The 1,060,315-nt window shown below is 52.8% G+C and overlaps 427 protein-coding genes across 445 annotated transcripts in view; 196 read left to right on the forward strand and 231 right to left on the reverse strand.

Moving 5' to 3' along the window:
- Positions 1–2,325: 2,325 nt before the first annotated feature.
- Positions 2,326–4,111, forward strand: CKM354_001134800 (asparagine--tRNA ligase DED81; the record flags this gene model as incomplete). Its single annotated transcript, XM_044806832.1, has 2 exons — positions 2,326–3,833; positions 3,889–4,111. The coding sequence occupies 2 exons, from the start codon at positions 2,326–2,328 to the stop codon at positions 4,109–4,111; spliced, it is 1,731 nt and encodes a 576-aa protein (XP_044662767.1).
- Positions 4,112–4,917: 806 nt separating this feature from the next.
- Positions 4,918–6,581, reverse strand: CKM354_001134900 (dihydrolipoyl dehydrogenase; the record flags this gene model as incomplete). The annotated part of the gene is made up of 3 exons (XM_044806833.1): positions 4,918–6,240; positions 6,301–6,380; positions 6,437–6,581. 3 exons carry the CDS (start codon positions 6,579–6,581, stop codon positions 4,918–4,920), a joined length of 1,548 nt encoding a protein of 515 aa, XP_044662768.1.
- A 300-nt stretch (positions 6,582–6,881) lies between these two features.
- CKM354_001135000 (uncharacterized protein) lies at positions 6,882–9,053 on the reverse strand (the record flags this gene model as incomplete). Its single annotated transcript, XM_044806834.1, has 9 exons — positions 6,882–7,093; positions 7,143–7,281; positions 7,327–7,525; positions 7,582–7,685; positions 7,738–7,837; positions 7,888–8,224; positions 8,281–8,314; positions 8,365–8,945; positions 9,002–9,053. The coding sequence occupies 9 exons, from the start codon at positions 9,051–9,053 to the stop codon at positions 6,882–6,884; spliced, it is 1,758 nt and encodes a 585-aa protein (XP_044662769.1).
- A 424-nt stretch (positions 9,054–9,477) lies between these two features.
- CKM354_001135100 (uncharacterized protein) lies at positions 9,478–11,081 on the forward strand (the record flags this gene model as incomplete). Its single annotated transcript, XM_044806835.1, has 4 exons — positions 9,478–9,588; positions 9,637–9,867; positions 9,921–10,521; positions 10,573–11,081. The coding sequence occupies 4 exons, from the start codon at positions 9,478–9,480 to the stop codon at positions 11,079–11,081; spliced, it is 1,452 nt and encodes a 483-aa protein (XP_044662770.1).
- A 764-nt stretch (positions 11,082–11,845) lies between these two features.
- CKM354_001135200 (uncharacterized protein) lies at positions 11,846–13,080 on the forward strand (the record flags this gene model as incomplete). The annotated part of the gene is made up of 2 exons (XM_044806836.1): positions 11,846–11,969; positions 12,029–13,080. The coding sequence occupies 2 exons, from the start codon at positions 11,846–11,848 to the stop codon at positions 13,078–13,080; spliced, it is 1,176 nt and encodes a 391-aa protein (XP_044662771.1).
- A 2,300-nt stretch (positions 13,081–15,380) lies between these two features.
- Positions 15,381–17,750, reverse strand: CKM354_001135300 (uncharacterized protein; the record flags this gene model as incomplete). The annotated part of the gene is made up of 3 exons (XM_044806837.1): positions 15,381–17,272; positions 17,338–17,590; positions 17,649–17,750. The coding sequence occupies 3 exons, from the start codon at positions 17,748–17,750 to the stop codon at positions 15,381–15,383; spliced, it is 2,247 nt and encodes a 748-aa protein (XP_044662772.1).
- A 342-nt stretch (positions 17,751–18,092) lies between these two features.
- CKM354_001135400 (uncharacterized protein) lies at positions 18,093–19,991 on the reverse strand (the record flags this gene model as incomplete). The annotated part of the gene is made up of 6 exons (XM_044806838.1): positions 18,093–18,132; positions 18,228–18,359; positions 18,416–18,734; positions 18,784–19,297; positions 19,347–19,670; positions 19,728–19,991. The coding sequence occupies 6 exons, from the start codon at positions 19,989–19,991 to the stop codon at positions 18,093–18,095; spliced, it is 1,593 nt and encodes a 530-aa protein (XP_044662773.1).
- Positions 19,992–21,767: 1,776 nt separating this feature from the next.
- On the reverse strand, positions 21,768–22,657 carry CKM354_001135500 (uncharacterized protein; the record flags this gene model as incomplete). The annotated part of the gene is made up of 2 exons (XM_044806839.1): positions 21,768–22,176; positions 22,227–22,657. 2 exons carry the CDS (start codon positions 22,655–22,657, stop codon positions 21,768–21,770), a joined length of 840 nt encoding a protein of 279 aa, XP_044662774.1.
- A 246-nt stretch (positions 22,658–22,903) lies between these two features.
- Positions 22,904–25,839, forward strand: CKM354_001135600 (uncharacterized protein; the record flags this gene model as incomplete). The annotated part of the gene is made up of 3 exons (XM_044806840.1): positions 22,904–23,006; positions 23,068–23,218; positions 23,268–25,839. 3 exons carry the CDS (start codon positions 22,904–22,906, stop codon positions 25,837–25,839), a joined length of 2,826 nt encoding a protein of 941 aa, XP_044662775.1.
- A 476-nt stretch (positions 25,840–26,315) lies between these two features.
- Positions 26,316–27,660, reverse strand: CKM354_001135700 (uncharacterized protein; the record flags this gene model as incomplete). Its single annotated transcript, XM_044806841.1, has 2 exons — positions 26,316–26,968; positions 27,087–27,660. The coding sequence occupies 2 exons, from the start codon at positions 27,658–27,660 to the stop codon at positions 26,316–26,318; spliced, it is 1,227 nt and encodes a 408-aa protein (XP_044662776.1).
- Positions 27,661–27,975: 315 nt separating this feature from the next.
- CKM354_001135800 (DNA polymerase epsilon noncatalytic subunit) lies at positions 27,976–30,351 on the reverse strand (the record flags this gene model as incomplete). The annotated part of the gene is made up of 1 exon (XM_044806842.1): positions 27,976–30,351. One exon carries the CDS (start codon positions 30,349–30,351, stop codon positions 27,976–27,978), a length of 2,376 nt encoding a protein of 791 aa, XP_044662777.1.
- Positions 30,352–30,598: 247 nt separating this feature from the next.
- CKM354_001135900 (uncharacterized protein) lies at positions 30,599–32,065 on the forward strand (the record flags this gene model as incomplete). Its single annotated transcript, XM_044806843.1, has 1 exon — positions 30,599–32,065. The coding sequence occupies one exon, from the start codon at positions 30,599–30,601 to the stop codon at positions 32,063–32,065; it is 1,467 nt and encodes a 488-aa protein (XP_044662778.1).
- A 262-nt stretch (positions 32,066–32,327) lies between these two features.
- Positions 32,328–32,876, reverse strand: CKM354_001136000 (uncharacterized protein; the record flags this gene model as incomplete). Its single annotated transcript, XM_044806844.1, has 1 exon — positions 32,328–32,876. One exon carries the CDS (start codon positions 32,874–32,876, stop codon positions 32,328–32,330), a length of 549 nt encoding a protein of 182 aa, XP_044662779.1.
- Positions 32,877–34,006: 1,130 nt separating this feature from the next.
- CKM354_001136100 (uncharacterized protein) lies at positions 34,007–38,533 on the reverse strand (the record flags this gene model as incomplete). Its single annotated transcript, XM_044806845.1, has 1 exon — positions 34,007–38,533. One exon carries the CDS (start codon positions 38,531–38,533, stop codon positions 34,007–34,009), a length of 4,527 nt encoding a protein of 1,508 aa, XP_044662780.1.
- A 4,811-nt stretch (positions 38,534–43,344) lies between these two features.
- Positions 43,345–44,644, reverse strand: CKM354_001136200 (proteinase A; the record flags this gene model as incomplete). Its single annotated transcript, XM_044806846.1, has 3 exons — positions 43,345–44,439; positions 44,495–44,525; positions 44,580–44,644. The coding sequence occupies 3 exons, from the start codon at positions 44,642–44,644 to the stop codon at positions 43,345–43,347; spliced, it is 1,191 nt and encodes a 396-aa protein (XP_044662781.1).
- A 1,935-nt stretch (positions 44,645–46,579) lies between these two features.
- Positions 46,580–48,905, forward strand: CKM354_001136300 (uncharacterized protein; the record flags this gene model as incomplete). The annotated part of the gene is made up of 5 exons (XM_044806847.1): positions 46,580–47,014; positions 47,065–47,293; positions 47,341–47,899; positions 47,951–48,538; positions 48,734–48,905. The coding sequence occupies 5 exons, from the start codon at positions 46,580–46,582 to the stop codon at positions 48,903–48,905; spliced, it is 1,983 nt and encodes a 660-aa protein (XP_044662782.1).
- A 3,414-nt stretch (positions 48,906–52,319) lies between these two features.
- On the forward strand, positions 52,320–54,089 carry CKM354_001136400 (uncharacterized protein; the record flags this gene model as incomplete). The annotated part of the gene is made up of 3 exons (XM_044806848.1): positions 52,320–52,811; positions 52,872–53,353; positions 53,429–54,089. The coding sequence occupies 3 exons, from the start codon at positions 52,320–52,322 to the stop codon at positions 54,087–54,089; spliced, it is 1,635 nt and encodes a 544-aa protein (XP_044662783.1).
- A 308-nt stretch (positions 54,090–54,397) lies between these two features.
- On the reverse strand, positions 54,398–56,281 carry CKM354_001136500 (uncharacterized protein; the record flags this gene model as incomplete). Its single annotated transcript, XM_044806849.1, has 4 exons — positions 54,398–54,927; positions 54,982–55,398; positions 55,457–56,179; positions 56,245–56,281. The coding sequence occupies 4 exons, from the start codon at positions 56,279–56,281 to the stop codon at positions 54,398–54,400; spliced, it is 1,707 nt and encodes a 568-aa protein (XP_044662784.1).
- A 503-nt stretch (positions 56,282–56,784) lies between these two features.
- CKM354_001136600 (uncharacterized protein) lies at positions 56,785–58,316 on the forward strand (the record flags this gene model as incomplete). The annotated part of the gene is made up of 2 exons (XM_044806850.1): positions 56,785–57,345; positions 57,402–58,316. The coding sequence occupies 2 exons, from the start codon at positions 56,785–56,787 to the stop codon at positions 58,314–58,316; spliced, it is 1,476 nt and encodes a 491-aa protein (XP_044662785.1).
- A 1,443-nt stretch (positions 58,317–59,759) lies between these two features.
- Positions 59,760–61,434, forward strand: CKM354_001136700 (uncharacterized protein; the record flags this gene model as incomplete). Its single annotated transcript, XM_044806851.1, has 2 exons — positions 59,760–60,818; positions 60,886–61,434. The coding sequence occupies 2 exons, from the start codon at positions 59,760–59,762 to the stop codon at positions 61,432–61,434; spliced, it is 1,608 nt and encodes a 535-aa protein (XP_044662786.1).
- A 371-nt stretch (positions 61,435–61,805) lies between these two features.
- Positions 61,806–63,515, reverse strand: CKM354_001136800 (uncharacterized protein; the record flags this gene model as incomplete). Its single annotated transcript, XM_044806852.1, has 5 exons — positions 61,806–62,419; positions 62,473–62,832; positions 62,894–63,139; positions 63,194–63,253; positions 63,305–63,515. The coding sequence occupies 5 exons, from the start codon at positions 63,513–63,515 to the stop codon at positions 61,806–61,808; spliced, it is 1,491 nt and encodes a 496-aa protein (XP_044662787.1).
- An 812-nt stretch (positions 63,516–64,327) lies between these two features.
- Positions 64,328–65,259, forward strand: CKM354_001136900 (uncharacterized protein; the record flags this gene model as incomplete). The annotated part of the gene is made up of 2 exons (XM_044806853.1): positions 64,328–64,407; positions 64,461–65,259. 2 exons carry the CDS (start codon positions 64,328–64,330, stop codon positions 65,257–65,259), a joined length of 879 nt encoding a protein of 292 aa, XP_044662788.1.
- Positions 65,260–68,408: 3,149 nt separating this feature from the next.
- Positions 68,409–69,461, forward strand: CKM354_001137000 (uncharacterized protein; the record flags this gene model as incomplete). Its single annotated transcript, XM_044806854.1, has 3 exons — positions 68,409–68,701; positions 68,775–68,911; positions 68,977–69,461. The coding sequence occupies 3 exons, from the start codon at positions 68,409–68,411 to the stop codon at positions 69,459–69,461; spliced, it is 915 nt and encodes a 304-aa protein (XP_044662789.1).
- A 577-nt stretch (positions 69,462–70,038) lies between these two features.
- On the reverse strand, positions 70,039–70,674 carry CKM354_001137100 (uncharacterized protein; the record flags this gene model as incomplete). The annotated part of the gene is made up of 1 exon (XM_044806855.1): positions 70,039–70,674. One exon carries the CDS (start codon positions 70,672–70,674, stop codon positions 70,039–70,041), a length of 636 nt encoding a protein of 211 aa, XP_044662790.1.
- Positions 70,675–71,246: 572 nt separating this feature from the next.
- CKM354_001137200 (uncharacterized protein) lies at positions 71,247–73,153 on the forward strand (the record flags this gene model as incomplete). The annotated part of the gene is made up of 5 exons (XM_044806856.1): positions 71,247–71,510; positions 71,588–71,866; positions 71,918–71,999; positions 72,048–72,971; positions 73,026–73,153. 5 exons carry the CDS (start codon positions 71,247–71,249, stop codon positions 73,151–73,153), a joined length of 1,677 nt encoding a protein of 558 aa, XP_044662791.1.
- A 169-nt stretch (positions 73,154–73,322) lies between these two features.
- Positions 73,323–74,862, reverse strand: CKM354_001137300 (uncharacterized protein; the record flags this gene model as incomplete). Of its 2 annotated transcripts, none has more annotated exons than XM_044806857.1 (4): positions 73,323–73,511; positions 73,564–74,146; positions 74,197–74,264; positions 74,323–74,862. In XM_044806857.1, the coding sequence occupies 4 exons, from the start codon at positions 74,860–74,862 to the stop codon at positions 73,323–73,325; spliced, it is 1,380 nt and encodes a 459-aa protein (XP_044662792.1). The 2 variants fall into 2 exon arrangements, with proteins under 2 accessions (XP_044662792.1, XP_044662793.1); XM_044806858.1 differs by having other exon boundaries at positions 74,323–74,607.
- Positions 74,863–75,564: 702 nt separating this feature from the next.
- On the reverse strand, positions 75,565–77,116 carry CKM354_001137400 (uncharacterized protein; the record flags this gene model as incomplete). The annotated part of the gene is made up of 4 exons (XM_044806859.1): positions 75,565–75,882; positions 75,961–76,497; positions 76,559–76,744; positions 76,808–77,116. 4 exons carry the CDS (start codon positions 77,114–77,116, stop codon positions 75,565–75,567), a joined length of 1,350 nt encoding a protein of 449 aa, XP_044662794.1.
- A 989-nt stretch (positions 77,117–78,105) lies between these two features.
- CKM354_001137500 (uncharacterized protein) lies at positions 78,106–79,560 on the forward strand (the record flags this gene model as incomplete). Its single annotated transcript, XM_044806860.1, has 1 exon — positions 78,106–79,560. The coding sequence occupies one exon, from the start codon at positions 78,106–78,108 to the stop codon at positions 79,558–79,560; it is 1,455 nt and encodes a 484-aa protein (XP_044662795.1).
- A 603-nt stretch (positions 79,561–80,163) lies between these two features.
- Positions 80,164–82,063, reverse strand: CKM354_001137600 (uncharacterized protein; the record flags this gene model as incomplete). Its single annotated transcript, XM_044806861.1, has 2 exons — positions 80,164–81,704; positions 81,751–82,063. 2 exons carry the CDS (start codon positions 82,061–82,063, stop codon positions 80,164–80,166), a joined length of 1,854 nt encoding a protein of 617 aa, XP_044662796.1.
- Positions 82,064–82,709: 646 nt separating this feature from the next.
- On the forward strand, positions 82,710–83,810 carry CKM354_001137700 (uncharacterized protein; the record flags this gene model as incomplete). Its single annotated transcript, XM_044806862.1, has 2 exons — positions 82,710–82,896; positions 82,948–83,810. The coding sequence occupies 2 exons, from the start codon at positions 82,710–82,712 to the stop codon at positions 83,808–83,810; spliced, it is 1,050 nt and encodes a 349-aa protein (XP_044662797.1).
- A 1,157-nt stretch (positions 83,811–84,967) lies between these two features.
- Positions 84,968–87,073, reverse strand: CKM354_001137800 (uncharacterized protein; the record flags this gene model as incomplete). The annotated part of the gene is made up of 3 exons (XM_044806863.1): positions 84,968–86,468; positions 86,595–86,878; positions 86,954–87,073. The coding sequence occupies 3 exons, from the start codon at positions 87,071–87,073 to the stop codon at positions 84,968–84,970; spliced, it is 1,905 nt and encodes a 634-aa protein (XP_044662798.1).
- Positions 87,074–88,158: 1,085 nt separating this feature from the next.
- On the reverse strand, positions 88,159–90,663 carry CKM354_001137900 (protein serine/threonine phosphatase; the record flags this gene model as incomplete). Its single annotated transcript, XM_044806864.1, has 1 exon — positions 88,159–90,663. The coding sequence occupies one exon, from the start codon at positions 90,661–90,663 to the stop codon at positions 88,159–88,161; it is 2,505 nt and encodes an 834-aa protein (XP_044662799.1).
- Positions 90,664–91,977: 1,314 nt separating this feature from the next.
- Positions 91,978–92,969, reverse strand: CKM354_001138000 (uncharacterized protein; the record flags this gene model as incomplete). The annotated part of the gene is made up of 3 exons (XM_044806865.1): positions 91,978–92,141; positions 92,227–92,745; positions 92,810–92,969. 3 exons carry the CDS (start codon positions 92,967–92,969, stop codon positions 91,978–91,980), a joined length of 843 nt encoding a protein of 280 aa, XP_044662800.1.
- Positions 92,970–94,227: 1,258 nt separating this feature from the next.
- On the reverse strand, positions 94,228–96,131 carry CKM354_001138100 (glutamyl-tRNA(Gln) amidotransferase subunit PET112; the record flags this gene model as incomplete). Its single annotated transcript, XM_044806866.1, has 3 exons — positions 94,228–94,254; positions 94,330–95,516; positions 95,573–96,131. 3 exons carry the CDS (start codon positions 96,129–96,131, stop codon positions 94,228–94,230), a joined length of 1,773 nt encoding a protein of 590 aa, XP_044662801.1.
- Positions 96,132–96,369: 238 nt separating this feature from the next.
- Positions 96,370–97,423, reverse strand: CKM354_001138200 (uncharacterized protein; the record flags this gene model as incomplete). The annotated part of the gene is made up of 2 exons (XM_044806867.1): positions 96,370–96,604; positions 96,675–97,423. The coding sequence occupies 2 exons, from the start codon at positions 97,421–97,423 to the stop codon at positions 96,370–96,372; spliced, it is 984 nt and encodes a 327-aa protein (XP_044662802.1).
- A 638-nt stretch (positions 97,424–98,061) lies between these two features.
- CKM354_001138300 (tyrosine--tRNA ligase TYS1) lies at positions 98,062–99,345 on the reverse strand (the record flags this gene model as incomplete). Its single annotated transcript, XM_044806868.1, has 1 exon — positions 98,062–99,345. The coding sequence occupies one exon, from the start codon at positions 99,343–99,345 to the stop codon at positions 98,062–98,064; it is 1,284 nt and encodes a 427-aa protein (XP_044662803.1).
- Positions 99,346–99,645: 300 nt separating this feature from the next.
- CKM354_001138400 (uncharacterized protein) lies at positions 99,646–102,867 on the forward strand (the record flags this gene model as incomplete). The annotated part of the gene is made up of 1 exon (XM_044806869.1): positions 99,646–102,867. One exon carries the CDS (start codon positions 99,646–99,648, stop codon positions 102,865–102,867), a length of 3,222 nt encoding a protein of 1,073 aa, XP_044662804.1.
- A 737-nt stretch (positions 102,868–103,604) lies between these two features.
- On the forward strand, positions 103,605–104,906 carry CKM354_001138500 (uncharacterized protein; the record flags this gene model as incomplete). Its single annotated transcript, XM_044806870.1, has 2 exons — positions 103,605–104,196; positions 104,239–104,906. The coding sequence occupies 2 exons, from the start codon at positions 103,605–103,607 to the stop codon at positions 104,904–104,906; spliced, it is 1,260 nt and encodes a 419-aa protein (XP_044662805.1).
- Positions 104,907–105,424: 518 nt separating this feature from the next.
- Positions 105,425–107,276, forward strand: CKM354_001138600 (uncharacterized protein; the record flags this gene model as incomplete). The annotated part of the gene is made up of 2 exons (XM_044806871.1): positions 105,425–105,985; positions 106,110–107,276. 2 exons carry the CDS (start codon positions 105,425–105,427, stop codon positions 107,274–107,276), a joined length of 1,728 nt encoding a protein of 575 aa, XP_044662806.1.
- A 2,380-nt stretch (positions 107,277–109,656) lies between these two features.
- CKM354_001138700 (uncharacterized protein) lies at positions 109,657–115,236 on the forward strand (the record flags this gene model as incomplete). Of its 2 annotated transcripts, none has more annotated exons than XM_044806872.1 (1): positions 109,657–115,236. In XM_044806872.1, the coding sequence occupies one exon, from the start codon at positions 109,657–109,659 to the stop codon at positions 115,234–115,236; it is 5,580 nt and encodes a 1,859-aa protein (XP_044662807.1). The 2 variants fall into 2 exon arrangements, with proteins under 2 accessions (XP_044662807.1, XP_044662808.1); XM_044806873.1 differs by having other exon boundaries at positions 112,672–115,236.
- A 123-nt stretch (positions 115,237–115,359) lies between these two features.
- On the forward strand, positions 115,360–116,379 carry CKM354_001138800 (uncharacterized protein; the record flags this gene model as incomplete). The annotated part of the gene is made up of 1 exon (XM_044806874.1): positions 115,360–116,379. One exon carries the CDS (start codon positions 115,360–115,362, stop codon positions 116,377–116,379), a length of 1,020 nt encoding a protein of 339 aa, XP_044662809.1.
- A 335-nt stretch (positions 116,380–116,714) lies between these two features.
- CKM354_001138900 (uncharacterized protein) lies at positions 116,715–117,470 on the forward strand (the record flags this gene model as incomplete). The annotated part of the gene is made up of 1 exon (XM_044806875.1): positions 116,715–117,470. One exon carries the CDS (start codon positions 116,715–116,717, stop codon positions 117,468–117,470), a length of 756 nt encoding a protein of 251 aa, XP_044662810.1.
- A 297-nt stretch (positions 117,471–117,767) lies between these two features.
- Positions 117,768–119,121, reverse strand: CKM354_001139000 (uncharacterized protein; the record flags this gene model as incomplete). The annotated part of the gene is made up of 2 exons (XM_044806876.1): positions 117,768–119,052; positions 119,102–119,121. The coding sequence occupies 2 exons, from the start codon at positions 119,119–119,121 to the stop codon at positions 117,768–117,770; spliced, it is 1,305 nt and encodes a 434-aa protein (XP_044662811.1).
- Positions 119,122–120,061: 940 nt separating this feature from the next.
- Positions 120,062–121,484, reverse strand: CKM354_001139100 (uncharacterized protein; the record flags this gene model as incomplete). Of its 2 annotated transcripts, none has more annotated exons than XM_044806878.1 (3): positions 120,062–120,817; positions 120,871–121,028; positions 121,109–121,484. In XM_044806878.1, the coding sequence occupies 3 exons, from the start codon at positions 121,482–121,484 to the stop codon at positions 120,062–120,064; spliced, it is 1,290 nt and encodes a 429-aa protein (XP_044662813.1). The 2 variants fall into 2 exon arrangements, with proteins under 2 accessions (XP_044662813.1, XP_044662812.1); XM_044806877.1 differs by having other exon boundaries at positions 121,079–121,484.
- Positions 121,485–121,947: 463 nt separating this feature from the next.
- Positions 121,948–122,932, forward strand: CKM354_001139200 (uncharacterized protein; the record flags this gene model as incomplete). The annotated part of the gene is made up of 3 exons (XM_044806879.1): positions 121,948–121,987; positions 122,053–122,579; positions 122,639–122,932. The coding sequence occupies 3 exons, from the start codon at positions 121,948–121,950 to the stop codon at positions 122,930–122,932; spliced, it is 861 nt and encodes a 286-aa protein (XP_044662814.1).
- Positions 122,933–123,208: 276 nt separating this feature from the next.
- On the reverse strand, positions 123,209–125,513 carry CKM354_001139300 (uncharacterized protein; the record flags this gene model as incomplete). The annotated part of the gene is made up of 2 exons (XM_044806880.1): positions 123,209–124,135; positions 125,472–125,513. 2 exons carry the CDS (start codon positions 125,511–125,513, stop codon positions 123,209–123,211), a joined length of 969 nt encoding a protein of 322 aa, XP_044662815.1.
- A 271-nt stretch (positions 125,514–125,784) lies between these two features.
- Positions 125,785–126,709, forward strand: CKM354_001139400 (diphthine synthase; the record flags this gene model as incomplete). Its single annotated transcript, XM_044806881.1, has 2 exons — positions 125,785–125,919; positions 125,981–126,709. 2 exons carry the CDS (start codon positions 125,785–125,787, stop codon positions 126,707–126,709), a joined length of 864 nt encoding a protein of 287 aa, XP_044662816.1.
- Positions 126,710–127,380: 671 nt separating this feature from the next.
- CKM354_001139500 (uncharacterized protein) lies at positions 127,381–129,309 on the forward strand (the record flags this gene model as incomplete). The annotated part of the gene is made up of 1 exon (XM_044806882.1): positions 127,381–129,309. One exon carries the CDS (start codon positions 127,381–127,383, stop codon positions 129,307–129,309), a length of 1,929 nt encoding a protein of 642 aa, XP_044662817.1.
- A 211-nt stretch (positions 129,310–129,520) lies between these two features.
- CKM354_001139600 (uncharacterized protein) lies at positions 129,521–131,723 on the reverse strand (the record flags this gene model as incomplete). Its single annotated transcript, XM_044806883.1, has 2 exons — positions 129,521–131,263; positions 131,319–131,723. The coding sequence occupies 2 exons, from the start codon at positions 131,721–131,723 to the stop codon at positions 129,521–129,523; spliced, it is 2,148 nt and encodes a 715-aa protein (XP_044662818.1).
- Positions 131,724–132,067: 344 nt separating this feature from the next.
- On the forward strand, positions 132,068–133,315 carry CKM354_001139700 (uncharacterized protein; the record flags this gene model as incomplete). The annotated part of the gene is made up of 3 exons (XM_044806884.1): positions 132,068–132,242; positions 132,294–132,985; positions 133,034–133,315. 3 exons carry the CDS (start codon positions 132,068–132,070, stop codon positions 133,313–133,315), a joined length of 1,149 nt encoding a protein of 382 aa, XP_044662819.1.
- A 309-nt stretch (positions 133,316–133,624) lies between these two features.
- CKM354_001139800 (uncharacterized protein) lies at positions 133,625–134,634 on the forward strand (the record flags this gene model as incomplete). The annotated part of the gene is made up of 3 exons (XM_044806885.1): positions 133,625–133,833; positions 133,882–134,200; positions 134,248–134,634. The coding sequence occupies 3 exons, from the start codon at positions 133,625–133,627 to the stop codon at positions 134,632–134,634; spliced, it is 915 nt and encodes a 304-aa protein (XP_044662820.1).
- A 746-nt stretch (positions 134,635–135,380) lies between these two features.
- On the forward strand, positions 135,381–136,149 carry CKM354_001139900 (uncharacterized protein; the record flags this gene model as incomplete). Its single annotated transcript, XM_044806886.1, has 3 exons — positions 135,381–135,445; positions 135,494–135,806; positions 135,859–136,149. 3 exons carry the CDS (start codon positions 135,381–135,383, stop codon positions 136,147–136,149), a joined length of 669 nt encoding a protein of 222 aa, XP_044662821.1.
- A 912-nt stretch (positions 136,150–137,061) lies between these two features.
- Positions 137,062–138,271, forward strand: CKM354_001140000 (uncharacterized protein; the record flags this gene model as incomplete). The annotated part of the gene is made up of 2 exons (XM_044806887.1): positions 137,062–137,327; positions 137,374–138,271. 2 exons carry the CDS (start codon positions 137,062–137,064, stop codon positions 138,269–138,271), a joined length of 1,164 nt encoding a protein of 387 aa, XP_044662822.1.
- A 1,904-nt stretch (positions 138,272–140,175) lies between these two features.
- On the forward strand, positions 140,176–140,648 carry CKM354_001140100 (uncharacterized protein; the record flags this gene model as incomplete). The annotated part of the gene is made up of 2 exons (XM_044806888.1): positions 140,176–140,275; positions 140,332–140,648. 2 exons carry the CDS (start codon positions 140,176–140,178, stop codon positions 140,646–140,648), a joined length of 417 nt encoding a protein of 138 aa, XP_044662823.1.
- A 415-nt stretch (positions 140,649–141,063) lies between these two features.
- CKM354_001140200 (uncharacterized protein) lies at positions 141,064–143,079 on the reverse strand (the record flags this gene model as incomplete). The annotated part of the gene is made up of 1 exon (XM_044806889.1): positions 141,064–143,079. One exon carries the CDS (start codon positions 143,077–143,079, stop codon positions 141,064–141,066), a length of 2,016 nt encoding a protein of 671 aa, XP_044662824.1.
- Positions 143,080–143,280: 201 nt separating this feature from the next.
- CKM354_001140300 (uncharacterized protein) lies at positions 143,281–144,297 on the forward strand (the record flags this gene model as incomplete). Its single annotated transcript, XM_044806890.1, has 3 exons — positions 143,281–143,375; positions 143,430–143,492; positions 143,550–144,297. The coding sequence occupies 3 exons, from the start codon at positions 143,281–143,283 to the stop codon at positions 144,295–144,297; spliced, it is 906 nt and encodes a 301-aa protein (XP_044662825.1).
- A 227-nt stretch (positions 144,298–144,524) lies between these two features.
- CKM354_001140400 (uncharacterized protein) lies at positions 144,525–145,779 on the reverse strand (the record flags this gene model as incomplete). The annotated part of the gene is made up of 3 exons (XM_044806891.1): positions 144,525–145,108; positions 145,165–145,552; positions 145,612–145,779. 3 exons carry the CDS (start codon positions 145,777–145,779, stop codon positions 144,525–144,527), a joined length of 1,140 nt encoding a protein of 379 aa, XP_044662826.1.
- Positions 145,780–146,521: 742 nt separating this feature from the next.
- Positions 146,522–147,268, reverse strand: CKM354_001140500 (uncharacterized protein; the record flags this gene model as incomplete). The annotated part of the gene is made up of 1 exon (XM_044806892.1): positions 146,522–147,268. The coding sequence occupies one exon, from the start codon at positions 147,266–147,268 to the stop codon at positions 146,522–146,524; it is 747 nt and encodes a 248-aa protein (XP_044662827.1).
- Positions 147,269–147,503: 235 nt separating this feature from the next.
- CKM354_001140600 (uncharacterized protein) lies at positions 147,504–148,492 on the reverse strand (the record flags this gene model as incomplete). The annotated part of the gene is made up of 3 exons (XM_044806893.1): positions 147,504–147,980; positions 148,030–148,254; positions 148,307–148,492. 3 exons carry the CDS (start codon positions 148,490–148,492, stop codon positions 147,504–147,506), a joined length of 888 nt encoding a protein of 295 aa, XP_044662828.1.
- Positions 148,493–150,041: 1,549 nt separating this feature from the next.
- On the forward strand, positions 150,042–150,866 carry CKM354_001140700 (uncharacterized protein; the record flags this gene model as incomplete). Its single annotated transcript, XM_044806894.1, has 3 exons — positions 150,042–150,309; positions 150,361–150,561; positions 150,610–150,866. 3 exons carry the CDS (start codon positions 150,042–150,044, stop codon positions 150,864–150,866), a joined length of 726 nt encoding a protein of 241 aa, XP_044662829.1.
- Positions 150,867–150,990: 124 nt separating this feature from the next.
- Positions 150,991–152,191, reverse strand: CKM354_001140800 (uncharacterized protein; the record flags this gene model as incomplete). The annotated part of the gene is made up of 4 exons (XM_044806895.1): positions 150,991–151,483; positions 151,532–151,567; positions 151,625–151,711; positions 151,794–152,191. The coding sequence occupies 4 exons, from the start codon at positions 152,189–152,191 to the stop codon at positions 150,991–150,993; spliced, it is 1,014 nt and encodes a 337-aa protein (XP_044662830.1).
- Positions 152,192–153,717: 1,526 nt separating this feature from the next.
- Positions 153,718–154,986, reverse strand: CKM354_001140900 (uncharacterized protein; the record flags this gene model as incomplete). The annotated part of the gene is made up of 2 exons (XM_044806896.1): positions 153,718–154,383; positions 154,435–154,986. 2 exons carry the CDS (start codon positions 154,984–154,986, stop codon positions 153,718–153,720), a joined length of 1,218 nt encoding a protein of 405 aa, XP_044662831.1.
- A 1,805-nt stretch (positions 154,987–156,791) lies between these two features.
- CKM354_001141000 (uncharacterized protein) lies at positions 156,792–157,632 on the forward strand (the record flags this gene model as incomplete). Its single annotated transcript, XM_044806897.1, has 3 exons — positions 156,792–156,944; positions 156,997–157,382; positions 157,440–157,632. 3 exons carry the CDS (start codon positions 156,792–156,794, stop codon positions 157,630–157,632), a joined length of 732 nt encoding a protein of 243 aa, XP_044662832.1.
- A 1,133-nt stretch (positions 157,633–158,765) lies between these two features.
- CKM354_001141100 (uncharacterized protein) lies at positions 158,766–160,064 on the reverse strand (the record flags this gene model as incomplete). The annotated part of the gene is made up of 3 exons (XM_044806898.1): positions 158,766–159,144; positions 159,208–159,335; positions 159,393–160,064. The coding sequence occupies 3 exons, from the start codon at positions 160,062–160,064 to the stop codon at positions 158,766–158,768; spliced, it is 1,179 nt and encodes a 392-aa protein (XP_044662833.1).
- Positions 160,065–161,144: 1,080 nt separating this feature from the next.
- CKM354_001141200 (uncharacterized protein) lies at positions 161,145–162,097 on the forward strand (the record flags this gene model as incomplete). Its single annotated transcript, XM_044806899.1, has 2 exons — positions 161,145–161,270; positions 161,327–162,097. 2 exons carry the CDS (start codon positions 161,145–161,147, stop codon positions 162,095–162,097), a joined length of 897 nt encoding a protein of 298 aa, XP_044662834.1.
- Positions 162,098–162,356: 259 nt separating this feature from the next.
- CKM354_001141300 (uncharacterized protein) lies at positions 162,357–163,751 on the reverse strand (the record flags this gene model as incomplete). Its single annotated transcript, XM_044806900.1, has 3 exons — positions 162,357–162,550; positions 162,604–162,870; positions 162,941–163,751. The coding sequence occupies 3 exons, from the start codon at positions 163,749–163,751 to the stop codon at positions 162,357–162,359; spliced, it is 1,272 nt and encodes a 423-aa protein (XP_044662835.1).
- Positions 163,752–164,128: 377 nt separating this feature from the next.
- CKM354_001141400 (uncharacterized protein) lies at positions 164,129–165,820 on the reverse strand (the record flags this gene model as incomplete). Its single annotated transcript, XM_044806901.1, has 3 exons — positions 164,129–164,205; positions 164,418–165,394; positions 165,456–165,820. The coding sequence occupies 3 exons, from the start codon at positions 165,818–165,820 to the stop codon at positions 164,129–164,131; spliced, it is 1,419 nt and encodes a 472-aa protein (XP_044662836.1).
- A 683-nt stretch (positions 165,821–166,503) lies between these two features.
- On the reverse strand, positions 166,504–168,378 carry CKM354_001141500 (uncharacterized protein; the record flags this gene model as incomplete). The annotated part of the gene is made up of 2 exons (XM_044806902.1): positions 166,504–167,698; positions 167,753–168,378. 2 exons carry the CDS (start codon positions 168,376–168,378, stop codon positions 166,504–166,506), a joined length of 1,821 nt encoding a protein of 606 aa, XP_044662837.1.
- A 723-nt stretch (positions 168,379–169,101) lies between these two features.
- On the reverse strand, positions 169,102–170,264 carry CKM354_001141600 (allantoicase; the record flags this gene model as incomplete). The annotated part of the gene is made up of 2 exons (XM_044806903.1): positions 169,102–170,096; positions 170,153–170,264. 2 exons carry the CDS (start codon positions 170,262–170,264, stop codon positions 169,102–169,104), a joined length of 1,107 nt encoding a protein of 368 aa, XP_044662838.1.
- A 507-nt stretch (positions 170,265–170,771) lies between these two features.
- CKM354_001141700 (uncharacterized protein) lies at positions 170,772–172,518 on the reverse strand (the record flags this gene model as incomplete). Of its 2 annotated transcripts, none has more annotated exons than XM_044806904.1 (2): positions 170,772–172,036; positions 172,164–172,518. In XM_044806904.1, 2 exons carry the CDS (start codon positions 172,516–172,518, stop codon positions 170,772–170,774), a joined length of 1,620 nt encoding a protein of 539 aa, XP_044662839.1. The 2 variants fall into 2 exon arrangements, with proteins under 2 accessions (XP_044662839.1, XP_044662840.1); XM_044806905.1 differs by having other exon boundaries at positions 170,772–172,045.
- A 598-nt stretch (positions 172,519–173,116) lies between these two features.
- On the forward strand, positions 173,117–174,727 carry CKM354_001141800 (uncharacterized protein; the record flags this gene model as incomplete). Its single annotated transcript, XM_044806906.1, has 1 exon — positions 173,117–174,727. One exon carries the CDS (start codon positions 173,117–173,119, stop codon positions 174,725–174,727), a length of 1,611 nt encoding a protein of 536 aa, XP_044662841.1.
- A 183-nt stretch (positions 174,728–174,910) lies between these two features.
- Positions 174,911–177,409, reverse strand: CKM354_001141900 (uncharacterized protein; the record flags this gene model as incomplete). The annotated part of the gene is made up of 1 exon (XM_044806907.1): positions 174,911–177,409. The coding sequence occupies one exon, from the start codon at positions 177,407–177,409 to the stop codon at positions 174,911–174,913; it is 2,499 nt and encodes an 832-aa protein (XP_044662842.1).
- Positions 177,410–177,734: 325 nt separating this feature from the next.
- Positions 177,735–179,649, reverse strand: CKM354_001142000 (uncharacterized protein; the record flags this gene model as incomplete). The annotated part of the gene is made up of 2 exons (XM_044806908.1): positions 177,735–178,221; positions 178,274–179,649. 2 exons carry the CDS (start codon positions 179,647–179,649, stop codon positions 177,735–177,737), a joined length of 1,863 nt encoding a protein of 620 aa, XP_044662843.1.
- Positions 179,650–180,243: 594 nt separating this feature from the next.
- On the reverse strand, positions 180,244–180,993 carry CKM354_001142100 (uncharacterized protein; the record flags this gene model as incomplete). The annotated part of the gene is made up of 1 exon (XM_044806909.1): positions 180,244–180,993. One exon carries the CDS (start codon positions 180,991–180,993, stop codon positions 180,244–180,246), a length of 750 nt encoding a protein of 249 aa, XP_044662844.1.
- A 264-nt stretch (positions 180,994–181,257) lies between these two features.
- CKM354_001142200 (proteasome regulatory particle lid subunit RPN3) lies at positions 181,258–182,880 on the forward strand (the record flags this gene model as incomplete). Its single annotated transcript, XM_044806910.1, has 3 exons — positions 181,258–181,345; positions 181,407–181,702; positions 181,750–182,880. The coding sequence occupies 3 exons, from the start codon at positions 181,258–181,260 to the stop codon at positions 182,878–182,880; spliced, it is 1,515 nt and encodes a 504-aa protein (XP_044662845.1).
- A 321-nt stretch (positions 182,881–183,201) lies between these two features.
- CKM354_001142300 (uncharacterized protein) lies at positions 183,202–184,171 on the reverse strand (the record flags this gene model as incomplete). Its single annotated transcript, XM_044806911.1, has 2 exons — positions 183,202–183,817; positions 183,870–184,171. The coding sequence occupies 2 exons, from the start codon at positions 184,169–184,171 to the stop codon at positions 183,202–183,204; spliced, it is 918 nt and encodes a 305-aa protein (XP_044662846.1).
- Positions 184,172–186,133: 1,962 nt separating this feature from the next.
- CKM354_001142400 (uncharacterized protein) lies at positions 186,134–187,079 on the forward strand (the record flags this gene model as incomplete). The annotated part of the gene is made up of 2 exons (XM_044806912.1): positions 186,134–186,262; positions 186,324–187,079. 2 exons carry the CDS (start codon positions 186,134–186,136, stop codon positions 187,077–187,079), a joined length of 885 nt encoding a protein of 294 aa, XP_044662847.1.
- A 1,511-nt stretch (positions 187,080–188,590) lies between these two features.
- Positions 188,591–189,153, reverse strand: CKM354_001142500 (uncharacterized protein; the record flags this gene model as incomplete). The annotated part of the gene is made up of 4 exons (XM_044806913.1): positions 188,591–188,667; positions 188,724–188,875; positions 188,960–189,040; positions 189,119–189,153. 4 exons carry the CDS (start codon positions 189,151–189,153, stop codon positions 188,591–188,593), a joined length of 345 nt encoding a protein of 114 aa, XP_044662848.1.
- Positions 189,154–189,762: 609 nt separating this feature from the next.
- On the forward strand, positions 189,763–194,588 carry CKM354_001142600 (uncharacterized protein; the record flags this gene model as incomplete). Its single annotated transcript, XM_044806914.1, has 2 exons — positions 189,763–193,494; positions 193,545–194,588. The coding sequence occupies 2 exons, from the start codon at positions 189,763–189,765 to the stop codon at positions 194,586–194,588; spliced, it is 4,776 nt and encodes a 1,591-aa protein (XP_044662849.1).
- A 678-nt stretch (positions 194,589–195,266) lies between these two features.
- Positions 195,267–196,748, reverse strand: CKM354_001142700 (chitobiosyldiphosphodolichol beta-1,4 mannosyltransferase; the record flags this gene model as incomplete). Its single annotated transcript, XM_044806915.1, has 1 exon — positions 195,267–196,748. The coding sequence occupies one exon, from the start codon at positions 196,746–196,748 to the stop codon at positions 195,267–195,269; it is 1,482 nt and encodes a 493-aa protein (XP_044662850.1).
- A 427-nt stretch (positions 196,749–197,175) lies between these two features.
- On the forward strand, positions 197,176–200,250 carry CKM354_001142800 (uncharacterized protein; the record flags this gene model as incomplete). The annotated part of the gene is made up of 2 exons (XM_044806916.1): positions 197,176–198,971; positions 199,023–200,250. The coding sequence occupies 2 exons, from the start codon at positions 197,176–197,178 to the stop codon at positions 200,248–200,250; spliced, it is 3,024 nt and encodes a 1,007-aa protein (XP_044662851.1).
- Positions 200,251–200,895: 645 nt separating this feature from the next.
- Positions 200,896–201,898, reverse strand: CKM354_001142900 (frequenin; the record flags this gene model as incomplete). Its single annotated transcript, XM_044806917.1, has 3 exons — positions 200,896–200,958; positions 201,025–201,437; positions 201,496–201,898. The coding sequence occupies 3 exons, from the start codon at positions 201,896–201,898 to the stop codon at positions 200,896–200,898; spliced, it is 879 nt and encodes a 292-aa protein (XP_044662852.1).
- Positions 201,899–202,824: 926 nt separating this feature from the next.
- Positions 202,825–204,918, forward strand: CKM354_001143000 (Golgi transport complex subunit COG6; the record flags this gene model as incomplete). The annotated part of the gene is made up of 1 exon (XM_044806918.1): positions 202,825–204,918. One exon carries the CDS (start codon positions 202,825–202,827, stop codon positions 204,916–204,918), a length of 2,094 nt encoding a protein of 697 aa, XP_044662853.1.
- Positions 204,919–205,932: 1,014 nt separating this feature from the next.
- CKM354_001143100 (uncharacterized protein) lies at positions 205,933–207,585 on the forward strand (the record flags this gene model as incomplete). The annotated part of the gene is made up of 2 exons (XM_044806919.1): positions 205,933–207,176; positions 207,237–207,585. 2 exons carry the CDS (start codon positions 205,933–205,935, stop codon positions 207,583–207,585), a joined length of 1,593 nt encoding a protein of 530 aa, XP_044662854.1.
- Positions 207,586–208,267: 682 nt separating this feature from the next.
- On the reverse strand, positions 208,268–209,496 carry CKM354_001143200 (uncharacterized protein; the record flags this gene model as incomplete). Its single annotated transcript, XM_044806920.1, has 4 exons — positions 208,268–208,389; positions 208,468–208,648; positions 208,716–209,286; positions 209,363–209,496. 4 exons carry the CDS (start codon positions 209,494–209,496, stop codon positions 208,268–208,270), a joined length of 1,008 nt encoding a protein of 335 aa, XP_044662855.1.
- Positions 209,497–210,288: 792 nt separating this feature from the next.
- On the reverse strand, positions 210,289–212,652 carry CKM354_001143300 (uncharacterized protein; the record flags this gene model as incomplete). 2 transcript variants are annotated; one of them, XM_044806921.1, is made up of 1 exon in its annotated part: positions 210,289–212,652. In XM_044806921.1, one exon carries the CDS (start codon positions 212,650–212,652, stop codon positions 210,289–210,291), a length of 2,364 nt encoding a protein of 787 aa, XP_044662856.1. The 2 variants fall into 2 exon arrangements, with proteins under 2 accessions (XP_044662856.1, XP_044662857.1); XM_044806922.1 differs by having other exon boundaries at positions 210,289–211,665.
- A 135-nt stretch (positions 212,653–212,787) lies between these two features.
- CKM354_001143400 (uncharacterized protein) lies at positions 212,788–214,146 on the reverse strand (the record flags this gene model as incomplete). The annotated part of the gene is made up of 1 exon (XM_044806923.1): positions 212,788–214,146. The coding sequence occupies one exon, from the start codon at positions 214,144–214,146 to the stop codon at positions 212,788–212,790; it is 1,359 nt and encodes a 452-aa protein (XP_044662858.1).
- A 708-nt stretch (positions 214,147–214,854) lies between these two features.
- CKM354_001143500 (uncharacterized protein) lies at positions 214,855–217,611 on the reverse strand (the record flags this gene model as incomplete). The annotated part of the gene is made up of 1 exon (XM_044806924.1): positions 214,855–217,611. The coding sequence occupies one exon, from the start codon at positions 217,609–217,611 to the stop codon at positions 214,855–214,857; it is 2,757 nt and encodes a 918-aa protein (XP_044662859.1).
- Positions 217,612–220,551: 2,940 nt separating this feature from the next.
- On the reverse strand, positions 220,552–224,010 carry CKM354_001143600 (uncharacterized protein; the record flags this gene model as incomplete). Its single annotated transcript, XM_044806925.1, has 1 exon — positions 220,552–224,010. One exon carries the CDS (start codon positions 224,008–224,010, stop codon positions 220,552–220,554), a length of 3,459 nt encoding a protein of 1,152 aa, XP_044662860.1.
- A 1,802-nt stretch (positions 224,011–225,812) lies between these two features.
- Positions 225,813–226,076, forward strand: CKM354_001143700 (uncharacterized protein; the record flags this gene model as incomplete). The annotated part of the gene is made up of 1 exon (XM_044806926.1): positions 225,813–226,076. One exon carries the CDS (start codon positions 225,813–225,815, stop codon positions 226,074–226,076), a length of 264 nt encoding a protein of 87 aa, XP_044662861.1.
- An 18-nt stretch (positions 226,077–226,094) lies between these two features.
- On the reverse strand, positions 226,095–227,144 carry CKM354_001143800 (uncharacterized protein; the record flags this gene model as incomplete). The annotated part of the gene is made up of 1 exon (XM_044806927.1): positions 226,095–227,144. One exon carries the CDS (start codon positions 227,142–227,144, stop codon positions 226,095–226,097), a length of 1,050 nt encoding a protein of 349 aa, XP_044662862.1.
- An 848-nt stretch (positions 227,145–227,992) lies between these two features.
- Positions 227,993–229,405, reverse strand: CKM354_001143900 (uncharacterized protein; the record flags this gene model as incomplete). Its single annotated transcript, XM_044806928.1, has 1 exon — positions 227,993–229,405. The coding sequence occupies one exon, from the start codon at positions 229,403–229,405 to the stop codon at positions 227,993–227,995; it is 1,413 nt and encodes a 470-aa protein (XP_044662863.1).
- Positions 229,406–230,089: 684 nt separating this feature from the next.
- CKM354_001144000 (uncharacterized protein) lies at positions 230,090–231,800 on the reverse strand (the record flags this gene model as incomplete). The annotated part of the gene is made up of 4 exons (XM_044806929.1): positions 230,090–230,266; positions 230,349–230,401; positions 230,463–230,816; positions 230,879–231,800. The coding sequence occupies 4 exons, from the start codon at positions 231,798–231,800 to the stop codon at positions 230,090–230,092; spliced, it is 1,506 nt and encodes a 501-aa protein (XP_044662864.1).
- Positions 231,801–232,876: 1,076 nt separating this feature from the next.
- On the reverse strand, positions 232,877–234,715 carry CKM354_001144100 (uncharacterized protein; the record flags this gene model as incomplete). Its single annotated transcript, XM_044806930.1, has 4 exons — positions 232,877–233,452; positions 233,511–234,227; positions 234,281–234,380; positions 234,432–234,715. The coding sequence occupies 4 exons, from the start codon at positions 234,713–234,715 to the stop codon at positions 232,877–232,879; spliced, it is 1,677 nt and encodes a 558-aa protein (XP_044662865.1).
- A 1,126-nt stretch (positions 234,716–235,841) lies between these two features.
- Positions 235,842–236,788, reverse strand: CKM354_001144200 (uncharacterized protein; the record flags this gene model as incomplete). The annotated part of the gene is made up of 3 exons (XM_044806931.1): positions 235,842–236,073; positions 236,127–236,563; positions 236,624–236,788. The coding sequence occupies 3 exons, from the start codon at positions 236,786–236,788 to the stop codon at positions 235,842–235,844; spliced, it is 834 nt and encodes a 277-aa protein (XP_044662866.1).
- Positions 236,789–237,678: 890 nt separating this feature from the next.
- Positions 237,679–238,104, reverse strand: CKM354_001144300 (uncharacterized protein; the record flags this gene model as incomplete). The annotated part of the gene is made up of 3 exons (XM_044806932.1): positions 237,679–237,842; positions 237,898–238,035; positions 238,095–238,104. The coding sequence occupies 3 exons, from the start codon at positions 238,102–238,104 to the stop codon at positions 237,679–237,681; spliced, it is 312 nt and encodes a 103-aa protein (XP_044662867.1).
- Positions 238,105–238,524: 420 nt separating this feature from the next.
- CKM354_001144400 (uncharacterized protein) lies at positions 238,525–239,169 on the forward strand (the record flags this gene model as incomplete). Its single annotated transcript, XM_044806933.1, has 3 exons — positions 238,525–238,549; positions 238,727–238,834; positions 238,892–239,169. The coding sequence occupies 3 exons, from the start codon at positions 238,525–238,527 to the stop codon at positions 239,167–239,169; spliced, it is 411 nt and encodes a 136-aa protein (XP_044662868.1).
- A 736-nt stretch (positions 239,170–239,905) lies between these two features.
- CKM354_001144500 (uncharacterized protein) lies at positions 239,906–240,733 on the forward strand (the record flags this gene model as incomplete). Its single annotated transcript, XM_044806934.1, has 1 exon — positions 239,906–240,733. The coding sequence occupies one exon, from the start codon at positions 239,906–239,908 to the stop codon at positions 240,731–240,733; it is 828 nt and encodes a 275-aa protein (XP_044662869.1).
- Positions 240,734–241,727: 994 nt separating this feature from the next.
- Positions 241,728–243,577, forward strand: CKM354_001144600 (uncharacterized protein; the record flags this gene model as incomplete). Of its 2 annotated transcripts, none has more annotated exons than XM_044806935.1 (2): positions 241,728–242,136; positions 242,199–243,577. In XM_044806935.1, the coding sequence occupies 2 exons, from the start codon at positions 241,728–241,730 to the stop codon at positions 243,575–243,577; spliced, it is 1,788 nt and encodes a 595-aa protein (XP_044662870.1). The 2 variants fall into 2 exon arrangements, with proteins under 2 accessions (XP_044662870.1, XP_044662871.1); XM_044806936.1 differs by having other exon boundaries at positions 242,211–243,577.
- Positions 243,578–244,677: 1,100 nt separating this feature from the next.
- On the reverse strand, positions 244,678–246,837 carry CKM354_001144700 (uncharacterized protein; the record flags this gene model as incomplete). Its single annotated transcript, XM_044806937.1, has 1 exon — positions 244,678–246,837. The coding sequence occupies one exon, from the start codon at positions 246,835–246,837 to the stop codon at positions 244,678–244,680; it is 2,160 nt and encodes a 719-aa protein (XP_044662872.1).
- Positions 246,838–247,041: 204 nt separating this feature from the next.
- On the forward strand, positions 247,042–248,951 carry CKM354_001144800 (dolichyl-P-Man:Man(6)GlcNAc(2)-PP-dolichol alpha-1,2-mannosyltransferase; the record flags this gene model as incomplete). Its single annotated transcript, XM_044806938.1, has 2 exons — positions 247,042–247,130; positions 247,181–248,951. 2 exons carry the CDS (start codon positions 247,042–247,044, stop codon positions 248,949–248,951), a joined length of 1,860 nt encoding a protein of 619 aa, XP_044662873.1.
- A 403-nt stretch (positions 248,952–249,354) lies between these two features.
- Positions 249,355–250,798, forward strand: CKM354_001144900 (uncharacterized protein; the record flags this gene model as incomplete). Its single annotated transcript, XM_044806939.1, has 2 exons — positions 249,355–249,655; positions 249,711–250,798. 2 exons carry the CDS (start codon positions 249,355–249,357, stop codon positions 250,796–250,798), a joined length of 1,389 nt encoding a protein of 462 aa, XP_044662874.1.
- A 110-nt stretch (positions 250,799–250,908) lies between these two features.
- Positions 250,909–251,766, reverse strand: CKM354_001145000 (uncharacterized protein; the record flags this gene model as incomplete). The annotated part of the gene is made up of 1 exon (XM_044806940.1): positions 250,909–251,766. The coding sequence occupies one exon, from the start codon at positions 251,764–251,766 to the stop codon at positions 250,909–250,911; it is 858 nt and encodes a 285-aa protein (XP_044662875.1).
- A 944-nt stretch (positions 251,767–252,710) lies between these two features.
- Positions 252,711–253,577, reverse strand: CKM354_001145100 (uncharacterized protein; the record flags this gene model as incomplete). Its single annotated transcript, XM_044806941.1, has 1 exon — positions 252,711–253,577. The coding sequence occupies one exon, from the start codon at positions 253,575–253,577 to the stop codon at positions 252,711–252,713; it is 867 nt and encodes a 288-aa protein (XP_044662876.1).
- Positions 253,578–254,001: 424 nt separating this feature from the next.
- CKM354_001145200 (uncharacterized protein) lies at positions 254,002–255,489 on the forward strand (the record flags this gene model as incomplete). Its single annotated transcript, XM_044806942.1, has 1 exon — positions 254,002–255,489. One exon carries the CDS (start codon positions 254,002–254,004, stop codon positions 255,487–255,489), a length of 1,488 nt encoding a protein of 495 aa, XP_044662877.1.
- A 1,623-nt stretch (positions 255,490–257,112) lies between these two features.
- CKM354_001145300 (uncharacterized protein) lies at positions 257,113–259,599 on the reverse strand (the record flags this gene model as incomplete). The annotated part of the gene is made up of 2 exons (XM_044806943.1): positions 257,113–259,401; positions 259,456–259,599. 2 exons carry the CDS (start codon positions 259,597–259,599, stop codon positions 257,113–257,115), a joined length of 2,433 nt encoding a protein of 810 aa, XP_044662878.1.
- A 414-nt stretch (positions 259,600–260,013) lies between these two features.
- CKM354_001145400 (uncharacterized protein) lies at positions 260,014–261,775 on the reverse strand (the record flags this gene model as incomplete). The annotated part of the gene is made up of 2 exons (XM_044806944.1): positions 260,014–260,775; positions 260,831–261,775. The coding sequence occupies 2 exons, from the start codon at positions 261,773–261,775 to the stop codon at positions 260,014–260,016; spliced, it is 1,707 nt and encodes a 568-aa protein (XP_044662879.1).
- A 1,004-nt stretch (positions 261,776–262,779) lies between these two features.
- On the forward strand, positions 262,780–265,212 carry CKM354_001145500 (ubiquitin-specific protease UBP14; the record flags this gene model as incomplete). The annotated part of the gene is made up of 1 exon (XM_044806945.1): positions 262,780–265,212. The coding sequence occupies one exon, from the start codon at positions 262,780–262,782 to the stop codon at positions 265,210–265,212; it is 2,433 nt and encodes an 810-aa protein (XP_044662880.1).
- A 594-nt stretch (positions 265,213–265,806) lies between these two features.
- CKM354_001145600 (uncharacterized protein) lies at positions 265,807–267,705 on the reverse strand (the record flags this gene model as incomplete). The annotated part of the gene is made up of 3 exons (XM_044806946.1): positions 265,807–266,593; positions 266,658–266,861; positions 266,933–267,705. The coding sequence occupies 3 exons, from the start codon at positions 267,703–267,705 to the stop codon at positions 265,807–265,809; spliced, it is 1,764 nt and encodes a 587-aa protein (XP_044662881.1).
- An 824-nt stretch (positions 267,706–268,529) lies between these two features.
- On the reverse strand, positions 268,530–269,627 carry CKM354_001145700 (prohibitin subunit PHB2; the record flags this gene model as incomplete). Its single annotated transcript, XM_044806947.1, has 4 exons — positions 268,530–268,856; positions 268,908–269,332; positions 269,387–269,499; positions 269,554–269,627. 4 exons carry the CDS (start codon positions 269,625–269,627, stop codon positions 268,530–268,532), a joined length of 939 nt encoding a protein of 312 aa, XP_044662882.1.
- A 270-nt stretch (positions 269,628–269,897) lies between these two features.
- CKM354_001145800 (uncharacterized protein) lies at positions 269,898–270,862 on the reverse strand (the record flags this gene model as incomplete). The annotated part of the gene is made up of 2 exons (XM_044806948.1): positions 269,898–270,625; positions 270,691–270,862. 2 exons carry the CDS (start codon positions 270,860–270,862, stop codon positions 269,898–269,900), a joined length of 900 nt encoding a protein of 299 aa, XP_044662883.1.
- Positions 270,863–271,305: 443 nt separating this feature from the next.
- On the forward strand, positions 271,306–273,068 carry CKM354_001145900 (uncharacterized protein; the record flags this gene model as incomplete). The annotated part of the gene is made up of 2 exons (XM_044806949.1): positions 271,306–271,401; positions 271,803–273,068. 2 exons carry the CDS (start codon positions 271,306–271,308, stop codon positions 273,066–273,068), a joined length of 1,362 nt encoding a protein of 453 aa, XP_044662884.1.
- Positions 273,069–273,219: 151 nt separating this feature from the next.
- CKM354_001146000 (uncharacterized protein) lies at positions 273,220–274,803 on the reverse strand (the record flags this gene model as incomplete). Its single annotated transcript, XM_044806950.1, has 1 exon — positions 273,220–274,803. The coding sequence occupies one exon, from the start codon at positions 274,801–274,803 to the stop codon at positions 273,220–273,222; it is 1,584 nt and encodes a 527-aa protein (XP_044662885.1).
- Positions 274,804–274,983: 180 nt separating this feature from the next.
- CKM354_001146100 (uncharacterized protein) lies at positions 274,984–276,195 on the forward strand (the record flags this gene model as incomplete). The annotated part of the gene is made up of 1 exon (XM_044806951.1): positions 274,984–276,195. The coding sequence occupies one exon, from the start codon at positions 274,984–274,986 to the stop codon at positions 276,193–276,195; it is 1,212 nt and encodes a 403-aa protein (XP_044662886.1).
- Positions 276,196–278,291: 2,096 nt separating this feature from the next.
- CKM354_001146200 (uncharacterized protein) lies at positions 278,292–278,931 on the forward strand (the record flags this gene model as incomplete). The annotated part of the gene is made up of 3 exons (XM_044806952.1): positions 278,292–278,622; positions 278,681–278,757; positions 278,821–278,931. The coding sequence occupies 3 exons, from the start codon at positions 278,292–278,294 to the stop codon at positions 278,929–278,931; spliced, it is 519 nt and encodes a 172-aa protein (XP_044662887.1).
- A 954-nt stretch (positions 278,932–279,885) lies between these two features.
- On the reverse strand, positions 279,886–281,698 carry CKM354_001146300 (uncharacterized protein; the record flags this gene model as incomplete). The annotated part of the gene is made up of 3 exons (XM_044806953.1): positions 279,886–281,066; positions 281,118–281,412; positions 281,465–281,698. The coding sequence occupies 3 exons, from the start codon at positions 281,696–281,698 to the stop codon at positions 279,886–279,888; spliced, it is 1,710 nt and encodes a 569-aa protein (XP_044662888.1).
- A 2,322-nt stretch (positions 281,699–284,020) lies between these two features.
- On the forward strand, positions 284,021–284,977 carry CKM354_001146400 (uncharacterized protein; the record flags this gene model as incomplete). Its single annotated transcript, XM_044806954.1, has 1 exon — positions 284,021–284,977. The coding sequence occupies one exon, from the start codon at positions 284,021–284,023 to the stop codon at positions 284,975–284,977; it is 957 nt and encodes a 318-aa protein (XP_044662889.1).
- A 197-nt stretch (positions 284,978–285,174) lies between these two features.
- On the reverse strand, positions 285,175–285,630 carry CKM354_001146500 (uncharacterized protein; the record flags this gene model as incomplete). The annotated part of the gene is made up of 1 exon (XM_044806955.1): positions 285,175–285,630. One exon carries the CDS (start codon positions 285,628–285,630, stop codon positions 285,175–285,177), a length of 456 nt encoding a protein of 151 aa, XP_044662890.1.
- A 431-nt stretch (positions 285,631–286,061) lies between these two features.
- CKM354_001146600 (uncharacterized protein) lies at positions 286,062–286,963 on the forward strand (the record flags this gene model as incomplete). Its single annotated transcript, XM_044806956.1, has 2 exons — positions 286,062–286,362; positions 286,413–286,963. The coding sequence occupies 2 exons, from the start codon at positions 286,062–286,064 to the stop codon at positions 286,961–286,963; spliced, it is 852 nt and encodes a 283-aa protein (XP_044662891.1).
- Positions 286,964–287,634: 671 nt separating this feature from the next.
- On the forward strand, positions 287,635–289,068 carry CKM354_001146700 (uncharacterized protein; the record flags this gene model as incomplete). Its single annotated transcript, XM_044806957.1, has 2 exons — positions 287,635–288,874; positions 288,941–289,068. 2 exons carry the CDS (start codon positions 287,635–287,637, stop codon positions 289,066–289,068), a joined length of 1,368 nt encoding a protein of 455 aa, XP_044662892.1.
- A 950-nt stretch (positions 289,069–290,018) lies between these two features.
- On the forward strand, positions 290,019–291,192 carry CKM354_001146800 (uncharacterized protein; the record flags this gene model as incomplete). The annotated part of the gene is made up of 2 exons (XM_044806958.1): positions 290,019–290,102; positions 290,305–291,192. The coding sequence occupies 2 exons, from the start codon at positions 290,019–290,021 to the stop codon at positions 291,190–291,192; spliced, it is 972 nt and encodes a 323-aa protein (XP_044662893.1).
- Positions 291,193–291,586: 394 nt separating this feature from the next.
- CKM354_001146900 (uncharacterized protein) lies at positions 291,587–296,281 on the forward strand (the record flags this gene model as incomplete). The annotated part of the gene is made up of 2 exons (XM_044806959.1): positions 291,587–291,720; positions 291,775–296,281. The coding sequence occupies 2 exons, from the start codon at positions 291,587–291,589 to the stop codon at positions 296,279–296,281; spliced, it is 4,641 nt and encodes a 1,546-aa protein (XP_044662894.1).
- A 1,090-nt stretch (positions 296,282–297,371) lies between these two features.
- CKM354_001147000 (uncharacterized protein) lies at positions 297,372–298,056 on the forward strand (the record flags this gene model as incomplete). The annotated part of the gene is made up of 2 exons (XM_044806960.1): positions 297,372–297,679; positions 297,741–298,056. The coding sequence occupies 2 exons, from the start codon at positions 297,372–297,374 to the stop codon at positions 298,054–298,056; spliced, it is 624 nt and encodes a 207-aa protein (XP_044662895.1).
- Positions 298,057–300,853: 2,797 nt separating this feature from the next.
- CKM354_001147100 (uncharacterized protein) lies at positions 300,854–302,488 on the forward strand (the record flags this gene model as incomplete). Its single annotated transcript, XM_044806961.1, has 1 exon — positions 300,854–302,488. One exon carries the CDS (start codon positions 300,854–300,856, stop codon positions 302,486–302,488), a length of 1,635 nt encoding a protein of 544 aa, XP_044662896.1.
- Positions 302,489–302,993: 505 nt separating this feature from the next.
- Positions 302,994–306,270, reverse strand: CKM354_001147200 (uncharacterized protein; the record flags this gene model as incomplete). The annotated part of the gene is made up of 2 exons (XM_044806962.1): positions 302,994–303,174; positions 303,242–306,270. The coding sequence occupies 2 exons, from the start codon at positions 306,268–306,270 to the stop codon at positions 302,994–302,996; spliced, it is 3,210 nt and encodes a 1,069-aa protein (XP_044662897.1).
- A 1,453-nt stretch (positions 306,271–307,723) lies between these two features.
- On the forward strand, positions 307,724–308,419 carry CKM354_001147300 (uncharacterized protein; the record flags this gene model as incomplete). Its single annotated transcript, XM_044806963.1, has 1 exon — positions 307,724–308,419. One exon carries the CDS (start codon positions 307,724–307,726, stop codon positions 308,417–308,419), a length of 696 nt encoding a protein of 231 aa, XP_044662898.1.
- Positions 308,420–309,435: 1,016 nt separating this feature from the next.
- CKM354_001147400 (uncharacterized protein) lies at positions 309,436–310,170 on the reverse strand (the record flags this gene model as incomplete). Of its 2 annotated transcripts, XM_044806965.1 has the most annotated exons (2): positions 309,436–309,841; positions 309,893–310,170. In XM_044806965.1, the coding sequence occupies 2 exons, from the start codon at positions 310,168–310,170 to the stop codon at positions 309,436–309,438; spliced, it is 684 nt and encodes a 227-aa protein (XP_044662900.1). The 2 variants fall into 2 exon arrangements, with proteins under 2 accessions (XP_044662900.1, XP_044662899.1); XM_044806964.1 differs by having other exon boundaries at positions 309,436–310,170.
- Positions 310,171–310,425: 255 nt separating this feature from the next.
- On the reverse strand, positions 310,426–311,140 carry CKM354_001147500 (uncharacterized protein; the record flags this gene model as incomplete). The annotated part of the gene is made up of 2 exons (XM_044806966.1): positions 310,426–310,834; positions 310,890–311,140. The coding sequence occupies 2 exons, from the start codon at positions 311,138–311,140 to the stop codon at positions 310,426–310,428; spliced, it is 660 nt and encodes a 219-aa protein (XP_044662901.1).
- A 460-nt stretch (positions 311,141–311,600) lies between these two features.
- CKM354_001147600 (uncharacterized protein) lies at positions 311,601–312,119 on the reverse strand (the record flags this gene model as incomplete). The annotated part of the gene is made up of 2 exons (XM_044806967.1): positions 311,601–311,946; positions 311,998–312,119. The coding sequence occupies 2 exons, from the start codon at positions 312,117–312,119 to the stop codon at positions 311,601–311,603; spliced, it is 468 nt and encodes a 155-aa protein (XP_044662902.1).
- Positions 312,120–315,539: 3,420 nt separating this feature from the next.
- On the forward strand, positions 315,540–316,341 carry CKM354_001147700 (uncharacterized protein; the record flags this gene model as incomplete). Its single annotated transcript, XM_044806968.1, has 3 exons — positions 315,540–315,793; positions 315,848–316,149; positions 316,232–316,341. 3 exons carry the CDS (start codon positions 315,540–315,542, stop codon positions 316,339–316,341), a joined length of 666 nt encoding a protein of 221 aa, XP_044662903.1.
- A 250-nt stretch (positions 316,342–316,591) lies between these two features.
- On the reverse strand, positions 316,592–317,936 carry CKM354_001147800 (uncharacterized protein; the record flags this gene model as incomplete). Its single annotated transcript, XM_044806969.1, has 2 exons — positions 316,592–317,833; positions 317,889–317,936. 2 exons carry the CDS (start codon positions 317,934–317,936, stop codon positions 316,592–316,594), a joined length of 1,290 nt encoding a protein of 429 aa, XP_044662904.1.
- Positions 317,937–319,140: 1,204 nt separating this feature from the next.
- CKM354_001147900 (uncharacterized protein) lies at positions 319,141–319,607 on the reverse strand (the record flags this gene model as incomplete). Its single annotated transcript, XM_044806970.1, has 2 exons — positions 319,141–319,334; positions 319,520–319,607. 2 exons carry the CDS (start codon positions 319,605–319,607, stop codon positions 319,141–319,143), a joined length of 282 nt encoding a protein of 93 aa, XP_044662905.1.
- A 2,477-nt stretch (positions 319,608–322,084) lies between these two features.
- Positions 322,085–323,594, forward strand: CKM354_001148000 (uncharacterized protein; the record flags this gene model as incomplete). Its single annotated transcript, XM_044806971.1, has 2 exons — positions 322,085–322,942; positions 322,992–323,594. The coding sequence occupies 2 exons, from the start codon at positions 322,085–322,087 to the stop codon at positions 323,592–323,594; spliced, it is 1,461 nt and encodes a 486-aa protein (XP_044662906.1).
- Positions 323,595–324,351: 757 nt separating this feature from the next.
- CKM354_001148100 (uncharacterized protein) lies at positions 324,352–326,394 on the forward strand (the record flags this gene model as incomplete). The annotated part of the gene is made up of 1 exon (XM_044806972.1): positions 324,352–326,394. The coding sequence occupies one exon, from the start codon at positions 324,352–324,354 to the stop codon at positions 326,392–326,394; it is 2,043 nt and encodes a 680-aa protein (XP_044662907.1).
- A 635-nt stretch (positions 326,395–327,029) lies between these two features.
- Positions 327,030–327,971, forward strand: CKM354_001148200 (uncharacterized protein; the record flags this gene model as incomplete). Its single annotated transcript, XM_044806973.1, has 1 exon — positions 327,030–327,971. The coding sequence occupies one exon, from the start codon at positions 327,030–327,032 to the stop codon at positions 327,969–327,971; it is 942 nt and encodes a 313-aa protein (XP_044662908.1).
- A 523-nt stretch (positions 327,972–328,494) lies between these two features.
- CKM354_001148300 (uncharacterized protein) lies at positions 328,495–330,028 on the reverse strand (the record flags this gene model as incomplete). The annotated part of the gene is made up of 7 exons (XM_044806974.1): positions 328,495–328,860; positions 328,913–329,021; positions 329,074–329,211; positions 329,262–329,503; positions 329,555–329,622; positions 329,672–329,708; positions 329,762–330,028. The coding sequence occupies 7 exons, from the start codon at positions 330,026–330,028 to the stop codon at positions 328,495–328,497; spliced, it is 1,227 nt and encodes a 408-aa protein (XP_044662909.1).
- Positions 330,029–332,205: 2,177 nt separating this feature from the next.
- CKM354_001148400 (uncharacterized protein) lies at positions 332,206–333,348 on the forward strand (the record flags this gene model as incomplete). Its single annotated transcript, XM_044806975.1, has 5 exons — positions 332,206–332,531; positions 332,585–332,685; positions 332,735–332,857; positions 332,909–333,084; positions 333,139–333,348. 5 exons carry the CDS (start codon positions 332,206–332,208, stop codon positions 333,346–333,348), a joined length of 936 nt encoding a protein of 311 aa, XP_044662910.1.
- A 2,171-nt stretch (positions 333,349–335,519) lies between these two features.
- CKM354_001148500 (uncharacterized protein) lies at positions 335,520–337,097 on the forward strand (the record flags this gene model as incomplete). The annotated part of the gene is made up of 4 exons (XM_044806976.1): positions 335,520–335,769; positions 335,818–336,128; positions 336,182–336,407; positions 336,463–337,097. 4 exons carry the CDS (start codon positions 335,520–335,522, stop codon positions 337,095–337,097), a joined length of 1,422 nt encoding a protein of 473 aa, XP_044662911.1.
- Positions 337,098–338,657: 1,560 nt separating this feature from the next.
- On the forward strand, positions 338,658–339,140 carry CKM354_001148600 (uncharacterized protein; the record flags this gene model as incomplete). The annotated part of the gene is made up of 1 exon (XM_044806977.1): positions 338,658–339,140. One exon carries the CDS (start codon positions 338,658–338,660, stop codon positions 339,138–339,140), a length of 483 nt encoding a protein of 160 aa, XP_044662912.1.
- A 1,450-nt stretch (positions 339,141–340,590) lies between these two features.
- Positions 340,591–341,319, reverse strand: CKM354_001148700 (uncharacterized protein; the record flags this gene model as incomplete). Its single annotated transcript, XM_044806978.1, has 1 exon — positions 340,591–341,319. One exon carries the CDS (start codon positions 341,317–341,319, stop codon positions 340,591–340,593), a length of 729 nt encoding a protein of 242 aa, XP_044662913.1.
- A 1,282-nt stretch (positions 341,320–342,601) lies between these two features.
- Positions 342,602–345,090, reverse strand: CKM354_001148800 (uncharacterized protein; the record flags this gene model as incomplete). The annotated part of the gene is made up of 6 exons (XM_044806979.1): positions 342,602–342,879; positions 342,930–343,561; positions 343,609–343,790; positions 343,836–344,137; positions 344,187–344,940; positions 344,986–345,090. 6 exons carry the CDS (start codon positions 345,088–345,090, stop codon positions 342,602–342,604), a joined length of 2,253 nt encoding a protein of 750 aa, XP_044662914.1.
- Positions 345,091–345,843: 753 nt separating this feature from the next.
- CKM354_001148900 (uncharacterized protein) lies at positions 345,844–347,182 on the forward strand (the record flags this gene model as incomplete). 2 transcript variants are annotated; one of them, XM_044806980.1, is made up of 7 exons in its annotated part: positions 345,844–346,194; positions 346,253–346,270; positions 346,401–346,413; positions 346,467–346,630; positions 346,684–346,854; positions 346,907–347,054; positions 347,109–347,182. In XM_044806980.1, 7 exons carry the CDS (start codon positions 345,844–345,846, stop codon positions 347,180–347,182), a joined length of 939 nt encoding a protein of 312 aa, XP_044662915.1. The 2 variants fall into 2 exon arrangements, with proteins under 2 accessions (XP_044662915.1, XP_044662916.1); XM_044806981.1 differs by lacking the exon at positions 346,253–346,270.
- Positions 347,183–347,415: 233 nt separating this feature from the next.
- Positions 347,416–348,448, reverse strand: CKM354_001149000 (uncharacterized protein; the record flags this gene model as incomplete). The annotated part of the gene is made up of 2 exons (XM_044806982.1): positions 347,416–347,926; positions 347,982–348,448. 2 exons carry the CDS (start codon positions 348,446–348,448, stop codon positions 347,416–347,418), a joined length of 978 nt encoding a protein of 325 aa, XP_044662917.1.
- Positions 348,449–348,790: 342 nt separating this feature from the next.
- CKM354_001149100 (uncharacterized protein) lies at positions 348,791–349,889 on the reverse strand (the record flags this gene model as incomplete). The annotated part of the gene is made up of 2 exons (XM_044806983.1): positions 348,791–349,298; positions 349,360–349,889. 2 exons carry the CDS (start codon positions 349,887–349,889, stop codon positions 348,791–348,793), a joined length of 1,038 nt encoding a protein of 345 aa, XP_044662918.1.
- Positions 349,890–350,785: 896 nt separating this feature from the next.
- Positions 350,786–352,707, reverse strand: CKM354_001149200 (replication factor A subunit protein RFA1; the record flags this gene model as incomplete). The annotated part of the gene is made up of 2 exons (XM_044806984.1): positions 350,786–350,897; positions 350,954–352,707. 2 exons carry the CDS (start codon positions 352,705–352,707, stop codon positions 350,786–350,788), a joined length of 1,866 nt encoding a protein of 621 aa, XP_044662919.1.
- Positions 352,708–353,365: 658 nt separating this feature from the next.
- CKM354_001149300 (uncharacterized protein) lies at positions 353,366–354,103 on the reverse strand (the record flags this gene model as incomplete). Its single annotated transcript, XM_044806985.1, has 3 exons — positions 353,366–353,379; positions 353,442–353,844; positions 353,912–354,103. 3 exons carry the CDS (start codon positions 354,101–354,103, stop codon positions 353,366–353,368), a joined length of 609 nt encoding a protein of 202 aa, XP_044662920.1.
- A 654-nt stretch (positions 354,104–354,757) lies between these two features.
- On the reverse strand, positions 354,758–356,815 carry CKM354_001149400 (uncharacterized protein; the record flags this gene model as incomplete). Its single annotated transcript, XM_044806986.1, has 3 exons — positions 354,758–354,825; positions 354,884–356,680; positions 356,740–356,815. 3 exons carry the CDS (start codon positions 356,813–356,815, stop codon positions 354,758–354,760), a joined length of 1,941 nt encoding a protein of 646 aa, XP_044662921.1.
- Positions 356,816–357,656: 841 nt separating this feature from the next.
- Positions 357,657–359,324, reverse strand: CKM354_001149500 (uncharacterized protein; the record flags this gene model as incomplete). Its single annotated transcript, XM_044806987.1, has 1 exon — positions 357,657–359,324. The coding sequence occupies one exon, from the start codon at positions 359,322–359,324 to the stop codon at positions 357,657–357,659; it is 1,668 nt and encodes a 555-aa protein (XP_044662922.1).
- A 2,233-nt stretch (positions 359,325–361,557) lies between these two features.
- CKM354_001149600 (uncharacterized protein) lies at positions 361,558–364,239 on the reverse strand (the record flags this gene model as incomplete). The annotated part of the gene is made up of 3 exons (XM_044806988.1): positions 361,558–363,591; positions 363,650–364,033; positions 364,189–364,239. 3 exons carry the CDS (start codon positions 364,237–364,239, stop codon positions 361,558–361,560), a joined length of 2,469 nt encoding a protein of 822 aa, XP_044662923.1.
- A 593-nt stretch (positions 364,240–364,832) lies between these two features.
- On the forward strand, positions 364,833–365,534 carry CKM354_001149700 (uncharacterized protein; the record flags this gene model as incomplete). Its single annotated transcript, XM_044806989.1, has 1 exon — positions 364,833–365,534. One exon carries the CDS (start codon positions 364,833–364,835, stop codon positions 365,532–365,534), a length of 702 nt encoding a protein of 233 aa, XP_044662924.1.
- A 420-nt stretch (positions 365,535–365,954) lies between these two features.
- On the reverse strand, positions 365,955–366,650 carry CKM354_001149800 (uncharacterized protein; the record flags this gene model as incomplete). The annotated part of the gene is made up of 1 exon (XM_044806990.1): positions 365,955–366,650. One exon carries the CDS (start codon positions 366,648–366,650, stop codon positions 365,955–365,957), a length of 696 nt encoding a protein of 231 aa, XP_044662925.1.
- A 136-nt stretch (positions 366,651–366,786) lies between these two features.
- On the reverse strand, positions 366,787–368,745 carry CKM354_001149900 (uncharacterized protein; the record flags this gene model as incomplete). Its single annotated transcript, XM_044806991.1, has 1 exon — positions 366,787–368,745. One exon carries the CDS (start codon positions 368,743–368,745, stop codon positions 366,787–366,789), a length of 1,959 nt encoding a protein of 652 aa, XP_044662926.1.
- Positions 368,746–369,150: 405 nt separating this feature from the next.
- CKM354_001150000 (RNA-dependent ATPase DBP3) lies at positions 369,151–370,920 on the forward strand (the record flags this gene model as incomplete). Its single annotated transcript, XM_044806992.1, has 2 exons — positions 369,151–370,640; positions 370,692–370,920. The coding sequence occupies 2 exons, from the start codon at positions 369,151–369,153 to the stop codon at positions 370,918–370,920; spliced, it is 1,719 nt and encodes a 572-aa protein (XP_044662927.1).
- A 401-nt stretch (positions 370,921–371,321) lies between these two features.
- CKM354_001150100 (uncharacterized protein) lies at positions 371,322–371,749 on the reverse strand (the record flags this gene model as incomplete). Its single annotated transcript, XM_044806993.1, has 3 exons — positions 371,322–371,365; positions 371,427–371,534; positions 371,590–371,749. 3 exons carry the CDS (start codon positions 371,747–371,749, stop codon positions 371,322–371,324), a joined length of 312 nt encoding a protein of 103 aa, XP_044662928.1.
- A 2,704-nt stretch (positions 371,750–374,453) lies between these two features.
- On the reverse strand, positions 374,454–375,131 carry CKM354_001150200 (uncharacterized protein; the record flags this gene model as incomplete). Its single annotated transcript, XM_044806994.1, has 1 exon — positions 374,454–375,131. One exon carries the CDS (start codon positions 375,129–375,131, stop codon positions 374,454–374,456), a length of 678 nt encoding a protein of 225 aa, XP_044662929.1.
- A 418-nt stretch (positions 375,132–375,549) lies between these two features.
- CKM354_001150300 (uncharacterized protein) lies at positions 375,550–375,882 on the reverse strand (the record flags this gene model as incomplete). The annotated part of the gene is made up of 2 exons (XM_044806995.1): positions 375,550–375,815; positions 375,864–375,882. 2 exons carry the CDS (start codon positions 375,880–375,882, stop codon positions 375,550–375,552), a joined length of 285 nt encoding a protein of 94 aa, XP_044662930.1.
- A 486-nt stretch (positions 375,883–376,368) lies between these two features.
- Positions 376,369–377,796, reverse strand: CKM354_001150400 (uncharacterized protein; the record flags this gene model as incomplete). The annotated part of the gene is made up of 1 exon (XM_044806996.1): positions 376,369–377,796. One exon carries the CDS (start codon positions 377,794–377,796, stop codon positions 376,369–376,371), a length of 1,428 nt encoding a protein of 475 aa, XP_044662931.1.
- A 359-nt stretch (positions 377,797–378,155) lies between these two features.
- CKM354_001150500 (uncharacterized protein) lies at positions 378,156–379,862 on the forward strand (the record flags this gene model as incomplete). The annotated part of the gene is made up of 1 exon (XM_044806997.1): positions 378,156–379,862. One exon carries the CDS (start codon positions 378,156–378,158, stop codon positions 379,860–379,862), a length of 1,707 nt encoding a protein of 568 aa, XP_044662932.1.
- A 129-nt stretch (positions 379,863–379,991) lies between these two features.
- On the reverse strand, positions 379,992–382,018 carry CKM354_001150600 (uncharacterized protein; the record flags this gene model as incomplete). Its single annotated transcript, XM_044806998.1, has 2 exons — positions 379,992–381,892; positions 381,949–382,018. 2 exons carry the CDS (start codon positions 382,016–382,018, stop codon positions 379,992–379,994), a joined length of 1,971 nt encoding a protein of 656 aa, XP_044662933.1.
- Positions 382,019–382,770: 752 nt separating this feature from the next.
- Positions 382,771–384,844, forward strand: CKM354_001150700 (uncharacterized protein; the record flags this gene model as incomplete). Its single annotated transcript, XM_044806999.1, has 2 exons — positions 382,771–384,613; positions 384,672–384,844. The coding sequence occupies 2 exons, from the start codon at positions 382,771–382,773 to the stop codon at positions 384,842–384,844; spliced, it is 2,016 nt and encodes a 671-aa protein (XP_044662934.1).
- A 343-nt stretch (positions 384,845–385,187) lies between these two features.
- On the reverse strand, positions 385,188–386,912 carry CKM354_001150800 (uncharacterized protein; the record flags this gene model as incomplete). The annotated part of the gene is made up of 1 exon (XM_044807000.1): positions 385,188–386,912. One exon carries the CDS (start codon positions 386,910–386,912, stop codon positions 385,188–385,190), a length of 1,725 nt encoding a protein of 574 aa, XP_044662935.1.
- Positions 386,913–387,862: 950 nt separating this feature from the next.
- CKM354_001150900 (uncharacterized protein) lies at positions 387,863–388,961 on the reverse strand (the record flags this gene model as incomplete). 2 transcript variants are annotated; one of them, XM_044807001.1, is made up of 2 exons in its annotated part: positions 387,863–388,519; positions 388,821–388,961. In XM_044807001.1, 2 exons carry the CDS (start codon positions 388,959–388,961, stop codon positions 387,863–387,865), a joined length of 798 nt encoding a protein of 265 aa, XP_044662936.1. The 2 variants fall into 2 exon arrangements, with proteins under 2 accessions (XP_044662936.1, XP_044662937.1); XM_044807002.1 differs by lacking the exon at positions 388,821–388,961 and having other exon boundaries at positions 387,863–388,744.
- A 222-nt stretch (positions 388,962–389,183) lies between these two features.
- On the reverse strand, positions 389,184–391,787 carry CKM354_001151000 (autophagy protein ATG9; the record flags this gene model as incomplete). The annotated part of the gene is made up of 1 exon (XM_044807003.1): positions 389,184–391,787. The coding sequence occupies one exon, from the start codon at positions 391,785–391,787 to the stop codon at positions 389,184–389,186; it is 2,604 nt and encodes an 867-aa protein (XP_044662938.1).
- A 763-nt stretch (positions 391,788–392,550) lies between these two features.
- Positions 392,551–394,459, reverse strand: CKM354_001151100 (uncharacterized protein; the record flags this gene model as incomplete). The annotated part of the gene is made up of 5 exons (XM_044807004.1): positions 392,551–392,923; positions 392,974–393,256; positions 393,446–393,697; positions 393,750–394,101; positions 394,157–394,459. 5 exons carry the CDS (start codon positions 394,457–394,459, stop codon positions 392,551–392,553), a joined length of 1,563 nt encoding a protein of 520 aa, XP_044662939.1.
- A 1,630-nt stretch (positions 394,460–396,089) lies between these two features.
- On the forward strand, positions 396,090–396,411 carry CKM354_001151200 (uncharacterized protein; the record flags this gene model as incomplete). Its single annotated transcript, XM_044807005.1, has 2 exons — positions 396,090–396,266; positions 396,334–396,411. The coding sequence occupies 2 exons, from the start codon at positions 396,090–396,092 to the stop codon at positions 396,409–396,411; spliced, it is 255 nt and encodes an 84-aa protein (XP_044662940.1).
- A 240-nt stretch (positions 396,412–396,651) lies between these two features.
- Positions 396,652–397,755, reverse strand: CKM354_001151300 (uncharacterized protein; the record flags this gene model as incomplete). Its single annotated transcript, XM_044807006.1, has 1 exon — positions 396,652–397,755. One exon carries the CDS (start codon positions 397,753–397,755, stop codon positions 396,652–396,654), a length of 1,104 nt encoding a protein of 367 aa, XP_044662941.1.
- Positions 397,756–401,422: 3,667 nt separating this feature from the next.
- CKM354_001151400 (uncharacterized protein) lies at positions 401,423–402,268 on the forward strand (the record flags this gene model as incomplete). The annotated part of the gene is made up of 1 exon (XM_044807007.1): positions 401,423–402,268. The coding sequence occupies one exon, from the start codon at positions 401,423–401,425 to the stop codon at positions 402,266–402,268; it is 846 nt and encodes a 281-aa protein (XP_044662942.1).
- Positions 402,269–403,087: 819 nt separating this feature from the next.
- Positions 403,088–403,657, reverse strand: CKM354_001151500 (uncharacterized protein; the record flags this gene model as incomplete). The annotated part of the gene is made up of 1 exon (XM_044807008.1): positions 403,088–403,657. One exon carries the CDS (start codon positions 403,655–403,657, stop codon positions 403,088–403,090), a length of 570 nt encoding a protein of 189 aa, XP_044662943.1.
- Positions 403,658–405,393: 1,736 nt separating this feature from the next.
- Positions 405,394–407,634, reverse strand: CKM354_001151600 (uncharacterized protein; the record flags this gene model as incomplete). The annotated part of the gene is made up of 1 exon (XM_044807009.1): positions 405,394–407,634. The coding sequence occupies one exon, from the start codon at positions 407,632–407,634 to the stop codon at positions 405,394–405,396; it is 2,241 nt and encodes a 746-aa protein (XP_044662944.1).
- A 1,226-nt stretch (positions 407,635–408,860) lies between these two features.
- Positions 408,861–409,846, forward strand: CKM354_001151700 (uncharacterized protein; the record flags this gene model as incomplete). The annotated part of the gene is made up of 2 exons (XM_044807010.1): positions 408,861–408,972; positions 409,020–409,846. 2 exons carry the CDS (start codon positions 408,861–408,863, stop codon positions 409,844–409,846), a joined length of 939 nt encoding a protein of 312 aa, XP_044662945.1.
- Positions 409,847–410,065: 219 nt separating this feature from the next.
- Positions 410,066–411,394, reverse strand: CKM354_001151800 (uncharacterized protein; the record flags this gene model as incomplete). Its single annotated transcript, XM_044807011.1, has 1 exon — positions 410,066–411,394. The coding sequence occupies one exon, from the start codon at positions 411,392–411,394 to the stop codon at positions 410,066–410,068; it is 1,329 nt and encodes a 442-aa protein (XP_044662946.1).
- Positions 411,395–412,081: 687 nt separating this feature from the next.
- On the forward strand, positions 412,082–412,513 carry CKM354_001151900 (uncharacterized protein; the record flags this gene model as incomplete). Its single annotated transcript, XM_044807012.1, has 1 exon — positions 412,082–412,513. One exon carries the CDS (start codon positions 412,082–412,084, stop codon positions 412,511–412,513), a length of 432 nt encoding a protein of 143 aa, XP_044662947.1.
- Positions 412,514–412,989: 476 nt separating this feature from the next.
- Positions 412,990–413,436, reverse strand: CKM354_001152000 (uncharacterized protein; the record flags this gene model as incomplete). The annotated part of the gene is made up of 2 exons (XM_044807013.1): positions 412,990–413,321; positions 413,373–413,436. 2 exons carry the CDS (start codon positions 413,434–413,436, stop codon positions 412,990–412,992), a joined length of 396 nt encoding a protein of 131 aa, XP_044662948.1.
- A 630-nt stretch (positions 413,437–414,066) lies between these two features.
- Positions 414,067–414,507, reverse strand: CKM354_001152100 (uncharacterized protein; the record flags this gene model as incomplete). Its single annotated transcript, XM_044807014.1, has 2 exons — positions 414,067–414,392; positions 414,441–414,507. The coding sequence occupies 2 exons, from the start codon at positions 414,505–414,507 to the stop codon at positions 414,067–414,069; spliced, it is 393 nt and encodes a 130-aa protein (XP_044662949.1).
- Positions 414,508–415,396: 889 nt separating this feature from the next.
- On the forward strand, positions 415,397–415,927 carry CKM354_001152200 (uncharacterized protein; the record flags this gene model as incomplete). The annotated part of the gene is made up of 2 exons (XM_044807015.1): positions 415,397–415,478; positions 415,548–415,927. The coding sequence occupies 2 exons, from the start codon at positions 415,397–415,399 to the stop codon at positions 415,925–415,927; spliced, it is 462 nt and encodes a 153-aa protein (XP_044662950.1).
- A 2,680-nt stretch (positions 415,928–418,607) lies between these two features.
- CKM354_001152300 (uncharacterized protein) lies at positions 418,608–420,682 on the reverse strand (the record flags this gene model as incomplete). Its single annotated transcript, XM_044807016.1, has 2 exons — positions 418,608–420,602; positions 420,662–420,682. 2 exons carry the CDS (start codon positions 420,680–420,682, stop codon positions 418,608–418,610), a joined length of 2,016 nt encoding a protein of 671 aa, XP_044662951.1.
- A 1,413-nt stretch (positions 420,683–422,095) lies between these two features.
- Positions 422,096–423,886, reverse strand: CKM354_001152400 (uncharacterized protein; the record flags this gene model as incomplete). Its single annotated transcript, XM_044807017.1, has 1 exon — positions 422,096–423,886. The coding sequence occupies one exon, from the start codon at positions 423,884–423,886 to the stop codon at positions 422,096–422,098; it is 1,791 nt and encodes a 596-aa protein (XP_044662952.1).
- A 3,166-nt stretch (positions 423,887–427,052) lies between these two features.
- CKM354_001152500 (uncharacterized protein) lies at positions 427,053–427,814 on the reverse strand (the record flags this gene model as incomplete). Its single annotated transcript, XM_044807018.1, has 1 exon — positions 427,053–427,814. One exon carries the CDS (start codon positions 427,812–427,814, stop codon positions 427,053–427,055), a length of 762 nt encoding a protein of 253 aa, XP_044662953.1.
- A 1,641-nt stretch (positions 427,815–429,455) lies between these two features.
- CKM354_001152600 (coatomer subunit alpha) lies at positions 429,456–433,223 on the forward strand (the record flags this gene model as incomplete). Its single annotated transcript, XM_044807019.1, has 3 exons — positions 429,456–429,861; positions 429,913–432,929; positions 432,981–433,223. 3 exons carry the CDS (start codon positions 429,456–429,458, stop codon positions 433,221–433,223), a joined length of 3,666 nt encoding a protein of 1,221 aa, XP_044662954.1.
- Positions 433,224–434,067: 844 nt separating this feature from the next.
- Positions 434,068–435,027, reverse strand: CKM354_001152700 (uncharacterized protein; the record flags this gene model as incomplete). Its single annotated transcript, XM_044807020.1, has 2 exons — positions 434,068–434,862; positions 434,926–435,027. The coding sequence occupies 2 exons, from the start codon at positions 435,025–435,027 to the stop codon at positions 434,068–434,070; spliced, it is 897 nt and encodes a 298-aa protein (XP_044662955.1).
- Positions 435,028–437,146: 2,119 nt separating this feature from the next.
- On the reverse strand, positions 437,147–437,769 carry CKM354_001152800 (uncharacterized protein; the record flags this gene model as incomplete). Its single annotated transcript, XM_044807021.1, has 2 exons — positions 437,147–437,467; positions 437,551–437,769. 2 exons carry the CDS (start codon positions 437,767–437,769, stop codon positions 437,147–437,149), a joined length of 540 nt encoding a protein of 179 aa, XP_044662956.1.
- A 705-nt stretch (positions 437,770–438,474) lies between these two features.
- Positions 438,475–439,751, reverse strand: CKM354_001152900 (uncharacterized protein; the record flags this gene model as incomplete). The annotated part of the gene is made up of 3 exons (XM_044807022.1): positions 438,475–439,143; positions 439,197–439,403; positions 439,713–439,751. 3 exons carry the CDS (start codon positions 439,749–439,751, stop codon positions 438,475–438,477), a joined length of 915 nt encoding a protein of 304 aa, XP_044662957.1.
- A 297-nt stretch (positions 439,752–440,048) lies between these two features.
- On the reverse strand, positions 440,049–440,780 carry CKM354_001153000 (uncharacterized protein; the record flags this gene model as incomplete). The annotated part of the gene is made up of 4 exons (XM_044807023.1): positions 440,049–440,188; positions 440,307–440,520; positions 440,631–440,676; positions 440,737–440,780. The coding sequence occupies 4 exons, from the start codon at positions 440,778–440,780 to the stop codon at positions 440,049–440,051; spliced, it is 444 nt and encodes a 147-aa protein (XP_044662958.1).
- A 639-nt stretch (positions 440,781–441,419) lies between these two features.
- CKM354_001153100 (uncharacterized protein) lies at positions 441,420–442,798 on the reverse strand (the record flags this gene model as incomplete). The annotated part of the gene is made up of 3 exons (XM_044807024.1): positions 441,420–441,466; positions 441,525–442,550; positions 442,606–442,798. The coding sequence occupies 3 exons, from the start codon at positions 442,796–442,798 to the stop codon at positions 441,420–441,422; spliced, it is 1,266 nt and encodes a 421-aa protein (XP_044662959.1).
- Positions 442,799–443,279: 481 nt separating this feature from the next.
- CKM354_001153200 (uncharacterized protein) lies at positions 443,280–444,511 on the forward strand (the record flags this gene model as incomplete). The annotated part of the gene is made up of 2 exons (XM_044807025.1): positions 443,280–443,292; positions 443,343–444,511. 2 exons carry the CDS (start codon positions 443,280–443,282, stop codon positions 444,509–444,511), a joined length of 1,182 nt encoding a protein of 393 aa, XP_044662960.1.
- Positions 444,512–444,816: 305 nt separating this feature from the next.
- On the forward strand, positions 444,817–445,791 carry CKM354_001153300 (uncharacterized protein; the record flags this gene model as incomplete). The annotated part of the gene is made up of 1 exon (XM_044807026.1): positions 444,817–445,791. One exon carries the CDS (start codon positions 444,817–444,819, stop codon positions 445,789–445,791), a length of 975 nt encoding a protein of 324 aa, XP_044662961.1.
- Positions 445,792–446,767: 976 nt separating this feature from the next.
- Positions 446,768–447,620, forward strand: CKM354_001153400 (uncharacterized protein; the record flags this gene model as incomplete). Its single annotated transcript, XM_044807027.1, has 2 exons — positions 446,768–446,811; positions 446,864–447,620. The coding sequence occupies 2 exons, from the start codon at positions 446,768–446,770 to the stop codon at positions 447,618–447,620; spliced, it is 801 nt and encodes a 266-aa protein (XP_044662962.1).
- Positions 447,621–448,107: 487 nt separating this feature from the next.
- CKM354_001153500 (uncharacterized protein) lies at positions 448,108–448,539 on the forward strand (the record flags this gene model as incomplete). The annotated part of the gene is made up of 1 exon (XM_044807028.1): positions 448,108–448,539. The coding sequence occupies one exon, from the start codon at positions 448,108–448,110 to the stop codon at positions 448,537–448,539; it is 432 nt and encodes a 143-aa protein (XP_044662963.1).
- A 588-nt stretch (positions 448,540–449,127) lies between these two features.
- On the forward strand, positions 449,128–449,883 carry CKM354_001153600 (uncharacterized protein; the record flags this gene model as incomplete). Its single annotated transcript, XM_044807029.1, has 1 exon — positions 449,128–449,883. The coding sequence occupies one exon, from the start codon at positions 449,128–449,130 to the stop codon at positions 449,881–449,883; it is 756 nt and encodes a 251-aa protein (XP_044662964.1).
- Positions 449,884–451,080: 1,197 nt separating this feature from the next.
- On the forward strand, positions 451,081–452,847 carry CKM354_001153700 (uncharacterized protein; the record flags this gene model as incomplete). Its single annotated transcript, XM_044807030.1, has 1 exon — positions 451,081–452,847. The coding sequence occupies one exon, from the start codon at positions 451,081–451,083 to the stop codon at positions 452,845–452,847; it is 1,767 nt and encodes a 588-aa protein (XP_044662965.1).
- Positions 452,848–453,278: 431 nt separating this feature from the next.
- CKM354_001153800 (uncharacterized protein) lies at positions 453,279–455,030 on the reverse strand (the record flags this gene model as incomplete). Its single annotated transcript, XM_044807031.1, has 1 exon — positions 453,279–455,030. The coding sequence occupies one exon, from the start codon at positions 455,028–455,030 to the stop codon at positions 453,279–453,281; it is 1,752 nt and encodes a 583-aa protein (XP_044662966.1).
- A 1,867-nt stretch (positions 455,031–456,897) lies between these two features.
- On the forward strand, positions 456,898–459,129 carry CKM354_001153900 (uncharacterized protein; the record flags this gene model as incomplete). 2 transcript variants are annotated; one of them, XM_044807032.1, is made up of 4 exons in its annotated part: positions 456,898–456,940; positions 457,220–457,374; positions 457,423–457,823; positions 457,878–459,129. In XM_044807032.1, 4 exons carry the CDS (start codon positions 456,898–456,900, stop codon positions 459,127–459,129), a joined length of 1,851 nt encoding a protein of 616 aa, XP_044662967.1. The 2 variants fall into 2 exon arrangements, with proteins under 2 accessions (XP_044662967.1, XP_044662968.1); XM_044807033.1 differs by lacking the exon at positions 456,898–456,940 and having other exon boundaries at positions 457,159–457,374.
- A 968-nt stretch (positions 459,130–460,097) lies between these two features.
- CKM354_001154000 (uncharacterized protein) lies at positions 460,098–461,306 on the forward strand (the record flags this gene model as incomplete). The annotated part of the gene is made up of 1 exon (XM_044807034.1): positions 460,098–461,306. The coding sequence occupies one exon, from the start codon at positions 460,098–460,100 to the stop codon at positions 461,304–461,306; it is 1,209 nt and encodes a 402-aa protein (XP_044662969.1).
- Positions 461,307–461,817: 511 nt separating this feature from the next.
- CKM354_001154100 (uncharacterized protein) lies at positions 461,818–462,567 on the reverse strand (the record flags this gene model as incomplete). The annotated part of the gene is made up of 4 exons (XM_044807035.1): positions 461,818–461,857; positions 461,911–462,095; positions 462,150–462,242; positions 462,565–462,567. 4 exons carry the CDS (start codon positions 462,565–462,567, stop codon positions 461,818–461,820), a joined length of 321 nt encoding a protein of 106 aa, XP_044662970.1.
- Positions 462,568–463,029: 462 nt separating this feature from the next.
- On the reverse strand, positions 463,030–463,840 carry CKM354_001154200 (uncharacterized protein; the record flags this gene model as incomplete). Its single annotated transcript, XM_044807036.1, has 4 exons — positions 463,030–463,164; positions 463,223–463,491; positions 463,547–463,720; positions 463,771–463,840. 4 exons carry the CDS (start codon positions 463,838–463,840, stop codon positions 463,030–463,032), a joined length of 648 nt encoding a protein of 215 aa, XP_044662971.1.
- Positions 463,841–464,468: 628 nt separating this feature from the next.
- On the reverse strand, positions 464,469–464,939 carry CKM354_001154300 (uncharacterized protein; the record flags this gene model as incomplete). Its single annotated transcript, XM_044807037.1, has 1 exon — positions 464,469–464,939. The coding sequence occupies one exon, from the start codon at positions 464,937–464,939 to the stop codon at positions 464,469–464,471; it is 471 nt and encodes a 156-aa protein (XP_044662972.1).
- A 629-nt stretch (positions 464,940–465,568) lies between these two features.
- On the forward strand, positions 465,569–468,580 carry CKM354_001154400 (uncharacterized protein; the record flags this gene model as incomplete). Its single annotated transcript, XM_044807038.1, has 1 exon — positions 465,569–468,580. One exon carries the CDS (start codon positions 465,569–465,571, stop codon positions 468,578–468,580), a length of 3,012 nt encoding a protein of 1,003 aa, XP_044662973.1.
- Positions 468,581–468,868: 288 nt separating this feature from the next.
- CKM354_001154500 (uncharacterized protein) lies at positions 468,869–469,696 on the reverse strand (the record flags this gene model as incomplete). Its single annotated transcript, XM_044807039.1, has 1 exon — positions 468,869–469,696. One exon carries the CDS (start codon positions 469,694–469,696, stop codon positions 468,869–468,871), a length of 828 nt encoding a protein of 275 aa, XP_044662974.1.
- Positions 469,697–470,055: 359 nt separating this feature from the next.
- On the reverse strand, positions 470,056–472,101 carry CKM354_001154600 (uncharacterized protein; the record flags this gene model as incomplete). Its single annotated transcript, XM_044807040.1, has 3 exons — positions 470,056–470,961; positions 471,020–471,919; positions 471,979–472,101. 3 exons carry the CDS (start codon positions 472,099–472,101, stop codon positions 470,056–470,058), a joined length of 1,929 nt encoding a protein of 642 aa, XP_044662975.1.
- Positions 472,102–472,849: 748 nt separating this feature from the next.
- CKM354_001154700 (uncharacterized protein) lies at positions 472,850–475,510 on the reverse strand (the record flags this gene model as incomplete). The annotated part of the gene is made up of 1 exon (XM_044807041.1): positions 472,850–475,510. The coding sequence occupies one exon, from the start codon at positions 475,508–475,510 to the stop codon at positions 472,850–472,852; it is 2,661 nt and encodes an 886-aa protein (XP_044662976.1).
- A 660-nt stretch (positions 475,511–476,170) lies between these two features.
- CKM354_001154800 (uncharacterized protein) lies at positions 476,171–477,961 on the forward strand (the record flags this gene model as incomplete). Its single annotated transcript, XM_044807042.1, has 6 exons — positions 476,171–476,191; positions 476,248–476,291; positions 476,348–476,428; positions 476,492–476,802; positions 476,855–476,987; positions 477,040–477,961. 6 exons carry the CDS (start codon positions 476,171–476,173, stop codon positions 477,959–477,961), a joined length of 1,512 nt encoding a protein of 503 aa, XP_044662977.1.
- A 6,281-nt stretch (positions 477,962–484,242) lies between these two features.
- Positions 484,243–484,849, reverse strand: CKM354_001154900 (uncharacterized protein; the record flags this gene model as incomplete). Its single annotated transcript, XM_044807043.1, has 2 exons — positions 484,243–484,674; positions 484,730–484,849. The coding sequence occupies 2 exons, from the start codon at positions 484,847–484,849 to the stop codon at positions 484,243–484,245; spliced, it is 552 nt and encodes a 183-aa protein (XP_044662978.1).
- Positions 484,850–485,044: 195 nt separating this feature from the next.
- CKM354_001155000 (uncharacterized protein) lies at positions 485,045–486,760 on the reverse strand (the record flags this gene model as incomplete). Its single annotated transcript, XM_044807044.1, has 5 exons — positions 485,045–485,628; positions 485,690–485,725; positions 485,787–486,119; positions 486,180–486,506; positions 486,559–486,760. 5 exons carry the CDS (start codon positions 486,758–486,760, stop codon positions 485,045–485,047), a joined length of 1,482 nt encoding a protein of 493 aa, XP_044662979.1.
- Positions 486,761–487,569: 809 nt separating this feature from the next.
- Positions 487,570–488,781, forward strand: CKM354_001155100 (uncharacterized protein; the record flags this gene model as incomplete). Its single annotated transcript, XM_044807045.1, has 2 exons — positions 487,570–487,638; positions 487,696–488,781. The coding sequence occupies 2 exons, from the start codon at positions 487,570–487,572 to the stop codon at positions 488,779–488,781; spliced, it is 1,155 nt and encodes a 384-aa protein (XP_044662980.1).
- An 803-nt stretch (positions 488,782–489,584) lies between these two features.
- CKM354_001155200 (uncharacterized protein) lies at positions 489,585–491,180 on the reverse strand (the record flags this gene model as incomplete). The annotated part of the gene is made up of 1 exon (XM_044807046.1): positions 489,585–491,180. One exon carries the CDS (start codon positions 491,178–491,180, stop codon positions 489,585–489,587), a length of 1,596 nt encoding a protein of 531 aa, XP_044662981.1.
- Positions 491,181–491,823: 643 nt separating this feature from the next.
- On the forward strand, positions 491,824–493,633 carry CKM354_001155300 (ribosome biosynthesis protein RRP14; the record flags this gene model as incomplete). The annotated part of the gene is made up of 2 exons (XM_044807047.1): positions 491,824–491,865; positions 491,918–493,633. The coding sequence occupies 2 exons, from the start codon at positions 491,824–491,826 to the stop codon at positions 493,631–493,633; spliced, it is 1,758 nt and encodes a 585-aa protein (XP_044662982.1).
- A 466-nt stretch (positions 493,634–494,099) lies between these two features.
- CKM354_001155400 (peptidylprolyl isomerase FPR3) lies at positions 494,100–495,662 on the reverse strand (the record flags this gene model as incomplete). Its single annotated transcript, XM_044807048.1, has 2 exons — positions 494,100–495,047; positions 495,099–495,662. 2 exons carry the CDS (start codon positions 495,660–495,662, stop codon positions 494,100–494,102), a joined length of 1,512 nt encoding a protein of 503 aa, XP_044662983.1.
- A 489-nt stretch (positions 495,663–496,151) lies between these two features.
- CKM354_001155500 (uncharacterized protein) lies at positions 496,152–499,760 on the forward strand (the record flags this gene model as incomplete). Its single annotated transcript, XM_044807049.1, has 1 exon — positions 496,152–499,760. One exon carries the CDS (start codon positions 496,152–496,154, stop codon positions 499,758–499,760), a length of 3,609 nt encoding a protein of 1,202 aa, XP_044662984.1.
- Positions 499,761–499,823: 63 nt separating this feature from the next.
- CKM354_001155600 (uncharacterized protein) lies at positions 499,824–500,964 on the reverse strand (the record flags this gene model as incomplete). The annotated part of the gene is made up of 3 exons (XM_044807050.1): positions 499,824–500,028; positions 500,095–500,884; positions 500,943–500,964. 3 exons carry the CDS (start codon positions 500,962–500,964, stop codon positions 499,824–499,826), a joined length of 1,017 nt encoding a protein of 338 aa, XP_044662985.1.
- Positions 500,965–501,241: 277 nt separating this feature from the next.
- CKM354_001155700 (uncharacterized protein) lies at positions 501,242–502,292 on the reverse strand (the record flags this gene model as incomplete). Its single annotated transcript, XM_044807051.1, has 2 exons — positions 501,242–502,080; positions 502,130–502,292. 2 exons carry the CDS (start codon positions 502,290–502,292, stop codon positions 501,242–501,244), a joined length of 1,002 nt encoding a protein of 333 aa, XP_044662986.1.
- Positions 502,293–502,960: 668 nt separating this feature from the next.
- CKM354_001155800 (uncharacterized protein) lies at positions 502,961–503,938 on the reverse strand (the record flags this gene model as incomplete). The annotated part of the gene is made up of 2 exons (XM_044807052.1): positions 502,961–503,862; positions 503,920–503,938. 2 exons carry the CDS (start codon positions 503,936–503,938, stop codon positions 502,961–502,963), a joined length of 921 nt encoding a protein of 306 aa, XP_044662987.1.
- A 386-nt stretch (positions 503,939–504,324) lies between these two features.
- CKM354_001155900 lies at positions 504,325–505,740 on the reverse strand (the record flags this gene model as incomplete). 2 transcript variants are annotated; one of them, XM_044807053.1, is made up of 2 exons in its annotated part: positions 504,325–504,486; positions 504,538–505,740. In XM_044807053.1, the coding sequence occupies 2 exons, from the start codon at positions 505,738–505,740 to the stop codon at positions 504,325–504,327; spliced, it is 1,365 nt and encodes a 454-aa protein (XP_044662988.1). The 2 variants fall into 2 exon arrangements, with proteins under 2 accessions (XP_044662988.1, XP_044662989.1); XM_044807054.1 differs by having other exon boundaries at positions 504,538–505,500.
- A 256-nt stretch (positions 505,741–505,996) lies between these two features.
- Positions 505,997–506,840, forward strand: CKM354_001156000 (uncharacterized protein; the record flags this gene model as incomplete). Its single annotated transcript, XM_044807055.1, has 2 exons — positions 505,997–506,284; positions 506,337–506,840. 2 exons carry the CDS (start codon positions 505,997–505,999, stop codon positions 506,838–506,840), a joined length of 792 nt encoding a protein of 263 aa, XP_044662990.1.
- Positions 506,841–507,028: 188 nt separating this feature from the next.
- On the forward strand, positions 507,029–509,527 carry CKM354_001156100 (DNA helicase; the record flags this gene model as incomplete). The annotated part of the gene is made up of 1 exon (XM_044807056.1): positions 507,029–509,527. The coding sequence occupies one exon, from the start codon at positions 507,029–507,031 to the stop codon at positions 509,525–509,527; it is 2,499 nt and encodes an 832-aa protein (XP_044662991.1).
- A 1,080-nt stretch (positions 509,528–510,607) lies between these two features.
- Positions 510,608–511,425, reverse strand: CKM354_001156200 (uncharacterized protein; the record flags this gene model as incomplete). The annotated part of the gene is made up of 3 exons (XM_044807057.1): positions 510,608–510,931; positions 510,987–511,257; positions 511,379–511,425. The coding sequence occupies 3 exons, from the start codon at positions 511,423–511,425 to the stop codon at positions 510,608–510,610; spliced, it is 642 nt and encodes a 213-aa protein (XP_044662992.1).
- Positions 511,426–511,889: 464 nt separating this feature from the next.
- Positions 511,890–512,725, reverse strand: CKM354_001156300 (uncharacterized protein; the record flags this gene model as incomplete). Its single annotated transcript, XM_044807058.1, has 4 exons — positions 511,890–512,168; positions 512,221–512,376; positions 512,429–512,567; positions 512,691–512,725. The coding sequence occupies 4 exons, from the start codon at positions 512,723–512,725 to the stop codon at positions 511,890–511,892; spliced, it is 609 nt and encodes a 202-aa protein (XP_044662993.1).
- A 431-nt stretch (positions 512,726–513,156) lies between these two features.
- Positions 513,157–513,888, reverse strand: CKM354_001156400 (uncharacterized protein; the record flags this gene model as incomplete). Its single annotated transcript, XM_044807059.1, has 3 exons — positions 513,157–513,471; positions 513,532–513,805; positions 513,854–513,888. The coding sequence occupies 3 exons, from the start codon at positions 513,886–513,888 to the stop codon at positions 513,157–513,159; spliced, it is 624 nt and encodes a 207-aa protein (XP_044662994.1).
- A 773-nt stretch (positions 513,889–514,661) lies between these two features.
- Positions 514,662–516,821, forward strand: CKM354_001156500 (uncharacterized protein; the record flags this gene model as incomplete). The annotated part of the gene is made up of 2 exons (XM_044807060.1): positions 514,662–516,088; positions 516,191–516,821. 2 exons carry the CDS (start codon positions 514,662–514,664, stop codon positions 516,819–516,821), a joined length of 2,058 nt encoding a protein of 685 aa, XP_044662995.1.
- Positions 516,822–524,906: 8,085 nt separating this feature from the next.
- Positions 524,907–526,711, forward strand: CKM354_001156600 (uncharacterized protein; the record flags this gene model as incomplete). The annotated part of the gene is made up of 2 exons (XM_044807061.1): positions 524,907–525,463; positions 525,514–526,711. The coding sequence occupies 2 exons, from the start codon at positions 524,907–524,909 to the stop codon at positions 526,709–526,711; spliced, it is 1,755 nt and encodes a 584-aa protein (XP_044662996.1).
- A 2,169-nt stretch (positions 526,712–528,880) lies between these two features.
- Positions 528,881–529,925, reverse strand: CKM354_001156700 (uncharacterized protein; the record flags this gene model as incomplete). The annotated part of the gene is made up of 3 exons (XM_044807062.1): positions 528,881–529,133; positions 529,188–529,689; positions 529,772–529,925. The coding sequence occupies 3 exons, from the start codon at positions 529,923–529,925 to the stop codon at positions 528,881–528,883; spliced, it is 909 nt and encodes a 302-aa protein (XP_044662997.1).
- A 727-nt stretch (positions 529,926–530,652) lies between these two features.
- On the forward strand, positions 530,653–532,029 carry CKM354_001156800 (uncharacterized protein; the record flags this gene model as incomplete). The annotated part of the gene is made up of 3 exons (XM_044807063.1): positions 530,653–531,028; positions 531,085–531,424; positions 531,486–532,029. 3 exons carry the CDS (start codon positions 530,653–530,655, stop codon positions 532,027–532,029), a joined length of 1,260 nt encoding a protein of 419 aa, XP_044662998.1.
- Positions 532,030–532,068: 39 nt separating this feature from the next.
- CKM354_001156900 (uncharacterized protein) lies at positions 532,069–534,136 on the forward strand (the record flags this gene model as incomplete). Of its 3 annotated transcripts, XM_044807064.1 has the most annotated exons (4): positions 532,069–532,230; positions 532,288–532,461; positions 532,588–532,880; positions 532,936–534,136. In XM_044807064.1, 4 exons carry the CDS (start codon positions 532,069–532,071, stop codon positions 534,134–534,136), a joined length of 1,830 nt encoding a protein of 609 aa, XP_044662999.1. The 3 variants fall into 3 exon arrangements, with proteins under 3 accessions (XP_044662999.1, XP_044663000.1, XP_044663001.1); XM_044807065.1 differs by lacking the exons at positions 532,588–532,880; positions 532,936–534,136 and having other exon boundaries at positions 532,288–532,587; XM_044807066.1 differs by lacking the exons at positions 532,069–532,230; positions 532,288–532,461 and having other exon boundaries at positions 532,630–532,880.
- A 207-nt stretch (positions 534,137–534,343) lies between these two features.
- On the reverse strand, positions 534,344–542,466 carry CKM354_001157000 (uncharacterized protein; the record flags this gene model as incomplete). Its single annotated transcript, XM_044807067.1, has 2 exons — positions 534,344–542,253; positions 542,319–542,466. The coding sequence occupies 2 exons, from the start codon at positions 542,464–542,466 to the stop codon at positions 534,344–534,346; spliced, it is 8,058 nt and encodes a 2,685-aa protein (XP_044663002.1).
- A 355-nt stretch (positions 542,467–542,821) lies between these two features.
- On the forward strand, positions 542,822–547,213 carry CKM354_001157100 (uncharacterized protein; the record flags this gene model as incomplete). Its single annotated transcript, XM_044807068.1, has 1 exon — positions 542,822–547,213. One exon carries the CDS (start codon positions 542,822–542,824, stop codon positions 547,211–547,213), a length of 4,392 nt encoding a protein of 1,463 aa, XP_044663003.1.
- Positions 547,214–548,197: 984 nt separating this feature from the next.
- CKM354_001157200 (uncharacterized protein) lies at positions 548,198–548,783 on the forward strand (the record flags this gene model as incomplete). Its single annotated transcript, XM_044807069.1, has 2 exons — positions 548,198–548,287; positions 548,337–548,783. 2 exons carry the CDS (start codon positions 548,198–548,200, stop codon positions 548,781–548,783), a joined length of 537 nt encoding a protein of 178 aa, XP_044663004.1.
- Positions 548,784–551,090: 2,307 nt separating this feature from the next.
- Positions 551,091–552,830, reverse strand: CKM354_001157300 (uncharacterized protein; the record flags this gene model as incomplete). The annotated part of the gene is made up of 1 exon (XM_044807070.1): positions 551,091–552,830. The coding sequence occupies one exon, from the start codon at positions 552,828–552,830 to the stop codon at positions 551,091–551,093; it is 1,740 nt and encodes a 579-aa protein (XP_044663005.1).
- Positions 552,831–553,529: 699 nt separating this feature from the next.
- Positions 553,530–554,676, reverse strand: CKM354_001157400 (uncharacterized protein; the record flags this gene model as incomplete). Of its 2 annotated transcripts, none has more annotated exons than XM_044807072.1 (5): positions 553,530–553,781; positions 553,838–554,250; positions 554,385–554,487; positions 554,537–554,563; positions 554,614–554,676. In XM_044807072.1, the coding sequence occupies 5 exons, from the start codon at positions 554,674–554,676 to the stop codon at positions 553,530–553,532; spliced, it is 858 nt and encodes a 285-aa protein (XP_044663007.1). The 2 variants fall into 2 exon arrangements, with proteins under 2 accessions (XP_044663007.1, XP_044663006.1); XM_044807071.1 differs by having other exon boundaries at positions 554,379–554,487.
- A 668-nt stretch (positions 554,677–555,344) lies between these two features.
- On the forward strand, positions 555,345–557,265 carry CKM354_001157500 (uncharacterized protein; the record flags this gene model as incomplete). Its single annotated transcript, XM_044807073.1, has 7 exons — positions 555,345–555,716; positions 555,772–555,849; positions 555,905–556,068; positions 556,120–556,469; positions 556,522–556,593; positions 556,649–557,065; positions 557,123–557,265. 7 exons carry the CDS (start codon positions 555,345–555,347, stop codon positions 557,263–557,265), a joined length of 1,596 nt encoding a protein of 531 aa, XP_044663008.1.
- Positions 557,266–557,413: 148 nt separating this feature from the next.
- On the reverse strand, positions 557,414–559,641 carry CKM354_001157600 (uncharacterized protein; the record flags this gene model as incomplete). The annotated part of the gene is made up of 2 exons (XM_044807074.1): positions 557,414–559,435; positions 559,585–559,641. 2 exons carry the CDS (start codon positions 559,639–559,641, stop codon positions 557,414–557,416), a joined length of 2,079 nt encoding a protein of 692 aa, XP_044663009.1.
- Positions 559,642–559,785: 144 nt separating this feature from the next.
- Positions 559,786–561,474, reverse strand: CKM354_001157700 (uncharacterized protein; the record flags this gene model as incomplete). The annotated part of the gene is made up of 4 exons (XM_044807075.1): positions 559,786–559,985; positions 560,038–560,354; positions 560,423–561,231; positions 561,286–561,474. 4 exons carry the CDS (start codon positions 561,472–561,474, stop codon positions 559,786–559,788), a joined length of 1,515 nt encoding a protein of 504 aa, XP_044663010.1.
- A 474-nt stretch (positions 561,475–561,948) lies between these two features.
- CKM354_001157800 (uncharacterized protein) lies at positions 561,949–563,282 on the forward strand (the record flags this gene model as incomplete). Its single annotated transcript, XM_044807076.1, has 3 exons — positions 561,949–562,664; positions 562,723–563,106; positions 563,156–563,282. The coding sequence occupies 3 exons, from the start codon at positions 561,949–561,951 to the stop codon at positions 563,280–563,282; spliced, it is 1,227 nt and encodes a 408-aa protein (XP_044663011.1).
- An 88-nt stretch (positions 563,283–563,370) lies between these two features.
- Positions 563,371–564,580, reverse strand: CKM354_001157900 (uncharacterized protein; the record flags this gene model as incomplete). Its single annotated transcript, XM_044807077.1, has 2 exons — positions 563,371–564,455; positions 564,493–564,580. 2 exons carry the CDS (start codon positions 564,578–564,580, stop codon positions 563,371–563,373), a joined length of 1,173 nt encoding a protein of 390 aa, XP_044663012.1.
- An 854-nt stretch (positions 564,581–565,434) lies between these two features.
- CKM354_001158000 (uncharacterized protein) lies at positions 565,435–566,895 on the forward strand (the record flags this gene model as incomplete). The annotated part of the gene is made up of 1 exon (XM_044807078.1): positions 565,435–566,895. The coding sequence occupies one exon, from the start codon at positions 565,435–565,437 to the stop codon at positions 566,893–566,895; it is 1,461 nt and encodes a 486-aa protein (XP_044663013.1).
- Positions 566,896–569,172: 2,277 nt separating this feature from the next.
- CKM354_001158100 (uncharacterized protein) lies at positions 569,173–571,000 on the forward strand (the record flags this gene model as incomplete). Its single annotated transcript, XM_044807079.1, has 4 exons — positions 569,173–569,893; positions 569,951–570,675; positions 570,734–570,909; positions 570,970–571,000. 4 exons carry the CDS (start codon positions 569,173–569,175, stop codon positions 570,998–571,000), a joined length of 1,653 nt encoding a protein of 550 aa, XP_044663014.1.
- A 1,382-nt stretch (positions 571,001–572,382) lies between these two features.
- On the forward strand, positions 572,383–574,880 carry CKM354_001158200 (uncharacterized protein; the record flags this gene model as incomplete). The annotated part of the gene is made up of 4 exons (XM_044807080.1): positions 572,383–572,587; positions 572,647–572,780; positions 572,833–573,081; positions 573,129–574,880. 4 exons carry the CDS (start codon positions 572,383–572,385, stop codon positions 574,878–574,880), a joined length of 2,340 nt encoding a protein of 779 aa, XP_044663015.1.
- A 1,019-nt stretch (positions 574,881–575,899) lies between these two features.
- CKM354_001158300 (uncharacterized protein) lies at positions 575,900–576,510 on the forward strand (the record flags this gene model as incomplete). The annotated part of the gene is made up of 2 exons (XM_044807081.1): positions 575,900–576,242; positions 576,389–576,510. 2 exons carry the CDS (start codon positions 575,900–575,902, stop codon positions 576,508–576,510), a joined length of 465 nt encoding a protein of 154 aa, XP_044663016.1.
- Positions 576,511–577,152: 642 nt separating this feature from the next.
- CKM354_001158400 (uncharacterized protein) lies at positions 577,153–577,925 on the forward strand (the record flags this gene model as incomplete). The annotated part of the gene is made up of 2 exons (XM_044807082.1): positions 577,153–577,474; positions 577,558–577,925. 2 exons carry the CDS (start codon positions 577,153–577,155, stop codon positions 577,923–577,925), a joined length of 690 nt encoding a protein of 229 aa, XP_044663017.1.
- Positions 577,926–579,192: 1,267 nt separating this feature from the next.
- CKM354_001158500 (uncharacterized protein) lies at positions 579,193–580,210 on the reverse strand (the record flags this gene model as incomplete). Its single annotated transcript, XM_044807083.1, has 2 exons — positions 579,193–580,104; positions 580,154–580,210. The coding sequence occupies 2 exons, from the start codon at positions 580,208–580,210 to the stop codon at positions 579,193–579,195; spliced, it is 969 nt and encodes a 322-aa protein (XP_044663018.1).
- Positions 580,211–580,486: 276 nt separating this feature from the next.
- On the reverse strand, positions 580,487–581,961 carry CKM354_001158600 (uncharacterized protein; the record flags this gene model as incomplete). The annotated part of the gene is made up of 4 exons (XM_044807084.1): positions 580,487–581,018; positions 581,081–581,778; positions 581,843–581,866; positions 581,911–581,961. The coding sequence occupies 4 exons, from the start codon at positions 581,959–581,961 to the stop codon at positions 580,487–580,489; spliced, it is 1,305 nt and encodes a 434-aa protein (XP_044663019.1).
- Positions 581,962–582,383: 422 nt separating this feature from the next.
- Positions 582,384–583,721, forward strand: CKM354_001158700 (uncharacterized protein; the record flags this gene model as incomplete). The annotated part of the gene is made up of 1 exon (XM_044807085.1): positions 582,384–583,721. The coding sequence occupies one exon, from the start codon at positions 582,384–582,386 to the stop codon at positions 583,719–583,721; it is 1,338 nt and encodes a 445-aa protein (XP_044663020.1).
- Positions 583,722–585,564: 1,843 nt separating this feature from the next.
- On the forward strand, positions 585,565–587,129 carry CKM354_001158800 (uncharacterized protein; the record flags this gene model as incomplete). Its single annotated transcript, XM_044807086.1, has 2 exons — positions 585,565–586,233; positions 586,284–587,129. The coding sequence occupies 2 exons, from the start codon at positions 585,565–585,567 to the stop codon at positions 587,127–587,129; spliced, it is 1,515 nt and encodes a 504-aa protein (XP_044663021.1).
- A 271-nt stretch (positions 587,130–587,400) lies between these two features.
- On the forward strand, positions 587,401–588,005 carry CKM354_001158900 (ubiquitin-ribosomal 40S subunit protein S31 fusion protein; the record flags this gene model as incomplete). Its single annotated transcript, XM_044807087.1, has 3 exons — positions 587,401–587,454; positions 587,537–587,860; positions 587,916–588,005. 3 exons carry the CDS (start codon positions 587,401–587,403, stop codon positions 588,003–588,005), a joined length of 468 nt encoding a protein of 155 aa, XP_044663022.1.
- A 331-nt stretch (positions 588,006–588,336) lies between these two features.
- Positions 588,337–589,185, forward strand: CKM354_001159000 (uncharacterized protein; the record flags this gene model as incomplete). Its single annotated transcript, XM_044807088.1, has 1 exon — positions 588,337–589,185. One exon carries the CDS (start codon positions 588,337–588,339, stop codon positions 589,183–589,185), a length of 849 nt encoding a protein of 282 aa, XP_044663023.1.
- Positions 589,186–589,359: 174 nt separating this feature from the next.
- On the reverse strand, positions 589,360–591,321 carry CKM354_001159100 (uncharacterized protein; the record flags this gene model as incomplete). The annotated part of the gene is made up of 1 exon (XM_044807089.1): positions 589,360–591,321. The coding sequence occupies one exon, from the start codon at positions 591,319–591,321 to the stop codon at positions 589,360–589,362; it is 1,962 nt and encodes a 653-aa protein (XP_044663024.1).
- A 493-nt stretch (positions 591,322–591,814) lies between these two features.
- Positions 591,815–592,888, forward strand: CKM354_001159200 (uncharacterized protein; the record flags this gene model as incomplete). Its single annotated transcript, XM_044807090.1, has 3 exons — positions 591,815–591,857; positions 591,911–592,794; positions 592,850–592,888. 3 exons carry the CDS (start codon positions 591,815–591,817, stop codon positions 592,886–592,888), a joined length of 966 nt encoding a protein of 321 aa, XP_044663025.1.
- Positions 592,889–593,961: 1,073 nt separating this feature from the next.
- Positions 593,962–594,906, reverse strand: CKM354_001159300 (uncharacterized protein; the record flags this gene model as incomplete). The annotated part of the gene is made up of 1 exon (XM_044807091.1): positions 593,962–594,906. The coding sequence occupies one exon, from the start codon at positions 594,904–594,906 to the stop codon at positions 593,962–593,964; it is 945 nt and encodes a 314-aa protein (XP_044663026.1).
- A 645-nt stretch (positions 594,907–595,551) lies between these two features.
- CKM354_001159400 (uncharacterized protein) lies at positions 595,552–597,266 on the forward strand (the record flags this gene model as incomplete). The annotated part of the gene is made up of 2 exons (XM_044807092.1): positions 595,552–596,174; positions 596,231–597,266. The coding sequence occupies 2 exons, from the start codon at positions 595,552–595,554 to the stop codon at positions 597,264–597,266; spliced, it is 1,659 nt and encodes a 552-aa protein (XP_044663027.1).
- Positions 597,267–597,279: 13 nt separating this feature from the next.
- Positions 597,280–598,284, reverse strand: CKM354_001159500 (uncharacterized protein; the record flags this gene model as incomplete). Its single annotated transcript, XM_044807093.1, has 1 exon — positions 597,280–598,284. The coding sequence occupies one exon, from the start codon at positions 598,282–598,284 to the stop codon at positions 597,280–597,282; it is 1,005 nt and encodes a 334-aa protein (XP_044663028.1).
- A 389-nt stretch (positions 598,285–598,673) lies between these two features.
- CKM354_001159600 (uncharacterized protein) lies at positions 598,674–600,245 on the forward strand (the record flags this gene model as incomplete). The annotated part of the gene is made up of 3 exons (XM_044807094.1): positions 598,674–599,898; positions 599,949–600,054; positions 600,104–600,245. The coding sequence occupies 3 exons, from the start codon at positions 598,674–598,676 to the stop codon at positions 600,243–600,245; spliced, it is 1,473 nt and encodes a 490-aa protein (XP_044663029.1).
- Positions 600,246–601,645: 1,400 nt separating this feature from the next.
- CKM354_001159700 (uncharacterized protein) lies at positions 601,646–603,928 on the forward strand (the record flags this gene model as incomplete). The annotated part of the gene is made up of 1 exon (XM_044807095.1): positions 601,646–603,928. The coding sequence occupies one exon, from the start codon at positions 601,646–601,648 to the stop codon at positions 603,926–603,928; it is 2,283 nt and encodes a 760-aa protein (XP_044663030.1).
- Positions 603,929–604,815: 887 nt separating this feature from the next.
- CKM354_001159800 (uroporphyrinogen-III synthase HEM4) lies at positions 604,816–605,838 on the reverse strand (the record flags this gene model as incomplete). The annotated part of the gene is made up of 1 exon (XM_044807096.1): positions 604,816–605,838. One exon carries the CDS (start codon positions 605,836–605,838, stop codon positions 604,816–604,818), a length of 1,023 nt encoding a protein of 340 aa, XP_044663031.1.
- Positions 605,839–610,374: 4,536 nt separating this feature from the next.
- On the reverse strand, positions 610,375–611,504 carry CKM354_001159900 (uncharacterized protein; the record flags this gene model as incomplete). The annotated part of the gene is made up of 3 exons (XM_044807097.1): positions 610,375–610,639; positions 610,694–611,118; positions 611,169–611,504. The coding sequence occupies 3 exons, from the start codon at positions 611,502–611,504 to the stop codon at positions 610,375–610,377; spliced, it is 1,026 nt and encodes a 341-aa protein (XP_044663032.1).
- Positions 611,505–612,845: 1,341 nt separating this feature from the next.
- Positions 612,846–614,222, reverse strand: CKM354_001160000 (uncharacterized protein; the record flags this gene model as incomplete). The annotated part of the gene is made up of 1 exon (XM_044807098.1): positions 612,846–614,222. The coding sequence occupies one exon, from the start codon at positions 614,220–614,222 to the stop codon at positions 612,846–612,848; it is 1,377 nt and encodes a 458-aa protein (XP_044663033.1).
- Positions 614,223–614,639: 417 nt separating this feature from the next.
- On the reverse strand, positions 614,640–617,984 carry CKM354_001160100 (glutamate dehydrogenase (NAD(+)); the record flags this gene model as incomplete). The annotated part of the gene is made up of 2 exons (XM_044807099.1): positions 614,640–614,783; positions 614,847–617,984. 2 exons carry the CDS (start codon positions 617,982–617,984, stop codon positions 614,640–614,642), a joined length of 3,282 nt encoding a protein of 1,093 aa, XP_044663034.1.
- Positions 617,985–619,123: 1,139 nt separating this feature from the next.
- Positions 619,124–620,621, reverse strand: CKM354_001160200 (uncharacterized protein; the record flags this gene model as incomplete). Its single annotated transcript, XM_044807100.1, has 2 exons — positions 619,124–619,537; positions 619,596–620,621. 2 exons carry the CDS (start codon positions 620,619–620,621, stop codon positions 619,124–619,126), a joined length of 1,440 nt encoding a protein of 479 aa, XP_044663035.1.
- Positions 620,622–621,351: 730 nt separating this feature from the next.
- Positions 621,352–622,702, reverse strand: CKM354_001160300 (uncharacterized protein; the record flags this gene model as incomplete). The annotated part of the gene is made up of 2 exons (XM_044807101.1): positions 621,352–621,951; positions 622,253–622,702. The coding sequence occupies 2 exons, from the start codon at positions 622,700–622,702 to the stop codon at positions 621,352–621,354; spliced, it is 1,050 nt and encodes a 349-aa protein (XP_044663036.1).
- Positions 622,703–623,823: 1,121 nt separating this feature from the next.
- On the forward strand, positions 623,824–625,288 carry CKM354_001160400 (glutamate-5-semialdehyde dehydrogenase; the record flags this gene model as incomplete). Its single annotated transcript, XM_044807102.1, has 2 exons — positions 623,824–624,124; positions 624,222–625,288. The coding sequence occupies 2 exons, from the start codon at positions 623,824–623,826 to the stop codon at positions 625,286–625,288; spliced, it is 1,368 nt and encodes a 455-aa protein (XP_044663037.1).
- Positions 625,289–626,628: 1,340 nt separating this feature from the next.
- CKM354_001160500 (uncharacterized protein) lies at positions 626,629–627,627 on the reverse strand (the record flags this gene model as incomplete). Its single annotated transcript, XM_044807103.1, has 1 exon — positions 626,629–627,627. The coding sequence occupies one exon, from the start codon at positions 627,625–627,627 to the stop codon at positions 626,629–626,631; it is 999 nt and encodes a 332-aa protein (XP_044663038.1).
- A 601-nt stretch (positions 627,628–628,228) lies between these two features.
- CKM354_001160600 (uncharacterized protein) lies at positions 628,229–630,135 on the forward strand (the record flags this gene model as incomplete). Its single annotated transcript, XM_044807104.1, has 3 exons — positions 628,229–628,959; positions 629,022–629,790; positions 629,845–630,135. 3 exons carry the CDS (start codon positions 628,229–628,231, stop codon positions 630,133–630,135), a joined length of 1,791 nt encoding a protein of 596 aa, XP_044663039.1.
- Positions 630,136–631,689: 1,554 nt separating this feature from the next.
- CKM354_001160700 (uncharacterized protein) lies at positions 631,690–632,471 on the reverse strand (the record flags this gene model as incomplete). Its single annotated transcript, XM_044807105.1, has 3 exons — positions 631,690–632,040; positions 632,096–632,372; positions 632,428–632,471. The coding sequence occupies 3 exons, from the start codon at positions 632,469–632,471 to the stop codon at positions 631,690–631,692; spliced, it is 672 nt and encodes a 223-aa protein (XP_044663040.1).
- Positions 632,472–632,943: 472 nt separating this feature from the next.
- Positions 632,944–633,762, reverse strand: CKM354_001160800 (uncharacterized protein; the record flags this gene model as incomplete). The annotated part of the gene is made up of 3 exons (XM_044807106.1): positions 632,944–633,291; positions 633,345–633,630; positions 633,683–633,762. 3 exons carry the CDS (start codon positions 633,760–633,762, stop codon positions 632,944–632,946), a joined length of 714 nt encoding a protein of 237 aa, XP_044663041.1.
- A 679-nt stretch (positions 633,763–634,441) lies between these two features.
- On the reverse strand, positions 634,442–635,306 carry CKM354_001160900 (uncharacterized protein; the record flags this gene model as incomplete). Its single annotated transcript, XM_044807107.1, has 3 exons — positions 634,442–634,810; positions 634,870–635,170; positions 635,242–635,306. The coding sequence occupies 3 exons, from the start codon at positions 635,304–635,306 to the stop codon at positions 634,442–634,444; spliced, it is 735 nt and encodes a 244-aa protein (XP_044663042.1).
- A 2,612-nt stretch (positions 635,307–637,918) lies between these two features.
- CKM354_001161000 (uncharacterized protein) lies at positions 637,919–638,578 on the forward strand (the record flags this gene model as incomplete). The annotated part of the gene is made up of 3 exons (XM_044807108.1): positions 637,919–638,235; positions 638,286–638,438; positions 638,494–638,578. The coding sequence occupies 3 exons, from the start codon at positions 637,919–637,921 to the stop codon at positions 638,576–638,578; spliced, it is 555 nt and encodes a 184-aa protein (XP_044663043.1).
- A 1,127-nt stretch (positions 638,579–639,705) lies between these two features.
- CKM354_001161100 (uncharacterized protein) lies at positions 639,706–640,413 on the forward strand (the record flags this gene model as incomplete). The annotated part of the gene is made up of 1 exon (XM_044807109.1): positions 639,706–640,413. The coding sequence occupies one exon, from the start codon at positions 639,706–639,708 to the stop codon at positions 640,411–640,413; it is 708 nt and encodes a 235-aa protein (XP_044663044.1).
- Positions 640,414–641,238: 825 nt separating this feature from the next.
- On the forward strand, positions 641,239–644,228 carry CKM354_001161200 (uncharacterized protein; the record flags this gene model as incomplete). The annotated part of the gene is made up of 5 exons (XM_044807110.1): positions 641,239–641,280; positions 641,370–641,462; positions 641,520–641,599; positions 641,652–642,894; positions 642,945–644,228. The coding sequence occupies 5 exons, from the start codon at positions 641,239–641,241 to the stop codon at positions 644,226–644,228; spliced, it is 2,742 nt and encodes a 913-aa protein (XP_044663045.1).
- Positions 644,229–647,148: 2,920 nt separating this feature from the next.
- CKM354_001161300 (uncharacterized protein) lies at positions 647,149–648,304 on the forward strand (the record flags this gene model as incomplete). Its single annotated transcript, XM_044807111.1, has 4 exons — positions 647,149–647,159; positions 647,497–647,766; positions 647,903–648,053; positions 648,143–648,304. The coding sequence occupies 4 exons, from the start codon at positions 647,149–647,151 to the stop codon at positions 648,302–648,304; spliced, it is 594 nt and encodes a 197-aa protein (XP_044663046.1).
- An 898-nt stretch (positions 648,305–649,202) lies between these two features.
- On the forward strand, positions 649,203–650,156 carry CKM354_001161400 (uncharacterized protein; the record flags this gene model as incomplete). Its single annotated transcript, XM_044807112.1, has 1 exon — positions 649,203–650,156. One exon carries the CDS (start codon positions 649,203–649,205, stop codon positions 650,154–650,156), a length of 954 nt encoding a protein of 317 aa, XP_044663047.1.
- A 598-nt stretch (positions 650,157–650,754) lies between these two features.
- Positions 650,755–651,647, forward strand: CKM354_001161500 (uncharacterized protein; the record flags this gene model as incomplete). The annotated part of the gene is made up of 4 exons (XM_044807113.1): positions 650,755–650,860; positions 650,914–650,948; positions 651,007–651,069; positions 651,138–651,647. 4 exons carry the CDS (start codon positions 650,755–650,757, stop codon positions 651,645–651,647), a joined length of 714 nt encoding a protein of 237 aa, XP_044663048.1.
- Positions 651,648–652,574: 927 nt separating this feature from the next.
- Positions 652,575–654,295, forward strand: CKM354_001161600 (uncharacterized protein; the record flags this gene model as incomplete). Its single annotated transcript, XM_044807114.1, has 2 exons — positions 652,575–653,001; positions 653,055–654,295. 2 exons carry the CDS (start codon positions 652,575–652,577, stop codon positions 654,293–654,295), a joined length of 1,668 nt encoding a protein of 555 aa, XP_044663049.1.
- A 513-nt stretch (positions 654,296–654,808) lies between these two features.
- Positions 654,809–655,690, reverse strand: CKM354_001161700 (uncharacterized protein; the record flags this gene model as incomplete). The annotated part of the gene is made up of 1 exon (XM_044807115.1): positions 654,809–655,690. One exon carries the CDS (start codon positions 655,688–655,690, stop codon positions 654,809–654,811), a length of 882 nt encoding a protein of 293 aa, XP_044663050.1.
- Positions 655,691–656,794: 1,104 nt separating this feature from the next.
- CKM354_001161800 (uncharacterized protein) lies at positions 656,795–659,587 on the forward strand (the record flags this gene model as incomplete). The annotated part of the gene is made up of 1 exon (XM_044807116.1): positions 656,795–659,587. One exon carries the CDS (start codon positions 656,795–656,797, stop codon positions 659,585–659,587), a length of 2,793 nt encoding a protein of 930 aa, XP_044663051.1.
- Positions 659,588–661,889: 2,302 nt separating this feature from the next.
- CKM354_001161900 (uncharacterized protein) lies at positions 661,890–664,048 on the forward strand (the record flags this gene model as incomplete). The annotated part of the gene is made up of 4 exons (XM_044807117.1): positions 661,890–661,942; positions 662,000–662,243; positions 662,291–663,716; positions 663,771–664,048. The coding sequence occupies 4 exons, from the start codon at positions 661,890–661,892 to the stop codon at positions 664,046–664,048; spliced, it is 2,001 nt and encodes a 666-aa protein (XP_044663052.1).
- An 831-nt stretch (positions 664,049–664,879) lies between these two features.
- Positions 664,880–666,817, reverse strand: CKM354_001162000 (uncharacterized protein; the record flags this gene model as incomplete). The annotated part of the gene is made up of 2 exons (XM_044807118.1): positions 664,880–665,401; positions 665,459–666,817. The coding sequence occupies 2 exons, from the start codon at positions 666,815–666,817 to the stop codon at positions 664,880–664,882; spliced, it is 1,881 nt and encodes a 626-aa protein (XP_044663053.1).
- A 1,262-nt stretch (positions 666,818–668,079) lies between these two features.
- CKM354_001162100 (uncharacterized protein) lies at positions 668,080–669,410 on the reverse strand (the record flags this gene model as incomplete). The annotated part of the gene is made up of 3 exons (XM_044807119.1): positions 668,080–668,565; positions 668,621–668,927; positions 668,980–669,410. The coding sequence occupies 3 exons, from the start codon at positions 669,408–669,410 to the stop codon at positions 668,080–668,082; spliced, it is 1,224 nt and encodes a 407-aa protein (XP_044663054.1).
- A 459-nt stretch (positions 669,411–669,869) lies between these two features.
- Positions 669,870–670,753, reverse strand: CKM354_001162200 (uncharacterized protein; the record flags this gene model as incomplete). The annotated part of the gene is made up of 3 exons (XM_044807120.1): positions 669,870–669,974; positions 670,032–670,435; positions 670,489–670,753. 3 exons carry the CDS (start codon positions 670,751–670,753, stop codon positions 669,870–669,872), a joined length of 774 nt encoding a protein of 257 aa, XP_044663055.1.
- Positions 670,754–672,494: 1,741 nt separating this feature from the next.
- On the forward strand, positions 672,495–674,107 carry CKM354_001162300 (uncharacterized protein; the record flags this gene model as incomplete). Its single annotated transcript, XM_044807121.1, has 4 exons — positions 672,495–673,000; positions 673,061–673,286; positions 673,351–673,578; positions 673,640–674,107. 4 exons carry the CDS (start codon positions 672,495–672,497, stop codon positions 674,105–674,107), a joined length of 1,428 nt encoding a protein of 475 aa, XP_044663056.1.
- Positions 674,108–674,367: 260 nt separating this feature from the next.
- CKM354_001162400 (uncharacterized protein) lies at positions 674,368–678,298 on the reverse strand (the record flags this gene model as incomplete). Its single annotated transcript, XM_044807122.1, has 2 exons — positions 674,368–677,271; positions 677,351–678,298. 2 exons carry the CDS (start codon positions 678,296–678,298, stop codon positions 674,368–674,370), a joined length of 3,852 nt encoding a protein of 1,283 aa, XP_044663057.1.
- A 4,244-nt stretch (positions 678,299–682,542) lies between these two features.
- CKM354_001162500 (uncharacterized protein) lies at positions 682,543–682,853 on the reverse strand (the record flags this gene model as incomplete). Its single annotated transcript, XM_044807123.1, has 2 exons — positions 682,543–682,703; positions 682,766–682,853. The coding sequence occupies 2 exons, from the start codon at positions 682,851–682,853 to the stop codon at positions 682,543–682,545; spliced, it is 249 nt and encodes an 82-aa protein (XP_044663058.1).
- Positions 682,854–684,426: 1,573 nt separating this feature from the next.
- CKM354_001162600 (uncharacterized protein) lies at positions 684,427–686,189 on the reverse strand (the record flags this gene model as incomplete). Its single annotated transcript, XM_044807124.1, has 2 exons — positions 684,427–685,477; positions 685,528–686,189. 2 exons carry the CDS (start codon positions 686,187–686,189, stop codon positions 684,427–684,429), a joined length of 1,713 nt encoding a protein of 570 aa, XP_044663059.1.
- A 1,052-nt stretch (positions 686,190–687,241) lies between these two features.
- Positions 687,242–688,375, forward strand: CKM354_001162700 (uncharacterized protein; the record flags this gene model as incomplete). Its single annotated transcript, XM_044807125.1, has 1 exon — positions 687,242–688,375. One exon carries the CDS (start codon positions 687,242–687,244, stop codon positions 688,373–688,375), a length of 1,134 nt encoding a protein of 377 aa, XP_044663060.1.
- A 2,624-nt stretch (positions 688,376–690,999) lies between these two features.
- Positions 691,000–692,814, forward strand: CKM354_001162800 (uncharacterized protein; the record flags this gene model as incomplete). The annotated part of the gene is made up of 2 exons (XM_044807126.1): positions 691,000–692,435; positions 692,505–692,814. 2 exons carry the CDS (start codon positions 691,000–691,002, stop codon positions 692,812–692,814), a joined length of 1,746 nt encoding a protein of 581 aa, XP_044663061.1.
- Positions 692,815–693,178: 364 nt separating this feature from the next.
- On the reverse strand, positions 693,179–694,236 carry CKM354_001162900 (uncharacterized protein; the record flags this gene model as incomplete). The annotated part of the gene is made up of 3 exons (XM_044807127.1): positions 693,179–693,455; positions 693,542–693,879; positions 693,949–694,236. The coding sequence occupies 3 exons, from the start codon at positions 694,234–694,236 to the stop codon at positions 693,179–693,181; spliced, it is 903 nt and encodes a 300-aa protein (XP_044663062.1).
- A 615-nt stretch (positions 694,237–694,851) lies between these two features.
- On the reverse strand, positions 694,852–696,190 carry CKM354_001163000 (uncharacterized protein; the record flags this gene model as incomplete). Its single annotated transcript, XM_044807128.1, has 2 exons — positions 694,852–695,419; positions 695,481–696,190. The coding sequence occupies 2 exons, from the start codon at positions 696,188–696,190 to the stop codon at positions 694,852–694,854; spliced, it is 1,278 nt and encodes a 425-aa protein (XP_044663063.1).
- A 638-nt stretch (positions 696,191–696,828) lies between these two features.
- On the reverse strand, positions 696,829–699,183 carry CKM354_001163100 (Golgi transport complex subunit COG4; the record flags this gene model as incomplete). The annotated part of the gene is made up of 1 exon (XM_044807129.1): positions 696,829–699,183. The coding sequence occupies one exon, from the start codon at positions 699,181–699,183 to the stop codon at positions 696,829–696,831; it is 2,355 nt and encodes a 784-aa protein (XP_044663064.1).
- Positions 699,184–699,915: 732 nt separating this feature from the next.
- CKM354_001163200 (uncharacterized protein) lies at positions 699,916–702,087 on the forward strand (the record flags this gene model as incomplete). Its single annotated transcript, XM_044807130.1, has 2 exons — positions 699,916–700,743; positions 700,795–702,087. 2 exons carry the CDS (start codon positions 699,916–699,918, stop codon positions 702,085–702,087), a joined length of 2,121 nt encoding a protein of 706 aa, XP_044663065.1.
- A 1,451-nt stretch (positions 702,088–703,538) lies between these two features.
- CKM354_001163300 (uncharacterized protein) lies at positions 703,539–711,006 on the reverse strand (the record flags this gene model as incomplete). Its single annotated transcript, XM_044807131.1, has 2 exons — positions 703,539–709,020; positions 709,076–711,006. The coding sequence occupies 2 exons, from the start codon at positions 711,004–711,006 to the stop codon at positions 703,539–703,541; spliced, it is 7,413 nt and encodes a 2,470-aa protein (XP_044663066.1).
- A 779-nt stretch (positions 711,007–711,785) lies between these two features.
- On the forward strand, positions 711,786–714,290 carry CKM354_001163400 (uncharacterized protein; the record flags this gene model as incomplete). Its single annotated transcript, XM_044807132.1, has 2 exons — positions 711,786–711,987; positions 712,045–714,290. 2 exons carry the CDS (start codon positions 711,786–711,788, stop codon positions 714,288–714,290), a joined length of 2,448 nt encoding a protein of 815 aa, XP_044663067.1.
- Positions 714,291–714,778: 488 nt separating this feature from the next.
- CKM354_001163500 (MCM DNA helicase complex subunit MCM2) lies at positions 714,779–717,485 on the forward strand (the record flags this gene model as incomplete). The annotated part of the gene is made up of 3 exons (XM_044807133.1): positions 714,779–714,881; positions 714,934–717,170; positions 717,228–717,485. 3 exons carry the CDS (start codon positions 714,779–714,781, stop codon positions 717,483–717,485), a joined length of 2,598 nt encoding a protein of 865 aa, XP_044663068.1.
- A 1,030-nt stretch (positions 717,486–718,515) lies between these two features.
- CKM354_001163600 (uncharacterized protein) lies at positions 718,516–719,546 on the forward strand (the record flags this gene model as incomplete). Its single annotated transcript, XM_044807134.1, has 2 exons — positions 718,516–718,943; positions 719,006–719,546. 2 exons carry the CDS (start codon positions 718,516–718,518, stop codon positions 719,544–719,546), a joined length of 969 nt encoding a protein of 322 aa, XP_044663069.1.
- Positions 719,547–720,809: 1,263 nt separating this feature from the next.
- Positions 720,810–723,284, reverse strand: CKM354_001163700 (uncharacterized protein; the record flags this gene model as incomplete). Its single annotated transcript, XM_044807135.1, has 1 exon — positions 720,810–723,284. The coding sequence occupies one exon, from the start codon at positions 723,282–723,284 to the stop codon at positions 720,810–720,812; it is 2,475 nt and encodes an 824-aa protein (XP_044663070.1).
- Positions 723,285–727,394: 4,110 nt separating this feature from the next.
- CKM354_001163800 (uncharacterized protein) lies at positions 727,395–728,205 on the forward strand (the record flags this gene model as incomplete). The annotated part of the gene is made up of 2 exons (XM_044807136.1): positions 727,395–727,549; positions 727,602–728,205. The coding sequence occupies 2 exons, from the start codon at positions 727,395–727,397 to the stop codon at positions 728,203–728,205; spliced, it is 759 nt and encodes a 252-aa protein (XP_044663071.1).
- A 370-nt stretch (positions 728,206–728,575) lies between these two features.
- CKM354_001163900 (uncharacterized protein) lies at positions 728,576–729,489 on the forward strand (the record flags this gene model as incomplete). The annotated part of the gene is made up of 2 exons (XM_044807137.1): positions 728,576–728,730; positions 728,784–729,489. 2 exons carry the CDS (start codon positions 728,576–728,578, stop codon positions 729,487–729,489), a joined length of 861 nt encoding a protein of 286 aa, XP_044663072.1.
- Positions 729,490–730,270: 781 nt separating this feature from the next.
- Positions 730,271–732,785, reverse strand: CKM354_001164000 (uncharacterized protein; the record flags this gene model as incomplete). Its single annotated transcript, XM_044807138.1, has 2 exons — positions 730,271–732,527; positions 732,583–732,785. The coding sequence occupies 2 exons, from the start codon at positions 732,783–732,785 to the stop codon at positions 730,271–730,273; spliced, it is 2,460 nt and encodes an 819-aa protein (XP_044663073.1).
- Positions 732,786–733,386: 601 nt separating this feature from the next.
- CKM354_001164100 (deoxycytidine monophosphate deaminase) lies at positions 733,387–734,627 on the forward strand (the record flags this gene model as incomplete). The annotated part of the gene is made up of 2 exons (XM_044807139.1): positions 733,387–733,408; positions 733,468–734,627. The coding sequence occupies 2 exons, from the start codon at positions 733,387–733,389 to the stop codon at positions 734,625–734,627; spliced, it is 1,182 nt and encodes a 393-aa protein (XP_044663074.1).
- Positions 734,628–736,096: 1,469 nt separating this feature from the next.
- On the reverse strand, positions 736,097–738,114 carry CKM354_001164200 (uncharacterized protein; the record flags this gene model as incomplete). The annotated part of the gene is made up of 4 exons (XM_044807140.1): positions 736,097–736,369; positions 736,434–737,805; positions 737,858–738,028; positions 738,083–738,114. The coding sequence occupies 4 exons, from the start codon at positions 738,112–738,114 to the stop codon at positions 736,097–736,099; spliced, it is 1,848 nt and encodes a 615-aa protein (XP_044663075.1).
- Positions 738,115–738,624: 510 nt separating this feature from the next.
- Positions 738,625–741,773, forward strand: CKM354_001164300 (uncharacterized protein; the record flags this gene model as incomplete). 2 transcript variants are annotated; one of them, XM_044807141.1, is made up of 6 exons in its annotated part: positions 738,625–738,668; positions 738,723–739,001; positions 740,265–740,305; positions 740,365–740,528; positions 740,634–740,958; positions 741,001–741,773. In XM_044807141.1, 6 exons carry the CDS (start codon positions 738,625–738,627, stop codon positions 741,771–741,773), a joined length of 1,626 nt encoding a protein of 541 aa, XP_044663076.1. The 2 variants fall into 2 exon arrangements, with proteins under 2 accessions (XP_044663076.1, XP_044663077.1); XM_044807142.1 differs by having other exon boundaries at positions 740,634–741,773.
- Positions 741,774–741,798: 25 nt separating this feature from the next.
- CKM354_001164400 (uncharacterized protein) lies at positions 741,799–742,079 on the forward strand (the record flags this gene model as incomplete). The annotated part of the gene is made up of 2 exons (XM_044807143.1): positions 741,799–741,888; positions 741,930–742,079. The coding sequence occupies 2 exons, from the start codon at positions 741,799–741,801 to the stop codon at positions 742,077–742,079; spliced, it is 240 nt and encodes a 79-aa protein (XP_044663078.1).
- Positions 742,080–742,733: 654 nt separating this feature from the next.
- On the reverse strand, positions 742,734–743,854 carry CKM354_001164500 (uncharacterized protein; the record flags this gene model as incomplete). The annotated part of the gene is made up of 2 exons (XM_044807144.1): positions 742,734–743,534; positions 743,588–743,854. 2 exons carry the CDS (start codon positions 743,852–743,854, stop codon positions 742,734–742,736), a joined length of 1,068 nt encoding a protein of 355 aa, XP_044663079.1.
- A 551-nt stretch (positions 743,855–744,405) lies between these two features.
- Positions 744,406–745,398, reverse strand: CKM354_001164600 (uncharacterized protein; the record flags this gene model as incomplete). Its single annotated transcript, XM_044807145.1, has 1 exon — positions 744,406–745,398. One exon carries the CDS (start codon positions 745,396–745,398, stop codon positions 744,406–744,408), a length of 993 nt encoding a protein of 330 aa, XP_044663080.1.
- A 528-nt stretch (positions 745,399–745,926) lies between these two features.
- Positions 745,927–746,778, forward strand: CKM354_001164700 (uncharacterized protein; the record flags this gene model as incomplete). The annotated part of the gene is made up of 1 exon (XM_044807146.1): positions 745,927–746,778. One exon carries the CDS (start codon positions 745,927–745,929, stop codon positions 746,776–746,778), a length of 852 nt encoding a protein of 283 aa, XP_044663081.1.
- Positions 746,779–747,645: 867 nt separating this feature from the next.
- Positions 747,646–749,282, reverse strand: CKM354_001164800 (uncharacterized protein; the record flags this gene model as incomplete). The annotated part of the gene is made up of 4 exons (XM_044807147.1): positions 747,646–747,796; positions 747,847–748,656; positions 748,707–749,019; positions 749,078–749,282. 4 exons carry the CDS (start codon positions 749,280–749,282, stop codon positions 747,646–747,648), a joined length of 1,479 nt encoding a protein of 492 aa, XP_044663082.1.
- Positions 749,283–750,535: 1,253 nt separating this feature from the next.
- CKM354_001164900 (uncharacterized protein) lies at positions 750,536–751,743 on the reverse strand (the record flags this gene model as incomplete). Its single annotated transcript, XM_044807148.1, has 2 exons — positions 750,536–751,205; positions 751,271–751,743. The coding sequence occupies 2 exons, from the start codon at positions 751,741–751,743 to the stop codon at positions 750,536–750,538; spliced, it is 1,143 nt and encodes a 380-aa protein (XP_044663083.1).
- Positions 751,744–753,001: 1,258 nt separating this feature from the next.
- Positions 753,002–755,443, reverse strand: CKM354_001165000 (uncharacterized protein; the record flags this gene model as incomplete). The annotated part of the gene is made up of 1 exon (XM_044807149.1): positions 753,002–755,443. One exon carries the CDS (start codon positions 755,441–755,443, stop codon positions 753,002–753,004), a length of 2,442 nt encoding a protein of 813 aa, XP_044663084.1.
- A 1,662-nt stretch (positions 755,444–757,105) lies between these two features.
- CKM354_001165100 (uncharacterized protein) lies at positions 757,106–758,398 on the forward strand (the record flags this gene model as incomplete). Its single annotated transcript, XM_044807150.1, has 2 exons — positions 757,106–757,116; positions 757,165–758,398. The coding sequence occupies 2 exons, from the start codon at positions 757,106–757,108 to the stop codon at positions 758,396–758,398; spliced, it is 1,245 nt and encodes a 414-aa protein (XP_044663085.1).
- Positions 758,399–763,688: 5,290 nt separating this feature from the next.
- CKM354_001165200 (uncharacterized protein) lies at positions 763,689–764,493 on the forward strand (the record flags this gene model as incomplete). The annotated part of the gene is made up of 2 exons (XM_044807151.1): positions 763,689–763,769; positions 763,831–764,493. The coding sequence occupies 2 exons, from the start codon at positions 763,689–763,691 to the stop codon at positions 764,491–764,493; spliced, it is 744 nt and encodes a 247-aa protein (XP_044663086.1).
- Positions 764,494–767,307: 2,814 nt separating this feature from the next.
- On the forward strand, positions 767,308–769,040 carry CKM354_001165300 (uncharacterized protein; the record flags this gene model as incomplete). Its single annotated transcript, XM_044807152.1, has 4 exons — positions 767,308–767,438; positions 767,490–768,153; positions 768,201–768,323; positions 768,378–769,040. The coding sequence occupies 4 exons, from the start codon at positions 767,308–767,310 to the stop codon at positions 769,038–769,040; spliced, it is 1,581 nt and encodes a 526-aa protein (XP_044663087.1).
- Positions 769,041–770,185: 1,145 nt separating this feature from the next.
- Positions 770,186–772,665, forward strand: CKM354_001165400 (uncharacterized protein; the record flags this gene model as incomplete). The annotated part of the gene is made up of 2 exons (XM_044807153.1): positions 770,186–771,870; positions 771,918–772,665. The coding sequence occupies 2 exons, from the start codon at positions 770,186–770,188 to the stop codon at positions 772,663–772,665; spliced, it is 2,433 nt and encodes an 810-aa protein (XP_044663088.1).
- An 864-nt stretch (positions 772,666–773,529) lies between these two features.
- On the forward strand, positions 773,530–774,464 carry CKM354_001165500 (uncharacterized protein; the record flags this gene model as incomplete). The annotated part of the gene is made up of 2 exons (XM_044807154.1): positions 773,530–773,682; positions 773,739–774,464. The coding sequence occupies 2 exons, from the start codon at positions 773,530–773,532 to the stop codon at positions 774,462–774,464; spliced, it is 879 nt and encodes a 292-aa protein (XP_044663089.1).
- A 765-nt stretch (positions 774,465–775,229) lies between these two features.
- Positions 775,230–776,243, forward strand: CKM354_001165600 (uncharacterized protein; the record flags this gene model as incomplete). The annotated part of the gene is made up of 1 exon (XM_044807155.1): positions 775,230–776,243. One exon carries the CDS (start codon positions 775,230–775,232, stop codon positions 776,241–776,243), a length of 1,014 nt encoding a protein of 337 aa, XP_044663090.1.
- A 389-nt stretch (positions 776,244–776,632) lies between these two features.
- CKM354_001165700 (uncharacterized protein) lies at positions 776,633–776,965 on the reverse strand (the record flags this gene model as incomplete). Its single annotated transcript, XM_044807156.1, has 1 exon — positions 776,633–776,965. One exon carries the CDS (start codon positions 776,963–776,965, stop codon positions 776,633–776,635), a length of 333 nt encoding a protein of 110 aa, XP_044663091.1.
- Positions 776,966–777,367: 402 nt separating this feature from the next.
- On the reverse strand, positions 777,368–778,483 carry CKM354_001165800 (uncharacterized protein; the record flags this gene model as incomplete). Its single annotated transcript, XM_044807157.1, has 1 exon — positions 777,368–778,483. One exon carries the CDS (start codon positions 778,481–778,483, stop codon positions 777,368–777,370), a length of 1,116 nt encoding a protein of 371 aa, XP_044663092.1.
- A 2,131-nt stretch (positions 778,484–780,614) lies between these two features.
- On the reverse strand, positions 780,615–782,005 carry CKM354_001165900 (uncharacterized protein; the record flags this gene model as incomplete). The annotated part of the gene is made up of 3 exons (XM_044807158.1): positions 780,615–781,321; positions 781,453–781,565; positions 781,878–782,005. 3 exons carry the CDS (start codon positions 782,003–782,005, stop codon positions 780,615–780,617), a joined length of 948 nt encoding a protein of 315 aa, XP_044663093.1.
- Positions 782,006–783,870: 1,865 nt separating this feature from the next.
- Positions 783,871–785,466, reverse strand: CKM354_001166000 (uncharacterized protein; the record flags this gene model as incomplete). The annotated part of the gene is made up of 2 exons (XM_044807159.1): positions 783,871–785,252; positions 785,346–785,466. 2 exons carry the CDS (start codon positions 785,464–785,466, stop codon positions 783,871–783,873), a joined length of 1,503 nt encoding a protein of 500 aa, XP_044663094.1.
- A 1,960-nt stretch (positions 785,467–787,426) lies between these two features.
- CKM354_001166100 (uncharacterized protein) lies at positions 787,427–789,778 on the reverse strand (the record flags this gene model as incomplete). The annotated part of the gene is made up of 6 exons (XM_044807160.1): positions 787,427–787,598; positions 787,655–787,714; positions 787,770–788,384; positions 788,448–788,748; positions 789,202–789,248; positions 789,339–789,778. The coding sequence occupies 6 exons, from the start codon at positions 789,776–789,778 to the stop codon at positions 787,427–787,429; spliced, it is 1,635 nt and encodes a 544-aa protein (XP_044663095.1).
- Positions 789,779–793,328: 3,550 nt separating this feature from the next.
- Positions 793,329–795,439, reverse strand: CKM354_001166200 (uncharacterized protein; the record flags this gene model as incomplete). Its single annotated transcript, XM_044807161.1, has 6 exons — positions 793,329–793,487; positions 793,544–794,103; positions 794,162–794,588; positions 794,637–794,813; positions 794,866–795,083; positions 795,142–795,439. The coding sequence occupies 6 exons, from the start codon at positions 795,437–795,439 to the stop codon at positions 793,329–793,331; spliced, it is 1,839 nt and encodes a 612-aa protein (XP_044663096.1).
- Positions 795,440–797,920: 2,481 nt separating this feature from the next.
- On the forward strand, positions 797,921–799,504 carry CKM354_001166300 (uncharacterized protein; the record flags this gene model as incomplete). The annotated part of the gene is made up of 1 exon (XM_044807162.1): positions 797,921–799,504. The coding sequence occupies one exon, from the start codon at positions 797,921–797,923 to the stop codon at positions 799,502–799,504; it is 1,584 nt and encodes a 527-aa protein (XP_044663097.1).
- Positions 799,505–800,748: 1,244 nt separating this feature from the next.
- Positions 800,749–801,096, forward strand: CKM354_001166400 (uncharacterized protein; the record flags this gene model as incomplete). Its single annotated transcript, XM_044807163.1, has 1 exon — positions 800,749–801,096. One exon carries the CDS (start codon positions 800,749–800,751, stop codon positions 801,094–801,096), a length of 348 nt encoding a protein of 115 aa, XP_044663098.1.
- A 7,417-nt stretch (positions 801,097–808,513) lies between these two features.
- On the reverse strand, positions 808,514–809,451 carry CKM354_001166500 (uncharacterized protein; the record flags this gene model as incomplete). Its single annotated transcript, XM_044807164.1, has 2 exons — positions 808,514–809,340; positions 809,391–809,451. 2 exons carry the CDS (start codon positions 809,449–809,451, stop codon positions 808,514–808,516), a joined length of 888 nt encoding a protein of 295 aa, XP_044663099.1.
- A 1,451-nt stretch (positions 809,452–810,902) lies between these two features.
- CKM354_001166600 (uncharacterized protein) lies at positions 810,903–813,487 on the forward strand (the record flags this gene model as incomplete). Its single annotated transcript, XM_044807165.1, has 3 exons — positions 810,903–812,775; positions 812,835–812,936; positions 812,985–813,487. The coding sequence occupies 3 exons, from the start codon at positions 810,903–810,905 to the stop codon at positions 813,485–813,487; spliced, it is 2,478 nt and encodes an 825-aa protein (XP_044663100.1).
- Positions 813,488–814,968: 1,481 nt separating this feature from the next.
- CKM354_001166700 (DNA primase subunit PRI1) lies at positions 814,969–816,483 on the forward strand (the record flags this gene model as incomplete). The annotated part of the gene is made up of 1 exon (XM_044807166.1): positions 814,969–816,483. One exon carries the CDS (start codon positions 814,969–814,971, stop codon positions 816,481–816,483), a length of 1,515 nt encoding a protein of 504 aa, XP_044663101.1.
- A 162-nt stretch (positions 816,484–816,645) lies between these two features.
- CKM354_001166800 (uncharacterized protein) lies at positions 816,646–817,692 on the reverse strand (the record flags this gene model as incomplete). The annotated part of the gene is made up of 1 exon (XM_044807167.1): positions 816,646–817,692. The coding sequence occupies one exon, from the start codon at positions 817,690–817,692 to the stop codon at positions 816,646–816,648; it is 1,047 nt and encodes a 348-aa protein (XP_044663102.1).
- Positions 817,693–819,787: 2,095 nt separating this feature from the next.
- Positions 819,788–821,407, forward strand: CKM354_001166900 (uncharacterized protein; the record flags this gene model as incomplete). Its single annotated transcript, XM_044807168.1, has 5 exons — positions 819,788–819,859; positions 819,930–820,035; positions 820,095–820,132; positions 820,194–821,079; positions 821,184–821,407. The coding sequence occupies 5 exons, from the start codon at positions 819,788–819,790 to the stop codon at positions 821,405–821,407; spliced, it is 1,326 nt and encodes a 441-aa protein (XP_044663103.1).
- A 472-nt stretch (positions 821,408–821,879) lies between these two features.
- Positions 821,880–822,539, reverse strand: CKM354_001167000 (uncharacterized protein; the record flags this gene model as incomplete). Its single annotated transcript, XM_044807169.1, has 2 exons — positions 821,880–821,971; positions 822,065–822,539. The coding sequence occupies 2 exons, from the start codon at positions 822,537–822,539 to the stop codon at positions 821,880–821,882; spliced, it is 567 nt and encodes a 188-aa protein (XP_044663104.1).
- A 1,551-nt stretch (positions 822,540–824,090) lies between these two features.
- CKM354_001167100 (uncharacterized protein) lies at positions 824,091–824,941 on the reverse strand (the record flags this gene model as incomplete). Its single annotated transcript, XM_044807170.1, has 2 exons — positions 824,091–824,175; positions 824,250–824,941. 2 exons carry the CDS (start codon positions 824,939–824,941, stop codon positions 824,091–824,093), a joined length of 777 nt encoding a protein of 258 aa, XP_044663105.1.
- A 4,798-nt stretch (positions 824,942–829,739) lies between these two features.
- On the forward strand, positions 829,740–831,659 carry CKM354_001167200 (uncharacterized protein; the record flags this gene model as incomplete). Of its 2 annotated transcripts, none has more annotated exons than XM_044807171.1 (4): positions 829,740–830,002; positions 830,061–830,131; positions 830,192–830,459; positions 830,522–831,659. In XM_044807171.1, 4 exons carry the CDS (start codon positions 829,740–829,742, stop codon positions 831,657–831,659), a joined length of 1,740 nt encoding a protein of 579 aa, XP_044663106.1. The 2 variants fall into 2 exon arrangements, with proteins under 2 accessions (XP_044663106.1, XP_044663107.1); XM_044807172.1 differs by having other exon boundaries at positions 830,201–830,459.
- A 1,830-nt stretch (positions 831,660–833,489) lies between these two features.
- On the reverse strand, positions 833,490–834,079 carry CKM354_001167300 (uncharacterized protein; the record flags this gene model as incomplete). The annotated part of the gene is made up of 3 exons (XM_044807173.1): positions 833,490–833,548; positions 833,627–833,689; positions 833,761–834,079. The coding sequence occupies 3 exons, from the start codon at positions 834,077–834,079 to the stop codon at positions 833,490–833,492; spliced, it is 441 nt and encodes a 146-aa protein (XP_044663108.1).
- A 3,244-nt stretch (positions 834,080–837,323) lies between these two features.
- CKM354_001167400 (uncharacterized protein) lies at positions 837,324–838,958 on the forward strand (the record flags this gene model as incomplete). The annotated part of the gene is made up of 1 exon (XM_044807174.1): positions 837,324–838,958. One exon carries the CDS (start codon positions 837,324–837,326, stop codon positions 838,956–838,958), a length of 1,635 nt encoding a protein of 544 aa, XP_044663109.1.
- Positions 838,959–839,045: 87 nt separating this feature from the next.
- Positions 839,046–839,663, reverse strand: CKM354_001167500 (uncharacterized protein; the record flags this gene model as incomplete). Its single annotated transcript, XM_044807175.1, has 1 exon — positions 839,046–839,663. One exon carries the CDS (start codon positions 839,661–839,663, stop codon positions 839,046–839,048), a length of 618 nt encoding a protein of 205 aa, XP_044663110.1.
- Positions 839,664–840,217: 554 nt separating this feature from the next.
- On the reverse strand, positions 840,218–842,167 carry CKM354_001167600 (uncharacterized protein; the record flags this gene model as incomplete). Its single annotated transcript, XM_044807176.1, has 1 exon — positions 840,218–842,167. One exon carries the CDS (start codon positions 842,165–842,167, stop codon positions 840,218–840,220), a length of 1,950 nt encoding a protein of 649 aa, XP_044663111.1.
- Positions 842,168–842,935: 768 nt separating this feature from the next.
- CKM354_001167700 (oxygen-dependent protoporphyrinogen oxidase) lies at positions 842,936–844,843 on the reverse strand (the record flags this gene model as incomplete). The annotated part of the gene is made up of 2 exons (XM_044807177.1): positions 842,936–844,423; positions 844,475–844,843. The coding sequence occupies 2 exons, from the start codon at positions 844,841–844,843 to the stop codon at positions 842,936–842,938; spliced, it is 1,857 nt and encodes a 618-aa protein (XP_044663112.1).
- Positions 844,844–845,839: 996 nt separating this feature from the next.
- On the forward strand, positions 845,840–848,313 carry CKM354_001167800 (uncharacterized protein; the record flags this gene model as incomplete). The annotated part of the gene is made up of 5 exons (XM_044807178.1): positions 845,840–846,282; positions 846,336–847,858; positions 847,913–847,953; positions 848,013–848,133; positions 848,183–848,313. 5 exons carry the CDS (start codon positions 845,840–845,842, stop codon positions 848,311–848,313), a joined length of 2,259 nt encoding a protein of 752 aa, XP_044663113.1.
- A 177-nt stretch (positions 848,314–848,490) lies between these two features.
- CKM354_001167900 (uncharacterized protein) lies at positions 848,491–849,531 on the forward strand (the record flags this gene model as incomplete). Its single annotated transcript, XM_044807179.1, has 1 exon — positions 848,491–849,531. One exon carries the CDS (start codon positions 848,491–848,493, stop codon positions 849,529–849,531), a length of 1,041 nt encoding a protein of 346 aa, XP_044663114.1.
- A 73-nt stretch (positions 849,532–849,604) lies between these two features.
- On the reverse strand, positions 849,605–850,844 carry CKM354_001168000 (uncharacterized protein; the record flags this gene model as incomplete). Its single annotated transcript, XM_044807180.1, has 2 exons — positions 849,605–849,642; positions 849,800–850,844. 2 exons carry the CDS (start codon positions 850,842–850,844, stop codon positions 849,605–849,607), a joined length of 1,083 nt encoding a protein of 360 aa, XP_044663115.1.
- Positions 850,845–851,661: 817 nt separating this feature from the next.
- CKM354_001168100 (uncharacterized protein) lies at positions 851,662–852,469 on the reverse strand (the record flags this gene model as incomplete). The annotated part of the gene is made up of 2 exons (XM_044807181.1): positions 851,662–852,040; positions 852,105–852,469. The coding sequence occupies 2 exons, from the start codon at positions 852,467–852,469 to the stop codon at positions 851,662–851,664; spliced, it is 744 nt and encodes a 247-aa protein (XP_044663116.1).
- A 1,617-nt stretch (positions 852,470–854,086) lies between these two features.
- On the forward strand, positions 854,087–855,223 carry CKM354_001168200 (uncharacterized protein; the record flags this gene model as incomplete). The annotated part of the gene is made up of 1 exon (XM_044807182.1): positions 854,087–855,223. The coding sequence occupies one exon, from the start codon at positions 854,087–854,089 to the stop codon at positions 855,221–855,223; it is 1,137 nt and encodes a 378-aa protein (XP_044663117.1).
- Positions 855,224–855,477: 254 nt separating this feature from the next.
- On the forward strand, positions 855,478–855,803 carry CKM354_001168300 (uncharacterized protein; the record flags this gene model as incomplete). The annotated part of the gene is made up of 2 exons (XM_044807183.1): positions 855,478–855,495; positions 855,588–855,803. 2 exons carry the CDS (start codon positions 855,478–855,480, stop codon positions 855,801–855,803), a joined length of 234 nt encoding a protein of 77 aa, XP_044663118.1.
- On the forward strand, positions 855,671–857,351 carry CKM354_001168400 (uncharacterized protein; the record flags this gene model as incomplete). Its single annotated transcript, XM_044807184.1, has 2 exons — positions 855,671–856,606; positions 856,674–857,351. The coding sequence occupies 2 exons, from the start codon at positions 855,671–855,673 to the stop codon at positions 857,349–857,351; spliced, it is 1,614 nt and encodes a 537-aa protein (XP_044663119.1).
- A 159-nt stretch (positions 857,352–857,510) lies between these two features.
- Positions 857,511–859,043, reverse strand: CKM354_001168500 (uncharacterized protein; the record flags this gene model as incomplete). Its single annotated transcript, XM_044807185.1, has 4 exons — positions 857,511–857,599; positions 857,789–857,927; positions 858,193–858,718; positions 858,829–859,043. 4 exons carry the CDS (start codon positions 859,041–859,043, stop codon positions 857,511–857,513), a joined length of 969 nt encoding a protein of 322 aa, XP_044663120.1.
- A 323-nt stretch (positions 859,044–859,366) lies between these two features.
- CKM354_001168600 (uncharacterized protein) lies at positions 859,367–860,402 on the reverse strand (the record flags this gene model as incomplete). Its single annotated transcript, XM_044807186.1, has 2 exons — positions 859,367–860,330; positions 860,383–860,402. The coding sequence occupies 2 exons, from the start codon at positions 860,400–860,402 to the stop codon at positions 859,367–859,369; spliced, it is 984 nt and encodes a 327-aa protein (XP_044663121.1).
- A 1,102-nt stretch (positions 860,403–861,504) lies between these two features.
- On the reverse strand, positions 861,505–863,335 carry CKM354_001168700 (uncharacterized protein; the record flags this gene model as incomplete). The annotated part of the gene is made up of 3 exons (XM_044807187.1): positions 861,505–862,800; positions 862,856–863,023; positions 863,075–863,335. 3 exons carry the CDS (start codon positions 863,333–863,335, stop codon positions 861,505–861,507), a joined length of 1,725 nt encoding a protein of 574 aa, XP_044663122.1.
- Positions 863,336–864,352: 1,017 nt separating this feature from the next.
- CKM354_001168800 (coatomer subunit zeta) lies at positions 864,353–865,007 on the reverse strand (the record flags this gene model as incomplete). The annotated part of the gene is made up of 2 exons (XM_044807188.1): positions 864,353–864,596; positions 864,649–865,007. 2 exons carry the CDS (start codon positions 865,005–865,007, stop codon positions 864,353–864,355), a joined length of 603 nt encoding a protein of 200 aa, XP_044663123.1.
- Positions 865,008–865,190: 183 nt separating this feature from the next.
- On the forward strand, positions 865,191–867,533 carry CKM354_001168900 (uncharacterized protein; the record flags this gene model as incomplete). The annotated part of the gene is made up of 1 exon (XM_044807189.1): positions 865,191–867,533. One exon carries the CDS (start codon positions 865,191–865,193, stop codon positions 867,531–867,533), a length of 2,343 nt encoding a protein of 780 aa, XP_044663124.1.
- A 524-nt stretch (positions 867,534–868,057) lies between these two features.
- CKM354_001169000 (uncharacterized protein) lies at positions 868,058–868,866 on the forward strand (the record flags this gene model as incomplete). Its single annotated transcript, XM_044807190.1, has 3 exons — positions 868,058–868,098; positions 868,147–868,441; positions 868,492–868,866. The coding sequence occupies 3 exons, from the start codon at positions 868,058–868,060 to the stop codon at positions 868,864–868,866; spliced, it is 711 nt and encodes a 236-aa protein (XP_044663125.1).
- A 1,056-nt stretch (positions 868,867–869,922) lies between these two features.
- Positions 869,923–871,839, reverse strand: CKM354_001169100 (uncharacterized protein; the record flags this gene model as incomplete). Its single annotated transcript, XM_044807191.1, has 1 exon — positions 869,923–871,839. The coding sequence occupies one exon, from the start codon at positions 871,837–871,839 to the stop codon at positions 869,923–869,925; it is 1,917 nt and encodes a 638-aa protein (XP_044663126.1).
- Positions 871,840–873,002: 1,163 nt separating this feature from the next.
- On the forward strand, positions 873,003–874,163 carry CKM354_001169200 (uncharacterized protein; the record flags this gene model as incomplete). Its single annotated transcript, XM_044807192.1, has 1 exon — positions 873,003–874,163. One exon carries the CDS (start codon positions 873,003–873,005, stop codon positions 874,161–874,163), a length of 1,161 nt encoding a protein of 386 aa, XP_044663127.1.
- A 212-nt stretch (positions 874,164–874,375) lies between these two features.
- Positions 874,376–875,521, reverse strand: CKM354_001169300 (uncharacterized protein; the record flags this gene model as incomplete). The annotated part of the gene is made up of 2 exons (XM_044807193.1): positions 874,376–874,663; positions 874,772–875,521. The coding sequence occupies 2 exons, from the start codon at positions 875,519–875,521 to the stop codon at positions 874,376–874,378; spliced, it is 1,038 nt and encodes a 345-aa protein (XP_044663128.1).
- A 3,179-nt stretch (positions 875,522–878,700) lies between these two features.
- On the forward strand, positions 878,701–880,151 carry CKM354_001169400 (uncharacterized protein; the record flags this gene model as incomplete). The annotated part of the gene is made up of 4 exons (XM_044807194.1): positions 878,701–879,063; positions 879,116–879,358; positions 879,416–879,915; positions 879,968–880,151. The coding sequence occupies 4 exons, from the start codon at positions 878,701–878,703 to the stop codon at positions 880,149–880,151; spliced, it is 1,290 nt and encodes a 429-aa protein (XP_044663129.1).
- A 2,314-nt stretch (positions 880,152–882,465) lies between these two features.
- Positions 882,466–883,585, forward strand: CKM354_001169500 (uncharacterized protein; the record flags this gene model as incomplete). The annotated part of the gene is made up of 2 exons (XM_044807195.1): positions 882,466–883,501; positions 883,557–883,585. The coding sequence occupies 2 exons, from the start codon at positions 882,466–882,468 to the stop codon at positions 883,583–883,585; spliced, it is 1,065 nt and encodes a 354-aa protein (XP_044663130.1).
- Positions 883,586–884,738: 1,153 nt separating this feature from the next.
- On the reverse strand, positions 884,739–886,286 carry CKM354_001169600 (uncharacterized protein; the record flags this gene model as incomplete). The annotated part of the gene is made up of 1 exon (XM_044807196.1): positions 884,739–886,286. The coding sequence occupies one exon, from the start codon at positions 886,284–886,286 to the stop codon at positions 884,739–884,741; it is 1,548 nt and encodes a 515-aa protein (XP_044663131.1).
- An 889-nt stretch (positions 886,287–887,175) lies between these two features.
- CKM354_001169700 (uncharacterized protein) lies at positions 887,176–888,237 on the forward strand (the record flags this gene model as incomplete). The annotated part of the gene is made up of 2 exons (XM_044807197.1): positions 887,176–887,649; positions 887,704–888,237. The coding sequence occupies 2 exons, from the start codon at positions 887,176–887,178 to the stop codon at positions 888,235–888,237; spliced, it is 1,008 nt and encodes a 335-aa protein (XP_044663132.1).
- Positions 888,238–888,697: 460 nt separating this feature from the next.
- Positions 888,698–890,070, reverse strand: CKM354_001169800 (uncharacterized protein; the record flags this gene model as incomplete). Its single annotated transcript, XM_044807198.1, has 3 exons — positions 888,698–889,649; positions 889,707–889,892; positions 889,946–890,070. The coding sequence occupies 3 exons, from the start codon at positions 890,068–890,070 to the stop codon at positions 888,698–888,700; spliced, it is 1,263 nt and encodes a 420-aa protein (XP_044663133.1).
- Positions 890,071–890,383: 313 nt separating this feature from the next.
- CKM354_001169900 (uncharacterized protein) lies at positions 890,384–890,953 on the forward strand (the record flags this gene model as incomplete). The annotated part of the gene is made up of 1 exon (XM_044807199.1): positions 890,384–890,953. The coding sequence occupies one exon, from the start codon at positions 890,384–890,386 to the stop codon at positions 890,951–890,953; it is 570 nt and encodes a 189-aa protein (XP_044663134.1).
- A 177-nt stretch (positions 890,954–891,130) lies between these two features.
- On the forward strand, positions 891,131–892,963 carry CKM354_001170000 (uncharacterized protein; the record flags this gene model as incomplete). Its single annotated transcript, XM_044807200.1, has 1 exon — positions 891,131–892,963. One exon carries the CDS (start codon positions 891,131–891,133, stop codon positions 892,961–892,963), a length of 1,833 nt encoding a protein of 610 aa, XP_044663135.1.
- A 50-nt stretch (positions 892,964–893,013) lies between these two features.
- On the reverse strand, positions 893,014–893,676 carry CKM354_001170100 (uncharacterized protein; the record flags this gene model as incomplete). Its single annotated transcript, XM_044807201.1, has 1 exon — positions 893,014–893,676. The coding sequence occupies one exon, from the start codon at positions 893,674–893,676 to the stop codon at positions 893,014–893,016; it is 663 nt and encodes a 220-aa protein (XP_044663136.1).
- A 2,580-nt stretch (positions 893,677–896,256) lies between these two features.
- Positions 896,257–896,859, reverse strand: CKM354_001170200 (uncharacterized protein; the record flags this gene model as incomplete). The annotated part of the gene is made up of 1 exon (XM_044807202.1): positions 896,257–896,859. One exon carries the CDS (start codon positions 896,857–896,859, stop codon positions 896,257–896,259), a length of 603 nt encoding a protein of 200 aa, XP_044663137.1.
- A 350-nt stretch (positions 896,860–897,209) lies between these two features.
- On the reverse strand, positions 897,210–897,503 carry CKM354_001170300 (uncharacterized protein; the record flags this gene model as incomplete). Its single annotated transcript, XM_044807203.1, has 1 exon — positions 897,210–897,503. One exon carries the CDS (start codon positions 897,501–897,503, stop codon positions 897,210–897,212), a length of 294 nt encoding a protein of 97 aa, XP_044663138.1.
- An 875-nt stretch (positions 897,504–898,378) lies between these two features.
- Positions 898,379–899,954, forward strand: CKM354_001170400 (uncharacterized protein; the record flags this gene model as incomplete). The annotated part of the gene is made up of 2 exons (XM_044807204.1): positions 898,379–899,659; positions 899,709–899,954. 2 exons carry the CDS (start codon positions 898,379–898,381, stop codon positions 899,952–899,954), a joined length of 1,527 nt encoding a protein of 508 aa, XP_044663139.1.
- Positions 899,955–900,427: 473 nt separating this feature from the next.
- CKM354_001170500 (uncharacterized protein) lies at positions 900,428–900,874 on the forward strand (the record flags this gene model as incomplete). Its single annotated transcript, XM_044807205.1, has 1 exon — positions 900,428–900,874. One exon carries the CDS (start codon positions 900,428–900,430, stop codon positions 900,872–900,874), a length of 447 nt encoding a protein of 148 aa, XP_044663140.1.
- A 462-nt stretch (positions 900,875–901,336) lies between these two features.
- CKM354_001170600 (uncharacterized protein) lies at positions 901,337–902,400 on the reverse strand (the record flags this gene model as incomplete). Its single annotated transcript, XM_044807206.1, has 2 exons — positions 901,337–902,067; positions 902,130–902,400. 2 exons carry the CDS (start codon positions 902,398–902,400, stop codon positions 901,337–901,339), a joined length of 1,002 nt encoding a protein of 333 aa, XP_044663141.1.
- A 546-nt stretch (positions 902,401–902,946) lies between these two features.
- CKM354_001170700 (uncharacterized protein) lies at positions 902,947–904,707 on the reverse strand (the record flags this gene model as incomplete). Its single annotated transcript, XM_044807207.1, has 4 exons — positions 902,947–903,746; positions 903,801–903,986; positions 904,036–904,513; positions 904,567–904,707. The coding sequence occupies 4 exons, from the start codon at positions 904,705–904,707 to the stop codon at positions 902,947–902,949; spliced, it is 1,605 nt and encodes a 534-aa protein (XP_044663142.1).
- Positions 904,708–905,031: 324 nt separating this feature from the next.
- CKM354_001170800 (uncharacterized protein) lies at positions 905,032–906,297 on the reverse strand (the record flags this gene model as incomplete). Its single annotated transcript, XM_044807208.1, has 3 exons — positions 905,032–905,423; positions 905,616–905,994; positions 906,043–906,297. The coding sequence occupies 3 exons, from the start codon at positions 906,295–906,297 to the stop codon at positions 905,032–905,034; spliced, it is 1,026 nt and encodes a 341-aa protein (XP_044663143.1).
- A 1,393-nt stretch (positions 906,298–907,690) lies between these two features.
- CKM354_001170900 (uncharacterized protein) lies at positions 907,691–909,048 on the reverse strand (the record flags this gene model as incomplete). The annotated part of the gene is made up of 2 exons (XM_044807209.1): positions 907,691–908,557; positions 908,611–909,048. 2 exons carry the CDS (start codon positions 909,046–909,048, stop codon positions 907,691–907,693), a joined length of 1,305 nt encoding a protein of 434 aa, XP_044663144.1.
- A 597-nt stretch (positions 909,049–909,645) lies between these two features.
- Positions 909,646–911,761, forward strand: CKM354_001171000 (uncharacterized protein; the record flags this gene model as incomplete). Its single annotated transcript, XM_044807210.1, has 5 exons — positions 909,646–910,805; positions 910,859–911,079; positions 911,138–911,179; positions 911,294–911,492; positions 911,548–911,761. The coding sequence occupies 5 exons, from the start codon at positions 909,646–909,648 to the stop codon at positions 911,759–911,761; spliced, it is 1,836 nt and encodes a 611-aa protein (XP_044663145.1).
- Positions 911,762–913,558: 1,797 nt separating this feature from the next.
- Positions 913,559–915,984, forward strand: CKM354_001171100 (uncharacterized protein; the record flags this gene model as incomplete). Its single annotated transcript, XM_044807211.1, has 4 exons — positions 913,559–913,741; positions 913,788–913,820; positions 913,875–914,755; positions 914,817–915,984. The coding sequence occupies 4 exons, from the start codon at positions 913,559–913,561 to the stop codon at positions 915,982–915,984; spliced, it is 2,265 nt and encodes a 754-aa protein (XP_044663146.1).
- A 123-nt stretch (positions 915,985–916,107) lies between these two features.
- Positions 916,108–917,953, reverse strand: CKM354_001171200 (uncharacterized protein; the record flags this gene model as incomplete). 2 transcript variants are annotated; one of them, XM_044807212.1, is made up of 4 exons in its annotated part: positions 916,108–917,091; positions 917,147–917,478; positions 917,561–917,774; positions 917,873–917,953. In XM_044807212.1, 4 exons carry the CDS (start codon positions 917,951–917,953, stop codon positions 916,108–916,110), a joined length of 1,611 nt encoding a protein of 536 aa, XP_044663147.1. The 2 variants fall into 2 exon arrangements, with proteins under 2 accessions (XP_044663147.1, XP_044663148.1); XM_044807213.1 differs by lacking the exon at positions 917,873–917,953 and having other exon boundaries at positions 917,561–917,801.
- A 581-nt stretch (positions 917,954–918,534) lies between these two features.
- On the forward strand, positions 918,535–919,935 carry CKM354_001171300 (uncharacterized protein; the record flags this gene model as incomplete). The annotated part of the gene is made up of 1 exon (XM_044807214.1): positions 918,535–919,935. One exon carries the CDS (start codon positions 918,535–918,537, stop codon positions 919,933–919,935), a length of 1,401 nt encoding a protein of 466 aa, XP_044663149.1.
- A 157-nt stretch (positions 919,936–920,092) lies between these two features.
- Positions 920,093–921,671, reverse strand: CKM354_001171400 (uncharacterized protein; the record flags this gene model as incomplete). The annotated part of the gene is made up of 3 exons (XM_044807215.1): positions 920,093–920,760; positions 920,808–921,059; positions 921,161–921,671. The coding sequence occupies 3 exons, from the start codon at positions 921,669–921,671 to the stop codon at positions 920,093–920,095; spliced, it is 1,431 nt and encodes a 476-aa protein (XP_044663150.1).
- Positions 921,672–922,355: 684 nt separating this feature from the next.
- Positions 922,356–923,502, forward strand: CKM354_001171500 (uncharacterized protein; the record flags this gene model as incomplete). The annotated part of the gene is made up of 3 exons (XM_044807216.1): positions 922,356–923,047; positions 923,100–923,133; positions 923,185–923,502. 3 exons carry the CDS (start codon positions 922,356–922,358, stop codon positions 923,500–923,502), a joined length of 1,044 nt encoding a protein of 347 aa, XP_044663151.1.
- A 1,535-nt stretch (positions 923,503–925,037) lies between these two features.
- On the reverse strand, positions 925,038–930,571 carry CKM354_001171600 (uncharacterized protein; the record flags this gene model as incomplete). The annotated part of the gene is made up of 2 exons (XM_044807217.1): positions 925,038–930,383; positions 930,434–930,571. The coding sequence occupies 2 exons, from the start codon at positions 930,569–930,571 to the stop codon at positions 925,038–925,040; spliced, it is 5,484 nt and encodes a 1,827-aa protein (XP_044663152.1).
- Positions 930,572–932,274: 1,703 nt separating this feature from the next.
- On the reverse strand, positions 932,275–933,868 carry CKM354_001171700 (DNA-(apurinic or apyrimidinic site) lyase APN1; the record flags this gene model as incomplete). The annotated part of the gene is made up of 2 exons (XM_044807218.1): positions 932,275–933,335; positions 933,382–933,868. The coding sequence occupies 2 exons, from the start codon at positions 933,866–933,868 to the stop codon at positions 932,275–932,277; spliced, it is 1,548 nt and encodes a 515-aa protein (XP_044663153.1).
- Positions 933,869–934,088: 220 nt separating this feature from the next.
- Positions 934,089–934,799, forward strand: CKM354_001171800 (uncharacterized protein; the record flags this gene model as incomplete). The annotated part of the gene is made up of 2 exons (XM_044807219.1): positions 934,089–934,222; positions 934,280–934,799. 2 exons carry the CDS (start codon positions 934,089–934,091, stop codon positions 934,797–934,799), a joined length of 654 nt encoding a protein of 217 aa, XP_044663154.1.
- A 36-nt stretch (positions 934,800–934,835) lies between these two features.
- Positions 934,836–936,536, reverse strand: CKM354_001171900 (imidazoleglycerol-phosphate synthase; the record flags this gene model as incomplete). Its single annotated transcript, XM_044807220.1, has 2 exons — positions 934,836–936,347; positions 936,414–936,536. 2 exons carry the CDS (start codon positions 936,534–936,536, stop codon positions 934,836–934,838), a joined length of 1,635 nt encoding a protein of 544 aa, XP_044663155.1.
- Positions 936,537–936,753: 217 nt separating this feature from the next.
- CKM354_001172000 (snoRNA-binding rRNA-processing protein IMP3) lies at positions 936,754–937,483 on the forward strand (the record flags this gene model as incomplete). Its single annotated transcript, XM_044807221.1, has 4 exons — positions 936,754–937,125; positions 937,181–937,225; positions 937,283–937,332; positions 937,387–937,483. The coding sequence occupies 4 exons, from the start codon at positions 936,754–936,756 to the stop codon at positions 937,481–937,483; spliced, it is 564 nt and encodes a 187-aa protein (XP_044663156.1).
- Positions 937,484–939,623: 2,140 nt separating this feature from the next.
- On the forward strand, positions 939,624–940,802 carry CKM354_001172100 (uncharacterized protein; the record flags this gene model as incomplete). Its single annotated transcript, XM_044807222.1, has 3 exons — positions 939,624–939,936; positions 939,984–940,661; positions 940,765–940,802. 3 exons carry the CDS (start codon positions 939,624–939,626, stop codon positions 940,800–940,802), a joined length of 1,029 nt encoding a protein of 342 aa, XP_044663157.1.
- Positions 940,803–941,027: 225 nt separating this feature from the next.
- CKM354_001172200 (uncharacterized protein) lies at positions 941,028–941,848 on the reverse strand (the record flags this gene model as incomplete). Its single annotated transcript, XM_044807223.1, has 2 exons — positions 941,028–941,644; positions 941,698–941,848. The coding sequence occupies 2 exons, from the start codon at positions 941,846–941,848 to the stop codon at positions 941,028–941,030; spliced, it is 768 nt and encodes a 255-aa protein (XP_044663158.1).
- Positions 941,849–942,365: 517 nt separating this feature from the next.
- Positions 942,366–944,348, reverse strand: CKM354_001172300 (uncharacterized protein; the record flags this gene model as incomplete). The annotated part of the gene is made up of 1 exon (XM_044807224.1): positions 942,366–944,348. One exon carries the CDS (start codon positions 944,346–944,348, stop codon positions 942,366–942,368), a length of 1,983 nt encoding a protein of 660 aa, XP_044663159.1.
- Positions 944,349–944,814: 466 nt separating this feature from the next.
- On the forward strand, positions 944,815–945,474 carry CKM354_001172400 (uncharacterized protein; the record flags this gene model as incomplete). The annotated part of the gene is made up of 2 exons (XM_044807225.1): positions 944,815–945,104; positions 945,177–945,474. The coding sequence occupies 2 exons, from the start codon at positions 944,815–944,817 to the stop codon at positions 945,472–945,474; spliced, it is 588 nt and encodes a 195-aa protein (XP_044663160.1).
- Positions 945,475–946,055: 581 nt separating this feature from the next.
- Positions 946,056–947,918, forward strand: CKM354_001172500 (uncharacterized protein; the record flags this gene model as incomplete). Its single annotated transcript, XM_044807226.1, has 3 exons — positions 946,056–946,293; positions 946,357–946,759; positions 946,817–947,918. 3 exons carry the CDS (start codon positions 946,056–946,058, stop codon positions 947,916–947,918), a joined length of 1,743 nt encoding a protein of 580 aa, XP_044663161.1.
- Positions 947,919–948,924: 1,006 nt separating this feature from the next.
- On the reverse strand, positions 948,925–950,065 carry CKM354_001172600 (uncharacterized protein; the record flags this gene model as incomplete). Its single annotated transcript, XM_044807227.1, has 3 exons — positions 948,925–949,613; positions 949,672–949,889; positions 949,944–950,065. 3 exons carry the CDS (start codon positions 950,063–950,065, stop codon positions 948,925–948,927), a joined length of 1,029 nt encoding a protein of 342 aa, XP_044663162.1.
- A 4,561-nt stretch (positions 950,066–954,626) lies between these two features.
- CKM354_001172700 (uncharacterized protein) lies at positions 954,627–956,573 on the forward strand (the record flags this gene model as incomplete). The annotated part of the gene is made up of 2 exons (XM_044807228.1): positions 954,627–954,871; positions 954,926–956,573. The coding sequence occupies 2 exons, from the start codon at positions 954,627–954,629 to the stop codon at positions 956,571–956,573; spliced, it is 1,893 nt and encodes a 630-aa protein (XP_044663163.1).
- A 127-nt stretch (positions 956,574–956,700) lies between these two features.
- On the reverse strand, positions 956,701–957,632 carry CKM354_001172800 (uncharacterized protein; the record flags this gene model as incomplete). The annotated part of the gene is made up of 3 exons (XM_044807229.1): positions 956,701–957,142; positions 957,227–957,447; positions 957,540–957,632. The coding sequence occupies 3 exons, from the start codon at positions 957,630–957,632 to the stop codon at positions 956,701–956,703; spliced, it is 756 nt and encodes a 251-aa protein (XP_044663164.1).
- Positions 957,633–957,938: 306 nt separating this feature from the next.
- Positions 957,939–958,940, reverse strand: CKM354_001172900 (uncharacterized protein; the record flags this gene model as incomplete). The annotated part of the gene is made up of 1 exon (XM_044807230.1): positions 957,939–958,940. The coding sequence occupies one exon, from the start codon at positions 958,938–958,940 to the stop codon at positions 957,939–957,941; it is 1,002 nt and encodes a 333-aa protein (XP_044663165.1).
- Positions 958,941–959,476: 536 nt separating this feature from the next.
- Positions 959,477–960,836, forward strand: CKM354_001173000 (uncharacterized protein; the record flags this gene model as incomplete). Its single annotated transcript, XM_044807231.1, has 3 exons — positions 959,477–959,599; positions 959,659–960,486; positions 960,564–960,836. The coding sequence occupies 3 exons, from the start codon at positions 959,477–959,479 to the stop codon at positions 960,834–960,836; spliced, it is 1,224 nt and encodes a 407-aa protein (XP_044663166.1).
- A 2,949-nt stretch (positions 960,837–963,785) lies between these two features.
- Positions 963,786–964,701, forward strand: CKM354_001173100 (uncharacterized protein; the record flags this gene model as incomplete). Its single annotated transcript, XM_044807232.1, has 3 exons — positions 963,786–964,152; positions 964,205–964,337; positions 964,395–964,701. 3 exons carry the CDS (start codon positions 963,786–963,788, stop codon positions 964,699–964,701), a joined length of 807 nt encoding a protein of 268 aa, XP_044663167.1.
- A 941-nt stretch (positions 964,702–965,642) lies between these two features.
- On the reverse strand, positions 965,643–967,029 carry CKM354_001173200 (uncharacterized protein; the record flags this gene model as incomplete). The annotated part of the gene is made up of 4 exons (XM_044807233.1): positions 965,643–965,867; positions 965,923–966,096; positions 966,149–966,556; positions 966,613–967,029. 4 exons carry the CDS (start codon positions 967,027–967,029, stop codon positions 965,643–965,645), a joined length of 1,224 nt encoding a protein of 407 aa, XP_044663168.1.
- A 1,241-nt stretch (positions 967,030–968,270) lies between these two features.
- Positions 968,271–970,126, forward strand: CKM354_001173300 (uncharacterized protein; the record flags this gene model as incomplete). Its single annotated transcript, XM_044807234.1, has 5 exons — positions 968,271–968,320; positions 968,419–968,488; positions 968,544–968,624; positions 968,674–969,024; positions 969,092–970,126. 5 exons carry the CDS (start codon positions 968,271–968,273, stop codon positions 970,124–970,126), a joined length of 1,587 nt encoding a protein of 528 aa, XP_044663169.1.
- A 726-nt stretch (positions 970,127–970,852) lies between these two features.
- CKM354_001173400 (uncharacterized protein) lies at positions 970,853–973,121 on the forward strand (the record flags this gene model as incomplete). 2 transcript variants are annotated; one of them, XM_044807235.1, is made up of 4 exons in its annotated part: positions 970,853–971,736; positions 971,790–971,924; positions 971,977–972,138; positions 972,182–973,121. In XM_044807235.1, 4 exons carry the CDS (start codon positions 970,853–970,855, stop codon positions 973,119–973,121), a joined length of 2,121 nt encoding a protein of 706 aa, XP_044663170.1. The 2 variants fall into 2 exon arrangements, with proteins under 2 accessions (XP_044663170.1, XP_044663171.1); XM_044807236.1 differs by having other exon boundaries at positions 972,191–973,121.
- A 412-nt stretch (positions 973,122–973,533) lies between these two features.
- On the reverse strand, positions 973,534–974,407 carry CKM354_001173500 (peptide alpha-N-acetyltransferase MAK3; the record flags this gene model as incomplete). Its single annotated transcript, XM_044807237.1, has 3 exons — positions 973,534–973,842; positions 973,934–974,116; positions 974,168–974,407. The coding sequence occupies 3 exons, from the start codon at positions 974,405–974,407 to the stop codon at positions 973,534–973,536; spliced, it is 732 nt and encodes a 243-aa protein (XP_044663172.1).
- A 304-nt stretch (positions 974,408–974,711) lies between these two features.
- Positions 974,712–977,093, forward strand: CKM354_001173600 (phospholipid:diacylglycerol acyltransferase; the record flags this gene model as incomplete). Its single annotated transcript, XM_044807238.1, has 3 exons — positions 974,712–975,095; positions 975,161–976,364; positions 976,426–977,093. The coding sequence occupies 3 exons, from the start codon at positions 974,712–974,714 to the stop codon at positions 977,091–977,093; spliced, it is 2,256 nt and encodes a 751-aa protein (XP_044663173.1).
- A 212-nt stretch (positions 977,094–977,305) lies between these two features.
- CKM354_001173700 (uncharacterized protein) lies at positions 977,306–978,682 on the reverse strand (the record flags this gene model as incomplete). The annotated part of the gene is made up of 4 exons (XM_044807239.1): positions 977,306–978,241; positions 978,293–978,361; positions 978,437–978,475; positions 978,530–978,682. 4 exons carry the CDS (start codon positions 978,680–978,682, stop codon positions 977,306–977,308), a joined length of 1,197 nt encoding a protein of 398 aa, XP_044663174.1.
- A 913-nt stretch (positions 978,683–979,595) lies between these two features.
- On the reverse strand, positions 979,596–980,910 carry CKM354_001173800 (uncharacterized protein; the record flags this gene model as incomplete). The annotated part of the gene is made up of 2 exons (XM_044807240.1): positions 979,596–980,027; positions 980,077–980,910. The coding sequence occupies 2 exons, from the start codon at positions 980,908–980,910 to the stop codon at positions 979,596–979,598; spliced, it is 1,266 nt and encodes a 421-aa protein (XP_044663175.1).
- Positions 980,911–981,578: 668 nt separating this feature from the next.
- Positions 981,579–982,205, reverse strand: CKM354_001173900 (uncharacterized protein; the record flags this gene model as incomplete). The annotated part of the gene is made up of 5 exons (XM_044807241.1): positions 981,579–981,604; positions 981,654–981,740; positions 981,790–981,861; positions 981,909–982,076; positions 982,136–982,205. 5 exons carry the CDS (start codon positions 982,203–982,205, stop codon positions 981,579–981,581), a joined length of 423 nt encoding a protein of 140 aa, XP_044663176.1.
- Positions 982,206–983,053: 848 nt separating this feature from the next.
- On the forward strand, positions 983,054–983,910 carry CKM354_001174000 (uncharacterized protein; the record flags this gene model as incomplete). The annotated part of the gene is made up of 3 exons (XM_044807242.1): positions 983,054–983,264; positions 983,319–983,639; positions 983,705–983,910. The coding sequence occupies 3 exons, from the start codon at positions 983,054–983,056 to the stop codon at positions 983,908–983,910; spliced, it is 738 nt and encodes a 245-aa protein (XP_044663177.1).
- Positions 983,911–983,998: 88 nt separating this feature from the next.
- On the reverse strand, positions 983,999–984,911 carry CKM354_001174100 (uncharacterized protein; the record flags this gene model as incomplete). Its single annotated transcript, XM_044807243.1, has 3 exons — positions 983,999–984,307; positions 984,369–984,604; positions 984,659–984,911. The coding sequence occupies 3 exons, from the start codon at positions 984,909–984,911 to the stop codon at positions 983,999–984,001; spliced, it is 798 nt and encodes a 265-aa protein (XP_044663178.1).
- A 1,048-nt stretch (positions 984,912–985,959) lies between these two features.
- Positions 985,960–987,354, forward strand: CKM354_001174200 (uncharacterized protein; the record flags this gene model as incomplete). The annotated part of the gene is made up of 6 exons (XM_044807244.1): positions 985,960–986,115; positions 986,175–986,306; positions 986,363–986,546; positions 986,594–986,736; positions 986,791–986,858; positions 986,907–987,354. The coding sequence occupies 6 exons, from the start codon at positions 985,960–985,962 to the stop codon at positions 987,352–987,354; spliced, it is 1,131 nt and encodes a 376-aa protein (XP_044663179.1).
- A 147-nt stretch (positions 987,355–987,501) lies between these two features.
- CKM354_001174300 (uncharacterized protein) lies at positions 987,502–995,088 on the reverse strand (the record flags this gene model as incomplete). Its single annotated transcript, XM_044807245.1, has 1 exon — positions 987,502–995,088. One exon carries the CDS (start codon positions 995,086–995,088, stop codon positions 987,502–987,504), a length of 7,587 nt encoding a protein of 2,528 aa, XP_044663180.1.
- A 493-nt stretch (positions 995,089–995,581) lies between these two features.
- Positions 995,582–997,306, forward strand: CKM354_001174400 (uncharacterized protein; the record flags this gene model as incomplete). Its single annotated transcript, XM_044807246.1, has 1 exon — positions 995,582–997,306. The coding sequence occupies one exon, from the start codon at positions 995,582–995,584 to the stop codon at positions 997,304–997,306; it is 1,725 nt and encodes a 574-aa protein (XP_044663181.1).
- Positions 997,307–997,572: 266 nt separating this feature from the next.
- Positions 997,573–998,704, reverse strand: CKM354_001174500 (uncharacterized protein; the record flags this gene model as incomplete). Its single annotated transcript, XM_044807247.1, has 4 exons — positions 997,573–997,738; positions 997,793–998,040; positions 998,109–998,635; positions 998,692–998,704. The coding sequence occupies 4 exons, from the start codon at positions 998,702–998,704 to the stop codon at positions 997,573–997,575; spliced, it is 954 nt and encodes a 317-aa protein (XP_044663182.1).
- A 524-nt stretch (positions 998,705–999,228) lies between these two features.
- CKM354_001174600 (uncharacterized protein) lies at positions 999,229–1,000,014 on the forward strand (the record flags this gene model as incomplete). Its single annotated transcript, XM_044807248.1, has 1 exon — positions 999,229–1,000,014. One exon carries the CDS (start codon positions 999,229–999,231, stop codon positions 1,000,012–1,000,014), a length of 786 nt encoding a protein of 261 aa, XP_044663183.1.
- Positions 1,000,015–1,000,456: 442 nt separating this feature from the next.
- On the reverse strand, positions 1,000,457–1,001,422 carry CKM354_001174700 (uncharacterized protein; the record flags this gene model as incomplete). Its single annotated transcript, XM_044807249.1, has 2 exons — positions 1,000,457–1,000,536; positions 1,000,618–1,001,422. The coding sequence occupies 2 exons, from the start codon at positions 1,001,420–1,001,422 to the stop codon at positions 1,000,457–1,000,459; spliced, it is 885 nt and encodes a 294-aa protein (XP_044663184.1).
- A 262-nt stretch (positions 1,001,423–1,001,684) lies between these two features.
- Positions 1,001,685–1,003,399, reverse strand: CKM354_001174800 (uncharacterized protein; the record flags this gene model as incomplete). The annotated part of the gene is made up of 2 exons (XM_044807250.1): positions 1,001,685–1,001,827; positions 1,001,896–1,003,399. 2 exons carry the CDS (start codon positions 1,003,397–1,003,399, stop codon positions 1,001,685–1,001,687), a joined length of 1,647 nt encoding a protein of 548 aa, XP_044663185.1.
- Positions 1,003,400–1,005,791: 2,392 nt separating this feature from the next.
- Positions 1,005,792–1,006,409, forward strand: CKM354_001174900 (uncharacterized protein; the record flags this gene model as incomplete). Its single annotated transcript, XM_044807251.1, has 2 exons — positions 1,005,792–1,006,069; positions 1,006,136–1,006,409. The coding sequence occupies 2 exons, from the start codon at positions 1,005,792–1,005,794 to the stop codon at positions 1,006,407–1,006,409; spliced, it is 552 nt and encodes a 183-aa protein (XP_044663186.1).
- An 826-nt stretch (positions 1,006,410–1,007,235) lies between these two features.
- CKM354_001175000 (uncharacterized protein) lies at positions 1,007,236–1,008,961 on the reverse strand (the record flags this gene model as incomplete). Its single annotated transcript, XM_044807252.1, has 2 exons — positions 1,007,236–1,007,387; positions 1,007,449–1,008,961. 2 exons carry the CDS (start codon positions 1,008,959–1,008,961, stop codon positions 1,007,236–1,007,238), a joined length of 1,665 nt encoding a protein of 554 aa, XP_044663187.1.
- Positions 1,008,962–1,009,612: 651 nt separating this feature from the next.
- Positions 1,009,613–1,009,936, reverse strand: CKM354_001175100 (uncharacterized protein; the record flags this gene model as incomplete). The annotated part of the gene is made up of 1 exon (XM_044807253.1): positions 1,009,613–1,009,936. The coding sequence occupies one exon, from the start codon at positions 1,009,934–1,009,936 to the stop codon at positions 1,009,613–1,009,615; it is 324 nt and encodes a 107-aa protein (XP_044663188.1).
- Positions 1,009,937–1,010,436: 500 nt separating this feature from the next.
- Positions 1,010,437–1,011,197, forward strand: CKM354_001175200 (uncharacterized protein; the record flags this gene model as incomplete). Its single annotated transcript, XM_044807254.1, has 2 exons — positions 1,010,437–1,010,755; positions 1,010,818–1,011,197. The coding sequence occupies 2 exons, from the start codon at positions 1,010,437–1,010,439 to the stop codon at positions 1,011,195–1,011,197; spliced, it is 699 nt and encodes a 232-aa protein (XP_044663189.1).
- Positions 1,011,198–1,013,412: 2,215 nt separating this feature from the next.
- Positions 1,013,413–1,013,937, forward strand: CKM354_001175300 (uncharacterized protein; the record flags this gene model as incomplete). Its single annotated transcript, XM_044807255.1, has 1 exon — positions 1,013,413–1,013,937. One exon carries the CDS (start codon positions 1,013,413–1,013,415, stop codon positions 1,013,935–1,013,937), a length of 525 nt encoding a protein of 174 aa, XP_044663190.1.
- A 226-nt stretch (positions 1,013,938–1,014,163) lies between these two features.
- CKM354_001175400 (uncharacterized protein) lies at positions 1,014,164–1,015,883 on the reverse strand (the record flags this gene model as incomplete). Its single annotated transcript, XM_044807256.1, has 2 exons — positions 1,014,164–1,015,448; positions 1,015,498–1,015,883. The coding sequence occupies 2 exons, from the start codon at positions 1,015,881–1,015,883 to the stop codon at positions 1,014,164–1,014,166; spliced, it is 1,671 nt and encodes a 556-aa protein (XP_044663191.1).
- A 1,683-nt stretch (positions 1,015,884–1,017,566) lies between these two features.
- On the forward strand, positions 1,017,567–1,019,012 carry CKM354_001175500 (uncharacterized protein; the record flags this gene model as incomplete). The annotated part of the gene is made up of 1 exon (XM_044807257.1): positions 1,017,567–1,019,012. One exon carries the CDS (start codon positions 1,017,567–1,017,569, stop codon positions 1,019,010–1,019,012), a length of 1,446 nt encoding a protein of 481 aa, XP_044663192.1.
- Positions 1,019,013–1,019,123: 111 nt separating this feature from the next.
- On the reverse strand, positions 1,019,124–1,019,622 carry CKM354_001175600 (uncharacterized protein; the record flags this gene model as incomplete). Its single annotated transcript, XM_044807258.1, has 2 exons — positions 1,019,124–1,019,313; positions 1,019,369–1,019,622. The coding sequence occupies 2 exons, from the start codon at positions 1,019,620–1,019,622 to the stop codon at positions 1,019,124–1,019,126; spliced, it is 444 nt and encodes a 147-aa protein (XP_044663193.1).
- A 336-nt stretch (positions 1,019,623–1,019,958) lies between these two features.
- On the reverse strand, positions 1,019,959–1,022,341 carry CKM354_001175700 (uncharacterized protein; the record flags this gene model as incomplete). Its single annotated transcript, XM_044807259.1, has 5 exons — positions 1,019,959–1,020,418; positions 1,020,473–1,021,462; positions 1,021,672–1,021,715; positions 1,021,837–1,022,075; positions 1,022,254–1,022,341. 5 exons carry the CDS (start codon positions 1,022,339–1,022,341, stop codon positions 1,019,959–1,019,961), a joined length of 1,821 nt encoding a protein of 606 aa, XP_044663194.1.
- Positions 1,022,342–1,023,075: 734 nt separating this feature from the next.
- On the forward strand, positions 1,023,076–1,024,701 carry CKM354_001175800 (uncharacterized protein; the record flags this gene model as incomplete). The annotated part of the gene is made up of 2 exons (XM_044807260.1): positions 1,023,076–1,023,215; positions 1,023,261–1,024,701. The coding sequence occupies 2 exons, from the start codon at positions 1,023,076–1,023,078 to the stop codon at positions 1,024,699–1,024,701; spliced, it is 1,581 nt and encodes a 526-aa protein (XP_044663195.1).
- A 2,122-nt stretch (positions 1,024,702–1,026,823) lies between these two features.
- CKM354_001175900 (uncharacterized protein) lies at positions 1,026,824–1,027,587 on the forward strand (the record flags this gene model as incomplete). Its single annotated transcript, XM_044807261.1, has 2 exons — positions 1,026,824–1,026,924; positions 1,027,008–1,027,587. 2 exons carry the CDS (start codon positions 1,026,824–1,026,826, stop codon positions 1,027,585–1,027,587), a joined length of 681 nt encoding a protein of 226 aa, XP_044663196.1.
- A 233-nt stretch (positions 1,027,588–1,027,820) lies between these two features.
- CKM354_001176000 (uncharacterized protein) lies at positions 1,027,821–1,029,402 on the reverse strand (the record flags this gene model as incomplete). Its single annotated transcript, XM_044807262.1, has 3 exons — positions 1,027,821–1,028,852; positions 1,028,904–1,029,145; positions 1,029,207–1,029,402. 3 exons carry the CDS (start codon positions 1,029,400–1,029,402, stop codon positions 1,027,821–1,027,823), a joined length of 1,470 nt encoding a protein of 489 aa, XP_044663197.1.
- Positions 1,029,403–1,030,341: 939 nt separating this feature from the next.
- On the forward strand, positions 1,030,342–1,032,786 carry CKM354_001176100 (uncharacterized protein; the record flags this gene model as incomplete). Its single annotated transcript, XM_044807263.1, has 1 exon — positions 1,030,342–1,032,786. One exon carries the CDS (start codon positions 1,030,342–1,030,344, stop codon positions 1,032,784–1,032,786), a length of 2,445 nt encoding a protein of 814 aa, XP_044663198.1.
- Positions 1,032,787–1,033,554: 768 nt separating this feature from the next.
- CKM354_001176200 (thiamine thiazole synthase) lies at positions 1,033,555–1,034,583 on the reverse strand (the record flags this gene model as incomplete). Its single annotated transcript, XM_044807264.1, has 1 exon — positions 1,033,555–1,034,583. One exon carries the CDS (start codon positions 1,034,581–1,034,583, stop codon positions 1,033,555–1,033,557), a length of 1,029 nt encoding a protein of 342 aa, XP_044663199.1.
- A 2,149-nt stretch (positions 1,034,584–1,036,732) lies between these two features.
- CKM354_001176300 (uncharacterized protein) lies at positions 1,036,733–1,037,713 on the forward strand (the record flags this gene model as incomplete). Its single annotated transcript, XM_044807265.1, has 2 exons — positions 1,036,733–1,037,548; positions 1,037,603–1,037,713. The coding sequence occupies 2 exons, from the start codon at positions 1,036,733–1,036,735 to the stop codon at positions 1,037,711–1,037,713; spliced, it is 927 nt and encodes a 308-aa protein (XP_044663200.1).
- A 484-nt stretch (positions 1,037,714–1,038,197) lies between these two features.
- On the reverse strand, positions 1,038,198–1,040,060 carry CKM354_001176400 (uncharacterized protein; the record flags this gene model as incomplete). The annotated part of the gene is made up of 3 exons (XM_044807266.1): positions 1,038,198–1,038,495; positions 1,038,801–1,039,694; positions 1,039,795–1,040,060. 3 exons carry the CDS (start codon positions 1,040,058–1,040,060, stop codon positions 1,038,198–1,038,200), a joined length of 1,458 nt encoding a protein of 485 aa, XP_044663201.1.
- Positions 1,040,061–1,040,421: 361 nt separating this feature from the next.
- On the reverse strand, positions 1,040,422–1,041,162 carry CKM354_001176500 (uncharacterized protein; the record flags this gene model as incomplete). The annotated part of the gene is made up of 2 exons (XM_044807267.1): positions 1,040,422–1,041,058; positions 1,041,116–1,041,162. The coding sequence occupies 2 exons, from the start codon at positions 1,041,160–1,041,162 to the stop codon at positions 1,040,422–1,040,424; spliced, it is 684 nt and encodes a 227-aa protein (XP_044663202.1).
- A 578-nt stretch (positions 1,041,163–1,041,740) lies between these two features.
- CKM354_001176600 (uncharacterized protein) lies at positions 1,041,741–1,042,721 on the forward strand (the record flags this gene model as incomplete). The annotated part of the gene is made up of 2 exons (XM_044807268.1): positions 1,041,741–1,042,093; positions 1,042,151–1,042,721. 2 exons carry the CDS (start codon positions 1,041,741–1,041,743, stop codon positions 1,042,719–1,042,721), a joined length of 924 nt encoding a protein of 307 aa, XP_044663203.1.
- Positions 1,042,722–1,043,430: 709 nt separating this feature from the next.
- CKM354_001176700 (ribosomal 60S subunit protein L28) lies at positions 1,043,431–1,044,103 on the forward strand (the record flags this gene model as incomplete). Its single annotated transcript, XM_044807269.1, has 4 exons — positions 1,043,431–1,043,462; positions 1,043,575–1,043,694; positions 1,043,748–1,043,826; positions 1,043,885–1,044,103. 4 exons carry the CDS (start codon positions 1,043,431–1,043,433, stop codon positions 1,044,101–1,044,103), a joined length of 450 nt encoding a protein of 149 aa, XP_044663204.1.
- Positions 1,044,104–1,044,866: 763 nt separating this feature from the next.
- Positions 1,044,867–1,045,937, forward strand: CKM354_001176800 (uncharacterized protein; the record flags this gene model as incomplete). Its single annotated transcript, XM_044807270.1, has 4 exons — positions 1,044,867–1,045,414; positions 1,045,476–1,045,735; positions 1,045,793–1,045,852; positions 1,045,903–1,045,937. 4 exons carry the CDS (start codon positions 1,044,867–1,044,869, stop codon positions 1,045,935–1,045,937), a joined length of 903 nt encoding a protein of 300 aa, XP_044663205.1.
- A 31-nt stretch (positions 1,045,938–1,045,968) lies between these two features.
- On the reverse strand, positions 1,045,969–1,046,830 carry CKM354_001176900 (uncharacterized protein; the record flags this gene model as incomplete). Its single annotated transcript, XM_044807271.1, has 2 exons — positions 1,045,969–1,046,114; positions 1,046,179–1,046,830. 2 exons carry the CDS (start codon positions 1,046,828–1,046,830, stop codon positions 1,045,969–1,045,971), a joined length of 798 nt encoding a protein of 265 aa, XP_044663206.1.
- Positions 1,046,831–1,047,209: 379 nt separating this feature from the next.
- On the reverse strand, positions 1,047,210–1,049,048 carry CKM354_001177000 (uncharacterized protein; the record flags this gene model as incomplete). The annotated part of the gene is made up of 1 exon (XM_044807272.1): positions 1,047,210–1,049,048. One exon carries the CDS (start codon positions 1,049,046–1,049,048, stop codon positions 1,047,210–1,047,212), a length of 1,839 nt encoding a protein of 612 aa, XP_044663207.1.
- A 532-nt stretch (positions 1,049,049–1,049,580) lies between these two features.
- On the reverse strand, positions 1,049,581–1,052,779 carry CKM354_001177100 (uncharacterized protein; the record flags this gene model as incomplete). Its single annotated transcript, XM_044807273.1, has 2 exons — positions 1,049,581–1,052,512; positions 1,052,685–1,052,779. The coding sequence occupies 2 exons, from the start codon at positions 1,052,777–1,052,779 to the stop codon at positions 1,049,581–1,049,583; spliced, it is 3,027 nt and encodes a 1,008-aa protein (XP_044663208.1).
- Positions 1,052,780–1,054,338: 1,559 nt separating this feature from the next.
- CKM354_001177200 (uncharacterized protein) lies at positions 1,054,339–1,056,094 on the forward strand (the record flags this gene model as incomplete). Its single annotated transcript, XM_044807274.1, has 2 exons — positions 1,054,339–1,054,573; positions 1,054,629–1,056,094. The coding sequence occupies 2 exons, from the start codon at positions 1,054,339–1,054,341 to the stop codon at positions 1,056,092–1,056,094; spliced, it is 1,701 nt and encodes a 566-aa protein (XP_044663209.1).
- Positions 1,056,095–1,057,711: 1,617 nt separating this feature from the next.
- Positions 1,057,712–1,058,575, forward strand: CKM354_001177300 (uncharacterized protein; the record flags this gene model as incomplete). The annotated part of the gene is made up of 1 exon (XM_044807275.1): positions 1,057,712–1,058,575. One exon carries the CDS (start codon positions 1,057,712–1,057,714, stop codon positions 1,058,573–1,058,575), a length of 864 nt encoding a protein of 287 aa, XP_044663210.1.
- A 1,739-nt stretch (positions 1,058,576–1,060,314) lies between these two features.
- The window catches only part of CKM354_001177400 (uncharacterized protein), a gene marked incomplete at both ends in the record, with an annotated part of 1,455 nt that continues 1,454 nt past the window's right edge, over position 1,060,315 (reverse strand). The window contains one exon of the mRNA XM_044807276.1: position 1,060,315. This exon is cut by the window's right edge and continues 1,454 nt beyond it. Coding sequence (XP_044663211.1) covers position 1,060,315 — 1 coding nt within the window.

The raw sequence follows: 1,060,315 nt of genomic DNA on the forward strand, positions 1-1,060,315 counted from the left end.
CTTCGCAGCAACTATGTGGTCTTCTTGGGGTATCTGTCATTTGGTGGCGGCTGGCGATTTGAGGATACAAGGACGTCAGTCAGGATGCCATGGTCGTCGATCTGAAGCCAGATCAGCGAGTTGATATGTATTGTGCATGTTGAGGAAGAACTTGAGGACTTCGTGGAGCGATGGAGTTCGTCGAGCTGGACCAAGGTCGACGGACGTGGGATGCCAGCACATGAAGTAGAAGTTGGGAAGGTGCCAAGAAAACGATCGTCGATCTGTTTCGGCCGCGAAACCAGGATAGGGAAGAAAAGAACTGCCATTCCTAGGGTCCTGCGCGAGTGCGAACATGGTCAAGATGGACTATCAGTCCCCAGACGGTCGCCGAATGCAGATGCATCTCGCGCCCGAACGTGCAAGAGTGCGAAAGAAGTCGCTCGTCCGACGAAACCACCATCTTCCACGAATGCGGACCCCTCCAGCACGCTACGAGAAGACAAGCCACTCCTCCATCCTCGCTGCGTTGAGAAGCGGCCCGGTCCAACAGCGCAAAAGTGAAGAACAGCGACAGAAGCCGAGCTAGACTGTTTTGCCACCGGTCTGCTCAACATTGCTATTGCCACCGCGTTGGTGCTCTTGCCGGTCTGGGTGCGCTTGCCGAAGAATTGGATGCTCCTGCAGTGTTCAGTGTCGCAATACTGGCGAGTAGTCTCGGTCCTCATTATAAGCGCTTGACGAAGCAAGTCAATATCGGCAGTTGGATGTCGCAGTATGGGCGATTGTGCGACGAATCCGGAATGGATGAAGTCTGATGATCGTGCAGGGGTCACTCTATCCTTCGGGTCCGCATGGTGGAACTCGAGTGGATCAATGCTCGTGGTCGATCTACGCGCGAGCTCGCACGGCCTCAACATCTCGGACGATACATCAAACACTCGGGCGAGTGGCGTTTTGCCCGAGGCATCACGGTCTTGACAACAGCGACATCAGAACCGATCGACAACTCGTCAGTTGTGTTGCGCAGCAGACTATATATGGCTGGAACCAGAGTCGATTTAACGCTCGCCCACTTCTGTGGTATGTGCACTCTTGAGCAATGGCTAGCAAAATGGCGAGGCGCAACTTCTACCTCCAATGCCACCGTGGGCTATCGATGTGTTTCTCTTCATCGATCTCGGTTGAGAGGCGTGGGCATAGCAATCGCACGGCTATCCCTCTCAAGGCTCCGATTTCAATTGCCGGCCACCGAGGTCAGCATGCCGACGTGGCAGTCGTTGCTAACGACGTTGCGTGACGTCCGGTAGTGTGCTATGGAGGCCACCGAAGGTCTCATCAAGGCAGCCAACACGCACTCCAATGAAGAGCGTCTTGATCCGCCAGCCACACCAAGTACTACCAGGGTCGAGATATGTGCCCAGAGTTGACTGCACAAGATGGCTTGCCCGAGTGTCTTTGTGTTTTCTAGCGCCAATGACCGATGCGTTCACGCATCGGCTATGATTGCCTAGAGACGCTCGCCGCCTTAGCTCAGGCAACATGGACATCTCCGGTGCCCACCAGACCATCCATGAGCACCATATTGCGTGCAATAGACCTTTAAGACTATGCATTCGCATGGCACGGACTACTCCAGGTCGCCTCTGTCCACAGGCGAAGGAACTTGTTTGCCGGGGCATCATACGGCCGGTCGTCGCCTTGACTGACCCACCCACGCGACGGCTCCTGATGTTAGTAATGGAGGACGCGCCAATATTTGCTCGCCGCACGGCCACAAAACTCCGTCTGAGGAGTCCAGACAGAGCTAACTGCGGCCGGACGCTCTCCGAGAGATTCGTAAACAGTTCCAAAGATAAGTCCGGAACAGGACCACGCCGTGAGATATCCTTGTCGGCTCGCCACGGCGATGAGAAATTATCAGAGGGCGGTGCGGCGGGGACATACAGCGGTGGGGGTGGGGGTGGTGGCGGAGACTGGGCTCGGCATCTGAAGAAGAGAGGAGTATTCTGCAGTCTGGGAGCTTGGCAGACCTTTCTGCAAGTCATGGGCTATGACTGATCACAGTCGTGGTCACATCTCTGAAGATCAACGAGCGACTTGAAATGTAACCCTGCATGCAATCATGACTTTTGAGCTGCTTGGATACAAGATGTTGTTTCAGATTTGAACGGCTGCGATGCCAAGCCTCAATGGCCCTGAGAGAAGTGGGCTGCGGGGATTGGGAAGGTGTTCCGATATGACTCGAGATATGACTTTCTGCACCACTTTCGATCTGTGTCACAACCACCATTTCACCAATACTTCGACAGTAACAACCACTCGTTCCAAGCAGTAACCGTCACCATGGCGGACTCCGCGAAGAAGACGATTTACATCGACGAAGAGATCGGCCAAGACGTCGCAGAAACAGAGGGCACCGAGGCGAAGCCGTACAAATCGCTACAATTTGCATATGTTCAGCACACCGACTCCGCCGAGTACTTGGTGAAGAAGGCGGAGAAAGATGAAGCTCCATCATATAAGCCGGCGGCAAAGGCTGCAATGAAGAAGGCAGTCAACTATGCGGAAACACAAAAGAAGAAGGCGGCGAAGGAGCAGGAGCTAGCGATAAGAGAAAAGAAGCTCGAGGAAGAGCGGCAAAAGGTGTTGGAAGAGTCCAAGAAGGTTGTCATCACCGAAGACAAGAACTTGCCAAAGGCTACCAAGATCCACCTGGGGGAGACTCGGCCAGAAGTTGTCAAGCTGGGAAGCGGAGAGCGCTCGAAGGAGGTGGACTACAGCGCACCAAACAGAGGGACACGAGTACGAGTGATGGGTCGCGTGCATCGCGTGCGTGATCAAAAACAGGTCTTGTTCATCACTCTGCGGGACGGTCATGGCTATCTGCAATGTGTGCTCACAGGAGATCTTGTCAAAACATACGATGCACTCACTCTGACGCGCGAATCCAGTGTAGAAATCACTGGTGAAATGTGGGAAGTCCCACCTGGAGCACACGCGCCAGACAACCGCGAACTTCATGCCGACTACTGGAGAGTCATCGGCAAGGCCCCTGGCGGCGAAGATGCCATCACCAACGTGGTGCAAGCAAAGGGCGATCCGCAGACTCTGCTTGATCGACGGCATTTGGTGCTGCGTGGAGAGCAATCATCTGCGGTCATGTTCATTCGCGACGCCGTCGAGCACGCTTTCAACCTCAAATACCACGAACTCGGCTACGTCAAGGTGTCTCCTCCTGCATTGGTCCAGACACAAGTCGAAGGAGGCAGCACTCTGTTTGGCTTTGACTATTACCAGGAAAAGGCCTATCTGACGCAATCCTCGCAGCTGTACCTCGAGACAGCTATTCCATTCGCCGGCAACGTCTACTGCATAGAGAAATCGTTCCGTGCCGAGAAGTCGTTGACCCGCCGACACTTGTCCGAGTACACCCATGTTGAGGCTGAGCTTGACTTCATCACCTTCGATGATCTTCTGGAGCATCTTGAAGACGTCATTTGCGGTGTCATCGACATTGTGCTGGACAACCCACGCTATGCCAAGATGATCAAGGAGCTCAACCCAGAGTTCACCAAGCCAGAGCGCCCATTCAAGCGAATGAAGTATTCGGACGCGATCCAGTGGCTTATCGAACACGAGATTCCAAACGAGGACGGGGAGCCGCACAAGTTCGGTGACGACATTGCCGAAGCCGCAGAACGCAGGATGACGGACATTATCAACAAGCCCATCTTCCTTACGCACTTCCCGGTTGAGATCAAAGCGTTCTACATGCAAAAGGACCCCGAAGACAAGCGGGTTACCGAATCTGTCGACTGCTTGATGCCAGGTGTCGGCGAAATCGTCGGAGGGTAAGCACGTCTCCACCTTGATCTCTATCTCTTCCACTGACATTTCCTCTTTTAGTTCTATGCGTATGTGGGACTACGACGAGCTCATGGATGCCTACAAGCGCGAAGGCATCTCCCCAGACGCATACTACTGGTACACTGACCAACGCCGTTACGGCACTTCTCCTCACGGCGGCTACGGTCTAGGACTCGAGCGTTTCCTCGCCTGGCTTTGCAAGCAGCACACCGTTCGCGACACATGCTTGTACCCACGATACATGGGTCGTTGCAAACCCTAGACAGCCTTTGTTGCTACAAAATAAGGTTCTTCAAGCCCTCTTTACTTCCAGGGTCAAACGCTGAAGCTTTCTTGGCTGGTACTTGAGTCCTGATGCCTGGCCTAGTCTGGTCTGGTCTCCAAACTCTATACCCCTGAAGATCAGTGCGCTTTGAGAATGTTCGTGATCATGGGAATTAAGCTTGTATTGTGGAACAAGCAAGTCGAAGAGAACATTATACTAATCACATCATGGGACCTTTCGACTTCACCCGATGTCTATGTTCGGCAGTTCAGGCCTTGCGGATCAGAATGAGTTTCGGGTTATTTGCTGAGCATGTGCTGAACGTCGCTCGATAAGCTGATTCTGATGTGATTCTGACGCAACGCAATAAATCTGTCGCCGACGACACTAATGGTGCAGATGGGGCTATTCGAGCCGGACACGATCAAAGCGAGCCAGCGACATCCAATTCAGTCTTCACAACACAGATAGCAGAAAAAAAAATGCGAAACGAGCAGATAAGATGTCCACATGATTCGCAAAGAAGCATAAGCAGCTTGTTATTGTTCTTCACACCATGATCCCATTCGCAATGCTTCATATATCAGACACTTACACAGATACAGAGAGACACAAGCAGAAAACTTCTCACGCTGGAGGCCTCAAGCCAGCTTTCCACTTCGGCCTCGGGATTTCATCTCGAAACTCCTTGCCTTTCTTTTCCCCCATCGCCAATACTTACTCGAATGACGAGACACAAATGCAAATTGAGGACACCCATCAACCGTCTCTATATGTGACTGGGGACAGTGATATGATTCCATCTAGTAGTGCACAGCCTTTCCATGTGTCGCCATCGCAGCCTCCTTGAACGCCTCCGCAAGCGTAGGGTGAGCGTGACATGTTCGGGCGACATCCTCTGAGCTCGCACCGTACTCCAACGCCAACGTCCCCTCGGCGATCATCTCTCCCGCATTCGGCCCGACAATGTGAATACCCAAGATGCGGTCCGTCTCGGCGTCTGCCAAGAATTTCACGAGGCCATCAGTGTCGAGGTTTGTCTTCGCGCGAGAGTTGGCGCTGAAGGGAAAGGTGCCGACTTTGTAGTTGACTTTGGCCTCTTTGAGCTCGGCTTCGTTTTGGCCGACCCATGCGACTTCGGGGTGAGTGTACATGACGGATGGGATGGCGTTGTAGTTGACGTGGCCGTAGTTCTTGGTGATGAATTCGATGGCTGCAACGGCTTCCTCCTCAGCCTTGTGGGCAAGCATGGGTCCGAATGTGCAGTCGCCGATGACGCGGATGTGTGGGATCTTGGTGCGGTATTCGCTGTCGATGACGAGGCGGCCGCGGTTGTCAGTCTCGAGGCCGATGCTTTCGAGGTTGAGACCAGAGGTATATGGGCGACGGCCAATGGCCACAAGGACAACGTCGGCGTCAAGTGTCTCCTCCTTTCCGCCCTTGGCAGCCTCTGTCTTGATCTTGATGATGTCCGAGCTGTCGTCTCCCTCGACGACCTTGGTGTTGAGCTTGAACTTCAAGCCCTGCTTGGCCAGGGTCTTCTGAATGTTCTTGCTGATCTCGGTGTCCATACCTGGGCCACCGATCTGGCCCAAAAACTCCACCACAGTCACCTCGGAGCCCAGTCGTGACCAGACAGATGCCATTTCCAGACCAATGATACCGCCGCCAATCACAACCATCTTCTTTGGCACCTCCTGCAGCGCAATGGCGCCTGTCGATGTAATGACACGCTTCTCGTCAATGGTCAGGCCAGGGAATGGGGTGCTCTCAGATCCGGTCGCAATGATGATGTTCTTCGCCCGCACGCTGGTCTCGCCACCATCGACCAGGTTGACGGCCACAGTGTGCTCGTCCGCAAAGGCGCCCGTTCCCTTGATGTATTCCACTCCATTCTTCTTGAACAGGTATTCGATACCCTTTGTCAGGCCTGACACCGAAGTCTCCTTCGCCTTCATCATCTGCGCCAAGTTGAGCTTGACATCGCCGACCTCGATACCGCGGTTCTTCGTGTCGTGGAGGATTTGGTGGTAGAGATGCGAGTTGTTGAGGAGAGATTTCGAGGGAATGCAGCCTACGTTGAGACATGTCCCGCCGAGAGCTCCGCGCTTTTCTATGCATGCGACCTGTGCAACCCGAGTCGTCAGAGTGTGTTCCTTCGCATCCGTTCGGTGCTATGTGCTTACCTTCAGACCTTCTTGGCCGGCCTTGATGGCGGCAACATATCCCGCAACGCCACCGCCGATGATGACGAGGTCCTTCTCCTCTGTATAGTATTAGCTGTCATGATCACAGCGCTCTTGACGCCAAGATCTCTCGTACCAGCAGGTGTGGCATATCCTCTCCGTTGTAATAATTGTGACTGCAGCAAGGATGTGCTTTGCGGCGATACTCGTAGGGCTGAGCTTTGGGTGGCAGTTCGGAGGGCAGCGCGCATGGGCGCACGGGGCAGCACGGCCTTGAACATGATTGCGCCGGGGACAACAGAAGACGGCGGCGGAGAGGGACGGCGGAGGGGCGGTGTGAGGTGGTGTGGTGGTGATGTTGTCGTTGAGTCTTGAAAGTGTTTGGATGTCGAGAGCTTCTCGCCAACCGGAGCAAAGCGAAAGCGATTGGGGAAGGACATGCCGGTCGGCGGCTCTCCTCCGAAAGCCTCCGTCCTCACTGCCTTCCTCCAAGGCCGCTCCTATCCGATCGCTACATACACAACGCCTCACCATTAGAGACATCATCAATTCACTTCTACGCGTGCATCACCGCCCCGCGCTCAGTCGTACACTATCTCAGCATGCCCGGTCACCACTCCGTTGCATAGCGCCCGCACCTCCAGCGATCCACTCTTGGCCCCGAAATCGACCTGGATTTCGAACGATAGACGGTAGTAGCGGCTGCCAACGATGCCAAACTCACGCCTCGTAGGCAGCTTGGAAACATTGACGCTGCTGTAGTCGATGTGAATATTGCCCGCCGACTCCAGGACTATCGCCGCGTTAGCGCCCGACCTGCCTAGGACACGCGTCGAACATACCTGAACGATTGAGGCGGTGCGGTGGGGTGTCTTCGCTGCAACTGTACAGCTGCCAATCCGCTGTCATATTGGTCTCTTTCAACCTATTGTAAAGATCGATATAATGCGAATGAGAGGTCGCCTCGGTGATCACGTCTCCCTGATCTTCGTCAGCTTTGGCCCATGAGCCTCCGCAATTACTGACCTTCGCCGCAAGCCAAAGCATTTGGTTTCGACACATCTTTTGGCCATCGTATGGTCTGAAATAGGCATCCTCAGCGGGGTCTATCCCTTCCTCGAAGGGTCGGTTTATCGTGAAGCCATAATGGCGTCGACATCGCCTCTTGCGTGGTGCTATGCCCACGAGGCCGCGTAACGCGGCCCCTCTCACGATCGCAGCTTGCCTGTATGTCACAAGTCAGTCAAAGCCAGCTTAGATGAGGGTACGAACATCGCTCACGGGTGTTCGGGGCAGAAGGCGCGTATCTTGAAGCCCTCACACCAGGACTTCAGGCGCGAGAAGAGATAATTTGAGTCTCCGAAGCCTCCTACCAGTACAATTCGCTACGAGTAAGGTGAGCTGGTGGCATTCATGCACTTGCCCGGATATACTCACGTCAAGCTTCTGCCCGTTCTTCTCAATATCGCGCTTCTGGGCCTCAACGAGCCTGACAATTTCGCCAACCGTTGGCTCGAACACAATTTTCAGATCTTCTCTACTCCACGATCAGCAGGGAACCCTCTTTGAAACACTAACGCCACCAACTTTGTGAGCCGGACCATACCCTCCTCTTCGTCGTACCATTTCGATTCGGTGACGCCTTTCAGATTGAGTGGGCCTAGAGTATGGGTACGATCGTCTCCGACGTCACCGAATTGACGCTTCACAATCTCCCACTTATTCATGAAGTTACTCCCGGGTCCTTTGCGATGGACGCCGATGCTGTCCCACGCATCGCCAAAGCGCTTACTCATGAGTTGTTGCAGACTACGATCGATAGAGGTAGCGCCACATTTACCACCAATACCAACGCAAACCTCAGAAAACATGGGAGTCGGCTCTATCTGGTCGATGGTGTAGCTCGTTATGTCCACCGTTCCTCCTGTACAAAATGGACAAGTCAGCTTACATCACAATTGCTGAGATCTACGTACGCACCTCCACAGTCGCAGATCAGAATCGTTTCGCCAATCTACAACATGTCAACTCCAGCGAAGCAGTTCCACTTCAGCTACAACATACCTTGGGCTTGTTCAGAGCCTCTGGACGCACGATGTTCTTGAGGACAGCTACAGCCGCTGCTTCTGGTTCCGGGATCAGGCTAATCGAGTCGCCTGGGCGAGCTCCAAAACCAGCCTCTTTCGCAGCGGCTTTTGTAGCATTCTGGGCCTGGTCGGACCATACCGCGGGCACAGTGAGCCAGCAGTCCATTGGAGTTGAGTCGAATATTCCCTTCCCATACTCTCGGATCAACTTGTTCTCCATGTGCGCATAGAGGCCCTTCAAGAAATCTGCTGCCACGCCTTGCGCGTCTCGATTGTTCGGCAGACGCAAACGACCCTCGTCGATCGCAGCGCGAATGCTGGGATCATCGTACTGTGAATTCTTCGTCTCAGAGTCCAGCAGAAGTTTTGTCCAAGAACACGAGATCATGCCCGGCTCTACCTGGTATCCCCACAGATTCTGGTTCAAAGCGGCTTTGCGATTCTCGGAAGCATATGCAATTCGTGTTGGGGTCTTCCACTCTCCGTCCTTGCCAGGCCACGTTCTGATGACGTGAATGTCTTCGAGGCTTGCTTTGTCTGTCGTTACGAAGCTCACACCTGTTTATCGTTAGTCGCGGCTTGCGTAGGCGAACCCTTGAATGCCGTGCACTTGCCGGAATAAGTTGTTCCATAGTCCACACCGACGATAAGTCTATGGCGTGTCATGTTGCCTCGGTCGGTGTCTGGGCATTCGGCGCGGGGATTTGAGACCAAAAAGTCTGAAGGATACTGATATCACGATGTTACAGAACTCCCATTGAGTTCTTGAGACCAACAAACAAGGTCACGCTACTCACACCCGGCATCGCCTCGAGTTGGTGGCTTCTAAGCTCGAAAGGCTGAAAAATCACAATTAGCGCGTCTCCAACACAAGCCGGCCGGCCAGCTCCGCAGGTGCTACAACAGATTTCGGGACCGCTCGTGAGGTTGCTGGATTGCTGCGGATCGAAGGATGCATGGCCACGCAAGCCATGCGAACTGCTGCCTCTGCACGGCCAAATTGTGTGGCTCGCGTATTTGCACGCCTTCGATCTCGAGACTGCACGATTCCATCAGCAACATTGTGCACTGCGTGTAGCAATCGATCGCAATGTCCTTGTCTGGCGCGATAGAGAAGATCAAGAAGGCAACGGGAAATCTTAACCCGCCAGACGAGGAGCAGCATGATGGAGGGCGGCACCGACTCAAAGGCCAACACAATGTAAGTCTGCTGCAACGATGAATGAGTACTTCATGACGCTCAGAACAGAAGTATTCGGCGTCTGCCAATTCACGAGATGTATCTACGAGCCCCGGAGGGTACTCACAACCAGGTGCCGATGCAGGCCGTGCTCCTCCGACATGGCCGTCAACTTCGAGAAAAGACGCTGGCGGATCGAACAAGCTCCAGCGATACGCTCAACCCTATCAACAGCAAGGCATGTCATCTTCAAGCTACGGTCGCTCTGTCAGGATGCAGCACCAATTGACCTACTACCAGGTTAGTCGAATCAAATGTTCCAGCGAACTTGTGCTGAGAGATGATAATTATAGGACCATGAGTATCATCCGGCCGACCCTCGGGAAGTGATCGAAAACTTGCAGGAGACATTGAAAAGTCGACAGCAGGAAATTGAGGTCCTTGGTAACAAGAATGCAGCACTTGTGCGCGAGAATGAGAAACTTGGAGACGAGCTTCTCCTGCTTCAAGAGAGATCTTTCAGTTCCATGACTGATGCGAGGTTAATGCCACCCGATATCAATTCCATCAACGCCGAGATCACGAATGTTCGCGAGATGATAGGGAACTTCGCGAAAACATATGCTGCAGAATCACTGGCAAGCATTGCGATTGAGGCTGGAGACGCTCAGCTAGCATTCAGATCCTCACTGCAGCATGTGGTACGCTTCGGCGGAGATGGACCCAAGTCTGTCATCGAACTTTCGAAGATCAAACACGCACCTCGACTGCTTCTGACTGCCATCATCTCGCATCGCATACACAAGGACATCTTGACCAAGCCCTTCTTCTTCCTCGACGACGGGCTCGACCAAAGGTTTGAGGCGCTACGTCCGAAACCGAACTATGATATTCTGAAGCAACGAGCAAACTCTTCTGTGTCGCTGAACAAGATCTTCGAAGAGATCATGACTTGTTCGTCTTCTTCGACCTCTGAGTGTGCAGCTTGGTGCTAATTTCGCCTAGATGACGTTCAGCAAGCGCACAAATGGCGTTCTGACACTTTACGTCTCTTGCATCCGGCACACCTCGATGCGGAAAGCGCAAAGGCGCGCTTGCAAAAGTCCCATGCCGCAATAGACACAGTGGCGAAGTATCACGCTCGAATTCTTGATGAAGACATGATCATAAATCTTCTTCGTCCTTTGGAAACCTCAGTTCACTCACAATTCCTGCTTGAACTCACGCAAATCTACATCACTGCTGGCCGGCTCTCCATTCGACTCTGGTCACAACGCCCTGCAATCGCATGTCGTTTCCTGCCACAACTCGCTCATACACCATTCGACATCTCGTCCAGTATCTTACAGGCCCACGCGTTGTACAAGCTCGACGATCCTGAGGACCACAGTCTGGACGGAAAATTGACAAAGATCTTGGTGCATCCTGCAATGTTGACATGTGGGACGCATGAGGCTGAGCATTATGATAGGCAGCAGGTCTTGGCGAGGGCGGTGGTGTGGTTGGAGGGATGATGTCCGATACTGCAGACAGTGAAGGTATACTGACGTTGTTCGAGGCACTGTGACTCGAGCGTTGGTGGTCAGAATGCATAAGGCTGTAATGTGTTGTCTGGGATTGTCTCTTACATGAGGGACTCACAGCCTTGTAGGATCGAGCTTTCAGCTCGCTTACGATGGGATAGTCTTGAACCGACGCGAGCTGGTGACTGCTTTGGGCAGGTATCACACCGTAACGGGTGCGGTGCGCCCGTGTGACTTGAGCTCAGGCAGCAACCAACTGATATTGCAAATTGCAACAGACACATGAACATCCTCGCTGCACGCGACAAATCCTTTCCCCTTGGCGGAAGCTCGGCGACAATCACACAATTCGTGCAGTCAAGCCGCGATCTGCAGCTTTTGCATGCGATGCTGCGAGGACGGGATCTACCCGATATTGGCACCAACTACAGATCGCAACGCCCTACAGCATCGCTCAGCCTACTCCTGAAGGACGTGCTCGGCATAAATGCAAGAAGCTCAGCAATGAGAAATCTAAGTACATGTTGGTACTTCAGGGGCCGCCATAGCTGTACCCATGGCTTGATGCAATCCTTTATTGATACCAGGAAATTCAGCTGAGACGGGGTCATGGAACACGAAGGTCTCGCAACGCAGTTACGAGATTGGGACTCCTGAGCCGCCCTTAAGCAGGGTGCTCGAAGACGTATATCTCGATCGATTCGGACTTCAAAGGCCAGTTCCACTTTCATTGTCACAATCGAAGAACAGCTATCATGGTATCTGGATCAAAAGCTCCCATCCGCATTGCGGTCATGGGTGTCACGGGCTCTGGAAAGAGCACATTTATTCAGCGAGCAAGCCAAGCAGATGTCGGGATCGGGCATAGTCTCTCTTCGTGTAGGCCTCTAACACTCTGGCCAGCCATTCTTGTGATCGGCTACTGATCAACTGCCTAGACACTGCCGATGTTGCGCCATACGACTTTGAGCTCGACGGACATCAAGTGACGCTGATCGATACACCTGGGTTCAACGATACAGTCCGCAGCGAGGCAGAAGTTCTGACTGCGATCGCGAACTACATGGATTTTACCTATCGCAACCCACCACATCTCAAGCTCAGTGGTATCATCTATCTGCAGTCAATTCAAGATCCGCGGATGTACGGCTCTTCGCTTCGCAACCTGAAGATGTTCAAAGACCTCTGCGGAGAATCGCCTATGAAGAACGTAGTCCTCGCCACGAATCGTTGGGAGGATGCCCGCGTCACTGGGCAAGAACAACAAGCCCGTGACAAAGAAGTCGAACTTCGCACCAGGACCGAGTTCTGGCAACCGCTCCTCAAACGCGGCGCCCAGATGATGCGATGCGAAGACGACAGAGAATCTGCCCTCTCCATCGTCCGCCGCTTTATTGACAACCGTCCCGAAGTCTTGCAAATCCAAACTGAACTGGTCGAACAATCCAAACCTCTCATCGAAACCAAAGCCGGCACAACCGTCAACGAAGAAGCCCTCCGCGTCGAAAAGAAGTACCAAGCTGAACTCAACCAAATCCGCAAAGAAATGGACGAAGCTCGCGCCGCTGCCGACCTCGAAGTCCAAGAAGCGCTCGAACTTTCCAGGAAAGAATACGAACGTAAACTTGACAAAGTTCGCGACGAACAAGAACTTCTTCGCTACGAACGAAGGAATGACGCTAGGAGAATGCAGAGTGAAATTGATGATTTGAAAGCTGGCCTAGGTAAACAGAAACAGTTGGATTTTGACGATACGGCTAAGACGTTGCTGGCTAATCAAAATCGTCTTAGAGATGAGCAGCGGAAGATTGTAAACGCGGAAATTGAGGCAATGAAGAAGAAGCCGAAAGATAAGAGGAATGGAACGACGTTGGTGATGAAGTTGGTGAAGAGTGTGGGTAGCTTTGCGTTGAGTTCGATGGGGATTCCGATGGGTTTGGTTGGGCCGGTGTTTTCGTTTTTGGTGGGTGGTCGAGGGTCGAGTGATTAGTGTTGAGGAAGAGATGGATGTGGTGGGAGATTGAATACAAGGCTCTTCAGATGACGCCTTTTCGATTCTCCGTTTCTCGTCAAATCAAATGAAGTCTACATCTACGTTCTCTGCTACTGAGTGCTCCGACACGAATGTCCCGTTGTAACACCGTAATGCTCGATCTACGCAACTCACTTTTTTCTAAGTACAGCATATCATGAACAGAAAGGTGTCATTAAAACGAGAATTTTGAACCTTGACCTCTAGGGAATGCGGGCGAACCCGACCCAATCACCCATACGGGAAGTCAGCGAGGTTTACAAAATGGACACGACTTTGTGGACCAACAGCCGTTCTGGCTAGCATGAAATAGACGTGATCGAACTGATCACAATAGGAGGTAGTCGTCGTACTTTCTCTGCTCGTTCTGACTAGCTCAAAAGGCATCGCGACTCCGATTAACTAGTTCCCAAGCCTATGAGCACCTTGCTCCGTCGCCAGCAAACCAACAATCATTCGATTGCTCAGTACATGCTCCACTCTGCCGCGGTGACTCAGTATTAGCAAGTTTAATATCTCCTTCTAGTCAAGTGAGAAGACGCACCGAGCACGGTCGATTTGGGACATTATTGAACGGAGTACATTCTCCATTTCCGCCTCCTTCGCCTATGAAACAGAGCTTTTTGTTGCTGTCAGTAGCTTGATCTCACGGTGCCTGGGCCTTTGGGACACATGCCCCATCTTGTGCGCAAGCGACAGAAATGTATGCGACAAATAAGAAGAGGAGATTCATGTTGGCTTTTAGCAGGTTCAAGTATTTGTGAATGTGAGTGATCGGAGATTGTTCTAGCTGGGCTGGTGGGCAGCTTTTGTAGAGGCGACAAGATGTTTCACGTTAGTGTGACACTACTTGCTAGAGGCCTTTCGGAGACATGTTCTGGCTTATGTCAATGTGCGCTATCTCCCGCAACGGTACCCTGGCTTCCGAGTGTTGTGACAGGAGAGTGTCTTTGCAGATACCCGAATAGAGCTCATTGTTCATAGAAAGTCGCCGAAGAGGGTCTATCTGGCTCCATTTCACCTCACAGCGTCGTGAAAGCACATATGTAACAGATGTTTGATTTGATGAAATTACCCGGGTCCACCGAAATTATCTGCTTGTTGACTCACAATCGCCTTATCGCGTTACCTAAGACGCCAGAAGGAATTCGCCGAATAGGCTTTTGACGGCAAGAACCATGCAGGGAACGAGATCCAGGTACGGTTATCGTTGACTAGAAGCGGCTGATTAGTTGCACAAAGCTATAGCGATTGGAACCATCAGTAATCATAAAGACTCACATGATCCAAAGGTTTCCGATCTAACCGAGGACTTCCAAGGATATGAAAGCCGGCTTCCGTGAGCTAACGGCTGGCGGGACTTCATGTCAGTAGAATCGTGTGTGTTGTTGACCTTTGAAGATGGTGAAGTAAAGATCCGTACGGCGTCTGACACAAAGGTCCATGGACCATTTTGTGTCTGCGGACATGTACTATCTGAAGAGCCTGGCATATTACGCCTATAAAGATATGTATAGTGAATACGGAAGCGAAATTACCGCACTTACTTCTCTCATGTCAACTCGTGAGAGGTCCCAAAATTCACTCGCAGGCCATACCTTCTGCCGGACGTATTACTTGCGGATGTTTTCGCACTTTCGTAGCAATTGCCTCTTAAACTTTGTCGGGTCCCCGAGTTGTTGCATGCGTTTCTTGAGGCGTGTCGCCTGGTTTCCCATCTAGTAGATATGATGCGTGGGGTGACAATGTATTCGGGAGGGACTAGATGCAAGCTCTTTCTTTTCTTCGGGCCCTGTATCGTCTCCTTCGTTCAAGATGGCGGATCAGGATCTTCCGGACAGAGTTCACATTCTGCCACCTGCTGCCTCTTGTACAGAGCGGTCATAGCGGTTATCGTTTCTACTCGACAGTGCGGACTCTGATTGCGCCGTGTTCGCCTCAGAGCTGAAACAGAGTCGAGCTCCAGATGAAAAATGTTTTTCAACGAGAAGCGAGACCAGTGAAGCAGGAGCTTATGAAGCAAGCGCCAGAGCCGCATTACGACCGAGGCTATGAACTATGGGTCAAGCTGACGGTTATTAGGGGAAAGCGGACTGACTCCAATGTTATCAGAAATGGAAGGCATCTGGAAAGCTCCAACGATTAGCTTTGAGGGGCGTCTTGGTGCCATGGAGTTGCAAGTCCTGCCTGAGCATCGATCATACTCCCGACGTGGCCACTGCGCACCACTAACACGACTGCCTCAGACTCAGATGAACTCAGACAATCTGCAAGGACTCGAACACCAACTCGGTCTCCTTAATCGCATCTCCTCCCATGAGACCATGCACATATGCCTCGCCAACAATCGTGAATGTCGCTTCAGCGCCAGCAACTGGTCTGATCAAGAACGGCACATCAGCGCCTGCGATCAAGTAGACTAAATCGCCGGCTTGGGCACCCTCTGAGCTAATGCCCAAGAACCCGTTCGTGGAAGTGAAGATCCGTCGTCCTTCGTAGACTTTCTTGAACAAATCTCCGAAGACGCTGATCGGTTCGTAAATGTCGTCGCTTCGACCGACTGCGCCAAACACTTCATTCCACACATTCGCGTCTTTCGCGTTATCGGCACCCCAGATGCTCTGGGAAAGGGAGGATATGATGCGCTTCAATGACATATACTGGACATCTTCCACTTCGAGCAATACGTCGTTCGCGTCATTGACGTCGAGGAAATGCGTGACTCGTTCTTCCATGTGTGGCAAGTCTTGGATCTGCGACACTATCCACGGCTTTTGGGCTGAACTGGAGCTATCTCGCTTCCACGCCAGGTAAGACTTCATCATGAGATATATAAACGCAAAGTAATGGAAGAATCGAGATTCCCATACCGCATCGCTTTCTTTGCTTGCCGCATGAGCGCCGCCGAGAAGGGTTTTCCAAAATGCAGTCATGGTTCGTTCGCCGGTGGGTTTGTAGGTGGTGCCCAGGTCATCGAGCAATGCGAACATCATTCCGAAGCGCTCTTGTGCAGCTGTCGTCGAGGTAACCATCTTGGATGCCAGTACCGAGTTGTACGCCATTTCCTCAACGCTATTCCAATTAATCCAGCTCCAAATTGACTCTCCAATCTTGTCCACGCTGTCCCATTTCGCACCTTTCAGGCGGACTGTCTTGCCTTCGATATTGTAGTCATTTGCTGCGGAATGAAATGGCGCAGAGAATTGCAAGCATCGACAAATTCGCAATGCTCTTGGCCGTAGCTCTGTACTGAGATCGGGCACCCAAGATGGCAAGCCTTCAACGTTCGAATACGCGCCGCCCACTAGTGAAAGTCCATCAATGCCTATCTCAGGCCACAATCGTTCGGCCGCGAATGCGTAGTAGATTTCCGAGGTCGGCGACGAGTATGACACTGACTCCGGTGCGCCGCCACGCAAGAGCGCGGCCCCTGCAAACACTTTGTCTTTGGGCACTGTGGCAGCCCTTGCCCTAGCCCTAATGAGATACTGCTCGGCCGTATAGCGTTTGCCGTTCTGGTAATGAACACGCTCTTCGAATAGACCCACCCTCTGCTCGATTGAGCTCTTCAAGTGTTCGAATGCTTGATTCCAGCCAGCATGAACTGCGAGAGTATTTGTTTCAAAGAATGTTATACATTGACCAGCGGCCCGCACGAGCATTGCAGGACTCACTTCTCGATTCCCCATCATGATGCGAAATTGCTTCGAGAGAAGGAATTCTTGCAGTGTCCAAATCCGCTTGAACCACTCTTTTTGGAAAACGCGCATTGTTGCCATCCAGCGAGCATTCTGCAACGAAGAGCCCGAGATGGAGGCCAGGAGCTCGAAAGAGGTGTTGATCTTGTTCAGCAGCGAGGCTGAGGCAGCAGGGACTGACGATCGCGTTTTCTCTGCTGTGGCGTGAGGAGTGGGATCATCGGTCAGCGTTTCCATAAAATCGGGTGCAAAGCTCCTCGTCCGATTCAGCGCGCCGAGCCATATGACCACGGCAGAAGCAGACGTGTAAATCTGGGTCATGATTTTGAGTTGGGAGATTTTCTCTGTGGCATCTTGCTGATTGATGCAGATCTGATCAGCCCAGATGGGCAACTCCAGGTTCATGCCTCGAAATTCCAATAGTGCTTGATATAAATTCATGGTGATGTGCACTGACGGTGAGCGGTCAGCGACATTTCCGACAGCCATTGGTTGTGTAATTCAAAGATGAGCTCACAGGTCTTTCCATTGCACAGGATGGGCCGCTCTTCATGCTTCTGGTCGTCGACATATGCTAGCTTTGTCAGGCTGTACGTGGGGTTGAGGTTCCACGAGTACGAAAGCGCTTCATATATTGGCCGATCATCGAGATTGGCCTCGAACAATTCGACCGCGAGTACGTCGGCGAGGGAGGCAGGGCGTATGCGCAGTAATCGAAAGCATCTTTGTCCAACGAGAGGGATGTATGTAAACGCTTCGGAGAACTTGATCTGTAGAAGTATGCGATCAGAGACCCTCTCGCCCTGCAATATCGCAACCTTGGCTCACGTTGCGCTCGGCGCGCCCCAGCAGATAGTCCCTGCCACCGATACTCAGTGTCTTCGCACTGATCCGGTTGAACTTGTTCTTCAGCAGATCCGATGTCAACATCTTCGTTCCCAGCGCAGACACGCACCAAGTTCGAAGTCGCATCCATTGGGGCGTCCACAGCTGAATATGTAGTAGCCACCCCGCTGCCCCACCAGCAGCTGCGTGGTGAATCCTGCCGTCTCTGAGACGTAACTTTCCGTCGAAGCTTGATCAGCGCGTGCTCTGGGCGCTTGAAGCGACGAGGACGTAAGCATAGTCTAAGACGTGAACACCGGTGTCCAAGTGGGCCAGAGCTTCGCTCTATCTCCTTCTCAGACCCATCGGATTGAGAATGTGTGCGGCTGTTGAGGCCTCAAGCAGAAAGAACCCACAAATTCTCGGCCAATCACAGCCTACCCACATCTACCCTCTCAGTGATTTCACCTGCCCGGGATCTGCTATCCTGAAGGTACTTGTATTGTGTTCGGATGCCACAATCTTTCCAGAGCCTCGTGCTTTCCGCTCCTCTCGAAGGTTCCATCGTATATGCGACCATACTGAACTGGCTTCGTGCCGGCCGACTTCACCATTTCTTCGGCCGAGGAATTAGAATTCTCCTCCGCAAGCAATGGGGAACTGAAAGCCTTTGCTATTTCGACAGGACTGAATGTGACTTCACGTCCGAGGTGCCTATGTTTTCAGTGTCAGTGAGTGGGACCAGCAGGGGTGCATGTGATGCGACTGACCAATAGCCATGGAAAGTGACTAACACCACGCCAAGAGACATTGTGCTTATAGCTACTGCAATCCCGAGAAAGTCGTAGTGCGAGATGTAAATGCTAGCCTTACGAACCTGCGTAGCGCTTTTTACGCTCTCGATCATCGATGAATTTCCTTGCGCTAGTGCGGTGCGGAACATCAACTCTCTTGCTTGATTGAGCAAATAAATAGTCGGATCGGTGATTTTTACGTGAGAAGCATTCCAGGAAGGGTTGGACCAGACGTCATCAAGGCCCGCAAATTGCGGTCCGACGGAACCTGTGCTTGCAAGATCGTAGCCAGCAGCTAAAAGGGCAGTCAGTGACAGCATGGCCAAGGTACCTTGGTCGCTTACCTCCAGCGAAGGCAATGTTCATGTTCGCATTGAATCTGGTACTCAACGCAAATGCGTAGCCGCCAACCTCAGAAATATGGCCGAAAGTAGTTGCCGTTGGATAAGGATTGAGCGACAGTACAACATCATCGAAGATGGAAGTGTTCGCCGAGAGCAAGATTGTTGAGCTGTTTCCGTCTATAGTTATAGGATACTCCACGGTTGCCGTTTGTAGGGAGCACTTTTTGACCACAAGTTCGCCCGCTGTTGCGGAGGTGTCTTTGAATTTAAGGTACAGCGAAATATTGCCGGGAGAAAACGAATCCCAGGAAAAGGTGCTTACAAACACGTCTGTCTGGTTGGGATTTCGTTGGATCTTGCCGTCGGCACCGATGACTTCCATGCTCAGGTTGTATACCACGCTGGCAGTGGAGCAATTGACCGCAATACCTGCTCCTGGCAGGCGACCTGTGCACGTTGCATCTCCAGGGCAACCTGTGCTGTTCGCGACGATGGACTCTCCGCCGTAATAGGCCTGTTTACATTCAGCAAATGGACAATTGAATGTTGGAAATTAGCATTACCTGCACGACGTCCTTAAAGGGCTGACTGAAGAGTGCTACCTTGAAAGCACGTCCAAAGACCACGCCCGTGCCATCGCGGAGCGAACGAGTGATGGGTATCTGTAAATTCGCCTGGGAAGGAAGAGACTTTGAGCCAACAGTCGATGAACGCTGTAGTAGCGGGCCGTTGATTGGTGTCAACGTCACAAACAGGGTTGCGAATGCAATGAAATTGAAATGTTTTCCGGCAGTAAGCGCTGCCCAGGCTGCTGTGCCCTGAGCATGGTATCGATGAAGATCGCCCAGAACGGTGCCTTCTTTAATTGCTTTGTTCCACCATGTAAGCTGAGAAAGAAGCAGTCAGCTAAGCATACAAAGCAATAGCGGAACTACTCGGCCTACCGTAACCCCTTGAGCGAAAGCAGCAGCGAGTAGAAAGTTGCTAATCGTGTAGGATATGGTCAGGTACACAGCTGGCGAATATTTCCAGTCGGATATGAGAGCCTGATCAGAGACGATGAGAATTGTGATGGCCGCGCAGATACCCAGCACGACGCCCACGAGCTGAATTACTCCAAGAACAGGAAATTGTCGCAATGCACCTGGTCTCCAGGCATGAGAAGTCCCGAGTTGAGAGTATCGAATTGTGTTCTCTGAGAGCGACATACTTGCTTCTGGAATTTCCAAGGGACTGATGAGCGTTGTTCGACAGAAAGGATTGAGTTCCAATAGTAGAAGATGTGACCTTGAACCGAAGCCGGTCATGTTACACAACCAAGCCACGATCTGCAGCTCATGAGAGCTAATCTAGGATGCGAGGCTGAGCAACTCGTGCAGCTGCCCGTCATGTTGTGGTACGGGGAACTCACTTCGGTTTGAGGGAAACGTTCGACCGGTCAAGAGCCTATGCAATCATATTTCGGAACCGTGATGTGGACGTGTTTCACATCCATGCAACAAGGTCAAGTTGGCGGGTTACCACGTCCACCATCGGGCACTTTTGCCGTCTATCAGGATCTGGTGCAGTCGTACAGTCGAAGGACGAAACGAAGTGTGTGCGACTCCGTTGCATCGACGTGAGGCGTTTACCGCAAGCCAGTCAATAGATGGCTGCAGCCTGCGGAATGAGGCCTGACAAAAGCTACTTCGCAAATCCTTCCATATTTCTTGCCCGCCAGCGGCCGCCAGATTTCTTGTGTTGCAGATTGTCCTTGGAGTTAGCCATGATGCGCATTCGCGCTTTCGAGACTTTCTGGACTTGCCTGGCTTTTCTCATCGCAGCAACTCCTGCGAGAGGCACCATGATCAGCAACGGGTCGTACGAGAACGACATTGGCTATGCTTTCGATTCCATTCGGACTGTAGACTTGCAGTCGCATAATTGGCTTCACAAGCGGCAGAGTGCTGCACCGAATTCGATTTGCGGCTACATCGACGCCGGTCAGCTGAATTGACCAAGAGCGACGACAGAAAATAAGCTGATCGAAGTGCAGATAACACGCTCACCTGCCCGTCGTATTGTGCCTTCCAACCTACTGCTGGGGCTTTTGGTTGCTGCGAATCAACAGTGGCTATCGGTTCATCGACAGCTTTGACGGCATGTAATTTCTACAGCGCCTGCAACGACTACTCTGCAGGATGCGACGATGACTGTTCTTCGAATGCTAGGCTACAAGCATGGTGTGTCCTATCCGAAAAATTAGCCGCAATATATAGACTGACAGAAGATACAGTACAGAGACCGACTCGCAGTATTGTGTGCTGTTCAAACGGTATGGCGATGGAGTCACCCTTACCAACTGGGGCTGCACGTCGACCTCAGGCTTGACTGTCCCGGTAGCGGGATCGATCGCCACTTCAACCTTGAGATTGACCTCAACAGTGACTCGGACTAGAACTGGAACTTCGACAGGTGGGAAGCCGGCTGCACAAGGAGACAAGACATCGACTGTCTCGCTACTTTACGGGCGAACGAGCACGAGCGAGACTATTGGCTCGATTACTCCCTTCTCGCAAAGTCAGCAATCAGCAACGAGTGGTATTCCGGCTGAGACAACGACGGCAGGAGGGTCTGCAGTGGCAACAGCATCATACATACTGAAGTTCATTTGTCTTCTTCACCTTACGCTCTCGATGCAGTAAGAGCAAACGGGGGAACCGCTTGACTAAGTGTCCAATACATCGAATTTTCACCTCAATTATCGTTGAGATCGGACGAAGAGAGTTCGTGTTTGACTATCACAGAAACTTTCGTCAACTAGCCAAAGTTCAAGATTTGCCGAGTTTACTAGAATGAACACTGCGTCAATCGGGTGCCAAAACAATGAAATCTTCAGAGACTGTGGAGTGTGGGTGTCAATGGCTTCCAACCATGATTTGAAGTCAAATACTGTTATCCCAGCCCGAAGAAATATGCGGTCGCCGTGCGACAGGAAAGACGATTCATCTGCCGCTGCTGAAGTTGATCTGACCATGACTGACGCCAACTTGCATGCCTTTCAGATTCGTACCGAAAGTGATGTTCGTCGTAGTGTCACTCCTTTGGGCATTGCGCTCGACTTCAGCAGGCTCTGATCTCGACAATAATTCCTGTAAGAGTGTTTGCGATAATTTGAGTGCTTCCAGCAGGTGTTCCAGATTCGTTGCAGTGGCGTCTCGGTCGTTCTCATCAGCATCCTCGTTGCCAGAAGCAGGCTCTGACAGTGGACGCAGTTGTAACTCTTCCAGTCTACGCTGCACTAGCGCAACTTCTGTTGAAGTAGCATCGCTTGCAGCTACGAGTTGATCTCGCTGTGATGTAACTTCGTTCCGCAGCTCAGCTGTCATTTGCGAGTTGCGAATGGAGCTATATCTATTGGCAATCAATCAGTAATGCTCTCTTCCCTGCGGATCCCAGCTTACAAGGTTGCGATCCCCACGGTCGACTGCAAGCTCAGCTTATGAGTTTGAAGCCGGTCGAAGTATGCTTGGAGCTGGTGATCGCGAAAGAAGCCGACTTTCACTCGGTCGAGCCAGGACAGCTTGCCTCCAGCAGAGCGCTTCGTCCATCGTAGAATATCCGTACGAATCGTGTCGCAGGCCTCCTCACAGCTTTGTATGGTCGCTTTGGACTGATCGGCCACGTTGGCACCCAGAGAAGCCCATACTGATTCTGTAATGTCGTTGAGCAAGCTCAAATCTTTGATAATGGAGTTGGCTTCTTCCTTCAGCCGCTTGACGGTATCTGGCGCATTTATGATCTTTTCGAGATCGTTGAGAAGAACTCGAGCTCCGTGCAAGGCTGGTACCGCTAGGCTGACAATGCCGGCGGCCACGCTCAGGGCGTCTGCCATGCCGAGACAATGATGGGACTGTGATCACAACTCATAAGCTGCCGTCGCAGAGGATATAGCAGACCGCAAGCGCCAATGAGGGCGCAGCGTGCTGCGCATGCTGCACCCCTCAGCCGCAAGCCACGGCGGCAATGAAGGCAATCAGGCTGCGATCAGGCTGCGACCAGACGGAGGATGAGCAAGGCTGAGCTGTGCTACACTCATCTTTTCGATGCGAAGTCACCGAAATCCATCTCGGGAGGCATCATGACGACCGCAGGATCGTCCATTGCATTTGGAGATGCTAACAGCGGTCTCCAGGTGGGCCAGAGTTTCGCACCAATCTCGGCCGAGTTCCACCTTGCCCCCGGTCAGCATGGTGAACTTCACCTGCTCCATTCAAGCAAAGGCTGACACTTGTTCCATTATAGAACGACTCGAAACCCCGCCGCTCCCCTGCTCCACCGTTCCTCTCCTCCGCGATCCCAACTATGTGTCGCGAAAGACACTCCTGGACGAGGTCGCGAAGAAGGCCTCGGTGCCCGGAGCCCGCGTAGCGGTGGTCGGACTGGGAGGGACAGGGTGGGCAGGCCAATGTCCACCACACGCGAGAGACGCTTACACGTGGCAGTAAAACGCAGCTGGCAGTTGAATATGCAGATTCAGTGCATGCGCAATCGCCAAACACATGGATAATATGGATATCTGCCCACAACGCGGCGTGTGTACAACAGAGTGTGAAAGATGTTGCAGACCGACTGAAAATTCGCGGACGAAGTGACCCGAGTAAAGATTTACTGGAACTGCTCAGTCAATGGCTCGGCGACAAGAGCAAAGGAAAGTGGCTTGCAATACTGGACAATCTCGACGATGTTGACGCTTCCGCATCTTCTCGCACCAACCCAGGCGCACGACGCCGGCTGACCGACTACTTTCCGGTGTGCGATCATGGTTCAGTGGTGGTTTCAACAAGGTCAAAGACAGTTGCGCAGCAGCTGGTCTACGACGAGTTCATTATTGCAGTAGAACCGATGGATGCTCAGCACGCGAATCTGCTCCTAGAAAAGAGACTGGGACCGCACGGGCGAGACGATTACGACCGACTGGCCACTGCTTTGGACTTCATCCCACTCGCCATGTCCCAGGCAGCATCTTATATTCGCGAGAGGGGACGCCGCAGCTCCGTTGAGCATTACCTGCACAAAATCGAGATAAATCGCCAATCACGGAGCGAGCTCCTCCGGCGAGATGCCCGACTGCCAGATCGCGACTGGGAAGCGAGCGCATCAGTAATCACAACATGGCAGATCTCATTTGAGTACATATCGCGTGAAAGGAGTTCGGCAACTGAACTGTTGTCATTAATGAGTATGTGTGATCGGCAGGCGATTCCGGAGCGCCTTCTCCGTCCTTTCAAGTTCCGCAACGGATCGACCAAGAACGACAGGGATAGCGACAACATGAGTGTCGCGGACGAGGGCTTTGAGGAGGACATTGCGATGTTACTCGGATTCTCGTTCATCTCGACGACAACCAGCGATACTGATTGGACGATGCACCGGCTGGCACAGGACGCAACACAGCTGTGGATCGAGGATAAAGGCAGATACGATCTTGTTCAAGGACGATTCATCTGCAATCTTTCTGGGGTATTTCCCTCTGGCAAGTACAAGACTTGGCAGATGTGTCGAAGCCTGCTTCCGCACGTGCAGTGCGCATTGGAGCAGAAGTCGAACTCCTCCAGACAGGTCATCCTCCAGTGGGCCGAGCTGATGTGCCGAGCTGGCTACTATCACTTCCGGATATTTGACCTTGATCTGGCTGAGAGTATGATTGCCAGAGCATTGCGCCTTGTGCTGGAAAATCTCGAAAGCAAGGACGACCACCGTACCATGCGCAAGCAGAGCCTGCTTGTGCGCGTGTGGCAAAGCCAGGGAAAATTGAAGGAGGCAGAGGAGATGAGCCTAGACCTGTTAAAAAGAAGCTCGCTGAAGCTAGGAAAAAAACACTATGACACCCTGGCCTACCAGCATAATCTTGCTGTCACGTACAGATGTCTAGGACGCTTGAAAGAAGCAGAGGCGTTGCAGTTGGAGGTCACAGAATTGACGGCGGCGTCACAAGGGGTTGATGATCACGGCTATCTGGACAGCATGCATGAACTTGCCTTAATTTATGATCGGCAAGGACGTTTCAAAGAGTCAGAGAGAATATTGCTGCAAGTTCTAGACAAGACGGAGAGCAAGCTGGGGCAAGATCACCCCGACTCACTTGCCACCATGAACGTCCTTCTGGATCAATATAAAGAGCAAAAACAGTGGCAGAAGGCCGGGGATCTAAACTTGAAATTAGTGAAATCATCCATAGAAGCGCTCGGCTGGGACCATTTAGAAACGCTAGAAGCGCTGGAGTCCCTCGCTGACGCGTACTGCCAACGAAGACAATTCGAAGACGCTGTGCGGGCATGGAGTCGGGTTCTGCAGCAGAGGAGAGCGAAGCAAGGGCCCGAGCACCGCGACACACTGAGGGTCACGGGGTCGCTCGCTGTCACGTATCACTGTCTACATCGATGGGAGGAGGCCGAGGCATTACTAAAGCAAGTACTAGAGACGAAAAGCGTGACGCTAGGGGCAGATCATCCCGAAACACTAGAAAGCATAGATGTGCTCGCTACGACATATTGTCAACGGAAGCAATGGACGAAAGCCGAGGCATTGCTGAAGGAACTCATAGAGAAGAAAGCGGCGAAGCAGGGTATAGACCATAGTACCACGATGAACAGCATGGACGACCTCGCGAGGATGTATGTGGGGCAAGGGCAATTTGGCGAAGCCACAGTGATATATCAGAAGTTAGAGAAGCTGCAAGCGAGAGCAGTAGAGACTTGCAGAGAGGTAAATGGCACGCAGCATCCGGAAACCTGGCAAGCCGTCACGAACCTTATGCGAATCCAAATCGATCGTGTAGAGACTCGGCTAGTGGCTCGACGACGTACCAATCCTACTAGGCAAGAACTCAACGTCATCGTCCGACCTGAAATTCAATATGCTAACAGCGAAGCTGTACGTCAACAACACGATGACGCAAGCACCCAATCCGGAACAACTCCCGTCACATCCGACCGATACTCACGAGTTAGCGAGGAAGATGTCGAAATAGCTACACATGGGAGCCGGCGGCCGTTCAGTCTGCTCTTCATGTGAAATGGAAGCCGTCAAATTTTGCGCATCAAAGCTCGCGGACCAAAAGTAGAAGTCTCAGACGCGAAGATCCGCTCTAATTGCGCACTCTGAAGCAGAAAGCTACCAGGATGGCAGGACACAGCCTTTTTATCGTCTCTGCATTGACGGTAATAAGTCGAACATTTGCCTTCCACACATAGACCATCACATACTACTTTCAAACAAGGGTAGCCTGAGAGCGCAGACTTGTCCCATGCCACATGTAGGGGATAGAAACATCACCAGATTTTGACCGGCAGATCTCCGCTGCTTATGTTGGAAATAGATGCAAAAGCCGATGGCGCAAGCCAGAGCAGCAGATGAGCGACAGCGGTACGAATATGAATCAAGCTTCGGCTCTCGACACTATTCCACGACAGTCATTTCTACTCTACCAAATTTTCAACGAAAGTCAAGTCTCAAAGTCCCAAACCGATGCCGCTGACTGGACCAGTTCCTCAGTCGAAAAGACTCCCAATGATCCCCTCATCCTCGGTTCCCTCATTGTCCTCGCTAGATTCCTTCTGCACCAGATACTCTCTATACACCTCCTCCGACACTCCCGAATCGATGCCTGTTGTTGGATCGAAGTAGCCAGGCTGTGCCGGAGGGTGAGAAGCAGCTTGGGCACCAGGAGTAGCCTGTTCGTGCACGAGATGGCGGCCGTCGTCGTCACTGGTGCTGTTGCTGGTACCGGATGGTCCGGGCTCGTTGACGCGCTCTTTGCCCTTTGGTCGAGGAGTGGTGATGCTGGAAGAGGATGGCGAAGGTTCCACGACATGCGAGGATTCCGTGTCAGGCGACGAAGTCTCCGGATCCTGGGCTGCGGCTGATGAGAGCCTTGCGCATGACGCCGACGGCGCAGGGAGAGTGTCAGAGTCGTCGCGTGGTTCTCCTTCCGGCTGTTGTTGATCGAGAGGCTGGTTTGGTACTGGCACTATCCCGTCGGGAAGCAAGACTGCTTGAACTTCAGGGGTGTCGGCCTCGGTGGTTTCCTGGCTGTGGTCTGGTCCAACGATGAATGTTGCTGTCCTGCGCCTCGGAATGACGGGCACGCCGCTATCTGAGCTGCTGTCGACGGGTTGAGCTGGCCTCCGGGTATTCGGTACATCTGGGTGCCCTGTTAGCGCATGATTCCAGCGCCGACGACCTGTTGCGGTGCAATTGCAACTGTATGCAGACTCGTCACGACAAGCCGGTTTGGCGACGGGGAGGGTTTGTGTTCTCACTCGTGGCAGCACTGTCTTGCCGAGCCTTGTCCACATTCTCGTCCTCATTCACAACCACGGCCTGAGGCTGTGGTCCACTGGATGCGCCAGCTCTGGCTCGAGCATTCGAAGACGGTACCCGTATGGCCGTCATCCTTTCTTGCTTCTGCTCAATGCGATGAACGGTTCTGTCAATTCGACGAAGCCACGCCAGAATCGTGTCGTGATCTTGCGCGTGGCGGTCTCTGATCTGTTTGATGTCATTCTGTAGTCGCCCCAACTCAGTGTGCGATAGTGCTCGCTGAACGCTTCTACGAAGGGGTGCTAGCGATGGCGAGCTGGCGCTTGACTCTTGCACATCATCTTCAGCCGCGGATATTTCGAGAGGCGTATTGCTGGGACCCGGTAGCCCTTCAATGTCCATTCTGTTGTCTCTCATATGCTGCCGTACGGTTCCTCCGACCGCTCGTGCAAGCTCTGCTGGATCAGAATATCGTCGAGCGCCCGAAGGGCTTGCCGAAGACGAGCCACTTGCACCATTACCATTGATCCCAGTGCCATTGACGCCGTTGCCGTTTGACAGTAAATAGCTCATGATGTCGATATGTTCTCTGCTGAAAGGACGTCGTATGGTCGGCGAAGTATAGTGATGGCAATAGCTGAAAGCTGTGAAGACTGACGTACGAATGCAGACGGGATGCGAAGAGGAGGGTGTCGATGTAGATGGTTGTCGCAGGACAGGAAAATCATTTCAATGGCAGCTATCGTCGTTTGCTCCTGCAAGGCAATGCTCAGCCATGGTGCCTACTTCGTTATGCGCTGCTCTCAATACCGACAGAGCATGTGCAACCCTCTCCCTGGCAACGGAGGTGCTTGCTTGGAAGTGAAGAACTGCGGCAAGTACGTTCTTTCAACCTATCCAAAGTTCTTTTACGCCACCGCGCTTGGTCCAGGTGTCATATTCGATCCACTGAACCTTTTTCCTCTTTCCTCCGCCCTCTACGAGCCTGCCAGGATTCATGACATGGCAGCCTTCGTAAGTGATGGAGAAAGGAGGAGCTTCGGCATCTGCCACTACCAACGCATGCGGCAGTGGGTACAAAGTCAACGCAGAAGGCGCGTAGTCCCAGTGCACAGGTCGTACGGTCAGTGGGAACGGCGACACGGTCGATTGTGGCAGGAGTGACAGAATCAAACGCTTTGCTTCCTGGATGTTATATGACTCCGATGGAACAGTCTCCGCCAACGCAGCTGGTGGTGAGTCGGTATCGATGGCCATTTGTGTGCTCTCTAGTCCATCGTCCTCTGTTGTTGGCAAAGCACCCGACATCGCCAGATCTTCGTCGATTTGTGTTGGCAGCGCAACAGCACTATCATGTTGCGACTCTTCCTGTCGTATGGCTTGACCGTAGCGAACTGCGTTCCGCCTGAAGCGACCAGAGATGTTGTCTCTGAGCACAACAATTTCATGAGCAGGCCCAAACAAGCTGAGCCTTGTCGGATTGCTCGTCCAGATTGCTTCGCCATCCACTTCGCCTTTCTTGACTCCGATTTCAGCTTTGGCGTTCGCGAATGCGCGCTTGATTCTGCTCGTGAAGAGGTCCGGAACGCCTTCGCGAGGGAGTAATGTGCTTGCGCCTGCGCTGAAAGAAGATGCCCATGGGTCGTTGTCGCCAGGCACAAACGTCCATGTGCAATTGCGAAGCAAAGTTGGAAAGTCTGATAAGACAGCCGCAAGCTCATTGAAGAGCTCCTTGTATTCGATTGAACCAGTGCCGGCACCTGCCATTGCCGCCTTGCTTGAGAAATCGCCTGCCAGTACAAAGCCCATGGGCGGTTGCTCTACCGCTTCGTACTGTTCGAGTAGCTTGCGCAGAGCTGAAAGAGTTGAAGGTTGGTCTAACGTAACCTCTGATAGGATGACCATCTTCCGAGCAGTGTCTTCGATGTCTGACTCTGGTCCAATGAGTCGTGATTCCAGCTTTTTCATCCGTGTTCCCACAGCACGCTCGGATCCCAAGCCGAGAAAGTCTGTCCAGCCAAATCCTCCTCCGAGGTCATCTGCTTTCAGGTTTACTCCCAGCGAGATGTCGCGCCTTTCTACGGGTGGACCTCCGATCTCGAAGCCCACGAATCTGCCGCCGATCGTCCCTCCAACACCTCCGGTATTCCCTAGTCCGCTCGAACCAGCACCAGCCCAGTCCTCCTCGTACACGCCGTCTACAAGCACGATCATGCCCGGGCAAAAATAGGGCTGGCCTTCCTGCATGCTTGTAGCGTGTTGCAGATCTAGTGTAATGCTCCCACTCAGATCGTTGAGTGCCAGCATTCCTGTCGGTGCTATAACCAGCATGCCAAGGAGCAGATGTGAGCTGCCACCTCTTCCTAAGAGATTCGCAACAGGCGTGATTTTGTAAAAAGTCCTCTCGGTGACAGTGCCTTGCCTCTTAAGCGTTGGCACGCCGGCCGATAGTGAGGGTGCCTGGAATGCTGGGTTTCGCAGCAGTCTCTGGTATATAATGTTGAATCGTTCCTTGAACACAGCCGTCTTCTGTCTCGGATTTGGGAACGGTGTAGCCTTGGCCTCGATCTTCATGAAATGCTTCTTCCCTGCGTCGTAGGTGAAACGAGGCTGCTCGAAGGCACTGATGACCTTCAACCAGTTCCTTGGCTCTTGACTCCCATGTTCTTCTTCCTCGGCACCGAGAGCTGGACTTTGCACCCTCAGAGTACTCAAACCAAAAGAGCTGCCTTGTCGCTCCAAACTTGGTCGTTCGCCCAGCAGATCTATCGCAGAGTCGTTGCCAAATGTGAAACTGTTTTGTCGGCTTGGATTCAAGCTGTTCCCACTCTTTGGTGTCCCAATTCTGCCACCACTCATGCACCCTTCTAACGTTTTCAAAATTGTCTGCAGCATTTTGCCGTCCTCGACGATGACGGGGCCGTTCTCAGCCTTCCACAATTTGGCCACCTCCTCCAACACTTTCTCTCCCGTTCCCTCTTCTCGCCATCCTGAGCCACAATGCCGGCCGATGAATGTGGCTAATGCTTGAAGTGCGGAAGAATTGAGTGTAAGGTTATGCTTTTTCGTGAAAGTCCTGAAGGCAAGCGGTCGTAATATCGTTGGCGGGAGCAGTATAGGAAGGATAGTCGCAATCTGAGGCTTGAATGCCGGTGGGGCGGGAATGGGTCGCTTGCTGGCGGTGGGCGGAAATGGGTGGGCGGGGGTGCCAAAAGCTGGCGACGACGAGAACGGATTCTGCGTCGTGTTCGGGGGATTCGCCATGTCGTTGCAGGCAGACAATGTTGTTGCCCGTGTTATCAGTGCATCATCAGACTCTCGACACGACACGCGTAGTGGGACGCGCCTGCCACTTTCACTAGTGACCCGTGCGTTTCGCGTCACGTCAGGAAGTCGCGTTTGTCTCGTCGCATCTTGCAGCTTCCAGCTTCTTGTTGTATTCGCAACTTCGCAGCTGCTTTCTTACGCATCCACGACAACGTTCATCTCTATTGCACAAACCACTGACGACATGTCTACCGATCCAGAACTCGAAGTCGCGCAACAAGCAGATGCCGAAACAGCCCAAGATCTGCCCGCCAACCTGGAACAGCTGAAAGCAGAGGCTACGAGAGAGTATGCGCTGAAAAACTACAACGCCGCCGCCGAGCGATACGCCGATGCTTGCGAGGTGCAGGATGAAGTCAATGGGGAGATGTCGATCGAAAACGCCGATCTGTTGTATCAATACGGTCGCTGCCTCTACCATGTTGCCGTCGCAAATTCAGACGTGCTTGGCGGAAAAGTCGCAAGCAGCGAGGAACCCAAGAAGAAGAAGCGCAAGGTCGTCAAGAAAGAGAATAATGGTGAAGGAGGCAGCAGCAGTCTGATTGGCGATGCCATCAAGAGTGGTGAGCAGAAGCTGGCTGAGGATGTCGTGGAGGCTGCAGTGGAGAGCAAGGATGGCATCGTGGCAGAGAGCAGCGCAGAGGGCACAAAAGAAACGACGAAGCCAGGCAACAGCAGCAATCCCTTCTTTCAAATCTCGGGCGACGACAACTTCACCGATAGCGAAGACGATGATGAGGATGGAGAAGGTGGGGAGGATGGTGAGGAAGAGGAGGATGACTTTGCGATCGCCTTCGAAGTGCTCGACATGGCGCGCATATTGTTGACACGAAAGTTGGAGTCCCTACAGGAGGCGAAGGACAAGTCGACAGAAGAGAAGCTCGAAGTGCGGCAGATCAAAGAACGATTGGCAGACACACACGACTTGCAGGCCGAGATCGCGCTGGAAAACGAACGCTTTGCAGATGCCATCAACGACACGCGAGATTCGTTGGCGTTGAAGCTACAACTATATCCCGAAGAGAATTCCCTCATCGCGGAAGCACACTTCAAGCTCTCACTCGCGTTGGAGTTTGCATCAGTAACATCTACGCAAGAAGATGCCAATGGAGAGAACAAGGTTGCGCAAGTTGATGAAGTGATGCGGGAAGACGCGGCGAAGGAGATGGAGCTCGCCATCGCATCGTGTCGAGCGCGGATCGCCAAGGAGGAGGCTTCGCTCCCGTCGCTAGACGATGCAAAAGCTGCAGATATGAAGAAGTCGCTCGCAGATGTGAAAGAGATGGTCGGCGAAATGGAGACTCGTCTGGAGGACCTTCGCAAACCCGCAACATCGCTTTCCGCAATGCAGAACCTAGGACCAGCCGGCGCACCTGGAGGGGAAGAAGAGGCCATGCGAGGTATCCTGGGCTCTCTGCTGGGCGAGAGCAAGGGAGAGCAGCAGAAGCGGATACAAGAGGCAACGGCGAAAGCCAATGACTTGACGGGCATGGTGAAGAAGAAGAAGCCGAAGCCGGCGGAGACACAACCTGCACCAGTAGCCGAAGGCAAGGGAAAGCGAAAAGCTGATGACGGGGATACCGCCGCAGCTACGAATGGCAATGGCAAGAAGGTGAAATTTGCGGAAGCGGTTGAGGAGGCCGATACTTGAAGGAGGTCAGCCGACTCTCCACAGGATAATCAGGACGGCTACGACAAAGCGATTTAATCAATTCTTCAGCGACCATGTGTATGTGCAAAATGCAAAGATACCCTTTCGCATTGTGGCTTAGGGGTGGACTCAAAATGTGAACCAACTTCTCCTACGAAACCTCTCCCTTCCCTTTTCTCGGACACATCATGTCGAGTCACTTACGTAGTTTTGGCAGACTGTACCAGATCGACGTATTGCTAAGATACTGGACAGTCTACGATCAAGACGCAGACTCTTTTGGCTCATCGTTACCGAACACAAACCCGCTGATCATGTTTCCAAGCCCATTCTCATCAGCATCGGTCTCCGTATTTACTGTTCTCGGTCCATCGATCACCCTTCTCTCCTCCTCCTCCACGCTCTCCATGCCCACATTTCCACTACCCTCGCCACCAAAGCCGTGTTCATTGGCGCCAGCACCTTCTGTCCCTTGCTCCTTGGGTTCCACTTCAGCCTCGGAGTCAGACTCACTCTCCTCGCCTCTTTTGTTCCCATTGACGTTCTGACGAAGCTCCTTGATCTGTATTTGCAAAGAGTCCAGGCATTCGCCTACGCCTAGCAATGCTTCGGCGAAACCTGTCAGACGGGTTTCGAGGGAGCTGAAAAGAGCTGTGAGTTCGGTGGTCGTATACGATTCTCCATTGGCGGGTGCAGGAGGAGCAGGAGAGATTGAGTCTGGAATTGTGTTGGACTGGCCAATGCATGCTGTTGGAATGTTGAGGCTGTCCTGCATCTGGAGGGAATTCTTAGGCTGAGCTTCGTAGTCCATTCGCGCAACACTAATCTTTTCTCTTCGAATGCCAGACTGGGGTTGAGGGAGAAAAGGAAGTAGAAAAGCCCAGCGATCTTCTCTTCTATTGAGCAGCTGTATTGAACAGCATTCACTTCCGCTCCGCCTGCAAAACGTGCGCCTATATTCAATGAGGAGAACGAAGCGGGAATCGTGAAGCAGACCTGTGGCAAAATCCAATCCAATCCCATACCGGACTCCCACTCCCACCATTCACGCCCATCTCTCCAGCGACTACATAAATCTAAGTTGCCTCTCCCTGCCCCCAAGTCCACTCTCAATATCTCATTCCCACTCTCACCCCTCACCCTCACTCTGACCACAACCTTCCCACTCCCCAAATGCACGAATGTCCTCCGATCCCATCTCCCACGAGACCACCCAGGAAAAGACCTCTTCCACCAAGTCCACGCCCAAAACGCCATCCTCAGCGACCTCCGCCCAAATCGGCTGGGAGTACGAAATAACGTACCCCTATTGTCCGCACTGTGACCCTGATTGGAAAGTCTCGATTTCTGATGACCGAAAACGAGGACAACGTGCCCCAGCAGTGAAGGCGGAGACAGAGGATGGAGGGGCAGAGGAATTGGAGAAGGCGATGATATGGCCGAATTGGTATTGAAATGGTTGGGAGGCGAACAAAGGATGTAGAATGTGAACACGGCTCGACATCAGACTCACATCAGTCATGATCGAGCTTAAGAGTTCTTGATTCATACTCAATGCATACCGCGTACCAATTGTGAAAAGTACTACCTCATCTATACCAGCAGCGAAGCTCCTGTGAAACGCCACGCTAAGCGGAAGAAAACCAGCCCAAGAAACAGTCGCAACACTGCCGTACTCTCATGCAGCATGCAAGAGAAACAAGCCCAACGCGACGTAATGCAATGCAAGGCCATGCCGCTATAATCATCGCTCATTAAAACCATTTCGTGCCGCTCCAGCAAAGTCAGTAATTCTCAACCTCCTCAGTCTTCAACAATAACACAATCTTCCAGCGTATCCCCATCGCCCTCATCTTCCTCCGCTCCTCCGTCAAATGCTCCAGCTTTAGATGCAGCAGCGGCAGCAGCAGCACCAGTAGCAGGAAGTCCGAGCCGCTCATACTACGAGCGTCCAGCCCCACTACCACTACCACCTCTCAGCACCATACTGCCCAAACTCGTCTTCCTCGAATGCTGCGGCGAAATTTGTTGCGGACTCCTCTGTGGACTCAACCAATTTGAGCTCGAACGTCTGCTCGAAGAAGGCCCGGCAGCATTACCACCGGTAAGCCCCATCGCAAGCGTTCCCCAAGCAGTGTTCTCCGCAGCAGCAGAATCTCCGTCCTTCTCGATGAACGTCCAGTTCTCCTCGGTATCCTCATCAACACCATCCCTCTCGTTCTCTGTGAGTCCGTCATCGACTCCAGGAGAGGCAGGACCAGGAACAGTCTTCTTCTTGATCAGACTCTTCGCGTAGTCTAGATCGCGATAGACAGCGTTGATGGCAGTTTGAACTCCATTCTCACTCCGAATCGCCTCACCAAGCAACTTGGCCTTCGTGCGCATCCTTGCATCATGCGTAGCGATCCACAGGGCCTTCCCGAGCTGATTGGCAGTGACCTTCTTAAGATGCATCCCAACGCCCAGGTCTTCAACGCGCGTAGCGAAGAAAAATTGATCGCCGAAGAAAGGCTTGATGATCGTCGGGACACCGACGCGTAGAGAAGCACCAGTTGTGCCTGCGCCGCCATGATGAACGACAGCATCGACTTGCTTGAAGAGCCAGTCGTGAGGCGCGGCTCGGATCTGATGAATGCATGATGGAAGTTCCAATGGTGGACGGCTGGCGTCGGCTTTGTCGAATCTATCGGACCAGCCCTTCGACAGGATACACCGGACATCTGCTTTGACTACTGCTTCCATGATCTGCTGCATCAGTTGGCGAGAATCGGAGACCGTGACGGAGCCGAAGCCTATGTACACGAGCTTCTGGTCATCGTCCCGTGCTTTCTTGATGAAGGCAGCGAGATCGTCTGGAGGAGTGTAGTCATCGCCCTCGTCGAGGAACCAGTATCCTGTCACCTTGATCCAGTCGCTGAAGTCGAGTGGTTGAGGCACAACGCTTGGCGAGAAGTTGTACAAGAAGGGCACCTTGTTCGTCTGCAGCCTGTCCAAGCTGGTAGGACCTAGCTTCAAAGTCTTGCCACGCCAGCGGTTGATCTGACCCGCAATGGCTTGCCAGAACATGTTGTCGAAGAATGTGTAGGTCATGTAGTTGTAGCTACCTCCACGCTTCTGTCTCGGCACAGCAAAGGCATGAGGATATGCTCTAGTCCGAGTCCAAGGCATGGTGAAAGCGCGAAAGTACGGGATCTCCAGCGCTTCTGCAATGTGAATACCACTCATCGCCGAAGGACTCTCGATAAGGATGTCCGCTCCTTGGCAGGCTTTCCAGGAAGAGATGAGTAGCGAATCTAGCCAGCCTCGGAACTTGCTACTAGCTTCAAGGAAGAAAGAAGGCGTGAACATTCCATTCTCAACACAGATCCTCATCAGCTCAGCTGGGTCTCCGTCGACGGTCTTGAAGGCAATGCCGTGTTTCTCGACCCAAGGACGGAACTCGGAATGTGTCGCAATAGTCGGCTTATGTCCTTCGTCCAGAAAGCCTTTGCATAGCGCGATGTAGGGCTGCACGTCTCCTCTCGACCCGATGGTCAGGCAAACGATGTTCAAAGACTGCTTGGGCTTGAACTCCAGTACTGAAGACGAAGGATCGTCAAACAGAATTGGTGGAGCATCAACTTCCTCGGGCAGTTCTATGTCATGGTCAGCAGTGTCATCAGTGCGAGCGGCTCGTAGCAAGGCATTTTCGGCGGCGGCATCATTGGCATCCTGTTGTTCCTCTTCTGTCAGTATCATCGATTCCGTGGCAGCCTCCACCGCTTCAACTGTGCGGAGGGTGCTAACCACGCAGTCGTCGCGGAGGCCGGTGTCCTGGAAGTCGAAGAAGAGCTCCTCATAACCACGAATTACCAGCACCATGCCTGGATAGCCCCATCGGAAACCCCTCTGCTTCTGCACATTCAGGATATCCTTGTATGGGATGATGAGCTTCGTCTTTGTCCCATAGTAAAGACTGCGAAAGCATAGTCGACGGGTTCCCATGTAGATTTTGCCCCACAACGGGACAGTCTTGTGTAGCCAACAGTAGAACACGGAGACCAGCTTCTCAGTGGGTGGCAAGCCAAAGTGTTCTCGGAAACGACGTTCATGCTCAGCGACGTCGAGCTCCTGTTCTGGTTCTCGGATGCTGTCGTCCGGAGCAAGACCTTCGACGTCAGTGTAATGTCGCTTTCCACCTGCCATGGCTTCTGTCCAGTTGCTGATATACGTCTTTGGACTGCTGCTCAAGTACGAACCCACGCGCTTGCTCCCGGCGCGTACTGCACCTGCCACGCTCATAGCGTGCTGCAAAGGGGTGGAAATGCCTCGAATCAGTCTGGGAGCACTGGCTTCGGGTCGAGATAGCTCATTAGCTTCAGCAGTGCGTACAGAGTCGCCGCTGTCAGTGCGTCGCGCTGCAGGGCGCCCACCATTGAACTTGTCCTCTGTAGCCGTGCGTGAAGGAGGCTGTACACGCAGCGGAACGCCTCGTTCAGCGCTAGAGTTCCGCGAGGACGACTGTGACTCCTGGCGCAATCGCTCTACTGTGTTGCCAGAGACTGTGCGACGAGGCTGTGGCATGCGGAGCGTAGGTGCTCGAAACACATGGTCATCAGAAAGCATCTGACTCGCAGACATGTTTGCCTCCACCATTTCTCCATCAACAGACGAGTCTGGCTGCTCTGATGAAGTCACAAAGCTCTCGCTCGACTCTTGTATCGAAGGCGACATGGGCGACTTTGATGCAGTCCGGCTCTGACCGCTTGCACTTCTGCGTCCTCTGTCGAAACTGGCTCTCCCGAACTCACCACTTGCTCGTCGTGACCAATCGGCGCTGGATCTACGGTGTTCGCCACTTGGTCGAGGACTCGCGCGATCGGTTGCAGATAGAGGTGACAAGGTCGCCCTCACCGGATCAAGACGAGGCGATTGCTCCGCGGACATACTTCTTCGGAACGCTGGTCGCTGAGGCGGAGACTGGACTCTGGACAGCGGGCTCATTGGCTCTTCCACGAGCACCTTTTTGGCGCTGCTCTCGGCCGTGAGTACATTGAGCATATTGAGAACTTCTTCTCCTGCCTGAAAGAAAGTGAAGAAGTACTCGTCGATAGCGAAAGTCTCTTCGCTGTCCACCACTCGCAGCTTGATCGTCTCGGCAAAGTCAACGACTTCGGTTCTCTCCACGTCCAGGATGCTCTCGATAGGGAGTGAGATCTTGACAGAGTCGCCATCGTTGTGGCTGCGGAAGATGACTTTCTGAAGTTGCTTAACCCATTCCTTGGCAGATGAGAGTGTATCTGCTCGGTACTGATACACCCTCGTTGAAGTGGTGACAGTAAAGTCGGCAGCAGTTTCCTCCTTATCCTTCACCGAAGCCAATTCTGCAGAAATAGCGTATCTCAGATCCACCACTCCGAGAGGAAAGTACGGTTCGGCAGAGCTCCTGTAGTATGAAAAAGTATCACCCTTGAGCACGAACCAGTACCGCCGATGCCGATAGCTGTGCTTGCCGAGCTTGCCCAAGTGGCCCGTCTTGACTGTCGTTGCCGTCTTCTTCTGCAAGTAGGCATAGAAGCAGACGTGCTTCTGTGTGATATACATGAAGCCTTGCAGCAACACATTTTGTAGATACCAGCATGAATATTCTGATAGCACCTCTTCCGGCTCGTCGAACTGGAAGATCTCGGCGATGACGTTCGGCAGTGGTCTCTTCCGACCAACATCTTCTGAAGTCCTGCCTTCTCTGCTCTTTCTGCCTCCGAGGGTTGTGGTTGATGATTCCAGCTCCGCCTTGGCCATGGCTTGTAGTTTCCGGTCCAGAATCGGTACATCTGATCGTACAGAAGCCGGTCGGTCTTTTGATGTCACTTCCTTCTGCTTCGGCGGTAGTATCTGACTCTGTGTCATGGGGTCCTGTGCCGACGAATCCGACCGCTCTCGAATTGATCCGAGTTCATTCCTGCCCAGCAACGATCTTGCAATCTTGTTGACCGAAAGCCGTGATCTGTGTCTCTTGCTGCTGTCTTCCGGCTTCGGTGATTGTCGAGCCTCATCACTTGACTTTCTGCTCTTGTCCGACTCCCTCGATGCCTCTTTTGAAAAGCGCCTCTGATCCACGCTCTTGCGCCGATCGTCCCCGTCCTCTCCCTCACTCTCGCTCGCACTCTCTTGCTCGATGAACTGCGGCTTGAAGTCCGGTTTGCTGTGTGTCGCCGCGAGCATTCCGTACATGCTCTGCGCAGGAAATCCATCGTTCAGTCCTGTGCCGGTACCATCATCTATCCCCTCTTCCTCCTCTTCGTTGAACTTCAGGCGATCCGGTAAATCCATGCTCGTCCTCCGTAGCGCTATCGGTGATCGTATGCGGCCGAGTCTGTTCCTAAAAGAAGTGGTCGCGCGGTCACTGCTTCGGCGGCGTGATGAGAGTGCGGGTTGTGAAGCTGCGATGTCATGTTGCTTGCTGTTGTTGGCCGATGAGGACGCCATCGTCAGTGAATGCGCCTCGATCAGGCTTGAGCTGCGCTGCGCGGGATCTGCCTATCGAGTCGGCGTGAAAAATGGCAGTCGAGCAGATGGTGTTACAGTCACCCGGCAAAAGTTGTCTCACATGCGAGGCGATCACATGCGAGGTGCCGTCAAGCAGCTGTCGATGTTGAATGAAAGGCGCGGGTGCCTGGTGGTCAGCACGTTGAAGTCGAAGCTCGGCGCGCGCTGCGTGATCTGGTTGGATCGTTCGATTGCCTAGCAGTTGAATCTGTCGTTACCGGTGAAGCATGGCTATATTGTGATGCATCGTGGGTCCAGCGCGGCCGCCGACAGTTGCATCCGCCGTCCAATCGAAGTCGCCGCGTTGGTCGTGATGCGAGCAAACGGGTTTCCGATGGATTAAGCACTCCGACAGCGTCTATGAAACTATTCTGATGGAAGGTGCAGCGTGAAGTGAGATGATTGATCAACAGACGTGCAAAAGTGAGTGATGGCACACAGGTTCAAGGGTACATCACCAGCCGGGATCTCTCGCGAGCCGTGGTGCATGTGATAGCTACGATAAAGTCCTAGCTCCGCCACGCCATCGGATTCACCGCATATTAGCCACTGTCGCGTATCGCGCAGCGCGTCTGCCTTGAAGAGTGCCTTTCTGAATAAGAACATTCAAAACAACGCTTGTTGTGCCAGAGCAGCAGAGAGAAAGCAAACCACCAGCATCTCCGCATAAGCTCTGCGAAATCTTCGGCGATGTCGGATTTTACGTACTGCAGGTACTCGTGGCATGAGCCGCAACCTTGTACCAGGGCAGGAGCCTCAGTCAGACGACAGCACGTCGATTCAAGTAGGAGTTTTTCCATCGCTGGCCGAAACAAACATCTCGGAATGACTATTCAATGCAATGATACAATGTGAACATCTGCGGCTACTACCAGCAACTTCCTGGCCGGATCGGTTATGATACACATCGACATGCAAACACCCACATTCATTCGAGCGGGGTGTGACATATATTCAGCAGGCAAAAAAGCAGATCACCTATGAGTGGGCAAGTTCCATTAGCAACACATGCCTGCTACTTTTCCAGACGCAACTGCTAGAATGCGTGAATGCCACGACCTTCTTGACCCTTTTCATTGCCATGCGCAAATGCCAGAAAAAAAAAAGCCGTCTGAAAGTTGTCAAGGCTATCATGCGATCATTCTGTTGTTGCCTATAGCCTTAGCCCGATCCCTATTCTCACAAGATTGACCGTTCCTTCGACGACTTCTACAGGCGCGTGAACTATCCGCCGAGGACTCTAGTCTGCACAATAAATCTTGCCGTGAGCCTCGTGGCCGCCCACTTCGCCAGCATAACAAGGCCAACCCGAATCGCCGAATTCCGTATCCGGCCAAATAAAAGCATCTCTCCAGATCTCAAATTTTGAATATTGTTCTTCATCACACTATATGATCGATGAGCCGATGTTTTTTTTTTAATATATACCTCCAATTTCCCACGCAAAAAGTGCAACTTTCGTCGGGCAGTTTTTCGGAAAACAAAAAAGAAAAAAGAAACTTACGCAGTATGTGTTCTTGTTATACTTTTTGCAATCCGTGTAGCGTGGGAGGACTGTCCAGCCGTGGTTGCAGTATGCCGCTTCAGCGACCGTGCTGAGGAGGGATAAGGAGGCAAGGAGGAATATGGAGGTGGGCTTGGGCATTGTTGTAGAAGAGAAGAGAAAAGAAAAGATGTTGAGGTCTGTCTGGATAGGTTTACGAAGGACTCAGCTACTGTGAATCGAAGAACTATTTATCTTTGTCGCCTGCGAAGACCGATTGCACGCCTCCACGCGGCCGCAGGCGGAAACAGGCGGTCGAGCTCGCAACTCGACCGTGCTGGCAAAGTGCACGGCATGGTGGAGCGGAGTGGTGGAGTGCGAAATCCGGTGCGGTTTCGCCAAGACTACTCCGAACAGAGGACTACCACCGAAATGGTTTTGAAAACCATCCGACGACGACCTACCTGCGTTAGAAACAGGTCCGCTTAATCGTGAGCGTGCGAAAGAGCCGCGGAACTCCTAGGCGTCGATAGGACACCTCTGGTGTATGGGAGGAATCCTCAGCTGAGGGTATTTGGAGCCAAAAGGACAACAAGTCACCCAATATGCAGTCTCTGGATCCGAACCACCTACCTCTGGAAGGCTTTGAGGGGACTCGGAGAGCGTACGCGTTGTTAAGGCCGGAAGCAGATGCGTTATGCACTTGGAAGAGCCGAGGTGAAAGAGCTAGAAGGGAGGCGTTAGTTGGCGGGCAATGGAGCTCGGAGTAACGCTACGAAGCCCGTAGGGGCCTGTCGATTGCTCAGGTGCGAGTAGGAGGGTTTGCCCGGGGCACAGCCTTACAAAGAAGGACACCTAGTCCAGCAGTCACCTAGAAGAGCTCGGAAACTTAGGAAGGCCCACATAGAGAAGCAGGCAAAGGAGACACAGAGAGGCGAGCCGAAGGGAAGACTCGAGGCAAGAAGGAGGGGGTGCAAGGCGTGAGGAGGCGAGGAGGAGGCGATACATTGGTTAGTGGGTGGAAACGCAAGAGCACTGCTGCCTGGCTAGGAGTAGACGCTCGAGCAAGCCTGCGAGACATGGCCGGCCATAGCCAAAGAGATGCGGTATGGTAACGCGAAGGGAGTCATTCTCCTGGGGCGTGGTGGGCAATGGCAGCGACTGAGACACTGTCTGCTCAGCCCGAGAGGACGGACGCGCATGTCGGTCTTGGAAGAGAGGCGACCGGTCTTCAGTTCGCTGAAGTCCGAAAGAGCATAACCAAGGCTTAAGGAGCAAACAGTATATGGAGCGTAGGGTAGGGGCTTTGGCCTGGGGCCTCTCCCTCGAAGCGATAAAGGCGCAGAGGTGTCCCTAAGCGGGAAAGCGTGGGCAGACTTTGTCTACCTGCCTTACATAAGTTTGTAGGAACGAGTGTAATTATATGCTGCCTGGCCAGACAGGCAGCCAAGAAACAGGACAACCAGCCTGCATACCAATACATCAAAAACAGGTGCAGGGAGATCAGAAGACAGGCACAAGCAGGGAGGAGAACAAGGCACCCTGCTGCACCAACCCAAACCAGACAGGAGGAAATCCTCCAACTAGTACAGGGCCAAGAGACCACAATGCAGACACACCTGGGTCACAAGGCATGGTGGGCAAAACACCAGTGGAACAGGAAGTGGGAGAGAGAAAAGGAAGGGAGGAGAACCAGAGCAGGAGGAGAACAGCCACCTGCATGGACAACCACCACCTCCTCCACTGTAGGACTAGCTCTGCATAAAGGGCTCACCAGACCAGAGAGCACAATGGTCACACTCCTCAGAACAGGGCACATTGGGATGAGGCAATACCTCGCGAAGAGGAGAGTCCCAGGTTACACACCAGACTGTGACTGCGGGCAGGGACATGAAACACCAAAGCATGTATGCATGTTCTGCCCAAGATGGGCTGAGAGGAGACACCTCCTGTTCCAAGCAGGGGGATCTACAAACTGGAAGGATTTGGCAAACACAAAGAGGGGACTGCATGCAACAGCAAAGTGGCTTATCCAGGAAGGGGTCCTAGAACAGTTCTCGCTGGCAGGGAAAGAGGACTAGGAGGAAAGGAGGAGAGAAGAAGGGAGAGATAGGACCTGGTGAGAGGAGGACTCGCTAGACACCTAGTATTGTCCGAAGGAAAAACAGAGGCAAAGGAAGCGGCTACGCAGGCTGCAAAGTAAAGGGAAGGCGAGGGTTTTTCGAAGGCTTTTCCCTCGGTCGAAATCTATAGAGCGTGCTGCTTACTCTAGTAGTTAAGAGGTAGACCGGCGTATAAGAATTATCTATCTATCTATCTATTTATCTTTGTCGAGGGCATTCGACGGAGCCTCTCGAAGCGAACGGCATGGGTTGTACAGTACTTCTTTTCACACCAAACGGTTTGGTCTAGACCGTGGAATGCTTCGTAGCGAACTTTTCTTAGTTGAGTGTGGATCATTTGAACGATCCTACAGTACAACATTTGTTTGGCTCTGCAGGACAAAGAAAAAAAAACCGCACAAGGGTGGCACCAGATCGTGTTCCTATCTATCACGAGCTACTACTAACTACTCGAGTCCAGATTTTAACGCCAGGGACGACGACCACCACCAAACCGCATCGAGTTCCTCTGGAGGCAGGAGCTAAGTGATTGCTTTGTAATCATGTCTATGCTATCCGCAACGGCGCTGGCATTGCCGGAGTTGGAACGAGACACAGTTCGTAACGTAGAAGGGCTAGTTTGGAGACAGGAAACAAGATTGGGAACGATCGCAAGCTTTGCACAACTGTTGGTCGTTAGATGATACCCCTGTCTTGCTTTGACGAACAGGATTGCTTGCGGGCATACTGGTCCTTCCTTCGTCGCATCGACGCTGTCGCCATCGCGATGACGGAACATCTTGGATGGGTTGAGTCGATTCTGCCCGTCTGTAATTTGTCCGTATCCCGATTTCGTTGAACGTTTCAATGTCGTTGACATAGAAGCCTTCAAAGGTTACACCACCGTGTGTTTTTGCAGTTGTGCGATCGGCCAGCAGCTTCAGTCAAAGCATTGAAAGTGAGTGATCATGGTGACGAAGTACAGTGATGGCTGCATGCAAGTGCTTTTGGTACACGTTCCGCACACTATAAGATGCATTACTAGGTACAATCTAGATACCATGTTCACCGCAGCTCTTCTGGCTGCTGTCGCTCGTCCTCCTCCTCAGCCAAGTGCTGACGCGTTGCTCATCATACATCGTAATGGACCTTTAGCCAGGCGACGTTTACTTGGCCTTGGCCAGACCAACGGCGTTGTTCTCGAGATCGTACACAGAGTACCACTTGCGGAGGAAAGCATCACCAAGGATAGCAAGAGGACCAGCTGGCTCTGGGATATCGAAGCCCATGAAAGCGGAGATACAGCTGCCTTGCACTTCGAGAATGTAGTCGAATGCATCGATGGTGAAGTTGTGGCCGGTGAGAGTGAAGGTGAGATCTGGAAGAGAGTCACGCTTGCTGCAGTCCACGGTGTACTGGCCGTTGTAGGACTTCTTTGCGCCAATCTCCTTGTTCAACAGCTCAGCGAGAGTCGATGGGAGAGCGATGAGCGAGGTGCCGGTGTCGAGGATCGCGCCAGTGGAGTCAATCTCAGCAAGCTGGTCTCCAAAGGCGATGGCATCAAGATCAACCTCCCAGTATGCCTTGCGGCGGAGAGGGATCTTGGTCATCTCACCGGTGTAGTGGTCCTTGTTGACACCGCCAAAGATGGCCTCAGATTCATCGCCCTTGTCGGTGGAGCTCAAGTAGAAGGCGAAGACCTTTTCGTCGAGCAGACCTTGGTCGATCATGTTGTAAAATGGTGGTGGGATTCCGTTGACGGAGATGGTGTCATAACCAAGACCCAAGATACCATCGAAGCGGCCAAAGGCAAACGCAAGGCCTGGCTCCGAGGTAGCCTCAGCGAAGAGCTGGTCCTTGATCTTCAAGTCGCCAATCTGGACGGTGTCCTGGCTGACGTATCCCTCCAAGCTACCTGAGCCGTATCTGATGGCGAAGCTGGAGCCATTCTTCTTGTATGTGCTGGAGTCGCTGTGGTCATACTTGCTGTGCAAGTAGCATGCAATGCTCCCGCACTCTTGGCTAGGCACCCACAGGTTGGAGCTGCCAGTGTCCAAAACAACCTTGAACTCTTGTGGTGGCGTTCCGACGGCAATCTGGCTGAAGTACTGCGCATTCAGGAAGTTGTCGACGGCGACTGGGTGGCCCTTCTCGGCGTGGACGGATGTCTCTTTGAACATCTCATCGAGGCGGCTCTGGGGGCGAATGCCCATGTACTTCTGTCCAAGGCGCTGAACTTGAGTCTCGATGTCGATACCCTCCTGGCAGCATGTTAGCACTGCTATGCAGCTCGCAATGGTTCAGAGGATAGCTTACCAGCTGCTCGGACAAGGGTACCTTCTGGAGCCTACCGCAACCGTCAGCATCAAGCGGGCTTCCCACGCGGGCAGAGAGAGCTCACTTCATCTTGTGAACGCCAGCCTGGGCGCCGGCCACCAGGGCCGATGCCATGAGTGCTCCCTTCATGATTGTAGATGTGTGCAGGAGATGGATTGATGGGTGTGATGTTCGTGACAAGGTGAGGGAGGAGAGCTCGCGCGGACGAGACGACTGCTACTGCCTAGCAACGGGCGTGTCGTCATCTGACTGCCAGCCACGCACACTCACCCGCAGAAGTTGTGGTGACGTGCTTCACCAGCCACTCGCTACACAACTGACAACGCCACGGTGACTCTTGACGTTTGGCATGTGTCCAGTCGAATTCCATATCATGGAAGCACTCGTTGCAGACGACATGAACGCAGGCGATGACCCGTACGAAGCCCTCTGTACCTGCACCTGTGCTTCCTGTGATATCGTCGCTGTCTCGCTCAAGCTGCCTGCTGAGACATCCGAGAACAGCCACAATGACCTGATTGCGGCGCTTAACAACTGGATGTTGGCACTCAAAAATGGAGTTTCAAGACCGTGGTCATGTTGGACTCTATCGCCCATGGTGTTTGTGTTGGCCACTTCCAACATTGACCTCGACTGCATTAGCATTCCAGTTCTGAGCACTGCGCTTCGTTCCAGCGGTATGGAGCAGCGTTCCTCTCCGCTGCAGCTCTGCTTCACAGTATAGCTGCTCACTCATCCCCCACTCGTTCCCGATCATGTTTTCCTATCACAGCTATGGCTTGCGTACCTGAACACGACAGGACCACATCCTACCAGGACAGCCTTGCCAAGGCTCGTCGGATGCCATATGTTGCGAGGATCCGATCCTTCACGGCGAGCTCTTTGGCTGACATCCCGAGCCCGGCGACCAGTAATTATGCAACAATGCAGGGCCGCCGTGTGGTGTAATATGATTATATGATCCTCTTCCTCTTCTCCTCTTCCACTTCACGTTCCTTCGCTCCAGCGTCAATGGTGAGCTCAGTGGAAGCTTCAAAGCGGCAATGACCAATGCGCAGGCAGGCACAAGGCTGTGATTGCAGCTCCCTTCCTGCATCTCCCAGCGAGCTTCGCCCTTCACTTCTCTACCACCATCTCACGCGACATCAATCTCGGCAGCCTGGAGTCTGACATATTTCAATTTTGCTGTTCGAATACGAGATCCAGAGATGCGACATGTCACCGCCAAGGATAGCTCTTTGGTACGCCGAGTCAGACGCGACTTGGTCTCCTGAAAGGTAGGCTACGGAGCGACACGCCGTGCGCTATCGCTCAAGAGAGACATGCAACATTGCTGAAGCGACACGGTTACACTCTTTGCAAGTCGACGTCCGCCGGTGAGCGCAGTGGACAAGGCGGCTGCCAATACGCAGCCTGCCACCGCTCCAGTCCAGCTCTCGTGTTTGCTGACGAAGGCTTGACGACCATGATTTCAAACGTCTCGCGCCGGAGTCACAGCATGAGCTAACCAAGCAGTACTAACGAGCACAGATGAGGCTGTGCCTCTCGCAAAACCGCTGTTCCAAGATGGCCCTCGATTGCGCTTGGCTTCCGCTGCTCGCCAAGTCCCGTCTCCAAGTGTGTCGCGGGGTCGCGGAGATGGGCAAGAAAGAGAACGCGAAAAAGCTGGGGCATGAACATCAGAACAATTTCACCGTCGCTCTACCGGTCTGCTCCTGCGAATACGCATCGCCCATCCACGGCGATCACACTACCGTGCGGGATTCCCCAGCGAGCGGCGGTACGTGCCTGACCTATCGGCGCTGACCAGTCGTCGTTCTAGGATTCCGCACGCTTGCGCGTCTCTGGCGCAGGGAGCTGCTTCAATGCGAACATTCGGCGGGAGAGCTTAAGCCGGACACCAAATTTGACGAGAGCTCAACACCACCACGCGCGCTACATACCACCAGTCATTCCGTGCGCTGCGATGAGGTAGCTCAGCTCCTAAATTCGCGCCCTCCCACTTTCCGATGCCTCGATCATAAACAATCGCCAACTTTGTGTGTTCCCTCGCTCCTCATCGGCATGGCTACCACCTATACCTGGACGACCAGGTGCCTGCCGGGATTCAGCATCTGCGCCGTGTCCGCTTTGCTGTTGTGCTCCTTCATCATTTCGCCCTACGGCAAAGGAGAACCCGGGAAGCACAATGGCGAGGCCACCCTCCCTCAACTCATCTTGTCTGGCTATACCGTCTTTTGCCATGTCATGTCGATTGTGTTCCCTATCCGCGTATGCTGGGCGATTCGCGATCTGTTGAAGAGAATGAGAACATCTGCACTGGAAGTGCCAAACACAACGAGGCATCGATCACACATGGTCAAGAGGGACAGCGGCACATTTGAGCAACCAGTACCTCTGTTTGTCATCATCTTGCCAGCCTACAAGGAAGAAGTCGCGACACTGGAGGAGACAATCCGAGTGTTGGCTTCACACACGCAGGCACGGGCAAGCTATCACGTATGTTGGACGACACCCATAATATTAACCTCGACGCTGACAAATTGCAGCTTTACCTCGCCATGGAGGAGAAAGAGGAAGGCTCTGCCTTCAAAGCAGCGGGTCTCATCAAGTCGTTCGAAGCTTCGTTCTTCCACATGAGCTACACTGTTCACCCGGCTGGGCTTCCAGGTGAAGCTCAAGGAAAAAGTAGCAACGAATCTTGGGCGGCCAAGCAGGCAACACGGGATTATCCTGAGGACTGGATCAAGCGCAACGTGGTGATCACAGTCATGGATGGTACGCCAGACATTCCTTGCAGGCCGATTTTGCTAACACATTTGCAGCTGACACCCATCTCTCCTCGCGGTACTTCACTCAAATCGCTCACATGCACACCGACCGCGTAGAGAACAACGATGCTTGTGTATATGTGCCGCCACTTGTTTTCGATCGCAACCTCCATCACGTGCCCCTTCCCGTGCGAACGGCAGATCTGATGTGGGCCGGAGCTGGCATCTCCAGCTTGTACCAGGGATCAACGATTTGTATTCCGACCTCAGTGTATTCCTTGCCAATGACCTTGGTCGAACACGTCGGTGGCTGGGATACTGGTCCAGGAGCAATTGGCGAAGACATGCACATGTATCTGAAATGCTTCTTCGCCCTATCTGGCAATCTTGACGTACGAATTGTCTATGCAGCGGCGAGTCAATGCAATGTTAGCAGCGACGAGCAAGGCTTCATGGGCTACTTTGCTGGTCTCGATGCACGTTACAAGCAAGCCACGAGGCATATGTGGGGTGCATTGGACACTGGCTACACCATTCGCCAGACTATCAGCATGCTTAGGAGACACCGAGAGTCTTCACAAGGATCGACCAATGTGCCTCTCAGCGCACCAAAGTACGCGGTATCAGAAGTGACAGCAAATGCCGTTTCAGCTGACAATGATAGTTCAAACTGGACCACGTTCTGCACGAGCACTGGCCTGCACAAATCGATGACTTCAACCACCGCGGCCACTGAGCAAGCGCCGCCGCGACCGATCAACTGGTACAATCTGTTCGTGCTCTACCACAGAATGTTTGAGGCGCATTTCTTGCCAGTCCATCTCTGCGTGATCCTCATTACGTCTGGGATTTACACATTCTACACCCCGACTTTTCTGGTGCCAACAGTTTTCAAAATGGCGCTCGACTTCTCCAGCCATTGCCGATTATTTGGCTGGTGTACAATGCTCTGCTACTTCTACTTGTACGACCGATATCATAAGCTCTGCGTCGGGCTGCGCCAAGAAGAGATGCGTCAGGCAGGCTTGCTCGAGGATATGGAGGACAATGATGGGATCACGCCAAACATCTTCCAAGTCGCCGGACTGTTCGAAGCCACATTGTTTCCTATCGGCGGCGTCCTCTTTGGCGCAATCCCTGCCATTCAAGCAGAATTGAGCCATTTCTTCACCGAGCGCCTGACTTATGTGGTCAGCTTGAAGCCTTCGCTTCCGACACTCAAGTCTGTCAACGGATCCAGACCAATGACACCGTAGGCCTTCCCCCAATACGACCCCAGCACAGCATCATTCGATGCTTCACGATACCCGATACCCGTTACCCATTTCCGCATGGCGAAGGAGGCGACTTCACTTCTGAGCATTTTCATTCCAGCACACAGCAGCATGATACCCTTATAGACATTACACATATCACCAGAAGCTAATTTGCACTTTTTCTGTTCAAGACTTTATCAGCCCACAAGAGCTACCCAACACCAGTCATTGACAAACAATACACGCAAATCCAAGGCCTCAGGAAATCCGAAAGCAAACGGCTTCAGCATTCCCGCCGTACACGGCCACGTACACCGTCGCAGATTATCGCAACTGATTCATTTCTCTCGCGACGCTGATTGATGGGTCCAAGGAGCCATTGCGGGATTTTCAATTGAAGGATTGGACTAGCTCTGGCGCTAGTACACGTACGCGCGGAAGTTTATACGAACTTCAGCTCAGCGGGACAGGGCGCAGGTACGCGTACGCAGCTGCAAGAAACACGGGACATGGCGTCAGACAAGGTTTGGGCTTGGCCATTTCCGTGATAGATGGCGTACCCACGCGGCAGCGACAATGAAAGATCCTATCGCCGCGGCCGGCAAGCCGTTGAGTCAGGTACTTAGTCTGGTATACAACGCTCGAAGAATTCGAGCGAGTTCGCGCACTATCACGTATGAGACATTGCTCCAAAACGTACGGTGAAGAACTCATTCAGTTTCAAACGAGGCTGGGTTGATTCTTTCCGCTCGTACGTAGCAGGACATTTCTCACTCCAACGTGGTGGTATCTGGTTTCCTCCCGTACCTTGGAGGTACTGCAGCGCAATCATATTTCTAACTTGAGTGCAGGTATGCGGGAAAATTTGCGCACACTGACACCATCTGGCAGCAGGTCGAACAGAGTTGGCGTCTTTTGGCGAGGCTTTCAAGAGTTGCATACATTATCTCTGTTTACACTGCAAATTGCTGGATCAATGGCAGATGCTCAAAATTTGACGAAACAACTAGTGTTCAGAATCCCATGGTACAGACTCGATTCACATTGTAGCATTGCAACAAGGCAAGCGTTAGCTCAATGTTTATTTACTTCCATACTTGAATGAACTGTCGCATGAAGGCGGCGCCGTGTCGGAATGATCGAAGTCCCGCGTTCGCTTCTCGGAGCTTATGTAGAAGCACATTGCGGCGTAGGAGGAATCGTACACTGCAGAACGAGTATTTCCAAGTCAGTTCTGCTGCGACTGCTCATGGCTAAGTGCCCTTGACTTACTGTGTCTGTATCTCCTCCAGCTGAATTCGTAAACGCGCAAGTGCGGGTGTAGTCGGAGCAATTCATATTTGGTCCACCACCGTTTTTTGCTGGTAGACAGCTGCGGTAGCCGTTTGTGCAGGTGCAATGGACTATCATGTTGTATCTGTTGCCCGCTTTTCCGCTACAGCTGGCGGAGACGTCGTAGGCTGTTGTGAGGGCGCTGAGGGAGGTGAGGAGGAGGAGGGGGGTGGCTGGGGTGAAGTGCATGGTGGCGGTCGTCTCGGGTTGGGAGTTGAAAGAAGTGGTTCAGATCTTAGGATTTAGTTGGATCGTTGGGAGAAGGAGGTTTGTTTTCAATGAGGGCCTCCGCGAGTCACTGCGTGTGCTCGCTCTTGTGTGACTGTTGAAAGCGGGCCGATGGTGTGTCTAGACCCATTGCACAGACATTGGACACTGTCATCTCACCAGGCCCGATTGATAGTCTACCGCGCCCTGTTAGTGGGTAATACCCTTGAGATTCCTCAACTGCTATTTGCGGGAGGCCTTGTAAACTGCTGATTTTGGCGGCCAAGGACTGCTCTCGGATGGACAGGTTCTGTGCGCACTATCCATCGGGGCTAGGGTCGGACTGTGGGTGGCAAAGATGACCTTTTGCTCATTCCTTGGACGACCATAGGATGACACTTGTCTTGAGCCTTGAGACAGTCGCGGGCGCTACGGTAGGGCTGGGGTGCTTGGATCCGCCGACGCTTGCCCGTTCGTATACAATTTCATTCCTTATGTTTGAGAACTTGTGATGATCCGTCCGGAAACGATGTGCTTATCTTGGGTTTCGACCTGTGTGGTGTAGCAGAATCGCCAATATACATTCTGGACAAGATGGATCACCATTGATACACAAGTTGGACGGTTTCTCCATGCCAACTGATCTCGTTCGCTTTTTCGAACAATGGGACTTCTAGTTGCGAGTGGCTGTATCTAAGTTCTCAAGCAAATTGTAAGGCTGCACAGGCCGACATCCTGCTGACGGACGACAAGCTGTCTCGGGATGAAGTGGTGTAGTTGCGATTTAGAAGGTAGAATCTGCTAGCAAGGCAACGGAATAAATTGAAAATATGCAAAGACACCGAAACTGTCTTCGTATCTGGCTTCCGATTGCTGCCGCGGAACTCGAGCCCTTGCCTTAAAGTAAGCGGGATAGACGGGATGACTGCAGCCCTAGGGTTTGCTGGAACGAAAAGGGGCTGTTCAATGGCGGGTGCGAATGTGGAATCTTGCACGTCTTGTTGTCGCAGCTGGCCTTGCAACAAAAATCGACTGCGAATGATCAGTATTAGCATGGGCTGCAAAGCGTGAAAGGATCATGGGCTACATGGTGACGCATAAGGCGATGTCGTTGCTACATGTACCTCGACGCGAGACCTACAGTGAACAGAAGTTAGCCATCGGGCCGAGACGCAACCGCGGACATTTTCAGAGCCCGAGTTGCCGCAGCCTGTTTCTGATTCGCACATTGAAACAACCAGATATCAAGACACGATCACAGACACCAGCACAACGTTTGCGGCAGCAAGCTACTCGATTGAGACCTCTGCATGTACGCAAACCCTCTTCCGACAGCCGTGAGGCAGTAGCAGAGTGGAGATGGCCCACTTCCTCGACCAAAAAGAAGAGCGACGATGAAAATTTCCACGATTGTCGAAGAGGACGAGTGCTGTGAATGCCATATCCGGACAGGCAACGATACGCTTCTCCACGTGGATTCAGGAACCCGCCACGTGTGAAGCAGCAGCCACGACCAGGAATCGTTGACCATCGAGCTGCGTAATGGGCGATCGTAGACTTTCATGTTCTCTCGATAGACAGGCATGAACTATGTCCATATGACGAAAGCATAGAGACTCGGAATTAATTGCCTTATGCTAAGACTGCTGCTGTATGGAGTTGTCTCCCGCGGCATCTGGCGGTTCCAGCCGGACTCACTTGCCAGCAGACTTGCGGGTCGGCAGAAATTTCCGCATCTGCGTAGGCACTGTATGGCCGTGCGCCATGCGGGGTCCCCCATATTCAGGCTTGACACTTCTGCAACCTTCTCCCCAGACTTGCGGAGAAGGCTGACGTTGCGTTCCTTGCCGGGTCCACTTTCAATGCGGTTCGACCACTGGCGTGTAACACGTTTACACAGGTATCGAATCTCTTGGAACAGGTACTCTCACTCGAGTATCACTCCACTCGGGCCTATCCGCTCAGCCTCGTGCGACAGCCTTTTCAGGAAGCTTTCGGCTTCTGTGGCGTCCGTTTAGGGCATTTCCGTCCGTCGTCCTTGCCCTATGCCAACTCCACATACGTTCATGGCACTAGGAGAAGCTTCGTCATTTGTGCCTCCGTGATAAGGTGTAGGTGCGTGACGAGACATAAATAATACTACTTCTCGCCTTCTTGGTGGCCAGGAGAAGAGGCACTCGAGTCATCGAGGACATCCTATTCGACAACGATTCCTCTCGCCAATCTCAAGCGGTCGCCATGGCTGAAAAGGATCCTGCCACAATGGTCGACAAAGACCTGGACGCAGTCAAGGACGAGCGTATAGAATATGTCGACGATGAACCGATCCCATACGACGATGTCAGCTACGGTCCTGGTGGCATGCGCGGACTATGGCAGTCACCATACGTCGTTGCTGCGGCTTTCCTGGCCTCGCTGGGTGGCTTCTCCTTCGGCTATGATCAAGGTGTTATCTCAATCATCAATACCATGGAGCAGTTCCATGAGCAATTTCCCCGAGCCGCTACACCTTTCGGCAAAGGCTTCATGACTGGCATGCTGGAGTTTGGAGCCTTCGTGGGAGCATTGGCCTTTCCATATCTCGCGGACAGAATTTCGCGAAAACGAGCTCTCTCAGTTGTGACGGTCATCTTCAACATTGGCGCCATCATGCAGACGGCTGCACAGGATTATGGAACACTGGTTGCTGGACGCACAATTGGTGGAATTGGAGTGGGGACGTTAGCATTGGTAAGTAGACAGGTGGTGGTTGTTCATCAGATAGTCCAAAATCTGACAACTTGTTCAAAGGGCGCACCTCTATATATCTCCGAAATCGCACCGCCAAACATTCGAGGTTCGCTGCTGGTACTGGAATCTATCTCGATCGTTTCCGGCGTTGTGATATCGTTCTGGATCACATACGGGACCAAGGATCTCGCGGGTGATATTTCTTTTCGACTCCCGCTCGGGCTCCAAATGGTCTCCGCGACGCTGCTTGCTATCTTCATCAACTTTTTCCCGTTCTCCCCTCGGTGGCTGGCGATGAGAGACAGATCCGATGACTGTTTGAAGTCGCTATCTCAACTGAGACGTCTACCGGCTGAGGACTCAAGAGTGCAAGCGGAGTTCACAGGGATCATGACTGAGGTTCGATTTCAGAATATTGTCCAGGAACGTCGACACCCAGGCATTACAGGCATCAAGCGTGAGATGTGGTCGTGGCTGGATCTGTTTCGAAAGAAGATTTGGCGTCGTCTGGTCGTCGGTGTTGGTGTCGCATTCTTCCAACAGTAAGCGATCCACAATTCACTTGCGTCAAAACAGCTTGGTTGGACGTCCTGCTAACATATTATCTTCCAATCCAGATTCAGCGGCATCAACGCTTTCATCTACTACGCTCCCACCTTATTCGAATCTCTCGGTCAAACCCCCGAAATGGCACTCATCCTCTCCGGTGTCTTCAACTGCCTCCAACTCGTCGCCGTAGCCGTCTGTTTCGTCGTCATCGATCACGTCGGCCGACGTCCCCTCGCAATCTGGGGCGGTTTCGGCTGCTGCATCTGCTACATCATCATCGCCGCCTTATCCAGCGTTTACGAAGACGACTGGAGCCAAAATTCCGCCGCAGGCTGGGCCTGCGTAGCCATGGCGTTTATGTTCATCCTCATCTACGGAGTTTCTTACTCACCTTTGGGATGGGCTCTTCCACCGGAGGTATTTCCCAACAGCATGCGATCGAAAGGTGTGGCGTTGTCTGTTGCGACGATTTGGTTGTGTAACTTTATCATTGGGGTTGCGACGCCGCCTATGTTGGATACATTGGGGTATGGGACTTACATCTTCTTTGCCGCTTGGTGTGGACTTGCAGGCGTGTGGGCATTTATTTTTGTGCCAGAGACGCAAGGGAAGACGCTGGAGCAGATGGATGAGGCTTTTGGGGATACGAGTGGGCAGGAGGAGATGGCTATTATGGCTGAGGCGCAGAGGACTGTTAGCATTGTGCCGGAGAAGGTGGTGACACCTTAGGTATACTACAGCTTTGTCTGTTTGGAACTCATGGCGGACAGCCTGTGAGTCAATCGAAATTATCCCCAAGAACATTCTGTTTCCCCACACGTCTAAAGATCTGTACTTGCCAGGCTGCCCTTTGTTCTCTTGCCCACTTTTGCTTCTCTCTCTCTTCGTCGAGGGTACAATTTCCTGGGAAGTTGGCTGCTCAATATTCTGCAAATCGGTCCGAGTCATCCTCAGGCAGTGGGAGCGGAAGTGCATTGAAGTCAAATCTATCTCTGATGATTCACATCACATAATGGTATAACCTGGTCCATCCTCGTCTACCTATTCAACTCATACTCATCAATAATCTTCTCGACCGCGATCTCCCCGACCAGATACGCAATGCTCACAGGATGGCAACTCAGCAAGAAAGGAAGTACACTCAAATCGACCACCCGTAGTCCCTGAAGGCCTTTGACCCTAAAGTCGGACAGTACACATGTTTTCTCATCTTCCTCCCTGCCCATGCTCACCGTACAAGAAGGATGCCAAGTGCTAGATGCAGCTTTCCTCCAGTACTGCAGGATATCCTTATCAGCTTCGCTTTCTGGTCCATCAACCTGGTAGTCAATGTCCTCAGCAATCGAAGGGTGCCGAATAAAAGCTAAGGCTCGCTTGGTGGCTGCTAGAGCACATAAGCGGTCAAAGGGATGAGAGAAGAATTTTGGATCGATTAGAGGTGGTGTATTGGGATCAGCGGAGGCAAGGCGGACTGTTCCTCGGGATTGTGAGTTGTGGAGGAAGACGAATAGTGTCAAGTAGTGGTTCGCAGGAGCGGATAATGCGTTTGGAGTGCAGGGTGGAATGTCTAGACTTGTCAGTATTGTGCCGTGGAGTCAGGGAATGATTGCTTATTGCTTACGACTGCTCAGTTCCCACACAGGGACAGTCTCGTTACGCAAGTAGTTCTTCACGTCCTGATCCAAGCCATCGAATTCTTCGCTATCGAGAACTTCATCAGCTTTGAAGAATCCCATGACTAGACCCTGGAAGAAGATGCTCAATGGACCCGTCCCATCTTTCAGAAATTGTTCTCGTGCTTTTTCGACAGTGTCAGCATTTGAAAAGTGCCTTGGCCAGTCCACTGCGCCCTTCTTTTGCTTCCAGCAAAAAGGAGCGGATAGATGGTCTTGAAGATTCTTGCCCATTCCAGGAAGGTGATGCGAAGTCTCGATGCCGTGTCTTGAAAGTTCGTCCGTGTCGCCAATTCCTGATAGCATCAGAAGCTTTGGAGTGCTGACTGCTCCCGCTGACAAGATGACTTCTTTCGACGCATAGACTGTGAAGAAGTGCGACGTCAGTCGTAGCCGATTCTTTGGGACGGCAGGGTACGTTACATTCTTCTCGATTCGTAGCACGAACACCGATCGCTTTCTTGTCCTTGAGAATGATTTGAGCCACTACTGTTTCAGTCAGAATCTCCAGATTGTTCGGCGGGTTCTCCAAATATGCTTTCGTGGCTGTACTCCTCAGTCCAGCTTTGGCTGTCGAAGGCACAGTCGCCATTCCCAGTGGATTGCCACTGTTGATATCTAGATTCAAGCCCAACTCAGACACCTTGGCAGCTTCCAGCTGAAGTGTCACAGGACTCTCCCAGAGACCAGGGATTGATATTCCAAGTGCTCCGTGCTTGCCGTGAAGGGTCATCTCAGGAGCTGCATACATTCTGTGCTCCTTACTGATCGTCTCGTCGAAAGCTTCAAGCTTGTCTTTCCGAAGCCTGGTTACATTATCCCACCCGAAGCTTGAGTCACCGACTAGAACTGCCCATCGTTCGTAATCGGCTTTGGGACCAACTGTGTAAGCACACATATTGATGGCACTGCCGCCTCCCAAGACTTTGCCACGAGCATAATTGATCGGTCGCATGTCGAGTGATTCTTGAGGAACGGTCTGATCAGATTCGACACTTTTCGGAAATTGTGCAACAGCTGACCAGCGTTCAGCGAGAATGTCCGCGTTTGATTCATCTTTTGCGATCCCAGCTTCAATGAGAAGAACAGAAGGCGAGGATGCACTGGAAGCGATGCGGGATGCGACACAAGATCCTGCTGGGCCGGCTGTGACAGTTTAGAAGCAGCATTGCAAATCAATATTGGGCTCTCATAACGAGATATGAACATACAACCCACGACTATGAACTCGTAAGTCTTCCCTGCCATATTCGATACGTATGTATGCTGTTCAGTTCCTCAGAACCAAGTGTGAGGTGGCCGAAAATGACAGCATTGACGGCGTTTGGCAAGCTCAGCAGGCCGCGCTGGAGTACGCGTCGCATCGATCATTCGAGCTAGTGTAGCATGACTGGGGTTGGTATTAGCTCCCTATAGCCTGCGTAGATCCGGTGAATGCAGTTCCCGTGCCTAGCGCCAAGTCATTACCAAGGCTTGTACCTAGCCTAGATCTTTGGCCTTAGTCTTGCGTCTTGCAACGGTCCCTGCAAGCCACATTAGTGGTTTCGATAGTCGTCATCCAGAATCGATCGAAGCAGAACGTGCTGTTCCGTCATCGTCGATGTTTCTCCGGAGACGTCAGCCACCCTGATTATTGCATTATTCGTTGCACATGTTCACGACCCCTCGGCCATGGCAAGTCGGCTCGTGATCCACAATTGAATCAGAATTTGAATTTTTCATCGTATCTCAGCCTTCTTTCGACCGCCATCATGGCCCGGTCTATCTCACTTGACACGATCGAAACCCGTCTCTACATCAATGGCGCTTTCGCACCCTCATCAGATGGAAACACTTTCGAGCTCAAATCGCCATACTCTCATCAGAAGATAGCAGATGTCAGCGAAGCCACTGTGGAGGATACGAACCGTGCAGTCGCTGCAGCAGTATCTGCATTTCCAAAATGGTCAAATCTGGACATTTCCACCCGCGGCTCTTACTTGAAAAATATGGCCGCATTGATCCGAGAAGCAGATCAAGAACTCGCACAATTGGAAGCTCTGTCCATGGGCCGTCCAGTGTCGACTTACTTCGATGGACTTCGTGCTGCTGAGTACTTCGAGCATTATGCCGAGGCCGCGTGGGAGGCCAAGGGTGAAACGAGTCTCAACTCTCCAGGTTTCGTCAACATCACTTTGAGACAACCGTATGGACCGGTCGCAGCCATAATTCCATGGAACATTCCTGCTGCAATGTGGGCTGCGAAGGTCGCTCCAGCTATTGCTGCCGGCTGTACCATCGTTCTGAAATCGAGCGAGAAGGCTCCTTTGACAGTAATGACACCGCTTTCCTTTGATTGTCGCTCGTGAAAGTTCTAACAGCTCTCAAGTCTGCCAAACTTGCAACGCTCGTCCATGAAGCTGGGTTTCCTCCAGGTGTGATAAATGTTCTCAGTGGCCATGGCACGCCCGCGGGATCAGTGTTGGCCTCGCACATGGATATACGGGTTATCAACTTCACTGGTTCGACCATGACCGGCCGTAAGATCCACGCCGCTGCAGCCTCCTCCAACCTCAAAAAGGTCATCCTTGAACTAGGCGGCAAATCCCCTACTTTGGTATTCGATGATGCTCGAATTGAGAAGGCCGCAGATGAGACAGCAAGATCAATTTTGCTCAACGCAGGCCAGATCTGTATGGCTGGAAGTCGAGTATACGTGCAGGAGTCCGTGGCCGAGAGGTATATTTCGACCTTCGTCAAGGTGTTTAGTACAGCACGTAAGGGTGATCCATTGCTTCCTGAAACGCAACTGGGACCACAAGCAGATAAGATTCAGTTCCATCGGGTGATGGCTTATCTTGCTGCTGCGGAATCCGGAGGCAACGGCAAGCTGTTAATAGGAGGCAAAGCCGCACAAGGAGATGGCGAAGGCGGCTACTTCATCGAACCTACTGCCTACACCGACGTGCCGGAGGATGCAACGACCCAAAGGGAAGAAATATTCGGCCCATTCGTGAATATCAATACTTTCAAGACCGAGGCGGAAGTGATTGAGAAAGCCAATGCGACAGACTACGGGCTGTACGCCTCCGTGTATACGCGAGACCTCAGTCGCGCTCTTCGTGTGTCAAAGGCACTCGAATCCGGGGTGGTAGCGGTGAACTGTACGAGTCCTACAAGCCCTCACGACGTTCCATTCGGTGGCTATAAGTTGTCTGGGCAGGGTAGGGAAGGTTTTGGTCACAGTTTGTCCGAATACTTGGAAGTGAAAAGTGTCATGATGAAGATCGACGAGGCCGATTGAAGTAATTGTGATCCGAAGATCACTTGTTGAAGCCTTCCCACCTAGAGAAATTATCCACATGAATACCCATCGAATCTAACATCCTTCCCACGCTCTGATCCACAAGTTCATCGAGGGTCTTCGGTTTCGTGTAGAATGCGGGCGCTGGTGGGAAGATAATCGCGCCAGCTCTTCGCAATGCCAGCATATTCTCAAGATGAATATCGTTTAATGGCGTTTCTCGTACGACTAGCACTAGCCTGCGGCCCTCCTTGAGACTGACATCGGCGGAACGGGCAATCAGGTCATCTCCCAGTCCGCATCGCACAGCGGCTAGCGTCTTCATACTGCAGGGGATGATAATCATGCCTCCGTGCTGAAAGGAGCCGGATGCCGGGCCTGCCGATACATCACGGGGACTATAACTCTTCGTAGCTAGTTGAGCGAGCTCCGCAGGAGTAACGGAGGTTTCGAGCTTTAAGGTTGCAGTGGCCCATTTCGAGACCACAAGATGTGTTTCAACATTAAGTTGTTTGAGTATCTCCAGCAGCCGGATAGCATAGATAGTCCCGGTGGCGCCTGTGATGCCTACGACTATCCGATGAGGGCGTGGAGCTGTGAACTTGACAGGAGTTTTGAGGCTTGGAGTCAAAGGCTCGTGAACTGGCCCAGAAGAGATTCGACGAAATGGGTATAGCGACGGGCCAAAGTGTGAACGGGCCAGCCGTGGGATCGAAACAAGTTGCCTCAGCATGATGGTGAAGTCCTTGCACATTATTGGTGGAAACTGAAAGCTTTGTGATTCTTTTCAATCGACAAATGTTTTGTTTGAAGCCGCGCGTTGTGTAAGCATCGGATATTGTGGTGGGCGCACAAAACATGGATAGTCTCGACGAGGAAAGACCGAAGTGGGCGTCGATGCCATGCACAAGTGTACATTCGAGACAGTCGCAATGGATGCTCCGAGTCTTGGCCACCTCAGATCAAGCAATGTCTCGGCAGTCTAATTCCCGAGCCCTATGGTTGCAGGAGATCGACTACAAGGGTGAGGGTCCCCTAGCCCTGTTGCATCAACTACAAAAGGCTAGGGCGATTCGCCATCGCAACATGAGGAAGCTAGTCTTACTCACTGAGGGCCGGTTTGAGGCTATGTTATCTGATCCACAAGGGGTAGCAGCGGGTTTCGGATGGACAATGTGGCCGCTTTCTAATGCATGGAAGCACATGAGCTGAGTATGGTATCAGGCGATTCTGAAACGAGCGTAGCGTTTGATGAGCATCTGGAACCACAAAGCGAATCTCGTTATCAACTGTCTAGCTCTGAGCGCGATTTGCCGAATCGCGTTCTTTTGTCTGTTAGTTGGAGAGCCGTGCAGGTCTTACCGAAGCGGTCTGAAATAGATCTTCGCTTTGCTGCGGCGTCACAGTATTGTCTGGCCTTGATAGTCCGATTATCTCGCTGCGATGCTTTCGAGACTCTGTCGGCGACCAAGCTTTCGATCCTGTGGCTCAGCATCTTCATCTTGCCGGCTTCATTCCTACAGCGAACTGCATTCTCCCGAGGATTCCCAGCTTGACTTTAGGGCATTCATTGAGCAACTACGCTACGACCAAGACCTGGTAGAAATCGACCGCGAAATTGACCCCGACCTTGAGGCTGCAGCTATCGTCCGACGAGTAGCTGAAGTCAAAGGTAAAGCACCTTTGCTCAATAACATCAAGGGTGCCGAGCCAGGCGGTCTCTTTCGTATCTTTGGCAATGCTGCTTCCCTTCGCAGCTCGTCCAAGGAACGATATGGCCGAATTGCCCGCAATTTCGGATTGAAGCCCACTGCAAGCTGGAGAGACATCTCCCAGCGAATCGCCAGAGGCTCGGATGCACCGAAACAACCTCCTCGAGTCGTGCCCACCGGACCTTGCAAAGAGAACATTTTGAAAGGCGACGAGGTCGATCTTCACAAATTACCGGCTCCCAAACTGCACATAGGAGACGGAGGTAAATATCTCCAGACCTACGGCATCCATATTTTACAGACACCCGACGGACGTTGGACGAACTGGTCGATCTTTCGAGGAATGGTACACGACAGGAAGAGTCTGGTCTGCCTCGTTGGAGGCGGCCAGCATGTTTCCATCATTCGTGATGAGTGGCTTTCGAAGGGCGTCACTGAGATCCCCTGGGCCTTAGCATTTGGTGTGCCTCCTGCGGCCAATTTTGTTGCAGGTCTCCCAATCCCAGAAGGAATGTCTGAAGCTGAATTCACCGGAACTCTAGTTGGACAGCCACTAGACTTGGTGAAATGCGAACTGAGCGATCTCTTAGTGCCAGCGAGTAGCGAAATAGTTTTCGAAGGGACCATGTCGTTAACAGAAAAGGCTGACGAAGGGCCTTTCGGAGATGCTCTGGCAGTGGTATTTCAGGGGAATAGACGCCAGCATCCGCTGTTTCGAGTGGACATGATCACCTACAGGAGAGATGCGATCTTACCGATTTCCGTACCGGGTAAGACATGTGATGAATCGGTGAGTCTAGAGAACGTGGCCAGGAATGTTGGAAATAATGACTAATACTCGTTCGTTTGAATCACAGCATACAACCGCGTCGCTGGCTTCAGTGGAAATACTTGCACTCTGTAAAAGACTCAACCTTCCCGTCTTTGATGCCTGTGTTCCTCTGGAGAGTTACGGAACCTGGTGTGCTCTGCAGATTGACACTGATGCATTGCGGGATCTCAAAATTTCTGCCCGCGCCTTCCGCGGCATGCTCGGGAGCCATCTGTTCAACAGCAAGTGCTGCATGCTCATTAATCGTCTGATCCTCGTCGGCAAGTCCGTTGACGTGTACTCCTACGAAGACATTACGTGGGCTTTAGCCACGCGTTGTCGGCCTGGAGTGGACGAGGAGATCTTTGAAGACGTTCCCAGTTTTCCGATGACTCCCTACATGAGCCATGGCAGGGGACCTCACGGAATGGGTCATAGAGGTGGGAAGGTGATCAACGATTGTGTGTTGCAGCTCGAATACGAACTGGGTTCTGAGGTGCCATTCAGCTCAGTAGAATTCGAGACCAGTTATCCTACTGCACTGAAGGAGAAGCTGAAGAATGAGTGGACGCGTCTGGGATTCGATGAGGTATGAGATTGGCTACCTCGAGACCAGAGGGATACTCTCTTCCATGATGATGTGGTTGTAAAGGGCACGAGCAGAAGCATGTACATTCAACGAGCCACTGCAGGATGTTATTTCACTCGATGGACAGCCGACCAACAAGCACCGATCTGAACACTTTGTGATGCTGACCAATGACGAATATGTCCTACATAACATAAGTCTTCATGATACACATTGTTGGCGTAACAAAGCATGACTTGTTTGCTCGTGATGTTTGATGCTCTTATTCCTCGGTAACAACGCTCGCCGTCGGCATCACTGTGTAGGTCAGTTCTCCGCCCGAGCCTTGATGAGGTTCAGGTGGAGAGTTGCAGCCAGTCAATGTAGAAGATTGTGCCTCACGCACGTGGCCGGAAGGAAAGCACTGGTCCCTCAATTCTTGAGCCGAAAACATCCACTTGTGGGAATAGCTTTCGCGCGCCCTTGGCCTCCCCCTCTCTCGCATCGACACCAGAAGTTGCATGGTCAATCTGGAACTCCCAGAGCAATCTTGCAAGAGAAAGTAAGATCGTAGCGTGAGCCATCTTTTGTGCAGGGCACGCCCTAAAACCCCTGAGGAAAGGGATCAGACCTTCTCGCTGGGCTAAGCCTTTCTCTGCCTTCGACATCATGCGCTCCGGTCTAAATTCTTCTGGCTCGTCAAAGATCTCACTATTATAGTGTACAGCATAGATACTCGTTCCAAATTCGATGCCTGCAGGAAGGAATACTCCGTCGATGATCAAATCTGACGAGGACGTTCGCCAAAAGACTCCTGGTCCAGGCGGCGCCATGCGAAGCGCCTCATCGACACAAGCTCGCAGATATGCACAGCTTTCCAATTCTGGGCCCATTGTAGGTGGCTTACTAGTAAATACTGAGCGAACCTCGTCCTGGACTTTTTGTAGAATCTCTCGATTCTGCGTGATGTAGAAAAAAGCAGCTGCTATGGTTACTGCAACCATATCACCGCCTACGTTTACCAGTCAGTCTATGTATCTCAAATGTTCGATCAGTGACACCTACCGCCACGCATCAGAGAGTAGACATCAACGTGAAGCTCATCATCATTCACATCATCTGGAAGCTCGGATTTCATCAATGCGAATATTGATCTCTTCTCTTTCGACTTCGCCTGTGCAAGACAGAATTCGCATAGATCGAGGAATCGTTTGCTTTCTTCGTGAAACTGCGGGTAGCTCAAACGTTCGGCTTCCATGAAGTATCCAATAAAGCGGAAAAGAGATGGCCAGGCCAGCTGAAGGTACATGTGTCGGTTGCCGCGCTCGAGAGATTCGGTCATCCATCGATAGGTGGGATCCTGCATTGTTTGGAACTTCTCGCCGAACATGGATTGGGAGATGACGTCCAGAGCGTAGTAAAAGGCTACGAGATCCTCATTAGTTCGACTTTCCGGCTTCGCAAAGGCCTGTATTGAGCAGCCTACCAATTTGACTGAGATCGTGCGGCTTGCCGTCTCTGACTATATTCGCCAAGAGTTCTACATTGCTTTCCACACTGGCATGATGTATCTCGAGTGCTGGCTGTGCCGTAGCCGGACGAATTGTCTTCTTTTTACGAGCGGCCCAGGCAGGGTCTACGCAGTTGAAGAGGCTGGGAATCTTCTGTCGTGTCCAAGGATGAGACTGGTACCCATTACTTTTGCGAATAGTGCGGTCGTTGGTATAGATTGCTAGATCAAGGCTCAGTTAGGTTTTCAAGAAGCTGGGAAAACATCGAAGCGCACCATGCACGGCCGTGATTGTGTTGAAGACTACTCTATTAGGCCCACTACGGTAGACCGGCCCTGCGCCTACGTCAGTTTATACTCGAGTGGCATGGTATCAGTTTGTTATACCGTATCTTCCGTGACAGTGCAGATGGTCTAGGTGAAGATTCCCCTTCCAAGCATGATAGAGGAATCTTGCGTTGGTGAACTTCGCCAAGAATGGTCCAGGAATTGCTGCTAGCGGATGCGTCACAGTTCTGTACAGAAACGCCGCCGTAAGGAGCACCAAAATAACGAGGACCGATGCATACTCGCTTTCAGACTGAGCCGAATACATCATAGTGATAGCTAAGCTGAATGTCTCGATGCGAAGGCACTCTAGACACAATTTTTAGTATTTATTGCACAGCTCGATTGCACAATAGCCTCTGCTCTGCAACATTGTGCCATGTCTCCGTAGCAGACCCCTTGTCTACGTCGCGGTTCCCTTGCACATCGACCACTGCTCTCCAGATTAGTCCCAACTCCCTGCAGACCTTGACGACCTGAAGCTGTCGTCAAGCACCATCGATTCGCTACACGGGTGTAGTCACTCAAGCTGTGACTAACCAGGGCTTGCATCGTCCACTTCGAACTAGAGTAGCACGTGTAGACACGCGTCACAGTAGTAGAATGATCGACGGCCAACGATGCGGCGAACTACGCTAGCGTGGTGCCAATTGCGCGTTCTGCAGATGTAAGACATACTTGTTTCGGAAGTTCTGGCCCACCACCTTGGCGATGCATATGATTCTTGCCATGTAGACTAGAACGACTGACGCAAGTCACCGGCAACATCGCTCCAAGTCGTTTGGTATCGTCTCGGTGACATTTCACCGGTGGGAACACCACCTGTTCGACGTTAGTCATTAGGCAGTACTCGCATCTCCTGCACGGTGCTTCATCGGCAGACACACCACGTATTCTTTACTTGCATCAACATCAGGTCAACGGCAAGTAAAGCACCCGTTGATCCGCATTCGGGCAGTCCGGGTAGTGTCTGCCAGCAACGTCATCTCCTGCATCTTCGTTTGAAGTGGCATACCAACCTTTGTCATCCTTCAGTGCTGCAATCCTGCTCGAGCTGTATTGTATCAATCACTATCATCCGGAATGACTACACAGGCAGCGAGGCCACTACCTGGTGCCAGCTTCCACACCGACAAAACGTCCAGATATTTCCTTCCGAACGAGTATGGCACGAAAACTCCATCTCGTACAGTCTCTTATTAACAGGGGTGTGCAGCGCGGTCGAGAGAGAGCGTCTTCGCGCCCAGCATGAAGCAATCGTAGCTTTCATGCATGATCAGCCCATCCATGCCCCTGTCGAGGAACCGCGGACAATCCTCGACATAGGCTGCGGAGTCAATGCCTCTATGACAATATTGCTTGCTAGGAAATTCCCAGACGCCAAGATCTACGGCATTGACCTCTCCTCAATAGACATAGGAGACTCTAAGCCAAGCAATGTCAGCTTCATCCAAGGAAATATCCACATCCTCATTGACAAAGATCCTCGGCTGCAACGAGCATCGGCAGATTACATTTACAGCCGATTCATGGCTGCGGGAGTGGAAGATTGGCAGGAGCACATCAAGAGCATCTCAGCACTTTTGGCCCCCGGCGGCCATCTGGAGCTGCATGAAGGGATCCGGGCCAGCTGGCGCTCTACTGTAACCGATGAAGAGATCTCCAAGGAATGGCGCTGGCTTCATCTCATGCATCCAGGCATGTTCTGGCCAGAGAATGATCCTACGGGTCTCAAATTCTTCCAATTTCGATTGCAAACTTCCGGATTGGGAGATGCGAATGGGAAAGTTTATAAACTCGCGCCATCGAAAGAACCGCATGCTCAACTCTGGTCTCGCTACGCTGAAGAACTGTTTCCCACGAGTTGGGTAGGACCGATTCAGCGTTTGATGCCGGGAGCGGAAAATGCAGAGAAAAGGAGGGAGCTGGAAGAAGAGCTCTTTGAAACCTTGAAACCCAGAGAAGATGTGTATTTTCCTTGCATCGTCGTTTGGGGTCGTAAAACCGCAGAATAGTCACCTTTTTGTCTGCGATGGAATAGATCGAAGCCGGCATCGCGTTGTTGTCGTTGTTGGATGAAGTATTAGGACTGTACGTCTGTTATAGGATATAGCTCCAGAAGATATAGGCATTAATTTGTCTATATCTGAAGCTCTCCGAAGTTAACTGAGTTAGAGGCTATAATCTGTCACTATCGAAGCTTAACACATTGCGTATATAAATTTCTTATCCTCGTGTTAATCGACTCCAAATCCAGGGTCTTTGGCTTCGCGATCGTCATGATACAATGATCCGTATGAGAGATAGGTCCTGCTTCGCTGGAAAGTAAATACCCATTCAAGCCCGCCAAGTGTACAAGCTTGAAAGAGTACAAGCAGTGGATCTCATGGTATCCTTGAGAACCATACACGACTCGCTGATACGGAAGTGCTTCATGTGGAATCTCCGTCTCTTTGGTGCCATTCTTCTCAGTTCTCCACTCCCATGGCCCCCATTCTGCTTGCCACTCTGCCGATAACGATTCGTTGTAGCAATTCGGATGAATCCAGCCGTAGGTCATAAGGTCGAATCTACAGCCGAGTGCTTCGGCTTCCTCGGGTGAGCTTCCACAGTGCATGTGCTCGGAAGAGTTTGTGTGACGGGAATAATATAGTGAAGCGACTGCAGAAGTCATGAGAACGGCCGCCAGGGAGATCACAAACGCAGCCCACAGGTTTCGTGCTTGCCGCCGTTTTGCTTCGACAGATATTTGCAGGTTTGAGCGATCTTCTTCGGCTAAGCATGGTTCTTTATCTGAGCCTTCGACACGTTCGTATTGACTGTTCTTGGTGAGGACGGCTGGTGGATCTGGTCAAGAAGGTCAGCATCGGCGCTGAGTCGGGGAAGCGCACTTTGGACAAGTATTACCAAACTTCATAATGGCTGAGTGCCCTCTCCCAGAAGATATGTACGGGTGATTTGTCGACGACCAAGCTGAGCCCACCTAGCTGCTCTCCGTCTCCAGTGCACTTATACTTCGTCACAGCAGCGAGCCTTATCCTAGCTATGTCGGGCAGCGGAGCACTGACGCTCAAATGGCCGGAATCCGACTGTCCTCAGTCTTAGACACATGTCGCAGGCGCACCACAGCGACACCGGAACTAGGTCTATCGGAGCCAGCAAATGCGATGCTGTCCTGAACCATGTCGTATTAGTCAGATCGCCAGAGTGCTCAGGCCTATGCAGCAACCATGGCGTCGTGCAGTCAGCAGCGGAGTTGCGATTAGAGTTTCTCGACCAATCTTTGCCAACAGCCTCTCGGACAGATTCGTGCGTGCATGGCATGATGACCGTGATCCAGACGTCTCTTTGAGAACGGCTGTTCTGAAAATGAGAAGCTTCAACGTCGGGCCTCTTTAGAAAGAGGTCAGAGGAGCTGGTCGGCTTCAATAAATTGTAGCGCAACCTGCTCCAGTCGCATGTCGACACGCCGTAATCGCTCGGGGATCTCGTCACTCAAGGCCTTTTCCGGGCTGAGTCCATTGTACTCGCAGTGCCGGGAAAGATCTAGAACGGCCCTCTGCACTCTATTTCGATATCCCCTGTCAAGTACGGATTTTGTCCGTGATGATCGGGGTTGTTCAAGTCCGTAGGCGCTCGCATCTCGGTTGTTTTGGTGTCCATAATGACACTGAGATTAGACATTAGACAGTTTATAATCATGCGCTCTTGCAGTAGGCCCTCTCCAAAATATCGCATCTTCTGGCAGCCCTGGTATTAGCGATCACACGTGTCGTAAAGAACGAAGAAGAGCGAGGCAGATCCCAGCGCAACCCTGACTGAATCTATGGCCATGGTGGCTCGATTTGAGATTTTCAAACACAAATGGGGGGAAAAGGCAAATCTTTGCTGCTCACAACTTTCGGCTGATAAGCAGCCTCGGAAGCATTGGAGCAGCAGAATGCAGTCTTCCTTGGAGGAAAGTTGTGACAGCCGCCATCTCAGCCTTGTGTATCTCGTGTGGCGTTTTTGGTGTCAACTAAGCTGAAGTCGGCTATTCGAGCGACCTACACTAAAGCTTCGGGCCAGCCTGCAACCTCCTCTAACAACGAGGCGTAGCGACAAACCGAGCTCCTGTCGCCCGAACCCTCGTCGTAACCCTGTCTTTCTTGTCGTCCTTTGCAACGTAGCATGGGTCAACAAAGTTACTTTCGTAAGCACCAACTCTGTCACGCGATGCCGAGGAATCGGCCTTAGGCTACATTTTCGTCGACAACCTTAAGAACGAGCGTTGAAATAGCGACAGCGACGTATGCCTCCGTTCTCCCACGTAAACAGAGGCATAGCTAACAGTCGACGATAGTTAGTTACTTCGAGACTCAGTAGGAATCGCACAAAGTTAATCCTAAAATCGCGCAGTCTACAGTGCTCGAAATTACTGTTTCTTGTCGTGTTTCTTGCAAAGTGCGATTTCAGGCTGGCCTGAAGCTTGAGGTCGCTCATATAGCTCCCCGAATGCTCTTTGGAAAGTCGAAGATAATCCAGAAACAGCACTTGTAGCCGCTATCTGCTTCGCCATCGCTATCCCGACAAAGGACATTTCCAGCCTTACTGTTGCGTACCTAGAACAAGCAAACGGAGACAACCATGTTCGTGCGCAGGATCAAGCCCCGAATTTCCGCCGCTGAAGCTCGCAAACAGAAAGTGGACTTCTCTCCGGTCTTGGCTTTCTCCGCCCTCCACTTCACTTTCTCTTTTCTCACCTCCCATTTCCATTCTCGAAACTAACACTTTTGGACGTACTCTCAAGCCGTCATGACTGGATGGATCAGTTGAGCAATGGCTTTCAACGACCTCAGCACACGACAACCGGGATCTCCACGTCCGGCTATCCCCAATCATGGCAATACTTCGCTTCTGCTTAGTCTCAAGTCGCTCTGAGACTCCGTCCAGAACAGCTGCAAATCTCGAGCACGTGTTCAACGGCTCCTGAAGCTAGGCCTCAGTATACCCCGCGATAGGATCCAACGTAATTGGAGTGTTCGTTGCATATATGAGATAACCAGGTCAGACTTCTTAATACCGCGAAGATTGCACGTACTGTATTTCATGCCAAGTACGCATAAGCTTCTACTCGCTCTTGTGTATTCCATTCGCAAGGCGGAAAGGGCAGGAGTTCGCTATCATGCCACACGCCGAAGGCCATTGTGTCAAAGCTACGCTGAATTACTATCTTGACCCTGCCAAAGGCGGGTACCAATCTTTCTGGTTCGGTACTGTGGGCGAGAAGAGACGTCCTTTTGAATGTGTCGAAGTCCCTATCATTGATATCCGCGGACGGGAAGACGAGTTCAAGCTTGACCTTCATGGTTTCGAGTACGTGAAAGAGCCGAGCGATTTGACGCCCGAGGATACGGACAGTCATGAGAGAATCAAGCAGGTCTACTATAAGGAGTGTGAGGAGCTGTTGAAAAGAATGTGAGTCCTGTGTCTGGTTTTCGCAGCGAAGAGACTTTGTGCTGGAAGCTGATGAGGAGATACCTAAAATCAGAACAGGAGGCTCTCGTGTGCATATCATGGGGCATGTCTGTCGCAAATCAAATTGGGACAAATTCGCCGAAGCGACGAAGAACAAAGACGACATGGAACGAACTCCTATACCGACCTCTGCACGATATGTTCATGTTGGTGAGTCACGTACACATTCCATGCTTCCGGCGAAGCTATCTGACTAGTATACCAAACCCTCGCAGACTACTCATACGCTGGCGCTGAGACTCGCCTACATTTCTACCTACCGCACGAAGCGCCAGAGATCTTGTCGCGCAAGAAACGTTGGGCAATTATCAACATATGGCGTCCGATATACCCTGTCACACGTGAAAATCTCGCCTTCCTCGACGCAAGCAGTATCCCAGACACATCTCTGCGTCCAGTCGTCGCCAAATTTCGCCGACCTGAGAATCACGAACAGCTTTCCGAAGTCACGCGCAAAGCATTCGAGAGGAATGATGTGGAAACGTGGTCTGTGGCGCCCCCTAAGAAGGATGAAGGTGAGCACCGCTGGTATTATTGTAAGGAAATGACGCCCGAGGAGGCAATTGTGTTTAAGATTTTCGATTCCTGTGATAAGGATGGAGTGGCAAGACGGGTGCCGCATACGGCGTTTCAGTGTGAGGAGGATTTCGGGGAGGACAGGCAGAGTGTGGAATTGAGGGGTCTAGTCATCTGGGACTGACGAGCGAGCGGAGATGCTGTGGCCGAGGAAGTGTATATATTCAAGTATGCACGAGGTGCAGTGCGACACGGATGGAGCAATCTTGATGATCTAGAACTAGCTCACTGAGCGCATAGGAACCTTGTTGATGCTACTGTGTCATCTCTGGATATTAACAGAATTCGCAGTCTACAGCAGGACAGTTCGCTAGGCAGTCAACATTGCAGTATCAACCTCTGTTACTTAGATTCCATGCTTGTATTAGATGTCAGGTTGGATGAGTGGGCGATCATGACCTTAGATCCTATAGATAGGCAATACTTATTGCTACTAGATGTGAAAGAGAATCCTGCATATTCTACGATGACTCGAGGAGTCGTAATTATTAATTACTGCGAGCAAGTATTACTGAATCTAGCTCTGCGAAGGAGTAAGTGGGTGCAGCTACATCCACGCGGCTGTTGATCCCCATTGGCGCCCTGTATTCTCCATCACTTACAAGAGAGTGAGTAGCTTCCTAGCGGAACAGTGCGCTTGTCCAATGAGCGTGAACGTTGAAGCAGCTGTGCCTGTAAACCGTAACACATGGCATGTTGTCTCATCGCAGAGTCCGCGGGTCCATCACTGGATAATCGGCGGCGTCCCGGAAACACTCATCTTCAGCTGACGCTAATGGCCAAAGTGGCTCCAGAGCATAATCGGGAAAGTTCTCCAGACTGGTCCTCCAATCCACATGGTCCATAAACCACCGAGTAGGGTCTTCACACATGGCATTCGGTAGTGAAGTGTCCAAGGTACGATCCATAGGCTGACAGGTATTGTCCATAGCTTGACAAAATTCTAACATCGCTCGGTACGCAACTTCTGAGTCACTGTGCCTCTGAGGGGTCCGCGAAATTGCAGATGCAGGCAGAGTTTCGAAAGACTGCTCACTGTCAACGTTCTTGGAGCCAAGATGGAGGTTTCGCTGCGGAACGTCGGAGGCACCGAATCCATTGATTTCACTCCGTGCGTGCTCAGACTCAACCGCTGCAACTGGATCCGCGCGATCTTCGGTCCCAACACGAACGCGTTTCGTAGGCACGACTGAATCCAGACTGGGGAATACAATCCCCAAGTCTCCATCAGTCTCGTCGTTGGCTTTGGATGCGTATGTTTCCAGCAATGCTGAGATGTCGACATCCGCAGCACTGCACGATTCCTTGCCCTCGTACTTTGATATTACAAAGGCCATTTCTCGCAGAGCGCTGATCAGGATCTTCTGTTGGCGCTGCAACAACAAGACTTGTCCAGCAGGAGTATGCAGATCTCGCTTGTTGTCAGTGCGTGAATATATGCAGATAGTATTTTTATCTCGGCATCGCTCGCATGGACGCATGCCATTGCACTAGATCGGTGTCAGCGTCGTGTGCGTTTCAGCAACCCAGGCTTAGAGTAACGTGCCTTCGATTTTCGAAAGCGGCAAACATCGCAGGCGGTTTGAGCGCGAACGGGCGCCGTTGAGCCGTTTTGTTGACCCGATGACTGTTGCTCAGGAGAAGGCCTCTTCTTCGGTACAATAAGAAACATCTCTGAGAAAGACTGAATTCTCCCACGCCCCTCCAAAATTCGCTGTCGGACGCTGCGAGGATCGCATACTGGGAAAGACGAGGGGTATCGTGCACGGACCTGCTTGGCATATTTCTCCACCGGATGACCGCACTCGGCATTAGTTAGCCCCGAAGGTCTAGAACTACTTATCATCACCATGAGCTATCTCCCCCTTCACCTTAAAGAACAGCGTCCAGTGCATCGTCGACTTGAACGATGCCCATGTGGAAGGCCGCTGCCCATACTAAGCAGGAAGAGCTATGGCAAGACATACCATCAGAATGGAGAATCGACCGCTCAGAGCTCTCCAAGGCCGGGCCAAATGTTATTAATATTGTTCCAGAATTTCTGAGTCCGGCAGAACGCAGAATTACTGAGATGCCAGTTTGCCTCCTGCTGGAGAGCCTTGCGCAAGGCGACATCACCGCTCAGGAAACACTTTACGCCTTTGCGCACCGCGCTCTGGTCGCGCATCAATTTGTGCGTCGGCTTGTGCCACCTCTTAGACCGAGTCTGAGAGATTTCGATGCAGATATGCAGGACTAACCAAACGGCAGACGCCATGTCTCACAGAGATCAATTGGGCCGCTGCTCGGCAACGAGCGCGTGAAATCGACGCCCACTGGCATCAGCATTCTGCACTAATCGGGCCACTCCACGGACTACCCGTCAGCCTAATGGACAGATTCCATATCGCAAATCTGGATAGTTCGTGTGGCTTCGCAAGCTGGGTTGGTACAAAGCGCACAAAAGCCGAGGAAGGGACCATGGTGCGCTGTTTGCAAGACCTCGGTGCCGTGGTTTTCTGCAAGACTAATGTTCCAATGAGCTTGATGGTAAAGGAATGCAGTACAATCGCTCACCTCCGCCTCATTAACTCTGAATAGATGGGAGAGACCGCAAACAACATCATCGGGACCACCGTTAGCCCATATAATCGAAACATGTCCGCTGGGGGCGCTTGTGGTGGTACGCAAGGTATGCATCAGTTCTCAACTTCGCACTGACGACATATAGGTGAGGGTGCTCTGCTAGCTCTTAGAGGCTCGCCACTTGGGATCGGTACTGAGGTCGCAGGATCTGTTCGCATTCCATCTGCATTCAATGGCTTGTGGGCCTTGAAATGCTCCGAACGCCGCCTACCGTATAGTGGACTAGCCACCATTCTTTCCGGACTGCCAATCGCTTCAGGCAGCATTGGTCTCATGTCTGCTGATTTGGGAGGCATTTCAACAGTTTTCAAACGCTTACTGGACGCTAGACCGTGGCTCACCGACATCGATGTCATTGAAATGCCTTGGAGGCAGCAAAAGCTCGATGCAATCCGCCGGCGCAAGGCTAGCATCGGGGCTGCAGATGGCAGATTGACTTTTGCGATCATGGAGTCGGACGGTCATGTCACGCCGCATCCTGCTGTTGTGAGAGCGATCACAATTACCTCAGATGCACTGCAGCGTTCTGGCTATGAAGTCGTCAAGTGGTCCCCACCGCCTCACGGTCCAGCGGTCAACACTTTATTCCAAATCTTTGGCTCAAATTGCGCCAGAGAAGCACGGCAAGCAATCGATCGGAGTGGGGAGCCACCAGTGAGCCAGCTCAAAGATTGGTACGAGCAAGGCGACGTCCAGCCAAACTCAGCTGGAGACTTTTGGAACCTCTGTGATGAGCTGGCCAAGTACCGTGCTCAATATGCTGCATACTGGGCTTCAGCCGGGGATCTGTCTCGCTCGGGGCGAGTTCCTGACGGCATCATTTTGCCAGTTGTGCCAACAACGGCTCCCAGAAGCTGCGACTTCCACTATTTCGGATACTCGGCCATTGCAAACGTGCTTGACTATCCATCAGGCACGATACCGATAACAAACGGTGATCGCGACATCGACAGAGATATGGCACCGCCGAAGGGTGAGAACGCGCTGAACAGGAAAGTCTGGATGACATGTACGTTTGCCCCCAGGCACATTGTCGCGCGTTGATGTTGACTGCTTTGATTAGTCAGCAGAGACGATTCACACGGTATGCCGGTTGGCATTCAGGTCATGTGTCCACGTCTACAAGAAGAGCATGTGCTCGGCTTGATGGAGGCTATCTACGAATCACTGCACAGCGCTGGAACTGGATAGCACCCGTTGCCTGGTCGGACATGTTCCTTGGTCGATGCCGCACTCAAGAAGAGACGAGAAATCCAGCTGATGCCGCGTTATCGTTTCGTCATTAGCAGAAGTCAACGGGAATGACAACAGATCCATAAGAACTCCGTGTGAGCATGTCTTCTTGGATTTCCGGTTGGAATCACTGCTTCTCTAAAGCTAATCCGCTTGCACCATCTTTGCCAGCACCCTCCAAATCTTGCACGGTAGCTGCGCGCTTAGTGGAGGGCTCATTCAGGCAGGGGGCCACAAACAATTCTTTAGACACTGCGCTGCGTAGAGTGAGTAATGCCACGCACAGCCACAAAAGTGTAACCACCAGGGAAAATATCTGGCACTTGGTCAGTTGAGCTTCACCAACGGCATCTTCAGCTTTGACTTACCGTGCCAAGCACATTGAAAAAGCGGGATGGCATCTCTTTGCCAAACGTCGTCGTCGCAGTTGTGAAGACACCAAGCGGGAACGTGAAACCCCACCAACCCATATTGAATGGCAATTTCGACCGCACGATGCTCGAGACAGCAAAGAACATCCACACTAGTGCATAGCCCCACATGACCAATGCGAGTCCCCACCCAAGCGTGTACAAGATGTCGCCCGCGATCTCAACCTCCAGAGTTGTAGTGACTGGCATCACCTTTTTGGCGACTTTTCCAAGTTGCATTATGCCGAATGCGCCTTGGCCGAGGGGACCTAACGGGAGGCAACACGACACTATCACCTCTGGTGGGGGTATCTTGTGGACCGCGAGGCGGTGAAAGTAAATCACAAGCACGGACATTGCAAGTGGCACGCCGGTACCCCATAAAATGTACGACGCCACCATAGTCCATAGCGCGTATTGGGGGTTTGGAAGAACTTCTGCCACGATGGCACCAGTTGCAGCTGCCACAATTGTCGACACTATGGGTAATAGCCAGGCTGCTGTCATGGTCTGCAACTGTGTGCCCTTGTGCAGATGCATACTGTGTCATTCATCAGCGCCCTTCCAGGCCAGAGCTTGAAGCATGCTTACATTGCAAACGGCACGTAAAAGCAGATGCTGATGGAGATTGCAGCATCGAAAATCCACATGGCCCATGCCTGCAACAGAGTTAGTCAATGTTACATGGACGTCCAGCCGTGCATCGGTCCAGCTTACTAGATATGCCACCCACTCTCCCCAACGCGGTGCACAAACGAAGACGACCATATTTATGATGGTCGCAAACCCCATCGGGAACGTTCCCAGGAACAAGCTCTGTGCAGGGTGCCCGATCATTTTCTTCCAAATCTCTGGCCACAGCACATACCGAACCACCGAGATTGTGAGAAATAGCGAGAACAGTAGAATGTTCAGGCAGAATATGATGATGGATATCCAATACAGCCAGATTCCATTATATGGCAGGTTATGCAGCAGAATCGAGACGATTCCAGTGCCCATGTTGACGGAGAACCAGGAAGGAGTGAAATTGCGCACGATTCGCCGCCAGCCGCGCTGATTTTTGCATACTTGGAGCTTTTCAGAACTACGGCTGTACGATGGCTTTGCTTCGTGGTCGATTTGTGATGCAGTGCTGGCACAGCTCTGCATTCGTGTGCTCGCAGCGTGAAAGTGCCCATTACGCCCAGGATCCATGGTGGTTTTGGCAAATGCTAAGGAGTAGCTATGCTTGGATGCTCCGTTCCCATATACCATTGCGTCGGTCTGCTGTCTCATTGGTCATCATAGTCATGGCCCTCTACTCGCACCGACCCTGCCGGCGCGAGGACCACACACGAAGAGTATCTCGGTCTCGATGACGTTAGTTTGATCTTAGCGTTGCCGCTGACTCCGACGAAAGTCTATGTTCCGTCATCGGTCACCTGCTACCACGCAGGTGCATCAGTGGAATTTTGTGAGAACTAAAGAGGCTACTCGCAGTTTTGTTCCTGGAATTCATGTGTTGAGCACACATGCAACCGATTCTACCAAGGGAGAGAAACAACAGACCTTGGCCGTTGCAGACGGCATTTTCGACTCGTGATGCATTGCCGCAAGCTCATTGATTTTTGGACGACGGCAGCGATGATGCTCGCGACTAACCGATGGTGTGGTCACAGGCATTTGTCGGGAAATAGACATTTCACATGATGAGGGCTTTTTCTTGCAATGCACCTCGAGCTGCAAGTGAAGAAAACGCACCATTAACCAATGTCGAAGCCTCCTCGAGAAAGTATCAACGACTATCATCGCTGTGGCACGTACAGCTAGGCTTGCTACCGGGACAAAGTTCCGAGCTGGGTACCGTTAGGCGAGAATTGAACATAAAAGACTGCTCTAGCTATATGACAGTGACTGATGCTGTGTATGCTCTCATCAGCAAGCCTCGGACGCGCCAAACGATGCCAAGCGCTTCGTTTACGCAGCTATCAGAACCTGCTTCTCTTTCTTCATGTTCCTCACAACATCAACAGGTATGCGCAAAACACTGGCCACGATCGGAGCCGGAGTAAGAGCAAGCCATTGCTGCAAAGAGTTGTCCAGTACACGGTCTGCTTTGTAAACTTCAATCCAGACCAGTGTTTCGTTCTGTGACGTGTTCTCGATGTAATGCCCTGCGTTGTCGGGCATAACCGCAGTATCTCCTGCAACGAAGTCAAAGGTTCGTGCAGCAGAATTGCCGAGGAATACGGTGGCACGAGCTTGACCTTGATGGAAGTACAGCCACTCTTCAGCCTAGAAAGGAAAGGAAGTGTCAGTTGATGCTTCAGCAGATGCCAACCAAGGCGGCATAGGAAGATCGGGTGCACTCACATTGGGGTGCCAATGCAACTCTCGCATGGCTCCAGGCTTCAACTCAACCACCGCCGCGGAAATGGTCTTGGAAATAGGAAACACTTCTGTATCAATGTTCTTGTACGTGCCTCCACCTCCCGGCGCTTCGATGGCAGGCTGCTGGCTTGATTTGTAGACGTAACTGGACTCGCCCTCCAGCTCACCAAATGGATGGTCAATATCTTCCTCACTCACTGTCGCGTTTTGGATGTATGGATTGGGCACCGGAACAGCATCGAAGACGCTGATATCCAGACCAAAATTCTTGGCCAAAACATCGCGGGGCGTTTTGGCCAACCAGTCATCGAGATTGAAGGTTGTGCCCAACCGACCAAAATCACCATCGTCGAAACACAGAAGGAATTCGTTCTCGTCGTCCAGTCCTTGGAGCGCGTGGCCTTCGCCTTCAGGAAAGTACCAGACATCGCCAGTGGAGGCGACGGAGTACTGATTGCGACCCATATTATCGACTGCCGTCACTGCTATGCGGCCTTTGTAGACGTAGCCCCATTCTGCCTGCTTCCTATTTAGCTTTCTGCAACTACGCGGCGACTTCTGGCCACATCGAAATACTGACCACACGGTGCCAATGGAACTCTCGTATGCTTCCTTTGTCCAGGGATAACTGTGCACCAGCAATATCTTTGCTAGGAGGGAGATCCGAGATTGCTTGCTCGCGAACCCAGCCGCCATTGTAAGTTCGAGTTCTCGCGTTGGAGAAACTGAATTTCAGGTTGACAACGTTGCCGGCATCTCTGTTGGGCTGACACAAGCGAATGCAAAAGTTAGTCATCGTTCTATACGGAGAGGGGACTATTTGACTTGCAGCTCCTAAATTATTTGGGTTTTGGAGATCCAATGCTTCATTGGTGCCGCCATTGAAACGGCCACCTTTGCCCATACCATTGTTGGGCTGGCCTTGGAAATATCCTGGAGTCGTATCATCTTGTCGGCGTTCTCTGACAGGTCGAAGATGCTTTGAGCCTTCCTTGAAGTTGAAGTTCTCGTCGTGCAGGTTTCGAGCAAATTGGGCGGGTTGTGGTAATCTCGAAATATCGGATTCTGCATCGTTGTGTACTGGACTCGCGCGCAGGAGAGTAGGCAATAATGCCGCCAAGGCCTGAATCGGCTTCATGACGGTTGACACCTTTGCTGACGGGTATGGGTGACTATGTGTCTCGTGTCACAGCACCGTCCCGTCCTTATGTATCTACCCAAGCGTAGATCTCAAGCTTCTTTTGGGCCATGAAAGGCATGCTCAGGTCGATCTTTGGCCGCGTGGCGCTAATCATCGATAGCAATATCTTATTATACGGATTTCGATCCTCATCGCGCGGAAGTGGACTTGGCAAGTTGTCATGAAATACTTGGCTTGAGAAAGGTGCCAGCACTGTGGTATACAAAGCTCTGGAGGAAGGCGTGAGCATTCGATCTTGGCGCTCTTGACCGCAGTGCCAAGCCAGGACATGTAGATCCCAATGCAAGCGGACGGAATACTAGCTTCGACTGCGCCCAAGATCTCTCGTCAAGCTCAAGAATTCGCAAGATGGGCTGACCTTCGCTATCAATATTTGGACGAGATCGTCATTCTTGACAGCACGCTGCTGCCGACAGCAAGATGTAATGATTTCAATTGTATATGCAAAGCTGCTTGTATTCACGCAGTGATGCCGAGAAAACGTGTGACGTTGTGGTCCAGCTAAATCTTAGCATCTCTTCACAAACGTGGGTGGGGTGAGAGTTCAGCCTAATTTGCGAAGCCTCGCCAACACCGTAAGCTACGCAGTGGCGCATAACAATCTTCACTTGGCACACCACATGTGTCGCTTGTTCGTTCTTGGCTGGTCTTTCTGGACTGCTCACAGGCTCACGGCATCCGCATTCTCCGAAGCAATATCGATAGGCTTCACAGAGCGGCGACGACGGCAACGCTAAGCAAAGGCTATGTTGCACAGCATCGTTCCGTTGATGACATCTTCATCAACTTCTAGGTTCGTAAGCTGGCTTGACTTCGGTATTAGGTGCGCATGCATGACGCTGCAACGAAAATAAAACATAGCCCTACATTTTGCACTTTTCTGAACAATAATCCTTTCACGGACTCGTTTCTAAACAATAGCAAGAATGCCAAAGCTCGTTTGCATCGTCGGAGCATTGTTCGGCCTGCTTGCGGTCCCCGCAACTGCGCAAGCACAAGCGCCAGCCTTAGCTGGACGAGGTCTTCCAATTTCATCTCGCGACAGAATTTACACTGGAGACCAAACCTCGAACACCGTCAGTGTCATCGACCCTAACAATAACACAGTGCTGGGAACCATCTCATTCGGGGCGGCTCGCCTGAGTAACAACCTGAACCCACAAAACATTCAATCAGTAAACTCCCACGGTCTCGGATTCTCTCGAGATGGCAAATACATCGTCTCTCTGAGCACGCTCTCCAACACTGTCAATGTCATCAAGACAGCTGACAACTCCATCGTCACTACCGCATACGTGGACCGGGGCCCGCACGAGGCTTTCTTCGCTCCGGATAATCGCACAATATGGATCGGGACAAGAGGTGTTTCCAGCATACAAATTCTCGACGGCATGAACGGGACTGCTCTTTCTAGAATCATGACCGGAAAAGGCCCCAGCAAAGTCCTCTTCAGCCCTGATGGAACCACTGCCTACGTGAACCACATCATGGAGCCTTTGATCGCGGTCATCGATGTTCAAAGCCAGAAAGTGATGTACAACATCACCGGATTGGCGAATGTCTTCAGCTCAGACATGATGCTCTCTGCAGATGGCAACAGACTCTGGGCCGCACATAAAATGTCGGGACAGGTCTCTGTCATCGACGTAACAGCGAGGAAGGTTGTTTCGGTGTTAGAGACCGGTCCAGAAACTAATCATCCCAACTTCGCTGTGGTGAATGGGACGACATACGGTTGGGTCTCAGTTGGTTCTATGAACGCGACTAGAGTCTATTACCAACCGTCCCCAGACTCAGAACCTATCCACATCAAGGATGTGCGGCAGAGCGGCATACAGCCTCATGGCTTGTGGCCTAGCGCAGACAACACGAGGATGTATGTGGTGAATGAACACAGCGATACTGTGGATGTGATTGATACATCCTCAATGGAAGTTGTGGACACATTTTCAGTCGGCCAGGAGGGCCAGGCGCTCATCTATGTTTCCAACGCCATACCCTCTGATGACGCCGCATCTCAGGAAGCTAGTCGTGAGAGACTTGGAAAACAAGGTCTTGGAATGCGTGTTGAAAGCCTGTTGCTACCTGTTGAGGGAAACAACACAAAAGCAATTGCCAACGCTCAGGTTACGATACGGCAGACCTCCGGGCTCGATATGTTCCAGGTCATTGGGAGGAATTTGCTGCTCAACGGGACTTATACTGTCTCGGCGAAATGCAAAGCATGCGATCAAAAGAGTCCGAGAACGCCGCTCGTAAGCTTTAACGCCAGCATGCCTACTGCTAGTGGGTGTGGCTCAGCGCCGCAGGTATTGGCGTTCTTCAGGTTTTTCGATACGTACGATTTGAAGACGATAGTCGTCCGAGAAGGCATGGAATAGGTAGCTCGTGAACAGAAGCCTTAATAATATATATTCTCGCGTGGCGGCGTTAGCTATAGCGGAAGTAGGCTCTCGTATCAAATGAAACACGTAGTAGAATATTAAGCTTAATGAATTGGCATCAATGACCCAAGGTACTACTAATAGAAGCTTCGCTCGATTAGACTGCTCTATAGATAGACTAAGTCACCAAGAGCTGAAATATTCGGATAGCCTGCGAAACTACTACTAGCATACTACGAGTTAGTATAGTAAATGTTGGCCCCTATGTAAGATAAGGTTAGTTAGAGTCGCAAGCGTAAGTTTTACTGAAGCGAAATATCAACATTTCGTTACCAATAAACTGCTAGCCCCATTCTTAGCACACCGCTTGTAATACGAGGCCAATGTTGATAACGGCTGTGATGACCAAGCGAAAGCAGTACTTCCGACCAGGGTGCGTTTGGCATTTTTCAAAAATCTTTGATATGTGACCCTAGAAAGCTGCGTTGTGTATACGTAGAGTTCTATCTAAAATTAACTTCGTGCGTGAAAACTTAGGTTGTTGCTTGCAACCACAACCTTCTCTGTAATCCATCACGTCACATCACAGCTTAGGCTGGATCAAAATTCCGCCTCGATCTTGTTCAGCTTCACAAGACATTCGCAGAGCGTCTTGCGCTCCGTCTGGGCGTTGCTTAGCAGACAGGCTTCTACGACAGCTCCTACTGCAACTCCACATACAGCTTGCACATTGTGCAAAGCTCTCAGAGCTTCACTTTGCAGGCGCAGCCAGTTCTTCTCCACCCCTCCCGGCGCGGCCGCCATGATGTCCTTCGAGCGACTGGCCAGCTGGAAGAGGACGAGGCCCAGCCTCACCACCGGCTCATCCGGCGCCACTGTTTGCCTGGACGCGCCCGGGGTACGAATGGGACCAGGCGATCCAAGGCCGCAGGCCCAATATGGATTCTCCCATGGCTGTTCGGATGCATTTTGCATCAGAACAGAGTCGCTTGTGTATGAAGGACGCTGATACGTGCGATAGTCTTCCAATCGAGGATAACGGCAGCTCCCCCGAAGCTTTTCGAAGTCCAGATATGCCAGCAGCATGGCTCTGAACAACTTGACAATCACTTCGAGCGAGAGTAAAGCTGCAGATGCAGAGTCGTCAAGATACTCGCTGAGACTTTGCACGCATTGCCATGGTCGTATTTCCGCAAATAACTCGTGATGGAACTCATCTTCTGGCAGTGGGGCGACATTGCCACACTGTACATATCGGTCACTGTCCACCAAGTCGGCGGGATCTGGGCATCTCACGGCCGATAGATCATCGATCACCCTCACCTGAGCGCCCTCCAATGGCTCAGCGCCTGACTCGATGGCCAGGAACGTGCAGGACGCACCATCGTCGTGCTTCTGAAGGAATGTCACCCGACTGTCTCGACGAAGCTTTCCTGCCATTCCGGGGAACTCTCCAAGCACGTCTCGATTATCCTGGCAAGAGTTCACAATACTGAGGCTCAATACCTTGGATCCTGCAGATGCAGAGCTATTGACACGCCTCAGAGCCACGTGAAGTTCCCTCAGCATAGCTGGATCAAGGTGCGGCACCCGATGGATGTTCACGATCTCTGACGGCAACGCGAGCACTGCGCCAGGGTGTATGGGTCTCCGGAGCTCGATGTAATCACGGAAATCATGAATCGCAGTGCGAAGATCTTCCACACTGGATTTGAGTCTCAAGCGATCGTGATCCGTCCACTTGAGCAGGGTCCACCAGTTTGCTCCTGCCCACGCTTGCTGAGTCTCAGCATCTTCACTGGAGACCACGTGGATACATGGTAATTTAAGACCTGAAGTTGCCGCCGAAGAATTGAGCGGAGAGCATATAGCGGCCTGCGGCGCATTGCTCGAGATTTGGTTGCTTGTCTGATCCAGAGGAGAACCTGCACGCACTTCTGTCCTCTGTTTCGAAGACCTGCGAGCAAGGAGGGAAGGGATACCGAAATGCTTCTTGGATTTGTCCGTCACCGCGCCCATTCCCGGAGTCTTGCTTGCTGGCGGATTGCTGACTTTAATCGACAACTCGGAAGCCTTACGCGTAGTGCGTGAACTTCCCAATGTCGTACTCCCGACCATGAAAGGAACCCCTTGCGAAACTCCTAGAAAACTGTCAGTCGTGTCCGGACGTATAAACCTGTGACCTACTCAGAGAGTCTTGGATAATATCGTTGCACGCCTGAAAATATGTGCTGATAATTCTCAGGTGACGTATAATCTCCTTGGTGACTCTGTGCTCAGCATCATCTAAATCAGGCGGCTCTTGCATATCTGTTGCCTTTGTCTCCATGATGATATCGAGATCAGACATGAGGTTTCTTATTTTCATTGACTCTAAGATCACGTCTCTCCCAAAGTATCTGATATCTTGGCAGCCCTGATACAACCGACTGCAGGTGTCATACACTACGAAGAAGAGTGAAGCGGATCCTAGCGCAGCCCCTAGTGGATCTATGCCCATGGCGGTTCACAGGCGTCGGCGCAGAAGAAACGAAAATTTCTACTAATATATCGAAGATCGCAGTAGAGAGGTGTGTTCTCGCTTTGTCTGCCCGGAGTCTAATGAGGGGAAGACTGCAGCGCGCTTTCCCAGGACACGGCCCGAACGAAGTCACGACCTAGTTGCATTAGCCTTGCGCAGACGCATGCGTGGCGTATCGAATGGCGACTTTGGCGCCAGCTGAACTACTGCACCACACTGCAGCAGCTGCAGCTTGATTGGCTACCCACATGGCAGGAACAAAGCATCAGCCGTGACCTAGGTCTAGGCTCACAAGCTGCACGGCATCGTGCTACTGACTTCAGGGTACTATATGCTTTTGTATTTCGCAGTCAGCCGAAACAGTGAGGCCAGGAACCAATATTCTGCACACGAAATCATACCCTGCTGTGGGCAGCGCTCGTCGAGTGCGCTACAAGGATCTCAGCCTAGGAGCCTGGCCTACTGCGAATGTACATGATCATCTTGCGCAACATCAAAGGCGGGCAGAAGTGACCACTTATGTGGCATATCCATATTGACCATGAATGCTCTCAATGTCGCACCTCAGGGCCCTCTTCCGGATCTCGGTGGGCTATGGAGTGCCTGTGTCTCTGCTGCGAACACTATGGCGCTTGTCGCAGATCACGACAAAGTCTCTTTTCAAAACCTGCCAGAACGCTTGAAAGTCTGGGGCGGAGAGCTATTCGGTGATAGTTTGGACCTTGACGTTCTGATAGCAAAGACGGCAAGCCTTCGAAGCAAGCTTTCAGCGCCCTTGGCTGCTCAATTAGTGGAGATCGCAGTGGAGCAGGGTTCGTTGATTGAGTTCTCTCCAAGAGTCTCGAAGTTCTGACAGATGACAGAGCTCATCATGGAAGCATGGATTCCAATCAGTACCGAAGGCCGCCGCCGCGAGCTGATCAAAGCCGCTTCTGCGCTACGACACGTTCTGATAACAAATATAACAAGCGATGAAATTCTCCCGGACACGATGTACCAGCCTCTCAATCACAAATCTGCTTTCGAAGACGATGGAGTTGAACAGGGGCAACTTGACCCCGATTATCTCATCGCTATGGTGGACATCCTGTTCGACTATCTCCCCGCCATCAATCGCTTGCGACGTACGCACATACTGCAGATGGAGCGAATGACGGCCCCAAACACCCAACAAAGATCACAGAGCATCGCAGTAGAGTCGCATGAAAGACCAGAAACCACGGGACCCCATTCGGCTCATGAAGAACCAGCTTCAGCAGACATGTCTGCCACGACCCGGCTCATCGGTACCAACAACAGACGAGTCCCAGAGTCCAGGGGCACGCTGACGCTTCTGATTCGGGGCAACACAACCGAGGTACTTCCAAGTATTGGCGAGCCGGCGCGAACTTCAAAGAATGAAAATGCCCCAAAAATCGCAACTCCGATCGAGGACGTCATCAGAACGCGATCCATAGCATCTGAGAACGCACTTGGCTTCGAGGGCAACAAAGCGCAGACTGCATCACTCGCAAGACAACTGCAGGACCATAATATATGTCCAGTTTACGACGATCCAATGGATAGATTTCTGCGGACAGACGAGGACCGTTTTAACCGGCACAAAGGTCCAATGGATCAACGTCTGCAGTTTATCGGACAGCTCCATAGATCCGAGGCATTGATGAAAGCACAGCAGCCCAATAGTTCATCCGAGGTACCACGTAGTAGTATGCCAGGTACGTAAGGAGATACAATTTCGAAGCCCGAGAGAAAAGCAGAAAGAAACGGAGAAACACCATGGACTCGGCGGAGAGACAAATGTGCAATCGAGCTAACATTTTCGTTTTCAACTACAAAGAAGATCAAGAACAAGATTTACTTTCCGATATCAAGGCAGATCCTATTGCCTGGAGCCCCACGAGAAAGCAGGATTCCGACTAGAAGAGGAGTAACAACAGCACTATGTGTAAAATGCTACGAGGCACTGGTACGACCACCACCGCAGAAGCTTTTGTGGACGTCTGCTCCTCCTTGCGATTCCAGCAATAACTCTAAGCAGACCAACACGCGCAATCCAGACCTATCATTATTATAACCCCAAACCGTACCTGAGGGCATACAGTCCCCAGAACTGGTAGGAGTAGATCGTATGGCGGAGGAGAGATGGAATCTCCTGCGTAGATGCAAGCATCATGCCCACCCTGGAGGAATACACTGCAGTGCAGAGGTACACGTCAGGGCTATCTTAGTTAAGATACGAAGTAAGAACGAGAAGAATCCCGAGAAGGATACTTGATTGCCGTAGTAGCTATCAGCGTGTTGATTTCTGTCATAGATTCGCGGACTCTATACGAGATTACGACTATGCCCTTCTGACTAATCAACCGGCCTCGAAACACGTAAATACACACCCCAGTGCCGAGCTCGTAGAGTGAAAGTAGATACCAAAACTCGTGCCGAACTGAGGCTATGTGTGCTTTGGGTTGGCCAGCCAACACCATCTAGCCCCTAAGACACATACAAGACGCGCAAATAGACTGCTGCAACGCCACTGCAAGAGCCAGCATCTTAATATTCCGATCAATATCGTGAGCGATCATCTCACGCCAAAATGACCCCAATCACATCGATAGTCAGCATTGAAAATTAAAAGGGCCATCCGGCTATCTTCAAGTGGTGGTAATCTTATTAATGAAGCTACAATGAAAGGAAGGGTCCAAGCTCCAATCTACGAACCTTCTTCTCCCCCCTAGACTACAACCTGTTCACGAGTCTGATTCTCAATCTCAGTCTCATTACCATCTAGAGCCCCTCCGACCCCAATCACGAATGAACAATCCCTTCATGTTATCGTAACACACACTCCCTTCACCAATGCCCATACGCATGAGGATAGAATCGCTAATCCTCATCATCCCTCTCATCCCCCCAACCTCCAGTCGTATGCCTCAATCTCCCCGTTCCACTCAAATAGTCACTCACGGGCGGATGCGCATCGCGATCCGAACTCCGATGCAATACAAAATCCAGCACCTCGCTCCTCGGCTCAATGTACTGTCTCAAACACCATCCGACAGGAACTGCATGTGGTCGATGCTTGCCTTCTGCGTCCGCGGCAAAAGACTTGAGGAATATGACCTGGTTTTTCGAATCTTCGCGTTCGTAGATTCGATCTGAGACGCCGAAGGCGATAAGGCGGAGGCGTGAGGAAGGAGTGACGGTAGCATCGGGGGCTGAGGAAGATGTGTTGCCAGAGGGCAAGATCGGAAGGTCATCTTCATCATCCGAATCGATGCTTTCCACGACGGGCGGCATGCCCTTGTCCCTCCCATCAGCCGCCAGCTCGAACATCCGCTGCGCCAGATTCTGCAAAAGACTCTCATACACCATTCTCGGTAGAAGCTGTGTCGAAGGCTTGTTATTCGGCCACGTCGTGATGTGTAATGTGACCATCTTCCTCAGTACCGCAGCACTTGACTCGAATCGCTTCCAGTCCGGCGCAGGGCTGCGGATCAGACTCGTCGAAGGCCAAGCGCAGGAAAGCTGTTCGAGATCCTTGCACGCTCGGCAAATCTTGTCAAAGTCTTCTGTTGACCACACCAGCTCTTCGTTGTCGCAGTCTGATGTCATAGAATTGCCCGGGTGGTTTTCTGTCGCACAATGCACGCTGAGCAGTTCGAGTGTCTTGCTATGCCGCACGATTCCAGCCGCTGCGGGTAGTGACTTGACATTCTCCAGATCAATGACCATGTCTCGAAGGCCAGACACGAGACAGAGGAAGCCGTCAAGGGCCAGCAGAGCCTCATTGTCTGTGTTGTCGCGATGTTGCAATTCCAGTACCTTCAGTGTCTTCGGCAGATTCCTCGACTTGCTCAACTGCCCCAATAATGTGTCGGCGCCAGCACAGTGGTATAGCCGTAGATTCTCCAGCTGTTGGAAGTTGATGAACTTGCACCAAGTGTCCGCGCAGTATCTCAGACTAATGCGATGTAGTCGGAGACTCGTCAAGTTCTTCAACGGCTCGCATGTGTCGAAAGGCATCAGGCTGGAGAAGACCGTCCTGCTCAACAACCCAGGCTCCGTCGCGGAGTCATTCAGCTCGCTCCCATCAGGTACGCTCGGCCCGCCCAGATCGCTGAAATTGCAATGCACAATTAGTTCCTCCAACTGCTCCCTACACTTCTCCAGAAAGAATCCACTCAGAGCCAGCGTGTCTCGATTCTCCGGATAAAGCGCCAGTTTCCTGGTATGTTGGAACATCGCACCCGTCGTCTTAGCCATCTTCTTCAACTCCGGCAGGACATCTCGATCAAGGTCCATAACCTCGAGCCACTTCATCTTGCGCTGACGCTTGTAAAGCAAAAGTAACGTATCCGCGGCGAAGGCCTTCCAAGGACACCAGCTATTCCGATAATAACTGTTAGCATCAGCATCCTCCCTCTCAGGTGTGGTGAGACCAAGGACATCCGATCGCCAAGCGCGTTCCGCGGCAGCGTCCTCTTTGCTCCCTGTCTTGTAGTATACGCACCTGAACTCCTCCAGCACGTCCTCGGGAAGGAACTCGAGTATCATCCGCGTTGCGAATTGTGCTTGTCGTTCCTGGTTGCAGCGGTCGGCGGATTCGGCGAGGTAGAGGCGTAGCTGACGGATGTGCTGGAGGCCGATATTGCGTGGGTTCAGGAAGGATGAGAGGCGAGTGTCGTGGTCGCCGCCGAGATCGAGGGCGACATTGCGGTAGAGGGAGCGGACGGCGATGGCGTGGAATTTCTTGGAAACGAGGCAGGCATTCTTCAGGTCGGACGGGCGAGGCACCTGGTGGGGAGAGTCAGTAGGTCAGGTCGTGTGGATAGAGTGAAGAGAGGCGCGAGAGGAATGGTGAGAGCATACTCGCTCGATAATGAGACCCAGAAGCTCATCCGACAAGTCGTGGAGCGTGGTCGCGTGCTTGGTCTGTGACTTGGGCAGCTCCACGAGCGAGTCGGTCTGAGTGGCCGTGGAGGCTGCCATGATGGAGTGATGTGCTCGGCAGCTCCCACCGCGCCTGTTGTTTCTGTGCCTGTCGCTGTCTTTCTTTGTGTGATGAGCTGGAATCAATCTGATCTGCTTTGTCTGGCGGTTGATGAGAGGAGGCCGAGTGGTGGAGGCCTGCGAAGTCAAGGCGAGCTGGTGGTCAAGTGTGTATCACCGCCCTGCCTGCCTGTCTGCCTGCTTGCCAAGTGAAGATGTGTCCTGCGGAAGAAGTGCACTGAATCAATGAATGGGGAGGCCTAGCAGCTCTGAAGTGAGCGAGCCGCGTTGAGAGTGAATGGTGAATGCTGCAGTGGGTGTGATTCAGGTGGATGTCGCGGATGTGACAACGCTGCATCCGCCGTAAATGCTTCCTTCCTACAGCTGATGATGACGCTGGGTCCGAGTCGCACCTGTCAGTATTGGCGAGGCGGCTCAAGCTCAGCCTTGTTCATGCGGGCGAACGCAGTGAGTCGGCGAGGGCAGCCAAGAGCATACAGCAGTGAGCAGAGTAATACGGTTCACGGACTGCGCCGACGAGGCTGGAGAGACAAACAGCTGCAGCTGTTGGAGCTTGACTGGCCCAAGTGTCAATCGCTGAATGGCGCCAGTGGCTTGATTGGACCCTGACATGTGAGCTTGGTGGGGCCCGTCCGCGATGATCCTCGTTCACCCGTGCCAAGGAACGTCTCACCCAGCGAATCATACCATCCATTCGCCGGGCGCAATATGGATGGGTGAAGTATACAGCCGGTGCTGGCCGACAGCTCATACATATCACAGTGCAGAGTCCAGAATCATCCGTGAGGAATTGTATATGGGAAACAACTAAGAGAATACGCTCACTTCCAGCTTGATCAGTTGTTCATGGTCACTTTGATACATATCTGACTAGGCCGTCGATGCTGTTTGATGGTAACACCAGCTCTCAGAGCAGCGATATCGCTCTGTGCTCATTGCATAGACCTGCCCAACCAGATACAATTTGCAGTGTCACTGCAGCACTCTGGAGGCCTGAGCAGCACCCAGGCAATCTCCGCTCTCAATGTGAGGTATCAAATTCTTCAATGCTATGCAGTTCATCTCTACTCTTCATCATCACTCTGCCTCTCCATCTCAGCAGCCAAAGCAGCCTCCAAATCCGCATCACTTTCAGTCCCCTCAACTTCATCCTGTCCTTCAACAACAGGCGCAGCACCATTTCCCTGCACGACAAGATTGGTCAGACTCGATGTCCGCTCCATCGCCTGCTTCTTTCTCTTCTGCAGCCGACTGCCCTTCTCGCTTTCTCCGTCACTATCCCTGTCGTCGCGCGTGCGTTTCTTCGCACTGCTGGGCTCAGTCTCAGATTGCGTGCTCTTAACACTCTCCGTATCACTATCGTCCTCATCGCCGCTCTCGTCCAAGAAGGCCTCGAGCTCTTCATCGATAGCCTCAAAGTCATCCGGCTGCTCACCTTCGATGAGACTACTGTCTTTGCGATCCAGCGAGGGCGCGTATTTCATGAGCTCTTCCTCATCTGTGTCAATTTCCAGCGTTGGACGATCACCTCCATTCGGAGTCTCGGTCGCGTCAGTTTCATCCTCGGTCAGAATCGAATCGTCGTCTGAAGATGATACATTGTATGCAGTTTCGTCAAAGCTCTCAGGAAGTGCGCCAGCTCCATTCGCAGGAGCATCCGAGTGGATGCGATAGGGATTGACATCGACATTCTTCCACTGTGCAAAGCACGCATGCAGCCAGTGCTGGCTCACTATAGCGATGCGGGGCTTCTTTGCTGCTTGTCGTACTTTGGCCGTTCTTCGATCTGGCGAGGCGATGACATGAGTCGTTTTCTTGGTAATATTGACGCTCACCGTCGCTCCAAACGTCTTCGCCCAAAGCGCTGCATCGTGTGTCAATGGGTCGATTCCGAGCGGAACCACACCGGAGAAGACAATATGGCAGCCTGCGAGGACCATTGCTTTGATGCCGTCCATGAGCACTGCTGCATCAGGAATGTTGTTGAGATCGTCAAACGATCGCTTCTTGCTGTGTCCTGGCCGGAGTTCAGCGACCCGGTCGCCCTTAGCACCCCGGGATTGCTTGTCGTACTCGTCATAGTATGTGGTATGGATGTTGCGCAAGCTCTGCTCAAGGTACACCAGCTCATTGTCGTCATCTGCGAGGAGGTTCTGCCGATACTTGTGCTGTATAGAGTCCACGTGCGAAAGCTCTTTTGTTTCCGTATCATTGCCATTCTCTGCAAGCAGCTCAGCTGTCGCTTCAACAGCAGGTGACGCCTTTGCTTCTTCCTCCTTCGCGAGGTCTTCGAGCTCTTTCTGCTTCTTCAGCATAGGTCGGTCATCGAGCTGCTCCTGAATGATTTGTTCCTGCTCTTCTGTCTTCTCTTGAATGGTCTTCGCATCTTGCGGACCTGCCATGGTGAGGAGTTGTTCGCTCACTGATGTCTCGCCATTGGTTTGCACAGGCGCAGCGGGCGGGGGAGTGGTAGTGACGGCCTCGGTGCTTGCGTCTGGCTGAGCGTTATCACCATTCTCGGTTGGAGTCTTGTTCGACGGGATGCGCTCCATCTTGGGCGCGTGTGCCTTTGCGGCCTCGAGCTCGGGTCGCTTCGGTAGAAAACTGCTGTTGATGTCGCCAATACCGACGAAGAACTCGAACACATTGACCTTGACCAGATTTGAGATCCAGTGCCACACGTCTGCACGATCGTCGATGATCACAACCATCCTCGTGTCAATGGGGAACAGCCGCTTCAAATACTTGGCTGTCTGACTCCCGCTCTCATTCCGTGTCACGATGCGATCGCCAAAGATCTTCCGGTCAGGATCAATAATCTTGGCCACGTTCTCTGCGTACGATCGCGTGCCCATGGTGTAGATGTGCATCTCGTAAAACTCCGATAGCCGGTTGAGGAAGTCCTTGAGTCCGGGTCGTGGTTTGATGTAGTACCACGTATTGGGCTTATCGTCATGGAGCTGGAAGGCCTGAACATCGCGGAGAGCCTCGTAGTTCGGATTTGATGGATCGTTTTGCCATTCTCCGATGGTCGGTTCGACGGATGCGTGGATGATGGTCTGGTCCAGATCCACCACCAAGCTCAATCTCCGAGACTCCAGCAGTCTACGCTTAGCCTCTTCATCGCTCTTGGACGCTTCCTCTTCTGAGATGAGGAGATCCTGTCGCCCGTGTACTGTGTTGACTGTGGCACGTGCCGCACGCGCCGTGGTCTCATTGTACGAACTCTTCTCTTTCATGTCCTGGCCGCAAGCCGCGCACAGCCCCGCGAACTGGATCTCATGTTTGCAAGCTTCCTCCACGTCCGCGATCGGTGTCTTTCGCTCGATGACCTGGCCCACCTTCACATTCAGCGACTCCAGTGTCCCCTCGAGCTCGCTTTCGAATGTCGCGGGCCATGTCCGTTCCCTCTCCACATCCTCCCTCGCATCCTCGTCAAACTCTGTGACAGTGCTCTTGTAGTTGTAGAGGAACAGAGGTGAATTGACCTCGATGCTGTCGCCTTGCTTGCGCAGAAGCTTGGTAACCGTGATCGGATACAGCAGCGTGTCGGGGGTATACAGGCGCATTGGATCGATGATAGCCGGCGTGGTTCTGGATTACATTGTATTGTCGCGGTGACGCGACTGGGACAGGCAGCTGTTTCCGCAGATCCGGGCAAGGTGTGGGTGCCGGAGTGGCTATGCGATTTTCGCGACTGATAGGCGTGCCTGAGGGTGGGTGTTGTGGGTGACAGCACGTGGATGGACAATGACAATGGCTTTCAGCGGAGCTCAAAAGGCACGCTACACGTCACGCAAGTAAAGGCAGAGATTCATCTACGAAATTGATCGCATGACTGCACTGCTCAATGTTGCCAGATATGTAGGGTCTCCGAAGCTTGGTCGCGCCAATGCAATGCGATTGCTGTGTCGGTGAAGGTGTCGATGGTGTCAAGAGGACTGCTGAAGCTGCGCGACGATGGAAGGAGTTGGTTGAAGGTGTTGTCCAAAAGGGCAATGTGTTGCGATGCTGCCAAACGCGTCTGTTGTGATGAAGTTCAAAGCTCTTGGCAATGTAGAGCTTCGCGGCAGGTGCAGCTCTCTTAAGTAGCCTCTGGCAGGAACCCCGTGACGCGGCTTGCCGCCCCACCTGCCTCACGCGGCGTCGACAAAGGCGCGCCCGTCGTTTTTGTCTGAACACAACTTCACGTCCATTCCAACGCTCAACACGTCCTATTTCCTGACGCAATGCTTGCATCTCACAGTCTACTACTTCTCACAGTCATCTCATCGTCAACACGCTCATAATAACATTGCCGAGGTCTACGCTTACAAGGACGTGTTCAAAACGTCACATCCCCTGTATCGATACGGTTCCTCTGCTATGACCACCAAGACGACAGGTCGAGCTCGAATTACAGCTTCGCGTCGTGACAACGCGACCTTCCATCTCATCACTCAAAGTTCCCCCAGCACATCCATGACAACAGGCTGGCTGTCTCGTTTAGCTATCATCATCGCCCGCGGCACAGGTCGTAAGCGCATGGCAAAAAATCGGTTCTCGCAGACCGCTTTTCAAAATCTGCACTATGGAAGTCAAGCTGCCAGGCAGTGGTGACAAGCTGCAGGTGATATGCATGATGGCGGCTAAGCAGTCAATAATGGTGCGATCGCTCGTGAACAGTACGTGAGTAAGAAGAGCTTTTCGATGTCGCATGCATGTACTTCGAAATTTGGGGCAAATGCATCCCAATGCTTGGCAATATCCGAATCTGTGTGTGTGTACATGTATATACTCTATCATCACTCTGTTGCCCTACTACTTGTGCTGTAGACCAAACACCTTGCTCAACAAGAGGAGTTCCATCCTGCCCACAAATTCACAACAATCGATCGCCAAGATCAAATATTGATATCATGCCTCCAAACCTCCTGCTCCGTCCTCGCAGAGAAAGTACTGACCCTCAAAATATCCTGCATCTGCTCATCCGACACAAACAACACATTCCTCGCCACAAACCACCTCAATCCCTCCGTGCAAGGTGGGCTCGTCAGAGAACCCTTATCTATTCCCGAGTCAGCTCGTAAAATCTCCACATCATCTCACATCACGTCCACAAAAGCAAATGTAGGAAAAGGGCAAATACTCACAAGTCCAAAACTCCGCAAACCGCAAAACCTCATCCAACGCCAAATTCAAATCCATCGTAACCTCCGTCTCCCTCACATCCGTATTATTAAACCCCACCATCCCCGGCAACTGCGAAAAAAATCTACTCTCCGCATTTCCCGGATCAATCCTGATCGCAAAAACCGCACGTTCATGGCCCTCTGCATCGGCATGCACAAGATGTAATTCCGCTTTCGAGCGATCTCCTTGCACAGTATGATCCGCCGGAGCGTGGATATGCCAGCTGGCGAGGTAGACGGTTTCGTTCGTGGAGAAATCGTTCGCCTCCTCGGGAAAAGTGAGGGAAGGGAGGGTGGTGTAATCGTCGTTGTTGTTGGGGCCGAGGGAGAGGGTGTAAGAGGGACCGTAGCCCCAGTTGGAGAAGTTTCCGGTGACGTTGGAGGGGTAGGAGAAGGTGGGGATGTGGGCGCGGGAGAGACCTTGGTCGAGGCGGAGGGGGATGGGGCTTTGTTGGGTGCCGGCTTGGCAGAGGACCCATTCTGGAGGGAGGGAAGAAGGGTTAGTGGTGATGGAGGGAGGAGGTTGGGTTGAGGGGTGGTGTACCTGGGTCTAGTCTTCCCCAGTCGTAGCTGGCTTCGTAGGCCCAGAAGCGAGGGTCCTCAGGGAGAGTGGCATTCACGCCTTGACGCTTTTGCAATTTAGGGCAGGCGTTGGCCACAGTGGCAGCGAGCGCCAGGAGGGAGAGTGATCTTGTGAACGACATTGTCATGTTGGACCTGACGGAGATGATAGAACTTTGCGGCGTCGAAGCCTGATGCTTTAGATATCAGTGGTGATGGATGGTCAGCTTGGACTGATAGAATATTACCGATGTGCTTCGCGGAGTGTATTAGCTGATCTGTTGTTGTGAAGTAGCTGCGCTGCTCTGATCAAATCTCTTCATCATTTTCGCGACAGAATCACGTATTTATATCGTCTTCCCACCTCGCTCACCTCGCACGTACCTACATCCTGATTTGCATCGCCTACGCACGTGGACCACATGTTTACTCAATCTGATGCCAACTGCCACGCTCGCCAAGATCACAGTCTTGATATGCAGAAGGCCATGATTCGCACGACGCCGTGGTACAAGAAGAATGAGTGATGCAAGGACGGCCGTAAGTGTCCGTCGGCCAAGGAGTCTAGAAGAATAGAATCTGGACGAATTGCTGGAATCGTATATGCCATGCCAAGTGCCCAGTGCTGGTAGTTACACAGCCCTCCTTGTTGTCGGAGGGACTAAGCGCTCTTCAGGTTTTATGCTTTGGGATGTTCCGTATGCACAATGCGCTTACCTACCTTCGGGATAGGATAGGTCCCAGAGTAGATTTAGGAAAGTCGAGATGGGTAGGGCTGAGAGATCAGCTGTGCGGAGGATGCAAAGGTTGGTGCAGGAAGGGGTGGAAACGTTGAAGCTAGAAGCATGGTCGAATGCATCTTGCGGACATGACAGACGCGTAGCCCGAGTGAGGTCGGAGAAGTCTTCTCCGAAAGGTATCCTCGAGTGGCGATCGAGATTTTAAGAGTTTGCGTCTTACTCCTTCGATCGTAGTTTGCGTTAAGGTTATTGCACCTTCAAACTCAGGTTCCAGCGGGCGCTAGAAGCATCCAACCATCAAGATATATTCGTCAACGACTGACCTTAGTTCCTGGCTTGGTTTGCTTGGCTGTTCTCCGTGCTGAGCCGCAACGGTGGTAGAGAGGGGTGGCGGTGTAAGAGAACGGCCGCGTGTAATGTCGCGAACGACTTTGACAAATGTTCCTGGCTGGGTTGTCCTTGGTGCTGCAAGCCTCTTTAGAAGATTCTCGTGTATGGAGGAAGGAGATTTCGCATCTCGTAGCTTCATCATCGGCTGTCAAGCCATATTCGATCGTAATGCTTGGCCTCCGGATCAGACGCATTGTTGGCGCAATGGTGATGCTTTCAAGCTGTTGCAGCCGCGTGCGTGAGGCCGGCGTTTCGCACAAAGTGAATTTCTTCACAGCCTCCACAAGGCCTCTGCTGGCTATCACCCGAGCATCCTCTCCGCGACCTTCTTCGCCATCTCAGGTTCCACAGTCCCCTCTTCACCCCTTCGTACCATCTGACCGACGAACCACATGATCTTTCCTTTTTGACCCTTGTCTCTGACAGCGGCGACCTTGTCTGGATTCTCGTCCACGATGGCCTGCATCAGTAAGGAGTATTCATCCTCTGACAATGGCCGCAGGCGCAGGTTTCCATCCTCGATGAGCTGTTCCACGGAGGGTCGGACGTCCGACGCAGGAGTCTCGTACAGTGTGGCCAGCAACTGCTTCGCAGTCCGCGCTGTGATCTGCTTCTGCAGCAGATTGCTGATGAGGTCTGCTAGCTCTTGCGGCGTGACAGATACTTCGTCCCAAGTCACAGAAGCGTCTAGTAGCCCACCCAGTTCGTGCAGCACCCAGTTGCCTACAGCTTTGCCAAGCTTGTGCTGAGTATCATGCTCAGTGCCAGCCAGCTTCTCCTTCAACAACTCGACTGTCTCCTCCATGAACTCCAGACGATCACCATCGTCCAGTGCCACGATTGTCTTTGCATCTTTTAAGCTTAGCCCATAGCTTTCCACGACCCTGCCCACTGTGTCGTCTGGAAGCTCCGGCATCGTGCTCTTCAAATATTCCACGAGATCCTGACCAACCAATAAAGGCGGCAGATCAGCATCAGGCATGTAACGATAGTCGACTTCACCTTCTTTGCCTCTCAGCCTTGTGGTCTCCGTAGCACCCAGCGTCCAACCTCTTGTCTCACCCTCAACGACACCACCTGCCTCCAGAACGGAGATCTGCCTGTCTCGCTCTGCAATGATTGCGTCCTCGACTGCTTTGAACGAAGACAAATTCTTGATCTCCGTTCTTTGTCCCAATCCACTGACACCACTGTATGAAGATGCTCCGCTAGTCCCTCGCTCCCGAATCGAGACGTTGACATCGGCCCTCAGTCCACCAAGTTCCATGCCTGTCGTGCAGGCGTCCACGCTCTTGAGAATAGACTGGATCTTTCGTACAACAGCTGCAGCGGTCTGCGGAGAATGAATATGCGGTAAAGTGATTATCTCGATCAGTGGGTGACCAGCTCGGTTGAGATCGATATGATACGTGGATGCGCCGTGTAAGGTTGTTTTCGCCGTGTCCTGTTCCATTTGGATCTGCTTGATTCCAATTTCTAAGCTCTCTGCGCCATTCAAGTCAGATTGTGGAACGCCATCCTCTGCGGTGAGGACGAGCTGACCATTCCTCGCGAACGGCTCTACAGAAATCATGTCAGTGTCTTAACCTCGCTCTTGGGTCTGGCATTCAGCATACCATAATACTGTGTGATTTGATATCCATTCGGCTGATCCCAGTGAAAGTAGTGCTTTCGATCCCACCCGCTCTTCCTCTGCACATCGCAGCCTAGTGCGATTGCAGCACGCAACGCAGGTAGCAACGTTGCTACTTGGAATTGCGGCTGCGTACCTGGCAAGGCGGCATCAAATAATGCAACTTTGGAGTTTGCTGCTCCTCCATTTTCCTCGCCTGACAGTGCCGGCGCATTGGAGAAGAGCTTGCATGCGGTGTTCAATTCCGCATGGATCTCAATTCCCACCGTGAGCTCCCATTTGTCCAATCTCGGATCTGTTTTGACAGTTTTGTTGCTCGACAATTTGGCCTCGGCTTTCTTGCGTTTCGCTTCGTCTTTTAGATGTTTACGAAGCGGAACGGCAGCCGTATCCTGCTGGTTGGCAGCGAGAGGTGATGTCGTCAAGTTTCGGCGGGATTGGAGCCATTTGGCGACGATGCAGGGTCGAGGAGATCGGATGGCATTGCATGGTGTTGTGTGAAAGGGCAGCGAGCTTGCTGTCCGTGCAACGCGGTTGCTCATGTTTTGGGCATAGGAAGTGGAAGCTTCAGACGACATGCAGGAACTTGAGCTTCAAATGCCGGCCGAGCTTGGACCAAGTCGGTACAGGTCCTCACTTGGTCTGTGCATTCGAGATTTCTCTACTTTCTGGCGATTGATTCGATATTTTACACGATCGAGCTACTGGCTCGACTCTTCCTGGTATGGATGGCTACGCTTTCTGATCGTAAATCCCTGGGGTAAAGCAGCTCGCCCGACCTTAACGATCAGTGAACTCGTCCTGACCCCAACCAAAAGGCGCCACCATAGTATCCTCGATGATATCCTCCTGCAACTCCCTCCTCGGTCGGCGCTGTGGCATCTGAGCTCGTATATTCTCGAGCACTGCCTCATCCATCATGTATTCATCCTCGTCCTCCTCGTCTGCCTCCTCGCAATCACAGCCCCCATAGATCAAACCGCACGCATAGCAGAAGTCCGTTCCGCAGCGGCATCTGAATATTCGCGCAAAATGTGTCAGTAATGCGTCTCGATTCACTTGTCACCATTCAGAATGCGACTTACACGACATGGTTACATCCATCTGCCTTCTCCACCAACCTCTTGCACTCAGGACAAGCTTTCCACTTCTTCTGCCCTGCCATCTGCATTACGGCCAGAAGTCCTTTGGTCTCATCACAAGGACCAAAGTGTTCCTTCTCTTTGCATTTAACACAAGTGGCCTGTCCACACTTCTGGCAAAAAGCTTGCCCGTTGTGAATGCTATGCGGAGCGATAAAAGCGTTGCACTTCGCAACGTTGGAGCAGTATATTTTGTTCTTCGTGTTGAGCTCGGTGGCTTTGTGGCGGTAGGTTCGAAGAAGAGTGTGAGGAAGGAACGACCGAGCTTTGGCGAAGTCGATGGGCAGGAGGTGGCAGGACGGTGGATAGAGGGTTTCGTCTGTCAGGGCCCGGGTGAAGAGGTGCGTGAGGCAGGTGCTGCAGTAGGCGCAGCGGCAGTTGAGGTGCAGCATTTTCTTGGGTTCGAGGGTATCTCCGCATGCGGTGCATCGTGTCGACGCAGGCGGTGGTGCTGGTGGGTATGGACGGCGTATTGGACCAGCAGTGAAAAGTGATCCGTTAGACGGTGGCCGACGCTGGGACTCGGTGTTTGGATTGAAGTTGTTGCTGGCCATATTTGACTGCCTGAGTTGGCGGTTCTGCTCTTCTAATATCATCAGCTGGTGTTGATAGTCCTGAAGTGCAGTCCGTCCTGCGTCTATGATTGAAGTTGGCGGCGTCGTGCCAGCTTGAGGTGGAAGTGTTTCGCTCATCTCCACGGTTGCCTTGATATACTGCACATGCAGGTAAGGCTTGGCTGAGACAGCTCGTGAAGTGAGGTCTCAGACAGTGAATGAGGTCAATGAAGCGTTAAAGATGGCATCTCGGCATAGATTCGGCGAGCAAGTGCTGGTGCCGATGCCGTGTAACTCGAATGAAGAGGTGAAAATCTGAAGCTGTTCGCATCAGTGAGGGGATTCTCCGTTCCACTGCATAGCCGTCTTCGAGTCATATCTCAGTGTTCAAAGGCAGTCGGGGTGTTTGCTATGATGCCCGTGGCGGCCTCTGGAAAAGAGTTTCCGCGTGCGACCTCGCCACACGTGTGTCGTGAGCAGTGTTTTGCCTTGGCCGGTGCCTTGATCTTGCATATGTGAGCGCATCGGGCAACACAAGCAGGTGTACTTAAGTGCAGCATGCCGTGTGTGAGACTACCTCAATGGCGTAGACGTCCGAGATCGGAGGAGAAGGCCCAGGCAGGAGGTACTATCAGCATACTGAGGTGCACAAAAATTCTGTAGAAACAGCTCGCCATTTCATACCTATGTCGAGAAGGAAACATATCGCTGATGTCGTACAACCGCATATCACTCATCTTTCTCGTATCTGCCACCACAAGTTCCAGCACTGGTTGCTATTTCTGCTCACCGCTCACGCTGAGTGCGTTCATGGCGTCTTCTGTCGTCTTCCCCACGCTGGCTTCCTGAGCACCTGGACCCTCAAGTGAGCCATCTGGCTTTGCGCTCACTTCACCATTCGCGGCTGGTTTGGCGCCCGGAAATCTTGTTCCGAGATTCTTCACCTTCTTCGCTTTCTTCTCTGGCGCGGGCGGTGGTGGGTATGCTTTCTGCTCGACCTCTTTCCATTCTGCACTGTTCTGGAATGTCTCTTGAATAGGTGCCAAAAGTTCAAGGAGAGCGTTGGTGAAAGCAGGCTTGAGTGTTTGTGGCTGCAGAATATCGGCTGCGTAGTCCTCCTGCATTTTTTGGATGTTGGAGTAGACCAATGGCTCTGCATCTCGTCGCTCCACAACAAACTTGGGCTCGCCGTTGTTCTTCAGTGCAGAGGCGGGCAGTAGCACGAACTCTACGAAGCTGAGAACACCATTTCCTTCGACCTGCTTTGGAGGACAAAACGCCTTCTTGATCTTCTTCTTCACAACTTCCGGTGGATCGATGAAATCGATTTTTGAGTCTGGGTCTGAGGAGCTCATCTTTCCGCCTTCTTGTAGACCAGGAATCAGAGGGTTCATCAGATGAGCGCGTTTCCGGAAACCAATGCGTGGGAGTGCCTCGACGGCGAGCGTGAAGATCTTGCGCTGATCGACTCCTCCGAATTGCGCGTCCACACCGAGGTACTCCTCGTCGAGTGCTTGCATGAGCGGATAGATTTGTGAGGAGAGAGGCGGGCTTTCGACTTGCTTGACGACTTCCGAACCGGCTTTCGATGCATCGTGACCAGATACCGATGTGCTCAGTCGAAGGAGATCCATAAAGTACTTGGCGCCCGACTCGCCTGTGGTTTGGTAAGTCGAACCAAGCACGAACTTCAGCTTCGATACATCGACGTTGACAGCCTTGAGAGCTGCCGTCACGCAGTACTTGTAGTACTCTGCGCGAAGCACTACCAAGTCAATGGGTGCTTTGAGGTTGTCAAGGAAGCCGTGAACATCTGCCAGCAAAACCTTGACTTCACATCCAGCAGCCAGGAACTCGGCGATCTTCAACATAGGCACAAAGTAACCGCAGTGTGGCTTTCCGGTTGTTGCAGTGCCCCAGTAGATGCTAAGTGGCCGCTCGCCTTTTCGCAGCACATCTTCAATGATTTCTGGGTTTAGGACTTCTTGCAAATTGCTCTTGATGAGGTCGAATTGCTCGGCAGCTTTGCCGGTCAGCGGTTTTGGTGCAGCAGCTGCCATTGTGATTGTATCTGCAGAGTGTTTCGCGTCGATCCGAAAATGGGATGTGCAAGAACAATGAGTGTTTTTGTGCAGTAGTCGGAGTCACTTGGACCCCTGTTCGTTTCCGATCTCTTGGCGCGTTAGTGTCCGTCAGATCATCCTCCACATTATCCCAGCGGGACAGCAGAGGAGGACTGCACAAGTAAGCAACATGTCCGCATTTCAATAGCGCATAATATACACGAAGTGGTTCACAGCACGGCGTAGGCATGTTTCGTACTTCTGGGCAATGACTGAACGACTTTTCCTCACGCGACCATGGACGATACGAAGATCAGCTCGACCACGCTGCCGGAGAGCGACGGCCCCGTGGCATTGACCGACGACGATTCAGTCGAAACGGGACCCACCAAAACGCCGACGAAGCCATCCTCAGACGCGCAGTCCGCAGCGAACCCATTGCAGTCCTTTATTGACAAAGGACTGCACTTCTTATCCACGGCCAGTAACGAGACACTGGGAGCATGCTTGGTGGGATTGGGCGCAACGACGTACGTTGTGCTCGGAAGAGTCGGACTAGTAATTATTGGCGTCGCGGGCGGCGTGGTTCTGCATGCGACATGGGACGGGTCGAGAGGGGACAGGGGAGACGAAGCGAAGCGGGCGGAGGCAGACCGGAGACGGGAGGCCGGCGTAGATGTGGTCAAGAGGGTGCTTGAATGGAGGTCGAGTGGCAGAGAACAATCCTCGCAGGAGACAGAAGACAGTAGCAGGGTATACGCGAGCCAGGCGCTCGACTATTCATCCTTTGGCCCAGAAGCGGCGGCTGCGCTGGACGCCTTCACCACCGCCGTGATCAAGGACTATGTTCATTACTGGTACGATGCCACAATACCGGGCGAGGAGAGCTTCCCAATGTCCTGTCGGCGAACCTTCACTGCCTTCATCTTGTCACTTTCTGGCCACCTCCAACGCAAACGAGCCGCCGATGCCTTCCTAGATTTTGTCACCAATGCTAGTTCTATCATTATTGTGCTCTTAAACGAGCTGGCCACGGCCCTCAACGCTTCGCCCACATCAACTCCGGAAGAAGCTATTAGCACGTATCTACAGATGAAGCCGGACAGCAGCTTGGCATACATGATCGACCAAGGTTCGCAGAAGATCAAGCTTGCCGAAGCGGCCGAAGACATTTTGCAAGCATATCTCGATCCGAAATCCTACAACTGCCCACCTGTTCATAGCTTCTTGAAAGAGGTTCTCGCTCAACTGATACTTGGATATACAATCACCAAGTGCTCCGATCCAGCTTGGATCAACGATTGGATAGTCTATGGCTTGGAAGAGTCGGAAACAGCCAAGGAGGTCATGGACATCGTGGATGCTGGTGTCGAGGGACGAGCAAGTGTCGAGACGCCCAAAGTCGTCGAGAAGTTGAAGCAAGAGCCTGAAGATCAGAGCAGGAAGGAAAGCGCAAGTGCTGCAGCACACAGGCGAAAGATGAGCCGCGCAGAAGAAGCAATGGATGAGGCGATGCGCGAGGCTAAAAGATTAACGGAGCTTATGATCGAGGAAGACAATCGAAGGGCGCAGCAAGAAAAAGAGAAAGACATGGGTGTCAGCGCATCTGCATCCAGTTTTGCGGACAGTGCAGAGGGCTCAACACAAGGTGTGCCCACGCCAACGTCTAGCGAAAGCGAGCGCGATCGACAATCAGAAGACACTCGATCAGTAGCTGACAGCTCTGTCACCGCAGAAAGCAAGCACAGCCACGCAAGTACGCCTAGTACGCAGTTCACCAGTTTCGATCAGATCGTCCCCAAGGTTCAGCCGACTGCGCTGAGCGACAGCCCTACCACAGAAACGGCTATCAAGAAGGCCCAGGTTCTGACTCTTCACAACGCCAAGATCAGTATCTTCGATGACAGTGTCCCAGGGGAGCGAGCATCGATTAAAGCGAAACCAAACAATGATCTTCTCGTCCAAATCGAACCCGCCAATTCCGCGTTTCCCGGCTGGATGATCGTACGCAGATACGCTGATTTTGAAACACTCCATGAAGTGCTAAGACGCATCTCTGTCATTACTGGATCACATTTCACCGAGAAGCACAACGAGCTTCCAAAGTGGAAGGCACACACCAAAGCCTCGCTGCGAGCTGAGCTTGAGAATTATCTCGCGGACGCTGTACGCTTCCAGAGCTTAGCTGAGAGCGAAGGCATGAGACGCTTTCTTGACAAAGATCAAGGAATGAACAAGTCTCCGAGCGGCAATAAGGGATTCGGCTGGCCGACTCCCGATGCATTTGGCAAGTTTGGAGGCGATATGATGAACGTCCTCACAAAGGCACCAAAACAAGTCGCGGGTGGAGTCGCGGGTGGTGGCAAGGCTGTTTTCGGTGGCGTTTCAGGACTGGTTGGTGCCGTTGGCAATGTGGGCAAGAAAGCAGGGCAGTCGACGACTAGTCTGAGCAGGTCTGCGACGAGCAACAGCGTTGACAACACACCCCGGGCAGTTAGCAACAACCGTTCCAGCATGCAACTTGCCGGGCAGGGCTTCATGACTGACAGCTATCTCGGCACAATGGATGTGGCTAGGGAAAGTCAGGATTCGTTCCGCGCGCCATCAGAACCTGTATCCGACAGACAACAGAGCACTGATGAACCACGGCCAACACCCAGTGCTTCCTCGAGCCGTCCAGCTAGCCTTCTCAGCCCTGATGAATTCGTCTCGGCAACAACAATATCGCCTGCAGCATCGAGTTCGCACCTGCCCACGACACTGGAGGAGACAGAGCATAACCTGGGCACCATCGACCTGCCGCCTCCACCGTCCGAGATGCCTGCTGACTACGGTTCGCCAACTACACACAACAGGAGTAGGACGAACACGGGCACACTTTCTCCAGCGCACTCACTCAAGACGTCACAAGTCATTGACTCAGACACTCTGCAGCCACCTACGACACCACAAAGAGTACAAACAGGTGGCTCTAACACAGCATCTCCCGCCAAGAAAGAGGGTCGCCAAAAGACGCCTCTGACAGATCGCGAGACAGCTGTCGCTGTGGAGCTCATGTTTGCTGTTATTTCGGAACTCTACACGTTGTCTGGCGCGTGGCAGATCCGCAAGACACTGCTCACAGCTGCAAAGACCTTTCTTCTTCGGCCTGGCAATCCGCAGCTCGGCACAATTCGTGATCTGCTGCAGTCGTCACTTCTCGATGCCAATCTGAGTGACTCTGGTCTCGCACACCAGATCTCCAAGCTGCGTGAAAACACTTTGCCAACTCCGGAGGAACTTGAGATCTGGGCGCGCGACTACCCGGAGAAGACTGCAGCGCAGAAAGAAGAGCTTAGGATCAAGGCGCGAAAGCTGCTTGTTACAAAAGGAATGCCGCAGGCATTGACGAGTGTCATGGGCGCAGCAGCCAGCGGCGAGGCGCTCGGCAAAGTGTTTGATTGCCTGCAGTTGCCAGGTGTGAGCAGAGCGATGATATTTGGGCTACTACTTCAAGCACTCCGAATTGTCACGCACTGAGCTCTACAATACGATGGAATCGGTAACACAATACCCTCACGCATCACGAATGTCACATGAAAGCATTGTAGAACTTCCTCGATTCTTCTGTCGCATGCCCATTCTATTCTTCTTGTGACACGTGACAGGTCGACCCGGCGGCCAGGCTTGCAACTCTGACGGCTTCTTGGGACAAGTCTCCAACCACAAACATACACGAAGCGCACAATGGACTGCTGCTAGCAATGATCCAAGACAGAATGACAGGGAATGCCGCCGACACGCCGAGCCTTGTGACTCGGCAATGTCTGACATGCCACGGTAGCAGTCCACCAGCGTAGGCCAGAGTCGGCCGAGACAAAGAAGTTACCCATGCATTGCATCAGTCGATGGCGTCCAGACTGCTACTCCAACAAAGACCCATGGTCATTCAGCCGAGACAAAGAGACTCGCCTAAGAGTCGACATTGGACATACGAAAATGCTTTGTATTGTGAAATGAGCACTGGCATGCAGGAGCATCCTACATGATCACTCGGGCTGTCCCATATCATCCGTTTCGTCCCATACGTCAAACTCTTGTGCCAGGCCCGGCCTCACTGACGGACTGTGTCCATCATCACGATCTTTAGCCCAGACGATCGCACACACTACACGCATCACGCAACACGCATCACGAAGCCGGTCTTCGTTCCCCACAAGAGACCCAAGAGCACTGGCAATCCTACCATTCTAGCGCCACCGCATCGAATTCTCAACATGCCTCGCCAGCTCACAATCAGCCCAGCACCTTACAAGTCTTCTCATCTGGCCATACCACCCAGCCCCTTCTCTCCCCGTCTCCCGATCAGTCCTCCTGCATCTCCACCAACGAAACAGGCAGTCAAAAATCTTGTACACGTTGAGCGCCGCAAAGCACATATCAAATCGACAACTGAGCTCCTGCCACCTCCTTCCGATCCTCTTCACTGGCTTTGGCAATGCCACAAGTGCAGTCGCGTTTACCAACTAGGTGTCACGCGCCGCTGCCTCGACGATGGCCATTTCTTCTGCGCTGGTACAACTGTGGTCAAGAAGGGCCGAGGCAAGAATGGCCGCGTCGTTAGAAAACACGCGGCTTGTGCCTCAGAATTTGACTATCAAGGTTGGAAGCAATGGGGTGTTTGGCGGAGATCCGTTGGCGAGCAGATTGAGGCAGCCGAAGCTCTTCTGAAAGCGGAGGAAGCTTTTGAGAGCGTTTTTGGGCCGACCAACGCATCGCCCTTGATTCCATCTGAAGCAAAGTGGATCAATGGCACATGGATGCAAAAAGCTGCGCACGCAAGAACTCTCAGCGGCGGTTCAAAGGCTGGTAAAGCCTATTGGGAGAAGACGCAGGCTGATGCCAAGAAAGATTGCTGGGAGCGATGTGACTATCCAAGTGAATGTCGTTGGGGAAAGCAGTACGGTGTCAAGACTCCTACTGTTGTGTCTGTCTCGCCAAAAACCACTTCTCAGCCCGAGGTCGCTGTCAATACGAAGAAGACTGAGCCGAAAACATCTTTCGAAGACATACTTATCGAGCTCGCACAATCTGCGATGGGGACAACCTCCACCTCTGTCGACATCACAGACCTTCCCATTGTCAAAGAAAAGCCAGAAGAAGAAGCGCGGAGCGCCAAAGAACCTGAATATCTCGAGCCTTTGAGTCCTACAAGAACACAACGACAAAAGTCCGTGACCGACGGCGAGACCACTATTGTCTCTATGGATGATCTTCTTGACAGTGTCAAACGTCGTAAGCGACGCAGCTCAGGACAACTCCCTTCGCCGCTTGGGGCGAATCCGCCTAGCCCTACCGGGTCAGAAATGACAGTTGAGTACATTGAGGGTCTTGACCCGTTGCAGAGATCTTCGAGTGCCAATTCTGTGCCCACTGTATCGATCGTCGAGAGAGAAGTGGAAATGCAATCAAGTAAGGCTGTAGATGACATGCAAGTGGACATCAAGAAGGGAAAAGTGCCGAGTCTGCAAGAGAGGGCTGAAGGTTTCGTGAGAGGTCTAGTCATCAAGAAGAGGTGATGCGATGGAGGCAGTGGAGGTTTCGAGATACATAGCATTATGCATTGAGCCAGCGTCTTAGTATGCTATGGAGATATTCGCCTTCCCGTAACACGAGCTTCGGTTGCGGCACTTCATTCTCCATGGTGATCCACTGTGACTTCCTGCGATCATGCCACATGGCTGACGATGATGTAGAGAACGAGTGTTGTCGAATATGCCGGCCGGCGTGTCTCTCCGGTATTGACTAACAATAAGCTTCGAACCCCGAACAGCCAATGCGCTCACTCGTATCCTTTGTTTAGCGCATCCTTGGCGAACCGCCGAGAGCCCTGGAACCTTGACAACTCAGCCTTGAACCTTGAACGTACAAGTAGTCAGCAACCACCGGACTTCACGTCCAACATGAACTTTGGAATCTTCTCTTGATCTCTCCTCTGCTTTACGCTGGACATGGACGAGTACTGGTAGAATTACGCCCTCGTAATCCGGCGCTCCAAGAAGCAGCTTACGTACACGACTTCCTCCCCACCTCCACAATGGGCCTCTTCAGCTCCGCCGCAAGAAACGATGTCGCAGACCCTACATCGCGCGGCGCATACGAACTCGTAGAAAATCGCGACACAACAGCAACTTCATCCTCCTCTCACATCCGCCTTCCCTCCATAACCGAATCCGACGAGATCCACGAAGAAGAACCCACTCCCCACGAAAAACTCACTCTCCGTCGCGTACCCGACAACCTCCCCTGGGCCGCTTTCCTCGTCGCCATAGTCGAGTTATGCGAACGTTTCACCTACTATGGCCTTTCCGGACCTTTTCAGAATTACATTTCAAACAAGTATCATGATCCTAATGGTTTACCCGGCGCGATTGGACTCGGCCAAGGTGGTGCGACGGCTTTGACGAATTTGTTTCAGTTTTGGTGTTATGTTACGCCGGTTATTGGGGCCGTGGTGGCGGATCAGGTTTGGGGAAAGTATCGGACGATTTTTTGGAGTGCGGTTGTCTATCTTGTGGGGGTGGCGGTCTTGTTTGTGACGAGTTTGCCGATGAGTATTGAGATGGGGTTGGCGATGCCGGGACTGGTTGCCGCTATGGTGAGTAGTCGTCTTTTGTCTTCATCTGCGTATTCTTGACTGGGTTTTGCTTGAGATCGGGGAGTTTGTGAGAGTGTGTGCAGGCTGTGGCGAATTGGTACTGACCTGCTTCTGCGCCATGTAGGTCATTATTGGACTCGCAACAGGCGGCATCAAGAGCAATGTCTCGCCTATGATCGCGGAACAGTACAGGAATACGAAAATTTTCGTACGAACGACGAAGTCTGGAGAGCGAGTCATCGTGGACCCCGCAGCGACGATACAGAGGATCTACATGATTTTCTACCTTTGTATCAACATCGGCTCTCTATCGCCAATTGCTACGACTTTGATGGAAGCGAGACTGGGATTTTGGTCTGCGTACCTTCTGTGTCTGTGCATGTTCGTGGTTGGCTTCGGGATCTTGGTCTCAGGCAAGGACAAGTATGTGCACACTCCGCCAGCCGGATCAATAATACCAAAAGCGATCAAGGTCTGCCTGATCGGACTACGAAAGCGAGACCTGGACGCAGCAAAGCCTCAATTCCAGCCCAAAGGAAGTGTCGACTGGGATGGCGTTTTCGTAGAGGAGGTGAAGAGGGCGCTCGTGGCGTGCAAAGTCTTCCTCTTCTTCCCGGTGTACTGGCTTGCCTATGGGCAAATGCTCAACAATTTTGTCTCCATGGCCGGGAAAATGGAACTACACGGAATTCCGAACGACATCATGCAAAACATTGATCCTATTACGATTATCATTTTCATCCCGTTCTGCGACAAGATCTTGTACCCTGGACTCCGGCGGATGGGCATCAAATTCAAGCCGATTACACGCATCACTTTCGGCTTCATGTTCGCAGCCGCTGGTATCCTCTGGGCTGCTGCTTTGCAAAAAGGCATCTACATGAGTGGACCATGCTACGACAAGCCGATGAACTGCGAAGCTGGCCTCAGAGAGGACGGGACGTATACGCCCAATAAGGTGAATGTGCTCTGGCAGACTCCTTCGTACATTCTCATTGGAATGAGCGAGATTTTTGCAGCAGTTACTGGACTGGAATATGCCTACACGAAAGCTCCTCCCAATATGAAGTCTTTCATTATGAGCTTGTTCTTGCTTACGAATGCTGGTGGAGCTGCGTTGGGAGCATTTATTAGTCCTTGGGCGAAGGATCCGACCCTTGTGTGGGTGTATCTCACTTTGTCTGGTGTCTGTGGTGATGCGTGTTGGATTTTCTGGCTTTGGTTCCGGAATCTGAATAAGAAGGAAGATGAATTAAATGAGCTGGATCAGGATAAGGAGATAGATCCGTGATATATTCGGTGCTGAAGCTTCGGTCTGCCTCTGCTACTTCCGCATCTTTTGGCTTTGCATTCGGTCCAAGCAGACGTAAATATGACGTCTCCTCGATTGCGACGAGGACTCCCATTGACGCTGCGCAAAGCAAAATTGAAACGCTACTAACGTCCGCACGAGGAGAGTCAGCACAGAGACGTAACAGTGTGCGAGCGGGCAGCCAGCCGGCGACGCCTTCGAGAGCCCGACCGCCTTCGCGACCAAGGTCTTGAAGGCCTTCACCAACCCCTATACAGATGCAAGCCTGAGGCATCTGAGCACACCTACTCCCGTTCGAGACACTAAACTAGGCCCTGCAGCTTGTAGAGGCAAAGCGCTGCTGGGCCAACCAGACGATGAATCTGGAGAGACGCTCTGACAAGAAGGTCAACATCCACTAGTAGCACGAAGCTAAACACCAGTCCGCATTGAAACCCTCTTAAACGACAGCTCCATCATAACGAGAGGTTCTAGTAGCACCGAGGTATCGCTGTTGATAAGATTGATCTGCGGAGCGCTTTGCAGCAGCATGGCTCGCTTCTTAGCAAAGCCTCGATTCGGTGGTCCCAGGCTTTACAACTCGATGGGGAACATCAGCCTTTACTCTGGACACGCTTCTCCGACTCTCGCAAGGTTGCAAGCTTGGCGCACATAGTCGCTTAAAGCGCATGCTTTCCATTCATTCCCACCAATCGCTCTCCAACGTACCCAGTTCTGTCTAGTCCCAGGATCCTCCCAGTATCCTGATTGGCAGACCTGTTATGATAAATGTTCAGCTACAAACCTAGTTGTTGGGGGTGTGAAACTTGGAATACATACGCCTCTAGTGAATTTTTTATAGCTTGGAAGCCATCGAGTTGTGAACTTTACGTTAGGCGGTGGCCCTCCAGAAGGAAAGAATTGTTGATGTTTCTTATAGCAAGTGCAAGCAAGTTTGGTCGCACAAGTATCAACGCTAAACGTGTTTGCGTTAAGTGTAACGCATTCTCCCCAAGTGTTGCAATCGACACTGGCAAGATATTAGAAAATGGCTGGAGGAAGGCAGCGTTGTAGCATACTATGCTGTCAAGTATACAGCAATAGTAGACCAGATGTAGAGCAGCATTTTCCACAATCCGTTAGTTCAGCGAGTGGGTGCTTGGAACACCAAGAGTAGTAAATGATCTTAGGTAAGTAGTAGTTGATCTGTGGACTAGAGGTCGCAGGTGAAGGTGAGGAGTAGAGACATTTATTAATTCCACAGTTCTTACGAGGGACCTGTATGCACACGGCCAACTGCAGAGCAGGCGCTAGGCATGGTCCCATGCCCTCTCTTTCCATGTACAGCGCTCTCGCAGGGCAACTTTGACAAGCAGATCCGAGCTTGCCGCAAGGCCTCGTGTTACAAGGGAAACAAGGTCTCTGGATGAGGAGTGAATGGGCAGTCAATCCAATGACGGTGAAAGTCGGGAGACCTGTGCAGCCTCTGCAGACACCTGAGCACACTCGGACACCAGGGAAGCACAGCTAAGCCATATTCGCTTTTGAGATCACTTGCCCGGCTCGAAGTGCTGGTCGCACGTCAAGAGTGATGATTCTGCTTCGCGTTCTTTCTTGCCCTACTCCACAAGAGGCAAACTCTCAACTTGGCCCCTGCTTTACTTGTGCCCGTGCCCTACTACATATGGTTGAAACTCTCAAGTCGTCTTACCATTCTCTCTTGTTTTCTAACCAAGAGGCCGTATTTGTGGAAAGCAGAGCCCTGCGTGGAGAATGCTATCTTTGACTGATGAGATGCCGGAATTTTGGTTCTTTCTTTTGCCGACATGACATCTGATCTCGGTCACTTTCCAGCCAGTATCTTGATACTCATTGACCTCGCATCGCTCAGTTGAGACAACCGGAAGACCTGAGGCTGCGACGAATGTTCCTTTCGCCGGTAGGTTCTTGGCATAGATCTATTGAGCAAGGATGTGAGATTCCACCTCGGCTCGGAACTTCTCCTGAGTACAGACAACGACCTATCTTGCATATTCGACGGCGCCATGAGGCCTTTCTGGCCGCACGCCATGCCATGGGATGGGAAAGGTGTTGCCACGTCTGCAGATGTTGTTGTGGCTGATTTTGAGTTTGCCGGGTGCACTCTCCGGCCGTGAAGTTGCAGGGGCAAGATTGGCAGGCGCGACAAGGGTCCGCGTCGCGTGTCGCGTCTTCCAATGCGAATCACGGGCAACTTTCGGTATACCACAAACCTCAACAACAACTTTGGTAGTACAACATCCGAATGCAGCGTTCTTCACGACATACAAAATGAGACAACGATAGCTGATCTTGTTGACCTTCGACATTCGGGCGACAACAGCTCATGACCTCACTTGCAATGGGCCGACACAAGAGGAAGGCCGAATCGCTCATTGACCTCACTGGCAATGGGGATGCTGGAGACACAATCCACGTGGCTGCGGGCCCTCACAAGAAACAAAAGCGCTCCCATTCAAAGAGGGCGATGTACCTCACCAGTGATGATGAGAATGCTTATCCATCACCACCGAAATCGAAGACACACTCTGTGGCGCCACGTGAAGTGTTTCGTGAGCTGAGCTCGAAAGAGTTCCAGAAGAAACTGAAGCAACCAAAGGCATGGGTGCAAGGCGGAGTTGTTTGGCGACCTGCAGACCAAACTCTGCAGCCGAAGCCGGCTGCAGCACCGTCGAAGAAGCAGAGCACGACCCAGGCGCGTGTCACAAGTTCTGGAAACATTCGCGACTATTTCTCGAAACCTTCCAATGAGTCTGAGCATCACGTCGTGGTGAAGGCCGGCTCGGCCGCCACGTCTGCATCCGCACTCCGATCGACTATCTCGCATCATTCAGCGCCTGATCCGCGGCGTTCGAAGGCTAAGGCCGCTCGGCACTCCGCGAGAAACGCGTTCAGTTTGATTATTCAGCAGAGCGATAGTCATAGTGAGGATGAATTGCAACATCTTTCGCACACTACAGCATCTAAGTCTTCCCGAACACGGAAGGCCAGCCCAAAACGCAAGGGATCGGCTGAAGAAGCGGACGATTCGGACTTCGAGGCAGACAGCTCAAGTGGGAGTGAAGCGATGACTGAGAACGATGAATCGTCTGCGGACAGCATCGAATCAGAGCATACCGAAGAAGATGAGCCAAAAGTCAAGAAGGCCTCGGAGAGAGCGAGGCAGAGCGTTCCACGCGTCGCAGCCGCATCAAACGCAGCGAAAGGCAAGGCGAAGGCTGGTGGGCAGGGTCGAAAGAAAGCTCAGAATATGGCCAATCTGACAGGCGCTAAGCACGGACAGGGCACCGGTTTGTTGCATAGTCTGCCGCCGCTCTCGGACACACGAGAGATCTTCGAAGACATTGTGGACAAGGCGCTTTCTATGGGACTGTCAAAATCTCTAGATTACCTACCTGGACCACTAAGGGTAGCGACGATGTGCTCTGGGACCGAGAGTCCATTGCTAGGCTTAGAGCTATTTCAGGAATGCCTTGGATCAACGAGACTCGAGATTGAACATCTCTTTTCGGCGGAGATCGTTCCTTTCAAACAGGCCTACATCGAGCGCAACTTCCGTCCGCCGATTATCTTTCGCGATATCACAGAGCTGACTAGCGTTGTCAACAATGAGACTCCTCAGGCGACGACTGCATATGGCAGCAAGGTGCCTGTACCGAAGGACGTCGATCTCCTTATCGCAGGGACTTCTTGCGTAGATTACTCACGTTTGAATAGCCATCAGAAGACCATTGACCAGGGAGGAGAGTCTGGTGATACATACTCCGCTGTGCTGGCATACTGCACAGCATTTCGGCCATCGATCGTTCTGCTCGAGAATGTCCTTGGAGCACCACGGGACCGAATGCTAGAGGACTATGAGAAGATAGGCTACGAGACTGGAAGCGCACTAGTTGACACGAAGAGGTACTACTTGCCACAGACACGGCAGCGTGGATATATGGTTTGCTTCGATAAGCACGGAGGATCTTCACTTGCTGGTGCTGGGAAGCGCTGGAAAGATCTGATGGCAGATTTCAGTCGTCCAGCAAGTTCACCGGCGTCTTCATTCCTGTTGCCCGCCAGCCTTGCTGCGGCGCAAAGACATGTGAAGGATGATGAACAGCGCACTCGCGAGGTTGACTGGACGAGATGTGAACTGCGCCATACTCAGCTCCGTCACGATTTGCGATTAGGAAATGAGCGGCCTGTCACACATTGGTCTGAAAGCGGCTCACTTCTGGTGCCAGAGGGTGGAGATCCTGCTTGGTATGCTCGTATGGTGGAGCGGGTATGGGATCTGTTGGACATTTCTGTGTTGCGAAAGGCACTGCCCTCACATGGGTTCTACGACGCGCGATACAAGACGAGAATATGGGACGTGTCACAGAACGTGGACTTCCAGAAAGATAGTGGCGCGTTTGGCATAATTGGATGCATAACGCCAACCATGATCCCGTTCCTGTCAGACGCTGGCCGGGTGTTGACCCCTGAGGAGATGCTTAGACTTCAAGGCTTACCACTGGACAAGATCTCGTTCACGACGGAGGCACCCGCGAATATACAAGATCTGGCAGGCAATGCTATGTCGACGACTGTCGTTGGACCTGCTATCCTGGCTGCACTTATCGCTGGCCATTATGCGATACAGAGACGCATTAACACAGCCAAACCCGTGTCTACGGGGCCCCTCCAAATGCCCATGGTTACAGCGCATGCGGAAGATGTGACAGAGGAAGGCGCAGCCGCAAGCATTGATCTCAAGCAACTACTGCTCAAAGCGGAACGAGCCACGCGGCGGTGCATCTGCGAAGCTGCAGGAAAACTCTCTACCAAACCTATCCAAAGGTGCATCTGCTGTGGCCACACAGCATGCCTGACATGTGCTGGTAATCCGGAGCATGAGTATCGGCAAGATCCATTGCAGTCTAAAGGTAGACTTGCACCGAGCGATTTTGAGGCATTCCTGCGTCAAACGCTACCGATCTGCTTGGACTTTTCGTTCCACGATGCCTGGCGGGATCTTGCGTTGGGCAAATACTACCAGGACAAGGTTGAAGCTATCGGACAGCACTTCTATTTCAAGTCTATTAGACAAACGAACTGCTGGACCGTGACCTATACGAGCAATGGCGGGCGTCTTGATCTTGTGCTGGACGGCGTTTCTGCGCAGTGGCGACTGTTCGCGGGTATTCCAAAAGACTTGAGTTGCGACAGTCCGCGTCGTACTGAATTGGAGCCGCCGATTGCTATTGGCGAAATCCGAACTGATTTCTTTGGAGACCAGTGGACACTTCGCGTCCCCGAAGTCAAGCACCTAAGTCTGAGTATCGAAGAGCTTGGCAGCAGAAAGGCTTCGTGGTGGGCGCGCAACGGCATGCTAGATTTCATCGACCACACTGTCCCGGAGTACCTAGACATCTGCATCAAGGATGAAGACTTGTCCGTTGTGAACGGCAGGTATCAGCACCTTCCCCGCTGCGGAAATGCCTCTGACAGCCTCTTCAAACAAATCGAAGGCAGTCACTACGATGCATCAAAGCCCCTGTTCTTGTTCCTCGATCCAACTCGTACGGGTGATCCAGACAAGGACAGCTTCGTCTTTTCACGGAACGTCGAGCGTATCGATTACCACGAGCAGCGCTTGATCATCGCACACATTGTAGCCGATTGGAGGCCATGGAAACGCCCGGACCGGAAACCCGCAAAGCCGATGCTTATCGTGACCGACTCCCTCAAGACTACCTCGCAGTGCAGTCTGACCGCGATGGATGCTAGGCTCCAGATGGGTCGCCTTAAAGCTGTCGATACAGTCGTTGGTCAGACAGACTGCGCGCAATCCGTGCAGCTGCTTCGTGCGGTGCACGCGAACCGGCTATCAAGCAACCATGGAGATCTTACTTCAACCACAGCTCAGTCGCAGTTTCTCTCTCAACACCAATGGGTCCTAGAAGCGATGGGCCGATGCCTGCCCAGCGAGGGTTGGCGTCCCATTCTCAGCACCTCGCGTCAATGTGAGCGCTGTGCACCAGCTCGCCCTCAAGTGCGGTGGGCAATTCAAAGTGGGGGAGACGTGAGTCCTTATGAAGACGTACCAAGCGCTGCTAGATATGAAGAAGCCATGAAAAAGCGACCTACCCCAGTGACATTAGCTGTTGAGAGTACCAGCGAGGATGGCTTTGAGGTCAGTCTTGGCATCAATATGGTAACGTTGGCGCATCGCGCTGGATCTCGACTGCCCAGCGAGGCTTCTGACGTCGGATTCTCGTGGCGTCTTCTGCATCGTGCCGATTGCACTCCCTTTGTGTTCAAGAAGTTCAATCTTACGTCGAACGAGGATATTGCAGGCTTTGATGGCGATGCCGAGCTTTCCATCGACTTGTTCCATCAGCAGCAGCAGTCATTGGCGTGGATGATTCAACAAGAGCACGGCGTCCGCTTTGCACTCGAAGAGTCGGAGGAATTTCTCTCTGAGACCGGATGGCTCGCCCAAGTGCAAGCCCGCGGCAGTGTCGCCGTTCGTGGCGGCATATGTGCAGATCACCCTGGGTTTGGCAAAACGATCACGAGCCTTGCACTTATCCAGACACAGTCAAAGATGCGAAGGGAAGTCCTCGCAGATCTCGAGACACGGGCACCAGAAGGGCTGTACTCCACAGCAGCGACGTTGATTGTATGCCCGGCCTCTCTCGTGCAACAATGGGTTGATGAGATCAGCGACAAGACTGGGAGCTTGACAGGAGTCATCGCAATTCAGACACCTGTGCAGCTGGCAAAACATACTATTCAGAAGTTTAGGGAGGCCAGAATAATTGTTGTCAATCGCGACGTGCTGACTCATGAAGCATACATTGACCGCCTTGCGTCGTTTGCAGCTGTTCCTGGACCCGTCGCGACCAAAGGCCGTGCTCTTGTAGAGTGGCGAGCACATGCTGTCTGTCAGATACCCGAGCATCTTGCAGTACTTGAGCGGGACGGTCTTGCAAATTTCAGAAACCACATCAAGTCTAAATATCACGAGAACATGACGAGCGAAGAGTTCCAGGCTGCTGTCCCATCGAGGCGACATCGTGGGCAAGGCTATGTCGATAACAAGAAGAAGAAACTCTCTGCCACTCAGATCACTCAGCAAGCCGCACCTACGAGCATCGACACTAGCACAATCAATCATCCGCTTTTGGAGATGTTCTTCTTTAATAGATTGATTGTAGACGAGTTCCACGACTACGCGCCGAAGGTTTACGCAGCAACCTCCGCACTGAAAGCGGACAAACGCTGGGGTTTGTCTGGAACTCCGGCGATTGAGGATTTCTACCAGGTCGCGCAGATGGCGCAGCTCCTTGGGTTGGACCTTCCTATCGGTTCTATGGACGCTGCTGTGATGAAGAACTCAAGTCGCCAGGCACTGCAGAAAGACATGTCCAGCTTTGAGCAGTTTGACTCGATGTGGCGACAACTACCTTCCCCGACGAAATATCGCAGCATACATGCCCTCCATCAGCGCTTCTTGACCACCTTCGCTCGCCAGAACATTGGTAACTTTGGCAAGATAGAGTATCGCGACCATCTGGTGCCTGTCGAACTGGATGTTGAGCACAGGCTGTTGTATACAGAGCTCTCGCAGCATTTGAACACACTTCAGATGCGTATCAAGGCGACTGGGAAGTCAAAGGCGACAGATCGCAATAAACGACTGAATGAGGCCGTGTCCACATCGATAACAGCCGAGGAAGCACTGTCCAAGGCAGCAGCTTTCGTGGATCAAACTTCCGAGGACAACTTTTCCATTCTAGACGATTTGATGGAGTCGTGCAGCAAACATATCGCCACACTTCGTAATGAGATACAAACCGTCGCCTATCAAGCTCGCAATAAGGAGACAGAGCGATACCAGAAATGGAAGACTCAGATGCTGGATGAAGGTGGCCTGCCCGATAGCTAGACTATCTCTGAAGTTGTTGACCTTATCAAATCTGCTTCGGCCAGAGCGCACAAGAAGGACAGCAAGGGGGCTGACGAAGATGCAGTCACGCACAAGCTTTCCACGTTGTGCACACGACTGCTAATGGAACGTAGATCACTACGCTACCTCGCGGCGGCAAAGCAACTCCAGGACGATGCTCGAGCACAGATCAAGGCTAACCGGTGCGAGAATTCAGCATGTGAAAATCGACAGCCATCAAAATATGCTCTCTCCGCAGTGTGTGGCCATCTCATTTGCGAAGGCTGTCACGAGCAGAACAAACATCATGCCGCGACGAATTGTCTTGCGCGGGGATGCTCAAATCCGGTACAGGCGCATCATTTGCTTTGGACTAGCAAGATTGGCAATCTCGAGCGCACGAAGCCCTCTGCATATGGGGCAAAGCTTGAGACAGCTATCGGGCTGCTGAAAGAGATTCAAGGCAGGGCGGAGCAAGCCATCTTGTTCGTCCAATTCGAGCAGCAGCTGCAGCAAGCCGATACTGCGCTCAAGCACTGCGGCATCTCCAGAATCGTTGTTCACAGTGCCAACGATGCAGGTGGTCAGCTCAAAGCTTTTAGGGACTCTGCAAATACAAGGGACAAGAAGACTGTGATCGTGCTGAACGCCGCAGACGAGACTGCGGCGGGATCAAACCTGCAAAACGCAAACCACGTTATTTTCCTCAGTCCACTGCTGCAACGTACTCAGTACAAGTACGATTCGACGATGGCGCAGGCGATCGGTCGTGTTCGAAGATTTAGCCAAGAGCGACCTATTCATGTTTATCGCATCGTCGCATTGGACACGATCGACGTTGATGTGCTCGAGCACCGTGAACATCGGATTGATGCATTGGTCGAACAAGGTCAAAAGAAGATCAAGCCGCCTACCAAGTTGAAAGCACTTGACACGCCGTCAAGGAAGAAGCCGGAACGAACTCAGTTGGTTCGTGAAGACGGGCACTTCAGTTTACGGCCACAAAGTTGGCTCATAGACTGCGAAGCCGATATAGATGTTGGAGACATTGAGAAGGTCAAGGGCAAGAGCCGAGTGCTCGGATGGGAAGACTTTAGCTCGTTGGTCAAGTTTTCCACGAAGTACACGGAAGACGATGAATAGTGGCGACCGCACGCTGCGGCACAACAGTACTAGAAGCAGCGCTGAGTAGAGATCAGTCAAACCCGCGCTTCTGCGGCGCAAACGCGCCTGAGACGCGACATTGCCGAAAGTGGCTGTCAATAAGCTTCATTCGAAGCAGTTTCAACTTCTTTCATTTTCCTATTCAGATCGTCGAATTTTCAACAAAGAAATCCATTTTGTAGGCACAGCGCACAAGAGCTGACGAAACAGGTAAGTGACTCCTAGTTGATGCTCGATTGCACCCACTTAATCTGTCAACGTCATTCCTGTATGACATTCTCTTGAGTTCACCACAGAAGCGTTCGCCGCACAGAATGGCGGCGCACAAACCGCAAAATTCAGAGCGACTGCTTCAAGAGACTGAAGCCGGATCTGAGCAGCATTACCGCGGACAGAAACACTCGAGCGAACGTCCTTGGAGAAAAGGCCTTCCCTGGATCTTGACCCTCATCCTCAGCATCACGGTCGTCATTCTCGTCGTACAGCTCCTGCGAGGCGACAAGTACCAACACACCGGCGACGTCAACGGCCTGGCGCCTCGCTTCAAACAGCGCGTCCAACTCTTCCACCCATCGAAAGAAGCTACCGCCAGCATCGGCCACCCAGATCAAAAAGCCGCCACCGACGCCTTCTGGCGAACTTTCGCCCCCGATGGCTTCGGCCTCCTCAACATAGCAGACTACACTCCCAAACGCTACCCAGATCTCGCGCCACCCACTTTCGAACCCGGCGGGTACAACCTCGTCGACACATCGATGGCGCATCAACTCCATTGCCTTCGCAGTATCATGGACGCTTATAATGACCTGGCTGAGAAAGTCGCGAACAATGGGACTGGTGGAACGCAAATGGAAATGAAAGAAGGGAAACATCATGATCATTCGTGGCATTTGGGGCATTGCTTCGATTACATTCGACAGGGGATTATGTGTTGCGGGGATACGGCGCTCGACGGCGCGGCTACGACGTTTCCGGATGGGATTAAGGGGAGTGATGGGTGGAATGCGAAGCATGTTTGTAAGGATTATGAGGAGGTTAAGGGGTGGATTGTGGGCATGGAGCCGAAGTGAAGTATTCTGGTGGAAGAGTGGTGGTGAAGTCGCGAGGGTCGAGAAGGTGCAGGGAGAGTAGGAACAACGGGGTTTGGTACTGCTCATATGTGATGTTTACAGTTGTATGGATAGGGCTAATTGCACATACACACAAGCCATGATTTGAGTTGAGAAGTTCTCGTGTCCACCCAAAATCTCTCACATCAAGAGAGTGCAAGCTGCTTCTAGATTCGAATCCTCGTCATGTCGAACATAGGTCTCCTGGACCTCTCTCTAATACCAACATTTCCGATGTGGCAATTGTTATGCCGCACATCAGACATCTTCGCCCGAAGTCAATCCCGCGTCACGGACCAGTGCACGACCGATCTCTTCGCCAAAGCGGTACGCCATGGCCGCCTTCTGTCGCGTGAGTCTGTCGTTGTACGCCTTGCGAGGACTGCCAGAGATCGCTTTAGTCAATCTCTCCTTGCCCTCTGTTCTCTTGGGAGGCCTGCCGGATATCGCTTGTACGAGTCGCTCAAAGCCATCTGACGCCTTGCCTTTACCCTTGCCAGCTCGCTTGTTCCGAGTTTCCGGGCTTGCCTCTTGCTCCTTGGTAGCAATTGGAAAGTAGCCACTGTAGCCATCGCTACCATATGCAAGATCGAAGTCATCGGTGAGTGGCACGCCGCCATCAGACTCAGAATAGGGTGGGGTTGATGGCAAATTGGGAGAAGTTGACGATGGACCAGCATGGACCTCTTTTGGAACACGAGTCGATGGACGAGCGGTCCGCTTTGACTTCGCAGAGTTCTTGCGCGGCTTGCGGATATTCTTTTGCTGCTCAGGGCGATGCTGAGTGCCGAACAAGTACTGGCTGGGAGTCGCAGGCTGGTACAGGTTGTGCCATGGGTATGGCGCTGTGCCTTGGCGTCCAACAAGATCCGGTGTGTCAAGTATGGCGTCGATATCTGCATCTGGCATGCGTGAGTCGAAGTAGCCAGTGAGGCGCTCAAGACTCTCTTGGGCCGGATGATGACGAGGTGCGCGCTTGCGAGAAGACTCCGCGCGATGGGCGGGTCTCGAAGGGTCGATGTTGGCATGGTCCCTCTCCAGGGCGCGGGCCTTATGGATAACTTCATAGAGGGCAGAGTCGGTTTCTTCGAACATCCAAAGCGCTACATCGAAATCTTCCTCGTCGCCCTTCTCCATCAAGATCTGCAGGAGGAGTTGTTCGGCGCGGCACTTCTGTGTCCACAACTTGTGCGATGCGCTGTCTTTAGCACTCAGGCGTCCTGGAAGGTGTTCGACCTCGGCAATAAGCAGCTTAGAACGGATCTTGAAGTACCTTCCCACTGCTGCATAGATTTCGGACCCTGCTTCGCCAGCTGCCCGGAAGGAGCGGCCGATGTACTTCTCGAGCGCCTTATAAAGCTTCCAATCTTGCTTGTCGAAGTCGTCGCCTATCTCCTCGGTAAAGCCCTTCATGGCCTCACTCAGAGTCTTGATCAATGCTTGACGGCTGGCGAAGATTCTCTGAGCAGCTACTACTTCCTCAGTAGAGCTGGAGATAGAAGAGCTGTTGGATTCATTGCTCTCAGCGGAGCTGACAGAGTAGCTGGACGAAGTTAGGATGTGGAAAGTGATCAAGTTGTTCGCGTACTTACCGTCTGCGATGGGGAGCCATGGCTACTGTTGTGTGAGAACGGCGGAGCCCGATGGAGAAGATGTGTGTCCAAGAGCTTGGTTGACAGGTTCACGATTGTCGTTGAGTCGAATATCTTGTTGAAGGATGAATGCCGGGGATTGTGTGTTGGGAAAAGAAGAAGTCTCGGATGGGAAAGCCGCCCTATATGCTACTCTGGATGCATCATTCAATACTGCTGCGTGCCACTATAGTCAGCTGGCATTGCTTGAGCATGATGCCATGGTCAAGCGTGATCTTGCCGCAATCTTGTGCAAAGTCAGCTGAATCTGATCGCGCAAACGAGATCTTCCCGATTGCTGCGATCATGGTACGTGGCGATGCTGTGACCGTCATGAGTCAGAAACCGTGGACAAGGTGTAGACCACGATTCTCGTCAGCAGGCCAGTCTGTAGTCGCATGTACTCAGTAAAGGGCTTGAGCAGCCAGACAAGTACTTGATCACACGTTCATCCCGACGTCAGCGACAATTGTTCGACTGGCAGCTGTTCTCAATCCTGTAATGGCGGGCGAAGGCAAGCCATGTCGTATCGTGCTTCTTCAGCATTTCTGCTGACCCGCGTAATGAGCAGATGTCCTTACCACTCGCATCAATGGAATTGACGTCAAGTTGCACGATGTCAGAATGGAGTTGCAAGATTTCATTGGCCGGTACAAGCGAGAGATGGCGGCCATGAGTGGTAAAATCGTGCTCCTCGAGCAACGCCATAACCTCGAGCTGCAGCGCCTGAGATCCGAGCTCGCGTCGCTTCGCCAAGCTACTGAAGATGACGATGAAGTTCACGCACTGCCCAGTATCTTTGAAAGAGCTTGTGCTGGCAGAGGGCGGATAAATTGGACCTCAGGCCGTTAGGGAACGATTTGAGATATTTGATATGTGTTGGCAACATGTTGCTTTCTCACAGTCGACTCTTCTCTGTTTCTAGATCAGCGGATTTGCCTTGTCAACAACTGGCGGCGGTAGCATTCCAATCTTGTTCAGCTCGCTGTAAGCCATGAACAAGCTTTCCAATGTGTCGACATGTCCTGTCCAGCCGAAGTACCTTGCCTTGTTCATGCTCAAGAAACCTGCAATAGACCAGACTACCATCTCGCCGCACTCAAAATGCGCTTTGACGTCCTCGAAGGGATTGTGCGTAACGTTGTGTTTCTGCATAATCTCCTTCCAAGCTTGCTGATTCTCAGGCCTTGTCGCCCATTCTTGGAGCATCCAGGCGAACGATACTTTGGCGCCGGGTCCATAGCCAAGTGGAATCTCTGTCTGACCAAGGTCAAGTGTCGTGATCTTGCTCTCGTCAAGTTCTGGTCGATCTACGGAGGTTGTACCATACCAGCGAGCGACTTCAGGCCACAAGCGATTGTTTGGGATTGGACAGGTGTCGCTCGCATTGAATTTCTGATTAGCACATCTTTCCTCCAGGACAGCCCATTCTGACAGGTAGCCCGTCAGATACGCTGTACTGTGCTCGACAGGCGCAAGCCAGTTGACCAGTGCGCCTGGATACTCCATCTTCTCGCCTTTGTGAGCTTGCACCGCTGCGTAAATGGCAATTGGGTGCAATGCGTTCATTGCAGCGTTGTTGACTGCGCCGATGACCCACGCCGGACAGATGATATTCCATGCGGTGTTGTTCTTCTTGCAATACTCGAATAAAAGATCTTCTTGAGGATAGTAAAACTGGGTCAGTCAGTATGAGCACGGGCCGCGACTTCCCCCATGATGTTACTGACGTTTGGTGCCACATTACTCCTCGGGTCAGATTCCACATGTGGAGTTCGAGCTGGTCCTTGGTGGACGTTGTAGTTCTTTGCACCAGTCTGCAGCAAGAATCGTTTCGGCGTGATCTTGCTGATCTTAAGAGCACCGAGGAAGTTTCGAAGCAGGGAGGCTGTTACTCGTTAGTTTACGGATAAACTGCTACCGCATCACATTACATGCCGTTGATCTCGACGAGCTCTTCAGCATTACTCCAAACAGGAGCACCCTCTTTCGGTGTTGGCTGCGCGTACGAGTAGAAGAACACATAGTCTGCTGTGACACCTTTCTCTTGCAGCTGCTTGGCAATGTCCTCTGGGCTTGACAAGAAGTCGCAGGCCACATGCTCGACTCGGGAACGAGCCTCTTTCGGCAGCAATTCCATCATCTCCGGCGGAGGCGGTCGACGGCTTGCTGCCCAGACTTTGGTCCAGCGTTCGGGACTATCGAGCAATGCTCGCATGGTATGAAAGCCCGAAATTCCATTTGCGCCGGTGACGATGGCCGTCTTGTTTTTGATGGATTCATCGAATGTTGGCAAACTGTGGAAGATGCCACGATTCTGCGTTGGTCGTCCTTGAGAAGCCATCACGAGAGTTGTCGTTCCAGACTGTATAAAGAGGTATAGGGATGAAGAATAGATGAGAACTTGTGTCACCTACCTTCAACATCACGTCGCCATCATCATGCCCTAGAAGTACTGTCTCCACGTACTTCGATCATCCGAAAGAGGGGTAGCTGACCAACTCCACTCCCCTCATGACAGCCTTAGGTGAAGTCTTCGGCTGGGCGCGCCTCGAACCTGATGGCCGGCTACGGCATCCATTTGCGTATCGATGAACATGTGTCAGTAGGTTCTCATGGCCGTGATGGACGAGCCCGCCTCAACAACCTTTCATCGCTGCCAAGAACGCGGATATCGTCGGCATCCGATAGCGGACCGAATCCGAGTTCATTGAATTCAATGCCACTGCCATCAAACTTGACTGCCATCTGGCCATTATTTCACATTTCTCGAACACAACACGCGAAATTTCACAGAAACAAGCAAAATGGCATCTGATCTTCAATCCAAGAAAATCTCCTTCATCGGTACGAAGACTCCCTCGCTCCATTCTGTCTGTTCGACAACAAGGAATGACTAACACCCTCCCAAGGAGGCGGCAACATGGCCGCAGCTATCATCTCCGGCCTAGTCTCCAAATCCTTTCCCAAGAACCAAATCACCGTCTCCGAACCCTGGGAAGTCAACCGCCAAAAAATGGCAGACCTCGGCGTCAACACAACAACCAACAACGTCGAAGCCGCCCAAGGCGCAAACTTTATCATCCTGGCCGTCAAACCCCAAGTCGCCAAGACCGTGTGTCAAGAACTCGCTTCTGCAGCTTTCCAGTCGGAGAATGCTTTACCGGTGCTGGTTTCGATTGCGGCGGGAATTACGGCGGAGAGTATTCGAGGTTGGACGAAATCGAAGGATGGAAAGTCGTTGCCTGTTGTGAGGGTTATGCCGAATACGCCTGCGTTGCTTGGAGAGGGGGCGAGTGGGCTTTATGCTGGGGAGGATGTTAGTGGGGAGCAAAAGGAGCAGGTGACGGCGCTGTTGAAGAGTGTTAGTCGGGCGCTTGAGTGGGTTGATCGGGAGGAGTTGTTGGATGTTGTGACTGGGTTGAGTGGTTCTGGCCCGGTATGATTCTTTGCTGAACTTGAAATACGAAGATTTCCACACGCTAACTTCGCTCATAGGCATACTTCTTTGCCATGGTCGAGCACCTCGTGGCGAGTGCGACCAAGCTTGGTCTTTCGGAAGAGCAAGCCACCAGACTTGCCACTCAGACTTGCTTCGGCGCAGGCAAGATGCTCGTTGAGTCTTCGGATCCTCCTTCACAGCTACGCAAGAACGTCACGAGCCCCAATGGCACAACACAGGCCGCACTGGAAAGCTTTGAGGCATCCGGCTTCGCTGCTATTGTGGACAAGGCTGTCAAGGCCGCAACTGACAGAGGCGAGGAACTCGGCCGCACGCTTGGAAGCCAGTAGGTTTATTGCGATTAGACATGTGCAATGTACTCGGGTGATGACTTTATGAGAAGACTAGAACATGCAAATTCAAAAGCAAGATTGTGAGAAGCTATGTCGGTGCCATATTCTCTAGTCGAGGTCACTTTTTCCCAATATCGCCTCGTCCGGTATCACAAATAGGCAAAGAATATCTGCGCCGAGCATGCTGTGCTTCGGCCAGTCATACTCCCAACGCCAACGCTAAAAAGAACACATTTCCACCCAATTCATGTGATCGCACCCGGAAGCACCTTCTCAGATCAACTTCAGCGGCCTCTGCCAATTGCCCTTCGGCACATGGCACATATACCTCGACTTCACGTCCGGCCTCTGCAGCCTACGAAACGCTTCTTGGATATGCTTCATGCCCACTGGCGTCCTTGCTTCCGCAGGAGGATCGAACAGCCCCGGCTCACGTCTCCTCTTCCGCCCCCGCTTCTCCTCATCCCCGCCACTCTCCCTCTTCAGAGCATCCTCCGCAGCTTTGACCTTCAAAGCCTCTTCCGTCAGCAACGTCACGATCTCATAAGTCAAGAAGCCGAGAATATCGACGATGTCGTCATTAGGTTTCGAATCCGTCACGACGCCGAACCCAGCCCATTCACGGAAACGTTTGCCTTTGCGGAACGTGAAAGATGCTTGGCGACATTCGGAGAAGTGGAGGTATTCTTCTGCGTTCATGCCTTTTGTTCGCTCGTCGGCTTGTTTGAGACGTTGCAGAGTAGCGGCGTTCATTTCCTCTTCTTCCTCGTCTTCTTCATCTTCGCGTTCGGGGACTTGCTCGGAGTAGAAACTGCTGACGTCCCAAGGAAGACCGACTTTCGCTTTCTTGTTCTTGTTCGTTCTGGTGGCGACACTTGGTCCACCGCCCAATGTTGGGTCGTTGGCTGCAAGGTCAAAGTCATCTGCGCCGGCTCCTGCATCACCACCTTTGTCGTCACTGTCTTTGGCGCTTTTGCGAACATCTTTCCAACTAAGAAAGGTGCGAAGGCGAGAGACTTTGGCTTTGTCATGGCGAATGAGGAAGATCAGGTCGTCCGTAGAGATGGTTCTAACACCTCGACGTCCGGCGAGTTCTGTGGCGCGGCGAAGCATTTCCATGACTTGCTGCTGGACAATAGACTCAATCATCGATGTGGTCTCGACTGAAATGTCTCCAGTTTCACCGGAGACGAACATCATCTGTAGCGAAAACACATTACGTTAGCTATCGTGGTCTATCATACTCCAAATGAACAAATACAATGCGAATTAATCAGATAACTCCTTCTCCAAGAAATGAACGGCAATTCGCTTGGCCACTGGTGCTGGTCGGTTGGCAGGACACACGCTTAGTGATCCGGAGATGTGGAAGACGACGGGTGTTGACCGCGCTTACGCTCCTGCTCGGCTTTCTTCTCCTCTCTGCGCTGCCTGGCCTCTTCCTTTTTCTGTGCCCTTTGCTGCGGCGTCATCAGAGCATCGGCACGCCTCTCCTCGGAAGTCTTCCTTGGACGGCCTCGTGGTTTCTGGGCCTGGGCGATACGATTCTGGTTGTTGATGAAACCTGTCGTCGGAGGTTTGTTGCCATCAGTGGGCGGAGCCGTCCTTCGTTCCCTGGAAGCATCACTCGGACCCGCGGCTTCCAGCGTTCTTGACGAGGCAACGGATTGCGAGCGAGTCCCCTCCCCCTCGTCTACCATCTCCGTATCTCGGTCATCTTCTCCAGGATGCTCAGCTTGCGCCGGGCCAGCTTGTGCCGGGCCAGCTTGTGCCGGGCCAGCTTGTGCCGGGCCAGCTTCTGCCACGCCAGCGTGTGCCAGACCATCTTGATAGAGGTGTAGTGGCGGAGCTGGCTCATCGATTCCTCTGATTGGGAACCAGTTATAGGGCACATAAGTGTCCACATAGTGGTGCATGGTCCATCTCGGGTCGACAGAGTCAAATGGCGGAGTCGAGTATTCTTCATCAACGTAGCGCACCAACGAGAGAGCCTGCGGTAGGCTGAGCGTGGGGTCGGCTTGCGCGGGCGCTTCTGTGATGCTTGTGGCAGTCTCCGTGGCTGGATGATAGGAGGCGTTGCTCCGAGAGGGCCCTGCTACGGCGTGGTCCATTTTCGATTTGTGGAGAAGCGATGTTGAGTAGACTTTCGTGATTGATTCCGGTGGACTTCAAGTCGTGAAAAGAGTGATCTGATTCTTTCGATGAGGAGGAGAAGGTGAGAGGGCAGGTAGAACATATTGTTGCCATCTCAAGCCCACTTGTGTCTCAAGAAAGAAGCTCTCTGTCCTTAGCAATAGTTCCATGGCTGTCGCTGCGCAGATGCAAGTGACCCAACCAGAAGGAGGTGCGATGAGAGCCGTAGTCGCGAAGCGATCCACCAGAATCCGCCAAGGATAAATGAGTCCGCTTCTCAGGTCGCCAGGACTGTCGCGCGACATCTTGTCTCCAGATTTCATGGAAATCCAGCGCTCAAGGGTATCCAGTCAGGCAGTTGGGAACAGACTATAAAATGCTAGAAGAATAGATGATCACATACCTGCTGGATCTCCGTCCGATACTTCGCCTTTGTGTCCGCCATGGCGGCGTTGTGGCGCGCTGATCGCGCTCAGAGCGAGCTTCTCGTCCTCAAGTGTAGAGTTCCTCTTGGGTACCAGATTGATTCTGAGCATATGCGTTGGTAATGTGAGTGGCCTGAGATGAAGTCTCCAAGCGTCGAGCGCGTCCGTGGTCGTGCGTCTGCCGCTCTAGGGCTCGTGCCGAAAGCCGAAAGCTTAAAAGTAAGCGACGATTGACGAGCTGCATCTCGAAAAAGTTCACCTGCAAGACCCCGCACGGTGACTACATTCACAATGCTGTACATTATCGGACTGGGGCTCGCCGACGAGCGCGACATCAGCACGCGGGGCCTTGAAATTGTGCGCCGCGCCGAAAGAGTCTACCTCGAAGCGTACACGGCCGTCCTGCTTGTCGACAAAGAACAACTCGTATGAACACAGTACAACATGCGCGACCACAGCCACTGCACCGGCTGATACACCAAGGTAGGAAAGTTACTATGGCCGCGAAGTCGTTATCGCCGACCGCGAAATGGTCGAATCTCAGTCCGAGCAGATTTTGGAGGGAGCCGGCGAGAAGGATGTGGCCTTCTTGGTGGTCGGCGATCCCTTCAGTGCGACTACGCATACAGATTTCGCCCTACGCTGTAGACAAAGTGACCCGCCGATACCCTACCGCACGCTACCTAATGCCAGCATCTTGACCGCCGTGGGCGCGACAGGACTCAGCTTGTACAACTTTGGGCAGACAGTGTCCATGGTCTTCTTCACAGACAACTGGCGGCCCGACAGCTTCTACGATCGCGTGGCTGAGAATGTCAACTTGGGATTGCATACACTCGTTCTGCTGGATATCAAGGTCAAAGAGCCGAACCTGGAAGCGTTGGCACGAGGCAAGATCGTGTATGAGCCTCCACGCTTCATGACAGTCGCACAGTGCGCCGAGCAAATGATCGAAGTCGAAGAGAAGAGAAATCAAGGAGTGTGCGGAGGTCAAAAGCTAGCCGTTGGCGTCGCCAGATTGGGTAGCGAGGGAGAGCAAATCGTTGCTGGCACATTGGAAGAGTTGACGCAAGCTGATCTCGGCAAGCCCTTACACAGTCTTGTGTTGTGTGGTAAGAAGATGCACGAGATGGAGTGGGAATATATGCGCGATTTTGCCATGGACAAAGAGAAGTTTGATGAGATATGGAAGAGGGACTATGCAGGCAATGCATGATCTCATGCTTGCGAAGTCTTGAAGGGCGCGTTACGCGTCGTGGGGAAGCACAACTTCTGTCGCGGTCATGGCGGGGCCGCAATACAACCACCAAAACAGACTGCGGACCACAGTCCGACACCTCCACCCATATGCAAAACCCAATCGCAAATTGCTCCTGGAGACCTTGTTCCCTCTCGTGTTCGCCGTATCCAGCAAAGCTAAAACTAGATATCGAGGTTGACGCCAACTCACAACCTGAAGTTGAAGTTTGCAACAAAGCGAGACATACATAGGGGTGCACAGGGCCGATTGATCGTCAACCATACGGACTACGCAAGTGCCACTTCGGATCCCGGTATAGGAGAGCCCTCACCCATGACGTCGGAAGCCCTAGGGCTTCTGCAATAGGCTATAGCAACACTCCCCCATGTTTAAAATCAGCACTACACTAGAGCAGAAACCGGCAGATCTCGGGCAAAATGTCGAGGTATCCACGTCCCGTCAATCACCATGTCCTCGTATTGCGCAGCTTGCAACTTTCGCGCGGGCACTCTGGATGGCTTCGAGTTGGAGAGGTGTTGGATCTTTGGCAAGGTCCAGGTCTCACAGCTTTTCCCTCCAGCATGGAACTATCATGTTTGTATGATCACATTCCCTTTTCTGTCGTTCTTTTGATGAAGTGGTAGGCAATGGAGAAAGTTTCTACTATGCCTGTATTCTCTCGCAGGATACCTTTCTCTTCTTTGAGCAGAGGGTACATTCTACTGCTTACCACATTCTTTGCTATATTCCTTTTCAGTGGCACTTGGTATGCGCGGACGAGGACATCTGCGTTTGACACATACAGAAATGACTATCTCAATCTATCAGGCTCCGAAGCCTCGGAAGAACAACAGAAAGTCGAAGAACTACTCTACGACCACAGCCTTGGACCGCAATCGCCTTCATCAGACACAACCGACCTAGAAGATGCCGTCTGGGACGACTGTCGCCAACTCCCAGGCGCCGACCGGATCCTCCTCATCATCAAAACCGGCGCCACAGAAATCTACAAACGCTTCCCCATGCACATCGAAACAACCCTAACCTGCGTCCCCAACTACCTCATCCTCTCCGACCTCGACCAAACAATCGGCGCCAACATAACAGTCCACGACGCCCTCAAACTTGTCACGCCCCAAACCCGCACTCATCACCCCGATTTCCAACTGTACCATTCCATTCAGAACTACCACGCCACAGGCCAAGACATCCAAACCCTCTCCTCCCCCGCAGGCTGGAACCTCGACAAATGGAAATTTCTTCCGATGATCCACAAAGCCTGGGACGTCTCCAAAACCGAACACAACAACACTATCGACTGGTTCGTAATGATCGAAGCCGACACAGCACTCTCCTGGTTAAATCTCATTCACTTCCTTCTCCCCCTCGATCCCTCTGAACCACAATACATCGGATCCCCCGCAGCGCTCGTAGCGGATGGCTCATCTTTCGCACACGGCGGTTCCGGAATCATCATGTCTCGCAAAGCAATCGAGAAAGTGGAACATATGCGAGAGAATTTCTTAGAAGGTGAAGTCGATGGACCATCAAGTGAAGAAGCATATGATAAGAAATGGGAAGATCATACTTCAGAAATCTGTTGCGGAGATGCGGTTTTGAGTCATGCTTTTGCGGCTGTGGGGGTGAATGTTGCTTCTGCGAGGCCGGAGATTCAGGGGGATACGAGGTTGAGTTTGCCATTTGATACGGTTTCTGGAGGGAAAGAGTATTTGAGACGACTTGAAGAGAAGTTGAAAGGGGAGATTTTACATACGAATGGAGGAGATGGGGAGGGGTTTGAGGAGGTGAGGGAGGATTTGTGGTGTAAGAGGCCCATTACTTTTCATCATGTGAAGCCTGTGGAGGTTGATGAGTTTTGGAGGTTTCAGGAGGAGTTTGTGGAGAGGGAGAATGGGGGATCGTGGAATGAGAGTTTTACGTATAGGGATGTTTTTATGGAGTTTGTTTGGCCGAGGGTGACGGATCGTAAGAATGATGGGGTGAAAGAGGAGGAGTTGCAGATTGGGGCGAGAGTGGCGAGGAATGATTGGGATAATATGTCGGAGTGGTGGAAGATTGAACTCAAGGATCAGTCGGAAGGTGGTGGAGTTTCGGTGGTGGGAGCTCCGGTTCCGAGACTGGAAAATGATACGGATCAAGAAGCCTTGGAGTACTTCACAGCACAGAGTGTGTTCTCGGCGCAAAACTGCCAGTGGGCTTGTGAGAGGAGGGGAGAGCCGTTTGCGTGGCCAAGTGATCCGATGCTTGGAGAATGTGTGCAGTGGAGGTGGAGTTCGCAAGGGAAATGCCACCTGGATCGAAGGATCAGACTGGGCGAGGCGAAGACGAAGGAGGATCAACATGATGATGAAGGGAATGAAGAGAAGTGGACCAGTGGGTGGGTCGAGAAGAGAGTGAGAGAATTTGTGAAGAGGAGAGGCGATTGTCATGGACCTATTGAACAGATGAAGGAGAGGCTAGAAGCAATGCAAAGCGGAAGGGCTGAGCAAGGATCGAGCATGGAGGAGAAAAAGGACGAGCATGGTGAGGACATCTCAAGTGAAACAGAGAGCTGAGCCAGCCGAATCTCGATATATTTATGCATAATCAATCTCTCGATACCCAAACCCATCACCAGAAGCTCTGGAAACTACTTCAGATCTGGAGTTCTCTCAATTTCAGCTTGTCGCTCTGCCACTCTACCACGGCCTGCAGGGGCAAGGTGACAGTGTCAAGTCATGATCAAATGGAACCAAGAGCTGGTATCTTTACTTTCTATTTCAAGCCCTAAACCTTCTTCCCACTATCGCCTCCCTCAACAACCTCCTCACCCTCCTTCTTCTCCACCTGCTCATCCCCCTCCATAAAAGCCATCTCTTGCGCACTCCACAACTCCGCATAAATCCCATCACTATCCACCAACCTCTCATGCGTGCCCTGCTCCGCCACCCTTCCCTCCTTCAACACAATAATCAAATCACTATCATAAATCGTCCTCAACCGGTGCGCAATAAAAACACTCGTCCTCTTCTTCTCCACAATCACATCTCGGATATTCCTCAACAATTCCGCTTCCGTATGTGTATCAAGCGCCGAGGTCGCTTCGTCGAAGAAGAGAAGAGGAGGGTCTTTGAGGATGAGGCGAGAAATTGCCAGACGTTGTTTCTCGCCTCCGGAAATCATCATCCCGCGCTCGCCGACTTTGGTCGAGTAGCCTTCTGGCAAAGATTCGATGATTTGGTGAATTCGAGCACGTTTGGCGGCGGAGATGACTTCGGTTGAGGAGGCGTTGATGTTTCCATAGCGAATGTTGTGTTCGATTGTGTCGTTGAAGAGGGGTGTGTCTTGGGGTACGACTCCGATGCTTTTGCGGAGGGATTCGAGCTGGACATCACGAATGTCTTGGCCGTCGATTGTGATGCGGCCGGATTGGACATCGTAGAAGCGGAAGAGGAGGCGGAGGATGGTGGATTTTCCGCAGCCGGAGGGGCCGACGATGGCGACTTTCTTGCCTGCTGGAATGGTGAGATTGAGGTTTTGGAGGATAGGTCGGTCTGGACGGTAGCCGAAGGAGACTTTTTCGAATTTGATTTCGCCGCCTTTGTTGAGGAGGAGAGGTGGAGCATTTGCGGGCTCTTTGATGGCTACGTTGACCTTTTGGAGGTTGAAGAGTGTTTCCATGTCCAGGAGGGATTGGCGAAGCTCGCGGTAGACACTGCCAAGGAAGTTGAGAGGGACGGACAGCTGGAAGACAAGCTGATTGATCATGACGAGATCGCCGATTGTGAGGCTTCCAGATGCCACGCCTTGAGCTCCCATATACATCATGCCTGTGAGGGCAGTAGAGAAAATCAGGTTCTGGCCGCTGTTGAGGTAAGCGAGAGAAGTAGCGACTTTGATGCTAGCATCTTGGTAGTTCTTCAGAGCGCCATCGTAGCGTTTGGCTTCGTAAGCTTCGTTGTTGAAGTACTTGACTGCCTCATAGTTGATCAGGCTGTCCACTGCGACTGTAGCTCCCTTGTTATCCGCGGCATTTGCTTGCTTTCGGAATTTGGTACGCCAAGCAGTGGTCGCGATCGTGAACCAGGAGTAAGCAGCCATTGTGCCCACAGTCAGAGCTGCAAATTTCCAGCCATAGTTGTATGTCAGAATGCCAGATACCAAGCTGATCTCGAGTGCCGTGGGAATAATGTGAAAGACCATGCTCGTGAGGAGAAAGCTGATACCCTTAGTACCTCTGTCAATTGCGCGAGTCAGGCCACCGGTTTGTCTCGCCAGATGAAAGTTGAGATCGAGTTTCAATAAATGCTCAAAGACATTGCCAGCCACTTTCCGGATCGCCTTCTGTGAGACCGTTGCGAAAATGGCATTTCGTAGTTCCTGGAATACTGCTGCGCCGATCCTTGTCGCGCCGTATGCAAAGATGGAGGCGCCAGCCACTGTCATTGCTGTCCCGCCCACAGCTGCAAAATCAATGTTCATGGAATCTATGATGCTTTTGAAGTAGAAGGGCACTTGCACATTGAGGACCTACATACGCTATCAATGGTGTGAATGAGCTTGAAGAGGTGGTGATGCTGCCCACCTTTGCTGAGACCAGAAGACCTACACTCAGGCCTACTCTGAACTTGGTCCCGAAATCGTTCTTGGGCCACAGATACTTGGACATATCCTTGATGATGGCCCAGTCCGCTTTCCGCTGCTCCTTGTTCGAGACAGTCTGCTCTGCCAGCAGAGGATCTGTCTTCACTTCTGGCTTGGTCGACTTCTGGGTCTTGACCACGCCTTCTGGCCCGACCTTCTCTTCACCAGGCTGCTTCGTCGCTGGCTCGGTCTGAGCAACCCGTGCCCGGGCATCGTCTTTCCTGTGCCGAGGTGTGCTCGCGAATATACGCTTCGCGTGCCATGATGCTTGTATATGAATCGGGAGAGCCGGTCGTCGTGCTTTCGCTGCAGTAGATGCGCGAAGGCATACTCTACTGGCTAACATGATGTACCTCGATGCTGCTTCTCAGCAGCCCACCACGAGCCCCGGGCTAGCACATCCCACGCCGGGCTTCGGTGTATACAATCGCTGCTCTTGTCGGTCTGGAATATCCTACAACGTTTCTATTCGAGTTTGGTCGAAACGAGGACATCAATGTCGCGAAGGAGTGGTCGGATGAGTGGTGCTTCGCTCGGCGGATCGCGTGCTCAGAGACATCGGCTCAACTTTGTCGGCTCATGCAACAACATCATCAATTGTGGCTGGTGAGCGCCACACTTCGCGCGTCAAGCTGGGAAAGCTCGCATTGAACACCCGACTGCTCTCGACTTGTCTGCACATCGCCAAACATGCGCCGGCGCGCTCAAGCCTCGGTATGTCTGGCCTGTCGACAGGTCAGACACGCCAGCAGTCTCACGGGCAAGACGAGCAAGCGATATGTCCAGATCAGCGCTACTCCTTCGAGCACACAACCCACACAGAGCTTAGAGCCACCAGCGTCGCCCAGCTCATCTCCTTCTGCTGGTAAGACTGCGATACTGCCACCAGATACAGCGCGTGCTGACTTGTAGACAGATGCGCGATTCGAAGTCCTCGGCACGCCTTTCTCCCTCCTCTCCGCATCCATCTCAGCATCGCAGAACCTGTACACGCGCAAAGGAACATTGGTGGGCTTCAATGGCAAGCCCGAGAATGCCGTCTCATCGCTCTCCCTCCTCGAGCCCTTCCGAAGAGCTATCCTCGGGATTCCGTTTGTGTACCAAAAGATTTCTTCAACAACGCCATATACAGCCTTGATCGGCACGAAATCACCCATCACCTCGCTTGTGGTCGTACATCTGGACGGCAGACTTGATTGGATGATCGCGAGGAGGAACGCATTGTTGGCATGGACCGGGCATACGCTGAGTCTGAAGCCGAAGTGGAACACGAGGATGAGCATGGCGCACTGGGGCAATACGACAGTGACTGGGCGAGGACTCCTCGCGCTTTCTGGCAAAGGTCTCATACATCAGATCACGCTGAAGACTGGCGAGGAGTATGTTGTGCACCCGAGCAATGTGATCGCATACAGCATCATGCAACATGCCCCGCTACCATATCGATTCAAGTCGAACAACTTCAGGTTGCAAATACCGAACCCATTGACGCTGCTTCCGGACAGCAGGTTCTGGAGGACGATGAGGGAGAGTGCAGTGTGGAGATTCATCAGCGAAGCTTCGTTCAGAGTTCGCACATGGACGAGGAGGACGATATGGGGTGATAGGGTAAGTCGAGGCTCCTCACTCCATCTATCACAAAGCTGACAATCACAGCTCTTCCTTCACTTCCACGGACCCACAACGATCCTCGTATCATCACGAGGCGCACGACTGAGCGATACAATGACGACACAAGACGTCAATGAAGTTGCAGACAGCCCAGCTGGTGCCGTGCCGTTGGCAATTCACGCGAAATCTGCAGCTGAAGCTGGCGCAGCGGTGACGGCGCCGACTGCAAAAGCCTCACCTACTACTTTGAGCTACGCGAATGTCACCTCAGGGACTGTCAAATTTGACGATATCAAGACGTCTGAGAAGGCGGCGAAGCAGGCTTAGATACCCGAAAGGCAGTGACCTGAGATCAAAGAAATGCTCTCATCTCCGTATGTATACATTCAATGGATTTGTTGCACCATTGTCTTCACTTGACACAAAAATAATGCACATATGACGTGCCGGGGCTGTCGGTGGCAGCCTCACGCGCCATGTCGCGTCTGCCTAACCACACCTTCCAGATGAAGGTGTTTCGGCAACCACCTGCACCCCGACTTTCGCACAAGAACCTCCACACAGCCCTTCACGACACTCACTGCTGTCAACATCACTCGCCGAGGCCTTCATATTCTGCCCAGCATCAAGCCGATCATGGCGCAGAAAAGGAGGAAAGGCGGGGGAGATGCATTTGGCGACAATGATCTATACGATACGGAGAGGGTGTCCAGGGATTGGAGCCTATTGCCCGCGCCTAAGCGCCCCTCCGTTTGCAAGGATGTGAGTCGTGACGAGGTGCCGACCAAGGTGGATGATGCGCCTAGGAGCAATACTGCCGAAGCCCAAAAACCTTTGCTCCAACGGTGTGACTATCCTGGAAGCGTGCCGCTCATCGCTAACGATCGTCGCAGCATGTATGAGACCGAAGAATGGTCCGACCTGACAGTCGAGGCCAGCTACGGCAAATCTTTCAAGGTGCACAAGACCGTGGTCTGCTCCGCTTCAAAATACTTCCATGCAGCTTGCACAGCTGGCTTTCGCGAATCTCACACAAACCATGTGAAGCTTCCAGAGAGTAAGACAATCGTCAAGGCCATCTTGGAGCACTTCTATGAAATTCCAACATTGTGGCTCAAGCCAGCTTTCTACAGCGACCGACCTGCTTTGAGTAAGGTCTTAGCGCAAAGCTACGGACAAGACCTGATCGACATGCGCGCAGCAGCTGACAAGGTACTTTTCTCGAATGGCGCTTGCTACACCTACTGACTATCGTGAAGTATGGAGTGTTGTCTATGGTTGCAAGTGTGGAATCGGCGTTTGCTGCTCTTCTGCAAAATTGCCAACGCCACCGAAACCACGTGAGCATTGTGGGAGTGGGCGTCAAGCTTTTCACTGCAGAGGGCGACTTCTTCGACAAGATGAGGAAGGACCACGTAGCAGCCACTGCAGCATTCATTCCCGCCATCTTCACAGACAAGGCTACTTTCGGACAACTGCATCAAGAGGCAGAGTACCTGAGGCAGACGATCTTACACAAGGAAGGCATCAGCACACCCAAGACAGATGCTGAAGATTGCCGCGCTCGTCCCATCCCAGCTAGAGCTATTGTGGTGGACATCGGAGACGAGAACGATACGACCAGCTATACGACCACCGTGAGATAGCTCGCGCAAATAGCAGCAAGGCAGACGAATGCTGAACATCCCCGACCGCGACCGGCGGCTAACCACGAGTTTGGAGCGCATGAAGTAGACTTGAGAATAGAATGGGACCCACTGCTTTCAAGTCTGGAAAACCCTTCATTATATTGAGGACCCACCATCAGACAACTTCTGCCCCCGCTCTGCGAGCTACCCATGATCATGCTCCCAGTCTCGATCGAACACACACCCTCGGCAGCATTCAAGGATCTCTCTCGTCTCGTTTCCAGTCATAATCGAGCTAGGATCGCTCGCAGAAGTCGATGGAAGGAGATCTGGAGCTGATAGTGCGAGATGAGAGTCAGTCCCAGTCGACGCTTGTTTCTGAGACCACACCAAAGCTCTCTATACCCGCCCAAGCGCCGTTGTGTAGACTTCGAGTGCGTCGAGATTAGCTACGCGAAACCTCTTACACTGGCTCAGGCTCACTCGTCCTCCCATCATGCATAACAGGCTGCCAATGTACTTTCTACTCATAGGACTTACATTTACTGGATGTTGTGTTCAGGCTGGCAAGCAATTGGAGCTCGTAGCATCCGACTGTCATGTACAACCTTCCGGCAACTCGATCCGCCATTCACCATTCACTGTCACCGTTCACTGCTAGCCTTGCTGACACTACTTAAAGATTTCACTACCGCCTGGTCTCATCTCCTTCAACCACATTGAACTCGACTGAACCTTCACTACACGGTACTCGACACTCGAACATGTCGCCTCAGGAGAGACCACAAACCGGTGATGGCTCCAGCCGCCCTCAATCTGTACTCGAGCAGTACGAGCTTCCCATCGAATTGCTATTATATGACTAACGCAAGTGCAGCATGTACATGACAGGAGAATGGTCTGACCTAACAATCAAGTCTCGCGAAGGCGACGCTTTTAACGTGCACAAGAGCGTAGTTTGCGCTGCCTCGCCATTCTTCCACGCTGCTTGCAAATCCAAATCCGGCGTTCGTAAAACACACTCGAACGTGATCGAGCTTCCGGAGAATCGGCATACTGTCGATGCCATCCTGCGGCATTTCTATTCGCTCCCGATTTTCTGGATCGAACCACGCCACTTCCGGTTCGATTTCACAATCGCTATCAACGAAGGACTAGGCATGATCCGACTGGGCAAAGCCATCGATAAGGTATCACAATTCTGATCTGCCCCGAGATAGCTGCTGACAATGAATTTCCTAGTATGGTGTCTACTCTCTGGCTGCCACCGTCGAGAAAGCGCTGTCGACTTTCTTGTTCCGTGCAGTAGAGTTGGGCAAACACGACGTCGTCGTGTACATCGGTTGCCAGCTTTTCGACGAATCATGCGACATTTTCCAGGCTTCTCGATTCGATGTACTACGAGCTACCGCGGAGCTGGTTCCAGCTATCCTTTGTAACGACAAGACATTCAAGATGTGGCACGGCAACGCCGAGTACATGCAGCGTACGCTCATGGTGAGAGAGGAGATGAGGCTTGCGGAGCTCGAGTAGAGACTCGGACGGGGATCGACTCGGACACAGATGATAGACGGACATCGTTGTGGGGTCTTTGCTTGGCCTGCTCGTGCAACAACTCGGACAAAGAGCATGCGACAAGTATGGCACTGCGTCTGCGGGTTCATAGCAAGAATGCGAGAACTTGAGCGTACGAAGGGTCGGCGAGGATGGAATCAGAAGTTGTCTCAAAGCGCGAGGTGCAGGAGAATGCATGCTCTGCCAGATCGAAATCTGGAAAGGAGAAGGAGTGTCGCGAGATTGTGCTACGTGGCATGTTCCGCGCGTTAAAGGCGCTTCGAGACTTAGACCGTTGTCTGTACGAGTGTTTTACATAGGTCGAGGCCCATTCAGGACTACGAGGCATGGTGTTACTGCTGCCAGCTACAGAGCTCTCGATAGACACAGCCGAATATTCTATGGAAACGACTGGTCATGGGCGGGTCAAGGCGTGAGAAGAGCTCACATCAGAAAGCATCTAGTCGCTGCAATAGCACAAGCATACTGCTGACACTGCTTTAGCTCTTTCATCGACTGCACAGGAGGGCAAGCTATCGCCTCGTGGTGAGTCTAGGCTCTTTAGCGCCACAATGTATTCAACGCAGGGAGGCAATACGGATGGAGATCTTCCTGGACTCCGCCACCCTTCGAGAAAGATGCATCGAACGTGCTTCGACCAGAGTCCACACATGTCTCGGAGTCCGCGACGGCTTGGCGCTGGACTTGCATCAGCAGAACGCTCACGTAACACGTGCACAGCAAGCCACCAACATTTAGACTTTTGAGGCTCCTACCGCATTGGGACAGTATACTGACTGAGTGAGCAGCATGTCGATGTTATATAACAATGTCGATGGGTATCCTTGACAGAGCATCAACCAGCACAATCATTTCACAGCGATCGACAACATGCAGTCCCTGATCATCGCCGGACTGGCGGCTTTCGCAGCTGCCACTCCTCTTGGCGGCAATATCTTTGAGCGCCAGGTCAATTCTCCGTTCTGCTCCACTGTCAGTAGGCCATGCAATTCTGCCGCTCAGACGACCTCAGTCACCGTATACTGCTCGGAGTATCTCAAGGTCCCTGCTGCGACTGCTACGACGACCAGGACTCTTACAACTACTATCTCTTCCGCTACGACAATCACCACTTCAGCCACTGTGACATCCACCAAGTAGGCTTCTCCATCCTTCTCATCAAGGCTTTGCTAACAGGCGTAGATCTACAACTAGTGTCACCACTACCACTGTCTTCAGTGGTAGCACGATCACTGTGACAAGCACTGGCACAGCTGTCTCGTTCTGCAACAACCCACTCGAGACTGCCGTCAAGGCCAAGCGTGCCATCGCTAAACCAAGCTGTCTCTCCCGCTACACCGCCTCCGCTCAAATCTCCTCCGCCTGCAGCTGTTACAACATCCCCAAGGCTACCGTGACCTCCACCCGCACGGCCACTTCTACAGTCAACAGAGGCGCCACCATTTATACCGGGAAGACCACCACTATCACTAGAACGCAGACTTCCCTCATTACCTCGACCGCAACCGCCCAGCGTACCATCACGACCACCTTCTACCCCATCGCCTCTTCCAACCCCGTGCAGACCTACGGTTTCCGCGTCCTCGCCCCACCAGAAGCCGGCTCCGCCATCGCAGGAAAATGGATGATAACTCCAGCCAACAACCACAAAGACAAATACGACCACGACGACTTCGACGAATTCCAAGCCTCCTTCGCCGTCTTCAACGCCAGCTCTTTCCAGCAGGGAACCGTCATGGGCTTCTCCGGCAACAACATCGTCACCCTTGAAGACCTTCCTCCAGCCGCAGGCGGAAGTCCTTGGGGAGGCTTGTATGGAAATGGAGGTGCGCCACAAGTGCATTTTGGATGTTGGGGTAAATGCTGGAACCCAGACAAGATTACTTGCAAGGCCATTGGTGGGCCAAACCAGACTTGCAAGTTGGTTTGCACGAATCCATTCGACGGTGGAAGTCAGAGCTGGGTTGGATGCACTGGTGAGGATGCGGTGAGGAAGTATGAGTGGTTGGTGGGAAAGAAGGAGAGGATTGAGTATTCGGAGTGTCCAGTCTTTGAGCCGATCTTGGTTTCGGTTTCTTGAAGCGATCAGAACGGATGGCATAGAGGGAGTCGATGAGGGCGTTGGTATTGGATTTGAAACTCTGGCATTTGTTAGCACGTACTTCCGCTCGTTTGGAATAGAAATCATAGATCGACAGATATAGAACAATAGATCAGCACTTCGCTTTGCAGCATATCAGTCATCCTCCATCTACAAAGCATTTCTTCGGAAACATACCTTCACTGTTTCCCACGACCCACCTCCACAACCTCCTCTCATTCCGTCGCATCACGCCACCTTCCTCCACCCTCCCCTCTTCCCTCCCCATTTCATACCCGCACCCGCCAAGAACACAATCCTCACAATCCCCATCGCCAAAATCACACCCAAAACCACCCACTCCTCCGCTCTCCACCTTTCCAACCTCAACCTTCCCGTGCTGGCCAATACCCTCACGAATCCCAAACCCCTCGCTACATCCAACCCAAGAACCGCGCCTTGCAGAGTCTTCCAAACTCCCAAATCATTTGGCCGTGCTCGGAGGAGAGTAATTTGAAGTACAGCCAAAACCAGAAAGAAACTTGCTGTTGTATCGAGAAGACCACGGGTTTCGGTCCCTGGAGGGGAAATTGGCTGGGTAGAGTATATCGGAAGAGCGGTTGAGGGGGAGAGGTGGACTGGGAATGTGTGAGGTTCAATTTATACGATGAAGAGATAAATCATGACAGAGCAGAGCCGTTCTGAGGATGGATGTTTGTCGGGGATGGAAAGACGTACCAATGAATCCAATGATTGAGAGAACAGGATCAAAGATCGTAAACACCAAATGATAAAATTTTGGAATATTCGTCGAAGCAGATGTCGTCGTAGTGATCTCCGTCATCACAGGACGAGGGAATTTGACGCGATTTTGGCGAAGTTGTTTGCGGAGAGCTTTGCGGCCATTAGGTCGGATGCAGATACAGAAACACATTTTGAATCTCTGCGACGTGAGCGAAGTGAGAGAGACATGGCTGTCTTCTTGCTGAGATAATAATGCAATGATAGTTTGAGTGATGAGGTACGTGCCGCGTGAGGCGCGTTCTTAGCGTGATTCTTGTCCGGTACTTGCCTCGGAGTTTGCGAGGTGGGCAGCTTGTATGAGGATTATTGTGGGGTTAGGAATGATGGGATCAGCATGGGCATCTTTGATAGAATCATACTTGACTTAGTTCAATTAGTAATACACTGCATGAGTAGTACAGCGATGAAGACTCCAAGTCCTGCTGATCAGTATGGGGCGAAGCGTTGTTCAGACTCTATGGACTAGCTTTGCTGCTGCTGATCGTGCTGTACACTTTGTCGCTGGACAATATACATGACAAGGTGTCAGAACAGATTGCGCAAGGCCGAACTTCATGTGAGGTTCGTAAGTTGCAGTATGAGTTGTGACATGTGTGTTTGTTTCATTGGGATGCCTCAAGGGAAGATAGATGATGTTCATCTTCGACACATTCTGGTGTGTTAAAACTGCTCGTGAGTGCCGAGACCATTTGCTGAGGATGTCATCAATGTGCAATCCAATGCGTTTGTGTGCTCTCAAGTATCGCTTTACACTCCCTGGGAGCGTACCCCAGCCGCGAGTCACAGTGGAAATGAAACCACAGCGATTGCTTGGACTAAAGACCGCCACTCCGCGATGACAGACACGATGGCTCAGAAGTGGAGACCGAGCAAAGCTTGTCGATTGTTCTCCTCATTTGTTGCAATGAGTTTAGTCTCCAGACTTCCAATGGGGAATACTCGTCGGGATCCACGTAGTTTGCTGGCTTGCGTAGAAAAGCTGCGATTCCCAGGTCCCGAGACTCGATTTTCTATCAGAAGCTCATATTGAGACATTAACCAACATCAGGAGCAACACAACTCGCGAACAGAATCCCGGGCACGATCCAGTAAACTCAACTATGGAGCAAGAAGATGACAAGGCCCTTGAGCAGCTCGCTGTCCTCGAGAAGGAAATAGCGGAGATAAAATCCAGCTTGGCCATGTACGATCTGATCTTGCGTGAGTATTCCTGAATGGCACTACCAAGTTGATCGTTCCACTGATAGCTCCCGTAGAGCTCGCAACCCAGCGCTGGCCAAACCTCTGGAGAATAGCCGCGTCCGCCAACCCACAGGCGCAGCTCCGTGACGTGTACGAAGTGCTAGAGCTTGAATTAGGCTTCTACACCTTGACCGCGCGGATACCAACTCCTTCGAAGACCGGACTCATGTATCGACTCTTCAACACGGCTAAGACTGAGAACCCCCGCGTGACGCTACAGACCATGCTGGAGTCGATCCAGAGGGAGATCAATGAAGGGAAGCGGAACGGGTTGCAGGCCGGGGCCGGGATTGCCTATACGTGTCCCGGATGTGGCGTGTACTTGTATTGAGGTGAAGACTGGAGCGCAGCAGGTGTGGTGGGCTCTGAACAGCAGGCGAGCGGTCGAAGGAACTAGAGTGGTCCCGAGGACCCTTGCTCGGCATGCCCAGATGAATGCGACAATTGTCGTTTGGGCAGAGGCTGAGTCACAAGACGTGGCAAGTGCTGTGTCGAACAAGAATCTTCCTTCCATGATGCTTCTCCTGACCAAGCCGTATTGATTTTGATCGTTCTGATATCACAGTGTAGCACCGTCGCTTGGATCCACTGGTACCTGAATCCTGATAGTCGGTGAACTCGCGATTGGCAAGGCCGACTAAGCCATCTAGCAGATGCCATGTTCATGGTCGCAGATATTGCGTCCAGCATCCATCATTAGTGTGCACTGAGCTTCATTACAGTTGCACAAAGCCCGTCGATTCGCCTCACTTGAGACCCGGTCCTGTCGTAATGTGTCCGAAGAACTGCATATCGGTGTCTTGCCCAATGTCACCGATGTCGAATAGGTTCTCCCAGCTGATATCCGCAAAGAAATCATTGACGTCCCATTCCGCAGTGCTGTTGCCAGTCATGGGAGTGGCGAATCCGCCCTTTTGCTGGGGCGCCGTCTTGCCAAGGTTGGCAGTATCTGGCTGCGAGGTCGGCGATGCAGACATGAAGGGCCGAGAATGCTCGAAACCAGGACCTCCATCTAGTCGTTGCCGCTTCGCCGGACGAGCGAAATTGTCATCGGCAGTGGGTGTGCCAGGTCTCGTGCGCTGTTGATTCTTCTGAAGGTCAGAGAGGAGCGTGGAAAGTGCAGCATAGCATCTCTGAGCGCTCCGCCATCGCTCACCCATGCGTTTGAGAAGGTCTAGACAGCGTAAGATCTCGTGCGAGCCTTGCGCTGTGTTATACAGATTGATCTGGCATGCGAACGAGATGATGAGGCCGGACATCCACACGGAAGCGACATAGCCAGGCCAGAAGAGTTGAGTCTGACGCTCCAATGCCAGAATCGTTCTTTTTGCTGCGCGGATCGTCACCTGCAGTGCGTGATGGAATTCGGGCGATGTCCTTGGCAATGACAACGCTGGCCGATGGATCGAAATTTTCAGTTGTTCGTAGAGTACGTGAAGGAATGGCAGGAAGCGGATGATTTGCTCATCTGCGCCATTATTGCCATATGCGTATATCGGTTCTTCCGGCATGCTGTTGAACCACCTGTCCACATCCGAGCGCAGGAACAGCACTTTCCGCGGATCGTGAGCGCGAGAATGAAGTGAGGTGTGATAGACATCCATGACCCTGCCAGCCAGCTTGCCGTAGTCCACGAAGTTTGCAAGTATCACTTCGAGCTTGTTCTCCGGCTCAGGTTGTGATTTGACATCTACCATGGGAGGGGCGGCGCCTCCAGTCATGACGCCGGTCTCGGCACTTGCTCCTTGAGCAGCTCCTCCATTGACATTAGAGTTCTGTCGAGACAACGTCAGGACACCATTCTGGTCGTGCGTTGCCGGCCCATGAATCTCCTGTCTGCCCGATAAGCACACGTCGATCTCCGCATCAGATAGGGACACAGGGATGCCAAGAGCTTGACAAAGGTAGCGATCAAGAGCGTATGCACTCCACAGGATCCGTTTGCGAAGATCTCTGTCGTCGTTCGAGAGTTGGGGATAGCGATATGGGCATCGATGGAGACCAGCGTGGAATAGCAGTTTGCACAAAAGACCGCCGATTGAGGACGCGGTGCGTAGCGCTAGGGTAGAGAGACAATAGACCTGAGCTGCCAAGAGAGTCTGAACTGTCAGGATATCGTGCTTGGAGGCCAGCGAAGCGACCAGAGAAAGCAAGTTTGACCTTGAAGGCAGAGCAGAGGGGATGGCTTGCGAGGAAGGAAGACCAGCTCCTCCCACCGCTATCACGCACTGAAAAATGATGAGATTGCACAAACGCTTCCGATCGGTAGGAATCCTGCCACTTCCTCTTGAGGTCCTCGGATCTTGATACAGACTCTCCAGTTCAGATAGGAACGCAGACCCGGAAAGAAACGGCACAATTGGATGCCAGATCTTGAAGTACTCAATGGTCATGAGCTGGGCAGTCTCATATGGAGGTAATGAGCCGAGTTGAGCAGAACTGCTGACTTCAATGGCTCTCTGGCTGCTGATATTCAGTTCAAACTGGCCGCGTTCCGGGGAATTGCGCGCCGAGGGTGCAAAGTCATCTTCGCCACCAACAGTCTCTTCGGCGGCCGGAAGGTGATTCGTGTTGTCTTGCTGTACTGAGTTCTCGAAGGCCTGCTTGACGGTGTTGATGAAGTACACGCCCGAGCTGCTGCCAATAAAGCGACTCTCATGAGGCGATTGCTGTGTCAGCGAGCCCGTTTCGTGGGTGGTGTGATTCGTGCTCTGCGTCGTGCTGGCGGGCGACGCAGTTGCGTCAACAGTCGACCCTTCCATGCTGCATAAGCTTCTTCACACGATGCCCATAGTCCGGCCGGGGGTCGCGTCTGTTGCGCGTGTGAGGAGCTGAGTCGAGGCGGCGGCGGCGGATGAAAGTTCTACGCTTGGCATTGAGCGACAAGACCTCGGCCGCACCTACAGCCTCAACCCGCCTCCACCACCAGCCAGCGCGCCAGAATCTCGCCCAGCGCCGTCGACATGCCCTCTGCAGCCCCGGAAAAGATACGGCGGTCTCGCATTACCGCGGCGTGTGCGGTGTGTCGAGGAAAGAGGCAAAAATGCAGTGGCGAAAAGTAAGCGCGAGAGATCACCCGCCGATGCCAACATGCTGACATCTCGCTGTTAAGACCGGTGTGCGATCAATGCCGGCTGCACAACGAGGAGTGCTGGTGGAGCGAGACCAAGAAGCGGTGCGGCCGTCCTCAAGTTATACCGGACATTCAAGTTTTCCACTAATGCGAGATCAGTGGACCAGCCAAGGACTATTTACGATCTCTGCAAGATCGTCTTCAAGAGACTGAGCGCTTACTTCTTGGTGTACTCAGTCGCGTCAGTGACGGCGACCTTCTGGACGTTGTGCAAAATGACGCGAGTACCGCGAACGCCCCCAGCCACCAAACATGGAGCAGCACCATGTCAGGCCAAGAACACTGGTCACATTACCCGTTGACTCGCCTCGACACAATCAGAGCGTGGGAAAGTGCAAGACGTTCCTATATGCCCGCAATCAAATCCGAGCAACGCACATTCTACGATCCTACACTGGAAAGTGGCGCGAGAACAGATTACACGCGGCAGGAAGTCGCTTCGCCAATGCCGATGAATGCCCAATCTTCCGGTGCTGCATCAGGAACAAGCATGCCATCTCTCAACAACGGAGAACACTTTCGAAGCTATTCGAATGCTACCGCTCACAGTCGTAATGACTCCTGGCCACCGGCAGAAAGCAGCAGAATGGAACGCAACGAGAGACGCTACAGCGAAGAGACGAGAGAAGCAGGCGAAGCATTGTTCTCCATCTCCAATCACATGCGCACAGGACAACAGCCACATCACCAACAGCAACAGCACTCCATACCGCAGCCGCCAATGCAGGCACAGATGCAGCCAACTAGCCAGCCCTGGCAATCGCCAACGGACGAGCCCGAAAAAGCATCAGCAGCCACCATTATGGAGAACCCGCAACCGAACTTCCCAAAACACCTTTTCTGGTAGTTGGCGGCCTCCCATCAACCAACAGAGTCTCACCGATCAGCGCGAAGCGTAGCACGGGCTTGAAAGATAATGCTGAAAGTTCTACCGCATCACTCGTGCTAGGACTGAACCCCATGTCAAACACGCTTAATACGCGACAGTACTACAATATGTACAGTTATAGTATGTCCACGGAATATTGCCAACATTGCTGGAACCAACAACGCCTAGTGTCAAGCATTTATCCTTCAAACCTTGATCTCGGAAGAGTATGCAACCTTCTGACCAGCCTCAGGGTTAATCTTCTGGAAGATCGCTGGAATCGGCGCCGGCACTTCGGCAAGACTGGCGGGCTCAATGTAGTCTTTGTACGCATTGACGCGCAAACGCAGCTTTCTGCTCTCAGCATAGACCACTCTGCGCATGCGGTTGGTGCTGCCAAGAGGCTGGTGCTCCTTCAGACCGTGCCAGCCGTTGACGGTAATACGGTCGTCCCACCAGACGCGGAACTCAGGCAGCCATGAGTCTTGTGGGTCAAATTCAAGTCTTGCGACTTCTTGCCATGGGTACTTGTTTGCATCCCACTCGACTCCGATGTCGTCCACGGGTTGCTCCTGCAGGTTCTCGAGGAGCTGGACTTTGAAGGAGTAGGTGACTTTGTGATTTTGGTGGAAAGCTCGGGTGTGCTGGGAGAGGATGTTGACTGGATCGTCGTCGGTGAGGTACACTTCCTTCAGCTTCTTTTGCTCCTCGCCTTCGGGGAAGAGAGCAAATTTGGCGACGTAGTCACCGTATCGGTAAGCCGATTGCGACCATTCAGTCATGGCGACCACTAGATTCAATGTCAGCAAACCTTCCATGTGCAGCAACATAATCCATCAAGCTTACTATGCTGCCGAGGAATACTCGCAGGAGCACAAGCAACCTCAGCATCCTCGCGCTTTCCCAAATACTCCGCAAACTTATCCAACTGATTCCAATTCTTCTCCAAACTATCCGCAATCTCGCAAGTATCCTTTGGAGTCCTCAACTCCAAGATCGGGTAATTGTTGAACGTAAAGTCCTGTGTCTTCTTATCTTCTCCCCAGATCTTCTCGCCCTCAACGCCGAAAACCTTGAGACCAACACCACGTGGAGCTGGCACGTTATCTGGCACCAACTTTGGTGTAAGGGAGGAGTAGCGCATGATGCAGTCGTAGTGTCCAGCCTTCTTGAACATGCCTTGGGCGAGGTGTGGTGGTAGACCTTCGGCGACGGAGAACCTGCCGATGACGCACTGTAGCATATGGTCAGCAACCATTTGAGCTGTGAGGTTCAGTGAGGAGAAGAACTTACACCTTGGGTCTTCAAGTGTGTGCCACGAAGACAGTGATGATGCTCATTGAAATTCATCATCTGCATTCTCTTGAACTGCTCCGAAACCTCCCATATCTTCTCTTTCTCGCCAGGCTGCTCGACTTCGACACCCTCCGCGTTCCAGGGAATATACTGTTTGTCAGACATGTTGTCTACGACGAAACTCTTCTCTGGTCTTCTTCCGAACAGGTAAATATTCAATGTGATGTTCCGCTGCTCGTTTCTTGCCAGCAGACTCAATGGTAAGATACTAATAAAATGATGACCTATACAGACACAAAGAGAGGCGGGACCTGAGAAGGCGAGCTCCTACCTATAAGAACAACCCAGCAACCAATGCTTCTTCCAGTCTTAGTTCCAAAGCATGCAAGCAAACGCCTCACCAAATGAGAATCTACCCCATGTTTTGCCTGAACCTCCATGTCGCCGGGCACAGCCTCGACCTCTTCTGGCGCGAGTGATCTGCCACGAGGTTGCTATAGTGGTAGAGGTACCTGGTGGCTTGCGGGGTACATGGGGAGTCTAGAGCGCAGAGAGCTTTGTTGCTATTGGATGGGAGGGGATCTTGAAGCTTAGTTTGAGGCGGTCCGTCGTGTAAGAGATTTGGAAGCATGCGATATGTGTGCAGGTGAGCCGAGATGCATGCGTTGACGCTGCTGCTTTTGGAGTTGTCACAGCGATGGTAGGATGTACGTACCTCGCTGTGCAGGAAGTGAGGCTCAAGAGGAGAGATGGATCGGCGAGGGTTGCTGGATGGAGGTGGGTGGAGACTTGCTGACAAGTGGAGAGCTGTGATTGGCTGTCGCTGCTTGGTCACGTAGAGTCTGGTTCGCGACTTCTACGCGTCGTCAATGTTTCCCAACACGTCTCTCATGCTCCATCCTCAAACTCATCTCGTTGCGTGGAAGATCGCTTCGACCACCACCGACACCCGGATATCATCGGGCTGATAGAGGAATGAGCCCACACTGACCTCCTTCAAGCCCAGGATCTCCGCCAGATTCTTCGCGGTCCGCTCGCTCGTACTCGACGGCATCCTGCCTCCCTTCATCTTCGACGAGTTGGCATTCGCCGAACTCTCCTTGAGTTGGAATGGCGTGACAATGCTGTAACCCATGGCGACAGCGTAATCGAGTGCCTTCTGATACGCGTTCTTCGCAGCCTTGGCTCTCAACTCTGCACGATGCGTGTCCTTTGTCGCCTCTTGCAAGATCCACTGGACAGGTTTTGTTTGGACGAGTGGTGAGATCAAGGCGAGGTCTGTAGTCAAGCCAGAGATCGCCGCGAAGTTCTGGAATCTGGCTTCGAACTCCACCTTTGCGATGTACTGGGTTTGCAATGGATCGGATTTACTGGAAGTGCCATGAGCTGGGTCACTGCTCTCGCTGAGGGATGTACGACTCCAGTAGTCTACCGCAGCTTCGATGCGCGCTTCGATGGTATTCGTCTGAGGAGCCAATTGAGTGAGCAGTGTCTCCACTCTTCGCGCTGTCAAGAGAACGTGTTTCGCGGCGGATTGCTTGTCTAGGTCCCGGGCGGCGACTTCGATATTGAGTACTGCTCGTTCCGCTGGCAAGAACTTCTCCGCCTCGCCTTTGAGTATGATCTCGAAGTATTTGCTGCGATCTGAGGTCATGGCTGATTGACTCTAAGAATTGCTTCGCCGATACGAATCACAGGTGGTGCGCAGGTGGGTTGATTGTCACAGACACAGTCGTCGGAGCCAGAAAACTTGAGCAATGCGACCATGCGTTGCAGCCGGCGTTGGAAAGTACGACAAGACCGCCCGGGGGCAGGGGCTCTGCGCTTGTCCTGCGAAGCGGAAGCCACGCACCCGGGCTGGATGTTCATGGAATTCTTGGCTCTTCCCATCACGGACGAGCTTTCATTCTCTCTGGCAGTTTCATGCCGTATACAGAAGCCCACACTGCACGGAAGTGGTATCTCGTCTGGACTTGGACTGTGCCACGAACCTGCATGTCGGCAAGTACCTCGAGAGCATTGACTTCACGACCAGAAAGCGGAGCTTGCACTGCTCTTCGCTTGGCCGTCACGAGCACATGAAAGTCGAGCAATCGTCTTCCGCGATCAAGCGCTTTCACAAGTGCACCCAGTTGAACCTCGAGTTGTCCAGAATTTCGCTCCTGTGGCAAGTAAACATTAACATGGAGACGGCGGAGCCGACTCATCAGGCCTGGGAATTCCCATGGCAGCACGGGCGTTAACGTGTTGATTGTATGGGGTTCGACCTGTCGCCAGTCATTCACAACAGTGGTCGGCGCAGGGTACGTCGCTGGGTCCGATCGGCTTTGGTGCTCAACGTCGATCACCCAGAGAAAGTCATTGGTCTACATCTTTATTCAGCTTCGAACGCAAGCACACATGCCACGCACTCACCTCGTAGAAGATATCAAGAGCTTCCTCTCGAAGTTTGTGGCACGTCTGGAAAAGCGGATGCGAAAAGACTTCTAGACCTGCCCAGACCGGATACTGAAGCTCGATTGTTCCTCGTTGCTTGAGCAATAATTGCAGCACGTTCCGCCGAAGCTCACATGGTACGCCCAACAAGGACGGCTCAGCCATGCCGTTTGCGGTGGACTTCAGCTTGATCTCTACCGAAAACTGTCAACCTTGTCAGCTTGTATAGCCGTGCTCATACATGGCATGGACTCACTTCTGTTGCCTTCGCAAAGAACGTTCGATCATGAATCCATTGCGGCTCTGCTACGACTTCGCACTTTCGGTTACCCAACCACCAACGAGCACGTGACGCCGGCCCAACGATTTGCGATTCGCCATTTGTGATGAGCTTTGGTGGGTTCCCATCGCCACCCAACGTCGGACTCCGAAGCGCCTGCATTGAGTGAAGAAGCGGGACTCAGTACGCCAACGATCCGTACCACAACCTTCTCAAGATTTCATATTGAAAGCTCTGCCTTTGCGAAGACATGGCATGGTAATGAGCAGAAGATCGAAAACGCTGGCTCGCTGGTTGCACCGAGTCAGATGTGCCTTTTCAGTCGGAACGGAGATCCTCGGCTGAGGCTGTCTATATGTGCTCTTACAACGACAACATGGCTGTCTCAGCATGCAGCACAAAATCATGCACCGTGGCACACATCGACCAACGACAAGCACGACCATAATTTCCAGGATCATGCGTTGTGCCGAACTACTGCAGACTCGATTAGAACTGTGATCACAGCGCATACACTTCAGCTCGTGCCAAGATTGCCGCTGCTAGTCCGTTGAGAGAGCAGTACGCAATCATGGAAAGCATCTCGACTGAGGATGGAGCTGATTCGAGCCGAACACGATATTGAACATCACTCGATGCGTGAGGTTGACTTAGACTACTGCTGCAGGTATCAATCTGAGACCAGCTGGAAAATCGTCGCCATAAAACAAGCCCCTGTGAGCTGTAACGACACTATGAGGCCTGCGAGGCGCAATTATTCGACTTGGGTCGCCTATCTTACCCATCTAGCGAGTCGGCAGTACCCGATCTTCGTCGCACTACTCACTTCCAGCATCGTGTACAAACACAGCCTTACCGCTTTCCTGCATTTCAGAAGCCGACAAGCCGCCCTTGATGCCACGGGGCAGATCTGTGAGTACGATTGAGCGCCACGAGTCACTCGCAACGCCACATGTTGCAGACCCGAATGATATCGAATGCTCTCAGTGGCGATCAAGCTTTTGTCTGCGCTGCCCACTTTCGTAGAGGTTTTGGCGGCACCAAGTGGAAGGCAGGACTACACCGATTTCAAGCTCATCTCAATCGCTCGACCACCGGTAAGTAGAGGTCTGCCGCAGGCTCGGAAACGATCCGAGATCGCCTAGAGAAGAGCACGGCGGTTATGCAAGAATGCTGGTGGATATGCCAATTACGTCCAATACAAAGGCTGCCAGCTACACAAAATTCGATGCTCTAGGGGTTTCAAGCGCGAGCAACCTACGTGGCTGAAAGAGTGCGGTGAGCAAGCACTCCGTACAGCCGCTCAGAGGCTGGGCTTCGCTGGCATCATTGAAGCCCGTCAACATCCGAGCAGCTATTGCGAGCTGGTCAAATATCGCACGCGCCATCGGACAGATTATTGGCGCAAACCCTTGGACATTCCATGTGATGCCTCTGTTTCTCCGCCACGCGCTGTGTCCTGCTTCTGCGAGCACAGCACGGGTATATAGACGTTTCCGTCTTTCTGGGTCGCATCTCAACTGTTCGTGCCCATCCGTCTAGAAACTCTTCCAAGACCCCCGTCCTCACTCTGGCTATCGATGCTAGCTCCTTGCTGTGCCTGTCCATCGATTGAACTTGGCGCAACAACTGGTGTGCAACACAGTCCCGACCGTCCTGGAGATACACAGGAGGGCTGCGACCGGACACTTGGGTTCTTCTTCCACACAACATGTTCCGCTTGTCTGGAATGGATCTGAGATTACTTCTCACGCTTTTGTGGCTCAAAGTATTTGCTATCGACGTCACGAAAGATCCGGAAGCGGTCGCCAAATTGACGATGGCCGCTACCCAACTGGACCGTCTGGCCCTGCTGCCCAGTAGCGCAGACTGGACATTCGACTTCACAGCGCAACAGTTCTTCTACAACTGGTCGCCAGGCGGCGTGACGAACATGAACGCGGCTACATTTCCAGCAACCAGAGGCAACGGGTTAACTTGTGGGTGATGAGTGACTTGGAGCGCAAACAGTCATGCTGACCGTGTCGCAGTGGCGATGGTCAATTTGGGACCCTGCGCGATGTTGCCACCACATTTCCACCCACGCGCCGCCAACTGGGTCGTCGCAGTCAAAGGCAATACGACGACATGGATGCAGGAAGAGAATGGCGCGCATACCATCGTGACATGTCTCACACCAGGCAAGGCGACGATCTTTCCCGCTGGCAGCATGCACATGATGGCAAACAACGGTATTTGCACTGCGCCTTCGACAAATGCCGCACTAATGACGCTGCTAGAGTGCGAACCTGCGCAGCTTGTCTCAGCGCTCAACGATGAAGATGCGGGGACTATGAATATCGGCCAAATCTTCACGAACGGTTTCGCGCCCGAATGGGTCAACGCAGCATTCGGCGGCAATTTTGTCAACGACAATACAGCAGAAAAGATGCCGCCAGTCGGTACTGGCGCAAATTGGGGCTCCTCAGAGTGCATGTCGCGCTGCAAAATCATGCCTCGGGATGCAACAGGTAGGCCTAAAGAGCATGGGAAATGATCAAAAAGAAGCGGAAGAGCGTCGTCACTGCCGCCATGGACCTGGCAGTGAGTTTGAGACTGTTCATATTTCGGTTCTGTCATCCATCGACTCATCGTCGAGTTGCAGATTGCTATAACTTTGTTTAGATTCCATCAATCAATGGGCTCAAGCCCTGAGCTGTACCTAGCTTATCTTCAAACCAATTTCTCAGCCTTTCAACGCGAGCGCGGTCCGCCATCCATTGCTGGAAGTACGTAACATGTGTTCCCGGCATATTGAAGATATCAGGGTATCCCGCAGGAGCTGGCACATCGCGGCGAACAGGCCAGGAACCTTGAGCGACTTGCCACTCTTTGCTGAGAAAGTAGTTGTGGAGCAGTTTTGCGCCTTCTGGATGAGGTGCGTCTTTTGGAATGGCGGCTAGCTGGAACCAGGAGACGAAGGAGCCTTGGACTGGATAGGTGAAGTTCAGGCCGTCGACACCATTGTCTGCAAGGGGTGCGTCGGTGGTGAAGGAGGCGGCTCGAGTTGAGTTTGTGCTGTTTAACAGGGTATTGGGCGTTCCGGTGCCGCGGACCCATTGTGGGTTTTGAGTGAGTAGACGGTCGAACCAGGATGTGCCATACTGTTGCATACTTTGGCCAGTCAGTTGAGGAATCGACAGTCGGTAGTAGAGCACTTACACAAGGTCAAAGGCATACAGAACCGCATCATCGTCACTGGAACAGGTCAGCAACCCGCTATACTAATGCACGATCTGCGACAAGTGCACTCACTTCGGATAAGTCAACACAAGCTTTTCCTTAAACTCCGGTCTCAACCAATCCTCCCACTCTGCAGGCGCGCTCACACCCGGCAAGCAACTTCTTCGTATTCCATTTAAAAGTCCACGCATCAGTCAAAATACCATAGAACGCTGCGCGTGGGTCTCGCATCGGAGAATACACCTCCTGGAATCCATTCGGTGCGTAATGTAGCAAAGCGCCTTCAGCATCCAATCGCGGAAAATCATGCGCAGTCTGCCATGCGATACTGTCGACTTCGACTGTATTCGTTGCCAATTGTTCATCAAAGTGGACACTGTGGTATTTGGAAAGATCGACTGTGACGTTGAGTGTCATGCCAGGGAATTTGATTTCGAAGGCTTCTTTCATGCCATTTCCACCTGAAGGCTCGTCGCCTCCTAGCCATAGTGTTACAACTCCTCCTTCTTTTAGAGCGGCTTGGTAGATCTCGTCGATGGAGCGTGTTTCAATTTCGGCGGCGGCATCGAATCCGAGGAGTTGGTCGTCGGCTAGTGCGTGGCTGGCCAGCAGGGCCTGGATCAGAAGAGATCTCAACATGGTCAGTGGCATGGACTGATTGTGGAAGAACAGAAACAACAAGAGACACCACTCAGCACTCCTATATGAAGGCTAGCGGCGAGTGCAAAGACGATTGTCAGCACCGGATCGTTCAAGTCCTTGTAAAATCCCCGACATACCGACCAAGGTGCCGAGCTGGACACATATGGAATGGAAACCCTCCATCACCGATCAATTGCTTTGGTCCTGCTAGCATGTACTAGTCCAACGACTGAGTGAGCATCAAAAGCCGTCTAAACGCGCTCCATCTACCAAGATCAAGTTGACACAAGATCTGCGTGCGACAGCCTCGTACAGTAGTTTCCAGCGAATCAGCCTCAAGATCCTCAAGAAAATCATTGATGAAGAACATGACTCGATTCATCGCCCATAGCCGGCTACGGACAATGATGGTCTCAATTTCGATCCGATCTTATGTACTAGCAACGATTAGATCAGACGAATTACGAAAGACACGTCCGTGTGCAACTCCTACTGCTTTGTAATGGATAGGTGCGGTCGTCGTCCGTCTTTCTCTATGGTGCACGGTCGTTCTGAAATGCTTCATGATTGGCCAACCAGGATTTCTGTGGGCCCAAATCGCGGAATTCTGGACTTCGGAATTTCTTCCAGCCCCGTTTCCCCTTCTCATCAGGCATTATGAGGCGAAGCAAAGTCTGTGCCATTACTATACGATCGGGGATGGAGCGCGACTTTCCTCGCCGTTTACTTTCGGATGTGTTGTGGAGATTTCAGGGAGTAGAAAACCTGAGTGCCTCAGCTCCTGGACTGGAGTGCCACAATGAGTCGCGCGATGAACACGACTTCAGGGCGAAGTGTTATAGCGTTGACAACGAATTGTCGAGGTCTCATTTGCTATTCTTTCGACCTGCCAGCTACCCAGAACCGCAGTCGTATTCGAAGACCTGACAGTCCATTGTTATGGGTTGGACTCAACAGGACGTTCGATTTCCACACTAGTAAGTTTCCTGAATTTCTGAAGTAGGCCGTTGCCTCAGGATGATATAGAAAATAGTGCAGCAATTTCTGCCACTTTGAGATGATGCTTCTGCAGGTCCTGCGCGCCGAACGGATATCGTTTTGTGGAGTTGCGTATTTTATTGAATGATGACGGGGTATTGGCCTGGCAATGGTCAAGGACTCTCGTGGCAGTGGTGGCAACACATTAGTTACCAGAAGAGAGTGGGCTCTTCTCAAAAGAGAGGACCTTGGGAGGAAGTCCTCGCGTGCTGGAGAGGTGATATCACGAGTGCTGCTGACATTTCAGCCAGTGTACGCAGGCGCATGATTCAGCTCGGCGTGCTTGTTGGCGACAACGATGAGACTCCCGGCCCCAGCACAGAGGGCTTGAAGTCATGACAATGTGATAATGTTGAAAAATGCTATTCCGTAATGCCATATCTATTTGCTATATATGCTTCAGCCAGTCTAATGTACAGTTTTATCAATGCAAACACGCTGCTTACCCATCATGACTCCAATCAAATCCTGCAACCTTGGCATACCTAGCGCATCACCTCCTCGTATCCTCGAGCTCTGGCGTACCGATCCATATCGCTATGCCTGCCAGAGCTGACACGCCTTTCCTCACGCGAGCTTCGATATGGTGATCTTGGCGGTGTTGTGACACCACTCGGATAGAAAGACTCATACTCATCGTCCTTCTCATAATAGACCTGTTGAGCCGCATCACTTCGATTGCTCGATCTACGGCCTCCAGGACTATGACTCTCAGACACACGCATCGTCGTTGTCTTCCTTATTTTTGGAGGAGTCGGCGCCTCTACAATCATTCTAGTTCGCTCCTCAGCAGCGCCGCGATCTCCAGATGGGCCAGGCTTCTGCGTAGGTTTGCCCTCTTCATCTCCTGCGGCATCCTCATCTGTTGTGCATTGAGGCATCAAGATTTGCACTAGTCTGTAGTATATGCAAGGGAGCAGAGCTCCGACTATGGGTCCGGCCCAGTAGATCCAGTGATAGTATGGGAAGTCAGAATTGATTGCGCACAGTGAAAATGATCGGACTGGATTCATCGATGCACCAGTGTAGCCAATGCCGACAAAGGAGGCGAAGAAGAGTGCTGTGGCAATGCCGAATGGTGCCATAAAACTCAAAGCGCCAGTCCTTGCAACGACGACAAGAGCAGTGATCACAACTAATGTTGTCATGAGCTGTGAGCTGTCAGTACAGTAGAGATTTGCGGAGCTTTGTTTCCCACTCACCACTTCAATGAAGAAGCCTTGCACTACAGTAAGACCAGGAGACAGTACAGTCTCAATCCTTCTCGAGTCTCCCGGGAGAAGTGCTTTTACCGCGGCCGCGGCACATATGCCAGCCAGTACCTGGATCGGAAGTAGGAAAACAGCTCTCGTCGCAGACAGTCCGCCGACGAACACAGAGCCCAAAGCAATAGCAGGATTGAACATTCCAGGCACCATGCCTGGTAGAGTGAGAACGTAGATGAGAAGCCAGAATCCATAAAAGAAAGCGTAAGCGATGCAAATGGTCAAGATGACCAGTACTGTAGGAGGTTCCGTAGGAGGAGTGTTGGCGACAGCCGTCAAATGCATTGTGAAAGCAAAGAAGAGGTACATGAATGTCCCCACGAATTCTGCCATGCTTGCAACCAGATGACTTCGTAATCGCGGAGGCGTCCGAGGTGGTGGAGATGTATCATCGGCTCGAGCACGCCGTCGCATAATGCCGGCCGTGTTGCCATAGCTGTTAGTCGTGATCGTGCTGCTCTCTCCCGACGGCGGTAGGATTCGAAACATTGAAGTATTCGCGACACGCGCGTGTGAAAGGACGCGCCATGACTGAACGCGTGAGTAGATCTCATATGCTTGATTCGTGTTTACATTTGGAGTCCTCGTTGCTAAGCGCGTCTGCTTGAATCGTCAGTGCTCCAGAAGATCCTCCAGCCTCCCCAGTAAAGTGCATCTGAATGAACAAGGGTTCGGCTTGAAGTGATGTTACAAAACCTGCCTTCAACACGTCTAAGCACAGAACATTGGCCTTCAGGACGTCCGAGTGCACAATTTTGTGCACTGATTCGGTCGTGCAGGTTGCTCAGGGCGCGCGTTGTTGAGTCAACAAGCGGCAGCACTCAGAAGAATGATGAGTAACCAACCATCCCTCTTCGCAACGCAAGCTGATTTCGCGACGAGACCAGTATATACTGCAGAATCCTGTCCGGGGCCATCGCACGGCATGCCACGATTGCTAAGGATGATGAGGCTTGTCCGTACGAAGTAGTCTCTGGCGCTCTGCCGCCGCGGACGAACGATCAGATCTAGATCCGGCTGCTTGATGCTCACACAAGTGTAACTTCAAAGCTATTCCATGAGCAGCTTTCACAGGCTGGGCTGATTTCTTCTCGATTGCCACGCCTACGGTCTGGCCGCGGTGGCTCTCTCTGCCGGCCAGCTTGCGATGCATTGCGAAGGGCTGAAATGCCCATCTTCGAGCTGGAACAGTCAGCTCGTACTCACCATCCACCCTCTTACTAATTTTGCATTGGTACAAGCAGTACTGTGCAAAAGCGGCTCCCATTTCCATCTTGGGTTGCGATTGCTGCGCGACACACACACGAGAGGACTGAGCCGCAGACGCGCATACGCTGATCAACGACTGACACGATCGTGTTCGGCTGTCACAAATGCATGAACGGCTGCAACCTCATGTGGGTATGCGCGTGCTAATTGTCTGCACTGCATAGTAGTGTGTTTGGAAAGACGATGAAAGCAGAATTGGACTTCAGTCTGTGTCTGCGGAGTTGCAGGTGCAGGTGCAGCCACTGGACGCGGTCGTAGCCGGAGCTAGCTGACGTCTGTCTTGGCGCAGAAAGTTGACTGCGTTGGTCTGTGCAGACAGGACAGTCTCATCCACCGCACAGACCAACGCGGTCACTTCTGAAGGCCAAGACAGACATCAGCTAGTGTGTGCAGAGACACATCCAATGAAACTCGACGCAAGCTCGTCGCTCGCTCTCTGCGCACAGACCATCATGGGCATTTTCCCAAGGTGCAAGAAACGCTTTCTTGTGCAGCCTTCAACTGGAATTGTCCGTCGCACGAACAATGGAAACTGCCACTGATGAGCTGGAAACTCTGCTGCTTCTGACGATCCAGCCAGATACACGACAATCGGCTCTGGCTCTGAGTGCTCGACTCCGACTGCTTTGCTTGGCTGTAAGCATAGAGAGCTCACGGCGGCGCCTCTCATCCTCCAAAATCATGGCTGTGGGCTTGAACACAGCACAAGCAGCCCATCCAGCGTGCGCAAGCAGATCGCGATCCAAGGATGCAAGCCTATCTTGCCCTGATCATGGCCACATTACATGTTTCGCGCGCTAGTCCACGTGTCTACGACTTAGCTGCCGCTGCGCAATGACGAAGCCGTTCACTTGAGGACCGTAGAGGATGAAGTGCCTACGCCATCGACGAACTCTGAAGTATGTAACAGGAACTCCGTGGGCCGCGGCCACACGTCCATAGATACAAGAGACGACGGGTCAGTCTCATTGTCGCCGCAAGAAAGTACTTTGCACTCTAGGACTCGCCCATTGTTGCTAACGACCATGCCACCAATACTGCATTTGATGCGCCATGGCCAAGGATACCATTCTCCCGAAGTGACGAAAGACGGGCACCTGGTGCGCGATCCATTGCTCACAGACAAAGGGCAACAGCAATGTCGAGACAGATGCAAAGCATTCTCTAGACACGACAAAGTCAGCTCAGCATCACAGATTCTCACCGGCCACAGTACCTGACAAGGAACAGATCGAACTCCTAATCGCCTCTCCCATGCGAAGAGCAATTCAAACTTGCCAACTCTCCTTCGCCCCAGCAGTCGAGCGTGGCCTAATCATCGTGTGTCTGCCCCACGCGGAAGAGGTTTCAGACGCACCCTCCGATACAGGAAGCCCAATCGAAACTCTCAAAGCAGAGTTCAGTCAAGGCGTAGACTTCGATCATCTCAAACACGGTTGGTTCGAGCATAAAGGAGAATTCTCGGTAGAGCCCAAGACTGTCAAGGTCCGCGCCACGAAGCTTCGCCAGTGGATTAAAGCGAGACCAGAGAAGGAGATTGGTCTTGTCAGTCATGGATTCTTCAATCATTTCTTGTGCGAGGAGGTGGATGATAATGGGGAGCAAACGACGCCTTGGTATGCATCGCTCTGTTCGAACATTGATTTAATTTATTGTGCTGATTCATTGTGAAGGTGGAATGAAGCCGAGCTGCGCACTTACACGTTCTCAGATGAGGATGATGAAACAGCAAAAATCTACGAGACAGAAGAATCTCTGTCAGCACGAGGAGCAACACCAGACGATGTCAGACCAACATCTCCAAAGGTCAACAATCCGTCGACACGCGGTAGTAATCCGAATGAGCCCTATACAAAGAAAAACTAAATCAAGAAGCGAAGTCGTAACCAAGACCCAATAGTTCGCGATCGCACCACTCAATTATCCAATCTACGCTGCACTACCTTTTCCAAATCAAGATCTTGCTGCACTGCCTAAAGTCCAACACTTGACCCCCTTGTCCCGTTCCCAGTAAATGAATGTGCATCGCCTACAATACCAAGAGAAAGCGAAATTCCAACCACTCCGGCTCGAAACACCTGAACTCACCGCAACCCAACCCGACCTCCCACTTCGGAAGAATCGGAAAATACCAACAAAAAACATCCCAGTAGCTATCGAGCCTGTTCACTGTGCTTATTAGTCCACCTGAGTTGGAACCAAAAAGCTTCGCGAGAAGCTAGTCCATAAAACCTTCACCAAGGCAACACATATATCCATCTGTGCGTGCATGCGAAGCATTGCAATATTTCCAACATTACCGTGTCCTCATTGGTCGCCTTACTATAATCCAACAAACAATAACTGGGCGACAGACCGTTGATCGCCAAAACGGACAACGGAAAAACCGTCAACGTTTCTTGCATCCACGCGAAACCGTCACGCCGTCCACGGCCCGTCCGTCTGCACATACATAACACCAAACTCTATTAATCTAATAGCATTTGATTGATTGATTGACGGATGTCAAGAAGTTTCACCTCTAACAGACATCTAGACGATCGCTTACAATCATGATACAAGCGATGAAATAAGGCAGACGCCACAGCCGCATGCCCACTATGCCAGCACACTTCTTATTCCAGGCAAACGCACTGCAAAATTACTCGTAATAGCATTTCATTGTCACATGCAACAGCTGGAAAAATTGGCAATACCCAAGGGCTATACTACGCACAGACATAGTTCGCTATACATATATGTACGCTATCCCGAAAACTCTACAACCCAGTCCTGCGCTAATGGCGGTTAGTGCGACTTCATGTGTAAAATGTCGCGCATAATGTGCCTCTGCTATGCTGAGCTGTTCGAAAGCAAAGTGCCACAATGTACAGCTGTCGTCCCCAAACGAAGATCAAAATGTCAGGTCATGCAGTGCTTCGTGATGGAATGCAGAGCAATCACAAAACTCTCCCGAAAACGTGTGCCAGCCAAACTCAATCTCGATAACGAGTCATGCATCAAATATCGAACTTCTTCTTCTTCCTGGTGCAGTGTGCCAGTAGCGTAGACTTGACACTCTCGTCTTGCTTCGAGCTGCGAGGATATTTGCTGTCGGGTGGCCAGTCCACAAATCTGACCGAATCGGCTTTGAGTCGCTTCATGTAGTCCAGGAATCTGTCGTCTGTTCGATCGACCCGACGACGGCCGTGGAAGTGTAGGTCGATTGTCTGGAGCTGCGCATGGTTGCCAAGGTGTCGCAGTACAGACATCAAGTCGTCGTCGTGGACGAATCGTCGCTCCTCGTTCGTTCTCATCGATGGATTCAAGCATGGGACCGCATCCTCTAGCATGAAGCTTATTCTGCGAATGAGAGCTGTATTTGTGGGGCCAATGGATCTAAGCACCAAGCATGTTAGTAAATCTCATTCTCGAGGTGGAAAAGTTCCCGACTCCACTCACTTCATGAATTTGCGCACATTGAGATAGCCTAGCTCACGCCACTCATGCTCCCAGAATGATCCGTATCGCTGTGTACGACGTTCGATAGCAAATGCATTCTCGGAATAGAGAATGCTCCGTCCTTCTTCCTGTACGAGCGTTAGCCTTTGATATTGCGTCAGCTATATGCGGTGGGTGCGACCTACGTAGACTTGGCGGCAAGTCCGGAGCAAAGCGGCACTGCGGCTGAAATTGTCGGGTGATGCGAAGTTGATTGTTGCGTTCTCTGTAACAAATACGAGGCGGTAGATATCGTTTCTGAGCTCTGCAGGAAGATCGAGGAACCCAGCGTACTTCTTCGTCTTTGGCAACGACCGCGTGTTAAGGCGGTTGAGCGTTGTCTGCGTAAGTCTGTCTGGCTTGCAGGGCGACGCAAATACGCTTTGGCACGAGGCGAAGTTCTTTGGGTCAAGATTCAAAGTGATGGGACCTTGATGGCCAGGTGGAATGTTGACAGTGAGGTGAACAGTCGTTCCTGTTGCTTGAGGAGTGGTCCGTATGGTGCTGTCCTCCTCGGCATCGGACATTGATGAGTCGGAGAAGTTGGCGACATCGTCGGAGGGTAGTCTTGCAAGTGGAGATGGAGATCTCTTCCGCTTCTTTGCTGGTGCTACGGAGATGACATCGCCAACAGTCTCCTCTTCGTAGTCGCTCTCGTTGTCGCTGATGGCTACAGCGGAATCTTCAAAAGGCGATTCCCGCTGCTGAGTGCGACATTTCCGAATGGCTCGGCCTTTGGCATTGTAATCAATGGCGAAGTCGCCGTTTCCGAGCTCGGAGCTCAAGTTGTTGCGCTTCTGCTTCTTGGTGCGTGGCATATCGATTGATGGGCGCCGCTGGCGGCAAGGTGCTGTCTGCAGTGAGCAGTGCAGTGACAGCGAGCGCCGAGGTGGATGTAAAGAAGAAGTCTAGAACTGGCAATGGAAGTGGAAAGCAGTCGATGCACGGTGGAGAAGGTGGCATCCACAAGCTTTGCCCTGACAGAAGGGAAGCACGGTCGTCCGGGTGCACGTGCGGGCGATATGAGGCAGGAAGGCGGCACTCGAGCAAGCGCCAGTAGCGGAGAAGGGCAGGCAGCGTGTACCGGGGAAAGTGTGAAGAAGGGTGGCGTTTGAAGAGAATTGCAGACGACGCATGACGATGGCCGCGTTTGCGAGAAATTTGAAGCTGGCAGAGGCTAAGAAAGCAGCCGCAGGCCGTCTCGGCGAGCAGGAAGAGAGCGGTGGACTTAGTCAGTGAGACAGAAAGACGTACTGACCCTTCAATGACACCCGCCGAGCCTGGCTGGCACCAAATGACCATGGCAATGCGTTGGTGGCATCGCCCACGCTGTAGTCGGTGCGTTGTCCGAAACCCGCCCGCCATAAGAGATATAGCAGCACCACCTGGCCGTAGCAGTCTCGACCTGCCGCGCCGCACATGACCCAGGAGCGCTCCAATCTCACTCACCCGTGCTCCTCGTCCCGACACCGACCTGCTGCAGGCTGTCCATGGCACTGCCAGACGCTGCATGCGCTGCGCCAGCCGCAGTCGTCGTCGGCGTCTTCGCGGGCCGCAGAAGACGTGGCGTGGAAGAGGCAAAACACCTCACCAAACATTCGATCAGAACGTTTCAAATAGCTCCTCAATCAGTGGTGATTTTGGGCCCGGAGCTTCTCGGCAGCATCCACATCGCAGCTTGCGCCGCGGTGAAGTATGTGCCGTACAGGCCGGCTCATCAGCTCGAATTTAGTTTGGTAAGGAAGAAAGGAAGAAGAGACGGCGAGTGTGCCAATGTCAAATACTGTGCGGTACGGCCCATCCCGCTGTGCGTCCGAGCTCGAGAGTGCCCGCAACATTTCTGTCTGAAGAACTTCGACCAACTCACACAATCGCAGACGCCGCTGTAGACATTCACCATGGGCTCCAAATATGGCACGATCGTCATGGGCCCGGCCGGTGCTGGCAAGTCGACCTTTTGCGCTGCCATGATCCAGCATCTGAGGAACAACCGCCGCTCATGTTTCTATATCAATCTCGATCCGGTGTGTAGCGGGCGCGCAGAGGAAGGTAGGTCGCGCATGGCTGATGTCGTATGCAGGCGGCGGACGACTTCGCCTACGAGCCAGATCTGGACATCAAAGATCTGATCACCCTCGAGGATGTCATGGAAGAGCTGCACTTGGGACCGAACGGCGGCTTGATCTACTGCTTCGAGTTCCTGATGGAAAACCTCGATTTTATCACCGAACCGCTCGAGGAAGTCGGCGAAGAGTACCTCATCATTATCGATATGCCTGGCCAGATCGAGCTGTATACACACGTGCCCATTGTGCCGCAGCTGATCCGGCATCTCACTCGAGGCAGCTTGAACATCAGCATGTGCGCCGCCTATCTCCTCGAAAGCTCCTTCATCGTCGACCGCGCCAAGTTCTTCTCGGGCACACTGAGCGCAATGTCAGCTATGATAATGATGGAAGTGCCGCATGTCAACATTCTGAGCAAGATGGACCAAGTCAAAGGACAAATCGCGCGCAAAGAGCTGAAGCGCTTCATCGATCCGGACACGAGTCTGCTGCAAGACGCGCCCGAAAGCGGTCTGGTCTATGAGTTCAAAGAGGGCGTGGACAATGGCGATCCAGAGGATAACAGTGTCATGGCGAAGGACTCGTTCGCGAAGCTAAATCGAGCTGTTGGACAACTGATCGACGACTTCAGTCTGGTGTCGTTCTTGAAGCTCGACGCGCAAGACGAGGACAGTGTTGGCGCTGTGCTGAGCTACATCGACGATGCCGTTCAGTTCCACGAGGCCCAAGAACCACGTGAACCAAATGACGACCTCTTCGACCCACCTGATACTGATATGGGGTGAAATTGAGTGATCGAGCAGTCTGGATACAATCATGCGCGCAAAAGCTCCTTCTAGTGTCACGGCACGACACCACTGAAGTGTCCTCCCGAACGAGACTCACTTCGTCAGGATATAAATCTGTCAGGAACCGCAGCAGTCTGACCTGTGCAACCCTCGGATCACATGCAACCTCATGGGCAGATCCATGGCAGGACTTTTGAGCGAGAAGAGCACTGCACAGCCAACTCGGGAACCAGAATGACGACCAGACAGAGGCTCTTCACGAAACCTTGATTCTGGAGTCTATGAACATCGACTTGATGACAGCTTTCGACATGAGGAACATGTCGAGGAGCCAAACAGCTACCAGCGCGACAATCATCGCGACTGAGACCCAGGCGATTGCTTCACTCTGTAGCTCTTCGCCGAGATAGATTGTACCGAGAACCCATCCTACATTCGGGAAAATCAGAGCTAGCACCATTGTCAGCTTGAGCGGTATGTAAAGCATGTACTGGTCTTCTTACCCCATGAAGCATTATTCCAGCTCATACCAATCTTCCACTTTCCATCTTGCTTTTCAAACAGACCCGCCATGATGATGAGAAATGCCACACCGAAAACAAATACGCAGAACAGCCACAGGAAGATGCCAGTCCAGGTGGCCACAATCAAAAGCACCTCTCCAGCAATCGGATGCGTAGCAAAATAACCATAATCCGCCGGCGCCGCTCGAGCACAACCTATCAGAGCAACAATCGTGAAACCCGCAGTCCCAACCATGATAAAAAGACCTAAACAGTACAAAAGTCAGCTCTCTCCCAAATCTTACCACAAATCCCACACCTTCCGGGGACAACTCACCACCCCTCAAATCCACAACCGGCCACCCCCTCTCCAACAAATTCCCAAACACAAACGTCAAAAAAATCACACACATAATCCACCCCAGCCCCTGATACGCCACTCCCGCAACCATAATCGGCACTCTCTGCTCCACAGGCTGACTCCCCGCAATCGCCCCCGCGCAAGTCCCCGTCAACATGGCATTCAAAATCAGAATAAACGCCGGACTTGGAAAATCCACAATCTTCATCTCAACGTATTTCGATATGATGACCATGTGTACCGTCGCAGATGTCAAAGATATACCCGCGTACATCCAGAAGAGGATCCTAATCGTTGTTATAAGCCAAGGACCGGTATGTGGAGTTCCATATCTCTCAATATTAATAATCATCGTCGCTAAAGTAAGCCAAAAAGATCCGAAAAAGTAGCATTCGGGTGGGGTGGTGAAGGATTTTCGAATGAGACTTGGATTATGTCTCCAGCGAAGGATGAGGAGGAAAGTGAATAAGAAGAAGAGAATGATGTTGAAGAGGAAAATTATTGTGCCGATTGTGGGGAGGCCGGGGAAGGTCTTTGGGGAGGAGGAGAGGAGGATGGAAATTCCGCCGGTGGATTGCGTGCAGGTGAACCAGGAGAAGGTGAAGTGGGTTTTTAGCCAGGGGAGGAAGGCGGTGCGGTGGTTGTGGTAGTTGTGAGGTTTCGCTTCATTTTCGTGTTCGGCGGTAGAGAGTGGGAGCTTGGTGCCATTTGGAGTCGTTGGTCTGCCTTGCTCGAGATATGAGGATTCATGGCTGGTGTTTTGGTCTTTTTCTTCTTCAGAAGACATGACTGATGCTTGGTGGATTTTTGGGTATGCGAGTCGGTTTGTCCGCTTAATCTTTCTTCACGTCTCTGGCGTGCATTCTCTCAGCTTTGAACGTGGCTTCGTCTCTCGTTGGGACGAATCTTGTCCAAGTCATCAGATAGTCGACTCGTCCACGAAGCAAAGCAAGTCTCCGAGCGGAACGCGCGCGAGACGCGGCTGAAGTTCGTGTTTGCCAGTAACCTCGCCTAAGTGCTTTCAATGTTTTACAGCACGGTGCATGATGCACGACGTCATTGCCCAATTGAGTTCGACGATTTGGTTTAGTGAACTCACATGTGCCGCTTGCCGGAGAAGATGAACACAAATACTGCATTTATCGCTATGGAAAGCATTGAGGACTACAGCACGTAGGTGAATTCTGGATTCTCGACATCTGTCAAATCCAACCATTCTTGATTTTCCAATTTCTCGTATCCTGGCTGGGCACGGATCTCCGCCTTCTTTGAATTCTGCAACCGGCACCAGAAATATACGAAGGCCATAATCAATAGGCAGACGCAATAGCATACGAGAATGGTCACCTCGGCGGAGACGAAGCGTGGTGCATCAGAGGGACGAAAGGTTTGAGGACCGGTTGGAGAAGTCAGTATAGAGTCGGGCATATTTTGCTAGAGGTAGAAAGCTTACCTATAATGTTGCCCACGCAATATGCGATGAGATATAATGCTGCGGTGGTGGTCTTTTTCGTATATCCAGCAACATTGGTGGAAATCAGAGACAAGAAGCAGACGAAAGGCGTTGGGCTTGCTTGTGTAAGGTAATAGCCAGCAAGTCGAACGCCGTTATATCCTTCGAGAGGCAGTCCGACGATGAGCGCCATGCCTAAGATGGCAAGAATCATGCCGCCAGAAGAAGTGAGAATACGACTTCCAAGTCTATCGCCCAGGAAACCAGTTGCAATCAAAACAACCACTTCGACTGCACCGCCTGGTGTGCCATAGAGCAGGGACTGTTGTTTGGTATAGCCGAAGCTGGTAATAAGCTGAGAGAAGAAGTTGGTGAGCCCGCCGTTCGGTATACTTGAGACCAGGGCATAGAGCGCGAAGCCCCAGACCATGGGGTCTGTCAACGCCTCTCGAAGTTGGTACATCTTGAGATGTTTGTTTCCGACGCCTTGTTGGTTCACTCGAATGCGCTGAAGTGCGAGAACGCGATCTTCTTTGCTCAGCCATCGAGCATTCAATTGGTTGTCTGGTACCGTGAATAGGAAGACGACGCCCACTGCGGAAGTCACTAGTCCAGTTGCCAGGAAAAGTATCTGCCATCCTGCAAGGCTCGCCGGATGTTTTTCTGTCCCCACCGCGATGCCATATGCGACGACACCTCCGATGATCTGAGCAATTCCATTCCAAGAAAACCAAAAACTGACTCGGAAACCTTGCTCTGATTTGGTGTACCATTGGCTGGTCAGAAGGGCGAACCCTGGTGTCACAGCCGATTCTGTCAATCCGAGAAAGAAGCGAATCGCCACGGCGCCAGAAAAGTTTTTGGCAGCGGCAAAGCAAGCCAAAACCAGACCCCAAAGAATGATGCACACTGCTGAGTACTTCCCGAGTGGTAATCGTTGCAGTAGTCGATTTGTAGGGTATTCCCAGGCCAGATAGCTGTCACTCACCACTTCAGCCAATGTTCAATCAGTCTCCATCGTGCGTGAGATCTACTCACCCAAAGTAAAACATGCTACCCAGCCATTGATAATTGTCCCCAACGAGACGTGGATCTGTCTGAAGACCCATGATGGAAGCATAGGACAAAGTCGTCTTATCCAGATATTGCAGGCCATATATCGTGCACATGATGGGCATCAAATTCCAATCAATGATCCTTCGTAGTCGTTTGTTGGTAGCTTCGTCGATTTCGATCACTTCGCCAGTCTGACCCTCAAAGACTTTCATCGCCTCGTCCGCGTCGTGAGAATGCTTGAGTACATTCTCTGGCACAGAGCCTGTACGTATCGCGCCATCGTCAAATGTCGCGATTTTCTTCTCCGGGTCGGGATCTGCTTCGTAAGTGTGATTTTGGCTAGCCATTATCTCGCGCGAAGCACTCAATGGTGCCTTTAAGGTCAATACGAGACGAGAATGTGAAGTACGAAGAGGAGAGAACGTCTCAACTACCAGCTCTCATCCTGCCATCATTCACCGCGATCGGCGCGCCTCCCAGATACGCGGCCGCGATAAGCTGCACGGAGTATGGCCGTTCGCTGCGCATGGCGACCACATGGAGGCGGGAAATAAGCGGCAGTGGAGTGATAGGCAGAGCTTTGCCTGTGAATGGCAGGTTACAATGGCGGAGGAGGGGTGGTCGGGCAAGGATGTGGATCCCACTTCGCCTTGAGCATGCTTAGACGGCACTTGTCTCAGCTTGGCGATAGCTTCGTGGTCGGAAAGCGGCCGTGTCGGTTATGCAGATGCCTTTTGATGCGGATCTGATGGTGTGACTTGCATTGCGAGCAGTGACGAAGAGGTGTTGTTCTGCGATGGAAGTGCTAACAAGTTCGACAACTGCAGGCATCTTTGTTGTGGTGGCCTCAGGCTCAACAATGAGTCTTCGGTCGACACCGCTCGCACCATGCCGAGTCTTGCTACCAACTTCAATCACTATTTTTTTCACGAACAGAGGAACACCTCACAAGAGCAGATCCAGAGCTGCTGTGGTAATGAATGGGACCTTGACATCTCACTTTGACACAAAGTTCAAACTTCCAACGCCGCTACACAATGCGAAAGATTTCGCTCTGCGCGCCACTCTCTTGCAACATCGCCACCTTCTCGCCAAACATGACATCGTCGGATTGGATATAACATTCTCCTAGGAACCGATATTTCCCATCCCCCGTTGGCCGGAGAACGTATGGCATCATCCCGCCGAGGATCATAGCAACAATATCACCTCTGGCTGTGATCTTGGATCCCACTCCGACGTATCCTGCAATGGTACGGAACACACATCGCCTTCTGCACTGGCTCAGCATAGCGAGCTCATACCGCCTGGCAGGTCGGAGGATTGCTAGCTGCATTCGTGCTCCATCAATGGACTGGCAATCATCCTCAAAGACGAACCTCTTAAAATCTGTCCATGCCGCAAGATCCTGAGCGGTCGCGAGGCTCTTATTACAATTGACTCCACCTATCAATAAAGTCGCCGTTCCGAGCCCTTCACCGCGGTCTTCGATCAGTTCAATGCAATCCTTGAGCCAGTGTTTTCGCCGAAGTTGATCGGCCCAGATCTCCTCAGTAAGCTCCGGTACCATTTGCTCTACAGTGCACAGCTTAAATCCCGAAACTTCAAGTATATTCGGGTCAACGCCACACTCTGAACCTGGCTCGGCCCATGGTTGAGTGTATGCCTTGGCGCAGCTAAAGTGGTGGTGCGCGAATGTCATCGGATGAATATCTGCATTCACTGTTTGCAAGTTGAGGACCCACGTGGGAGCTGAAGATCTCTCGAGGCTCTCGTTGGAGGTTATTCTGATGTGCTTCCAAAGCCACAGACCATTGCTGTACTCTTGCAGTGCAAATCTCATGGCGTCGCGTACAACTTCGTGGTACGGCCGATTATAGTCCGGCTGCAGGAGACGAGGAATCTCGTTCGACCATCTCTTCAACCCAAGCATGCCATAGACCCGATCAACAGGCACACTTGCCTTGAAGCCTCTTCCTTTCTCCAGCAAATGACTGACCATTAGCTGGCCTGAAGTCCAAGGACCATAGGGTACGTCTGCTAGATCCCACAAGGTCCAGGCATTCTCAAAACCCGCGGATTCAGCAAAATTGCTAGGCACGTAGAGCATTTTATGACGTAGCCATTTGGCAGCCCGCAAGAGGTTTAGCAGATCAAACTGGAACGAGCCAAGGAAGCATGTATTCGAAGGAGCGAGTACAGCTTCCTGTATAATCCACAACCTCCTGCACGACTGTTAGCTACCAATACCAACAGCAATCATCGAATAGGTCCATTACCTAAGCCATGGAAGTGAAAAGAGGCATCTCTGTAGCCGAGCAAAATCTACAGAACATCGTAATCCTGAGTCGGCTTTGACTGGACTTGGATCGATCTTCTTGAGGTTGTCCGTCTCTTCCATCATCTCTTCCAAAACACTTCCAATGTCTTGCAGAGCTAGGTGTGTCAAGTGCTCGTCCTCACACTGACCAAAGTACACCAGGTTTCCTACTGAGTGTCCGTAAAGTCCGCCCATCAATGCTACTTGTTGCGCACGTTCGTCGATATTGTTCTGATCGATGCAGACAGCATCGATCCATACAGTCCTAATGGCATTCGAATATCGTGTACGGCGTAATGCCTCGACGGAGCTAGCTGCATATATGTATGCCTTGCCATTGATGACGAGCGTACCAAGTTTCTGAGAATCTCCCCATACGTATGAGATAGTCTCGTACCTAGGAACGGGCTCGTCCTTGAGGTTTGCATGTCGTAGAGTGCATTTGACGAGTGTCTCAGAGGGCTCAGCGGGCTGCACATCAAGTAGCCTGAATTCTTGACAGTCCGAGCACAGAGACTTGTAGTTGTACCTGGCATCCTTGTCGGCTGTATTGCGGTCCTGTGAGCTGATCCCGCACCCCGTCATATCGCAATAACGGATAGCTTGGGCAATGTAGATCAGCCGGGCAGTCGTGGAAATTTGGCGGTGAACAGGGCCACCAGAAGTGTAGAGAAATAGAGGGACCCAGGAACCTTGGAACAGGCCACACACTAGGTCGCAGTGAAGTGCAGCTCGTCGAAATCCTGAATGTGTAATCTTATTGCGAATGAGCCTGACTGAGATGATGGGATGATGAAGTGGGACGCCTGCAGTAATATCAGTAACTGGCCGATGAATAACGGTCGACAACACCACGATCTCGCTAGTCGACCTTCAGTGGCCATGAACCAATTCATCTGATCTCGGTTCTGCAACAATTCGTGAGTGCTGTTCTTGCTCATAACTGCCAGCAGACAATCCTACGCTTTGTCGTGAGTGTTTCGTACGTGATTGGTCTCGTCTACTCACTCGCTTAGCCAGAGGCGACTTGCAGCTACGCCCTGCTGCAGGAGCCGAGCAACAGTTAATGCCTTGCTGGAAGGAACGTTTCCGATTGACGGAAAGGGTTGGGCGCAGAGGTGTGTATGTTTCATCGATCTCGAAGTTGTGCAACGATTCCTGCCAACACATACGTCAAAACTTCTTGCCGGGCCCGAATCGCTACAAGCAGCAAGAGCTCCTCACATCGCATTCTTGAATCGCGACCGAAATAATGCCGCTACCACCACCTCCCGGAGCGAGTCACGAATCTGAGAAGGAGATAGCATTTTATCCTCTCTTCCCAAAAACCCTCACCCTCTTCACACCCCCATCCGGAATAATAACCAACTTCACAAACCCATACTTCTGCCCTTCAACCTTTTCGAGCACATCCGTCCCGTACTCATGCTCCGCATCAGGCCCCGTCTTCTGCGGCTTCAAGACCTCCACCCAATCCCCCGAATCATGTCCCGGCGCACTCCCACTCTCACTCGCCGCCGCAGCAAAAACCTGCACCTTCTGCGGGAAATTCCCTCGAAAATGCGCAGTATCAACCACAATCTTCTCAATCAAACCTGGAAGCCCAAGTTTAATAATCGTCCAATCGACATGTTCGCCTCGAGATCTCTTCGTCTCCCATCCATCTCCCATATCGACTCCTCGGCCCGGAAGGAGTAAATTATCTTTCGTGCCGAAATGTTGATCAGAGCAGGAGACTGCTACTCCACCGTTGACAGTCGCAGCGAGATCGAAGACTTCGTTCACATCTTGCGGAAGCACAGGTACGACTTCTCCGAAGAGGCGGAAACGAGCGATTCCTCCATCGGGAAACATCTGCAATCGCACATGCGTGTAAGCCTTGTCTGTGGTCTTAGGGAGCAGCCAGCCATGTCGTTGACTGGGTCCGCATTCTTGCTTGGGAAGAATAGTCTCCACATTGCTATCATTATCCCAGAATTTCGCTGTCTTGACTTCCTCTTCTCTGCTGTCGTCCACGAAGACACCTTGTACAGCGACTTCGGGTGCTTGGTTGCCATTGAAGAATGCAGTATCGATTTCCACACCTTTGACTCGTCCACTTGCTACGCCTAAGCGTATGACAACCCAGTCAAAGGGCTCTGTATTGTGTCGTCGTGTTTCCCAGCCATCGTACCAAGCTCCGGCGTATGTGAAGACACCAGGTTTGCGGACTGGTGGGGTAGGAGTTGTGAGGTTGTCGGCGGCAGCGAACCATTCGTCGGTGAAAGAGAGGATGCGAGAGCCGAGGGCCTTGTTGATCAGATCTGCAATCTGTCAGTACTTGTAATTGTACGAAGCTGTCGATCAGTATGCCACCCACCAATGCTATCCGACTTAAAAGTGGCATCGATCTGATCTGCCGGCACAGACTTGACAACAGAGTCAATGACTTCCTGTGCAGCATCTGCTGCAAAGACTTGAGCTTCAGCCATCGTGAGATTGTTTGTGTAGATTGGTGGCAGAACGTACCGTCAGTGACAGTGGGCAAGTCTTACCTTTTGCATGCGTGCCAATGTTCGGGCCCTATCGATAGCTGCACCTCGTTTCACGCTATCAGGTGTTTCAGTGGCGTAAAAGCCAGGCGCGGCCATCTCGGCCAGCTCCGGCCGACGGCTCCCCAGATTTTACCCTTGAACCATTTGCCAGATCCATTTCTCCACCTGAGACAATCGAGTAAACATAAAGTAATCGGGTTTAGGAAAGTTGACGAGCTGCAGACCTTTCTCCTGTTTCCTCCGCTCTTGCATTTGCGTCGAATGCATGACTAAAAACCTGCTCGGTGAGGTCCGGATTGGCGCAGTGCGGAGAAGTTGTGCTCGGAAAGAATTGATATTGCCGTGCTATGAGATACTGTGCTAAATCACCTGCGGTTTGTCGTAAGTAGAATGCAGCATAAAGTCAACGGTATCGACAACGCCATTCCTATGCAAATGCATCGCTTAGTGAAGACTGACAAAATCTCCACCATCATGTTCAACGCCGAGACTGTTCAAGAGATTCTTTGCGGCGGTCTCGCCGGTAGCAAAAGCTCCGTGCACACATCCGTTGCCAGTCAGAGTACAGTGCTCTCCAGCGAATTGAAGTCGCGAGCCTTTGTGGCTCTCGAGAGCGTCCATCAACAGGTCAGGATCGTCACCAACCTTGTCGGCGGAGTAGGAGCCATATCCAGCCAGTGGGTCCTGGGACCAGTGCGTGGTCTCAACGTTGATGAGACGAGGGAGAGATTTGTATGGTTCAGTGCGGAGAAGCTTGAAGAGGGGTTCGAAAAACTTGTAGATTTCCTTCTTGTTGGTCATGGCCTCGATGCGCTGAGTCAAAGGCTCGGCAATCTGGATGCAGAGCTCCTTTCCTCCGGTCATGATCCAGAGATTGATGGTAACAGTGGCATAGTTCAAGATGGAATCCTGTTCGTCAGAGCTGCTCGAGCCAGGTGACGTGGAATACTGATCGGCATTCAGCTCTGGGGGAGAAGGGAAGTACACGAACTGATCATTCTCCTTACTCCAAAAGACATCAGCAAACTCGAAGAACACTTTGCCTAGAGCTCCATAGCTGAACTTGGAGATGGCGAGCTGCATGTCGCTTGGCAATGGTGGATCGAAGTGGACCAGGTTTCGCTTGAGAGCACCGAGCGGCAAGGTAGAGACAACGGCATCGGCTTCAACGACATGCACATTTCCTGCGTCGTCGTGATACTCAATTGCACATTTCTTTGAGCCATCTTCAGTCCATGCAATGCTGTCGACAGTGCTGTTGAGCTGAATGGTGTTTGGATGGAGACAATCGGCGGTCCATTTGACGATGGCATCGTAACCACCTTTCATGTACAGATTGCGTTCGGTAATGAAGTAGGAGAGATGTTTGGAAGAGGCGGTCTCGATCGAGGTTCCGATCCACAACTCAACTTCTTTGAATGCCTGTGGAGCCCACAAGCGCTCATCATCGGTAATGAGCTCGTGCTTTGCAACGAACGCGTTCACAAAGTCAGACACGGGTTGATCAGGCGCTTCTGGGTGCGTTTCATAGTACCACTCCATATGATCTGCAGCTTCGTCGGCCACTTTTTTGAATTTGGCCTGAGCACCAGCTCGACCGTGCTCCGTGTAATACAGCGGGAGCCCATCATCATAGTAGTAGTCGAGCTTCAGCTTCGAGATTAGTTTGACCAGAGGATTCTGACTTGTCTCGTGGCACCATGCAGCGCCTAATGTTCCTGGTGTTAGCAAGCGAGAGAGTATTTCCCCTGGGGTGAAGAAGCCTTTCGGCCATCAACGAACCAACACAGGTCTGCAGCTCAGTATCAGCTACAAGTTTTGTGTTTGAGGACTAACCAATATCTCTTGGTACGCCTTTTTCGTTTCTCGTAGTTTGAATGCGTCCGCCGATGCGGTCGCGAGCTTCAATGATAGTGACGTCCAGGCCATGGCGCTGGAGCACAGATGCGGCGCGGAGGCCAGAGATACCCGCGCCAAGCACAATCACTTTGGCCTTCTCGTTGACTCCGGTCCTGGGTGCCAGCTTGTCGATAGCTGCCGGCGTCTCTGCCTGGACGGCCATGGTGGCAGAGACTGAGGATGCGTCCTCGCCCAGGCCGGAGCCACAATTAGAGGGCTTTTTGGGAGGACTGTCACATATCGTGGAGGTCTGGTGGTATAAGTGCGCCATGTTGTGCTGACACGTTGACATTCACGTGCGTCGGTGTGTGCGTTTGGTACTGTTGCTGTTCGCAGTGGGCAAGTTGGGAGAGGAGAAGAGAAGCTGAAGAGCAGCGCGAGGCAAGGGTCATCCAGCCAGTGGGCACGTGGGATGTGCGGGATATCTTGCGTAAGTGACGCAGGCGAACCAGACTCATCCCAGCAAGTGCTTCCGAGTTGGGCGGCAGTGATTGCCCGCTGCAATTCGCTCGCCACTCGGGCCTCTCAGCTGCTGCATCGATCCATCGATCCTGGACTCCGCTCGACTGAAAATGCGCTATCGCGATAAGAAGAAATCTGCTACGCGGCCTTGGGCCTTGCTGGCGCACTCTTGCGTTTCTTGTCTCCCTCATCCTAGCATGCGTGCAGAAGCTTATCTTTTCGGAATCACGGTCGACGCCATCAAGTAACGATGCTGTGCTGCTGACTGGTGAACGAAAGCAGCGCTACGCCACCAACAGCGCTGCGGTGGCACCATCAGCTTTGCATACAGATTACTAGACAAACGCGACCAGCAGCGAGCTGAGTCAAAGCAAACCAAGCATCCAATATCAAACTCTATACAGCACCTTTGAGGAAGGACACAGATCATGGCAGAGCCCGGAGGCGAGTTCCTCCCAGGAACCATTCAGCTATTCATCCAAGGCGAATCTGGCGACCTTCGCGACCAAGAACTCGTCCTCAACCCAACACCGACCGACAGCCCCAATGATCCCATCAACTGGTCCCCATGGCGAAAATATTGGCACGCTACTCTGGTCCTCTTCATTACCGCCATGACAGCGGCGATCTCGAACGATGCCGGAGCAGCCAGCGATGGAATGCTCGCAGAATTGGGCATTTCCTATGATGTAGCGAATACAGCCGCCGGAGTCCTCTTCGCATCGATCGGATACTGGTGTATACTCGCTTCTCCCATGCCTTGGCTATATGGTCGCAGGATCCAATATCTCATCTGTCTGACTTTCGGTATGGTCGGATCAATCTGGTTCGCGCGCATTCGAGGCGTGCAAGATTCGATTTGGAACCAGATGTTCGTGGGGTCATCCGAGAGTTGCGCAGAAGCTTTGGCGCAGCTATCCCTCTCAGACTTGTTCTTCCAGCATCAGCGTGGCTCCGTATTGGGTCTTTACATTTTGGCTACTTCCATTGGTACATTCCTGGGTCCTCTGGTAGCTGGATACATAGCCATTGACAGCTGGAGATGGGTGGGCTGGACAGCTGCGATCGTTTGCGGAGTCTCGTTGGTTGTTTTCTACCTTGGTCTAGAAGAGACAGCTTTCCAGCGTGATGCCATCCTTGGCCTCCAAGGTGCTCGCGCATCGATCTCAGTGATCCCAGGCGAGAAAAAAGTCGCAGAGAACCCCAATGAGCTCGACGCTCGCGACTCCCACGACAGCGCTCGCCTCAACATTGACCGCAAAAAATCCTACCGCGAACGCATCGCCCTCATAACCCCGGCCCCAAACCTCATCGGCCTCGGCTTCAAACAATACTTCCACCGCCTCTGGCTAACCCTCCGCGTCTTCACCTTCCCCGCAGTCCTCTACTCCGGCCTCCAATGGGGCGCCCAAGACGCCTGGCTATCCTTCTACCTCACAGTCGAAGAAGACAACTACTACGACCCACCCTGGAACTACAGCAACCAAGCCGTCGCAATCATGAACGTCCCCACCCTCATCGGCGCCACAATCGGCTGCATCTACGGCGGCTGGTTCTCCGACGTCTTCGTCAAATACCTCGCGAAAAGACGAGGCGGAATCTCCGAAGCCGAAGATCGTCTGTGGCTCATGTATCTCTCTGCAATCATCAATCCCGCGGGATTAATGCTTTTTGGCATCGGATCTTCCAAAGCGTGGAATTGGCCTGGTCCATATCTTGGTTTAGCCATGACGGGTTTTGGTTTTGGTTGTGCTGGAGATATTTCCATGGCGTATTTGATGGATGCTTATCCGGATATGGTGCTGGAGGGCATGGTGGGTGTGGCGGTCATTAATAATACTTTGGCTTGCATCTTTACGTTCTTGGCGAGTCGATGGATTGATGCGAGTGGTTTGGCGAATACTTTTATTGCGATTGGGGTTTTGTCTTTGATATTTCATTTGACGACGATTCCGATGCAGATTTTTGGGAAGACGTGTAGGAGGTGGACGTACAACAGATATCAGCGATTTTTGGAACTGCGAGATGGTGAGCGATGACACGAGAAGGTGTATTGTAATTAATTTCGGGAAAGGAACAAAATGCACACATCAATAGAAGATGAATAACAGGAACGCATTGATGATGGGTATCGGCATGTAGGTTGCATTAGGAATCCGCATTACCAGACTGCGATCGCGTTCAGTCGAGTTTCTCGTCGACCAACGACCACCACACCCACCTTATCGATATAAGTAATTGTTCGTGAACTTATTGCCATAGTAGTCCATCTCCTCATCACTTCTCATCGTCGCATTGGCGCGTACAACTTGCACAACCCCTTCCCAAAGTCCTTCCGTCTCCGCATCCAGGTTCCCCGCATCAATTTTCTGTTGATGAACTCGTTTACGATCTTTTCTGAAGCTTGAAATCGCTGAAATGGTGTCGAAGATAGTCGTCTCATCAGGACGGTTTATGTTATGTTGAGCCATCGATTGGCCGAAATTGACCTCTTTCTCAGATGCTCCATGGTGCGCGAAGCGTCCTCCCTCGATGGTTGGGAACATGTTCTCTTCTTCTCCAAAGAAGCTGAAGTCTGTCGCGGCAGCATTCCACAGAACTTCAGAATCTCGATCATCAGTCATTGACCTGGTGCCTTGATGCTGCCAAGGACTAGCTTTGCTTGATACTGGGGCTTCATTTTGGCTCGTTTCGAGAACTAATCGTTTGAGAGCGAAGATCTTGGTCTCCGAGTGCTTCAGTGTGGAGTAATGGCCTTTGCGTCCTGGTGGTAATGCGTAATCAAGCTGGGCTTGCTTGCGGGCAAGTGAGGCTTCCTCCGCGCACTTCTCAATGAATCGAATGATGCGGTCGGCCAAGTCCTTGCTGGTAGAGGTGATTGGCACATTTGTGAGCACAAGTGTTTTCACGTGAGGCAGCATCGCAGGATGCAGATTGTGACCAAGCGCTATGTGTGCATTGAGTCTTGCCTGTCGCTCCGTGCCCATTGACGAATAGCTCCGGGGCCTTGGTGTCTGTGGCGGAGTAATGGCAGGGCTGCATGAGGCGGATCGTGTTGTGAAACTTGGAAACCCTGTTGCGGTCATTGAGGTCTCACCGAAGGCAGAGTCGGGACTCAGGTGGGTTTTGTCCATGTCATGAGTGACATCGTCAACGACTTCCGGGAGACACTCGCTGTCACGCCTATTGAGATGGAGACCAATCCTATCCTCAGGTACCTCAATCTTGTAAGTGTCATCAGCAGCAGATGAGACTACGAGTTGCATAGGATCGCCCTCGAGCTCGTAACATGGTGTCTGCTCATCAGTCGGCAGCTCAAATGTTTGCGGTCTGACAGAATGGCTATCCAGCTCCGCTGTGTGCGAGGGTAGTGGTGGCAGAGCAGTGTCTGCCAGTTCTACACGGCCATGAACGACTTCTTCTGTTTTAAAACAGGGTGCATCTTTAGTGATCAGGCTGTGATCGATCCTGAGAAATGACATGGCCTCTGAAGCGTGCTTTGCAAGAACTGGAGTCAGCTTTTCTGAACCAGGCACATCGTCATCTGAGTACCATTCCTCTCCGTCTGAAGAAACACGTCGTATCCTTGCAGCAGACACCGATCCAACATCCAATACGTGAAGCCTGCCTGACCTTACAAGTCCTGATACGCCTTCCACAGTGAGTCCATTGTTGGCGATGTAGAGGTGCGTGAGACCACCTGCTGGGGCATCTTCAATAGCGAGGCGGCTGACAAAGCTGCCTGTGAACGCATTACGTAGGTAGCCTTCGAAGTCCTCGCCTTGATAGATCTCAAGCATTTCAGAGCCCAGATAAGGTAACAAGTTTGGCGAACGTTGGCCTGCTGCCAGCGGCAATGCTCCGTCATGCTGACCAGCAGTCCTAGTGAAGCAATTCTCCAACAGAGTCCTGACGCCACGATCTGAAATCTGATTGTCTCTAATGTCAAGACTTCGCACTCTTAAGTCAACTGACTGAGCGAGGACCTCGACATTCTCGTCCTTCAGACTCACTCCCCGTAGCTTTAGAACCTGTAAACCAGCAAACTTTCCAATAGTAGTGAGAACCATAGGATCTCGAGCGGGGTATGTGAATGACAGGTCCAGGTACAGCAGACTTTCAAATCGGCTCAACGCTGCTGCGAGGCTACTCGAAGTCACATTCGGACATCGAGATGCATCGAGCAGCCGCAAATGAAAAGTAGGGATCGCGTTCAAAGTCGTCGAAGGCCTCTGAAATGTCATCCCGCTGGAGCCCGGTAGCTCTATAAGTCCATCAGGCAGATATTGTCGCTCCCCAGACTTCCTCCGCATGAGCACCAAGGCCTGCAACGCAGCATAATCGAAGAACGGCAGGCCTCGTACAATAAGTGACTGAAGATTCGGCAGCCTCTCCATCAGATCTCGTAGCCAGTCCGAGTGCGGTCCATTGTACAATTCTGCATGTGCAGGTGGTAGATGCAATGTATGCGTCAATGATCGGACCAGAAGTCGTGCGGTCTGGAGTGTTCTCCGGAACCGCGTGAGAGCCACATAGACGGCGTCATTTTCGACGCCAAAATGTGAAGCTGGATTGCCCCATATATGAGGTGTGAAAGTGGCGTGCCATCTGCTACAGACCAACGATGCTGCGCAGAGGTCTGCAGAAGGAATGTAGCGGGCTATGATGTCCCAGAGGTCGACTAAGGTGGCATGTGCGTAGCTAGGAGGCGCGGCTTCCATCGTTGCGTGTGACGGCTCCCATCAGCATCGGTGCGCCTTACTGAAATCTTGTGTGCAGAGAAAGTGGCATGTGGAGTTGCACCGTTCATCTTGTGCCTGCTCGTGGACAGTAGTGAAGGTAGACGCAGCAGCAGCGAGGCTGTGACGTTGGCTGTGCATGAGACCAAGTCTTGGCACGATCCTTCATCCTTCAGGATCAACAATGAATGGCATGGCAAGTCGAGGCCTCTGAGGAGCAAGTTCACTTCAATACTCTGTGCAGCTCAATTCCTGAGGCACCACTACGTGCAATTGCTTGCACCCGGCTTGATAAGACCATACGCGATCAGTACCGACCATCATCCGCTTTAATCAAATCCGCCCCCTTCTCAGCAACAGCATACGTCGTACTCATGATGTTCCCACTCACATGTCCTGGGAACACGCTCGCATCCACCACTCTCAACCCTTTCGCTCCCATAAACTTCAACGTATCATCTACAACCTGTCCCATTGAACACGTTCCGATCAAATGATACTGCGTCGAGATGTTGTTTCTCACATATTGTTCTCTCGCCTCTTGGCTTGAGATATCCATATCTTTCGGCGGCAAGACTCTATCGCCAAGAGATTTGGCGAGAACAGGTTGATGCACGACTTTGTCCATCCATTTGATGCCTTCAGCAAGGATTTTGGCGTCGGCTGGGTTGCGGAAGTAGCCTGGATCGATGCGTGGGTGGGCGGTGGGGTCGGAGGAGGTGATGTGGACTGTTCCGCGCGACAAGGGATGTTCGAGGCAAACGAGCATAGAGACGCGTTGCTTGCCTTTGGGTCTGCATGGATTTTAGAAGGTGGAGTTCTTAGGGCGCAGATCACGATACTTACGGAGGAGCGAAGAATCCAGTTTGATCGTCACCACGACTGACATCTAGCTGGCAGCCAATACAGAACGTCTGGATATTCGCAAAAGTCGGATCTGAGAGTTGCTTCACAATGACATCCTCCTGTCTCTTCTCCCAGTCCGTCTTGGCCAGTGAATTCTTCCTGATCTCGCTGATTGTCTCGTCCAGAGTCTCCTTGTCCACTAACGAGGCGTACGACACGAAGCCCATGAGCATTCCTGGCGAACCAAGTGGGCCATTATTCGTTTTACGATACATTTCTTGCATGGCCGCTGAATATTCTTCTCCGTGCATAGCATCGAGTGAGTTGATACCTGGTTTGAGATCATACACCATACCTCCCAGGACGTGATCTTCGAAATGCTTTCCGACGTTCTCGTTCTTGATCTTGCATTCTACTCCAGCAGCGGCGAGTACCTCTGGGTCGCCAATACCAGACAGTTCGAGGAGCTGGGGGCTGTTAATCACGCCGCCGGAGAGGACCACCTCCTTCGACACTTTGACTTGAGACAGCTTCCCGCTATGACTGAACTCCACGCCGACCGCCCTATCTCCGTCGAGAAGGACCTTGGTGGCCAGAGCCTCTGTGAGGACTTTGAGATTAGATCGATTGAGGTTTGGGCGGAGGTAACCAGTTGCTGCATAGCTTCTTCTTCCTGGATCGTCGGTTCTGTTCACTGCAGCCAGGCTGGAATAGAAGCCATAGTGATCTCCAGACCAAGCATCGTGCAAAGTCCTGTCATTGCCGCCGACTTCGTATGCCGCCTCGCAGAAGTCGTACTCAAAAGGCTCGTAGTAGTCGTTGAAAGAAGTATGAATGGGTCCGTCGCTACCATGATACTTCTCTTTGGCCGCTGCGGGCATGAATTGAGCGCTGGGCGGATCTTTCTCACTTGGATCAAGAGTCTGGTGCTTCTTGAAATATGGAACCATGTCATCCCATCCCCAGCCCTTATTACCCAGCGATGCCCAACCATCGTAATCTTTCCGGCTCCCGCGAACATACATAAGATAGTTGATACCAGAAGACCCGCCAAGCAACCTGCCGCGAGGCATGGAGTATGTCTTGTTTCCAGCTGTCGGCACTGGCTCTGACTGGAAGCACCAATCGTACTTCTCTCGTCCGATCATCGTTGGGTATAGACCTGGAGTGTACACCTGTGGATCCTCCATCAAGTCTTTGCCAGCTTCAATCACTCCGACTTTGACATCAGGATTCTCTGACAGTCTTGCGGCAACGCAAAGACCAGCCGTGCCACCTCCAACAATACAATAGTCGAATTCTTGCGAGAGGAACTCGTCGATGCTGCAGAGCGCCGAGCCGGAGTGGCCATTTGCGCCGTTCGTGGTACCTGGCATTTTGTTATTTGTTGGCTCAAGACAACAAGTCTGGATTCGATTATCGCAATTTGTGTCACGCAGCAGTTTGCATTTTCTCCAGTGGTTTAATACCTTGCCCGGTGCAATGGAACCTACGTCGATCAATCATCGTCTTGTCGCATCCACCCCTCTCTTCTTCACGTAACACGCGTCTGCACGCCTATGAAGGATGTGAGCTCAGCTGCCCTGCATGAACAGCTGCTGTACTCCGCATTCAGTCCCTCTGGAGTACTGGCTACAACCTGCTATTCGCTGCGATCCCTTCCTGTTGAACGCCCAGCCTGCGTGACATGCATTGAATCGTGTTGCCACTGACGACCATGCGATGTGTCATTAAGCTGCTCCAAAATATTCACTGCTAGCCTCCATGGCCAAGACCTCAAACTTGATGATACCTGTTGACTGATACCTATCGCTTCGTGAAGGGTTCTGGCTGCGGGGTCTGCGCATTCTGCCTCTTCATGGTTCCAAAATACGCGTCTTGCCGTGCAAGCTTTCGAGCGCACAGCTTCATTCGTCTCGAGGACGGTTCAACATCAGAGGTCGTGGGATTCATGGCTGGCCAACACGATCTCATCGCATCAAACCACCCAGATCCTTTTCCATATCGTTGACTCGTTCACTGAGCGTTTGCTTCTTTTTCTCAAGTTCTCTAATTTCGGCTTCTTCCTTTTCCAGGTCTTCCTTCGTGATCAAAGGACTGGTAATCGTCCTGTCTTCGTCCTCGTAAGGTATCAAGTCCTCGTCATCATCAGAGACAGGGAGTCGATTCATGCGCGCGAGATCTTCAATTTGTTGATTGACTTTCGCTTCATAGTGCTTGATGTTGGCAGTCAATTGTCGATGCCGACTGCGTAATTGGGAGATCTTGTCTGCGGTTCCAGGAATGTTGTAGACTGCCAATAATCTCTCTGCACCCTCAAGGAGGACTTCGACATCCATCTCGCCTTTGATTCGAGCAGCTGCGGACTCTTGGCGTGTACGATTGTACAGATCACCGCCTAACACAGCAGCAACGGCCCTGCTTTTGGGCTGCCTTTGGCCATAGACAGTGGCTCGACGCTTGGGTGTCTTTGCAGTCGATGCCGCAGGAGGATTGGAAGTGTTGTTCGAGTCATTGTTGCCCGGTGCTCCTGGGAGAGGTGGCGGGGCCAGGTGAAACAGCGCCCGCTCGTGTTGCTCTGTATCTCGGATCAAGGAGGTGATGTCGTGCTGAGAAAGTAGCGCATTTGTGAACATCTTGGGTCCAGGAAAGGGAAGTTCTGCTATGGAAGTGGCGCATAATGAAATTTGCTCCAAATGGGAGTTGAGAAGAGCCGCCATGTTGAGTAGGACCTTGCTCAATTCCTTCTACGTGTCCACGGAATATCGTCCAGTGTCCTGACCAAGCGGTGAAGTGAAGTTCGGAAGTTGAGTTGTGGAAGACGCGCCTCGAACGTGACGCAAAGTCCCAAACACGCACGGACCTTGCTGGAGCTTGCGTTGCGTTGCTGCTGAGGAAGCCGATCGGCCATCACTGCATCAAACACACGACACTCGACCTCGCTGTCCACTCCACCCACAACACCGCCGCCCGACCATACAACGATGGCGGACAAGATGGAAGTCGATGCCGTCAACGGCGAGAAGCAGCAGGAGAGCACCGGCCCAGCGCCAGACCTCACGCCCGAGCGCAGTACGTCGCCATCGGCTGCCTTCCACCGCGATAGCACATGCTAACACATCACTTCCGATAGTCATTCAGAACAACCTCAAGTTCATCAACCAGGCCGTCGAGACCTTCGATTCACGATTCACACTACGAGCGCTCCGAAGCATATCGACCCTTCGCAAATCACCCAACTTCGCTGAGGCCATCGTGCTGGGCATCCGAACCGCATACCCAAAGCCATCGAGGCCGCGCCAAATATTGGAGGAGCTACTTCCCAAGAATGTGCAAGCTGCGCAAAATGGATCGGCCGGGAAAGAGAAGGAGGCGGCAGAACAGCACGTACATCAAGAGGTGTGGGCGTACCTAGGAGTCTTGGTGCAGGTGAGTCGTGGACAGAACCGTGAGGAGGATCATGCTGACAGCCACAGGTGTACCTGTATGACAACGGCGAGTTCCAAAAAGGCGCGGACTTCAGTGACAACTTCGTCGATAAGATTCGGGAGTGGAACCGCCGAAGTCTCGATCAGATCGGCGCAAAGGCATACCACTACTACTCGTTATTCTTCGAGGAGCTCAATCCAAAGCCTCCCTCAAAGCAAGCGAAGGTGATCGAGCTCCGACCGACACTTCTGGCCGCCCTTCGATCTGCAGTCATCCGCAAGGATGAGGATACACAAGCTGCGGTGACTGTGCTCCTCCTACGGAACTATATTAGCACAGCGGACATTACCCAGGCGGACCTCCTGGTCGCTCAGACACAATTCCCGCAATCGGCGTCGAACAACCAGGTCTGCCGCTACCTCTACTATCTCGGTCGCATTCGAGCAATTCAACTTGCGTACACGCAGGCTCATGAGAACCTCGAGTCCGCTACACGGAAGTCGCCTACCACCGGACCGGCTGTTGGATTCTATCAGCAGTCTATGAAACTCCTGATTGTTGTCGAATTGTTGATGGGTGACATTCCAGAGCGATCTCTTTTCCGCCAACCAACACTCGAAGCCGCCCTCTACCCCTACCTCAAGTTGGTGCAAGCAGTTCGCGTCGGCGACCTGCAGGCTTTCCTGAAGTGTGTCAACCTCAACGAGGCGCAATTCCGCAAAGATGGTACCTACACTCTCATCCTTCGACTTCGCCAAAATGTCATCAAGACCGGTGTCCGCATGCTGTCGCTCTCCTACTCCCGAATTTCCCTCCGCGATATTTGCACGCGTCTCGGTGTCGAGAGTGAAGAGTCGGCAGAGTACATTACCGCACAGGCTATCCGAGATGGTGTCATAGAGGCCAGTTTGGACCATCAAAATGGACACATGGTGACTGTGCCACAAAAGGATGCGTACAGCACAACGGAGCCAAGCGAGGCTTTCCATGCCAGAATTAGCGCTTTGTTGGGTATGAGAGATGAGTGCGTCATGGCTATGAGATACCCGATGAACAAGCATCGCCAGGAGATCGCCGAGGCCGCAAAGGCCAGGGATCGCGAGCGAGAGCTGGCTAAGGAGATCACCGAAGGCGACATGGACGAGGAAGAAACCGATGGTGGCTTCGATGGCATGTGAGGGACGTCCGTGAGATGATCAATCGTCGTCAAAGCCAAAGTGGGTCGCGTCCAGCCAGCGGCTTGTGTATAATATGCATCATCGATAGAGCTGCGACACGAACGATTTTTTACAACCGGCTGAGCAATACCGCGCTTCGTTTGAGAGACTTTTCCCAATGTTGTCGTTCACTATCCTCAAGCAGTGACATTGAAGAGAGAATTGTCATTCGCATTCGTTTCCGATCTTTGGGGGGATATAGGTATACCTCACTTTCCGAACCCCTCACCCATCGCCATGCTCATAGGAGTTGTAGAGATCATTCGGTCCTAGACGACTGCTTCACCATCTGTCATCGTCCCTATCCCCATCTCCGTACTCCTCGTCATATCGTCCATCAGCCCTTCCCTGATCATAAGCATCATCAATACGATCTCCATAGCCCTCGACCTCGCCAACCTTATCTCCCATCCAACCCGCTACACGCTCCGGCGCATCTTCCACATCATCAACCGCATTATCCCATTTCCTCTCAACCCGCTCAGGCACATCTTCCACATCATCCACAGCATTATCCCACCTCCTCTCCACTCTATCCGGAAACTCCTCCATCTCACCCACCTTCTCACCCGTCCAACCAGCAACATTCTCTGGAGCATTTTCGACATCTCGACCAAATTCATTGAATTTGTTCTCGGCAGAGTATTTGTCTTCTTCCCAGTCTTCTTTGACTTTCTCGCCTTCGTGCATGAGGAGAGCTCCGCCCGCAATACCTGCGGCTGCGGCAGCTGCCATTCCTAGCCAGCCGTGACCGGATTTCTTCTTGTGCTCTTCTTCGTGTTGTGTAGAGCCGCCTTGAGGACCCATTGGGTAGCCGCTGCCGCCTTGGTCTTGTTGGTATTGAGGGCTTGGACGCTCGTAGCCGCCGGGGCCTGATGGTCCGCCGTGGGGTCCGCCACTGGGAGAAAGGTTAGTTTCCTTTACATGATTCGGTTGGAATGGGAACATACCCATAACCTCCATCGTAAGCTGGTCCTGGTCCTGCATTGTGTCCTCCGCTTCTACGAGGAAATTCAAAAGTTCGCTCGCCGTTCTCTGGATTGACGAAGATGTAGCGACCGTCTCTGGCGTCCCACTCTGCTCTCCATGGGTAAGGCACATCTTGTGGTGGAGGAGGTCTGTTATCGCCGTATCCGCCACCGTAGTTCCCGCCGCCGCCACTGTGGTTGCCACCTCCACCGCCATAGCCTCCTCCATATCCACCTTGTTGCTCGTAGCCGCCTTGGCCACCGTAGTACTGATTCGCAGCCATTGTGACAGCTGGCGAAGCTAAGAAGTCTCTCGAGGTAAGCAGAGCTGTTCAATGATAGAGATTGATTGAAGAGAGGTGAGACGTCTGATGAGAGAGGAGCAGAGCGACGTGACGTGAAGTAATAAAGTGAGCAAGCCAACAAACAATGCATACGTAACCTCTGACCCTTCTTGTACAATTCGTGCAAGAGCGAGCTGCCCCGCCAGCACGTGCATGAATGGCAACGGCGCGTGTGGCCACATTACATTACGAGGTAAGCTGCGGTGAGAGCGCGGTATGTGCATGCACAAGCTCGCGAAACTCCCCTGCATAGATTCGAGGTCCAGAGCTGGCTGGCTAAGCCTCCTTGGTCTTTTCCACAAATCGCTCAAGCCGTTTGTCGGCGCTTCTCAATACGAAGTCCATCAAGATTTGTGTTTTCGCACAGCCGCCACGGCAGTCGTCAGTTGCGCTGTCCGAGCAGAGGCGGTGCAGCGACGGCAACATGCGGATTGGACAAGCAAGGTGAGATGAGGCATTTCTGAAGATTGACAGCAGGGATAGGAATCGGGTTCTGCAGGGATCGGAAATGGTCAAGCATTTTGTCTGTTGCTTGGCAAGAGCTTGGTCTCCTTCATCGGCACCGCAGCGGCCGCATCAACTACGTCCTTCGACGACTTCGCATCGCCTCTTATATTCCTCTAGTCGGTGTTCTGCACTTTCGCCATTCCAAAGTTCCCGAACATCTTCGCCTGTCAGGGTCGGCAGACCCACTTGTTCCACTACAAAACTTGCCGCAACGGCTCCATACTTCCCAGCCTCCACATGGCTACCGGTCTCTTGATATCCTATCGCAAATGCGCCGAGAAAAGCATTGCCGGCACCAGTAGTATTTATAACACTCTTCGAGTCCGCGCTGTAATATGCTGGAAGCCATGTTGGTGAGATTGTTCTGCAGAGCATCAGTTCTCAGATCAGCATACATGGGCTTGATGCTGACCTAGACACAATCAGACAGCCATGCTCGGCACATCTGATCACCACACAGCCGTCGCCGGAACCAATTCCTGCTTGAACGAAGCGCGTCGCGTGCGCCTCTATCCGACGACGATCGAATTCTGTATCTGATCCGTCGCCAAAGAAGCTGGCCAGCTCCATGTGGTTCGGAGAGAATACATCGATCGTTGCCGCAGCCAACAAATGTTCTTCAAGACTTTCCGGACTGCATGATTTTGCTTGTGGTTCCCAGATCAGGAGAGGTCTTTCCAGATCGTGCTGTGACCGACGTGCATTCAAGATCTTGCTTACCGATACCGAGAGCGTGGCTGGAACTTCGAAGAAGTGGAAGCATCGAGCATAAAGGATGACAGACTTTGCCAAGTCGTCCGGACTCGTGTTCAGCGGCAGAGTCAGCCGCTCATAGTAGCGCTCTACCACGATCAGCTTGACCGTGTGCCTCGACATCACCATCAAGGCACAGAATATGCATTCGACTTACCGCTCTCAGACGTACCGTAATGCACAATGCCTCTGGCGGTCGGTACGTCTTCACGTGCCAGAAGTGTGAGATCCACTTTCCAGCTTTGAAACAAATGGATCATATCGGCTGAAAACCCCGCTCCCTTCAATAGTACCAAGCAGATGTTCGCGGGATCCTTTGGCGAAAATAGTCGGGCTCCCAAAGTTGCTGCAGTAGTCAGTGTGCGCACAAATTTTCCAACTTGGCCCATATACCAAATGTGACTGAGCCTCCAACAACATCCTCACGGACTGTCTTGTCGCCTTTCCTGATTTCGTCGAGCCATACCCCACCAAGGGCAACGAAGCGTGGCGCTGCTTCCTGCTGCTCCTTAGAGTTCAAAGAAGCGACAGTCATTGATGCTTCTGAGCTTTGCTGTGCGTGTGGTCCAATACTTGATCGCACTGATCTGCACACCAGTGTTACCTCAACTGCGCTGTTGGCTCGGAGCTTGCAGAATCATCATGTGCTGTGTGGGAAGGGCAGCGGAGGGCGAGGTGCAAGTGCATGCGCATGCACACGCTCTCGCCCAACGAGCAGTGTTCACTGCGACGGCTGCATTGCAATATCAGGTCAGTGTGCGATGGGAAAAGGTGAGTTGGAGAATTCCGCCCCTTCTCCATGCCGTCTGCCTCTCAAGCTGACCTTAAGCAGAAATTATCTCTTGGCGAGAGGATTCAGGACTACACCGCGTGTCATGAAGCACTGGCTATTGTCGAGATCCTCGAGCCAGTATTGCTGTACCTTCCGATCCGGTACTTGTTACTCGCTCAGGGCGTTAGTAAATTTTGGCGCGAGGTTATCGATGGGTCTCAGTCAATTCAGAAAGCTCTGTTCTTCTTCCCGGTGCTCGATGAACCTCTCTGCTATATGGACTGGGAATTCGACGACAAGAGATACTATCATCCCTTCTGGCATCTTACCAAGAATCCGGAACGGAATTGGCCAATCTGCGGTGAATACGGGACCGAAACGTACGTGCAATACCGAGCACACTGGGGACAAACGCGGCAAGATGTGTACAAATATCGCGTGTTCGTAAATCCCCTACTTGCTGAACTCTTTCCGATTCTCAGCCCGAGAGGCACTTGGAATTCGTTGGTTGATCCGCCCTCAGGCATGATGAATCGGGAAGCTTCGTGGAGGAGGATGTACCTGACCCAGCCGCCTGTCGCACAGCTTTTCATCAAGAGCAACCGATCAGATCGTCTCTGGGAGTACACGACTCTGGACACCTTTAGCCAGAGCATTTTCTGCGGCCTCCGCGGACGGGAGCTCTGGGGTCGACTCGGCCACGAGAGTAGGAGGATGTGGATCAATGGTGTGATGGACTGGCAAGAGTACAAAGGGGCGGACGACCTGAAGCGAGTAGTCCGCAAAGAAGGCGAGCAGGGTCGGCTCTGTTCCTAGCCTGAAAGAGGTGTCCTTGGTGATATATACTCGACTTCTACCAAAAGTCCGTTTGGCTCCTAGTTCTCAGGGGCGGAACCTTGGAGAGTGTCGCTGCGAAATATCCACGCGTTCGCGAGCGAAGAAGTATAGGAAATGTAAAGTTTCTTTGGAGCGAGCTGTCGTGAAAAATGACGCCTGACTCTGAGCAGAGTCGTCAGTCGCTGACCCCACATTGATATTCTTGCGGTTCGTAGAACTCCAAGGCTAGCACATCGTGTCGTTGCAAAGACAATAAGAAGTGGCTCATCTTCCGTCCAAGGTCTTGATACTCGTGCGTCCGGACGTAGAGTTCGAGAACCAGCTTCCAATCTAGTTATGGCGGAGAGACTTTCTGATGTACCAAAATGTCTTTCGGCCAATAGCTGCTGCAGCTGCCCGTGTGGTTGCGGCGAGTATTGAAACAGAAAACACGAAGCAAAGAGGAAGGTTTCGACATACCGCTCAAGATCAGTCTTGCTCACCGTCACCGATGCTCCAGCTGATTATCTCTGCATGTCGCGATTGGAACCAGCGGACAATAGTGGGGGAGCGAAGGCGAAGACAATTGAAAGCTGCGCGGAAGGAGAGATCCCACGTCCCACATTTACTGATGAGTCAGCAGCTCCTGCACCCGATCTTTCGATTCGAGTCTTCCAAGCTGCAGTCCTCTACGGCAGTCGCGAAACTACCGGCATATCAATCTAGCCCTTCTGCCAAATGCATATACACATATACTCAACACGTAGACAATGATCAACGCGCTTGCGTGCAACGCGGCGTCAATGCGCACGGCGGAGCAGTCACGGAATGACGAAGGCCAAGTCGGGCGCCGAGGTTGCGAAAGTCGAGAAGATGGACGGGGATGCGATTGCGTGACGGCACAGGGCTCGCACTGGACTTCCTTGAAGACAGTATGAGGGCATTCGAGAAACGTGGTAAGCCGGTGCTGGGCGTCACTGGAAACACTGGGGTCACTTACGCACGATCTTGCAGACGGCAATATCCCGTAGATACGTGGGGCAGGTTCGTTGGATAGGAAAATGCAGCGGAAAGGTAGTAGGTAGGCTGAGCCTCGCGAGAATTGCTCATTCATTCTGGTCGTAATAAGGCGAGTCGCCATCCAACCATGTTAACGCCTTCTCCCTTCGCAGCTACTACTGCTTAAGCCCGCCAAAGGTAGTGAGCATAGCATCCTTCAAACGCCTTCCCATGCCCATGTTCTCCTTGTTCGGATGGTCCTGAAAACTGACGGCCTTGACCGAGTTTGCCGTTGCCGGCCTAGGCTGCTTGCCTCTAATACTTGCGGCCGGCTTTGCCATGTCGTGTTTCTCGTTGTTGTTCTGCTGGATATCGCTGTTGTGCGGGACAGCGAAATCTCGTGCTATGGGAGTTGCAGCCTCCGACGAACTGTAGCCAGAGTCCTTGCGCTTGACGGGTCCTATCGTGCCCGGTCTTGCATTGGTCTCACCTGCTGCAACTCCCTCGCACCCCTACGAGATCCCGTGCTGCTGCTTGAGCTCTTCTAATCTCTGCTGGCGCTCGGCGAGATCTTGTTGGCTCTTGGCCACTGCAATGGTGGTCAGTCTGTTGTCCAATGCACGTATTTGTCCGCAGTATGCATACTCTTTTCTGGCTGGTGATAGAGGACGACCAGATAGCGATTCTGGAAGTTGAAGCCGTTCAATTTGTCGCAGGCCGACTTGGCGTCTAGTACATCTTCGTAGACGACGAACGCAGTGCCCTTGGTGTTGGAGGCGATGCCTTGACGGATTTGACTGGAGGAGGAATGTAAGCACGTGAACTCTTCATCGGGCCATCGCTCGGCCTTAGAATCGCAGCGCGAGTCGTGCAAGACGTACCGGATAGGCCCAAATTTGCCGAAGAGGTCGAATAACTCCTCGGTGGAGACGTTGTAGCTCAGGTTCTTCACGAAGAGTGCACTGCTCGTTATCAGTCGGCCGCTTTGGGGTGTAGATTTCGGACATGGGCGCCGTCGCAGGCGATGCCGCAGGACTTACCGGTTGACTTCCGGCGCGAGTTTGTTCTTGTTCATAGCTTGGCTGAATGAGGCGGAGAGGTCGTGGGTGTCGGATGCGACGAGTGGTGTGGGCGTGGGCAGTGTGCAGATGGATCGTCCTCGGAGGAGTGGTATGGCTTTGACCTGTCACGGGCCAGGCAGACACGGGACGTCCCGTCAGGCCCCAAGGCGGCAGGAGCTCAGGTCGCGCGGATTGGAGGTGGAATGGAGAGCGAGGCCAGGACCTTCGAGAGACGACCGACCGCTACTACTGTAGAACTCCTGTTCACTTGTTCCTGACACTGTGCAGCCACGTACCGCTATTGTGCTGGCTGCACCCTGCACGCACGAGTCTGGTTCGCATTGTTGATCACATCTCCACACAACCACCGACCAAGCGACTCACTGCCGCTCCTTCCCCACCTCGACCGTTGCGCGCGACTCACCGTCTCTCCTCCACGCACCACCTCCACCACCACTGCCGCGAACGACTGCAGACGAGGAAGAGCTGGAATCGCGGAGAAACACCGCTGTGCGCTGTGCAGTCGTGTGAAGCGCGACCATCGCAGCGTATGGCCGAGTGAGCACTGCACTCTCCTCCGAGCACGCCGATTCCCGCGGCGACAACAGCCCACCTCCTCCACGATGTCGCGAACGTACAACCCTCTCTTCAAACGAGCATTCGACGACGGGCAAGGCCGTCGCAGCCCCGACCGTCCTCGCTTCAGTCCTCTGTCCTCGCCCAGGAAATCGCCTGTCAAGCTCACGGCATTGGAGCCCAGTTACAACTACCCAGCGCTGAACAACCATGTCGATTACCATGTGCGCCCGGAGGCGCAGTACACGGCTACACCGCAGCAGAGGCAGCGCAGTGATAGCTACAGGAGTGGTCACCACAGGACACCCTCGACCATAGACACACTCGCCGAGGCGGCATTGGCGCTTAGCCCGGCGCATAACACCACCACGCAGGCAAGCCCGGCATGGAATGGCTTCAGATACCCTCCCTTGCCACGACCTCGTAACAGCGCGAACGAACCACCCCACAAGCGAGCACGTTCCGAGGTGTTTCCCTCTCCGCTGGTCGGACAGTACGCCTCGAGGCCAGCTACGAGCTACGAGCAAGGCAACACCCGATCGCGAGAGGCACCGCAATATTCGCCAGGAGCAGATACATATGAAAGCCGGGTGGAAGAAGCTGCGCTTCTATTGAACTTCCGTACAGGTGGCTGGCCCACCCACAATGCCCGCCCCGCACCACAGCCAACAACAGCAGCGCACACTACGACTGGATTCAGACCTCATGCGAATAGCTTTCCGCAGGACCCTCAGCATAGTCGTCCCGTCGACCTCGCGGCACAGGCTCCCTTACTACCGCCCTTTAATCCTCAGAATGGCAATGTGCCTCGACCGACGCTTCCTTTCCCCCAGCAGACCATTGAGGATTCTGCAGGAGCCTCTGCATATGCCCGGCCGCCTGTCCAACTCGATAATACATTTCAACATGCCCACCGGCAACCTCAGACCGATGTCGAGATGCCTGACGCGCCCCCTCGCCCTCGCTCACCTCGAGCACATGATTCCTCGCGCGCTGTGAGCACCGACGTCACGATGAGCGAAACATCCGAGAACACAGCGAAAGCGAAGCGAACTGTTGCTAAGAACAAATCGCGGTCTACAACTTCAAGAAAGAGCATGAATGAGAAAGCAGCGTCAAAGAGGGCGGCGTCGCGGAAGAAGACCCCGGACGCATCGAAAGCGGCGAAAGCTGCGGCGCAACTTCCGGGAGCAGATTGGGAAGTGAAGCCAGACAGGAACCGCAGGAAGAGTTTCAATGGTGCCGAGCATGCGCAGTCTAGCGACCCGCAATCGCAGCGCGGTCAGTCCGTTCCACCTGAGATTCGCATGTTGGTGCGCCAAATACCTGTTACCAAGGAACCAAGCAGATCGAGGAGATCCAAGGAAGTCACGTCCGAAACAGTTTGTGCCGGCTGTGAGATTGCCAGAGAGACCAGCAAAGCCAACCCGGAGTTAGACGAGTGGGTGTGCTGCAACGGGTGCAAGAAGTGGTATCACTTGGATTGCGCTGGGTTCTCCAAGGCTTCGGAAGTACGTGATGTCGACAAATTCTTCTGCAAGCCTTGTGAGCCCGTGCATGGGAAGACTACTTACGTACGCAAGAGCACGCGCGCGCACGCCTCTGTCGACTACGCTGAGCTCCAGCGAGGCGTGTTGAAAACCAGCGAGGAGAGTATGGAGCATCACTACGTGCAACCTATCAAAGATGGCACATTCCAGTTCGATTCAGAGAACTTCCCGCGTATGCGACCAGAGCTCGTGACGCGAGAGTTCTTCGAGAAGAGCAATACGTTCACCGAACCAATTTGCATACCAGCAGAGTGGAATCCTCGGCCGTGGTTGCGGAAGCGACAGCAACGAAAAGGTAGCGATGATACCGCGGTAGCCGATGCGGACAACACGGAAGAAATGGCGACTGACGACTACGAATATGATGCTGTGCCTGATGACGGGCAAGACAAGCTGGATATGGTCATGCCAGAGGATCTGACAGTGCGACAAGTCTGCAATCTGGCAGGTCCAGACACCCCACTAGATGTCATTGATGTGAAGACGCAGAACTCAGGCGCGAAGTGGACGCTCAGCCGCTGGGCAGACTACTACGAAGAGACAGGCGACGACAAACCCATTCGCAACGTTATCTCTCTGGAAGTATCTCAGACTAAGCTCGGCCGCCTGCTCCGTCGCCCGAAGGTCGTACGCGACATCGATCTCCAGGACGAAGTCTGGCCGCAAGAAGAAAAGGACAAAGGCAAGTGGCCTAAAGTCCAATTCTACTGCCTCATGTCTGCGGCGGACAGCTACACAGACTTTCACATCGACTTCGGTGGCAGCAGTGTCTACTATCACATTTTGAAGGGCAAGAAGACATTCTTTTTCATCCCTCCAAAACCGAAGCACCTGAAAGCCTACGAAGAGTGGAACGACAGCCCTCAACAAAACTATACATTCTTACCCAGCATCACGGGCGAGTGCTACAGAGTCGACCTCAACGAAGGTGACACCATGCTCATTCCCTCCGGCTGGATCCATGCAGTCTGGACACCCGCCACAAGTCTTGTCATCGGCGGAAACTTCTTGACCAGAATGTCGTTCAAGAATCAATTCCGAGTCGTGGAAATCGAGAAAGCCAACGAGACGCCCATGAAGTTCCGATATCCATTCTTCCAAAAGATCATGTGGTACACTGCCATCAAATACATGAGGGACGATCCGATGCCAGACACTGTTGCTCAAGCTTTCCATCAAGGATACAGATATGACAGGCAGACACCTGTCTGGGCTGACTATGATGGGGATCTTGCTGCGATCGATGGTCGCCCAGGAGCCAAAAATGCCCGCTACTACAGCCAGGCTGAAATCGAAGGTCTCCCAGAACTGGTGACCTTCATTTTCCACACCGTGATGCTGGTAATGGGTCGCGTCGAAGGCATTTCGCAAGACCGCATGAAGCGCGTCAACGCGTCGATCCCAAAAGGGCATGGCGAGCCGCTCGAGGTTGCCAAGAAATTCGCCCTGTGGGTCGCGTGGAAGCGCGGAAACGAGGATCCTCCCGCATGGGCACATCCTGATGCTGTCCTTCCAAACAGCAAAGAAGAAGGGCCTCCGAAGAAGTTGTCGGCGCGTGCGCTGAAAGAAATGGAGCGTAAAGAAGCCATCGCGGCGTGGAGAGTGGCGCCGGACCGTCAAAGTGCAAGGGTCAAAAACGCCACGGCTGCCGCTAGCATTTCGACTGCACCCGGCGCTAGCGTGGCAACGGCAACTCCTGATCGCGCGACAAGTTTTGCTCCATCACCATCATCGACTCAACACCCGAAAGGCACCGAGCCGCATCAAACAATGGCCGTCCAGGCGCCACAGATGGCGGCGCCGATGGCATTGATGATGAATGGGATACCAGGCCAGTATCTCAGCACGCCGAAAACTTCTGTTCTGGGGCCCAAGCGCGTGGCATGCGACACATGCCGAAAGCGCAGAATCAGATGCAAGCATAAGGACCTGGTTCTGCAGGCGACTCCAGAAAACCTAAACGGCTTTCACAACCACATCAATGGTTTCACTGGTCAGGACACCAACCAAGAAAGTGTCGCAGTAACGCCACCCAAGACTAATCATCACTTTGCAGCAGATGCCCTCAATGGATCACTCACGAACGGAGCCAATGGCTTGGGGCCACTTTCTGGGACGAATGCATATCTCAACAATAGTATCCCGATGACTATCAATGGAATTTCCATTTTCGGTGATGCTGGCAAGCGCGGCAGGACTAAGGCTTGTTTCGAGTGCAGAAAGTCAAAGGTAATTTCCAATGCCAATATATGATGGATACAAACTGACGGGTTGTCTAGCGACGCTGTGTGCACGATGAAAATGGCAACGTCGATCCTGTCAAGGCGGCAGAAACTCCAGTCCCTCGAGGATCTGTCGCCAGCAAGAAGCACTCCGTTGATGGCGACGGCACTCCAGCGCAGATCAAGAAGAAACCAAAAGCGAGCAGCCCGAGCAACCCGATTCCGCTTGCGCCCGCCATCTCTCAGCAGACTAACGCAAGCCATTCATCGCCGCAGCCCGATTTTCACCAGTCTATCGAGAACGGATCAGCTTACCCTTCACATTCGTATCATTCCACACCACTGAATTCCGGTTCACCATCGCAGCACTCGCATGCATCACACGAACACCACCACACTAGCCAAACGCCTCTGGATCCTCATCTTTACGCTTATCCCGAGCCCGAAGCCAATGACCATGACCAGTTTGCAGCCAACGCTTTTCCGTACTCGCAAGCCGAGCGACCGCCACTGTATCAATTGCCTTCATTGGAGCAGATTGCCAACGAAGTTCTTGATATGAATGGAGACTATTGCCCCACAGAGAATGTGCACGTTTACAAGCCCGAGGATATCGGTGCTCCGTCGTCGTCGAAGCAAGATGAGGCCGCCGATTCCGCCATCTCAATACCAGGAAGCGAAGCATCGGATGTCAAGCCAGTGTCGAACGAAGAAACTGAGTCAACCACTATCCAGTCAACTATCGAGTCGACCGCAACAACGAACGATCGACCGACGACACCAGTACCAGCCGCATCACCCGCCTTGCAGAAGACCGCAGTCAGCGATCTGCCTCTCTACCGCCCACCGGCTCCAATGTCAGCATCTCCCGAGCAGGCCCGTCGCTCGCTTGCCAATGGACTTGCATCCTCGCCGGCCAAGCGAAAGCGGGACTCCATGTCTGAAGCAGCCAACCAGATGAGTCCCAAGCGAGCGAGAATTGGCGCCACCCTCGAAGAAAGCCAGCAACAGTCTGTCATCGACGAGGACGCTGAGCTCGCGAGGGTCTTGCAAGCCGAGAACAATGGCCTGCGGCGACGCACCAGCATCGTGAGCAGGTGATTGTGCGTGCATACGCGTGTGTTTGGAATCGTTTTTGTTCGCGAGAATAAGCGATAGAAGGTTGATCCCCACTCTGGTACTCTTTGCTTCCTTGTAAAATACGGTCTTTTTTCTCTCTTCGAGAGGGTAATGGGTTCTGGTGATGAAAATGTGTGATAGAGAATGGTGGTGGTGGTGGTGGTGGTTGTGAGGGGCGTCTTGTCTCTGCGAGCTGGTTAATCGCTTAAGCTTGCTATGAGACGCCAAAGGCAAGAAAGGAAGATGAAACGAAGGCCTGCCTCAATTGTGGGCATCGGATGTACAGTACGTTTAACACAACAAACAGTCGTATATGAATGGTATGAGAAACCATGATGTGAAAGCAAACGTTGAAGAACCAAGAGGAGTGTGTTTGACTCGTATCTTGTAATGTGGAGATGAGGACTTTCACTTAAAAACGAGCTGACGTCAAGTTTGTTGCACGATGAATGCTTGGATACTTTTTGCGTGGTGCGCTGCTGGCTCGATCGAAGATGCTTATTCGGACTTCTCATCGTGATCACCCTCCGACTTCCTTCTGATGCAAAGGCATTCGCTGGGCGACCCTGAGCTGATAAGTGAACTTCTCCTGCGTGAGAGGGAGACGTGGAAGTGACGTTTTGAGTTGACGTGCTTCTTGCATTCGTCTATTCAGAAGTTCTATGAATCTCGGAGCCCGAACAATCTCCCAGCAACTGGCATCCACTCATCATTCCATCTTCTTTTCGTCTCCTGCATAGCGCCTTTCTTTAACCTCTTAAGCTCTGATCCATCTCCTCCGAATAATCTCTCCAGAGTCTCGGCAAGTTCTTGAGAGCTCTTGAAGCCTGTCCCATTTTTGCCTTCTTTCACGAGCTCTGGCCACGCCTCGAAGTCACTCCAACCAGCAACAGGCAGACCCGCCCCGAACATGTCTACGACTTTCATCGGTAGATCTACGCCGCTGGATGAGGTGTGAAGAGAGAGTCCGAGGTCTGCGGATCCGAGTAATGATGCGTAGTCTTCAGCTGCGAGCCAGGCAGATGTGACAGCAACGTGCTCTAGTTTCTTTTGGCGCGTTAATTTGACGACTTGGTTTAGGTAGTGATCTCTTTGGGGACCTTTGCCTGTGATGACGGCGATGATGTTGGGTAGAGAGTCGTCCAGATCCTTCGCGTTGGAGTACCGTACAAGTGCGTCTAATAGAACGGAGAAGTCCTCATCTGGTGTCCAGGATGTTGAAGAGACGAGCAAACGACAGTTGCCACCTAGAATATCTTCGACATTTCCCGTCGTTGCTGGCAGAGCTTTCAACAGCTCGATTCTTTGCTCTTGATTCAGTGGCTGGTAGATTTCTGCAGGTCTGTCATGCAGCGTTAAAGCATTCTGGATCCCCCATTTCTCCTTCAATACTCGGGCCATAGCATTTGTGACGCAGAAATGGCTGTGCACTCCATACCTCGAGAAGAAGCCTTCGTACCATTCTGAGATTCTGACAAGAGGATGAGTCGGGCTCAATCGCAAAGCGAGGATCGAGTAGCCAAAGTTATGCCAATCGATCACCAATCGTGTATTGCGAAGGAAAGTGACGAGTCTTGCGACAGCCAATGTTGGAATCGAAGGCGGATTCTGAATAAGCATCCACTTCGCAGCGCGCGTCCTGTATGCAAGCGCGTAGTAGAGACTCCATATTTGCCAAAGCACTTTGAAGGGCGCAGACAACAGGAAGAGGATGCGATTGTCAAATTGCAATGCTCGTGGCCAAGCTGCAATTGGGACGATCTTGATCAATCTGCTTTGCAAGATATCGGGGTGCATTTCTGAGCCCGTATATCCGATGAGGTCGACTGTGCCGCCATGAGATGCAATGCTCAGTGCATGGTATTGCATGCGAGGACTGCGGCCTATGTCGCCGAGGACCACGATTTGCACGCTGGCATCAATTTTCAGCCTGTCGGCGGGATCTTTGTGCTTGGCGAAGAAGGCATATCCGGACTTGGTGGCGTTCTCCTTGTGTTCTTCGGTGAAGTCTTCTTCAGTTACGTAGCCTGGGTCAAAGTTGGAGTAGGCCTTTGGGAGGGTGAAAAGTAGGAGGCCGCTCAGGGCGGAGCATAAGACGGTTCCATAGACGAAGACTTGCCAGAGCACTTCTGACCAGGTCATTGTCGATGGATGTGCTGCTGTAGCCGAGATCGCCTGCCCTCTCAGGCCGTTTGGCGCATTCTCGCCAATTCCAGTGCTTCGTGAATCGTGATGGACCTTTATCTTTCTTCACGCTGTAGTATACCGTAGTTACGAGGGTCGGGCACTAAATTATGCAGGGATTCGCGCCACCACGATGGTCTGCACAACATGTGCTGGTGCGTTTCAGGGGCAGGTTGAGTTGAGTTTGGACTCGAATGAGGAAGGTTATAGCATACGGCACGCTTCGTCTCGGTCCAGTGCGCCTCTGACGGACAGTCGCCACGACTCCCGTTCGCAACACCGTCACCGCACTCGCGGCCGCAGAGAGGGCGACAGCGACGAATTCCGATGAAGAAGCAAGCAGCATCGCACGACCTCGTACTCGACCGCAGCGGAGCTTCCGGCCATGGCAAGCTACACCTTTCCACCCCGGCTCGCGGAAGCCTCGACGACCCACGGCGATAACAGCAACAGCCCGCCGCAGCGCCTGCCCAATGGCTCGACACACCACGCAAGGGCGAGTTCGATGCACCTGTCACCACCGCAGCGGCCGGCAGGGGCGACGAGCGTGTACATGAATGGGAACGGCAGCTACGCGCACCTCAAATCGGCCAGCACGACCACGCTGTACACCCATGCCGAACGCTCAAACGAAGCTACGCCGCACGCTTCGCCTGTCGACGAAAGCAGACGCCTGTCACCCCAGATCTCCGACATTCTGGCTCAGCAGCACAACCACCACCCGTTCGCTCCATTTGGCCACGACACACATTCCAACCACGACCACCACTCGCTCCACCCCGCGCACGCCCACTCCCACAGCGAGCCGCTGTCGCCCATGAAAAGGCCAACGAGGCCACGCGGCGAATCCGATCTGGGCAGACCTGCAGGCTCCCTCCACCCACATCTGCAAAAGGCGTCGCCGTCATGGTTCTCGCTGCCAGAGGCTCTGACGAGTCTGCTGATACCCCTGCCGTACATGCTGGCTTCAGCAGCATATCATCCAGCTGGCTTTGTCGAAGATGGACTACCTCCGCTCTCCGCATACGAAAGATTACAAAAGTCGGTACTCGAGGACGGCGCTGTGGGACATAAAGAACCATTGGTGAGGAGAGGCTGTGGGTTCGTGGAAGCATGTACGCTTACGAGTGGGACATTGCTATTGTTGGGCGTAGCGGCCAAGATAAGAGGTTCAGACAGAGTCCTGGACAGGCGAAAAGAGAAGGCAGAGGCAGCCTCGACGGAGGGACTCGTTACACCTGCGTCGGCTCAGCGCATCCTGCGGCGCAGCTTAGCGATCGGCCTTCCTTTCTATGCGTCTACGCAGATCGGGGGCATGCGGACAGGCATCGCGCTGTTGATGACTGTGGCTTCGGGATTGACAAGTACGGACATGCTGCACAGGCCGACCTGGATCGATTGGCAACAAATTCTCAAGATGCGGAAAGCGTCGATAGCCGTCCTTCTTCTGGGCCTATTGTTGGATCTCAGCGGTGTCACTTTCAAGGCTGCCCCCTCTGACATATTGCTTGGATACTTCGCATTGGCGTGCTCCATCTTTTTCATCCCGCCCCCTCTACCCTCTGCAGGCATATCCGCTTTCTCCTCGCAGCCAGCGAGCGCTGTCACGCCAACCACTCCGCTGACTGGGCGGTCCTGGTCGTATACTGTCTCCTCTTCTATTGTATCATCTACAAACGAGATCAACTTGACCATTGCAGCCGGCGTGATCATGTCGATATTAACACTGCTTAGTTCTGGACTCCTCGCAGCATCACCTTCAACAACGCCACTCGCGATCGGTTTTACCGCGCTGTCTGTCACCTCCTCAGTAGCAGCAGTCCTTGCAGGACGCCCTTCAGCACTTCGAACTCCGCGCATGGCAGGGCTTGGTATTAGCTGTTTTACTTGTGCGCTCTTCGCATTTCTCTTCTCACCCTCCCTCTGGCCAGGGACAATTTTGAATGGCGGTCTTTCAGCGCTTTCATATTTCAGCGTTTTGTACGATACGCAGCTGAGCACGGCTCATCAGCATCATCACGACCACGCTCACGACCACGCACATAACACGCAAACGCATAGCCAGACCGGGCAGACGGCTTCTGGTCTCACGAAATATTTGTTACGAAGTTGCGAGCCGGGCTCGCTGATGCACGGCATTTTGAGTGAGAAGGATTCACGCCGAATAGCGTACTTCACATGGTAAGTGAAACGTGCCTGCTTCTGCTGGAATCTGCGCTAACACAAGTGCAGCCTGAATTTTGGCTTCATGATTGTCCAAGGAATTTACGGATACCTCAGTGGGTCGCTTGGTTTGCTCAGTGACACGGTCCACATGTTCTTCGATTGTCTGGGCCTCGTGGTCGGTTTAGGCGCTGCAGTGGCATCCAAATGGCCTACTAGCCCAGAAAGACCTTACGGTTGGGGCAAGCTTAACACTCTTGCGGGCTTCGGCAATGGCATCTTCCTGATGCTGGTCAGTGTGGAGTTTATTTGGGAGGCAATGGAGGGTATCGTGGAAGGCAAGGAGCTTCGCCATGTCCAAGAACTTCTGGTTGTGAGCACGCTTGGATTCTTGGTGAACATGGTGGGTCTCTTCGCATTCGGACATGCGCATCACGGGCACGATCATGGCGGCCACTCGCACGGACATTCCCACGGACACTCTCACGATCACTCGCATGGCCATTCCCATGCTCAATCGCACGACCACGGCCACTCACACAACCATTCGCATTCGCACGGACACTCACATCAGAACTCGGTACATAGCCACAAAGCGAACGACTCTTCGGGCACGAACGGAGACATCTCCGGATACTGCGACCACAAGCACGAGAAGAAAGAGGCAGCTCACGCCCACGATCACGGCGACGACGAGCACAACGAGAACATGCATGGCATTTTCCTGCATGTCGCGGCTGATGCAGGAGGCTCTCTTGCCGTTATCCTCAGTACAGCAATGACACTCTGGAAACCTTGGTATCTATGGGATCCCCTTGCCACCATCATCATCGCCATTCTGATTTTCGCCGCTGCCGTCCCACTCGTCATCAGCTCAGGCCAGAAACTCCTCCTCGTCATCCCAGACACTCTCGAGTATGAAATCAAAAACACACTACAAGAACTAGGTGAAATTCGCGGCGTGGTTGGATATGCTGTTCCGAGATTTTGGATCGATGACAGGGATGAAGATGGCGATGGTGGTGGACATTCTCATGGCCATAGCCATAGTCATGGACATGGACATGATCATGGAGGGAATGGTGGAGGATCAAAGAAGAAGAAAGTCCAAGGTGTGATTCATGTTATTGCCAATCCGGCGGCGGATCTGGATGATGTGCGACATCGCGTTGATGAGTTTTTGAGGGAGAGAAGGATGGATGTTGTTATTCATGTGGAACGCGAGGGTGAGGGGTCGTTGTGTTGGTGTGGTGGGGGCGCGACCGGGACAGCGAGGAATAGCGGGAGTGGGTTCTGATCAGTTACTCGGGTGTTTTGAGTATGATGGAGGAAGTAGATTTGGAGGGTCTGGGGTGGGAAAGGATTAAGAGGTCTGGAAAGGAGGATGTTTTGCATTGAGTGGTATGGGGCGCGTGTTTCTTGAGCGTTCGAAGCGTTGCATTGTTGTTGTTGTTGTTTTGCTATGCTGTGCTGGGCCAAGATGGATGAATTTGTATCTGTATCTGTGACGTGACAAGTCTGTACTTGTATCAATCAGATATTGATCTCGTGTACGGAGATATGAACTTCCTAGCATTTCGTTTTGTTGTGACGAGTTCTGTACAGGCTGCCAGACTGGGACTCTTCGGTGCAGCGAAGCTGTATCTGACGGAATGCTTCCGCTTGGCTACCTCCTGCCTGGAGCACAGATTATCAGGTAAATCAAAGATTTCGAGTTTCTGTCGATTCGATTCTTCGTCATGCTTGAACTCATGTCTCTCTCTTCTGTACTCATACAGTCGGAAAGCTTGTCCCTCTACCATACGTCCCTATGCAACAACCCTTTTAACAATTCGCTTCTGACTCAAGGGAAATTCTTCAACTCATCACTCATGACCCTGTCCCAGTTGACAATGCTCTCTTTCCCAAGAATTCGTTCTCGATCCTAGGCATGTGGCAATTCTCATACCAATCCATCGTATAATGACAAAGCCGACACGATCGTTTCGTCTCGTTTACTTCCCTCCTGCGAAAATAAGTCAGTCAACCTGTACTCAAGCCAATTGCCCCAAAAATTGTCATCTGTGCATACCTTAAACTCTGCCATATCCAAACTCCCATTCTCATCCTTATCCATCATCCTGAAAATCTTCCGCACCCTCTTCTCCGGCGTATCCTCATCCTCGGGCAACTTGACCATACTGCCGACCATTTTATATATCGCCTCAACAATGGCGAGCATTTCATCGTAGCTGATTTTGCCATCGCCGTCAATGTCGTATAATTGGAAGGCCCAGTCGAGCTTGTCTTCCATTTTGCCGCGCGAGGTGACGGAGAGGGCGCAGATGAATTCTTTGAAGTCGATGCTGCCGGATTTGTCGGCGTCGAAGACGTTGAAGACGTAGTCGGCGAAGGAGGAAGGGTCGCCAAAGGGGAAGAATTGTTTGTAGATTTTTTGGAATTCGGATTTGGTGAGCATGCCGGAGGGGCAGTCTTTTAGGAAGCCTGGTCACGGACTCTGGTCAGTATATGCGAATGGGTATGGGTGGATCGTATGGTATACCTTTATACCATTGTTGCAATTCCTTCTTGTCAAAATGTGTGGCTTTTTGTAGGTCGACAAGCTCTTGTTGCGACAGTTTACTCTGACTGGTTTTGTGATGAACGGTTAGCTTGTCGGGTTCCATTTCCAAATGCGACACGCCTGTGCTCTTGGTGATCTGGTGCTCGAGGTCCTTTATGCCGATCTTGAGGGCACACTCCTGTTTGGCCTTGAATTGAGGATAGGTCTGCGAGACGTAGCGCGGGATGTGGTATGGACGTGGTCGGGCATGGTGGCTCGTCGCTATACTGCCTCTTCGCTCCTGCGACTGCGACGGTTCTTGTTCGGCAGTACTATCGGCTGACAGTGGTTCGTCTGGAACGATGTCGAAGACTGGGAGTTCAACCTTGGGGGTGTCGGCCATGATGTTTGCGGTTCGGGGGATGTGTGTGCCTGTCGCACGACAGTTCGGTGGGTATGGCAGTTCCGGAGCAAGTATCCAAGTCTCGCAATTTTGTTCGCTGGCGGCGGAGCACGCGAACACAGTGCACGAGGAGCGAGCCGGGATGGCACTCCACTTGAGCGTCGCCCATTCCAAGATTGATGCGCGGTTGTCACGTCATATCTTGCACAGGCGGTGGTGACACGTGAGGGAAGTGGACAGCGACCGACTCACCTCTTGCCCATGCTGGGCGACCTCCTCGTCTACTGCGCTGGCGAGGGCGAGGCAGATGCGCGCGCTTGGCGTGGACTGGACAGGAATGAGGCGGGCGCGCGTGGGTTGCGGAGCGGCGAGGGTCGAGGCGGTGCGAGATGCGGTGGCTGCGTGGTTGTATGGCGTGCAAAGGATATGTCGTGGGCAAGCCGGGCTGTGAATGTGGATGTTTGGTCAGCGTCAGCAGGAGAAGGAGTCGGGTCGTCGTTCTAGACTGGCTGCGATGAGATCAAAGAGCAGAGCAGGACCCCACCACGCACGCACGCTCTGCAACTGCAGCGCGCTTCCAGGCGTGGCTCAGCACGCGCGGGACTCAGCTCCGTGCCCTGTGCTGAATTGTGCCCTCTCCAGCCGACCCGACGACGACGTGTCCGCTACGTGTGTCAATCGACGCGTTTCATCGACGATAGTAGAGCTGTCTGCCGGAACTCTATCAGCATTCGGCAATGCTCGTGATGGTCTGCTGGCAAGAATAGCACCGCGACAACCGACAGTCTGCACAGTCGAACAAGCATCCGACGCTTTCAGGGACAGAGCTTGTGCGTGAGCTGACAAGTTTCAGCGGCTCCAAGCCAGCCAGACACGTGCGCTGCACAACTGCTCCCTCCCCAACATCACCTTCTAGAAGCGTTGTCATGTCGAATCCCTACTTTGACCGCGTCATCTCGCCCATGAGCAGCGAGCCCGGCGGATCTATTCTCTCTCCGCCCACGCCTTCTACGCCAACTGCAACTGCTGGCAACAAGTCCAATGCCCTGCAAAACAGGGTCACGAGTGTGCTCTCAGCCTCCTATGCGGACCTCGAGATCAGAGATGCACTTTCCATCTTGGACGAGAGGGGTCTGCAGAACACTGCCGACACTCGACGAAATCTACGCCTCGATGTGCAAGAAGAGCTCATCCAGTGCAATGGCGAAATCATCCACGATTTTGGCAAGGTTGCCGAGCAGCTCAAGCGCATTGGAACTGCCATTGCCAACTTGAATGCCAGCTGTGTCGAGATGCGAAAGCATGTCACAGCCTCCAGCCGCGAGACCGGTCCAATGCTCGACGAAGCAAAGTCCATTCTGGCAGAGAGACGTCAGGTCGAGACCAAACAGCAACTGCTTGTTGCCTTCACGAAGCATTTCGTGGTGTCAGATGCTGACCTTGCCATTTTGACCTCTACTGCGGAGCCGGTCAATGACGACTTCTTCCGTATCATGACCAGAGTGAAGAAGATTCACGAGGACTCGCAAGTTTTACTGGGCTCGGAGAACGAGCGCCTGGGACTTGAGATCTTGGAACAGAGCTCACGACAACTCAATTCGGCGTACCAGAAGCTGTATAGATGGGTGCAGCGTGAATTCAAGTCACTGGACCTAGAGAATCCGCAAATCAGCGGAGCCACTCGACGAGCTCTACGAGTGCTGGCAGAGAGGCCAACCCTGTTTCAAAACTGTCTGGACTTCTTTGCCGAAGCGCGAGAGAATATCTTGTCGAACAATTTCTATTCCGCTCTCACGGGCGCAACTGTCGACGCGGATCATCCGGTCCTCGGCAAGGCTATCGAGCTGTCGGCTCACGACCCTCTTCGATATGTCAGTGACATGCTTGCATGGGCACATTCGGCAACAGTATCAGAAAGGGAGGCTCTTGAGGTGCTCTTCATCTCCGAGGGTGACGAGATCGCGAAGAGTATTCAAGCTGGCATCGAAAGCGAGCCATGGTCTCGTGCCGATGGCGAGGGCGCTGCATTGCCGTTCGACGGCCGCAAAGCACTGAATGAACTGGTGGACCGAGATCTTGCTGGCGTGTTCCGACAGCTGAAGCAGCGAACCGAACAGGTTGTACAAAGTCACGAAGACGCAACGTTGGCCTACAAGATCTCGAACCTCGTCAACTTCTATGCGGGCATCTTCACGAATCTGCTTGGAGAAGGCTCAGCGCTGCTCGACATTCTTCGTCCACTCTCAGACAGCGCCCTTCGAGCATTCAGATCTACGATGCGCGACCATGTTGCGAACTTGCAAACAGACTTCGCTCTTTCTACAGACGATCTTGCGCCTGCCGACTTCTTGATCGATGCGTTGGAGACACTCAAGGTCTTGATGAAGAGCTATGACACATCAGTAGCCAATGTGAGCCTTGCACAACGCATCCAAGGCTTTCAGCCAATTCTCCAAGAAGCCCTCGATCCGTTCTTGGCAGGCTGTGAAAACATTACGACACGACTGCGAAAACCAAACAGTCATATCTTTACCCTTAACTGCCTGCTTGCCACCAAGGAGGTACTCGGCGCATACTCCTTCGCGGACCAGTCAGAAGCTCTGCAGCCGAAGATCAACGCCCATGAACAAGAGCTCACGCAGTCCATGCACCGCTGGTTCCTCAAACAATCCGGCCTCGAATTGCTCGCGGACAACATCACTTCGACAGACGACCTCGCTTCATCATACAAAGATCCTAGCCAGATCAGTTCCGTCGCCCAGCAACTCGACGCTTTCTTGCCCACTGCTACTGAAGACGCGAGAGCAGTTCTTGCACAGCTCGAGAACAAAGCTCTGGCTCGAAGGATTATCGAGAATGCGGCAGAGATCTTCTGCGAGGATTTCTTGGAGATTGAAACATTAGTGGTGCAGGCCGATGAGCTGAGAATGAAACAAGTCAATGGAGATGTGGAAGAGGAGGTGTGGTTGCGAGAGGTCTTTCCCAGGACTGAGGACGAGATCAGAGTGTTGTTGAGTTGAGCACATACACGGCTGAAAGTCTTATTGGAAGCACCTCTGCGGTCTCTGGTGGTCTGGCTTCCTCTCTTGGGACGATTCTGGTGTCTCGAACACGTGGTATGGAATCGCCTCGACAGACGCTTCTCGGGAAGATTCTGCGCCAACGCGCTCTCGTGGTCACTTCAGAACGAATAGAGTCATCATGAGCACATTCGGTCTTTCCCATGGCATTTATGCTTGCCCTTCTCACCGGCCATCCCTCTTTCGGTGCCGAATCTTCGATCACACGTTTACTGTCAACGTCAACACGTGCACATATGCGAAACACTCTTGGCAAGCTGTACAGAGCTTGGCGCACATCTTCTTAATTCCCATTGCGTGAATTTGTACTCATCTTCAGCCACATCTCATCCTGAGTTACACTGATCAGTCATCGGCTTACACCAGATCGCGTAACTTGTCAATCTTCACGCACAGAACAGCATCTTCATGCAACATCTTTAACACCATTGACCTAAAACGGTCGATGCGTCCGTTCCTTCGGCTGCGTGCTCCACCATGCTATCCACTTCCTTGCAGGACTGCACAGGCTGAACTTCGGGCACGGCATGAAGGAGCTGAAGCTATCCACATATTTCATCGGACTTTGCACTCGGTTTGCCGAGTTCCATGCCGTCCACCAGTAACTTCTCGGACAAAGGTCTTTTCGCTATGCAGCTAAGGTTTTGCACGCGAGAGGATGCGCCTCCTGGATGGCGATCACCAGCTGCGAATGTGTACTTATCGACTGCAGAGGTAGCTGCTCGAATGTAAGGTGAATTTTGTTTGTCGGTGAGCTGGAATCGACGCATGTCAGATTCGTTCGAGTGGTAGAGGGGAAGTCAGACAGGTAGTCCGCCAGTTCTGTGCTCTGGCCTTTATCTCGAGCTGTCTCGCGTGACTGAGGAGGAAAACAACAGCAGCAACGAACGACCATCTCAAGCATCTACTTCAAGCAACCTCTCCAGCGACACAAATCGAAATTCAAGCACAGACATGGCGTTCTCACTCTCCCTGGACCTCCTGTCCTCTCCAACTGTCCTCGCCACTCTCGCCCTCATCATCTACTTCATCTACGCCCACATCATTTCTCCCTCGAAATTGTCTCATATTCCGGGCCCATGGTACACATCCCACAGCACCCTTCCCCTCCTCTACTGGATCACCTCCGGCTCCGCCTGGTCCAAATACGGCCATCTCTGCCAAGAATACAATTCCAACCTCATCCGCATCGCCCCCGGCCACCTCATCACAGGCTCCGTCAAAACATGGAAGAAAATCTATTCTTCCTCCTCCTCCTCTTCCTCGACCAAAGGCTCTTCCCCCGGCTACCCCCGCTCCGACTGGTTCAACGCCATGCGTTTCGTCCCCAACCAAGACAACACCCTCTCAATGCGCAACGAAAAATCCCACTCCGACCTCCGTTCCAAATTAGCAGCAGGCTACGGCGGCAAAGAGGTCCCCGACCTGGAATCCAAAATCGACGAACAAATCCTCCAACTCATCTCCCTGATTAACAGAAAATACATTTCAAATTTGAAAGCTGGAATCTATAAACCTATGGATTTTGCGAGGAAGAGCCATTTTTTCACACTCGATGTTATTTCTTCTCTCGCGTTTGGAGAGAGTTTTGGGGATTTGAGGGATGATAGGGATAATTTTGGGTATCTTGAGCAGATGGAACAAGGGATTACGTTGATTAATGTTATGGCCGTTCTTCCAAGGCTTTATTTGTTTCTGGAGAAGAGTAAGATTTTGGCGCTCGTGGGACCGAGTGAGAGGGATGATTTGGGGTTGGGGAAGGCGTATCGGCTTGCGAAGGAACTTGTGGGGAGGAGATTTCGGAATGGTGATGAAGGGCCGAGTGAAGATCGAAAGGATATGATGGGATCTTTCTTTCGACATGGGATGAAGAGGAGTCAGGTGGAGAGTGAGGTTGTTTTGCAAATTTTGGCGGGGAGTGATACGACTGCTACGGCGGTGAGGAGTGTTTTATTGAATGTGGTGAGTTGTGAGAGGGTTTATGGGAGGTTGATGAGGGAGATTGGTGAGAGGATGGAGGGGGTGGGGGAAGAGGAGGTTATTAGGGATTCGACGGCGAGAGGAATGAAGTATCTTCAAGCTTGCATCAAAGAAGGATTGAGGATTGCGCCGCCTGTGAGTGGGCTATTCTCGCATGAGGTTCCGGCCGGAGGGGATGAAGTTGATGGGTATCTTGTGCCTGGGGGAACGAGGATTGGGTAAGCGATTCTCACTCAACACACCAATATTTCTATCCGCCAGCTAACGACATATCCCAGATGGTCCACCTACGCCATGACCCGCAACCCCTCGCTCTTTGGTCCAGATGAGCATTGCTTCCGTCCCGAACGCTGGCTTCTACACGAAGATGGCGGCGACTGCGAAAGCGCCGCTAAGCTCCGCGAAATGGATCAGAACAACGAAGTCATTTTCGGGTATGGCCGATTCAAATGTCTTGGTCAACCTGTCGCTTTGATGGAACTGAACAAGGTCTTTGTGGAATTGTTACGACGCTTCGACTTTCAAATCTGTGATCCAAAGAAGCCATATGAAGTTGACTTTCAGATTGGTGTTTGGACGCAGATTGGATTGTGGATGACTGTTACAAGGAGGGAGGAGAGGGTTTGAGGGGTATCAGCAGGGTAGCTGGCGACTGCAGCCTTAAACACATCGAACAGCAGAAGAAGAGAAATTTGAGCCTCTGAAGATGAAGTCGATTTCGCGCTGGTGATAGCTAGCCCACTTGTTAGGGCGGCTCTCGGATGTCTGGCACGAAACTGCTCCGAGTGCCAAGCTTCGGCCCCTGAGGCACCAACAGCTTCCGTGACTTCACCTGGTGTTCAAGCTAGCAGATCTGTCTAAATTTATCAACCAACCCTAAGCTTTTAGTCATGAATTCAGCATTGTTCCGTATTCAGTAAGTGCACGATCACTCCTCGAGAACGAAAAGAGAGCCGTGACGATGAATGGTCTTGGATGAGCGACGCAACGATGCCTGCAGTCCTTCTAGATTGGACAACGGTCTTAATGGTCCTGATGACGTCCGTGCAATCTCTTCCTGCGACTGATAAAGGGAGATTGCAGCGAGATGTCTCTCACGAATGCTTGTTTTGCAAGGAATTCTCGAGAGCTTGGAAGCAGCACCATGACCAACAGAATTCCCAGCGGGATATAACAGCTGTGCTTGGTATATGCTTACAGGCTCTGTGGCAGACTATTCATTACGGCAAGAAGATGCCCATGCTAACTTTGCGACTGTTGTCCGCACACTGTACATCATGCCATTCTCCGCTCGATTTCCAGCAACGCCTCAAATATACTCGTAGCACAAAAGCTCATTCCGGATATCCATAACATCCTCTGCTGTCACATCTTCCAGCAACCCAAACAGACTGATACCATGTGCCAAAGTCGTCGTTCCGTTTCCTTGATCTGCATCATCTCGACTTTCCACACCATGTTTCCGAACATGCGCCTCATGTCTCTTACGCATCCGAGCAGGCGCATCACCTCCAGGCGTAAAACCTTCAGGAACCGGCGCAGGACGATTAGGATCCTTCACCGTCGGACCACCAATCGCATACAATCTCTTTTCCAAATCCGCAACCTGCCAATCCCACCAAAGCTTATCCACAAACGCATGATGGACGTAGAACATCGGATCTCCGGGGCTTGAGATGGGGTTCAACATCTGGAGCACCGAAATTGTTAGCAAAAGCCGCACAAACACGAAGTGCAGAAATGGAGAAATAACTCACCTCCCCTCCAACACCACTATGCCCCGCCGAATGCGGATAAAATTCAATCCTCTCCCAAGCCTCCTCAAATGTCGTCGAATTCCTCACAAAGTCGAGGAAAAACTTCGAAGCAGCTTGACTCGCCACATCATCGATCGCGCGTTCCAAACAATGTTTCGTATTATTCTTCCCCGGCCCAATAATCAACTCATAATCCTTAAACACCCCATCTCTCACACACCCAGCCTCCCGTCCACCAAACCCACCCTCCGCATCAAAAATACTCGAATTCGCAAAATGCGATGCATCACGTTCTTCATCCCAATAAGGTTGTGCGCCTGTATAATTACATTTTGTACGGAGGAGAGTTTCGTGTGCGTGGGTCATGTATCGATGATATGGGAGAAAGATGCCGACTTCGTGGATGGTGTCGGATTGGAGTTGGTGTTGTTCTTGGAGGGCTTGGAAGAGGGTTTTCGCGACGGGGAAACGCGGGAGAAGGTCTTCGGAGGGAAGGGAGGAAATGGGGGTGTTGAGAAGGCAGATTTCGGCGTCGAGGTAGGATTGTTTTTCGGGGTTGGTGAGGGTGTGCCTGTTTTGTGAACTTGAGTGAGCTTCTTCTTTTGTCTTCTATGAATTGGTTTCGAGAACGTGCAGAGTTTACTCACCATGCTTTCCGCTGAATCAACTTCTCACAAGGAGGATGTGCAGCTTCGAGAGCGGCGCAAGATGACTCTGCATTCTGCGCATTGACAGCGAGTAGCTGTCCGCACACGGCGAACAAAACCCCAGAACCCCTCATGATTGCAAAACTCGCCCGTCTCTGCCAACATACAGAGAAGTAGAGACCAAAAGTTCTTCTTGTAGCAACAACATATCCATAACTTAGCGTCGATCAATTTCCCTTCTCTGTCACTCCGTATCGCGAAACATGCCAAAAGAGTAGCGCCCGAAGCTGTTCCACTTATGCTTAATTTGACCTGTCAGTAGCGTATGTGGTCTCGCGACTAGATGATGGCGGGAGAACACAGCCACCGTCGATCCATTCTCGTTCCGTTGTAATATACTTCTAGTCTTGGTAAGGCGCAGCATTGTGCGTGTCTTTGTCGAGCTCAAAATGGAACTGCCAGGAGGTCAATCTCGAGAGCAGAGTTAAATATAAAATAGTGCAAGTGGAGAGCAAGGAGACTCGGGGCTATAGACGGTAGAACCGGGTGAAGTAAGTTGCATTATGGACCGGGCTGCAGGCTATGCCCTAGGGTTGCGCGTTATTAGGCTACCCACAACACGTGCTTTGGACGCAGTGTTTCAACTCGCAAAAGAAGACGATGAAGTTGTTCGAAAGCATACATATCGAGTTCTCGGACTGTGAAGGTCTGACTGATAATTTGTTGCGCACGACTAGGCTCTACGTCTAAGTGTACATCAATAATCTTCAGCCTTGTCAATCGCGCCATCGCCAGCGACAGTAGCATGCGACAAAGTTTCCACTTCGATCAACCCGACCTCCAGCCGACGCTTATGCCCATCCTAGTGGACAGTGTCCTCCATTCCGCCAGCCCCAAAGCTACTGCCAATTTGGTATAAACCCGCACTAAGGTCTAAATGCGACTCCAGGCTCGCACTGCTCACAGCGGCAGCCTCTTGGATGATCCGTATACTGTGCGCGCCTAGCAACTTCCGGCAGTTCAGTCATCCTAGACATCACAACATTATTGGGATCCCAGCGCGGCTTCATACCCTGATCGGGATGCTGAGCAAAGCCGAGGCCTGGAGCGTATGGTTGAAAGTTAGAATAGGATGGACGTAGGTGCGTAGGACTCTGTTGTGGCTGTTGAGAGACCATATACTGTCTGCGAGGACTGACGAGCGGCGTAGGATCTCTCCTCATATAAGGCTCATTCCTGGGAGGCGACATTTGATATTGATGTTGCATATGATTCTGCATGAGGGTTCGTTCGGCGAATTGCGAGGGCGACAGAATGGGCGGGCGCGCACTCATTCTTGGGGTGTTGCCGCCTTGAGGCCTTGGCGCTGGCTGAGGAACCCAAGCTCCATTGGACGTTCCAGCTGCAATTGTCTGCAGCGATGGAGACATTTGTACCTGGTTGGAGGTCAAGCCTTCTCCTGCGCGTCCAGTTTGAGATTGCCCTGTCATCGCCGGGCCTCCGACAAAACTTGTTCCCCTGCTCTGAAGTGACGCTGATGAACCATCAGAGCTCCTCCGGGTGGGCGTCACCCCACCGACCGGCGGTCCCATGTGGCCGTTCAAAGCTGAATTTAGAGGCGTACGAACGCGGTTCGGTGCTGCCATTTGGTTTCCTGTCCGAGGAGACTGTTGAGGCGGCATCATAGCATCCGCATTGTAGCTGTTCCTCCTATTCAGAGCAAAGGGCGGCGGAGGTGCGAGAGTCGCACGCGAAGTTCTCTGCTCGTTCTTGGCTGTAAGTGGTGAGAATTGTGGGCGACCGCAAGAGCCTTGCACTGACGCCACAGCCCGCTTCACTTGACTTCGGTCCTGCTCCTTATGTGCGCTGGTCTGGGTTGCACCACGTTTACCGGAGGACGAACTGCGAGCTGCTGGTGTCGCCCGGTCTTGTTGACGACTCTTGACTGGTGTCTGAGGAGCAGAACTATAGCTCTGCTCCTGCTGCTCAATGCCAGTATTGCTAGCATGGTCTGCCGCTGCTGACTTTGCAGGCGAATCGAACATCCGCTGCACGTTTTCTTCAGTGGCTGACAGCTTGTGAATATAGTGCTCTGGATGCGTTCGGCGGATGTGGTTTTGCATACTACGAGCCCTGAATATTCCGCTTGCAGACTTCACACATGGTTCTCCCTTGCCTCTATCAAAAAGAGGACATGCAATTGTCTTTTCGCTCGATTCTGTCGCTTTTGGAGGAGTAAGGGTGCTTTTCGCGCTCGATGTGATCAACTTTGGCGGCGCAGAGCTTGGCTCAGATCCTGACATGCCTAACGAAGGACTGGTATCCCGTTTAGGGGTCACGACCATGAATGTCAGCGGAGACTTGCGTGGTCTCTTGGTGGCAGGTTGCGATTGAGCTGCATTCGTTGAAGCCATCTCGAATGCCTCTGCGACAGCTCCGGCGTTGGGAGCCATCTCAGCTAACGGAGCATATGGATTGCTTGGGAACGGAGGTGGTGGAGCCAGTTCGTAGTCGGATTCGCCAGGCGCATCATCTTCATCATTCGGCTCGAAGGTCGACACTGCCCTCGGCTTCTTTGCCGCTGGCGGGCCTCTCTGCTTCGGTATGGCATTCGCCGCCTTCTTTGAGAAAGCGGCGAATACATCGTTCAGCTCGCCGACGACTTCGCGTGATGGAGGCGGAGCATCTTTAGGGAATTGATCTTCTCGGGTTGCGTTTGATGACGACCGTTTTCGCTTGTCGTTCTCATTGCTGACCTCTGAATGTCCTTCCTTTACCACCTCTGTATCAGCAGGCTTCGACAAAAGCGCACGTTTCTTATTCGGCGGCGCATCTTCAGCCTCTGGTTGTGTGCCGTCACTATCGATTGGCTGTGCGCGCTTTCGTTTCTTGGAGGAGCCCTGCTGTTGCTGGCCCTGACTCTTCGTTGTTCGAGCACGTTTAGCCGGCTTCGCGCCAAATTGTGCGTCGGCACTCTTGCCATCCTTGAGCGGAACAGCGGACGTCGCATCTTCGCCCTCATCCCGGTGTACACGTTTTCTCTTACCAGTCTTCTTCTCAAAAGCCCCAGCAGATGTCTTGGCTTGACGCAGCTCATTGGCGCCACGGCGCTTTTTGCTCGTTGCATGTGTGTCTTGCCCTTCAGCGCTTTGCTCATCTCTCTGCTCATCAGTGCCATCCCCCATAGGAACCGCTGAGATTTTCGAGTCGGCTGTTCTCGATGCAAATACAGCTGATGGTGAAGGCCGGTTCGCGGATCTGTCGTTACTCGTAAAGATTCCACTTCGCATTTGGAGCGCGGCAACGGCCCTCTCGACGCTAGCTCTGTATGCACCAGTCCGGAAGTCCTCCAGTATCGGACTTCCGCTGTGGTACCCAGCAGGGTAGTGATTGTACGAAAGTTCGTTTTCAGCTTGTCGTGGACTCTACCCAGCAGCCAGCAAACAATCGTCCAAAGCACTCATAACGCTATCGTGATCGTTCTTCGCTACGCCCTTGAACTGGCCGTAGTCGAACTCGGCATCGATATCCATGGCATCTGCATTGTCGGGCCCGGAGAGCTTCCTACGCTTGACGCCGTTCGTCAGGTGTGTCGAGACGCCGTTGATGCCACCCTTGGCGGATAAATCCAGTACAGGATAGTGCTTGAGCATGATCTGCTCTTCCAAGAAGCGATCCTGCTTGAGGAAAGAGTCTGACAAGCCGAGCGCAAGGCGCATGTCTGCCATTCTCAGGGGTGCCCGTTGCGCCTGCATTTGCATCTCAACAGGCAACATGCCTCCTGCATTCCTTTGCAGGACCCCTCGATCGGCGTCGTCTTCCTCCCTTCGAAGCTGACGTTTGAACTTATGCGTCTGCACGCCTTCCTTGCCCACCGCATTGCTCCGCGAGTGCCCGAGGAACGCACTGAGCATCTCCTTGATGTAGACTTCACAGGCCTGTTCTACCAGCTCGGCACACCCTTGGAGCATGCCTTGCTGTACGCCTCCGGTCAGGCCTTGCTCATAGCATATCGGCTCAATCTTATTCTGCAAATCATTGGGAGCCGGAAATTCGAGCTGCTCGCTTGCCAAAGGTTGAGCATATCGCCTCTGAATCTCAATATCAAAGTTACTCCTGGCAAGACCAGGAGTGGTGGTCTGCGACTCATTCGGTCCTTGTCCTGTCCCTGGGGGTTTCACAGCCAGCTCATTCGCATACTCCAGAACCTGGCGCAGACCATCGTCCTTGGCCGCTTTTGTAGGTTCATCCTTCAATGCTTTGATTCTCTGCCTATCTCTCGGATGTATGTTCATGATCTCTCTCTTCAACCTCTCCTCCGCCTTGTCGTTCGCGCCTCCTCCAGCACCCGAGCTCTTGGACGTGCTCGAGGGCTTGTCGGTCGCCACAACCCATGGCGCAACCTCTGACGCGGGAGCATCGCGCAATGTGTTCGCATAAATGGCGGTAATCAGCTGGTTGTGCAGCTGCAGTATTGAGGCAGTGGGTCTGCTCAGGTCCGTACTGGCCAGCGGCAGTGTCGTGAGAAGTGGTTGCAGAACCCATGATAGCTCCGCCTGGTTCAAGCTGCCAAGTATAAAAGCGGCGATGGTCGCCTTGTAGTCGCTCCATTGATCTCCTAAGGCGGCCTTGAGTTGCGCATATATGGGCTCGACATTTATGCGCTCCACCAATGTTCTCCCGGTGGGCGGGACTGTCGCAGCGCTCATGCCATGTTTGATCGTCGCGGGGGAGGCTTTGGTAAGTGAGGGCGAAATGGTCAAAGTGAGCTCTGCGGGATTCATCGTCGCGGCGGTGCAGCTCGAAGTCGGCTATCGCATGGCTGGGCTGGAATTCGCGATGCGCATGTGATAATGTGCTCCGCCGTGATGCGCGCTGGTGTCGGTGTCGTGCGCGCGGAGGTGAGTAGAAATGCGGTGTTGCGCGCGCTCGGTCGATGCGTCGGTGCAAAGCGCGCGCACCGGAGCTGTTGACCGGTCGATACGGGCAGTGTCGAGCGGGCAGAGTGGTGCTCGAGTTGTTGACTTCGATCTCGACCAGGGCGATGTGGAGGACGCGGAGTGCTCCCGAAAAGCGGGAAGGCACGTCAGTGCCAAGAAAGGACAACCACAGGAACAATGAACAGCAATGAGCATTCAAATTTCACACTGGCCCCTGTTCTATTTGCTACCCACTTTCACAGGCTCGTGCCATAATACATCATTCTCATACTAAAGGAAAAGATCTGGCGTCCCGCCGTCGGGTCTTCTCGCCAGAAGCCCACCAGTCCCATCTTTTGGTGCACCGACCAGATAACGTCCATGGATACACGACTCCTCGCTTGGTCATAAGATGCCATAGCTTTTTCAAATTCCGCCCGCTTTGATACTCCCGCCATGGGGCTTGTCCTTTCGCTGAAACGCTCAAACCAAAAAACAGAGAAATGCAACAAGCATATGCAAATTGGACACGTGAACATCAATGTGTAGCCAAGAGTCAACCTCTTGCTCCCACTAATTCAATTCTTCAATCCTGCCGCCATCTTCCTCCTCTTCCTCGGGCCACTCTATCCACTGCCATTTCTCAGAGTGATCCACTGGCGCTGTCTTCATATTTCCATCCCTGTCGAGATCCTCCTCGGGATGCACGACCACTTTGCCTCCGATAGCCACACTTTGTAGCCGAGACGATATTGGTAGTTGATACTTGAGCGTGCCTCGTACGATGAGCTCAAAGGGGTATTGAATGATTTCCTCCCATTTAGCACTGCCACGGGATTCCGTCCTGTTGCCTGGTTTGGTCAAACGCAGCTGTCCCGAAGACACGTGCTCGTGCTGCTTGATCGGTGAGGCCTCAAACATCAAGGCTTGGTCAAAGTGGAAGACTCTGCCCAAAAGTAATGTCTGTGCGTCATTTTCGGGATCAGCATCCGGCGTTTTCTCGCCAGGAGCATGCCAGTGCCCATCAGGATCCTGAATAGGATTGGGATTCTTTCCGTCAGAGCCTCCTGCACGCACTCCGTAGCGCATCTGCCTGGCAATCTCGGGCGCATCTGGTGCTGTTGTGTTTGGCTTCGAGACATGCTTGCTTTTTGCAAAGATGTTCACGTCCAACTCGCTTACAGAAATGCCCAGTGTGTTCGGGTTGACTGCTCCGACCAGCAGGTCCAGCATCAACTCCGTTTCGCTGGCTAGCACATTGTGGATTTTGTGCACCTTGACGTCGTAGAGAGGCCTGTTCGATGCGAACACGAAGCCGAGAGCCGAAACAACGACGAGAATAAGGACAAGAGTCGTCAAGAAGCACCCACCCCATCGTTTGATTCCACACCAGCCCCGTGCCTCGTCGTCTTCGTTATAGTAATTCGGAAGCGAATGAGTCGAGCTGTTCGCGAAGCGGTGTGGATGGTACTGCTGCCGTCGCGGTGTTCGCACAGTGCCGTGACCCATGAGTGGCGTTCTCTCATCGTCCGCATTCTGGCTGGCATCGAAGTCGTAGGGCTGTTCCTGCTTTCTCGAGTTTGAGAAGAAACTAGCGCCACGGAATTGCATGTTCTGCGGACTCCGAGGAGATGTCGGCCTCGATCGTCCTTGCACAAGATGATTGTTGCGAACTTTGGTGGCTTGCGTGTAGGGAGAGTCTTGTTCCTGATTGCCACTTCTTCCGAACTTGCCAAAGTGCTTCGGAGTGTGCATGCGAACAGTGCCGTTCCTGCTGTCTGGGCTGTCCATACCATAGGGATTTGTAGGATTGGTGGAGAATTTCATACTTCGCTTTCCGGCCACTCTAGGTCCATCAAAAGAGTCGTTGTAGGCTCGAATCGGACCTCTTTGCTGGTCCGCCATGCTGTGGGAAGATGTTACGCTCGGCGTTCTCGAATGATGTCGATGCCGCCGCGGTTGCTCTGGTGGATTTGACTCATAGACAAAAGTCTCATCCGAATCAGACGTATTTGCTTCATCTACAGCACTTGCCACTCGGGCTTCGAACAGGTCGGCTTTCGAAGTTGCCGTTCCTTGATTGACACTTCTCGTCTTGGGCGCAGCCTTCTTCCGTTCCTTCCTAGGCCGAATCGTCTCGTTGCTCGGCTTCAACTTCACAGTACCGCCACTTTCGATGCGCGAAGCTGATCGATCGGTTGCAGGAGCGAGCTGAGATTGCGGGATCGATTGCACTGTTTCAGTCTCTACCGTCATGTTCTGCTTACCCGCTGCCTGTCGTTCCTTGGCAGTGGGCCCGATAGAATGGCTCGGTTTATGCTGTAGCTGCGCCTTTTTGGCAGCTGGCGGTTGACTATGTGCTGTATGTGAGCTCGTGCCAGTCGACTGCCGGCGTCCGCGCTTGTTATTGGAGTCGCTCTTGTTGCCAGCACTCTCGCTCCCGCTCTCGCCCGGCTGAATCTCAGATTTGGTGGGTGATGTTTTGGGCTCTTCACCAGTGATTTTCGTAAGCGGCTTCAGGTCAGCAGCTGCCTGTACGGCGGCGGGACTTGGATCCTGACTATCATTTATGTTCTCTTGCACGGTCTCCAGAGTCGATTTGCCACTCGCACCACGTGGCGCTGTTTTGGGCGGCGGGGGCGGCTGCAACTGGACATCAGGCCTCTGGTTATCGGTGCTGGCTGTGCGAGAGCTCGTTACTGCTGCGATGTTGTTCTGAGGAGTAGCGCTCAAAATTTGAATGCTCGGCATGGCCGTAGAATCTGGCCTTCTCTGCTGTGCAGCCGCTGAGCCACGGCGTGAATTTGGGCCTGAAGGAGGAGGCGACTTGATCCTTGGTGAAACGGGCCATTGAGGTGTGGTGTCTCCGGAAGCAGTCGCACTTTTATGTGCCCGACCTGATAGCTTTGCTACAGCGTCGCTCACTGTTGCTGGTTTGTGCTGGAGTTGTGGCACGTTCGATGCTGAAAGTGCTCGTTGTAGCGCTGCTGCCGACGGTTGTGCCGATAAGGAACTTGTGGTAGTGAGTGGCTTGTCCTGGCGGATCGGTGAAGTGTTTCTCGATGTGCGCGGACTCACTCCAGGCGCGGGCGATGCAATAATTGGCGTGAGATTCGTAGAGGATGACTTCCGTAATGTGGGCACAGTCGAAGTGCCAGTTGACGATGCTGACGTCGACTGTCGTAATTGTGTGGTCGAGGATTTTCTAGACGCCGTCTGAGAACTCGATCCACTCCCATTGTGGCTATTCCCTCCATTGAAGCTCGGTTCTGCAGTCTCCGCTTGTCCGCTGATAGAGCGAAAGCCCTCTGGGCTATCTTTGCTTGCCATGGTCCTGGCGGCTTGGTGTGCTGTCTCGAAAGCTCCGGTATGGCTCACATCCCATCATCTTCCGCGATGATTGCCTGTTGCGTCACAGCGATCCTCCCATTTCACACGATTTGGACGGAAGCTAGGCGGATGTGGTAGGGTGGTCGTCTCGGGGATTTTGGAGGCCGTCGGCGAAGCAGTCGTCCCAGGTTGAGCGCAAGGGCAAAGAAGCAGTGGTCTGCAGGAGTTCAGGGAAGCTCGGGCGCGTCAGTGTTTGCTTCGCAACGTCTCGCAATCGTGGTTGGGTTTCCACAGTTTGCGGAGTCGAGATTCCCAGGTACGGCGGATCCTTGATTCTGCCGAGAAGCGAGCCGACGCGATGCGATCACGACCGGTGCAGGGCTGAGATGTTCGATCAGGCGTCGCGAGGAGTCGAAGTGAGCGTGTACGGCGCGCGTGTCGCAGAGTGCAGACGAGACGTGGTCGGCGCGGGCGATGACACGAAACAAGAAGGGCCAACAAAGAAAAGCAGCGGCCCAAGAGGTGATGCGGACGGACACGCCAAACACGCAGCCTTGCGCCTGGCTCCCGAGGAACTGGGCGCGAGCGGAATAGCGCATCGGCGAAGGCACAGCGTGGAATGGTCGTCAGTGGCGTCCAGGCACGCGCTGGGCCATACGGAGCGAGTGGCAGCAGCACCAACACCCGACCATCGCCTGCCTAGTCATGCCCTCCGCGCTGTCGCTCTTTTCTTCACACTCTGCCACCGCTGGTCCACACCGCAAAAGGGCGTTCGGCTTACGTTGTGCACGACAAATACTGCACCCGCCTTCTCGCGAACACTGCATTATTATGTGCAGCTTCATGACGCTGCTCGGGTAAGGCCAGCGCCACACCTCCGCCAGCAGTACCTCGAGTACTTGGGTACTTTTGTGCGGTAGCACTGGAACTCGTTCTCACCTCCCGCCCGACGGAATCAGCTCCTCACCCAGCGGGCTCCTTTTCTGCAAAAACATTTCCCTCGAGCGGGCGCAATCGGCAGCAGCCAGCACAGCCAGCAGCAGATGCATCACACCGCTCCGCAGAAGCACCTCCCACGCCAGGGGCGCTGTCAGCCGGTCTGTCTCAGGCGCGCGCACACCACGGCCTCGCTCGCCCGCCCACGCGACTCTGCCACGTCGATGTCGTCGGCTGCTCTCGTGACGTGCACGACCGAGCGAGTGCGCCACACCTGCAATCACTAGCCTCTTCACACCCGTCCGCGATCAGGCGCAGCTCGAGCTGCAGAGCTGCGATATGCTCGGCAGTTCACGCTAGGGTGCTGGGCTCATGAAGCTCGCCGCCCATCTCGCGCAAAGGGAGCAGAAGGAGCCGCAAAGCCGGTTTGCTTGCATCTGATGCTCCTCCTCCCACCACTCGCTGACCGTAGCTCACCTCCCACAGCGACGCGATGCCAAGCGCGCGAGCGCACTGCTCGTGAGCCGCATCACACGTGCTTCCTACGCCGAGCAGGCAGACCTTCCCAGCACCAGCTCTGACAGCTCAAATCAAGTATTTACCCGATATCGCGATGCATATGAACGTCCATCGAAGAGCGGCCATTTAGTGGGCCATCGATCTCCGAACTGAGCTCCCCACTCCATTGCGTACCAAAGCAAGGAAACTTGATGGCCTTGCTCTGATCGAGACCGTTCGATGGCCAGGTCATTCGCAGCTGTCGAATCCAACCAGTATCATCATGGCGTAAGCTACGCAGCGTTTTCCCATTTCGGACAATGTCCTCCCTCTCACAAATCTCTCACAAGGTCAAAGCGCCATCAAACGCAAGGCCAGACACCCATCAAAGCACATGCAAAAGCAAGCCCAACATGAGCACCAATGTCGCAAGGCGCAACACCGAGCAGCGATGATCCCACACGACAGCGAAACAATGGTACGTGCGAGGTGAGAGGAAAGTAAGGTAAGGCAAACAAGGCATCATCATCATCTCGCATGCAACACGAGAAGAAACGGCACGAGAACGAGAATAGACTCAGCCATCACAAGCCTCATCTGAACACAACCACATGTCTTCCACATACCAAGAAAACCATGACACAAGTTTTTCCATTTCCCCATCATCCAGCTCAACTCAACAGCATACTTCCCCTCCTCTCATCATTCTCAATCCTTCTCAACCAACCTCAAGCTTCTCACCTTACCTCTCTCATCTTGTCATGACAAACCCACTCGCATATGCACAACATCTGCATGCATGCATGCAACCTGCGAACCCGCATGAAACAAATTCGCAGGCACTATACGTAGCACTATCCAAACGAACAAAAGATTTGCATGTGTGCAGGTACCCTTCTGTCAAAATGCCAGCTCTAGTTGCTCGATGTCGTGTCACCCCAACCAACCGAGCGAGCGAGGATCGACCTCGGCGAGTACTTTCTGCACGCAGCTAAAGCTGCAGATCAAACGTCGAGGTAAGGAAGAGATCAATCACAATGGAGCAGCAAAATTGACAGAAGAAGGGGGAAAGATTCCTGACCCTCACACATTCTATGGCGTTCATAGAGGCGCCCATGTTTAGAAGTTATCTACCTTGCGAAGCAGCTTGTCGCTTGCTCTCGCTCCCTTTTTTGTCCCTCCCAATGCCCATCTGGTGTCTTCTGCCGTGTCCTCATAATCTCCGTACTGTTCGTTGATCACTGTTGTGTCGTATGATAATATCGATGATGAAAAGCCTCGGGGAACTCTTCTCAGAAATCCCTCGCGCTCTTTCTCTTCCATGTGCTCCCACATCCAAATGCAAGCCAAGCAAAGCAAGGGGCCAGTGTCGCCGCCATTGCGCAGTAAGGGATGCTCTCAATACTTTTGTTGCATGCAAAATAGACCGTGGTATTAGTTCATGAATCGTGCCAGTGTGCTCTTCTCTTCTCTTCTCTTTCCCGTCCCCCGTATGTCCTCCTCTATTCATATGTCCATCATTTCCACATCGTCCTGTTGGCCATGGTTCAGAACATCGTCGGCCGGTCCCCATGTGCCTTCGTACACGGTAGCGCCTGCGCGACGGCGTTGCTCAACCCATTGTACGCCATGTACGGACAAGAGCTGATCGATAGTCGGCCGCTGGTCGGGATCTGGAGAGATCATCCATTGTACGATCTTCTCAAGAGCTCCCTCGTCGGTGGAATCCACCATGAACTTGGGCGGGGTGACCAAGTCATGGTTGCGCGTAGCCTTGGGCGGTGGTGCCGGACGCAGGAAGCTCAGATCATCGTCATCGCCATGCTGTGAGGTGACAAGCGATTCAGTCGACAAACCATTGAGCAGATTGATTGGGTCGCCCGAGTCGTCTCTGAGCAGGCTGTCGGAGCTCCATGTCAAGCTCGGCAGATCACTGAGGTCACCAGCACGCAGGCGTTGCCACGAAGCGCCGTTGTCAGGAAGTTCGATGTTACCGGCAATCTCAAGCATGATCATACCGAGCGAGAAGATGTCGGCGGGCTTGTCGAAGCGGCCAGAGAGCACCTCTGGACCAATGTACTCGCGATCGCCTTCGCCGTCGAGACCGGCAGGTGCTGGCCATGTGCTTGCCATGCCGAAGTCGCCAATTTTGAGGAGACCTTCCCAGTCGATGAAGATGTTAGCAGGCTTGAGGTCGAGGTGGATGAAGTTCTGGTCGTGGATGGCTTTCAAGCCTTGCGACAACTCCAGCAAAATCTTCCAGATGCGGAAGTCATCAAGTCTGCCCTTGTCGCCGGCTACTGCCAGGAACTCCATCAAATTGCCATTCTCACAGTACTCGGTCTGGATATAGAGATGGTTCTTAGACTCCCAGTGATCGACCAATTGCACAATATGCTCGTGACCTTGCATCGCTTGGAGAACGACCACTTCTTGCATCTTGCGCTGACGATCTTTGACACCAGTATAGGGCTTTCTGGCCTTTTTGACGGCGTACACAAGACGGCCGGGGCTCGAATTTTGCTGCTTTGCCGACACGTGAAGGGGCTTCTCGACCTTGTAGACTTGCGAGAATTCGCCAGTGCCAACAGACTTGACCTGCCCAAATCGCGAGGTGAGCGACGTATCCACGTCATTTTGGAAGTAGCCAGATGTCGCGTTGCTCTGTCCCAGGCTGAAGGCAAAAGAATCGCCACGAGGTCCAGTAGGAGTCGCGGGGGGGAAACTGCAGCTGTTGAATGGTAAAGAGGCGCGATTCTCCACGGATATTGACAGACTGCTTGGGTCTGGAGGCGTGAACGACTCAAATGGCGTGTGCGGAGATTGCTTACGCTCACTCTGCTTGATGGCCATTGGGCTCGGCGCTGATAGAGGCTTAGCATGGGTGCTTTCGTTCCCATCCAACAACGGGCATGAACGCAGCGATCGTTTTGCAAGTGGTGAGGGGGAAGCCAGTCGACGTGCTTCGTCATCCGACTGGCTTCGTAACAGACGCGGTGAAGGTGTCGCACTGGCTGTGAACGTGATGAAAGGCATCGGCGAGTCATCAACAGCACAATCATCCATATCCTTCTCGCGCCGAAAGCAAGGCGTAAAATCAGTGTGCATGAACTTACATTCATCCTCTGCCGCTGGTGACTGTTCGCGATCAGCAGGGGAGGCAAACGTGTCCGGACCAAGTGAGGTTCTCCTTCCAAACAAACTGCTGCGCAGGCTGTTACTCTTGCCCTTAGACTGAGGCCTGGGCACCGAAGTTGTGGACTTGGTTGGCGTGGGCGGAAGGTCGTCACCGATCGCCTGACCATCGAGATGACGAGTCGGCGAATCGATGGGCTCGTCTCCATCAAGACTGATGAAGGAGCTCTTTCGCGTTAATTGAGGTTGGTTGGTGTTTGATCCGAAGATGTTGACGCCTTTCCCGAACGTCTCGGGCGAGATCTTGGAGATCCTGCCGTTGAAAGGTGTACTCGGGCTTCCAAATTCGTGCATTGGACGGGCAAGCTTTCCCAAAGCAGATGGCGCCGGACTGCCGCCGAAGTGCATGAGCGGCTGTTTCTTCGATGGTGTGTCTGGCATATTGGTGCTCTTGAAGAGGGCCTCTGGCCCGCCATCAATGTTGCGATGCTTCTTGGAGATCAGTCCCGTGGACATGAACGCTTGTGGCAGTGGCTTCGCCATGTTGTAGCTTGCAGGCGTAGCATGTGCATCATTCGGAGGTCCATCTGGTAGTTTCGGGCGGAGAGCACCTAGAGGAAGCGATTTCGAAAATCCAGGAAGTTTTCTTGGTGCATTCATGGGCATTGCGGTGAAGCTCTCAGTCGGCGCAACCGGAGGTTCTCCTGGAGGCGTAGTCCCGTCATCTGACACGCTCGAGGTAGAAGACGAAGGCGTCAGGGCATGGGACAGTGGATGTGGCTTGGGTGCTGACTGGAGAGATTTCTGTGAGGGTGCAGGAAACAGAATCGGAGGATCGCTCGCAGAACTTCTCCTGAATGGCGAGTCCGCATCGGATGTGCGCAATGGCAGTGAACCATCGAGTGAGAATCTCGAACGTGTACGAGTCATTGACGGGCTCATGACAGAATCGCGCATGGAGTCTGCGAACAGATTCTTGCGACCCGAGCCCGCTCGCTGCGACAAGGTCGTCTTACGCAAACTGAAGGGTCGTCTTGGCGGTGAGCTAGGTTGAGCCATGTTCCAGGTGAAGGTGGGTGCAGGCTCCTTGTCCCCATCGTCTTCTGTAGGCCCGGAGCCGTCATACTGTGCGCCATCGAAGCTTTGCTCAAAGATGTTGAAGTCAATGCTGGACGCACTGTGCAAGCTCCTACGCTTGCTACTGCGAGGGCTTCCAAAGCTTGCAGCCTCCAGGTTCATGACTCCGTCGCTTCGCTTTAGTGGACTCGACTTCATCGGCGATGCATGCTCTCGCATGATGGGCTGCAGGAACTTTTCAGGTCCCGGCTTGCCGAAGTCGAGTTTGATGGGGTCTGTGGCGCGTAGGTCTGGTACGGCCTTCACGGAGTCCTCGGAGCAATCCATATTCTCCTGGTCTTGCTCTGTGGAAGCTCGGCGTGTCGAGTAGCGAGCGTTTGCGTTGGCGTGGTTGACGTTGTCGCTGAGCGCGCGTCGCAGCGGGCTGTTAGGCGATGTTTTGCGCGATCTTGTTCGGGCTGCCCCAGAACGCTGGGCTGAGGTCTTGCTGCGCGTATCGATATGGGTTTGGTCTACACTGTACGCACGACTGAGTCCCGATGGCGACCGCGGCGCGGGTGACATGGGCGCATTCGGTGTGTTCCCCTTGGTCAAGAGTGCGAACCTCGAGGGCTTGGAGGGCGAGCGAGACAATGAGCGACGAATTTGCCGGATGGTGGTGAAGCCGTCAAACTGTGGACTCCGCGGGTGCGTAGGTGACAGCATGTGCATCGAGCCTCCAGGCGAGTGGCGCGGAGAGTACTCGAGCTCCATAGTCTCCTACCTTTGCGCTGATATCGTGAAGGCGGTCCGAGGTGTGTCGCGCCGACAATGGCGGTCGGCGGTGGGCGCGTGCGCAAAGCGGGGTGCGCGCGGTGTTGATATGTGTTCTGCGACGAGTCGCGTCTGGCGGGGACACGCTGGTCCAGTGGTATACGCGGTGCCTTCGTGGGATCAAGGCAGCAAGATTCGGTCGCTGGGTGAACTGGTGGCCGGGAGGGTGGAGGCGCGTTTGGCGTTTGATATGCGTCGGTCGCAAACAACCACACCAGGCTGCGACTATCGGGAGCACCACATGAAGAGGGCGCGCGCGCACAGTCGGTCGGACAGCGATAAGGATGACCTTGTTGTCCGATCTCTGAGCGGTTTAGGTTGTTTCCGTGGAATGCGAATATATCAAAACACCACGCGTCATGGACGGCGAGTCCAGTGGGGTGGTCGGAAGCCGCGAGCCGGTGCAGCAGCGGCGCGGGTGCGGTGTCGTTGGGCGAAGGGGGTGGTGGGAGGAAAAAGAGGCGTGGACGGCGCGCAGTGATGGGCGAGAGGGTCTGTCTTGAGAGTCGTAGGCCGCGACGACCCTTCTTCTCGCTCGTGGGAGGAAGTCGCCAACGCGTGTGTGGATCAGTCCCTGCTTGTTTGTGGGAAGGTGGCACGGGCGCTTCCGTAGCGCGAGCAAGCGTGACCTGGCGGCCGATTCTGGCGAGGCACGGAGAAACTGGCAGGCAGCGCCCGTCTCACTTGCCGGTATCTCTGTCAGGCAATACGCAGAGACTGTGCAGAGACACTCTTCTCGCTGGCAACGTGTGGAGAAACGACAGGTGCGCAGGGGCGGGCTGGTGGAGAATGTGTGAGCTGTCCTGCTGCTACCACTGCTGCTGCCCAGCGCCGGTGGACAGCTACATGTATGCTCGGCGGGCCTCCTCCTTTCACAGGACGGCCGTTGGTGTGTTTATTTACCTTTGCAAACAGCACCCAAACGCTGCGCGCTGCGGCAGCGCATCATAGTGGAAGCCCGACAATGGCATCCCCGGCGCGCAGCGCAATGGCAGGGCGCTGGTTCGCTGTCCGTCCCACGTCCTGGCTGATCGCAGTAACGCGATGGCCGTCTTACTGCCAACTTCTGGCTGAACCCTTCTTCTCGCGCATCCACCATGCAGCCCGCAGACGATGAACCAAAAGTAGCAGCGGCCACTCGCAATCTCGCCCATCCGCAGCTCAGCCTGGCCACATCCGGAGCGCGAGTCGCCCAAAGCGTGAGCCTCTGCGTCCGACATCCGCCTTCAGCGGGCCCATCGTCGGCCGCTCGTCTGCTGCGGGCTGCTGAGAGAGCTGCAGCGTGCGGTCAAACTGTGACACGAGACATCGATGGAGTAGCAATCGATATCGGCATGTGCTCGCGTGAGATCAAGCCCTCGATCGTCAACCGCCCCTCGATCGCGCTTGGCTGTCAGATCAGAGTTCGACCCTGACGAAAGCCACAGGGAGACAATGCCTTCATCACACTTCGTCATTTCTCGACCTTTCGTTTTTGCACCCACCACTACGTCAGCCGCCGTGCGCAAAACTTGGCCCTTATTTCTATATATTGCGACCGCACCGGATTCGATCATGGATATACCCAGGAAGACACTGCCGGACGCCACGGAATACTGCCATCGTCATCGCACACCACCCATCGAATACGGCTGACACACGTAGAGGCACTTTCGTGAGATTCTCGAAGCAATACACCGATCTATCTCATGCTATTCGAAACAATGGGCGCCACTACAGCGACCACTTCAGAATCCCGACCCATGCTCTTGTCCCCAGACAACCGCAAAATTAGCTATCGAAGCAATGGCAACGTGATTACGCTCGAGCTCAAGAACTCCAAGGCAGTCGAAAAGCTGCAGCAAGTCGCGAAACGGGGTATAGCTCAGGAAAATAGCGAACAAGGCCAAAAGAAGCAGGAGAGCGAAGGTCTCTGGGCGGGACTTTTCGACACGTTATCCTTTTGGGTGATGGAGGGCGTGGAGATTGCTGCCTTTGGACCATACGATGAGCCAGCCCCAAAGTGAGCATGTCTCTCGCAGAACTCATGAGACGGAATTGCGGGGCTCGTGCTCCTCCTGTTGTGCATTCCTTCTGGGCAGAGAGGATCTGATTCCAGCCCAAGAACGTCGCGAAGGCTTTTCGGATGCCCTGGCCTTTTCCTTCTCAATCTCACCGCGCTGCTCGCAGCGTTCAGCCAAGCCGGCAAGGAGCGGCGCCGTGCTCAATTTCTCCAACACCTGACCACTCTTGACGACCACACGCCGCCTAAATCCTTCTGCCTTGATCTGGCCGCGAAACCTCAGGTGGACAACTGTCGCAGGTTCTTCAGAATCTGCTTCGGGATCGTGAAGCTCGCGCAGCAAGAGGGCCCATGTGAAGTCACACCCATAACGCCGCGACCGGAAGACGATGGTGTGTGGCTCTTCGACCCGCTTTACGACAAGATAATCATTGCTGCCAAGTCCATAATCGGGAAGGCGCTCGCCAGGGATAAGCCTCTGCCACTTGGACTCAATTGTACGCGATGGTCGCCAAGACAATGGAAGCACCTTCTCAGCGGGTTGCGGCAGGTACCAACCACCTCGGTTCTTGCCGATTTGCAACAGCCAAGGGAAAATGACTTCGGCGGGTGCGCGAATCGTGCGCTTCTGGTCGTACACCATGGCGGCATCCGGAATGATATTGTCACCTGGAAAGAGGTCTTCCTTCCTCATCGGCTTTTCCATCTCAGACTTGTCGTTCTCGCCAGAGAGGTCGGTGCTGCTCCTGTTCAGCGTTTGATTGTTGATCGGGCCTCCAGTCTCCTTCGCCAAATGTGCATCATTGTCACCAGCGCGTGGAGGGCCATTACTGGCATCGTGGAACGTCTCATGCATTTGCGACTCTTTTGCTGCTTCTCTCTGAGCAGGCGTCTGAGCCTTGACGTGCTTCTCGTCGCTCGTCTTCAACGAGCTCTTTCGGGGGCGCTTCTCATTCTTGGTGGGTTGAGCATCATGTGAGTCTTTGATGACTTCTTTGGTATTGGACTGCTCCAAATCTTTCTTGACGTCCTCTTCAGTCATGGTTGCCAGTGGTGAGGCGTAATATCTCATTAGCTGATTATGCAAAGAGGAGACGATTAGTTCATGGGCAGCAGCACAGCCCTTTTTGATAAGTCGGGCTCCAAGGTTCTGCGCCTGCCTCGAATACCAAACAAGCGTTTCACAATACAATGCCAGGTTCGCCTGCTTTACCAACCATTGCAATCGGCATAAGCACCATCCTTCACAATCACAGTACTAATTACGAAATTGTCCATGCGCAGCATGTACCTCACTTCAATTGCGTCGTCCTCCACTTGCCTGTGGTTGCCTGCTGCCTGCGGCTTCGTTCGCCAAGCGTACAATTTCTTGCACTACACCTGGTCATCCGCGTCATCAGCATACTTTCTCTCACTGGGCATCGAAAGTTTCAAAAGCACGGCACAACCAAGCTGTGTCCTCGAGCATCCCAGTCGACGATACGAACATCGAGATGTTCGCGTGGTCTATACATGCCGAGTTTCACTGATCGGCGACGATCAGAAGAATATGTGTAGCAGACAGCATCGAAGCCGGCAAAACCCGGGAATACACATGTCACTGGTCTTAGGTCTCGAACTATGCACACTGAAACTGTTGATGAGCCTAGATCGATGCGACGATATGGTGTCGGCTGACTTGCAACGTCACCAAGAACGGCGTGGACTCGGCTCGTGTTGCAGGCTACAGCTGTACAACGGCTGTCCACCAGAGCCTCCACGTGAGACTTTATACCTTTTCTGCGACAAGTCACACATCATGCGACCACAATAAACCGTAAACTCTTTCGTTGAAGCGCGGCAAGAACTAACGCCAAGAAAGCAAAATGCTCACCGCTTGAAAGTCGACAGGAAGTTCTCGAGTTACCGATGTTTCTGCGACTACGGCTGCCTACTGAGCCTTCGATCCCGCCGTTTCACCCTCCACAGCTCGAACATGAATAACGAGGCCACCAGATACATGGTTCCCGCAAAGACTTGAGGATGCAAGTATGCCCATCGACCCATCTTAGGTCTCCGCAAGTAAAGCGCAATGACTTCTGCGAATGTCGTCGGCAAGACTGTAGTCAGCCAATGTAGTGAGAGGAACGAAGGTACCTCAGCAAGACCAGCAACTTCTGCACAAAGCGGCCCAATCGTCATCCAGAAGGTCCCAATGAAAGCACCAGAGACGAACGCGAAGAAAAGCAAGACTCCGTAGCTGTGCCCTGGTATCCAGACCGCAAATATCATCACCGCATTGAAGAGCGTAGCACACGCCGCAACTTCGATCCTCCCAAGTCGATCACTAACAAACCCAATAGCAGGCCTCCCAAACCCCGTCCCAAGATTCAAAATCGCAGTCAACGTACTCGCTTGCGCCTGCGTAAGCCCCACAACCTCCACAGCATAACTGCTCAAACTATACAACAAAGCCATATACCCAAAAAGATTCAAAAAATTCCAGCACAGCAGCAACAAACACTCGTACCTCTTCAACAAATGCGTCGCAAACCCCAACTGCGGCGGCTTCACCACATGATTCCGATCCCTCACCAACAACGTCGCACTCACATTCCCCACCAAACACAAAATCCCCGTGATCCTCAACGCCCACCCAAGACTAATCTTCTCAATCATCGCGTTTGTCCCCAAACTAAACGTCAACCCCCCAAATCCTGATCCCGCACTCGTGATTCCCGCAGCTAAACTCCTCCTCTTTTCAAACCACTGCGGTAGAACTTGAATACTCGGAATGAAAATAGCCCCAAGGCCCAATCCTACTAAAACTCCCTGACTCAAATACAACTGCCAAATCTCACTCGCGAAACTCGCAGCGATGAAACCTCCGGCAAATACCACGCAACCTGTTAACATGACATATGATCTCCCTAGCTCGCGTGTGAGGATTGTGCAGAGAGGGGAAATTATCATTGCGACGCCGAATTCGAGGCCGCCGATTAGAGCGTAGTCGAGAGGTTTAGCACCAGGAAAGTAGGTTGAGGTTGACAGGTAGTGGGAAATGTAAACGCCGTAGGAGGCTGCTACGCCCCAGGTGAAGAAGTTTGTGGTGGAGAGGGCTAGGCAGACGATCCAGGCGTAGCCGCCGTCGGGAGGGGGTTCGATGGCGTTGAGGTCTGAGGTGGATGTGGGTGTTATGAGGACGGAGCAGGTTTCTGTTGTTGGGTTGTTGTTCTGCCTGGCGTCTTGATTTCGTTCATTGTCGCTTGTGGTTTGTTCGACGTGATCAGAAGCGGTAGAGTCTTGTTTCTGATGCTTTTCCGAGAACGAGGAGAGTTGTTCCTGTTGTGACATCGTTCCGAACGTCGACGATGTGGCGAGAATCCAGAAATACGTCCTTTTGCTGAACCCTCTCTTCTTGTAGACGCATACAATAAGAATGTAAGAATACTCTCAGCAGTGAATTGCCCTCTTCACGTCATCAAACGACAATATACTTCAGAATCACCAAGCTATCCCATCCAGAGAGAGTTCTACCAGCACACGCCTTACAGATCTCATGTCATGTCATGCAAACAAATGGCAGTGGACACTAACGTACCCCACATGCAGCAGCAATCCTCCAACCCCAATCATTTAGATCTCCATCTGGGACGTATGTGATCGTCACAAAATACAAGCAAAGCACATGAGCTGGTACTCCGGCAAATCGGCACGTCCCTAACCGCGGCAAAGGGAGTCTGCTGCGAAGCTAACGATGTATTGGGCAATTTTCTACGAGTACGCACTCAGTCGTCCGAAATCGCATGCAGCTATACTCTTATGGACAACAGCGCACATAAGTTTCTGACAGGACATGGCATGGCATTCCCTGTACAAGAGCACACTACTCAGCTCATAGTGGCGGAGATTCGGCATGGGATGTAAGGCGTTGTTTGCAGAGAGAGGGGGTGTAGAAGGGACAGCACATGAACACCGAGCAAAGCCGGCAGCAAGCAGTCGGATGTGAAGGACGGCGATATTGAGTTTGTATTCTTCTCATATCCTTCCTTTGGGATCCCAGCCTACGATGGACCATCTCGTCGCTATGAGTCCGATGCAGCCCACGAAGAAGCTTAGACCACCCCAGATCTGCGCATTGAGATAGTCGCCTCCATTCTGCTGGATTAGGGCGCCTGCTAACGGTGGACCTGTCAAGGAGGCAAAGCTCACGACCTGTAGTAATTGTCAGCAAATTTTCATTTCTCCGACCTAGATTGTGTGGTGTAGGTATGTCTGTGGCGAAATTGGCCACCACACAGATTGTCTCGAGATCGAGGGGTATGGAAGAACAGGGCCATACCGTAAATGCTATCAAAACTGGTCAGTAGAAGGTACGGGGATGGAGATGCTTTCCAGTGACTGCACTTACCCATTCCCATGCGTACACCAGCTTTCTTCAGATCTGGTACTTTGTTGAGACTGCCGATGACTGCTGGCCAAAGTGCTTGAATGACCGCACTTCCCGACCCGTAAATCGCGGCGAACACGTAAAGCGCCGGCAGAGAGTGGATTCCAATCCATGCGAACATCATGATGCCGCAGAGAAGGCAGAACGGGATCAGTGTATTGAGAGATCCGATCTTGTCGGCGAAGTAATTGGGTACGAGTCGGAACACGAATCCGACGCAGACCACCGTGAGGAGCAGGTTGATCGATTGCTGATAGCTGACGCCGAGGACATTGCGACCATAGGAGCCGATGTAGAAGAAGACGAAATAGAGGCCTGATAGAAGTGTTAGCAACCTTGAAACGACCCTGGGAAGTCTTTCTAAAATCGAAGCTCACCCCAGAAGTTGAAGAACATGCTAATACAATAGAGCGCAAAAGGCAACTCCTTGAATGACGCCCAATCAACCAACGGTCCAGATTTCCTCGGCGGAAGACGCGTGCGAAGAAACGTAATCGTAACAATATTCGTCGCAAGCATGATGAAACCTATCACGCGCACAGTCCATGAATATCCGATCTTGGGCAGAAGCTGCTGCACAATGACAGGGAACACGACTCCTCCTGTGCAAGATCCAATAGCTGTGATACCGACTGCCAAAGCTCGTCTTTTCGCAAAGTAGGTGGTGATGAGAGACATGGCGGGGCAGAATTGGAGACCGTTCGCGATGCCCATACATAGCGCTTGGCTTAGGAATAGTTGCCAGAAAGTCTTCGCTTCTGCTTGACAGAAGATGCCGACGATGAGGAAAACTGCTCCGGTGATGTAGACTGGTCGGAAGAGTCCTGCGTCTGTCGCTCGGCCTGTGAACGTGCCTATTCCGAAGAGGAGGAAGATTTGTATACTGCCAATCCATGAGATAGCAGAAGGGTCGACTCCGAGCGTGTTCTCGTAATATGTTTGAAAGACTCCGAATGATGTGATATAGCCGAATGTCGAGAAGATGGTAAAGTGCACGCATGCGACCTGAATCCAAGCTTGAAGGCCGCCATCCGGTGGCGGTCCTGGATCTTGCCACGATGAAGCAGCTGATCGTCTCGATATCGTTCGTGAAAGAGTTCCTGTGAGTCCTGTTGGCTTTTCCTGTGGGCTCGCGTCGTGATGTGGCGGATCTTCTGCTTCTTCGATCGCGCGTTCAATTTCATCGTCTTCCGGGTTCGGCCAGGATCGCATGTTCGCCTCATCAGAAATCGCATGCCCGCTTCGTTGATCCTGCTTCTCCATATCCATATTGCTCGTATCTGAAGCAGCTTTCGCCATCGTGTCTTCGTGCAAGCGGGAAAGGAAAGTAAGTATGACGCCAGACAAGATCTAGGAATGCCTCAACAGCAAAACACACAAACTTGTGGCACAGATCATTCACAGGTGTATGATTGAGTAAGAAGAATCGGATCGGCAACAAACCGCTTCACCCGCAACGCCCTATGCACATCCTTGCCCTCGTAAAAACAAGCAAAATGGGGGTCGCCTACTGCTGCATGCAATTTTTGCGGTGTAAAGGAACGCGAGGTGCGTTGCTCCCTCGCTAGTGTGGATCCAGTAGAGGCGTTCAGATTGGCGGAAAAGGTCTTAGCCTGTCGGCACGCCATTCGCTCATGGCTTCGCCGTAGGGCCTGCGGTGTCGAAATCGATGCATGTGGTAAGAATGTCCGTCGACTTCGCGATGTCGGATATGCTGTTCATCCTGCCTACTGGGGAGTGAGAGCTGCGTTCTGAGAAGGTACTCTGGACATCACGTCTGCTTACAAAAGCACACAGTATCGGACCGGGCACCAGGCGACTGGCAGAGCTCGCGACAGTCATCGCCATGAGTATCTTTTGCGCATGTCGTCGAGATATGCTTTGACGCGATTCCTGTGCGCCGTTGAGCATCCAGACGATGTCGCGCCATTCTGCGTCGTACGACCCTGGGTGGAGGACTCGGCAGTGTGTGCATCGCGCAGATACACGCGATGGCTTCGTCACAAGCCATGAGAGGAGATGGCGGATGACGTGAAGCAGCGGGTGAGGTTCAGTGGACGAGCGTGTGGAAGGAAGAAGTGCTTCATCCCGGACACGGACCAGGAAGTCGTGTCTTGCGAACCCTGCAGCGTCAAACCTGGTATGGACGTAAGGTATGCCGCGACGACCGAGACATGCTCGCAGGGCGCAAATGGATTACCAATATGGAGCGAGTCACAACGACATCGAGGGATGGCTCGATTCGCGCTCTCCTTCAGTTGAAGATCGAATCGTGATGACAAAGTGTTCACGAGCAGACTGAAATACTAAGGCCCTTTCGTTTTGGGATGAGACGAGGAGACTCCATGTATATGCATTATATGCGTACGCCTGATCTAGCCATTATTCTTCTCTGCCTTGGCCTTTCGTATCCTTGTCTCTTTCTCCTTCTTCTCCCGTCTCCACCTCATGCCGTATTTTACAGCCGCCAGCGGCCCCAGTATCGAAAGCAGGAATAGCACAGCGAGGATCGTGTACGCCCAGCCGCGACCAATCGCATTGCCCATGGGAGTAATTGCAGCACTTGCCGCGGCGCCCAGTAGACATCGAAATACATTATTGGCTGCTGTGGCTGTTGCTGGTTGTCCAGGATAGATGTCGAGCATGAGGACGTTCAAGACTTGAAATCCAGCTGTGATGCAGTAACCGAAGAGCGCCAGCAAGACAATGGGCCCTGCTAGCGAGACTTTGTGATCGAGCATCCAGCCGTATCCAAGCGTGACGAGAGCGCCGCAGATGAGAATGGGAAGCGCGATCTGCATTCGCGCGAGCTCGATTGGGAAGTTCGAGAGATCTGTTTCTCTGTTCTTCGCGATGGGAAAGTCGAGCCGCTTTGCATGTCGCCGGTAGTTCCAGTCAACGAGGAACCCGGTGGAGAAGGCGGCGACGATGCTCCCTCCGCCGATCGATATCTGCGTGGGCGATCGTGAGTGATATGGCGCCAAAATTTCCACAAAGAGTCGGACTTACGAAAATGAGCGAGACATGAAGCTCGTCAAAGCCATACACTTTGGAGAAGACCTCAGATACGCCTGTCGACAAGGCATAGTAAAGAGACATCGCCAGTCCTGTGGCAAGTAAGATGAGTGCAGTTTCCAGATCAGTCATGGCAACAAGTGTCGAGATTGGATTGGGAATCGTAAGCTTGTAGTTTGTGCGTAGCTTTTCGAGCTTCTCTTGATCCACTTCAATTCCCTTCTGCGCACGATGTCTGTGTCGAATGCTGTCTGTCAGGTTCCAGCTTGACCAAGGCGGTGGCACGGACGCGTCGCCGACAATGTTCCGGCAAGTCTCCGGGAGGAACAGAAAGAGAGGGACAAAAGTAGCGCCGGAGAGTATCAGTAGGAACCAGAAAATCCAATGCCAATCGAGGTATTGAACAAGCAGCCCACCTATGAGTGGCGACACTGTAGGGCCCAGTATACTTGCAAGCGATGCCCATGCGATGTACTGTCCACGCTCAGAGGAGGTAATACAGTCACCCACGAGGCCGTTCGCCAGTGCGATAGTGCCGCTACTGCCTGCAGATTGAAGCATCCGCAGTACCAACAGCGCGACATAGCTGTTCTGAAGGGCAAGCGCGAGGTTGGCAATGATGTAGACTGTGAAGCAGATGATATATGCTGGCCTTCTACCGGCTCTGTCTGAGAATCCGGCGATCATCATTGGTGCCAGGCCTTGTATGATCTGCTTTCGAGGTCAGTCAATGACAGGAAAGTCGACAGTGAACAGCGACCGACCAGATACGTGGTTACAGTGATGTTGATCTGCGAGTCCGAAACATTCAAGTCGTTCGCTATCAGTGACAGAGCTGGGAAATAGATGGATCCAGTCATTGGGCTGTCCACTGTGAGCAATTGTGCGGCTGCTGATACACAAATGTCTGCATACCTGAACCAGCCAGCAAAGGAGCCAGCCAGTACAATGGCTCGTTTCTGGCCAACTGTGAATGTTGAGTAGTCCTCTTTGGCTATCGGGTCGACGCTCTCATCGTGTGGCTGGTCGATCGACAAATCTGCCTGTGCGAGCTCCTTGCCGGGATGATGACTTTCCTGACCTGCATAGGTGGACGTGCGTTGGCTATGGGACTCAACATCAGCATCATTGATATCCGCCGTATCGGTGGGTTTGACTGAGAGTTCCTCTCCATGAGTGCGGCTCGGTGCTTTGGTCATCCTTCGCGTGGCAGGCCTGAAGCCATGAATTGAGGTTTCTGGTGTACGAGAATATCTGGCTGGTACTGATCGTGGGCCTGTCTCGAAGCTGTATTTATCGACAATTGAAGGTCAGTTTTCAGCGAGCACTCTGCTCGACAATATAGCTATACACAGCGGCCAAGTCCGTAGCTGTGCTACCATGTCCCATGTGTCCGGAGATATGTCTTCACCGCACTCGCTGCCTCTGGCGGCTCATGGTTTTGACCTACCACTGCTCCTAAAAGCCCTTGCCTGCAGAACAGTCAGGCGGGCTCGCAGATGCGCGGCAAAGGCGCAAGATCGGCACGCGCAGCATTCGCTGCAAAGGACTTAGACATTTAAGTCCACTCAGCCGCCGGCCTCGGCTTGCGTCTTCGGCGAGCTTCATGCTGTTGACGCGTTGCGCTTGGTGGTATACGCAGGCGCAGCGAATAACGGGACGTCGTTGGTCATCTCGAGCAGTATGATTCACGCGCTGTGGCATTGCAGTGTCGCCTCTCGCTGGCGACGCGTCGCGTTCTACGGTCCATGCTCTTGCTCTTGCACCAGTTCTGCGATGCTGGCTCACGCTTCGTGGCTGTCACGCTCTCGGGTGCTCGAGGGAGTACGTGGTGATTCGAGGGTATTCTTTGGTGCACGAGGGTGCGACTTTCGCACTTGTAGAGTTTATGCTGTGGTTGAGCAATGTTTCAGTCGTTGGATGGAGGTCAAGGGTTACAACTCTTTGGGTCAATGCTTAGGGTTACGTGGACAAAAAGTCATGGGATTGTGGGAGGCGACGGTGACGATGTCAAACTTGATATTCCTGCACTGAAACTGGTATATCTTCCTCGGGTGGTCATTTTGGTATTGTGTGAGAAGTTTCGAGCTCGTTTGTTCTGTTGTGCACGAGATATTTGAGGATGTCGGAATTAGCTGGTTCTACAAATCTCACACTTTCACGATCAACAAGAAGTCACAGTACGTGATCTACCCAGTCTCATGAGACAACCCACAACATATACCAAAATTGAAAGCAACATCAGTGATAAAGACGAATTGGATCATGCACTTCGACCAAGATCGTGATCACAGGTTCATTGGTATAATATACTGTTGCTACGACCTACGAGCTGCCAATGCCCAGCTTCCGAGCTGCCTCTACGAAACCCTCCTCGTTCAGCCTCACCCAAACATCCGGAATGCCCTCGTCCAACAGCTCAGGGTGTCTCTCTTCCTGCGAGCGCTCCACGTAAAGCGTTCGAAATCCATTCTGCTTGGCATAATTCAGATCGTCGAGATGAGCCGCGACCATCATGCACTCCGCCGGCTGGAGACCCATCTTTTCCGCAGCACCACTGGTCATGTCAGTATTCATCCCCGATCAAAGATCGGATCAACAGAGACTCACAGATAGACCTTCGGACTAGGCTTGTACGATTGGAACATCTCAGCAGAGTAGATATGCGTGAAAGGCATGCCGCCATGCTTGACCATGTCTTCCAGAAGAGAAACGTTCCCATTGCTCAATGTAATCGTCGAGAACTTCTTGTTGAGATCGTGAAGACCTTGCACAGTATCGGGCCAAGGAGCCAGCCTGTGCCACATTAGACTGAGGTTGACGAGGTCTTGCTCATCGAATAGAGATCCATCATGCACAAGCTCAGCCGGAACGTCGCCTTCTCGTGGCAGGATCAACTCGTGCGCAACCAGAATTTCTCGCAGCGAGTCTAGATGGTGCTGGTCAACGGTCTTGTATGGTATCGTGGGGTCACTGGCTATCGATCGAGTGAACTTGAGGTAGGAGTTTCTCCATTCTTGAGCAATGTTGCCCCAGTCTTGCTTAGTCTGAAGTGGCCGAGGTCAATCAATGTCAAGCTGTCGACGATAGCTCAGTGGAGAACGAACCAATCCATCAGTCTTCAGTCGTATTCTCGTCGCAATCGAAGATGTAGGTCTGTTCAAAGCCTGGCTGCAGGCACTTTCCAGAGCATCTGTCACAGTGGTCCGCCAGTCTACGCAAGTCCCAAAGACGTCGAAGAAAAGCGCCTTGGGCTGTGGACCAAAAGACATATTCGAGAATGCACAATAGGAAAGCGCAAATGGTAGACGAGCAAGCGAAATGCCGTAGATGTATACAACCTGAAGGTTGCGTCAGACCTGCGCCTTTTACCTACCCCGTTCGTCCAGCTCGTCAGAGCCTCCCAAACGAGCGCGACCTCGGAGCTGCACATTCGCAAGCACGGCCTTGGCTGTTCTCGCAAGACACGGGTGATGATGTTGAGCATATTGCACCTCAGGCGGCCGACGTTCACAATGTCGTGGCAATGCAGTCGTCTGTTGTCGCGTTCTCGGTGGACTTTGGACTTTGGGCGAGGTGGTTCTGGAATCTGGAGCGCAGCCCGCTGAAGAAGGGTCGAGACTCTGCCTTTCCGCGCAACTTCCGCCGACGTTGCAGCGAAGCGACGTATTCACGCACACGATGGCATTCAGCAACCATGAAGCACACCGAGATGCTTGAACAGCGTGTTTTCAGCGCATCTTCGACTTCATGGCCCATCACACGTGAGAGTGGGCCCGGAGAGCGGATAGCGCCGATTCTTTGCCCGACGTCACGCCATGAGCGTGCTGCAGCGCATCGACCACTGCGACACGCGACTGTAAACAAAGCGAAGAGACGAGACGAAGCGGGAGACATGCGAGAGGATGGAGAGAAGAGAGAAGAGCATTTGTGAAGTGTTGGTATCATTTGTCATTCGAGTCTTTGACTGCTAGACTCTTGCCATGTAAACTCCAGCCGTTCATTATGATACAGCACCCGTAAGCTGAGCGTGAAGTGCTCGCTGTCAAACCCAACCCAATCGCGCCATCCATCGCCGGCCGTCTCTGCGCCGCAGCTTCATGCTGATGGATATCTGAGTGTCGTAAAACCATGCAAATGTAGAAAACCAAAGACCAATCGCTTAACCACCGAAACCGTAAAGGGTGCGGCCTTGACGCTTGAGAGCGTAGACAACGTCGAGAGATGTGACAGTCTTGCGCTTGGCGTGCTCAGTGTATGTGACGGCGTCGCGGATAACACCCTCGAGGAAGGTCTTGAGGACACCACGGGTCTCTTCGTAGATCACTGGAGAAGATGTCAGATGGTGCGAGGCGCGTGTCGCGTTGAAGTGAGAACTTACTGGCAGAGATACGCTTGACACCACCACGACGTGCGAGACGTCGGATAGCTGGCTTGGTGATACCCTGGATGTTGTCGCGCAAGATCTTTCGGTGGCGCTTGGCACCGCCCTTTCCGAGACCCTTGCCACCCTTGCCGCCTGAGATGGAAGTCAGTAAAGGCGACGATGAGGTGTGGATGAGATGGGTGTGTACTCACGTCCAGTCATTTTGATGGAGGTTGTTGAGAAAGTGTTGTGTGGGAAGTGTTGGTATTGATGTGAAGCTGTTTGAAGTCGCTGGGTGTGTTGGTGTGGAGTGTAAGAGTCTGAGTTGGTGGGGGAAGCGCGGTACTTGTACGGGACGCGGCTGGCTGCGAATCACGCCGACGCGCGCAAGATCACAACAAAGCTGGCACGTGCTTTCCCCAAACATTGATCTTTGGCGAATCCGGCCAATCAGCGCACGCGTCGCAAACGACAGTTACGAGTGTCAGAAAGCAGCAGGTCTAAGTGTTGATTTCACAGGCAGCCGCTCTGACTCTTAATTCTCTCTTCCGCTCCCACCTTTCTTCTCGACACACACCCAGCGACATCACCACCACAACACCTCCACACAACACTCTTCCATCCACATCATCATCACACACAATGGCGCGTACCAAGCAGACAGCACGTAAGTCACCGCCTCCACCTCGTTGTCGCTCATCATCGCCGCCGTCGCAATACCTTGTCGTCGCATCTCGTCACGTCGGCTTCCCGCCACCTGACATGCACACAACATTGCGACGCGTCCTTGGTCACAACAACACATGGTCTCTCACCCGAACAACACTCTAACATACCATCACAGGCAAGTCCACTGGTGGCAAGGCCCCACGTAAGCAGCTCGCCTCCAAGGCCGCTCGCAAGTCCGCACCATCTACCGGTGGTGTCAAGAAGCCTCACCGCTACAAGCCAGGTAAGCATCGAGTTACTTCGACTTCCATCCACAACACGATCTAACATTCTTTCTCAGGTACCGTCGCTCTCCGTGAGATCCGTCGCTACCAGAAGTCGACCGAGCTCCTCATCCGCAAGCTGCCATTCCAGCGTCTTGTTCGTGAGATCGCTCAAGACTTCAAGTCCGATCTCCGCTTCCAGAGCTCTGCCATCGGCGCTCTCCAAGAGTCCGTCGAGGCCTACCTCGTCTCCCTCTTCGAGGACACCAACCTGTGCGCCATCCACGCCAAGCGTGTCACTATCCAGAGCAAGGACATCCAGCTCGCCCGCCGTCTCCGAGGCGAGCGTTCTTAGATGCTTTCTCCTTTCAACTTCTTGCGACACGACCTCATGAGTAACCACTCCGACCTCCACCAACAGTCAAAGGTGTGATGGGCAGTGGTGCTTTACATTGATTATTGGCACAATGGCGTTTTGGGTACTCAGATGACTACGGGCTGAGATGGGGGTGTTTTTATCAGAGATATCACGGGCATCACGGCAGGCAAGATGGCCATCTGTATCATAATGACAATGATGCAAACAATTGCAACCCATTCAAAGACTTCACTGCTGTTCCACTTCCATCTTCTCATGTCTCATCGTCGTGTTTGATCTCGTCGCTGCCTACTCATTCTGACCTGACATCCCCATCGCCGCTCGCCGGGCGCAATTTGCCTCCCAAAGACTCGCGTCGCCACACCAGCTCCTCCGCGAGGCAGGGCCTTGACGTTCACACAGTACACTGATACCAGGATCATTCTTCTGTTCTCATTTGCAGAACCACTGGCATGATCAAGGTCCAGTTGTGCTCATGTGCAGCCTCTCCGTACTGCAGAAATACCGCTGGTCGATGTATTCAGCCCTACAAGGCCGCTGACGATCTACCGAAGACCTGGTAAGGTACCCGAAGCTCGGCTGGCTAGAACATAACGCCGACTTCGCCCAAGCACACCATTCTCCAAACTAGTTTCTCAACCATGCATTCTACCTTCCAGGACTGCTCATCCGGCTTCACAAAGCCTCCAATGCGCGTCGCAAAGCCAGAGTCATGACATTCGCTTTCTTCGCTGGGCGGTCCACCCTGCGACGCCTCCACCAGACCGTCCAGCGGAATATTTCTCGACAGCATCGAAACGAAAGCACCGGCTCGCAAAAGTCCAACACCAGTAGTCATAATGCCACGAATACCACGACTTCACCTCCGCCAGGAGCAACAACCGGCTCCTACCACGCCTGGCTCGCACCCCTCAAAATCCCCTTCCGCGCCTACAGCACCATGCAAGCGAGAAGTCCATTAACTGTGCAGCTTGAAAGCAGCCTGATAATCTACTTCCTCGGCGACCTCTGCTCCCAACTCGTCCAAACCTCCTACTTCACCACCTCCCGCTACGAACCCATCCGCGGCCTCCGCGCCATGATCATTGGCGGAATCAGCTCTATCCCGAGTTACAAATGGTTCATGTGGTTAGGGAGAAATTTCAATTACGATAAACATTGGAAAGGGCTGGTGGTGAAGATTCTGGTCAGTCAGAGTATTTTTACGCCGGTGTTTAATACGTATTTCTTTGGGATGCAGACGCTTTTGGCGGGTGGGGGGTGGCAGGAGGTTAAGGAGAGGGTTGTGAGGACTGTGCCTACGAGCTGGGTCAATTCTTGCAAGTTCTGGCCTATGATTACGGCTTTTACGTTCACGTTTATTCGGCCGGTGAATAGGAATGTTTTCTCGGGGTTTATTGCTATTGGATGGCAGACGTATCTATCTTGGTTGAACAGGAATGCTGAGAAGGCGTTGAAGGCAAAAGAGAAGGCACAGGGAATTGTTTCAGGCAAGGGGAAGAAGAAGAGTGGGAATCAGAAGATCGAGCAGAGTCCGTGAGGAAATCGAGACAAAGGTGGACACAGCAGAGCATTTGGCACTTCATGCTTTGAACCTCTCGAACCATGAGCAGCACGATGCGATCGTGGCCGAGAGTCCTTACTGATTGCCGAACCGTCACGATCGGAGAAAAGAAGCTCGTGGGCGGCCCTGATCTTGAAGAAATCGGCAATGACATCGTGTCACGGAAGGTCTTTGGGGACTTCCGGTACGCCAGCAATACTCTTACAGGTGCAGGGCGGGACACTCATGGGCTTTCTGGAAGAGACAATACTGAAGGCTTTGGTTTGGTTCAGCACGCATTCGGCAGCGTGAGCAAAATGAAGAAGTCATAAAGTCCGTGGTGACTACAGAGGATGGATGAGCTGCGACCCAGACCCCCAATCGTGTCAGGCCTGTCTACCTCAGACTGACATTTCTCTGCACGCGATGGTCCGGATTGACGAAGCACGCCTCACATACGGGACTGAGCGCAGAGACAAGCTGCGAAGGAGCGCTTAGAAAGACGCGGGTGCAGGATAGTAGCACGATCTGAACGTTCATCTCGAGATGTGCCGTGGCCGCGACGATGTTCATGGTGGCGGGAATTGGACTATCGTTTTCCCAGCCTCATGTGCTGCCTGGCGAGATGTGCTCGTGTTTGGCACTTATGCATGCCGGAAGAGGGCATTGGTCGAGGGACTCGCAGATGGAGGCAATGCTGCCTACAATGGCGCGGTGGCAACAAGGCACCACGTACCACACATAATCACTTGACATGGTCCAAATTCTCTCCTTGTACATATCAACATCTTCAAACGAAAATGCTTTGTGAACGCTGCAACTTCCACTCATGCTGACCAGTCGTGTCGAGATGACTGGCTCGTGACCTCGCGACAACTTCGAAGCGCCCGCGTCGCGGGGTGGATGCAATATGTTTGCGGCACACCACCATCGTCAACACTTTGCCAGAGTATTTCGAGTGCAGCAACATGGTCGCCACTCGACGTCCACCATGGCCAACGCGGTCGTCGATCCAGCAGTGGATGACGACACGATAGCGCAGCAGCACGCGCCGGACGAGAGCGACTATGGATCCGACCTGGACGACGCCACAATCGATGAGTTGTTCAGTCAGCCTTTGACGCCATCTCAAGCAAGGCTTCCGCCAGCAGTCGATACAGAAGATGTAGAAGAGCCGGTGATACCGCAGCGCGATGAGTCGGAACTTCAGTCAGACATTCTGCGTCTTCCACGCGCCGACGTGGAAGCGTTGCTCGCGAGTTTGGGGCACGCCACTGCATTGGTGCAAGAAGCCCTCGATCAGCCAGCGAATACGTTCGGCGGGATCACAGCGGCACGCTTGGATAGTCCAGGCTCGGGGAAGGTCCGATACAGCAAGTCCGGCGACATCGTATCACCGAGTATGTTGAGCAGGAATGAACCTTCGAAGCCGAACTGACAGGCTGACCACAGCGGCTCAAAGCTGAACATGTAGGCGAGACACCGATCAAGCGAGAGTGCAGTCCGACCGAACAGCCTGACACGAACGACACGCGATCGCCCATCGAGAGGTTTCGAAAACACCGGGCATTGACAGTGACGGACCTTGTGACGCCAGCATGGTGCGAGCTACAGTATTGGTACAGTCTCACGAAGTATGGGAGGATCAAGCGGACGCCCGCCATGAAGCAGGGTAGCAAGATACACAAGCAGATTGAGGAGGAGACTCAGATTGAAGTGCCCGTGTCAACGACGACGAAGGAAGACCGGTTTGGTGTGAATTTGTGGAACATCATACAAGGACTGCGAGCACTGCGTGCCACTGGCCTGACGCGTGAGTTGTCCGTCTATGGGATCGTGGATGGGGATGTGGTGGTTGGCAAGATTGATGCCGTATCTTACGCATGTCCGGACGAAAAGTTCGAGGCTGAGATGCTCGCGATGCGGGAGGCTGCGAATAATGGAGGAAGCAAGATCCAGAAAGAGACGCTTCCCGCAGATCAAAGGTCGATGACGGACTACCTCCGAGGGTCTCAGGAGCAGGACACGATATTGAACAGCCAGGCAGCCTGGTCAGGAACACCTGCACAACGGCGACCAGCAAGAACTATCTACCTCAGCGATGTGAAGACACGGGGCTCAAGAACTGTCCCAAGCGGGAAGATGCTCAAGTCGACACAGATGCAGCTCATGCTGTACAGGCGATTCTTGAACGATCTCGCGGCCAACGAAGTCGAGGCCAGCCGGATCTTCGATCTGTACAAGCTGGATGCAAACGCTAACTTCAGCGACGATTTTCTCGCCAGCATGGCAAAGCTGCAGCCCCGTTCTCCGACACCATCGCAATCTGCATTCGCGGGATTCGAGGTGGACGATGCGAACGATGAGATGATGCCATCGGCAGACCAAGACGTGTCCGGTTATGATCCACTCGACGAGATTCTCAGTCACAACACCCTCTCCTCCCTCTGGTCTCACATGATTGCGGAGTTCCGCCTCACAGTCCCTGTCAGCCCAACCTCCTCCTGCATCTCTCCACTCTTGACGGCCGAGTTTCGTGATGCAACGACAGGCTCCCTCATCGGGCGACGAAGTTTTGCCTACGATGCGGAGGTGCTCGGGGAGTATGTCAAGAGCGAGATGTCATGGTGGAGAGGTGAACGAGAGGCGCAAGGTGTGCAAGATATCGAGGAAGCGGGCTACAAGTGTCGGAGCTGCAAATTTGCGGACGTTTGTACGTGGCGGATAAACCTGGACGAGAAGCATGGACAGAAGGGAAAGTTGAGGAGGTCTACGAACACTCCTTCGGCGGCGGCAACGCAATCGCAGGGCAGTTCTGTGGCGAAGACTGAGCGGGCATGAGGGTCAAGGGCTCCGACTCACGGCTCTCTACACTCTTGTCCGCTGTGCTATGGAGCAAACGATGATGATACCCGGAAGCACTGTTTTCCTGCCAATTTTGGGCTGTGGTGTGTATATATTCATTCTACCGGAAGCAGATGAGTCTGCTTTGCACAAGCTCTCTCTCGCCCCCGCCCTCGTTCCTCTCACTCCTTGTGTCATTTCCATTTCCTAGACTATCTTCGTTCCCACGGAGAACTCCTCCGCGCCCGCCGTCCTAAGGGTACGCCAAGACCCTTAGGGTTGCATACACAGAAAGTCATGGGACGACAACGAGGTTGTCAATTCGAGCTCCATGACTTTGGAACTTATGGTCTATCATGCTGTGGATCATTCGATTATGTTTGAGTGTTTTTGCGTCGATTCATTGGCCTCTGCGAGAGATATTGTCGATCTGCTGAATTATGCTATTTGCTCAAATGGCTCTTTTCGACAACGCCGGCCTCCGATCTTGTTGGATGGGCTGATGCTCCCGACGAGCGCGGCGTAAAACCGAAGGATGCAGAATGAACGACAACACCTGAGAAGTAGATGGAAGTTATGAAGTAGATATTATTTCGATCATATAACGAATGCCAAAAGGACAGCTTCACGCGAAGTGGAAAGGAGGTCATTCAAGCTACCTATCTACACCTCCAATGCCACGCTCTCGCCTCACATGTTGAGCAAGCTGCCACCAGTGACCCGTTGCTGTAGGCTCCACGGTCTCAAAGATGGCAGCGACAGCAACAGAGCCAGCCAACAAAAACCAGCACTTTGGAAAGAGTGGAGAACAAACAAGAGATCGAGACTGAGGAGAAAGACTTGCGAATGACTTACTCTCGGCACTGTTCTTACTTTTCAAGATGCATACAAGCCTTTGTCTGCTTAGCCAAACTACAGTGCGGTCGTGACGGACATTCATCGCCATCGCCACTGACAACATTGTCTATTACTGTTGGACATCGCCGTATTTGTAAAGACAGCCAGCCAACCAACGTGGAAGAGAAATAGAAGTGGTACTGTACACGGCATGATCGAACACGAGCTGACAAGTAATTGGCTCTACGTGCAGCTCAGCTTCATTGCGGTGGCTGTTGATGTCCGAGGTTCCGCAGGATGGCACCGATGTCGAGATTCTGCTGTGGAGCAGCTCCAGATTGTGCTTGCTGAGGTTGTTGAGCTGGGTAGCCTTGAGCTCCGTACTGCTGGGCATAGGCGGCGTAGGCGGCAGCTTGTTGCTGTTGTTGAGCGTAGTATGCTGGATTGGCGTATGATCCGGCTGGCGGCTGCTGAGGTTGCTGGGGTTGCTGGGCGTAGTAGTTGGGATACTGCTGCGGTTGGGCGGCCTGAGGTGTGTTTCCGTACTGGAATTGGTATCCGTTGAATTGGTATGTTTGTGGTTGTGCCGGTTGTGATTGAGCTTGGTATTGTTGTTGTGCTGGTGCGGTGTACGATGTGGGCGCGGGAGCATGGTTCCCGCGCGCATTGTCGTTGTGGCGATTGGAGTGAGCGTGAGCGTCGCCACGTTGGCCTCTGTGTGCCTGCTGGCCGCCTCCTCGCTGTTGGCGCGAGTCGAAGCCACCTCTGCCACGACCGCCGCGTCCGCGACCTCTGTCGCCACGATCACCTCGACCTCGACCGCGCCCGCGATCGAAAGACTGCTGTGGACGAGGTGGACCGCCGCCAGCCATGAGCTCACTGAGGTTGTCAGGACGCTTGAGAGGGGCATAGAACTCGTCTGCTGGCTCATCGTCATCGTAGCTCAAGCCGCCGCCATAGCTTGAAGATGGGACGTCGCTAGCTCCGGCGGTGAAGCGCCTGTCATCCGACGCTGGTGGCGTAGCGTAGTCGTGCTGGCCCTGCACGAAGGCGCTGCGCGAGAGCTTGCCTCGTCCAGCCTTCTTGGCATACTTTTGCTGTCGCTTGAATTCTGCCTCCTTCTCGTCATCTGAGAATTCCTGTTCATCCTCATTGACTTCCTCGTCGTGGATGTTCGATGCGTCAGTACCTTTGAGGTTCTTGAGCGGCTGCGTGAAGACAAAAGTGCTGTGACTGTCGACGTAGTAGACATTGGAGCCGAATTCGAGGCCGAGATCCTTGATCTCATCGGCGTTGGTGAAAGCGACGCTGTACAATGGTTCTTGCACACGACCGAATGTCTCTGCCACAGCTCCCACAACCTCGCGCTTCTCGTTGCAGAGGACGGAGCCACTCTCAAGGACTTGATATTCGCCAGGTGTGACGCCTTTGATAAGGACCATATTGCCAACCGTGTTGCTTATGTTACCAAGCAGGGTTATTTTCATGTCCGGTGTGATGGTCACGTCTGGTTTCGGGATTACCTCTTCCTTGACCTCGTTCGCAGTCCGCGGCTGATAGTCCTTGTCTGCTGCATCCTTCTTGTTGTCTCCGTCGTCGTTGCCGTCATCTGCCATGAGCATTTTCGCTGCGGTCGCGGGATCGAGCAGCTCATACCCGTCCTCGCTGCCGCTGTCTTCGTCGGAAGAGTCGTCCGACGAAGTGTCGGAGTCTGATGATGACTCTGCATCGGACGAGTCGAACTGCCACTCGGACTCCTTGCTCCCTTTTTGTGCCGCCGCCGCAGCCATGAACTCGGTGTCATCCGTGACTTTCTCCGGGCGCGACAGCATGCCAGTTGTGTCGAGCATCTGCACGTCTGGCTTGTCCGTTGCAGCCTCTTCTGCCTTTGCTTGCGCCTGTATCGAACTCCCACCAGCTGCCGCCTCTTGATCGTCATTGACGAGGCCTCCTGTACCTGCCGAAGCACTTTCCTGCGGTACTGGAGCATCGCGAACAACGTCTGTGGTTTCGTCGAGCACACGTTCTTCCTGCGGCTCGAGCATGGGCTGATCGGGCAGAGTAGCAACGAGGTAATCACCTCGTGATACAGCCTCAGCGGGCACACCACCGGGAAGCTGCTCGCTGTCTTTCTTCAAAGCAGCATCACTTGGTTGTGGTTCAGTTGTCACTGGTGGCAGCACATTTGCAGATGCCGCAACGGGACCTGGCGAACCTGGCTGGTCAGCAGGCTTCGCGGAAGTGGCAGCGTCGGAATGCTTCGGAGTGTTGGAGTCGTAGACATCGTCCCAGTCGTCTTCATCCTGCATTTCGTTACGAGTGTCGGTCGTCACGTCGAGCGGTGCTTCCATTCGCATTCGCTTCGGAGGTCGTGCTTCGTCGGGCTCTTTCAGATCGAATGTGTCCACAGTCTCAGTCATGCTCTAGTACATGCTGCACGTGGAATGCTGTAGAGAAGGATGTGTTGTGATCAGTGTTGTTCGCGAGGGAAAGTTTTCGCAAAAGAAGCAGAGAGCTGCACAAGCTTTGACATCACCGCAAAAGTCGCGTCCGCGTGTCGTCTCCCGCGCCGCCTCCTCCGTCGCCCATCCATCCCACTAATGCACGCATAGACACGCCTCATCATGGCTGCATCAACGCCCAAGGGCACCAACAGGCCCCGGACTGCCTCCAAGTCGCCGCATCGTCCAACAAAATTGCCCTCGGGAAGGCTGTAAGCAGTAATCAACGACATCCGCCAACCAATGCTGAGCCTCAACACAGCACCAATGCACAACCTCCGCTCTACGTGTCAACATTGACGGCTTCCTATATCTTCCTGGCCTGTCATACCATTGCCGCTTTGTACAGCCCCATCCAAGACTGCGATGAAGTTTTCAACTACTGGGAGCCCACCCACTATCTGAACCACGGCAATGGCTTTCAAACATGGGAATACTCCCCCGAATACGCCATCCGATCATGGGCGTATACTGGGATCCATGCCATTCTGACTCCATTTGCCCGTCTACTATCCAGGACGAAGCCCAAAGTCGCCGAATTCTACTTCCTGAGATTTCTGCTGGGAGCCGTGTGCGCGCTCTCGGAAGCGAGACTGTATTCGAAAATTGCAGCTACCTTGAATCCGAGAATCGCCATCTACTACCTAGGTATCACTCTCACCAGTCCAGGACTGTATCATGCCAGCATTGCCTTCTTACCCAGCAGTTTTGCAATGTACTTCGTTATGCTTGGTACCGCTGCTTTCATGGACTGGCGAGGAGGTCTGCGCACTGCTCAAGGCATCTGGATGGTTGGAATCGGCGCGTGCCTTGGATGGCCGTTTGCTGCAGCCATGGCACTTCCATTTCTCGCTGAAGAACTGCTCCTGGCGTCTCTTAGTGACTTGTATGGCATCAACGAGCTGTTCTGGCGAGTTGTCGATGGGGTGATCAGGACTCTGATTGCTCTGGGACTGATCCTATGCATTGACTGGTTCTTCTACAAGAAGTGGGTTCTGGTGCCGCTGAACATTGTGCTTTACAATGTCTTTAGCAGCAAGGGTCCGGAATTGTACGGAGTTGAGCCATGGCACTTTTACTTGAGGAACCTCTTCCTTAACTTCCACCTCTGGCTGGTGTTGGCGATACTTTCAATGCCGCTTCTCCTTGCACAGCACTTTTTGCGTGCTAAAGGCGCGACGAGAGCGAGCTACCTTCGTGGCGTCGTCTTCTTAACACCATTCTATCTGTGGCTGACCATCTTTACGTTGCAGCCGCACAAGGAGGAGAGGTTCATGTACCCAGCATATCCGGCTTTGATCCTGAATGCGGCTGTGTCATTCCACATTATACTCGCCAACCTGGGCTCTACTGATTCGAAGGACTTCATCAGCAAGATTCCTGTTCAGCTGCGTCTGCTTGGAATCGTGGGATTTGTCCTCGCTGCCACAGCGATTGCAGCTTTCCGGACTGTGGGCACAATGTCAGCATTTGCTGCTCCACTCTCCATCTACGATCCGCTTCATCGTGTGGGCGTCACAAAGCCTGGAGACCAAGTTTGTCTTGGCAAGGAATGGTATCGCTTCCCATCACATTATCTACTACCAACCGGCGTTCGCGCGAAGTTCATTCGCAGCGAGTTCAAGGGACTCTTGCCAGGCGAGTTTTCCGAAGCTGGTCAGGGATTCGGGATGTTTCCAGGAACCTGGCTTGTGCCGCCTGGCATGAACGACGAGAACCGTGAGGATCCAGGCAAGTACACAGATGTTAAGCACTGTGATTTCTTGGTTGATGTCAATCTACCGAGCACGCAAGCTACAAGTCTGGAACCAAACTTCGTCGCCGACCAGAAGCATTGGGAGAAAATTAAGTGCTTGCCATTTTTGGATGCAGCTTCGACTGGGATTGCTGGTCGTTTGGGCTGGATCCCTGATCTACCTTTCGTGCCGCTGAAGTTTAAGCGCATATATGGTGACTACTGTCTGTTGAAGAGGAGGAAAGAGACAGTAGGCAAAGCGCAGCAAGCCTTGCCAAATATCGAGACGCTGTTGTGATAGCGGCCAAGGCAGCAATGGCATCGATCTACAACCAAACATCCACTCGAACCACTTTTCTCTGTCAACTGGACTCAAATGTTCTGGCATGAGTTGCAGTCGTGCACGCGCGACATCAATCTATTGTACATCTCAGCATACGATCGAACGTCATATGCCGAGCGTATTCTTGCCGCATCCGGACACTTATCGCTATCTTGCATTGGCCAAGTCCTATAGAAATGGGGCTAGTTCATTTGGCGTGGTACTAAAGCTATAGCTACTGTGGAGGACACCGCGTATCGACCTTCTTATCGCGGGCTCTGAACCAAGCTTTGGCGGAACATCACGCGTATGTCGTACTGTACAAGATGACCCCTCAACGCCTTTGCTCGCTGTCGGCATCTTGACCACGCCTGCAAAGATGGATTTGTTCTTCGAGACGAGAGACTCGTTCAAAGGTTGGGTCGGTGAAGCTCTGAATTTGGACAATCTTTCAACGTTGGCGAAGCAAGTTCGAAGCGGGGATGTCGCGCCTCTTCCGGCTTCAGTCTTCTCTGCTGTCGTGGTTATGACAGTAGTGCTATCGATATACGCGAAGAAAACGATTCAACGCCAGAGACGACCGACATGGCTCAGGTCGCGATCTCCAGATCCCGAAAAGCCTACTGCCAGTGTTCAACGACCTGGCAAGGGACCAAACGCGGCGGATCGAGAACCTGGCAGTGAGCAGCATCCCACATTTTGCTGGAAATGCCTTGACGCTGACAGCAACTCAAGCATGGCAGCCAGTCGACTTCAAGCGGCCAGATCCGGTGCCATATCCCGACTGGTCTGTGACCGAGACACCGCCACTGCCATACCGTCCCTTCCGCCATGGCCCTGTCTACAACATTACGATGGGACTTCGCAACATGCAATGGGATGAGTGGATCGAGCTCGATAACCACTACCTACGCTACCATACTGACAAAGCCCGCCGTATCGCTGAGCGAGGACCAAAGTGCTCCATGATCGATACATCAGACCCTCGCTACTTTGATGGCGCCCTCGAACTTCTCGAAGAACTCACCTCCTACCTGCCCAAACGCTACCCAACCCTCTTCCATAGCACTCCTCACGGCCTCACCAACACCCTCACCCACGAAACCTTCGATATCCGCCCAACCCATCTTTCCGTCAACTCCGGCCCCCGCGAAAACCCCATGCAACTCTGCGCACGCCTCATCCAAGATGACCTCGCCATCATGTTCGAGAAATCCGACGGAAAATACTACCTTCTCGCAGCCTCCATCCTCTTAGCCGGCTTCTGGCGCCTAACAGACAAATTTGGCATGTCCTTGGAAGAGATTCATCTTTCTGGCGACGTTCCTGGTTATGAAACAAAACTTCACAAAGGAATGGCGAACTTCTTCCGCCGCCTCGCACCGGAGAAACCTGTCCTTCGAAACAACTATTTCATTCAAGTCGATGATAATTTGGCATGGAGTCACAGCATTGGATCTGAAGATTCAGCGTCACCAAGTTGGAATACAGCGCAAAAAGATAAGGCGATTGAGAACCACTTTTTTCGTTCTGAAAGGCAGAGTCTGAGGAGGTTGCCGAGGAGTGGCGGGGTGGTGTTTACGATTCGAACATATTTTGAGCCGGTGAAGAAGATTGTGGGAGAGCCTGGCGTGCCTGGGAGGTTGGCGAGTGCGGTGAGGAGTTGGGGAGAAGATGTGGGAAGGTACAAGGGAAAAGAGAGGTACGGGGACGTTTTATTGGAGTTCTTGGATAGGGAGCATGAGAGGCAAGTCGATGAGGGATTGGTAGGAGAGGATGGAGAGCTTGTGGGGAGGAGGGAGGAGAGGAGGTATCCGTGGTAGAGTGCTACTTATTGGGTCTTACGATATGGAAGCATATGAGTTGGAGTATGAAGAGGATATTCTCCATGACCTGACTGATACATGATGCCCAACTAAATCAAAGTCCTGTACTACTCCTCTCCCGGCGCACCCCTCGATTTCGCAACAAGACTCGCAATCACCGAATCCGGAAGCAAATTAAACACCGAATGGAAAGCCTTATTATTCCAACCCACAATCCTCGCCGCAGCATTATCCTCCAAAGTATCCACCGCAACCTTCGCCACATCCTCCGGCTGATCAACTCCCACTTTCTCTATAATCCCTCTCTTCTCACCATGTCCCTGCCCATCCAAATTCGTCTCCGTCACACCTGGGATCACACACGCCACTCTCACTCCCTTGTCGATATTCTCTTGCCGAATTGCTTGAGAGAAAGTGTGCACGAATGCTTTACTTGCTGCGTAGGCGGCTGTGTAGGGAACGGGTTGGAAACCTCCTGTTGAACCCACGTTGAGGATTCCGCCGGATTTGCGAGAGACCATGTCGGGAAGGAATTGTAGCATCATGTCTACGACTGCGCGGACCATGAGGTCGACAGTCTTCAACGACGTATCCGTCTCCGGATCCTCAGCAAACACGAATTTCCTGCCAAAACCGGCATTGTTCACAAGTAAATCAACTTTCCAGTTGAATTCTTCCTTGATCTGTTTGTATACTTTTGCGGGGGCTCCTTGTTCGCCGAGATTGATGTTGATGGTTTTGATCTCGAGGTCTTGTGCAGAAGCTTGGATGGTTTTGGAGGCTTCTTGGAGTTTATCTTCGGTTTGGGCCACGAGGATTAGTCGTCGGACTCCTCGGGTGACGAGTTCTTGGGCTATGGCATAGCCGATTCCGGAAGAGCCGCCTGTTACGAGGGCTGTTGAGGCTGCGTAGTCGATTTTGGGGAGGGGAACGGAGGGTTCTTCGGTTTTTGTGTTGTCTGACATGATGGTGATGGATTAAGTGGTTGTTCAGGTGTTGATGTTCTACGATCGTTGTATTCTATTGATTGTTGCTGTCGATGTTCTATCTGTTGCTCAAACCATTTTCATCTCATATATGTTGAGCCTTCTCCATCTTGAAACGTTGTAGGCATCATTGATTCTTGCTTTGCCAGCACAACAATGGAAATGAATCTCTCCGCTCTACGGCCGGTAATGTTCTTGGCACAGCTTTGCCGTTTGGTCCTTAGCCAGATTGTTCTACCCATCGTCATGGGGCCGTCACTCATTACCAGTTCCAGTGCGTGCAGTTCTCCACAAGCTGTTTTGGATCTGCGTCTGTTGTCAAGAAAGCTTGACTAAGCTGCACGCTGACGGACTCAACCGTTGTACGTCACTGATGTTCACTAATCGTCGTGCCCATAACTTCCACTTCTGCAACACAAATTCAGGTTGTGGCGCACATTGCCGCCGCGCCACCAATGTCTGCGGAACGGAGGTATGTCCGTAGAACTATGGCCTGTTGTTCTACGAGCGAAGGAGGACTTTCAGCTCAGTGGGGGCAGTCGGAGTCTATGATTCAATTGCTTATAGCACTTAAGCTAGGCGGCGCTTAACCACAAGTAGAGTCCGTTAAATCCGATTGTACGCTATCGTAGCTCTCGTTGGTTTGATGCCAGCACAGAGGAAGCTTTCCTACCAAATCGGGGCTCTCGCATTCTGTGCTTCCTTCTCTTTCGCCGAGTAGCACTGGAGTCTCGAAGGACTCCGTTCGTTTTGACAGCGGGCAGTTCAACACGTCACAATATTGCTCTCATTTGCGTGCAGGTAGATTGTTGCGGCTACGAGGTATTGTTTTGTTGAGACTGAAGAATCACCGATCGATGTTGAAGGCATCCATTGAACGACGATGAATGGCCACAGCACACAAACGTTGCCGTGAACCCACTTCAAAGATATTTCTTGAAGAAGTCCAACGCTTGCTGCTCTGAGTCCTCGAGCGCCTTCTTCTCAATTGGGTCTTCAGGGTTACCTCTGACAGCAAAACCATGTCGACCCGGATCATAGGTCTGATGATCCATCTCAGGCACCTGTTTGCCTTCCTTCTTCGCTTCTTCATGCGCCTCCTCGACTTTAGCCTTGTTCTGGTAAGGAACTCCTTCGTCCTTGAGGCCCCAGCCGTAAGAGGCCGGCACGACCATGTATTTGACGTCGTCCGGTATGCTTAAAAAGCTTGGATGTAAAGCCACAATGGCGTCGATGAGGCCGATCTTCTTGCCGTCTTTCTCAACCATGTTGGACTCGAGACCAGCGCGGAGTGCGAAGCGGCCACCCCAGCAGAAACCGACCATGCCAATCTTGGTGCTTTGAGGAGTGGCGAGTCGCAAAGCCTTGAGGAAGCTCATGCAGTCGGCCTCAGTTTGCTCAAATGTGTGACGCCTCATCCACAAAAGCAGGCTGGGTGCGCTGGCGAGCATACCGCCATACTTGCCCAGAAGTGATTGTTTGCTGGCATCCACTGGGAGCAGAACATCGGCTACTTTGAGCGGCACGGGATCACCTTTGAAGAAGTCCGGCATGTAGACGAGATAGTCTCCATTCTTCGCGTACGAATCGCAGATGAGCTTGTTGTTGGGAAGCGGCAGGCCAAATATATCCGAGTAGACCACTATAATGGCTTTCGGGTCGGTCTTGTTGCCGACCACGTACGTGTTGAGTCCGTGAATTTGCTCTTCCGCGCCGATTGGCAAGCCAGCATGAATGCTACCCTTGATGCATTCTTGGTGGCATGAAGACTTCTGAGGCGAACTGGACATGATTGCGTCGCTGTGCTGCTGCTAGAAGTGGAGGGAGTCAACAAGCGGGAACTTTCAAGGTGTCACTGCGACGCAGTAGCGTGACATCTCCACAAGATATATTGCAACTCCCATCGCTAGTAGGTAATGGGATGCGTTGATTACTCAACAGAGGGTCGTACTGTGCCCAGACGGACAAAAGTTGAGAGTTGTTGTACATACAGGCGCGGGTCTGCCGATCCCTACGTCAACACTCGGGCGTAAAGTCTACGGCGCGAGCTGAGTGACAACCGGAACACTGCTTTGGAGAAGATCAACAGATGGGGAGCAAATTGTTGTTAAATAGTGTGCAACAGCCGGCAATGCAGTTCACATACATACCCAGCATATCTCGTTTCTCATCACCATTCACCACCTCCGAGCCCACAGGTGATCCGCTCTCAGTATGTCTCTGGTTCTGGAATACCTGGAGGGTCACCATGTCTCGTTGATCGCTCTTGCGGTTGTGGTGCTTGGATTCGCGGTTCATCAAATCTACGTTGGAACAACGAGCAAGCTCAGTCGTGTTCCTGGCCCATGGTACTCAGCATACACGAGTCTTGTGTTCAAATGGTACAATCTGAAGGGCAAGAGGTGGGACTACGTCCACAGCCTCCACCAGAAATATGGCCCTGTTATTCGCGTGGGGCCTAGCGAAGTGTCAGCGGTATCTCTCGAAGCCACGAAGGAGGTATACAAAATGGGGAGCCGATTCTACAAGACCGATTACTATGGGAAATTCAAAGGTGCCCCTAACGCACCCAATGGCATGTTCTTTGAGACCGACCCTAAGCTTCACGGCACTCATCGTGGGCGTACTGCACACCAATTTTCCGAGAAGTCCATCAAGAGCATGGAGTCCTACATTCGTCGCAATATCGACTTGACCGTCCAGCGCATGTCCAAGGATATTGAGTCATCATCACGCACTGATGCATTCAAGTGGTTCCTCTTCATGGCAACCGATGTGATTGGTGAGGCTTCCTTCGGAGAATCATTTCAGATGCTGCAGACCGGACAGATGAACCAGTATGCCCGGGATCTGGAGTTTATTGGCGAATCCAACCTGTACCGTGTGGAACTACCATTACTTGTCAAAGCCATGCGGCCGTTTGGTCTCGCCAAACGCATCACTCAAATGAGTGACCGCATGAATGAATATGCCAACGCCTCCATCAACCGCTACTGGAAGGCGTACCGCCAAGATCCGGAAAACGTCAAGCCGACATTATTGACCAAGACCTATGGCCTCGTGGATGATGGGGTTTTGCCAGAAGAGCAACTCAATATTGATGCGCGAGTCAACATCATTGCTGGAACTGACACGACGGCCATGACAGCCGCAGCTATTGTGTACCTCCTTGTACAGCACCCAGATGTGGAGCGTCGACTCGTCGAGGAGGTGGCTAGCCTTCCGGATGAGTTCTGTGACGATGACTGCCGGCAACTGCCTTATCTTGAACAAGTCATTCAAGAGACACTTCGCGTACGACCGCCCATCGGCATGGGCCTGCCACGTTTGGTACCTCCTGAGGGTACTGAACTATCAGGCTACTATATCCCTGGCGGTTCGGTTATCGGAATTCCAGCATATAGTCTTCACCGAGATGCCACCATCTTCCCCGACCCCGAAGCGTTCAAGCCAGAGCGGTGGGAGCAGCCAACGGCGGATATGAAGGATGCTTTCGTGACATTTGGGGGCGGTAGTCGGTACTGCATCGGCGTGCACCTCGCGAAAATGGAATTACGTCTTGCAATTTCTCGATTTTACAGGCGTTTCTCGCGTGGAGTCGAGTTCGTTCCAGGCTTTGACGCAGATGCCAGCATGGAGATTTTCCAGAGTTTCTTGAGTAGCTTCAAAGGGAAGAGCTTGTTGATACAAGAGAAGTCTTGATTGAGCCCTACAAGAGCTTTTGGACAACAGGGTATCTTCTATTGGAGAATTTAGATGTCCGTATTTGAGCGTTTCGCAATGCAACATGTCATTTGCTGCGATTGAACGAGGTCACATCGTCGCACAAACTCTTCTCTTCAACCGACTTCGTAAGGAGTGCCGCTCAGATAGAATCAAGTCTGGCTCCGACGGCTCGCGTGGAGATATCTCGTACTCGTGTGCTTCGTCCCATTCGATCTCATCAAGTGAGAGCGCATCAGCAAAGTGGAACTCATCCGTGAAGATATCAATTTTTCGAGAGTATCTGGTCCCGCAGAAACCCCATCTCTCAGCCTTGTCCAGCTGCCGATTATGATATGCAACGACTTCCTCGTGCACTTTCTGTCGCTCCTCTTCCGATCTTGTGTCAGGCTTGAGTTGAAGTCTTACACGCCCTGCACGGCTTTGCGCAGACGCACGGAACTCTCCCGAGACCATTGCCTCCGGCGGGATAAGACCTTGCCAAGTTCTTCCCTCCAGTGCAGCACTGGGGAAATCGTATCTGACGCAATGGAGACGCCACGGATTGGCCTGCTGCCAGGCGCATTCAACAATATCGTATATCAAACCAAAGGTCAGCCAGAGGGGTTGAGACGGGCGCTCGGTCTCCAGGTTCCGATTGCTGAAGTTGAGCCACATCAGTGTACCGCGCTCCTCGCCGGACACGTTGATGAGCAACTGTTCTGGCGCTGGAGCACATGGTATCATACTTCTCCAGCTTGCGTTTGGGACCTTCAGTCTCTTTAGCACTTCGGAGCTCCTGCAGACCCACATGTCCATAAAAGGTGACTGCTTGCACGGTAGCACCGTGAACCTATCCCAAAAGGCGCATTGCCCAAATATGGTCGGAAATGTCTTCTGTAAAAGTGGATTTATCTGTGTCGTATCCAGATCGAAGTCGGTGACAGGACTGCCGGGATGCAGCCACATTATGTTCAGGAGTCGCGAATCGTCCGATATTGTCCTCTTCCAGGTCTGGCAGACTCGCTGCACACTCAGAAGCTCTCCTTGTGATAGCTGGCAGAGAATTAGGTATAGCAATGCTGGCTCTTGCAGAACACGCGTGCTCGCTGATGACTCCATTCTTTAGATCTAGACCAGTTTCCGATGAACCTCGTATGTCCCTTCTGTTGCTGGCAGCGGCAGTGTGTTTCGCGAAGAGGAGCTTGCGATTGATCACGACTAGATCGTCCTATTGCTCGCGAATCAGGCGCAGTGTGGGCGCAGGTCAAGTCTTTTGTACACCATAGGTGAGCGTTGATAGCAGTGCCGAGGCCGGTGAAGACATGGTCGCCGAGGCCGTACCCAGGTTGAATTCAGCATGTTTTGATGCTGCGGCTGAGGCGATGCAGCGAACGACGCGAATTTCTAAACTCTCATGATGTCGATCGTACGGCACAGTAAATTCAACGTGCCGAATATCCGACATGACACTCTGTACGCAGCGTTGAACATGTCGCATGCCGTCGTGGTCGCGCACAATATTGCTAAGCTCAAGGATATTGAGCGCTCAGGACAGCCGGTAGGCCATTGTGAAGGGGCGAAATCTGCTACAAGTGAAGAAATTCGCTGTGGTACTGCCTGTCATCCCACAAGTGCGGCTGAATCGTCGGCGGCCTCTTTTCTGAGCTTCTTGACATGATTCAGCGCGCTGCCCTCCATCAGCCAAGGTACTTGGCCTTCATGATAGGTATGTTCTAGAAGAGTCTCCCAAGTCGAACCATTCGCTGGCTTCACTTGCATAACCAGTTGCTTTCCTGGCTGTATGTTTTCGGCATCCAGAATAGAAATAGTGCCTGATGCTTCGATTCTATCCCAGGCAGAAGGATCGCTGAAGGTAAGAGCCAACATGCCTTGTTTCTTGAGATTCGTTTCATGAATGCGAGCAAAGGACTTTGCAATGACTGCAACACCTCCAAGAAATCGAGGCTCAAGCGCAGCGTGTTCTCGTGAAGAGCCTTCTCCATAGTTATTGTCTCCGACGATGCACCATCGAATGCCTTGTTGCTTGTATGACTTTGCGACCTGTGGAATAGCATCCACGGTCTGGTCCACCTGATTGATCGCTTGACCTCTAGCATGACCTGGATCCTTCGGCATGGGAGATAGGAAGCCATTCTCGGCGCCTATCAAGAGATTGTTCGAGATGTTCTCCAGATGACCACGATAGTTGTACCAAGGTCCAGCAGGTGAGATATGATCAGTCGTGCACTTGCCCTTGACCTTGACGAGGACTCTCATGTCCGACGCATTGCCTGACATCCACGCTGGGAAGGGCTCAAGCAGCTGGAGTCGATCGCTCGTTGGGGAGATAGCCACTTCGATGTCGGCGGATTCTGCCAAGCTTGCCGGAGCCTGGTAAAGTGCGTCACCAGACGCAAAGGACTTGGGCAACTCCTCGCTCGCAGGTGGAGTGAAGCGGAATGGCTCGCCTGTTGCAGACATGATGAAATCCTTGTCCGGATTGTGCTCCAAGGAGCCCGAATACGCGAAAGCCGTCACGATCTCTGGAGAAGTGACAAATGAATGTGTTGCCGGATTGCCATCGTGCCTTCCAGTGAAGTTACGATTGTAGGATGAGATGACAGAGTTTGGCTCGTGCTTAGATGCACCTTTGCGGTTCCATTGGCCGACACAGGGTCCGCATGAGCTGCTCAGAATGTTGGCGCCAGCTGCTTCAAGTTCTGTCAAGATGCCTTCTGCCTCAAGTGTTGCTCGGATCTTCTCACTTCCAGCTGTGACGAGAAATGGCACTTTCGGCTTCAACCCGGCGTGGTTCGCTTCCCTGACCATATTGACCACGTTCTTCAGATCCTCGTAAGAGGAGTTGGTACAGCTACCAACCATAGCTTGAGATACATCCCTTGGCCAGCTGCTTTGTTGTACATCATTCGCAAAGCGGGACAGTGGATGAGCCAGATCAGGTGTAAAGGGTCCGTTGATATGTGGTTCGAGTGTGTCGAGATCGATCTCAAGCACTTCATCATAATGCTTATCGCTACCTTCATCTGCCGTGATCAGGTTGTAGTTGTTCCGAGCAGCATCGGCGATGAAGTCACGATCAGTAGCGTGTAGATATCGACCCATAGACTCTGCCCATGGAAATATGCACGAGGTGCTGCCAATCTCTGCTGACATGTTGCAAACTGTTGCCATCGCTGTGGCACTCATAGTCTGCGTGCCAGGTCCGAAGAACTCGATAATCTTGCCTTTTCCTCCAGATACTGTGAGCATACCGGCAAGCTTCAGAATGATGTCCTTTGAGCTACTCCAGCCGCTGAGGTTTCCAGTCAAGCGGACTCCAACCACTTTCGGGCAAGGTAGTTCCCATGGAATACCTGCCATCGCGTCCACCGCGTCAGAGCCGCCGACACCAATCCCGAGCATGCCCATGCCGCCAGCGTTGGGCGTGTGAGAATCGGTGCCAATTATCAGTCCGCCTGGAAAAGCATAATTTTCGAAGATGATGATATGGATAATCCCAGATCCAGCTTGCCAGTATCCAATGTCGTACTTTTTACACGCTGAACTCAGGAACTGATAGACCTCGGAGTGTTGCTGCCTCGCGTTCTCCAGATCGATATTGCCGCCGTGTTCCGTGACGATCAAGTGATCGCTGTGAATCGTGGTCGGCACCGCCGTCTTCGGCAAGCCTGCACTGATGAATTGCAGCAGTGCCATTGTCGCTGTTGCATCGTGACATGCTGCTCTATCTGGCCTCAGCTTGAGGAGTGACTTTCCAGGTCTGATGTCCTGCGATTCTGGCTCGCACAAATGAGTGTACAGAATCTTCTCGCTCAGTGTAAGTGGCCTTTGTATCCGTCTCCGAATGGCTGTCAGATTGTGCTGCAGCTGCTTGTATGGGAGAGATCGCTATTTCCCATCAGCAAAGTGGTCCGCTGAGGATGGCAGTGAGCCAATTGCCACCTTCTCCAAGTTTGACAGCGGCACATCTGCCTGACCAGTGCTTCCTGTTGAAGTTGCCAGTCGTCGACGCCATCTTGCTTTGGGACCTGAGTATGTGAATGCAGTTTGCCTGCTAAGGCCAATTGCTCGAGAACGGCAGTACATTCTGGCCAGCCCTTTCTCGCAAGCCGGCGAGTGAATGGTCTGTAAGGACGAACGTCTGGGAGACGCGCCGGAAGCCCCAACAAGCGTCCATCTCCGGCTTCGCACGCGTCTTCGTGGCGACGGATGCAAAAGCGGCCTTCTCTGCCGCGTCAATGTCAAGCTAAAGGCAATGAGGCGGAGCAATCCGGCGTAGGAACATGGAGAAGGAGTACGAAAGACGGAGTGCTCCGCTTCTCCATTTCCGCCGCCAAGCAAATGTCTCCACTTCTCAACTTCGCTTTGTGCTTTCCAGACAATCTCGGGGCATGGCTCTACACAGTCAAAGGAGAGATCTATCCACAAGAATGTATACTGAGGCGTATTTCTTGATTCAGTTGAGAGCTATAGAAAGCCGTCTCCAGTGTGACACACATCTCACTCGACCAAAACCCTCAAACCTCTCGCATCTTTTCTCGGCCACGGCGAGAAGTAATCCCTATAAGGCTCCACATCCTCCTTCACAGTCTCCCACAATTTGAAATCAAACTTCTCACTCCCAAAGACTGTCGCAAGAGTCATATACAATTCCGCCTGGGCCAGGTTCATCCCTAAACAGCTTCTCGTCCCTTTGCTATACGGACTGAACATTTTTCTCGCGCGATCGCTGCCTTCAGTGTCGCGTAAGAAGCGCTCGGGTCGGAAAGTGTGAGGATCGGGAAAGAGGGTGGGATCAAAGGCTGTGAGCCAATTAGACATGCCGACCGGGACTCCGGGAGGGATAGTCCAGTCTTTGTATTGGATCGGAAGGACAGGAGAGATCCGGGCAAGGCGATGTCCGGCACCAACGGCGACGCGGTGGCCTTCTTGGATTACAGCGGTGAAGTATGGCAGTCTTTCAAGCGAGGACAATGGCGGAAGGGCGTGAGAATCCGTGATGAGCTCGCGAAGTTCAGTTCGCAGTCGCTGGAGGCAGGCAGGATTGGAGAGTAGATGGAACGTGGTATTTGTGAGATGAGAAGACGTGGTGAACGTTCCAGCTCCGATGAAAGTTTGTGCTTCGTTGAGCATGTGCTGGCGATTATGGTCTTCCTCCAATAATTCGGGACTGTTCCAAAGTTCGTGGAAGATCGTTCGTCGACCATTCTTTTTCAGCTGCCCATGATTTCTGATAACCTCGTCCACGTCTTCGGCTTGTTTCTGAACGTTCTGGTCAGTGATCGGGTACAAAAGCTCAAAATCCGCCGTGGCTTACTTCTTGCATCCGGATCATGCCTCCAAAGGACGGATTCAATTTAACGACTATCCACGCAGGGAGTGCCTTCATCGTATAGATGAACCAAGGAAAGAATTTGTTGATGTGAAGGGTCTCGGCCCCTCGGGACACCGCAGTGACGAACCCTGCCATCATGTCTGGAGTGTTCAATCCTCCGTACGATGCCCCATATGAGTAGTCACTAATTATATCCATTGTCAAGGCTGTGTAGGCGTGGTCGAGCCGCAGCGGTTTCTCCGTTCCTTTAAACTCTTTCACACGTCGACAGAAGTTTTGAATGTGCCCTTGGATAAGAGGCGACAGCTCCGTAACAGCCTTCTTGGAGAAGAAAGAATTCACTGGCGCCCTGCGCTTGCGATGCAAATCATGCCCTCTGGCCACAATGAAGCCACTGCTGGTTCCGAACATCCCCAGAGCCCAGGGATACTTTTCCCTGGGTTTGGAAGCACCAGTGTAAATTTCGTCTTCAAAATCCGGATCATGGATATGGAGCTCATGGGGTGAGATGCGAATGATTGGTCCGTAGCGTTGGTGCATCTCTTTGATTGCGAACGTGTAATTGCCAGACAGAATGACATCGTAGTAGAACTCGTATGCTCTTGTGAAAGCAGCGATTTTGGGTCCCGGAAAGCCAGCCAAAGGGTGCAAGTAAAGTCGGTAGATAATGCGCTGTGTTGCCCAAACAAGCAGTATAGACACTGACGCGCTCGTCAACACGAAGAAGTCTGCTACAGCATCATATGTCGCTGCCCGAATGGCTCGACTCAAGGCAGTCTCCGTTGATGGCCGTGAAGCGTGAGAGTAGTGCCATGCCACGTTCCAGGTCCAGTGAAAGATGGTAGTGGCCGTAAGGCTGTAGCAGAACAATCTAGCCAGACAAATGGTTAGGGCAATGAGCGTCGCACGAGCTGTGTTGTAAGGCATGTCTGCTCTTGCAGTGAGCGGTGATGGAGATGCACGATAGAACGATCGATTAGCAGCGTAGGAGGTGACGGAAGGGGCACGATGATGGCATTAGTATTGCCTACAGCCTCAATGCTGCCGTTGTGGAATGGAGGCCAAGGCCTTGCAAAGTGGATATCAAACTCGATCCCTCGACAGGGCGATTGGCAGTAAACCTTGCTGTGAAATAACCCAATTGGCGGCGTCTGTATGCTTCTAGGATCGTGCCTACCAACTAGATGCGGCGGCGGAAACCTTTGAATACGCAGTAATTGGCTTATGCTTGGAAGTCAGGTCGCCATTCCACGGCTGCAGTGGTGAGGCTGTATGTAGCATGATGTGCGCGCAGGAACATGGCGGTTGTCTGCCCTAATGAGGGTATGAAGGCTGGGATTCAGGTTCAGCTGAAGGTGGACGCTTGGGCGTAATACAAGTCCGAGCGAGAGCGCAGCACAGCGGTCCAGCAGGCATGCTGACCGAAGACGGTGACGGGTGTCCGAAAGCTTCATCCTACAGGATCGAATGTGATACAGCATCCTGTCTGGCAGTGTGTTGGGCTGTGTGTGTGTCCGTCTGGTAGATGTTTTCTTGGACTTGACACTGCGGCGGCGAAGATTCTCTGGCGTATAGCGGAGAAGCAAAGCGTTCTGCTAAATGCCGCACCTTGTCTAGATATCATCTATGGAGTGCCAAGAGCTGAAAATAAGCCCTGTGCAGTATGGTGGAGGGAGCAGTTGAAGACGGAGAGTTGGGAATTGCGTTGCAGATGTGGTGAGCCATGAAGAGGCTAAGAAAGACCAGGCAGTCAAATAATTGATGACACATCAATCAAAATTTGACTCACCTATCCCACTCTCTCCCCGCAATGACGGTGCCTGAGCCAGGCCAGGCTGCTGTGCTTCTGGAGCTCCAGACAAACAACCAGCAACCAGCAACCACCAACATTTCTCTTCTTACTATTGAAATTTCCCCATCTCACCGCAACCATGGGCGATCAGTGCCCGCACGTCAAGACCTTCTCACGCCCGCCGCCGCAGCCCAAAGACCCCGTCTACCGCGAAGACTGCACGCTCTGCTTCGATGGCGTCGACGATGCGGCGGGAATCGATGTCTGTTTGCACTGCTTCAACGGAGGCTGCGCGGGCGACCGACAACACAACAAGCAGCACGCCGACGAGGTCAGCCATCCACTCGCCGTGAACATCAAGCGCACTCGCAAGCGTAAGCCCGAGCGAGACGACGGCGAATCGCCCGCCAAAATCAGCAAGCTTGAGATCAAGGCCGAGACCGACGCCGATCGATACGACACCGAGACGAACATTAAATGCTTTCAATGTGACATTGATAACATCGCTCAGGAAGGAAAGGTCGGCGATGTGGTGGCTGGCGTGCTCAAAGCAAACACCTTCGCTCAGCAAGAGGAAGTCAAGGCCTGGGAGCTGGAGTTAACGATTTGTGATCACACTGCTTTCCTCGAACAACAGCCCGCCCGTGATATTCCTAGTGGCGACCTGGGTCATTGCGGCGAGTGTGATCTAAAGGAAAACTTGTGGATGTGTTTGACCTGCGGCAACTTGGGCTGTGGGCGACAGCAGTACGGTGGCGCGCCAGGCAACAGCCACCAAGTCGGGCATGCCAACAGCACAAAGCACCACGTGGCAGTCAAGCTGGGATCCATCTCCGCTGATGGAAGTGCTGACATCTACTGTTATTCCTGCGACGAGGAGCGCAAAGACCCTAAGCTGGTCGAGCATCTTGCTCACTGGGGAGTCAACATTGCAGATCGAGAGAAGACGGAACAGAGTTTGGGCGAGATGAATCTCATGTACAACTTGAGCTACGACTTTTCCATGATCGACGCCGATGGCCGACAGCTCAAGCCGATGTTCGGGAAGGGATACACAGGATTGAGGAATTTGGGCAACAGCTGCTATCTCAACTCAATTCTGCAAGCGTTGTTTGCAACGCCCGAATTTGCCAAGCGTTACTATAGACCAGATGAGAGAATCAAGTTGGGGCCAACGTTCAACCCTGCTGAGGACCTCGAATCACAGCTGCGCAAGCTTGCCGACGGTCTCCTATCTGGACGCTACAGCAGACCTGACATTGATGTCCAGCAACCTGAAAATGAGGACGAGAAGCCTCACCAGAAAGGCATTGGTCCCAGTATGCTCAAGCAAATCGTCGGGAAGGGGCATGCAGAGTTCAGCAGCATGCGGCAGCAAGATTCCTTTGAGCTCCTTTTGCATCTCCTCAAGCTGGTTTCTCGGTCACAAGCGACCGCGAAGAATAGCGGCTTCGCACAAATCTACGACCCAGTCGATGCCTTCCGCTTTCACATGGAGCAGAAGCTGCAATGCCTAAGCTGCAAGAAGGTCAAATACCGCTTGGACGAGATGGAGAACATCAGCGTTGCTGTTCCCATACAGCGCAAGCCCAAAAGCGATTCCGCCCCAGTGACCAACGGTGGAGATACGCCAATGACCGACGGCGACAAGGCCCCCGAAAAGGAAGAGTTCGAGACTGTGACCTTAAAGCAATGCCTGGATGACTTCACAGCGCCAGAGGTGGTTGATTTGGAATGCTCAGGGTGCAAGAACAAGGGTTTCACAAAACAATCACTCTTCAAGACCTTCCCAGTTATCCTCGCAGTCAACGCTCGGCGGTTTGAAATCGTCAACTGGGTTCCGATGAAGCAAGATGTGCCTGTTATCGTGGGCGATGAAGTCTATGACATGGAGGCATATCGCAGCAAGGGCAAGCAGCCTGGTGAGGAGGAATTGTCGGACGACCAGGATGCCGGCGCGGGTGCAAGCAACAAGTTCCAGCCAAACGAGGTCGCACTTGAGATGTTGATGAATATGGGCTTCCCGAAGATACGTTGTGAGAAAGCTTTACGGGCTACCGGTAATGCGGACCCAGATGCTGCGGCTGGCTGGCTGTTTGAACACATGGAGGATCCAGACATCGATGAGCCGATGGAAGAGCCCGCGACAGGTGCTGGTGGATCGTCTTCGGCTGTTGATCCCGATAAGATTGAGAACCTGGGCAACATGGGCTTCTCCGCGCCACAAGCTCGACAAGCACTTAAAGAGACTGGAGGCGACATGGAGCGTGCTGTGGACTGGTTGTTCAGTCATCCTGAAGCGACGGGCGACTTCGGCGATGATGCTGCTCCAGAGGGCGCTTCTGCGCCTACTGCCATTCCTGAAGATACCAAGCCTGCCAAGTTCTCCCTCTCGAGCATCGTTTGTCACAAGGGTAGCTCGATTCACGCCGGCCACTATGTTGCTTTCGTCAAGAAGCTGGCGGGGTGGACATTGTTCAACGATGAGAAGGTCGCGCTTGGTGGTGACGTGGAGGAGATGAAGAAGTTTGCTTACATTTACTTTTTCCGGCGTGAGGGCGAGGAAGCCTAGGTGGCAAAAATCACTGGAACTTAGCAGGGCGTCAGGCAATGGTTTGGTCGCCCAGGTGGGCCACAGTGGAGTGTAGATCAGAGAGGACATATTGCATACTGGCAGTGGCCTAGAGTCGGGGAACCACTGAGACGAACGAAATGACAGGTTGAGCTTTGCGCTCAATATGAGGGATATGAGATGCATGATCGGCGGCTATAGAGTAGATCTGCTATCGTTGGGAGAGGCCGAACGGTGTAGAAAGGCTATTGCAAAAAGAGCAGGGTGACCGGGTGTAACAATAGAGCAGCAGAAAGGCCCAACGCATGTTACCGTCCGCCACATAGGCAGACCAGCCTCTCCTCCCCTTACTGGAGCGTGGCATTAAATTGAGATGACATTGCATTTTCAAGCGTTACGAGACCACAAAAGTGTCTTTCAGGTGCACATTCGTGTTCTTCTAAGAATGTAGCATATCAATTGAACTACGCCTTGCACGTATGAAAGCATGCAACATCTCCCAGCTCCAGAACCATTGAATCCCGTCACCAAGACCATTCGTCATTGCTCCATTGGCAATCACTTCCATCCTTCGCGTGTCTTTCTACTAAGTTCTCAAACAACGGACCTCGTCCTCACAACATCCACCTCAGTCTCCACCACAACCTCCAGATTTCCCTTCCACATAGCCTTCTCCCTCTCCTCAGCCATCTTCTTCGCAAATTTGCTCTTCTCTCGTACAGTCTTCGCCATAAACCTCGTCGCAACAGCCAATCCGCAGAACCCCGTTGTGATTCCAGCCAAAACCCAAACAGCGCGATGAGGACCCAAAGCGTCGAATTCCTTCGCAGCGAAAAGAGGGAAAATTCCCGCTAGAAGAGCGCGGATAGCGTGGAGTGGAGCATATGCGGAAGCTGTGTGGTGCGAGTAAACTTCTGTGAGATAGAGTGGTAGAATGCTGCTGAATTCGACGAGGCAGTATCCGATCAATAGAAGAGGGACGATGGAGAGCCAAGCGGAAGGGTTACTGGACCCGAAGACGGGATTGGGGACCGTGAAAGAAAACCACCAGAGTGCCAGGACGAAGATTGGGGAGGCGATGAAACTGTAACTCCAGAGTTTCTTTTCGGCTTCTGGTGCCGTAGGGTTCGGGCTTGTGGAGGAGCGGATGGGTCGGAAAGTGTGATGGCGATGGATGTCGTAGAGGCGCGGGAGCCAGGAAAAGAGGATGGCGCCGAGGGCCAGGGCGAGGAAGGTGAGAGAGGAGGTTTGTGGGGAGAGGTCGAATTGAGATGTGTAGACGATGGGGATGGTTTCGGTGAAGAGTGTTGTGAGGCCGAAGGAGAATGCCGCGAGGAGGGTGGAGAGCAGGATAAGGGGTTCGGTCGTGGAAAGTTTGAGGCTGGAGAAGGAAGGTTGTTAGCGGGAATCGCTTTGTTGATGTGCATGGAGGGCCGTTGACTCACGGGAGAAGCAGTTGATGCTGCGCAAATTCGGCATAGGATGGGATACGATGACTTTCGTCCAGACGCAGCCCGCCAAACCCAGTGGCCTTTTCAATTTGACGGACCTCTTGGTGAAGCAAGAGATTCGGCTGGGTTTCTGTCATCAGGAAGCAGAAGACGCCAATAACGACGTTGGCAATGAGTCCTCCATAATAGACCCATTCCCTAATGTCACACATCAGTCAGCAAGAAGCGCGATCAAAAATCATTGTCGCGCTTGAATGGGCACAACTCACCATCCTGCGCCCGTCTCACTTACGTGAGACCCCATCACAGGCCCCAACGCAAATCCCAAAACTCCACTGACTGCCCAGACGGACACAACCCAGATTCTGCCCTTTGCGTTCCACAGATGCTCAAAAGTGCCTAGAGCAACGACGCTCGGAACAGCCGCTACCATGCCTGAAAGAGATCTCCCCAGTAGCACAGACCACAAGTTTGGCCCAGTCGCGACGATCAAACAAGTAGTACCAAAGCATGCTGCAGCCCAAGAGAATAATCGTTTATCACCAAAAACCTCGCTCACGGGCGGGAAGATGAACGATCCGAGAGCTTGACCGATCCAGTACATCGTGACGAACGAGAAAACGGAGAGAGTCTGGCTGATCTCCAAGTCTTCCTTGGCATAGTTCGCAACTGTAGAGCCCGTGTTTCCAAACATCGAGGAGGCAAAATGAGCAAGGCAGATTCCAGCCGTGTAGTAGATTTTCTGCTTCGAGATCCAGTTTCGTGGAAGAGAGATGCTGTCTTGTCTCCAGGAGACGATGCTGTGTTCGTCGACGTCGAGTTGTTTTGCATTGAGCAGGTCAAGCACAGGTTGCGGAAGGTGACTCTGACGAGGTTTCAAGTCGACATTGCTCAGGAATGAAGTCACGGACGATGCTCTTGAGCGAGGAGGCGTGGCGAAGCAGTTGACGAGTTGGCTCTCGCTGTCGCGGCCGCCATCGAGAGATCGGCGGAATTTCTGATCGTCGTCTGGAACGTCGAGGTGGTCTGATGAGGAGGGCATTGTTGTACAGGTTTACTACCCTGTGAACGAGGTGACTAGCATGAATGAATGAGGAGGATGGACAGCAGACGATCGAATTAGCAGCGCCTCGGGCGGCTGCATTTTAGTCGTCGCCCAAGAAAACAGATTGAGGCGCAGAGGTATCGCGTTGCATCACATTCGCCGTTACTGCTTGGGGTGGGTTGAAAGCTCCGAGCGATCTATGCACCGAAATGGAAGCATAGTGCAGAACGGCTTCTCATTCGGGCCAAGATCGATCTGGAGCTGACCTCCGTGACGAATCGCAGATCACCCATGCTGAAGATTTTGTTGTTCTGTGGGCGAAAGATGAGGCATTCTGATCAGTGCTGGTTGCTATAGGTGTCGGCAACTTGGCACAGCATCAAAACGCGTTGTGTCGACGTGCCGGAGAGAGGAGACGCGATACCGGTGTTTTGCCGGGAGCTGTATACGCCGGAGGTCACATTGCATAGGGATTGGGCCGTTTCGTCCACGCCGTTGACTAAACAGAGTCAGATCAGTGCTGCCCCGATCGTGATTGTGACTCGCAGATTTCGGCCAGAGATTGCAGCTACCACTTGGAGTCGCCTGTGCTTCGGGACCATCCACGAAGGCGAAGGCATTTCGAAGTAATTCGCTGTTTATAATGCATTGTCCGGAATAAGTGAACACGCCAGAGGGCGGCTGAGGCAAGAAGTAGAGTAGTTCTGGTATACATACAAAGTATAGCAGCATGCTCGCTCATGACCAGCTTGTTAAAGCCATGCTTTTCCCCTTCATCGATTTTACTCTGTACACTCCCCAGGTCATTGTTTGTTGTACGTTCATCGCCCGGCTTTCTTCTCGTCGCTCGTTTGCGAGAGATTCAAGCCGAGGCCATTGGTGTCCAGATAGACCTTGTTCTGCGATTTCTCGAGAATGGCAGCAACATTCCTGGCATTCTCAAACTCTCGCAGGTCCACATATGATCGACTCTTCTTGATGGCATCACCAATCAGTTCCGCAGAGCGTGCCTCACCCTGTGCGCGAACGACAGTGGCCTGCTTCTCCTGTCTCGCCTTGTCGACGACAAAAGCGGCTCTTTGTGCTTCTTGCTGGGCAACTTGCTTCGCTTCGACAGCGGCAGTGAATTCGGGCGAGAAAGCAAGGTGCTACGATAGTCAGCATGCAACTTCGTCAGACTCACATCAATGTTTGCTCACCGTCAGCGAGACATCGTCCAGCATAATATTAAATCGTGCTGCTCTCCTGACCAAGTTGTCCCGTACCAATCTACTGACGTTCTCACGCTGCGTGATGAGCTGAGATGCATTGAATTGCGCCACGACGCTCTTCAGCACCTCGTTCACGATACTCGGTAGCACGCGCTCATCGTAATCCGTACCCAGCGTCCTGTAGATTTGCGGCAGCGCATCGATTCGCGGTCGTGAAAGCACACGACATGTGATATTGACCATTTGCAAGTCCTTGGTGCCGGTCAAGGAGGCGACGTTTCTCGGTTTGGCGCGGACATCGTAGTCGACGGGCGTTTCGAACCAGGGAATGCGGACGTGTGTTCCTTCACTGTAGATTTCCTTTCCGACACCGCCTATCCTCGTGTACTTGATCGCGCGATGACCACCCTCCACTGCATACTATTAGCGAATATCCCATCTATCCCGTGTTCCGCAATATGGCCTACCGTTGAAGAGGGCGTTGTTGAAGAACCACACGCCGCCACCCAGCAACAAAAGGCCGCCGATGCCCGTCAGCGCTCCCTTAGGTCCAGGTCCGCCTGGAGCACCACCGCCAAATCTGCGCCATCGTCAGCCGATATCCCATCTTCGCGTCTATTCGCCTCTTCCGCACTTCTTGCCCTGCTGCTGCACTCGTTGCATGTTCTTCTGCAGCGCCTCCCACATTTGTCGCGGATCGTTGGCCATGATGGCGGTAGCGGCTCGTCCGATTCGCGTCGATTAGGTGATGGATGGCAAAGAGAGAGTGTCGCGGTGGATGTTCGATGACCTCGACATCGACCAACGTCGACATGGCTCTTTCCGCGCTAAGCTTCGAAGCTCGGACATGGTTGTGCGGAGGTGACTAAGCATGGATGCATACATCTTCAAAACAGCGCTCCACTGCTCTTGCTTCGATTCTGTTGTACATGATTCTGCTACATAGGACAATATCCGAGACGATCTGCTCGTGTCTTTCTACCGCCGCTGAAAATAGCTTCCGCCAGTGAGGTTCTCGTCCGATCGCGAAACCAAGCCAGATCTCTCCGCAAATTGCATCTCTTCGCCGTCCGGAGAGATGATTTTCAATCCCTTCATTGACCTTTGGAGTCTGCCTGGCTGGTAGACCAGCAATAAGCACACTGCAATGAAGATGGGCACCGCCTCGAACAAATAGGCAAACACCTCGTGGCTCGCCACAAACCCAGCGCCTCCTTGGGCATGCTTGATACCAACGACCAGATTACGCAACACTATGCAAACGCTCCCCGCCAATAGTGCAATAATGAAGCGCTTCCATTTCAAGCCATCTGCTCCAGCCTGCTGTCTGCATCTCTGGAAAAATACGCAAACGATCCAGATGAAAGCCACAAACACCACGATTTGGAAGACCAGCCCGACCACGACCACCTTTTGACCAATATCCTGTATTTTGCTGTCGATCGTGATCGTCATGCCTGTGCCAGACAGTTGCACTAAGAAGCAGACCACGTCTCCAAGCACGAAGATCTTGCTCAGCCATCGAGGCCTGATGGGCGAGAGCTCGGCCGCGTCGAGTGTCGTCACGATCCTGCTTATGGACATATACATCGTCGCTGCGAGAAATATCGGTGCCGGTAAGACAAGCAAGTCGTAGAGGACGTATGCTTTAAAGTTGTATGGTGATTGTGAGAGCCAAAACCGGCCATAATAACCACACGTCTCCACTGGAAGCGTATGTCAGCACTGATGATTGCAGTGTTCAAAGTGAGGTGAGCATGTTTAAACTTACTGATACAACCCATCACGAAAGGAACGAAGTACCAGGTCTTCAGCCAGCACATTTGGAAAAAATGGCCAAGCGTGCATATGCCAAATGCCGCGATGAAAATGATGGCCGCTGGACCATTGGGAGGACCTGAAGCGAGACCAAACCATCTTGTGCCGTCTGTTTGAGCATCCATCCTGACTCCCGGAGGGTTGATGAAATTGTCAAAAGGTACTCTCGATGGTCCTCCGACATACAGTATTGAACGAGTGGAATGGCGCGATGCAACGAAAGATGGCCCAGGTATGTGAGCAGAAGCCAATGCTTCTACATTTTATGCATGCTCCATTGATGCCTTGAGAACATCTTTCAGATCTCGAATAAGGCATCTCGCGCCTGGGAGCATTTCGGCATTCTATTTCTGACAGCCACATACCGCAGCTGAGCGGTTTCTCTGCTGCTCGCAAGACTGCACAGGCAACAGTTGCCGTCCTCGTATTCGTTGCGGCTCTGCTGTGATTCGTGGGATTCTCACGCAAAGAGCCCCACACCTTCGCAACTTCAGCTTCCAGCCGAGAACGACACGACACGCATTTCATCCACGATGCGAGACGGCGTATCGCCCACGACCAGAGCACAATGTCGGACGCTTCACCCCATAAGACGGTCTTAGCCAGACAGACCCATCGAAAGAGCAGATTTGGCTGCTTACAATGCAAGAGGCGGAGAGTAAAGGTGCGTTGCGACTTTCTTGTCTCTTTCGTACTCGCTCCCAAAGGAATTACGAGCTGTGCTGCTATCATCTGCCATGGAAGAGGCCCGATGCATACTCGAATGGCTTTCGCCACGCTGCCAAGGGGAAGAGTGATACAATACTTCTCCCTCTGACAGGATGAGTGCCTCCCTTCCCATCCAGCATCCCCCAGAAGCTGAAAACCATTGCACTTCCCTCTCCTGCCGGCCAGCAGCCTCTGTCTTCAAAGTGGTGCTAGACTGCGTGCACCTGTAATTCGAGTATGGAAGACCAACGCCCGGACTCTCAAGAAAGCCCAACCAATTACGCCACCGAAATGGAAGACGATAGCAGCAACATACTGTCCAGGCGCATCAAGTCACTAATATGGATGTTCCAACAGTGTGGCGAGGAAAAGCCTGCCTGCAATAATTGCGCACGGCGACATATGCCATGCAGCTATACCTCTTCATATCCAGCTTCGAAGGTTTCCTCAGTACCCGGCAACAACGATGTTGACTCTACTCCTTCACATTCAATCACGTCCTTCGACAACAGTGCCGCTTCTTCTCCCATTGTGATAGACGACCTCGCGACTTCGTCTTTGGATACGAGCAGATCGACAGCTTCACTGCCATTCGACTTATTCGATCTCGAGCTATGGAACCACTGGACGACCATACTTCGTTACAGCCTGACAGAAGATGAGAATGGCGACATAGCCTGGAGCCAAAACGTCAGTCAGCTGGCATTCGCGCATACTTACATTGCACAGCTCATACTTGCACTCTCTGCACTACATCTGTCGAGGACAAATGAGTCCCGGAGGATAGAGTGCATCGCGAGATCCAATTTCCTGCAGAGTAACGCAATTAGCGGAATGATGAGCGTGATGGAAAGTGGGAACATGAACTCCAATCCCAACGGATTGTATGTCGCAGCATGCTTTCTAGTCTTCTGCAGTTTCGGCAAAGGACCTCAACCCGGACAATATCTGGTCTACAGCGATGAAGGCGAGCCAGAATGGCTTGGATTACTCCAAGGTGTGAAGTCGATACTTTCAGAGCATCGACGTGCCATTTTCCCCGAACACGCCCCAACTCAAAAGCCTAAGACACCCGCCGGAGACAGCGAGGAGGATCGCGTTGATCCAGAAGAGGTCTTTACCGGATACAGTGAACAGTTCGCTGCTTTGCGCAAATCGATAGAAACGCTCGAGGCAGAAGACAGCTCGTTTAGCAAGTATCTCCGTACCCTCGACGATCTGAAGGACTGCTACTCTGCGATTCTCCAGAAGCATCCGATTGAGCAGAACGAGGCTGTGCCAGGACCTTGCCACCATACTAAGCGCGGGGCAAAAATGCAAGTGGCTTCGATCCGCGTGAGAAATCATCCAGGCATCGGAGTCATTTCTCACCACGCCTTCGCGTGGATCTTTCGCTGTAATCAGGACTACCTGTCTTCTGTTCAGACCCGGCGGCCTATGGCATTGGTCCTTCTGGCGCATCACTGCGTTCTTCTTGCTCTGTTGAAGGATATATGGTACATGGATGGCTGGGTTCCACACATTGTGGAAGCTATCAAGAGAGATCTGCATCCGAGTTATCAGCATTGGTTGGACTGGCCGTTACGACATTTGGATCATGTGTACATTCCGCCGGCGCAGTGATGAGGAAAACAGCAGACTGACAGGAGTTGAACATCGAACCTGCGAAGCGTGGTGCGAACTTCGTGGGTCGCTTTCTGATACTAAGCACTGATTCAAGCGCGCTACGAAGAACAACGCTCATGCTCCCTTATTACCGTAATTCATCTACCTCCTACTGCCACAAGCACAGCTTCCCGCTCGCTGTCCCAGCCGCAACCCAATCCATGCTAGGATGGAACTGCGCCACAGCAGGCACAGCAGTGATATTCTCTCCTCCCAACTGCGCCAGCTGTTTTCCATCACCAGTATAAATATCCACAAAACGATTCATGTTTCCAATCACGAACCTTTGAATCCCATCCTGCGGTTGCAATTGCCATTGCGCTCGCAAGATCGTCACCCAACGACCTGTTTGATTATTATGCGGCACGATCGTCGCGGGATTCATTTCTGACTCATCGAGTTCATGACCAGATTTCCAATCTCCCGAAGATGAGAAGTCGTATATTTTGACTGTGTCGTCGTAGGATGCGGTGGCGACTTGACCGGCAGAATTGAACGCTGCGTGGGAAACGGAGAGTTTCGAGAGATGCTCGCCGATGAGGTGCGGCAGGCGGTTCTCGCCTTTGCCGGAGATTTTGCGCAGATCCCAGAGTTTGAGGGTGCGGTCGAGGGAGGCGGTGGCGAGGAGGTGGGGGTGGGCTGGGTGCAGTGAGAAGCCTCCGATTTTCTTTTCCGAGAGTTGGAGGAGTTCGATGGTTTGGTGGGCAGGGGTTCGGAGGTCTTTCATGCCGTACTGGCCGTTCAAAGTCGTGAAGTGTAGCACGTTGGGATCCGCGTGCGCGATCTGGACACCGGATACTGGAAGGTCCTCGCTGCGTTCTTCAGGCGCGTAGACTTCTACTGCGGATGCTTTGCCGAGATCTAGTTTTCGTATTGAAGAGTCGTAGGAAGCTGAGAATAGAGCGTTTTGATCGTGTGGGGAGCACTGGAATGCGCTGATGGTTCGCGTGTGAATCTTGAACGTGGTGATGGCCGGCTCAATTTCATCGTCGACTTCATCTCCATCTTCGTCTGCATCGTCTGCTTCTTGTTTGATCTTCTCAGGGGAGGTTTGTGAAGCGTCGAAAAGTCCCAGGCTGCCTGTTTTATCTCCTGCAAATACGAGTGCCTTGTCAGGTGTTGGGTGAAATCCAAGAGCATATATTCTTTCTGGTGTGATCTTGATTCTGTTCGGTTCTGCACCTTCCCACAATTGCAGACTGCTCATGCGCTCGCGCAATGCTTTGAGCTCCTTATCTGAAGTGTTCTTCACATCTTGAGCATCGAACGTCCTCTCTCCGGGATTGGCTGGTCCAACTAAAGATAGCCAATTGCCGGACCTGTTCCAATTTGCACCATTGACTATCGCCTCTTTCAGGTCGATATCATCGCTGACACGCTGCCTCTTCGCGATCTGTTGTTGCTGGAATGCTTGCGCCTCTTCTTCCTCCTTCTGCCTGGCCACCTCTGAATCTGCCACTATGCCCTTCAGACGAGACGAAGTCCTACGTGGGCCTTCTTCCTTGATCTCCTTCTTCACTTCTCGCTTTCTCTTTGTTCCTGCGCTGGCAGCAGGCTTTGCTTTGGCCTTCTTGGGCCCCAAACCAGCCTGCTGAGCATCGAGCTGTAATTGTTGCAACAGAGCCTGGTTCTTGGCGATTTTCTCCTGTCTCGCACGCTCGTATTCGCTCACTTGAGCGCTTGTTCTCGCCATGATATTCAAGAAGTGTCCTGTGAGTCCCAATGTTGATGTTCTTGATGTCGAAAAGTCGATGACGGACACGCGACGAGGACGCGTCGCGATTCACTTCCGAGATTGTCACGAGATATTGCCGTCCCTTTGACGAGAGCTGCTGTGTGCTATTCCTTCCATTGACACCGGCAACGACACATCATGCTGGCTGCAAGAGCATCCCATAGGCTAAGTATAGCAGAATGTGCGCACGGCACTCTCCTACCTTTTCTGTACCAGACCAAGACCATTGCTCGAGCATATTCAGAGGAGCTGCATCTCGATCAAAAGGCAGGCCAGGGCGCGGAGGAGGGACGCAAGCTGCGAGAGATCAAGGAACGATGGTCTAGGAGGCGATCTGTGACCACTCACGACGATGGACAGTCTGCCACTAGAGTTCACGAACGGTGGGAACCCATCTCGCAGCGTATGCAGAATGTGGCGCGCAGGCCAAAAAAATCACAGAGTATTCCTTTCGAAGGCAATACTGGGTCAGCGACGCCGTCAGAAAGACTACAGAACACAACGATGACGCCACGAGAGATGCAGGTCTTTGAGCAATTGTTTCGCAAGGGAATTGGAAAAGAGACAGTCGAAGAGCAAGCACAGGACAAGGCGAAAAAAGCCTCGAAGACAAGTGCCGGCGTGGAATTCCCAGACCTGCTCAAGCCATTGGTCGAAGAAGCCGAGCAGCTACGACGGCAGTCTACATTGGATAAAAATGGCATGGAGACGATGGGGGAGCTGGCGAAACCTCTGGAAGAGCTGGAGATCAAGGATGCACAGGGACTTGCTATCAAGGACCGCATGGACAAAGCTGCCTCAGATGTTGAATGCTGGAAGGTCCTGCGTGAGCATGTGCTTGATCGTTTAGCAAACGAGTCGGACCACAATGCCATGCAAACTAGCTTTCCTGCACTGCCTGGTCTGCTTCTGCATCACATGAGGCTACATGCAGACAAGTTGCCTGCTACGCACTCCCTTGGCCTTGTTGTTCTTCCTGAGCTCAAGAAAATCGGCCCGCTCGCTTTTGCGCTCGGTGCCACCACAGAGCTGTACAATCAGCACATGCAGCTCCTCTGGCGACAGTATCGTGATCTCGATGAGATAGATAATGTTCTGGCAGAAATGGACAGGGAGGTCTACTCTTTCAACGAAGGCACGCAAGATCTTCTCGCCGCGATTTTGGATCACGCCGATGACGCTCTGAGTGGAAGATTAGGCCCCACTGCCAGAGCTCTGTGGACGATGGACCGGAAGTCGAGGGGACTTGCAAAATTGAAGGAGTGGAAGAAGGCAGTGGACCAGAGACTGCGAGAGCAAGCACTGAGCGATGTACAGGCACTGCAGGCAGATCTGGATGATGACGCTTGAAGAGAGCGGTGGGAAGCACGCTGCGAAGTGCGCAGCTGCATAGAGCGGCGCATAAAGTCAAAGGGCCTGCCAGGTGACGAATCCTCAGCCAACTCACCTTGGGACCCCCGTCAGGAACATAGGCTCCACCTGTCGCCAAGACTGCTTCGTGAACTTTACTCTCCGTTCCCGTATAGCAGAGGCGATCGGCATTCCAATGCCGACCAGGTGAAGGGAAGACCCTACATCTGGTTTCAGTACCGCGATCCGAGTCTCTCAACTGTCTGAGACCGATCTCGCCGGTTTCTTGCGTTGAACACTGCGTAAAGCTTGCCGGACTCGAGCCCAGGCGGAACGGCGGCAACTTCTTTGTGCCAGCATACAGCTGATGTTCAGAGTATGGCCGAATGAGGTGAATCCATATCGCACAACGATTTAGGTAGTCCCGTGCTCCGGCTGCCACGTTATACAACCACGCCCGGAAGCCTCGACGATCCAGGCCTCCGTACCTGTGCTTATGCGATGGACCAGCATCGCGAAGACCATGCGAGTGCTCAGGTTGTTCTACGCCTGGTAGCGCTGCCAGTATCGCTTGCTGCGTTATTGCACTGAAAGCCATTGGCGATATTTGGTGGGATTGTAGCACAATGTGCGACGGAGATGAGCACGCACCTTCTGATTAGAGGCAGCGCAATGTAACAGAGTGCCGATTGTCCATCTCCAACGGCTTTCGACGATCATGTGCAGTACTGACGATGCTCAAATAGACTCACTACTTGAAACAGGTCCGCAAGCCACGCTGACTCGTTCACAGTGCCGCACCAATCCGAACCTGGACTCTGCTGTAGCAGAGCCTGCACAATTGGCTACCACCTTGGACCCAGTCACTCCAGAGCTGCTACACGCACTGCAAAGCATAGCTGCCAAGATTGGGTCCATGTACTCATCACTCCCGGATACGAGCCCGTGTCGAGGACTCCGCCTCGTTCGCATCCCCTTCGACAAGGCAGCACATCAGCACAAGATGGATAGGCATCACGTTCTAGACTGCCCCTATTGTGAACATCAGACTACGCAGGTATGGCTACCGTGGAGCAGCGCTCGGCAATCGGACGTCACGTTGTCATTTACACTTTCGATGTCAGTCTGAGCTTGTTTGCCGAACGGACCATCCGGGATATGACAGTGCCTTCAATTGTTACATAAGAGCGAACATTGATTGCTGGCAGTCACAGGATCGTTACAGTGAGCTGATGGAATATGAAGCGTGCTTCGTCAGTGGCGCGCAGTCCGGGGTTCCGCTGGCTTTGCGCGGGACAGCGGCTCGGTCAGCCCTGTGGCATCCAAGGCATTGCATATTCAGACTGCAGGAGTGGATTCTCAACGGCGTACAGAGCAAGGTATGCACCATGTCTGTGCTGAACGACCGACGTGGAAGATGACGATGTGACTTACGCGTGACGATAGGGCACAAGATGAAGGATGCTGGTTAATGTCCAGGGACATTGCACAGGACTGCCGAGCACTGCTACAATCACATTACTGCCTAATGATGCGAATCTCTATCAGTGGAAATCTAAGACAGGAGCGATTAGAACAGCTGGGGAAGATTCGCCGAACGCTTCAGGTCCACAACGCTGGTGCAAACGTTCTACGTCAAAACATGACCGACTAACCCGCCAGTGGAGAGCGTTTGAAGATGCCATGTTGAGTAACTTCTTACACGAATTGATCAGGATAAGCTTGTTCTTGCGACCAGGACAATAGCTTATGGACAGTGCCGTCAAGCTCCAGATGACGGGGAGCAGTATACTCAAAATAGGAACATTGCTGAATCGCCACGCTGTAATCAGCCGCCAGCACCAATGCCGATGATCTTCGAAATACCTGCTGACGATCTAATAGGGCAATCGAGGATGAAGCCTGCAAACTCTGACCTCAGTATTGCATGCCGCAGTGTGAAGACCGACCGATTGGGAAATTTTCCAATGATCGACATGTCGACAGCATGAAGCTTGCGGGCATACAGCTGATGAGTCTTGTTTGAGGGTAACATTGCCGTCTGGGCGAGGAAAGCAAGATGGAAGAGAGAAAGGAGCGTCCAGCATGTATAAAAGATGGCTTCCAGTCCACCTCTGATCAATCCTCATCAACAACAGCCTCTCACTGCCAGCTACACACCACAACCAACTTCACCACTCACTCTTATCACATCCACAAACCGACAAACGTCAACCATCAACACCGCAAGAATGCAGTTCACCACTACCGCCATCATTGCTGCCTTCGCTGCCATCGCCGTTGCTGCTCCAGGTGGAGGCTACGGTGGCTGCCAGTCTGGCAACTGCGGTGGAGGTTACGGCGGTGGCTACGGTGGTGGCTACGGTGGTGGCCAGCAAGTCTGCTGCTACAGCGGCCAGACCCAACAGTGCTGGCCATACGGACACCGTATGTGACACATGTTATAATCCCACCATGCGCATTCATGAGCTAACATTCATCTCAGCTGGCTACCCAACTCCAGAGGGCCGCAACGACATTGATGTCTACTCTTGCCGCAACCAGGCCAATGGCTTGGTTCCAGTAAGTCACAACGATCCATCTCACAACCGTATGACCAAGAATCTGACAATTTGACACCATCAGGTCCAACTCTGCGATGTCTTGAACGGCAACCAGATCCTGCCAATCAACCTCCAGCTCCTCAACTTCGGCCAGACCACCGGCGGCAACTTCAACGGCGGAAACGACTCCTAAATGTTTCCTTCCGGACACACACCAACCACCCACAAGAACTGACAGCAGCGAACGAGCGGATGTTGTAATGGGCCACAGTCAAAGAATCTTTCGTTTGTCGGCAATGAGGATGTGATAGAGACAGAGGAGGGTAAAACATTCGTTCGTACCAGTCGGTGTATTACACTATAGTAACCTTAAAGCACACATCAACAACGAAAACCACTCCCATCGCTTTCTTTCCAGTAAATTAGGTGCATCAGCTGTGAATGAGCATCTCCAGTCTCCATAGCGTGAGACGCCAGGAGCTCTGGCCGAGACGTCGTCCACATCTTTAGTTGTTGCTCCCAGATTCCGCTAACGATTTCGCAAATCTTGCGCTACTATTGACTCTTGCTCTCATCTCACAGTCTATTGATAATTTGGCCAGCCGGCAATAAGAGACGGACTACAAGGCCCACACTCGACTTCCAGATGCCGTCAATGACAGTAGCTAGCAGTGGACAGCAAAATTCAAACTGAGAAACATCCACACATTGTCCTCTCTCGTTGCGACCTTGCCTCTATGCTTATCTCGCTTCTCGAGACACAGTGCCTCAGCTATGTTGCGTAAGGCAGAGTTTCGAGGGTTTCAAGAGCACTCAAATGTTCCGGGCAAATTGCGCATTATTGGCTTTGATTCCTGTTCTGCTTTCCGATGGGAGCGTGGGTGCCTTGAGGCCAGATACACGAAGCATGAAGTACAAGATGGTATATTTCCACGATTACATGTTGTGTACCAAGATCAATCATCACTGCTTATCAGCGAACCGCCGGAGTGTCGCACCAAACGTTGTCAGTGGCAACGAAACAACAGAAAGGGATAGATTGTACATGTATTTGAACATAGTTGATCATAATTTCATGCACTATTTACAAGATGGCTAACTCAAACAAATCACAACAATCCTTCCATTCTTTCATTTTCATCTTCATCTAAGCCTTAACAGTCTCAAAACCCTTCCACTCAGCCAAATAACCTCTAATCTCAGGTCCATACTTATCCACACCGCCAGCATAACAAGTCATCTCGAACTTCTTGCCTGGCACAGTACCACCCATATACGTCGATCGGGTAGTAGGGAACAGAGTACCCGCAGCCAAATCTTGAATACGCTGCTTCCACTCGTCGCTAGCCTCCTTGGTAGGGTTGACGTACTTGAGACCTTGCTTGTTGATCTTCTTGATCGCATCACGGATCCAGCGGGCTTGGATCTCGACGGATGAAGGGCCGTTGGAGAGGAGGGTAGGGCCGTGAGGACCGTATAAGTGGAAGAGGTTAGGGTAGCCGGAGATGGTGGTTCCGAGGAAAGTGTTGGCGCCCTCTTTCCATTCGTCTTTGAGGTAGGTGCCGTTGATGGACTTGAGGCCCATGGAAGTCATGCCGCCGGTGACGACATCGAAGCCGGTGGCAAGAGCGATGATGTCGAATTCGATCTCCTCACCATTGCTCACAATTCCTTTCTCAGTAAAACGCTCAATTGGCGTGCCATTCTGCTCGTTGATGTTCACAATTCGTACGTTGTCCCTGTCGAGCACTTCGTAGAAATTTTGCTCCAAACATGGTCGTTTGACGCCAAACGGATGAGGCTTCTTCTCTGGAAAGAGGATCTTCTTCTTCTCCTCGTTCTTAACGCGAACTGATTGGGTCTTGCGCCAGAAATTATATGCCACATCGTTTGCTTTGTCGTTGGCGAGGTAGTCCTTGTATCCTCCGAGCCAGAGAGCAAATCCTTGCTGTGCCCAGAGGTTAGTGAGGAACTCCTCACGCTCCTGCTCATCATCCTCAAATGTGTCCCGCTCACACAAATCGTAGTGGAAACCAGCAAAGCACTTCTCACGCATCGCATGAATGTAGGGATAGTCGGGCTTAAGAGCGTCCTGCTCTTCCTTTGAAAGGTCTCGCTTGCCCATTGGCAGTGCGAGATTTGGTGTCCGCTGGTATACGGTCAATTGCTCGGCAAGCGGCCCCATCTCTTGAATCATTTGCACGCCTGATGCACCAGTGCCGATGACGGCAACCTTCTTGCCCTTGTAGTCGACTCCCTCGGCTGGCCAGAAGCTGGAGTGGTGGATCTCGCCCTTGAACGAATCGAGGCCTGGTACATCGGGGATATCTGAACTTTTATCAGCTTACACAAATCGACATGACGAATGGATGCACTCACATCTCTTGGCAGCGAATCCAGCGGCGACGATCAAGAAACGGGCCTTGGTTGTACGACCATCTTGGGTCTTGACAATCCACTTGCCCTCGTTTGTGTCGAATTCGGAGCTGACGACAACGGTCTCGAATGCGCAGTCTTTGCTGAGCTCAAGCACCTTGTCCATGTGATCAAAGTATGCCTGCAGCTCCTCCCAGTTGGGGTAATTCGTCGTCCAGTGCCAATCCTTGTAGACTTCAGGAATGGCCAATTCATAAATTGGGACTGGGCTGTCCACTCGTGCGCCTGGGTAGACATTCTGCTCAGAGTCAGCCTCAAAATCGAGGTCATTGTCATACAAATATACTGACCCATCGCCAGGTGCCACCGAAGCCTTGGCCAGCATCATACAATACTGTGTTGAAACCGTTCTTCCTGGACTCGTACAAGCTCATCGCTCCACCGAATCCAGCGCCAACAATGAGAACATCGATATCGAGATTGTCGGCGTATGGGCCGTCTTCGCGTCGTCGGCGACCATACTGCCAGAGATCTGTCTTGATCACGCGCTCTGGATTCTGTGTATCAACTCCAACGCTGCCCATGGTGGCGATTGCTCGTAGAAAATGATAAGTGGTGTAGATGTGTTTGTTAACACGAATGGGTGGCAAGAGATGAGGTGGAGGGGTTGACAAGTCTTTATGAGTGCAGGATACTTGCCTAACTAGTCCGATACTAACGAGTTACTTTCCCTTCATCCGCTTTTTCTGAGGGCATTCGAGATTGTACGGCGGCAAACCTGCCTAGGCGCGCGGAGCTCCAGCAGCTGAGGTCGATCTAACCCTGCAGGAGATTGGACATCGATGCGGGGCTAAGACCATAGTCTGGGGTTACCTGGGGACTTGTGGGGCGGCAGCACGGTCTGGAAGAGTGGAAGTGGCAATCCGGTGGCTGTGTTTGGAGTATTGGTGCGCGTAAGTGATCCAGACGCAGGCTCGAGGCGGGCTCGCTGACCCCGCCATGTACCTCATCCGACGCAGAGGGGCAAGTCTACGCTACCATTCCGGAGGTTAGTTCTCACAGAGCTGTGAGACAGTCTGTGAGCTATGATCGACTGGCGCGCCTCGTCTAATGTTCTCTTTGGGTGATCATAGACGCTGCTGGGCCGTCGTTGAGCACGAATTGTGTAAGCAAGGCGCACTCGTGAACAGAAGTCTTTGGGTTTGCGACTATCATTGCGACTAGCCAGTAGATCCGGACCATGATCTCAGGTGGAGTTTATTGCACTCGTGGTACCTCTCGATCGCAACGCTGGGGTTGCACAGATTGTGGTGAATGTCGACATCCACTCGCCCGGTCTCATTCGCCAGGTAGCAGAAAGGCAAAAGTTGGCTTCATTGGCTGCGAATGCGAGATCGGACAACCGCAACGGAAGATGAATAGCGAGGGCGGAAGTATTGCGTGCGATGTCGATAGTCTAGCGAGACATTGCCATCCTGCAGGAACAGACAGAGCTAGAGGTCATGTCGTCCCGGGAGACTGGAGCGCTCAGTGGTGAAAAAGAAGCACACGATGCGGCTCTGTTGTGGCAAGCCCCAGGTTCCGGTATTGCACTGTCCACGTGGGTGCCATTTCGCACCACACGGGGCTTCTTTCGGACAGGTACAACGCCGTCTACGTTCTGCTTGGAATTGCTGCTTCGGCCAGAGGGGAGGAGTTCTAGCCACTCGAGAGCTGTGGCGCACTGTTCTGGAACAACTTTTCCGGTCTGCGACTCAAGCCTCTGGCTGCATCTCGCTGTTCCATCCTTCAACGAGTCAAGTGGTGCTGAGAAGTACCTGAGAGGGGCATTACAAGCGGATGCATTGCGGATGCCATGTCGTTGTTTGTTGTTGTGTCAAGTTTGGTTGTAGAGATTGGAGAGAGGCTCAAGCGCACGGACGTCATCACCGGACCCTGCCATCGCCCAAGACTCTCGCCCTCCATACTCTTCCTTCTCACCACTCCTTTTCTCTTCTCGCCAGCTGCTACACGAGTAATCGACGGAATCTGCGCAACCGCATGATACAACCGAGATCCGCATATGCCCAACGGAACGACCGACAAGCCTGCCATCGAGCACAATCCCAAAAGGCTCTTTGGCCCGCGTTGTGCTGAGTTGCTGTGGTCGAGTCAGGCCCTGATCTGCGCTCATCCGGACCTCAAGAGCAGCGGTATGCCTACGTGCATGGATAATACGATATGCGCTGCACACCGCACGCACTCACGGCCGCGAAACTGGGATTGAAGTGGGTAGGAGCGCATGGAGAGCGGACATCGAAGCGGGTGACGTTAGGTTAAGTTAGGGCCCAGCAGGTAAGTCGTCTAGTCATCTGGGATTGGGGCTCAATCGGCAGATGTAGAAGTCTGTTGCGACGGGTATGTGCTCGGTGCTGCGCGAGCAGCAGTAACAGTACATCAAAAGGAGCGCATATGCCCTCTCCCGTGGATACCGCGGCGAGCCCATTCCTGATTATGAGTATTTGGCTCTGCGCGTAACAACATGATCAGTGATCACTCTGGTCGGGGCTCGTCACTCACGCCATCTACCTGTCCAACATGACATTTGGCTCTAGATCTTCGGTCGTTTGTGGTATGACAGTGTCCCAAGCAACGCAGATGTCCACAGCGATGATACGGATACTGGTGCCGCGTAGAGGTGGTATGTAGCCGATATCGCAATGCACTTCTGAGATTATATGCAACACAGACCAGAACTTGCAAGTCAGGAATCAGCCCACACCTCACCCATGAACCTTGCAGCAGCAGCTTCACGACTTCAGCCTCACTTTGCCCCGCTTGCCAACTCTGACAGCATTTCGACCCCGCCATACTTCCAGACAAACCAACACACAAAGTACCACATATCACAAGACTCCAGAACCAAAATGTCCAAACCCAAGGTCTTCGTCCTCAACCCCTACCACCAAGATGCTATCGCCCTTCTCCAGCAATCCAGCTCGATCCAAGCCATCCTCCCGGGCCAACCAGGCTCAGACCAATGGCACAATGAAGCCGACGGAATCCTCATTCGCTCTGACACCCGCCTCACAGGACAAGACTTCGCCATGGCCAAAAAGCTCAAAGTCATCGTGAAGCTTGGAACTGGTGTCGACAACATTGATTTGGAGGCAGCCAAAAAGCACAATATTGTAGTCTGCAACACCCCAGCCATGAACGCCGAAGCCGTAGCAGAATTAACCCTCACCCTCGCCCTCACCGTCGCTCGCCGCGTCGTTGAAATCGACAGGAAACTCAACCGCGGCGAAGACCTCATCCGCTCCCAACTCCTCGGCCAATCTCTCTACCAGAAATCTCTGGGCATCATCGGAATGGGCAACGTCGGAGAAGCCGTAGCGAAGAAATGGATCGGAGCTATGGAAGGCAAAGTCATCGCCTACGATCCTTTCGCTCCAAATGGCGCATGGGACGACATCGAACACCACCGAGTCCTCGACCTCGACATCCTACTCAAATCTTCCGACGTCATAAGCTTACACGTCCCACGAACAGATGACACAACAGATATGATTGACAAGCGAGAATTCGGTTTAATGAAGAAGAATGCGATTTTATTGAATTGTGCGAGGGGCGGAATTGTCAATGAGGATGCTCTATTGGATGCTCTAGATGAGAAGAGAATTTTTGGAGCGGCGTTGGATGCGTTGGATTTTGAGCCGCCGAGTTTGGAGAAGCATGGATTGCATTTGGGGTTTGATAATTTGGTTTTGACGCCGCATGTGGGGGGCACGACGGAAGAGAATCAGAGTGCTAGTGGGAGGTTTGCTGTTGAGACTGTGGTTGCTGTATTGGAGGGGAGGGAGGTGGAGAATAGGGTGGTGTAGAAGTGGTTGAATACTTCTTGGACTCTGCTTGGTTCGGCTTTTGAGAGACCCAGAAAAGAGTGAAGATGGAATATAAAAATGTAATGTTTTGCAGAATTGATATGAGCAGAACAGGGTTCATGAGCTACGTCTGAGGTAATTTCATTACGAGCTAGTGCAGAACGCTCACAGTGTAATGGCAGCCCACAGCATCGGCCTCACTCCTTATTAGTCCCACCCGGCAGCGTCTCATAAACCGGCACACCAGGAGGAATCGTAACCCAAGGATACTTGCTACGCACGAAATAATGCGCATCCGGCACAAAATCTCCCCCATCGTCCAGCGTCCCAACTCTAACAAATCTCATAGCATCTCCAAATTCGGGATGATCAGCATAAAGTAATACTCTGCATTCTGCACAACGCCAACTGCGTTCACCGAGTTTGCTGCCGACGATATCAGGCTCTGACCATGCTGTGCCCAGTTCTTCGATGTCTTTTGTCTCGAACATAGCGTTGATTGCGAAGGCGGATCCGGATAGGCGTTGACAGTCGCGACAGTGGCAGGCGTTTATGGCTTGGGGTTTTCCTCGCACGCGGTAGCGGAGGCGGGCGCAGAAGCAGCCTCCTTCGCAGAGGGTTTCTTGCTGTGGGGTGGTATTGCTGCTGGACATGTTTGTCTGCTTGCTTTGTGGCCTTTCGTGGAGAATTAATTGAGAGTCTTTGTAGAGGAGTAGCGAGAGTGCAGGTCGCCATAGACGTGCATGTCTGATGAAGGTCAGTGGTAGAACCTAGTGCCAACTCAAATGATGCTCATCAGCTCGCGTTCGCGTCTCGTATCGCGAGCTTTTAGGCATTGACACCGGGCTTTGTTACTGATGAAGCTCTTCAATTCGCGCGCATTGTTGCGGCTGTGATGGGGAAGGTGCGTGCCACAATTGCCTGGTAGAACGTTTTCTCAAGTCTGGATATTTCCGCATATTGGCTCGAACTCAAAGCCAGCGCCGAGGCTTACCAAGATTGGTATGGACGATCTCTGAGAACTTCGTGGTAAACAACACTCTCAACGCTCTTGTGATGATGTGTTCTCTTGACATTGACAGCCATGTCCTCCTTTCGTTCTCTTGTTTGTGGACTAGGAGCAAGTTACCTCTGGCTCGGTAGCGGCGACATCTGTCAGACATCAGAAACAGCGGCAGCCACAGCACTCTACGCGAATGCAGAAATCCCTATCCTAAGCGATGAGATCAGATGCTCAGTCGCTCCAGAGACGCATTTGCGGATGCTGACAATCGGCGACTCGATCACAGTCGGCTGGGGAGGCAGCGAGTACTGGAACAGTTATCGAAAGGACTTGCTCAATTTTCTGGAAAGTGATTGTCCCATGAAGAATCGAACCTATATCGGTAAGTGGATTCTGATGATGTTTCATTAGTCGTTGCTGACCCTCAGACAGGCACTCAGCGAACTGGAAATTTCGTCGAAAACCGACACGAAGGATATCCTGGCTACGATATCAATCAGATCGCAAATGATACTCAGCCAAGACTTATGAACTCGATCTTGGAGATGCCGAATGTGGTTCTGCTGCACGCAGGAACGAATGATATGGTAGACCGGCCTGGATCATCACCTGGAGAAGCCCCAGATCGACTTGGGAAGCTCATGGATATGGTTCTCGGAACGGTGCCGAATGTCACCCTCATCGTGGCCCAGATTATCCAGGTGACGGAGGAGTCAGAGCGGAGGGCTTTGATCCCGCAATTGAACGCGCAGATTCCAAGTACTGCTGCAGAGCGTGTGGCTAGAGGGTACAAGGTGCAAGTGGCTGATTTGAGCTCGATTGGTATGGACGCTGTGGATTTGCGAGATGGACTGCATCCAAGTGATGCGGGCTATCGCAAGATGGCTGTCAAGTGGTTTGGGGCGCTTCAGAATGCGACCAGGGCAGGTCTGATCACGCCGCCGAGGGAGATGTACTCTGTTGAAGGGACTCCGGAACGATAGCATGTGTTTTTCTGCATGCTGTAGTGCAATCCAGCTGCTCGGACGTTTGTGTTCTAGCCGAAGCAAGGGATGACATCGCACAGTTGAGCTGGTCTAGATGCACCTCACACCGGCATTTCTGAGTGAAGCATTGTTCGTGTCGTGTGAGAGAAAAGAAGTAGAAGTGGTCTCGACAAGCTGCATGTGAATCTCCCGCGCCCAAGCTTCAAAGCTCCGGGGCCGGACAGCTGCAGGGGCCAGCTTTGATGCCACATAGACCAAACCCACGATACGGCGGAGACACGATGGAATCTTTTGCTTTGGCCGCACAGCATTCGGGTGCCATCAATCACCACCACACCATTTCCTTCAACTCCTCCGCGGTCGACGCGCTGAAAGAGGTCAAATTGATCGTTTCTGTCGTGGTCGTAGGCTGGATCGCGACTACCGCTTTGAGAGGATTTCTGTTCAAGAGTAACGACAAGGCATAGCGGGACTCTGTGTATACATACAACCAACCAAAGACGAGACATTGATCACGAGCAATCATTGCAGAGCATTGATACCGAGTGTTGGACCTTCGCAATCACCATTGGCCAAACCCATCGCTACCCTCCCACCACCTTCCACCGATTCTGTGCCCGAGCACATCTTACACCATATCGAATCGTGTGCACGCGACATTGAGAAATATGACACTCCCACGATTACCTCAGTCGCTCGCATGGCTGGTGTTCGCTACCCTCGCCTCCGCTGTTGACCGCTTCGCTGCGCCCATCGACAGCCTTTCGTTCGGCCACAAAGGCGACTTCACACCAGGAGCGACAATCTCTGGCTGGCACGCAGCTAGCGTGAACCACGATTTGCATGTCACTCGAGATCGTGTCATCCTCACGCCGCCGTGGCCCGGCCAGACGAAGGGTGCCATTTGGTCGGATCAGAGCATCGGGCAGGTCAACGACTGGACAGCACAGCTCGAATTCCGAGCATCAGGTCAAGAGGTGGGCAGCGGCAATCTTCAGCTGTGGTATACACACGGATACGACACTCTCCACGCGGACAGCGTCTACAATGCGGGGAAGTTTGACGGCCTCGTCATTGTGGTTGATCAATATGGAGGCTCCGGCGGCAAGATTAGAGGCTTCCTGAACGACGGTTCTGTAGATTACCGCTCATCTACATCGCTCGAGTCACTGGCATTTGGGCATTGCGATTATAGTTATCGCAATTTGGGAAGACCCAGTAAACTCAAGATTACGAGCAGGGGAGGCCTTACAGTGTCCATTGACGATAAAACATGCTTCTCTTCCGACAAGATCTCTTTGCCAACTGGCGACTACTTCTTTGGTATCACTGCTACTACTGGAGAGAATCCAGATTCCTTCGAGGTCACCAAGTTCGTTGTGAGCAGTGGAGGAGATCCAGTCACAGGCGGACAGCAAGGCTACCCAGGCAACACAGCTCAACAACCCATTCAGGGGCAGCAGCAGCAGCAGAACACTCCTCAGATCAAAAAGATGGACAGCATGCCAGGCGCACCAGAGATGCTCCCTGATCGGGATGCAGACCAGATCAAGTCGCAGACCGAGCAGTTCGCCGACTTGCACAACCGCGTGCAAGGCCTCACTCACCAGATGGGCACCGTCTATTGGGAGATCAAGAACTTGGCGGACAAGATTGATTCAAAACACTTGGACACCGTGACCAAGATCAACAATGTCGGTGCTAGCAGAGATACCGGGCTGCCACCGGAGACGGTTGGCAAGATCAATGCTCTGCACGATCGTGTGTCGAGCATTGAGTCGATCGTCAACATCATTCGCGACGACATCGAGGGCAGAGACTACAAGCAGTCTCTTGACGAGCTGCACAACGCCATGTCGTTCCTGCACTACAATTTCCACGACCACCTAGAGCCAAAGATGGAGAAAGGTAAGTTCGCACATTGCTGTGACGTGCGATGAAACAGCTGAGACACAAGCTAATTCGGGTTCGCAGTTATCAAAACCCATGGTCCGAGCACCTCGCAAATGGTCTTTACCATCATCGGCTTCCAGTGCCTGATGGTGCTGTTCTACGCATTGTACAAGAGGCAGAGACACAGTCAGCCAAAGAAGTACTTGTAGATGGAGCCTTTGGCTGATCACGGACAGCGTTTAGTTAGCGTGCATGCCACACTACAGATGGGGTGAGAAAAACCGTCGCGTACTGAACAGCTTCGATGGGGACAATTGTATGAATGGACACCTTGCTCGGGCATGATAGACGGGGTTGTTTACGTGGCATGAGGCGATGGCAAGGACATGGGGGTAAATGTAATTGTGCGAATGCGAATGCGCGTGGGACATTGTATCTCTGTTATTAGTACCGTATGCAAGCTGCTTAATGTAAGCATGGCTTTTGTGAAGATGTGCCTGATTGTGAAGCTCGGCACTGCAAGACGATGTCAACACACGTTGCACAGGAACAGCTCACATGAGTTGCATCACACGCGCACCGCGTACAACCTCATCTCCATTCTTCTTCAACTTCCTCGCGCTATGACATGTTCTCCACGCTGCGGCGCAATCACATGCCACAGTCGCGTCTTCCAATGCCGGCTATCAACGGCCGATCCGCGGCTAACCATTTGATAAGAGAAATCCGCGAGCCACCACGCTACCGCTTACACCTGTACTTAAGGTCTTCGACTTCCCCTAAGTACAGGAAAAGGCGACACGATGAGTCGCCAGCCCACTCGACAGCATTTGCGTCTCGTAAACGGCGAACCTAGGGAGCGATAGTGAGCCGGAAGATTCTGAGCGCCCTTGCGATTTCAAAAAGGAAGTATCCTCGCTGCCCGTTTCTGTTTTCCTTGTTCTTTCTTTGCATTCTGCGTTTGCAACTCTATCGTGAACTTTCCGCTTTTTCTACGGCACTGGGACAGGGACAAAGAGAAACTCTTCTTAGCTTTCTCATCATCGTTCACAGATTGTACACCTGAGACATCCTGAGGTCATCGACATCTACGATGTAAGGCACCGCTCATCGAGTGACTCGATTGACATGATGGCTGATACAATCAGACAGTAGCACAATGGACGCCCCTACAATTACACCAAAGTTCCTATCTAAGGCTGACGAGCTGGGTCTGGTGGCTGTCGGCTTCAGTGGTGGACAAGTACGTCTTTGCTCCCATCTTCTAACCGTGGCTACCTCTGAATGCAACTACCTCTGAGTGCAAACGCAGGCCGCTAAGCCAATCAGCAAAGCTTTCCCTGGATCGAGAGCCAATCTATTTCGGCGCTTGCACTCAGAGGTCGTTGCATTCAGAGGTATCAACGGTTACGCAATGAACACAGACTAAACATGCCATTCTCCAGTGCAAACCAGGCACAGATGCGGCCCCAATGGCCCTCATCGAGTCCGGCCTCATCAACGACCTGCGCGACGAACTCAAATATGACGTGAAATACGACAACAAAGTCCACGCCTACGGCGATCTGATGCCCTCCGAAGACCCCGAGCACCGCCGCATGAAGAACCCTCGAGCCGTGTCCGCCGTGACGAAGAAACTCAGCTCCCAAGTCTACGAGCACGCGCGCGAAGGCCGCTTTGTCTTGACCTTGGGAGGAGATCACAGCATTGCCATCGGCACGATCTCCGGCACCGCCAAAGCCGTTCGCGAACGCCTGGGAAGAGACATGGCAGTAATTTGGGTCGACGCACACGCAGATATCAACACGCCCGAAACGAGCGATAGCGGAAACATCCACGGCATGCCCGTGTCATTCCTCACCGGGCTCGCAACAGACACTGCCGAGAATCCTTTCGGTTGGATCACAGAAGACCAACGCATCAGCCCCGCGAAGCTCGTCTACATTGGTCTGCGAGACGTAGATCGAGGAGAGAAGAAGATTCTGAAGGATAACAACATCAAAGCTTTTTCAATGCACGATATTGATCGGCATGGAATTGGGAAGGTCATGGATATGGCTTTGGGCTGGATTGGACGGGATACGCCGATTCATTTGTCGTTTGATGTGGATGCTTTGGATCCCATGTGGGCGCCTAGTACGGGGACGCCAGTGAGAGGAGGATTGACGTTGAGAGAGGGAGATTTTATTGCGGAGTGTGTGCATGAGACGGGGAGTTTGGTTGCGTTGGATTTGGTCGAGGTTAATCCGAATTTGGAGGCGCATGGTGTGAGTGAGACGGTGAGGGCGGGGGTGAGTATTGTGAGGTGTGCGCTGGGAGACACTTTGTTGTAGGGTGGCAGAGGGTCGGGATAGAGTTAGAGGTAGAGTGAAGAATAAAGGCATGCTCACGCAATGCTGTTGTGTGTTCCGTTCACATGCTCGCACGCTAGACGTCCGGAGAAGCCACGGAGGAGACGCACCCACAACCTTGCGATAGCACCACATGAGCTCTTCTTCACTTTGCATCAGCTGTGACAGTGGTCATTCAATACGTTCTGATCACGTACAACAAGTCTCGCGTGCCCTGTCGTCTTAGTCGCGGAGACACGAGACGCGTGTTGAACGACACGTAGCTTCAAATAATTGTCAGCGGGACCCCTCCGCGCCTCCATATCGATTGGCATCCAACGTGCACGACACATTCCCTCCCATGATAGCAAAGTGATCTCGGAAATCCAGAGCCACCATGGCCAAGTCATCGTGGGGCAATTGGAAGGCAGCAGCTCTGGCCAGCTTGCTGACCTGCTCCAATGCCCTTCCCTCTGTCAACGTTGCCGTGCGGACTGCGTTCGGCGCTCCACCATTTCTGGTAGAACTGCTGTAAGGCTCCTCATGCTACACTCTCAGACATCACAAAGCTGAACAATTGCCTAGTGAAACAGCAGCCGAAGAGAACAACACAGCCTACTTCCCTCTCCTCGACCGCATCGCAGACGGCTACTTCGATTCCTCAACGACCGACGAACAGCTATACAAAGCCTTCCGATCCCTCCTCGAATCAGACGCACACCTAGGGAGAGAAGACCTCTCGTCTTTCGACTACGCCCTCGCAATTCACTCCGCTGCCCCACGTATCGAAGCTCACTACCAATACTACAACACATCCGTCGTGCCCACGATATCGAAGGAACGAGATGGCTATGCAGGATGCGATACATGGGTTTACGTCCCATTTAGCGGGCAGAAATACTGTTCGCCAGACTTGGACGAGAAGAGCGCGGAGAGTTTGGGACAGCCGGGAGATACAGTGAAGTCATTACCTTTCGATCGCGTACTGGGAGACGTGAACAGCGAGAAGCCCAGCGTGCTGTACGCAGATCTTACGAGTGAGAGTTTCAGGAAATTTCACAAGACGTTGAGCAAAACCGCGAAGGAAGGCAAGACGAGTTATCGAGTGCGTTACAGAGCTTTCGAGGGAGTGGAGAGCAAGCCCTTGACTGTGAGCGGGTATGGTGTGGAATTGGCATTGAAGAGGACGGATTACATTGTCATTGACGATCGTCAAGATGGCGAAGATGCGGAGAAAGATGAGGGCAAGAGTGCCGCAGAGACGAAGTTGAGCGAAGAAGAGGTCTCGGATCTTCGACCTCTGTCACAATCGGAGTTGAGAAGACTGGGAGTGAGGGCTGCCAGTTTTGTCATGGGAAGTGAGGACCCCTTCGCGACGCTTTTGAAGTTGAGCCAGGATTTCCCGAAGCATTCGACCAGTATTGCGGCGACGAACGTTTCTCAGGACTTTATTGAGGAGCATGCGAAGAATCGGGAAGTTCTGCTTCCACCGGGATACAATGTTATGTGGATCAATGGCGTGCAGATTATGCCGAGAGATGTCGAGGCTTATGCGCTTCTGGAACATCTCAGGCGGGAGCGGAAGATGATCAAGAGCGTGCAGCAGATTGGGCTCAGTGGCTCGGAGGCTATCGAGCTGCTTTCTCACGAGGCTATCACTGCAGCGCAGGATGAGCAAGAAGCTCCTCGGTACGACTGGCGAGATGACGCTGAGGGAGGCGACATCATCATCTGGCTGAACGATCTAGAAAAGGACAAGCGATATGCTGACTGGCCGGCAACTGCAAATGCGCTTCTCCAGCGTACATTTCCTGGGCAGCTCCCGCCCGTGCGCAAGGAGGTGCATAATTTGGTCCTGCCGGTTGACTTTGCGGATTTCAACGATGTTCTGCTGGTTTCTGAGCAGCTACGGAGTTTCGTTACACGTCAAGTTCCTATCCGGATGGGTCTGGCACCAAGGATTCGAGGCGAGACAAGCACGGAGCAGGTGACAATCATCTACTACTTGGTCCACAACTATGGGCTGGGTACCGCGCTCAAGTATCTGGAACAATCGTTGGAGGCGGCTGGCCGCAAATACAGCAAGCCCAACGAGAAAATCTTCCAAGCTGTGAAGACTGCAGGCAAGCTTCGTCCCAACAAGGAGGACCTCTCTCTATCGGATGTGCTGAAGGACAAGACTCTGTCTGAAAGAATGGCCAGGAGCAAGGGCTACATCAGCAGAATCGGCAGCACAGATCCTACACCTCCTGTGCTGATCAATGGTGCACCAATTGCAAGGACTGAGGACTGGTTGCAGGTAATGAGCCAGCAAGTCAGCATTGATCTTCGAGCCGTGCAGCAGGCTGTCTATACTGGTCAGCTCGGCGACGAGGATTATCTGCCCACACTTTTCCTCAGTAAAGCGAGCTTTAGGCGTAACCCTCTGGTAGTACCGGAAGATGACAGCAGTCTGAGATTCCTCAATCTTGGTGATCATCCTGAGCTCGAAGATCTGCCTAGCATTCCGGCTAATGCTCAGACTATTGAACGAGAGCTTGTGCATCTGACTGTGGTGGCTGATCTGGACAGCGAACAAGGTTTCGAGCAGCTTATGGAGGCTCTGCTATACAAGAAAGATCATGACAACGTCGAAGTGGCTGTTCTGCACGTGCCTCGTGATGGGGACTCTAAGTCAAGGATCGCTTCCGACCTGCAGAAAGATGGCGCAGCTACTGTGCTTGAGAGTTTGATAACCGAGTGGGACAGCTTCTGGGCTTCGAGCACCGGTGGGGACGCTCCTGATATGAACCTTAAATCCAGACGAAAGATCTATGAGATTCTGAGACTTGCTGCAGCACGGGACAGCACACCGGAAATCGACGAGGAGGTTCGCAGCTACTGGGCTAAATTCAGTCATCTCATCACCGCTATAGGCGTTACACCTGGCAAGAAGGCACTGATCGCGAACGGAAGAGTGGTGGGCCCAGTATCTGATGATGTTTCGATCGAGTCATCAGATATCGAGACTCTGCTCACGTATGAGCGCACAAGACGACTGCTGCCTGCGGCACTTGCAATTGAAGCTCTTGGGCTCCACCAGAAGGCTTCTACGCCTCTGGCATTTGCTCGAATCTCCAACCTGATCGCTCTTTCGCTCATCTCGGATGTGCCAGAAGGTATCTTCGAGGCGGCACCGACGGTTCGTACTGATGTCTTCAAGAAGTTTGAGTCCAACCACACAGCGATCAACATCGGAGATTTGGACACAGCGACTATCCAGATCTATGCTGCGGTAGATCCGGCCTCCGAGGCAGCTCAGAAGTGGATACCCATCATCAAGGTCTTGTCGGAATTCGATGGCGTCCATGTGCGTCTCTTCCTGAACCCGCGAGACCGCCTTGAAGAGATCCCGATCAAGCGATTCTATCGACATGTGTTGAGCTCGAAGCCAAACTTCGAAGTAGACGGTTCTCTTGCTCCCACTGGTGCGCAGTTCCGTGGACTTCCCGCAGACGCATTGCTGAACATGGGAATGGACTTGCCTCCAGCTTGGCTTGTGGCACCAGAAGTCACAGTGCACGATCTGGACAACATCAAATTGAGTGCTGTTAAGAACGATATCGATGCTACTTATCAACTGGAGCATGTTTTGATCGAAGGCCACTCTCGTGATGTTACAGTTGGACCGCCTCCACGAGGAGCTCAACTCGTTCTGGGTACTGACGCCGATCCGCACTTTGCTGACACGATCATCATGGCCAATTTGGGCTACTTCCAGTTCAAGGCGAATCCTGGTATCTACAGTCTTGCTATGCAGAAAGGTCGCAGTGAGGAAATCTTCCATATTGACAGTGCTGGCGCCTCTGGCTATGATCAGCAAGGGACCGACAACTCGACAGAGATCGCGCTGATGAGCTTCAAAGGAGCCACTCTGTTCCCTCGAATCTCTCGCAACCCAGGCATGGAGGAAGAAGATGTGCTGGAGCCTTCCAAGTCTGCCCTGGAATCGCTCGCAGATGGCGCAGGTGATCTCCTGGCTCAGGTAGGACTGGGTGATGGCGCACAGAAGTTTCTCGGAAAAGCAGCCAAGCTCGGTAGTGGCCTATTGTCCAAGTCTGGATCCGCCACTGCTACACCAGAACGTAAGCATGCAGATATCAACATCTTCTCCGTTGCCTCGGGTCATTTGTATGAGCGCATGTTGAACATCATGATGGTTTCAGTCATGAAACACACCAAGCACAGCGTGAAGTTCTGGTTCATTGAACAGTTCTTGTCCCCTTCATTCAAGGACTTCCTCCCGGTCATGGCGGAAACGTACGGCTTCGAGTATGAAATGGTCACTTACAAGTGGCCACACTGGCTCCGAGGACAGAAGGAGAAGCAACGGGAGATTTGGGGCTACAAGATCCTCTTCCTCGATGTGCTGTTCCCACTCGACTTGGACAAGGTCATCTTCGTCGACGCCGACCAAATCGTTCGCACCGACATGTACGAACTCGTGCAACACGACCTGCAAGGCGCGCCGTACGGTTTCACACCCATGTGTGACAGCCGAACCGAAATGGAAGGGTTCCGCTTCTGGAAACAAGGCTACTGGAAGAACTTCCTCAAAGGCCTCCCATACCATATTTCCGCCTTATACGTCGTCGATCTGAAACGTTTCCGACAAATGGCGGCTGGTGATCGTTTACGACAGAATTACCATCAATTATCGGCGGATCCGAATTCGCTGAGTAATTTGGATCAGGATTTGCCGAATCATATGCAGAGCTTGCTGCCGATTCATAGTTTGCCGCAGGAGTGGTTGTGGTGTGAGACGTGGTGTTCGGATGAGAGTTTGAAGGAGGCGAAGACGATTGATTTGTGTAATAATCCGCAGACGAAGGAGCCGAAGTTGGAGAGGGCGAGGAGGCAGGTTCCGGAGTGGAACGTTTATGACGAGGAGATTGGGGGGTTGGCGAAGAGGTGGAAGGAGGAGAAGAGGAAGGGGGTCGTGGGAGCTGTTGTGGGGTTGGAGGAGGAGAGTATGCAGGAGAGGTTGCAAAGGGAGGACGCGGAGAGGGAGGAGAGGAAGAAGAAGGCTGAGGGGAAGAGAGATGAGTTGTGAGGCGATGAAGATCTTGGCTTGGCCTATCTATTGTAGTAGAAGGTAGAGATAAAAGGAAATGTATTATCATCTGCTCTTCACCTGAGCTTGATCTGAAGAGGATTTGCGTTTGACTCTCGAAGTTAGCATAGACTCCTCCTGCTGCTGCGAAACCTCTGCGCAACAGGCCCGGCTCGCTCGGCAACGAGGCAGGAGGAATTTTCTTGTACGAACGCCTGGTTCGTACACGACCGAACTGGTGGGCGAGCTTGGTCGTACCGTTCATGCATGTTTGAGGTGACTCCCGCGCCACTGCAGGTACCCTCGCACGACAGACGTCGTGGCTCGCATGTGCTTGCTCCCGTAATCTTGCTTCGACTGCAGTTTGGATGTTGCGTAGCAATTTTGTACGCTGAGAATCTACTCATGGTGAAGCAGAGTCTAGATCTCCTAGATAGACAATTCCCCCCCACACACATCCCAAACAACCTGCAACACGACACGCGGGACAAAGTTTCAGCTCTGCTCATCATCTCCAAGAGTCATTCATTCATCTCACGGCTCTTCTACGGTCTTCTAACCACCCGTCTCGTTGATGTGCAACACAAGATTACATGGAGTTCATCACATTCCCCAGACTTGGGAAACACTACACATTAGCTGCTCGCTGAACGCCTGAAACTTGCTCGTCCTAGGGAGATCGTTGCACCGCTATGAATTTGTGTGGCACTAGACCTCGGCTGGCTCTTTCATGGAACGACGTCAGCTCGTGGATTGTGAGAGGACTGGGCTGTGGTGCCTGCTGATCCGGTATAGCTGTGCTCTGGAGGCGGCGTTTGAGAGTGCGATGAAGGACTTTGTGGATGGGGTTTGTGAGGTTGTTTCACGATTGTGAAGGGGAGGAGCGGGAGGAATGATGGGATTCTAGTAGCATGGTGTGATGGCGAAGAGGAGAGAGAGCAAAGGGTACAAATATCAGAGCATGTGTCCGCCTTTTGCACAAACTTTCTCTTCAATCACGCCACAGCTTCCACAGTCAGTCGCTACTACAACGAGTCTTCTCTTCTCATCGAGCAGGTCTCAGCCTTCTGTCTCCTCCATCGTTGCAACAATGAAGGCGACCATCCTCCTCTCACTCGCCCTGGCGGCAATCAGCCATGCTATCGCTCTCCCACAGTTTCCCGTTTCGAAGCTTCCGAATCAGTTCTTCAGCCTCATGGCCCTTCGCTCTGCTACGCCACTCCACTTCGGGGGTATCAATGCCAACCGCGGCCATCTCTGGATTGGGAAACAGCCTTCGACATACTGTCCTGGTGTGCAAGGTCTCAACTGCGCGGGAGTGAATACTACTCGTACGACGTTTGCTCTCAGCAATGGCGTCTTGAGTTTGGCGGTGCAGGTTAGTGGAGGACAGAAAGTGTGAGTTGAAACTCGACCCTATGCCTCTCTGCTGTGAAGTTGTTACTAATGTTCTCACCAGATACATCGAATCTTGCGGTCGCGTCTCGTACACTCGTGCGGACGATTCTGATGTGCCAGCTGATGCCGTTACTTCGGGCTGGTCGCTGGACAGAGGCCCAAACTTCGATATTCTGAGTCACGAGAATGGCACCTACTTCTGTCCTTCTACAGATGTCGATCCTCAGGCTCCTCCTGTTGCTGGACAGCCAGGTCGTCTGCCAGGTCCTTGGGAGTTCTACGTCGGGATTACGAAGGATCTGCCGGAGGGATGTCTGTATGCGAGCTTGGTTGCTGCAGGCAATGCGGTGAACACTACTGCTTATGAGTATGATTGAGCAGGAGCTGGGATCGTGAGCGGGTTCAATTTCTTAAGGGGACTGTGGACTTCACTTCTTGTCGTGGCGACATTCATGCCTGAGATGTGGACATCTTCTGGCTTTGTTCAAGCATACTGAGTGTGCTTTTTAGGATCTGCAGTCTTTGGGTAGATGCCAAACTGAGCTGGATTTCTTATCAAGTCGTGTGTCCAGATGTCTACCCTGCGTATTCCTCTTCAGTGCTGTCAGAGAGGATGTCATCTAGCATACCAAAAGCAAATGCGAGATGTTGCTCAGCGTTGCAATGTCTCCGCCAGGCGCCAGAAATCTCTACAGCCCCAAACAAAGTCAGATTGTTTCGGGAGTCATTGTGCTGCCGACTGACTTTCGGCTTCAGTTGTACCCGCGTTCCATGCCCACTGCATAAGAAAGTCATATGTTGACAGTCTCGGTCCTTGGCGTATCGTGGAAGCACTTTGTAGTGCCCAAAACAGCTCGTATTCCCGCGCCGTCCGGAGAAGCCGTAGTGACAGACGCCAAGGGTATGGATGAATTGTCCGAAGTGACGAAATGCCTGCTTGGGCTGAACATCGCTTCGACAATCCAGCCCGGCAGAGCAGTAGAATGAGAAGTAGAGGACTCGTTCCTGCAGCTGGTTTTCAGTGGTGTCTGGGTTGGTATTGCTGTTCTTCGTCTTGCCCAGTCCCTGACATCTTACTCTGCACAAGCATCTGCCCCTGACATAGCCAAGTCTTTGCCAAAATGCCGTTCAGAGGTTCTGGACATCACATCCCCGTAAGCGCGTGGTGGCGATAGGTTCTGCCGAAGATCATGTACATGGCAATGCTTGCGTCGCACGATGCTAGACGATGCAATATTTGGTGACACTGGTGAGCAATGAACGCCGGTTTCCTGATGGGAGTGAGGTGTCGTCGGATCTTTGAATCCGAGAAATCCGAGCCGAAGCAGACCGGGGCAAATTTGCAATCTGGCTTCGACCTCACACTGTCTCCACAGCTTGTCATCACGTCACCCCGGGACCCTCGACGTGGATTACATGTCGACACTGCGCTTAAATCGGCCGGTAGTACCCTTGAAGGAAAGCCATGGTCATGCTACAGTGCGCCCGGCGAGCTCACCTGGCGCGAGATTCCCAAGGGACACCAACAGCCAAGCTAGTAGACGGCGATACCGTGATAGCATCAGGACACACTAGGCGCAGAAGCATTTCTTGACTCGCGAGGAATACACGCTCTTGTCATCAAAGTCGTACTGCACCAATGGCAAACCCACCAACACTGCATTGTATCACCTTTTGAACGGACTGGTGCAGCCGGACTCTCCGTATTTACCGAACGCCTACTTTCCCGTCGCGAGTAGATCCAGGCGAAGAAGACCTCTGCTGCGGCTCTACGCTATCTGGTCTACGTCCACTGAAGCTTTGTGCGTTCATCGGCGCGCACGGCAGCCAGATCGATGCTGGATGAGACTTCTCATGCCGTAACGGAAGATGTGGTGCGCTAAGTGGTGCTAAATAGTGCTTACCTCTTCTTCCAACTCCGGCAGCGCCAAGAAGAAGAGGATCGTATTACCAGGACTCCAGGACTGCGATATTCTAGCAGTAAGCAATACACTTGTCAGCCCTCCTGGCACCGAAGCGTTGTAGTGACACCACTGCCCTGAAATGGAGTTCACGGTGCACTGCTCAAGTGCGGTGGCTGCGACCAAAGTCCTGCTTTTGCGACATAGTACAACTTACAGCCCATAGTCAACTGCTCCGAGCTTCCTTGTTCAGGCCACAGACCTACTGGTGAGCCAGCCATCTCTGAGCATGGCATCTGATCAACTAAGATCCGAGAAAGCCCGCTATCATGTCGATCTGGGGTCTCAAGACGAATATAGTAGGCTAGCTGGTCAGACTTGGCTGCCGACCCTGGCCTGCAGCATGAGGCCATCGGCAATTAGGCAATATGGGGTGCATTTTGGGTAAGAAAGGCCAGAGTGGTTGCGCCCTCGCGCTTCTTCCGAATTGGCCCTCAATAACAATGGTCACAGACATGGACAGTGAGGTCCATCTTGGTGACACCTCATATTCGAGATCTGACGAAAGGCATCCGCCTCACTGAGAACTCAGTGTGCAGTGCATACACGGTCATTGCGACTGAGTCCAAATACGCGCTAATGCCGGTTGGCTAACTTGGAATAGGAGTAGCACAAAGCTCCGATGCAATGAGCTCCCTGCTGTGCCAAGACACCGTCAATGCATGGCTATTGTCTGCGTTGCACTTAGAAGCTGATCACTACTACTCCGACCTAGAGACCCATCTGGATCGCAAAGGCGCTGACCACAAATAGCCGATGGCCTGTAGCTGATCTGAAGGAAAACTCCGTCCAAGACTCTAAAACAGTGCCAAGTCCTGCTCAAGATCACTGACCAAGCTCGCCGTCCGAAACACCGACCAGCATACGCAGAACGGTTCTCGTCTTCCACGCATTGACGACGTCGACGCCAAGATTCAACTTTGTCAACAGAATACCGGATTCGCCGACGGCGGGCCTTGCACTCCAACTATGCGCGAACATGGCTACACAGCAGATGCATCGCCAAATGTACAAATACCACGTCCTCCTCCCGCTTGGTTGACTTTTCATCACAACAACACAACAGCCTCTCCATTCAGCAACTTTTCCTTCGCACAGAAGCTCTGGTAGCTTTCTCATTTTCATTCACAACAAACAATCAATCAGCTCTGGTAGCTCAACAAAAAAGAAAACACCATCAACCAAAACTCAACAAAAAAACCAATCAATCAAGATGCGTTTCACCACTGCCGCAACTGTAGCCCTGGCTGGCTCTGCTTTCGCTGCACCACTCCAAGTTACTGAGGAAACAAGGAACGTCGTCGAGCGCGACCCAGAGGCTTTCTTGGGCCAGATCATCGACCTTGGCAAGGGATTCCTCGGCATCCAGGAGAAGCGCGACCTCGAGGAGCTTGCGAAGCGCGACCCAGAGGCTTTCTTGGGCCAGATCATCGATCTCGGTAAGGGATTCCTCGGCATCCAGGAGAAGCGCGACCTTGAGGAGCTTGCGAAGCGCGACCCAGAGGCTTTCTTGGGCCAGATCATCGACCTTGGCAAGGGATTCCTCGGCATTCAAGAGAAGCGCGACCTTGAGGATCTTGCGAAGCGCGACCCAGAGGCTTTCTTTGATATCTTGAAGGGACTTGGCCCCATCGGCGACCTCATCCGTGGTGGCTCATCAAAGCGCGATGCTGAGGCCGATCCACTCTTCGGCAAGCTTCTCGTCGGTGCATCCCTTCTTCCAAGCCTCCTCGGCGGCAACGAGGAGAAGCGTGACCTTATGGTCCGTGACCCAGAGGCATTCTGGGGCAAGGCGCTCCTCGGTGCATCCCTGCTTCCAAGCCTCTTCGGCGGCGAGGAGAAGCGCGACATCATGGCCCGTGACCCAGAGGCTTTCTGGGGCAAGGCTCTCCTCGGTGCATCCCTGCTTCCAAGCCTCTTCGGCGGCGAGGAGAAGCGCGACATTTTGGCCCGCGACGCTGAAGCTGACCCAGAGGCATTCTGGGGCAAGGCACTCATGGCTGCCTCCCTCATTCCAAGCCTGTTCGGTGGCAACGAGGAGAAGCGCGACCTAATGGCCCGTGACCCAGAGGCTTTCTGGGGCAAGGCTCTCCTCGGTGCATCCCTGCTTCCAAGCCTCTTCGGCGGCGAGGAGAAGCGCGACATCATGGCCCGCGACGCTGAAGCTGATGCATTCTGGGGCAAGGCGCTCCTCGGTGCCTCGCTTCTTCCAAGCCTCTTCGGTGGCGAGGAGAAGCGCGACATCATGGCCCGTGACGCTGAGGCCGATGCATTCTGGGGCAAGGCGCTCCTCGGTGCCTCCCTTCTTCCAAGCCTCTTCGGCGGCGAAGAGAAGCGCGACATTATGGCACGCGACGCTGAGGCCGACCCAGAGGCACTCTTCGGCAAGCTTCTCGTGGGTGCATCCCTTCTTCCAAGCCTCTTGGGCGGCAACGAGGAGAAGCGCGACATCATGGCCCGTGACGCCGAGGCTGATGCATTCTGGGGCAAGGCTCTTCTTGGTGCCTCCCTTCTTCCAAGCCTGTTCGGCGGCGAGGAGAAGCGCGACATTATGGCCCGCGACGCTGAGGCCGATGCATTCTGGGGCAAGGCGCTCCTCGGTGCCTCCCTTCTTCCAAGCCTCTTCGGCGGCGAAGAGAAGCGCGACATTATGGCACGCGACGCTGAGGCCGACCCAGAGGCACTCTTCGGCAAGCTTCTCGTCGGTGCATCCCTTCTTCCAAGCCTCTTGGGTGGCAACGAGGAGAAGCGCGATATTATGGCCCGTGACGCCGAGGCTGATGCATTCTGGGGCAAGGCTCTCATGGCTGCCTCCCTCATTCCAAGCCTGTTCGGCAACGAGGAGTAAGCACGAGCAGAACGATTGATTTGATGATGATGGACATGAATTGTACGAAGATATGAGTCGCTGAATGGAGAGGAAATGTATGCTGTTGTGTTTCTTTTGGAGTTTTTGATTTGAATGCCGCGCGGGGCTGGTCTCTTGTCGCTGCATTGGGGAGATAGAGGTTGTTATTGGAAAATCGGGGGAGCGGGCGATCTTTGCAGGTAGCGATATCTAGCACTGAATGTCATTGCTTCTCTACAATATGTCGTTTCATCTTGGTCTTGATCGTTCGTGATTGAATGCTCTGGTTATTGGCTCACTATCGTCGCTCCATTGGATAGCGCACATCAAGGTTACCATCTCAGAGTCTTCATGCGCTATGTTGTGTCTTTTCGGGATCAGGGAATATCATTGCTCTGGACAGTAACACTGCGTAGCCGGAAGCCAGCTTTGCTTGCATCCCGTCGCTAGATTTGATAGGGGTAAGCCAAGTCAGGTCGTTGGCGACTCTGAAAACCCCATATACTCAGGAATTGATCTTGGGCAGCGACCAATCTGGTATCACTTCTGAAAGCTCGTTCACGTCTGCGATTACCTGCTGCCAGTTATCAGGCTTCTTGGGAGCCTCCTGTATGGCGTTGGTAATATCAAGCACTCTGTCTGTCATCCACTGTATGGCGCGTTTTTTAATGAGCTCTGTCAAATCTCTGTAACAGATTATTAGCCATCCTGTGTAGTATTGTAGCGATTCTTCGTCGTCAGAAGCTGGCTTACCTGAAGAAGTCATCCCAAAGTTCTGGCAAGCCATCCGCACCTTGAGTATACTCTGCAATGAGTTCGAGCTGGGCCCGCACATCCTTAGCAGTCGATTGAAACTGCTCTGCCACCTCCTTCGAGCCAGATACGTATGTGTAGACCACACAAGATGCCTTGATCCATTTCAAGAACAATGCAGGATCACCACATATTTTTCGGTCTATCCATTCGTCTAGTGCCTGTTGGAATTTGTCCTTCAGCTGGGGCGCTGTACGGTCCCAGAGCGCAGCTTTGACTTGGTTGATCTCTTGGTTTGTCAGGACAAGGTGCTTGCGATTGAGAGTAGAACCCAAGGCATGGAAGACACGATTGTTGGGGGATCTGACGGCTTTTCCGCGAGCGTCACCGATTCCTGGTAGACCAAGATTTTCAAAAACGTTGGCATACCAATTCTTCTTGAACCACGACATTGGGATTCCAGTGATCAAAGTTCCTGTGCCAGGGACGACTGCTAACATTGGTTTACCGGACGGTAGAATCCCAGTTGTTACTGCTTTGATGAACTGTTGTATGGTTTGCAACTCGACAATGTGCTCAGTGGCAAATCCACTGATCAGGTCCCATTGCCTCAGCGAGCCCGTTCCGTCCTTCATATGAAGAGGCACCGGTATTTTGCGGACCTCAACATTCCCGCAATCACCCACTGCCTCGTAGTCGAAGGCCTGTGGAAAGACTTCGGCTCCCCGTACTCCTGCAAAGAGTTTGGATGAGATTGGATATGACATCGAGAAAATGGTAAGAGGTTGTCCAGGTTGAGTGGCATCTTCAATGGCATAGCTGCGCGGCTTGCCTCCGGCTTTGATGATCCAGTCAGGTGATGACAGAGACGGTGATCCAGTGTCGATGAATAGTTCTGATCGATCATCATCTCCTTCGTCAATTTGGTCGCCTTCATCCTCTAAGCCCCATGGAAGGCTGCTGTCATCGAAGAGACATGAGTCTGGATACACCTTGCACAGGTCAAACTTGCAGGTATACGGTAGATCTTTGCAGCCCTGATCGGTCCGAGAACAGGACAGAGTCAATCCCTTAAACAGCGATTCGGCATTATTGCCGACCAGTCCAGAATCTGGCTTCTGCCCTGAAATATAGCCTGACTTGCCATGAGCGGTGGAGCGCTGATCTGCAGAGTTACTGATCCGAATCGCATCACCAAGGCCAAAGGCAGAAAAATGTCGCTCCGCGCCATTGGCGTCCTGGATTTGGGCCAGCATCGAGCCAACTGATGTCGATACATTCCATGTGTGCTGACCAGAGTCTGTCGTAGCATCTGCCAGCACCCTGGTCTGTGCAGAGACTGATGCCCAGAATTGATCATTGAATGCCATGGGAACACCTCTTCTCCGATCTCCGAATGTCTTTGGATCGAGCACCTTGCGAGCCCCGACCATGGGCTGGAAGTCAACATGCAGTTCGCTGTCTCCACGGATTTCCCCGATCCAGCCTTCGAAAGGCACAGTTGGATCTAATTGTGCGACCGTTCCCGTCGAAGCATGATACTCCTCAGGCCATGCACGGATGATTGGATCAGGAGTGCGAAAGCGCATACTGGTGGTAAAGTTACCCTCCATATCAGTGTCGATCTGGATGCCTATGTCTGCCTTCAAAGCTGTCTCAATTACAGCGAGCCCGGAAGCTTCAAACTTATCGTCGTGTAGAGCAGGGAAAAGTACTGATCCAAAGACGCCTTGCTGACCAATACTGGTGATGTTTCCAGATATCGAGACATCCAGACGAATTTCTCCGTCCAGGTCTGCATGCATGAGAAGATGAGAATGATCAATGTCCGGATTTGGTGTCAGCCGGCCATAGACAGTGCTGGCTACCTTGACTGTGCTGGTCACATTTCCGTGGGCACGAATATGGATATACGCGCTCTGCCCAGCTCCGCAGTCTATCCTGCTGGATACCAGAGTCTGATTGAACTGGTGAGTCAAAGTCGTACCAATGTGGGGATGCGCAAGCCATTGGGCGAGTCTGCTCTGCCACTCGCTAACGTCGCTACTGACGAAGCGGGACTCGAGAAAGCGTGGAGCCAGACTAGAAGAGTTAACGACATCTTGCCAGTAACCTCCCGTGTTGTCGTAGTCTATTCGAAAGAATACGTCTCCGAGGTCTCTCTTCACTGATCCGAAGCCGATGTCGAATTCCAGCTCAAGAACGGTCTGATTGGCAATGCCTTGAAGACTGGTCGGCAAGCTTTGATTGCTTGACACGTAGATGCCACGAGCGACGGCATACTTATCAGCGTAGCAAGTGCTGGGAAGCTCGATGATTGTCTCAGCAACACCACCAACCATCAGACCATCGCAGTTTGAGTCCGCATCGTACCAATCAGAGGTACAAACGAAACGGGCTAGTCCTTCCTCAGTTGTGTCGCAGTCCAGAAAGACAAGGTCCGAATCAGAGCCATCTCGCTTGGTGTTCAGATTTGCGACCGCACTCTCGGGTCCTTCGAACACAATCCATCCAAACGGCGATTGCATTGGGTCCACTGATACGCCGTCGTTCTCAAGATCGCTGATCTTGAAATCGACATAATCAGTCGAGGACGTTCGGCCCTTCTCGGATGGAAATAGCCAATTCGGTGACACGGCTTCAAACGCGGGCTCGTGAGCATCCATTTGGCAGCACAAGGCCTTTTGTCGATGTCGGCTAGTGCATTCTGTCCCATCACCTCCATATCTGTCTCTCAGGAGCTCAAACTCATGAGCGTAGCAGAAGTTGTTGTCGAAGCAGTTCCCAGTGCCAACCCAGCGACAGGACTTGAATTTGGTCGGCGCTTTGCAGCAATAATCTCGGTCGACGATTTCTAGAACCTCATTCTTCTTGCCGCAACGTGGATCTGGAATGCTTGCCACGCTGATGTCACCATTATGACAGCCATTGTGGCAGTCACCGTAATAGCATTGCTGTTGGAGTTCAGTCCAGGGCCCAGCTTGGCAGCAAAAGATCTTTGATCCTGCTTCACATCGCTTCAGAGGCATGGTGCTGTTGTAGCCCCTCCAAATGGCGATTGGAGTAGAGAAACCTCACCTGCGTCGAGGTTAGATGTGTGCGTCCTAGTCTATCGAGTCCGCGCACTGTCTTACCTTCATGACATTGGCCATTACAGGTGTGCCCGTCGGCCTCCTGCCCACGCCATATGCAGCTCTTCGGCGAGCGGGTTACTGGACAGCACAGTGGATCACCATAATTCAGATTGAGAGGATCGCATCCTGAGAGCCATCCAGCGAAGGTCTCACCTTCAGGACATCGTTTTATGCTGAGGTCATCCATGTTGATGCAACGACTGCCTTCATTGAGACGACAACCATGAGGCTGTTGGGCTAACTGGCGAGGCTCCAGGGTAGTAAGAATATCGACACTGTCATTGATCGTCGGTTGAATTGGCAAATACGGCGTTTCGGCCAGAAATTGTGTCGTGAGAATGCCATTGATTCGGCTCTTCGATTGTGGTAGCGTCCCCTGCAGTGTTAGACATGTCAGCACACCAAGTATGATCGTAGCTGCAACCATTGGATAATGATAGCGCATTGTGAAGCCCATCTTGATGCCGTGAAGATACTGATCGCATGCGTTGTAAGTCTTTGTTGCCTGTTCAGGATTCCGTTCAGAAGTGTGTTGGCAAAAGCATTGGAGGATGGTTGGTGTTTTTGAGGCTTTGATGCATGTCTGCTGTGTGAATGGGACTCCATGGTAGCCATTATCGTTTTTGCATGTGGATATTGAGCGGCGTTACACATGCTTATCATGTGAAGGTTACCTATAGGTAAATGTTACACAGACGTGCACGCCAAGCCTCGCATGTGAAGCACGAAGATATTGGACGTGCTCGACTGAACAACTTTGTCTGCAACACCCGAACACACATACACACACATCGCAGCTCGCAATTGCCGAAGGAAAGGCATTGAGAGATGCTGTTTCGCAACCTCACGCAGCTGTGCTGTGTTGCTTTAGGCATCACAGCGGCGGCACAACGCCTCTGGAATGCGGCTCCGATCAGATATGAGGGTGTCAGCAACCAGTGCGAAGCTGCTCTCAATAATGAGGTTGCATGTCCCCTCATGCTCAAAAACTTTACAGATCTCCCAGAACTGCTCGAAATGAATCAACTCGAAGTCCTCTGCACCGACAGTTGCATGATGTCGCTCCAGACCTTACGAAAGGACATTCGAGAAGCTTGCACGCAGGTCAAGGACATCATGGTCGAGGCCTCAACGGCCTATCCTGCAACTCATCTGGTAGACAAGTATATCCAGACGGTCACGAAGTCGTGCTTGAGAGATGTGTGCGTTAATCAAGGTCGCATTCTCGGAGCTGAACTGACTCGAGAGTAGTACTACAGGCGAGTACTGTCACACTTTATTTAAGGCCTGGAGCGAAACGGATACCTGGTCGCAAGATCATGAGTGCTCACAGTGCGTCCTCGATCTCATGCGCACGAACCTTGAACTGCCATTCCAGTACACACCAGCTGCGGCGCAAGAGTACCTTGACACCGGCTTGCGCTGTGGAATGGAGCTCCCGTCAATCGAGATTCCCGCCGCTTATGCACTGAACGCAACTGCGAAAGTCCCTCTGGCCGACAACAAGGTGAAGACACCTCTATCTTGCGACAGGCCGTACATTGTTGGATCCGGTGATACTTGCCGTTCCATTGCGGAATCTCAACAGGTCTCAACGCTCGGCCTCATACAAGCAAACAACCTCGATTCCTCGTGTGCGCCCTTGCCACCAGTCGGCGGAAAACTTTGTCTACCCAGTAAGTGCCGTGTATACGTTGTACAGGAGGGCGACAACTGCTTCGATATCGTCACGAAGAACGGAGTAAAGGCCAGTCTGAGTCTCAAAGCCTGGAACCCAGTCATCAACAAGAAGTGCAACAACTTCGCGGACCTTGTGGACACCGCCATCTGCGTTTCTGAGCCCGGACAGCCTCTCCCGAGCTTCGGAGATGCTCGAACGAAGCAAAAGTTAGTTCAGCCAGATATGAACGCACCGATGGGCACACGAGAGCGCAGACTTGCGATGGAGCTGTTTGCAAAGGATTTCCGCGAGCGAATCCTGCGGGAAGATCAAGAAGTTGCCAGAGCTCGGGAACAGAACGAGGCACCAGATGTGGCTGAGTAGCTTATGGCAATTCATTGATGCAGAGAGCAGAAAATTTTCCGCACGTGTGACACCGCTTGCGTACGAAGGGTCCGCATTCGTTGTTGGGGCGACGTACGCAGGTAGGCGATAAGGCAGAGTATTGGGCCGTGCAGACTGGAGCTACATTCTGTCCTTCCTTGCACAGCTCAATTCGAGCAAGCAGTATTGAGCACTATCGCGACCAGTGCATAGCAGCACGTCTTCTTTCGTTGTCCAATGTTCTCAAACTCTCATGCTAGGCTTCTGTTTTGCCACAAGCTCATATTATTGCAGAGTCTCACTGCGAGCACCCATCGGAGATGTCGAGAACCCGCTTCTTCGAAGGCATTGTGTTTGCCAGGCTACGCCACTTTTCTTGCGCGTTCTCTCGTTCTTCGCCGAAGCCCGCTAAAGTGCTATCCGGTGTAGCAGAGATGGGGCTCTACGAATTCTCAAGTCCGGCTATTGTGGGATTCGATACAATTGCAGGCAATTGCTAGGCTACATAGTCGTGGACAGGCTCGATGGATGGCCAGTAGGATCCGGTGGATGGTCGATGGTTGTGGGCGCAGACCTGTGACCGCGAAGAAGGAAGGGGTGTGATCGGAAGCGCCAAGCCTAGAACCTACGTGACGCGACCTCACCGCTTCCACAACCGGCAGCTGTGTCGAAACACTTCCCCATCAATTGGCATTAGCGTTAGGTACAGGTATAGAAAACGGCCCTAAACGGAGCAATACACGAGGAATCGACGCAGCATAACTTCGAGAGGGCCACACTTACCCCATATCGCATGCAAGGACTCAATTTTGCAATTTGCTTCGTTTGGACATGGAATTACGCTGAGAGCAGGGAGTCTTACAACAATCCCGCATCATCAGCAATTACCGTAGTCTGATTCGTGCTACTTGAGGTCGAGAAAAGGTTCCTGGCTCGTACTCACTCGCCCAGTCTTCATGGTCTCCGGAGCACTGAGCATCGTCAAGCTCCTCCTATCTGTACAACGATCGGCCACCTCAATACTCAGACAACGCTGGTGGCCGCACGTACATTCGATCCCAGCCACTAGCGTAGCAGAGCACAGCATACGTGCGCGGAATCAACAAACGAGCTGCTGCCTTCACCCATCCCACATCATAACTCCTGCAACCCTCGATCGGATCATAGCCGTCGTCATCTGAGTTGAGCAGAGCTCGAGCTGCCTCATCGGGTTCATCCTCTGAGTCGTACTGGTACGTCTCCTCGGTGTATTGAATATCCAATATCTTGACATAGGCACGAAGCGGGGTTCTGTAGAACCCAACCCTTGGATCCTCCCCTTCAAGCACGGACTCGACCACTTCTTCATCGGCGTAAATGCAGGCGTTGTACTTAGTGACGGTGTTTATGCCACCTACGCTCTCGACCCAGGCATTGAAGATTCTACTGCAAGTCAGCCTTGTTTGCTGGAGGCCAATGCTCATCAATACTTGCGCTCGAACGTCGTGTTTCGAAGCATCTTTCAATTCAGCCTCGTTGTCCCGGATGTCCAACTCGAAGACGGCTTTGACTGCCTCGGCAGCCTGTGGATTGCTTTCGCCCTCTAGTCCGGACCCCATGTATTCTTTCAAGCGCTCGATAAACTGTTCCCAGCGCGCGTTGTCGCCATAAGTGACTCGAAAAACGACGTAACCTACTTTGCCATCGCGGTGATCCGGGAGTGATTCCAGGATGTATTCCGCATCTGTCGGCATGCGATTGCGCGAATACATCGTCAAAGTCGTCTGAGATGCCTACATGAGCATGCGTCGGTAGGTCTTGAGCCGAGAGGACGTATCGCGTCGTTGGAAGTTGTCAAGCAAGATGAATGAGCGCGGCGGACACGATTTTGTCCAAAGCTGTTGGCACGTCCGCAGCTGGCAATTTGTTTGCTGCCTGCGCGTGCTCTTCACTTCTATTGTCACACGGTCGGAGCTCGAAGTTCCGCGACTGTTCCCTCTTCAAAACACAAAATCACAGGCTGGCCATTATCCGCTCCTCACAGCAGGAGGGCGAACGTAGTATGCGTACCAGCCACCATCACTCAAGCAATAATAGGCACGGCTGACGAGATTCGACGCAGCGACCTTCATCCACCCAACGTTCCAACGACGACATCCGTCGATAGCTTCGTAGCCCTCATCCCCACTATTCTCTCTTGCGCGCTCACCATCATCTGGTATCTCCTCCTCATCGAACTGGTAGACTTGCTCTTCATACCAAGCGTCCAGAACTTTGACCCAAGCAGTAGCGTCAATGTTGATGTACTCGGCTCCGGACTTAGGATCCGGACCATCCAGGACAGACTGGATGACTTCCGCATCGACATAGATGCAATTGGTGTTCATCGTCACCTTGGAGGTGCCATTTGTCCTGTCGACCCATTCGTTGAAATCGCTATGTCGCTCGAGTCAGCTTCGCATTCGACAGACATCGTGTAGCCAGCACTCACCAACGTATAACCGACATGCTTGCGCCATCAAATCTTTCCTTGTTATATCTTACGTCCCACTCGAAGCGATCTATGATCAGCTCCCCATCTTCTGCTTTACTCAAGCAACAGAGCACCCAGTCAGTTAGGCGTTGCATGAATCGAGTCCATTGCGCGTCATCTTCATAGCTGCAGCGGTACACAATCCAGCAGATCTTGCCATTCGGATGAAGTTCAAGCGTGTCGTAGAGTGCCTTTGCTTCCGACTCCATTTCGTTCAGGCGGCGTGAGCGATCGCGATAGCGCACCCGCTTAGAAACGCACTTTCTCGATGATGGCTGCGTGGATGTCGATGTTTTGGTCTGAGTGCGAAATCGAAGCTTTGTGCTTGAGTGTGGGAAAGTGTTCGTGCGTGACAGGTAAGTGAATAGGTCGTGGAACTGGCCCACTTTTGCAAGACTCTGCTTTCTAATAGTAATCGAGACGCATTGCTGCTAAAGAAAATCACGACACCACTGATCCTCTGATTTTGAGAGCCGCTGCTTTGGTCATTGTCGATTTGCACCCCCTCTCCCGATGGTGGGAGCACATCCGATCAATCTTTCTCACCGGCGTGACCGGTCATCTCCAACTACTCAACTCAGGCGAAGTCAATGGCAGTACCACTTGATCGCTCCAGCAACCACAGATCGCAACAGAGCTGATGCTTCTGACCTGCAGTTGACCCTGAGCTTAGTCCTCTCTGACCTTCGGTGGTCTGCAGTACTCGACGTCCCAGCTCCGGTTCATGAGAACCCGGTACGCGCTGGGAAACAGATTACGGAAGGACTGCCTCATCCAGCCAAGACCCCAGGCCGTACAGCTGTCGACAGCCTCCCATTCATCCTCATCTTCCTCTGGCCTATGTTCCACGTGCTCGCCGTTGATGAGCTTGACGTATTGACAAGATCCGTCGTCGTCCCGTGAGTAAGCATCTTGCATCACAGAATCAAGGACCTCCTTGTCCACCATAATGCACAAGCGATACTTTGGCATCGTAGAATCACCTGCAACCGACTGTGCCCACTGATAGAAAATCCTACAGTCAAATTAGTGCTGATGAGCGCCGTGGGAGTGAGATGGCGCTTACCGACGAACTTCACCAACAGAAGCCCCGTCAAGTGTAGATTTGTCGTCTCGCATGTCGTACGCGAACACGTCCTTGAGCAGTTTGTCCCGACCGCTCAGCATTCCTTCCATGCCGCCGTCCATAGAAATGGCACGTAAGGTGGAGTTCGTCAGGTATCTGACAAATATTTCCCATCTGCGATCGTCGCCATAGTAAGTGCGAAAGACGACGAAGCCGACCTTCCCGTCTCAATGCTCGCCGATTCTCTCGAAGATAGCGCTACCGTCGCTGAGCGGGTCGTAAGCGCTCATGTTGATGCTCGAGGATTGATCTTGGTGGCGGCGATGTTGTTGAAGCGGAGAAAGATGGCAGGCGCGGCGGAAAGCAGTGCTTATGTCAAGGCAGCAAACTTTTTGGATGTGGACTCATCGATGTAACGGCTTCCGCGCCTTCACTTCTCACGTCGGAGTGCTGACTAGTCCCTCGCCATATTTCTCATTTCAACAAGCCTGTTCGGGCTCACTTGGGCAGAAATGCTCCACGGCGTCAGCATCCACTTGGTAACACGACCCCACTCGTATGGCTTTTCAGCTGTTGCAAGAGCACCGGGGCAGGTATTGGACTATTAACTGAAAACTCAATCCTGGTTGCGATGCCATGTTCGCGCTCGCACACGCAGACCAAAGGGCCGAGAATGAAGCTCCGAAAACACTAACGACAGACTCAACGCCGGTAGGTACTGAGGAGAGGGGATATCAGAGCCTGATCTTAGTCCACGGCGCCTGCAACTTCGAGGCCAATAGTACATTCGAGTTTCTGTTAAGCGTGATAGACGTGCGCTGCAATAGGCATGATCGAATGCAGTAGGGATTTCCGCAGTTCTCCGTGCGCACGTCGTCTCGCTGAGCCGTTCTCAGCAGAATGGTGCTGCTGAAGTCGAAAGTGCGGTCTACATTGTGTGGGGATCCTGGGCACAAGTAGCGTAGTTCATTGAACATTGCTACCTTATTTACACCTACCTGCCACTGGGAATCGATGTCTTTCTCGAGCTCATTCTTCATAGACCAATTGAAGCTGCCATGCAACACCAAAAGATCCTTACGAGTCCGAGAAGTACGCAGAAGCTCAGCTGCTGCGAATAGTGGCATTTCTGTACACCACATCCTGCACCCCAGGGGCTGAAGACCAAGTCGGCAACAGTATGACTGTTTCATCTCCTGCAACTGTCGATTGTCAACCACGATTCTTCGCAGCAATATCTTCAGACATTTTTCGGTTCCCGGAAATTGACCAGGACGCTGCAAGGCACAATCCTGTGAGCAGGTGCCGCCAAACGTTGCACAGCGTCTTGTGCATCACTTTTCTCCGTGCTGACTGCATTGACAGACGAGACAATATCTCTGACACTGCAAAACACATCATGAGGTTCACCGCATATGTCCAGCTTAGCGATTTTCGGAAAAGGTTTCGCCGTTTGAACAGCCCTACAGAACTCAACCTGTATGCATGTCTCGGGCAGGCCAGCGTATGGAAGAGCGTTGGAGAGTTTCATGCGTCGTCTTTGCGGTATGACACGATTCAAGAGACTATTCGCTTAAACTGTCTTATAGCCGGTACTGGTGCTCATAATGGCGGCTTGGGCGGCCGCAGGCTGACAAACAGAGAAGATGTTGAGAAGGGGTAGTGCAGAAGGCATCCTGGAGATGTTGTGTGAACATGTCTCACATGGAACAGCGGTAGAGACACCGGCGGCCTGGGCGCGGCCAGCATCGAGAAGTTCGGCGCCGCGTGATGAGCGTTCACTTGAAGCGGTATGTTTCGCAAGCGTGATGGTTTTCGTGGCGGTGATCTAGGCATCGACACGTGGCTGTCGGTCGTCTATCCTCCAGTAGAGATGGCACCATTTGGAGAGTTTCGATCGGCGGAGTTCATCAACATTGGCACTGGGCTCTGTGGAACATTGGGTTTTGGCTCGCTCTTTTGTTCTGATCATTCGATGGGCTGCTGGCGTTAGGAGGAGATGTTCTCTTCGGCCGAGGTGAGTGGTGTGTTCCGCTTCACGGCCTCGATGGCATCTGCTGTGTTCGCAAGAATGAGGGGAAACGCCTCTCTCCGCATCTCGAGTTGTGGTGTAGAGTGATCTTGAGAAGAACGACAGGCCTCGGTGCGACGTGCCCAGTCCTGCCTCGATCGGCCGCAGCACGTGGCTTGCCAAGGAAGTCGCAAGCGAAGCGCCCTGTAAGGCAAGCGCGGACAAGGTTCGGGACCACCTGTTGGCACTGGCACCACCGTTTCACCTCCTGCAAACCATCTGCACCTCGTCTGCAGGTCCGCACGACACTCGCCTGCTCTCGCCAACGAACGCCAGTCCCGCTGCGAATTTTGCGGTGAGAAGAGCTTCCAGTCGGACCGCCATCGCGCGCGCCAATAGGCATTCCCGCCCGACTGGCACTGAACGCGCCTCCGCTGTCGGGAGTGGTGAGTTGCGTAAGGTTCTCTCGTTTCAAACAGACACTAGCAGTGACGGCTCCTGCTAGGCGAACACGCATCCAGCCGCTGGGGAGCCGCCGCGGTCTAGAAACATGCGCTGTCCACAAGTGAAATTTCTGGCGCTGGGAATCATCGCGACGACACTGACGCTGGGTGCTCCAGTTGCCGCCTGTCCGCGCCCTGCCCGATGTCGAGCCAGATGGTATGCGCCCACTTGCCGCGCGCTGACTGGAAGAATTTCGCGTGAAATGACGAAGGAGACGCGCCCAAATTTTGATTGATTGCGTTGACAGGTGCGTTCATTTTCTTCCGGCGGCCTCGACCCGACTCTACGACCTCATAGTGCTCCGCCTTTTGCTGTTGTTGAGTTCCGCCATGGCTTGGGGGCAGTTAGCCGGGCTGATCAGCCTGATCCACCGCATGTGCGCTCCCACGGCTTTCTCCAGCCCTGCAGCCGAAAAGTGACAACTTCTCTGAGCAACACTACCCGGTCCTCTTACTCCATGAGGCAGGCGGCGTACGGCAAGTGCTGCTCTGCCGTCGCGGCTGGACTCACTCTCCTGCACCTCACGCCTCGCTCGGTCTTGCCCTTCGATTTCACGATCCATCCCTATGCGGCGACGGCCACTTGCGCCTGCCCGTCACAACGCTGCGATTTGTGATTGCTGCGATTTTGCGCTCCACTTGGTCGAGCAGGCCGCGCAAGCCCAGTACCTCCCCATTCACCACCCATTACTCAAATTTCCCTATGTGATCAATTCCGAAGCATTGGCATTGTTCGCAGATCCAGACCTGTGCGTCACCTACGCCCGACCCGGACAGCCTAGGATCCATTGATCGATTGTTTGGCGTTTGGCGCTTAGCCTGTCCCTGGCAGTGAGTGAGTGGGACCTCCTCCTCCTCACTCATGCACATGCATATGCAAACGCCGAATTATAAGATGTTGAGCCTCGCTCCCATCTGAACGCCTCTCATTCACACGTCCTTCATTTCTCTCCTGCACTGACCTCTTGAAGTCCCTCCCTACCGCACCACACAACAGTCTGCCGGCCAGCTACCCTCATCAATCCAAGATGCAATTCCTCGCTGTTGCCGCGGTGTTGACCACCGCTGTGTCTGCTCTGCCAGCACTCGTCGAGCGCCAACAGACATACGAAGCCCCGACTTACGAAGGCGAGACCTACGGAGGCCTCAACTACTCCGCTCGCGCCGTCCTCCACCACAACCTCCACCGCTCAAACCACTCTGCCGTCAATGTCACCTGGGACGATGACCTCGCCTCCAGCGCCAAGAAGGTTGCCGACCTCTGCATTTTCGAGCACAAGATGTGAGTCTCCCATTTCGATGGCATTTCATCCAATCAACAACTGACACCGCCTAGGGACGTCGATGGCGGCAACTACGGCCAGAACTTGGCCGCCGGTGTCCCAGCAGACAACATCACCTCCGTCATCACCGACCTCTGGTACGGCGGCGAAGTCTCCCTCTACCCAGCCTGGGGCCGCAACCCATCTCAATCCGAAATGTCCAACTTCGTCCAATGGGGCCACTTCACGCAACTCGTCTGGAAGAACACGACCATCATCGGCTGCGCAACGACCGACTGCTCCAGCCAGGGTGGTGTTGCCAGCACTGGCGGTAACGTGGAACCCTACCTGACCGTCTGCCATTACAAGGGTCCTGGTAAGTTGTTTTTGTACCCCGCTCTTCTGTCGAAAGATTTTGTGTTTTGTGAACAGCCGACTGATTTTGATTCTCCATATAGGCAATTACGCCGGCCAGTATGACGAGCAAGTCGGTGAATCTCTGGGGAATGCCACGATCGCCTGGAATGACTTCCTCGACCTGGACATTGACATCAACCTCTCCAAGTAGAGCGGAGCTGGTCCTTCCGAAAAGCCTGTTCATTCATTCATTTTTCTCTTCTTCTGCATACCCACTAGAGTGCTGCTGTCGCGGTACCAGATTACATAGAACTTGACGTTCTGTGATTAGAAAGCTTCAGAAACAGATATCTTGCGAGAACGAGATTTTATGATACCCATGAAGCAAGCATTAGAGAGCGAAGATAGAGTTTAGAAAGTTGCTCATTGAACCAAAAAAGTTTTGCACTCGATTCATTTTCTCACCTTTCTTTCCTCTTTTCCGCCCAATCTTTTACAACTTCATCATAATCACATTGGAACAACCAACCTCGATCCTCATCCACTCGAATTTTCCCATCTTTCATCAATTTCTGCCTCTCGGCTTCCGGCAGGCGATTCACATTATTCGTATTCGTCGTCCAGTCGTAGATGGCATCAATCCGGTCTTGTCGTGTCTTTTGCCAGAATTCCAAGGCTTTCAATAATCCTTCGCCAGCGGAGGCTTCCTCTTTCGCCTCTTTTGCAGCTTGTTCGAGGATCAAGACGAGAGAATACGCGTCTTCTAAAGCTTGATTCACGCCTTGTCCACTACTCGGCGGTAAAGCATGTGCTCCATCTCCTACAAGAATTATCCTCCCAGATTTTGTGCTGTACCAATTTTCCATTTTTGGCATTTTCATAAAGGGCCAGATGTATAATGTTTCTTTGTACTGTTCTACTGCGTCGATGATCTTTTGCGCCAAAGGGCCATGTTCGTTGTAGCCTTTTTTGTAAAAGTCTAGGAGGCGGGACTTGTCGTTTTGGAGGGATTCGAGGTCGGAGCGAGAGAGTTCTTGATCGTGTTGGGTTTGGAGGCCGACCATGATTTGGGGGGAGGGGTTGGATGGAGGGTCTTCGGCGATCCAGAAAATGGAGGCGGGTTTGCCTTGGAGGGTTGCGTTGCGGGGGAAGTCTGGAGAAGGCCAGGAGACGGAGGACCAGGGGATGTGGGCGAGGATGCCGAGGAGGCCGGTGTAGGTTGGCTGCGTTGATGGGGAGAGGTGAGTGCGGAGGGTGCTGTAGATTCCGTCCGAGCCGATGAGGAGGGAGGTTTGATGGGTGTCATCGTTGATGAGGAATTCTATGCCGTCGGAGGAGGATTCGGAGACGATGCCATTGAATTTGGAGTCGTAGTGGATGGGAATGTTGCGTTCTTTCAGCATCAGACGCATCTCATCGAGGAGGAGGCCGCGCCATATTCGGTGGTTCCAGTAGCCATGCACTTCCGGGCCTCCCCAAGGGATATCTTTGGTAACCTCGCCCTTCTCGTTGAGGAATATGAGACTTGTTGTGACATAGCAGCGATCTTTAACGCGTTCAAGGACTCCGAGCCGGTCGAGGATGCGGAGACCGTTGGGTGTGAGGATTACGCCCGAGGGGTTCACGCCAGATACTTCTGATCGGCTTTCGTAGATGGTGACGGGGATGTCTCTGGCGGAGAGTGCGAGGCCGAGTGCGCAGCCCTGGGTCTGTGGTGAGCAAACGAGGTGTCAGTCGCTGAGAGGTCGGGAGACGAACTCCGAGGCCTGCGCCAATAATGGCCACGCTGTCGAGGTATCCTGCCATGTCAATATGAACTGGAGTCAGAGCTCAAGATGTTCTGCTCGTTGCAGCCGAGTCGCTGAGTCCTTGTGAACGAAATGCTGTTTAGTCCCCTACCTCTGTGAGCGATGTTGGTGGTCTAGGTAGGTAGGGAGGGAAGCATGTTGCCCCGCTCTGCTGATTCGCAATGCCGTTGGCCCATCACAGATCGACACTGACGTGTAGCGCTTTCGTGAACATCGTCGAAGCAGTTGAGTCTGCACACTTCATATTGTTGATCAGACGCAAAAGCTGTGATAACCTGAGAGGAAGCAAGGAACCATCGACGTGCCGACAAGGATCACGGTCACGAGATGATGTGTGAGCTTGGCATTCTGGGCACTGCACTCTTCCAGAACAGCCGACGTCTCTCCACTTCTGCTTTCAACATTCTGGCGTTCGAGGCTGTATTGAGCGACAACACAGGATCGCAGCACGACGATCGCGCGTACGAGTCTCGGCAAGTTATGTTGCCGTCTGGAAACAGGTCTTCGGCCATGACTAGCCAAGCATTCTTGGTCTCCCGCGGAAATATGCTCCAGGCATGCTGGTTTTGCGAATGAGCATGGAAGTTATGCCCAGAGAAGTGTGACGGAAATGGAAGTACTTTGTACTGTACAATAGAGCCAATTTGCGCGAGGAGTCTACCAGATGGCTCAAAGTCTTTGCACTGGCTCATGATGTCCGCCAATCAGAATTTCGCCCTCAATGATGCTCGAGAACTCGATTCAGCCAAGCCCAAAATGCCCCAGAGCAATGCGAGCTTCCGTCGATTTTTTTTTGAGATCTGCGCAGGCCGACCGCGACATACTCACAGATCCTGTTGGTTCCACATCGAAGTGGAGAAGACTCATGCCTTGGTCTCAGATAAACAAGCCTCGAGGTACGGCTGTAGTCAATCTTAGGGTCAGCATCCGAACCGTTCACTCTGTTGAAACACTGTCATACTACCTGCCACGACACAAGTCTGTAAGAGCCACTATAACGCCTCAACAACGAGACATTACAGTCAAGACACTCATCAAACAAATCTCATCCATTCCTCAATCTATTCTCAACCAGTTCCACTCTATCAACATCCAATCCAAAATTCCCTTCTTCGAGACCAGCTCTCAGAGAGGCGCCCATCGACCCATATTCTGCTTGCCTAATACCTCCCTCTCACCAGCTTTCGCACGGAACGACGCATTTATGGAGAGAAGTCCAAAGCGCCTGGGTTAGGTACCTTGATACCCTGCGCGCCCGAAATCGCACCCTTGATCGGAGTCGTCTTTCCAAGATCAAGAACTTTGTCTCCCAAGCCGCCGATGACGGTCTTTGCAGCTTTGATGGCACCTCCGAACCGGCCTTGTGGCAATGCGTCGCGGGCGTAGATTTGGCCGTCTGTGTCAAAGAGGTCGTATTAGTGGTTGAAAGACACTCTCATTTTAAGGTGTACTATTGAAAAGGCGACAGAGGGAAGGGTTGATGATTTGTCGCGTCTGTTCTGTTCTGTTTGTTGCTTTTTCTTTTTCCGTTTTTGGGGAGATCTATCTAATCCTTTGTGGGTACTGATGTCCTCTGCTCACCTTTACCAATCACATAGAAATCCTGAACTGGTGCAGCAGCTGCGAATGCGGCCAGCGCGGTGATGATGACGGCGAATGAGCACTTCATTTTTGTTGTTGTTGGAGGATATGAATTAGGAGGATGACTTGACGGTGGGTTGTTTTGGATGAAGATGTTGAAAAGAAGACTCGAACCGGCGAGCTTGAGAGAAGATGAGATTGCTTGATGATGGTGGAAGCTGTTGGCAAAGGCGATGGGAACGAGTTCTTATACTGCTTGCTCCTTCATTCTCGTGCTGGAATGGGCGTCGATACTCCGTCCTCCGTCTGGGACGAATACTGATCATGTTACGATTCTCCGTCTTGGCCATTCTGGTGGTGGACTGGTGCTGCCAAGATTCCCCATTTAGAGGAATGGTATGTCGGTGCTCCAGCTTGCTTCTGGCGAAACTACTGATCCGTATTGCGATTTGCCGGTCGTCGTGGCTATAGCAAAGCTCCTGGTGGTGGTGCCAAGGTTCTCATGCCGGGATGATTTTCGATATGCCATCAAAGTGCTGACAGTACTAATGCTTATGTCACGATTCGCCGTCTTGACTACAGCGTGAGTCCAGGCAGACGCACTGAGATCGTCCATTCCGAGGAACGGTACCTCGATTGAACATTCTAGATCTGACGAAACTTCTCAGAGTTGTTCTGCGATTCTCCACCTTGGCTATGGCGAAGCTGTCTGGTAGTCGTGCCAAGATCCCAATCCTGGAATGAATCTTCACAACCCATCAAGGTTGTGATGGCAATATTACTGCTAATGCTTTCGATTCTCCGTCTTGGCTAACGATTAGACTCTTGTCAGCTGCGCTAAGATTCCGATTGTAGAGGGATGTACCTTGCTGTGCCCTCGATGATCTGCATCTTGAAGTCGCAAAGCTGCTTCGATACTCGATCTCGATTTTGACGGGACTGCTGGGTTATGTTGCGCTTCGTCATGCTAGCTGTAGCAAGGCTCCTGACGGTCGAACCAAGATTCACCTCCTCATGCTGTAACATCCTCCTACGCCTCATGTCTGTCCTGAGCGACCTCACGGATCTACCGGATCAGACTACAGTTTCTCCGCCTTGGCTATAGCAAAGTCTGGCGCTGATGCCAAGATTCCTGGGACGTCTGTCTTAGGTCTGACATGAGTATGAGGCTATGTCACGTACGATTCTCCGCTTTGCGGACGTATCAAGATTCCCCATTTAGAGTTCGACATTTGTCTTCGCTTCATTCTTGTGGAGTAATCAAATAGCTTCGAAAAGAAAAAATGTGGTATGTCAGGGGTTGAAGCGGGTGCCCTAGGGCTGTAGGTGAAGGCGGATGTACGCGGAAGGTGAAGTGAGATCGGCAGCGGCTGACCTTTTCTCCGAAAGAGGTTGAAGAGGCAGTTCGGCACATTGGGACTCTGGCACTGCCTCAATGAGGCATGTACATGACGCACTCCCAATACATATCAACGTATGAGCGCCAGTCGTGCGCCCACGAGGGAGCAGGTGATTTGCTTAAAGCGGTGGCGGATGAGGCGTGGTCGGACTGCCAAGCTACCACTTCAATGGAGTGCACTGTATCCAAAGATCTGCAACCATGTGGCTGAGCCTCAGGCCTGAAAGGTTGTGTTTTGCGAAGCATCGCCGTGCAGCGAGGGTCGATGCCAGGGTGCCTCTCCGAAGTGAATATCTGCTCGAAGGAGAATCGGAAGGCATACGCATCGTGAGAGCCCCAGGGTTGGCGTACTTGCAAGTGTGCAGCACGTTTCATGCTTACAATTCCTGTACAGTACATCTTTCCCCTAGTCAGCAAGTACAGACATGTTGCCTTTGATGGGCTTCAGGTAGTGCGAGCCCACGCGGTTCTTGTGACTGGGATGCTGTGCGTCGGATGTACTCGGGCGGGGAGGTGACAATTCTTCCCGTAGAATTATTGCTGCCCCGACGTCAAGGCGAACAAGACGTTCATGCATTGAAGGTTATTGATTCCAGCCCTGTGTACGCATATGGCACTTCGAGCAAAAGCATTGGCGGCGAGCGAGAGAAAAGCGAGAGTCTTGCAGAAGATAGCGTTGTAAGCAGCTGACAATGGCTAGTAGCCATCAGATCTCGTAAGGCAGGTAGTGCTCGTTCATTGAATTCGGCTTGACCGACGAAGGTCAGGTTGAATTCACGACAGGAAGAGTCAGCCAGCCTTCTCCTTTGTGTTGGTTTCATCAAGCATATCGCTGCAACGAGCATGATCAAAGCGGACGGCGGGCGATGTGCTGCAGAGTGAGCTTAGTGGTGTCGACAAGAGATGTTCACGATGGCAACTGTGTTGAGTGCTGTGAATGAGAAGAGCAGGCAGAGTGCGGAGAAGGAAGCAGGCGCCGGGATTGACTCCGCCAAATGAGGCTGATCTGTGCCCGGGATCCTCACGAGCTAAACGAAGGTCATCAGGACCCTTTCTTGAGGCGTCCATCATCACCACCTCTCCAACTGAATCACAGTACTTTCCTCCTGCAGGAAATGCCGCTCCGACGACACACGCGGTAGACTCATCACCTCGCCGCCGCCACCATGCGCGCTCTCGTCTCCCTCCTCCCCTTCGCCGCCGCCGTGCTGGCAGGCATCCGCTACCCTTCTGGTCTCGTCGTGCAGATCCTCTCCGGCCCCGAGTCTTGTGATCGTCCGACTCGCTCGAAAGATACCGTCTCCGTCCACTACAGAGGGACACTACAGTCCAACGGCAAGCTCTTTGATGAGAGCTACAAACGTGGCGAGCCATTTGAATTCACCCTGGGAGTCGGTCAGGTTATCGAAGGATGGGACCAGGGCTTGTTGGACATGTGTCCGGGGCAGAAGAGGAGGCTGACGATACCGCCTGAGCTGGGCTACGGACAGCGTGGCGCTGGTAATGATATTCCACCTGGGGCGACATTGGTCTTTGAGACGGAGCTGTTGAAGATTGTCAAAGAAGGCCCGTCCGAAGAGCCAACAGATATGCCTGGTGGAGAGTACGTTCCTGACGCTGAGCTTGAAGACACGAAGCCAGAGACATCAGCTCAAAATCAGAGCAGTCATGCTGAGCCTCAGACCTCAGACAAGGCACCCACAGATGGGCCAGAGCCGCAAGCGGAGTGTAACCTGCTAGGCAAGTTCGCGCTTTTCGTGCAAGGCGCCCTGGGTCTGTTGGCTGTGCTTACCTTGGTCTACAAACGATGGCGAGAAGAAAGCAAGCGGCCTTGGAAGATTTTCCTCTTCGATGTGAGCAAACAGCTGTTGGGTTCCATGCTTGTGCACGTCATCAACTTGGCCATGAGCATGTTTGGAAGCGTGGACGTGGCCAACGCAGCAGCTACTGTTGCTACACATAGTGCAGCTGATGAGAGGAAACCTAACCCGTGCTCCTACTATCTCCTGAATCTGGGCATCGACGTGAGTACATGGTGATCATTCGAAGCTGCACGTACTGACCCTGCTATAGACCACCATCGGTGTCCCCGTACTCTACGTAATCCTCAAAGTGCTGCACGCTGCCTTCCTCCGCACCCCGCTGGCCAATCCGCCCGAATCGATCAAATCCGGCCACTACGACAGTCCCCCCAAGATCACCTGGTACTTCAAACAACTCTTCATCTACTGCATCGGCCTCTCCTTTATGAAACTTTTTGTGTTCTTCCTCTTTATGGCAATGCCCTTCCTACCTTGGATCGGCGACTGGGCTCTTCGCTGGACAGAAGGCAACGAAGCCCTCCAGATCGTCTTCGCTATGTTCTTGTTCCCGCTCGCTATGAATGCCGTGCAGTACTGGATCATTGATAACTTCATCATGGACAAGAAGCAGAGTGGCGAGAACGAGCAGAAGTACTCTCGTGTCGGTGATGATGGCAGCGGCGACTATGATGGGGATGAAAGAAGAAGAATGATGGGAGGCGAGGATGACGAGGATGATGATCTCGATGAGCTGGGCCGAGCAAAGACTCCTGAGGTCCAGGTTGCGAACCATGGGCCTTTGAAGGAGGTGCAGCCTACGCCTATGGACGGAAGTAGTGGAGAAGGGAGTCGGCGTAGCTCCCCGCCACGGTGATAAGATGGTTGATTTGAATAGAATATTCTCATCGGGTGGCGCAATTTGGTATGGTGCTCTGAGGCGCAACAGCACTGTTGGAGTTCTCGAATGTGTATACTGTAGATATCTACGACAGCGATATTTGGATCTTCAGGCCCTCGGGCGCTTCCTACTCCACAGACCGGCCTTAACAGGATACCATTCGCGTTCTCGGCCTTCAACGATCGACAAGTCGTTCCACAGTACGACATAGAACCTATGCTTTTGAGTTTGCGACCAGGATCCGCGGTCAAGTCTCGCGACGCGTAGAGCGCGTCTGCAAGGATGGTGAGTTCTGGTGCCTAAATGTTAGGGGTATATCATTCAAGACTGAGGCGACTCCGCTTTGAAAGGACACCCAAAGCTTTCCATGCCCACTGCTGGGGACCGTAAGACATGGCGGCGGTTGAGGCAGGAATGTCTTGATCATTCAGATCATTGGGCCTCCTGACTCGGCCATTCTGGAGCGATGTGGACATATCGAGTCTTGGAACATTGAGCAAGCGCGAATACAACGCGCGCCTGTGGTGTTGCATCAATTCCAGCGCCGATCAGTCCTCGCGTCGCCTAAACTGAGCCTGTACGGAGAGCTGCAGCGCCGCTGTCTTGTTTACGCTGCATTGGGGTCTCGGAAGCGCGCCGCACCCTCAAAACCGCCTTAAAGTGCCCCCTCCTTCCAAACACCATCACAACTTCTTCCTTCCACATTGTCGCGCACCACACGGGAGCAGGTAAAATGGCGACAGACGCGCAGGCTACCGCACATCAAGCCATCATCGACGCCGCGGTCAAGGCTGCTCTCGCTAGCATCAATGGCGGCGGCACCCAACAGAACGACCAGGAAATCTTGCGCGCGACAACTGAGCGCGTCAGAAAAGCTGTTGAAGATGCCGCCGCGCAAGTCGCTTTGGCGACTGCTTCGACTGAGCGCGAAGCGGAGCGACTCAGGAGCGTGGCACGCGAGAAGTCTTTGAAGGACTACATCGCCATCAAGACAGCGTCCCTTGATGCGGCTGACAGGAAGGCTGAGGCCAAAGCCGAGGAGGCGAGGACGGCTGCTGTCCGTGCTGAGCATGAGAAGACGCTCATGGACTGGAAGGCAACCAAGTCGAACGAGAAGGCAGCGCCATATCCAGCGAACCTGGCCGCCGTATCGGCCGACTTCAGAGCGACGCTGACTGGTGACGATCACGAGATGGCAGACGCGACAGGCCATGCCGATTCTGAACAGGCTGATCAAGTTACTGTGAACAAGCGCCGCAAGAAGTGCACCACCAAAGGACCGAAACTTGGGGCTCCACCGTTGTACAAAGCTCAGGTCATCGATACTGCCGACAACGATGTTAGAGTCATGGCTTCCACCGACGACATTGCTCAAAACATACTTGAGCGCATCAAAAAATGCCTGGCGTCTGGGAATCACCCGCATACACCAGAGGCTGAAGCGAAGCGAGCGTTGCACATAGCCTCTCGTCTCATGAAGCAATACAATGTGACTCAAGCCGAGGTTCTCGCGCATACGACTCCGGAGCAACAATTGCAGCTTGGCGGCTGCAGTGTCGTCTCTATTGTGCGCAACGATGGCAACCTCACCAAGAATGTGCAACAGCAGATCTACATCGGCGAGCTGGCCTATGCTATGGAGGACTTCTTCAACGTGAAGTTCTTCACCGGCACTACCACCATCAACTACTCGCCATTCACAAGAGGCCTGAACATCACCTTCTACGGCGTAGCTGCTAATACCGTCGCTGCAGCAAACGCTTTCGAGATGACGCACAATCTCATGGTGGAGTGGGCTCGAAAGTACAGCGGCGTAGTCGGCCGAAGCAGCTATTGCCTTGGCATTTGCGACGAATTAAGACGTGCTGCTGAACAAGAGAAGAAAGAGGAGATGGAACGCGCAAAAGAAGCTGAGGCCAAGATTCTCGCGTTCAGAATACAGGAGGAGGAAGCGCAATGTCGCGCCAAGATCAGTCGCTTGAATGGCCCTGACATGGACGATAGCACTGCCTCGTCCATTGCGCCCCCAAGACCTACAGTCGATGACATGGCCGAGGACGAGACGGAAGAGGGCTATCTGGAGCGCATCTCAGCTCAAACAGTGGCCCCGACTCACGTTCAAGCCACAATAGACGCTGACAGGGACGACGTGCTCAGCATTGCGACTTACTCCGACTGGTCTGGCATAGACGACGATGTCTCGATGGGTGAGGCGGACGATGGAGTCATGATCGACGATGACAATGTCTATGTCAAACCAGATGTTGAAGATGATGAGCGCATTCACCTTCCCAGCGACTTCAGCGCTTCCACGAATGGCTTCTGGAACGATCTGCTGGGCTCGTCTTCGGCAAAGCAGGGATCTGCGAAGGCTCCTCCATACACTACGTCTTCTACTGACCAAGACGATGAGGAGATTTGCTACAATGAAGAAGCCGCAAAGTTACAACCAAGCGCGCAGGCCAATCATACCAAAATCGTCGATCTCAACGAGCAAGAAGGTGGAGATACTACTTCAGAGCCAAGCTTTGCTAATCCCTCTCAACTGATCAAGTTCATCGAGAAAGCTAATCAGATCGCCGACGACCAGCTCAAGCAGATGGGAATCAAGATCAGCACAGGTCGTACCCACAAGTGGAAGGCCTTCGATCAGGAAGCCCGCAAGGGCGGAAGAATCGATGGGAAGAAGATTCATCCCAAGGTGAAGACTCTGAAGCCCGCAATTGCGGCTGCTGAAGGAGCCGAGAATGGAGCAGATGTGGTTATGTCTGGTTGAGTTGGCGGAGTCGCGTTCTGTACACGATTGTGCAAAAGAAGATCATCGAGCGTCTGTGATGAAGGTTGCAATGATTGATCGCTCTTTGCGTTGGCTGCAGTGTTGCTGGGGCACTGCACGGAGCGCCGTCCCGTTTGGGCCACACTTGGTCAAGATGTACAAATTGCTGTTGGCTGGTAGATTGGAGGTCTGATTAGGCCTTCATCGTTGCTCTTGCAACGAGCCTTTGTATCCCAGCTTGATACGCTTTCTTTAGACGTCATGCGATCAAGCTAAATGTTGCCATACTTCTGTCCCGTGCTGACCACTTTCCTGCCTTGAGCTCCATCGTAACACTGCTGTGTACTGGGACTATACCATTTCAGGCAATTCCTATCTGCTTTGGGCACAATCCTTCGAGGCCAGTGAGCTTAGCTTTGTCAGCTGCAGGAAGGCGGCAACGTCAGTCACTCCCAGTGTACATGATTTCAGGTAATTCCCGCCTGCTTTCAGTGTGATCTTTCACTATCGGCAAGCACAGCTTGTTCAGCTAGAGCAGCGACATTACTTCTGATACAAGAAACAGTTCGCCAGCCAGAACCTCACCTTACATCAGCCTGTCCAGATTTCAAAGATCCCACGACCAAATTGCCATAATGACCAAACTCCTCGCCATCTTCGGGGCCACAGGCAACCAAGGCAGCTCCATCATCAGCTTCGTCCTCAATGATCCCGAACTCTCAAAACAATACCGCATCCGTGCCATAACCCGCGATGTCGCCTCCTCAAAAGCCAAAGCCCTCCCCTCAAGCATCGAAGTCGTCGCAGCAGACACGTCCGACCCTGCATCTCTCACTTCAGCCCTTGCAGACGTCCACACCCTCTTCCTCATGAGCACCCCAGCCTTCGGCCCCAACGCCCTCGAAGACGAATTGCAAACCATCAAAACATCAGTCGACGTCGCCGTCACTGCAGGCGTGCAATACATAATCTTCTCCACCCTCCCTCCAGTAACCCAAATCTCATCCGGAAGATACACGCGCGTCACACCCTTCGACGCAAAAGCCAAAGCAGAAGGATACATTCGCTCCCTTTCCCCCAAGATTTCCAGCGCATTCTACTGTCCGGGCTCATTTATGGAGAATTTTCTGCAACCTGCCGCCGTGGGGATCCGAAAATTGGAGAACGAAGAGAAATGGATCATGGAACGCCACGTCTCAGGTAAAACACAACTTCCTCTCATCGCCGCGGTAGAAGATACTGGAAAATTCGTCGGAGCGATCCTCGCTGATCCGGAGAAATTCAAAGGTAAAACTTTGAGGGCGATGGAGAAGTGGTATAGTCTTGGAAACATTGTCGAGGAAATCTCAAAGGTTACGGGGAAGAAAGTGGAGTATAGACAGGTTGAGTTGAAGCAGAAGATGGAGGAGATGGGATTTTGGGAGGGAATGTTTGTGGAGTATTTTGGGTATTTGGAGGAGTTTGGGTATTTTGGTCCTGGCCAGGGGAAGGAGCTGGAATGGAGTCAAGGAGTGGCGAGGGGAGAGTTGGTGGGGTTTGGAGAGTGGTTGAAGAGGCAGGAGATTGTGTTGAACTGAGGGTTGCGTGATGAGTCGAGAATGGAATCGTGGATGCGAATGGTTTTCCAGTCCTAGAGAGGTATATATGAAATACTTTCGAGAAACGGGAACGAAGTGGTCGATAGTATGATGGGTCTTGGTCCGTTGAGCTTGACCCTCACCATATAACCGTGGACGAAAATGGTCTTGCGCTGTCGCTGCGCCCTCGGATATGAAAGTATTCTTGTCCTAGCCTCCATCACGAGAAATCCAAGCAGTCATTTTGTCAGGCGACAAATCTTATGGAGAACGTGTCAAAGCGGTCGTGAGGCCTCTGCTGCTGCTCTAATCTACGCTGAGCAGGTCTATCTACCAGCAAAGAGGACATTCTCGTTGCAGTGAACCAGACTCATGCAACTGTCATCCATGTTCTCCACGATTGAAAAACGAAGGGTCTTCCAAGCGGGTACTTGTATCGGGAATGTTCGATGCCATTTTCGCGCAACGCATTCTCGTTATCACGTCCTGATCATCGTCATGTTGGGCGACAGCCTCAGTAGAGTCAAGTGGTAGACATACCTGCTTCTGTTAAAGGCGTACTTTGTGATTGCTGGCTCAAGGTTGTTCTTGCGCTATGGGTTGCCTGGCTGTTCATGATCTCAACAGGAGCACTGGCGGTTCTCGATCCGTTGGGCGCCTGTAACGCCTCAGTCGTCTCGCCTTGCGATGGAGTTGGAAGCATCGGTTGTGCGACATGACGACCTTGTTCCATGTTCGGTCCTCTAGGCAGAACAATTTGTGGTAGCGCGGATGAAGTTCCTCTGGCGGGGCGCAGCCACGCACGTATCGGGAAGCGTAAAGGCATCAGTGCCGGCAAAGAACAGCAGATAATGCCTGCGTGAAGTTCGATAGCCGCGTACAGTGTTGGCTATTGATAATACTTAGTGAGACCTCTTGAGTGTTGGCAACAGAGGACATACCACATTATTTCCCCAGTTGAATTCATGTGCGCCTGGCGTTGCCGGGACGCTGACCAATGTGCACTGCCGCTGCACACACGCCAAGCGTAGTGCACTCGCGACGCATGAGCTGCAAGAATGTCAGCATGGTATGCGGTGGTTCCCAATCCCGGTCATAGTACGATGAACTCAATCCAAGCAAGATTATGATGCCGAGCCTTCTTTTCACGGACAGATGTAACCTCCAGAGGGGCTGTACCACGATCGCAAGCATGGCGAAGCAGGATGCTATCTCGTAACCAGACTGGATCACCCAGAAGCTACATTTGTGAGCGTGTATTTGTTCCAAAGCTTGCATCAAGAGACTCACAGCTTTTGATCGATGCACTTGGCTTTAGGCTGTAGCTCAGCATGCCACATGGAATTCATCGGCTGACAGGCCGCGAATGTTACTACCAGAGTAATGATGCCGCAGATTACGACAATGATCATGAGGGTCCATATGATACGACGCGCTGTGGGGCATGTCAAAAAGCGAAGGTACTGGAACAATACTGAAACCTTTGTAGTCGTCACGCCGATATCCCAATGAGATACCGCAATGAAGCAGTACTGCGCAAGTTGTCAGATGTATCCGCGAGCAAGAGGTATGCGAGTACTCACTTTGGCAACACTATTCCTGGTTTCGCTCGATAGTAATGTAGGATGCAAACCACTGCTGAGAGTCACCTCTGGGAAAGCATTAGTGGCATGTGACGGATTGCATCGATTCTCACTTACCATAGTATTGAGCCGCCAGCATTCCAGTGCTGATGATCTGAACATGATGGTCAGTGAAGAGCAGCGCGCCAGTATACACTTGTTCCATACCACACTAGCTACTATGAGCCAGTCATCAGTGCCCACATGACGTGTGATCGTTGCACGGACGCACATTCGCGCAGCAACGAAGATGACCGAGAGTCCATAGAAAGTGAAAATGAGTCCAAGAAGGAGCGGTGCCTTTGTCACACCACTCTCTTGTCTTGTTTCCGCTGCCGGAAGGCTGGCTGCCTCTGATATTAGTGATCTCGCCAGAGTCGACATTGGTTCGACAGATCCATCCAGGAACTGTCGAGGGTGACGGGTGACGGGCATGTCTCATCGCGAAAGGTAGGCGCGAGACATGAGCATTAGTTGACACGGCAGAATTTGGCCACGTCAGTTCCTTCCTATCGACATGATGTTATATGGCTTTCCGCCGTTCGGAACTTATGCGATGCAGTAGATGGGGCCCGAAAAAGCAGGGTCCGTAGGTTCGAGGCCCCCCTGCACTGGTACATTAGCAACGCCTTGATCGAGCATGATTGCGCAGAGTCATTCGTGTAGTTCCCAAGTTCAGCTTAGCAAATCTCGCGTGATTGGCCAGTGTCGTGTACAAAAGATGTAGGGCTCGAAGCAGAGTTTCAAAAAAAGGTATTTTTATAGATATTCTCGTTGCGAGCACGGCGAAGAACGTGAAGCATGTATGGACATCATGCGGAGTTTGCCCCGATTGCGGTCGAAAGAGGGCAAGTTAGTCTTGCGTAGCTATTTATGAGAGACAAGGCACGACAACGACTGGCTGGGAAAGCATGTGGCATATCAGCAATTCCCACAAGTACTGCACTGACTTACGCATGTGAATATTTCAACAAGAGGGATTCTTCATCGCGAATGCACTTCCGTTCGCGCGCGATGGAAGATCACGTACGCCTCAACGCCTCAGATCCTCTCGAATGCGCGAAGTCAGCTGACATGCACACTCTACGCTGTGTCGACCCAGCAGGCGCAGATCCTCCATTATGGCGTGGATCGGCGAAGTGTGTCTCGATTGAGTTACTGGTAGGCCTGGGGCGGTATTTGAAGGCCACTGATGGCGTGTCCTATTCTTGATGTTCGCAGACTTGTGCACTGCACATGAGCTAGCATGGCTCCGCGGCGTCCACGTTTGTCGGCTAAGTGTTCTTGGAGCTGAGGAAAGGCATAGTCTTCTGCACGGAACTGTCGATCTGCTGAATAAGGCTTGGCTCTGCTCAGGGACCCAGGGATGGGGCGACTGAGTTGTGTCCCTCAACTTGACCGCAGGATCCAGATGCGAATGGTACGCAGCATATGCACGTTCGAGAGGTGTTGCGAGTTGCAGTGACGACTCGCCCAGCATTCTCTTGTTCTCACCGCGCAATGCTGGTCCTCCGGACGGCCGGAATTCAGTAAGCGCTAGAATTTCGGCGCACTCTCGTTCCAGTGGAGTGACAGCTTTGTGTCAAATCGACTAATTCGCACAGCATTCTCACGGGACCCGAGCAGTGATCGAGACCTCGGACGGGTACGCGTTGTTCTGGTCTCGCTGGCGGCCGCGTATGGAATCGACTCTGGCTGTCTTCGCGATGTGTCAATGAAGTCAAAGGGGAATTGTGCTAGGGTACCCTGACTTGTAGTTCGACCCATCGAGACGGGGTCGACGGGGAGGAGGGAGAGAGTTTGACTTGCTGCACGTGTGAGTGGTTGGATGTCCGTGCCTGAAAGATGGCTGGTGGAAAGTGGAGGAAGGCGTTGGCCACTCCCACGCGGCAAGCTCCGTCCGCTTCCCTTGACTTCATCTCCCCTTCCTCCGAGCTCGTTGTATCGCACCACTCCACCAGCACCCAGACTTCGACTGGGCTGTGGCGAAGTCATCGACAACGCAATTGTACCTGCAAATCACATGCTGTCGAGCTTTGCAGCCAGCGAGCTTACTGCAAAAGTTTGGCAGGTCAGCAAGCTTGCGCAGACGTACGAGCTCAAGACAATCTTGGCCACGTCCGCCGACACCTGGATTCGATCGGAACGCGACCGCTTCAGCACAATGATCGCGCATGAACAGTTCGGGTCGGAGCAATTCTTCTTCCTTACTGCTCACGACCGGCAGAGGCGGTCATGGGGAACCTTCATCCGTGCATGAACAGGCATTCTCCGCACTTTCCCTTCTCCCACTGTCTTCTGGCTTTATCTCTTTCTCTTAGCAAAACGGAAGTCTTTCACAGTCTACCAATAAGAGCCCCAAGACCCTCGCAATTGTGGCAGGCTGAGCAATGACACGCGTGGTCAACCTTGCCAGTTCGCCGGGGGGTCGTGACAGCTCCCATGAAGCTTCGACATGGCCTGACCATTGAACGATGATCTCCGCAGCTTCAATAATATTGTCGCAGGTCCCATTGAGAGCGCGTTGTCCACTGCCAGCTCATTGCTCAGTAGTCAGGTCCTTCTCATTCAGAACTCTTCGCCAGCAACCGTGGAATAGCGTCACATCCATCATGGAGAATCAGCATCAACCCGGAGACAGCATTGCTCGTGACTTCACTGACGATGTCAATGGAAAGCAATACTCGGGCGATGACCTCGAGGACACGCTCGCGAGGATCAAGACCAGTGGCACAGGCAGTGTGACCATCTCCTCTGACCTCTTTGAGAAGCTGTATCTTCAGCCGAAAATCGATAAGCTCCCTCTCAAACATCCTTTGCAGAGGATCTTTGGTAATCCGACGCCAATTGCAATCGTTGGGTTCGAGATGAGTTTGATGCCAATCACCATGCAGCTTATGGGCTGGCATGGCGCTGGAGGTTCACGCTCAGCGAATAAGTTAGTCTTCTTGGTCTGCGCGACAATTCAATGTGCTGACTCGTGTTCAATAGCGCGACGGTGGTCCTTTACGGCGGAATTCTGATGTGGATCGGTGGCTTGCTCGAGTTTGTGCTCGGTAACACCTTTCCATTCGTGGTGTTCGCTACTTTTGGTATGTTGTAGCGTTGGCAGAAGGTGATGAAGGTATTAACGTAGAGCAGGTTCGTTCTGGGCTGCGTATGGTGCCACCTTGATGCCAGCATTCGAGACCTACCAATCGTTCGCAACAGACCCCGATGTAGCAGCGAGTGGACTTGCCGCCCCAGAGTTCAATGCCAATTATGGTGAGTGAGAGGCGGAGACATACCAAAACTCAAAGCTGACAGTTTCATCAGCCTTCTACTGGGTAGCATTCACCATACTTTCGCTGTTCTTCTTCATCTGCAGTCTTCGCACAAACGTGGTATTCGCCATCATCTTCGGCACTATCCTCCCAGCAGTCGCATGCCTGGCAGGAGTGTTCTTCTATGTTTCAGATGGCGACGCAGAAAAGGCCCACGACCTCCAGATCGTAAGTGTCGTTCCTTTGCTGAAGTCTTTCCCGTTTGTTACTAACGACACCTAGGCCGCTGCTGGACTGCTCTTCGCAACATGCCTTGCTGGTTGGTATCTGTTCGCGGCTCTCATCTTCCCGACCGTTGATTTCCCGATTCCCGTCCCGCTTGGCGATCTGCAGGGTATCGTGCCTTCACTCACTGAGGTCCAAGGTGGTCACAAGTCCGGCTGGTCTCTTCTTCGGAGGAATAAGCGTGTCCAGGCGGATGATTCCGTTTGATGGTGATCGTTGCTGGGATTTGGTGGTGGGAAATTCTACGGAAGAGTGCGAGAAGGAGAGATCGAAAAGTATGGTTGTTGAATGAGTGATGATGATGAGATGGTCACGTTGCAAATACCCCTTCGACTGAGAGCGCTGACTGTATGTATACTACAATGTTGTTTAATGATCAATACGGCCCAGCGAACAACCGCTCTGCCGCCAAGCTACGATGTCTTACAAGTTCACTAATCAAAGTTGGAAGTCAAATTTTGATGACTTCCAAACGCGTGCTTCCGAGCTCCGAGAGGCGCCAGGAACTGCCCGCAACGCGTGCTGTCCGCACTTCTCCAACCTCGTCTGATCAACACCACCTCTGCTGACTTTGCGCGTGTTGTTCCTACGAGGGCATGCCATGTTGCGACTCGACCCCGCTCATGCTGACACTGACCTTCGGCAGTCTACGGAGGAACGAGAGAGCTTCACACTCCACCTGCCACTCCAAGACAAAGAAAGTCCAATCACAATCTGCGCCGCTCATCTGAAGGTCATCGTAGAAATGATCTCTCGCTCTTGACGACCATGCGATCTTTCTGCCGCCGCCGCCTCCCATCTGTGCGCCTAAGCTTGGGCCATGACGGACCATGGAAGTCCACAGAGTATGGCATCCAGCCACAGACTGATGAGGGTTCTTGGAGGACGAGATCTCCACGCAGCTTGGCGCCGTGAGCTCCAGCATGGAGTTGACCAGTCTGTGGCCTTGGAGCAGATCGGAACGTCGCACAGACCGGATCCGGCGTGATCTCTCTTGGGTTCAAGCCCCACCAGTGTTGGGTATTGCAAGGCTCAAGCAAAGATAACATTCAAAGCAGCGCTCGAAGAAGCAGAGTCTTCAGAGAATCTTCCAAGTGATGTCTTCCGACCTGGCTGGAACTGAAGACACTTCCAAGCTTAGCGAAGAGATGCACGACTTGAGGGCTCCAGAATGATCTTCCGTGCGCTTTGATGGCAATGAGAAGCAGAGGGAGTTCGAAATCCCAGTGTTCGCTCAGCTGCCGCCAGATCATGTGCCTTGCACAGGTCAGTCAAATTTGTAAAAGGATCGAGGGATGCGTTGCTCTTCGCCTCTCGGAAAGGACCAAGCTCAACTGATAAGTGCCAGAGTCGCGAATATCATGGCTTGGTTAGAGCTCATGCCGAACACCTCGATGTCTTTCGTTTTGTCTATCACGATCGTTAGAATCAGCAACAAAATGAGGCGACTACTCGTGACATACTGCGACCTTGCTCGGTATTATTGCTCGCAAGCGCTACGAGTAATTACCAGTCACTCGTCACACATTGGCCTGCGAAAGCACCGCTTGATACCATCCAGAGCTGGCTGCTCGCAGTCTGCTCTCCAGGAGACTGGCAAAAGCAATCTCGTTCCAAGACCAAGGCATTGGGAAGAAATATGAACGAGAGGCAGTCATTAAGCTTGCAGGACTCGTCGTTCACGTGGCCGTGCTGATACACTATGCTCTTGCACAGCATCATCGTTGCTCTGTGCTCATCTTGCCCCGCTATGGCAGCAATGCCCCTAGTCTTCTAGGAAGAAGCACTGTCCTGAATTTGTGGAGCGATGAAGAACTTCCCATCTTGTGGGATGTTTTTCGTAATAGCTAAAATGCCTCCCTATCGCCCGCTAGACTGGGCGCTGATCGGCTAAGTCGCGCTTACAGGGATTTGTGCTGTGCCATTGCGCTTCAGCTCGCGACCATCCTAGCCGCGGAAGCCCATCCCGAAGGCGGCGCAGAGTCAGCTACTTGACTGCATTGCACAATTGTGCTTTTTGTCGTATTATGCAGGCTGATCACTCTACAGACCTGTCATCGGATGCTCAACCACAAGCTGTCACTCGAAACTAGACCATTGATGGCGTCGATAAATCCGAGTTTGTGCTCCCAGTGCTCATCTGCCCCCGCAAGGTCCACATCTACGAACCTGGCCCATACCAAATGCCGTGATGTCGCCGGCTGTATAAGCTTTGACTTAGACGCCATTGCTCATTCGAAACGCTAAGGACGGAGATATCACTCAAGAAGGACGTAGTCTCGTTGGGGTTCATGCACTCCATAACAGGAGCTTCGAAAGAAGTTCGAAAGGTTACTCAGTTGTCCTTCATGTGGTTTCACGTAGCTTGAGCAAACAGTATGCTGTTCTTCTGGAGCTTATTGTCCCTAGCCATTGGGCTGGCTGCGTCGCAGCACACACCTCAGACTGGATCGAATCTTGCGGAGCTCCTACAATCGATGCCATCTTGCGGACTGCAATGCTTGTCAACTGCTATTGCTGCTTCGCCTTGCCTGGCTACGGATACGGCATGCAGCTGCTCTAATGCTACGATTACTGCTGAAGTGAACGAATGCGTTACGACAAGCTGCACGATCCGAGAACAGCTCAGTACGTGGCTGCCACCAGTGCGCAGAAGCCATGACTGACAAATTTCAGGGACAAAGAACACCACCGAGACGATATGCGGTCATCCCGTGCGCGATGAGACGCGCATAGTATCTTACGCAGGCGTGATCGGCTGTGTCATCGCTTTCGTCGCGTTTGTACTTCGCATGCTGTCGAAAGTATCCTTCCCGTGCGAGGGCGCGATGAGAGTAGTCAACAACCTTTGGTGGGATGATGCGATCGCGAGCTTTGCCATGGCAGAGATAATTGCAATCAGTGTACTCTCAGTCGAACTGGCCAACCTGGGACTGGGTAAAGACATTTGGACGCTGCTCCCATACAACATTACCCAGATTTTGAAAGTACGAGTATTCGTCCTGACCTTTCCAAAGCTACACGGACTGATGCATGGCAGATTTATTACTTCGACGAAGACCTTTACCTCACGGCGTTACCTTTGATCAAGATATCGATCCTACTCACGTATCTAAGGGTCTTCACATCGAAGAAGTTCAAGATCGGTGTGTATATCGTGATCGGACTCAATCTTGCATATGGCATAGCGTTCCTGCTGGTCTCTATCTTCCAGTGCTTACCGATTCACTGTGCCTGGACAAGATGGGATGGATCAGATCCGACATGTGAGGCCATGATACCAAGACTACGGCTCGGGTACAGAAGCTGATTCCTTTGCAGGCAAGTGCAACGACATCAACGCACAAGGCTGGACGTCGGCAGCTTTCAATGTCATTCTGGATGTCTTGACGCTTGGCCTTCCATTGCCGATGCTTTGGAAAATGTCCTTGAACAAGCGCAAGAAATTTCTGGTGATGATCATGTTTTCAGTCGGCTTCTTCGTCACCATCGTCTCGATCATTCGATTACAGGTTCTCGTCCAGTTCGGCCATTCGCAAAACACTACCTGGGATTATCGAAGCGTTGGATACTGGAGCACCATCGAGCTGCACGCGAGTGTACTTTGCGCATGCATGCCTGCAATAAGGAATCTGATTCGCAAATTCCAGCCTCGGCTGATGGGCTCAAGTGTTGAGGAATCTTTCGGTACGAAGGGCATTTCCGCAGGTCGATCGAGAAACAGCGAACTCGAAATCGGACCCAAAACACCGCAGGTACAGGTCTTTCCAAGAAAGCGAGATCCGGATGAACAGGATTTCATTCCTTTGAACGATGTGCACGGAGTTGCAGAGACAACAAGCACTGGACAGACGTATGGACACCGTTCCAACATGTCCGATTTCCAATTTTTCGAAGAGGGGAAACCTGATCCGACGCTCGAAAGGCCGGTCTCACCTCTCGACTATAGGAGATGAACCGAATGGGACATTCACGATCTAAATACAAGGCGTTCAGACAAAATGTAATGAGTAGCGGCGTTCTATGGATTTGTACGAGCAGAATACGGCGGGACAGAAATCGCGAACAGTGCCAGACAACAGATACCCAAGCACATTGCGAATTCTGACATCTTCAAACTCTCAAATCATACTTCACGAAAGGTCATCGAGTTTTCTACGTCAAGGAGCAGCTCGTGACCTTCAAAACGTGGGCTTCTCCAGCGACCACGCGGCCGCGATTATTCACTCAAAGCTGACAACTGCGCACGAGCAGAAAACCACAAAAAGATCTGCAAGCCTCATTTTGGCCTTGGCCAAGACCCACCGCTATAGCGTCTTTCTAGCCTAGAGAGAGAACTTCGGCGATAGCTCCTAACGCACTCAAGACCTTGTTTGTGCCTGCAGAAGCGCGTGCAAGCGAGCTTATAGTCGCTTGCATCCTATTGCCCTAGTTTAGGATGACGAGTGTTGATAACGATCAGCATCCTGGAGTTCGGCAAGAGGGTGAGCACAGCATAATTTACAGCCCGTGAGACTGATCCTGGCTGGCGATGGATCCCGGTAGATGGCTTTACGCGAGGGGTCACCACGTGTGCTCCGAGAAAGTGCGATAAAGCCCAATTCATCTCCGTTGTGTGGAGGGATTTACTGGAGCGAGGACCACGTTTGCAAACGACTTCATCACAATAGCAGGACATTTTGCGAACGATGCAAGTCCATGACATGCCCGTATTTCCGACGAAGCATGCACCCAGCAATCCCTGCAATTGACGCGTGCCGAGATCAACAACAATGCGCAGGCCGCTGTCATTGAGAACTTGCATACTGCTCTTTCAGCATGCAAATTAGCACGCCTACTGCTTGTCTGGAGCCTACATTGCTCGTGCCAGCAAAGATGCCGAAGGCGAGAATCACTTCACTTGATTGCTTGCTCTGATTGCAGCCACAACATTATCCTGGCAAACGCTGAGTCTGTCCTGGACGCAGTACCCCTCATGCCCAGAACCGTCTAATAGCAGACTGATGATCCTGCGTTGGGTAGCACAAGACGCAGTGTGGTACAGAGAAGTTACGAGCCATACGGCTACCGACTGTATGCTCAACAAGAACTATGCACAACCAGGGTATGTCTATACGCTTGTCCCGTGGTGAGACTGTTTCGTTTGTCGTCGACAAACGCCACGCATGGCTCATCACAAAAGCCACCAGAATCAATGGCGGTCTGGTTTGTGAGTCAACATTGCTGTTTGACGTATATGTACTGGCCGATTGGAGCAAATATTCTGTTCTATAGCACCCGCATTGGCTTCTTCCTCTGGCCCATGAAACAGTCTTCGAGATACTGATTCACAGCATTTTTAATGCACCAAGATTGAACAAAGCCAATAAGCAAACATCCCTTGCTTCCATCAAGAGCATACAAGCTTGCTCCTCGATTTAACTTGAAATTCGATCATCAGTCAATTTTGAACCGGCCACGCTCAGTCATTACTATCGAACAAAATTCGTCAGAACGAAGCCAACAATTTCAACAACATGCCGTTCATAATGATCTGGTATGTCGACGGAGGCTGCCGCAACAATGGAGCCATAGATGCCAAGGGTGCAGCCGCGGCGATCCGTTCAACGAGAGTTGGAAACATTTCCTACACTCTACAGCTGCCCTACAACGGTATACCGCATACAAATCAACGAGCAGAGCTGCTGGCAATCATCATCGCACTGAAAGAATCTTTGAACCTTTATCAGACACTTGATTTCGCACCGTTCCTCGACGTTACAATTCACTGCGACTCACGCTACGCTATTGGCTGCATGACGCAGTGGATCCAACGCTGGTCCCAGAATGGCTGGATCAACTCCAAGGGTCGTGCTGTCGTGAATCAAGACTTGATCCGCGAAGCATTCGATTTGCAGAACCAGCTTTTACGCTATGGCAGTCTGAAGTACACGTGGATTGAGCGCGCGGAGAATCACATTGCAGATGGTGCTTGTCAGAAGATTCTGGATGGAATGTAGCAGTTTGGATAGGATCTGTTTTCCAGCGTGCTCGACTCAATTTCGATGGGAGTTCCGTAGCTCCAAACGTCGAAATCGCTGCATGAGCCCGCAGAGTGGAGGATTTTCGGCATCGTCCATGAATGGCATGGCAATAGTAGAAGGAGATTTCTGTGAACGATGTGGCCGCGTGTGATGCAAGATTGATCAACACTTGCCTGCCCCCAAGCAGAATCTCCACAGTTGGACAAAGGAGATATCAGGAATGTGTGAACGTTCAATAACTCGTTACATCATGTCTGGGGTGTATCGAACAAAGGGCAGAGCTCATGACAAACGTCGTCATCTCAAATGTGGGTGAGGCGAAGGAAACGTTGATGAGCAATGGTGGCAAGCTTGATGGGGCATTCTCGAAAACGAAACATGAAGGCATCCATTTAACCAGCAGTTGTTCGCTTATTCATACGGGCAGATCACTAGTTACCCCGCGGTCAATTTGTGCACTTCATCTCATTCAATATCCAGCTGTTCACTAACGATCTCGGTTTTTAAGTTGCGGCAAGATCATAAACTAGGGAGCAGTCACCTCAGAGCCTTGGGTCTTTCTCGTTTAATTGCTCGACTTCTCCATTGATCAGGCAGCTCGCTTGAACAACTCTCGTTGGCAACACGATGCATTTCTCGATTTATTCGGTGCTACCGCTGTTCTGCCTTTGTGTCGCACAGCTCCAGCCGAATTTCACTTCCAGCTCAGGTGTCAATATCTATAATCCGGAGGACTTCTTCAACACCACAGGTCCATGGAGTCTGATGTCCCAGGCAGGAGATTATCTATACGTTGCCGGTCAGTCTCCAAAAACAGTCGCCATGCATACCACGCCGCACTCTCGATATGATCACTATCATCCACTGAACTCTTGATTACCAGGCATGCGCGGCATCCATCCAGAAAATAGCACTCTTGCACCCATTGGGCTTCCTCGCATCCGCCAAGCCTATCAGAATATGGCTTCCCTCGTTGAGATGATGGGCGCCGAACTGTACTCTTGCGTTCGGCTCGTTGTGTACACGACGGACATGTTTCGCTACAGACCAATGGCGAACGAGGTGCAAGTTGAGCTTTGGGGCGACGATCCATCGAGATATCCTCCACGGACTATCATAGAAGTTGGACGGTTGAACGAGGATGATATTATCGAGGTGGAGGGTACCTTTTATATCCCGCAGAGAAATGGTCAATGAGACGTGATACAGGACTTGTAATCCATAGTCTTGATAGCTCAACAAATATGCAATGAGTAGTGGTACAATAGACAGAAGATTGTGGGGAGCCTGATGTTTTCACAGCGAAGAGCTTCCCGGTACTTGAAGGACTCTCGCTCTGGGCCTGAGGTGGGTGAATATGCTGGCAAATGCGTGTTTGCGTGTTTGCGTTCCTACTAGCTACAGCGCCAGCTAAAGCAGACAGCGTCTACCAGAACTTGAATCGTCTCTTCAAGCTTTCGCGAAACGACTTTGCGTATGGCTTCTGTTGAACGTATGCCTTCCTACCTGTATCATAGGACTTCTCGATGATGAGGTCGCTGGTCTTCTCAGCAGCGAGCTGCGCTCCTCCCACGAGAGCGACTTGCTTGCCAACATCGCCGGCGCCCGCATGCCATCCCAATTCTTTGGTGTCATATGTGCCGGTTGCTTTCTGCATATACTCTGCCGGCTTTTGGAAAAATGAAGAGGTTTGGTGCACCGCTGAAATGTTGTCCCGCTCTTCGTCAAGCATCTCAAGTTGTATAAGTGACCGAGTGCTTGGTTGGAGCCATCGTAGGCCTTCAAGCTTGGTGTAATCGGCGATATAGTCCCCAGCGAATCTGAGAAACGACCATGTATTTGTCGTCATTTTCACAAAATCGTCATGACCAAAGCACAGAAACCAAGTACCGAACTTGGTAATAGCACCCTCCATGACTCCTTTAATGATAATACGCTTCTTCACCCGCATACCACACTGCTTGAGCAATTTCTTCAGCCCTCTCCATTCGAATATGTTCTTGATCAAGCTTGCCAGGCTGAAAGCTGAAGTGGCGAGCATCCATGGCATGAACATGGCTAAGGCGGTCGATAGGATATAGCCTAGGCTGTCCCGGGTAACTGAACGGGCGAGTTGACGGAAGCGTTCCTCGTAAATAACTTGTTGGGAAGTCATGTTGCGTTGAGTCGTGCTTCGATGAGAGTCGCTTACTTGTCGTTGCGAGGTGGATTTGGAGTGCTCAACACACTTGAGACGGGTCCAACTTATATGAGTCCTGAAAGGTCTGCGCCATCAAGACAAGATGCAACACACAGCTGGGCCAGAACGTACGTGAAATCTTCAGTAGCAACGGCGACGGGGTACCTCTGAGCCACCACAATGCAATCGCAAGTGACGAATGTTTTACCTGCGCCTCCTTTGGATCAATGCGACCGTACCGGCTGAGCGCAAATGGTGCACAGCCCACCGTCTGCTCTAGTCCCTCCGTACATTTGAGCAGCTGCCGTAACTACCGGGTCACTCGTTCTGGCTCAGGACTGCGTCGGCGTGCCTGACAATGGTCCGAATTTGCTAATGTGCTTGAATGAAGTCCTTCGCTTCCTTAAGGCGATCGGCCCGATGTCTCGACTAAAATGTTTTTCTGAATTCGGGATCCGAAGATCGATTTCACTTGTCTTGGTCGCGCACTCCAGCGCGGATTGCGAGGTACATGTACGGACGACGTATTGCCCCTGGGCCGCCCACACATGCGGGTCGCAGCTCGTAGCAACAATAGTACATCTGTACCTCAATCCCTGCGAGAACGATGGCGCAAATATGTCCTTCCTGATGGGTTCCTGACCTATCGGCTCGCTGAGGTAAACGCACCACTTGCACATTTGTCAGAATTCGAGCACTCGTTTGTCTGCGACTGCATTCCTTGCGGCCAGCGAAAGCAAAGCTCGCCATACACAGGCAAGGTCAACCTAAGGTTATTTAAACGCGATTTTGGCTTTTGAACTTGAGAGTCGTAGTCTGAGGAAGCTTGAGCAATCTGTTTTTGGTATCAATCAGCCCAACATTCAGCCAGTGATGTGGTGTGAGGTATGCACGTCGCTTATGCAGCATCCTGCAGTAGAGCTGTATCTGCAGCCAAGTCCGTGGCATTTGGTGGTAATCCGGCTGACCAGGTCTGCTTTACTGGTGCGCGACCTGCGAACAGATGATTGTTTCGAGCCGGTGAATTGAAGACAGTACTGCTGTCGTATGAGTGTACTATCGGTGTACAAAATCGAACCACACAGGTGCTGTGGGCTGTGACCTATTCCCGTTCTATCATGCCGGACCACAGGTCAGAAGATTGATGCGTATTTCCCACCATGCCGTAGTATAGCACAGCCCGGCACCAACGTCCTGCCACGGTGCAGCGGCGCAGCGGGCGCTTCGCAGTTGTGGCTGGCTACAACTCGCAACATGTCTAGCAGAACCCCAGAGCGCAATTCGAGGTATCGCAACCACACCATCCCTGATCTGAGAACTCCGGCGCCTTCTTGCAAACAGGTTTCCCGTACTGATTGCAGACTTTTGAACATTCAGCGTCTTTCTCACATGGAGCATCTTTCGGACGCCAGAGATCCGAATCGTTGGGAGGATTCTTCGCATAAGTGTCACGTTTGACAGTCCATTTGACGCAATCACGAGTGAGAGTGCCACCTTGTTTCCAGAAGTTGAAGCCTTTGGGATTGTTCGTGTCGCCTGCAAATTTGTCAGTTGCAAGAAGTCTGGAGGGAATGAAGGCTCCTTACAGCTGTGTATCAGAGCGCCAAAGCGTTCTGTGCATGTCTTCATGAAATCGTTCGCCCCAAAATCAGTGATTGGACACGATGCGTTGTCGAGCCAGTCAACTGAGAGATAAACTGGATCGTGGAGGTTCTGGTTGTAGTGAAGTTCCTTGTGACTCCCATCTCGCGGCACCTTGCCGGCTTCGAAGCGCGTCTTGAGGTCAATCTGTTGTTGACAAAAGAGACGGGCGGCTCTATCCATGGTTCCTGGTGCGACGAAGTGATTTGCATTGCCCATATCTCTTTCCTTTCCGCACTCTAGTTTGGTTTTGCTCGTGGATTTTGGCGGTTGAGGTTTGCCGGATGCGCCATCTTTGGTCTTACCATTGTCGAAATTGAATGATGCTGTGCCACATGAAAGCTCCTGTGAGCCGGACTTCGCCATGGTATGGCTGTCGTAACTGCACACCGAAGAGCTGTTGAATGCTCCGAATATTGCTGCGCAATCGGAAGAACAAGCTCCAGAGTTCGGTTTCCACGAGAAAGAAAACTTGTATTTCGTGTATGGGCCTCTTGTGCCAGCATCCTTCGGACTGATGTTGACATTTTGCGTGTCTTTCGTCAAGTCAATGCCCTGACAGAATGCGCCCGAGAGTCTGCAAGAATTAGTCTAGATCTCGAATGACGCTGATCTGGGACTTACTTTAGGTAGTCAGCATACTCCAAGCTTACACGCTCGTCTTTGTTGCATTCGAACTTTCCAGGCTCAGTTTCTGAATCAAGTGCTTCGGTAAGGAATTTCTGTCCTGCATCCAAGTCGTCTCGAGACAGATAGTTGACATAGACCTTGGCTGTCGTCAAACAGACACAGCTTTTATACTTGCCCTGTCACAAGTCAGTTCAGTTCTTTCAATTCCATTGAATACTCACTTGTTGGCAGCGATCATCTGCGCCTGCACAATCTTGGCTATCGCAGCCCGGACTATTCTTAACGTCCTTTGGGCACTTGCCATCACCATTCTCATCATCTTCGTGAGAAGGGTCTTCTAGGAACATCGAATCGTCCAAGACGATCTCTGCCAGTTGATCGATACTCCCAAGGCACATATCGCTAGTTGTTTTCCAGACTAGTAAAGCGACCGCCTTGACCTCGTCTGCGTCCACTTTAGCGAACTCTATGAGACGGCCGGCGTTGGTTTGAACATATTCCAGCGAAGATCGTGCGGCATCGTCTGCTGAATATCAGAGCACGTCCGTAATGAAACTCTACATAGAACATACCTCGGAGTTGCAATAGGAGTTGTGGCACTTGCTCAGCCTGCAAGCCTAACGAAGCAAGTAGCTGGCCAGGAGCTGCCATAGGTAGAGCCCAGAGTGCAGCATTGTTGATCAAGTTGTAGTTGCTTGCAGTAGGGCCAGTACCACTTAGACGTCGGCGAACGTTTTTACATTTGCCTTCAATACCAGTCTGGCGTAATAGCTGTTTGAGTAGGTCGGCTTTCTGCCCTGGGATCCGGACGACCAGATCGCCCTTCGTATGTCCACCTTCATCCGCAGTGAGAGTCGTGATAGTCGCTGGAGATGACTCCAGAGTAGGAGTTGGGCTCGTTTTGATGGTGACAGCTGGTTGATTCGTGGCAGTCGCGAAAGCTACCTCGCTAGCAGTCAACGGAGCAAGCTGTGATCCTAGGCCGGATGGTATGTGAACATGGCTGATGAGCTTCGGCTGTTCTTCCTTTGCCAGTCTGTTGGCCAATATAGCTGCTACCACAAGTTCAAAGACCTCGACTCCGGTGAGTAAGACTGTGAGCTGGCGTGCGTGTAGTGTCAAGCCGTAGTCTTTGTTGAGGACACCAGATATCGCATTAGTGCAGTCTTGCGTCACGCCTTTCTTGCACTTGTCAGCAAGACTTTTGGACAGCTCTTCCTGCATGTCAGGTCCTAGAAAGACATCAAGTCCTTCTTTGGGAATGCCTTGGGCGATATCCGTTGGGGTGATGATCAGATCATTCCCGCTTGGGCTAGCAGTGATTGCCTAGTCATGTCAGTCGGAAGTCGATGATCCATGTCGACCACATACGGCAGCCTTCTGGTACTCTGATGCTGGTCCAAGTGTGATTGTAGGTCCTGCTGCAGCGACAAGCCCAGCAAATGCGATCAGACTGGTCGTTAAAGAAGCACGCATCGTAATCTGCAGAAGGGTTTCGAGTATCTGGTGAATCTGAGGATGGCTGACTTATGATACTATATATCACCTACGTTACCAGGACTACTTTCTTTATTGCAGCGGCGCTGCTTCATCTTGCTTGAGCTGAAAATAATTCGCGCCTCCGAGCCGCAGACATGCAGCATAGCTGCAAAGCAAACTCAGCCATATCGAGGAGCGCGTATACAGGTTCGCGGCGTGGTAGCAGTTGGTCTTTTGAGGCACAGTGCGCTGGCGCCTAGTACAAGAGACGTGTCGTGTTGGTCTGCGATGTCAATGAGAAGGTCAGGAAGAAGAAGAGGAAGAGGAAAGGCACAGTAGAAATCTCGGTCACGTGCACGCTTCTCCTTGGCAAGCGATCGACCTGCCTTGTGGTCGAATGGTTAACCGCAGCTTCTTCATCGACATGCTACTTACAGACTCACCCACGAGATGCCTCCAACATCTCGTAAGTATGCACGCCGCTGCGGTTTGCGGATACCCGAGCCCACGATGGCCACTTGTTTGGCTCTACCTACGAACGTGGGCCATTGATGGCGCTTTCCGAGATGACATGCCAACAGCCTGCGGGCATGAAACAATCAATGTACGCCGCAGACAATGCAGTGAGGCGTAGTCTCCCATGATAGTACTACTCATGGGACGATGATTTGCTTCAGAGGGTTTAAGAGTCCTCAACTCTGCTGTACAGTAGGGCACATCAACCACCTTCATTACTTTCAGCAAGCAAAGATGCCGTCCTTCATTCTTTGCATACGCGCGACAATCTTGTTATGTTCCCTGTTCTCCTCCAGCACGAAGGCCTACAAAATTCACTCATCTTGTCAACCAGAAAAGACCTTTGTCAAAGACGCTGCAGACGAGGCATTTACCATGGCTGACCTGGCATTGGACGAGCTCAGAAGCTCGCCACGAGACCCACAGGTGAACCGCTTACTCGGGCTTCTCTTTGCAAAGAAAGATCAAGATCCCGCTACTATGGATGTAACACGCTTGGTATCGACACTTGAAGGCATACGCCGTGCAGCAACGGAGAACGAAGCCCGGCCGGATCCCATCAATCGGGACGCGCAATATAATGTGGTATGCGACACATGATGCAATCTTTGAAACAGGCCTCTGTACTTATGCTCTACCTTAGATGATTTACTGCAATATGGTACGTTGCATGTCAGTCTCTGCAAGCTCATGGCCACTTATCCGCATCTCAGGATCGTATGCATGACAATGAAAATGGTGATGTGTGTTTTGTCGTACGTCTTACATCGAATTCTGCTAACACATCACAGTGGGTAGATGGAGGTGAGAGCCCTCAAGTATCTCGCTTGACATGGTGTCTTACCAGTCATTTACAGATTCAAGGATGATAGCAAACACCGCCAGAAACATCTGCTCGCCCACAGATTATGATACCATGGCTATTACCTGGAATCCCGCGAGGTCAACATTGAATTATCGTCCCTCACAGATGACAATATGCCCATGGTTTTTCCAATGGGCACACAAGCAGGAGTACAAAGTACGTTCTTCCATTGTGGAACCTGGGCGACGTTTTTGCTAAAGTTGGACTAGGAATATTCCAAGGTCAAAGAGGGAATCAACAAAGCTCGTGCCCGTCGAACCTGGGAAGCATTTTCGCGAGCAATGTTTGGACGTAACAAGGGGTTCGACTCGATGAGAATGCTTGAACAGACAATACTACACGAGTTGACTCACACTCTGGCCGGTGGTGTCCTTCTAGATGTAGGTCTAATGAAACTACTGAGGACCGAGTGCGAAGTTTGACCATACTCAGGTACAAGTGACTGGAGCTCGAAAAGAGCGCGACGGATATGGTTGGAAGACCTGTCTAGCGCTCGCCAAGAACGGTGGAACAAATCCAGACAATGGATCTCCAGTGACAGCTTTCGACAATGCCCATTCTGTAGCCAACTTTGGCCTTGGTAAGTCTTCGGCTAGCAACTTTGTGTCTTCGATTGGCTTCTGACCCTGCCCAGCTGTCAGGCTTCTTCGCGATCAGCCTCCATTATACGTGCTCGAGGATGGAGGCGTCACGGATCAGATGCCATGATAGAAGATGAGGTTAGGTCTGCGTTGGAACATCTTGCACACACATAATCGTTGTCAAGCAATCAGTCTCAGCAATATTGATAGATAGTGGGTTTGGTTTCTCGTTGTCTAGACACCTCCCGATCTGGTCATTTCGGGTCAGCGCACTTTCTGGAGTTCTGGAGGTAGATGATATAAAAGAACGACATCTTCTTTGTTTCTGCTATACGAGATCGTGAATTGAACGCATCAGAGTCAATCGTCCCAAGCATCCAAGTAAAAGCCAATCCCTGCTCTCTCTCGCTGTGAAATCTCGAAAGGCGCCTTTTCAAGCTCCTTTCGAATACCAGGTGTTAAGCTAGTAGTCAGCACCACCATGAATTGTTTGGCTCGAACTTCAACCAAGGGTTTCAGCAGCGTGAGCACCGCCTCATCCTCCACTGAACTGCCTTGCCTGTGGTCCCGGGGCCAAATAGCGATGGTCACTTCCAAATAAGCTAGATTCTCCATAGAGGCGAGGGTGCGACAAGCTGCCAGCCATTCCTTTGGATGGTCAGGCCCTCTGTAGCGGAAGCTAGAAGCCAGGTAATCAAACGGATATTTCCAATCTACGAGGACCGGCCATGAGAATGCAGTGCTGATTTTCATAGATCGTATCTGTTGTAGTCGATGCGGCAGAATGACATGTGGAAGCCGGTTCACACTAGCCGCACGTCGAAAGTCAAATGTGTTGCAACGATAGATGGCGTCCACCGCTTCATGATAGCTGTAGCGCGTCAGTCTAGTCCCGTACTCAGAAAAATAATCTGTCTCGGACTCACATGAGTTTGCATGTTAGTAACGGGCCAAGCAGACGTCTGGCACCCCAGTGCTCAGCTGCGTTGAAATTGGCATCCTCTTCTCCCTCCCTCTGGTGCCATGTCCTGCTGCCCCAACAGATGTGACGGAAACCCAACTTCGTCAAGTCACGCTCGAAACAGTTGCAGTAACGAAGAGTGCCATCCCGAATATCGAGGTGCAAGACTCCATTAGGTTCTGAGACGTCCAGGACGTACTCCCAAATGATAAGGCGTATCTCAACTGGAATGCGCCAGAAGAAGGACGATTGCAGTTGATTGTAAGCGCCGAGGCCGGGAGTGGACGGCCGTGGTGAGGGTAGTGATCGCAATTCGGGCTCGTGAAACTCCTTGTAGGGCGGCTTGCGGTATCCTCTTGTCGATGCTACTCTTCTTGTCTTCTTGATGCCTAGACGGCTTAACAGGGTAGAAAGACCATTCTTTTTCTCCATTGTCAGTAAACTTGGCGACGATGTTCATGAGAAGGCAGGCGTCTCAGAACATATGGCTTGCTGTGCCACTTGCGGTGCCGGCCAACAACCTATCATGGCATGATTCTTGACGCCGCCTAGTGTTGGCGCTAACGCGCATGCACACTGCCACTTCCTCGCCAGGAATAGGACCTTTGCCCGTTCAAATACACTTCGTAGCTTGCCCGCATGGTAAAGACATTGAAGGAATGTATTCAGCATCAGAGACTCTCCAGTGGAGTGAAGTCTGCGGTTGGCAAGAATGGGCGGGGCCGGGAAAACTTTAATCCGGCCCAGCTGTGCATTCAACAGTTTCTACTGCAGTTACCAGGTATCTCCTTCGAACATACTCTCCGTCGTCCTGTGAGCCACAGGAAATGGAAAGCCTTGAAGTTTCTCCATCGCTCCCTCCTTAAGAGCCCCAACCCATACAACCGTGAACACCGCCGCATGAACATCCCTCAAAGGCTCCAACACAGCAGCAACAGACTCCTCGTCGAGCATGGGTAGAAAACTGGAGGAATTACCGAAGATTGTAATCCGCAGCCTCTGAAGCTGCTTGAGCGAAGCCAGCACATCGCACGCTTCGTGCCAGAATGCTGATTGATTCTCGTCGAAAGACCGATAGGTAGGAACCAGAGAGGACAACTGCTGCTCCACCGTAGTCCGTCGATTCCAAATCATACCTCCCCTCATCGACACATGCAAGCTCAGGTTCCTCAATTGCTGGAGACGATGCGGGAGGATGACATGCGGCAGGCGAGCGAGACTTGCTGCTCGCCGGAAGTCGAACCTGTTGGACTGATAGAGGACGCCGATCGCCTCCGCATATCTGCTTTCGGTCAGCATCGAACCTGCTTCCCTCCTGCTGATATAATTTGAACAGAACTCACATCATCTTACAACTCAACAAGATATTTAAAAACCCCCTACCGGTCTTCGGCTCCTCCTCCATAAACCCATCGTCCTTTCTTCCCGGGTAGCGGTACCACAGCGCACTACTCCAGCAGACATGATACCAAGATTTCGCTTCATCTTTCAGTCTTTCCGGCTTTGTCTCCCAACACTGCCGATACCACAAAATTCCATCTCGAATATCCAAATGAAGGCAATCGTCCTCAAACCTCGGGCCCAAAACAAGTTCCCAGATCAACAACCGAATTTCAACCGGCAGACGCGTAAGGAGTAAACACTGCGTTTGCAAATTCGGGTCCGAGCTAGGTGTACCAGGACGCGCTGCTGGAAGCGGACGCAGAGGAGGTTCGGGAACATCTGGATAATCCTTTAGTTTTACCACACAGCTACGACGTCCCAAGTTCGAGAACTCCGAGCAGCAACAGCAGCAGACGTAAAGGAAGAGCCTGGCCAGATCTGTAATAAACCGTCCGGCGTCGCGCCCGAAGCCGCGAAGCCGTCCGCGCATGGCTCTGGTAACTGGTAATTTGTCCTCGAGCGCTGTGGAGTCGAGCAGATTGCCCAATTGCACCAGCCTGTTCTTGAGCAGTTTGCAACTAAGCAGATGTGGTGTTACCCAGAACACCGACTGCTATTTCGCACCCGCCGGCGTACCCGTCCTCGGCTTACGGTTCCGCTCGCGCTTCCACTTAAGCCTGGGATTCAGACTGTAAGCCTGTTTGTCAAGGCAATCGAATTCGACACAGCGGCAGCAGATAAATGGCACGCAGGAAATCAACGCAGCGCACTCCCAAAAGTCGTTGGCACGTTTGCCCATATCCCTGCGGGAAGATAAAAAGCCTTCTGTTCAATCTAGTTCCTGCTTGCTTGGTTCTCCGTGTCTCACTTGCGCCAGAGCTTAAGTTTGAGCTTGGGATGGATACTATAGATCGACCTGCTTCCGATGGGGTCGAATTTGACACAGCGGCAACACATAAAAGGGAGGTGGGCAAAGAAGACGACCTAATAATATAGAGTACTGGCGCGACTGCCCATGTCGTGAGTGCAGTCGCTGCCTGTTCGACTTTTTGTGGCTTGCTCAGGTGATCTTCATCGCGATGGCGTCGATCAGATTGTGATGTTGTTGGAAGTCGCATCCACGATCCGTTCTGCCGCCCGGAAGTAATGTTGATTGAACAGACTATAGCAGGTCAGCAGAAGAAACAAAACATGATGTGGAAGGTGACCTGAGGTATGCTATGCGCCCAGCTTAAAGAAAGTTTGTCCATCATTAGCGCTGTCTGTATGCACGCCGCACAGCTACATGCCATGCAATCGCTTGGCCTACAGGATCATGCAAGTCTCGTTCTCGTTTACAACCATCTGCTCTTTCGAACCGCCAACACGTAGTTCTCGCTCTACAACTTAAACAAACAAGCTGTCTGACGCAATGCTGTACTGCTTGATGATGTCTGCCAACTTCTTCGCTTCTTGAGCATAGTCGATCGTTCGTGCGTATTGGACCTGGTATCGGACCCTGTTCAAATGAGTTAGTCAAACACTATGAGATCTCTGAAGAAGAATGAAACATACCTCTGCTGATCTTGGAAGGTATCCATCTTGGCTTTGCAACGGAAAATGAAAGACTTGCAGTTTGCGTCTGCAAAGGCGTCGCTAACACGCTTGTCATCTCCCTCTTCCTTCATCGCCATGAGATCATTGGCTGGCATGCCCAGGACCTGCTGGCCAACTTCATCGAAACAACTCAGCCAGATCTGGCCCGTGTGGTCGCTGACGTTCACAGACATAATGTATCTGTACTTCGGTGCCGGCCAGCTCTTGTCGCATTTCTCGCAACGCCAATTGCCCTCTTCCACCTCGATGACCTTCTTGTTGCAAGGCTGGGGATCCGTGGTCTGACAAGCTGGATATGCGAAGCTGTCTTGCTTGATGTAGATGATGGTAGCTTTGATGCTGAACCAGTCAGTATCATCAGTCATACCCAGGTTCTCGTCGCGAACTTGTGCGATGGTCTTCGTATCGTTCTTGGCACCACCAGTGGCACCGACTGTAGACATGGTGTTGGCGTGGGAGGCAAAGGTCTCATTGTGGCCACTGGCGCTGTACCATCCCTTCAACTTGAAAGCTTCGTCGATGTCTGGGTTGACGTTCATGCTGCCACTGGACAGGAGCGACAGCGATCTGCCTCCAAAGTCGCTGACCTTGACGCCTTTGAATGCAACCACAGACTCTGGCTGTGCTTCAAACGATTCCGCAGTCTTGCCCCAGATCGTGAGTCGAACGTTGTAGCCAGTGTCGTCGACCAGTGTCAGTTCGCGCTTGCTGTAAGGCTTCGACGTGGTCTTGGACACTATCTCGTTGACCTCGCCAACTTCTGACAAGACACCGATCACATCAATAGTGGAGTCTTTCTCAACGCTTTGGAGTGCCTCGATGGTGGTAAAGTTATAACGCACTTGCGGCACTCCGTCATCTCCCTCAGCCTTCTCAACGAGCGTGTCGCGCTCGAATGCCAGCTCGTAGTCGTTGGGAAGATTAGAGAACTGCTTCTTTGCCAGTTGGACTCGGCACGGGCTCGAAATGTAGTAGACATTGCCTTCTTGCAGCACGTCGTGCCACTGATCCACTGCATCGTTGAACATCGTAGCTCGAATCTCTCCAGACTCATCCAAGAAGTTGGCGCTGAAAAGCTTGCCTTCTCCATTCTTGTTGTGCCATGTCTTGATATCTCCCTTGTGTGTGCAGCGTGCCTTGATTGTCCACTTGTGCGTGTATGGCGAAATCGCTTCGATGGGTGTGATGTTGCCGTGAGGACCGTTGTGCGAAGCGCCGTTGGTTCGCGAAGGCAATGAGCGCTGCTGCTGCTGTTGCTGCTGCTGTGGTTGCTGTTGAGGCTTCTGCTGTCCATAGAAGTTGTTGCCCGCAATGTTTCCAGGCTGTGGCTTCACATCCTCTTGCTGCGCTTTTGGCTCAATCGCCACAGGTTGTCCCAGCTTATCTGGCTCGCCGTACTCTTCCAACACATCGAGATCAATGATGATCAAGATGTGCTTGTCCTTGACAAAGTTCGCCTGGAACTGCTTCAGTCTGCAGACCATTCCCTTCTTGAGCGTACCTTCGGTGATGAGGTGGTTGGACTGCATAGACATCATGCCCTGTATGAAGTTGATCGTGTCGTTGAACACAACTCTCCATCTGTCCTGACCGCCGGCGCCTTGTGCCATAGGCTTGATCTGGACGCACTGCAGGACGGGGTTCTCGACGACCTCGCCGTCGGTGATGCGCTTGAGCGCGCCATGCGAGATGGCGGTGAATGCGTCGCCCATAGTGTCGACTTGCTGTTATGTGAAGCGTGCAGGGGAGGTGGTGACAATGTGCAAGAAAGGCGCAGTCGAGATGGCAAACACGGCGGAGTCCAAGTCGCGTAAACGCGTGGAACGCGTCCGCTGCCTAAAGGGCGCCAAGACGAGGCCCCGCCATTTGTGCAACGAGGGTAATCAAATCTGCCGTCAATAATTGACTGTATGTTCATGTGCAACTGAAAGGTATGGCTTCGACAAAAGGTCCCACTTACGCCGTTCAAGGACGACCTCGGGAGAGACATCTAGGCGGCCGCAACTTACTTCCTTCAGCTCGCATGGAGGACTGCAAACCGCCGTGCTCAGTACCGGTTAAACACGACTTTCATTGCCACGGCACGCAATCGAATGGCAAGCATCTTGAGCATGTCTCTAGGCTCAGCAGCTAGCCAGGGAGCCTTGCTCTGAGCTCACAACGACAGCTTCCAACGCTATAACACATTCTCAGCAATACAGCACCGTTGATCACGCACATTCAACGTAGAGAAAGTCTTGAGAGCGAAAATCTGACTGCCATGATCTCGTTCCATTCATCATTCTACTCTAAGCTACAGCTACAACTGGTAGCATTATCAAGCCTCGTATCGTCCATCCCGAGAGGTGTCTTGTATCATGCATTACGCACTCAAGAAGAGCGCCCTATAACGACAGTCAGCAAACCATCCACAAATTCAAAAACGACAAAGAGGAAAAATACTCACACTGCTGCACCTCCTGCTCACTCAAATGCCTCAACTTATTAACATCGGGCGTCTCCCCCGTAACAGCACCCTTGACAACCTCCACTGTACTCGTCACGAAATTCTTCTTACTAGTCGCATAAGTCACCGTACTCGTCTTAATCTTAATCAACCCGATTCTCGGATCTTCCGGTCCACCATCATGTTTTCCATCACCGAGGTCTCCGAGCCAAGCCTTGAGAGCTGGGGAGTAGTACTCTCGGACTTTGGCGCGGTCGGTTTCGACGGTTGCGGGGCCGGAGAAGGAGGCCCATTCGCCCGAGTTGTTGAGGAATCCGACGTTGATTTGGGCGTTGGCGTCGAGGTCGTCGGTTTTGCCGGATTCGGTGTTGGTGTGGAAGATGAGGTCGATGCCGTTGCCTTCCTGTTTGGGGGTCAGTTTTTTGCTGTTCGAAGCGCAAGTGAGGGGAGAAGAGAGAAAGTGAACGCACCTTGGCAGCAAGAGCCATGGCCCTGCTCACGAGGAGTCCTTCAGTGTTCTTGGTAGTGAGCAAGCAGAATTTGTTCTTATCAATGAATGTCTTCAAATCCTCCACCTTCTCCTTCAGCGAAGGTTCCTGCTGGTTCTTGGAAGTGTATGGATCGGCATCCTTGGAGCCCGTGTTGGTGTTGCTGAACGACATGATGGGAGGTGTTTGGTGGAAGTGTTTCTGGTGAGTTCTGGACAGATGCGTTGTTAGTCCAACAGGCTGTCTCGAGCGAAGAACAATTGAAGGTCGCAGCGGCAGCGAGGAAGTCGTCCGAATGGTTCTGACAACTCGGAGCGACATGTTTCTGCAACAGTGCACAGAATTCGTAATGCCGATAGCACTGCTCACTGTCGACCTTCCCCAAAGACAAAAGAATGGAACGACTTACCAAAGTTCTTCGTCGCAAGTGTTGAGTTGCAGTATCAAGTTGTCATCGAAGTGCGAGATGGATTGTTTATGGTCGATGGCGCATTGGTGATGTCAGTGGGGCACGCAAGCACGAAGCACTGGAAATGCCCCTCTCGTCCGCCTCTCGCTCCAGGAATTGCGTCTTTCTCGGCAAACTGCCCACGCAGTACCCAGCTGTCTCTCTTCCACATCGCAGCTGATCGTAGCTTTAGCGGCTCCTTTGAGCCGCAATACGTCCATCAGCCGCAATCTGGCGATCGTAGAAAGTATATCTGAGTTTCCTCATGTCACGCCATAAAATGCAATACGTACGCCATGGAGAACACCTTTCTGTGGACTTGTGATACATGTTTGAAACTACAGTTATACATCTGCAACTGCATTCTGTAGAGGCACTTCTTAATCGATCTTGAGCGAAGCGTAGATCCGATGCACAAACACCCAGCATGCAAAGAAGCCGATGGAGCCTGTAGAAAACGAAGTCAGCTTGAGCGAGTCAAAGTCGGGCAAAAGTGAACGACTTACCACTTAGTAAGAACCACAAAAAGCTCAACACAAACGAGTAGCCGAGATACAGCAGACTCCCCGTAAAACTGCTGAAGCTCAACATTCTCGCCCAATACAGCAAGCTGTACGCAAAGACGTAACCCGCGCTAGCTCCACTGCTAGCGAAAGCCCTCCATTGCCAGTGATAATTCTCCGCACAGAGCAAGAAATATATCATCAAGATTGTGACAGCGGAAGATGTCACAATCAGTAGTCCAAAGCTCAGGAACAGGAAGCCGAACATGTAGTAGACCCGGTTGCTCCAGAGCGAGTTCATGATGAAGTACAGTTCGACGAATATGGCGCCGAAAGGAAGTACTCCGACCAGAAACATGCTTGGCACCAGTCTCATGTATCCTTTGCTGGGAGGAATTTGTCGCGGGATTTGGTTTGTGCGAACAGGTGCATCGGCCATAGGTTGGCGGAATCCGAACCATGAACCCACTACCGACAGTGGGACAGAGATCACAAACCAGATGCCGACAATAACGAGCATGGTTGTGAATGGTACCGCTCCGGATGACTGTCTTGCCCAGACGAAGAGGTTGAGCAGGAAGAAGATGCCGAATACCACGATCGGGACCGCCGAAGGTATGAGAACAAACAGCTGCTTCCACTTGTCGCCGCCGAAAGACTTGTAAACTCTTGCGCCAGCATAGCCTCCCACGCAGCCAAAGATTGTGTAGAGCAGGATCATCATAGTCGCAAGACTACCGCGGTTGCTCGGCGAGAGGAATCCAACGACCGCAAACACGATCGTAAAGCCAGCCATCATGAACAGCTGCGCTCCATTTCCCACCAGAACGGACAACGCAAGCGCATGTTTCGGCGGGCGAAACACATCTCCATGGACCAGTTTCCAGCCGCTGTCATCGTGCATGTCCCCATCATCCACACCATTATCGTTCAGATCATCCAGATTGATCTGATCCAATCTGTTGTACCGCTGAATATCCTTCTTGAGCGTCCTCGCGAGAATAGTGCTGACCATGCCAGTCAAAAAGAAGACAATAACCGCACTATTGATCAACGAAAACCAATGAATCTTCGGATCAAAAACATGCAAGTACTTGTCCCATCTCGTCGCAAACGAAGTCGTCGAAGCTCTCCAATGCACGCTGTACGTCCAGGTAACCTTCGTCTTCGCGCCTTCCTTGTCCGAAAGCACAACCGCTCCTTTACTCGGATCGCAATCAGCCTTCATGTCCTCTCCCTTTCCGATCCTCTTCGACCCTTTCCGCGAAGAAGGCTCAACCAGAATCCCGACAACTCTGTACTCATTCTTTCGCACAGCATGATAATCGATATAGATATCATAATGATTATTCAGTTGTGGTTTCCCATCCACCACATCTCCCAGCACAAAACCCGGCTGATAGAATTCCGAATCTGTATTGGGGTCTCTGTATGCTTGCGCAGCCGGTAACCCGTCAATCAGCCAGTTCACAATATAATCCTGCTGAATCCTGCGATTCACGAATTTGGCATCTTGGTGGTCGAATTCGACTTCGTCGCAAACGGCTTGACACGTCTCTTCTACTTCCATGCGCAATTTGAATGGCGAAGTGAGGATCCTGTCGCCGAAGAGAATGCTTCCCAGCGATTCGGAGATGTGCTGTGGTCCATCTTTGGGTTGGCAGAAGTGGAAGTTGGGGTGGTAGTAGTCGTAGGAGAAGGCCGATTTGACGGAGTTGTCGCGTTGTGATTGGGAGGGTGAGAGGTGGTTTACGGTGAGTGGGACTTGGTCGCCATGTTTGTAGTTGGTTGGTGTTATGCCTGTAGGTGTGTCTGGTGAGATCGTGATTCCCAATGCGGTGCAAAGCGACCACGTTTACCTGGTAAATAGAAGCCGTGAGCTATGGGTGCTGACAGCAGGACCAGCAGCGTCGCTGGCAGCTCATCGAGCCGCATTGTGCATCAGTTCTGGAGGCCCCGTCGTCCGCGCTCTCGAATGCCGTGACGATCTGCGGGAGGAGAGCGTTTGTTGGTGCAATGTCCACCGTCTCCGAAGTTGCGTCGCCTGCTGTCGTAATCCTTGGCGCTAGCTCCAGAGAGAGAAGGGGTCGTGCGGTCGTCGCGTCGTTGCCGCTCTCGTATGGCACCGCGCTCCTCGGATCGTCTGTCAAAAGCTGGCTGAGGCGACAGATCAAATCAATAAAGCTGGTCAGAACGAAGACTTGTCAAGTTACAGGCCAAGTTCATGCCAGGCACCAAGATCCCAGCCTCCCAGTGCTCCGCGGGAGAGCTGCACTGCCCAGCTCAGCCTGCAGCAACAACAGCTGTAGAGAAGGATCGCCGCAAGGAAGCCCTCACTCTTGTCCACACGTCGTACAGACCTACGTGGCCTCGTACGGATACGGCATTAGTTCAAATGTCTACAAACTACCGTCACATTTAGTCGACTTCAAGCGACGAACACAAGCGAAAGACATAATAGTATGTGCTGAATCTCGTTGTCTCATTTCAAGCAAAGCTCATCTCGTAGCTTCGTATCGTATCTGTTTTGATCTATGTACCCTCAATTTCCTCCCAGCGCCATGCCGATGCCAAACCACTTTGAGCCAAGCTCTGGTGCAAAATTCCCAAGAGCTGCTATGCCAATCCCACCAAACCACAAACTTTCATCCCCATAAAGAAAGGTAGAATAAACAAGAATCAGAGTAGTCCCATTGGTACTGTTCGTCACTCCGCGTCAAAAGACAATGGTGTTTTCAGCTATAAGCCTATGCACATGTGATTTGGCGTCCACCGCTTAACCAGTGTAGCTCATGTAGGTCTTGCCGTAAGTGGAAGGCTCAGTTCCAGTGACGAGCTGGCCTGAAGCGGTCATGAAGTAAGCATAGCCAGCGACATCGCTGTTGCTGTCCATCCATGGCATGACCTCCTGAAGGAACTGGCTGATCTCCTCATCGGAGCCAGTAGCACCAAATTCGGAAACGTAGATTGGCTTGCCAGGAGCAAGAGCGGCGGCATCCTGGATGTGCTTCTTGAAGTACTCGACGTTGGACGCGCTGTCATACCAGTGGATGTTGAGGCAGTCGATCTGGCAGTCGGTGCATTGAGACAAGAAGTCCTTGAGCCAAGTGAGACCCATTTGACCACCGCCGTTGGTGACAGATGGAGCGCAGAGCTGAGCCTTGCCCTTGAATGGGTTCATGTACTCCTTGTAAGCAGTAGCGGCGGTACCGCAGGCCATGTTGGCTTGTGCGTCGTGATCAGGCTCGTTGAAGGAGAAGAGGTGGGACGAGCCAGAGTCGATGGCAGCCTGGGCGTTGTCGCTCCACTTGCTGGTGAACTCGGTTCCATCGCCCCAGAGCGTTGGAATGAACATGAAGTCGCTGCTCAGGCCATCCGAAGAAGAGCCCCAGTTGTATGCCCAGGTAATCTCGCGAGAGCCCTCAAAGCACTTGGTGAGGCTGGCATCGTTGTAAGCAAGACCGCGCTTGCCGGAGCCGGAGCCAGAGCTGCCAGTGCTCGATGGAGACGATGCCGACGAAGCAGCGCTGGACTTGGGGGCGACTTGCTTCACGTCACCGTAAGCAGAGAGGGCTGGAGCCGCCGATGTGGTCGCTGGCGATGCCTCGTTGGAGGATGCTATTGGGTATGTTGGCGCAGATGGTGCAGTCGACTTGACTGGCGACGCCTCATCGGAAGAAGAGGCGACAGGATAGACTGGTGCAGATGGAGCGCTTGACTGCGCTGGCGAAGCCTCGTTGGTAGAAGATGCTGGGGCCGAGTAAGCTGGAGGAGCAGAGGGCGCGCTCGACTGAGCTGGCGAAGCCTCAGAGCTAGATGGAGCAGAGTAAGCGGGTGGTGCAGCGGCGGAGCTGGTCTCGGCAGGAGAGGCATTGGTGCTCGAAGGGGCGGTCTGGCCCTCGGTCAAGGTCATGGTGACCTTTTCGGTGTAGGTGACTGTCACAGGCTTGCACTGCTCGTCGTCATCACCGCCAGCTCCACCAGTTGGAGAAGACTCGGAGCCGCCAGATGCAGAACCACCGGAGCCAGAGCCAGAGCCAGAGCCGTAGCCAGCTGGAGAGACCTCATTGCCAGATGGAGCTGGAGCGCTCGATGGAGCTTGCTGGTTCTCGACAGTCACGGTCTTGTAGTGAGTCGACCAGAGCGTGCTGTAGTCGGTGTTGGTCTGAGCTTCGGCTGCAGAAGAAGAGGAGCCATAGCCAGCTGGAGCGCTTGGCTTGGAGATACCAGTCGATCCCCAGACGCCCGTGCCGTTAGCGATGGGGTAAGGGTAAGGAGAACCGGTGCCAGTTGGGTGCGCAGCACCAGCGCCAGTGCCATAAGCAGGAGGAGCGTAAGCGGGAGGTTGCTGACGAGCAGCGTGACGGTGGCCGTGACCGCCTGCGTGGAACGAGGCGACGCTGGACGAGGCCAGAGCCAAGGTGAAGAACTTGATGGCCGACATGGTGAATCGAGTTCGGGATCTCGTGGTCGATAAAGTGACTTGTTATGAACGATTCTCGTGTTCGTGAAGCTGCTACCAGAGCGCTTTTGCTGAAGCCGTCAAATGATCGTGGTGTTCCTGAGAACGCAAGAGAGTGTGAATGAGCGTCGAGCTCGAAGAGAGAGTGTGACAGCAAAAGGTCGGGGGGCGCCTGTTGTCAGAAGGGACTGTCGATGTGAGAGCGGGGCGAAAGATCAACTTTCGAAGCAGATGAAGGGAAAAAGAGAGTGGGTTGGGAAGATGTGGTCGGCAGCAATTGAGGACGCAATCGCGAAAGAAAAGTAGTCGTCGTGTGCAAACGCAAGCACATGCAAAACAGGGATGGGCATTCAAGCGAGACAGATCTCTTCCCGTCTTTGGCCATACGCCGTTGATGGTGCTGCAGGTACCGCGTCTGCGCGGTGGACCTCTGCTCCAAACGCGCTGTTTCATGTGCTGCGGCCGAGTGGTCGTGTCCACGCAAGCAAGCACAAAACGAAGCGCTACCCGAGATCGCAGGGGCGCCGATGTGAAGTCGTTGGCGCACCGGCAAGCCGTCGAACCAAAGAACTGGTCTAGAGCTGCTATAGCACACGACACTCACGAGTTTGTGTGCGGCTGAGGGTGCCGACCTGGTCCACTTACGAGGTGTAGCTTCTTCTTCCTCCCTCTCCTAGCACGCCTATCGGGTGCCATCTGTGCCTGGACGCAAACGATCCGAAGCGCAGCGCGGAAAGCCTCCAGCCATTCTCGATGCCGGCGTTGGAATAGCTCGTGTGCATGCGTGCGTGGCTCTGCACGCCCGATCTCCCAAGGCCCGGCCCACGAACAAGCCTTTCCCTCCGTCTTCAGATCGCCAGGCGAGGAGCAGCACAACGCAGAAGGCTGAGACAGGCCGACACGCCGGTGGCACCGCGTCTTCTCTCCTGTCGTGGGCGGCGGTAGCAAGTGTTCGAAAGGTGGAGTCGTCGACGACAGCAGACACACAGGGCACGCCGTGTCATTGGCTCCCCTGGCACACATTTGCTTGGCTCCACCTCGCGACAACAACCGCGCAGACCCACCACCATGGTTTCATCCGAAAGTCTCGACGCCAGAAGAACTTTCCCTTTTCAGAAATGCTCCTCACGCTTGGTGCCCGAGAAGGAGGACGTCACCTTTTCCTTCGCCTCTTTCATCCGGCTGCAGTCCGGCGCCTCGTATTGCTCAAAGTCCAATGACAAGTCGCTCACTTGCCTGAAAGACTATTAGACTATCTCCTATACATGATTCACTCGTGTTCTATAATATACTGCCAGCATGACTGGAGAGCCGGCGGTTACAGCCACCATCATCTTCCAGAATTTCCATCCCTTTCGTCAGCCGCGAAACAGGGACCCAACCCCCAAAATGCTCTATCGTTTCAAATCCTGCAAGATACATCACACAACGCCGCGGTAACATCGAGAAACGACGAAAATCGAATCGGATGCTGCGCTTTCGCATCCACTTTTTCTCCGTCCACACGTCGTTTCTTTTCTTTTCCACGTGCAAACCAAGACTTTGAACAATGCTTATGTCTAATCCCTCCGCGTAACGCTGCCGCATCGTGGCCCATGCAGTCGCATGATTGACAAACCGTATGCGGAGGATCACCGGCCGGAAGCAATCGCTATCAGCGCTGCACGATCAGATCGTCATTGATGCTTGATGCTTGAGAGAAGTACGATAGAGTACTTTTGATGCAAATTTTTTACTATGTACAGCAACCACGATGCATTGCATGCATGATAACTTTGCGCTTGCGAGTGGCACATGCCAGTCAGTATATCGAAACTATGACACACTCTTGATTCGATTGACAGGGAGACACTTCAAGAGAATGGAGTACTGTACGCAGTGGGTATCTAGCTATCCGCTCAAAACGCAAACAGCATGCGCTGTCCATTTCTCATCTCATATCCTTTTCAGCTCGCACATGCAGCTCCATCACGGCCACAAATACCGTGTCGTAGCCCTTATACATGCAGGAAAAACGCCCCCATGCGCCGCGCCGTGGTAGTGCTGTTGTGCCTTGCCTTCACGTTTCCCATACGCTTCATCCAATTTTACGCCGACTCAGATGCGAACGCTGCTCCCAATGCCGTGATCATGCCGTGCCTGAGTTTTTCCCGCTGCGCAACCAAAACGCCATAAGCTATGCCATGCATGCAACGAAGCAGAACTGACGCTCCACTCAAGCCATGTACTTGTACGATGGTACAGGTGCATCTTCGAGTCGCTCCAGATAGTCGCGCTCGATCAAGCTCTCGATGCGCTTCTTGATCATGTTGACGTCAGGCTTGAACTGTGCCGAGCAGACAGTCAAGACTTCGGTGAGCAGATTCGAGTGGGCAAGCTCCTTGCGCTGCTTCATGATACGAACGACAGCAGCTTCAATGACATAGCCGCGGCTGTCGTTGTTCTTCTTCTCAGTCTCCTTGCGCTCCTTGTCGCCTTCCACCTTGTTGCCGGCAGATACCACGCCAACTTTGATCTTGATGGCTGTGGGCTTGTACTGTTCATTGAAGCTGAATCTATCGCCAGCATTGACCTCTCTACCCATGGGCTCCTTAGTCAGCATGCGAGTCTTGGGTGCCACGGCTAGCGACTGCAGGTTGCGCTTAAGGGCGTTCATGGGGACGTTGGTCTTGCTCTGAATCTCCTCCAGAGTGAGCGAGGCGTCACCAATGTCGTTGAACAGAAGCAGGATGAGAGCAGCGTAGGTCGAGCAGTTGACCTCGTGAATCTTGGGCGCTGTGCGAGGGAAACGTGCGCGAACATCGACGTCGCCCATACTCGTCTGCCAAGTGAGCTTGCGCCCAGAATGCTTTTCTGAGTAGAAGGCCTCGAAGCCACGTCGCACTCTGTCCAACGCCGGAGGATAGATGATTTGCATCTTGTTCTCCGGGTCATCTTCTGAAGAGCTCTTGAAGGCTTCCAGTGGCCATGTCATGGCAGTCAGCACATTGACTGTCAGATCGACACGCTCTCGGTCGCTGCCATAGCTCGCCGCTTTCAAGCGGTAGTTTTCTGTGAGGTCCTTGCTGATACGCATGTCCTTGAACATAGCCTCGAGCTTCATCGTGAAGCTATTGCCCAGTTCCAATTTCATTCGACTGATCATGCTGGTCTCCACATCCGGGTCGTGGCTCTTCTTCAACAGTAGTCGCTTGCAGAGGTGCTTCTTGTAGTAGGTCTCGAAGATGTCCTTGTCCTGAAGATATCGCAGTAACACGATGGCTTTCTCCAGGATGCGATCCACTTCTTCCTCCGACTTGTCCTTGATGCCCTTCTTCATGTTGTCGTCGATGAAGAGCGAGATGTACTCGCTCGCACGAGCAAAGGCATTGATGTTGTCACTCATACTACGAGTGAGCGCGGTCGAAATGCTCTGGTCGCTGCCAAACGAGACTCTCCAGATCTTGTCGAAGCGGTCTTTGAGGTCCAGAATCTCCTCCACCCACTTTAATGCTGCGACTGTTTGCTGGTTGATCTGCTTGACGTTACTGCCCTTCGACTTGTCCCCTTCGCCCTCTTCTGTGGTGGCCACTGGCGCTGGTGCGGCTGAAGCGGCTGCGAGAGCATCTTCGTTGATCTTCGCACCCATCTCTGCAACAATCATTTGCACAGCCTTCGTGAGCTCCGGCTTCTTCGGGTCCACGCGCGCCTCCAAGTCGTACACCAGATGAAGTTCATTAAACTTGTCGTTGTCGACCATGTAGCGCACTCCGGAATCCATCTCGATCAGTCCCTTCATCTTGTGTCGAATCAGCTCATCCTCGACCACTTTTTGGATCTTGGGCGCTGTGGACTCTGAAAGTGTGGACCTGCAGCGATCGCTCTCTTCGTCAATGCGCCGCTTCGCATGCTTGCAGTATGTTCCGGCGTCAGATTCCTTCAACAGACGCTCGCCTTCTTCGCGGTAGAAACGTGCACTCCTGTCTAGGAAGTCTGCCTCAAATGACTGGATGTACAGCTTTCCGTCCTCAGTCTCTTGCTCCGTCTCATACAATCCTTCTAGCATGTAGATGTTTGACTTGATCAAATGTGAGTCTATACGCTCCCCCTCTCTGTCCATCGATATCTGATCGAGGATGAGGTTCGTGAGGTACTGTAGGAGATCGTCGGCGCCGGAACGGATAGGACTGCGCAGAATCTGGTCTCGAAAAATGGACATTGATTTGGCGTAGATCGAAGGGCGGCGGTGGTCGGTACAGTAGACGCGGTCCTTTGTCTTCACATCAGTCAAACCGGCAACTTGCTGAACAAGTAGAAATTCGACTCACCATGTACATGAGCACATCCGTCAGCATTCCCATGCAGACCTGGTGGTCTTCCCATGACGTCTTGAGTGCTGACAAGAAGCGCTCTCCTGCCACTCGACGCTCCGCCGTGGTCGCCAGAGACCGGCCGAGGTCGTCTGTGAGCTGGAGGGGAGCTGTGAGCAAGTTGACGATTTTCGGTCGCACGGCATCGCTCAGCCAATTCTCCTCGAACTGCGCGACCTTGTTGTACAGCTCATCTCCCTTCTTCTTTAGCACGATTTTGTAGGCATTTCTGTACAGCTCTTCAAAAGACAACGCAGAGGCATTCTTCTCGTGGATCTCAGTGAAGGCGCGCTCGAGCGTCTTCCAGGTCGTTTCGAAGTCAACGTCGGTGCCGTGTAGCGTCTGCGAGTGGTGCGAGGCCATGTTAGTAATGACTTCTGCCAGTCGTTGGGAAGCACATGAGAATGAAGCAGGCGAAGTTTTGGGTGGTGGGGTGGCCGGCGACGATGTCGCAACTGAGGGCGGCGGAGCTGTTGTTTGCTAATGGCGGGACTCACTCTTCGCGGCGGACGTATCTTGGCCCGGCCTCTGCCTGCAAGCGAGGCCATGACGGGCGGTGCACTTCAGCGGCGGTCGGTATCCAGCAATTCTTTATTCACTCAGCTGCCGGGAGATGGCGGGGGAGCAGTCGGCGGGCCGGGCACGGAGCTCTAGGTCGCGGCAGTGTCAGTAGCAGAAGACGGAGGTGCGACGAGGATGTGGTAGTGGTGAGGGGCGGGAAGGCGGGCGTGGAGGGCAGAGGGGCGGCAATGTGTAAGTTTCATAGCAGAGCGAGCGATTGCATATGTTCACGAGCTGCTGCATTCGGCTGCACATTCCAGTGGCGCACATGCAGGGTTCAGCCGTTAGGCTCGCCGACTTCTGCTTTTGGCCCTGTTTCCAGACCTACTCACTCGCACAACGTACCAGATAGGTTGATGTCAGAGACATAGTATTTCGAGATGCAGAGCTTCAACTTCAAGTATCGAATGGTCAAGATTTGTCCTTCTTGCGGTCGATATACCATGTCTTGGCATGTTCAGCCCTATGAACGCATGCTTACCTGATTCACCCGCTAGCGCGGTTCTACATTCATCCTGGAGTTGTGCCTTGGTGCCATCGCGACATCTTGTTCTGCATCAAAATATATTGCAACACAACCATGAATACAACACGAAGCCTGCGTGCCTTCCAGCGCACATTCGAGCAAGCCTTCCACACCCACCACGCTCCCTTTCGGATACAGCATAGCTCCATCCGGGCCTTCTCCGTCCCAGCCGCGCGCAAACACATCCCATCATCTCAAACCCAACAACGAAGACAACAACAAATCCGGTCACAGTCATCCGAATCAAACCCATCAGCAGAAGAAGAACCCACCACTCGCCCCGCCAAACCCCTCACCGACCGCACCGACAGCTCTCTCTCCGACAAAGACACAATCGCAGCCCGCAAAGCCCTCTCCCCGGCCTACCAACTCCACTTCACCTGCAAAAAATGCCTCCACCGCAGCGCCCACACCGTTTCCAAACAAGCCTACCACTTCGGCACCTGCGTAATAAATTGCCCGCAATGTAATGTTCAACATCTCATTTCGGACCATTTGAAGATCTTCTCCGATACGAAAATGACGATGGAGGATATTGCGAAGCAATATGGCGAAAAATTGAAGAAGGGGAAGTTGGGTGTCAACGGGGATGTGGAATTTTATGATGAGGTGGCGGAGGAGGCGATTGCAGAGGATGAGGCTGCGAAGAAGGCAAAGGTGGAGAAGACGGAGAGGATTAGGGAGACGTTGGATCAGGCGGAGGGGAGTTTGAAGAAGGAGGATTGGGAGAAGTTGAGGAAGGAGTTGCGGTCTTAGAGAGATTCAAGATTAGGGCTTTCAATGGCCCTGGAGTACCGCGGCGTGAGAAGGCAGACCATTGGCGGAAGCCAGAGAGCAAGCTGCCTTTGAAGAGTGTCGCACTATTGGTTTGATGCGACGTTCTCATAAAACGAGTTAATGCTCAGGCGAAGATGCCGCGTCAAGTACCTGACACCGAATGCTGGCATTCGGAGAGACTGGGCATTAGACTCATTGGAGCCCAAACGACAACGACCAGCACCGGGTACGCTGAGAGCCGCCACATTACGCGACCAACGTCTGCCGAGAGCTGACGATGTATAACCACACCACTCTGCACATATAGCGAACATGTACAGTAATAGGCTACTTGCTTCGAACGAGGACCTTAGCTAGCGCGAATCTGTGCTGTCACATTTATCTCTCCCTCATCACCATCTACTTGATCCTCATAGCCTCTAGGAAGACCTCTTTCCTCTCCTCATCCAGATCCGCAACCACATCTTTCATCGCTTCCACTTCGATGACCCCTCGCCCATGTTTGAACGTCCAAAGCTCATCGCTCTCCAGCCTCGGCTGAAAGGCTTGCCAGTTCTGCGCTTTCAGCTCATTGACGTGCTCTTGCACATCTTTTGCCGGACCAGAATAGATCAACACACCAGGATATCCAGGTTTAGTGATTCCACAGACGTTGTCTGCCGGGTGGAGAGCGAGTTTGCGCTTGTTCGTATTGAGGAGATGGTGGAGCCAGATGATGACTGTGAAGGATACTGGCGGCGCGTGCCTAGAAGGCTCAGAGGTAGATGCTGCTGAGTTCTGGTCCCCTGCTTCGTTGACATCGCTTGTTTGGCATATCTCGATGAAGTCGTTGATGATGGCGTCCAGCACTTCTTCGCCAATCTCGCTTTCGTTGATGCGTTGCTTGGTTTGATCTCGGATGTCTCTTTTTCCAACGCTGGCAGAGACGATATCCGGATGGGCATCCTGTAAATATCCATCAGGAAGGCGAAGCTTTAAGTTCCCGGTGTCAGAAGCATATGTGAGCTCGCGACCCTTCTCCGTGTATTTGACCTGTTCTGGATACATAGACTCCAGGAGCTCGAGCTCAGTGGCCAAACGTTCTGCTGAAGACATGCTTCCATCAGGCGAAGCAGATCAGTGTGTGCTGATGCTATTTCACGCCCTCATCAATCACCGGCTAGAGGCGAGCATGCACCGACGAGGTTTCCGAAATTAAATTCAAGGGCTACGTCATCGTTGCGAAGCCTGATCATCTGGGTCGCTGCAGAATAACTTGTCTTCTCTCATCAGCTTCTCGAACAATGTCCGCGCATAAGCCGATGCTTGGCGCTAGGTGGGCAACATTCTGGGTCTCTGCCAGTACATCTGCGATCAGAGTATCAAGCTGCTGTTTTGGCGGTAGCATGGCACTCAGATTTCTGGAAAGTGTGGCGCCCATCAACAACAGGATCTGGCTGGTGATAGAGAGTGCCCCCTGAAAAAGATAGGGTAGGTGTCCCTCGTGATGCACATTGATGCGATCCAGTTGCCGCACACAAGCATCCAAGCATTTCTCGCAAGCTGTGCGAACTCCAGGCTCATGAATTAGGTTTTCGTCTCCAAGCACTGCCTGTATGTAAGGACGAAAGATGATCGTGCGACATGCGAAGTATCGGAGGCGCAGGACAGTCTGTACATGACCTTGAGCCGGTACTCGTTCGCGTGGAAAGCGAATGGGGACTGGCAGTCCTTCGTACCACTGATTCAGCTGAAATTCGAGCTCGGCCACCACCGGCTCAAGAGAAGCGATGGAATTTCGCTTCTGGCTGTAGATCACATGTGACACACGGTTCAAAAGACGGCGCAACGCGATCTCCGCCAGAAAATACCAGATGTCATCCTCGCCTGGGCTTTCGTCGCGAGCTGTCGCTGCAGCATCGAAAGGGAAGCTGCGAGGTAATCGCATGCTCTCTTCAAGCTGCACGATTCCCGTGTGCGGTAGATCCAGCTCTGCGAGCAGATCCGATTCGATCATCAGAATGTTCCAGTAGATACGCTCACTAAGCTCTTTGTCCTGCGCTGGTATCGCGCTTGGATTTTGGAGCAGTAGTTGTAACTTCGCAGAAGCGGCGCAGAGTATATTCCAGGCTTCGAGTGGCCGAACGAGATACATGAGATACGCTGCAGCCAGCAGATGGCACTGGGCGCTCGCTACATCATTTCGAATCATAACGGCAGGCATGAGAAGCCATGCTGCATTGAAGTAGGCCATGCCGGGCGGCGATTGGTCCTGCGGCACGCGGGAAATGCTATGACCGGAGTGCGCGGCCTGACCAAGAGCGAGGACAAGTAGAACGATGCAAGTCTCGACTCCAGAGCGAAAGCCGACAGCAGATGCTTGGCGACAAATTCCTGCAAATGTATACGGATTGACCACCGCATACCAAACATTGACTTTGTCGAAGAATGAACGAATATAGGCAGACGGTTTGCCTGCTAGGTCCAGATCGAGGCTGTACGGTGGCTGTAGGTCCAGGGCAGGTCGCACCACTTCCAACTGCAGCAGTACCTGTTGGTCGCAACTTCTTGATACGAGATCACGGATCATGGGCCATTGCAGCAGGTGTAGCGCTGGCGTAGTATGAGCTTTGGGCATTGTCGATATATTCGTAGCGAGTGATATGCCACCACCGCCGAGCGGGGCTAGACCAACACCCGCCGCAGAAGTGTGGGCACGCTTCGAATGCAAATCTTCAGACGCAGTGTTGCTCGTCGCCGGCGATATAGGACCGACATGAGCTCCAGGCGAGCTCACAGAACCGAGCAAATTTGAATGTAGCAGGCCTTCAATGTGCGCAAGTCGCTCCAGGATGAGCTTGTCGCCGGCGTCCAGCTTGATTCCTGGCTCGCGGTAAACACACTCTGCGTTCAACTCGGTGCATAATTTACACTTGGGACGATTTCCGTCGCATTTCGACTTTCGCGATCGACAGATTTCGCATGCTATCGTCGCCCTCCGTCGAGGGTAATCGGGCACGTCAGACATGAGCGCTTGCAGAGCGGATTGCGAGTTCTCCATTGATGTTCCAAGTGGCGATGATTGGAGGTTCGCACTCGTAAAGGATGATCTTGCTCGTTTCGGTGGAGGTCTGTCATCGTGGTCATCCTCGTTGGAGCTGTCCACAACTCGTCCGCCAAGTGCCGGGTCTAGAATGTTGCTGTTGTTCATTGCGGCTCAGGCTCAGGAATGACCTCCTTCTCGCCATCGAAGACGGGTGCTGTGACCAGGAATCGTAGGCGAGGGAAGTTCTACTTCGCCGTCATTATAATGACCCTGACCAAGCTGCAATTTTTCCGGAATGGCTAAAGAACGGCCTCGTAGCGTGTGAACAGCTGATCTAGTTGGCCACAACAGCTAACCGAAGCAGGTCGTAAAGTGATCCTTCGAGAGGAGTTTGTCATTCTGGGTGTGCCTAGACGAACGTGAAGTACCTGAGCTCGGATGCGCTTGCCTCGGGAGCGAATCTATCCGTGCCAAGACTTGTCTGCAGGGAAAGTTTGGGGAAAAAAGTCGCCCGAATCTGGTGCTCGCTTGTCGTAGCACTGCACGCTCTTTGATCGCAACGCCGCAATAATGTCGAAACGCACGAGAGAAGAGGCCGAGGCCGATGCCGGTGAGATTACCAGCAAGAAATTGAAGAAGGATAAGAAAGAGAAGAAGGAGAAAAAGTCCAAGCCGGTCGAGCCCATCGAGGTCGCAAGTGGCAATGGAGTAGATTCTGGCGCTGAGAAAAATGGTCTGTCCAAGGAGGAGCGTAAAGCATTGAAGCGTGCGAAGAAAGAGGCTGCGAAAGCCGCTGAAGCGCAAGAAGCTGCAGACAACGTGGCAGAGGCCAAGGGCGACGACGAGGCTGCCGCAAAGGCCGAGAGGAAGGCACGTAGGAAGGCTGAGAAGGCCGCGAAGCTGGAGGGCAAGACCTTGGAAACAAATGGCCACGATCATGCATCAGCAGACGGAAACATCACAGGTGTGAGCAAGAGCGAGGCCGAGAAGTATTACAAGGAAAAGCAAATTGCCATTGAGGATGCGAAGAAAGACGACATTGGTCCCATACTGTCCTTCGATAGCTTACCTTTCGATGCTGAATCGAAGAAAGCTTTCTTTGGCGATTTCAAGGAGCCTTCTCCCATCCAAGCGGCGACCTGGCCATATCTGTTCAATGGTCGCGATGTCATCGGTGTTGCAGAGACAGGTTCAGGCAAGACGTATGGCTTTGGCGTGCCCTGTGTCAACCGTCTGACGAAAGAGAAGAAGGCGCAAGTCTGCATTGTGAGCCCGACGAGAGAACTGGCGTTGCAAATACAAGAACAAATGGTGAAGCTCACAAAGCCTCGCGGGCTTAAGGCGACATGCGTCTATGGTGGAACAAACAAAGATGAGCAGAGGGCGCAGCTGAAGGGATCCCAAGTCATCGTTGCGACACCAGGCCGACTCAACGACTTCATTGGAGACGGCACGATCGATCTGTCTGAGGCCACCTATCTGGTTCTGGATGAGGCAGACCGCATGCTTGACAAGGGTTTCGAACAGGATATCAGGAATATTATCAGCTCCGCCGCACCCAGCGAAAAGAGACAAACGGTCATGTTCACAGCCACCTGGCCTGATTCAGTACGCAAGCTTGCTTCCGAATTCCTGCGCGACCCTGTACGAATCATGATTGGAGAGAACGCTTCCGGAGAGCTTCGTGCCAACACTCGTATTGTGCAGGAAGTTGAGGTCATCGGAGAGCGCGAAAAGCAGGATCGTATGCTTGCGATTCTCAAACAATACCAGTCTGGCAAAAGCAAGAACGACAGAATCTTGGTGTTCTGCTTGTACAAAAAGGAAGCAACACGCGTCGAGGAGACGATTCGCCGTCGGGGTTTCCGGGTTGCAGGAATCCATGGAGATTTGAACCAGGCCAAGCGCGAAGAGAGTTTGGCAGCTTTCAAGAAGGGCGAAGTTCCTATTTTGGTCGCCACCGATGTTGCTGCCCGTGGTCTTGATATTCCAGCTGTAAAGCTTGTGCTCAACGTCACCTTTCCCTTGACAGTGGAAGATTACGTGCACAGGATCGGAAGGTGAGTGAATTTTTGATCCGACCCGAGCGAGTGGTACTGACCGGTATACAGAACAGGCCGAGCCGGCCAGGATGGCAGAGCTATCACCTTTTTCACGGATGGCCTGGAGAAGCCGTTGTCCGGAGCTTTGATCAACGTCCTGAAAGGTGCCAACCAACCAGTCCCAGAAGATTTGATGAAGTTTGGAACGACAGTGAAGAAGAAGGCGCACGATGCATATGGAGCTTTCTACAAGGATCCAGCGGACATGAAAAAGGCGACCAAGATTACTTTTGACTGATAGAGACTAATAGAGATACAATGGTACAGCATTGACGTGCGATATAGATCGGATGATATGAAGTCTGTGCAAGAGACATTCCATTGATTGGGACTACAATTCGTCAAATGCATACGCGGATACTGGGAACAGAGCAGGGCATTGACTCTACAGTTCTGCATGGATCACTGCCAATCAGACAGCTCATTGTGTCCAAAGCCGGCCAGTGCAGATTCTCGAGAGTGGAAGCATAGAGTCAGAGACACTGTAGAAGCTGTTCTATGGGATTTTACGAAGATGACGCCCACACGAAAACACTCTGCTCTGATGCGCTCAACTTTCGGATTACTCGCTGCCCCAGCCACGATCCATGGATAAAGTTCTGGCCCTCTTACCCACTCCTAGCCCTCTCAATATGCTATCTAGTACTTGCGGTCCTTGCAAGCTTGGTCGAGCTGCAAGATGTCTGGGTTCATGGTTAGCTGCGATGTTTCCTGTTGTCAAAATACGAAGGGCACTCGACTTACCTCCACCAGTCCTAACGCTCTCAACGCAAGAGACACATTGTTCGATCTCCCATACGCCAATCTGGTTGCAAGCGCAGCTGATCCAATCTGGCTGAGAGAAAACATCGCCTGTACAGATCTTGTCAGTCACTCAACGTTAAGTCTCGATTGTAGGTTGACATACCCCACTCGCGAGTACCGCCGCAGGAGGCGGCCTTGGATGTGACCTTCTCGCAGGTGGTCCAGTTGCGGCACTCGTCAGGAATATCGTCTCCGTTGACCTCGCTACCGGCGACGAAGAGGGCGCTGCAGAGCATGGAGAAGGCGATGGTGGTGAACTGCATTTTGACGATCGTTGATGATGATGGAGTGAACGATTTTTTTGAGGTTGACTGTTGTTGTGATGGAACTGTTGCTTCTGTCTTTGTCTGATACGATCACCGTCCATGAACTCACTCTTTATATACTCTCTGTGGTCGTTCTTGATCTTTCCCTAATCCCCCCAACTTTACCAGCATCATGCTTCCGTATTGGGTTTGACGACTGTCTCAAAAGCTTGAATGCTAATTTTACAGCAGTCCTCATGAGAGTTCAGCTTGTCAGGACATGGATACAGGATATACCCTTGGCTTCACGGCTTCGCACGAGCAGGAACCAAGCTTTCTGCTGCGGCTCAGCGTGAAGCACATTCCAGATGCCTGTTTGACTTTCAACTTGCCCTCTTCCATGACAGCATGGCGCCTCCGTCATCCCCATTCGGCGACTATGTCAAACCTTCCACTTGATGATGTCTGCAGAAATCGTGCTTGGGAGCTAACTTCCGGAAAGCCGTAACGACTCATGAGCTGTGAAGTCGGCGAGGCCTGCGACGATCGCCGAGGATGAACCCAAGTTCAAAAAGCTCCATCCCCACCACCAGACCTTCCGGGCACTTCCATCGCGACGCGCATTGAACACGACGACACCGATCACCTCCGCAGATCATCACACACGACAGGCAAAAATGTGCAAGCAAGCGGTCTGTGGCTCATGCCGTACGTGTTCCCCCTCCTCCAATGTCTCAGAAGCCCGCTGTCTCACCGCCCGCTCACTCTGGAAATAGAAAAAACCACGTGGTGGGGCTGCGGTTCTCACGTTCCCATGGTCATGGATTCAGTACCAGAAGCCGAGCGGTGCTCGTGTGAGCCCAAAGTCGAGAAAGAAGGCAAAAGCTATCCTCCAATGGGTAAGCAGCCTGGCACTTAGAAATGACGCCCGAAGACACGACACATCTGGACAGTTCAATGACCGTGACGAAGGACCGGCGTTCGGGATGGTGAAGGCTGCTTTTGGGTTTGGCGGAGCGCCACAGGGTAAGGAGGAGTTGTGATTACAGACGCTCGTTCTGAGCTTCTCCGTGGGTCGTCAGTGAGATGAGGTCGGCAGATGGCCATCATGGTGCTGGCAAGGATTGCACGTGACGAATTACCTTGATAAGATGATATGTCTACGCGTGGACTTGCTTACGTACCTCGGCTACTGTACGCTCGTACCTGGTTGCTGGGGCGCGAAAGAGATTCTAGTGTCAAAAACCTGCTTCACTGCCTCAAGAACCATGCTCCATCCGGACCTAAGACATGATCCACTACCCGCCAAATTCCCCACGGACTTCGCGGCCGCAGGAGGCGCTCTCGAACGATTGCAGTCTTCACCGAATATGAGCCCAGTAAGCTCTACGAGAGTAAAATCAGCCCTAAAGGTGACCACGATCGTCTATGGTTTGCGTCTAAAAGTGAGCATTGCCAGGAACAGAAGGCTGCACTCTCATTGGGCTTCCTGATTGGCCATACGCTACTGGGGCATATACCAAGATGGTTAGGGCGAACAATTTACTGTCTACAGCACTCTCGACGTCCGTCCGTTCCGCTCCGCTTGTAGATGGCCCGTCCTTCTATATGTCTACTTGTGCCAGAGCACCTCGTATTCAGGTCCCTGAGTGACGGGCCGCGCGCGATATCACTACTGTACGAATGAGCTCGTCTTCCCACTGGCAAGGCGCTCAAATGCTCCCTGTCTCTTGTTTCCATCACTGATACGAATGTTACTCAGCCACGACTAGAGGCGTCGTCAACTCGCCCTGCGGCACAATCGGATTTCTGAAAATGGACAGGCGCACTGAGTGAGGTCTGATCGCAGCAGGGCATCCTCTCGAGTTAGCAAAAAGAGCTCCGCCTGATACTCGGTCTTCAAAGATTGGAGAAACCCGCGATACGACGCCGGCATAGACTGCAAAGCGAGAACGAAGTTCAGGCTTCACACACTTCGGACCAGGGCGACCCGCGGCCAGCTTGGAAATGGAGAGACTTATGAAGCAGCTCAGACGACCATCATGCATGTCCGATCAAACCAATCACCAGATCAAATTCCTTTTCACGGAGAAATATGGTGGTTTCTCTACGCACGCGCTTGGCTCTAACATAGCTGCAGTGGAGTTGCGCAGCCGGGCCTGCTTGAAAGACGATTGCCTTGTCGTCTCGATTTCCAACTTCTAATTAGTGTTGAGAAAATGTCTACGAATCCACAGTTTACAGTCTTCCTGAACACCGATGCGGCCTACTTGAGGTTGCTGTTCGATACTGCCAGAATTTCTTACGAGATGCGGGCGACCGATGGACCCTGGACTGACACAATACTTTTAGTTGGGCATGTCACAGTTCGGTCTTCTTCTACATGGCCTCTAATGGGGGCCTTATCGAGTCAGTATCCACGAAGTGATGCTTGCAATACCTGAAGACGTGACTTCTTTTGCAGCTTTGAGTTCCTCTGGTACGCTGTATGTAGTATTTCTTGACATCTCCCCTTCCTTTCGCGGCTTTTGCGTGCTGATGCTACAGCTGCTGTTGTAATTGACCTCCCTGTTACTTCATTCTCCTCTCAGATACGCCGCGTCAAGTCGGTCGTGTCTCTGGCAACCTTTCCTTGGCGCAATGGTCTTCAAGGCTATGCGATGAGCTGAACGCAATGCATCTCTGGGGAGGAAGCCTTGCCCCTTAGTAAGGTCGAGTTGGCCTAGGGGCTTTCGATCCAGCGCGGTTGACGACCGCGTTGTGCTAGCATCACTTTCTTAAAGATCTCCAGGACTGAAACAATTTGCTGCCAATCATGCTTGCGCATTTCGTCCACGAGGCAGAAAGCAGAATTGAGAGTGCAGCAGAGTCCCACAGTACACTCCTTCGGACAGACGATGGCCAAAATTTCGCCGTCGTAGTACCATTTGACCCACTGAAGAAAATGAGGCCAGCACGCGTCAGTGGTGTTCCAACCAGATTCCACATGCATTCCCCTTCCGCCATTCTGCTGAAGCCATAGTGTGTCCGGGTGCTGCATGTAGAACGAATGTAGAAGACTTGCGTCCAGGCGATCGATTCGAATGGAGAATGTGTTCTGCATGTAGTAGATCTTGATCGCCTCTGCTCGGATCCTGCAGCAGGTGCGTAGAAGTCCTGGCTGCGCAAAATTCTCCTTCGTGATCTTTGCAGTGCCTGACTTGACCAGCGCAAGCTCGTAAATCTCGTTCCGTAACTCTGCGGAGAGCTTGAAGAAGAAACATTTGTTGCCGATCGGAATGCTTGGGTTCGACTTCGGCGGACGTTTGGGAGCCTTGGGAGCCTTGGGGTCTTTGTAAGGCTTGATGGATTTTTTGACGTCCTCGGCCGTTCTACGTGCGGCTTTTGGCACCCTTCGCATCGTGCCTTACATACGCGATTTAGTAAAGAAATAGTTGTGGAATTGAGCAGCTACTGACTTCGGGACTGCCTCAAATGTTTGGGTTGCACACTCGGGTCGAGTGGATTGTTGTTGGGGAAAGCACGAAGCGCAAACAGACAGACAGCACGGCGAGGGCAATTTGTAGTGGGGCGCACTAGCGAACTTACGGAATGCGCTAGTCAAGTGAAGTGAGAACGGTCGTGAGAATGAACATTTGCTTCAAAGCGTAGAAGTTTCGAATTACGTGACTGACAGAGTACGTACGGATCCAGCGCCAATTGCTGCTTTCTCGCAGTCGAGCAGGGACGGTCTCCCCAGAAATTCAGCCCTCCGCCAAGCCGCCTCCAGAGTCAAAACCTCCTCCCTAGCCCATTCGGATCCATCCTCTATCCACTCTCTACTTCCAGGTCCACTCGACCTCCTCTTTCATCGCCACATTCAATCCCTTCGCGCCCACGAGTCCCAGCAGAAGGCCGATGTTGAAGTTCTTTAGATCGAAGAAGAATTCTTCTCTTCCGTATCTGCCCTTATCCTGACCCAGCGCATTGGTGACGAGATCGCTCCGATGTGGCGACGGAGCGACCGCGAAGCGCTTGGACGAGCTTTGGCGTAGTGGTAGTGTGCCGTGCAGAGCACGACGAGCGAGCATCAGCAGGAACTCGACTGACAAAAGTTAGCTTCAGACTCGAGCGCTGTCAGCGGTAAACATACTCTTCTTGGAGAAAGGCATTGTGATGGTAGTCTTGGCAGTGCTCGGATGTTTCTATTGGTCTTGTGTATTGTGATGTTGTTCTTGTTTTGTATGTGAGTGCGTGGTGGTTGGAGTGTCGGTGGAGAGAGAGACGGTCATATTTATTTGGTTGGTGCGTGGATGTTTGCTTGAAACTTTTTAGGCTCGCATTCACTCCCTTCCGAATGACCTAGGTGCTGTGAGTTCTGAAGCGGCGCCATCAAAGTAAAGACAATGGAAAGTCCGAGCAGAATTTGCATTCGACTTACTACTATCCGACAGTTGGACGTAGACTGCCTGCTTTCAGTCGTATCTACTTCTACAGCTAGATGCAGCGCTCACGCGTCTCGACCAACCCAATCGCGGTCAGTCTATGCATCAAGAAAGATTCGTGTGCACGAACGTGTATTGCCCTCCGCCCCTTTTCATGCATGAGAACGCCTCGCTAAACCATCATCATGACTTCGTACTTGTGACTGTGCCCTTTCAGAGCATCAAGTCTTCGTCTTCACCTTCCGCGAGAGGTACTCCCGGTGGTCCGTCCCATGTAAGGTCCATAGCATCCGCAGGATCACCGTCGAGTCCACGGGTGATTCGTTTTTGGTAGTCGACATACTCCTTCGTCAACTGGAGCCGCCGGTCTGCATCCCGGATCTGTGCCACCAAGGCCTGAATGCGGAATGTCTGAGCTTCCAAATCAGACTGAGAGTTCGAAGGCTCAGCATCGTGGAAGCGCAGTACCGTATCAGCACCAGTACCTGAAAGACTGGCACTGAGGTGGCCATCCTGGATCATAGACTGAAGCAGCTGCAGAGCCTCGCCTGGATCTAGTTCGAGCAGACTGGCCATGCGAGTCACGCTGATTGCCGCGTATGTCTGCTGCAGGTCTATGATCCGGAAGCGCTTCAGAGCATCCACCACCTCTTTCACAAGCCCGAAATTGCCATCATCCTGGATTAATTCAACCCCTGTTTCGGCATCGGCTTGAAATTTCCTCGTGTTGCGCTGCATGAAGTCTGTCGCAAGCTCATCGTACATTTTCGAACAGCTCTTCAGGGCTTTCCAGATTACCTGATCGTGTGTCTTTGGCTCAGAGAATGGTCTCCCATTCGCTATCAGTCCCACCAGCACCCATTTCTTGTATGCCTCTACCTGCAGTGCGCTGGCGGTGTGCGACTGGGACGGTGAGAGGAGAACGTACTCCAGGAACAATCGGGCACGGCTCCAGTTGTGCAGGCCGATGTAGACAGATGCGCCAAGGAGGTAGTATTCGAGCACATGTGTAGACTTTAGCTCTTTCGCAAAGCCGCTCTTCTCTGTGATCCACGCATTGCTGAGCTCGTGCTCGTCACACGGCAGCTCCTCAGATACACCCTTTGTGCTCTTGGAGGGAAAGGCAGCGACATCGGTGTCTAAGATAGGAAGTGCCAGACTGGGTATGCTTCGCGCTAGGCACAGTCTCAAGATGTACAGGTGTGCCGGTATGAAGGTTGCCGAAGTAGGATCGAGTCGCACTAACGAGTTGACGAGTGGTGTCAAGTCGGTCGCGCCGTTCTCTTGCAGGCCTTTGTACACCCAATCCCATAGCAGCATGAAGTCTTCGCCGACATATCGCACTTGCACCGGATCGAATGTGCCAAAGAAAACGACAGCGAGTTCATCGAGATTATCGAGTTGCTTCTTATCTCGGGTGCCTTGTATCTGCTTGATCAATGTGCGGAGATAGCCAATCGAGTTGACAGCCGGATCAAGAAATGTGAGCACATTCTTCTTCTCAACGAGCTTGGTGAAGGAGGCATCGGGGATATCGTCCAAGCTCTTGATGTATTCGCGGGCGGCCTTGTCGTAGACTTTGGGCGAGGTGCTGGCCTTCTCTGGCGGAAAGCTCAGCAGGATAGGGACGACGTCGCCCATGTTGGCGCTGGTCTCGACGGTGGTGTCCTAGCGGGTGGTGGTGATCATGCTTTGACGAAAATGGTCCAAAGCGTGCGGTGGGCGGGGCGATGTGGCAGGCGACAACGGCGGCGTTTGAAGTGAAGCTCGCGCGGTTGACGTCGACCGGATAATGGAGCTCGCGACTAGCCGGACCGGATTATCTCTTCAGCCGAGTGGACCCTGACCCTGACACCTCTCTCCACCTGTCGACCGCCATTGAATTCTGGACAACCACGGAGTACACATTTGCCGCACTTTGCAATTCCAGGCGAAAACGAAGCCAGATCTTATCTATGGCCTGAATTTTGGAGAAACGATTACGTCCGGACAGCCAAAACATGGCCCCCGCAAACCACACCAGTCGCTACCGGGATACGGTCCTGTCGCGGGACGATGTCGAAGCTTTGATCGCCGCAGGACGAAAGGTTGTCATAGTGGATGGAGCGGTATTGAAAGTCGACGCATGGATCCCATACCATCCGGGTGGCGACAAGGCCATTCTGCATATGGTTGGAAGAGATGCTACGAACGAAGTCAAGGCATTCCATTCGCAAGAGACGCAGGAGGTGATGCAAAGGTACTGCATTGGCAAGGTCGAGGGATACTGGGCAGACTTCGTACCTCCGATACAAGGTGGCAAGTTCAGAACGGAGGAAGAGCAGCGGGCTGTTCGTTCAAAGGACGAGCATGAGGAAAATCATGCAGAAGATTCGTCGGCCAGCTCGTCGGAGGGCTCACCTGTATTTGAACCTTCAGACCGCAGGAGTGCAGCCCTTCGTAGACGGCGGGGCAGCTCTGCTGGAGCCAGTGAGTCTTCAGCAACTTCCCTCGACACGTTGGCCATCGGTGAGCCAGCCTCGCAAAAATCAAAGGCATATCCTGCAGACGAGAGAACACAGCAAGAGATAGACCATGATCTGGATTTGTACCCTGACTTGGACCAAGAGACCCAAACGACGATCATTCGCAAGTACAAAGAGTTGGACGAGAGATTGCGGGCCGAAGGTCTCTACGACTGCAACTACGCCGCCTACGCGGTTGAAGTCACACGCTACACGTTACTGGGCTTCCTCGCGTACTACTTCCTGCAAAAGGAATGGTACATTCTATCGGCCACCTTTTTGGGCATGATGTGGCATCAGTTGGTATTCACTGTCCATGATGCCGGCCATATGGGCATTACCCACCACTTTCATGTGGACAGCACGATTGGCATTCTGATTGCAGATTTTCTGGGAGGGTTGTCTTGCTGTTGGTGGAAACGCAATCACAATGTGCATCACATTGTGACCAACTCGGCCGAGCATGACCCGGACATTCAACACATGCCATTTTTCGCCATCAGCCACAGATTCTTCCAGAGCCTGAAATCAACGTACTACGATCGTGTCATGACCTACGATGCCGCGGCACAATTTGTGCTGAAGTACCAGCACTACCTGTACTATCCAATCCTCACCTTCGGACGCTTCAACTTGTACGTTCTGAGCTGGCAGTATATCTTCCTCGGACAAGGGCCACGGAAAGGTCCAGCGTGGTGGCATCGTTATCTGGAGATGGCTGGCCAAGTCTTCTTCTGGTATTGGTTCGGCTACTTGACTGTCTACAAGTCGATTGACACGAATTGGCATCGTTTCCTCTACGTGCTGGTTAGCCACGCTGTCACCATGATGGTGCACGTCCAGATCACGCTCTCACATTTCGCTATGAGCACGGCAGATTTGGGCGTTGCCGAGTCATTTCCGCAACGCATGCTGCGGACGACTATGGATGTCGACTGCCCAGAGTGGCTTGACTTCTTCCATGGTGGTTTGCAATTCCAGGCTGTTCATCACCTCTACCCACGAATGCCAAGACACAATTTACGGAAGGCCCAGAAGCTGGTCATGCAGTATTGTGATGAGGTGAAGATACCATACACAATTTACGAATTTGCTGAAGGCAACGGGAAAGTCATCGGACGCCTCGGCGAGATCGCACAGCAAGCCCGCATCATGAGCGAATGCCAGAAAGCTGCTTTCAAAGACGTTATAGAGGGGCACTAGACATTCAGTGTTGAAATGCATAGCGCATCACGATAGAAAATCTGCAGCATATTTGTGTCAACTTGGTCTCCCGCTTTTTCGAAGTTTCAGCATACTCATTCATGCACTAGCCGATCGCACAAAGGCACATCACACAGCAATAGTCTTCAGCGGACCAACGACCACTCGAATGAAGGCCTGTTGCAATAGGCCAGATATCAACGGCTCGGCCTGATCCTTTTCGTCGGGCAAGCCGAAAGCTGGCATGCCTTGGATACATGCGTGAGCGGCTGAAGTATAGCGCTTACCCATAAGTCGCTCAACGTCCTTCATGACTGTACTTTCAGGTCTCATGAGTGCTTCGTGGGCGTCAACAATGGCGGGCAACTTGAGTTCTTCTTGGGATCCTGATTCGCCAAAGCCGAAGATCTGGCGCACGGGTTGCCAAAAAGCGAGCTCAATCAGCACTATTCCCAACGCATACATGTCGTAGGTTTGCCGAAAGCCGCTCGCGATCCCAGGAAGATATTTCGGATGAGTATACAGTGCTCTTCTGAGGTCGCTGTTTCCACCTGTGGTTCCGGATTGGACGAGCCTGGCGTATTCAAAACCACCAAAATATGCTCGACTGTAGCCGCCACCCTCGACAGGAAAGAACATGATGGAAGTACTCGATATGCTTTTGTGGAGCCACGTGACCGAGTGCAGATACAGAAGCCACTGACTGAGTTGCTGAGCAAGTTCGACACGTTCGTGGAGTGGCGGGGATGGCTCCAGCAGACGCGAGTGCAGCGTTACTCCCAAAGAGTTGTCTCTCGATTCTGGAGGCTCCTTGAACACGAATCCGAACCTATTTTGCTTTGTGTCGTCGAACATGCCTTGGAATGGTGGCAAGCAGAACTCTTGTGGCTTCCGCGGAAAGCTCAACAGAGCGCTCAGTAGCTCCGCGCTCTCCTTTGCCTTAGCTGGGGCTCTTGTATCGGAGATGGAAAGCTCTTTGTTCCACCAGGTCTCGGAATTATATGGCTTCCACTCGACCCAAGCAGGCTCACCCGCGAATTTTATCTTTGTTCGGGAGTCATGCTCAAGGTGCTGGTCCGCGTACTCAATCTTGTTTGTGACTGGGTCCAACGGCTTCTGGGCGAGGCCTACATGGCTCTTGACGTCGATGAAGAAGTTCACTGCTTGAGAATAAAACATATTGAACTGGATCTCGGCCTGGACGGACTCTTCAGGCAAGCTTTCCAGCCTGGCTCTGCCGAAGCTTTGATTCTCAACCAGCGTTGAGCCTGATAACGATGCACTGGTCGAATGTTCCACTTTCAAAGCTTGCATTCCTTCTTTTGTCTTCGTGACCGAGAGCAACAGGAGTCGTATCTCCTGGACGACCTGCAAAACCTCCGCCATTTGATCTTGAGTCAGGGTTCTGAGCAAACTGCTTACTAGGGACTTGACTTTATCGAGCAATCCTTGGAACTTGGCCTTATCGACAGCTGCCCATACGAAGCGTTTTGGCTCGGTTACTATCTTCTTCACCCCAATACTGAAGCCACCGACCCAGGAACGGATGTGGTTGGTTCCTTTGGCGTGGACTCTCGCTGTTCTTACTTGCTCGCCTGTGTCCAAGACCGCCTTGTAACGTTCCCATTCGGCTTGGGATAGGATTTGAGATTTAGTGATTGCCTGGACAGCATCTACTTCCTGGGTTTTCTGGACTGTTGGCTCGCTGAGGTCTTTCACGCCGGTTCTTGCGAGGTCCAATGCCGATTGTAGGCCTTCTGGTACACCATCGCTCTGCTTTTCACCCATACCATCGTAACGAAGGCATAGCTTCCTCAGGTCGCGTAGCGAAAGCTTGAGCTGGCTGAGAATAGCGATGATGACCATTTCTTGGTGCTCGATTCGAGCATCAAATTTGGGCTGCACAGACTCTTTGAGCAGGCCGCTCTCGTGGCCCCATCGCAATAAGCTGCTGTACTCGAAATGCAGCTGCACTTTCAAGTATGCACAGTCTTTCTCAGCATTTGCAGCTGAGTCAAAGTAATGGAAAGCTGTTGGAGTCATAAACTAGAGCCCAGCATCAGCATAATGGTGAAATTGACCGTACCTTTGACAGCACCTTCGAGCAATTGGAGTGAGAGGGAGGCCGCTCCCAGCCCGAGACTAGCAGGGTCCATGTCTTGAGTCCTTACACTCGTGGCTTGAGTCTCTTGCTTTGTAGAGAAAGAGCGAACCACGGGCAGACCAGATAGTCGCAGAAGCTGGTCGTGTGTGAGATGCGGTTGTTTCTGGATATAAGTCAAGGCGCAGGAGAGCTCATGCCCTGTTGCGAAGAATCACACATTCTGCCGCTTGCTCTCTGCGTATCAGCTTGAAATGTCCGGTCAACAGTTTTGTCTCTGCGGGCGTGTCGTTACTCGCTAACGTGCTCAGGTGTGGTCTCTTTGTGGTTGCAGGGCATTGCATCGACGTGCGTCCCCCACTCCCACTGTGCAGAAGCGAAGGGTGGCAAACTAAGCCGCAACGCTCGCTGACGCTGCAGCTCATGATCCCACAGATTGATCGCCAATTATTGAGACTGCAATCCTCTCGCTGCTGCGCGCTGTTACAGTGAAAGAACTCGCGACTTCTTCAGTGCTCCTCACGACTTTCCACGTCGGACCGCTCTCGCTGACCACCTCTTGTTGTCGTGCCCGGTATATGGTTCGGATCTCATAGGCATGCTGTATACCTTCCTAGCTTGCGTCCAAGCCTGGATAGTCGATGCTTATAGCGCAACATCTCCAATTCGGCCCCCTGGAGCAGACGCTGATGCTACCTGGCATACTCCTCAATTGTCCAAGGGAGCGCCACCATCACAAGGGGAGTCCAACTCACGTCCAAAGCGTACTGTCTCGATTGCGACTACACCAGGCCACTCGCTTGCCGGATGGCTAATTCGGCCTCGTTGGGCCCTAAACCCCATGCGCATTTGCTCAAAACTATCAGAAGGCGCCAAAGCAGCTCGACGATCAGTAAAGCCGCCCAGATTGAGTCAACAAGCAACAGACCAGATGAAGAGAATTATACTCTTGATATAATAGCGCAATCCACTTCCACCAAATCTTTGCAGGAGTTTCGAGCAAGTCCACCGCAGCTTTACTACCCTGAGCCAAGCGGAGCATGTGCAGAACTGCGGCTTGTATGTCATGATCGTAAGCAGATCAATCCGGGCCTTACGAATGTGATGTTTCTTGTCTCTGGAGGACGCTGGGCCGTATGCAGAGTCAGGTTACAGGACAGCTTCGGCAGGGACGATTGGTTGGCGGCGAAGGAGGCGCCCCTTAGTAGCTTCGATTCGGAAGAAGACGCGTTCGCGGAGTATGAACTGTTGAAGACATTAGACCACCCGCACATTATTGCAACTGTTGGGGCTTATAAAAAGTTCATAGGGTCTGGTCGTTATAATGTTGGCGCCTTGCTGTACCCTTTGGCCCCAGAAAATCTTGCAGATCGTCTGCAGACTTGTTCCGAGCACAACGATGCAGAATCGAAGCGGCCTGGGGCAAGCTGGCAAAGCACGAGCGATGCAGACAAACTTTCGCCGTTCTTCGCCTGCATCTGTGATGCACTATCGTATTTGCATGGACTCAAGCGGCCTGTGAAGCACAAGGACATCAAGACGAAAAATATTCTCATTGACAAGACGGGAACTGTCATACTCGCCGACTTCGACCGAGCAGCAACATATGACAGCAGAGACGCTGCCATTTCGAAAGGTCCCGGGGACAGAACCGATCAATATGCATCTTCTGCTGTGATGAAGCAGGAGGACAGAAGTTTCGATCGCGATGTAGCACCGTTGGGCTTCGTCTTCGTGGAAATGGCAACCGTAGTTCTCGGCGAGACCTTGTCTCACATGAAAGATCATTGCAAACATGAACTTTGGTTTCAAAGACTTGATGCCGGACTTCTTGACAGCTGGATCGAGTATTTGAGGAAGCAAACCCATATCTATCCTCAACGCATTCCATCAGACTTCACACGCATAGGGGACCGAACATTGATTGACAAATTCTTGGACATAATCAAAGAGATGGCTCATGCGGATATCAACGATCAGGGCATTCTCAATAAGGCTTTGGACTTCTTCAGAAAGCTACCAGCAGTAGCTTGTGAGCACTGCAATCCTGCAAGACTTGTCAAAGTGGACTCGAGACGACAGAAAGAATCTGCAGCAAATGGCACACCAGCAGCAAAACCGCGTGGTCATGGTAACTTACTTGTACCTGGAACTGTTCTTGATCGGAATAATCTGCGACCAACGCCTATGCCGCCTGCGGCCCCGGTGTCGCGTGCTACTGATGTTCAGCTTAACATCATTACCAACGGCCATCAAGCGGAAACATCCAAGCCGGAGATCAAGATCTCGACAACTAAATCATCGTCAGAAGATATGTCTCCACAGGCTGTCGACATCTACGCAGCTGGAAGCGATACAGCCGACATCAGTTCAGCTGAAAGCGAAGTGACCGTTGCATCGTTGCCTGACACAGCCCTCGATCTTGACAGCATCATACCACAGCAGCTTGCCTCAGTTTCTCCTCCACTCGCTACGGAACCCGACGACCTCGACCTGTTCGAATCCTTATCACCAGATGATACAGCACCAAGAGTACTTCGCATCGGCTCCGATTTCAGCTCGGCAAGCAAAATTGACGGCTTCGTGGTGTGCATAAAAAGGAACAGCACGACACCACCAATGTTGAAATGGCGGCAAACGATTGGACGAGGTGCGTCAAGCGCGACCATCCTGCTTGTACAATACCTTGCACCGCTAATTGAAGACAGACATGAAAGGCCTTGAAGTTCGTATCGTGCCGCTTTACCAAGGCCGGAAAAGACGGCGGGTTGTGAGATTATGGAAATCGAATGAGTATTTACTGGAGAAGCAGCTCTCGCGACGCGCTCGGATGCTTTTTCGACTAGGCGTGCTGCGTACAATGTTGATAGACAACGATTAATAATGCAGTATACTTCCACGCTAGAGTGATGTAATCAACTCATGCATTCGCTCAAAAGTGCAATAACGAGTTCGAGCAGTAAATCAAGTAGTAGCTGAAACGCCAGAGAGCGCCATCACAAAGCCATGCAGCTCGGGTAAGCACGTCAGACAGCAACACGAGCCGTATACAAGTACAGAGACAGGAGTGCCAACTAACGACTTATGTCTTCTGCGTTTGGCATAGCACTAAAAAGTTCGATAGAGTGTTATCATTTATGTCGAACATTGGGGGACTTAAGGCGCATGATTCGCACTCATAGTGAAAAACGATGGGAAAGCGGGCGTATTGCAGTGGGTTACACTTACAGTCGAGCATCTATGCCATCTTCCATCTCGTATGATCCAGCCTTTGGTTGAGCTCGTGGGGGAGACGCTTCCGGATGCGGTATCCTGAGACCAGCGTACACCGCCCACCGTGCAGTGCGACTTCTCTGGCGTCGGGTCTTGACCAGAAAAGCCGCCCAATCTTGCAGAATGTCTTGAGTTTTCCGGTCTGTTTTGACAAAATCGCGAGCTTCCCGTTCGATACCGGCGATCATTCGGTCGATGTGAATACTTGGCTTCGTCTCAGTCGGGCACACTATCCGGTCGTACTTGAGTTGCTGATCGCCTTGGCGCCTTCGCAGGAATTCGTCAAAACGATTTTTGTCGTCATGTATCATGTCACCAATGCGATCAATCGCACGTGCCAGAGGCTCTCGCTGCCGAGGGCTTTCTTTGAGAACTGAGCGACCCCCTATGCTCAGCATCGCCCTCACGGGAGGGCTTGCAGACTGGTGTCGTGCCTGCAATTCGCGATAGACGTCTTGTGCCGGATTCATTCTCCACATCCCTCCGTCGATGAAAAGGCCGTCAAGTGTCTGGATCTTGACTTTCCTAAACAAGCTTGGCATTGCAGATGTTGCCAGGCACGCATCGACGACTGACACGTTACTGGTGTCTGAATCTGGGTTTGGCATGCCCTGCTGCTGCTGCTCAATCCTTGGCATGTAGTCTTCGCTGCGGGCGAGCTGGTATGATCTAAAAGCATATGGCCGTAATCTTCCTTCACTGGTTTCTTGGATCGCAAAGACTATGGTCTGACATCTGCCATCGGTCGTGTTAAGAGTAGGGCTTTCTGCGGCTCGATAGGTTACACTGTTATTTACTGTCTGCCTCGGCGAATCTACGAATCTCTCTGTAACAGCCATGCACAACATATTGCGCATACAGCCAGAGTTCCGCGCCTTGTCAGGTAGTTGCAAGGATGGGATCGGAATCAAAAACTTCGATGTGGTATGTGAGGTAGTTCGCCACAAATTTCGACTATGGTGGATGGTTTCGCCAACAGTGCAACGCAGGGTGCCGAGCATGATTGCTGCTACACCGCCAAAGCTGGAACCGCAGATGTAGTCGAAGTAATGACATAGAAGGAAGGCGTCTGGATCCCGCAAGGTCTCAGAGCTATGAGCTTTACGTTCTTCGTGTTTCGTTTTCGATCTGGAGGTCTGGAACAGCGGGGAACTATAACTACTGTGAGCCAGCACTCGAGGGTGGCGTGTTTCTTCTCTGGCGATAGCATTTCGAAGTTCCTCCAGTACAATCAGGGTCGCAAACCCGCGGACACCACCGCCATCGAGAGAGAGCACGAGCTCGCCATGCCATGCATCATGTTGGGCGTCAAGGGAGTCCAGGACCCGGAAAAATCTTGCAAATTGCTTGATTTTGCCAGACACCTCTGTCGTTATATTATGCTCGCTGTAGCGGTCACAGGCGGAATTTAAGGCGTATTGTCGAACACTTTTTACGAGCTTGAGACAATTTTGCAATGCTTCCCAAACGTCTTGATCTTGAATTGCGCCCAGGTCGCTGTTGCGAATCGAACTTTGGAGAGAGACACCGGAGATAGAGAAGTCCTGCAAAGCGGCGTCAAGGTCACGGAGATCGCGTAGGAATGCCCCCTGATGCCCGAAAACATTGGTGTGGGTTCTGATAGTGTCCTGTATGGCCAGCAGCAGTCTTTCCAGGAACGCGGTCGGATCTGCCATAGAAAGCTGTTGATGAGCAAGGAAGAATGTCCAATGTTGTGAAAGGCTTGAATTCTGCTGAGTTGGAAAGCTGCAGATCGAACGAGTAGCTCAGTGACGACGATGGAAGACTGAGCGAGGATGCATCACGGCGCGGCTCCACAAGAGCACACTATCTTAAGAGCAGTCTGAGCTCAGACCCCTAAAATGAGTCGATCCTGGTCTCGTCCCGAAGTGCACCTCGAGGTGCACTATGACTGGGGCTCACTTCATATTGTGACTCGAGAGGGCGCATGTCGCTACCGTGGGACGCCATGGCGGTCACTCTCGCACAGCTGCATTGTTTGACTGCTGGGGACTGAGGCCTCTTCAGTGCGCTGCCAGGTTTCGTGCTCGAGGCGGCAACATGGCCAAGTCTCCTGTCTCGCTGCACCAGGGCAATTGTCGCAAGTGAGGCCATGGTGCCCATCAACCTGGAGGGTCGGCTAGAGAGAAACAGTCGTCATTTTTCGGCAAGCCGTAGGCTGCGCCATGTCAGCAGATGGCTCAGGCGAGCCTCCAAGCGAACCATCTTAATGCGCGCTCGTTGCGAGAGTGTTGAGTGCGGTTGCACGACATGAGCCAAAGCTCTGGAAGTTCGCCGTTGTGTCGTGCGTCCAATGAGGAGATATTGCGAAAGGTGGCGCCTCGGGGGCGGTCAGCTCGAGACACCACACATGCGCATCCTTCGAAAGAGTGGTGCAGGTGAAGTCGGTGCTGAATGTTGAAGTTGTCGGGACAAGCTGTGAGGTAGCGACACGTGAAGAAGCTCGTCGTCCTTCGACACAAACATCTGCCTAAGGCATCAGCTTTGAGGCACCTTAGCGACGGGCTGAAAGACAGCAGAGGACGATATTACTTCCATGTTCTCGATTCTCATTTCGACATTACAGCATTACAGCATGGACATGGCCTCATATCAAAAGTTCCCGTCACTTGCCTTCCCAAACACTCTCGATTCCAAGCCAATACCTCTCCTGATTAGACGACCATTTGCCACTTCGACCGATACTCTGCCTCTTAATCTCGGTCTCCTTTCTCTCAGCACAATCACCTCCAGCATCGCTACTGTTCCACGTGAACATGACGTCCTCTCCAGGACAGACATAGCACTTCCTTGTGTCCGAAGCCATCAGCTCATCCTCATTCAGATTCTTCCACATCTCTTCATGCAGCCTGCCTCCATGCCACAGCATCGTCATCCAGTCCATGATCCTGACCAAGCTCGCCCATATGAGGACTAGGAGCAAGAACGGCTGTCTGCAGATCTCATGGAGCCCTGGAAGCATCATACCCGGCTCATCATCGAATACAATTGCTCTGATGCCCAGCCTCTCCATTTTTCTAACTTTGAAAGCTCTCAACAACTCGCAGAACCTCGCCACACCAACATTGCCAAAACAATGCACCAGAACCCTTTCATCGCGATGATCCTGTCCCCTCAAGCACACCTCGTCCAGCAAAGAAGGCTTCTCGTCTTCCTCGATCAATTCTTCCAGGGTGTCTTCTAAGCTCTCCTGGCCGTCACTCAATAGTAGTATCGTAGCCGTAGGATAGAGTGTGCTGTATCCCTTAGCATAATATCTCACCTGTGCGTCTTGTGCACGCGGCCAAAGGGTCAAGATGATATGCTTGGGTGGCCTTGGAGGTGGATTGGCAAGGTCGGATTTGGTTGGGGAAGGGCTTCGTGAATGCGGCATGCGGCTCGTCAAGTGATAAAGGTCGTCATCTTGTTCAGGGATTATCTCGTGATCGGAGCTGTAGCTGCATTGCGATTCGATGTCTTGGAAGTCGGGGTGTGATCTGTATGGCATGTTGTATGCTGAATTCATGATGGCAGAAAGCGGCCTGAATGCACAGTATATGGCTCTAGCAGTGAGTTTTGCATACACCGGTCTTCTCGCCGGGCCCGAATACTGAAGTTTTCTTAGATGTCTCAGCTGGTTCTTTGTTTGTAGATGTGTTCGGTCCCAAGCGTAGAAGTTGGATCAGTGTGCTTTGTCCGCTGCTTGACAAATTGATAGCCGGCATTGAGGAGTCGCGTAGTCATGATACTGGCAATGTGTATCCTATGCGACGCGATCGATACTCGTTGACAGTATTGGCGAAGTTGTCACAGCGAGAGTACTTGGCATTGCCATGGCGATGAACCGGAACGATCTTAGACAATAGCAACGTTACAACGGCGGATCCTCCAACGCCTACGCTACCCTAACGTCGTGAAATGCGTGTTCATGGCCACTACGTCCGCATTCACGTCATGCTAACAGGTCCAGTCGTCTTCTCAGTTTGTGCCTTCACAAATTGTGTCGCCAGACCAAGAATTCCAGGTGCACCTTGGACATCTCCTTCGTCAGCATCTGTGTCGCTCTCAAGCGCTGAGACACCTGGCGCATCAGCAAAATCTTGTAGATCACTGTCTTGTGCCATAATTCGGCTCTCGGTCACACCTGCGAGACCAGTTCCAATTGTGCTCCGCCCAACATGTTCAAAACCTTGACGTTTCCCGTGCCGTCGAGCCTCGTTGACCGCCTGTCTAGGTGACCGGATCGCAGAGGCTCCCGAATTTCGATGCTTCATTGTATTGGTAGGAACATATGGTGCAGGCATTTCTGCAGGCTCTTCCGCAATGCCAACCGGGACGCCGCCAGGCCATGCAGGCGGAGGCTGCCAACTCTGGGGCCGCCGCGTTGTTTGACGACCATTGTAGTGGCTGTAATACTGCATGAAGTTGTGTACCGAGGCTGCCATTTTGTCGTCCTTGAGGCCAAAGTGGTCATCACGCAGTCCATCCGGTTCAGGCATGAATGTGGCAGGGTCCTCGATATCAACTCTCTTCTTGAAATTGAAGTAAGCGAAGTTGCATTGATATCCGATGCCTTCGATATGAATAGTTTGCTCGCGGAAGAAGTCAATGACCCGTTCACAGGTCTTGCCCGAGTTCTGCCACAGGATCAATGGTGTCACAATCAAGCTCAAAAGCTCTTCCGCAAAGACGAAGAGCCTGAGCTTGAACATGCCCGAGAACTCCGCGCGGACTTCATCACTGTGTAGCCGGTTCTTCCAGTGGGAAGGCATGTAATGTGTGTACATCAAGACCTCTCTCATGTGGAATCCTGGGTCATGCAGGTCGTTGTCGTCTGGCAGAGATCCGTTCGCCACACCAAATATGCCGACCATGACCGAAAGCCAGAACACTGCCGTTCTTCCTGGCGTAACTTCGAAGCCCAAGAATAGCTCTGGATCGAAAAGAGTTGCAAGTGTGAGAACGGCAGCTATCGCCCCAGAGACGAAGGCCACGAAACGACAGGCTTGATCAGTCTTGTCTTTAGGGAATTGCTTCAGGTACTCAATCGCGAATGGATGTGCCTGACGAAGCCGGCGTCGAAATAAGTGTTCCAACTCGTTGAACTCTCGCATCTTCCATTCCGCATACGGGGCAAAAGTGCGCGCGCCAGCTCGTGACGGATTCTTGGTGAACTCGGTATAGTTCTTGAAGAAGAACAGAATAACGTTGTACCCAATAGTAAATGGCGCGATCAAGATGCTGACTAAGGCAGCAGCTCTAAATCGAACACGCAACGCATCGACCAGCGCATGCCTTCTCTTAATGTCAAGGCAGAACGGACGAATGCTCCCCGTCTCATCGAAGATGAAGTTTGTGAAGCAGAAATTGATGGACCACTCCAAGCTCCTCGAGTAGAAGTGACGCCGCCCCATGAAAGGTACAGGGAGAGTGAAGTCGAGCAAGTCTTTATTGTACATGGCGACGTAGTAGTTGTCCTGGCGCATGAGCCGGTTGGCGATAGCTTCAGCGTTTAATCGCTGTCGTGGCTTGTTGAAGTCAAGGTACTTCCTGCCTTGCTCAGATGGTTCAGCAGCAGTAGCAACATTCGCATTCTGCACCTTGACCAGACCGTTCACCACTTCTGCCCATGCCACAGTCTGAATGTCTTGATCTCCAATGCCGAGTACATGCTGGTAGAAGTCTTGCATCTGAAATAGTCTCCGCACATCCCTGGTGTAGCGGAGTGCCTTGAAAAGCCAGTAGATAACGAAGAAGAACAATGCGGCATTCTTGTACCAAGGTGCTTTTGCCATGCACTTGGGAATCATGATTTCTGCCGTGGACTTGCTATTGGGTATCTTCGAGTAGTCAATACATGTTGTCAGGAACATCGTGAAGCTGAAAGCGAATAGTTCTGTCAATAGAGTCAGAGCCCGTGACAGGAGGATGGACCAGACACCGTGTTGGACGAAGTACTGGTAAACCTCGAGTAGGAAAGCATCAAGGTTGGTCGCGTTTGTATACATCCACGTCGCTTCAGCTTGCGGATTTGTGCGCAGCGGCGGTCTCGTAGGTGCAGATGTTCGTGAAGGACGAGAGGTAGGTCTTGCAGATCGCGGACCTCGCGGTGTTGATAACCCTTGCTGTTCTTGCGATGCTTTCCATTGTGCTTCCGCCCTCGCTAGCTTCACGTCTGCCGCATTCTTAGGCTGTTGTCTGCTAGGGCCAGCCTTGGCCCGGGGTTCTAGAAGTAGAGACTCAGGCACGTCCTCGTCGTCCATTCCCCTCCTCTTAGACCCAGGACTCTGCCATTTGGGGCGTGCAGCGAACATCTCAGGGCTCAGTCCAGGATCGGTGGGCGTGGGTTGATCTCCGGAAGGATCGTAAAGAAAAGCGTCTGGATCGTCATCGTCGTCGTCCTGGTATCCGTCCGTATATACACGCTGTCTCTGAGCCTCGACATCTCCGCGCCTGACAGCATCGCGTCTCATGCCATCGTAGACAGAGACATCGCCCTCAGCTACTGGGAGAAAGCGCGACAAGACGCGTGACGCGAGTAGGTCTCCCATGATGGTGGCACGTCGAGAATTGTTGCACGAGAGAGCTCAGATGTAGCTAGCGCTCGTCTGTTGACATCTCACGATACCGCTATCGGTCGTAGGATCGTGGAATCGGAAGCACGCTCTTTGCCATCATCGAGCAGTTTGCGCTGCGGTCGGGCTACGATAGAAGATTGCTTGGGATCTGGGAAATGTTCGCAGGTTGGAGTGACTGATCCGCTTGGGGGAGAACAGCTGATCAGGCGACCGTGAGCATGTGAAGGAGAGCACCGTGACAGCTCCGGATTATGACGATAGCGCGGGAGCGCTAGTTTCGGATCTTCCCGCTCTCTCTTATCGTGCACGGGCGCTTCCCATGTCTCTCTATCCAGTGCATCTTTCGCTCCAACGACCTAGCCTAGTTGCGGACAGCAAACCGGAAATTGGGAGACACGCTCACTTTGTGAACTCGCACGCCAATTGACCTTCGCAACTGCTCCGCTTGTCGAAACAGAGCGCCTTAGCTACGCTGCACATGGCGGAGACAACAAGACGAAAATTGGGAGATACGCTCACTTTGTGAACTCTCTCGCTAATTGGGTTCTGCAACTGCCTCGCTTGTCGAGACAGAGCGCCTTAGCTACGCTGCACAAGGCGGAGATACAAGGATCGAAGGGCACTCGAATTCCATGGGTAGAAGAGCACGGAGTCTCAATGCTGATTTCTGTTGATGGAAAGAGTGGTGGCGCGCAAGCACCACCTCTGCATATGTCCTATTTGTGCTGCTACATCTCTAGATGATGTATCTGTAACCTCTCTGCAGTTCTCTCGCTTCGGCAATGGTGATGCCCTCGATCTCAGCAGTTTTCTCCAGCTTCTTGATGTCCCTTGCAGTAAGTGTAGCGTCGCTGTTCTCCATACGCTCGAGCTGCCTGTTTTGATACTGCAGGTAGAAGCGCATGACGATACCGCAGATACCTGCAATACCAACGAGGGCAATGTTGATCCCCATTGCGGTGATGTAGTGCGGTCCATCGTTCGATCCGTACGTGAAAGGCGTCCAGATGGAGGCTGCATTACCAACACTGTTCATGAACGCCAGGGCGGCCGCTCGCTTGGCGGGAGGGCGTGGGATTGCGTTTGCAATCCATGCATAGATGGTGCCGCTAGAACTTCTGTTAGCGCTTGACATATGTTTAAAGGGCTGTCGACTTACTTCATAACGAAGATGGCGTTCAACATGAACAAGCTGAAGTAGCGACCTCCGAAGGAATCGGTGAACATGAACACCAGAGCCCCTGCAATGACGATTGGTACTGGGTAAGAATAGAACCAGAACCGATTGCCGACCTTGTCGGAAGCGATACCGTGGGCGAGCGACCAAAAGACCGTAAAGATGTAAGGCGGCGCGCACAGCAGCAGCGATCGGACACGCAGCGTGAAGCCCGTGAGGTTTGGATACAAACTGGCAGTCAATGTTGGATAAAAGTTTTGGAATCCTGCGCTCTTGTCAGAATGTGACCCAAAGTTGTCGGCGGACGCCAGCGATGTCTCGAACTGTCTTCCAGAACAAAACTTCGCCCAAGGCCCACCCAGTCAGCTCAGAGTCTCTGGGACTCTGAGAGACAAAGGAAGCTTTTACGCGAGTGCTTTGGGTGAAGCTGTAGCAGGTGATCGAATTCACTTACCGGCCGCTCCAGTAATTCCATGGTAAGCCAAGGCAAGGATGTACGTCTTTGGGTCAGTGAACGCAGCCTTCAGACCTTGAATCTGAGACATTCCTCCACCGACATCGACATCTGCCTCAGCCGCGTCAAGTGCCATTCTTCGGTTTGCAACAGCCTTCATTTCTGGAGAGAGTAGTCGCCATGTATCGGGGAAATCAGGCAGCACAAAGGCTACCACAATACCGATGGCAATCGTGATCACACCTTCGATAACTGTAATATCGTTAGCGATGCTAGAGAGGTTTCCAGCCGGCTCTTCACGCACTGTACAACCACTGCCATGCGCTAAGCCCTCGAGAGCCATCGAGGCCGTTCAGGATACCAGCCGCGATCAAGTTGCCAAAAGCTCCAGAAATCAGGGATCCGGAGTAGAAGATAGACATGCGAAGATTAAGCTCCGTCTTCGTGTACCACTTTGACAAATAGAACAAAACTCCCGGGAAGAAGGGAGCCTCCACCACTCCGAGGATGAACCGGCATGCGATAATACCAGCTGGGTTGGTGACTTGCGATGTAAGTGTAGAGACCAGACCCCATACAATGATGAAGAACGCAAGGTAGTAGGCGGGTCTTCCGCAGTAGTTGAGCAGCAAGTTCGAGGGAACTTGCATAAGCACCTGCACAGTATTAGCTTTTACTCGATGCCCGAGTATCGCAGGACTCGGCACTCACATATCCCACGAATAAGATACTCAATCCCAATTGGTACTGGGTAGGACTCAGACCAAGATCTTCCTCCAATCCTTGCAGTCGAGCGGCTGCATAGTTGTTGCGATCGATATAGTTCATCAAGTAGACCAAAACCACCAAGGGCATAATCAATATATCGATCTTCTTGACCAGTTTCCTCTCGATGGCTTTCTCTTCTTCTGTAAGCACAGCAAGATGGCTGGCCTCGCCCTTCTTGATGTCATGGTCTTGGAACGATTCCTTGTGAAGAACATCATTCTTCTCGATGCTCGAGGTGTCCGCCATATTGGTAATCGTTGCGCACACCGGCAGCGCGTGCAGTCTCCGATCCTCCGAGCAGGTTTTGTGCAAAGCAGAGTAGAGAGTATGAAATAATCCTCAGGTCGCGGTCAAGAGTAACAACGCGCGCGACAGAAGAAAGCAGTCTGCGCGCAGACGCGACAGGGTTAATATACTACGTAGAAGATCATCGTGACACCGTTCGCCAAGCTCTTCCGGTAAAGAGGGGGAATCGTTTGATAGCCTGATCACTGGCGCTGTGTTATGCATCATCGGCTATTCACGATGGAGCACATGGCAAGCACGAGCTTCTGGAGGCGAGATGTAACGTCCTGCCCCAGGGTCTGTGGATACCCAGCATGCCTGCTAAATGGCTGCTTTTGTTCAGGCTCAATGATAATCCACGTCAGCCGAGAACGCCATGATTTTAGCTTTCCGCCACAAGCATGTAGCCCAAGACGCCAAACACTGGCAAAGGCGTCGGGAGTAAGGCAAGGGAAGTCTTTGCTCGCGTAAGAATTGGTTGGCTGATGAGCTTGAACGTCTTTGTTGCCCGGAAAACGACGTTAACTGTCGGTTTTTGAGCATGGTCCCTACAGATGCAGGTATCGTGATATATTGGTCTGCGCAATAGGTACCGAAGGTGACAGTGTGGGTGAGAGGGAGTAGCGGGCTCCACTGGCCCCATCTTCCCCAGGCCAGTCTCCGCAACGAAACCAGTTGGCGAGCTGGAGAAGAACTGGAGTGGTCAGGCGTTATGTCGGCGGTTCCTTTTGCGTCTTGGCTCTTTTTGAATCGCCGACGGGGAAGCCGATGCAGTGTGATGCCGAATTACAAAGCACTCTCCCACCAGAAAGTAAGGTGGAAACTCGCCTCACAGGCCTCTGGGTCCGCGCCTTCAATGTTACGTTCAGAGGAATCTGAGTATATATCTGCTCGTTGTATCTCTGCATCCTGCGGCGTGATGAAGGCATTCAGTGTGCAGAAGGAAGACAGGCAAACAATCAAGGTCGCGAGAGGCACGGAAGCATCAGTGCTTCCGGGTTTCCATTTTGCTGTCCACAGCTGTCCACAGCTGGGCACTGCTCATTCTATGTCCACATTGCCCGATACGCGCTGGCACACATACTCCTGAACAGGTATTCCAGTCATGCCAATGTTCGACACAAGCAACAGCGGTGTCAGTAGTGTCGGTCGGTCTGCCTTTCGTAGTAGCATCCGTGCACAGGTTCTCCCAAGGATTCAGTGTCAGACGGTCCGTGGAGCCGATCGGCGAGTGAATGCACAGTGGTTGTGCATATAGATGCCGATGGCCGTGTTGCACATATCTCCTAGGAAGGTTGCAGGATGAAAAGTTTGTGCTTCTCGTGAAGAATCGGCAACCGGCGAGCAGGAGTTGGCGAAACGCCTGAGGCAGACGCAGGAAATGCGGCTCTGCATCGTGCAGCCGACAGCCTCGGTACATTGTGATGAACTACCGCCGCAACCAGTGATATCCGTCTGATTAGTCTTCCATTGCTCGAACAACACTCAGACAATCACTGTCACGACTATACCAGATCGTCCACGTAAAAAAGAGTCCGCCCCCCCCGACCAGACGCCCACGCTCCATTACAGCGATAGCACCGTAGCCACAATGTCGAAGCAATTCACAGCAAACGAGGTCAAGGACCAAGGCTCAGTCGACAAGGGACTGCACATCATCATCGACAATAATGTCTACAAGCTCGATGGATTCGTCGATGAACACCCGGGTGGCGCAAAGATTCTGAAGCGAGTTGGCGGAAAGGATGCCAGCAAGCAGTTTTGGAAGGTGGGCACAAGACCTCGGGCATACTACTCGGCTACATGGAAGAGAAAGTTGCTAACATAGATACCAGTATCACAACGAGAGCGTACTCAAGAAGTACGGGCCAAAGCTCCAGGTCGGAACGCTGAAGGAGGGAGCAAAGCTATAGACAACGAATACACGATACCCACGATATATTATTCTCGATTTTCCCTGGCTCTGTCGCAAAAGACTCTCGAAGTTCTTCTCTGTGGCCAGACGTCATTACATTCATGATTACAGACTACACGACTTGGGTATAGGGCATCAAGTCAAAGACAATTGTTCCTCCAAACCGGGCCAGCCGGTCCAGCTCACAGAGGCTCGAAATCGGCACAATTCGGCTAGAGAACCCAGCATGCTCTCCTCATTATCCATCTTTCATCAATCCCACTTCCTCGTCATGTTTATCCAAGCTGAACCTTCCAATAGCATTCGTAATATTGCGCCAACTAGAGCGCCGGCGGTGCCGGTGATTGCGCCTGCTACCTCGGAGACACTTCCAGAGCCCGATGACAAGCAGAGAAAGCAGGACTAACGCGATCAGGGCGAAATAGCCATAGTGCTTGCCGATCAACACAATCGCTGCCGCATCCCACCCGTGCCAGCTTGACGCTCCGCCGTGCTCAAAGAGAGGCGTCACCACCTTTCCCCGCAACATCTGCGGCTCCATATCTCCCACTTCGTCTGCCAGAACGTATATCCGATCCTCTTTTTGTACGACCTCGTTTTGCGCGCGAAGCACGAATGACATCCAGACATTGGAGAAGAACATACAGCCCGTGCTGAGCATGTTTTCCACGTATGGCATACCCCACGACATGTCTCGACTGGGTACTCGTTGCAAGAGCTCTGCGAGGAACGGATGTTGTGGTCGTGCCAGAATAAACGCATTATTCACGCCAGCTGGATACGCGCCAGGTGTGAGCCATGGAAGACGCGTCAGCGTCAGGACTGAGCTATTCTCGCCGAGTTGGGCGTCCAGCGCAACTCGGCACGTTACATCCAGGTCAAGATATACTCCGCCGAAATGGTGCAGGAGCGCGTAGCGGAGAACGTTTGCGCGTTGAATGTTCTGGCGGTATCCGACGTAGTGCGGGTGTATCTCTGGATAATGTTCTGCCATGAAGCTTTCCGATTCTCGATCCGTCCATACGCGCATCTCCCATTCTGGATGAAGCTGCTTGCAGCTCTCTATTGCCGGCTCGTACTTGGTTAAGAGCGCATTCGGTCGCCCGTCGGAGAGGAATATTTGGTGAATGATCATCGGCACGGGTTGTGGCAGAACGATGTCATCGTCCCTTTGACTTGTGACTGGATACCGAAATAGCACATCCTGATGTTGCTGGAGGTAGGAGTGAAATCTGCTGTAGGTCCGGCCAATCTCGAGAAGATCTCGTACGTGGCTCCTGAACAATATTACGGGCAGAAGGGTGCTGAGTATTGCCAATAGCAGAACGTGTCTGGACAGCATGTTGCAGCTTATATTGTTCTAAGCGTCGCTACAAGGCTATCTCGAACACGCCTCTGCAAAATAGCTATGCCTGTGGTCAGCTTGAGGGGCAGCGACTATCCTATTCCTTCGGAGAAAGAGGTCGTATTCGATCGGAGAAGGCGGCACTCTCTGATGCTTGAACGTGTTAAGAGGCGTCGAATGCAGCTACGACCAAGAAATACAAAGCACAGTCAAGGCGAGAGTAGTGCTTCCCTTATCACACACAGAGCACCGCTTGCTTCATAGGCCGCGTTCCAACTTTCTCGCATTTCCGGTCAGTTGTGAGTGCGTGCGGCTAGCATGCACCTGTCATCAGTCTGCAGTCAAACGACCAACCACTCGCCCACGTTCCCGGCACATGTCTTCAGAGGGCGCATACAGGACCGGGCACGCCGGCAACGCGCAAAAGTTTCGCGCCAAGGATACGCGCCAACGAATGTATTGCGGCCAGTGTCATTTTGTCTAGGCGTGTAGTCCACCGGCTACTGATCGTTGAAAATTTAGATCGAAGTAGGGTGATGTCAGATGGTCATACCAAAGCATGACAAACGCAGCTCTCCGCGGAGCCGGAATCGGCTGGATAGACTTTGACTTCGCCCAGTCTTGTGCAGATGCCGAGTGAGTCGGTGGGTGGTGGCATCTTATTGGATCCAGCGCAGCATCCCGGTTGTGGCATTTGACAGCTCAATTCACATGGAGCCACGAAGTCGCAAGGCGCATGGCCTTGGGAAAACCTGGAGTAGGTGTGCAGGAGTCTGCCAAGGCAGCTGGTTGTATGGACTGGATCTTGGCTGCAACGTACGCCTTAGCCGCAGCTGCAGGGGTGCACATGTCGATAGCAGCTCGGCACAGTCTTCATAGGATGTTTTAGGCTTCCATAGGAATTTCTGAGCTCTCGCAAGATCTCAATGGGGACCTGTGGGCTCCTGTAGGAACTTCTGAGCTCTCACAGGATCTCAATGGGGACAATTGGGATTCTGTAGGTTCCAGCCAGCGGCAGAAAGAGCTCGAAAATGCGAACAGGCACATCTTGTACTCATTGTTCGCACCATATTGGCCTGCTGAGACGCCGCCATGCGGCATATAGCCAAGCTGAGTACCTTCTTGTCCGGATTGTCCATCGTAGCCAACTGCCAAGATACCCGACATGAAACATCTAGGCACTCTCAGACTCTCAGTATCATGGCTGAGAACAGTGCCAAGGTGTTCGGAGACGCGCACTTCTGCATGTCACTTGACAAGAGAGTTCAGGGATCTCTGCTGCGCAGGGTTACAACTGATGGCATGAACAGTCTTGACGCGTTTCAAGATGCTGCTCATATGATCATGTGTCTTGTCCGGACAGTACAAGCGGTTTCTTGTTTGGCCGTTGGGCCCTCAGACTCGGAGACTTGTTGTCAGTTGCGATTAGAGCAAGGTGTTTGATGGTCGTGTATAGCATGCCTCTCTCCTTCGTGTAGCACCACAAAGCCAACTAGTGCAAAGATTCGATGTAATGAGCATGCCTTGAACGTGGAGAACTGGTCACTTTTGAAGAAACCAATCTACCGGTCATCTCTCCAACGCCCCTGGCCTATGGAGTCGTCAAAGGAAAGATAAGAGAGCATCCACAGACTACCACAATCAGTCCCTCGTACATTAGGGTCTTTCGGGCACCCTCAGGCACTTCGGCGGCCGTCACAGGAACGCTTCAGCGTAGTAGAATCTCTGATAAGCACCGTCTGAGGATTCTGGAAGAGAGGAATGCAAATACCGTGACGGACCTGCGTAATGTCGCTATCCAGATGTGGTGTTGAAGACGAAGCGAGAAGCGAGCTGTTTCCTCTGACGATGCCAAGCTCGGGTAAACAGCCCGCCCTCTCCCGAAGCCCAGCCTCGCGTGTATTGACCTCTCCTGCTCTCACTACTCCAGCAATAGCTTCCTGCAGGCTATACTTTATCACTTCTTCGACCTCATGCTACTTTCGGCCAGAGAGCCTGGCAAGCGAGCCCTGGCCTGTCGTAGCTCCAGCACAGCTCGAAACCAGATCTCGCGTGCGTTTCGTCAGCTTCACAGCCGCAGCGCAGGCAGCATCGTTTCAGCTTGTCATTCGACCACCGCGGGCTGGCACATCAACTGCTTAGTTCTGATCATGCGGCGAGTACGCCTTGAAGAGGGCTGAAATTCGAGGCATCTGCCATACAACAGCTGCCAGAAAGTCCACGATCCCCGGCCTCGTGTCCGCAGCCACCAAAAGGAAAAAAGCGTGGTTGGAGGATGACGCCACTGCTGTGGCACCCGTATCAGAAACCTTGTGACCCATCGGCATGGTACCTGGACGCTGGTATGCATCACCGTTCGTCAGTTCGTCAGTGGTAGACTCGTTCTCAATGTCTTGGGTAGCTAGGAGCTACAGCATGCATACAGTAGCAGCGCTGGGTGTGAGCCCGTCTGACATGCCTCTTATAGTACCATAGGGAAAATCCGGCCACCTTTTTCCTTATCCTTCGCGCAGCCCATGTAAGTCTGCCAGCCTCAATTTCTTCCAACATACTTTCTATTCTGTCTCGCTCGCTGGCATACCCGTTTTACCTACCACTGTATTGCGAAGGATTCCAAGGCTATTCCATCACGACACTGAGTTTGGCACACGAGCGAAAATCACGATGAGCTACTCACAAGCCGTGTGCTATCGCCTTGTGTCAAATAACCTCACGGAGGTGGATCATCAATGCACACTCTGCCTGTTCCTGACTGGTCAAGCAGACAGCTGCCACCACATCACCAAATCTGCAGCAATAATTCCGCGGGAAGCAGCAGCGACACCATTCTCCGAGTGCTCATTCTACACGTGTAGATCTGCGTCAAGTACTCTCTCGACCAGCAGTATAAGCTCAGGCAGTTCTACCAGCACAATCAAGGCCCGCATCTGTCATGCATCAACTTCTACAAGTGATCTTAGACAGCATTCTTTGCGAAGGCGACAATCTCCAACCGAGCTGTCGTTGCGAGAGCTCAATCGCAGACAGGCACAGCAGTCGGATCTCAAGGAAAGAAGATCTGAGGAAAAGCTGCAACGGGTGTACGAGCTGCAGATCTTGCAGTACCTGAACTCTGACGTAAATGTGGACATGGACTCACACGATCTCTGGACGATTAACGAGTAATGAACGAATCTGTGCGCCAAGCAAGCGACGCTCCGCCGACGGTACGACAGGTGGCAACGGAGAACAGCGTTCAGCATACTGCAACCGTAGCACCGTGGCAGGCGCAAGTATGCTATTCTGGTCAACGTTCGGAGAGGCGCGATACAACGGCCAAGTTCTAGCAAGAGTTTGTGTCGTGTGAATCTAGTGACCGAGGTGGCGATGACTAGTGGGCCTAGCCGTGCTCGAAAATAGCTGGCTGGGATACGGGTCCGGAACTGCGCTAAGCCCTCGGCGCCCTCGTGTCCAGTGCGAGGCGCAACACCAAAAGGGAAGTGAAACCACAACAGAGATCTCGGCCGGGCTGCTTATTATCTATAAGAGCTGTGCGACTTCATCAACAGCCAGCATTCCACCATCCACAGTTACAAACAACACCTTCGCTCCAGGACACTCTCGCATCGATTATTCACATCCTCCGAACTCCAGAACAACGACATCAGCACACAATTCAGCAAAAATGCGTTACTCTACTGCAATCCTCGCTGCTGCTGTCAGCACTGCGTACGCCCAGTCCACCATCACCGGCACAATTGTCCAGCCCTCTGGTTCACCACAAGTCAATGCTCCTGCAAACTCCCTGCCCCTAGGCACGAACTGCGGTGCAGACGAGCAGTGCCAGAATGGCGCACAATGCTTCGGCAGCACAGCTTTCACAATCCGACAGTGTGGCAACTACAATGCTGAATGCACAAGCGATAGCCAATGCGCATACAACTCATGCAACAATGGCCTATGCAATGGCTTCCTGGCCTCTTCAGCTTCCACCACCGCCGCATCATCCACTGCTTCCATCGTGACTGGAACGATCGTTCAACCATCTGGTGCACCTCAGGTAACCGCACCTGCGGGTTCAGTGCCTCTCGGTGGCACCTGTGGTGCAGATGAGCAATGCCAGGGCGAGGCACAGTGCTGGGGCAGCACCGCTGGTACTATCAGACGATGCGGCAACTTCAATGCTGCCTGCCAGCGTGACAGCCAGTGCGCGTACAATTCTTGCAATAACGGACTTTGCAACGGCTTCCTTCCATCTTCGGCCTACCCAGCAAACACGGCTACCGCTTCTCAGACTACCTTGTCTACCTCTAGCGGAAGCGCACCAACTGCTCCATACGGAAACAACGGAACCACTGTCGCGCCTACTGGTGGTGCTACGAACCCAACTGGTGGCGCTACCAACCCAACCGGAACTGCCAGACCATCTGGACCAAGCGTTGTTCCATCTACTGGTGGTGCTGCCACTCTCGGAGCTACTTTCAGCGGTTTCGCGGCTGTTGTTGCTGGTATGGCGGCTTGGGTGATGTAAAACTGGCGGAGCGACGACGGGCTTACAGTACTTGAAAAAAATGCATAGCTTTGGGACTAGGATTCACGAAAAGAGTTGAGCTCACGCAATAATGAAAGACGAAACGCATTTGAAAGAACAAAATGAAATGTAATAGATAGCTTAATTAATCAATGTGACGATTCTACGAGTTCGGCGCCTCGTGTTCTCATTTCCAAGTTCTAGCATACTCTGTCCATGCTGTTTGCTTTATAAAATTTTGTTGCTGGTACATTAATTCTAAGTCACATTCGCTTATCGATGGCTCCATCTCGCAGGATCATTAGCTTGTTCATGCTAGATCCTTCGCCCTAGGGATGAAGCACCGCAGGTCGTAGAGTATATGCCTACTATGGACTTTGATTATGATCAAAGAAAAGGATATCTCTTACCAAGTCACTACAGGCCGCTTATCCGTGCAACGATGTATTATTCGCACAACAGTCGCCAGAGAGCACACTTTTCCAAGGCAGAACAAGAACTTCTTAGCTCACGAGGCTGGCCCCGGGCCTGAACTGCGTCTGAATTATTGCCCTGAGGTACGACCACAGGGAAAGCTCTCTCTGAATAGGCTGAAGTATTTGTTTCTTACAATCTTCGATCATTTGGGAAGCCATGCAATGCTGCTCAGACGTGTAAAGAATGACATGTCATGATCTATTTTCACATTGGCTATTTTACACATTTGCTCATTGCTTTTTGTACAATTTCCTGCTCTATTTCCGTCGCTATGCTTCTGAGGAGTGCTCACAATAAGTCAAATCTTCCATGCTCCAAACGGTCCTTCAATCTCGCACCACTTTATGCGGACTCGGTGTAGTTGCAGGCAATGCGAGCAGGAGCGTAGTAAGTCTTCAACTGGACCTCAATGCAACCCTCCTGCCAAGCTGGCTTCTCAGCATTGCTGAACCAGATGGTGTACTGGTCCTTCTCGAGCGCGGGGCAAGCCTTCGCAGGAGTGTTGTCGAAAGTGAGAGCACCCTCTTGGGAGATGTAGAAAGGATCAATGGAGAAGCGGTTGCCGAGTCTGTCGGGGGAAGAGTATCCAGTGATTCCTTGGCCCATGCCGGAGGCGTCGACCCAGACGTTCTGCACTGGGTTGGAGTTGGTGTACATGTAGAGGCGGTTGTCAGAGTACAGGGCGAAAGTCGCAAAGTCTTGACGTTGGCCACCCTCGCAGGTTGCGGTCTGCTCGCCTCCGATCATGAGGCGGCCGTTGACGGCGCGGATTTGGGCGTATGAGAGGCCTTCGCCCTCGGCTTCGATGCCGAAGGGTTGGCCGAAGGTTGGGATTTGGTCATCCTGCTGTGGTGCTGGTGCTGCGAGAGCAGATCCGGCGAGGCCGAGGAGTGCGAGAGTTGGGAATTGCATCTTGATTGTGTGGATTGGTTTTGAGGTGTTTGGTCTGGTTCTTGTTGTTCTGTAGTGTAGATGCTGTTGCTGATGATGAGTGATCAGAAGAGAGGCAGACAGATCCTATTTATCTGCCATCGTTATAGCAGACAGTGGATCCTAGCTAGAAAGCTCTATAGTCGAACAGCACGCCGGTACCTTGCCGAGATTATTTTTGGGCTCGGGAGTACGAGCAAGCTCGAGGGTGACTTCATCCCAGCACGAGCTTGACTAGTCAATGTGGACAGTCAGCACGCTCACCTTGCTGGCGTGCGAGTCGCGGTGCGCGAAATAGCAGGGTGCCAAGGGCAATCGCCCGTAAATGATGCGGTCTCAAGAAGGCTGAGAAGTCCGGATGAGCTGCCGTAGCAGAGCACTCCTTGCCAGGGCTTCCATTTTCAGCCACGCAGCCACGAGCAACGTCAGGGTTTCCGTTTCTACATGGCACACCTGCCCAGAAATTCTCGTATTTGCCACATCACACTGACAATCAATGACATCTTGCTTGCAACCTTCTGCTACGACACGAGACTGCTCGTGTGAGTACCATGAGATGGGCTTCCAAGTCTCCGCATTGCACAGATCGTGGGATCGTGATGGCGCCACGTCTGCATAGCCCACCAGGCAATGGCACGCTAGCAAGGAAGCAAGACTGAAGATACGGACGCTACGCTCTGCTGCACAATAAGGTCTGCTATGTCAGCGGATCTTTACGCAAGCTAAAACAATGTTCTTCAATAATAGCACAAGATCTAGTACTCGATCGCTATAGCGAACACCGAGCAAGCTATGCGGGTCTGTCTCAGACGAGCTCGTATTCGATAGTAATGCGGCGAATCTCATGACACACCGTTACCATATTTCCACGGCACTTTGGAGCTGAATAGAATTGTGGATTAACGCAGAGAGCAGAGCCCTACACGCACTACCGCTTCAGAGCCAAGACAAAATCGTATGCACTCTGCCCAAGCATTCAAACGCTCTTTCATTACTCGTATCACTGGCTTACGTATTGTAGCTGAGACTCGAGAAGCCAGGCCGTTGCGGAGTTGAGGTCGTGGCGAGAGGTCACAAGGTGTGCCTATGTCCCAGCTTCCGGTTTGCTGTCCTCAAGCAAAAGCGGTGAAGGCGAGACCACCGTATTTGCTATATCAGATCGTACACAGCCTCATGCATACGGAGAAAGGCCTGAGCAACGGAGTCTCGGCCTCTGCCTCCTCCGGTAGCCTGAGACTGCAAAAGACTAATTCTGTCCGATGAGCCTCCGCAACCACGCGTTAAACTGTACGAGCGACCAGAAACCAAGTACAATAAAAACAATCATGACTTTGAATGATTATCATAAAAGAAGGTCCAAAAAATTACAACAAGTATTCTCTATACACACATCTTTCGTTCTTTCGATGGACTGCCGTTACTGCTTGCTATGCTGCGCTGCGCTTGCTGAAACATTTTCTACTCTTTCTTCTCTTCTCAGGTCAGGTTCAGTTCCGACTCCCTATACACACACAAAAGATGCAACATGTCTTGCTTTACGCCCTTAGCTCTTCCTGTACAACAAAGTGGACACAAAAACTCCCAGAGAAATACGTACGTCCTGGATCAGACTCTAAAAAGGAAAGGCATGTGAGGAAGGAGCGCTGCGCTAAAAAGGAGAGGGAAATATGCCTCGCTTCCTGCTGTTCATATAATAAACAAAAATGCATTTCTTCACTTTACATCCTTCGGCCAAAGTCCAGATCTGGCAGACGGGGTTGTCGTTCGAGATCGTGGGGCCGGGATATTGAGGAGTCGCGGCTGTGGTCTCGATATGCGGGTTCGTGTCTCCCCATGCTGGCTGCTGAAGACATCAAGTGGTCACCATCGTGGAAATTGTGACCTGCGGGAGACTCTGTTCGCCGCTGTTGCTCGACAGGATCGTAGCGGCCTCGAGCAGGAGCTCCAAAAGGAGAAGCAGACACGATAGGAGCTGCTTTGTATGAGGTGTCTTGTTCACTGTAGGCGGGATGCTTGACGTCTGTCATGAGAAGGCTGTTTCGTGCGTCCAGTGGGGTGAGAGCGTCGAAGTCGTTCTTCATCTTTTCGCGCTCCTTGCGTGCGCGTCTGTGAGGGTTCTCCTTGACGCAGGCAATAATCGCATTCACGGCGATAAGAATCGCGAGAATACCAGTCATTACCGACTGCACGACAATGAGTACGACTCCTGTCACCGTTTGCGTTGTTTGGCTCAGCCCGAGCTCTTGCACGAAGACAAGAACGCAGACCACTGACAGCACTCGAACGACTTGAATCGTGATGTTGATCCATTTTCCGCTTCGGCGCTCGTAGGGTCTTGACCAAAGGAGAAGAACGAGCATCAGCGCCTCAACGATGAGCTGGCCAGCGACCTGAATCATTCCATGCCCGTCTGCGCCGGCAATAATGCAGCCCTTGACGAACATGTACAGAATCGTAGGAATGAAGATCCACCAGTATCCCTTCTTGTAGTTGTCGTAAAAGAGCGAATACTTGATCCAGGTCTCCTTGTTCTCATACAGCTGTGACGAGTCACCTTGCGCCTTCTTTGCTTGTCGGGCTTTGGAGACAATCTTCCATGTAAACCATCCCAGAAGAGCCGTAAACAGCGCAAAGGTGACGGCGGCCAGGACTGTTGCTGCCCAAGAATCTCCGCTAGTGAATTGGTAGACGCACCATAATGTCCAGACTCCGTAAAGCATGAGGATCAAGTTCGTGATAGCCTTTGCCATGCGCCACCAGTATCGCTTGCGCCATGACTCGAAGTATGGGCTGAGCTTGCCGAATTGGCCCCAGGCTTCCAGAATTGCTTTGAAGAGCAGGATGAGCACCACAATCGATGCTACCACGATAGCCCACACCAGAAGGATGTTCATGAAGGTACTCGATGATGGAATGGACAGTTGCTCGGCGTAGGCCTGAATGCCCTGGACGAAGTGCTGCTCCTTCTCGCTTGCGGTTGGCGCATCGTTCGACTCGCTGGATCCGTCGCCTCCAATGTTTACCTCGGTGCCGTTGACAGATGTACTGATCTCATCTCGTGCCCACAATAACACAGAGTCCAGCGCTCGCTTGGCGACAGAAGAGCCGTTGGAAGGCTTCGTGTACACCAGCGTAGCATTGTTCTTCAGCCATTCGTAGCTGTTGTGCGTGGTATTCCCTCCAGTGCTCGCCCGGAAGTTGTCGATCGCCGTCTGCATTTGGCCCCATGGCACCAAGCCGCATGAGAATCCAAAGTTCGTTGTAAAGCTCTGGTACACCTTTGGATATTGAACAGACATCATGCCGTTCATCGCCATTCCTTGGAACCAACCAATGACTTCCGTGAAAGTAGGCGAAGGAGTGGTTGCGCCAGCTCCACCTCCACCGGCAGCCATGGCACCTACAGCGCCCATCGCAAGCGCAGCAGCGGCGACACCAGCAGCTGCATATCCAATTGACGGAATATTGATCGTCTTGCCATTCCCAACTGAAGACTCCACGCAAGCAATTTCCTGTCCTCCATCTGCACTTTTGACCGACAACTTCACCATACCCTCCAAATCCGGGATATTGAACGCGATGGCCGGGATTTTACTCGCATATTCCTCCGGTATTGTTTGCGATCCTTTACTCGAGAAGTTGCCCGCAGGTACCGGGCACATTTGTTCAACCTTTTTATCATCGCTGCAAGGGTCCCAGTCCGTCTCGTAGACTTGCCTCCCGTAAGCCTGGACATCGAGATGTAGCAGTACTTTCTGTTCCTTCGCGCTGCTTCCGGCAACGTTGAATGTGATGAGTCTGGTATTTCGGTCGTATGACGCGTCTAACGCCTCGACTTTGATGTCGTCTGATGTCGAACACAAAGAATAGCCATCGGTCGATAGCACATCTGCTGCGAGCACGCTGGCCGGCAGCGAGCTCGCGAGTAGCGAAAGTAGAATTCGGCGGGCGTTCCGCATGTTGGGCAAAGTGGAAAGGCTTTCGCCCCAAGAAAGTGTATACTCGGATACGATACTGGTAAGGGATGCTCTTTGGGAAAGTCGTAAGGGTTGTCGTGTTTCTTGCTCAGAAATGCAATACCCTATGATAGTCCCCTGGTCGTGGTCTCGACCGCTGTGACCGGTGTTTCGCCTGTGCGTGATCGCCCCTGTTCACAATCGCGGACCCACAGGTGACAGGGTGCCGAAGTTTAAGGAAACGAAGGAGTAAGATATACTGCGGCCCAGCAAACAACGAGTGTGGGGGAGCAAGAAAGAGCGCCAGTAGTAGAGAAAGTGCTTGATAGTCGATGGAGATGGAAGCCAGCTGCAGAAAGAATACGAGGATGAGTTTTGGGTTGCAGTGGAGAGTTCGATGCCACGCACCCAGTCAACGAGTTTCGCGAGCTTGATTGGACACAAAGGCCTCGCGTCCACTAGTGTAGTGTCCCATGCTATTTCTAGGTTCCACGGCTTTGTCTGTCTCAATCGTCTCCTGCGCACTGGTCAGTCGTTCTGCGGTCTGGACTTGGAGCGTCCATGTGCCTGTAGCACACCAGTTACCACAACTTCGACCACTTCTTTGGAGAATATTCTCTGCAGAGAATGTCAGCTGCTGACCGGGGAGAAAGTCACCAGATCCGCTCCGTGCAGGCCAGGTGTCGGCTCAAACGCCCGCGCTTAAACTCGACTGACGACTGCTGGCGCCTTCAACCGAACGCCAGTGGCTGTGCTAGACAGAGACGGCAGTGTCCGATTTAGCACGCCGAAGCTCCGTAAGAATCGCCCCAAGCGTAGGGAGAGCTTGGCGTGAGGAGGCACGTGAATAGCTCCTTCGCGCAGCGCATCGCAATGCGCTTTCCAAACGTAGGAAATGGTATGCGAGTATTTCATGAACACATCTCGGCCGGAAGGTCGAAATGAAATGTAGTTTTCGGATCCCGGTCACGTAAGATCGAAAGCTGAATGCCAAGTGATCTCAAATTAGCTTCGGTGAGGCTCCTCGTGGCAAGAAATTCCCCCAAGGCCTCCAGCTGTGAGAGCCGCAGGTAATGACGACTTTCTGATCGGGTCGTTTTCTATCGCAATATTCGGCTCTTGTTCAAAAGTGAAAGTATACTCTACGCCGCACGAAGAGGATGCGCCGATAGCACAGCGATTGCCACCCCACAATCTCCCGAACACCAGCATCGGACATCGCGGCAAACATGTCCAAACTATGGGCCATCGCCGATATCCATCTATCCTTCAAGTCTAATAGGGACGAGTGGGCAAAGCTGAGGCATAGAAGTGAGGATGGATTGATCCTGGCCGGCGATGGTATGCTTTGAGCTCCCTGGTGGGCGCGCCCTTGCTGATGACGACAGTCGGAGAGTCCTTGGAGCATATGCAACTGGCATTCCGAAAAGCCACGCGGAGGTTCAAGCATGTCTTCTGGGTCCCTGGAAACCACGAACTATACACAAGTGTCTCTCCCTCCATGAGAGAAGAGGAGAAGAAGCTACGTGGCGAAGCCAAGTATCAAGCTTGTGTGAAAATTGCGAAGCATTATGGAGTTTTGACGCCGGAAGATGATTATATGACCTGGGAGTACGAGAAAGAAGATGGGTCGAGTGGACAGGCCCTTATTTGCCCGATCTTCACTTTGTACGACTATTCCTTTCGGCCTGCTGATGTTCCGCGAGAAAAGGCCCTCGAGTGGGCACTGGAGGAAGGCATTCAGGCCACAGATGAGAAACTGCTGCACCCGGATCCGTACGCCACTCGTGACGCGTGGTGCACGCGACTCGTCTCGGAGGCTGAAAAGAAACTCGAGAAAGCTGCGGCATCTGGCTTACCCTTAGTCCTGATCAACCACTGGCCTTTGCGCGAGGATACTGTGTATATCCCAAGAGTACCTCGCTTCAGCATATGGTGCGGCACGAAAGAGACTAACGACTGGCACACTCGGTTCAATGCAAAGGTCGTTGTGACTGGACATCTTCATGTCAGGAGAACTGATTGGATTGATGGGGTACGCTTCGAGGAAGTGTCCTTGGGATATCCGCGGCAGTGGGAAGAAGCTAAAAACGCTGGAAACGATATCAACACCATGATGCGAGAGATCTTGCCTGGTCCTCCTACCCCAGAGGCAGGCAAGGAACCTTCGACGGAGTTCCTCAGACTAGGCGTTGGGCAGAAACAATGCATCTGAAAGCTCATCTGTCGCGATCGATCCATGTCCTGGCTGCAGACTCCGATAGACTCGACTCGTAGGCGCACACCGATTGCCGGTATCTGTTGTACGAAGCACCCTCAACTGTATATTCACCACCAAGCGGAATCAAGTATTGTAACGCCTTTGCGTCCTGTCCTCCGTCCGTCGCCGTGCTTCGCCGGGGCGTTCTCCTGTTGCTGGTATTGCAGCATCCTATCACCATTCCCATGAAAAGGCACGAGGCGCCGAGTCTGAAGTCGGTTCTGAGACACGTATTGGCCAGGGCAGCGTGCAGGTCGTCTCCATGCGCTTGAGCTGATAGTTCGCCGAAACCTCTCCCTCAGTGGCAACGAGCGAGCTATGCTCACAACCTGGCCCGGTCTTGTTGAAGAAGATAGCTCGACTGTCCTCATCGCAGACACTGCAGACGTAGTCCGCGTTGGTGCCGAAAAGCAGCATACCGGATCTCATGCTACAGAGCTGGCGGAAATTGATATGCCGCAGGAAGAGGCCTCCTGAAAGAAACATGATAGGGAACACGTCAGCGAGAGTGTCGTTGATGAAGATAATGTTCTTCAGTTCTAGCTCTCGCAAGCTTGGCTGGTGCCGAGCCAAGAAATGGGCAAAAGGCTCAAAATCAACATCGTGTGCAGCTTCGAGATCCAACGTCTGGAGGTGTGGTAAGGTCACCTCTCTGAATGTCTGGCTCAGCCGGTCTCCAGCCATATGCCAAAACGAAAGCTTGAGATGGCGAACATTGGTGGCGTGCTCTAGAAAATTTGCCAAGAGAGCATCGCAGCCAGGCCCATCATAGCCTGATCGACCCTCCAAAACCAGCTCGAGTTTTTGCAGTTGTCTCAAGCTTGGTAGAAGCGACTGCGGGTTTTTGGGAAGCTGCAGCGCTAGGTGATCGATCGATTTGCGTATTTCTCCGTCTGGCGTAGTGCCTGCACGTATCTCGCGCACGACGACGCCATCCGCCATCGCACGCAGGACAGCTGTGAAGGCGTGGGTCATGCCAGTAATATGGAAATTGTCGCGCGCGACGGTATTCCGGCTGTTTTGGTGCTTGTTTTCAACAAGACGCGACGACAATGCGGGCAACGGCGAGGCCTCCACCTCAATGCGAATCAAGTTCTTGAACCTCACCAGTGCCTGAGTAAGGTGTTTGACGTCGCTTCCGCTACTCGCGTACAGCTCCGCTTCAGTTGGGGGTTCCTCCTGTCCGCTCTGCCACCACTTTCGCAGCGGAGAAGACGCGTAGCGAGGGCGAATATGTACGACTTGGACGAAACCGGCCAAAGTCGAGCTGGAAAGTCCTTTGAGATAGGCAAGGTGTACTTTGTCGAGATGGATTTCGATCGTCTTGAAGGCCTTAATGAAGCTCGGCTGAACAGTATTCTTCAGGTCCCTCGAAGCGCCTCGAAGCGCCCCTATTTTGCGGGGATGAAGATGGCGACAAATCTCTCGTACGACATCTTCTGGAAGGCGGAGCATGCCGGAGATGCCCTTAGACTGTGTGCGAAGTTGGTCTCTGGAAGACATTGTCGGTCGTGGACTCGATGTGACGCGAAAGTTCCCCGGTTGTCTTGAAGAAGAGGCGCTTACTTCCAAAGGTTTCTGTGCTGCGACATCGAGGTGGTTCCGAAGTGGTCGAAGCGACAATGAAGGGGGCCAGGTGGAAGGTGCTGGTGAGTGGGCAAGCATGGAGCCTGTGAAGAATCTCGAAGATCCCGTGCGGACCCACTATTCACTCAAGTGAGCCCAACGGCGCCCCGCGTACTCGCGCATGCCATCACACTCGACATGTCACGGCAAGATTGCTCGCGGCGCTGCAGTGCGCAGCGTCGAGCTCAGCAGATTCTCTCCAGCTCACCGGAAAATAGTATGCGTGTAGCCCAGTACCAACATGGGCTTGAGCCTACACCCCGGGCCAGATATGGCGTGAAGACAGTTCGACCTTTCCAGTGGCATCATGGTCCATGAATCTTCCCCCGAAGCTCGCCACACGCTGCGTCCCATATGGCTTCATTGGATCCTGCGAGTAGTGAACAATGGATTGCAAAGATATAAAAGAAGTCCTCAGGTCCTGTTCAAACTCTCATCCACAACACACCAGAAAACCGCTCCGACAACACCCTCCACTCAACCTGCAACCACCCCAGCTCTTCAAACTCCCCACCAACACCAACAAGCACCACTCGAAGGTTCGAACAACTCAACCCCAGCAACATGCCTTCCAAATGGGAGGCTGTCGAAAAGTTCGCGACGAAGACCAAGCCGATCAAGGAAATCGGCAGCAACTTGGGCCCCATCGCTGCAGTAGGCGGCCCAGTCGTCAAAGGACTCTACACCCTCCACAAGTCAAGATCTGAGAAGAAGCTGGCGGAGAAAGCTGCTCAGGATGCTGCTCGGGCGTCCAATGAAGCAAAAACGCAGCGGCGACTCACCGAGGAGGCCATCCGCCTACTCGAAAAGAAGCAAGGTGGCTCTTCCCGCCGTCATGGTCACTCCTCAGGCAGCTCCTCCTCCTACTCTGGCAGTAGCGGTGGCCACAGCAGTAGGAGCGGCTACAGCAGCAACAGTGGCTACAGTAGCAACAGTGGTCACAGTAGCGGCAGTGGTCATAGTAGCAGCAGTGGCAGTAGCTGGCGCGCGCGCTAGGAGGATGTAAGGAGAAGCAGTAGCGAGCACGACTTCACAATGCCGAGAGGCGATTGTTAACGGCCGATCAATTGGGTAATGAACGTAGCATGACGGGCATGCACGGTCAGGTTAGTGTATCCTGAATAGCAGGCAATGCAATCAATGGAGGAAACGCACATTCACTGAGAGCTAGGCTCGGGTAGTTGCAATGAAATTCGTAACTACTTCACACTCTTCGTGCCCATCAAGTATGAAAAGTGATGCCTTCGTTTGCTCTTCGAGATCATTTTGAGGGTCTACGAAATGCCTTGAAGTCGTAGATGAAAGACCATGTTGATGCAATACCTCCACCGAGCTTGAAAACATTCTGCAATTTGTGCTCCCATGATGCCACATGTTCCCACGCGGAGCCGGCTTCCTGTCCTGCAGTCTAGCATTCGCAATGCCTGACCTCTCTACAATACATGAAACATGCCCGCTGCTTCATTCCCCCTTCACAGAAACTCCTTATTGAAAATCGCATAGGATGTCGCATTCGTGGCGCTTCGTTGTGAGATGTGTAGCTCATCGTGAAATCTCATGCTCAACATGTCGCCAGTCGCTTTGAGGAGACGGTCGAGTGCGGATGGCAGATCCCATACAGTATCTCCTTTGGCAAGAACGCCTTTGATCCTGGGCACGCCATAGATGAGTACTGCCGACCAGCCTGAACTTCCATGTGTGGCGAGTATCTGAAAGACTTCTCTTGGTTCGACTTGGCCGCTGCTCACGTGGCGAGCATTTGCAACCTCTCTGACGAGGTGCGGATAGAGCGCGACAGCGTTTGCTGCCGCTTCGTTAGTCTTACGAGTAGGTCATTTGTAGAAGTGCAACTTACCAAGAATCTGCTCTCGCGCGAATGTCTGACCCGTGATGGGCGCCAAGTCGGTGTCGTAATTCATGATGTTGATGCCGCAGCAAGTGTTCCGATGTTGTGCGAGGGGTGTTGTTTTTGTCCCAGCAAGAGGTTGAAGTGCAGTGGTCGATGCTTCAGAGGTAGTCTCGGTTGACGATACCGTAGCCCTGGCGTCGCTGAGAGCGTCTTGAAATACCCAGCTCCGGTCGTGTCGATGCTAGTGCCTGAGCGGTAGTCCAGAGCAGCTTCTCGAGTGCTCGGGTCGCGCTTCCCCACGTCGTTGAGCTTGCAGCTTGGACAAGCGTGCTGTGGACTCGAGGAACACCATAAACCAGAAGAGCATTCCAGTCGTGGCCGTGGAGGATAAGCAGTACTTGGAATACGTCTTTGGGATGAGATTCGCCGACAAGGTCCGGGAACAGCGCCGCGGCGTTTGCTGCTGATCGTTAGGACCACTTGCCGCACAAGAGCGAGGACCTACTTGCCAATAATGTGCTCACGGTAGTTTGGAGTGACTTGGAGTTGAGTACTCATCGTTGATTTTTGGGAAAGAGGTCGTTGTATTCGAATTAAGCAAGGATGGAGGGAGTTGCAAACAACAAAGCAAGGATCAGATGACCCGTTTGTCGTTCCTCACTCCTCACTATGAACTTCACATCTCCCGTGAAGTGAGCACTCAGAAGAAGTCTCGATTGATCGTGCCGTCTTGAAGTTTCCTCTGCCTCTGGCCAGTGATGCCGAGCTCACTTGGATATCTCATGCCCAGAGCTTCGGAGATAGTCCATGAAAGTCGCTCGAGTGCCTTCTCCGCATTGTATTTGGGCTTCCCTTCCACAAGCGTGTGGCGCACTCTTGGTACGCCATACCCCAGCAACGCGAACCAGCCTCCTTGTGACCAGATCACCAGGATCTGAGAGACTTCCTTGGGATCCACGTAGCCGTGGGTACCAGTCTGACGAGCGTGCTCACTGACAAGATCGGGAAAAAGGGCGACGGCGTTGGCTGATATGTCGTCAGTTCTTATTCAAAGACCACGAGAACGAGACGTACCAAAGATTTGCTCCCGAATGTAATTAGTGCGTGTGACCACGGGCAGAGCACGGTTCGAGTAGTCCATGTTGCGTACGAATTGATGTTCTTGGGTTGTTAGTTTGATGTGGTTGATGAGATTTCCTTGTGAATCGCAACTGCTGAGATTGGGCGCGATTTGAGGCTCTCTGCAGTCATGCGCAGGTACTCTGAAGGGCGTTGTAGTGCGACGTCGGGGTTACTTGAGCGCGATGAGGCTTTCAGCAGTTGCCTTCGGTTTCTCTGAAAGACCCAAAGGGACCACTTGAGCGCGGTGAGGCTCTCCGCGGCGCGCTCAGGCCCTTTGAGAGACTACACAGAGCAACCCGAGCGCGACCATGAACAGCTCTCTTGTGCCTTGAACGGTAGTCGTGACTCAGACAGATTTCCACGGTGCAGTTGTGCTTAGGGCCGTGCTAGTGAGCGCAGACCTCTTCGCTCCATCGGAGAAAGAGGCTTCTTGTGAACTGAGTGTCTTCAGGTGAAGTGAAGCTTCACTCTTCACTTCAGATCGATAATCGATGCGGAAGCTCTTGCTTCACATGCACAGTACAGCTCGCACTTGATCGGTGAGTTGTCCCTGCAGACGCAAACGCCACACCCCTGCAACCTCTTCAAAAGAACAAACGGCTTGAGTTTCCTGCATTTCACATACCTCTTTGGGAAGCAGAATCGGCCGTCGAGGGCCTCCCTCACTCACAATGGCAAGCATTGTCCCATTGAGAGCTCACTTCTGCCTCAAAGAATGGGGCTCTCCGCAAACTTGCCGGGCCACTGTCAAAACCTTTTCTCTCCGTTCTCTTCCTCTTCCTCTTCTCTCCTCCAGTCACTGAGCAACACTTCCGACCTGGCAACACTCTATACACATTCCGGCAACCAGTGTATACAGCTTTTCACTGCTCCACTTACCGACTCGCTTTTCATTCACATATTTCACAATGTCAGCCATTCCTGTTACCACTGGCACTGCTACCACTCTACCGGAAGCCAACTTGCAGGGACTGCGAGAGCAAATTTTCGGTAAGCATGCATGCATGTGATTGTGCTGGTGCGTCTGCAGCCAGGCTCATCGCTGACCTCACTCCCCAGCGAACGTCATGACTCTGTATCCGCAGCTGGTCAGAAGCTCTTATCAGTACAACTGCACCGGTGTCGCAAATGCGCGAGAAATCTTCGAGATCATCGTCACTGCCTCCGCGTACGATAATCCGACCTACACCTACACAGCAGTCTTGATAAGCGGCAATGCACTCGGCCGAACCATGGCAGCCAAAGGACCTGCATCTCCTTCCGTGACCAGCGCTCTCGAGGGTCTCCTGCGTACCACATGCGAGGCTCTCGGCTGGTTCACCGAGACCTTACTTGGCGAGATGCAGCACCCAGAGGCCAGTGACAGTGGCATCGTCAACTTCCAGATGATCGAACAGGGCTTTCACTTCGCCCACGTCCAGCGTCACATGAAGCCTTGAAGCTGAAAAGAGCAAGCATGTATGGCATTCTCCAGATTCCGCTTATTGGCTGTTCGCTGACTTATTGCACAGAGACAATGTTCAGCAGATCGAGCTTGACAACGCACGTGAGAGGTGCAGCAAAGTTGCGAGTAAAAGAACCCCCACGAATGGTATGTATCTCGCGTCACTTCCCTCGCGTTCGTTTTGCGGCGGCGGCGGCAGTGGGTAGGCAGATTGGCATGCGGGATAGAGGTGACATTTTGCAGAGAGTGACTCGAGCAGTAGCTCCTTCTCTCAGTCTGGTGGTGCGCATGGCACTGCAGAACACGATACTGCAGGTAGACTGCCTAAACAAACGTCGGAGTCGCCGCACTCTTCACTCGTTGTGGCTCTTCTCATCTTCGCTTACTCCCGTGCTGCCCGGTGACTTATCTCTGCTGAATAGAGGAATCCTTTGTCCCGCGCCTTAAAGCGAGTTGCCTGCTTGCGAGTGTGACAGAGGGACAGATGATGGATGGCAAAGCAGACGGAGTGATGTGATGTGTCGCGATGGAGGCGCCATCGTCGGGGCCGTGAGAGCTCGAGCTTGGCACAACGTCATCTTCGCTCCCACCACCTCCTTTCCTTCCCTTCTCCATCGGAGCACCATCCTCATTTTCATCAGCTGAGCTGTACGCAATGGCGGCGAGTGCTGCAAGTGTATCAGAGATAGGCACTCAGACGCTTGCCTCCGCAATAATCATCTGAAAGTTCTCCGCGCGTCTGGCGCATGCTTCGTGTCCGTATTCACGCTGGCTTGACAGCAAGAGCAGGCAAACATGCTAATATTGTATTCAATGTTGCCGATCATCTTCAACTCTCTACTAAAAAGCAGAAGTCACGGCTGTCCTATTTCCCAGAAAGTATGACCAAAATTCTGCAACTACCTTAGTCACAACACAAAGCAGTCATCATGCCCGGAGCGCAGGCATGCCATAATTTAGCCCGTGACCTACGTGGGAAGCGAGGACATCCAAAGCAAGGAAAGCAACGACAGGCACTCAACCCTCGAGGATTCGAGATCGGCTTGGAAGAGCGCGATTACAGATATTGCGAGTACGGAGGCCGCAATCAGCGCAGAGTCAACCATCTCCGTCCGCGAAGAGTATAGTCTGAAAAAGTGGGAAGGAGAAAATATCGCGGTCGCCAGAATATCGAAAAGGAATACGAATTGCGCCACTTCTGTGCTTCCTCTATTGCAACTGAGGCTCTTCAGCCCCCGGACTCTGGCACAATATAGGTTGTCCTGCCACCTAGAATTGTGCCTCAGTCAGCGATCACAAAAGTTCTGCTCGAGTGTATTACAGTATGCAGCAAGACTTACCTGGGGAGCACAGCATCTTGCTCTCAACCCCTTTCCCGCACAGTTATCTTCAAACGCGCTCACAGTTTCAAGAGTGATCTCCACTGTAATCGCAATAGCCTTCTGTCAGCTTGGCATGACTACATCGCATGGACATGAACACGAATCGGAGAAGCATGACAAGGGGGCGTAAATAGATGAAACAATATAATTGAGATACGTACACGGACCGCAAGAAAGATCCTCAATCCTCGCCTCATTCGTCGCGCAACAATGCGCTTCTGCGTAGAGTTCCATCGGACAGAGTCTCTGCTCTTGCCGGCGCGAGAGGGCAGCCGGGCACAGAGCAATCGAACTGACTAGGTAGATAGAAATCTGCATCGTGGCGAGTTTCGATATCTGTTCGTAACGCAGTTGAACGAAAGAGAAAAGCTCAAATGGCAGTAGCAATGCAAGCAGCAATAAGATTCGATTTCCGCAAAAGAGTTGGAAATGGAGGAAGGAGGCAGACGCGTGAGAAGAGAGCAGTCCTTTTGTCATTTCGGAAGGAGTTGTCCAGATTATTCCAAAATTGGTCCTACAACGTCTGGAAACGTTCGTCAAAGCACGTACCAGCATAGATCGATGCATTTGCTCTACACGCCTGCTTTTTCGAATGAAGCCGAGCGGAGTCACGACAGCACTTGCCAGTTGTTGTTCGCACTGTCCTGAATGAACATCACCCTGTGGTTCAGTCCGCAACTCCTGCCCTTTCCTGTACTGCATAACCGCAGCTACACATCCAGGATCACCACCGCACTTCATTAACTCCGATCCAAAAACTATTTGTATGGCAACGAAACATGCCCTCCTCATCTCTGCATGCCATCCAAGAACCCAGAGAAGCGTATGCAATTGATCACAAACATACAGGAGGGGTACAGTTCTTGCCAGTGACGTTGTGCTGCATGCTGCGACTGAAAAGTTTGGTTGAGAGGACGATCACTTACACTTTCCGGCCACAAGAGCCATGGCCAAGTTTAAGAGTCCATGCATGCAGAAGCACAGTGGATTTGGATTCTGGTGGAGAATTCATTGCTTTGTAGAGATCGTGCAGGGTGTACAAGCTTCGCTCAAGCTTTCGCAGAGTACCCGAGGCGTCGTGGGGAAAGTAGCAGATAACATTGTTGAAAGGGGAAAACAGAGTGAAGAACACAGCATTCATTATTGTAACTTTTGATAACTTTTGTAGCTTTGTGCAATGACCACCACTCCTGCCCATCTCCTATCCCTATTACCACTTCTTAGACATTACATCCTCCCCTGTCTGACAGATCGGCCAAGCACCAAGCTGGAACCCTCCTCAAACACTTTGATCTATGCAACGTCCACGTTCACTGCCTGGTTGTCGTTTCCAGCCGCCGCCGCTCCGTCGCCGCCAACCTGGGCGGTAGGCACTTGGGTTCCCGAGTTGTTGGACTGAGAGTCTGAGTCGGCGGAATCGTCCTCGGAATCATCGTCAGAGTGGTGAGAGTGGTGGGAATCGTCATCGTCCTCGTGCGAGTCATCGTCGTCTCCAAGGATGTCCAAAAGACCACGACCATTGATTGCCTGGTTGTCGTTGCCAGCCGCTGCTGCGCCTCCACCGCTGACCTGGGCGGTAGGAACTTGTACACCAGCGTTGTTGCTCTCTGAGTGGCTGTCTTGAACCCAGCTGTCATCGTCAGAAACGAGTCCGCGAGCGTTGATTCCCTGGTTGTTAAGCGCCTGGTTGTCGTTACCAGCAGCTGATGCGCCACCACCAGTGACGGAGGAAGTAGGCACCTGGACACCAGCGTTGTTGCTCTCGGAGTGGCTATCAGTCACCTCGGAGTGCTCGTCAGAGATAAGTCCGCGGGTGTGAATGCTGCCCACTCCGTTGCCAACAGCAGATGCCTGAAGGTTGCCATTCAAGTTGTGGGCTGTCTGCGAGTGGTCTTGGCCGAGGATATTAAGAGCCTCGCGGGTGTTGATCTTGCCAACGCCGTTACCGGTAGCGGATGCCTCGAGGTTGCCGTTCAAGTTGTGAGCAGTCTGGCTATGGTCTTGGCCAAGGACGTTGAGTGCTTCGCGGGCGTTGATCTTGCCGACTCCATTGCCTACAGCTGAGGCATCGAGGTTTCCGTTCAGGTTGTGAGCGGTCTGGCTGTGGTCCTGTCCAAGGATGTTTGCACGGGCGTTAATCTTGCCAACTCCGTTTCCAGTGGCCGAGGCGTCAAGATTTCCGTTCAGGTTGTGAGCTGTCTGGCTGTGGTCTTGGCCGAGAATGTTGGCGCGAGCGTGGACTTTGCCTACACCGTTGCCAGTCGCTGATGCATCGAGGTTTCCGTTGAGGTTGTGGGCTTTCTGAGAGTCATCTTGACCGAGGATGTTTGCACGAGCGTGAATCTTGCCGACACCGTTACCAGTCGCCGAGGCAGCCAGGTTTCCGTTGAGGTTGTGGGCCTTCTGGGAATCATCTTGTCCAAGAATGTTTGCACGAGCGTGAATCTTGCCGACACCGTTGCCGGTTGCGGATGCGTCGAGGTTTCCGTTCAAGTTGTGTGCCTTTTGCGAATCGTCTTGACCAAGGATGTTCGCGCGAGCGTGGATCTTGCCAACGCCGTTGCCAGTCGCCGAAGCATCCAGGTTTCCGTTTAGGTTGTGAGCCTTTTGAGAATCATCTTGGCCGAGAATGTTCGCACGAGTGTTGATTGTCCCAACTCCATTGCCAGCAGAAGTGGCCTCAGGGCCACCAATGAGGACATGATCATTGTGATGGTGGTGGTCCTCGGTCGTGTCAATTGCTCCTACACCATTTCCGACAGTTGTGCCTTTTGGACCGCCAATGAGGACGTGGTCGCCATCAAAATCATCGTCGTCTTCCAAAAGCTCAACGCCACGCTTTGAGGCTCCTGCGTCCTTGTTCAGAATGTCTAGGAAATCGTTGTCTTGCTGGTTGTTTCCGCCGCCACCACCTCCCCATCGCTTGCCGACGAAAGTCTCTCGGTGGTGGTGCGAATCATCATCGTCGTCGTCCTCGTCGTTGAGGTTGAGTGGCGCGTGGCCAGGAGAAGCGGCCTCCTCGAGGTCCACAGCCAACGCGGAATCGTCATCATCATCGTGTCTCGCAATGAGGTTTTCGCTGAATATGCTGCGGCTGCGAAGGTCGGTAAGGCCACCGCGTGTCGGAAGGGCTCTTGAAGCTGCTTGCATGGCACCAAGGCCGACTGCGAGCACGATAAAACGCATTTTGATGGAAGTGGATTGTTTGGAGAGTTGTGAGAGTGTTGAGCGAGAGTAGATGACTGAGGGGAGATCGAATGAGATCGAGTGAAGCTGTGTTGTGTAAAGCTGAGTTGTTGGAGCTGTGATGATTAGTGCTAAGTGGGCAGAGAGAGTAGCATATATACCTTTCTCGCCAGGCTGGTCATACGGGGAAGTCGACACTGCACAACAGAGTCTCAACCTTGCCAGCGTTGTTCTCTGCCCCTGGTAGCCACGGTGATCGCAGTTACAGCTGCGCATGCTGGGCTTGCACTGTGACGAGTGAAGTCACTGCTGCAGGAAGCGTTGTGATGTCTCAGAGCGATGGGGCATTTCCAGCACCCCGCAAAGACCACAACAGTTTCTGTGGCCTGCGCAGACAGCGATCGCAGCAGTTCGTTTCTCATCTTCCAGTGATCTTGCCATCAGTATTGAAGACGTGCTCTCTGATGTCTGGGACGACGTGCATATGCATCCAATTAAGTTTATCCCCGTACCTGAGCCAGCGGCGGGCCATCCTCCCGCACAACTGCTACCGGACAATTCTATTCAGCCACAGCCGCAAGGGCCGCGGTGAAGCCAACAGCGCTCACTGGCCCGACAACGCGATATGAAGCTGTTTTTTGCTCCTCCGATCCACAGGCGTCCGAGATTGCTTCATGTTCGGGGCAGTTGTTCGAGCTGGAGACAGGACACGGTTCGCGGCGATGGAATGCAATTGTTTAATCAGTGGTCGTATGCAGAAGAGATGGTGAGACAGGTGGTATACAGCTTGGGTGAAGGTGTGACTGCAGCGCAGCATTGGTTCTGAGACACGACTGCCTTCCAGCAAACGTTCGTGGTTGCCGGTCGTCGCGGGCAGGAGGAAGGAAGCTACACTGCTCGCATCGTGTCTGTCATCGACCAAGGCTTGGAGCGAACGCTCCAGCGTTACCAGAATACGAGAGTAGTTCCCCGCCTGCTGCAGGTGTCAAGTTCAGTGCCTGACGCCAGACGTCGCTGGAGAGTTTGGCGCCCGTCCCGGCATCGGCATGCCGAGTCGGAACGGTCTGACCCGCACTGGCTCCTCCTACAAACGGTGCGGCAACAGTCGCACAGACTCAATAGAGCAAGTGCAAGAATGGCGGGGAGCGGCAATGTAACGTTCTGAACAATCACGTGTCACCTGTCACGACGAGAGGAGCAACGACACATCCCTGGGGAGGTGTTCTGACTGTGCCTGCCATCGATCATCAGCTGTCCCCAGCATTCAACTGTTATCGGACGCATAGCAACGTGCATTGAATCATTGTTTGGCAGAACTACGTCGATGCATACAGACAGACACTATTACAAGCTCAGACGTCCTTCCTCGCTCAATACACCTCTTGAAAGCCACAACGAGCTGCCACCGTGTGCAGCCCTGGGTACGCTGACAAGCCGATGATTACCTGCTTGGCCCTGATGGAGACTACCGTGTCATCAGCTTCATACAATCTCCATTGCTCAAAGCACGTAGGGAGTGATGTCGTACACTACTCAGATAGAAATGAATGATCAGACCCAGAACCGATCCCAGCGGCTTCATGTATCTTACCTCTTTAAAGAACACCTGGCACAGGGAGACCAAGCAGACCACCCTTGGGCTTGCCGCTTGTCTTCTCGGTAGCCTTGCTGTGCGACTTCTCAGGAGCAGCCTTGTTGCCGGTCTTCTTGGCAGCAGTCTTGCTGTGTGTCTTGTCCGAGGGAGCCTTGCTCACCGACGAAGCCTTGTTACCATTCTTGTCCGCGGATGACTTCTCTGCACGTCTGTCGAGGTCGGGAATACTCTCGAGGATGTCTTCAGTGAATTCTTGGGTGGCTTCCTCGATATCAGTCGCATCGCCACGTCGCAGGACGCCTGGTGCCATCTTGGTTGTGTCGATGGACGGGATTGGCTCAAGGGCAGGCTTCAGACCCTCAGCCAGAGGCTTGATCTCGCTAGCCAAGTCACGTCGGAGGATTCCTGGAATGAGTGAGCCTTTGGATTCTGGAGCGTGCTCCTTGGGAGCAGGCTTAGCATGAGCAGCAGAGTCAGACTCATTTTCAGCCACCTCGTTAGAGTCGCTGTCACTCGCTGAACCACGTCGCAGAATACCTGGCAAAAGACTGTCGTGTGCCGCCTCAGCAGCTTCCTCGGCGGCTTTCTCAGCGACTTGCTCAGGAGCATCCTCAACGTTGGCATTGTCACCCTTTCCATGAAAAAAGTCATCATCTGCAATCTGTTTGCGGAGTTCCTTGACATCCGGAACGCCACCACTTGCATCAAGATCGCGTCGAAGAGTGCCTGACGCAAGTTTGGCAGCAGAGAGAGCAGCTCCCACTCCTTGCGTAGCAGTGCCAAGACCATCGGTTGCAGGAGCCAAAGAATCCACTGTACCGCCATTGAGGAAGCGACGTCCAAGAGCGCCTGATGTAAGTTTGCCAGTATCTGGAAGACCTTTGGTAACACCATCAAGACCGCCAGTGATGCCGTCAAGACCAGCGATCTCACGGCGTCCGAGAGCGCCCGAAGTAAGTTTGCTGGTATCGGGAAGACCCTTGGTGACGCCTCCAAGACTGCCAGTGATACCGTCAAGGCCGCCTACATCACGGCGAAGGGTGTCTGATGCGAGTTTGCCGGTGTTGGGGAGTCCGCTGGTGACATCCGTAAGACCACCAGTTAGGTCTCCGACGCCGCCAGTGACACCGTGAAGATTTCCCAATCCAGAGCGACGCAGGATACCTGGCAGGAGACCACCTGTAAGGCCACCGAGAGGGTTACCTGCGTCCTTAGACTCTGCCTTGTTCTCCTTTCGACGCTCGACACTGTTTCCCTTTGGTGCCACTAGCCCTTTTGGTGCTTGCGACCCTTCAGGCTCCTCTGCTTCGGGTGCTTCGGGTGCTTCTGGTGCTTCGGGTGCCTCGGGCTCCTCTTCTGGACCTTCTGGGCCCTCTGGCGCCTCCTCTTCGCCTCCCTCCTCTTCTCCATCTCCCGACTGTCGACGCCTGATAGCGCCGAAGGGAACGAGATCGCCGTTCCCATCGATACAGGTAATATCGCCATCTGTCTGGCCATCTACCTTGAGAAGATCGGAGCAGTAGATGTCGTCAACGGAGCCCGCTACTGGATCAGCTATTGTTCCGCGTCTCCCAAGCGCACCGATGGGAAGCTTCTCAGTCAGATCGCTGACCGAGTCCAGTTCGAGCGCTCCTCCTTCTCCACGTCTCCCGAGCGCGCCAATGGGAAGCTTCTCTGTCAGACCACTGACCGCATCCAAGCCAAGTCCTCCGGCTTCTTCGCGTCGATAATTACCAGTGGGAGCGGCGATGCTCAGACTGGCCAAGCCAAGGAGGTAAGTGGGAAAATGCATGGTGCAAAACGATCCTCTGAAAGAGTTATAAATGAGTGACTAGAGGCAATTAAGCCCACGCTGTAAAGACCGGAATGAGAATGTTCGTGTGCCAACAAGAAGCAGCAAAGAGGCTGCCATCTTATATGGTACTCTTGCTCCTCTGCATGAGCAACAAAGTTCCTACTCGTTATCTCACGCCGAACGGCTCTTCCAGTCCGCGTAAGCTCCATGACGTCCGGGAATGGCAAGGTATGCATATGCAAAAGTACAGCTTCTTGGTTCGACCAGTTGGTCTGGCGCACAAAATACTTCGAGTCATTTCGGAGACGCTGGTCGTTTACCCTTTTCTTCGGTGTCGGGATGCAGCTTCTTGGGTCCGAACCGTTGGATGTGATCCTTCCGAGATCGTCATGTTGTGAAGTAGTATTTGTTGCATGCTGTCGCAATCACTGCTGCGCAAATCGTACTGAGAATGTTGAACAGTATGCAGATTGTTTGCAAGGAAGGGTCACGATTGTGCCTTCGTCTTTTGGTGGTGGTTGTTTCCGCACCCCTTGCGCTAAGCTCGATTTGGTAGGCCGCACCAGGACTTCACATTCTCTGTCCATTCTTCATCATGACAATCATACATCTTCCCCATGGTATTTGCGGTATCGGGTTCGCTCATCATCGTTTCATCCAAAATGCTCGACTCGATCTACTCCACCAAAAATCGTGTTTCCTGACAAACAAGTCCAAAGCCGACCTACGGGGGTCAGATGTACGCCTCAGGCAAGAACAGATTCTCACCCACGTTAGATACCCAGCAACACTTTGCTATTGTTCTCTTTTTGTTCGCTCTCACAACAAGGGAGAGATGAGAGTAAGACCGGAAATATCAAGAAGCTATTTGATAATGTTGTGCTGTTCCGCCTTGCCGAGCGTTGGAATTTCCACTTGGTTATCAATCGAGGTCGAAGATAAGTGCAACAGAGAAGTTCACAGTATGACAATGGAATACGCTTATACCTACAGAAAATAATTCTCAGTCGAATTCACATCAACCCGCGCCGCTTAAAATCTGAATCTCATGAACAGAACCATTAATCCAGTTCTTCACAAAACCATGCTCCTGGTAAAGCGACCTGCACATCGAGCCATTAAATTCTCGAGCGACCCTACAGCCATCAACCGCAAGAAATCTGCAATGTACGCATAATCTACAAGCTCAATATTCAGCCCACGAGCAGCCATTCGACTGCGAAATTCCGTCTCACAGTAGAAACTCTTTCGCTCCGACCACTGCTCAAAGTCCAGCAACCCTAACCCTAACCAATCCTTCCCACACCCAACACAAGTTGAATACAGTCATCATCGCTACAGCGCTACTAAGAGCCCCTTCCCTGTAAGTATAACGACAAGAAAATCAGAACGTCCTGAACCTCTCAATACGTTCGCCGTTCAGCCACTTCCAGCAGATCCTTCTACGAATCGTTGTTCGGAACCAGAATTTTTCGAAGTTGCATATGGCTTTGAAGGATAGTCCCTTCAGAACAATCAGCCTTTTTCTCTGACAAAGTACTTGTGAACTCGCCAACGAAAGTGCAGACTGAAGATTGAAAACATAAAGCTGAGCTTTGGAAGCAGTCTTCATCAATTGCGTCTCGTTCGAGCGTATGTACAAGTCTAATATCTTCATCAAATCATTCACAATTCGTCCTCTTGACACACTTTTGGTCACTCAAACAAACAGTAAACATTATCCCATCATCGTCTTATCACCACCTCATCTCCCTACTTCTTCTCAATCCCACACCTCGCCAAACAAGAATCCACAGCCTGCACCAAATTCGCCGGCAAACTCGTCCTAAACTGCTCAATATTCGTCCCATCAATCTGATTGATCTCCCCTAATGTCACGTTCAGGACACCACTATCCAAAAAGAAATAGTTTTGTGCAACTTGACTCGTTCCAGGGTCTGCGGAATTAAACGTCGCAATGAAAGTCGCCGGTTCGCAGGGAAGGGCTGAATGAACTATTGTCTTGTGCAGGTGCTTGTTCGTTCGATATGCTTTGAGGAGCTGCAGTATGTTTGGGCCCCAGCCTCTTATACACGACACGACATGCAGGAGTAGCTTGTCTGTATCTGCGTCTGGCCGCGAACCAGGCCGCCAAGCAGCCGCAGCAGACCGCATAGTCAACCCTCGTGATGATCTATTCATCCGCTCATCCTCTGGGATCCGCAGCTCTGTTGGACGCCTCTGCGCAGCGGCATTGTGCTTGGCCAGCAGTGTCGGAAGGCTTGCTCATCGCTTTTGGAGACAGTATGTCTAGACTGCTCCCAGCAATTGCGCATGCAATGGTTTCCAGCTGTCTGCGCACTCCCGATAGCTTGTGCAACTCTGCGTCTCTCAATCGTGTAACCGCGCGTGGCAGAGGTGATGTGGCTGGGAGCTCACACAGCCAAGAAAGGTAGAAGGTCGCTAAGAAGGTGATGTAAAAGCCACTAAGCGCTAATGTGCAGGAATAGGCACGGCAGAGCCCGTAGACGCGTTGGTGGCAGCTGGAGGTGCTGCAGCAACACAAACTTTATGTACGGGGAGAAGCCGCGCCTATGTCATAGATTCGTAGGATTGAGAAGAAGCATCCGCGTCCTGCACACTGGAATTGCGACGAGGTTCTGTGAGTGGCGGAACGATGCTGACAGATTGGCGCGAGACCTGCTCATGCAATGCATGTCTCGTTCTCATAAATTCGTGTGATATATGCTGCACTGATTCAATTTCCAAATGCATTAGGATCGATGAACGTTCGCAAGGAACGGAACTCGAGCTTGTCCGCGTCCATCATCGCATAACCACGGGACCATGGATGGTCGTCGGCTCAGCAAGATCGTGTTTTGCGTGGGCGAAGGCATGGCATTCGATCCGGTGATGCCGATCAAGGAGTCTGAATCTCACTGGACAATGCTGACAACACCGTGGCTCGAACTGTCAATGGACGTGTCATCCTACTGCGCCTGCGTCTGACATGCCGAAGAGACGAAGCGGGGACTGCGATAGATGTCATGCAGGTCGTTCACCTTCACTTGAGGTTGACCAGCAAGCATGAGAAAGAACGCGCTTCCCTATCAATGCTTTGATATGGATGAACCATACAGCAGCCCTGTCGTTGACATGGGTGCAGTGCGTCTGCGCGCTCACTTCACTTGTTCTCATCAAGTTCCATTGCCTCAGCTTCAACATCTGAACCTGGACTGCCTGCGTCGTTACCGGCAACGCTCGTGTGTGTCGAGCTGTGATGACCATCTTCAGGTGGAGATCTGGGTCGCTCATTGGCCGTGTCCGGTATCATGTCATCAGGACCTCTCGTTCGGCGTCTCAACCGGCGCTTTCCTACTTCATAATCATGATCGTCGAATGCCTCGATATCTGTCGGCTCCGCAATGCTTTCGTTGGCAAGACTGTGCGTTCGCTTGGTGTGGTTTCCCTGTTTGCGTTCTCGCTGCCGTCGTCGCTTCCTTTCCTGCAAGAAAGCCTCTCTTTCGTCTGCACAATCCATTTGCGACAATCTCTGTGCTAGACCGATCGCTTCGTCCCCGCTGACATCAGTGGCGGTATCTTCTTCAGCGTGGTCACTTTCTGCATCGCTGCTGTCTGCTGATTCTGTTTCGTATGGCAAGATGCCGTCCACATCTCCCATGTACCCCGCGTCATCGGGTATTTCCTCCACTTTGATGTTGTCGACCGCAAGTCGTTTCTTGGCTGGCTTCGTAGCGGGGCTCGCGGTTTCGTGGGGATGTATGGAGCCGGCGAGGCTGGCAGGCGAGTCGCTGCGCTCGAGCCTTGACCGCTTTCCTGGTCGCAATGGGCGAGACGGTGTGTATGGCGGGGTTGGTACGCCCGATAGGCTGTTTTCGGATGTGAAACCGGAGGTGGAGTGCAGGTAATCGAGCATGCTCGCCATGGCGAATGCTCAGCCCGTGCTGTCCGTGTGCGCACAATGCCTCAGCGTGCGTCGCGCAAAGATGATCGTATGTGGTATCGTCTGACGATGTCGGATTGTCTGTGAAGAGCCGATAGTATCATGTTTGAGCGCTGGAGGGGCGAGTGTCGAGGTGCGGGCACAACGAAGCCTGTCTTATCTGACCGGACGTAAGCAGGGCGGTTGCTGGCAGGCGGGCGGTGGAAAGTGGGAAGTATGGAGCGGACAAGGCGCGGACTCGCGATAGAGAGGTCGCAGGAGCGGCGAGGCTTTTGAGTGGGTATGGCCTTGGTTTGGGCAGCAAGGTGTGACTGGTTTCGACGTGGAAGCACCCTGCAGGAGCGGCGTAGTGGGATGATGATGAAGCACGATAATGCTGCTCGCGTCGATGCACCTCGACGTGGCAATTCCGACGCGGATTGGAGGAGCGGACTTGCCAGTGTTTGGTAGCGGTTGTGTCAGGATGGCATGCGTTGGAGCGATGCTCAGACGACGCATCGCGGAGCAGTATGCCTACCTATCAAATTCTTCGCCGACGGAGACATTCGGGCACGCCTGAGTAGTGCTGCCTTTGGCTCGGCGACTCTGCGACGGTGGCCGTGACACGACCGGGTACATGTGCTGGCTGCATCCATAGCGAGCTCCGTTTGCGCGTGCATCATCACCATCGACACGTGCAGATGTAGGGGAGGAAGTGGAGGCGAGATGGGAAGGCTGAGGGAGCGCGTTCGTGGAAAGTGAACGCAGAGAGAAAGGGTCAGGCCATCGGTGCAGATAAAATAAAAGGTGCTATCTGGCTATCCCGCGGAGGGAGGCAGGCCTCTTGTGGACAGCAAAATGGAAACCCGGCAGCACTGACGCTTCCGTGTCTCTCGCGACCTTGAATGTTTGCCTGTCTTCTTTCTGTACACTGAATGCCTCGGCCGCGCTACAGGATGCAGAGATGCATGAACGCAGTGTTGAAGGCGCGAAACCAGAGGCGAGTTTCCATTTTGCTTTCCGGTGGGAGGCAGGTATAACATATTGACTGCCGATGACCATCTCGCGATGTTTTGTGCTTCTGGGATAGGACAATGTGGTTCCCAACAGTTCACATACATCGTCGCTCACGTCTGGAGCGGTTCACATGTGCTGCTTGCATCGTCTGGTGTCGTGCCGTGCTTGCGGACAGCAAAATGATAACTTGCAGACAGTCTGTTTTATTCTCGTCGCAGCCTCAACTTTCTAGGTGTCTCGCGACGACAGATTGAATGCCTGACATACGCTCTCCAAGTCAGAGATACGAACAGAGAGGAATACCTGAGGTACTTAGGAGAAAGAAGTGACAGTATGCTTGTGATCGCAAGTGGTTGGCTGGATAGCGATAAGTGATGTGAGTCCCTGGCCAAACAAAGTCAGGCCGCCAAGCAATTGGAATCTGGAGAGCTGGCTGCTGAAGGTGTACAAGTGGCTTCCATTGACGACCATCGCGCCCGCCATTCCTCCCACCACCGGCACCAGGAGCCACCGCACCGACCGAGGAGAGCTGCACCGAACCCGCACTCTCACTCTCCCGCCTGACCGCGCAGACTCTGGTGCAACAGCACCTGCTTGGGGCGAAGGCTCCCACTCTCAGATCCCGCTATGGCTTCCTCATCTAGCCCCTCGATGCTCACCAAATTCGAGTCCAAATCGTCGCGCGCAAAGGGCATTGCCTTCCACCCCAAACGACCATGGATTCTCGTCTCGCTGCACTCGTCGACCATCCAGTTGTGGGACTACCGCATGGGAACTTTGATAGACCGCTTCGAGGAGCACGATGGCCCCGTGCGAGGCATTGACTTTCACAAGACACAACCGCTGTTCGTGTCAGGAGGAGATGATTACAAGATCAAAGTATGGTCATACCAAACACGAAGATGTCTCTTCACCCTGAACGGCCATCTCGACTATGTCCGTACCGTCTTCTTCCACCACGAGCTGCCATGGATTATCTCGAGTTCGGATGATCAGACTATCCGCATCTGGAATTGGCAGAACAGGTCGCTGAGTATGTTCACTGCTTTCCAGAAGCTGCATAACATTCACTAACTGCGAGCAGTCTGCACCATGACCGGACACAACCATTATACCATGTGCGCACAATTCCACCCCAAGGACGACTTGGTCGTCTCTGCCTCGCTGGACCAGTCAGTAAGAGTTTGGGATATTTCAGGTCTGCGCAAGAAGCACTCTGCTCCCACATCCATGTCCTTCGAGGACCAGGTCGCTCGATCAAATCAGCAGCAGGCGGATATGTTTGGCAACACGGATGCGGTGGTGAAGTTCGTTTTGGAGGGGCACGACCGAGGTGTCAACTGGGTCGCTTTCCATCCTACACTGCCTTTGATCGTCTCCGCGGGTGACGACAGACTGGTGAAGCTGTGGCGCATGAGCGAGACCAAGGCATGGGAAGTGGATACATGCAGAGGGCATTTCCAGAACGCATCTGCAGCTCTCTTCCACCCACATCAAGACCTGATTTTGTCCGTGGGCGAGGACAAGACCATTCGCGTTTGGGATCTGAACCGACGAACTTCGGTGCAGTCTTTCAAGAGGGAGAACGATCGTTTCTGGGTCATTGCGGCACATCCGGAAATCAACCTCTTCGCCGCTGGGCATGACAACGGCGTAATGGTGTTCAAGCTTGAGCGTGAACGGCCAGCTTCTGCTGTTTACCAGAACAACCTCTTCTACATCACCAAAGAGAAGCACGTCCGCTCGTACGACTTCACCAAGAATGTCGAAAGCCCTTCGATGTTGTCACTAAAGAAGCTCGGCAATGCATGGGTTCCTCCACGAACGTTGTCCTACAACCCTGCTGAGCGCTCGGTCCTCGTCACTACACCCGCTGACAGTGGAACCTACGAGCTCATGAGCCTGCCACGCGACGCTTCTGGAGCTGTGGAGCCCACGAGCACCCATCGTGGCAATGGTAATTCCGCAGTCTTTGTGGCCCGAAACCGATTCGCTGTTTTCAATGCGCAGAATCAGCAAATCGACATCAAGGATCTCCAGAACTCCACCACAAAGACAATCAAGCCTCCAGCCGGCACGACCGACATGGTCTTCGGCGGCACTGGTTGCTTGCTTTTGATTGCACCAACACATGTCTACTTGTACGACATTCAACAGAAAAAGCAGCTCGCCGAGCTTGCAGTGTCAGGCGTCAAGTACGTGGTGTGGTCCTCGGACGGCTTGCACGCTGCTCTCCTCAGCAAGCACAATGTCACAATCGTGGACAAATCGCTCAAGCAGATCAGCACGCTCCACGAGACGATCCGGATCAAGAGCGCTACTTGGGATGATGCAGGCGTCCTGCTCTATTCGACTCTCAACCACGTCAAGTACGCGCTTATGAATGGCGACAACGGTATTGTCCGCACGCTTGAGCATGTTGTATACCTTGTTCGTGTCAAAGGACGAAGCTTGTACTGCCTTGATCGCGCCGCGAAACCCAAGATCCTTACCATCGACCCAACCGAGTACAGATTCAAGCTGGCTCTGGTCAAGCGACATTATGACGAGATGCTCAACATAATCAAAACCTCGAGTTTGGTCGGTCAGAGCATCATTTCATATCTCCAAAAGAAGGGCTACCCAGAGATTGCATTGCAATTCGTGCAAGATCCAACAACACGTTTCGATCTCGCTATTGAATGTGGCAATCTCGATGTTGCAGTAGAAATGGCACAACAACTTGATCGTCCAAAGCTGTGGCAACGTCTTGGCGCAGAGGCGCTGGCACACGGCAACCACAAGATCGTCGAGATGACATACCAGAAGCAGCGGAATTTCGACAAGCTCTCATTCTTGTACCTCACAACTGGCGACCAAGAAAAGCTCAACCGCATGGCAAAGATCGCCGAACATCGCGGTGACATTACAAGCCAATTCCAGAACTCGATATACCTCGGCGACGTGCAAAGCCGGATAGAGATGCTGAAAGAGGTTGACCAGTACCCACTCGCATACGTCACGGCGAAGTCGCATGGACTCGAGGACGAAGCACAGGCTATTCTGGAGGCGAGCGGGTTGTCCGAAGAAGAGATCAAACTCCCAACTCTCGGAAAGCCCATTGCTCCGCCCAAAGCTGTAACTCCTACATTCCAAGGCAATTGGCCCACGAAGCCAACAGGCACCAATGCGTTCGAAAAGGCCCTCACTGCGGAAGATGGCGACGCCGTCGTGGATACCAATGACTACGGAGAAGAGGACTTACTCGGAGAAGACGCAGCTGCTGCAGGCAATGGTGCTCTGGATGAAGCAGGAGACGATGACGATGCAGCGGAAGGCTGGGACATGGGTGATGAATCGATTCCGGAGGTTGAGGAGGACTTTGTCAATGTCGAGAGCGCAGAAGCTGGTGCTGGCAGCAGTGAAGCCGATCTCTGGGCACGCAACTCGCCTCTAGCAGCTGATCATGCAGCAGCGGGCAGCTTCGACACCGCTATGAACCTGCTCAACCGACAAGTGGGAGCTGTCAACTTCAAGCCTCTCGAAGCGCGATTCTTGGAGATTTTCCAAGCCACTCGCACATACCTGCCCGCCAATTCTGGACTGCCACCACTGGTCAACTATGTTCGCCGAACACTCAACGAGACCGATTCAAGAAAGGTTCTGCCCCTCATTCCCCGCGATCTGGAATCCGTGCTTTCTATCGAGATTGCCAGCGGCAAGAACGCGATGAAGGCCAACAAGCTCGAAGATGGCAGAGCGTCTTTCAAGAAAGCGCTGCAACTGCTCATGGTTAATGCCGTGTCCTCTCAGGGCCAAGCTCAGGAAGCCCTCGCTGCCGTGCAACAAGCTGCACAATACGTACTTGCGATGTCCATCGAGCTTGAGCGAAGGACGCTGACTGGTGGCTCCACTGACATCAGCAGCTTCGATGATGCCACGAAGAAGCGAAGTCTTGAGCTGTCTGCTTATTTCACAGTTCCCGAGATTGAGCCCCAACATCAGACCCTGGCACTCTTCTCGGCGATGAACTTTGCCAACAAGAACAAGCAGCTTGGAAGTGTGCTCAACTTTGCAAACGCCTTGATCGAGCGCGGTACCAACGCCAAGTTCAAGGAAAGCGTGAGTCGTCCAGCCATCTTAAACTATTGCTCCAATACTGACTATATACAGGCACGAAAACTGAAGGCTGTTGCCGAACGCTCACCTACCGATGCCATTGAGATCGAATACGACACATACGCTGAGTTCGAGATCTGCGCTGCCTCTTACACGCCCATCTACGCCGGCGAGGCCAGTTCAAGCTGTCCCTTCGATGGCACGAAATACCACACGAAATACAAGGGCACAGTTTGCAAGGTCTGCGAGGTGTCAGCAATCGGCGCGCCAAGCAGTGGTCTGCGTTTGACGGTATAGAGGAATATCGATAGAGGCTAGTTCGTGGTATTCGGAATATGGTGGGATCCTTTCTGCTCAAAGTAGGAAGCAGCTTCTGGCGTACATGGTGTCATCGTGCCAGCTTCAAATGACTGGCTGGGAGGAAAAGCGAGAGAGAGACACGAATCTAGAGGAGTCGCGACTGTAGCCGGGTGCTGGGTTGGACTTGAGAGTTAGCGAGCATGGTGTTTTCTGTAAACGTCTTGGTTCATATGAAAGTGGAAATACCAAAGTTTTGATCGTTGCTCAACGTGCTGGTTCTGGCACCGGAGAGGTAAGTTTTGGACAAGCTCGAATCGAATGAACCATACCAAACGCACAGGCGCCGCTTTTAGACTGATCACGCAAGCAGATGCCTCATGTGAAAGTCTTTAAGACGTAAAATTTGTTGCTGTTGCGAGTACTCTATCCGACGGAAAGACCAATCGACTACACGCTTAGTCCATCCAAACCCATATCCGAAAACGCCGGCCCAATGCATGCTCGTGGCTCTCGTTCTATGCCTCTTCGTACATTCTTTCGTGCGCTCATCCGATCCTTGTTCGGTCATTTCGTTCATACGTTGATACTTCGTTATTCTTCTCTCATGTTGCGGCCTCATGCGGACTGGCCGGCCAGCGACCACTTCCTGCAAATTTCCACGGCTTTCCTCGTCTTGTGCGAGGTTTCCCTTGCACGCTCTTTTGGCATGCGGAGTTGCGGGACTTGTTTTCGTAGCATCCTCCGTCGTTCGTTCTCCAAATTGGATACAGATCCATTACTCAGCTAGAAGCTTGGTTTTTGCTTCTTCAGATACTGCTCCGCTCCTGCTGCTGCTGACTTATCACTCCCCGCCCTTCTGCTTCTTCAACGCCGCAGCCCAGGCATTCGCGGGTATGGAGATGTAGCTGCTCTTGCCAGAGCCTGCTTCAGCCTCGGCTTCACGCTTTCCATTCTTCTTCTTGTTCTTCTTGCTCTGCTGGACTTTGTAGTTCTTGAACCAGGAAGCTGATGGCAAGCCGGAGAAGACTTGAGGATCAGCTTCTGCTTCTCGGCGTTGAATCATGAGGGGTCGATATTCTCCATTCTTGAGATCGAGGACACCGGGACCTTGGGGCAGATTTTGCTTCGACTCTTCTTCTTCTGCTGCGCGCTTTGCGGGATAGCCGAATTGTTTGTTCCAGCGATCTAATTGTTCCTGGGCTTCTGGAGAAATGCGGCCGGTTTCGGGGTCGACTGCGACTGAGAGCGCGTCTCGCTTCTCCTCACCAGGTCGACCATCCCAGCGATCTAGTTGCTCTTGGACTTCTGGTGGAATGTAGCCGTCTGGGCCTACTGCGACGGAGAGGGCGTTCCGCTTCTGACCACCGAATTGTTTGTTCCAGCGCTGTAGTGCTTCTTGAGATTTTGGCGGAAGGCTGCCATCAGGGTTTGCAACAAACAAGCCAGCGTCTCGCTTGTCATTGTTCGATTTGCTGCTGCTGCTGCCGCTGTTCTTCGCCTTTTGCCACTTGTTCACGGCCTGCATGAACGAGTCTGGGACGCTGCCATCCTTGTTTGCTGTATTCCATTGAGCTTCGGCGTCTCGCTTCGCTGGCGTCCATGTTGATGGATCGAAGCCTTGGAAAGCAATGTTCTTCTATTCGTTGTTCAGTTCGGACGATCTCCAGACACCTTTCCAACAAATTAACGACCAACTCACCTCAGCCAACAACTCTGGTGGAGGAACAGCAACAGGAGCAGCGCCCGTCTGAGCGGCGCAAAAGGCCAGCACAGCTGCCGCAATATACGAGTTCATCAACATGATGCAGAACGAATGAAAAGAAAGTTATTTGATCTGGGGAAGGGGAAGACAGACTTGGTCGATCGGCCTTTTTTATCTTGGACGGATGAACTGGAAGTAGTGCTACGGCATTATTAGAACGCCTACCAATGGCGAAACGCCTAGACCTTCGAACTGTCCGAATCTTGGTCCACCGGGTAAAGGACAGCCAAGGCGTTTTGTGACATTTCAACCATATATGAATAGTATGATCGAGCTGTAATTCGTCGGAATGGTGACATACCATGTCTAGCGTGCACAAAGCCTGCACAACTTCGACTTCATCGCACAATTCGATGCTGTGCATGCTGGTTCTGGACTAGATCGAACATTCCGAATTCTGGACAGCACCGCGAATTGTCCCGTTGCTGGTGGCGCAGGCTGTCTAGAAGTTGCTTTGTTGGTCTGTGATTCGTTCCTGGTGAGTTGGCTGTCGTAGACGCCAAGGGTGTGGTATGTACCGAAAACACCGAGACTGAGCGGAACGATCACTACGATGATTCGTCATACGTGCATTTGTAGCGCGGCGGGGTTGGTGACTATGATGCCGAGCGATTTTGTCGATATCGACTTCAGAGGGACTTGGAGGGAGAGACTACTGCGAGATGGAAGATCGATTCGACTATCAGTCTTGGCAAACATTGGGACGAGCGTGTTGGGTTGATGTCTGTATTCCAGAGTCCAGACATATTACTACTCTAGCGAACGAGACATGTTGCTCCATTTCTGACCTTGTCCAATTCTGTTTTTACAATTTGCCTTTACGGTTCTGACGCTGAGAATTTCGCTTGAGTTCAGCAAGAAAGCTTCTTCGACGATGCTTTCGAGTTCTGGGATCCCGGCCAGACTTCACTTGCTTCTTGCTCCATTGACACAGGTTCGCCCTATCTATCCATGTTCAAAGTGGCGTTCGTCAGCACATTTGTAGTGCCGTTCTATAAAAGTCTCCTGGAAGTCGTGGTCCGATAGTAAGATAAGCAGTCTTTTCTGCGAGGGGTACCAGTTCGAGTCTTGCCCCGTCTTGTCGCACTCAATGGTGGTTTCGAGAGTCTGAGCCAAGGCTTGCAAGAGGTCTGTTTGGCTGATTTGTAAGATCAAACCACGGCCAGAGACCATTCGCTTCGCTCGACTGGACCCCTTCCCTTTATGACTCTACCGCCACTGGAACATTCTTCATTCACCTCCGGCTGCCTTGAGCCAGCACATATATATTGTCGCGGCACGCAAGTCTCCCGGGAGAGTGTGGTCCAATGGTAAGATACTTGCTTCTTATGCGAAGGATGCTAGTTCGATTCTGGCCTTCTCCAATCTTTTTCCTTCTGGTGCATGCGGCTGTCCCGTCGACAGTCTCGATCCGTTCTGGCATTTGACAGTCGCTGTAGTGGCGATACCAGTAGCCTGGGAACTCCGAGAAGTTCCATTTTCTGGCACCAATACCTATTTCTTTTTGCACTCGGACAACAGAATTTCTCCTTTCTGCCCCAAATTTTGGTTCTTCTGTCTCCCTCTGGGACTCATTCACTGGCCTGTCACATGCAAGATTCCTTCTTCACCTTCATAACCGCTTCCAAAAGAACCGCCTCGTCGACAACAAACCGGGCGTTTGGCGCAGTGGTGTAAGTTCCACAAAGTTGCCCTACATGGTAGTAAATACGCTGACCTGGGTCTCTCACAGAGCGCGTCTGCTTCGCATCTTCCTTGAAGACAGCAAATGCTGAAGGCCGCCAGTTCAATCCTGGCAACGTCCAACGACATTTCTTTTTGCTTGGTCATTGTTCTTTGTCGAAATGCAGTGGGCCGTCTTGTAATACATGGAAGGCGGGTAGTCGCCTAAGCTCCTGTGCTCTCCGTCGTTCTCGTTTTTGACATCGCGTGGGAAGGGGATGAGAGGCTTGACTTTCATTTTGCATTCCAAAACATAGCTAACTCGCTCGAACGTGCATCCAAATCCTGTTGATCTTTCTTCATTTTCCCAGCCTCTTCTTTTTCTGGCAACCAACATGTATCCACTCAACTGGGGTATATCAAACACATCTTCCTCGGGCCAAGCTCAATCTCTCATCCTCCAAACCAAGCGCTCGCTCTTTCAGACTCGGTCCGCTCACAAGAACGCCGCAAAAACCATAAACACAAACGCCAAAAACCCGTACCACGTGGCCTGACTCCCACTTCCCACTCTCCACGCCATGCCCGTCGAGCCTTCCGTCCGGTTGTACAACGCGATAGCCAATCGTCCACCACAAATCTCGCTCGCGTTGCCATTGCAAGCGAAGCTGCAATTCGATTCGTCGAGTTTGTCGGAGAACGTGGAAAGGTAGGGAGAGCAGTAGCATTCGCGACCGTATTCGAGACCGGCGAATTGGGCGTTGGCAGATTGGCAGAATTTGAGGCAGGAGCCGATGGTCATGGAGTTGTTTGCGGACTATAGTAACAGGTGTAGAGTGTTAGGATGGGTTCTGTGTGGCCTGTAGTGTACTTGGAGACGACGCGTGTGTATAGACTTACGAAGTTCCCGACTTCACTCAGTGCTCGTACACCGCCTGACCCAGCTACATCAATCGTCTCATTCCAACATCCAGCATAGGTGTAGCCATCTGCATTCGGTAGGGGAGTCGCAGAAGGTCCAGCAGTAGTCGGATACACAATATTTGTGTCCTGCGCCGCGACCAGCGCGATCATCATCGCCAGAGCGCAGATCAGCAGTCTCATCGTAGCTCCAAACATGTCTGCAGTCAGCCGTCCGTCGGGTGTCGCGAGCTGTGTCGGAAGGGAGGCAGGAAGTCGTTCACCTGTCACATCAAGGTGCAAGTGAACGGGCGCGGCGTTTCCATCACCAACAGTGCAAAGGGCGCAGGATAGCACGGCGATGTAGAGTTCGACCAACAAAACACGCACGGAAAGTCAAAGAGTCAATGGAGGAAGCTGAGCGAGCTGGCTGTGTGAGGTCGCGTCCCGCCAGTCCGGTTCAGCCCTAGAAGCTTGGACATCACAGCAGCTATATTTAGGGCTGTCGTTTCTTCACGAATGCCACGAGAATGCAAGCTTGATTGAGAGGTGATTGATCGATTCCTTTGGCTTACGCTATATGATAAACGACGAAGCTGCGTCATTCCGCCATTGCACGCGTCGAGTCGATGGCCTCGCGGACTCCTGGCGAGCTATGCTCGACTTGTGAGTGCCTTTCTGTTCGGATGCGAACATCAACCATCGGCTCGAAGGCTCGAAGCTTTAAGTCAATGACAGAACCGGCTTGCACCAGCGTGCTGCCAACCCAGCGACAGCAAGCTCGCACGCCGCTCTCGCGTTGTGTCTCAGCCGTGGCGCTCCTGTGTCCGGGCCGGTGCTGCATGCGTATGTAGGCAGAAATATGTCGATAAGAGTGTCCCTAGCAACATACAACCTGCGCGGCGTCGTCGCAAACTGTGCAGCTCACAGTATATCCTGCTGTCCGATCTTGTCGACCTCGCGCGTGAGCTGTGCAGCTGTGTCACAATGCTGCATGAGGTTGGATACCAATGCAACGCAGTCACGACCCAACATCGTGAAGTCCTCCTCGCAAAGAACCGCATGCGTTGGTCCCAGTCGTGTGAATAATGCTTGCAGGGAATCTCCGCGCTCCTCGAGTTTATTCTCGATGTGCAAGAATATGTCCGTGATCGCAAGCGGCGGATATGAAGCACTCATCCGCTTCCAGGAAGCTTCTGGTCGTGTGAAAGCATCACCCGTACGTGGACACTTGCTTCGGTCCATCATATAAGTAGCCAATTCATGTCTGCTGAAGACGCTCAGCAACAAAGGGTTGATGCACATGCCAATACATCTCCGTAGAAACTTGACAACAGCCGTATCTGATGCGGATGCTTTCTCGCAGCGAGCTTTCCGTACATCGTCCGCTTCTCCTATGTCGTATTCCATCTGGACAGGCTTGAGCTCCAGCGGAACCAGAAATAACCCCATTTGGAGGCTCTTTGAGTGGTTGATGCAGTTCTTCCAGGTCTTACAGACCCCCTGGGCGAACAGCAAGTCCTCGATCGGTATTTCTGACAAAATGTGCTCCAGAAGTTCGACGGTATGGAAGAGATTGTGGCATGCATCAGACTGTGACTAATCAGCTCTCGCTTCAAGAGTGCGCTTTCCTGATCGATCCACACCTCCTCAGTGCGTGCGGCCTGGTCTTTCACGACCGACATATGCACAATCTTGCCGTTCAGCTGAGGAGCGGCGATCTGGCCGACGGAAGAGTCCGCCACATTGCTGATGGCCTTGCCTTCTGCGTTGTGCGGCTTGTGTCCACCGACTTGATCTGTTGAGAGGTGTCCCCGTTTCGTCGCGGTGAGTTCGGTGCATGTGGCTTCAACCTGCGTGGCGTCAGTCGTTGAGTAACATTTGGAAGTTGTCGCGCGCACCTTTTCAGCAGCTTTGTCGGTCGCCGTAGTGGCCACGTCCGCCTCTACGGAGCGAGGTGTGACAGCGATGGAGACAAATTAGTTGTTCGGTGTCGAGCGCGACTGCGTGTTGAATCGAGGAAGAAGCTGAGCATGTGCTTGCGCTTGTGTCAAAGTTCAGCCAGGAGCGCTGTGGCTGTCAATGGCAAACAGCCCCACTTATCCGCATGTGAAGCACTACAAATTGTCGAGTGACGTGGAACTAAACACTGGAGAACTTACCGCAGCAGGGAATGGCGCCGTGACACCCAGTAATAGCATTTCAGCTCCCTAACGCACGAACCATGTATGAGACAGGAATTTCCTAAAAGTAACCTCGTGATGCAAGTCGTCAAGCACTGCCATTGTCGCATGGCATAATGCCGCCTAAACTACGTCCGCGCCCGAATTCGTGTCGTATCGCCAGCCTCCTTGGCAAGCGAGAGCAAGCCAACCATGACCATGTACATGATGGTATGTGAAAAAGCAGCAGTCATGCCATGCCACCTCGAGTCCCCAGGTTCGCCGGTTGTCCATCATCGTGCAATCCGTGTCTATTCCATTTGTCGATCCGCCACTCTAGATAGCGTACTTCCTAGTCCACTCTCTTGCGGTGGCCTCGTAACGAGAGCGGTCGGTCTTGTAGACGTGTGCGATTTCAGGCACCAGCGGGTCGTCTGGGTTCGGGTCTGTGAGCATGGAGCAGATGGATAGCAGCACTGTTGCCAGAACATGGTCAGCGTCTTTTCACAAAATTACCCCTCCATCGGGTCTCGTGCCCCTCAATTCTGCCCAGATTGTGCAGATGTCGCACGACGAATATCCTGTTCCACGCACCTTTACTGATAGTGAGAGCGGGGCTCCACTGATCCCTCAGAATGTCCAAACAGATGCTGCCGTTGCTGTTGATGTTGGGGTGGTAGATGCGGGTTGTGAAGTTGACCTTCGGTGGCTTGAATGGGTAGTCTGTGGGGAAGTGGATAGCGAGGAAAAAGACGCCGCCCGAGTATGGTGAGTCGCCGGGGCCCATGATGGTCGCTTGCCAGTGGAACTGCGTGCATCGCGCGGTTAGTCACATGTGCCACTTTGACTGAGGATTTCGAGCGGTGCACTGCCGCACCACGGCGACTCGAGGAGAACGGAGGAAGTGCATGTACATACCAGATCGTCACCGATAGGTCCAGCGCTGCATGATGAGGGAGGGTCACTGTGTGGCAGTCAGTATGTCGGCCTTCCACGACGTGCTGCGGCGGTGGTGACTACGTACCGGCCCAAGTCCGTCAGTTCCTTGTTTATGCGCTTCAAGGCCATGCTGTCGATGTGAATGTGTTGTGGGTGCTCGAGTTGGTGGGACGAGCGCGGTGCGAGAGTGTCGGTCGGTGTGGTTGAAGTTGGTAAAAGGTTTGTTGCGTCAAGCGCAGAGGACTGTTGGTGACGAAGGGCAGAAGAGCGAACAGCGGTGCCTCCTTCCCCCGGAAACCGATTCCGAGGATCCTGGCTCCGGTGACTAGTGGCGGCGCGTGTTTGGTGCCTGAGCAACGCCGCAGAAATGGCTACCGGCTTCGCTCTTGTGGTTCGGGTCAGGTTTGGCTTTGTCCCAGCTGATGACTGTCCGCGCTGTCGAAAGAGGCAGATGAGGAGGGAAGGTCGAGGACGCGAATCGACCAAGAAAGAAGGTGGCGGTTCGATGCTGGCGAGTGACACAATGCAGGGCTTTGGGCTTCCACGTCTGGGCGGCTGCGGCCATTTATTTGACAGGCGCTTGTTTGGTTGCTATACTTGTACACAGCCTCAATTCACGGGCAGTGCTGACACATGCAGCCGCTCTTCGTATGGAATGCTAGAAATCGTGCGACATGTCTCCTGTATACTGTACAGATTTCTTCGCTGTGTCCATTCCATACATGCCACGCCTTTCATACAATGACGCCAACCTGAAACTCTCAAGGCCTAAACAAAGGCCTGAATGCCGGTAATGGCCCGACCAAGGATGAGTGCTAATAACAGGTCAGCATGTCTGCTCACGTGTGCATATGCGATAAGGAGTTGACTTACCATGAATGTCACTCTGTCCTTCATAAGTCTGTGTCACGAACAAGTTCGATACATGTCGGCCGATGTGGTACTCATCACTGGCAGCGTTGCCGCCGAAGATCTCCTGCAGATTCCTCGCGCCCACCAGTGCACGATCGCAATTTTGACGTTTGATCATCGAGATCATCTCTGGAGCTGCCTTGCCCTCGTCCTTTAGACGCCCGACTTGGTATGCGGCCTGGATGCCGAACGCTGCGTCTGTTGCAGCATCTGCAAGCTTCTTCTGCACGAGCTGATATTTGGCAATCGGGTTGCCCTTGAACTGCTTGCGCTCGAGAGCGTACTCTCTTGCTCGGGCTATGCAGTCCTCGAGAGCACCGATAACGCCCCATGCAATGCCATAACGAGCGCTGTTCAGACACGAGAAGGGACCCCTCAGGCCCTCGACCTCGGGAAGCATCATCTCCTTGGCTATCGGCAGGTTGTCCATTTGAATCATGCCAGTTATTGATGCTCGCAGACCATTCTTGTGTCCAATCTTTGGCGTCTCGAGCGTGCCAGGCGGCGCCTCAGAACGCTCCACCAGGAAGCCACGAATCTTGCCAGTCTCCTGCAGCTTTGCCCAAACGAGCATCACGTCTGCGATTGGAGAATTTGTGATCCACGTTTTCGAGCCCGACAGGCTATAGTAGCCCTTCTTCGTGGGGTGTTCCTTTGCAACACTCTCCATGCTGCCGGGGTCCGACCCGTGGTTGGGCTCTGTCAGCCCAAAACAGCCCAGCATCTTGCCCTTCGCCATTTGTGGTAGGAACTTCTCCTTCTGCTCTTCGGATCCGAACTCTTCAATGCCACCCATCGCAAGCGACGATTGTACACTCATGCCTGACCTGTATCCCGAGTCTACTCTCTCCACTGCTCGCGTGATCAATCCAGAAGCTACCGAAGAAACTCCTGCGCAGCCATAGCCTTGTATCGTTGCTCCTAGCAGACCGAGCTCGCCCATTTCCTCGAGGATCTTCTTGTCGTAGTTCTCATTGCGATAGGCCTCTGTACAAACTGTTAGCTGCCGTTTCTTGCTAGCAAAAGGTTTGGGCTGGCTTACCTAGCACCCTCGGCAGCATACGCTCTTGACAATATGACTCTGCTGTCTCCGAAATCGCCAGTTCCTCCTCTGTGAAGTTGTATGCTGACCCCAAAGGGTCTTTCCAGTCGAAGGCGGCAGGCGTTGAAGCATAACGGCGGCCAATGGGTTGTGCGAGCTGCCTTGCGGCGCGTGTAGACACGGATCTAAACATGGTGAGATAATGCGCTGAGGCGTAGAGGGAAGTAGGAAAGTGGGGTCCAGGAACGGATTGAATTGTTCTACCAAGTCTAAAATATCATGTTCTGCAGAAGTCAATGTGCCAGCCGAGGACGATCTCGCAGCAGACCGGCTCGCCGAGGCCGCTCATGAACAGGGTCCGAAGAGGAAGCTGTTGCCGGCGATGATGCATCCTGAAGCAGCAGTTCTCGACGACATTCGACATTCGTGCTGATCATCGCCAGCCTCCAATTGGTCAAGTTGATCTCACTTCCAGTCCGCTGTAAATGTTGTGTGCAGAAGGAGGTGATGGCCACAACGCGCTCACGGTGAAGAAAGCACGTCCCGCCACTGCCGCCTACGTCACGTCACCAATTTGACGCGGACGCGTCTCGAACTTCAGCTTCATCGCGAATTCCGATCTCGACTTCCAACTCCGGTAACGACCACGAGGTAACACCCGACCAACCGCCAACATGGGTATCAAGAGTAAGTCATGCTACATGCAACCCTTGGCCACATCTGCTGAACGCATGCAGACCTCTACCAAGTCATCCGCGACAACTGTCCCGATGCCGTCAAGGAGGGTGAGATCAAGACGCACTTTGGCCGCAAGGTCGCCATTGATGCATCTATGTCGCTCTACTCCTTTCTGATCGCTGTCCGCTCCAATGGTGAGCAGCTCATGTCGGACACCGGCGAGACCACTTCACATTTGATGGGCATGTTCTATCGCACATTGCGCATGGTGGACAACGGAATCAAGCCGCTTTACGTGTTCGACGGTGCCCCACCAAAACTCAAGAGTGGTGAACTTGCAAAGCGTTTTCAGAGAAAGAGCGAGGCACAGGAGCAGCACGAGGAAGCCAAAGAGACAGGCACGGCTGAGGAGGTCGAGCGGTTTTCAAGAAGAACTGTGAGAGTGACCAAAGAACACAATGCCGAAGCGCAGAGACTGCTGAAATTGATGGGTATTCCTTACATCATTGCACCGACCGAAGCTGAGGCACAATGTGCTGTACTAGCAAGAGCTGGCAAGGTGTATGCCGCTGCTTCGGAGGACATGGACACGCTCACTTTCAACACCCCGGTCTTGCTGAGGCACTTGACGTTCTCAGAACAGCGCAAGGAGCCGGTGCAGGAGATCCACCTGGACCGTGTACTTGAAGGGCTCGACATGGACCTCAAGCAGTTCATCGACATGTGTATCCTCCTTGGCTGCGACTACCTCGATCCAGTCAAGGGGATCGGCCCAAAGAACGCGCATGCCCTAGTCAAGGAGCACAAGACGCTGGAGAAGGTTGTGGAATACATCGAGAAATCTGGGAAATACACGCTACCCGAAGACTGGCCCTACCAAGATGCTCGACAGCTCTTCCTGGAGCCCGACGTACGTTCAGCAGATGCTCCAGAGTGCGACTTCAAGTGGGAAGCTCCAGATGTGGATGGCCTCGTCAAATTCCTGGTCGAAGAGAAAGGCTTCAACGAGGACCGCGTCCGATCCGCAGCTGCACGTCTCCAGAAGAACCTCAAGTCGGGACAGCAATCCCGTCTCGAGGGATTCTTCAAAGTCAAAGAGAAGACCGATGAAGAGAAAGCGAGCCTGAAGCGCAAGAACGAGGAGAAAGTGGAGGCTGCCAAGAAGAAAAAGAAGGAGGAGGCCAAAGAGAAGAAAGCGGCGAAAGCCAAGCCGAAGATGAACTCGTAAGAGTATTGAAGCTGATGTGCATTTGTTTCCGAAGCGCTGGCGTTGGTTGGTGTTCCAAGAGCTGCGAGATGCCGCTGGGACTTACATTGCTGAGAAATGGGTTTGTTGCTCCGGACGAGGGACGACAGCAATAGTCTGGAGAAGTTTCACTCAGAACGAAGCTCCGGTGTTTGTATGTATCAAACATAACAAAGCGATCACCATAAGGAGCAATCTGGCTCATCCACGGTTCGTACAAAAGAGTTGCTCTCCCTGCTGCTGACGGTGCCAGGTGAAATATGCACGCCTTTCCTGTCGACGTCAGCATGGCAGAAACGAGATGTGAGTACGACGGTACTGCTGGAGCTCAAGTTGTCGCCATCCCAGAGCTCATGGAAATGATTCTCCACGAACTGCCATTGGAAGAAGTCTTGGCTGCGCAGCGCGTCAACAAGGATTTCAAGAACACGATACGGGAGTCCCACAAGCTACAAAAAGCCCTCTTCTTCAAACCTATCGACAACACAGTTCTGCGTCCCCTATCGAAGCAGTCAGCACCACCCGCATGCACGTCACCACAAGTGTGCCATGCCAATAGCAAAAAGGGCGATTGGTTGATATCCGAACAGCAAGATCCTGTAACGAAATGGGCGCGCCAGGCGCCTAAGTCAGACGAAATCCCTAGAACGGAGACACTAAATCCGTTTGTCTACAAAGTAGTTCCGCCATGGTTGGAACTGATTAAGCGATGCGAGTTGGGAAGGGAGAGGAGAGCGCAGTACTTCAGAATTAATCGTGATGATCTCGCTCCCACGGCTCATTCAGACCTCATGGCTCTCTTTCCGGCCTCCCTCAAGGAAATGCAAGTCTTTCAGCCTCCAGCTTCTGAGGTCTGGCTGCACTGCCCGGCCGTTTTCGAGGCCACAGATGAAGATGGCAAGTGCTACGAGCCGCACTGGCATAGCATCCAGGCGAGACAAGGTCAGCCTGGTGTTACTGTAGGCGGTCTCAAAGAACATGCAGATCGCTTTGGTGGCATGATTGAACTGGTTATACCATTTGGGACAAAGATCTTGGATCAACGGGAGTTCAAGAGGCGGCGGCATGTAGGACCTCCTGGTTCAGACTGGAGAATGCGGCTTACGCCCATCATTTCGAAAGTGGTTTATGAGCTTCTGGAGCCAAACACGGAGCATGTGGCTGTTCCATCATCACCTCCTTTGGAAGGGGTAATTTACTGCAGGAGAAAGCCAGTTTCTCGCTTCGACCCGTGCGTAGTCGGATGGCACAATCGGGTTTGAGGGTATGGCTGGTATATGGGAGGAAGATGACCATACGTTGCACGGGCGACAAATGAAGGGCCGGCGAGAAGTGCGACTTTGCGAAAGCTCCCGATTGCGGTCGTCCTGGGGCCAATGCGCGGTCGAGAGTGCAGGTGGGTCCTTTCGTCTGACAATGCAGGTTCTGGATTCTTGCTTTTATGAGGTTGCAGCTGCTCTAGAACTGCAACGGAGTTCCAGAAGGCGAATGAGACGGCCGAGATGGTTCGCGTCGTCTTCGGTTTGTCGTCCGCTGCATTGATCAGCGGAAGAATAAATGGGGGCTTGCGCTTCATGTCACTGTTTGATGACTGTATTAAGTAAGTAAGCAATGAGCCACGCTTGCGCACAAGGGTATGCTACCATCTGCAGCAAGTTTTATCGAACATCAAATCAGCACTTCCCGTAACAAAGCAATGGTCCTCTTTCAAACGAGAAGGCAGTCGACATTGATTGTTTGACCCGCCCTGCTCCCTCTACTCAGAGGGCAGCTGTGGGATTCCCCGCTGAATCTTCCGTTGGGGACTTGGACATCACCTTCTGCCTAGCGATAGGGCTACTGACAAGGGCAGTTCGCAGCAGTAAGGCCGTAAACCCTGGTTGCCCAGCGGTAGCCATAAGAAGTAAGAAATGAACGAGCCAACTGTGCTTACGACTTGAGATCTGCAGGGCCATAGAATATGATCCACGCGTGCAGGGCGGAAAACGTTATCCTGGAGATGGCTATCCAGCTAGCCCCTACACTTCCTCTGGATGAGCCAAAGGACGGACATCAGAACCAACAAATGCTGTTGAGCCCGATATTTCGGCTTTACGGAGTGCTGCCCGAGTCGTGGTCTGGAAGCTGCTGCTGCTCTTGTCGATCAACGACATCGGTCTTGGATCAGCACGATCCAACGTGACAAGCAAGAATATACACCGTATCTATTGACCCAGGGTCCACGTCTGGCGCACTCTCATGACGGCCCAGATTCACAATATGGGCATCGTTTACATCCATGAGTGAGGAATCGATCGTTCAAGATACTCGCAATCGCCCGCTGATAGTTCACAGCACCATGTCTCCTAGAATGACAGTTCTCAGCAGTCCAAACCTCTTAGAAGCCATTCTTCTCCGACTGCCATTCCTAGATGTTCTCCTCGCTCAACGCGTTAATCGAACCTTCCACAAAACAATCAAGCAATCGCGACCACTACAACGCGCCCTATTCCTGCAGCCGTACGGAGACTCAACTGTCAGTCTCGATGGCTGGGAAGAAGCTTTCAGCACCAAAGATTGTGGTTCACAAGACTCCTGCGAGGCGAGCAGTTACCACATGGAGGACATACTGGACGCCACCTTGCGCGATGATTGCAAATGCAAATGGGTCCTTCGAGGCAAAAAATCGGACAAGCCTTGCGGAATGTTGTACAATCCATTGTACTTCGTCGCGATGGAACTCATTTCGGCCGACATAGCTGTCGATGAAAACAACAAGAACCGACTCCAGATCTACGGACGAGGAAGCTCGAGAGAAGTCAATGCCTCTTGGAGAAACATGCTGATGACCCAACCTCCTGTACGGTGCTTGCTCGTTGACACATTGGGCGTTTTGCACTGGCATGTTCTACGTTCGGATGAAGGATCGGCTGAGATAACGTTCGGTCACTTCGAGAAGTTCTTGAAGACTTTTCGGAAAGTGAGTCCTGAAGAGGCCACGATTTATAGTGCGAGTGGGTCGAGGATACTTCCTGTTACTTCTACGGCGGCGGAGATTTTGTCGGAGATTGAGGATGCGACTGGAATCAAGCAGGAAGGGATGGAGTGCTGACGCAGAATCTTTGATGATTGAAGGGTTGCGTACACTTGGAGCTTGCGGCCCATATTAGGAAGGATGTTGTTCTGAGAATCTGCTGAAAGAATGAGATGAGGTTTCGAGCAGCTCAGGAGACAAAGTGAAGAACGAAACTTGACTGCTTGATATCCGCGATGATGCGCACTCTGCGGGGTGTGAGTAATAAGCTTCATTCGAGCAAGCATGCCGAGTTCGCGTTGAGGTAACGGCGCGGCTGAAAGTGAAGGCGCGGATGTTTGCTTGACGCGTTCGTGAACAGCAGCTTTACGTTTCCTTCATCCACCTCCGCCTTGATCCACATCTTCACCTCAACACCGACATCAACACACCCTCTCACAGGAGTGAACAACGCGCGCTCCAGGGCACTGAACAATGGCTACATCATATCACGAACCAGAGTAAGTTGTCATCTCTGATGCGCCGAATAGCGCTAATAATTCGCCCCATCGTCATTCCGCGGGCCATGGTCTTCGCCACACCGGAACTGCTGGAATCGATCCTCCTTCAGCTGCCAATGCTCGACCTCATAAGCGCGCAGCGCGTAGATCGAACATTCCAGCATGCAATCAAGAAGTCGCCGTCTATTCAGCGAGCTCTGTTCTTCAGGCCTTACGGAAACTTTGCTGCACGTCTTGAAGATCCGGATAAAGTCTTCGAGACGGAGGAATGTGCCTCAAATGCAGCGTGCAAGACTTTCCGCGGTGGTGGCTGGTTGCAACACATCGATGGCAGCATGATGAACTGCGCATGGGTTCGTGACACATCTGGCCGACGGTGCGATGTGGTGTTCAATCCTCTAGCATCAATGTTTGACGATGTTGGAGTCATCGATTCCACTGACGAGGGCGTGGCAGAAATCACGGCCGAAGTCAAAGCTGCGATGGGTTTGAAGTAGGAGGTAGAGAATGAGCAGGAGGAGAATGCTGAAGAGTGAAAGGAACTCGGTCAAAGAGCTACGGAAGACAGTTACTTTGTTCCGGCTTACAACATCTCATTTGCAACGAACACAACTGGTGACTAAATTCGCCCGGACGATTGGGCGAGACTATCGAGCAACATCGTTTCGTATACAACTAGATATTCACTTACAAGTTGGCAGTCTTTCCAATCTCATCTATTGGAGCTGTAAGTAGCTTCTGTTCAATGTCGCTGCTGGATTCTGTCATCGATGGCAGAGAAGCTACACACCGGGTGGATGCATCGTGTGCATGATACCAACACCTCCCACCATTTCACCAGACTTGTTTGTGCACGTGACTCCACAGCAGACAGTGAATACGGGCCACTGAAGGGACAATCTTGGATTGACCGTCTCTATTCTTTAGAGAATTCCTTCCAACCATGAACACGGATAGCAGAAACGACATACTAAAAGGCTTGTCCAACCAATCGTATTCGGCCCCCAACAATTCGAGTCACTTCAAGCGCTTGCTTGCAACATCTCCAAACAGATCCTGTTATGCTGAACACTTCCAGCTTCATCATGGCGGCTGCCACTACAGTTTTCGATACCGCGGAGCTACTCGAAGCGATCCTCCTTCAGTTACCACTAGTAGACATTCTACGAGCACAACGCATCAATCGCTCATTCCAGGACTCGATCAAGAAGTCACCATCTCTCCAACGAGCACTCTTTCTCAAGCCCTACAGCGACTTTACCGCCAAGCTCATAGGCTGTGAGCCACTGAACGCCAAAGAGTGCCCCTTAAGAGAGACCTGTGACCAAAGCTCCGTGACGTTATCTTCGACCGATGATGCGTTCAAGCTCAACTGGGTCCAAAGCAAATCTGGAAAACACTGCGGCATCGTACTGAACCCTTTCCTCCCATCCTTCAATGTTATCGGCCTCACTCGCATGAACGATCACTTCGGATTTGCATCACCTTGGGCATGTGATATCGCTGCATCGTGGAATAACATGCTCTTGACTCAGCCGTCGGTGGAGAATGTAGTGATCAGTACAGACTTTCAAAGCTCCAGGCACTGGCACATTCTACGCTCAGGAGATGGCGTCGCTGGCGTGACTCTCGGTCAGTTGCAGCGATTCCTGGAAGACTTTCGGGATTCGCCTTACCAGCTGGCAGATATTGTGGGCTTTCATGAGTTGGACGTGATTGAAAATCCTAGGGCTTGTGCTAGATTGATTGCTGTTAGTTCAACAGCGGCGGAAGTCATGGCTGAGATTGAGGTTGCGGTGAAGGTTGAGCAAGAGGAGACTGAAGAGATTGAGAGCGATTGATGGTGAAGAGAATGGATACAAAACGAGGGATTCAACTCACAGCATTCATTGAGAGGCAGACAGAATGATCGTCGCCAGCTTGTGCATATGGTCTGGGCTGGGAGAGCACTCTGCGACGCCATTGTTCTGGAGATCATTACACAATGGCCAGGTTGCTCAAGGTATGTTGGTCCTTTGTGTCAACTGACAAAGGAAGGGGTGAATGTAAGGTAGTCCGAGGCAGTAAACGCGAAACAGCTGACTCCTAGTGTCGTCTATTTACTTTACCAAGAATTCAGGTGTCCCTCTTCTAGTACAGCAAAAAGGGCTCGGTCAACTCTAGCAAGTGACAATTCAAGCACTCATCTCATAGCTCGGCTACCGTGATCTTGAAACCCACGCACCGAAGCGCTGCGGCTGAATTCTTCATCGCTCAAGGTTTCCTGTCATTGGTCCCCTGTGCGCCACGATGCGGTGTGCAGTTCAGAACATCTGGTCTCGAGCGTGGTCCAACATTCCATATACTATCTATCCTCTCGCTCATTTTACCCGTCGTAGGAGTCCAGCGTCCAGCTAAATTGCAGAATGTCCACTCGGCCTGACGACACACTCAACCGCGACAAAATATATCAAAACTCTCCTCTTGTAGGTCAGCAGATCAGGCTGCTGACCATACAACCAGGGGCGAAAGACGACCCAATCAAATGCAACCTTTCCGTGGTTGACTGGAAACACCTTCCGGAATATGAGGCTTTGTCCTATGCTTGGGGTTCACCAACGGAGCAACTTTGCAAAATACGGCTTGATGGCACGATCATCTTTGTCACGCGCAACCTCAGGAATGCGCTTTCTGCATTCCGTCATGTCAGTGAACCTCGTGTTCTGTGGGTGGATGCATTGTGCATAAATCAATATTCGACCGCGGAGAAAAGTCGTCAGATTCGACTCATGGATCAGATATATTCCCGGGCGATTTTGGTCAAGATATGGCTAGGAGAAGAATCGGAACCGGAAGATGCACAGAATGAGCCAATGTTTTTACGAGATCTGATTAGCAGAGACTCCCGTCCTGTTTTCCTCGAAACCTTCACATATGGTAGAGAGACTGGGCGAGTTTATAAGCACTTTCGGCGAGCTGTGGAGAGACGCAAAGGAGATGAATTGTGTCACAGGAGTAGTGACACCATTATTGCCTTACCACGTCCCTTCCATTTCAGCATGGAAGTCAACGTGGCAGCGGAAGTGGAAGATCTCCTTGCCCTTCTCGACGGGCACCGTCGGTGCAAGAGCAACGACACCTGGGTCCAGGATGGTGCAAAAGACGACAACGTGGCCATAACATTCTGCTGGCTCCATGCGTGGGCCAGAAACGCACATGTGACAGGCCTGGCGGTGCTTGAAGACTTTTGTTACAGGCGAAATATCCTCAAAGTCCTCAGCGCCATAACACGCCGGCCGTGGTGGAACCGAACCTGGACCATCCAGGAGATTGGCCTGGCGCAGAAATCCGATGTTGTGTTGGGAGGCCTTGGTGCTCCATGGGGCATGCTCACAGCTGCCGCTGCCAACATTGTCACCCATCGCCTCAATTGCTGTACCGCTGCCTTTGCGGAATTCGCAGTGGGCGAGGTAGATGTTATCCTGGAGTTTTGTCGCAAGGTCCTGGACATCGAGAACACTCGACGATTGTGCAAGAGTGAGTCCAGCCCGCAGCCGAGTGTCACAGGTCATACAGTTCCACCTACAATCCCTATTTCCCAGGATTTATGGCTGCTCTGGTTCACTCGCCCCCGAGAAGCTTTTGACGCAAGGGATAAGATTTTTGGTCTGCGGGGAGTCATGAAATCGTGGAGCGCCGGACTCCCCATCGAGCCTGATTACTCTAAACCAGCTCAAAATGTTTTCCGGGACCTGACTACTGCTCTAATCGACCAGACCAAGGGTTACGACGTCCTTATAGGCAATCTTGGAAAATCTGCGTATCCTGAACTTCCGCAATGGTTGCGCAATTTGGATTCATTGTCGATAGACATGCCCGAGTTCACGTCCTCCGGACAAGACCAACACCCGAATGAACATCCCGAACTCGTCCAGTTGAAGCGCTTGGCTGAGTACAGCCCCTCTTACGTCGATCAAGTCCCTTCATGGGTGCCAGACTTCGCCGCTCCAGCTTCCACTTTCGAGCGAGAACGTGTAGATCGCGCATCACTGTACTCCGCATCATCAGCCAGCGTTGCGCCTCCACCACGGATTCTTGCTGGCATTGCTCTCGAAGTACACACTCTGCCCGTGGACAGAATCAAACATGTCGGTCCGGTAATGATCGTCGCGCGAGAGGCCTCTTTCAACCCCATTCTCAAGCAATGGGTAAATTTGATGATCTGTGATGCCGCGGAGCGTGGCTATGACCTGAAATCACTCGGGGACCGAGATTACCTTAACGGCGGTAACATGATATGCGCGTGGCAGCGAACCATCTGTATGGATTCCATCCCCACGACGGACGCCCAAGTCGGACAGACGACACGCTATCGCCGACCAGACGATTATGCCGATGCTCTTACTCATCAACGTTGGGCGGAAGGCATACTTGATGCGGATGACTACGATGCAATCTTCGGCTTGAGAACAGGATTAAATGCGAAGATCCCGGCTCCACCTGGTGACTCGGAAACGGCACTTTTCGGTGCATCAGTCAAGTCCGCGACATTCTTGCGATGCTTCTTCATCACCGAGCGCGGGTATTTTGGTCTAGGACCCAGCCAAGCACGTGTAGGCGACGAGGTAAAAGTCTTCCTTGGTGGACGTGTTCCCTTTCTCGTGAGAGCTATCGGTGCAGCAAGTGTGCCAGCTGTATTGTCCGCGCAGGCCGATGCATGCTTTAGTCTTGTAGGCGATTGTTTTCTGCAAGGTATCATGGACGGGGAGAGGCCGTTGCAAGCGGTGCGCAGAGGTGAAGAATGTCAAGCTTGCTATCTTATTTGAGGATTCATGGCGGGATGTGTGTCTTCAGTGGAGTTGGTACCCCCTTTTTAGATCGATGATTGTCGCTTGCCGTTCGTCGCCTGGCCGAGTGGTGTGTTTTGAGTCTTCGCAAGATAATGTTCTGTAGTCATGATGCCAAACTAGAGGCACCTGCGATTCAGCGGAAGTTACAAAGTGGAAGGTGCTTACGCGACTGCACATGGAAGCAAAGATAGCTTTTTTCCAATATTTCGAGCCGCAGGCAATTAGACACCGCGCGGCGTGCTGATGAGCTCAAGCATAAGAATGGCCTTATTTCTATCCTCCATAAGCGTAAATTCATCCTCATCTAGTTTCCGGAAGTTCGACCGGGTCATAGGAATGCATACTGCGCGTAAACACTTCCCACTTTGACAGTGGGTCGCTTTGCGTCTGACGTGCCTAACTCTCCTTCATGTCCCAGCAAGTTTCAATCCATAGACCTCCGGCTTGAACCACTCAACAAGTAGATCCTGCAGCACTTCCTGCGCCAGCCTCTTCGCCTGCTCCGATGTATCACCCTTGCCTTCGATGTAGAGCTTAATCTTCGGCTCCGTCCCAGACCCTCTCACAGTGAAAACCACATTCTCCAACTCACAAGTGATCATCTGCGCACTGGCGTCAACTGGCAGAATCGGCTTGTTGTCCGGCGTCCCACTATCATATCCAATCGTCAAATCCCTCCATCGCAGAACCTCACGTTTCCCAAGCTTAGTTGGTCGAGATCCAGCATTCAACTTGCGAATATCATCGAAAGCTCGATTCGTAATTTCCGGTGCAGGCGAGATCAGATATGTATTCGCATCCTCAAAATATCCATACGTCTGATACAATTGATGCAGCTTCTGCCAAGGCGTCATACCTTGCTTTTTCCATCTTTGCCACGCGGTAAGGAAGACAGCAGCAGCTGCTATGCCATCTTTGTCCCAGACGACAGTAGGGAACATGAAGCCGATGGCTTCTTCAAAGGCGAAGGCGGGGTCGTAGCCTTGTTTTTGTAAGTCTTGTGCGACGTTACCGAGCCATTTGAAGCCGGTTAAGGTGTCTTGGAAGTGGAAGCCTTCTTTTGCGGCCATGCTTGCTAGCATGCGGGATGAGACTGTGGAGGCGAGCATTGCTAGTTTTGATTTGTCGCCTTTGTAGGTTTCGAAAACGTGGGAGGCGAAGAGGATGCCGATTTGGTTTCCTGTGAATTGATGGTATTGGCCTTTTGCGACGCGCTGTGCGAAAGAAAATCGATCGGCGTCAGGATCGTTGGCGATGATGATATCGGTGTTGTTCCTATTGGCCTCTTCTATTGCCAGACCAAGTGCACCTTTCTCCTCTGGATTTGGGAATGGCACTGTGGAGAATTCGGGATCGGGTTCTGCTTGCGCCTTTACTTCTCGCATGAAGTGCCCTCGGAACCAGAGCATGTAGGCGATTTGCTTCATCATGGTCAACCCCACTCCATGCATTGCCGTGTATGTGAAAGGCATGGCCTGTTCGACCGATGGAAGTGGCCAGACCAGTTCGCGAATGTGGTCGAGATATGACTTTGCAGTCTCGGAGAACACATTTTGCACACGTTCGTGGCTATCGACCAGTTTCGTATCCCATGTCAAGATCTGCTTGACGTTATCGATAGCTTGAGCGATTCCGGCATCGTGGGGCGGGATAATCTGGCTACCATTGCCCCAGTACACCTTGTACCCATTATCGTTCTTGGGATTATGGCTAGCGGTGACCATGACGCCAGCCACTGCCTTGAAATTGGTGACCGCAAACGGGACCATGGGCGTGTGGCAGATCTGACCGAACCACAGAACTTTCATGCCTTTCTCGAGGAAGGTGGCAGCAGCGAGGCGAGCAAATTTCTCGGAGTTGTACCTTGCATCGTATCCTACAGCAACGGCCAGCTCCTGAGGAGGAGTGGGAGCATGTTGCTCGATGACATAGTCCGCCAGTCCTTGGGATGCTTGGAGCACGGTCAACGAGTTCATGTGGGCAAAGCCGGCTTTCATGGAGGATCGCAGACCGGCAGTTCCGAAAGCTATCCGTTTTCGCAGTCGGAGTTCTAGTTCGATCTGGTCATCTTTCTCGAGTAATTCCTCAATCTGGCTTCTTGTTTCGTGGTCTTTGTCTTGCTCAAGCCACTGGCGCGCGAGCTCTATTGTGGACGCCATGGCCGCGACAGAGATGGCAGAAACGCCTCACCAGATTGTTCAAGATCTGTTCTTTTGGTGAGAGGCAGATTATTCGTTGTTGTCAGCACAAAGGCAGCTTCGGAGACACGTGAAGTTTTAGCTATCGCGGCGGCGCTCGCCACGACCGTCTCGCAATTCCAGCAATCATGACGTGTCGCAGCTCGCCGCGGTCATGGCTGGGCATGGACGTGGACGACTGTTTCAATGATCGAATGAGAAAGTTGCCGTCGGCCAGTAGCTGCTGCCTATATCATCACACGCTCCTCAACACCTGCTCTCAACGCGTGAGCTCAAGAGCAAGGTTGTGAAATGACTGTGTTTGTCAGAGGGCTTGGCAGTGGTCAGATGTGGATTACAGACATATTCGTGGTTTTATGGAGGTCAAACATATTCTTCTGGTATGCCGTGAGCCGGAGCACAGTGAAGCATACAAGAAACAAAAGAGATCGAAGATTGTGTGGGTTACTTTGCATCCCCCACATGGAGAAGATACAGCCTATAGAAGTTGCCAAGCAATGCCCATATCTAGGCAGAGCGGTGGCCAGAGCAGAATTGCGATACCGCCTCTCGAGCCAATTCATCATCGTACTCCCAGGGAAACCAGTTCTCTTGATCCAATCGCGGCCGAAGAGACCTTGTCCACTCACCGGTACTGCCGTGTTCTCTCATGGAGTGTCCGGCCCATTCGGCCCGCAACTTGAACATATGCTGTGTATCACACTCCGTTCTCGAGGCCCGCAACGCCGGCAATCTTTCTCGAGGATCCAGATGCTGACGGAGCCATTGAGAGCCTCTACCAAGTTATGTGGCACACAGAGCTCACCGACTTCTGTATATTTCTCGACGGTGGTCGAGCAGGTCTGTGGGTGCTTCACGAATAGAGAGCGTTCCTTTCTTGGTCATGTCGAAGGTGGTGACGCCTGGTCGATGAGCAGCTCTTGTCATCCCCGAGATACCTCGCCCACCACAGTGGGATCTGGGACCGAGATGTCGATACCCGCCGAGATCGTGCAGCAAGAAAGACGCGGCCGGGACCTCGTGGCTAGCGGTCAGCTCCCGGGCTCAACACCGCATTCGAGAAGTCGGAAGCGAACGATTTGGCCGATATGCGTGCGACCTTGTGTTAGTAGTGCTCAGTCTCGCCCCTTGTTGCCACAAAGTTGATGTCGACGTGGCTGTGGACGCACACCGCCGGAGTGCCACGTCAAGATTGCCGCTCGCGCTCGGCAGTCGGAACTCTGTCTGCCCTCCCGTGACCTCATCCGCTGCACGCTGCGAACTCTCCTGGCCGTGCAGTAACCGCAATGCTCTCTGTCCATGTCGTGCAGTGCATTCTCAGTCCGCGGTGAGGTGATGTTGCTCATCATCATGGCGAGGTTGCACGAGACTCGTCCCATATCGGAAACTAGACCCACAACCGCCTCCGGATGCTCCTAAACGACACCTTTTCCAGCAACATGGAATCTTCACCTCCCATCCTGCCAGGATCTTCAGCCTCCACCCGACAGACTTCGCTGGGACAGCCCTACCACCTTGCACTTCTAGCTTCGAACCGTATCTGCGGCCTGCAGTTCTTGGTCTAAGTTCCGAAGCTCTGGGAGTCGTGGACAACCACTCACCTGTAACCACTCACACGCCGCCCGTGGCAGCAACGCCACGCAGTGACAAGGAGCGTGGGTTGATCGACACGCAGCGCTGTCGAACGAGTACATCGCCGTGTATCTCCCATTTTGGGTATAGAGCACGCCATACCTCCAATCACAACACCCCAGCAAGCACTGCTTGACCGCATTATTCCGGGAAACATAGTTCTATCGAAAGAAGGCAAAGCTTCGGAAGCGGCTGCATGCCTTGGATGATATCAGAGCGTCTGCTCAGACGCCTTCCTTGTAAGTTGTTCTCCATTCGCCCACTTCCTGTATCACCACCACTAGCGTATGATCCTCCTGTGAATGGAGACGTTACGGCATGGTGTCACGGGACGCCACATGCAGAGCTACTCACCTCGTGGACGAGGTGAATCGGCGGTAAAGGGATCGTCAAACTTATGAGAGCCTGCGCTTGTTCGCTGTGACTTGACAACAACCCCCAACCACCAACGAGCATCATGGAACCTGTTCACTACAAGGATGACGTGAAATCAGAGAAGAAGCTTATTCCTTCAACAGTCACTCCTTATGGTCAGCAATATTCTCAGTTACCTACCGAAGATCCTTCCGTACCATACACAAACGCTCCGCAAAATGCAGCACGACCGGGAACAAATTATACACGCATACGAGACGAAGATGATCGGGAACTTGCTCGCATAGGCTATGAACCGGTATGTTCTTCTCGACAGCTAATTGGATGTCACGCTGACCAATACCAGGAGCTCAGACGCGAGTTTGGTAGATGGTCTACACTTTCGTACGCAATATCAATCCTCGGAGTGCTCGGTTCTCAACCCGCTACATATGGCGTGCCCATCAGTCTCGGAGGGCCATCGACTGCCGTCTGGGCATGGTTCATCGGTTCTATCATGGCATACATGATCGCAAGTTGCGTAGCTGAGCTTGTATCAGCGTATCCGACTGCCGGTGGCATGTACTTCGTGCCTGCGAAGATTGTACCACAGAAGCACCTTCCCATTTGGACCTGGATCATTGGTTGGTGCAACTTCCTTGGTCAAGCTTGCGGAGTGGCATCGATAGCCTATACTTTGGGTCAGATGACGCTGGCCATGAGGAGTATCAGATCGAGACTGGTTGATGGGGCCTATGAATTCTCGCCGTAAGTTATGCATCGGCAGTCCGTTGAGATGTGTAGCTGAATTTCTTTTTGCAGGCAACCATACCAGATTGTGATCATTGCTCTGGGCATGCTCGTTGTGTTTGGAGTCATCTGCTCGCTAACAACAAAAGGCTTGCATCGATTGATCATTTGGTTCGCACCGATCAATATACTGGCTACCATTGGCATCATCATCACATTACTCGTAATGACTGAAGACAAGCGCGATGCGAGTTTCGTCTTCATGGATGTCAGAGATGGATCTGGCTATGGCTCGAAAGGCTTCTCCTTCCTGCTCGGCTTCCTTAACGTAGCTTGGGTCATGACTGACTACGATGGGACCACCCACATGTCCGAAGAGACTCACGACGCTGCTATCCGCGGGCCAGACTCGATTCGCTGGGCGGTAATAATATCAGGTGTGCAGGGCTTCGCCCTGAACGTCGTCTTCACCTTCTGTCTTACGGAAACGTACATGGATGACATCGTTGGATCACCGACAGGACTTCCAATTGCACAAATCTTCCTGAACGCCGCTGGCAAAGATGGAGCAACTGTCATGCTCTTCTTTGTCATGCTGATCCAATTCTTTACCGGCGCGTCAGCTATGCTTGCCAACTCACGCATGGCATATGCTTTCGCGAGAGACGAGGCGTTACCGTTTTCGAACATCTGGAGTAAAGTAAACGGGATGACAGGGACACCTCTGTACGCTGTCTGGTTCGTAGTTGGCTTTTGCGGCTGTCTGAACCTCATCGGTATTGGCTCAACACAAACAATCACGGCCATCTTCAATCTATGCGCGCCTTGCCTGGACCTCAGCTATATCGCTGTGATTCTGGCTCGCTTGATCTACGAGGACTCTAATACTTTTGTCCCTGGTCCTTATACACTCGGCAAATGGTTGCCAACCAAGCCTCGAAGCATCATTGCAATCAGCTGGGTCTTGCTCATTAGCGTTGTGCTTTTCTGCCCGACAACCATACCTGTTACAGCAACGAACATGAATTATGCTGTCGTTGTGGCGGCAGCCGTTGCAGTATTTGCCCTTTCCTGGTGGTTCCTAGGTGCTAACAAATATTACACCGGGCCACGACTGAGGAAGTTTGAGGATATTGGAAATGTGCTTCCCATGCCGCATGGTCAACCAGATCAGGAGTCCCAAGCTTCTTCGATACCTGTCTCGAAACCACCGGCATACTCGAGTCCACGAACAAGTAGCGACGGAGGACCAGGATCGCCAACCGAGCGGACGCCCCTGCAAGGAAGCGCCAATGCGCGGTATGATGGTGGGAGTGCCGTCTAAATCCCACGAGCGCAGCCTGGGCTTTTCACTTTCGTACGATGGCAATAACTGAATTTTGAAATGTACACAAAGAACTACACCGCTTCGTTGAACGGGTATACATGACGATGTAGCATACCGTCGAAGTGCACGAACGCGAGTTTTCGGCTCTCGGAATAGCTGGTCGCGACATTTCTCACAGTCAGCGAAGCTCTCCCTCCTCTGACGACGGAGCTGACTTGTACATACAGTGACTCCATGTAAAATAGGGCAAGGCGCCCGCCCAAGGGATCTTGGGCGAGCCCTCTGCGAGCACATATCTCAGCATCGGGACCTAGACTTTGCCAATATCGATGCCAAGACAGAGTCAGGTGAATGAAAAGACGCGCTTGCAATATTCGTGACGTTGCTGACACGCAGCGTATCGAAGTCAGCATCGAAATCGTCTGGGAAATGCCTTGTTCGGCTGCACAACAATTGTGCATTTGATTGACGCAGAAGTGGGTGGTACCGTGCTGCGGTGCCTGGAATCCAACTCAAGTCTGCTCCTCAGCCAAGCGCTCCCTGACCCACGCGGCTACTCTGTTCACCTCTGCGCCACCAGGGACGGCCCCGCTTTCGAAGTCTCTGTATTGTCGCGAGATGCTATTGTCTTCTATAGCGTCTTTACTCTAGTAGAAGTTCAGGTTTTGACATCGACACTCTCCCATCTTTGCTCTCGAACATATCTACCCGCATCCAATCTTATGCGCCTACCACTCGAAGGCCTCTCGATCTAGAGCCTTCATTCTTCCCCACTTCGGAGCTGCTGGCAGGTAAGTGTTGTTCGATGTCCCCCGAATGATCAATGCTGATGGTCGCCAGCGACTCGAATCTGTACCACCGCATCCACTTACCACTCGATCTTGTACTCCAATAGCAGTGCTCGATCCACTGCTGCATCATCCGCATATCTTCCAACTCGAGGGACCACATCGTCGCTGGCGACAATGTATCGTCCCAACCTCACCGTCGACTGTGCCCTTGCCCGGCTCACCAAGGAGCTGGCACAGACCTCACCACTTCCTAGCACGCCAACGACCGCCCGCTCCATCAACGTCCCAGCCACGAAGCTTACCAGTATTGCATACTCGCCCGTATCCAAGGAGACATCCGACCGAGACGAGCCCTTCGATTTCCAAGCTCTGCCACCTGAGCTGCGTAACAAGATCTATCATATCGCTCTCACTCACGATGTGTCCGAGGGGATGATTCCTAACACAGCGCTCCTGCGAACATGCAAGCAAATCCACGATGAAGCCTCTCTCCTGATCGAAGACTTGGGCCGCATCACTCTCGATGTCGAAGTCGGTGAGCATGGTACTCTGCAGGTCCGCGGCAACGTTCAAGGCGGCATAAAAGTCTTCGACAACTTCTCACCATTGGCCGAGTACTCTGGCATTTTCCCCAACTACCTTCACCGCTTCTCAAAAGTGGACATTTCCATCAAACTGGCAGACCAAGACGACAAAGACACCCCAAGCGACCTATACCTCCAGACATTCGGCGCCGTCAATCGATTTCTCCTCAGCCTCGCCGATGAACTGAAATCACAAGACCGTCTCCATCGGCCGACCAACCAGCCACGCAAACCCACCATAACCATCAAAATCCAATCAACCTGTCTCGCACTCGAAACCCGCACCACCTTAGCCGAAGACCTCCTCTACCCCCTCGCCAAAATCCCCCTCACCTACAACCTCTCCATCCTGGAAAACTCCCTCTCCGCAGAGACACACGACCTCTTCGCCGCCCTCCGCGAACACCACAACCGTCCAGCCTCCACCATCGCCCCAGAAGTCCACTACAACCTCCTAACCCAATGGAAACTCACCAAAACATCCTATCTCAACCTCCAACCCAACCACCAACGCATCCGTCTATCCAGAACAGCCCCTCGCCGCACCGTGGCATTACTCCGCCTCAAACATTTCGGCAAAGCGTGTCATCATTTGCTTGAGTCGGTGATTGAGGATCGCGCGATTGTTTTCTCGCAGAGGAGTGAGAATCGGGTCTATGGGACGTTGGTGACGTTGCAGCGTGTTCTGCAGACTTTGGGAAGAGAGAGGCAGTTGAGTGTGGAAGAATTGCAGGAGGAGTGTGAGGGTATTGAGATGGGGTTTGCGAGGATGGTGGGGGATAAGTCGCCTTTGGCTTGAGTGTGGCGTCTCTTCTGGATGGTGGCGATGGACTGTGCTCGTGGTGATTGGGTGTGGTATGAGGTGGTGAAGCGACATTTGGTTGGAGGTGTGGATGAGGCGATTTGGTGCGATTTGATGGTTTAAGGGGCGTGAGCGATTTGATCTGGGATTTCCCTCGGCTCGCTCAGGATTTATGACTGATGATGGTGATCCGATTTGGTGGAACTCAACCCTGCATTGCGTAGAAGAGCGATGGGAGAAAAGCAATTGGTGATAGATTTTTCGGCTCCTGTCCTCTTCTCGAGCTGACGTAGGAAGCGAAAGTCTTGATTTCGGAAAAGTTCGGGAGCCTAGGCGTCAGCTGCATCATTTGCACGAAGGTGATATGAGACATGAAAGTAATATAGGCGTCAAGTAGATGGTCATGAATTCGATGTAAGCTGCATGGAGACTAATCTGGGTCTCTACACGCCTTGCTGTCCGTCCCAAATCCCTTAGCCGTACGCCATGATCAGAAGGATGAAACCATCTAGAACACAAGAGCGGCACCCTTGGTCTTCTTGTCACCACTGCAGAAAAGTCAGTAAAAGCTGTGACAAAGGTGCCGACGATTTTGACGTACCCCAACTCGAAGTGCTTGCAACGCTTGAGAGCGAGCTGAGCCTTGGTCTTGCACTGAGTGCATTCTAATCGGAGCACGACCTTCTTGGTAGTCTTTGCCTTCTTGTGGAACACAGGCTTGGTCTGACCACCATAACCGGACTGTTTGCGGTCGTAACGACGCTTACCCTGGGCGAACAGGGAGGCCTATACAGTATAAGCAACTGCTTTGACAGCAAGAATTGCAAGAGCAGCACATACCTTTCCAGCCTTGTACTGGGTGACCTTGTGCTGGGTGTGCTTCTTGCAGTCCTTGCCCTTGCAGTAGGTGCGGCGAGTCTTTGGTACGTTCACCTGTAGACATTGCGTGGTTAGCATTGTCGTGCTTTTACAGGGACGTCACGTTGAGCGAGGTCAACGCGGCTCTCCGATGGAATTTCTTCCATCCACCTTCGCACCACGAGAGCGCAAAGGTGTTCCGCATATGATATGTATCCTTTCTACAGCCAGGCTGCTAACATCGACATTACACTTTGCGACGCATAAAAGCGATGCGCATTGCGCTTGACCAGCTTTGCCTCCTCTTTTCACCAACTCATTCCTCCTCTTGCGATACCATTGCGAATCGGAGAGCGGCGTCGTTCGTTCATCGTGCCGTATTCGAGCAGTTTCTTACCATCTTGGCGGTATTGCTCCGGTGTTGAGGTCGTTGGGTGGTGGTGGAAGTGCTGACGTTCTGTATCGACACCAGCGGGCAAATTCGATGTTCGGTGGGCACGTTTTGCTTGGCGCCGCGGAATGGGCCGCACTTTCCCTGCCAGACACGAACAGCAAGTGCATCCTCACAACTTGCACGCGTACTGGTCATGCGAGCAACATTGAATTCATCATAATGGTGAACCGTGTTAGAGCAACCAGCTGTGCAGGCTGCACATCAGATCGCTTCGCGCACATGATCAATCACAAGTGAGTGAAAAGGAGAGAGTCGAGATCTTGCAAGGCTCTACTTTGTGGTTGAAGATTGTACGAGCAATTAATTCGTCAGAAATCCGTGAGATCGTAGACTCTGCAAACTACCTATCACTAGCCATCGAAAGTTCAATGTCAAGCTGTCGCATAAATGTCCTGTGCACCAGTATGCTCATCGCTTCGCCTTGGTATTAATGTTCCTCGTCGCCTTGATCTGCGCTCCAACAGCACTGACTGGTCTTGCTTGCTGCGCAGCCCGAGTCGCTGTCTGTCCCAGCTTCGACAGTCCAGCAGGTCCCTTGGTGGTCTGAGCACACTGCTCAGCATATCTTTACAATTGGCCATATGCAGAGCAGCTACGCTACCTGTGCAAGAATCGCAAAAGCACTCATTACAGCCGCGGAGCCGATCAATCCAGCCCGTACGGCATTCTGTCCACTCCACTTCTTGATGAGGTCGAGGGTCTCTTGGTCGCCGGGAGCGTTGGAACTACCATTTGCCTTGGCAACCAGAGGATCGAGAGTTGTTGGACCCATGACTGCAAACGTAAAAGGCACAATAGACGGAGCAAGCACTGCTGCTGTTGCGTAGAGCACTGAAGGAGAGACTGGATAGCGGCCTACGATACCTCGAGCTATGAGACTTTGTAAGCACTCGTTATGCGATTCTCCACACGGAACGATACATACTTTGGACTGCAAGGAAACCAAAACATGCTGCACAGGTAATGGCAAATGGCGGTGCGAATGACTTTCCGAGATCAAAAGCTTTCTGCCATTGCTTCGCCGCGAATTTGGCGTTCTCCTTTGAGGCTCCAGTCTCAACTACGGGAATTGCCAGGATCGTGAACGAGGTGATGTATGCTGTCTTGCGTCAATTATACTCAGGTCTGAGGATCATGCCTCGCGCTTACCTGTCAGGAACGACGCGCTCGAAAGGCCAATGATGGCCGCAGCTGGCACGAATTTCTGGAGGGTGCTCATCGTGTCCGCCTGGAAGCTGTGAGGGCAGTGCTGGAAACTGAAGTCGAAGGATTGAAAACAGTAAGTGCAAAAGTGGCCGTCCCAGAATTGTATCGAAAGATGGGTCTTACTAAGTACTTCTCTCTGCCTAGTAACGCGCGCCTTGCTCCGGCGGTGGGACGGAGCTTTGGTCACTGCGATGTCTGGTGAGGTGTGAAGTCTGGCCCACCTTCGAAGTTGGCGTCGCATTGGCAAGGGTCTACGGACTTTGGCCGGAACCCGAAGCGGAAAGAAAGCAGCAAAATGCATTACGGCTGCGAAAAAGCTCAGCATCAGTCGTGTGGCATTAGAAAATCCGTTACGGTGAAGAAATGGACTTGGAATCGCATGGAAATGCTGCACGTCCTGCACATCTATAGTGTTCTTCTATGAATGTCGTCAAGTCGTAATTCCTGCTGCCTCAAGGCTGACGCTCCGCAGCAGGTTCTAAAGTCGAAGACGTTAATTTCCCCATTCCGAGTGAGCCCAGTCACAGATCGTGAGTGCATGTGTAGGCGCAAAGAAGAAAGGGTGATCCTGCCGAATCTGCGGCAAGGAACCTTGCAGACGAACGTAGGTGCAGGTGCGCAGGTAGCATTGAGAATCAAGTTCAAGATGCCGGCTTGGGTTCAGAGCCCTTCACGAACTTGGTGTGCGTGCCAGAGGCCACGATCTTGCCTCTCTTCCCATCTTCGACCTTGTAGATAATGATCTTGGTGAATGCCACATTGCCGCCGACACGGTCTGCAATGCCTTCAATCTCAATCTCCTCGCCCACCTTGGCGCCGCTCTGATATGTGACGTGGATGTCGAGCGACACTCCGCTGGCAGTCCGCAGGTCCCATGTACTGATGGCCATGCCGCCCGCCCAGTCCACTATGGTGGCAGAGACTGAACCATGAAGACTTCGGGCACTGTTCATGTGTTCCTCGGAGAGTGGCAATCGCGCAACGACATGACCTTTCGTGGCGCTGGTAATCACCACCGGAGTGAGCAAGAACTTGTATATCGGCGACGTTGGAAGCTTCGTCCTCACGAGCTCTTCAATGTGCAGATGCTCGGGCGTCTTTTCTCCAGCCATGATGACAGCTGCGCTTGGGTACAGCTTGTCTGTGGGTGCACGTTAGTAGCTTTCGCTGCAGCAGACAGTATCTGCCATGCCCGCGGAGCCATGGTCGCCTCGAACGGTTGCATGGGCGTTGGTGATGAGATACCTTGATGGGGAGAAGAGATTGAGCGTGTGCGAGATGAAATTGATCGGCGAAGGCGCACAAGCTTTCGCCGGGAGCTCGCGTGATGACGCAGCAAGATGCACGACGCAAAGTGATCTTGGTAACGCGTCCAACTGTCTCCAACCATTTGTCCAGCTGATTGCAGTCATTCCTTCATGTAGCCAGTTCCATGTTTTCTGTGCAGGGTCTCTTCAGCTTCTTACAATCATTAGACATCAATTTCGACGCGAATGCCAGTGCGAGAGTGCTAACATTTCACGAGCTTGGCTGAGACAGCTCACGAGAGAATACGAGAGCATCGATACGCCTGAAATCCACGTTCACATTGGCTCGCCCTCCTCGCCTTCCAGGGCTTTCTGGCTGGGTCCAGCTCGTCAAGAAGAATCTTCCCTCTTGGCTGCCAGAATCGCGACTGCCAGCCAGGCGAACGACTGGGCCCAGGCCACCTTCTGTCTCATGGGCAGATAAGAAACCAGGCATGGCTGCTCAGGAAGAGAATGGGCGAAGCTACCTGAGCAAATTGTCTCCATGGACAAGAAGCCCCATCACAGCTCCCAGTAAGGGTAAGAATGGAGAGCCCGAGGCAGCGCCATTGCAGCAACAGAAGGGAGCCGATCATGTGATAAGCAACAGGCATAGATTGAGCTTGAGGAAATACCCGCGAGACTGCCCGCGACTTCGACCGCAATGGTTCCATGCTGTAGACGTACCGAAGCGAAGACCGACTCCCGGTGGTGTAGTTCCGGATGAAAAGCCGCCTGGAGTGCCCAAGAAATACGCTGCCTTTTCAACAACGGATTCGAAGTCGATTGAAGCGGCTTTTCAAAAGTTGCTAGTAGATGAAGATGCAGAAGACAAATTGAAAGAGCATGGAGGGGACATGGGACAAGCGCGATCAGATGAGAAGCCAAATGCTAGTCTCCGAGAGCGTCAATCTAGCAAGAACGGCATCAAAGTGCCTGTGAACGAAGACTATCTCTTCGATGTCGACGTCGAAAGACGCGAATTGGCTCCCGCGTATTGGCATGGCCCCGTGTATGATGTTCGGAGAGGGACGTGGTTCTTCCAAGAAGGCAACGCGCAAAGGCCCTGTGATGAAAATCTATCAGCACAGCTTGAGGAAGGATACCTGAAAGTCAAAGCCTGGAGGCTGCCTCCTCCGCAATCGAAGGAAACCCCAACAAAGCCGCGTTCGGCCTCGCAGCCTCGATCGCGACCGTCATCATGGACTCCAGGGCAGGACATCACTTCGCTCGCAGAGCAAACTGGTCCGGCGACAGGATCAGGTACAGAACTGCGCAAGAAAGCAGCAGAGGACTCCGCTAGTAAGACTCAGGATTTAGCTCGAGATGAGCACCCTCAGAACACATATCGCTTGTTCGGATCACACATGAATAGTGTGGTGACCTATCAAGATGGCACCACAGCATGGTTATTGACTGATGACTGGATGACACGAATGAATTACAACGTATATCAGCGCTTCACGTCTGGCTTTGCTGGCATCAAAGTTACGCGTGGCTGGATTGATCCTGACCAGAAGAAGGACAGCAAAGACGAGAAGACTGCAAAAACCGCGGAGAACAAGTCGAAGGATACCAAGGATGAGAGCAAGGGCGAAGATGTGGAAGAAAGTAAGGCTGAGCGCGTGAGCACCTCAGAAAATATGCGCCAAAGCTTGCAGCGTCAAATGTCTGCTCTCATGGAAGACCCGAACCACGGCGAAGATCGCGCAAAGCAAGAAGAGGAAGCTCGAAAGCGCGACGAGCGAGAAATCGAGGACGATTACCGCGAAGTCGAGGGAGACAAACAAGGACGAGAGATCGAACACTTGATTCTGGTCACACACGGCATTGGCCAGCGTCTTGGTCTTCGTCTGGAGAGTGTGAATTTCGTTCACGACGTGAACACACTGCGGAAAACACTCAAAGCAGTATATGCTGAATCGCCGGACCTTCGCGCGCTGAATGCCGAACTGGACGATGCTGAAACCGTGAATAGTCGAGTTCAGGTCTTGCCAATCTGTTGGAGACATTTGCTTGATTTTCCCAGACAAAGTCTTCGGCATAATCGCAAAGAGCACGATCTTGGTGACACTGATATAGACGAAGAAGACTATCCCAGCCTTGAGGACATCACCGTCGACGGTGTTCCTGCTGTTCGGAACCTGATCACTGACCTCGCTCTCGACATCTTGTTGTACGATTCTCCTGCTTACAAAGATCACATCTCAGGCTTGGTCTTGAGCGAGCTCAATAGGATATACCACCTGTTTATGGAGCGTAATCCAAAGTTTAACGGCAAGGTCTCACTGGTTGGGCATTCACTTGGCAGTGCGATTATGTTCGATATCTTGTGTCGGCAAGATCAACAGCCGAAACGAAGAGGTGAGCCGACTTTCAAACTCGACTTTCCTGTCGAAGACTTTTACGCTCTTGGTTCGCCAATCGGTCTCTTTCAAATGCTCGGCGGTCGTACTATATCCGCGAGGCCCTCCAAGGATAAGCGTGATCGCGATGGCGGCAGTCTCGGCAGCATGGACGACCCAATGTTGGCTGCTCCGCCTAAGAAGCAAAGAGACTTGACTCCTACGCATGTACAAGGCGAGAATCCTGTGGCACGACCCAAGTGTGGGCAGATCTTCAACATCTTTCATCCTACAGATCCGATTTCTTATCGGCTCGAGCCCTTGATCTCGCCTGCTATGGCTGCATTGAAGCCGCAGCCGCTTCCATATACCAAACGAGGAATCTTCGGAGCGCCTGTGGGACAAGGCTTGACGGGGATAGGGTCTCGCGTCAGTCAGAGTGTGAGCAGCATGTGGACATCTGTCGCATCAAGTCTACTAACGCGAGGCCTCGGATACGGAGAAGAACCGACGAGAGCAGGCGTGCCAGCGGTGAAGAGCAACGTACCACTGTCGAAAGGAAGCGGCACCAACAACCCTGGCATATCGAGCGGTGCCGGTACGAATGTTGCAGCAGGCGTGATACCTACTGCGCCATTGCCCGCCAAAGGCACGGAGGTGAAGCCCATCGGCACAGACAAAGTGAATCAAGTCGCTGCAGACGCTCAAGCATCGCACGATCACAAGCTTCATCCTCCTACCCTCATTGACAACGAGATAACTACACTCTACGGCGACTTTGAAAAACGCCGCAAATCTACTCAGAGCGACGCAGAAACTCGAGATCTTGGAGCAGGCTCTACAAGAGATACTCCAGAGTGGGCCGAAGCCGAAGAACGAGGCAAAAGATTGAGACGGGAAGAAGAGAAGGTTAGGCAATTGAACAGCAACGGTCGCGTTGATTATGCTATCCAGGAGGGAGCTTTCGACATCAATCTGATCGCGGCCATTGCGAGTCACCTGTCGTACTGGAGTGACGAGGATGTCAGCCACTTCATTATTTCACAACTGCTGAGCCGGCATCGCGTTGTGCGACCATCTGCTGGGACCGATGGGAACCCTACTCCAGCGAAGCCGAAGTGAAGGCTGCGAACCTTGTCCTTCGACATGGCCCAAGCCCGCCCGAAAAATCCTACGCTATACCGACATTCATCATTCAATGTGCCAGGCAACCTCGCAGTTGTCTCCGAGAGAGTTTTCGCACAAAGCTGAAATGTCCGACTGGAAATGCAAGCCTCCTGTCCGGTTCTTCCACATCTTGTTCAGATCGATCTCGTATTCGAACGAATAGACATAGATAGAAGCCACAGCTTTGTTGCACTTGTGCATCAGTTCGACGCGCGTGCCTCGCTAGTGACGGCAGTATGCCGTTCAAGACACTGCCAACCTTCCATTTCCAATCCACCCGTGCCATACTATGCCTGCTTGCTGTGCAACATCTTCTGCCGTCCGGCCATGCGCGTCCTTCAGACTCCTGACATCAACCTTGCCAGACTGATCTTCTCGCATCAGGCCCAAAGTTGCCGCTTCCTGGAACACCAACGCCGGGAACTCGAGTTCTGGATACTCGCTCGCAAGCAACAAAAGCAACCAAGCGACTTCGCGATGGCCATTTGCCACAGCAGCGTGAAGTCCTGATTGCATGTCACCTATTGGATCTTGATAGCGGAGAATTTCGTCTGCGGTTTTGGGAGGTCCGGAAGGCTCTTCATCTTCGTCCTCTTCATCGTCAGGTTCACTGCAGCTTTTGATAAGATCCGCAATAGCGCGATGATCCCCTTCTCTGCAAAATTCGAGAAATGCGCGACATTTGCGTTCTTCAGGATAGGCGCGTAAATAGGATTCTTCTTTGAGAATAGGGAAGATGTCGAGGTTGTGTTGCAGGCCGCCTTCGTTGTTGAGGTCGACTAGGATTTGGGTTTCTGTTGCCGGAGTTGAAGATGAGGAGGAAGAGCCTGCTGCTGCGCCTGTTGTGATGTCTCGAGAGCATTTGGGGCATGTATCGATTTCGTAGGATTCGAGTAAGCATTCCCAGTGGAAGTGGTCGCCGCAGGAGAGGAGGACGTCGTCTGGTACGGTTTGAGGTGTTTCATTGTTGTTGTCGTCATTCATCGAGATATCGCCTTCTTCGTCAGAGAAGTCTTCAGTGTTGACTTCGACTTCTAGGGGCTTTTCGCATTTTGCGCAGGTGGCGGACATTTTGATTTTGCGGGCTGGTTGCTGCTTCTCTTTAATGATTCTCCAACTTTCGTTTTCACAGGGTTTCGGTATCAACCTGCACGGCTGACTGTCGTTCGTGCCGGTGGGCTCTGAAATTTCGTTGATTGTTGTGCTTTAGTTACATGTAGAGTGTCTCTGTCGCCGCTGTGTCAGAAATTTGTCGTCATCGGAGGCGAGCCGAGGCGGGCGCCGACGTCTGCTAGACAACACTTCCTGTGACTTTGTGCTACATGCTTCTCCTTTATCGCACACAACTATTCATCAGGTTCCTCTGTTGCTATGGACAAGTCGATATATGGACTCTGCAAGACTCAGCAAGCTCACAGGCAAATCCAAGTCTAGACCACAAGAACCTTCAGCTCACAGGGACTTCCAAAGGCCACACGAAACCTCCCATTCTGCTCCGTCAGTGTCCCACTCGTAATAGTGCTGGTCTCACCTCCTAGACCTGGCAAATTATTGATGGACTCGCAACCTGGCGAGCTCAAAGTGATGACCTCCGCGGTGGTCTTGTGAGAGCCCTGGAACTGGACCTCCACCACGCTTCCCGGACCGTAGTAATTGAGAAGCTTCAAGTACTTCGCGCCAGCATTTGTCCTCTGCGCAGACCAGTATACAGGCCCAATCCCCTCGCCGAATTGGGTATCGACCTTGAGCGTCTCATCGCCAAAGTACGTTGCCAAGAGGGAACTAACGTAGTAGCTGTTGGACTTGAGGATCTGCGTGGCAGTGTGCTTCATCAAGGCGACAGTGTTGGGTTCGCGGTCGTAGTGCTTGTCCATTGCACCATGTGCAACACCGCGGATGACATCGGCATTGCGCTCCGTTCCTAACAACATGATTCCTTCTGATAAGGACATGCCCATTGTCTGGGCACCGATCTCAGGAAAGCCGTCGCTGTTCTTGAATATGGCAGCATACTCGCCCACTATCACGGGATAGTTTCTATCTGTCTGGTCGAATGCGGCGTATTCGTTTGCAAATCTGTCCTGGTTCTGGTAGATGTGTATGTCGAGCCAGGTTCCTGGATTCTGGACTGGCGAAGGAATGACGGATGATATGAGCTTGATGTTGGGATACTTCGCGTGGATTGGATTATAGAATGCGGCAAAACGGTAATCTCTGTATGACTGCTCGCCACCCCAGAGGAAGTCTTCGTTGCCAATTTCGATGTACGGGATATTGAAAGCCTCAGGGTAGCCCAAGGATGCACGTTGAGCTCCGAAACGAGTGGATCTATCGCCCTGCATGGTTGTCAGCTTGTGGTCTTGCTTTATGCCACTGCAATTTTGAGGCACTCACCATCAAGAACTCCAATTGGTTCATTGCGCTGTCCACGTAAGGCTGCAACTGTTCACGTGGGACCACATTACCACCGATGTGCAAGCCGGCGAAGATTCCGAGGATAGGAGCTTGATTCGTATCACGGCACCACTGCATCATTTCCAGAAGGCCAAAACCATCTGTCTGCTCGTCACCCCAGACGCCAATATGTCCATTTCGGTTCCTCAGGTCGCCGATAGTCTCGTTCCATTTCCATTCTTCTCCGAAACGTGGACCTTCCATGTTGTTACCGCCTGGCAACCGAATGTTCTTGGTCTTCAATCCTACGAAAGCATTGGTGAGATCCTCGCGCATGCCGTTGTAACGATTCTGGTACGTCTGCTTGAACACGGAGAAAAGGTTCAGGTATATGCTCCGACCAGCCAATGGAGCGGCATCGAACAAGAACTCGAAAGTGTTGTTTGGTGTCGAAACGCCTTGACTTGGCGTGAATATTGGCCAGCTGATTTGTGTCCAACCATCTGCGCGAGATGCGACACTCGCGTTGACGGTATGCAAGACACGATTGTTCAATTTGTTGCGGAATTGTGCTCTTGCGTTTCCATTGTACGCGCCTCGCACATAGACTGAAGCAGCATAACGCTTCGCTGAGTCTACTGACATGCCATAGTATCCAGCATTGGATATTCCGACTAAGCCTGTGCTACCTGTTGGTACATCGACCCGTAGGTGTCCTTGCAAAGCTGTTGACAGCTGTGGCTGGGATGTGTCGACTGCGATTCGGACGCCGTTTCCGATGGGAGTCCAGTAGTCGGTAGTCTTGATAGGGCTCGCTTGTCCATTTTGACGAGATCCTTGAAACGCTCTGTTACGAATCAATTCGGCATAGAAGCCACCGTCACCTGATTGATATATGTCCTGGTGAATAATTAGAATAAGCTTCAACAGGAGTATAGTTTACTAGCATGGCACCTTACCTCGTAGAGAGCCCCGTAATGGATCGGGCTGGTGGCGTTACCACGTGCGTCGGAGACTGTCAAGAGCTGGGTTTGGGCGACGGCCACCGTAGCCCAAGAAAGCAGAATCGATGGAAGTAACATCGTGTATCCGAACTCCCGATATGTTGGGTTCCCTGCTTACAAGTACATCGAGAAGTTTCCTGATATTCTTATAGCATCAACCTATTCGGAGTCGTCATCGTCTATTCTCACTTCGATACATCTCTGGCCCGAAGCAACACATTACAATGCGAGCAATACGATCGAAACTCTCGCTATGAAGAGGGGAATAATGCTTGTACAATGCCAGCCTAGAGAGTATCTCCACCAATGGTGAGTTAGCTCGGCACTGGAGAGTTCATCGTGGCGTGTTCTTAACACATCGATGGAAGAGATCAGACCATGGCAATCGTTCAGTGTACAACATGCGAACGATCGATCAGCTGCTAACGCTGGACGAGAGGGCTAAGCTCACCGACACTAGAATGACCATGCACCCCAGACTCGAACCTTCACGCTTTTAGTTTTGGTCAGGAGGAAGCCACAACCTTGTCGATCATCCCATAGTATGCCTCGTGTGGTCTGAACCCGAGCTCGCTGAAGTGCTCACCGAGCAATTGTGTCGAGGATCTAACGTCTGAGTTCGTAGCCTTCCAAGACATCTTACTGATAGCTGAGTTTCTAGACATCAGCCACTCGCTGGCCGATGTCCCGAACATTCACTTATGGCAGTGGCAAGAGGGCGATGTGCTGCAAAGATGAGACTGAAGCACTAATGCTGCAGCTCAGGCAAAGGAGTATATGCGATCTCAGTAATCAAGTTTGACCCATGTATACCGAAGCCCTGGCCTTATGCCGTTGGAAGTGGAAGTACCTCATCCTCAGGTAGAGCATCAGTCCTGACTGCAAAAGGTGGATACAGCGCCGAAGGAGGCCACGCCTCCGGTTTGTACACTTCATGCCATGATCTTTCTCCCGACCCTACCTTCTCGACCTTGCCAGAACACGGCAGTGTGACGACAGCAGAAGTGTTCGGCGGGACAACTACCTTGAGATGAAACACAGAGTTCTCATCTCCATCTTCTGTTGTGATGTACCACAGCACTCGAAGTGTGCCAGAAGGCGTCAATTGCTCACCTTTAGCCCACATCAAGCCGCCTCCTGGCACCGGCTCGATTGCTATCTCTCGCCAACCAGGAGATATAGCACGCATTCCGAGAATCTTCTTGTGCATCCAGTCACCAACAGCACCCAGCGCATAATGATTGAAAGAGGTCATCTCACCCGGATTGATCGATCCGTCCGGTAGCATACTATCCCAGCGTTCCCATATTGTGGTAGCTCCCATTGTGATGGGATACAGCCAGCTCGGGCAGATCCGGTGCAAAAGCATACGATAGAATAGACTGGGGAGCCCGACTTTCGACAAGGCGTGACCGATGTATGGTGTGCCTGCAAAACCGGTGGCAATGCAGAAGCGACTGCCTCGTCGTATCAATTCTTGAAGCCGCTCAGCTGCTCGCAGTTTCTGATGCTCCAAGGGCAGCAGGTCGAAATGAAGAGCAAGGACATAGGCAGTTTGTGTGTCGGGGGACAGCCTTCCGCAATGAATGACATATTCGTCTGTGAAGCTCTTTCGTAATCGTTTGGCTTCGGAAGCATAGAGGTCTTGGGCTGACTTATCGTTAAGCAGCTCACAAACGCTGCTCATTGTTTCAGTAACGTGTACGAGGAACACGTCGCTGACAAAGTTCGGATCCGTAGTCGTATTTCCCGGGTCTTCTGGCGGGGCCAAAGGATCAAGCCAGTCTCCGAGCTTCCATTCTGAGGTGTAATTCCATAACCCATTCGATCGACGTGGTACAGCTTCGTACCAGGCCTTCATGCTAGCAAACTGCTGCGACAACACGTGCTTATCGCCAGATGCTCTCCATAGCGACCAAGGAACCATGATTGCAGCGTCTCCCCAAATTGCGTGAGCGTCTTTCTCCAGGCCTTCGACAACATTAGGTATAGTGAGTGGCACAATACCATTGTTCTCCAGCTGCTCAGCGCTCAAATCTTCGAGCCAAGAGGATATCATCCTTGTAGTATCGTACAAGAAATTAGCCGTGTCGCTGAAAACGGCAATATCTCCAGTCCAGCCTAATCTCTCGTCTCGTTGTGGGCAATCTGTGGGAATGCTCAGGAAATTCGAACGCATCGACCAAACAATATTTCGGTGAAGCCGATTCCACATCGGATTCGAGCATTGAAATCGTCCCTTACGCTGCATATCGGTATGTAGAACAACACCGTCGAACATGGTTTTGTCCAGCTCGCCGGGCCAGCCATCGACCTGCACGTATCGAAAGCCATTAAATGTGAATTTTGGCTCCCACTCGATTGTGTTACTAGACAGCTTCAAGATGTCTGTGGCTTTTGCGCCCCGAAGCGGATGCATTGCCACCTCACCATGATCAAGCACTTCAGCGTGGCGGAGAACGATCTCGCAAGCTTCCTCTGCAGACACACGTAGCCTGACTCTGCCTGAGAAGTTCTGCCCAAAGTCTAGAACACATTTTCCAGATGGCGTCCTTAACACTTCGCGAACGGGCAATTCCTCGGTACGACGCACAGGTGGCGCTGTAGATGCGACGAGAGCAGAAGGTAAAGGCTCGCATTTCACAGCTTTTCGTTGAAACTCCGTCAAGGTAGCGTCATGTGTCTCACCATCGTAGAGACCAGATGCGGTAAAATTGCTGTCACTCCAGGTCCATTCGTCGTGTGTTAGAATAAGATCTGTGTTGCCATCCTGGTAGACAATGTGGAGCTGGGCAATGAGCCCAAGCGAATCCCCATAGATATTCGTTCGTCCGCCCAAAAAGCCAAGTCGGCCACAAAACCATCCCTCAGCAACGGTGACTTCAATTTCTAGATCTTTGTCTGCCTGTAGGTGGGACAGTACATCGAAAGTCTGGTATGCCAATCGATGGTGGTAGCTGGTCCAGCCCGGAGCGAGGACATGATCTCCGACTACCTTGCCATTGACACAAGCTTCATAAACGCCGTGAGCCGTGATACACAATCGAGCAGAGACCACGACGTCTCTGAGCTTGTGTTGACGACGGAATACGACTGGTCTATGAGGCTGCCCAGGAGGAATGTTGCGACTTGGTTGGATGAGGCGACAACACCAATCACCCGGATCGAGAAGTCCTGCTTCAACCGTCGACCAAGCACTCCATTGAGAGAAGTCTCGTTCACCAGTTTCCCTAACACGAACACGAATGCTCGCCCGCTCTCGAGAGTTCAGCGGCCTCCCTGGCCAGGGGACTAGAATGTTGTCTCTCGACTCGACCAGAAAATGCTCAATATGCTGATCAGGCCATTGAATCTGAAGCTCATAGGCCTCTTGATACCAATGGGTCACGGTTCCGCTGAAGCCCCAAGATATCCGTGGCGTCGACAGCCCGATTCCAATTGGATCTTCCTCGTAGTGTTCAAATCGTGGCTTGGACAGAGTGATCATTTCTTCGACGAGCTCCTAGGTATCCTGAGCACAGCAGCCATTGGCAAACGCCGTACAGGTCATGTCACTCATTTCCAAAGAGCTCCTCGAATCATCGCCATGGCCACGAAGTCGTAGCATCTCTGACCGAGTGAGGTCTGTTTTGAAGCGGGGAAGTGGCGTTGCGACAGCGCCATACGGTATTGCTCTGGCCGAGCGAATATCTTTGTGGCTGTTAGCGACATGAGATCTACTTCTTGGTGAAAGATGCGGATTCGTGGATAATTTATAGATGACTTAGACTCCAACTTCCCCAGATTTGCTCAAGCTCGTGGCTGAAACCTTGAAGAGCTTGATGGCGAAGTGACCACTGAGCGTTCGTCAAAGCCGAAATCCAGATTGGCAACTCCGGAATACGAGTGAACTTCGCGCTAAAGTACCGTTCTGTACCGACAAATCGATCTGGCGCGCTATGGATCGCACTCACACTCGCAAAGATATACGCGCGAACGCCACGTGCGGAGAGCCGGACAAGGCACGCCACGAGCCTACTGACATTCGGCCTCTGTTACGGCGAGTTCCAGACGAGTGTTATATTTGACACTTCATCGACTTGGTTCGGTCTGAGGTGTACATGATCTATTACTGTCAGCCGATTCAGGCACAGTGGAGACATTGAGGATGAATCCAAAGCTTTATCAGGTTTGTATCCACCATCAGCAACGGACCACGAGAGACAATAGCTGACTTACGACCAGCTCCTAGTCGGGCTGTTCGCATCGTTGGGATCAGTTCTCTTCGGGTACAGCAATATCGGAATTCGCAACGTCGTCCATGTTACTGATTCCTTGACCATAGCTATGATCTCGGCGTCATTGGAGGAGTGGTAGCGGCCGACTCATTCAAGAATTATTTCAATGAGCCTACCAAAAATGAAATGTGAGCTGCACATACACCGCGAAGTCTCGCACGAAACAGGACTCAGCTAAGCACTGCTCATAGTGGTGCTGTCGTGTCGGTATTCACTGGCGGCGCATTCTTCGGCGCTGCCTTCGCTGGACCGAGCGGAGACTACTTTGGTCGACGACTTACCATCATGATCGGTGCTGTTATCTTCATCCTCGGCAGCGCGCTGCAGACCGGTGCACAGAATTTGGGCTTTCTCTACTCCGGACGAGCTATTGCGGGGATCGGTGTCGGGTTCTTGGTGATGATCGTTCCTCTCTACCAGGCAGAGATATCACATCCTACGACCCGTGGACGTTTGACGGGTCTGCAGCAGTTCATGATTGGGAATGGAGCCATTGTCGCAGGTGATGATGATCGGAATACGGGCGAACAGGATCCTGCTAACATCGCTTCCAGTGTACTGCACTTACGGGACCAACAAAAACCTCGGGGAGTTCGATAACAATGTGTGGCGCATTCCACTGGGAATACAGATGGTTCCTGCAGGAATTCTTGCTCTGTTGATCCTACTCTTTCCCGAATCTCCACGGTCAGTGTATCAACCTGTGTAGCATGTTAGCTGATACTGACACTACCCAAAGCTGGCTCATGGACCACGACAAGTCCGAAGAAGCACTTGCAACCTTGGCCCGACTTCATTCTCGTGGTGACACCAACGACGCTTTTGTACAGGCAGAATTTCAGCAAATCACGGAACAAATTCAGGACGAACGTCGAAATGCGGTTTCTGGCTACAAGGAACTTTTGACCAACAAGTCCAGTCTTCGACGTCTGATCTTGGTAACCGCAATTCAAGCATCAGTGCAGATGACAGGCGTCAGTGCTGTGCAGTATTTTGCGCCAGACATTTATGCCGCCTTAAATGTCGGTACAAACGATGCGCTGAAGTATCAGGGCATCGGATACGCAGTTTCGGTTGTTGCGCAACTGTGCACCATTCTGTTCATCGACAGGATCGGTCGCCGCTGGCCTATGATCATTGGAAACCTGGTCTGCTCGCTATGCTTCATCGTCATCGCCGCCACCATTGCACGCTTTTTCTCTGTGAACGAAGGCACCCAGAATGCCCTTCTCTGGCTCTTCATCGTCTTCAACTGGGTGTTTCAATTCGCATTCTCTTTCACCTGCGGCTCTCTCTCATGGGTCATCCCATCAGAAGTGTTCGACACTCGCACCAGATCCAAGGGTGTTTCCATCGGAGTCATGGTCTCGTTCGCTTTCAACACCATGATCGGCCAGATCACAGCCCCTGCCATCGAATCGCAAGGCTGGCGATACTTCTTGCTCTTCGTTATTTGCAACGTCACCAACGCCATTTTCTTCTGGGCCTTCCTTCCGGAGACCGCTCGCCGGCCCCTCGAGGAGATGAACTACCTGTTCAGCTCTACCAGCTGGTTTGTTCCGGGCACCAAGTCTCGAAACATTCCATCCGAACTGCTGGAACGATCAGAGGAGCTGGAAGCGAAGCGTGCTGCGGTACAGGTGGAGGATGTGGCGGGATAAGTTACGCATCAGATGATGATTGGATGTTGTATTGGGAGAATTTGTTTGGTCGACCCTTCGAGATGGCATATCCAACAGCAGGCAGAACACAGTACTGCCATCATGCCAGCAGGTATGACTGTACCCCAAGACCAGATGAAGCGCATATTAATTTCCTACTTGAACAAACGTGGAAGAACACCCACTTGTGGGTACGCGACTGCGCTCCTGTCAGCCAGTGCAACCAGACAAAAGTCGCAGAACCGATGTCTTCGGGAGACCCGAACGTGAAGTTGAGCCCGATTGGGTTTCTTGCCCTTGTTGAGCATTGTGTCCTAGACATGTCTGTTCAGAATGAGTTCGAGATTCGTCGTCATTTTACTCGTACTGGCTGTAGAGGGTGAGTCGAGGCGAGCGCCGAGGCTTCATGTATGGATGGATGGATGGAGTTTATTCCGCCCGGCGCTAAGCACCTAAAGGGCACACTACGGATATTACGTCATCACATTGCTTCCGGAAATTTTCCTGAACTCCAAATAGCCCATTCGGTTTGTCCTATCTCAGTTCTCCTGCTCCTTCTGTCCTATGTTGCCGGAAACTCGTACTAGGTTAGTGTGCACAAGCTCTCTTGAAGTCGCTCCTCCAAGTGTTCACTGTCCCATCTTCAGCGAGTGAAGCGTGTCTTGTTAATAGTACGAGGGTGCGTTGGGGGAAACGGTTAGTAGTAGTAGGTGTAAGGTTGGTGGCGTTGTGTCCTCTATGTGTCTCGGTTGGCCGTCACCTGGCTAGGGGAAGGTTGGTACGATGAGCTCTCGAGACGGCCTGTAGCCATAGCGAACTGGATCGTCGCCAGGACTGCGTCTATTGCCGGTTTCCACTTCTCGTTGTCTGATGCTGCCTTTCCTCCGAGAAAAAAGGAGAGGTTGCCCCTCATAGTGTCTGTATGTTGTAGCATCTGTAGTCGGAGATCATCCCACAGACGGCACCGGAATAAGAAATGCTCGACGGTTTCAGTTGCTTGCGTGCATGCGCACAGGTCTGATTCTGCAGCTCCTATCCGGTGAAGGTAACCATTCAGTCGTGACATTCCGGTCCGGAGCTGTGCCAACACGCTCGCTTGTTTGCTTCCGAGGCGATCGTATACCATCCGTGTATGTGGACCAGGTATCGCGGTGTCGATTCGTCGTATATGCTTTCCTACGCCTTCGATCGGCTGCCGTCTTTTCCTCGTTTCTGCTTTCAAGTGGCTAATAGCAGTCGATCTAGCTGCTGGCCGGGTCGACTGTGGTATTTGACCTGGCTCCGTTGCAGCTTTCGCCGCCTCTTTTGCTTTTTGGCCAAGCTCAAACTCTGGAGTGGGACACCACGCCAACCGGACAGTATTGTGGCCCTGCAGGGCCCACGCGCTCTTATAGATTTGTTGTATGGTTTCCTGTCCCGACTGCTGTCTAGGCCGGCATACTGCCTGTAGTGCTGCTCGGTTGTCTGAGAAGAGATATATATTCCGCGAGACGGTAGATAGGGGTATTTGTGCAAGGCCTTCTGCCAACGCTATCAAGGCCGCCGTGTACGGGTTGTGCTCCGTCCTTGCTGATACTGTAGTCGAGACGACGGTGGATGGGGGCTCTCCCCGTTCGGTGTCTTGTATTGCGACTCCTGCGCCGACAATGTTGTTCCTCGCCGAGGAGCTTGTTGCGACACAGATACCTGCGCTCTGTTTGGCAGCGTTCACCGCTTCCTCTGTCGTTTCCTTCGCATCTGCTGCTAGTCGCCGGTGCCACGGTGCTACTGTGTATGGCGCGATGCTCTCCATACCTCTTGTCGATACCTTGTAGGTAGTTGACATCTGTTGCAGCGGGGAGCGGAACCTCCGGGTCGGTATAACCCTGAGTTTCGACAGCGGATTGGTCGTAGGCAGCGAGAGGATATCGACCCATGTGCTCGCGGCTTTGGCTGCGTGTCGTTGCTGGACTGTGCGCATGCTTGCCTCTGCTTCGGCCACTTCTCTTGCTACTGTGCGGAAGCAGCCCGTGACTGCCTGTGCTCCGATTCTTTGTACTCGATTTACTGCAGCCGCAAGTCGCCCTTTACACTTGTACATCCACACCGGCGATGCGTAGTCGACTACTGGCGCCACCATTGTTTCGAACAGCCTGCGGGCGGTAGATGGTGACAGCCCTCGCAGTCGTTTCAGTGCCATTGCAGCAGTAAGACCTGCAGTGGCCGCTCGTGCGATATGCTGTTGGAATCGAAGTTCCGAGTCCACGACCACTCCTAGGATCTTTGTGCTGGTCACCGGCTCCACCTCTTGTCCCTTGACCAGAACTGGTCGGACGCTACTTCGGCACGGTATTCGCGTAAAGTGGATAAAGGCTGTCTTGTCGCCTTCAAAGGTGGCACCGCTTCTTTGTTCCCACTCTATCGCTTGGTCGACAACCGCCTGGATCCTGCCTTGGTTTGCCTCTGCAGAGGGGCCTGTGACCCACGCTGTGTAGTCGTCGACAAATGCTATAGCACCGCCATTGCTATCGATCTTGCGCTGGACGAGGTCCGCATTAAAAAAGAGGAACAGGACTGGTGATAGTGGCGACCCCTGCGGCAATCCTGCTTGCTGTAGCGCTTGTCGCTCCGATGCCTGGCCATTAACTACGATTGTAGCCGACCGGTCCGAGCAGAAGGAATCGATCCATTTGACTAGCGTTGCGGGGATGCCCCTTGCTTGGAGTCGCTGCAGTAGTCTTTCCTTACACACTCCATTATATGCACCTTTCACGTCGAAGCTGATCAGGCTGAGCACCCTCCTGTTACGCCATGCCTTGTAGATGTGTTCCTGCAACAGGAGGATCGCCTGTACTGCCGATCGTCTCTTCCGAGCTCCGAAGTGGTTTGTTGGTAGGAGGCCTGCGGTTTCGACCGCATGTGATATCCTTTCAGCTACTACTGCTTCAAGCGCTTTGCCAAGCGTAGCGAGCAACGAAATAGGTCGCCATGCCTTCGCAGCTGTATAGTCGCTCTTGTTAGGTTTCTTTAGTGGAATGATTTTGGCTGTCTTCCATTGGGCCGGCAGTATACCCTCCCTTAGCGACGTTCGAAAGAGTGTTAGAACCCTCTCCTTTACGGCCGGCCATACCCGTTTCCACACTACCGCCGGCAGCCCATCCTCTCCTGCTGCTTTCCACGACTGCGCTGCGAACACGCTCCGTTCAACTTCGTCCATAGTGAGCGGAGGCATATGGACTGGCCTCCTCTGCTTTCGCTGCCCTTCGTCCTCGATCACGGGCGGAAGGGGTGGAAAGAATGTTGATAGCAACTCGGTCGCCTGCTCTCCCTTACCACTTGTAATCGACCCATCCCTCCTCGTAAGGGGCGGGATCTGGGAGGAGCCTAGGCTGGTATCGGCCTTCATATACTTCGCCGCCTGCCAGATGTTGTTAGTGTCGTCCAAGAATTCTTCCCAATGCCTCCTCTGCTGCTGACGGACGGCATCATGGTATTCCTTAGAAGCGATCCGTGTCTGTTTCTCGAGTTGTTCGCTATAGGTGCCCGCCCTGCGATAGCTCCTTGCCCTGTTCCTCCAACGGGTATAGATCTGACGAAGCTTAGTAAGGTCGTGTGTCCACCACCTTTTAGCATACGGCGACGGTTTCGCGACAGGAGTAAGTGCGTGGACTGCTGCAAGTACCGCACTCATGAGTTGGTCGGCCTGCGTCTGTACATCCACTAGTACATGCCCGTATATGTTTACGGCCAATGGCTGGAGTGTACTAGTAATCTTCGCACAAATCTCCTTCCAGGGTGCATTCTTGAGTAGCAGTCGTGGCTGGACTATATGCTCTGGCATGTCGACATTAATGGTGGTCTCGATCGCGTGGTGGTCCGATCCGTGCTCTGTCCCATAAATCCTACACCGGACGAGCGCGGCGGCCAGTTCCTCGGAGGCGAGCACCAGATCGATGGTGCTTTCGTGCTTGCCATTCTGCCACGTCTTGGTACCCCTCGGTAGGAGACTGCGTAGCGCAGAGTCGTTCATAAAGTCCACGAGTCCGTCTGCCTCTCCTTGTCGGGCAGGTGAGATGTCGTCCCCACCCCATAGCTGGTCATGTTGGTTGAAGTCGCCAGTTAGAAGTATATCCATTCTTTCCCTCGTTACCCGTCTCCTTGCAGTGTCCACGCTTTGCCGCAGGAGCTGTATCGTCTCCGCGAGTGCTTGCGGGTTGGCTGGCACCACGTAGACCGATGCGATGAACACCGACCGATCGGGTAGATGCAGCAGCGCTGCGGTAATATCGGGAGAGGGCACCGGGACTGGCTCACTCTCTATCCCCTTCCGGATCCAGAGCATACTTCCAATTACCCGTCTGCCTTCGCGCGTTTCCGTAGGTATCATCTTGGTCCAGTGTGGATGGCCTAGCGGCGCGGTCAACACCTTGCCCTCTCTCACAAACGAGCAAGGTTCCGATAATGCGATGACTCCGAAGTCCTCGAGGTCTGTATCATTCATTACGCTATGTTGCACCACTCGCCGCTTGCCGACATTTAGTGAAAGGACCTTCAAGGGGCTAGGCATTAGCGACAGGAGGAGGATACAGTATTCGACAGTTCTTGCTGTACGATTCGTGGGGTCCACCACATGGGATGCACTTTGGAACCAAACCCTCGGAGTCGCATTCGGTGTGGCGGTGACCTTCTTGCGCGCACTTAGCACACCTCTGTGGTTTGTTGCACGTATGTGCGATGTGGCCTATCTCCTGGCACCTATAGCACTGCATTGGTCGTCGGCGCGGTTCACAAACCCGGGTGTATGCCGATTCTCCTGCTACGTGGAAGTACTGTTCTTGTAACAGGCGTGCTGCGTCGTTGCCTCGGGTTAGGTAGACTATCATCGACCCATATGCCTTCATACTTTCTTTTCGGCTGATCCATACAATCTTGGCGATTTTGGTCTCGTTCTCCTTTTCTAGCATCTCAATCACTCCCGGTCGGAGGTCCCCCGTCTCGGTGATCACGGCCGTGCGGTTAGCATTGTCGACCTTGATTGGGTGGAGCTGGTCCCGTAGCACGCGGCTTCCCGGTGTCGCGGCTGCGGTCTTCAACATCGCCTCTTTAACCTGTGCCAACTCGCCCTCACTTCTGCAAGCTACGCGGATTCGGTCGGCGTTGCGTGGGTCCTTGGTAACTGCCACACAGCGCCACCGTTCTTGTCCTTCGACTCCTCGCATCTCTCTCTCTATACACTCCCTGACCGCGCCGGGGTGGGTCCTCGCTTTCTCGGCCTCGTCGGCTCTCGAGATGTCGATCGTGCAGTAGAGGGAGTTTGTAAAAGCTGATGGAGTTGTGCTCATCGTGAGACTGCGGATGTTGCTAGGTTGACTGTCTGGGGGTGTGCGGGCTACTTCCGCATACGAGCGACTTCCATTAGTAGGTACGGCTACGTTAGCCAGTTGTTCCTGAATGCTCGCTGCTACTTGCTGCTGAATGCTCACTGCTACTTGCTCTTGTATTATAGTTGTAATTTGTTCGATTGTTGGTACCTTCGCGACTATTTCCTCCAGCTGTTTCAATTTCTCTTCCGCCTGTGCTGCTCGTTTTCCTGCCTGTTCCGCTCGCTTTTCTGCCTCCTTGGTTCGCCCTTCCGCCTGCTTGGCTCGTTCTTCTGCCTGTTTTGCTCGCTCTTCCGCTTGTTTTGCTCGCTCTTCCGCTTGCTTCATCTGTGCTAGCATTTGTCTCTGTGGTGTATTGTCACCAGCCGCCGCCGTCGTTTGTTGTATACTATCCCTGCCCTCTTCTACTACGTCCAAGCTCTTTTCTCCCGCTGCCCCAGACTTTGTCGCATTCAGGGTGTGCGTGCCTCGATGCAGGCTCCGGTAGTTGATGGTGCCGTGCGATGCTACTCGTTTTGGGCGCACGGTGATATACTCTCCGTCTCCCGGAGGTTCCGCCATCCTCCTCTTCTCGCTCGTCTTCAGTCGTCGCTGAGTATGCTTCAACAGGTTGGATGGATCGTCCTTAGAGTATGCCGCACGATCTTTTCCGAGGCTTCATGTGCATTGCTGATCATCCACTAATTCTGCACGGCCGAAGCGGCAAGAACCTTAGTTATACAAACGATGTCCACCGGTCCGGCAGGTCGTGCGAAACATATCGACACCAGTGCTGTGTGCCGGCCGCTTGCAATCGCCATAGGCAGTCTATCTGAAGAGCACTCGTGCCCTTCGTCCCACTCAGCATCGACTTCGGTGGTGAAGAGCGAACGCCTTTCGTCCATTACTAGCATGTCCGAGTCGGTCTGACCCACCGTGTCACTACATCAAGGCCAATCCATCCTCTTCCCACCTTTCCAAACAATGACCCCACTCGTCACGGTTACCACCATCGAACCAGATGCCGACAACCGCAACTGGGCAGGGGATCGACTGCACTTGACCATCCTCAAGTACCTTGCATACCAGAAGATGGCCTTGCTCTTCGTATAGCGTTCTCGAGAGGATAGCGAAGTACGTCTTGCACAGCGGCTTTCTCGGCTTGGGCACGCGGCGTAAAAACTCGGCAGCGTCGGCCGCTGTTTTTCCTCGAAACGGAGATTGCCATTTTGGGTCGAGTGGAGGCTTCGTCCCTTCTGGCGAACGCATTCCAGGGAAGTGGAAGTCCGGTAAGCTGTTGTAGTCGTCGGCTAGCCAGAGGCTCTGACATCCATCGTTGCCGTTCTCAGATCGTCTCAGGACGTCTTCGATTTCCTAAGATTTTGCGTTCAGTTTGGGCGAACGCGACACGGCTCGAGTATCGACTTACGGCGACAGGCACATCCTCCAGCACAAAGAGGGCGTAGACATCAATTCTCTCCTCTTCATCCCGCCAGCCTGAGTGGAAGAACCGTCGTTCCTCTTCTAACTCTTCTTCGGTGGGCGACATGCTGAACGTGCGGTGTTTGTGAATCCAGGTCAGTCAAAAGTTGCAGGTGTTTCGATGCAGGCGTGTTTGCTACTCAATTGGTGGGAAGCCTCAGGCACTCGGCGCGATGCAGTTCAGCCAAAAGCTCAAACAGGAATGTCAACACCGGATAGGATGTGACGAACTCTCCTTGGGGGCACTGGGTATTATGAATTCCTAAAAATCCAACCCTGTCCTCTGCACAATTCCGCACTGGAATTTCTGCTTCACGAAGAATCGATTGTCCGTTTCCCATACCTCAGGATTTCCAGGATTCACATGATGAATCTCAAAGTTCCTATAAATCTGAGGAATAACCTTTGCGACTTCAAGCAGACTGATGTTCTTGCCGATACAGGTTCGCGAGCCTAGCCCAAAAGGCATGAAACTCCTCTCCAAGACAGAAGCGCCTTCTTCGAGCCAGCGCTCGGGGCGAAAAGTGTCTGCGTCTGGTCCCCAGATACTGGTATCACGATGCAATGCCCAGGCATTTATTCCAACGCAGGTACCTGCAGGAACATGGTAGCCGCAAAGCTCAGCACCAGAGGCGGGTACAATCCTGGCCAATATTTGGCCCGTTGCGGGATGGATACGAAGTGCTTCTTTGATCACAGCTTGTAGGTATGGCATGTTTTGGGCCTCTTTGAAGGTCACTGGATTTGAGATTCTACCTTCGCGAGCGAACGTGTCGATTTCGTTGCGAAGCTCTTGTGCGCATGCGGGGTTCCAGAGCAGACTGTAAATGATACATGATAAAGTTACTATGTCAAAGTTAATTCCTGTATTCATGAGACCTGATGTCGGCAGGGCGTTGCTGCTTACTGGCTGTGGTATCAGAGCCTGCTGTGATGTTGGAAGCTGGGTAGAAACAGTACGTCAGATTGACCCGCACTTCCTGAAGAACCAATTGCTCACTGACCGACGGTACTTTCTTGATACGCGTCACTGATCGAACCAGAATCACGAAGTCTCATAAGTTTGGTCAAGAAATCGTCTCGATCAGACTGAGTTCTGCCGTGCTTCCGATCCCCGATGCATTGAGCAGCAAAATCATTCAATCCTTTTGCTGGACTTGGCCTGCTCAGACGGTGATTGAGGGCGTGAATCCAAAGATTTAGCTTTGGCACAAGGCCAATCGCTGAAGCGTAAGTAAGCATTGTATCAATTCCTTTCAGTATTCCCATCGAATCATAGCCACGTTCCATCATGCCAAACGGCTTGCCAAGTGTAATCTCGCCGATTACATCAAACGCTGTCGGAGTGACGCATTAGCAGGCATGAGAGCAGCTGTAACATGTTGAATGTGACTTGCCGTAATACTGCATCCATGTCGGTATGTCGATTGACTCTCCCTTCTCAGCACAGAGGGTCAATCTGGAGCAGAGAAAACTGTTCATGTGATCGACGTGTGGTTCGCACGAGACCAAAGCTGTCATGCTGTATAACGACGCGACTTTACGTCGAGCGTCCGAGTGGATTTGAGGACTTGACTCTGTGAACAGGTTTACACCACCATGCGGATCACCAAACGGCTGATAGTAGTTTGATTTGGTGAATGCGGAGCCAGGACCGTAAATGATCTTTGACGCGATTTGATCGCACACGCTGTAGCGGCCTGGCGCGAGGCGGACAATAGGTCCTGTGACATGGTCGATTACAATTGCAATCACAACACTTGATGGTCCACGTACCGTATCTTCTGTGGAGCTCGACATTGGTTTTCTCGAAGTCGCCTTTACATACCTGCCAGACTTCCCACAGTCTGGTGAATCTCGCAAGGGAAGGACCAGGTACTGTCCGCAATGGATCAAAGATGGCGCGAACAAGTTTGGTGAGTACACGTAGTATGAGGATAACGGGCACGATCACCGCTAAGCGAAAAACAAGGTCCATCTTGATCGAAGCGTCGTTGCCGGGCCTTCGCACAAGTGTCTGGCAGTGGCAATATGGCTGGCAACCAGATGGCTGCGTGAATATTGTAGACTTATATCTTGCTTCGCCTCGATATGTAGAAGTTCCGCGGTCAGTGGTGATTCCGCGGAATCATCCATTTTCCGAGGTTCTTCTGCTGTGGTGGTCATCATAGAATAACATAGTGCAACTTGTTTGCCATATGAGAAGGCTTTGTGTGCCTCATTTGAAGTCCTGGCTTGGATGCGACCGAACTGTTGCACGTAGTTTGCTGCACAGTGTATTGTGGGTAACTCCGCGGACTGGCTCCGCATTGTGAAGCACGAGAGCTCAGCCCGGAAGTTAAGTCGTGCCGGGAGCGGTTATGCATCTGCTCTTATGGGATTTTGCTTCACTGTGGCACCGCACGGCCCGCGACGAAGATCTGGTGGGAACCCGGCTAGAATGATGATCGTGCGCTGGTTGTGTTGTAGCCTGGGAGGAGCAGGTAGGTGTTGTCGAGGCAGAACCCGGTGAGTCCGGCGGAGGCGGCGGGATTTTCTGCCTTCCTCGCCCGTCTCAGCACAGTTTACAGGAACACCCAGGCTCTGCAATCCTTCGACCCACGCGGCCGACAAGGAGCACCTTAGGTTCTGGCCTCTGCAGACTTTCGGTTCAATCGACCAGGTTTTCACCTCTGTGAAGTGCTGGCTGGAATTTCCCACCTCCATCACCACTGCCTCATCTTGCGCCGGCGCGGGGATGGGACGGCGACCAGCGACTTCGCGGCTGCACATCTACGAGGCTGAACAATGGGCGAGAGGAAGTCGCATGTGAAAAGCCGCATGGGCTGCAGCCAATGCAAGGCGCGGAGGGTCAAGGTAACACACGACCTCAATTCTGGCCGGGGTCTTCGCTGACTTCAAACCACTTAATAGTGTGACGAAAAACACCCAGCCTGCGGCAATTGCAGACGACGGCAAGAGCCTTGCTCTTACAGAAACCCAGAGCCCAGCGTCGCCTCTTCTCCGGACGCCAATGGGACAGGATATGCCAATGGACCGACTCAGTCACCTCAAGCTCACATCAAGCAGCTCGAATTGATGCACCAATTCTGCACCGATACCTATGCCAGTTTGGCATTGAAACCTCAAGGAGTGGAAATTCAGCAATTCGAGATCCCCAAATTAGCATTCCAGCATGGTTTCCTGCTCGACACCGTCTTTGCCATCACTTCTCTTCACCTCGCGTATCTGCGGCCGCATGAAGCTCAATGGCGAATGGCAGATGCAGCCAGATACCAGACGCAGGCCATAGCAGCAACGCGACAACACGTGGCCAAGCTCGAGGCTTCACAGTGTCATGCCATGTATTTCTGCTCAGCTCAATTGGGAATAATCGCACTGGCCTTTCGCGCTATCGATTTGGAGTCCACGGATGCCTCTACCATGACCGAGACTCTGCAACAGTTGTCGCAGCTGTGGCGTGGAACATGGTCCATTTTACTCGCTTCACGAGAGCTCGTGCCACCCGAACTCTACGATGTCCTCTTCCCAGCGCCAGAATGGGCGCCCCCGACCGGTTCTCTTTCGCCCACTTTGGCGGCCTTTCTGTCCACTTTGAAATCTAAAGTCAAAGCTGATCCAGACGTCAAGGATGTAACCGTGCCTATTGGTCCGACGGTTTCGATGGAGCATCAGGCTAGCACAGGATGTCTCATTGCGATTGGCAAATTGGAAATCCTCTTCCAATCTTGCGAGCCAGAGAACTCCCGGATTCTCGCCTATGTGGTAGAAGTGCCACAGGTGTTTTGGGACTTGGTTCACCAGCAAGATCCCCTGGCATGTGCCATTTTGCTGTTGTATAGTACCACGTATCGAGTCCTCGAAGGCCACTGGTGGGCAAAGAGTATTCGACATCAGCTTACTGAAGAGCTATCGCCTATTGTCGCATCAGGAGATCCAGAGCTCGCAGAAATCGCCATCTGGGTGCACAATGCTTCCACACCTAACAGCGCCGACTGAAGTGCGCAGTTCGCTCTACTTTTACGTGGGCCGATGGTTGTTTCGAAATCTCCGCTGATCATAACGATGGCGGGACAGCAATACCTCTGCTACAAGTGAGAAACTCTACTCGCTGGGACTCAGACCATATTGCGCGGAACGGGGACTGGCGTCATAGCTAGGATGTCCTCTCTGCCGCGACTCCACTCCAAAAGAGCTGCCCGGTGATGGAAACCAGCAGCAAGTTTATGGCAAAGCGCAGCCCGGAAATCCTCCGCGTGTATTCTCACAAGCTCAGGCCCATGGTCGACCCCAAACAGCATTCTCAGCAGCCCATCCCAAACAACAGCAAGCCAGCTTCAGCAGAGGACCTGATGACTCGCATTCAGAGAAACCAGCTCTAGCGGCAAACATGACGATTTTCAGGAAGAGAAGCTCTCCCGAGCTCCATGACTACAGAGGGTATTACGATCGACCTTGGTAAAGAGGAGGCTCTACGTCGAGCCAGAGTAACACGAGATAATGTTCATGATAAGAATGCCGTCTGGAAGGAAAGGAGAAGCTATGCAGGCGGTAACAATACGCAGCAGTGCGCGAGGGCATAAAACTTCGCTAGGGTGACCACCAGGAAGGTTGGAACAGGGCTCAAAGCGAGTCGAGTCTGATGATTCGTAAATTCTGGAGCCCGTATCTGTACCATTATGTAAAACTGTATTCTGATTCCGTCCGTCACGAGTACAGTCTGCACATCATTATACAATCTACCTTCGCTAATAACATACAATGCCATCATGCCCCGTCTCCCATCTCTACACAATCTCTCCTTATCTTCCCCAAGCCCTCCACCACAACCCAACATTCGCCGCAACAAGTAGATCCAGCATGCCATACCCCTCAGGCTGAATGATCAATTTCCCCAACTTGGCTTGTTTCCCTCCAAACCCACCTCCAGCTTTTTCTTGACCTAACGACAAATCCAATTTACCATCGTCGTCAAACACGAAATCCACGTTTTCGTTCTCGCTCGAAGAATGCAATCGTCGATGAAGACCGCTCATATATGAGCTTCGTTTATCACCGTTGCTGCTGAGAGGCGCATTGGCGATTTTGGATGAGGCAGTAGGGAGGTTGAATCGTAGTTCGGAGACTTCCACTGGAATGGTAGAGCCGTATGTTGATGGGAGATGATGTTTGCATTTCAGGCTTTTGCCAGATACACCAGTTGTGAATTCGCAGCGTGCGTCCCAAGGACTGGTGAAGGTGTATCCTTTGTTTCGTCGATCGGCGTATGATGAAATGGAGGAAATATCGACTGAAGACCGGTTTGCTGTTCGTCGCGAGGAGACGTCTTGATCGAGATTTGTGACGGATCCAAATCTGCTATGCTGGCTGTACTCGTGTGCACTATACTTCGAGCCCGGCATGTAGAGTCTTCGACGGAAGACGCCTTCAGGAGCGCCGCTGTTTCCCGAACTTGTGGTATCTTGGCTCAGTGGAGAAGTCGGTCGTTCATCTTTCAGGAATTGTGTGTACGCCGGGTTGGAGATATCCAGGAATAGCGGCGCTCCACTTCGTTTCGTTCTTTGTGCTGCGCTGGGGTTACGCAGGGCGGCAGAAGATATCTCCTGAAGCGGCGGGTCGTGGATGAAGGCGACATTCCACTGCTCGCCTGAGGCAGGATCTCGGCGAATGAGTGTCAACGATCCTGCCGGTGGGAGGTCTGCTGGATCTAGTGGCGGGGAAGACGGCTCTGACAACTGCATCGAATATGGATTGTTTTCATCGCTATGTTCTGCTCGTCGAAGAAGGTGCTTGTTGTAAGTGTGCAGGGAAGTCTGCTCAGAGTAATCCTCAGATGGTGGTGATGGCAGAGGCCGACGTGGTAAGACTGGTAAGCCCGGACTGAGCAGAGGGCCATGAACATTGCTTTGGTCCCTGCTGCCTACCGGCTTACGGACGACACGGCCATGCTTGGGAGGACTTGGCGTTCGCGGTTGCAACTGCGGCGGGCCATCGTCCAGCGGGTAAGGAGGAGTTGGCGGCGCCGCCGGCCTTCGAGGAGATCTTCGAGGCAGCACAGGTTTGCGTTTCAGGCAGTCTTCTTGTATTGGGACCAATTGGGACGCATCTGTATTGACTGATGATGGACGTCCCCGTGGCTCCTCGTAGTCCTCTGGCGAATTGACATGTATGTAGTACAAAGAGCTCGAAACGTCCTCGGCGGTGACCACTTTTTCTCGTGGCTTCATCGGCGTGAGGAATACATCGCGGCTTCCGGGTACACGTGCAATGTATAGCACGAGTGGGAGATGCGGTATGTCTTGCTTGAATCCCAGTTTCAGTGGCGGATTCGCTGCAATGTCGGTAACGGTGGAGAGGGAAGTAGCCTCTACTATGGTAGTCTCCATATCGTAAGTCATGCTATCGGCGATCGTGTCAACGAGGACTCGAGACGTCGTTGAACGTTGGAGAGCGTTATGGGTATCCAACTAGGCAGTCGCTATCAGGCTTGTTCAGGCAGCTTCGTTCCAGGTTATCGTAGCATCATTCGAATCTGTCAAACCGCGCAGATGGGTGTTTCGAGGCCGTAAGAGTGTTGTGCACTATTCCATATGTACAAGAGGTGAAAGTCGAGCCAACTGCGAACTTCACGGACGTGTCGCTAGGATGATGAAGCATGAGGTGGCTATAGCGTGGCTGAGCATCCAAGTCGAATGTGGAAGACTTCGTACGCAATCAGCGGCCGAAGCATTGCCGCCGCGAGTGCGTCAATTGCTCATTCCACCACCTCAGGCCACGCAATGGCTCAGTATCGCACAAATATCGACCTCCTGGTATGTGTAACGCGTTGAGCAAAAGCTCGCGTGCACAATTGAATGTTTGGTTTGACGGTTGGCGTGGTTGCCAGCGCGAAAGGCCGACTTGCCGACTCGCTTAATTAGTGTACCCCACTGCAGGGTTCATAGAGTTTCAGCGACCTCGAAATTCTCTCCAGCTCGCCGGTGAAGGCTGACAGACGCACATTCGCCTGCGACACTCGTTCATTGCTACGGAGACAGCACCATGGCGGAAGAGCAGCAAAATGATGTGCTTGACGGCCTCGAGGTATGCAAGCGCACTCACGCACAACCTAGTAGCACTTCTAATGCAGCAGCAGGAACGCCTCCAGAGCCACAGCAAAGCTTTCGAGTCTCTACTGGCATTGACACCCGCCCGCGACTATTATGGCGCACAAATAGAGGACGGACTGAACCCGGACGAACAATGGAACAGGAAGAAGCAAACGAAAGAGCAAAAGCGAGCGGCCAAAAAAGCGAAACTGGACCCAGCGAACCAGAAAAGTGCACTAGACATAATGAAAGAGCGCGAAAAGAAGCGTAAACGAGAGCTGGGCTTGGACGACGAGGACGAGGAAGGTGCAGAGAGAGAAGCCGATGCGGAAGCTGGCAATAAGCGACAGAAAAAGGATGACGTTGATCCGGAAGTGAGGCGAAAGCAGATTGCGGAGAAGCGGAAAGCGAAGCGTCAGGCGAAGAAGGCCAAAATCGATGCAAAGATCGAGAAGGCGAAGGCGAAGATGGAAGCGAAGAAGAAGCAGCAGGACGGAATCAATGCCGAGGAAGACCAGGCAAATGGAGGCGCCGCCGACAGCGAAGACGAGGATGAGGACGACCACGAGGAGGCCACAGAGAATGATGCCGCGGATCTTGCCAAGGTCGACTTTTCCGGACTTGCTGGCTCAGAGGATGAAGAGGAGGAAGAGGAGGACGAAGAAGCAGAGGCATCTTCTACACCAACAAGTCCGAATGTCAATAGCCCAGCTTTTGACGTTGCGACTAACCTTTCTGAAGCCTCATCCTCCTCCTCCGTGGACCCACAGCCCGTCGCCGAGAAGGCGGAAAAACCTGCATCGAAGCAAAAGTCATCCGCAACAACGGACACCACATCGAATCCCACATCGAAAGCGAAGCCTCAACATGAAGTCAAAACCAAAGCGCCGAAGCAAATATCACTGCCTGCATTCGATCCATCCACAGCCGCCGCCGAAATACCATCCGGCACATCTTCACCCAAAATTCAACTCCCAAATGTCGATCAAGCCGAGCTACAAGAACGGTTACGGAAGCGAATCGAAGAGCTGAGGGCGAAGCGCAAAGCAGATGGCGCCGATGGCAAGCCCGCAAAATCTAGACAGGAACTCCTTGATCAGCGAAGGAAAAAGGAAGAACAACGAAAAGCGCACAAGAAGGAGCTGCGCCAAAAGGCCAAGGAGGAAGAGGCGCGAAAGCGAGAGGAACAATTACGAGGCTCTGGGAGCCCTGCAGCTGGTATCTTCAGCGGGAGGAATAGTCCCAGGCCTCGATCCCCTGCCGAGAACAGCTTTGCGTTCTCCAAGCTGGCATTCGAAGATGGCACAGCTGCAGACGCGGAACTCAGCACATTGAAGGATGCGGTGAGGAAGAAGGGCCCGCAAGATCCCAAGACTGCGCTCCTCGCAGCGCAAAAGAAAGAAGCCAGACTCGCAGGGCTCGATCCAGCGAAGAAAGCAGACATCGCAGAGAAGGACATGTGGTTGAATGCCAAGAAGCGAGCGCACGGCGAACGGATACGAGACGATACGAGTCTGCTGAAGAAAGCTTTGAAGCGTAAAGAGAAAGCAAAGGGCAAGAGCGAACAAGAATGGAATGAGCGCAAGGAAGCTGTTGTCAAGGGCAAAGAGATGAAGCAGAAGAAACGTGAAGCGAATCTTGCGAAACGAAGAGAAGAGAAGGGCTCGAAGCCTGGGAAGAAAAAGGGCGTTAAACCTGGTGGGAAGCCTGGTGGTGGGAAGAAAAAGGCCAGAGCAGGGTTTGAAGGGAGATTCAAAGCATGATTTTCATGAACTTGCTGCTGCTACGCGGTCTAGGAGAATGGAGGTTGTATAGATATACTTTTAGAGCAGCGGGTTTTATGAATCTCTTACAACTTCAAGCGTCTTCACCGCGATTTGGAGATATTCGTACGAAGCTGATCAAAACGAAATGTTTTCAACGTATTGCGGCCTTACTACCTACGCCTACATTTCCTCAGCTCGGAACATGAGTGAAGAAGAACGCCTGCTAGCACTTGACGCCCATTTGCTTTTTTGTACACACACATACTCTGTTCATTTCTCTAACAGACAGACGCCCAAGACGAACAAAAACACCCGGAAAATCAAGAACAGACTTTGCAAACAAATTTTCCAGCCGTCCTTCCCTCCAGCACTTGGGTTAAACTGGAAAGTAGGCTGATGATGATGATGCAATTCTTCTCTTTCTCTCACACTCGTACAGTCGATTAGATTCCAGAGAAACGATTTACTTCTTGTTGATCTCGAGGAGCTTAACATCGAAAACGAGAGTTGCGTTGCCTGGGATTGAAGGAGGAGCTCCACGGCTGCCGTAGGCAAGGTGGGCAGGAATAGTGATACGGCGTTCACCGCCAGCGCTCATGCCGGCGATACCGATGTCCCAGCCCTTGATGACTTCGCCGGAGCCGAGCTTGAAGCTGAAAGGCTTGCCCTTCTTGTTCGAGTCGAAGACTTTGCCATCCTTCTCGAGCTTGCCGATGTAGCGCATTCCGACGCGGTCGCCGGCCTTTGCTGCGGGACCAGAGCCGACCTTGCGGTCATCGATCTTGACGCCGTTGACAGTGCGTGGTCCAGTGGCAGCCTTGTCCTTCTTCGCGTCTTTGGTCGGAGTTGGGCCTTGCTCGAGCTCCTTGGCGAAAGAGACCTTCTTGTCAGACTTGGTGGAGCCTGGAGCCTCTGCCTCCTTCTTTGCGACCTCGTCGGCTGGAACGGCGGTTCCGTCGTTCTTCTTGAGCTTCTTCAATTGCTTCTTGCTCAGCTTCTCGCCGTTCGCGCCCTCCTTCTTGGCAGCGTTTGCGATCAGCTCATCAATGGTTGAGCCGTCTGCGGTCTCATCCTCAGCCGGACGCTTGTTCTTGCCCTTCTTGTCGGCCTTTGATGGCTTAGCCTCAATGAGAGCCGGCGCCTCATCTTCGTCGTCGAGCTCTGTAATGCGTGGATCCTCCATATCATCCAGCTCATCCTCCTCGTCATACTCGTCAAGTTCATCACTGTCTGGCTCAAGGTCGTACTCGTCCTCCTCATCACTGTCTGGGTCGTACATGCCGTGCTCGTGGCTGTGCTCGTCAGCTGGTTGGACGTAGTTGCCAGTCAGGAAGATAGAGTGCGTTCCGGAGACCTTGAACAGAACACGCTCATTCTCACCAACAGTGATGTCGAGAGGTTGCTGGTAGTGCTGAACGAATGGTTAGTCGAAGTCATGGTACTGAACTTGTAATAGACATACCTTCTCAGGATCGAGAGTGCAGATGACAAACTCCTCATACTCCTCCTCATCATCGCTGTCAATCTCCTCGTCGTCCGAGTCCTCGTCGTCAGTAGCTGGACGCTTGCCCAAAGCCTTGGCAGACTTCTTGCCATTGACACCATTTGGCTTCTCATCCACATCCATGTCATCGTCGTCTTGCTCAGCGATGAGCTGTTCGATGGCCTTTTGAGCAGCGGCCTTGCGAGCAGCCTTGCTCTTCGCAGGATCGCTTGGACCGCCGTTGGCTTCCTCCTCGTCGCTGTCCTCATCAGAGTCGCCTTGCTCGCCCAGCATGCGCTCGAGCTCCTCAATGTTGAAGTCCTCCTCGTCTTCGTCGTCCGAGTAGTCCTCAGTCAAAGCCTGGCGGATGATCTTGAGCGTCGCACGAGCTGGCTGGCCTTCTTCTCCCTCTGGCTCAGCGCTGGGGTCGATGGCAGCCATGGTGATGCGGTATGCCGATGGGATATCTGGTCGCGCTGGGATGGCGACATCGCCAGCGGGAACCTCGAGGCCGTAGAGGGCCATAGGAAGCATGCCGGCCATTTTGATAAATTGATCGCAGCAAGTCGGTGATTCTGAGAGGCGGCGACTTTGTTCAGTCTGTATTAAACAGGCTGCGTTGAACTGCTCGGGTAATCTCTGCTCTGTAGCGGAGTATTAGGGATTAGAGAAAGTGGCTGGATGGAAAAGCAGTCGAGAGAAAAAGAGCTCCAAAATGCAGGAAAGAGCTCGAGATTTTCGAAGGCCAGCACCGAGCCTCCGGCGCGATCGGGCCGAGAAGCGATCCTCACCGCGCGAACCCTGGTCGACGTCAGCACCTCGCATCGCGTCTGCCACGCGACTTCACAAGACAAAGGGACGTCGTCTGCGAACCACTTTCTGAACGGCTCTTCGCCCTTTTCATCCTGTCTTCGTTCTGGAGAAGCCGCACCGCGCAGCACAAATGCATTGAAGAAATCAGGCTGCGCAACCGAGCCCTTCAGTCGCCACATGCGATAGTCAAGGCAGCCACCATGCCTGGTACACGACAACATGGGCTCACGGTTGGAGCAAAAGAGCAATTTGGTGCGGAAGCGCATCGAGCAGCACGATTTTACCGACGAGACTGGCGAAGAATATGAGCCCTCTAAATTTGGAGGCTTCAGTGACTATTTCCGCCGCAAGAAGATCAAGTTGCAGAATCTCGATGCAGACCTGAGAGCACAGTCGAAAGACAAGCCGCAGATCTTCAAAGGCGTTGTATGCCATGTAAATGGTTACACTCAACCTTCTCTCAATGACCTTCATACCATGATTGTTCAGCATGGAGGAGGCTTCATCCAATATTTGGACGGCAAGACCATGGTAACGCATATCATCGCGAGCAATCTCACGCCGAAAAAGAAGGAAGAGTTCCGCCGGTACCGAATCGTGAAGCCTGCCTGGGTCGTGGATAGTATCAAGGCCGGAAAGTTGTTGCCCTGGGATGCATATCGAGTTGTGGATGAGGGCGTTGGGCAGAAAGTTCTCGGATTTGAAAATGGCCAAGTCGTCAGCCAGGCCAGCCGCAGGACGCAAAGTTATCGTGAGCAGACTGACGCGAGTTGGTACACAAGCCAGCTCCGAGCATCGCAGCCATCCGGGCCACGAAAGCCACCCGCGCTCATACAGACAATAACTCCTGACATTGAAGATATCGAAGATGACGAATATGGCTTGCCAGAGATAACGAGCTCCATCGAGCAGGCATTGCAGGATGCTGATATAATGGCAGGCAAGGTTAAAGACAGGGAGGAAAAGCAAGATCCTATCGCCGCCCCACAGACCCCGCCTCCTACGAGCCCGACACTCCCGCCTGAGGATGACAGCAAGGTTGATACCGACACGAGAAGTGCGGCCGCGATCGAGCCCGAACCACCGCCTGGGAAACAATCAGCCTTACGACCTCGCGAAGGGTCGCAAGAGCCAGATTACTCTCACTCCTTAATACGCAACTCCGAGATTCTCAAGAATGTCTCGCCTTCTAAACTTGCCGCAATGACCGCGGAAGAACACAACGCGCTGATACTGTCTGACCCTAAGATCAGAAAGTCCACTGTGGTGCATCCCGACTTCCTGGATCAGTATTATCGTGAATCTCGGCTTCACCACCTATCAACCTGGAAAGCAGATCTCAAGTCTCAATTGCAGGCCCTGGCATCCGAGAAGTCATCGTCACAAAAGGCCAAGCAGAAGAGGCAGCCAGCGCAGCGAAAATATGTCATGCACGTTGATTTTGACAGCTTCTTCGCTGCAATCTCACTCAAAAAGCACCCTCAATACATAGACAAGCCTGCTGCTGTTGCGCATGGCGGTGGCTCAGGCTCCGAAATCGCGAGCTGCAACTATCCGGCCCGGAAGTTTGGCGTCAGCAATGGCATGTGGATGAAGCGTGCGCAAGAGCTTTGCCCTACTTTGAAGATCTTGCCATACGACTTTCCTGGCTACGAAGATGCCAGTCGGAAATTCTACGATGCGATTCTAGCGACTGGTGGCGTTGTACAGAGTGTCAGCATTGACGAGGCGCTCATTGACATTAGTGTCATATGCTTTGCTGAAGGCGGTACAGATGGCATAAATCGTGCTGAAGGTGCTGTAAACCGGGAACAAAGCGTTGCCGACCGGATCGCGCAAAAGCTTCGAGATGAGGTGCTCGAGAAGACTGGCTGTCCGGTATCGGTTGGTATTGGGGCCAATATACTGCAAGCGAAGGTTGCTTTGCGCAAGGCCAAGCCAGCCGGCCAATATCAACTCAAGCCTGAAGAAGTGCTCGATTTCATCGGCCAGTTGGAAGTTCAAAAATTGCCTGGCGTGGCTTGGAGCATTGGTGGGAAACTGGAAGAGATTGGCATCAAATTGGTCAAAGACATACGCGAGACGTCGAAAGAGAAGCTGATCAATACTCTTGGACCCAAGACTGGCGAGAAGATCTATGAATATGCTCGGGGAATTGACAAAGCAGAAGTCGGTGATCAGGTCGTGCGCAAATCCGTCTCGGCAGAAGTCAATTGGGGCGTACGTTTCGAAAATCAACTCCAAGTCGATGAGTTCATGAACGGTCTATCTGGCGAGCTTCACAAACGCCTAGCAAAGGAGCGCGTCAAGGGCAAGCAGTTGACGATGAAAGTCATGAAGCGCGCTGCAGATGCTCCTCTGGATCCGCCCAAGCATCTTGGACACGGCAAGTGCGATGTTTTCAACAAGAGTTTGCAGCTTGGTGTCGCCACGAATGATCATGCGATCATTGCGAAAGAGACGATTGCCATGATGAAATCTTTTGGCATTTCGCCTGGCGAGCTTCGAGGCATAGGAATACAGATGCAAAAGCTCGAAGCAATCAAACCTGGGTCTGAAAGTGCAGATCAAGGCAGCCAACGGCGTCTCCAGTTCAAGGCTGGCCCTTCGAAGCCTGTGCCTCAAATTCCGAGAACAGTGTCTAAAGATGATCCGATTCAAGATGAAGGCCACACCCCGCCGAAGGAACGTATCGCTGAGGCAAACAGACCCAGCGCTGCATTTCGACCCATCGCTCCTGGTACACCGTCGAAGAAGCCGCTCAACATTCTGGGCACACAATTCGTGTTGCCGACTCAAGTAGATCCTACTGTTCTTGCCGAATTGCCTGAGGACATCAGAGCTAAGCTTGCACGACAACCTCCAGCGAAGCCTTCTATGGAGAAGGCAGATAAGAGACCTCGAGAGCCCGAGTTTGTACCCAAGTTGAGACTCGCTGATGCGAGCGACTCTGCATCTTCGTCAAGGGCGCAATCGCCTGCCTCGTTCATTCCTCCACAGTCACAGCTGGACCCAAGCATTCTTGAGGCACTTCCTGAAGACCTTCGAGCTGAAATCTTAGGCTACTACGAAAAGCCTCAAGCCGGTCCCAGCAGACGTGTTGGCCAAGCTGTGTTGCCGCAATCACCGCGAAAGACACGAACTCTGCCACCACCGCCCCCAGCCAAGCGAGGTCGCGGCCGGCCGAGAGGTGCGAAGAATCTGACTTCACGCCTTCGAGGCGCTGCGAATGACCACTCTACACTAACTCAATCCAACTTTGTTGCTCTGCCTGCAGCCGCCACTGGCACAGATGCCGAAGAATTCGATCCAGAGGTCCTTGCTGCACTGCCCGAAGAACTGCGTCAGGAGATTCTTGCTCAGCAAAGACGAGAGCGCCTTCAACGGCACGGGGGCATTGGCACTTCTCTACACCAGCGCCCGAAGAACGCTCGAGGCAAGAAGAAAGATGCGGTGACCGCACGCACAGGTCCGCGACGCTTTGTTCTGCCACCTCATGCGCCTCAGCCGACTTTCACGAGCCAGAAACTCAGTACGCTACCTGAGTTGCGTAACACTGTTAGTGCATGGTTCAAGGAATTCAGTGATGAACCGCCCTATCCGGAGGATGTAGACGCCCTGATCACGTATTTGAAAACTGTAGTGATTGACGAAAGAGACTTGGCTAAAGCTGTCAGTGTTGTGAACTGGATGGCGTGGGTGCTTGAAGATAGTGAAGGCGTACCTGAAGATGTTATGAATGGCTGGGAGGACGCTCTGGGGAGAACACGAAGAGGCGTGCAAGAGGCTGCCGCATCGAGGAAACTGGGAATGATCAAATTCGACTGAAGCAATTAGATGCTTTTGACATTTCTGACATTTCTGACATGGTGTTTCCCGGATAAGGAACATCTAATCGATTCGACATATCAGTTTCCCCATCGTCTGATTCGATTCCATCTGCCGATGCGCCTCTTGAATCTGCTCCCACGGGTACACCTTCTCAATAATGCTCTTCAGCCTCCCATCCCTGAACATAGGCAAAGCATGCTCCACCAGCTGATCTCTCAGTTTCCCTTGATACGCCTCATCTCTACTCCTCAAACTCGATCCCTCACTAGAAAGAACAAGTTAGCAGATTTTTCAGCCCGGAAGCTTCGCAGGAATATCATCAAGAACTTACTACCTCAACCTCTTCGCCACAAAATTCCCAAAATTCGCATTCGTATCCTGCAACTTCATCCCACCCAACGTCGCCAAATTCACAATCCTCCCATCCTTCGCCGCAGCGTCCAAATTCCCCGCAAAAGTTGTAGGACCAATAAAGTCCACTATAATATCTACGCCCTTTCCATCAGTAGCTTTCTTCACCTCCTCGCTCCAGTTTTCAGTCTTTGTCGTGTTCCACGCTTGAGTAGCGCCAAGTTTCTTGACGCAAAAATCGCATTTCTCATCTGAGCGCGCTGTGGCGAAGATGGAGGAAGCACCGTTGACTTTACTTAGCTGTTGACCTGCGATGGAGACTGAAGAGGCGCCTGCGTGCCAGAGAATAGATTTTCCTGGTGAGAATTCTCCGATGAGATACATGGCTTGCGTGGCAGTGATCCAGGTTTCTGGGATTCCGGCACATTCTTCCCAGCTGAGTTCATCAGGCTTATGGATCAGCATATGGGTTGAAACGGCAATGTACTCGGCATATGCGCCTCCGTAGGCAAGACCGAAGACCGCATCACCGGGTTTGAAGCCTTCTTTGTTGGAGGAGGAGACTTCTTCGATCGTGCCGCTGAATTCTACACCGAGGGTTTTGGGGGCTTGTGGAGGGACGGGGTAGCGGCCTTCGCGTTGGAGGATGTCCATGCGATTGAGGCCGAAGGCTTTTACTTTGACGAGGGCTTGGGAACCGGTTGGTTCTGGACGAGGAGTTTTCTCGTTGATGAAGAGGTTGTCGAGAGGGCCTTTGCCATCTTTGATGTCTGGGTTATGTCGTGTTAACGATGAGTTCTGTTAGCTTCGTATGCAGTAGTCGCGTACCGACTGCTCGCATAGTCGCCATGGCTGCTTTGGGATGGATTTGCTGAGAAATGTCGTGAAGTCTGGCGGCGTGATGATGGGACATAAAAACAGCTCGCAAATTATTGAGTCGTCACGGGTATGGTGGTAAAGTGCAAATGGTTGCGCAGTGGTGGGGCACGAATGATGTATGCGGGGTGTGCAAGTGTGAAGCTGTCCCCGACACTTGCCGAACAGGCCTTCACGCAGGTACCGCTCATATCGAAGCTTGTACTCTTGCTGTATTTATTGCTTACGGAGGTACGTGTGTTGTCGAGGTCTCAGAAGCTGAGCACCCACATATCGTTCAGTCGCTCGTTGCTTTCGCCCAAACCACCTGCAACTGCAACACTATCCTTGCCATCGAGTGTGACAACATCAGCATCAAACCATCCTCTAGCATCAGGAGCACCGTCGTTGGAATTCGCATTGACCGCCGACCATGCACCCTTGTCGAGAGAATATGCCCAGATATCGGACAGCATCTTGCCAGCTCCTTGGTGGCCCAAAGAACTGGGATCACTTTCACCAAACAATGTCACAAGATTTGTGCTCCCTCCGATCTTGACAGGCAGCAAGGCCGCAACGCTCCTGGCGCCAGGTCCCTGCATCCCATCCGCGTTGAAAAGGATCGTATCCCAGCTATCGGCAGCCGGATCGTAGACGTCAAGAGCTCCACCGACTTCCTGTGTTCCATCAAAGCCATTGATGCGATACAGTTTCCCATCTGCCCAAGCGATCGATGTTCCGCCACGTGGTGGATCGGGAGCCGAGGCCAGCTGTTTCCATTCTTTCTTGGAAATACTGAAAGCCCAAAGGTCTGACAAGCGTCCTTTCTCCGGGCAGCCAGCATGCACATAAATGATATCCTTGCCATCTGATGCTGTAGTGTGGTAGCTTCTTGCTTCTGGATAAGTTGAGGAAGTGGGACGAAGCAAGGTCCATTGTCCAGGCTTCGTACTCAGGGCCCAGACCGCCCCGTCTTCATTGACAGGAGCCATCTCCGGGCCTCCTCGACCAGAAAAGAAGTATATCGTATCGCCCACTGTAGCGCTGGCAGAGCCAACACGCGGCAATGGTGCAGTCTCGGGTGCTTTCATTGATTGGACGGATGAGGAGCCTGTTTCATCTTAGTGTCTGCAAGCAAAGTGCAAGAGATTGCTATGCACCATTGAGATCCAGCTTGTGAAGATCATTGTCTCTCGGCTCCCTTGGCTTGAGCTCGCCGCCAAAAACGTAGATCGAGTTTCCCACAGCATTGACGTTGTGTGACGAGCGTTGAAGTGGCTCCGCTGCGGCCAGCTTCTTCCATGTCGCAGTAACAGACGCCATTCTCTGCAGTGTTCTTCGCATGTGATGTTGAATATTGCAGCAAAGTAGTGGCAGTGACGACTTGTTGTTAATTTATACAACTCTCGATATCGATGAGTGCATCAGTGAGGGACCAAGAAACAAGGTCCGTCACGTGGAGTGGGGCTCGTACGATCCCATGCAGACTCGCTAGATTCGTCATTTGGCGGCCAATGAGCTCGAACATGGCCAAGATGAAGTGGGATACGCCTGTCCATCAAGGTGATCGAATTGCCACGCTGCCTCCGGATCGTGAGTGATAGCGTGAAGCATGTTCATTAGGCTCGCCTAGAATGGCTTACACTTGCTGCCTCGACCTCGACCTTCTTTGGGAATCCGATAACGATACTGCCAGCCTTTCGAGAGGCTCCCAGATGTAGTTTCAGTGTCGTAGGGGCGACTGTGACCTTGCGCGACTATTGGTGCGAAATTTGGCCATTTCTGTAGCCATATCGGAAGTGGTTACTTCCTGTGCGCTTGGTCGCCCTCCAGCCGTAGTTGCTGACATTCGAGGTTCATAGGTTCCTGTTCGCCAACTGCATCGAGGCTCAGATGCAGTGTTTATTATTGTCGGCTTCAGCGTACTCAGAGGGTATCCCAGCGTGAGGCAGGTCGCGAAGAACATCCTTCATCCTGCTCATCTGCTGCTTTCAGCCGCTCTCAGCCCTCGAACGTCCATCTCCGCTTCTTGTTCTCATATGTCCCAGCAACGGCGGACTGCCCCATTCGTGTCTCATCACCGGCGTGCCACCACCAGGAGTTCCCGGACGTCTCCTATCGACCGGACTCCAGTGTCTCTTCAGCGCATCATCAATAATCTGCTCGTCCTCTCCGTCCCCCATGGCACCTTCGTCCTGCTCCTGCTTCGAAACAAGCCTTACACCTCCACCTGCAGCAGCCATCTTTTTCCTGAACAGCTCCTCGCTTGCCCTCGCTCCTTCTTGCCGTCTCTTTTCCATTTCCTGAATCAGATTCTTGAAGTAAACTTCCGCAGCCACAGTCTGCGAGTACGCGAGCGGAGTCCAATCATGATTGTTTTTCGCCAGCGGGTTCGCGCCAGCAGCGAGTAGGATCCTCAATGCTTTCAAACTCCCACTCGCGCTCGCATGATGTAATGGCGTGTTCCCGTCCAAGTCCTGCACATCCGCTCTCGCGGGGAAGCTCTCATCTTGCAGTAAGATCGGAATCAGACTGGTAGAGCCCGGACATTGTGCCGCCAAAGCCAGAGCATCCATGCCTTGCTTGTTGTAGAACGGAATGCATCGCGGGAATTGCTTCGCGAGTAGCGTACCAACTTCATAATTACCATTCCTCGTGGCGAGCATCAGTGGCGTGTCATGGTCGCTGTTTCGGGAGATCTCGTTCGCGTCGTGTCCGAGGGAGATCAGAAGAGTGCATATCTCCGGGAAGCCATGGGAAGCGGCAAGGTGGAGCGACGTGTTGGATTTATCGGCAAAATCGGGGTTCTGAAGGAGGTGCGGGTTGTTGCGAATGATGCGCTGGACGAGAAGGACGTCGTTGAGGAGGATGGCTCGTCGGAGACGAGTGGAGGCTTCGATCCTAATGCAAGATTAGCAGATGGTGGGCTGAGTTCGGGAGGCTTTCGCACATTGTATCGTCGCTGTCATCGCGGCTATCGTTGTTCCATTACTTGAGTCCTGCTCAAGTCTTAGGGTAGATGAGGTGCATCTTGACTGCGATGGGAGTTGCGATGATGGGAGGGAAGGAAGCTTGGTTCACATGCGAACTGATGTGACGCAAGGTGTGGTGCTAGTAGATCCCAGCTGGAATACGCTATGATACGCCTCTATAGGATATAAACTACACATCGACTAAATCCATTTCTCTCTGCCATGAGTGGATTGTCTATAGGCCGTTATGTATGTGTACATGCTGAATATACAAGCTTGATGCATCCGGGCTATGCTCATCCGTTCGACGCCATATCGAAGGCCTGGTGAAATATGTAGCACTTCCAGGCTTGAACGACCTGGTGTCGCATCGCTCTGTCGTTCTACTTCCTGCGCGACATCACCTTTGTACACATGTTGAGCAGCCCAACCTTGGCCTCGCTTTCCGGGAACCCGGCTATAGCTTGTGCAGCTTTGTCGACGTAGTCTTGCGCTAGTGCTCTAGTTTGCTCAATGCCGTTGCTTTGCATGACTATGTCTCGTGCCTGCAGCTCGTTAGCAATGAAATACAGCCAAAAGGCCGCATTGGAACTCACCTTCTGTGCATCTCCCTTCTCGGAGAACTTCCGCCCAACCAGTGTTCCCAGTTCCTTGTTGTCCTTCCACGCGAAAAGCAGCGGCGCGGTTGCAAGTCCCAGCTCAAGATCCGCACCTCCGGGCTTTCCAAGCTCTTGTCCACTCACAGTGTAGTCCAGCATATCATCAACCAGCTGGAACGCTAGACCTAAGTTCTTTCCGTACTGGTACGCCGCTTCCACCACTTCACGAGGATGTTCTCCTAGCAGAGCGGCCGCACGACATGACTTGCTGATCAAACTCGCAGACTTCAGATATGTCTTCTGGAGATAGTATGTAATTGTTTCTTCATTCCAGGTAGGATTCCGTTCGTCTGCGGCGGTATTCTTCAACTGCATGAACTCTCCCTCCACGAGGTTCGCAATCACAGTTGCCAACAACTCAGTCACTTCTGGATCGCGGAGGCGCGCCAACGCGACTGATGCTCGTCCCAATAAGAAATCTCCGGCCAATACTGCCATTTTGTTTCCGAACTCAATGTTCGCCGACGGGTTTCCTCGTCTTGAGTCGGAGTGATCAATGACATCGTCATGAAGCAGCGAGGCTGTATGAATGAGTTCTGTGATCTCAGCCAGCCTTCGTTGAGATGGTAGGACAGAATCGTCGGAATTCAGCTCTGCCGTCTCTGCGCTCGGAGCAGTCAAGGGCGATGAGGGATTTGCGTCGGCTAGAACGGAGGGAGACGAGATTGGCGTATCGATGGCTTCCTGTATACTTGCCTGCGATCGCGGTCGTTGGGGGAACAGAGATGTTGCCTGCGACATGAGCAGGACAAGCATTGGGCGCACATATTTGCCCTCTGATTGGGTATAGTATTTCGAGACTGTATCCAGCATAGGATGTCCAGAGCCTAGTAATTGTCTGATGTTTCCCGTCATGAACTTCATCTCTTTCGCTACGCTCCTCAATGGGTCAATGCCCATGGGACCTGCTGGCGGAGCAGCATTGAAGATCTGCTTCGCCTGCGATACGGCTGCGGCGACCGCGGATTGTTCTCGTTTTTGTGTATCATTATACAGTTTCCGTCGACTGCTGTGAAAGCTTCGGTAGCTTATCGTTCGAGAGCATTGTGGACAACGAGGCTGCGTTACTCGAGATCGCGTGGCTATCGAAGTCGAAGTCCCAACAAAAGTTCGCGGCAAGGCCGCTACGGCTCCAGACATATATAAGTCGCCAAAGCGGGCTCCGGAACGATATTCAGATGCGTGATGAGTGGTTCCGATGTGCTGTGAGCCGTGAGCGAGTGTGGCTGTGATGGAGCATGAAAGTGGATGTCCGCATCCAACGCGGCTTTTCGATGATTTCAAGATCGCTGGCGCTGGCCTCACCTCCGTTCCGTTGACGGACCCTTGCCCGAACGAGAGCTTGAGATGCAGTTGCTGTCAACACACCCGCGAAACATTTTCGATATCGCTGGTCATGGTCTTGCTCACCATCACACCTGCCGCCAAAGCAGCCTTGTCGGACTATTGCGAGCGGCAGAAGGATGTTGACGAAGGCTACAGCGATGAAGCAAAGGAACGACGCGAGAAGTTGTCCACCGCGGAAATAGGCAGCCCTATTGAGCATCATGAGCTTGTAGAGGTGTCCCGGTTCCTGGTACAAGCTGCCCAAGGGACCACCGAGCTCACGCAGAAATGGCGTCTGGATACGTTGTTGAAGGGTGCCAACGTATATCAAGCGCCACCTCCGCCGAAGCCAGAACCCGTAAGTCCACGCATTCCCAGCTGAAGGAGCACAGAATACTGACAACTTTCAGAGCGATGAATACAAACGATTGATGAAGCGCCTCCGAGAGGAAGAGGAACAGCGTCAATATGAGCGAATGATCAATCCGCCTGCCAAACCTGAGACCTTCAGCCAGCGATTTCCCAATGCTTCCTCGTCTTTGGGATCCATTGGATCTCAAGTCGCAGATGAAATTGACGAGGTGACTTATGCTGATGTCAATAGACAGATGGTGTTGATCATCAATGTGCTGGTCTCCATCATTTGCACCAGCGTGGCGGTATGGATGGCAGCACGTCGCTGGAGTGTACCACAGCGAATGGCATTGGCATTCTTCAGCAGCACTCTAGTTGCAGTGGCGGAAGTCGTGATCTACATGGGCTACATCCGACGTATCAAAGAGGCAAAGACCAAGGAACGCAAAAAGGTCGAGAAGAAGGAGATCCTCGATACGTGGGTAATCGACGCCAAATCATCTTCGCAACAGGCTAGCAACAGCGATTCTATGCGCTTCAGAAAGGGCAAGCATCGATGAAGGATATGGGCAGAGCGGAATTTTGATGCCTCAGGAACGAAAGAGTCACGAAAAGTCGCGTCGTAGCGCGTTGTGAAGCCCTGTCGAACGCCATTCCGTTCTCTCTTCCGCGACTTCAGAACTGAAGCTGGACTTCCCGCTGTTGCACAAAGCGTTGTTGCTGCACGCACAATTACCAGCAAGACAAGATGGAGGTCAAAGATTTCCATCACCCATTCCGGCCATATGACATTCAGCAGCAGTTCATGGAAGGCGTGTACAACTGCATTGAGCATGGCAAAGTCGGCATATTCGAATCTCCAACAGGAACAGGCAAATCTCTGAGCCTGATATGCGGCTCACTGACCTGGCTCCGCGAGCACAAGCGGAAGATGTTCGATGAAGCCATGGCAAATGTTGAGGTCGAGGATGACGAGCCAGAGTGGATGACCGAAGCCGCGAGGAGTGCTCGTAGTCGCGAGATCAGACATATGAGAGCGAAGTTTGAGGCGCGATTGACTGCTGTGCGCGAGAGAGAAAGGAAGACCCGAGAGCGAGCTCAGCGCATCGCGAACGAAGGGCCAGCATTCAAGCGTCAGAAGAAATCAGATGAGCAACCTGAGGAGAATGCAGACGAAGAGCAATTTGTGCTTGCCGACTACGATAGTGGTGACGAAAATGTACCTGGTCAATCGCAGTACTCTGCCGAAAGTACGAAACTCATGGAGAAGCTTGGTCTGTTGGGTAAAAGTGCAAATCGAGAAGACGAGGCTGCGAATGTCGACGAGCTCAAGATCTACTTCTGTTCCCGCACGCATTCACAGCTATCTCAATTCATCGGCGAGCTGCAAAGAGTGCGCCTACCGCCAGGTTTGCCGCCCGAAGAGGAGCCAGGCAAGTCTGATGGTGCTGGCTTGGTCGAAGAGCTCAAACATCTTACGCTTGGATCCCGACAGAACCTGTGCATCAACCCTCGTGTCAACAAGCTTTCCACTCAGACTGCGATCAATGAGCGATGTGCCGAGCTGCAACAGTCAAACGTCGCAGCAGACAAGAAATGCCAGTACTTGCCAAAGAAAGAAAATGAAGACGTGATCCTGGACTTTCGTGACCACGCTCTGGCCAAGATCAGAGACATCGAAGACCTGACTGGCCTAGGCTCCAAGCTTGGTGTGTGCCCGTACTACGCCTCTAGACCTGGCATAGGACATGCTGAGATCGTCACTCTGCCCTACCCGCTGCTTTTGCACAAGGCCGCCCGAGAAGCACTTGACATCTCGATCAAAGGCCATGTGGTCATCATTGATGAGGCTCACAACCTTATGGACTCTGTCGAGAGCATCTATTCTGCAAGCATCAACGATTCACAGCTGCAGCAAGCTAAGGCAGGACTTGCAGAATACTATCGAAAATTCAACAAACGACTCAAGGATAAGAATCGGGTGTATGTCACACAGCTGATCAAAGTCATCAATTCTCTGTTGCACTTTGCCAGTCAAGTACGCCAACAAAGTAACGATGGCGCTACGACGACTGCGACTTCACTTCTTGCTCAGCATAATGCGGACCAAATCAACCTGGTGAAGCTCGTTCAGTACATCAGTGCGAGCAAGCTGGCGAAAAAAGTGGAAGGCTACATTGTGCACCTTGCTCGCGTCGAAGCCGAAACGAAGCAGAAACAAAAAGCAAGCCAAGAGGCTACAACGGATGTTCCAACACTCACACACGTACAGAGTTTCTTGCCGTGCCTAATGAATCCTGCCAAAGAAGGCCGCTTCACATGGAGCAAAGTGGATGACAAGGTGACGCTCAAATACATGCTGCTCGACCCCGCCGAACATTTTCGAGATATTGTCGAGAGTGCCAGATCTGTCATCCTCGCAGGCGGCACAATGTCTCCCATGGAAGACTACAAACAGCAGCTCTTCCCATATCTTAACGACATCACGACGTTCTCCTGCGGGCATCTCATTCCGCCCAGCAATCTGTTCGTGCGAACGATAACCTCCGATAACGAAGGTACGATCGATTTCACTTTCAAATCGCGGGATAAGAATATGCTTCGCGCGGGCAAAGCTCTTCTACAACTTGCTCCGAAAGTGGAAGGCGGCATGGTAGTGTTCTTCCCCAGCTACTCATACATCGACAATATTCTGCGCGCATGGAAGACCACTGGTATCACATCTGAGCTCGAAGCTCTCAAGCCTCTATTCTTCGATACTCGTGGCACCAGTCAAGAAGACCCTTTCGCAGCATACACCGCGGCCATCCACAAAGACCCCAAACGTGGCGCGCTACTTCTCTCTGTGATCGGCGGCAAGCTCTCTGAGGGCATCAACTTCTCCAACGAACTCGGTCGCTGTGTTGTTGTAGTCGGTCTCCCATTCCCGAATTACGCTGATCCTGACTGGAAAGCTAAGATGGAGTATTTGGAAGAGCGTGCTGCACAGAGAGGTGAGCCGAAGGGTCGAGCGAGCAGAGAACATGGAGAGAATGTCACGATGAGAAGTGTAAATCAGGCGATTGGAAGAGCGATCAGACATAAGGATGATTGGGCGAGTATACTCTTGTTCGATGCGAGGTATGCTGATGAGAGATTTAGAAGGAAGCTGCCCGGATGGATTCGAGATTGTGTTGATACGAAAGCTGATGGGAATGTGGGAAGTGTGGTAAAGGAATTGGGGCAGTTCTTCGAGCGTAAGAGATGAGGTGAGTCGCAACTGACTGTCTTGAAGATGACTCTAGCAGCTCAGTTTTGGTTCATACATTGCTTCGATTCTCGACCTAAAGAGACGCTCATCTGCCTGGTTGCTCCCTACAAATTTCCCTGTACAACTCGCCACTCGCAACGGTCGTTGTATCTATTCCAAACGAATGGCTAACAATGTGCTCTTCATCTAACAGGAATACCCGGTAAATGCCGTAATAATCAATCGTACCGCGATCGCAACGTGATCCGTAGGCTGAAGCCCACCGATCTCGCAGCCATTAGGATTGTCCTGCCATTGCCGCAGCGGAGTCGCATCGAGCTCACGGGGTGCCAGATTGTTTCCAGGATCACCACGCCTGACATTAAAAAGTCGCAAATTGGTCAGCCACTCCAGGCGTAACGGACACTGACTGCGATTTCTGACTGTGACGGCCAGCTCATTTCTTGTCTCTCCATTCTCAAGTTCATGTTCCACGCTGTCTGCTTGCATCTCAACCCTCCCACCCCCGGGCATGGGTACGGACTGTATGGCTCCATCAACGGGAACTTGAATATCTCTGGTAATGCCTCTGGTTACCTTCTTGCCGGTGATCTCCCTTTTGCAGATTTTGTTGAATATGTTTTGAGTGAGTTGGCGTTGGCGTTTGGTGAGAAAGGAGGGTGTTCGGCATATGCCAGTGTCTGGCTCCTGGGAGACAAATGCAACCTTGCCCTCGACTTCTGGATATAGATACCACACTGTAGGCTCTGTCGTGTCAGAGCATTCCGTAGCGTGTTGCTCAGTCCTTAGATGGAGACCTTGAAGCTTGGGGGGTTCGCCAAGATACAGTGCGTATGATTCGCACGCGGCAAGTGACAGAAGGGAGAGGGTTAAGAATCTCAGCAACGGCTTTGAAGAGGTATATCCTGGTTTGTCTGACAATGTCAAGATACTCTGCTTGGATGTCTCTGGCTGACCTTATTCTCTCCGGTTTCGTGTGATTCCCTTGCAAGAATGCCATGGGTCGCAGATTTCCGGCTCTATCGCGCCGCTCAAGACATCGTCACCTTCGGATTCAGCACATTCATCGCCCCGCCCCTATGTCATGTGTATCTGCTCTATGCCAGATGCCAGGCTCATTGCAGCAGCGTACTCGGACACGTGAGCCGCAAATTTCTCCACCATATCAGGACGACACGGGAAGTGGTTGCGCAGGATCTCCTCACGCTCCTCAGCTGTGATGCTGTCGAGGTTGGCTGCTGTCCGCTTTACTGTAAGATCCATGATACTTGCTGGGACGCTGTCCGCATCGTAGTCACTGAACAGCAAAGCACCAAAGCAGAAACACTGGACTCGGTCGTAGCACATGACCAGGTGGCAGACAGCATCCTCAGCCAGTGACCAGAAGTCAGGAAGTTCGAACTGTCATGTTGTCAGTACGATTTCAGTCGTAGATGTCTCTCTCTTATGATCTCACCTCTCTCGCGGCTACGAAGAAATCATTGAGATATTCTGTGGCATGATCTGGTTCGCCGAAGCGGTAATTGAAGTCGAAGCCATACAAGTGGGCAACGAGCTCCCAAAGTACGACTGTGGGAAACCAGATCTGCAAGTAGTCTTCGCCTTCTGCCTCAATGAGCTCGGCCAATCGAGGACAATATCTGCACATGATTTCCTTGTGGACCTCTATGACCTCGCCCTGGCCGGTGATGATCTTGAAGTCTCGCGGGCTTTGAGTCTCCCAGAGCCTGGATTTCGTCAGCGTTTCCCACATTGGCTCAGACGCACAGCCAATGGCATCAGCTGTCGATTCCAGAGCATTCAATCCAAATGGGCCCGGAAGAAGCAAGGAGATATGCAAAGACTGACTCTTGGAGGCTGATCTGGGCACGGGTCGGGGGATATTGTGCATCCATCGTTCGTGATGTTTGTGGTATGTCGGATTCGAATGAAGTGGAGAAGAAGGAGAAGATTCTTGGATGGGCAGGAGGTTTTGGTAAATGATGCAAAGGCGAAGGGTGAAGCTACCTGTTCACATGAGAATCCACTTCGATTTCAGCTGCAGGCTTTCAAATCTTCACATGTGGACAAACCAGCTTACTCAGAACAATTCACAGTCGATTGCATTTTTGCGCCCTGCTTGACATTGAGGGATTAAATCGTCCGACCATTTCGCGAGAGCCACAGACGTACTCGATCATGCTCAATGATGCGGTCAATGTTTATTGCTCAGTCAAGGCGAGACGCTTGCTATATCTCTGCGCTAAAGACCTTATCGTCTGTGATAGCTGTGGTCGTTCTCGGCAACTTCCCTCTTGTTGACTTCATACGAGTGTGTTCTGTAGGACAGACCAAACATGACAGCACACGTCTTGCAACCTCACTCGCCCGCAATCAGTGCACCCGCATCTGTGAGCACCGCCTTCAGAAACTCAGAATTGCTTTGGAGGGTGCTCCAGGCTTCGTCGTCGTCCACGATCTCGTTGAGCTTCCGAGCTGCGCGATCAATCACAACGTCAAACACCATCTGAGGAACAATGTTCCTACGAGGGCCCTCCAGAAGCGCGGTACCAAGACAGCACAGATCAGTTCCGCACATTGATTTAGTTCGATTAACCATTGACGCTGTGATCTGCTTACACATGGTGGGCACACCATACTGTGACGTGTCAGCGCGAAGACCACGCAACTTAACTAGCATGATCACTCACTTTCTCGGCAGCAATCAAGAAGCAGATGAATTCATTTGCAATAGAATATCCTGATCCACCAAATTCGTGGTCGAAGTCGAAGCCGTACATGTATTCGCAGATGCTCCTCACGATGTTCGATGGCTCAGGCACGTTGATCATGTGAAAGTGATCCTCCTACCACGCGTTAATGATATGGCATTGAGGAGATTCGTCACGGGCCACGTACCCGTTTTGTTTCGTTGCACACTTTTGCCAGGTACTTGGAGCCGTTGCACACGATTATCTCGTGGGCCGTGACGCCTTTTTGGTCTCCGCACACGATGTCCAGGTCGGCCACCCATTCGTTGGGCTGCTCCCTCCAGAGACTGCGAGCTCAGTCAGCCTTTGCTTTCTGTCCTGCTTGTACGTTACGATGCTCGGCTTCACGACGACGTCGCCAAGCAAGCACGCGCTGCACTGCGGATAGCAGCAACACGGGTGTGACTTACGATTTGAGGATGTTCTGTGCAACGAGCGCCGCCATGCTTTGGAAGTGCAGTGAGTGTTGGAGAAGTCTGATTGTTCAGGTGAGGCTGCGAGGTTGATGGAGGTCGGTGCGCGGAGGCTGCCGCCTCGTGCGCGAATTTGAACCTGCTCAGTGAGGTGCTCCTTCCTTTCCACTTCAGCTGCAAACTTCCAGGGCAGCGACATTGTTCAAGCTCACTTCAGCAGCTGCGAGCGGTCTGTGTCGAGGGTCTGCTGACCCACTATCCTCAGCTCAATGCTCAAGCCATGTCTTTGCAATTGTGCTGATTTGTCCGATGTTGGGTGCTACTCGACCATTCTGATTGGGAATCACATACCTGCCGATAGTGAACCGCGACTCGGCGATGGTGTCCCATGGAGCCACATGCCTACTGCAGGACTGCTACTGTCTACACCATTCGCACAGTTTCTCAACGCTGTACCGATCGGCTACTCTTCTTCGTTCTCACTGGCTTCGTTCGTTGCCTCCGATCGTTCGAATAGTTCTTGTAGCACTCTACGGTGCAGATCCCCGATCTTCATGATCCTCTCCAGCAGACTCTCGCGAGTGGCCAGAATCTCTCCCATCGAATCCGCCAAGTCTCCCACCAGCTCTGGCCACATTTCCCACGCCTCGCCTGCCTCGCCTCTGGTCTTGTACACGTATTCGGCGATCTCCACCAGTACGTTGGCCTTCTGTCCTGAGCTTGCTAGCGCGCTACTCAACCAGTCATGGCATTGCTCCTCCAGAGCGATGGCGTTGTACTAAAATCGACCGCTTGTTAGTCGTGGGTATTATGCCACTCAAGTTGTGTTGGGCCTCACGTCTCCAGCCTTGATGTACAACTCCAGCACTTGAATGATCCGATCGCCATTAGGTTCTGAGCCGGTGAGGGCCTGAAGTCGTGGTATCTGTAGGCCATAACTATGACGGATCAGATCTTCTGCAATATCGGCAGAGGTAAGCAGAGTCCAGGTATTCGCACAAATTGCCGGGTTTCCGTAGAGAGCTTGAGACATGACGAAGCGGTGGACTTTGAAAGCTTTATCCTTAGTCTCAATAGTGAAATCAGGAGCGAAAGTGCCATTCTTGATTATCCTGAGCAGATTAGCCACGAAGTTCGGGGAGGGAGTGCGGGATACATACTGCTCGAGGATCTGCTCGCTGCGATTGGTAGCCATGATCAGGTGTGCTAGCTAAGTGCTGAAGCAATCTTCAATGTTATTGAAAGGATCAAATTGACGCGCGATAGGTCATGGAGACAGTTTGCACGAAGCTGATCACTTGTGTGGATCACTTTCTCGCTGTTCTTCTTTCATCTGACAGGGCGCACATGGGCCAGGAGCTTGATATAGCCTATATGAAGCAGCGCAACAGCGTGTGAACGTCGCCAGCGCACTGCAAGTGATGCCTCAGCGGAGCCGAGCCCAACCACTTTGCTATTCACTTATTCTTTCGATACACGTCTCCTTGGTGCGAGTACCGCGGCGCAGCTGATGAATGGTAGTTGCTTTGCCATAACGATTTCCATGACACGTTTTCCACGCGTCGTCCGACCACCATAAATGATGAATGAACGTTAGCTGCTCAACAGTGCCTGTCACCGTGAACGTGAATGTCTGGAGTGAAGTGAATTGAGGCAGAGCTAAAGTTCAGTAGTGACGTAGCAACCGGCACAATCCCAGCGTCTCCCGCTCTGCTGCCTTGATCAGCGCGTGGCACTTGCGCTCGCGACATCTCCGGCAGCACAACGACAGTGTTTACTGCCGACCACGAGAAACCTTCTCGTCAGCCGCCGCGAACAACACTTGTTCCCACCAGCACCCCGTGCGCCCATCGATACACCACCATCCCCGCCCATAGGAGCCTCGCCGCCGTCGCCGACTATACACAGCGACTCGCTCCAAACTCTACACTTCTCTCTCTGCGCCTGGCGCAGACCCGTTGGCCGGCCATGGACGAGCAACAATATCTCGAGCCGGACTTTGACCCGTCGACACTGACTGTCCCGCGATTGCGATCCATCCTAGTTCAACATAACGTCAACTATCCTTCTTCAGCCAAGAAAGCGCAGTTGATCGAGCTGTTCAACAGCGAAGTCGTCCCTCAAGCTCGCAAGATCCGGACTGCTGCCGCACGAGTCAAACGTACGAGCAGGGGCATCGAGGATATTACCACGGGTCGAAGAGGAACAGGCGCCGGTGATGACGAAATTCCTCCGACTCCTGCATCCATACGAAGCAGCAGGCGCACGACGAGGGCGCGGACAGAGGAAGCTCAAGAGGTCGAGCCAACGCCGAGGAACGCGAGGCATAGCACTGCGCCTCCAGAAAGTGTGCCGCGAACAGTATCTGGCAAGCATGCACGACCAGTGGAGACCGTGGTGGAGGAAGAGGTAGAGCCAACGCCCAAGCGAAGCTCCACTTCCAGAGCACGATCGAGAGTGAGTGCTGCCACTCCAGTCGCAGTTAAGGAGGAAGCCGAATCTAGTCCCTTCTCGAACGAAAATGTCTTCCAATCTGGCGGCTCTCCGCCCGTCGCCAGAGCCACAGACACTGAGCGTCGGCGAACGACACTGGGTGCAGCACGATCAACGAGCGCAGTGCGTGACCTTGAGCGCCGCCATCGTGAGCTGCGGAGGCGAACAGACACGGTGGGCATCGTGAAGCCGCAGACAGATGGCGCTATTGTGCCGTCACGAAGAACATTCGAAGTGCCGGTGGCGAAGCAAGAGGATGTCGAGGTTACTGAAGAATTCACACCCGAAGAAGAACAGCAACTCGTGCAAGCACAGATGTCGGGCGAGCTGGTTCCGACGCGTCGACAGACCTCACGACCGGGCGGCGCAGCGAAGCGCGGGCTAGGCGCATTCGTTCTTGTGATGGCAACAGCGGCGTCTGGCCTCTGGCGGCAGGAGAAGCTGAACGTGGGATATTGCGGAGTTGGTCAACCTTCGACTGAGATCGGAGGCGTCGAGATTCCTCCCTGGGCAGACGTGATTCGACCACAGTGCGAGCCATGCCCTCCACATGCCTACTGTGGGGAGAACCTCGAGACGACTTGCGAGACTGGCTTTGTACTTACGCATCACCCTCTGTCACTCAACGGCGCACTTCCGATTGCACCGACATGCGAACCGGACAGCGCAAAAGCCCGCAAGGTCGAAGCAGTGAAGCAACGCGCAGTCGAAGCACTTCGAGAACAGAACGCACGCTACGAATGTGGCGAGGCATCTGAGCCAGAACTCAAGGAGACAGCACTGAAAGCGGCCATTGCGACTAAGCGCCGCAAAGGCATGAGCAATGACGAATTCGAGGACCTTTGGGCCGCAGCAATTGGAGAAATCAGCAATTCAGACGAGATTGTGTCTGGATCAGACGGGTAAGTCCAAACCACCAACACCAACGACATAATACAACATTGCTTCGCGCATCATCGCTTACACATTTGGCTTCGTAACTGACAGATTTTCCGCCTCGCCAGCTCCAACACCGAATCCACCCTCCGATCCACTTCCCTCGCCGCCCTCCCCCTCGCATGCGCAATCCGACGATCGCTACGCGAAACTCTTAGACGATATCTTTGGCAACTTATAGGTGTCCTCCTCGTCCTCACGAGCGGAGGCTATGGACGATACAGAATCACTTCAGGTAACGAAACGGAGAAGCGTGCGAAGCAGCTCGCGACTCTCGCGTTGGAGAAGCTGAGCTATCAAGCTGCGCTGAATGCGACTGAGCCGGATGTGTACAAAGAGAACTACATGAGTGTAGCGCAGTTACGAGACGATGTGCTGCGGGAGGAGTTCTCAGCAAATCGGAGGAAAGTGCTGTGGCAGAGGGTGCAGGCTCTGGTGGAGAGCAATTCGAATGTGAGGCCTATGGTCCGAGAGGGTCGGACTGGAGATGTTGGGCGGGTATGGGAGTGGGTCGGCGCAGTGGGGCTGCTGGAGAGTCCGGAGGCAGGACTTGGTGTTTCTGGGGGCAATAGGAGGAAGAGTGGCAGAGTGAGCTTTGCTCCGATTGAAGGCGATGACAGCATGGACAACGGGAGTTTGGTGAAGAGGGATGATGTCAAGACAAGCAAGTGGGAGGAGGGCAGAGGGACGTACTACTGATGGCGGGATTCTGTTCACGAGCTGCATTCTAGGGATGGGAGAGATTGGTGGGCAGCGCGAAGCATGTCGCTATTCGCACTTTTTCATGGCGGCGCTGCAACACGTAGTGTGTGGACTTTTCGTTGGCTCGAAGGGAAAAGAGACTCTTTCTCATATTTCGTTTTGACACTTGGTGTACGATTACGAGCCCAAGGGCAATGCATGGGACCTTTCTTCAGTACTGGACGCGACTTAGTAATTGATACCAACCTCTTTCGCACGAATGAAACACCACAAGCACCTCTTTGATCATCTCTCAGCTTTGAAATTTCTGTGCTCGAGGCATCACTTCGCGATTGGCAGTCATCGCGATTGCCTTTCGCAAATCATTCCGGCTCACAATCAGCTCCCTTCCTGTTCGCTCTTCGGAAATCCTCGCTCATTCCATTAGCTCCGTTGATTTTCTTTCTAGGTTTCCTCTTCACACACAACTCGACAAATGCGAACGCGCTACGCGTGACAGCACCATCCGGAACGCGTCGCACTTCTATACGCGTAAAGGGGTTGCATGAAAGACATCACATTCAATCACGACGATCACCCAGAGAGTGGATTTCCTGGTTGCTGTGATGTCTTCCGAGCCACACTATGCACTGCGCACATCTTCTTCATGATTGATTGTTCCCGACCCCCACACTCCCTACTTTTCACTTCGCCCGAGAAGTTTTACCACTGGTTGACACTGCACTGGAGATTCCGTTCTGATGGATAGGAAGGATGAACTTCCCGCCTTCGCCTTCGCCTTCGCCGTGTCCGGAGCCGTGTCGTTCGGCTGGTTCACGGGATGGGACGCGGATGCGGATGTCGGAAACCAAGATCCGGTATCGAAGGACGGCAAGGCCGAGAATTGTTGTCCGGGGTTGTTGGGTTGCTCTGTAGTCGTTTTGTCGATCATGAGACTTGATGAAATGTCGTGTGATTAGGGCTGTGTGACAGGGGATGTATGGTAGACATGTCCGTGGTTCAGTATGTGATGAGGTTGGGGATATCGATCCTCTAGCCGTGGTTTGGAGGATTGGGCAGCCTTTCGCTTTCGCCTTGTGATTTTTCTTTCCTTACGGAGGAGGTGGGTAGGATTGCTGGGGAAAGGTGGATAGTAGGCTAGGGTAGGATTGAGGATTGTAGGATTCGTGTTGACCTGGTCCCTGGGTATTGCGATGCTTTTCTTGTTTTGCCTCTCTCCTGATGGGGACAGACGGAGGTGCGTTCGGTCGGAGTCAACGGGTATGGGATTCGATAGTGTACGCGGACTCTTTTGTCTATACCGAGCTGATCGGTGGTTGGACAATTCTTGAAAATTGTCTATGGATGGTGGTGGTGGTGGTGGTGGGTATGCTGGGATTGATAGAAGCTTGGGTATGCTGAGACACCATGTCTCATGAATGGGGTGCGGATCACCAGTGCTCTTTTTCTTGCTATGTTGGCTCAGTAACTGGTTGTCGCTGGAGTGATAACCAGGGTTTCGATCGGGCTCACCGAACGGCATTCCGCAAGTGGTCGGGTCTCGATGTAGGGAAGAAGCAGAAGGATACCGGAGCATCTGTTATCGTATCTCGATCAGATATGGGTCGCATCCGGAGCGTTTCCTTCTTCCTGAGAGTGTATCGGGAAGTGGTAATGGTCGTAGTCTTCAGCAACGTCCTACCAGACCGCGATTTAGTCGTGGTAGCGAAAAGCTCGTGTCATTGCAAGACTTCGTCATCAGCGATGTTCTGCTTGCGTATCACGATCAAGTCTGATCAATGAGCCACCAAGCAGGTTGGCAATGAATGTTCTGTTGATGTCAAGGTATGCACAAAGAGAAGGATGATGGCTTGATGGAATTGGCTACACCTTCGTCGAGAGTAACATCAGACGCATACATATGTGCCTCATACATCCATGCAAGACAAGTGCCTCACTACAACAACGCTGCAGCAAAACCTACATATGACTACTGCCGCCCTATACGAATAAAGCCATTGCAAAAATCCAAACGTCGTGCTGTCGGTAATCGTAATCGTACATACTCGCATCGACACTTATGCTGGAAATATGTCGGCTACTGTAAGCGTGCGTAGGTAGTACGTGCAGTTTGCAGCGGAGGATCAGGATCTCTCCAAGGGCCCCGTCGATAGTATGCATGAAATGATTTGCGCTTTGCGCCTAGTTGGACGTTGCAGATGCACAGGCTTTCGTTATCTTTTTTGTTGCAGATAGGATGTGAGATGTGGCAGGCGTCCTACCGGTGGAGTTACTGGACTTGGTCTGTTGATCTGTGACTTTGCATGCACTTTGTTGCACTTCGCCGAATGGTTTTCGTGTCTCATCAGTAGCTGCATGGCTGGATTCATTCAACGAAAATTGCCCTCCGCGGAGTTGGTGGTCAAGACAGTACTGCAGTGGTGGCATCGTGTACGTACAACGGCGGCGACGCCAGGAACTCCTGATCGAAGCCAGCAAAATGCACGAAGCGTGTTCCTGCATACGAGGCAGCTGTCAGCGCTGCACGCTGAGTGGCGAGCGGCGGCGAGGTGCGGCGTTGTGCGGTGTGCATTCGCTGAAGCCGCCTTCGATTCTGCAGGAACCCGACGCACGCCAAGCGAAGCCGTGGGCAGACGTGCATACCGTAGACTATGTTAGCTCTGCATCTCGCACTTCGATGGCCAGGAGTGCATGCAGCAGTGGTTCAGACACGCCGCTTTCAACGACCGTTCCTCACTACTACTGCTGCTACTGCGCTGCGCTGCATCTTTTCGGACGTGGACGGGAGCTGTCCAGCTGATCGGATACTTTCAGGAGGCTCTCTGTCTTCCTGTGCAGCTGCCCAACGCCAGATCCGTTCCCGAGGAACGCCGTGCTGGAGACTCGAAAGTCTGCAGCGCCTCTGGTTTCAGGATGTTGAGGAAATGTGAACAGGCTCTCCCGGACCCTGCCTTGGAAGGGATTGTCTCGTGCGGTCAGCAACGCCCTCGCTGGTCCCCCACGTCGGCGTCGGCGCTCGTGCATCAAATGCAAGACTCGCACCGACTCGCAGCAGGACCAGGGCTGCAGAGGTTCGCAGTTTGTGGATCTTGCCTAGTTGAGTCAAGTCAGTCCAAACTGTGGCGGCCATGCGGCGATGGCTAGAGCGATTGGCGATGTCCTTCGGAAACATCTGCCGACAGTATATCTCCGACCTCTAGAGGTTTTACATGGACTGACATGATCAAGTCTGACACCTGGTTTCTCACAACAACTCATTTCCTTCACTCATTTGCATAGCGGTCAGCAGACCAGTAGAGAGTCAGTGTTGGCTTTGACAGGACGCAAATAGCATGGACTCCACGGATGAGGCTCAACGTGTCCTTCACCGTTCGTTTCATCATCGCGTGAGCACCGTCAGCTTCGATGCGGTAGCTCTCATACTCTGCCTCCTCAAGCCACGGGTCATTGAACTTGTGGCCCTGCGTCAACTCCAGACGTACGATAAGGCGGTGCCGTTGTGAAGGCAGTCGTTCGCCAAATGATACAGACCGACTCATACGCTCAGCCTAGGTGACAAATTGGCACTTTGCCTCGACGCAGGGCATTGAGCCAATGCTCCGAACAGCTCAAACGACGGCGAACGCAACGCCTGCGCCATGGCGTATCTGCTCGTATCTCAACTTGACACACGCGTTTGAAGGCGTTCAGTCGCGCTATGTTTGATGGACAGCCGATCTGCTCTAGTGGAAGTACTTGAATATGTTCCTGCTGTACCAATGCCCAAGAGATCGGAGAGATTCGAGTCAGTGTCACGCGCAGCAAGCCTGTGCACTGTGCGTGGCCACACACTCTATCGGGCAGGATGACAAGTACGCAGACGCATCCGGAGCTCTTGAGCATTTATGCTTCAAATCTTGCCATGATGTTGGGAGTGAAGATGCCTGGTAGGGGTGCTAAGGCCTCGTGCCGCGTTATTACAACGATTGCTGGTGGCAGCAATTCGAGTCAGCACACCGCGACTTTGACAACGTTGTCATACGTAGCGTGGACGTTTTTGGATCACCGCTCATCAGGTGGACGATTTTAGAAATCCTGCTTTGGCCACAATCTTTTACACGACAGGCCGGAAAGGTCTGGATCGCGAGTCAGCTGTGCCATCAACGAGATAGCCGATCGCGTGACACGGAGGGAGAGAATTGGCACGACCAGGAAGCTCCTTGTGCAGACCTCGTCGGGAGGTCGAGTAAGGCACACCGCAAGACGGAAGTGTCGAGACCCTTTCGGCCCCAGCTCTCTCGAGCCTCCGCCCACGATGCTGAAGCAGTTCTCAGGGCAGAGCTCTGTGAGAGGGAAGTGCCTGGCACGTTGCGCTGCGGCGGATAAAGGCGCAATGCAGAATTGCCCGGCGCCGCACATCATGCAATGCCCACCAGCTGCGCATGCAAGCGTCTGCTGCCGTGAAGTGCGCAATCGCGCGCCGCTGCCGGTGCATACAGCATACAGGCTCACACGCAAGATCCCACTTGTGCATGGCGATCTGGGGAATACTGGTGCTTCACGCTGGCATGAACAAGCTCGGGCACTCGTGGTGGAGCAGACGAGGTCAGATGGTGCGAACAATGGCCAGAGCAGCATGCTCGTGTCTCGCCTTTTCGTGGCATGGGGGCACCGACCCTGACGCGCTGCCTGCTGCGAGACATCTGTGTTGTACAGATGGCATCCGAGTGGAACTCGGCGATGATGAGCGCGAGGGCATCGTTTGTGCTCGGCCCCAATCAGACCGCGGAGCTGTGGGAGGGCAGAAGAGCGGTGAACGTGACCCCGCCCGGGCGCGCGTGCGATCGCCAGATGGATGGACCTGGGCGGACTTTCAACAGCAGCGCAGGACGGCACCTCGTGCACGACATCTGCCACGCCGCTCCCTCAACTGTGAAACAATACTTCGAGCTGCCCTTCTGGGGCATGGCAGAGGGTCGGCGCAGGCTAATGGGAAGTGCTCCCATGTGCTGGAGGAGCGCATGCTGGAATGCTTGTGCGCTCCGCTTCCGATGTGGCGCACTTTAAGGTTGCCTGGCCTGCCCGCGCTGTTGACGTGTCGGCCTTCGATTCGAGAGCGCGTCGCGAGTAGGGTGGTCGACGAGGCCAACTCACTCACACACGACCGGCGCGCTCCAGGGTTGCCATATTGCTTTTCGAGGGAGGTGCTGGCTCGTCGCTACCACCGAATCTCGCCAAAGGCCCACCCCATGCCGCTGTGCGCTGGCGCGACTGGCGATGGCAGGCCTGGCGATAATTGATGCCATTCGGTTGAGGCACGGACGGCGGAGCTCGTTTGTGCAGGCGTGGGGCGCATTGTTGTCGACGGACCGATCACATGCGGACGGAACACTTGCATACCCGCGCTGTGCATGCATCTGCAGACAGATCTCTCGCTCGATGTTTCGAGCGGCCTATTTCGTCCATGATGGCTCTCTTCTGCCCATCTGGCTACTCTGCTCGCTGCCTGACGAGACCAAGCATGAAAGGGGACACTGTCGTTGTCACGCCGCCACGTCCCCACGGGCGGGCCTGTGACAGTCACGACTCCTTCGGGGCAGTACCTCGTTTCTGGGTCTATCTCCAGCACAGCGAAAGGCTGTCAACGTGACAAGGGTGGCCGGTCTAGCGAAGGCGAGGTGACTGGCAGATGTTGCGCCACTTCCCACAATGCGAGCGCTCGCAAACCAGGGCTCTCAGCCAATGATGCGCACATCATCTGGCGCTCGAGGCGCGGCTCGCACGTCTTGCCAAACGCCAACCAGCTTCTGCCGGCTGACTCACGCATGGACACGCTGGCAAAGTGTGCAAGACGTAGCGTGGAGGCTTCGAGGCGAGGAGGATGCGGGCCAGAAACTGACCGAGCGTTTCGACAATCGGACATGAGTGATGGACAATTGCACCCGGGAGCCTCTCCAGACACGCGCGCGGTGAGAGGAGGGCATGCAACACCCACCATTGATCTCATCTATTTTGTGCGCGCCGAAACGGCTGCGATGGGTATGGATAGATTGATTAGTGTTCCATTGTGCTCGTTTTCTGTGCGTTGGGGCAAAAAATAGGCCATGGTGTGCGAGTAGTAGGGCTCTAGGTTTGCGAGCACCCGGCACGCCCAGCCCGGCGATGCGTGTTTTCGCCTTTACCGCTTCGAGAAGCCGGACAACATCGAGAACTCTCTGTAGTCGCTCATCGATTGCTGTGCGCGCGTGCTGGCTATCTCGCGCTATCTGTGCCCGTCTCCGGCCGAGATCACGTCGCGGACAGCGCTGCCCCATTGCGCTGAGCGGGCGCGCGCTGTTCGTGGCGCGGGAGAAGGGTGCTGTTGCGGCGCGCCAGCGTTCTCAGCAGCCGTCAGAGCTCAAACACGCACGCGTTGAACGGCGTTGATCCGCGCACCGTCCAACGAGGGTGCATGAATATCGTGGGCCAACTATCGCAGCGGCGGAAGGTTGTGGTCCTGGCTGGCCCGTGCAGCGATCTCCATCATTCCTTCCTTGCAGACCCCACCCGCTGGCCAAACGGCAAAGAGCGATCCATGCACGCTCCCCGTGCGCCTTGTCTCATCCTGCTATCGCCAGCACCGAAAAGCCTTCGCGTAGCCGCTTTTGAAGAGCACTGTCTTGACGCTGTTCCACCTTATCAACGCGTTCGCTCACTGCTGCAGAGCGTGTGCATCGTCTGCGCCTGCCTGCCACCACGAGGAGCATCAGTCCTGCCTTGCCTTGCAACCGCGTCGGCCCGTTGGACGTCCACCAAGCAGTTGCTGCATACCGCACGCACACCACTGCACCACGCACAGCTCCGAGCTGCTGCCACCAGAGCCCGCTGCATCCTGGACACCACCGCCGCCAGCCGGCGCACTCTGCTCTGCATCTCGCGGTGCGTTGCGTCTCGTGCCTGCGCAGCCCGCAGCAGTACCTGCACCCGCCGCCGCCCCGACGAACCTCTCCAGCCAGCATCGTCGCCAGCATCATCCGATCGCATCGCATCGCGCACGCTCGCTCGCACGCCCGCCGCCCGCGCCACACGTGTGTCAAACGCCCAAGGTACGTGACGCTCTCGCACGCACGCTGTTTTTTTCGTTTCCCTCTGCCAGCGCCGGCCGCGGGTGGAGCCTTCCCAACCACCTCGACCTCGCCTACGCCTCCGATGTGGCATAGCGTCGCGCGCAAAGGCTGGCCTACGGTCCCGCCTTCCGTGCATGATGCGACTCTGTTAGCCGGGCTTTAGCTCCCACCCAGCCAGCCTCTCCACTGCTAGAAACTCCAGCTCCCCACTGCTTTCGCGAACCGCCTGCTCCTCTCTGCCATGCATTGCATAACCTCTAGGGCAGCTGGTGCGTCTGTAGTCGCCGTCGTGCAGTGCTCCCGCTGCGTCGACACGGTGCATCTCTGAGACACCCAACAACACCTGTACTGACATTCGCGCCTCCAGGTTCGTGAGCATCAGTGGACCGCAGCCCATTGACACGCCCCGACGACCCGTAACGACCTTGACGACCTTTTACGACTGCATTTACGACTTTGGCTTGAGTGCGGCGTTTGAACCATCGCAGCTTTGTTATCTGGCCCGCCGACATTGCTAGCATCTAGACCATCACGACCTGCTTTGCACCCTTGACGAGCCCACGGATCCGCATCTACGACGACCAACATCACCACCGACGCGTGAACTTCGAGCCGTGCGCTCAAACACCGCGTTTCCATCTTTCCACCGCCGCTCGACGACCGCGCGAGCTTCAAGACTACCTTCACCGCCGTCAAACTGGAGCTGCCTTCGGTCTCCCAGATATACCAATCCCGAGGGAACCAGAGCCAGTGGTCTCAAACTCCCTTTGAGTCCCAACCCCTCTACTCCCACGAGCCCCAACATCAGACGAGCGCGTCTTCAGTAGGCTCCTCGCCTCGGGCTGGTTCTTCCAGTGGTGCCTCGATCGGCAATCAATCCTACGATTCGAACACGTCGTACGCGTCTTCCATCGGCCATAACAAGCACGGCGAGTACCAGTCTCCGTCCTCCCACTCGACAGCACACCAATCTGCCTTCGGCACCGGCTATTCCAGCATGAATCAGCCACAACAGTACATGGACAGCCACGCGCAGCAGGCGGCGCCAGCGCCGGGCATGCCTCAATACTCTTCCTACGGCCAACCACCACCGCTTCAGCCTGCAACCTACACGTATCAGCCTCAATCTTATCCGCAGCACTCTTACGGGAACACAATGCCACCCATGTCTGCGCCTCACCCTGTCACGTCATCCATGGGTCCCCAGATGATCCCCCAAGCGCTTCCGCTTCCGACCATGGCATCCAACGCGCAGCCTCCTCCAGGCGCTTCTCAGCAGTACACTCAGCAAGCGTTCGATACCTCGGGCCAGATCGCTCCACCCGGAATGAAGCCGAGAGTGACTGCGACCCTTTGGGAGGATGAGGGAAGCTTGTGCTTTCAGGTCGAGGCCAACGGCGTGTGTGTTGCGAGACGCGAAGACAACCACATGATTAACGGCACCAAACTTCTCAACGTCGCTGGAATGACGCGTGGACGTCGCGATGGGATCCTTAAAAGCGAGAAGACGCGACATGTCGTCAAAATTGGACCCATGCACCTCAAAGGTGTCTGGTAAGTCAGAATGCATCGCACCTCCGCTCTTGCTCTGCTAACCATTTCAGGATCCCTTTTGATCGTGCGCTGGATTTCGCCAACAAGGAGAAGATCACGGAGCTTTTGTACCCTCTTTTTGTTCACAACATCGGTGCCCTGCTCTATCATCCCACGAACCAAGCCCGCCAGAGCATTGGCAATGCCGCCATGGCCGCCGCTGCTCGCAGACCGGACTCATCTCAGGATTACATGCGAACTCCTCAGGGAACACAACCTCCTGCATTGACTCACCATCACTCAATGAGCACTCCCATTAGCGCTGGCGGGTCACAGCCGCCCCACTCGATCGCACCTCACCCAGGTACCGGCAGACCTGGACTGGATCGCGCGCACACATTCCCTACTCCGCCAACCACGGCCTCAGGATTGCCCATGAACAATGGATATGAGTATGGAGCGCAGACAGGTCAGCCACTCTCGTATGGCACAACCATCTCACGTACTGAACCCTCTACCCCAGCAGCTACCTCACCAAGCAACTCGCAAGGTATCCAATACCAAACAAGCCAGCCTGCCTACAGCAGCCAGTACTACTCTGCGCCCTCGCAGTATGGACAGCAGCATTACGGCGGCATGCCTCGTTACAATCCTGTGCAGCAGAGTCCTGGAGGTGGCGTGAAGTCTGAAATGGGTCCTCCTGCCCGCGCCGGTGCCGAAAACGAGCACGTTGAAAGTAAGCCTCAGCACAACGGTTACAGCGGCCAACAGGACGCGGATGGGGAACACGAGGGTGAATATACCCACAGTGCGTCATATGGCGCCAGACGCCCATCGTACAATTACAATCCTAACACTGCGTCAGGATCTGCTCACCCAGAATCTTCGCACGTGTCTCCCGAGCAGACTCACTCGCCGCATCAGAACGGCGTGCACGGTTCTTCGACCCCACGTACGACCACCACGTACACTGGATACAACAGCACCACTCCTCGAGCAGGACAACTGCCATCCAGCAACCTGAACTACGTTATCGGCAACGATGCACGATCGGGCGCACCTAACGGCGCTGAGAGCGGTTATCCGTCTCACTACCAACAGTCGCCTCAATATCCGCCCATGAACGGCGCAGTAAATGCCCACAACAAGCGCGGTCGCGATGACGAAGACGAAGCGCACTACTCCACCGACGCTTCTATGAAGAGGCAACGCACCGATGGCGTTGGCATGCCGCAACCGCAAGCAGCCAAGGTCGGCGGTCGACGATAGCCACCACGTGACTGCCACGCAGTATTTTACGGCCGCAGAAACGATGATGATGACCATGGAGACGAAAGCGCTGCATGACCCATGCGCCAGAAGTCTTTCATTGTCGCTAGTCAACAGAACATTTTCCTTGACTTGTACTTTTTCACCTCACGATTCATGACGACGAATAACCCGGGACTCACGATGAATGACTTCGGACCGACATGGACGAAAAACCAACATAAACAGCGAGCACTTTTGTACCGAGTTGATTTACGCTACACTTCTGGAGGGTCACATACGACCGCGACGCGTGATTCGAGAAAGCGGGGCACTGCGGTGTGCTTCAGCGCTCGATTGCGCCGATACTTGACTTGCATTGTTTCTTTTTTTTCCTTCTCTTCAACAGCACTTGAGAGGACGCTTGCCTTCTTCGAAACGCATTCCGAAAAGCGAGAAGAGCCTTAATCTGGTTACGCTTTGGGCTCAATTTCAAGCTGTTCAGCGAGGCGTGGGCTCAGGACTGAAAGCACAGTGTTTTTGGGGGACAGCTACTGGACCGCCTTGAGAGAGAGAGTAGATGTTACAGCAGGAACGCGCCAGTTGGTCGTTTCACGAACTTGGAGGAGCGCATGCATATGAGAAAAAGGACCAAAAGCTTTTACGGATGTGCATGAACTTGATGAGTGTGTGGAATACCAGCAACCCCAGCCTGGATCATGCAGATAACGAGTATGGCTTTTGGGGGCCTAATGCGTTTTGAGATGACTGATGGGATGGGTGGAAGGAGGAGGTAGAAAGTGTTTTGAGAAAGGAAGAGAGAAGAAAAAAAAAGTCCATTTGTTCTCTTAATGTCGAATCTCTTTACGTATCGTCATACAAAGTCTTTGTCATTTCATCTTGTCTCAGGTGATGGTGTTTTCGATGTGTGTTCGCAGTCCCTTCACAAGTCACAGACATGTGCAAAACCTACGGAAGTAGGCGACTACTCCGAGACACGCACACAGTACACGCTCCCATGCTCCTCCCTTGTGCGACCTTTAGCTACCTTCCTTCTTTATGATCAACACCGGCCGGCACATGAAGAAGGACGGATAGACAGATGTGACAGAAAACGGCACGCCAACGGCAACGACAAGCAGCGGCAAAGATTGAGTTCCCGCAGGATGCATTGCATCTGCATTGCGTGTATAAAAAGGATGGATGGATCATCACATCACATCACATCGCTCGGGGGTTGTTGTTATTGACACGTGAAAGAGTCTGGATGGTACAGGTAGCATGTGAAAGTCCCGTCATCAGCAGATGCTAACTAAGCAACTGATTGATAACCTTGCCTTTGCTGCATCATCATCTACTCTACTCTACTCAACGGAAATCGGAGGTAATAGAGATAGAAATAGCAATGGAAGAGAAGGTAGGAGGTAGGAGGTAGTACAGCGAGACAGGGACGGAAGTGGTAAATCCACCCTTTTCCCTCATCGACGCGGTCTCTTGTCTGATGCCGATTCAGTGCGGTCTCATGGAAGGACGATATAGGGAGTAACATGGCTTCACTTTACGCTCCCACGAGGCTGTAGCTAAGGCCAGTAGAGGCATGGCGATGGTGACAGTTGACAGTGGCAGTAGCAGTGACAGCAGACATTCGGACAACCAGATCACAGATAGTTGGGATGGGATCGAAACAATGGCTCACCGAATCAATCCAATGCAGCATCCATGAAAACTCACTTGTAAAGGTCGTGTGGAGAACGAAAGAGGTCAATTCTTGGAAAAGTGCGGTGATGATGATGTATTTTCTCGCCAAGGGCTATAAAACGATCTCGCCACAACGCCAACAACTCCTCACTTCCCCCCAATCCCTGGCAATATGCAATGTACTGTAGGAACCCGGACCTTGCATGCATATGCTGTATGTACAATATATGCAGGAAGCAGTTTTAGCGCGCGCCCTTGTTTGCGTGCTTTTTCGCGCGCGTGTGGTAAGCGTGGGGAAGCGGTAGAGCTGAGGATGACAGGGTTGGTTTTCGAACAAGACGGTCAGCTAGCGTCAGCCGCGCTCAACCATCCCGCCAACCAGGTGTATGCGGCTCTCCTTTCCGTTGTGCTGTTGCCCACGTCTTGAATTGACATCTCTTGGCATTTGCTGGAGCGAGCCGGTGAGATGATTGTGAGTGATGATGATGGGATCTAGACATCCATGCCTAGGAAGACGTAGCGGTCGCTTATGCAGCCTTCTGGGCCAGCCCACGCTTCAAGCATGGTCAGCTCGAATCCAACCCAGGCCAAAGAGCGGCTCAGATCCTTGAATTGCTCTTCTGGCTCTGCTTCGTCGGAGGAGTCAGCTGAGAGCGACTCGTCAACAGTGGGACGCTCGATGCCGATGACGAGCTCAGTGCAGTCGAAGTGGTCACTGCTGGCTAGCTCGAGAAGGGACATGAGGCTGAGTCGGGTGTTAGTAAGGGTGATCTATAGGGAAGGTGTTGGTAAGACATACCCAGGCTTCAGATCCATGCCAACGACTTGCTTGTCGAAGAAGATAAACATGGTGCGCATGTCATCTTTCTCCGCGACGAAACCTCTGAAGCGAGCACCGGCCACATAGTCCCATACTTCAACATACTCCTTGACCAGGTCCTTCGTGCCACAGTACATTTGTGTTGCAGGCGACGAAGAAGGCGTGGGTTGGCCATGCTGAATTACGGTCTGGTGCGACTGCTGTTGCTGTGGAATGGGCTTACTGCCAGTCGTAGTCGTCGTTTCTTTGTTACGCAGGTCCATCAATAGCGAATCCTCAAAACCAGTATCCTTCTCAACCAAGAATACAGTCTTCAGTGTTTCGCAGAAGAGTCTCTCACACTCTTCCCTGATGTGACTTGCGGCATCTCCGGAGCGCTTGCGCTGGCGGCGCAGGCTGGGACGATGGGCGCCTCCTACGGGCGCAGCGTCCGGAGATGGCGGTGGTGATGGTACGCCTCCTGGAGGGGCCTCAAACCCACCTGCGACAGGTCAGTATTTTTCGGGTCTGCGCCATCTGTAGTGGCATCATGGAAGTGTCTTACCACCCCGCCCCCTCTCCGCTTGGAGTAGAGAAGTGGAAGCCGGTCAACGCCATGGTGCTGGCGTTGACGGCGTAGGCGGAAGCCTGGGTGTTGGAGCGGCGCGACGACTCGACGCTCGTCTTGCGGTGGTAATTACTACTACTTCTACTGTAATTACTGTCTAACATCGCCATTGCGTCGAGGGTTCCAGGTTTTCTGCGGAAGTAGTGGCTGGTAGGATCGAGTGCGAGAGGCTTTGTGCGACGGTGGCGGCGGCGTGCGGTGTTGGTGGTGGTATCGCGGTGAAGTTCCTGGTGAGACTGTAGGCGTGTGGGTGAGTTGGGCAGCGGATTGCGTGGTGCGGAGAGCGAGGAAGCACGGAGGTTCTTGAAGAGGCTTGGAATGTCGCACGTGCTGACACTTGGCCAATAGGCGCAGGACAAAGGTGAAGGATGCCCGGACAACCACCAAATGAACCTCGCCACTTCTCCTCACTTCGAAACCGCCTCCATCGCTGCGGTGCCATTGGTCTGCATCGGACCGCGCTGAAGCATGTGAGCCCAAGGCAGACTTGGTCCTGACTGTACACTGCCATGCGGGCTGTTGCAGAATACAACAGCGGTCCAGCAGAGGACATGTCAAGCATTGCTGCAGCTGTGCATGTGGCGGTGCAGTAGCGCCATCTAATGCAGGCACTCGCTCACTACAGCACAGGATGGCCTGTGAATGTTCATAGAGACTACTGCAAGATCAAATACTAGTCATTCGATTTCGAATATGCGAAGGCAGTAGCATATTCCGGATAGGTCTAGGTCCGCATTCCTTTGCTCGTCAGTCGTGCTTTGTGCGATCATTTCGGAGGTGAGGAGGTCAAGGAGAAGGAACATTTGACATGTGGGCAGTATCGACACACCGCCAGGCATGGCTTCCGCAAGACTCTGCCAACATGCGGCAGCGACTGCCGAGTTCAGCACCCAACACGCGGCATACGGACATCAGCAAGTCGTTCGAACTCATCTGACATGGCCCGGACCGGACTGGCTGGCTATCCATTGGCATTTCTACTCACTGCTATGCGACATGCCATTTGTCAGAGCTCGAGACCGTCGCCCTGCCGGCCAGCTTGCTCGCAAGATCTCACGCGTGTTCCGCCGCGACCAACAGGCTGCTGGAGCCTTGCGCGCGACCGCGAACAGTCCACCACCTCCAGAACCTCCCATCCCAAGCACTGCTCGCGTAGCTAAGCTACGGCAAACAATCTCACGACTTCTTGTCAGATGGAGGCCGCATCACGGGAGTGAGAAGACAGCACCAATCGACATTCTGAGGCCGGTCGCTGATTGTGCAACGCAGCTGTAACGCCGATGCTGGACGGATCTTTGGAGCCACACCATCGCTCTGCTCCTCGCCCGCACTCGGTGCTTGTGGCACGAGATCCTGAACGCATACGTCGCATCCGCAGCTATCTGGGATCCTCCGGCCACGACCAAGCTATTCCCAAGCGCAAACGGTCTGTCCGATTCGAGCAGCACCTCAATACTTCCAGCTGTATCGACCAGCTTGACGGACAATCTGGCGAGAAGTTTACCATGTACGAGGACCCGGGAAACTCTGAGACAAGTGGCCTCTCGCAGGGCGCGGCCGAAAGACTGGGAGCACTGAGCGCCAATCTGAATTTGGACACTGGCATCAGGTAAATGAAGAACGCAGTCGTTTCCCATCCATCCCTTGTGGGTTTTGCTGAAGCATTGCAGGACTGTAATCAAGCGCGCAAAACCGGACAAGCCACAAGTTCCACACATTGTTACAACTTTTGATGACACGACCAGCAATGGGCATGCCATAGAACAACGGCATTCATCTCCGAGCACTAACTCGTCCGCGACGCTCTTCAGTCGTGGATCAAAAGGAGCATGGTCTCCCACCAGCACCGCCTCCACTGGAGCAACTTCGATCACATCCCTCACATCCCCTGGCTCGTCAGGCTCTCGCAAGCGGCACTCACCGGAAGAGTGTCAAATACTGAGCAAAGGGGGCGATAAAGGCGAGAACCTTGTGCTACCACCTATCCAAGAAGACACCGGCCGCTCCATCCTGGTTCCGACGCAAGAAGCTTCTGTCGATGTGCAGCCGTCAGTCGCAACCGTCGAGAATGCTGTAGCAGCTAAATGTGCCTTGGAGACCATGTACGATCCTATCTTCACCAAGTCGCATTCGCCAAGGTCCATTCGCAAGAAGAAGTTCGAGAGATACATGAACGAACTCGGCATGTCGCATGATCAACGAGCCATCGCATAGCAGCAGTGGCAAAAGACGGAGAGCGATCATTTGCGCCAGATGCGTTGTCTAAAGGCCAGTGCCATCCAGCGGCACAGTATAAAAGGTGTCAGCATAGCGGGATTTGATGTGATTCGAATACTGGGCAAAGGCAGCTTTGGAGTTGTGCGTCTGGTGACTGAACGCCCTGCGAGCACCGAAACTTCCAAGGCTCTGACCAGAGTGAGAGCAGCTCAAACGACGTTGAAGCGGCTCCAAACTCTGCTAACTTTTGTGTAGAACTTCTCCCCTACTAATGGCACGGCAAAACGAAACTTGCCTTCTGGGCAACCGCTGTCAGATGTGTTTGCAATGAAGGTGATCCGCAAGTCAGACATGCTGCGCGCTGCTCAGGAAGGCCACTTGCGCGCCGAGCGGGACTTTCTGGTCGCTGCTGAAGGCTCACGCTGGGTTGTGCCTCTCATCGCAAGCTTTCAGGACAACACCAATCTCTACCTCGTGATGGAGTACATGATTGGTGGCGATTTCTTGGGTCTGCTGCTGCGTGAGGATGTTCTGGACGAATCGATCGCCAAGTAGTACATTGCAGAGATGATCCAATGTATCGAAGAAGCACACAAGATGAAGTGGATACACCGGGACGTGAAGCCTGACAACTTCCTCATTGACGCCTCTGGCCATCTCAAGATCTCCGACTTTGGTCTGGCTTTCGACGGTCACTGGTCGCATAGCCAGATGTACTACGCCAACCAGCGAGAAACCTTGCTAGAAAAGATCGGAATCAAGGTCAAGGGCGATGAATTTGATGTTGCCGAGGACATAGAACTTGCTGGGCCAGAGCGAAATTGGAAGCCTCCTTCGCCTCCGAGACGGTACGCAACGTATCGTAATCGAATGAAATATGTCACATTGCTGACTTGTATGAAGCTTCCTCCGCATGAGATCCGACGCCGAAAGTTGTGCTCACCCTGAGGGACTGCTCAATTGGCGCAATCGCAACGACAGGCGTAAGCTGGCACGCAGCATTGTCGGCACGAGTCAGTACATGGCTCCTGAAGTGATTCAGGGCGCTCACTATGACGGCCGCTGCGACTGGTGGAGCATAGGCATTATCCTGTATGAGTGTCTCTATGGCCGGACTCCTTTCTATCGCGAAAGTCGCCAGAAGACAAAGGAGTGCATTCTCAATCACCAACACACCTTACACTTTCCGGTGCAGGATCGATACGCAAGGCCAAATACGGAACACACGCAAAAGCTTCCCACTCCTAGTGCAGCTGCAATAGATTTGCTATCGGGAATGCTTTGCGAGAAGGAGAGACGGCTGAGCTCCAGACAGTATAGGCATTCCGATCCTCGGATACCCACTCGAAGACCATCATCTGCCTCGAATCTCAACCCGCTGGCGCGCCACGTCTTCGCAAATGACGCTGAAGAAATCAAGCACCACCCTTTCTTCCACAATATTCCGTGGACTCAGTTGCACCTCTACCCTCCACCGTTCGTCCCCAGAGTGCGCGAGAACCAATCAATCACGAAGTACTTCGAAGACGAGAAAGATATCATATCTGAAGAAACTTCCAGCTACGCTAGCCTCAGAGAGCACATTCCTGACGATGCAGACGAAGAGTCAGCAGCAGCTGTCCTAGGCCCTCACTTCGCACGCTGGAAAGCCGAGAAGACTCAACGTGAGAAGATTGAACTCGGGATCGAACACTGTTCAGATTCTGAACTCCATCGAATCAAAGAGCATTTCGGTATAGAGTACGAACGTTGGAAAGCACAAAGACTCGTCGAGATCGCAGAGCATCGTGCGGAACTGGGGATCGATTTCGAGCAGCTTTCACCCACGACGAAGAATTTGCTGTTGCCGCATCAGAGAAAGGAGAAGAAGCGACCGAGGGATAAAGTGTTGAGAGATCCGAATTTGAAGAAGACGGTGTTGGAGGTGAGGAAGAAGAGGGCGTTCTTTGGGTATACGTATCGGAGACCTAAGCCGATTTATATTGAGGGTGTGACGCAGGGGAGGTATGGGAGGACGAGGAAGCTGAGACCTACGATTTTGGAGGTGCAGAAGCAGGATGTTGACGGGGATGGGAAGGAGGAGAGTGCTGGCGAGGACTCGTGAAAGACGTATGCGGAAAATTAGTAGCGATAGTCATCGAAACCTGAGAAGTTCTTTTCATGCAGCGACATGGGTGCTTTGTCAACGTGAACAGCAATTGAACTCGCACTCCATGAGTTAGGTCGAAATTGCGAAAACGTTTTTTTTGTTTCATCATGCATACATCTATACACTTTCCCTTCTACTCGTCCCATCATCTCTCCCATTCAATCAATCATCACTAAACCCCTCCCCCAAATCCACCTTCCCAACACTCCAAACCTCCCTCTCATCATCCTTCTCATCACTCGTCAACCCCAACCCTCCCGCACCACCTTCAGCCTCTTTTCGTTCCTTCGCCTGACTACTCAACCTCAGCGCAATCCTCTTGAAATACTCTTGCATACTCCTCTTATCTGCTGCACTCAACGCCTGACCAGCCGGCGAAGTCAAAAATTTATCAAACACAGCACTCTCCTCTTCCACCACATCGAAAATCTGCAAGAAAGCCGCTTCGGCGGAGAGTTTAACTGGGATAACAGGATCCCTCACACTGCGGAAAATCGGTGTGACGAGGAGGTTCAAATGTGGACGAATGAGGTCTGAATTTTGGCGTGCGACGGTTCGGATTACGACGAGGGCGAGGCGACGGGTGTCGACTGGTTTTCCCAAGGGTAAGGCATCTGCGAGGGCTTGAATGATGGGTTTTGTGGCTTCAAAACTTTTATTGCCGGTTTGAGTCAAGAGGTATTTTCCTGTTGCGAGGATGGCGTTGTCGGAGATGAAGGGTTGGGGGTGGTTGATGCCTCGGACTAGGACTTCGCGGGTAATTTCGTCGAGGTTGGTGGTTAAGCGGTCGGGGGCTTCGACGAGGACGGCGTTGAGTGCGAGGATTGTGGAGTGGGTGAAGTTGTAGTTCAGCACGCGGGCTTTGAGGAGTCCGATTGTGTTTTCGGGTGGGATTACGGCGATGAGGGCTCCGAGGAGTTTGGCGTAGGTTATGTTCATTGCGTCGTCTGCGTCGCCGGAGTCTGAGTCGATTAGGCCGAGAATTGCGTTTTGGGAGACTTCGCTCATTTTTGCGCCGGCTTTGCTGACGACTTCGTAGAGAGCTTTGAGCATGGCGTTCTTGACACCGCTGTCGGTGGTCTTGGAGCCTGTCACCAATTCTGCAATGAGGGGATCAATTCGCGGTGTCATCGTGATCAGAGTGCCCAATGCCTTGGCTGCTCGCGATCGCAAGACTTCGCTGCCAGGATCAGCGAGCGACTTGGCGAAAGTGCGCTGCAGCTGTGGCAAGAAAGGTTTGAGGAAGAGTGGAATTCTCTCGAGGAGATTGTTGAGCGTGAGCAGGATAGCGGCCTTGAGCTCGACTGAGCGTTCAGACACAACACGGATCAATGGACCTGTGATCTGCGTGACGAAAGGCTTGAGGCCATCTGGACTTGTGCGATCGATGAGGTCCGACAAACCCAGCGCTGCTTGGATGCGCTGTTCGGCAGAGCCGTTCATCAAGCCTTGTAGGAAGATTGGCAAGATGGCGTTGATACCCTTAGGAAGGGAGAATCCAGGTAGTGCATGTCCAGCAACACCAACTTGGTTCAGCGTTTGTCGTGTAGAGCTGACGAGTGATTCCATCTCTTCCTTCCTCAGTCGTTGCATCAGCTGAGACAGTGCAGTCCAAGCGGCCTTGACAACATCGCTGTCACTATCGTCGAACGAGATCAACATGGCACGAATCACGTCAGGGTAGTAGCGAGAGAAGTCGACGTCTGCCTTCTCGAAAAATGCAGCAAAGTGCAGGTTGGCTGAGGCGCGTCTACGATGATCGTCGTGCTTTGCCATTCCAAGCATGACGCTCATCATGGTATTCAGACCATCGTACTCGTCCACAGATAGAATGATGGTGTCGAACGAGGTGTCCAGCTCAGCCTTGAGCGCTTCATCCTTACAGGTGATGATGTTGTCCATGAGTGCATTGAGAATGTTGGGCAACTTCCTTGTCATAGCAGAACTGGCGACTTCAGCCAGCGACGCCAGTGCACGTGCATTGAAAGCTGAAATTGGCGATGCGATCAATGTTGGCAAGAGGTTTGGCAGGATGATGTTTGATCTCGTCAGGTCAGTGAGCAGTGTCAAAAGACCTTGCAGAGCGTTGGCGGCCTCTGACTCGTCACGCAGCAACTGCAAGAGGTATGGCAGCACTTGATCGATAGCGCGCTTGCCCATGAGTCTCTGCAGAGAGTCGAACGCGTCTGCAGCGGCATCTCGAACATCTTCGTCCGTGTCCACGAGAGCAGTGCGCAGGACGGAGACCAATCTCTGCTGGTGGTCTTCCAGAGAGTCCTGGGTCGATGCGGCAATGAGCTCGCGCAATGCGATACAGATACCGGTACGAGAGTCTGTGCTGGAGGAGGATTGCAGATGCTCCTCAAGGGTGGGCAAGAGCGTCGACAAGACACCATCACCAGCCTTCCTGATGAGCTCACCAAGCGCGTTGCCAGCGATGACCTTTTGCTCTGGATTCGAGCTCGCCAACCTCTTGACAAGCAGTTGTGTGAGTATTGGAATAAGGTCCTTGAGAATGCGTGGCGACGAGACCAGTGCCTTCCAAACGTTCATAGCGGATGATCGGACCAATCCCGAGGTATCCATGCGACAGATGTAAAGAGCTGCAAGAACTCTGTTGCGCTTCTCTTCACCAAGGATCTCCAAAAGGTTGGCACCTGCTTGGTTGGCACCCTCATCCAGATCTTCAGCTTCAGTTGTAGCAGTGACTCCAGTAAGGTTGAAAAGCAAGTCACCAATGAGTTCGACGGAGCTGAGACGAATGCGATAGCTGTCATCGCCCAGACCACGCTCAAGCTCAGGCAGCAGGAGATCGACGGACTTGCTGGCAAAGTTCTTGACCAACAAGCGTCCGGCGCGCAATGCGGTCTCTCTGATCGACTCGACATCATCGGCAAGTCCAGCAAGAATTGAGGGAATGATGCGGGCAAGGTAATTCGCAAAGCTCTGACCGAAACATGCAGGCAAGAAGATGAAAAGCGACATGAAGCCCTCACGAACGGAAGCCTTGTTGCTTGCCACATTCTGGAGAATGGTGGGCAGAGTCTCTTCGAGACGACCTGTACCAAGACCAGCAAGGACTTCACTGAGGGCTTGTGCAGAGCCAAGACGATCGCCTGCACCAGTGTCGGACTTGAGGGTAGTCATCAGGCTTGGGATCAGGTCAGGCAGAGCGTCCTCTCCAAGCTTCTCGATGGTAGATCCAAGAGCCTTCGACGCCGTGGCACGTGTTGTAGGCACTGGATCCACAACCGCTTCGCGCAGCCCAGCAACCAAGATGGGCAGATGAGAAATGAGATCTTTGCGTTCGGTGAGATGTGCCAGACTGCCGATAATCTGAGCAGCTTTGCGTTTCGTGCCAGATCTGTCGCCAAGACCTCGCTCCAAGATTCGCACAACCAGAGCGAGCGAAGGTGCATCGATGAAATGCAAGAAATTGATCTTGATCAGGGCATCTAGTGCATCGTCGGTGTACTTCGTCGGGTCGCTGAGTGCCTTGAGCAGAATGTTGACCTGGCTCTTGATCTCCGGGTTTTCAATCACCTCACCGAAGCGTTGCAAGCTGCGATTGGCAGCAAGTCGCACCTCCTTGTGACTGTCATTGAGGACTTCGGTAAGGGGCGGGATGATCTCGGGCAAGCTAACAGCCAGCTGGTTGGCGTCCAAGTACGCCATGGCTCCAAGTGAGTCACAAGCACCCTTTTTGCTTCGCCATGCTTGCTCATCCAGACCCTCGAGCAGCTGTGGCAGGACGAGCTTGACTCCATAGGAGCTTAAGCTCGCAAAGCAGGTCTTTGCTGCATCAAGGCAGGCATCTCTCACATCTGCGCTGGCATCGCCGAACCCAGCAAGGAGCTGCGGCACAACTTGAATGACATACGGTTCGAAGACTCGTCCCAAGAGGAGGGAGAGCAACTCGTAAGCCAAGAAGGCCCCTTGGCGCTCATTTGTATCCTTCTTGTTCTCAGTTGCGCTGCGCAGCGTAGAGAGCAATCGAGTCTCCTTCATCAATGCAATACCTCGGCCCTTGACCACACCAGCCAGACCATACGCAGCACCACGTCGCGCTGCATACTTCTTAGCATGCAGGGTTTCGTCGACAAGTTGCTGAAGATAGGTTGCAGCTTGATCAGCAGATGCTCGAACGAGTGGCGGCAGACACTGCGCAACAGCATATTGCACAGACTCAGACGGCGTGCTCAGTGTTGAAAGCAGTTTGTTGACGACCTTCGGTAACCGGTCGTCGCCCTTTGGCAAGTGGCGAGCCAAGGCTCCATACAAGATGACAACAGCTTCGTTGACCAGATCTTGCTCAGGTGTCGTGCTTGTGACGCCCAGAGTATCCTCACAGAGCTTCATGAGAGGCTCAACGAGTCCTTTACCGCGAGCGGCCACCACCGATGTAGCGGCTTCAACCATACTGTCACGCACTGTGTTGCTCTTGTCGCTCAGCGGCCCGCTCTCAATCAGGAACGCTAGGAACGGAGTGATTTGGTTCTCGGGGAAGATTGTAGCAAGCTCGCGGAAAGCCAGTGCAATGCCATGTCGGGTTTCCCAGGGATCACTCATGTCCTTCTTCAGTGGCATGCCGTAGCGGTCCAGCTCTGGCTTCTTTGGTTTGGCAGCTTCCACGTAGGAGGACTGCAGCCGACCCAGAATATCGCCGAATGTATTCGGATGCTCCTTTGTGGCCGCTGCAACAGCACGCGCTGCTGCGCGCCTTAGCTGCGAATCCTTGGACTCAAGATAAGGTAGACATTTGACTGCGGCATCCTCAACGAGCTTCAAGTCGTTCTCTTCCCAAATCTCACTGGCGACGTTCAAATTCTCTTGATCATCGTCATGACATGCGAGCCATATCTCTTCGCAAAATTCACGGTAGGTCAGGTCGAGTTCAGCACTGATCGCCTGCAATACAGCGTTGCGTACTGATGTCTCTGGCACGATCGTGCCTCTAACGACGGTATCCGTTTCTTTCTCGCTCATGTTGGCGGCCAGGTGGCGTGCAAGGTCTGCGAAGCAATCCTTGATCTCCTTGAAATGCTGAGGATAAGCTTGCAGCGAGCCAATGAGGGTGGCAAGAAGTCCTTCCCGAGGTAGTCTGGGGTCGGCGCAGGTCTCGGTATGGAATGAGATGACTTCTATGGCGAGCATAATCTGCTCAGCCGCGTCCTCAGGCGCACTGCGATCAATACCACCGCTCTCAAGGACCAGGAACACAAGTGCAAGAATGTAGCTGAGTGAGACTGTGTCGAACGGTCGCTGCTCTCCGAGAGATCTCAGGCGGTAAAGCACGCGAGTAACCAGGTCGCCCAAAGGCTCCGCAAGAAGATTCTCTGGCAACATGGTGATGCCGGCGGACCGAAGAGTCGCAACACCAACAAACGGCCGGACGGGGCCGAGACGTGCTGAGATCTTGTCGGAGCAACGTAAGTATCCTAGCGATGCGGCATCGCCCAGGATCAGACCAGCACCGGCTTGGATCACATCGAAAAGCAGTTTCACCGAAGGTCCAAACCACTCTTCGGCCTCAGTAGGTGGTCCGGTTGCGAGTGCGTCGATGAATCCAATGCCACGGCGAAGCTTTGCATCCACTGTCGCCACCTTTTGCCGTATCTCTGACTCCTTTTGGAGCTGTGCCTTGACTTTGGCTTGCTCGTCAGCCGTGAGCTTCTTGGTCTGACCTTTCTTGGCAGCTAATTGTGCTCGAAGTTCTTCCTCCCACTTCAAAGTGTCATAGTCCTTTTGATTCTTGCTGATTTGTGGTGCCTGTGACTGTTTAGACAGGACATCAATGAACGCTGTGCCTTCAGGGGTGCGGTAAATCGCTGCCTCTGTTGGGCCAATGTCGTTGAGTTGCGCAGGGTTCAGATCAGCACTGATTTGTTGGACGATTAGTGGCGTGAAGACGTTTGGTGCTACGAAAGCCAGATCAGCAGCAGCATGATATGCGGCCAATTGGAAAGCTGGCAGAACCTTGCGAACAGGATGCTCTGTGACCTTCAAGATTTGCTCAAGGAAGCTCGTGCTTGACTCTTCCACGAGTTTGCCCGGGTCTGTGCCTGTTCTTAGACAGGTCTGGATCCATGAGGTCTTGGGGATCAATTGCGGGCGGCAGAGCACAAGCAGTCTCCTCAGCTGGTCGCTGACGATATCAGCCAGAGCTGGAGAACCAAGCTTTGCAGCAGTATCGGAATCAAGACATATCGCCTTGACCACTTTTTGCAGCTCCTCTCGACCGGCCTTGGTCGAAACGGCTGCACTGTCTTTAGCGTCGGCTTCGAGATCTTCGCACCACTGCCAGAGCGCCTCTATTACGATGTCCGCGGTGAATTCAGCATTCGCAATGTAAAGGCCCTGCAGCGATTTGCTTGCCTCGGCTCTGACTTTGGCGGGCACATTTGAAGAGGTAATCAGGTAGATCAGAGCGTGAGCCCATGCAGTGGAGACGGCCCGGTTCTGGCTCTTGGATGTCAAGCTGGGGAAGGCAGCAACAACGGCATGAAGGAACCAGCGTAGGTCCTCCTCAGCTGTCAGCTTCGTGTACACACGCGGACTGAGTAGAAATGAAGGCTTCGGCTCGAGTGCCAGTACTTTGTCACCGACCGCGGCCTTCTTTATGACAGCCGCATTGTTGAGAGAGGGCAAAGCAGATGCACGCGCTAGTGTAAGCGCAGCAGCTATAGCTGCAACAGATACCTGACCGTTTTGCAAAGCGGGCAGTGGGTTCGCCTGGACTTCGACAAAACTGTCAATCAACTTCCCGATGCAGGCGTCGAGCAAAGTCAGTGTGCTGTCGTTGCCCGATGCTTCTGGTGAAGTTGACCAGATGAGGTCTCCGAGTTGCAAAGCCCACACCCGTCGCATTGGCAGTCTCTTCTCGGCGACGCCTTTTGCGAAGGCGTCGATCGTGGCATTCTCCAGTTTGGCCTCATTTTCCAGGGCAAAGCGAGCATATTTGGCGATGCAGCCAACCTCGGCTTGCGCAGCAGCTTCGTTTGCCTCTTTGCTGGCTAAGGCAACCAGACCGGCAGGTATCTTCGTCGCCAATGCAACATTCGGCTGCAGCGCCGAAAGCATCTCTGCATGTATTACGCGCTGTTCTGCTGCAGTGACCTTGCCAGTCTTCAGCGGTGTCAAGATTTCGTCGGCAGCCTTCTCCACCAGAGAAGCTTGCCGTGAACGTGATGCGACTGCTTTGAAAGTGCGCAACGCGCCTTCACGGATTTCCGGTTTCGTGGATTTCACATTTGCCAGAAGTGGCTTTGTCAAGTTGCCAGCAAGAACATCCGAAAGGTCCAGGTCTGTCGGTAATGCCAGTACAACTGGCGCTACGAGGTCATTGAGAACAATTTCAGGAGCTCGCAAGAGCGACTTCTCAATCGCCGGAACCAACTCCTTCTTGAGGTCCTCTAACGCGACATAAGAATCGAAGAAATCGTGAAGGGCGGTCGAAATGTAGGCCGGGAGGAGGGCCTTCGATCCGAGGTGTTCACGCAAGTAAAACGCGAAATAATCTGCTTTCTTCGCCTCAACCACCGTTTTATGATCCGGCAATCTGCTGCAAACACCTGCGATGATCCCCAATGGCAAGGCATTCTTGGGGACTGGGGCACTGGCCTTGGCGGAAAGCGTGGCGATGCAATTCGACAGAGCATCTTTCCCAAAGTCGGCACGAGCCACGGTCCTAAAAGCACGTCGACTCACCCTTAGTGCAGTATCCCGAGTGCTCTCCTTGGGCGACGACGCGAACAGCGTGTTCAGTGCGTTGGTCAACGCTGTCACTGCTTTCAAACCCCACGAGTCCCATACTGCTTTCTCTTTTGCTGCGTGCTGAATGAACAGCGACGCCCATCTCACGAGCACGAAGGCATTGCCCGGCGCGTTGCCAGCCTTGGCCGACTCTCCCTCAATGGCTTTCACGAAACCCGTAAAGACGTTCGCGGTTTCAGGAAGGGCAGCAATGGCAGAAAGACAGCTCTCAACGGCCTGGCGTGATCGACCATCGATATATAGAGGGTAGGTATCGAGGAGAGTATGCAGAAGTGCGGGAACTTGTGATGCAGGAAAGTCTGCACCAAAAGTCAGAAAACGTCCTTACATCTTGTTCTCTCACAGCATCTGTGGATAGGCCTACCTCCACTCTCGAGCTTCTCGTGAATGTTGTGAAGCTCGTTGCCTCGTCTCTTGGTAGAACTCGACAGCAACACCTGCCTCACCTCCCACATGTCCAAGGTGGCGCCATGATCCCCATTCGCCGTTGGTGTTGCAACCTCGTCCGCCATCTTCGCTCTCTACTCTTTAATCGTGTGACATGGGAATTCGTGAAAAGTGGTTGCGGCAGCTGCGTGTCGATCGATCGCGGGCGTGGAAAATGTGTCGCCGTGATGGAACTCGTGTCCAGCTGTCACGCACAGTGCTCGTCCACGCACAACTCCGCCCACATGCGAACCTGCGCTGAACGTCGGTTTCACCAGAGCTGCGCCGATGTTTGCGGTGTCTTCATGCGGGCCTTGGCATCGGAAAAACTACGACGCCGAACTCTGAAGTCATTCACGGCGGCGGGACATCAAGTCCATGAATTTCTCCTTGCTCGCATTGTCTTCCATCTTCTGAACTCTTTCGACATCCAATGACACGATGGCGGCGGGGAACAAGAAGAAAAAGAAGCCCGCGGTAAACCCTGCCAGAGGCTTTGCCACGACCTCTGTCGCCTCCAAGCCAAAATCTGATGAGGCATCTGAGGCGAGCAGCGCGGTCCCGTCTGGAATTGCCACTCCTTCTGCACAGAAACTCGCTGCAGGAACAACGGTAGAGCACGCAGATCCAGCACCTCTGCCGGATGCTGCGCGAGAGCTGCATGAGCTGAGTCCCGAAGAACTCGAGGCACAGCTCGAAGCATCAGAATTGCAACAATTCGTGGAAAAGCATGCTTCAAAGGTCAAGAAGGAGACTGCCCGGCAGGTGGCACGTATACAGACCGACAAACGTGTACTGCGGGGTCAATCAGACTACTTGGGGGTCAAGGCATGGTTGCCCGAGGAAGTCATGCAACAGATCCTGGACCTCATGGTGTCTGACATGAAGCATGACACAACGTCGCAAAAGCGGTCGAGTCTACCGCCAGATGACGACTTGGTAGCAAAGGTATGGTCGTTACGTCAGTCTCTATTTGATCTCGATCTTCCCCTTGCTCGAGTCGACGAGGTTCTCCAGTGGATCGTAGCAAATCCACCCGCAGAACCCTCATCAGGTACGTTGTGGGGTCTTGAAGAATGCCTGGAATGGCTTGCACTTCACTGCCTCCCAGGAGAACTACCAGACTACGACTACACACCCCAGAAGCCAAGAGTGACCGCTCTGGCCGCTGAAGAAGCTGAGAATGAGCCTAACCAAGCCGAGACCAACGGCAAATCTACCCGCAACAAGGAGCAATCGATGCCTGCGAACGATAGATTGGAAGAAGTCGATGCAAACGTTGCCGAGGTCGAAGTCAGCGATATGGATAGTGATCTCGAACCGGATGAGCTATTGTCAGTCTACCTCAGAACGAAAGCGAAACTATACACTCTCAATCCTCAGTCCGACAACCCGAAAGCTCGCAAGGGTAAGCCCTCGGCCACTTCTGTCCAGCGTAGAAAAGGTGTATCCGAGCGCAAACTCGAGGAGAAATTGCAGCGAATTGAGGCAGACGTCCTTTTTGACAAGCGGGAAGCAGACGCTCATTGGGCGGGACAGAAAATTGAGCTTGCTCGTGAGACAGCTGAACGCAAGAGACTTCAGTTGCGAGATGACGAGACAGCAACACCACAAAGGTCCGCGACACCGGTGTCCGAGACGGGGCGCGTCAACGATGATGCTGAGAGGCTTGGACAAGAGCTTCTGCGTGAGACCGAGGCTGAAGACGGAGACATTCTCAGTGGCATGTTCGATGCTTTGCCTGGAGTCAGTGAAACCAATGGCACATCTCCGTCTGGATATTCAGCTGTCAACGTCACTTTAAGGGACTTTGGGAAAATCACCGGGATAAATCCGAAGCGAGTGCTGGAAGAGGCCTGCAAAGCACGAGACGGCCGATGCAAACTCAGCTACAAACTGGTCTCACCTACCACGTACATGAGCCGACATGCGGTCACGATACAATGGTCAAAGCAGCAAGATGCAGAGGACGTGGATCCAAAATACTTAACGTCTATCTCGGCAAGCACGAAAGCAGGAAGCACGGTATTCACCATGATCGCCGTAGCCACGCCTGACGTTGCTCAGAGCGAAGCATATGTCGCGACTGTAGCCCTGTTCGTCTTATTTTCTGGCTCGCCAAAGGAAGAGAAGGCTCATCTTCGACTTCCGCCTGCTTACCGCAATCTGTGGGACGAATTTTCGAAAGCTAAACAGGAGCACATTCTCGCTGAAGATGGCTCGGTAGTTCGAGAGGTTCGACAACTGATTGAACAAAACCGCAACACGGACGAAGACAGCGATGATGAGGTCGTGTTTAATGCTAGCAGCAGGCGACGACTGGACGGAACCAGCGGCGCCAATACCCCACTTTCACGAAATGATGGACGTCAATTCGCGACCCCCGAGTACTCTGAGGAACTGCAGAACATGTGGCTGCAGAGGACAGGAACGGCGAAGTATCAGCAGATGTTGGCCTCTCGCATGAATTTGCCCATGTTCCATTATCGGCAAGCAGCCCTGGACACCATCAGCAAACACCAAGTCACCATTCTATGTGGTGAGACTGGTTGCGGAAAGTCGACGCAGCTACCCGCTTTCATTCTTGAGGATGAGTTGTCGCATGGGAGACCATGCAAAATCTACTGTACGGAGCCACGCAGAATATCAGCCATCTCGCTGGCGCAACGTGTTTCCGAGGAAATGGGCGACAAGAAAGGCGACGTCGGGACACCTCGATCGTTAGTCGGCTATGCTATACGATTGGAATCGCAAACGAACGCCCAGACCAGACTCGTCTATGCGACTGTTGGCATAGTACTTCGCATGCTTGAGAACGCGGATGGCATCAATGATGTCACCCATTTGGTCGTCGACGAAGTTCATGAACGCAGCATCGATACTGATTTCTTGCTCATTGTGCTCAAACAGCTTATGAAGCAGCGGCCAGATCTGAAAGTGGTGCTTATGAGTGCCACCGTCGATGCTCAGAAGTTCTCATCGTACTTGAGTGGGGCACCCATCATACAAGTGCCTGGAAGAACTTTTCCAGTTGAAGCACAATTTCTTGAGGATGCCATTGAGCTTACAGGACATACCAACGAAGATGCAACAGAGAACGCGGTGGATGAAGAAGCAGCCGACAAAACCGATGAGGATAGAAGCGACGATCCGCAGCAGCTGGAAGGCTACAGCAAAAAGACACGGCAGACACTCGCTTCCTATGACGAATATCGCATTGACTACAGTCTATTAGTCAAGCTGGTCGACAGGATTGCTCATCTGGAACAATACAAGAGATTCAGCAAAGCTATCTTGATATTTCTGCCTGGAATCGCTGAAATTCGCCAACTCAATGACATGCTTGGAGGCCATCCGAAGTTCATGAAAGGCTGGCAAATCTTTCCCCTGCATTCGACTTTCTCCAGCGAAGACCAGCAGGCTGCGTTCGAGGTACCACCAGAGGGTTTACGTAAGGTCGTTCTCGCGACAAATATTGCAGAGACTGGTATTACGATCCCCGATGTGACGTGCGTGATCGATACTGGCAAACACAAAGAGATGCGTTTCGATGAGCGTCGACAGATGTCCCGTCTCATACAGAGCTTCATCGCAAGAGCCAATGCAAAGCAACGCCGTGGTCGTGCTGGGCGAGTGCAAGAAGGTCTTTGCTTCCACCTTTTCACCAAACATCGCTTCGACAAGATGATGGTCGAACAGCAGACTCCGGAGATGTTGCGTTTGTCGCTTCAGGATCTGGTCATGCGCGTCAAGATCTGCAAGCTGGGTAAAGTGGAAGAAGCACTTGCACAAGCCCTTGATCCGCCCGCAGGGAAGAACGTCCGGCGAGCCATCGATGCGCTCATCGAGGTCGGTGCGCTGACCGCGAATGAAGAACTTACTTCTCTAGGCACTCAGCTTGCTAAACTGCCTCTGGATGCACAACTTGGCAAGCTGATCCTGCTTGGCAGCACATTCGGATGCCTCGATTTCGCCTTGACGGCGGCTGCCACGTTGTCATCAAAGTCGCCGTTCTTGTCGCCAATGCAAGCCAAACGACAAGCTGATACCGTACGCCTCGGCTTCAAGCGAGGTGACTCGGATCTTCTCACAGTGTACAACGCCTACTGCACTTGGCGCAAAGTGTGCACCACAGCTGGCATTCCCGAATATCAGTTTTGCAACAAGAACTTCCTCAGCCCACAAAACCTGGCGAATATTGAAGATCTGAAGGCTCAGCTCCTCAGCTCTCTCGCGGACTCTGGTGTCGTTCACCTTGCTCCGGAAGACAAACAGGCCCTTGCTCGCTTGCGGTACCACAGCCGGAAGCGCAACTTCATCACGCTTCCTGCACAATACACTCGCTCGGATGACAACGATACCATGGTGTCCTCTGTTGTGGCTTGGAGCTTCTACCCCAAGATCATTAAGCAGGATGGGAAAGGCTGGCGGAACATTGCGAACAACCAATCCCTTGGTTTGCATCCCACGTCTGTCAACAAGAGCTCATTGCCTCCTCAGATCACCTATTTGTCCTTCTACAGTATCATGCAATCGTCTTCGCGCTTCACAAACGCTCAAGAAACGACCCCTGCTGCAGAGATCCCTCTTGTCCTGATGGCCGGAGAAACAAGATTCGAAATTTTCGCAGGTGTCATCATTGTCGATGGAAACCGGCTACGGTTCAAGGTGAAGGATTGGAGGACATTGATCGTTTTGAAGATCTTGAGAGGAAAGGTGAGAGAGATGATGGGAAAGGTCTTCAAGAGTCCGGGAAGAGAGCTGGGAGATCGGCCGAGGAGATGGATGGAGATTTTGGAGAGGATCTTTGAACGGCAGAAACGACTTGAATAGTAGATGGAACGGTTTTTTGGGACGATGGACGGTAAGAGGCAAGCGGGGTTGTGCAAACAATGGCATGAATGATAATGACTACGATCATGTGGCGGCACAGGCATAGGCGCTTCAATGATTTGGTAGAGTCAAGGAACGGTATCGATGCAGGATCCGGCTACACAGAAAAGGCAATCCGTTGATACGAAGCTATAGGTTCCGTACAACCAGGCACACAGCCTAACGCGGGATTGCACAATAGGGACCAAAATCAACACACTCCAGTGCGCTTTCATCTCTCGTACCTCTGACCTACGCAGCAGAGCTAAGGCATCTTGGCTCGAGAGGCCGGCCAGGCGCGATGTCGATGTCGCGAACAGAGATCATGAAGCGGAAAAGTACAGAGATTCCGTTTTGCTATCCGCAAGTAGACAGCGTGCAATTGCATGAGCGTCAACAACTAGAAGGGCGGCAAGTGAAGGACCGGCAAACGGCGTAAGCATGCACAAAGAAGAAATGATAGACTGCTTCGCTGGCTGTGCTTGAGGCCGATATGAATCAGCTGTGTCGCTTGCCACATTTGTCTGCGCCAGTGACGACAAGCTGCGGTGCCAAGGCTGTGCAGGGCTTGGGTGGCCTTACGACGAAAGTTCAGAATCTGCAGATCACTAACTCTTTGTGGTAATACCTACCTCTGTTCGTGTGTGTTGGTCTGGGCAAAGGCTGTGGGGACTGGATGTTCCTGAATGGAAGGATGCCTCGGATTTGAGGAGCATGATGATCGTAACCAGACTCATTTGCGGAGGGCAAAGGGAGAGTCATGGCGGAGCCATATGCGAGTATCCGAGCTTCGATCTCAAAGGATATATAGCCGTAGATTGTTGGTTATATTCCGGCCTGTCTGCTCAATCTCCCTACATCTTCACAGAGAAAGCAAATCGACAACAACAACAGAGGTATTGCGGCGACATCATCATCGACCCGTCCACCCACAAGTGTTCAATCATGTCTCTTCGCAACACTTTCCTCTTGGGCCTGTCAGCTCTCGCTATGGCACTTCCACAAGACGATTCAAGCGGCAATATCATTTCCGGTGTAAGCTTAACATCATTCATCACTCCGTCGCCCCACTAATGGACGCCAGGGCGTCGGCACCGGCGGCTCGTGCCCTGATGGTTGGAGCTCAACCCAAGGCAACAACGGCGATGACACCCTGTATTGCTGCCCCGGCTCATCGTACTTGGACTACAGCCCAGGCGGCGTACAAGGCTGCAGGATCGGAACGACCGTGGTGGCGTTCTCCATGGCAGGCTACACCTCCATCGTGAGCTCGCTCGCGGCGGAAGAATCTGGTGGTGCAGTGGACTCGGAATCGACGGGAACAACTGTTGTGACGACGTCGTCTGCTGAGGAGACATCGATGGCCAATGGAGACATGGAGACGACGAGTATGGGATCGGAGAGCAGCTCCAGCGGCGCTGGCAATGCGCAGGCTACCGAGTCTTCGACAACCAGCTCCGGCAATGGTGCTGCAATGAAGACTGCTGCACCAATACTTGGTGCTGCTGCTCTGGCCATGCTCGCTCTCTAGACGTGGTCGGAAGCACAGGACAATGAAGGCATTGAGAAGAGATGTGACAATAGTAAGGAATTATTACATGACTTGTACATTCGAGTATTTTTTTCTCCGATCACGACCTGCAGAAGACTGCGCTGTTCTTGCAGCGCCGGCAATGTGTTAGCAGGAGCCATGAATGTGCTGTGCAGGAGTGGGTCTCATTGGAACGAGGCTAAAATGAGAAGGTGCTTAGTGGACGTAGGCTCTCGTTTTGGTCCAAGCCAATGACGCGGGAAAAGCAAAAAGATATCGATATTGGAGAAGGCCAGACTCGAACTGGCATCCCTCGCACCATTCATTAGTCCGGCTCTACCAGGTGTGTAAATACCCCTGGGCGCATGATCACTACTAGAGTGAACGCGAGGATCTTACTATTGGACCACAACACCTTATACAACTGTGATGTGAGGAGTTCAAGGAGTACAAAAAGGATGACATCCCAGCACGCAAAACTTGTGCGAAGCCAAGGCTTGCAGCAAACTCGCACTTGTAGCAAAAGGTTTTGGAGCTGGCCAGAATCGGACTGGCATCCCTCGCCTTGCCGCCATAGCGACTGAATGCTGCCGCGACAAGGCGCGGTAGCGGTTGCGCTTGCCAGCCTCGTGGACGAGGACTGCACCCCCTTCCGGGGATGGCGGGGACGACGAGTATCTTACCATTGGACCACAGCCCCTGAGCGATGGTAGACTTGCTTTTTACAGCTCTCAAATGAGCTAGCTATGGGTAGCTGCAGCAAACAAAGAAATGTTTCTCGAAAGCACTATCGTGAAGGAGTCAGCTGCGTCACAGCAAACGGCGGAGACGCAGAACACGCAAACATGCCACAGCCTGATAATTTGTGCAAAAAAGAAAAATTTGGAGCAGGCCAGACTCGAACTGGCATCCCTCGACAACCGATTATGTCACCATAGAATGGCTGCCGCCGAGGATCTTACCATTGGACCACAACCCCTTTGATGAGAATACTTACCTGTCGGAGCACTATATGTCTGCTGGCTAGTACCTGCTGGGGGAAATGGAAATTCGGTCCTGAGAGACACTGTCTGAGTTGGATCTGAACGTTTGACATAGTCTGTATGCGCTTGGTCGAAAGTAGACGAAGATTTCCGCTGGTAAACACATGCACAACGAGACTCGCAAAAGGATATTGGAGAAGGCCAGAATCGAACTGGCGTCCCTCATCCATCGGTCGCTAATGTGGCGAAGCCGGTATGGCTTTCAACTGCCCTTACGGCAGTACATATTGGCCTTACAGCCGATATTAGACGTCCAATTGGATGTCTCCGATGAAGATCTTACCACAACCCCTCGAATGCTGTAGGGTATAATATCAAAAAACTATACATGGGCTGGCTAAACGCGACTTCAAGAAACAAGGAGGTGATTCTGGAAAGACTCGTTACAAACGAAGTACTTCTTGGTAGATTGTCGTGAGATATTTGAGATCGGTAATCCTAAAAAGTGCAAAAAGATATTGGAGAAGTCCAGATTCGAACTGGAATCCCGAACGTCGAGCGCCCTCGCCGTGCTGGGAGCCCCCGGGGTCCGGGTGGCCACGCGCTTCTTTCTTTTTTCCGGACCCAGGGGGCCCCCAGCACGGCGAGGGCGCTCGACGGGTATCTTACCATTAGACCACAACCCCTTTGATTGAGTATTGCGTTTCACGGCACTATACATATGTCGGTCATGGGCGGTTGCAGCAAACGACGATCTGATCGAGAATAGACTATCTGAATGCGAGTCTGGAAGCTGAGAAGCGAAAGAGCTATTCTGCGCAACGAGTCTGCCCCTGCTCCTCGACATATGCATAACCAGACTCGCAAAAATTACAGCGGAGAAGGCCAGACTCGAACTGGCATCCCTCATCAACTAACGAAGCGAACAGCCGAGTAGCTGACACCTCAGAAGTTAATCCACTTCCAGTCCTGCATCTGCATGCAGTATGAAAGCCGACATCCCTTTCATGAGTCAAAGCGACGAGGATCTTACCATTGGACCACAACCCCTTTTGAGCGAAATCACTTGTGCATGTCTACAAAAGCCCTCCGTCGCGCTCCTAAGGCCGAATTGTCAGGGACTCGACTTTCCAATGCACACTTATCAATACGAGATTGGGAGTCTTGGCCTTCTCAGTATGCATGGAACATGGAAGGAATAGATGAGGTCTTTGGAAAGCAAATTGATTCTACTAGAGTCTTCCATCAAGTCGACTATCGATCGCCATATTGCAACATCGCAAGCTCCCCATACCTCCTCGACACCATCCTTGTTCCCATCTCACTAGTTGTAGAATGGCGCACTAGGCGCGAAACCTGTCAATCTCGTTCCGTCGGTTGGCTGAAACTTCGGCTCTCTAAACCACGTTGGTGCCTCTGGCGCCAACTTCTCCACCTCCGAGAACTGGAAATCCTGTCCCTTACGCTTGAACTTCAATTTCTCGTACACGGCCTGTGCATACTCCGGGGCGATGTTATACAACTGGGCGAGGTACTTCTTCTGGATGATCGAGTAGTTGACTTTGGACAAGTCCACCGCAGTGTTGTAGTGCAGATTCTCGCGATCTTGATCGGACATGACACGGCGGTACAGCTCGCGAGGCTGATCATAGTCGCTCATCTTGCCTTCGTGGTAGTAGTGACTCTTGCGAGAGACGACGTTGTCTGAAACCTTGTAAGGAGCTTCGGCGGCATCTGGTCTGAAGCGGTCGCCTCCAAGAGAGTTTGGTGCGTATTGCTTGTTGCCGGAATGGTTGCCGTCGACACGAAGTGGGCCATCAAAGTTCAAGCTGGCATAAGAGCCCGACATGAATGGACAATTTGTCGGCACCTGATGGTAGTTCGGTCCGATGCGATGATACTGAGCATCTCGATAGAAGAACATGCGGAACTGCAGCAATGGATCTGGCGACTCCTCCACTCCCGGAACCATAGCTCCCGGAGAGAAAGCAGCCTGCTCGACATCGCGATGGAAATTCTCTGGGTTTTTGTTGAGCACGTAGCGACCATACTCTTGCAAAGGGAATTGATCTCGCGGCCAAATTTTGGTTACATCGAATGGGTCGAAGCCCAGCTTCTCGGCATCGGCCTCTTCTGGCTTCATGACCTGGACTTTGCAAGTCCACTCTACCTGCTCGCCGCGCTCGAGCAGCTCCCACAGCTGCTCCTTGCTGTAGTCCGGATTTTCTCCGGAGATACGAATGGACTCTGGGTACGTGAAGTCTTTGCGTCCATGCTTTGCGATGAAGTGGTACTTGACGTAGACGAACTCTCCCTGTTTGTTCACCCACTTGAATGTGTGGCAACCATAACCATGCAGGTTGGTCCAGCCATCCGGCGTGCCATGGTCCGAGAAGAACATCATGCCAGCATGATTGGCTTCAGGAGTAAGGGCCAGCAGGTCGAATGTGGCGTCTCGATCGAGAAGGAAGTTATCTGGTCGGCGCGCTTGGCTGCGGATGACATCAGGACCTTGGATGGGGTCCCGACAAAAGAATACGGGAAAATTCAAGCCAACGAGATCGTAGTTTCCCTCCTTGGTGTAGTGCTTGATGGCGAAACCGCGTGGGTTGCGTCCTTCGTCCGGAAACTCTCGACCCAAAGTGACAGTTGAAAATCGAATGAAAATTGGAGTCTTCTCGCCTACGCGTTGCAAAAAGTCTGCTTTGGTCAAATCGGACACATCAGAGGTCACTTCAAAAAAACCGAATGCTCCCGATCCACATGGGTGGACCATGCGTTCAAGAAGTTTCGATCTGTTGAAGCGCTGTTGTTTCTGGAAGAGATGAACATCGCTGGCGACTGGTATGCCGCCTATGGTCTTGGAGTGTGCTGGGTCTGGAAGCGGAATGCCATCGTCGTTGGTGAAGTATGGACTGTCATCCTCGCGGATACCGCCAGAAGAGTAGCCGGAGACCTTTGCTATGATGTCTGCAGGTCCTTCGTTCGAGCTCTGGAGATGAGACATACGAGGAGCTCGCATTTCCGGCTTGAGAGACTTGGCTGTCGAGGTGATGGTGTCCATATTGCAAGGTATCTTGTTGGTTCTTGCAAAGAGATGGAAGTGCTGGGGCCTGCTCAAGTCAGTACAATCGAAGCAGCAACGGCGTAGGGTAGCATCAATTTAAGCACGATTTTGCGACTACAGACAGTGATAACATTGTGGGCGCCAATCGCAATCACCAATAGCAAGACCATCGGTGATGCTGACCATCTTCGCTTGCAGCAAATGCTGTTTCTGGCAATTGCTGCATCATTTTTGCATCTCTCCGCATACTCTACGCATCCAGTGAGCGTAAGGAGAGGTCATCGTGACAGCTGTGGGCTATTTCCCACTCGAAGCAGCGCAGCGACGCGAGAATGAGGAGAGCATGACGAGTTTCGCGTTGAGCCGGCAATGCGCGGCGATCGATGACTCAACTGCACGAAAACGAACAACACTGTCTCGATTCGTAGGCGTAACGTTTCAGGTGATGCCGGTAAAGGTGAGTTCTGTGCTGCGAGGATTGTCGAAAAGTCGAGTGAGAAGGTTTGGGGAGAGGAGGAGGTGCGGTGCAATGCCAAGACGTGGACTCCGATGCAATCTCCTTCGCTCCCGAGGGAAACAGTCCCAACGACGCAGCATGCAACTTCTACACACCCTCGCACAGCTTGGAATGGCTGGGATCACCAGCTCTGGGACTAAGATGAAGTGTACTACTAACTTAGGAGGTATGCTCCTCAGCTAAATGGAAGACACTTTGATGCCATTCAAACTTTTGAATTCGACATCCGCAATGCCAACGTCCTTCGGACCTTCGCCTGTAAACCAGCGCTTTGCCCTGGCATCTCCACGAAGGACCCATTGAAGGATGTATCTGCCCACAGTCCCTGGGATACCTGCATTGAGCTCATCGAAAGCGGCCGAATGGCCAAGGGCATGGTTGCCCTTCCATGCCGGAGTGCCGCGAGGTAGACTTGCATAGTCACGCTCACCCTGTTTGACAATCAGCTTGTTGCAGGTGCACATACATCGTGCAAAGGCTCTCGTACATTTGGATACGCAACATCGTCCGGCCCGCCGAGCACATAGAAGACCGGCTTCTTGAGCCTTCCTGCCATGGTGGTACTGGCTGTAGCGTTCAGTTGGCCACTGTTGAAGATCCCGAGATGGCTCACACGAGGGTCATCGACGCCTGCGGAGTACGCTTCAAGACCACCACAGCTTTGTCCCCAGACGCCGATCCGCGAAGCATCGACGTGCTTCCAGTCCCCTTTACCAGCATTTGCATGGACCCAGTCGATGGCTTCAGTTAGAGCAGCAGGATTCTGATCAGAAGCTGGATTGTTAGGATCCGCAGGCGGTGCCTCATAGTCTTCAGGATCGACATAGATGGATCCTGTGGCTATCGCAAGCGCGCCGTGAGAAGAAACCTCGCCCAAGAAACCACGGAAGTTGAGACCAACTGCAACGTTTGTCAGTCGTTATTATATTGCCAGCATTGAGCAACAAGCCGTACTGTTACAGACTTAGCGAGGGACGGTTCATGTAAAATTGTTGGGGACGATTTGACTGACCATGTCTTGCAGCCACCATTGCCCCAAACAATCACAGGCAGCTTCAATTTCGACTTGCCGCTCGCGGACTCCAGTGGCTGATAAAAGGTGTGGTTGACAAGGGACTCAACTTCGAAAGCATACTTCTAGATTGTCAGTAATGAGGAACCCTGGCCAGATGCTTCCTGAGCATACCGACTTATAAGGTCCCGAACCGCCATACTACGACTGACGTTAGCATTGTATTCCTGGTCTCGGGCCAACATTCATACCGTAGGACCATGATCGTACGCAGCAGCCAGTACAGCCAGCACTGAAATGAGGAGCGACTTCATGGTGTCCAAAAAGGAATGTTGCTTCTGTGTGCTTTGGAGCGTGCGGAAGGCAAAAGATCCTGTTATGAGAGAGCATACAAGTTATGTGGGAAAGCCTTCATCAGCGACTATGTTGATCTGCCGGAAGTGTCTTTCCCAGTCGGGACAAGATATTATCATCCCATGCTAGTCCCCTACTAGCTGCGGGCAAAACTCAGGGCTCGGCTAAGGTTCATTGCCTTGCAATTTGCAAGAGATCTATGGCGTCTATCGAGCTGAGACCTTGCGTTATCCGAGGTCGATCTTCTCAAATACTTGCTTCAAGAAGTAACTCCACCTGGAAAGCGCCTTCGGGTACTGACATAGGCAGTGCTTCGTCTTCACAGTCGACTGGAGTTCCTGATGTGGGACAAACAGGGACCCCGCCTTTCCCCACACATATCCCCGTTCCCCACATTGTGTTCCCCACTCCTCTTCGGCAAGCGTGGACATCAATGAACAGTATTGGTAATTGTGCCTGTTAGGCACACTCGACAGGTAATTTGTGTCGATCTAGGAGAGTCCGCTGGTATCACTGTATCGATCCCCTCTCGGACCACAATACACAATTGGCGTGGAAATGCTACAACAAACATAGCGATCTTCTTTGACATCAATTACTTCTTGACACAATTCTTCGAGCCGCAATCATGAGCTTCAAATTGTTATTACTTATCACCTTCAATGTCATAACCAGTCTGGGCTCCGTGCTCACGACGAATGGAACTGTCATTGGAATAGTCGACGAAATCAACGACGTGCAAAAATTCTTGGGCATCCCTTTCGCCGAGCCTCCAATTGGACGATACCGTCTACGACAGGCAATACCTTTAAAAAGGTCATTCGGTACAATCCAAGCCAACGCATTCGGATCGAGCTGCTACTCTGCAGACAACATAAGAAACATGAGCGAGGACTGCTTGACGCTGAATATCTGGAAACCGCTTAATGCAAGCCCGAAGAATGGATCGCTGCCGGTGATGGTCTGGCTGTATGGAGGCGGGCTCACAGCAGGCTATAGTGTATGTGGATGTCGATAGTCCTTGACGCTCCTGAGCTGAGATTTGATAATTGCAGGCCGATCCACGATTCGAAGGGACAGCTTTGACACGAATCTCAAAAGAGATTGGAAAGCCCATCGTCCTTGTTTCGGTCGTATGTGGCAACGAATATTGGATTCTCCAGCATGTCCAAACATTGACTTGTGCAGAATTATCGACTGGGCCCTTTTGGCTTCCTTAACGGCAAGGAGATGGCTGAGCTCGACTTGTTGAATCTCGGTATGCTGGATCAGCGGCTCGCATTGCACTGGATACAAGACAACATAGCCGCGTTCGGAGGTGACCCGAGGAAAGTGACACTAGCAGGCCAGTCGTGAGTACGAAGCTCTTCCATTCGAGTGCTGCAATACTGAGCGCTCTGTAGAGCAGGAGCGGTATCCACATACTCCCACATGATGGCATACGGTGGACGAGACGACCATCTCTTTCGAGGAGCAATATTGCAAAGCGGTGGAGCCTTTCCACTCACAGGCCCTGACACGTCAGCATTCCAGGCCACCTTCGATTCTTTGATCAACAACTCCAGCTGTGTGTTCCTGGCCAACGCATCTGCCTCTGCGAAGTTGGATTGTATACGAAATTTGCCCGTCGAGGTCTTCCGTGAGAAAGTTGGAAAATCCACTGGACAGGCAATCGATGGCGATTTCACGAGAACCTCGATCCAACTAGCACTGCCAAAAGGAGAATATCTGAAGGTACCGACGATCGTTGGAAGTAAGCAAAGCTCTGCCAGTGGAAATGCGGTACGGCAGCTGACCCAATTCAGCGAACACAGACGTAGGCACAACCTCCGCGCCAACTGGTATCAACTCGACAGAAGAACTGTTCGATCCTGTCTGTAAGTGATCCGGTGATGTCGCTTTCGAAAAAGATTGCTGCTGACACCGAAACAGCGAAAGGCTTCTTCCGACCACAAAGGCTTCCGAACGAAACTGTTTCAAGAATCCTCGACCTCTATCCCACAGACCCACGCTTAGGCTGTCCGTACAATACTGGACTCGCGAACTTCTCGTCTGGAGCATTGGACAAGATGGCCTGCTCTATCTTTGGAGACATCGTCCAGATCGCGCCAGCACGACTGATAGCCCAAAGCTTAGCTCGGAATGGCGTGCCAGTGTGGAAATATCGATTCAATCATTTGCCTTCGAACACTTCGGACTCTGGAAGGGGCATTACGACGGGAGTCGAGCAAGCATACGTCTTCTCGAACGTGATGACGGATAACCCGTACGATCAGAATTTGGCTTATCAGATGTCGGCGTCGTGGATCAGCTTCGTTCATAATTTGAATCCCAGCATTGAGGCTCTCGGTAAGATCACAACTCTTTTGCCAAGTTGAGGTGTACTGATCGTGTTCCCAAACTTAGGTCTACCGCCTTGGCCCCAGTACTCTGAGCAGGCTGAGAGCATGGTCTTCAACGGCTATGGCTCTTCAATTGAGCGCGATACATTTCGGATCAATTCAATCCAGTACATCATGGACAGCGTTTTGCCAGATGGAGCAGCGTAGTGAAACGCAATATCATGCAGGCAGCAAGGCTGCGTCTTAGAGTCTGGAGCCTCCAATCTTCTTATGCGGTGAGCGTTCGGCGCCGCCGGTACAAGCGGTGCACGCCGCCATGCTGCGGACTTCTGTATTTTGGAAATAAACACGCAGATCAATGGCAACGCGCCTCCCAAGACGAGATTACCTCTTCCATCTCTTGCGTAACACCCCAATGCTGCGAGATGCTATGAAGTAGAATCCTAATCGAGCCCAATTCGTATAGCAGATTTCGAGCCGTCCACCCGCTCGCAGAGTTGGTACCAGACTGGCTCAAAAAAGTGAGAGTAGGGCTCGGTGTCACGGACTGCCACTCTGTCTCAACCTCACCGAGGCCATACGATACCACCATGTCCCAATCGACCGCTTCGGGGATAAAGACTTTGGTCAGTCCTGGTAGAGCGAAGGAACTGTAAGTCGTTGCAACGGCAAACAGGGCTCCAGGGAGACAAGTATCATGTATCATGCCCAGCGGTATATCTGAGGCTATCTTGTGGATTTCGATGGCGTGGAGAAGACATTTGCGAGCTAGTAAGCCTTGAGTCCAGCGATGCGGATCCACCTGACCACGCTCTTGTCGCTTACTGCCTCCAAAGATGTGCTGCGTGATGCCGTAATGGTGGCACATTCTCCGTGCGCCTTTTGCAGTGTTTATCACCAAGTCTAGACAGACTGCATGCCATCGAATCAATGCTATCGCTCTGTCTGCTGCGGTTGTGCCTTGAGTATTTGCAAGCACATTTCGAATCGCAGCCACAGCCCTGATGGCTGCTCGACTCTCTGAGGAATGTGCTGGGCGCTTCTCGACTCCTTCGGCGTTGCTTGCTCGCGAAGCTAACACTTCCAAAATGACCTTGAGATTGATCAAGCCGGACAGACGTGCCTGTGGAATACTTCGAGCGCCACCGGAGAGGATTTGCTCACATAGTAGGGAAAATGTAATTCCAACAGATTCGAATGAGAGCTCAGTCTGCATGGCTCTTACCCAGTCATCTTCATTTTCGGCACCGAAGGCTCGCTCATTCGATGCAAGTGGCAGAAACTGTGTCGCCGCCCAGGTGTTGACGTAATTCCCACTAAACTGAGAAGCAACGCTATCGACGATGCACAAGCCCAATAGCACCCGCAGTTGTGTTTCTCGAGCGGCCCAGGACTTCCACGCGTGCCTCTTGACAGCTACATCATCTTCGAGGCTCGGTAGCTGTGGCTCATCGTCTCGAGGGACATCATACATGCCACAATATTGTGCCCAGTGCATACTGAGACCATAAAATGTTTGGCTTGTCATCCTCAATGTTCGATTCTTCGATAGGGCAGCGTACGTCTGACTCAGCAGGGCAGCAAGTACCAGTTCCACGCCGCTGCAGGAATCATGGGTTCTCTTGTTTCCAATCATGTCAGACCATGAAGTTGCGATCGCAGTATGCGCAAGTCGCCACAGGCATTCTCCTGTGACTCTTGCATCTTCAGTGCCAAGGTATAAGGAGCCCAGTGCGATGGCATTGAGCAGAAGTGGCGCGGAGCATTCTTGGTAGATGAAAGTCGGGCGATGGACGAGCGGAAAGGTGGCATTGAACTTCACGAAGAAAGCGTGGAGACTGCTGTCTAGGAAGCGTGGGGTCAGTTCGAATAGTGCAACGTCGGAAGTGACATTCAGCAATGTCTCGGTCAAAAGACCGTTTGTCGTCTGTACAGCTCGACGGCCATCTTCTGTGGCAGCAGTCTCATCGTGAGGTGATGGATTTGATGCTGGATAGGCATTATTTTCCAAGGTAACACTCGGCCTATTGACGCAGGAATTCGATGCATGGGGCTGGTTCCATGCGTCTACGTGGTTGGATGTCAACGTTTGGAAGAAATTCTCCGAGTCAGGCCAGATAAGTGACGAAGAGGTATCACTCGGCAGGAGGTAGTCGCCAGCTGGGGCTCCGGTCCAGAGTGTGGTGCCTGCATCCAGCAATTGCTGTCCGGTGCCTTCATGGCTCAATCCTGCGGCCCCGGATGCTGCATGGCTATCTGGAGCCCCGTTTGTGTCTGGCGAGGATTGTAGCACAGCACCCGATTTATGTCCCTTGACATGACGCCCAAGAACATCCGCTCGTGAGAAACTCCGACTGCAGATTTGACATGTAAAAGGCTTTGCTCCGGTATCTTCGCGATGTCGAGCGTCAATCTCAAGCTCGAAAATGGTTACGGTTTCCTCATTTGGGACCTACGGGCTCTTTCGTGTCTCTGCAGCGTCACTTAGCAACGAAAATCGGTAGTTCGACTACTGAAGAGGCGTACTTTCAAGTGCTCCTTCTTCGTAAACACTTTCTGGCAGAACGAGCATGCAAAGGCCATAATTTGGAAGTCTTGTCCCACATGATGGCAGAAAGGAGAAAAAGTGGGAAAAGTGGAAAGAGGACCTCAGCGACTGTGGCGCTTCCCCGCTTTCTGCTTCGGCAAAACGATTCGCCAATCTCTCGCTGTAGACCAGTTACACATTCAAGTACCGTACATGAAAGTTCGTTTCTGGTCGCCTCTCCGCTCCTCGGAAGTCGCTTCGGCAGCATAATCACTTTCATCCCACGTGGCGGTCGTCCTCGCCCTCTGCCTGTTCTCTCGAATGTACATGAGTTTGAGAAACACCAATCCGCAAATACCGCATGCCATGATGATCATTGTGACAATTAGAGGTAGCTCGTCTGACACAATTGTTAGCATAAGACTCTCGGACGTTGAAAGAGCTGGACTTACACCTCGGCCTATAACGACTCTTGAACAGTTGTCCAGCAATGACTCCAGCAATATTCGACCAGCCATTCACTCCCATAATTACGCTTCGGGTGCCTTTCCATGGTGTATTGCCAGCCAATAAGACCGCGATCAATGGTCCGCCTACGAACACTCCAGCCATGCAGACGTGAGCAAATCCGTAGCGCAATTGTGTGTTGACAGAAGTAGCCATGACGATGCAGCCGACGATGCCAAGGCACATGCCGCCAACCGTATGAAGAGATCGTTCCCGAAAGTGGTCGCTGGAGTACACGATGATCAAGAGACCGACAGTTCCACTGATACGCATTTCGTTAGTCATGCCGATTGCGCAGGGTTTGTGCTGCTGTGCAAGAGTTGGACTTACACGACGAATGGCGGGACACTCATCAGATTTGCCTGGATCCCTTTGTACCCCATACCTTGCACGATCAAGGGCAAGAATGTTGTGAAAGCAGTGACCGGGAGTACAGTGGTGATGTTGCAAACTACCGTCAACAGCTTCTTCCAATCCTTCGCAACATCGAGAATATCTCTTCGCGTCACGGACGTGTTGTTGATCTCGCCCTCCTCCTGGGCGCCAGCAAGATCAAGTTCCATCCTGCGAAGCGCATGAGCGCGCTCTTCGGCATTCAGAAACCAGGCATTGCTGAGACTCTTGGGAAGTAAAAAGAAGCTGAGGACTCCCAAGAACACAGTGATCCCTCCCTCGACCAGGAATAGCACTTGCCAGCCATGAAGAGTCGCCGACTCAATTTTCAGGAGACCATAAGCAAGGATCCCAGCGAAAGCTCCAGCAACGGAATACATGCCCGTGAACATGGCCATCCGGAAACCGACCTCGTACTTGGGGTAAAGCGTCGACATGTAGAACATGCCGATCTGCGTGAAGCCTGCTTCGGCAGCGCCAATGAGAAGCCGCAAGGCTATAAGCGTTGCACTGTTGCGGATAGCAGCATGACACATGCAGAGACTTCCCCATAGCATGACTTGAAGACCGATGAAGTATTTGATGCCGACACGTCGAGCCAGAATGACCATAAACGGTTGAAGAGGAACATATGTAGCCGAGAAGAGTGACAGCGAGTTCGGAATATCATCTGGCTGCAAGTTGGCGTCTTCGACGAAGGAGCTCGTAGCTACGAAGCCGACGTTGGTTTTGTCGATGCCGCAGAACTGAGCAAATTTAGTTCAGGTTCAGCGATAAATCCCAGCTGCGACAGTACATACGATGAACATTGCAGCCAGAAGCAATACCACAATGCAGTCGAGCTTGAAGTTGACTCTCTTGTTGAGTCGTTTCTCTGCTTCATCTTGTGGCCGGTAATGTGTAGGCTTCAGCTGGGCTGAGTTCCGCTGAATGACTTCAAGTTGCTCTGTTTCAACAAGACCTTTCTCTTGAGCAAGCGTGGAAGTCATGTTGGCATTGGACTGTAGTTATCGTCAGACGATCGAACGACTTGCCTCGTGAGAACTGTCGATCAATTAGTGTCCGGGGTAGGGCTACTTGTAGCTGATGTTCTTCCCCAGATTCTGGTCTTCTTTGCGGAGAAGGCTTGTGGTGTGGAGCGAGGTACAAATCCAAGCACGGTTTCCCACTTCACTTGTGCCGGCACGCAATGCATTTCCCCACTTTCCCACTTTCCCACATGCGCCACTTCGGTTGACCGCTCCAGGAGACCTCGCTGTGGCACTCGGTAGTTAACATGCCAACGTCTGGTGGAGACGAAAGTCCACGAAGGATAGCCAGATGAGAGATGCGCCGCTTGCTGACTTGCTGACTTGCACGAGCCTTCCACCATATTTCCTCAGAGAGTCTCTGTTCGCTTACAAAACCTTGTTCCACTCTGACCACCAGCAATTTGTATCAAAGATAAATCTTTGAAGGCAACCATGACGCTATCGCATCTCCCATACGGAGACCAAGATCGGAGGGAACGATTCGATATCGATAATGCAGCTGCAGTAATCAGCGATTACCCCGATGAGATTCACAAGGAGTATCATTACTTGCGTAAACACTGTCCAGTGATCCATACTAAGCAATATGGAGGATACTGGCTGTTGACGCGTTACGATGATATCAAACGCGCAGCCATGGACTCGGAAACGTACATTTCGAGCGTGAAAGCCGTCGTACCATCGGATCCGCGAGGACTCAGACGACCACCTTTGAACTTCGATGCTCCTGCGCACACGCCGTTTCGCACAGCTCTAGAGCGCACAGTGAAGCCTGCTCGTCTCCGTCGTCTGCAAGCACCTCTAGAACAGCACGCGGAAGCAGAATTGGCGCCACTGCTGGCTCGTGGCCATGGCGACATCAGTGCCGAATTCGCAGCCAATTTCGTGGCTCGAATGGAGTCGGAGTGGTTGAATCTCGATTCTGGAGTCGCTACAGAGCTGGCCACATCGGCAGCGAGATGGCTTAACGCGTGGAGAATGCAAGACGGAGAAGTTGTCACTAGAAACTCACAGAAGATGTATCAGATAGCGAAAGATCTTTTGGCAAGCCGGAAACTGAGCCCAAGGGAGCCGGAAGACGATCCAGCATCGTCGTTGCTTTTGGAGCGAGATGCTAATGGAGCACCGCTGCGCGAAGAAGACCTTGTGTACGTTCCAGCAATCTTTATGATATACTGCGCGCGGCCAGTAGCTAACAAGCCACAGTGGTTGTCTCCGCCAGGCGTTGGTTGTTGGAGTGGTTGCACCTCCGATCTTGATCGGCTCTATCTGTCACCACCTGTCGAAAGACAAAGAACTGCAGCGAAGATTGCGTGAGGACGAATCGCTCATCCCAGCAGCGATGGAGGAGTTCATCAGGCTATACAGCCCGTACCGAGGTTTCGCGCGGACAACATCGAAGGATGTGCAGCTACATGGAGAAACGATCAAGCCAAGGGAACCGGTGACCTTGTGTTACGTGGCTGCCAACCGTGATCCGGAAGTCTTCGAGGACCCAGACAAATTCGTTATGGGTCGGCCGAATATAACTGCACACATGGGTTTTGGAAGAGGCAAGCACCGATGCGCGGGAATGCCGTTGGCCAGATTGTAAGTCTCGAAACGCGGAGTATGTAAGTCAGGTGCTGATTTGATCCAGGAGCCTTGATATAATGCTTAGAGTAATATTGAGGAACACCAAGGACTTTGAAGTGGCCGGTGAACTGCAGTATTCGAGAATGCCTGAGCTCGGCATCATCAGCTGTCCGATGGAGTTGATCCGATAACACATCGCAACCTATCGCGGCTTGTTGATCGCCATCTGGTATGCGCTTGATGTATGCAGCCTGCCCAGAGTAGCGTCGACGTGCGCTGCTACTTCTTCATACCCTGTTTCACGAGATGGCCTTCCGTTTGGCTGTTTGAGTGCATCATGATGGTGTTTTCTCGGCTCATTTGAACCTCTTGGCCTCCACGAGCTTTCATCTCGGCCTCATATGCATCAATTGCCGCTGCTTGTGATTCTTCTTTATTCTTGAACTTGCGTATCGCTGTGTAAAGCTCGTAGGCATCTTGCACAGCATTGTTCAGTCCTTGGCCTCGTTGGAAGCTCATTGGATGCGCGCTGTCACCTGCAAGGGTTACACGCCCGCCGTGATTGTCCCATTTGTTCTCAGGTTTGCGAGGATCCCAGTCTCGTATTTCGGTATTCCAGACATCAGTTTCGTCATCAGAGATCCAACCATAAGCCGTCTTCCAGGGATCACCAAAGTTTTGTGCGAGTTGTTTCTGGTAGGAAACGAGCTGCTGCTTCGACCAATCCGCATGCCCTGGAGGCGCTTCGTATGAGATGTATTGGAAGAACTTCCAGTTCTCAGGATAATCTCTATCATCTCCGTCGTGCAAAGATAGCCAGCACAAATGACCATCGGCGTGCATTCCAACTTGATACAGAGGATGGAATGGCGGTGCCCGGAGTGCAAGCGCATGTTCTCGACTATACTTCGCGTAGATCATTGCTGTTGCAAAATTGCCAACGGGCACGAGAGCTGCTCTCTCGGAACCTAATAACAGAGTGCGCACGGCGGAGCGGGATCCATCACAGCCCACGACGAGACTGCCAGTATCTAGCGAGCCATCGCCAAATCTGGCTGTCACTTTTGTGCTGTCATCATCAAATGTGATCGCGGAGATCTCTTTGCCATACTGCACATCAAGTCCATCCAGAAGCCAGTGGCGGAATTTGTCGCGTCGGAAGCGGTAGAACTTGGAACCCTCGAGATTCTTGATGTGTTTTCCAGTTTTGGCGTCCACCAAAGGCATCCGAAAGTGCTCATCGGTAAGCTCAATGTGAGGGTCAACCTGGCACCGAGCGATAGTGTCAAGTAGATGCTCCGGCACGAGCTTTGCCAGTGGCTCAATGCCCCAGTGCAGACCAAAGCACCAATTGCGCCTGCTTGCTGAAGAAGACGCACGCTCATAGACTTTGTATGGAACCCCAGCCGTTTTTCAGGCCCTGCGCCAAAGCCAGTCCTGTGGTGCCGGCACCAATGATGATGATCTTCTTGCTGTCTGTATCTGCCATGATGATGTAGAGATTGGGGATAAAGGTTAGAGGTTAAGAGAGGAACGTTGAAAATGCTCACCATGTTCAAGTTTCAAAAACCCACATTCTCGCTTGCGGACCTACCACAAATGCCACATGCCCGGTGATCCGATGCTGTAGGTTTGGTGTCTGCATTAGCCATTTCTTTGCCTGATATTCAAGCGGACCTGCAGCTCGTGAAATCGGCCGACTACTCGTCCGACGCTCTCGCCGCCGGATGTTTGGTGGAATAATTATGCTGAGATTCTGGACACCAGAATGCGAGTCTCTCGTGATTCACTTTCCAGCGGCAGAGGGCGGCGAGGATGTTCCATGTCCGAGGCGTCGCATTGGGGATGACTTATTAACCCAGAACTCGCGCGTTGTGTACGCGACGCGTCAAGCATCTCGCGGCTCTGGCTCGTGAGTGCTCGGCGTCTCGCAGTTCGCAGCAAATCGACCGCAGCACGACTTCAGCGCGTGTCGACAGATCTGGGGCGATTCTGCAGAGTCAAGTGGGCAACTGACGCAATGCACGAAGAGTTGACGATGGCAGGCCAGAACGCAGGGTGAAGGTGGGTTTTCGCCAGTGGCCGATGTTCGGGCCGTTGCTGCAGCAGACGTCAGTCATCACTTTTGCAAGCACTGCACGAGAAATTGATGAGGGCGGCGAATTGCTGCCTCACCGTCCATTTCTACTAGCATACCTCTCTAATGTCTATCGCGGCCTGATCAGCTGTTCCATTCATCTCATAGCATCTCAGCATCACACCTCCGCAAGAACAACAGTCTTCTGCGGAACTGGTGTGTAGCACAATCCCGGACCCAAGCGTTCTCAAGTTCTCAACAAGCATATGGCGGGCGCAACCGCAACTTTGTTCGCCAGCGTTGCGAAAGATCTCGTAACTGACAAGAACCCGGCCACTGAAGGCAACGACATTGATCCCGAACGCTGTGCTGCTCTGCACAACACTCTGACTCTCTATGGCTGGTTTCAGTCTGGCAAGAAAATCTCAACACTCACCAAGCGGACATGGTGGAGCACGCATGGCAACGAGAAACTGAAGCAGATCCTACGACCCAAATTAGTCCGATATCTGTCGAAGATCTTCGAGGTGCCTAATTACAACTTCTTCTACCATGTGTCTGGTCTTGCGAGTCCACAGCACATGCTCGGCTTGGCAGATGTGCTCGAAGACCCGGACCACGACCATGATGATCCCAAAGAGAGCAAGTACAGATTCGTGATAATATACAAAAGCTCAGAAGCCCTAGTGACACAACCTGCGGGCATTGTCTTTGATCAGCAGACCGGCAAGGCAATATTAATGCCAACATACCACCATGTCTTCGATCTGAGGAATCCAGAACTTCCTTGGCAACGCATGGAGACCATATTAAGTGCTTACATCGAGATGATCGAGGCTGAAAAAGCCGTAGCGATACACGATGAAGCAACGATAGAAGAGCCCAAAACAGACATCAAAGGCGGCGACCTCGTCAAAAACAAGACCTTCGTCCGCTACCAAACAAGACCCTGGATCCTCCAACCCTACACACTAGAAGACCTCCACGCCTGCCTCGACACCTGGAACGCCCTCGTCACCGTCATCGAACGCAAAGCCGGCATCTCCAGAACACGTCCAGACCCCACCTCTGAAACCTACGACCCCGAAGACGAAGCCCCCCTCTGCTCCCGCACCGCCCTCAAAATCGCCGGAATCCCTCGAGGCTTCGCCTACGAAATCCTCTCCCACGCCCGCTCCTCCGACATCTGGTTCATCGCCCCTGGAATCCGTCTCCCCAAAGTCGAAGAATTCCTCCAACAACCCTTCAAACACATCCCCTCCAGATTCCCCTCCGAAACCAAAGGCATGAAAGTTCCCTTCCTCTTCCTTCGATGTCCTGGAACCGTTAGCGCCAAAGACGCGAAATTCCGCTATCCTTTCTCAACAGTCGAATCTGTACCGTGCGGGTTATATTTGGATGCATTTCCTAATGCGCAGAATCCTTTCGAGGATGCGTGTCGATTGGTGTTGCCGATTAAATTGGGGGATCGGAGACATTATGCGAGGACGTCGGATGGGAGGCCGATTTTGAAGAGTCATAGTGATTTGTATCAGACGGGGATTAATCCTTTTGTCATGAGGCATGGGCCGAAATTGTCTGCTGTGTTGGAGAATTGGAGACGGCATGTGGAGAGTGGGCATTGGAATGTTAATGAGAAAGGAGTGGAAGGTGGTGTGGGAGTTTGGAGACAGGCAGATACGAGGGAACATTGGTGGAGGTATCAGAGTGAGCATTTGGTGGTGTAGGAGGGAGGCATTGTGTTTTTTTTGTTTTCGTTTCTGGCGACATGGCACTGGCGTTGATTTGGAGAAAGCAGGCAAGCGAGCAGGGGGTTGATATCGCAATGACAGAGCATTTTGGGCCATACCTCCTGGCACGGGGTTGCCACGATTCGAGAGTTGTACAGAAACTTATGAGATGCATCGGCGCCATTGCGACCGTCGACAAGCATTTCCCTTCGCGACACAGCGTCGAACCCAAGCGTCTTCTGGTAAATAATTTATCAGCAGCTTATCTTTCTCGCAGGGAAGATGCGTGGTATCCTCGGACTATCCTTCCAGAGCTGAGCGGCAGTAGTCTCCTCGTGCGAGAGTGGTCGTACGGATCGAAGTCTAGACCATAGACTGAATTGAATACCGCGATTCCACCATTCGAAAAGGAAGATTGTGCAGAAACTATCAGGGATACACCATCCGATCTTCAGTCGAAGCTCTGTTCGCGGTGCTTCGGGCTCCGTAGAACTACCATTGGCTTGGCAGACTAGCCCTTCGCCGCTGCTTAGGCAGAGGTATGGCACAAGAGAGATTACTGATCTCCCTGAAAACAATAAGATACATAAGCACGTAGCTGTCGACTGTGATGGAATTCCTGCCACGAGTTGTCAACTCGCCAACCAGTTCTCGCCGCTCACGAATCCATTCCGCATCAGCAGCAAACGGACGCATCGCGATAGCCCACGATGCAGTCTCTCACAACGTTTCAAGCCTTCGCTACTCTTTTAGCTCTCTTCACAACAACAGTTCACGCAATTCCAAATAATGCAGCCGAATTAGATTCAATACCCGAAGAAGCTCTCCTCGTGGATAGAGGCGTAGACTGGGTCAGTACTGCGCAAACACCCTATCGAGTTAAAACCCACCGCTGATGCTCATGCCTTGCCAGCTCTGTAATCCCGATACCCAAGAATGTGGCCGCGGAGAGTGGGATACTCACTATTGTAATCCGGTACGGTGGAATCTGGCAGTACTAAGAAACCATTCGGGACTCAACTGACCTATTTCGAAGAACAAATGTACCGGCTGGCATGGTTGTATCCCTTATACCGCCGAGGGTGATCACAAGTATGCATGGTGTAGCTGAGAGGCGGAGTTCAATAGACGACGGCCAGCATGAAAAGGTCGAGAGGCATCGCTTGACGATCTGTTCAGGCCGGCGAGGAGATGTGCATTGTTTTCGCGACAGGAACCAAGTCGAAACACTGTGCGGTCAGGACGATCAGCCTTGGAACGAACGAGCGTAACCCGAGAGGAATAATGAAGAGGAGGAACATCAGACCACCTATAAGTAAGAGTCAGATATTAGCCCACGCTATTCCCCAGACATCAATCTCTGCACGCTCTTGTGGACATAGGGAGGTACCAGGCTCTCGGACTCCGTGGCCGACAATACCCGAAACATCAAATCCAACGCCATGATGTGGCTTCCCTACCCAAATTTTGACAAACGCGCAATCTGAATCCCATCAACTCTACAAGCGTCCGCACATACACCGACCTCATACCTCCTCGTTCTCGTTCCACTGCAATCGCATTGAGTACCTGCGCTCTGCGTCCAAATTGTGTTTCGTTGTTATCTCTGCAGCCTCACCGCATCTGATGAGAGCCACAGAACCAGTTCTCAGCCACATCCGTCCCGGGGAACCTCATTCCCACATGCAGAAACCAGACAGACTTTCCCAAACGTCCTGAATATAGCAACCATCCATGCACGTGTGCACAGGCATTGCGCAACAGTCATCTTCATCTTGAACCCCTCCACCCGAATTATATTCGTCGACGTGCCAAGTCTTCCTTTCATCTGTGCCTAGGTATCTTGTGAGGCTATGGTGGTTGACTCTCAATCTCTCGTGCTCGTTGTCGCATTTGTCTTCAGCCTCATAACATGCGTCACATGCAAGCATATGCAAAGCTGCCAGGCATGTGACAGGGTACCCACGTACCAGTGACTCGGGAAATCGCATTTCTGTTAATGGTCAGTGGAAAGATAGCGGGTTTTGTTCCGACTTTCAACGGCATTCGGGGCTCTTGGGGGGATTGCGGCTTAGTCTCAGCAGCATGTTTCGCGTTTGATGATGACTGTTATGAGAGTTTGCGTCGTCGTGTTCGGGAAAGATGTTGAATTAGTGATAAGGCTGAAGGTAGGCGCCTCGATCGTTGAAGACATCATTTGGTCCTTCTTTTTGCTTACTTCGTTGTGTTTGTCAAGTGCTAGTGGGTCTCCAAAGAGCATTCGTCGTCCACAATATGAGTTCTCTCTACAAACCAGTCAAGGCTTTCACGCCGTCGCCCATATTACGATCTGTGCGACCTCAATTCCACGCACGGTGTCAACGTATCGCAGGTCAGCGACGAAGCATAACGATCAAACAACTCGAAGCATCACGAAACGATCGTGAACGAGTTGTCATACTCGGATCTGGCTGGGCGGGATACAATTTAGCTCGGAGTCTTGATCCCAAGAAATTCCAGACTGTCGTCGTATCGCCTCGTTCTTATTTCGTCTTCACACCACTTCTCGCTTCGACGAGTGTCGGGACTCTGGAGTTCCGTACAGCACTGGAACCAGTGCGTACCCGAACCAGCAAGTACGAATACATCCAAGGCCGAGCAGATGGAATTGATCCAGGCAAGAAGCAGATCCTCGTGCGAGAGACTGTGCGATGCCCGAACCAAGGTCTACTATCTACAAGAGCGGGTGAGATCGAAGATAAGCGGCCTTTGCAGTTGAAGTTGGAGGCCAGTCGCGGAGAGCTCTTTTCGATGGCTTATGATAAGCTCGTCATCGGTGTTGGATCGTACAGTCAGACCTTTGGAATACCAGGTGTCAAAGACAATGCATACTTCTTGAAAGATGTGCAGGATGCGAAGAAGATCCGAGATAAGCTGCTCTCTTGCTTTGAAACTGCTGCGTTGCCCACCACTCCGGTGGCTCTCAAGAAGCAGCTGCTCAACTTTGCCATTGTTGGTGAGTTAACTCGCTTAGCAATCACGTGAATACAGCAAGTGCTAACTTGCCTTGCAGGTGGAGGACCGACTGGGATTGAGTTCTCAGGAGAGCTGCAGGACATTGTCAGAGAAGACATGTCGAAGCTCTATCCCCAACTCATGGAGCATGTGAAGATCACAGTCTACGATGTCGCTGATAAAATCCTGCCCATGTTTGATGAGAAGCTGAGCAAGTACGCACAAGAGAATGCAGGTCGAGAAGGAGTGACGATCAAGACCAGCCATTCGATAACAGAGCTCAAGCGCGGCTTCCCGCGAACCGCTGGAGCAGGAACAGCCGACTACCATGATGATGTCAAGGCAAGTGGGTTCACATTGGCGCTCAAGAACGGCGAAGAGTCCGAAGTGGGATGTGGGCTCGTGGTATGGAGCACAGGACTCATGGCGAACCCGTTCGTGGAAAAGGCATTGAGCTCTTCCTTTGTGGCACCGGCCAGCTGTGTGCGCATGCTGTCTGATATCAACGCCAGTCCGCGATCCAGCGATGCCAATTGGAAAGTGCAACGGCACCCACGCAGCGGCAGTATCATCACCGATGACTTTTGCAGAGTGCAGCTATCAGCGGCAGACTCGGAACAGGGCAAGCCTGCGGCAGTGCTACGCGATGTGTACGCTCTGGGCGATTGCGCAGTGATTGAAGGCACCTCGTACCCCGCGACTGCCCAGGTCGCGACGCAGAAGGCAAAGTGGCTCGCGAAGAAGCTCAACAAGGGTGATATTAATACCCGGGGCTTTTCCTTTGTAAGTGCAAGAGGTAGACGAGGGCGATCCGTTGTGCTGGAGACTGACGGTGGAGCAGCAAAGTCAAGGCATCATGGCCTATGTAGGCGCGTATCGTGCCATAGTGCAGTTGAACAAACCGCAGGGCAAGATCTCTGGCCGGGCGGCGTGGGTTATGTGGAGGGGCGCGTATCTGACCAGAGCGATATCCTGGCGCAACCGCGTGCTGATTCCCATGTTTTGGCTGCTGAACTGGTATGCATGGCCAAAATGGTCGGAGTATTTGGAAGAGGTGCAGCTAACAGCTTCGTGCAGGGCATTTGGAAGGGACATCTCCAGGTTTTAGAGTGCGAGCGCGCGCGTGGTCTTTGGAGTTGGCAAAAACTTGCGAAGTCATACCCCAGAGTGCAATATGAAGTGGTGAACTATTGGCAAAACTATCGAGTCCACCAACGCTCGGCTGCCGGACCTCAAACGGTCGCTTATCTCGGCGGGATGACGCTTCGATAGTGAATTTTTGCGTTTGCATCCATGTCGAGAGATGGTGTACTGCAGACGTCAGCACTTAGACGAGGAGTGTCGTTGGTACATACATAATTGAAGGAATCCGCAGAGCTACGCGATCGCTATCTTCTCGTCGCATCAGTATGATGGCAAGCGCAAGAACAGGCGACAGTGATGCAGGGCGTGGAGTCCATCTGTCGACCACGTTCATCAACTAGTTGCTAGCTTGTGGCATGGAGATTTAGTTTTTAGAGTTCCACAGTCGATCATGCGGACGCTCGCTGCAGGGCCACACTCAACTGAGGAGCCGTGGGCTGACCGTGCAGCACGCTTGCCGTGTCCTCTGGCTGTCGCGCAATGTCACTGTCATCGTGGACGCGGTGTTGGTGAATGCAAGGTGCGATAGAGCTCTCCGTGAAGCACCTCGGCGTCTGTAGGCAGCCCGTACAGCTGGCCGGTCATCGTCACGATGTGTGCAGGGCAGGAGAAGCGCTGGAGATCATCGTCGCCCATGCCAACGCCGCATGCAGTCTAGCACCGCACAAGCACTGCTCGCTAGCGGCGCATTCGACGAGACTAGTACCTGAACGAAGCGTCGCGCGCGCGCGCCCAGGGCCATATCCTGCCCAGTCTTCATCCAGGGCATCTGCTCTGCTCCTCACACGCCGCCGCCAACAGCTCACCTCTTCCTCCTCCCTCTCTGCCCTGCGACACCGACCGCGAGCAGCGCACCGCAGCAGCAGCAACAGCGTCGCTCCGTCGCCACTGCGTCTGTCGGGACCGGTCGTGCGCGCGTCTGTACCCTGGCGTGTTTCAGCGCAAAACGCAGCACCGATCCAACCAAGCGGCCCCCGCGACCAAGGCCTCCGAAACGCCCCCATTGTGTCTGCACTCGCCCGGCCTGTCCATTGAGGGACGCCCGCCGCACCACACCAGCGCACCCGCGCGAGAGACGTCCACTGCCGCTGGCGCCGCGCGTGCCACTGCGAATGCACCACCCGCCGACCTGTCAGGCACGCTGCGTCTCGTCTCACTGCCGCCGTCCGTCCGCCGCGCCCGCGCCCCATTGAGCGACATCACCGCCCGACGCCGAATAGGATTCCGCCCATGGTCTTTGGTCGCATTCCAGCGTCGTCTTTGTTCAACTCGACTGCGAAATTGCGGCACTCCCGCGTCGAGCAGGACGACAGCGGCCCTCGCCCCTCGACCACCAGCACTTCGACCATGGCCGTCTCCATGCTCAACACCCCTTCGCGCGGCTCGACTTCCTCTCAAGGCTCCTCCTTCGTGCCCGTCACGCGCCAGAACACCATGAGCTCGCAAGAGGGCTCGCGCAGCATGCGCGCCTCCAAGCGCTATTCAGTCACCGCGCTGTACCTGTCAATGAATGGTCAAAGAGATCTGGAAATCGAAGATGACTTGGCAAGAGGTACGCAACATGTGGACACCCTGCAGGTTTCGGCGAGACCACACTGACATGACCCACAGCTCAAAAGGCCCTGCGGGAACTCAAGGGCAAGATCTCCTCGCAGTCCAAGAAGAACTTTGTTCTGGAAAAGGATGTGCGCTATCTGGATTCACGAATCGCATTGCTCGTGCAGAATCGCATGGCAATGGAAGAGGTATGGCATGTGAGTGTAGAGCGACTTGCGCCACTTACTGACAGCAGCGCAGAAAGAAGAGGTTGCTAGCCATCTGGATGACTCCCTTGACCTCAGCGAAGGCTCCTTTCCAAATGACGAAAAGACGCAGAAATATGGCAACCTGCTGTTCTTGCTTCAGAGCGAGCCGCGGCACATCGCTCACCTGTGTCGTCTGGTCACCATGGCTGAAATTGACCAATTGTTGCAGACGGTCATGTTCACAATTTACGGAAACCAGTACGAGAGCCGCGAAGAGCATCTACTGCTGACCATGTTTCAGGTAAGCAAAGCGAGCATAATCTTCGACAAACAGCTAACGAGTCGCAGTCTGTCTTGACCTTCCAATTCGATAACACACCCGATTACTCATCCTTGCTGCGAGCCAACACTCCGGTATCCCGAATGATGACGACGTACACACGGAGAGGGCCTGGACAGAGCTACTTGAAGACTGTGCTCGCAGAGCGGATAAACTCTTTGATCGAGATCAAGGATCTAGACCTAGAGATCAACCCTCTCAAGGTCTACGAGAGCATGCTGGGCAAGATTGAAGCCGATGGTGGCCAGCTGCCAAAGGACCTCCCCAAAGGTATCACAGCAGAGCAGGCCGCGGAGAACGAGAATGTGCAGAGGATCATTACGCCTCGGATAGAGATGCTCATCGAAATTGCCAACAGCTTCCTGGACACTATCATCGATGGGCTGGAGGAGACACCGTACGGTATCCGGTGGATATGCAAGCAGATTCGCAGCTTGACTCGAAGAAAGTACCCAGATGCTTCAGAGCAGACGATTTGTACTCTCATCGGTGGCTTCTTCTTTCTGCGATTCATCAACCCGGCCATTGTCACTCCGAGATCATACATGCTCATTGAGCAGACACCAGCGGAGAACCCCAAGCGAACGCTCACATACGTCGCGAAGATGCTGCAAAACCTGGCAAACAAGCCGAGCTACGCAAAGGAGCCATACATGCAGAGGCTGCAGCCTTTTATTCAAGGCAACAAGGAGCGCATCAATAAGTTCATGATGGATCTGTGTGAGGTCCAGGACTTTTACGAGACACTCGAAATGGACAACTACGTTGCGCTTTCCAAGAAAGACCTTGAGTTGTCGATCACGCTGAACGAGGTGTACGCCATGCACGCACTGATTGAGAAGCATCAAACCGAGCTTGCCAAAGAAGAGACGAGCCATTTGAATCAGCTCCTTGCTGAGATCGGGCCAGCGCCCGCGCAACTCCCCAGGAAGGACAATCGCGCGATCAACTTGCCACTCTACAGCAAATGGGAAACCTCACTAGACGACTTCACTGCAGCCCTGGACATCACACAAGAAGAGGTATACTTCATGGAAGCCAAGTCGACCTTTGTCCTCATCCTTCGCTCGCTTCCTCACAATTCCGTTGTCTTGCGACGACCACTCCGATTGGACCGTGTGGCCGAAGCTGCAGCAACAACGAAGAACGACTCAGTCATGGTCCGGAAAGGAATTCGAGCAATGGAACTCCTAAACCAGCTAACAGAACTTGGCATTGTCGACAAAGATGACAGTTATGCGCTGCTTCGCGACGAGATTGAGCAAGAGCTGATTCACCTTGGTTCGTTGAAGGAGAAGGTCGAGGCAGAGACTGAGAAGTTGGGCGAGGTCTTCCGCACCATCCGCGATCATAACGCATACCTCGTCAGTCAGCTGGAGACATACAAGAGCTACTTGCACAATGTCCGCGGTCAATCCGAAGGCACATCGAAACGAGGCCAGACAGCCAAGGTACTCGGCCCCTACAAATTCACGCACCAGGAATTGGAGAAGCAGGGCGTCATCCAAAAGAGCAACGTACCAGAAAACCGAAGAGCCAACATCTATTTCAACATTACAAGTCCGAGCCCGGGAACGTTCGTAATCAGTCTACACTACAAAGGGCGTAACCGTGGCCTGCTCGAGCTGGACTTGAAGCTGGACGACCTGCTAGAAATGCAAAAGGAGCAGCAAGAAGACCTGGATCTCGAATATGTTCAGTTCAATGTCACCAAGGTGCTACAGCTTCTGAACCGCCGATTCGCTCGGAAGCGCAACTGAACATGCCGCTGACCATGAAATGAGAAATACGACCAATCTTCATATTTCTTTCACAAAAGCGAGCAACCATTTGGGAAAGGGGATATATCTATTGTACGATAATACTGGGAGAGCGAACCTTACGACCTGGAAGAGTCCTCTCGGTACAACAGCACAGCGCATACGGCGCAAGGGAAACATTGGGGGAAAGCGACGAATATGGGTTGCTGGTGGTGCGTGTGCGTGTGATTTTCATCTTTCATGTTTATTCTTTGTGATACCCGAGGAAGATGGTGAAGGAGTACGAGGTCTGGGAGATCCAAATGGGGGAGGCATATTGTATGAGTACTACTAGTATTTAGGGGTGGAGAATTTTGGAAGACAATGGTATGACAGAACTAGCTGTAGATGTTACAGGCATCATTGGAGAAATGTTTTGTCGATTTCGTGTTGCTGTTGCTGAAGTTCGAGAACAGGCTGTATGTGCTTGCATTGATTACCATGTGTTATACTTACAATTTGCATGCGTTCCACTGCAGCTATGCAGCAAGCAGTTGTACAGCTGCACATTGTCGCCTCACCTTTCCCACGGCCGCGCGGTTGCGGTCTTGCGTTATCGGAAGCCAGTCCAATCGGTTGAGCAATAATAGCCAGTAGTTTCGTATCGAGTTAATGATTGCACTTGTCTTCGTCATATCGGTCACATGTCCGCCTTGCAGGCAGACTTGAAGGGCCACCGCTGTTAGCGCGGAAGCCTATTGCGTGCGAACTCTGAAGGCTATCGTGCGCTGCGTGGGAGGAGTCATGCGAGTTGCTGGGAGCTCTCTGCCTGGGACTGGGATGATCGTGCTACGCAGCGCAGCTACCTCCACGGCCGTTTGGAGCCGAGGACGCCCGGTCGTTTCTCAGCCATCCGGACTGTCGTACCTAACAGGTCACCGCTCTCCTTCTACATACTCCTACTAGATTACGCTGTGTGTATACCTATTGAGCTTCTTTTATTCTTTTGTATACGAAGCAAGAAAGAGAATAAAAGAACAATGTCCTCATCTATGCCCATTCCCAAACGCAAACTCCCGCACTCCGTCATACCCTCGAGCTCTTCTCCATCTGGCTCTCTTAGCAGCAGCAGCGGTTCCTCAGCGTACTATTCTCCACCTGCGAGCTCGAGTTCATGGAAAGGGAAGAACAAAGTCCCCATAACAGGTTCTCCGGCTACCGCTTCGCCGCAACCTGAGAGCTGGCTCCTCTCCCCTCGCCGACCGAGTTTACTAGGCAGCTCATTGAGCAAGAGCGAGTATACTGTGATTAATCTCGGACATGATGAGGGCTTGAGACTTGTGAGTTGTGTGAAGAGTAGTCAGGGTTGGGATTGGAATCAAGGTGAGTGAAGAGAGACAGAGGGAGGCTAGGTGGTTAGTGGAATTGTGGACCAGCGGTCTTCATACACCCTGTATTGCCAGCAGATTCGAAGCACACACTGGGGACTTGAAGCAAACGATGAGGCTGACTATGTCTTAATCTTTTAGAACTCTTCCTCCCTTCGTACGCCGCAAACGAGTACGTGGACGAGGACCTGGAACATCGTCCGGATCCTGTCGAGGAGATTGTTTTGACGGATGAGGAGGCTGAGAGGATGATGCCGAGGTGAAGATGCAGTGCAGTGTATAGGACTTGAGATGGAGGAGAATAAGAGATGGTTTGTTTTGGAATTGGAAATGTATAGCGATTGAGCATGGTGCTATCAGGCGACTTATTACTACTACTACTGCTGTTGGAAAGGGCTTTGGCGGCGCTGGGATTAGGACAGTCAATTATTGGTAGTGCTTGGGATGGTCTGAATGCGTGAGGAGTGGGATTACATGTGTTCAGGATGAGAGAATACGGAAGGGCTATGGCATATACAGGTGTTGGAATTGGAGTAGATAGCCTCATCCATATGGGTTTGCTTTCGATGGGAATCCTGCACTTCTTTGGCTGAGCGCACATAGCTCGCGTATCATTGCCTCGAACAGCGATTTGTTTCAACATTGTTCTCACACTCGAATTCATCACGGTGCACAACGTCGCACAGAGCTCACACGTGCCAGATGGTCGGTGTGACGAGCTCCCCGTCGACCCCCAGCCACACCCAAGCCCGCGTCATAGTTTACGCGGATAAGGAACGCCGCGGATCAAGACCCTGGTTTATCGGAAGAAACGCGTGCACGAGTCAAGTCGCGTCCTCCTGCAAAGCACAAGCTCTGTTTACATGCTTTGCCCTCCATCGAACCCAACTCCGGCGAAAACCACCATGGCCAACATCTTCGAATCCAACCTCCCTCAAGATGGCCTCCGGGCCACAGAATCCGCCCACCGCAAAATCGAACTCCAAAGTCCTGCAGATTTGACCTACCTCATCGCAAACGTGACAAAAGCCGCACAAGAGAAAATCGATCAACATCTCCCACCTGATGCTGCTCCTGCGGGAGAAGATGCGATGAGGAAGAGAGTGGAACAATTAGTGGATGAGTATATTCGAACAACGTTCGATGCCGCGAAGGATAATATTACGATTAATGGAATGGAGACGAGGGAGATTGAGGAGGAATTGAAGAAGGCGAGGGAGGGCGAAGGTGAGCACTGTCCCGATAATGCTTGTTTAAGCAAAGAATCTGTTGGAGACAGGTGTGGTGCTGACGTTGGTGTTTTGCGACAGAATTGGAACCCTTCGATACGAAACTCGCGCAGAAAATCCACGAACTTTCGACACATATCGAACATCAGACTTTACAGCTTGCAAATTTGAGACGGAAGGCTCCGAAGGAAACGGCGGAGCATTTTAAGGTTGCGTTTGAGAGGCAGACGGAGGAGTATGAGAAGAAGTTGGAGGAAGAGAGGGTAGCGAAGTTGAAGGCTGCGCAGGAAACGAATGTGAGTGTGGGGGAGGTGAAGAGGGTTGAGGAGATTTCAGGGACGTGGCAGAGAGGGAATGAGGATTTGGTGAAGTTGAAGGAGAAAATGGATGGGACGGTGGGGAGGTTGGAGAAAGCGCAGAAGGCGATGGAAGTTGTTGGGGAGAAGTAGGATGTGTTTGGGCAAGCAATTCTGGTTTTCGCTTATTGCATCATGAGTTATGATACCCTGGATAACGCCGTTGGAAAAGCTGGAATTTTTAAGCATGCAGAGGTGAGCCGGTACGACGGTCCTGATTCAAGCTTCACATCACTTCGATTCGCAAATTGTGATTACACGAACAGCAGATTACTGCATTTTGGTCCTCACTTTCGACGGCTCATATCAACCCCGGGATTTTTTCCGCCCCAACGCAGCTCACTCTTCCACTCTACAAACGCACTACGAGTCAACTCATGGAATGGTCGATACACGAAGCACCCGTTCACGTCCACAAGAACCTCGTTCAAGATACAGCAAGTAACGAGGATGGCTACTCAGGTCACTGGCGTTCCGCAACCGCAAGTCGTCTCCGTCAAGGCGCTCCAGCAAATCTTCAGCATCTGCGACAATGTCGCCTCCTCCTCGCCCGAGTTCAGGCGTTCGGGACAACACAGGTAGTTAGAGGCTCTTGCCAATCGAAGGTTTTCAAGCAACTCTGTAAGGCCCACGCCTTATTGTGTCTTGTTCAAAGTCGCTAACTTCCTCTCAGTTGCCTTTGGCTGAGATCAAATGTCACAGTAGCGCGGTGCGCTGCTCCTCCATTGCCAGCCTTCAACTTTGGCCCATCACCACTCACAAGCGCACGTGCAGCTGGTCAGGAGACTCTCGACGAGGCGTACAACAATTAGATGCTGGAACTTCGGCCTCGGAGCACAAGTCGAGCAACCTTTCGACCCCAATGTCTCGAGCGAAGACCTGTGGGACGCATACGACCTCACCACCATCAACATTCTATATAAGAGTGCACGGTAAAGTCGATGTCCGGGTGGCATCGAGCCTGTCTGGATGGCAGGTCCGTGAGACGTGTTCTCAGCATTGCTTTTTGAAGCAGGATGCGACTTGGGTGAGAGACAATCGCATCAGCGAGGGGTGAATGGCACTGGTCCTCTTAGAGATGGGTTTGCTGCCATCCCAGATGACTTCAACGCAGCTGAAATATTGGAGGTCGTGGAGCTCAAAGAAAGGACACGATTAAATCTGATCTTGAGACCGGAGATCGAAAACCGTCCTCAGAGCGCACAATGGGAAACAGGCCAGGCGTGCAACACTCTACAGTCAGATGGCTGGAGGTGTGCATGCCCTCACAGTCGCCGCAACATCAACGCACCCACAAGAACCTCAGCAAAGAACGTGTGATACATCTCATTGGAGCTTGAACGATCTTTCAATACCAAGCCTATCCACATCCACAATCCGCTTTCCCATGATGCTGAAACTCATGCACAACCTTCGCCACCACATCCTCAACGCTCTCTCCCTCCAGCCCCAGCACTTTCTTCCCATCATTCTCCCGGAAAGGTCCCACGGCATTCAGCCCCTCGTCACACAAAACACTCTTCTCCAAAAGAAACATGCCCGCATCCGGAAACCCCCTTTCAATCCTCCTCTCCGCCTCTCTAACCAGATCTTCCACCTCATTATTTCCCCGCTCCCATTCCTGCCCCGTAACGTTTTGTAAAGCGGCCAGACAGGTATTCACACTGGTGATCATACCAGGAACATAAAGGTACTGATTCTTAACACTATTCCAATTCTCTAAAATTGCGGCTGCAACTCTTCCGTTCCATTTTGTACTACTCGCGGCGAATTGTTCTTCGCCTGTTCCATGCACGGTTACGCTTTGCCATTTCATATCGAAGCCAATGTTTCCGCTCGTGATAGCTTGTTCTAGTTGTGTGCCTGTCGCTGGAGCGACCCATTCTATTTTGCCCTTATCACTGAGCTCTTTCAGGTATTGCATGCATTGCCAACGACCTTTGAGGGGCGGTAGGCGGTCGTGCAGGGCGGTGTTCTGGCTGTCTTGGCCGAATTCTGCGGTGACGAAGCGTGGTACGCCAGCAGAGATTGTGGCATCAATTATGCTTTTCTGTGTGTCGAACGATCCGCCATGTGAGGTGCTGAAGACGACGTCTGGTTTGAGCTCGTCAAAGATGGCTTTCAGCGATTCGTTCGAGAAGTCGGTGGTGTGAGTGGAAAAGTGGGAGTTCGTGGACGGCGATGACTTCTGGTGCGCAGCTAAATGAAGCTCATAGTGTGTGCTAGAGGCTTGAGAAATTCCGGACAGGATCGAGGTTGACAGTCGATTGTCCTGGCATTTGTCAGTGTTGATCTCGGCGATTGCAGTAAGCCGTACTCACCCCAAGAACCAGCACTTTGTGTATACTATCGATGTTATCATTGGCCGTAGAGCCCATAATGCTATCTGATAAGGATGATGTATGTCGAGTCGCTGAGAAGGATTCCACTTTTGGTTCGGACGAGCGGAAACTCCTCTTTTCATTTCATGGCGTGGGCGCTTCGAGAATGTCGTGTAATTGATTCGCTGTAGCAATGTGGCTCTGGGTTTTGCACAGCACACTCGTCAGATTTGTGACCGGCAAGCGCCTTTGTAGAAGAGCCCAGTCTATCAAGGACCTTTGATCCCTCGATCACAATCCGGCGCGAACAGCTTTGACTAGGGACCGTTATCGTCACGGCGGTACCGTTTGGTCTTTGTCACCGGTGACCAGCTCTGTAGCGTCTCGGAACGCATAGCCGTTGCGCTGATCGTTCGAAATCGTCTCTGGCGGCTGCAGACCAAATGTGATTTCCATAGGCCACTTCATCATCTCTTGCCACGCTGGAGGAATCAATTGCTGGAGAGGTGGAATCTGTCTCTCTGCTATTTCGCGCAACCACGGAAGTTGTTTGGCAAGGAGTTTGGTCGTGGCCAATATATGTGCGAGAATCAAGAGCGCCCGAGGCTGTCTGTGCTCAACAAGCTCGGTGAATCGCCGGCCAAGTTGCGAGGGCATCGCAACGAGTCTTTGGCAGTTGAGCAATGCTGGCTCTGCGTCGTTTGTAATGCTCTTGTGTATCCAAGCTAGGTATGCGACACTGTTCTGGTAGATGGCCTTATCGTCCGTTGAGCTGGTATCATACTCTTCTGCAAAAGTGAGAAGCTCCGTGAATGGCCTGCCTTGCTCCTGGCTGAACAGTTGATCAGCATCTCTTAGATTGGGTCTGCAAAAGATTAGTCTGGAAGTCCTGTTCACAAGGATGACGCTGAGGTACTGGAAACGAACCTGCCGAAAAAGACGCCAAACTCATTCATGGACTGCTCGCCATCTTCCATAGCTGCCCAGTTCTCGCAGAGATAATGAGTATGGCCAGAAAGTCTCGTCCAAAAGGTGTGATCGTAGCCTGGGAGCGTGGGCTCGTATGCAATCTCACCTAAATTGAGGAAAGAGTAGTACAAGAGAAGTACTGATGCGGTGTACACAGCCTTGGCATTTGCCTTGCTTAGGGTGCTCATAGCCGCGGTATGGCCATCTAATGCACGCTGAAGGTACTTTTGGGCGTTGATAATCATTTCTCGTCTTACTGCTGCGCCGACGCTTGTGGGATTGGGACTTCTCGCCACGTCAGGGAGTGACTGCCACGATATGTGGAGAGCGGATAAGCTGAACATTGCGTCCAGAATCATGCGATGGGTAAGGCCGAGTTCTGTAGCTTGTTTCTGCCAGAAGTCTTTGTCGGCGGTGAATGTCTCGCAGGTTTCAATGGTCCACTGGCGCATCAGGCGAAGCTCAAGAGTGAGCTCATTGGCCATATTGTGGTTGAAGAAGTCATTGGGCGGATTGCCAGGCGCACTGTAAGGCGGGAAATTTGAATTATGTTGCGACGAATGTTGCCCATCGGATCGGCGAGGTTGTGGGTCGACATATTCGCAGAGCACATTGTGCCGCATGCATGCAATACATTTTGGCTTGCCTTCATCGCACTGTACCTTTGATTAGTTCTCACTTCGCGGATGGGAAGTGGAGGTGTTTATGTGTTCGCCACACCTTGACTTTACGCGCTTTGCAGCGCTGACAGCCTGTCCTCGCCTTCTTGTGATTGAGGCGAGGCCTACTCGAGATGTCAGTCGCGAGCGAAAAGAAGACGCGAGTCTGTTAACTGACATCTTGACAGCTGAGGATGCTGCGGAATCCAGAATTGCCTCTTCTCTTTGGTTGTCGGTTTCGTTCTCTATGCACCCGAGTGCGAGGTTTCGCGATGACCGAGATTCGAGCCGTTCTCAGCCAGACTTGTCGACTTCTGGCGCCACGAGAAATGCAGTCGTCCCGGCCGTGGTCGCAGATGCGTTCCGACAGACAGTGCGCTGTGGACACAGTCGTTTGCCTCGTTGATGTTGCTGCCGCGGCTAAAGTCTGTTTGGCTTAATCATCACGACTGATGTCCTGAGGCACCCTCCCCAATGCTGCCTGCTCGGCGAGCGAATCCCGCTGCATTGCTCTCGAACTGACCAGACACCGGTACACGACAACTCGCGACGAAACGAACCATGCTCATCAGGCGATTCACACACGCTGAAAGAGCAGTAACATGGACGAACATCGAACCAAACGGCTGAAGCAGGCCGAGGAGCAGCCGAGCATAGAGGACGAGGATACCGACTTCAAGCTGGCGATGCTAGCTTCCCTACACCCAGATCGAAGCTCGGACGTACATTTGGACTATCTATTGGCATATGGAGGGAGCTACGAGAAGGCATCTGCAGCACTCGCAGGCTCTCTGGAAGAGCCTACAAAGCGTAAGCGCGTCGCGATAGGATACCAATCTGCCCTCAATTTCGGCGCGAAAGATGGCGGCATCTCTTCTCCTTCAGCAGTGCAAGCGAAGAGCCTGACCAAGAAGGGCCAAACACTCCATCTCTACGCGCCTATGGACATTGAGACCCACACGCCTTGCTCCATCATCCACAATTTCCTCCCAGCTTCCCAGGCCAACGCGTTGCTGCAGGAGCTTCTGGAAGAGTCGCCGACTTTTAAAAGAGGATCATTTCAAATCTTTGGGCGCACACTCCAAAACAACTCGACGTTCAAGTTCTACCTTGACTCACCAGAGGCGGTCAGGAATGAGCAGACAAAGGCATTTTACAGCGATTCAATCTACGAATCTACCGCGCTGGCAGAGACTACACCCGAGATGCTTAAGGTAGCGCATATGGTCAAGGAAACCGTCAATAAAGAGGTCGAAAGGCGGACGCGAGACTATCAGCCTGATGGGAAGAAGCTCAAGTTTCAGTCACCTGAGGATTGGGAACCCAATGCCAGTTTTGTGAATTGCTATGATGGTGCGAAGGAAAGTGTTGGCTTTCACTCGGACCAGCTAACCTATCTTGGTCCTAGAGCTGTTATTGGGAGCTTGTCTCTGGGTGTTGCTAGAGAATTCCGTGTTCGAAAGATTGTTCCACCTTCTGAAGACGGCTCAACGGCACAGGCGGACGAACAAGGTCAGATCGCCATTCATCTCCCTCACAACAGCCTGCTCGTCATGCATGCCGAGATGCAAGAAGAGTGGAAACATTCCATTGCACCTGCGAAGTCTATTGATCCTCATCCGTTGGCTCTGAACAAGCGACTGAACATCACCTATCGCTGCTACAAGGACTATTTGCACCCGATACACACACCAAAGTGCAAGTGCAACGTGGCCATGGTCTTGAGATGCGTGCAAAAAAGAGCTGCTACCAGAGGACGTTATATGTGGCAGTGCTTTGCCAACTATCAGGCGAATTCTAAGAAGGATTGCGGTATGTTCGTGTGGGCTGACCTGGACGAAGATGGCAAACCGCCATGGTTCGATGGATATAAGGGCAATGCGAATTTGCCTCTTCCAGTTGCCGATGAGCAACACAACCCGACGTCAAAAAACGATTGAGCCTGGACTATGCGACTGCTAGTGTCAAAGCGAAGGGCTATGTTGTTTTCAGGTTTGCATTGAAGGACGGAACTCGATGTCGGAATTCGATTCGAAGATTTCGCCCATGCCGTTTCCTGGTCCCGGTCCTGAGGCCCGGTTCTACGTTCCGAAGATCCCTGCCCAGCTGTAGCCACGTCCTCGACCGCTAGAACAGCCCCGTCGAAAGTGAGACTTCAGTCACCATAATCTTACTCAGGTCATCTTTGACGTTCGAATTATTGGTTGTGCGGTGAGCTTCAAGTGCCGCCTTAAGTCGACGTCCAAATTCGTCGCACTTTTCGGAAGCGCGATATGTCCGTTCAAGAAATACGACGAATCCGACGTCTTACTCGTCGCCACTGCCGCAGTATGGTCTACCATGCCCTTCACTGCGTATAACACTCAGCCACGACGTTTCAGCCCTGCTCTTCATGCTATCCAGCCGTGCATTGCTGCTCCCACACCGTGCGAACAAGGCTTGCTGTCTGCTATCGTTATGTCTAACAGAACAGGGTCAGGCGCAACCCTGGTGTCCGAGACCTGCCGCGTGCGTCTTTGACGCATCAGCCACGGAGGCTATGGCGAAGCTGTCCATTCGACCATTCGTGGCTCTGGTGATGTTAGATTGTTGTGGTATAAGAAGCTCTGTCGCCACCACGTTCATCGGCTATCCCAACTCAGCTGATCAACCACGATAAAAAGAATCTCGACGAATTCCTGATTTCCCGGAATCCAGATCGCAGACCGACCACCACGTTTAATACGCCACCAATCTACAATGCGCGCCTCTCAGGCTTTCATTCTTGCTCTCGCCAGCTTCGCAGTGGCAGACACCACCGGATGCGGTGATACAGTTGATGATGCCATCGACGCTTGCTTGAGTCCTGTAAGATCCTCATCTGCCAAAGAGCAGCGAAGATCACCTGGGCAAGTGTCCGCAAAGCAAGACGAATACTAATCATGTCAACCTCTCTTCTCAGGCCATAGACGCATACAATGCATGCTCAGCTTCCGATCGTGGCTGTCGCTGCGGACTAGCGAATGCTGTCATTGGCTGCTATGGTGGCTGTACTGTGGCTTCGGGCAGACAGGATTGGGTGAACACTGCTGCCACAGAATGTCGCGGTGTCAGCACGTGCGTTCTATCCGAAGTTTGCAACTTTGCTCATTGTGCAATTGCTAATTGCTGTCATACAGCTCTGCGTCCGGCTCCTCCACAAGGACTTCGACGGATACCCTCACCACGACTCCGACTGGTGACTCTGCTTCTACTGCGACTGCAGCCCCATCTGCCACTCCTACCGGCGACGAAAGCTCTGCAACTGTCATTGGAGTTGCGCTTCCCGGATTTCTTGCTGCTTTCTTTGGTGTTTTGGCATTCATCTGAGCAGCAACTTTGTCGATATCCGCTCAGACGTGACGGTTCTTCTGTTGAGCGGCACGCGTGCATTGCAGGAAAGATTGTTGCGTCCACGAATCCATTGCCAGTAATAGTCTTTGTTTGATCGCGCTTCAAGCACTAGCATGAGATATGCTTACAATGATTCACGAAGTTCGCGGCTTTTGCCTTTTCACACGAACGCTGTTCTACATCTCGAAAAGTGTCGGCGAACATAAAAGAGTGGCTATGCCATCGCCAGTGTGTTTGGAATGTGAAGCTGCTCCAATTCAGGTTTCGATCTTCTCGATCTCAGCCACCAACCCGAAACGGCAAAGGAGCGGCTGAGGGGAAGATGCAATCCTTCTATCTAACACCGCATATTTGGCTTGCCTCTAGGGAAGCTCTTTTAACAATCCAGATACGGCTATCCGTTTGATTGACATGTCTGAAAATGCTCGTTCGACTATCTACGAATCCTTGAAGCCTGAAAATGGTGAATTCCGACTTCTGCGACTGCTGCCAGAGTCCTGTGGCGAGCTTCTCAAGTGCGAGGTGCAAAGCTTCTCGATTCACGATGAAAGTGTCCCACTTTACAACGCGGTCTCTTACCAATGGGGCCAGGAAGCTGCCTCATATGAGATACAGCTCAATGGTCAGCCCATTTTGGTGCGCAAGAACCTGTATCGATTCCTGTTACAAATGAAGTCCGAACATCGAAAAGATTGGTTCTTCGTCGATGCACTCTGCACGAATCAAGACGACTATGAAGAGAAAGCGAGCCAGGTCAAATTGATGGGGCAGATTTATCGAGACGCGGAAGTAGTCATCGCTTGGATCCAGCGAGAACCATTTCATTCCCTCGACAGTATGAGATTTGCCTACGATGAAGAACCAGAAACCGATGCAGAACAAGACGATTCTCTGGAACAACTGAAGTCATTAGTCTTGCACAGTACTTATTGGTCAAGGCTCTGGATTGTGCAAGAGGTCTTGCTTGCGAAAAAATTGACTTTGAGGATTGGAAAATTTGAAGTCGAGTGGACAAACCTCCTACCTGAAAGTAATATATTCGAGAAACGGGCCCGGCCAAAGAAAAATAGCAGGATGCTGGTACGCGACCTTAGTCAATAGAAGACTGGATGCCGGCTAATTCTGCACAGACGCAACAAGTCGGTGGCGACCCGATGGCAAACGAGGCCATGGCCATCCACTTACTATCCTGGAGACGCTTCGAGCGACATAACCTTCGCGCCGGCCGCCATTTCTCCTTCCACAAGGCAGTCGACTTCTTCGCAATGCAGGCTTGCACCAGGCCGCATGACAAGATCTTTGGTATCCTCGGCATAGCCAACAGCCGGATTCGAGTCGACTACTCCCTCTCTATTATGGAACTCTTCTTGATGGTCTTGGCCGATTACTTTCTCTCACTAGGCTTTCTGACAGATAATTGGAAAACTCTACGCCGAAGATGGGATTTCATGGCCGCGCATTACAGTATCAAGCAAGAGCTCAACTTGATCGCACCATTTCTCGCTTTCGGGTTCGATCCCTTTCATCCTGCCGTTTACCTGGTCATACATGAGATAGCGGAGTTCTTCGTACCAGGTTGGGGTGAGGCGCTATGTCGGGAAGCTGCTGGCACCTGGTGGTGGCACTGTCGGCCAGAAGCAAACATGGCTTCGAGGATTGAAGAATGGATAGCCACTGAGGAGCCGAAATTGGAGTTCAAGTACATTGCCAATATCTGTCTGTCAGGTATGAAGCTTGTTGGCAGCGAGCTGCGGTCTTTTACGCAGAAGGACAAAGCTACGCGTGTGGAGCAGAAGCAGCTGAAGGAGAAGAATGCCCAGATGCTTGCGCCTGAACAGAGTGGCGAGTCGAAACGGTATACTGAATGGGTTGCATTAGCGAGGGAGATTTCGCAAACTATGTGGGAGCGTTTTCAAGAGTCAGGTGAGGATGTGGAAGGAGATATGGATGATGAGGCATGGACCATGATCGGATGAGGTGTGTTTCTTGATGACAATAAATAGTGCATCGCAAGTTGTTCTGATCCGTGTTGCCTTTGCCTTGATGTTGAAATGCAGAGCAGCAACTCGAAAGCGCAAGACGGCCATTGTGGTCTTGGACCCTTCATTTGTCAGCCTCAGGCATTACTGCATAACGCCAAGAGCCACCACGATTATCGCAGGCTCCGCTTTGCACTTTGGCACTTCTTTTGCTTCTCCATCACTCTCAAGGATCGCATTCTTGCGTAGGCAGTGACAAGCAGCGAAGATGCAGATCTTCGTCAAGACCCTCACGGGCAAGACTATCACCCTTGAGGTGGAGGTACGACAACCCACCGCCGCCCACGAACCGCGCGCCACCGCCAGCGCCGCCGCAAACGCACGAGACTAACATTTTGTCGCAGTCGTCAGACACCATCGACAATGTCAAGAGCAAGATTCAGGACAAGGAGGGAATCCCACCGGACCAGCAGCGCTTGATCTTCGCCGGCAAGCAGCTCGAGGATGGCCGCACTCTCAGCGACTACAACATCCAGAAGGAGTCCACCCTCCACTTGGTCCTCCGCCTGCGTGGTGGTATGGCCAAGAAGCGCAAAAAGAAGGTCTACACCACCCCAAAGAAGATCAAGCACAAGCGCAAGAAGACCAAGTTGGCTGTGCTCAAGTACTACAAGGTCGACGGTGACGGAAAGATCGAGCGCCTGAGGAGAGAGTGCCCAGCCGAGACCGTAAGCGTTGCCAGTACTCTGACCACCAGGAGCGACATACTGACTCATCTCACAGTGCGGTGCCGGTATCTTCATGGCTGCCATGCACAACCGCCAGTACTGCGGTCGCTGCCACCTGACCTACGTTTTCGACGACCCAAAGTAAAGTAGAGGAGGAGAAACAAATGCTGAGCGCCTTTGCATCTTTCAGAACTGGAGCGGAAATGGATACCCCAGCGGCAACAGGCTGCAAGACTTTCAGGTAGCTGGCAGAATTGATTCATCCTGTCGAAAGCATTCATCGTGACTCTTCATTGTGTCAGCAAGTGGCTCGTTGTGAATGCCTGGTCTCAGACCATGACTCAGATGCATCGTGAATGCGCACTTGAGGTCATGGCCGTACTCTTCTACAGCTGACTTGAAGCAGAGCACATCTTTTCTCAGATCAACATCTAAACCTCCAGAACCTTGGCCACATCGACACAACGGCCTCGACCATGTCTGCGACGGCGGCAGCGCAAGTCCTGGACACAATCGAACTGCTCGAAACAATCCTGCTGGATCTTCCCATCGGCGACGCTCTCAGAGCGCAACAAGTCTGCGAACTATGGCACGCTACCATCGCCGGCTCCATCAAACTTCAACGAGCTCTCTTCCTTCGGCCCCTGCTCGCAACTTTCTCTCACCACAGCGACAAGCTAGGACGAAACATCCCCTCCATCTCGCTTTCCACGCCCTGCTACCAAGTCCTCTCCGAAACCAACACCTACAAAACCCTCATACCACGCATCATCGATGTGGAGTCTTCCCTATCCGCGGCACAACTCGACATGAGCTCCATCATGTCGCAACTCATCTCACACACAGCCCTAAACGAATCTAGCTCCTTGCAAAATATGCTTCTCACCCAACCGGCCCTCGACTCTGTCACATTCTTCAGCAATTACAGGCACAAAACCTTCGCACGACCTGGAGAACATCAAATGCAATTTTACGCGGACAACGACGACGACGACGACTCCCCCAACCTCGCTTCTGGAGACTTCGAGCCTTTTCAATCTTCGCCGGGCGTGAAGTACATTTGCGGCAAACAATTCGGTTTCGGAGCAGTAAAACTCCAGCGGGCCGGAGGTGTCTCGGTGCAGGATTTGCTCAGCGCGATGCGGGTAGAGAGACTACGTTTCGAGGAGGCGAAAGAAAGGGGCGAGGGGCTGAAGATGGCCTTGGTCGGAGGGGCGATTCAGACTTTGCAGACGGTTCTGAATTTTTGGGAACATATCCAGTCAGCACAGGAAATGAAAAGGGCGCGGATGGCAATGAGCGAGAAGTGCAAAGATGCGGTGTAGATTTTCGATTCAGCGAGAGACAAGAATGGTCAAGATATACATATCTCGTAGCCCATGCAACTTTTCTCCCCTCTACAGTAATGTTCAAGGCGGAGCATACCACAGCGGGCACCCAGTGCCAGTGTGTCTTCGAAAAGCCGCAAGCAACACACCTTCTCCTCCCCGATACGTCCTTTACATGTCAAGGAGTTCTTCGGCGAAGTCGTCCAAATAGATAATCTTGAATCGTCCATCCCAGGCTCCCGTCCAATTGCTCTTGACGTAAGCTCTACTTATATTCTTACTCCAAGAGATCAATTCGACGGTCCACCCTTTCTTCAGTGCTCTTTCAGCCATAGCCATGAATCCCTGACTGTACTCTGCCTGCGCAGCGTCACCAGTTGCAAGCACCATAGTGCTTGGAACTTCGTAGTCAACAATACTCTCCATCATCTTCAAGTGCAGGATCTCATCGACACCTTGTTCAATCATCTTGGCAGGCGCGTATTGCGGCGTAGTAGACGTTTCCGTGCCACTGCCGCTTCCGCCGCCGATGCCATTTCTGAGGACTGAGTACACAGGAGGAGATGTGCCCGACTTGATGATTGTCGCACCTGGGTGCACAGCAGGCTTTTTCCCGCTCTTACTATAGCGACGGGCATCTTGCTGTTGGAAGTAGAGCTGACGATCGGTGAGCTCGCGAGCTTTGTACACTTTTTCGAACATGTTCATTTCATAACCGATTGCTTTTGCTTTGTCGAATGCCGGTAGCCATGGATAGGAACCGGCAAGAACACGCTTAGCAACCGGACGTCGACGTTCCATCAAGAGAGCGAGGCCGTCGAACGAAAGATTGGCCTGGGGAAGATGTGCCATTGGATGGATGCCTCTCGTGGACTTCAGCATGTCCATGAATCCAATGCAGATGTTGGAAGCGTCCACGAAGACGTGAATGCCTTTCGGATCGTTGTTATGGCTGGCTAAATTCATCGGTGCCACTAGGTGCTTCCGGTCCTGACCGAACTCACTGATTAGCTTCATAAGCAGAGCCCAGTGTCGGTCTTCACCGGATCGGATGATTTTTGGTTCAATAACTGGCTGTGGCCGCGCCTTTTTGGCACTGGCAGGCGCAGTGGGAACGTGCATGCTCATAGCAACAGGAGTGGCATTGATGCCGAGGGTTGCGTCGTTCTGTGAAGCAAGTTTTGGCTGCACACCAACAGATGCAGGAACCAGGTGAAGTTTGCCTACAGCTTGCGGTTGTTGAACTTGTGTTTTGCGTACTGGTTGAGATTGAGCGACCAGCTGTCTGAAGGTCTGCTTCGGAGTCGAAGGCTGTTGTTGCGGGGACTTGGTGTTGATAGCAGCCATTGCTGCAGCGACAGCGTTGACTGCCTGGTCTGTGGAGTTGTCCTTTCCGGGCAGTGCAGGTACTTTGGCCGTCTTTGCTCTCTCTGGCACAGGAGTCTTCGCTCGGCCAGGGGCTGAAGTTCCCTTCGATGCCACGGTAGCGTTCTGACTGCTTCCTGCCTTAGATGCTGCCTGCGACGCTGCCTGTTCCTTGTTCTTCTCTTTCATGACATGCGCTGATGCTTTGCGTGCAGGTGTCTTCCTCCCCGCGGTTTCTGCTTCTGATTCAGATATTGCATCAGCTCTGCCGCCATTGAGACGCGCCTGAGCGATCTCCTGCTCCCGCCTCTCTTTCCTACGCATGCGCTTCTTCTGCGTCTTGGTCAAAGGTGTCGCATCAGCGGCCTTTGAACTGGTAGCCCAAATATCCTCGCCGTCGGTACCGTCGGTGAATGAAGGATGCCGCTGAATGGGCTTCGGACGGGACAGTGTGTAGGCTGCGCCATCCGAGGTGTAGTCCAGCTTCCGGGCTGGCTTGACGGATCGTGTTTGGTGATCGATTCGAGGTGGCCCGTCCTTGGTTGGCACTGGAGTGCCTAGAAACTGCCAAATCTTGTCGAAGCTCCCCAGACTGACGCCCCCGTTGTTCTCGTCAGGCTCAGCATCATTGCTAGCTCGCGGGTGACTGTCGCTCTCCTTGTGCGAAATGGCTGCAGTGGAGTCCGCATGGCTCAGTGCTGCATTGTGAAACTCGATAACATCACTCAGATCCCAAAGCGATTTGGTCTCGGTGGTGAGTGTGGACATTAACTGGCAATGGTCGGCGTGCTGAGCGCTGCACGCGGGCGGGTGTTTAGTTGGTGGCGGTGGTGGCCTGTCGCACTTGTCGAGGGGCGGTGTTAGTTGAGGACGACAACAATGTCGAGCGATGGTGCGGATTGATAACAAGCGATAGAAGAGGCGCCTCGAGGTGGCGACGAATGTGTCATTGAAGTGTCGCAGCTCTGGCGAAGGTGAGATTCGAGGGCAGTCTGGATGACTGCATTGCACCTGCGTCCGCCACCGAGATCCCTGCACACGGCAATCGGACCCCACTTCCCGCAGTTCATCCGTTTCCAGGCGACCACGACTCACCTTTGACCTTCACTTCCCCAATCAGGAATCATGCGCCATTCTTCCTTGCAAGCCATGCTTCGATAGCCACATTGGTTCTACGACCGTCCGACAGCCTGTATGGATACGTACAAGCGAACACACTTTTCCGCTCTCCCCCATACCCTTCCGCGCCCACCACGATAGCATGTCGGCCGACTTTTGGGCCGGCTATGTGTCTGGAGCCATAGGTAGCCTGATCGCCAGTCCGATGTCTTGACTTGCAGCTCATGTGCATGCTCAGGAATCCTCATCGGCAATCCTCTCGACATCATCAAGACCAAATTACAAGCCGGCTCTGCATCAAAACCTTCAAAGGTCTCCATAGCTCCAACTCACACACTGCCCACGAACCTCCCTGCGGTCTCTGCTCCGACGCAGCACGCCTTATCACGATGGACCCAGTTTGCTCGAGGTGCGGCAGCGCCCATACTTGGCTACGGTGCTCTCAACGCTGTCATGTTCATGACGTATAATCGCTCTTTGTCCTATTTCCAAACGGGTAACACCAGCACTTTACCACAAAATTTCACGAGCCAGCCTGAATGGTGGAAGATCTGGTCGGCTGGTGCACTAGGTGGCCTTGCTACATTCTTCGTTTCTACGCCGACAGAGCTAGTAAAATGTCGCGCCCAGGTCTCCAATCCACCTCGCTCTTCGTGGCAGGTAACTCAGGATCTGTGGCGAGCGGCAGGTCTGAGAGGCTTGTACATGGGTGGCGCCATCACCGCTGTGCGCGACAGTGTAGGCTATGGCTTTTACTTTTGGTCGTACGAATTGAGCAAGCGGGCCATTGCCGACGAAGCCGACACACATACCCAGGAAGCCCTCAAAGTGCTTCTGTGTGGCGGTTTGGCTGGCGTTGTTACATGGGCCAGCATTTTCCCACTTGATGTTGTGAAGACGAGAGTGCAGACATGGGACTTGGTGCCCGCTAAGGGGAGCACCGGTGTTGAAGCTCCTTTGCTAGGCAATGCAGCAAGACCTTCAAAGGCCATAGTCACAGCTAGACCAGCTACGTGGAGCATAGCCAAATCGCTGTACCACACAGAAGGCGCTTCTGCTTTCTTCCGAGGACTTGGCGTATGTAGTGCGAGAGCTTTCATCGTGAACGCTGCGCAATGGGCTGTAAGTGTTGACAATTTCTTCTCCGACGCTCTCCTTACTGATGTCATCCTTGCAGGTGTACGAATGGATGATGAGAGTGCTGACTACTGCGTGAACATTGCTCAAAGCACGATAATGCGTCTGGTTCACATCTCCACAGTCTGTGCTCGGCTGGCACTAAAGATTGTGACGAGCCTGTGCCATCTAAAGCCGCCATCTGCAACCCTGCCACAACGAGAATTCGAAACATCAATTCGCCCGCATGCGCTGTATACTCAATCTTAGCCTGCCGCTCAGCCTGTTCGCGCGAGAAGACATCATACACATCTCGACGTCCCGGGTCATTTTCAACAAATTATCCAGGAATGAGTGCGACGAAAGTGATGTGCTTCATCATGAGAACAGCAACAACATCGAGATTATAGCACTGTGGCATATGCAGCCTCTCAAATTACACAAATAAACATTCCAGCCAGCTGAACCTGGTCTCCCATTTCGCATCTTTCAGCTTGACCCCAACATCTTTCTCATGCCTCCGACACAAATAGCCTGACACTGTCACTCATTTCTTCTGTCGCTGTTCCGTTTCTACCGTTCAATCTTGCGTCGCGCTCTTTGACTATTTCCTGCCAGGCTCTCTTTCGTCCGGGGTTGCTCGGTCATCGTTGTTTTGTTCTGAGGTGCTTCGAGCATACCTGGAGAGTCCCGTTCCCCGAAGTCTCAGAATCGTATGTCTGCCACGGCCCATAATTCGAAGGCAGAGGTCTCCCGGACAGCTTTGCCATGTTGACCGCTCTGAGTATGAGAATCGCAACCAGTGCAGCGCTGCGAGAGTGGTTGTTCAGCCTTTTGCCCGGAAGAAGGCAGAGCCAAGTCATTACGAATCGCTGGTGGGTCGTGTGCTGTAAAGATGCGTACTTTTCATGGTACCTGGTGTCTAATGTCCGCAGTTGACTGTTGAGTACGCTTTCTGAGTCTGGTCTTGTAAAGGCCCACTGCTGGCTCAATCTGTAGCCGCATTCTCTGTCTATCGTGCTGTATGTCTTATAATGCGCCGGTGCATGTAGTGAGGCTGTTGTTATGGCATCGAGCAATGTGCCTGATTCACTGAATCGTCTTTCAGTCTCCCCAGATTGAACATCTGAGGCGCTGCGGGACTGCACGAAGCGAAAACCTTGATCGTGCGGCCTAGTATGATCGCGTAGTCGTGAACGAAGGAGTGAGAAGCGGGCTTTCTCGTGGCGACTTCCTGGCCCTCCTGACAAACTTCACAATGTGGTCGACTCCCTCGGGTTCGTTCACCCAGTGCGCGGGCTCTCCTTCTGCGGTGTCGTAATCATGCCACTCCACATTCATCCCCAGCTTCTCTAGGCTCTGTGCCAACTCTTCGCCATACGTGATATAAACGATCGGGTCATCTCTCGTGTGCGCCAACATAACTGGTGTCTGCACGGATCCTGGCCAGCGGCTATCGGCACCCTCAATTGTTTTTGGTCGTGGAAGCCAGGTGTTCAGTCCGATAAAGCCTCCAAGTTTGTGAGGTTGCTTGAGAAGGACGTGGATTCCAACTGCAGCGCCTTGTGATATGCCAGCCAGAATAACATTTTGCCATCCCACTATCGCAGCTTCTATCGAGAGCTGATTGTAGATGATGTCGATTGATTGAGTTGGGTCCTGCTCTATCTCTCCTTGATGAGGGTTCTCTGTCGTTTGCATATCGAACCACTGGCTCATGTGTAGGCCATACCGGGCACAGTGCGTGACAGGTGCTGTTGGAAAGACCCATTTGACGCCAGGCAAAGCTTCTTGAAACGTACGTTCATGAGAGTCTGTACTCTCGAAGAGCTCCTTAGCGAACTCCTTCGCCGTGCTGTCACGCCCGTGAAGAAAGACTATCGTCTGCGTATGCGGGCCTAATGGTTCGAAGATGATGCAGTTTCGCGAATCGCCTTTGTCGGAGTCCAAGGTAGTATCTATGCGCCAGAATAAGCCGAGTCTCTTCCACATAGCGTTTATGCAGGTGCGACGCTTGACGTCAATAGAGTTGAAGTATAAGGCGAACTCGTCTCGAATAACCTCAAAGACCTCTTTCAAAGAAATTTCTCTCTGCGCGGGTGCTCTGGCGACCTCCATATTTTCGTGCTTACCTGGAGCGGTCAGCATGGCTGCGCGTGAGCGCGATGGCTGTGTTATATGCGACGTGTGTTCCGCAGATGAATCAATCTGAGCCGGCCGTCGATTGTCTACTGGTTTAGCATATGCTGCTGGGATGTTGCTGGTCTTCCACGTTGAATGGAACGTTGCGCCTGCGGCTCTGCCCGTGGGGCAATATGAGGCAATCAATCGCTTTTATGACTGTGCAATCAAGTGGCGTCATGGAATATGGAGGCACAGGGAGTGACCTGCGGTGACTGTGAAGAAGTCGTCTGCTCCTGTTGTCCGTCATCTGCAGGCAAATATCACGAGACGGCGGTATGAAACAAACATGCGGTTTCCCTTCTTGGTTCACATGCACGACAGATGTCAATGGCGAGGAACGCTCGGAGGCATCGCTGACATGTGCAGTATTATTAGTCGATGGTAAGCAGGTGGACGACGTTGTAACAACGAAAGGAGAGAGATAGGAGAGGACTCAACGAGCTGTCCGGATGAAGATGTGCGAAGATTACTGTCCGGCTATACTTTATTCCGCCCGAGTTCCGCCCCCGCGTATGAATGACTTCTGTCGCTCTGAAACCATGCCCATTTCTTCCCACATCACCTTTTACCACGATCACCATGACGTCCATGGCCGACCTGGACAATCACGTGGCTCTGCTGCGGAAGCAAATTGCGACCACGGAAGCGCAACTCGCATCGCTGAAGCAGCAACTTTCGCAGACGGAGGCTCGTGCGTCGCGAACGCGCCTGCTGAACGCTTCGTACCATGGCGGCTTTCCAGCAGAATGGATTGGCGAGATCTCGTCCGTGTTGACCGATGAATTGATCAACTCGGAGTTATACACGCCATCCGTGGCATCGGGCGGAAGCGCTGAGGGCATCGCGATGAGCATTCGTCAAGAGGCGGGCATCGAAGGACGCGAATTCGTGACGCCAGAACCTGTCAGCAGCGGTCGCTGGCCGCTTCAGAGCGAAGAGTACAAGAGATATGGACGCCAGATGATCATGCCAGAAGTCGGTCTGCATGGCCAACTACTGCTCAAGCGCGCAAGAGTGCTGGTTGTTGGCGTGGGAGGACTGGGCTGTCCAGCAGCTTCATATCTCGCCGGGGCAGGTGTTGGCACTCTAGGCCTCATGGACGGCGACGTTGTGGAGGTCTCGAATCTCCATCGCCAGATTGCGCACAGCGCCACAAGAGTCGGGATGAGCAAAGTGGACAGCGCATACGATTTCTTGTCAGAGTACGTAGTCGCGAAGCAATGCTGTTCGACAGATCTCATTCTGATCTCCTTGGTAGGTTGAACCCTCTCGTCAAGTTTCAACGACATCACTTCCACCTCACGCCTGAGAAGGCGATCCACATTTTCTCGCAGTACGACCTCGTGCTTGACTGCACAGATCATCCTACGTCGCGCTACCTCATCTCAGATGCATGTGTCTTGACAGGCCGGCCGCTCGTCTCTGCGTCAGCTCTGAAGACAGAAGGTCAGCTCATAGTCCTCAACAATCCCCCGAGACCACCTGGAGATCCCGCAGGCGGGCCATGCTACCGATGCGTCTTCCCAAAACCTCCGCCAGCGGATTCCGTGCTCTCTTGTGGTGAAGGGGGCGTGCTGGGACCAGTCGTTGGAGTGATGGGTGTGTTGCAGGCACTCGAAGCCATCAAAGTCTTAACCACGAAACCGAAGGTGTCACATCAAGCGGGCAGCCCAATTGACCTTGCTGCGCTGATGTCCCTCCCGCCTTCGCCTTCATTACAGCCACAGGAAGAACCTCCGCGTCCCACGCTGACAATCTTCTCCGCATACTCCACGCCACAATTTCGAAGTGTACGAATGCGAACTCGAAGAGCCGACTGCGCATGCTGTTCTGCGCAGGCCATTGTGACACGAGATAGCCTTAACTCGGCCTCATTGGATTATGCAGCTTTCTGCGGCCTGAATAGTCCAATCAACGTCCTGCCACCGGAGTCGAGGATATCTGCATCCGAATTTGCTCGCCTGCCACGAGATGGAAGTAATGCACTGATCGACGTACGCGACGAGACACAATACCAGATGTGCGCGCTGCGAGGTAGTCTCAACGTCCCCTGGAAAGGAAGTGCTCAAGGCTGGCTTGAGAAAGCTTTCCAGACCGGGGCGCTTCCTGGTCCCGGTGGCGGCAGTGATTACTACGTTGTCTGTCGCTACGGTAACGATTCCCAGCTAGCAGTGAAAGCGATACGCGACTTGCTGCAACATGCTGGAACGGAGTCCAGGATCAACGTCAAAGACATCAAAGGCGGGTTTCGCGCCTGGAAGGAAGAAGTCGATCGGGAGTGGCCAGAGTATTGAGAGTCCCTGCCGTTCAATCATTGGCGTTCATCCCATATTCTACATCGAAAACATTGCCCTCGTTGAAGAAGTCCACAAGGAGGAAGTTTGGTCGTCTGCCGTATTGACTTCTGCATCTCGCAACGTGTTCGCCCAGCTCTCCGACATGGAACCCGGCGCCATTCGTTGTATTTGCGTATGTGGCATTTGGATATCGGAAGCCAAGAAACTGCGCATACAAGAAATGATTTACCAGGCTCAGCGTGCGTGGCACGTAATGCTGTCCGAACCAAGGCCGCGACGCATCACAGTCATAGTCCCAGGGACTATCATTGATGAAGCTTGTCTCGAAGAGATAATTGAACTCCAGCAGAAGAAATGGCACGGCATCTTCATCTGCGCCTCTGGAGAGAAAGGTGATGAGTCTCTTGTTCGTGGCCACGAGCTCTGCAATCGTCGGCCAGTCTTCGATATACATTCTCCTGTCTCGCTTTTCGGGCGGAGGGATATATGACATGACATCCAGCCCGGTGTCGAAATAAGCTTGAGCCCAATGTTCAAGTGGCGGGCCTGTGTTCACAAACAGCAGAGTCACAACCTCGAGCGGATTCTCGTCGAGGAACTCTTTTACTGTACGCAAGTGCTCGTGGAGACTTCCGCCGTCCATGAGAGCGCAGTTGAAGTGACAGAGACGAATCTCATTCGAGCCATTGGGATCCACATGGCCTTGAGCTTGAATGAGGCGGACGCCAGAATTTAGCTGCGTGGATACATCAAAGTACTGATTGCCAGACAATGACCAGTTGTTCTCTTTTCTACGTATTGCTGCTGCATCGTGCGTCCCGATGAATGTCTGCTCGGAAAACCGCTTGTGAAAGAGTGAAGGCACGGGTCGCCGATGGCCAGGTCGTTTTGGGTGCGGTTCATCTACCACAAGACCAGCCGGAGGAGTGTTCAGCGGCTGCTGGCGCTGCCAATGAAATTGCGACAGCAAGATGAATGCCAGAAGCGTCGCAAGCAGGAGTGGTAAGTAAATCATGACTTCAACACCTGTAGTTGAGAAGCACAATGCTGTCGTCCATGCAAGCTCTCGGTCGTGATCCTTGCTTGCCGAGCCCGGCGAGTGACGGGATCTGCGCCCGACGCCTGCCGGCGCAATTCAGTCCGAGGGACTTGCTCTCACCTCCTCTTTCTGCAACCACACTCGCATGAGATCAAGGTTGCTGCGCTGTTTCCCCACGGGCAGCATGTGTCCCTCAATGCGGAGCGGAATGTCGCACTGTGGACCCTTGGAGCATTGCCGCAGCTGATCAGCGACGTAGGAGATGGATCAGGTATGTAACAGGGCGCATTTCTGCTTCTTCGTTCGTGTGCTTTCTTTAGCTTCACTCGTTGCACTAAATCACAGCTTTACGGAACCGGTCAGCCATGGGACGCAAAGATTCGTTTTACACTTTTGGTATAGCCATCTTTGCGGCAATAGGGACGTTCTTCTTCGGCTTCGATACTGGTATCGCTACAACGACGATTGCCCATCAATCATGGATCGAATACATGGGCCATCCATCGAACGGCATGACGGGAGCTGTGGTCGCTGTTTACATAGCTGGAGAAGCCGTGGGAGCTTTCATGCAAACCTTCCTCGGTGACAGACTGGGCAGGATCCGGTTCATGCAATTGATGTGCATAATTGTCACGATCGGCGTCATCATTCAGACGGCTGCTGTCAACATGGGAATGTTCTTAGCTGGCCGAGCTCTGGCAGGAGTTGCCGTGGGCGGCATGGTGGGAACAGTCCCCATCTATCTCAGTGAGATATCAGCTCCGCATCATCGAGGACTAATTGGCGGAATCTCTGGCTGTGGCATTTCCTTTGGCACCATGACCAGTAACTGGGTGGGATTTGCTTGCAGTTATGCGCCTTACGGAGCCATACAATGGAGACTACCGCTGGGTATCCAGATCCCTTGGGGCATCATTCTTTTCTTTGGCCTTGCAACCTTTATGCCAGACTCTCCTCGACAGCTGATCCGGACTGGCAAGACCGACAAGGCACGAAGCGAGTTTGTCAAGATTCGACGAGATCTGGACCTCGATGAAGCACAAGAAGAGTTCGCTCTCATGCGGGCCCAGATCGAATTCGAGATGGAGCGTGAGCTCACCGATTACAAGCAGATCTTCAAGCTCTTCCGACATCGTGCGCTGGTGTCCATCGCCGTGCAGACAATGACTTCGTTGACTGGAGTCAATGTGATTCAGTACTATCAGACCATCCTTTACAGATCTTTGGGAATCGAGGCCCACACTATCCTGGCATTGGCTGGTGTTTACGGAACCTGCGCCTTTGTCTCTAACGTGCTTACAACAAAGTATCTGACTGATCAGTGGGGGCGTCGAAAGATGATACTCGCCGGTCTCTCTGGTATTATCGTCATTGAAATATATGCCGCAGTCATGCAACGCCAGTTTCAGAACACAGACAACAGAGTCGGGAAAGGCTTCGCGGTACTCGGCATCTACTTGTTCGTAGTCTGGTACTATGGCATGTTGAACTCAACCACATGGCTCTACGGCGCGGAAGTATTGCCAATGGCACTGCGGAGCAAAGTTATGGGCCTGGCAGCTGCTTCACATTTCATAGTCAATGTTGGAGGTAAGTTCGGTCCAGCGACATCGCTTTCCAAGTACTGACAAGGATCGCAGTCACGGAAGCTGGTCCTAGCGCATTCGCGAATATTCACGAGAACTATTACTATGTCTTCGTGGCATGTACTCTGTTCTTCTTGATCATTGCCTATTTCTACTTCCCGTAAGTCTGTCAACGACCGTCTTGAAATTCCCATTGACTTGTTCGACAGTGAAACCCGACACAAGACTTTGGAGGAAATTGCTGCGGCATTTGGCGATCGGGTTGTCAGCTTGAGCGACAGCGATTTGATTAGAGATCAAGGAGTTTCCAAAGGGGGTAGTGACCACATGGATATCGAAGTGGCAAAGTAGATCGCAGTGACTGCTCGAGCCTCTGCTTGCCGGCCAAGGACTGCGTTGCGCCGGAGATGGTACAGTCAGATATGGCACCGTTTGAATCGAACGGGCTTCGCTCGTATCACGAGGGATGCAAATTGGCCTTGATCACGCGGCTTGCCCAGAGCACGATCGTGGTATTGTCTGAGAGCTGTGTAGTGGCAGAATTCAAGCTTTATTCTGCAGGCCATGACAGTGTGCACCTGGGGAAAAGCGCATATGGGCAGATGCTCGCTCCGATCTCGCGCGGTCTCTCGCAACGATCACCATGCGCACAAGAGTGAACGGCAAGCTTGCAAATCCCGTAGTGTGGGGAGACCCGTTCGTTCGGTTGAGCTTCTCGTAAGATGTTGTGTGACATTCGAGTGCAATGTAGGAGGTGGAGTTGGAAGTGAGGTGCCGTCGCCAAGGCAGCCTCAGCTTCAGCTTCAGCTTCAGATCGCGTGGCGCGTCACTCTCTTCACATCTGCTTTCACGGCTGCACTGCACCACTGCACCTCTGACAGCGGCGGTATTGGCACCGGCCGTGCGCTCCGGGCGTGCAACTTTTGCAAGATGAGCGCGCCCGGAAGCAGGCGATCATCCGCTCGTCGGCCGATGTGAAGCGACGTGTTCCTTGTTTGGTCGCGACGCTGGAAACGCTGCCTGGCAACCCAGCGATGGGCGACTTCAGCGCCGTCGCGCACATTGCTGCAGCGACGACAATGGCCAACGTCGCGATGCCACAGCAATGTCGTCGCGACCAGACCGCGTACGCCGTTTGCACAGTCGACGGCGTGGATCGTCGGACTTTTGTGCTTGCGCCATCGTGAAGCGCTCGGGCCCCAGTTTCAAAGGATCGGCAAACGGCGTTCGCATCCACAGATGCGTTACCGGGACGACGTCTGGTGACGCCGCCTATACACAAACCGCCCGAGCGCAGCACCTCTCTTTAATCCTAGAGCAAGACCTGCGACCCAGCCTTCTCCATTAATCACCATCTGGCTAGTTGTTGTACACTGGTACAGGACTAGCATCCACAGCAGAGGGTTCTTTGCAGGCAAAAGAGCTCTCGTCCACACCCCGGGCCTAAGCAGCCCGTCACAACACCTCCGCCTTGCTAGGGATTGGCATCGCGTGAGGACTGAGGAACAACCAACGAGGTTAAACCACGGCGGTGGTTTGCGCTTGCGTACTTGCGGGAGATGTAAGTCATGCCTGCCCTTCGCGCGCGGCGCGCCCATCTGAAGGACGTCGCTGCCGTTTGCTTCACAGCCTGGCGCTAATGCACGAGATGCAGACCGGATACCAAGTGGCTCATTCACTTGAGCTTCACATACCACCACCAGGAACCAGGACCCCTTCCCCGGATCTCATCTTGCCGACAATCAGCGACAATGCTGCCCGTGACCTCTTCATCGATCCAAAAGCGGCGTCAGACCCATCGACGCCAGCAATCGTTAGAGGTGCCCATTCTTGCGACGCCCATGCCCACACACAGGAGGACGAACTCGAGACCCACCAACCACCGGCGGGGCCTCAGCGTCGACCAAGCCCTGAGTGCCATGAGCTCGCCCTCGCAGTTTCGTCCTCTCCTGCCGCAAGACGCCTATCACGGGCTGCCTTCTGGAACACCACTACGGACCCACACCCCACTGGATACTAACACAGCACAATACGCCCTCCAGGAGCAACAACATCAACAGCATTACAACATCAAGCAAGAACCGCAGTCGCATAGTCTGCCACCGCCGCTTTCCGCGCCGCCGCTCGCGCACCCTCAACCCCAATCTCAACCTCAAGATTTCCAATCCCACCTCCATCAACAGCTGAACGGCATGTTTTCTCCCAACACAGCCGCCATCAGCGCCGACTCCCAACAAAATGCCGCGTACCAGAGCCTGCAGAGCCACATGGCTTGGTACGCTCAGCAGTTCGGCAACAACTCGTCGAGCCCATCCTTCAATGGGCAACAGAGTCAGCCAGTCATCCAAGTGACGCATCCAGTCAATGGTGACATGGCTGCGCCTGTCTACCTGTCGCAACCACAGATGCAAGTCGCATCGCTCTCTCACGGCCAGTCACAGACTGTGCCCAACACGCCGCAGAACCACAGCTGGCCGAGTCCGCCACCTTCGAAGCACCAGCGAAGTCAAAGCTACCAACTCGACGTCGCCCCGATGGCCCATCAGCAAGGCCAACGCCAGCAAGTCTACGAACTTGACGGCTCTTTCAGCTTCAATGGCGAGACCGACTACGCAGCGTCATACTCCTCCTCCCTCGCCGATCCATCGTCGCCTCCACAGCAACACAGCACACCTATGCCGACTCTGTACGAAGAGCCGACCGCTGACTTACTCCTTCAAGCTGCCGCTGGAGCTGAACAGGACTTCAATAGCCCGCATTTCATGGTAGGTGGCGGTCACATGTGCCCAGAGCAGGCCGCACTTGACGCAGCAGGTATCGACGCGACGTACATCGACACCGGTATCAGCGAGGAGCAGATTAATTCTTGGCTCGTTCACCCCGTTGGCAAGGGCGATCCCTACCGATGCAAGTGGGAGGGCTGCGACACAGCTATCAACCGCAAGGAGAACGCCCGCTCGCACGTCCAGAACCACCTTGACGATCGTCGATTCCGATGCAATCCATGCGGAAAGCGCTTCAACCGACTTCACGACACCAAGCGACACCACTTGACGCACACCAACGAGCGTCCTGCAGTTTGCCCGTGCGGAAAGACATTCGCACGCGCAGATGCCCTCACACGCCACCGACAGCGCGACATGTGTGAAGGTGTATTGCCTGGATTCGAGAAGATTGACGAGGAGAAGCCAAAGCGCGGGCGTCCAAAGAAGGATCGATCTGGCGAGAACAACGGATCGAAGAGATCTAGCAGACCAGATATGGACACACGCGCAAGAAAAGCTGCGCTGGCACGTGCAATGGATCAGGCAAACGGAAGCCAGTCTGGCAGCTTCAGCTCTGCAGCGAGTGAGCGCAGTATGCCAGATACCCCACCGCAGCAGTCTGAAGCGATGAGTGCTCACGATTTCCTCGACATGGACCATCCGGACTCGCAATTCAATGCGGCCACTGGCTCATGGATCGACACGCCGCCGACATCGCCACCCTCAGCTGCCCATATGCAGCTCTCAAAGCCCAAGCACTTTGAGCTGAGCATTCCTCTGGAGAAAGTTGTATCGCCCGCGAAACTGTCAGCACGTGCATCGCCTTGCCCTACCACCAAGTCACACCATGATTCGCACCAAGATTGCTCCAGCCCAATTGCGCGCAACAACAGCAGCTTTGTGAGCTATTCGTCGCCAGCAGCGTATCACGGCTTTCATGGTGGCTCAAGTCCACTCGACGGTGTCGACATTTTCAACGAGGCCGTCGATTTCGACGTGATGGATTCGCATCCAGATGTCGGTCGTCAGGTCTTTTCGCCACCAGGCGAGTCTTGCAGTGGTTCTAGCGTCTACAACTCAGACTACGACACCGTGCACGTCACCGCTGCCGTCAAGCCACCCGCCCACATGACCACGATCTCGGAGTACGGAGTTACCAACACGAATCGCAGCCCATTCGATTTGGACGACTCCATCACAAACATGGACGACTCGTACAGCGACATTCGCGATATCCTCGATTCGTGGATCTCGACTACCGGGACGTGAGAAGTGTGCATTTTTGACAAATTGACTGCAAGCGTTCCGAGCGATTGACGACCCTGTACGATGCATATGGCGAGCGCACGAACTGTGACGATACCAAAGAGGACCGGGGGAACCTAATTACGACCGTGAACGACACGACACGACTGCATATGGGAGCGAAAATGGACATGAGATGGGCATGGCCAGCGAAATGCTGCGGCTTTCTGCTGGAACGGCGTTTTTCGGCGCAAACAGAGAGGAAACCTTTTGCTTCTTGACACACATCGACTGGACGGCGGAGCGAAAACATCACAACTTGCATTTCCTGTTGGCGACGACGGGAAAGGCATCTTGGTTTTCGCTTGGTCTGACAACAATCTTTTGAAATGTTTTTGTGCAAGCGTTCTGCGGGCGGACCTACTGCAATGGAGTTTATGTGTGCATGAGTGTTCGACGAATCATGAAACGTACGGAGAACACGAGGAACATGTACACTACGATCCATGCGAACGGAACGCTACTTGTGATTTTTGGGCGAAGCGGATATATAGCGTCTTCATAGGTAGCAGTCCTTGATTTTTGGTCGGTTGAGTTGGCTGTGGCTTTGACTCCTGGCTGGGGATTGGGTTGAACTCCTTTTGATGACGAGAATGTCTTCGTACTTTTCATTTCCATTGTCTCAAGTTGTCGGTGATGCTCATGAAATGTGAAAAGTGAAAGTGGTTCAATCCGGGACCAAGCAATATGGCTGTGTAATGTGTACTCTTTACTCACATGTCGAATTTTATTCCGCCAGCTCAACAAAATGTATCTGGGTATCTTGACTTTTTAGATGCGATGCTGCCTACCACGCCATAAACTTCGTCATGCTCCCGGGAGCGCAGTCCAGCAATGCACTGTACGCTCCCTCACTCGGCTCGAAACTTCACAATCCCTCCCGCTACGCCCTCTGGCGTCGGTGTCTCAGCACAAACATCCGGATCAAACCCGAACTGGCCTCTCAAATGATCCCTCGTCGTAGGTCCAATCGTCGCAACCCTGGTCTTCATTGGCCCCTCCACAACCTCTCTCCTCCCAGCACTAAACTTCCCCGCCTCAGTCAACCACCCCAAAGCATTCAACATAGCCTCACAGCCCTGCGGACTAAACACCACAACCCACTGCTCCTTGACCCCAACTTTCTTCGCCTGCTGAATCAGATCCGTAAATTCCTCCTCGAAAGTCGCCATCTCTCCCGTCTCATAAACCACCAATTCCATAACCTGAATATTTTCTGTAGGAGGTAGTTCCTCCGATTGCAATTTCTTTGGAATCACATCTCGTCTCTGCTCCCCCACCAGAAACAACAAAGGCAATTTCCTCCCATTCAAATTCGAAACATGGCTCGGCACTTTCGTCGAATCATTATGATGCTGCAGAATAAATTCCGCCAGAGCATCTCCGTTCCCGGTCTCCTCGCCTAGAATTGGGCATGGCAATCCAAGGGCTTCAACGCCTTTCTTCGTCGCAGGTCCAACAACATAGATTGGCATTTCGTGATCGAATAGAGCTTCCAGTTTCGCGGGGTCAAGTTTTGCGATTACGGTCCCGAATGCGTCGACTGCGCGTTGGGATGTGAAGATTAGACCTCCGTAGCGTTTGGCGGGGTTGTTGGTTGCGATTTGGCGTGCTGTGGCGGGGGAACCTCCTGCGAAGGCGAAACGTTCGGCGCTGCGTTTTATGTTCCGGAGGGCGTCGTCGCGGAAGATGTGTTCGAGGACGGGGACGAATAGAGGCTTGAAGGATGTGTTCTCTTTGTCATCTTGGGATTTGCTGGTGAGTTGGGAAAAGTGTTCTTGGTAGCTGTCCGATGGGGAGGAGGGGGTTTTGAGCAGGTAGACTGGGATTTGGTTGAGTTGGAGGTCTTGGAGGGAGGTTGTTATGTCGTCCATTTTGGATCGTGCTTGTGAGCCTCGAAAGTGTAATTCTTTCTTCTAGTGACCGTGTGGGTGAAGTCAAGGCGGTGGACCTCAATTCGACAACAGCCCTATGGAGCTTCCTCACCCCTGCCAGACCCAGACCCTTGGTCTTCTTGGGTTTAGGCAAGCACGGCACGGCGCGGCACGGCACGCCGAAGGTGGCCTCAGGCTTCTCCGCGAAATCTACACTCACCGCGAGCGCGAGCGACAAGTAGCAATTTCATGTCTTTCGCCGCTCTCCCTTCTTCGCATTTGCTACGATGCGCTCGATGTGCCGAGAGATCAGGGCTGGTGCCCAGATCGCATTCGAGTCATGTCACACAAGATGAGATCTGAGCACGAGCAAGACCTGCACGCGCCAGCCTCATGCGACCCCTACAGGACAGAAACACCGCCCATGGGTCTCTCCCAAGGTACTATATGAGCTGATCAGTAGCCATAGTTGGAATTTGATAAGTAGGCGCCATCTGGACATGGACTGCTTCCTGGTCAGCCGTGGCAGGAGGTACGTATCTAGGGCAATCGGCACTCTTCAGTCTCACGCACATGTTCAGCCACATGCTGTATCACTCGCACGGCGTAATTCTGCCTTCATATCTACTGTCATCAGCCGAGACTGCATGGAATATGGAAATGCTCGACTTTGATAAGAACTGCACGACTGGCAATGCGAGGCCTGAACTAGACAGCATGCCCGTGGTATATCGAGGACCACGGCGTGCTGCGTCCAGAGGCGACCACTTGAGCACGGGAGCTGCGCTGCGAGGCTGAAGCTGTGTCGTTACACAACCTTGACGAGCATCCTGTTGCTGCCGTGGGCCAAATTCTCCACTTACATGTAGTGGAAGTGCCTTTCCTTCCTCCAGGTCGTCTCATCTCTATGCTCACAACATTCACCTTCTTGCAAAATGGCAGCATTACAGACACATCCTCCAGTACCGGACTCCGCGACTCAAGACATGCTGCCTGATGATCATTTGCCACAGCATTCAACTGCAGAAAGGGCCGTGTTGAATGCACGCAAATTGGAAGAGCTGCCACACAGTCCGACAAAGGCTTCTTCAATCTACAGCCCTTTAGCACCAGCCTGCATTCGCGTTCTGCGACTACAACCTGCGCGGCGCTTAGAAGACCCTCTTGTGGGCACTCTCGACATATGCTGTCTCGATGATGGGACACAGTATGAAGCTTTGTCGTATACCTGGGGAAACACTTTCGTCAACGATGAGAACCCTTTCGTCAACGATGAGCACCCCTTATTCTGGATTATAACAGACGACGATAGGCAACGATACCTTCGTGCATTCTCGACCCAGCCTTCTGAGCTCGGCGAAATAAGCTTATGTGGTTCTGCTCTATTCATAGCGGCCAATCTTTGTACCGCACTGAAAAGACTGCGATTCTCCAAAAACGTTCGAAGTCTCTAGATCGATGCTCTATGTATTAACCAAGACGACGCTGACGAGCGTTCATCCCAGGTCGCTCAAATAGCGCAGGTTTTCGCTCACGCACGTCAGGTCATCGTATGGCTCGGCGAGGATTCCAGCTATCATGACGGACAATTCGTCTTCGCCTGTTGCCGCAAATACCAACAGATCGTTAATTCCATCTGGAGAAGGACGTGGAGAAGAGCTCTTACGCGCCTTTCCGGCGAGATCTGGTTCGCATTACTCTTACACCCTAACGTTAAGTCGAATATCTTCTGGGACTACTGGTACAGGCAGCCCTTACTCTCGTGGACAGTGGATGAGCAGGATCGGCTATTCCGTTTGTTCAACGCGAGGCGATATTTCTCCCGTCTTTGGTGCGTACAGGAAGTCGCTTCAGCGGACAAAGTAATAGTCAAATGCGGCGGCTCCGAAGTTCCGTGGGCTACTTACAGGTCTTACATTAGTCAAGAAAGCACACTATCTTGGTGTGCAGTCGGTAAGCTGCCCGCAATTACGGGCGGTTCAATGCACACGTTGGAGACAATGCTCGAGTGTTCGGGTCTGCGGTGCTCGGAGGAGCTGGACTACATTTATGCAATCAGCAGTCTACTCAAGCTCTGCGAAGATTGTCCACGTATTCAGATCGACTACAAGCTGGATTGGCAGACGGTCTTCACTGATTTTGCTCGCGACTACATTATGCTCAATGGATACACTGCTGCGTGGAGCATTCTGATAGTTGCTGCGAGCCGCAGAAATGCTGAACTGCCCTCAACCATGCCTAGTTGGGTCCCTGACTGGCGACCCGCGCCCTCCAAAAGCAAGGGTGATCGACTTACCAGCAGGGACCCTCAATACGTCGCTGCTACTGATGAGCAGGAATGTCGAGCTGCAGGTCGTAGTATGACAGTCGCGTTTGACGATCGCAGCATGACCATCGACCTGTGGTATCGCGGCCTAGTAGGTGAGGGCGCCAAGTCACCTCGCGATTCCGACATTAATTTGAGTACTCTGCACAACGAGGAATTCAAGATCGGTGACTGTTTTTACAGCCTCCCTCCGGAGTGTTCATTTTATCGCCGTTCATGTCTGATATTGCGGCGCTGTGCCGGACAGAAATCAGTCTTTCAGTTTGTAGCAGTGGTTCAGCTACTCCATTGGGAGTGGAGAGACGTAGTCAAACCGTGCGAGGAGGAGATGCATAGGGTCTCAATCATTTGATGTCCAGTGATTCACATGCCGTGCACTGGCAAGTTGTGGCACCTTATTGAAGTGCGAAAATGAGTGCAAATCGCCTTAAAAATGAGCTTCATGGACTTTGCGAATCACTCGTGGTCTCGACTTGATCTTCGCAGCCGGACAAACAGCCAGATATAGAGCTCGGATATGAAATTCGCGGTCCATGGCATGTGTCTTGTGGTTTTCCGCGATCGCAACAATGTTCATTGTTGGACAACATGTGTAGTCAGCCCTACGAAGCTGCCCATGCCAAACCTTAATCTTGTCTGGTGCTGGGGAAGGACCGCTCCGAGCAACCGACGATGACCTCAGGCTTCCAGCAACCGTGCTCTTCCACTAGCCATCGATTCGATGGATTTCTAAGCCTGGCCTCCGGCGACAAGGGCATGATGAGAGTAGTATGCCGACGACTCAAATCGACTTCCCCATTCTGCAGTATTTCTTTTGTACGATAGAGAACATGACCGGTCTCCCACCACAGCCACTGGACGCCAGCCCGGAGCAACGAATACGAGCAGATGAAGCAGATAAATCACAAACACTACCTAAAGGCGTTGTGCTCGGGCCCGATGGGAAACCGTAAGCTACTTTTTGCGCAGTTGCAACGTTGGATGGTGTTGCTGACTTGGAATCAAGATGTAAAACTTGCACCTCCGGCGCCGCATGGCGCGCAATGATGAAATCAACACCGAAAGCACCATCTTTCACCACATCACCATCCCCAACAACGCAAACCTCCTCCACCTCCCAACCCCGCACCGACTGCCCCCCCGACGTCGAACTCCTCGGCCGCTCAACCTGGACCTTCCTCCACACCCTCACAGCCTCCTACCCAACCCGACCCTCCGAGTCCCAAAAATCCGAAACCAAACAATTCCTCTCATTATTCAGTAAACTCTACCCCTGCTGGGTCTGCGCCGAAGACTTTCGAACTTGGATGAGTACTTCAGGGAACGAACCGAAAGTGAGCAATCGAGAAGAATTCGGACAATGGATGTGTGAGGCGCATAATGCGGTGAATGTGAAATTGGGCAAGAAGGAGTTTGATTGTAGGTTTTGGGAGGAGAGGTGGAGGACGGGGTGGAGGGATGGGAGTTGTGATTGAGTGAGTGAGGAGAAGTGAGTTGGAGGGGTGGGGATAGAAGAGTGGGAAGAAAGGGAGAGGTTTGCTTGCTTGATGCATAGCGAGGGCGTTGGGGCCGGGCTGGTGCACAGGATGGAGATCGGTGGGTGCAAAAGCAAGGCAGTGCCCCAAAGAATATGGGATTCATACTACAGATCTCAGCTCGATGATTAATGAAGACAACTTGTACAAATGGCATACTGCTTCAGCGCGTAGTCTTACACAAGACTTGGAAGGACAGCACATTCATATCACATGCCGTATATAGCACGAATTGCCAAAGGAGGAACCATGCAGCACAAAGCAAAGCAATTGGAATTTACCCTGTCTCAGTACACTTGGGTATTTTCACGTATACTGTACATCTATGCGACAGCGCATCCAAGCAATCGCGCAGCGCTATGCAGTAGGGCTTTCTAGTAGTCGGCACTCTCCTCTGGTTTTCTCTCTTTTGCGCCCTCCTTCCCAATGCTCTAGGGCATGATGTGGGTCGCATACTAGCTAAGCACGCCAGTCATCGCACACCCGCCGAAAAGTCCGAAACGCCTGCGCTCCCTTTTGCCTCTACTATGCATCACAGACCCCTTGGTTCTTGAATGAAAAGCCTCCCTTTTGCGCCGGTTATATCCATGATTCAGTCCCTGGAGGGCTTTCGATATGGCGTTTGCTGGATGTGCATCGCCTTGATTTTATTATTAGTGTCGTCCGACTCATCTCTCACTTCGCTGCTCCTCCAATCGGTGGGTTGTCGTCTGGATCCACTTCCGGCCGCAGTGTGACGAGATAGTCCCTCACCAGCTCGAAACTGAGCCAACTGCTTGCCATGCTGGGTGCGACTTTGAGGAGGTTGGGCACAATTCCTTTGTACATGCCTTTGACGCCTTCTTGCTTCACGATCTTCGTGATGGCGTCGATGATACCAGTATACTGGAAGCCCATGCCAGACATTGAGTTCACTTGGAAACGGCGCCTCAGTACGTCACTGTCTCATCGTTAGCTTCTCATCCCCCTGTCCAAATTTTGACCAATTACTCACAATGGGTAGGTAATGGTCTGTGCCACAGCTCCAGATATGGCTCCTGCGCTCAGTTTTCCCAGAGGTGAGGGGTTCTGCTCGCCAACGGGTGTGAAGTATTGGCGTACGCTCTCGTACACCATGAAGTTCAAGCCAACGTAGGGGGCCACGCCAGCCACTGTTGGCACAATGCCCCGGTAGAGAGCCCAGAAGCCGCCTTCGGTGCGGTACATTATCCCCATAGTTGCGAACATTCCAGGCTGCCTCTTTTGTGCTTTCGCCGCCGCCTCCTTACTCAATGACTCGAACGACGCTGTCTGAATGGAGAGACGAGTCCGGACAATATCCAGTGGGTAGGTACATGTCACCGACGTGATTCCGGCAACGGCACCACACAGCAATCGTCGTTCCGGGGGAAGCGGGGCGCCTGGAGTCTCCTCGAAGAACTAGAGATGAATTTAGCGCAACTCTCAAATTTTGCTCCAGGCCAACATACCGGCTTGTACAAGTTGTAGCTGCCAAATTGTACAGCGCTGTATGGCACGATTCTTATGCAGTTCGTGCCGTTTCCTGCCATCATTCCCTTGAAACCTTCCTCTCTCCAAATCTTGCCCAACGCCTTTGGTATGCTCATCTTATACTCGGTGCGCCCAGTAGACTGCACCTGGAGGAGAATCTTCAGTCGCTCGAGGGGCGAGACTACAGTCCTGGAGACGGCACCAGCCACACCTCCGGCTATGAATGATGCAACGACAGCCTGCGAGAGCCATGAGCGGGGGCCATAGAGGAAGATTTCCTCTTTCGGTTCGACCTCGTCCTGTTTCTTCTCCATGATGGATGCTCGGCAAGTGATACTGGGCGGACGCTGGTTAGTTCTCTGCCTACAGGAACATCGGAGACACTGAAGGACCACGCATCGGGCACAGAGAGCAGGTGGGCTAGGTGGTTGCTATCATCGGTATGCGCTGTTCGCGAGCAGCCTCGGTGGTGAAGGTGTTTGTGCTGCGGAGGGCCAGCAGGGACGGGGTGGGCGATAAGTAGATGAGAGGAGCGCAGGCGGGAGTGGAGAGTGGGCTGCGGTCAGAGTCGGTGATGTCTCGTGAGGCGTGGGCGTGGTGTGTTGGGTCCAATGCGCAGTCGCAAAATGTCGAAGTCGTGACAGGCACCCCGGCCGGGCGGCACAATCGCCGCGTTGGCTCGGAAGAGAGAGCTCCTGCCCTCGCTCCTTTCCGCTTGATTGTATTGCCGACACTCACTCGCCGACCTCTACTATCTCTTCCTCTTCTTGTTCTCGTCGTCTCGTCGGCTTTCCCTGACAAGTGCGAACCAGCCATCCGCTGTGACCGGATTGTCGCATGCCACCGACGGCCGTGCCCAGTTTGGAGAGCGAACGCGAAACGCCGTCGCGTGCGTCTTGCTGAGTTGTCACACGTCGTGCGCCATCTCAAACAGCGTGTCCGCTGGTCACCACCAGTGATCAAATCACCGATGGTCTGAAAATTTGCCTCTTTTGCCGCCGCCGCCGCCGCCGCTTGAATCGCAAGAAAATAACAAGTGAACTAAAGAAACAGAGGCGTACTTACCTTCTCTGCTTGATCTGCGCGAAATCGCGCGGTGCCGGCGCGATGGTTGTTGTCGTGGTTGTCGGAGCAAAAGAAGAGACGACGACTTCGAAACACGTCCAGGAAGCTCTCATGCAGGCATGACGTGAGGTCTGTTCTGTCTGAACGACCGTTGGACGACTTCACTTGAGCGCGGCGGCAGGAGCGCGACGGCAAGTAAACATTACTCATGTATTGATCAGCTACCAGGTTGTTAAAGAAAGCGACATACGAAATCCGTCTCATCATCGATACTGCCAGACATCCACCGGTACAAGAGCTCACATTCGTGTGAGCGGAGAACAAGTCAGTCCAGCTCAACAGCAGATCCGAGCCACTTGTACGTCGTCCCGTTGCCGCTTCCCTCTGCAGCATGACCTTCGAACGGGATCAAGAAAGCAATTCTTCTGGCCATCTCCTCGAAAGGAGCGTCGACTACAGCAACTGATCCGAAGAAGATCGGCCCCTCGCACCGAGTCTTCAAGCGGGGTCAACGCGCGCTGGCATCTCCAACTGAAGCCAAGAGCCGTACCATGGAGCACTCAGCCCTCTACAGCGACCTCGCAGGACCTCTAATCCGAAGAGTTTGAAGAACTAGACGCCGTGGCATTCTGCACCCTCTTCGCCACCTGGTTCACTCTGTCCCTCATAGCCCACACGCTACCCTGCAACATCATAGCCGCTCCTTCCTTGACGGGACTCTTCGTCTTACTCTTCCCACTGTGGTTCGACGAATTCGACTCTCTCTTGACAGCGGCAGACTCTTGACTCGTCCTCTTTTCTGGCGAAGCTTGGCGTCCGGAGCCAGAGTTCTCGCTGTTCCTCTTTTCAGGAGAACCTTGACGTCCGGATTGCGACCGGGCTGAATCGTTGCTGTTGCGCTTCTCCGGTGAACCTTGACGACCAGAGTGATGCGAAGAGTTGTTGCTGTTCCTCTTTTCTGGCGAGTCGTGGGATCCTGCATGAGACCTCGGAGCAGACTCCTGGCTGGTCCTCTTCTCTGGCGAAGCCTGACGTGCCGAGTGCGCTGAAGAGCCCGAGATGTGACTACTCCTCTTCGCCGGCGATGCGTTGGGTCCGGGGTTAGACCTCACGGACTCCTGGCTTGTTCTCTTCTCAGGTGAAGCTTGACGTCTCGAATGAGCTCTTGGCAGAGATGCCTGACTCGTTCTCTTCTCTGGTGAATCAGACTTCGCTGGAGACCTGGCGGCGGTGCCCTGTCTCATTGGGGGAGCAGCAGACTTCGTTGGAGACCCGGCGCCGGTGCCCGTTCTCATAAGGGAAGCAGCAGACCTCTTTGGAGACCCGGCGCCGGTGCCCGTTCTCCTAGTAGAGGCGGCAGCAATGGCCTTCGTCTTCTTGGTCACCTTCGTGGACTTAGGAGCCAAAACATTGCGCTCTTTCGGCGGCTTGCGAGTGGTCGGCTTCTTCTCTTCTGGTCCTACTGCTGGAGCAGGAGGCTCGGCTTTAGTCTTCCTAGCAGCAGGCTTCCTCGGAGCAGCGGCAGCCTTTGTAGGTTTGACCTTAGTAGCAGGCTTCTTCTTCTTGCCCTTCGTCGGAGCAGGAGCCTCCTCGGTCTCATCGGCATCGTCGTTCTTCTTCTTTCTGCCCTTTGGCCCAGGCTTCTTTTCAGGCTCAGCATCGTCGTCGTTCTTCTTCTTCCTGCCTCCTTTGGGTCCAGGCTTCGTAGGCTTTGGCTCGTCCTTCTTCTTCTTTTTCACCACTTTCGTTGGCTTTGCTGCATCTTTGACAGATGTCTTAGTCGTCTTCTTCTTTGCGGCCGCCTTCTTCTCATCTGCGGCAGCCTTCTTCTTTGCCTCTGCAGTAGCTTTCTTTGCAGCCTCGGCGGCTTCGGCCTCCTTTTTGAGAGCGTTGTCTCTGACACGCTTGCTCGGAGCTCGTTCAGCAGGCTTGGCAGCAGTGGTCGCGGTCGCTTTGGTTTTCGCCATTATGGCAGATGTCGCGAGGCTCTGTCACTGGTCAGTGGAGCTCAATCAGTAACACAAAGATTTTTCACATACACTGCGTCACAGAATAGAAACAACAACAAATGTTCAGATGTAAGGAGACGAACCCAGACGAAACATCGAAGGCACGGCAAGTTTCATCTCTTTCTTCTATCAATCAACAAGGACAACTTTCTCATTGTTTATCGGAATGCGTTCCTCTCTCATTAGCCGCAAACAGCAAGAACGCCAGCGCCCTTTCCATCCCCCACAACCCAAGCTTTTGTTGGTTCGTTTTATCGATCCATTCCACATTCCTCATGATACAATTTCGCAATTTCAACCTTTCGTGAAACTCCTCGCAACTAAAACCCCAAAGCACCAGCACATGCAACATACTATTTCAGCCAGTGTAACCGTCTATGCCGTGACACCATTGACCTTCGCCATGCGATCGTTCATGAAAGCGAAGAAGCTAACCGGTGAAGCCGAGATGCCCATGGTGTAGATGAAGCGACTGGCGAGGTAGCTGCCGAAGATGGCGCGGAGGTAGCTGTCAGGTACCTGTTGACGTTCACGTTAGTTGTGCTCAACATGCCTAAAGTACGATTGAATATGAAGACTTACCCGCTCAATAATCTTATCAAGCCCGACCTTCTGCAGAAGCAAATTCGGCAGAGCATCAGACAGCACACTTCGCCTCAAAGCCACATTGTTCCAGAGCTCGGTGCCTTGCAATTCCTCGTCCATCTTGGTGATAGCAAGACTGAGTTGATCGGAAAGCAAGCTCTTCGCAACACCGGTCTGCTCAGACTCACGCCAGATAGCCTCGAATTCGAGACGGGCATTTTCTTGAATCTTTGCTTGCACTTGTCGGACGTAGTCTTGGTAGAACTGTGGTGTCGAGCCATCGGGCTGAACGCACATGTTCTGCAAGAAGCTCTCGTCATCGAAAGACAGAGATGCAAGAACTTCGAGAGATGAGCTGGTGACACCTCCCTTGTTGGCGGAGGCGTCCTTGAAGACGACTGCGCCGGCCTTTTCGAGACGAAGCTTGGCTTCTTGTGTGATGAAGAGGTTGGCACCCTCGACAATGTATGGGATGATGGCCTTGCCATTGGCGATCAGCTTGCTCGCGCTTGTGAAGTCGATGGACTCTGGTCGTCCACCACATGGCACGAACACATCGAACTTCTCTTGGCTTCGAAGGTGGAAGGTGTTTCGGAAAGAAGTGCCGTTGTTGACGACTTCGCCTGAAGGCAATGTGACGCTGTTATCGTCGACCAACACGCGGTAGCCATCCTTGGACAGCTTCGAAATGTCGAAGTGGCTGATCATCTTGCGCTCCTTGGCGAGACGGTGCAGCTCATCGCGATCAATGCCTTGAGGATCGTACAACACTCCAGCGCCATCAACAATGGCGTTGTATTTTTCGCGACCGAGCAGGATCTCGTTGGAGCCAAGATCGCCATCAGGACCACCAGTCTGGAGCTTGCGAACTTGAGTCTCATCGAGCTCGAGCTTTCTGTAGATACCCTTGACGTATTCGCGAACACTAAGCGTCGTCATGCCGTAAGTGTCGTGAGGAATACCGCCCAACTTGGGCGACTTGCCAGTGAAGAACGACTTCCACCAAGGTGCACCACGAGCACGTGCATGCTCGGTAGCCCAGTTGACAAGATCGGCAGTGTTCTCGTCAGGACCCATGAACAGGATCTCCTCCTTGCCGTGCAGATCGACGATAGGATCCTTGATACCAGGACTCGTGGGTGGCAGAAGTAGATCCATGATACTGTCGATGTACTTCTCAAACGCAACTGTCGTCTTGTCCTGGTGTGCCATGTCGAGCAGAACCACACCCTTGCTGCCACCTTCAGGAATGTCCTTGTTCTTTCGCTGTTGCGTATTGGCCAAGTTGTAGTTCTCATCGAAGAGAGATCGCGCGTTGATAGCGTACGCCTCCTTGCTGCGAGACTTGACGATACGGATACCACCACGAGCGATATCTCGGAAACGGAGGTGGAAACCTCGGAACTCTGAGCTGACGACCAGGAACATGCCGTACAATGGCTGCGCATACTCCTCTGGGGGCAAGAATGATGGGTTCAGGCGGAAGCTGAGTGCGACCTTGGTGGGTGTGTAGAAGTTGGTCTTCAGCACCGACTGATTGAAAATGCGGAAAGCAGTCATGACCATACTATGGTGGTCGTTCTGTACCGACTTCTCGATCAAAGTCTTGAGCTCCTCGTCTGTGTAGACCTTATCGATCTTCATGCGGAGGTATGAGAGGGTTGGCAAGAAGTCATCCTGCTCGCCACGAGTCTGCACATAGTGCGTGTTGGCGAAGGACAGATACAGAGATCTGATCAGATCCGGGTATTGGTTGATGATCTCCAAGATGTAATCTGCAGTGAAAGTCTCGGTACGCAGCCTCTTCTTCAGCTTGCCGAGAAGTTCTGCGTGGACACTGTTGCTGACGTCGAGTAATGATCGAAGCGTGTTGTATTCGCTGCCCAATCGGTTCAGGAAATGCTGCACGAAGACCCAGACGCAGTGAGCGTAGACGGACTCCTGCAGAGAGAGACGTCCACTGCTGAAATGTGTCTGGAACTTGTTTTGCGGGATGCAGTACAGAAGTGAGACCTCCTTCATGACTTGGTGGATACTGGCCTCGATGGGTGGGTGCTTAGCGGCAATGGATGGAGGCCCAGGTCGCAAGTAGACGGACATGATTGTGATGCCGTTGCTGAACTGCTCCACGTACTTTCTTGACGATGTCAAGCCGTAGTAGTGGTAGAGATCACTCAGAGCAGCGAACAAGCCCAAAGCAGATCCCTGCTTGAAGCCAATAACGAGACGCTTCTCCCGTGTCCCCTCAACATCGTACATGTCTATCACAGGACCTGTTCGTCGCACCACGGCGTCCATGACGCTCTGGTAGATTTCTCGTGTGTTGGCCGTGGTCTTTTGCAGGAACCTCTCATCTCCAAGCTCTTCCACCCTCGTCTCATCGGGGTTCGGGGTCTTGTTCTTGAACGTCGCCTGGTAGACGAAATAGCAGCGAAGCGATTGATCATTGTTTCCGCCAGGCATCTTGCTGGGGGATCTGAATGACTCAACTCTGTAGCTGTTCAAGCCTCTGCTGCCATCGAGGTACTTGCTCTCTAGCCGGGTCTCGAAGCCTGAGCCATCGATCGAAGACAGACCAGGAACACTGGTGTCAATGTACACAGCGTGGTCTGCTGCTTCTTTCTCGAGACGAATCTCGAGCTTTCTGTCATCTCTTGCGAAAGCTGCGATCTTCGCCGCATATAGCGAGTGAACGTGGCTGACGATCGCTTCGACAGTCTCGGTGCTGAAGTACATGTCATCGATACCAAGCTCATTGTAAAACCACTTGGTCTCGATTTCCACGACATCAGCAGGAATGAAGCCCTTCTCTTCCACCACGTCCATGACCTGCTCCATCTGATGCTCCTTGCCCTCGAATTTGGGAGCAACATATCCAGAGCCCTTGTCGTGCACGATTCTGTGTGGTAGAGCTCCGGGAAGGCCTAGATGTGTGGGCTGCGGTGACGGCTGGCGGCCAGGCGTCCGCACGACATTGTCGAGCAGCTTGTTCTGTGGTGCGGGAGCAGTGCCATTGGTGGCAGGCGCGTCGCCGTTGAGCTGATCTGTCGCCATGTCGGGTGTATGAATGTGAGGAATTTCAGTGGAACTGCGAAGGCGGTCAGACTGCTGGCCCGCAGAGGATTGGCGGCTCATGGTGACAAAAGGAAGCTCGCGGTGAATCTCTGGCTTTTCAGCTCGATTCGTCAACCAGCAACGTCAGCCGCAGACAGGCGCGCGTAGCTCTGGATCTGAAGGCGTCTGTTGTGAGGCGACTTTTCACTGTGTGCTGCCGTCGTCGCTCTGACAGCCGCCGCCACGATCATCGTGGAGGCTGAGCACCGTGTTCGGAGTGTCCGTTTCAAGACTCACCTTTTGCATTGGCTGCCGATAAGAACGGGCTTATCGTCTGGTGGGAAGAAAGATTGCAGGGAAAATGAAACGCTTTTGAGGACAAACAATACCTCACCTCACACTTCCCGCGACGCCTTCTTCTATACTCTCACGACGACAAGAGCAATAATAACGCAATACCCGTCCTCATGCACGATGGGGTAAAATTTACTTAACATCAGCGCTCGGCTGTGGGCGGCTTTGGGAGCTTTACGTTTTGCTCCCTTTGGTACCTGGCTAGCCCCGGATCGGCAGGGCGCCACCTCTTCGCATACAGCCACGTGAACGCCTGAGAGCCGTGAGACTATTTCTGTTGGGTCAGCTGGTTCACGAGCACCGAACATCGGGGCGTTGTGGCAGAGCAGTCAGCGTCTCGTGCTCTGCCTGACCGCCGTTGACGTACTGTCCGTCAAGTCCGCACGGCTTCTGGGCCTGGAGCGGTATGGCAAAGCGTCGTCGTTAGCACAAGAACTGGCAACGTGAGCTCGGTCATGCACGCCGTGGCAGGCCGGGACCCTAGTCGCATATCGTCACAAGCCTCCGAAGTCGTTGGCACGGTTGGTCTGGGGTCCCGAGCTGCGCCATATTGGAGAATGGCGTGGAGCGTTGGCGTTTTGCGGAGAAGTCTTTGCAAGCATTGGAGTCTCATGATCATCTGATTTCTGCGTAGTCTATGCACATTATTCGTTGCAGCGTCTCCATGCCCAGTCCCACGAGCGTTGTCGTTCAATTTTCATTACCCCTTCATTACCCAATTCATGACTCTGTTGGTCTGTACAGTGCCCCACTCTTCCCAATGCAACCTGTCGCTATGCCGCTAAAACAATCATCCAAAAAAGAAGTACGAAGTCCAGACTTCGTCAACGGCCCAATCTGTGCGGCCTGTGTATGCAGTGCATCAACTAACACGCCAGCAAACAGGCCACGATGAAGTATCCAGCGATGATGGAAGCAACCAGGTACCGATCATTGTACGGCAACTGTCGCACAGCGCTACCAGTATGCGTCACCGATGCCGTGATGAAGTTGTTGCCGTTGTCTGTAGTGAGGGTAGCAAGGCCAGTGGTCGTCCCAGTCACCGCCTTGAGCTTGAGCGCAGCGGACGGTGTCACCTGAGCACCAGCAAGATATGTGGTTGGCAGTCCTTTTTCATCCCAGCCGGTTGAGGCGCCAGCCGGAACGATAACGGTCGTGAGGAAGCCTTGATCGTTGTATTTCGTGACTGGGCTACCAGCTTCACCACCTAAGGGCGTGGGCGATGCTGCCGCTACAGACGCAGGCTGCGATGGCGATGATAAACCGAGTGGGGACGGCGACTAGAACAAATGTCAGCATTGCAATCACGCAAGGGCGCACTGGAATGATCTTACTCACTGGGGCTGCCGACGGAGGAACGACTTTGCCCGAACCACTGATGGTCCAGCCAGACGGCAGACCAGGCAGAGTGGTATACGAGACAGTGGCCGTATTCGTCGCATGTGTTCCACTCCAGCCTTCGTTACCCTGAACTGTTGACGTGATTGCAGGAGCGTTTGCAACGGTGACACTACCACCGGAGTTGCCGTTCACCTCGCCGCCAGTCGCTTCGATGCTTTCCCACGAACCGCTCGAATCGCCGTATCGGTACGCACTGCCGGTCGAGTAGTCGACGATGGACACCGTCTTGACGTACATCGAGAAGGGACCAGCTGCGTAGTTGACGGCGCCGCCAGCCCACGAAATGGTACCTTCGTTGTTGGACGGATCTCCACCGGCCCATGAGCCGAGCTTGAGCTGCATCGGTGACTGTGGGAATTGTCCTTGAGCGTCGGCAGCGTTGAGAACGCGGACAGTGTTGTCATTGATTGACCAAACAATCTGATCTTTCGTCCACTCTACCGTATACGTGTGGAATTCGCTTTGTGTGTTGTCGGTGGCGTGGACAGCGGCTCGATCGTAGGTTGTCGTTTGTCCTTTGCCAAAGTAATTTGACTGAACTTCGCCTGCTTTCCCGCCCAACCATTCCCAGTCGATCTCGTCGAGGGTGTCACTTTGGAGAACTGCTGAGCTGACGATACCGACGCCGGGAGCGGCCTTCAGTGTCACTGAGTATTTGCCGAACATGATGTACCATTTCGAGCTGAGTGTTGGTGCTTGCCCTGACCCGCCAACGGTGAAGACAGCGCCGTCTGAGTTGTATTCTGGATTGCCTGAGGCAGTGAATTGGTCGGATGCGCCATCAGCGAAGTCGATAGTGATGGCTCGGCCGAGTGCTGGATTGGGTGCACAGCCGGATTGTACTGTCGGATTGCAATGCGACCATGTTTGTGCTGTTGATGGTGATATGAGTGTAGCGATGGTGGTAATGGCGGCGATGCGAAGTGAGGACCGCATGGTGAGTAAGTTGTTCAGCGTAAGCATGCCGGGAGGGCACTTCGGTATAATGCTGTGGATCTCTGTCGTGAATGTCTGCAGTCGTGAAGATGCTGCTGGAGTAAGTTCTGCTGCTGTACAATGGACGAGGCGGGAATGTTGCGAGGATGTATAGTGCGACAAGGAAGGAGAGAGACACCGTCGTGCCTGAATATACTTATTGTGGGTTTGTGCAGTCTCCCGCCATCTCTTGGTCGACGCACTGCGCTTTGCGGCCTCGTCACCGACCTGTTCTCGCCCTGAATTTGTGGTAAAGTGCGTGGTTGGAGTGGCTGGTAAACACGGGTGGCTAGCAGGGAAACACGACGAAGCGCGTCGCCAAGCCACCTCGGCGTTACCCGTGGCGATTAAAGTTCGGCCAGCACACAGCGGCCGAGTTGAGTGCTCGTCAGTATGCACCGCCTTTCTCCGGCAAGTCTTCACTGACGGCCAGCAGTAGGCAGCTTGTCGAGCTTGGAGCAAGCGAATTCTGCGCCATCGATCTTGGCCAAATGACCGCAATGTCGAGTGCGTGTCTTGGCTCCCAAAGACGAAACAGCGCCAAACATGCGAATGTATTTCAAAGCGTACATATCATAAAATCACTCGGGGTAAGAGGCGATAGAAGGTGAAGTAGGGTATAAGGTGGAAGATAGTAGGAGTGGAACTCGGCGTAGCGGCTGCCCTGAAAGGGAGATCTTAGAACTAGCTCAGTGCTAAATACATTTCCTTACATCCCTCAATTCACCGCATAAAGAGGATATGTAGATTGGCTAACCTGCCCGGGCTTCGCAAGATACCACGGGCCCGCGAGACCGCCCTGACTAACACTGTTGCTGGTCGTCTCGTTTCCATCACCAGTCCACCAACACCGCATCGGACACACACTGAATCGTGCGCCCGAATACCTGCACGCCACGGTAGGGATAGACAGGGTCGCGGGCGCTTGTGCGTTGAAGAGAGCGACTTCGTGATATCGATATTTGGTACCGTTGGGGTAGGTGTATTCGATCGGATTCTCGCCGGCCACCTTGTTGCCAAGTAGATTGTACAGAGTTCCTGTGAGTGATGTTCCACTTGGGTTGACATAGAATTGGAAGCGCTCGGTGCCGCGGGGGACTAGGTGATTCCCTTCTTTGAACGTGAGAACGTTGCCGCCGGCGACTTGCTTGTTGTAATCTTGGGTTAACCAATGCCAATCATAGTCGAAAACGGGAACGCCAGAGGGAACCTGTCCGCGTGTGACATCTATGTTGGCAATGTAGAAGGTTGGAGAAGCGGCCGCACCAACGAGCGAATACGTGGTGGTCGTGGGGCTAAGTGTTTTGGTGACTGTGGTCTGCGGCGATTCGGTGTCAGCTGCTTGCGCGATGAGGTGAAATGACAGGTGATGAATTTACATGTTTTGCCGTGGCGACAACTGTTCTTGTAAATGTTCTAGTACTCGTAGTCGCGGCGTTGTTCGTTACTGTGGTGCGATACACGACTGTACTGACACGTGAGGTCGAAGTTCCCGAGGTCACTGTCATTGTGCGCGTGACTACACTCATGGTGCTCGTGGACCTTATCGTAGTGGGAGTTGTAACACGAGTTGTAGTGGTGGATGTGAAGGGGGTCACCGAAGCGCACCATGTGCATACGGCGCTCTGCTCGCTTTGACCAGCCGTGGACGTGGTGACGGTAGACCTACCGTCAGCTAAAGTAGTCGAATAGGATCTCAAGAAGCAATTCGGGATGGGTACAGATGAAGGCGAAGACTGTCGCTTGATTAGGCCATGATCCTCAACCAGGTCTCGTTTGTCCGCCTGCTTGCGACCAGGAGCCAGGCATTCAGATATGACTGATGTAGCATCTGGAGCTTGGGTGGTCATCGTCGTCGTCGACGTCGGAGTGACCGTCACAGTACTTGTGCTGACTGTGGTGGCGGTGCTGGTGTAGACATATGCTGTACTCGTTGGTTCCGTGACGGTCGAGGTGGTGGTCACAGTAGTGCCATAAATTGTCGTGGTGGCAGCCACGCTAGTCGTGATTGTCCTACTCTCAGTCGTTCTGCTGTCGTATGCAGTGATAGTGCTAGTCTGGTCCGACATGCTCAAAATGGAGCGGCAGTAAGTGGTGAGTTGTGTAGCTTGACCACCTTGCGTGCAGGGGCTCCAAGAAGAGCAGAACTCGACGGCCTGACGAGGTCTCAAGAGTACCTCGGCGCTGGCCATTGCAGCAAGACGGAAAATAAAGAGCCAGGACCTCATTGTCAAAGAGAGCAAGAGATGCACAAAATGGTGAATGGGGTGCTCAGGGAGCAACAAGATGCAGCCAGAGGTCATGTCTCTCTCTTTTACCAATAAATACGCTTCCCATTGCCATCAGCTCATCAAGTGTGTGAGAAAAGATCATTCGATGGCTGCATGGCATGGTGCCGGGTCGGGAATGCTCACTGAGCAATAGCAGTATTGCAGTGCAGCCACGCCGAACAACTAGATCCGAGTTCGATGCTTGGCTGCCTGATTTGTACTTAGCACCGCTTCTGGCTCTGCATACTAGTGCAGTGTGCACAGCCATGCGGTGTGTGCGACGGAGGGGAGGCGGACAGGAGAGTTGGCGCTTGAGAAAGTGAAAGTGAAGCTGGCCCACTGAGACAGCTTGATAACCGAGTAAAGGCGTCGCTTGAGAACACTGTAAGAAAGTAGTCCAGACCTGTGTAGGCCTATTCGTGAAACTTAGGGTAAAGCAGCGCGCAGAACTCCCCCGGAGCGTGGGCGAAGCGTTCGAATGCCAACAGACTCTGAGTCTCCAAAGATCGGACCGATGTCACGGAGCTCTCGGTGGCCCCGAAGCAAATAGAAACCCAAGCGTAGCGGCAGTTTCAGAGAGGAAAGCGGCGAGCGCGGGCAAGATGGCCTCGTGGCCGAGCTCCAAAGGCTACGCTTGAAGACAGCCATCGCACGTACCGGCAGGATTGTCCCTTTACCCGAGAGGAGATCGCAATCCTTGGTCAGCAAGTCGAAGGTGGTGATGACGGAGCTACAAAGGCCAGAAATGCATCTCGAAATATTCACTTGAGTGTGTCAACACGAACGATGTCGCCTGAGGCATCAACTCACAAGCCCACGTCAATTTCTGGCGGTAAAAGTACTGGGATGCCGACTGCTAGCTTCGGAGTCATTACAGCACTGCGATTGCCCCTCCACAAACACGAAACCATTGTCCAGCCATGTCCCTTACCAACGCGTCGCCAGAGCAAGCCGCGCGTGCTGCGAAGGTATCGTCCAGAACGCTTGGCATCTTGTCAGAAGATGCCAGGAACCGCGCCTTGGATGCAATTCACGATGCGCTGGCAGCAGCCAGAGACGACATCCTGGCAGCGAATGCCATAGATCTTGACAAGGCAAAGCAATCTACAGCAAATGGAGAATTGAATCCCAGTATTTACAAGCGCCTCGATCTGTCCCGGAAGGGCAAGTTCGATGACATGCTGCAGGGGATCAAAGATGTTCGAGGGCTCGCAGATCCAGGTAGGTGCAGGATCCTTCGGCAAGATCACTTACATTTCACTTCCTCCTCTTCTCGTACTCTTCAGACAATTCCGCCGCGCTCTGCTGACTTCTGCAGTCGGCAGAGTGGACTTACGCACAGAGCTCGATGATGGACTCATCCTCACACGGCAAACATGCCCTATCGGCGTCCTTCTCATCATCTTCGAGGCCAGACCGGAAGTGATCGCCAATATCGCTTCACTGGCAATCAAATCTGCCAATGCGGCCATCCTGAAGGGCGGCAAAGAGTCCACGGAGTCTTTCAAGGTTATTGCCTCGACCATCGGAAAGGCGCTCGAAGCTACGGAAGTTCCCAATGATTCGATCCAGCTTGTGGCAACGCGTGATGCCATCGATTCATTGCTCACTCTCAGCCAGTATATTGATCTTGTCATCCCAAGAGGCTCTAATGAGCTTGTCAGGCATTGTCAAAAAAAAGCTCACATGCCCGTGCTTGGGCACGCCGATGGCCTTTGTGCCCTATATATCCACCCCGATGCTGATGTGCAGATGGCTGTCAACGTCGTTGTCGACTCCAAGACCGACTACCCCGCTGCTTGCAATGCCGTGGAAACATTACTTGTCCACGAGAACGCTTTGACGACGATTCTCCCGTCAGTCGCCAAAGCTCTGATAGCGAAAGGAGTTACGCTACGTTGCGACGCCGAATCGAAATCAGCACTTTCGTCTGAATTGGGCAACGAAGCTTCCTCACTTCAGGACGCCACCGACGCGGACTACCAAACGGAGTTCTTAGACCTCATCCTGGCAATCAAGACCATCAAAGGCTCCCCAACAGATCCATCACAGGCCATCGATGCAGCAATTGAGCATATCAACACATTCGGCTCTCATCACACAGACGCAATCATCACGAAGTCGGAAGATGTCGCTGATCGATTCTGCAATGGCGTGGACGCAGCGTGCAAGTATTGGAATGCATCTACTCGTTTCTCCGATGGTATGAGGTTCGGCTTCGGCACAGAAGTCGGTATCAGCACAAATAAGGTGCATGCAAGAGGACCTGTTGGACTCGAAGGACTCATGATTCATGAATACCGCATTGCGGGCAATGGGCAGACGGCAGCCATGTACGGCTCTGGAGGCAAGAAGTTCAAGCATGCCAAACTGGCGTTACAGTAGTACGCTCGATAGTGTACATCGATGTTGGAAATATGGCGGCGACGGACGACATGAACGGCTCAAGAGACGAAGCTCAACCTCGACTTGCATACACCGCGCTGCCCCTCGTGTAGCGCAAACCTGGCTAAACTAAGAGGACAGCTCACGCTGTCAAACATAAAATTCTCAATACTCGCTGTCGCGCTTTTTGTGCGAACGCAGGCCTTCTTTCCCATCTCTGCCACTCTGTGATTGCAACGGCAGTCAACAAAATCTGCCGCTTTTCTTCTTCAGCTAAACCTTCATTCACGAATTCTAATCTCCCTTCTTCCATCAAAGCTGCGATCTCTTCCTCTCCTTTGCCGTCAGCATCAATTCGACCAGAAGTCGTATCTCGAGATTCCCAACACCAAATCTCACTTCCCTTTTCCCTCTTCACCAGAAACGGAATCCAAGTTCCGGGCTCCATCGTCTTCCGTTTTACTTTTCCACGATCATCGAGCAGTGTTGGAGCTGACCGCTTCTCATCCATTCCTGTAGACGGTGCATCATTGCCATCTTCTTCCTTCTGCAGTGGTTGCCACCTGTACCCTCTCACTTCCACCATCCCAGCACAACCCCTCCATTTCCTCTTCCAATTTAAAGTCTGCCACATCTGCCCTTGACATGAAATTATAGTGCCATGACGATGAGAATAGAGTTGCACTACTCCTGCTGTCTGCTGTTGTGTAGCTCCTTGGACTTCGTTCGCTGTTGCTGTATCGTGGCTTGCAGTCGATGTAAACGTGCTCGCCGGAATAACATGCAAAACTCGAAACGTCTTTCTTCTTTTAATCTTCAGCTTAAGAGGCGGAGTTCTTGCTGGATCTAACGTTTTTGTTGTAGAACGCAGATGATATAGAGTCCTCCAGTCGTGGGCATCTTGAATTGAGTTGGGTGTTATTCGGATCTTGGATGGAAACAGCGATGAGGAGGGAAGAGGATTGGGGAAAATCGGGCATGGAAGATCGCACATTTCCATTCCGAAGCTGTAGTTGCACCGAGTGAAGATGGAATTGAATGCGACATATGGTTGTTCAGCTGAAGGTTAATTGAGGTGCTGCTTTCAGGCGTCCCACTGCGTGCTGGTAAGGTCAGATTAAGTTCGGATCCTGCTGCAGCTCGGCCTGCAACAGATCAACTAATGCTGCGACTTATCTAGACACCATAAAATCGCGCATGGGAACTTCGTCAAGGTGATAAATGTATATTGGCTCATCTCATCATTCCATCCTTTCTATGCAGTGGCGGTAACAATCGCCGGGTATCTCAGAATGTCGATCATGACCCATGTCTTCCCAAAACGCCTCTCATCGTGACTGTCACGATTTTGCTGTCGGCTTGAATATAGTACTGATATTGGCTACGCCCTTCGGAGCCAACTTCATCGCTTCGTATCTGCTCTCAGGCAGTCTCTTCCCAGCCTTGATGCTGTCTACAATCCATTCGGCTGTGACGAACTTGACGCTTTTGCCGCGCAAAGTCGCAATCTCTTTCTGGATTTTGCTTCCCGCAAGTCCACCGCCAGCGCCTCCATTCGCATTGATCTTGCCTAGGGTCACATGGGTGACTGTTCTACGACCTAGGGAGATAGACATGTTACCACCGTGGGTGCTGATAAGATGCTTGAGCTTGTGATCTGAGAGAGGAGCCGTACAGCCATTGAGATAGATGGTGAGATTGGTGAAAATTTGTGGTGCAGCTGGTTTCTTTGCAACCTCATCTTCTTCCACAGCCGCGTTGGTACTGTTGTCCGCTGCTGTGGCGAATGGTGTCGAGTCCTGCTCCTGCTTGACCATGACGCTCGCGGACTCGTCAGGTTTCTCTGGCGTGTATAATGGCTCGAGCAGATCTGATGGCGACAATTCGTGTGAAGTCCAGGTTGTTTCGCGGATTGTTCCATCCTGCTTCTTGTATGGCGTGAACGGGCTTACGATTGTACTCGGTTTCGATGTTAATGATTCCGTCTTGACGCGCTTCGCCGGTCGTTCGCTTTCCTCTTCCTTCTTGACCTTCATGCTCTCCCAGATGCTTTGCTGGCCTCCGGTTCGCAAGCCCTTTGCGCCTCTCTCCCATCCGCCATTCTCCGTCCGCCCATCTTGCCCAAAGTCCAGACTGCCAGCACCGACGGTATCGTTCATACGCTTTCCACCTCCACTACCAGCACTGAACTGTTCGCGCAGCTTCAGGCTCCTCGAGTCGCGCCATGATGTACTTCCACCAAGTCGGTTTTCGGCGCGTTGATGGCCAGTGGCGGATGAGTTGAACGGGTCGAAGATCTGTTTCGACGGCTTCGCAGCCACGGGCGCCTTGTACGGCATGACTGCTGTGATTATCGTGTCCGCATGTCCGTCGACAGCCTAAAAGCTGTGTGGTTGTCAACAACAAGAAGGAAGAGTCGAGGCGTCATGCGGCCAGCGCATTCACGCCCGAATTCAGGAACAGGCGTTGCTCCGCAACGCGAAAGTGTCACGAGCCCCTGCCATCGATCCAATGGATTTCGTCAACGCACACCACTCTGCGACTCCTTCAACGTGAGATTCGGTGCGCACGAGCGCGATGCATAATGGCTTGCGATTCGAGTACACCACTTTGCCCCCGTCGCTCACTATATCAGTCGAACATGACCTCTGCAAGTGACGGTGCTGACCAGCGAGCTGTCTCCCCTCCACCCAGCCCGCCCGAGGTCCTCCCACCGCCCTTCTCTTTCTCGGGCCTATAAATGCTAATGGCGCTTTCCCCACAGTGGCCTCTAGCCACACTGCCCTCTTCTCCTCCATCTTCTGTAATCCCCGTGGTTCCGCTTCCATGCCCAACGGGTGAGAAGAACGGTTCATGCAGGAACACAGCTCCGATGCACCACCATCCCGGAATCTCATGTAACGTTATTTCTGGAAAAGGCTGAACGCGATTAGGCTCGCCATGCCGAAGACCTCCTCCCCGCCCCATCTGCAAGACAATGGCTCCTCCGTCGCAGAAGGCTCTTCAAGAGCGAGTGCCCTGCTGTGGCAGGTCTGCGAAGCCCTGGTCGTTTTCATTGCATGTCTTTCGTTCTTCACCATGTTCCTGCCATGGTTTGTAACCCTGTCACTTGTTCATCCTATCACATTTTCCTCGTCGGCTGCAGTACAGACGACATTCTGGAATGGCTATCGAGGGGATGAGCATCGGTGGAGATACACTGGGCCAGATACTAGCCCTGAGTTCTGGTTCAACGAAACACAAGATGCTCTCTCAACAATGCAAGCAACTTTTTGGAATGGCACTTACTGGCCAAGTACAATACAATGGATTGGGGCACTCATTGATACCATTGTGGCTTCGTCCGAACGTACTTTCGTTGACGGCCTTCAGGTCTATGGAAATGACATGAAGGTCCAGCTGGAGAGCGACATCCGCGAATACTACTCTCACATTCAAGCATATTACGATACTGAGGACACTATACAGATATTCGACGCAGCATATGACGATGCACAATGGGTCGTAATGGAATGGCTCGAAGCCATCAGATTCATCAACCAGTACGAAGCATACTCACAGTCTGGACTTGGGATCGACGACATTTCGGCTTATGCGCATCGAGCACACATCTTCTACGATATTGTTCAAGATAAATTCAATACTTCGCAGTGCGAAGGGGGCCTGACCTGGTACGTTATTGCTTAACCACCATTGATGACAGTTCGATTTGCTGACGCTCGCTTCGCTGCAGGAATCCGGCCCTCGAGACATACAAAAACGCAATCACCAATGAGCTATTCGTGTCCAGCTCCATTATGATGTACTTCTTCTTCCCAGGCGATAGCGATACCGATCCTTACCCACATCCCAATTACACTGCTCAAACCAACAAAACGCTTCCTCCGTTGCAGCCAATGTCAGCACACGATCCGATCTTTCTGAAGAATGCGCAGGACGAATGGGCGTGGTTCAAGACGCATAATTTCACGAATGCACAAGGACTAATCGTCGACGGGTTTCACATTACGCCGAATCAGACGACTTGCGACGAACGAAATGAGATGGTCTACACTTACAACCAAGGAGTCATGCTGACTGGTCTTCGTGGGCTGTGGGAGGCGACAGGACTTACCTCTTATCTTGACGACGGCTACAGTCTGATTGAAACAGTAATCAATGCCACGGGCTGGGATGCCGATGTCTCCGACCAAGCCAGTGAATGGGCTGGTCTGGGTCGGAATGGTATACTTGAAGACTACTGCGACGCTCCTGCGAATTGTTCTCAGGACAATTTGATCTTCAAGGGTGCTTATTTCCAGCACTTTGACTATTTCTGCGCATCACTGCCTACTGATGTGCCTCTTGTTGATGGCATAAGCGTGTTAGCTTCGACGGAGCTCGCGCAGCACCACAGTGATCGATGCGGAAGCTACTCGTCCTGGGTGCAGCACAATGCGCACGCTGCTCTGAGTACACGCGATGGTACCAAAATCATGGGCGAGTGGTGGGGTGCGCCTTATGTAAGTATTGGTTTCACCGTTACCAGCGCGGGTCAAAGACTGATCGGTATTTAGTTGAACAGAACTCAAGGACCTGCACCGAAGTATGCTGAGTCGAAGCCTGACGGAAGCATCGATATCTGCAATCAGCCGCAATTGCTCGACACATACCCTTGGAAGTGTTCCAGCAGCGATTGTGCTCATTACAGCGCATCTAAGCGTCGCCGCAGACACTACCCGAGACAGGCAGCCGACAACAGGACGGTTGAGACTCAGGCCCAAGGTCTCGCGGTACTCCGAGCTGCGACGGATCTGACGCTCATCAATGGCGGAAGCAGCAGGAAAGTCTATACCTCGCCGGCATGACGTGTCACAAGCGTCACACCCAAGGACTGCACACAGCGTCAATGGAAACGCTTACAACACCACGTGCGAGTCACATCGCGCTATCGAAGGTAACAAGTGACAAGTCTCCGATTGTTTCGCAAGACTTGTCTCACAGCTTACTCGGCACACTTCGCACAAACAAACGCACTGCGCAAGGTTTTCCCGCTGGTTTCTGGTGTCTGACAGGCATCTAGCTTCTACAACAAGTCCTGACTCGTGCTCGTGCTGAGGGACTTCTTCAAATCACCTCAGCCCACCCCCACCCCACCTTCGGACTTGAGAGAGAGGCCGCACGCTGCACACAGCCCGTCAGCCCAGCTTCTGGAGCTAGAACGACGACACCGGTTCTGGACAAACGCCAACATTGTTTAGCGCCGACGCCCTCTCAAACACGCGAAGCGCAGCTGCTGCGGCTGCGTAATCCTTCGGAACAATTCAGCTAAGGCCGAACGACGACCACAACACGTTTCGAAGCGCGCGCGGACTTTCTTAGTTCTACATCTCTCAATATTATCGCAAACCAGTATCTCCAATCCATAAACTTCCAAATACCAATCATCAACGACGATAAATCCAACAATGTGTTTCGGCGCCTTCACCGAAGAAGCTGAACTCAACCCCAACCGACGTCCTCTCTACTTTGGCGACCCACATCTCGAATACGTCAAAAAGCGCAGTTCCACTGTTACAACATCCGACGGTCGGCCGAGAAGGTCTTCTTCTGTTTACGTCGCTTCTTCACGACCGAGAACTGCTTCGTCGCGATCGCATAAATCTAAATCGAACTCGTATTCTTCGACGAGATCCAGTCGGACGCCTTCGAGTCCGGTTTCGCCTAGGCCGCCGAGTGGATGGGAGAAGAAGTATTGATCATGTACCTTTTGAGGAAATGGGGTGCTTGGGATGAGGTGTCAGGGCGTGTGGTGAGGTTTGGGTGCATTGTGATTTGCCACCATTTGGTGTGAAGGTATCGGTCCGACTGGGGGCTGGATGTGGTGTTGAACGGGCATGTTCGGTTTTGACGGGAATTGAACGCTGATGAAGTGTTTGCATTGTTGGAATTGGAATAAAGGACGATCTAAAACAGATGCGACTTTGCCGCTGGGCTGCAATGTCGTGGTGGAATTCTACCTGTAAGAGAGAAATTTTGGAGAGGTTTGGATTGTACGATGCGTCGCAAGGTTACGTTTCGCTATGTATTACGACTTATGAAGACAAGATGTTGTGAAAAGTGTCTGCTAGTTTCCTGCGTCGACTCTGTCGTGGATGAGGGTCACTAGGCGTGTCGTGGTGATTGGTGAATCTTGCAAAATTGCCAGTGTTTTCTGCCTTCTAGTTTGAGTGATGTCTGATCCAGGCTCAGCAGCAGTCCCGTCAGCTCACCATTCAAAGCTGTATCAAGGCTTCGTCGCAAGTGGCACTCCAGCGATCTCTCCATCCTTCTTAGTGTGGCGAAGGCCGCCGGGTTTATTCGCCGCACTTCTGGTACCTCTTCACCTCAGAAGCACGAGATGTATTGCCATCATGGCTGATTCAACCATTGCTGGCGTTTTCGGCGTTGTCGGTGGCCTGTGCAGGTTTACGTAGATGCTTCGGATCGATGAGCCTCCGTCGCTTATTAACTCGAGAGGACTCTTGCGCCACAAATCGCATGAGGTCTTTGGCTAACTCAGGGCATTCCTGAATCTTCTCCCAGCGATCGTCGTTCAGAATCTCGACCATGTTGGCCGCAATGTCTTCCATGATCTCACGCGTACGCTGTGCACCAACTACCTGTCGTCGTTCCTCCTGGTAAAGCCAGAGCGCAATTTCCACGTAGTCCGAAACAGGGCCTAGAGGGTCGAGCCAATGCTCAACTTCTTGTTTGAGGCTGGGCAGTTGGTACTGTTTCAACGTCAGTTCTCATTATACCTGGGAAGTAGTGCGACCAGCCACAGACCTTGTCAGCGGCCACGAGCAATTCGTAGTAGCGCAGCTTTTCCGCGCTACCCGTGAAGTAATCAGTGTCGAACACCCCGTAGCACCACTGAAGTAGCTGTTCAACCGTCTCTGCAGATTCGGGCAATTCGATGATCCCAGCGCGAGCCTCCTTCCAGTCTCCGGTGCAGGCTGCCTTAAAGAAAGGACAGGTCAGGCAGACGACGCTTTTGTTGACGTTGAAAGTATAAGTCGCTGTTTGTACTTTCAGATCCGACCATTCATCGTTGTCAAACATCCTAGCAATGGTTCAGTTTCGCACTCCGGCTGTTATTGAGAAAGCCGATAACTTACTCCGAGAGAATATTCATTCTGGCCTCCTGCATTTCTTCGCACATCTTTGAGATTCGGTGCTGGTCGTGAAGCCCCCGTCGTAGTGTTAAAGGGCGGTCTTGATCAGTCGTTGGCAGTGGCAATGTTGGGTCGTGACAACTTTGGAGAGTGCTTGAAAATATGGTCGGTGTTTGTGCGGAAGATAGTTAGCGTTATGGCATGTGATAGATGACTGGCAGTTGCACATGCGTGAATCTGAAGGCGTGAGCTGGGCTTCACTTCGCGCCGCTTGCTGTTGCCTAGCTATCTCCTATATGTGAAAAGGGTCAAAATGTATCATAATAATAAGCTGCTTGTGCTCTGATTGTATACACATACGGACTGTCTTACTCCCTCGTCCCGGGCCATTCAATCACGCTCCAACTGTGGAAGCTGACCAGTAGAATGCATCCCAATGATACTGTAAGATGCCATGTGCATTAATTCTGACGCCTCTTGAGAAATACCAATGTGATCAGAGGACTTGCCACAATACCATCAATCGTCGCTGTCGTACGCGCAGGGATCGACGCAAAGGTGATCCGGACTTCGAAGTGGCCAGTCCCAGTGCACTCGAGAAGAGCGTCCTGCCACATACCGAATCAGATCTGTGGCCACCTCTGCACAGCTCGCAATTTCACCCCAGCCGTCTTCGTCCATTATATGTGACATCTCGAACGCCAACCATTTAATGACATCGCGCGTCAGCCGTGGGCCAAAGACTTGTCGGCGCTGTCCCTTGTAGAGCCATTGGGCAAGGTTGTTCTTGTCTCGCCATAGAGTCCAATCAGCCAAGGCATTTGCAATCCATTTGGCGGCCATGTCTTTGAGGGCTGGTAATTGGTACTGTCTCTGTGTTAGCCGTGCATTCTATCATGAAGTCGAGACCATAAGTGTACCTTGTCAGCAGCCACCAGTAACTCGCCCCAGCTAATCATGCAATCCAGTGGACTGTCTTTATCGAAGTCGTCTGTATTAAACAGGCCGTAGCAGTAGGCGAGCATGGCTCTGACGACATGTTCAGGTTCTGGTAACTCGATCACACGAGTCTGAGCTTCCTTCCACCCTCCAGAGCAAGCGGCTTGCAGAAACGGACAGGCAGTACAGACGATGTTCTTGTGTACCTGAAAAGTATGCGTTGCTGTTCGAATTGTCAAGTCTGACCATGTGCCAGTGTCAAAGAGACTGCAGGCCATTCAGGTTAGCTCCGTTACTGCTTCCAGAAGTGGCAACGCACTGTTCGAGATTGGTCGGCATCTCTGCAATCTTGTATTGATCGACATCGACCTTGGAGGCATGGTACCGAGGTGAGGACATGCTCGCCACGTCGCAGCTGGTGAGAGTATCGATAGTGTGTTGGAAAGTTTTCGAAAGTGGTTCTTGCAGATATCATGTTACGTTCGAATGGTAAGCGTGTGTCTGGCGGGTTTGCATGTGACACGAGATTTGCAATCGCACATGCATGAGCTCGAAAATGTAAGACACAATCAGACATTGAGCTTCACTTCGCGCCGCTCGCTGTTGCCTGGCTGTATCTTCATGTGAAAAGGGTCAAAATGTATCATACTGAGCTGCTTGTGCTCTGATCTAATACATACGAACTGTCTCACTCCCTCAGATGAAGGAGCAACCACGCCAAAAGGCAACCCACGGAGCTTGCGTGTATATCAGAGCGATCATCAAGCCGGTAGGCATATCGCCTGAGTTCGTTTCCATGTGACGACCTGTCCGTGCTGCCCGGTAGAATGCCAAAGCTTCTAAGTTCCGTGAATGGGCACGGAGCTGTCATTTGCCACGTCTGTGATTCGTGCCACGATATGGATCTGAGATCACATCGTCATTCAAATCTGCTTCAGTGCTTCATGCCAGTCGAAGAAATCGAGCAATATCCTCATCATCGCCACTCTGCCCGAGCTTGTAGACTCCATGCGCCCTTGCTCTGTCACCTCCTTACTTCCATCGTGCAAGTACGAGAAGGACGCGCCCACAGCACAACTTACTCATCTGCATCAGTATCCGATGAATTGACGCATAGATACTCTGACGTGCGACCGTACATGTCGTCCGGCGGCTCATCATAGATCCTGACTCTCGAAGAGCGTCGCGCCACGAATCGGACAAGGTCTCTCGATAATTCCACATTGCTCGCGATCCTGACCCATTTCCCCATTGATCCTATGAGGAAATCCAATTCGAGTGCGAGCTCGATCATGGCTTCTCGCGTCAGCTGTGGGCCGAATATTTGGCGTCGTTCTCCTTCCCAGAGCCAAAGGGCGATGGAAGCTAGGTCGTCTCCGTTCCAGTCTTCAGACATTTTGTCGACGAGATGGTCGGTGACCATGATTTTGAGGCCTTCCATTCGGTACTGTCCGTGTGTTAGCTTTAGTTGCTTTCAGTATGGAGCCGTTCAGATCAAGAACAAACCTTGTCGGCAGCCACCAAAAGCTCGCAGTAGCCGATCTTCTCACCATACCGCCAATCATATGGATAAACTTCGCGGTCGAAGTCCTCTGTGTTGAAAAGTCCGTAACAATAGGCAAGCACTGCGCTGACGATGTATTCAGGCTCCGGCATCTCAACAACTCCCGCTCGAGCCTCCTTCCAATCCCCAGTGCAGGCGGCTTCTAGGAATGGACACGCAGTGCAAACGATGTTCCTATGCACGTCGAAGGTCTGCGTCGCTGTTTTGATCTTGAGGTCGGACCACTCACTCTTTTCAAACATCCTACTGATTAATTAGTTTTGCGCAGCGACTGCTTTGCCAAGACTATCATTTGCCGTTCAAGATTGGAGTACATTGATCGTCTCTGTTCGGTGTGAGCATCGCTCACGTTGCTGGCTTTGTAGCGTGGTAGAGACATCTCCAGCAAGACGTTAGCTGAGAGATATGGCCGCTGGATGTCGGGAAGAATTTGAAGTCTACGCCCCGAATTTGCATGTGACGCAGTGATGTCAAGAAAATTGTGTCCAGCATTAGTGCCACGTTAGCAAACTTCCCACCTGCGTTTCGAGCGGCTTCCCTTCTTTGTATATCACTTTCTCAGGTCATAGGCATAGTTGTCTGCGCCTCACGTTAGTTGTTTGCACATCAATTGTCGCCTCATTCGGCTGCCTTGCAAACAACCGCTCGCGAAGACCACCGGTAGGTAGACGCGCAAACGCTTGGTTGGTCAGGCGAGCAGACAGGCAGCCGCCGAGGCAGGTTTGTGAAGCAGCAATTCATTAGGCGAGAACTAGTATGCTGTCCTACACAATGCAGAGGAAACGTAAAGCTCTGTTTCATCTGTTTGAGTTGCACGTGGGACTTTCGCGCACGTCAGGGGTGGAGTGGGTGAAAGGCGCTTGCAAGGCGCGGTGATGTCCGCCGGCTGCACTTGCGACACGATTGCGAATCTCTTACAAGACCTACTCCTGTGGCCGTCTCTGCGTTCGCTACAGCTGAGGATGACAAGAAGCTGCAAGTCGGATTCATGTGCTGGTAGCACGATTGACCTTGACACGCTGGAGCAGTGATTTTCTGCATGAATGGGCCCGGAATGTTGCATGGCCGCAGGCCTGCTGCGAGCCCGGACACGCTGCGCTGACCTCGTCATGTCCGAGACCTGACGGATCGACAGACCATCATGCCCTTCACGAGAGACACAAGTGGTGCTGCAGCAACACGTCGCTGCTTGCCCAATGCGGGGAGCTGGAGATACCTCTCCTGGCCTCGTTCGTAGGACAAACTCGCCTCCTGAAGCGTGTCAGAGCTGCACGAAGCTGTCCTGTCGGTCGTGTCCTGTGGCCACGGCTTGGTAATCCCGGCCTGACTCCTCCGCTCTGCGTTTTCTGCGAGCGTTCTTGCAGGCTCGGAATAAGGCAGCCAGGGGTCGGGCGCTCGTCGCTGAGTCTTGCTTCAGTCGGGTGGTCTTGTCTGATCGAGAGGCAGGCCTTGCTCAGTCGACGAGGATCATCGCTCGCGTGCGCCCTTTGGTATGACCTTGGGTACCAAGTGGACTGCAAAGTGCTTGGCGGGTGAAGACAGCATGTCGAGATCAAAGCTGTCGTTCAGCAGTACAGATGTCGATCGTGACAACGTGAATAGTCTTTGCTTTTATGAAGGCATGGAGTCATTGTAGCGGTCAGGGAGCTGATCGCATAAGGAAAGCACTTGTTCGAAAGCTCCTGCGGCTATCCGCGCAAGCCGTCGCGCCAGCAGGCAGGCGTCCAAACGATGGCAGGCCATGACCTCCTTCGCGGAGCACTAGCGACGGCTTTGCAGTTGACCGCAAGGCTTTCCGTGGGCCACGTCTGGAAGGCGTGCAGGGCGAGCAGCAAGACTGCCCGAACGTCATGGAGTTGGGCAGCCATCGGCGGAGGCGGCCAAAAGTCCTGGGACGAAGCGGGCGGCGCGGGGTCGCCGGTGAGGACCACGACGCGACGACATGGCGGGCAGCGGTGCTGATCCGCGGCGGCGACGACGACGATTTGCGGTGTCGGTGGAGAGTCAGTGATCGTCTGGGCCAGGGCGCGGCGTGGCGGCAGCGTGAAACTGGTGGTGGGAGGGAGGCCGAGTCGGCGGTCCTCGCTCGCTCGCTTCGCTGCCGCTAGCGCGACTTGGCAAAATTTGGTCGCGCAACGACACCCGACGTCTGGCTTCGTCCAATGCTCACAGCGTCGACGCTTTCTCTGGTTCCCAATGTCGTGTACCCATGCCATGTGGCACGGCGCGCTTGACAGCTCCCGTCTGTCATGGTCCCACGGCGCGCGCGACCTTCTGCATGAGACATTGGCCTTGCTTTGCTGCGCGCTCCCGATCAGGCCCATCCCAGCGCTCCTCCTCGCCCAAAAGCCCTCTTCGCGCAAACATTCCAACCGGATTTCACATTCCTTCTCAGACATGGATGCCCTGGGCCACTTGCTCGCGGACTGACGGCTCTTTCCTGTACCGGTCTAGGGCATGACGGCCGTGGTACATTAGTCTCGCAACCTTGAGTATCGACTCCCTCCAGCTCGGTTGAGCCGATAGGATATTGCTATGGATATTTGACCCACCGGCACAGGAATGGTACGGCATAGCTACTGACATGTGCATGGAGCTAGCAATTAGCTTTCTGTCAAAGCCAATGGCATACTGCTGTGACTCTTGCCATCATGCCATGGCCGGGAGCCTCGGCGGTATCGCCTCTCACACATTGGCCGCTCCATCCTGCCCGTGCTTTGAGAGGCCTGTCGCCCGCATGCCCTCATGCCTCTGACAGGCTCGATGCCTCGAGCTCCAGCTATCACGCGCAGCAAGTGGTGTGCTCACCATGCTGCAGACTCCTCAATGCTTGTCACTGGACCGCCAGCGAGGGTATAAAAAGGTGACACGAAGGCTGAGTGCTTTTGTTTCCTTTCTTTGACATTTGTCTGCAATCACAGTCGATCATCCACGTGCAACTACGTCTTGTCACACCTAGTCGTTGTCCAACACTACTCACAACCAGCTACAATGTCTACTTCTTACTACCAGTATCCCACCGGAACACTCCCGGTGAACGTACCCGGAAAGACACCGCAGAATGCCCGACACGCACGAAACCCGTCTGCGTACAGCCAGCTATCGGCCTCACCACCAGAGCGTCCGGAGAGTGTCTCATCGACAGGCGCGGGATTGTACTCCTCGGCATCAAGCGCATATGGTGGCAGCGACTACGACTCGTCTAGCGGTGCTACAAGTGTCGATCTGCTCGATTACATGAACGACCGTCTTTCGCAGGCTTACAACCCAATTCCTCTGGACAAGAATTTGGCGAGCCAAGCGCAAATGTGAGTATCGATGTCGTCAACGTTTCCGGCACAAGAGCTGACATCGATAGGTCTGGCGCGTTGAATGCGAAGAACCGCGAGATATTGGCATTGCAAGCACAAGCGAGAGCACGATTGGCGAAGACTCGCGCCAATTTCGCAGAAGGCATGCAAGCGGCGAAAGACGTGCAACGAGACCTCGATTGGACGCAAAAGAAAGTCAGGTGCGCACATTACGAACAAGCACTATCGATGAGAACATTTGCTAACGGTGACCAGCGCATTGAACGCGCGAGCAGCGCAAAAATACCCACAACAGTACCGAGCAGCAAGTCAAAGATATCCTGCACCCGTCGACTACTAGGCGCCAAAAACGATCCTGGAAGTTTCAACAAAGAGTGTAACGATACTGGCGCGATCCTTGACGATATTACGACGACAATGAGGTTTCCATTCACTGTACAATCATTGAAAAAGAAGAGACGACGTCTGGACAAGCTTCGCAGTCGACGAGGCCCATGCTCCAGTACCTTGCATAGGGCTACCGTGCGGACCACTACGCTTTCCTCTCAGATGCATGAACGACGTGCAGTAGTTCCTGCGCCATACTTTTTTACCGGAAGGTAGAATGTGCCGAAGTGCAGGGGAACGGCGGCTACGATCCGGAGTGGCTCCTTGAGGGTACTGTGACGAGGCGTTAGTATTGGGGCGATTGGACGCTTTCCTTGGGCGTTTTGCGCGATTCTATTCGTTCGTTGGCATGTTTGAGGGAGGGTATGTAGCCTTTTTGGGTTTGAATCTGACTCGTTTCTATGCGGGTGCGCTCTTTTGGAGGTCGCTGCTGCGCCGCTGCAAGTGGCTGGTGATGACCATCCGCCTCGAGATGAGGGTGGGTGAAGGTGTAGCACGTGTGCTAAGGTCTCACAAAGATCTGATTCGTGATTTGATCGTGAAAGCCCGCGTAGTACAGAGATGCCGAATGGCCAATCATCGGCTGCCATTGGAAGGTATGAGACAGCCGAGCGGAGAGCCAGAGACGCACGTCTGCCCAATGTCCACTGTGGCACTCGCTCTCAGCCACTTTGCCTTGCTGTGGTGGGCGATCGTAGAGTATGTCACGTTTGGCCTGTGTGCTCGAAGGACTGCACACACGTGACTTTCTTGGCGTTTCGCCGGATTGGGCTAGTGCCGTCCCAGGTGTTCTGGAAGCACCTAGCATGATCCTGAAGTGACTGGCGTGGCGGCGTATGTTCACGATGTTTCGAAGGCTGACCTGAAGGGTCTCGAAGGCTTCCAAGTGACCATTTCGAATGCTTCGCTTGCAGTGCTTACGACAGCAGAGGAGAATTCTAGACGACTCTCGTACTCTCGAAGATGACTCCAGAACACCTCGTAGGCACCCATAGATAGGTCTTCCAAAGGTATAAGTATGTACTGCTCTCACTCTTCAGCTCATCATCAGAACAACAAGAAACAACTCACAAGCACTACATGCAAAGAACACTCTCCAACAACCTACCGCGAGTCGCACGCACCTGCAAACCTACCCCATCAACCTACACCACCACACGCAAAATGTCTTTCTTCCCACGCGCATTCGAACAGGAGTTCGCAACCTTCCAGCCTCTCTTCAAGCTGGCAGATGACTACTCCCGCCACGTGGCAAACTCATCTGGCAACGGCAACTACTCCGTCTCCCGCTCCTTCAAGTCTTTCACACCAAAAGTGGACGTGAAGGAGAACGCACAGAACTACGAAATCCACGCCGAACTGCCAGGTATCCAGCAAAAGGACATCAACATCGAGTTCACCGACAGCCAAACCCTCACCATCAAGGGCCGCACTGAACATGTCCGCGAAGAGGGAACTCGTCCATCGGGCTTCATCGAGGGTTCCACTGAGCAAGGCAAGATTGAAGACTCGAACAAATCCCACCAGCCAACTGTCGAGGACGAGAATGCAGCCAACTCAACTCAGGTCCAGAAGTCTTCGGCCGACAACAAGCAAGTCCAGCAACACCAAGCACCAAAGGAGAAGTACTGGCTCTCTGAACGCTCGGTTGGAGAGTTTGCTCGCACATTCTCCTTCCCCGCCCGAGTCGATCAGGATAATGTGAAGGCCAGCTTGAAGGATGGAATTCTTTCGATTGTTGTGCCAAAGGCTCCGGCTCCTTCGAGCAAGAAGATCAACATCGAGTAAAGGATCGACTGACAAGTTCTGACTTCGGGGATCGGAGGAGGAGTTTGCATGGCGAAGGAGTTGGTGGAAGACCAAAGTTTGTAATTCTGACGAATAATGAATGATGATTTGTATACTAGTGTAGCAGTTAATGGAATCAGCTCATTGAAACCAACAACACCTTTTCATTCTCAACCTTCCAATTCTTACTGCTTTTGGTTGAACGATGCAGTCTCTTTAGCCAAGCAGCAGAGGGTTCTATCAGCAGAATACAGTGCCTGTCCCTTGCTTGTATGTAGTCACACATGTTCGGTATGACATGCTCGTGCATGGGACAGAGAATGTACTTTTCGTGAAACACGTGCGTGCATTTCTTCAACACCACCTTCGTGATGGCGTTTCACCGCCAGCCGCCCATCAGCCTCTGCGTGCTGAGACTCCGCGCAGACAGTGCCAAGGCGACTTCTTTTCAGCTTCCGCACGGATGTTGACGAATGCGATGGCAGGGGTGGGCCATGTGTAGTGCCACCGCCGAGCAGTATGGTGCTGATGGACGATGACGATGATGTAGAGTAGCAGGTCTCGTGGCTGTTGTTTTGGCAAGCCTTTCCCAGGATCGTGCGCGCTTCGGTCATCGTTGTTGCGCCATTGCCGAGCCGGCGGTCATCGCAGCTTGCCTTGTGCCTCGAGCTTGCACATCTTTGTGCTTCCACCACTTCATCCTCCACGTCCAATCGTCGCTCTCCAGTCTATTCCTGCTGCTGCTGCTATTGGCGTGGGCATTGGGCAGCGCGCATTATTTGGCTTTCGTTTTCTGTGCAGGTTATTGAATGCGTTTAGGCGCCCATGGCTTCCACTACGGATCGGTCGGACTACCCGGCACTGCTGGTAAGCTCAATGGGACGAGCCAGAGAGGACTGTCGAGTCTTTCTGTGGGCGAATAGAAGGAATGGAAGCTTACGGATACTCGCGCATAGCAAAAAGTGCAGCCGACGCAAGCGGTGGATATCCTGAACGACCGGGTGACGCAGATCAAGAGGTTGAACATCACCATTGCAGACTGGCTTCAAGTAAGCATGCATTGAGGATGTGTCGGAAAGATGGCACAGCTAAGAGACTGGCAATAGGAGCGTAGTAAGCTCGAGGAGCAATATGCTGCAGGTCTACGAAGGCTTGCGCGCAAGCCGATTGGGGATGAGGACCTTGGGTATGGATTTGCAGGACTCGATGGGCTGGGAGATTGAGCTGACGGCTAACAGCATCTTCACCGTGCCATGGGGCTCACTGACCAGTTCAATGGAGGCCCTGGCCGAATCGCACACGTCTCTTGCGTCCCGAATCGAGATCGACGTTGAGAAACCGCTACGCGAGTTTGCCAACAATAACCGCGACATTCAGGCAATGCCCACCATACAAGGCAATCTGAGCCAGATAGCGAAAGAGATCGAGAAAGCACAAAAAGCGGCGGAAAAGCTACAAGGCAAGGGCGAGAACGCAGATGCGAATAAAGTGGCCAACGCCAGCTCGGATCTGGAGAATGCGCGAGCGCAATGGAATTCTCAGGCGCCATTTGTCTTCGATAATTTGCAGACATTGGACGAGACGCGTCTGAACCAGCTACGAGATGCCCTCACGCAGTTCGTGACATTGGATGTGGACCAAAATGAGAAGAGTCGTGGTGCTGGAGAGCAAGCATTGAATGTGCTGCTCAACGTGGAGCCAGCTGACGAGATCAAAATGTTCGCAATCAAGGCCGCGAACCGCAGACAGAGTGAAGTACGACATGCGCATCGTGCGAGCATGTTTGTGCCGAGCTCCTCCTCGGGTGCCCAGCAGATCCCCGACGATGCGCCTGGCTCTACACCGGAACCACAAAAGAAGGGAGGATTCAAAGGGCTCAAGCGGCTTGGTACTGTCATGTCGCGACGGTCGAGCAAGCAGCCGCAACAGCTCCCAACTACGGAAGAATCGCCAGAACGGAAGCCCAAGTCATCACCCTTCGGTCGATTGGGACGCAACAAGAATTCTTATTCCATGGAGCCGCCGCAGGAAGAAGGCGAGTCGTCGCCCCGTCGTCCTACTTCATCGTTCAGACAGGGCAGCGAGATCTCAGAAGTTCCGCGCACGCAAGAGTCAGCCATGTCTTCCTCACAAGCACCCCAACTTGGGCCAATTCCGCACATTAATGGCAGTGGTTCCGGACCTACAAGTGCAACATCGGCTCTTGCCCCTGCCTTTCCATCTATGGTTGCCAATGGTAGTCATCAGAACGATCTGGCTGATCTTGAACCACCAAGAGCAGTGCAGCCGCCGCCGGAGCCTCGCAGGGATAATGAAGGATTCTCTGTGCCTCCTCAGCAGCTCGACCCGATATCTCAGGCACAGGCAGATGCAGCGGAGCTTGGAGAAAGACAGGAGCCACAGTTCAACGTCAACATTAGAAATGCGCCTATCCAAGAGGAGGGGGCTGATGCTGCTCTAGCGAGCATGGCGAACAAACTCGTAAGTTGGTGCAGATGCGTGGGCAACGAATTCCTGACTGACCCTTCCAGGCACCTCCTCCAACTCAAAAGAGAGGCGGTACCATTCGCGGCCGGCGTGACAACCGTAATAGTGCTATAGTAAGCACGTACGGCGCGCCAGATGGATTCTCCTCCGATACAGCGAACTCGACAACTTCTTTGGAGAATCAAAGAAGCGAGCCTTTTGTGCCTGCCCCAGTGGCCACAAGCCCTCCTGTGGTGGCACCGACCGCTATACAATCTCCAGCTCCGACATCGCCCCAGGCGGCCGCCCCTGTCTTGCTTCAGTCGCCTTCTGGAGCCTTCAGCCCAGTCGGTGCAGGTCAAACGGCTTTTGCGCCTTTCAGTCCACCTAGCGAGCCACAGTCTCCTGTGCAGCCAAGCTATGCTGCACCTCTGGCAGCGCAACACACTGGCGACAATCATTCAATCCGCTCTGGTCGTTCGCTACAGAGCTCGGCCAGCTATGCACAAAGACATCCCGAGCTTTCGAGCCCAGGCTTGAGCTCTTCGATCATTGAGACTGTCTCTGCTCGATTTGAGAATGGGCAGCTAGCATCATCTTCGCTGATTGGCGAGATCGCGCTTGCGTACCATCCTGATGCTTCAGTTCCTTCGTCAGGACACGAGACTATTCGCCTAGAGAACTTTGGGCAGCTTGATAAAGTTGCGCCTAACCCAGCCTTCATTGGACAAGCTACCGGGCGCGAAGGCGAGTATTCCGTCAACCTGGCCAACATTGCCAAGACATCTGTCGCTTTCAAGTACCAGGTGCGTGGCGAAGCGGCACAGTCGCAAACACCCGTGCTACTGACCCCAGCATTCAAACTCGACGAGAATCTGGCCATGGTCATTGTCAGCTATGCACTGCATCCTAGCTTCGCGGCGCTAGGAAGCAACAGCGTCACACTTCATAATGTGACTATCGCCCTCACACTCGAGGGTGCCAAAGCCACGAGTTGCCAATCCAAGCCTGTCGGCACTTTCTCCCGGGACAAGAATTTGATCTTCTGGCAATTGGATGAGATCACATTACGTCCTGGCGGCGAAGCCAACAAGCTCTTGGCCAAGTTCGTCACTGAGGGCAAGCCTACGGGCGGCTACGTGGAAGGACGCTTCGAGATCTCGGGTGAGCAGGCACAGGGTCTGGGAAGTGGCCTCGCTGTCAGTGTGCTTGGCACTGATGGAGCAGCCGCTGCCGCCGACCCTTTTGCGGACGAGAGCGTCGCTGCTGCTGCGTCTTCGACTACAGCTTGGAGGAATGTGCCAACACAGAAGAAGTTGACCAGTGGGCAGTATATTGCTAGATCGTGATCGGTCGTTTTTGGGTGAGCTTTTCGGTCTCTTTTGTACATATGTAATGATACCCATTCCTTTGCATGTGGTGTAGAGAGGAGAAGGATATATAGTATGAAATGAAAGGTCGCTATTGTTTATCGTGCTGAATGTTTCTCTGCTTCCATTATTCTGGGCGTTTCGCTTTCTGTGCTGTCTTAAGGAAGAAAACGTTGCGTGGAATTGCACCGGCATGCCGAAGGTCGGCCGGGGTTGGGTAACTTCCTTTGCTACCATACAATACTTCGTTGGCACCTGCGATGATTCGTGTTTCAACTGGCCACATTGCAGTGTCAATACGCTTTGACGCCTCTGCCATAGAGCACTTCGTTTACGCCTGCAGTGATTCGTCTTTTGGAATGCCAGATTGCAAGTTCCAGTATGCTTTCCCTCACCCATTGGCAGCAGACGCTTTGTGTCTCTCTGAATGGCTACCCATCGATGCTTCCCAGTGTAACTCGGCTGATGAGTTTTCGACAACCTTTCAACGGAGCCATGGATGTGAAGATGCCACCTCTCTGCTGGCAGTCTGCGAGCACAAAAGGCGCTCTCTTCCCTCGTTTCTCCTCTTCTTCTTCTTCATCGATCTCGAATCCATAGTGACGCCTTGGTGCCCTCAAAAGCCCTTGTACTCACTGACCATCGCACATTCAGATTGATCGGAGCTCACCATACTTGTTCGGCAATATGGCTGGTACTCCTTCTCGCGTGGATGTCGCTCACGAGTTTTCTCGTTTGCGTCTTTCACCGAGCAGGGCCCAGGAGCTCCTCGAGGATGCTGACACCACTGGAGTGCCGGAAGGCGGTCTGATGGTGTTCCAGCCACACCTCTCGTTGGAGGAGTGGCAGTGGCAGCGCTACTGCGCCATTCCGGCTGACTGCCTGAGAGGGACGGTCCCGCCGTTCTTCTTTGGCCGCAAGGCGACTGCTGCGCGAGCAGCGGCCGCTGAGCAAAATTCTTCTTCCGCCGATGTCGTGAGAGGTCACACTCACGCACATCCTTCTTCTTCTTCGTGAGCAGGGGCCGTCCTCCCCCTGCTCACACCTGAGAATACCTTTCGCCATGCTACGCCGCGACCAAGGTTACATACTAGAGATCTCTCTCTAGGGAAAGCCCGGGTGAGGCACTATCCACCCAAGACACTCCTTTCTTGACCTTACATTCGCTTCCGACGTCCTTACTCTCTCTAATGCCCCCCATCGACCGTTGCCCAGTAGGGTGGCTTTCGGAGGAGAGCAGCGTGGTGTCTTTGCGACACTGCGTTTCTGTGAGAGTATGTCCCCGCTGTCATCCGTTGCGGCGTCGTTTCTCCGCCAGTTGTCTGGCTGGAGCGGCGTCGCGACTCCCGTCGTATCGAATTGCAATGCGCGAGCCCGCTCAGAGGCAGCCTCCATGCTTGCCATTTCTCCGTCTGAGATGCACGAACGATGCCGCTCAGTGCACCCACGCTCCAGAGAATCTGTCTGAGCTGACCGCTGAGAGTGCACTTCTGCCACGCGTCGCTCCGTCTGGCGTGGGCGTGCAGAGCCAACAAGAGTGCTGACGCTCCTGCGCAACTATCGTCGCGATTCCTCGAAGCACGAGGTCGTCCTGCCTGTCTCTGTGGATCTCACCAGCTTCACGCCACCTGGAGTCGTGACGCCTCCGAGCAGTCCTGTGCATGACTTTCGGAGACATCACTGTTCGCGTCTCTCTCTTCGTCCACTGGGCCCATTCCAAGCCACCTAGAGTCGCGAAGGATCGACGCTGGCACAATGCCAGACTGCAGAAGCACTTGAAGCCTAGGAAGTCTTTTTCGGAGCGTTCGCCAACAGCCTTGCCATCTGATGCTCCGACCTTGCTAATGATCTCTGTGTCGGCCTCTCAGAGAACGCATTCAGACGTTGCGAGTAGGTCAGTCTCCCCGTACTGCTATCACTGGTCTACACGACTGGATTTGGGATCCGGCCAGCGACTGGAGTAAGCCACAGTCTACGTCGTCATTCTTCGAAGGGAGTCGAGTTTCCAGCATTCGCTTGCGAGGGACTCTCACTCCCGCTCTGCTCGCGCCTTTCTCTTCCAGACTCTGAGGACAAGACTGGGTTCAAGCCAACGAAGGCGAGCATGGGCTATACCTGCCTGGCTGTGCCCAAGAAGAGGGATTCGAAGGGACTGCGGACCACGCGTGTAGTAGATGCACTCTGGGCTATGCGGTCTCGCTCTCGATCGCTCTCACATCTGGCGTGCCAGTTCATGTTCCATCGAAGCATTGGGCGTGCCGACGAGGATTGTGGAAGCACTACGATTTGACCTCTTGCCTCTGATTGCATCTCATTAGCCGTGCAAATGGCGATGCTGTACCGCCAGAGTCGTCTTTGAGCCTTGAGATGGAGAAACTCGATAGTTCGTGTTCTTGCGTGTTTCTACGCGGTTTTCGAGAACGATGCTGTCGTATGTTCTTACGCTGCAGTGGCTCGAGCATGACTGGTAGGCAGAGATATCGGGAGGTCTGGGTAACCCGACGCTCCATTTGTCGTGAGAGCACTGTGCCGTCAAGTGTTTTGACGGAAAGCTGGAGACTTTGCCATCTGTTCCTGAGAATGCCGTGCAAATGCGTGGAAATTAGTACTTGACATCTTGGAACGAGATACTTGCCTGGTCTTCCTGGGCTCAGGATCTATCACAGCACAATTTTAGGCGTGACCATAATTGATTTCCATAGAATGCCCACTCTGTCGCAGCCTCTTTTGACGCGTCTCAGAAAGGAGTACGCAGACAGTGTAGAGATTCCTCGAAAAAAGAAAATTGGCACTTCCTTCACAATTTCACTCACATAGATAGTTCCAAAATGAGAGCAGAGATAGAGAGCGATCCAGTGCACGATCACAATCCCATGCAACTGAGCATGCATTCAGCAAAATGTTCATGTTGTTCGTAGCGGGATGGAAACTGTGGAGGAGCTGCATGCGAGTGCCTGAGGCATCTGTGGAAAAATCCACGCCAAGCCTCGTGCGCTCGAAATGGGCTGTGTCGACACACGACTTGCACTTCGCTTGACCTCAGCGACGACTGCTCTCGCACCCACCCCGACCATCCACCACCCAGCGACGTCAAGATGTAAGTACGGCCACGAATGCGTACAATACACCTGGACGCTCCCCGATCGCCGCCACCACCGCGCACCCCCGGCCTCGAGAAACGCCCTCCGCACGCACCGGCAAAACGCAGTCTCGAAAGACTCTTGTACTGACACAATGGCTCCTGTAGGGTCAACCTCCGCACCCAGAAGCGCCTGGCGGCCTCCGTCACTGGTGCCGGAAAGCGCAAGATCTGGCTCGACCCAAATGAGGTCAACGAGATCTCCAACGCCAACTCCCGTCAGACGATCCGCAAGCTGCTCGCAGATGGCCTCATCATCCGCAAGCCAGTGACCATGCACTCGCGTGCCCGCGCCCGAGAGCTCACCGCTGCCCGCCGAATTGGACGTCACCGTGGTTTCGGTAAGAGGAAGGGTACTGCCGACGCTCGTATGCCAACGTAAGTTTGCACCGATTATGGGAGAGACAATGTGGGGTGGTTCAATGAGAAACGTGCAAAAGAAGGAGGATTAGTGTGAAAGCGAGAAGAGAAACAATTGTTTGGATGCATCGGGACAATTGCTGACAATGCGCAGCCAAGTCATGTGGATGCGCCGTCTTCGTGTCCTCCGCCGTCTGTTGGTCAAGTACCGTGCCGCCGGCAAGATCGACAAGCACCTTTACCACGAGCTCTACCACTTGAGCAAGGGTAACACCTTCAAGCACAAGCGTGCTCTTGTTGAGCATGTAAGTAGGACCCGAGGCATCCATGACGAGCTCGTCACGTGCTCTCCATCCACAAACGTCGAATCGCAAACTGACGGTGCTCGCTACAGATTCACAAGGCCAAGGCCGAGAAGCAGCGTGAGGAGAAGCTCAAGGCAGAGATGGACGCCAAGCGTGCGAAGACCAAGGCTGCCCGCGAGCGGAGACAAGAGCGCATCACTGCCAAGCGCAACGCACTTGCTGGCGAGGACGAGGAGCCTGCCGCTCAATAGACGCATACCCAGCAGAGTCTTTATCGAATGTCACGAAGCATGCCACAGATCATCAGAAGAGGGTCACCAAGGACGGGCAACATGGGTACGCCCTAGGCCAAACTATGAGTGGTATCATCATGGGGTTATTCGGGCGTGCTGTTACTTGCTGTGGATGGTGCTTGGGCGCTTTACGTGTCGCGTCGAGGGCATGATGCGTGTACTTGAGGCGGTACAATTTGAAAGCCTTGAAAAGAAGTTCACGATTCCAGATCCTCACGCTCACGTTTCTCCACCGTACGGCCCTCAATGAGATACTGACTGGCATTATTGACTCTGCGAATATGTCGCTCGTTCCCGCGACAGCTCGGTGCCTGTGCGCACAACCTTTGCCATGACTTCGGGCTCAGCAGTTCCGCAACATACTAACTGACATCTTACACCTGCTTCTATCAGTCAATCGCACGAAACACCTCCACATACCGACATACGCGATGTCCATCCCATTTGAAGCTGGAACATCGCGCCAGAGCTTTGTGCCTCGATAATTGCGTCTGGCTGCAGAATTTCAATCTGTGTAGCAGATTACAAGACGCACCTGCCTTCTCGCCGTACGCCTGGCGAACATCATTCCTAGCTCAACACTTCCACGTCAATCTCTCAATCAAAACACATCACCAGATCCGTTGCACGTCACCAATCTGCGCCGTTTGAGAAGGGGGTCGAGTGGCGCCCAGACCGATTACGATGTGGAGCCGGTCTAGATCCGCCCTTGCGCCTTCCACGCGGTCAACACATTTCGACTCACCGCGACTACCTTGGAAGTGAAAGGTCCTGCTCCGGTGGCAGGGGATGTCTTCGCCAAATATAGAAGGTTGAGGACATTTCATCACAACATCGAGATTCCAACTCCTTCGCAATGGCCGCTTACTACACCTTTGAGGATCTCTCTGGGGGAAGTGCTGGAGACAAGAAGACTGATAACCCATATCACGATCTCATTGAATCTTGTTCGAACGACCGAGCTCAAATACAGAAGCGCTACGAGAATCATCGAGTAAATCGAAATGGTCAACAGAAAGAAAAGCTACTAGCTGCAGACTTCCCAGGTGTGACCATCGATGAAATTCTGGCCAAGCTGGAAAATCCTCAGCAGAATCCAGGCTATGAAGATCCAAGACACTGTCTCGTCTTCTGGGCAAGACCGACTGAGCACGTCAAGGCCATGGTGGCAGAAATCCAGCAAGCATTGAAGAAACTGGCTCCAAGCCTGTGGCTCATGCCGCGGACAAACCTTCACATGACAGCACTCGAGGTGACGCACTCTTTGACCGAGCCTGAGATCGAAGCACTGGTAGCACAAATTCGACCACACGCGGAGAGCATTACCGACTTCACCTACGACCACAGATGCAGATTGGTGAAGCCCATGGTGAGCTTCGATGCCCAGGCTCTGGCACTTTCCTGGCTTCCAGCTTCGAATGAGCCTACACAAGGAGACAGAGGTGCCGAGGCTGATGACTATACTTATCACCACCTTCGCCGAGATCTCTTCAGTCTTGTCTCTGGAACAGGTGTGAAGGTTGCCAGTAGATACGTGATCCCTTCTGCCCACTTGACTATCGGACGATTCATCACCAAGTCGGACTTCGAGACGCAGGACGGGAGCGTGGACAGGGAGAAGGTTGCTCGGCTTATAGAGGAAATTGACAAGATCAATGGCTGGTTGAAGGGAAAATACTGGCCGAAGGAGAATGAAGATGCGGAGGCAGGTAGTGAGTGGGTTGTCGGCGAAGAGAGAGGTCTGGATTTCAGGAAGGGTCAGTTATGGTATGGAGCCGGTGAGACTGTAAGGCTTGGGAAGGGATTTTGAAGATCTCGTGTGCCCTTCGTGAACGACAGCAGAGTACGATAAAGTAGACGTAATCTGATAGAGAAGCCAGTAGCAAATCTCGACATTGGTATCTCGGCGAACTTGCTCGCCTCCATGAAACTCACCGAGATTTTGACAGAAAATTGAAGACCAATTTCAAAACGATCACAAGTGAGCATCCTTCGGGATCATTTGCCGATCATGCCGCCTGCCCTTGCAAGCTGAGCAATTCGCAGCTTCCAATTGGCTCTCTAGCATCTTCCATACATGCCACCCACCACCATGTGTCCGCATCGAAAAGAGCATCATCACGACAGGCGGGGATGTCGAAGACGTAATCCACCTCTAGCTATTCGTCGTGAAACCTTGCAGACCTTCCTTTCCTCCCAGGTCATGACGCCGAGAGGACAAGTACGAAAGAAGCTGCACAGTTGAGAGTTTCTTCCTGTCTATCTGATCCGTCTCGACTAGCCAACCTTCTTTTCAAGACTTGGTCGGCTTCTTTTATCTGATCTAGCAGGCCCGCAGTTCATCGCGTACAGAATTGACGACATCTTGAACAGAGAACACGAAACCTCAGAGGAAGAAGAGAAGCAGTATGGCGACACGACGAGATGGCACAGCTGAGGAGGAGCCTCTGTTGGGCGAAAGAGGAGATGCAAGCTTGCCGGAGGGCAAGCCACTATACTACAACTTCGTGCTCGGTAGGATTTGCTTCCTCTTCCGACCATCATCGACGAGCTGACCATGGCATCAGGTACGGCCGTCGTAGCACAGGCAGGAGCTTGGATTGTATGCATTGCCCGCAGTGTCAAACATGAGGCAATGACAGCTGACTGATCATACACAGATCGCAGCGATAGTATGGGGAGCTGTCTTCTCAAATGACCTGATCCTCTTCTCAGCACACCCAGTACGCCATGTCCCCTTCATGTCCTATGAACGCCTCATTACACAGCAATACTGACGACCACTGACCAGCTCCTCAACTCCGCCGCCTTCCTCTTCCTCATTCAAGGCATCCTCGTCCTCCAACCGACTCACACCGCCGCCCAAAAGAAACAAGGCACCTACACGCACGCAGCCCTCAACGATGTCGGAATCCTCGCAGCCATCGCAGGCCTCGTTGTCATCGAGTATAACAAGTTCGACCACAACGGCACACACTTCGAGTCTCCTCACGCGATTTTGGGACTCGTAACATATATCCTGGTTGCGCTGCAGGCTCTCGTGGGATTCACGCAGTACTTCACTCCGGGGTTGTATGGGAGTGTGGATAATGCGAAGTCGCTATACAAGTATCATCGAGTGGGAGGCTACATCACGACAGTGTTCATGTTGGCCACCATCTGTGCGGCCACGTACACTACATTCAACGTGAATGTTTTGCAGATCCAGCTGTGGGCTGTGGTCGTCGCGAGTGTCTTGGTGGTGCTCGGTGTGGCGAGTAGGATACGTTTGGCCAAGTTCGGGTGGTTGGCTGGAAAATAGAGGCTGACGAAGATACCAAGAGCATGAGAACAGGGCGGCATCTTTGTGCAGGCATATGAGCTTCCTGGCGCTTGTTACACAGAGCCCATGTCTCGTCAGATTGCAAGGTCCGATGCGCTTCGGAGCCGAAAAAGAAGAGTGGCACGCTGGCCACACTCAGGAGTTGCTAATGAGCTTCGATGTATTGACACGATTCATGCAGCATATGGAGTTGGGCGTCGCTTCGAGTCCTCGTCTCGTCTCGTTTGACGAGCCATGTAGTTGACAGAACTGATCCATGAGAGCGTCTTCCATGATCAGGCCAAGATTCATCAAGACCATCGTGACCGGATCTTTGAGCATCCGCAATTGGTACATGAGGGAGATTGGCGTGCCCCTCTTGGATTGTGCATCCTTTCACTATTGATATCGAAAGCTTGGACCGGAGCTATCGAACGGGTAGCTTTTGACCGAAGCCCCGATAGCGGTATGAATCTTGGTAAGCTTGATAGTGATACTGCGTCGTCCCAAAACATTCCCAGCATGGGGCGCATGATTTTTCGCCACGCTGTCTACCGAGCGTCAATCGTGGCTTAATCCGCAGGCTTGCATACTGCTGTTTCAGAATCTGCAGTCAGACAGCATCGTATCAGCGAAAGGGAAGGCATCACCACTTGTGCAAAGTCCCAGAAACCATTTTGAGTTTTGCTGGGCCGCAAGCCTACCGCACGTCATCCCCTCGGTTGGCCGAATCCTTCGACTGGGCGCTGGGCGCTGAGCATGACTCTGCATCTTCATCATGTTGTCCGCCATGAACGCGACTACCTAAACCTGAGGACAAGACGAAGAACCAGCTGGCAGTCCTGCCAGGCTGTGCAGGTCAGCAAATAAACAACTCTCACCCGAGCATGGATCATAGTCCGCAAACCTGGGACGCGTCTTTCGGAGATGGGAGACGATCTCGCTTTCATCAGCTATTCCACTGAGCGGCACGTCGATGCAGGAACCCTAAGCCGCATTCGCTCGCACGCACAACAATCTGTACAAGACCAGAAGTGGTCTAAAAAGGCCAAGAAGGCGAAGAGAGATGCTTCTGAGAACGCAGCAAAGGATGCTGCCAATCGACCTTCCCGGCCTGAGTTTCTACAGCTTATTTTTGATAAGAAGTCTGGAAAGGAAGTCAAGCGACCAAACACCACAAGAAACCAGTCAACCAAATCGGTAGCGCGGCGAAAGAAGGCTCAGGATGAGATTGAGCGACGCGTTGTGAAACGAGAGTCACATTCTCTCAGCGCGTCTCCGGCCGAGAGACCGGATCCGTTTGCTGCATTTCCTGTTGAGATCGACGAGAGGTTTATGAATCTCTTCTATGGTTGTACGTGAAGATCCTTTATCAGTATTGTAAGAGGCAGAGCTAATCAGCGGCAGACTCTCGGAGCTGGAAATGGCAGAATCAAGATCATACCTACCTTTTCAAAGAAACTATGTGGAGCCCGGTACTGGCGCACAGCTTCCTCGCCATTGCTAACCATGTCTGGGCGCAAGATGAAGCTCGAAGCATACTTCATGAGGATCAGACCATGATGCACATCTCGCAACAGCTCCCTCAACTTGACCGCCTTGCCCCTGAGGCTCGAAGCGAGATGGCATGCGCCTTAATGTGGTCTATTATCCGACTTGCCACGATGAAGGTCAATTCTGGTCAGCTGGACGAATCGATGATGCATCTCAATGCTTTGGCCTTGATTGATCGAGAAGACTGGGAGCACAGTAAATTCGCGCCACATTATCAATCGGCAATGGCTAGTCTGCTGCTCGCAAATTTCCATCAAGCTGGAAAGGTGAAGCCGCTTCTGCATATGCCCTTTGGATCTATGGCGACCAACGCCGTGGACGATGTTGAAGCTGATGGGTATGAGGTACCGGACGCAGCGCTGATGCTTCAGTGGGAAATCTCTGGATTTGTGCCGCCAAGAGTTACCGACGCTCTTCTGGGCTTGACGGCACTGTATAATATCTGCGGCGCGGAGAGTGGTACGAAGGATGAGTCTGTGCCACATATGCATTCGGGGCAGAAGGCCAGTCAGGCTGTCAAGATTGCACTTCGGCTCGCTCGTTACTCTACGCCTGCTTCGAGTCCGGCTGATGCGGGATATGACTGGATAGCAGATTTTCAGGAATGTGTTCGCCTGACTGGACTTCTATGGACATGGACCTTCGGCCGTAAAGTCCTCCAGAACACCGAAGCGATAGTTTCTACTCAGAAGCACATCTCCGCAACGCTGACGCCTGCCCTGCTACGGAAAGTGTTGGATGAGTGCGGCAACACGAAAGCGATGAGCGATCTGCTTGTCTGGATGTTGATTGTGTGCGGATCTGCCACGTCTTCGATTAGAGGTCGTCAAGAGTACGCCAATTTGGTGCGAGCCATTTTACCAGGAGCAACGAATACCTCTTATGGTCAGATCAGACTTTTGGGAACTAAGTTACCATGGATTGAACTTTCGAGTGATTCTCCCACTGAGGACTTCTGGCATCTGGTCTGCTCGGAAAGCTCGGTGGTGGAGGTCGATGATACTCCGGAAGAGGATAGTAATGCGGCACCACCACTGCTTGGGTATGCGACTTTGGTCTCGAGATCACGGAACTCACCGCCCGAGAATGGGTGAGATTGAGGCTAGGAGACATGTTCAGTGGAAGAATTTCGATACTGTGACGGCCAAGTGGTCGTGACCACCAGCTTTGTGTCGGCAAATGGCACATCTTGTCGATTTTGACAGCCATGCTGTTCGACCTCCGCCTGGATCAAGTAGCTGGAGCTCATTGGTATGAATCAGCCCGCAGGAAACACACTGTGGTTCGGCAGAGGCGACCATGAATGAACTGCTGTGCCGATATCTAGATTGCTGGGCAGTGCCGGATACAAGGAGGCTTGAACCGTAGCCCTACGGCCTGCGAGCGAAACAGAAGCAGGAGGCATTCACGACACACGTCCTGATGACTGACAACCCCACATTTTGCAACAAGGACAACGATACAAACAGATGAAGAGTGAGGAAAGTCACTTCGCGCCGACGAATGTGTTTCCCGGAAGAAGGCTTGTGAAGATATCATAAACCGCAGAGAGTATAGTTTTTGAAGCATGCAATTTGGGAATGCATCAGAGCTACTCTCGTCTCGTCTCAACGAATCCCATACCCATGCTCCACACAGTACTCTTTACACCCCTTCCAAACACAAACACACCAATTCTCCACTCGTGGATCAACTTCCCTATCCTCGTGCTCCCTCCCCACCATCTCCTCAATCATCTCCTCATCCCAAAACATTTCAATCTCATCCTGCTCACGTATCTGACGAATATGCTTCTTGACCAGATGATCTTTATCAGGATGAGACGCAAACGGCCAGCGATCTCTATCGACCCGATTTCGGTGATATTTGGGAGGACGTGGCCAGCGTTGTGCTTCGATGTATAATTGCTTCTTTGTCATGATTGTGGGTTTGATTTCGTGTTGGAGGGGGGATTCTGCGTTGGGCATGACGGTGTAGGCAGGCAAGGTGATTTTAATGTACTTGGTGGGGGGCCAAGTGTCCCAGTGGGGTTGATTGAGTTGGCCGAGTTTGATGTGGCGGTGGCCGTAGTACTTTTCGCTGTGTTTGCGGGTCCGGTTGTGGGCTTTGGAGGGGGAGCGGAGGTCTTGGAAGGGGGTTGTGGGGTTTCGGCCTGCTGTGGCGTAGGCGAGGTGGTCGGAGGGGAGGGGATCGGTGTCGTGAAGGGGATTGTGATGCAGAGGATGGGTTGCGTGTGTGGAAGGGTTTGAGTAGATGTCTGAGCCTGGGTGGAAGGCGAAGTTGGCGGGTTCGTGAAGAAACTCGGACTCGTTGCACGAGGTTATGGGGTCATCGGAGCTGAGAGAGATGACATCTTCGTCTCGGCTGAAGCCATTGCCCTCCGAGATGTCAACGACTTCGAAATCATCTTCGGTTGCCTGTTGCTGATGGGCCGCAAGCCATGAGCGTGTCCAGCTCAAGCTGTGATTGAAACGTGCAAGAGCGTCCATATTTGACACACTCGAGAAGTGTGGTTTCTGATGTGACAGGAGAATAAGTGAAAAGCGACATCTGTTATACCATTTTGTGGAAGCCTCTATGGGGCTGTGGGGGCCTAGCTCAGTGGGTGCGGTGTCCGAAAAGGCAACACCATTGTGACAGACCCCCAGATGTCTCCTCTCGTCACTGTGTTCTTTGGCTTTGGACTGTCTTGCTTTTCAATCATTTGTCTTCATTGGTCCAAGATGTAAGAGTCACTTCTCACGAGGCATTGCTGCTGCGCCTACTCGGCTACTACTCGTCACACGCCGGCAGCCTGACTCTTGGTCCAGTCCTTCGGCCTTTGGTTGCTCTGAGCTGACTCTCGACAGTACATCAGGTCTTGCATCAAGTGAAGTCGTCTTTGTCAGGTCGATAGTAGCAGTGTCCTGCCTTATACATTTCGGTTGCTATTCTTCCTCGGACGGCACAGCGGAAGGCTTGGTGGCTAGGCAGCAGCCGGCGTGGGATGGGAGAAAAGTCAACTTCAAAATCGGGGCCATGTTGGCTTGTCCATCACCGCTGTCGTGGAGACGCGCTCAGGCAACGCAAGTTGCGTTGTCCAGACAAGATACAATGCATCGCGACGCGCAACGCGTCAGAAGATGTCGTAGTCCGACGTGCGGCCTCAGGTCGAAATCTTGGCGGTAAACTGGGGTTTCATCTCGGACCTGACCTCCGTACAAATCACGGCCATTCATCTGCACCTTGACTCGCGCTTAGCCACGCGAATGGAGCGAATCTGGTATCGCGGCAACCACCAACCCTGTCTGGCGGCTGGATAGCGTGGGGCATTCGCTGAGTCTCTTGTTCCTCGACGGACTTTCTTGCGTGCTGTACACCCACAATCACGCTCGGCCACGCGACCTCCAGCTACGCCCTCACACGACCCACGAGTCGACGTACGAGTATATCAGCGATTGTCTGCCCTGTGAATTCCATCCTGCGCCTTCTAGACAGCGGTCCCAGCCTCGAGCGAGACGAAGCGGCCGACACACACCGACCGATACCCATCTTCCCATCTCGTTCAATGGCCATGGCATGCTGAGTGATTACGGCCACTGGTGGCACGCCTTATGGCGGCCTACTATGGGCACTCCATCAGTCGGGCTTCTGTAGGCAGAGGCAGCGGACTTGACCTGATATTGCCGAGTGGAGCGTGTGGTTTCAAAGACCTGAACGGAGGCCTCCAAGCTCCGCAATGTGGTTGCAAGCGATTCTGGCTGAGAGAGCCGATTGCGACGCCAGATCAGCAGAGCGAAAGAGCATACTGTTACTGCGGACACCACGCGTGTTTCCATGATGGCGAGCGACAGAACATCGCCGCAGACGACGCCAATGGGCGAGACGTGCGACTTGGTACAGACACGCGTGTCGCATCGCATCAGCAATTCAGACACTCCAACGATAATAACCACTTTGTAGCACCGACTTGGAGCGAGCTGGTACGAGGTTCTGATGAGGCGAGAAGAGATGGTGCTACGCCCATCGGACGGACTCAACACTCCGCAGGTCTGGGCATCACGAATGATTCTCAGCCACGATCCATCAATACGAGATTGTGGGATGCTCTGAACGGCTTTGCCCGGCAACAGGCAGATGATATACAAGCTGGCGGTCTCTCGGGACTACCGTCTACGGCACCACTGCCATCCACAGGTGTGCCTAGCGTGACCGGAGACGCAAGAGCAAGTCCAGCTCGAGATCTGCAGGACCGATGCAATCGCTTCAGGTCAATGGGCCCGCCAGTCACTATTCCTCATGCCGAGGTCATGGCAAGTGTAGCTGGGCCCTACAGCGCGACAGAAGTAGCAACGGAAGTCGCTACGCCCAGCGTCCGCGGTACGCCTGAATTCAGACGAAGCTCACCCAGAAATGCTGCCCAGACCGCCATTGCTCGACACGCTGCTCGAGCACCTCCTTCTGAATCAAGCCAGCCTCGACGGCCCTCCGCTCGACCAGTCAGCGCTGGACCCTCGCTTTCGATCCAGGAAATGTGTAACACGATCCAGAACTTTGGCCAGCGTATTGCACAACTGGAAAGCATGTCGTTTGACAATATGCCTAGTCATGAGGTGCGATCCCGGTTTGAGATGCAAGATGGTCGCTTACTTGATCTCGAGCACTGGCGAGAGGACCAGTCGAAGACTCAAGCAGCAGACGATACGCATCAAAAGCTGTCGTTCTTGGAAGAACGACTCGTAGAGCTCGAGTCATGGCGCGAACAGGCTGAGACCGACGACGAGCGAGCACATTCGCCACCAATTGCGGGCACCAAGAAGCGATCGCTTCTCCCTGATACTGGCTCCTTTGATTCGGACGAGTCGTTTGACCTCAGTGCTGCCAAGCAGACGGAAGCTGTCGTTCTCGCAACAATTGCTGCTAACGCTGAGACTGGACCACGCATCGATGCGCTCGAGTCCCGCATTGCAGAGCTTGAGAACGCATCACTGCCAACATTCGCACGACCGTGGACCATTCAGGTTGTCCTCCTTCCGTTTGGCAGACAGTTGCCGGGCGTATGGTTTTCTTCAGCTGAATCCACTCAGCAGTCCGCTCGCGACGCTGACCATCTCACTTCGCGAGAGTGGTCTGCTCCCAACGGAGGCTCGAAATCATCGTTCAGATCTGCCGCAACCAGTGGCGCATGGACGATCGAGTCGATTGAGGCGTGGGCGAAAGAGACCGAGGAGGAATGGCTCTCTCCGAAGGCTTGTGGGCCCAGCGGGACGGTTTTTCAGCGCCTGGCCAGTCGAGGACTCGTACGAGAGGTTGAAATTCAGGCCCCGGACGCCGCGCATATCTTGGCTGCCATCTCATCAGTCTTCGGAGACATCGTCGCCACCGAAGAGACCGTTACCACAGATCTTGGGACGAAATATCACGGTTTGAAAGAAAAGTTCATACCGCTGCGCAAAGTGCGGAAATCGTCTCGATTACGCTTTTTGAGCCTGGCAGAGATGGTCACGCCAACTTCGTGGTCTGCTGACTTTCTGGATTCTAGTGTGTTCATGAAAGCAAACGGCGAGAGGAGATTGTACTTGACAACACCGCACGGATACTTGCAGCCACCTCGATATGGTTGGAATTGGCAGAGGGTTCGACAATTGCCGCTGTACGATGGAGATGGCGAGCTGCAGGCTGCTGAAGCTCTTGGCAAAGTCGTGGATGCGTGCTGGTCTTTCACACCGCGACTGGATCGTGTCACCAGCCCTCAGTCCTCCTATGCCTCCGGAGACTCACCTTGGAGCGAATCCGTCTTCAAGGATTTCAGAGAAATGGATGCTGAAGATGAAGTGGACATTGGCTCACCAGTCGCGCGCAGACAAATCCAGCGCCGATCGGTTTCGTTTCCCAACTCCACTTCGGCGCATTTGATGGACGTCGATCCTGTCGCAAAGAGAAGAGTGACCTCTTTCGATCTGGAGACTACCAATCATGTTCAGCTTTCGACGGAGGGCTCGACGAAAAGACGTCGAATATCCACTTCCCCAGAATGGGAGCGGCGAGGATTCGGTATTACCCCACGATACAGCCCTCCCCGAACCTCCGTCGAGCTCTATCACCGAAGCAGTCAAGCCGCCAGCAGTCGAGGTAGGGGTACCACGCCCTTTGCCATGCCCACACCGCGCTCGCACAACGATTCGCGGGGCGACGATAACGACCTGGAGATCGACGACGAGCTTCCGATGATCTATAGCGAAAATGGCGAGGAACTCGAGGAGGAGTGGGAGGGAATGCAAGATGCTCCGACGACCTCACCGGTGGCCGCCGATGGACGTCGACATAAGGGCATCATAGACGAATATGTTGACCAGGACGACCTGGACGCGGGCGAAACCATTTACGAAGTATTCGATGAAATCTGATCTTGCAAAGAAGCAGGGAGGGGATGCAGGGAGGTGATCGAATCTGTCAAGAGGTCAACGTTAGGGCAGTGTTGCTTAGCCCGGCACGGATTATGTCGGCTCAAGCAGGAAGAAAGTGATACATTTGAAGCCTAATGTGACTTCAGCTAAGGCAAGGGTGGGGGAGGTACTTTGGCATAGCAGCAGCATTCATACAGCGCTACTCTTGACAACGCAGGGCGAATTTGGTCTGCGATGTAGACTGAGACTGGCATCTCTGGTCATTGTAGATTAGAACGGACATTTTAGTTAGCTCTCCAATCCACGATAAATGATCACGAAGCCGTACTCCCTCTGAGTACTTGTACTTGCGTTCCGATGCCTGGCAACACGGATCCTTGTCGAGCCGAACTTCCTTTCGGGTGCAATAGCAGCGAACGGCATGCTGTTTGGGCGAAGCTCCTTGGAGACCTGCAGCAACAGCCACCATCCACACATTCGCGCTGATCGTTCTTCACGAGTACAGGTGATTGGAGTCGAGAACTGAGGGCGTGGTTGCACGGCGTTGTTGCTCGCTTCTCGACAGGAAAGGCACGGCAACAACTCCGAGCAGCTCTCAGTACGATGTGAGACCGTTCCCCAAGCGACAAGCGAGAACGCGTGTTATCATCATACAAGAGGCTTGGTATTATGGTCGCCGTGCGGAGAAGAGGAGGAGCTCTCCATGCAAAAGCTCCAATAGAACAATGGACCGCAATGTTCCGCATGGGGTCCGCAATCCTTGACATGGGGTGCAGACGCCTGTCCGGACTCTACCGGCATTGGTTTCAACGTTCACTCCTCAAACATGCTGGTTCCTAGACCAACATCTACTCGATTGCGCGCGCATAGCATGATGTGTGGCTGAGCGATGCTGACCCCACAAACTCCGGAAAGTCTATGCCTCGACTCCGTCAGGCATTTGTTTCAAAACAAAAATGGTCTTCCGGGAAAATTTATTGCCCTCTGAATGGGTCAGTCGGGAGAGAACTCAACGAGAAGTCTACAGCCAAAATGGCAGCCAGCGCATGCTTCGGATTGCGGCAGACTAGGTTCCCCGCAGAGGTGCATCGACCGTGGAGAGTTCGTGCAGTAGAATGAACAGGGTCGTGAACTGTGGAGTAGGTTTGACGCAGGTGGAGAAAGGATACTGCCGCGCAACGACAGCTCCTGCGCACATGGCACACGCTCACACGTCCAATCTCACGCCAACCCATGCTCGAGGTCTCCGCAATATGCCTGTCCATCACTGCATCTGGATGCCTTCCGCTCAGGGTAAGTGGAGGAAGCTACTTGGCAACCAAAAGCGTTGCGGCGCGACTGGCTCTCGCCCACTCTAGGCGGCCGCGGCCGCATACCGCCGCTGCCGGAACGTACGATGCCTTGTCATGACTTCAGCTGCTCGGCATCGCGATCAAGTTCGATCTTCAATCGAAATCGAATTGAGAAGAGAGCTGGCAGTTGAAAGACATCTCATTCTGGCCTCGAGTCGAGAACCTGGTGGTTGGTATCGAAGTCTTTTGGTGAAGTATCAAGGTATCGCCCAGGCATACGAGTCTCTGGAAGTACGAGCGGAGGCGGTGCAAGCATTTGACTGCATGACCTCGCTGTCTCGACCCACCGAATTGCGATCTCACTGCAAAGACTGGGGAAGTTTGCATTATTCTGACGCTGCACGACCGTGCCGCGTTGCTAGGTTCTCCGCACCTGGGGATCTGACTGTGGAGGCTCATGCGTCCGCGCATATCGGCAAGTCGTGTTGGAGGAAGCGAAGAGGCATGCTCGCTGTGTTGTGCAACACAACAGGTGTCTGTTTCGCTGTGACCCCCAACCAGCTGTGCTAAGCGCGGTTGGCATTGGCGAACGATGTTACGGCAGGATCATTCAAGCTCCAACAGCTGTTGCATACCAAGAGCTTAAGCGCCTAGCTGGGCAACCGCCTGAGTTTCCCAGGGCCATTCCCTGTCGCGGACTGTCCTCAGCAGTCACCCCGTTGTGGCGTGAGCTCCCCTGCTCCAGTATTCCCAGCTCCAGGCACACGTAGGATCTCACTCATCAAACAATCCCCCTCAGAACCCTTGACCAATGCTAGGAGGATGTGAAAGCTCCAGGTTTCCGAAGCACCTGACATGTGCGGGGAGTGGGTATTGATATACGGCCAACGAGCCCGCTCTCGAAAGGAAGAAAGAGAGCATCAGGATCCCACTCCTCGATCTCACTCTCTCCGACCTATCCCAAAACGAAACCTTTGAAAGTCCATTGAAAGAAAGAGAAGCTATTCAAGATGACGATCCCAGACGAGGTTGATATCATCGTGTGCGGTGGAGGATCATGCGGGTCGGTCGTCGCCAGTTCAAAGGACAACTTGGAACAATGCTGATGGACTTCACACAGTTGCGTCGTTGCTGGCCGTCTGGCCAACTTGGACCACAAGCTTCAGGTGCTGCTCATCGAGGCCGGTGAGAGCAACTTGAACAACCCATGGGTTTTCCGCCCAGGTATCTTCCCACGCAACATGAAGTTGGACAGCAAGACTGCCACTTTCTACTACTCGCGTCCATCCGAATGGCTCTCTGGCCGTCGTGCAATCGTTCCTTGTGCCCACATTCTTGGTGGCGGTTCCTCGATCAACTTCATGGTGAGCATTATTTCAGACGTTTCAAGAATCGCCGCTGATATGAACAGATGTACACTCGTGCATCCGCCTCAGATTACGATGACTTCCAGGCCAAGGGCTGGACCACCAAGGAGCTCATTCCTTTGATGAAGAAGCACGAGACATATCAACGTGCTTGCAATAACCGCGACTTGCACGGATTTGATGGACCTATCAAGGTTTCTTTCGGTAACTACACATACCCAGTGATGCAAGACTTCCTCCGCGCGGCCGAGTCACAGGGCATCCCAGTCACCGACGACCTCCAGGATCTGACCACCGGCCACGGTGCTGAGCACTGGCTGAAGTGGATCAACCGGGACACCGGACGTCGCTCCGACTCTGCCCACGCATACATCCACAGCACTCGTCAACACTACGAGAACCTGCACCTGGCTGTCAACACCAAGGTTGACAAGGTCGTCTTCGAGGGCACCAAGGCCGTTGGAGTCCGAACTGTCCCCACTAAGCCATTGCACCCATCAGAGAACCACTCCCGCACATTCCGAGCACGCCGGCAAATCATCGTATCTGGCGGCACGCTCAGCTCACCTTTGATCCTCCAGCGCTCTGGTATCGGTGATGCTCAGAAGCTCCGCAAGGCTGGTGTCAAGCCATTGGTCGACCTTCCTGGTGTTGGCCAGAACTTCCAGGACCACTACCTGTTCTTCTCTCTCTACCGTGCTAAGCCACACGTCGAGTCTTTCGATGACTTCGTGCGGGGCGACAAGGAGGTGCAGGACAAGGTCTTCAACCAGTGGCAGCTCGATGGTACTGGTCCACTGGCAACCAATGCCATCGAAGCCGGTGTGAAGTGGCGACCAACTCAAAAGGATCTCGACGACATGGCTCGCTCGCCATTCCCAGAGTTCATCAAGGGCTGGGACAGCTACTTCAAGGACAAGCCAGACAAGCCGGTCATGCACTGGGCTGTCGTCGCTGGCTGGTTCGGTGACCACATGCACGTTCCACCCGGAAAATACTTCTCCATGTTCCACTTCTTGGAGTATCCATTCTCTCGTGGCTTCACCAACATTGTCAGCCCCAACCCATACGAGGCACCAGACTTCGACGCCGGTTTCATGAACGACCGACGTGATATGGCACCAATGGTCTGGGGTTACATCAAGTCTCGTGAGACTGCACGCCGCATGGATGCCTTCGCCGGTGAGGTTGCCAACAACCACCCATTCTACGCCTACGACTCCCCAGCTCGTTGCCACGATATGGACCTCGCGACCACCAATGCGTATGCTGGACCAAACCACATCACCTCCAACCTCGTCACTGGTGCCTGGACCAACCCACTTCCAGCTCCAAGCAGACAACCAGAGCCAAGCTTCCTCAACTCCAACCAGCAGGCACTCCACGACGATCTGCAGTATAGCCGCGACGATCTCCTCGCCGTCGAGGAGTGGGTCAAGCGCCACACCGAGACCACCTGGCACTCTCTCGGTAAGCTCATCCCCGTCTTCACCTCTAATCTCATCATCCACTAACATGCTTCAGGTACCTGCTCCATGGCTCCACGCGAGGGCAACTCCATCGTCAAGCACGGTGTCTTGGACGAGCGCCTCAACGTGCACGGCACCAAGAACCTCAAGGTCGCCGATCTGTCCATCTGTCCCGACAATGTCGGCTGCAACACTTACTCCACTGCTCTCCTCATTGGTGAGAAGTGCGCTGTTCTCACTGCAGAGGATCTTGGCTACACTGGTCGTGCTCTCGATATGAGAGTTCCAGATTACCAGGTCAACCGCGAGATCGTCGGATTGTCTCGCTTGTAAGAAAATTATTTTTCACGAGTGGGGTTCGAGCTATCGCTGCTGTCATCGTTGGTGATGGTTGTGGTGGTGGTGAGGACTTCGCTCGGACGACGATTTATGAGTGTGGCCTGTCTCGAAAAGTTGAAGATGTTGTTGTAATGAGATTGTGTCCACCGTGTACTTCAATAACAATATCTTGTTGTGCCTTTCCCACGCACATCCTCGTTCCACTCATTGCTCTCTTGATGTTTGTTCTTACCATCGCGATGGATTGCCGAAAGAGTGGCTTCAATGGGCATCTTCAACTGATGTGACGTGGCCTGCCTAACCTGTCGTGTTCGTCGCAGTCTTAAGAAGCATGGCTGTACAGGACTGTTGCTCAATTCGCCGATGCGTTCTTGCCTTCTATGGCCGAAGACTAGACACTGTATACGCTTGTTCGATCAACTCGTCTGCATTCGGAGTAATCTAGATGCAAAAACGTTCGGGAGCGATCTAACAGTGTGAGTCTTGACGATCGGGCATAGTGTCTCCCACATAGACTGGCGGCTCTGCCAAATCTCATACTACCCTACAGCCTTGTACTTGCTGGTACATTTAATTGGGGAGGAACATGCGGAACGCAGATACGAAGTAGGCTCAAAGATGCGTGAGAAGAAAAGAAATAGTTCCGACAGAGATTCTGTGTGTATTGTATTGTCTTGTTCTCGATCACAGCAATATCAATCTCAGAAGCCTCAAAAGATATACAGTGCAGCCCTCTGATATATGGTTGTTGCCTGACGCATGCACAAAAACGCCTCTCGCTATGTAAACACAGAATCCTCAAATTCAAAAGTTTCAAGCTGAACATCATGACTCTCCTCCTCCAGCGGCTTCACTCTCCTCCACAACCTCCTCTTCCCACTCCTCCCCCTCAGCCCCCTCAAAATAATGATTCACCAAAGGCGCATACGTCTCATTCCCAAACGCCCCACCCCCAAAATCCAAATACGCCCTCGCATCGAACAACGGCACCCGTCGAATCTCCTCCAAATCGCCCATAATCCACGCCGTCTGCATTCCCATGATCATATGCTGTAAAATATGGCAATGGATCATCCACACTCCTGCGTCTGTGACTCGTAGACGCCAGACTCGGTAGCCGAGGCGATTTCCGGCGATGGTTTTGTCGATGTAGCGGTAGAGAGTTGTAGTGTCCCGGAGTACGGGGGTGTAGTTTGCAAATTTTTTCTCGTGTTCGATGGGGTCGTAGGTTCCGTTTCCGGAACCGCAGTCGTAGTAGTGGGCGCCGTGGGCGTGGAGGGGGTGGAAGTCTTGGCCGCCGTTGTTTTTCACGAGGGAGCCGGTGTTGTACCAGACGATTTCGAGGACCTGGAGAGATATAGAGGTTAGTGGGAACGCAATGTGGAAGGAATTGTTTGAGCTTACCTCGCCGAGCTTAGCAGGGAATGTGTAGGTCGTGGGGTCCCAGCCGTTGTTTGCAAGCGCTGCTGTGTAGTTTGGCATGGCTGCTTCGCCGCGTTGGTAAATGTCGACGAGGTATGGGACATCGCCGGGCTGTGGTGGAGTAGTCTCATTCCATTCCAGGCCGTTTGTACGCCAGACGATGCTGTCGGTGGACATTTGTCGGTTGTCAAGCTCGATGCGACGAGTGACTTCATCCGCTCTAGGGAAGTTGTTGTCGTGCAAAGGCTGAAGCGCGAACTCGGCCCACTCGTAGGTCTTGTTGGAGAAGGTGAGTGGAGGGGTGTCAGGTCCCTTTGTAATCTCTGGTGCACCACCCTTATAGCGAAGAATACCATAGCCAGTGTAAGATTTTGGACGATCCTTTGTCACGAACTGGATGAGGTAGTCCCTCTTCCCATTGAGCTCAGCTTCGTCTTTGGCCTTGAAGATGGTATCGAAGCGTTGGCCGGTCGTGATTTGCATGAACCTTTCCGTGTGTGGTTTTGTGTAAGATCCGTCTGCTTCGATGATGGTGAAGTTCTCATGCTGATCAATACCTAACTGTACCAGTGAGATGGCCAGACTGCCGATGAAACGGAAACGGTAAGTCTTGCATGGCTCGACCTCGATAACTGGCAGGGAGCATCCCTCTGTGCCAGCTCGGTGAGCCTCTTCCTGCGCTACGCCCACGCCGTTGATGAGGATAGCATTGGTCTCATTTGACCAGACGAAAGGCTTAGCGATGAGGCCCTTCTCGATACGCTCATCGGTGTGGTTGAAGTAGTCCGACAACTCGATGATTCGCTCATCATCATACTGGTAAGGTTGAGGATCAGGACAGTCGATGATCAGCGCGCCTGTCGCAGAGACTGCTTGGAAACCAACATGCGAGTGATAGAAATATGTGCCGCATTCACTCCTTAGCGGGAAAACCTCGTAGTCGAAATAGTGGCATGCAGGAATTGGCCACGCACTTGCTTGAGGAGTTCCGTCCGAGAAGGGTGCCAGGCGTTGTGTGAGTCCATGCCAGTGGATGGTAGTGTTGAGCTTCTCCTCACACACGTCATTGTATACTCGGATCCATTGGCGCTTGCCTGCTTGAAGGCGGAGTGCGGGGCCTGGTGTCGTTCCATTAACCACAACAGAGTGGCGCTCTTGGCATCCGATCTTGACATCTTCAGCAGTTACGCGCAAGATGTGGTCCGGTTGGAAGTCGCTCCCGTGTTCGTGTAGTCCTCCATCGTAGCCTGGCGGCCCATTGGCGTCACCTCGATTTCCCCATGCCGCAACCTCGCTGAGTGCCGCGAGAAATATCGCTGCGCCAGCAGTGAATCCCCTCATGTTTGTGTGATTGATGAGAGGAAAGGTGGAAGTGGCGCGTTGGTTGATGCCATGATAGGCCCGGGAGGTGAAGTGTATAAATTTGGATGTCCTTTCTTACCTGGTATCCCTTGTACGAACCCATGCTCTCTCCAGGCTCTAATCAAAAAGCCGCTTCGATAGAGTTGAGGCTACGCCGTCCGCCTGAAACATCAAAAGCCTACCTTTTTGCTTTTACGAGATTGGCCGGCAACTGCAGGCCGTAAAGGTCGTCCTACTGGCACACGCGTGTTGGTGCGACCTGAAGTACGAGTCTGCAACAGCTGTGGTAGAGCTGTGGCAAGCCTGAAGCAGCGGGCCGATGGAGAAATTGCGAGACTTTGAATAGAGATCTGACGGCACATGGCTTGTTTGCACCAACTGGCAACCCTGGTCGAGACTATGCCTTGTTTGTACAAATCGTGAGTTGGAAAGCACCGGATTCGTGAAGTCTGCGGCCGTTAGCAGTTCGGGCACACCTAGGTCAAATGTTAAGCTGCGGCACTGCAGAAGAATGTTTCGCCAACAGCGCTGGCTGGTCGACGGATGAGAAATCGTGACCATTGCACAAGAATGCACAAGGCCGTGAGAGCGTCTGGTCTGCCGGCTTCGTGACACCGCGGCTTGCGTGGCATTAGCTGCGGTAGCTGGCGGATAGCTGTGCTCGATGATCTGCATTGCCGGTCTTCGGGTGTCCAGACTTGACTGAAGCCCCTATTCGAGCACCAATCGCTATACCATCGGGTTTGGCTTGAGTCGTGGAAGTGTGTCGTATTCTCGCCAGATGTCCTGACGTCGAGGCGGTTTCAAATGCCGCCAGAAAGCGGGCTGCCAAGCCGACGTCGGCCATTGGCACGCTCGTCGGTCGGGCTGTGCTCGCCTTGAGACTGCACTGCTTCTCGTGGAAACGCGCAATTGAGTGTCTGGTGATCGTAGGCCGGCGAATTGGACGACCTGACGACGCGTATGCTCTGGATGTCGGCAGCCGTGCAGCAGCGGAGCGGGGCGGGATGGAACGAGGGAGAGGTGAAAGTGTGGTTGTTGCGTTGTCGCCGCTGACCATCTTCCTATAGTCTGAGCTGATGAGCAGGTTTGCGCACGAATCACCACGAGCCAGAGCAGCACAATTTGATCTCTGCGTCAGCCTGCCAGGATCAGCACGTGGAGAGCATGGGCTGCCAGAACTGTTAAGCACGATCTGCTTATCAACATTGCTCTGCTTGCCTTGAAAAGCATACGCGGCTTTACTCCTCTACTTCAGCTTCAATCATGGCATTGCCCGTCCCCGGCGGCGTCCAGAACTTGATAATTCTTAGGCCAGCAGCCTCCAGCAACCCTTGCCATTGAGCTCTGCTCCGCTGCACGCCGTTGTGCGAGAACAGCATGGCCAGGTCCAGTCCGCTCTGCAACAACGGCACATTGGCATCTGGCATCACAATCCCCTGGACTATGAGCTTACTATATTTGGGCTTCATGGCAACCCTGACATTCTCGAGAATCTTCTGCGCCATCAAGTCGTTCCAATTGTGCAGAACGTTGTCCAATACATAAGTACGCGCGCCGCGTACTGGCTGAGGCTGGAAGAAATCATGGCCGAGCCTCTCGATTCGGTCCGACAGAGCTATTCCTGGAGTCTTGTCGATGTCTTCAATCACCTGTGGAATATCTTGCAGCATGAAAACGCCTTGCACTCCAGTATATTTTTCCAGAACTCCCTGTGTATGGTGGCCCTAGTGTCACCCACAGTCAGCTTCGCAGTGGCGCCTGAAGGTCATGCGAACATACCTTTCCGCCTCCGACGTCGACATACGCATACTTCGATCCACTACTTGCATCGAAACCATCAAAGCAAACTTGATCGTATGGGAACCATGTGATCGGCCTGACAAACTCCCTCGCGCCGAAGTAGCCTTGCATGAAGGTGTTGAAATTCTCCATGACACCGGCTTGTCTGGACCAATACGTATAGCAATCGTCTTCAGTCTGGTAGACATGTTGGAAAAAGCCGTCTGCTTGAGTCGTGGGAATCCGAAAGCCATTTTGGCGAAAGAACTTTGGAGCATGCATGATCACTGGAAGATTCTGATCGAAGCTGACAACTTTAATTAGTCGAAACTCCCCACAGCTTGCCGCGCTGTACTCACTGAAACTTGAGACCAGCTCTACAAGAAGGCACAATCGTATGTCTGCCAGCTGCTGTGATTTCGAATTCGCTCTGCCCATCTGCGGTTTGTGCATCAGCCAAGAAGCCAGCGCCTGCCAGTGATCGGGCAATACGAAGAACAAGTTGAGTATCGGCCGTTGTGGAAGCTGCCAGCTCCGTCGCGTTTAGTGGACGGTCAGCCGATACCAGCTTCTCGAATATGCCCATCTCCAGTGCGAGTCTTACACTTGCGTAGTGGAAGATCGAGAAAGCCATGTCGGCGACTACCATGTCGGGTGGCTTTAAGGCTGCCACGAGGTTCTGAGCCGCCCGGAGAAGTTCGAGACGGGCCGCGAGGTCTTCTGTGATATTGACTTTGGCATAATGTCCAGCAATGGTATTGATACATTCGATTGATGATGCGATGTCCATGTTAAAAGCTGATCTCGATAGTATGCTCTTCAATTCAGTACACGAAGCCAGGGACACGAAAAGCGCCTCAACAAGCTTTAAAGGTCAGTGTGATGGTCAGAAGAAGCGAGGCGCGATACTCGCTTTACATATAGATCATCTTGTCTCAGCATCAACCGGTTGATCCCGAATCGTATTTTGCATAGTCTTCGCCAGTCCAGGATGGCATGAAACTCTGTTTCCCATTTCTGGGAAACCAAATTCTAGGCCACACATGAGACAATGCGGCACATGTCAAAGTGCGATTGAAGAGGCTCTGATATGTAAGTAAGTCTCACTGAAGAGTCTGCACATCGAATACCAATTCCAAACAAAATCCTGCCAACCGCTTTGATACCTGTCCACGAACGCCTATCCCTCGCCCATCTATCGCCCATCTATCGCCCAACCGCTATGCAAAGAATTTCTGAATGCTTCTTATTACTTGCAAGAAACTGCTTGGACAACTCCAAAGAGTGCCCCGGCGATTCCATTGATAGCACCAGCAATTTCTTTGGCCACAGTCGCAATGGTTCCGCAAATCGCCTGTCAAAAATCCATTAGTAAGGTAACAATGACTAAGATCGGGCAAAAGAAACTTACTCCATTCTCGCCCTCATCGAATGTCACAGAAACATCCAAATTCCCCACCAAACTATCATCCGCATCGTTCGTCACAACAACAGAGAAAAAGTTGCTAGATCCCACCACTTCGCAATAGGTAGCTTCCTGGATCGACTTCCCGCCTCGGATGGGACCCCAGCTCTCAACGTTGTAATAATCGACGCCATTCTGAGGCACCATGGCTTGAACGGCGCGGATCATATGGTCTTTGGAGCCACTGGGATAGAAGCCCGAAGCGGAAACTACGACGTTTGCTTTTTGTTTTTTGCCTGAGACGGGATATGTGACTTCGGCGCTGACGGTGGAGCCTTCGTCGCAACGGTCTTCGTCGCAGAGTTCGTGGATGCGGGAGAAGACGTAGTTGCCGATGTCGGTGTTGCAGCCTGTGTGGGTAAGAGTCAGTAGAGTGCCATCGACTTGGAGCTGTAAGGCATACCGTATGGGATTCTGGTCTTGCCGACGTAGGGTTTTGTTGTTCGGGCATTGTCTCTTGTGACGAGAGATGATGTGCTGTTGAAGTCGATGGCTCCAAAGCGGTGGGTGTAGTCTTCACTGCCTGGCTCGAAGCCAGGCTTGAACCGAGCCACTTCGTAGCCAAGAGCGTTGGTTTCGAATTTCCAGTTCTGGTTTGCTGTGGGTACTGCGGAGACGAAAGAGATCGAGGCCACAATGGTGGCTGCGATGGAAGTGCTGAAGAACATGATGATTGATGGAAAAAGTGGTGTTGAGACGCGAATTGCTTCGGGTGAAATTGCTGAGGTGCTTTGAGCTGATGTGATGGTGCTATGTGATGGTCTTTCTCATTGCGAAGATCACGAGCTCTTATACTCATAACACTCCTGTCTGTCTCCATCTCTCCATTCTCCAAGCGACACTGTCGTGGAGGCGGAGCAACACTCTTCAGCGCTGACAATGCGTAGGATCGTTGTCTAAGGACGAAATCATGGCTGGTGAATGAACCAACACACTGCCAAGTCGACAATGAAGTATTCTTACCATCAGTAGGATCGAAGCCAGTGTGCCGAAGACTTGCACGGCCGGCGCATAATTGCATGTCTCGAAGCAACCAATGCATTTCATTGGCTTGCGCTCAGCGCTGCGCGCTACTGCAAAGAGCTATTCTCGATGTTGCGAAACAACGAGCAAATCCTGGCTCGTGGGATCATTCTCCCCCATTGGGGCCTGTCCTACGCGCTGGCAGAAAGGTCTCAAGCGAAACGAAGCCAGGCAAATTCTCCGTCGTTCAGCCGTCGTGTCACAAGCGAAGAGGGCTGTGAAGGCTGTGATTAGCCGGTCTTCGTTCCTCAGCATCTTCAAGCGAGCTTCAGTTCGACTTGGCGAAAGCTTGAGCTATAAACATAGGCATAGCTGCATGATTGCATTCCAAGACCTGGATTGATTGCTTCCTTCGCGCCTGGAGGAAGAAGTGGCCGGAAGAGCGTTCGCGATGTCTTGCTACTCGCTTCGATAATGCTGAAGAACTTGGATCTCCCCGAACTGCGCTACGTACTTGACGGATCACGAATGGAGCCATTGCAAGCAGACATCCCAATCCGGCAACCAAGGAGTTCCTGCCGGCAACAGTGAGAGCTCCGAACGTGTATTGAGTGGAGAGTGGAACGGCATCCCGCACAATGCCCGACAGACAGCGTTCGCTGCTAGAGCACTCAAGGTTCATAAGTATCTGCGATTTGAGTAAGATATGATGACGGCACGAACAGGAATGGTGCCGCCAGAGGTAGTCTTGCAAGTAAGGGTACTATCCTATAGCGATAACCCTTTTCAGCGTGTGCATTCCGTGCTTACTCTTGTCCTATGGGCCATGGACTGAGGCCCGCCCCCTACCCAGCGGCTGCTGTTCACGTACTCATGACGCGTCGTTTTTTGCTTGAGAGAGTGCCCCAGCACGGAAGACTTCACCGGAGAGCGCCGACGTGAAAGCCGCTCTTGTCTCGTCGTGCTTGAGACGCGTCTGTCAGTGGGATTGCATGAGACTTGGCCTGGTGTTAGAGCCTCAGGCGCAGGTGCTTGTTGAGGATGATAGTAGTGACGTGTTGTCTGCTCCGTGATGCATCCCGCAAAGATCTCGACATGTTAAGTCCGGTGGGGGTGGGATGCAAGACAGGTCATCGAAGAGGAGAACAGAAATCACCCCACTGCCAAGACACGTCTCCAACCTCCGCTTCTCTGTCACCGATCTCCACTGCTGTTCGACATACCGTCAGAAGTCAAGATGAGGGGACAATAACTCAAATCCACCAATGTAGAGATGCGAGCCCTCAGACTTGGCCCGATGCCGCTGCTAGCTTGTTCAGGCGGGTAAATGAGTATGCAAAACATGGTAGGTTTGACCAAAGCAGACGAAGTATAAAATGGTCATCATGAGACATGACTACATATCATTGCAGAAGGACAGCAGACCTTCACTTCTAATCAAACACCATGCTCATGCTTACATCTTCCATCCTGGCCGCGCTCCTCAGCGCGCCGGCCAGCGCTCAAAGCAATCTTGGAGGACAAGGCTACGTTGACCTCGCAGTATACGGAGGAGTACCCGATCGCAAAGGAGCTGGAATCCTCTACGGACTTCCCAACAACCCAGCTTACTCTCCTCAAAGCGCACCAGCAAGATCGATCTGGGGTCCGCTGTACCAGGGTGCAGGTGTCTCTTGGCTACGTGCTGGAGGAGCTCAGATCCCTTTCGGTGGCTACGCTGCAGACGTGAAGAGTGGCAACACCACCGGTTTCGACAATCGCTTCGCCTCTGCACTGCAGAACTACCGAGATGCCAGAGCGCTTGACTCAAACACGCGATATGTGCTTCTGCCGCATGATATCTGGGGAGCAGACAGCTTCGAGGCATCCACAACCATCTACCCATGCGACAATGGTGACTGCGCAGAATGGGGTCGCTTTCTTGACAAATTGATTGCAAGATTGAAGTCGAAGTGGGTCTATTCTTTCTTGTTGACTGGTGTCACCAACACATACTAATGCAAGCGTGGCAGTGGCATGACGACCAATCTGTATATTGATATCTGGAACGAGCCTGATGGGTTTGGCTTCTGGCCACGATCCCAAGATCAGTACCTGCAAGCATGGGATTATGCCTACGATAGATATCGTTCGGCACTCGGCAGTGCGATTCTAGTCGGCCCATCGACTGCAAGCCAGCCTGCTCTCGACAATGGATGGTGGACCAACTACGCCAATCATATCAAGGGAAACAATAAGGTAAGCTTTGGCATCATGCGTTACACATCGGTCCTTTGCAGAAGACTCACTTCGCTCCAAATAGATCCCAGACTGGTACAGCGCCCATCAGTTGAATGGCCGTAACTCTGCCAATTGCGGTAACGATCCTGTCAACACTCAGAACCAGCTGAATCAAGTCCTCTCGCGCGCCGGCCTCCCAGGTCGTCCATTTCAGCTCAACGAGTATGCCGCTCCAGACGAGCAGACTCCAGCCTACACCGCTTGGTTCATCGAGCGCTTCGAGAGGACCGGCATCGTTGGTCTCCGAGCTGTAAGCAATCGTTGCCAAGACACTCAAACAGGACAGCCACTGACACTCTATTATCTCTCAGAACTGGGGCTCCAAAGTCGGCCTTCACAATGACCTCGCCAAACTTCTCGGCCCAGGTGGCTCCGACAAGAGCTCCAATTTCTACAAGCTCGGCGACTGGCACGTCCTCAACTACTACACGCAAGCCCAAAAAGGTCTCATCACGCGCGCCGGAGCTACGGTCAGCACCTGCTACGATCTCTACGCCACCCAAGAACGCAATATTGGTGTGACACACATTCTCGCTGGTACGCGCGGTCAGACCGGTTCATACCCGATTACGGTCTCGAATGTGAACTCCATGCCGGCATACAATGGACGTTCCACCCTGAGGGCTTTGATCAAGGAGATCCCGTACAACAACGGCGGCCGCGTGGACAATCCGAATGTCGTCTCGAACGGTACTGTGGCTGTGAGAAATAACCAGGTGGTGATCAATTTGAACCAGAACTTGGATTCGGCATACACAATTGATCTATTCGCTCAGTAGAGTGCGGCCGTGAGAAGGAAACAAAAGTAGTCGTGCTAGCTGGTACACGGAACAATGCAAGGCTCGAGAGGAGACGAACAGCATGTCAAATGAAAGAGATTTGTGGACAGACACATTTCATAATATGATGTATGCAAAGATGAAAGTGCCAAATACGAAAAGTTCCAAAGAAACACCCTCGCCTCCCAGGCGAAACCAAAAGCCCTGCCGTGCCACACCATGGTATCATTCCCTCCCAAGACGCCAATAAACCAATCATTCTACTTCACTCTCCTCCTCCTCTCCCTCAACGCAGCCTCCATCCTCAAAACCATCCCCTTCAACCCCACTCCCTTCTCACAATTCACCTCCAACCAACCCTCCATCCTCTCCCTCACCTCCTTCAAGCCCTTCAGGATTGGCAGTTTTCTCCCCTCCTCACCCTCCACATACCTCATAGGATTCAACAACAACCCAAAAACCTCCGCCCAAATCTCCATCTGCCAATACCTCTTAAAACTCTCTCGAATCTTATAAGTCTTCTGACTGCCACCACCCGCCGCAGCACCAGCACCACCATTCAAGGTCTTCTCAACTGTTGTTTCCATATACTTTCCAAATAACAACGAGTGGATAATCCCCGCCGCACCATAATAATCCACTTGATACGTCCAAGGTCTCGCTTCGCGCATTTCACTACAATCCGCCTCGCTTGTTTTCCAATCCGCGAAGAAGCCGACTTTCTCATCGAAATGCAACATATCGATTCCTCGTCCAAAATCGATCAGACAAATACCCTTCGAACTCCACCCATGCGCGCCTGAGGGAAAATACGTCGCGGAGAAATCTGTTTCTTGTCCCGGGTCGTCGAATCGGACGAGAACATTGTCGCCTTTCAAGTCGCCGTGGATGAGGTGTTTGGCGTGTAGAGCTTCCATGGTACGGAGGAGTTCGACAGAGAAGAACATGGCGAGCATTTCGTCCATGCCGGTCGTGCCGGAATTTTGATGCGCGGATTCCATGCGAGCGAGGTTTACGAGGTCGAGAAGGGTGCCTTGGTCTCGGTATTCTTCGACGAGGAAGCACTCGTCGCGGTATAAGTGCATTTCGTGAGCTTTGATGATGGATTCCGAAGGACGCGAGACACCGAGTCTCCGATGCGCGGCGCGAAGGATGTAGAACTCCCAGGTTGAAGGTGGCTCTTCCATCTTAATGGCTTCGAGAGGACGACGGTGAGTGAGTTTTCCGAGGCGGGAAGTGGCAGTAGAAGCGGAGACATCCATATCGTCTTCATCGTAGTCTTCGCGTTCTTCGAGAGAAGCTGCGGCGCTGTTTTCAACCAAGTAGACTGGGGCGAAAGTACCGGCTCCGAGCTCTCGTTTGATAGTGTAGATTCCTCCTGCACCAGGGAAAGCGACCATGGGAGGGATCGAGGTCGTCTTTTCTTGAGAGTGGCTCTGGCTCTTTCGCGAAGCCTGAAGTTGCTTGATGTGCTTCTTGATCTCTGCAGTCTTGCCCGAGTTGGCATCAAGATGCTCGTAATATCCTTCGTAAGTCGTCAGAGCAGGCTTCATCTGCGACAAAATCGTCTGTCGCAGATATGGATCCATCGGGTTGCATTGCAGATCTTTGATGATGGGCCCTTTCTGTACGGCATCTGAAGAAGAGGTCGGCCCTTCCAATTTCGCATCAATCTGTGCCTTCGATGTGCCTTTCCCAAGCGATAACGTCCCCTTTGTGCTCTTCGTTCGGATCGGCTGCAGGACTCTACGTTTGTCTTCTTCCATGTCAGCCGTCACATCATCAAAAGGACTACTAGGTGGTTCATCATCTTCCTCGTCGTCAAAATCTTCAGGCATACCATTCTTTCTGCTTGGAGTCTTCGCACCAAAGTATTCCTTCTCTGGCCTTTGAGTGGGTATGCCGATTGATGATTCAGTCTGCTCGACGATTGGTGTCATAAACGGCAGCCTATGATTCGGCACCACGTTCATATCGCGCATTTGCATGACAGGCGGCTCGTAGTCTTCGGGCGCAACAGGGACATATCGTGTCTGACGGTTCTCGTCGTGAACAGGCGTCAGTGCCTCGTCTGCCTCTTCGTAGACATCTTGCGTGGTCGTCTGAGCAGAAGTCATGCCGCTGTCGTCTTCTTGGCTCGGAACGTGTTTGCCAGTGTCGAAGTCTGACCAAGCTGACACGTCTGTCCGGTCATCGTCGCGCTGAGATTCGAGAAGCTCGTTGCGTGTTTCGTCGCCGTACTCGCTCGCCGGTGCAGAGAGCTTCCCAGTCGCCGTGCTCTCGTCCCCAGTCGTGTAGTCATCTTCGTCGTCTTCACCATCACTATCGCTTTCTGACTCGGACTCCTCTTCCTGAGGCTGTTCCGACTGTGAAGGCAGAGGAGCACTGAAGATGCCATAGATCTCGTCCATGGCCTCCTTGGTGTTGATGGTCATTGTTGGCTCCGGTGCCACAGACTTTCTTCGTTTCGGCTTCGACTTGGGCGAGTCCATGTTCAACTTGATCGTTTGCGTCTCGTTCTTGATGTGCTTGACTTCCATGACCTTGATCTTACGCGTCCGGTTCGCGCGTTCTTCGCGTCTTGCTTTCTTCGCAGCATCGATTTCTTGCTTGGACGGCGGCGTGTTCTCATCGTTCTCATCGTTCAGCGCCAGAGTCTTGGTGAATTTAGTCGGTAGATCAGGCGTCTCCTCTCTGGGTTGCTGTTGTGGCTCCAAGTCTGTGTCCTCAAATATCTTGAAGCCCTTCTGCCTCGATGTCGGCCTCGACTCTGGCGCTTCTTGCTCAGCATCAGAAAAGATCTTGAACGGCTTCTCCTTGGCCAGTGGCTTTGCTTGAGCTGGATGCTCAGCGACGGGTTGTCGCACTGTTGCTGGTGGATCCAGCTGTATATCGAAAGAGTCATTCTTCGACAGCCTCTGTCGTTTCGCAGACTCTTTCACATTGCCATCCCGATCCAGCCACCCACGATGTCTCGCTCTTAACTCCTCGAAACAGTATTCAACTGCCAGGTTTCCGGCCTCAGGGTACACAGCCTCTAGATTCACAAATACGCATTCCAGCCTACCAGTCTTCTCGTTGAAAACGCACTGCTGTTCATGATGACTACTCGATTCAGCGTGCGAGGCGGAAGTGTGTCGTGGCATTTGAACTCGAGATGAAGACTACGAAACATGCAATATTTAGTCCTGCATTCGTAAACATGTGCTGTTTCTTGTGGGATATGGGTGGCACAAAACTTACCAGGTCTTTGAACACCATCATCTTCTGCATTCCTGTGTTCGTCTTTCCTGCCATGAGCTTCTGTCCCGCCATTGGCTTCGCCTCTGTGGTATTCTCCTTCTTGCGATCCGCAAGCGTGCCAATGCTATCCCAACCCTTCGAGCTGCTCCCCGACGCAGGTCGTGAGTCCTCTCCGCTGTCTGTGAAAATCGCCATCTTGGGCTTCTTGCCCGCGGCTGTTCGACTCTGTTGTTGCTGTGTCGCAGGCGACGGCGTCGCAGAAGATGCGAAAGGATCCGCCTTCGCCGCCAAGGCAGGTCTCGCAGCAGGCAATGCCGGACTCGAAGGCTCCGTCGCGTCTTCAGGACGCGCCTCTTTCCTTCGCTCGAATTCTCCAAATTTGCGCACCAATCGCTCTGAAGGTCGCGCCTCCTTCTCAATGCCCATTTTGTATATCTCCTCCGCTTGACTCCATCTTCCAGCATTTTCCAGCCATGCTGCGAATTCTTCGTAGTACAACGCCAATCCCTCGCCAATCCCATGGCGCGCCAGAAACACGAAAGCCTCGCGAGGCGCATCTGAGAAAAGGCGGATGTAGTGAAGCCATATTTTGAGATATCGAACATCGTTCTTGTAATCTTTCGATGATTGAAACGCTTTCGTCGCGCGTTCAAGCAGTGGCAGTAATTGCGATTGCGGTGTCGCTTGTGCGGAGGGGTATGTGTCCAGTGTCCATTTCACGTATCGGTCGTAAACATCGAGTGGGTCATCAGCTTCGTCAATCGTTGCGAGTTCTCGTTCGAATTCTGCGCGCTTTTCGGAATGTTGGTCATTCGGCGACGGGTTTGCTCCAAGCAATGATGGTGAGTAGAGCTGTGCCAGCGCTTTGGCAGAACGGCCGCTGGGGAGGGCCTGGATATTCTCTTTCTGCCCCTCGATCACATTGAAGTCGATGAGATCGTCCGCCATGGTCGCTGGGCGTGTGCTGTGTGGTTAGTAGAGAGTCGTGAGGGCGTGAAGGTCGTGAAAGTGAGAGCAGACGCAGTGGAAGGGTCGTGTTTACAGTCGTTGCTACCATAAACAATTCACGCCAAGACCGCCGCCAGACTTCACCCGCACGAGTCGCGCGACTGAGCAGAAGACACAACATCATCAAATCCTGACTAACGAATAAGACTGCCAAAAGTCATTCCCCTTCTGTCTTTTCGTGGACGAACTCGAAATCCTGCTTCTCGTCCCAGTGTCCGTGACCACCTTCACCGAGCTCATACACGATGCCTTCATTTGAGTACAATGCGACCCCTTCTACGTCTGCGATTGAAGTAGAAGATTGATGACAGTACGATGACACCAATGAACACATCAAAGAGTTCTGGACGCCCATATTCTGCAACTGTGTATCGACCAAGCTCGATGGAAGCCGTCACAATCGGAGCATGGTTGTCGGCTGAAGCGGTTGGAGTATGTATCGCGTTTGTAGCGAGCGCTTCTGTTGGGTGTACTCCGCCGGTGAAATCGATCGAGACCGGGACGCTGACAACTTGCGTCTGCCAAGGACGAGGGATGCCAGGATCGATATTGGAAATTCTGGCCCATATTGTCTGGGTGCCTTGAGGTCTCGTGCAGGTCGTCGAATACGTTGGTGTGGGGGTCGCGATGTTTCCCACCCCCCAGGCATATTTGAAGCGGATCGTGACCATAAAGCTCGCAGTCGAGGTTGAAGTGGGCAAATCCTCTATATGGTCCATCGGGGCAGCACGTAAAGTCGGCGGTCGAGTGTAGGGACAACGGCGAGCTCGAGAAAATCTGGTCGCGAATTCTGGTGTCCTTAGGAAGTGGTAGGTTCGCGACTTTCGGAATAAAATTCTGTCGTGGTGAATAGTCTGTCAGCAGTCGACCTCTCGAATCCGGCCATGCCAATATGCTTTATCACCTTTAATTCCCGCCACGTCTATGGCTCTTGCGTCTCAGTACACTCCTGGATCAGACTTTACAATAGGAGAGGCCACCGTAGTTCATCAATGCCTGTATCGAAGGCGGACATCGGACTGGGAAACGGCAAAGTACTCGTCTCCGCTTCGTACAGGTTTGCCCTGAACCATGCAACAATATGACCACCCAAAGTGTTCTGGCTATGTACATCTTGTGGATAGCAGGCGCATACTCAGAACCAGGTATGCCACCGCGACAGAAGTTCAAGACATGATAGGAAGGACGCAACGCACGCACCGACGATGCATAATCGACTCTTCCAAGATCTGCAGTGCGAGTTTCAATCATCGCTCTCCATACCTGTTTCGCTCGAATCCCAGCGGAAGTATGCCTCGAATCCGATCAATGAGGAGGTTCAGCAAGGCAGTATATATGTTGACTACGGATGTGTTGACTAAGCCAGACATGGACCAACCAATAATAGCAATTGCTCGACTGCGATCGCAATCACCTGGAATTAGCAAGGAGAGGTCTTGCGCATCTGAGTCGACATGCGTGCTTGCTTTTGGGTGCCCTGCAACAATCTGGTGTCGAGGAGCTCGAGCTCATGTACCTTACGCATGTCCGAGCCACATTTTACAGCGATGGAGCACGCTAGCAAGTGCTCATCCCTGCGAACCCTGGTCAACGGTGATGTGACAGCGCCTCTTAGGCCTCCGAGAACGTTACCTGGTCCCCAATCACGTTTTGAAACACAGTCCAAAAAAATCCTTTTATTTCTGGAGACACTTCAACCTTCACATACTGTGACAGCGCTCTCATTCTGCCAGGATGTGGTGGCAGACTCTCAGGACGAATCCCATCTTTTGGACGATCGTGTTTACTGCTACAATACTCGCCTTGGTAGAATTGGCATACGCGCTAATGTACTAGCGATTTATACTCCTCTGAGCATTGACAGCAACTGAGTCTCCAGCTAGTCCGGACATTAATATCCACTGAGTTTCTCAAGCGACGAAGAAGTCTGCGAAGCTGCATCGATCCTTGCGATACCAATATGCGACATCCGGCAGGGAGAACGTCCAGATCAGCGACCTATCATACTTCAAAATGGGCCTACGAATGTTGGTCCAACGTCTTTCGTCGAACCTGGCCTAGCGGGAGTGATGGAAACATAAGATGTGCCCAAAATTGTCGCCCAGAGGAACACAAGCACTGATGACTCAGACAGCGAGCTGCTGGGCTATTGCACCTCTTTATCAGGCTAAGAAACAGAGAATGAATCGAATCTCTGGAGGCGAGGCTGGTGTCTCGCAATCACTAGCCGCATCTCAAACAATTCCTCACGGACCGTTCTTGATCCTAGCGAACCTCGTGAGCTATGAAGCATCCCGCTTTCCAGAGAAAGGTGGATCCGCACGAGATTTACGTGGACACAATCACAAGCCGGATCGGCTCCAAGCCCTACTACTTTTTATGACCCACGCCAGCATCATATGGACATCAAGATGATTGCTGTGTTCGATCTCAAAGGAAGCAAAGGCTATGAGCAGCTGGGTAGTAAGCAGGTCTACACCAGAGACATGATTCTACAGCAGCCAGAGGATACTACGATACTGTTCGATAATAGGCACAAGGGCGTTTCACGTCTCACATGCGATGATGATCGTGAATGAGACGCTTCGCAGCATGTATCGAGCACAATTGTCGCGTCTCCTCCAGGGAGATAGGAACTTTATAAAGCTAACTACCGCTCAAAAATGACACGTTCTGTCGTCCGTTGTAGGCCTTCGATACACCATACAGTTCAACACCTTCCTGTCCGCCCTCTGTCTACCAGTATCCAATTTCACCATCGCCAGGAATGCCTGCGGGCTTGCCCCTCGAGCAGATCGGCCGTGTCAAACGGTTCGGTCGAGGTCGCCCGGTTCGTCCTCGGTCGGAGTTGAATCGAATCTTGTGGTATGATCCGGTCTACGTCTGTGAATGCGTGTGGTCGTAGCCAGTGAAAGACTGTTGTAGAACACAATGCAAGTATTAGTTTGGAGACATTTCTCTGGTGAAGTAAAACATAGACGAACTTTTCATGATGCCTGCAACGATCCATACAACGAGACAAGACGCGTCGAACAGGTTGAAGGATAGCTGAAATGTGATACCCATTCCGAAATTCTTTTCGAAAGGTATTGTTGTTCTTCAGTATTGTGGTGTGTCGTAACAAACGCGGCAAGACAAGACGTCTTATAAATGTATCTCGACCGCAACACAAGCGACATCAACAACGCTCTGCCAAAACGCACCCCACGCCTACGCCTCCCCCAGATCTTTTCGAACCTGTCGCGAACAGCTCGCCAATGCACGTGAGAAGGTGACCGTCGAAGACGCATTCGTTCGACTCAGCCCGATTGGGCATTCGAGCGCTGCAGCAGCGCGGCTTCGAAAAAGATGGCCACGCTCTTCTGCCCAGCGCCCTGGACACGCTAGCGTTCGGGTGCTATGTTCCGCTGCAAGACGGGGATATGGAGACCAGATTGATCTGATTTCATCGTTGCATGTTGGAAGATAATTCGTCAAATCGAGCGGACTTTTGAAACGACTGTGGGGCCGGCTCCTGCGCCTGTGCAGACAGAAGCCGTGAGTTCAGCGGATGTGTGGGCGGGAATGCACGAAAGAGGCACATCTGTCATTCAGAGGCCGCCCCATTACGGAGTCATTCAACCTCAGGCACGATTTGCCATGTCGATCTAGTCCGAATCAGGGGATTTTCAGCAGAGGATCTTTGCTCGACGCTGTGTCTGTGGTATAAGTGGGCAGAATTTGTATTGACATTCAACTCCGCGCCGCGTGCTTGTTGTTGTCAAGAGCGTCGAGAGGCTGATGGAAGTCTTGCGCTCGCAGGATTGGCATTTGCTTGTTCGAGGTGAAGTAAGAACTCTGGACCATTAATTGCCTTCTCTTCACGACGATTGGTCTACGAGACCGAATGTCGACGTGTCCATCTCCTCCTGTTGCAGAACAGCATCGCCTTCCGCGTCGCCACCCAGCCTCTCCAGCAGTGATTTGCCATCTGAGACGTACATCTTCACACGCAAAACTGGCCTAACCCAGAAATGGACGCAGATCGATGCTTGGCGGCCCAGCAGTCCGTGCCCATGTTCGTGGCTAACATGAAGCTTAGATTACAACACACCACAGCAGACATTCGTTCTGCTTCCCAAGAAGATGAAAACATCTATCCCACGACACGACAACTTCTCTTCCATTCGTCCCCTCCTTTCTCGTCATCGCCAGGAGTGCCTGCGAAGTCTTCCCTCGCGTTGGATGGTGTCGTCTAAGGTCGCGGCTGGCATGTTCTCATTCCTGGCCGTGAAGTATGGAAGTAGATCTTGTGGTCTTATCTGTCCGAGGTCGTTGAACGTATGATTGCGCATCCACTGGTATACTGGAAGAACAGGATTAGCACACGCGTGCATCGTTTGTTGTGCACTGGAACGGGCGACGAACTTTTCATGAGTCCCTTGCCGATGGCAATGATGAAGGCGAGGAGAGTCAGAATTTCGACCACCAGTCCGAACCTTGTGGTAGGCTCCATTGTAGCTGGCTGCGGTATTCTGGAAGACAGCTGAATTTGCTGTGATAAACAGATGTTCGATGCGATATATATATGGTCTGTTGTGCCTCGATGGGCCACGCTCTTGAAAGAGATCCATGTCCACGTGTCTTTCCAGAAGACCTGCATGTTGCCTTCGCAGTATGGTCCGACATTGCATGCTTCCTGAATGAGCGCTTGGCAATCATCGATCACTCCTGAAACTACAGTCGCACGACATGAGAGAGGGCCTGTGATGACGACCGTGGCGAAGCGGCGCCGCGCGCTTTGAGAGACAAATATGTGCCGGTGAACTGAGTGGGGGTTGTTTGCGACAGGTTGCGGCAGTTCGCGCTCAAGCGGCCGGTAACTGAAGTCCATCTGACACCACAGGCCTGGGTCCAGTTAGATCATGACCGTCAGCCACTGTGAGCTTCCAGTGCAGCTGTGGTCAGAGCGCTGCAGACTTGCCGGTTTGATCTGCTGCAAGGATGTGACTTGGCATGGGTGGTGAATGTAGGCGCTTGGTTGATCGGCCGGTTGATCAGCTCGGCAATAAAACACCATCGCGCATCGAGCATCACAATGTATAGTATGTCAAATGCAGAGGGTAAGGCCACTTGGAAATGCAAGTAGGTGCGAGAGAGACAGCATCGACCCTGAAAATATACGAGGCGAAACTGTCGTCGCCAGCGTGCAGCAGAAGTTGGTTGTTTCGGCATGCCGGGCAATACTGCGTCACGAGCGTGCCGAATGCCTCCCCACGCACACAGGGATGCAATTTCTGGGTGATCATGCAACTAATAAATGACGTTGGCAGACCGTGTTGGGTGGTCATCGAGTACGGCGGTCCACAAGCGACATAGCCAAGGCTGCTGGAGACCTCAACCACATGTCGCAGGGATCTGGTGCACAGAACCTTGACGCCCATTCTGTGACACGACTCTGCGGACACCTGGTCGACATTAAAGCGCTGTCCATCATAAGTCCGGTGGCGGCAATGGGGGCGGCGGGTTGAAGGTTTGCTGCTGCAAGCTGGGGCGATAAGTCTGCGCCGACGGGTCGTAGATGGTTGAAAAGCTGGGGGCGTCCAAGCAGAAGCTATTACAGATGTCACACCGCACTGGGCAGCATTTTCGGCGTTTGAAAGAACCAGGTAGCCATTATCCTTGCTCCAGGACGTTCAGCCGCATGGACCCAAGCGAGGTGCAGATCCATCCCTCAAATGCCTGCGCTGTGCCTGAGATGATGGCGATGCTAGCCCGGCTGAAAGATTGCATTGGACAGCAAGCGCTGGTGACCATGTGCCAGCGCTGCATGTCTGTGCATCGTCGCACGAGAAGGAAGCTACGCGCTCATGTACCTCCCTGCAATTCACTGCCTATGTTCCGGAACGTCCTCCACGAATGTACGAAGGCGGGCAGGCCGAAGTCCGATCAACATCCACCGGTATCCATAAAGGAGCACTTTGAAATCCTTCCGGTGGCAATGCATCCCGAAGGATTCACACAAGGTTCGACTTATCACATTTTCGTTCTCCAATAGGTCTGCAGGGTGTCGTCAGCCTTGGTGTATTTCATCGCATCTCATTCAGTGCATTCTCAATCTGATTTGCGATAATGTCGAACTGACTGATCCGCTGCCCAAATGCTGGCTTGTCCGAATTCTCGACGGCGTCCGAATGTCTGCGTGGCGGACTCGAAAGACCAGTGCTGCGACTTCCCCGCGGACGAGATGGACCAGGACTTCCGTCATCCTTGACTGGCGAAGCATTCGATCGTATCCTTGAATGGTGGCTCAATACTTTGTCCGAGCGACTACCATGCTGGCTTCGTCGATGTGACTTGTTGCGTACTGGTGTAGAAGTGCGAGGCTGCATAGTAATTACTACGCACTCACCATCATCCTCTTCATTCGAGACCACTTCTATTTGGGTCATCGGAGGACGAGAGCTGTCGATCTTGGGAAACAAAGAATGGCGGCCAGCTGGGGGATCGGCTGGAGCTTTTTGCAATGCTCGTTTGCCCTCTCGCTTTGGGAGTACAGATGGAGCGGGAGCTGATAGGTCATCGTCGTTGGCATGATCCGGCAAGGTCTCGTCCGACTTGTGAGTTTTGAGAGGAGGTAATGAGGCTCGTGCGGCGACGGGACGACGGACAACTACGCTTTGGGCTCTCCGGAACTCAGGTGGGATGGGGTTGCTGAGCGTAGGCTTGAATCTTGGGACTTCCGAGATGCGTTTCTGCAGTGCCATCGGCGTACTCGTGTCCGAACGGGTGCCTGTTCCCGGTTCGGCATCGGAATATTCTGTGCCTGGAGTGGATGGCACTTCTTCAATGGGCGATATAGATCGTGATCTGCTGCTCTCTTCGCCGGCGCGAGTAGGTGGCAATGTCGAGAGCTCGACCAGCGGCTCATTGAGCGGAAAGGCACTTATTGCGCGGGCGTTCCCATTGACCTCAGCAACTAAGTTATCATTCGTTATGACACTGGGGCAAGGTGGTAGGCGTGGTATTGAACTCACTGGCGGCAGTTGTGGAGCTGTCTCCGTGGCGGTCGATGAGGACGACGCAGGGGCCTGCGGCAGAGGATCCTCTTTGTTCGTTCGTGTGGGCAAGTTGGCGTGGCTGTCGCTAGTCAGCATAGACTTGATCACTGCAGGGAACAGCAACTTCACCTCTTGCGCCTGGAAAAGCCGCCAATGAACTTCCGAAAGCCTCTTGATTCTTCCACCTTGGGATTGCTCTTCCTCTTGTCGCTCAACACGAGCCCATTGTCAAGCACTGATGGGTTCGCTGGGGATGCTGCAGCGGAAGTCGACTTTGGCGCCGCAGTCTCCGTATCCGGCTCAGCACTATGCACCACTCCATTTTCAGACGCGCGCACGCTATGATTCAGCGTGTTGATCGTCGGCGGTGCCCAGCGCTCCTCGTCTCCACAAACAACCACGAACCAGCCGGGTCTCTCCTCTGGTGCGATCTTGTCCCGCAGCTCCATCAAGGCCTGCCATTGGTCACCCGTCACGCCTTTGCCCCGAAACTCGTCGATGTTAATCCCCAGCTTGACTTCCACGCAGACATCAGCCACATATGCGAATGGCTGGCTTGGTCCATTGTTCGTGGAAGACTCGTCTTCCGGGTCAAATTGCTCGATGAATTTCAAGTTTGGAAGGTGCTTCATCTGATCGGGGTAGAGGGTCTCGAAGTTCTCGAGCAGGCATTGGGTCGTTCCAGGCGAGACGAGCCATTCTGCGGCAGCGTCGTCGAGGTTCTGCAGGATGATGTGGATGCGGATGAGTGGACGCGGCCACTTGAAGCCATGTAGCAGATATACAGGCATTGTGGCGCAAGATCGACGCGTGAGGCGTACCGAAAGCTACAAGGTGAGGTGTGTTTCGCGGAATGTGGCAGTTGTCTGGTGGTAGGAGCTAGGAGAAGCGAAGAGGAGGGTTGTGGAGGGTCTAACGAGCGTTGAAAGTCAGCGGAACGGGCATGAAACGACAGACGGGCGGACAAGGCGGGCGACAGCAGACGGGCAGTGTTTCTATGTAGCAGGTGGTGGCACACAAACTTCTTGGAATCAAACCATGTTGCTGCCGTGAACCGATCGCGTTTCGTCGCGCTGATGAACCGCTGGAGGAGGATGCTGTGGTGCAATGAGAGCGTTCGCGACTAGCAACGACGATTCCCTGGCCAGAACATGATGAAGGGAGGACAAGCTGGTGGTGTTGTAACAGGCGCAATCAATGCCGCCAGAAGCTTGTGTGGAGCCGTGCAGTCTGCAGGTCTGGGCCTCCCTGTTCAGCTTGCATTGGAATCCATCGCCGCGTCTGCATCTATTTTCGCCGCATCGCGCTTGTGCAAGGACATGGTCGCAACAAAAAGCTTCTGGAGATGTAATCAGAACGGCGAGAAGATGGAGTGACGTCCGGCAGTCTCTACAGCTTATAGGCCCAGATGGTCACTAATCATTCGGCACATAGAAGAGCAGCAATTCAGCCGAGCACATGCATCCCACAACTATCCCACTTTGGGCGTCATAGCCTGGTTGACCTCACACAACAGCACGCCGTGCCTGACGATCCTCGCTGACCTCAGACATAACATGAGCCACAACACTCAATTCACGACTGACTTTGGTCTTCTAACGGTCATCTATCAGCCAAGAGAGTTTCCTATCCACAAACTTTCATGACGACAATCTGCCCAGCCCACCTTCCGTGATAGCAATGCGCCAAATCCACCTGTCTTGGTAGAGGGTAGCAAACCTCCGGGCCAACCTTCCATGCCAGCAATCTGCCCGTCCCACCGCACACGGCGGCATCCCGATCACGAGCATAGACCTCCTTGAATCCAATCGAATCGAGTCGCAACCAACCCGCTCGGAGAATTATGCCTCTCCACCTCCTTGGCAAAAAATCATGGAATGTCTACAACACAGCAAACATCTCTCGCGTCCGCAAAGATGAAGCCGAAGCGCAAGCCCGAGAAGAAGCTGCTGAGCAGCGAATGCAAGAGGAAGATGCTGCGCGAAGGATAGCAATTCTGCGAGGCGAAGCTGTGCCTGACATACCTGCTGTTGAAGATGAGGAGCAACAACGTAGCGACCGACGCCGAGAAAAGAATCTCGGTGAAGACGAGACGTACGCTTCTCGAGACCGCAAACGGAAACGTCGGCGCGGAGAAGATGACACAGAGCGGGATATGCGGTACGCGATAGAGAATCGTGAGAGGGGAGAGCGAGCGAGAGAGACACTTCTCCAGGGACAAAAGCATCTTACACCTCGTGCCACTGCTGCCGCTGAAGCTCCTTTACAAGACCACGCAGGCCATATCCAACTCTTCGCACCTCCCGATGAGAAACAAATCCGTGCAAAACAGAAAAATGAAGAAGCCGAAGCGGAGAAAGCGAAGAAACGTAAACGTGAAGAAGATTTTGTGATGATGAAATTCAGTAACGCTGCTGGGTACAACAATGGAATGCAGAAACCTTGGTACGCTGCAGCAGATACCACTCCTCAGCCTGAAAGTGCTTCGCGGAATGAAATCATGCTCGCTGAACTGAAGAGTAAGGACGTCTGGGGGAATGAAGATCCTCGAAGGAAAGAACGGGAAACAAAGAGGATTGTTTCGAGTGATCCTTTTGCTATGATGCAGAGTGCGCAGAAGCAGTTGAAACAGAGTGAGAGGGATAAAGAGGAGTGGGAGAGGAGAAGGAAGAAGGAATTGGAGGAGTTGAAGAGGGAGCAGCAGAGGACGAGGAGAAGAGGAGATGATGAGGAAAGTCTGGATGGGTTCAGTCTAGATGCTCCAGCGAAGGATGAGAAGAGCGACAAGCACAGGCATCGCCATCGGCATCACCACAGGAGACATCGAAGTCGGTCGAGAGACCGAGAAGGAAGAGATCGCAGGCGACACCGTAGTCGATCGCGTGAGCGGGATGGTGATCGTGAGCGGCGGAGGAGTCGATCGGCAGATCGTGCTGAAAGGCATAATAGAAGCCATCGTCACCGACATCAAGAGTGATAGAAATTGGCAAAGTCGTTTGAATTCAATGATACCCCACACGCATATAGACAGTTTTTGGAAGAAATAATTGCGACACGATTCCCGCGAGGCATCAAATCCTCTCCCAAGCTTCGCATGTAGCCTCCGCCTTTATCGAAGGACACTGTGAATGAACGTGTCGAACCACTGTTGCCGGCCAGTAGGACCTGCGAATTTCGGAGAGCATGCCTAGCAGTCCACTGATATTCGTCCGCATTGTTCCCATCTTACCTGTGCGCTCCACCACTACAACGCTGTTGTCCTGTGGCGCCCATGACCAACCACTTGCCAGCTCTCTCCTCACTGTGAGGACGTCGACTTGACCTCTGAAGGTCGCTGTCGCTCTCCTCTTCTCATCGCCGCGCACTTTGCTGTGCCACGCGGTGATCGGATCCGGTTGAAGGATGGAAGGATCGTGATAGGTAGTCATGCCACGGACCGGTCAGGATGTGACTCATTGTGGACAGACTGGCGGCGAGGAGTTTCGAGGCTGTGCAGGAATGCCTTCGGTGAGAGGATGAACCTGGCGCGGATGGTGTTGGCCTTCGGCGAAGGTCAAAGGTATGGTTGTATCGTCGCCGGCTTGGAGATGCTGTCCACGCTGGCCATAGCTGTGCCGCAGAAATTTTGGTCATGACGGCTGAGCGAAGCTGTCCGGACTCGAGAGGGTTGGACGTTCGGTGAGGGCGAGGGCGACGTGTCCGAGTGTCTGTACTGATCAGCGAGCGCCATGAAGAGCGCTGGCCATTGTCGGCAGTGAGCTTCAGAGACATCAAATTTCCATGACTGCGAGCTGTGCCAATTCCGCCGAGTCCGTTGTGCGTTGGATTTCGACCGCCGCCTCTTCTCCAACTCGAGGCCTGCTGGCGACGAGACTGATGAAAAAGTTGATTCGCGTCAGCCGGCGGTAGTGGAAGGCCAGCGACACGGTGCCTCTGGACATGAGCAAGCTCAGCGGCCCAGTGACTGGTTCAAAAAATAAGAATAATCTTGAATGTCACCGTAGTGACGTTTCAGAGATTAAACTGAAAAGAACAGATACTACACTTGATCTGCCAAGCCGTTAGCAGTGTTTCAGTGGATTTGGAGGGTTGATGTTGACATACCTAAGCCAAAAGGCAAAGAGAGCTAAAGAAAAAAGAGAAGGAAGTTCGAAGGGAAGTTGAAGGCTTTTATGCTGTTCGCGCTAGTGGTCGGATCAATGCTTGGCGCCCGCCGATTGGCCGGCTTCCAAACTTCTCTGATTGGCCAGGCAGCAGTGCGACTCTGTGACTCTTCAGGCACTCCTTCTCGACAAGGCACCAACAGCTGAGAACCACTTCAACAACTGAGTGATCAAGCAGAAATGTGACGATCTCAGAGACCTTTCGAACTCCTGTCATGATACGCCATTGCTGTCAACTCGCCATGCTGTCCTATGCTTCCCTTTGCCACCACCTTTTCTTCGCATCTGGGTAAGAAACGCCTGGCTGCCGTGCGTGTGCCTGTGGTCAGAGAGACAGTGTTTGCTGGCCATGTCTCTGTAATATGTGCCATCTAGGAGGCATCCGGAGTCAACACGTTTCCGAAATGCAACTCAATGGGTCACTGGGGACATGTATCAGGCCTCCAGTATCTCTGCAATATCGCCCAGCTCTGAGGCACCAAGCATGCAAATAGTGCGAGCATGCAGCCAAACAGACCACTAGAGGATGCAGCGAGCTTCACGTATCTCTGCAATCTTGTTACAGTGGAAGGCGTCCAATGTCACGACTCTGACTAGGGCCATATCGCTAATACCGTCAGAGATCGATCTACTCGAGGTCCGCTTGCGGACGAACAGACTTCCTGGAACACACGATATCTTGGCCAGAATGGTCGCCAGGCTTCTTTCCCAAGCCCTTTCGATCAAGCTACTCCCAGGTCAAGCCGCACAGCGTCTTTGCCTCTGCCATCACACATGTTTTGAACACCATCCGCATTTCTCACTCTCACTGCTTGGTGAGCATCCTGTCCTCGAAGTTGCTGAATGGAGGCGGAACAACGCGGCGGAATTGCTTGGCAAGCCGGACTCTTCCATCTCTGATCACGGAACAGTCCTGGTTCTTTAGACATCATGCGCCGTTTCTCTGCACATGCCCGACAAACCCAGCAGCCGCAATGAATCAGGCACGTTCCGGTGAGCCAAGCAGTCAGACACCGGAGCCACCACGTCAGAAAAAAGTTCGCCTGGCCTGCCAACGATGTCGAGACCGCAGAATCAAATGTGACGGAGAGGTTCCGAGCTGCTCGAAGTGCGCCAAGGCTGGTGGTATGTTCGCTTATAGAGTGAGAGCCCGTATGGACGTTGATTCAATATAGTTCCCTGTATTGACGTCGACGCGAGAAGAAGTGGTAACACGATCGCGAGATCTTACATGACAGATGCCCAAGCCAGGCTTGAATGGCTTGAAGACCTCGTAAGGACCCATATACCAGGGGTCGATCTTCAGGCTGGTCCCAGAAGACCCGAGGGAGAAACAAGTAATGTTCAGAAGACCCCCACTACTGGAAGCAAGAGAAGGCGTTCTTCGACTGCTGATCGTAGCGAGGACCTCTCTGCCGTCTCTCGCAAGGCACGGCGTATGGCACTAGACCTGGGACTCTTCTCCTTGAATACGAACTTGACGCAAACTCACTACCTAGGATCGTCCTCTGGCTCTTTTTTCACAAGCCTGCTACCGAGTGTCCAGCATGTCGAAAATCCAGATGGCAGCTCAGAGCCAGAATGTGATACCGAGAACGCACTACAGCGGCCTATCTCACGTCGTGGCAATTCTCACGCACTATTTTCGCTTCTCAAGCAGAATCTTCCGCCTAGGACGGATTGTGATCGGATGATCAAGCTCTTCTACGACTACTATCACGCAGACTATCCTGTGCTGCATCAGCCTAGCTTTGTTGCCCTGGTCGATGCACTTTATGCTGCTGCGGAAGCTTCTTCGTCCTGCACTCTTCAGCACAATGGCTGGCCTGACAGTGTTCGAGTCTTCTCCTACAACGGCCTCGTTGGCCATCAGAAGGGCAAAGACACGATTGTGATACCTGTTCGCACAGCAGCTACACAGTTGTTCTTTGTTCTCAGTATTGCGGCAGACCTACAAACGAGGAAACGAGTTTTCAGCGCAGACCCCAGCAGACTCCATGCACAGGCGCTCGCATCATTCCACATCGCCATCGCAGAGGTTTCTTTGGCATCCGTCCAATCCATGATACTTTATGTACTACATAGCTTTTTGACAGCTGAGAGCGGCAACATTTGGGTCATTCTGCACATCGCACTTGCCTACGCGATCGATCTTGGCTTGCACCGAAATGTTCCAGCCTCAGAGCGGACCACCGAGATGGCTTCGCAGATGCGTCGCCGGGTCTTTCTTAGCCTCTACGCCCTAGATAGGTACGTTAGCACCGCCCAGGGACGACCACTGGGCTTTCCGGACAACACACTGGACCTTGCCGTGCCTCGAATCGTCCAGGACGTCGCAGCACACGACCAACATGATCAGGCTTATCTGTCCTACAGCATAAGTCACTTCAGATGGGCAGCTCTCATTTCTGCTATCAAGCAACAGCTGTACACATTCGTTCCCCATGGTGTACCTTCCAGCACTGCCGCCGAACTGCATGCAGATCTGAACTTACGGCTTGACCAGTGGCTTCAGGAGAGTAAAGCTGTTATCGAAGAACTGCCGGAGAATACTCTTCGCCGCTTTCATACGCAGATCAAGATCAACTACCACTTTGCGATCGGGTTGCTCTATCAGCCATCACAAGTCAGCCCTGCGCCAGGTACGCAAGCGCTGCAACGATGCTTCCACAGCTCTAGGGAAAGATTGCGGCTCTACTGGGACCTCCACGATCAGAACAATCTTCCGCTTTCATGGCCACGAACGCATGGCATCTTCCTGGCCGGAGCCACCCTCGTGTACTGCGTCTGGAGTTCCGCCGAGATAAGGTCCACTACAGTGGTCGCTGAGCTGGCTGCTGATCTGCGACTCTGCTCAAGCTTACTGACACTAGGGTAAGTTCTGATGTGCCAGCTGCATAGCTTACGCAGTTCGAGTGGAAATTACGACCTAACACTTGGCAGGGCAGAGTGGTGGCCGCTCGCGCAGCGCGGACGCCGAAGCTTTGGAAACCTCGCTGATTCCACTATCAAATTTCTTGCTGGGCCACGCAGTATCAGCCAGCATCAGGCCGCATCCTCAGCGACTGATGGAGCTAACATCCCTATGCCCGACCAGCACGGTCTTGCCACGAATCCTCAATGGGCGGATATCGAAATTGCTCTGCAGTCATTCTTACAGCACGAATATCAGCTTACAGACATGCTCGATGCGCTGGACACCTCTCCGTTCGACCCCATGAATCCCAATTGGACACTGCCCGATGCGTGGTGACCATGGCGGACAAGCCACAATACCACCTGCACCATAAGGACTTCTCAGATTCGGCTTCAGGAGTCGCACAACTTCGTGGGATTCCCTACCAGGATCGCTCGCCATTCTTGATCTGTGACCCAGCTCCTCTGGCTGCGTATCGTCCACTTCCAGAAACGGAGTCAGCTGCAACGCCTCTTCCGGCGATCTCACTTTCATGCTTTGTGTGTGCGGCCAATCTGAACCCCACATGATTCTTCGAGGATTTGCCATCTCCGTAAGCAGCACTACTCGGACGCCGCTTGAGCTGAAAATGGATGGAGGGAAGTATGAACGATCCGGTAGAGGGCTCGACGGAACAGTCGTCGCCTGCCGACTTCACTATCTAGGGCAAGCAAGACAGAATCGGCTTCAGCCTGTTTAGAACAAAAGCCTGCGCCCTCCGTGGAGCAGTCGTCTTGTTCTCCTCTCCCACACTAATCGAAGCATAGCAGCCTGGCGTACCAACGACTTTCCTCTCGATCGGCAAGCGACGTGATCCGCAGGTTTCGACATCGTCTTCGCCAACAAACGGCACCTTAGGATAGATTCGCGAAAGCACAAACTTGAAGTCGCCAGGTGACCGGCATCGGTTGTCGACTTTCGGAAAGTTCGCATTCAGCCTAGAACATTCAAAGTCAGCCTCAACTTCATGATCACCCTCCAAAGCACGCCCAAGGATCCCGAAGAAAAGAAATCGAAAACTCACCAAACCCCATCCGGCAAAAACGGCCTCTCCCCTTCCCCACCTCCCGTCAAAGCCTCCGTGACATTCACCACCAAAGCCGCATAAACTCTCACATAATTCTCCACATTCGCAGTCCAGGCCGTCTGTTTCCCACTCGACCCACTAAACGCAATCGCCGGAATTCCCAATTTAATCGCCTCAACAGCCGCTCCCACAGTTCCCGAGAATTGCGTTACAATTCCCAAATTCGATCCCACATTCGGTCCTGTGATCGCAAGTTCCGGAGGCCCAGAGAAGAATTCCTCAGACAAAACTTCGATGCCATGGCGGATGGATGTTACGGGGAAGGAGTTGACGTACTGTTCCAACACAAGGAAAGAAAGAAATTAGCTTACGTTCTGGACGTAGAGATAGGATGTCTTTCGTACGTTGAATCTTGGTTCACTTTCATTCCGTCCTATGGGCGGACTATTCGGCGGACAAGATCCAAACTGGCACCCTTCATCCCCAACTTCCTCAGGTTCTTCATCTCGACTTCCTGTCCCGCTTTGATTTTCCGCTGGAGCGGAGATGAAGGAATCGTAACCAGCAGCAGAAAGCGAATTATATGTTTCGCGGATGTTGATTTCTGCCCAGCCGTCGTCGTTGCTCTGCACCACATTCAAAGCGTCGCAAACAATGGGCAGGACGCCCAGTAGAATCGTTGATGGCCGCATGATGGAAAGCGCGAGCCTGAGAAATGAATGAATTGTTGAAGGACCGGGAGTGCTGTGGTGAGGCAGCACTACAACATCAGAACAAAACAGAACTAAAGTCGAGAAAGCTCCCACTGATGAACCATTGTAATTCTGCACCGCTCCAGTATTTGACACTACAGAGTACAGTATTGCAGTCGTGCCACTGGCTCCTCCTCCACACCGCACGTGTCATCCTTGTAGCTTAGCTCGGCCTCGGCATCATCTGCGCTGAACCAATGACAAGCGTTTCTTTAACCAGGTCTCGAATATATCGCGTCCCGCACACTATAGGATACCAAGTTTTCGATGAGAGCTTCCACGAATGTGAGACGACTGATATGCTAGAACAAGGACTGGAAGCGCGCGACCGTTGTTGCCAAGTCGGCTTCAAGTCTGGAACAGGCTGTCGAGTGATCCGCTGCTTTCCGGAACACTGCTGGCTCCGCCAGACTCATGCTCGTCAAGATTAAGGTCGGCAACTCAGCTAGGAGAAGTTGAGCAATTCATGTTGGACTTAAAATAATATTGGTTCTTTCATTCATCATTATATATAATGTCTTCTCAGACCAAATGCTAGCCTGTAAGATCTTGCATTTAGATACCTGCGATCAAGACCTTGATGCCAGCCAAGACTTCCTCACCAGTAGGTCGAATCTGGTTGGCGGGCAGCAAGAAACCAAATTGGCCCTTGTCGCGAAGCTCGAAGGTGTACGAGTAGTCCGCACCAGCGACATCATGAGCGTAATCGGTACTGCTACCAGTAGTTGGGTAGAGCGTGGCTCCGGAAGGTCCAGTGGTGTATTCAGTGCCGTACACAGCGGTGATGGCGGCAGCAGCGCGTCTAGCCAGAGACACCTGTGCCGCAGAGTTGGCTGGCACGTTTGGAGTGTAGCCGTAGGGGGAGAGGAGGTAGTTGCCGTAGCTGTGGAAGTCGATGTATTGCACGAGGTTTTGGCGGTCGGTAACGGTTTTCAATTGGGCAGTAAGTGCTTTCATCTCTGGAGTGTCACCAGCAGCTCTTCCCTTGTAGGTCTGAGCGCAAGGATCGGTGGAGGCTCCGTTCGGGTCACCAGTCCACTGGTATGGCCAGTTGCGGTTGATGTCGGTACCGTAGCAGACACGGCCAAGGACCGAGGGTCCTGGTGCACGGTTCTTGCGCCATCTGCATTGATATGTCAATTGTCTGTATCTTTGAGATCTTAATCTTTGGAGAATTGACTTACAGTCTGTCAAGGCGCTGCGAGTAGACGAATCCATCGGGGTTGACGACAGGCAGGATGTAGATGTCGTACTTGTTCAGGATGGCAGTGAACTCTGGGTTGCCCTTCTTGTAACCATCAACAATGCTGGCAGCGAGGAACTCGACGGTCATCGTGCTGATCCATTCGCGAGCGTGGACTGTACCGTGCCAGACCAAAGCCGGCTTGTTGGTAGAAGTGCCATTGCCGAACAGCTTGACTCCAAAGATCTCGCGGTTCTCGAAGGAAGAGCCGGCGGTAAATCGCTGGGCGTTGTTTGGGAAGCCCGCAACGAGATCGCGCCAGTATTGAACGTGGTCGGCATATGAGTGGTACGCGTTGAACCACGTCGAACCTGGGCCTTGATTTCCAGCCTGCCTCTTAACAGGAGCGGCCATGCTCTGCGCTTCCTCTGCAATATCGGCACCAAGATCGGCGTGCATGACTTGATAATTCAGGCCGAGAGCCTCGAACGTGTCGACCTGGTCGCTGGCGACGGAAAGATCGATGTAGTCGGAAGCCTTGTGAGCCCACTGCTCGTAATCGAGGGCTGAGAGAGCATCGAGAACAGCGGCGTCTTGACCTGCAGTCGCGACACGGTAAACTCTGTAGCCATCATAGTTGACAGCCTCTTGTCGAGGAAGAACTGAGGCCAACGCCAGTGGCGCGAGCGATAGTAATCGAAGAACAAACATCGTTGCCAGGAAGTGATCGTTGGGCACGAGATCTCCTACCTGAATTGCTGAGACGAGGCCGTACCCTTATAGTCCTTCGCGCTCGCCGACGCGAAGGTGACATCGCCTCTCTGATCGGCAAGCTGTCGAAGATTGGCAGCTGGCCGACCGGCGCAAGATGATGGGCCTCTCGTGAACCGCACTGTTTCTTGTCTCCTACCCTTTTGAGCTACGATTGACAAGTGTGCAGCTGATAGTACCCCAAGCATATGCGCCAAGAATAGACAATCGTATGGAAGTTTCAAGGCGCCATCCTTGACGCGGAAAATCTCGCCTTCCTCACAGCTCTATTGGCGAACGGGCAAAGTAGCTGCAGTCTTGTGGCTTCGAGTAAAGTCTTCAGTGCGACAGAAGCTGTGGTGATCTTCCTGGCGCCAAGTCATCTAGAGCCTTTGCGGCAGGTGATCTGAGCACCAAGCATTTCCCCACAGCCAATCATGAAATCTGCCTCGGGATGGTGTTATACCTCGCCGAGACAAACGGCACAACCCGATGGGTCTCTAATACACGTGCGGACGCATGTCGCCTTGGTAATAGGACATCAGTGGTCGTAGGCGACATATGCTGAGAATGTGCTTCAGGGATGCAGAGCTCCATGACTAGGGACGATCCTTGACGATTGCGCGGACTCTTCTCCTCTCATCAGCATCGAGCTTCCAATCAATGCCAGTTTCTCTTTCCAGTTGTATTCCGGTCAATTTGGAGATCTCTTCCCACTCATCATCTTCCATGTTCATGATGAGCGTCATCTGCGTGCAACGAGCGAAGGCGTCACGCAGTTCATACTTGCCGCCTTTAACAGCTATAGCGACCATTGCTGCCACGTCCCTTTCCAATCGAACTGCGCCCAACTCATTGACTCGGCCGTAATAAGACCATATTCTCTTCTCCAGCATGCGGGCCAGATGAGTGATGGTGGCTGTGATGAGCTTGTCGTATACATGCGGCGTTGCAATGCGTTTGATGGGAAGCGTGAACGCCTGCCAGCCTCGTTCGAAGCGTTGTGCAACAAGATCGTCTGATGAGGCGTCGTCGCCCACTGAATCCTCTTCGTCGTACTCGATGTTCTTGAAGGTCTCAGTGAAGACTGGTCGTAGACGTGGCCTCATGACCTGCTTGAGCATTACCTCGATTGCTTCGTTCAGGAGAACAGCAGTCTTCTCGGCAAAAGTCTTTTCCATTGCCTGCAAGACATTCTCAGCGCCTTCGGCCTCTCTGCCAAAAGGAAACGTATCTAGTAGCGCTGAGTCGTCCTCATTCTGTGCTTGTTGACCCCCGGAAGCCTGACCTAAGCATGTTCGAACGATTCTGCGAACATAATCCGTGGCAACATCAAGGTTGTTGATGAGAACGAGGAAGGATATAATCAGATTCTCGGGGGGTAGCGCTCCTTGTATGGCGGCCTTGGGATAGCTCTCATCGCGCATCTTGCGCTGCTCCATACCAAAGAAGTCGGTGCCGAGCACTCTGCCCACGGCTGGTACCACGTTTCGTACGATGCCGAGCTGCGAAGTTGAAAGTGTGCGTTTGAGGACCTGATCAACAATGTACATAATGTCATCCACGGCCGATGTGATGAAAGGCGGACTCGATCCAAGTTGTTTATTCGGATTGAGAGTCAGATCAGAAGGAGGTTCATCGATCTGAAAGGATTTCTCGACCGAACGCCGAAAGAAAAAGGTAGCCATGGCATTGAAGGGGTCAATAAGAAGGTCTGTGATTTTCCTCTGAAGTGTGCTGTGGACTAGAAAGCTGGGCAGGTGTAGATCATCGTCTCGATTTTGGTCGTGAGCGCTTGTCTTGCCTGCCAAGAAGCGAGTGTAGAGCGACCAGCGACTGAGCATGATTGCACTTTCATTCAGGAGCGCATCAATCTCCTTCATGTCCACGCTGTCATCTTCACTGGTACGACCCGAGCCTGGGGCAGGTGAGCCAGTTCGCGTGGGTAAGCTGGGCTTCTGCGACGGCAAGAAGCTTTGTACGAAGAAATTGAACGGGTAGCTCTTGATCTCAGTGAGGCGGCGATGTACTCGTCGATCCTCTGACCAGCTGTCCAGGACAAGGCCTCCTTGCCTATCAGCGTCCATTTGGATTCGCTCAATCACTTTGGTCATGCTTCCAGGACCATAGTGACGTTCGACGAGTGGTTGATGGCCTTCCACAATCTGGGCAATGTGTTCAAACAACTTGGTCAGGGCTTGGGCATAGAACATGCCATCTCTCCCGCGCGTCGAGCTCATGTTACCCCGAGCGCGTTTAGCAATACCGGTGCACACATAGCGGCCGTATGCTTCCAGACCAACATCGCTCCGGCCGATCAGGGGGAACAACTTGAAGAAGCGCGTAATTCGTGCTCCATCGCCCTCAGCCTCTGCTTTCTCGAACTCGCGCATGAAGAGACCCTTCAGACTCTCGGCCGCGTTGTTCAAAGTCACCCGCGGCGGATCAGGAACTTCGGCTGTGGGCACGATTTCCTCCGCAAATGCGCCATCAATGACCGAATCTGGAATTTTGAAGGCACGATGAAGGTAATCCGCAGCCGTTTCCCAGTCTTGAGGAGCTCCCATAGAGCCATGGACGCCAAGAACACATGCTTTCAGCTCGGCCACTTGCTCTACCACTTCCAACGTGGCTTTCACGGCGGCCTGTTCCTGGTCCAGCTTTTTGACAGCTCCTGATATTCGGTGGGCGGTCGAAGCGGCATTGGAGAGCATGCCATTGCTGATGTTCCTGGTGGCGACGACTTGGGAGCCCAGTTGAGCACGTGCAAGGTCCAGACGGCTCAGTTGGCGATTGAGGTCTTTTTGAGAATTGAGCAAGGTGTCCAAACGGGAAGTCACAGCAGCTTCTCGCTGGGACAATTCCTGCAGGGCTGCACGAATGTCATCGGCCGAGCCAGCGGTGTGGACAGTCGGCGTGTCGCCAATCGCGTGGCCATTGGTGAGGAGAGGCATGTCTTGGAGGTGGGAAGTCTTGACGGTGGTGGGCTTCGCTCCGACGTCCGACAGCAGAAACGCGAGCCCTGTGAAACACTAGCGGGGCGTCTCTTCGCGTGCGTGGGTGCACGTCTTGTGGCGCAGTCGCTGGATAGTTGCAGTGGTAGAGTCTGTGCATCTGAGCTCGCCAGCGGCTACAATGTTCAACCGCACTAAGACGAACGATTCGATGTAACGACCGCCACTGCTCGGGTCGCGCCATTGCCGGGCGCGAGGTGGGCATGAAGTGGGCAGCTGCGTTGCGTGTCGCTCTTACCTCAGCCACATTTGCAGGGATGGGTGGGTGGTCTAGGCGCGGGCAGTTGCACGACCGTCTGGCTTTCTTAGCGACGTGCGAGAAACAGAGGTAAACATTGCTCATCGCTGTCTCTTCTTGCACCGTCGCACCCCCAGCATTGCTTCGCTTCTTGTATATCCTTCCCCTTGCCGCTCGCTGTTACCACGGGACGAGTGACGAGGTTGCATCGTTCCTTCTTGCATCCACGATTCCGCATCGCACCGCATCGATCGAGCTCGAGAATAGAACACAAGCCACGGCCCTGGGAAGGACAGCTGCAGCAACGTTGAGCAGGGCAAGAGAAGGCGCATAGAACTATCGCAAGCAGGAGCGCACATGTGGGCGGACTTCCGCTGCACGCTGTAGCGAGCGCGTGGACATTTCCTCACTGCGGCTGCCATCGCCGTGCCGCCATGGACGCCGCCGGCCATGTCCTCTTCCACGCCGCCGACCTCGTCCTGCGCCAGGCCACCGAGACGACAGACACCGCAACGGGTACGAGTTCGGCAACGGCAACTTCTACGGCAGCTGCAGAAAAGACGCCCCGGCCCGGCTTCTACAAGATCGTGGGCATTGTACTCGCCGTGGCATCCGGCCTGTTCATCGGCAGCTCCTTTGTTATCAAGAAGGTGGGCTTGCTGAAAGCCAATGTCAAATACCAAGAGGAAGCGGGCGAAGGCTATGGATATCTCAAAAACGCCTGGTGGTGGTTGGGCATGACTTTGATGATCGTGGGCGAGATTTGCAACTTCGTCGCCTATGCTTTCACAGACGCCATTCTGGTCACTCCTTTGGGCGCCATATCTGTCGTGGTGTGCGCTGTCTTGTCTTGGTGGATTCTGAAAGAGCGCCTGAGCTTTGTGGGATGGGTTGCCTGCTTCCTCTGTATCGTCGGATCCGTCGTCATCACGCTTAACGCGCCAGAGCAATCGGCGGTGTCCAACATCCAGGAAATGCAGAGTTACGTGATTGCCCCAGGATTTCTCGTTTTCGCTGGAGTCATCCTTGTCGGTTGTGCGTGCGTCGCCTTCTTCGTGGCACCAAAATATGGGAAGAAGAGCATGATGGTCTACCTCACCATTTGCAGCTTGATCGGTGGTCTGAGTGTGGTTGCCACTCAAGGCCTGGGAGCAACCATCATTGCGGCCATCGGGGGTGAGCAACAGTTCAACAAGTGGTTCACATATGTGCTGCTCGTCTTTGTCATCTGTACGCTTTTGACAGAAATCATTTATCTCAACGTAAGTCATCCTTTACCTGGTCGACACGAAACCACGCTGACAACTGCTCAGAAAGCTTTGAACATCTTCAATGCAGCACTAGTGACGCCTACATACTACGTCTACTTCACGTCGTCGACCATAATCACATCGGCCGTGTTGTTCCGTGGCTTCCATGGCACGACCAACCAGATCATCGATGTGGTCATGGGCTTCCTTACTATCTGCTCGGGCGTAGTGTTGCTACAATTGGCAAAATCGGCCAAGGAAGTACCTGAGACGAAAATTTTGACCAGCGACATGGATCAAATCAGAGCCGCAGCCGAGGTAGAGGAACCAGAATATGAGCCTCGCGCAGACACCATCCGTGGTGGTGCTGGAATCATCCGAGCTCTGAGTAAGGCGAGGACGAAGAGAGAAGCCGACGAAGCAAAGCGAATCCACGAGGAGCGCATGGAACCCATTGGCGAGAACGAGATCGTGGAGTGGGACGGACTGCGACGAAGAAAGACCGTCTCCACGCAGGGCGGGTCAATACATCGGCCCAGAACTGCACATCCTCCTCTTGGCATGTCACAGTTCCCAGACGATGTTAGCGAACCTGAAAGTGACGTGCACCCGGGCTTTTTTGGTCGCATAGGCAGAACGATTACTCAAAGACGGGAGCGAGGACACAGCCCTGTAGCTCTCGACCACGTGGCGAACGACAAGCAAGGAGCACGAGAGCATGTTTACACACGACCTGGGAGTCAGCGACAAGTGGACGGCCATGACGATGACGACACCGAGTATAAGGGAGCCGGAAGCGGTTCGCACATACACTTCTCTGATCAAGTCAGCGAGCGAGGACGGGCGGATTCGCAATCTAGCAGTCTTGCGCCTCCGCGACCGCCTCCGCATGGCAGCGGTAATCGACCCGGTACTGCTGCGAGCCGTTCCTTCTCATTCCAGAACGTCTTCTCTCGCAATAGAGCTGAATCAGGCGCCACCGACGGACCCAGGCCCATTAGTAGAGGCGCCTTATCCTTCACAAGTCGAGGCAGCCAAAGTCGAGAATATCCTAGAGCTCGCGCCGAAACAGAAGAAGAACGTTTGGGACTAGTCCACGGCGACTCCCACAAAGCTCTACCAGTATACACAGAAGAGACCGAAGAACAAGAACGAAGAAGTGATAGCTCTGAATGGCAAGTCACATCCGGCGCGAGCTCGAGCCCGGAAGTTTTGAGCACGAGCGGTGACCTTGGAGCCGGCGGCCGCAGACGACGCGATGATTTTGATGATGACGACGAAGATGATCTTTATGATTCGCACGTGCGACGGGAAGATAGTGGAGGGACGGGGAGAAGTGGAAGGGCATTTGTCTAGCGTTGGATGCTTTCACGACGACGACGCTTACGGCTGCTGTTAGTCTCATCATCTGGTTTTAGTCTCGGTCTTTCTCGTTTTGCTACTAGCACTACCACAACTAGCATGGCGTTGGTGGAGGAAAAGGATATTGTTGACGCAGAGAAAGTTTATGTTTGATGCATAGAAACATGAGGGATCATCAGTGCTGGGGTAGTTGCATGCACATACGTGCATATACATATTGAAGAGAGAGACTCTGTAAGAATGTACAATGGTGGAATCTCTAGTGCCGCCTATCACGCTTCCGTAGTTCCAGTGTCGAGTCCCACATTCCCAGTACATTCCCAGCCGTCAGCGGTTGTGGCATCCTCCCAAACTGCCTACCCACTGTGTCAAAGATCCCTTTTCCATGCTCGTCGACAGCAGCCCTAACACCCGAACAGCCGCACACATGCGCTCTTGTCGATGCTGGCGCACAATCTGTCGCAGGTAGTCGTATGACTTGTTCTGGGTTCTGCGGGTCGGCTTTATGCAGCCAGCTGAGATCCAGGATTCGAATATAGGATTTAGGACTGTTAGGAAGAATTTGATCAGCAAGTCCATCCATTCATTAAAAAAGGAAACATTGAGAACCCACTTTCCCCCTCGCGTCTTATACATCACACACGTCTCCTCCCCATGGAAAACCAACCACGTCATACACTTGACAGCTTCACTCCCAATCAACTCCAAAAACACTTCGAATTGCTCTCGCCGGATGAGTTTGAAATAAACATGAAATTCGCTAAGCGAATAAAGGAGCGACGAGGCTTCTCGTCGAATTTGGCTGTTGACGTGGAGGAGAGCCCAGGCGGATTTCATGTCGAGAGTTGGGGCGAGGCTTTCTTTTGGGCTCCAAGAAGAAAGATATTTGAGCCATTTTGATTCATTGCGGATTTCGACGCGGGTGTCTTTGAGGGCGAGTTCGAGGATGAGAAGACGCAGCTCCGCGGGAAGGCCTGGTAGGGAGGCTTGAGGATATTGAGACATGTTCACGGAGTTCTTCATATGGGTTGCGGTGTTCGTAAATTCTCATATGGCTTCGAGCAACGCTGGCACTGCCAGGGGTGAGGTGATGTAAAATTTGTGCCTTGCAGATAGTGGGGCCGCGATATATGACCATACCGCTGTTGTGGAACAGAGAACTAGGCGGCAGCGGCAGCCTGCGAAAGCAGGCAGGGCAGGTGTATCAAGTCTTAGAACAAGGAAGCTACGATAGTCTATCTCGCCCCAAGAAGAAGTGCCACTTTCAGCAACATAAATACAACGAAGCAGGTTCTGTGACGCCCGAAGAAATCTTTCATCGAGACACAGAAACCAACAACAAAGTACAGCGAACAAAACTCCTACCAGTTCCTGTCGCTAATATAAACCTTCTCAAACCGTAGTCTGGCTCGCTCGTTAGTCGCAGTATAAACAGTTTCATCATATTAATCGTCGCGTTCATCGTCATTACTTTCCTCCTGCCTCGAATCGTCCCCGCTCCCATCAACGTCTGCTGCACGTAGAGGCGTGCTCCTCGAAGGCATAGCATAGCCTGCTGGGACTGAAGTCACAGATGGGGCATTGCCACCGGGCGCGGAACTGCCAGAGACGGATCTTGCGAGCGGGGCTCCCGGACTCCCTGTGCTGCTGCCCGTGTTCGAACGCGCCCCAAGCCCGGGACGGGCGGCAGCTCTCGAAGGCCGGCTCTGCAGCTCGCGAATCTGCTGCTCGACGACCTTCAGCTGGTCGCGCATTTGGGTCTGTGCCGTGGGCTTCTTTGCCATCTCCTCCGGTGTGAGGTGGACGACAGTGCTTCCACGTTGAGCACTCCGAGGTCTCTCTGGCGGGTCCTTGAGACTCCCGGCGAGGCCGACCCCAGCTACGACACCATTCTTGTGTGCCTCGTTCCGGAAATCGATGTTTTCTTTGGCCTTTTGGTCTTCGCGTCTAGCCTCCTCGTCCTCGACGGTCGACACGAGCTTATTAGCTTCGTCTTGGAGATTAGGGATCGACTTGGCGGGCTGATGGAGGTAGCTTTCCAGCATCTGCTTCAAGGTGTCTGCGCGCACAGGCTTGGCAAGGTAGTTGTTCATGCCTGCTTCAAGACACTTTTCACGATCTCCACGGATTGCAGAAGCCGTCATTGCAATGACCAGGATGTCTCTTACCCGCGGGTCCTCGTGCTTGCGGATCTCGCGTGTCGCGTTGTAACCATCTAGAACGGGCATCTGAACGTCCATAAGAACCAAGTGGAATGGATTGCCATCCTTTGAAGCGCGTGTCAACGCGTCCACGGCCTGCTGTCCATCGCCGTACGCTTCGCAATTGAAGCCAAGCTTCTTCACGAAGTTGATGGCAATGCGCTGGTTGATCAGATTGTCCTCTGCGATGCAGACTTTGAGCTGATCCCGCGGAATGCCTTGAAGACTGACCACTGCACGAGCTCCTGGGCCATCATCCGCAGCAGGAGGGGTGAAAATGGCCATGGGATCCGCGTCCCTGCCGTGCGGAGTCGTGCCAGTGTGCTCATTAAGCTCCGATGCGTGGACTTTCTTGAATGTCAGGCTGAACGAGACGGTCGTACCAACGTCTGGGGTGCTCTCCAGCCAAATTTGTCCTTTCATGACGTTCTCGAGGATCGCCTTGCAGATCGATAAGCCAAGACCAGTGCCGCCGTAACTTCGTGCTGTACTAGAGTCGGCCTGAGAGAATGGCAAGAATAGCTTCTTCTGCTGCTCCTGTGAGATTCCGATGCCGGTATCGGTGACTGAGGTCGTGACCTTGATGTAGTTTTCGTCTTCCCAATCGACCTTTGCGCGTACAGTCACACTGCCCCGCGCCGTGAACTTGTAAGCGTTGGACATCAAATTCATCAGGATCTGGTGCAGTCTGACGGGATCACCCATGACGACCAAATCCTTGTCAATGTCCAACTCAGTCTTCGTCACAAGGTTCCTCTCGATATTTGTATAGGATAGGGCCCTCACGACTTCAGAAATGGTCTCTGTCAGACTGAGTGGCACACTGAAAACTTGCATCTTTCCGGCCTCCAGCTTCGAAAAGTCGAGGATGTCGTTGATCACACTAAGCAGCGTATCCGCACACACCCGGATACTGTCGGCGTGCTCTTCCTGTTCTTTCGTCAGGATCGTGGCTTTGAGCATCTCAGACATCCCGATAACGCCATTCAATGGTGTCCGCAACTCATGCGAGACATTGGCCAGGAACATTGACTTCGCCTTTGCAGCCTCATCCTTCAGCCGAACCATTTCCTTCGCTTCTGCCTCGGCAGCTTTGGCTTTCTTCTCTTGCTCTTGTGCTTGCGCCAAGGCCTGCTTCTGGACGATAAGCATGCTTGCATTACTAGCCTGCACTCTCTCGGATCGCTTGAAGAGAAGCGCATTGGCAATCGATATGGCAATCTGGTTGACAAGCAGTTTCAGCAGAGTCACTGTGCGTTCTGTAAATGTATTCGGCTGAGCCTGGCAGTAGAGACTGCCAAGAAGTGCGTTCTCGCCGTGCAAGATTGGTATGGAGATCATGCTTGCTCCATCAGGGTTCCGCTCAAGCCATGAATCCGGCACGTTTGAAAAACGCTCGTCGTCCAGAACTTGCCGTAGGAAGACCTGTTCTTTAAAGCGCAGCACGTATTTTGTGACTTGTCTCGCCACCGGATCTTCGACGTTCTCGAGTGGTATGGCCATCTCGGGTGCCTCGATGTTATCCGGCGTACCCACAGATGCCACACACCATTCCCCTTGATCGTTCTCTACTACAAGACCAACCAGTTCTGCGCCGGTCGAGTCGACAATGATATTTGTGAGTTTCGAGAGCAAGCGATCGACATCAAGCTCGGACGAAAGCAATTGACTGGACTCCAGAATACCAGCGAGATCGATCATATCCAACCCCACGGCCGAAGACAGCGCAGCGGGAGGTTCCTTGTCCCCGTTGATCGCTGCAGTCTGCGAGTGGGAAGGCTCGAGCCACTCTTCAGTCCTCTCCGCTGACGTGGGAGCTGCCCCGTGGCTCGCCATTCGCTCCAGTCTGTAGGAATATGCTGCGCCAGCGGAAGCGTCGTGAACGGTCTGAGTTGCAGCATCCACGTTCGAGAGGCTCTTCGTGCCATACAAGAGGTACTCGTACTTGTCCTTGACGTGGTCCGCTTTGCCATATGCACCAATGCGACGATAAGCTGAAATGGCGTCAAGCAATATTCCGCGAGCAGGTCTTGCAGCGCCCATCCGGACCAACCAGTCTGCGTAGTGCTCCAAGGCGAGACCCTCGTCGAGGGCCGTGTTAGTGACCAGAGCGTGGTCAACGGCTCTCTCATAGTGCTCAAGCACATGGGCATAATCGTGCGTGATGTCTGCGACCTCGGCATCCAGCAGCGCGATATAAGTCACATAGTTCGCATCATTGGCGCTTGCCGCTATCTCACATTGAGCCCGATAGTGGGCAACACGAGCTAGCAATTCTGCTTTGTCTGGCCGGTCTGGATTGTCGCGAATAGATGCAATAAGGCTCAACGCCAGGTAGAACATCGCTGAGTATCGATAACGCATACACAGCAATCCATCCGTCATGAGCAAGAGCTTTTCGCCGAGCTCCAGTGCTTCCTTGTAGTGTCCAAAGCGGTACAATGCAATGAGCTGGTACGTCAAGTAGATGGAGAGTGGACGCTCCGGATTCGACGAGCGCGCTCTGATGTAGCGAACGTAGTCACTATCGGAATGGTTCGTGTCAGTCAAGACATCGGGAGCTGATTTGTAATATGTCTTGCCCGCCAATGCTCGAGAATACTGTCGGACACCCATCAAGAACACGCCGCCTCTGAGATTCTGTTGCCATTCTGGGAATTCGTCGCTGATGGAAACAATGTAAGCCTCGATTTCGGAGACGCTTTCAGAAGCCCAGAGTCGATAAGCGGCCATAACGCCAATGTTCAGAAGATGCAAGATTTTGTCGCCTGCTATTGAGGCAGCTTCCAGCCCTCTGTTCAGAATTTGGAAGTTCTCACGGAAACCCCATTGGATATGGCCGACGAAAGTAGAGTATAGGGTGAGCGCGCGTCCGATCGTGTAGTACTCCTGATCGAAGTGGTCCACTATCTGATGAGCCCGGTCCGCAAACTGCATCGCGGGCTGAACCATACTGAATCGCCAAACACTGATGGCCGCGAGATTCACGTAGCCCAAAGCCACCTGGGGATACATGCCGCGTTCGAGGTACAGCTTCATGATGGTGAGGGTGGCATTGTAGAACAAAACGGGGTCGGTCCAATATGCTGAAGATTGGAGTTCGGTAAGCAGAGCACCAAGCGTCATGAGGCTTCTGTCGATATCCTTTGCCTCAATGCCGCTGAGATCCATGCTGGCTTCCTGCAGCTGTGGAAGGAGTCGCTGTAGCTCTTCGTCACATTGTTCAAGTGTCCGGTCCTCTATAGCCAGTCCGAGATCTACAAGGGCCTGTCTTAATCCCTCGAACGCAGTCTTGCTGTCGCCCTTCTGAACGTACATACGGCTGAGAATGATAGCCGCGGGGGCCTTGTCTGTTGCGTGACGAGCATGCGAGAAGACAGCGTTCAAGAGAGTGGTTGCATCTTCATATTCACCATTGTACCAAAAAGCCTCGGCTGCACGAATAAAGAGCGTGAGTGTTTCGGCGTAGGTCGCGTCGCCGGTCTCATCGTTCCATGGATTTGCTGGTAGCATTTCCAGGCATGCCTGAAAGTAGTATAGCCCGGACTTTCGCGCTCCTGATTCCTTGGCCGTCTCCGCTGCCTGGTATAGCAGCTCTCGAAACTGTGTCTTTTTTGGCGCTCGGCGTTTGATTGCCTTGATGCCCTCGCAGACATGTCGTGCTTGCTCGAACAGAACCTTGTTGGGCTGATTGACGGGGTCATATGGAAGGTGCTTCATCATAGAGGACGCGACAACATAGTGCATCTCTTCGCGCACGTAATCGTCGCACAAGGCATCAGCTGCCGCCACGTATCGATCATGACTGAACTTGAAGCGATCTTCATCCTCTGTCGGCATCACAATGAATGAAGAGAGTGCCGTCTGCAGCCCCGCAACAGCGTCTTTTGACTTTGGTGGAATAAGAGGCTGCGGCGCAAGATCTGAGCACGCACAACTCATCACCCGCTGCAGCACTCTGAATTGAAAGCTGTTGCCAATGATAGCGGCCCATGCCAGCACTGTTTGAGCATCGGTAGGTAACTCGCGCATGCGTCGCAAGATGAAGTCGTTGGTCGAGAATCTACCGCTGTCGGGCGTCGAGAATTCCTCGAACAGTTTGTCCAAACTGAACTCCCAGTGGCCACATTTCCAGCAATAGTAAATGCATTTCTTACGATATGCAGAGTCAAGCATTTCTCGTACGAAGAATGGGTTGCCCTGGGTTTTCTCCTGTATCACCGCAACGAGTGGAGTGACGTACTCTGCGGGACGATGGAGTGCTTGGGATACGTATTGAGTGGCCTGGTCGTCAGTAAAAGACCCCACTGTCACTTTCGTTGCTCTATCAAGCAGCCTCACGATGGCAGGATCCGCAATCTTCTCATCCCTGTAAGTGAGTATCAGCACGATTGGAATATGGCTTTTCACGATGATGTGCAGCAATTCCAAGCTCTCTGGATCCGCGTATTGCAGATCATCCAAGCAGAAACAGACGAATCTCTGCACAGCCAGCAGGCGGAGGACGTCCAAGAAGATCGACATAAACCGGGATGACTTGTTCGAGCCGCCAGAGCGCAGCCATTCCTGAGTACTGGCCGCGTTGCACATCTTCCTCTCAGGCATCTGTCCCATCTGCCCATTCGGCGATCGCTCTGCAGGGCTTTGATGAGCCATTTTCCCGTTCACTGTAGGTGACAGGAGCCAGAGCGGAAGTTCTAAGTAGGTATGTAAAATACCCCAGTATCTGTGAAATGAGTATTAGCAGATTGAATTGGTACTTCAGCTGAGGCACGACTTACGGTCGAGTGAAGTTGCGGACATTGTCGTGGAAGGCTGTATTCACATCGTTTTCTGAGAAGATTTGCCGAAACAACGAAGACATCACTCTCACCACAGGATCAAAAGGCGCCTTCCGGACCGGGTCGAACTTTGCTGTCGTAAAATAACCATGCTTCCTGATTTGGCTCTGAATGCTCTGAATAAGTGCCGACTTGCCAAAGCCAGCTTGGCCACAGATGCCAATAATCTCCGTCCTGCCTTTCCTCTTAAGTTTCTGTGCAGTGCGAAGCATTGTGCTCGGTTCTGAAGTTATGCTGCCCATCTGATAGCTGGAGACGGTCCTGTACAAGCTCTCGGGTGTTGCTCTCGCCCCCGAGCCGAGACTGTCAAAGGAAGCGTCTCTCCGTTCGGGCCCATGTACGGTGCCATCTTCGTTCGTGGATGTGGCAGACGAGGCCATGCTCCCTGTGCGTGCCAGTGTCTCCAGGCGATCCTGTGATATTCTACTGAAGCGATGTTGCTCTGATGCTGTCGACTCCGGGATAGACGTCAATTTCGTATCATCGCGACTGCGATCACGATCCGTCGAGGATGTGCTGTCACTCATGATATCATCGAGTAGGCTCGCAGCTTGGGGGTCAGTAGACAGAATGGACGAGCTGGCCGAGCTCAGCGTATAAAGTCCTTTTCTGGAGATGGTGGCGCGAGCAGCTCTCGCTGCTGCCCTTTCGATCACTTCGATTATCTTATTCCGCTGTGTATCTCGACCTACAAGATCTGAAGGCAATACGAAGAAGCACGACACGTCCTTCTCGCCGAGCTTGAAGCTTGCCAGGGCGTCTAGATCGCCGTCAGTCAAGATTTGTTTGAGCTTCTGCAGGTCATGTTTGACCCCAGTATTCGAGTTGTAGCGGTCGTCCATGTTGCGTGCGGTCATCTTCTGGATGAGTCTGGAAAGCACATCAGGCACGTCTGATCTTATGGACGAGGCCGGAGGTATGCGCCGAGAAAGCACGTTCTGCATGATGTCCAGAGGTGATCGTCCTTCAAATGGGGGCTGCCCGGTCAACATTGTCCAGAAGAGTATACCGAGTGAATAGATATCGGTTCGCGCATCGGGCTCGGCAGGCAGTCGACCGGTCTGTTCGGGGGCGATGAACTGCAGGCGGTGCTCGACGCCACGCTGGGCCATCAAAGTGGTCCAATTGGCTGAGGTCAAGCCGTGCTCGAAGCTCCGAACACCAGAGCCAAAATTGATCATGCGCACGATCCCAGATTCTCTATTGAAGTGAAATGCGTCGCCTCTGATTTCTCCATGGACGATGTCGTGCTCATGATGCAGAATCTCGAGGCACTCGCTGGCACCTATCGCGAAGTCCAAGAAGGTGAGCAGCGCGACTTGATCGTGGCGCTGGATTTGAGGCGAGTCTGGAGTCCCGGAGTAGAAATTAGCGCCAAACGAGACCAGCTCTTCTAAGTAGTTCCTTCCTGGCGCTTCTACGATGGTAATAGCCAGAGGTACCTCCCCCGCCTGCCTCGCAGGCATACGGAAGAAGTCGAGGGGCCGAACGAAATGTCTGTGACTGTCAGACGAATTGAAGAGCGTCTGGCATAGCTTGGTCTCGCGCTCAAGACGCAAGATCTGTCTCGACAATCGTCCGACCACCCATATGTCCTTCTCCTTCTCTTCATCTGGGGTGTTGGCATCGTAGTCGGATCGGGTCCGAATCGATGAGGGACGAGAGCCCGAGTTCGAGGAGGTGCTCGTCTTGCGCGAAGCACTTGCCGTTTTGGAATGTTTCTTGCGACCAAAGAAATGCCAGTCGTCGTAGCTCGAATGGAAGGGCGGCATGCGATCGTTGAACTCGTAGCCAGGAACATCGTCGCGTAGGCGCTCGTAGAAGCGTTTGAATGGAGCCACAGTGGCGTCGTGGTCGGTTTCGCGCTCCATATTCGCTCGTCGGCTCACGTACTTGCCTAACAGCAACCAGCCGCGCTCATCGCCTACTCCGAATGAATCTGTGGCCCTGTCTCACTTCATGCTGTCGCCGCCGCTGCGCGTCTGTTCGTTGCTCCGTCCAGCTCCAATCCACTTGGTCTTTGCCGATGCAAGGTAGATTCTCGTCTGCGCTCCCGTCCGAGATATGGGCGCAAACTCGCGTAATGGCTAGACCGATGGATGAGGACGAGGCGGCGAACGCGGGTGGAGCTGCGCGTGTTAAGGTTTCGGTGCAAGCTCTCAGCTGTAATCAACTCTTCGACATGCACTGGACCGTTGCTGCCCGGTTCCCAGACGATGCGGAGATGAGCGTGAGGAGGAGCGACTATCAGACGGCGGGCGCGACTGCAGCAGAAGGAAGCAGTGGAGTGGATGACTATGCGCAGAGTGAGAGCTCGGTCAGCACTCGCCTGGCACACGAGCTGTCTGCAGTTGCTGCAAGCTGCTGCGTGTTTGGCGAGACGATGCAGCTACCAAACAATCCCTGCCACGCCTCCCATTCTATGCGGCGGCCCGCTCATGCACGCTCTCACATAGCCGTCTAGTCACCGATCAGATCAGATCCGCACATCTCGACACACGCCGGCCTCGATTGAATGCCCCGATTTCCTCGTATGCGCCGCTGCCTGCTGTCACTGCTCCGGTCATAGTGAGCAGAGCCCTGCACGTGTCCATCCGGCGGGGAGGGGCCTCGATGAGGCGGGCATCCCCACACGCGAGCACCTCTCGCCATGGACCCAGCAGCAGCAGCCGATGCCAGTCGTCGCCGTGACGAGCGCGGAGAACATGATGGGGCGGAGTCGGACGAGGAAGAGCAGCAGCATATCACGCGGCCGAGAGAGCTGCCCGCCGACCTGCCACGCTCCCTAGATGATCGAAAGAGCTACAGCTATGAACCACCGCAAGAGACTGAATACTACGATGCATGGCAGGGTGTGTGCGCTCATGGTCCGTCGATGTTGTGATGTACGTGTTGCTGAGTTCCCGTAGGCCAATCGCAGTTTTTGACTGCGCCCACAATCGCAAAACCCTTCAATCTGTCCCTCAACGATCCCGATGATGCCTTTGATCGAGACTTCGGCGATGACGATGCCCGCATTGCAGCGATGATGGCCTCGCAGGCACCACGTCAGAGCGATGCGCTGGAAAGTCAAGAGGACGAAGTTCTGCAGGACGAGAAACTCACACGAGAAAAGAAGACGCAGGCGCTGCAGGACTTTCTCTTCATGGCGGCCAGCAATGGTGATGTGTCGAGGGTGCATAGGCTCGTACGGGGCCCTGCGTCAAAATTCGTGGAGATAGATGGCGTCGATGCCGAAGGAACACCACCACTCGTGTACGCAAGTTGCTTTGGACATAGGGATGTCGTACAGACTCTATTGGATGCAGGAGCAACTGTTGACAACCAAGACAAGAACCAGTGGACAGCACTCATGTGGGCGATCACGAACTCCCACAAAGATATCGCCAAACTCCTCCTCGACCATGGCGCATCAACTGACGTGAAGTCTTCAAGCGGAAGGACGCCTCTTGACTTCGTGCCTCCTGGCGGAGAGATGTCGGACTTCCTGCAGGGCAGTGGCTACAGTATCGGCACAGTCGGGGTGACAGAAGACTTTTACAATGCCGGCTTCTCGCAAGATCGGTTCGAAGAAGAGCTCGCAGAGAGTGAGCAGAGGCGACGCATGATGATGGAAAGTGCAATTAATCTAGAAGTCGATCTCGGAAACTTAGGTCTTGACGAGACGCCCGAATCGCCCGAAGACTTTGAAGACGGCGAGGAGTTCGATTGGACGCGATGTCTTAACGACCAGATGTTTGTGTTTGTCGAAAACGACATTGAGCGCATTCTTGATGTGGTAATCACGAAGATGACACCGCAAAGATCCGCAACACAAAAACCGGTGCCTGCGAACGTTGTCTTCCTGGGTGCACGATACGCTCACTACCACTCCAGTCCTGAGCTGCTGACAGAATGGCTCGCTACTGCTCAGGACAAGATATATGACATCGTGGACCGCAATCAGTGGGATATGACCATGCTTGCTTTCTGGCTGTCAAACGCTACACTGCTCCTATATTACCTTAAGAAGGACACGGGACTGACGGAAGCTACCACGCAATTTCAAGCGCAGATGGCGGAATTGGTCCACGAGATCTATATTCTCATCATACGCGATGCTGAAAGGAGAATGGACAAGGTACTTGACGCTGCCATGCTCGACCACGAAACGATACCGGGTTTCGAAGATATCACCTTCCAGAACGAATGGAAATTCCTCAAGAAGAAGAGTACTGTTAAGCCTGAACCGATGGAAAAGAGGTTCCGACCACCATCGCCCAAGCGCAAAGCTCAGGTCTCGCCCAGGAACATCACTTCGCTCTTGTCATCCACACTATTCGTTCTCGATTTATACGACGTGCACTCTGTTATCGCGGCACAGATACTGTCACAACTTTACTACTGGCTGGGCGCAGAGATCTTCAATCGGATAATGTCGAACAAGCGTTACCTCGCCCGCACGAAAGCAATGCAAATCCGCATGAACATCTCAATGCTCGAAGATTGGGCACGCACCAACAATAGGCAGCCTGAGCACTATACGAATGGTGAAACAACGGCCACCGGCGAAGCGACAGTAGAGACCGCACGACGTCATTTGGGACCTGTTGTGCAGTTATTGCAGTGGTTACAGTGCTTCTCGTCGATGGGCGAGGATCGCGACGGCATGGAGACGACGCTACAGCAGTTGCCAAATCTGTCTGTGAAGCAGCTGCTGCATGCTGTCAAGCATTATCGCGCGGAGGTTGGAGAGAAGACCCTAACCCGACCGGCGTTGCGACATATTCAGGAGGTCAAGAGCAGGCCCAAGCCCATTCACCCTGCCCTTGCTTCCGGCGCAAACAACGACAAAGACCTTCCCCCAACCCCCGCTACACCGACTTCCAAGCACAATGGGACCCCTGCTTCTCCGATCGCTCCAGGCACTCCTGTCTACGACAACGAGGATGATGTACCTGAGAGCAACTTAATGAATCCAGCACTATTACTTCCCTTTCATCTACCGACGTCAACCGACATGCTGGTATCGTATGGAGCAGGCTTTGGTGGGGTCAACAAGGAAAGAGAGAGGAGATACATACCTTCAGTGCCGCCGGAATTCCTGTCGAAACTTGACCCAGGTGGAGGGAGGAATTTGTATGAGGGAGTAGACCTGGGAAACGATAGCTCGTAGGAAGGTGTTGTCCAGACCAGGGTCATGTGGCACTTGAAGAATGTGAGAAGCGATAGGCGTGGACAAGGCATATTAAACATCGGAGCATAAGATCAGTCGTGCAAATGACCACAATTCGAGGTGGATAATTTATTATCTTGATGCACTTCCACCAATCACATAACATTTTTGGGTTTGGAAGATTTTGATTCTGCCGAACGACCTGTCAATAGACCTCATCAAGGAGTATAACGAAGCATATTCAAATTTACCTCGTTCATAGTAAGAACGCAAGTTTGGTCTAGTTAGTGGTTGCGCTAAGAAACAAGGAGTTAGGCCAGGCTTGGCACTCACGCGTCGCGTCTTTTCGTGTCGAGTTGGCGTACCACTTTAAGCGCGCACTGTCCCGCTCCGATTGAGACTGTGCAAACAACACAATGAGGTACACGTGAACGCTCCACATAGTACAGCCCTGACTGACCGTATTCAGCTCACCACTACGACCCAGCATGTCTTCCGCGAACAGAGGACGCCCCGCTGCGGGCGGACGCAAACGTGGCAGAGATGCAGAAGACGACATGCCTTCGTCTGCAGCTGCACCGCCATCAAGTCGTGCGTGCAATGCGATATGGAAAATGTAGTGGGCCTGACTGACTCCCAACAGCTCCTGCTTCGTCTCCTCCGATCTTCCCCGGCGGCGATGATATCGAAGAGGACGACAATCTCGATCCGGAGGACTTGATCCAAGACATTGACGATGCAGACGAGATGGCAGAGGACGATGCAGGCATTGACCTCTTTGCCGACAACTTTGATCGCGATTACGACCGCCGAGACGATGAAGGGTATCGCGGAGCAGACATTGACGATGAAGAAGAATACGAAGCAATGGATGCGGCATCGCGGAGAGCACTCGAAGCTCGCCTCAACCGTCGCGACAGAGAACTGGCACGAGAGAAAAAGCTGCCAGGAGCCTTTCTGCCCGATGAAGAGGAAGACGTAATGGATTTGACGCGACAGCCACGAAGAAGACGACACAGATTTGATGAGGATCCAGATGACATGGACATGCAAGAAGACATTATGGCGGAGGAATTGTCCTTGGAAGCACTTTCAGATGTCAAAGCTGCAAGCTTGACGGACTGGGTTTCTCTGCCGGCTGTCCACAAAACAGTTGCTCGCGAGTTCAAGTCCTTCTTGACCGAGTACACGGATTCTGCAGGCACATCTGTCTACGGTGTTCGCATCAGAACGCTTGGAGAAGTGAACGCAGAGTCTTTGGAAGTCGACTGGGATCATCTCTCGCAGTCGAAGCCGACATTGGCTTATTTCTTGGTCAACGTGCCAGCCTCAATTCTGCCGATCTTCGATGCTGTTGCCCTTGAGGTCGCCCTTTACCACTACCCGGACTACGAACGTATCCACTCTGAGCTGCATGTTCGCATCACAAATCTCCCGGTTTCGTATACCCTCCGACAGCTACGACAAAGCCACTTGAACTGCCTGCTGCGGGTCAGCGGAGTGGTCACAAGGCGGACTGGCGTATTTCCCCAGCTGAAGTATGTCAAGTTTGACTGCACCAAGTGTGGTATTACGCTGGGCCCGTTCCCGCAGGACAGCAACGCAGAAGTCAAACTATCATTCTGCCAGAACTGCCAGTCCCGAGGTCCTTTCACGTTGAACAGCGAGAAGACGGTGTACCGTAACTACCAGAAGCTCACCCTGCAGGAATCACCAGGAACAGTTCCTGCGGGTCGTCTTCCGCGACACAGAGAAGTCATCCTTCTCTGGGATCTCATCGATTCCGCCAAGCCCGGCGAGGAGGTTGAGATTACTGGTATCTACCGCAACAACTACGACGCCCAGCTCAACAATAAGAACGGTTTTCCCGTCTTTGCGACGATACTGGAAGCAAATCACGTCGTGAAGACTCATGACCAACTGGCCGGGTTCCGTTTGACCGAAGAAGACGAACGCAAAATTCGGCAACTCAGTAAGGACCCGAAGATCGTTGACAAGATTGTGCAGTCGATCGCGCCATCGATCTATGGACATGAGGACATCAAGACTGCTGTAGCACTTTCGCTCTTCGGCGGTGTTGCAAAGGTGGCACAAGGCAAGCATGCGATTCGTGGTGACATCAATCTACTGCTCCTTGGAGATCCGGGAACTGCCAAGTCACAAGTTCTGAAGTACGTCGAGGGCACCGCCCATCGAGCAGTCTTCGCAACAGGACAGGGTGCTTCGGCTGTAGGTTTGACGGCGAGTGTGCGAAGGGATCCTCTTACCGCCGAATGGACGCTTGAAGGTGGAGCACTGGTGCTAGCTGATAAAGGTACATGTCTGATCGACGAATTCGACAAGATGAACGACCAGGATCGAACGAGTATACACGAAGCCATGGAACAGCAGACCATTTCCATCTCGAAGGCCGGAATCGTCACAACACTGCAAGCTCGATGCGCAGTCGTGGCAGCTGCTAATCCAATTGGAGGACGCTACAATGGCACTGTGCCCTTCAGTCAGAACGTCGAGCTGACGGAGCCCATCTTGTCTCGTTTTGACATTCTTTGTGTTGTGCGAGACACTGTTGACCCTGAGGAGGATGAGCGCCTGGCTCAATTCGTGGTCAACAGTCACGGAAGAGCACATCCTGTAGAGGGAGCCTCCTCTTTAGGTTCACAGACACAAACCGATGCGCCACAAAGTATGGACGTCGATGGCGAGGAGAGCACAACCGGACCAAAGACTGTCATACCCCAAGAACTGCTTCGCAAGTACATCTTATACGCGCGTGAGCATTGCCGGCCGAAACTTTACCAGATTGATCAAGACAAGATCGCTCGACTCTTTGCTGACATGCGACGAGAGTCGCTGGCGACCGGTGCATACCCCATCACAGTAGGTCTTCCCAATGCCTCGACATGATCCGTCTTTCCCTGCTAACAGTCTCGACAGGTTCGTCATCTTGAATCTATACTTCGAATCAGCGAGTCCTTCGCAAAGATGCGACTGAGCGAGTACTGCAACTCTCACGACATCGATCGTGCCATTGCTGTTGCCATCGACAGCTTCGTTGGCAGCCAGAAGGTGTCGTGCAAGAAGGCTCTCGCGCGAGCCTTCGCCAAGTACACGCTCAACCGACCTGGTGCTAATAGAGCTGCTGGCGGGAACCGACGAGGACCGCGAAGCCAAGATGTCGCTGCGAGCGCGTGAAGTATTTGAGTGAGGGGGGTTCCATTTCAACAATTGCAAATGGAGCGGCATGGTGTTTGGCGTACCGAATGGTGGATGAACGATACCTGGATTGAATGGAAACGTATTACGTCCTAGAAGGAATGCTGGGTGGGATGTATATGTGAGATCGAATTACAGCCGAAAAGACTAGCTTCAAAGCATGTGCCGACTCTCTGTGAGGTGTCCGTTTGGTGTGTACCTCGGAGGTAGCTTCAAGATCCAGTGCAGTTGTCTTGGCTTGGCGGATCAAAGGCTCCTCCTCTGCTTACAAGACAGTTCGCTTTGCCCACAAATCTATCCGCACCATCATCGTCACACACTGAAGAATCCCTTCGTCGCAGTGATGCGCGTATTTCTCACTATGATCCTGCTTCTCTTGATACCTTCACCGACCATGTGCGAGGCTGAGCGGAGAGTTTGCACAATGAACGCCGCTGGCCAAGCTACTGCACGATACAGATAAAGCATGTCAAGACCTAGCCTCTTGTGACTCTATACAACCAATGAGCCTGCTATGCGGCTCTCGCACCGCCTACGTGTGGCCCAACAGAAGAACGCCGGTGACATTCGCAGTACGGCAGACTGGACGCCACTTTATCTCGCTGCTCGACTACACCTGGACTGCCTACTGTATCAGGAACTCAGCTAGATCAGTATTGCAGTGGTGCAATTAACCTGTAAGGACCGCAGTTTTCGGCTCTTCTCCGTGTTGGCGGCATACGAGACTCAGATATCAGAAGGTGCACGTAGACAAGTGCGAATGCTGCTGTTAAACGGCAGCAAAGCGACCGGCACACTGAGCTGATTAACTGTCCGAGGTCGACTAGTCTGCAGCCAGCCGCCAATAGAGCGGGAACATGAGGGGGACCTTGAAGTACGTTATCAGGATCGCGCGATGGTGAGTCGAGGACACACATACATAAGTAGAGTCGGCGAGGAGAAGGTAAGACTGCTTCCACCTGCTCAGCAACTTTGTGATACCAGCGAAACCCCTCTCGCCCTTGGAACAATGCTTTCTTCTCAGATCGTAATTGCTCAACTGCTTCTAGCCATAGCCTCCGCTACACCACTCGCACTACTCGTCGAACGCCAATCGCAACAGGTGAACATTCAATTCTCCGTCTCTGAAGCACAGTTTCAATCCTTCGAAAACGCAAACACCTTACGTTCCTACGTCCGATCAAGAGGTTTCAACTACGATTTGAACTACAGCCAGCTCTCTCAAGGCGTAGCAAGTGTCGACCGGTATTTCGCTCAGCGAGCAGCGCAATCATCGAGCGGGTCCTCCGACAATGGCTTTCCTGCCTCTGGTGGCGAACCTCAGACAAACACGGATTCGACAACTTTGCAAGGCGGACCAAGCTACACGAATAATACTATGAGTGCGACAGCGAACTTGGTTGAAGTCATCAGTTTTAGTGACGGGAATGCCGCCACGTGAGACCGCACAGTGAGATAGAATTCCATGAAAGTGTACGTAGTGCTGATTCACAAATCAGAGCCGGCGGCGCCATCCAAAGGAGAAAGACAAGCTCATCGACCTCTTCCTCTGGTCAATCCAACAGCACAGCGACAGTATCCGACTCACCAGTCTCAATCGACGTATCGTCATCCGTCACAGGCGCTTCCGACCAACGCAGCGTGAGAGGAAATCCTTCGGATGCACTCACCGCAGGAAACTGCGCTGCAGGAGCAACAGGTGCATCAGCAACATCCAGCATCACCACGACACTCACCATCCCAGTTAATGTCACTACGCCCGCTCAGAGCGTCAATAACGTTGCGCGCAGTTTCTGCGAAGCAGGCGTAAGTGCTCGTCGAGCTGGAACACCATTCGGATCCGGCACAAGTATCGGTTCTACTCAAGCAGCATTAACAAACGGAGGTGTCGCGGCCGTGGTGAGCTGTAATGGTCGTCAAAGCAGAGGAACACCAAACGTAGTTTTCAACGTGCAGATTCAGGGAAGCTATACATCTGCCCAAGGTTTCAGGGGAACATTCGTAGGAAGCAGGACTGCGAGCGTCAGCGCTAGCTGCTAATGAGAATAAAAATTAGTAGAGCAGAGCGGGAACACTGAAGGAGCTAGGAGGACTCTTCCAAATCGAAACTGTCTAGCGATACAGAGGAGGAATATTCACAACTGAATGCATCCGGCAACTGAATCACAACACATCACGAAACGTGGTTGAGCTTTCCCCAGACTGTAGTCGATCAGTCTGCATGATGCACTACAATTGTAGTCAGAGCACCCGAGACAAAGACATGCATTTGCAGAGGAGCCTTCCGCCCCGCTCATTGCCCCCGCATCCGAATCTCATCAGCAACACCGAGTCATTCGCACTTTCCTCACACATCCACCAGAAACACCATTTAACACTCAATCAGTGCCGTACTCCCGCTCTTCCGTCCGCCAAGAGACTCACCTTCCAAGTCACTGACACAAATAAACTTTCCATGTACATATAAACTTTCTCCTTGCCATGCGAGCCATGAACCCAAAGATAGCATCACACAGCATTCGCGAAACATGCAGGGTCATCTTTCCATGTCGAAGAAGTCAGCCACGTTATATACCAGGTATCCCTGTCCCCATTAAATCGGCTCAGTTCTGGACAAATTCAATACAATAATCGGCAAGGCAGGGCAGAGTAGGCAGGGCTGGGGTAAGATGTCAGATTCTCGGCTCTCGCCAAGTTCAGAAGGAAATTGCAGAAAACATTGGCTTCCAAGATATCATGCTTGGGGAAGGTGACGACGACAGTGGGCTCAGACTCGCATCAAGCGAGGGTCTGTGAGAAAACCAATTAGTTGTAAATACATCAACAGCAGTAGAAAGGAGCGACAAGAAAGGTAACGTAAGACTGGTAACTGATGAGATAAAATATGCACAAGATGATCTCTCTCGCTCTACACACACACTTGACACACGAAACGCACTTCACACAGTGCCATCGTTCAGCATCTTCTTTTCCTCGCGGACACAAAGGAGCCAATTCCCACTCATTCTGTCTTGAACACAGGGGAAATTCTTCTTCTTCGCCATGTCTGTAGTTTTTTCCACCTTTCCAGGCACTGTGCAGTCCAGGGAGTCTGTCACGAGCATGCGCCACAATAAGATCTACCCTTTTCGTAGCGTAGTCTAAATGCGCACAGCTGCTCGCAACAACTCGATCCAACCCTTCTGTCATCAAATAATTACCAGCGCCTTTCCAGTTCTCGAAACGCAATGCAGAGAGTACGGTTTATCAACAAATACGAAACTTCTTCATGCGGCTGGGCATTAGGTCTTAAAACTTAGACATCTAGTATTGCTTCGCGTATGCTGTCGCGGTGGGTTGCTGTGGTGCTGCTGTGGACTCCGTGCAAGGGCAGTACGTCACGTACTGCGTCGTGTAAACCGTGGTCGTGACTTCCTCCTCCTCCTCAGGCGGTGATGGGTAGCTAGGAGGGTTCTGAGATGGTGGTGCAGTCGTCGCTGGCACTGGCGAATCCTCAGTCTTGCCTGGGTACGACGGCGCAGAGGAGGCGGATCCATAGCCGTGTGGAGCGTTGCTGTTGCCGTTGCCACCTCCGATGATACCTCCGATGATGCCCCCAATGTTGCCACCAATGTCGCCGACAGCATCACTGAGAGCGTCACCAACACCGCCGAGCAGTCCCTCCACAGCCTCAGTGATACCACCAACCTTGTCCTTGGTGACATCGACTTGAGGCAAGAGGTTCGACCAGCTTGGCAGCTCACCATCAAGGATAGGAGAAAGGAGACCAGACAGGAAAGAGGCCTTGTAGCCATTGAGAGACTCAGGGTTGACACGCTCGCCATCGTAGACGATGATCCAGTTGAGGTTCTTCTTCATGTACGGGACGACAACGTCCTCGCTCAAGGCAGAGATCTTGCCGGACAAGTACAGCTTTTGCAAGTAGCGGGTGATCGGAACGGAGCCAGCGGAGACAACCTCGTGGGCCATGTCGCCACCAGCGAGAACACCGATTTGACCGATGCAGTTCTTCTCGCCGAGCCACTCGCTCGTGTCGTTGGTGCCTGGCTGTCCATCGAAGACATAAACAGTGTATGAGCCATTGAGAGCGTAGCGAGGGGTCTCGATGTTGCATTGGTATTGGTAGACGCTGCCGTTTGGTGCAATGAAGGCAGGGTTCAATGGAGCACCGGTGCCGGTTGGGGCTGGGTAGCCGGCGGTCTTGGTACCATTCCATGCGCCAGTGACAGTTGGGTAAGGACCGCTAGCGCCTCCAGTTGGCTTGTTCCATGGCAGACCGATGGAGATGCTGATAGGACCAATTCCAATGCCAATGCCGGAGCCAGAGCCACCAGTCTGAGAGCTTGCAGGGCTGGAGGAGCTGGAAGACGAACCACCGTAGCCTTGTGGTGCTTCGAGACCACGTCCTCCATTGCCGCCTTCGGTGTTGCTGCCGTTTACAGGCTCGGCACGAGCAGAGAGAGCGGAGGCGGTCAGAGATGGGCTGGAGCCGTAAAGCTGGTTGATGTAGTTGACGATCGTGTTACGCTGTCCATCACCGACGATGAATTCAGGGTAGGTGTAGGCGAATGTAGCGGCGAAGTCGCGAACGTCGTTGGTGGTCCAGTATTGATCGGCAGCCTTACGGAATGGCATCAAAGGAGAGTCGGCGTCTTGGGTTGAGCCCTGAGCGATGGTCCAAGTGGAGTGAGGAGCGACCTGGCTAGCTCCGTAGGTGCTCGGGTTGGCGGTCTGCCACAGAGTGAACAAACGGTCGACGTTGCAGTGGTGCAGATAGAAAATTGGATCGAAAGCAGCAAGTGGCAAGAAGGTCATGTGGCCACCAGAGACACCGTTCGAGCCAGGACCTCCAGCGTTGGTGTGGATGGTGTTGTGGATACCCTCCAGACTGTTGGCGCAGCGCTGGTCTCCAGAAGCGTCGGTGGCGAAACCAAGATAGCTCTTGCACTGTGTCAAGAGCTGGTAGACCTGATCCTGCAGGTTACCGTTGAGGTTGGAGAAAGCGTCAACGGCCTGTTGCTCTTGGCTGTGCGCGTCCTTGTTGTTGGAGTTGGGCCAGCGGAAAGTGTCTGGCCAGTCGACGAAAACAGAAAACTCCATGTCGGAGGGATCGGTGAAGTGATAGCTGTAGAGAGGGTTGTCGACGGTCTCTTGGCCGTTGGGGCCCTCGATTGTCACCTGCTGGCCGCTAATGAAAGGCGGCATGGCAGTCGAGCCTTGATCTGGGTTGGCTGCCCAGTCCCAGAATGGAGCACGCAGTGCCTGTGCGGCGGCCTTCATGCGGTCTCCGAAAGCGCCATCGAAAGAGTCGGCGATCTCGAGGGCGTGCTTGATCAGCTCTTGCTCGAAGAGAGCCATGTACGCTCGGTGCCATGCGGGGAAGTGGACGGAATCGTGTGTGCAGTAGCCGTCTGCGCCATCGCAGTCGTCACATTTCTGCACGCCATCCCAGTCAATGCGAGGGACACCGTGAATTTTGGAGATGCCCCAGTAGCCGGTCCAGTCGTCCTTGGCGGCCTCTTTCCACTGGGCCATGGTGCGAATGTAAAGCGACCACATGTCGGGTCTGTTGTTGGCGAGTTCGTTGATCTCTAGTCGTACGTGCACACGGCCGTCTCCGAGCCCGCGGGCGCCCGTGGTGATGACCTGGCCGGCCTGGCGCTTGTCGAGCTGGGCGGCGAGGTCATAGTTGTTGTGGTTTAGTTCGTTGCCTGAAGCTGGCTTGGATACGGCGACGTTGACCAACGCCGCCGCGGCAAGGAGGGAGGTAAAATGCATGTTCAAGCGAACACGCGGTCAGCAACAAGAAGGAAGGAAAGAGTGTGGAAAGTGCTCAAACATGCGCAATCGGCATGGGACGACGAAGTGGAAGAGGGATGTCAGAAGAAGCGAGAGTCGGCGGCCGGGGCCAGCAGGTGTATGCGAGGTGCGCGGTGTGGGCGTGGAGTGCGAGGTCGAGCGGACGGGCACGAGTGTGCAGGAGACGGGAGATTGAGATGTGCTTGTCCCGGGCGCGTGCTGGGGCCTGCCCGCCGCCGTCATCAATCAAACCGCACCGCGAGTGGCCGTTGCGCGCAAGTGCCGAAGTTCCGTGCGAAACCACGTCGTTTCAGCGCTGCTGCGCCCTGGCCCACCACGTCCCTGACACCGACGCAACTGGAAATGAAGCAACTCGCTAGCCGCACGTGACGGAGGCTCAAGTTGCGACGAGTTCCACCGCTGCGCATCTCACTGGTCGGCTGCGGCGCTGATCGTCAGGTACGCGTACGCCAAACGCGACGGGAAGCGCCCAAGGTTCGCCTGGTGCGACGCCGCCCGCTCCTCTAAAAGCAGCCCTTCGCCGTGTCGTGTCGTTGTTCGCACTCGCGCTGCAGCAGTTTCAGCCGCAGGCGTGCAGCGACACGACGAGTGGTGGCTGTTGCAGAGATGAAGCCACCAGCGCCCACCGTGTCGCCGCACATGGCGCTCGCGAGACCGCACAGTGTACCCTCTACTGTACGACCGTACATACGAGAGAGGGCTGCCCGCGCCGGTGGAGACTGGCTTCGTGACATCCTGGCTCAGCAAACGTGCCCGGTTTCGTCCTTCACACGCGGTCGCCGGACCACACGGCATCTGTTCGTATCGTTCTTTAATCAGTCCCTATCCTCGCGACGCTACTCCTTCTATTGCTGCTCTCCTCGTGTGTTCGTCGACAAGCCGTCACTCGCCATGCTCGGGCAATGTTGCCGGAGGATCATATCCACGCGTCGTCCCTATGCAGTATCTCCTCCACCTCAACTTTCGGTACGTTCCGAGCCATTGGCGAGCTTTTCAGGAGAAATACACTTCGACGCAGTGGAGGTGTGGCCCCAGAATGACGATGGCGACCTCGCATTCGTCAGCTTCTTCAATAGTGTCATGAATGATCACGCCGAGTCGTCAATTCTTGCTGGCCATGCGCGAGAACGTCCCAACGGCAACGTGCTGCTCCTCCACTTCTACGAGCGCGCTGGGACCACCGAATGTTTGCTGCTGGCATAGCTTGCCGTCTGCCGGATAGATGCAGCTGAGCCCTGACCAGCGACCGCATTGATAGCACAGCAGACAGGTCGCACCACCTATCACACCATGGCGGTGGCGGTCTTCATATCGTTCTGCAGCTCAATGTTGATCTTGGCGTCGTTCGCTCACTGTTCGAGAATAGAGTTCACTCGACCAGGGCTGTTCTCTTCGGCCACCTCCGCCGATGTTTCCAATGAATCTGGAGCACATGCAATGCACAGCAGAAGTGAAGTGTCTGGTCGTATCGCACTCTAGAAGAGGTCCGTTCCCATGTGGAAGAGGTCCGTTCCCATGCGATGATGGTCATGTAAAGCGCAATCGCGACACGTCTCTGGTTCCTTTCTCATTCAGGGCATGTCGGTTTGGGACACTATTGCCGTACATGTCGAAGCTCGACCTCGAGGAAAGAAAAGCCGTTTACGCGTGTCTGCCCACATGGTGCTGACGACGACAGGTTCGCAAAATAGTGGACAAGCACTGAGAATAAGAAGCGAATACGAAATAAATTGAACTGTCGAGTCTGAAGCTTTTGGGGCGCACGCCAGGCGTATGCGCCTTCCTTGGCAGGAATGTGCCTGCCAACGTAAAATCAACGACATCTGTTCTTCGCTGCGGCATGCGCAACGACCTTCAGAGAAAGCCTTGTATTTGGACGTGCGACTCCAGAACATTGGAAGGTGCATATACAGTTTTGACAAGCTCTCAACTGTGTCACACTGCAAGCGTCGGATCGCCGTCCCTCGTAACTGCCTGGCGCCACACAGCTCTCGGACACGACTGCCGTCCATCCCTTATTAGCACCTGCCGTATCGTCGCGAAGACTTTGTTGCCGCAACATCCGGAGGTTCATTACCTCAAATGCTACAACATGACACGGGACATGTCCTTGTATCGAATATCAATTCTGCCTCAGGCATCACCAGCCGGGGGTGCCATATTCCAAGATCAAGGGAACTGCGAGCACTGACTTTCCGCGGAGACGACAAGACCGGGTGCATCGCACATGTTCAGTATCAGATGAAGCGACGCAAAATCTTGTAAAAAGGCGATACTGCTGAGTTGTTCGGCTAGCCCACTTGGACGAGTTGTGTTGAGGCGTCGGGCGTGTCATTCAGAAGCTGACTCCACAGGTGATATGTACCAAACACGGACCAAAGTCCATCATTGTGAAACCTGAAGAACCGAAAATTCTATATCGGTACACATCTGGACCAAGCCGATTTGGGCATCATATACATGAAACATTCGGGGCATGGGCCACGCGATTGGTTCAAGTACGATACGACTTCGCGGAGTTACATACTCCGGCTTTGACTATCAGCGCTCAGAAAGCAGTAATTTTCTTTCATGTGCTATGGCTACGTGCAGCGACGCAGCCTGAGTGCCTTTTCCACGACGCACATGCAATTTCAATGACTGTAGGAGGATGTACAAAGATACGGCCACCATCGCACACTCGCTGTGCCGATGCGCTCGCCAATCTGGCGCGATCACCTTGAGCATTCGTCTTGCCCTCTTTACTCGTCTGAGTGCTGCCTGCAATGCAGCGAAAAGGCATAAAATACATGAGCCTCATCATGACGACAGAATTTTAACTTCGTTGCATGGAAGACACGCGACGGGGAGTTGTGCTAACGGCGGCCGAACCAGATATTATCAATTCTCGCAAGTCGAACAGGAAGCGTACAACGGTCCATGACGTAGGTCCACGCGAGCCTGTTTGGCGTGGAGCTGTGCTTCATAACGTTGTCAACGGAAATGATGCCAACCTCTTTGTCGTCCTTGACGAAGAACCAGAATTTGAAGCCGGTGATGTTGATGACGATGGCTACGTAAGGTGGCTTGCGCCGTTGTTGGCAACATGATCAATGAGGTTGGTGGCCCAATGCTGGGGAAGAAATACAATGCAGTAGAACACTTGTCGGAAGCAGAGACAATCTGCATCAACGCAGCAAAATATCAGGAATCCACCGCACTGAAACTATACATGTTGAACAAACTATTGCAATGATGATTCTCGGTGCTGTGGCAGGCAGACAAAAGGCCGATTGCAACAGACTCAACACCAGCGGAAGTGGAAAGAGCACTCCAGACAGATACACGACAAGAAGTTGAGTGGCGCAGGTGTTGGTCTCTCCAAAAGCAGCAACGACCAAGGCAGATTCCCAAGCACTGTGTGAGTCTACTCCCTTCATTGCTCGAAATTCCAGCCCCAGACCACTAAAGCCCCACCCACATCTCCATAGCCCCTCGAACACAAAGACAACCTCAGCAAACTCCCGCCCGGATATGAAGCTTGCGGTGTGACTTTAGAACCAAGCGTGGCTTACAATAGGAAAGCATAGTTCTTCACAATCGTTCGTCCTGGGAAGTTCCAGCTCTGCCCGACAGGCATTTGCCGATGATCTCGTGCTTAGCGGCAGGAGTAACCGCGACGAAATGATGCTCATAGACAACGAGGAGTCAGTGCACTGCGGTAGTCTGCGAGCGATAAGAAAGTGAAAGCAAGTGAATGGCTCCACGTCACCACCCCACAGCAAACGTGCAGTCGCGCAGAGTCGCGCTAGCTGGTGCCTTCCTCGTGAGTGCAGAAGCCCGCGCCTGACCTTCGCCGCCATCAGCCAGACTTCTGCAGGCACTCCCGACTCGACCTGCGCCAGCAGCAGCAACAACTTTGGCTCCAGTGGCGGGCCACAAACATCAGGAGTGCTTAGGCTGCAGCGTGGCGACATCACACAATACTTTACTCGACTTCCTGCGGACACGTCTTCAATCGCGCGGACGCGTCGATGAACGCACGAAGTCTCCACGCACCGCACCTCTCAGAACTCGCCGCACGGCAGCATGTCGTTCGAAGATGAAGTCCAACAGGCTACAATCGCCATCGAAGGGCTCGCACGCACACAGTTGCGAAACCGGTTTCCGTACATGAAGATCGAAGCTCTCGAGGAGTCGTTAGCTGAAACCGCAAATGTTCTTGTTTCGATGCTGGTCAAACAGTAAGCAGATCATCTGTGCGGGGGTTACTCAGACTCTCTAATTTCGTCCTAGGAAGAAGGAAATCTGCGCCGCCGAGTCTCGTACAAGCTTCATGTCGTTGTCGGCAGAACTACGCAATGCGATATATGAGATGGCACTTAAAGTCGAAGGGGCAGTCAATGTGTCCCACCAGGCTGTCGTTTGCGACTACACGACGCTGCTTCTTGCAAATCGACAAGTTTATGAGGAAGCACGCCCTATCTGGTACGGTGTAAACACTTTCAACCTCCATGTCGGCTTTCCCCGGTTCTGGCCGCTTCCACAAGAACCCGACACGGAATTTCACTCTCCAAGAACTGTCAGCAAGTGGGTGGAGACTCTCGGGTCTCGTGCAGCTATGGTCAAGTCAGTCAGGCTTGAGGTTTGGGGCTCAGAGACGCCAGGGACAACTTTACTGGAAATCTTCAGCTTCGCCGGTCAAGGTCTTCAATTCAGTGGTTTGACTGTGCATCAAGGGGTGCTTAAGTGCGCTGGATTGCTTGATGGAGGTGTCTCACCCGAGGTCTTCAAATTCTCGTTCCGCGATGGCCCAGAAGTAGCGGAGGACTTGTACAAAGCTGCAGGCGTGAGCGGGGAGGATATTCTGACTGCACAGCTGATCAAGCGGCTGGGATGATGGAAAGGGGACACTCATCACGATTTCATTGTGGGGTGTGACGGGAGGGCGAGACTCAGCACAAGTCCAGCTTTGGGGACGTAAATAGCGTAGACTCCAAAGAGGCCCTCTTGGCAGGACGCAAGCCTGGAAAGCGTGATACGATATGGAGTGAATGAGCGGGCGAATGCGGACCCACTTTATTGTGCACAAGCTACCTTACTGCCTAACTTGAACGCAAACATCGCCTCGCACACACCTCTGCAACCCCAAAGTCGACTCGCGCCGCACTTTCGACCACTGCGGCTCATTCTGTCGCGCAGACAGAGACAAGCACTGCCGCCGACTCGCCGCACTCCAGCGCGCCTTTCAACCTCTTACGCATGTCAAGATGTCTTTCGCCGACGAAGTCAACGATGTCGTAGCGAGCATCCGCGACTCGATCGCGTTCCAATTGCGCTCTCAATATCCATATATGGAGACGGCTACTCTTGAGAAGCTTCTTGACGATTCTGTCAAGCCCTTGAAACTCGGCATATTGCATCAGTACGAAGCACCAACTGACAGACTTACGCACCTATACTGATTGCAACCCGCAGGGAACCCGAGATGCAAGAGAAGAAAGCACGCTCGAGCTTCATGTCCTTGTCTCCGGAACTGCGCAACATGATCTACGAAATGGCGCTGTTCGACGAAGGCGGCGTACAGATTCCCTTCGACCGAACTTTCCAAACTACTCGCCTACGCCGTCATACGGCGCTCTTATGCGTAAGCCGGCAGATCAATGAAGAAGCCCGCACGATCTGGTACGGCATGAATACTTTCAAGTATCATCTGTGCTGGTTGCCAGGAGAACCTGTCTCGCCTCTAATGCGTAGTGCGTCCTTTGGTCGACCAGAGTATCTGAACGAGTGGCTCAAGCAAATCGGTCCAAATGTGGCGCTGATAAAGACGATTGAGCTGACCTTGGGCCGCGCCATCGATCCACAATGGTTGACGAGACTATCGATAGTACATGGCGGCAGCCTTATTGATACCGGCTTGACCGTGCACCAGACAATGCTGCACTTGTACGGATTGGCGGATGCGGGTCTCGCAGCTGAAGTCTTCCAGATGAAAGTTGATTTCCGGCACGATGTGGAAGGACCGGAGCGATGGGCAGACCTCTACGAAACTGCGGGTATAAATGGTCAAGAGCTGTTCACACGCAAGCTTCTGGCTGGATGCATTAAGTGGAAAGCTACAAGCCACGAACAGAGTCTCACAGGGTCAGCAGCGCACGCAAGTCTCCATATCAAGCTGTGAGACCATCCACGCTGACACAATCATAGACGATGGCGGATGCCTCCCGAACGGCATAATGAATGCAAAGTGGCTCTTCCGGCACTTAATCGAAGACGTATCGCACGGGCAAGTGCTGATTTCGTAAACCGCTTGGGATCAAACGTGCAGAGCACTTTTAAGGGGTCGCGAAGGATCAAGAGCTTCTTCTTTTCAACACACCTCCATTCACGACAGACGCAGCACTTTAGGAGGAGCAGCAATGCTATGCATGACCTCCCACAGAGGCCGCATGTACACGATAGCTGTCCACTGCACATGCCAGATAGCTGGAGACTGGATAAGTCGTTGTATGTGGGCGTTGAGCCGTTGTCAGTCTCACCTTAATAGCTACGCACAATACCATGTTTTCAACACATTTCACGGATCCCGCATTGACTCATTCTGCCTCTCACATCTAGCTCAATTCCCCATAAACACCCAAAGCCTATTTTCATCAGGCGTAACCCTGCACCTCTTGATTTCATGTAGGAATCACTCGACACAGGATTTGCAGTATGGCATCAGAAGCAGTACACAATTTACGAGCTATCGATGAGGCTCTAAACTGCCACACAAGATTGAAGAATGAGAAGATCGGAAGCCGTGCATGGGGAGAAAGATCTCGAACCCCATCAAGTCCAGGCATGCATTGTGCATTGATCGAGAGCGCAAGAACCAGCCAGCGAAGCTGCTTTAGCTAGCAAACGCCATCACCCATCGCAGAAGTAACCTGAGTCAAGCAGCACTTGCTTCAAATTTCTCCTTATATCAATTCGCCCTCTTCATCCTCATCAGGCCACTCGTCTTCCTCGTCTTCCATCGCCTTGGCTGCCTCCTCTGCCTGCCTCTGCACCTCTGCCAGTCCACTGACCCCCTCCACAAATCCCCTTTCGTTCATTGCCCGCTTGACAAAAGCCCACCCGTCTCGCTCGTAAGCTCCTAGAATTTTGGGCGAACATGCAGAACAGCAATCGTAGGCCTTGCCTTTGATCTGAAGTGTTTGCCAAGTTGACATGTAACCTCGAAGCTGGTGTGGAACTGTGCCAAGAGGATGTGAATCTGGAGATTTGGGGTCCGTGGGAGGGGCTGATGCAATGGCTGTTGATGTGGGAGGCTGTGATGCTGGCGCGAAGCCTTTCAGTCTATGTTGTGTCAGTGAGACGAGAAGCTCGACTGCAAGTGCTGATGCAATGGGCGCTGCGCCGGGCCTCGTCACTGTACATTGTTGGTCGAGTGTCGCAGACTTTTGGCTGTCCGCCGGTGCCACCACGTCAGAGCAGAAGTAGCAGCTGAGCTCATCTGTTTGGGTGGCAACAGCGCTTGCGCCGTTTGAGGGTATGCCTGCGGCTGTCTTGAGTGGATTCGGGTCGTCGGCAGCCTGTATTGTGACTGTGCTCTCGTCTCCGCCTTCTGTTGAGGGTCGCTCCCGCATACCATGTCGCATGACCATATACGAGTCGAATCCGAGTGCTGCGTTGATGACGATCTTGCCGGCCGCCTTTCCCATGACGGTTGGTAGCCATCTTGACTCTCGTGAGTCCATCAACAAGAAGATAGCATCGTGAGCATCGATCAGCTTCTTAAGCTGCTCGTACTGTCTCTCAACCTTGGTCTCATCGCCGATAATCGGATGTCCTGCCATGGGTACACTCAGCACCACGCCTTCAGCGTCGATGCCAGGATAAATCTCATGTAACATGTCGGCCGCCCTCTGAGCTTTGTAAACTCCGCCACCCTGGCAGTCCTTGAAGTCGTAAAGCGGCTGCCGCACTGGATTTGAGTAGCTGACACGGCCATTGTCGATGAAGGTAATCTTTCGTACGCCCCAGCCCATCAGATTTCGTGCCACGTACGCTCCCAACGTTCCTGCCCCGAGCAGCAGACATCTTGTGCTCTTGATCGTGTCCAGATCGATTGACGGCGCTATCCGCCACTTGATGAGTTTGAGGTTAAGATCCACGGCTTGATCCGCAAGTCGTGAAGGGTCAAGATATGCCGCCAAGTCCACTGTTCGTGAAGCGACCTTGTTCTGCTCAGCACGTTCCCATCCTGTGACTTTGGGAAATTTGAGAGCTTTCTCTGGTGGAGGCCGTATTGGCAGCGCCTTCGAGTCCTCTTTCTGTTCGACTTGCTTCTCCACGATTAGTTCGCCAAATTGATCGACTTGACCAGGCAGTAGTGCAGAGGAGCCGCTCATCTCCGTCAACTTCTTGAGCTGGTCCTCAGCAGCGAAGTCGTAAACTGGCTCTGAAGTTTGCAAAGTCATGATTAATGATGTTGGCTTGTCTCGCCTCGCATGCGTGTCTCTGTAGCTCATGATCTGGACTTTGTCGAGATGCCATCTCTGGCGAACCAGGACCAACAGATTTCGCAGCATCCACCCTGGGTTTGCTGGGAATGTTGAAGGGTCCGCGAAGCAAACATAACAATCCTCTGGTCGAGCGTTCTTGAAGAATCCGGTCTCGTAGCTGCTGAGAGGCCCGACCCACCACAAGAAGCCTAGCTCACTCAGGCTGGAGGATCGTGTACTTTTCTTTCGCTTTGAGCACAAGTTTCCATCCTCTTCCTCTTCCTCTACCTCGCCCCACCCTCTCTTCCACTCTTCCTCGAGCACTGCCTTTCGTAATCGTTTAGCCAGGAAGAAGCCGTGCTGTCTGGCATCCACACTGTACCTCCACGTCTGTACGGCGTCTACAAGCAATGTCGTCTCTTTTGATTCGAGTCTCGTCATGGCAGCGTCTGGATTGTTGTATGGCGCGACCATGCGCCATTGGGGGTCGGAGTGCAGGGCAGGGTAAGCGAAGTGGTAGGTGAACTTGTACTTCTTCAGATCTGCAAAGCAGAGAGCTGTGAAGGAGCACAACAGCGATGGACACTCGTAGATCGTTCCGTCTCGAATCGCATCCCAAATCATCCGCCCAGCTCGTTCGATGTGTGCAGCCTTGTCCACCTCTCGGAACTCCTCCACGGTATTGAAGTTCTTTATCAGGCCCTCGGCTCGGTAAAGTCCATTGGGTGTTCTGGGGCACATCAGCACGTAACCCTGCTCTCCCTCTGCCTACCTCCACCACCTACTCATCATTTGTAAGCGCCGAGCCGTGTATCTGCATCCTCGTACTCCGCTCAGGCGCATCCGAGTGCTTGATCTCGTACAGGCCGAGCACCTTACGCGCGGAGGAGTCAAGTTTGTCATGGTTGATCTTGAGAGAGGCGAGGGCTGAGTAGAAGGCAAGTTCGACGTCGGTCGTCCATGGCGCATACTGCAGCGGTTGCAGCATGCTGGCGGCGGTCGTGAAGGGTCGTTTGGAGGATGTTGATGGTTTCCGGTTCACGGAAGAAGGTCGTCGCTGGGTCAGTAATCAAAGGAGAGAGTCATCAGAGGCGTATCACGCGATGGGGAGCGTCGAGATGCCGGTCACGAGACAGTGCCTGCTAATGAAGCCGGAGCTGTCGAGTGCTCCTGCCGCGTGAGCTGCTTCCCTGTGCCGTCGTTCCTGCAGAAGCGGGGCAGGCCCAGGCTAAGGAAGGCTCGAGTGATGAGTTGACTCGTGCATCCGAGTGTTGAACCCTGATGAAATGAAGTGCCGGCGACAAGAAACAACGAACAAAGACAGCCTCCCACCTGATCTCGCAATTGTGAAGCTGTACAGCTGCTTGTCGAGCTCGTGAGCTGGTTCATCGCCGGACATGACGAAGCCGATCCGTCTGCCCTGCAGCTTCCTGCTCTCCGCGTCGCGTCTCACAAAGACGCGCTAGTAAACTCAAAATCGACGTGCCATCTTCTGCTCCTGGATATGTCAAGATGAACAAAGAAATCACACAACGCTAAAGTCATATGTCGCGAAAGACTTTTGCTGTGATAACACCACACAGCTGACAATGCTAATCGGAATTTGCGGAGGTATGTCGCATCTTTACAGGAGACAGCACGTTCACCGCCAGCTCACACTTGTGGTACAGGTATATGCTCCGGCAAGAATTCCGTTCTCGACTATCTTGTGCAACGCCACAATTTCCAAGTCCTTACGCTCTCCCGGAGTACTACGACACCAAGTGTAGAGAAGTCTGCATCAGAAGCACATGTCCCATCGAACCACCTCCATCCCGGCACAACCTTCACCAAGATCGAAGACCTTCTAGATTATGCCACAAAATACTGGCAGGAGAACTTCGTTACGACTTCAATACACGATGAATCAGTCCTCGATGTCTTGACAAGGCGCCCGTTCTTCATTCTGGTCCACGTAGATGCTCCTATCTCGACCCGCTGGGCGCGTTTCACAAATAAATGCATCCAAGCGAGCTTAACTCCTCCGACGCTCGAACAATTCGTCATTCGCAACGATGCGCATCTCTACGACGCATCCACAAATCTCTCGACAGTAGCAAGCAGAGCCCAGATAAAACTCCTCAACTCAACTCCCTCATTACCAAAACTCTGGGCATCCCTCGACGCCCTCAACCTCACAGACCCGAGCAGAATTCGGCCAGCATGGGACCACTACTTCATGACACTTGCATCCCTCGCCGCCCGAAGATCAAATTGCATGCGGCGACAAGTTGGCTGTGTCTTGGTCCGGAATAAACGAATTCTTGCCACAGGCTACAACGGCACGCCGAGGAATATCAAGAACTGTGCTGAAGGCGGATGTCCCAGATGCAACGGCACAGGGGCTGCTGGTCTGTCCGGTGGTGCAGACCTGAGTACTTGTCTTTGCATCCACGCAGAAGAGAATGCATTGCTTGAAGCTGGTAGGGAGCGGGTGGGGGATGGAGGAGTGTTGTATTGCAATACATGTCCTTGTCTAACATGTACGATCAAGATTGTGCAAGTGGGCATCACGGAGGTGGTCTACAGTCAGAGCTACTACATGGATGCTGAAGCGGCGAAGATCTTCCAAGAGGCTGGTGTGAAGTTGAGGCAATTCAGTCCCCCGAAGGAGGGCTTGGTGGACTTGGACCGCCAGTGGGAGGACCTGGTAAAGACTGGCAGATCTCCGAGACGGACAGGGAGGTTGGGCAATGTGGAAAGTTGGACGCATGGAGTGTTCACTGTGGAAGATGATGAGAAGACTGCAGCTCCGAAGACGAATGGCGTAGCGCACGCACAACATGACTAAATTGCATAATGTGTACAGACTTACCGAAGAAGATTCCACGACTCTCGCTGCACTACAATTCGATTTGATTCTCAAGCTCTCGTGCGAGCCTGTGCTGCACCCAGGTGATGGGCAAGGCAAGAGCATGCAGAACTGGTATTGCCGTGAGGTATTCAAATTCGCATCTACATGGGGCAACAACGAAGCGCTTCTTTTGCAAAACATCCCCTCATTCATCATGTCTTCCGCCCTGGAACCTCAAAGACCTGCTTGACACGAAGCCAACAACCAAGAGAAAGCATTTACAGCAGGTGTACAGCGGTTTTCATGATCCGCGAACCACTTATCGCACTTCCAGAATGTTGGAGGGGCAACGCGAGTCTCGGAGCGCCAGCGCTCCGTGTCGGGCAAGTCGTTGTCGAAAAGCGGCCAGCTCCTTCAGTCAAGACGATTTGAAATTGTACCATAGGGAAGTCGTCGGAGATGGAACAAAACAGTTGTTCCTCAATCGGGAAGATGGCCGTGGAAAGAGCGATCGGCGAGCTTTATATCAAGCTACTCACCAGCATGGTGTCCAAATCAGAGCGCCAAACGCTAACAACTTGTCGAAGAAGCTGGCGATTTATTGAATCAACTACCCAACCACGAAACGATCGTTGGGAGACCAGGGATGGATGCGATACATAAAGGTCATTACGCCTATCCCCGAGAACGAAAAGAAAGTGGAACAATGGAAGAAAGATGTCTTAGGCAAAAAGACAATCGAGCCCCTGCGAAATGGTTGGCGAGAGGTTGTATGGCATCGAGAGCCTCGAATCGGCTCTTGGGTCCTACTACCATTGCTCGGCGGAATCAAACACCTGCTTCTTCGACAAGCTGGCGAATTACTGACTTGACCATCTAGCCAAGGGACGACCGTTGAGAAGCTGGCATCATAGTTCGTATATGAGGATGTCCCTCGACGCCAATTACCAACGGCAAAGTTAAAACCCAGGGAACCAAAAAACCGCCTTTCTAAGTAAAGCGGAAGAAGCAAAAGTAAAAAAACAATCAGCCCCCGCATAGTAGCCCGGCTCCTACCAACCACCACCCACCAGTCTACGATAGGCTTGAGGTGTGAGAGGCAAATGGGCTAAAGCGTCAAACACCAGACAAGTCGGCGATCTACTGACTTGACCATCTAGCCAGAGAAGTGATCGTTGGAGTGGCATGGCTGAGGTTGGCATATGAATGCCAATCTGCCAGCTCTGAGATGACCCCACAGGTCCAATTCGACTGGGAGGGAGAGATGGAAGTGGAAGGCGCAGCATAGTCTCTTCTCATCATCATCAATCGACTTCGACGGCGAGAGACCTTGTTCATCTTCGTACCTCTCTTTCCGTCTCATCTTCCCTGATTCCATCCTCGCAGCATACCAAGGGTATCACCATCCCGACTTTTCCGTCCATCTTCTTGACCTCCTCAATCCTCCTACATCCCTAGGCTGCATCTCACAACTGCAAGCCCCTCCCACCCTTCCCCTCTCCCAGCACGCCCTGGCTTCCCTGCCTGACATGTGCTTTACTCCCTGCAAACAGACTCTTCCAGATGAATGCCTCGCTCAACAGCAATTCCACATCCTTCTCTGTCCAGTCTTTCGTAGGCAAAGACTGTAGAAACATCATGATTTCTTGGAAATCCATTTGTTGCAGTCGATCCGACCATTTCACCAGGAAGGCCGCGCAGACATATAAGTGGAAAGCTGAGAATCCTTGGTCCTCGGCCTAAAGAGAGAAAGGGGGTCAGTCAGTACTGCTTGCCTATTGGAGGAGAAGAGCAAAAGCTTACGAGGTATGTATCCCACATCCGGATCGTATTCCGCACCGAAATTTCCCGCATGAGGAGACAATTCATCCACCTAAAGGAGAATTGAATGAATTCAACACCTTCATTCTCCATGTGTTTCGCTAAACCGCCATCGATGCGCGCTGTCAGATCGCGTAGTTGCCCGACTTGTCTTTGGATTCCAGGTTGGGCGTGAATATAATTATCTTGGATCCCGTCAAGAAGTTTGGTCAGACACCAGAATGAATCGGCCTCAACTGCGTCCAGCACAGCTTTCGGTAACTGGCCAGGATCCATCCCTGAGTCGACTTCTGGATCTGTGATATATTGTCCCAGAAAGACCTGCCAGAATGGCGTGACGAGATCGTTGATGCCTTGCACGTATCCAGAAGCAGGATGTCGTATGGCCCAGACATACAAAATTCGTTCCAGTGATCGTTGCGTGGCTTCGTAGCTGTACAATTCGAGATGGGGATTCGTTCGAGGGACATCGATGCTGATCTGATGCCAGATGGCTTCATCGAGACCTCGCCCGCCCACCCGAGGGGATTTGGGTGAAGTGGGCATATCTGCCGACCTGTCACCTCTCTCGAAAGCTTGCCTCACTCCATCAAGGTACTCTTTCCGCTTTCGTTCCAATGTGGCGACACGACGTTCAGAGCTCGTTGGGAGGTAGCCGAGCAAAAGCTGCCAAGTCATGGCTCGCACTTCGGGAGGTAAACCTGACCAAGCGGAGTCTCGCAATTCGGCGAGATTGACAGAGGACGCTTGCAGTATTCGCTTAAACTTATTTATTCGTGTTATCCGTGCGGAGTGTGCTTCGGCTTCCTTGGCTGCGGCATTCGGTGGTAGGGAAGGATGTGATATGAGGTGGAGCGAGTTGGCAGGATCACGAAGGATTTCCTTGTACTGTGGTCGCAAGATCTTCTGTCCCTCTGTGCTCTTCTTTAATGACGGGTAGGCTGGTATCTGAGTGCGCATCTCTGCCATGTCGCCATTGTCCATTGCCCATGATGCGGAGGACAGCGAAGTCGCGCCCCCATTCCCAGCCAGTGCCCCGCCGAACTGCTTGCTGTTACTGCTGCTGCCTTTGCCTGGCCCTCCCCCTGGATCCTTGGCCTTCGTTTTCGATAATCGCTTGTTCTTCCTTCGCATAGACGCTATGCTGGGCAGGCCGAACTCATCTTCGTCGTCATCCTCCAGACCAAATGCGTCGCCATCATCGTCATCGTCATAGGCATTGCTCGATTCGGCCAGGAAGGAGGAGTATTTGGGTCGCGTTGGCGGTGATCGCGTGTTCCCAGGCGAGGGCGTGTTCTTGCTGTTGCGGGGATCGGTGGGCGGTGTTCGTGGTCGATCGTTGCCAGAGAGAGATCTACCTACATGCATGAGCGCATAGTCGCGAGAAGTGGTTCGATGTAGCGCACAGTTGGTTGAAGTTCAGGATATCGGCATGACTGTAGGATGCTCCAATGACCTTGCGCGTGGTCGGCTCGGGCGTGTCGGCGTTCGGGGTGGCAGAGGGGTTGTTCGCATTGTGGCTGCTGCTGCTGCGATTGCTGGTGGCCGACGTGGATCGCCAGAAGGGAGACGTAGTGCTGCTCCACATCAGTTACGATATAGTCTGAGTGACTAAACAGACGCCAACCCACTCGGTGCGGTCTATGAAGGCCCAAATGTCCATGTCAGCGGCCGGTCTGGTAACAACGTGGGTGGCTGCGAGCGTTGGTCGGCGGGTGGATGAGGGCGCGACACGAACCGACCTGGACCATCTCCTGCTGCGACGTTGTTAGATTTGGCGGAATTTGGAGAGACGGTAGTGACAGAAAGTACACACCTGGTGGGAGGGCTTTCTGAAGTTCATGTTCATTGCGACAGAAGACAGCGACTAGCAGAAGACGTCGGCTCGAAATCGAGATGATCTTCCCAATGCAGCCAACATCTGCTTCCCCATCTCGTGACGCATTAGCGTATTAGCGTGCAGCTGCTGAATCGTGCCGTCAGGCATCCGTTTCAGGCACACCTCACCTTCACCCGCCGCTGACACAAACTGCAGCTTCCGCTTTCTGCACCACTGTCGCTCCACCACCCACCGCGCCCACCTCATCCACTCCCTTCCATCAACACCACCCGCATTCCTCCTCGCGTCTGCGACATCCTCTACCGCGCATCCTCACTCCGACTCACCGCGACCATGGCCGAGCCGGGCATGGACGATGAGGATCTCTTCGCTGATCTGTGAGCCCGCCCGCCGACCTTCCATCTTCTGTGCGCGACACTGACTGCTATCAGCTACGACGGCGACGACACCGCAAACGACGCGCCCGCCGCGCCCACCAAGACCGAACCCGCGCCACAAGCTGCTGATGCCGATGCTGCGGCTGCCGCTGCCGCTGATGATTTCCTCAACCAACAGGCCGCTGCGCCGACAGTCGAATCACACCAGGGCAACGGCAGCAGCGGTCATCAAGAGCAGCAGCCTTCGTACGATCAGAACATGGGCAATCAACACACCGAGTACAGAGATCCGACTCCGGACAATAGGCCCCTGATCGGAACCAAAGAGGATGGGTAAGTATATCTCCTTGCTTTCAACTGTCTTCTTCTGCGCGGCGTGAGCAGCGGTGAGCTCCATCTACTCGACACTGGTATCTCTGAGGCACACGTCACGTGACCCGTGCGATCGAGTGCGATGCGAGAAAATTGTCAAGCGTAACACAGTCAAGAGACAAAGCCCAACGTCATGCGACGAAGCTCAGTCGCTTCGACTCGAGAATCGCAAATCGGCTCGTCCTCAGAAGAGGGCCGACGAAGACTGCAAGGTTCAACTGGTGTTCTGCCAACTGGCGACGCACATGCAGCGTGCATCATGGTCCTCATCAGCCAAAGATCAACCATTCCGGAGATACATTACATTGAAAAATCATCGCGTCGACGACTCAACAATCTTATGATGGAGGGGTCGGATTCTGGGATGGACAAGGATGATTTCAGCCTCGCAGATATTGAGTCGCGTCAGATACTTGGTGCACATTGTTGCGTATCTTGGCAGACGAGGGAGCCGATATATACTGGATCATGATCACACTACCGTTCTACAGCCTTGATCGTGATTGCTCAAAGGGAGGAAAGAGGGGCCGAATCAGGATCGCAAGTACACAACACAGAACAGCGATGATAGCTTCAAGCCAATAACCTCGCCTCAAGCGACAAATAGCAGATCATGCAGACAGACAGGCAGTCATCATCATCATCATCATCATCGTCAGAGAGGAGATAGCCGATGTAGCTATGCAGCCGCGCCAATTTCTGCCACGCCTAGACGTGCGCACATGGCTGGCCTTGATAGCATGCGTTCAGCTTGAGAAATCCAAGACGCGCAAGAGCGAGAAGATATACCACTGCTGCATACCTCAATCGCCATCGTCGATGATGAAAAGAGAACTCTTTTCCTTTGGACAAAGTTCATGGTCGTCGGCTACCCCACATGGCTGGCTGGCATGCTGGCATGAGAAGGCCTCCCGCACGCTCGTATCGTGCCTCCGCGGCACGTGCGACAGCCACAATCTCGACGCAATACACGCGCTCTCGTCTTACGATGACATGACGGCCTGGTCTGCTGTCATCAATGCAACGCACTCTGGTCCTGTCGCCTCACGTCCTTGAGAGATGCGGAGATCTTTGCTTGGCAAAACCTGTGGCGACCTGTTCTGGAGATCAACTGGACATAATTGTGTTTGAGGCCGGACGAATGCGCTCACACCAGCTCACGCTCACGCCGCGCTGTACCGCATACTGATAGTCACGCTCAGATAGCTAACAACATGCCTGTAGAAAGATGTTCATTGGAGGTCTGAATTGGGAGACGACTGATCGTAAGCATCGATCCTCACCATATGTCCAGCCTTTGCAGCCTTCTAACAGAATACTTCAGAGTCTCTCAAAGACTACTTCTCACAGTTCGGCGAAGTTGTCGAGTGCACTGTCATGCGTGATGGCGCAACAGGCCGCTCACGAGGCTTCGGCTTCCTTACGTTCAAGGACCCCAAGACGGTCAACACAGTCATGGTCAAAGAACATTCCCTCGACGGCAAACTTGTAAGATTATGCAACGATGTTCCCCTTCTTGTACCGACTTGTCGCGTCAAGCGCAAGACGAAAAGAAGTAAAAGAAAGAAGCCTAACACAACTTGTACTTTACAGATAGACCCTAAGCGTGCTATTCCTCGCGACGAACAAGAACGTACGGCAAAGATCTTCGTCGGCGGTGTCTCACAGGATGCGACAGAGCAGGATTTCGAAGCCTTTTTCCAGAAGTTTGGTCGTGTGCTCGATGCCACGCTCATGATGGACAAGGATACCGGACGACCACGTGGTTTCGGATTTGTAACGTTCGACAACGAAATGGCTGTTGAGCGTACCCTCGAGGGTCCACTGGCCATTCTCGGTAAGCCCATCGAGGTCAAGCGCGCTCAGCCGCGTGGCAAGATGGGCGAGGAAGAAGGCTCTGGCGGCCGCGGCGGCTTCGGTGGGCGTGGAGGACGTGGCGGTGGCGGTTTTGGCGGTGCAGGTCGTGGTGGAGGCGACGGCGGATTCGGGAACAACAACCAGATGGCCGGAGGTCCAGCCCAATCCGATGGAAACGCAAACCAGATGACGCCTGCCATGATGGCACAATACTGGCAACGCATGCAGCAGTATTTTGCTCAGATGCAAGCAATGCAGCAAGGAGGTGGCATGAACCCCATGATGGGCGGCATGAACCCGATGATGATGCAGCAGATGCAAGCCATGCGTGCTGCTCAGCAAGGTGGCGGACAGATGAATCCGGCCATGATGCAGCAAATGGCTGCCATGCAGCAGGGTGGTGGCGGCTTTCCGAACTCACAGTCTCCCATGAACGGCGGTATGGGACGCGGCGGTCCAGGCAGTGCTGGAGGGAACGGCAACAGCAACAACAACGGTGGTGTTAGTCAGCAAGGTCAACAAGGCGGGTTCACTGCTCAAGATCAACTCATGTTCGAACAACAGAAATACGAACGCCAGACCATGGCCCGCATGCAAGGACAGAACTTCGGAGGACAGAACACCTGGGACGGAATGTACGACGACGTCCCACCACCAGACAATATGATGGGTCCCGGGGGCCACAATAACCGCGGTAACTTCGGTGGCCGTGGAGGTCGTGGTGGAGGTCGTCAAGGTTCTGCTCAGCCCCCTAACGCTCCAGCCGGAGCTCCCACAGGCCCTAAGAACCCTGGAAAGCCTGGTGGAAACTACCGCGGCGGTGGTCGTGGAGGCCGCGGTGGAGGCTTTCATCCATATGCGCGAGGCGGGGCCTAGGAGGTTCCGATTTCTTTCGAGGAGGATGCGAGTGGGCATAGAAAGCCTGCGATCACTACTCACGCTGCTGCTACTACTGACCGTGTCTTGCCTGGGCTGGTTTTCAGGCCCAAGGGTAATTTCGCAACGGGAGTGAATGCTATGCAGCAGCAGCAGAAGAAGATTGGTGGTGTGAAGGGAGGTGGTGGTATCTCCAAGCCCTATCGGCGCACTAAGAAATTCGATCTGGATAGACAGAAGAAGGGTGCTATGGAGGAGATGATGGGGCTGGATTATGATGATGCGGATTCGGTCATGGAGGAATAGGCTCTTCGATTGCCCTATCACTTCTGCGAAACTGGTCAAGCGTTGCGGCTGCGGCGACTTGATCTGATCTGATCGACCGACTACCTGCACGATTTCGCGGCCTCCTCTCTTCATGAATGTTGGAAGCACGGACGACTGAAGCAAGGTCTCAAAACAACAAAAGAAAACTGGCGTTTCTTACTTCACATGGCATGACTCGGCTGGGGCGCTGGGTTTATGATCAGCATCTGTCATGGTGTTCTTTCTGGCTGTTTCCGATACGTTAGCTAGCATGAAGGGATGCATGGACGGAAATCTGTCTTGCGTCCTCGGAAGCCGCGAAAACGGTCACTGGCATTTGCTCTGCAAAGTAATTGTAGAGCTTGTGATGATAAGTGGTCGAAAATCAAAAGAAGTCTCATTTCAATCTCTCGAAGTACTCATTGCGCTGTTGGACTTGGGAGAATTCTACTACTCTATGCGCTTCTTAAACAGTGTGTGATGAATCGCGACGTGTCTCCGCAAGCGTATCCGCACAGCCCATCTTTCCTGTCGCAGATAGTACTCCTGACCTTGAAAGGCATCGAATCCCCCTTTCCCACTGTCCAAACCGTCATCAGTCTACGCTCAACTTCTTCAATCCCATCCCCACCTCTCCCCAATTCTCGACATCACTCAATGCAGTCTCAAGAACATATCAGCCACGAAGTCCAAATCGCCCAACTTGAATCCACCTTTCCCTTCCCACTGCTCTTTCGGCCGCATCGCGATCTGATTCATCGCCGCGCTAATCTGCTGCCTGATCAGACCATGCGGCCAATCCAACCAGCGGTGATCGTCTCCCTCAAACGTCGACCCTGCAACTTCCACACTGCTCAGAGCTCCGAGATGGTCCTTGTTCCACTCCAGACACAGCACGCCCAACGTGTGGAAAGCAGTTCCGATCTCGAGTTCAACTTTCGGGAGTTCTAGGCCTACTCTGCCGGAATCCAGCACTTCCAGACGCATTCGCTCGTTGGGCGAGAGAACTAGTCTCCCGCAGTCGTTGAGGCGAGGCTCGTCGAAGAAGAAATGTTTCCAGTATGAATCGTAGTTGGACCAGACTTTGACGCTGAAGGTGTTGAGTTTGATGTAGAGGTCTAGCAGCTCGTCTTTGATGTGGGGGAAGTTCTTGCAGATGGGTGGGTAACGAAGCGTGGAGAGAGGGATGGGTTGGTCCTCAAATAGGTCTCGAGCAAAGGAGGATTGGTTGAGGAGACCGAAGGGCCGGAAGGGTAGTTCTGGTATTGGTTGTGCCTGTAGCTCGAGCATTTGCTGCCTAGTGCCGTTGGGACCGAACGGGTCCACATATCTCAGTGCTGCTTGGGCGTTGGCGATGTACTCTTCATCGGAATCCGTGGCGGGTGGTGCTGAGGTTGTTGCTGGAGGGGTGGTCTCTTCGTCATTGTTGGTTTCCATGGGCGTGGCGCCGGCGGTCTGGTTTCTGCGTTAGACAAAACCTCGAAACACGCACGGGATGAAATACGAACGTTTAACTCTTGGGACTTGCGCGGTGAGGGAGGCGGCGGTGTCTGTTTGTCGAAGTACGTGTAAAGACCAGCGAGGTAGTTGGCATTCTTGCGTGGGGCGCCGATGACAATGTCGTTGTCCCCATCGAGGGTGACAGTGCTGCCGCGCGAGAAGGAAGGTGATGTGAGTGGCGATGTCGACTGCCGCTTGGTCGGTCGATCGCCAGTGGCCATATCTGCAAACGGTCGCTTCAACTCCTTCTTGGAAGGAGCGTTGGTCAGATCCATCTTTGTCGGAGGCGAGTGCGATTTTCGAGTCTCGGGTGAAAGCTGAAATGTCAGCTGAAGGCTGGCAAGCACAGCTTCGGACCCGCTTGGAGTAAATTGCTGAGGTGAATGGCAACAAGATCGATTAGGCAGCTCTGTGTCACTCCAGTCCCCCTCACTTCGACTTTCACCCATTCTCACACGCGCGGCAACTGTCTGCGCGCCATCGCACAGGTGTCATTACGGATCTTTCCACTCATCGTATTCAGCAGCACCAACAACCAGATCTCCTCCTCGCCGCTCGAGTTCTGTCTGTCTCCTCTCCAGGCCCACGCTCGTCTGCGCGCACATGATGAAGAGAGGAACGCGCCAGGCATGTATTTGTGGTGATGAAGCGGCATTGACCGACCGGTCCATAGGCCATCGCAGCAGATTCGTCGCCGCGAAAGCGATCCGGCATTGTTGTGTCGAGTAAAGTGTGGAGCGGAGTGAGGAAGGAGGAAGACGAAGACGAACACAAAAATGAGGCACTCAGGCATCCATGCATTCGAGCGACAAACGTCTATTCCCTCCTAACTTCGCGATGGATCTGCCCACAACCTTGCCGTCGCCCCTCCCTCGACAAGTCTATCAATTCCTGCCGCGATCCCATCAAAAGGTATTTCTTCGTTCGTTGTCTTAAACTTTCCTGCCGCGATGAGATCCATACATGCCTTGATTTCATCAGGCGAAGCGCCTGTCGCGCCCTTCAAGACAACGTTCCTCAACACAAACTCAAACGTGTTCAGCGTGCACTCTTTTTTGCCCAGCCCCACCAACACGATAGTGCCTCCCTGTTCTATGGACGTCACAGCGTCAGACGTTGTAACTCCTGCACCTGCAAAGTCAAGTATCACATCAAATCTCTTTCCCGGAAGGCCAGCAAAGGACTTGGCGCATCGTTTAACTCCAAAACCCAAGGCAGTCGCGAATCTCTTAGAATCCAAATCGATCGCATGCACCTCTGCGCCGATGACACTGGCTGCAAGCTGCGCTGCGCACAAGCCAAGGCCACCGAGGCCGACAATGGCGACTTTGTGCTGAGGCTTGACCTGGCCCGCGGTGAAGACTGCATGATAAGCTGTGCCCACAGCATCAGTCGCCACCGCTGCATCGGCAAAACTGATCCCTTGGGGAATGCGTAGCGCTTTGTGCTCCTCCAGAATGACATACTCCCCGAAACCGCCATCGTAACCAAGGCCTGGCATGCTTGCCGCATCATGAAGCTTGAAAGGACGTTTTGCAGCGATGACAGCCACGACTCCGTCACCTGCTGCGAGGGTCGTCACACTGGAGCCCGTTTTTGTGACTATACCAGCGAGTTCGTGGCCAAGAGTAATGGGTCGCTTGAACATAAATGTCGTGTCGAGGCCCGATATGACGTTGTAATCTGTGTGGCAGAGCCCGGCGGCTTTGACCTGGACGAGAACCTGGTTAGGTCCTGGTTCTGGGATTGCAACGGTCTTCAATTCAAGACCATGCGAAGGGTCTGTGAACTGCCACGCCTTCATCGTTGTTGCAGACATGTCTACGGAGTAGGTGATTCGTTGTTAATGGCCTGCGATACCAAGTGCTTCCGAATGGCACGATGCAGGAACAGCACATCTTTATGAATTCACCATTTACACAGTCGCAATTTGGCTGTCCAGACTCTCGAGCGGAGCACACTGAAATTATGGTGATCAGCCGAGGCGGGTCGCTGCATTGTACTGTAGGTATACGATCTTGACCACGCTCACTAATCGTGTGGAACGCTAAGCTCCACATTCTGCCATCTTAGTCAGCGGTCTGTCCGAAGCCCCTCAAGTTTTACTCCATGGTCTCTGGTGCTCCGGAGCGGAGAGGACTGAACGCTGATGCGCTTGTGATTTATAATCTCGGAGAAGGCGTTGTTGTTCTGTTCTGCAAGCTATAAGATCACCCCAAAGTTCCGAGAAGTCGGTGAAGATACAACGCAGTGATGAATGCTATAAAGACAATACGTCCATACTTGCACTGAGACTCATCACCCAGACGCTCTTGTCATCTCAAACGAAACACTACAGATCTGCACCATGTCGACCTACCAGACCGTTCCAACCCAGTACACTACTGTCGATGGCATCAAAGTTGCCTACCGACGCCTCGGAAAAGGAGATGGCGTTCCTCTGGTATACATCAATCATCTTCGAGGTTCCATGGACACAATCGACCCACTCTTCATCAATTCCATCGCCAAGAACCGCGAGATCATCGTCTACGACAGCTTCGGCATTGGACACAGCGAAGGCACCGTCCCTCATTCAATCGAAGACATGGCCGACATCGCCGTCAAGTTCTTGAAAGCCATCGATGTCACTGTCATTGACTTGATCGGCTTCTCCATGGGCGGAGGTATCGCTCAATATATCGCCTGGACCCATCCCAATCTCGTCCGCAAACTCGTACTCGCGGGAACCCAATCCTCAATCGGAGAAGGCGTAGCCCTACCACCCAAAGAAGTTCTCGAAGGAGCAGGAGATAACGAGGCGCCACCTGATCTGAACCAAATGTTATTCCTATTCTACTACCCCTCCGAAACAAGCAAAGCGCTTGGCGAGGCATGGTGGAAGAGAATCCACGAACGACAACTCTCCGATGAGCCACGAAAGGAGTATTTGGTCGGTCTTGGAGTGCGAAGTCAATTGGCTGCCATTTTCACTTTCACGGTGAATGAAAGTAATTTCGACCGTTTGAAGGATATCAAAGCGCCGACTTTGGTTACTAATGGGCATACCGATGTCATGTCTCCTACCGTGAACAGTTATGTGCTTTATCAGAATATTCCGAACGCGAGTCTTGTTTTGTTTCCTAATTCGGGACATGGGCATTTGTTTCAGGAGCCGGAGTTGTATGCTCAACATCTGGAGATTTTCTTGAGGAGGTGATGGAAGGTGTTGATCGGATAAGATACGGCTTTTGGCGTAGAGAGGAGGCTCGGTCAAGTCGTGTACAGGGAGCAGGAGTCTAGTACTATCCATAAAGTCACAGGTCCAATGACATGTCTAATATCTATGCCTCCAAGGGACACCAAACCTTTCTATTTCAACAAGTTTGTTTCGTCAGTGATTGGACGTGTACTCGGCAAGCCTGTTGCCACACAAGGAACACAATACCGCTCCACACCACCGAGCTATCGCATGAGTCTAGATGTAATCGTAGCTGTCGACAGCTCGCAGCCAAGTGCACAGCAGAAGGCTTGAAACATCAAGTTCGAGAGAGGCGTTGAGTCTCACGCAAATAAGCGACTAGGGTGTGCAGAAACAATCCAAAGACATCGTACTGATAGGAGCAATCACATGCATCGATCAGAATAGTGATACACCAAGGCTTCACGGCGTATCTCTTTCTATTACAGCCCAACTGGCTGTCACTTGGTCTGGCAAGCCATCACATTTTTCAATCAATGTGTCGTGAAAACAAACTGAAATTTTGATGTGAATAGTTCATTTCAACAAAAACTTTCCGTGGAGACTGCTCTCACGCGTCTTCGGATCGGCTGGGAATTTTTGGCAAACTGAACCTGCAAGGGGGCGAATCCTTTCATCTTTCCTGGCGATATCAGCAATCACTCATTCGAATCGCGTGTGGTGGTTCGCCCGCTCGCTGAGGCATCGCTCCGACGCAAGAGCTGACGCCCACTCCTAGTTGCCTCCTGCAACATATGGCAAAATGAATTTGAGGCCCAATGATGGGACATCCTAGGAACACCCCATCACAATTCTGCTCACCGCTCTACTTTTCCATACACGGAATCAAGTCCTATCCATGAAACGAACCTGTAGTCCCGGTGATAGAACCTGGTATGTGAACACATCCCGGAGTTTCATGCTCGGCGTGACCAGATCCATGTCGAAATTGCGGAAGAGGTAAGTAATGGCGAGAATGACTTCGGCATTTGCAACACTGCAGATTGATCAGTAAACCAGCTGCAAAAAAGAGTACAGGTCACATACTTGATTCCAATGCATTGCCTTGACCCTTTACTGAACGTGGCGAGCCCAGAGTCCAAAGTTTTCGCCTGCTCTCCAAGCCATCGTTCAGGCTTGTACTCTTTCGCGTCAGGGCCCCAGAGCTCCTCGGAAAAATTCATAGTATAGGCTGACATGCCGACGACCGTACCTGGTGGAACGACCTTGCCATCGACCATAAATGGCTGACTGCGTTCCGGCACCACTCTCGGAAGCATCCCTGGAACAGCCATGGCGAAACGTAAGGACTCCTTCACTACGGCGAAGAGATATGCGTTCTTTTCAAGCTCAACGAATGAAGGCAGCTTGTGAGGGTCAGGCATAGCCTCATCAACCGCAGCGACCACCTTTCGCTTTAGATGTACGTTGGCCAGCACGGCGTTTAAGCAGACAGTCAACGTGAAAGCAGTCGTGTCTGAGCCGGCAACGAGGATATCTATGCTCTCTGTGACTTGTTGATCGATGGGAACGCCCATCAAGCGATCGAATATGATTGGATGCGGCGATGATTGCTTTGCTTCGTCGTTCCGTCGAATGAACCGGGCGTGTGAATCCTTGGCGTATCTTTGCAGCCTCGCTAATTCTCCTAGACCAGGGTCCAACTTTCCAAGCACGTCCAGCGATACCAGACTGGAGGCGAACTTTTGTATTGGATTGTAATACATGCCGTAGATCGCGGCGCCGGCAACATCGAACGCTTGCAGGAATGCAGCCTCGCACGAATCCTTGGATTCTTCAATGAGACCCAGTGAACTGCCGAATGCCAATTGCGATATGATGTCCACCGTCATTGATCTTGACCCATTAGTTTCTCTGTTTAGCTAGTGATGGGTCAATAGCCTCACCTTATCATGTTGTTCACTCCGATCGGACCGTTTTTGCTGATCCTTCGAAGTTTTGCCCCGATTTGGCGCAATTTCTCAGCCATGGCCGGTTGGAATTGCTCCACGCCGGTGCGCGAGAACAATGGATTCAACGTCTTTCGTCGCTCTTTGTGCAATGACGTGTCAGTCTCCACGAACAAAGTGTGTGGGGTGTTGAAACATTCGTAAAAGTAGTCATGCTTGGGAAATGGATTGGTCTGGCTGTATATCGTCTTGTACAGCTTCACGTCACTGATGTGCAGCTCATTGGGGCCGATCCGAAGGGCTTGAGTGTCTGCATGATCGGATCAGGGCCGGTAAAGACAGCAGAAGACATTGTAGGGCAGACCGACCGTATTGCTTATGCAGTCGCTCGTACTCTTGTTCAGGAGCACCGGCAAGCACCACGCTCCCTTGCCAGCTTCGAGAGATGGCAGCATACTTGTGACCCGGGAATTGCGCCAATGGATGCACCAACAATCGATACAAAGCGCGAAGCGTGAAGAACACGCTGAAAAGTCCAGTGACAATTACAATGCGATAAAGAGCGAAGTCCATGATGAGATCGTTCGAACCGACATCGTTCTTGAGGTTCAACAAGCTGGACTTTAGCAATCTGTGACGGTGTTCAGAGCCGCTCCGCCACGGTAGGAAAGATATAGTCGGGCGAAGCAGAAAACCCGAGTATGGAGGCACTGCGTGCTGCGTGCCCGGGTCGGAGTTTCAAAGTTGCGATGGTTCAAATGCAACCAATGACCGTCTACGGGTCAGTCGGCTTCATGCTGATTGCCGTAGTCACTACTCCGGAAAGAATGATGTTTTCCGGAAACTTGTGGGGGTTGCACTTGCGGTTATGGTGCACGGCAGTAGTGCTGCTACGTGCCGAGATCCATCACCCGCCGAGACCCGTGACAGCATATTGTTGCACTGGAAAGGGTCCTGGCGTAATACTGTAATTTAGGCAGAAAGTTCATGTCGTTGTTGACTGACTCCTTCCAGACGCTCCTCGGGCGACGTCGAATTTTCGGGAAGGAACAATGCGGTAGGTGCGACGTTCTGTTGAGCCAAACTCGTCGCGTAGGCGTCGCAATCTACTACATTGTCTCCTCCAAGAATTGAATTGGCTTCGAAAGGTGATGTCTGGAATGGAGACACGTTGTTGATCAAACGCCGGATGAATGTGGAAAGGCTTGGCAATCGAATGTCTTGGCAATTTTAATGCAGTCTAACTAGGGTTCCTGGAAGTGCTTAGGCTTGTAACATCTCTGTAAATGCTGAGAAATGCTAGGACAAATTTCACGGTGGTAAGGAGCCGCTTGTCTGTTGTGCGAACCAACATTGGTCTTGAGGACTTCCATACACGACCTTCCGTTTCTCCAATTTGTCCACCTCGTTTGTGCTCAGCGCCGACACGTCATCCCACCCCTCGAATCACCCATCATCGAAGGAGGGCATGAGCTACATGTACTCTGGAACAGTGTCGCTGCCGCCAGCGCAGTGGGGACCAATAAAGGCAATAACGCTGCAGAGGATGTCGCTCAGCTGTACATTCACATCCAGGGCCGGCATGTGAAGCATCTCCGCGCGTTGGAGAACTCCAAAGGAGAGATTTGTCGGAGTGGAGTACCATCGACCAGGCGTAGAGATTACTAAGCCAATAACCAGTAAATAGATCAAAGTAGTCATCAGCCATGGCTCGGAGACTCGGACACCAAAGAGCTACTGCGATGCTGGCGCGGATGCCAAACGCCTTTGCTGCAGAGTCCAGCAGCGTAGAGGCTGCTCCAAGATGGCGGACCGACGAATCACTATCATTTACAACTCGCCGCCACGCTCGACGTCTTCTTGACAGTCAAAGCACCCACGAACCCTTTGGCTCGGGTGAAAGTCCCCTTGATCTTGATAGTGTACACCACCTTGGACTTCTGCTGTGGCGCGGACATTCCATTACAACTGACCACCGCCTTGACACCTCCCTCCGACAAATAGTCCGGTGCACCCTGCACCCGGCTCGTGCTCCTCCCTTCATAAAATGGCACGCCTCCATTCCGAGAGCTCACACCCGCCATGCAGGTCGAACAGCCGTCGTAACCAAAGGTTTTGTTGGCAGATGGGTTGTTGATCGGCCAGACCAATGTGGTCGAGAAAGTACTCGTGGCCTTCGCTCCAGTAGCCCCGGCAACACAATTGGCTAACAGTAAGAGATCGTCAGGTCTCTGACCCCTGATACTGTACGGGCCATCTTCAACTCCCGATACCTGAGCAGTCACGACAACCACAGGTCCAGTAGTAGGTTTGACAAATTCTTGATAATTGGCATCACAGTCAGCAGTTGTACTATCGCCGAAACCGGGCGGCAAATTGAAGCCAAACACTTCTGCAGCGGCTTGTCGTCTAGGATCAGGATCAGTTCTGCCCGGTCCGAGATTGTTGCAGCCAGCTCCATCGCCGAAGCGGGGTCCGTAGAGGACGCCGGCGGCACTAATTGAGAAGATGTCAGACCTGTTGCACTGCCGCTCGCTGCTATTGGCGAGAATGGAACTCACAATGCAGCAAGACCCTTGACAACGCCATCTGTAAAAAGAGTTGGACCATCAGCACCGTTAGGCCCAGCAGCTCCTGCCACCGTATATTCGGAGTAAATTGAGTTATCCCCAGGATTGTTGTTCACTGGACTCGTGCTTGGGACCTTGCCCTCTCCGGGGCCGCCTGAGAACGTCGCGCCTAGACGAGCCGCGGCGTCGGGACCTTGACTCAAGAAGCGATCGATGACGAAGAGACCTTGGGCAAGTTGTTTAATGTCCAAATTGTTATAGCTCTGGCCGCGATTCGATCCAGACTGGGTCTCCTTCCGGAGGTAATTGTTCAAGAAATTTCCATTGCTGAGAGCCGAGAAGACAGAGCCCGGGACGGAAAATTGCAAATCGATTGGTACGGCGGTGTGTCGCTCTGCGAGCACGCTCCCTTCCACGGCTCGAATGGCCAGCAGCGAGGTGAGGACATGGATCGAGCAGAACATGGTTGCCGATTTCGAACAGAGATGAGGGAAACGTACTGAAACGTCTACGGAGGGCTCAGGCCAGCGTTTAGCAGGTGCTCCTTACGCCGCCGCCCTCGTCGGGTTTCGACAAGACAGCATCGCCGGTGGCCGTAGGCAAACAGTCTAGACATCGCCAAGTGCCAAACCTTCTGCAATGCGGAAGCTTGTCGCACCTCCAGCTTATCAGGTACGTGTGACGATCTCATATTGTACAGCAGCGGAAATGTGGCTGTTTGACTACAAAAGTCGCGACCTCGACGAGTGCTGGTCAGTCGAATTGTATGACAAATCGAATCGAAAGTGGAGTCGATGCTAGCCAAAGCTGGAAGGTCATTGGAGACTTGCTTCAGCTTGAACGAGCTTCCGTGATAGTGGCTTGAACAGCTGATGTTATTGCGCGCCACGTGATCCGCGCTGCCTGCACCAACCTTCCACCTCTCAAGCCAAACCAGTTCCTCACACTGATCGTTCATATCATTGAAAGCATCCGGCAGGAATACGTACTGCGTCGCCACCTCTCCATTCCTCAAAACCAGAGCCTTGACCTCCGCATTCCAATCAACTTCCCACGACACTCCGTCGACTGCCCACAGATACTCTCCGCCAATCCAAATCCCTCCAGCATAGTACGACGCTTCAAATGCCCGATAACTCCCAAGTTCCTGTGCCCTTTCCCGCAGCCCGCGATTCTCCCATACCATTCGCCGCCAGTCGGTTGGATCGTTGAGGTGGACTAAGTGGCTCTGGGTGCTCAGCAGGTAGTCTGGGACGGGAATAGGAGGAAGCCCGGACGGGAAGTGGATCGCGAAGGATACGAGGTAGGCACAGGTGAGTTGGGCGACTTCAAGCTGTGCGGTGAAGTCTATGGTGCGGTAGGGGATGCGGTGGAAGTCTGTTGCGGTTTTGCTGGCGATGGAGTCGAGAGCAATTTTGCTGGTGCTACCCCGGCGTGCGATAAGCTCTTGTCTATCCTCGTCGATGCTGGCGCGGATCTAGATTTTCGACAGGTTGGAAATGGAGCCGTGGAACGGTATCTTGTCTTCAGGTAAGAAGGTACGCAATCCAGGATCAGGCATGACGAAGTATGTTTGCATCTCGCTCCTGTGCCTGCTGTTTGGTTGATGATAATGGAGCCAGGCTGCTGCTGGTGGACTAAAATTGTGCGTAGAAGGCGTTCGAGCTCACCTAGATTTCTTGTGACGCATCCGATAGCCGAGATCAATACAAAATTTCGTCCTTAGCTGCGGCATGCGCCACCGTGCATATCAACAATGTCGTTCAAGGCACAAGCGATCTCCTCAATCTCATCGTCGGACTCGACATCTGCAGCCTTGCGTGACCTGATTATGTCATGTAGACGATCCATTTCCTGAAGCACAGGATCAAACTCGTCACTTCCATTCTCAGAACCTCCGTCGTACGTATCTTCTGCATCCCTGGCTGCCTGGTCGGTAGCCCGTCTGAGAGCATTATTGACGATCGCATAAGACGAGTACCGGTGGCTGGTAACATTTGTGACGAGACGCATGCTTGACTCGACGAAGTCGACTGGCACAGCAGGCTTAGCGGCACGATACTCGTTGTTTTCCATGTGCCAGGTGAATCCAGCATCTTCATCGTGCACAACCGCTTGCTTTAGTTCGTCGGCCTCATTGCTATAGAAGAGGAAGGCATCCTCAATGCCCCAGATGACAGTAAAAGCGACATGAGGCCACAAGTTTGTGCACTTGGCTGGGGCCCAAAGACTTGTACTGGTGTCGTCGTCGCTTTGACAGCCCCTCATGAGGATTGCTTGACCAACTATCTCGTAGAGGGTCTCTTGGAAGCCTTGCAGAGTGGTCCGAATTCCCGGCCGCAAAATAAGAGCATGTAGCATGTCATTCTTGTTGACAGGTCTGGCCAAGACATCACCGTCCAGTGTGTTGCCGCTACACAGTCCTACAATGACGCCCTGTCGCCTGCAGTTACCCTTGCTTAGGAGCGTCCCATGAAGCGGTAACGGCGGCATCTTCGGCCACAACTCCTGCGCGGACGATATACATTTTGCGACTGCCTGATTGACTTTCTGCTCGTCGTAGGCGGTCATGACCTGCATCAAGTTTGACCAATCTTTGCTGAATACGGTAATAGGCACCGATAGATTACCATTGTCGTTTCTTGTGATCACAGAGCACTTCTCAGCCAAAAAATTGGGATCCACGACTTTTTTCTGAGGCCGGTCGTGAGGGTGCCATTTTTTGAGGTCTGAGAACTCGCTGTGATAGACGCTCCACCCGTAAGGCAGGCTGACGTTGGCTGATGGTGGAGCAGTCAGGTGGCGCTGGCCACCCAACCCGAGTCGGCTCATGGCGATCCGCATGAAATCTTGACTCTGTCGATCGATACCTACTTCTTGCTGTAGGAGGGTAATGTAGTCACCCAGCAGGAAGTCCGTTCTGTAATCGAAATGGAGTGGGCTTCTCTTGGCCCGGGCCAAGTTCTTTTGTGGCTGGAAATATTTTACGGCTTCGATGCCAACTCGGACAGGTGACAGCCGGTAGTCAACTTCCATCTCAGGAGTGCCATTGACAAGATGTAGAAAGCCGTAGATTCTGTCCCGCGAATCGGAGCACAAACGCTCGCGGTTGTCTTTCAGAATGTGAGGCAGATGTGCAGCCTTCGGTGTCCATGGGCCCTTGTTTCTGTTGAGCAGAAGAGTCCTCATGTGGCTACGGCGTAAATCGCGTTTGAGCTCCTCGTACTTTTCGGAGGCGCGCTCTGCGCGACCAATGACCTTCGACGGATCCGTTTTCTGTACTACGTTTACAAAGCCAATCACTTTCAACGGCTCAAAAATATGCTTTCTTGCGTTGGGAAAGTCACTGCCCGACAGTGACGAGAAGATGTCATCGCAGAACAGTGAAAGAGTCTTCCAGCTCACTACCGTGAAGCCACAGAGGAGTCGAATCTTCGTGGCAAGCATGGTTTCCTGGAGGATCCAAAGCCGACGCCAATATGGTCGCTTGGCGAATCGCTCGAGCACTTCGAGTACCTCTGACGCCTTTTCGAAGGGCAGTTGTTGGTACCATCGAAACCATGGCGGAGCGTCGACGTCTCCCGAGCCTGGCCTTGCTGCGCTGGAAAGCATTCGGTCACCAAAGATTGGGGATTTGGGACGTCCTGCGCTGCGTCTCTGATGCTCTTGAAGCATCTCCGACTCCAGCTCCAAAAGGAGTCCGAGCAGAATTTTGCTCGCGTCATCATGGTCACCCACCGACACGAGAACTTCATCCGCATTTTTGTATATTTCACCCATGAACTGAACCTGCGAACTCTTCTCGTCCACGTCTTCCTGGTTAATGCAAATTGCGTCAATCCAGAACCAGGCCGACGGTTGCAGCATTGAGCGTAGTTGTCGCAAAGCGAGTAGACAATGCTCCCTGACCTTCATTCTGCGTCCATTGACCAAGATGTTGCTCCGTGGCTCCGGCGGGCCCCACGTGTATGACAGTGCAGCATAGGATGGTGCTTTGTTTTGAGACCATTTCCCCATCAGGAGAGAAATCGGCGACGTGCTGCTCGATCCTGGCGCAAAGCGAAGTAATCGGAATGCCTGACTGGAGCTAGCGAACGGCGTGTACTCGAACGTTGGACTGCCTTCATCAGTCTCCTCTCTTCCATCTTGGTTGTCAATATCCATGTTCTTATCAGGCTACTGAATTGTAGCGCTTAGACCGTAGTCGTTGACTTTGCGAGCACTGCGCTGTCGAGACAGAAACGTACAATATCGTATACGGCAACTAAGACCACTTGTATCTCTGCTCGACCTTGGAAATCGAGCTCCTATGGCTGCTGCCACGGTGTCACGCGTGCATGATTGCATTGCTTGAGACAGGAAAATTGGGGATCTTGCAGCAGCAGTTGCCTTGCAGGATTGGAGGTGCGGCCGAATTGGCGCAGCCACAAAAAGGCAACCTCTGCATCTCGTAGCTATAGCTGTGCGAACCTCGTACTACTCTGGAGCGGGGCAATTGGTTCGGATGTTTGCACTTCGAGTATGGGATGTTGCCGGTCCGCATTGTGGAGGGGCGAGGCGTATTTGTCAACAAACGTGTCATCGGTCCTTTCGCTGTGTTTGGCAGAGGTGGATACGAAAGCGATACTGTACTGCGTGCAGCGCAAGAAAGGCTGCAACGTGCATGGTTCGGGCTGGCTCAGGAGCAGATTATCGACACGTAGACTTTGACTGCAGAGTATCCTGAACTTCGGGGAAGCAACGTCTTATGCCAGAGTGATGCCAGAAAATGTGCTGCAGATCTTTGTGAACCTAGCTGACGAGCGACTGCCTGCAAAAACGCAACCTGGGCCTATGATCTGTTTGGTCGTCGACTTCACCATCGGGTTGCCGCTCGCGAAGCTAAGGCTAGAGCGTTGCGAAGTGCTATTGTGCCCTCTGCATTCAAACATGCCTGCGCCGGCATCGTTCTGCAGCTGTCCCGCCTGACTCACTAAGTTCTGCTGGCATCTCCAGGAATGAACCCGACAAGCCTCTGTATGATCCCTTGTCTTTTCGCATCTCCTCCTTGTCGCGTGTGAATTATTTTGTGCTTCGCCATGACGTTCTTTGTGTCGCAGGCGCAGTCGGCGGTTGACATTCTGAAACGTGGGGTCACTAAATCCCTCCAAGACGTGGGCATGACAAACAAATCGGAGGGCAAGGTCGATGGCGAGGTCGAGTCGCCGGTGGATGATTTTGAGACAGATCGCTCGAACGCGTACCATTTGGCAACGACGCGCCGGCGTCGGTGGACGCGGAGAAAGGTGATACTCGAAGGTCGCGGCGGTGGCGAAAGACGCGTCGGAGGCGCGGGGCCGTTGTGCAGACTCTTCTCCACGCGCCGGTTGACCATGGCCAACCAACAGCATGATGAAAAGAAAACAGGTTTTGTAGTTTGCCAAAAATTCCCAGCCGATCCGAAGACCAACTGGAGCAGTCAGTTGATAGTTTTCAACTAGCAAAAACGCAATCTCGGACGAATCCTCACTGATATGCGTAATGCCCTTGCACTCGGATGAAGAAGAAAAGAAGGAGGAAGCGGAGGTTGGAGAACCTTTTTGTGCTGCGGATTCATTAGCGCCGGCAGCGCCCGTAGCGCGTATTAGCTAAGCAGACTTCTGACTCATCACATGGCTGCCTTGCGAAGTTATGAGCTCGCCATCAATATTGCTGTCAAATATTGATTGGATCAAGCTCGTCGCGAAACATCCGACGCGAACTCCACATGCGCGAACCAGCGCAGCAATCAGTCTCGTTCCATTGCCTGCAATCTGTCGAGCGCATACTGTCGCGCATACCATCAAGATGCAGAACCCGTAAGCGCGACCGCGACTATCTAACATATGCCTACTGACAGCGTCCAGCTCACAAGGAGTCGCTCCTCAATTGGCGCAACATGTCCACCTCATCTCCTCGCATCGATTCCCATACATCGCAACTCTGGGCGTCGAACAAGCCTATCGCTACCTCCTCGATGCGCCCACGATCGTCAAGCAGCTCGCGCCCATGTCGTGGCATTACGTGACCCCACCGCAGGACGGCACGGTTTGGCTCGAATGGATACCCCAAGAGAAACTCGATCACCCATACCCTTCAGATGGCTACGTGTGGGGAGATGTCGAACACTCTTATCGCCATGACTTCAACGGATACACACTCGAACTGCGCGTCCAGACAGTAGGCTATCGGCCCGGTCACGATAACATGGCGACGCACGCTCGAACACGCTACCACTTCATCGCAAAGAGCCCGACTGTCGCAGCTGCAAATCCCGATCCGAGTCTCTGGATCGTACACTATCACTCTGCCGACCACAACCAAATCATGCCAGCGAGCCAAGTCCCGGTCAGCCAACACGTCCAAACAATCATCACACAGCGAAGATGGCTTGAGGGCCAAGGGAGACTAGAAAGAAGGGAGTTCATGCTGCATGACCGCGAACACTGGCCCACGCTTCACCTGCCCGGCCAAGCACAAATGATGCAAAATGCGCACCCACAACAACAAAGACCATACCCCGCATACCCACAACAGGGCCCTCCCGCGAAGAAGCCACGCGTAGCAGGACCTCCCGGCCTGCCTATGGCCGGCAGCTCCAGCGAAGCAGCAGGCATTCCCGATATGACGATTGAAGCCGAAGAGGACACCTCACTCGGCGACTTCTTCGACCACCTCACGCAACGCGACATCAGCCTTGCACGGTACATGCAACACCACCGCTGGATGGAGGAAGTGTTCTCCTCACCCTACGCAGCCAGCCAAATCGTCCCACCAGATCTCGGCCTCGGCCTCATGGGAGAACTAAAAGGCCTGACAGGTGGCATTCTTCCTCCACCGAATGTCGACGTCCGAGCAGATAGCGACCCAACGACCAAACCCGCGAAACCAAAAGAAGCAGATGCGTTCACGAATTTGACGAAAGAACAAGTGGACGAGTTCAATTCGCGAGTCGCGAAACATTTGGAAGACGGGCAGAAGGAGATTGAGAAGATGAAAGCTGACCATGCGGCAGCAATGGCAGAATGGAAGAGGAAGAGGGCACCGATGTTGAAGTTTCAACAGCAGCAGCAAGGTGCCGCTACAGCTTCTGCGCAATGATAAAGAGAAATGACGCAACGAGAGGTCAACAGATTCTCGTCATTCTTGTGAGACTTTTAGCGTGGGCGTTATCTTTGCTCAAAAACAGTGGAAATGAAATTATACTTTCCCTCTTCCCTACGATTTGTCGTTTCAACCCAGGAAGCATATCAATGGCAGCATCAGAGCCGTCATGTCGATTCTTACCACTTTACAAGGCGATAGGTACCAAACGAACTTTCCACTCAAATACGATCTGCGAGCGATTCGTCTTGATAGAGTAAAAGTCTGCTCTGATCCGACTGACATGAGCGTCGTGCGGGGATAGGATATTGGCCCAGAGGTTGCACCAGATCCGCACAGCCACTCTTACGATGATCTCAGGGATAGGAGACTCCGCGAAGAGGCGCTTCTGGACATGCCCTCACGACCGCCGCGACTTGCACACTCTGCGGCAGAAAAGGCCAGAAATCAAAAGAGCAAGGGTCAGCAACACCTCATCATGCCTGACGTGGGCTTCGCTGACTGTCAAGGAGACATGTTGCTGGAGCTTAAAGTCAGCCCTGTCACGCTCCCCCGTACAATAACCTTTTGAGTTTGGTTTGGGTTGGGTACAGGATTTTGTCATGAATGATGATTTGCGTCGGAGCTGATTGGTAAACTAAGTCGGGGTTAGCTACGAAGGCCCGGGAATGACAGTAAAAATCATCAAGGGAGAGAGCTTCGCAACCCAGCGAGCCAAGAGATATCTGAATCGACTTCTGGTTCAAGATGCCAGGAAGACACGGTTCGGTCAGGGCAGGTCCTAGATGATGACGATCTTTGCGGAGAGAAGTGCGTAATCGTAAGTCTGACGTCTTGGTGTCTGACGTTCAACGCTGGTGTAGCCTGTTACTGCTGCGATGGCTACTGTTGTTGGCGTTGTTGGTTGTTGGTTGTTGCCAGGAGAGGATAGGCAACATGGGGTGGGACATGGGATCTCTATTTGTCGATGAGTGATCCACGAAGTTCGAGAACGGAAAACACGGTCTCTAGGTTGGGCTAGGGTGTTTTTGGTATCAGCGATGCTGGTCGACCGGTTGACGAGTGCAGATCGCCTGGGATGGATCGGGCAGTAACGCGATTGCTGTCATTGTCGGCAAGCCCTCCGGTGTTATACTGCATCCATGCTATTACGTCGGATGAGAGCATGGTAGTGGTAAGAAAGTGTAGGAAGGGCTTCTCCAGAAGTTCGCGCCTCGCGTGCGACCAGTGCGGATTCCAATGAGGGATTGCATGTCTCGGGGGCTCCGGCTGCTACTACAATGTGGAGCAGAGGTTATTGATCCAAGGGCACCTCGTTCGACATGATTTGTGGCTCCTTATCGCATGACAATGACCCGAAGTGAGGTGCTGCGTAAGTCTCTCGCGCAGATGACTATGTACGGCTGGCGTAGTGTGGCCGACCTGACTAAAGCTGTTGCTATCAGCAAACATACCTGGCGCTGTGGTACTTCGCGAGGGATGATCTCTGGCTCAGAAGTCGTGACAAACGGCGCTCGCATCTTGTACTAGTCGACCCAGTTCAAGTTTGACGTTAAATCCTGACTTGTGAGACACTTTGCGCAGGCTGTTGCGTCAGATCAGTCCTTCCCAGTCACGCTGTTGGAGGGCATGCCTTGCCATCGAAAAAGCTCTAGCGTCTAGTGCACGTGTCGACCCAGGCTGCGCGCAGTTTAAGGTGCCGCACAGGGATGCAGACACGTCGTTGTGAGGACTTCATCAATTCGCTGCGGTAATGACGAGAAATGGTGCAGGTTGTGCTCCATTACCTGTCGGCTCGTCAGGCTCGATGACGAGTATGGCATTGCGTGGGAGAGCGTAGCACCAGAACCAGCTCTTGACCTGCGTGGGTTGCTGCCAGCTCATACTCTGTATCGTATCAATCGGACGGCGGACTTGTCCGGACGCATCGTGTTCTGGAGTTGTCAGTGTCTGCGGTCAGCAATTCTCCTCGTTGAGTAGCAACAGCGTCTGGACACTACCTGACGTGCTACTGCCCCATTTTTTGTGCGAGGATGAGGTGTGGTGCGTGCTATACAGTCACAGCTTCTTCACCATCCCTTCGGGAGAGGGAATATGTTCATCAGGGCGCAGTCTGCAGCAGGCCGTGTGGGCGCGCGTTACACCCGCGCAGCAAGGAGAGCGCGGCCGTGGGGGGACGGCGTCGGTCGCTGCTCTCAACCGGCGGAAGCATGTCTTCTACCCGAAACTGCGCAATGGGTCAAATGCGATACATTATCGCGGCGATGCGGTTGAGCGAAGACGGTGTGACAGGGAGGCATGAAGCAGCACGCTCCTCCACTGCTGGCGGATGTGCTGTGACAGCCCGGCGCGGAGCCCGAGAGTGGGGCACTGCCGACATCGTTCTTGCCAGATCGCCAGCAGCGCAGCCTCAACGAGCAGCTGCTCGATAACAACGTGGTTTTGATTGTTCCGACGATCTCTGGGACGTGACCCGGCAGCGCGACCTTGGCAGTCGAGGCGCTGCCATGATGCATCCCATCATAGTGGCTCTGGATCGCTTTGAGACAAGGCGTTGCGTCAAGTACCCGATGGTCTGGACGCGAACCCAAAGGGCATCGTCTTTGGTCGTACAACGATTTCGATCGGAGCTGTTGGTGTACCATTCTTGTCCCGTGTCCACCCTAGGCCATGCAAGACTCGCTGGAGCCGGATAGCATAGCACCTCATGGACCGGAGTTGGGGTGGGCGGTATGTCGTCTGCCGGTGACTACTTCCGCAGCAATGCCGGTCTGCCTGGTCGAGTCAGAAGCACAGCGGCAAGCTGACGAGCAGAGCTGCACAAAAATTGGCGTGCTAGTTCCATTGAGTCCAAGCAAGCACGACATATCGGCCCAGCTTTCTCGCGAAAGTGCGGTCAGTCTGTGTCGTTGTTCTTATTGTTTGGATCGCCTTTGATGCCGTGGCTCCGCACGGCACTGCAGACGAACCCAGGACTAGCCAGCGTTTCGATACCGGCGGGAACCATTTCGCTCTTGTGTGCAAATCCCTTCCTTCACTGAACTTCGAGACCAGCACGAATCGTGCGGACTCAAAAAGGCCAGTGCCGCGAATCACGGTAGAAGAACGGCAACTCAGTGAATCCTTGTGCTCGGCAACGTGACGGCGCGCCTGGACATGCGGATTTGTGCATGGACAGCCCTGCATTTGCATCTTCTGCCAGGGAGACCAGACCCCCTGCCTTTCACGGCTCGTCCACAGCAGCTTTGTGACTGCTAGTTCATCACAATGCAGCGATCGAAAATCGTGTATTGTGCAGCAGCTCTGCGATGGCTGAGTCGGTCGGTGAAACAAATAGACGCGCCCCACGCCCACGCCGCCCCCATCGATACTGTATTCTGCAATGCTTGGACTGGGCTGGCGAGAGCCGAGCGCTGGTTCAAGGGGACCACGCTACGGGAGGTGCTCCATACTGGTTGTCCGTGGGTTGAGAACAATGTCTCGGATGGCTTCTTATTCCACACAGTCGAGCCACTTCTCTGCGCGTAGGCATCGTGGCGATCCCATTTCGCCAGTCTGCCTCGGTACACTGCGCCATGCGTCCGCACACGTTTGAAGCGACGCCATGGCGGAGGTGTGCGACGCGGTCTGCGGGCGTGACAAGTCGCCTGCTGTGCGTGTGGTATGCATCCACGGCGCGCGAGGTGGTTGTCGGCGTGGTGAGGCACGACCTCTCGTCCTCGCGCTTAGCTGCTAAGGTTCATCGGACCGGATAACAGCTACCTCTTAGCTGGGAGAGCTACTGGGCACTAGGCAGGGTTTTGGTGCTTGTGAACAAGAGCAGAGCTCAACGAGAAATCGATCGTGGGCGGAAGTGATGCGTCTGCTCTGTTCGGCGGCCGCTGTGCGCGATGGGAAAGGGAGCAGGTCGCGAGCAGTCGAGCAATGCAATGCAATCCATACGGACGCATGCACGCAGGCTGCAGCATGCACGCACGCACGCTGGATGCAGACGCGCAGGCGTTTGAGATGGCTCGACTGCCGGCGCACGCTGCTCGCTTGTGGGGAAGACGGCGGCGCCACGAAAAGTTGTAGCGGAGCCTGCGTCCAACAGCGGCGACGAGAAGACCCCATACACCAGATGCCACGGGCCATGGGTGCATGGCGCTGGCGGGACTGCTGCTTTAGAACGAAGCCCAGGCGGGCAGCTCTCTCAAAAATGTGAACACGGCTTCTGATCCCCGCCGGCATGCTCTTAGTCGTAACTCTGAATGCTAATTGTCTTGGAACTGCCCGCGACCCTTCTGCTGCGTGCGAGCGACTCTTTTCCTCCGACCCTCCTCCCACCGGTCGTCCTCCCTCCCACTCTGCACCAGATCACCGTCGCTCCCGACTGTGAGCCCGCCCCTCCTCGCCAGCACGCGGCATCCTCGTCGTGTCGCGCCGCCCAGCTCCACTGCACACCACGTTCACCACACGTGCTCGGGGGCATCGAAAATCGTTCCGGAAACAGAGCCCCCTCCAGGATCCAATCCCAGCCTGTTACACCTCCACCTGCCGCCCTTCTTCCCTCTCGTCATCACGCCTACAGACCTCCCGGGCCCCCAAGTTCTGCTGGCAGACTTTGACTTTGCAACCACCCAATTGCTCTTTGTCCGCCGTGCGAGCTACCTTAGAGCTGCGGGCGTACCAACATCCCATCTGCGCGCACTAGTCGCCCATCTATCCTCCGGCCGCCGATCGACACCTTCTCCGCCGCTCCAGGAGTGGCATTGTGTGCGCAGCGCGACCACAGAACTCCCATCCTGTCCCCTCACCTCCCTACGGACCCCAGCTGATCTCATCACTGTGCCCACACCGCGCCTGCCCGGCCAAGCCTGAGCAACACCATCGACATCGGCCTTTCTCCGCGACCCTCGGACTGCCAGCCCCCGATTCTCCCACCTTTACGGCGTCTTCTCGCTGCACCCTCCAGCTCCTGTCCCGGACGGCGTCAAAAGACGTCAGCTGCAGCACCTCCCATCCCTACCGCCGCCATCCTTCGCGGCCTTCGTGCGGCCATTCGACTTCGCCAAGCACCGATCATTGGACCCCGGGCGAGCCCGTACCCGCCAGACTCAGTAGCACTGCGGCCGGCGCGTGTGTAATTGGGTGCCGTCACGCTATCGCATGAAGGCACCGTGCCACGAGGCACGCAGCACAACGTCAACAGGAGTCGCCTGACGAGCGCGCGACGGAAGTACAGCCTTTATATCTCATCTTCGGGCACAGCTCGCACACGGGCGATAGAACGCCAACACCCGCCATCATGTCGCACGGCAAAATGACGCTGTACAAGCTGGTGGTGCTTGGAGACGGAGGAGTGGGAAAGACCGCATTAACGATTCAGGTGAGTGGGAAGCATATCGCATTGATGCTGGCATCCAGACTCGGCTGACCACGTCTTCCAGTTATGTTTGAACCACTTCGTAGAGACATACGACCCCACCATCGAAGATTCGTACCGCAAACAAGTGGGCATCGACGGACAATCCTGCATGCTAGAAGTGCTGGACACAGCAGGACAAGAAGAATACACAGCATTGCGAGATCAATGGATAAGAGATGGAGAAGGCTTCATCCTGGTCTACAGCATATCTTCGCGATCTTCGTTCACGAGGATACAGAAATTCCATCATCAGATCCAACGAGTCAAGGAATCGACGTCTGCAGGCTCACCGACTTACCCTGGTTCGCCGCTGTCTCAAACCATGAGCTCGTACGGGCCCGCTCCAATTATGCTGGTGGGCAACAAGTGTGATCGAGTTACGGAGCGGGAAGTCTCGACACAAGAAGGCCAAGCACTTGCTAAGCAGCTGGGCTGCGAGTTTGTCGAAGCATCCGCGAAGAACTGCGTCAATGTGGAAAAGGCTTTCTACGACGTGGTTCGTCAACTACGAAGACAGAGGGCAGCAGCACCTGCACGGAACAGCAAGGCCTCCCAGCACTCAGATCCAGGACTGCGAGCAGCCCGGACAAACGGGAGCGAATACTACGCAGATCGAGGCGACAAGAAGCGATACCGAAGAGAGCGTGCCAAAGATCGAGGCGGCAGCAAATGTGTCATATTGTGATCGACTGAGATGTTGGATTCTACGCGAGACCTTGCTTTCCCGCTGTGTTGCACTTGACGACGCGGCAAGACGAGGTTTTCTGTTGAGGATCTGCCATCTAGTCGCTACCATTCCGGCCAACCGACGGTGTTCGAAGCGAGTCGCACAATCTTGCACGTATCCCGAGACCTCGGCCATGGAGTGGCGGATGCCCATGATCCTGCGCGTGGGAGCCACGGTGTCGGGCAGCAGCGCACAACGCCATTCACATGTTGGGCGAATGGAAATTTGCAATACTCAGCACATTGCAAGCGATCAATAGTGGACCTGTTCCTTCATGGACTCCACCTCTGTTGGCCGCACACCGCGAAGGATCGCGACAGTCTGAGTGCCGCGAATGGTGCACTTGGCAAGGAACATACCCTGAGTGATGTGCCAGGGGTCCAATACCCTTGACTTCGGCCGAGTGAGCCACGCTCGCGGTCATGAAACCGACTCCGAGACCGTACACGAGGCAAATGAGCGAGCGGCAGTTCTGCAGGAAGAACCGGGATCGACACGTCGCAGTTCGCTCCCGATTCTTATTCCCGGGTGGGGGTTGATCTTCTGATGTGATCTATGGTCGCAATGTAGAAAACGTGGGCAAAACCTAGGGTGGCGGCTTATCTTGAGCAATCTAGACGAGACCAGGAAAGGCACAAAGGAAAGACAAAATCTAGGGAAGTGTGATATTGCTTTTTGGAAGAACACATTTTGGTAGGGACGGACAGCAGGAGATAGGATACCCATGTACGCCAACAAAAAAACCCCAGAGAAAGGAACAAACAAGGAAATCACTCGCGACACACACACGTTCTTGCTGCCGATGATGCTATTCGCTTGCACGAGAACTTTTTTTGTTGCTTTTTCGCGAAACGAACATGTCCGAACAATCTGGCTGATGTTGGCAGAAACGCTGATGACTAAGTGATTAGCCAAACGAAGGCTGCCAGGCACTTCGTTGGCAATTTATCCGGACGAGCGAGCGATGCGATTCCCTTCACTTGTCTAGATTGTGATACTCGTAACGAGGCGATCAACAGCCTTTGACGACGAAGCGAGAATTTGGAAAGCTCTTGTCTTGCATCATGTCTTTTATCCTGTTCTGTTATTTCGGGGCCGACTGTCCAAGCTTAGATCAGGTTGGTCGGTTCGTGGCTATATATCGTCAGAAATACATCATATGGTTAAGGGCTTTGAGATGAAGAAGAAGGTTATTATCGGGGTCCGAATATTTTCCCTGTTTCCCGCTCGCTTCTGGTCCGAATTTCTTTCCATTTGGTGATGTCTGTCGTTTTGGAAAGTCGTTTGGGAAAAGATTGAAGGGAGCTGCAGGAGAAAGCTTTTGTGCTGTGCCTTCTCATGTGAAAGTTGGTTCTCCTCATTGGGAAGGTGTTGGAAACCTCTTTTGTTGGTGGATGAATGGGTGAAATCTTTATCCAACGATAGATCTGGGATGACATTGGACGAGGTGGAGTTTGAGTCGACAAGGTGAGGTGCTGCTGGAGAAGGTCGACATGTGATCTAATGCTGGTCGTGGAAAGGGAGTTGATGCGACGAGGTTATCGGACTGTTCCATCAGGTTACATCTAATCCATTGCTTTGGGATGTGCCATGTGGTCTGCCCTGAGGGGCCTAGCCTATACCCAGCCTCTTAGGCTTAGTTATGTTAGGTTTGTAGGTTGATCTAGTCGCCTCGTGTGTGGTCGAGCTCGACAGCTATGCGCTTGATAGAGTTCGCTCTGCGATTGTACAGCTTCGAGGTCATGATCCTGACTACATCTATAGGCCTTGCCACGAGCGAGTCTGTTATCGCATGGAGAGCGGCACGTGATGAGTATACATATACGACACTCGCAAGTAAAGCCATTCGTAAGAAGGACGTTGCTGTTCAGACAGGTCCCCAGGGCATGATCTTATCCTGGACCAAAGCCAATGAGCATTTATCTCCCTCTCCGTATGAAGAAAGCGATCCCGATAGTGCTACCACTTGGAGAGACCCCCGGGGCACAATCTTGCCCATTGTCGACCTCGTTAGCCGCGTCCTGCTCCAATATTCGGAGAAGGACATGGCTGTCCATCTGGCGTGCATTTGCGGATATCGGGCACTTCATCGCCAATCCAGCATGTTCACTCGGTTGCGGGAAGGCATGAAGCCGTGAACGGGTCTGTCGGGCAATGCTCGATAGCCCACCTTTCGTCGCACCGCAATGGGCAGTCCGTAGAAAGTGCTACATGCATCAATGCTCGGCTTGGCAGGCGCGTGGCACCCTTGCCGGGACGCTCGACCGTGCTGCCATTGTTTCCACTTTTACAGACCTCACCCATCAATCCTGAGGCAACCCGACGACTGCAACTCACCAGCTGTTGTAGTACAGAGCTAACCTAGCCTGCAAGACGCCTCTCTTGTGCTCTCTTGCGCTATCAGACAGCAGGCGGCGCAGCAGCGTGACGCGGACAAATCATGCCACCTCGAACGGCCGCGTATGCGTCTACGGCGTGTCAGCATGGAGAAAAGGTCTCGTACACGTCTTCGGGTTGCCAGAGCGAGACTCTGCAGGACCTGAACTAGCCGGTTTGGAGCTCTATTATGCAGGTCGTTGCCACAGCCGCTGCAGTCAGAGCTGGTCGCCATGCCGAGGAGCCGCACAACAGAGTTTGTCGACGAGCAAACAGAACGACATGCCACTTTCATTGACGATACCAGTACACACTTGACTCAAGACCTTGACCGATTGTGTTGGAGACCTTCCGAGGACTTGGCACTTGGTGTGCACACTGGCGCCGCACGCGACAATGGCTCTCACAACCCTACTCGCCACCGCGAGCGTCCTGCTGAGCTATGCTGGCCATGCGACAGCTCAGGATGTTGATACCATCGTGATCAAGGGCTCGAAATTCTTCTACAGCGGAAACGGTACCCAATTGTGCGTGATCAACCCCGGCTTGTGTTGCAAATCCGGCTGACCATGTCCCAGCTACATCAAAGGCATTGCTTATCAGCAAGACTTTGTCGCAGGTCGCGGCGATGCTACAACAACAAACTACAATGATCCGCTCGCGGATGCCGATGGTTGTCGACGAGATATCCCGTACCTACAGCAGTTGTACACCAACACGATTCGCGTGTACGCTATCGATCCGGCGCAAGACCACGACGAATGCATGACACTTTTGGCCAATGCCGGCATCTATGTTGTTGCAGATCTTGGAGCTCCCTCCGAGTCTATTGAGTCCAATAATCCAGCTTGGAATACGGACATTTTCGCGAGGTACACTAGCGTGGTCGACGTGATGGCGAAGTATTCCAATACTCTTGGATTCTTCGCCGGAAACGAAGTGGTAAATCAGCCGAATCAGACCATAGCCGCACCTTTCGTCAAGGCTGCGGTCCGAGACACCAAGGCCTACATCAGATCGAAGAACTACCGCGCCATTGGTGTGGGCTATGCGACTACCGATAATGTGGACATCCGAGAGCCGCTCGCCAATTACATGGACTGTGGCAATCCTGATGATGGTGTGGACTTCTGGGGCTACAATGTATACAGCTGGTGCGGAGACTCCTCGTTCGAGAACTCGGGCTACGAGGCCAGGACTCAAGAGTTTGAGAGCTACAATGTTCCAGTTTTCTTCGCCGAGGTGAGTGGCACCTGACCCTATACAATGTTCAGACTGACAGTTTTCAGTATGGATGCAACACAGTGCAGCCGAGAACTTTCGGAGACACTCCTGTGCTTTATGGACCACAAATGGACTCTGTGTGGTCTGGAGGCATAGTCTACTTGTATTTCCAAGAAGCCAACGACTACGTAAGTCTTTTCCGATGATGACTGTCCGTATTCTCAAGCTAATAGATTGCTTAGGGCCTTGTCTCGGTCGACGGCGACTCTGTTTCCACGTTGGTCGACTTCAACAACCTCCGCTCTCAGCTCGCAACAGTCTCGCCAAGCGGCGTCAACTCGAACGACTACAACCCCACCAATTCAGCCCAAGCATGCCCAACTCAGGACGCCAGCTTCAGCGCCGTGCCAACAGTGTTGCCTCCAAGCCCCGACACGAGCGTCTGCGAATGCATGTATAACTCACTCTCATGCGTAGCCTCCAACGAGGCCGACAACTCCACCTACGCCGAACTCTTCGACTACGTCTGCGGAATGGGCGGTGATCTCTGCAACGGCATCGCAGCCAACAGCACGACAGGCACTTATGGCGAATTTGGAATGTGCAGTCCTCAGCAGCAGTTGGGCTACGTGCTGAATCAGTACTACAGCAGTCGTGACTCGGCGTCTACGGCTTGCGATTTCTCGGGATCTGCCACTCTTCAGCAGGCTACGAGCGCGACTGGAAGCTGCGCTGCTGCATTGTCTTCCGCGAGCTCCGCTGCCGGTAATGGCGGCGGCGGCGCATCTACGAGCGAGGGTGCAGCTGCTGGTGGTCATGCCGTGAGTGGCACTGTTGAGTACATCACGATGGCTGTTTTGGTGCAGGTGGCGCTCATCTCGGGCGTTGGAATGATTGTGCTTTGAGGAAAGGAGAGCAGATACCCAGATGGAAGAGTAGTTGGTGAATGTATAATGGCGGTGATGGGGAGCAGCAAACCTCGTCGAAAGATGATGATTGATTATATGCGGAATGACACTCATTTATGATCGGAACTGTTTAGATATAATGTATCATCGAGCAAGAAGGGTGGCTCACAACGGAAGCCAATCATATCAGGTATAAGATGAAAACATCAGAGCGGATCTTCTGTGCATCGAGACAGCCAGCCAAAGAATGACAGATTTAGTACTCGCTATCGAAAGTGGAAACCATCCCCTTGTCAGCAGCCATCGCGCTTGTAGCAGGACAGAGCAAGAAATGGCAGCAGAAAGCATGGCATGGAGCTCGCTACCTTTGTGGCTTGCAGTTGCAGCCATCCGCATCATGCTCCGCAAAACAACAATGCTGCTGCATGGATGTGAGGCATCGGCCGACGGCAGGCACCGGCCACGTTGTGCGATTTCTGTGGGCTCGGCCTGTGGCATCTCTGCGAAAGGCATGTTGAGCTGTTGATCTGCTGGGAAGAGCAGCTCGTCCGGCGGGCACGTGAGTGTCATTGGCTGTGCGCGTCTCGCTTGCACCCTTAGCGAGGCACATATCGAGTCTTGGCTTTGGACATGACGTTCGTCGACTGCGATCCCTGATTGTGCGCCGACATGATTCGGCAATGCCTTGGGAGGCTCCTCATGTCGCGGTGCGCGACGTGGAGCAGGAAGGCAAGTAATGGGATCCATCTCTCTTCGGTATTCGCTCTCATTGTAACAACAACCACCATCGCATTGCCCTCGCACCCGTCCCGTCCGCTGAGCTGCGGTACCAGCTTTCGAGGCACACAGCACACCGACCTGCTGCAGCAGCTGTTCGCCACACACGCGCCATCTCGCTTCTCACATATCTTCCCCGGCGCCATAATTGCCGAGCAATTCGCGACGACGCATCGATTGCGCTGGACGTCTGCGACGTGACTTCACACAGACGAACTGCTGGACATTTGTTGGTTTATATGAACATCTCTCCAGCCTCTGAAACCGCTGGCGGCTCCTGCTTCCTCCGCCGAGGATAGCTTCTCGTATTATTACTTGCAGCAGTGGGTGTGCTCCACCAAAATTAGCGCACGCCAGACTAGGGAATGGGACCTTCACCAAGGACCTCTGTTTTTCGTGAGCACCTGGATTCCGAACCTGTTCTATCACTGAATACCGGCAAGAAACGCTCACGGCCTACGCCGAGCGTGCGCTTCCGCAGCAAGGACGACGTGCGAGTCGTGGAGCAGTACGACGATGCTGTTTCCAAAATAGGTGGCGAGTCTCACCACAACGCGGAACCGCGTAACGACAAGCAGGCACAGCCCTTCCCTCCACCGACCATTTCTCCAGCGCACATTCAGTCACCACTACCGGTGCGAAACACTTCTAACATGTATCGCTTGGGAGTGTTTACCTTCTTGCTCGTCGCAGTCGTTCCGCTTCTGCAGAGCACTTCATTCTTTGGCCACGCCGCTGTCCTGCAGCCTGTCAGTGGCAGTGTGCTGCCGGTACGAAGCGAGCTCCAGACTCTCGAACGCAGGGCGGATAGCCCAACAAACGTCTGCTTCAGATGGGCCCAACAGTCCGCGCTCGTCAATGGAACGCTGTATACGTATGGTGGCCAAGCAACGACAGAGCCCGGACAGGACAGCGACGCATGGAATAACTACTTCTTGTCACTGGACTTGACAAGGACATGGCAAATCGCGACTCCGGCCTTGACTGGACGTGCCCAACCCTCCGGACCTCCCAATGTCTCTTTGGGATATCTGTGGAGCTCTCGAGAAAGTCTTTTCTTGTATGGTGGCCAATACTCATGGAAACCACCCGTGGCGCCAACAGCATACTCTACCTGGGAGTATGTCATTGCTGACGACGAATGGGTTGAGCACAACCAACCTGTAACATCGTCAGGCCCAAGTGCGCCGAGTAACGATGATCCAGTGCAGCGAGCTGCTGAAGGAGCGGGAGCGAATGTGCCTTCTCTTGGACGTGGATTCTACTTTGGCGGGCATCTGGATTCTTACACGACAGAAGGATGGAGCAATACTGTTCCCCGTGTCTACTTGCAGTCGCTTCTCGAATTCACATTCCCGGGAGCTACCAACAACCAAGTAGAGTCGCTGTCGAACGATCGAAAGGCAGGCTCAGATGGAGTCTACCGCAACGTCACGGAGGGCGGTCAACAGGCTCAGGTTGGCTTCACGCAGCGCGCTGATGGCCTGCTCATCTACGTGCCAGGCTTTGGCGAACAAGGCATCTTGCTTGCCATTGCAGGTGGTACCAACGAGACCTTTACCCAAATGAACAATATCGACGTCTACGATATCGCGACCAGCTCATGGTATATTCAATCGACATCTGGTCCGACGCCTGAGATTCGTGTCAACCCATGTGCGGTCATTGCTGCCGCACCGGATGGTACTTCATACAACATCTACATGTTCGGAGGACAAAACCTCATCCCATTCGGCAACCAGACACAGTTTAACGACATGTGGATATTGACATTGCCGTCTTTCACTTGGATCAAAGTTGACACCGACGATCAGAGTGTGCCACCTGGACGATCTGGACACACGTGCAATATCTGGGATGCACAAATGGTAATGGTGGGAGGATACACAGGAGACAGAACCTTGACATGTGAGACGCCAGGCATTTACGTCTTCGACATGAGTGCGCTGCAATGGGTTAACCAATTTACTGCGTTGTCCGCTGGCGCCGATGACGATTCCCGTACAGCCCAGAAGTCAGACGGCAGTGATTCGACTGGCTCTAACAATCCGTAAGTAAGTCCTATGGTGCAAATGTGCGTTGTACTGACAATCGCAGATTCAATCAACAGCCAGCACAGAAGTATAGCGCTGAATCTCCTGGTGGCCTCGAGGGCTCGTATGGATACAAAGTGCCCCAAGCTGTCATCGACGTCGTAGGTGGAAACGAGAATGGCGGCGCCACCGTGACAACACCTGTCAACACCGCCACCGCCGGTCCTCTCGCAACAGGAAGGCCGATTACTTACACAAATGCCGACGGCAGTACCTCAACTTCGAGTCCAGATTCCAGAGGTGGCTCCAACGGCGGCGGCAGTTCTGGACCCAATATTGGTGCTATCGTAGCAGGCGTTATTGCTGGCGTATTCTTCATCATCGCCTGCTACCTCGCTTTCTGTGCCTATGTGTACAGGAAACAGCTCCAGCTCTACAAACGGCACGTAGAAATGAGCCAAGCTGCTGCGCGGGGCGAGAAGACGCCAACGATTCCAGGACTGATTGGGACCAATGCCGACTACTCGACTGGGAAAAACACCCCTTCAGATCCAAGCCGCTTTGGAGGCTCTGTCGCCAAATGGAACACCAACAGCGAAACCGGACGAGTAAGCGGAAGCGGGCATAGTCGCAACGAAAGCGGTTCTAGTAGTCGCGGCGGGACAGGCGTCACTGCGGCTGGGTATAATGCTGTGAGGAGGAATAGCGATGCAAGTGATGGCGAAGAAGATTTGCTGGCGGGGCAAGAGCCTACTTTTGTGGGCGTTATGCTCAACCCGAGAAGGAGCTTGAGGGTTATCAATCGTGATTAGAGCGACAGGTCTCTGACTGATCATTTCCAAGGTGTATTTGGAGCACAGGACCAGCGATTGATTGTACAGATTATGTTGATGACGAGAAACGGCAACAGAGACAGATCGGTTAACAGCATCGAGCGTAGCATGGTAATGGATAATTCTGTATTATTGGGTCGACTACTCGTGTGCTTGCGGAGCTTTCGGCCTCGAGCTACAGCTTATGTTCTGAGAACCTTGTGGTCTTCGCTGCCTTTAAGCTGGACGTGCGTGGCCTTGGCATCTGGCAGCTTTGCGGAGAGAAGCTGTCATCGGTCGGTTTCTTCACGCCACGGAAACACACTTCTGCTCACAACATACAATTGGACCACAGAATGCCTCTTTTGGAAGAACTGCGCAGCGAACAACAGGACTCTGACATCACGGGAGGAGTTGTTCGGTCTTGCCGTACAATGGCGCGGCAGATCGGCTGGAAGCCTGAACGCCTCCGAAATTCAATTTTCGGCCACTTTCTGGCGCCCATCATCCCAATCGAGGGTCCGCCAATCGCTTTGAGTTGTCCCACTGACGCGACCTGAGCTTTCGTGCCCCGATGAAGTGTCAGCTCATGCTCTTCGAGAGCGGACTGCGGCTTCCGGACGAGCTGTGTTACACAGGTCCCAATAGTGGACTTTCAGCATTTCGAATTGGGGCAATGCGGCCAACCTATCAGATATCTTGGAACGATGTGTAGAAGCAACAGCACTAACGGCTTTTGCTTAATGCATTGCAGATCGGCAGAGATGGGCATAGAGCGTGAACCATAAAGATCAGCGAAGATTCCTTCGTCACTGCTGTTACCTCCATCATCGTCCACCCTGTCCTTCATCATCATTTACAAGGATGAGCATCAAGACATTCGCTGCACTCTTTCTCGCGGCTCAGCTGGCTGCTGGCGGTCCAGTGTACAGTCGTGATGCGGAGGTCCTTGAGCAAAGACAGGCGCCGCCGAATCACAATGATTTCAGCTGCCGGAGCGCCACTCACCCGAATCCTGTAAGTGGTTGGCAAAGTGGTTTTCTGTCGAATGGCTTGCGCTGATACCCAGATAGGTGATCATTATGCATGGTCTGGGCGCGACCTACTACGAGGACCTCAACTATCTCGAATCATACCTGAAAACCCAGGACTTCTGTACATTTTCAATCACTTACGGGGACTACCCAGACTTTCCATTTGTAGGCGGACTGGAGTACATCAACAAATCTTCCGTGGAGCTCGCAGACTTTGTTCGAGAAGTGCAGACGAAGACTGGTGCCGCCAAAGTCGACTTCGTAGGCCACTCCGAGGGCGCCTTCCAGTCCTTATACGTGCCGAAATTCACAGGCGTCGCCAATATTGTGCAAAGAGTGGTCGCGATCGCACCTCCAACTCACGGCACGACCTTCGGAAACCTTTACACCTTGAGCTACATTGGAGGTAATCTTACCAAGGGACTTGTCGATACTGTGCTTGCAAAGTTTGGCTGCAGGGCGTGCACTGATCTTGTAACTGACGGAGGTGCGGTTCAACGGCTTACGAATGGACCAATTGCTCAGCCTGGAATCAAATACACCATCCTGACGTCGAGATACGATGAGTTGGTCACGCCTGTAGAGACCGCATTCGTCAATGAGCCCGGAGTTGAGAATCTCTTCGTTCAAGACTACTGCCCTAATGATCCAGTTGGGCACATTGGCGAAGCATACGACCGAAATGTGTGGGCAATCGTTCAGAATCGACTCAGCGACAATCCAGCCGGACCAACCGTTTGCGTGAAAGGCTCTCCCGGAAAATAGCTTGTCAATCGCCATATGTAGCTGGAATCCACCTATATGTCTATTGGCAATTCAAGGTGCCGCCTGTCTTGCAGTATCGCAATTTTCGGAACTTCTCCAGCTTTGCGCAGTACCATGCACGTTGCTCTTTGCAAATTCGGCAATTCCTATCGGCCTGTTCCACCCTTGTTGGCTCTATCGGGAGGGCATCCCATGGGAGCAGAACGGATGCCGTTGTCAGCGTAACTCGCCAACAGTTGTCACGGTTCGCCGAGGGATCCGTGATCGAAGTAAGACCGCATTTCCATGCGCTGTCACACTCTTAGATCCGCATCTTCTAAGCAAGAGTTCGTAAATGATACAAATATCATGAAACCGATTCAACTCCCCACGATCTCCATGTCTCGGGTTCGGGAGTAGGGCTGGGGATGTATCACATGCTCCGAAAGCTGGTCCAAACGCGAAGTGTGCACCCAGGTCCGTTTCGAACAGATTATTTCTGTCTTTTTGGTCACACTGCATGCATGCCCGTTTGCCCTTCGGGCACCGCTGCCACAAGCAGAGATGCCCTGCAAATATTCGATCGATGATGGGATGTCAAGTCCGCGAGTCAGCACGTGCAGCATTTCAGCGCCATTGCGTCGTTGGATCTTCCAGCCCAGGACCCTGAGGCTCGAACATGCACCTGCATTACATGCATAGAACAACCACACAACCACATTGCACTACTTTCCTCTACCTCTCCCTGCACACCTTTCCGCTTACCCCACGAGAACCTGAGACAATATGGGAGACATTGGAGTTTCGTCAGGCAGTCCGACGACTTTGGACATTACTGCACCTCCGCCGGACGAATTGTGCATGACATTCACTGCCGCAGCTTCAGCTAGCAATAGCTCCAAGAGCTTCGTAACACAAACGAAAGGACCAGATCTTCTTGCTCTGCCACTTTCAGCTGGCATCACAGTCTCAGGCGAACTGGTAGATGACCCTAGTACAATCACAGCTCCATTCCTGCCCGGCGACATCATACTCGCATGTCTGATCCCACCAAAACCATGTCTCCTCTCCGCTCACGAAGGCTCATTACGTCTACGAATACCCACAATCTCCGCTCTCGAATTGCCAGGTAGTATGCTCCCCGAAACCGGCTGCGCCTACCTCACAGCTCTCATGACCGGCGCCGCAATTCTGAAAGAACAACTCCACATCCCCATAATCCGAACGCCTACAGCCTCGCCCACGCCCGCAGAAGACGGCGGAGTAGAGAGTTACAACAACAAACGCATCCTCATCGCAGGCGGCGAAACAGACCTCGGAGCTGCTTTTGTGCAACTCTTACACCGCGCTCTCCCAGATGCGAAGATCTACACGATTTGCACAGACATTGATTCTGCTGCTCTATCGGAACGTTTGTTCCATATGAAAGGCCTTGGAGCTTCGAATGCCGCGGATGGTGATGCGAGAGATCTTACGGATCGGCTTTCGCCGAGTTTTGATATTATCATTAATGCCGTGAGAGATGGAGAGGTGAGGAAGGATGTTATGGAGCTTCTGGATGGGATGCAGAGGTTTGTGGATTGTGGGACGTTGGATGTGGAGAAGGCTGTTGGAAACTTTTTGGAAGAGGAGCCGGATTGTGTTACTTCTTTGCATGAGATGTTGATGCAGGCTGCTGGAGTGTTTGAGATGGAGGAAGAAGAAGTTGTTGAGGGTTCGGTGAAAGGGAGAGATGTGGTTGCTGAAGAGGAGAAAAAGTTGGGGCTGGAGAGAGAGGATTCGGGGAAGGTTGTGGATTGAACTACTGGATATGTGAACATCTTTGGCGTTCGAGAGATGGAGTTTGCCAATTTGGCTCTCAGTGGCGTTTGAGCGGTTGTTGGTTACTGGTAATTCTGATGACGATATGGAACGGCTCGACAGCACGATACCCATAGCAATGAAATGGCAATGAATTTATGGCAATTTTTGAACTATCCCTTCTGTTACTCTTGCTCGCTCCAGCTTCTCTCTCTTGTCACGCGAATCACCCAGCAGCCTTTTGTCAACCCAGCGTAATCGTCATCGTAGCATTAGTGGCAGAATGATCGCCCTAGAATTGCCTGAGTGATTGATTCCACATAACGCCCGTATCCCAGCTCCACTCTCGACAGCCCGTACTCCAATCCACTCACATCAAACACCAAACATCAAAAAACCTTCTCCTCAACCACATGTCCATACTGATCCTCCATCGCCGCCAAAATCGCCCGATCTTTCGCCAAAATTGCCTCTTGAGCTGCGATCTTCTCTCGTAACATCGTTAAGAGTGTCTTTTCTTTCTGTTTGATGTACACATTCTCTGCGGCCTTCTCTCTTCTTGTCCAGGAATCGCCTGCTGCTTCGCCGCCGGAGCGGACGGAGCCTGTGTCGCCGTCGCGGTAGAGACGGCGTGAGGTGCTGAGTGGTCTGAGGGTTGAGAGTCTTATGGCTTTGTGGAGTATTGGACGTTGGCGAGTGAGAAGGGTTCCTGTTAGTGACATGATGAGATGGAAGTGGTTGTTATGTCAGTGGTGTATTGGGTTCTTCTGATACGTTCTTGGAAAGAGGTTGCGGGCTACGCCGACTGTGTGATGACTGAGAATGGTGGTCTGCCTTTACCTACCGCCTGCTGAGCAGCGAGGTCTTGCATTGGAGCGGTGTCGTGGTGCAATGAAACCCCTCACGGCTTGGATCCTGGAGCTGTTTACGTACTGGGTAGAGCTCTGAAGCTCACAGCGACCCCGGTACAGGTACGGAGAGTACATGCAGGGCTCTTCCACAAACCACATGCATGGCTGTCTGTTGGTAAGAGTGCCTGGAGGACACCACGACGCTTCCATATGAGGAACGGGGAAACCATTTGTTGCTGTCAAATGCGTTCTCGCATAAACAATTCATCTGTCCTACAGTAAATGTAGTCTGCCGTTATCGTTCGTGATTCTTTCGTTCAAGTCAACCTTGTTGTAAATCCAGCCACCTCGGCCGTCGCCCAATTCAGCTTCGAGACAGTTGCCATTGTCGGTCAATCGTATATGCCTAGCACTGCCTGCAAAGTTCCCGCCTCTTGCCCAGTGCATCTTGCCATTGGTGTTGGTAAATACGTCGTTGAGATCAATGGCGGTGCGCTGGAAGTGACCGCGCACGTCAGCGGACTCAGCTACTAACGTTGACCGACCTTCGAGATACACATTGCGCGAGCTGGCATGGAAGTTTCCTGCTGGAACGGACGTACCCTTCTTCTTCTTCTTTTTGTCTTTGCTGGAGTCGGAATCCGAAGAGCTAGAAGAGCTCGAGCTGCTCGAGCTTCCACGTCGAGAATGGTGTGGTTTGTGCTCCTTGTATTTCTTGTCCTTCTTGCCTTTCTTCTTGTACGCATCTTCAAGCATGGATCCGGCGACTGCGCCACCAATGGTTCCAAGAACGCCATGATTCATTTTGTGGCCACCGTAAGCTCCAGCAGCGCCTCCGGCTAGTGCTCCCTTGAGGCCACGATCTTGCTCATTTGCTCCAGGTGGGTAGGGACCAGGCTGGCCATAGTGTCCAGAAGTATTGGGTTGGGCATGGGGCTGATCAAAATGCGATCTGAATTCGTCGACCTGACCACTAGACTGTTGCATGTGATGTGGAGGGTACTGCTGCTGTTGTTCGTACGGTGGATAGTCCTGTGGCGGCGGTGGAGCTCCGTACTGTTGGTTGTACTGTCCGGGCGCCGGTGTGTAGCCGGGCGCCGGCCCAGACTGATAATTCTGATGTGGTGGCTGTTCTTGTGGCCTGTCGTGTGAATATTGCTGGTATGGCTGATCGTTTCTGCCATAATACGATTGCGCGGAGCCTTGATTATCTCCGTATCCTTGGTTGCTACCTGGGCCTGGATACTGCTGATACTGCTGATTATATCCTTGACCTTCTCCAGGAGGGTACCCGCCATACTCTTGCTGCTGCTGTCCATAAGCTGGCTGTGGAGGGTATCCGCCGTAGGGACTATTGCCTTGCGGCCCGTCGTAGGTATTCCTCGTCATTGTAAGTAAGATGCTGTGTCACTTCAGTGCTATGCGTCAACGCCAGAAAAGCTCAAGCAAATGTCACAGATCCGAGGATGTCGTCTGAGCAAAGAGGAGGATGAGGTGGCATGATGGACTAAGTACTAGTTCGAGCTCGTTAGCGACAGCTGAATAGCTGGAGCACAGCCTCAGCGGGCTGAACTCAACAGGTGAGGCAGCAGCAATCGCGGATCGACTGTGCCGGCGAGGTCATTCACAGCGAATGAAGCTCCATGCTTCAGCTGTGTCCTCTGCGCACAGCGCATTGATGTTCTTGCGCCACTCATCCGGACAACAGAGCTGGTGAGATGACGATGATGGACGGCGGTGATGCGACGAGGCGAGACGAGTGCGAGGTGGAGCGAAAGTCGCACAGCATCCCGGCACGGATCAACCACTCTGCCGACAAGTTGTGCAGCGACGAACTGACTCCATCACTCCAACTGCCTGCTTCTACCAGAATGACAACATGCTCAGCTTGGACGCCTGCAGTGCCTATTAGGTCCGCCAGATGCTTCTCATGCTAAAACTGTACACGGCTCTGAGGTAGCCAATGCTCCAGCGCCAGGAACGAAAGCTTTCGCCCCGATCAGGGTCACGGATCAAGGAGTTTATCGAGGCATTGATGTGTTAGAACTAAGCAGTCACAGGACGTCTAGCAAGACTACCAGTAGATCCACTGGGATGAGTTAAATCCTCGCATCAGAATTTGTCTCCGTCGGGGCACTGACGCTGATGATTCCCAGCAGCAGCGAGCATTGGCAGTAACGACCAGGCCACGGCCACTTTCTCGGATCGCACTTACGAGATTTCTATGGGGGTGAAGTGCCATCGATCTCGTCTGAGGTATACAGTCGCTATGGTTTGATCATAAAAGCACGTAGCACTGACTATCAGCTTCCCGTCAGACCTGCAACAGTCAAAACGAGCTGAAATGAAAGGTTGGATGAGATTGAGACACCCTGACCGGTAAGTTGCAGAACACATACCAAATTCAGATCTCGTTGGCAGAAGGTACGTGTATTCTGGTCTCAGAAAGATCACTGTGCCAGCATTGTGTCCCTGTATCAAGCTGAGCAGCAGAGAACTTCCGGGCTTTATTGTGAATGGGCTAGGTGTTTGCGCTCGATTTTCCTTGAAGACAGCCCATTCTCATGAGCTGAGAAGCCTCTAGCTTTGTAGAGGAAGCTGTACTTGATGGCAAATGTCACCAGAGTCTCAGTGCCCAGCAGGCCATTCGTGGAGGATGATTTTTGAAGAGTCGTGAAAGCAGCCTCCAGACAGAGAGCTTCTCAACGAGACCTTCGACGTCTGTACGTTCACAGGAGCTTCACAGTCCACTGCGTCTGCAAGTCCCAGTCTCTCGCACAGCAAGCACCCAAAGCTGCACAAGTCGACGGCGACTGCAACTCAACTTCCCATCCTCCTCCCACGAGCCTTCAACTACTTGCTCCCACAATCGATCCCTTCAACATCTCCGATCACGATCGCAGCAAACTCCCTCGCGCCCACCTTCCTCTCCAAGAACGCCCTCCACCGCCACCTTGCCCCTCTCACTCGGCACATTACTCAAGGTTCCCCAAATTCCAATTGAGACCCCCGTCCAAGCTTTCGAAGCCGCAATAAACTATCGAAAACAAAGAACCCGCCAGAGAGGAAACGCCGTCCGGGTCCCATCTCCGCCGCGTCTACCAGTGCCGCTCGCGTAGACTTTTAAGACATTTGTCGACGGCGGTGCTAGTAGTAGCAAGCCACAGAACACGGCGTGTTGAATGGGGCGTCTTTGCACCGAGACATGACAACGTGGCGCGCACGTGCAATCTAGAACGCGGGACGCCACGTGAAGCTAGATTCGGGAGAACCGAATTTGGGTAATCCAGACACTGCTGTTGCGGACTGTCGTGATTTGCATTTGTTCTGATCTAGAAGGTGTTAGTTGAGACTAGATACAGGAGGTTTTGAGACATTGTTTGTGGCTCTGTTGACGTCCGCGGGGTAGCGACTGGCAGCGTGTTCATGAAATGGAGTGGATGAGACATGCCGAGTACGATGCCATTTCTTGGGACTTGTCGACGAGATAGTTCACCTTCCATCCATCGGCTCATCCAATTCAATACTCCACAAAGCCTTCCATGACCTTTACAGCCGACCCGCCAAGTTCGACGTGCTCGACAGCTTTCAGATCCTCGGTCAATGTTACAGTTACCTCGATATCAGACTTCCTACCCATTTCCACTCCTTGCGTAATGCTAAAGTGCGTAATCTTGCTACTGCCTCTCTTGAGCGCAACATAGCACGCAAAGCCGCAGCCCGCTGAACCTGTTGCAGGGTCTTCGAATAGACCTTCGATCATACGAGACTGCACTGTGATTTTCTCGATTCCGTCAGATGATTTGGTGGGAGTGGCAGTGTAGACATAGTAATATGAACCCGAGAAGCCGACATTCCAGTCATCGTCCAACTTTGGCGAAGGCTTGAAAGATGTGCTGACGGCACCGAGTGCTTTTAAATCAGGCAATTCGACTGCAATGAAATTCATTCCTTTGACAGGACTGACGATCGCGATGTTCTGCTGCGAGAGCTTCACGGCCGTCTTCAGCGCAGGCTGCAGAGTGTGGACCTCGTCCACTGTGAAGGGATACTGCACATGCTCATGGAAATTGTGAGCAATGCCTGCTGTAGCCACGCCTGTAGACGGATTGTACGTGAGTTCCATAGGTCCGGCGTTCGCCAATAATCGCCCTTTGCGCGAGTCAGAAGACGATTCGGCGGACAGGTTGCCCAGAGCGTAGACTGCGGCGCCGATTGTAGGATGACCTAATGTGGGGATTATCCGATCAGCATGTTACTAGTCCTGGAGGAAGCGGTGATCTGGTAGGGATGCACGTGCGATAGATGAAAGTTTCGTCGCGTCGCGTGGTAGATTCGTCGCACGTGAAAGAACGTACCGGCGAAAGGAATCTCGGCGTAAGTCAAGAAAATACGGACTCTCCATTCGGGTAGGCCATCTGCACCTCTCTTCGCATCGTGAACGATGATCGTTTCGCTGAGGTTGAACTCCCTGTCAACGCATTAGACGCACTTCGCTCTGGTATCACGCCTTCACATCTCGTGGGGTGAATTTCACCCCACCACAGTTACTGATGCTCAGGCATGCATGTCACGATGACCCATCTCGCCTCATTGCTTGAGTACGAGGGGCCGCCGAACATGCCCGCTCGACGCGATGCAAACATCAAGTCGTTGGTGATAGAGAAGGAGGTAGTGAAGTCAAGCGCCACATATAGACCTTCTCCTCTTCGAGCTTACGCGCAAAGAATCACGCCAGCTTCCAGAACGAGACTTTGCCTTGCATAGTGTACACTATACGTACCTCGCGATCTTTTGCATAACCTCCGTCGAGACCTCAACACCATCCGGCACCTTCACCACAGCCAGCGGATTCCCCGCGTATCTCTCCTTCGTGAAAACGTCCAAGGTCACGAATTCCAGCCGCGGCATCGTTGCGCTTCTTCTCGTCGTCAGAGCGAAGCTGTCAGAGACCGTCCTGAGGCTGAAAACCTATATCCGAAACTAGCAAGTAATATCAGATCAACACTAGAATTGTGATGACGACTCGCATGCGAGCTTCCCCGATAAGCGAAGGACGTGTGATGGATGGCTCCTTCTTCTTCTGGGGCGCGGCTGTGATACTGTATGCGCGTGACGGAACGTCCTTCCTTTGCAGAAGAGACAATGCAGAACTTCAGATTGAGTTTCGCGTGGAGGGCTGGAAGAACCACACTGTCGGGTCGTTGACAAGCGCAGGGTAGACGTATGCCGAGTCAGCTGATGGGCGAAGGATGCGGGTTGAGAAATACGAAGAAGCGCTTGGTTTTTGCTTGTGAGATGGTGTTGTTGGTGGAGGCGGAGTGAAGAAAGTAGATGTGACTGAAGCCTTGCCGATTAGATCGGGTCGGGAATGGAGAGATGGTGGACGTGTTGGGAACTAGTAGATGACTGTAAGCGGCAGAGATGGAGTCAGGAACGCGAGAAGGGCGCGCGCCCTGCATGCGACGTTTTCATTCGAAGCTCGTCGCGTGTGCAGCACCGCGCGTGTTGCAGACGATAGCAGCCCAAAGGCAAGCCTCCAGTCGCCCGCGGTGAGAGCAGACGAGCTGATGACATGCTTCATTGCTGCTGCTGTTGTTGTTGTTGGGTTTCTTGTTGCAGGTCAGAAGGAAGAGCAGCAACAGCCAAGGTTTTTACCTGCCAAAAGCCGAAGAACACCCGACTCAGTTGACAGGAGTGACAGCTGACTGGCTCACCTCACCTCACTCCAATGTGTATTGAAAGAATACAAAATCACACGTGAAGTGAACACAATGAAGAAATGAAGACTCCCTCTCAACCCTCCCCAAATCTCAAGAACCCGACCATCGTTGATCGGATTCTCCAGTTCCGGCTGTCCGGTCCCTGGTACAGTGTTACCTTTTCAAATCGAATCACCGTACCATTCAACCCACACATGTATCTCCCTTTCCCAACGAACAAGAAACACTTCATCCGGGTTCGCGGGACAACAAAGTGATCCATGCGAATTCATACACATTATTTGATCCCGAATCGTCAGAGGTTGTACAAGCGACGAGTGGTATGGGAAAGACATAGATGTTGTGCAGCCTTTAACGGTGTCTGACATTATCTGCCCGGCAAATGATCAAATCGTCAAGTTGGAGAAGATTAGCCGCGAACGTTGAGTATTGACTGTTGCGGTGTGTAGGTCATGATGATGATGATGAGGATGACATTGAAACCAAGTTTATTGTGAACGAGAAGAGGAGATGTTGTGGTAGTTCAATGCTTCAATTTGCAAATCGTGAAGCTACGTATCAGAACACGTTGACGTTGACGATGCCTCGTCGATCGACAAACTACCAAAATTCTCAATTGTCCATCTCGTGGATCGCATACTTTCTGCTTTCCTCGCGTCAAGTGTTCATGAGCGCTCCCAACTATTCCCAATGCTGGATCATCATCCTGTGATCAATCGGTAAACCTTTTTTCCGTTTTCCCGCTTTTGCCTGTTCTTTTTCGTCCGCGAGGACACTTCTTCTGCCGTTGCAGTTCTTCTTCTTAATTTTCAAAAACCGGTCTCTTTGAGACCAATGCTCCACCCAACCCATGACAAAAGGAAGGGTCTGAACTCCAAGCAGTACCACTGCTCCATATGCTATGCGTTGAACTTTGCGGAAAAGGAAACCCAGAGCGGACCGGCTCTGTATAATGCATGCTCATCGTGTTATCGTTACAGTTTCGTCAAAGGAAAAATGGGTCGAACAATACAAGGTGGCGAGCCATGTAGAAGTGAAAGATTGGGCGGGCCGTTATACTTCATTGCCTCCAAGCTTGCCGGTCTTGCCTTGGGCCATTCGAGCTTCAATCAATGCTCTCTCTCGACGCATGGCGTCGACGTCGAAGGCGGGAGTCTCTGAAAATTGGCGGCTGCCGAGGCCAGATGTTTTGCGCTCACTGAGTGCGCCCAGGCTACGCATCTTCCTCAGCAGAGGCCTATCCTGTGCAGGTGCGGCGGCGGGTATCTCGTAATCCGCGATCATCTCGGTCGCCTCGGTCCTGCTACGGCCAATTGACTTGAGTCCGCGTGCCAGTCGCTCCATGCCGGTTCCTCGTCGGTTGCCGCCCGAAGGAGTCTTCGGTCGTACAGAGTGTGAGGGTGAGGGAGGAGTTGCATTCGAATCACGTCGGATGATACTTGACTCCGCAATAGAAGTAGCGCCGATACTTGTGGTCGAGTCGAGTCGTCTGCGCAAGTTTTCTGTGCTCGCAGCACTGCCGAAGCTGACGCCAGAGTCGGCCTTCTTACGGCCACGTTGCTCAGTTTCGGGGATGCTGTCGAAGCTCGCGCTGGAATCTGCTTTCCTAACGTGCTTGGTTGGAGTGCGGGGCATTCCCGTGGCGACGTTGACGCCAACATGGATGCACTCATTGATCATGCTGTTGGCTACCTGGAGGTACACGCTGAGGTTGCGGACGACAGCTTCCCAGCCGTTGTTGTCATGCGGTGCCTTGCCTTGTTGCATAAGATTGGTGAGTATGCGAGGGCCGCTCTTCTCAACAGCTTGGACGTATTTGAAGAAACCATCTCGTTGGGACTTGAGTACAGCGGGCGTCAAAAGGGTTGTCGGTTGTGCTTGCTCGGTAATGCCAGCCGGAGGGTAGAGTGTGTTCAGCATTGCCACACAGTTGTGCTTGTGAAAGGGTTGCAGCGATAATTCGTTGATCAAGATCCATCGACGAAGGCCAATCCAGACTTGCGTGTAAAGGGTGTCGATCTTCTTCTCCTTTTCCTCTAGAGACCTGACCCATTGCAGGTTGCGGGGCGAGAGCGAAGCCACATCTCGGTCCAGTGCATCGCGGTCAATGCCAAGACGACTCATTGCAGAAGCGGCTTCGCGCCGTCTGCGGGTTTCCAGATCTTTGAGGTAGTCGAGTCCAGTGAGCGCCTGCGGGAAATCCACGTGGGGAAGCTGAGGAGTAAAACACCTCTGAACGAAGGCAGTGATGAATGAGGGAGGCAGGGTTTGCTGCTGGTTGCTCAGCTGTGATAGCTGCGACATGAGACTTTCAGTGAGCGACGCGGTTGATTGAGTATCTGGTGTGAAGGATCCTTGTGAGAGATTTGGCGAGGTGCCATTGCTGGTTGGGGTGCTTGGGCTTGCCGCGTTCTTGGGCGCGCAGTTCAAGCTGTCTGCAAGTCGAAGCACGTAAGCGGAGGTCTCGATGAAGACTGGATCTCACTTCGACGGCGGGGTGAGGTGCATCAAGGGACGAGTCGACTTACACATTGTCTTCAAAGGAATCTCATAGCTGCCCGGATATGTGAGGATGTGATCCAGGATGAGTTGATATGACGAGCCATTGGAGGAGACGGAAGAGCCCGAAGAGCGATTGGGTGTCGACATGGCGGGCAGAGAAGCACGGTCTTACGTCGTCGGCATAAGCAATAGCAGCGGCGACAATGAGTGCGGGCGAGATGAGATGTCGAGGCTTGGGTGAGAAGGGCAAGTGAGAGGCGGGATAATGAAGGTGATGGCGGCTGTTTGTGTTGTCGGCGTCGTCGTTGTTGTGGTGAGCGACGGGTCTCAATTTCCAGGGCCCAAGGTGCGTAGACTGGTGTGGTTCGCGCGGACGGGGAAGTGAAGGTGTTTTGAGGGGCGCTGGCTCTGGTCGGGTCGCGCAAATCTGGAGTTGAGGCGCGGGTCGTGTTTTTCTCGGCGCTGGCGTGCAAGCTGCCGGCGGATGGAAGAATCGTGCAGACGCGACAAAAGCACCGTCACAGTTGCAGGACTGGCGTGTGGGAAGTATGAAGCAATATGACAGGATACAGCAACAAGATACTGCCGAGGACGTGGGCGACAGATAACAGCGCCGTCGCCGTCTCCTCTTTTTTCCTCGTCGCTCCTCTTCACGAGCCTTCAACGGCCCTGGCTTTTGCGGCGTTGTTGTGGATGCGGAACCTCCAGCCGGGCGCGCGTAGCCGCGACCGCGGATCCAACGCTACTGGGTCTAGTTTAGCGCAGGAAGGCCAAAGTTAAACGCGTGAGCCGGCCGCCGCCTTCCCACAGTTCCTCCTAGCGCGGACGCCCAATGCTAGCACCGGACACTGAGCTCGCGTGCTCTAGACGATCTGCGTACGAGGACAGGATAAGGCGAAGGCCGGCAAGAGCAGTGATGATGGACAGCAGCGACGAAGGGCGAGCATCCCGCGACGAACACCCCCATCCGCTCCATCGTACCCCCCTCCAACAGCGCGACCAAACCCGGCCAGCGGAATTGCGCATACTGCAGCCCTTCTGCGCCATCTTGACACGCTTGACGTCTGTCCCGATCCAGCGCGTTCCAGGAGGGAGGTTCACGCGCGCCGACCGCGGGCCTGGTCTGTGGGCTCGAGCTACGACGCCAGTCTCACTTTGTCCGCGATCGCCCCGCGGGACCTGCTGCTAGTACCATCTGGGCGGCGACGGCACAAACAGGAGACGTCCAGAAAGAGCCCATGCGGTGCTTCTACAACACTTCAACACCAGCGCCGATTGCCTGCAGCCACGCAGCCAAGCGAACAGAGGCAGCCCACGCTAAATGTCTAGCTGTGGCCTTGACGGAACGGGCCTCAGGCTAGGTCGTTCATCACACAACAAGTGGACCGCGTTTGTGCTCGAGCTCTGTTCCTGACCCTCCCGGAGTTCCCCACCATCATCGTAAACTCGTTTGTAGGCCCTCCCCGCTGAAACGGCACAGCAGGGCCAGAGCGGAACGGAGCGCGGCAAAGAGGCTCGCTATTGCGAATACAGTCTTTGCGTCCCAACGGGTAGGCGAGAGCAAGATGTGCTCTCGACCATGGTCCTCGATTATGACAATTCTCGCATCTGCAACGCCCATGCTGCGTTCTGCAATGCACTCTGCGGTAGCTGGACGCTGGAATCCGTGAGGCGGAAGCCCTTCCTATGCATCTACTCCTACTACCGTACAGCAGCCGTGAACACTTATACTGCAGCACCCTGCATCCGCAATGCAGAAGAAGGCCGGGTCCTAGGAGGCTGCAGATCTTTTCTAGGAAGGCATCGACTTTCCCAGCTCGACCAATGCACTTTGACAGAATCTTTCTTTTCGGGCTGACAGTTGGCCCATTTTTACGATTCCAGCAATGCTGTTGGCTGCTTGTTGGGTGACAGTTTTCGTGACAACGAATCACAGGATATCTGCAAAGACGGCAGCTAATGTCGTTCTAATGTTGTTGACCTGCATACTGACGGAGCCACAGGAGCCGTGGTGGGGCAGGAATGTCCAAAAGAAGGAACAAACGAGGCACATGAACGAACAATTCTGTTGTCTTCATTGATGACACGTCACAAGAAATGCTACCAACTATGCCGTTCGGCTCTTCACGAATGCAACATGGACTCCAGCCGCAGGTGCAAGCACGATATCCGTCTTTAGCCCCGGATGCTCGCTCATTCGGCTCTCGACTTTCTCAAACGATTGCAGTATTCTCACCACGGTATATGCCAATTCCGTCAATGCGAACTGCTGGCCGATACTTCAAAAAATGTTAGCAATGACACATGTCTCACATGCGGGCAAGCTGCTACTTACCATATACGTGGCCCGCCGTTGAAGGGAATGTACGACCAGGATTTTGGGGTCCAGTTGTCCCTTTCGAAAAGTTAGCAATGGCACAGGTCTCACATACAGGTAAGCTGTTGCTTACCATCGTTCTGGCACGAATTTCATATGATCCGGAAAGCCGCTTGATGCGGGAGGATAGATATCTGCGCGGCGCTGCATGATCAATGTGGAATAGCCGATGGGGGTATCCTTTGTGATGCCAATTGGCTCTGTGCCGTCTGGTCCGCCACCTCGAGGTAGGGTGCAGTCCTGGAGTGCCACTCGAACGTTGTATGGCACAACGGGATACAGGCGGAGCGTTTCGTTGATGACATGATTGAGATAACGCATCGACTTGAGATCCTCGTATGTGGGCACTTTGTGTTCGCCGACACGACCGACGATCTCCTCACGCAGCTTCGCTACGATCTTTGGCTGCTGAGACAGTTCGTAAAAGAGCCATGAAAGAGTAACGGCCGTTGTGTCGCGGCCAGCGAGTAGGACTGCGACGAGCTGATCTCGCAACACTTGCCTGTCTCGGGTGTATGCAGCAATGGCGTGCAGGAAAGTATAGCCTTCGTCGGATTTGGTCTTCTTCTCCAGCTCCTCCTGTGGCAGCGCAAGTGCTTGGTCGATGTATCGGTCGGTGAACTTATTGAGGATTCTGAGGCCTTCGTGGAACTTCTTCTTCGGAATGAGACCTCGAATCGGGCCAGCTCTACAAGGTCAAACGATCAGCCACAATATCCTGTACTATGGCTTGCCAGGATCTGAGACTTACCTGGCAATCATGGCCTGGACGTTCTGGACGTCATTGAAGGCTTGAGCGAATTCGGTCTCTCCATTGTCCAGACTCTCGACTGAGGCACCAAACAGGAAATCCGTTGCAGCGTCCAGCGTGTAACGGAATACCAAATCATCTACTCGTACTGTCGCGCCATCGGAACTTCCAGCCAGCATGGGCAGCAACTTCTGAACATGGTGCTCAAACTTGTGGAGATCAGAAACACGGTCCTTGATGAATTGCGGACGCAGCAATTGTCTGGAATTGTGCCAGAGGTCGCCATCCGTGGTGAAGATGCCTGGTCGAGATTGTCAGCCTGATGACCCTGGTTCAACAACTTGAAAGGCAAGTGCGATCGACAGGGTGTTTCCAAGTCCCTTCCCATTACAAATGCGAACTGAGGAGCGCCATCTGCAAAGCATATTACCGCGAGCTTGGAAGCGAACAGTTGGACATGGTTACCGGCGGGCTGCAGTCCGGATGGCATGCTCCCTGCAGCCGGATCTCATGGTACCTTTGCCACTTCTTCCTCGATCCAATCTTGCAGCGTGCAGCTCATCCGTCGCTGAGACTGATCAAGCCACAAACAGTATCGTCTTCCCCGGGTATGCCACAAAGCTTGCCCCCAGGATTCCTGCGATGCTACCTTGTCTCTGTGGCGCATATATAGCCGTTTTGGCGAACCTCGTCGTCGCTGTCCAAGACAAGGAATGGCAAAGTACGAAAGCAGAATGGGGAAGAGAACACTTACTCAGTCCCAAGAAGTCACGCCATTCCTTGCGAAATTGAGGGCCCTTACTTTTACACTCGTCAGCTGCGATTACGATGATACCCGGGACAAGATCTTCGCGGCGCTGGGCGAAGATGCCTTCTCGCGACCACACTCACCCATAGTCCGCAAATTGTGTCGCCAAAATCGCCTTAACATTCTCTTCGTCCGCAGTGAACACGATTCTGCCTCCCAGTGTCACCGACTCAACAGTATACGGATACGTCTTATCCTCCGTCCTCTTGAAGAATTTCAACCAGAACTCGTGATTGCGATGCTTGCTGAAGTAGTACAGAGCTTGCGCGATCATGCCCAAATTGAGAGGAGTGTGTGTGCGAATGGTAACAGCATGTTTACCCAATCGTCGGATCCGTCGCTCTTCGTCGAAGTGCGTGATACATTTTGTCAACCATGTGCCGATCACCGAGAAGGTGAGAACGTTGCAGATGAGCGGCGAGCCGTGGTGGGCGGGGAGGACGACGTAGGTGGTGTACGCGATGGCGGAGCAGATGAGCGTGAGCCAGAACAGGCGGTCGTACAGGTAGTAGACGAGGAACATGGTTGCTTGCTTGCTGTTCCGCCTCGTCTTCGGCTGAACCGACTTGCGACAGGTACAGTACAATGACAATGGGCGAAAAGAACTGGACGAGGCGCTTCCCTTTGTCACATATATGGACACACCACGCAAGGTCAAGAAGAACAACAAGAAACAAGACGTCCCTCGCTTTCGCAGCAGCGTCTCTTATTACGCGTAGGAAGAGCGTCACAAGCCCTCGTCTAGGTCTTGTCTTGTACGTCGGTCGCTTGCGTCGCCAACGTGCCTGGCCATTTTTACCTTTCTTCCCCACTTGCACGTGAAAGACAGCCTGTGTCGGCTGAACAATTGGCCCGGAAGGAATGCGAAGCGGCCAATCATTATGCTTACATACGAAATTTGCCTTCGTGTACGAGATTCCCCACACTGTGCGACACCATGTTTGTGCATCGGGACATTCTAACGCCGACGGCTTTGTCTCTGTATAAGGAATTGGATACTGTAGGGCTGTGCATGGCTGTATACGACTGCGAGGTTTGTGATGGTTTTTCCTTTTTTCACATGCACACTGGCCATTGTGGTGCAAATGCGAGAACGAAGACGATGATGTTTAATTCTTCCGTTGCTCCGCTGAATGCTAATTCTGCTGTTGATAAAACAGGTCGACTCGAGTCTTCAGAGTCAGTGAACAGGCAACACACGCAGACGCCAATGCTCTTTTCGCGCAAGGTTGAGCTTTTGCCCAGAATGGTCCAGAATGAGATGAGGGCAGAAGGACCAGGTCACGTATTTTCCGTCATCTTCGCAACCTCAGCCATATTCGTGGTCACTGGACCATTGCAACAAGTTTTGAAGTTCTTCGCGGATCATCATGATGAGTATCACAGCGTGTATTCGTTGTGCTAGAACACTCGATGTTCAAATTCGATTACATTGACAGATCTCGAGATCTCATATTCTTTTCTGTCAAAGACATGATCGTCACAAGCACTATGCAATGTTAGCAGGGGTATCCTGGTGACCCACCGGTCTTATAGGGCACTTCACTACACTTCGCAGCCGAAATCTGATACCTATGCAACCCACCGAAGAGAGCAAGCTCATCAAAGAATTAAGAATATTTCGGATCTTCTAACCTCCCGCTCCGACTAACTTTTTGAGGCCTTGGAGGGATGCAATAACCTTCATCGACCTTTTCCATCTTGAATACCGCGAGAATAGTGATCATTCATACCAAGGATCATATCATGCCGCGGACAAATTTCTGGCAGAAGGTACTTTGGACGAGAGTACGAGAGTCTCCCTGGATACCCAGCTCGTGGCCCGGAAGAAACACATGATTATCCTTTGTGATTTGCTTTGAAGACAACCAGAGGCAATTCAATACGGTTCAGGGCTGACAAGGTGAAGGTGTCCTCGGGAGCATTGTTCCAGCTATTCCTCTTGTCTGGCCGTATCCACTTCTTCCGGTAGAAGTCCATATGGATGATGAGCATGTTGCGCCTGATTTCTGCCTCGCTCTCGAAGCTCTATGCGACTCTTTATACCGGTACAGGGCTGCGCACGATTCCTGGATGTCAGCCGACATTTCTCTTTGTTTGTGAGACGAGTATGGTGGCTCACATAACCATGGAAAGCCCTACGGACCCTTGCCCACAGCATGCGGCGAGGAAACTGGCAGGAAGTCATCAGCAAAGAGCAATGCAGGGAAGTCGTTCATGAGTTGTGGCATCGAATTGCTCGCAGTATGGCATCGTACTGATTGTCACGTTGTTATGGCAGAAGTCCAAATCATGTGGTTCGTGCCAGGTATGCATCGGAAGAACACATGCAAGTAAAGTATCTACAAGAACTAGCAAAGGACAGCAATACTTCACCCTCCATCTCTCTTCATCTTCCCTGCCTCTTCTGAACTTCCGTCCGCTGCCGATGTCCCAGCCACAGAAGGCATATCTGTCCTATAATCCTCCAAATCCACGCAAAATGGTTGCTCTCTACAACAAGCGTAAATGCAAACTTTCGATGACCCGGGTCCTCCACAGTCCGAGTTGCTAGAGCAGTCTTCATAGACATCAGGGCAGCCGGGGCCAGCAGACATGCAGTAGCCCGCTGTCGGGTCGTCTGTGTCTGGATGGCAGAAACAGGCTCCGGAAATGGGTGACTCCAGGCAGTAGCTTGAGCTCGCACAGCGAGCAGGATTGGCGCAGTTGCGTTTGGGCTGACATGTCAGAGTTCTTGGGTTGCAAGTTGATAGAGAGGAACATGATGTGGTGACGTAGGCTGTTTCCACGATGGGTTGTTCGGATGTGGTGGAGACTATGCAGGCGCAGACAGTGTTGGATATCCTGTGGGAGCGCCGTAGTTGTTGAAGCGCTGCTGCTGGTCCAGTCTCGTGGTCAATCAGTGTGCTGTCTTCTTCTTGCCTCGCTTTGATCTTCGCAGGCGGCGCAGCGGTGGGGTCTGGTCGGCATTGTGTGATTGTGGTCGTGATTGTTGCCGGGAGTTGTTGAGGTGGCACCAAATTCGAGCAATAGGTCTGCGCTGGCGCATAGTTTTCCAGTAGAGCTACGAACTGGCCCACTTGTCCATAGCGGCACTCGCTGTCATTAGCTGCGGCTGAGGTGGAGAGCAGCATCAGCGCGACCGCCGTGACGGAGCGCATCGTGCATGAAGAGTCGTAGAACGTAGGCGAATCCAGTCGCGAGCCTCGCTGAGGCGTTTGCTCCAGGCAATGTCGTCTTCTCTAGAGTCTCAGACCCGTGCGAGAGTGAGGTGAGGTGCCTCCGGCAGTCTCTGTGAAGTGATTGCCCGCGCTTGGCAGAGTGACCAAAGAGGAGTATAGTGTTGGTGGCTGCAGCTCCAAATCCAGAACAAGTACCACGTTCCTGGACTCAATAGTTCATCGTTCTTCTGCGAAGTACCCCGTTTCTTCCCTTTTCAGAAATGAATTCAGCTCCTGGCTGTAGTCTTCGCTACCTTCGTCCAAAGATGACCGGTGTCAAGAGCGACGACGAAACGTCTTTGGAAAGGGCAAGGCTGAAGAGGAAACGCCATGTTGCTCGTAGTGTGCCCTTAGTGCCAGCTCGGCGCCCGTAACCTCGCTCTCACCACGCGAAAGCAGCCGAAGCGCGACGAAGATCTCCCAAGAAGGTTGAAGTGGGCTGTGTCGCGCCGAAGCAAGCGACAAGGAGGGGCCGTTCTGGGCTACGTCGCAAACTTGTCAAATCCGATAAGACCTGCCCGTTTCTTCTGCTGAGAGTGCTGACAATTCGCGGCTGGGAAGAGCAACTTTAGGTTCAAAGTGCACCAATTGAGAACGTGCCGACGGCCCTTGAAGCTGCGGGTGCGGCCACGCGGTTTGCAGTCAATGAAAAGTCTACTGACCAAGTAGGAAAGTGGAGCGTTCGCATGAGCTCGAAAGTGGTCTTGATGGATCAATGTTCATAAGCGAAGTATTGGATGGCATGTATAGCAGTCGGATCGGTGAAGTCGCACAGACTCCTGCCTGAGGCTTCAAGGCTCCTCAACGTGTCTAAGAAACCACGCCTCATTTGAACTTTTCTCTGAGACAAGTTCAACTTCCGCCCACTTTACCCTTTGTGATTCGAGTCAGCTTCTTGAAAGCATCCCTCGTTGGGACATCTTGATCACTCGCTGCCGGAGTAACCTCTGATAAAGTCACGACGACCTCCAGGTCAGAAACTTCTTCAACAGACACTGGTTCGCCATCGAACTGTCTTCATTGTTAATAGATTCCAACATTGGCACACAAGAGGCGTTCTTTCTCACCTTTGCTACTCTCCACTGGAGGTTGCTCTCGAGATAGCGGACAACGTCATCTTCTTTGAGCGAAGGCAAATCACCCGAGCCGACCTTTGAGATCAGAATATTCGTGAGTGGGATCGTTCCCCCTGTAACAAGTGACTTTTGAGCAACGTCTCCGCTTGTTCGCAGACTACCAAATGTAGCATGCGTGCCTGCTAGATTCGGCGACGTTGGCCAGCTACTAGGGTCAAGACCGTCGAACGCGCCAACGAAAACATATATCGCGTAGGATCCATTGAGAGCGTGCTTGTCCGATAGCAAACTTGCTGCATAATGTCGTTGACGGCCATCGACTAGGAACCCTGCTGTTGTGCTCATCTTCCTAGCAGTGACCGGTGTATCTCGCACGCCGATAAGGCCACCACCATTGTAGCCGCTGCCGTAGAGCCTGTTTACTGCAGCCCTCGCATTTGCTTGATCGCCCTTTGAGGTCTCTGGGTAGGTATAGCCAAAGGTCCTGGTGTCTTTGACAGTATTGGAAGTCCACTTCGTGCCGTTTACGTCCCTCGAAAAAGGCTCCAATGCTGTTGTAAATTACAGTCAGCCTCCATAATTGAAGACAAAAAAGCACTCAATTCTTACGAGAATCTGCATCTTGAATCGAGCCTGTCACGATCGTGAACGTCGAAGATAGAGCAGCCATCGGCTCTACATAGCTGTTCGGATGCAGCATCTGCCAGATAGCGAACAAGCGATCCAGATTGACATGATGAAGCCAAAAGATGGGATCGTAGGCCGAGTAGTCCAGGTAAGTCATATGCCCCTGCTGTCCGGTGATGGCGTGGATAGCATCGTGCAGAGCCTCGATAGAATCGATGTTTTGCTCACTGCCGTACCACGCCTCGTTAGAGAATTGGGTAAAATTATCGTAGAAGGTGAGCAGGTTGTACACTCGGTTCGCAAACGAGGCAAGCTGGTTGTCAAGCATAGGCCTAATGAGGTTGTTCTGGCTTCTGGCCCTGCTAGTCCAAGCTGTTGGATAACGCTTGGTATCGTTCCACGAAGCGAACTGCAAAACGTCTTAGTTTGGTGTACCCATGATGAATAGGTCACTCACAGGATCGAACTCCATGTCTTTGTACGATACTGGATGAAATCTGTAAGAATAAAGAGGATTATCAATTGTGGTGGTTCCGTTCGGCTTGACGACCAATACACGAGGCTGCTGGATAATGTCCGGATACACGCTGCCGTTTGGCGAGGCCACTGCCCAGTCCCAATATGGCAACCGGACCTAGAGCAAATAAGTGAGTCTGGGCTCACAAGACATCAGTAGTGAGTGTTACCTGCGTTGCAGCCCGCGCATAGCGTTGACGAAGTGGTCCTGCTGGAAATTCTTCCGCACATGCTGTCATGTGTTCAAATAGTAGTTGCTCAAATAGAGCGAGATATGGTCGATGCCAAGGCAGCAAGAGGTTCGACACATGCACGCAATAACCATTGTCTTCGGTGCCATTTGCTGGAGGCACGTTGTCCCACATTCCATATGGACGGCCATGAATTGCTGCGAGTCTGTCAGCTAAGCGGCACAAGCCAGTGTTCTGAACATTGATCGAACAGACCGCATATCTGGTAATAAGAAAGCTTGTCATCTTGCGGTGTGGCGTGGAATCGTGCAAGGCCAAGCAGAAAAATATTGAACAAATCAACACGCTGTTGCAGCTGGCGAATCTCGAGCCTCGCTGGCGTCCCAGAATTCTGTACTCCAGTGACAGGGAAATGGGTAGAGCGAACATCTTGTCTCTTTGGCAACGTGAGTAGCTTTCTGGGAGATAGCTCTTCGATTTCATGATTGTAATGAGACGTCGCTCCCGTCAGACATATAAGCCAAAGGAGGCATAGATGTGGATTTGTGCGCATATCGACCAGATCGAATGTGCCAAAACGAACCGTCTTTGGAGTCGGCAGCCGTTTTGGGTAGACGGTCTGTTTGCGAGGCTGTGATTCTGTGAAAGGAATAGCAGGTGCGAGAAGATGTGCAGAATGCCAGACGCTCAACGATGCAAGCTTCTTTCACCAAGTCAGTGCTGGAGATGCTCGGATTGAAAATCTCGGACGCCACACTCCAAGCAAGGAGAAGGACAGGTGCAGTCGCAGACACGAGTGTGCTGCGCTAATGCTATTACTGTAATGATGGAAGGTTGTAAAGACATATCGTGAGCTCCGGGGGCTCCACGGCCAGTACGCTGTTGTACGCAAAGGCAACTGGATGCCGAAGTGTGTTGTACCTCATGGCCTGTTGTAGCTCTCGCTCCGCAGACCACATGTGTCGCCATCATGCGCGAACGTGCCTGGCAGGTCGCACCTGTGCCTGAGTTGAGGCAAAACTTCCTTATTATCCAGCAGCATTCATTTGAAGTGCTGCGCGCAATTCGAGGAACGGGTCGTTGCTTTCGGAGAGGCACATGGAGTTGTTGTTTGCTCGACCAAGCTGTCGGGTCAGCGTGATCATGTCTCGCGAACTCCGACTCCACTTCTGATCACGATCTACTCTCCCTTGCGTTCTGTGAACTTCATCTCTTCGATGACTTCCCTAAGCGTGTTGCATGGCGATTCGCATGGTTTCGTACCACGTCCCCAACATTGTGCCGGATGCCGCTGCAATTACGATCCTCTGTTCGGGGGATTCGCGCATTCCACAGAAGCTTGAATGCAACATATTCTGCCACCTACTCCACCTTCGAAAGGGTTGCTGCAAAGGCATGAAATGTACCTGCTTCGCTGTCCAGGAGTCAATTTCACAGAATCATAATTCATCAAGAACCCGCTGCCAAGCATCTGGCGAGTAACTGTTAAAGACCAGCTTCAACGAACAGTAGCTCGCCTCACGTGCCATATGCGTCGAGAGATCCTCTTGTGTTTCGCGTTCCAATGCCTCGACGAATGGATAAGGTGGCCGGAGCCGCGTTTGGAGGCGGCATAGATCCATTGCCACCAAAACCTACCAAATTTAAGTCATATGCTCACCTCCTCCTCCATTCGTGGATGTGTCTTCTCGCAGCCTGCAGAAGCTTCACCTTCAGCTTTGCCGTGGCCGACGGGAGACAGCACACTTGTGGCGAGGCGTGGCAGATGGGATACATCTCAACGAGACGGAATGTTGCAGCACTGCAGCCGAGTTTTGCCGGAGGCCTCGCGTCCTACTTTGCAAACCAGTCCGGCGAACCATGTAGGCACTCGCCTATTCCAAGTTGGCGGCGGCCGGCCACGACGACTGTGTTTCAATGTGCTGAATCCTGAGAGCCATCCGCAAAGTCTCCTCCCATACATCGTGACGCTGCTGTAGTGTGTGTTATGTCCTCGCGACCCCAGAAGAAGAAACTCTTGCTCGCTTTTCAGCGTCTCTTGATGGGCAGAGTTCGCCCAGGATGCCGATTGCTCCAGACCTCAGATTCGCGCAGCAAGCCGCAAGGTAGCTTTCGGCAGGGCCTCGTGGAAATCGCAGTGCAGAAAAATTAAGCAAAGTCAAGTCGTCCTTGTCAGCAAACGATCGAGTAATGCTTACTCGATGGAAACAAAATTAACGTCGGCCGCATTGAGATCGAGAACACGGAGGACGTCACCGCTCCGGCAGCAGCCATTTTGCACGCTCACCTCTTTCCATTGTTGCAACAGTAATCATGCCCCTTTCTCACGACCACACGGACATTCTGACAGGAGTCGGACAACAATGTGATTGTCGCGAGAAGATGTGGAAACCGGATCTGATGCTGATAATATCTGGCGTGGAGATAGGTCGGAGATGACCGTGAAGAAGAAGTTGGCCGCGGCCAGCCCAGCCAAGGACCTGCAGCCAGGGCTAGCGCCCTTCAACTTCAACCACATCCGCCTTATCATGTCCCATTCCTAAATGCGGATTGGCCTTATCTCCCGCCCGCGACGGCACCCAACACACAATGGCCGTCCTCTACAAGCACTAGCGCCCTATTCTGCAGTTTTCATCGAGTAATAATACGCTTTCCGCCTGTCCTCGACCACTCTCGTATACTACCAAACCCGCGGCTATTGTCGTCTGCGCCTGTCCGGAGAGTGCGCTTTGTTCCCATTCCGAATCGGACTCAGACCGCCCTACAATGCGCCACTCACATGCAAGAGCAGATACCCCGTCTGGGGGAATCCCTCATAGACTCTTATCTGCTGCAGTTGGCACCCCTCCCTCAGGTCTCACTTGCATAGGTTGGTTGGCTTCTTTGCTCTCACGTTTCTCACAGGCACTACGCACCTCTCTACTGTGTGCTCAACGCTCTCCTATCTGCTCATAAGCCGAAGCACGATTTCATTGTTTCCTTGAAGACCAGATCTTTCAAAGCTCTTTGATCGATTACAGCAGACTCAGCCAAGATGGCCCCTCACGCAACTGGACATGATACACCCCTCGAAGTATCCTCGATAGAAGGGTCGCCAATCTTGTCAGGCATTACAGATGCATCTGGAATCAGTGTCATTGCTTCGAATCGAACAGTGATCGAAGGTCGCCTTTCGCCAGCCACAATCGTGATATCGGCCTCCACAGGCAAGATCGTGTCGATATACGATCAAGTCCTCCCAGTTTCAGACTTCCCACCCGGGACACCCTACACCGACTACAGTCCACACGTACTCCTACCTGGTCTCGTAGACGCACATGTGCATCTCAATGAGCCCGGTCGAACAGAATGGGAAGGCTTCTGGACTGGCACTCGTGCAGCAGCATTTGGTGGTGTCACAACAGTCGTTGATATGCCTCTCAACGCAATCCCACCCACGACCACGATAGAGGGCTTGAAAGAGAAGGTCGCTGCTGCCCAAGGGAAATGTTGGGTCGATGTTGGATTTTATGGCGGAATAATACCTGGCAACACCCACGAGCTGAAGCCACTTGTGAAAGCTGGTGTGCGGGGCTTCAAAGGGTTCTTGATCGACAGCGGTGTCGAAGAGTTTCCTGCAGTGTCATCACTTGACATTCGTAAGGTCTTTGAAGAGCTGGCAGACGAGCCGACGACAGTCATGTTTCACGCCGAGATGATTCCTCCTGTGACAGACTCTGTGGGAGATGATGTGCAGACCTCGTTGCCTCCTCTGCAGCCCTCGGGACCTTTGGACAAATACCAAACCTTCTTGGACTCACGACCTTCGTCATTCGAGGTGTGCGCGATCCTGGAGATCCTCGATCTGGCACACCTTGCACCAAACCTTCCTTTGCACATCGTGCACCTTTCAGCTGCCGAAGCTATACCCATGCTACGCGACGCTGTAGCACGGGGTGTCAAAATCACAGCCGAGACGTGTTTCCATTATCTGAGCTTAGCAGCTGAGAAGATTCCAGACGGCGACACCAGACACAAATGCTGCCCTCCTATCAGATCCGAATCGAACCAGGACAGCCTGTGGTCTGAGATGCTCAACCGGGAGAGCATAATCAAGACTGTGGTATCAGACCACTCGCCTTGTACGCCAGATCTGAAACTCCTGCCATCCCATGTGCCAGGCTCACAGCCCAAGACCGCCAAAGGCTGCTGCACATCCAAAATTGCAGAAGGCGACTTCTTCGAAGCCTGGGGCGGAATCAGCTCAGTCGGCCTCGGGCTCAGCATTCTATGGACAGAAGCCATGCGTCGAGACATGGATGTCAACGAGACCCTGCTCAACATCGTCACCTGGTGCTGCTCCAACACCGCGAAACAAGTCGGTCTCGAAAGTCGCAAAGGCCAGCTCAAAGTAGGAATGGACGCAGATATTTGCGTCTTCGACGATGCGAGTACTTTCCAAGTCGAGCCGAATACAATGCTCTTCCGGAACAAGTGCTCCCCTTATGAAGGCAAGACATTGAAGGGCTTCGCATCGTCGACGTACCTGCGAGGTCGAAAGATTCACACGCGAGAAGCTGGATTCGCAAAAGCGTCGAAACCGGCTGGCGAATTATTACTGGAACCGCGGTCGCATTAGATGAATGGAGTTTGTAGTTCGTGCATCTGCATCTGCATTAGCGCAGCGTTGCTGGATACTGATTTTCCATCTTCCATCTTCCTCGACGTCCAACGCTTTCCTCGCACTCCACCTCTTCCACACGCCCACACTCACCCATCAAATCGAACATTCAGATGTGCATGCAGAATTGGCAGGATCCTCACTGTGCTCATGAATCCAAAATCTGGTCGCGTGCACAACGCAATCAAGGCCTCAGTCGCGAAAATCGCAAATCGTCAAAAATCTAATTTCCCCAGAAATATTATCGAGATGTTATCGAGATAACCGGGTTTCATTGGCGAAGTTGCAGATATGCGTTCCAACAGCCGTTAGCAGCCGCAGGCATTGAGCGAATCGGCACACACGCATCCTCGAGTATCTGAGCAAAGGAACGATGCGATCGGGACCGGACATATTCTGAACCACGATTTAGCAGTGCTCGGTCTTTGGAAAGTTGGGGAGTTGTTCTGATGGGCAAGCGAAAGAGTGAATTGTGAGAGATGGTTTTTTGCGGTTCTGGGACGTTGTTGCTTTTTTGGGTGTGCCCTGCGTTTTGGCAGGGCCTGTTTGGACCCCTCTTGGTTTGCGGTGGTTGATTGGTCCTCGCTGGGGACTGGGGATGAGGGTAGGGGCTCAGTCATGAAAACATCGGCTGCTATTCTCAATGCACTGATTATTAGGGATCAATGCTATACCTACGTGCGCCACGTCTCCGTCGGCGAAATATACCATTGTCGTCGTTGCGACAACGATGCAGTGTTGTCGGCTGAAGTAGGAGGCCAGTCGCGAGATGGAGCGGCGGCTACGAAATAGGCAGTACTCCGCCATCGGTCTAGCCTATTCAGGACGAGCCGGCCTGTGAAGTCAGCGCACTGTATGGCCTCGTCTCTACGCGTTGATGACAACTGTAGCGGAGGTTCTCTATCGAGGTCATGGTATTGTGTAAGCAGGCCACCATTCACGTCAGTCGCATGGCAAGTCTCAATTGGGACGTCCGCTCCCTACACAGCGCCATACGACATCTGTAAGCATCGATGAACAGGTCGTTATATATATGGTGTCGCTGGGATCGATGTGCTGCTCATCAGAATAACTTGAGCATCCTTGACTTGTCGGCGTCATACAATCGAGACACCATCAGCAACCAGAAAACAGAAACCAGGAATCGGAATCCAGAATCCAGAATCCAGAACCGAGAACCGAGAAACCAAACATCGACAATCATGAGCCTCGCATCAGCAAACCCATACTACTACCGCACCGAAGACAAGTCCCGACAAGTGGCATCACAAGCACCATCAGCAGTCACAATCAAGCCCAAATCGGAGAGTGGAGCCATCTCTTTGACTCCAAATGTTAGCTCCAAAGAGAGAGTAAACAGCACATGCAACTCCACAAGCTCTACAAGCTCAACTACTTCCCTGGTCAAGACCCACGCAAACGAATCCATGCACAAATGGGATGCACGCGCACAGAGATTCCTGGAGAAAGTCGGACTTGCGCCCGCGAACCGACCTCAGCGTATGTCCCCGGCATATGAGAGACCAGGGCAAATTTCGCTTGGGTATTGAAGACAAGGGGGATGCTGATGTCTGCTGAGCTTAAGTGCTATGGAGGCAGTATTACTTCGGATAGGGTATGAAGGTTGATACAGAGTATGGATTGGCGTGGGTCGGAGTTCGCGGGTATCGGGGTTTGATATTGTGGTGTGTTGCAAGAACATGGTATAGAGCGGGGATGGAGCAAAGTCATCAGGGAATCCAGTCCTCAGTTGTCTTTGTTGTTTGGGTAATGCGATGACGAAGTGAGGTTGTATAGCAAGCCAGATAGAGTGAGTATGTAGATAAAGGACCCTGAACTCAGTTGTACAGTAGCTATAGTGACTCTCAGGATCCAGGTTGTGCATCTTTCGCCAGGGATCGTGCCTGTACATTGTTGAAGTAGCTGGCGAATGCAACCAGAATTGCGTATCGTTACACTGTAGGCAGAAGATACGTACTTTCCACCCTGTCCAGGCCAAAGTTTCACGCCATTGTGTAATGACGCCAGACAGTCGACAGAATTTGAAAGTCGGTGTAGGGCAGAGAGGAGGGGTACCTCAACAGCATCGTGGTTGTTGACGGGACGACCTGGCCGAGCTAGAGACCCTGAATATGTGATGAGTGTGTTATACAATCAGCTGTGCTGGTTAGCTTATTCACTGACGTTGTTCTCGGAGCGCATGCCGACGATATCACTTTGGATCCTCACAAAACCTTACCCCAGTTGAATCATGCTTCTCCATCATTGAGCGGGCGCTTGTCCTGTGCCTATGTTCGTGAGTCATGATATGCTGACACTTCTTCATGCAACACGCAATTTTAGATTTCGGCTGCTCAGGTCGGCAAGCAACTCATATCTTCACCTTCAAGGCCCATGGTGAAGAGGAGAGATTGTCAAGCTCGCCCCCACAGCGACTCCAGCTCGAGGTTTCCCAACCACAAGAAGCTTTGTTGGGGTAGTTACCAACAATACGTTATACGTTCGTGGGAAGTGCATGGTGATTGATCGTTGTAGTCTCCCGGTAGCGAGACACCAAATTCCATGGCTGGGATCTATTTGATCTCCCAGTTCATTAATGTGCAGAAACCCATCCACATTCCCAAAATGATACGTGCACTGTTGGGAGGCTAGTGCTTTGCACAAACACCTGCTGTCGTTGAGTCTTGGAGGGCTTTTGCGCACGTGCAAATTAGTAAGCGGCGATCGTTATCTGCAGCTCGTTGGCGAAACCATCCGGTGATCGCCATATGCCAGCCAGCCAGGCCCCTTAGCAGCCGAGGAGCCTCTCACGAAAGTTGTCTAGCCGCAAGACTCATCATCAGGCTCTTCATGCAAGTTGGGATCCTGGCAACAGGCAAGGATACTGCTGATTGCCACGAGTGGGTCGACAAGTGCATTATGATATGACATTTGCTCATCATCAGTCGCATCACTCCTCCAGCCGAAGCCGCTCTGATAATCGACGTATTGCAAATGCTGCAAAGAAACGTGGCAGTTTTCCAAGCCTTCAGCATTGTCCAATCGGCCCCGAGGAGAACTTCATCGCGAAGCGAGTCATTACAGTCGGAGCCGCATTTTAGCGCCCATGAGCAAGTTGGTTGGCATTCGAGATGATCGCAACAAGCACAGCGTTCGTATCAACGTATGACGAGGTCGGCAAAACCTTCCAGGCTGCCTAGCAGGGTCGGTCCCCATCCAGCGATATCGTGGAGGCGTTTCTGTCCAATTTCGTCGCTATTGGACCCAACGAAGCAACGGAAAGGGTAGGTTACACCTTGGTTCAAGAGCCTGAATCAGGTTCCGAAAAGGATCGGTCGATGGCGTCTGGCATTTTATCCCGAGAGAGGCTGCAATGCCTGATGTCGTGGTGCGGTTCCCATTGCCCTCGGAGATTCTCGTCTGCTCGTCAGCATGGGCCACGAAAGCTCTGGCAGTATTGGAAGTAAATCGGAGCCTGAGCATAGATCGCGCCTGGAGAAACGGTGTCAAGTTGCAATCGGGGTCGATGCGCAGACTGCAGTCGAGTTATGTCTTTTGTCATGAGCATGCGGTTCGCCATGTGCGGCAGCAGCGTATTGCGGAGCGCGGCCGTGCAGTGTGCGAGGTGCTGCGATGGCAAAATCTCGGAATTCCGAGGCTTGGCTGTGATGACATGGGATCCTGTAGAAGCTTTGCAGCGATCTTGGACTTCACTCTTCCACTCATGCTCTGTGCTGTGGAGTCAAGCGACACAGTTTGCGTAGTGCGCGGACGCTTCAGCTAGTCCATCAAATCACAGCAATTCCACTCAATGCGGTGCTATTTGCGAGGAGCTTGGGTGTGATACCAGTCCCCATAGGGGCTATGCTGCTGCGCTGGATAGCCGAAGGCCGAGTACGAATCGCAGAATCGTCTCCACGAAGATACGTCGCAGTAGTAGATGGTGAATCCCCGCCGTATTTGACCGCCTTTATCATCAAGGTGTGCTTGGATCGCGCCTGCAATCGCTGGAATCTGACGTCGATGTCTCATCCCATTCTGACTGAACACAGACCTAAACAAGAAGCCTGCATTCAGGCGGGTCGGGCAGGGAAAGGATGCTCCTTGGGGCACTTCCAACTCAGCAGCGTTCCAGTATCTTCACTGTCTGTGTCGACGAAACCGCAAGTGGCATTGGACGGCGACTGATGGCAGAGTTATTGCGATTTCCCTGTTCAGGGGCTATGGGAGGCTCCGGTCTATCGCCTCGATGACGTAAGTTGTTCTAGTTCGTTTGCAACACGCCTGTCACTTGCCGCAACTCTTCCTCCTAGTTTGCGGTCCGCGCGTGTGTGCTGACATCCACAGTGGTCGCCGTCGTGGAGTTGAAGCGAACGGAGGGTAGTCGCAGCCAGATAGAAGGTGGCGATCGTCGCCACCCTTGCCAAGGCATATTCGATGGGGAAGCGTGCATAGCCTGGAGCGACGTGTGCCGTTCTTGATGATTACGAAGTGGTGGTCTGATGCAATTCATGACTTATACACCTGGTTGGTGATTGACGTCCAGCCGTTAGTGCCCGCGATGAGTGAGGTTGGACCAGTGGATCAGTCAACGCCACAAGCTGTCTTTCGGACGCACCCCGCATGTCTCCGCCGGCGGCTGTTCCCCTTAGCTTGACGCCAAGAGCGGAAGCAGAAGGGAGGCGCGTACATGATTGTCATTGATGTGGGCACCAAGACCAGTGTTGACATGGTGCTCATGGCACAGTCATTTGATTTATGTACGTTTCCAAAAGTGGTGGAGTCGAAGTCGAAAGTCGCATTGTTACAGATGCGACGTGCCCACATGCACAGTCTCGTAGACTCCTGCCCTTCGGCCGAATGGCGCTCTGGCCCCTCAGCATTCTCAGTGGTGAACGAAACTCTCGCTGTGTGCCCAAAATATAGCATCTTCAGCTTGCTGTGCTGCGTTGGCTCAGCTGCGCTCTCATATGCCTCCATCACTGTGCAAAGCTCCGAGCTTGCAACTACTAGTCAAGCCCGCCCAGAGCTCGACAGGTTTGAAAATGTCTGGGATCCAGCTGGCTTCAAGGCGAGAGCGGTCTTGGTCCATCCGGTACATTGTCGCCTCCATGCAATACCGGCTGTCAAGCTCGCATCAACAATAGTCCCGTGCGCTCAATTTCCAACACGTTGGTGCTATCATCGCAAGCCCTCCAGACATGTATGGCCTCTCTGCCTATTATACATTATTCTTAGATATTGAAGAGCTGGACCCGCACATGGTCCGGCCATGGCTATCTGCAGTCACGCTGGTCAACGAGCCACTGTCACGCCGAGGAGAGGTCGCCTGTGGGTCGAGTATGAATTTTCGTGGTGCCGGGTCAGGTGATAGAGCGCATGAACCAAGCCTCTCTGCTCCCGATATTGTTTGTTCGCGTTTCAAATGGCGAGTTGGATGTTTGGCGCCTTGTGGTGCTCGGTTCAAAAGCTGTGCGTCGTATTCATGGCCAACAAGGCCGTAGGCATGCCCGCATGCTCAGTCCAATGAGAGTCATCATGTCGTGGAGGGGTATAGTGCTAGATCGAGCGAATGACACAATGCAGAAGCCCAGACTATTGGTCGCGGACGGGATCCCAATATGGTCGCGAAGGGGCGAGAGGTTCTTGAGCTGTTGTCAGGGTCAGTCTGCATCTGTGTCCTGCTAAGGAGAAGCTTGCCTGCTTGTGTGCTGCTCGCGGCTGTCGAGCTCGCGCTGCCTTTGCGAGAGCTACTGCTATCTGGTGGAGATAGTAAGTCGGACGAGTGCTCATCGTCTTCGTCTCCGGAGGCAGGTTCGTTCGTTTGACGTTGCTGTTTGTTCCTGTAATCCCGATAGCGGAAAACATGCCACAGCATCCATCTGATGATCCAGTTGTCGGGAGTGTGCGGATCTGCGGTGTCATGTCCAAATTGATACACCGCGCGGGTTTGAGGTTGAGCGTCATGGTAAATTCTCAACACTTCTCGCTGCCATGCGCTCTCATGAATCTGGGCAGTGCTCGTTGCCTGGCCTTCAAGCAATCGCTTGCGCCCCTCAGCGGCTTCCATCTGCGCGAGAGTCAGCCGAAAGGATGCATGCCATGCCATCGAAGCATGCCTTCATAAGATTATACACTCGCCGATGCGTGCCATTGGTAGGGTCGAGACCAAGACGCGTAAAGAATCGTGCTTTCGACTCTGATTGAGCTAATGCCTGGGAAAGCGTTCAGAAGATGAAGGAGATGAGACCTCGCTGATCCAACTTACTGGCACTTGCGGAGCCATCGCATTGCCCGGGCTTTCTTTGTAATCACGCGATCCACTTGGCGTATAGGTTGTACGAACGATCCGAGAATCAGTCTTGCAGCTAATGTGAAAGTCAGCGACCTTCTGACTCAACCGAATGTAGTAGTCCAGCACTTTGCCACGGCTTTTTCAACGCTATCCCAACATTGGTAGTAGGCTTGTCCCGTGGACTCGGGCATGTTCCTTTGCGCTTGCCGACACGACACGGTGGTTTCACGAGTTTTAAAGACGCATTACGAAGCCCAGCAGGCTTAGCCGGTAATTGGTCGACAGCACGGCGGTCGATGACGAAAGACCACCATCCCGTGTCAACGGAGACTCAGTATTTGCTGGATATGGACCACAACTCATTTCTGGACAAAGGAGCCAGCAATGCCACAGATGACAGGGCCTTCACCGCAATGATCGTTGACCTCCACGTGGGTGACGTTTGGACAAAGCAGGAGACGGCTTGGAGGAATCGCCCTGTGTGGCATGGGCCGCAACTCTGTCGGCATTGTCTGGGCTCTGTGACAGGATCGTAGCTCACAGACAACTTGCCTGTATGGTGACTGGCGAGGATGATGGTACCGCGGTCTCCGCCAGTACCAGTCTGCTCGCAAAGGTGCGAGGAGGGATACCCTCATCTGCATATGCTTAATGTGCAAGCGCTGCCCACGGCTGGTGGGCGATCTTCACGAGTAAGCGCGCACCCATTCGTGGCCGCGGCCACTTCAACCACGACTCATAGACTCAGCGTGGCCGTCGGGTTGATGCCAAGTCGTCTGAATGCATTGCTGGCATTGTCATTATCAAGCAAACTCGTGGCAATAGCCTCTTTGCCGGCATCCTAGACATATGCACTCGCAGATTCTCTGCAGCCTGGCGCCCGCAACAAATGAGCAGCTCCAGTAGCTTGCACTACTGTGTTGTCCATTCGCGAAGGCCCTGCTGCACTTGTGTCGTCATACGATGGATGGCCTCCTGCTTGCCTGCATGCGGTAAACGGTGCGAGCAGGGAGGATCTCACTGAACAGACTTGCAGAGAGAGTACTGTCGGCTCACACGACCAGTCCTGATACTGCTTGCCGGTCCACAGGATCGGAAAGGGACAGTGCTGTGTGACGGTGAACGCTGAACCGCAAATGCCGATGCTAGGAAAAGAGTTTGATATACCGACCCCTCCGCATTTTGGTAGAGTCGTTGTGAGTGGTCGGTAGATGTTCGGATGCCAAGGTACCTGGCTCACGGCAGCGATTGGATCTCCGGTTTCTGCCAATGCTTCCCTGGATTCAGTGGCGTCGATATTGAGCTCCCTACACTTGGTCAGCGTGGTGTCTGTTGATCGGCCAATGCTTTCTTCACGATGCTACCGAAAGTGAGGTGCCACGGTGCATGTCAGCGGGTCGACCAGGGGCGGGATGCTTCCGTCCTCAAGTTCAAACATCCCAAGCGACAACTGGTGAGGCCATGCGTCGTGCGTTACGAGGGCCTGGCAGAGCTGAAGCCAGCGTACACAGCAATCGAACGTGCGCGGATAAGGTGCACCATGGAGAGCGGAGAGACGCCACGGCCTAGGACAAAGCGGCGAGCGGCAACATATGCGAGATCGAGCACTATGTTCCCTCACTGACTCATCACATCATGGCTAATGGTGTATCTGCAGAGTCCGTGCTGGCAGCAGCACTGGCTGTATCTGACTTTTTGGTGACGAAACAAGATACCGGGGGTAAACTCTGATGCCGCTTCCCACGCTGGACCAGGATACAGAATAAGCGTTCGAGACCAGAGAAGGGATCGTGGGTCACATTGGCGCAGGGATCAAGTGGTTATACTATCGCTTGCTCCAGAATCTTGGGCATCGCTGGTGACTTCGACTCACGGCAGGTCGGACAGCCCTTGCTGATGCCTGGAACTCCGCGTGTTGTGGTCGCGCGGTTCCTGGGCAATGACGTTCGTCTTCAGGATTAATAGCTTTGGACCAGCGCATGCTTGCGGGTATCTCGAGTTTTCACCCGCCAAAAATGCTGACGTCGCTGAGCATCAGCCATGGAAAGTTTTGTCCGAGTGAGAGTCGTGAACCAACCTGGCTTACAGCCCAACAACCACGACCAGAGATTGCGGTGCTATGGACCCACTCACTCAGTAGGGTCGCTTCAAATCCGGGACATTGGCATGAATGCAATACAGTACAGTAGGGAGCTACCACGTCCCTGGGTCGTCAACATTGCTCCACTTCAGGCTTATACCTGTGAAGCCTGCCTGCTTCAGCGTTTAGATACGAGCGTCGGCAAAGACTCCGAATACTGACTGCACGAGACACGGATCTCGACTCATTCTCTGCGGCCCAGGTATTTGGTCGAAGTAGTGCGTAGCTTATTCACGCAAGGAATCCTCGTCGAACAAAATCTGATAAGCGCTTCATCCGTCAATCGGCGCTGTCGCTAACTCGGTCACAAGGTTTCAGCTGAAACACCTGCAGAAATGGTGCTTGGCAGTCAACAACCTTGACTTGATGCTCTCGACACCCATCTCCTCGGCTTCTCGACTCCCGTTCACCACGCCGAGAGCAGGCACTTCCGAGAGACATGGCATATAATTCTCGCCGGTTCCATTTGCGATTGCAGTGAATTTTGTTCCCTGCAACCGATTCAAGAGAGGTCCCTACTCCCCTCTGGACTTCACGAGAGACGGACGTCCTCCTTGTCACGCAAAATGTCCCTGCTCGAATATAGGCTCGCACGAAGCTTGTATTCGTTCTTGGAGGTAATCCCAAGATGAGTATAGGCATCACATTTATAATAGATGGGCTTTCCTTCGGCTGAACAAAGACCGGCATCCACCAGCGCGTTTAGCACTCGCTCGACATCGTCTCGATCGGAGAAGTCGTAGGTGTGGACGCATATCAAGGTATCTGAGTTGTCAGCATTCAGCACGGCGGATTTGGAGGTCGGACCAAGCCTGCCCTCTACTGTCGCAGTAGCGACCGTGCGCCAATACCGCTCCAGATTTGCGGCACCGGGAAACAACATCCATTTGCCGTATGTAATGCCTGCCCCGATTGCTAGAGCACGCAGCTCTCGCTCTAAATGGCTCGAGTTTGGCGGCCGTACTCCCAGTTCGGACTTCCGCTTGAATGCTTCCAGAAGAGCAGAGCCGCGTTGCTGCAAGGAGATCAGATCGGGACTTCTGTCGCCACGGACCTGAGCAATTGGCAGAGTTGGGCAGCCGACCCACAGCCAACCATCATCCGTTTCAGTGAGAGGATTAACGGGCGATTTCCTGGCAAGGAAGGCATCAATGGACTCGTCACGCTGCCATGCGTTCTCAAGTCCTGGCCAGCTATCGGGCACTTGGATCCGATCAGGCGTATTCGCTTCCACGATCTGCGTCTGTTGAGAAGTGGCCTTGGTCCTTTTCGAGGTAATGGCAAGCATCGGTAGCTGGCGAGCGATTTTCAGGCTGCGCTGATTCCGTTCTTCGCATTCCGCCTGGACGTCGGTATCGCCTACCTGCATCAGCCTTTCTGTGCCTTCCCTGTTCTGCTTGCTGCCATACCAAAGAAGCTGCTGTCGTCGGAAATCCAGCCTTCGCCGTCGACCAGGTCTTCAAATTCCATTGTTGAAATGGCTCTAGCAGTAGGGGCACACCACGGATCACATCGGGTGCGACTGAGCCTTGACTTGCAGTGTTATTCCGCAACAAACGGATGAGGGTCTCGATTGCTGTTTGCTCTTTCCAAACTGCTCGAAGCTTAGTCAGCTCACTTCGGCTATCGGCCCGAGACCCTCAGCCGATCGAAGTGCTCAGCGGTTCTGTTCCTGTTCCCAGCAGCAGCAACCAACTTCCTTACATGCAAATGGTCAACAGTCAGCAATCGAACACAGCCTTCAAATGAGTGATATGAGAACGATATATCAGTATGGATGATGCCGCATGGACTTACTTTATCCGACACAGAGAGATTGATGGCTCGAGGCCTTCGGTGGCACCACTTACTTAGACATCGTGTGTCGGCCGGAGAGGTCTTCGACAGGACGCAGTCGGAGGCTGCAGACCCGAACCCAGGGCCAAATCTTCTTTAGCGATAGCTGAGGCAATGACTGATGGCAGAGTCGGGGTTGCCTCGCTGCCGAAGCGACGCGAAAATCCTTCAGCCTTTAGATTACAGATCTAAGTCACGTCTCCTACTGGTCATCGACCGCGGAAGAAATGGAAGGCTGTCCAAGCGGTTGGTTATGAGGTTGGCAGTGTGACAATAGCACAAATTCGATCGACACGCGGCAAGTAGCTACCCTGTTCTCAAGACCAGTCCTTCACTTCCACTGAGCCTGTCGGAATACGCATGATGCCTCAGTGAATCCAGGAGAAGAGCGATCTGTCATCAAGTGGAAACATTGCTTCTTAGAGAACCTTAAATCCTGCACAGCCACGTCTTCTTCGATGGATCGATTGCCACAAGGCCACACCGAAGCATCGACTGTGTTACTATGGTACCCGCGCGGCTCCTCGTTGTTCTGCTACGTTCAGCCTCACGGACCCTAGCTCTTTCTGGATTGTATTGGACTTATGCATCTCAGCCTCCTCCAAGGTTCCACATGCATATGCGATGGTCATGGGGCGGCGTTTCATGGCGCTGAGTGGATTGGATAACGGACTGGCAGTAATCATGGCCAACACTCATGTCGTCGAATGAAGTTTCGGCAGCAGGCTTTGACGGCATCTTTAATTGCAGAACCGCGAAGGATGCCATGAGGACCTGCCAGTCCAGTGGATTTTGCCCGCTATTCTGCCAAGAAGCTTAGCGTAGCCTTGCGCGGCAAGAAACAGCCAAAGGCTCCAACAAAGTGGGTTGCGGTGTGCGTGCGCCTTACAGCCTTGTACAGCTTCACTAGCACGTAATTGGCGGAGCAAGCCTACAAAGGATGTGTCGCTCCTGCTCCTGATCCTAAGCCTTGTCGCAACAACATCTCGACATAAGAAGCAGCAGAGGAGCGACACATTGATGCTAACTTACTCAGGAAAACATACTGATGCTCCCGTTCAAGCGACATCATCAAACGAGTTCAAATGTCGCACGAGCCTGCGATCGTACATCGCCCTGGATACTCGAGGCTACGTACGGAGGATAGCAACCACAGGGGCACTTACGTTCCCTCTGATGGGTTGCGTGCACAGAGTGAGCTGGTATCACCCGATGGACCTAGTCACCAGGTCGAGGCGGAGCGGACCTGGTCAGAAAGCACTGTTCGCGCTGCAGCAGAGTCCAGAGGCCCCACTGTATCGTCTCTCCCTGCTACTCATGCAATCACACCAAGTCAACTATCCACGGATGTGCCGATCTCGTCACCTGAAAACCCGCCCGCCGCACCGCCCAACTGCAGGAGTTCTAAAAGTGCTAAAGATAAGACTCTGGACTCCCCGATCGCGATAGTCGTAATCTTGCTCGCCGGTTTCTCGACAGCTTTCTCTGCGATCTTTCTGGTCATTGGTCTGCACGGTCCCAGCTATGGTGGATACATTGGAAAGCATGGTCACCTCAGTCCCTCAAAAGCCGCTTTCTTGACTACATTGGTGGCCAAGCTGGTGGAACTGTCCTTCGCTACCATTGCTGTTGCTTTCGTGGGCCAGGTGCTCGCTCGTCGAGCCGTAGAGCAGCAGAAGGAGACTGGTGCCGGCATTACTCTCGCTGAGATGAACATGCGCACATGGATAATGCAACCCGGCACACTGGCAACTCAGTGGGAGAGCACTCGTTACGCTGGTCGATCCATCTTGGGTTTAGTGTCAATTACTGCTGCCCTTCTGACCCTGCTCTACACGTCTGCAGCTACCGCACTGGTCCAGCCGCAGCCGGTCATGCAATGGACACCTAGACAGCTACAAGCGCTCGTCAAAGCTCAGTTCGCCAACGTCAACTATATCGCACAAGGCTGTAAGAGCCCGATAAGGTCATTCAATGAACCAGTGTTCAATGCGACCAATCCAGATTTGTCCAATGAAACATGCTTGCGATTGAATTTTGGTTCGGGCGCCTTATACAACCTGGGAAGATTCCTTGGCACATGGAGAGATATAGTGATTGCGGAGTCAGAGAACGGCACTGTGATTCCAAGCGATCGGCCCATCGGCACCACGTTACTCTATGGTAATACGACCATCCGTCCCGCGTGGATCGAAAAAGCGCCTGTTTCGCAGCCAGCTTTTCCACGCTACCGGGTCAATAATGTTACCATGGCTATGCCCCATCCAGGAGTCATACAGGCCGCTCGAGACCCTATTAACAAGCTGCCGTTACTCAGCGGATCAGATGCGCAACTCGAAATACGGGCATCTTTACCCAGTCCAATGCTGAATGTGATCTGCGTGACAATGGACATCATGCAGGTGCGGCCATTCGTATACAGCACATGGGCCAATCGAAACAAAACGGCGTGCAACGAAACAGACTGGGCATCAAGAGGACTCAAAGGATTCTGGCCCTATTGCGCAAGCTATCCCGAAAACCTTGACCTATACCTGAACGGGACCGAGTTCGATGATATCTTTCAGTGGGGTGCCCGGTATGGTGACCACAGATACCCACCCATATTTCCCACTCTGCCCTGGAACTATAATACGATCGTCAACAATACGCTAGGCATGATTGCTGACTCGGCTCCGACCTCGATATACATATTGGCAAAGGGTGGTTACCGCAACTCCTTGGGCCTCCAGGGCAGCAACAATACGGAATATTCGAATTATGCCATTTGCGGTATCTCTGCTGGCATTACGCCATTTTGCTCAACTCGTTACAACATTACGACGGGCGGCGCGAGTTTACAGGTTGTGTGCGACGACGAGGATCCGCACCAATATGTGAAAAGCGAACCGGACGCGGCTAAACACAATCCAATACGTTCGATAGATTTTGTGGACATTGCTTCTGCATGGGCTAAAAGTTAGTATGGTGTCAGCTCTACAAGTCTCTTGTCTTTGACATCTAACGCCGTGACACAGGCGTCCCATTAGGTTCAGGATTAAGCAATGCCAACGAGACTGTCGACCGTCAACTCACGCAATTGATTGTGACTTCAGGGAACCTTAGCACTGGCTTGCCTTGTGAGTCACGAGAACGAGGTTAAGGTGCTCAAATCTGACATATTCTAGCCACAGCAGAAGCGCTGGCGGTACTGGGTGCTGACGTGCTGGTCCGAAGCTCCTTGGACGCTCCTACCGTGATGTTCTGGAATTACACTGATCAGGAGATCGCCGGCTCATACCAGTATTTCAACGCCTCAGTCAGAATGCAAGAGTACAAAAGTGGCAGTACCCAAGCCTATGAGAAAGGGTTCGTCGTTGTTCTAATGATGCTATTTGCCATGAGCGCTCTCATCCTGGCATACTTCCTATTCCACCGCTACTGGTACACCGATTTCAGTGAACCCACCCATCTCTTCACACTAGCATTGCAATCACCAGCAAGTGACAAGATGGCAGGCAGTTGTGCCACTGGACCGATTGGAGAGCAATACAACATCAGGTGGCAAGTCGATACTGATGATGGACATTACTACGTTACACCTCAGGACGAATCTGGCGCAGATCATGGCAGCGATATGAAGAAGAGGCATCGTTGGAAAGAGGATGTTGAGCTCCTACTGCGCAAGTAGTGTTGCACAATAATGTCAAGCTATATGTCTCCCGCCAAAGTCTGGCTGGCCAGTTCTGTTGCGCATTGTCGTGTGCATTCGTCACGCGTGCCCGCCGACAACGCACATGGAAAAGACATCGTGCGTCTTCGTGAGAAAGTCAGCTTGAGCACGCGACTGTTCCATCATGACGTGCACTTACAACCTGTCTCGACGAATCTCAATTACCACAGAAGGGATCCAAAATACAGCTCCCTCCGGAAAGGCCTTCACCCGGTACATAGGTCGAGCACTTTCCACAGTATGCGTCGTTGGCAGAGTCGGCGTTGCTCGCTTTAGTGTCGATTGGACTAGCCATAGCCATGGCGGCGAATAGAGCCAGGAAAATGGAGAGAAGCATCGTAAGAGGATTTGTGATAGTGGTGCAGAGTGTTGATGGGATGATTTCTTGTGAGTTCTGCTTTGCTGATTCTCAAAAGTGACTGTACTGCACTCAGGAGGAGGCTATGTGTTATATATGCGAGGTCGTCTCTCTTCGACTTTGGACCGTGCAGTGCATACTTTGGCAGAGGGGATCAGATAGACCTGTGAATAGATCAACGCCCTTTGCCCTCATCACGGAATATCCAACAATGAGAGCCGCTGCTCCATGGCATGATGTTGCTTGCGGTTCGAGTTCCAGGAACAGCCCTCCCAAGCAGACTCGTATACGCGTTATTACCAATCAAAAGCAAGGCACGCAGTCATGTCACACTACATTGCTGTTGGTTCAAACTGAGAGTTTTCCCTTGCTACTCTTGAGTCGGCTCAAGCATTTGCTACAATCAGAAGGTCCATGCTTGGTGTAGTCATCAGATCTATAGTCAGCGTATCCATATCCTTGAGTGACAATCCGACAGCCAATCCGTATGATGTTGTTCAATCAAGTCTTGTGGAGTATCCAACCTCTCACTGGTCCTTGATGCATGTCGAAAGGCTGCAGGAGTGATAAATAGACCAGATTGGTTCTCGCAAGCCTATCACTAAAATATGCCCGAAAAGGAAAATGCCAAATATCGCCATGGCCAAGTCATCTGGTTCCTGTAACAGAACTCGGAATGCTCGATTCTCCCTCGCGGAATATGATCGCTCGAGCTCTCTTCCATTGCCAGTACTCTCGCGTTCCATCGTGCCACTCATCATCCGGCAACGTGAGGTCATGGTATAATCTGGGCTTGTGCGACCTGCCTGTTGTCGTCGTGGCGTGTTCTCGCACGCTTGTCCTCGCATGTTGCCGTCGTTATTCCTTAAGTCTTGAGATCGAGGAGATTGCATACATGTACACGCCGGCTCGTTGAGTTTTGTACGTCTCAATCGCGCCGTGAAGTGGTGAGAATGCACGGACCACTCGAACACGCGAACGCGACGCGACACGACACGCACGCGTGCCTCCCCTCGTCTGCCAGACACCGGTCTTGACAACGAGATTACCTTCACGACGCCGATACCAATACGAGTAAATCATGCCTCATGCAGTGTCGCCAGGAAACGGACAGCCAGACAGCCAGGAAGATGTCCCGCTTCCCGACGCTCCCGTCGAAGCAGCTGCAGAGAACACCAATGATGGCGACGTGGACATGACCGACGACGCACCCAAAGCCTCAACAGCATCGAACGGCCTTGAAAATATCTTCGACGACGACGACGATGACGACGACGAATTCTCTTCCAGTGCGACGAGACCAGATGTCAGCTCACAGCCACAACTCCCACCACAATCAGCTCCCAAATCGAAGTTCGCAGAGCCCGAGACGCTAAAACAATACTACTCACGGTTGTGCCCTTTCCGACCTCTATTCCAATGGCTCAACCATGCCGCCACACCACAGCCCGATTTCCAAAACCGCGAGTTCTCGTTTTGGCTGCCGGAGAACAGAGTCATCCGATATCTGTCCTTCCCCTCTGCGGATTTGTTGCGAAAACAGTGCGTACAAATGGCACCAGAGCGTTTCGAAATTGGACCTCAGTACAACATCAATCCGAAAGACCGCAAATCGTTGAAGACTGCCTCGAAATTCAAGCCGGTCATGAAAGAGCTAGTGTTCGATATCGATATGACAGATTACGATCCAATCCGTACATGCTGTACAGGCGCAAAGATTTGTCACAAGTGCTGGAGATTCATAGTCATGGCAATCAAAGTCATAGACACTGCTCTGCGGGAGGATTTTGGGTTCCAGCATATCATGTGGGTCTACTCTGGCCGAAGAGGAGCTCACGCGTGGGTGAGCGACAAGCGTGCACGGGAAATGGATGATAGCAAGCGCAAAGCAGTGGCTGGCTATCTGGAAGTCCTCAAAGGCAACGAGAACTCCAAGAGAACGCTGAGGCGGCGGCCACTGCATCCGCACGTGGAGCGGAGTCTGGATTTGCTCACGCCTTACTTCAAGGAGGACATTCTCGCAGAACAAGATCCCTGGCAGGAAGAGGAGCGAATAGCGAAGCTATTGAGCTTGATCCCGGACGAGAAGCTTACCACAGCACTGAAGAAGAAGTGGGACTCTTCTGCCAATCGTTCTTCATCGCAGAAGTGGTCAGACATCGATGCATTGGCTGAAGCCGGAAGCCTGAGCACATTGTCGACGAAGCAGCTTGTTGAGGCAAAGCAAGACATCAGAATCGAATATACCTATCCCCGTCTCGATGCTGAAGTGTCGAAGAAGCTGAATCACTTGCTCAAATCGCCTTTCGTCATCCATCCTGGAACAGGCCGAGTCTGCGTACCGATCGATATGCGTCGCGTGGAAGAGTTTGATCCTTTCAAGGTTCCGCTCGTGACAGATCTACTCGACGAGATCGATCAATGGGACAGAAACCAGGGCGTAAACATGACTGAGGAGCAGAGAGCGAATGTGCAAGACTGGCAGAAGACAAGCCTGAAACCCTACGTGGAATACTTCAGAGGGCATGTGGCGAGCTTGCTCAAGGAGGAAAGTAAAGGGAAACGTGAACGCGAAGATGACAGTATGGAATTTTGATCAACCTGATGCATTATACAGCGTATGTACGATTCAACGCGGCTTCGCACCTGTACGTGCATGTTCATGTAGCTACTGCTATTTACGCAGCCTACAATTACCACTACTCATGACCCACATGCCAGAAATGCACATCTTCAATGTGCGAGATCTTCTCCACCATTATGTAGCCTCCGGGCGCTGCCCATATACAAAGTACGCCCATTGGTATCCAAAGATCCTGTCGCGAAATGCAGCCCGCAACCTAGCACAAAACACTTCAATCTCCTGCGGCGTAAACCCCAAGTTGTTCGTAAACCGCCTAGAGCAAAAGTCCGCAACTCCCAAATCCAGACGGAGCTGATTCCATTGCCCTACCTCCCTTTGATGCTCATCCTTTGACCAACCCCCGATTAGCCACGGCATCCGATACTCCGTCACATTAACAAACCCTGCTTCTTCCATCCACCCTTTCATCTCCGCGCCAATATCAAACCTCATCCCAGCCGCATTTCCGGCGGCGCACATCATCTCACCCCATTGCAGGAACGGATGGTCCGGTTCCAGTTTGACGGCATCTGAGGTGAAAAATAGGGAAGGTTCTTGCTGCTCGTACCAGCCTCCCGGTTTGAGAGCGGAGAAAGCTTGTTTGTAGACGCTTGGCCAGTCGGGTGCTGAACCTAGGAGTTCGCGAGCATGGATGAGGTCGTATTTGTCCTGGTCGAGCCAGTCGACGTTGTAGTCATCGATTTCGAAGAAGCAGTTTGGTGGGACCCAGGTCGGTTGGATGGGGCTGAGATCGATGCCGGTGACTTCAGCTTCGGGTAGGCTTTCGGCTACTTCTATGCACCAGATTCCAGTTCCTGTGCCGATGTCGAGGATTTGTTGGGGGTCTTTGACGGGACTGAGGTAGTGGCGACCTTTCAGTGCCAGAGTCCAGAGATGGTGGCTCAGGTCTTGCTGGTCTTGGGCTTTGTCGTCGTTGGGACCCCAATGCTCGGTGGAGCCGTATGAATGGTATGTTCTTCCATTTTCTTCGCGATATCTCGCTATGGAGGAGAGCAGTGAAGTCGTGTCGGTCGCTGTCGTTGAAGCGGCGTAGCCTGAATCGGCGTCGCTGGGATCCAGTCTCGGCAGAAACGACGATGCCGGCTCGTCGGCCACTTCGGCGGGCACCGTAGCGGCTACATGGTCATCTTCAGCTGCTTGCTGCGCTTGTCTTTCTTCCATCGTGGGCCGCGAGAGTCAACAATGACAATGTCATGCCGTCCAGTGGCATTCCAAGAAGATGTTTCAAAAGATCAGCATTGTCCCTTCGGCGCGCATTTCCCAGATCTCAGACGCCACAAGCGAATCAGCATCCATCCCGCCCTGCTTTCCAATTTCTGCGAATCATGGAATGTAGCGAGTCAGTCGGCGGGTGGATGAGCTCCTAGCTGCCGTCGAACTCTTCGACTGCAGGAGAAGTTGCAGACACTGCTGTAAGCTTACAGCACTGCCTTCACGATCCGCTGCGTCAGTGGATCGCTGGCTGCAGTCTGCAGCGGCGCGTCTGCAAGGCGTGTCCGCGATTACCTGATACGATTGCAAGACATGGAAAGAGCCACAAAGGCAACAGCACTCTGGCTTGCCGATTCAAAGTACAAAATACAATATGGGGAAACGAACGAATTATCCACTCCCCTACACCACTCTGTTCCACTTACATCTCTGTGGTGATGAGATACAGTATCCGGTATTCGCGCGAAGACGAATGCTAAGTTCCCTGGGCCGAATGCACATGCAGCCCGGACATCAGCTTGATGCCCGAGCCCACTTTATGCGCCAGTGAAGAGTTCTTGCTCCGTCCAGGTGTGTGTCGACAGCTGTCGTCCTAGCAGCAGAAACACAAGACAACCAGGAAGACTCACTGGTCATTGGCCTTGCGGCGACCAACTAAGCCCGAAGATCGCCGCGGGTGAATCCCAAAGCATGGTTCTCATGATTTCTCATCAGTGCTTCAGAGACGGCCCCAGCCCAGAAAACTTTCGACCTGGATTTTCCGAATACGCTCGATTATCGACTTCAGAAGATTTGGGGGATGGTGTGCGCTACCGCTCCGCTGGTAGTCACTATGCCCGGTAGCACTCCACTCCCACGATAGTCGGTGAGGAAACTGTGTTGTACAGGACTTCCGAGGCCTATTGTCTCTCCGGTCCTTGTGTTTCTCAACTTCTTCTTCAGATGGCATTATGTCATGATAATCGAGTGGTTGTCGCTCTCAGACCTGCTACAAGCATGTGCATCTCGGGAAATGCTCAGAACTAAGATCTCAACCGCTGTTCAGGAGAGCTTCGGATTCATAGGATTTTGAGACGCATTCGGTCTCTGACGACCATGCGAATCGACTCTGCTCCCAGCGTGACCAGGAGCAGTAGACGGGATCTGGCGAGAGTGCATCATCTCACCCAGCATTCCCAGATGCACCCAAATTGATCTCGGCCCTCGAATGTCGTCCTTCGAAGAAGCTTCGCAAGAATTCGATAGTCACTGCCATCATAATCTCGCCCTGCGGGGCAATAGACCCTCCATGCTGGGGAGGCCTCAGCCAAAGCATCTCCGGCGCAAGACGGTACAGGTTGATGTCGATCGGCGAATGCTCCTACCCTTTGCGGCTACACATGGACATGCTGTGATTCGAGCAAGGTCTACAATGGTTCAAATTTGCAACGACATGCGCTCATTGATAGCCAATGCAACACAAGCAATACATCTATTCTGGAGAAAGGTAAGAAACTCCGTTGGCAACAACCTTCAGTATTCCAGCACGTCAAGCAGCCGAGTACAAGGTCGAAGTGCCGGCCTGCAGTCCGTCCAGCTAATGAGATCAGCATCGGTATTCGGTGGCAGCCACTTCTCCTGACATTTATCTTGTTTCAGTGCTATGATCGTTCTGCATCTCTCGCTACGAGCAGGGCCCGAACGCACAAGGCGGCTGACGTCAGCATGTTGACGGGCACCCAATGCTTCCATGCCGATTCACTGATATCTATGCTGCGGTCTCGCGAGCCCAGCTCGCTTTCAATATCTGGTCAGCATATGAATTCGGCAGTTTATATTGGACATGTCTTTGACTTTGGCAGAATGTCGCTGGTAGTGGGGCACACGGCACACCACTGTACCTACGTGAGCCAATAGCCTGCACGCCCGCTTGGACTAGCACACTGCATCTTTCGTATGCAGAAGAAGCAAGATAGTAAGAAGCTATCATTCGCGGAACAGGCTCTCCCGAAGGATCGATGGCGGGCGGCTACAGCTGCACTTCTGCGAGACGTAGCCACCCTCCATGCAGCTGTTCGTGACGGTCCTCGAAGCCGACAGCCAGCTCTACTGCACTTCACGCCACAACCAAAACTTGGTACACAGCTGAAGTGGTTTGGATTACGAATGAGGATTGAGTGGTACAGAGCATCTGGCTAGAACGACAGTACTGGAGAAGACTCCGTTTCGATAACGCTATCAACCGAAGGAATTGCACAATGGGTCTCGACGAGCCAGTCGGTTCCAAGCCCACAGTGCTGGTCATCGGCGCCGGTATGTCGTGCAGGTGTTCGGTTGCGTGCACAGTCACATCTGACAATCATGCTCCTCAGGATCGGCGGGGCTGTTGACCGCACATGCTCTTCAGATGGTGGGTCGTACAGAGCACCAAAAGAGGCAAGCATAACAGCCAACTAACGACTGTCTCGTAGAAAGGTGCCAAGGTGACAGTATTCGAACAGGACGCCTCACTCGATGCAAGACCTCGAGATTGGAATTTTGGCATCTACTGGGCTCAAGTCCCACTCCAAGAATGTCTTCCAGAACATCTCGCCAAGCAAGTAGAAAATGCCCAAGTCGACGACTACCGCGCCGGCGAAGACGAAGTAATGTCCATCTACAACGGCAGAACAGGCGAACTCCTCCGCGAACTCCCAGCCCCATACAATATCCGCCTCGCACGCAAACGCTTCCTCCGCCTCATCTCTCAAGGCCTCGCCATCCAATGGAACAAAAAGCTCACGCAAATCTCCTCCGACAACAAACACACCGCAACAGCAACCTTCTCCGACGGCACGACAGCTTCCGGAAACCTCCTCATCGGCGCCGAAGGCGCCCATTCCCTCGTCCGCGAATATCTTCTCAACTCCCCCTCCAGCGCAGCTCTCCGACCCTCCCCCCTCGTCGCAAGCGTCACAATGGCCAAACTTCCCCCTCCCGCCGCCTCAAAATTCAAATCCCTCTCCCGTCGACAATGCATAAATTTCCACCCCTCAGGCTACTTCAACTGGATCGGAATCCACGACGCTTACGGAGATTCTCAACCAGGAGATTGGACCTTCATGATGATCATGTCTTGGATTCCATCCGACCCAGATTACGACGTCAAATCTTTGAATAATTCGAGTGAGGAGATTTTACAAGATTTGAAATCTCGTGCGGAAGAATTTAGTGAGGATTTCAAATTTTTGTGGAAGAGTATTCCCGAGGGGACGAGATGTTGGCATAATCGATTGAGTTCTTGGAGTCCGGAGAAGTGGGATAATAGGAATGGGACTGTGACGCTTGTGGGAGATTCGGCGCATCCGATGACTTTTCGTGAGTTCTGTCGTTCTTTGCAGCTCTCTTTCTCTCCTTCTTAATGTTGTTCTTGATGCCGGAGACAACGTGCCATGCTGATTATCGTTTTCCCTTCTTGCTAGACCGAGGCCAAGGTCTCAACAACGCTATTCTCGACGTCGGATTATTGGCGCAACAGATTGGTGAGAAAGGTTTCACAGCCGAGGCCATTGAGGCTTATGAGCAGGAGATGATTCCTCGGGCGCAAGAGGCTGTGAAGACGAGTAATGAAAATAGTGAGGGGACGCACGATTGGGAGAAGTTGATGCAAAGTCCTTTGATGAAGATGGGGCTGAAGCAGAAGTGAGAGGTGATGTTAGTGGGACTACGAATGTGTTCGCTGCTGATTGAAATTTGCTTGTAAGATTGGTGTTGTAGCATCTGATGAGTGATACCAATGAATCTTTGTTTGAGATACATGCATGCCTTTCCTGAACTTGGCGAACGCGCATGTGAATGAAAAGAAGCACATTGAAGAGAGACATGTCAAGAGCTCGACTCTGCTCTTTCTGTCGTCCGTTCTGGCCACGCACGATAGCGGCCTGCTGTCCCGCTTCTCAGCTGATGAGCTCGAACCAATGCACTCCACGAGAAGTGCAATCCCTATCTTTGCACCCGATAAACCCACAAGCTGGCGGGCTCCACCTGGAATACCCACTTTTGCAACCCGACGAAGGCCGACGATCGATCAAAAACGGAACGCCTCACGATAACTCCTCGCTAAATCGAAACCCAAGAAAGAGTCCAGTATGCGAAAATGGAAGAGTGAAGCAGGGAGCTTAGGAGCATTCGTCTGACTTGTTTGAAGCACCACCGGTATCCAGGACTAGGTCAGGTGTGGGTAGACTGACTCTTCGTCGACGCTGGCGTTCTGTGAGGAATAGGATGTCAGCAATGAGACATTCGTTCGAGGAACGATACAAGTTTGCAGACTTGAGAAAGACAGCAGACAAGGAAGACTCACTCAGCTCCAACTCGGCGTCCATCAACCTCGACTGAATCCATAACCTCATCTTCTGATCATTCCTCACTTGCTCACAATTCAACATTTCGGTCAAATTGGCCTTGATCGCAAGCGGGTCCTGATCCATTGTAGACGAGCAACACGAATATTGAAGCTTAAAATCTGGAACTTCGTCTTCGGGTATGGCTTCAGGAATGTGCGATTGTGATGAGACTTTTCGTGGACGTGGAAGTGGTGTCGAAAGTGTTGATGATCCTCGTGCAGATGGTTCGAGCGTCGGTGATGCGCTGGCGGAGCTGGACGCCGATGATGACATGGTTCCTCTGGCTGCAGCAGACGGCGAGAGGGAGGGTGATGTCGGAGGCGTCGTGGAAGATGAAGACGAAGAAGCCGTGGATAATCTTCTTCGTCGCCGCGTCGGACTTGTTCGCATATCTCGTCCAGTGGAAGGAAGCATGAGGTCTTGTTGCAACATTGGGATCTAATAATTTCGCAGCGAAATGGTGTCAGAGTTCGGTTGCTGATAGGCAAAAAGTTGAGCTACTGCAGTGTCGCCTCCTCGGATCACACGCAAGCGTCGAAGCAACTAGCGTTCGTAATACTGCGTGGCTTTGACTATTGCTGTGGCTTGCGGTAATGATGTAGAACTTGTTTGGGAATGTTCGCTCACCTTTTCAGAAGGCTTTCTCGTGGCCGGCATAAGTATGATTGGAGGCTCCATGACGTGCGCTCCGTTTCAAAGGACCCGATACGCGTTTCTTTGGCGCACGGGCTTCTGCGTTGAATACACTGTGGAGCTTCTGGCTCTCGATTCTTGCAATTTGGTGGACCTCGATGATGGTTGATTCACGCCAAACCACACAGCACAACGGCGGCGGGCGCTGCGTGCAGTCGTGTGTCAGTCGAGTCTCGGTGGTAGGTGGATGCAATGTCTCGCAATGGTGAGGGGAAGGAAGGGAGGAATTGACGACGTCGTTGCTTCTGTTGTTGCCGCAAACGTCGATGCCCAAATGCGCGCTGCGATTCAATAATTCTGTCGTCACGCCGCCCGCAACCTCGGAATGCGCGAAGCGGCATGGAGCGAACATCGAGCATCTTATTTCTTGAAGCAATCATCAAGAATTGCACAATCCACCACCATTGACCAGTGTTCCAGAATCCCTGTTTCGAACGCTAACTTCGACTCTCCGGGTGATGATGCTGCCGCGAACGAGCCGTACCACGGCGCAGCATTCGACGCAGCCAATCTCGATTATATTGCCGGACCCTGGAACTGCTGACGCGCGAACAAAGCACCTCCAGCGTCGCACGCAAGGAGAGCATTATCGCAAGACAATTCGTTCTCGACGCGCTCGATGCCAGCTTCTGATGGCGCGGCCTGTGGACCAAGTGATCTCGGCCGCGCCCCGGCAAATGTGACATGGCCGGAGCGCCCCCATCACCTTTCATGCTCCCCACGTGGATTGCCAGGTACTTTGACTCCAGATGCATCTCTGCTTCGAGAAGGTCAAAACCGGAAGCTTGCAAGCTGGCGCTGCGCCAGAGAAAAGTGTATCCGCTTTGGGACCATGTCGACGGATGTGTGAGGCACAGAAGCAAAGTCCAGCTCACCGAGATCACAATGCGGCCGCATCGGCATATCCAGATTGCAGCTTGAGCTGTGGACGACTGCTCATATATCCGGGACAGCTGACCACCATGCCAACCGGAGCGACTTCCCACGCGCGAGAATCTGCTCATCCGAAGATGTGCGTGCCAGCCAATGCATCAAGCTGGATGCACCGCCTTATCGAGAGCCGACGCTGAGCTCTGCAGTTCTGTGGCTTCCGACAGCACGCAAGTCTCGCGCCTATGGCATGACGACTACTGCAGAGAACATATAGTCAGTGGTTCTCGATCGCGTTACCTTATCCCACGCTTCTCGACGTCAATGCACAGCGACAAACTTCACCATCGACATACCAAAACTTCTCATCGGTCTTGCTCGTCCTCTGGGCGACCGAACCCTCTTCAACCGCTCATCTCATCAATGCTCGAGCGCCAGTGTAGCAGTCGTAGCCATCTCATCATCTTTCCTAAACATTCCCAACAACTGACGTCCTTCCCAGAATCTACAGTACTTGTCATCAGCGTACATCTTTCCCCAAACATGATTCCGATCAGACAGAAAACAGTCACAACTCACCCCTTCCCATAACTAACCAACACCTCCTCTCCCTTCAAAATTCCCCTCCTCCTCTTTGCATTCCCAACTTTCCCCGCACTCAACACAAAAATGCCCACTCGTCTCTCCCACCTCACTCCATCCGCTCTCTTCTCCGACGGAACCTGCACATAACAATCTCGAAACTCCGCATTGGGTCTCTCTGCTACCCCGCGATAATCATTCGCGCATCGGGACTCATTCCCCATAGTCGAAGCATCAACACTTAATCCAATCTCTCTGTCGAGACTGAGATCATAGTCGGAATGAGGATCTGTATCTGAAAGGCTATTCGTGTGTACCAATCCGAGGTAGAGGAGGATGAATGAATCTGGTGGGAGGTCTGAGGCTGCGAAGAGACCGCGTTGGCCACAGGCTGGGTGAGTAGCAGATGTGATTGTAGTGATCTGGATGTGAGGTGTTATGGTGTGGATGAGATTTGATGGGACTTTGCTCCATGGGTCGGAGCTGTTGTCGGAGGGTGCTCGTGAGAGTTTGGGCTGCAGTTCAAGAGCCGCGGGCGTATAAGAGTGGTCAGTGAGGAATTTAATGTCTGTGGGCCAGTTGTCTGGTATTGTGTCCCCGGTGCTTGCGGTTGTGGTTTTGGAGAGGAGGTCTTGCTTGATGGTATTGTTGGGCTTGGCGGATGGTTTGAATTTTGGTTTGCCGCCCATGATGATGGGAGCTCGTCTTTCGTTGCTTGGCCAATGTGATTATTTGCGACGTTCCCTTCAAGTGAGCTGTTCAATGTTATACGATTATCATTGTGTTGGTGGAAAGCTGCAAGGCAAGTGCTGCAACAGACACGCACAAGAGGAGTAAGAAGCGGGGGCGTTGTCAGGCATCAGCCAGCAGCTTTCAGGCAGATGTGAGCTCGAACATGTTGAACGATAACATGCTTCTACGCACGACTGCTTCACCATTCTTTCAATTTGTTCATTTGACGAGTCTCAGTGTTGACTTTTTCCCTTGAAAGTGACTAGCTCGTCATTCTGTCAAAGTCGACTATCCCGCCGATCCGCCAAGCCAGGCAAGGACGACTGGCCAATGCAGCTACAACAGACAAGACATGCAAACGTAAGGAAAGCGCAGTCTACACCGAGTCATTTCTGTCTCATTTCCAATAATGCGCCGCTGATGAAAGTAGTAGTTGAGAGTCTTGAGATCACTACGATCAGGAACGAGGGAGACGTATTCGTCGGATGCGAAATCTTCGATGCGTGTGATGAAGATCATCCTTCCTTTCGATCCCCGATCTCTGCCTCAATTCTTCGTTTCCTGCAACTTCAACAACATCTCACTTTTTCGAGATTGCCACGTTCAACGGGCTTGTGAGTATTGTCTTGTCTTCTGTTTGTTTTGTGATGTTTACTTGGAGCGATAGTTTGGTGTTGTGTTTGCCGATTAGTTAGCTGCTGGTTAACTGCGAAGAAATGGGCTGTTTGCTTTCGAGCTTTCTGGCGTCCGTCAGTGCTATAGTGCTATTGTTCCACTCAACATATCAGCTACAAGTGTCGCGCGGAGAGCACAGGGTGGTGTGCGCTGGTCTAGACTCCAAGGACACATGCTGCGCGCACAATTCGCGTCTGAAGGCTTCCGGGTTGGGCGAAAAGTTGGTTCCTCTTACGCCTCACCTGGACATCCCAGTCAACTTGCGTACGGTGCCCTAGACAATATTGAAAGATGCTGTACAGGCCATCTGCGCGGAGGTGAGTCACGAATGGATGTGTTTTTGCTGTCATTGAATGATCTGCAGGCAGCTGCACCGTCCTCGTTGATCGAGGTCCTCATCATTTTCTGTTGGTGAGTCCGCACGAGACATCGGATACTGCTGCCGTGAACCGCGATTACCCAGTCAATGATGGAACTCGGACAGCTTTTTTTTCTCCGACCGAGTTCCTTGCTGAGCTGTCAAAAAATGTGTTTGCAGCTTCAACCTGGTTGTGATCGCCAGCGCTGAGCAACAGATGGTCTTCGCTTCTCGCTGACGGGACCGTGTACAGCTTTACCTGGACTTGTCGCACCACAAACAACGATGCACGTCGCCCAGTGTGGCAATGTCAATATTTTCCTCCAACGTCGAGGCCTCATCGCCTTCGCATTTTGAGTCACGGAGTGAAGTGATGGGGCAGCACTGAGGTTGGAGCTCGCCTTGTCATAGCTGCAGGCTGACGCGGATGGAGAGCATTGATGTTTACTCGACTGGAGATATTGTTGTTTTGCAGGGTTTCCAATGTTTACGTCCAGCCGCCGGACGTGAGGAAGTCATGCGATGCGATGCAGCGCAGTACTCCATCGCGATGCGCATCGGTTCTCTGCTCCAGCATGCCTTTTTCGCATCGTGTGACCATTTGGCAAGGGCATGATAAGCTGACGTCTAAGTTTTTCAAGCTCTTTCACCAGCTGTACTCTGTTGCATGCGCGTGTTGTCCTCGAAAGTACATGTAGCTGCCTGCTGCTGCCATGTCGGCCAAGGGATGTACGCGACGCATCGAAGTTGTACCGTTGTGGTCTGATGAAGCCGGTCTTCTACCATCATGTGCGATTGAACCCAGAGAAGCTGTGGCAGCGTAGCTGTAGCTGTAGCTATGGCGTGAGGATGTGCGGATGCACAGCAGGAAGTCAGACGTGCAGCAATGCTCGGGGTACATACGCGACTTGCGTTCATTGTTTACTGTTTACGCGCCGCTTCGTACAGTCCACGATGTGATGCAATGCCAATGTGAGCAGGATCTGGGGCCGGTCATGACGCTTGGAGTATGGCCTCGCCCATACGACACCAGATCAGATGATGTATGATGATGCCGTAGTCAGCCTCGCTGCAGGATCCTTTTCGCGACGTTCTCCCGAATCGCAGCAACAAGCGCGTCACAATCTGGCAATGGAAGCGATAGAAATGCCGCACCAACATTCCAGGATATGCGAGCGCATGACTTGGTGATAGACGGGTTGATTCGGGCTGTCGTATGGCAACATGCAAAGCGGTCTGAGGAACGTCGCAGAGGTCGTTGTCGGTTCTACTGTTCCCAGTTGGGGTTGGGCGGATTAAGCTCTGGACACACGAGCAGCATGTTCCAGATTGTTTGCCTCACGCAGCAACCGCCTGTGCAAGGTCTTCAAGGAGCGCATAGATACCCGCTGACCAGGCTGGTCTGTTGGCAACTCCGGTGAGGGTAGCTCGCGTGCTAGAGTTGCTGCGCGAAGGGGTCTATATAGGAACGTCAGACATGCGAAATGAAGATGGGGGTGTCGGTGGTGTGCACACGCCCGCCGAGGGCTGAAAGTGCGAAGCCGTCGCAGAGTCAACACGTGCCATCGAGCAACAGCCGTGAAGCGAAGAGGATCCCGTCACGTACACAACGCGTATTCCGGCGTCACACAGAGCGACGACCACACCAGCCCCGGCCAGCGTTGCCCGCAGGGCTGTGCGCTCACTCTGCTCGCCCTGCCGCAGCCAGGATGGCATGATCTCAGGGCTTGCGTCTTCCGCGTTATGGGCACGGATAGTGCGACGCCATCAGCATCAGCTTGTCGTCGTCTGATAACCGTTCCTGGCGCAGCGCGGCTAGTCAGCGTCCCACAGCCAGCCAGCAGTCGTGCAGTCAGCGCCAGAGCACGGTACCCCTCTCGCAGCTCGGCGTGGCCGTGATGGAGTGGGCGTCTCATGGCAACTGGCTGGCTCTAGCCCTCGGCCGCCCAACAAACGTGGGCGCGGGCGAGACTGGGGACCAGTTCGCAGCACGAGCTACCAAGATCCGCTCACGGCGACAGGTTGTTGTGCCTGTCTTCACGATGCCCTTCGGCGTTCGTCACAGCACAACATTGGCAGCGTGCCGTATATAGACCCACTGCAGGCGAGTGTCATCGTGAATGACGTACGGCATCGCGATGGCAGCATGTGTTGCGGATCGAGAGTGCCGGCCTTGATCGGAGCAGGCGAAGCTTTCCACGCGACAGCAGCAAGCGGGCAGGCATTTCAAACGACCAGCAACGCCCATGCGCGTTCGGGCAGCGTCTGCGAACTGCAACTGGAAGGACGGCTCGCGATGGGGCGGACTCGCCCGCGTAGCAGCTCCATTGGGAGCGTGAGGACGGCATTGGCAACAGCGTGAGCGATTCGACGCGGAGATTGGCTGCGTTTGGCTGTTGAGCGAGCGCAACGAGTGAGACCCTATGACGCCAGGCGGCACGATATCGTGGGAGGAGGGCTCGCGTCGAAGCGTCGATTAGCATTCGTCGTTGTCGAGCGCCGGCGGCTGCACAGGATCGTAGGAACAGCGCAGCAGCTGAAGAAGACGGCGCTCGGACGGGCGTTGAGCGTTAGTCGAACGGCATCAACAATGGGCGATAGTGCAGCGTCGCAGTCTATAGCAGCAGCAGGCAAGGCGTGTGTCGTCGGTGCATGGCGGGCGGCGTGCCTTGCGGGCAGCTCTCGCAGCTCGTTACCAGCCTGTCCCCAGCAGTTGGCCAGGTGAGCTGGCTGCTGTGAAACGGAGCGCAGCTGGAGGCATTCCTCGCCGACGCACGGCTTGGCAGCAAGAGGCTCTGCCCGGAGCCGTAAAGGCAGCTGCATCGACGATGTCGAACCAAGATTCTGCAGCGTGCGGCCATGAACATCAAAAAGCAGCGAGCGTTGGCATTGCTGCGTGCCCTGCTGTTCGTCGATCTGGGATGCTGCAATACATCGCTGCCATCGCTCTCATTCGATCGCGCAAGCGCTCGCGCAGTCGCCTTATTCATTCTGGGTAACCGAAAGCGGGTAATACGCTTTGGCACCAGTCCTGTGCTGGGTGGTGAGCGCAGCGTGCACAGGCCCGAGGGCTGCATGTCGTGTGGGGCGAGTGCTGCTTGCCAGTCTATCGGCTGTCGTGAGTAGCAACGCGCTGCTGAAAGCCTTCTTCTTCTTCCCACCACCTGCCCGCCCAAGCCACCAGCTCTTGATTCTCTCGTTTCGACAGAGCAGAGCAGCAGCAGCAGCAAGCAGGTCGGGCAGGTGCATTGCAGTCTTCCCCCCGAGCAGGACTAGCCGTGCGGTGCCTATATCTCTACTCGGCGGCACGCACGCGGGAAAGGCTGCTCCTCAGGACGGTCGTAGGACCTCACCCTCCTCCACTACCACCACGAAACGCCGACCCCCGCGAGCACTGTACCACGCCGGGCATGCAGACGGCCTGACCAGCGTCGACACACTCCCTCGCACCCGGCACCGACACTCTTTCCATCCGACTCGACCACTTGGCTCCGGCAGTCGCCCGATCATTCCAACATCACATACCCATACCCATTGGAATACCAGCAGCACTGGCAGCAGCCATTGACTTGGTCTACATCGCTCCACCAGCCCGAAACCCACCATCCTCCACGTATCCATCCTCCCACCAGCTGTGAGCTCCCGCCGAGCCACACACCACATCCACCAGGCACAATTACACCACTCTAGACCGGCATACCACCACTATCTCACCACCCAGCATGGAATTCTCCTCGCCTCTGGCGGCAATGCGTCCGATACCGGTACCTACTTGGGGCGGTCGAAAAGATGTCCCCAACGGCCGTCCCGCGTACCGTGGGTATCAGACGTTGGGCCCGAACAACAACTTCGACTTCAACAACATGAGCATGTACCACGAGAAGCCTCGTCGGGGCGACTACTTCACGTTGAAGCCCGTGCGTGGTTCATCTCCCACCGCGAGTCTGACTGCGGATCTAGACGCCAACTTCCACATCGATAAGAGGTAACTTGCACATTCCTCGCATACCGCGTGGTTGTCCCGCTGACAATGGCAAATCCAGTCCCCAGGCGCCCACCCCGCGACGCTCATTGTTCACGCAAGACCTCTTCAAGCCACAGCAGAATGCGTTGGGTCAGTGCCGACATGCAAATTCCTTGGGTCCGAGCGTTGGAACTCTGCTAACGAGGCAAGAACGAACAGACACTCCACCAATCGAAGTCGAACCTGCGCGAACTCCGCCCCTCGTCCCCTCGTCATCGCCATACTACGAGTCCATGGACATCTCGCCCCTGCCACACAAGGCGCCATGCACTTTCCATCTGACCTTGCCATCGCCAACGCCTGAAGCCACGCCCAGTCCAGATCTAGACTTGTCGCCAGACCTGTTGTCGCCCGATCAATTGCCTGCCCCCGCCGTACTTGAACGACCCATTGACCCAGCATCGCTCGAGGTGCCAGAGTAAGTCTACTGCAAAGCATGCCATATTCATTGAGATCGTCGTCGCTCACGTGCCTCGCCAGGCGTCGAAGACCCGCGAGTCGTCCAGGCCTGAGCCGGACCAAAGGCCTCTCCACAGGCAACATTCCTCAGCGCCCCACCACCGCTGAGACACAGCTGCCACCCTTCCGCTTCGGCAATGTCGCCACCGCGGGCTTGTCATGCTCGTCGACGCCCTCGCTGCTAGAAAGCTTCACAGAATCACCCGTCGACGATCCGCGGCCGTCCGGCTTGGGCTCAATGCTGCCACCATCGCGAAGGACTTCTATCAGCAACGCGAATCGCTGCAATGGGTCACCGTCTGGCAGTCATGTTCGCAAGTCTTTGGCCGGACGGCCTGCGTTCGTACGACCACAGAGAAAGCTCATCCGAAGATCTCTAAGCATGTTTCAGCATCCTGACGATATCATGAAGGAGGAGCAAGAGACATTTGACCCATCATCGAGTTTGTCTTCCGTCATGGATATTGAACAGGAGCCTACTCACAAGCTGCCCTATTTTGTGCCCGATGACGAACCCGAAGGCCTGCCCAGGATCACCCAGGAAACGATGCTTGATGTTCTCGCCCAAAAGCATTCTGACAAGTATGAACGCATTCTCATTGTCGACTGTCGATTCGAATACGAATATGAAGGTGGTCACATCGAGAGTGCCGTCAACTTCAACGACAAACAACACTTGGCCAGTGAGCTCTTCAGCCCGAATGTGCCCAGTGGTAATACCCTGCTCATCTTTCACTGTGAGTATTCTGTGCACCGTGCACCTCTCACCGCGAAGTTTATCCGAGGCCACGACCGGACTGTCAACGCCGCCAACTATCCCCACCTCACTTATCCAGAGATGTATATCCTAGATGGTGGCTACAGCAAATTCTTCGCCGAGAATCCCTCTAAATGCTTCCCACAAAACTATGTCGAAATGAACGATCATCGTCATGAGATGGCATGTGAACGTGGCATGGCAAAGGTCAAGCAACAACCACGCCAGAAGCTGTTCCGCAACCAGACCTTTGCCTTTGGCACGACATCTGATGACATGGACGACTCACCGACCGCCCTTGGTCGTACGTTAGGTCCTCGATCACAAAGCACCTTTGCCGTCGGCGCCGACATTGCAGAGGGCATTGGCATGTCGTATCAACGACGCATGGCATCCTACTGATATACGAATACCCCTCCTGGCCTTGATGCATTGCATAGCACGGCGTTCTAGGAGCGACTTCCCTTTCGCCTCGATTTTGCGAGGCTTTTCTGCGGCGTTCAAGCGAGCCATTCCAGTGGCGATCTCCTTTCAGGTGCAACGTCGGCGGCGACCGACGCTCGGGTTCCCTTTCTGGACGATCAACTTTTCATTGCGTTCCCTTCCTTTATGTCTTTTTACGATGGAGACCACGGCACATCAGTACAGTGACCGTCGGCAAAGTGCAACGATACCCAGCATCCCCACAATCCTCTCGGCCTTTTTTCACTCACAGGCGAACCTCTCTTAGCAACAACGAATTCCTCCTCAGCAGCCCGGAACAGAACGTCCTCCGGAGCTTCCACGCTACTTTTGACAGAGCGCAAATTTGTCACCTTCCCGATTTCTCCCACCAACATTGAGAGGCATTGACACGCCATTCCACCGCCATTCATCAGCGCGGGACAACACATTGCCTTGTCCCGGCCCTGGCTTTACCGGCACGATTGCATCGCCGGTCCACAGCTTCGACCCTTTCGAATTGGACACCCAGAATAGAACAGCTTCCATGAACACTTGGTAGCCAGGAGTTTCAGAATCACAAGCAACCCCAGCTTTACCAATGAACCGAGCTTGCAGGATTGTACAGACTAGGAAAGAGAGGAGCGCGCAAGGCGCAATTGAACCCCAGCTCTGTACCACGATTTGGAACCCTGGCGACCTAGATGACCTCGCTTTATGCAGGAGGCGCCAGGCCCAACTTTTGTACTACTACTGTTGTACTACGAAACCTTTGTCTGGTACCATGAAAAATTACCTGGGGTCAGGAAAGCAGAACCAGGAAGCAGAAGAAGAGGCTGATGACATTGAATTCCAACACCGTCTCCCGTTCTCTGCCATAATGTCTCAATGAAACGAATCAAATTCAAAACAACTCTTTCCAGTGTTTTCGTTTTCCCTGATCAGAACCTTCTCCCCTTCTTCGACGTTCGTGATGCTCCACTGCCACGCGGTCCCGAACCATGTTCCCTCAATGTTGTCCCTCTCGCGGACTGTGTTCCGACCGCGTCGTGCCGATGTGTGATGCGGTGATGTCGCACTGCATGCAGCTGACCCACTCTTCGTACACGCGAGCACAGTGGAGTCATGGGCGGGCGATGGCGCCCCACTGTGACCGACTTTTTTTCTTCGACCTTGCAGTAGCAGAATTTTTACCTTGTTCGTTCAACAAGACGTGTCACTTTACGATTTTGGTGCTTTACGAGATCCGGGAAGTCGGTTTCTTTGGTGGGGAGCGCGGTTTGGACGTATGCAGGATGTATGCAAGAGGTACGTATGCCAATGGTGATTGGGTGGGGACTGTTGTTATAGTAGAGAGGGGTATTGTTGTTGTGTCGTGCATGTTGTGGGATTGTTGTTGTTGAGGTTTCTCTTTCCCTCCTTACTTTGTTACTTTATGTATGGTTGCAGTGCGATGCGTGGGCGTCTTTTGTGCTCACGCTAGGAGGGAAGTACACCTTGTGTACTGTAGCACATTTGTGTTCTGAGGTGCATGAGCTGCAAGGTGATGGTGGCGGCTTCTTGTGTGATGAGCGTGTATCAGGATTGAAAGTGTGTTTTCTTTTCTGTTGCTTGGGAGATGCTAATCACCTCTCATTTGGAATCTATTTTATGCTGCTACTGTATAATGAGTGGACGCGGTGTAGGTGCACGACTGCCCACAAATGATTGAGATAATATGCCAAAACGCCGAAAATGCGAAGGACTCCAGACAATGCGCTGCTCGTATACTTCCATCTTTGCGGGAGTTTATTAGATCCCGCAAGTGTATTTACCCTCACAATTGTAGTTGTCCCACAGACAGTAGATTTCTGGAAGACAGGAGGAGAAAGTTAGCGGGCGAGGTCACGGGAGGAGCGCACAACACTCCTTTCCATCGTTTCACTTACGGTGCTTGATCCCGTCCTTGTTGTAGTACTCGAAATAATTCTTTTGCTCCAAAGGCAATTTCGCTAGAGAACACAACACTGTTAGTCTGCGAACGAGCCTGGTGAAGAGATGAGACTCGAGATGATAGACTTACGATAGCCCGGAGTCTTTGGAAAAGCAACCGACCCGCCAATTTGCTTTGCAAATGGTCCTTGATAGTAGTGCATGTATACATCGACGTCTCCGGTCTTTGAACGGAGGTATGGAAGAGCCTCACGATTGTTCTCCTGGTTGATCCTGGATTTGTGGTCATTGATTGTGAGGGCCGGTTTGTCATCGTCCCAAGCCGTGTAGCTGGTGTACTTGTTATTAGCGTTGCTTGGGTCGCGCGACTGGTCGATGCGGACGCGAGTGCAAGCTTGAGCACAGCCGGCCAGGAGGGCGCCAGCGGCCAAAATCTGCGGAGTCTTCATATTCTTGGTTGAATTGGCGTTGTTCTTGAGGAACTGCTGACGATCTTGCTTTTACGTGGAAGACTGGATGATGCGATGGGATGAGAAGCTGGTGGTGGATGATGTTTTCTAATCGAGAAAACTCTCTTTACTTTATACCATTAGCATCAAGCAGGCCCTTCTCTGCTCTGCTGAGCAATTGTTCTAGCCATGCCGACTCCTATCCTACTGTGCATGTCAGCAACCTCGATTAGGTCTTTCCAGCCTCAGCTGTGTTCGGTTGACCACACGCTGTCAAGCATGCGGCTACAAAAGAGGGTCGTTTTGCTTGGCGTCATCTCGAATTGTTCAAATCTGCTGGCGTTGCTCACCGGAAGGACGCCGACAAGGACAGCGTATCAGTCCGTCTTACTTGCCCATGGCGGCGCAGAGTGCAAATTCGACTCTTGCGGAATGCAAGCACTGCGTGGATTTCATAGCACTGTAGGGCTTTGCAATCCTCCAGGCTTGGCACCGAAGCCATATAGTGATAACCCCTGCGGCTCTGTTCAGCTGTTCGGCATGGTCGTTATTTTGAGCTGAACACGAGGCAGTGCTTCGAGCCTCACAACAGCGGGCCACCAGGTATGGTGCCGAGACAGCGAAGTCACCACGCCAGCACGCCTTTCCGGTGCATCGACTCGACGGATTGCGAGCAGCGGGATCCAGCACTGCAACCAAGAGCAGAAAAGCGTCGTGTAGCATTGTGGTCTCGTAAGGAGAGCAGGGTTTGCTCGAAATTCATATGTTTTGTCGTTTGTCGCCTGCCGTGGTCTAGCGTCAGCAACGAATTGCCTAAACAGCATCGACCTTGGGTTCGTGATCACCACGGAACACCACAATGCGAAACATCATATTGCGAAACAAAATACCACTCTGCCAGGCGACGAACGCTGGTCCGAGGCGGATGCAGTGGCCTGGGCACCTTGACGCGGGGTCTGATTCTCAATAGCTTCATAACCTTCCATCACGAGTCGTATTTGCAGATGTCGAAGATATATGCATACGCATAGTCATGTAGTCTCGTGGCAGTGTATAGGCGTGGCGTCTTGCACGTTGCTCTGAAGACTCATGCTGTGTGTCTTCTACTAATCTTGCGTAAAACTTTGTTCGCATGAGTTGTACCGCCGAGAGATGACAGGACGAATGTAGTGGCGCTTGATAAGAGAGTCTTGGTGTAGATCAGCATTGAATGACGTCGCGGCGCAACTGGTCGAGTCGTGGACAGCAATGCTTCTTGCTTCTGCCCGCTTTCTGCATACTCCAATGGCAGTCGAGAGCTGAACATTAGTCGTTATACAATTGGTATGCTGTGTCAATGCATCTTTTGGAAGTGCAACTGAGATTTCACCTACCGCCTAGTCATGGAAGCCCGAAAGAATGTATTTTGATTGCAGCTGCATCAAAATATATCCCACTCGCCAACGATGGTCGCATTTCGATGTGAGCACATGCCGATTGCATGAACAACAAGAACTTGTTGAGAAGACGATCTGCATGCCACGTAGGAGCGGCTGTTGCTGCTGTTTCACAGATCTCTGAAACTTGTAGCGCTGCTGGGCGTTAACGGTTCTGCTAAGAGGTTTTGCAACGTTTGCCCGTTCGCTAAACAACATGTCAAGCGTAACATTCGATAGCGCAAACAGACGCTGCGTATCTCGCGACGACGAGTGACGCATTTTGCGTTCGTTGGTGCTTCCAAGACACGTCGGTGCTGTCCACGTGCGATGTTCCATTCCAGCTCCCCCGTGGCATATGGTGTAATGGGCTTGAATCGATGCCACTCTCATATTCCAAATCGAATGTTGACAGGTTCGGGCGGTGAACGTGACAGATTCCACACAGATGGCCAAGGCAGCCAGTGCCGCTGCTCGCGATAACATTGATGCAGCTCCCGCTTCGGTGGACAGAGCCCATGCTCCACGTGTTCAAGCTCATCACAAGATGTCGGCCGCTACGACGATAGCCATGTCTTTGTGAAACATGCGAAATGCCCAGAAAACTTGGGCGCTGTTAGGATTCAGCATGTCCGCGAGAAGGACCAAGACTCGACCCTTGAGGTTGTGTTACCGGGACAGTCCATTCCTATGCTGGCGCACAGGGGAACTGTTACATTTCGAAGACCGTCCTGGAAGCTAGAGTTCATGTTGCAGAGCCGAGCTCACATCAATCTCGTCCGATGGGTTTGCTGTTACTGCCGGTAGATCTCGTAGGTCATGACCACGTGTACCTCGATTCGGATGCCATCAACTAGTGAAATAAATCCTTCTTGCTCCTTCCAAGATAGTGCTCGTACGCAGTTGTGGCATTGTTCCAAATTGGCCTCGTTCTTGGACTAGGTGATCATCGTGACAGAGCCTGGGATCCTGATGATACTTGATGAATTCGCTCGGTAGTTGTCCTCTCACGGCAGTATACAGCAGTGTTGGATACATTGGCCTTCTAGGTCTTTCCCTGGATATCCAGTCATCTTATACTCCTTGATGGGAAGGACCGAAATCGCCGACGAGCGGACTTCGGCGTCCCTGAGACCAGGCGCGGATTGTACTTCATCGCAGCGTCAGGAAGCCTGTCGAGCCATCAAGATACTCTTCAGCCCCACACACTAGAATCAAAGATTGATGACTGTCAAGCATAGATGCTGTCGTTTCTTCTACAAAGAAGACTCTCCGAAGGCAGAGACAGAGTGACGGCTCGGGCCGCCCGGGCATTCATCATCCAATACGCAAGCTTCTCCAGGAGAAGTAAAGTCGATCTCGTACCCACTCCCACTCCCTATCAGTGTCCATTTTGACATCCTCGACTTCAAACCTTCAAAAAGCGTCAAACACCAAAGCGGCCGCACCCGCCATGGGCGGTAAGCACTATTTGGCTTATCGCTGTAGAAAAAGATGCCCAGAGGAGACCCGATATTAAGCACCAAGAACGAACCCGCACAAGACCAATGATGGCGGCCGACCACCCTGTCCGGCACCACGCAAGCACATGGGCCCTCGTTGACGCTAACACTATCATGACTACGCATCGTGGATGGGCCGACGTCTCGCAATGCGCACACCTGCTTCCATGAAGACGAATTCTGCAACGCGTCCAGAGTCGAGCAACGATAGAAGGGTAAGCCACTTGACACTAGCATCTTTTCCTATGTCTGCTCTTCATTTCTTCAACATGTCTGTATAGCATTCCAGCAGCCGTTGTTTACGGCTGCTCTTTTCGATCATCTAGCATGAATCGGCCATATTCTATTTTCTTGGCTGCGGCAGTCCTCTCTGTTCTGCTTACCATTTTCTTCTACACTTCTGAATCACATTTGCTTTGGAGAGAACATGTTCCTTCTTGGAAAGGGAATCCATCTCGCATCAACATTGCGACTAGCAAAAATAGCCCTGTCGAGGCATTGAAAGACGTCCTTGAGCCTCCCACCACGACAACGACGATCACGACAATAACGAAGCTTGCTCCGCCCTCGACCACTTTGACTGAAATTCCAGCCCAGGAACCGGTATTCAATGAGACTGCCGCAGGTCAGGCATCGGATACTGATGATGCTATCGCCGATCAAACATCAGGAGCAACTGACAAGGTGCTTGATCAGGCTTCGGAACCTGACAGCACCGATGTAGACCAATCATCAAAGTCCAACGAGGTTGCTGAAGAACAAATACCTCAAGCAGCTCTCGTCATAGCAACAGTGCGCAAAACGAACAACTCCTGGCTTGACAAAGAATTGAACGGCCTACTTGGACCAGGTGGCCGCTTCATGCCCTACATATACCTCAACGATGACCCAACAGCACCACTTCACACGCCAAAAAACCGAGGCCACGAAGCCATGGTCTATCTCAGCTACATCATCGACAACTACGATTCTCTGCTTCCCATCAACATCTTCATACACGGGCACCGCACAGCCTGGCACAATAATTTGATGCTGGGCTACAGCACATCACAAATGCTCCAACGTCTCCAATTCGACAAAGTTGTAAAGGACGGATACTTCAACCTCCGCTGTCATTTCAACCCAGGCTGTCCCGAACATCTGTATCCTTTCACGGACGAGTACAACGCAGACAAAGCCGAGGAACTCCTGATCAAGGACGCATGGCAAGAGGTCTTCGAAGTTCCTGAGTGGCAAGTACCGAGAGTGCTTGCGCAACCTTGTTGCGCACAATTCGCTGTGACAGCTGAACGGATTCGATTCGTACCTCGAGAGAAATATGTCCATTTCCGAGACTGGCTCACGTATACTCCAATGTCGGATTACATGACTGGCAGGGTTTTTGAGTATTTCTGGCAATATATCTTCGACGGCTCACCCGTGTGGTGTCCCGATCCGAGGGTATGCTACTGCGAGGGTTACGGAGTCTGTTACGAAGATCCGCAAGATTACGATGAGTGGATGGATTTGAATCATAAATGGGGAAGATTAGAGAAGAGGTTGAATAACTGGAAGAAGAAGCTGAGGGCAGGACAACTGGAGAAGAGGGAGATTGAGGGAGGATATTTTGTGGAAGAAGCGGGAGATGCTGGTGACTTTTCTTTTGGCAGGATGCAGAGACGAGAGCTGGAGCAACAAGCTGAGCAGTGGATTCGGTCAGGATCTGACGGAATCGCAAGGAGAAAAGCGAGAAGAGATGCAGCGCCTGTGGTGCCTACTGATCAGGGTGAATGGCTACTGCAAGAGATGGACAAAATCGAGGATGAACTTGGAAAACGGATACAAGCTGCGTTGGACTGTGGAGCGAAATCAGCTTGCAAAGCTGCGGCTTTGAAGGCTACAGAGGGATTAATAAATCCTCTCTCCGAAGATCCTGGCAGAGCGCAAAAGAAGAAGCGAACAATGCGATCAATAGAAGCATAAAATCGAGAAATGAATAAAAAAAGTTGCAACATGCACGCCTGGCTCACCCTTCACGCCCGACTTCCATTGTTACCCTCTTCCTCCTATCTATGCCTTACTCTCCTTCCCCTCCCCCGTCAAACTCTTACTCACAAACCCTTTCCCACCATACGCCCCCCTCGTACTCTCCCCCACAATAACCTCCCTCAATAACTTCAACCCCTCCTCCGCAAACCTCACCATATTCCCAACCCGATCCCCTCCCAACCCGGTCTCCACCTCCCTCGTAAATGTCCCCCTCTCACAATCCACCGCCAAAGCCACATACCCGGGCGTCCGATTCCTCGTCTCACCCCCCGTAGGCCCCGCCGTACCACTCTCACTCAACGTATAAGTACTCTCCAAATCTTTCCTCACATATTGAGCGAGTCCGGAGACGATATCTGTTGTGGGGCCACGGTAATCTTTTATTGTTTCTTGGGTCCAACCTGCGTAGGCGATTCGGGAGGGGAGGGTGTAGAGCGTTAGACCGCCTTTGTAGTATTTTGAGGCGCCGGGATAGGAGAGGAGGGAGGAGGAGAGGAGGCCTCCGGCGGCGGTTTCGGCGATGGAGATCGTTTCTTTGCGGGTTGTGAGGAGGTGGGCGATTTCTTCGACGAGGGGTTTGAGGGATGGTGGGGGGAAGGTCGGAGGGGTGTAGTCGATGTCGGAGGTGGAGGTGGACATTTTGAGGAGGTATCTGGGGAGTGGTATGTCTAATCTTTTGAGTCTTCGGTGTGGTGATCTCGTCAATGTTGAGATTGAGTGAGGTGTTGTTGTTGCAACTGCTTCATGCAGGAAGTAGAGAGGTGCTGAGAGCGAGATCTTGTTGGAGATTGGAGTCAAGTGAGGTCGAATTACGCTCGCGGCTGACAACATGTGTCGAGGACTCTTTATGCCATGTCAATGCATTAGAAATGCACATAGCTTCTAGGTGTTGCTGACATTATTAACATTGACGTAGAAGCGGGGAGCTCATGACGTGCGTTGGGCGATGCCGAAGTCGGCGATTCATCCAGACAACTACATTCACATGCACGAGGAAGCCGTTTTGAAGTGTTCACCCATTCATTCTGCAATACTGAAGATCGTGAGGCAAGGCCATGACTGCTATGCTGATACCTTGTAGGAAGTCCCAAGCATGTCGAAAGACACCACATGTCATCGATTATATCTCTCACACTTCAGCATTCTCCCTCCTGCTTGCACCATCATTACACATAGGGTCTTCGACATTGACCCTACTGTGCGGTCTCCATGAGTTCGCAGACGGCATGGAAGACTGCCCTCGCGCGTTCGTCCTTCTGCAAAGCCTCATTTGGTCCCGGGCGCCCGCCATTTCGTCTGCCCAGTCGATCCGAATGCCACCGGGTCTTCTCCTTTTTCAATATATCCACCAATTGCTGCAGCTGCGAAGGCGTTGCTTGCAGCTTGTCAAATCCGACTTCAACCCGCCCAGAAGCTGGATTCTGTGTGTACCTTGGTGTTAGTCCTACCACACCGAGATAGAACGCTTGCGCATTAGCTTGCATCACCGTCTCTTCTGACCATGAAGCCACATGAGTGCTAATGTTGGGGGCCCATAGCGAGTCTCGCGCTGCTAGACCTCCTGCGTGCAAGCCACGAGCGGGATAGGGAACGCTTGGGCTCGTCGGTGGTAGAGCTTTCCAACGCTCGTCGTAGATCGAGAACAATCTCTTTGCTTCTTCCGAGGTGAGAACCGTAGCTGGTGGCTTGGGTGCTGCAGGAGTACGTCGTGGCGGTTGTGCAAACGAGGTACGGTACGACGGAGGCGATTGCTGGAACGATGCTCGCGGGGCGCCTGGGTTGAATGTCGCCCGCTTGCGTCGTGCATCGGTACCGGCCGGAAATGTATCACTTGGCATTGCAAAGAAGCGCATGTGTGCGTCGTCCAGGGGAAATCTCTCTCCCGCGAAGAAGTGGTGGAAGGGGTCGAAATGCATCCCAGCGTGGACGCCATGCAGATCTTGGAATGCTTGGAATATAGGATCCGGATGCGATGGATGATCGGGAAACCCCGCGAACTCATCTGTAGGGACGAATCGATCTCGCATGTTGTAACTCGACTGAGAGTACCTTGGCCGCGAACGAGACCGCTCCTGAGAAGGCTGCCTGGGTGGCATCTGTGGAGGAGGTGGGGGCGGCATTTCAGCACGTGTTCGGGAACTTGGCCGACGTGGAAGATGCGGTCGTTCATTACGCACTTGGCGGGCCTTTGCTTCGTTGAGATTGCTTGTTGCTGTTGCTAGTGTACCTTCGTGTTGTTTGAGCTCGTCCACGATACGTTGCAGGTAGTTCGAGTTGATATTGCCTTGCCTCGAAGCCTGTGCCAGTTTCTGCTTACAAGCACGAACGTTGCGGCGTTCCAGCTCGACGGCATTCTCTAATGCCTCAACCATGTTGTTACCTGCTGTACTGTACCGTTTGGAGCGAGGCCGTGATCTGCTGTGTATATACTCTGGTTCGGACTCCGTTTCGGATGCTGTATCGTCCTGATAGTCTACTTCGATGAACTCTGGCGCTGGCTCACGCGGTGCGTCTCTAGCCTGTTCTCTTTGTGTCGTCCATGCTGCTGGCGGTGGTCCAGTCTGTGCGAAGCGCGTGCTTGCCTTCCGTGATGGTATCCTTGCATTTTCGTCTTCCGAAGATCGTTCACGACTGCTTAAGCTACGCTGCCGCCGAATTTGGTTCGCATCGACAAGCCTGTCCTTTAATCGTGAGAATATAGATTTTGGTCGAGCTTTCCGGTCTGCGGCGAAATTATGTGCCTCGTAAGCTAGGTCAGGGTCGTAGGATTCGGCTGGAGGATCGACTTGGACCCGTCTATGTGCTCCTTGGCCCACGCCGCTGTCTCCAATGACGGTGTGCTGTGGACGCATTGTGAAAGCGTCTTCAAGTAATCCAAAAGCGTTCCCAAGAAGTCCAAATGGCGCAGGTCTTGCAGCAGACTCTCGACTTGATGTCATAAAAGGTTCGAAAGTGAAGGGTCCGTTCGCCGTTCCAGAAAAAGCCCCAAAGCTGAAACCTGGAGTTGAGTAGGTGGTGGAATCGACCGTATAATGAACGCCATTTGATCTCCAGGATCGCGTCGCGCGGTGTGGGTGGTTAAATGAGACTGGAGGTCGCCCTCGCGGAGCCTCAGCTGCGTCATGGCCCAGGTGCGCTGCCATGGCGGTTGTGTGTCAGTATGCACAGTGGAGATCCGGTCGAACCAAGATCGTCCAATTTTGTAGAGATTGTTGTTCTGCGCGGCTGGACGATGATCGTGACGTTGGGTTCTGCTTTGGTGTTTCGAAAGAGCCTTGACCCTGTCACTTTCCAGCAGTGGACGGAACGAAACTTGGATTTACAGGCATTTAGCCAGTCAACGAAGTCTGGCTTCAATGCACGTTTGCGATGGCTGCTGTTGCGCTGCGTGCAATCGCCAGGATGCCAGGTGAGCTTTCAGGCAGAAGTGAAGCAATGTAGTGGGTGTGGCAGATTCTAGCTGACCGAGACGTCTTTCGATACTCAGCCTCGTTTTTGAAGCAAAGCAGCGATTGGCTGTGCACCGGATGGGGAGTTGTGTTTGCCTGCGGCCCAATCAAGGTTCCAGCTTCCCAGTCTGCAGAGTCAGGCGCATTTGGTGGCCAGTCGGTGCGACGTGCTCGTCAATTGCTGGTACGCTCGCTGGCTCGGGATGGAGCTTGGTGTGAGGAGAACACAGCAAGTGAGGAAAGATGTAATTCGACGACAGCCATTGTTTCGTTAGCAGCGCAGCGCGTCACGAGATCTGACGTGGAAACTGAGGTGGAAGGTTCGCTTGTCAACGAAAGTGGGGCCATCCATGTCGAGGAAGGAGCCACAACTTGCGTCAGCCAGCCCGAGTCCAATGCATCAGGGCAATGCTGCAATGCAGCACCCGTTTTCGTGCATGTGATGCGTCTATATGTACAAGTCTATCGCTCGCTCTCGTCGCCCGCCTTCTGACCAGGTCGGAGTGGCGCGAGACGCACCGTTGGTGCTTCGCCGACATGCTCGAGTCCTGTCGCATCGCGAGAGAAGTTCTTGACTACCTCATATGCGCTCCGCAAGCAATCGTTCACTCCCACGCCTGACATCCAGTTACCAGCCACTCGTAATCGACCCTTGTACTGGCGCCAGATGTTGTTGTGGGCATCTTTGAGCCGCTGTTCGTGACCGACCGTATACTGCGGAATGCAGTCCTTCTGAAAGTTGACCTGCGACGCCTCTGGTTCCTCCGTGATGCCGAGATGGCGTTCCAGTACCGAACGCGCAAGAGCTACACCTTCCTCCTCGCTTGGAAATGCGGGCCAATCGTCCCACCAGTGCCCGCCGAGCATCACAGTGAGCTTGGTACCTCTCGCCTCGACGTGATCCTGCATATTTGGAGGCTCCGGCATATTGTACCAAGAGAAGTCGTTCACATTGATGATTTGGCCAGCCTCACGCGCAGCTTTCAGCTGGTCGACCGACAGATCGTTCCAGTTCTTCACATCGACATCGCGAGGCGACGGAGAGTACGCAGTGTCGAACACAACGCCCAGTGCACGCTCCGGATTTTGCTCGAAAGGGGTGGAGCCTGGTATTAAGTAGCCAAAGCCAGGCTCGTGTAGATCTGGCGAGCGGAAGTAGAGGTTGACAGTCATCACGTTCACAGTGGGGACGTGTCCGATCAGGTTGGTGCCAGCTACTTTGTTCAAGTGGTCCGGCGAAAGCGCAGAGATGACATGGCTATGCTGCCGCGATTCTTGTGATCCTTGCGCGGTAACCTCTATGCCTGTGTTGCCATCAGACTGCTTCACGGTTTGCACAGCGGTGCCTGTTTTGAACTCCACGCGTCCGGATTCGAATAGTTTGGAGTGCAGCCTGTTCGAAAGCATACCCAGACCATCCTTGAATGTAAAGACCGAATTGTCCTTCAATGTGCTTTTGAGCAACGGGTCCCATGAGAACGCTTTCATGTCCTGCAGGAAATCGGCCTCTCTCTTCGTCATCTCAATGCCTTCGGTTCTGGATTTGAGCATGGCGAGAAAGACACTGCCGTGGACAGCTTCTGCTCGCCATTGATTGGGAAACAAGCTCTTCGCCGACAATTTGTAGACATCACCCGCATAAATGCCATGAATTACCGCACTCAGAATGTTGTCCACCATCGTCTTGCTGAATCGACGTGAGAAGAAGTCGCCGATGCTTTCATCTTGCACGCTGGGGTCTCTGCCCTCTTTGAAGAATTCCCTGAACCCACTCAACACAGCAGTCTCGAAGACCGGTTCTCTGATCAGATTCCACAGGTTGTCGGCCAGCCCAAAGGACGGGTGAGGCATACGCACGATGTGGTCGGGATAGTAGAGGAAACGGCTACGCGCGGCGGGCGAGGTGTTTTGCGTGAAGATGGCGTCCTTGGTCAAGTCCAGCTCTTGCATCTACTGCCCATCAGCTCCATCGACGTGCATTGGAGCCCGAATCGGTCATACCAATCTCGCCGCGAGGACGCCATTCGACTGTGGGCGCAAGGTGCGAGGTCCAGCCTCAAAGAGGATGTCGCCATCTTTGACTGGCACTCGCTCCGACTCTAGCCATCCTCCGACGCGGTCTTTGGCTTCGTACAGCGTCACTTTGGCATTGGGGAATTGGCGAGTCAGGAAGTAGGCGCTGGCCAGACCGGTGATGCCACCACCGAGGATTGCAACATCATGGGAGTGAGTGGGAGCTGGAGCTTCGGCGCTGTAACCTCGCTTTCCAAGCTGCAGTGGAGAGAGGCATGCCTGGCTAGGAGCGATGGCTCGCGCACGCCACGCTGAGGATGCTAGCGTCGGTGCACATGGGAGACGGGAACGGAGCATCGCCGCATCGCAGACACGCTGGCGACAATGGAGGAGAGAGGAGATGTGGTCGTGCTGCGCTCAATGGACGAAATTCATGACGAGCACTTGCTGCCCCCGGCGGATGGGTTGCTCCAGGGCCGAGGAGCCACAGCGGCGGGTCGGCTTGTTTGGGCGAGACTACGGCAGCGCACAGGCGGACATCAGCACGAGCCCAGGATGGATTGGGCGAGGGAGGATTCGCATGGGCAGGCGGCGCTGGACTGCGGATCCGTGTCGACGGCCAGATTGGTAATGGGCAGCGTGCAGTGGCCAGAGGTGGACGACCATCGCGCCGTGCTTACTACAGCAGTGACGAGCGAACGGGCGCGGCAGAGCAGCCGATGCCCGCCTTTTGTGGCAGCAGGCACAGGCGTGCACGGCGGGCGTGGGCGTGCGAGTGACGGTGTGCGTGGGCTGCACCCGGCCATCCTTCAGCGCATCCTTCATGTGTTCTGGCGATGTGCGCGGTGACAGCCGAGTCTGGTGGCCAGCCTGGCCGATCTGTGACGACGCTGCACTGCTCCGTTGCGGCTGAGAAATGTACGGTACGGTATCGCAGACAGGTCGTCGTCGCCCGTCGCCCGTGGACGTGATGGAAGCCAGCCAGCACACCCAAAGAGACTTCCGGCCCAGCACCAGGTCTGAGCTGTGTCATCCTGTGCGTGCAGGCCGACCAACGTCCTCACCACGCCCTGCCTTGCACGCCCTGGCACCCTCCCTTCATTTGACTTTGGCGCGACACCTCGTCCGCCGTCTTCTTCTCCTCAACTCCCTCCGACCATCGATGACCACCGCGCCGCTGTCGTAGAGTGCTCTCCTGTGCAGCCCCGCCAGCACCATTTCCTGACCGCACCGACCACCAACATATGAGAGCTCCCGAGCTGTGTGGCGCTGCGAGGCTTCGCTGAGTCGACCGCCCGTACTGCAGAATCCGAGCCGTGGCCTGCCGCTTCTGCCTCCTCGCACGACAGCTCGATGCGCTCGCCGCAGGGCATGTCCACCATGACCGTGCCCGCCGAGTCCAATGTCCGAGATAAAGAGGGGGACCACGCCTGGTACACGGGCGTGGATTTGCAATGGCGCTCACCCCCGCCAACGCACAGCAACGGGAACGGGATGAACGGCGGACACGGAACCGTCGGGACCAACGGCAGTGTGAGTTATGGAATGAACGGTACCAGTGGTGCGAATGGAAGTCGCAAGAGGGCATGGGAGGAAGTCGCGACGCCGGTGCATGAGAATGCCCCATCCGCGAACTGGAGCAATGGCTTCGAGTTCCAGCGTCACACCCCACCATTCGATGCCGCAACCAACTACTCCTCGCGAAACGGAGCGTCAAGTACGACGCTGGACAACGCCGAAGACGATGTGGAAGAGATTCCGCGGACGAAGATGCAGACCGGCTGCATTCCGTGCTTGTAGGTAGACGACAAGCACGTGGTGGTGAGAGCTGCTGTCTAACATTGAACAGAATTAAAGGCATCAAGTGCGATCCCAGCAACCCAGACTGCAGGAGCACCGCTATATCAGACGATTGGGCTATCAATGCTGGCACTCGACCGGGAGAAGACGAGGACGGTGTCTTCTACCCCGACTCGCTGACACTGTTTCGCCCAGACACCAAATGGCGGCGAAGCTGGCGCGAGCGACACTGCCTCAATTTCTTCGTCAACTTCAGCGCCCCGCAGATGGCTGGCTTTTTCGACTCGGCCTTCTGGCAGCGGATGGTGATTCAAACCTCATATCACGAACCTGCCATCAGACATGCCATTACTGCTATTGGAGCCTTGCACGAATGCATCATGCAGCGCGCATTCGCCGATGACAAACAAAAAGCGAAAGCCATGGAATTTGCCCTCAACCAATGCAACAAGGCCATTGCCTGCTTGACTGCCGAGGAAGGTTACGAACAGGACCCCAACAGACGACGTATTCCCAGCTCACGGCTCGCATTGACCACGTGCGTCTTGTTCACTTGCTTCGAGGCTATGCAAGGTAGATGTGATAGTGCTGTCAACCATGCTTTGCAGGGAAGGCGTCTCATGCAGTCAACGGGTCGAGCGGCAATTACGAGCATGTCTCCAGCGGAAGAGGACGACATCGAGCAGATGCGTCCGCTCGTGGAACGACTAGAAGTTCAAGCCACCGCTCTCCTCGACAAGGGACGGAGGCCAGAGATCGACACATCTGGACAAACACCTCCTCTCCCACCCATCGACTATATCTTCAGCTTGGAACATGCGCATAACACACTGCACACTGCACTGAACAGTGTCATGCGTTTCATGCAGGGCTTCCATCCTACAGCGCCGCGTGACCACATCGCAGTGACCATGGCGGAGAAATATCTCCGCTATGCGCCATGGTTCTCACAGTGGGAGCAGGCCTTTACCGCATTCTTATCGGACCAGCGCGATTACATGTCCAACATGGATCTCAAGCGTGCGATGGTGCTCAAAGCCAATCACCTCGTGGGCACCATGTTGGCATCAGTCGATCAATCCGCGGGCCCTGTCGCGTATGACGCATACGAAGCAGAATTCCGAGCGATCGTGGACCTGGCACGAGAAGTGTTGGCATCTTTCTCATGCCCACCACTTCCGACACTTTCAGGGCCGAATTCAGGGACGCCGTATCTGTCGTTCTCCCTCTGGGTCACCGATCCGTTATGGATGGCCATTTCACGCTGTCGCAATCCCACCATCCGTCAATCTGCTTTTACGTTGCTCTCACGCAATCCGCGTCAAGAAGGTATCTGGCATGCTGGACCGCAGTTGCCGAATTCGAGTCAGTATATGAGAAGAGTTGAGACTGGCTCATCGGGCAGACCAGCGGAATCTGTAAGAGGTCCCGATCCTCCATCAAACGGAGCAGACCGGCTAAAGATTGTCAGACACGAGCGGGATCAAGATGACCCTACGAACTCCCCCAATGACAACCGAAGTGGATCTGAATGGGTCAAGTTGCGCAATCAGGTTGATGAATGGACGGAAGGTGAGTGATTGTGTCAGGTTACGAAGGTGTATGACAACGCTGACGCGCCGCCAGAAAGCAATCAACTCGTTCAAAGTGAATGGCTCGCTCGAGGGGTATGCTGATCTGTTCCGAACTGTATCACATTGGCGAACGTGACAGCTAACAACTGCAGGGTAACAATCGCCCAACTGTGAGATACGAAACGCACTGCAGAGGCAGGTGTTGCATTCCGACCCTCGAGGAGATCAGACCTGACAGACAGGACCCTGGTGATCTCCTCGTGATTGCTGAAGGTTTGTGCCACTCCGCTGTGCGGAATAGCTCGATTGCTGACCCTTGCAGACTCACCAGCGAAGAGCGGCACAGCCTGGACAGTTGCGAGCTCGCAGCATTCAGCGTCTCCGCCAACAGCTACACAGCACGCGGATAGTGGCAGCTGTATGTGCTCTCCCGCGTGCGCATGTCGCTCGTAACGAATGCAATACGCGGAAGCTGTGCAAGTGTTTGCGTGGACCAGTCCAACTTCGTCCTCCAGTCGCACAGCAGACAAAACGTCGGTCCGCTTATCGCGACCGCTACCGCGACATGATGACCTGCAAGCAAACCTCTTCATCAATTCGACAAATGAGAGAAGAGAATATCAGGTCAGTATGGATCCATTATCCGGCATAGATGCCATGTTCAACGCCATAAACATGAATGCGCCACCTTTCAGCTCGGCTACGTTCAGCAACCTACCTACGCGTCGAGCTTGGACGCGCCGACGACCGCATCAGGGCAGAAGCTCTTACGAAACACCTCCACAGTGGGACGCTACATTTCCGGACGCTATGCGTGACCACCACTACTTCGGATCACAACCATTTGTCGAGAACTCAAGAATAACGGAGCTTGACGAGTTCGAAAGCGGAGCAGTACCTCCGCCAATTGGCTATACTCAGCCACGTACTCGCCTTTCATCACCCTACCAACAGCAGACCACTCCTAGCTTGCGGGCTGTACGCAGCTTGACCTTTGCAGAAGCTGCACGGTGCATGCACGCCGCACTCGTCTGTGCGAATCAGGAATGCCGCAGCATCGAGACGTCTTTCAATGCGCAGACTCGCCAAATCCAAGCTTGGCTGCCTGCTGCATACGTAAACTCGTTGTGGACCATCCGACTGAGCTGGACTGGTCGTCCGGAGCACAATTCTCTCGCTTCCGCAGCAACTTCCGAATCGGGCTGCAACGAGCTGGCTACGTACTTGGGGATCGTCCAGCGCTTTAACACTGCTCTGACAGGCATCAGAACGTGCACGCCGCCAGATGGGACTGGCGTCGGCAGAGGCAATTCTCTCCCGCCCAATTCCAGCAGACTCCCGCTCGGATGGGAAGTTCTCGGCAGTACGATGCGGAAGCTGCAAATCTCACTGGAAGCGATTGAGGAATTATTTGCTCTGGTCAAGACTCAGCGTGACAGAATGCCACTACTGTTCCATGAGATCGATTCTGCGCAGCATCTGCTTGAGAGCGTGAGAGAAGCTTGGGAAACGGAGAAGAAGGCTGGAAAGAGGCCGGAAGCAATGGCGAGTTCTTCTTCCGCCGCTTCATCCTCTTCGTCTTCTCAATTTTCACGACAGAGGGGAAACGAGTGGTCTGGTTTCAGCTCTGTGGGAAATGACACTTTTGATGACATGGGAATTGAAATTTGAAGAGTCCAACTACTTCTCAATATTGCCATAAAATTGAGATTGCCGGGCCGTGGAGATATGGCTGGCTGGTTGGCTATGAGGTCGATGACAAGGTATTGAGACCTTCCCAATCTGTTGATTTCCAAGAAATTAGCTTTCGATATCAGAAAACCCCCAGATAGGATAGAACGCAGCTCAATCAACTCAAAACCAACACCACTCAGAACTCGAAGAGTACTCGAAGAAACGAAGCGAAGAAATTCAGAAAGCCGAAAGATGAATAACTCACCAAACTTCGTCCCCTCTTCCACCCTCTTACTAATTTCCACCTCATCTCCCCTTCGAATCACATTCCCCTCACTCTCCCCATCATTCAAAAAGCTATACCGTCCAAAAATCGGACTATACTTCACTCCCGGATCAATTCTTCGATCTTTTTGCAATTTTTTCAAGAGTTCTCCTGCTTCGTTTGTGCCAGGTTCGCCGGTCGCATAATCAATATTGATGCTTTTGCAGCGGCCGCAGTTGTGAATGCAGTCGATTTTGGTCGGCTTGGCGGAGGAGGACGCTGTGGTGATGGTGATTTGACCCCAGTAGTCTTCGTCCCATGGGGCACTGGCGCCCGAGACGATGATGTTGGGGCGGAATTTTATTATGTCGAGTGAGGCGGGGTCTGTGGTTGAGGGGAAGCGGGAGTGGATGTCTTCCATTGATTTGGAGGAGGTTATGAGGTAGGGTGCTACGTCGGTGAAGGTGAGGAGTTGGGGGTCGGAGGTTGATGTTCCGCTTAAGAGATTGGTGGCTGTGGAGGTTATGGAGGAGAGCCAGCCGGTTGCGTTGTTGTTGGAAGAGGAATTGTTGTTGGGTTTGCGTTGGATGTTGTGGCTTGAGGACATGAGGACTGGGCGGTATTGGGGGCCGAGGTAAGTGAGGATTACTTCGAAGCCGTAGCAGGAGGAAAGCCAGTCGTTGTATTGTTGTTGCATTTTGTAGGCTTTTGTTGGGGAGCCGTGGAGGCTTATGTCTACGACTTCTAGGTCGTCTGTGTGGGGTGAGAGAGGGAGGTCTAGAGATTTCTCTTCTTCATTTGGAGGCTTGTAGGTGATGGTGAGGACTCCAGCCTCGGTGTCGATGCTGGGGAAGAATAGCACGCTTTTTGGGTAATATGCCACGGCCATGTTCTTGTATGTCGTTTTGCCATCTTCGCCTTTCTGGACGTGCAGCATCATGAATCGCCTGTCATGATGGAAGCCATGTTTGGTCACTTGCGCCTCTTCGAGCTCGACCGCCCGAAGTGCCTTGACAGGATAAACGTATATTCCTTCGATCTTCATAGTGGCGGCGCTTTGAGTTGTTCGCTGTTCTGTTGTATGCCAATCCCTAATGTCTCAGCTAATGCATGTGCTAGGCCTAGATTTCGGCTGGTCAATGTTCAATGTACGGAGCCAGGTATCGTGACGACCCTTGATAGTTTCTGACTGCGTCTTGCCCTCCAGTGCGAACAGTCGAATGCACGACGATAGTGTCAATACCATGTGTCGTCAGACTGGACGACCGGACCTTTACCCCTCCATTGATTATCGGCTTACCATAGAGCGGCACCGGACCGGTCGAAGGCATGGCTGCGGGGTTCCCTCAGGCACGCAACGCCATGGAACTGTGGAACTTCCAGAACAGTGGCAGTTCGAATCAGAAAACGAACCGAGCAAACCGAGGACATGGAGCAGGGTAACTCTAAGTTCACTATGATTCCCTGCTGACACTCTGTCTGTCTTGGTCGGCTTCTTTATTTTCATGCCATGTCCCTGAACAAAGTTCATCAACCCTCAGGCATGATTCCGTCCAAACATGTGATTGTGGACGTTCTGTGGACATCTTCAGGGCTATCAACTTGAATGTACAATCTGTCACCTGCATTCGGGGATCGGATAACAGGGTATATCACGCTCTCTGGCAATTTGCGACGCTTTTGGCAGTCGGTTTAGGGCAGCTTATTGGCAGGAGAGCCCCGAAAGGTTCTTGAGCTTCCATGCTTGAATCCGTGTATGCAGATGACACATTGTACAGAGGTCCAAGGAGAACCGCTTAAATAACATTGACAAAGTGTTTCCATGGCCCTTTGACCGGTCACTACTGATGCCGCAATGTCAATCACCTCCGAGTGATGTACTGCTTCAACGCACTGCTCGTCGCATCCAAAGCAAGCACAAAAGCTCTCGCCACAACTTGCGCGCCAGCAGGGGACGTGTGCAGAGCATCATTGGGGTAGTATGAGTTCACGGTGTCTGATCCCGCTTTGCGGTAGAGCTCCGCAACGTAGATCTGGTGGTCGACGAAAGTGGCCCCAACAGCAGCTGCTGCGTCTTTAGCATAGCCAACGAAGCGGCTGGGAGTGTAGGCATAACTGCCACCTTCCCAGACGTTCCTGGTCGTTGGGCTGGCGATGATCACAATGGCGCCTTTGCTTTGGAAAAGTTTCGCCGCGTTGACAAGGTAGGTGTAGTAGGTCTGGACGGTCTCCTGGACGCCACTGAAGCTTGTGTCAGTATCGGAGCGTGCAGGAAGATTGACCCATGTGTAGCTATGCTACTTACTTGTAAGTAGTCTGGCAAGTAGTGCTGTAATCGTTGTTGACGACACCGCAGACTGATCTTCCATTGTCGGTACTCAGACCTCCACCATCATTGTGTCCAAACTCAATGACGACGAAATCCCCCTTGGCGACATTGTTGGCCATGGCCGTGAATCGTCCTTCGCGGGTGAAACTTCTGGTGGAACGCCCACCGATGGCATTGTTAACGACCTCCAGGCTCACGCGATCTTTCAAGTAAGTTCCCCATCCTTGAGTTCCGTCAGCGCCAGCTATTGTCGCCGTTGTGGAATCTCCGGCCAGATATATCTTGGCGGCGAGAGTGCTGGTAGCTGCCAGGAGGCATGAATACAGCTTGCGTGGATGCATGTTGGTGGTCTTGCAGTCCCGTATAGTATCTTGAGATGGGCAGTCCGGTGTCTGAATCTCTCTGTCCTCGGGGTCCTGCGATGTTATATTAATCGCTCTGAGAAAGCCCGCTATCACGTCGGCTGCCGCGGTTCGCCAGATTCTGATGAATGTTAGATGCAACTCGTGACACTTGTCTCAGGCCTATGGCTCATGCGGAAGAATTTCGTCCGCCCGCACTGAGTTGTGCTATCGACACAATATGCAAGGACGGAGTGCAAGCTCGTTTACGGTCTCTCCTCTCGGGTAAGATGAGTCCGAAGCCAGGCGAGATGGTCGTCAATCGTCTCGGCGCTAGCTTGAAACGTTTGAAGACACAGCCAAGACGGGATGATATACGGTGATTGCCGTGTTAGTGCTGCGCCGAGAAGCTATACGGGCGACCTTCTTGTACGGGCTGGCTCAGTATGCGAGAGGGCTGCTTGCATATGACTTTGAGGTATGGCTCTTACAAGCCCAAAGCCACGCAAGAGCGTCCCATAGTGAGCTGCTACGGGTACGACGGACCTGCAGTAGCGATCGTGCTTCATGTTGATGCGCTCCGCTTCCTTATCATGGTCATGTGAACAATGTGGTCTTTTTCCTTCAGGCCAGCCTAGTTGCGGACAGCAAGACGGAAGAACGACACTTGTTGCTCTCTCGTCGCGACGTTAGATTCTACGCCAATCCCGTTTCGCGACGCAGAGTGTCTGGAGCACGCTGCATGAGGAGGAGATACGAGGAGCGGAGTTGCAGACAAAGTCATCGTGACTGCAGAGCGAACAGGAAGCCTTGGCCTGATCATCCAACTCGTGTATCCTGCCTTACCTCTTCTACTATGCTTCTCTCGAATGGTCGCCATACAGTCTGGGGTGTCCATATTCGTGCAGTCGGCTTCGGTCTAACCTTTCTCTCTATCTCCTCGTTCGAGGATCGCAACACTTTCGCTACATGTTTCACCATCTCGTTCTGATGTGCCCGATCGCCAGCGGGCCTTCACAGATCTCGGAGCAGAGCAGAGGAGGGCGAGAAGTCGAGGTGGAGGCCGTGAGAGGCGTGGTTCATGGCGTTGCCTGTCATGGCGATATCCTCCCGTGCTGTGCGGCCTCGCAGGCCTGGAAAGGTGGTATGTGTGGTCATGTCGCGTGTCTTGGTGTGTGTAGACGCGTCGGAGTGGAGATGGAGGATGGTAGTTGCGATGTCGGCCAAGACTGAGAGACTTTAAGGACTTCGTTGGACATTACAATAGGAGCTGCCACTTCTGCCGACATGTCTCGCATTACTTATATTTCGACGGCACGCACGAAGTCGCGCTCACTGAACGATAGATGAGACCGACGTGAGATCACCAAGATCGCCGACAGAGGACGGAACAAGAATGCACAAATCTGAAAGCCGAAACCCCGAAAACTGCGAAACATACCCGGCATGCATATAAATGTCAAGAACATGACTGCGGCTCCTGCGAGTAATCTGTTGACGCTCTGCGCCAGACTTTCGAACAGGCATTTGTATACTAGATCCTCGTCAACACCTCCACTCTTCACTATCTACCGAAACTCGAGCAACAACTTCTCTCAGTCTCGCAAAACCTCAACCATGACTCTCAAATCATTTCCCGCCAGCTTCGTTCGTGGGGGCACCTCCAACGGCCTCGTATTGAATCTGAAGGATCTTCCATCTTCGGATCCCGCAAAATGGCAGCCGATTTTGTCCTCAGCCATGGGCTCTCCGGACCCTACAGGACGACAACTCAACGGCATTGGCTCCGGCGTGTCATCGACCAGCAAAGTCTGCATAGTCTCCGAATCCACTCGTGAAGACTGCGATGTGGACTTCACATTCGTTCAAGTCGGGATCAAAGACGGAAAGCTGGATCTTGCTGGGAATTGCGGCAACATGTCATCGATCGTAGGACCTTGGGCTCTGAACGAGGGTCTTCTCAAGACAACTCCTCAGTCGAGGAAAGATGAGAATGGTAACGACGAAAATTTTGTGAATGTAAGAGTCTTCAACACGAATACGAACAAGGTCATTCATGCCGAGTGTCCGGTTTTGGAAGATGGGATGTACAACCCGTTCGGCGACTATGCAATTGATGGCGTGCCTGGGACGGGATCGAGAATCACCTTGAAATTTATTGACCCAGCAGGGGCTAAGACTGGAAAGGCTTTGCCCACTGGGAACCCAATCGATACGATTCAACTCTCTGACGGAACAGAAGTAAGGGCCAGTCTGGTAGATGTGGCAAATCCCGGTGTTTTCGTGCTTGCCTCAGATCTAGGCTTGCCAGGAGATATCGAACCCACGACTTTGGAAGCACATCAAAGCATTCTGACCCGTCTCGAAAAGATTAGGCAAACGGGAGCGAAGATGATGGGAATGGATCCCGAGGCGCAGACTGTGCCGAAGATAGTTCTCATCAGTAGGCCCGAAGCAGAAGCAGCAAGCTTGGGGATCCACATAGTCTGTCGTGCGCTGTCTATGCAGCAACCTCACAAGGCAGTGCCACTGACTCTAGCGCTCAATCTTGGAGCTGCTTGTCGTATGCCCGGAACTCTGCCAGCAATGACTGCTGTGAATGCTGAAGGGCGAGAATCGCTGACAATCGCACATGCGAGCGGCAAACTCGAGGTTGGCAGCGTGTTCAAGAATGGTCAAATTGAGAGCGCACTGCTACATCGGACAGCTAGAGTTCTGATGAAAGGGGACGTCTTCTACTCAGCACAATCATGATCATTCTCGTAAGAAGAAATCTTGATCTACCCAAGGATGTAATATATCGGCCAATCTTGGTACGACACTCAGTCAACAGTATGCCTCAATATACCACAGCTCGGACTCGTCACCGAATAGCAATAACATTGCAATTGGATGCTCATCGAAAGCTATCAGCTATTTTCTAGACATTGCTATCTATCTGCTTCACGTGGGAGCGGCCGCACAAGGAAAGCCTGCTCGTACAAGGTTGGCGTGGAGAGTAATTCCGGATGCCGGTTGTCCCGATGGTCTCAAGCACCCGCCTCTCAACACCAACCTACATATGTTGTGGAAAGCCAGGTCCTCGGCGATGAACTTATGTCGTCCTCAACGACATCAGCATCAAAACCTCGTTGGGCCATACATCGATCCCGAAGAGCGTCTCGCAGACTTACGCTGGGCCTTGGGCTCTGTGCCGTTGCCATGGCGTACAAATTGTTGCCCTTCCTGCTGGCTATCTTCGACCACACTCAAGCGACCCGATATGGCAACAATCATGCCCCCGTTCGAAAGGACGAGCCACAAGTGGAGGCGAACTTTCTGGATCCTGGAGTAAAACTATTCTCCCCAGCCTTCTTTGACGAACGAAGCGTCCAACGTGGTTTCGAGAATGGCACTGCGGGACCTACAAGCGATGGAACATTGGCCGACTTCTTGTCCTTACTAAATGAAAGAAATGACTGGTTTCACTGGCAACCGGCCGACTATCTTTCTGAGGAAGGGAGGTCGATCGATTTCGTCTATGTCTCTCAAGATCCCCATCCCCATTACTCGGCCGATAGAGCTCGGATCTGGATCCAGGGTGGCGTGCACGGGGACGAGCCCGCCGGAGATCAGGCTGTGCTTGCACTGCTGGGTAAAATGGACTCGAATCAGACTTGGGCTGCCTCTATCTTGGAAAAGGTAGACTTACTCCTGCTGCCAAGATACAATCCAGACGGCGAGGCTTATTTCCAACGACTGCTGGCTTCGAACTTCGATCCCAACCGCGATCACATCAAGCTCGCCAGGCAGCAAACCCGAGATATCAAAAAGACTTTCAGCAAATTTGATCCACACGTCGCCGTTGATCTGCACGAGTACTCTGCGAGATTGCAATTACTTTCCCATGGAGAAGTCTACGTCCCGCAAGCAGACGCCAGATTCAGTGCGGCTAAGAATCTTAACATCCATCCTGACATACGCGACTTATCTGAGAAGCTCTACGCGCGAGCCATAGCGGCGCGTCTCGAAGCTAATGGCCTGAGATGGGAGCCGTATGCTGCCATAGGGCCGGGTCGGAAACCTAACGAAACGATATCATTTGTGGAGGCTGAAAGTGATGCAAAGATTGGGCGTAATGCGATGGGACTGACTCAGGTAAGCAACAGCCCAGGAAGTGTACGATAACCGACACATTCACTGACTGGCTCCGTACTTGCCACAGGCAATTTCTTTCCTCTGCGAAACACGAGGAATCGGTATCGCTGACCAGGAGTTCGCGCGGCGCGCCTACAGCGGACTGACCATGCTGGAGAGCATCGTGCAGACCACTGCAGACCACGCCTCGGAAGTTCTGAAATTGATCACGAAGAGCCTGGAAGACTTCGTCCAAAGCAAGGAGCAAATTGTGCTCACAGACCATGCAGTGAAAACACAACGCAATTGGACCTTCATAGAGCTCGATAGCGGAGACTTCACCGAAGTCTTGATCGACTTCTCTTCAACTACGCCTACGCAGGCGAATCTCACACGGCCAAGACCCGAAGCTTATCTTATTCCTCGACCATGGGCTGAACTTGCTGAGAAGCTGCGAATATCCGGGCTGGAGATTGAGACACTATCGGATGCATATCACGGAACTGTTGAGTCTCTGACGATAGAGACTTCGAAGTTCGTAGAGCCGGTATCGTACTATGAGGGCGCAATACCAGTCAGAGTGACTACGAATTCTACCATGAAGGAGATCTCGCTTCCGAAGGGGAGCTTTCGGGTTAGCACGAGGCAGAAGAATGCTGCCCTTGCGTTTGCTGCACTGGAGCCTGAGGTCATTGATTCGTACGTCAGTTTCAACATCATCCCGCTCGAAGAAGGAGACGAATACCCAGTATTCAGAGTATTGTGATGTAGAGAAATCGATGCGCGAGGAAGTCCAGCGACTCATCTGAGAAGTGCTCTACTCAGCTGGTTCCAACGCATCGCACAAACTGAAGAACTTGCTCCAACAAAGCAAGCGAAATCTTCGCTGCTGATAGTCGTCATTTGTGGCTAGGATGAAAGATTCCTATGAGAAGTATGTCTCGGCATGCGGCAGTTCGAAATCGTCGCTGAGTGACAGTGGCTTTCTGGAGGTGCCTTTCTTCACTGGCCTCACTGGGGACAACGGTCTCCGATCCGCACCGTTCTCGCCAGAGGTACTGAGAGCTCAATTCGTAGGCTTAGCGTCCTGGCTGGTTGGTAGAAGCGCCGCGGCTGGCTGCACTTCTTCAGCCGGACTCCCGAGGAGAGGTGGCTTCACTCTGAAAGCCGCGGCAACGTCTTTGAGCTGCAGCATATACAGACCCTGGTACTCCGGATCCGATACCAGATGTTCGAGGAACGACCGGGCCGCGTCGAAAACGTGCTGTACATGTTTGCTGTATTCAGGGCTTTTTCCGCCTCCGACGTGCGTGGTGATGCGCACTGGAAGGCCATCTCGTACCTAAGGAGGCTCAAGGTCAGCATCATATTGATGTGATCCAGCGTAACGCAACAAGGACAAGTGACCGTGGCTACCTCTGAGTGCAACTTCCTCAGAGTACAAGCGCCTCACCGGGATGGCTCTCGATCCATGATAAGCTTTCATAATTGGCTTAGCGACCTGTGCTTGCACTCAAAGGTAGTTGCATTCAGAGGTAGCCAAAGTCAGATGCCCTCACGTTGCTCAAAAGCATTGCGCGGGAACGATGAGGGACGTCATAACTTACCGAAAGCATTGCAAAACGATCGCTTCCAGTGCGATCTCGCTTTTCGTCGGCACTCAGCATACAGAAGTCGACATTCTTGAGCCTGATCATCTTTGGAGAGCGAGTGGCGAGAAGGCCAGTCACAACGGAACTCAGATCGAGATTGCCGAGACGACGGTAGCGAGTGTCATTCTCAGAGATGTATTCAGCTCTCGTTCCGTGAGAAGAGCAAAAGGACATGCCCAGAAATGTCGATTTGACCTCTGCCACGAAAGTGTTGATCGCGAACCAGACTGGAAGTGACTCTTGTCGCAGCTGACTTGACGCTCGGGCGAGTGCTGGTGTAACAAAGTTGCGAAGTCGCTGGACGAAAGGTTCTCGGAGTGCATGTTCGTATATGCACAAGCGCACCTCGGGAGGAAGGTCCAGGAAGGGAAACGGTTTTGAAGCTGGGACCGTTCTCAATTCCTCACATCGAGTCCTAAACACCTTCTCAGGCGCTCGGAATCTTCTTTCAAGTCTCCGCAGGTCTTTGAATGTCGCCATTCTGTGTCGTGTGGGCACCAGTCAGCTCAGCGCCGATAAAGTGCACATTGCGAAGTCAAGTTCGCCATCACATGCATTGTAGCTGCACAATGAACTAATGAAGTAACTTACGCAGCATCATCATCCATTGAGGTTCTGGGCTCGATCTTGAGACAAGCTTCTGTATGATACCCACTTGTGTACTCGGCTTTCGTCCTCTTGAACCATTGCACCCGGTCTGGTGGCGATGTTGTGAGTACGGGTGCAAGAACGACTGGCATTACCGCCGACCCGGTCGCACAACACTTGCATGACTTGCAAGGGACTGCTTGCGAGCAGAGAATCATGGGCGATCGGTGCGTTGTAATGTGCCGTGATGTAGTGGGGAGAGTGGAGGCGTTTGTGAAGTGAGACAGCGGGAGGTCCACGCGCAGAGTGGGGCCTTCCCCAGCTGACTTGACACGAGCCTGGTGCGGCAACACGTGATGCAATTCCAACATCCAGCTTTCCTCACTTCAGCAACGCAATTGCTTCCAGGCATGTATTGTACTTTCACTCACAAGACAGCATTTGCCGGCTAATGTCAGAAGATTATGCAGATTACAGCAGTGCCTGTCATCTCTTTCGCAACGCATAGCTCGCGAATAGCACTGCACGACCAGCCGGACTATCAATACTCGTCGTCTTCCCCCATGGCATACATGTGCCATTGTGACGACCGCTCATACTCCAGATCAAATCCCACTCTTTCCAACTTCATTTGCATCACGCACCCGACAGCATTTTCTTCATCCTCACTCCACTTCATTCGGCCCCATTCGTCGTCAGATTGATCGTCCTCCCTGAACTCACACACCGCGAAGTCAATCATAACAACCCTCCGCTCGTGCCCATCGGGAACTTGTTCGTTGACCACAAAGTTCGAGGGTCGTACATCTCTGTTCAAGAACCCCAGGCTTGAGTAAGCGCGCACGTTTTGTACAGCTTGCTCCACGATGCCCTGCCAGCTTTGCCGAGGAATGACGTCCGTCATAGTTGAGAGCGTTGGACCAGGGATGTATTCGAGCAGGATCCCGGGAATACACAAAAGGTCGGTGTCCTGGTCGAAAGACTCGCCGAAATTTCTGCGTTCCAGAGGCAGAGAGACTGCAGAGTATAGTCTTGGTATCTGCTTGCCTTGAAGTGATTTCATGACGTCGTAGGCTTTGGTCTCGTCGGAGAAATAATCGGAGCACATATTTTGTAGATATGCTTCGTTTTCTGCTGTGGACCAGCCTTCTTCGGGTTCTCTGAAGTCGATGCTCTCGTCGTTCAATCTCCGAACGAACTCGGCTGCTTCTCCACTCCTGACTGTGCTGACATATGCGTCTTCTGTGGCCTCGGTCCAGGGCTCGCACTTCTCATCTTTACGAAGTTGACTTGCAAAGCGGCGGTCGTAGAGCTTTAGTATCGCTTTGGCAGGTCCGATGGCCGAGTCTGTGATGTCCAAGTCGTTGGCATTGATCTCGACCGTAGCTACGCAGGACAGCGTAAAAGGTTGGTGTAGCAGTATGATCTTGGCTTGAATGGTGCGAGGAGCGTTGTCAAGTGAGTCGGTGTGCAGACGGATGATGTCGCCGACGGCATACGACTCTCTGTTCATCTGAAGTCAGAATACAGCTTGCCTTACCATTGCAACTCACCTACTGATGCGTATCGGTAGCCATTGTGGGCGGGAAAAAGGTTCGTGTGCGCTGGCAACAAAAATGGCGTCGCGTTGCGACCGGTCCTGCGAGACAGTGTGGCACGAAGTTCAGTTGATCGCGATTGCCTTTGGTAATTGTAGGCATCCAGTGCTCCTGACATGACTCATCCGGTATCCTTCCCCAGCAGGTGCCGGTTACAGGCACGCAAAAAGAATGGAAGCAGCCCTCGAGCATCACACCGTACCACGGACGAGCAAAAGACAAAACGAACAACACTGGGGATTCCCACGTGGTCACCCACCGTAGTACTAATCCAGCGATTACGTGCTTATATATGGCAGAGCGAACGGGATGCCTAGCTTTCACGTATCTGTGGTCGTTCGTATTGGACATTAATCTTTGTGGGTCCATGTACCTTACCTATTGCCGGCTGCAGGTCCACACAGCAGGCGGGCGCCTCGGGCGCCCTTGTCCAAGCCTTTGGAGGTCGGTTTACCGTCACTGCGGATGTGCGTCGACGGAGACGTCGCATTGTCGGAAATTATCGGTCGAGCACGAGTCCGAAATGAAGCAGGATCATAAGTTGACCGGTAAGTCGTCAAGCTTTGATCTCACCCGGGCTTCGAAGCAAGCGGCGGTGCAGACTCTTGGCGAGGCCGCTCAACTCCATTCTTGAGGAACCACTCCAGCTGCCAGTCTTCCAGATCGGTCAAGGATTGCACGCTAGTGAATTCTGGAGAAGCGATGAGACTGGCAGACGGCCCTGAAATCTCGAGCAGCTACCAGATCTGCTTTCTTGCCTGGTTCGGAACAGAGATTGGGCGAAGCGCAATTGCAGATTAGAATTTCCAGTACCATCGAGATGACTCATGTCGTTCAGGTCGGGCAACAGTGTGATCGAGCAATTGAAGACCGCCGGAATGCAGAACAGAGACCTAGACTTTAGGCTCCACATCCTTCATCAATATATTCGGATTTCTGCGCTCCTAGTATCTCCGTTGTGTCGAGCGTACCCGGGATAAGCGTTGCAGGCGCGGAATCGAGCTCGCGTGGAGAATTAGCAAAGTGTGAATATTCCACAGTCCCTGATTTGTTATTTGCAAGTAGACGGGGCCGGCGTCCATCATGTCTCAGCGCCACCTGATTGAAGCACACGTAACGCTGGACCGACCAAATGCTGACTGCCGGTAATGAGTGTCTGCATCCCTCTGCCATCCTGCTTGCCCAGTACCTTTGCGCGTTCCATTGCTTTTTGAATGTAGGGCTCGTCCCAGATTTGTGTATCTGGCAGCATCTTAGTCCATACTTCGTGAAACAGGCCAGAATCCTTGATGGTCGTCCTGCTCGTTGGCTCCTGTGACTCGGCATAGGTGCTGAATATGACATGGCTGATAGACGCATTCGAGTCTCTCAGCGCGACCGCGAGGTTCTCCAATAGTGCGGCCGTATCGCGAAGCTCATTGATGTGGCTGAATATCAGGATGCGTACAGGGTCGGCGTCACTTTGCTGCATCCTGTGACCAGCGTCTGCGAACCACTGTGCTGCAATGGCCACACTCATGTTGTTATGCGCAGAGTCCAGGAACCATGCGCTGTCAGCATCACGAACGATCTGGAAGCGACCAGGCCACGCAAACTGCTCAACGCCAGCGGCAATGTCGCTGCCAGTCAGCTCTCCCTCTGATCGGCCACCGCCCAAGCTTTTCCCCAGAAATTGTTCGGATATTGCAACCGCCAAAGATGCATTCTTTCTTTGAACAGAAGGCTCCAGCTTGAGCGAGTCTCTCGGTAAGCGAACATCATCAATGCCCACGAATGTGATCTGCAGACCTTTTGCGGTAGCCCTTTCCTCCAGAACCGCGGCAGGCTCGGGATCCTGCATGGTCGACAGAGCCACCGCTCCGGCCTTGTAGATTCCGGACTTGTGCCAGGCAATGTTCTCAATAGTAGGGCCCAGCATATCGATGTGGTCCATTCCGAGTGTCGTGACAGCTGTCACTAAAGGGTTCTTGATAACGTTTGTAGCATCGTATTCGCCGCCGTTATGAGTCTCGAGAATGGTGACATCAACCTTTTCCCGAATAAAGACGTGGAAAGCGAGTAACGCCCAGAGTTGAAGCAGTCGTGGCCCTCGATCGATGGGCGACTTTTGTGGATCGTACTCTGTCGCAAGTTGGGGGAGCAAGTCGTACACCTCGAAGAAGTATTTGGCGAGGACTGCTGGTGCTAGTGGCTCGGAGTTGATGCGTATCCGCTCCTCAGGTTTCATCAAATGCGGAGAGGTGTAAAGACCAGTTTTCTTTGGAAAGCCTGTGCGAGTGCCGTGCGATCGGAGAATGCATTCGGTAAATGCACACGTACTTCCTTTGCCTTTCGTGCCAGCCACATGGATTATGTTCAAGGAATTGATATCTTCGTCCTGTTCCACGAAGTATGAGCTGACAATTTCTGGGTCGGCATCATGTCGGACATACACTGTGGCCAAGCATTTGCAGCCATTCAGACATGCCTACAATGCTCGGAGTTCCTCTGAGGTCGGGCGTGTCCTGCGGTTTTCCGATCACTGTGGGCGATGCAATTGTCGTGTTGGAGGCTTGCGGTCTTGCATGTCTTTTGCGACTGGAAATGACTCCCAGAGCACCCTATACTGCTCTGTGAGCACAAAACTTTGTCCGGTGAGTGAATAAGCGTACCTCGTATGTTCGCTCCACGGCTTGATCAGAGCAATGGGGAGGAGCGGACCTCGCCATGGCCTCAGATGGCTCAAATCTACAGTTTGCAGATTTACCTAGCAGTCTGCGCCCTCTCACAGCGCTTCGTGATTGTTGAACGGCTCCGATGCAGCACGTCCTGTGGAATTGGAAGAGAGAGGCCGTCGCGAAGGCGCAGGATTGTGTCTTTGCACGACTTCGGACTACAGAGATGGCATTTGTAGCAGTCTTCCGACTCGCCATCAACAGGCTTCTCAGGGGTCGGAGCGATCCTGTGCGGAGATGTTGGCAGGGATGGATAGAAACATTCGCGGTCGAGCTGGAAGCTGAGGCGCTCCACGTCCTTCGGGTACAAAGTGATCTTGGCATCGGCTAGTCCGGATACAACCAGGCCGAGCAATAACTCGAGCATGAATATAACGAGCGGAGAGTCATCGTGGATACCTATGAATGCAACGACCTCTGAGTGCAAGCGCCTAACTAGATTGGCTCTCGATCCATGATAAGCTTTGATGATTAGCTTAGCGACCTGCGTTTGCACCCAGAGGTAGTTGCATTCAGAGACAGCCACGGTTATGCGAAGCAGCGACATGTGATCACACATGAAGTAGACGAACCGAGCTATCTCTCATGATCGAGTGAACTTGTTTAACAGTCACTCACTGACCCAAAGGTGTCGGCGGACGGCAGCGATGTCTCGAACTGTCTGCTAAAACAAAATTTCGACCAAAGCCCACCCAGTTAGCTCAGAGCCTCTGGGAATTTGGGAAACATGAGAAGACTTTATGCGAGTGCTTTGGGTGATACTTGCCCAGTACAATCTCCTTCTCAGACCCTTTGCCTTCGGCTGCCACTTTTGCGACCGCGTTGGCACCACTATTTGACTGGCCATCGAGCAGGCTGGCAGGCGTCTCGGTCATGGTTTGTGCCTCGGGACAGGGCTTTGTGCCTCTGCCTCTGCCTCTGCCGGACGAGAGTCACCTCTACTGAAGGTGGAAGTAAAGGCAGAGGCAGACGCCCTCGAGCTCATATTCTGATTCGATCAAGCTGATGTACTCGCGAAAGGCGTTCTCGGCAGTGTTTGCGGTGAGGTCTTTACCCCATTTGTAGTGCTCATACCATACCAGTCTTCTTGGATCACACGAATCTGCAATTCTGGGGTTCTTCATTCAGCACGATTCCCCTTCCCTTTGGACAACCCCGAACTCCAAAACTCCATCGCTATGGCTTGAAGGCCCGCAGATGCCCGCAAATATCCTCTCACAATCCTTGTCGTAACCTCTCCCCCAGCTTTTGCTTGCCAAATTGATATATCTTGAGCAACCCCTCTTCTGAAAGATCGATTCCTTGCATGTTTGGAATATCCTGGACTGGCGGTCTGCTGACTCGGCTGGCAATGATGACAGGATCAGTTTCGAGGATGATACCGTCGTCTACAATCTCGTCGATCGCAAGGGAAGCAAGGTCGTAGTTCTCGATCAATGTGCGCTTGTCCACGGAGTTTCTGCAGCGGTGGGTCAGTAGTGATTGGCAGAAGATCTCATATCATGACTTACTTCAACAGAATGTTCAAGCTGTCCCGCAATGCCAGCACCACATTGTACAGCATAATCTCGTTCTCGTCGCTGCCTCCCACAACGTACAGCATTACATCTGCCTCATTCTTGAATACCACCACTCGGTTGTCGTAGAGGATGACATCGCTAGTCTGCTTCGCCGTCTTCTCCAGCAACCCTTTCTCGAATGCTTTCTGATCTTTGAGCGTCTGGTATGGTTGTGCGCCGGGGTAATTGTTGCCCTGAGCGTTGGAGGGGATGTGCGGTGGGCTGTAGTATTTCGCCAGAATGCGGGACGAGTCGTCGGTCGAGAGCACGAGGATTGCGTTGACGCTAAACAGCGACATATTGGGCGACATGTTGGCGAGTTCAGTTTGCTGTCGAAAATGGAAATATTGTCGTCTGTATCGTGAGGCAGAACGTGGTGCTCGTCGGCATTGAACAGCTGGTGGTTGAAGTCGCTATGTTTGCCTCAGGCCAACAAGACGCGCTCCCAGAAAGTCTCAATCCCGCGGTGTTCACACGCGACTGCATCCGACTAAATGCTTTCATTCCAGCTGCGAAGGGGACAACTTGAGCTGCAAATCCATCGAAATTGGCTGAGAACCTTTCAATTGACCCATGGCGAGCAAAAGCTGAGGCACTTCAGCGCTGCTAATCGGAATGGACGAGAACAAAAACTTCGCTGGAATCCCATAGCCCAGGCGAGGTTAAGAGCAGAGACAGAGAATAGAAGAGAGCGTGCGCGAGAAAGGCGGAATGCAGTGGAGACAGACGCGAATATTTCTGATGCGCAGCAGCGCAAACGAGAAAGATGGGAGGGGAGGAGATCAAGCCCAGTGCAGACGGTTGAGTTGAAGGCGTTGGCTGTACGGCAAGATCTCCTGGACGCTGTCCAGGCAAACGATATACCTGCCGTGTTTCGCCTCTACAACGAACTGCCTGAGAAGAGGCCGTTGATTCAGGGCGATTTCAAATCCATTGCACTATGCACGCTTCGTGCCTGGAGGGCCGAAGCCCAGAGACCGACGGATGAGCAAAGCGCGGATAAGAAGCAAGAAATGGTGTCGTTTGCCGAAACACTGGCCAAAGATATTCGGCAGGGCAATATCGTGCCCTCACGTTCGGCACATTCGTATCTGCTTTTGCTCTTCCTAGAGTCAGGTCACATACAGTCTGGCGTGAAATTCTGGAGTTGGTTGGAGACCCAGGACGATCAGCACAATGGCTATGAGACTTACACTGTGGCGATCAAATTACTCGGTAGCCATGGGCTTCCGCTACAAGAACTCGAATCTTTGTACAGTAGAGCTCTTGCTCGCTATCCAGGCACCTTCAATGCATATCATTTGTCGCCAAACGCTATACTTCCAGATCGTGAAGCGACCATGGATCTCAGACTTCCTCTTGACCTGCTCCAAGAAATCACTACCCAGCGTCTTTTACGCGGCGATTCTCGCCAGGCATACCTTGCTCTAGACACCGCCTTTCGAGTGTATCCAACTCATGTGAGTCCACGTTTTATCAAGCCTTTCCTGGAAGAGCGACCGAATTCCGAAGCATATACAGTTTTCGCTATGGCATGTCGAGCGGGTGTGATTCTGCCATTTGCCTATGTACGGCTCCTGGTCTCGAGGCTACGAACGATGACACCCGAAGACACGTCTATCCGAGATCGCATTGCCATACTACGCGCAATGCTGGCGACCGTGTACCTTCACGTCGGAGTTACTGGCAAAGCGCTGCCGAATATCCTGAGTGAGCTCATCATCGCCACGACCCTCTTGTTTCGGCTGCCGGGCATCGACAAGATGGAAGGGGTTGAGCGCAAGAAGCTGGTGGACGTGGTGCTTCTGTCGATCCGTGGAATGATGGAGACATTCGCTCGCTTTGGTGCATTGCCATCAACAGCGGCTTTCAATTCTATTATAGTCAATATTGCCGGCCACGGCCAGTCCACTGAGACGTTGAAGATTGTCCTCGACGACTTTCAAACGTTGAAGTTGGAACCAACTGACGTGACACGGCGGTCTTTGCTTTCCGTTGCAGGCCTCTGGAATAACAAGAACTTGGTAGAGGAGTTCTGGACGCAAATCGTTGAGGCAAGACAATTGAAAGGTGAAGCACCAGACCCGACTGATTTCTTCGTCCTCAGCAAAGCAGTCAAAACAACTGGGCAATTCTCCTTCGCTGAGCTACAATTCAACAAGCTAAAGGCGCTCATTCCACATTATCAGCACAGTTCTATCGAGTATGCTATCGCGAAAGCACAGGAGCCTGAAGATGTTCAAGACACTGCGAGTGATGCGAACGTCAATTTCGAGGAATTGCACGATGGTCTTCAGAAGCTGGCCGCCGATATTGCTGTGCTTGAAGCTGTATCGAGAGATGGTTCTGTAGTGCAGGATTATAGCGGCAAGAGACTTCCATTGAGACTCCTGCCCGCCGAAGGCGCACTAAATACCACTGAAGACGTCATGCGGAAAGTCTACGATGCGATGACCACCGAGCAGTCGACCCCTGGCACCGAGACCAAGGATGTGGTCGAGAAGGAGTCAAAGAGCGCGACTACACCGGTACCAAGAGTCGATCGCAGCATAACCAACCTCACACTTGGGGATCTGCGCTACGAGACCTGGAAGGACGTCAACTATCTCCTCCAACTGGCTGAGAAACATGACGAGCACTTCAACGAAGCTGTGGATCGGTCCATCGCTAACAGCGAGAGGCCGCCAAACAGGGAGATGGGATTTACGAAGGAAGAATTGGAGGACATGCACGGCTTTGGCCTCAGTGAGACACAGCGGGAGAAGAGAGGTGCGGACAGTCAAGTCGGCCCGGATGAGTATAAGAAGGAAGTAATGAGGCTGAGAGGGACAGCCTAGGCTATGTGCAAGAGTACCGAGAAGGCAACGCGAGACCAGGCGCGGTTGTGTCGTGACCTCCGCTGACCACTGAGCCGTATCGTACGGCGAGAAACTGCTGACTGCAAAATGGCAGCTCCATGTTCTCATTGTGGCGCACGCATGAGATGTGAAGTGTATGCGGCCATGCACCTACAGCTCGAAAATGTACATCACGATCAACTTCGAGATTACAGGACCATTGAACTGAACGGATGGCACAGAGATGGCTGAGACAGAGCTTGTAGGATGTGTGCTCTTCCTGCATGTCTTGGCCCGTTGTCGTGTTGCGAGCAGACTGCAAAGTGAGACTGACGGTAGCACGAATCCAACCTTCACTTGCTGCGCCGAGACTTGTTTGTCACATGATTTGCGGTTCTAGCGTGCTGTCGCACTCTATCTAGAAGGCCAACAACTCGACTCCCACTCTCGAACAACACTTCTTGGAACACTTGCGTCTCCAGTCTGCCCTCTCTTAGCCCTGCCATTCCTTGTTCGCCCGCAAAATGGCTCCGCCCGACAGATCTACCGGAGGCACGCTTAAGCGGTATGGAACCCAAGTCTTGAATATTGCATTAGCTAACAAACCTTGAAGTATTTACGAATCCGGCGAATGGTCGGACCTCACCATCTCCACCGCCACGAGAGACTTCCGCGTTCACAAGAACATCGTTTGCCCTGCCTGCCCGTTCTTCGAGGCAGCCTTGACTCGAGACTTCCAAGAAGCCCACACAGGCGTTGTGAAGCTGCCTGAAAGTGCTGAGACGGTCGATGGGATGTTGAGATTCATCTATGGCTTTGACGTTGGCCAGGCGACCGTCGAACATGCGGCTGGCACGAACATTGAACACCTACGCGAGTGCGTTGACTTGTACGTAGCCTCAGACAAGGTAAGCCATGTCATCCAGAAGTGTAGAGGTTCAAGACTGACAGTTCAAAGTACGATCTGCCTGAACTACGGAAAATCACTAGGCGTTCCGTTATCACGTATGTGCGCTGCGCCAACAAAGTAAACAAAATGGTGGATGCCGGGCTGTACATGTACCAGCAGACTCGCGGAACGATGGAAGACTCGATCATCGAGAACGTCGTGTTCGTGACAGCCAGGAATCTGCCCAACATTCGCAAGAGTCAATCAGCATGGCAGAAGCTCGTATCGCACGAAGAATACTTGATTGCAGTCATGGACGTAGTCTTCAGGACGGCAGACTGGGGCCCATTGGATGATGCATCCGGGCCGCTCGTGGAGCACGATCAAGTCGAAGAGTGCAACCGAATGATCGACGCTCTTCATGCACGCAAGGCCTACACGTGACTTTATCTCATTGATAAGAGCCAACTTGATACATGGTGCTTATCAAACGAAGCTGAAGACGGCGATGCGATGAGTCGATTCGTGAAGCCATTGAGAGGCACATGATACAGGTCGTGCGGACGGGAGACACCCTGTGTTGGCCGATTGCACCTTGCTATAAGGTTAGCGAATCCACAAGAATGGGCGCTTCCTCAAATATCCAGAGCACTTTTGCTCTTGGGGAACTTTCCAAGGCCAAAATGAAGCGGTGTACCCACCCGAGCGCAATGATATCTTCTTACGTACTTTGAGTCTAAGAATAGACTGCAGTGCGTATGAAAGCACTGATGCCATTATTAGAGCCCCGAGATATGCAACGACCTTCGGAGTCTCTCATATGTGCAATTCGCTGACGAGAATTCAAATGCAATATTTGCACAAATATATGCTCCCAACTTTCTTGCTCGAACGATCTCCACGAGCCCATCACCATCTATGCTGCCATGTGTCCAATCGCCGCACGCTCCAATCTTCATCGAAACCTAGAAATAAGCTCCGCAACAAAATCCAGGCACAAACGCCGCCAACGTCTCAGATCTTCATGCAACACCAATGGATCATCCCAGTTCGCATGTCACTCTACACCAGTGTAGCTGCACAATGACAACATCTCAATCAACATCACTGTACAGTGAAGTTACAATAAGTGACGAGAAAAGTGTAGCTCAAAGCAAACAGACAGAAGAGACTAGCAGTGTAATTCAACAGACTCTCTCAAGAGCCAAAATTCTTCACATTCATTTCAGGGCCATCTCTACCTAGAGTCTATCAAGTCTTCTTCCTTCCTCAGTTCATTGATATCCATCTGTATCATCTGTAGTAAGCTGTAGTAGCCGTATATTTCGCCCAAAGCCCATGCTCCCCAAAACAGCAAGATGAACAAAAGCACAGGGTATCGTCGCGCATCGCTTCCATACGTCGTTCAGAAACAGTAAGGCGCGCAAAATGACTCCAAAAGGTCATAGTGAACAACAATAAAAAATTCACCCCAGTCTTCCGGAACGCCATGCCTCTCTTCTATCGTGTCCACATTGAAAATTCCTCTTTGCCTTCGTCGTACATGACTTCGCTGTACGAACTGTCATCTTGCCTGGCGGATGAGGGTAGAGCCACCGAGGCGGAAGTATCGTCCGTTTGGTTTCCGCCTGGTAGGGTGCCATCTTCGACATCTTCTTCTGGATTCCCGAGCGCCAGTTTGCTGCCTCCCAGCCAATGACGGACATCACACTTGCCGCGCCGCTGACAGACTCTGCTTCGTCCAAGGTTCTTGAATTTGGGTCCTGTGGGCCCGTTGACATAGTGGTATTGGCCGGCGAAGCGGTATTGTCGAGGATCGGAGAGTTCGTAATATTTGTCGCCCCAGTGGCCGGCGTAGTGCAGCCAGCCAACAGGTGATGTGGGGTTCATTGTCGATGCGCGCATAGTCCTATTCTTGGGATCGTAGGTGTAGGCTTGGAAGTTTTTGGCAGGGTCCCATAGCGGCCCTCGGTCAGTCTCGTCATGCAAAAGTCCGAAAGGAATGATATATGGATGGAGGCCAGGTGTGCCGTACATGGCGTGGGAACCGATGGCGCTGTAGACGACAGGTCGCCTGGCCATACGTCCGGCAGTCTCATTACTCCAGCTGCCGATCATGGTACCTGAACCGTCATGGCTTGGGATGTACTTCTCCATCGCTTTCCACGTGAATGCTTGACCAAAGTTATGCTCGGACAAGAATACTTCAATGGGCTTGCCGTTCCTGAAGCGAACACATGTATGCTCCCAGTCGCCAACATGGTTGCCGAAGCGGATGTTCAACACGGTCTGGCCGAGGTTGAACGAGTAGAAGAAGAACCAGAATGCATCAACGATTCCATTTTCTTTGGGCACAACAATGAGAATGGCGGGCGCTGAACTCTTGCCCCCAGGCTGAGGTTTGTGCTTGTCGCCGTTCAGGTCCAGTGTGCTGCTGCGTTTACGCAGATCCACATGCGGGCCTCGTGGTGGATTGTACGGGTCGTAGCAGTCTCCGGCAAGTGGGTCGCAAGGATCTCCGCAATATTCTTCAGAATTGCCACACCACCCGTAGATGGAGCAGCACCTACCCGCGCGACTGCCTTTGCAGGTGAAACCACTGCTCCCTCCACATCGTCCATCGGGACTCGACGACAGGCCAGTGGGAAGTTCTTCCGCGGATGGCGATGTTGCCGATGATTTGTAAGCGTCGTCCAGCGCTTGCTGTTTCAGTGACTCCAGGTCATAATCTTTGAGATCGTCAAGATCTGGTGGAGCATCGTCCCGGGGTGGTTCATCGTCCAAGGGCACGGGCAGTTTGGGGATGTTCTTCGCGCCTACCAACCATTCGGGCTTCTCCTCCGGGTTATCATTACTTTGCAGATACATGTACCTGCTATGCTCTCCACTCTCGTAGTCATTAAGTTCGTTGAGGTTCGTGAGGTTGCGTTCCTCCAGTACACCTTCCACTTTGGTGTAATTTAAATATGTCGTAGTGTGCGTCAAATGCTCGCCAATATCGCAGGGCCAGAACTGCTCGCCCGAAAAGAGATGCACGTAGGGTGCATGGTCGAGGACATACTGTGGTATCTCACGCCGTGATCTTTCCTCTTTTGACCACGAGTCGGGATTCTCGACGCCCGACGTCCACCATTGCGACGGGTCATCGTGCGGTGGAGGTAGCGCGTCGCGGATATTTGACGACGTCCAGGCACTCTGCTTGAGGAGATGCATGGTGCCGCAAAGACCTATCCAGCGACAGGCCTGGCGGTCGAGCCAGCTCTTGCCTGTCTTGACCCATTGTGCGCTCTCGATCAGGTCGACGTCGCTGTTGGTCTTGTCGATCTGCACGCCGAGCAGACAGAAGAGGAGATAGATGAGGGCGACCGCGATGAACCAGCCAAAGCATCTTCGCCCCGACGGCCGCTTCACGGGCATGGTGGGATGTGCGGGTGAGGGAAAGAGAAGTGCTGAATCGCAACCGCGGTATCGGGTCTTATCGAATCATAGATAGTCGGCTGTGGCGGGGTATGGCGCAATGCCCTCAGGAACGGCCTCGTCTTTGTCGGCGAGGGTGGTGCGGTGGATGCACAGGAGATGGGATGCGGTGGAAGGCTGCAGAGGAGACAATGGGCGGGCCAGGGTGGTGTGTGGTGTGTCGGTGTGAAGAGATCGGAGGGCGTCTGCGATGGGAGGTGCAGGTGATGATACGATGGCCGCTGGGTAGACGGAAGCCGGGAGCGATCGTTCAGTCAAGCGCCGAAAGTGCGCCTGGGTCCAGCAAGCGGAAGCAATGCAAGGCGATGGGGAATGTGGACAAAAGAAGAGTAGCAGACGCAGTAGCGGTGGTTGGTGTCGCTAGGAGCGTCGCGGAAGGAATTAAGAACACAGAAGCACTGGTGGTGAGCCTCGTGACGTCGAGTTGCCGGCGTGCGCGCTGTGCTGTCGTACGTTCCGGAGCTCAACCAGGATCCGCCCGGCGTGAGAAGTTATGCTCAGCGTTCTGCCTCTGCCTTGGTCAGCGACAACGCTGCACCATCGCCGTTGCCGACCCACTTCTGACTGCTTGGGCGCCGGGGTTGTGCTGCACGAGGCAGCGATGCGGGAAGAGGGTTTTGTTGCAGTGTCCGTTCATTGTTGCGCGGTTATGTACGCTGCGGCAGCTTTGTCCGCCACAAACCGTATGCCAGATGGGCAGATGCTGCGATGCCGGCCATCGCCAATCGACACCTCTGCCGACGCCAACACGCAATGGATGGGAGCATGGCAGATCCTCGTGACAGCGATGGCGATGCAGGTGTCAGCCCGACCGCCCGCCGAGAAGCAATGGAAACTTTGCACCACCGGCCGCTCCCGTCTCTCAGATGCAGATCCCGCCCTGCACCTCAGGCCCAATCACCGCTGCCGTGTTTGCCATGCCGCGAGATCCATCGACAATAACGCGGCCTCAGTAACAGCTGCGTCTCGATCGGGTGTCGCGGATGCTCTTCTTTACTTCTCACCAAAAGCGCCAAGAGTGCAGCGGCGGCGACGCGTGGTAGCGAGTGAGGTCTTGCAACCCTCGCACGTTCCGGTCACTAATCCACGCCAATCCCTCGCACATGGGCCAGCCCCAACATCAGGCGGACACCGCACAGGTGCCTGCCATCCAACATGAGGACGACACAAGCGAGTGGGAATACGAGTATGATGCCACCGAAACCGAGGAGCTGTATTTCACCTTGGACTTGACCACACATGTGCCCGATGCTCTAGCGCGCAAGTACGACTCAGCTGCTCAGAATCACGGCACATCCAGGTCTGGACAAAGCAATGGTGACGCACAGAATGAGAATGCCGAAGAAGGGGATGGCAGCTCGAAGCAGCGGCCTGTGAACTCGAGACCACAAAGCAAACTTCAGATCCTTGACTTGCAGACACGAAATCCTCTCGTCAAGTTTGACGATGGAGTCTACAGTTGCTACTGGAGCACCGACCTGGGGACGCAGTTTCACATCGCTCAGGCGGGCGCGACAACACAGCCACGTCGCGCGGGCACCGTTCTGGACGTGGTGGGACTGTCACAAACCAGACTTATTGGCAAACCTGTCACGCTGACACAGAAAAACTTCAACGCGAATGGCAGGGCACAGAGCACTGTCCCCGAAAGTGATGCAGCCGATGCGCAAAGCAACGATGGCGATGGTCAGCAAGAAGATGCACCGGTGCCATTGTCGAATGATCCTTCGCAACCCTTGGTCATCCCACGAGAACTTTGCAAGAATTCTACAGCAGAAGCTCAAGCATCATTCCTGGAGCGCCTATCACAAATCAAGCTGAAGCGAGGAGAAACCGATCGAGTGCCAATGTACAGCATCCGAATCCACCCTGATCCGAAGAACAAGGATGAACTTCGAAAACGTGCTTTCGACGAAGAAGCCGCTCGAAAGAAAGACGAGGAAGACGCGACTGCAGAACGTCCTCGCAAACGGAGGAAGCGTTTGACAGCCGCAGAGCGAGGTATAGTCCCAGATCCCGCGCACCTTGCAGCAGGCAGACAAAGCAGAGAGCAGATTGGCGCTCGTGTCGGATTCGGGGGCTCGGCTCCGGGCTCGCTGGCAACGACAAGGAGTCGGCGGAAAACCAAACAGCCTTCCACCAACGAGACTTCACTTGGGGCGGATGTGGACACTATCATGGAAGGCGACGCAGAGGGAGCAGGTCCAGCACCGACAGCGGAGGAGCCCAACACTGATGCTCAGATGGAAGAGAACCCAAGCTGAACATCACCGCATCGACTCTGACAAAGATGCAGCAAATGACATAATTGTGTAAGAACATGGCTGCAGGAACAATGCATACACCAGGTCTACTTCCATCTGGACGTCAGGATTTCTTGGACGACGACTGGAATTGTACAAGCAACACCCCTGTGCGGGCACTCCGTCCCCGACCGCTGGAGCTTCCCTTCTGCCTACCATGACTTCGTCATCAACTACAAGCAAGCCACAAAATCACTCTCCAGTGTCTCCAACAGACCCGGAGCAGTCGGGCTGTAGCCTAGGTTCTTCGCTGCACGATCCGCCTTCGATCGCGAGTTCGCAGCGAACATGTAAGTCCCGAGATGCGGAAGGCCCCAATCACTCAACATGCCATCGATCTGTTCGAACGGGATTTGCTTGGGCTCAGCAGTTTCCAAAGCGCCGTGCTTCTGCAAGATCTTGCCAGCTTCTCTGGCGAAGTCGAGTGAAGTGTGCTCCTGCGAAGCGGCGAAGTAATAGCCCTAGCGCACGGATTAGTCAAGAACGACCTTCCGAAGTCTAGCGTAACGCGCAAGATCACAGCGTAACACGCCAGAACCCGATATCGAGAGGAAGGTTCTCAAGCTCACCTCAACGCCCCAATCTGCCTGCCCTCCGTCCGCGACAGCCTCCTCGACAAGCCTCAGATAGACCTTGGCCAAGTCATCAATGTGAACCCAACTCCTCACGTTCTCACCCTCTCCGCCATAGAACGCCGCACCAATCTTTTTCGCCTCTTTCAAGTACGCTGGCACAAGATAACTCTCAATTCTTCCAGTCCCGTGTCCTTCACCATATATATCTGGCGGACACACAATCGCAATTTTCAAGCTGTTGCCGTGCGCTCTGGCAGTATCTTGGAGATACTTGTCTGTATGTTGATGCAGTTCTCCTTCAGGACGAGAGGTAATGCCATCAATGTCGGAGATGTCAGACCATACTTGAGGATTTAAACTCCCTGGTTTTCCATCTGAGGAGCGCCAGTCGGCTATGATACCCGTTCCGCTGAGATGGATGAGGAATTTCGAGCCCTCTTGGACCCGAGAATCTTTGAGAAGACCAGAGACGAGTGCTTGAAGACTTCCCAAGTGATCGCTGCTTCCGCTATGGACTACGATGTCAGCGTCTTCTGCGGCCGCTCGCAGAATTTCTGTGTCGTCGTAGGAACCTTTGATGACTTCCACGTCTGGATACCTCGACTTGAAGTCGGAAGGGGGTGCACTGCGCAGGATGGCAGTGTAAATGTATTCTGGATGGGTTTTGTACAAAGTGTCCAGGACTGTACCGCCTACGTAGCCTGTTGTTCCTGTGAGGAGGACTTTGGGTGGGGCTGAGCACATGGTTGAGGAAGGTGGAGGGGCAGCCGTCGGACGATGAAGGGTTTACTAGTCGATGAGTCGAAAGAAAATATTTCATGGTCAGCTTGTCGAGCATTGCTCTGCGGTTCCTTTGGTAAGCAGCATATTGGAGCTCTACGAAAACAGTATGATTGTTAATCAGTCTGCAGGGTGCACGTGTAGTGACGTTCTAGTGTATTTCCTCTTGCAGCATGTGGGGAGAGCTGTGCTGTGCAAGACTTCGACAACTCGATTTGTGCATATCTGCTGCTATTCTCAGGCTGCCATTACATGTCCCAGGCTCTGAACTTGATCGAACTGCTACGTTGCATGTGATCAAGATACATGAAATCGTCTTCTGCCTTGCATGCCAAATGGAAGAGGAAGCCGTCTTAGCTCGGGTCTAGCGACACTGGAGAAGCATGCCATCAGCGAACATGACCACAAACACCACCAAGAGCATCAGCACAAGTCACAGAGACGGACTTTCGCCTTTTTCTCTCAGCTCAATCACAAAACGCCGCTGGCTGGACCCTTCTAGAATTCCGGAACATCCTCTTAGCTCTTGCTAACCTCCCCATTGAGCAGCCTTTGGGAGAAAAGGCGCAAAACTAGCGAAAGTCTGCCACACAAGCGTCGAATCTCCGCAAAGAAGCCTACCATAGTCTTTTGAAAAGCTGCAGACGAACCCTGAAGCGAATTCTATGTCGCGGCAATGGACAACTATTGTACATCTCCGCCTCGGCAATGCCGGTTGCTGCCATCGCATCACGCTATTGAGCTGTTATCCTTTCCAACCCCAAGCAGGGCTTCCGAAGTTAGGCCCTTCTCTGCGATACTAAGAGCGCCTGCCAGCATTCGTGTGTCGAAGGCCGAGTGCGCCCAGCGCCAGTTGTCGTGGTGCATGACAGGGAGTTTCCTGCTCTCAAACATTCCAAAGGCCCAGTCGGGAAGGTCCTCTAGGTGGCCAGGCTACTGCAAAGGATTGGAAACATATTCCACCAGATGACCAGTGAGAGCGATTCTTTGATCCACCCGCAGGGCGGTAGATGTCTTGAGCTGCAGTGTGGCTTGCTCAGGCCATCCAGGCCGGCCGATCACGCCGACGGCATGTTCGTACATTAAGAATACTATACTTTAGCTGGCTTCCTTTACTGGCGCTCTCAGAGAACACTACAGGAACTCTTCAATCATACCTTTGCCCGTCCCATTCGCTACATATTCTGAACGCAAGATGTTGCAACTCTTAGCCTTCGCCATTATCAGCTGGGCTTTAGTGCCCTTCGCTGCAGCTGCGAGATCCTACTGCTCTGAAGGTATGTCGTGTCCTCTGGAATAAACATTGACGCAATCTCATGGCTCGCAGCTCCATATTCGTCCTTCACGTCGTATGGTACACATCCGTTGGTGCAATCATTTTGCTCCTCCTCATTTTCCCCGACACCAGTCATGACAACAACTACGGTATCCACCACAACTACTAATATTAGTACGGAAACTTCCACTGCCCCTACAGCTACTGTCACTTCTACATCAACGTCGATTGTAACTACAACGACCTTGGAGCCTTATCAAGAAAGAAAGCGACACGCTGGGTCTGGACCTACTCCGAGAAATGCTCCGCCGAAGAAGTGTACCCCTGGCCGTGTCAACGGAAGCACATGCGTGGTCGAGTGCGGTGCTAACCGACCTGGCGGAGAGTATGCAACGAAGAAAGTCTCCAGCTTCGAGGACTGTCTACAGCTCTGCAGCCGCGATACCAAGTGCACCAATGCCAATTATTACCGGAACGACAAGTCATGTTCTCTCAAGAGCTCGCAGAATCCTGCCCGATCGGACAAGGATGTCGACGGCGCGATTTGTCGAAGCAAGTCGGAAGCTACGATGACTACGTCGACGAAGACCACGACGTCCTCGGTGAACTACTCCTCCATCATCAGGAGCATAGCATCCGCCGGTGCATCAAGCTATTGCGCATGTGTTCTGTCTACCCCGACGTCCACTGTCACCTCCACGACAACGTTTTCCGAAACGACGACCTCGACGACAGTGTCCACTCCCATCACTACTACCACGACTTCGACCACCGAGACTGTGACTTCCACAGAACTCTGTCCCTCGGAAACTCCTGCGGTGTGCAACGGCCGCTGCGCTCGACTAGCTGACGATAACAACAACTGTGGCACGTGCAATAACGTAGTAAGTCTGCCACTTTGATCCCTTTGCCACGTTCAGCGTGTCTACAAACAAGCAAAAACGAACTGCAACTCCACAACACAGTGCAAACAAGAGTCATTCTGTTCCGCGGGCTCTTGCGTCCGATATACCAACCGGAATCAGTGTCGAGATGTTGGCGCAGCATGCGGTCCTGGTCGCAAGGGGTGTGGTTACCGGGCTACTGTAGACCTTGGCATCAATATCTGCACTGACACGACTACTTGCGGGAGCCCTTGCACTGATTCTAGCGCGCGTTGTACGGGTCCGGAGGGCTATTGCTTGATTAATCAGTGTGATCGTACCAGTTCCCGTGCTCTGTGCAATATTTTCCTGGGTCTTTGCACTGTGGATGCTTAGAGGTATGGGGGAAAAGGACAGAGAGGTTGGAGGGAGCGTGGGAAATGCAGATTTAGTATAGTACAGGTTAGGCAAGTAGTCTATCGATTTCACAAGCCCATTTATTGGAGGCACAGAGTGGTTCTGATCAGAATTGACGAAAGCCCAACGCAATTCATTGTCGGCTCAGTTCAAGTACGGGATCTGCATTTTGCTTTGGACGTCAAATGTTCCAGTTGTGAGCCGCTTGGCATCGCAGAAGCATGCCATCAGCGAACATGACCACACACACCACTACCATCGACACAGCGAACGAGTCACAGAGACCGACTTGCATCAAGTAAATTCTCTCAAGATTAAGTGAGGATCATCAACTGAAAGGGCAATCGCATGCGCGTGTCAAACGCGTCGCGAACTAGGCAATGGTGACATCACCTCAAGAGACGCGTTCAGTGGAAGGCGTTTACTTCATCATCATCACTACCATTGAGTATTGAAACTCTCTCTTCCTTCTCTCTTATCCATCGACATCTCTTCTATCAATTCAGAGTTGTCGCATTCATCATTCACATCATCGCAGCTTCCATCGACTTTTAAAGCTTCGACTCACGGAACCACAATCATCAAATATGGCTGGCACACGCTCTAAGAATGACAGCAGCCCACATGCGAGCAATGGCACCAAGCGCAAAGCGGATGAGCAGACTAGTCCTACTCAGTCGAAGCGGCCATCAAAGGATCAGAAGACTATCGACGAAAGCTTCAAGCCTGCTGACGATGCCGACGAGGGATTCGATGAGGACATGAACGATAAAGAGTCGGAAGTGAAGCAGAATGGCAAATCGGAGGCTCAGGAGCAGGAAGAGATCGAGGAGGCCAACGCTGGTGAGGATGTTGAAGAGCCGAAGCAGAAGAAGAACGAGAAGAGCAATGAGAAGAACGCGCTTGATGGGGTCAAGGCAAATAAGAAGGATGAAGGAAAAACGAGCAAGGTGAGAGGAGGAGATGCAGTTGCGAGAGTTCAACGCTGACGTGTCGGTTTAGGACGAGAGCCATGAAAATGGCACTGCCAATGGCGATGGAGAGGTCAAGGAAAAGGCGATCGAAGAGGACAAGGAGCGTGAACAAGCGCAGCCTTCGAACATTTTGGAAAAGGGTATAATATACTTCTTTGCACGTGGGCGAGTGGGTGTCGAGGATCCGGACAGTGTCCAGGATCTCGCTCGCAGCCATTTCGTCTTGCGACCACTACCAGCTGGTGCGAAGATTACAGACGGAGCTATTCAGGTATGTATGGGCCAGTGAGCCTTTCGTTGATATCAAGTCGCTTCTGACGCACTGTAGGACGTGGGAAACAATCGCCTCGTCGCATTACCGAAGAAAGTCTTTCCAAAGAGCGGCAAAGACCGCTTCATGGCATTCATCGAGAAGGAGAAAGCATCGATGGAAACTCTGAAGGAGGAATTCTTCTCTGGGTCGTCATACAGCACGAAGACAGTGGGCACACGGCATACACCTGAAGTCACACCAATTGGCGAGGGAGTATACGCGATCACGACCACCGGCGGCGGGCAGGGCACGACTCATCTGGCATACATGCTCACCATCCCGAATGAGGTGGGCGAAGTGCAGAAGGACATGGGTATTGCTGAAAAGGGCAGCTTCGTGATGAGCTTGAAGAACCCAGAGTCTTCGGCACCGTCCTATGCCCTTCCAAACAATGCCGAATTTCCGAAGGAGTTCATCGAAGAGTTTGGGGGCCGTGGCTGGATGCCAGTCCAGCCGAAGCATCTTGACTATGTCAATGCGGCGTTCTTGCTGATTGGCGAGAATTTTGAGAGCAGGTAAGCAGGCCCTGTGTTGGAAGAGGGCGTAGCAGATGACTAACTGGAGTAGCAACAACCTTGAGCCCGCGCCCAAAGATGAGAAGGATGACAAGAAGGAGACTCCCGCAGAGGAGCTCGAGAAGCTTGAAGAGGAAGACGAGCATCGTGTCGAGAACCTTCGTGGTGACGATACTGTCTTCGCCGACTTGGGCATCTCGTCGAAGGAGTATCCCAAAGTGCTCACCACCTGGTAAGTGGCGGCACATTATCGAACGAGAGACAATAAATCTGTACATTACTTAATCAGCAGCATGGATGAGACGCGCGAGGGACCAACAGGACGAATGAGACAAGCAGTTCAGCCCGGCATGTTGCTACCTTCGCTTTCACCATTATATATTCTATGCGAGTCATATATCTAAGCGGGTTGAATATCCGAAACGCACTGGTAACATTCTGTCAGCTACTATCAAAGGTGGTATGTCAACCAGCTTTGAATCTGGTTTACCTGCAGTACTTACACAGAAGAGTGAAGGATCATCACGAGGAGCAGGCACACAAAATTGACTATCGATTGGTCCTGTTGGTGGCGGACACTTTTATTTGCATTAGTACCGTGGTGATCGAAGGGATATCAGAGACACGCAAGCTTACAACAATGCATACTGGCTTATCTGAATGTGCGCTTGCACACATGGGGCAGTCTCGCACGATGGTGCAGCCCTGCTGAGCCGACACGGAGCTGATTAAGAGAAAGCTGGCAGCAACGAGAGATAGAAGGAGCTGCATTGTCGTAGGTGAAGTTCGATGGTTGCGGAGTAAGATGGTGAGAGAAGCTGAGTTTTCTAGGGAGGTTCCTCCAGTAGATATATATTCACCATCACTAATCCTATATCGTTTGAGTACTAGTTGAAGAAAATGCCGAAGATGTATCCAGATTCTAAGCTGAATATGGTATCCGGACAAGCCCGCGCGGACAAGGTCATCTACGCCTAGTGGGAGACGACACCGACCTGTCCGAAACCACTATCGCCGTGTGCGCACCTCCAGAATATAGAGATCCAGTTCGAGTAGCTAGATACTATAAAGCTCGAGAGGAAGAAGGACGACGATAAGAAGATCAATACTAGCGGAAGAGGTAGAGGACATGGTAGCTATGAAGGACATAGTACTAGTCGTCGCGGCAATAGACGAGACAATAAACCTGTATAGTACTTTAGTAGCAGCATAGATGAGACGCGGAAGAGACCAACAGGATGAGTAAGGCATCCAGTTCAGCCCGGCATGGATCTAGACGAGAAGTTGGGCGTCTACGTTCTGTCTGTAGCTATACCCAACGAGACCATGTATCAATAGAAAAAGTCACATAAAGATAGCGATTTCCTGCACGACGGCCTTCATCTTGCACCAGTGCACCACCACTCAGCGCCATCTGCTCAGGGTGAGCTGTCAAATAGGCCGCCAAGTCTCGACCGTAACTGGACCTGTAGCCGCTCAACATGAAACGCAGTCGCACTGTTCCTGCGCCTCGCACGAGGTTTCACGTCGGTGGCTTGAGATGAAAGGATGGCCTTTTGGGCTCCCGACACCAATCAGCGGCGAAAGCAGGGGCTGATGGGGCCTGTTTCTGCTGGTTCGCCGAATGGAGTCGTGGACCCGCACTGGCGCTCGAGACCCCGCCAAACCAGTGGAATGGCCATACACCCTGGGCCCGGCGCTACAACGAGCGCAGAGCTTGGGTACACATACGCACACGTTCTTGTCTGTTTGTCTTGCGGGCCACTCTCTCGATATTGTATCGTCTTGGAATCCTTCAGCCTCGTCCTCAGCAGAAAATCGGCGCGAAGCTGCTTTTGCCCTACCCTTACGTTGGCGTGAGACTTGACTCGTACCGCTTGGAACTCTACGTCACGCTCAACGGCGCCTAAAGAGGAGACCTGTCTGGTGGTGAGTCTGCGGTCATATATCCCTGGGAGCAGTACTTCGCGCCTTGTTCTGCAGGGACAAGCACCAGTTTTTGCGCAGATTCCATCATCTGCTGAGCTTATTGTTGGCCTTTCGCTAACAACATTACCCACTTCAGCTTCAGCTCTTCGGTTACGAACTACACCGCTTGGACGACGGAACAGCTTGCCATAAGCTCGACTACAGTTGGAGAAGGGAGCATACAGGTACAGCGAGTACAGGACAACTGCAAGAGGTGAGTGAGCGAGATGGGAGTGGCGGCATCGCGAACACGAGGAGCAACGATGCGCTCTGCGTGTGCCCCACGTGGAACAGGCGGTGGCTGCATTCCAGGCAGCGCTGGCGTTGCATTGTCTTTGTCTTTGTGGGCTCATTGATCGATTCCGGAAATGGGGCTGACGCTGTGTTACGCAAAAGCAGGAACCAAACGCTTCGACTTTGCACTGCCCTGCGACACGCCTCACTCGAACCTCGTTCACCGATCGACAGCTGCCGTCAAAACAAGGGCCACGACTGGAATTTCTGGTCATTGAGCAGCTCTTTCCCTCTACACAAAAGCCGACCGCGCCATAAGACCGCGGCGAAGCAGCGGCGACCGGCGACATGTCTCGCCAACAACAGCAGCCCGGCGGATCCCGCAAGATCTCCTTCAACGTGTCGGAGCAATATGACATTCAAGATGTGGTTGGAGAGGGCGCATACGGAGTCGTTTGCTCGGCACTGCACAAGCCGTCAGGACAAAAGGTGGCCATCAAGAAGATCACGCCCTTCGATCACTCCATGTTCTGTCTCAGAACGCTGCGAGAGATGAAGCTTCTGCGATACTTCAACCACGAGAACATCATCTCCATTCTGGACATTCAGAAGCCGCGCAACTATGAGAGCTTCTCCGAAGTCTACCTCATCCAGGAGCTTATGGAGACCGACATGCACAGAGTCATCCGCACGCAGGAGCTGTCCGACGACCACTGCCAGTACTTCATCTACCAGACTCTCCGCGCATTGAAAGCTATGCACTCAGCCAATGTCCTCCATCGCGATCTCAAACCCTCAAACCTTCTGCTCAATGCAAACTGCGATCTGAAGGTCTGCGATTTCGGTCTTGCGCGTTCAGCTGCCAGCACAGAGGACAATCAGGGTTTCATGACGGAATACGTGGCCACGAGATGGTACCGCGCACCAGAAATCATGCTTACCTTCAAAGAATACACCAAAGCCATCGATGTGTGGTCAGTCGGCTGTATCTTGGCGGAGATGCTCAGCGGCAAGCCGTTGTTCCCGGGCAAGGATTACCACCATCAATTGACCTTGATCCTGGACGTGCTTGGAACGCCTACCATGGAGGACTACTACGGCATCAAGTCGAGGAGAGCACGCGAGTACATTCGCAGCTTGCCTTTCAAGAAGAAGATCCCATGGAAGGCCATGTTCCCAAAGACTTCGGACTTGGCTCTCGATTTGCTTGAGAAGCTGCTCGCTTTCAACCCAGCGAAGCGTATCACTGTGGAAGAGGCGCTGAAGCACCCATATCTCGAGCCATATCACGACCCAGAAGACGAGCCTACGGCAGACCCCATTCCCGAAGAGTTTTTCGATTTCGACAAGAACAAGGACAATCTATCCAAGGAGCAGCTGAAGCGTGAGTACCCTCTTCCCGTTCCTCCACAAAATGAGTATTGACGCGTATCGAACAGGTCTGATTTACGAGGAGATCATGCGGTAACGTCTCATCTAACCCAAAAATATATCTTACGAATTATCTTTTTTCAATCTCTTATTTCTATTTATCTTCACCATCTCCATCCAGAAATCTACAAAGTAATATGTCTCCAAACCTGCTGTGTCGCCGATACTAATCCTTTGCGTGCAGTGACCATCTCATCCCGTCTCCCCAGAAATTCACTCGCGACCGCTCCGACAGCACATTGACCCCTTCGACTCCTGCTCTCACGCCCTGTTCTCCTCCGAACATGTCACCTGGGCGACTTCAGCCTTCCATTTATCCTGACGACAATGGCGACATTCCGATTGGTATCGAAGATCGACTTTGGGAGGGGAGGAGATGCTTTACGATCTGAGAATACGCGGACATGGCAGATGGTGAAATGCTGAGGGTGGTTTCTACTGATGAGGAAGAGGAAGAAGAAGACATCGGTTGTGCGGTTTGGACGCCTTGGTATGAGACGTTAAGACGCTGGCTGTTTTGATTTATGCTCTCCTCGCTTGGAAGTGGTCGCTTTCGGAGTATTTTCTGCTGTGTCCACGGTTGGATTTCGAAACGAGTGTGTGCTGGGTATGCTTGAAGGGCGATAGGGTTTTCGTGCGATGGGAATGGGACACAGGGTGGTTGTGGAGATACGGAGACGTTGCGGGGGGAATGGTATTCCATTGCGTGGAGTTTTCGATTCGTCTTTGTGCGCTTGTTACCAGATGGGGGTTTTTCAGGGACTGGGGACGTGGGTGTGCATCAGGCTGATTCAGTGATGAAATGATGCAAACACGGCTGTCGCAATAAAGACGTCTTACAAGAGCGAGAAAAAAAAAGAAATGATCGGGCAGATTTCGTATGTTGGTTCGTACGAACATGAAGAACATTAGAGGACACTTTCTCGCTCCGACTTTCTCAACGTTGGTTTCGAAAGCTATCAAGATCCATTCTCCTTCTGTTTGTTCTACAGGCTGTAAATTGTGCACTGTTCTCATGCCAACACAGTCTCTTGGTTCTGTGTCTCTCGTTGGAAGGATTAGTCGCGAATTGTGTTACCGCCTTTCACCTTGTCCACATCCTGTGCCTGTTCATTATCATTCATTTCTGAACGAGATATTCCCTCTTTTCTCAAGCATGCTTCTAGCAGGCATAACAAATCATTCGTACATTACAAACCTTGCCAGAATATCATTCCCATCACCGCCCAGAAGAGCAGTGTCATGTCAGGTATGGAAGCGAACATTGTTCCTGCACCCTCCACCGACCCATCCGCACTTCCATTCACTGGGGCATCATCCCCAACTCCAAACGGCAAGCCTTGGTATCCAAAGGTCAAATTTTGAGGAATGGAGTTGTTATAACAGTCACCGCTTGCCAGATCAATTCCCTTCAAATCATCTGCATTAACGAAGAACATGTACTTGTTCTGATCAATGTCTTTGAAACCATCGGTATTATACGGAAAGTGATCCGAGTCGTCTGTTGCGGACGTATTCCTGAGGAAAATGCATTGCAACTGCTCCGGGTGTTCTTTCGCCATTTCGGGGTAAGCTTTCATAACATCCGAATTCGAAGTATCAGCCACAAGGACAAACTTCCTCTGCGGGAAAGTTTCAAAAATGCGTTCGAGGAGGAATTTTCGGATTTGAAGGGTGGCGGAGACGTCGCTGAAGTTGAGGGGACGAGTGTCGAAGGAGCCGGCCGGGTAGGTGGCGTAGATGAATTCTTCGTAGTTGCGGGTGACTTGTTCGGGGAGTGTGGTAAGGTAGTGGAAGTGGGCGTTGGGGAGAGCTTGGGACCAGTTGGCGTAGATCTCTGGCATGTTTTCCCAGGCAACGAAGGGGCGGGCGAAGGAGTTTAGGAGGCCTTCTTTGGGGTCGTAGATTTTTGTTACGCGGAGGATGTCGTCGATGTCGGAGATTATGGTGATGCCTTGGTTGGGGACGAGGTAGGCTGTGGCGTTCCCGTTGGTGGTATTGCTCACCCATGTATTGAGCTTTTGAATTGACTCGGTTTCGTTTCCGCGCTGAAGGCCTTCGCTGTTGATTGGGAGGAATACGTCGAAGTCGCCTTGTGCAGTGGTGTTGTATGGGAGAGTGATATTTTGTGGTACTCCAACACCGCCGTGGTCGCCATCAAAGGGTTCGATGGTGATGGGTGAGACTTCCACATCTCCTTGCTGGACCACGAAGATGGCTGCGGTCACGTTGCGTGCCTGGTCTGCCTGATTTTGTGGAAGCTCTTCCACGCTGGTGTCGATGAGGAAGATGTTGGCCAAGTCATTGAGCTTCTCTTCCGACGTGTTGGGCTGCTTGTAGATGTTCCCGTGGAAACGAACATTCCACCCTTGATCGGTATAGTTGGCATATGGCGGGATGTTCAATGCCTGCGTCGGCAGAGCTGCCAGCTGAGAGTCCTCCAACCCCAGTGAGCTGACCACAGAGTCTCCAGTGGGAAAGTCTTGGAAGAAGTTTGGTATCCCGCTAGCCACATATGAGGGAATATCGGATCCCAATCTGCTCAACACTCCATCGACGTCTGATTTGACACTGTCGATGATATCCCTACGGTCCTTGTGTGTTTTTGTGGGATCCCAATGCACTGGAGTTCCTGGCGTAGGCGCCGGTGCGCGGGCTACAACGTCGTTTCTCGGGGTCGGTGCAGGCGACGCGTCGATGAGTGCTGGCAGAGCTGCCAGTACGAGTAGCCTCAACATGGCAACGAGATGTGACTTTCTGTCTTGGGTGCTCGAGGCCGGAGGTGCTACAGGTGAGCCAGATGACAGCAGGCAGTGAGGACAAGAAGTGAAGAAAGGAAAGCACGCTTCGGCAATCTGCACTGGCGCAGCAGCGGCTCGCGTGCGTGACGAGCTGGCGCGCTGCCGATGATGTGAAACTGGGAACAGACTTTGGTTCCAACCAGGATGTTGTGGATTGACATCATTGGGAGCGCCTTGTGCGGGTCAAGCGAGGCCGACAAATGCATGTGAATGGTCTGTCCATTGCTCCTGCTCGCGGGATCTCACGATACGACTGGTAGGTGTGCCTTCGACGGCAGAGCTGACGGCGGTGGTGTTCGTGGGTGGGAGCAGAGAGTAAGGAAGCGCGTCGCTGCATGTGGAAGACACCACCGCTCTGCCACGACTCTTCGACAAGTCTCGCACCGGCATGTCGCCAACTATGAAGACGAGATGGGTGAGTTGAAACGGTGAGATGGAGAAGCAGATGTGACCAGCGCAAGATTAGAAGGTCAGACTGCCAATAATCTGCCAATGCCGCCATCGATGCTTGTCTGCTTGCGGAGGTCCGCGCCTGGGTCCATGGCAGCTCGCTGCCGTCGGATCATCCCCACCACCAAGCACGCCCATCGTTGCCAGATCAGCAGCATGCAGCCACTGTCCATACTGTCGTCACAACGCCACCACCGCCTCACCTCGTTGGGGCCTTCCAGCGCCATAGACATGGCACGGCCTGGACTAGACTCCACCGCGTCGATCGAGGCCGCATCCACCTCGTGCGCGCACAGCGCGGAGCATAATCACACTCTCCTGTCCCTCGTCACCATCCTTTCATCGAATCTACCCATCGCTTGCTGACCGCACAGTTATGGCTGATCAGAGTAGCTCCAATCTGCACTTTGTCGTGGTGGGACAGCCATCCGACGCCCAAAGCGCTGGGTACCGCCGGACAGTACGCTCCCACGTTACCAAGACTCAGCATCGACGAGCAAGAGAGGCGACCACCACGAAACTCCCTTATGAATTCGTTGAGGGCAGCGACGGAAGGAGGCGGAAAAAGAGGTCGGCCAAGGGCAACACAGAGAGCAATACGAGTTCTTCATCGACTACACCATCCGCATCCACCGATCGTGAGGAGAATGCAGTCGAAGAGCTCTCATCGCAGCACGCCGTGAGGCAAGAACTCACAAGACGGACGACCGCAGCGTCTCTACAAACCAGCGGAGCCAGTGGCATGTTTTCCACGGGAGCCATGTCTCTTCGGACAATAGCCCTGGACGATGCAGACAATGATGTTGGAATGGTGCTCAGCAGTCTTCGTTGCAATGTGACGACCGTCTGGGTATCTTCGTCGATTCTTCAGATCCTGCGCAATGTGCTAATCATGTCTTGATAGACACTGTACGAAAGGCACATGATATCGCAAACGGAGACGTGGTTGGCACAGAACCCAGAAATGCGGGATACAGATCACGCTGCTTGCTTGCTGTCATTCCTATGGCAGGATTCCACCCTGCTCAACGTTGCGATGCTCTCCGGTACACGCAAACTCCTGGACACGCGCGGGCATGCCCTGCACCCGAGTGAATTGTACCATCTCACGCACCTGCGTGGCCGCATCATTCAACGCATTAATACGGCCATGACTGACCCCGTACGCCGCATCTCGGATCAGATGATCTGCGTAGTCCTATTCTTCGCCTTATATGAGCTTCGTTACACATCCGCAGGTGCTTACAAAGCACATATGATGGGACTCGTCCACATGATCAATATGCGGGGTGGCATTCATGAGATCGTCCATTATATTGCCAGTATGATCATCTTTTTGGACCGGATGTGTAGCAGAATGATCGGCGGCGAGCCTTATGCGAATAAAATGCGCGAACGTACCACACCGGACATGCCCCGAATCACCGAGGCACCTTGATACAAGTTTTTCGCTCGTCGATGGACACTTGAATTTGCCGTCTCCCTAGGCGAGAGGTCTCAGCGGTATGATCCACGTCGACCAGGCTGTAATGGCTATCTGGCATGGCAAGGTGGCAGCTCAAGCTCTCTCTGGCGATTGTGCAAGCCATTGCCGGACTACTCTGATGTTCCTGCCCAGCGTCTATCTGCTTGCATCATGGCACCACACTGGACCGCATCAACCGTCGCAAACAAAGGTTCGGGCCAGACTCCCTCATGTCCCTTGCCGGGCATCGCTGCTTTCGATGCCAATGGGGCCGAGGGCAACAATTTCCTGCATCGCAGGTCAAATCCACCTCATTCTGGGCGGGACGAATTTACGAGCGCCACGCTGAAGAAACATTGACAATCGATCACTTCGCAACTTCATTCGAAAGGTAGTCATGCTATGGAAAGCTAGCACTTGCAACAGTCTAAACCTATCGTCCATATTTCGAAGGAACGGTCCTCATCTGCTCCTGTGGCGAGCCCTCCAACCCAAACAAATCATAAATCCACTTTAAAATCACAAAGAAGCTTTCCGGCTCTCCCATATGTTTCCTCCCATCAATAAATCTCGCCTCTTTAGGCGCACCATGCTGCAACGCCAAATAATAATCATCAATCGGGAAAATCTCATCATTCACGCCATTGACGAGTAAAAGCTTCGCACAAACTGGTTTATCAAGCGTCCCATCTTCCAGCAAAGAAAATTTCTTCATGGCTTCTTGCTTGAATTTCTCCAAATTGTCGCCGTAACCGAACTTATACGCCAATGTCGTGGCCAAATCAAACGGATATTCAAGATGATTGACATGAGAAAGCCATTCCGGGGAGAACATATGATGGCAGCCTCCGCCATGTGCTACGACGCCTTGGAGACGGTTGTGGTGGGTGTGGGCGAGGCGGATACCGTAGTAGCCACCTGTGCTGAAGGACCAGAGAGCTTTACGAGTTTGGTCGATTTCGGGGCGGGAGTCGATCCAGTCGAAGAGAGAGGACCATTCGCGGTCTGGAGAGGTGGGGTCGCTGGGGTCGGCGGGGGAGTCTCCTGTTCCGGGGATTTCGAGGATTAGAGTTGCGATGTTTTTGTGGGAGAAGCCTTCGATCCATACGGCGAGCTCGGTGCGGTAGCCGTCGAGGCCTGTGAGGATTATGACGAGGGGGACGGGGTTGGAGGGGCTGCTTCCCGGTGGGAGGTGGTAGTAGAATGTTATTTCTTTGCCTTCGGTGGGCAGGCCGTGGGTGTGAGGGATGGAGATCTCTTGGGTTGGGCGGTCGCGGAGAGCTAGACCTTTCTTAGCGGCTTTCTTGCCTTCTTGCCAGGCGTGACGTTGTTGTTCGGATCGAGGGGCTGGGAAGCGGGAGATTCGATAGACTGCTGAGGCACGCCTGAAGATTGTTAGCACTTATGTGTCTGAAGTGGATGGTCCAGATGGTGTTACCCACATGAAGTACTCCGACGCTTTGGCCATCTCGCCATTCTTCTCCGCTTCTTCAGCGATACCTAGTAGCTCTTCGGCTTTGGGAAAGAAGGCTTCTGCGTACTTGTCCCAATCATAAGGTTCCTTCTGACCTTCGGCGATCAGTCGCTCAGCAATTGGCTCGAAATCTTGATGAGCATTGAACATGAATCTTCAACATGTTAGTTGAGGATTCGGTCCATTGATCTTTCTCTATCGACTCACGGATACACTCCCATCTTCGAAACCGGCTCCCACTTGGTCTTCCATAGTTTCTCGAAACTCTCATGATGCACGGCAGGTGTGGTGAGAGCATCATGTATGAAGAACTTTCCTCCTGAAGCGGCCATACTTGAATATAGCTCGATGAGAACGAATTGTGATGCAACGATCAGGCGAAGGAAGGTCCATTTCTGCAACAATTACCAGCTGTCCTCGCTGCCGAACTCCAATGTCGCACATCACGTCGTCGTGAAGACGGCTCGGAAGTGGAGTGCCGAAGCCCTTTGAAGCAATTTGATTGAACAAATTCAGGCGGGCAATGAAGATCGGCGGGATCCGGATCCGATGCAAAGACATCCGGACCTGCCTGGCCTTGCGTTGCTATTTCTGCATCACAACAAGTCCTCCGCACTACATTGCGTACCTGCTCAAGTCCGCAAAATGGCAGCAAAGACTACAGCTGCCGCCATATTCGAGGGTCTAAAAGGCTCATGGCGGCTCCGAAGATCTCTAAACAGCCAACTAGCAGGCTTCCCCTCAGGCGTTTTCGAAGGCATAGCAAAATTCACACCACGCACTCCCACTGCTCACTCCGCTGCAGGCGAGCTGGTATACTCAGAACAAGGAGAACTCAAAACCGATAATGGCTTCACCTTGAAAGCCAACCGCAAGTACGTCTATCGGTATGACGCTGACGAAGACAAAATCTCCGCATGGTTCATCAAAGAAGACACGAAAGCCCAAAACGGCGCAGAAGAAGTTGACTATTTGTTTCATGATCTGGAAATTGATGCTGAAGGCAATGGAATCGCGGGTCGTGGTGAGCATCTTTGCGAACTTGACATGTATTGGGCGTACTATGAGTTCCGACTACCGAAAGTCGCTGAAGTGGGAGATGATGAGAAGATGAATGTTTTTGGGGTGAGGTATAAAGTGAAGGGACCGCAAAAGGACTATACGAGTGATACGGCGTATACAAGGACGTTTTCTGATGATGTTGCGGTGTTGTGAAGGGTGCGACGGCAAACAATGCGGCTTGGGTACACGCGTTCACGGAGTGGTGGTATGCGATGGTGTCGCGCATTGGCACTCTTCACGAAAGCAAGCTTTCTATGGATTTATGGATGAGCTCTGGATGGCGGCACCTTCTTTGGCAGCACACAGTGCAACAAGTCCATCTGAGGAACCATGACTTCGAAGCTGGAATCTACACTTCTTGAGGACGACCGAGATGATGGCAGCATCCGACGAACACTTTTCGCACATTTAAGTGAGGGAGACTCATTGACCAGCCTGCGGCTTTCATCACATTTACTTCAAAACCTTGTGGACCAGAGAAAGAGTCACCTGTTCCGCCAGATTCATGTTCAGCTCCCACTGAGACGTCGCGGCAGCAGTCGCGAATTGGCTGCATTGAAGAGGATAGCCCCGTTCTGCATCGAGCTGACGTTCACGATAAGTCCCCGTCACTCTCCGTTGGCCGTCACTACTAGCCAAGAAAAGGATGCATTTGAGTCCAGTCTCGATCCGCAAACCGAGCAGAAGCTTCGGCATCTTCTAAGCTATATTCAGCATGTTCGAGAAGTACACATCCGCGTCCATGATGAGTCCGACTGGCCTGGGCCCACGTCGATCGATGGTGCTCTCGTTACTCTCCGCTCGGCATTGCAACACGCCAGGTTGCCGAAGTTACGTTCCCTCCGCTTCGACCCCTTACATGCTGCCGGAGTCCTTTACTTGCGGTGGGCAGGTTTTGGTGCCTTTGCTTCACCATTTATTCTGCACGAGACCTCTTTACCATCAACGCAGATCTGGACAAATCTGGCCGAACTTGACCTTCGCATACGGAATCCAGCGGCGAGTCGAAAGCTCAGCGACAACCAGATGATGATGTTCCTGCAAGTGCTGGAAGACTATCTCCGAAGCTTCCACCGGACTCTGCGCTGCCTACGATTCGTTTGGCTTGATGTTTCGGGTCCCAGCCCCCTGGTCTTCGGTGATTTGCTGGAGAGAAAACATCTGATCTGGCGACATCTCCAGGAGTTCTCTTATGGGAATATCAATGGAGCCAAGCATAGCCTAGAGGTTCTGCCTGTGCGCATGCCCCAGATCAGAAGCATCAAGGTACTGCGGGCATCAAGTAGAGCCTCGATTGACATTTGGGACACGGTTCAATTACCCAAAGGCAAGAAGCCTCTGCAAGAGCACCCACCGACTGCCAAGAAACACCCAAAGGACTATGGAAGTGAGATCTCCTTGATGCCAGCACCGTTGGCCGTAGTGAAACGCAGTGATACTGTACATCCTGCTTTGAGGTCCCGTCGGGCCAGCATTGTCTCGACAATCAGCACTGTGTTCGACGCACCTGATATTGATCAAGCTATACGCGACATCCGAGATACCACAGAGCCATCGTTGGCTGGCGGACTGTCGCAGCGCAGCTCTGTACCTAAATTCCGCATGCCTGTCGCAAGCAGTGTGTATTCGTGCGATGAGGATGGAAACTACATTCCCGTCAGACAAAAGTGGAACAGGAATAGTCCATTGGTCAATTCGCCACAACGAGGAAAGGTGGAGCTGTTGCACTCTGGACGCCGGCTTTCGAAAAGTTTGACTATGGCGAATCTCCGTGATCTTTCTCGTTCAGAAGCTCCTCTTAGTTATGAGTATGATACTTCAGTTGGCATCAAGCGTGAAGCACAGCTTGTCGAACAGGGCAAGTCTATGGGGCATGAACCGCCAACGATCCCACCTGCAATATCAAAGGCGAGGAAAGCGCACATTGAGATTGACAAGATGCCAGCTTACCGTGCTGCGCAAGACCAGCGCCTGAAAGAGCTCCAGGAGATTCAACTAGCTCAACCCGCTCGGATTCGACAATGGGCGAAAGACATCAAGAGTGGAAGACCACCAAGCTTTGTCACAATGAGGAGCGTTAATACAGTCAGCACGACAGGTAGCAAGCCTTTCACGAAATTTATTGAACACCTCCGGGAGACTGGCAGACCTTCGCGACGCTGAAATGGCGCAGTTCGCACCGGGTAGACCGGGGTCGGAACGATGCTGCTCAATCATAGATACATCGAAAGTGTAGCATCGTATCGATCAGCTTCCACCTTGAACTCCTCTTGAAATGCTTCCACCGCTTCTTTCCAGGCCTTCTCCCATTCCGAATGCTCACTGCCCGAGCCTTCACGACCTTCTGCCGCCTTGGTCTCGCTCATTTTACCCGAGGCATCACCAACGACTGCCTTGCAATCAACATCCATCTCAGCCGCAATCGCAGAATGCTCTCGTCCGACCTCATCACCCTCGACCTCTTCTTCGTCCTCGCCCTGCACCAAACACGTCTCAAACGGATCCGTCTCCGTCCCAACATCCCGTCTCAAAGGCACCCATTCCTCATCCTCCGCGCCCTCCATGGTATCGTCGACAACAACTGGCGAACACGAACGCATGGCTCTCTTCCTCGGCTTAGCCAGGATCCCTCTTCCACGCACATTGACCTTTTTCGCGACCAGACCCGAATTCTTGGCAGCGACTTCTTCGATCCGTCTTCTTGCTTCCTCTTCCCGCTTCATTCTGCGCTCCAATTTCCTCTGTCGTCTGCGTTCAAAATCTCGTTGCTGTTCGATGCGAGCTTCACGTCGAGCTTCGGACGCAACACGGCGGAACATTTCTTCTTCGGTTTCGCGGGGCATGGCTTGCGGCTGTGACGGTTCGAGACTTTTCATTGCAAGCCTTTAAGGTGAAGAAAATGAGAAACTCATGCGGAAAGGCTGGCATGTGTTGTGTTATTGGGAACGGGACGAGTTGAGGACATGACAGTTCCGCCACGTGCAGTTTGCTGCTGTTCAGGACGTTTGTTTACATGAGTCTCACTTCTATGTTCGTTTGCCGGGTCGAAAAAGAGCAGCAATTGAGAGACAAATGACCCAAACCCCAAGAACGATTGTCTATTGTTCCCACCGGTCTGGGGGAAGGCAAAAAGGAAGATTAATTGGCAACAACCGACATTCGAACCCCTGACCTGCGCAAACTTCGCATCAAAACAGCAAAACGACAAGTCGTCGATCCTGTTTATGGGGATCTGCCGGAACTAAAGTCGGTGATGAGTCGCCAACTTGTCTGAGTAAGCACGATTGCTGGCAAAATATAAACGTCAACAGTGCTACCGTCCAAATGCGCGCGAGCGGAGAACCCCCTGGGGATCGCAGTCGCGTCAGTCGCGTCAGTCACGCCTCCAGTCCAAAGGTACGAAGTCGGAACAAAAACCAAAGAGCAATTTATGTACTACGCACCAACCCGCATTCGAACCCCTGACCTGCGCGTTGCCTGCAAAATTTCACATCGAAATCGCAAAACAAAACAAGTCGACCGCACTCTATACGTGTGGATCTGCCGGGGTTCGACGATTTGCTAATCGACTTGTTCGAAGAAGCACGTTTGCTCAGGGTATATAAAGGTCAACTGTTGCGGCACGGACTTCTGCCTAGTTTGTTGCCCTACAATGCCGCATAGACACGCCAGCGGAGTTAGCATTCGAAAATCATGCGTTGTGCCGCATCTTTGGAGCTGGGAAGGGTTTCTATTCCTGCGACAAAACAGTAATGGTGAAATTTGATGAGGCTGCTACATATGTGTTTCCTCTGCCCGGCATAAGTGCGACTCCTGACATAACAAAGCTTGCTGACTTTCAGTCCTGTGGTACACTTCCCTCATTGTCTTCAGTCCTTGATCAACTCAATGCTCCTCCTCATCTCCATCCCCATCTGCCCTCCAATCTGCCTCCTTTCCGACTCCTCGTTGGCTCGCTTATGCTGTTCTAGAAAATCGCCATAGCAGCCATTCCAACAATCATTCCACCCGCCGCGACAACTGGGAACGAAGTCGCAGCAGCGCCAGCATGCGAAGACGACGAGGAGTGCCCGGAAGATTTTGCTGCAGCAGCAGTTCCCGTCGATGTGCTGTGGTGAGATGACGACGACGCGTCTTTGGTGCTTGTGTGCTCGCTTGTCTTGGTCTCCGTCTTGGTGGCAGTATCGGTCTTAGTGGCGGTGTCGGTCTTGGTCATGTCTGATGAGGAGGTGCTATCCGCCGCGAGTGCGAAGGCAGCGAAGGCCAGAGTGACGACCGGAGTGAAACGCATTTTGGTCGACTTGGTCGGTGAGATCGGTTGATTGGTTTAGGAGGTGATGTTGTGGTGGCTCGTGATTGATCGAGTCGAATAGAGAGTGTGTGAATATGGACTCAATGAATGGTTTTGATCTCTTGCGGGCTTGCTTGTACTTCCTTCGATCAGAAGGCGTATGAGCGACTTCTTATTCTTGCTTTTGCTCCTCGTACAAGCCAGCCACGAAGCACGAACAGAGGCGCGACTCTCCCTGCATACGCTACACAAAATTGAGGCCGCGCGTACAGTTCATTTGAGGGATGTACCACAAGACAGCCTTTCGTACTGCCCACAAGTCAAGTGCCTTCCAATCGTTGGGCTCAGTATTAAGCTCAAGTAGCAGCACCAAGCTTTCGACCAAGCTCCTAACGATGACCATTGGTACAGCTGGGCATTATCCCAAGAAAGGTCTAGCTTGTTGACTATTTGTATCACAATGCGAGGTTGCAAGCGCCGGAAGGAGGAACAGAGACGCGTGTACTCGAGACAAGAAGGTTCAGCCGCAAAGGCGCTGAGCCACAACGACGCACGCGATTCTAGATCTTGTCTATCGCGTCGTGAGTCTAAGTGTGGAGCGATTGATTTTGCCATTCTTGCTGTCTTTCTTCTGGGGAAGATGTTGACAGGGTAAGTCGTACATGGAGGAGTTGTGTGCTACTCTCATCACTGATGAACACAAGTAATCAAACGAGGCTGTCTTCGTACTGCGTTGTGAGCCAATCTGAATGTAGTGGAAAGGAAGGATGACGAATACGAATGTCAAAAGGTCTCGGTCCTGAACCATTGAAATGAACGAAACGGCATGGGGCTTTCAGGAAAAGGCTTTGACAGTATTAACCTTCCTAGGCGCCCGCCTCCTAGTCAACGGTCCAGACGCGACTACGAGGTACGCTGATCAAGTGACGAGAATCGAGTCGTGGCGTTGACAGGATGGCTGTGCAACGCGTACCTTTTGAACCAGTCGTATCGTGAACATGTGAGCTGATTTGAGCTTGTCGCCCCTGTCAATCTGGCGCCGGCGGAAGCGCAGTACGAGAAAGCTGTTCCTGCACGATCACGAGCTCAATTGACCAGACCCTCGACACATGGCTCATCTCAGTCCACGAATCGCAAAGATCCCAAGTCGCCGGAGAAGGGCAAATTAGTTTCCTCCCCAAGGTAAGCCCCAACACGTATCTTTACCCTCCTTGTCTCCCAACAACCTCTCAGCAAATTCCACATCTTCCTTTGGAAGTGGTCTCCTCTCACTCGACTCCTGCACCTCGCGGCTCTCTCCAGCCTCCAAAGCCATCTTCTGTAAAGTCGCAGCTAAGCTCCGCAGCGTCAGGTCGAAATCTTTGCTTGAGTGTTTGAGGTAGTCGACAATAATTGGGGTGATGTTAGCCACGATTGCGAGATCTGAGTCGGATTGATCAGCTGTCAGCCGACGGGGACGAATGGGTCGAGTGCCTGGGCTCTGAGATCCTGTCCGGGCTGCTGAGAGGCTGAAAGTTTCTGGTGTGAGAGAAGCATTGTTGGGAAGCTCATTGGTCGCAGGATCGAGTTGTACGGGAGAGATCGAGATTGGAGGTGCCGAGGCGCGAGGTTGATGCAGCGGTTCTTGAGAGATGTTTGCAGAATGTGGAGGGGAATGCGACTCGTCAGGTGGTAGCACTGCACTCGAACACTCCGTGGTCTTCTGCTCTGCTATGGGATCATTCCCGTCAAGCGCGGCATCTTTGCTCTGATCTTTGCGTGGTGTCATGTTGTGTTTGTAGAATCCAGATGTGCTTTGAAGCTCTCGATGGGGATGCCTGATCTTATAGTTGCTGAAGGGTTGCTGAAGGGTCAATGTCGCGGTGGTCGTAGACCTTGGAGGGCGTCTCAGGCGGCGATTTGAGACATGCTGGAATCATGGCGTTGTCAGTAGAATACATGTCGCGCGAATCTGCACATCTGCAAGACTGGATGAGGGAGGAGCTTTCGTGACTCTGGTAGCTGTTATATGTACATGACTCGTCGCTTCTTGATGCCTATCGTCCTATGTCTCCGACCTGTAGCGCGTTAGTCGTGTGCAAGCTTAGCTTCTGCAGCACACTTACCTGTTCATTCCATCTACTGCTTGCCGGAGCCCTTCACAATGTCATCGGCCTCCTTCCTGTCCTTGGCCAATTGTGCCTCGGAGTCGGCAATCTTCTTCCTCAAGGCCTCCAACTTCTCCCTCTCAGCTTTCTTGATGAAGGCGGCCTCGTTGGCCTCTTCACGCTTGGTGAAGGAATCGCCCGCTGCTGCACCGCCGGAGCGAGTGGCGCCAGTGTCACCTCCGGCCATTCTGCGAGCTGCGACGGAGAAGCTGCGAGAAGTGACTGGGGTCTTTGGAAGAGCGCGGATGATGCGGACGGCGGACATGCTGCGAGCTACGTCAGCTCGCGCGTGGTGGGTTTGAGGGTGTTCGATGGCCTACTTGGGTGGAGGGTGTGATGGGAGAGGTGTTGTGAGTGATGGAGTGTGTTCCGGAGTCGCGAGATGAGTGAAATGGTGTTGTTTTGCGTGTGTTCCAATGTGATGGTCAGCTCGACGACGTGAGAGCTCTCGCCAGGATCACCAGGGCGGGCGCCAAGACCACGTCACTGTCGCTGCTCGCGCCGGGATTGGGAACGTCATGGTCCGCAAAGAGCGACGACCGCTCAACCACCGAAGCCAGGCCGCTGGAGCATCATCACCACGCGAGCGGTAAGAAGATTTTGATGTTTCCTTTCTGTCTACATCACCATACACCAAACTCTCCCTGATTGATCCATTGCCCAGCGGTGAGTGATCAGCCTTTTCTTGGCCATGCCAATGGTGCTCGTCGTGCCTGCAATCGGCGAGAGCAGCCGATGTTCTGGAGGGGTCTCTGGCCTTGTCTTCGGTGCCATAGCGGGGCATATGCATCAACAAAAATAATCGCCCTGCACATGCTCCAAGTCAGCAGAAACAGCACTCGTATCCTTTGCTGAATCTCCTCCCATCCCTCTTCCCTGTCACGCACACATTCTCTGTTGCACCTGCTTGGTCATTGCTTAGAAGCCGGAGCAGGAGCTGCACATCGACTTGGACCGCTACTGACGGAAGCTTGTCCAGCCAGCACCACAACCGCGTGAGCTTTCACTTCTACGCTCTTCTTCCGCCCATCTGCTCTCGTACACTATCCGGGAGCTGCTCCGCGTCCGCCGTATCTCTACACACCTACACACTGCCTTGGAGCACAACATCACCCATCGATCGTTGAGAAATCAGTCAATATGGTTGGCTTGGGTCCGAGACGGCAGCCCAGCCGTAGGGGCTCTATGGCAGATATGCCCAAGGACATGTTGGCCGAGATCAAACGTCTCGAGGAGATCTTCACTGTCGACACCGCCAAGCTGAAGGCCATCACCGATCACTTTGTCAGTGAGCTCGAGAAGGGTTTGTCAAAGGAGGGCGGCAGCATCCCAATGAACCCAACATGGGTCATGGGTTTCCCTACCGGCCACGAGACCGGCACCTTCCTCGCCCTCGATATGGGAGGCACCAACCTGCGTGTCTGCGAGATCAATCTGCCAGAAGAGAAGGGAGAGTTCGACATCATCCAGTCCAAGTACCGCATGCCGGAAGAGCTCAAGACCGGCAACGCAGACGAGCTGTGGGGATACATTGCAGACTGTCTGCAACAATTCATCGAATACCACCACGAAGGCGAGAAGCTGGATAAGATTCCCCTCGGTTTCACCTTCTCCTACCCAGCCACGCAAGACTACATCGATCACGGTGTGCTGCAGCGATGGACCAAGGGCTTCGACATTGACGGTGTCGAGGGCAAGGACGTTGTTCCACCCTTCGAGAAGGCGTTGGAAGAGCGTGGCGTGCCCATCAAGCTCACTGCGCTTATCAATGACACTACCGGTACTCTGATTGCTAGTGCCTACACAGACACCGAGATGAGGATTGGCTGCATTTTCGGAACCGGCTGCAATGCTGCATACATGGAGCACGCCGGTGAGATCCCTAAGCTTGAGCACATGAAGCTGGATCCAAAGCAAGAAATTGCCATCAACTGCGAGTGGGGTGCTTTCGACAATGAGCACAAGATTCTACCCAGGACGCAATACGACGTTATTATCGACAAAGACTCTCCACGTCCTGGTCAGCAGGCCTTTGAGAAGATGATCGCTGGGCTCTACCTTGGTGAGCTCTTCCGTCTTGTGCTGGTCGACCTTCACGAGCAGCCACACGTTCAGCTTTTCCAGGGCCAGGACATTTCTTCTCTCAAGAAGCCCTACTCGCTTGACGCCTCTTTCCTGTCCGATATTGAGAACGATCCATACGAGAACTTGCAGGAGACATATGATATCTTCTACGACAAAATGAAGATCAACTGCCAAAAGCCAGAACTTGAATTGATAAGACGACTTGCCGAGCTGATTGGTACCCGATCTGCCAGACTTAGTGCGTGTGGTGTTGCAGCCATTAGCAAGAAGAAGGGCTACAAGGAATGCCACGTCGGAGCAGATGGTTCAGTTTTTAACAAGTACCCACACTTCAAGGTCAGCATCACAACATTCCATAAGGTGAATTTTACTGACAATCAAACAGGCACGAGGCGCGCAAGCTCTCAAGGAGATCCTCGACTGGGACAAGGGTCGCAACGGCAAGTCTCTTGGCAAAGGCCACGATCCTATTGAAATCCTTCCTGCCGAAGATGGATCTGGTGTGGGTGCAGCATTGATCGCTGCCTTGACATTGAAGCGCGTGCAAGAAGGCAACCACGCTGGTATTCGCGATCCAAAGAGCATGTTGGCCGGTACTGCCGCTTCCAGCTCCAAGACGAACCAGGTATAGAATGCCGCGAAGCGTACAGAGCGAGAACGCAAGGCTGTCGAGGATCCGTTGCACAAGTTCCGAAAGGTCGGTCACACTAACACCTGGGTCAGAACCTGACGGAGGACTCACAGGGTCCGAGACGATGTTCGCGCTATGACTTGTACATGCTGTGAAGGAGAAACCTAGGATGTAGTCATTGGGTCATCTGCCCTATGTTGATAGATATCATGAACTATTGCCACGCAGGCACAAACCTGAAAATCTACGTATCTCCATTGTTCTCCATTGCGTTCGACCTGCACCAAGTCTGGGCACAATCTGTTGTTGCTCTTTCCTCCCCTGTGGCGTGTGCCTTCTGTCCCACAACTTTCTTCCGCACGACCCACTTTCCTACCTCGCCTGTTGCCATTTACATTCACTCCAACTCCATCCATCAACGCATCAGAAGAAGAACAAAGTCGTTCTAAGCCACTCCCAAGACACAACGAACCATGGACGACCAAGAAGAATTCGCCGTCGACCCGGCCATCGCCGCCGCGATGGGTTTCGCAGGCTTCGGAACACAAAATAAACAAAAAAGGAAATTCAACTCTGAAGGCGACGCGGATGGATTTGTGGATCCTGGTGTTCATGCGAGGAAGACTGGAGCAAATAATGTTCCTGTGCGTGCGCGGAGCGAGCAGAAAGTTGCGAAGGGAAACGACCAATCTACGTTTGCGGCAGTGGGAGAGGATGTGAAGACAGGAATTGAAGGCGCTGCTGCTGCTTTTTCTTCGAATGAGTTCGATGCGGGAGGATTGTATGATCCTCAAACGCAAGAGAGTCCGAGTTCGGAGGCGCTGAGGAGGGGAGTGAAGAATGTTAGGGGGGATTTTGTGTACTTTTCGAAAGGGTTTTTGGAGGATCCTTGGAGTGGGTTGAGGGAGGTGGGAAAGTGAAGGCTTCTCGTTGCGTGTGATTTGGAAGGAAATCGCGTGCTGAGCGTGGTTTTCGAGAGTATTCGCATCGGGTTGACGAGGGCAGAGCGCGGTGGCAGATTTGGGCTCGACAGACTGGAACGAATGTCAATCCGTGCGCGATCACACTTCTTGCTGAAGCACTCATTGGCAATGCCGGAGAAGGATTATTGTACGCGATAATTGCTTCGCACCAGAAATCACTTGACGTTGGATCTCGTACTAAAAGCCGTGCTCTCAGGAACAAACGATCGAGCAAAAACAACAATGTCGGGATTCATTGGCAGCATGAATGAGCCACAACGTGAGCCAGCAGCAAACCTCGACTCTGCTTAGCCTTTCATAATCCGGATAAGGCCCATGACTCGGTATGGTGCTCAAAAAGATTCAAATGCAACGCGGAATGCATCGTCGCACACAGCCTACAAAGACTCGCATCGCGCATCAATACCTATAACACAACCTCGGGCTCTCCGTCGTCATGAAATCTTTGACCTTCACATCACCACCCAACTCTCTCACACTCATTACATCACCCAACTGCGCCTTTGGAGATGATCCCTCCGCGCCAAAGTCCTCCTGCATTCTATTCCCTCCAAACTCCGCATTCCGCTTCTTCGGATCCTTCTGCTGCCACAACCACCACAACCGATCAATCTGCGCATGATGCAAGAAAAACACCGGATCATTCGGCGACGTCGCCGGAATCAAATCCCCTCCCACTGCAGAATGAATCGCCCCATGAGGTCCGGACTCCAACCTCCTCCGATACGAATCATAATCCTTCAAACCCTGAATCTCAGCCACAACATCCGGTTTATAAGCAAACGCCAACATATCACCAATTTGCTCTGTCCCGTTATTGAAGTTCCGAGTCAGACAATGTCCGTCTAAGCTGGAGCCAAAATATGAGACTTTGAGATTTTTGAATGGGCCGTCTGTGACGCAGTTGCGTGTTGAGCCGTCGCTGAGGGAGACGGTTTTGAGAGGGTTTCCGTTGCCGCCTAGACCGGTTTTTGAGGACCAGAGGTGGGATTGCGAGACGTTGTGGGGGCTGTCGAGGGTCCAGTCCCAGTAGGGCACGAGACCTTTGTAGGAACATTGTTGTTGGAGGGCTGTTTCGTAGAGGGAGAGGAAGTAGCGGTGCCAGGGGAGGAAGGAGGCGACGAAGTGGACTGTGGATCACAGTACTATTAGTGGGAAGGAATGGTGAGGCTGAGGGAGTGAGCGAACGGACCTTCTTTATCGACTTGTTGATGTACGTAGGGGAAATCATCGTAGAGTGAGGTGCTTAGGCCGATTTGAGAGGGTTTGCTTTTCAAGCAGAGGACTGCATCGGTGTAGGCTTTTCGTTCTTTGGCGTTGAGTTGTCGCCATTCTTTTCGTAATTGAGGAGATTTGCATCTTTGTGGATATGTTTGTGGTGAAGAGGATGTTACCGATGTTTGGGGCAGAGCATATACACTGCTGGCGAGGAGACTGGGTAGTAGGATTGATGTGAAGAGCATGATGGCGTTTTTATCGAACAGGTTAACAGTGGTACGTGAAGGATATCAGCAGAAACTGCCTATCGCGAAGAGGAGATGCTTATACCTTGCTCTCCTACAAGTGTCTATATCAGCTACTTTTCTCGTGTCCACGGCGTTACCGATCGTCTGGCAAAGACCATCTTTGTCTGTAAATCTAAATATGGACCCCTTAGCGTGATATTTGTGGACACGCTAGATGGATTTGTCGTAGATTTCCGCCGCCACAATGCTTCTGGAAGGTCTCATTATGCTTGGCGTTCGTGTTCAATCGCTGCAGTACACTTCACAGCCGTGGCTACCTCTGAATGCAACTACCTCTGAGTGCAGACGCCTGACCAGATCGGCTCTCGATGCGTGAAAAGCTTTGCTGATTGGCTTAGCGACGTTCGGTTGCACTCAGAGGCAGTTGCATTCAGAGGTAGCTACGGTTATTCATCGCTTCATCGAGGCGTTGAATATTGCCTTTGGAGCTCTCTTCGATAGCTACGACCTAACTCAGAGATCTCCTATCGAGTACCGACCGACTCAGAGCGGCGATGAAATCCATTGCTTGCTGACAGGATCCAAGAGCTCCTTTGAAGCCTTCTCCCATTCCGCCTTCACAATAGCTGCTCGTTGTGGCGACCTCGGCGTGATCGTTGCAGGATACTCCTCAGGCATGCACACAAAGCCTTGTGTCAATTTATCTGGGTTGGGCAAGATAGGTTTGCCACTCTTGTTCTTTGCGGGCGTTATGTCGAATGCCCAGAGGATGCGCGACATTCCCAAATATAAACTTCGCTCCGCAACGTGCATACCTGGGCAGATGCGGCGACCTGCGCCAAACGTGAACATGTCTCTCTTCGTTCCGTCTGGGTTTGATGCGGAGTCATAGAGTCCGAGAGTATCGTCCTTGTAGCGATTGGGGTCGAATTGTCGCGGGTTCGGTGCTCTGTTTGGATCCATGTTGATCGACCAGACATTGTTCATGACACCGGCGCCAGCAGGGATGACGTATCCTTTGTACGTGTCCTCTTGAGTCGCAGCATGTGGAACAGCGCCTAAGATAGTGGTGGGACACCATCTCAAAGTCTCCTTCATTAGCATGCGGATATACGGGAGAGCAGGCTGATCCTCCATCGTGGGTAGTCTTGAATCTCCGCAAACGGCGTCGATCTGCTGCTGTGCGAAGCGTTGAACCTCCGGATAGAGAAGCATAGCTTGCACGAAGGCATACAAAGTGTTCGAGGTCGTGTCAGATCCAGCTTCGAGGAGCGTGCCGGATATATAAGCCGCCTGAGCGTCCGAGAATTCGTCCTTTTTCTGTGCTTCCGCCATACCAACGCCTTGAGCTCGAGTCAGTACCAGATATGTAGTATCAACGAGACTGGCTGACTTACAGAAACAATGATTGATGGTGCCTTCCTTGATCTCTTTCTTCGCGCGCAGCCAATGCTTTAGGTAAAGCTCTCGTTCAACTTTGTGAAGGTCTTTTGCTTTCTTCTGTAGTGGAAGGATGAAGTCTGGCAGCTTTCGAATGATCGGGAACGCATCGAGCAGAGCTGCCACGCCTGTCATATTGATGTCTGGTCAAGGTTAGCAAATGTGCGCAGACAGAGCGACGGAGTGACGTACCCGCGAACTCCGAAAAGCCCTCGAAGAGCTGCTGAATATCGGGATCATTAAATGTCGGCGTACGCCAACCAAAGACCATCGATGTTGTCAACGCATTAGAGTACCGACGAATATGCTGAAGGAAGTCGTTGGGAGATTCCAGCAGATCGTTCAGCATCTGCTTATTCTCCAGTGTCTGGTAGGGTACAAAGTCTCCCGCGACAGTTGCGTTGAGTAAGTGGTGGAACATTTTTCTCATGCTTCGCCACTTGGGAGAGTAACCCATCATCAATACCCTCAAATTATCCGAGCATAGCTCCTGACCAATGTAAAGCTCTGGTCGATCGGAATAGTTTGAGCTCCGCTTGTCCATCAGGTCCTTGATGGCAACATCACTGGAGAGCACGATCAAAGTCTGTGTGCCCAGCATCAAGCTGTAAATGTCGCCGTATTCTTCCGCCCATTTCTGAAATTGCAGGTGTGCATCTTTGGTCGGCATCTGGATACATGTTAGCTCGATTGTGTGGCAGCTGAATGAACGGCTTAGCTTACCTGATGAATATTTCCTATAATTGGCAACGTAGGTGGTCCAGGTGGGTAGTCCTTTGGCCTCTTGCCGATTGAGAGCAAGCGATACAGGCCGTAGACCAGTAGGCCTACCAGGCCAGCAATAAACACTGATGATCGTTCCATGATGAATTGGGGTGATTCAATCTGCATCGTGCAAGTAGACCTTGTGCTCTGCCTTTATAGACATGGCAGCGACTGCCGCCATCTAGCCCGAAGCAGGACAGCTTTGCCATTTGCACCATTCAGTCTGTTGGCATGTTCACGACCTGATGATCTTCTTCTCAGTCGACCGCTATTGACCAATGAACTTTCGTGTGCGATCGACCAGTGACCAATAGCACCGCTCCAATTCCATGTTACGGTTTTGCGTTGCGGTGAGGGGGTGGGCGTTTTAGCGGAGGCCGATGTGGGAGACGACCGAAGTACCAAAGTACCGCCAAGCCTTCCTCAGAGCATGACCTTTTGGAACTCTGCGATAAGACTGTTGACTTGTCGCATATCAGTATCATAATTCTCGAGAAGCTCGTCCTTGGGCTCGATCTTGACTTCAGGCTCTTCGCAGGACTTCTCAATCGCATCTTGTTCCGACCGGTCGAGTCGTTGGACGAGCATGCTTGCTAGCATCCAGTACTCGGGTGCAAAACGTGAGAATCCTTCGCGCTGCCAAAGTCTCGTCATGTCTAGAGTCAGCAATGTGGCCTCATGAGATCTCATGACCGCGTCGACTTTGATATGCCTCTGCCACAAAAGATGCCAGTTCGCCAGGGCATTGTAGATCGGACCGAGCTGCAACTGTGGACTGAATGATTGCTGGACCTGGAAGATCATGGAATGAATTGCTGCGAGTCGTAGTCAGTTGTGGAACCATTAACTGTGGCTATCTCTGAATGCAACGATCTCTGAGTGCGACCGCAGGTCGCTAAGCCAATCAGCAAAGCTTTTCATGGATTGAGAGCCGATCTAGTTAGGCGGTTGCACTCAGAGGTCGTTGCATTCAGAGGTAGCCACGGTTATTACACAGGTAGCCTTACCCGAGGTCGCAACGAATAGATTGAGAGAACCAAGATGTCCGAAGCTGGTCAACTCGCCGTCCGTGATCGTTCTGTTGCAAATCATCTCACATGCTGACGAGAGCAAATGAGGCTCCTGGTGGCTGATCATGACCTGTTGCAAACAAGTCTCGCTATTTGATGCTTGGAAGCATGCATCATTGCGGGCAAAGCTCATCTTCATCTCTTTTATGGCCATCCGAGGCGGGACGTTGTTGAAGATCACAAAAGCTGTGTCGAGTAGAAAAATCCATAGAATGACTCGGATCAGTTCTTCTCGTAGTATGAACTCTTGCCAGTCGAAAGCCGCGGAAGAGTAAATTTCATGCCTCGCATGTCTGATACCGACGTCTCGTGCAACCTATCCGTTTTTAGTGCCAGAACTCATCAGCGCAGTGAGAGGACTCACGGCAACGACTGTGCTGTAACGAAACCGTCGAATGCGACCCTTGCTGGAAGTGCTGCCTTCCCAATTCTGATACAACATAACGATATAGGCAGCCTGCAGGGACTGAATCTTCGCTTTGCTTGGGAACAATCTGCGGTCTTCCTCAGTACAGAATTGGTCGTCACGAAATACCGCTTCCTCCACACAATTGAAAAACTGTTTGGCTGCAAGACGGTCGGCCTCGCTGGAAGACACGGACGCTCCGATCGTCACCATCGCCGCGATGAGCACAGGCTTGGCAATACTGATCTCGAAGGTTGGTCGATGAAGCAGAGGCACGTTCGGTGACCAAATAGCCCAATATAACTCAAGGAAGAAATGGATGTGAGAGGCAGAAAAGAACTGTCGGCAATCATGCTCGGTGGCTCGGTCCCAGGAGATGTTGACAGCACTGTTCCGAGGCTTCACCTGACATACTTCCGCGATCAGTAAAGAAATTTGGTCCGACACTTGTTGCAACTTCGTCACGTCGGTTGCGTCTATGAATGGCAATCGGCACCGAACGTGGTCTTCGAGCAGCAAGCGCTCTTCTTCAGTACAACAGTCGAAGGAAGCCACAAGTCCTTGATCCCGCGTGAACCTTTCAAGGAAGTGTAGCGTAACTGGGATTCTTCTCTCCTCGTGGTCGACTGTCGAGCCGCCGAAGTTGAATATCCGATCGAAGATGTCTCCATCGCTTATTGTTGAGTCGTCGTGCCATGGGATCCAAAACGAGGTATCATGGCTAGTGTGTGTTTGTGCCTCTCCCTGCATAGACTGTTCCAGTTGGCTGTAAGTACAAATAGCACCTCTCGTCAAACATCCGCGACAAGGACGGGCGGCATCGCAAGCCCGCTTGCGTCGAGTGCACTGGTCGCATGCTTTCTTGGTCAATGCCACTCTCTTCCTCGGACCGACACAGGTCTGCTGATGGCGCTTGAGTACATCAGAGCGCTGAAAGGTGGCCTGGCAGAGTGGGCAGCTGTACTGTTTGGCAGTACTGTGACTCTGCAAGTGGCGTTTCAGATGCTCTGGTCGTTTGTATGTTTTGTGGCACTGCGGGCAGCTGTGCAGTTCTTCCGGGGGTGTCTTGTCTTCAGTGTCGTCCATGTCGTCAATACTGACGGCATTGCTGGATGTTAGGTCCTTGGAAACTACCATTACGGCACACGACAACTAGATCCAATGATGAAGGTCGCCAAAGCGGGGTCTGGCGCCGTACCTGCATCTGGGCCAGAGAAGATCATCAACATTTTCACCAAAGCTTTCCATCTCTTCTTATACGCTTGACTACGCACATCTGGGGAATTTCAATCGTCCAGTGAACCCAGGGTCACGTCGCGTCCGTGACTGCGACGCGCTGTCGGCCAACACCGGACTCTGCATGGAAGGGGATGGAAGCAGAGCGCAGGCAGAGGCAGAGGGCAACGTATACGACTCCATTCTGGTCCAGAATTGATGCCTAGATGGAAACCTCGTGGCGAAATTATTATGGGGAATAATAGGGACAATATTGTGGGAGATGATGAGGCAGTGGCAGTGGTCTGCCATCGCTCGGAGCAACCCGGGCCGATGACCTGAACACTGAAGACGCGTCGCGTCTTTGCAACAACCTCAGCAGCACCAATATTTACAACGGCACAACGAGCCTCTTCCCTGATATCTGGCCCTGCCGCATACGATCCAATGCCGCGTTGATCCCTTCAAGCCCGCCGGGCGCGCTTTCAACCACCGGCAGACTTAGCACGTTGTGCTCCAAAGCCTGCTCAAGCCATGCCGTCAATGACAGCCCGACATCTCGCACCTCGTGGAACAACTTGACGGGCACACTGTGATACACCACGCCCGGTATCCGCTCCTTGGGCAGAGCTGCAAGGCCGACGATGTGGGACTTCTTGTCGCCGTCCACCTGCAAGCTGTTCGCCAGAGCCTCTGCGGTTGGCTTGCCCACGGTGTCCACGCCGAATCGCAGCTGGCCTCTAGTCAGATTGCGTATTATATCGCTCGCTCGTGCGGCATTGTGGCTGTCAACCAGCACAAAATCTTTGGACTCCATCATTCGGGCGCCATGCTTGGCCACATCCACGACCAGTATTACTTTCAGTCCGGCCAGATGAGCGAGTTGAGACAAAATCAGAGCACTCGTGGAAGAGCCACCCCATATGACTAGCCACTCCCCTGTTACAGGTCGCTCGTGCTCAGACATGCTCAGACACTCTGATACTGTGTCTGAAGGCAGGTCTCCCAGGGCGGTTCTGCGAACAATCTGCCGGATATCAGGGCCTTTGGACCCTTTTGCTTCGGCGATGTCTGGAAGCTTCAAGCCAAGGCAGACCCCGAGCGCGAGAGACGCAGCCACGAAAGCAACTCCCAGGGCCGAACCATGAGTAACTGGAATATGTTCCGGCAGTCGGCATACTGTATGGTCACTTGCGATGGCGTATTCTTGGTATGCAGCTTTGCGAACATCGCGATAGTCGGTCGATCCGCATATAACCTTGAACCTGTCAGTGACTGGGTCGAATTCAACTTGGATCTGATTTGGCTTACAGTATCGCCCTCCCGTATGTGGCTGTGTCTGGGTGCCTTGACAACGGTTCCGGCGAAGTCTCGTCCAGCGATGTAGGGCAAGTTGGGAATGCCAAAACCATAGTCGACAGACTTCCAATCAATCGGATTCAAACCGACTGAAACGATTCGTACCAGCAGCTCGTTTCCATTCTGGATTTCCGGGACAGTGTGTTGCCTCGTCAGCACATAAGGCGTTTTTACATTATGTAAGATGAGCGCTTTTTGTTGTTGGGGTATCCTAGCGGGCTCAAGCAGCTCACACTTGGAAATGATGTTTGCGAGCTTCCTGTCGTCCAGCACATTCACCCGAGAAATCGGAGTGGCGGTCCCCCAGTCGATGTCCTCGCCAAGATCCAGATCATTTTCGTGATACTCGAATGACATGGGATCAGCGGGCTTGACTGTCGCAATGCTCATTTTCCGGATGCCGTAAGATGTTTGTCTTGGATTTTGCTTCGAATTTTGTTGTACAATGACCTTAGGTCCTTCGGGAGGAAGATGCGGCGAGAATGCAGTATGGACTGCCTATCGATTATGACAAATCAGAATCAGGCTCTCTGGAAAATCGTCCTGATTTCACTTGGGTCTTACACATGCACTATCTGCACGATCTTTCCTGTGGATGCTCTCCACTCTCACCAGCATTGCGTGGTCACCATCGCTGTCTCCGTTTGTTCGAGGTGCCCACGGGAACGCCGAAGATTATCCGAGCCAATGTTGCCTTCTGACCTATGATTGCGCCATATCACGAGCACTCCAGCTTACCACAAGCGTTCGGAAAGCCACTTTCGTTGCTTGGGCGTTTCGATCACGACAAATGGCTTCATTGGGTAGACGGATCACTCGTATCTCTTTCGTTGACCAGAGGTGAAGGTTCATCGCTTCGGCTGATCGGCAAAAGCTTGGACGCTCCAGGCATTGCGAGTGACTATGGATGCTTTGATCGAGACACCATCTCGATATACTCAAGCTGGCAAGTGAACGGTATCTCGCACCTTGGCAGCACATAGCAAGATGGGTTCCGTCGAAACAGCTTTGTTACCGGAAGCCGTTGCTGGCGATACCAAACTTGCCACCTCCACCATCGTTGAGTTGAAGACCGTGAGCGAACAAGAAGCATCTGATTTGAAGAGCGATTGGACGTACCCTTGGCCTACAGATTTCAAGATTTCCGAGCACCCAGTCGATGAAGTCCGCAAGCTCAAAGTTGCTGTCGTCGGAGCTGGCTTGGCGGGCATCACCGCTGGAGCTCTGTTGCCAGCTAAAGTACCTTCCATTGATTTAACAATCCTGGAGAAGAATATCGACGTTGGTGGAACCTGGTTTGAAAACGTCTATCCGGGAGTTAGGTGCGACATCCCAGCTCACGTGTACCAAAGCACTTTTACGCCGAATACCCAGTGGACGGAGGAATATGCTCAAGGCAAAGAAATCCTCGCATACTGGCAATCAGTGGCCCGCAAGCACAAAGTATATGACTACGTTCGGTTCAAGACAAAGGTCGTTGGGGCATACTGGGACGAACAGCGCGCCCAGTGGAGACTTGACAGTGTCAACGTCGAAAACGGCAGTTCGGTCTCGGAATACTACGACTTTTTCATAACTGCGATCGGCCACTTCAACGACTGGAAGCTACCATCATATCCCGGAATTGAGAACTACAAAGGTCACTTGAGGCATAGCTCAAACTGGGACGTCAACTTCGATCCGAAAGGAAAGAGAATCGCCACTATCGGCAATGGAGCTTCTGGTATTCAGGTCACGACGGAATTACAGAAGCTTGCTGACCACGTTGTTCACTACGCACGGAACCGCACTTGGATCGCGGGTAGCTTCAATCCCGCTGTCAAGGATCGACAAAACACGCCCATGTATTTTTCGCAAGAGCAGCTCGAAGACTTCAAGGACCCGGAACAATATTTGAAGTACAGAAAGAGTCTCGAGGACAAGTTTTTCAGAGGCTTCGATAGCCAGCTTGTCGACTCCGAAACCTCCAAAAACTTACGTCAGAACTTCATTGAGGCGATGCGCGCTCGCACCAAAGATAAGCCAGAGCTTCTGGACAACTTGGTCCCCGACTTTCCTCCTAATTGCAGACGTTTGACGCCAGGACCAGGATATCTCGAAGCGCTGTGTGCTTCGAACTTGGAATTCGTGCAAACACCTATTGAGCGGTGTGTCTACTCTCTCCTGCCATCTAGACCGAGGCACAGCTAATCAGCAGCAGTTTCGTGGAGGATGGTATTGTGACCACTGACGGAGTTCATCGCCAAGTCGATGCCGTAATCTGCTCGACCGGGGCAAACGTTCATTACGCACCGCCCTTTCCCATCGTATCTGGCGATGCCGACCTGTCTCAAGATTGGCGTGCCGGTGGCAAGTTCGGCTGGCCGAGGTCGTACCTGGGAATGGCCACTGATGGTTTCCCAAACCTAGCCTATATTCTTGGTGTGTGGCACAATTCCATGACTGGCATACATTGGGTAGGCTGACCACCGTTCTCTAGGACCAAACCCGGCCGGCCCTAGTGGGACCGTTCCGCACGCAGGTATGAGATCATGCTTTGCTCGCTGATGATCGAGTCTCCGTGTGTTTTGCGATTCGCTCGATCTGGCTCAAAGTGGTGCGAACGGTGAAGAGTCGCGTGCTGACATGTGGACAGCCGAGAACCAGATCACATACATTGCCAAGATCTTGAGGAAGATCTCTTCTCAGGGCATACGAACTATGACTCCTTCGAAGGCAGCGACGGACGACTTTGTTGCATACGCGGATGCCTTCTTTCCTCGCACAAACATGGCGTTGAAATGCAGCTCTTGGAGTAATGGAGGTCGTCCCGGTGCGCGTATTCATGGACATTGGTGAGTCCACCGTCACGTTTCCGATCATCGGTGCTCTGCTGACGGATTACACCAGGCCCGGTTCCGGCGCGCACGCTACATACATCCGGCGGGAACCCCGGTGGGAAGACTTCGAATATACTTACGTTCGGGCTGAGAACCGTTTCGCGTACTTTGGCAACGGCCAGACCGCGAAGGAACAGGATCCCGGAAGCGACATGACTCCTTATCTGAAGCTCGATCAAGCCAATGATCTGCGCAATCTGCATGAGTTCTGGTGGGATTTGTGAAGACATTGACGAAGCCATTTCAATGCGGCTCCGACTGGTGTGAAACTGAAGTTGCAATAAGGTGCGACACTGGAAGGGGTATCCTGGATTACAAGATTCTGCGTTCCTCGTTCTCACCCAGACACGGTAACCAGAGAATGTTCGAGTCCCAGCGGGCTGGCGAATGTCTGGCCAGAGGACGAGGCACTGGGCTAGAATGAATCGCCACCTCGGTAAGACCACCACGTAAATCGTATATCGGTGTTGCACGCCCGCTATCACAACGAATCATTTTCTCGAAGACACCACATCAGGCAAGAAGCAAAACTATTGGGAAACGCAGTCGTACAGAGTAGTGGAGCGCAGCTATGGTGGCGTCGATTTATGCAGCCCCCATGTCACCCCAGCTCGTCCTTGGCATGCACCAGTTGGCGTCTTGAAGTGGTTCAACGACTAGACATCTTTTACGTGTCGTTTGCTAATCTTGCCATTGTTCAGTCACACGAGCAAAGAAGTCTCGACAATCATGGTACACCAATATTATATCGACCTTTGACAGGCGACATGCTTCTGGAGTGCACTTCGATACTGACGCCACACAACACGGAACAGCACTCGCCGCGGACAGTCTAGCTTTGGGAAGCCACACAAAACTAGGAACGTACGCCAAAATCGTTGCAAGGACCACGTGGGAACAGGAAGCCCTCGATTTGGGGAAACCCAAGAAAGCAATGCATGTAACCTTTTCACCAGTCCGCCGGTGGCTGCTAGAGTGGATCTGAATTGGTCGGCTGCTTGTCAAGGTTGCACGCTGCTTTACCACGTGCTGATAGCGTCTGCCTCTACAACGATCTCGCAAAGCAATATAGCAAACTAATTTGGCCGGGAAACCTCACCGCACGCGACATCCGCTTCAACCTGCTGTTGGCAAATATCATAACCATCCAAGCCGAGCTATTGCGACGCTGCTCAAGCTATGACAACATTCTCACCATAGCCTCGATGGAGGGACCGCAGCACACCAGACCACCAGACGATCTGCGACTGGAAGTGCAGAGTACCATGCTACATGAACCACACCCAACCTGATCTTCGGGTCTGACCTGCTGTGCACCTGCATTCCTCCAAACGCCAGCTCTGCCCGACAGCATGGACGCGAGATCCTTGACTAGGATCGCGTCCAAGTCCTATTCGTCAACTGGCGACCAAGCCACTCCATGAAATGCCTCGCCTTAGGCTTGCAGCCTCAACGTCACATCACAGTAGACCACAGGCTACTGCTCTCATCTGCACACCGAAAGAGCGACATCCGAGCAGTGGTACGAGGGAAGTGACAGGACATACGTGCAGAAAGACTTCGACAATCTCACCGAATGCCCCAACATCGCGAATTCGCATCAAGGCACTTCAATCTCGCCTTTGGCTGCAGATCTGGACGCCTCACCTACTTGGAGGGCTTGAAGTGAATTCTACTCGTCCGATGTGTACGTTACATGCGATTGCATTAGCAACGAATACCAAGATCAGCCTCGATGGCATGGCGTGGCAGGCCATGCGCACTTCATGGAGCGTCGCACACATGTGCGCGCAGCCTAGAAGCCAGCATTCACATGGCGTATGCAATTATATGTACTGGCTTGCATGTGCTCCGGCATCTGCGTGCTTCACTTCACCCTCTGCCCAACCTGTACCTCAACAACTATCGACTTGATTCCACTGCACTTTCTTCCCACCTTACCTCACCAACAGTGGCCCTTCACAATCGAACCACTGTGAATTACTGAGAAAGCTAGCTAAGAACGCTAGAGCCCATCCGACATGAAGATTCTCTTTCTCTGCACGGCGCACAATTCATTGTCGCAAAGGCTGTACCTAGTCTTGACACGTTCTCACGATGTCACAATCGAATATGCACTTTCGGATGAGGCGATGATCTCTGCTGCAGGTCTCAGTGGACCCGATCTGATCATCTGCCCATTCTTGACTACTCTGGTCCCAAAGGTATGCATCCCCAAGCGAAATTTGCAATGCCACTAACAACACTCAGCAAATATATGAGCACTACATGACACTGATCATAGTAAGCTACATCCGTCTCCGTCCAAAGAACCACGACCGGCTAACAACAGGAAAGCATCCCGGTCCTCCTGGCGATGTTGGTCCAAGCGCATTGGACTGGGTCCTCCTCGGCGATGATGGCTCCATCGACGACTCTAGCGCTCTACTCAAGAAGCTCGATCAGGAAGGCATCAGTCCCGGTCGATCGCATTGGGGCCTGACGGTTCTCCAGGCGATTGAGGAGTTCGATGCAGGACCTGTGTGGGCATTTGAACAATTCAACATCGACATCGACCAGCCAGGGTTGACCAAGTCCGAGCTGTATCGGGGCCCGATAACACAGTCCGCTATCACTGCAACGCTGGCTGCTATCAGTCGGATTCAGACTGCGGCGAACTTGATCGGAGCTGAAGATGGCCTGGTCACTGGAAGCATTGGCCCTCAGCTTCGGGCCAGTGTCAAGTTTGGTATCGTGTCTGTCACTGATGCGCTGCCATTTCAAGGAGGCAAGCTTCACCACCGACCCTTGCTCAAAGCTGCTCAACGAGACTTCGATATCACCAAGCACAACTCTCAACAGATCTCTCGCCGCATTCGATGCGGAGACTCTCAGCCTGGAGTGCTAAGCAATGTCTTCGGCCAAAACCTCTACGTCTACGGCGGCATGATCGATGACAATGCCGACTCTCGTACTGCCATCAAGCTGCCTGGGCTACCCGTTCCTATCCTAGGCTTCCGCAATGAAGCAGTTTGTCTCTCCACTTGCGATGGTAAAGGCATTTGGATCACTCATGTTCGACGCATGAAGACAAAGCTGGACAAAGCATTGTGGCCCAAGGTTCTGGCCATCTTTGGTCTTCTGCAGCTCGGGCTTATCATGACTGAGGATGTCTTGTCATACACCTGGTCTCCACCAGCAGACTGGCGATTGTCGACAACGAAGACATTTCAAGAAGTGTAAGTAGAACCTTTCTATGAATCGAGTGAATTGGAGCATGAAGCTGACTTGAACATGCAGATGGGTCGACTTCGAGGTCGACGAAGATCTCCGAAGGACGGCATACGTTTATTTCAATTTCTACAACGGAGCCATGTCAACAGCTCAGTGCTCTCAACTTATTGAAGCTCTCGACTATATCCTGTCTCAAGCGTCGGCCACCGTCCCTATCACAGCAGTGGTTATGATGGGAGGCTCCTATTTCTCCAATGGCATCGCTCTCAACGTCATTGAAGCCGCGACTGATCCAGCCCTCGAGTCCTGGCAAAACATCAACCGCATCGATGATGTTGTCCACTACCTCTTGCACGAGTTCCCATCCAGAGGCATCGTCACAGTCGCTGCAGTACGCGGTAACGCCGCTGCAGGAGGTGTAGCGCTAGCAACTGCATGCGACATTGTCGTTGCCGGGCAAAGCGTTGTACTCAACCCTGCCTACCGCGGTGTCGGTCTGTTTGGTAGCGAATACCATACGCTGTCCTATTACGGTCGGTGCGGTCAAGTCAATGCAAAGAAGATCCTCACTTCCATGACGCCGCTCAGTCCACTCCAAGCACAGTCAATCGGACTTGTCGATTACGTCTTCCCGGGCAGTGGCGCTATTCTCGACGACTACATCCGCAGCCACATCGCCTACCTCCTCCGGCCCGGCATCATCAAGCGTGGACACTGGAAGAACAACGTCGATCTCTCGCCCGCATCGCTCGCCCAAGCTCGTGCCCACGAGCTGGGAGAAATGAGTCTCGACTTCTGGTCTCCACGATCAGCAAGGTACCATACGCGCCGCTTCGCCTTCGTGAGAAAACTCAAAGCCACTCATACGCCCTTGCGCTTCGCCAAACATCGCCGCGCACTAGACGAGACCCGTCGCGATGAAGAAGAAAGCGAAAACTTCGACAGCGTGGAGTATTATCGCAAGCTAGCAGAGGAGAAACTCGTTGCTAGTCTCCGACAGGCTTTGACAATCGAAGTCGGACATGCTCTCGCTCAACGCGAAGCACAGCCTGTGCGACAAGACTCTGTCGTCTGTTCGATCCCTGGAATCGAAATTATCGAGAACGAGAAAGACCGGAAGAAGATGGAACCAATCTTCTCTTGCTATTACAAAGCTCCTTCTGAAGAGCTTACGCCACCCGAGAGCCCGCTGAGTCCTGGACAGATTGTTGATAGGGTGACTTCGGCATTCTAGATTGGAATGATTGACAGACAGAAGAGTGATTATTTGCTTGGAGTTGCAGTTGGAGTTGGAGTCAGAGATACCCACTTTTCACAACAGTCGTTTTCTTGATAAATTTTGCGAGTATGAGTATATTTATGATTTCAAATTACTATACTTCAAAGCCGGATGCCCTTCACGTACTCGTGCTCCCTTCCCATCTTGCAAATAGTTTTCTCGCATTGAGGATCCGGCGTAAGATTCTTGTAAGACACCTCGCTTTTTCAGCTCTGGCCATAGATACTTGATGATGTCGTCGAATGTATGAGGTGTAGTTGCGTAGCTGATATTGAAACCATCGACACCAGCTTGTTCAGTCCAGTGCTCCATAATATCAGCAACAGTCTTTGCGCTTCCGATCGCTCGTGGATGGGCGCCGGATATGGCTAAATGCTGTAGGACATGCTTCTTCGTCCATTTGACGTTTTCGAGACCTGGCACGGTGGCGGTCCACGCGCTGATCATGGATTGGATGCCAGGAGGACCTTTGAAGGAAAAGTCTTCGTCATCTGAGAATTGCGACAAGTCGGTGCCTGACCAGCCGCCGAAGAGGGCAGCAGTACCTTCTAGATCGGCATACTGTAGCAAGTCCTGGAATTTCGCTTGTGCTTTTTCGTCTGTCTCGTCCACAACGATGAAGATTCCGGCGATGAATTTAATGCTGTCCGCGGATCGACCTTTCTCGATGAGAAGTTCTTTGACGGAATCGACGATGGCTCTGGTCTTTTCGGGAATCATACCAGGAAGGAACATGGCTTCCGCATGCGTGGCGGCGAAATTCTTTCCGGCTTTGCTCGCTCCTGCTTGGAGAAGGAAAGGCGTCCGCTGTGGTGATGGGTGTACGAGACTGGGGCCTCTGCACCTGAAATGATCGCCAACATGGTTGATCGGATGTACTTTATCTGGGTTCGCGTAGACTCCAGTCTTCTTGTTAGCTTCAACTGCATCATCCTCCCAGCTGCCTTCGAGAAGCTTGTAAACGACTTCCATGTATTCTGATGCCACTTCGTATCGATTGTCATGCTGAGTCATTTGATCCAAGCCATATGACTTCGCCGCACTTTCCAGGTAGCTTGTGACCTAACTTCTAATTAGTGTCTCCCAAATACATAAAGTGATGCGGTATACTGCTTACGATATTCCATCCGACTCTTCCATTCGTAGCATGATCCAGCGTAGCATACCGTCTTGCCAACTGATAAGGATGCTCATAACTCGTGCTCGCCGTAATCCCAAACGACAAATTCTTGGTCGCATACGCCATTGCTGACACAAGTAAAGAAACATCCGGATGCGGCACTTGCGCAGCAGCTTTCAAGGCCGGTCCATTACTGCTCTGATACACATCGTAAATGCCAAGAACATCCGCAAAGAAGATTCCATGGAACTTGGCCGCATCGAGCTTCTTCGCGAGTTCGACCCAATGTTCCAGTGTCTGTGGTTCTTGTTCAGGGTGTCTCCATAGGCCTATACAGAGAGAGAGAAGGTAAGTGAATATGCAAGCACATATTGCCAAACTTGGCAAATGACTAGGGTGCATATTTCTTACCAGGAGCCAGATGACCCGGCGCAGCCATCGCGAAAGCATTCATGACCCAGGGTTTCGGTCTTGGGCTGGATGCATTGTGCACAGTAGCCGCCGCTGCTGCGATATTCGACGCATTATTTTCGACTTCTTCGCCATTTTCTGTCGCATTGCTCGAATTGTATCCGGAATCAGCGACAGAAGATATCAAGTCTCGACGCCCGTAGTATTTGCGTAGCTGATAATCCGTCAAGAGCTCGTCCATTGTGTCGATTCTGCTGTTAGCCAGTTCGATAGTGCTTGCATCAGCTCGTCGCTGCTACTACGTCTCGTCACCAGCAGTTTCTCTCGTTCATCAGCATTTGATCGAATGGTGTGCTTTTCGGATTGCCCACTCAAGACGCGGTCCAAGCGCATCCGTCGGCCTGTCGCTTCTGATCGAATGTTTCTGGGCGCCGTTGGCCGACGGCCTCTGTCTGCCCATGGAGTCGGTGCATGGATGGAGATTCAGCTTGTGTTCGAACCAAGTGGGGCATTTCGAGCACGTCTTCCGACCCTGTTGTTATGCGATCCTCACCAGTTTACAGCCAACAACCTCGAACAAGAAATGCGGAATCACATCTCAACGAAGTAATTCGAGCCCTAGGTCTACACGCGCCATCGGCTCTCGTGGAAACCACATGGCACATGCGTCAAAGTTTGATAGCTTTGCACCACGAGACAGGGCACTGGGCTTCGGCAATGTTAGATATGACAGAGCAGCAGCCTATAATATTCTTGTCAGAACGCCACTCGCCTTCTGATGGCATCCTTCTAGTGATTGCGTGCGCGAAAGAATCTGCTCCATTGCATATGCGTGAGCACTAGTCTGGCGATCTCATATCAATAAACGCGAAGCTTGGTCTCAGACAGGATTCTGGCCTTGTGTGACTTCAACCCTTCCACTTTCAAGCCTTCGCTGCAGCTTAGATATTGCCTCTGTCTTAATATCACTAGCTATGGCGGACGACAAGAAGGCGCCTTATTCGCACGCGACAAGTGAAGCGCCATCGGAGAATAGCCAGCCAGAGACGAAAAGACCTGTGAAATGGTACCGGTCGACACTTTACAATGCAATCATCCTTGGAATCTGCAACTTCTGCGCTCCGGGAATCTGGGGCGCCATGAACTCGCTAGGAGGAGGTGGGCAGCAAGATCCATGGCTTGTTAATGCCGCCAACGCGCTCACTTTCTGCCTGATGGTGGTGACTTGTGCGCTGAGCGGTGTCTTCGTTAAGTACCTTGGCATCCGATGGACCTTGATTCTGGGCGCAGCCGGATACTGTCCTTATGCAGCAGGGCTTTATTGCAACAACAGATTCGGGAGCGAATGGTTCGTCCTCTTCGGTGCCGCTACCTGTGGCCTGGGTGCTGGTCTCTTCTGGATGGCTGAGGCTGCGATCGCTCTTTCCTATCCGGAGCCTTACAATCAGGGCAAGCTGTTGGGCATCTGGCTGAGCTTCCGAGTTGGAGGACAAATCCTCGGCGGTGCCGTCAACCTTGGACTGAACGCCGATCGCAACGAGGCGGGCTCTGTCTCATACTCTGTCTTCCAGGTCTTCATTGCCTTGCAAGCCGTTGCACCATTCGCTGGTCTCCTTTTGACAGCGCCATCGAAAGTCGAGCGTACGGATGGGCAGACAGTTTCGTGCTCGATCTCCAGGGACGAGAGTTTGTGGAAGGAATTCGTCTCCACGGCCAAGTTGTTCGCCGGCAAGAGGTTTCTTTTGATAGTGCCTCTCATCTCTCAGGCGGTCTTTGCTGAAGCAGTCTTCTTCACCTACCAAGGCCTTTGGTTCTCTGTGCGATCTCGTGCGCTAGGTTCCTTCTTGAGCGGTATTGTTGCGATCATTGCTGGCAACCTTCTCGGTCTTTACCTGGACAACGAGAAACTGCTGATCAGACTACGGGCTCGTGGATCATTCGCAGTTATAATGACTCTGCAGGGCGCGTGGTGGATTTGGGGCACAATCCTCGTGACTGACTATCATCGAACACAGCCGACATTCGATTGGGTCGATGCCGGATTTGGGCGGGGATTTGCGTGGTTCCTATTCATGGTCATGGGATTTCAGCTGAACTACATGTACCTGTACTTTGTGATCGGGCAGCTCGCCAAGAGTGATGCTGAGATCATTCGCTACTCCGGTCTGCTGCGAGGAACAGAAAGTGCAGCACAAGCAGTCTCCTACGGACTGACCTCGGTGGGCACCATGGGCCAGTTCGGATGTGTATACCTCAACTTTGCACTCTGGGCAATCTCTATCGTGCCTGCGTGGTTCGTGATCAAAGAGATCGGCGTGAACATTGGTCGGAAGCGGGATGACAAGCCAGAGAGCAACCAGACCGTAGATGCGTAGATAGGCAAGACCCGAATCTAATTCAGCGCAAGGCATCCTCGGTGTTGCCACGCAAAAGCATGTCCTTGACCAGTGTAATTAATCATGCTCGATCAGTGGTTTGCGCAGACATGGTTGCGAGAGCAAGCTGATGCATCTTTCGTAATATTGGGAAACATTAGTCTTCCAACTGAGACCACAGCCCTAGATGCGGATTTGTCGCAACCTCATTCCATCCGCCATCGTAAACAGAAGTTGTGGTTGGCAAAGGCTCGCCGTAAAGGTATGGAGGAAAGTAGGAGGACCAGGTCTCGAAATGTAGCTCGAGGTTGATGCCCATCTTCTTCATGCCTCGTGCAGCAGCCTCAATCTGACCTTTCATTGCAGTCGTTAATTCCTGAATGTGTCCAATGATGCGCAATGTTGTGAGTGATGGCGGCACGGAACTCGAGGGGGCTCGGATGAATGGGATCGTGGCAAGTGGCGCATCGGCTGAGCTGTCCATGTATGGTGGCCAAAACATTTGATCGATTTGGTACGTCAAGACCTTGAGATTTGGGGGTGCACGAGAAGACAACACGGCTCGCTCGAAGTTGGGGCATTTGCCGTGTAGTGTGACGTGCTCCAAGAAATGGAAACCGGCAAAGCCAGCATCCACGGCGGAGCGTTTGGGCATCTTTCGTCGCCAGCCGTTGAAGAGCTCAGGCGTCACATAGACGAGCGATTTCAGACTATGCCTCTGCTGATTGATGGCTTCTAGCGTCGCCGCAGGGTCGTTGTTGAAGAGGTTGTTGGCGGCGGGATCGATAACATCTTCAAAATGGTGGCAATTGTGGCAGTTCTCTCCTGTTACAGGTTAGCGTTCTCTCGCAACTCAGAAGGCGTTTACCGACCAAGATGTAGCGTTTCAAGTGCTTTAGGCAGCGACAGGAGTACTCGTAGACCTTGATGTGTGATATTCGATTCTTCTAACGTCAGATGTCTTAGAGAAGCGAATGATGCGCCCTGAATGTGTTCCGCGAGGTGGTCTCCAATGTTGACACACGAAAGCGTCAGTCTGTTCAGTAGAGGCAGCTGTAAAATGCAAAGGGTCTTTTGATCGAGTGTCCAGTAAGGTGATTCGGCCCCGTTGAGATGCAATACCACTAAAGAAACAACAAGGTTAGTGTCAATCTTGCCCTAATCTGCCTACCTTGATCTTGAGTGTCAAGTCTCCGACCTGAGAATGACACGCGAGTAGGCTTACGGTCTTGCAGCTTTTGAAGCGGCTTCGAGTCGGCGTCCGAAATTGCTGCTTGAAATGGTCGCAGCAAGGCAGATGTCATCTGCTCGTATGGCTCCTCATCTTCGAATTCGCCGTTATTGACTTGCGGCATTTCAAGCATCAAGCGCTTCAGATTGACCGTAGTCTCGAGAAGTCTGGCCAAGCCCTCGAACCACGTCGCCGATCGACAGTCGCAGGGGACATCGAGTTCGTGGATGGCCTTGGCCCGTGCAGGCTGATGTTCGACGGAGCGCAGAAGGTCGCGCGTGCGGTCGCCATCTCGGATCAGTGCGTAGCGATACAGGACGGGCTCGGTGAGCTGCTGGATCCTCTTGCACGTTCTGCTGAGTTTCCGCAGTGTCTTGCGGCTGTCGACGTGCTCAATCACGTTCGCAATCAGCTCGTTGGGCAGGTCCAGAAGTGGGAACTGAAAAGCGGTATTCATGGCGGCGATCTTCCCCGAGGCCTTGAGTATCATGAGCTTGAGTCGCATGACTTTTCTTGTCGACCGACGATGCTGGAGAATTGTTGGTAGCTAGTCGCTGCCTGGGGGAGCGCACATGAACCGCGGCTGCCAAGTCTGTCAACGCGGATGCCATAAGTCGAGACCTCCTAGACTTTTGACTGCATCTCATCAGATCTCCCACTGCAACTTCACGTTTTGCTTCGACAACATGTTCCTCTTACTTTTCGACTTCCGTTGTTACAGTGCGCCTTCGGCGTCAGAAACGCGCTCGCTCATGCTACATGGACAGGCACTACGCTACTTTGCTGCCGATGGGCCGCCAAAGCTACACTGGGCCAACTCCCAAACAGACTTGTAATGCTCCACGACATGGCCAGCGTACAGGCCCGCGAAGAGTCATCCGCGGATGTTTGACATGAGTAGCAACGAAGCATTGGTTAACACAGATGATCCCGATCCAAGCACTGAGATCAAATACTCACATTCCGGAGAAGTGCAATGGAACTTGTGCATGGGATGCACAACGCTGATTCTGTGGGAGTGAATCTTGCAGAAGTGAATGTACATATGAAGATATCCTCGCTTGGTGCTTAAAACACTTTGCAGGTTCATTACATCTATGCTACTGACTTCTCCTTCTACGATCAACTTGAGCAGTTCACCGGCCCATTGCATCGCACCTCAGACCCATACTCATTCAAGAACCAGTCCATGGCGCCGTCTTCCGAATACATCACGATTAAGCTTCCCGAATTGTTCGTTGGCTTCCTCGCCGACGAGCCTGATCTACATCCTCGGTTTGAGGAAATATGTCGAGAGAGCGATGAGGCCGTGTGCAGAGCATGCAAATACGACTCCCGTGTCTGCAAGATCGTGCAGCGAGGTGACTTCTGTCGCTTCGTGGCAATTGCGGCTCCTCATGCCTCTGAGACTCAGTTCCGAACCTACTGCGACTGGGTGAATTGGGTGTTCCCATACGACGACCTGTTTGACAATGGCTACCTGAGAGCTGATCTCAACAATGCGAAGGCCAAGATGGTTGCACTTTTCGCAGGCACGAATGACAAGATTGCTCACAGGGCACAGCACGACGTCTGCGATCTTGTCGAGTTCCACGATGACATTTGGAGACGGCTACGCGCTACCGCACCTCCTGGCGTACAGAAGCGCTTCTTGAAGACTCTTCGACACTTCTGCGACGCCGTGCTAGATCAAGTCGGCTACTGTAGCACAGATCGAGTTCCGACCATCGACGAAATATTAGCCACCAGAAGACAATCTGCAGGAGTCGCACCACTCTTTCCGTTGTTCGAATTCGCCAATTTACTTCACCTTCCGGACACTTTCTTCGAGGCCCCAGCAACCATCGAAATGCAGAACGCGGCCATGGACTCTGCACTCTTGTAGGTTGTCGTTCCACTGCCTGCTCACCAACCCCTGCTTACAGTACTGCAGACAGAACGACATGCTCTCTTACCAGAAAGAAGAGGTAAATCCGGTACCAAAAATTGCCTTGATTTCGCTGACATTTATGTACCAGTCTGAAGGGGTACCGCACAATGCTGTCGCGGTAAGTCGCATGCGAGGCATGTCGGCACAGGGAGCCTTTGACTACGTTGGCCAAATGCTAGAGGAGCGTCTGGAACTCATGGCGAGCTGCATCGATCGATTGCCGGAGTACGACGACGCCATAATCACTAGAGACATTGGGTGCTACGTCGAAGGGGTCAAGAACACGATCAAAGCCAATCTTTACTGGAGCTTCACGAGTAAGCGATACTTCGGCGAGGGACAGGAGCTGGTGAAGAAGACACGACAGCTGAAAGTGATGCGCCATCCGCCCTTCATGAACATGTAGTCAGTGCCGGAGGAGGCATATGGTCTGCGATGAGCAGGACGAGGCCAAAATGAATGGGCAGATAGAGTGGCTGACATACATGCGTCCCATCTCTCTCTTGTCCTCTATCGATCAGCGAAGTGTCACTCCTAGAGAGCTTCAAAGTCATCAGACTGCATCAGCTTGACGCAAAATAATCAACCTTCGTGACCCTATGACAGTGCTCAAGAGATAGCTTGGTATGCGGCAAAAGATCAAATCGAGATACGTACAAGTATTGGATACCATAAACCCCGATTCAAAAGTCTCTACGGTATTACTAAACATTGCTCTGCAACTAAGAACAATCCAGGAATGGAATTATATCCCACGACATCTGCCCACACCGGATTGATTGTCCGGACTCATAGTCTTTAACGATGGCTCACTAAGCACAATCAGTCACTAAATCTCAACAGGGGTAGTAAGCAAGATTGAACAAATACAATCCTACATACCTTGCAAACATTCTCCTCAGAGTAAATCGTAACAGTCCTGCTGAACGGATCGTGAAGATCATAAGGACCATGGAAAATTGGCACATTATTGCACCACAAATATCTCCTAGTCATATCCTCTTGAATACATTCCGTCGGCTGTCCGCCTATGGCTGTGCAATCGTCTTTTAATATGTTTGCCAAGGATCGCGTGCAGCCGCCGTCGATTGTTGTGTCGGTGTAGATTTGGCCGCAGAAGGCGTCGGTGAGTGGAGGAATGCCGGAAAGGGCGAGGAGTTGGTAGAGTGTGAAGGAGTGCATTTCGAAACTGGGTTTGAGGTTGGTGGAGAGGTTGAGAGAGTGATTGTGGCGGTGAGATTTGGCTGATGGTGATTGCTGGCTTGTAACGAGGTTTGAGACGGGTCGTTGATGGCAGATAATACCGGATGGAATTGATCGATCGCTTTTATGAATATGTCGTATTGAGACTGGTCCTCTGAGAGAACGGTAGTTGACAGAGCAATTAGGAACTCGCAGCTCATTTCTTATTTGAAATGAATCCAGTCTAGTCTCTGCTATAGAGATCGCTGTCAAGGAATCTCATCTCGTAGCTGCGCTGACTACAGTTATAATGACTTCTGCTAATAGAGAAATTTGCTATGCGTCAATTGAATGGCTGGAGATCAGCAAGGACAGCATTTCCGCTATTTCCGCAGAAAGCACTACGTGCACGCCGCTTGGGTTGGATACGAGTGGAATGAAGCACGAATGAGCCGTTGACGGCTTGGTAGAAGGACGCGTATTCCCCGCAAAGCGGTCATCGCCCTTGATATCCGATTCGTAGTCGAACTCTTCGTCCATACAGAGAGTCTCGTATAACAAGAATTCAGTCTTATCTTCGTTCGAGCGACCTGAACCGCCTATCTTCTAGGTCGAATGAAAGTGCTCAAAGACCGTCTCACTATAAAACAGAAAGCTCGGTCTTTATACCTATACGGAATATATTCTATACATCCTAATGAATGATGCGCAACGATTCTATCCAGCAACGCTCACGAACTAAAAACACAAACAAAAGATCTAGCGTTTCGAAAGTCTCTCCCTCCTTTCCACAACCGTTGCTCCTCTCACCCCAGCGTCAGACCCAATCGTACCCAATGAATTCTTCCAATAACAGTCATTGCCTCTATAGGCCACACTCTTACACGTAGTCTCCATCGCACAGGCATTCAAACAATCCTCAAACGTCCTCGCCTCCCACCTTCCCGCCGACCCTCCAGCACGATCCATCCCACACTGAATCTCAAACTTCGCAGTTCCATTGTATGCGTTCCACATTGTGCTATTGTCTGTCGGGCACTCGAGCGGTAAGCGATACATTTGTAATGCTGCAGCACCTCCGCACCAGGTTGTGCTATTTCCGGGACAAGTCATGTCGCATTTCGTTTGGTTTAACGGAGGTGAGGTGGTGGAATCGAAAGTTTTGCCGTGAAAGCATTCGTCAGCGTATTCGAGACCGAACCAGGTTGAATTTTGTCTTTTGGCTTCGGCGGCGCAGGCGGGAATGGTCATGTTAGAGGTTAGAAACATTTCCGGAAGTGCGCGGCCTTGGGACTTCTCGCTGAAGCAGCCTTGCGCGATGTAACCATTTGAGGAGGGAACGACGATCGGAGATGAGGGTGAGGAGGAGTCAGAGTTGAGAAGAGTGTAGAGCGTTAGACCATCTGGGCCGCCACAGATCTGGGAATTGTCTCCGGCGCATTTCATGTTGCAGCGATTGTCTGTTGCTGGGCGGGAGTCGGTGTGGAGAGTTCGGCCGCAGAAGCATTCGTTGGCATATTCGGTGGCGAAGTATTGATAGCCCTGACACGTCTTTTGACATAGCTCGTTCGTCATGTTCGCGTTGGTCGTTGTGCCTTGCTTCAGAGCACGTCCGCCGACTTCGGTGTAGCAGCCCATGTATTTGTAGTCTCCAATTGTGGAAGGAGCCGCGGGAGGCATTGACGAGGTGGAAGATGGCCGCGCCGTTGTCGTCGAGGAGGAAGTACTTGGTCTGCTGGTAAGCGAAGATGTAGTTGAACGTGCTGTGGTCGTCACCAACCTTGTTGTTGTTGTCTCTGAAAGTGAATTCGTTGGAGATGGTCGCGGTGGTGTAGTAGATGGGGAAGTGCTACGACTGGTGGTAAGCGAAGATGTAGCTGATCGCGACGTGGCTGTCACCAACCTTGTTGTCGTTGTCATGCTCAAAGAGGTGGTCGTGCTGCTGCTAATCCTGGACGTAGAGGTCGTAGAAGTCGTCGACGACGATTGTGTGCTGATGAATCTCGCTCCAGCAACTCCATTGTAGACAGGTTGGTTGATCTTGTTCTTCATGTAACAAGCCGCACCCGACAGTGCAATATTGATACACCCAGGTCTTGTGGCGCAAGCATCAATACAAGCAGTGAGGTTGTTCGCACCTACGCTGCCCATGTCTCCGCCCATATAATCAATTCCGCATTCCACGAGGAAAGCACGTCCGTTCGATATGTACATTGTGCTGTTGTTTTCTGGGCATGCTACAGCAGTAGCAGTCGGAAGTGAAGATGTTGTTGTTGACAGAGTCGTGCTCCTCAACGTGGTCGAGCTCGGTGCCCCAGTCGACGAGCTCAGTGTACCACTAGTCGATGAGCTCAGTGAACTAGTTGCTGAGCTCAGCGTACCAGTTGATGATCTCAGTGTAGAGGTTGACGAGCTCAGTGTACTGGTCGCAGTCCGGCTGCTCGTGCTACTGCTGCTTCGTGATGTTGTCGTGGTTCTGCTCCCGGGACAATCTTGAGCAGGTGGAAGTAGCCTCGCGCCCAAGACTCCCGCGTTCTGTACTGAAGGACCGAGTGCAGACTTCAAGTAGCATGCCACGCCAGACAAGCTAACGTCTACACACTTTGCATTCCGCGAGCAAGTATCAACGCATTCTGCGAAGGAGTTTACTTGAGTTGATGCCAGATCGCCTCCTGTATGGTCAATACCACATTCGATGACAAAATTCTGTCCGAATGATGCTATAGTCGTACCGTTGGATTCAGGACATTTGATTGCGGTCGGCGCAGGAGCGTTTGGTATAGTTGTTGGGGTGCAAGTCGGGGTCGTAGATGTCGTGGACGTTGAGGACAATGTACCACCAAGTTGATACACCTGCATGCGGCTTCCGGCTCCGCAATACTGACTGTTGTCACCTTTACAAGACATGTTGCAGTCCGTGTCGTTGGTAAGCGACGCTGATGTGGCAATGGTACTGCCACAGAAGCACTCTTCGCTCCATTGCACGCCGAACAACGTGGACCCCTCGCAGAATTTCCTGCACGAGTCTACGGTCAACGTCTTGGAGTTAGTCATCTTCTGATTGAAGGTCTTGCCAGTGGTCTCCCTGTAGCAGCCTGCGTACGTGTATTCGCCAGACCTCTGCGGAATAGTCAAGGGCGTGGTAGTAGTGTTGCCATCGAACTTCTGCTTGTCAGCGAAAAGGGACAGCATGCTCTTGTCATGTAAGACCCCATCTCCACCACATGTCTGGTTCTCTGCTCCTGAACAGCGGAAGTTGCAATCATCGTTGCCATCCATCGTGAGCGGAAGTGCGTTTCCACACCAGCATTCTTCTCTATACGATGTGCCAGCGAATTTCCAGTCTCCTGCTGCGCAAAGCTCCATGCACTGTCCATTGGTATTCTGGGCGCCGCCATATGTCATCGTCGCAAGTTGCCTATTCGGGGTCAAGTCGCGGAAGCAACCTACATATCCGAACTGTGAAGTTCCATTGGCGAGTTTCGGACCCAACTGCTGCGATACGGCGGTGCAGTCGAAATGCAGCTCAAATTTACCGCCGTCGGTGTTGGTGTTGAAAGTCCATTTGGCAGATCCCTTGAAATTTGGAACATTCACCTGCGACTCCGGAACAGCACAGAAGAGAGTGGCATTCCTGCTCTGACCTGCTGGGATATTCGTGCCCTCGGCCAGATCAATGTTGTTCGCCGCACCCACAATGCCCGGGACACCAAAGGGTGGCTTGGATATTGTCAAACCCAATGGAGAAGCTGTGTCTGAGCCGTTGTTGGTAATACGAAGGACCAGATTACGGGTCGTGCCTTGGAGCACTTCGCCGAAAGAAAAGTTCTGACCAGGTGTGTACGGCAGCCAGGTCGAGTTGGTTGGAGACTGAAACTCTACGACTGCCACAGGCGCACTGCCAGCAGTCCCAAAGACATCCAGAATTTTGTCTCCACCATCTGAGAAGGCTTTGACGTAAACAGCGTGGTTGCCGGCCTGCATAGCGTTATACGTGATACCCACTACTACCTGCCCGTTCGCTGCAATGGTTGTCGGAACGTTGCTGAAAGTGAAAGGCCCGATTTGTGCTTTGCCATCACGTGTGACGTTGGGCGAGATCCAGGGGCCGCTCTCAGATTTGATCGAATAGCTTACATTCTTGAAGGTCAGTAAACTGTCGCCGTTGTTTCGAAAGAAGGCGGAGTTGGAACTTGGTCCAGATCCTACCATGCTGGTGAAGCTGACTGTTCCGGGCGATATAGCTAGCAGTGGTGTTGCTGAAGTTGCATTTCCACGAAGCGTGATCGGCGTGCTGGTAGAGAAGCCAGCGACAGCATTGCTCGTGTTCGCGAGCACATCGCTGGACAGAAGTCCAACTGTCTTAGGCGAAAAGTACGCATTGAAAGAGAATGCATCGCCAGCGTTGAGTGAAAGCGGCGTAGTTGGCAGGCCATCAATACGGAAGTTTGGGTTGCCAGAGATGCTTAGTTGACTCAAGCTGGTCTGGATATTCGCTTTGCAGGATATCCTCAGCGCAGTTGAAGTGTTCCCAATCGGCGTTCGCGGAAAGTCATATGGCGAAGAGCAATTCAGTGGCAAGGTCACTGGTGAGCCATATGCATGGAGCACACCGTTTGTGGTAGGGATATAGGCGATCCCATCTCCAAAGGACATTTTGGCGAACTTCGTGACATCGGGAAAATTGAAGGCTTTGATCAACTTGAGATTGCCTCCTTCAGCAGGCGGCATGGCCTCGTAGATCCGCAAGTTTTGCCCTTCTCGATCGGTCGTCCACAGTAGCCCTGATCCTTCACGTCCGTCAAGTGTAGTGACGGTACCGTGTCCTGTCCCAAGAATGCCTGCGTTATTCTCCGGGGTGGCAGAAACGTGCGTGAATACACCCCGCCCTGCTGAATTGCAGCTGAACTTGAAGACTTTGGTCTGGTAACCTGTGACCGTCACGTAGACATAGCCACCGCCGAGAGGCAATACGCCGGCACCCGCGAATACCGAGTTCTCGTTCTGAGTGACCTGAATAGCATCATCTAGTCGATCCGGGCCCATTTGATAGCCACCAAGACTATCCAGATTCAACCAGTACGTCTTTCCGGACTTTCCTGTCACCATCCCGATCCTGCGGTCGTTTGGACAAGAGAAAGTGTCTTGCGGCAATAGCTGGAAGGGGGTAGTACCCAGATCCTTGTCGGCACCATCTAGCTGCACCTTCTCCCAAGGCATGAAAAAGTCGACTGGTTTCAACGAGCCATCGTCGCCCACACGAAGATTGACAACAGCCTCCTCCAGCGCCGAAGGTGGGTTTCGCCCTTGCACTGGTCTACCGTTCTCGGGGAGCTGTCCGGCATAGCCATTTCCAGTTGAAAAGTACATGCTTCCAGCTCCATCATAGGCGAGCCCACCACCACTCATCCAGACACCTCCACCTTCCACTGTAATGGGTTCCGGTCCGCCCTGTGTCGCAAATGCTTCCACAACTTTGCCAGTGGTTCGATGGAAGCCAATGACAGCGCCAGTAAAGTTGTACTGCACACAGTGTGAGGCCCATCCGGTGTAGATATAATCTCCAACTTGAAGAAGACCTGGACGTTGATGGGTATCTCCACCCAAAAACATGCGTCGCTCATTGTTGCGAAATATGGTGCCATCGATCAGTGTGGGAAACCCTGTAGCCTCAGAGAGATCCGCCGTATTGATCGCGTGAAAGTAGTATCGCCCATTGCGTCGTCCAGGTCGGTTGGTAGGGCTGAAGTTGCCATCTTGAAATTGATCTGCATAAGTTTTGGCAGTGAAATACCACAAGCCAGTACCTGGATCAATGACACCAGTGCCAGTGATTCCGATCGTGGGATTAATATCTACGCAGCCATCCAGCTCCGCAGTTAGAAAGGGCACATGGAGATTGCGTCGAGCAACGATTTCGCCGGTTTTCGCGTTCAACTTGTAGATGTTGTTCTGGGTCGTGGCGATGAAGACATATTGCGTAGATCCAATTGTGTATACCAGAGGAGAAGCGAAGATCTGTTCTCGTCCTAATCCATTGAAGTTTCCCGGCAGACTCGCAGTCCAGATGCGACCAAAGTCGGCACTGCCGACTATGGCCGGATCCTGGTTGGTGGTCAGTATTGGCACCCCAAAACTTGATCCGAACTTCGCACCATGTTGTGATTCGTCTCATAGCCCGTCCTCGAATTACCACCTCCCCAAGTAATTGTATCGGTTTTGCCCAAAGCATGTACTAATGAAGGAAAGAGAAGCTGTAAGGTCGCTAACCATATGAGCAGAAACGAGGCCATGCTGTCCGTCTCTGACAACAACACGATGCAACAGGTCTTGCGTTGCCTGGAAATGTTTTGGCAGGTATCACCGTTCAGACATGCTGAAGATGTGCGCTGCAAGCTGCGAAAATCTGGTCAAGAGAGCGGAAGAATTTTATTCAAGGAAAGCTGCTGCAAGTCGATGGCATACTGCACTTCGCATCACATCACAATGTACGAGCAGAACTTGGACTGTGGCTGCTGCAGCATCCCTATCGCCCGGAGCACCGAAAGTCTCGATGGCCACTGACAGGATTGAAAGACGCTCCGAGGGCTCTAGGCCGTATCTTGACTGGAGCCATAGCCATGGCGACATGTGTTCTCGCCGAAAAGGGTGTAAATCCTTTGCCACGAGGCAGTGTTGAAACGCCTTGCTCGAATGAAGTTCAATCGTACATGTGCTTGTCCTATTTTGGTAGAGGTCTCATCTTGTTTGGGGCGAATGCCCAGAAGAGGCGTTCTGGACTAAAGCATAAGCCCGACCGAGCACGATCGAGCAAAAGTTATCTCAGCCGTGCCAAGAAGGCTCCAGGTCATTGCAGGCGCTGCAACATCGCCGTGAGACGCAGGAAGTCGTCAGGTTGGTACCAGATGCTCGACTTGAGCGAAAAAATTGGAAATTGGCATGGTCTCACTGTTTCTGTCGTGCACGCGGCTCGAATCAGCCAGTCTCCAATATCCATTTCGAGCGGTGTCGTCCAGGATGAGATTAAAAGCCGCCGCTGAATCATGGGCGACCGCCATCTGCCGTCGGTCGTCGGCACGTCTGAAAGTCAAATCAGCTCCGACCACCAATAGTAAGGAGTACCAAGAATCCAGATTCTGCTAGCAAGATCGAATAGTGACCGGTGCATCGGATCCCGCTCCTGCTGCACGAAATGATCGACCATCATGCCGACATAGATGCAGAATACCAGCAACCTCCCTCCACTATTTGCTGCCCACCATGACTTCTTTAACTGCATGACCTGCACGATAGGCAAGGCTCATGGACCTGATAAAAGTCAAGCTTCGAGCTGCATCGAAAGAGCCTTTGCTAACAAACGCAAAAGTATTGGAACTTAGACAAGCCGTCCAGCTTACTTGGCGAAACCTGCCAGAAGCCAACGCAGCCTTCTTCTCAGCAGCTAGCACGTGGCAGCAAATTTTCAGGCACGATCGTGCAGAATCTCGATGCAGTGCGCAAGACTGCTCTTCTAGTGAAGGCATAATCAGCCATAGTCGTATCGGTTCCACGACTCTGACAAGCAGCCAATCTGCCGTCGTTTCATTGCAGAGCCACTTGCAAATCGTCTCCGTTCGCGTCTGCTTAGCACACTCTAGGTCCCAGAATCCGACCACATCCTAACGATGTGTGGAAGGCCACATACTGCTGCGGCCATGTTGCCAGCTACGCATAACCGTGGACACCTCTGAATGCAACGACCTCTGAGTGCAAGCGCCTATCTAGATTGGCTCCCGATCCATGAAAAAGCTTTGCTGATTGGCTTAGCGACCTGCGGTTGCACTCAGAGGTCGTTGCATTCAGAGGTGTCCACGGTTATGGGCTGCATGCTCATTAGATCCTCCTCTCAAACTTTATGTTCGTCGGCGACGTATGTTCCGCAGTCGTGTGCATAGCAGTGTGGGAGATAGCGTGGCAGGCGCAAATCGCCATTACAATGGCTCACAATGCTTGCTCCTCAATCCACATCCTCCACATCACTTTCATCGCTCCCCTTCTTCGCCTTCGCCTTCTTCCCAAAATTCAGTTTGCTCTGCTTCTTACCATCCTTCTCCTTCTTCCTCTCCGCCTGATCCATTATCCTCTTTCTTTCTGGCTCGCCCTGCCTCTGCAGCTTTTGATCCATGTCCAGGAATTCATCGCTTTCTATGTCCATCCCAACAAGGTTCTCTAGCATCTTGATCTCTCGCGCCCAGATCCCTTTGTCTTCCTTATCTTTTCCCTTCTCGTCTTTAACAAGGTTGCCATTCTCGTCGCGCACTTCAATGGGTGTTTCCAAGACGAGCGGCAGACCTACGAAGCGCTCATCGTTGACTAGGTTGTGGAAAGCTCGAAGTCCAAGGAAGCCAGTTCCGATGTTTGCGTGCAGATCACGATGAGAATCGAAAGGCGCTTTACTATCGTTGATATGCATCGCTCGAAGATACTTGAAGCCGACAATCTCGTCAAAATCCTCGAAGGTCTTCTTGAAAGCTTCGGGTGTCCTCAAATCGTAGCCACCGGCAAATGCATGGCAAGTGTCTATGCAGACTCCAATGCGATCCTTGTTCTCCACTTTCGCAATGATGTCTCTCAGATCCTCGAAAGTGCTCCCAATCACATTTCCGCCCGCAGCCATGTTCTCGAGCAAAGTAACGACCGTGGAGGTCTCGGAGTGAGCGCGGTTGATGTTCTTCGCTAGCTGCGCAATGGCTTTCGGACGATCGTTACACTGGTTGTTACCTGGGTGGATGTTGTACAATGTGATTCCCAGCTTCTCGCATCGTTTAAGGTCATCGAGGTACGATTCGTAGGCTTGATCGATTCGTGCTTTCTCTGTGTGTGCAAGGTTGACCAGGTAGGAGCCATGAGGCACGACGTGTTTACCTTGATCGTAATTGTGTTCTTTGCAATTCGCGTGAAAGGAATCACGATGTTCGTCAATCATGTCCGGATTCACCCATTTCCGCTGAGACTTCAGGAAAAGGGCGAACGCATTAGCTCCAATGTGTACACTGTTTAGGATCGAATTGTGGACGCCTATCTACTTTTAGCATATATAACACCTTGAAGTTGGCAGACTGACCTCCTGAAGCGCTGACATGCGCTCCAATGAACAGCTTGTGTCCAATGGTTCTGGCACTGAGAGGGTTGGCGACCATCTCTGCCTCCTTATCCGCTTTGCTCTGCCTCTTCTTCTTGACCGTCTTGGTGTCGCCGTTCTCTTCGATTTCCTCTTTGACTTGCCCCTCTTTCTTCACAGCCGTACTGCTTTTTGTCTTCGACTTGGGTGTCTTCTCGGCCCCTGCAGCAACGTCTTCGTCTTCGTCCTCTGCCTCAGCTTCCAATTTGACCCTGGTCTTTCTTGCGCGCGAGAGCTTCTTTGGGCTCTTCTCGACAATCTCTTGCTCAGTATCTTCGACCTTCGTCTTCACCTTGCGCTTCTTGCCGGGAATCAGACCATTGATGGCACCATTGGGTTCCTCAAGCTTCGTGTCCAGCAACACGTCAGGCGGCGGTGGGAAGTCTGAGACTTCTCTCTCTAGCTGCTTGGCTGCCCTGCGCTTCGGCATTGTGCGCTGCCAGAATGTAAGAGCGTGGCAAGATGAAAGGAGAGACTGGGGATGACGCGTAGAAGTCGCGGTCGCGACACAATGCCAAGCCATTTCGCTCCTCCAGCGCGATGACTCGACCTCACCCAATGGAGTCAATGGCACGTCGCATAAATATTTTCTCATTCGTGTAGTATGAAACCTCTGGAGACAAGCAGAAAACCTGACTACGCCAGTGATCATGGATGAAGAACAGCTCACACAGCCTCCGATCCAAGTAATATGGACCGAACGACTGCAACTCAAGACAATCACAATGGAAGATTTAGACGATGTCATGTCATTCATAGTATTGCCAGACGTGATGAAGTGGACGTGAGTTACATTCGAGTATCATCGGCATTGATCGGTCATGCACTAACACTCGCACAGCTCCGTGGGCGCCGTAGCCACCAGAGCCCAGGGCCACAAATGGCTGTCCGCGCGTGCGCTCGGCCCAGAAGCCTACAACTTCTCAGTTCGCGAGCGTGACCTCTCGTCTCCAGATCCAGAAGCAGTTCATCCCCGTGTCATCGGTCTTTTTGGATCATTCCACTGGCCTTCTTGCGGCTACATGCTCCATCCTGATTTCTTCGGGAAAGGCTATGCGACTGAAGGCATGAGGGCATTTATCCCAGCATACTTTGAACGAGTACCTCCTGCTTCAGAAGGCGGGACGGGTCATGATTTGATCGATGCATATGCTGACACGGAGAATCGGGCGAGCATGAAGGTGCTGGAGAAGTTGGGATTCACGAAGTGCGAGACACTGTTCAATGAGTTTGAAGGACCAATGGGCGTAAGGGACTCGGTTGTGTACAGATTAGCGCGGCCAGGGAAGACGCTCGATGAGTTGGGTTTTGGAAAGACGCAAGCAGAAGATGACGGACCGCCAGAGCCGCCTGTACAGTGAAGCTCATTTGTTCGGTCTATTGATGGCATGTGACAATCAGATGTCATCCTCAAATCTTCTGACCATCAGTCCAGTCTTGCCCAATTCCTCTTTCACTTGTTTGACAGTCCACTCATTCCTGTGGAACATCCCTGCACCAAGCGCGGCGTCTACATTCGTCTTCTCGAAGACTTCTTGAAAGTGTGCTGCATTTCCGGCGCCGGAGCTAGCAATCACCGGAATCTTAATGGCGGCCTTGACGCTCCTGATCAGCTCGAGATCAAAGCCGGAGTTCGTCCCATCCTTGTCGATACAATTGAGCAAGATCTCCCCTGCTCCCATCGCTTCCACAGCAGTGACAAGCTGGATCACATCGAAGTCTCGCGTTTCCCGTCCACCCTTGATCGTGCACGCGTACCAGCAGTGTTTCTCCCCATTGGGACCTGGGAAAGATGTCTCTATTATGTTGTGAGTCGTGGTGCTGGGATCGGCCACATAGACTCGCTTAGGATCGACAGAGACCACTACTGCCTGAGCGCCGTATGCTTCACTGATTGTTTCGACCGCGGTCTTTCCAGATAGCTGTTTGTTGTTGGCATGGTACTCCTCTGCCGCCGTCACAGCATCAGAGCCGATGGAGACCTTGTCGGCTCCGCTCTTGAAGTATAGTGTCGCGACTTCCAGTGCTGGCGCGACACGGCCAGTTTCAGGGTCTGTCGTATCTCGAATGCCACCCCCTATAGTGAGTGGCACGAACACTGTTGCCGATGTTTGACGCAAGACCTCCAGCATGGGCAGGTCCTTCAGAGGTGTGTCACGGAATGATGTGATGTTGAGGAAAGTGACTTCGTCTGCGCCTTGCTCGTAGTACTGCTGTGCTTTCTCGACTGGCTTGCCAAGGTTCCGCACGGCATTATCGCCAGACTTTTCTCGCACATCGTATTGGTCGCCTTTCGTGACCACAAGATCACCCTGATCGTTACTGCGGACATCGAGGCATGCAATTATTCGTCGAGTCAGTCCTTCCTTCGTAGAGTGCAGGTCTTTAGGTAATGGGATAGATTTTTCGCCTTCCAGAAACGCTTTGAGAACACGCAGCCCAGCAGCGCCGCTCTTCTCTGGGTGAAACTGCGTAGCCAGAACATTGTCTCTTGCGATGGCACCCACGAACTCTTCGTCACCGTAGCGAGCCTTGGCAACAGTCCATCCATCCTTCTCGAATTGGCCTTCCCGGTAAGGCACAGCATATGAGTGCACATAGTAGTATTTGCTGTCTGGTCTCATGCCGTAAATGCTCTGATCACTGGCGGAAGTGTTGGCAGAGTTCCACCCTATTTGGGGAACACTCTTGTCGTGATCTTTGAATCGTTCAAGTCGTCCATTGATCACACCAAGACCGGGAACTCTTTCATTCTCGGCGGATCCTTTGAACAAGGCTTGAAGACCAACGCATATGCCCATGAACGGCTTGCCAGATTGAATGTGTTGGCGAACAGGATCGACATATCCAGCATTGGAGAACTGGGTCAGACAATGGCCAAAGTGTCCAACTCCCGGAAGTATCAGTTTCTACATCAGCCAAATACCTGTCAGCCATCAGCTTATGCAATGATCGGCTAGTCTCCCGGAACACACCTCTGCCTTTTCAATGTCCTTGGGTTCTTTGATCCATTCGACCTGCCAGCCTAGCTTCTCAATGGCATTGATCAGCGACCGGATATTACCGGCCGCATAATCAAGCATATGCACAACAGGCATTTTGTTGATTCTCGCCGGCGTCTGCACAATGTTGTGTCGAGCGTGACGGGGTTCTGAATTTTGGTAAAGTAGCGACGAGTGACTCAGGCAACAAGGTTTCTCGGCGCGCGGTCCCACTTTCCGCCGATCCTTCGCTGGAGCCTCGAAATCTCGACTTCGACCGTGAAGTTGATTCCTTGCGACGACGTCCACAGCTCGCCACAACACTGTCGCAAACATGGTGCGCAAGCTGAAACATCATGAGCAGAAGCTCCTCCGCAAAGTTGATTTCATCAACTACAAATCCGACGACAATCACCGCCAGGCCGAGATCATCAGACGGTACTCGATCAGCCGGCCTTCAGACTACTCCAGCTACAATCGTCTCTGCGGAAAATTGCGACATCTCGCCCACCGAACCTCTCTCCTGCCGCCAGAATCGCCTTTCCGAAGGAAGCAGGAAGATCTGCTGCTTGAAAAGCTACACGATATGGGGCTGCTAGGTGTGGGCGGAGGTGGTAAGGGCAAGCTCTCCGACGTAGAGCGCAAGATCACGGTGTCTGCCTTTTGCAGGAGACGACTAGGCGTGGTCATGACGAGGCTGCGGATGGTGAGCGGCGGCCAGCGAGCAGATTTTGAGAGATGATACTGATACCCCAATTTAGGCAGAGACAGTTAGCGCAGCCAACAAATTCATCGAGCAAGGACACGTGAGTTGGCGATCGTACGGGCTTGCGACGACGAAGATATGCTAACAGGAACTTTAGGTGAGAGTAGGAACTGAAGTCATCACTGATTCGGCATTTCTCGTCACGAGGTACCCAACAACGTCCAGGGCCACGGAAAACGACAACAAGCTAACATTTGACAGAAACATGGAAGACTTCGTGACATGGGTTGACTCCTCAAAGATCAAGCGGAACATCATGAAGTACCGGGACAAACTCGACGACTTCGATCTCCTCTGAGCGACGACGGCAGCAACCTGTCACGTGCACCAATGATGCTCCGAGGGATACGGTACTACTCGATCAAGCACATCTGGCTGCCCAGCAGTACAGGCCAGCCCTGAATAGACTTCGACTGGACGCCTGCATACTGTGCCGCGACTTTGCAGATTCAGCATTGGCAGGATGGAGGTGGTCTGTGCGCTTTGCTCATGCAAGCTCACATATATGGGGTCCTGTGCACACCCCACCATTTCTCGTCCTCTCTCCTACCTCCCTCTCCTGGTCGCCGTATCCGACAATTCAGGAATACTTTGTTCCCGGCCTTTGGTACTCCTTTGAAGCAGTATTGGCCACGATAGAACGAAGCAGATCTGTATCTCCTGTTTGCTGCTGGAGACATGCTGGCCGTACGGGGCCAGCACACCTCATCATCGCAACGCCATCAATGCTCTCGAAGATCAGAGGGAAATTCGAAGACCAAGCTGCCATCAGGTGTCTCCTTCCCGACTACGGTGCACACGCCACCGCCGCCATCGCTCTACAAGACGCAGTTTCTGCCAGACCCAGTCATGGCGGTCCAGTCGCACAAGCATGGTCGACACGGAGACTGCGAATCAATGTCCTTATTCCAGGACCTCGATGAAGTGAGTAGTGTGAGGTTCGTGTCGCGAGACGCATCGGGTGACGACATGCTCGAAGTAAGTGTGCACTGCTGCCCCTCCTTGGCTGCGCCTCTCACGGGTACTTGCAGCGTGCGTTGCTGCAGATGCGCAAAGATCAAACGGCTTTCTTAGCAGCCGACAAAACTCGAAACGCACAGCAATCAACATCCTCACGACAACAATCTTGTCGTCGCAAGCCTTCACACAAGAAAGTGCTATCACGTGACATGGTCAGACCAAGCTTGGCGGCGACACATCCAGCACTTTACACCCGCATTCCATCTCAGATGAGTTCTCAAGCGGATCAAAGCGCTTGTGGTCAGGGCGTGATGCAACGCGCTCACGCTGGCACTGGTGCCGCTCATGGCAAACATAATCAGCCGGCCACTCGACAAGACAGCGCTCAGGCAACCCCCTGCGAATTGGCCACACCTCACTGCTCACGCATTGATTACACACCAGGGCACTCCGTCAGAGCCGCCATCCAAACACCACGTCTCGCCGTCTCTATGAGGAGCCCTTCTGCCGACACGGCGCACTTGCCACTCATCAATTTTCAGGATCCAAGTCTGTCGAACCCTCAGCCCAGACATCTACGCTCTGACTTTGAGTCCGAGTTTGCGGGCTTGGTCAGTCCCGTTCTTCTGACAGCTCTGCCATTCGGATCTGTTATCGAGGCGGCAAACTTGTACCCTGACGAGAAGTGCGAAATGTGCCAGATGTGCGCAAAGAGTGACAGGATTAAATGTCCGGATCACGTGGGCGATGCTGGGACGCAGGGTTTCACACCTTGGGCGAGCTTGCACGAGGGCTGAGGCTCGGTCGGCGTTGTCACACTCTGGCGTTGATCAATCGGCTATGGACTGCCATGCCATTGACCACAAAACGCTCATGAGCCTACGCTCACTTAAAGTATGCCTGGCATGTGGGAGGGATTTTGTTTGAAAAAAGGTCGGCCCTGCTTGGATTGGAGACATTTTCAGGTGCTGCGCGCAATACAAGTGCGACTCAGCTACTGTATGCGACGTCAGGCTAAACAGTTGCACGCAATCGAGTTATATAAGCCATGCAGGCATGGCTCCAGGGAACAGGCTGCTCTGCAGACTGCAGTCATGACTTGCAGTGACATGTTGATCGTTGCGTCGGTGCTCCGGTCCAGCGTCGACATAGTTGCCACATCTTTACAGCAGCTGCGATCGAACGACTGCTATTCGATTGTGGAACTTCCACGAACTATCAAGATATCTACCATTTCATATCTCCATACTGCGATGCGTGACCGCACCAGCTCGAGACTGGGCCCGCATTTATTCACGAATGCTTCAACGTGTTTGCTCACGAGCCCACGCAAAGACAACAGCAGCCGTTTGTCAATGCATCCGTCTTCACCAATGTGTCGAATTCCACGAGAATATATAAATCAGTCCTCACATCCTGACCTCAGGGCTAACACATCATCATAACATATTCGGTTGCTCGATCGCTCGCCTGTCAAAATGTTCTCATTCTCCAAGTCTCGGGCAACAAGCCCTCGCCGCCAGTCGTCGCCCAAACATGCCACAGCTGATGTCGAATGGGTCATGGTCGACGAAGATACTCCTTCCGGACAGCAGAATGGCGTTCAGTCTGGCAAAATTGTCAAGCCGAAAGGCCATCATTCATCCACAAACGATCAGAAGCCCAACGCCAAAACAAAAGAACCCGTTTCGAGAAGTCCATCTCGACAAGCTGGAAATCAGCAGCCCAAGAGTTCTCCAGGACCTTCGTCAAAACAGACCGATCTGGTCACCATCCTATCAGGTCTTTCCAGTCAGCGCTCTGAGATCTCCTCAATGCAGGCAACTCTTTTTTTCAAGCCCAGGCTCAGATTCAAGAAGAGCGAGACCTTTTCCAAGCACAATACTACGCTCTCCGTAATCAGCAAGAAGAGCGCGATGCCAAACGTGCAGAAGAGAAGCAGCAAGAGTGGAAAGATGAACTGGAGACTCTGCGCCTCGAGATGGCAGTCAGAGCCACGAGTGAAGAGGAAAGGGTTGAGAAATTGATGCTGCAGATGGAGACTGTGGTGAAGAAAGTCGACAGTATGCAGACTTCTAGGGAGAAGCAAGCTAAGTCGAGCGAGAAGAAAATGGAGCTGTTGGGAAACTCGATTGAGCAGCTCGCGATGGGAATGCAGCAGCTTGCAGACACTATTTCGAAAATGCAAGCGATAGCTGCCGAAAACAGCCAGGCTGCAGAGAGAGATCGCAAAGACTTGCAAGCTCAATTTCTGCGTTTGGAGAAAGATGTTGAAGCTATTCGAGCCGACCAAAGCCAGCTCAACATCGACACTCCATTACAGACCAATACCCAACAACCCTCAATTCCCCTCAACGCCTCCGCAGAACCCTACCTAGGCCCCAGAGCCATCCCTCAAGCTCCAACCTCTTCCTCCTCACCATCAACCCCAAACCCTCCTCGCCGCCGCAATCACCGAACCTCACATCCGGACCACACATTCAACGCAAACATCCGCCCTGGCGGCAAACTCGACTGTGAGTGGTTCTTTCATCACCATGATCCATAGTAGAACAACGACTTGCTCAACAGCCAGCTCGTACGCCTTGACAATCAGGATCAGCTAACGAGAATCAATAGTAGCTGACCACTTCTCGCAGATGGGTTTGGGACGATAGCAGTTGCTAGCACAGCAGTTGGGGTTGTCATCGGGGGAGTGGTCTATTGGCAGGTATGGTGGCGTGGTGAGAATTGAGGGTGTTGAGTTTCCTGCAGTATCTGGTATTGTGTATCTTCGGGTTTGGTGGTAGTTGTACATGAATTGTGGTTGAGCATGCTGTTGATATTGTACACGATTTTACTGATTCTTGCTCCCATTTTGCGGTCTTGTTTCTTTGCTTCCATCAAACTTTAACAGGTCGTGGACGACTCTCTGGTGAGATTTTGATCTTTCCATCGCTTGTCCGGGCGCTTTGGCCTGTCGAGATGGGTGCTCTGACTGGCGCTGGGCGAGAGGAAGCTTGCGGTGCAGATGCTCTTACAGGCCCGTTGCTCGCCGGCGTAGCTTTAATGGGTTGTGGGCGGCTGACTGGCGAGATCTTTACCTTGCCATCAGGTGTTCGCTCGCTTTGTGCGGTAGATACAGCTGGTCGTGGGGCTGTCTTCGCGCCAGGTGCAGTAGATTTATTGGGAGCGGTTTGGGCCGGCGATGGTTTAGTCGTCGCTGTCGGAGGGACAGGTTTCTTCGCTGGAAGAACGCGGTTCGTGGCGGTTGGTGGTTTCGAAGGAGGTTTGGCAGCAGGTAGTGCTTTCGGTGTAATCGGTGCATTCTTCTTCACACCTGCAGCAGCAGATGTAGCCGCTTTCGTTGTCCCATTCGCAGTCCTCTTGACAGCAGTGCTCGGCTGCACCGCAGTCTTCTTCACCCCAGATCCTGCGCTGACAGGCCCATCAGCCGCCATAGAGTTCCTGACAGAGTCGCCATAGCCATTGATGTAGTTTCCTACCCCAGAAACAGCGCCTAAGATACCTAGTCAATAATCAGTAGCCAGAACTCGCGATAGGAAGACGGACCATTCGCACTCTGCCCCACTGAACGGCCGGAGTTCTCAATCAATGTTCCTACGCCGCCGACAGCATTGCCAGCCAGATTTCCTCCAGCTTGTATACCGGTTGCTGCATAGCCAGCAAGCTTATCTGTGACCCAGTTCTTTGCCCATTCCATGATATCGAAGCATTAAGTTTAAGCAGTTCAGATTGCTTTCAAGCGATGAAGCGATGTGGTGTCGACTATCGAAGTGCACGACATTTGACCAGCAATGACCTACCTTTGCCACAGCGATTACCGGGTTTCGTGATCCATGAACCGACGTGCGGTTATCCTTCGATCATGGGTGCCATAGTGTAACATCAAGTCAGGTTTCACGCGACAACTTGCATTGAGATGACGTATTTCTTGTGGTCGTTTGTGGGAATGCTTGTGGAACGCACCGCCACATCTCGATCATGACCCTTGCGAATGCAAGCGGTAAATCCTTCATTGCCACCAATGGTATGATCGAATGGTAGAGATCTGCTACTCAGCATGCGCGACCTCGTGCTTTTGAGTTTGATGGTCGCTTTTGCCAAGGTGAAGCGGAACCTCAGCTCGCAATACTGGCAACACTGGCCACTTTCGCGCCAGATCGCCAGCAGTAGAAATACATAATTGATCGATTTACCTTGCGTCAGAGTTCCGATAGCTACGTGGCTACAGCCTTGCCGTTCACATACTTCTGCGTGCCGATAGGTTTGTGCTTCTTCGATGCTGCTTGCTGTCTCATCGCGGCAGCAATGGCGGCATTTGATGTGGACGGACGTCTCTCAACGACTTTCGGAGCTCCCTGGACTGAGGCCGCCTTCTTAGGAGCTGGCGCATTCGTTGCTGGAGGCTTTGGCTGGAAACCAGTCGCGGAAGCTGCTTTGGTTGGGCCCCCAGCTTTCTTCGCTGCTACAGGCGCTTTGCTAGTACCATTTGGAGCCTTGGTTGCAATCTTGGGAAAATTGGCAGCAGCTTGCCCTGGCAAAGCAGCACCTTTGGATTTCGCTCGCTGTGCGGCCATATTCTTCAGCTGATTGCCAGCAGCATGCACAGCCATGGTCGTAACAGGTCGGGTGATAGCACTCTGCAAGTTCACGAGTGGCATGTCCTTTCTCAGCGCATCGTTGGGCGTGCTATTGCGTGGCGCTGTCTTTGGCAATGTCTTCTTCTGCGTATCCGATAAAGCGCTGTTTGGCGCAGGTGCTTTGGCAGCTTTCTTTGCGATTTCTGGAGAACCAGACTGCTTCAGCGTCTGTGTCATTTCTGCTTGGGTCTTTGGCGGTGATTTCAGCAATCGGTCAAGCACGGCATTTGGCAGTGGGTTCTTTTTGTTGGCAGCAAGCAGTGCCTTTCGGATCGCCTCCTGCTGCGCCGGCCCTTTTGGAGCTTTGCCAATGTTCAGCAAATTGAATTGTTGTGACTGTGCCACTTTTCTCATCATCTCATCGAAGTTGAGGGGATCAGTCATATCTATGCTCGACATGGCACCAGCAGCAGTTGTAATAGGCCCAAATATGCTCAAAAACTCGTCCCACCCTCCACCCTTGACTGAAGTTGAGATTGACTTTGCCGGGTTTGGTTTCCGCTTGCCTTCGACGGCGAGCATAGCCTTTGCCGGATCTTCAGCCGGAAAGTTGCCAAACTTGTAGAAGTAGTCAAGCATGTAATCTTTCTCGCGCCACCGATTGATGAGCCACCTCGAAAAGGCCTCGTCGTCTTGATATGGAATGTCGGCAATCTTGAATCGGCGGAAGTACATGTTGACTGACTTTGGTGGCCGACCCTCAAACAGCGAAGACTTTAGCGTGTATATATCCTGTCCATACATGCCTTTTGGAACGCCCTCGTAGGCTATTGTGCAATCGTACAACCAGTTCGTTGAAGCACGAAGTTCTTGCAGGCAGAATTGAAGGCCAGTAGATCTAGGTAAGAGTTGGTGTTTCATGTCCGGTACTCCAGTCTTTTCTGCCCACTTCGCTGATTTCTGTCGCGTAACATCCGACAAATTCGTGCCTTCGGGGAAAATCAGCAGCCACATTGGATCCTTGGGATTCTTGAGATGGTCGAGGTGCTGCTTGAACTTGTACCGATCCTGCTCCCACTTTCGACTCAGGAAGATGAAGTTGTAGAATTGCATTCCCCAACCGATAATAGGGACATGCTTGAGACTCTCCTTCAAGATGATGTATATGCGGCCATGCATTTTATTTGTATACGCTATCCACCACAAGTACAGCCAGTCGGTGTACAACTGATGATTGCCCATTAGGATGAGTCTATGCGGGAAGTTGCATTTCAACGTCCCGTCGTCCATTTGGAAGAGCTGCCCTTTCATGCTTGCATCTCCACTGACTCTCACCACAGTGGGAGCCCACCATTGCGTGATGGTTGTCATTAGCACGGCGAAGGATTCTTTCGTCCATGCCATGTAAGCTTCGTAGAACTTGGCATCAATCAATTTGAGTGGTGCCCCAATGAACTGAGATGCAGATATGGCCATGATTCCAGACATGAAAGTCGATGCTGCTGAGAAGGCACGCTCTGCCTGGCCCATACTGCCGTGTCGTATCGGGTTTGGATTGGCATCTCCAGCCTGCAGACTGAGGCCAGCCTGGGTGACCTCTTTCGTCTCACTCGATGCCATGGTGAGGTGTAGTTTGGATCAATCCATTTCCGTAAAGGTAGCTCTTGAACAAGTCATGTTGCCGCACAGCGACGAGCAATGTTACGCGCCACGGACGTTCTAAGCGATGGAGTCGCCATGCTGTGCAACATCCATGCAGAACCACAGCTTCTAGCCACAGGAATCGACTATTTGCAGTGTGCTGCGCTCACATCCCTGTTTCATGTACCGGTTTTCCTTTGAAAAGCTGCTCCGCTCTGACGTACGCTCGCAGTGGCGTCTATGGAGCAATAATCCTGGCATGCCAGCCGCGCCTTGTAGCAGTGGCTAGATGGGCAACACAGATCATCGTACTGACTCTATTGCTGCATCATTGTCGCCGTAGTCGCGTGCCTGGAAACGGTTGTCCACATCGAATATCTTCAAAGGCCTAGATCAAGCATTTAGTGGCTTCAGACCCGATTGTCAGTAGTACATCATCGACGAAATGGCGACGCAAGTGCAGACGACGACCAGAACGCAGCTCAACGGCGCGCCTCGAAAACCCGCCGCCCCTCGTGCTGCTCCCGTTAAGAAGAGCGCAGCGGCCACCGCAGCCAAGAGAGCGCCGCCCAGCAGCGCCCACAAGCACGCAGCTCACACGCACAACAAGGCCGCCTCGGTAGCCGGCGAGAACCCAGCGAGCGGCGGCGGCGTGACTTCAGCGTACGCCATCATGGCCAGCAGAATCGCAAACCGTGTCGCAGAGATGGCCGAGAGCATTACGTTTGTCGAGAGGTGAGTTCAAGTCACAGAGCAGAAGGGGGCAACAGCGCCTGCTAATAGAGTTCCAACTAATATTTGAACCAGGCCCAAACCTTCCGAAGCAGAGCCGGAACCCGTCGAGCAGGAGAAGAGGAGGCCACGGAAGCTGGAGATGCGACTCAACAACAGCGCCGCCGACTCTGTCGCCTTCTCAGCACCCTTCCTCGACAATACACTGCAGAAGATGTTGCAGCTGCAGAACCGAATGCTTAAGACTACGGCAGAGCTGTCGAAGAGCGAGGGTGTTGACGAGAAGATGGTGAAAGAACACGCGGCGCAGAGCGCAGAGCTGAGCAGGATCATTGCGCTGATATGCGCTGAGAAGGCAAGACAGGGCGCATAAGATCTGAAGCAGAAAAGAACGAGGGAGTATGGATTGGATGGAAACATACTAGCAGCAACGACAACCATTTACAGCTTAATTTGGGCACAGCAGGCCGGACACGTAGGATATGAACGACACAGCATTTCGATATCAGAAATACTATACGCCCAGCAAGCACGGTGAAGACTTCACTGCGCAGGTCATTGCTTTCTATCTCGTACAAGAATATGCTGCAGGACTTGCGGCCTCAGAATACTTCCTTCCAAATTTGCTCACGATCGTCTGACAAAACTGTTCCTATTACCGAGCATCCTGCACCTCTTCGCGAAGTTGATGCAGAACACTCCAACAAGCCCACGTACCACTGATCATATTGCAGAAGATCTCCGGCCAGCAGTGCTTGCTGTTCTCTCGGTTGAGAGTAAGCACCGAAGCTTGGCAACGAACAAGGTCCTGCCTGATACACACCAGCACAAGAACAAGGCAGTTCGCTGCGCGGAGTACAGAAAATCTCATCAAAGTCTAAAGTCGCTGTCAAATGGACGTATCTGTGGCCTCTGGCAGTTCGTTCTGCCCTGCACCTTAGCAGGCGAACAACAATGTCCAGATCAAGACTCTACAAGCGGTACTATGCAGGACGGCCACTGCACCTCTTCTCCGTTCCACTATGGCAATTCAGACACGCTTCTATTCAGACCGGATTTGCAAGAAAAAGGTTCTTCGCGTTGGTAGAAGATCGACATACGCCGAAGGCTGTCTACAATTGGCGACTTTATACTACTGCAATGGTAGCATCATTTGCTGCGCTCTTGATAGGATATGATTCTGCCTTCATTGGTGAGAATATGTGCTCGATGACGTGCTTTCCTTGACCTCTGGGCTGACAGATGCCACTTTCAGGAACATCGTTCACAGTGCCATCATTCATGCGAGAATTCGACTTTGACAGAATGACAGAATCCCATCTGACTTTCGTCGAGGAGAACATTGTAACAGCCTTTCAAGTTGGAGTCATGGTGGGATCGTTGGTGGCATATCCAGCAGCGCACTATCTCGGCCGTAGATTGAGCCTGGTCTGGTTTTCCATCCTCCTCATGCTGGGCTCTGGACTCACTCTTGGGGCAAATCATGCTCGAGGATTGACCCTCATCCTCGCGGGACGTACATTCACTGGAATCGGGGTAGGGGCGTGCTGTATGGTCACTCCAATCTACCTCTCAGAAATTTCTCCTCCGGCCATTCGAGGTCGCATTTGTGGAATGTTTGAATTATTCTGGCAGATTGGCAGCGTTGCTGGATTTTGGTATGCTTCCCTCGAACTCCGTACTGAAGTCAAGAGCTAACATGTGGGCTTGTGAAGGATCAACTACGCAGTATCACAAACGATGGAGCCATCTCACAAGCAATGGCTACTCCCATTCGGCGTGCAACTCATCCCAGCATTCTTTCTCTTCCTCGGCGCATTTTTCTGGCTGGAAGAGTCACCAAGATGGCTTTTCAGCAAGACAGGTTGCAGAGAACACGCGATCAGAAACCTCCAATGGTTTCGACAACTTCCCGCGGACGATTCATACATGATCGAGGAAGTTGCCATGATAGAGTACGCAATCATTCGCGAGGGCCTCGCCGAGAGTTTCTGGCATCCTTTCAGAGCGGTCGTGATGCACAAGTCGCTGCAGTGGAGACTTGTGCTTGGAGCGCTTCTGTTCATGCTTCAACATGGGACATGCGCAAACGCTGTTGTCCACTACTCGCCCAAGTTATTCGAGGCGATCGGCATTACGGGAACCGAAAATGCCTTGCTAGCAACAGGCACGTATAGCATTGTCAAAGCTAGCGCTGCCGTTATCTGGATGCTTGTTCTGGTCGATCGTCTCGGTCGGAGACTTCTGTTAATGCTTGGTGCAGCTGGCTGCAGTGTATCGATGTGGATCATCGGTATCCACATCTTCACGCAGAAAGACTCTTCAGCTGACAGTACAACTCGAGTTCACGACACTGGGAGCATCGTCGCCGTCTGCTTCTTCTACATCTGGGCCATTCTTTTCTCAACATCATGGAGCGGTACCCCCTGGATCATCAACTCCGAGATATTTAGCATGAACACACGACCGCTAGGCCAAACCAATGCAGCATTCCAGTATTGGTTCTGGAGCTTCTTGTTGTCCCGTTTCACACCGAATATGTTTTCAGATATGGGCAAGAACGGATATGGCGTCTTCTTCTTCTTTGCGTCTGTCATGCTAGTCAGCATCGGACTTGTCTGGCTGTTCGTTCCTGAGACAAAGTCGGTCCCGCTTGAGTCGATGGACAGGCTGTTTGAGCTGAAGCCACCGAAAGATGCGAACGACATGTTTTATCTAGAGAATGCAGTATTGGGTCAGTCGGAGGTGCAGGAAGTTGAGATTGTTGAGACCATTGTTGAATGTGTAGGGAAGGAAACCATAGGCGAGGCTATGTGAGGCATGTAACTGATGGCAAATTGTGCAGGCCTGAAGAATGTCAATTCTTTAATTTTCCACTTTGCATACTCGTGCATCGGGATACTCTGGTCCTATTCTACTACAATTTACAGGGAGATCACAATGCACATCTTCGACAGTCCGCCTGTTTATTGTGATGCCAGTTGAAGATATAGTACGTATCGCCTAAATTCCACAATAAAGTCCGTGGAGTCCAGAAGAACAATAGCAAGCCCGGACTGCGAGCACTGCAAGCCGCACGCATCAGTCGGCACCCTAAATTTTGATGATTATATTGTTTTTGCGTTTGAAATTCTACACGTAATACAGCTATCCAGTGCTTAGCACTGCTACTCTCGATAGCTCAGCTGGAAGAGCGCAAGACTGTAATGGACCACAACCTGTCATCTTGAGGCCCGCGGTTCGATCCCGCGTCGGGAGACATTATTCTTTTGCTTTTGCTGTCCATTTGTGCTTCGTGGTAGTTATAATTGATCGGTGTGGTTCGAAAGTGTGGTGTGAGGTGAAATTTTACCCCTCACTTTTTGGCTTTGGCGGCATGTTTTCTGTTTTCTTCATGATAACAAGCTGTCTTGCATTCTACTATTGCGCTATTTGTGTGCTTAAGATGTTACCATGCCGGTAAGTGGTGTTGGCATGGGCGAGGGCGTTCGAGATTTTTGGTGTTGTGGGCTAACATCTCAGAATGCTTGGCGACGACGGCGACGAAAAGCGGCCGTTTGGATGAAGTCTTGTCGCATACGCATTCTGACTGCATTATCCAATTGATTGAATGCGTTTCAGTGCGACAACTACATGCACCATTATCATCGTTCTCACAAAAAGGCCATAAGTCTGAACTGATATTTGGCCTCGACTTATGGCATACTGGGAACTGACGTTTTGTACGGGCGCTGTTCAATCTACGGCCAGAACGTTAGACATACGATCAACAACATGTGATATAGTTATTGTCTGAATCAAGCTGCTGGGTGTTGCTAAAAAGCTAATCCTTCCCAGCACCTTCCGTATCCTCAATCTTGAAGACATACTTCACAGCACTAGCAGTTCCATCCTTCAATTGCTCAAGCGCCTTCTGAATACCGGCCAGACCACCAGGAATGACCTCTTGCGGCTGAGCCTTGAACCAACCCTCTTCAAGTCCTCTTGTGATCAACCTCGAGTACACGAAGCCCAGATCCTTCAGACTGTCATGAACATCACCCACTCTTGTCGTGCTCTGCTGCACAGTGTCTGGGATCTCGGGATACTCTTTCCCAGGCAAGACTAATGTGATCTTCCCGTGTGGATCGAGCACCTTGCAAATGTTCTGGTAGCTATTATGTTCAGAGACCGCATCGAAGGCGTACTCCAGCTTGGCTCCTTGCAGCGCGTCTTTGATGCCTTGCGACACAGCCTCGTCGCCTTTGCGATAGTCTATGATTGTGTCACCCTTAGAGCGATCAATCAATTTCTCTACATGCTCTTGCGCTCGGCCAGCTACCACGATCAGTGGGTGGATGTTGGCCTTTTGGGCGAATTGGAGGACGTAAGAGCCGACTGCGGAGGAGCCTCCATAGACAACGACTGGGATCGGCTTAGTCGCAGGAGCGGTGGGCTGTGGCAGGTTGAGTCTATCGTTGGCGAACAAGCCAACAGCTGCGGTCAGAGCTGCGAGGGGAATGGCAGCACCCTCTGTTTCCACAAGTCAGCAGGTGGCTTCACGGAACAGACAAAACCTATCCCGACATACCTTCAAAGCTGGTCTTCTCTGGGAGGAAAAATGTGGTATGATCCCAGCTCACGCCATACTCCGCATAGCTGCCACCGGGCTTCATCATTTCGTGAAACGCGGCCACCCTATCGCCCTTTCGAAACTCGGTCACTCCTTCTCCCACCTCGTGCACAATACCACTAATGTCATCTCCCTGGTTGAGAGCAGGTGTGTCTTTGAACCAATGTGGTACCTTCCTGTTCAAAGAGTTAGCAAAAGAGCATGTGCGTAGCAGAGGTTGTCGCCCTTACCAATCCTTAGGATTGCTACCACTGTAGACGATCTTCGTTACGATCTGGTGCGGTCCAGGCTTTGGAATTGGCGAGTCCTTGATCTCGACCTTTGGGCCTGCGTGGACGATTGCTTCCTTCATCTTTGATCGGTGCTGTGTTAGCGCTGTGATTTTAGAAGATGTTCTCTAAGCAGCTTATATGAGAAGTAGTATGAGAACGCTGACAAATGTACTTATCCTATGTCTGTTTCATAGACTCTGACAGAAACCCTTCGACTCGAAGATGCAAGCGCTAGGGCAAAGCTGCTATGATGCTATGGAGGCCCACACCTACGCGTTTCGTCTTGCCTCGGGAATCGGATGGGCTGACAGAACACGCTCCATATTGTGGTCTCGTGAGGAAGCATGAACGGGAGCCGGCGTTGGACGAACGACATCGTTGTCACGATGTAGCGCATGCTGGCATGTTTGTCGCGCTGCAGCAGACGGTGCTTGACCGTATTCGCATTTGGCAGACAGAGTCGCACTTCCGATCACCGTGCAGGAAACGGAGGGGAAGGTTCGCCCCGTCTCACGTTGAGCTCACGTGGTGAGTCCGAGCTTGGACGGAGAGCGTGGCTTCAAAGTTGAACTCTCTCCTCAATCTGGACCTACACTGGACGGACGACTCGCGAGACTAGCTGAAAGAAGATGCTGAAGAGTCGGTCATGAGATTGGGAGGCGTCTGCAACCAAACCTTCGCGGCGACGACTAGCAGCACCAGAGAGGCGACATACGTTCCTGGTCGCTCTCCAGCAAGGGCAACGAAGCAGTCTTCATCAGCACCCATGCCTGGAGACCTCTGACAGTATGAAGACTCGGAGCGTCACATAGCTCACCGTCTTGCTATGTCACGCGTCGGCTTGGAAAAGTCCATCGAGCGTCTAGAAACGCGCCGACGTGCCGTGTGCCAAACTTCGGTCTGATGGCTTAGCGCTCGTGATGGCTGAAGGCGAGACTCTCTCATGACCCAATTACACATTGCAAACTTGCGGCGCAGGCAAGAAGAACACAGATTTCAAATGCCATGTGCCCCGATTGTGATTGCGCTCCAATGTACGCGATTGAAAGCTCATACGTGTACAGGGACTGCCATCAGCGACGTTCAGGAACATACAGTAGCAACTGAGTCAGTCCCAAGGCGGCATGTCTCTGGAGACCTTTCGATCAGCTGAGCTTTGTGGCTTGATACTAACGAACAGGAGGCGAATGTGGCTGGCTGACGAGACACGATGCGCGGGGTTATACATATCTCAGTCTCACTGACACCCTGCAGGCTTCATTGGGCCTTTCGCAGTGCACTGTCAACCACCAGATCTGAACCTTAGGCAACATGCTGTGGTCACAATTCACTGTTGTGGGACTTCTGTCCTCGACGACCTTTGCAGCCGTCCAGCCGAAGCAGCTTGCAAAGCGTGGCGACTGTAGGGCCCAGGTATTGAAGATAGGTGGTCAAGAGTTCACCATCCAGTGCGATGCAGACCGAGCCGGTGGGTTTCATTGCAGGGACTTGGCGCATTGCAGCTTCACATACTGATGGCAACATTAGGGAACAACATCGGTTCCCCTCTGCGAATCAGTTCCTCAGAGTGTGGTAAAGCTTGTGCGAATGACAAGTCTTGCGTCACTGCTCAATATTCCAATGGCTACTGCTATAAGAAGAAATCGCAAAACCAGCTGAGTACAGTCAAGGGCACCACTACCTTCGACAAAGGCAAAGGCTGTACTTCCAATCTCAAAGTTGCGGGCTGCAGCGTACAGTGCAACACCGACAGCCCAGGCAACAATCTCGACAATGGGCAATACGTCGGTAGCTATGCCGCCTGCGCTGCTCTCTGTGCTGCGAATTCCAAATGCGCTACGGCTCAATACAAGACCACGAATGGCTATTGTTATCAGAAGAGTAAGATCAATGGGCGCGGTTTCAGCCCATGTGACTACACCATCAGTCTTGTCTGTCCGAACAATGGATACCCGGAGAAGTCGAGCTCAAGCACTACGTCAACGACGACTACTTCAAGCAGCACGACCACCACAACCTCCACCGTGAGTGACTCAAAAGCGTTTGTTTTGACAATGATTAACCAGATAAAGACCACCACAACGACAAGCACGACGACTACAACTCCACCTACTACTACTACGACTACAACAACAACAAGCACAACTGTATGTGCTTCAGACCAAGTGATTTCCTCCTTGCTAACCACTTCCAGACAACAACAACCACCACTACTGCTCCACCTCCGGTGGAAACTTGTGGTCTCGAAGGCGCCGCAGATCAAGGCACGCTTTGCCGTCCACGAGAGGAGAACGTTGGTTTGTTTGGAAATTGCGCAAGCAAATGCGAGACGGAGTCTCAGTTTGGTTACGGGTGTACAAGTTCGTACGTGGCTGAAAATGGCGATTGCATTCTCAGGATCAGGTGCTGTACATACTAGACGATACGTGGTCGAGCATACTGAGTTTCGCTCGTGATGGAATATGTGTTGGTTGAAGTGGATTGTGCATCATGGCAGTTAAAGTCAACGCTCCTAGAGACTAGTTACTATGCCGAGGATCAAATTTTTCATGTTCGCATTCAGGTACCATGAAGCGATGTCAAGCTGTTTGTTCTGGGTTGCTTAAATAGACTTGCTCGAGAGTTGCGTAACACGTAGGGTGTGCTTTCAGTCATGTTGTGCGCTTCACGCCGGAAGAAGCGCATCGTTGGTGGAGGTCTTTCCAAAGAAGCGCAATCCATCTATGCTAGATCTGCCTTAAGCACAAGCACGTGCTTGGCGGCTTGCCAATCGACAAGTGCATCTGCATGTGTAGTATTTCGATCCGTCTCGAAAGTGGGACTGATGTGTGGACACTGCCTCCACCAAGCATTCTCACACGTGGAATGCCTGCTGCAGTAGCTGCTAGCACTGTGGTACTTCCCAGGCAGTGGAGAGTAAAGATTCGTGATTGACAGTTTGAGCCCTGATAGATCTGCTGAGCACATTTTTGTTTTCAGAAGGCGTGCACTTTGCCACTCGCATCGTTATCTCTGAGATGAGGTGTGGGACAGCAGCAATCGACCGCGGACTTTACACTGCATCTGTCATGATCAATCACTTGGCGCTCGGTTTTACGAGTTCAAAGGATGGCAGGAGGAGCGGTCGTGGATTGCAGTCTTGGCTTTCTCAAATAATGCCTCTGGTTCAAGCTCCTTCGCGCCTTTGCAGGACCAACACAGGTGAAGTCTAAGCTGCTCCATCGCAGAAGCACGAAAAAGGCAGGTGAGAAAAGTCGTGGCGCGAGAAAGAGTGCCCACAATTGCTTGACTTTACGCTATGATCACAATGGCGCAGCCCGTGGCGCGACTCTTCCTTGCCAGTTCGGCAGCCAAGTGTTTCTTCGAACTCTTCTTGCATGTGACCAAGAGTGCCTCTTTCTCAAGCAAGGCTGCGCATCTTGTTCGAGGACTAAGAAGTCTTCCGCTGCGGGAGCAAAGATATGCCAAAGATTGCGCTTGAAGATAGCCCTTGCAAGAGCTCTGGGGTTTGGTGTTTGAGATAAGATCTGTCACTCGTGAATGGAAACTCTATGATACGTAAGGGAATGGCATTGCTGGCTAGCCAAGACCGACAGTGCCTGTTGATACTTCCTCTGTGCCGCATAGGATTTGCTGCAAGTCTCGGCAGGGTGTAGGAGATCGCCGCGGCGCCACAGTTGCGCTGTTCTGTGCTGCTGCAGTGCTCTGTGTTCTGGTTGAGGTGTTACTAGACGAACACGTTGTCATTTGAGACCATGCAGAACAGCCAGCGCTCTCAACAGGCTGGGGGCTGGACACTGAAACCATGTTGATTTTACTTCCCTGCCGTTCAAGAGCCAATTGGGGAAGTGTTCGCGATAAACACGAGAGACATTGAACAGACGATCGCGGGTAAGTTGTCGGTACCTCGGAGAGTGGTCTTGCTGCCAAGACTGCGAGCCGGCTTCGAGAAGGAGAAGGATTTCCCGTGGCGACTTCACCTTCAACCACGATCCTTCCACGACTCCTGAACCTCAATTGCATGCAGATAACACGCTCTTGAGCCGCGCTGATGCGTCTCGATTACCCCAGCCGTTCATCGAAGCCCGTTGCGAAGCGCAGAATCCGAGTCGCTATCTCTCATACTTTCGGACTTGCAGAGAGCCAAGGGCTTAGGGGCTAGGCGAAGACTGGGCGGGCTGTTCTCAATGAGCTTGTGGTGCTATCAAAAAACATCTCCTTCCCTTGTTGGCGTGAGCGCCGTCTTGGCCCTGTTCGTGCGAGGTGGCAATCGATACTACGGTAGCATGCAGGAGATCCTGTGCCCGTAGCAGAGAATCTCTGGCCGCCCCGAAATGGAGCTGCACACCATGGACCCAATGAGGTTTGATGCGATAAGGTCGCGTGCCACGCGCGTGCTGGAAGTGTCCATGAATTGCTATCCTGGGCGCTGATCGCTGAAGTGTAGCCGAGCAAGTGGGTGTTGCTGTGGAGCTATATGAATGTCGTGAGCGCGCGCCTGCAGCACGTCTTTGGTGACTTTTTTTCTACACTCTAGCTTCGGTGGTTTGCAATAACAAAAGCCTGTGTGGCGCCGAGGCTGATATAACAGGGATCCATTTCGACCTTCCTGTACCTCCTCCGCTGAGGACATCAGCAATCATGAGTGCCCCTCTGGACCAGGACATGCATATGATGGCACAGGCTCGCCAGCCTAGTGTCGTCTCTGCGACTCAGAAGGAAGCTCTGTACGGCATGAAGGAGTACGATTCGCACTCGGCTTCCGATGACGACCGCGTCACTCCAGATGGCGAGGAGCCCACGATGGCCGAGATGAAGACGCTGCGCCGGGTCAGTGGCAGCATTCCATGGACGGCGTGGACAGTGACATTCGTGGAATTCTGCGAGTAGGTCTTTCTGGAGTGAAGTTCCATTCATTGCATTCGCTAATCCAAAATTAGGCGTTTCTCTTACTACGGTACTACGGCAGTCTTCGTCAACTTCATCCAACAGCCACGCCCATTCGGCTCGCGGACCGGAGCTGTCGTCGAGAGCCCGCTCTGCTACAATGCGCCAGGCTGGAGTGAAGATGCCTGCAAGCAAGCTGGTGGACTTGGACAAGATCAGCGTGCCGCGACTGGTTTGACGACCTTCAACCAGTTCTGGGCCTACTTCATGCCTCTCGTTGGTGGTTACATCGCCGATACCTATCTCGGACGCTACATGACCATCCAGTGGTCTATTCTCGCTGCAATCATCGGACACACCATTCTCATCGTCTCCTCGATCCCAACTGTCATGGACAACCCAAGTGGAGCTCTCGGCTGTTTTGCAATCGGTCTGGTGATTATGGGAATCGGAACAGGAGGTTTCAAGTCCAACATCTCGCCTCTCTTGGCTGAGCAGATCCCACAGACCCGACCAATCGTCAAGACCATCGAAAAGACTGGAGAACGCGTTGTTGTTGACCCACAGGTCACTTACTCCCGCGTTTTCTTGTATTTCTACATGATGATCAACGCTGGATCCCTCGTTGGTGGTATTGGAATGGTCTACGCTGAGAAATATGTCGGTTTCTGGCTTTCCTACGCACTGCCAACCTTCATGTTCTTCTTCGCCCCAATCGTTCTGATCTTCTGCAAGAAGCACTACGTCCTGAGCCCACCAACGGAGTCTGTGCTTTCCAAGGCATTCAAGGCTCTGCGCCTCGCCAGCAAGGGCTGCTGGAGCGCCAACCCAGCTCAAACCTACAGGAACTTCCAGAAGGACGATTTCTGGGAGAAGATCAAGCCCAGCAAGCTCGGAGACAGCGCACCAGCTTTCCTGCAGGGTGTCGACGATGTCTGGATTGACCAAGTCGCTCGTGGTTTCAATGCATGCAAGGTCTTCTTCTGGTTGCCACTCTACTGGCTCGCCTACAACCAAATGGTGAACAACTTGACTTCTCAATCTGCCACTCTCCAACTCGGCGGCGTTCCAAACGATTTGATCAACAACCTGAATCCATTGACCTTGGTCATCTTCATCCCCATCATCGACAACTTCGTCTACCCAGCTCTCCGCAAGGCAAACATCCGCTTCACACCACTCAAGCGTATCACATGGGGTTTCTTCGTGGCCTCCGCCGCCATGGTCAGCTCCGCCGTGCTCCAATACTATATCTACAAGCTCTCGCCTTGCCCAGATAGCGAAGTCAACAGCAGCGCCGACTGCAAAGCTCCCATCAACGTCTGGGTTCAGGCAGTTCCATACTGCTTGATCGCTTTCTCCGAAGTCTTCGCCTCCATCACCGGTCTCGAGTACGCTTTCAGCAAAGCTCCCGAGAACATGCGAGGTCTCGTCATGGGTGTCAACCTTCTGCAGAACGCTTTCTCTGCTGCTCTCGGTCAGGCTTTGGTCGGTTTGGCAGAAGATCCTCTCCTCATCTGGAACTACACTGTCGTCGCTATCCTCGCCTTCATCGGTGGTGTTGGTTTCTGGTTCACATGGCGTGATCTGGACAAGAAGGAGGATGAGCTCAACATGATTACTTCGACCAACTACAAGGGACGTGGTCAGATTGTAGAGGCTGAGAACGCCGTTGAGCAGCAGACCGATCAGAAGATCTAGAATTCTGCTTGCTTGCAAGGATATTTGAAAAGTTGATACCCTATCGTTGATGATGAGTTACGTAGTCATGTCGAAGGAACAGTCTTACGATCTCCAAACCCACTTTTCTCGCCTTCACCATTCAATTCTACTTCGTATGATCCCCCCGATCTTCCCACAAAATCTCCTCAAACGGCACAACCCTCTTAACATTCACCTCACAAATCTGCGCAACCCTCAACGCCAACTCCTGCGTCCATTGCGCCTGCTCCCTCGTCCCTCCCTGCCTCACAATCCCTCTCACATGCCACATCGCCTGCTCGGCATTATTCGAACAAAACATCGTAGCAGAATTCAACATACAAGTTTCCGCAAAAGAGAAAATTGTATCTTCGGCTACGATCCAGGCGAGGTTCAAGGAGACGAGGAAATGTAAATCGGGACAGAATTTGAGGTTGAAGGCTTGGTTGGCGGAGCTGGAAGTGGAAGAACCCCAGAGTTCTGTGAAGAAGGTTTGGCCGAGTTCGTGGCGGTGAGGAGGGATGAGAGGAGTGGATGTTGAGGTGAGGTCGGAGTTGATGGATTCGTACCTATAGGATTCATCTGTGTGAGACAATAGGTTTTGTTTGTGGCTAAGCTTTGGGATTGCTGGAGCTAGGGAAGTGGAAACGTACCTCGGACCATAATGATCAATTTCCTCGTCTTTCAAGTCTTTGAATAGCGGGAAAAGGGCTTGGAGCATTTTCGGTGAGCCATACATGGGACCAGTCTTGAGGATGGCTTCTTTGATGCGGCGTTGGACGAGTTTTTGTTTCTCTAGTGGGAGGTCTTTGCAGACGTGGCGGTAGAGTTTGACGACTTGGTGGCCTTCGGATGCGGCGGCGAGACTAGCGGCCTAGAAATTCTGATATGTCAGACGACGAGTAGTAGGACAAGAAAGCATTAAAATGTGGTCGTTTGAGATATTGAATGTGTACGTCTACTAACCACAACGTTGACCGCCATTGATTGTGTGACATCTTCTACGCCTTCACGCTTTTGGAATTCGGTCAAGAGATCAATCACTTCTTGACTCGCCATGACTGGAAATCGATGTATGGTTCAGATGTATGAGTGGAAGTTGGTCCATATTGGATGTGCGAAGCTGAGGTCTCGCTTCCCGAGAATCGGTGAGAGGCTTGCAGATGCAGATGTGATGTCGTCGGGGATTGCCAGGATCATGGACAACAGAACGTACATCCATGCAAAAGCGACATCACGCACCGCGATCATGTCGGGGTCTCGAACAAACAATGAGCAATCAGAAGTGTGACCTTCCTGGCTTGTTGTAGAAACTGGCACATCGGGTATCAGTAAGCCTCTCCTGGGCACAGGAGTGGTAAGTAATCAAGACATCCGCATCATCTCCATCATACTGCCTTCTTCGGTCCTAAGCATCATCAATAGTGGGTTCGTCTCGTTCCTTGAGAATCTCCTCGTCAGGCGCACAACCTCATCGTACAATGCCTCCATCGCCTCTGCTTCGTCCTGTCGCTCCTCTCTCACCTTATCCAAATCATTCCACAATCGATCTATCACTTCAAATAATCTCGGCCACAGCAACGACTTCCTGCCGCACATAAGAAAATACAGCTGATCCGGCAAATCACGATCGTAGTCCTCTCTCATCTTCTGTAGAATCGCCACTTCGCTTGGCATTCCATATATCGAGATCGAGCTCTCCAGCTTCTCGAATTGATTCCAGATCTCATTCATCGGCACGTCACGAAAGACAACTTTCAGTCCTTCGAGCACAATCGATGTTCCGCGCAACTCGAATTGTCCCATGCCGGTACAAACCAATTCGCGATGCAACCGCAGCGTTTCGAGCTTCGCGTTCCTGCGCATCACATCTTTGACGTACCCAAATTCGCCAACATGATTGTGATAATCGATGACCACAGACTTCAGCTTCGGGAATGCATTCCCCGAGGTCAGAACTTGCAGGAAGCCCGTTGCGGTAGGTTGACAGACTTCACAGCATCCGGCGAGGAACATGTTGTTCCCGCCCGAATAAGAGGAGCATTTGATGGACTGAGAAAAGTTCTTGACTAACAGATTTCGAATCTGATCTTTGCGATGCAGAGGGGTTTGGAGGTCTTCGGAATCGGTGTGTTGGCAGAAGTCATTGCGAGAACAGAGAATTGTGTTGCAGCTGTAGAAGACGGGCAGAGCTTCGGAGTAGATTTGAGAGTTGGTGCGGAGGATGGAGGTATTGGGGCTTCCGGCTACGATCTGGCGGAGTTTGAGGGGGCGAGAGAAGGTGAGGACGTGGGAGTAGATGAGAGAGCGGAGTTCGCCAGGAAGTCGCGTGAGAAAGAAGCATTCGCGGTCGCTGTCGGTAGTCATGCTGATTGCAATACTGGAAGGCAGTGTCAATGTGTCGCACGACAACAAGATGCACGAGGGATAGAGTTCGGACTTCTGGTCGAGCTCGGGGGGTGGAAGCTGCAGGGCGTTATCGGCGACGAGATGCAGGCGGATGCCCACGCGCAGCCGTCGCCGAGACACGCTGATGGGGATTGGTCTCATCTCGACGCCCAAGCCTCCATCCTCACGTCCATTGTTTGTGTGTTTGGAGCGTTGGCGCCATGTCAATATTGTTGTTGTCGTCGTCTGTGCCCGTTGCCGCCCACGATTGGGCAAAGGCGGGGGGGGCGACGCGATTCATTGATCACGCCTCATGGCCTCGCCTCACCTCCACCACCGCAAACTGCAGGAGGAATCGACACGTCGGACCTTGCAGTAGCGCGGCCGACATGCTGCACTGCGCTGGAATGACAGCACTCTAGTCCGACAGTGACAGCCCAGGCAATCCCCTCGAACAACACCGCCGCCTCCTCGTCCTCCTCAGCACACCGCCCCGCGGGCAGGAGAGGGACAGCATGGCCTTCCTCTTTGGCCGCAATCGCCAGCGGTCGGCGCTGGACATGGTCAAGACCGTCAAGGACCTGCTCCAGAAGCTGCCCAAGGAAGATGGACAACAACAGCAGCAACAGACAACAAAAGTACCGCCTCCCCCTCGACCACAACAAACATACCCCTCCGACTAACGAGCCATGTGCAGCTGGAGGAGGACATCGCCCGAAACCTCGCCCAAATGAAAGTCACCCTGCAAGGCACTCCCGAACTCGAAACCTCACCCGACCAAATCTACCAACTCGTCATGGCCACCCTCTCCGAACAACTCCTCCCCATCCTCGTCTCCTCGATCCCACGCCTGCCCTTCGAAGCCCGTAAAGACACCCAAACCATCATCTCCAACATCTTCCGCTTCCGCCAACCCGGCAACGTACCCTCTCCAAACAACAACTCCGAACCCGACGCCCTGCGCGAAGTAATCCGCAAACAACCCGAAATCATCATCGCCCTCTGCAACGGCTACTCCCGCCGCGAAAGCGCCAGCGCCTGCGGCGGAATCCTCAAAGAAGCATTGAAACACGACGCCGTCGCAGCCGTAATTCTCTACGACGAACCTCGTTCCGACGGCACAGTCCTCGACATCTACTCCGACGTCGACGTCTCCCACCCCGCAAGCGGAAAGGGCACATTTTGGAAATTCTTCACATGGATCGATCAATCCAGCTTCGAAGTCTCCGCCGACGCATTCGATTGTTTTCGATTGATTTTGACAAAACACAAGAGTCTCGTGGCACAGTACATTAATACGAATTTCGACATGTTCTTTTCGAGGTATAACGAGACGTTGATCAAGAGCGAGAGTTATGTGACAAAGAGACAGAGTATCAAGCTGTTGGGGGAAGTGTTGTTGGATCGCAGTTTTTACGAGTGCATGTGTCGATATGTGGAGAGCGGGGAGAACTTGAAGCTCATAATGTGGCAGCTCAAGGACGATAGGAGGATGGTGCAGTATGAAGCCTTTCACGTTTTCAAGGTGAGTCTCCCACACCTCCGTACTTTCTACACGTGCTCTTGTTGGCAAGCAGATGCTGATGAACATGATCTGTACAGATCTTCGCAGCCAACCCTCACAAATCTCCCGAGGTCCAGAAGTTCCTCATCATGAACAAATCGAAACTACTGAAATTCTTGCCGAAGTTCTTGGAAGACCGCACGGATGATGATCAGTTCAATGATGAAAAGGCGTGGTTGATCAAGAGTATCAGTAATTTGCCAGACACGACTGCAGGGATACGGAGTCCGAATACTGGAAGCGGGAACGGAACGCCGACGAGTACGACCAGTCCTTCACACGGTGGAGGGGCACAAGGTGTGAGGTCGTGAGGGAGTCTGCGAGACGACATTCTTGAGTGGTTGTGGAATAGAGCAAAAATGAGATGGGATGATGGCGTTTACTGGTCTGATTCTGGATGTTGCTATTGAGGAACAGCCGAAAGAGCGCACGCTTGCTTTGGCCGAAGACCTGGAATGTTAAGCGGCGAGGCTCCTTTGCATGAGACATGTTTCAATGGCATGAATTGATGGGTGGCGTTTGATGTGGTAGTCTAGTGGTCTATCGTCCGCGCGAGGGAGAGGACTTCTGAGATGTGGCATTTGCGCTGCGCGCGGATCTCTGGAGACTATACAAAGAGGGCGAATGCATCTGGAGCTTTTGCAAGACGAGAGAGGGAAGCGAGAAAGTATGCAATGACCTACATCTTGTGTTGAAAGAATTGATCCGTTTCTCCGGGTATTGCCCTGGGTCAATTGAAGTGAGCGCAGCATGTCCGTGAAAGCGGGATTTTTGATGGCCGTGGTATTAGCCTGTTCAGGCTTCGAATGCAGAACAGTCCGCAGGCAGCCGCTTGAAACATCAAGAACCGTGGTATCATTGTTGCTGCATCTCACTCCTTTGAGCCATCTCGTACATGCAAGCTCCTCGTGCAACTTGCGCCTGTCCTCGTTCGCCTAGGTAGATAGCGTCGGCACTCTTGTTTCGCCTAGTGCTGGGGCGCCTATTGCATTTCGGGGCCGAAGAAGCTATGCGCGTACGCTGACCATACTTCTGTTGGTATCAATTTAATGTTCTGATTGTTAGTTGCTGTCTTCCGGCCTATCTGATGAGCGATCAGAAATTGGGGAGAGTCTGGTGGACTTGTGTTACTCGTGGGTGGAAGGAGAGACGGCGAGAAGACCGGCGCGAGAGAACGATTGGAGCTTATTGTTCCTGTTTGATGCTGTCCAGCAAGGTTGTGAATGCACCGCGAGCACGAGCTACAGTGTGACAGCTGCAGGATTTCAATGATGCAGCATAGATTGCTTCGCAGGTTGCTCCGGAGGGCGATGATTCTCGTGCAGCGCTGTAATTTGTCTGAGGCGACTCGTGCCGTAGCCTTTCACATCGGTCTGAGGTCTGCCCGTGTCAAGCTAGTGAATGAGAGAAGACGACCCCTCGATGAGGAGACTTTGTGCTGGAAGCAGTCATTCCTGTCCAGTTAGCCCGCTGGGGGGAGAGCCTCGAACTACTCTGGGTCAGCAATGATTTGATAATGCCTGCAAGACATCTGCCAACGTCATCTTGAGAGGCCATCGATATGCACAATTTGCTTCGCATAGGGCGTATGCCGGAGTGTCTACCGCCTTTTAGCGTTGTCAGTGGCTTGGCCAATTCATGTGATGCGGCAATCACAAGGCGAAAGCACGAGCGAAAGTGTCGCATGGCGATATGTTGGGTGAGCTTGCTCTCCAGTGTGGATTCGTGCTGTAGTGAAACCATGTCTTGGCTTGTGCAGAGCCCACATGCCTCGGAAGATATCGTCGACCCTTGCCAGACAGGGCGTTGAGTATCTGGGGCTCTGCCAATGGATACGATTGCTTGTTGATTGCTTGCAGCGTCGGTGGAGATGCGCTGGCAAATGCGCTCGCGTGCAGCAGGTACCGCATCACTACGGAGGAGATCGTATTCTGCTGGGCTGAGGCTGAGGCAGGTGCCACAGACACGAGCAAAGAACGGGTCTTTGGTGGCACGCTGCGTAATGCTCGTTCGTCCTCTTGTCGACGGAGGCGTCCTGATGGTCGGATGTCAGGCCCAAGAGACAGGTTTTGCGAACGGCATATTCGCCAGGACGGTCGGCAGTGCGCGGTGTGCAGCCATCACAGGCAGGCGGGAGGGTGTGACGTGCGCCGACAATGGCAGGCCGAGCAGGTCGGGAGAGCATGTTCAGCACCGAGATGCATCGATGACCAAGTACTTGTGTACATGAGCGCGGCTCCTCCGGCGTGCAGTCTGCACAAACCTGGCACATGAAAGTGTCGTCTGAGAATGCTTGGCTTCACATGCGAGAGTGGATACGGTTGAGAGGTCCGCCCCTGGTGCTGCATGATGCGGGTTGTGGTCGGAGCGTCTCATTGGGAGGAGTGCAAGAGCAACGGCGATGCATTATCTCTCGCCCCAATCAAACAGGCAGAGGGAGGGCGTGCCACGGGGGGAAGATCGAGATGGAGGCAGACCACGGGACAGCTGGGCGAGCTCTATCGTGAATGTCGCGCAACAGGTTTGCTGTGTGATGTGAAGCTTCGAGACGCGTCCCAGGCGTGCGCCCCCAGTCGAAGCATGGACGGCGTGCCGAGAAGCGAGCGCGCGCTGACTGGCTCGCTTGCCGGTTGTTGGGAGGGCAGGTACGTCAGGGCACATTTCCGCCATGGCGAACGACTTTCACATGCAAAACCGCCCGTGGCTGCACGCTGAAGACACAGCGCTGGGCGATGGACAGCCAGCAGGTTGCTGGAAGACACGATGTGAGTCGTCAAGTACCCGCTTTGCGCCTGCTTGCTCAACGCCTTGCTCCTGCCTCAATATCTCTGCGCCCGTCTGCACATTCCTCACACCCTCTCCCCTCCCAATTCCCAGCACGCCGCAGTTGAACCTATCCGACTTGCACTCCGTCAGCCCACCGATAGCAGCCACGAGCTCCCATTAGCTGTCCGGTATGTCGCACCTGAAGCTGATAGCCATGCGTCGCAATGCCCAAGCGGCCCAATGACTGACGGAGCTCGCAGCGACCAAGAACTGCCCTCTTCAGGTTTCAGGAAAAAAGGTAAGAGCCAACTCGTCTCGTCCTGCTCCGCCTCCACAAACCTTCCCCGACAAAGGTTCAGGATCGCAACAACGACAGACTTCGTGACATTTGCACTACATACCAGCACCCCTCCACCCCGCGCCGACTCCACGCCTGGCATTGCATTGCATCTCCTCGTGCCGCTGTTCTGACCAAGACGCCGCAGCTTCTCATCATGCCTCACGCAACCGAGACCCTCACCAACGGCGACAAGCCACAATCCAAGTTCCTGTCCCACATCACCTCCTACCCAGCCGTGCACGACGGCATCGAGACCTACAAGACCAACCCATACGGCAAGAAGTCAATCGAGATCGCTGATGGTGTCTACACTCGCTTCGGCAAGCCAGTCGAGCCATACCTCCAGCGTCCAGCAGGCTACGCCGCTCCATACCTCCAGAAGGCCGATGAGCTGGCCGACTCTGGCCTCACACAGGTCGAGACTCGCTTCCCAATCGTGAAGGAAGACACCGAAAAGGTCGTTGAGGCTGCCAAGGGTTCCATCCTCGCACCTGTCGTCTACTTGTACGGCACATGGCAGGGTGAGTACAGTGGAAGGGAAGACGCCGTCGCAATTGCTGACGATACGATTAGATGAGTACACCAAGACCGCTCGACACAACGACCGCGGCGCTGGTCTTACCACCCTCATCCTGGCACTCGTCAGCACCAACCTCAAGATTGCTTCCGACGTCTTCCAGGTCATCGCCGATACATTAGGCCCAAAGTGAGATTGCCACAGACGTTGTTTGTCAGCATAGCATGTACTGACCGGGTCAATCAGGTACGAAGAGAGCAAGAAGAAGTCTGCCGACTACGTCAACCATGCCCAGGACCATCTTAACAACTTGAAGAACAACGCCAGCGGCAAATTCAACGAAGCTCAGAAATACGGCCAGGACAAGTACAACGAGGCTCAAAAGTACGGCCAGGACAAGTACAACGAGGCTCAAAAGTACGGCCAGGAGAAGTACGACGAGGCTCAAAAGTACGGCAACGAGAAGAAGGACCAAGCCAAGCAGACCAAGGACGAAGCAAAGGACCAGGCAAAGCAGACCAAGGATGAGGCTAAGAAGCAGGCGAACAAGTAGACGCCACCCTCACTCCTCCAGAACTGCCAACTTACGGGCTGTAATGTCTTTTGTTTTGCGTTGATGGCTGATGCGGTGTTCATCATATGTATAGGACGAATCCGCGGCCCACTCGGATCCGTATCAAGCCAAAGAGTGGAACGAGGAGCAAGCAGCAGACTGCAGGGTCATCACAGGCTCCTCTGAATGTTGGTGCGGGTTTAGACGAAATATGGTGGGGAACTCGTCCTTAGAATGGGAGCGAGAGCATGCAATTCTTGTCTGCTGCGAGCATGTTTGTCCAGTTATCCGTTCTCGGTGCTACTGTTGTTGTGGATGATACGAAAGAAGCGATACCACATGTACTTATGCATAGATCTTATTACATTGGCGAGGAACGCTCAGATTGCACTTATCCTATCGTTGCTCGCTTGTTTTTCACTTGGTACCCTTTTGTCTGCCTACCTAGCTGACAAGCGTTCAGTGTCTCACACATCATTCTGTTCCAGGTCGTCATGCCGTCCAAATTCAGAAGCAATCATCACTGGAACGTCTGCGAAGTAAGGAAATGTGTCTTGGTATGCCAAAAAAATACAGAGAGAAATACACGTCTCACTTCTCCAAAAACACCGCTGGACTCCGCTGCGAGCGATTTTCATATCTTCCCGCGCCTGTATATGGTATGCAGCAGCTGTCGCAATTGTTGGAAACAAAGTCTATCAGGGGCTCTGCTCTGCTCTCCTTTTCTCCCAGCTGCTTGATCTTTCCGTGATTGTAGAAGCCGAATCCGCGAATTGATCCAACAAAAAATGCTCATCGTATCGCCCGCCCTCTGTCCGTCATGCTCCATTGTATGCGCCTCTTTCCTGATACCTTTCATTATTGTCCTTGCTTGTGCAGCTGTTTTGAAAATGTCTCTAGAACTTCTTAGCCTCTCTTTTCTGCTGCTGCTCATCTCATCTTCATGACCCGTTCGTCTTGCCGGCCCAGCCCTTGGCAAAGCGATCTGATGCGGCGCCCGCGAGCGTGCCGGGGTTGTATTCGGCAGGGACGTAGCCGCTTTGGGAGATTCCGCCGAGGAGGACGAAGATGGTGATGAGGACGAGGCCGAAGACGATGAGTTTGCGGAGGGCGGGGTGGCGGGCTCCGTAATCGGCCCAGGCGCGTTGGGCGCCGCCGAAGTGTTCCTGTGAGCAGTGTTAGGAGGGATTTATGAGAGGGAGAGATTTGGAGAGAGCGTACCTTGAGCTTGTCTGAGCCGAGCTTGTAGTAGACGAGACCTCCAAGGGCGATGGAGTAGCCAAAGGCTTGGAGGCCGGAGACTGGGTCGTGGAAGATCATCATGGAGGCTACGACAAGGAGAATATCCTTGAGGACACCGGAGAGGGTCATGACGAGGGATGAAGTCTTGCCGATCTGGAGACTGTGTTAGCAGCTTGTCTGACTTCTGCCGGAACAGGGCACATACCAGGAACACGACAGACACGTTCAAGAGGAACGCAATCATGGCATTGATGATCAATGTCAGGTATCCGACCTTCTCCACATCTGCCAGAGTCATCTTTGGCACCTCGATGAAGAGCGCGGTGAGACCGTTCATGATGGCGCAAGCTGGGGCGAAGTAGTAGAGCGAGACCAACGGGTCCATCTTGAACTCAGCGCTGCTCAGCAGACGCTGCACCATGACGAGACGAGTAGCCTCGAAAATAATTCCTCCAACCTGGTAGAGGAAACCGGTCATGTTGAATTGGATCTCGCCGTACGAGGCAATGACCACACCGATAACGATGAAGGAGACATTTCCGAGCGTCTTGAAGTTGACTGGAGCAACCCCGAAGATCCAGGATGCGATGAGGACGGCGACTGGAGTCGTGGCCTGGAAACTGTCAGCTCACTCTCCCATCCCTCCCGTGCAATTCCGCCCTGTCTCACCTTGAGCATCTGAATGAAAGACACGGAGAGGTACAAGTATGTCAAGTTACCGCAAATGAGCGACAGCGAGAACATCAATCCAATGGGCACAATGGCGCGAAGATAGATCTTGCCCGTCATTGGCACCTTCTTCCGCGAGTCCAAGACCGAGGTGCATCGGGCCAGTATTTGGGTCATGAAGGTCGCAAAGGCCAAATGCCATGTTGTGAGCACAATGGGATACCGGAAACCTGCAGTATCGAGGATCCATTTGTTGAAGATGATGACGCTGGACGACAGCGAAATCCAGGTTGCGATGTAGACTGCTGGGTGCAGACTGGCCTTGGGCGGCTGGCTTTTCTCTGCGTCGGGATTGACTGTGGGCAGGACTTCCGCAGGGCGCTCCTGCTCGCCTGATTGCCGTTCTTTTTCAGCCATTGTGTATGTGTGTGGGGTGTGTGGGTGGTGGTAGGCGCGGTGGTGGTGTCGCGAAGGATGGACAAAAATGTGGTCCCTGGGGAGAGGTGTTCGCGCGCGTTGAATCTAGTTCCGGGGGGAGCGATCGTCTAGTTATCGATTGGGAGATTTTCCCGACAATGCCGTAGCGGAGGTCGTGGGCGGGCAGGGGAAGATCACAGCACGACTGCAAGAGTGGAATTGAAAGACGCAGCAAGACAGAAGAAAGGGAGTGGCAGAAGAGGACGTGTCGTTGGTGTGGTATGCAGTTGTGGCTGCACGAACGTGTAGTTTTTGGGGAACCGACCCAAAAAAACGTCGCAGGCCGCGCAAAGCAAACAGGGTTCATGTGTACAACTAGCCTCTGGCCTATCCCTTGTCCTCTCACCCAATAGCCTTTGTCGCTAGCTCCGCTCGGCTACTGAGTGGTGATGGCGACAACGCGCGTATGTTGAGAAAGATCGCCCCCAAGACAAGCTGTCGCAAGAACTACTGAGCGTGCTTGTATTGCGATGCTGCGGGTAGCCTGCGAGGAGCGTTTCCACTGCAACTACGCGTGCGGAATGCTGACAATAGTCTCACGGATATGTGAACAGTAAAGTGTACCACGGCTTCCGTCCTGCAAATGGGAGTTCGTTTGAACACTCACCAAATTCCGCCCCATCTCTCTCAGCTGAGCAGTTGACGCCACACGCCTGGGCAGGGCGCACGTGTGGACGAGGAGGACGCTGGCTTGCGAGTTGCTGTGCTGCCCCTGAGCCAGCGCTGCACATCGCTCGGTTGACACGCTGAGAGAACAGCGATTGATGACCGGGCAATCCAATCGCTCGGCCGGTGCGTCATCGGGCCATGTCGCCCATAATTTCTCCTGGTTTGCCCGTGGGTGATCGTGTGTGCTGCTGGCCCTATCGTGTCAAGGGCAGGCCGACGTCGACGACTTGCCGCTTGTATCAGAATTGCTCGAGTCGCACCAGTCCGCTTCCGGGCCTCCGTTTCACACCACGGACCCACACGACCCTTGCTCGCTTTGGAGAAAAGTCAAGCTATGGCCTCAGCTAAATATCGGCCTTGGTGGCGGTGTGGTGGGATGTTTATTGGAGTCGACGACGACATTTTGTCTACTCCTTCTCCTTTCCTGCCGCTTTTACATACACCTTCTGTCGTCGACATTCGCCTGCGCACTTTTGCACGTCGAATTCCTTCAGCAGATTCCCACCGCAAACATGGCGCAGACTCACAAGAGGCAGATTAGCAAGGCGAATGGCAAGGAGATGTAAGTCTGAATCGCGTGCTCAACAAAAAGTCTTGTCTGCACTGCACGCATGCTGTTGCTGCACATGAGAGACATTGGCACTGACAACGCATGCGCAGCGACATCGATGTCCTCGTTATCGGCGCTGGTCCAACTGGTCTTGGTGCCGCAAAGCGCCTGCAACAGATTGTGAGTGAGCGGGAGGTGATTGCATCGCGCAATTGAAGCTGACAGATTACTGCAGGACGGCCCATCGTGGTTGATCGTCGACAGCAACGAGGTTGCTGGCGGTCTCGCCTCCACAGATGTCACCCCAGAGGGCTTCGTACGTTTCTCCTCGACTTCCATCCGAAATCACTCACTGACGGACCCAGCTCTACGATGTCGGCGGCCACGTCATCTTCTCGCACTACAAGTACTTCGACGACTGCATCAACGAGGCGCTGCCAAAAGAGGAGGACTGGTACACCCACCAGCGTATCTCATATGTCCGTTACAAGGGCGTGTGGGTGGCATACCCATTCCAGAACAACCTATCTGCTCTCCCCAAGGAGGATCAGGTGAAGGCCATGGAGGGCCTGATCGACGCCACAGTCGAGTCAAGAGTCGCACGTGAAAAGCCAAAGAACTTTGACGAGTGGATTCTGAGGACAATGGGTACGGGCATTGCGGATATCTTCATGAGACCATACAACTACAAAGTGTGGGCTGTGCCCACGACCGACGTGAGTGACGAAACACTGCCCTGGAGCAGCGCAAGAGATCGTACAATGATGACTGACAAGCGGACAGATGCAATGCTCGTGGCTCGGCGAGCGTGTCGCTGCACCAAATCTCAAGCTGATCACCACCAACGTGATCCTCAACAAGACCGCAGGAAACTGGGGTCCAAACGCCACATTCCGCTTCCCAGCACACGGAGGCACTGGCAACATCTGGATCAAGGTTGCTGACACCATCCCCAAGGAGAAGAAGCTCTTCGGCAAGCACGGCGAGGTTCAGCTCGTGGATGCTGAGAACAAGAGAGTCCTGCTCGGCGATGGCACAACTGTCAACTACCAGAAGCTCGTTTCCACCATGTCTGTCGACTACCTCGCCCAGGCCATGAAGAACGAGGAGCTCGTGAACTTGAGCAAGGGCCTGTTCTACTCTAGCACTCACGTCATTGGTGTTGGTGTCCGTGGTACTCGCCCAGAGCGCATTGGCGACAAGTGTTGGCTCTACTTCCCAGAGGACAACTGCCCATTCTACCGCGCCACCATCTTCTCCAACTACTCGCCTAACAACCAGCCTGAGGCCTCGAAGAAGCTGCCAACCCTGCAGCTCGGCGATGGCAGCAAGCCAAGCGACACATCTGCCCGGGAGGGCCCATACTGGAGCATCATGTTGGAGGTTTCTGAGTCCAGCAAGAAGCCAGTGAACCAGGAGACCATGCTCGCAGACTGCATTCAGGGTCTTGTCAACACAGAGATGCTCAAGCCAGATGACGAGATCGTCTCCACATACCACCGCCGCTTCGACCACGGTTACCCAACGCCATCCCTCGAGCGTGAGGGTGTACTCACTCAGCTCCTCCCCAAGCTCGAGAAGATGGACATCTGGTCTCGCGGACGCTTCGGCAGCTGGAGATACGAAGTCGGCAACCAGGACCACTCCTTCATGCTCGGTGTCGAGGCCGTCGACAACATTGTCAACGGCGCCGTCGAGCTCACCCTCAACTACCCAGATTTCGTCAACACCCGCCAGAACACCGAGAGACGGTTGGTCGATGGCGCTCAAGGTCTGAAGGCCAAGAACGCACAGCAGAACATTGTCAGCTCAAGGTAGAAGGATCACTAAAAGCTGGGAGGCGTGGAAGAGGCGGACGTTACAATATTGCATTGTAGGCGCATGTCATTTGGGTTCGACATGAGACGGGCATGATATAGATGGCAACGCTGCTGTTGCTGCAGGAGAAAGCATGATTGAGATACCATACAGCCGAAGCAGAGGCGAGCAATAGATGCGAATTGCACATGTCGAATTGGGAGTGCCCCATAAAGATGTTCTCGATTTTATTCAAATCACAAATGGTGAGTTGAATCCTCTCATCGTGAGACTGCTGACCTTCAGATCCTGCCTCAATGCACAGCTGTCGAACATGGGTAGCTTTTGACTTGCGGCCACAAAGGTACCAAAAGGACACCATATTCACTTCTTGGCACGGCCTTATTCGACGAGACAGGCGTGATGCACAATAGCCTCGCCATGGATCACCGAGAGAATGCGACTCATTGAGCACTTCAGACATGTTTTCACTGCAGCGGATGGAGGTGGAAAGTGAAATCACAGACCGTTGGCTTAACTTCCTTCAGCTCCCTCTGTCATCGGTATGCTGGAAAGTTTATTTTTGCGTCCTTACTTTTAGGATGAGCCTGACGGGTAGGAGCTTCAGATTGCAGGCTGCAGGTGTGAGGACGCAAATTTCGCGGTGCGTGATATAAGAATCACGCTGCGATTTCAATCAATCCCGACAAAACACAAGACCAGACGATCGCAAGAACAGTACGCGACATGGCACGTCAGAAACCAGCTTCTCATGGCGACAAGCCGCCTTCGATCCAATGGACATACTCAATGCAAGTTGCGCTTCACCTCATCAGTGCAGAATTCAACCTGGCTGGACAAGCTCGTGCGGATCTTTTCAGTAAGGTCTTCGCGAAAGAGCTGGCAGCTCGCGGTATTCATGATGGCGCACGTCCGAATGTCCTCAATGCGCAATACAACATGCGCAACAGACCTGACAAAGCAAAGATCTGGTTCAAAATCTGTGCTGATCCCACGACGCAAGAAGACATCGATCTAAGAGAGAGCTTTAGGGGAAGAATCCGTCAAGCTCTTCAGCATGGAAGCGAACCTAGTGTCAGCAAGGCGACTCCTCTCAAGGTCCGCGATGCTTCGTCTGCGGTTGTCAGCGAAGAGACGAGCATCGAGGTGACCTTCAGACAACTCCCGTTGACTCCTCCTTCGAAAGCTGCTCGACCTGCTCCTGTTCAGCGCGACGTTCCGTCGGTTGCATCTCCTCCACAGAAGAGACGCCGCGTGCTGCCAGAACCAGAGGCTCATCAGCTCGCTATCCCCGTTACGCCTACTGCTCAACAGCCAGAAATTGCAGTCTCGCGTGCAAGAAGCAAGGCAACGAGCGCCCTTGTTCCGGTGATCAATCGATCGGAAACATTGCAGCAAGCACTGCTACCGTCACCAACGATTTCGTCCCGTAAAGTGCGAAAGCGGAGCGACATTGCGAAGCCGCGGACTCCGACCAAGAAATTTGAGTATTGGAGGAACGATGGGTCTAGGCCGCGTATGTCGGAGAGAAGACTTGAAGGTCTTCAGCAACAGGTGGTCCCTATACCACGAGATGCCGCTCATCCTCCGCCAACAGGCCTTTTGTTCAGGTAAAGCACCCATGCTCGACCCTATCGCAGACAGCACTTCTAACACAGTCCAGATATTGGGTCGAGACCGATCAGCCCAGCCACAACTCCGAGGAAGGCTTTATTGCACGCAAATATTTTCAGTCCAATGTGGTTCATTTTAGGCCACCGAAAAGCAGTGACGTCGATCTCACGGACGTGTTTAATCGGTAAGCTCTATGCGGTTCAGCGCAACAAGACCTGTCAGCTAACCATAACTAGCATGGACCGGAAAATAAAGGACACACCTTTCGTGTCCACGTGTAATAGGTTGGTCTGGATCCTGAGACTTGCGTGCTCCGAGACGCGAAAAGGCGTCAAGAACGGACGCATCACGCTTATCGACCCGAGCAAATTGGACAAGAGGGCTGTGTTTTGGGCACGGTGAGTAATTTCGTCATCTACCGCAGGAGCTTCTGGCTGATAGTAGCCACAGCCCATTTCATGACGAGCTAACGCAGAAGATGGCACCCTGGTCAAACGGTGCTCAACGTTACTGCGGTACATACGAGTTCCTGGTCTGGGGCGCCATCCACAAGGAGTCCATTGTCCGCACTATCAAGGTCAAAGATCTGCTCCGTCTGTCAAAGACCTCGCCAGCTATCGACCACGTTCTGAGAGCTGACATACTGAGCGAGAAATCGGCCTTGTTCAGAAAGGAAAGCGATTTCATCAGGCAAAAGGTACCACTCAATACCTTCTCAGTGAAGGCCATTGCCGAGATTGCAAGATTCTTGGGATTGGGCCGCGCTTCGCCCCTCGACCATATATCTCACATCGTTGCCGATATCGTCCAAGGATGGCATTTACAAGTCGTGCCGCGCGATCAACAGGAGTGGCGCGCCCTCGCAACCCTCTTCGCGCGCAATTATCTCAGCACTCCGGCAGGCCTGGTACAGGAGCAGACGGTACGCATGGCCTTTCTTGATGGCGTTCGATTCGGCCAGGGCCAATTCAACGCTCGGCATAAGCCAGAGACCGTCGCTGCTATGACTAAGCGAGCAAAGCTTGTTGGCCTTGAGTGTCCGGCGCGTATTATCACTGACGAGCTCGATGCTATCAAAGTGATGGCATGGAGCCAGGAGCAACGTGTTGACAAGCTCTTGAAGAGCCGCAAGGAGCAACTTATGCTGGAAGAAGGATTCGTAGAATCCAGCGAAGATGAAGACGATCAGCAGGAGGAAGGAGATGCCATGATGCTTGACGAGCCACCGACACCAGGACCTTCACGGCCCCGACTAGCACCACCACAACCTAACTGGAGCTGGACTAGACGAATGACCAGGCATGACGACCACGATGACGCTGACGCTGATGTCGATTTCGGCCGCGAATTTGAGTTCGATGCCGCTGGACGCATTGTCTAGCTGCATTGCTCGCTCACCCTCACTCAGATGAGAGTCTTCCCAAATCGATATTGCTATGCAGTCGGCAAGAGAATGTTGTTCGCAAACTGCTGTCTCGCTGGGGCCGAAACTTTGCCACGATGTCTCCGCCGCGAGACATGCTGGAGAAAGGATAGAGGAATTGTTAGCACCATTGTTTCAGCATAACTTAGCCCGTGAGCTCAAATTCTCGGGCTACAAAAGTTTGTATCGATAACTGCAATAGCTTGACCAAAACCTCCAATCGCAATGCTTTCAGGCTGTACTGCAACTTGTATATCGAAGTGCTCTCGATATCAGAAGTCAATCTCACCACCAAAGCCTGTTCACCGCAATCAACCATGACCTCTGATCAGCTCAATTCACTCAATCACTACCTCACAACGACATAAAATCACCCACCTCTGCTCCCCTCCTCAATCCTCATCTGCGCCGCCTGCCTCTCAATCAAATCCTCACTCCCCAACATCGCCTTCGTCGGATCCTCTCCACTCCCATACAACGCCCCCTCCGCAGAAGTCGGTCCATAATCCATAGGCGGAAAAGTCGGCTGATAAGGAATTCCGTCCTTCAAATATAAAATCAACCTATAAGCCGTGTTGCCGTTCAGATAGTATCGATGGAGACGTTTCGATCTGATAAAGCCGAGTTTTTCGTAGATTTTCAGGGAGGGGAGGTTGTGGGTTTCGGTTTCGAGGGCGATCTTGAAGAGGGTGAGATTTGTTAGCTTTGACAATTCCCAATTTTTTGATCTCGAGAGATGGGGGTGAAAGGGAGGGGAAGAGGTGACTGACTTCATCTGCATTCTCTTCAATCATGGCTTCGCATGCCATGCGCACGAGTTTACTTGCTATGCCTTTCCCGCGTTGGTCTTCTCGCGTGGCGAGCATGGCGATGTAGCCTCGGAGCGGCCCTCCACGGTGGGGTTCGAGTTTGCAGACGATGACTCCGATCAGTTCATCTTGCGGGTTCAGAGCCTGGAAAACTCATCAGAGAGATTTCACTTTTCTGTAGTCAGGAGATTGTACGAGGAAGCATAGTTTCCCCCATTGGTAGAGAAAGTAGCGGTAGACGTAGATACTATAAGGCTCGGAGAGATCTTTGGAGATGAGCTGTTTGATGGCGGGAAGCCATGGTGATTCTTTCTCGGAGCCGTAGCAGATGTAGCGGATTTCGTCTGAGGAGCTTGAGTCTGAGGTCGTCTTCTTCTTGCTGCTGGTTGTTTCAGTCTTGGCAGTATCGGCCTCGGACTCGGCGGAGTGGTTCATTAGATTGAGTTTTCGGTCGGATTGGTTTTGGAGCGGGCATCGGATGCGAGTCTCGGCTGCTTGTGTGACATGTGAAGAGTGTTGAGAAGCCAAGATTCACGATAGCAGATTCAATTGTCTGACATGTGAAAGTCTCCAACGGCTGCTTGCATGTGAAGGTGAACGGACAATCCCGGTTGCCTACTGAGGAGAAAGCATGTGACGTATTTGTGTAAATAAAGTTTGGCTGACAGGCACAAAGTTGTCGCGTGGGCCAACTTTCGTTCTCTGTTCACTCTTCCGCCAGATTCCGCCAGACGCTGCCATGGCTGAATCGTTGTCCTCTCTGCGGAGGCGCATCTTTGGCAGCAGCGGGAGCAGCGACAGCACACCTGCAGAATCACGAGACTCCAGCCCGGCCCCAGCTCCTCACGAAGCTTTGAAGCGACCCGGCGCGTACCGTGTGCTGACGAACGAGAAATTCGATGAGTTGAAGAAGGCAGTGAAGAGCAGCAAGGGAAAGAAGAGGAGGAACGCGTGGGTGTTTGGACTTGGGCTGCTGGGTGGACTGTCTGCAGCGGGCTTCTTTGCGAGCAAAGATGGCGCCCTGGATCAGCTGGTGTCGATGGCTGGGCTGGAGGATATGAACTTGGACAGCTTAATGGATGTGCTTCCTACGGGGCTCATACGAGATGTGCAGGATATTCAGGTAAGCTGCGTCTGCTACAACTTGAGGTCCGGAGCTGATCAGTTGACAAAGGTAATTTTATATAGTCTCGAGAGAAACAAGCTATTGACTACGACTCCTTCGCTATCGGTCTTCATGCGCGTAACGAGGGCATCCGAGCCAAGTATCCCGTGATCATGGTTCCTGGTGTGATATCGACAGGTTTGGAAAGCTGGGGTACAGAAGACTCGTCCAGGCAATACTTTAGAAAGAGGCTGTGGGGTTCGTGGAGTATGATGAGAGCGCTGGTACTGGACAAGGCGAGTTGGAAAAGGCATGTCATGCTCGACAAGAAGACTGGCCTTGATCCGCCAGGCATCAAGCTGAGAGCGGCGCAAGGCTTCGATGCGGCCGACTTCTTTATCACAGGATACTGGATATGGAACAAGATCTTGGAGAACCTGGCGACGATTGGGTACGACCCTACGAACGCTTTCACGGCCGCATACGACTGGCGCATGAGCTATCTCAATTACGAGATTCGAGATCAGTACTTCACACGCCTCAAGAATCACATTGAGATCGCAAAGCACGTGTCCGGCAAGAAGGCTGTTATGCTGTCTCACTCGATGGGCTCGCAGGTGCTATTCTACTTCTTCCGCTGGGTAGAGGCAGAGGGATACGGCAACGGTGGACCATCATGGGTCAACGACCATATTGAGTCGTGGATCAACATCTCTGGCTGCATGCTTGGTGCCCTCAAGGATGTACCAGCCGTGCTAAGTGGAGAGATGAGAGACACAGTCCAGCTGAATGCCTTTGCAGTCTATGGCCTCGAGAAGTTCCTGTCCCGCATAGAGCGTGCGGAGATCTTCCGCGCCATGCCTGGTATTTCCTCTATGCTCCCCATCGGAGGAACAGCAGTCTGGGGAGACGAGAACGGCGCGCCCGATGATGCTTGGAATCAGACCACCACTTTCGGCAAGTTCTTGAACTTCAGGGAGATTAACAACACCTTGACCCCAGGGAACATGTCTGTCCCAGGCGCCATCGACTACCTATTCAAGAATACTGAAAAGTGGTATGTAGACCAGATAAAGAGCAGCTACAGTCGTGGTGTCGCGCATACCAAGGACGAAGTCGAAGCCAACATGGACACGCCAGCCAAATGGATGAACCCGCTTGAGATTCGCCTCCCCATCGCGCCGGACATGAAGATCTTCTGTTTCTATGGTATCGGCAAGCCGACCGAGAGAGCTTACTACTACCGCGAAGAGCAAGATGCTAACAACGATACTGCTGTCATGATCGGTAAGGTCGAAACTTCTCCTGCACGCTTCCACACGCTTACGACTAACTCTCATACCCGCAGACTCCACAGTCACCACCCCAGATGGCCTGGTCGACCACGGTGTCGTAATGGGAGAAGGCGACGGAACCGTAAACATCCTCAGCACAGGCTACATGTGCAACAAAGGCTGGAAAATTAAACGCTACAACCCTGCCAACATCCCTGTCGTCGCATACGAAATGCCTCACGAACCCGATCGTTTCAATCCTCGAGGTGGACCAAACACAGCAGACCACGTCGACATCTTGGGCAGAAGCTCCTTGAATGACTTGATTCTGCGAGTCGCTGGAGGCAAAGGACATTTTATTCAGGATAACATTGTGAGTAATATTCTGGAGTATGCGGAGAAAGTGAAGATTGGTCCGGATTATGAGGGTGAGGAGAGAGTTGGTGATGCGAAGCCGCTTAAGAAAGGAGAGGCGGATGCTGTGAGTTTGCATCCGGAGGATGAAGTTCCACCTGGTGGGGAAGAAGAAAAGGTCGACGATGAGAAGAAGGGTGGACCTGTGACGAATACCGATGGGAAGGCCAGTGAGAAGAGTGTTGATGACGATGATGAGAAGGGTGGTGCGGGGACAAACACGGATGGTGAGGCGAGTGGGATGGAGAAGACGGGAGAGAAAACTACGGAGACGACGGAGGAAGATGCGAAGGGGAAAGGTGGCAGCGCAGAGAAGGACGAGCTGTAGGACAGCGCGTTCTTTGTCGGCGCTGTGCTCGATGGCGTGGTCGCTGGCGTTAGAGAGTTGTGAGACATGATACCACTTTTACAGATATACCCAGAATGCATATTTTGTCTCGCAACTGCTTGCATTACTTCATTGACATGTTCAAATATGGAAACAACGGAAGCGAACAGTACTATGTGCCATGCAAAATTTTGATTGAAACCAATACCTCATTACACCATGCCTCTATTTTGCGTTATCTGCTCTTTCGCAACCAGCACAGGACTCTCGTCATCAATTCGTAGCACACTTTCCTGCTCGATGTCTGTCTGCACATGAATATGCCCATCACTCACATGCCGCTCCTCCGAACTCGATTTATTCAAACGCGGCCCCAGCTCGATGTCTTCTGAGCTCTCCAATAGCATATCCTGTCGGTCTGTCCAGGACCTCTTTGCTTTGTGCGTTTTGAAGCTGGCGCTTTGGCTCGTGACATGCGTGTAGCAGCGGCTTTTCGACCGCGAATGCGCATTCTCTGGAGTCCAGCCGTCTGAAGTGTGTGGTACGTCGGGCTTGACAAAGGATGGCCCAGAGCTGGAGTGAGTGCCGTATTTCGATGCCCCTTTGAGCCATGTAGGGAATAGACAGCGGAGGGTCGGCAGGCATGAGCAGATGATGCCGGTGTTCAGCTCGATAGAGGACCAGATGCATGCCATGGCATTCTCGTAAGTGATGTCTTTGGACGACATCAGGTGGTACAGAGATGGCAGTCGTAAGATAGACACAATAACGACCAGTCCTCCGATCGCAAAGACTCCGACGAGGGCCCACTTCTGGCGCCGAGGCAATTGGAGCTTATTGAGGAATGGCAGAGGCAGTACAGTGATCAGGATGTCGGTAATCATGTTGAGTGATGTACTCGCAAGTGAAAGTGCCAGTCGATCTTGACATGTTTTGTGCTTGATAGAGTGGTCCCAGAAAGCTGCCGGCGGAGTACAGGTGAGTATAGCGGATATGATCCTCCACGTCGCATAGCATGAGACTAATGCCATAAGCGCATATGTTGCGATGCGGATGCCCCTTTGCGGAAATATGCGAAGGTACTGGAACATGATCGAAAACTTGGTGCAGAACAGCGAGCAGTTGTATACGATTATCATCAACCAGTACTTCGGCCTTATCAGTGCTGTCGTCGTGTTAGTTTTCGGGGCATTACTCACCGCTCTGAGGTTCAACATAGCCTCGTGAGGTCCTAGTGTCCATTCGTGGCTGCCGAGGCCGGTCTTCACCTAATTCACCAGTCAGACCCGTGTTATTCGCTGAGAGCTGTGTCGAAAGGGTTTAGGGGAGAGGTAAAGCATTACCTGCGCGATCATAGTCGCTGTCGTAGCCCACGCAAAGGACTTCCCCGAATTAGCGGCGCTACTTGAGCACGCCCGAACGATACGATTGCTCACCACTGATCCAAATATGCAGGCATCATCTCGACCAGCAGTTCTCGAGACGATAAATCGAGCGTAAAGGCGGAGAACTACCGCGACCGTGGCCAGAGATGTAATGACCACGGTCCAGGCCACAATCGCGGGTTTGCTTGCGCTTCCATACAGCATCGTCTCAGTCGTGTGTCGCGACCAGCTAGGCGTCTATGCGATCACCAGTGTCGAGCATATGTTCCTGGCCTCATGCTGCACATCAATGCAGGTAATTGAAAGGTGATGTCGGGCGGAACCATTGTCCGCCGCCATCATCCGGTAAGCTGTTCTCCAGGAAGGCCGCTGCAGTATTCTCCATGACCTTGTCTCCTTTGTCGGCACAAGCACCCTGAGCCAGCTTTTTTAAGTACCTGAGCTTAATTTCGTCGCATCGAAAGCGGGTTTGCCTATGATCCTAGACATACTAGATTCTCGATCATATAACGACCGCGCAGTATCACAGAACAGCCTGGGTCCAGAGCCGGATTCACATAGCGTTGTTCGAGAAGGCAATCTCCATGTGGAACTCTCGTGCAAGTCTGCAACGGGCAACAAGCCTTGCTCAAGCGGGAGGAAGCTCTGCTGGGATCACTGAACTTTATGAAGGTCCGAAGTCTCCGCAGTTTCGAGTGGTCATCTTGGGGCAACCAACGCATCCAGGCGATCGGATGCGGACGTTCGTAAGATCCAGGCCAAAGTCATCATGTTTCTTCCATTGATGGAGTGTCAACGCATCCGAGGACCTCTCTATTCTTTTGTCAACCCGGTCAGGAGCCCTCAATCTCGCCCTGTTGCCGAAATCTCAGTAATCCAGATGGAGAGTGTCAAGGATGGCATTCTGTAAGTGGAGAAGTGAGGTGACCAGGAAGAACTTCGTGCCTTCTTGTGAAGAAGAAGCCGAACGCGCTAGCGACACGCCAAGAGAATCAGTCTCGCTTGTGTAGTGGTGCGTTGTCTTCAACACGCGTTCATCACCATCTCTATTTCTACAGTATAAAACAATGAATCGGCAGGTCAGGGTGCAGACGGCACACGCAACCATTCTTGAGGGCTACCGCAATCTCGCCTCCAATTCCCGCACAGCCTCTTCGCGTGCTTTGCCGTTGTCAAAGTCCAGGATAAAGTCCCACCGCTGCGGCAATCTGCCCTTGAGACCGGCATGATCCATTGTGTATTCCGGATTGTTTCCCGTGAAAATCAGACCGGTCTCCCGACTGGAGTCAACAATCTTCTGTGTGCGGGGCCGGCGTGCTTCATCGTACACCTGCAGTGCTACTGATGCCTGCTTCGGCGTGGTGATCCGACCCAGCAGCGAAGAGAGCACGAGAGCATCTTCCATCGACATGCCACCTCCCGACGACTGCCACGGAGTAGTTGCATGTGCTGCATCACCCATCACGGCTATCGGACCATCCGCGTATGTTCGTGCATGGGCGTGTTCCCACGTGCACCAGCACTGCACTGTCTTCTGGTCACCAACCACCTATTGCAAAATTAGCATGGTCCCGACCAATATGAGCAGACCAACGAACAGCTGATAGGGCATTCCGTAGATGGGACGGCCAGCCCTCGAAATAGCCCTTGAACTCTTCAGCATCGACTTCCTTCATCCAGGCATCACCGGTATCGATCTTCACTGTCGCAATGAACTGGATCAGCTCGCCTTCATTGAGCACATTGTGCATCATAAAGGTCCCCTTCCCAACCCAACCCCACTCTCGAGGATCTTTTGTGTCCACGTAGTCAGCACCAAGGATAGGTTTCAATTTCTCGTACGGCTGCAGCGTGGGTATTGCCATCATGTCGGCCGACACGGGCACTGCTGCTGGATCGGACTCGCCGAGAACAATCTTCCTGACAGTGCTATGGATGCCGTCTGCACCGATGAGGATGTCGGTCTCATGTGTGGAGCCATCTTCAAAATGCAGGAGGACAGGTCCATCGCCGCTACGATCGACTGTCTTCAGCTTCTTGGATGCATGCATTCGCTCGCTCGGAACGCTTGCCAGGAGCTCTTTCAACAATGCAGCGCGGTGCACGATACTGGTCAATCTCTTGCCTTCTTTCCTCGCATCGATTTCGTCGATCATCGTTCCTGCCTCAGGTCCCAGCGCCAGCATCAATCTGGCGCCATAATGCGGCACAGAACCTGCCCGTTCGAGTGCTTCTCTTGCCGAAGGCCCGATGAGCTCTAACGCTTGGAAGGCATTGCGGGTCATGCCAACAGCCATTCCAGCTTCACGAAACTCGGACGCAGACTCGAATATGTGGACGTCGAGATGGTCGTGTTTGATCAGAGCGTGCATCAGCGTGGCGCCTGCCATGCCTCCACCTGAGATGGCAATTCGGACTTTTGACTGAGCCATCTTTGCAAACGTGGTATTGGTTGCAAGCTGAGAATACTGACGGACGCCTCACGTCCACAAGAGGTTGTGCACCGAAGGAGTGTTGGCAGGTGAGAACATTTCTCACTTCACATGTCGCGGTAACGGTTCTTTGGGGTGGAAGACGTGCCAACGGCCGCGCAGTCACGTCACACGCGGGCCTGCAGAGCAGCTTCCTCAGCTCGGTTCCTGGTCGGATCAGCAGCGACTACGGCATCAATGCCACCATGCACCTGCAGCGGCGTACGGGCAGCTGCGAGCTGAGCGTGATCCACGTGTTTCGTTCACAAATCGCGCAGTGCAGTGTGCCCGGAATCTGAAGGTCTGGACGAGCTGACATTGATCGACACTACAGAACGAGGGTTCAGTGTCTGCCCCACCAAGCCACCACTTCGGCCCTCATACAACCTGCTCTATCCTTGCGAGCGTGGGCCGCACAACTATCCTACAGATGAGCGCATGGATGCAACGCCTCTTACAAGGCTGCTCACGATTCGTCAATGAGCTGCTGCTCTTGTCATCGCCTGCGCCGACTTCACCTGGAAGCTCGTACGCAATCGATGCTCAGATATCTCGAACATGTCGTTCTGGCTTTCCTGCAGCCGAGAGAAACGAACAGAAGCCTAAGGTCTCACAGCGCGTAGAAAAGATTAATCCTTATAGAAGGCGTCTGCATCTGTGGAAGATCAGAATCGCATTCATCGGGACATGCCCTTCTAACTCACCAAATTCAGTCGTGCCATCCCGGACCGTGACTACAATGCCAGCGACTGCATCGTCGTCTCGCCTGCCCTTGTACATGGCATCTGCATCTGCGGGATATCAGGATCACACTCAATCAGTCATGTTCTATGCACTCACCAAATTCAGTCGTACCATCCCGGGCTTCGAGTGCTGCATCGTTCCGCCTGTCCTTGTAGAAGGCATCGGCGTCTGGGAACGTCAGTATCGAACTCAAGAACATGTGCATCTACACTAACCGAATTCAGTTGTGCCGTCTCGAGGTGAGACTATGCCAGCGAGCGCATCATCTTCCCTTCTATTCACTGCTATGGACCGAGCTTGTCTGTTCTTGTGTGCAATATCGAAGCTGGACTTAACAGCCTCATCTCGACTTGAGACAGCATTCGGCGATGACGCTTGACCTTCTGCAACTCAACCCATTAGTGCTAAGCACGCATCGAATTGGTTTGACAATCAGGCTTACGAGGCTCAATGATTATAGGTGCGGCAAATGCCAATGCAATGTATGCCAAGGCAACGACGAACGACTTCATGGCTACTAGCTTCGGTGGATTTGTTCAGGTTGATGGTGCAAGAAGTCGACGACTCATTGAAAGGGAAAGATCAAGATATGAAAACACGCCGAAACCACACATCTATACCGCCACGAATGCTTGCTACGAAACCTTGCTCAAAGTTGCATCGATTGTGACACAACAGCAGCAAGCTTGCGGACCCGTTGCCTGACAAGGCAACTGACGCGTATCTAAGAAAGGGTCAAGCAGCTGGCATATGTGAATCCGTAGTAGGGTGTGAGCCGGCCGCAAACTCGGTTCACATGCTTTAGTTACTTTGTTGGTCGGAAAAGCAAGGCAACCGTCGGAACGAACGCATTGCGTTTTGGAGCACTGGGAAGCCGTCTCACACTTCGTGAAGCCAGTGAAGTCGATCACTGCATGTGTATCAGCGAGCCATGAACAGCTGCCAATTCCGGTGTAGCCCTTGTACACGAGTTGGTGTACAAAGAAGCATCGAATGACCCGATCACCGAAACCCCCACATTTTGGTGATCATTCACTGCAGATCATTCCTGCAACACGCTAGACCCGGGCAATTTCATGCCAAGCGGGTGTGTCTATCACAGCACTAAAGCTATTCGCTCTGCGAGAGCTCAAGATGTACCCTGCACGGCACACAAATCCTTCCAGTTGCTTTGCATGTACGAACAAGCTAATGTGGCTGGCAGCAGGATTACGCCAGCGGAATGCACCTGCAGCGTGGCGTGAAGGTAGCTGATCCATCAAGGCTGGGGGCCTGACGTGAAGCTGTGACATCCTGCTGGACTGCGAGACAATTCCTGACTTGTGTCGATACGGACCAAAGCAGTACACCAGCACTGAACATGGAGCGCGAAGAGGAACGACCATTTGTAGAGCAGAAGCTGGGGGACGACGATTGGCAGCGATATGTTCAACGGCGAAACTACAGACAACCTCCACGAACGTGGCTATGGCTGTCTACAATTCTCAACATCGTCTTGTTCGCCATATCTCTTTTCCTAGTATTCTTGCTAGCATTCAAGCAACAAGATACAACGATCCCTGAGCCATACTGTAAGCCAAAACTAGAAAACCAACGAGTCCAGAACTAATCCTAAATCAATACAGCACCAGCCAACGAAGCCATTTCATACGAATACCGAAACATGACCGGGAACGAGAAAATCATGGTCGGCGACCCCACACCCGCCTGGGAAGAAGCCATGCACAATCTTCTCGAGGGCACACTGATACGCGTCTCTCAAGAAGAACTCGATATCCTTGGCCAGGATTCAGTACCTCTCAAAGACGGAGGTTTCGCAGCAGGGTTAGGCGTGGCGCATGACATCCACTGTGTGAAAAAAATCAAACAGTTCATGTACTTTGATTACTTCTATCCCGATGTGGAAGTTGGGAGCGGGCATTATAAATATTTGCAACATCATGCTGGTAAGTGCAGAAATGGTCAGAATGTAGTGGAGCATATTTTTGAGCTGACATTCGATTTCCTTCAGATCATTGCCTTAATTTCCTTCGTCAGAGCGTGATGTGCCATATGGATACGTCGTTGTACACGCTTGTCTGGGCGCCGGGAGAAGATGGAAAGGATGTGATAAAGCATAGGGCACCTGGGGAACAGAAATGTGTAAGTTGGGATAAGATGCAGGAGTGGATGCAAGCGAGGAGTACCAGTACGACTATGTTGGTACATAATTCATAATTATCATTGTTCGTTGATCAAAGGAAACACTCAATCATTCAACTTCGTCTTTCAGACCAATGTCATTTTATTCTGGAGGCTTGTTCTGCTATGGACCGAAACTTCCGTCCTCAGCCTCACTAAGTACATGATCTTGCAACGGCGCGGGTATTGCCTTCTGATCCGCCCACTCCTTGAATGGTTCCCATTTGACACATTTTCTCTCATGATGACTGTAGCCTTTCAGACCATGCGGAGCTCGCGAGTCGAAGTGCACCGTGTGGACAGTCAAATCTGGTTGACACATCAACGCCGACCGAATGACTTCGATGCAATGATCGTAGTGTTCGGCCGTCAATCGTCCATCATCGATCACGTCTTGGTACGATTCTTTGTGTGTCCATTGGTATAGTCGTTTCTGCGATTGGCTCTCATTAGTCGCTTGTCATCCATTGCAATGCCGGTGCCATTCTACTCACCAGACAGTGCAATTGATGGAATACTGCATAGTATCCTACGTAACCTCCTGTGCCTTTAACTGCTACCGATGACTTGTTCATCTTCTTCATTTCGGCCGGGGGCATATCGAGCATGGCAGGTCGCAGGAGATCTGACCAGGCTTCGTCGAGCTCGGGGCGAGGCAGGCCGACGAATGGGCCTTTGGGCTCGACGTTTGGGATGCGGATTTCATGCTCTACAAAATCGCGAGCAGGAGCTGTAGAAGGGTCTGATTTAGTTTTTGTCAAACTGTTCGTTCGACTGTACGTACAGTAGGGTTCTTGGACGTCATCTGGCTGTTTTGAGAAGCCTTTTGACGAACTTGTTGAGCATGTGTGATTTGCTGACATGTTGAACACCATGAAGCCAACATTGGCGGCCAGGAATGCTGCATGGAGAACGAAGAGAAGATAGTGAATCCTTGTCCAGGATGGTTTCTTCTTGATCGTTCCATTGCTGGCCATGTCACCGTCTTCGCTCGTTCTCAGAAAAGGCTTCTCTTCGTCATATTCATTAAACGCCATGGCGGCGCCTGTCAAAACGGAGTCCGTCTTTCTTGCTAGGATGTGAGCAGCTCGACGCAGTTGTTACGATCACAATCAGCATCTTTCTTGCAGCCACACCACAAGTGTTTGAAGTTGTCGCACACGAATGCGCACCCGACCCTACCAGCTCGCGAAGTTTCCAGCTACAAGCACGAGCTGAATGCTGTGGGGACCGCCGTCTGACAGTCCCTCCGCATGACGCACGCCAACTCGTACAACCTTGTGGCATACTAATGTGTATGCGCAGCCGGCAGACCTCTTCTGACCTTCTGATTCTTCGGGCATTACTCCACTTCCATTCCTCCAGTGACAACCAAGCCTGGCTCCTTCCAAGGACCCCTCAAGCCACCAAGGATCCGAAGATCTACGCTATGCAAAGCTAAGCACAAGTATGCATATTTCTCGACTGCCGAAGCGAATCACAGACCGTGTCACTCGCACATGTGGCGTGTACTCTGTGTATAACCGTAGATCTCTTTCTGTTTTACCTGCCTGCTTATCGGGCAATAACCCGAGGCGCCTTTCATATCGGAAAGTTGGAAATGCGGGACGTTTCTGCGCAGATCTTTTCCACTTTGTCTTGCTCTACCAAAGGTGATCGTCAGCTTCGGTCGCCGGGCCTGCGAATCTGTACCATTGGTCGCAGATCATAAGAATAGTACGGTTACGCTGCGGATACGTACCACAAACTATTGCTGCACAGAAGGTAGTATTTCGACTAGCGATGCTTTCGAGTGGATGGTTTACTCAGCTTTCCGCCGCATGGAGTACCTTGTTCTTGCCACGCAATGCTCATGTGCTGTTCGCGTGCCGGACATCTCAAACCAGGTGCGTGTGCCGGGTTTGTGCTCCTGCAAGCGTTGTTAGTCTGGTCACAGTATTATCATCAGCCGTAGCTGCTGCGCGTATTTGCGCTCGTGTTCACCCTCAGGCAGACGAACCCTCAGCTCTTGAGGAAACCAACAATCGACCAACAGGATTCGGTATTCCAGGTCGTTGTCGATGAGTTGTCTCTCTTTCGATCATCATGGGAAGTTATCATTATGTTAATTTCGCCTCGGTCACGGCTATTGGCATCATCTTCCCCGTCCTTGGTCTCATTGCTCTTGGGATACGAATCTATGGGCGAGTCAAGTATACGAGATCGTTAGACATCGATGATGTTCTCATCATACCAGCTGCGGTAAGCTAGGCATGAAGAAGGCTGCAATTTACGACAATGAAACTGATTGTAGCTTCAAGATCCTTATGGTCGCCGCCGGGGTAGGCATGGTCATTGCCGCGCAGATGGGTTTTGTTGGAGGCCATGCTCCGTACAGGACATTCGAAGAGCTCATGTTTGGAAAGCCAGAGCGTCAGCTCATGCTTGAGAAGGTTGGTCGCAACTGTTGATTCTTGTCCTGAGTTGGGCACTCATTCGCTTTGCGCAGCTCGAATACGCATACTGGATTGGCCATGTCCTCGTCATTGGCTTCACCAAGTTGACCTTCCTCTTCTTTTCCCGAAGGATATTCCGCGGACGAGGAGCTCGAACGAAATTTGACTACGTGAACTGGCTCATGATTGGGGTTGTGACAGTGTGGATGGTGGCATATGTATTCCTGGAAATATTCAGTAGGTCTTGCTCCATTCTCCAGGCTTCTTATTGCTTATAATTATAGTGTGCGGCTTGAACTTCTGGGCTGCCTGGGACACAGTTTACGCGCTGAGGACCTACTGCATGGATACTTTTGCGTTGTTGACATCGTGTGCAATCACGAATTGGGTCATTGACTTGGCCATCTTTGCCATCCCTCTTGTTATGGTGAGGATGCTTCGCGCTCGCAAGATCGGTACGATCATGCTGACCATGGAACAGATCAACAGCCTGCAAATGACAGCGAAACGAAAGGTTCAGGCCTCACTTGTCTTTGCGCTCGGTCTCTTGTAAGTGGTTCCATGGAATGTGTTGGACCGGCGCTAATATGAACACAGCACGGTAATCGCTGGATTGCTGCGCATGATCATCGTCTGCCAAGTTGTCGAAAATGGCCTCATGAGCCCAACAATAACTCTGCTCGGCACCACATTCGAAACCACCGACAACGAAGGCACAATATCCCTCATACTGTTCTGGACATACGTCGAAATCGGAGTTGGTTTCCTCGTGGTATGCCTGGTCGCGTGCGGAAGAGTCTTTGACGAAGCATCCGCTCCAGTTCTTCGAAAGCTCAAATCGATGGTATCAGCGGCGACCAGCGTGGCGTCCAGGGCGTCGAGCAGGTCTTCATTGTTCTCAGAAAATTCTAAGGAGGAAAAGGATGATCACAGAATCAGCGTTTCAACAAAGGTTGAAGTGGTATCGAAAGACGAAGAGAAGGGCATGCCAGCAGTTCCTGAATGGTTGCAAGCTAGCCGGAGAGGGACATTAGACCTAGATTAGCAATATGTCGGTCACAAGGGACTTATTTGTGCTTTCATGGTGGCTTCAAAGTTCACCAATACCTCTACAGACTCGCCGCAAACGCCTGCGCTATGCATTTTTCGCTCATTCTCCCAAACGCTCATGTTGTACACAATTCCAGGCCGCTCACCAGCCTCTTCTTGCGCTTCTCGCCTCGTGGCCCTTCTCCTTTTTCCTGCTCTTCTTGCTTTCGTACTTTCTCTGCTTACTCTTCTGCCAGCGTTCTGGCTCGGTAACAGCTTCGATCCTTCTCTTCTGTCTCCGCTCTTCCCTTCTAAGTTTCGCTTCGCTACGAGTGATAGCCAACGCGGCCAAGAACTTCTCCTGCCCAAGCTTCTGTTGAATCAAATTCAGAAGCTCTGCAGCATTGTCCTGCAACTTTTGATGCCGGTCACCCGGGGCTTTGGGCACAGTCGGGTCCGTGAGTGCATAAAGTGGGCGAAGAACGGGCTGAAGACTCGTGCCGGGGATGCTGACCAAGTGCTTGATAGTCTTTGCGAGGGTATCCAGGGCAGCTGTGCGAGAAACAATGGAGAATTTGTCAGCCATCAGCATTGACGACAACCGGCGGAGCAGATGAGCGATTGCCAACTCGGAGGCCCGCTCATCCTCATCCTGCTCTTCATCATCTTCAGAGGCTTCAGGACTCGGCACAGCCTGATCGTTCCATGGCATCTCGTTGGCGGCGAAGAAACGACCAAGATCGGCAAGATTGCGCACGATGTGGGCTGCGAGACTGTCTTCCGTGCTGAGAGATACAGCGCGTAGCGCTCGCAGAGAGACGAGACACAGGCGCCGCATATCTTCTGCGCCGAGCTCGAGACCTCCAGAGCCTCTCAAAGGCAAACCAGCAAGGCCTGTTGCAGTTTTGGAGCTGGTGCTTGCGAAGTGCGCGAAGTAGTCTCCGAGGAGCGAAGCGACCATTGTCTGCACTCGTGCATCGTCAGTGGCCGGAAGCTTGTGAACGGCTTGCCATACATCTTCAGAAGACTCTGCGAGTCCAACTTCAGGGAAGCGCTGGACCAGGACAGCGAAGACCTGCAACGCATCATGGACCACTTGCGGTTGGGAGACCTCTCCATCCTGCTCAGTGAGGATGTCCTCCACTTTACTACGCAACCCGTCAAGCTGCTTCTGCGATAGCTGACGGTTCTGGAGTAGAATCCTCCAGCACTGCAATGATCCGGCCTTGAGCAATGGCTTATCTTTCCTCAGCCACGTCTCCATAGTGCTGAGCAATTGCGCCATCAATTTATCATCTTCTGCTCGTTCGAAGATCTTGGCAATGAGTAGCTCAGCTGAATCACGACACTTGGTATCAGGATCAGCGATTAGCAACGGCACTAGAGTCAAGAAAATCTCGAGTGCTCGATCTCTTATCACATCGTCGCCAACCTTGTCCAGCATTGAGTACAGGAAGTTCATCACGCTCTGTCGTCCTGCAGCATGTTTGTACTTCAGGTTCGTGACGAGGAAGGACGTTTGCTTCTCCCATCGATCTTTGCCTTGCGGGAACTCCATGACGAACGTGAAGTATGCACTTCTCGCGCTGTCTCTGATCGACTGGTCTGGGTTGGTGACCATAGCCTTGCCCACCTCATCCATGACTTCGTAGACTTCTGCAATGACAATCTTTCGTCCAAGGACTGCCCGCAAGAATTTGTAGATGACGCCCTGACGATCTGGCTCATCGACATCGTTCTTGACACGCTTCAGTAGCAGCGCGATATCCTTTTCTTTGATCTGCACGGAGCGTCTCTCACGCAACACGGACGTGATGAGCTCAAGCGCTGCTTGAGAGGCATCAGTAGTACTGCTGGAAGCGCCTTTGAGCATCGCAACGGCCTCTTTGACATAGACAGGTGCATCTTCTTCCAGCTGCTTGATGGGAACGCGCATGATAGTTGACAACAACCGGACTGCGGCAAGCTTGACTTCTTCTTGACCTTGAACTAGAGCATCTCCTGCCATAGGTAAAAATCCTGCCATGTTTGCAGGTGTTTGCAGATCTTCATGGCGCCGGACTACTTTTCTGAGCAGACTAAGCGCAAATGCGATGAGCTTGTACCTGTAGGACGCAGTACCGCCTTTAGGACCAAGTTTCTTCTTTTCCGGCTCTGGCTGAATCTCGTAACGCTTGCGGCGCTCATCGATCGCGGGTTTCGATGTCTGAGCATTCTCCCCAGCATAGACCTGACTAACTATCTCCCAGCAAAATTTGAGCATGTCTCGGCTGTCAGCCTCAGGATTCTGGTCCAGTCCTTTGCGAAGCCGTAGGAGTAAGTCATCGATCTTCTTGACCGATTTGTTGTCCAGCATTTCAGAGAGCATGCTATGGAGCGGTCGTACCAGAGCTCCTAACTGACGTACTGGGGTCACTCGCGAGAGAAGTTCCATCGTGTCGTAGCTTTTGCTACTCTTGACTTCCTTCATTCCACTCTTGTACTCCTCGGCATCCTTTTCCTGGCCAGTAACGCCAAAGATATCATCCATGATCACGTCCATGAGATGTGGTAGACATTCATCGAGATCACCCGGCTTGAAACTGTCGAGACTGCCGACTAGCAGTGAGTGCACAGTAAAGGACAAGACGTGCAATTGATAGCCGCGTTTCAAGGATCCCTTGAGCTCCTTCAGGATAAAGCTGAAATAAGTAGGCCCGACGAACTCCAGTATCTGTGCAAGGGCCTTTCTCGTTTGGTCACGAGCTTCTTGGCTTCTACTGCGTAGAACGTGGCAAATGTCCGTAAGCACTCCAGGCAGTCGCGAGGCAAATTCGTCTTGCGGCAAACCTGACATGAGCTTGACAATCGTCACGGCTATAGAAATGCGTCGGTCGACAGTAGACTCATCTTTCTGCTGCAGGTATGCCAGCAGGGGAGTGAGCTGCTCTCGGATGATAGCTTCGCTGATTGGTCTTTGATCTTGAGGTAGGGTGATGATGCCCTCGACCATCTCACGAAGAAGTTGGAGGACTCGCTTCTCGATAGTCTCGTGATCTTCTTTCTCCTTGTTCTTGAGACAGCCGATGTACCGCTGGAATGTGGAACGGAAACTGTTTTTATTGAGAGCTTTGCCAAGCGCGCCGATGGTTTTCCTGGTCTGATTAGCAAGATTGAGTCCAGCCTCTCCCTCAGCCGCGTCGAAGACGAAATGTTCTAGGAGTGGCAGAAGTATGCGAGAGGCACTATTCGATCCCACATTTGCGGCCTCGCTTTCAAGCACCTGCACTGCAGCCATCCTGCGCCGGAGTTGAATATGTAGCACGTTGAGAAAGAAAGACGACTCCTCATCCTCGTGCCCCCGGAGGCGTAAACCACTGATCTTCTGCCATTCCGGAAATGTTCCGATGATGTGATTCAAGACCTGGCAGTACTCGGCCCGTACCAGCTCGGACTTCTCATGCATACCACGCTCGATGCCGGCGAGCACAGCATGCTCGAGCAGCGACATCCATCGCTGCTGATCGGCGTGATTTGATGCAGCAGACACGAAGAGCTGGAGGCCATACGAAGCATCAGTGCGGTTCACGCGGTCTTCCGGATCGCGGATGTAGAAGAGCAAGTTGTGTACCAGTGGTAACCATTGCTCGATGGTGAGTGCTGAGCTGGAGGACTTCACCTTATTGAAAGCGCTGTCGCGCCGCTGGAAATCCGGCTCATCCAGTCGTGTCCCCCGGGCATTCATGTCTTCGCAAACATGAGCGATGTCACTCAGTGATGGGTCATCACGTACAAGTGCAGCAAGGATCTTAGAAAGTAGCACTCGGCTCTCTGCATGGGACAGACGGGAGTACAGTACGCACACCGCATCGTACAAATCATCTCTGCTCTCTACACCGAAGTTCTCGATGAGAGGCAAGATCGTCCGCAACAGACCAGACTTGGTTGGAGGAGAAACCTCCCTGTTGGGTTTCTTGAGAAGTTCCGTGCATGTCCTGGTAACGTGCGCAGCTTCAGACTCTGATTGAATCCGCCCAGCAAGCTGTGAGAAAGAGTGCACACAGGCATCTAGAGCATCCTTGGACGGCTGCTGCTCAATGACTGCTCCGATGGCTTTGACGAAGCTTGACACATGAGGCTGCAGAATTGTTGGCTCGATGTCAATCGTAACGAGGTTATCCAAGACTCCCTGGAGCACAAATAATTGTACTTCTTTCTTAGTGTGCTTGCCTTGAAGTAGGTCTGCCACCTGCGCCAATATCGCGTGTCCAGGTCCAGTGAACAAGGAAGCAGTATCATTGCGTTCGCTCCAGGCAGAGAAGAGACGTAAGGTACCTGACACGGATTGCGCAGTTTCTACTGCAAACGAGCTCAAGCGTGGCAAGATCAGCTTTTCAGTGACTATGAGACCATATTTTTGTGTGTCAAAAGCTGTCATCGTGGCAAAAATCTTGACCAGACACTGTATGCCAGTCTGTCGAATGGAGCGGGCCAAGGCCGGGTCGGAGCCGTTCTCTTGATCCAGCTTGTGCGCTGCACTAATGGTACATGCAAGGATGACTCGCACGAGCTTTGGCGCGAATGTCTCGAGACCATCACCAAGCGTTCGCAGCATGTCGTCCAACATGTTCACCAGACCAAGTTGCTGACGTAGCGACGTCCTGGGAACCGGGATCTCATCGGTGCTCTTGTCAAGTTCTTCACCAGCGAGGGGCTTGCACGCAATGTCGAGAAATGCTCCCAATGTATCATCGCCAAATCTTGACAAAGCAACAAATATCGCCTTGCGGCGGCCGGATTGGCCTTCTTTACCGCCTGCTACCGCGCGGCCGTACAACAAGCGCAGAAGAACTGGCATTAGAGTTGCATGATCTTCCGGACGGATGCCGTCCTCGCCTTCCACAGATTCAGCTGCACCGTGCAAAAAGACCGACAGCTCTTCGCGGAAGCGGTTCTCGTCAAGAAGGTTATTAAGGTGCTCTTGATATCGGGTGAGCGACTTGTCTTTCCAAGCGAGCACGGCTTTGAGCGCGGACTTCTGTATCTCGAGATCACCGTTCCCACACAGAGCCAGTAGAGCGCTGAACACGGCTTCCGCCTTGTGTAGCACTCTCGGATTATTGAATTGAGCGAAAATACCCAGCAAAGCCTTCTGGTCCTTTCGTGCCCAACGATCCGAATCCGATGCTTCATCGTCCTCTTCCTGCACTGATCCCGCCCATCTTAGCAGAGTGGGAACAAGCAAACGCGAACGTTTCTCTGCGATCTGTGGAATCTTGCTCAAGACTCGCAGTGCTTGAGATCGCGCACTTTGCGAGATCAACGGCATGTTTCGAGTGTCTAAGCTTAGTTGTTCTTCAGGGGAAGGCAGACCGCTGTATGGGACCTCGAAAACTTGCTTAGAAATTGCTTGCATCTTGGCGAAATTTGGGCATTCGAAGCTGGAAAAGACTTTGAAGCCGTCAGTGTCGACGTCCATCAGCTGAGGTGTCTGTGGCAGCGGCTCGTCATCTGACTTTCCGTCAATCGATTTCTGAGCTAGGTTTATGACAACCTCTTCTCCGACCTTATTCTGACTGATAGCGGCAAGCGCTTCGCTAGCGTCCTCCCACGCCTGGGAAAGGTTCAAGTGGAGCAAGCCGAAGAGGAAGGTTGGGATGGCTCTTTGCATGACGTCGCCACTGGACAAGGTAGTGTATTGTGGTGGGAGGCGTCGAATGTTCATGGAAATGGACCTGGCAGCTTCTAGTGAGATGGGTATTGACTCCACGAGGATCGCAGTCGCCAGAATTGATGGCTCTTCCAATCCCCGCAACCTATACAGTTCTTGGAGGATGTCCAAAACATCCTGCCTGATTGAGTGGGACGCCGAACACAGTGAAGACACAAGCACATCTTCAAGTACGCGAATGTGCTCGCCCTGAACGTTCGTTGGCTTGTACCCCTTGATGTAGCTCAGCAGATTGGTCCAGAAGGCTGGGAGAGATGCCAGTTCCGGACTTCTTCGGCAAAGTGCCGGCCATGAACCAGAAAGAACTGCCGTTTCAGGACTCATGACCAGTAATTGGCGCAGAACGGAGCCGAATATGAGTGATTGCGTCTCAACTGGCGTAGGGTCTTCAGTATGAAGTACTGTCTCCACCAAGTTAAGTAGTGCTTCGCGGAAGCTATCAACATTGCTGTCGTCGATCGCAAGATGCGGCAATGCACGAAGTAGCAAGTTCGCATGCGCGAGAGCTTGAGTGCTATCGATCTGGACGCTGTTGATTCCTGCAATACAGGCCAGCATATGTTGAATGGCAGTTCTCGAGCATTTGAGCTTCAAATCCGGTCTCGTTCCACCTACGCGAACGACCAGTGAGAGAAGGTGCGGGTCGTTGAATTCAGCTTTCTCAGCAACAAATTTTCGCAGATATGGTAGCAAAATCTCGTTGAAACGATCCGCGCCAAGTCTGTGCACCATATCGCAGAATTGTGCGAAATAAGGAGCCCAAGTGCCGTTGTGGAGAGTATCTAGCGTCTTGACCATCTTCTGGACAGCTCCAATAGGCGCCGACTGCAGTACCAGGGCGTATAACTTGAGTGCAGCGTGTGCGAGCTTTGCGTCTTGTTCCTGTAGCCTCTGAGCTGCGGTAGCAAGGTCCTCAGTGACTTGCACAACAGTCTTCCATTCTGTGATACGAGAGCCTTTGCGTACGGACACGGCTGTGGAAAGCAGGGAAGTGCAGAATTGGATGCTAGTGGCACTAGCTGCACCTACGCTCTGTTGTATGTGCAAGACAATCGTGGCTAACACAGGCTTGAAACCCTCCTGGTTGCTGAAGTGGATAAAGTCGGTCAGCAACCCACAAACGATGCGCTCGGCACTGGCCGATTCATCCTGCATGATCCTCTCAGCCGTCGAGAAACTTTCCTGCAGTATAGCGGAGCCGCCGTTGGCGAGTCCTTGCTGAACGCCTCGAATCGATTCACTAAGCACAGCCATGACACCTTGCTGATGGAGATCCGCGGTAGTCTCCGTGGTCGTCTGAGCACAGTCATTCAGTATGTGTGCTACGACGGTGGTTAGGGGCGTGGAGTCCCGTTCATAGACAATGGCTGCTTTTCGCACCAGGAACGCGAACGCTTCAGCGGCGTATCGGACGATGAATGGCTTCTGCTTCTCTTTGCCCATATAAGGAGCCAGCAGGTCATACAAAGGTCGGAGGTCCGGCACGAGCAATCGCGAGAGATGCTTGAACAACCATGCCAAGCAGTCAAAACCGGCGTTTATCACTGCCAGGTCTTCGTGCTTTGCGGCGACAGCCAGGACGGAAGCCACGGCGCGTTGGAAGTGCTTCTCGAAGCGGGTGTCCAGATCTCGCGCCAAGTTCCATAGCAAATTGAACAGCGGGTCCATAGCCAGCGCATCGCCTCTTCCAATGTATTCCATCAGCAAGTCCACGATCTTGTTCTCGTTGTGCAGGACCACGGGCAGGTTGTCGCATAGCGGAGCGGCATCTTTGGCGAATGCGCTGAAGGTTGTCGACAGATTTGTATCCCTCCATTCTGACAGTGCCTCCCCAAAATATGTGTGTGAAGTCTCTACCTCCTTCTCTTCCTGCTCGACATGTCGTCTTCGTCGAATCGGGTCGATCTTAAGCGTTGCGATGCGCTCGTTGAAGGACTGGAAGCGGTAATTTTTGGTATGTGCCGTCGTTCGTTTCGTATCCTTCTTCGGCTTGACGACCTTACTGGCCTTGACGCCTCGTCCTCTAGCCATGGACGACATGCTGTCTACATGTCGCTGTCTTGCAGACGGTCGCCAAAAAAGTTCAAAAGTTCTCGAGAGCTTCCTGCAGATTTCGGATCTAGCCGAAAGCTGATCTTGCAGGGCGCCTTTCCTCTTTGGGAGCAGCATGAAAAGGCATCGAGGAAGTCGCGTAACACATGTGCATCACCGAAAGAAGCCACGCCTTCAGCAGTCCGATCTTACGCAGTGCAGAAGGCTCATGTGCAGAAATCACATATGCTCGCCGACGCTCAATTGAGATCAGCTGTCGTCACATGAGCGCTTCCATCGTCCTCTCACAAGCTAATTACTGCATTCACCTCACGCGCCAACAACTGACGACAATCGCACATCGAGCATAAAACATGGCTTCTAAGATGTAAGTTTCCCCTCCACATCCACAGCAAGACTCCCTATGGCTGCCAATATGGACGTTGACACGGTGGTTTCCGACAATTCAGCCTTCGACCGCGGTCTCGATGTGCCTATCGACATGGATGACCACATGGGCCTCCATGTCGGACTCAGCGATGCGAACGCTAACACCATACGCAGTGCCATAATCGGCGATGTCAACGGAAAGTTCTCTACTGTCTTCGGACAGAAACTCGCCACCATGCAGAAGAAGCAGAACTTCGCCTTTGCGATTGTCGCCGGCAATCTTTTTGCAGATCCCGATACGATCACTGAGGAGGAGAAAGTAGAGCAAGAAAAACTTCTCGCCGGCCAGATTGAGATTCCTGTCACGATATATCTCACAATCAACACGCGCGCACTCCCACCTCCAGTCCTCGAGCGACTACGAAACAACAATGGCGAGCTTTGCCCGAATCTCAGTGTTCTTGCCCGCAAATCCCTCTTTAAGACGTCAGAGGGCTTCAAAATCGCCACTCTGGGTGGCAATTACGCTGATGTGTTGCCCGACGACGCAGACGAGTACGCCGCCAAGTACACGGACAAGGACATTGGCGAAGCTGCTACGTTCGGCGAGGTTGACATCCTGATCACCAGCGACTGGCCTGCGGAAATCAGGATCGGGTCCAAGAATCAGTATGAAGGACGATCGCCGCCCGGAATCCGAGGCTTGGGCGAATTGGTCAGCGCATTAAAGCCTCGATATCACTTCTCCACGTCACAGCGCTTCTTCGAGCGCGAGCCCTTCTTCCATAGCGCGGAGCCTCCACGACCGATCACTCGCTTCGTTAGCGTTGCACCGTTTGGTACTGTCAAATCAAGCGGCACGGGCGCCGAGAAATGGATCGCTGCATACAATCTGGAACCATCAGCCTCTGCTCCGCAGATCCCACCTGAGGGAACCACAGCGACTCCTTTCGTGCAGACGAGGAAGCGCAAATCGATCGATGCAAATGGTGGAGCTCAGAATGGGTTCCGCTTCGCCAGCGACGGAGGACGCTCATACAATGACTGGGATGGAGATCAGGGCCGACCATACAAGCGCGGCAAGCGGCAACATCAGCGCAACCAGCGACAAGAACCACAGGAATGCTACTTCTGTCTTGGCAAGAACAACGCCGAAGTGCACATGATTACTTCGATCGGGGACAATGCGTACATGACCATCGCCAAAGGCCCTTTGACCACCCGTCAGACCTTTCCAAAGCTTGGCATTCCTTGCCACATGCTGATCATCCCTGTGGAACACGCGCCGACCATCCAGGCACTGAATGAAGAGACTCGTGAAGCGACGCACAAAGAGATGAGTCGGTACCGCGATGCCCTTCACAACATGATCTCGAGTAAATCTACCTCTGGTGCAGATGGAGAAGCAGAACTCGGTGCAGTGACCTGGGAGATCAGCAGAGGTGGCGGTGTGCATTTGCACTGGCAGTTCCTCCCTGTACCCGTTGCGATGGTCAACGACGGCCGTATAGAGGCTGCATTCGATGTGGAGGCCGAGAACCAGCACTATCCGAGATTCGCAAAGACGAATGCAGAGAAAGCCGCTGCACAAGAGGGCCACTATTTCAAAGCTATGATCTGGTCGGAAGGAAGCGAGAAGGAAATAGTGTTGCCTCTCGACGAGACTTTCCGGTTCGATCTACAGTTTGGGAGACGAGTACTCGGGAAACTGATGGGCCTTGAGGAGCGAAGCCACTGGCGTGATGTGGCACAGAGCCAAGCAGAGGAAGACGCGGACGCTTCTGCTTTCAAAGAGGCCTTCAAGCAATACGACTTCACTTTGGCGGAAGACGACTGAACTGAGGCGAGCTGAGAACGGAGCGCCTCGCACGAGGAACTGCGGTCTGCACGCGTGCAGACTCGAATTGAGCAAGCCGTCCTAGGCGTCGTGACATCTCGATCCGTAAGAGTGGCTGTCAGGCATCCAAGACGAACAGAGTGTGCGACTAAAGGTGCAGAGTGAGCGCTAGAAGTCATAATACCACCTCGGGTTCACTGAGACATCGAAATAGATCTGCAGTTGATCTGCTTGCAGATATTGATTTGTTCTGGGCGATGTCCATACTATTCCTGCTTCTTCAGTTCCAAATTCGGATTCTTTGCGATTGCTCCAACCTCCGCCGGTAAGAGCGCACCCTTCGGTGGGGTGCTCTTAGCCTTGAAGTCATCGCATATGCTCTCCATCGTTACCCACTCGATACCTTCATGCTTGTTTATTCTTTCGATGATTCTACTCCAAGTATTAGAAGCTGTAAGTATCATATAAAGAACCGGAACTCCTCACCTTTCAAGCATAAGCAATCCATGTGGATGTCCGCACACATCCGGATGCACAGTCACAGGGAACACAAATTCGTCATACTCGCGATAGAAATAGTCAAACTGATCCATCCACAGCTCTTCGACATCGCGCGGGTTGACCCATCCATGACTGTTCGGTGCCTTTTTGATGAACATCATTGGAGGCAAATCGTCCAGATACCACGAAGCAGGAATTTCGACAAGCCCAGTCATCGGTCCACCTTCGAGAGGCTATGTCACAGAAACATGGATCAGCTACGCTCACACTTACTCCCACGTCCGGAGTTGGCGAGACTCACCTTCATCCAATGCTCCGGGTGCTTCTTGAAATCAATCGGAGTCCATTTATCTCCAGTCCGCAACCAATAACATTGACAATCATGATGACTGAAACTGTGATCATACTCCAGCCCATACTTCAACATCAATTCCGCTCCTTCTTGACTACTCTCCCACCAAGGCGCCACAATGCCTCTAGGTGGCTTACCCTGGAATTCTGTAATCAATTTGTAACACTTATCCATCACAGCTGTCTGTTGCTCAAGCGTCATAGCAATCGGATTTTCGTGACTGTAGCCATGCAGACCAATTTCATGGCCAGCATCAGCAATCATGCGGCATTCTTCGGGGAAAGTCTCGAGACTGTGGCCTGGAATGAACCAAGTTGTGGTGATGTTGTATTTCTCGAAGAGCTTGAGGAGACGTCGTACACCGATGGTGCCGGCGAAGAGGCCGCGAGATATGTCGGAGGTTGAGTCTTCGCCGCCATAGCTACCAAGCCAACCGGCGACAGCGTCGATGTCAACGCTGATGCAGCATTGTACTCCTAGAAAGTGTGAGTGCCGTTGACTAAGAGTTTTCAAGGTGATGTTTGAGGTGTACTCTTCCTGCCCATGTTTATTGCAATTGCTTACGAGCTTTCCTTTTTCCTATTGAAAGTTGCTGCACTGTGATCCAATTACCTTGATGGAGAGCAAGAGGTCACTTATCAGTATATAAGCAACCGCATCCCGCTTTGGCCTACGCCCACTCATTTCTTCTCCTCGCGTTGGCGAAGCCATTGGTAGTGGGGCTGTTGCCCGTGGCCGGCGGCCAACATCCCAAGCTCTCTGTCTTGATGACGTCGCAGATGACCTACGAACCCATGCAGCCATGCTTTGCTCGAACTCTTATCGCAGCCAATACGAACTGACGATGCTGGAGCTCTCGGCAACTAGGGCGTGAGGATGGAGAGTGTGCAAGGTCTTGCGCAGGTGCAAAGAGGGGAAGTCTGTGCTCATGTGTCACCATTCGGGATCGCATTTCGCACGCTCGACTCCGAGATACACCCTCACTCAAGGCAGTCGCCAACACACGCTAGAGAATATAGTGCATTCGAACGCCGTCAAGAGAAACAATAGAATGTCGAAAGATGAGAATATGCCTGAACAATCGGTCAAGTCTTTCACATCACTCTGGCCAACGACACCATCAAGACCATTCCAAACACTCTCTCCAAAGAGTTCAACAATAACCGCCACCCAAAAAGTCCTAACAACCTACGAACTCCTCGAGCCCATCCTCCTCCACATCCCCTTCAACCAACTCCTCACCAGCCAACGCGTCTCCAAAACCTGGCACACCCTCATAACCCGCTCCATCCACATCCAAGAAAAACTATTTTTCTCCTCTCCCCACAAACCCATAAAACCCATCAAACCCATCCATCGCGAAAGCCTCCACGGCGCCTACAGGGTCCTCTACCGCGCCAAAAACTTCCAACTATGTCCCGCAACGCCCGCAGTCGAACCACGACCGCAAGCATTCACATATGGCATGTACAATCACCCAGTCCCACCACTTCCGAGACAATACAGGAGACCGAGTGCATTAGCGAGATGGAACCTTACGGACTCTGGTGATATATTACATTTTTCGATAGGGATGGGAGGACTTCTAGATCGGAATTTTCCACCGGAGGAAGAAATTGCATCTTGGAAGAATATGCATATCGCTTCGCCGCCTTTGGAGGCAGTGGATCTGGACTTCTTGCCCGATGTGCCAGAGTATAGTTATACTTTGACGATTTGGAATCCAAAAGGCGTGAGGTTAGGAGAACTGTACGACTGGACTTTCAGGCTGGGAAGATTGTTTGAGAAGTCGGGTGGTTTCAGGCTGACCGAGAGGATTACTGTGGCGAGCTTTTGGGTTTATGCGTCTGAATGAAGCTAGGATGTGGGAAGACGGGGAACGAAAATGGACGCGCTTCGCTGTGCTAGAGAGAGCACACATTGATCGCTCCGAGGAACGGGTTCTTTGCTGCTGCGGGGATCATTCATTGCAAGGGCATCGAAAGTCGCGAATAAGGACACCAAATGCATTACTGCTGTTTTCGGCGTATCGATGCTCAAATAAAATGCTTGGCGGCAATGGTAAAGTGATGTGGGCGCATAGAATTACGAGAGTTTGAGCCAACTCATTTTACTGCGATACTACCTTGCGGCCACCTTACGCTCCCCGGCTTCTCCCACTAAGCTCTCAGCGAGGAAGCTGGACCGCAGGTCTTCTCCAACCTGATGACTTCAGCACTGACCACCATCTTTCCAGTGCGCTCGCTTCTCCCAAGGTCTTACAAATGAGTCCATACTCATCGCAGTGGCGCCCACGCTCATTCTGAGAAGAGCGAAGAACCACGGCGTGACAGACTGGCATCGACCGCATTGGCAGTTGTGAGTTGGTCAGATGCACCTAATGGAGCGGCCGAGTAAATGCGAGGTCCGGTGGTAGAGGAATACTCGTCGTGCTCCAGAGTGAAGCGTTAGACTGAACTGAGGTTCCTCTGATTTTCTTTGTCCATGCGACAGGCGTCATCGAGCTGGCGCTGGAGCTCATCATTCGAGCGAGTGGCAGCAGCGAGCTTTTGTTGCAGCTCTCTGTTCAACTGCTGAGCTTTCACAAGTTCATCTTGTTTATCTTTGAAACGCTCCTTTGCATCCTCAAGCTGCTCAGATCGGCCGTCAAGGCGGCCTTGCAATCGACCGACTCGCTCTGCGAACTCCAGGCGGACGGCGGTCTCGACGCCGTCTACTGCTTTCAGGTGTGTCTCGAGCGATGTGATCCGCGAACGGTAGTGCTCGATAATAGTCTCTTGAGCTGTGTTGAGCCGCAGTGACGCCTGGCCCTCGACGAGCACAGAACTTATGCACTTCTGTTTGAGCGCATCTTCTGCGATTGAAAGCTCATTCTCGCGCTGGGCCAAAGCGTTCTCCCGGGTTCTCACTCGCCAGTCTCGTTTGGCAAGCGCAACTCCCTCGCGGGCGAGGAGCGAGGCGATGGCAGCCTTCTTTTCGAGACTCTTGTGGGCGACGTACATGATTTCGGCTTTGCGTCGCCTCCTCTTCACGATCTGGAGGAGACGGCTTTGCGTGACTGCAGGCCGAGATTGAGCGCAGTGCTCGTCTTTCGTGGGTCGTAAAGGCCAGCTCGCAAAAGCGTCGGGTGCTGCATTACCAGTCTCCTGGCCATTGACCCGGCTCTTACGTGTGTGCGATGTAGTCGGCGGAAGGTTTGACCCAGTGGTCGCGTTGTAGAATCCATTCGTACGCCGTTGGAGCGGCAGCGATGGTCTCGACATTCTGAAGTCGCTGTTGACATGTGATGAGGTTGGAGCAGTCTGGAAGGGAGGTGGAATTTGTACTTCGTTTGGCAGGCACCTTCCACGTCCGCCGTTGCACGCGACGTGACTTCCGTGCAGCTCGCAGATTGACCAAGTTGCAATGCTCCGCCTCGCAATTCAACGTACTTCCGCTCTTCTGCACTTTAGGTGTACTCCGGCCGAAGACGCTCATGGCTATCCGGAGCACGCATCGAGCTCCTTCTCGTCAAGGACAGCGCTCTCATATAGGATGCACCCGACTACTCTTCATCTCTCCCGGCTCATTGAATAACTCCTCAATCGGATTCTTATTCAAAGCCTCATACCACTGCAAAAAGCTCCCAATAAAATAACAAGCAGATCCCCACATAGTCGCAAGATCACCTGTGAAAGAAAACGTGTCAGCAATCATCACACCAACCAGATATCCTCAATCAACTAAGACAACTCACTCTGATACTCCGCCCAATGCGCCTCCTCCCCACTTGCCAACGCCTGTATTCCAAAACAAGCAATCAACTCAAACCCCACCGACCCAGCCGTCGACCAAACCCCAATCCACCACCCCAAAATCCCAGGCTCAGGCTTCCACCACTTCTCCTGCGTCTCCAACATAAACATCAAACTCGCGATCAAAAAGCACAAAGCAGCCACAACTTGTGGGATCCAAAACGCTGCCAGTTCCTGCCAAGGCTTCAAAGATGTCAGAATCCCAGGGAGAATGACCACGGCTGTGACACCATATAGCGTAACACCAAAAAGTTGAATCGCACAAGCAAGATATCCAATTTCGTAGACGTGATGAGATCTAAGGGCTTTCCACGTCGGCCACCATCGCCAAGTTGAGTACCATACACTTCCCTGAAGACTTTCATCGCCGCCGAGATCCACGCCGCCGCGTCGAGGAGCGGGAGATTTGCCTTGAGGGTAAATCGATCCAGGCCGACGAAGGCGATCTTCTTTTGTCCTCCATCCCGCCTCGGGATCGACATCAGGATCTGCGTCTGGCATTTTCGTGTCCGGGTTTCGATGCGGCCTCCGAGGCTTCACGTGTCCGAAAAAGTCCTTGACTTTCTCATCTAACAGCTTCTTGGAATCTTCCTCGTGCCCGTCTAGTAATCTCCTCATCGCTGCTCCATGAAACGACCCATCATTCACTGCTTCGAGATAGGCTGCTACCGCTCCAACTTGATAGAACAGTGCGCCGATGAAGAAGCACAAGGGACCACCGAGCTTGTCCGCAGATGCAGTTTCGAATCCTACACCAAAGGCAACAGGACCCCATGCGAGAGCACCATCTGCAACGAAGAGCGCAGAGCCGATGGTATAGGAAGCGCCACTCCAGAAGGACATATCCCAATAGGGAAAAGTGGTTGCCATTCGGTAGAGGTTATGTGCGATGTCGCTGATCTTCGAGCTCATGCGAGGAGTGTAGCGCAATGGCAAGAAGGAAGCATCTTCATCGTCCCCGACTGGCAATCGAGGGACGGCAATAGAATTCCTTCCTTTGCGGTTGTCTCTTGCACGCCAGAGGAGAGAGGTTTCCTCTTGTGGGGTAGCGAAATCCGAGTCAATCTGGTACCGCACTTTCATGCGGATCGTGGTGGGATTGAGAAAGCGAGAGACACCATGCGCGTGGACGCTGTCGAAATGCAGCTTGTGTCCAAATGTTCTGACTTTGTCGACCACGCCGGCCTGGACATCATCGACAGCTGTCTTGAACTTGTCAAGATGAGGGTGTTCGCCGCTAGTTGAAGTGGTACTCTGTGCGCGTTTGCTTGATTTACGGGTTGACCGACTTGTGCTTCGGCCCCCAGCTTTATTGGCCGCGGCTGGAGGTGATGTGGCGTAATCCCGTCGACTAGTACGAGGTTCTTCGGCATCATGAGCAGCATGTTGTGATCGTTGCTGCACTTCGTCCTTTGCAAACGGGTCCGGGTTGTCAAAGTTTTCCATAGTCAAACATATCTCAGCACGATCTGAAACGTGCAAGGTATTCTGTAAACAGCAGTAAGTTGATAAAGATGCAAGCTTTGCTCAAGCTCAACCCGGCTTGGGGGGCGGAGCTTGAGTTGTGCTTTTGGCGGAATAGTCGAAGGATCACAGGATGGAGTCTGAGAAGGACTGTGGTGATGACATGCTGAATAACAAAGTTCGCGTTAAATAGCGAATGACCGCCAAAGAGAGCGGTGTAATTGGGGCGCGAATGCGACTTCTCAGATCTACTCCACACAAGATGAGCTACAGACCTGGTATCCTTGATTATCGAGCATGAATTGTATGCAGCAACGACGGAATGGCTTGTCGTTGGAATCTTGACGATCATGATCTGCATGCAGCTTCTGCAAAACCGACACAACGGCCGAAATCCACGTCACTAACTTAGTGTCGCCAAGTGGGAATTCGGGATGTCTATAAAGACCCAGTCGCGTGCTCAAAATTGGCTGTTCGCACTCGGATGGAGAAAGTTATGCATTAATCTCCGTCTGTGGCGAAAAGACGAGGATAGTCCTGAATGTATTCGTTGGCGGGGTGACCGGTGAGTTGGATAGGATATCGTTGGTAGATCAAGTACATTGTGCTTCTGATTTGGAAGGACTGGAGTTCATGCGGGCATAACAAACAAAGAGACGCCATGTTGTTCGAATGTCGGCTTTGCTGCTGAGTCGTGGAAGATCACTGCGATACTTGGCGCAGTCTTCAGGAAACGGGTAGAGGCTGTTCTTTGCCTGCGGGATATGACTGGTGTGCAAGACTTGGGTTCGGCTGCGTCTGTATCAATAGTCTGTCTCGACCGGGTTGCATAGGCCGTGGAGTGGACTTCTCTGCAACGATGTGAAAACTGAAGTACTTTTTTGCGCTCGACCAGCAATGACTGGCGAAGAGGACTGACGGATGCCGGTCGCTGATAGCAGCTGACACGAGCGCAGCTGCATGATGCGCGGGTGGGCAGCACAATTTTCACCTGCCAAACATCATCAATATCGCGTCTCTGGTACCAGTCGTGCGATTCTGCGAAAGAGCTGAGACGGAATTGAGCATATTCAGGATGCTGGTGAGTACCTTGGACTTCTTCACAAGTCAGCAGTCGGCCCAGACTTTCGAGATCAGGCCACAGAGCTGACTCGCACCCTCAACGCAGACAAAGACGCAGGAACAGGCACATGTGAAGAAAGGGCATCCACGGAGTTGCGGGACCAACCATTCCGCAGATGGTGATTAGAAAAGTGGAGACCAGTTCCGGCCAGGAATATTGAGCTGGGGTGGAATATATTGACCAAGGAACCATGGAAGACTGCCCTGGTGCTGGGCTTCCAATTCCAGTCATGTCACGGGCTGAAGGAACCCATCACGCCCGTGTGAGTTGAGGACATGCTCAGCGGTATCGGTACTCTCGCCTGCTCGTATTTTTGATGAGAGTGTGATTGACCTCTTATCGTCTGGGCTTGGCGATCGCTTTTCGAAGTCATGTCGGATGTCGGATTGCGAGACGCATCGTACCGCCACACCAAAAGCCATCGGACGGTGCTGCGTCACCAGCGGATAGTAGTTGAGACGACTCTACACGCCGTGTCTGCCACGGCGCACCAGAGTCAAGTAAGGTGATAGAAGCTTTGGGGGCAAGGAGTTCCGCTGAACAAAGTTCTCGCCCACTTTCCACGTTGTGTGGGAGCTTAGCGACGCCATCTCATTTCCCGAACTCATGCCACGCGTTGAAAGTTTCCTCATGCGGCAACAACGCCTGGCGAGGATGCTGTATATGCTTGCCGATCTTCAGCCCGAGGCGTGATCGCAGACACTTTGGCGTTCAACGTCGCGTGGACATGCTGAGGATGCGCGGCAGGCTTTGTGGCGCGCAGTTCCCCAACGTCGGTGGTGGTAGTGGTATGGACACAGCGGACAGTGCAGGCGGTGGACGCTGCTGTCGGCCATGGAACAGAGCGGCGGTGCGGTGAGAAAATATCGATTTCCAGCTCTGCGCGTGCGAGAGCAAGGTCTAGGCACAGCAAACAGGACGTCGGACAGGGCAATACACCAGCAAGCCTGGACGCCACATCCGCGCATGCTGCAAGGGCAGCCGCTGCACCACTTCCGCTGGGATTGGCAGGCACCCGCAGTGATTGGACCCATTGGCCTCTGACAACGTCCCTTCCTGGTCTCATTTGTGTTGCAGCGCGGCGGCAGGTACTTGATCGATTTCCTTCCCTCTTCCCTTCCCTTCCTCATCGCATCCATCACCCACTCTCGTTTCTACGCAGGCAAACACACTCCGGTCTCGACCGCATTCACTCGCTACCACCCGCGCAAGAAACCAGCAAGAACCACCATCACCGCCATCCCCATCAAGATGCAGTTCGCTATCGCAGCTCTCGGCCTCGCTGCCGTCGTTTCGGCCTCGTACGCTCCATCGTACGGCCCTCCCAAGAACGCCACCACCACCCACGGCCCAAGCTACACCACCGAGGTCGTGACCAGCTACGAGACCTTCTGCCCATCGGCCACGTCGATCGAGCACAACGGCGTCACTTACACCGTCACCGAGGCCACCACCTTGACCATCACCAACTGCCCATGCACCGTGACCAAGCCCGTCTACACGTCAGTCGTCACTGCCTGCAGCACATGGTAAAACAGCACCTGTGCCGCGGTATTTAGCGAGTTCATGTTCCATCATACTGACTTCTCCCGCAGTGCTCCTCCTCCAGCTGAGACTCCAAAGACTCCAGAGACTCCAAACAGCCCAGTGCAGCCACCAGCGCAGCCACCGGCTCCTCACTACCCATCCAACAACGCCACCGCTCCAGCTCCTCCAGCTTACCAGCCACCAGCTGGAACTGCTCCTGGAGCTTACGTGCCTCCAGCTACCACCAGCCCAATCGCTCCAGCTTACACCGGCGCCGGTTCCAAGGCCTCCTTCGGTGTCGCTGGTGTCATGGCCGCTGCTGGTCTCATTGCCGCTCTCTAAACGCCTCTCTCGAATGTGAGATGGTGCGGACGGAGCTGAGGTAGTGATGTATAAACGGCAGTCACGATAGAGCGGCATCGGCATTGGCTGGAAATCCCCCTTTGCAGCTGGTCATGTCGATCCGCATGACAATCGACAAGCGCATTTTGAATTACCATTGTATTCGACACATGCACATTTTGTCAATTTAATGAAACGCCGGACACGGCGGCTACGTTGGGTGTTTTTATCGACTTCTGATGGCGGTGGCGTTTCTGGAGGCGTAGCATGGCCCTCCACCAATTGACCTTGACGACGAGAAAGATATGCTACGACGGAAAGAACCTGTACTTAATGCCGTCACTAGAAGACGAGTTTTAACCCACCTTTCACTTCTCCTCACTGTCCCTTGTCTCCCGTCGCGTCACATTGACCACGCTGACCAACAGTCGTTGTCGTGCTATCACAGTACCACGCCTTGCATCGCTTGCGACAGCCACATGACTCGGTGCTACCTACTACGTCTCAGCCACGCGAGGTCGAGCACATGTACGACCGTCGACGAATCGTCAGCAGCATGCGAGACAAGGTCCATGCGAGACAAGGTCCAGCACCTGTGCAAACATGCGACTCCAATCAGAAAATTCGTCCTCCACGCCAATGAACCTGTTGGCAGGCAACGCATCAAGCGCCACAGGGGCATCTTCGCACTCGCTGCCGGGACTCGTCGCCGATCTTGAGTGCAGGTCTCCGTTCTGGTGTCCAAGCTTCTCGTTAACGACCACCAATGAAGGAATGTGCATCTTTCACAACGTAGCCTCGTGCTATACAGCCGCAACTTCAGCCATTACTCCTCACACTCGAAGACGCGCTCCAGTGCCATGGAAATACCCCACCACGTTGAGCTATTGATGGTTTCCCGAGCTTGGATCTGTTGCATCACTCTGTGATATCGTTGCACTTCGACTGGACCGTACTCTGTCCAAGACCCTCGGGCTTCTGTGAGGGCGTCGTCGGCACAAATTAGCTTGGACTCATCTTCGAACGATCAATCACTCACCAGATGATTCATTATCATTCGAAAGCCTGCGATTCTTGAAGGTCAGAAGCAGAACAGCCATGTCGAGACAGTTAAAATTTTTGAAGCAAGTTTCAGCTACCCGCACCGCCGAAATGATCTCCTTCCGTGTAGTTTCCTGACTGGTTGCCCAATTCAAGCGGAGAGTTTGTACTCGCTTTGTCCATCTCTCACTTCCGTTTTGATCTTTGAACTCTGGGTATAAATCATACATGCCGCTAGAAAGCAGAGTTGCAAGAGACATCGTGCAGGAACGATTCTTGATATTCACTACTCCTTGAGAGAGGTACTCGCCATTGTCGTAGCCTCTGGCTCTCAAGTCAATGAGGCTCCACTCCCAGGAAGTAGCGGGAACGTCGTCGCCCAATTTCTTCAATAGCCATTTATCACCCGCGAATTGTCCCCGCGGGAATTCAGTTGTATCGACGGCATAGATCATGACTTGATCGAGGGGCTTTTTGCCTTTCCGAGCTCTCCAAAGAGCATATTGGACCACAAAGAGTAAAGAAGAACTCCAGGAAGTTAAATTGTTGCCCGGGTGTCCAGCCCCAAAACAATCTTTCTTGAGATGTTTGTGCAGTCTGTCAGCCGCTGTGCTTCTCGTTTTCGGCAAGAGAAGGTCTTTCTTGCTGTGGCTAGAGCAGAACATACTTGCAGCAGATGCAATGATGTCTGCATCGTTTTGTCCCGAACTGCTATCATCGGCCGCTCGGAATAGATATCTGGGACACTCTGGCACTTCACCACAGCCATCGGATTGGGCCAAAGGCCAAAATAACGTAGGCTCATCTCGGCAGCTGCGTAGTTGATACCGCCAGAACCGTACCCAGCTTGCTGTGATTTTCTCGTCGTCCCTTTCTCTCTGTTTGCTCTCTTGTTCGCGGCGGACTCTCCAAGACTCAGCATAATTTTCATCGTTCGCAAGTCGATCTTCGTGCTCATAGTAATGTTCACTTTGGAAATCCGGGTCATACGGCGTTTCGAGAAAACTCTCCGCCTGCTCAGCGAGCCATCGAGATGCGTGGAGCGAGCCAGAACTCTGCGCCGATTGACTGTAGCATTCTTCAAGCACTCTCCTCAGAGCAGTCTCGTTATCCTTATTGGCTCCTAGAACTTCATCAAGTATATACTTTACGTCGTCTTTAAAGAACTCAGACAGCCTTCGAATGTCTTCATATTTCTTTGGAGGTGACAAGATCTTGTTCAGTAAACGGGCCTTGGAAGCAGCAGCAGACAAAGACGCGGCGCTGACAGCTCCTTCTATTCTATCCTGGAGAGAGCTCAACACCGCTAAATTTTGGGCAATGTTTTCTTCATCTGCCGCGAGTGCCGCTTGCAATACTCGTACACTGTGAACCAAGTCGGAGCAGTTTTTCAGTACTTGTTGATTCAGCTCCTTGAGCTCTGCTTTGCTAACGTCGTGGTCGGTCGTGCTCAACGCTTTGAAAGAATCGAAAACATCGTCAGCGTGAGACTTGGAGCTGTGTGGCACCATCTTTGATAGCGCAGGTGTGGTCTTTTAATTGCTGAGGTCGGATCAACTCTTGAGCAGAAATCGACTGAGTGGCTGGTTTTCTGTTTTGTAATAGCAAATTGGGGTTTACTGCTCAAGACAAGGATATCTACGACGAGAAGAATTGCTGGCAACTTATTGATAGTTTTGATGATGGTGCAAGACCCCCACTATCGGCAGGGACATGGCACAGCTACGAGGGGTGTTCGCTTAATCCGCCACTCTTGATTTGTTGAATCTTGACCGGTTCTCAGGTCGACAAAAGGGCGTTGCAGATGAGGGCGGATGCTGTATCGATGCAGTGGGCCAACGAGACTCCGTCGATACAGTTCCTCGAAATGTTCTTCATGGGGTAAAGGAACGATCGAAACATGTGCCGTTCTTCGTGGCACTCAATAGGGCTTGTTTCGTGGTGATGATCGTAGCATATGCGTGCTGTTCGTACAAGTCGCTGAAGCCAGCGTCTCTAGTAAAGTTGTGGTAGCATCAGTTGCATTAAGAACAGAGACAGCTCCGGCATGTTCCTATTCATCCCTTGCCCAGACCATCATACAAAAGCACGCCCAATATTCCTGCACCACCGCGCTTTGCATCAGAACCCCCCAGCATCCCTCCTGTCGCCCACAACAGAACTCACTTCCTGCCCTTCACATCCCCATACAAGAAGACGGGTTGCTTATTACTAAAGTTCTTCACATCTTCCATAATTCCCGCAGCTTCCGGTCCCGTAAAGGCATCTTTAAGATTGTCTTTGCTCGTCCAGACCGTTTCTGAACCAAATGCATGCAGTGGTTTGGAGCCATCGGGTCCGGGAGCAAACTCTCGGACGTTCCATCCTGTTACTCCATACTTGGCCCATTCTTCTGCGATTCTCGGCATATGCTTCTGAACGTAGTAGTCGATGTCGTATTGAGCATCCTCGTCATTGGGGAAGAGGACGGTGATGATGAAGGACATGGTGTTGTTCTCCGCCTTGAATGTTGTGTGTGGTGTGGCGTGATGGATGTGGTACTGTATCGACCGGATTGAATGCGAGGTCGGCGTATCTTGATTGCGGAGGCTCAAGATATATACGCTATGTGCACGTGCTCTTACTTCTTCATCGCTGCTCGCATAGATTCCGAAGATTTGTTGTGCATTTGTAAGCACTAAGCAGGGTGAGCTCCGGGACTTACGACATGAGCTGTCGTGAGTTGTCCAAAACATTGAAATTCATCATTCAGTCTGCTGAAACTTGCAACCGGGTGGTTCCACATATGCAAGTCCGAAGCCCTCTATCTCCAGCCGTCAGCTTTGTAATGATTCTTGCAGTCATGCCACCTCGTTCGGCTTCATCCTAGAAGCTCGAATTGAATGTGCCTTCCATGCAGCGACATAGAGAAGCGTAAATACGTACCCAGCGCATTCATCGCTCCCTCCAACACTCCACTCTCCTCACTTGTCCATACATTCTCACGATGCCTCGTCGTAAATTGCTCGTTGTTTTCTCCTCGCAGGACATCCTTCCAGCAACAGGCCATCCGACAGGCTGGTATCTGCCCGAGTTCGCACACCCTTACTACAAGCTGGCCGAGCATGTCGACATCACTGTGGCATCGCCGAAAGGAGGTTCTGCACCCGTCGATCCATATTCAGTTGAGTCCACGAAAGATGATGAGTTGTCCCAACGCTTCTACTCAGAAAAGAAGTCCCTATTCGAGGAGACTCTGCCACTCGCGAGCTTTCTCGGCAAATCCGGCCATTATCACGCAATCTTTTACGTTGGCGGTCATGGCCGTAAGTCATTTGCCTGTGGTGATTGGTCCCGGACTGGGCTTCACTGATCTTCTTCCCAATAGCAATGTTCGATCTCGCGACCGATATCACGTCCCACGCCCTGATCCGCGAATTTTACGAGAACAACAAGATCGTCTCCGCAGTCTGTCATGGGCCTGCAGCTCTGGTCAATGTCAAACTTTCCGATGATAGCTATCTGGTCTCAGGCAACGTCGTGACAGGTCTGTCGAACGAGGAAGAGGAGATCCTGCAGTTCACGAAGGTGATGCCTTTCTTGCTCGAAGATCGACTACGTCAGCATGGTGGCGAGTATCAGAAGGGCGCGGCGCCGTTCACTGATAATGTGGTGGAGAGTGGCAAGGAGAACCGGTTGATTACCGGCCAGAACCCGCCAAGTGCGGCTTCAATCGGAGAGGTTCTTCTGAGGAGACTCACGACTTGATCCCTACAGTAACTTCTTTTTCTATTGCCAGCGCCAGATGTCTCTCTGAGGATCTTAGTTGCTGGCATCGCCGACCGGGCCTCTGTAAGCCGTAAGCTTTTCGATATATTGGCATGCCATAATTGTCTTTCTGCTTTAGCAAATCGTTGCCTTTCGGTAACAACGGAGTTTGTACAGCATGAATCGGGTTAGCAGCCATGGGAGGACCTCGCTTCAGATACGGCGGCTCTGAAGCACACGAGTCCAATGGACCGATTCTTCGTTGCAGTTGGCTATCATCTGTCAGCGCACCTAAAGTGAAAATTCACCCGTGTCTAGCAGCATCCGTTTGACGAGTACAGCAGCAGATGTGGTGTCACCGGCCGCCGCACCCGGTCAATTCAAGCAATTTGGCTGCGAGCTTAGGTTGCTTCTTCTTGATAACCCTGGCACGCTGTCACTCTCTCCGATGCAGCAGCGATAATGGACTGCCTGCCATTTAAGGTCTTGATTTTTGCCGTGAGCGAGGGCCACGTCGCCCATCATCTCGCTTGAATGAGTGGACTGATGCCGATGACCAACCTAGACATCCTGCACTGTGGTGCTGTGTGTCGCTCACACGGTGGCATTGGCGGTAACCGATGTCTCATCAAAACTCGTAACGACAATCGGCAAGCAGAGTGTGGCCTGCAGTGGTGTAGTCTCGAGTGTAGAGGCCGCCCAACGTGCTGGGAAAGTCACACCTTGGAAGTCGCAGGCGCTTGCAATGCAGCTCCTGGATGGAGATGGTGCCTGAGGCAATCAGTCAAGGACTGTGCGATCCAGCCACTCACACTTGCCCGTTTCTTGGCTTTCTGCTTAAGCTCCTGAGCTGAACATACCATTTCCTAACGTTTCGCCGAGGCAAGCTGCGCGACCAGAACAAGATTCACCACCCCGCAAACTACAAGACATAGCAGCATGCCAAGCAGCAATGGCGGAGAGCCGTCAGCAGCGCTATGGAATCCTGCTTGCCGTGTTCCTGAGCGTCCCGAACCCTCTTCCGGACTTCTGTGCGCCAGAGCTCGCCGGTAGCTGTCTATAGGTGGCAGTGATCGCAATCCAGATGCCACAAGCAGTTAGAATTCCATTCAGATCGACATCACTTCAGCTTCTTCTAGGTTCAGAAGACATCTCGTCACACGCTTAAAGCATACCAGCTCCTACAGCTCCAAGCTCAAGCTTCCGCATGGTTGACATGCATTATTGACAGAAAGCCTGAACAGCTGTCTGCTTGGCTGAAGTACCGATGCAGTATACAATGCGCACTCTGCTTGTTCAGCAAGCATCCAGCTCAACGGAGAAGGTGCGGTCGAACATTCGTCCCAGCATCTGCTCGGGGGTCAGCCTCTATGCCTGGCCAGATCGCGGAGGAGGTTTGTCACATTTGCCATGTGTGAGCAATCGATGTTCGTGCGCCGAGGACGCGTCTGCGATGCCTGTACAGCGAGGAAACACAGCTTGGACCTACCAAACATGCACTGCTGGCAAAGAGAATGCCGCATGTGCGATCGTACGCGCAGAAACATCTTTTCCCATGCATAACTTTCGCCAATAGCGGACTAAACGTGGCTCGAAGTGCATTCAAGCTGCTCTCCAACCTCCGGTGCTGACTATACTAGCAATTGCGCCATATGTGGTATGGCAGTGATCGACACGTTCTTGACCAAGGTTCACTGAGAGTTCATGCCCGACTCCTCTCCAGCATCACCTCTACAGGCTTGAGTCGTTCCGTACTTCTCACCTCCAGCGCCCCGCTAAACTGCCAACAGAAGGATTGACATGCCCCATGGTCACGAGGATTGCATGTTTCCCGAGACGATGGATCGACAGCATATTCCAAGCAATTTTGCTCAATGCCAACACCACGTTGACCCACGTTCTGCCTCGGAATGCTACCTTGTAGGCCTTCGCGTTGCCAGTCGTCCAGTGGGCATCGAAAGACTGGAGACGAAGCCTCGGTCTGGAGAACAGGAGAATGTTCCCTCCGAGGAGATGGAATGGATTTTGACGAAGTGTCGACGAAAGTGTATGTCAGTAGCACGATACTACGGAGACGCGGTCGAGGAATATAAAAGGAGTCAACTTCTCTCTCAACGAACGAACATCAACCAGCTTCACCAAACACTCCCAGACCAACACAAGACTCCTAACACTTCTCACAAAAGCCTCGCAAGCTTCTGATCCAATATCCAAAATGTTCTCCGTCAAGAACCTCCTTTTCCTCATCACCACCGCCTCGGCCCTCGTCGTTACCAAACGCGACGCTGCCCAAATCCGGTCCGACCTCCAACTCATCAATAGCGACACCAACGCCCTCAAATCCGCCGCAGACCGCTACACCGGCGGCCTCTTCGGCGCCATCCCCGTCCAGAACGCTGCCGACAAGCTCGAAGACGACATCAACACCGCCACCGACAACGCCAATGCTTCGGCTCCAGTCTCTGACTCCGAGGCCGCTGATATCATCAGCTATATCAACAACACTCTCCAGCCATCTGTTGATGCTGCTTTGACCAGCATCGAGAACAAGCGCAGCCAGTTCACTTCTGCTGGCTTGAAGGGAAGTGTTCAGGACACTTTGGCCACATTGAGGAAGGACACCAACGAGTATGGTCAGGCTTTGCTTGCCAAGGCTCCTGCTTCGCAGCAGAGTGCTGGTAACGCGGCTTTGACCAGGATTGACAACGATTTTGCGGCCACTCAGGCTTACTATGCTTAGCTTTGTAAATGGATCTGACGAGAAATGATGTCGGAAATGGGAGCTCCGAGCATGCTGGGACGAGCATGGAGATGAAGTCGATCCGAGGCGGCATGGGTCAAAAGGAGATCGGCGCTCGAGTGAGAAGCCCAGAGCAGGGAACAGTAACGTAAAAGTAGCAATCAATTTGAAATGAACTGGTCTCATACCATATGTTGCTTACCGTGAATTTCCTCAGCGATCGCAGCTACAATTTTGTTTCATTTGCCTCGCCATGCTTTGGCAGAGGAGCAGATTCCAGATCCGTCTCGGTGCGGTGAGAGTCACTAAGAACGACCGCGGCATCCATGTCCACCTCTGAGACCTCAACTTCCAAGGCGATCTCTCCGCCTTCTGAGACGTCGTGAGACGCCACACAGTGACCATCGATGTATACGTTCCATGTACCGCCTGCCAGATTTTTGAAGACTGGAGCAATTTTATGCTTGTGGCCATCCCAGCTCTTGACAGTCAATAGCGCAAGCTTTTCGACTTCGTCATAAATTGCACGAACAAAGTCGACACCTTGCCCGAAATGGAGTCCATCGATCCAAGGCCTCTGCTGCAACTTCTGGGTAGTCCAGGGCTCATCCCACATGATCTTCTGGCCATTGGGGACATTCAGTCTTGCGTAACCAATCGCAGCATTGCCAGTGAAAGGATCCATGTGAGACCATCTCGAATCGTGGGCAAATTGTTCATCGCGGCGTGGATAGTACAAGCCTCCCTTCTCCCACGTCGGCCGTAGATGCTGATCAGCGAAATCGAGCAACTGGGTCAATTCTGGTCGACCGAGCTCGGACAACCATTGAGCAACGTAGCCGAGTGTTGGCGCCGTGTAGGGCATCGGTGACGCTGGGGCAGCTTTCGCTCTTTCTTTGGCATTCTTCAACGTGTCCTTCTCCGGTGGCGCCTGTTCTTCGGCCACCATCGTCCTGAACGCATTGGCGACTGCTGTTGGATTCAATTGGAACTCAGCATCGAAATTTGTGATGTAGCCAAATGCTTGTGCCTCATAAAGGTTTTCCACAAATTCTGGTCTCCAGGCATGCATGAAGGCATTTGCCCATGCCGTGAATGCCAATCCACCAGCAGGCACCGTGATGTCTTGTTTCTCGAGCCAAGCATCTGGATATAACGAGCCGGCTCCCACCATACCCTTCTGCTCCCATGCTGCCAAGTATTTAGGGAGAAGCTCCTCGGTCACGCTTGTGCCATGACGAACATCGTTGTAACGCATAGCAATGATGGGGAATTGGTTGCACACGACGAAGACCATGTTCGGCTCACAGCATACCCCTACGTATTTGTTACGCTCCATCTCCCGCAGAATGGCTTGTTGCAAACTTGTGGTATCGTAGCTGAAGCGCTCTGGGCCCAGACCAAAGAACAGAGGATTCCAGTCAAACACCAAAGAGTCCGGTTTCTCGTATTCGTCGTCATCGAAGAGCATCGCATACATACTGATCATAAGCAGTAGGTGTCCCGAGTACCTGAACCGTTGTCAGCTAAAACACGCATTACCACCTTGTATTGACATACATGATGTTTTCACGCACGACAGGGTCAGCCCATGGCTTGCGGAGCTCCTTGAGATCCGGGTCCGTGACAGTCCCACCAAGACTTGTATTGAACCAATAGCCCCATACTGCACGATTCAGCATCTTATGAATCAATCGTTGAAACAGGACTTTGTACGGGCTTCGCAGTATCGGCTGGTGATGAAAATGAGCCGCTCCGGCAGCATATGCCATTGTCGCAATCTGAAATCGGTATGCATCAAGAAACTCCTGCAAGGGTTCTTGACTGCCCATATGGTTCCAGTCGCCATTCAGCTGGGATGCAAGGTTGTGGAAATGCCGGATGTGCCCAAGTTGCTCTCGATTGAGGTTCGGGTACTTGGTGAGATCGAGGTTCAACATGGTCATGATTTCGGTCTTGTTCCTAGTCACAGGGATCTCTTCATGTGGAAGAACGACACAGAGAGGCAAAGCCTTATATGATGAGATCGCTAGCTTCGTTCCCTCGCGGACATAGCGCCCTTCCGGCCATGAGGAACTTCAAGCCCGGCCGGAGAACCAGTCTTTCATGAAGCAGGGCTCCGGTGATGCAGCCATAATTCAGAAGCCTCCACAGAAGAATGTTGGAAGCAAAGCGCTTCGGGGCAGACCCTTGAGAAAAGTGACCAGGGGAGCGTAAGATGCCGTGCCAAGACTAGGGCTTTGTGGTAGGCGTCCGAGTTACGTGCTCTTCATTCGTGAACATGCTGAAGTAGCCGCTGACTTCGTGCAGGTGGTGGCATCTCACGGCAATTTCAGTGCCGCCGCCGATCCTCGCACGCGCATGAGGCGCTCTTGGATGCCCGCTGTACGCACTATCGTGACTTGCGGACTTCCGCAAAGACGAAAAGTCGTTCCGCTGCAGGTGACACAATCTGATTCGGAATCAGTGATGGACTCTGACTCGGAATGGGTACCGGAAAGTCTGCAATGCTCGGCATACGGGAGTGTGTGTTGATGCAGCATGCTTGACTCTAGACGCACGCGTGAAGTCGGACAGCAACGTTTTGGTGTCTTGGCACTCGAAGCTTCGCCACCTCTTCTACCCCTTCCTCGGCCTTTTGTACTTGATCATCGATCATGCTGCCACTTCTTTCTTTCCATCAACAAATCGCATGATGCAGTGGACATCTGTGAAGAGCGCACTGCTAGTGCAGGCCACGGTTGGCCCACAACGTCCGAAAGTCGTCTTGCGGAGCATCGACAACCAGGTTTTTCAGCGAAGAACAAAGGGGCAGAAACGACCTTGACAGTGGGAAATTTAAAGAGTGTTTTTGGAGCCACAAAACGACTTCCACTGCACGCATTCTCTACATTGCTTGCCTCTGTTGCCATTCGGTGACGTGCACAAGACGCTCGGTGCTTCGGAAAGCATCGGCTGTGTGCCACCATTGCCAGGCGAGCAGTAGCAGATCCCACACGAACAAAGAATGGTTCGGCTGCACATTTAGCCAATAAGCCTTAATCCGGTCCCTCTACGAAGCTCACGATTCTCGGCTCAGGCGTTGAGGTTGAAAGCCAAAACACATATTCAACCTACACGAAATGCATCAAATGTAGGAGTTGAAGAGTCCTTAACCATGTCGCTGATGGCTGGCTTCTAGTGAACAGAAATGCGTACTTCACCATCAAAGGTATGGTATCTTGGCGAATGCTCTTTCGAAACGGCTGACGACCTTGTGAATCGATCGAACTGGGTTATCGATCTGAAGGAAGATATCCTGCTCCTCTTCCACGACTCCGATTTCTCCAATTGCTTCGCCAGAGATGCATTGCGGCAGATGCCGCGATGGCAGCTGGCAATTACGCTACGATCAAAGACAATGTTATTGTCCAACGACATCGACACAAAGAATGCGGGCCTGTTGCATAAAGCTCTTGATGAGTAGGCAAAGTGAACAATGGCATGTAACGTGTCGAACATTCACTTCTCGTCTTCCTTGCTAGATACAAATACTCCCTTACCCTTTGCACACTCAGCTCGGCAGACAAATCTTCGACTTCAATCTCCCAGCTCACTCATCTCGGCCAACACTCCATCCTCGTCTCAAGATGGATAACTTCCTTGTCACGAACATACCACCGAACACTCCAATGTCAGACTCGGGCCCCACCCTCTTCGAGTGCGTTGTTTGCACCGACGAATGCCAATGGCCACCAACTCTCGAGATATTCGGGCACTGCATGTGCAAAGAATGTTTCGATAGGGGCATGAAGCCTCAATTCGAAAACCATCTCAAGAACGAGTTTTGCGCACCGAAGTGGGAAGGCGATGTGATCCATTTCGATTCCGTCAAAGCTAACTTTACGCCAGAATTTATTCGGGAGTACAAGCTGAAGATGGATGAATATGCTGTCTTCCCCAATCGTCGAATCTACTGCGCTGGTCGCAATGGCGAGCCCTGTGGAGCTTTCATCGGATCGAAAGATGAGATGCCTGCAGCTGCAGCATGCCTAAAGTGTGGCGCACTGACTTGTGCTGGATGCAGTTCAAGCCTCAATCCACGCGCTTCATACAAGCATGACTGTCAGGAGCAGAAGGAGGATACATCGGCCATGGATGGTCTGCAGAGAGGTAAGGATTTCCAAGCCTGCCCAGAATGCGCTACACCGTGTCAATTGATGGACGGCTGCAACCACATCACATGCGAGTTGACAGCATGTGGTTGCGAATTCTGCTTCATCTGCGGCGAACACGCTATGGAGGGTCAAGGGCATTGGGACGTCGGCAAGCCATGTCCGAAGTACAATCACCCGGACGATGGCAATGCAATGTTCGAGCCCACTGGGCTAGACCCTGGGCTACCGCTGGGCGGTGACCCCAATGAGTGGCCCATCCACCCTGACGATGGTAATGCAATGTTCATGCCTCCAGCGATACAGCGGGACCGCTGGCCGAATCACCCTGATGGGCTACCGGCCGATCCCTTCCTTGACTGGCCTGAGACTCAAGATATTCAGCAAGCTGATGCCGACATGGACATTCTGTTCACCGAAGTCACCCGCGACTTGAACGATCGACGCGTGTTGAACGACCCTGGGCAGCCAGAAGAGATCCTGCGACGTGTTGACCGCCAGAAGTTGGACGAGATTGAATCTGCTGTATCTAACATTTTCCAAGTCGCGGCACACCAGGGGCAGGCTCAGCCCTGGATGCACATGCTCGTGGACTTCACCACAATTCTGTCGCCTCTGCTCCAGATATACACTTTGCAGAGCGCACCAGAAGAGGTGCGACAGGCGTGGACAAGATACCGGCGGGCTACAGCAAATGATCTAGACCGCACCATCACGGTGACCGGCGTTCATGAAGTAAGAGAGCGCTTCCCGGGTCTCCTGCTGATCGTCAACAGATGGCTATTCGCTGACAATGACGAAGAAGGACGGCAAGAGCATTTCCGACTTTCATTGGAGGAGATGCGAGCGGAGAAGAACCAGCGAATTCAAGTAATCCAACAGGAAGTCAATCGGCTACTCTTTGGGAATCAGCGTCGATGAAGAATTCTCTAAAGCCTTCCCAGGATGAAGAGTTAAGCCGAAGTCAATAACATGGAGGCCTAGTCTACTCAGGTTTGTTTCTCCACCATTAGTAACGCAGTCTGAGCAACATCAAATATCAGAAACACACTGCACCTCAATCTCAAACAAAGTCTCTTTACTCCACAAACTATCCACACCCAACAAAGAATCCGGCGGTGGAAGAGCATTCTCTCCTTCTGTACTCCTCCACCACTTCAAAAAGATTTCATCTTTCGCTTTAATCTCCTCCGCGCTTCGACTCGTCAATTTCACAACATAGCTACCAAGATTCAGTGCTGCACACAAATAAATGTAGGGCAAGTCAGCCTACTTACGGTCTAATCATAACTATATCCCCCTTCTTTGCGCCCGCAGCAGCAAGTAATTTGTCGACTTTCTCCAATGCGCGCTGAATCTGCTCTGCGAAAGATAATTTTGCATTTGTGGCTTGGTCTTTACCTGTTCCAGTTTGGCCAGCGAAGGAAATGAGGCGTTTGGTGGAGGAGATTGGTACGATGCTGACTTGGGAGTAGGTTTCTGCCAAGGACGGGTTGTCTGGTGGGTTGGAGATCTGGACTTGGGAGGGCATGACGAAGTTTGCTTTGGAATAGGGTTTCTTTCTTCTTGTTCTGTCTTTGTGGGATAATCAGACGGATGGACGATCGTCTGGAAAGCAGGAATAATGGATTGCTCGATCTCTGTTGAGAGGTGAGGGGAGGTCAATTTGTAACAAGAGACAGACCAATGACGTCCTCAGAGAGGGTCACTCTCTTGGCGGCCGTCACGACACATCTGCTTTACTACTCGAAGGAGCAACTCATTAGGAATTGGTCAGCAAGGCAAGTAATAGATTGAGAACATGACGACTAGTTCGGAACACGCTGGCTGTGTTGTGACTGTCGTATGAATGCTAGCTAAGCAAAATCTATGGTGTTCCTCCACCCACAAATGGCGTCTGATCTCGCACAATATAAACTTCTCCAATCAATACTGACAGCCCCACGACCATCGTTGCAGCAATGATAGGCAAATTCACTCTTGCAAAGTCCAAGCTCCTGACTCGAATATGCTTTCTGGCCAGAATATCTCGCCACAGAAGTCCTGCAAGCGAAGCAGAGAAGGCAGTCGAGAACGCGCCATAATTCACGCCAATCGCCATGCTGTAGACAGTAGCCCAGAAAGTCCGTTGAGTGATGACCGTGCCATTGTTCCGGTGTATTTGTACCCAAGCCTGGACAACACGACAGAGCAGGATCGTAGTCCCAATGTTGGTTCCCGCAAAATTGGACATGACCACAGAGAGGAAGCCCATGCCGCCGATAGCACCGACTGTGCCTGTTTTGTTGACCCAATGGTCCCAGCCGTGTGCGAAGACGGGGACCCACCTAAAAGCGATTGTTAGTGGGCGTCCTTGTTTCCTGCGATTAAATTTCGCTTACCCTTTCGTCACAAGTGCTTGCACTAGCACGAACATGCAGAATGCAAATGGAACAAGTTTCCAAGGTAGGTGTGTTGCAACTGTTGTCGCAGTCGGAAAAGTTACCTGGCACCAGTGATAAGCTCCAACGATGAGAGACTGAAGACTAGCTGGACCAGGTTGGTTTTCAATGGAATCCGGAAACGTTGCAGCGATCTCCTCCTTTTCGTCGCTCTTGTTTCGCGACGTGCTCGCTGCACTTGCTGCTTGGCTGTCAGACGTTCTCTTATCTTCCAAAATCTCATCTGGAGACTTCGTGAGATCCAGAGGCTCCCCATTGGCATTGAATGTCGTCTGAGTGCCAGGAGCAGCAGGCGCGGTCGCTCTCTGCATCTTGGCAAGTTCGATTTGCTCCTTGCCTTCGCGTGCCAATTTGCGAGTATCATGTCTGTTGAGCCAGCCAAATGTCAAGTCCCAGCAAAACATGATGAACGCAGCAGGTAGCGTGATCCAGAATATTGGGTGCTCATGGCCGCTCTGACTCGATGCATTGAGAGCTAAGATAGTGACCAGAGTCGCTGCCATGATTACAGCGCCGAACCAAGCTCCACCTTTGTCTAAGAATGGATTCATGATCTCCTCGAGCGACAGTTGTTGTGCATGCTCACTGTCGTCATTCTCTTCGTCCTCTGTCGTGCCGCGCGCGTTGGGAATGTTGGGATTGACCGGTGGTTTGTGCTTGACCTCCTCAGGTAGCTGGTGCAGCTCGATCTTTGATGGGATCAATGCCTCGTATGGGAAGACAATGTATAGCAGAAATGGTAGCAACAGGATCGCCGTTGCTATCACCGGAACTACAACGTTGGCCGTGTAGTGCAAAAATTTGATTTCGAAGGCCCCAGCCAGAACCAGATTCGTGGGATTCGAAGACACCAGAACTGCTGAGCCAATGTTTGCCACGGCAAATTGCATGTGTATCCATGCTCGAGGATGCTTGATATTGCTTGACACCCTGCAAAAGTATGCCAAGAAGCTCGTTCCACTCAGAACAATGGGGTCGTTCCCAACAAAGCATGTGAGCAGAAAGAAGAACGAGTAGAGGTAGACGAACAGTCGACGGCCGTGCTCTCCACCGAGTTGGAGGACCTTGAAAGCCAGCCAGCGAATCAGGCCCGATGCATCGATGGAGATCGCGATATATGCCAGTGTGAGGAAGAATACCATGATGTCGATGGGATTGATGTTCTCCGCTCCGACAGTTCATCCTATCGAGAACGTCAGTGGGACTCGGACGCGCGACAAGCCAGGATTCAAGCACTGTATCTGGCAGAGCTACATATCATGGCGCGTTGGCATTCTCTATTTCGAGGGAAGGAGATCGCTTACGTGAACTTCCTGTCGTCCAATAGCCAGAATCGCGAGAAGGAAGAGGTCGGCTATCAGAGGCGCCGTGACCATACCCATATGGAATCGGAGTCGGACCCAACGCGATGTGTCGGCATCACCGTAGGGATTGCGGTCGCTATTCGAAAGGATGCGGAGCGTCTTCAACGAACGAATCGTCGCATTGTACAATGATCTTGGCACGTATATTGGTACATAGAACGGGAATAGCACGATTATATCTATGCAATGGTCAGTTCCATCCTGATCTTGACGCTTGACACATCTCGGTGGAGCGACTGTGTGAGTCCACTCCCAAAATCAGGTACTGATGCCTCAGAACTCTGACCAAGCCTTGGAAGCAAATTGCAGAAAAGTGCCATATCATCAACACGAATACTGCCCGAATGTAGCACTTACTGGTAACAACGAACACGACCAGCGTGACAATAGATCGCCAGTTCCTAATCTCGCTCGTGTCGAGGTTTGTGGTGTCACTTGTGGCCATGGTGGCACATTCAGCTCCTCAGCTCCTCAGCCAGCACTGCACAGGGTTGGGTTTCGAAGGTGGTCGCCTTGTTGTCCCGGCATTTCGCAGAGAAGTGCTGTGTATATCGTCCTCTCGGGTCGAATTTGGACGATGTGAGTGAAGAAAGTCAGAATGCTCAGCCTCTTGCCGCTGCACGCGCTCCACGGCGTTGCGATGGACCGCGCCAAGCCAAGACCAGCGCGAGTCGCTCCGCAGCTTCCAAAATCCTTCGAGAAGCTTTGACGACAAAACCGCACAAAGACGGTGGCGCAGTGCAGACGAGAGCTCCACGCTGACCGGTTGCTGAGCCGACACCAATGGCCGATCGGCGCCGTAATCCATCTCGCCGCACATGACCAGCGGAAGACGACCGGCAAACCTCCTCGTCAGGCCGCACTGCAACGCTCACCTGGGCAAGTGCTCGTGTGAGCAGCGAAGAGGCTCCACCGGGGCACTTGGCCTGCAGCAGGAACACGGAGTAACTAGGGCCATTGCCTACCAGTCTTTGCCATCCGCCTACGCATTCTTGACTCGTCCACCTCCGACTTCTTCTTCTCGCCGAACATCGTCCTCTACCACCTCATACTATGTCCTCAGCTGTCCCAGTCAGCGTCCTTGTCCCTGCCGCCTCCTCATCGATCCCGCATCTGGAGCCTCCGTAGCCAGGCCGGTCATCTCCGCCACTCGAAGAATTGAGGCGAAGCACGCCAGATATGCCGGCGTTGGAGTCTACTTCAACCTTCAGCGAATTGCCGGCCAACACATCATCACCACAATTCGCAGCAGGCGCGGGGATTGATGTGATCTGCGCCTGGCCAGTGTCTGGACAGTACGGTCCAGGCTCTCGGGTTCTGTAAGTCTGCAAAGTCACAGATGTGATATCCGCTAACACGTGCAGGTACTATGTCTTGGTAGCGGCATGCATCTTCGCTCGCAAGGTCGAATGGCTGAGGAATGCCTGCTTGGCAGCAGCGTTGCTGTTTCCCGTTGTGGCTGCCATTCACGCCATTGTCCTCGTCTCGGAACACATCGATGAAGCTGTGGACATGGATGTGTATGGCGCATTCCAATTCTGCGCCATAGGTGCGCTGGTTGGTCCTGTGACAGTAAGAATATCGGGCACCTACAATAACGAGGCAGGACGAAATAGTATCTTCGTGTGGGCAATGCTCATCCTGGCCGGGTTGTTGAGCTTGACGGTCGAGTTTTATCGGATCAATGGGTTTCGATGCCTGGAAGACGATGCCGGAAACCCATTGTCATCTAATCCCAACCTCTTTCCATACGAGAAGGCTTCTTGTGGCGTCATCTGCAACGAGGATCAAGGGCCGTTCTCCCCTTTGCGTGGAGGCAGTGCAAAGAACATCTACCTCATACCTGCCCCCACTAAACTGAATTTCAATGCCGCAACATTGCTCTCCGCAGCATGTTGCCTTCCCGCAATCCTTCTCTGCGTCTCCACGTGGCTCAACATCCTCGAGATCAATTACAAGAGAATTTTCGGAGATGCAGAGCCGCTGGGTGAGGTACGTGGACACTTTATAGTGAAGTTGATCCGCAGGTACGCAATAACAGTGATATTCGGCGGCGCAGTCCTAACGATTCTGGTTCTCGGCGAGCGTAACCTCTTCAGCAAGGAAGTTGACTACCAGACGGAACCTCTGGCCAACGTAGGACAATGGGCACCAATCGCGGGTACAGGTCTTGCGGTCCTTGGATCAGTATATGTCCTTCTCGCAGAAGCAATGACCCGCGAACGCGAACGACGAGAAATGGAAGACTTCAATCCTGGGTCAGGAGCACCTGAGGATAAAGGAGTTCTGCATCAGATTGCCAAAGTCCTAATCAGTTTCAGCGACCACATTAGTCACCCAAAGCGACATCGGTTCGACACGTCGGATTTCAGAAGGGGCAGTGCCATGAATTTCCCCGAGATTCCAGGCGAATCTTTACGAAACCGCGAACTGTCGCGGACACGATCAACGTACAACGAATACGCGCATTCCTCCCGGGGCTCTAGCGAAAGCGTCCGATCCGGTATATCTCGACTCAGCAGAGCACGTTCAAACACAATGAGTAATTCAAAAGATGGGCTTGAACGGACATCGACAGAAATGGAACAGGTTGCAGGGGCACCAGATCCCCTTGCAAGGAAAAGAACACGTCGAGACACATTAGAAGTCCCGACTTCGCCTATGTTTCGCAACTCAAGAGAGAACAGCCTTCCAGTGGCGCCGCGCGTGGATTCAGAACAGCCGGCTCCGCCTAGCAGTCCTTCAGCACCAGCTATCGTCGTTTCTTCGGATACCGTTTCAGATGAAGATGTCACGAAAAGATGATATGACAACATATCATCATTATTTCTCAACTACGTCGAAGATGCTATGGGGCATTCTAGGGCGCGCAGGCCTCATTAGGTCATCATCTTCCCGCCAGAATCGTTACTCATTCCAATTTGGGACACTACGCAGTCGGAAAGCTGAACGGCCAGCCACGTGGAATCGATTCTCGGCCGCTGCGATTGTGCGTGATGGATAGCACGGGGCACCGTCGCACGTATGGTCGTGATCGGAGCCAGCATAGCGCCATTCCCGAGGAATAGCAAGAGAGCATTACCTTCTCCGAAGAGGGCGAGGCATCTCCGCTCCTCAACGTGGCGAAGAGGCATAGCAGCGTCGTAAACAGCCGTCTGAGACTCATGGCCACAGTTTCCATTGTGAAGAAGCCAATGTGGTGACAGTCCATTACAACCACCAGCGTTCGGAGCGAAGGAGCAGCGTCGCATCATCGCGTCGGATCGGATAGAAAGAAGGGGTGCTGTCTCATCCAGGGAAATCCAAAGTCTTCCCTCTTGAATTCACGGACGCCTTGCCTCTGCTCGTCGACGACTCTATCGAGAAGCCTCCCAAGCTGTGCGACTTCCTCGACTGCACGGATCCAGCTCTATGCCTCTTCCATCCCGAGTACCATCTCTTGGCCTTGGGCCTCTCCGAGATCGCATCCGGTTGTGCGCCTAGGATTAAGAGTGTCCTCACTGGGGTCGTCGACATCGAAGTAGCTTGGATTGTCGTCACAGGCGTCAGCAATAAGGCCGTCGCGACGAGTGTTGAAGCTGACATGACATCCATGGTATGCTCTGGATCGGTATGCATTCGATCTGCAGACAAATAAGCTGTCAGCCACATTCGACGTTCGATAACGGACAGCTCGATCGACTTACGTTTGAGCGGATCTCGACAGATTGGCGTCGTACAAGAGCAAGTCGGCGGCCACTCATCCGGTCGTGCCAGGGGCTGTGTTGCTTCATATGGCGTCGCCAATTGATGAGTTCGTGAGCGACGCATCGCGTATTTTTCCGTTGCTCGATTGATTTGATGAATCCGAAGCTATTGACTTCCGGAGGCTTCGTCCAAATGATCAACGTGAGCGTTTACCCAAAATAGAGAACGTCGTGCGAGGACATAGAGAGGTGATCCAGAATAGAGATAACCTAGAACCAGACAATCGGCGACCAGTCATCAAAGAATTAATACAACCAGTTTCAAGAGTCTCACTCATCAAAAGATTTCCAACATGGCGGGTTCCAACATGGCTACTTATTAAGAACCTCCTTGTCTCTTGCTGCCTGGCTGTCTGGTTGTACGAAAATAGATCCTATCACAGATCGATGCAGTTGATGATGTTCTTCACGAGTTGAAGGTTGAAACAAGATTGGAAGCTCATTTTAGACTTGCCGTGTCGTACCCATGATCGCGTTTGATGTTTCGCAATTGTCGCGCAACGGTCTGTGGTAATTATAGGTCCTTGTGCACTTTGACTTTACAACGTTCTGGAAGGGATTTTGTGTCTGTGCTGTGGTTGGAGGGTCATTTCAGTGAGACTTGGCGATTGTGAGGAGACGGGAAGGGATTTGGAATTTTTGCTGTAGCTTGTCGTGAGATCGCATCGTTGTGTTGAGACGTTCATCATCAAGAGAAGAAGCAGTTGTGTCTCTGCGAGGCAGGTGCATTAAGTATGGCGGCAGAGCGTATTAGGCATTTCCGCTCCAGACCGGCGAAATTTGACGTTTTGGGAAGGGGCAGCCGCTCGCTCGCGGCTTCTTGGTCCTATGCCACTTGGCGGACTGACGTTGGATGCGGTGAAAATCGAACATCCACGCGTCTCTTCTTCTCCTTTCTCTGACTCCACTGAACAACGAAACTACGAAGGAAACCGAGGTACACGAGTTCTGCAGGAAACGAAGCAAACCGAAGCAACGGACCGGACAGAAAGCCAACGCCTACGCAGTAGTTGTATTCTATTCTCCGACACCGTTACTTCTCAACAGACTTCTGAAACAAGAAGAACAAGAGGCACTTGAATCGTGCTTCTAGTGTATTTCTCACGACAACGGCTTTTACTGTTTAAAGAAGCAAGTGCCAAAAGCAGAAGAGCGACGCGTGGAACCAAAAAGGCAAAAACATGGCAAGTCAGCACAAAGACGAAACGCAAATCGCCCTAGCGAAGAAATTGAATCATGTTCCCTGGTGCGAACAATACGAGCGAATGATCTCTGGAATGCTGTGAGTCCTTTCCCATGTTCTCTAAGCTATCATCTCTATCTGTCCCAGCGCCAATCTGTGCATCTCCTAACAATTCATCCTAGCTACGACTCCTTCACGCCCGACCTCGCCAAAGCAAGACACAAAGTTCGCAAATTCTGCCACAACTACAACACGACTTTTCCCTCAGGTGATGATGACACACCCGAGGCACTGGCCAAAAACCGGTATGAAGGTCTTCATTCCGTGCTCGGTCGTGTAGGCAAAGGAGCTTATCTGGAACCTCCTTTCTATCTCGACTATGGCTGCAACACTGTCATCGGAGATCGATTCTACTCGAGTTTCAACTTCACAATTCTTGATTGTGGCTTAGTCACAATTGGTGATCGAGTGATGGTTGGTCCCAACGTCTCGATTTTTGCCGCCACGCATGAGACGGAAGTGCAGAGTCGGCGAGACGACGTCGAGTATGCGAAGCCGGTTGTTATCGGTGATGATTGTTGGATTGGCGGACATGTGGTGATTCTGCCTGGTGTGACAATTGGCGAAGGTTGCACTATTGCAGCTTCCTCGGTTGTGTCGAAAGATATTCCGCCTTGGAGTGTGGCCATGGGCTCACCAGCTAAGGTTGTGAAGAAGGTGACGCCGTTGGATCCGATCAAGTCAGAAACGCCACGAGCCTGAAGAGGTTGCCGTGCCACTTGAGGAGCATTCTCGGTAGAGTAACAAGCCCAAGGAAGTGGTCGGTCTTGGTGACCGGCTTAGCTGCCAGTGAATTCACTGAGCGCTTAATGTAGCATAGCGGCCTCTCAGTTGCAGCTCCAAACCAGATAGATACGAGACGTAGTTTTAACGAAAACTCGGCCATCTGTGAAAGGATGCAAAGCATTGCTTAGCAAAGCGTGAGGCTATCATGATCAAGCGTCGTGCTCCTCCCTAGGTCTGCTGATGGGCAGGGCAGGTACAGGTGCGATCCCATCATGTCTTGGTGCTATTGCCGCTGCGATGTTCTCGCGATGCTGATTTAGTGCATCACTAGCAGCCTGAGACGTTCGAGTTATCGCTGCTTGCGCTTCGTGCTGTTGTCGAGCAATTGCGTCGCTGGCGGCGTTTGAAGTGTCTGTGACAGCACCGCGAGCTGCGTCACGTTGGGCTGAGAGAGCATCGGAAGCGTACTGCTGCTGTTGAGCAATGATCCCGCGAGCTGCGTCACGTTGTGCTGAGAGAGCATCGGTAGCGTATTGCTGCTGTTGAGCAACAGTCGCTCGAGCAGCATCCGTGGAGCTGGCCATCGCACTGCTGACCTGCTGTTGCTTGTCTGCTGCGACATCTGTTGCCTTTGTCTCAAGCTCCTTCCCAAGGTGTGCGATCTCTTTCACAGCGTGCTCGACTTGGGCTGCAATGCCTTGTTTCTTCTCTGCAACCATGTTTCTGCCATCTGATTCAATCTCCTTCTCCATTTGACCAAGATCGTGGATCTTGTTCTCAAGCATCTCTTTAATGCCTCGGGCCTTGCCAAACAACCCTTGAGCTTGGTCGTGTGCCTTGTCCATGGCAGCATTTGCTTCCGCTTGCTTCTCGTCGAATGCATTGAGATACTGCTTTTCCATAGACTGCATGCTTGCCACTGCGGCAGGTCGCTGGAGTTGCGATGCTGCAAATGCACTTTGAGTACCCTTCGACGCCGGATTGCCAACGAATCGTTCAGGGGTGTTGTTGGCGATATCAGCGCGGACGTTGTCGTACATCTCTCTGACAGTTTCCACCTCGGCCAGAACATGCTGGTGACCGAGCAGTCCAAAGCTGAAGTCTCTCTCACGCTGCTCGATGTACTCCCTTACCTTGGCCCACTCATGTTGGTAGTACTTTAGTCGATTTGGCAGCCCAGAGCCTTTGAGGTATGTGAGGAATCCTGCAATGACGGTGTTGATAGCACCAAATACGGTGACCTGAAATGACAAGTTAGCTAGACAGCCGAGCGAGGGTTACGCTATACTCACTGCAGCCCTGTTCCCGTCAGCAGCTCCTAACGCAGTCAAGGCTGCTGCAACGACCAATTGCAAGCCCAAGCAAACGTTGATCAGACGGCTTTGCGACTTGTATTGTCTTTTCGATTTGATCTCCGCATCACAGACTGTGCTATATATGCCGAGATTAGGCGAGGGGCGGTGTTCTATGGAGAGCTGTGGCCGTCTGTTCGCTAGGAAGCCATGGGGCGGGCTGAAAGATTTATCCTGGTGGACTGTTGTAACGCGTCAGTATTCTGAGCGCCGTCAGGCTGCTTGCATATATTATCCACATACTACCAACGAGCAGCCTGTAGTTTTCGAGTGCACTTCTTTCGTTAGGATTGTTTAGACTGGGATCTGGGCGCCAGTGATTCCCGTTGCCATGCTGGTCTTCAGGATGGCCTGATTGCTGTCCAGTCGGAGCATTGGGTTGTCTGAACTCCGACCACGCGTGTCGAGCTCGACGCACAAAATCCAGAGTAGCATCCATGGAGTACCGTGGCTCCTCTGTTGGTCGGTAAGGCTATACTGTGCACGCTGACACCGTGGTGGAGAGGAGACAGCTCGCGTGCATGGGCTTCATGGCTTCATGTGGGTGACGAGCAAGATCGTTCATCGGCTAGCACATGAACTCTAGAATCAGCTCGCGCGCACCGGCGGCTCGCGTACGGCGCAGGACCGGCTCGCTGATGAACATCACGACCATCTACTTGAACTCCTATTGGCATTTGCAGACAGCTCGATGCTGCTTTGGGCGTCATGTGGTCTTGATTGCGGAACTGGCGTTGAAGAAGGTGCAGGTGGCTTGCGCCAAACACGGTGCGAGGCTCTGGCGGGGGACGTGCTGGCTCGGACTCGCCGATGGCGATTGGTGGCCGTCTCTCCGCCGGACCAGCTCATATCACGACGACAGACGTGCATCAGCCAGAAACGGCAAGCGCAGTAGAGCATCCAGCGCTGATCGGCCATCGAAATGCGGATGCGTGAGAAACGTCACAGCGGTCGCCTGTGCTGTGCAGATCAGCAGTGTTGACAACAGCGACAGCTGTACAAGCTCGACACCGGACATTGTGAGACGGAGGGACGCTGGCTTGCGCCTTCGCTGCAGCTACGAGGGTCGTGGTGCAAGAGGCTTGATTCCAGAACCACGTGGCAGAAAGCTTCAGGTGAAACAAAGACTCGGCTAGAGCAAATGACCATGTCTTTGAAGCTGGTGAAGATGAAGGTGCTTGGAGCATCAAAGTGAGACTTGTGTCAGCCTGAGGCAGCATTCAGGCAACCGCCACAAGTGGCGTTCGCGCTTTCATGACGCGGGGTGTTTGCACCAGAAAACAAGAAGTGACGAGCTCCAGTCCGCTTTCACTGCTCGTCACTCCTACTTCAACCTCCGCCCGGCTCGTGATGCTGCTGCTGCTCTCCGCATGACGACATGTTCGCTATTAAGTCGCTGACCGGCTACTTGTTTGGAAAAGGCGACAAGGAAAACGTAGCCGACATCAGCCAGGGACAGCTCTTCATCGTCCGCCCGCGATCGCCCAAGGGATATTCGGAGCTCATCTTCAGAGACGCCGCCGCCTACATTCGCAGAACCGGCCAGGACTTCCACTACCAGCTCGTCATCCAACGCGCATACGAAGAGGGCGAGGAGGATTTGCTGGAAGAGGAAGGCGGGGAAGACAGCGCCGTTGCAACGCTTGACAACAAGGACGAGAAGATCTTCCTTCTTGACGAGCATATCCACTTCCGCACCGACCTCAAGGACAACGGTGAGATCGTTCTTGCCTGGCGAGATCTTTCTGGAGACGAGGGCGATTTGTTCGAGTTTGTCTGCGACGAGAGCGTCCGCCCAGAGACTGTGACTGCATTCGGCGTTGTTGCAGCTCAGTGTCAGTTTGAGCGCAAGTACCGCCGTGGGCACCAGTACGCCACCGAGGGTGATCTCAAGGAGTTCGCGTTCGACGACGAGCCTGAGATTCCGACTGCGAGTCCCAGAGCAAGCCCACTCGGTGGCTCGCAAATACTCTCGCCCAGCACACAAGCACTGAACGAGCTGCGCGACGCCACGCCGAGCAAGACGCCTACGAAAGCGATCATGGCCCGCGAATCGACGAAGAAGCCTGCAACGCCAGCCAAAGCTGTGCAGCAAACGCCGACCAAAGCACCTGCCCCACGATCCGTGCCCACTGCGACCGAGACACTGGCAAATGAAGAGGCGGAGCTGCACTTGTTCGATTTTGCTTCGGGCACTTTCAGACTGCAGGACGAGGGCGTTCAAGCTATAGTCACCGAGACTGGCAACTGGACATACTGGCTGCAGATCACTGGAGACAAGCAGCAATGGCTAGGGCAAGAGGTCACGCCAGACATCAACCCAGTCTTCAACTTTGAGTACTTGAGCTTCATCTTCAATCACTACGCAGAAGATGGCTCGGCATACTCGTGGTTACTCAAGTTCAAGGATCGCGAGACCGAGGAGAAATTTCAGGAGGGCTTGATGCAAGCACTTTGGGAACATCTCAACCAGGCGAAGTGGGGCAAGGTGGTCAAGGATGCCGAGCGTGACTACGTTTTGGACGCATTCAACGACCTGGTCATCGAGGATCCAGCTGATGACGCCAGAGAACGCGAAGCTGCTGAGGAAGATGACGAGGAGGATGAATTTGAGGACGCTCAAGATGGCACATCGGAGCCCGACTTCGACTCCGATGAGGACGAAGACGAGCCTGTGAACGTGGACAAGGACGGAAACGTCAACAGCCAACTTGCTGTGGGAGCCAATGTGGACCGATCTTTCGTGGTGCGGGGCAACAAGATTGGAGTGTTCAAGCACACTGAGGACAACAAGCTTGAATTCAACACCTCGATCAATAACGTTGCCAATCTCAAGGGCAAGAAATTCGCGCCATCGAAGGTCATGCTTCACGCGCAGGATCGCAACATGGTCCTGCAAAATCCAGACGATCCCAACAGTGTCTACAGAATGGATCTCGAAGTCGGCAAAGTCGTGGATGAGTGGAAGGTCTCCGACGACATCCCGATCAATATCTTCGCGCCCGAGAGTAAATTTGCTCAGACCACAGGCGAGCAGACATTCCTTGGTTTGTCCAAGAACGCACTCTACCGAGTTGACCCTCGACTGAGCGGTAACAAGCTGGTGGATTCTGAGCTCAAGCAGTACGTGAGCAACAACGACTTCTCTGCTGCGGCGACCACCGAGCAAGGCTACATTGCCGTAGCCTCGAACAAGGGAGATATTCGCATGTTCGACCGCTTGGGCATCAACGCGAAGACTGCGCTGCCGGCGCTCGGTGACGCTATCATCGGCATCGATGTGAGCGCCGACGGCAGATGGTTGCTCGCAACGACACGAACCTATCTGCTCCTTATCGACGTAGAGCAAAAAGAAGGCAGCAAATATGCTGGCAAACTCGGGTTCGAGAAGCCATTTTCCAAGGATCACAAGCCGCAACCACGACGTCTTGGACTCACTCCTCAGCACATTGCGCAATTCCAGCACGAGACGGGCGCACCGCTTTCTTTCACACCAGCCCGTTTCAATACTGGAGAAGGCAAGGAAGAGACTACGATCATCACGGCAACTGGTCCCTTCATTGTCACTTGGTCAATGAAGAAGGTGCTCGCTGGCAGAAAGGATCCTTACCACATCAAGCGCTATGCGGAAGAAGTCAAGGCTGATAACTTCCGCTTCAACAGCGACAAGAACATTGTCGTCGCGTTGCCCAACGAAGTGGACATGGTTCGTCGCGCAGCTCTGCAGAGACCGACGCGTGAGAGTATCATGGCTACTCCGAAGAGACCAAAGGGACGAGGCAGCTATCTCAGTAGGAATGAGATTGTCAACTCACCTTACTGATTTGGCTGGAGACTGAAAATTGCGTGTGCCGGCGAGCACTTTTTCCGATTCTGATATACCCTCTCAGCGACCTGTTTCCTTGCTGAAAATTCTGACTCCGAGAGGCGCTTCTGTAGCCATGTGCTGCGAAGCTGGCTGTTCGATTCTAGATAGCTCGTTTGCTTTTACGGCCGCGTCATGTAGATTCGCTTCGTAACGAAGAGAAAGAATGAATGAAGAATGACAAATTACGCAGATATTGCCATCAATATGAGAACGTTGAGTTCACGAAAACGGTTTCACTTTGACATGTGACTATTCCCTTTTGCCTTGCTCATGTGCCTGAACCGGTTCTCTCGAGCGGTTCGGCTGTCTCATGAGGCGTTCGTCTCATAATGCGCTGCGTTATGTTGTCGTCAAGATGAACGGTTCTATGATGCGCCCGGCTGCTGTTTCGGATATACGAGGGGCCCTTGCATGATGCGGAGTGCAGAGAACGAGGATCAGTGGGATGTGGGTGTCGTTTCATGAAACGCAAGATCTGGGATGATCGACATGCCGCGATATGATATGCGACTGCGGACGGATTGGGCGTGATGGGCGAGTGATGTGGAATAGAAGCATTGCGAGGTCATGTGCTGCATTTTTGGTCTTATCTAAGCGAGCGTGGAAGTTGATGCCGGATTTGTACTTTTGTGTTTCCAATCTGTTGCTTCATCGGCATCATATCGTGTCAACAATCGTCCACCAAGGTCGTTGAACATAAGTGGCACAGAATTCGAGTGATACTCAGTGCTTGCCATTGAGCTTGTTGACGGACTTCTCAGCACGCTCTTCTCTCCTGACATCGAACACCTTGAGTGCTTCCCCGGCAGCTTTGACACCGCTCAAAGCCATAGCGCCGAAGGTAGGACCCATGCGGTTGGCGCCGTCGACCTCGCTCAATTCCATGCCACCAATGATGAGACCTGGTACGATCTCACGCGTACCCTTGACAATGGCGTCCTCAGCGGAATTCATGTCCAAGCCACGCATTCCGCCCAACGCGGGGAGGTTTTCGTGTTTCATCGAAACGAGGCGCTTCGCGGAGAAGGCACCAAACGGTCCGTCGTGGCCAGTAGTGGAGATGATGACAGGGGCGTTGATGGTGTTTGGGTCCATGCATGATTGGTCGTCGTGGTGCATACTGACGAGGGTCCAGTTGGTGACGACACCTGCGATGTGGAGTTGACCATCTTCGCCTTTGCGAGTGATCAGGTCCTCGACGGTCGTGGCGTTGAAAAGTTTGACGTTGTCGAATTGCAAAACCTTGCTTAGGACTGTGCTGGTGAAGAGTGCAGCGTGCTTGACTACAACGTAGTTCTCTCCTTCTTCTTCGTATGGAACTCCGACTTCGCGAAGAAAGGCATCGGCGGGCTTGCGCATCACCATTGCGCTGAAGAGCTGTCCGCCAAGCCAGGCTCCACCTCCGGGAGCGACGCCAGCTTCGATGATGGCGATCTTGAGATCTGGTCGGGCTTTAGCGAGGCAGTAGGCTGCCGAAAGTCCGCAAGAGCCAGCACCGACAATTACGATATCGGACTCGGCGTAGTGATCCAAGTCCGCGAAGTAACGACGCGTCATGGCGCGAGAGACCTGGGATTCTCGAATGGGGGCGAAGGTGAAGTTGGACCAGTTGTCTTCAGCCATGGACTCCAAGGACGTGACCTTGTTGGTAGTTGGGATGGCGGCTCCATGTGGAAGGGTGGCAAGCTTGCTTGGGTAGCCGTCCACGACGGGAGCGTGCTGCTCTTCAAAGCTCATTGCTGGTGGGGCCATCTTGCTTGTTGCAGGTGGCGGAGGTAGTAGTTCACTACTGAAGTCAGTCTCGCTCCTCCACTCGCAAGGGGAGTCGCGATGAAAGCATGATTCTTTCGCTGGTATTATCCAGATAATCAAGTTCTGCCGTATAATCTCAGACTGTGAGTGTCGTGTGCCAGGTCCTCTCCACGACCGCGAGCACAAGCAATTGTGTTCACGTCGCGGTTGGAGGACCTGGTCACGGTTTGCTACACAGACACCGGCTCAAGCTTTCTATCGTATCGAACGACGGTACCTTGATCATTCTGAATCTTGTATTGCGAAGAATCGCCCTCATGGCGGCTTTGCTGGCAGGTTTGCCATACCGGTGGTGGTTAGGCGTCTGTGATGTTAGTCAGCTGTTGCATTACTCTACACATCATGCAAGAATACTTTGTGGTGTGACTCGGTCACGGCACAGTTTTCACAATGTGGTTGTAGAAGCTACGGAGCTGCGCAAAATTGATGTTGCTCATATAGCACCCCGCACAAGGCGGGAGAGCTAGGGGAAGCTCAGCGGGCTGTACCTGCCGTGAACGCAACGACTGTGTCACTTCGCCCACAGAACGACTGCAAACACGGCTGGATTAGTCCAATGCTCTTGCGCTGCTGCTTCCGCTACTGCTGCCACTACTGCCACTACTGCTGCCACTCCTGTGCAATTTCTGCTGTTGGCGATGGCGCCTCGGAGCGACCTCCACGTGACGCGCTCCGGACATGGCATGCTGCTATACGACGTCGGATCTAATTCCTGCCCTCAGAGCTGTAACCATGACGGGTTCATTTGCTCGGCACCAATATCCGACGATAAGCTCATGGACATTGCTTTCGGATGACTTGCACCGCGCAAGGCTCGAGAATTGCACACCGCAGAGGAGATTGATCAGGAATATCCACTCTTGTTCGGTTCTTGGCTGCTGGTCTGCTATCCAGACGTCTGGTATCGAAGGGATGAGCAAGGGTGTTGATTCCAAGGTTCATACTTCGTGGAGGTCATCCGGATGGAGAATTGCAACTTTATCGCTGGCGCGACGCTGATTGCGATGTCGGCTGCCTTATTGGCCCATCTCCGGCTCTCCAGCTGCTGATACCGACGGACGGTGTTGGGTATCAGTCAGCGGTCACTGCTGCTGCTGCTGTTGAGGGTCTGGTGCATGGCTCTCGAACGTGCTCAGTCAGATCACGCCAGCCACGAGAGCGTCTGCGACAAGAAAATCAGGGTTCCGTCGCGAGCGGTGGCTGCTCGCACAGCCGGGCGCTCGTTAAGGGCACCGATAATGGCAGCGGATGCATGCTATTTTGGTTCCATACCGGTCGGACGCCAAGGCAGCAAGGAATGTGCATCTGCTGTCCCGCGCTTTCATCTCAGACATATCGTGGTTGCCAGACGTGCACCGATGTGCGCTGCGTGACAGCGATACACGGCCGCCGCCTCGTCCCCAGCGGCGGACATCATTGCGCATGGTTGGTGCGATGCGCGGTGGAGATGAAGTCATTCGATGTTGTCCCTCGCGGAGGCGCCGTATCGTATCGCGCAAGGTCAGCGCTCCTCAGGATCCATCATTCTCGCGCCGGCTGATGGCAGAGGCGCCGCCGCAGCAGCAGCAGCAGCGTGGGCTGCCTCGTGCAGGAATCAATAGATCCAACGGGGCCCAAAACAGCAAGGCCATGCACCTGGCAGGCGCCTCTACCGTGGACCAAGCATTTGTGTCCATCGGACTTTTGCAGGATGGACGGCCTACCCGTGCCTAAGTGCGGCTCCTCGGCACTGCTGCAATCTGCATGCGACCAGGACCCATGCGACAGGCACTCGACCTCATCATCATCGCGCGAGCGAGCCTCTGCGTGCTGTGTGCTTGTCCGCCGCTCGAGCTGAGACTGCGCGAGGTCAGATCCAGCCGGCTGTCTGGCGGGCGTCGCAGCGGGCTGGTGCGGGCTGGCTGTCCACAATCGTCGGTGCACTGGTCATCCGTCATACATACTACCACCCTGCCCTCCAACCTCGACCCGATGCTGCATCACTGCTTCTCACATGTCCAGCCTTGTCTCTGGCCTCTATGCCTCCACCATCCCTCTGTACATGACTTGAGACACTCGCCCTGTTGCTGCCACAGCACACACAATAACAATGCAGAGCACTACCACCGCCACGACCCAGTATCTACAGGTGCCCAAGTTCCTGGCAACTAAGAAGGCTCGCTCGCGGTCGAGATCGAGAGGTCCGATGGAAGTGCAAAGTCAAGTCTCGTCGCCAACGCAGGTCATCGTTTCTCCTCAGAAGCTGAGCTTCCGATCATCATCCCCTCGTAAACCGTTTCGCCCGGAGCCATACCGGAGGCCATCCTCAAGTAGTGTCTACTCCAACAAGATGGCAATCGATTCAACACCGTACTTGTTGAGCAATCCGCCTTCTCCGACCACCTCCGAACGAAGAGATTCCCTAATGAGTGATGCCACTGGTACGAATTACGACGATCTGAACGAAGGACTATACTTTCGAGAGCCTACTCCCACACCGCCGCCAGAGCTGCCCCTTCGCCAGAAGCTAATTGGAGCCTGGAAGCTCGAATCATATATTGCGTACCCAACACCGAACTCATCTAATCAGAGACCAACATATCCCATGACGAAGAATGTCACCGGCTTCATCATGTACACACCGGATGGATACATGGCAGCACAGATGCTCATACCCGGTCAGCAGAGCTTCAAACGAGGAGAAGGAGAGGAGCCGCAGTGGGCAGAGGCTGGCAAGCGTTGTTTTGCCTACTGCGGTCCATATTACATCACGAATGAAGGTCGAGGTCGTGAAGAGGTCCTGCGTCATACATTCCAATGTTGTAGCTTGCCAGGTTGGATCGGAGACATTCAAATCCGAACTCATCGCTTCGAGGAAGATGGACAAGTCCTCGTCCTTGGCAGCGAGGAGCCAACAGAAGTCAAGGTAAGCGAAACTATCATTCTCCTTTCCACTATGCACATTGCTAACTCCATACAGGGTGACAAACGTATCCCTGTCCTCAAATGGCGGCGAGCAGCCAACAATGAAAATGGTACCCCGCCGCCGCCCATGCCACAGATCAAGGTTAGCGGTCCTGGTGAGCCGTGAAGGAAAATCGCAAAATCAGAGGTAACCCTCAAGCACGCACAGACTCATGCTCCAATCGGCTATCGAGTTGAGCGACACCACTAGTAGTGTCTCCTCATCACACGTCCGACCTACGCGCAAAGTTTTACCGGGCATTGCTTTTTGACTTTGAGCAACCTTTTTTCACAAACGGCATAGCAAGCGGCGGGAGTTATCTAACTATCAAGGAGTCCCTTTTGGCGTTTTCGGCTGTAGATTGGGAAATACCACGATCTTCGCCAACAAATCATTATGAAGCGTTACAAGCAAAGCACAGAATCGAATCGAAATGTTGTATGCGGGCAATCCTGGCTGAGTCGGGAGTGTTGCAGCCTCACTACAATGACTCGCGCGAATGACTAGTTATCTCTGTCTCTAGCACATAGGATACTGTCTAAAGTTAATGAATCAATCAAAGAAGGCCAAGGGACCAACCAGATTAATGTCATCAAAGATATTCCATTGTTCAGCTGGTTTCCTGCTGCGGTTCTCTCAGCGTTTCATCATCAATCTGCCACACACATAATAACTTGTCGTAGAAGCTCGTGCTGACGATCGTCGTCTTCTGCAGCGAATCTCCTACATCATCGTCGCTTCTCGGTTGGACATCGCTTGCATAATTCATAGACTCGTGCTCTTCGAACCGGGCTATCACAGAGAAAGTCCACTCGTATTCGTCTTCTTCTTTTCTGCTGCTGCTGCGCTGCAGCCTGACTACGCGAGTGCCGGCGTGCATGCAGCTACAGAGTAGGACAAAATGGGAACTGGATCGCCCAATCAATGTCAGATTGCGTCATATGCATGAGAGATGTGCAAGAATAGCGAGCAAGCAGGGCAAGGAAGGAGTCAATTTGAGGGGACTGAAGAACAAGAAAGCTTAACTGCTGGCCTCACAGCCAGGAGCTTTCAGGATGAGTAGGGCAGTTTACGCGAAGGGGATTGATCTCCTTCCTGAACTACTTCTTCAGGGCAGTTGGAAGGATTTCAGGGTGGTGGTGATGATGCTGATGATGATGATGCGAGTGGGAAGCGAGGCGAGGCGAAGCGAAGCGAAGCGAAGAATCCGTACCTTGTTGTCTGGTTCTGATCCTGATGATCCTGTAAGGCTGACATAGGTGGTGCCAATGTGTGTTGGCCTGATCCATGATCGGCATCGGCTGTGCTGGTGCTGCTGATGCCGCCGCCGCTTTCGATGTGGCTCGGCTGTGCTACATGCGAAGATGGAGGTGTGAGAAGTTTCAGTCGCCAAACTCCGCCTCCGAGGTTTAGTTCTGCGAGGACTTTTCGTCTGCCGACTGCGGGGAGAGATAGCAGGCGGATGTGGTCATCGTAGCTGCCGGTCACGACTAAGGTATCGGATAGAGGTAGGATCGCAGTGACTCCCGCATGGTGGAGTTTGCGGTCTTGCCATTGCATTGCATATTCTTGCTCTTCGGCGGGATCGGTTTGTGCAGAAGCGGTATCCTGCGAGCACAGCAGTATCATGTCATCGCCACCAGATAGCACCTTTTCATCTTTCTCTGGCGTGAAGTTCATGATCCAGGCTTCGAGCTCGTGCTCGTGCACATCGTGCATAGAGAACACAGCATTCGGGTCCCAGCAGGCCACAACAGCAGCATCTGCATGCTCGTCTCTGCCCTCACTCATGCACAGCACAACCCGCCCATCGGATAGAGTCAACCCGAGAACATTCGGCCGGACAGGATGCCACGTGAGTGACAGCACCAGAGTCGTGTCATTGGTAACTTGATTCACGCATGATAAGACGAGCTCAGTCTGACTCTGCTGTTGTGATGCGGTATCAGAAGCGGGAGGACGAGTCTTGAGGCGATAAAATGCAAGTAACCCTGTGGATGCTGCGACAGCGAGTAGAGGATCGTTGCTGCCGACCAGTCTGTTGGGATGTGGTGCCCACTGCAGGTCGAGAATCGCAAAGTCCGTGGCCAAGCTAAACACCTCGGTGCTGTCCAGAATGAGGATATCAACAGGGGTTCGAGGTGTCATAGTCCTCCTCGTCCGGGTCGGATGGAGTAATGACGGAAGCTTCAGTAATTCTTACCTACATGTTTTTATCGTGAGAGATTTTGTACAGTATCAGGCTGCCTGTACGCTTCTGCGGTAGGACTGCTGCTGCATTCTCCGCCGAGCTTGAATCTGAGTTTGTGGTTTGTAGAGAATCTGCAGAGTTCTCTTGTGACGACACTGAATCCTCGTTCCGATGAAGGAAGTAGGTGCCTACCGCGAAAATTTCTGGTCTTGCCGGACAAAACTGGATGCAGCTTGGCGGTAGGTCCAGCGTCAACGATCGAATAGAACTCAACAGCGCCATCAGCGTGGGTCGTTGACGGAGCCAACTGTGACACCAGTTGACAAGAGATCATGCACAATTGGTCATCACGAGCAATAGGAAGAAGATTTGATTGACATGTGAGGTCGTGACGCTAAAACTCGTGCCGTGCGGATCGCGGAACTCTAAGCGACGGAATATCCATAATCATTTATCCAGACGCTCGTCCAAGCAAGACAGTTCTCCATTCTCCTTGCAATCTCGATGACTTGGTGCGTCCTTGATTGGGAATCGCAGTGCCGGCCATAGCCTATCGCCCCTTCGTAATACAATATGCGGCGACACACAAGTGCTGCTGGTGATCAGCCCACAAATATTGGAGTTACAACATTCGCATATGCATCTAGCACGTGTTGCCGCCGTTGCTGACCACTCCTGCCCCATCTGCGCGACCTTTGATTTCGTCAAAAATTTGCAAAAATGCCCCCGGCTCCTCGGCTCCTTGCACTTCATACTGTCCGTTGATTGTGAAATTTGGCACTCCGCTGATGAATCCTGACTGTGCCTTTGCAACTTCCTTGTCGACCTCGGGGCCGCCCTTATCGGATTCTAGCCATTCGCGGACCTCCTGTTCTGGTAGTCCGGCCTTCACACCCCGCGCGATTAAAACTTCTCGATCGCTTATGTCCTCTTCGTTCTCGAAATAACAGTTGAATAGTTGTTCGACCACTTTTGTTTGCTGCTCTTGCCCCTTGGTCAGACCAAGCTGGATTAAGCGATGACTGTCGCGAGTATTTCCGGTCCTTCCGCCGAACTTGAAGTCAATAGAGACTGCCTTGCCCAGCCTTGCAAGATGGCCTTGCATCATCTTCGTCCTTTCGGCACCGAACCGCTTCTCATAGAATGCCTGCTTCTCCACGTGTTTCTGCGCATCCGGGTTGAGGTAGAACGGGTGCCATGTCATGGAGAAGGTATCGTTCGGGTTCGACTGCTTGTGCTGCTTGATCGCAAGGTCCAGTCGATTCTTGCCGACATAGCACCTGCACGATGTCAGACTACGCACTTTACATTAGAGTTCCTATGGCGGACCGACTTACCACGGACATACGGTGTCGCTCACGATGTCGATGTTGTAGTTCGTCATCCTGCGGACCGTCGCTCGAAAAGCCACGTTGGGTGTTCAGGTAAGTGGTAGCACTATCGACCTGCTATGAATACCTATATCGGCTCGAAAAGGAAAGGAAATTCGTACAAATACTTAACTCCTGTTCTTACGACGCTGTCCTGTATAACTAGTTCGCCTTCGCGGCTCACGGCCGCAAGCTCTTTGTATGATTAGAAATCAGCTTTTTTGCCTCCGAGGCGCCGTGGTACCGACACGAAGGTCATCCACTTGTGCAACTTCTTGATGGGTAATGCTGGACGGAGTAAAGCCTTCACACATGGACCGAGTCACGAATGTTTTATGTCGAACGTTGTGAAAGCAAGTCCGAGAGTTGCTGGGAGCGCCACGCGCTGGAGAAGTGAAGATGGCTTGGCGCGCGTAACTTCCGCGCAGCTTCGCTTGCCACACCCATCCATGCACAAAGATCACGATCACCAACAAAATCATGACATGACTACGCGCGCTTTTGCAGACGCCGTTCCGTAGTGTGGGACCGAGTTCTGGCTCATCGAAAGCTCTGCATTTCGCAATCGCCCCCGTGGTGAAGATCACGCAAAATGGCGGACTGCGGCTCGGACGCGCCACCTGAAGTGCTCTTCAAATCGAACAAGCGAAGAAAAGTAATCAAGAAACGACAAAATGCGGACACAGATGATTTACCCGAAGCAAGCCCTGAAGGACACGAGCCCAGCGACATGGACCTCACGAGTCAAGTGCCTGCAGTCAAGCGTCCTATTGCGCGAAAACATGGAATCGCATTCTCGAACTCTGCTGGCGTACAGCCCGCGGAGAATGTGTCAGCCGCGGAGACTGCACTGGTGCACGTGAAGACAGACGAGAGCGTTTCAACGTCGATTGATCGTTTCACGAAGCCCACAGGAAAGACGGAGGTCGTCGAGGATAAACACCTGTATGAGATATCTGTTCTACTCATGATTGCTTTGAAGAGTCAGTGCTAACAGCGCAGGACGGCATATATAGATTCCAAGCTGGCTGAGTTGCGTTCCTCAACGGCGCCAGTACCAACAACACAAGAAACTCTCGGTGACAATGCACAGCAAGATCATCGTGACCCAGACGCGAGCGAATCTCAAGACACTGCCAGGGATACATCGGTAGACGATGGGCCACGTAATCGACAACCTCGCCCCAACACTCGAAGAGCGGTCAATCGACCGCCGCGTCGTATACGACAGAAAGATCCGAGCGAGCTTGCCCGCGAAGCCATGATCGAACAAATCCTAGGCGAAAGCCAAGTACCCATGTATGATCAGACTTCATCTGCGCCAGGTCCGTCTGCAGAAGACGACGGCGTCGACCGTGATGAAGCTGTGGCAGAGGCATTCAAAGCGGAATTCCTGGCCAATTTGCAGGAGCGGAAGAGAAGAAGAACCGCGGTAGAGAAATCTTCCGGTTCCGGTAAGGCTGCAGCGTCGGTTCCCAGTGGACCGAAATTGGGCGGTAGTCGAAGTCAAAGGGAGAAGATGCGACAGCTGGAGGAGGCGAAGGGCACAAATGGTGGTCCTGCTAAAAGGTAGAGCAGCTTGCTTGAATAGTATTGAATTCGTAGAACCATCTTGGCTAGGTGGGCTTCAGCGCGTTCGGAGCGCTGTCGTAAGTGTGGAAATATGGCACAGTTTGGACTTCAAAGCCACATCTCTCAAGTGCCTACAGTACAACACTGTAGTGAAGCTCAGATCTCGTCTCAGGATTGGGAAACCCCAAACGCAAGCTTTGCCAGGCTCGTGAAGAGCTGCATTGGACGTACTCCACGCTTTGATTAGGGCAACGAACCGTACCCCCGGAAGTGAGCAGCCAGGCGATGCTGGACGAACCTGCGACCAGAATGCGTGTGGCTTCTTGAAGCGGCCAGCGCACCGGACGCAGCGCCACAGCCAAGTGCAGCTATCACAGGGTATTCCGAGACACCATGGCACGCGGAGTGGGTGATTTCTTGCAGTGAGGTTGGCCTTCTCTCCACCATGACACGGCAGAACTGCGCGACCTGACAGACTTCTCGGTTAGCCAGGCTAGAAGTTAAGGTCAAGCAGAAGCGAGGATGCTGTTCGACCAAAATTGCGGATGTAGCGATGGAAAAGCGACACCCGCTAGTCGCCGCTGCTACACGAGCCAATAGTAGAACTGATGCCAAGCCTGGCTAAAATCCACACGCACCTGCCTCAACTTCAAGTTCAGAACTTCGTGTTTGAACGACAGCACCCAGCGACATCACACAACACCGCCGCCATGCCTACCCGTCTCACCAAGACCCGCAAGCAGTACGTTTGCACTCCCACCGTCTACGTCGCCATCGATGCGCACCCGCCGGAACCTCAATGGCGACGTGAAAATGAATCCAGACATCCTGTACTGACAATTCTTCCTCTACAGCCGCGGTCACGTCTCTGCCGGTCACGGTCGTGTCGGCAAGCACCGAAAGCACCCAGGTGGTCGTGGTCTTGCTGGTGGTCAGCACCACCACCGTACCAACATGGATAAATACCATCCTGGGTAAGAGAATGCCGCAATTAGAAAATTTGCGCGCCCGCTAATTTTGCCCTCAGTTACTTCGGTAAGGTTGGTATGCGATACTTCCACAAGCTCCAGAACCAGTTCTGGAAGCCTGTGATCAACCTCGACAAGGTACGAATTGCAGCCAAATCCCGCAGAGCGGAAGGGCATGCTGACAATACACGCACAGCTCTGGTCGCTCGTCCCACAAGAGCAGCGCGAGAAGGCTCTTGCTGGCGGCAAGTCCGACACTGCCCCAGTCCTCGACCTCCTTCCTCTCGGCTACAGCAAGGTCCTCGGAAAGGGTCGCATCCCAGAGGTCCCACTCATCGTCCGCGCCCGTTACTTCTCCAAGGACGCCGAGCGCAAGATCAAGGAGGCTGGTGGTGTTGTCCAGCTCGTCGCATAAGCGTTTTACGATCAACGCTAGAAAAAGCATGGATGATGGGATGACTTGTTCTGCATGAAAAGCTGGGAAGAGAAAAACCTGGCGTTCAGGAAAGATGCCTGCACTGGAGCGGCAACGTGATACCCACACCTTCAGCGTGGTCGGCTGAGAGATGTTTCTGCGTACAGTCAAACATAGACAAATGCAATTCATCTCTGAACAAACCTTCTGACGTCCTCGTTCGAGGATGAGCTGTATTTTGCACTCGCCCCTCAGTGCTTCACTTTTGTCCAAGTGCGGCGATGCGTGGCATTTCTGGCATCTTTTGCCGCGGGTTGCTCCCATCATCCGCCCCGGCGCCCATTTCCGTGACATCCACACTGCCTGTTTTGCGGCATGTGCAGTGCTCAATGTCGACTAACTCATGCAGTCGTTCATTTACTAAATCATGCAGCTCTCTCACAGCCATAGGGCTGTCTCACCTTGGACATCTTGGCTGGCGAACCGATCTCTTTGCCGTCATCAGCTTACTTGCTTCAAGGCAACTGACTGGAGATGGTGCGATATCGCGTTGACCGAATGCGAGAGCCGGCCGTCTCACCCAAGCAAAGCCAGTGCCACTTTCCTCTCACAAAGGTAGCGACAAATACAGCAAGAACTGACCGCTGTCCTAGAAGGCACCAACCTCGTCTTTGTGGCATGACCTGCTTGGCGGCAGCAATTCTCCGCTAGAATCTGCCCATCTCCGCCTCCCTCAGATCCTGCTCCTCAAGATCCTTGAAAAATGCTATTCATCATACTCCCGAGCTCTCTTCTACCAATAGGTCTAGCGCTTCTTGCCGCAGCCATCCTATACGAAAGAGAGAAAAGGCGCAAAGCAGCCACGGGAGCTGGACGGTCGACACTGGCACCCGAGCCTCCGTATACAGGACCTGTCTATCAATCTGAGCGAGCCTACGACATCACCTGCACGGATTATCAAGGTCTAGCCGGCGCCTACGACATTCGACAAAATGGCGCGCTACACTATCATTCAAAGTTGACAAGGGCAAAACATCGAATCGACGTAATTACCGTACATCGCGTGTCGAACGACGGTCGAATTGAGGAAGTCCTGGCTGCTTGCCGAAGTGGAGGGCACTTTTCCGACAGATTTGGTCTGAAGCAAGGCGACCCTTTTGTGCCTGGCACTACGGTCATCAAGAAAGGCAGGGAAATTCCTGAAGTATGCGACAAGAAATACTGGCCGAAGATCAAGCCATTTGGGAAATATGGTACGACGGATGAAAGCTATGCATTTGAGGTCGGAGCCAGGAAGTACCGTTGGCAACGGTATGGCTTTCACAGATGTAGATGCGCGTTGGGTTACATGCTGCTGACATTTTGATACTAGTACGGAAGCCCGCTACTTCATAGGCCATGCCGACAGGGTGTGGGCTCACTGGCTACTGCTCGACATGACCGAGCCGAGTCGTCGGGTATCTGCAGCGTACATACACAGCTTGGACAACGACAGCGCCGGACATGTGCGTGTGGCACAAATGAAGCTCTACTACAACATCGATCCTCTCGCTGAGGCCATGGCACTGGCTGTCATTATAGGCCTTGAGATTCGTCGCGGACCCCTGCGATCCTCCCCAGCGAAGTCATCATGTAAGTCATGCTTTACTGCTGGTGGAAACACGACGTATGCTAACCGCGCAAACTCAGCCGGTAGCGGCGGCGGAGGGGGTGATTTCGTGGGCGGATTTTCAGGCGGGGCCGGAGGCGGTAATGGAGGGTGCGGGGGCGGAGAGGGAGGACGCGGAGGCGGAAGTGAGTGCTCACTCGACTTCGAACGATGCAACACAGCTGACCTGCATTTACAGCTTGAAATCATGGCCTACTCAGAGTCTTGCTTTTTCGGTGCTCAGCTCCGGATCCAGTTCAGTCGTGCACAAGATGCACGTATCTCTCAGTGCCGGCAATCTCGACTCGTGGTTCACCTTCTGATAGTCTTCACTCGCCAGCATATCGGTAAAATGGCGGATACCTAAATTCACAAGTCAGCCTTCAACACCAAGCACAGCATCGTAGACCAATCCAGAAATACGTACTCGGGTAATGCGCCAAAGCAATCTCATCCCATCCATACCTATCCTCCCCGTGCGTCTTCTGATCTGGCACAACTTTCCCGACAATCTTCGCATTCCCACCTCTCTTCTTCCCAATACTCTCCCCAAATGCCTTTCCATACTTCAAATAACTCTCATGCGCTTCTTTGCCCGGCTTGAACGACAACAAGTTCATCATACTCACAGCACCGTTCTGTCCCAATTCAAAAGACTGACTCCAAGACAATACATCATCATTCAATTCCAACCCTTGACTCGAATTTGCCATTTTCGGCTTCGACAGCGAGCCTGTGAGTTCGGGCACATCACTTTGTTGAGGATGCAGTAATTTGTCGTTCTTCTGAGGGAAATCTTTCAAGATTGCGGATGGGACGCCGGCTGTAATGCTCCAGTGTTGATCCACCCAGTCATCGCCGAGGTATGTGTCTGGGATTTGCGAGGAAGCGGGTAGGATGATGAGTAGATTCCATTTTGTATTGAGAAGATGGGTAGAGAGTTTTTCGGGCTTGATGATCCAGCGGACGACTTTGGATACAACCAGAGGTTTGAGGGAATAGGATTTCAGAGCGCGGAGGTATTGAGGAATTGTGGCGTTGGGTGCCAATGCGATGAGGTGGAGTGTTGTGAGTGGCATGTTTGGAGCAGTGTTCGATTTCGGTGCTGGAGATGAATTTGAGTGTATCGAAACGGTTGAAGAGATTCTTACGCTACCTCAAGCGATATACTCTAGGTGTTATCGAGAGCCGTGAAGAGGAGGCACTTGTCAAGGTGACGTTGTTGATCTCTCATCAGCTTCCACAGCTTGGCCTCGGCAAAACAGCGACAAGACCCCTGCAAGTGCCATCTTTCTTCACGACTTCATGTTCAGCTTTTGAAACGTATTGTTTCTTGGTATCAATGGTAGATCGCGCCAACCGCTAAATGCAGTCTCAGAAGCAAGTAAATCACAGAAAGAGAAGCTCGCATTGACGCAGCCCAGCAGATATCATCATCGCGTCTCGAGCCTTTCCACCTCACGTCCAGCTTCCGCGTCTGATCGGTCTCCCTCTGACACCTCCTCTGTTGCCTCCCCTGCCGCGCCTCGGTAGTTCCCGGTCCTGTCGTGGCATCCTGTCACCTCGCCCAGAGTATCCAGCCCGTCGAATGTCCGCTGCACGCTGTGCCTCAAATTCGTCATGCGTTTGACGCAAATGCTCTGCTCTAGCAACTCTCACATCATCATCGACGCCAGCGAGACCTGTATCTGCAGATCCGGCGCGGCTGGCATAGACCTGCGGCTCATATGCGTCCATCTCGATATGACCCTCTGGAGATCTACCTTCTTCGAGGCCCTCCTCTTCGCATGTCTCTAGAGGAGACCCAATGACCGACAGGGACGATGGCCTACGACTACGCACCGGGTTCGGGGGCCTCGTTCTTTGCCCTTGTCCGTTAGACAGACCGGCTCGCATCAAGGCTGGATTGTGACCCGGGCGCAAGCTATTGGCGTGGCTGAGCACAGGACGGCCCAAGACCTCTCTGCCTGGTATGGCCATATCCGGTGTTATTGCCGGTCGTTTGCCAAAGCCACCGGTGCTCATTCTTCGAGGACGTTTGGCTACTTCACTCGGCTTTGCTAGCCGACCAAGCTTGAAGGGTGCTAGGAGTCGCTCAATTACACTCTTCGTCCTTGACTTAATCCCAACAGGGTCTGTTCGCTGCCTTCTGACGCGCTCCATCGGCGTATGGGACGACGACGTTCCGTCGAAACTGGGAGTAAACCATGGTACTGGCGTGGCATTATGGTGCTGATCGAATGCAGTTCTGACCGCATCACTGATCATGGTCCGGATATTCTCAGCACTTGCAGAGGTGCCGATTCTCCGCGAAGATCTTCTGTTCACGCTTGGTGCTGTCTCCGCAATGCTCGCAGTCTCCTCAGGCGCTGGCGTTGGCATTTGGACTCTAGGTGGGTTAAGAGCCTGCTCCAAATGATTCTCCCACCAATCCACACCATCCCATTCCATCTCATATTCTTCAGATCGAGCATCCGTATTTATGTTCGCAGGACCCTCCAGCTGTGGGCCGGTTACATCTTGGAAATTCTGGTCTGCGCTCGCGGCGCCTTCGACGTCTCCACCAGAGTCCTGGCGCAGCTTGTCAATGGTGCCGGCTCCATTCACCGGCCCCCGACCACCACCCGTGCCGCCCTCCATAGTCAAGTCGAAGTCTTCGCCAACATTCTCGATCCTCGGCCCCAGCAAGGACGACCGCGGAGTGTTCAGATCGCCATTAAGCAGCTCGCGAGGCGATGCCTGCAAATCAGCGCCTAGACCTGGAATTTGCCCTCTACCCTTCGCAGAAGACGCTATTGTCCCATGTTGCGCCAAGCGCTGCCATATAGGAGTCTGTGACTCTGTTGGGCGACGCACAGTAGATTTCGGGAATATCTCTGCGCTGTTTTCGGCAGGCGCACGGCGACGAGGACCGGGAGAAGGAGGATCGCTTGACTCTTCCGGCCGCTTGGTCGTGATGAGTGGCTGGACAAAGTTGCGCGTGATGGTCTCCTTCTTTGGTGCGAAAGGATCCGGTCGCGCGAGCCTAGAGAAGGTTGACTCCCTCGCTCTTGGACGATTCGCGCTTCCTCGTGAGCCGGGCTGCACTCGACTGCCAGAAGCGACTCCAGACTGTCGCAAGTCGTCGTATGGTTGACCAGGCGGCAGCTGAGCATCCCCTGTCGATCTGGTATAACCGTTCTCTTTGTGTGAGTCGCTTGCGACTGATGCGCTCTGCAGACCGTTTGTTGCACGTTGCGCGGAGTGGTCTGCAGCGCCATTGCGTCCCGTCGATATGTGCCTGCTCTCGCGAGCCATACTCGCGGAGAGATCAAGTCTCATTGTCGCAGTGTAAGTATCGATGTAACGCTCAAATGAATATACTCATGATGCAATAGCTGTAAAGCAGCAGAAAGAGCAAGGTTTGTCGCCAGGGTGGAAGCACACATTTATGGGTGGAGCATCCCGTTGTGATGCTCTGGCCGCACCGTACCATAGACCTATGGGAAAATCGCGAATTCGATCGAGCTGGTTGGCCCTGCGCGGGAAGCGTCGCAATCTACCTGCGGCACTCATTCTTGATCAAGCACACCGCGCAGCGAGTGCGAACAGCTGAGATGGCAACAGTTTTCATAATATCAACTACTTACGAGCTGTGAGGCGATGCCAGATCGCACGTGCGTTCAATGCATCTTCTCAACAGTGAGACTGTGTAGCATAGAACGTTTCACCGCTTACGCCCTCTCGTTACTCTGACATGTGGTCAACCTGGTGACTGAGCACTCCGGCTTTACCGGAAGCTCTGTACTCTTGGGCTTGAACTTGCTATGCGGCCCATCGCGTTTCTGACTCACATACTGTTCTGCCGAGTCTTGCCTGCATCACACGAGCTATCTGCCCAGCGCGCTTTGATGTCGTCGGCAAAGAATGTACGAGGCTCAGAACCGCGAACTGCGCGCATACGTATGCCGCTGAGATTGCGAAAAGTCTCGGGGAATTCCACAGTTGTCAGTTGGCAGTTGCGGTAGCTCTCGCATGCTGGCAGAGTGAAGTTCTTGGAATATGTCGGCACGTCGTCCTTGACCGTGTTGTTCCATGTGTAGCCAGTGACTTCCATGGTGCAAGGCGCAGTCTGGCTGTCACAACCCAAAGCAGCACTGTGAGCGTCGAAGAAAAAGGCTGGGTTGCCTTCATGATACGGACCATCAGCGATCTCGCCAGACTCTAAGTCATTCGACATTGGTGGAGCAGGACCCGCTTTCAGGCCAGTGCCATTTGCGAGAAAGACGGCGACATTCGGTGGACTGGCTGGAGCGAAGGGCTCGATCGGAGGAGGTGCATAAACATAGCCGCCACTGAAAAGCATGTGCTTGTATGGCCTAAGGCTGAGTGGAGGCTGTTGTGTTATGTCGGAAGTGCCGTTGCCACTGTTTGGTGAACTCGTGGCATTCCACGACGTTGTCTGGCGTTTCATCAGTCGAGCACTACCAGGACGGAACATCGGCAAGTCGTCGAAATTCATCGTGAAGTTGCCTTGCTCGCCACAAGTTGAAGCAGGGTTGATAGCTGACGAGGTTATCGTGCCGGTAGCACTAGCGTTGAGCGAGCGCTGTGACGATGTGCTTGCATGTGTGCTGGTGGTGAAGCTAGTGCTGCTTGACACACTCGACGGTGCTGCCACTCCGGTGCTGGAAGTTCCAGCAGACCGGAAAGTAGAGCTCGTGTCAGTGGAGGAACCACTAGCAGTCGTCACTGCATCAGATCGGGTGGTCGAGGGCACTGCTGTCGTCATGGACGTAGACGCTGTAGCAGTGGCAGTAGCAGCGGAAATACGCACGGTAGAGGAAGATTCGCGATCGGCAGCGGAAACAGTTGAAGACACCGTGCCACCAGAGATGGATGTAGCAGTAGCAGTCAGGCTGGAGGCTACCGAAGAGGGTGTGATGCTTGTCGATCCCTGGAAGGCGGGCGTTGTAGTCGAAGGGCCAAGTCCTGTTGATGTAGACGTGGCTGCATTTGTAGCTCTGTTCTCAGACGATGTGAGCACAGAGAGGAATTCGAGAGTAGACATCACAGTGCTGCTCAGTGAAGTGCTGTTAGGCTTCGCAATGGAGTCCGTACTCGTGGCTGTGGGAGCAATTGTGGAACCTGATTGGCTTGTCTGCTCGCCATCGGCAGCTTTGGTAGAAGTTGCGGAGGAGCTGAACGCCGTGTACGCGAGTAGAGTTGTGGAAGCTGATCGAGAGGTGGCTCCAATAGTCTGATGAAACTTATCTGAAGCTGAGCTGGTGGGGCGGTTCGTCTGAGTGTTGCCAGAGATAGATGTGGCCACGGTAGTACCATTGGTCACCGTCGTACCCATAGTGGCGACTCGAGAAGCAGAAGAGCTCGAGGGTCCCGAAATTGTGGGAAATGCAATGCTTGTGCTGTACGAAAAGGCAGAGGTGCCCAAGGTGTAGGTCATGGTGATCGGTTGCTGATCAACGCTCGTCGAAGACGCGGAGCCGTTGACTGCAGGCGACATGGTCTGCAAGACAGCCTCGCCAAGCGTGGCAGTCACCAACTGGGTGCTGGTCGACGTCGTGATATCGTCATGACCAAAGTAGACCACGCGTGTGAACTTGGTGAAGCGTGGTGGCAGTGTGCTAGCAACTTCCGTTGTTGAAGCAGCGGTCTGAGTGCTGGAGGTATTCCAGCCGACGCTGTTGATGCCAGTATAGCCAGTGCGAGAAGACGGTGGCGGAGAGACCCTCGACAAGGACCGGGTGATGTAGTTGGTGCTGGTCAGGGTGGTGGTCAATGCCGCGCTCGAGACGCTAAAGGTCGTAGAGCTGTAAGCTGGCGGTGTGAAGGTCGTGAGTGGCTTGGTTCGAGGGCCCTCGCCGGCGGCAGAGAGCTGCGATGGACTAGCCGACGCCAGAGGCACTGGGACAACGGTCACGAAAGAAGTGGCGATGTTGAGGGAAGCGCCGCTCGAAGGTGATGCCCCGCTCAGCCACACTGTACTGCCGCTGGTGACCTGAAAGGTGTATGAAGCAGATTTCGAGGATAGACTTGAGGGCGCTGTCGAGCCTCGAGCTGCTTGAATAGTGGTGAACACAGTAGCAGTGACAGTGGCCGCTCCCGAACGTAATCCTGGTGGAGCTGGGGAGCTCTCCTCCACGGTGACGGTGGTGGTGCGAGACACGATAGTCGTGATAGTGGAGACGGTGGTGTAAGATGTCGACAAAGAAGAGCTAGAAACGACGGCGGCACCTTCAATCGAGTTCGTCGGGGGGTATGCCGTGGCGGTAATGGTCTCCGTGTAAGGGATGAAGACTGTCGAAGTGGTGGCAGAGCATTCGGCAGACACCCTAGTCGCATTGAGTAAGCTATCAAGCACAAACCAGAGTGATCCAAAACAAAGCGTGAACCAGATGAGGAACGCGAGTATTGGCTTTATTCCGCGGTGTGCACATCGCTTCCACCAGTAGGTCGATGTGATCCATTGTATCGTGAGAACAAACGTTCCGCGGACAGCTTGCACACAGGTCCCGGCCCTCGCAGCCAGTATTTGCGCCCCCGTCTGCACGTATTGCACACTCTGCTCCGGAAATTGTTCCAAGACCGAGTCCTTGCGTTCACGAATGTCGTATAGAGGGTCTTGCAGGTTGATTGCCGGCCACGTCTGTAGTGACACGGTTTGTGGTGTCTCGCTAGACTTGGCTGCGCTCTCCCGCTTGTTCTGCGCTCTCTTCCCTCTGGCCATATCGAAAGGAGGCGAACATATGCTGTTCAAGATGCTGGGAAAGTGTGTGCTCGTGTAACGAAAATTCGAGATGCTGTCCATGCTGGAGACGGAGACGAGTGCGGTGTCTGACCGAGTGTCCTGGGTGAATCGAGATGTCCGGAAGATCCAGACGTGAGGCAAGAAGAGGCGGGAGTCGAGTGCAGGGCAACAAGAGATGTACTTACCCGGCAGTGCTGTTCGCAACGATTGTCACGTTCCAGTTCCTGCCTTCAGCGACCGCAATTGCGGCCGCAATGACGGCGACGAGCTTTCGCTTCATGGCGAGGAAGTGCCTTCGGTCTGAACGAGTGACTGCGGCGAGTGGCGATGAACGAGTGTGGTCGGCGGAAAGACAGTAAAGAGCGTGAGGTGGTGGTGGCTTGAAGGAGAGAAGCAAAGATGGACGTGTTGATGTTGACGCGGTCGCGACAGTGCGGTGCGGTGCGGTGCAGTCGCGTCCAGCTTCACCTGCAGCTAGTGCAAACGTCTTGACTTGTCGAGGCAGGAACGGAGTGTAGCAACGGCCCCACGACTGAGGCACCTGTATACCCGTTAACTTCATATGGACCTACATGTCTTCTCCAATCTGCTGTCATTTCAGCGCTTTACAAGTCCTAGCATGTGCAATGCCTCGCGCGAATTCATATTTCACATGGCATCGCCAGGCTCATCTTCAGTACCACGCTGCGCATATGAAGGGCAACACGTCGCCGCATGGAGCGAGATTGCACGTCCACGGAGGAGATGAGTAGCTCGGGGTCATTGGAAACCTCTTGTATCTTTGTACGGAGCGTATCGATTGCAAGCTGCCATGCAGTCGACAAGTGCTCGGTTGTGCTGACGCCAAGCACTGGTTGTTCTTGAACACTTCGATGAGGCTGCAGCGCGGATCAGCACCGAGAGACGGCCATGTCGCCCGCCCAGCTTGATCGAACTCGTTTCCCGGTCGTCACGTTGTGACACGTCGATGCTCCTGCTGTGAGACCTTGAGCCAGGGGCTTTGTGCGCAATCGTTCTGTCGCTCCAGGTGCGCACCATAAGAGTCGTTCACGCGTCGGCAATGCCGAACAGAACTCGTCAAAGCCACCGGATACCCCATTGATCACCTCCGATGTCCATGCCGCCTTTTACAATATGCAAGTGCATGGAGAGGATGTCATTCCATCATCCTGCTTGTCCTCATAAGCACCGCCTTGCGTTATCCCATCAAGGTCACATGCCACCTGACTATGCGCATCCGGCCTCTTTCCAGTATCTCCTCCATCCCACGCGGGCCTTTTGTGCGGGAGGGAGTACCTGAGACATTTGTCCGATGATAGCCCTGTGAGCTTCGAGAGCTCGTCAGGTGGCTATGACAGCACTACATCTCACCGCATCCAACGTGTATTAGTAGGGCCAGCTGCCGTCGCTGCCTCTGCTCGACGTTGTCCAGGCTTTCACGCGTCGAGACTGGGACTTGAGAGCATCCGAAACACTGAAGGGTCAGTCCTCAGCCGCCTTGAAGCGACGCCGAGATTAGCAAATCTACGCTGGCGGTCACGCAAAGGGTCTGTCCGCCGAGTCAGAGCGGGCTGTCAATTGATTCTGAGGCGCGATAGGCATGCTATAATATCATGATGCATGCAGCTGCCACGTTCCCACTCTAATCAGTAGCAGAGGGCGCGTGTACAAATACGAATTCACCGGTCCTCTTTGCATCGCCGAGCACAAGACTTTGAATTGTCTCGCGAACTGGTCAACGGTCGACGCGGAAGATTGGGACTGAGGCCGGCCGGCGCCAGCCACGCCACACCACACCCCGCATGCGCATGTGAAGCACGAGTCAAATCGGCTTTCAAAATGAGCAGCTTCGCACCACACCTCCAACCCACCTCGCGCACGCCTGCCCCCACGAGCACGAGCTCGAATCGTCGCCCGCAGCCTCGAACGCGCCGTTCGATCGACGTCATCGCCAGTCCGAGCCAACGCGCCAGGATGCAGGCGGAGCGGAATGGCTTACCGATAGGGAATGGCGGCGGACAGCGCGGTTTCGGTATGCCACAGCGCATGGCCGCCAGTCCGCCCAAGAACAAGAGTATGTCGAGGTGGAATACACATCTGCCGCTGGATATTGGCTAACGGGCCAGCAGATACTCAGCATGTTCCGTGCAAGTTCTATCTGCAAGGACAGTGCCAAGCGGGTCCCATGTGCCCATTCTCCCACGATATCGAGTCCACCACGAGACCAGCGCCCTGCAAGTACTTTGCGAAAGGTGGCTGTAAATTTGGGAGGAAATGCATGCTTTTACACGTCACACCAGACGGCACAATCGTCAACCAGCGATATCCTCCTCCACAGTATCTCGCGGGCCCCGCGCAGCCACCGCCCGCTGCGTATGGCCCTCCACCGCCTGGGCTTTTGTCGCTTCAGGCACAGGGACTCGAGCAAAGATCACAAGGGGAGGTTCCGCCCGAATTCGAACACTATCGTTACGGTCACCAGAATGGCTTCGATATGCAGCATCCTGACGTGACTTACACATCGGCATCACCGAAATTTGGCTCGCCGCCTGCGAATGAGCACTTCGCTACTTCACCGAAGCAGAAAGGCTTGTCTGTACTGGATGCGCCTCTGCCTAACAGCTTCGACAGCAACGGCATCTCATGGGCAGCCATCCATGGACCTTCCGGCGCATTAGCTGCTTCGGTGCCGTCTCGCTTTGGCGTAGATTCACCACCATCTTCGCTGCCTCGAAAGTCACAGCTGGGCAATCTGGCATTACGGGAATTACAAAACTCGGCATATGGAGGCATGGACAACGTGATTGCAAGCATGGGTTCATCGCCTCCCAGCGGGCCTGATGAACCGCTGTCGTTCGCAAAGAGACCGCTGCACTCGACTCGTCTACGTGCATCGAGAGGAGGCATGGTTGCAGCAAGCTACGGAGGGTTCGCACCTCCACCATTCGATGACTGGGAAGGAGACGATGATGGGCATTCCGATAGAGAAGAGGAGCTGCTGCCGTCCAGTCTACACGATCTCATCCCAGAAGATCGACAACGCCGAGTGTCGCGCAATGTGGAAGAGACTTCTGGATTACGGCGCACTCCTTCCGGACATGGCACATCTTCGGACAGCAAAGTGGGCAGCCCACACTCCTCGAGTCCCTCGCGATACAACAGCGTCTTCGCTCGTGCAGCAATGCAAAACGGCCTCGGGCACGTTGGATCGCCGCTTCGAGACTCCTCTATTCCAACGTCTCATCCCATCGGTGTCGGCGCGAATGGCGAGCTGAGCCCAAGTATCAGTAGCCCAGGACGACATGCGCAAGCGAGCATGAGCATGCTTACCCAGGGCTTGGCCAGAACCAAGCTTGAGGCTGCGAGGTCAGCGTCCAACGCCGCTCAAGCACAGGCTCCAACGCCGTCCAGGACTTTGTCAAATGGTTCAACCTCTGCCCGAGCCAGCATGGATCGCAACCTCAGCAGCAATAGTATCAGCCAACGAATTGACGAAGAGCAAGAACTGTTCGACATGGATATCGGCTCTGAAGCCAAGACGAGCAGCTCGAATGCGAATTTCGGTGCTATCGGCGGCGGAAGGACGACGAAGTAGTACTACTCGCCCACCCGCATGCAATTCCTGCCAGATCTGATCGGCGCTGACTGCAGTGTTCGTACTGCTCGAGAGACGGCGCTGCAGCAATTCGATCCTCTCTGGCACGGGAGGTATTGTATCAATTGCATCTCACGTGCGACCGCATACATCAGAAGCTAAGCTGCGCAACGAATATGCGTTGCAATTTTTGTATGATTTGGGGCTATGTTTCGAGCTTCAGCTGAGGTGAATCTGACCAATCGTTGCCGCGCAGGATCTGGAAGCTGGAGATAAACCTGAGCCCATTTTACTGCTGCGGATTGCGTTGCGACTAGTATCCTTTACGCCGTCGATTGGATTCAGACGATGCACTAATATCAGGGATCAAGGATATCGGCTCTGCAATACTTCAATTCTGTATTTGTTTGAGAAGAGATGAGCCATTCTCGGTGAAGCGTCAAGAATGGCGAAAAGAAAAGGAGTGCAAAAATACTTGGGGAAATGATGAGTAAAATTCAGCGAAGGCGCTGGCGGTTTCTACAACGACGCTCGAAAAAGAGCTTACATTTGCTTTCGGGAGAGAGGGCATTGGAGAGATACATTGGCGTTCTTGTCTCTTTTGGTTTTTTGGTTTACGTTCATTCGGGAAGGGCGGGGCTGCATATACGCCGACCTGGAGGTTCGGCGGGTTTGGGAAGCCGGGAGTACTTCGAAATTTTGCGATGATCCGTAGCATTGTGTGAATGGCCTTTGATGTAATGCGGATCTTGGTGTGCTTCATAATGTTGACTCTTTCTGGTCGCGCTTTGCAGTGGGCTTCAGAAGCCACGCACGGAAACCTTCACACTGCTTGTCCTTTGGCGTAAGTGATGCGCTGATCGAGGTCATAGCTTAGCGGACGAGGTCGGTCGCTCGTTCACAAACAGAACTCGGCGCCAGGTTACTCAGCCTATAGCCTTGAAGTTGGAAAGGATGTCAAGGCGCCGCCGCGGTGCTGCCTGCCATGACAGCCAAACCCGCGTGGAGGACACAAGCCGCCAGCCATATAAGCCCCTCCTGAAACTCGACACATGACTTTTTCGGCACAGGTATGTTACGTAGTGGCCGAAACGATCGGCAGCTTCATGTTGTACAATGGACAAGGGCGTGCGGTTCGTTGTGTCGCACAGATAGAGTAGTCGATGGAGCAAAGCGCCTACAAGCGAGATGAAACTCGGGCCTGGTGCGCGTGTTTCTCGGCATAGACGGCGTAGAATGTGGTCTGGGAGTTCTTGGAGACCAGGATGTTACCAGGTCTTTCGTTCCACGGCATGCCGACAAAGACATTCATCACCTAGATAAGACAATCCGAATGACCACCTCACTGCAGGATCCTTGGCCGTGGAGCACCTCCTCCTTGGGAAGGTGGCACGGCTATGCAGTGAGTGCGTGCGTGCATGAGTGCATGCGTTGCGTTGCGTGTGCAGACGGAAGATCTCCTGATCTGATGATATCAAGAGGAAACGGCCGCCCATTGTGTTTGCCGACCGTTGCTGCCATCCACTGAACTGAAAGAACTCAATCGCTCAACCCACTTCGCATAGGAAACGAGAAACAAGACCACTCCAGAATCAGACACAACACTACACTACCAACATGGACTACGAAACCGCAGACGGCTCCCAGTTCTCCCTCCGCGAAATCTGGACGCCATCAGAAGAACCAGAAGAAAATGAAGAACAAGAATCCGAAGATGACACCGGCAGCAACACCAGCAGCAGCAGCACACCCACCTTCGAGTGCACCCTCATAACCGCCTTCGTGGACGGCCGCGCCTACGCCGGAAAATCGCCCCAACGAATCTCCCAAATGGACGACGTCGACGTAATCCAATACCTCGAACCCGTCCCGGACACGAACATCTTCCCCCTCATGCCCCCAGATTTCACTCGCGCTCCAACCTTCTCCATGTCAGACCACTACCTCAAAGCGCCCCAATTCACATACTCCGACACTCGTCCAGGCACAACCTTCGTGGCCGACCAACTCCGCTCCGAAGCCGCAATCCTTGAACTTCTGTCGAAACATCCCCATCCAAGTATCGTAGAATACTACGGTTGCGTACTTCAAGAAAACTCTCAACGCATAACGCATTTATGTCTGAAGCGGTGTTATTGCAATTTGGCAGAATATGCTTCCGTCGGCCTTTCAGACGACGAGAAAGACCACCTTCTTGAGCAAATCCAATCAGGCCTCAAACATTTGCATTCGTTAGGGTTGGCGCATAATGACATTAATCCGGGGAATGTCTGCGTTGATGCGAGCGGGAACGCGAAGATTGTGGATTTTGATTCTTGTGCGCCTTTTGGGAAGAGGTTGGCGAAAGGGGTCGGGTATGTAAGGGATGCGAATGGAAGACCTGTGTCGGATAAGAAGAATGATTACCAGGGGTTCAAGGATGTGGTGGAGTTTTTGAGGAAGGAGAGGAAGAGGGCTTCGGCTTGTTATCCGCAGGATTGATGGCTACAGCACCAAGAGCGTTCGATACGAATGTTTCTCTGTACGATTCGAAGGAAATGGTGGCGTGTCCGTTCATTGAATTTGCGAGACCCTCGCTGGAAAAGCCCGCAAGCTTTGAATGAGAACTCGATACGCTCAACTACACCTGGCCTCACTAGTGCGACTGGAATATTGGAACTCTGACCCGGACTTACCAGTTTGCTGCGTATCGAATTTCTATTTGAGGCGTCTCTATGAGCTTGATGCGTCACATTCACAGCTGCAACGATCGCTTCGGATTGAATGCGAGAATCGGTCTTCAGCTAAAGCTCCCGAAAGTCCGTGGCCTGTACATGCAAAGCACAGAACACAGACCTCAGATCAAGGTAACAAGCTGATCACGACTCCAAATTCAGAACACGGTCGAGGCCAGTAGGCCCAAATACGATGGATCTCATGTCATCGTCAGCTTCAAGACGGGACTGCTGCTACTCGCGGTGCCTTCGCAGAAGCCTGTGATACAGTATTTAAGGCCGTAAAACCGCTTCCCGCTTCCCACTTCCCTTCTTCTTGAGCTTCCATCTCACTGCAATTCATCTCAATCCGCCAGTTTAAAGATACTGATCGACACTAGAAGGAACATCCACAAATCGCAATGTTTCGCAACTCCATCAACTACATTCTCCTTTGCCTGTGCGTATCGACAAGTACGTGAATCAATTCAAGCTGTGAGGCAAGAGACATACACTTACAGAGAAAGCACCAGTCACCTGCTTCCCAATCAACGACGAATCCCTCCAGTGCGTCCGCCGCGGCTGGCCCTTCGGCTGCCTTCCCTGGGCCGGAGGCTCTCGCGCTCGAATCGGCGCCGAACACACCCTCAACATCATCGTCCAGCGTGACGGAACAATCGTACATGAGTCGACGAACGAGATCGCAGCCGCATCATCCATCAACTCAAACGGTTTACATCAAGTCGTAGTAAGTTCGGCGCCGGGATATGAAATGTTACGTAGGGATATTTATGTCGATTTTACGGTTGGGGATAGACAGTTCGGACAGCCGAATCAACAGTTGGTTTTGAATGGTCCTAATGCTTTTGTGGCGTTTTCGGCGGAGGATTGGCAGCATCTTGCTGAGGGGGAGAGGGATAGGGGGGATGTGGTCGTGACGGTCAAGTATGTGGTTGATCAAGAGTTCTGAGAGGACTCATTTCGATTCCGAGGATGGGAAAGAGAAGAGTGTGCGTAGTGATGATGTAGGAGTATGATATGTACGACTTGATGATTGATCAATCTAAGGCATGGTCCTGATCTCTTGTAATAGATAATACGACTGCATACTTTCTTCAGATCAACCATATGTGTGTGCGGGTAGATGGTACCTCATGACATCGCCTGGGATTGCTGAAGAGCTCGCATGACTTCTCTCCCGACACTCTATCCCAAACGTTCCCCGCTGAAGCTCTCGTTCATGATCCACTCTTTCCGTGACCGAGGTGCTCCGACCCTCACCCATCTGAAACGCTGTAGCGCAGTCTATGCACAAATCCCTGACATGCCATTTTTGATTGCCAAGACGACCTTTTCCCCAAACGCCGGGCTCCATGAATCCCATCACGTTCTCTATATCTACATGACTCTAGCTCCCAGCACTTGGAAAGCCTAAGCAATGTGCCTCTCGCTTGCGCAACGATATTCTTGTTGTTGTGAAGATAATATGAAAAGCATCGCGTCTCGCCAAATGCAATGGAATTCGCCT

The sequence above is a fragment of the Cercospora kikuchii genome (genome assembly GCF_019650295.1).
Source record: "Cercospora kikuchii DNA, contig_00008, whole genome shotgun sequence".
In the NCBI taxonomy this organism is placed as follows: domain Eukaryota; kingdom Fungi; phylum Ascomycota; class Dothideomycetes; order Mycosphaerellales; family Mycosphaerellaceae; genus Cercospora; species Cercospora kikuchii.